This window comes from Furipterus horrens, unplaced genomic scaffold (assembly GCF_987537825.1).
Source record: "Furipterus horrens unplaced genomic scaffold, mFurHor1.1.pri manual_scaffold_3, whole genome shotgun sequence".
NCBI lineage: Eukaryota > Metazoa > Chordata > Mammalia > Chiroptera > Furipteridae > Furipterus > Furipterus horrens.
In genome coordinates this window covers 123,024,528-124,177,960 of record NW_028327173.1, presented here as the reverse complement: position 1 = coordinate 124,177,960, position 1,153,433 = coordinate 123,024,528, and the positions used below count along the sequence as shown (strand labels likewise).

Sequence of the window (1,153,433 nt, the reverse complement as noted above, 5' to 3'; positions counted from 1 at the left end):
CCAAGGCCAGTCCTCGAAGTGACTGGCTTTCTCAGTTTTCTTTGGCTTGGAGACAACCAAAGATTGAGACCTCCTGCCCCTCATCCCAAGATCAGAATGGGCTGGACATTCATATCCATCTTCCTGGCAGGAAGCAGAATAAATGGCAGCTTAGTTTTTGCCAGATCACTCTTGTAGCAGATGGGATTTTATCCAGATAGTATTTTAAGCCTTATTTTAGAAACCTTGAAATGACTAAAAATAAAGGGGGACTGGCAATGAGTTTAGAAAGCTGACTTGCAGCTGTCCCCAGTCTAAGGTTGTAGACAAATTCCAGTGAATTCAACGAGTCCCAAGTGATTCCAGAGTTGGATCAAATGGGAGCTGGCAATGAGTAGTTGGGCCCTTTCAATCCAAGAACCTAAATCTGAGGTAGTCTTTGAAATGTCTGATCAGTAATCTGAATTATCATGTTTTTCATTTAAAAAATATTTTGAACATAAAAACTTCTAAATCTATCTTAGTTTGCATGCAGGTCATTTATATGGAGACTATTATCAGTAACAAAACAGTAAAAGAAAAACACAGGGGAGTAAGTGAGAGGTGATGGGGCAGAAAGAGAAGTTGAACTTATAACAAAGACTTCAGCTGACCCCTTGGGAAGCTCTGAACCTGGAGTGGCCCTTCACAGCTCCCCAGAACTGAAATAAAGGGGTGGGCTTTCTATTCCTGTGCAGATGAATCACAGGATATGGGCTACCATAGGAGGGAGCGTAACCTGTGTGAGACAGCCCCATTAGGCTGAAGGAAATTCCTGGGGAGGGACTCAGCTGTGGATCTTCAGCAGACAACACTTCTGGTAGCTGAGAGAATGAGTATCTTGGTCCTCAGAGGGGATCTGGGCACTGCACAACAGCATCTACTACATAATCAAACACCTAAATGGATACCGAACAAATGCATCCTTGCTCTGAAAGTAACATGTAGTTAGTGCAGAGAATACGGTAGTATGAAGTTTGGTGGAGCGGTGTCCTGGCTGTGTCTGTTAGGAAAGTTCTTGATGCCATACTTGTCTCTGTGTGATTACCTTCTGACTCTGCAATTGCCAATTCAGTAAGCAAAAAGAGGCTGATTAAAAGTCATACCTATTCTAAAACCCTCAGAGGCAGGGTCTCTCAGGGCCAATTCAAAAGAGGAATTCTTGATACAGATTCTTCCACATTTTTTCTATTTCTGTGTATTCTACAAGCAGGTGGCCACTACCTGCAGCTGATAATTACGGGCTTTCTGTATGCTGTTCTATGAAAGGAACTTGTCTGCAGTGCCGGGACTGACAGGAAAGTATGCAGCATATGTTTGGCCCGGTAAAAGCGGAAAATACCCTTTTGTTACAGGCCATAGGGTTTTCAAGGCTGCTATCTATGGCAAATGTTCACTATGCTTAAAGGCTAAGTTCCAAGCATACAACCTTTTAAGAGCTTGTCAGCAGAAAGTCCATTCACCAAAAGCCGTGGCTGCCCCATGCAAGTGGCGGGTAATCAGAGCCATATTGTATTCCCCCCCTTTATAAAAACATGAGTTCTATAGCTTCCACCAATGAAAATATTTACTATTGTACCTTTAATTTTCAATGATAATGATGATGATGGTGATAAAGAAAATGCTTCCAAGGACTTTGTAGATTAAAACAGATATTTTGATCTTTGGTGAAACATTTTCTCTTCTGGGGTGGAGCAAAGCAGCCATTTGAGAATACCTAAGAAAATGACAGGCAGTTCTGGGCAGGAATATTGTGAAAGCTCTATTGAAATGGCAAGAACAACTGAAACAAGGAATTGGCCCCAAACTGGGTACTTGCTCCTTCCCCTCTCATTCTACTTCTAATTCACATTCACTGATACCTGCCAAACACATATTTATTTGATTGTTATGGTTATTAAACAATTCTGCATCATTATATTACTATTATTAGAATTTTTGTTCAATATTAATAGTCATATAATTTATAATAAGATGCACATAGTCTAAATTAGGTCACAAAGTGGCAATAAGAAAGAAAAAGTGGTATGAATGATTTCTATTGTGATAGGAAAAAATTTGCTCTTTCTGATTTATAAAATGATTACTTGAGAATATGCTAGAAACTACATATTTGTTGAATCACCTGAATATTTGGGGATTAGAGACAAAATTGTGAAATTTTAGAATTAGAGGATACCCTTGAGGTAATTAAGTGCAAATTTAACTTTTACAAATGAGGAGAGAGGCCCAGAGAGGTGGAATTGCCTGGGGTCCTAAATGCAGAACAAGGATCCAGGCTTCCTGATTCCCTGGCAGTCTTCTTTCCACTAGAATAGGCATATGCTTTGCTTATTAATATTATCTGTGCATGTTAGTTGCAAATTTTTATCCATTAAAAGAAAAGAAGGCCTAAATGCCTTTTTACTAGACCAGGTTCAGGATTGTTCCTTCTGTCTCAGAGAAAACTGGATTTGAGACTGTGAAACCTAACTTGATTTGAGCCTCAGGCACAGCAGATTACTTAACTTTGACTCAGATGAAACTTGCCAACATATGATTGCACAGGCTGGCAGTTTCAGCATTTCTGGCTCTCACATCCCTGTGCCCAGAATCCTTACAGACATTCGAGGGTGGTTATAACAGCAGCAACCAGTAAAACTTCCAAAACTGTTAATAGATAACCAAGACACTTAGAGATTCCAATGTCCCATTTTGTTCAGATTCCCACGTTAATACGCAGACTCACATACTGATGGCTTGGACACATTATTCTACTAAGAAGAATGAAATCTCTGTGTTCTGCTAAGACTAACCCTACAAATCTTGCCCTACCACTTTAATATCATAGATGAGGAGAGAAGATAACTAGAGAGGTCAAAATGCAAGTCACTGCGTGAGAAATCTTCCACTTTTGTATGTGTACCCTTGCAAGTCGTATAGAGATCTTCAAAATAAAAAGAACGACTTTTCTTACTTTGCTTTCACAAGGCTTTTCCATGACTGCTGATTCCTAGGATGTACATGTATTTCCCAGTTTTCTATAGTTCTGTCTTGAAAATCCCATTTGGGAAATGAAGGTATGCATGAATATCAGACATCTTCTCTAGAATGACATGCAGCCCATCCTAATGAGTCCACCTGCTCTGCAAGGCAGGATGTCGATACATGCCATGCTGATTTGTAAGTGATGTGTTTATTTCTTCAAACAAGGGTGTTTCAGATTTGTGTCTGGGGGCAGAAGGCAGGATTCATCAGCTGATGGCTGACATAATATCAGTTGAGTTCACGTGAAGTCTGAAAATAGATGCCTTGATGTGCATCTATTTTCTGAATGGCTACAATTCCTCGCAAATATCCCTTCTTTTATCTTCCCTTTTTACTATTCTAGGGTCTCCATCATAGGAAAGAGGGGTTCTGAGAGAGCTTTATGACTCGTGAGTGTGAACCACATCCCAGAACCTTTCAGCCATAACTGAGTTGGCCATGGAGTTAGGACCTTGGCATTAAGTTTGGTATTAGTTAACTAAGGCTCTATAACAAAGTACTACACACTGGATGGTTTAAACAATAGAAACTTATTGCTAGCTTAGTTCTTTTTTTAATTTTAAAAATTTATTTATTATTTTAAATGTATTTTTCAATTGCATTCAATTTTATTTTGCATTAGTTTCAGGTGTACATTATAGTGGTTAGACAATTATATACTTTACAAAGTATTCTCCCCAATATTTCTAGTACCTTCCTGCCACCATACATAGTTATTACAATATTATAATATAGTTAGAGATCTTAAACTCGAATTCTGGTGCTGTTAACTTTGAGAGTTTCCTAAGCTTCAAAAAAAAATTTTAATATGCTTTATTGATTATACTGTCACAGTTGTCCCAATTTCTTTTCCGTTTGTTCCCCTCCACCCAGTGACCCTCCTCCCTCCAGTTGTCCCCCACCCTTAGTCCATGCCCATTGGTTGTGCATATAGTTCTTCTCAACATCTTCCTATCTACTCCACTCCCTCCTACTATGCTTCTTAATTCCTGTATCATCTCCCTCCCTTTCCCCTCTCCCCCATCCCCACTGACCTCCCCCCCAAATGTTTCCCATAACTATAATTCTTTTCCCACTGTCATTGCCTACTTAGTCTGCTTTTGTTTCGATTCCCTAGCTTCTGTTGTTGGTTGTTGTGATACAGTTTTCATTTTAACGTTCATAGTTTTGATTCCCTTTCTCCTAAAAAAGTCCCTTTACATCTCATATAATAGTGGTTTGGATCTAATGAACTCCTTCAGTTTTACTTTGTCTTGGAAGCACTTTCTCTGCCCTTCTATTCTGAGTGATAACTTTACTGGATAGAGTACTTGTGGGTTTTAGGTTTTCATTCCTTTGAATATTTCTTGCCAGTACCTTCTTGCCTGCAGAGTTTCTTTTGAGAAATCAGCTGATGGTCTTATTGGGACCCTTTTTTATGTAATTCTCTTCTCCATTGCTGCTTTTAAGATTCTCTCTTTATCCTTAATTTTTGACATTTTGCTTATAATGTGCCTTGGTGTGGTTCTTCCTGGGTCTAGTTTTTTTTGGAACTCTCTGTGCTTCCTATAAGTCTGTTTCCTTCCCCAAGTTAGGGAAGTTCTGCTTCATTATTTTTTCACATAATTTTTCAATTTCTAGATCTTCTTCTTCACCTTCTGGCAACCCTATGATTTGGATGTTGGCCTGCTTATAGCTGTGCCATAGGTTTCTGAGCCTTTCCTCATTTTCATCACTTTTTGTTTCCTCTTTCTGCACTGGTTGACTGTTTGTTCCTTCCCTATGTTCTGATTGGTTGATTTGATCCCTGGTTTTCTTTCCCTTGCCACTAGTTTTGTATGTGTTTTCATTCATTTCAGCAGGACTAGCCTTCATTTCTTCTCCGTCTTGTTTAAGATCTGTTGTTAGGTCTGTAAGCATTCGTATAACCAAAGCTCTGAACTGTACCTCAGAAAGATTTCCTATCACTGATCCATTAGATTAGATATTTGCTGTCTGGTCAGCTTCGTCACCAGGATTTTTATCATGATCCCTGACATCCTGACAGTTTTGTGTTTACCTTTGCTTCCTGGGCGGGGCTGTCACACTTCTTATGCTATAGGGGGCAGAGCCCCATGTACTCATCACTACCGGGTGACCCTTCTCATCACACTATGGCACTTAGTGTGGGGGCAGGGGTTCAAGATGAATTCCTGCAGTTCACTCTGCTGAGAGACCAGGAGCCTCCTCCTCCATTCCCATGTCCTCTGGCCCTCATGGTCCAAGGTAATGGGGTTCTGCCTTCCCTGATGTTGGAATCGCAAGTTGACGGGTTTGGTCTGCAGCCAGGGGTGCTCCCCAGGTGCTTCTCGCCTCCCCTTAAATATGGGTGTCTATGCTTAACGCTGTCCCACCGCTGTCGCCACTGTCACTGCTGCTGCCACCGCCAGCACAATTTGACCTCTCCTCTCGGCTTCGCCCCTCTTACCCGTCTGGATGAGCTCCACTTCTTTATAACTTCATAGGTTGGACTTCCACGTAGTTTTATTTTCTGGAACTTATGGTTATTTCTGGTTTTGTGGTAGTTGTATTTCTTTTTAGTTGTGGAGGGAGAAAGAGCATGTCAGTCTAGGCCTCCATTTTTGACTGAAAGTCCAGTAGCTTAGTTCTTGAGGCTAGAAGTCCAATAGTAAAGTGTCAGAAGAATTAATTCCTCTCTAGGACTATTAAGTCAAAATTGTTTCATTGTTGTTTCCTAGCTTCCAGTGAGTGGGTTGCTGGGAATATTTGACTCTCTTTGGCTTATAAGTCTATCACCCCAATCTTTGCCTTTGTCTTTTCTTTGAGTTCTCCCTGTGTGTCTACCCTTGGGTTCAAATTTCCCGTTTTTATAAGGATGTAGTCTTAGTGAATTAGGGCATACTCTAATGACTTCATCTGAACTTGATCATATGCAAAGACTCTATTTCCAAAGAAGGTCACACTCACAGGTATTGGGGCTAGGACTTGAATATCTTTTGGGATGGATACAGTTCAAGTCCTAACAGGGCTTCTCATATAGGTCTTAGAAAGACAATGAGAAGAATCAGATTGGGCAGATACAGCCCTAATCTCCCCTGTTTCCTACGCCTTTGGGTGCTTCCTCATTCCTCGGCCCTGCCTATTTGTTCCTTGGATGGGATTTCCCAAAGGAAGCCCGTTATTGTCCTAAGATGGGTTGGAGCTTCCTTCTGTCTACTCAATCCTTGGGCCTGTTGCTCAGATTCTAGGCCTAGATTTTGAAGCATCTGATATCCAACATCTGCCTGGGCTTCAGATCTATAGTAGTAGACAAATTGTCGGTGATCCTGGTCCTCTTTACCTAAACTTATAGACAAGGCAATATAAGCGTTAAGAATATGGGCTTTGAAGCCAGACCCTCAGCTCTGAAACTTCCTAGATGTGTCTCCTGAACAATTTGATTCAGTTGTCTGTATCTGTTTCTTCATCTATAAGCCCATCAGGCAGTTATAGCAGTGCCTGGCACATAGTAAACAGTCACTAAAGTTAACTGACATTATTGGCTTATCCCTGGCCCAATGAGAAAGCACTTGTTCTTGGAAAGGCAGGCGATGGGTGAACTATCAGGGTGAGGAGAGGGCCCCAAGGGCAAGCAGTGGAGGAAACAAGCCCCCATAGAGCAAACATCTACACTGGGGTTGAGAGGGAGCCATGACTCAACAGTTAAGGAGTACATAGATGGAAGGGCAACAAGGGGTCAGGAACCATCTGGTCAGCAGAACCTCAGAGGCAGCCAAGCAAAGAATCTGGGGAAACAGTTCAGGGCCTTTTGTCTGTTTCTTTTCTGAAAGTAGAATGATCTCAGAGTGTGGGCAGGCTTTAGCCTCAGCAGGCACACATGGAGGTAAACTAGTAGTATGTGTGTGTGAGTGTGTGTGTGTGTGTGTGTGTGTGTGTGTGTGTGAGAGAGAGAGAGAGAGAGAAAGTCATCAGAAAATTCTTGGTTCTAGTGCCCTATTTACGTAAACTATGGTTCTATATTCCATATTTACAATCTAAGACTTAGGGAACTGTCCTCACCTTCACCCTTCAAACCTGCCCTCTGTTTTCTCAATGTCAAGTCCATGTCTTTCATCTAGAGCAGCTGCCACCCTGGGCTGCTGCCACCATCAGAGGTGCTCTGCTTGCAAAATTCTCTGTTTCATTGTCACTGTTTGGCTATTACCCCACTGCAAAGGAACAGTTCAACAAATGAGTTTAAACTATTCACTTTTCAAATATTAGGTTAAGACTATCTGAAGTTTGATCAAGATACGGTGGATAAGAAATCACTGCCCCTCCTAAAAATTTAGGTTATGATTCAAGTGCTCTTTTAAGAAGCATTTCAGAATGTTGACTGTATGCATTATCCCAGTGCCCAGCAACCGTGGCATAGCTACATTTCGGCAGTCTTTTGTGATGAGAAATGTATGTGGGTGAAGCATTTGGTCATTCAAAAAAGCACCAACCTTCTCCTGACCCTGCTATTCCCTTCAGGTGCCACCCTACCTCTCGCTTTCCTTCTGCTCCTCAAATTGTCAAGAAGCTAGTCCATGCTTGTTTCCACTGCCTCACCACCCACAATCACACTGGATTGTATAATCCTTAACTCTTTGCCTTCTCACCACCCAGCAAAAATTGCTCTTTGGAGGGTGTGATCATCACATCACCAAGTCCCATGCTGCATAACAACCGCTGATCTTTCTGAGGTCTCTGTAGCATTGTACAAATGTAAAAATCCTCTCCTCCTGAGGCTGCATGACCCTGAGCCGCTCTGGGCTGCCAGTCTCTGACTGCTCTTCCTCTGGATCCTTCTTTAGTTCTTCTTTCCTGTAAATTCAGTATGTCCAAAGCGTGTGTCCTCTTGCCCTTTTCTCCCTCCTTGTATCCTCTCCCTGGTTATGTCTAGTTTATTGGATACAGAAGGGCTTCCAGTTAGTGGGTTTTTGGAAATACAGAATATCCAAGGCTGGATATGTTTAGCCCTGGGATTTAGCAGAATCTCCTTACAAGAAATGAGAACAGGCATAAGCCCAAGCACCAAAGAAGAATGAACAAACATAGCAAGGTGACACTGGAGTGCCATGCTTGAGTGCAGCTTAGGATATAGGATGGACACCAAAGTGCTTAACCATAGGATTAAGGAGGAGCCCAAAGCAGTCTGTGGGCCAGTGTGTTTGAAGAAACTTATTTCTGATGGTTGTTTCTAGCAGCTTCAACAGTGTTCCTTAGCTCTCCACAGGGGGTAAGTATTCCCATTATACTTCCCCAACAAGTCTTTATTACACTGGATATGGTGTATTATATATTTACTAGTCTACATCTGCCTGTAGACTCTAAGATCTGGAGAGCAGAGACTTTATATATCTTATTACCATTGTTTTTTCAATACCTAGCCTAGTGCTTGTCCCATGGAAAAGGCTAAATAAATATTTGTTGAAACAGCAAATGAAGGGAGGAGAGGGAGGATGTAGGAGAGGGTAAAGGGGGCATAAATGGTGATGGAAGGAGACTTGACTTGGGGGTGACAGTGAATGCACAATACAATATGCAGGTGATGTATCATAGAATTGTACACCTGAAACTCGTGTAATTTTATTAACCAATGTCACCTCGATAAATTCAATTAAAAATTTTAAATGTAAATAAAAGAGAAATATTGAATGAACCAGGTTATTAAATTTGGAAATCAAATACATAGAAAGTATAGGAAAGAAATCATATGTATCCAAATGAAAATTTATATGAAGTGCATACCATAAAGTCATGTAACAATGTTAGACGTGGGCTGCAGTGTTAGAGGTGAACTTCCTAGCAGTCAAAGCAAAGAAAAAAATCAGTTACAGAATTATAGTGCCTGTAGAATCTAAAAAGAAAAGTTGCTCAGATGCTGCACAGCTATCCCTGTGTTGACTGAAGAGAAATATCTCCATGGATTCTCATAAAGAGTCACTGGCTGGGCTATAGACAAGGTATTGAAGGGTATCCCTATATTAGATATAACAGTGAATGCTATAGGGCTCTTTTTTTTTACAATGTCTTTCAGTAGAGTCTAACCGCATACCTTAAATTTAAAGTAATTCTATGACAAGAAGACCAGAGTAAGGTAGCCAAGTGCCAAGAACTCAGGTGAACTGGCTTGATCCAAGGATAAAATTTAGAATGTGTAGAAAAAGGCAAGACTTTTCTGGTCAAGTACATTTGGGAAATATCATGTACTCAGATGATTTTGGATATACGTTAACATGTATTAAGTGCTCTAAGAAGTCCTACAGTAACGGAACTTTGTCTAACCCATATTTTTACCAAAATAATTTAATCTTTTTATTGTATAATACCTGTTTACATTCCAGAGAAATTTGAAGATGACATTTTGGGAATCAATTGTCTAGGGAAATTATCTTCAGGTGATGTGCTGTGAATATTGTTTTTCAGGACTAAGTTAGATAAGAATCTATCCAGAGTGCTCCAAGTTATTCCTTTTGGCAAGAATTTGGAGTGCAGATATTCTGTGCTGTCAATTACATATGGACCTTTTGCTTTGATAGTCAACTGGTTGGCAGGTCATCTAAGGAAAATAAAAGCTTATAATCAATATTTTTGCCCACATCCTCCTGAGGGAGGACCCCAGGGCAGGCCAAATATTGTCTTAGGAAACAGTAATGACTGCAATCTATTTAAACCCAGTGATACAATCTGAATCAACTTACTGGAATACAATCTGAAAATCTAATTTAGTCTGAACTTCAGCAATAGGATTCTTCCCAAGAACCTCTTATGTGCTTCTAGCAGTGGTGAGGAACACAATGCTACTGCTATTAAAAATAACATATATCAATTATGTTAACTAATGATTCTACTCTCCATAAGTTTATGTGACAGTAATTCAGAATACTTGATTCTTCCACTGAACCTTAAGATTTAAATCACAAGATCATAAAAACATCATACAATGCATTGCTCCTTCTGTCTGGGCAGGTATACCTCATATTAACAATAATGGGTAAATGTAATCTCCATGGCAAGGGGAATAGAAATGAAGTTTGTGTCCTGTTATGTTCCTTACTTCTAACCAAGTAAAGACTCCCCTCTGTCGAATGCCAGAAAATCATCAGCTAAATGCGGAACCAGAGACACTCACAGTTCAAATCACCCAGGCCACAGGGAAGAGAGCACTAAGAAGGAAGAGGAAAACCTAACTTTTGTTTATTTTTCTTACTAATCTCCTGGAAAACTCTAAACTATTTCCTAACTTACTAGGTTTTGTAAGATCAAGAAAGATCAAGCATCATATAAATGTCTCAGGTAAGTGAGCTAAAATCAACTTTACATTCTGTTCTGGCATTCATTATATTTTTGGCAGCAAATTTATCTCCCTAATTATGTTTTACTTCAGCTGAAATTAATTTTAATTGGTATTTCCTCTGAACACACTGAATAGAAAGCAGGAAAATCTGCCTGAGATTAAAAATTGACCTTGAATAATCCAAAATTCACACTCACTATGGATGACCTTATCTATACCCATGACTTCACGTATCCCCGATGATCTGAGGACTCCCAAATCAACGTGTCTCCTCCAACCTCTCTCCTGAGCTGTGCATCACATCTCACTGTCTCTTGAACATCTTCGCCTTTGTGACGTGTGCAATATGAGTTCATCATCTTTTCTATAACTTTTCATCTCTGCCCCTTGCCCCATAATCCCAACCTTAATGACTGGAACTACCTCCCACCCAACTGCCCAATCCAAAATCTGGAATTCACTCTAGATTCCTTATTTTCACCATTGTCTTTCCTAAGAATAAAATACAAATTTCCTTGGCATGACTTTGAAGGGCCTTCACAGTCTAACTCAGCATTTCCCAATAGAGAGTCTGTTGGCAATTGGGGCACAACAATTCTCTTCTCTGTGCAGAATGCCCTTCTTATTCCTAGACTCACCTACTAAATGTCAGTAACAATCCCTAGTCAACATCAGAACCAAAAAATTAAAAACAATCTTTTATATTTTTTAATGCTCCTGTGGGGTAATATTGCCTCTAGCCAAGAATCACAAGTCTAGCCTTGCCTGCCTTTCTAGCCTCATTGCCCACTACGCTCCTCCACAGAATTGGCATTCAACCATACAGAGCGATTTGCTCTTCCAACACGATGCTGTGTTCTCTCAGAGCAGGCCTTCGTGCCTTTGCACATGCTGTTTCCTCTGTAGATAACGTCCTTCTTTTAGCCCTCTCCTTACAAGGTCAAAGTTTATGTTTTAAAATCCAACTCAAGCTCTTTTGTCTTTAGGAAGTCTCCCAGCCAACCCCAACCACAATGATCCCTCATCCTTGTAAACTCAGGTGGTAATCACTCCCCTTTGGACAGTTCTAGACACACCAAGCCTCAAAATAACTGCCATGCCCACATTCCACTTTGAGGCAAGCTGCCCTCCTCATAGCCCTGCCCTGTGCAGATCAGCTCTTTGCCTCACAACTGATAGACTAGGAGAGGCTCCAGGTATAAGAGCGGCCCACCCATAGAGCAGTAGTACTCCACGATGTGTCATAGTTTAAATAGATAAAGATAAGTCAGGTCCATTATAGTCTTTCTCTGTGTCTCATTTATATTAAGAAATACAAATAGATGAGCCATTTGTCAGGAGCTGCTATTGCTCCAATGTCACAGGATAGAGTGCCATGAGAAAAAGATTGAGTCGAAGTTGATGTGACCATGAGGGAAGTGAGGAGGCCAGCAGAGTCACACATGCAGCACATGGCTGGACTCCTTCCCACCGTGCCCCATGGGCCGCCAGCATCGCTGGCCGCAGCATCAAGGGGCCCAGAGAAGAAGCACGGAGAGAAAGCAGGGCACTAGGACTGCTGAGCAAAAGAGAGTTACTCCTATGAGCGGAGGCAGCTCTCATCACTGAGCTGCCTCCAAAGAGCTCCCCAAACCTAAATGTAATAGGTCTTTCTAACTTTTGACAGTGCACACTAACACAAAGAGGGAAGGGCTGACTGAAGGAAAAGCTGTTCCTGCTTTGCTTTCACCCAACAGTCCCTGTGGCTGTAGGCAAGTATTTCTGAAGCACTTTTTCTCATATGTAAAATGGATATTTGAGTATATGCCCTGCCTGAGATCCTCCTCAATGATTAATTAACTGCACAACTGTAAACAAGTCATCTGGCCTCTATGAGCTCAGTTTCCCTAATTTTAAATTAGGATCAATAAAACCCATCTCACAAAGAGGGCAATGATCAAAATAGAAATTGAATGTAGTAAGTGACTTATAAACTTGATATTTACCATATAACTCTATACAGTTATTGTTATTTCCTTTTTCCAAGCCTTACGAGCATCATGGAAAATATTTTTAATGGTGTTTATAACTGTACACATAGCATATTTATTAGCATTATTCTAAAATCTTACTCAATTCTACTGACTTGGTATTACTTAAACCTTAAACCTCCTTTTACACTATTTTGTACTAAAGATGATTATTTAGGCTCAGCAATCTCAGTTACATAAGGGATTGTTATACTTATAAGAAGCATTTATCATTTGCTTTTTTATCACAACACTTTGAAATCCTTGTGCAGGCTATAAATCAATGCCTTTTCTGCTTACTACCCACTGTTTCAGTTTAATAATAATTACTTTAGGACCCTGATATAGCTGTGGAACACTTTTTCCAAGACTGTTTATTATATGATTCCCATTAGTAACCATTGATATTTTTTCAAATTCTTTTGGGCACCCAGAACTCTGAGAGTCCCTGAAACCTGGGCATCATTCTTGACCCTTTTCTTTTCTACCCCTCAATCAATTAATAAGACTTGTTTTGCCTATCTCATAAATACCACCAGAATTAGTCCAGTGCTCCTATCCTCGTCCAGACCACCCATGTCCTTCAGCAGGAAGCCTGCAGTGGCTCCCGGGCTGGCCTCCCCCTGCTCTGTCCCCCCGGGGCAGTTGCTGTGGATAACACAGGGAGTGACACAGGCAAGGTATCATGTTCCAATGCCATGGAGTTTATATACTATGGGATAAAGAAAGAAAGATCTTAAGTGCTGGAAACAGCCTAAGTGCCCATCTGTAGATGAGTGAATCAAAAAACTGTGGTACATTTACACAATGGAATACTATGCAGCAGAAAGAAGGAACTCCTGCCATTTTCGACAACATGGATGGAATGAGAGAGAATTATGCTTATCAAAATAAGCCAGTCAGTGAAAGACAAATACCATGTGGTATCACCTGATATAGGAGACCAATGAACAGTATAAACAAATGAGCAAAATTGAACCAGAGGCATGTAAACAAGGAACAGACTAACAGTAACAAGGGGTGAGGTGGGAGGGAGAGAAGGGGGGTAAGAAGGGGAAGGGTCTAGTCAAGGAACTAGTATAAATAACCCATGGACATGAACAACTGGGTGAGGATTGACTGTGGGAGAAGGGGTAGGCTGGGTGGCGGGAGCAATGGGGGGAAAAGTGGGACAACTGTAATAGAAAAACAATGAAAAAAAACTGAAAAAATCAATTAAAAACTTAAAAGAAAAAAAAGTCTTCAAGAAACCCCCAATGTGCAAATTGTGATAAATGCTGTACAGAGAAATAAGCAAAGAGCTGAAATAGAGAATATAAGGGAAGGGGTATTGTAATGATAAAAGGCAGTGAGGGAGAACCTGAGGATGTAACTTTCAAACTGAGACTGCAAGAATAAAAATGTGCCAAGAGCCTGCTGGGCAGATGCAAAGCGTCCAGGAGGAAGGCATACTTGAGATTCTAGGAGAAGGTCAGTTGTAGTTGTCATTCTTCATGTCTGAAGGCAGAGCCAGTACCCCTCTACCCTCATGCACATACAGCAAATTGTGTGAAAATAAAATAAGGCACCTTATCTCCCATCTAGGTGGATAATTGCCCTTTCTTCAATGTAAATGTGATTACGTTACTTAAACATCATCTTGACTTCCCATTGTCCCTAAATGTCAAACATCTTTGTGTGTGTGTGTGTGTGTCAAAGATTTTTATTGTATTTTTTCCATTACCATTTATCCCCCTATACCCTCTTTCATTCACCTCCACCACCCCTCCTCCCTGCAATCACCACACTGTGTCTATTTATCTCTTTCCCCAGTCTCACGTGTTCCTGCTCTCTTTCTCATTCTGCACTGACCTTCTTGTGGTTCCCAGAATGCACCATGCTGTTCTGTGTCCAGAACTTACCTCCTCTGCCCTGCTGACTAGACCCTTCTTCTCCTTCCCTTCACTTTATCACTCCTTCATCACCCTTGAAGTCTTAACTTAAACATTACTTCCTCTGACAAAGCCTCTCAAAACCTGTGTCTGGGAACTTCTGTATCATCCACGCTGACCCTTAGCTACTGTGTATCTGATTCCAGTCACTGCATTCACTTCAGATCTCTGGGAAGGCAGTTCATGGTGGGTTTTAGGACTACTTCAGTGTGGTTGACATTGTACCCATTAACTGTTCTTTGGCTGAGGATCTCAAACTGTTCTTCAATAAACTCATTATCTTTTAAAATTCTTTCTGAATGGAGTGCTCTGTATCTTGCCATTACAATATTCAGAATGGCAGATCTGTCTGTGCTCTTATCCAAAGTGGTTGCAGATGCACCAGAAGACTATCTCCTTAAGTAGATCCCAAGGCAGAGTAATAGTATGGCTAGAAAATCTTAACATTAGCAAAGTCTATTTGGAGGCTATAAGCTATAGAAGGAGGAGAGGTGAAACCAGGTTCCTAGTATCACATTCCCAAGCTAGTACAGAAAAAAAATGCTGACATTCACCTTTGAGAGCAACCTTTACAGACAGAATCCAAAAGCAAACACATGGATTTAAGATGCTCGAAGTCCTGTTACAGTGAAATACTGCTTTGTATCAATTTCCTTTCACTGACACTTGCATGGAACTAACCTCCTTCTAAAGCATCTGATTTTCAGAAACATGACAGCATTTTTCGTATCCACATTTTAAAAAATCCACATGGATGTATATTGCTTGAGACCAAACCTTAAAATAATAATGAATATTTATGCTTCTGAGTAGAAATGTTATGAAGTAACACAAATGTAAATTAATGATTTATTAGTTAACAAATATCTTATGCTTGACATATTCAGAAAAGACCAAGGAAGAGTATGACACAGTAGCTGCCTTAGGTTACTGCATGATCCGAGAAGCCTGCTTCCCTTCAGTCTATCAGGCGATAGACTCAATGTTGCGTTCCAGAGGTGGCTTGTAAGAGATATTGCGACTGAAATGCCAAGCTTCTCACTTATAAAGTCACCCACAGTATGAACCCTGTTTATTTTACATACATATTCCTTGTTCAAAAAAGAGTTTGGGGTGATACATGTATGCAACAAGATCAAAAGTAAAATCATAAGAAAGTAGAGGCAAAGGGATAACAAAGTGTAGAAAAGTAAGATGAGTGATTTTTAATGAGTGTGCACCACAAGAATTTTTAAAACATACAATGCCTGACTATTTAGTCAGGGGCACCAACCTCTTTTCCCTTAGATTGTCAAATTTTAAAAAATGACAACAGCCAACTCAACAATAGTCATCCGGTGTTAATGAATCAAAATTCTACCTATATTATACCTATTTTTGTCAGATTGACAAGATGTGTATTTTTTGGTGTGCTGCAGAATTTTAGTAGTTTATGTGTGCCATGATATGAACAAGGTTGAACATTGCTGAGTAAGATAAAGCTAGCAGTATGCAATTATACTGTTTCCAGAATTTTCAGTTTCACATAATGGAATTTTTATATGTGTGTTAGACAGATTCATTCTTATTCCCCACTATGCATACCATTGTTTTTAAATTAAAAACAACTTTTTCTGTAATTTATCCATATTTTTTCCTAATCTTATTTGTAAGCTCATAAAAGCAGACCAAAGCTGATTCTAATGTCAGCTTTGGGGTCATTAAGAGTAAATATTCTTTTGAATTCATCTATATTTAATAAATAGGGGCAATGAACTGAACATTGATAATATTCTCAGCCACCTGAATGACATTCCCTGGTGAAGGGAAAAGAAACGTGACACTGTAAGTCAAATCGTTTGATTCTCCCAACAACCCCCCCCAGCTCACAATTCCAGACAAGTGGGCACCTGCCCTCACAGAACAAACTCCTCTGAGCAGCCTGCAGTGTGGCTTCAAGGGCTACACTTTTTTCAACCAGCCCAGGCTCAACCCGTAGCCAAGTTTGCAGGCACCATAACTGCAATATCCTAGGAAACCACTAGGTGGAAGGGATTTGTTTCTTATCTCACAAGACCTTCCTCCTGGCAACCCAAGTCATCCTCTCCAGTGTACCAGAGCTTTAGGTTAAGTATTGGTTCTGATTTTTTGTCACTGCATCTTCTAGGTAAGTTTGTTGTGGTGGTGGTTTTTTCTTACAAAGAGACTCATTTTGAAGGGCATGTCAACACATTCTCACCATTTACCCTGAAAGACAAAACATTCTATTTGAAATGAGAAGGGTTAATTATTCAGACCTCCTTCTCAGGAGCGGGAGCTGTCCTTAAGGATGGTTGGTTGGGTTCGAGATGAGCAAGCGAGTTGTGTGTGACGCGCCAAGGTGGAGTCCTCATGGCCACAGGAAGTTAATGCCAACGGTGCAGGCAGGCTAGTCCACACACGCAAACACGAATGAAGTTAATCATGGGAAGGTTTTCTAGAAGGTACGAGTTTTGAGTCATGCTTTGGAGGAGGACTCAGGTGGGGCAGGGGACTTCTCGAAGCCAAAACGCCAGGGTCCAAAACAGGAAAGGTTGGGGGCGGACGTTCATTCTGCCAACACAGAGCAGCTTCTGGGAAGGAGTCACAATGGACTGTGGAAATATAGCCACAACCACCCAAGTTCAAGGAAGAAGTGAGAAGGTTATCAAGTTCTTTACAGGGTTGGTATTGTTCAGCATTTAGCATGAATAAGAGTTCTGTAGCTCTTGTCTTGGTGATGGTTGACACCAGGAAACCTCTGGAAATTCTTGAGAGAGACGTGATGTTATGCAAAAGGGTTTAGTGAAGCCTCTTCCAATGACTGTGTCTGATGAATTGAAGAGGAGAAACTACGTGTGCATGGATTGGGGCAAGGGAGGGGCAGCAGTTTGTAGCTGTATCTGTAGCCCAGGAAAACTGCTGTCTGGCCTCAAAGCGAGTTTGCTGATTTGGTATGAAACCACGAGATTAAGTTTCCTGGTCCATTAAAGTAGGCATCAAATTTTCAAGTTAAGAAACCGTGAAAAGCCCTGGCTGGTGTGGCTCAGTGGGTTGAGCGCTGGCCTGGGAACCAAAGGGTCACTGGCTTGATTCGCAGTCAGGGCACATGCTGGGGTTGTGGGTTCAGCCCCTGGTTGGGGCCCGTATAGGAGGCAGCCAATCGATCAATCGAAGTTTCTCTCTCATATTGATATTTATCTCCTTTTCTCCTTCTCTTCCCCTCTCTCTAAAAATATAAATAAAATCTTAAACTAAAAAAAAAAATAAATAAATAAAAAGGAATAGTTCACAGGGGGAAAAAAGCAACAAGCCCAAAATTGTGGCCTCTTGGTGTGCTCCATTGTGTCAAATGAAATATTTTTATGGGGCCTCAAGTTTGCTAAAGATGACTGCTGGTACTCGGCTAAAGCAGGACTGTTAGCCAGAGGGAATAAATGTCCTCACAAAGAGATCAGCTGCATTAATTAAGATAGCGTTCTGGCTTTGCTGGAGTTAGCAGTGTTATTGTCAAAAGTGGCATTATTTTAGATTGTCCCATACCCCTCAGCCAGCAGACGGACAAGGCGCGGTGGCAGGACACCACCAGATAACAATCTGAAGTGTGAGCAGCATCACAAAGTTGCATCTCTGCTCGATGCTCTTGAAAAAGAATGGACGGAATGTGCACATGGAATTGGTGGTATCTGTGCAGAGAAAGAGTGCAAGATAGAATCTGATGGTTCTAGAAAATAATGAATCATCTAAGTGCCATCAGGAGGCAGTGGGGTAAGCTAATAAAGGAGGGGAAGTACCTCCACCCCACCACTTGGGCAAGAAGCGTCCTAGGCCCTGAGCAGAGCAGCTGCAGATGGCTGGAGGCTGATTTTCATGTTCTTTCTTCTTTACTAGAAAGTTTATGTACTGACAGCCTCTTTTTGAAAGTGTCTAAAAATAAAGAATTGCTCTATACTAAAAAATAAATAAATAAATAAAGTAGAAACAACCCCCAAGCAGTGAATTTAACAGACCCAAGAAAGAAATGACTGTAGTCTGTATATGCAATCAACCTGTCCTACACCTGGTTGCTGCAGTGTGGCATGCAGCTGACTGATGCTCAGCAGAGCATGAAACCATCAGTGGAGCCAAAGCTATTATGATGAAGGCCTCCAGTGCCTGTTTTTGCTTAGACTTGAGTCTCTCAGACTGGTTGGTCATCCTCATCTCCTGGGGAGCTTGTCAAAGACAGGGTATTCAGGGCTCTCACCTGGATCTGAATCTTGAAGGATGGAGGCTAAATTTATCTCTGTGTACATCACCGTTTTTTTGTTTTGTTTTTTTTTAAGGTTCCCCATATACTCTGGCACACAGCTGGAGTTGTGAGTCACCAGCTTAAATGGGGAGGCTGAAATGGTCTCACACAAAGCACGTGCATACACACAAACATTTCTGCAATAGCCATTCAAGCTTGCCCGTCTTTTCTTACAGACAGATGTGTTCGCAGGTATTCTGGGATTGTCAAGCTCTCAGAATCTCCAAATTCTTCAATTCATTATAAGACCAGTCTCCAGGGTTTTCTTAAAGCTGAGCGCTGTTGCAATACAGTCTTTCGCAAAAACTTAAAAAGCAGTTTTTCTAAGTGATAAGCCCTCACTCACTGCCCAGTGGGATCACTGGAAACTTTTTCTTACAGTTCTCACTTATAGTCTGTCCTCCACCCAGCAGGGTTCACTGAGATCCACATTCCTTGTTCATCTCTCCTCCAAAAATTAAAAAAGGGGGAAGAGAATAGTTTCTGGAGCCTGAGGAAAGAATTAGCCTCCCAAGAACAAAGTCACAGAGGAGCCGCTGAATTCTGAAATAATTTCTATTGAATCAAAGCACTAAAAGAGAGGCTAATTCAATTAGCAAGTGATGCTTTCTTTTAGACCCAACTTCTTGCACTGGTAATGACAGGGGACTACCAAGGACTGGTGCCCAGACTGCAAAGAGAGAAATATTGGCAATGCTGGGAGTCTGTCACCCAAAGGGCATTGGCTGTTTCCTTTAGTATTATTTATGGAAAAATTAGCAAAGTGTCAGGCTCATTAGGACACAGAGCCCTGTTCAAAAAATAAAGTACACTGATAAAAACATGGATAAAGGAAGGGGATAAAAATATTCTTAAGGGAAGTGGGGATCTAAAGTAAAAAGGTTAAGAGCTTTAGAGGAACATTTTACGTTCTGGCTTTTAAGTGAGTTAAAAACACTATTCCTGAAAGAAATACATCTTGAGAGTGCACTCGGTGCAGAGCAGGGAGTTCTTCAAAAACAGTTTTAGGGGAAAGGGGAGGTTCCTTATTTAGCATCCAGCATGGTGTCTTGTATGTAATAGAACCAGAGAAATGTTTATTTAATGGAACATTATTTCAGTATAGATCAGGGTCGTATTTTCACTCTCCATAATTTGAAAAAGATACTCAGAAGATTAGAGCTGATTCTTTGATCTTAATATTGTCAGACATCTTATCTAGAGTCCCAGTGTTTACTCTGTTTCCATCAGATGCTCATGGAAGGTCCAGTTTCTGCTTGCTAGGCCTTCCTTCCTCAGTAGTGGCCCCCAAGCTACCTGGAAGAAACCCAAGGGCTCGAGGAGCATGGTGCGGAAGCCTCCAGTCTAGCACCTCTGTTTTTACAAGGAGGAATAAAAGTAAGAGTTGCAGCCAAGTGCTCTTTGCACCATTACTTCAGTGAAGTCTTACTAGAACTATTCCTATTTATTTTCTCCCATGTCTGTGGATGTTTTGTCTTGGACTCGTGAGGTACAATGAAAAGGGCATGCGTTTGGGAAGCAGACAGACCTGGGTCTGAATTCTAATTCTGTACTTATTTGCCCTGTATTCTTAGCAAATAACTTAATCTCACTGAGCCTCCACTTCACTCACCCAGTGCAGCTAAAATGCACATTTTAGATCTTAGCAAAGTATAGGAAGTGCCTGCTGTATGATTCCATGTATGTTAGTGCCCTCTTCCATGTAGGCAACTGAATGTCTGAACATAGAGATAAGAGAGGCACAGGGTACTATCACAATAATAGTAATGATAATAGCTGTACATAGCACTTTTCTGCCATGTTATGTACTTGGTACATCAGTATGCTAACTCATTTAATCTTCAGAACAACCACATGCAGTAAGTACCAGATTGGTAAATCAACTTGTTCAATGTCACAGACCTAAGAAGGAGGGGAGTTAGGATATAAATTACAATGACATGATTCAGAATCATGCTTTAAAAAGAAAAATGTTGAGCCTATTACAGATGTCTCCCCATCCCCTTCCACTTTGCCTGCCCCCACCCATCCCTTGCCCCACCCTCAGCCTCTACTGCATTGTTGTCTGTGTTCATGGACTGTGCATATACAGTAGTCCCTCTCTGTGTCGTGTTTCACTTACCCTGACCTCACTGTATCATGGGATTTTTAAAAATATTATATTTAATTATTTATCGCAGATTTTTCGCTATATCGCGGGATTTTGCAGTACTGTATATGTATGTTGTTAAAGTTACATAGGTTTAAGAGTGTAGAATAAATGTAAGGTTTCTAGTTTGCGGGTGTGTGTAGAACGTAATACCCATGATAAGTGAGGGAATACTGTATTCATATATGTTCTTTGGCTAATCTTGTCCAGTCCTCTCCTCCCCCTTCCCTCTGAGAGCAGTCAGTCTGTCCCATGTATCCGTGCCCCTGGTTTTATCTTGTCAGTTTATTTTGTTAATTAGATTTCACGTATGAGTGAGATCATTTGATGTTTGTTTATCTTTGACTGGCTTATTTCATTTAGCATAATATTCTCCATCCATGCTATCACAAAGGTTAAGAGTTTCTTCTTTTTTACAGCCGAGTAGTCCGTTGTGTAAATGTACCACAGCTGTTTTATCCACTCATCTCCTGATGGACACTTGGGCTGTGTCCAGACCTTGGCTATTGTAAATAATGTTGCCTCATGCTTTTAATTGACATACCATTTCTGCAAAGGTGTGGGTTAGGAGGCAGTGGTGGAACAATGTGGGCAGGAGCATGGGGGGACTTGTTTGGCTGAAAGGGACATGTAGATCTGGCATTAAATGGTGTGTTTACATGGACCAAGACATCTGGAAAGCAGAAAGCTCAGGATTCTGGAGCAAAGAAACCTGAGCACTCTCTAGAGGTAGACAGATAGATATTTTAATATGCCAAACTATCACATATTGAGCACTTGCTCTATGTTGGTACTTTTGTGTATTATCTCATTTAACAGAATCCTATGAGATAGGGCTGTTACCGAGCACCTTAAAGGTAAAAGAACATGCTCATAGTCACGTGCTTACTAAACAGTGCTAGTATGTGAAACAGCTGGTGGGCCTTAACTGCTGCATAGATCCCCTACTGTTTTTTTAATACTAGTTGTAAAGCTATATACTTTTCATAACTACCTTTAAATCACTTTACCCATCAGCACTAAAGTCATCTATAGCTGTTGATCATTATATAATTCTTCACTTTGCCTCTTTTCTAAGTTTACAAATGACATATTTTCCTTTGCTAGGGAGCACCTCTCCTGGTGGGCCACAGTTACAACACTCTTTAAACCTACGAACTTTGTCGTCACACTTTCGTAGAGCCCCACAGAGGTCCATAAACAACTGTGCTTGTGAAGCAGAAATGACTATTAAGAGGAGTGGTGCAGACCCCCCGCTGGGAGCTCTAATAGTCCTGACCAGGGACCAGGGAACATACTATCCCGTCCCTATGTGTCCTCTTATGGGTCGGCATCATGGAAACAGGCACAATAATAGCTTCAGACAAAAGCCAGGGATGATATTGAATTCACTTTCTCAGGAGAAATCTTTCTCAGAAGGTCACCACATTTTTGATTAGGGGCAGCAAACCCAAGGGGAGAAATGGATTTGAGATTTTTTCTTTTATTTCCAAACTAGTGAAATTAATTTATATATGCTCTCCCAGGGCCCTTTTTTTCTTTAAACTGGGCCTTTAGTTTGGAGATTCAAAGTGAGGGGAGCATCATTATATGGGAGGCCTGCTCCTTTTGCTAAAGCCTGTTATTCTTTTTCTTTTTCTTTTTTTTATTGCGAAGAGTATAACAGAAAGTGTTATTGCCATCTATTCTCTAAACAAGGCAGAGAAACTAAAGGCCTCCTACACAAGCCACGTCACTCACCTTCATTCTCATAATATATTTACAATCCCATGGGTTTTACTTGATTGATGAGATACCAGGTTTCCTTTTTTTTCTTTTTCTTTTTTTTCCAATAAAGCAAGTTTTTTTTGTGTGTGTTTTTTTGCACCTGGTTAAAAAAGACCATTTGTTTTAAGCTTAGGATGTTAATGGTGGTGGAAAGTAGAAACCTGGGTGAGATGTCCATGTCTATGGACACATGAAGCAATTCTGCAAGGGCATTCTCTATGTGAATCCAGTTTTCTTTTCTGTTGTAATGAATGTAATTTTAGTTGTTGTGTGTCAAAGTTTATAGTCCTGCTTTAAAGCATCTCTTCAACTTTAACAGCATAAGTGAAATCACCCAAGTGTGTGCCCTCCCTGGTAATATGGCTTTTAAAATATAAGCCCTTCTCCATTATTCCCCTTGTCATTAACTGGTAAATTACTAATTTATTTCCTATTAGAATTTATATAGTTTGCAGCAATTAAGAAAAAAGGCATAATTGCTGACAAACCCAGGGCACTATTTAAATCACTTCCTTGTTGACAACATATTTCTCTTTCCTCAAACTGAATGTCACTGAAATCTGATTTGTGCAGAACCCTTGTGGACAAGCATGCTGCACCTGTCACCTGGGCGCTAGCATTCTGCTAAGGATCAATTTACATAACCTCATTTAATGGTTCATAAATCATACCCATTAAGCCCGTCTAACAGGAACCAAGGGTTCTAATTTATGCTGCCTTTCATAGCAGAAAATTGGGAGGCTGGAGCCTGTGGATAAAGAACCCAGGTCTTGCCTTTGATTGTTGATTGTGATGGTAAATGTATGGATGATGAGAACAGATTTTCACTTTATTGATTTCCTGCCAAAGCACAGCATGCTTTATTGTGAAAGGGCGCCTTTTGGCAGCAATGCTAAAAGTGGCAGTTGTTTAGGAGCCCTTTGCCAAGATGAGGTCTAAGACAATGAAGAGTGGTAAATACTAAAATAATATCAAGCTGAAATGTCATTCTGTAAAAGAAAAAAAAAAAAGAATCTCTAACCTTTTGGAAATCCGTGACCTTTTCTCCTCAGCGGTACCTCCCTCCCAACCCCCCAAGGCACTCAAAACCGAGAACTGGGACCAGATGCTTTTTAAGACTTGAAAGAACAATGCTTTGCATCCTCTACCCTGAGCCACTTGCTAATGGAGGCTCATGCAAAATAATGCAGATGTCTAGAATCCTTCAGATAATGACATTTAAACCAGCATGTTCCACTGAGCCAAGTTTGCAGTCTCTGCTCTCTTTCTTCTGCCATGTACTGCTTTTTGGTTGAAAACCCAGAAACACCATTTTTCTATTTCATTTTCCCCCTTTAGGTCAAGATATTGTATCCGACTATATATAGTTCTCTGCAAAATGCAATATATAAAAGGTCATCTTCTCACAAGTGCTTGGGCTGGATTTCACAATAGCAAAAGTGGCCCTAAGATCATTTCCCAGATGAAAAAGATCTCCTAAGTACTACTGAGGCATATTGATTCCTTTCTCTTATCTCAGGTCTGCCTTAAAATGGACATTGTGTATTCTCAGTTTTGCTTGCTTTCAACACTTTTACTAAACATGGTGATTTTTTCTGATAAAATGCAGCATCTGTTACCCCCATCTCTCTTCTCAAGGCAGAGTTTTCTGAAACATTTCACTTTTTTTCCAGGTTGTGATGTTGCTGTGGAGGTGTATTTGATGTGGACTCCTCCCCATCCCCATCTTTAAATTCCAAACCTGCCGTGTAGAAAACTGGCTGGGGCCAAGCAAGAGAATGGAAGCAACTTTGGCATTGACTTCTGTCTGCTTTTCCATTCAATGTGAAAGGTCTCCTGCTTTGTTATGGGTCCTGTTTTCATAAGGGGAAATCAATGGTATGTATGTCTATTCTGTTCAATGGGAGGGTTTATCTACAGTTAGTTACTTAGTGCTACAACAAAATGTTAAGGGAACACGCAGAGTTTAAGCATATCTGGAACAACTTACCTCCACTCTCCTGGTAACAGAACCCTCCTTTCCCGGGGTAGCTCATTTGTAAGAGAAAGATGGGGTTGACCCTGATCCCCACCTCCATCCAAAGGGACAGACTCATGACCCAGGCCTGGCCAATCAGAGGACAGTTATACCGCTGATCCAGGGGTGAGTTCAAGAATGGGCACCAGATATGACCCCAGCTGTATGGAGTGGCTGTCAGGGGAGACTACCTCTTTTCTCTGGAGTTATTAACCTGGTAGTATTTAGAATCTGTCCAAGAAATGGAGAGAGGGTGACAGAGCTTCAGAAATGTCATTTAAAGCCCTGGATCCAGCCATGTCTGAAGCAAGTTGTACCTCTGGGCTTGCCATTTTCATGATTTAGAAATCCTCCTCAGACTCCCCTTTTTTACTAAGTTGAATTTCTGTAACTTGCATTAGTGGTTAATATGCAAAGGAATTTAATACACAAAAATGTGGTGAAAAATAGAGCATTTTTTATACTAGAAGTGAGAAGATCCGTGTTCCTGGATCTTGCAATTGTCACCTAATCTCAGTAAGTTTCATTTTTCTCATTTTAAAAAAGGAAGTGCTGTATTGAAGGTGTGTAAGGCCCTTTCCAAATCTACATATTACTCATTTATTTATCCAATTATTCATTAATTTAACAAATATTTATTGAGAACATATTGAGTGGCACATACTAGGCACTGGAGACACAGAAGTGAACAAAATAGAAAAAATCCCTGCCTTCACAGTGTTCACATTCTAGTTAGTAGAGGCAGATATGCAATTAAAGAAGCATCAGGGAAGTGTTGAAATTTTATGTGATTCTTCACTTGTTTATGACTATACAACAAACCTTATACTTAGTGGCTTAAAACAACAAGCATTTATTATTTTTCACAATTCTTTGGGTCAACCCCTGGGTCTAAGCTCAGCTGAGGGTCTCTTCTGATCATCTTGCCTAGGGTCATTCATGTGACAGCAGTCACCTGGCCACTTGACTGGGGCTGGAGAGCTTAAGATGGCATCACTCACAAGTCTGGGGCCTGGATGCAGTGTGAGCACTCCAAAAGAATGAAGGCAGATGCCGAAAAGTTTCTTGAGGTCTAGGCTATGAAACTCACCTACATCAGCTCCATTGCTTTCTATTTATGCAGACTAGTCACAAGGCCAGCTCAGATTCAAGAAGTGGCAAAGAATTCACCTCTCGATGACAGGAGTTGCAAAGTATTGTGGCCATATTTTTCAATCTACCAAAGGTAGGATGGCCAGAGAAGGCCTCACTGAAAAGATATTTATGGAAAGATCTGAGGGGCTCTGGGAACAAGCCATACATGTATCTAGGGGAAGAAAATTCCATACAAAGGAAATAAGTATTACCCTGAGGTAGAAGAAGGAGAAAAGTTAGGAGCAGGAAGAAGGATGCCAGTGTGGCTAAAATGAAATGAGCATGGTGCAGAGTAGGAGCAGATCGTGGGGACCTGGTGCTTGTAGAGGGTTTTATGATCTCTGCCTTTTACTCAGAGTCAAAGGAAGGACAACTGCAAAGTTTTGAGCAGAAGAGTCATAATTTGACTTACATACTGGATAAGGATCACTCTAAGTGCTGTGTTTTGAATTGTTTGAAGGGACCAAGAGAAGAAGGGAAAAGAATAAGAACTAAGCTCAGAAAGTAGTTTGGAGCCAATTTATGGAAGGCTTGGAATGCCGAAAAGTGTTAGTGCAGTACTGGGTTCTTCCAAATTGGGACCCAGAATTTCTGATCATCTGCAGAGGAAGTAAAGAAAGACAGGAATTGGGGAGTAGTTTCATTCTATGAGCTTTATTCACTATTTCAGAAAGTTTAACTAAGACATGGCACTTCTTTCTTTTGGTTAGAGTTACATGTCACCTTTTCCTTAGGAAAATCTTGGTTAGGTCATAGTGACAAGAAACTTGGCTTGACTGTCACGGGTGTCGTAGGCACTTTGTGCATGTGATTGAGACACTTGACTTTGCTATTAAACCTACAGATGAAGCAGTCACTGCAGAGGGAGTGTTTCACAAGGACCTGTGATAGTATGGCAACCATTATTATGGGGCACTTAATAACAAACAGTATTTAACGATAGTTTCTTAACTTTATTGTGTTTTTTGCATCATAGATTATTGATTTTATAATATTACTGTGCAATCCTGATAGCAATTGCTTATTGATGAAAACTTGACTCAATACTGAAGTGGAAGTTTTGCCAACACTTACTATGTTTTGTACATAGAAGCTTTCAAAACATGGAATTTATAGGCAGGAGATACGTTGATTGCTTTTACTTTAGAAGTAACAGTGGAACGGTGATGTGGGGCTTAGCATTAGGCGCTGCATTTTTCAGCCGGTTGTCTTATTTTTAACAATTCTGTTAGAAAAATTTATAAAAATAACTTTTCATGGACATATATCTATATATCTAATTTTGTGGGCCACCCATCAAGATAATCTTGCCCTTTCATTCCCTTTGAGCTGTTTGACAATCCTTTAAGTTGTATAAAACTGGTAGTAATGCAAATGAGCCTTTCCATATTACAAATTTGTTGTGTTTGTTAGAGAGCAATTGATGTTGCCAGTGGATAGATAAGTTTTTGCACCTATATGTAGGTAAACTCATTTAAACGTTCTTTTACCTCATATGAACATGTTTCTATTTTTTTATTTTTAATATATTTTATTGATTATGCTATTACAATTGTCCCAAATTTTCCTCCTTTGCCCCCTCCACTTGGTACCCCCCATTCGCTTCTGCAGTTCCTCCACCTTAGTTCATGTCCAGGATCATGCTTTCTTTGGCTACTCCATTTCGTATATTGTTCTTAACATCACCCTGTCTATTCTGTAACTACCAATTTCCACTTCTTAATTCCTGCACCTTTTTCTCCATTCTCCTGTTTCTCCATCCCAACTGATAACTCTCCAAATGATCTCCATAGCTATGATTCTATTTCTGTCCTGCTTGTTTCCTTAGTTTTGTTTTTGTATTCAATTGTTGATAGTTGTGAATTTTTTGCCATTTTAATGCTCATAGTTTTGATCTTCTTTTTCTTAAATAATTCCCTTTAACATTTAATATAATAATGGCTTGGTGATGATGAACTCCTTTAGGTTTACCTTGTCTGGGAAGCACTTTATATGCCCTTCCATTCTAAATAATAGCTTTGCTGGATAGAGTAATCTTGGTTGTAGATCCTTGCTTTTCATCACTTTGAATACTTCTTGACAGTCCCTTCTAGCCTGCAAAGTTTCTTTTGAGAAATCAGCTGACAATCTTATGGGAACTTCTTTGTAGGTAACTCTCTTCTTTTCTCTTGCTGCTTTTAAGATCCTCTCTTTACTTTTAACCTTTGGCCTTTTAATTATGATGTGTCTTGGTATGGTCCTCTTTGTGTTCATCTTGTCTGGGACTCCTTATGCTTTGTGGACTTGCCTATTTCCATCACCAAATTAAGGAAGTTTTCTTTCATCATTTTTTCAAATAAGTTTTCAATTTCTTGCTCTTCTCTTCTTCTTGTGGCACCCCTATGATGCAAATGTTGGAATGCTTGAAGTCTTCCCAGAGGCTTCTTAGCCTATCTTTGTGTTTTTGAATTCTTTTTTGTTCTTGCTGTTCTGATTGCTTGTGTTTTGCTTCCTTATGTTACAAATAATTGATATGATTCTTGGCTTCATCCACTGAACTGTTGATTCCCCATAAATTTTTCTTTATTTCACTTAATGTAAACTTCATTTCTACCTGGGTCTTTTTTATGCTGTTGTAGTACCCAGTGAGTTCCTTGAGCATCCTAATGACCAGTGTTATGAACTCTGCATTCAATAGATTGCTTAGCTCCATTTTGCTCAGTTATTTTTCTGCAGTTTTGTTCTGTTCTTTCATTTGGACTAGATTTCTTTGTCTTCTCACTTTGGAAGTCTCCCTGTGTTTGTAATTAGATAGAGCTGCTTTGACTCCCTGTCTTAGTAGCGCGGCCTATTGTAGAAAATTGCACCAGTAAGTTGGATGGAACAGAGCATTAAGTAATCGCCAGGGCGGGATAACCCATGTGAACCAGGTGTCACCACTCTGTGGTTCTGTGGGGGGTTGAGGGAGTGCTTAGAAAGGGGACAATGCTGCTGCCTGGTCTTGGGAGTTTTGTCCAGGAGAAAGCTGTTCCCCAGCACTTACCCTGATGCCAGACACTTGAGTTTCTCCCCATATGCCACTGATGCCCTTCCAGCTGCTGCCCCTGTGCTGGAGCCCAGAGGCAGCGAGTCTGTGTAAATCCTAAGTCCATTGTGGGTCCTTTAAGAGGAGATGCCTGAGAATCTCATAGCTTCTTCTGCCTTCCAATTCCCACAGATTTTTACAGCCATAAATTATGGGGACTTATCTACTTGGCACTGGAACCTTGGGTTCCCTCACTCCTGAGGTATCTCTTCCAATTTTTATCCACCACAGGTGGGTGTGGGACTGCCTGCACTGAATACCTGCAGCTCTAATTTTCCTGCCCATCTGGATGAATGTGACTTCTTTAATTTCTTGGTTTCCAGACTTCCATAGAACTTAATTTTGCGACAATTCTGGGTGATAGTTCTTTTGTAGTAGAGCTGTAAATTTTGCTGTGGTTGTGCAAGGAGGCAAGCTGTGTTTACCTATGTCTTCATCTTGACTGGAACAACATGTGTTTCTTAAAACTCCTTTGACCAATTGTGACAACTTACTGGCTCCCTCATTAATTGAAGTTAAATAAAAATCTTTGATTGTATTTCAAATAATAAGAGCAACAATGCAAGATACAGGTCTTTTATTATATCATAATTCTTTTTGGACCTGGGTGGGGCATATTATAAATAATAATGTCTCATATTTCTGGTTTTCTAGTAGTTATAGTTTTGACATTATAGGGCAGGAAAGAAGGAGAAAACAGTTTTCCTGCTTTTAGTTTTCATGCTGTTAGTTTTGAATTTTTCCATAGTCTATTTATTTATTTATTTTTTAATTAATTTATTTAGAGGAAGGGGAAAGGAGGGAGAAATGGAGGTTAAGAAACACCAATGTGTAAGGGAAACATTAATCAGTTTCGCCCCCTGACAACCGTTTACTTTGCAGAAAGACACTCTACCAACTGAGCTACACCAGTCAGGGGTCTGTATCCTATTTCTTAGAGTCATTAACCTGATGGAACGTTTTTCTAAGCTACTGAAACTTTTGAAGATCATTAAATATCCAACAACCAGTGATTAATTTATACATTATGGAACATCTATAAATGAAATTCTACATAGCCATTAAAGATAATACAGTATTGTAAAATGTTTATTGAGTGAACAAATTTAAATTGTAAAAGCACAGGTATGATGCTAACATTTTTTAAATGTATGTGCATGAGAGTGAATACACATATGTACTTAAGAAAGCAAAAAGAACGTAGAGAAAAGTTTAAAGTAATTATTTCCAGGTGGTGAAATATAGGGAATTTATTTTTAAAATGTATTTGTATTTTATATTTGTATATAATTAGCACATGTTGTCTGTATAATTTTTACAGCTTGCACAAAAATTAAAGAAGACATAAATATTGCAAAGTTACTTTTTATACCAGCCATCCTAACTTGAGCTCATCAGGCAAAATGGGTTTTGGAAAAAGGCAGCCCGAGACCTTTCCAAGTGGTTCCTTCAACTTCTTTGTCTGTTGGGGATGTGAGGGATGCCTTTTGGCCATCCCAGGTCTGAGACTGAACATTAAAAAATATATCCTTAAATTTTTCAATTACAGTTGACACTCAATTAGTTTCATGTACAGATTGAACTTTATTTTCATGGAACACCAATTAATATCATCAAGGAATGGGGTTCCAAGGAATCCAATTTGTAAAACCTGATCTAGGCATTTTCAAAATTACAAATCACAGCCATCATTAAGAGCTTTCTAAAAAGTGCTTTTTACAGTGACTGATTAGATACATTGGAGTGGGCAGGAAAGGACTGACAGAGGTGAAGAAGGTGAAGAATTGTTAATGGAAATTATAACTGAGAACTTGGGGACTAGAAATCTTTTTTTTTCTTAATACTTTGTAAACCAGTGTAACATTATGTCAATAAAAGAGATTTGGTTGCATATTCTAGATTGCATACTTTAAAACTTTTATTAAGGAGAATTTATAATAAGAAGAATTCACTTCCCTCTTTCTTTTGCAATAGAAGCACATTCTTAGATTTGGATTTACTGATGGCCCTTTTCATTCATGACCTTGTTCTATTGTTATCCACCAAACCTGGGGAGTATAGTTACGAGTTCCTCTGAGTCAAGAGGCTACAGGAGCACCTGCAGGTCCCAGGAGTTGAGTCACATTTCAGGAACAATGCAGAAGTAAGTTTCAAAAGCTCCATCCTTTCTCTCATGGTTTTCACTTAGAGCATTAGCACTATTCAATATTATCTAATAAATAACATTCTATATTGGTACATATATTATTTCATTAATGTTGATTTTCTTTGATCATGGAAAATGAATTCTTTCTCTTTAGGGAAGGATTTTTAGTCAGCTGATCTTATGAGAATGTAGAGGCTTGCGAACATTTAGTTGTCTGTGTTTCTTCTTTTAAATCAAAGCAACACTGATAACATTTAGCAATTGGATGATATTAAAAATCCCAACACAACATAGCTCTTCTATTGAAATTGGATTGATTTCTTTAGAGACCATCTGATCTCAGCAGCAGCCTGCAAAAAAAACCTCTGGACCTTGAAAGAAACTAAAATTAATGGATTTTTTTTTAAAAATCTAAGCTCTCAGTTTTTTGAACATGAAAATATCCCTTCTCCCAGTAATTTGCATCTAAAAACAAAAGTGAAAGTGTGCATGTCTGTACATATTAAAAAACCTTAATACTACACTCTTGTGCTGAATTTTTTTATTTCTCTCTTTACTAAAGAGAATTACCATATTTCAAACTAAAATTTTCTTTGAAGTATCCCATCAACCCATAAACCCAAAGTTCTCCAAATTGCATGTACTTTTAAAAAATGTGCATAGTTTTTTAAAAAGGAATTATAATGTACCTCCATGCTTATGGTGTGCAGAAACTCATGAAGTGTCCCTCCAATCCTATGTTAAGGTTCTAAGCTGGAACACATATATTCTTCTCTTGAAGCAACTTGAAGCCAAATCATGAAATTCTGAGACATTATGGTGATGATTCAAATTACAATATTATAGGGTCTTTTTAATTAATGACCTCTAACAGTTTTAAAGCAATTTAATTTGAAAACATTCAGTACTTTTTAGAAATACATATGTTGTTCGGAGGGAGATTTCCTAAATCCGAGCCTTTTGTAAACCACACTTTTTTTGCCCTTTCTGCACATCATTTGTTTATTATTTACTTTATAGCTTTCTTTAAAAGGACTTTCAACCAAGTCCCTTTTGTTATTATTTTTTTATCTTAAGACTTATCCAAAGAAATAATACTCATAATATTGTGGGTTTGATGTGTTGATAATTCATTTTTCTGATACAAAATAAAGTTATAAGCATTAAAATAAATATCTTTGTTTACACCACCAAAAAACAGTGGAAAATATATCCCAGTTTGAAAATTCTGGCATCAAGAAGGTATTACTGTTTCTCTGTGATGGTTAATTTTGTGTGTAAACTTGACTGGGCAAAGGGATACCCAATAACTGGTAAAATGTTATTTTGGGGTGTATCTGTGAGGGTGTTCTTAGAAGAGATTAGCATCTGAATCAGTGGGCTGAGAAAAGAAGATCTGCCTGCATTGGTGAGGCATTATCTAATCCTTTGGGGACCCTAATAGAACAAAAAGGTGAAGGAAAAGCAAATTCTCTCTCTCTCTTCCTAAACTGGGCCAACTCTCTTCTCATGTTCTCAGACATTGGACATTGGACGGGTTCTTGGGCTTTAAGATCCTGGGACTTACAACAGCAGCACCCTGGCTCTCAGGTCTTTGACCTCAGACTAAATTATACCACCAGCTTTGCTGCTTCTCAGCTTGCGGAAAGCAAATTGTAGGATTTCTCAATACCCTCTGTATCTGTGGGAGCCAACTCCTGTAGTACATAAATAGATAGATGATTAGATATAGATAGATAGATAGATAGATAGATACATAGATAGATAGATAGATAGCCTATTGGTCTGTTTCTCTGGAGAACACTGACTAATACAATCTCATTGCCTTTTTCCTAAGTGTCATAAGAGTCTTCGTGTTTGCAGGTGGCAATTAGGAATAAGGCTTGTTCTCCACCTTCCACTATTATAAGAAGGTCTGAGGTTTAGTCCACAGTCTTCTAGGCTGAAGGCTTTCAGCATTCTTGGTATAAAGAAAAGGCCTTGTTTCCCAGCATGCCCAAAATAAGCTCCGCGTACCACCGGAAACCACACCCCCACATACCCCCCACAGCTTCTCACCATGCAGGATAAGGATTCCCACTCACTTGGATGAGTGTCTCACTTTCCTACGGTGACTTCGGGCACCTAAGGTCTAAGATCAAAAACCCCAGTGGCCCACTTTTCTAGGTCTCTGTAACTACCTTGCATGTCTTTTAAAATCAATCTGAACTAACCTAATGCTATGTGTCTAAAGTCTTTAAAAATGCATCTATCTTTTGACCTAGCAATTCTACTTCTAAGACTCTATGCTAGAAAATAATCAGAGATTTGGACAAAGATTAATTTACAAGGATGTTGATTATAGTGTTGTTTATAATAATGAACATAAGGAATATGAGAGGCAATCTAAAATATAAAAGATTGATTAAAGTGTTATACATACATGTGATGGAATATTATGAAATATTTAAGAAATCAAGTTACAGGACTTACAAAAGTGTTCATGACATAGTTAAGTAAAAAAAGTAAAGGCTATGGGGATATATAAGAACACTGTATTTTTCAGTTATTTTGTTATAAATCTAAAGCCACAAAAAATAGAATATATTATTTTTAAAACTATGTTAACTAAAAATAAATAAACAAATAAAAGTTACAAAACTGTGTGTTTTGTATGATACATCTTTATAAAACCAAAAAATTATATACTAAAATAATAGTGTTTTTTTCTTCCACTATTGAGTGGTGCTAATTTTCTTCTGTCCTCCAAATTTCCAAATGACAAACATATAAATAATTTTAAAAGAAAATTGAACAAGCGGTATGTATTGTTTTAAAAAGTAATTAGAGTGTGGTAGGGTTAAAAAAAAGTCAAGCCCCGTGTAGTTCAGAACTAGTCCAGGCTACAGGAACCAGATAAAGAAAACTCAGGACTACATGAATCCTGCCCCTGAACTTAGTGAAATTTTTTAGAACAAGAACTTCAAAACAACAGGTTATTATTCCTAGAGTAATTCCACAGAATGTCAGACTAATTTAAAGACCTGGACTCCATTTCAGCTCACCTCATGCCTGTTGCAGTACTTTAACCTCCACTATCCTCCTCTGTCATGACATTTTAGAATGTCCCATGGTTTCTTAAAAGAGGCAGTCTTGGGCAGCAAGGGCAGACAGAGGGCTAGGAGCCCACAAACAGGAGAGGGCTTCTTCTGGGCTCGTTCTTGGGTTGAGGGAGAGATTCCAGTTTTCCTCTGCTCTACTCCAACCAGCTTCCCTGAGAAGGAAAGAAAGCCAGGATTCCTGGAAGAAGCCCTGTAAAAAAATAAAGCTTTCTCTCTAGTGCTGAAGTCTATACTGGTTTTGAAATATCTCTGGCGTCTGTTGTTAATGAATAAAAGCAAGGGTCAGAACAGCATACTGTATGCTACCTTTTGGTTAAGAAAGAGAAAGAATACTATAAATAAATAAATAAATAAATAAATATACTTGTTTACATTTCCCCAAAGAGTGATAGAAAGGATATACAATAAACTAATGAAACAATTTCCCAAAAGGGAGATGGGAAATAGTGTGGATAGAGACAGACCTATGAGCAATTCTCAATCAATATATTTTTATGTCATTTCTTTTTTTAAATATGTGGCTATATTATCTACTGAAAGTAAGTAAAATGCAACCAGAAATTAAGGAAAAAATAAGAAGTTTGTTTCTCTGAGGGGCACAGAGGCTAGGAGGCGGGAAGTCTGGCAGGAAGCACAGTGTCAGTCACTTTCAACACAGGTGGGAGAATGGCCAGACAGCTCTTTTGATGGACAGTATGTGGTCACTTAGGGTCTGGAGGTCAATCTTAAAGTTTGATGAGAACTTATTTGTTATCTTACCAGGTTCTGACCCTGGTTCCCAGTCAGGTATTGGGGCCCAGAGCTACTCCTTCATTAGTGGGCTAGTAACCTGCAGTTCTGGGGTACATCCTGTCTAAGGCAGAACACACCTATAGCTGGGCCAGTTCTACATAGGTGGCCATGACCTGTAGCTTCCCCTGCTCATTCAACAGTCCCTGGGGTACCTACTACTGCTAGCGTGCCTTATATGTTGATGTGTTAAAAAGCTTGAGAGGATTGGAAAACATGACTCATATATCTGTATGGGTTATATTTATAGGAACACACTCAATTCTTGGTTATCCACAAGTAAAATTATCCACCTGGAGAAAACAGGGTCAGTCAGAAGAGGGTTGGAGCTGGATACAGAACATCTCATATAAAGAATAAAAAAGTGAATGTGGAGAGGAAGAGGATAGAAGGAGGGTGATTGACTACACGCCAAAAACAATAGAAAGGGTTCTTCCTCTCCTTTCACTAACCTGGATATGTAGAAGTTAGATCAGAGGCCATGAAATTGTATGGATTAGAAGGACATTAGAAATAAATTAGTGGAACTGCTTCAATTTACCAACATGGAAAACATCTATGTGGTAGGTAGAGGAAGGTGCATTTATGCACAGAGATATAACATGTATGTGTTATCTCCTTACTCAGAGGTACACCATGGAATGTTTTTCCACTTCTTGGGCAAATTAATTTACATCCACTTTCCTTTAAAATATTATTATTAGTTCATTCTCACTGCTAAAATGAGTCATGAACACCATCAGACTTCTATCTTTGTTTATTATTTTGAAGCAACCCTCAAACACTGTGGATATGGTTTCATTTACCTCAAGAATTTGCCAAAAAAGAATTAACGATGACTGTAACCAGTAATGACTATTTTCTATTTTCTTTTCCCTAAGTAATTGACCATTAATTATAATATCAATAGGCAGTGGGTAAGAAAAGCAGACCCACGTTAGGGCTACATTTCATTTGTAACTGTTTTGTACATATCATAAATCTCTAATATTGGGCTATTGTCACCCATGATGAATTATTGTAAGCATGTCAGCACATGGTGGAAGTCAAGTACATTCAAATACTACTCAGTCAGAATTGAATTTGGCATGATAGTCTCATAAAAGGGGGCTCAATTGAGAGTTTCCACTTGCCTGCTCTAAACTTGTCACTTGTAGGTGCTAAAGAGCTTGTTGTGTTGGTTTAATTAGTCAACAAATCGGTCCTTACTTGATTGTGTGGTCGTATCACATATGTTAACACTTCAGTGTTTGATGGAGATATTAACAAGTGACAAGAGTCTCTTGGTCTGTGGACTTTAAAGAAGAGAAGCTCTTCTATATTATTTCATTTGGCCCTGCCAATATTTATTAGATCATGCAGCCCGCAGGCTGCCAGTGAAAGAAAGACAGCGCAAACATTTTTCAGGGTTATGCTCATCTGTATCCCAAAGAAGGGTCACCAAACAATTGATGGGAGAAGAGCATAAGTAAGATAAGTGTTTTCTTCTACAGCTTACAAATTCATTATTTGATACAGTTTGCTGCAGACCTCCTTTGAGCTTTTTTCACTTAAAGATAATTTATGATGAGAACAGAGAGGTTCTTGAAAATGCTATAGCAACTGAAGCTGAATGATACCACACTGGTGCAAGACGCGAGTCACCAGAGGCTGGTGAAGAGGAAGTTTGCATTTGCATGGAGAACTGTATTAGTTAACATTCACCCATGGTGGGTAAAATTCTGATATTAATAGTCAATAAGAGATTCAGAGAAAAAGTTCAATAGCCAAAGAATGGTTATTCCCAGGAGCAGGGATAGTAGATAAAATGTTGGTGCCCTGAAATTTTGCAAAAGACTCGTCTATTCACATTTTCTATAGCAGAACAAACAAAAGGGCCATGCTTACTTTGAATGACAGGCTTCACATGTTCTGTCACCCATTCCATATGGCTTTTATCTGTGCATTAGCAAGAACTGGGTCTCCAGGCCACGTGCAACAATGACGCAAAGCACATGAGCCAGAGCCGCCAGGTACTTCATTTTGGTCAGACATTGCTTTGTAAAACAAACAAACAAACAAAAACCCATTTAAATGACTGTTAACAATTAAAAAATTGCCAGCGATGACTTAACCAGTGACTGTGGCAGGATATAAAATTCTGAGTGAAGGATTTCTGTCAAAACTCTCTAGTGGGAAGTTTTAAAATCCTATTTATTTTTCTTAGGAAATTACTTGAAAACTCCAAAGAGCCTATCTCTTTGCCTCACAAGGATAAAATTTGCCATTCCTCTCCTTGGAAGCACTCACATTGATTTATTCAGTGTTTAATTCCGTGGTGTCACCATGTTGTCGGTCAGAGACCAACACTTATCTCTTCCTCAACTGCTGCCCTGTGAATGGGCCAGCCTGTGTTCACCCCTGGTCGCCTGACGGTGGGGTTGTGATTATGGCAAAGCACTGGGAGGAGGTGTGTGTGCATAGTTGAGACAACAGTGTCTTTCCACAAACATTCTCTGCACACACAAAACAGCCAGGGGTTAAAGAAGATTTTATCTAAATAGTAAAAAACAAAAACAAAAAATCCCCTGCTCTTCAGAGAGTTATAGCATCTTCCTTCCCCAAGACCACTTCATATGTAACGAAGCCCTGGGGTAGGAGCAGCTGCAGTGTCTGAGATAAAGCCTTTCCTACTCTAAGGTTAGCATAGAATTGAAAAGGAGGAATGCACTTGCTCTTGCTTACTTTCACCTCAGCTTTTGCTTAGCCTACGTGCCAAAGAAATCACCTTTAGGAGGTGATCAGACCTCAAAACTTCTTCACCCCATCCCCTGCCATCATAAATACTTTTACATTAGAGTTACAGATGAACTCTCAGAATCAGTCAATGAGGTTTTACTGGGAAGCAGGCCTTCAATGAATGCTCGTTGATTAATTGATTGATTGACTAAATTATGATTGTTCGTCTAGCCAATAGAAACAAAAAGAATTTGACTGAGTGACTGTTAATAGTGAAAGGTGAAAGGTGGCAAGATGGGGTGCACTGTACGAATTCATGTTAAGAATGTAAAAACTTTGGTGGAGTACAAGATGGAAAATGGGTTGGGTGGTTTGCAAAAGCCATGGGCACCCTCAGTGCAAGAATTTTCCTGCACTGAGCTCTAAAGAAAAAAGAAGAAAGGCAAAGGATGCAGAGAATGAAAAGGCATTTGATGTGAGATGAAGAGGGAGGATTAGGGGGAGAGGTGGGGGAGTAAAAGCTGCTATAAGGGAAGAAAAGGAAGGAAGAAGGAAGTAAGAACATGTGTGACTTAATTTAAGTCTCAAACTCCCAGAACTTCCAGTAATTTGCTATTACCATAATGCTCTAAAGCACATCCTTAGACATACAGCTTTGTGTAGTTTTGAAAAGTATTGGGAGGAATGACCTGTAAGGACTTTCCTACCTACTTTTTGTAATTTTGTAATGTTGGAATTTCATGTAATCAAAGTGGATTGATTTTATAGTCAGAAAAAAAAAATGATTCAGAAACAGTAAATTAAAAAGAAAACTCCTGGAGCTGCGATTATTCTCAAAGAGAAGAAAATAGAAATATCAGCCTACCAGGTTTAACAATATAATAACAAGTTGTGACCATTAACTTTTGTTCAGTTCATTTAGGAATATTTACTTCAGCACTCGAAAGGTTTTAGTCTATTTAAGCATATCTGCTTTCAAAAAAGTTTGTAATCTTCTTCAGTTCAAAGAGATTGTTGCTCACTTCCTCAAACAAGGACAAAAACATTTTTCCTGAACTGGTAGAAAAACCTTATGTAAATTATTTTTTCCAGCCACATACTTCCACATCATGGGAAACTATTCTTACAAGTGAAATGGCCTTAGAGAAAGTAGATCGTGTTCCCCGAGGTCATGAATGGGGGAAGGAGACCAACTGCATAGGGGTGCATGGGAGCAATTGGGGTAATGTTCTGTATTGGGGTGGTGCTTATATGACTGTCTACATTTGTCAAAACTCATACCTCAACAAAGCTAGTTTTAAGTAACTTTTAAAATAGAATAAACTAGTACTTTCCTGGGTGATCATTGACAAGAATATGCCAAATTTCTTTAAGGATCAGGATGACTTTTCAAAAGTCCTTAAACTAGTGCCAAGAGATGTTTTATATTCAAAACCTAAAAGGATCCTATATACTTAAATGTCATTTTTATCTATTTGAAGTAGCATAAGAGAAGAAAAGAAATACACATTTTAAATTACAGATTTTTATTTCATAATTCTCATAGTGCTTTTCTCTTTTAATTTCCCTTTCAGGGGGCAGGCGGTATCCTCATTCTGGTATTGATTTTTGGATTAAGACCAATATCCACCCATTCATTAAAAGTTTCTCTCATATAAAGGAATTCAATTTTTTTTTGATTGGTGCTAGACTCAGACAGACAGAAATAAACTGCCATTCTTCTGTTTGATAGCCAGACGCTGCCAGTTGTAGCCAGGGCCGTCATGCTGTTAAATTAGGTCTAATGAAGGAGTAATTGCTTTAGATATAGTGAAGCATTTCAAAGAAAACAAGGATTCTAATTGATTTGCAATTTGTTTGGCACATTGCATTGTCTGCGGCTATTGATTAGTCTTCTGGATTTCACACTGCATGTGTTTCCCTTTAGTAAGGGAATAGCAGGTTACTGATTACTTTCTTTCTGGGTTTAATGCAGCGGTTAATGTCTACTTTGTTCTTGTGTCATGTCACAGGCGAGGAAGGAATAATAGGCAAGTGGGTGGCCCTTTGCTAAGCAACTTCCCTGCTGCTCTGAGCTGTGCACTCAGAGACAGGCTGAAAAGCAGATCAAGAGAAAGGGTTAGAATAGCAGGACTCACAAGTTATGGCCTGAGTCAGGCTAGACCTGCTCGAAACTTGGCTTTCCCCTCCCAGTCAAAGCATGCAGGGGCCGAAGCAGCTGGTGGTAGATTTGCTCTTGTATCATTCGATTATTTGTAGACAGGATATGAATCTATGCCCATTGTTTTGTTTAATAGGTATGCATACTAAATGGGCACAGAAAAAGAATATTTGAGGTTGAGGCCTTTTGGTTCATTTAACCCCTTTGGAAAGTGACATTTTGTTGGCACCTGGGAAGCACTTGTTGCTGAGGTGTCCATATGATCATTAAAATGGCTCTTGTGTTTATACCGACTGCAGGGGAGGGAGAGAAAGTTCTCAGGGCTGCAGTCATTTCATTGCCCTCAAAGCACAGCAGGAATTATTAGCTTACCCTGGCGCACCCCTTTGTTTTCCTAGGGCTTTGCTCCTTCGGCAGATATTCATTTAAGGCGAATCCACTGCTTTCTGAAATGTGTTTTGCAATGGTGCACAGAACAGGCACTCACTTAGCGGATCTAATCCTTTCACGGCCCAGCTTGTTAATGTAGCAAACTGATGAAAATGGGAAATGGATTCTTTAATGAGACCCGTCCCTTCTTGGCTTTATTCTCCCAGTCCAACCCCCAGGCATTCATTCAAGTGCCTCCCCGCTTCCCGCTCCAAGCCAGGATCAGGCACCCCCACTTCCCACCCAGCAAGCAACCCATTTTCCAGCACGCAGTCCCCCACCTCTAGGCCCCTTGCCTCCCCACGACCTTCCCAGAGCTCTTGGAAGCTCATAAACAACAAAGGGGTGTGGGCAGTGAAAAGTCCCTTTTTTTCTTCATCAGTCACTTCCTTCCTAAACCGGAGCCCATCTTTTCGTGTGTCCTGAACGTCACCAACAACATTGTAGAGAGGAGTCACATTCAAACTAGCAAGTGCCCAAGGATTGCATCTAAACTTATCAATCAAGCACAATTTTGCTATACTACCGAACATTTTATATATTTAATATTGGTTTATTTAATGTAGTTTTGTGCATATTGGATTTATAGTGATCCTAATTGAGAGGAGTTTGAAAATAGAACCAAGCAGGGAAGGTAAACTTGGGCTCTGGTTTTAATTCTTTTTCCTTTACCATTTTTTACTCCCAGGGATCTTCCTAAAGCCTCTATATTTCTCCAGAAATCACACTCCCCTGAAAAAAAGGCTAAGCAGGTAAAATTCAGGTTAAGTGGAATATTAAAGGCAATGTGGAAGTCATGACAGGGCAGTCTGTAGTTTGAAGAATGTACTTAGAAGAGAAATTGAGGGCAGTCCTGCCCATTTTGCCCTGGAGACGGTTGACTTGGGAAAGTAAATTATACATAAACAAACTCAGGTCTTCCTTCAGTTCTGTTCTTAACTGTTCTGTGTGTCACGGAGTCCTTTGGCAATCTGATGACTACTTGTGGATCGCTTCTCAGAATATAAAATAATGTTATCAAAATATTTAAAAAATAAATTTATATGTAACAATTTATTACCTATTAATAAATTTATTGTTTTAAATAATAAGACCTATGAATATGTCTAGCAACTCCTATAATTTTGAAGTAATAATGAGCAATCAAAATTCTAATAACTGTAATACCTTCAATGTGTTATTAAAAAATCTGAAATTTCTTTTGGTGACACAATCACAGGCTTTGATAGTTATTGTATTTGTTGCCTGCACTTATTATTGAAAGGGGCTATAAAAATAAAGACATTTTTTTCCATCCAAATTCATGGACCCCCCACATTCTATCACAGGACCCCTGCCTGCTGCAATCATGCCTCTTTCAATGCTCCATCAGGTAGGTGCCCCCAGCCTGTCACTGCAGTTCCAAAACAGAGGAGAAATGAGCATTTGGAGATGTTCAACTGGTGATGCACTACATCTGAACCACCACATATATGACTCTATTAAATTTCATGGAGCATGGATGTCCTCCCTGCCTTCGGAGTCTTTTGCTCCCCCCAGGACCCCCTCCCCCCATCTATAAAACTCATGTCTATATAGGTCAAGGCCATACACCATAGACATGTGGAGAGAAGAGACCTGGAAAAATAAAAATAGAACAAGCCCATAAATTGTGCTTCTTTGCATTGTATGAATCTGATTACAATATATATAATTCAATAAATAAAATATTTAGGAGTTGGTAAGATGTAAAAGTAACAAAGCAATGCTATTATCAAGGAAAACTTTGCTCACATTTAATTAACTAAGGTTGCCAGATTTAGTGCATAAAAGTACAGATATTTCTTGAACATAATTACACTAAAAAACTTTTTCTTGTTTTTTTGAAATTCAGGTTTAACTGGTGGTTCTCTATTTTATCTGGAAATCATACATTAACGTATCATATAAGGAAGACAAGTAAATCTAAGTGTAGATTATAATTAAGCGATGTTAGAGAACTTCTGTTTTACTGGTCAAGCAATTTGAACTAAACAAGTTTTTAATGATTTGTATTAAAATCAAAGAGGATTTTGGGGATATAAAGAGATGAGGAGTTAAAAGACAAGGAGGAGAAATGAGATGAGCCAGACACAGGAGGGAGGATAGCTGGAGACAAACACAGAACTTTATCCTGGGCTAGAATCCAGGGCAAGTTGACTTGTGATGGCATCTTACTACCAGCACTCTGATTGGATTCTTTTTTTTTTAAATTGATTTTAGAGAAAGAGGGGAAAGGAGAGGGGGAGAGAGAGAGAGAGAGAGAGAGAGAGAGAGAGAGAGAGAGAGAGAGAGAGAGAGAAGCATTGATTTGTTGTTCCACTTATTGATGTGTTCATTGGTTGATTCTTGTTTATGCCCTGACCGGATATTGAACCTGCAGCCTTGGTGTATAAGAAGGACGCTCTAACCAACTGAGCTACCCAGCCAGGGCTCTGCTCAGACTCTTGAAATGGATGAAGACAATGTTGCTTGGGTTTCCCCTTAAACCTCACAAGACATAAAGGAGCCAACGCCCAGGAAGGTTAAGAAATTTGCGGGAAGCTTCAGAGCTGGGATTTACATCCAGGGCTGACACACCAAAGACTTCACACTTGCCACCAAACCTCACTGTCTCGCTAGCAATTAACACTCCAGGATTTTGTTTTTCCTGCTTCTTCTATTGCGACCTCTCCTGTTTACTAGAAAGGATTAAATTATAGGGCCCATAACTTTGTGTTGTATGTCAAACTATGAAGGCTCACTCTCCAGGGGCCTTCCTTTTGTCCAAGGGACAACAATCACATTAACCCACTGGAAAATTTACTTCCTGGGAAGAAAGAGACAAGCTCAATCAAATTCTTTACTAACTACAGTGGCAATGGTGACAGCAACAATGCAAAGCCCGATCATGACAGCATATCCTGGCCTTTCCTTTACTCCCAAGTCATGGGAGTTTAGACTTGGAATTTTAAAATTGAGGAGGGCAGGTTCAGATCCTAATAGCACCGGTGGACCTCAGTGCTCTGAAACGGCTCATTTCCCCCATACTGGCACTTGCTGCCAGAAATGTCTGTGGTACCGTGCTCTAGAGGTCCCAAGATGAAGAGCCCTCACAGCAAGGGAAGAGTGTTACTCTATTCATTCTTTTTATGCCCCAGAGCATAAGAAAAGGCAACCACAAGTGAACTTCAGACACTCTTTCGAAGCCCAGACTTGCTATAAATCACCGGAGATGGCGATGTTGTGTCAGGCTGGACGGGGCCCTGCCATCCTCTGCAGAGAGTGCACCTGTGTTTACAGCTACTCCTAGAAAACCCTTCCCTGGGCCCTGTCTCAACCATCAGACCTCCTCTAACCCCAGGATCCCATCATCTCATGTTGATGTTCAGATATTTCTCCCCTTTGTAGAGGTATTTTCTCTTGCTTTATCACAAGTGGTGGCAATAGGTTATTTATATTTTGAACTCTATTGAAAAGAGGATTATAGCAGGATGTTTAATTTTAGTTTAAAAATATAGAAATTACTCTCATGTATGAAAAGCACTGCTTTAAAATGAAACAAAATAGTTCACTTCTTGCTGTCACAGCAGTAGAACTGGTAAGTACTTCTAAGTACTTCTAAATTGCTCCACTTTGCTATTGTCTGAGGTCCTTGATAAGCATTCTGCATTTTAAGCTTTATCTATTTCTCATCATTAAAAAGCTCATTAGTTAGTCAGTGTATTGGTACTTTCTTTACAGTTCATAAATTCAGATTATAACCTTGTATCCTATAAATGGTGCCACTCATGAAATCATACAGAACACTAGTGTGGAGACATTTAATGGTAAGAGTTAAAATTAGACTCCTACATTTAGGAGCCTTAATAAAATACCCTGGCTGTCTAAAGATGTTAAAGGGAGACATAAAATCAATAGCATTTCATTGTGTAACAGGACTCAGCTTCTCATGGAGCTATGCAAAGCTTAGGTTAGACAGCCCATGATCAACCCTGACCATATAGCACCTGATGAAGAGGTAAAGAGTTCACGTATCCAAGCTAAAATTTTTTATACCAAGTTCTTCTTTTCCTGATCTACTGCAAGTAGTAGTTCCTGTTTCCCCACAGTGGTCAAGTTTTGCAATGATGTCCCTTCTAATATGGCTTTATTTTGAAGCTAATGTGTCTTCATTTGAACCCAGGATTCTGAAACACTATTTGGACAGTCTACAAACTAGAAGAAGCCCAAAAGTCACAGACTAATAATCTATGGTTCAGATAGGAACCCAATGGCATCCCTGATCTTGAGTTCATACGCAGTAACCTCAAGATATGTAGAACCTTCCTAAGGCTATGGTGCAGTGCTGGCTGTCTCGTTCTGACAATAGTGATTGGGAGAAAAGAAGAAGGTGGCAAAGAATGTGTTGGAAAAGTGGAATCCACAGACAAGACATTGTTCTGTCACCTAACTTAAACAAGGATCAAATGCAACCTTACCAATCTATGTTCTAAAGGGAAGCAGAAGAAAATAAGCTCCCATAAAGACTTGGACTGACCCTGAGTAAAAAAGAATGAAAAGAACATGCATTTATTTATCTGTGTGTGTCCCTAGAAAAGACACACACACACACACAAACACACACACACACACACACACACTCACATCCTCCTCTGTGTTTTATTCTTTCTACTTGAAATTTTGCCCTGGACTGGGTATCATTGATCTGAATGGACCTATAATACATTTATACTGCCATCTTTCTGTAAAGTGACCTACCCAACTTCCAGCGCAACTCTGTGTCCTGATAGGAGAGTGTCTCCTGGTGTAGACGTGTGAGGTAATGAGGCTAAGGGATGATTGCAGAGAAGCTTGAAAGAGGGGGCAAATGTAGGAGTGGTTCTGATTGTATACCTGTGGGGTGTGGCATTCCCCAACAAAATGCTCTAGGCTGGATGTGACGTTTCTTATGCCAAAGGACTTCAGGAATTATGCTTTCTGTTCTGTGAAGCACTTGATAGGTAGGCAAGTTAAGTAATTTTAGCATGAATGAACTTGTCTCTTTATTGCCCCACTTACAAAAACTATCTAGAATGAGGATAATAGTCCCTTTCCTGGCTACATAGTCCCTGTCCTTTCATTTTCTTTCTTCTGCCATCCCTGACTACAAGGTAGCATTTGGTTTAATCATTTTTATTTGCTGAAGTCTTTGAAAATCTTCTGTGATGCCCATGACCCAGGGTAGCATGGCCTCTTGGCCTGTAAGAAGCATCTATGCTCACTGTTTCCTAAACACCAGCCTCTCCCTCTCCCCTGCTACTGCCCCACTGCCCACTCCACCAACTTCCATGTCACACCCCCTAACAACTTCCTCATGTCACACCATCCCCATATTGTGAACATCTGGCCCAAAGAGACCGACAACAGAAAACAATTTAGGAATTCCACTTTCTATTCCCAACTCTACCAGGCCTGCCTCTGGGAACCCATACTATTGTCCAACACAATGTGTTTTGGCATCTGTAACCAAAAAACAATGCTCACCTGGATACTGAATACTGATGAGAAGCCAGCAGTGAAGAAATGGTGCCAGGTCATGATATGGAAGGCTGCATGCATGCCCTCCCTCAGCATAGTTACTCTGTGGAACCACATTTGTTCCCATGTGAGGTAAGGAAAATCCTCTGCTGAGATGTCTTCTTCCTGGAACACATCTTTTAATCGTATTGCTCAACTTTATTGCTATCATTCTGATTACATTGCCTCATCACTAGAGAAGTTTAGCCTTTCCCAAACTTTATCCTCACATCTTGGCCAGACTCTTGAGTTGAGGCAAACACCTTGAGGTTTGAACAAAGCATTTTGAAGCTTTGGCTTCATGCTTCCCAAAATTTCTCTCAGTCAACTGTTTTTTAAGAGTGTTGGGTTGTATAGATGGCTCACTTTACACAATAGATATGCTCTTGGGAGTGGACAGTACACTTTTTTTGTGAAGGAACTCCATTTTAAATAGTACAAAAGAGGAGTGACTATAGCAACAACTCATTCGATGAATTATTTTGTAAAGCAAAGAATGTAAAACATTGCTATTTAAAGAGTAGATTTTCTTAAGACAAGGCGCACCTCAATACCCCATGTCTTCTGCTATTTGGTGAGGCACATCGGAGACTCTATGAGGTCTCACCTTAGTTAAACTCAGTAGTGATTTGTTCTCTGGATGACTCCTACCTGCCTAACTCTTCTGGGAAGACTCTGCTCATTCCATTTCCCTCCTACTTAAACAAACAGAGTAGGTTGCTATGTTTTACCACTACAAGTCTGGCCCCAACCTCTGCCATCACTCATTTCCCTGATGATCGGTCTTTTGCTAAGCCAGGTCCTGCTCAGCCGCTGCAGACTGCAGCCAGTCCTAAGGTGATTCCCTGGACTTATCCTAATGTCTGCTGAAGCCCTTCTGAGCCCTGACATTTGGCTCACACTGATACATGGACAAGGTCTCAGCCCTTCTCAGGAACCCAGCCCTTGGCCTCTCCTGTCCCTGCATTTTAGAAGTGAGGACTACAATAAGCTGTGTTTCTTCATGTAGTTCAGAGTTTCTGTGGACAGCAATCCATGTCACTCATTTGTACAGTAAGCCAGCATGCTACAGCCCAACACTGTAATAAAGCACAGTACACATGGTGATAGCTCTCATCCAGGCCAAGTCTGTACTCTAAAAGGCAGCACTCTTATCAAGAGGGTGAAAAGGCCTGCAAACCCAGAAGCCCAGGAGCAACAGGACAAAGCATGGCCTACACTGGCTCCATACGTGAGTTAAGAAACCTGACATGAGAGGGCCATAAGGAGTTATTGTCTATGGAAATCTATGGCCCCTTGTTCCAGCCCCCACCACTCCTACATAACCTAATTCCCTGACATTAAATGGGCAATCATTCACTCACAACTATAGAGAAGCATAGACTTACTGTATGTATAATTTTCATTGGTTTGTGTGACAGGCAAAATAATGGCCCTCCGAAAATGCCCAGTTTTAGTCCCTGAAACCTGTAAATATGTCACCTTATATTGCAAAGGAGATGTTGCAGTTGTGATTAAATTAAGGACCTTGAGATGGGGAGATTACCCTGGATGGTCCAGGTGGGCCCAATGTATCACATAGGTTCTTAAAATTGGAAAATCTTTCCCAACTGTGATTAGAGATAGCCCTGACTACAGAAGAACAGTGAGGGAGATGCGATTTCCTGTCTTCGAAGGGGCCATGAGCCAAGGAGTGTGCGTAGCCTCTAGAAGCTGGAAAAGGCAAGGAAACAGAGCCTCCTGAAAGAAATGGAGCCCTTGAGACACCTAGACTTTAGCCCAGTGAGATCCATTTTAGATTTCTGACCTCTAGAACTGTATGATAATAAACTTTGCATTGTTTACACCACTATGTTTTTGGTAACTTGTTGGCCACCATAGGAAACTAATACAGTTTGGAATGGCAGTTTGCTTAATTTGTTGCCACAGGTTAACTTACTTGAATGCTTTAAGATCTTTCATTGCATTTCTCTCCCAGAGGGTTTCTGGAAACAAATTACTCCCTGGCCTCTTAATCGTTTTTTTTTCCTTCACATATAGGCTGACACTGATTCAGTCTTATTCCACTGCAAGGCTCTAACAAAAAATTATCTCAGCATATATTCAGACAAGAACAATCCACACAGGGTGCTACATTTTCCTCAGTAAGGGGAATGCAGGGCGTTGTGCAGGGGCAGCGAATGCATTAACCAAAGACACACTCCAGGGAAGAAGAAAGAAAAGACGTTTCGACCAGCTTGACTGTGGCACTTCATCCCTGGAGTTGTTCCTCGAGTTTCAAGTGCTGCTGACTGGGCAGTTTTCCTTCTAAGAGGGGCTGGCTGCGCTGCCCTGGGGGAAGGCTCAGGGGAGAAGACAGCCGCCATGAGAGAATCGTGGCTCTCACCCCACCACTTCCCTGCCAGCAATGAAAAGTTAAGAAAACAACCAAATGTGTCCCTCAGAAAAATGCCTAGTCAAGCAGTTGTTTCACCCCTGCCTGTTGAACATTGGGGTAGCCCGATGCAAATGTTAAAGCTGTGTTCAAACCAAAAAATAAAAAAATAAAAATAATAAGCTGTCAGAATAATTACTAAGAACATGCAAGGATTATACAAAGTAAACTGCAGCCTGCAAAAAAGAGAATTGCATGTTAGCTAATTGTTAATTTTAGCAATCGCAGTGGCTAATTACCACGGCACACATTGACTATTAGCTAGATGCCCCAGCACCTGCTTTCTCCAATGAACAGATCTCTTCATCGCTAGAACAGGAGTAAGATGTGTAATTATTGGCCATCATTGGGGCGATTTTTCAGTGATTCTTTTGTGCAATGTGAATAAAGCATAATGACATATTTTATTAGAGGGCAAATAGCTGTTTGTTAATGGAAATGATGTGAAATCCAAAAAACTAGAAGCTAGGAGCATGTTTTCATTATCAGCATGAATTCAAATGTATTTTCTTTTAACTCTTTATAAAAGGAGCATAGAAATCAAATCTAAACTGAGTATAATATATTTAATGATATGTACAAACACAGCATTGATTAATTACCTCAAATGCTTTCAGTGGTACACCACTTATTTTGTTTCAGTCATGTGTTAAATTTCAGTATTTCATATTTAAATTCTTATTTTTTGGTCTGAGAGTCTTGGTGGAGCTGGCCTGCATTGCACCTCATTTCCTGAAGAATTCTTCTTACTGAGATTTGTGGAACTTGCCGCTGTGGCTTTGTTACCTTGAGAGCTGTGCACACCGGCATCTCCCTGAAGGAACAAGCATGAATCAGGTTATCAACACTGAACCGTCAGCACAGGTGGATTGTATATTGCAAATAAGGTGCCCTGAGGACAAGACTGGAACTCTTTCAGGCTTGGAAATGAAATTCTTTTCCCTTTCATGACAAAACTAATAGATCTACCTGTACTACAGGAAACTATCAAAGGATAAAAGCAATGTGTATCTTTATCTAAGGTATATGAATGGTCCTATAAGAGTCTACATATGTGTGTGCATGTGAGTGTGCATTTGTGTGTCTTTATCTGTTGGAAAACAGTACTTCCACTGGCAATGATGCAACATAAGAAGTAGGGTCTTTTCTTGCAGTTTTGTCTCTGACAAGCCTCTCAAACCTCTCTCTGCTTCCATGCCTGCATCCACCCACACCCACCAATCTTTGTATTTTTATAATGGGTTAATAGTTATAAATATGGTGCTATGGAACTGGAGTCTAAAATCCTCTGGAACTCTCAAATGGAAAAAAAAAAAACATTTGAGGATAGATTAATGAAGAATTAATACTAACATGATCAACATATCCCTGTTGTTTGATCAAGCCCAGGGGGAAAAAAAAGATGGTTTACAGAGAGTGTTTAATTCCACCACATATTTATACCTTATTTGTATTTCTAACTCTGAACACTCTGTGCTGAATTCTTCCTAAACCACGACACAAGAAAAAGCGCCTCTTGTTCTCAACAGGAAAGATTAAAGGGCTGTGCTTGAGATGTGTGTTTGCTGAGCTTTCGTCACTCCGTTCCACTCTCAGGGTCGGTTATGAAAGTTGTGTATTTTCAAAGGTCACTGGAAGGCAACCCACCTCTGTTTTCTGAGTGTGGGGAACTTGCTCCTAATAGGCAGGCTTATTGTTTTATTACACTGTTTACAAACAGGGAGAATCCCCCTTGAATGGGCACTTCCCTTTCTTACCACAGGCTCCCACTATTTTAAGCTGTAGATAAGTTCAGTATTCAGGTTCACTGTTTGACCCATTAAACTGGTATTGAGGTATAATTTGTGTGTTTTCCCAGTACCGTTGCACATAGAATGGGGTTCATTTCCACACGTTTGAATAAATTTATCCAGTTCAGTGAACCTGTTGTGAAGCTCAGCAAAACTCAGTAGGTGGCTTTAAAGTCCTGTAATTAGCCCATTACAGAAAATCTGTACTTTGGATTTTTGCACATTGGTTAATAAGCATAACATGCTTCATATATAAATAACATTACATTAAATGATGCAATATAAAGGAATTAAAGGCCAGTGGAGTTAAACAAAATACTTGAAAAAGATCTCAAATTAGCATGTTTAATTCCAACTCAGCGCACAGGAAAAGCCTCCCACTCCAGAGCCTGCGACAGTGGGGGCTGCCCCAGGGGCCCGTTCCCCGGCAGTGCAACCTACCTGTCTACTCAGCTCTGGGAAGCTCCGCATGGCCTTGCCTTTACCTCATTTCCTTTCATTCTGATCACAGGCAAGGAGATAAGCTGAAGGGGTAGAAAAGAAGAAAACCAAGCAACACAAAAGTCAGTCCAGCTGTGACTTTCTGGGATGATATCTGTGTGAACACATCCTCCATGACTCATGGGGATGGAGTGGGCCTGGCTCTTCCTTGCTTTCTGCTTGCTTTGATCCCTCATATCTGTTTGACAATCATTTCAGAATGAAGTGCTGTGCGAACACCACATATATAAGAAATGTCACCTTAGAAATTATACTTTCAAACAGCCCTGTGTAATATTGCCTTACTCTGACCTAATTGAAAAGTTTTTTCACCTCTTTGTGGACTGAAGCTCTATTTCTATTTAAATGACCCAGATATAATGTATCAGTAGTGTCTACCTGTTTCTGAAAATCCAAGTGCAAATTCAACATGTAGACGAAGTCGCCCTATAGTTACATAACTGGCAACAGAGAACAGTTGAACTACAACTCACCCTAGAATGCAAGCTCTGTGAAGCCAGGAGCCCTGACAGTCTTGTTTCCCTTTGTGTCCCCTCACCCAGCACAGTTTATTTGTTCATTTATGGAGCAACTGTTTATTGAGTAACTACATCATGCCATGCACTACAACAGGTGGAGACACAATGGTAAATAAAAGAAACCCCAAAGAAACTAGCCGAAATTAATCCACTAATTGATCAATGTACTGAATCACTAATTTGTCAAATTTACCAAATGTAACTATTTACCAAAAACATATCTCTTTTAACTGTTTATATAATTTGCAACAATTTGTATAGGATGGTTTTAGCTGATCAATTTTCATTTGCTTTTTATAGCAGCATTTTGAGGAATTTTAATTTGTCAAAGCTAAAGGTAGTTTCAGACTTCTTATGGATGTATATTATATTCAGACAACATTTCACATTTTATACAAAGTTTTAGTTGTGTTCCTTCAAAATATTCAGTTTTATGTAGATTTTTAAGTCATTTAGAGTTTTATTAACTATTTAGTATTTACAAGACTGTTTTTGCCAATTTTCTATGATAAATATTAGCCATAGAATATGATATTGTTGCTTCACTATTTCTAGTTAATTTCTTATTTTAGCTATCTTTTAGCATTTTTAACCAAGTTTTAAAACTGTTTTGCAAACTTTAGTTTTATGGTAACATATGAATCAAATTTGAAGTTTTATGATTCATTTAATTATGCCAATCCCTTCTGAGCCTCCTAATTTCCTTTATGCATGTTTAAGCACATTTTTCCTTTTATTTCAAATCATTTGGTACACACAACTATATAAAAATATCTCAGCTGATCTTTGCTAGAAAGTAAAAATAAAAAATTGAGTATTTCAGCCCTGGCCAGGTGGTTCAGTTGATTGGAGCATCCCTCCATAGACTGAAATGTCACAGTTTCAATTCCCAGTCAGAGCACATATTCAGGTTGTGGGTTTAAATCCCACTTGGGATACATACAAGAAGGCAACCAATCAATGTTTCTCTCCCTCTCTCACTCTTTCCCTTTCTCTTTTTCTCTCTCTCTTCCTTCCCCTCTCTCTAAGAGCAATGAAAAAATGTCCTTGGGTGAGGATAAAAAATATGTTTACATACACATATATATGAGTATACTAAGAACTGAGCATTTCATGTTTGATTACTTCTAATTTCTGTAACTTTCTATTTTTTCAAATTACAAACATAATTAATACTCATTTTATAATTTCTTGTTGGCATGGTGGACTGAATTTTTGTTTCTAGGAATTAAATTTTTAAATTTTAGCATTACACATGGAATGAGATTGTTTCAACTGAATTAGAGTTTTCCCCATCTTTCTGAATGTCATTTAGAATTTTTTCCACTCTTCCACTGATACTTCAAATGGCACATCAGCCTTGATTTTATATGACTAGCAATTAGAATCTAAAAAATCTCTGCAGTTCATGTTGATTTAGTCGCTCTAAATCCATCTTTAGCAATTTCTTACTTAAGGGAATGAATGTTAGAATTAGAGTACTAATCTTGAGTAAAGTTTTGGTTACTGATTATTAAATACCCTTTCCTGAATCTTAAATATATACGCTAAAAGGCTAAATCATTCTATGACCCATAGCTGTTAACAATAGAACATTCCTTAAAATGCTATTATAAAGACAAAATTGAAACCAATCAATTAAACCTTCATAAAAGTCATCAAAACTGTTAACACATTCTACCCTATATAATTTGCTGTATAATTTATAAAGAGAAAAATAATCCATTCTGTTAGACTGGCACATTGCTAAATGTGACAGTCATTCAAAAACCTGGATTTCAGAAAATTATTTTTATAAGGGACTCAGAGCTAAAACCAGCAAAACAAAACACAGTCCCTGCTCTCATGGAGCTCATAAGTGAGGGAGACAGGCAGGAATCCAGGAACCTCACTTCACAGGTTAATGAGGCCATGAAAGCATATCTGGAGGAACTGAACTCCTTGGGAGACCAGGTACGAAAGGGTCAAGTTAACCAGGCAAAGGTGGGAGGTGGGGAGACAGCGGTTCTTCCGGAAGAGGGAACAGCTGTGCAAGGCCCAGGGCCTAAGCAGATACATGAGGCCTCCAGAGCTATCAAATGAATGACTGACTGATCCGTTGTAAGAAGGCTGGCAGGTCCTCTGAGCCCTCTCTCCGAAGATGGCTCTCCCGGAGGCGCAGGGGTCCTGGTGCCTGCCTGCTGCAGGCTGTGCCTGGGAGGCCCTCGGGGAGCACAGTGGTGCGCCCTCTCAGGCGCACGCAGAAAAGCTTCTCTGCCTGTCACCTCACCCTCCGTCCTGTCCCAAAGTTCTCCCAGAACTAGGTGTCTACGGAGTACAGGAAGCTCTGGCCAGTAGCTTCTGACGTTGGCCAGCCATCTCCAGCTCTCCAAAGATGAGAATTCCTGGAGCATATTATTAGTAAACTTCACCCGAAACCCTGACAACATTGGCTGTTTCAGCACTTGCTAACTCAGGCTGGTTTTCTCAGAACTTAGTTCTCTAATGGGGAATGTGAGACTCTCCCACAGAATGAGAACTTTAAGAGAGAGGATCTCTGTCTAGTCATTTTCACGACCACCTCCTCAGATTATATTTTACACCCAAATATTTGAGAACCGCCAGTATAAATGCTGAAACAAATAAAACTTGAAGAGAATTTCATGGCATGGCGGGGTTTATCCAATGGCTTTTTACCTGTTTTTATTTTTGAGTAAATTGTTTAGTTTTACTCTCTCCCTCATATTGAAAAACTTATGTCAAGGTGGGAGACGTTGCTGTCCTGTCTCTCCTAATACCAAGCAGTAGGCTTCTGCATGGGCTCGGTCCTGAGCTCCTGGTGTCAGCGTGGATTCACCTTGCATGCTCTGGGATTTGGGTTATCCTGGACCTCAGGTCCACAGCCACAGCTCCCAGGTGGGCTAGGGCTTCCCTTCTTTCACCCCTGCCCCCACCTCCCTGCTCTAAGGCCATTTCTTCGTTGGGCTGTGTGAGTGCGCTCCCTCGGAAGTGAGAGAAGTGCTTATGCCCTCACTCAGCTTCCTTTCCTTCCCTAATGGCCTCCTCTGACCCCTGCACACACATACACAGCTCACACTACATAGTATTAGGAGGAATGGGATCTTTGGTCAATTATTTTTGGTTGGAAGTGGTGTTTTTTCTAGATAGCCCATGCATCATTGCCCTTGGCCCCTGGAGTTTGGTTTGCTGTAGGTAAGCAGTTCCCCTCAGTTACACTCCTGCATGTGCAGTTCACAGCAGAGAGGGATGGAGCTGGAAAGAAGGGAGAATATAGATGAAGAGCTCAGATTATGGAGCTAAACATACCTGGGTCCTGATTCTGCTCTTTCCTGGAATCATCATATAGCTTGAGAAAACCGTCCAATTGCTCAGTAACATGGGGATAATAATAATTTCTTCTTTGTGTGATGTTGTGAGGATCACAATGTTTGCTGTAGCTCCTGGCACACAACACTTAAAAATATTTGTTAGCTTTTACCAGTGTTTTGGGTTTTTTGTTTGTCTGTTTGCTTGCTTTTAAATAAACTGACTTTTTCTGCCAGGCAAGCAAAATGGCAAATAAACATTTATAGAAGAAGCTATGGTTAGTTAATCTATCTTTAACAGACATTGGGACAAGATAAAAAGTCCCAAGATGCCACCCCATATTGCACACCAACTTTTTTTGCCATAGGAGGAAGAACACTGTTAGAACCCGGCCATTTCTCAAACAACAAGACAAACAGAAGCACAATGGATTTTCTGTGTACTCTGACATTTTTGGACTTTAAACAATGTGAAAAATCAGACTCAAGATAGCATAAGCATCAGGAAAGAATTTTTAAATGTTCATATTTGCATTGTGGATATTGAATATAAAGCAATTGTTTTTTAAATGCTTGAAGTGGTGAGGGAAGGAAAAATTAAGTATAGGAAATTATTTTTTTCAGATACCACATCTCACCCTGTCACCTCTTGGATGTGTTGAAAAGAAACTAGTAGCTGAAGTGTGGTGGAAATACACACTTAACTATTCATTCATTTAGTGAGCTTTTATCGAGCACTTACTATGAGCCAGGCTTGATATTGGCCCTTGTCCTCATGTCATATACAGTGTAGTAAACTTCTTTTTCAGATAATTTTGATACAGTGAGATGTGTATTTTTTTTTTTATAGTAATCCGGTTTCTCAGAATTTTCTCAGGTTATAAGAAAAGTGCCAAAACTTTCTCAAACAGTTAAAAATAAGAAGGACCCATCATCATCATTATAATTATTATCACCAAGATACTGGTCATCATGCACAGTTGTATAGTGCAAAGGGGTACCACATTCTAAGGGTGTGCCAGTCATTTCATAGACATCATCAATTTATACATTTATCAGAATAATTTTCTGATCGATGAGAAAGGGGTACGCTTTTCTGATAAAGACAAAGGATACCACATGACTCTTCTTAACTTTATTTTTATTGTTGACACTGTAACAGATGTGCCCATCCCCGCCCCCCAACTTTGCCCACATCCACCCAGGCCCTGCCCTTACTTCCCTTTGGCCATCACCACACTGTTGTCTGTGTCTATGTATCATATAATTCTTGATAGCCCTGTGACAATGGTACCATTTTTTCAATCCATTAGACACTTAATTATTTGATCTTTAAAATAACTATGTGAGGTAGGAATTATTTCCCCCCAACTTACAGATGGGGAAAACTAATACTTAGAAAGATTATATGGCTTGTTCAAGGTTACAAAGATCCATGCATATGATGTTCATGATTGAGGGCTAATTGAGAAGAACTACTAATTCATATTCTGAATTGTTTTGCACAGCAGTTGTGAGGGTAGCAAAAGATCCCAACTGAGCTGAGAACTAGCTTATCTTTGATTTAGACAAATCCAAGCACCAGAAGTTGCCTGCTATCTGGAAACTTATGAGAATATCAGGAAAGGTCAATGCTGTGTTCTAGAGTATAGACTAAGTCATTCCTGGAATGTTTACATTCCCTTGGTTGTTCTGAACTCTTAGCCATATATAATAATGGATAACCAATCAGAACCTTGCTGGAAAAACTTAGTCACTCACAAAGTGTTTATTGTATGCTCACAGTGTGTAAGGCACTGGAATTAGTTTGGACATGAATCCCGCTGCCAGAAAACCTACAGTCAAACAGGGTGATGAAATGGACATAAATAACCAAGAGGTAGAGAGGTAAATCACTCTCATGGTTCTGATGAGGAAGGGATGCCTTCTAAGTAGAACAGCAGAAAAATCTTCATGGAGGAGAGAACATTTGACGTAGAACTTGAGAGAGGAGGAGTTGAATAACCAGAGCGGGGAGTGAGGAGAAGATGCCCAAAGTGGCCCGTTCCAAGTCAGGGCAGGATGTAGGAGAGGAAGAACAGATTTGGAAAATGGAGAGTCTTCAGGTTTGAGTGAACTGCATGAAACCGCTCTCTTTATTGAAGTTTCCAAGGAAACTCTGGCTGTTTTCTTGGGGAACAGAAAAGAAAGGTTATGTCTTGATGTAAACATTCAAAATATCTCCTACATAGGTACTACTTGGTTTTTGAAAGGGAAATCTTATACCTTGGCAAATGTTCCACATGAAAATATTGTCATTAGATTTTATGGCAATGATATCATAAGAGTTCCAATGATTCTGAGACTAATAGTTCAGTATACAACAGATTTTCAGTATTTGTGCCACTCTTCTTTTATTAACTATAAAGACCCCCTGTTTCCCTCTCAAGATGTGGTAAAGGTTTGTTATATGATCAGAATAACATGAAATAATTTATAAAAAGAATTATTCAGGTGATACCATGACCAGGCATTATTCTTTAATAACAGCAATATGAAAGCACAGTTGCCATTTCTCTCTGCTTTAACATACCAACATTCGTACTTTACAGTTATTTACATGGTACTTGCTTGTACTCCACAAAAATGTGGGTGAAATTTTACCTAGTCCGCCACATTCTTCTCCTTTGGAAAGTTTTAGGGGAAACATTTCAGAAAGGAATAACTAGGAAAATGTTGTAACTCACACTCTTTCATTTCTTCTATTTATGGTCCCCAACTTATGATAGTTGGACTTAACAGTTTTTTGACTTTATTATGGCGTGAAAGCAATACACATTTAGTAGAAACTGAACTTTGAAATTTGAATATTGATCTTTTCCTGGGTTAGTGATATGTGGTACAATTCTTCTCGTGGTGAGGGGCAGAGGAAGCAAACCAACGCTCCCAGCCAGCCATGCAGTTACCAGGGTAAATGATCGATCAATACTCTGCAGTGTACTGTGTTGCCAGTGTTTTTTTGGATATTGTGTTCTAAGGTAGTCTAAGCTAAGCTATGATGTTTAGTAAGTTAGATGTATTAGATGCATTTTCATCTTATGCTATTTTCAAGTTACCATAAGTTTATCAGAATGTAGTCCTATTGTAAATTGAGGAGGATATATACAATTTAGAAAATTAAATTTATTTTTGCAGTCGGCTACCTGGGTTTACTATAAATAATTTTAATAGTTAAACTGTGATTGTGACTTGTTATTTGCCCCATTGAAAAAAAATCACAAGGAATTAAAATAAAGCAGAAATCACGTACAGTCCTTCTTGGCCAGTGGCCTTGCAGCTTGATCTTGAACATGACCGTTGGGCAAAGACAGTAATACAATGTGCCAGCACCCTCCCTGGGGCTCGTTGTAAAGAATAGCTGACAAGTCTTGTTTGTAGAGTGAAGAAGGATGGTATCCATTTGCTGTGGGAGAATATTGTTTTACCCAGATTAAATTAACAAAAACTAATTGGGGTTATTTCCAATTTTGCAGTATCACAAGTTGGGTTTAAAAGGTGAACTAGGTCATGTGATAATGGGCTGCCTTCATTATAGCATTCGACAGAGGACTTTTTGTCATCACTCAATGATAGAATGAAAATTAGTTTGGCTAAGAAGTTGTCTGTGCTTAGGTCTTAGGTAAAATAAAAATTAGGGAAGACTGTCTTTTTATATAGCTAAAAAATAATACAAAACATAATTTTAAATATAGAAGTTCTTGAGCTAGAAATGTTGCCTAGGAAAAAATTATTGAAATGTAAGATATTGTGTAGAATAAGTATAATTAGAATGTGCAAATAAAATGTGTGAAGGACTAAAATAAGAAGAAAGGACTTAAAAATGTGGCAAGTGAACATGTAAGAAACTGGCTAAAATGATTATATATCGTAGGAGAATTTAGGATGGTGGTCAGTGAGTGAAAGAAAATTTTCTTACTGTTTGAATAGTTAAACCTTTAAATGAGTACATAATATCTTTAATTTTTCCATTAAAAACAACATTCAACACATTAGTCAAGTGTTCTTCATATGTGTAGTATTAGCTTTTTAAAATTATTATTCACTATGTGCTTGCCTCAAATCAATTTTTGGAAGTTGTTGGATTACAGATGATAAATGAATAAATAAATATAAAATACACTGTAGAGCAGTTGGATGGGGTCCGCTGAGGAGGGCTCAAAGTATTTCATTGCTCTGACTTTTCCTCATCCCTTTTTTATATTCCACATTCTAACCTGCATAGAATCTCTCTGCAGATTTCATAATTTCAGTTTTACCCAACTCATCCAACATATAATTATGAATATATGGACATAATTAACTGAATCACTTTGAGAGAGAAAAAAAATACCCTACTTAAGGCTAATTAGATGAATCACAAATGCCTGGAAGAATGCATTTCAATAAGGTGAAAACTTTGGATAAAAATTTAATGAAGTTTCTAATTGTAGTTGACCACAGAGAATATTGATAAATGTTCATTCCATGAAGATTATCAAGTTGTATTGATTTAGGATTCCAGAGTTTAAACACCATCAATTGCCTCCAGAGGAGACCTGATTGCACTTACATGTCACATTCATAAAAAACATAGTGCACTAATTGGGAGTCTCCCGCCATCTGCATACTTGCTTCCAGGCGCACACGAAATGATCAATGGAAAGGCAGGGTCAATCCAGGCAGACTGTGAGTGAAATTAAAATAATAAAATGTCTAAACATTTAACTGCAAATAGGAAATCTTTATACCCACCCACACCCTATTCTTTAGCATAAAGCTAAGGCACAATTATTCATATACCTCAAGTAATTTGCAGGCTCCATACAAAATCTCATTTAAAATAAGAAATTGCTATTTCTGCACATTTATTCTACCAAATGCCAGCTAATTGCTGCAATGGCCATTATAAAGAATAATTTTCGCTTAGTGAAAAAAAAAAAAAGGAATGAAGAGAACATTTTCTGGTTTTGTTCCACTGCGAAGGCTCTATTCAGTGAATACTGAATGCACAGCGTTTCACTGCTACATTTATTATGCTGAGAGGTCAAGTATTACACAGCATCTTGTATTACGCTTTGCATGCTAAGTATTTCACTTCACAAATTGACCCTCCGGTGTACTTACTACATAATGCTTTAAAACCCCAGCTAAAACGCAGGACAATTAGCAATACTTTCACTTCCAGTTAACAATGGGAACACCAATGTAGGTGATTGCATTTACAGTGTAGCTTTCTTCACAAAACATTTTTGACACATTAAGGTACTTTGGAATTGTGCAGTACCAGTCCTCTCTTGTGAATGGCTTTCCAGCATTTGCAGAGAGAAACAGTTACTGTATGTTAGAGCTTAATTGAAAAGAATTCAGCCACGGCCTATGAAGCACCAATTAGGGTGATATTATATCATAAAAGCTGTAATATCCATTTTCAGACTTGTGCATCAGCCAATACAAAGTAGGACACAATTAAAAAGGTATATAGTTTAAACTCTTGTAACTGTTAAATTTAATTAGGAGTTCAGTATGAGGGGAAGAAAAGTGAGGGGAGGTGGTAGCAGAAAGAAGGAAGTTATCTGCAGAGCAGAAGACCCACAGGTACTAGCTGCCCAAGAAGACCCCATAAGTGGGTCCTTTTCATTTAAGCCACCTCTAGTTAATGCAAGTGTGGTGTTTTTTCGTTTTTTTTTTTTTTTTTTTTTTTTTTTTTTTTGCCCCACAACTAGTTTTGAGGTTAGATGAATAGTCATGCTGGTTGGGAAGTGCTGCTCTCCAGGAATTCTGGTGTCTGATGAGGTCTGGGAGGGAAAGAAGGCAGAACCTGCTCCGGATCAGGAAAGTGGGAGAGTGGTATAGATGTTCTCTTGCCCACACAGATCAAACACAATTAAAAGGGAGTTAAGTTCATTGCTTTTCATGAAGAAAGACACAGATAATTGTGAAATAAAATGGACATGGCCAGATTGGTATAAGTGTCTCTGCAGGCTTGGCTCTGAATATAATATTTAAATACTGGAACCTGCATGAAATCCCACTTTGACGTGACAGCCAGCAGGTAATTATCAGTAAAACAGCATTATCAAAGTTCTCGTGCATAGCATGTTTGACTGCCTGGAGTGCTTCTCCTCACAAATCCTGCTAATATCCATTTCAATCTGCTTTAATATGTTCACAAGTTGGGGCTTATTTTGAATTCCACTGGGTAAATGAGGACAACACACTTTGAATTTACATACTATATACATTCTTTTCATTTATAGAAGGTTTCCAGAGTATTATTTTTGAAGGAAACTGCTAACATCCAGAATAAAAAAATTTTTTCTTCACTATAACTAGAATGAAAATAGAAAGCATCTCATTTACCTTTTGTATTTATTCTAGTTGAAGCTATGTAACAATTCTATGAAAATGATCTTTGTTATGTTTAAAGAAGAAAAAATTATCTTAACAATGTATCAGTGAGGATGTAATTTTCTAAGGCATTCAAGGTATTGAAATTAAAAGTTAATTTAATTTTTTTTAAGTCTGTATTTTAAAAATGCAGGTGAAAAGTCCTCATCTCTGATTTGAAAAGGTCTCTCTTTAATCCACAAGGTTACTTCCGGCCTTTTAAAAATTTCCATCTCTTTCCTGTCCAACAACTAAGCAGAACTGAAGTGGCATTTATTGATGAGATGCATTTGAGTTTTAGATTATCTAAAATCAGATATCCCACGTTCGCCTCTTCTTCAACCAACTCTTCATGGCCTTAAAAAGAAAATTCCAGCAAACAGAAAGTGGTATCTCATTTAAGATCCAAGAATGCCCTGCTGTCAAACCCACTGTCGGTTTCAGAGAATTCAGAAGACATAGTCATTACTTTGGAGCAATATCTGTTACCCACCATGGTTACTAACAACTTGAATTAAATTAGGCTATTAACAAATGGCAGTGAGTACCATGAAAAGTCTGTGGTAAGGCTACATTAAATTGTACAAGCTGATTTGGTTATATTGGTTGTACATGTAACAAGAGGCATGTCTTTACTGGGAAAGTCTACCTCTGAAAACTGGGCCAGTTAGACTCTAAAGTGGTAGTGGTATGAAGATGCCTTTTCTTTTAATGAAAATGGAGCCAAAATGCACGTGATTAACATAAGAGCGACTTTAGGAGACATGAATGGGAAGGGATTTAGATAACGCTCAAGCAGCTGCATAGGAATTATACACTGAACAATGTAGATTCTAGACCTTTCTATCCAATCCCTTTTCTGTGTTAGATCTCTCTTACTAAATGAAAAGACGGGGGGAGGTTTAGTTTGCAGGTTTTAACGACAATCTAGTAGCTTGTATTAAAATTCTTCCAAAGTGACAGGAGATTTTGCAAATGTTTGTTTTCTGACTAATGGTATTTCTGTAATTCTCATCCTATGTGGGGGCTGAGAGAATTAATTATCTCAGGTGGCCTAGAAGTAATTTGATGAGGAAAATTGCTGCTGAGGTATCAAAGACCTATTTTTATTCTTTTCTGCAGGAAAAGAAATGTCCCTTCCTTCACTCACAGTTTCCATCAAAAAGATACCAAATGGTTTAGGCAACAGCACCTCACTGTTCCTTCTTCATACCTAGAGCTCACTCTACCTGCTACTCAAGAAATAATCAAATTCTCTCTCTCTCTAAATACCCACGGGTCACAGTTCATACACAACACTGGACCAGCAGGAAATATAAATGTATAAAATGGATGGAATGTAAGAAAATAAGGGGTGGCTGGGGGACACTGGGGAATTGGACAGTGCAGTTACTTACTCAGCACCAAAGGTTTGGGTCATGTAGAAATATCTCACATTGCAAGGTCTCCCAGTTTTTTGAAGAGACCTCGGAAGTAGAGTGTGTGTGTGTGTGTGGTGTGTGTGTGTGTGTGTGTGTGTGTGTGTGATTTTAATACACTGTGATCAAAGTAAAACACATCTATGGCTGGGTTTGGTATGTGAAGCCACCAGTTTGCAATCCCCGACATAAACCATTGCCTTTAAATGTGTTCTAAGTTTCCTTCCTTACATTAATACACTATCATCTTAACTATGTAAAATGGTTTGCATTTTTATAGGCATTAGACTTTTAATTACATTTTTAAGAAGGCAGTCCAGACACTTCTTCTGGAACTTGTATCTTCTTAATCACCTGAACTTTTCATACAGCCAGAAAGCTCTGTCTCCAAAACTAAGAATAGATTCACTATAGTTGCCATTTGCTAGTAATTTTAATTGTATTGGCTAATATTTACTGATCTGTTAGTTTTGGGAATATGTGTTTTTATATGTATTACCTGATGTAAGCCTCACAATTCCATCAGTCAGAATAAGCTAGGTCCTACTGTGGTAGTAAATAGACTCATAGTCTCTGTGATTTAACATAACCAAAGTTTATTTCTCACTCATTCTACATGTCCAATATGGATCATGACGGCAGCTCTGCTCATGATGGTCACTTAGAAACCCATGCTACAAGAACTTTCATCTCAACAAGAGCTTCTGCCATCATCAAGGCAGGAAAAGAGAATGAGGCAAATCATATGTTAGCTCCTCATGCTTCTGTCCAAGAGAGACACATATAACTTCTGCTTATGTTCATTGACCTTAAAGTTCACTTAAAGGGACAAATCCCTGAATATATAACCCAATAGCAAAAGTAGGTTTACAATTGTGAGTACACAAAAGACAGAGTTTATTCTTGTATTGTTATTTATTATTGTATTATTTTCCATATAAACATATATATGAGAATTAAACACTTAATGAAGGTAATAGTCCAATTCAGTGGAAAGAGTGGACTAATTTTAAATAATAATATAAAAGTTAAATTGAGCTATTAATATACAAATATAACTTCAAATGGGTTAAAAACTTAAGTATAAAAGTAAAAGACATCTCCCATGTGGGTCAAACAGGGTTAGCCAGATTTATGGTGTCTCAGATGACACCAGCTTCCTGGCTCTGTTGGGAGTGTGTTTAGAAAAGAGATAATGGCCTCTGCTGGCTGTGATGCCAGACAACTCAGTTCCTCCCTGTATACCACTGGTGCTTTTCAAGCTGCTGCCCTGGTGCTGGAGCTCAGAGGGAGTGTGTCTGAGAAGCCTGCAGAGAGATTGTCCCCACGCAGTAACATTGTCTTCGCGCGGTGGGATCACTCGGTGGTGGCGGTGGTGGTGGCGGTGGCGGAGGCCCAGAGACCTGAATGCTGAGATCTCGGCCTGCGGCCTACATGGAGCCGTCTCTCCACTGGAGGATCAGAAAACCGCAGTCTTCATTACAGAGATATATTCCTTGTGATTACCCACGACCTGTGCGGACGTCTCTCCTTCAGGTATTCCCCCCAGCCACGTTGGTGCCCCCACCCTACCCTCAGGCGTCCTCTCTTGCAGGCACCCCCCCTATATCCCCTCCACGTCGCAGATCTCCGCTTACACCGCTCGCGCCCTAGTTCCTTCCCTCCCTGCTCCCCCGCGTGCCCCATTCCCTGTGCCCCCTCCCTCGAGCCTCCTGCCCCAGTTTCTCGCCCTTTCCACCCCTCCCCCCTCCTTCCCATCCACCCCCCCCTTCTGCCTCTTCCCTCCCTGCCCGTCTTCCACCCCACTTCTGTTCTTAGTTCCCCATCCTTCGCCACCCTCCCAGCCCCTACCCTCTCCCAGCCTCATCCTGGAACTAAGTCTTTGCAAAAGTACAGGATAAATGTCACGGCGGAAAGTGCCTGGCTTGATCTTTTGCGATTTTCCCTAATTGCATAATTGCTACACATGGTGTCTCCCAGAAGGGGAGAGGGCCTGGAGGTTGAATCAGTCATCAATGGCCAATGATTTAATCAATCCTGCCTTTGTAATAAAGCCTCCATCAAACCCAAATGGACTGGATTCCAAGAGCTCTCAGGTTTATTTACTGACTACTCTACTCCTGGGACCTGTGTTCCACAGCCAGCCCTGTTCTAGACCTACAGCCTCTCTAGACTCTAGACCAGCGATTTTCCATCAGTGTGCTACTCTACTCCTGTAAAGGAGGAAAGAGGAAGGACATCTCTAAAATCAGAGAAGGAAAACTCTGACTCCAAAAAACCTCCGCTGCCTTGCGGCATACCTCTTCAGGGGAAAGGCTAAGGGAGTAAACCCCGACAGAAAATCCGGAGCCGGAGTCCCTAAGGCGGTTTGACGTTGTAGTCAACACCGGCAACTCCTGCGGCGCACCTGAACCCAAGCTGTATTGACTTTGTCTTTCCCTTGGACCCTTCAGCTGCGAAGAGAGGGGGGGTCTGCTGCATGGGCAACAGCAGACCCTCCATATTACCCTGCCCAGGCTCTGTAGCTTCAGCTTCACTGGAGAGGACACTCCAGCGTCATCGCAAGATGTTGACTCAACACGGGAGGAGACAGATACCGGTTATAAGCTCATCCGATTGGCGAAGGAAATGAGCGCCAGGGGTCTCCTCTGATGGTGGGAGAGGTCATCGCACCTCACTGGACAGCTACCATCTCGCCATGGCTCGCCTGCCCCACTGGGTGCGTGGGGATCAGAGAGGCGCCTCTCGAAAAGTGGGCCACAAAACACCCGCACCAGTTAATTCCAAGCAAACAACAAGAAAGAAGCCTCCGGCTCTTCGCCTCGCTAGCTGGAACATCAGGACCATGTGCCCCGGACTTACTGCAGACCTTCCGTGGATCAATGGTGCCAGGAAAACCGCTGTCATCGATAGGGAACTGGCACGACTAAACATCGACATTGCGGCTCTACAGGAGACCCGGTTGGCCGACAACGGAACTATCAGAGAAACCAACTACACCTTCTACTGGCAAGGGAAGTCTCCGGACCAACCAAGACAGCATGGTGTTGGGTTCGCTGTGAAGAACACGCTTGTTAACTCCATAGAGCCACCCAACAGGAGGCACAGAGAGATTACTTACCCTCCGATTGTCAACAACTTTCGGCCCAGTCAGCATTCTTAGTGGGTACGCCCCAACCCTCTGCGCCACCACTGAAGAGAAAGAACAGTTCTACCATGCACTGGACGAAGCGTTATCCAAGATCCCCAGAAGTAACGCTCTTTATCTCCTTGGAGACTTCAACGCAAGAGTAGGAGCCGACCACATGGCCTGGCCCACCTGCCTCGGAAACTTTGGGAGAGGAAAGATCAATGAGAATGGTCAGCGACTGCTTGAGCTTTCGTGTCACCACGGCCTGTGCGTGACAAACACATTCTTCAAGTGCAAAGAGATCCACCAGGTGTCATGGAGGCATCCCCGCTCCCGCCACTGGCACCAGCTTGACCTCGTCATCACCAGAAGAACGGATATTGGCAGCACCCTCCTCACCCGCAGCTACCACAGTGCAGACTGCGACACGGACCATGCCCTCGTGGTAAGCAAGGTGCGCATAATGCCGAAGAGGTTGCACCACTCCAAGATGAAGGGTTGCCCACGCATCAACACCAGTTGTGCCAGCAACCCAGTTAAGACCCAGCAATTCATCAACAAGATGGAAGATGCACTCAGTGAGGGAATGGCGGCAGACGACATTATCGAATCCAATTGGTCACGTCTCCGCAACGCCATATACAACTCCGCCATTATTGCTTATGGGAAGAAAGAGCGGAAGAACGCTGACTGGTATGAGGCTCACTGGGAAGAAATGGAACCCGTGATCGAGGCTAAGAGGAAGGCCCTACTGGCTTACAAGGTCACGCCCACTCCCAGTACACTTCAAGCTCTATGGGCTGCCAGGAACAAAGTCCAGAAGACCGCCCGCCACTGTGCCAATACCTATTGGCTAAACCTGTGCAGAAGCATTCAGGAAGCCGCCGATATAGGCAACGCACGAGGAATGTATGAGGGTATCAAGAAGGCAACAGGCCCAATCCCCTCCAAGATCGCCCCCCTTAAGTCCAAGACAGGTGAGGTCATCACTGACCAGGAACAGCAAATGCGGCGGTGGACCGAGCACTACCTCGAGCTGTACGCAACGAAGAACACCGTAACAGACACTGCTCTTAACGTCATCCCAGACCTGCCAGTCATGGAGGAGCTAGACACCCCACCTACTGCGGCAGAGCTCGGCAAAGCCATCGACCGCCTCGCTTGCGGGAAAGCACCAGGAAGCGACGGAATCCCTCCAGAAATCCTAAAGAGCGGGAAACCAGTCCTGCTACAGCCGCTCCACCATCTACTCTGTCTCTGCTGGAAGGAGGGTTACATCCCCCAGAATATGAGAGACGCCAACATTATCACCATGTACAAGAACAAAGGAGACCGCAGCGACTGCAACAACTACTGGGGCATCTCTCTCCTCAGCGTCGTCGGCAAAGTATTCGCCCGGGTCGCTCTTGCCCGCCTGCAGACCCTTGCTTCCCGCGTCTACCCAGAGTCCCAGTGTGGCTTCAGAGCTGGCCGATCAACAGTGGACATGATCTTCTCCCTACGCCAGCTGCAGGAGAAGTGTCACGAGCAGCATAAACCACTCTACCTCGCCTTTATCGACCTCACGAAGGCGTTTGATCTGGTCAGTCGAAGCGGACTCTTCAGCTTGCTACAGAAGATTGGCTGTCCACCACATCTGCTTGCTGTGGTCATGTCCTTTCATGACAACATGCACAGCACGGTGTCCTACAATGGCGCAACCTCTGAGGCCTTCCCAGTCAGCAGCGGAGTAAAGCAGGGCTGCATCCTCGCGCCTACGCTGTTCGGAATCTTCTTCTCCATGCTCCTCCAATACGCCTTTAAGGACTGCAGCGAGGGTGTCTTCATTCACACCAGATCCGATGGCAAGCTCTACAACCTGGCCCGTCTACGAGCCAAGACCAAAGTCCAAGAGGTGCTCATCCGTGAGATGCTCTTCGCCGACGACGCAGCTTTGACATCACACTCCGAAGAGGGACTCCAGCAGCTAGTCACTTGCCTTTCCCACGCATGCAAGGAGTTCGGACTAGCCATCAGCCTGACGAAGACGAACGTTATGGCTCAAGGCACGGGGACTCCCCCATGCATCACCATCGACGGATACACCCTGGAGGTTGTCAACGACTTCACTTACTTCGGGTCCACCATCTCGAGCTCTCTGTCAGTCGACTTGGAGGTCAACCGGAGAATCGCCAGGGCAGCCACAGTTATGGCCAGACTGAACCGGCGAGCGTGGAACAATTCCAGCCTCACTGAGAAAACCAGACTGCGCATCTACCAAGCCTGCGTACTCAGCACTCTCCTCTATGGCAGCGAGACGTGGACCACCTACGCAAGGCACGAAAGGAAACTCAACAGCTTCCACATGAGGTGCCTGCGACGCGTCCTGCATGTCACCTGGCAGGATAAGGTCCCCAACACCGAGGTGCTGAAGCGAGCCAATATGAGCAGTTTGCATGCAGTTCTTAGTGAGAGATGCCTCAGGTGGCTCGGCCATGTCAAAAGAATGGATGCAGGCCGTATCCCCAAAGACCTCCTCTACGGCGAGCTAGCAGAAGGCAAGAGGATGACAGGGCGCCCAAAACTGCGGTTCAAAGACATCTGCAAAAAGGACATGACGCAATGCTCCATCAATCTCAACACATGGGAAGTTCAAGCAGATGTCCGCCTAGCCTGGAGGCTCGCGGTCAGGCAAGGTACGTCACGCGCGGAGGCTGCGCGCAACGAGGAGGCGGCCCAGAAAAGATCGAGGCGGAAGCAGCGTCAACAGCAGCAACAACAGCCATCTGCCTTCACCTGTAACAAGTGCGGCAGGGATTGTCACTCCCGAGTTGGATTGCACAGCCATTCTCGGCGGTGCAGATAGACTCTCGGGAAGCTACGCCATCGTCTCTCGAGACGGATGGCTGCCACCGCCGCCGCCGCCGCCGACGACGAAAAGTAAAAGAATCAAAAATGTTCAAGAATGTACATTCGTAGGGAAATTTCCATAGCTGAGACAACAAACCTAGAAGCTATAAAGGGAAAAATGTAAATTTTTAACTGTATCATAAATACATACTTCAAATAACAAAAATAGACAAATGAGAAATTTAGAAAAAAATTTAACATAGATGAAAACACAAGATTATACAACTAGCTCTTCCAACATACAATACAAAATACATTGTCAACCTCCAGAGGAGCAAAACTAAATGGCCTACACATTTATGAAAAGACATTAAACTCACAGTAGTTAGGGAAATGAAAAATAAAGTAACAGTGAGGTTTAAACCCATCAATCTGGAAAAAATTTAAAAGGGCACTCACGTCTATTTTGGCGTGGATGCAGGGAGAAATGGTATCCTCATTATTGCTTGTGGAAATGAGAATTGTCACCATGTATTTTGGGAAACAATCTGGTAACATTTTAAAACTAAATAAGGACACCCTTTGACTCAGAATTCTCACTTCTAGAAAGCTACCCTGTAAAACCAAAAGCCCAGGAACACATGCACAGGGACTCAATCACAGCATTGTTCAGTATAGCAGAAAACGGAAAACAAATAAATCACGGTGCAGCCATACCACAGAAGTAGTAGAAAATGAAGTAGATTATACCAACCAGTTGACTTGGAGATATTCTCTTGAGTTATTTCTTAGTGTGAGAGACAAATGTAGGAAAAAGGTATATAATATGATCTCAAAAAATGGCCCCCCAAAATCCATGCATGGGAATGTATATATACTTCTGTGTACATATAATGCATACATAGAATTATATGAGTATGGATTAAAAATATATAGCCCTGGCTGGTGTGGCTCAATGACCTGAGCACCAGCCTGCAAACTGAAAGGCTGCAGGTTCGATTCCTAGTCAGAGCACATGCCTGGATTGCAGGCTAGGTCCCCAGCTGGGGGCATGCAAGAGGCAACTGATTGTTTCTCTCACACATAGATTGATGTTTCTCTTCCTCTCTTTCTCCCTCTCTCCCCCTCTTTCTAAAAATAAATAAATAAAAATATTTGTAAAAATATGCAAAGATTCAAGGTGGTTTGATGGCAGGGAAAGTGGGGGAGGGGCAGCAGGAAAGGAGATGTGGAGGTAGGAGGTTTGCAAAAGGAAAAAAACAGTCTGCACTAAAAACCTCAACATGTACACTATAAGCCCATTTATTCATTAATGCAAATATTTATATATATGCAAATAATTTCTAAATATAATAAAAATGAAAATGTGGTTATATGAAAAGAAATGAAATATTCCAAACTAATGGCACTTGACTAAGATTTAGACTTCAGATTGAGGCAAGTGAACCATATCCCAGCAAACACTAAGAAAAACTGTTATCACCTAATTGCAGATGCTTCCCAAGGGTAGGTGGCATCCAGGTAGACAGGCCAACCTTCTTGATGCATGCTTTTTGGATCTCCAAAGTAAATGAATCTGCCATCAACCATACCCGCTCAAATCCTACTCTTCAGGTTCTTACCAGAGAAAATAACCTCAAACTCCTTGCCATCCCTATGAGCTGAAAGCTATCCCAATAGGCTCAATCTTCAAACAGAAAAATGGGTTCATTATAGTTGCTATTAGTTGATAATTTTAATAATGATGGTTTAACTTGGGTTTTCTTCTAATTGATACTTCTGGCAAACATATCCAGGCAAAGGTTTGTAATGGAAATTGATGTACATTTTGGCCTGGACTGTCTATAAAAAGAAAATTACTTGTCTCACAACAAAGTAGACTCAAAGAAGTTGTTGAACCTGGTTGCAGCCTGAAGGTACTAAACAAATGATTTTTTTTTTCAGATTTAATGTGTTTTATTGATTAAAATATTACATTTGTGCCAATTTCCCTTCCCTCTGCTCCCCTCCACCCAGTGGCCCCCCTCCCTCCAGTTGTCCCCCCCTTTTAGATTATGTCCATTAGTTGTGCATACAGTTCCTCCCAACCTCTCTCCGTCTATTCCATTCCCTCCTACCATGATCCCCAATTCCTATATCATCTCCCTCCCTCTCCCCACTCCCCCTCCCTGTTGACCTCCCCCCAATATGCTTCCCGTACCCACAGTTCCTTTTCCACTCTCGTTGCCTGTTTAGTTTGCCTTTGTTTCATCTCCCTAGCTTCTGTTTTTTAAACCAGTCCCTTTAACATCTCATATAACAGTGGTTTGGATCTAATGAACTCTTTCAGTTTTATTTTGTCCTGGAAACACTTTCTCTGTCCTTCTATTCTGAATGACAATTTCGCTGGATAGAGTATTCGTGGTTGTAGGTTTTGGATTTTCATTACTTTGAATATTTCTTGCCAGTCCCTTCTTGTCTGTAGGGTCTCCCTTGAGAAGTCAGCTGATAGTCTAATTGGGACCCCTTTGTACATAATTCTTTTCTTCTCTCTTGCTGCTTTTAAGATTCTCTCTTTATCTTTAATTTTTGACATTTTGATTATAATGTGTCTTGGAGTGGTTCTCCCTGGGTCCAGTCTCTTGGGAACTCTCCTTGCTTCCTGGACCTGCAAGTCTATTCCCTTCCCCAAGTCTGGGAAGTTCTCCTTTATTATATTTTCACTCAATTTTTCAAGTTCTAGTTCATCTTCCTCACTCTCTGGCAAACCAATGATTCTTATGTTGGGCCTTTTATAGCTGTCTCAGAGGTTTCTGATCCTCTCATTGTTGCTTCCCATTTCCTCTCGCTGCATTGGTTGACTGCTTGTTCCTTCTCCATATTCCAGTTTGTTGAAATGAACTCTGGATTTTTTTTCCTCACCATCTGTCTCGTATGCGGTTTTGTTCCTTTCGTTATGAATGTTTTTCGCTTCTTTCTTATCTTTTTCCTGCTCTTTTGTGAATTCTGTAAGCCACCTGATAACAATGGCCCAGAACTGAGCCTCTGACAGGTTTCTTATCTGTTCATCTGTCAGGTTCTCTATCTGCTGCCTGGTGAGCTGTGTCACCGGGATTTCTATAGTTGTCTGCCTCATTTTGACAGATGCGTTTTGTTTTCTTGGGCTGGCTGTGGGGGCAGTGCCTGTGTACGCGTCACAAGTCAGCGACCGGTGCCTGCCTGTCCGCGACCTATTTCGCAGCCCCGTGGTGCTTTCTTTGGGGGTGGGGGTCCAAGATGGATTCACACAGTTATTCAGCTAGGAGACCGGGATCCGTCCTCCCGCCCCCCTGGGCCTCACTGTTCAAGGCGATGCGGCGGCCGCTCTCCCCAGCGCTGGGGTCGCGCACTGCCAGGGGCCCGACCGCAGCCGGGATTTCTTGCCGCCCTGCCGCGGTCTCAGGTGCGATCGCAAACAGCGCTGCCCTCTTTAACTCTTACCTGCCCAAATGGCACCACTGGTTTATAACTTCATATGTTGGGCTTCCGTGTAGTTTTATTTTCTGGAATTTCTAGTTATCCTTTGTTTTGAAGTAGTTGTATCCCTCTCTAGTTGTAGAGGGAGACCTAGGGTGTCCGTCTAAGCCTCCATCTTGGCCGGAAGTCCTAAACAAATGATTTTATTCAGCTGTGGACTTTGTTACCTCTGCAAACCATTTTCAGTTTTTAGATAACCACACTGCAAGCAGAGAGAACTTAACCAAAAAAAAGAAAAGAATTTTCCAAATTTGAAGCTTCTATTGTTAGTGCAGATATTTAGGTGTCTCTCAAGGCTTCCCAACATTTTCAAAGTAGTGGGGAAGCCAGGAAAGGAGCTCATAGATTTATTTCCATCACTCAAGCGGTACTATTGGCCTAAACTTCCATAGCCAAGCTGGTGAGACAGAACGCAGGACTGAGTCTAATGCCAGCTGCGCAGTGCATGGCTCAGCGACCTGAGGCAAGCCATTTGCACTTGTACAGCCTAGTGTTCTTATGTGTGCTCTAACATATGATGTCAGAGAACCCTGAACATTGACTTAATAGCACTTATTAAAATTTGTAATTATATTCTTATGTGTATGTTTATTTAATTGCTGTCTCCTCCACTAAAACATAATCTCTATATGTAAAGGGACAATAACCCCAACACCTATCATAGTGGCTGACACACACTTAAATTCAATAAAAATGTATTGATTTAATGGATGACTAAATATGTAAAATGAGGGATATGAGCTCATAGTATCCCACTGACTCTTACAGTATGTAATTCTCTAAATGCAAGAAGCTTTTTTTTTTTTTTTTTAAATTAGGCCATAATTATGTCTGTCTTTCCAAACATCATCTAGTAGATGAAGTGCCTGAGTGAGCATGGCTCTGTTCTTACACTTACTCTTAGAAAAAGAAACCTATTATAGGTTCTCTGTAGGGGTCTGCAAGATGCCACTTTAATCATGGCTTTGCCTCTTAGCAGAACTATAATTCATGAAGTTAGGTATTTGGTGTTTATTCTAAAAGATTTTAGATTTCCCCTGTTATTTTGTTCCTGGAGCTTATAATCCTAATGGTAATGAAAGAATACTAGAAGGAAGGAATTCATTGAAGGAAGAGGACTTAAAATGGTCTAGTCCAGTAATTTTCAAACTATATTTTAGCAGTAGGACCCTGTTTTTAAAAAAGAAATCTTATACAGAAACTCAATACTTTTATATGTTAATTTATATCTATATAAATAGACATAGACTTTTATTTTTTTTAATGTTTTTTATTGATTATATTGTTACAACAGTTCCAATTTTCTCCCCCTTGTTCCCCTCCACCCAGCACCCCCCTCCCCCTGCAATCCCCCCCCTTTTAAATGGAGGGAGGAAAGAAGAAAAAAGGAAGGGAGATAGAGAGAGAATGGAGGGAGGGAAGGAAGGAGGGAGGGAGAAAACAAGGAAGGAAGGAGAGATAAAAAGAAAAGAAGAAAGGAAGGAAGAGAGAAAGAGAGAAAAAGAAAGAAAGAAAGAGAGGAAGGAAGGAAGGAATGGAGGAAGGGAGGGAGGGAGGAAGGAAGGAAGGAAAAGAGAGAGAAAGAAAGGAAGGGAGGAAGGGAGGGAAGGTAGGAGGGAGGAAAGCAGGAAAGAAGGAAGAAAGAGAGAGGGGAAGAAAGAGAAAGAAAGAAAGGAAGGGAGGGAGGAAAGTAGGAAGGAAGGAAGGAAAGAAAGAAGGAAGAAAGGAAGAAAAGCTATGCCCTGGTTGAAGTGAGAAGGGCCCTTCTCCTCAAGCTTTGCCTTGAACTTCACATTGGGCTTCTGATCCACCACCCTCCCCACCTTCATCTGCGCTGCCTCATGCATTATGCCCTCTGCTATCACTGAGGTCAGTTGTCTTCAAATAGGTGAAAGTTACCAGCTTGAATGAAAATCTCCTTTTAACAAATAAGGAAACTAAGATTTGATGACTGAGTCACATTGTTCTTTAGTTTTCCAAATCTTTCCTTCCAAAAGTAAACCCACTCTTTTTTGTTTCTTGTTAGTAGATGACTCTGTACAGTCTTCTCAAAATAATTTTATAGGAATCCAGATCACCAATGCTCTGCATTGTCTTCTTATAGTTAACCACCATAATATTACTCATATACTTTTCTTTTAACAAAACAAGTTTTGGAAATATAAAAATTTCACAAGCTCTGCTTTCTTGTTACAAAAAATATAATATTTATTTTAAAAACAATATTGACCTTATAATCACAAGTCTAAATTTTGCTCATGTTTATTATGAAGAAACAGGTGAACTAAAAGAAGATATCATTTAACCTTGTCAAATGAAACAAAGACCTCCTTATCCAAAATGGAAAAGGTGAGGTATGGTTACTCAGTATAAAGCAAAAGCTATGTCTACCAAAAAGCAGACGTGCAGTTATTGACCAGGAATTGGCATGGTGACAGACTGCTCTACAAAGCTTCGTCTTCCTAATTAAGGTATCTCTCTTGAATTGATTGAAAGCCATTTGATAAGTATACTTTTTTCAAGATGGTATGCTCAGTTGGGGGTCTTTCTATTAAACTGAAATTCCATCATTAGCTTTGACTAGCACCAGCTGCTGTATACATTCTGTGTTAGTGTAGACCTCCACTGGCATTCCAAATAGTGCAGGTGAATCCCTGACTCCAAAATTCTCCAACATGCAGTATGAATAATTAACATCTGATAAATGTTGAAGAGAAAGAACTCCCATTAGAAGACACAGTAGTGGTATCACAATCCCACATCAGCTCCTCAGAACACTGAACCGAACAGGACTTTAGTTGTCAAAATTAAAAGCATTTTAAATCTCTCCACTTTCTAATTTTCCCTTATGTCTGATCAGAAAAGGGAAAGCTGGAACACAAGATAAAATGTTTTAGCCTTGCAGCAAAGTTAAAAAGAGAATCTGAGACCCAGCACATTCTAACTTATGTTTACTTGAGTATTCTAATTCCAGCTCAATTTCTTGGAATTTGGGACTTATACTAGTCATAACTGTTCTCCCTTCTAAATAGTTCATTGTCCATCATTACTTTAACATGAAAGAGAAACTATACTTATAAATCTAATATTATTTCTTTGATATATAGGGTAAAACACAGCACAAAAGATTTAAAGAAAGTTCCTTACAATGTTGAATTTCTAAAAGCATCAACTTGTGTACTACATATGTCTAGTAGAACTTCTTCTAAATAAAGTCAGTATGCTCAAGAGATAAGTTTTAAACCATAACAAACTTGAATCCATGCAATAAGTAAATAAATACATTTAAATAAACCATGCCATAATAGTATAGTGATTGAGAGAAGAATGTTCTGGAGTTAATTCCTGAGGCTCAGTTTCTTCATCTGTAAAATGGGAATAATATTAATATAAGTCCCATAGAGTTACTTCAAGCACTGAGAGAATGCATAAATGGCATTTAGCATAACACAGTGTATTTATTTTCTATTGCTGCATAATGAATTGCCACATACTTAGTGGCTGAAAACAATGCTCATTTATTATTTCACAGTTTCTACAGGGCAGGGCAGGGCATGGCTTAGATGTTTCCTCTACTTAGAGCCTCACAAGACTGAAGTAAAGGTATCAGCTGGACTGTGTTCTCATCTGGAGGCTCAACTGGGGAAGAAACCCCTTCCAAGCTCACTCACATTCTTGGCAGATTTCATTTCCTTGAAGCCTTAAGACCAAGGATTCCAGTTTCTTCCTGGCTGTCGGCTGGAGGCTGCTCACAGTTCCTCACCCAGTGGGCTTCCCCAGCATGGCCACCTACTTCATCAAGCCAGGACAGTCTTTAGGATGAGTGTTCTAGTAAGACAGAGTCCTCTACTATGTAACACAATCATAGGCAGAACACAGTACTTTTATTACATTCTATGGATTAGAAGTAAGTCATATGTCCTACCCACACTCAAAGGTAAACACCAGAAAGCAGGCTTGTAGGGCACTCCCACAGATTATGTGTGCAATATAAAACAAATAAATAAATGTGTGAATGAATGAATAAATGAGTGAGTGAGTGAATGAGTGAATCTGAGTACTAGTTTAGGTATGAATGGAGTAAGCCATGAACCTCTTAGTCATCATAAAACATGGTAAATAGTTCTAAATTTAGGACAAACAGATGGGCAATGGAATCTGCAGGTAACTGCTCAGTTGAAGTCATAATACAAGTATTCAACGTTTGTGAAAATAATGCATTAAAAAGTTATGGAGCCTGGGCTCTGAGGTCCAGAGAATATCAGTATAAGATCTCAAGAGTGGTGGGGAATGGAACCCTGAGGGAAAAATGGGGTTTTTAATACAACTTTAAAGAGATAATGTTCTTATAATTGAAGCAAAAGGTGAAATAAGAAATGAAATAAAATGGTGAAATATAGTTATACTTTTTTAAACTTGTAAGCAATAAAAATAACTAACAATAAAAACAAAAGAGAATATTCACCACAAATGAAAAATAGTTATCTCCAATCATATGAAAATTTATTTAAACATATTTATAAGTGCTACCAATAGCCCAATGGATAAATGGGCAATGGATATGATTATGTGCTTCATGCACAAAAAGTATAATTAGTAAAGTAGTTTGAGAAAAGATTTAAATTTAATATGGATGGAACAGAATTCTTATAAACAAAAAAATTTTAAGTACCAATCTTTAATTTTTGTTTTACTAGCTGATTACTTCAAGATGAGAAAGTAAACAGTAAAATAAATTGCATTAGCATTGTTCACCAAACACCTGCCATAACTTGTAACTCATTCTGGGTGGATGGATATTTGATGGTAATTGACTCTCAGTCAGTGGTAAGAGAGCAAAGATGGATGACTTCATAACTGCATAATAAAAAAAAAAAAAAAAAAACAGGTTCACATTAGCATGAATCCAATATAGAAAAAAAGGTATAAAAAGTTCTTTCTAATTCACTTCTACTATCATCATAGGTGAAACACAGTAAAACAGATGCAGATCAAACTTAGAACAAAAAAACCAGGGAAAGGGATTAGATACTCACAGGGAAAAAGAAAAGTCCTGTGAGAATCTAATGAAGTCAGTGCCTTTATTTTAGTGAATATTCTTATTGACAACAGCTTGACTTCTGATGACCTCCATCTTTGTGGCTGGTTCTCTGGATGAAGCAGGTCAAGCACCAGTCCCAGACTTGGCACAGGGCAGACACAAGTGGGTTTTCTGCTTTTCCCTCTGCCTTAAGCCTGTTCTGGGTAAACAGGGGTTATGAGTTTTGATGCCAATGATAATGTGCTAATATGTTTGCCCACATGTGTCATCATATCTCTTCAGGAGTCATTACAGAATGTCTCTTGTCATGGCCAGAAATGGAAGGGCCAACAACTAAATGAATATTAGTAAGCGCTCACTAAATATTTGTTGCTGCTATTAATGCTATTTTTAGCGTTGGTGAGAATGACACAGACAAGGATGGATTTGTTCCTGGAATCTAGATGGGCTCTCTTTTGGTGTCTGGGAGGGGTGCACTCGTGGGGCAGCTGCAGCAGAGGGTGGCAGGAGGAGGCCCAGCCCAACAAGCACAGTACCTGAGGATCATGATGACAGACGAGAAGCAGATGGTGTTCAGGAGGCCTGACTGCCATGGTCAAGGTCTCTGGTTTCCAAAGCCAGCTCCAGGCTGACCAGCTACAGGAGATCTGGTAAGCTCTTCAAACCAGGGCCACCTACCACCCTGGTGATTAAGGACAGGGTTAGTCTTGGACGTGAATAATATGGGAAAGCTGGGTCAAGAAGGGATAAGGGGGGAGGGGAGTTCAAGAACCAAGCATGTGGTTGTTACAGTATGTTTCTGACAGCAGCCATGTATTACTATGCACTGGAAGAGAGGAGGAAGTAGGTTATAAGAGAGGTCTTCAGAGGGAATGAGCAGACCACACTTTGGTTCTTTACATTTGATCCAGCTTCAGGCTGGGTGTCCCAGCTGGTCTCCCCTGGTCTCTTCCCTCCTCAGTCTATGTAATATTGAATAAATGTACCTGAGTCCTGCTCCTTTAACTGTGATTGCCCAAGACTGCCTGCATCAGAATGTCTTTCTCAGTTTGTAAGCTTTTACAATGCAGAGATCAAATCTATGTGGTTCTCTTTGCAGTGTGTAACACTATAAAGAGTTAGATGAAGATGATGCTACTTACAAAATATAAAAGATGAATGCAATTCATATAGCCATTCTTTTTTGTAATAGTATCAATGGGATTTGTGCTGGTGAGAAAACAGCTGTATCACTTCCAGTCCTTGATGTGAAATTGGCTTTCTTATTTCTCTTAAAATATTTAGAATTATAACCCCACTTCTCAAAGCCTAATGAAAATAATCAGTAATATGAACAGAGATTTATTTGTAAACAGACAGACACCTAGATGCCTTGCTAGGAAAAATGACCAAGCGAAGCTAGGTAAGATGGCATATCTAGCAGTCATCAAAACTCATAGTTAATAACATTAACAGGAAAATTCTCATGTTAAAAAAAGCAAGTAAAAAAAGTACAAACAGTATGTTTTTCAAAGCATAGAAACATTGGGAAGAAATATACCAAAGTGCTAAAAAGAGTGTGGCCGGGGGAGTGATGACAAAGAAATGGCTTAGAGGCGAGCAAAGAGGGAATAGGAACTAAGTAACAGGAAATTAACATTTATGAATATCTACTGTGTGCAAGCATTGGGCTAAATATTTAACCCTATTAATAATTATTTTGATAAATAAAGGTATTGGAACAAGGCCACAGGGAGAAGACAGCCTCTTTCCATAATGAAAAGAATCTGTCCATCTCAGCTCAGTGAAAAACACAGGAGCGCTAAGATGCTCTGAGACAAGTCCCAGTGAGTCCATGAGATGACTCAGATGTGGTTAAGAGCCCATTGCTGTTGCAGAGCAGCTGAACATGACAGTGAAGATGAAAGTAGGAATTAGCCAAATGGTAACAAATAACAAGTGTTGGAGAAGATGTGGAGAAAAGGAAATCCTTGTGCACTGTTGGCAAGATTGCAAATTAGCACAACCACAGTATAGAGATTTCTCAAAAAAAAAAAAAAAAAGAAAAGAAAAGAAAGAAAACGAAAAATAAAACTACCTTATGACCAGGGATTCCACTTCTCAGTTTTTATCTGAAGAAACCAAAACACTAATTCAAAAAAAATATGAGGTATGTCCAGAAGGCATCTAGCCATGTAATATGAAAAGTAGAGACATTTATTGAAGAAGATACAAGAAACATTGTACACAGGACAATGATGCCTCAGTCCCCTTCAAAGTAGGCACCTTGGGACCTCACACAGTTCTCCCAGTTGCCATCAGTACCCCATCATATTTTCCTGAATTTCATCGATGGTCTGAAATCTCTTCCCTTTTAAAGGTGATTTTAGTTTTGGGAAAAGCCAGGGTCACAGGGTGCCAAATCTGGGCAATAGCTGGGCTGAGTCACCTGGGCAATTTGATGCTTCACCAAAAAACTGCATAAGATGTGATGCATGAGTGGGCGCATTTTCATGATGAAGCTGCCAGTCACCAGTTGCCATCCAAATAGTTTCTGCAGAGGAATGTTCAAGCTTAATGCAAAATTTGATGCAGATTCATTGCTCTACTTGCTCAGTCATTTTGAATGCATTGGCCACACAGTACACATGCTCACTCAATGGCATCTACCAACCCCACTGACTAGTACAGTGAAGTTGCCATTGCTCACACATGCACATTCCAGTCCACTCTCCTTGGCTGCCAGTTACATCGATGCCGAGCAAACCATTCTCATGATATTAACAATGGCTGGGCTTTTTCCAGACAGACCTCCTATGCACCCTTATGTTCAATGCATCATTATTTAAAATAGCCAAGATTTGGAAGCAGCCCAAGTATCCATCAATAGACAAGTAGATAAAGAAGATGTGGTACATATATATTCAATGGAACATGACTCAGCCATAAAAAAGAATAAAATCTTATCATCTGTGACAACATGAATGGACCTAGAGATCATTATGCTAAATGAAATAAGTCAGACAGAGAAAGACAAATGCCATATGATTTGACTTATATGTGGAATCTAAAGATGTCCACCCCCAGGTGTGACAGCCCCTTCCAGGAAGCAAAGGAAAACACAAAACTGTCAGGATGGCTCAGGTCATGATAGAGATCCCAGTGATGCAGTTGACCAGACAGCAAATATCTAATCTAACAAAGCAGCAGATAGGAAATCTTTCCGAGGCACAGTTCAGAGTTTTGGTTATAAGAATGCTTACAGACCTAACAGTAGACCTTAAACAAGACAGGAAAGGAATGAAGGCTAGTCCTGCTGAAATGAACAAAAACACATACAAAACTAGTGGTGAGGGAAAGAAAACCAGGGGTCAAATCAACAAATTGGAACATAGGGAAGGAACAGTCAACCAGTGCAGAAAGAGGAAACAAAAAGTGAGGAAAATGAGGAGAGGCTCAGAAACCTATGGCACAGCTATAAGCGGGCCAACATCTGAATCATAGGGTTGCCAGAAGATGAAGAAGAAGAACTAGAAATTGAAAAATTATGTGAAACAATAATGAAGCAGAACTTCCCTAACCTGAGGAAGGAAATAGACTTACAGGTCCAAGAAGCACAGAGAATTCCAAGAAAACTGGACCCAGAGAGGAAGAACCACACCAAGACACATTATAATCAAAGTGTCAAAAATTAAGGATAAAGAGAGAATCTTCAAAGCAGCAGGAGAGAAGAAGAGAATTACATACAAAGGGGTCCCAATAAGACTATCAGCTGATTTCTCAACAGGAACTCTGCAGGCAAGAAGGTACTGGCAAGAAATATTCAAAGTAATGAAAAGCAAAAACGTACAACCCATTATTACTCTATCCAGCGAAGCTGTCATTTAGAATAGAAGGGCAGAGAAAGTGCTTCCAGGACAAAGCAGAACTGAAGGAGTTCATCAGATCCAAACCACTGTTATATGAAATGTTGAAGGGACTTGCTTAGGAGAAAGAGGATCAAAACTATGAACATTAAAATGAAAACTGTATCACAACAACCAACAACAGAAGCTAGGGAACTGAAACAAAGGCAAACTAAGTAGGCAATGAGAGTGGGAAAAGAATTATAGGTATGGGGAAGATTATGAGGGGAGGTCAGCAGGGAGAGTGAAGGGGTGAAAGGGAAGGAAGTGGTACAGGAATTAAGAAGCATAGTAGGAGGGAGTGGAGTAGACAGGAAGATGCTGAGAAGAACTATATGCATAACCAATGGGCATGGACTAAGGTGGGGAGACAACTGGAGGGAAGGGGGTCTTTGGGTGGAGGAGAACAAAGGGAAAAGAAATTGGGAAAACTGTAACAGTATAATCAATAAAGCATATTAAAAATAAATAAATTAATAAATTAATTAACTTAAAAAATTTTTTTAAATAAAAAAGAACAATTATAACTCAGAACTATCAGAATTTTAGTTCAATGGAAGCTTGACAACAATGGAATTAAGGAAATCACATCCAGGACTGGTAGGAGGGGCAAAGACATGGAACAGGCTGGTTCCACATCTACGTGTAGTGAATAAAAATTCAGGACAGTTATCTTGGGAGTGAGGAGTTCAGCTCCAGACCAGGGCCCCCAGCACAGGGTTCCAGTACCAGAAAGATACGTTCCCATAACTTCTAGCTCCAGAAACCAGCAGAGACTGAGTCTGTAAAAAATATGTTGGAGCCCCAAGCAGTTCCTCTTAAAGAACACGTACATGAACTTACTCAAACTCATTCCCTCTGAACTTCAACACTGCAGTAGCAGCTGGAAAGGTACTAGTGGCATACGGGGAGGAACTGAAGTGTCTGGCATCAAGGCAAGAGCTGGGGGACAACCTTCTCCCAAACAGAAAGGTGGGCAGAGTCCATTGTTCCTTTTCTGAACCCTCCCCACACAGAGCCACAGAGCTGGCAGGAGGGTGCCATATCTGAGACTCCATCAACCTGGCTAATACTGTTTGCCCCACTCTGGAGATCCCCTGAGACTGTCCCACCCAACTTCCTGGACCGCATAAGCTATTAACAGAGACTTTTCCATATGAATGGCTGCTCTTCGTTCATTATTCAGAACTTCCTTAATCCTCTGAAACTAGCAACAGCCAGCCTCAGTGAGCCCCCAGGACCCATACCTTTAGCTAAGTGTCCTCAACCCTGGTACTAGCACTAGCAGCAGCTAGCCTAGATTCACAGCTTGGCTTTGCTTGAGAATCCCCAAGCCCAGCACAAGTAGCAGCCATCTCAGATCGCTTTCAGCCCAGGAGGGGTGGCCCAAGCAGAACACAGGTGAGGGGTGATCTTGGCCAGCACCACCCGGGAAACCCAAAAGCCTGTGCACCCAATGGACAGCTACAGATCACATCAGAGAACCACCATCCTGCCCCTGAATAGCTGATCCTTTTTGAAGGGTGAAGACTGGTGGTCAGTGCTCACAGCCAGTCCTTGCAGCTGACTGGCCTGGGTAAATCCCTCCTATTGACCTGACAATAGCAATCAAGTACACCCTCCTCAACTATAAGAGGAGGGTGTACTAAATCCACAAGAAGGGTGTACCTTGAGTACCCAGCTTGGGTGAAAGGGGAGACTGTGCCACTGGACCCTACAGGACACCTGCTTCATTAGGCCACACTACTAAGACACAGAGTCAAAGTAGCTCTACCTATTACATAGAAACAAACACAGGGAGGCTGCCAAAACAAAGAGGCAAAGAAACACGGCCCAAATGAAAGAACAGATCAAAACTTCAGAAAAAAGAGCTAAACAAAATGGAGAAAGCAATCTACCAGAGGCAGAGTTCAAAACACAGGTTATAAGGATACTCAAGGAACTTATGAGTACTTCAACAGCATAAAAAAGATCCAGTCAGAAACAAAGTATTCACTAATTGAAACAAAGGACAATTCACAGGCAAACAACAGCGGTGTGGATGAAGGCGAGAATCAAATCAATTATTTGGAACATAAGGAAGCAAAAAATGTCAAATCAGAACAACAAGAAAAAAGAATGCAAAAAATGAAGGATAGTGTAAGAATTTTCTGGGACAACTTTAAGTATTCCAACATTCACATCAGAGGGGTTCCAGAAGGAGAAGAGAAAGGGCAAGAAATTGGAAATCTATTCAAAATAATAATAAAAGAAAACTTGCTTAATTTGGTGAAGAAAATTGACATGCAAGTCCAGGAAGCACAGAGAGTCCCAAACAAGATGCATGCAAAGAGACCCACTTTAAGACACATCATAATTAAAAATACACCACATATAAGAATAAATTCAAAATGGATCAAAGACTTAAAGATTAGACCTGAAACCATAAAAATCATAGAAGAAAACATAGGCAGCAAAATCTTGGACATTGCTCGTAGCAATATTTTATCACATATATCTCCCCAGGCAAGGGAAACAAACAAAATAAATAAATAAATGGGACTATAGCAAACAAAAAATATTGTGCACTGCAAAGAAAATCAACAAAATAAAAAGACAACACACAGAATGGAAGAACATGTTCCCTTATAGATCTGATAAGGGGTTAATATCCAAAATTGATGAAGAACTTACAAAACTCAACACCAAGAAACAAACAACCCAGTTGAAAAATGGACAAAGGATTTGTATAGACACTTCTCCAAAGAAGACATACAGATGACCAATAAACATATGAAAATGTCACTAACCATCAGAGAAATGCAAATTAAAACCACAATCAGAATGGCTCTCATCAATAAATCAACACACAAGTGCTAGTGAGGATGCAGAGAAAGGGGAACCTTTGTGCATTGTTGGTGGGAATGCAGATTGGTATAGACACCGTGGAAAGCAGTATGGAGATACCTTAAAAAGTTAAATATGGATATGTCTTTTGACCAATCAGTTCCACTTCTGGGAATATATTGGAAGGAATCGAAAACACTAATTCAAAAGAACATAAGCACCCCATGTTCATTGCAGCATTGTTTACAATTTCCAAGATACGAAAGCAGCCCAAGAGTCCATTAGTAGGTGAGTGGATAAAACAACTATGGGACATTTGCACAATGGAATACTACTTGGCCATAAAAAAAGAAGAAAATTTTACCCTTTGTGACAGCATGGATGGACCTGGAGAACATTATACTAAGTGAAATAAGCCATTCAGAGAAAGACAAATACCATATGATTTCACTCATGTGAAATTTAATGAACAAACTGAACTAATAAGGAAAATGGAGACAGACTCATAGATGGAGAGTAGGATGACAGCTAGTTGTGGGAGAGGTTAGGGGTTAGAGGGATTGAACAAAAGAAATAAGGACTCATGAACATGGACAACAGGGTGTAATTGCTGGGAGAAGGAGGGTATAAGAGGACTAAATGGTAATGAGAAAAACATGCAATAAAAACTAAATCAAAATAAAACAAAATAAAGTCAAAAAAGAAAAAGAAAAGAAAATGCCAAAGATTATATATAAAGAGAACATTTTAAATGCAACAAAAGAAAAGCAGTTAGTTACCTACAGGGGAGTTCCATTAAGACTGTCAGCTGATTTCTCAAAAGAAACTTTGCAGGCTAGAAGGGATTGGCAAGGAGAAATATTCAATCATGAAAAGCAGGGACCTACAGCCAAGATTGCTCTCACGAGCAAAGCTATCATTTAGAATTGAAGGACTACTTCAGGTACGAAGACAGGTTCCAGTCTCAAATCTGCTGGCTCTACATTTTTTATTCTTTATTGTACCACACTGCTGTTCCATTTCCTTAGTTGCTGGATTTTAGTACTGGTGATATTTGGCTTACTTAGAAAATTTTAAATAAAAATTTGAGTGTCTACTTTTATCACAACCCCAAGAGACGAACCCAGAGGTATAAAGTGAACCTGATGGAGCCCTCCTATCTCATTCCACATCTGTCTGCCCTTTTAAATATAGCACCAAATCTAAGGACATGCATGTGAAGTATTAGCAGAGTGAGAAGAAGGTTTTAGAATTTTCTCTGTATGTATTACAATTGGTGGCAAAGCAGCTAATGTCTCCCTTCAGTCACTAATATTTTTTAAATTTTATTTATTTATTTTTAGAGAAGGAGAAATAAAGGGAGAGAAACATCATTCAGTTGCCTCTCGTATGCACCCAGACCAGGCACTGAACACACAACCCAGGCATGTGCCCTGACCAGGAAGAGATTCGCTTTGCAAGACAATGCCCAACCAACTGAGACATATGGTTGGGGCTCAATCACTGATGTTTAACAGATTCTTTGAAAATATGGAGTCTGAACAAAGTGCTCTATTAGAACGAGCAGGCCTAAGCAATGAGAAGGTGAGGCAGCATCCAATCCAATGGGGCCAGATTAAAATGTTTGATTTGCAGGTTTCAAACCTGTGAGGCATCATGCCTCAGAGAACAAGCACAGAAGACTAGGGCATATGTCTGCCAAAGTATGTCACATGAAATGTCTGGGACATGTTTACAGTAAAAATTATTCATTGTTTATTTGGAATTAAATTTAATGGGACATCTTGTATTTAATCTGGCAATCCTACCCTGAGGCTAATCCATATGGCAGCCATGGGCCAGGTATAGAGAATGCTTGTTTGGGGACATTCCTAATGAGCCAAGAGCTATAACTGAGCTGATATGAGCAAGTCTGAATGAAGTCCTTGGTGGTACACACACATCTTTTTCATGTGTTTCATCATCCACTTGGGCCTTTTGTCTTTGATTGAAAGTCTCTATAAACTGTGCCTGAATACCGCAGCGTTAATCACAAGCCTTCTGAAGTATTTTCATATTGTGTGTAATAATAAATGCCCATATACTTAGGATTTAAAGTAAGAACTACTCAGCACAATATTTAGTTAAAATTACAAAGGGAGTACAAATTAAGCTATCATTTTGTTAAGGTGTATACTATAAGTCTTATTTAATTTCCCCGTGTTCTCATATATGTGTTTGTATAATTGTTGTGTCAAAACTTTCACTGATAAAGTATTTCAATTAGCTGCTAAAAGAAATACATTTAAGGAGTAATAACTGATGTACATTTGGGCTAAATACCTATAATCAGAGTTGTTTCTCACCTGAGTCCCTCTTACTGATGTTAGGTAACAAGTGGCCCTGATTGCTGGCAAGAGCTTGCTTAACATGCTCACATTTGTGTAGTAATCGCATAAAAATAGTGACTTGCACTTCAGAAGAGAGACTAATACTAAGTTTAGGGTAGATAAGTTACATGGTTACTTTACCGTATCTGGAAGTCTAGTTCCTAAATCAACAGGATTTTCAGATGCTTTACACAGAACTGATTTGAGAGCAGCTAAGAGACTAGATCATATGGGTGAGCGGGGAGCAATTAAGGTGGTGCTGAGTCACCTGCCTTCATGCTCACCCACCTCAGTGTTTACACCTGCTTGCTAATAGCTTCCTGGGGAAGCAGGGCTTGTCACTTGGGCATAATCTTATGGGTAAAAATGGCTAAAACAAGCTGTAAGGGCAGGGGCAGTAGTAATAACAATAGCAGTAATGAGGAGGTGCAGTGCAGAAATGTACAGGGAAGTAAAATCTCCCCTCATCCACCAGTGGCCTTTTCTGTCCCCGTGTGGTTTGTGTGGTGATCGTATCACTCTTCGACACCCTTCTGGCACTGTCTTTTATAATCATCATCATCAACAGGTTTTCTCCCAAGTTATTTATTCTCTACTTCTTTCTTTCATAACCTCAAAATCACAGTTCATGGAAGAAACCAGAGAATCCTCAAGCTCTAATTCTATCCTACTATCTCTGCCCAAACCACCTTAGTATGGTATTCTGGGAAGTTCATGGAGCTGCACTGTTGTCAAAGAAAAGTAGCATTTCTGTGGCAAGGCAGCTAATTTTTTTTCATTTATTTTTTTCAATTAAGCTCAGCACAAGACGGGAGTAAAGGTAAATGCACACCTGGATTAGAATATGAGCAGAGAGGAAGGTTGTGTGAGTGTGTGTGTGTGTGTGAGAGAGAGAGAGAGAGAGAGAGAGAGAGAGAGAGAGAGAGAGAGAGAGAGAGAGAAACATGGTTCCAATGTACCTTTCTCTCCATTCCCATGACTATGTGAATGGCTCTTGATTCTGCTCTGCAACCCACTCTTATCCGGAAGGGTGCTGGCAAGGAGCCTTGGTGAAAACTCAGGATGGCTCCTCCTAAACTGATGGCAGCCGAGCTTCCCAGCTTCCCCTCAGGGCAGCCTCCTCCCAGGCCATGCTGCTGACCTAGCATGTGAGCCATATACTATTCTCTCCACTCCATCATGCCAGCTGCCGCTGAACTATATTCAGTCAAGTTTGAAGTGGTGGAATAGCAGATAGATATGTCACACACAACTGACTTCAAAAACTATCATTGAAAAACTATCAAAAACATCTTTCTTTGTATCAATAATGTGGCAATATCATTCAAAAAATGTAAATGTGTTTTTATATATTGATTTTACTTCCAGCAATTAATTCTACAAATACACTTACAAAAGTACACAAAAATATACATATATTTGCCAAAGTATTGTTTCAAAAAGCAAAATGACTAAAAACATAGCCTAAATATCCATCAATATGGGAATGGTTATGTTCATAATAGCATATTATTTGATAATTTATGTACAGCTTCTAGAAGAATGAGGTAGCCCATGTGTAAGGCAGGAAATAATAGACAAAATACACTGCTAAGTGAATAAAAGCAAGTTCAGAGTAGTAAATATATTGTATGATTTCACTTGTGATTTAAAAGAGCATGTGCTTGCATATGAATTTTTTAAATGTCTGTTAAAATATATGAGAAAGTATTATTAACACTTAAGACTGGGGAATGAGATCAAAGAAGCTAGGGGGAAAGAAAGAAACTTTTTCTGAACTTTATATCCTGTTTGTATTGTTTTTATAATTAAAACATTCACTTGCAGCCAGTCTATTATTTCTTAGGTTCCTATGGTGCATGGATTATATAGGGATTAATTATCATTTTTGACTCAGAATAACCATCACTTTTAAAGTCCCCAAAGGTTTTCTTTATGGCTGAGTCAAGAGTTATGGTTGACCTTAATTGAGATTCACAGAACAAAGTTCAGCTTTGTGGACATAAACTCAAAATCCAACTCATAGAGAAAATGGAGTAAAAATTCCTGTGATTACAAAAATCATTGTGTTGAGCCTTCAGACTGTTAATGAGGTTGTCAATAATTTTAATGTCATTCTTGACCACCCACAAACTTCCCCTTGACACTCAACTGTGCATATATTTTCAGAAATGCATTTTAGTTTGCATCATGTGTTTCCAGAAAGATTTCCCATGCACTAGACTCAAAAATCATGAAAAACTTTGTATTATATTTTACAAACCCAAGAAGTGAAGAAGAAAAGATGCTCCCATATTATTCAAGTGTCCTATTGCTACAGAGGAGACTGCTCAGGGAAAACTTACACAAAGTGGTAGATTCTGATATTAAGTTTTCAAGTCCTGATAACTGGAGCCATTCGATCAGTCTCTGTGCCTGACCCTGAAGAGAGAACCTGAGACAAGGAACAAGAAGATGAGAAAACACCAAGGCGAGGAAAAAGCAGTTGATAGATACAATTGGCAATAAATGCAAACATAGGTTCTCTTGCAGCAAGGCTTTAATCATGAACCTTGAACATAGCAAACTTCATTTGGGATATCAATTTCCAAGTCACTTACCTTTATCAAGACTTTCGGTTGCTGAGATGATGATGTCTTTGGTTACTAAACTACCAAAGTTGTCCAGTATCAAAAAGTTTTTAGCAATTTCCCTTTCTGTCTGCAATGCAGGAAAAAAGTTGAGGGTGTACAACATTAATTTCAATATTTTGCATGTTTTTTAGTCTTTTTGTAATAGCATTTTGTGTTTGCAAATATAGAGAAACCTACATTTCCTTGGTAGTAAGATGGTAAGTTTATACTAGGAGCTATAGACAGACATACCAAGCAAATAGATAATTAACCTTACTGATTATAACGAGGTATAATCTATGGAAGTAATCCAAGCCTGAAATTCATAAACAATCTTAAGAGATTTTCAAAACCAAAGCATACTTCTTAGGTTAGCCCTCAAATGCTTAAGAACTTCTACTTGCAACTAAATGCACAATAACCATTGAAATAAGGAAAAGAGGGGTTAAAAGATTAGCAAATGAGGAAAAACTAACAAAAATTAAGAGGAAAATAAAGCAGTAATATAGTAATAATTATACCTTTGCTCACCTAATTCTCTTATTACCAAGCAATTCATCTTTAATTATAAAAATAAATGTAGCTTTCTAAGAAAAGTTTGCTTCCACAAAGTGAAGAGGTTCTAATCATGTTTGGTAATTTAATTTCAAATATATGTGTTAGCATAACTTGGGATTTAAAGACCTTCAATATTTAGAATCAGGTGTCCAGAAATAAATTATTTTGACAATTATCTTAAAGTCCAAATGCACATAGACCCCCATTATTGGAGGGATATGGATGGACATATATTTTTGAACTCAATTCTGTAGACATCTTGCACATAAATACCCAACCAAAGTCCACAGCATTTGGATACCTCTTCAAATTCATAGAATAGTTTCTCCTTTGAACTACTAATCAATTTTATTATGTGCAGTTTCTAAAATATATCTATTTGCCCCAATGTCTTAGCGTTGTAGTCCCCTGTCAACAGAATATTGGTTGGATTCCCCAATGTGAATCACTTATCCTGTTGCTTGCCTGATTATTCACATGTTTTTGAGATTTGTGAAATGTGGCAGATAAACAGGTTTACGCTGTGTGCTGCTTGGAGGGCAGCCAATGTCTGTCTGCCTGTACAATATATTTACTCTCCTTTCTCAAATCTCTTTCCAATACAAAGAGGCTGTGTTTCAAGACTAAAATCCATGTAGAATGCCATCCAGTTAATGTCACTGCAGGTGCTCATCCACTCATTTGCGGTGATTCTTAGAGTGAAGGAAATGAATCAATGATTCACCTGATGGACAAAGAAACATCACAGCGAATATTTGGGAAAGTCAAATGCAGGGAAGAAACAGTCTCAGCTGAAGGTGTGCTCTGATTTTAGAAAGTAAAACCTCCCACAAGAAAATCAGGAATTTTGTTGAAGTGCTCTGGTCATACCTGCAGTAAGCCATGGCATGCACCCTCTCTCCCTGCTTCTTCTGTTTTATTGCTTTTGTGTTGTACTTCTAAAATAAATATCAATAAATCATTGCAGTTAGATACTCTAATACAGACAGAAATGTACTTGACTCCCTACAGTCATTACAATTGGAGGGGACTCTGATTAGGATGCTTTACTTAATTAAGTGATACCGTCTAAAGAGAGTTCTTCCCTTCATTTTCTGTTTAACAGTCTTATAAAACACCAACAGAGGAAATTCATTCTGTTGTTTGCTTTCCTTATTGTAAACGGTTTCTTCTCATTCATAGTTTAGAGAAGACGTTGTGTTAATGAAATGGCTAATAAGCCAAAGACTGCATTTTAGCTCCACACAGAGCCTTGTCGAATCAGCCCAAGCTATACCAGACTTAAGAACATTTTCCTCCCTCAGTCTCAGAAATGTATTTTAAAATTTTTTTATAACATCTGTAACATAAAATTAAGATGATTCAAACAATTTTTCTCTGAGAAATCATTCTTCATCTGGTTTATGTATGGTTCAGCAGGGACCTTAAAAACCTGTGTCTTTGAAAAAATAGAAAATATAGGCAAAGAATAATCAATCCTTATGCATAAGATGTTATTTGTGAGGCACTTTAATTTTACTGAAAGAAGTCATTAAATTTGTATTGCCAATACAAATATGATTATATATGTTTTCTAAATAAAATGCTATTATGTTGCAACTGAACTCATCCATTTATTATTTGTTTACCTAATGCTCAAACACATGTTTTATTCATAGATGTCTGGGAGAAAAAATTTTGCCTGATAATCACACCAAGCATATTTAACAAAAGCAATTCTCCTTTATTAGTGAACAAGTTAAAGCAGAATGATTTCATTTTTTCCATTTAGTTAATTCAGACTTGCAGAATCCTCAGTATACAGCTTTTGTTTCTCCCCTGCGCCTTTTATGCCTTTAATGTATGCATGCCTATCCACTGATGGGAAAATATCATTTCCTGCGACTCTTCCTTTTTCCTTCTTGACGACTCTCCCAATTGATTTCTGGTTTGGGTTAGTTTTCACTAGTTAGTTCTGTCAAATCATTACAAGACAGACAAATTAAAGCCGAGTAAATACTTCACTATCCTGTTGATGATATTAAACTCTTTTATCAGGGTGATTTTGAATTATAAATATATGTACTCATTCTTTTAAAAATAAATAATTTAGTTATATTTTTAAAGAAATTAAAAATTAAGGGAAAGTAGTCAAGAAAGTGAAGCTTTATTAATATCTATGAAATTGTTTTCTTACCAAATAAAACATTTTAAGAAAACGTTTGCCACTTTAGCAAAATAGTAATGACTTGTATTAAATTTAGCACCTTTATTTCTATTAAAAAGCAACATAAATGTAAATACTTTTTAAATGAACTCAGTTTACAGTAGATTTTTTTAACTTTAACACAACGTGCATCTAATAGCATTTAATGATCTGAAATTTTTTAGTCCATATGACTCAAAATATAAAAATGAATATTAATGATAACATGTATGGGGATTTTAACTGATTGTTAAACTATTAAAAGAACTCTATAACATTGATAAAGACCTGACTTGTTTTAATTCCTGACCTGTATAGCTTGGTCATTTTCAAGAAAAATAATAACAGAAATAATAATAATCCATAATTGCTAAATGAGTTTATTAGTGATATATGAGTGTAAAGTTTTTGATGTTGTTTTGTTTCTAACTGCACAACACTAAATCTTTCATAAAACCAATACCTGGAAACATTCTAAAGTTGCATAAGTTTTCTCAACTCCCAAGTTAAATCAGCTCTATCACAGAAAACTAGAAAACAGTAAAACAATGTGCCCCCTAGACATATTACCAAAAGTGAATTCCAGAAGTTTCTCATAATTGCTCTTATTTTTTAAAAGATGCTCTTTATTAAAGACTAGCCTTATATTAGTTCTAAACTTCATTAAATATTGGTCGTTTTCTAATTTTGTAATCTAGGTAGTTTTTAGAACCAAAAGCTTAGTTTGCCTACTTTCTATTAAATAAACTTCTTTATAGATTTTCTTTAAGCTCTTCATTTAAAGAGGTGCCTTTTGTCCCGAAACTAAACATATGGCATTCCTATCGTTTAAGAAAAAATTTAAAGAATTGAATAAAAGTAAATTCTGTTAGAGATTTTATTTCATTCTCCTATGTCTTTTTACTTCTTTAGAAATTGTGTAATTTAAAAAAATAAAGAACATTTTTTTTTTTCATAAGACTTCGAGGTGAATGAGAATGGTGTCTAATGAAGTACCACTGAAGTCAGAGTGGCTGCTGAATCATTATCTGGCAGAAGAATGTGTGTCCCATTTCGTCCGAAGCAATTATTTTTATCAAATGAGTTTTCTATCTAAATTGTTAGCTTTATGAAATAACGATATTAGAGATAAGCAGAGTTATTTTAATATGCATCTTAACACCATTGCTGTTTCAATTCCTAGAAATCAAACTAAATGCAACAGAGCCAGTTTGGGGCTGTTTTTACTGAAATTGCTTTGTACTGGAGCAGTGGACACTTGTAGCTAGTACTTCAAACCTGACATGAAAATATATCTGATTTAAAATTTTTCAACACAAAATATTACCATGTATTTAACAGGCTCTTTAGTCAAAAAGGAAATTTACATCCTAACATAGCTTTTTTCTGTATTTGTAAGACCAACATTCTAAAGTATTTGTCCTCAAAGCTATTTGTCTCTGTAAAGCAATAAGAAGAGTAAATTTCCTAAGCTTAGCCAAGAGTCACCCTCCTGCAATAAAGTAGATCGAAGCTGTGCAGAGAAGAATACAAAGAAAAAAGTTTAGTGCTAGAGAGAAGATAGTTCTTTAAAACTATGATATTTTTCTTTTTACAGAAATATATAAGGAGCACTCAAGACAGGAAATATTTAGCAAAAAGCTTTTTTGAGAGCTGGGAGAGAAAAATATCTTGTGTGAAGTGAAAGTAGAAAACATACAGACCAAAACAAACAAACAAAAAACAAAAACAGTCAAAAGTGAACTCTGCGGTATTTGTTTTTTTCTAAAGCCTGTTTCCTTTTCGGCAGGAGATGGCTTCGGTCTGGAGGTGTACTTTATAAATACAGGAGAAACGGATCAACGACTCATTTAGAAGACAATTCTCTTATTAACAGCACCAGTTTCACAGCTATTTTTGCCTCTAAAAGGGGCACCTGCTAGACATTTACAAATTAGTTTTTATGAGGGAGAGAAACCACCATCAAGATGTGTATGTTTCTAATTCAAGTTAAACATTTTTAACAAACCATCTTACAAATCTGTTTCGAAGCACCTCAGTGGCCCAGAGGGAGCTTTACCTTTCATTTGAGAAGACAACATAACAAAGAATCTGTTACACACACACACACACACACACACACACTCACGCACAGTTATGGGAGGGAGGAAAAACAAATGCTATTTACAAGGAACAGACTATGAACTTCATGAAAATAGGAGAAAAGCAACATTTTTACCCTGGTAGAACAATTCCTGATATAGAATAAATGAAATGAAATGAAAACTTTTGAGTAAAACTGTAATAGTGTTAGGTATTGCATATTCTTTTAAGACGTGATACAGATGTTCATGTTAGTTCAGTATTCTGTTAATATGAAAATAGCTAAAAAGCAGTACTTCATTATTTGTAAAATGCTAATTTATCATTTACAATATACAGCTCAACAGTCCAGGAAAAGCCCAGTTATCTTTCACACATAAGTCACATAGCAACTCAAATACATGCACTAAATTTTATTTTCAAAAAATTGTTTTTTTCATGTTTAAACACATGTAAAATTAAAACAAACAATATAATGAAGATTGTCCCCCTAAAACACAAATAGAACAACATTTGGGGATTTTCATGATCTTATTTTCATAACAATGACCTAAACATAATTATTGGAAAGAACAATTGAAATATATCATACATTTTAATGACTCATATATTTATTTCTACTCCTTTTCGCATCAACTGTGGGAAATTTGTATTATGAAGATCAGATGGTGTGCTGATGTGAGAAATGTTGCAAAGCATCCTGTTGATTGGTTCTAATTAACTGCGATGCTCTTGTGTTCTCAGTTTTAGCCGGCACACACTACACAATGCCTTTTATTTTGCTTTGAATGGATCGTTACTTAAAAACAGCTGATCTCAATATCCACAGCATTTTGGCTTTTTATCTTTTAAAATTTTCCTGCAATATTTTCTTTTCAATTTTAAAAGATAAATTTGACAATATTTCTAAAGCATAATCAGTTAAATTAACAGCACTCGTATGGTCTTTCACATGTATTTTGCATGTTCTATAGTACGTGATTACATTCTCAAACCACAGCTAAATTCCTCTTTAAAAGTTATACATCTGAGCTGTAGCTTAAGCAGAAAATTCTGAAAAGCAATTTAGAGCATGCAGCTATTTCTTTTTCATTTTTGTAAGCAGACTACTCACCAGAACAGAGCTAAAACAAGAGACCGTGAGCAAGGGACGGGAAGGATTTTAGAATTAAAAGTGTTAAATAAAATTCTCTGCACTCACCTTTCTCTGATGATTTAAGCTCAAGCAGCCCTGACAGAAAAAAATCATGAATTTTCATCAACTTCACACAGGTCGTACATTTAAAAACATTTTGATTTGCCGTGGGACCCCTCCATGTCTCTGAAGCACATTTACAGTGCTGTGCTGCTTTGTAGGTACAAACCTTATGAACTCCCAGAGCTCTAGGAGATATATTACTAACATAAACAGGCCCTTAAGTGAAAAAAAAAAAAAAAAGACAAGGAGCATTAAATAACAGGAAGTTTTCAAGGAAATGCGAAATTTAAGATAAGGAGTATTATTAGAAGTCATACATTTCCTATAATTTTAAGGGTCACAGTTTTATCCATATAGTAGCTTTCTGAGAACATACAAATATCTGCCCTGGGAAGCAATCATTTTGGAAAGGAAAATCCATAACCTAAAAATTAGCACAAAATTCTTAATTTAGGTAGTAGACATTGGAAGTGATTAAATAGTTCTCTTTTTGTTCATATGAGGATAAAATTTGACTCATGTCTGCAGTTTCAAGACAGCTACCAGCATCCTACTATTTCCAGGAGGAAGGCTAAGTTTATTTAGTACAATGCAATAGAAACAGAATTTTTGCTCTAAAGAACATATCCTGGAAATATCTTGCAAATATTTCTGTTCCTCTTAAAGTTGTGGCAGATCATGAAGATTAGGGAAGAAAGAAATAAACATTAATAAAGATTAATAACTGCAAAGTCCCAAATCATAACATGATATAAAGGGGCATTACAAATCATTTACATTGTGCTCCTCACTATATAACTGAGAAAACTGAGGCCTAAAGAGGTAAAGTGACTTCCCCAAGGTCTTACAAAGCCTAAGATGTACAGCTGAACTAGAGGCAAGTCTCTTGACTCCTGCTAGCACTCTTTCTACAACAGTACAGTCTTTCAATGCAGAAACAGAAATGTCAGCTCAGGTGGATGTGAATCATACAATTAAGTAAAACAATGAGCAATGTACACTTGACCCAAAAAGATATGTACGGGGCACACGAAATTAAACAGCGATCTTTACCCAGTGTGAACAATCATTTTCCTTAATAAGATGGCTCTGTGGAAAATACCCTTATGCCCTCACTCTTGCCAGGGTTTGAAGATTTGTTTGTATTTAGTGAAATAGTACTTTTCCTCCAAGCAGGGAGGTAAAAAAACCCCACCATATAATACCACTGACACTAATTTTTTTGTCCTCACTTCCAGTCCATTCTCCAGTCTGGTAACTGCATGTCTTTCCAAAGTGCACGTCTGGTTACATTTATATTTCTTCAATGGCTTTTCATCTACTACATGATAAATCTATACTTCTCAGTCTGGCATTTAGGGTCTTCGAAACGTTTCTCCCATACCACCCCTTCGGTTTTACTCCCAATACTTCCTCTTCACACTTCCTGCTCCAGCATAGGCCTTTGTAAATGCTGTTTGCTCCACCTGGAATACCTGATAACACTGTGCTTCTCCAAGAGTGAGTTCAAGCATTCCCTTTCTTCTCCTGCCAAACAGAGATGCTCCTTTACCTGGGAATCCCACAGTATTTTACATAGACTTCACATTACTTTACTCGTTGCATTGAACTATATTGTCTAATTATAGACCTGTCTCCTCAAATGCATTGTCTTTGAGGTTGGAGACATATCTTTTCTCCATGTATATTAGTTTCCACTAGTGTAAGCACTCAGTGAGTGTTTACTGACCGAAGAAATAAATAGAAATAAATCATTAAATAGTCTATTGTATTTTTTCTTATCACAGAATCTTTATATCTTAGGGTGATATCCCCTAGTTCCTCTGCATAATTCTAAACTGGATGTTCATTGACAACAGGATATTTATATCAACCTCCGTTTTTGGTTTCTATCAACTATTTTCTCTAATTATAATTTTATAATCACTCTCATTACAGTAGTTTGATTTTGGCATGAAGTTGGTGATGAAATGTCAACTCCTCTCTACATGTGAATAAGAGAAGAATTTTTGGGTAAATAGTGAGTCACTATTTGTTCAGACATTGGTGAAGAACATTCTCTTTTAGAGCTCTCTTGTATTGAAAACACAAATTGAAGGATAACCCACTGAGAGTGTAAGATGCATATGTGGATATAAACAGAAGATGATATCAGTGCCAACTGAGTGCTTTAATCAAGGATTTTTAGCTATAAGTAAGTAGAATTTAGATTTCAGATTTAGCTTACTAGGGCTCTATTGTTGTTTGACTCCCCATCTTCCCCATCTTGCTAAGCAAATGCTGCCGGGATGCACATGTCTTCTATGGAGACTGCTTGGCTGAAACCAGGGATATTCTTGCTACATAAATATACATTGGCCACTTGAAATAATACCCTCATATTGATAAAAAGCTTCACATCAAAATAGAAAAGAATTTGCTAGTATAGTCTTTCCTTAACATGTACACATCAATCCAAATCATGAAGAAAGTCCCCCATAGCTGTTTGGGCAGGGCATATGGAAAAATAGGTTTACATTTGTAATACTAATAAATAACATGATAATTAATAAGTAATACAAGAATAAACTGTTTCATGTACTCACAACTGTAAACTTACTTTTGTCCACCCCTGTATAAGGCACAGGGCGTCCCAACTCTGAAGCTACTTGCAATCTTTTGATTATGCCCTGACTCCACTCCATTGGTTCCATTGTGCCTCAGCCCTGCAGCCCCTACTCAAGAGCGAAGGGTGCTCACTAAGGGACAGAAGTTGAGAACACTGTAATAGTAGCCATTGCTTCTATGTAATGAACGAATTCCACTTGACCATCGGACCACCTTTCACAGAGAAGTCCTATGTGGTATACCATTAACAATCAACACTAGTTTTTAAATTCTTTCTAGTAAATGATACCACACTGACCAGCTCCCATCCCCACCCACGAAAGATTGATAGGAGTTGAGACCTGTTCCCCTCTCCACTTCAGAAGAATTTTAGAATTTGAAAGGTCTTGAATAGTGGGTGTGACACGGAAAGTTTAAATCTGGAGTGAAAAAAAGAAATTAATTCTAAGGATTTTCCAAGCATTACTTTCAGTGTACATTTTGTGTTATATCTCAGCTTTATGGTGGGTGCTTTAAATATTACAGCATTTCCTCAGTTTTCATTTGAATAGGAAGAAGAATGTGAGAGATTCCTTTTTTGCTAACTACACAGAATGGGGCCTCTTTTCTGTCATGTTGAGTCAACCCACCTAGAATTTTAACAACTTTTTGTTCACATTAAAAGCAAGAAAAATGTTAATCATACTCCTTTATCTTTATATTTTTGCATATCAAAAAAGATTACAACAGGGGAAGTAGTGAAAGTGTTTTATAAATTCATTCATTCAGCAAACTTATTGAACTATTATGTGCCAGATCTCATACAGGTACTGACTAACAGCAGATGCACAAAGGGGAACAAAAGAATATAGGTGTTTACAGCTTTAATTTAAGAATGTCAAAAATCACATAGGCTTAGAAATTTCTTCTGCCTATTTATCTGTTCTCTTGGAAAAACAAAAAACAAAACTTCTCTAGCAGAGAATGTTAGTCAAGATGGAATATGTTCATCAGTATAAATTTTAATTTTATAACTTAAAAAGCAAAAAAAAAAATCTACGTCTCCAACTTGGGTGGGGAATTTGAAAGTTCTTCATGAATTTATAAAAAGACATAAGCTTCAGCTCTCTTGATCAAGCGAATTGAATCCATTATACTAAAATGGTTCTTAGTGGCAAGAACAAGTAATGATTTGTATTATAATTTAATAAAATAGGCATATCTGTACAAAAAGCTTTTTTTATTCACTCATATTTCTCTCATTTTTTATTCTCCCCCATTCCTGCTTAAATGAACTTGGAAGATTGTTCATCATTCAGTATTGTTTAAGTTATAAGACACAAATCTTTCACTTGGTTTTAAAATATTTTCCCCTATATTAATGTAGGTGTCTCCATTCTTTAAGAATATGTTAATGTAATGATAGCATAATTTTGAAAAATATTAGTTTTTTATATCTCACATCTAGAAACCTTCTGACATAATAGATAATATAATATTCTTCTAAAAATACACTTTACTATCTTTCCTGAACACTTATACTTCAGTGAGTTGAACTTTTCTGTCCAAAAGGTGCTAGAAGGCCTCTCACACAAGCAAATCACAAGTCAGTCTACATTTCATGGTACCTACTAGTAAAACTTATGGCTTTATCGTCAATCATGATAGGTTGTTCTAGATCCCAAAGCCACTTGCAATATAAGAGTATGAGAAAAGGGCCAATCTTGCCAACAAGGGAACCCAAGATGTCTTGTTTCACCCTTATGATTCTTTTGTGTTATACTCCTAGATTCTACATCCTCAAGAAAAGGTCACAAATATTTTTTTAAATGTATTTTGCTTTTACAATGTTCCTGTTTGCCAAACACCTGCTTGTTTCAATTTGAGGCAGGAAATAAATTATTTTTATATAATTTCAATTTCACATTTCTCTGACAGTTGAGTGTCTACATCTTAGCAAGTTAGCATAATTTCTCTACTAAAGCAAATGTGAAAAAGCAGAAGTTTGTTTCAGTGACAAGGAGTAGTAATACTCTAGATTTCATTAAAAGCTCTTGTTTTTTTCCCCTACTATCTGATAAAGGAAAGTTCCTGATTTTTGCTCCCTATTAGTAATGGGAATCCTATTTCTATCTGTGGCAGTTTTCAAGTAATGCACTTACAACTTACTTTCCAAGGAAACCCTTGAAAACTCCTATACTGAAGTCACTTCTACTATTCCCCTCCCTGCTCTTCCCATGAGTGACTTCCCCAGAATGATGTTTTATACATATAATTTATGTACTTATATATACATATTTATACATTTATATTTATAAACATTATATATGATATATATTTATGTATATAGATATAAATTTAGAAACAGGGTTGACTGGTGGACTCGCCTGCTGCCACTAAATTTTTCTGGTACTTTCTAGATGCTACTGCAGGATAACATGACTAATTTGCTCCTCTCCTTGTCTCCTGGCAGCTAAATGGGAATATTGGAGAGCTGCCAGGAGGGTAGGTAGCCAACCTGCTTGCCCCTGATTGTGCCTGCCAGGTTTTTAATAACAGAAGTAGGGTCAAGTAAGTGAAATCACAAACTGAGGAGAGCATTCTGAGAATGCAAAGGTAGTTAATGTCCTTCCAAGCCTCAGATGGCTGGGAACCCTTGGCAGAGTAATCTATGATTTGTGGCACCTGACCCTTCCACTGTGACTGTTATCTGTGTATTCACTAGAAACATATTTACACAATCTCTCCATTAGCAAAGATGCCTTGTGTGTGATTACCCAATTGTCATGGTCGCACTAGGGTTTTGATACAGTTTCTATTCACAAATGAAAAACTGCACTAAACTGCACACAGGATTGATTTAAAGCAGGGATCCTCAATCAAACAGGTCAAGACTTCTCTTGGTAGATCTCAGAGATTATCACACTTGCCTAACCCCAAGACCACCTGCCCCCATGCATGGCAAGACAGAATCACCTTTATTCCCTCATAGTCTAAAGAATTCTTAATAAAGTTAAGCATAATTAGCTATAAGAATTATCCAGAGATGAGTCTTTTAAAAATAGACTCCACCTCTTAGGGTGTCAGGATGGCTGAGTGGTCTAAAATAGACTCCACCTCAGAAAATATGAGGAGAGCACCACTTACTTAAACTCTTTAGCATTGCTCCCATTTTTACAGTACTTTGTGTCAGCAAAGTACTTTCTTCTCATTTAAAATGTTTTAGTTGCAAAGGCAGAGGTAAATTATAAGCTAGCTTTTCGTGGTTCTTATGGAATAAAATACAAAGAACTTTTTTTTTTAATCTTCTCTGACGAGTGATAGAGAGAGCACTTGCCATCCAAAAGTTAACTGGGAAGTTTTAAAGGGGGCGTTTCCCTCTTCCCCCATCAAATAAATGGCTTCCAGGTCGTCCGAGGCAGAAAATTCCTCTTGTTTACATCCTATGTTGACTCCCACGTTAGTATTAATAAAGAAAAACGAAGCAGTAATTTAGGGAACCGAATTAAATTCAATAGGAGCAAAGAAGCGGTCATAAATCAAAATGAAAAAAGAAGAAAGACCCAAAGTCGCCAGGTGTTTCCCAAATGAGATGTCTGAGGACATAAAAGTGACAACTCAGCACCAGATAAGAAGGCGGTAACATCAACTAGATCAAGAAATAGAACTGAGGCGACTTGACTTGAAAATTAGTAACTGCAGGCGACCCTGGAACCACGCCGGGGTTAAATGCCCTGACGGTTGCTAGATCCTGGCCACAGGCGCGACTGGCCCTCCCAAGCCTGACAAGCGGCGGCGCTCCAGGCCGGCGCTCTGGGCGCCTGGGGCCCGGCCAGGAGAGGCTAGAGGCCGCGGGGCTTGGAGGATCTCGGGGCCAGATGGCCCGAGGTCGGCCGCCGGCCCAGAAGGTGCCGACGCAGAGGAGGACCTGGAGGGGGTGAGCCCGCGCTCTCCGCCTGCCTGTGCCGCAGGTGCGCCCCGCAGGCCGCAAGGCCGGAGCTCAGCCACCTCGAGGCTGCGCTGAGCCCCTCGGCGGTCGGGCTGACAACGCCGCCTCCGGGGTCGCCGCGCCGCGCCTCAGCACCACCTGCTACGCCGGGGGGATCGAGACTCCAGACCTGCACACCCCGCCCCGAGCTCACGCGGGGACCATCCCGCTGCAAAGGTGGGAGAGCTCCGCTCGCGAGCGGGACCTGAGTGCCCTGTCCGGGACTTGGGGACGCCTGGAGCTTGGGCGCCCCTCGCAGCTGGGAGTCATCTCAACGTAGTTCTTCCTCGGCGACCTGAATTCCACCCCTGCGAAGATACTCTGAGAATTAGCGTGCAACAGGGAAGAAAGAATTCTGAGTTATGTAAATGGGGGAGGGACGGGCGGGAGGACTCAGAGGAAACGTACTGAAAAAGAAATCTCATCACCCCCAAACCCATTTCTAAGAAGTCCCGAGGTTTTACGCATGGAGATTTTACTTTAAAAGCTAAAAAAAATTACTCCCCTGCTTTTAATTGAAGTAAACAAAGTGCAACAAATCCTAACTCAAATATGATTGCAGTGAGATTAGGGTCTAATTGCTTAGGGTTCAGGTGGAATCTACGGGCTAAATCCTACAGGGCCAATCTGAATTTCACAATCGTTCTGTCAAAAGGAGAGCGATGAGAGCCCACACGCTTCCTAACAAGTCATTTTTAACAGTTACAAGCTTCGCACAAAGACCACACAGGGAGTCTAAGAGATGCAAATCTAATCCCTGGTCATTCTAGAGGCCTTTAACAAAGATGTGCTAAACCCTAATAGAAAAGAAATCAGTTCTCTGTCACCAGCCCCCGGTAAAATCTATTAGAGAATGGACAGAGCCGAATCTACAGCAGTGGCTGCAAAGGTTAAGGACAAGTACAAATAAGAGAGACCCAGTTTTGTTTTCCGTGTGAAATATCGGGAGAAGCTAACCCCAAGTGAGTGACGGGGTTCGATCCGTGATTTCGCATTAATTTGAATGCTAGGGGGAAAAAAAATAAACACATACATATTAAGGCTTTTAAAGACTCCCTTTCTGAATTAAATAGAGATGAAACAAATCCCCCCAAATTTGAAAATCTATGCCTCCGAAATTATCGAAGAATATTTAAGAGGGAGGGAGGGCAAGAGCGCGAAACGAAGAGGAAAGAAAACCCGGGCGTCGGGAACCGTCCAGTCCGACTGACCCCGCGCCGGGGTTCCTCGTCCTTCCCGGGAGGAGCCGCGGCCTGTCAGGGTCTCGGGATGCGGACAGGGTAGCCCCGAGCTGCTGGGGCCGAGCTGCGGGTGCCAAAGGCGGGGATTCTGGGCAGCCGCCCTCCAGCCCCGACGAGCCGGCGCCCAGCCGGGGTCGGTCTGCAGACCTCACCCGACGCTCCGGGGCCTTTGGGAGGATGCTTGTGCCTCACAGGCCGGAAGGCGTCTCCAAAGTGCGCTTGTGTGGCTACAAACCAAGAGAGGCCCTCAGCGACACAGTGTCATGCAGGGTATCAAAGGGGTTAATATGTTGCAGCTAAAATATATCACAGCCAGTGTGCAAGGCCCTTAAAAAAGAAAGGGCCCCGGGATCCAGGCCCCTCGGAGAAGCCCCCAAGCGGGCTGGGGAGGGGGATAAACTGGGGAGGGGAATGAAGTGGGAGGGGGGATGGTGGGTTGCGAAGGGTTGGAGGAAGAGGCGGAATTCCCTTCTCCACCCGGAGGAGCGGAGCCGCTGGGGGCCGGACAGGTCGGGCCTCTTCTCGCGCCACAGTAGCGGGGCTCAGAGGCTGCGAACGCGCCGGGAGCTAGGACGGCCAGAGGAGGGGTCTGGGGAGCGCGCCCGGCTCGGAAAAGGACCGCAAGGGGAGAGGCGGCCCGCCAGCTACAGAACGGTCGCCCTATCATCCTGCCTTCCATCCTTGGAAGGGGCTCACAACCCGAAGGTGAGGGCAGCGGGGTGGGCTCAGCTCCGAGTCCCAGCGGAATCGCCCTGCCATTTTCCCAAGCAGCTGGGCTCCCTCCACGTGGCACCTCGTTTGAGGCCGCGCTGGTGGGAACGAAAGGGGGCGCTGTCCACCCACCAGGGTCGGGAGAGACCCAGAGGCTCTCCTTTTCCTAAAGTCTCCTCTTCAATTATATAAAGGAGTGGTGGGGCACTTGTACCAAAGAAAGGATTTTTGCGTTTCCACAGTTTCCAGAAATCACTGTTTCTACCCTGGGGGCTTCACTTTCTGCCCTCCAGGTTCCCCCAAATTTGTTCCTCCCCAGAGTGCAGAGCCTGGAGCTGGCCAAGCTGCAGGAGCAGGCTGGAGTCTGGTGGGTTAACCCCAGTCCCTCGCTCCTCAGCTCCCACCGTGGCCCTTTAATTTGCTCTAGCAGAAAGTCCTTATACTTAAATTCTGGCAGGAGGAAGGAAGGGGTTGCTAGATTTATTTCTCAGCTCAGACACAAACCACTATTCATAAATCTGTTTCCTCCTCATCCTATTATTTGACAAACCAGGTCAGGCATATGCCTCAGGTCCGCGTTGTATTCATTCCTTCCTACATACTGACATTAATTGAATTTATCTGAGCCGCAGCTTCTCTTTGCTTATGTAATGTTTCTCGCCAGTCGTCTGATAGGGTGACCTTGGCAGTTCTCTGGTCTTCATACCACCAGCCCCCAACTAGCCTCCCATATAGGCCTTATTGGCTTTCGTTCTTTATGACTTAGTGCATCCACTTTATCGGCTTTTCCTAGTACTGACATTAGGAAAATGATACCAAATTGCCCGTGAAGTAAGACTACGCAATGAGGCTGGAATTGGACAAGAAAGCAAGTAAAACATAAGCATTGAAGTGTTAGGGGTAGAACATGAGGAGAATGAGGAAACTAATAAAAAGTAGGTAATGGTCACATCAGGCTATAAGTACAAGAATATGATGTTCCTGCAGATGATCTTTGGGTCTTAGTGAACATCTTCTTGAGAGACATTGACGGGGTTCCCGAGGAAGACAGGCTGGATTTCTTCTCCATGACAGAGATTGTTCCTGATGAGGCAACAATCCTGAGCCTGTGTATCCTTGGTCCCCAGGGACAACCAGGAGGGCAGGAAGAAATCAGCACAAGTCAACCACTAATCCTAGAAGTGGTCATGTAGTCACCGTGTCTGTATGGGATGGTCAGGTGGCTGAAACTTACTGCCTTGAAAGCCTGCTCTGGCTCTCTGCTGCTCTGGGGCACATTCCTGTGCACCCCCTCTGTCTACCCAGCCAAGCCTAGGCTGGGGCCCTGTCCTAAGGTGGGTGAGCTAGCTCCCCTTCACCCTAGCTGATTGGGTGCTATTGGTCCCACCCTCATTCTCACTCCTTTCGGTTCTAGTAATTCTGTCCTCCCAGAATGCAGGAGGCCTGCCCTTTCCCACTTGGCTCAGGGTGAGTTAGTGCCTCAGTACCACTCTTGTTTATCCAGAGGATGGGCTCTAGAGAAGAGCAACATTTAGAGTTTACAGCTGGTGTGTGTGTGTGTGTGTGTGTGTGTGTGATGTGTTTAGATCTTTGTGGTTGCTATAATTTAACATCTCTTTAAAGAGACCATCAGGGCTTTTAGGACAAGTTTTGCAGAAAATTGAGTAATCCTGCAGACTTGTGCAGAATCCCTCCACCCCTATTCTCTCACACACATGCTCCCCCATTTCATTTTTGGGTTCTCCTGAATCTTCCCAGAGGCCAAAAATGCTTTGCAAGGATGTGTAAAAACACAATGCCTGTCCAGGAAGCACCAATTTAAGGTTAATAAAATTTTCCCTTTCAAAATTAAAGTGGAATGGGCATTGAGCACACACTGTTTATTAGGTTGAATCTCAAACAACTAGAAAGTTCGTTAGATGTTGGTATTGGGGGAGAGACAAAATTTCCCCTTTTCTTAGGAAAACTCGTCAGGGAAGCAGCAGCGGTACGTTTATTTGATTTGATTTTTTCAAATATTGTGTTTTAAGATTGTTTTAAAAATTCCTTCAAGTTAGGGTTTGGATCACTGTCAAAACCCAGTGAATGGGTATCTATATATTCTGGCATCGAAATTCACAGGAAATTTCTACTCATCTGCACACCAGACTTCCTGGTATGGTCTCCATACCAGGGATTGAGGGCACGGTGGGCAGGCGTTGGGAGCCCAGGTAGTTGCTGGAGTGAAACCAGATGAAAAATGACCCACCGGTCTAAGTTAGAGGTGGGGGAGGCTAGGTGGGAGCAGATAGTGAGCCCGCGCGCTGGATGTGGGGGGAAGGCCGAGAAAGTGGGGGAGCGGCCTTGGATCCAGGTTGGAGGGGAGCCGGAGGGCGGTGTGGAGTGCAGAAATCCTAGACAGAAAGGGAGAGGTCCCAGACAGCTGCTTCTCCAGGTCCTGAAAACCAAAGCTTTCTATGACGCAAGACCAGAAAATAGCTGGAAATTTTCAGTGCCCACACTTATAGCTGAGCCTCATGACAACCAATTTGAAACTGTGGGTCCGCAAGGGATCCCCAAGTCTTCGGCGGCGCCACTGGGAGGCCGTGGTGCCGGCCAATGGGCTTTGGTCGAAGCCTTGAGCCCCAGCCAGAGAACGCCCTGCTGGCCCCCGCCACACCTAGACAGGGCTTCGTGGCTTCAACCCGCGAATTTTAGTCCCGGACAAACTCTTCAGGCGGTTCTTCTTTTAGAAAGAAGTTTGACTTTTCCATCAAATTCTGTACCTATGCACTCTTCTCTAAATGACTCTTAACTAGTGTCCAGGAGAAGCACAAACGTGGTTTCTCTCTCACCTTTCTTGCCGGTTTTTTTCCACCTTCAACCTTGGAGTCTAAATTTTCTAAGCAATTAAGTTATATATTCAACAGGAATATTCGATTCATAATACAACAGGACTAAAGATTGATGCATAGCTCTGAGGCTTGAAGAAAATATTTAGTGCTTGCCTGCAGATTCTGTCGCCCCTCATCTGCTCGCAAAGCGCCCGGTATCTATCTTTCAGTGTGTCCAGCTCTTATGATTGCAAATGGCCCTGTTTTCAAATGGAAATAAGACTTGCAAACTGATTATGTGTATTGAATCGGAATCACTCCCTAGATCCTCTTGTTTAAAATGTATTGAAAAAAGGATGATGGCTGCAGACCTCAGTAACCAGCTCCTTCTCTTCTTAGGGAGGTCGATCTATTTTGCAACTTTTTGCTGTTCGAGCATGTTTCAGCTAGATAATTAAGTTCCCATTGTATTACTGGCCCAAGGCAAATAAATGCTACGCACACTGCTTCCCAGCAGGCTCCCCGGCTATCCCCACTAGCATCACTCCCGAAACACCACACACACCATACATTCTCCCACTCTGCCCCACACTTCAACCCAAAGACAAGGTATAACTAGCACGACTCAGCTGTGCCAAAAACACCAGCAGAATCCCACACACTTTCACTAGGCACTGTCCTCCCTCCCTTCCCTCCCTCCCTCTCTCCCTCCCTCCTTCCTTTCCAATCCTCTCTCCTTTCCTCTCTTGTCTTACCAATGAGCAAAACCACATACACACAAACTCCCAGCTTTCATAGACACCCAACCAACAAAACCTAAGTATTTAGCCATGTCGAGAGTTTTTAACAACTAATTTGGATTGGTGTGGCATTGCAGTTGTTGGAAAACAGTTCATACAGGAAGGTTAATGTCAACTGTTAGAGATGCAGTGAACGTGCTTATATGTTACCACAGATATCAAAGATTTTCTCTTTGTTCCTATGTAGTGCTAGATTATGGCTGTGGATAGGTGACATTTTTATTCAATATTTCCCAAGGTTCTCCTGTTTGATTTCAGTATGAAGCCTATGTGATGTGCAGACTGGTATCTGAGCTTTGCCTGCCGTGTGAGTTGTGGGTATGATAGACTGCAGCACTACCAAAGTTTACCACACTCAGGCTTCAGCCTCAGCAGTCCTACCAGGGAGCAACAGTCAACATTTCAGGTAATATGGCAGGTTGGTGAGTAGTAATGAACAAGCTACAACATCTAGCCTTGGCTGGAGATGGGGATGTATGCTCTGTGCATGCCTGTGGTGAAGGGCTGCAATTCTTTCTGAAACACACTCAGAAGGGAAGGGTGAAGCCATCATGCCCTGCTTACCACCCCCACCCTCCCGCCTTAGTCCCCACCCTTGCAGACCTCAAGGCACCGTGGAGTGGCTAGGCAAGGAGAGGGGTTTAATCCTCTGAAGCTTCAGCGTCTGCTCTGAAAGAGCCTGCCGCTCCAAGTCTGTTTAGAATACTAGTGCTTTGGGTGGAAGTGGAGGTGCCACAGGACCTTAACTTGCAGGGCTTACTCTATACACAAATATAGCCAGATATGTTAAACCATTGAGCTGGTCTCCTAGGTTAGAACAGAGTGAGCAGCTAGCTTAGAGGCACCAGTTCTCAGTCCTCTTTTTGTCATTATTGTAATTTCCAGGTTTGCGTCCATGCGCATACACTCAGCCCTGTGTGTTCTGGGGAGATCAGGTGAGTCAGTGGCACACAGACTAAATAAACCCTTGTTTTCCTAAAGCTGAGGACACCTTCAAGCAGCAGCATTGAGAGGGAGAGTGCTAGGCAATGTAGAGCCCCTGCTGTTCTTTGTGATTTCCCCCAGATAGGCTACGAAGAGACTTCGTGACTGGGGAATGGTATCAAAGGCACTTTTCATGTGGCCTGACATCTTTGATTTTGTAGAAATGACACTATAGCAATAATCATCATAATCCCTAGAAATGCAGTGCATGACACTGCACCAACAGCCTGGCAATCAAAGACAAGATTCCTGGAAATATATGAAATAGGATAAGGGAGAAGGAAAAGTTTGTCTTTTTCTTGTTGAACTGCACTCATAGACCTTCCCTCTTATTTCTACTGCTCTGTGAAAGCCAGAATGGGGGGCAGGGAGTTCTACAAACAATGGTCAGAAACATTAGTATTTGTTTTTGTTAACTGGCAATAATAACAAAAGATTTATATTAACATTTTTATTAGTGGGTAATGTAGGTGCAGCAAATGATAACAATTTTTGTTATAGATTGCTTCAAGAAGTCTTATCTAAAACTGTGTGTCTCAGGGAACAATTTTATTTCCTTTAAGAATAAATTTTAATATTTCCTTACAATGTAATTAATTCGCCAGTTTCATGTGAAGATAACTTAATGTTCCAATTTAAAGTTGGCAAAACTAAGGAAAGTTTTTGTTTTCTTGGTTTTTAAGGGAAATTGGGTTTCATGTGACATCTTAATTGATGTAATGAAGGTGTTCAACTTTCTTGCATCTAACAGGTTCTCTAAGATTCTGTTTTAAGACACTCCTATAATAAATTTTTAAGTCTATTATAAAAGACATATTAGATACATGTATGCATGTACTTGCCTGATACATATACAGACAGGTATCTGTATGCAAACACTTGTACTTACATACAGAGTAAACAGAATTAGATGCCATTGTTATGTTAAATAAAAAAGTAATCTTTTAGAAAGTCTTTCGCCTGCAATTTTTTAAATGTTTCTTTCCATTCCAAGCAGAGCACTAATAGTGACTGATTGTATTGCCATGTCCTGCAAGTGACTCAAAAAGAAATAAAACAGAAACATGAATTTAAACCTCACACTTTCCAAAACTGTTGCAATTTGTAATAACAGAGACAATACATGTTTAGGAAGCAGAGAGCAAATGGGGAATATTATCAAATGAGGAGTCTGAGGCCATTTCTAGATGCCTTCCAAGTAGGGCATTAGGTTACTGTCAGAGGGAAATGTAGCCAGCCACTTCAGCTATGGCTTCAAATGAGGCAAAGGCTGTGCTGTCAAGTCGCTGAGCCTGCTCCTCCTCTATTCCTTTGAGAATAATCAGGAAAAGTTTAGAAACACAACTTCATGGGGGGAGGCATGCAGACCCTCCTCCCCACTTCAATAAAACATAGTATTTCCTGTAGTCCCACTCCTACACAATTCCTCCAGCCACTTGGGTGGACAAGCTCATCACGGATGTTGACTCGGGATAGGGCACTCCTTCCAGAACCTTACTGGCCAAAGAGGCACCAGAAAACTCTTCACTGCAAGTTGAGTAAGGAGCCCAACTTGGACTCCACAGAGGGTGGCCTGAAGCTGCAAGAATACCATTGCAGAACCACAAGCACACCAGCCAAGGCGGAGTGGGAGGCCCAGAGGAAGGTGGTGTCCCGTCTCTCTTATAGGGACCTGGCTGTGCAAGGAAAGCATTCAGCCTCATCTCTCTCAATACCCATGTCTCTCACTTTCTTTCCGTTCCCAAAGAAAGCCGCATTTGAAACAAACAAGCCAGCAAACCATGCCTAAGAGCAGTATCATCTCAGATTCACATTTCCCAGCAAGCTTTCTAGTTCTCCACAAATAATATTCCTGCTCACTCTGCTCCCCTGCTAATAATTTGGGGGAGGGGTGATGTTTAGAATGGGGACATTTGATCAGAATTCACGGCAGCTTCTCACAACTCACTTGTTTATGGAAAATGAATGGTCTGTCTGGCTTGCTTTTAGTTCAGAAAAGGAGTCAGTCTTTATCAGCACAGTTCACAGGATCCTGGAATCCCCCCCCCCCCTTATCTTAAATTGACCCGCTTTTAAGATAAAGACATAATAGAGAAAGCATTGACCTTACCTGGTCCCTAATGAGTTGGAAGTCAGAAAACCCCGCTCTCATTTCCTCTTATCTCCGATCGCCTGAGAAGAGACTCGCGCTACCTTTTGTGCTCTCGCGCCTGGAGATAGCCCCTCACCGACGCCCATCAGCCTGTGAGCGGGCGCTGGAGAGTGTTGTAGCCTCTGAAGTCTGAGAATTCTTCTCTGGGGTTTCAAAATCGCAGACTTCGCTGCCAGACCTAGACTTCACCCTGCCTCAGGAAGATTTAAAATCGCTGGAGGGCTCCCGAGCAAGTATTCCTCTTTCAAAGGCCAATTCCTAGCAGTGGCAAGAAGAGCTGCCTCCTGCGAGGCCCTTTGCACTGGTGCGCGCGGGCCTCCCCGACTCCAGAAATAAGCGCTCGGAGCGTTTCCCGCGGAGTTGGCTGTGGCCTGACTCTTGACTTCACTCGGGAGGCCCCAAGCTAACTATTTCCCACCAAGCCAGCCCTTCTCCTAGAGCCACTACCCCGCTGTTGAAGTATTCCCTGCCCCCAACCGCCTCCTGGCCTTGAGAACTCCAGCTGTACCCGCTCTTGCCCCTGTTGCGGGCGGAGGCAGTCCAGGCTCCCTTTGCGCAGCTCCGAGCATCTATGACCCGCTCTTCTCCCTTCCCCTGAACCCGGCCCAGTCCCTGGCCAGCCAGCTGAGAGGGCTGCTTTCCTGCCTCTCCGACTAACTGATCAGGGTTCCCAGGCTGGGGCGGGGGTGGGGAGCCGCTCTGGGATGCTAAACATCAAACAAGCCAAGCCTGGGGTTTCAGGCCCCGAAGCCACTAGAGCCTCTCTCCAGGGCTCTCAAGAAAGTCCTCGTGTTTACATGGCTGGGGGGGTGGGGTGGAGAGAGGGGGGATGCTGTCTGCAAAATCTCCCCTGCTCCCCTGAAAGCCACTGGGGCCTAGTGATGGGCAGGGTGCTTAGGCAGGAGTGCTCAGCTTTGCCCCGATCTCAGGGCGAACTGCGTTGCCCCCACTTGTGGGGAAGCTTCTGGCTCTTCCAGGTACTTCTGCTTCAGGAGCATCCCCAAAAGGCTGATTTCTTCCTCAGGGGAGTCCAGAACTGACCCAAACCAGAGATGCTGGAGACCTAGGGGAGGTTCACTCCAGAAGAAGACACCATGGGATTCGCAGAGGTTGACCAAGATGTGGGAGACCAGGCTGCGGTCTTTCACTGCGATGAGCGTGCACCTATTTCCCTACCAAGATACTTCAAATTGGTTCCAGAGCTGCTTCCTGCAGCTACAATCTCCTGGCCAGGAGCCGGAGCTGGTGGAACCCAAAGCCCTATTTTGTCTCAGTCCCATTCTCAGACGGACTGAATTTACCTTTCCCCAGGACAAGTAAACAAACTTCAAATTAAGCTGTCTCTTTCTAGATGGCAAGGAGAGGAATGCATTTGTTAGAAGCTCAATCAAATGCAAGGGTTATAAGGCTAAGAGTAGCATGGCCCATTAAAACTGTGACTGTCAGGAACCTGTTCTGGGCTAGGATAGATTGGGAATAGCAGCCACCCTGGTCATTTGTCTGGCACTGTCCATTCTGTCCCCACCCAGGCTTTTGCTGTGCACAGGGCATGTTGATTAGAAGCTCCCACCCTCATGGAACTGGGACCTTAGAGCCAAACCTCTCCCCAGCTTTAGGTGGGCAATTTGACCACTTACACACCCTGTCCTGGGACCACTGTGGCTCATTCCAGCACAAGTGTTTGGAATTCCCATATTTTTCTTGTTTTCCAAAAGGAGATATTCCCCAATTAGCACAATCCATAGACCCAACCAACCTTCCTTTCTGAGACTCAGAGGAACCTCTTCTGGGTATTGGTAACATATCTCAGCAGCCAGAATTCTTGGGGAGGAAGGTTGTACTGCTCCCCAGTTCTAAAGCACCACCAGAGAGAAGTCCCCAGGAGGTCAACAAAGAGGACTTGGGTTACAGAACAAGGCCTGAGGCCTGGCAAATTCTCTTAAAAGTTACTGGAGGGTGAGGGTGGAGGTCAGGAGAGAAATGAGAGATTCAATGAAATGAAAAGAAGAGAGGAAGTAATGATGAAGAGAAGCAAGAAAGGAAAAAGTTGAAATTCTAGACAAGAAGTGAGTACAAGGTAAATATGAATCAGTCCTCCACACTCAAATACTTTCAGGTCTATGGAAAAAGTGCTGGGAGGGGCATCTGTCCGAAGCCCACTCGACCACTTTTCCTTGCAGGTTTATCCAGGTGTGACATGGAAAGGACAACAGCCAATCTATGGAATACAATTTCTCTCTGTCCACAACCACTACTTTCTCCTCCCCTCCCCAGGACAACCCTAAGAGTTCCCCAACAGCCACAGCTGGGCATCAAACAGACCAGGAAATAAGAGGTAGGAAGAAACATAAAAGATTTTTATTTTTTTACAGGGAGCAGGTGGTCAGGAAAGGTGGATAGTTGGGAACAAGTGAAAGATTCATTACCACAAAAATTTAGAAGCCCAGAGATGGAAATGGGTAGAACAAAGGGCAAAAGCCCAGGTCCCAAAGTCCTGGGGGGCGGGGGGCGGCAGGAGGATCTCCCTAGGCCAGAAGCCCAGTCGGTCACCTCCTGAAGCTTGAGAGGCCCTGAGAAGTGGGGATCCGTGGCCAACCTTGGGAGGGGATAGCCATTTCAGAGTAGAAAGGAAACCCGGTAACAACTTTTCCACTTTGGAAAACAACCTCCCACTGAATTCTAATTCCCAGGAGAGTAGGCCCAGGATTAAAAATAAAAGATTGATGTTGAAATCTACAGGGTCAATCAGCTCAGTAAATATAATTGCTCATTCAGGGTTATTGCCTTAGCTGTGTAAGACCGCAGTAGATACTTCTGAGGTTTCAAAAAACAGAAGCCTGACTCTGAAAACTAGTCCTCTAGTTCTCTTCCTTTCTTCCTTTCCTTCCTGGTGAAAGTAGTTTAGCTTTTCTCCTCTTTATTGCCAAGTCTCAGGACAGCTCAAGGTTTGATTCTACTCAATTTGGAGGCAGAAGGCCAGGACTCCTTAGCTAGTTCAGGATTCTTTGAGCCCCTGAACAATTCAAATCTCAATCCCATCTGGCCATTGATGAGTGCTCCCCCCCAACCAAAATGTCATTTAAAGCCAGATCAAAACCAAACAAAAGGTGGGTTTTTAATCAGAAAAGGAATCTTTTTAATTTGTATAATTTATTAGAAGCTTCTTAGGAACTATATTTAAACCAGATATCTACATAAGTTACAACAGAAAAAGACTGACGCTTCAAATACCAAACTGCCAAATAATATACACAGATTTGTCAGTGCCCATAAAAAATATGATGGGCAGGGGATGGGAACTGTTTTTTGTTTTTTCTTTTACAACAAAAACGTACAGATTACTAAAAACTAGGCATTTAGTCCAACTTTTGACAGCATTTAACAGCTACAAGTTCACATCAAACATAAAACAGTTTTAGCCAGGGCCTGCACGCTGAGCCTGGGCAGCCGGAGGTTGCTGGGAGGGGGCATTTCCTTTGTGTCACTGACAAGTGGGTTCTGTAGAAGTGTCTTTCCTCTCTCCAGCCCCTGTCTCCCCTTCAAAGAAATTCTGGTATTTACAAGTGAGTCCACTTTGCTGGCACAGTGTACCCAGAACGAACTTTGCAATCTTTAGAGTCCAGAGCCATGCCAGCATAGATCCCTCTCCAAACTGTGCCCCGCCCGAGCGTGGGAAACCTATTTGAATCACCTAAAAGATACCCCGAAAGTTGTTCTGATGTCCTTCTCTGTTTAAAGGCTCTTTAAAGAATTGGATTCACTTGGTTGTTTTTATTTTCTTTTTTAAAAAATCCCTCAAATTTTAGAAAAAAGAAAAAGGAAAGACGTCCAGCAGTTTGGCCTTCGGGTTTTTTTTCCCTTGATCTAAACCGGACAGGTTCTTAAGAAAAGCTGAAGCCTTGGAGAGCCGGGTGGTTGCTGTGTGTGGCGGGCAAGAGGGGAAGCGATGAGGCAGGTGCTGGGCAAGGTGCAGCCCAGCGTCCTCTCACCAGGTCCGACCATATAGCAAGGTGGAGCAGGACATGGTGCTGTAGTCCGAGCCCGAGGAGTTCAGGTGGGACAGGCTGGAGACCTGGCCCTGCAGCGCCACGGGGCTGGCGGCATGGTGCGCCAGGTCCGGAGACTGGCCCGCGCTGCCCGGCTGATGGCCTGGGTGTGCACCCAGGCCGGGACCGCCGCTGCCCACTGAGATCGCCGCCGCCGCCGCCTGAGCGGCCTGCGCCTGCTGTTGAGCCTGCTGTTGCGCGTGGCCTTGCAGGCTGGCTGTGCCAGTCGCCGGAGCGCCCGCCTGGCAGGGTTTGCCGTCTTTCACTAGGACTGGCACCGCCACGCGGCGCGGCGACTGCTGCTGCGCTTGTTGCTGCTGTGGGCACCCAGAGCCCCCTCCGCCGCCACCGCTGTCCTGCTGTAGTTGCTGCTGCGCCGCCTTGTCCTTGGCTTGGCGCTTCATTTTGTAACGGTGGTTCTGGAACCAGATCTTGACCTGCGTGGGTGTCAGGTGGATCATGCTGGCCAGGTGCTCGCGCTCGGGAGCCGACAGGTATTTCTGTTGTTTGAAGCGTCGCTCCAGCTCGTACACTTGCGCCTGGGAGAAGAGCACCCGGCGCTTCCGGCGCGGTGCACTTGGCAGCGGTGCCATGTTCTTGCTCACGTCCCCCAGTGAGCCCAGGCCGCCCATGCCGCTCATGTTCATGCCGCTCGCCGGGCCCATGAATCGGGAGACTGTAAGCGACAAACGCACAGCGTCGGCCGGGGCCAGGCCGGGCCAGGCCACCTCTCCCTTCTGCGCCCTAGGCTGGCCAGGCCTGGCCCCGACGGCGCCCTCCTCACGTAGGCCGTCTCACCCTAAGAGGCCCAGCCGCGGGGATCGCCAGCGCCTGTCCTGGCCGTGTCGTCAGGGGATTGCCTGGAGAGCTCCCACCTCAAACCCTGCTACCTCCCTCGGTCTTAGTGCTCCACCCCAAAAGCACAGCTGTTCCTTTCATACCCAACCCTGGCTAGAGTCGCGGGGTTCACGGGCCACGGGCGGTGCACTGGGCCCAGGCCAGGAGGTGGGTTTCCACGATAAGACTCTAACTTCGGGAGCTTAGGCAATAGAGGTGTTCAGATGCTAGAGCCCCCAGACGCTTTGCCTCTTGCCTGCTCTCTCCTGTCAGCCCCAGTGCCGGCACTTTCTCGGCCCATTTAGATCCCGCTCTGGAGCTGCGCGTCCTCCCGCTTGTTTCGACTGGAGAGAGGCGGACCCCGCGCCTCAGCGAGTCCCTGGACCGAAAGCTCCCGCCCGGCCAGGCCTCGTCTCTCTGCGCCCTGCTTTCCCGACTCCCTGAGTTAGGGAGGCGCCTTCTTCGGCACTCTGAGGTCTCCAGCACCAAGCAAAGCTGCCAGTTGGCCGCATCTGGGAGACACCGAATACCAGCACCTGCCCCCAGGTCCCGATACTATGTGCCTTCTCTTGGGCTCCTAAGCCCAGCAGGAAGAAGAATCAATCCCCACTTCCCGCGCCCGACTCCCTGGCGCCGTTGGCGGGCGCCGACCCCGATGCCCTGCGCACAGCCCGCAGGCGCTGTGCCCATCAGGCAGCTCTCCCCGCTCCTCCCGCGCTTAGCACGCAGCTCCGCCGTGGGGCGGCCTCACTTACTGGCCGGGAAGCGCGGGTCTGGGTTCGCGCCGTACCATCCGGGGCCCGAGGCGGTGTTCCGAATGGTGTCCTGGTAGGGCGGCAGCTCGCTCATGTTGCCCAGGTTGCCGTTGCAGTAGCCCCCCATGGCGGAATGCGAGAGCTGGGGCACCCCTGTTGCCGTCATGTGGTAGGCGGCGGTGACCGCACCGTGGTGCCCCACGGCGTGCTGCTGCATGGCCGCGGCTGGCGGTGCCGCCTGGCCCTGCCTGTAAGCCGCCAGCGGAGCCCCAAGGCCGCCGCCCTCCATGCCCACTTTCTTGTAGCTTTCCTCCAGGGGACTCAAGATGTCAGACACTGAGAACGGAGTCGTGTGCTTTGGACTCATCGACATGATTCGGCGGCGGCTGGAGGAGGAAGGAAGAGGAGGGAAAAAAAAAAGGGAGAGGGGGAAGGCGAAGACTCGCTGCTTTTTTTTTCTCCCTCTGCCAAATATTCTGGTGTTACCTTAACGCCGATCTTGTTGGATGTACACGTAACCGAGTGGACCGAGTCCGCCTTAATTGGCTTGAGTGGAGGCTCGGGGGCTGCCTCGCGTTTGTTTTAGCCCGGCGCCAGGTTTTAGGCAGCTACCAGAGGCGGGGCGTAAGCGCTAAAGCAACAAGACAATAGAAGCCTACATCTGGCCCGAGATAATTAGCTTACATGCTGATGACAAGGTAAACACCTTTAAGTTTCACTTGTCAGGATTTTTAGGTCTCAAAGAGGGAGAGAGAGAGAGGCAGAGACGAGACCCAAAGCATTTCTTTCCACCTCCCCCCGAACACCCCCACCCCCATATTTTGTGGGGTGCCGGCGGCGCGCGGGGGAGGGTGAGGCGGGGGAGGAAAGGAGGAGGGCACCGAGAGTGGGAGGGCAAGAGGTGGGGTAGGGAGTAGCCGAGGAGGAGGGATGGTGGTGAGGAAGGAAGGTGAATGCTGCTTTGCAACTAACTTTCAGAGTTACAAAGTGAACCAGTTTCCAGTTCGGTGGGGTTACCCGAGGCGAAGACAGGTGTTTAAAGGGAGGGGGCCAAGGGCTGGGTTGGGGGTTTCACCTGAGCCTGCTGGGGCTGTTCTTCCCTCCCGCCGCGGCCTCCCAGCCCCGAGCCTTCCCACTGCCTCCGGACCACATTGGGCTTCGCGGCGCTGAGCCCCAGTCGCCACCAAATGAGCTTGCAAGTCTGGGGAGGAACCCTGGGGCCGCAGTGTGGGCTGCGTGTCTGTCAGTCTGTCTGCTTCTTCTTCTGCCACCGTCAGAAGGACACCTCTGATCCCCGCCCCCTTTCCCTCTACCCAGGAGAGATTCCCAGCTGGCGTTGAGCAAGGGGATCGGCTGCCGGTGAGGCGAGAGGCAGTCCCAGATCCCCGCGCCGTTCTTCCCTCCAGCTCAAGGTCTTCTTGGCGGAACAGGGTCCCCTCCCCCGCATCATGTCTCCCCCTCCCTGCATGAGGTTCCGTTTCCCCACCCCCACCCCCTGGCCCAGGCAAACACATCACTGGCAGATGGAGCTAGGAGGCTGGAGGGGGATTTACGCGAGGGGCCATCAATTAAATTGCCCCACCTCGAACAAACCTGGTGTCCCCGACCCTCGCCCAGCGCCTGGAGGCGCGGGGTTCTGGAGCTGACTTTCCAAGGACATCACAGCCCCAGCACCCGAGCCCAGGGCCACGCTGATTTCCCCTCTGATGCTTCAGGGAGGGTGAGGTCAGGGAGCGTCCTGGGTGAACTGAGCCTGAACCCCGGCCTGCTGGCCGGGAGGGGGCGAATCCCCAGGCGCAAGCAGCACAGCGGGCGGGAGGCTGGGCTGAGGCTCTCCTCCGCCCAAAGCTCAGCCATGCAAAAGTGCACTTGCTTCCCCGGGAATAACCAAATATCTTTGTTTAAAGTGGCGGCGTAAATGGCCAGTCGCTTTGTGGCCACGCTGGATATTAGTAGATGAGGATCATTCTGCTTCAATTGGAAGCCTCTCATCCTGCGAGCAAGAAACTGCTTAGGAGGAAGTGGGTTTCCTGTCTGCGCGTTCCCTGGAGTTAAGTGTGAGCCCCGTGCCTTGAGGGTCCTTGGGCACCTGAAGAGGAGGAGCTGCGCTTCCCAGCCCGGCCGAGGCATCTGCTTCGCTTCTCTGGCCAGGCCCGGGTTTCAGGCGGAGCAGACTACTGAACGTAGCCCTGTGCACCGCAAATCCTGAGACCAACTCCGAGTTTTGCCCTTGGATTTTAAACGTTTTGTTGCTTTGTTTTATGTTCTCTTTGGCTGTTTTAGCCTCTTCTCCGCCCTAGGGGCGGGGAGGGGGAGCGCTCCCTGCCCGAGCTGGGGCTTCCAAGACACTGCGGGGGCCGGTTAAGGCTTCTAGAATTTGGCTTTTGTTTTCATATTTTCTTCCCCCTGCGTGTAGAAAAGGAACTCCCAATGATGAACAGGCACTTTGAAAGATATAATTCGCAGGTTAGGCGCCTTTTCCATTAATAGCAACTATAGTAGGAAAGTTTTTTTTTTTTTTTACTGGCTTTTTATTTCAGTGCTCTCCTTGAAGAGTGCTCTGCACACCCTCAATACAAAGCCAACTTCTATACTGATAGTCGCTGTCCTCACTACCTGTGTCCATTACTAGGGGAAAGAAAGTTCAGAGCACCTCCATCCCCAACCAGCGTGGGCCCACGTATCTGTGCCACCCACTTGGAGGCTTTGGAGCAAGCAACCCTGTCTCCACACCAGAGGCACTTGTCGGTTTTGCTGCAAAGACAGGCGCCAAGCCCGCTCCTTGCCTTTCCTTCCAATGGGGCTTCTCTGGGGGGGCGCTCTTAGGAAGGAATTAGACCCCATCAACTGTGTTTTGGTCAATGTCATGGTCTAAGCCTAGGGAACAAGGGGGGAAGACCACGCTGGACTCAGGACCCCAGCCTCAGGCCTGGGTCTCCAGCGAGGTCTTAATGCCAAAGTGGGTGGGTTTCCCAGTTACCCATCTTTTTTTTTTTTTTCCTCTCCCTCTCCTTTATGTCGTATATGGGTAAGTGTAAGAAACACCAAGTGCAGAACGTAGAACGTTTCTCTCAATTTCAACGCAATTTAGAAATAGAGGTAATTCTTCGCAAGGTTTTTGTGAGATTTAAATAAGATTGGGCACATAAAAGTGCTTTGGAAGCTTTAAAAATTTTAAGTTCAGTGTCAGCGCAGGAGATTTCTATATTATTATCATTAGTACCCTTCTGCCCTTAAGACCTGAATCTGAGTGAAAGGAAGCATTGGGTGTATCTTCCGAAGTCCTTGAGCCCTGACTCCTCTGCCCTGGTCCTTCGGCTGATTTCCAGCTCTGCATCAGGCACCGGCGAGCACAAGTGGCTGGCAGCTCCCCTCCTACAACTCCCACCCTAAGCTTGCAGTGAGGACAAGTATCTGGAGCCACACAGCGGCAGACATTGGGTCTGGGCTCTGAGCACCAACTGGAGCTCGAAGGAGGGGGGCGGGCGAGCTTTCGCTCCTGCTTCACCCTCTCTCTCAGCCAGGATTCAGGATTACGCGGCAACCTTACCACCACCCCGGACTCTCACCCCCCGCACGCAGCAGCACCAGCCCTGGTCCAGACTGTGGCTGGGTCTCCTACCCCTACCCTCTCTCTCTCTCTCTCTCTCTCTCTCTCTCTCTCTTCTCTCTCTCTCTCTCTCTCTCTCTCTCTCTCTCTCTCTCTCTCACACACACACACACACACACACACACACACACACACACACACGCACACATGCCACTCTACACTCTTTCCCACATGCGCTGCACTCTCCAGAATAAGCCTGAAAACTAAGGTGTCTCATGGAGAAAAGGCGGATATCTATATCTCCGAGCTTGTCCAAGCAAAGTCCAAAGTTCTTGAGAGTCCGTCTCCCAACACCGCTGCCTGGACAAAGAGTGTTCTTTCAGCCGCCTCTTGGACTCATCTTTAACAGGGCGGACCCCGATTAAAACAGTAATTTCTTCATGGCTGCAGGAGGTAGCTGGGAACCTCAAGTTCACCACCTAGGGCCCGCACGTCTTCCTTTACCCCTCAACTAACTCGTTCTGGGGCGGGGTGGATGCGGTGGGGCAGTGGCCAGGCAGGGCGAAGATGATCTCTCAAGGAGCTTTCCCAGGCGCCGCTGCACACGCCCGTCTTAGTCTGAGCCACACTGCTTTGCTGCCTCCGATCTGCCCGGCATATAGGACACTCGGAGGCGCAGGCCCAGGCCCGGTCAAGGATGCTTGGAATTGCCATCCCCCTTTGCTCATCACCCGCGTGGCCGAAAGAAACCACCCTTTTCTCCTTCCCAGGTCACTTCCTTGAGAATTTAGAACGGCGGGCTCATACAGAAGACGAAGCTCAGACCTGGTGGATGATGAGAAGGAAATGTCTGTTCTCTGCCCTGTCTCTTCCACCCCCACATTTTTCTAATTCCCTTCTTAGTCCTTCACACCTCTTCTTAGACGGCGAGTGACCGTATTTCCTCGTGCTGTTATTTTGCTCCGAGATTTATCGCAATTGGTGAATCATTCAACAAATAATTGAGTGCTGGTGGCTCTGTGCCAGGCTCTGTGCTAGACCTGAAAATTCATCCTTCAACAAACTAGACGTGGCCCCTACCCACATGGAGCTTACAAATTAACAACAAATCATCCAAATAATATGTAGTTATTTGGTGACAAGTTTTACTCCAGGATTCAATGGAGATAAGAGCTGTAAAGTTTGTAAGTGGGTTTCTGCACCATTTTCCATTCTTCAAGCGCTCAGGGGTGGTGGGCAGAGCACTTGAGTAGAAATCAGAAGTTCTGGGATTGAAGCCCAGCTTTGCCACTTTTCAGCTATGTGGTATAGCTCTTGTGGACTCCCACCACACTCTGGAGCCACTCCAGTCAGAGCCAGAATAAACTAGAATGTTGTTTTCTCCCCTTTTCCTCGAGGGCAAGACCTTATTTTATTTATCCTCAAAGCCTCCAGTGCCTCAAGAAATGCTGAATTAAGGAAATAAAGCCTCTTAGCACCTATTTCCTGAGCTGTAGAAATGGTTATAACCTGCCCTGTGTTGTGCTAAGGATCCAGGTATTTAAGGATGATGTCGTGTGTGTAAATCTATAAATCAAAAAACCGCTAGCAAAGGAAAGGTGTTATTACTTCTGGTTCTGTAACTGTGGTTTGTAGAAACTGTGAATTCAGGCCTCTAACTCTTTGCATGAAGCTCTTGGGTCCCTCGTCTGCTCCTGGGCCTCAGAGGGTGAGTTTTCCTTAGCCAAGTGCAGGCTCCAGAGCCAGGTGGATCTGGGGTCCCTGGTGCCCTCTTGGCGAGCCAGCCCAGGAGCAGAAAGCAGGAACGCAGCCCGGTGCTAGGGATTGTTGTTCTCTAATCCGAGATCCAAGAACAGAAACGGGATCCTCTGGGAGATGTCTTCCTCCCCCTTAAGGATCTCACAGAACCCCGTTGGCCCTTTTCACACACACCAGAATCAAGAAGCTCTGAAGGAGCTGAGTGCAGCCCGGGAATGTGCAGTAGGGCGGCTTTCTCGAGCAAGTCAGTAAGAGATATTCCGAGGCCCACGCTAACGTGCGCTCCCTTTAGTGTTCCCTGTCTCAGCTTGACCATCTTGGACCTTTGAGGGCGACCTTTATTTTTGGGATGCTCTCCTCAAGTCGTAGCCTCTGGGTAAGTGCTGTGAGCAGAAGTGGAGTGGGGAGACCAGAGGACGTCAGAGTGCTTTTCCTGTGCAGTTCTCTCCTTGCACTGGCGTGCTCAGGGGTTAAATAGGAGGAGAAGTAGTGAAGTGAAGGCCGGATTCCTCTTGAAGGAGAATCTCACCTTGAGGCTTTCAGGATGGAAGAACCCTGTCCTTTGTCAGGCAAGCCCTCCAAGAGGTCGACACCTGTGGTCTTGAAACCTGCCTATTTTCATATCACACAAGTCAAATCTAGATTCAACTTGTCCCGAGGTGTAGTCAGAATCCCTACCCTCTCCACTAACTGCAGGGGTGCCCCCTGGCGGGAAGGGGTCTGGGGTAGGAGAGAATTTGGGGACTGGGTTATAACGCAGAGACCAGGGAACTAACTCAGCACTAGCAGCGCTCTTTGAGATTCGGAGAAACCAAGACAGGGGTGGGAAGTGGGGGACATGTGACTCCATCTCCTCGGAGACCCAGCGAGGCCGGTGCAGGGCACTAAAGGAGACAGATGCACAGACTCCCACAGTGAATTGGCTTGTTTCCTATCAGTTCTTCCTTTCTGTTTAAATTAAGAACCTCTAAGCAGAAGAGAGAGTGGATAGTGGTGATTCTACCATATTCTGGACAAATGGGAAGTGCCCCCATCCTAAGGAGCAGGGACACCCTCGGAGGCGACCTGGGGTGCGTGCAGCTCCAAGGAAAGTTTTGCAACCGCTGCTGAGAGAGAAAGGACAGGTGCTGGAAGGATCGTCAGGACAGCAAGGCTGTTTCGCCACAGGGCCTGTGCAATCCCATTCAACTTTAGATGGCAGAAACCTGCGGTATTTTTCTACCTTCCGTCTCCCATCAAACCGCAGACCAGCAGTATGCTCCCATGGGCTTGAGTGTTTGCATTTCCCGTGGAGTTGCTAGTAGCGCTGCGGTTTCTTCTTCTATCTCTTCTCCAACCTGCCATCCTTCCCCTAGCCCCAATTATCTGGCAGGGGGAAAAGTTTCGGGTAGCCGAAGTAGCAGCCCCAGGCGCTCTCTGGGAGATCTCAGTGGCTCTGGATTTTCTGAGAAGTGACTGAGGCTCGCTTCCCTCTAGCGGTGCAGGACTCTGGGTCTGTCTCTTGACAGTTGCAGACCGAGGACATCCGCAGCGCCCTCTTCCAGCCATTTGGAGAACTTCATCCTCAGGGAGGTCCTGGGGAAGCTTTGTTACTAGATCCTCCGGACAAGACTGATCCTGTTGAGAGTGTAATGGTTCATCCTTCACGAATTTGTCCGCCTAACTATTCACCCTATTATTCACCCGACCGTATTTCCGGCTGCCAATCGGTCCACCCAAAGCCACTGAAATATAGGTTATGATTGACTCTTGCCCTTGCTATTTGAAAGATCCGGGATATAGATCAGGGCACTCCTCTAAGGATGCTTTGCCTTAGAATCTCGTTATGAGAATCTCCTCTCCGTATCTGATGGCTATTGAACACATATTTGATGGCCAGTTAAGTAGCTTGCACTTTCTTCATGCCCAAAGTCTGCAGAATGCAATGGCTCTACTTGTTTGACTCAAGGGGGCTCTGTTTGCTGTTGCAACAGTAGGTGCATAGTGTCTAAAAATGTTGGAGCAAGAATACTTCTGAGACTAGCTACACCAGAGTGGATGCCCTCCAGCCCTCTAATCCCTGGCATCAACTCACCCAGCTAGGATTTCTCCTCAGTTGTTCCTCCTCCTTGTACTCTTGTTAAGACCGAAGTCTCTCCACTTCCCTCCCTGTATGCCTACATTACTCTGCTTTTGTTCTTTTCCACTTAGCCAGAATGTCATTATTCCTATTCCCATAACTAAGTCATACACTTCTTTTCTAAAAGCCCAATTGACTCTTCTAACAATTAAATGACACACAGTAGGAACTCAATATGCAGAATAAATGAACGTAATATCCTTGACTTTAAGGACCATGTCAAACATTTAGACATGTCTTCAGAAATGTGCTCAGTGTGCTGCAGCATTTGGTATTGTTAATCCCCTCTTTTCAAAATTCTCTCATTGGCCTCAGAGTCACTGCTCAGTCATGGTTCTCCTCCTCTGTTTCCAGCATTTCTTCTCAACTGTTGGAGGACTTCCCTCCTCCACTGTATACCCATGTCCAGCTTCAACTGCCATCTATTGCTGATGGTTCCCAAATCTCTATCTCCAGCTAACCCTCTCCAGAGCTTCAGATCTATATTTCCAGTTGTTTATCTCCTCCTGTGAATGTCCACCGAGTGCAACATGCCCGAAATTGAGCTCATTACCATACTTCAACTTACCTCTTACACCGTGTTCTTGATCTAGGTGAATGGCACGAACATCTCTCCCTCCCTACTACCCCACCACCATTTAGATTTTGTATTAGTCTGTTCAGGCTGCCATAACAAAATACCATAGACTGGTAGCTTAAGAAGTAGAACTTTGTTTTCTCACAGTTCTGGAAGCTGGAAAATTCAAGAGCAAAGTCTCACAGTCTCAGTTTTAGGTGAAGATTCTTCCTGGCTTGCATAAGGCACTTTCTCATGGTGTCCTCACATGATGGAAAAAGATACCTCCTCTTCTTCTGATATAGCCACAGTCCTATCGGCTTAGGATCCCACTCTTATGATCTCATTTAACACATTTAATATTAATTACCAACTAAATGCCTTATTTTCAGTTATAGTCACTTTAAGGGTTAAGGCTTCAACATATGAATTTGGTGGGACAAAATCAGTCTGAAGCAACTCCCCAGCCAGATACCTAAATATCAACCTTTTTCTTTACCTCATCTAACTGGTCATAAAGTCATATAAATTCTGGCCTTTGTGTTACTGTTGTCATACCTTTACTTCTAAACATATCATACAGTCTACATTGCACAGTTATCTTTTAATGACATATAAATATGAAGGAAAAGAGTCTTTTATATTTCACACAGAGTTGTTATTGCTGGTGCTCTTTAATAGATCCATATTTACATCTATTATTATTTTCCTTCTATCTGGAAAATTTCTTCTAAACATTTCTTGGAGTACAGGTATGATGGTGATGAATTCTTTCAGCTTTTGCATATTAAACAATGTGTTTATTTTATCTTCATTTTTTGAAGATATTTCTGTTAGGTAGAGAATTATAGTGGACAGTGCTTTTTTTTTCCTTGCAATATTTTAAAGATGCTGCTGTGCTACCTTCTGGCTTACATTGTTTCCAGGAACAGCACAAATGTGAGGAGCATTGGGTGGACTTAGCTCTCCTCTAACAATCCCTTTAAACCCCCTCTAGCCTCTGAAATGAAAAGTTTATTTTTACTCCCTTCGTAAATACAGTTCCAGGGCCCTGCTTCACATCTGACCCAAAGGCACACAGAATTGTCACCTTCACCATAGCCTATGTGAACTGCCACTGATTGCTTCCAGAATAGCAGTCATTATATTGCTATGTAGAAATATCAGAGGTAGACATTCTGTAACCATCATTTTAAGCCTTCTCAGGATGTAATTGCCATTATCATGGCTATTCTTCTCTTGTTCAAGTCTCTTATAAGTTATCCATCAAGATGCATTCTTTTGGGAAAGTGAAGAGTAAACAATAATATAAGTTTTCAAAAGGTTACCTTGTGTTAAAAGTTGAAGTCATTCATTGAAACCTTGCTCCCTTTAAAAACAAAATATTAAGAGAACATAGATTGAATTCCAAACCAATTGTAACAAGTGCATTTGGCCAGGATTTCTGAAAACAAAGCTTGCAGAACATACTTAGATAAAGGTAAAGTCCTGGACTATTCCTTCTGACATGTCCCAGGAAATGTTCCAAGCATTTTGGCATCCATATTACAGGAGAGGGGTAGTATTCTCTTAATTTTTATAGACAAGGAAACCAAGGCTCAGAAAAATTAAGTGAATTGTTGAAGATAACAAAGCTAGTAAGTAATAGAGCTAAGTTTCAAAGCAGTATGCCATTTTCCAAAATACAAGAGATGTCCTAGCCTAGACAATTGGGAATTTTTAAGAATTCTCTACCCATCCTCCATTCCACACTTTTGGCTTTTGTACATTTCTTGGACAGAAACATAGTTTGAATGTCTACTCACCTGCTTAGAGAATAATTCTTTTGTCTAGCTCAGTAGTTCTTAACGTTAATGTGAATAAAAAAATACTGTATCAAATTACATACAAAAATTTTTGTCACAATTTTATAAGATTTTCTAGGGTAATTTGATCTTATTAGATTTTTGACTTAGGTATTACCACATTTAAAACCTAAGAACTGAGTATTGTGGGACCACACTGTATACTTTCCACTCTATACAATGTTTCTCTAATTTCCAACAGATTCTAGTTCCTTTGGGAAAATGTAGTAATAAGGAGCACACTGTGGGGAAGAGTATAGTTATTATGTTTGTAGGACTTTACTTTCACCATTAAAGCAGCATACTCAATGTGCTTAAAAGTCTAAATTCTTCTTTGCAGTGAAGATGACTTCTTATAAAGATAAAGCTAAACACAGAAGTTTATCTAAGACAGCAGCTCTCAAACTTTAGAACGCATAAGAATGACCTAAAAAGCTTTTCTTTGAGTGTATGTTCTTGAATGGGAGTTCTGATTCTGGTAATGGAAAGCAGCTTATCTTAGATTGGAGCCCTTCTCAGGTTGTAATAAGAAATTCTGTGACACACGCAGAATTACTTGAAGGCACTGGAAAATGATCACAAGCAGGCAGAAACTGAAGGGGGTTCTAGTCTTTAATGGAACCACTCACAGACTGAGACTTGAGTTCACAAGGCTATTCCACAGAGGGCATGACTCAGCCTGCCTAGCACAGGGAAGACTGAAGACAACTGTGAAAGTCCAGGTGTTTCAACTTGATGATAGAGTTGGAGGCTGCAAGAATATCTGCAAAATTAAGGTAGGTAAATCCCGGAAGAAAGGAACCCGTTGCAGGGGTGGGGGGTCATTCATGGTGGGGGAAACCTAAAATTTGGATTTCAAGGTCAGTCAAATCACAGGCTAACTCCTGAAATACATATGCACAGGAGAGATTTCCAGGAGCTCAGTGCATGAAAGAATGTAAAGGCCAAGCAGGAGATTTTGAAGTTTGATTCTCACCAAGTTAAGTGGATTCAGTAAACACCTCTGACTTTCCATCAGAACAAAGCTTGCCAAGGAAGGCAAGGCAATGTCCCAAGACTAAAATATTGGCCTCCAATGTGAGGGGATAATAAATATACCTAGCAACCTGTGAAACCAATGTTCCACAATTTCAAGAGGGAATCAGCTAGTAACTTGACTGCTTGGTAGAACAGAATCAATACTTCCAAGGAGAATAATAGAATCCAAAGACTAAGATGTCTGATTTACAGTGGCCAGATTATAATAAAAAATTACTAGGCATGTGAAGACATAGGAGATAGTCCCCAACTTCTAAAGAGATAGAAGTTAGTAGGAACAGATTTCTAGATGACCAAGATGTTGGGATTAATAAAAAGAGTAAATTTAGAGGACTTTCAGTTAAGATGGCAGCATAGGCAGACATGGCTTGCCCCTTTGCACAACCACATCAAAATTACAACTGAAATAATGACAACCATCACTCAGAACCATCAGAAACCGAGTTGAATGGAGGTCTGTAAACTATGGAATTAAAGAAACACATCCATCCAGACGGGTAGGAGGGATGCAGAAGCAGAATGGGCTGGTCCCTCACCCACATGTGGTGGATAAAAATTCAGGACAGATATCTTGGGAATGAGGAGTCGCAGCCCCACACCAGGCCCCCCAACCCAGAGCTCCAGTGCTGGGAAGATAAGCCACACAACTTCTGGCTGAAAAAACCAGTGGGGATTCAGTCAGTTGGAGAAACTACTGAAGTCTCTAACAGTTCCTCTTAAAGAGCCCACATATGGACTCATCTACTCAGACTCACTCCCTCTGAGCTCCAACACCAGGGTAGAAGCTCAAAAGGTACCAGTGGTATACAGGGAGAAACTAAAGTGTCTGGCATCAAGGCTAGCAGAGGCCATGTCTATTTTATAAACCCTCCCCCCCACAGAGCCAGCAAGCTGGTGTCATATGCAAGACCTCATCAAACTGGCTAACACTGTTTGACCCACCTTGGAGATCCCTAGAAATTCTGCTCCACTCAACCTATGAGCCCACTCGAGCTGATTTTCCATATGAATGGCTGGTCTTGGCTCATGCTTCACAATTTCCTAAATCCTATCAAACAAGCAACTGCTGACCTCAGTGAGCCCCAGGTCCAGCAGTAGCAGCAGCCAGCTTAGATTCACTATTTCAACATTATTACTTCAAGTCCATGGCTTGTTTAATCAGAATCCAAACCAGATCCACATGTTGTCTTATTTTTTTCAGTTTTATTGAGAAACAATTAACATAGATCACTGTAACAAATTGTTTTTAAATGATATGTCTATGAAGGAAAAACTGACATTAAAGGAAACTGAATTAGTAATACAGAGAAAATGCTTGAGAAAGTTGCAAAAATTTCAAAGGAAAAGATAGAAATGATGATGACAAGAAGCTAGTGATAGTAAAAGAGCACAGAGAGCCTACATATGGAAAGTTTGTGCTTATAAAGATAAATCATGAGCATTTGAAACAGAAGCAATAATTAAAAATATAACAATGAGCCCTGGCTGGTGTGGCTCAGTGGACTGAGCACTGGCCTGAGAACCAAAGGGTCACGGTTCGGTTCCCAGTCAGGGCGCATGCCTGGGTTGCAGCCCAGTCCCCAAGTGGGAGTGTGTGAGAGGCAACCACACATTGATGTTGCTCTCCCTCTTTCTCTCTCCCTTCCCTTCTCTCTAAAAATAAATGAAATCTTAAAAAAAAAAGATATGACAATGAAAAACAATTTAATAAGCTAAACAAAGAACTCTGCAGATGGAAAGGTTAACTGAAATTAATCATTAATCATACACCAGTGCTTGAGCCAGGGATTCTTTATACTGAGGTTCCCCATGGATGATTTTCCAGGTATTAATGAAAATTTTTAATTAGAGCAAGAAATGAGTGGTCATAGTTAATTTATCACATCTTGACATTTAACTTTTTATACAGGTATGCATGCAAATATCAAGATCAGAGGTTCTTAATCTTTTTTCTAGGTCTTATTTGGCTATAAAGTTATTGATATTCTCCACAGAAAAATACACATATAGTACTATTGTATATACTGCAGGTGACAAAGGGGCCCTGTGATAAATCTAACCAAAGTTACCTTGCAGGGTAATCTGATCATAAATTTCTCCCTGGGCAGCTCATGATGGGTAGCCATACACCAGGCATCTAGGCTAACACACCTTTGAAATGCCTCTTTTTCAGAAGCCTTGGAAGGATAATCACCTTCAAAACAGCATACCATCTTGTTAACTATCCTGTAATCCAGCAATTTTCAACCAATGTACCTCAAAAAATTTTAAAACATGCTATCCATGTTTAGTCAGGGGCACTAACCTCTTTTCCCTTAGATTGTCAAATTAAAAAATATTACAACAGCCAAAACAATAGCCATCTGGTGTGAATGAATCAAAGCTATACCTTTTTTATTTTTTATCAGCTTGGCAAAATATATATTTTTTGGTGTACTGCAGAATTTTAGTAATTAGTTTATGTGTGGCAAGAGATGAAAAAGGTTGAAAATCACTGCTGTGGTCCAATTTTTTTCTCCCACTTTCAAGTAATCTTCCTTATATTCCCTCCTTAATTCCAAATGTATAAAAGAAACCACAAAACCATCATTCTCTGGAGCATTTTAGATCTTGCTTCCCCAAATTGTCATCAGTTTGGACTCAAACCCTCATAAAAATTCTCTGCAGGTTTGGAAATTCTTATATCAACATTACTAAATACAACATGGGTTTGTTACAACAGCAACTCAATTCCAGGTACTGGCTTTTCTTTTACAGTTATGCATCGCATCGCATCACATTTTAGTCAAAAATGAGTTACTAGTCCAAAGTCTGCATGACTAACACTTCAAAAAGCCGGAAATCAGAACATCAAAGTCTAGAGTAAGGAAAGGTTTATTGATGGAGAAGGTGCCAACCAAGAAGATGGGAGACTTGTGATGTCTCAAATCCATCTTAAGAAAGTATAAAGTTCAGGCATCTTTTATAACAAAGGAAGGAGAAATGGGAGGGGCAAGAGGTGATTGATGACCATAGACATCTGGGCACCAGCAGGGTTCCAAGGAAGATTGTGAAACTTCTTTGCTCTTAGTCTGTTGACCTTAGTTGATGTGAGTTTGGTCACAAGCATCCTGCAAATCTTTGATAAACAATCATTATTTTTGTACACACTCCCCTTATCTCCTTGGGACAGGCACCTTTTGGTAAGGGGCTGTTTTTGTATAACTCTAGTTGAAAGCAGAATTCCTCTCATGAATAGCATGGCTATTTTTCATGCTGTTTATGAAATAATTGTGTATACATTTTAGTTCCTAATATCTTTGTTATAATCAATTTTTAGAAATAGTGTATATACTTGAATAAGAAAGACACTGGGTACTGTTATTGTGACTCTATTGACTTGACAGCTAGTTATAATATTTGCTGTGTAAGAAGCTGTTAACCTGAAGGCCATGAGAACAAAGCAGGCTTGAACAACATGAAGCCAGATAGGCTGAACATTTCACTTTGCTACAAATGGACCACATATGCAACCTGCATATATGATGGTGGATTCATAAAATTATAACTGAGCTGAAAAGTTCTTACTGACTAGTGATGTGGCAGCCATCTTAATGTTATAGATAAAAATTGTGTTACAATTGTCCACAGCTGTACAGGTTTGTAGCCTAGGAGATATAGAGGAACATATTTTGTCACCCCAAAATATGTCTCTTTGGTATAAGAATTATTTTAGCCTCATTAATTTTAAGAAATAACTGACATGGAAGAAGCTCTGAAAAAGTTATAGAGTAAACTTTGTTAAAGACATTTACATTTGTAAGGCTATTTCCTTCCCTGTACCAGGAAGGGGTAAGGGATGACTTTATCTCTAGAAAATCAGTGAGGAAGACAGAGGACTGAAATCTGCATAAAATATTATCTTTGTTTACTGTGCTTCTCCTGGTAACCTCTCATAACTGATTCCCCCAACATCTTCTTTTTTTGTCTTCAGCTGAAGATGATATTTAAGGTGGTATGTTCAATCATTTTAGAGTTACTCAGTTTTCCTGTGTCTCTCCCATGTATATAGGAGGTATTCATGTTATTAAACTTTCATTTGTTTTTATCCTGTTAATCTGTCTTTCTTACAGGGATGTTTCAGCCAAGAACCCAGAAGGATAATGGGAAAAATATTTTGGTTGGTATTCCACCCAACTGGAGAAACAAAAACCTTTATAACTACAGTTACATCAACACACTATGACTAGAATACTAATTCATCTACATCACTCATGCTTGCTGACCATGTTCTGGGCCTTGAAGTTCTTTCTATGACAACACTGGGGAAAATCCCTTTATCTACCCCCATTTCACTGTCCATCACATCCATTGGACAAATCTAATCTTGGGCTATCCCATTCACTCTGTCCTGCTCTGCTTTCCCCAACTGACCATGAGCAGCTTAAAGTGACCACGAATCAAATGTCTTTCTATATCCTCTCAGGATACATGTACCTATTTAATGTATATAAGATTGCCTTTTTAAAAAAGTTGTTTTTTTTTTTTTTAGAGAGAAGGGAAGGGAGGTAGGAAGAGAGGGAGACAAACATTGATGTGCAAGAGAAACATTGATTGGTTGCCTTTTGCATACACCTAACTGGGGACCTGGCCTGCAACCCAGGCATATGTTCTGGCTGGGAATGGAACCAGTGACTTTTCGGTTCATAGGCCAGCACTCACCAAGCCACAGCAGCCAGGGCTGACATTACTTTTTAAGAATATATATTTTTATTGATTATTCTATTACAGTTGTCCCAATTTCCCCCCTCTGCCCAGTACCCTCATTCCCTCCAGCAATTCCCCCTTGCCTTAGTTCATGTCCATGGGTCATGCATATAACTTACTTGGCTTCTCTATTTTCTATATTTTTTCTAAATCCTCCTGTCTATTTTGTACCTACCAATTATGCTTCTTAATCCCTGCACCTTTTCCCCATTTCTCCACCTTTTCTCTCCTGGTTGATAACCCTCCAAATGATCTCCATATCTATGATTCTGTTCTGTCCTGCTTGTTTTCTTAGTTTGTTTCTTGGATTCAGTTGTTGATAGTTGTGAATTTGTTGCCATTTTAATGTTCATAGTTTTTATCTTCTTTTTCTTAAATAAGTCCCTTTAACAATTCATGTAATAATGGCTTGGTGATGATGAACCCCTTTAGCTCTACCTTGTCCGGGAAGCACTTTATCTGTCCTTCCATTCTAAAGGACAGATTTACTGGATAGAGTAATCTAGGTTGTAGGTCCTTGCTTTTTATCACGTTGAAAAGTTCTTGCCGGCCCTTCTAGCCTGCAAAGTTTCTTTTGAGAAATCAGCTGCTGGTCTTATGGGAACTTCTCTGTAGGTGACTCTTTGCTCTCCTGTTGCTGTTTTTAAGATTCTTTCTTTATATTTTACCTTCAGCATTTTAATTATTATGTGTTTTGGTGTGTTCCTCTTTGGATCCCAATTGTTTGGAACTTCTTATGCTTCTTGGACTTGTATGTCTATTTCCTTTGCCAAATTAGGGAAGTTTTCTTTCATTATTTTTTCAAATAAGCTTTCAATTTCTTGCTCTTCCTCTTCCACTTCTGGCATTCTTATGATTCAGATGTTGGTATGTTTGCAGATGTCCCATAGGCTCCTTATACTATCTTTATTTCTTTGAATTCTTTTCTATTCTTGCTGTTGTAGTTGAATGTGGATTTCTTCCTTATTTTCCAAAACATTTATTTGAATCCCAGCTTCATCCCTCCACTGTTGGTGCCCTGTAGATTTTTCTTTATTTCATTTAATGCAACCTTCATTTCTGCTTGGGTCTTTTTTATGTTGTTTTGTACTCAGTGAGTTCTTTGAGTATCCTAGTCACCATTGTTTTGAACTCAACATCTGATAGGTTGGTTATCTCCATTTTTAGTTCTTTTTCTGTGGTTTTGTTCTATTCTTTCCTTTGGACCATATTTCTTTGCCTCCTCAATTTGGCAGCCTTCCTGTGTTTGTTTCTGTGTATTAGGTAGAACTGCATGGACTCTCTGTCTTAGTAGCATGGCCTATTGTAGGAAAGGCACCTGTAAATTGTGTGGGACTGAGCCTTAGGTAATTGCTAGGGTTGGGCAACCCACTTTACTGCTTCGTGGCTCCATGTGGGGAGAGCACTTGGAGAGGGGAAAATGCCACTGCCTGGCTTTTGGAGGTTTGCTCAGCACTCACTCTGTTTCCAGTCACTTCACTTACTCCCTGTTTGTGACTGACACCCTTCCAGCTGTTGTCCAGGTGCTGAATCCCAGTATGTGGGGGGGCATGACTGTGTACATTCTAAGTTTGTGTGGGCCCTTTAAGCAGAGTCTCCTGAAAATCTGGCAGTTTCTTCCACTGTGCCAACCCCCATTGGTTTTTATAGCCATAAGTTATGGGGATTTATCTTTCTGGCACTGGAACCCTGGGCTGTGCTGTCTGGTCTGGGGCTGGGAATGCTTGCTCCCAAGGTATTCTTCCCAGTTTTTACCCACCACACGTGAATATAGGATGAAAGTGGCTTCTTTAAATCCTTGCTTTTCATACTTTTATACAGCTCAATTTTGTGACAGTTCTGAAAATTATTTATTTTGAGGTTTAGTTGTAATTCTTTCTATGGTTACATGAAGAGGTGAAGCTTGTTTACCTACATATCCATCTTGACCAGAAGTTGTGACATTGCTTTTCAACCCCCAAATGTCTGGCAAGCATGAAGTGTTGTTGTTGCTGTTATATATAGTTATTTCCATTTACCCTAGTTCTGATAATGATTTGGATAAATCTCTTCTTTGTACCTCAGCTTCTTCTGAATGACTGGGAAAACTCTCACTATAATTTAATATATATTATGTGTAATTCTTAAGGAACCTTAAATCATCTGGGAAATAAATTGAAACAAGTCTCTTAACATTATTTATTTTGAACTTACAGTTTAGAATTTTCTGTACATGAGGGTTTATTGTACTTGTTTCCTGTATAATCCAGTCCAATGGCACAGATTCTAATGGCCTCATCACATGCTAGATTCAACAAAGTTAAGTGTTACCGATTTTATTTTTATAGCCACAAACCCTGCTAGTTTGAATGAATGACAGTCTTTGCTCAAATCATATCCCTAAGTTCAAAAGCTCATTTCATTCACTGATCTTTTTATTTTTGTAACATTATTTAAATTTAACAAATTGCTGCATGTGATTTATTTTGAATTTAATTACAGAGCCAAAATGCCACATATAATTATGGATGTAAGTAGCACTGATGGCTTGAGAAAGCCTGTAAAATGTGGCAGAGTCTTTATACTCAACGTCCTGTGAGCCTTCTCTCCATGCCATTGAATTAGTGCTGACAAATAAACTATCAGAATAGCAACTAATAAGAGGTCATGCTTTTGGGCTGAATCCACTCCTTGCTCTTCATTCATGTTGATGTTAATGGGATGCCATTTAACACAGCCCAGGAGAATTCATAAAATCAGACTGCTTGGGAAGAACATTTGATCAAAGATGGGCAAATCACAGCACTCCAGGGGCTAAGTAATATGATATACTTCCCTTTGTTATGAGTTACAGAGAAGAGATTCAGCAATGTTGAACAGAACAGGCAAATATGAAGAAAACAACTACCTCATAGATGATAACACTAGTTTTAATTCTATACCATAAAACTAGCAAGTTCCAAAATGGAACTGCAGCCCTGACTAATATGGTTTAGTTGATTAGGTGTCGTCCAACAAAGTGAAAGGTTTGATTCCTGCTAAGGGCCCATAATGTAGGTTGTGGGTTTGATACCCAGTCAGGGCATGTACACAAAGCAACCAATGTTTCTCTCCCATGTCCTTGTTTCTATCCCTCTCTTCTTTCTCCCTCTCCTCCACCTTCTCTCTCTCCAAAAAAAAAAAAAAAGAACTGCAGGTCCCACCTATTCTCTGGGATTTAGGATAGACAAGTACATTTCAGGGGTTCTTCACTGAATGAGAAGTCTGATATCTTCTTAACATTAGATACATGGAGATTAGTTTACTAGCTGAGAAACCTTGGGCAGGTTATTTAACTTCCTTGAGTCTCAGTTTCTCTGTTTATATTTTAGATATAAGAATACCCCAGAGAATTACTGCTTGGATTAACTGAATATGCACAGCACCTGGAGTATAGTGGTGAACAATAATGTCAGTTGTTATTAATTTACATATAGCTTTCTTCTGCTTTTTTTTCACCTCAGTTTCTGCAGTCAGATAGGTAATAAATGTTTAAGGGCTGCTTAATGTAAGCAAAGCTTTCATATTGGCAGCAACTTTTTTCCAGTAGTTGTGAACCCTGGGGGATTCTAGCTCTGCTGACCCTAGTACTCCCACTCATCAGCTGTCTTTGTTTGGGCTGCTATAACAAATATATCACAAACTGGGTGGTGTAAACAGCAAACATTTATTTCTCACCTTTCTAGATGCTGAAAATTCCTAGATGAAGGTGCTAACAGATCCAGTTTCTGGTGAGGCCTGCTTCCTGGTTTGCAGATGGTCATCTTGGTGAAGAAGACAGAGAAGGAAAGCAAGCCTAATGTGGCACTTATAAGGGCACTAATCCTTTTCATGAAGGCCCTGCCCACATGAACTAATTACCTCACAAAGGTCCCACATCTGAATATCATGGCATTAGGGATTAGGCTTCAACACATGGTTTTGGGGAGGAAACAAATATGCAATTCATAGCAGCAGCCCTAGTTTGGGCCAGCACCCTTCTCTACCCCTGCTAAGATGTGTTTCATAAAACAAAAGAAATGTTATAAGAGCTTAAATAAACCTTTCAAACATATGGGCTTGTTTAAAATTTATTAGGCGGATTTGCCATTTTAAAGGAACTAGGGAAGCCCTGGCCGGTGGCTCAGTGATTGGAGTGTTATCCAATGTACCAAAATGTTGTGGGTTTGATTTCTGGTGAGGACTATAGGTTCTATTCCCGGTCAGGGTACAAACAGGAGGCAACTGACTGATGTTTCTTTCTCACATCAATGTTTCTCATTCTCTCTCTCTCTCTCTCTCTCACCTCCTCTCACCCTAAAATCAATAAACATATTTTTGGGTAAGGATAAAATTTTTAAAAAATTAAGGAAACTAGGGAAGATTTCATAAAACAAATAATTTTATATTTAGTAATTGTGTCTGTTCATATTTTTCAAGTATTTAATACATTTAAAATTTTTTTGGATATTCTTAGTTCTAAATTGATAGGATAAGTTTTAGAAAGCTACTCTAGAAGGTAAAAATAGAAAGTTACAAAAAGGAAGAGAAAGGGAGAGACAAGAAGAGAAAGAGCTATAATTAGATGTATATGTACAACAGAGGCTCCTATCCAATGATTTTGTTTTCTTATTTTGTTAAATAAATTTATTGGGGTGACATTGGTTAATAAAATCATATAGGTTTCAGGTGTACAGTTCTATGTCATTTGTATATTGTATTGTGTGTTCATCATGCCAAGTCAAGTCATCACCGTTTATCACCCCTTTACCATTTTCTACTTCCCCGCGCCCCCCTTTCCCTCTGGTAATCACCATACTCTTGTCTGTGTCTATGATGGTTTGATTTTTGTTTTTGTTTCTTGGCTTAACCCCTTCACTTTTTCACCCAGCCCTGCAACCCCCATCCCATCTGACAGCTGTCAGTCTTATATCTATCTATAAGTCTGTTTTCTATTTTGTTTGCTAGTTTATTTTGTTCATTAGATTTTACATATGAGTAAAATCATATGGTACTTGTTTTTTCATTGATTTTATTTTCTAAACCACTTTGAGAGAAAATGTCCACAACATAAAACTTTCCCACTGTAAATGTGTAATTCAATGGTTTTAGTATATTTACCTAGTTGTGTAGCCATCACAACAATCCAATTTTAGAACATTTTCATCAGCTTAAAAAGAAACTTTATAACCATTAAATCACTCTCCATTCCTTACCTCCAGCCCTAATAAATCACAAACCTACCTTCTGACTCTATATATTTGCCTATTCTGCACATATAATATATAGTCTTGCATGTCTGTCTGTCTTCTTTCATTTACCATAATGTTTTTTAGATTTGACCATATTGGGTCATGTATCAGTTCTTCATCCCTTCCACTGATATTTTTAAAACTTTATTTATTTTTAGAGAGAGGGAAAGGGAGGGAGAGAGAGAGGGAGAGAAACATGGACTGGTTACCTTTCACACCCTCCCCCCAACCAGGGACCTGGCCCACAACCCAGTCATGTGGCCTGACTTCGAATCAAACCAGTGAGAGACCCTTGAGTTCACAGGATGACACTCAATCCACTGAGACACGCCAGCCATGGCTTTTCCATTGATATTTTAAAGAACATTTTATAATTTTATTTTAAGTTTCAAGTGGAAGTGTCTGATTTTAAGTCCTTGCTGATGAATGGAAGACACGAGATATAGTTATTTATAAAAGAATAACATAAAATCTGCACACACTAGTGTATTTCAATTAAGTCACAGTGACTTGAATAAAAAGATGGCATAGTTTCTAACAGACAGTAGAATAGACCAGTAAAGGTTAAATAGGGTTGCTTGGTATTAACATTAGTTGAGAAAAAAATGCCCTGGATAGGGGAATTAGAAAAGAGAGAGGACAATGAACACAGTGCTTGAGATAACAAAGACCTCCTGTGGGTGATAGTGAAATCTTAGCACTAAAGTTTCCATGGCCTCTTGGAAAAAATGTGATGAATCAATAATTAGTATAAGATGTAGTTACAATCTATCCAAGGAGTAACAGTGGGCAAAATTTGCCAAGGGGACAATCACATCTTCCATGTTTTAAACATTTTACTTTCTAGAGCAGTTTTAGGTTCACAGTAAAACTGAGGGGAAAGTACAGAGATTTCCCAAAACCCCCCTGCCCCTACACAGGCATAGCCTTCCCCATTATCAACATCCCCCACAAGAGTTGTTCATTTGTTACAAATGATGAACCTACATTGACGTAGTATCACCAAGAGTCCATAGTTTATATTAGGGCTCACTCTTGCACATTTTATGGGTTTGGACAAATTAATAACAACATGCATTTAGCATTGTAGTATCATAGAGAGAAGTTTCACTGCCCAAAATTCTTTGTGCTCTGCTTATTCAACCTTCCCACCCCACTAACCTCAGGCAACAATTGATCTTATTATCTTCACAGTTTTGCTTTTTCCCAGAACGTTATGTAGTTGAAATCATACAGCATGTAGCCTTTTCATGCATATAGAGTACTATGTATATAAGTTTTCTTTGTCTCTCTTTATGGCTTGACAGCTCATTTATTTTTATTGTTGAATAATATTTCAGTGTATGGAGACACCATGGTTTATTTATCTGCTCACCTACTGAAGGACATTTCAATTACCTCCAAGTTTTGGCAATTATGATGTACAGATTTTTGTGTGGTGTATGTTTGTATCTCCTTTGGGTAAAATACCAAAGAGCTCAATTTCTGGGTCATATGGCAAGACTTTGGTTTTGTAATGTTTTATATTTAGTATCTTTGGTGGCATTGTGTTCCTGCTTTTTGAACAAAGTGTCAAGCATTTTCATTTTGCACTGGGCTCTCCCAATTATGTAGCCAGCCCTGCCTGGGTCCCATTTAAGGAGCAAGAAACTGGGCTGAAATCAGAACTCTTGTCTTGGTTCAGAGGGAACAAAATAGCCAAGTAGGGGCTAAACTTGTAGCTCATGGGTGCCTAAATGAGGGATGTGAGAAGCAAACTTGTGGAGCATCAGCTGATGTGTTGATATGAACCTATGGGAGGGTAACTGTTGCCAGGAAACCCAGCATCATATGGGTAGGCGACCTTTCTTTACTTTGAAGGTACATTTCATTTCATTTCACATTTTTGCAATTAAAAGATAAAGAAAAAAGTTAACAAAGGCTTTTTGAAGTGTTGCAAGAGATTCAGAATGTTTTCCTAACCCCACCGAGATTTTTCCTATACATTTCTTCTCTTTATTCAGCAAAATCATGAAATAGCACAGAAAGTGGATTTAATATTATTTGGTAATAAAATCAACTTTTTGTGGTACCAGTAATAGAATCAAATGGTAATTGCAAGTTTGAATGACCATTAATTCAGTACACAAAAACTACAAAAGTAGGAAGTTCTCGCCATATAGATAGTATATATAATTTATTTTATATAATATTTAAAGTATTTATTATTAAAGGCATGTTAATTCAAAATAAAGCCTTAAAAATCCATCCAAAGTCTAACTTGTTGCATTCCAATATTGAGTTTCAGTATTTAGAGTGCTTGCAAAAATCATTTTCCTTCCTTCTGTGATAGCATACTGGCAAACTCTAGTTCACCTCGGTTCACCTCTCCATTTTCTTAACAGTTCAAGGCACCTCTTGGTGTATTCTCCTGATACAGAGGGATTTATACTTTAACTCTCAGAATATTGTGATGAAAATATCTTTGACATTTTGGCTATGAAGAGATCATTGTTTAATTTGTGTTGAGCTTTTGAGTTCCAATTCTTATCTTAGTTACCATGACATAAATAATATGAAAGTAGCCATGAGAGAAAATACATTTTTCTCCTCGACATTGGTCTTGACAATGATTTTTTTCTGGATTTGACATCAAAAGCAAAGGCAGCAAAAGCAAATAAACAAATGGGACTATATCAAACTTAAAAGCTTACTGAATGAGGGAAAATATTTACAAATCATATGTCTGATAAGAGGTTAATACCCAATATATACAGAGTACCCATACAATGCAAAAGCAAAAAACCCTAAACAATTGAAAAATGGGCAGAGGATCTGAAGAGACATTTTTCCAAAGAAGACATACAGATTGGACACTGTGTACATGAAAAAGTGTTCTTAATATCACTAATATCAGAGAAATGTAAATAACAATGAGATATTACCTCCCACCTGTTAGAATGACAATTATCAAAAAAAGACAAGAAATAAGTGTGAGGATGTGGAGAAAAGGGAACCCTTGAGCAATGTTAGTGGGAATGTAAATTGTTGCAGCCAATATGAAAAACAGTAGACAGTTCCCTAAAAAATTAAAAAGTAGACTACCATATGACTCAGCAATTCCACTTCTGGGTGTTTACCCAAAGAAAATGAAAACACTAACTCAAAAAGATAGATGTACCCCCGTGTTCATTGCAGCAACATAAGTGTCCATCCATGGAAGAATGGATAAAGCAAATATATATATATATTAGGAAATCTTACAGTTTGTGACAACATAGATGGACCTTGAGGGTGTTATGCTAAGTAAAATAAGTCAGACAGAGAAAGATAAATACTATGTGATCTCACTTACACGTGGAATCTAAAAATAAAAAAATACAAGCTCAGAAATACAAGGAACAGATTGGTAGTTGCCAGGGAGTGGAGTGTGGGTGAAATGGGTGAAGGGAGTCAAAAGGTACAAACCTTCAGTTATACAATAAATAAGTCATGGGGATGCAATGGACAGCATAGTGATTATAGCTAATAATACTGTATTATATATTTGAAATTGGCAAAAGAGTAGATCTTAAAAGTTCTCCTAATAAGGAAACATTTTGTAAGTATGTTTGGTGATGGATATTAACTATACTTATTGTGGTGATCATTCATAACATATACAAATATTGAATCATTATGTTGTTCACTTGAAACTAATATAATGTTATATGCCTATTATTTCTCAATTAAAAAATAAAATCCTAAAAAAATGTATTTTTTTTCTCTCTTGTATGGCCATTATTTTTTGTCTGAAAAAATATGATATATTAACTTAAGTCATTAAACCTTCAGAAGAATTGAGAAATACATAGATACCATGTCACATTTCAATATTTCTAAATATTTAAGGCTGTATTTTATATAAAATAAAATGGTGTCCTGTGACTATGATTTACATTTTTTTCCTGGTCTTTCTTGCTTTAACAACCATCTTTGGTGATCTTACTCCCTTATTCTGACTCAATAGTCCTGGGGGTGGGGCACAAATGGCCCACCAATGAGTCTCTAAGTATGAGGCTGAAAACCATGGCCCATAGGTCAGCCTCTGCTATCTGTTTTTGTAAGCAAACTTTGCCTAAACACAGTTACACCCATTAGTCTATTTGTTGTCTATATCTGCTTTTGAATTGGTGGTGGTGGTGGGGGTACAGATACACCATATGGCTTGCAAAGCTGAAAATACTTACTACCTGGCTTTTTATGGGAAAAATTTGCTGAACCGTGCCCTGTCTTATTTGCTCTGTTTAAAAAGAAGGTCCAACACACACCAGTTTTTGAAGGAAAATAATGTGAAATAAGCACTATCTAACAGTTTTGCCTACTTACTGTTGTCATTCATTCATGGAGATAAGTATACTCTTCTCATCATTCTATTCTCCAGACAAGAGAAAAGAGTAAAACATTATACAAGATGCTTCAACCCCAAATATTACTTCTTAAGCTGAAGAGTCAGGAACAAAACCACTATTATAAATCAGAATTTTCTTTATATTTCTTTAAAATTGTAAACCAGAGGTTTGGGACTTCAAACTTCAATGCACTATGAGGAATATTATCTCACTTGAGCTTAAAAATTAGATACAAAATGAGCTACAAAATCCTTGGATTTTGGACAAATTATTCCCATTCTACAGACGAGAAAATTGAAAGTTAAATTGCTAAGTGTATATTTCAAGGTCAGGTTGCTAAGTGAAAAGTTTGATTTTTTTTACATGATGTAATTTAAAAATTTTTTTTCAAATACAGCTTACATTCAATATTAATTTGTATTACTTTGAAGTGTACAGCATAGTGGTTAATCATATACTTTACAAAATGATCCCCCTGGTATTTCAAGTACCCTCCTGGCACTGTACATGGTTATTGCAATATCATTGACTACATTCTCCATGCTGCACTCTATATCCCCGTGACTATTTTGTGACTACCAATTTGTACTTTTTAATCCCTTCACCTGTTTCACTCAGCTCCCTACCCCCCTTCCCCTCTGGCAACCATCAGTCTGATCTCTGTACCTATGAGTCTGTTTCTTTTGACAAGTTTGGTCTTAAACTTGTCTGATTCATCTTAGCATCATCTGTTTTTACTGTTAATCATGGCATGTGTCATTATTAGTTCCTGAGGATCTTCGACTCAGCAGGCAGTTTATATACAATGTCATTAGATTCTCACACAATTGTTAGAGATGGTTGGTATTATACACATTTTATAGAGGAAGAAACTAAAATAAGAAAGGCTATGGAACTTGCTCCAAATCACACAACCATTAATATAGTCTGACTCCACACAGTGTGAACTCTTTCTACTTTACCACAGCTGGGCTTCAATACAGAGCTAGCTTAAAAATTGATGACTCAAAGGAAGAAGGAATCTGTTTAAAGTCTATAATAATATATATGCAATTTTTAGATTTTTAAGAATAATTCTTTCTCATAATTTTTACTTAATTGAATACTAACCAAATGTAGATAATAAAAAATTAAGTAGATAAAAACAATTTTAAAAATGGAATATTTTTTTGAGATTCAAGTTTGAAGATTTGTCAGAGATTGATCTTATTCATCTAACTAGTTATGTAGCTAGCTTTTTTTTTTTTTTTTTTTTTTTTTTAGATGTGGAAAGAAGGCAGAATGAGAGGGAGAGAAACATTGATTGGCTGCCTTTTGCCCATAACTGCAACCCAGGCATGTGCCCTGATCAGGAATCAAAGTGGCAACATTTCTCTTTGCAGGGCAACACCCAACTAATTGAGCCACAACAGTTAAGGCAGCTAGCTAGCTTTTAGCAATCTGGCAACTAATAGGCTCACACACATACACACACAGAACAAATTGACTAAACTTAATTATTTACAAATATTTATCATTTAATTTGTTTGATATCTTCACTTGTTACATGTTCCTATCAGGAGGCTTTACTAATTTTCTCTACAGGGTCCCATACTCAATATTTTACATAGTGCTGCCTATAATTAAAAGTATTATAAATTTCTCAAGCTGAGAATCATTCTTCATATTAGAAGTCTCATCAAAGTTATGGCTCAATAATTTCACCCTTTCTTTTCTATTCCTGTTATAGTTTGTCTGACCTTATAAGAGAAAAGAGCTTCTGTAGGATGACCACCTGTCCAGTTGCTGAGGCCTGGGTCCTCCCTGGCTTGCAGGACTTTCACTATGAAGACCAGAACAGGAGGAAAATTTAAAACAGTAAGTTACCTCATAACTGTGTACTGAAAATTTTAAAATCTGGGCTCTAATTTCATTTTTGTTTCTAGTTATCCATACTCTTTAGAATAAGATAATTTAACACTTGATCTAAAAAGTGAGAATATTAGTGTCCACCTTTCATCTTTTTTATAAGATATAAAACTACACCTTATCTTCTTTAAGTGAAAAAGAGGTTTCAACTAGTAACCTTATACAGAAGAGTCTCCTAGTCTGGCCTTTCTTTAATTGACACACTATACATTACAAAGTGAAACTTTGAAATTGAGGATTTCCAGTAACTTATTGAAATTTTTGCCAGGAACATTTATTAAACTATTCTTCTCTTACTGAATTTAAATAATGCATTTACCACATGAACTTGGATCTATGGCTGAACTTTCTAATGAATTCTTTGTTTATTCTAGTTATGTGTCATTATTATATTGTTCTGACCACAATAACTTGATAGATTTTTATATCTAGGACACATTTTACCTTTTTCAAAAATCTGTGGCAATTCTGTAGGTTCTTTCTTGATTTTTTTCTGTAGGTTCTTTCTTGCTCAATTTATGCCTGAGTATGTTTTAGCTCACTGTCTAACTCACTTTTATTATCTGAATCCAACTCTTTCATAACATTTACTAAATCGATGCTAATACAATAGCCACCAGTCACATATAACAAGTAAAATTTAAAGATTAAGTAAAATGTAAAATTCTGTTTTAGTTTTAGTTATTACTATATTTTCTTTAATAATTTATATCTGGCCACTTTACAAATTTAATTATTCTTTAAAAAAATTTTACTTATTGATTTGAGAGAGAGAGAGGGGAAGAGAGAGAAAGAGAAACATCAATTTATGTTTCATTTATTTATCCGTTCCTTGGTTGATTCTTGTATGTGCCCTGACCGAGGACTGAACCCACAACCTTGGGGTAATGGGGTGACACTTTAACCAACTGGGTTAACTGGCCAGGGCCCAATTTAATTGTTCTTATCAATTCTTATTTTTAATAGCATTTCAGTGATTATCTACAGATGGAGTCAAATCATCCATAGGTTTTTAGGGAGATATCTGGATAACTTTGAGGTGGGGAGGGAACTGCTTACATAAGCTAGAAAACTCAAAGCCACATAAAGGATGGGCTTGGCTGCATAAGATTTAAAAATATGCACATAATTGTAACTAGCATACACTGAGTATTATTTTAAGAAGCTTACATTTAGAAAGTGCTTGGGATATTCTAGCTAAAAATTGGTTGTATTACTTTTGAAAACTATTAGAGTCGGCTAGCCTTCTTTGTCATAGGTACCTTGGGAGTTTTCCATCAAGAAATCAGATATCATAGGATTGAAACCCAGTAGAGATGGAATTCATGAACAGGTAAGAACAACTAGAAAAAGGAGAGGGAGCCCTGATTCCCTGGAGAATGAACATATGAGGACTGTGATTAGGGCTTTTGACAGCTGAAGAAGAAAACAGTAGAGATAGCAATGAGATCAGAAAGGAACCAAATATATCAGCGAACTCCATTTTAGGGAATACAATTTAAGAGAGGCTAAAAAGTCCCAAATCTCTCATTTTGAAGCTAACATAAGAACAACGGGTTACTTACACTACACGGAGGCAGCCGTGTGTGATGTGTGTCAGCGAGGGGCTGGAAAGACATTGGCATTTCTTTACGAGTCAAGTGATCAAACAGCCGTTGTCTTGAATTTAGTGCAGACTCTGGCCAAGCTGATCATCTCTTCATTGATGTCTGACAGCTTGAGACCGTCATCTGTCCTACAGAATGCAGCCTGGGGACCGAGGACATTCCATTACTCATGCCAGACAACCAAAACGCAGTGTTTCAAGGTGGTTTGCACTGTCCGCCCAATGTGCTGTGAATAAGCTAATAATAACAGAAACTTGATACCACCACAGTGAACATCGATCAGTATAAACATTAGACCCTGGAATCTTTATTATTCAATCCTGTAACACCTAGAGAATTTGCATTTTACACTAAGTGGTGGTGTTAGCATCAAAGTATGTGAACAATCCTGAAATATCACCCACCTTACTCATAAGTTGTGCTCGGCAGATAACAGTGCCGTCCACCAGGGGTCTCTAGCTCACTGACATTATCAGACTCAACTCCTCCGTGCTATATGCTAAATTTGCTGTCCAATACAATAGCCACCAGCCACACATGGCTATCTAAATTTAACTTAGTTAAAATTACATAAAATTTAAAATTCAGTTTTTCAGTTGCACTAACCACATTCTAAGTGCTCAGTAGCCACATGTGGCTAGTGATTTCCATACCAGACAGTACCAATCTCTAACGCTGCAGGAAGTGCTGTACTAAACCCAGTAAGCTGAATTCATCAATGTAGAATACTAGTTTAACTCATCAATATAGAATACTGGGATCATATCATTCAAAGGACAAAGAGGCAGCTCCTGTCCTGCCCCAGCTGTCTCAGTACTGTGTTTAAATATTCCCTGTACCCAGCTGGTGCCCTGAGTGGATGAGGAAAATGATCTGAGTACATTCAATGGCTCTTTAATAATTTATAAATATCACTTCATTTTTTTTCTTGGAGACATGTGGTTTTTAAAAACTAATCAGAAGGCCTTAATGTTTTTCCCTAAACTGACCCTTAACAAGCTGAGAGACCTAGAGAGAGAGTTGCTGAATTTCTCTGGGTCTACATTTGCTTCTGAGTTGGGTGACCAGGTGTTTTCTATGACCTAAGACACTGGAATCTATACCTAAAGTGCAGTGGGACTGGAATGTGTATTCCTTATAAGTAAAACTAACCTCTGCCCCATACAAGAGGTTCCAAAATGCTTAGAACATGTGAGCAGCTTCTGCCTCACGTCACAGTTGAACTCTAAAGTCACAAAGTGATGTGGCTTCAGAACTGTTTTGGTAAATAGCTAATTGTTGAAACCATATTAGAAGATAATTGCCAATTTTAGTATAAATATCATTTTTCCTTTTATTTAAGATGAGATTGTGATCTTTAGGGATAATGTTAATTCCATTTTTATTGCTAATATATCACAACTAGTGTATCACTTCAGTGAGAATATTTTAAAATAATGATGTGAGTGCTCTGGCTGGTGTGGCTCAGTTGCTTGGAATGTTGTCCTGTAACCTAAGGGTTGAGAGTTCCAATCCCCATCAGAGCACATACCTAGGTTGTAGGTTTGATCCCTGGTTGGGCACTGATTCCTGGTCCCTCATATCAATGTTTCTCTCTCTCTCTTGCTCTCTCTCTAAAAGCAATGAAAAAAAATGTCTTCGTGTGAGAATAAAAAAATAATAAAAATAATGATGTGGCTTTATTCTAAGGATCTCAGTTATAGGCTTAATATAATATCTTGGTCATTAAAAAAAAACTTCCCTAGGAGTCTCCATAATTACTTCTCTCTGTAAGGTGTCATTCCCTAAAATGAATGTTACTCTTTCAATGGAAACCTAACTATGAACTCTATTCTCAGTTCTGTCACTGACATTTTGAACAAGTAGTTTTAAAATTATTTTATTTTAAAGAAAAACTATTAGCTTCTTTTCAAGCTTAATGTTCCCATTCTTCTCAAACTCTAGCTGAAAAAAGAATTTTTAAAAAATCCTCACTTGAGGATAGTGTTTATTGATTTTAGAAAGAGAGGAAGTGGGGGGGGAGAGAGAAACATCCCTCGGTTACCTCACCCTGGCCGGGGTTTGAACCCACAGCCTCGATATGTGTCCTGACCAGAATTGAACCCACAATCTTTTGGTGTACAGATTATATTCCAACCAACCAAGCCACCCAGTCAGGGCAAGGTGAAAATATTTTTGTATCTTGAGTTTCTCTGGCAGGTAGTATTCATCCTTAAGTGGGTGGGTCAATCCTTGCACATTTGCATGTAGTTCATTGCTTATAATATCTATAATTCATATTGGGCTGAATATAGGGAAAATCAATGATAGAATGGGGTTTAAGAAGAGAAAATTACAGAAGGGAGGAAGCATGATTAAAATGGAAATGGTAGTCAGGAGCCTCAGTTGTTTTCCCCATGTGCTTTGTTGGAAGAAATTCAAAAATTAAAAAACTTTTTTCTGTAAACTCCATCTGAATTTTTTCAACTACAATGATGCAAAGAAAATACATGCTAATTATGAGTAGGAACATTATCTATTAATATGTTAATGAAGCAGGTTTGCTAATGGTGAGAGACCTGAATTTTAATAAAATTTTAAGAGCTTCTTGATTACGTGTTTGTTAGTCGATATGATCATTTAAAATTATGTCTAGGTGGCTTTACGTGGAATAAAACCCACATTAAAACTGTATTCTAAACAGGCCTTAATGAAGCAGGTGAGGATACCATCTGTGATATAAACACTGTCAGCCAGAAATTCACTTCAAAAGAAATGTAAACTAGTTAGCAGGAAACATGTTATCATATCTGCCAGTAACAGTTTTCAATGTGGGTAATTTATTTATGCATTTACTTGCTAATTTTTTCAAACATATTTGCTTATGAAAATAATGTTCAATTGAATTAATAGATACTGCCTTTCAATATTGGAAGGGTTATTTTTTATTAAAAAAAAAAACCCAACAACTCTAGTGTCCTGTTTTGACAACATCCCATACATAGATGAAAACTGTTTTATCCACCCAAACCCAGACATCTTTTAAAAAGACACATCACCAAAAATCCAAAAGTCAAACCAGAATTAGTATAGAAGCCTCACTGATGTGTCTCTATTAATAGGAGAAACTGTGTTACCTTGTTTTTCAAGATGATTTCAGCATCAGAGCAACTGGTAATCCCCATCTGCCTCTCTAAGACATGGGTGAAGGCACTTGACACCCTCCTTCATTTTGCGTATTAGAAGCAGGAGACCCTGCTTAGTGGTGGAGGCTGTATTACAACCCAGAGCTTCTGAAGAGAGAGCAGATGCTGAGGGGCTTAGTGAGCCCAGTGAGATGAAGCCAAGGAGCCCCCCTGGCGAAGCTGGCTCAGAGTCTCTGAAGGGTGTGGGCAATGGCTTTGTTGTCTTTGGGGAGTTGTGGCCTGGGTGTGTGTGGGGCTTATGTGTATGAGGCAGTAAGAAGGTGTTAGTGAGGGAAAGCAAAAGTTAACCCTAGTACCAAGGAAGGCAGCTGAGAACCCAGTCTTAACTGCTTGAATCAATCACCCATGCGCTTAATAGGCCAGGAATGAAGGAAAGGAAGGTGAAGGAGGCAGGTGGGTGGGATGAGGAAGAGCAGGGATCTTTAACTCTCACCTTGTCACCCTGAAGTTTGAAGAAAGGTAGCAGAGGAGAGGTTATGACAAGAAGTCACTTTTGAAGAAGCAAACCTTATCTGAGAAACCAGACGTGCTTCTTTCACTCACCAGGCTTCTTAATTTCCCCGGTATTGTAATGCTATTTATTTCATGGAGTCAATAAAACATATTTCTGTGGTAATTAGAAATTGATAATACTCTCATAAGTTTTTGATAGTGTTTCTACTGAGATTTCTGAGGGTCTTTTTGTAAGGTCCAAAGAAACAGTTGGAGAAAGTTAATTGACCATTTAAAGGGCTTCTAATGGGACCCCGGGTGGGTTTCTTTGAGGACATACTGCCCTCTAGGGGTAGAAGCACGCGGCGCAGAAGAGGATACCGCAGGTGTAAGAGCCTTGTTTGTTTGAGGGGACGAAATACTTCCCTAGAGGAGTTTGATTTTTTTTGTAGAAATGATTCGTTCTTTTTATCGAATTGTATTTCCACTCTAGAAAAATTTTATTTTTATAGAAATTATTATCTATTCCAAAGTCTATTCTAAATAAAGCAATATCAGATTCAATATAGTCCTTTTTAGTCGTTTTTCAAGATTTAGTATTTGCCACGGGGTAGGGTGGGTGAGGACAGAGAGAAAGTGTACAGGCATTTTTAAACCCATGACACTCCAATTGCTGTTTATTCAGTGCAGAAGTCTCTTCCCCTTTGGTGGCTACTTTCAGAAGCTCCTTCCTCACGCAGCTACATTGGACTCTCGCCTCAATTTTACTGAGTTGTTAAGGGCCTGGAGTCAAGATACAACAGAACCTGCACTTGAACCTAAGTCTTCTTATTCCAAATTAGTGCACTTCCCACCTGCCACCAGAAAAAATACAACTGGCTGTCACTTAGCTGTGATAAAACTTGTTATTCGACACTTTTAGTGCTTTTCTGATTTTGTACAATAATCATGGCTTTAGCTTTTTAATAATTGAAAGAATTCACAGGTACATAAATAAATGAAAACCATACATTTTACCATTTGGCAACACATTTGTCCGAAACCTCAATTTTGCTAACGGTAGCCCTGAGAGAAACCCGATCGTGAATCTCAGTATTGTGGCCAAGAGCTGAAGAGAAGTTCAGGTCCTAAGGATTCAGGGAGTGAGCCAGAAAAACTTAAAATAACAATAGAAAACCAAAGTGGAGGCACAGGGTAAACTAAGAAAAATGGCATATGAAATTCTGAGCCAGTAGAATTCTGACTTCTTGTAGCTAAGGCGCTTCATGTGTGACAGGAGGATGGAGAGAAGGATCACCGCCCTTTCTGTGTGGGGTGGGATGTGCGCTCCCACCCAGATGGTTGCTCCCAGCTGGGACACTTCTGGCCCTTTCCCCTGCCTTCCACCCTAGCCCACACTAAATAACATGGGAAACAAAAAGGTCAGGGCAGGCTCTAAAGCTGTTCTTGCTGTTACAGAGGCTGGGTTAGTGGAGAGGGAGTTTGTGGGGTGGAAAGCCACAGCACAGAGAAAGGGACTTCTCAGAGTAATAAACAGCTGCAGCTGGTACTCTACACAGAGTGTGCCCTACACACATGCGCATGCACACACACACACACACACACACACACACACACACGCACGCGCACGCGCACATGTACCTGAATAAATAATAGCATCACAGACTCTAAGAATTGAAAAGAACTTTATCGATTGGTCTTCTAACCGAGCTACCTAAAATACACACATTCTTGTCTGAGCTTCCCTAGTTATCTAAATTTTAGCAAAGCCTTACCAAATTACATTTACGTAAATCTGCCTTTATCTTGAAATCCACTAGACCTAGCTCTGGCTGATGCTAGCGGATTTGATAGCAAATATTTACACTCCAATATGGCCTACCTAAATTCTGGCCCCTTAGACATAATAACAAGGAAGAACTGCACCCAGACCCCTTGCTCTGTGCTCTTCATGACCACCCTTCCCCTCTTCTCACCAGATCCTAATATATTATATAGAGGGCACACCAGCATGATTGATTTTTTTTTTTTTTTTTTTTTTTTTTTTACGCCTGAGGAGATGTTTATTGATGTTAGAGAGGAAGGGGGGGAGAGAGAGAAATATTGACTGGTTGCCTCCTGGGAATCAAACTCGCAACCCAGATATATGCCCTGACTGGGGATAGAATCCACAACCTTTTGGTGCATGGAACAACACTAACCAACTGAGCCACCAGGCCAGGACCAGAATGGTTGCTTTTCTGATGATGGTGTTAATGTCATCAGCGATTTTCAGTCTTTTCCATAACTTCTAAAAACAGCTCCTTGAAGTAGGAAAAAGCAATGCTGACAAAACTCTAAACAAGAGAAATCAAATCATGTAGGGTCCTCTCCTTTTGCAAAAAGAACTTACGAGGAAGATAAAAAAGTATGCTACTTAATGTCTGAAGCTGCTTTTTAGAAAGTGATCTGAAACCTCATTTTTTAAAAAATAGAACCACTTTAAACAAGCTAGTTATAAATCTCTGTGTGTGTGTGTGTGTGTGTGTGTGTTGGGTGGGTGGGGGGACAGAGAGAGAGAGGGAGAGAGACTGACTCACTTTTCCTGCTGTTTAACCTAACTCGTTGTGCTAAATTTCAGGCCAGTCCCACAGTGTAGACCTCAATCAAATGGACCCCAGCTACACAACACCTCCACGCCCTCCTCCCCATCTCTTTTTCTCTTGTGGGTGTTTGAGTAACTTCTTTTTCTATAGAAAGGTTTCTTTAGCCTTTGGGGATTTTTTTCTCAAGCCCTTCATAATTTTATTTTTCTCTGTAAAATATGGCTTAGATCATAGCTTCAGAAAAATGAGGATGTAATGTTTATCAACTTTATCTACCTAATGCTGAAATTAAAGAAAATCTCAAAGTTTCTAAAGTGCTAATGTTTTATTGTATCTAAACAGCACTGGATTTCTTAAGGCTCATCATCTTCATGTAGTCATCCCTATTTTTACTTTATACCAGTTTAAGATCAGAGCACTCACTATTCTAGATGGGTATATTAACTTGCTCGGACATAAAGAACTCAATGACCCAGAGTGAACCTACTAAGAAGGATTTTTGCAAGAAAATACTGTATTTCCCCTTCTTTCTTTCCCTGGAGAGTAGTTTCATTCTAATTCAGGGCCAGAAGTGAAGGTTTATGACATCCCCAATCATGGCCCGACCTTAGTCATCCCAGGGACGAAAGTACTAGAAGTCTGAGGCACTTTTCAGGCCAATGTCTCAGCTCAGACCTCTGGGAATGCCTCAGTCTCATCCCTGCACCACCCAGGCCTGGTTCTAGAGCACTGCTGCTTCACCTGTTCACACAGATTTTACATGTACATCCTGAAAGGCTGTCATGTGCCAAGCACGATACTAGGTGCAGGTCACACAGAGGTGAACACAATTTATGTGGTCCCTGCCATCATGGCAAGCAATGGAGGTGAATAGGCAATTAAAGAAGTGTGGGTAGAGCTGTGATGGGAAAGCAGAGTGCTGTGTGGAGAGTGGGTGGGTCCCCTGAAGCTGACCAGGGTTGGGGGACAGTCAGAAAAAACTTCTTTGAGGAGGATATCTTTGAATCAAGGTCTGAAGGTTCCTTTGAAGATAGAACAAGAGGGAATAAGTGTGAAGAACTAGAAAGAAGAGTTCGATGTCTTTGATGAACTAGGGAAAATTCAATATAACTGCTTGTGTTGTGGGGAGGGGCAGATTTGGTGAGTGTAGGGCATTGGGAGGAGAACGTGGCTCACAGCAAGAAATGAAAATACATAACAGCTACACCCCATGTTGAGAAGTTTGGGTTTGGTCCTACAAGAAGTGGGTAGCCACTGCAGGGTGTTAAGCAGTTGAACAACATGATAATACATGTATGATATAAACATCACTATGAATAGAATGTGGAGAAGGAAAATAAAGCTAGAAGCAAGGAGGAGACTGCAGTAACCCAGCTGAGAGAAGATGGTGGTCCATGCAATACAATGCTCTGATTCCAGGCTTCTAGACCCAAGACTGGATCAGAGCCTCCAAGAATCATTGTAGTTCCCCTTTACCATTCCCTCATGAAGGTAAGTCTATGCAAGGTAGGTCAGTTTGTATTGTGTATTAACATGCTTTTTATCATGTGTATTTTATGGTGCTTTGACATCTTGGAATCTTGTGGACAGAGGAAGGACTGCTCCTCCCAGTGTTAGCTAATTCCTAGAGATTGCAAACAATGTGCCTGCAAGCATGCCTTCCATATGCAAACCAACCAATCCAGTGCCCGTGCTCCAAACCACCTTCTCTATCTGACTTTCATACTCCAGGAAGCAGCACTCCTCTGCCCCAATCAACCCAGGACCAGGTCCTGGACAACTAGGAACTGCCCCTATAGCCCAGAGCCCACTGAAATTATTCAAACTTTCCCACCCTATGCCCAATCAGCTACTTACCATGCCCAGCCCATTCCATCCCACAGAAGCCATAATAAAGTCTTTCGTACATTCTCTCCCCTCACTCCTTCTGCCTCCTGACTGACCCTGGTGATGTGATATGCCTCAGTCCTCTTGGAAACAGTGACTAACAGATTGTCTTTTAATGGCAACTGTCTTTTGATCTGTTGTTCTCACCATACCTGAATAAAAGCAAAATCCCTGGTACATTTTAAAATAAGCTGCACTTCACCTAGGTGAGCCCCATGCTAATAAAGTCTTGAGAACCCATAACTACTTTTATTTAGATATAAAATGCTATATAATTTTATTTAGTGCTCACATCATCTATAGTAGTTTTATGAGTTCTGTAGGAGAGTTCAAGTCTTTTGTGAATCTTAAATACACATAGTATTAGATTTAGCAATCTGCAAATCATTGGTGGGCTTGATACAAAGAATTTCTGCAGAACTGTGGAGCAAAATCTTGTTAGAGTAAGCTTATAGGAGACTGAGATTTCTCCTTTGACCATGAAGAATTAGCAGCAACAGGAATTACCCTTCAGCTATAGATAATAATGAACTTGATAAAATAGATGAAACAATGGTTTTCAGACATTGGGCAATAGGCAACATAAAACTGTAATCACTGAGAAAAGGAAAGGAAATAAGATGAGCTTTAGGATTTCCTACCCTTCTGTTTAGAGCCAGTTTCAAGACATACTATGGAAGGTGAACTTAAAGAACATAACACTCCTACTGAGTTAAAGAGAACCCAATCAAAGTCTGAGGATATCAAGATGGCTAGAATCTATAAGGTAAAATACTGAAAAGAAGGGTTCTTCATAGAGAAAAAGCTCTGAAGATCAGGAGAGGCATTCTCCTGAGTCTTTTGCTGAGCACTTACCTGCACATAAATGAGAGAAAAATCCCTAAGGCTGGAGAAAGAGTAGCCAGAACAATTCCTGAAGATCACACGGTGGTGGAAGGAGTTCATATTCCCACCAACCAAAATGGAGAGATCCCATAATATATTGGTTAGAGTCCTCAGAAGGGTTATGTTCCCCCAAAACAGGCTGTTCTAGACTCAACCTAACAAAGATTACAATCAAGCCTCAAAAAAACCCAAAATGATTCACAAGTATCTTAACTGGATGCCAGAAAAAAACAAATCCTCAAAGGAATACAAAACCCAGTACTAAATAAAGCAAAATTAAAAAATTACAATTAAAACTTACCAGGCCTTCAAAGGAGCGGAGAAATGTGACCTATAACCAGAATAAAAAGTAATAAAAAAAACAGCCAGAAATGACAAAAATCATAGAATTCATAAATAAGGACTTTAAAAAATGACTATAAGTCTTATAAATATGTTCAAGGGCATGAAGAGAAATATAAACTTGAAGATTAAAGATATGGAAAATATACAGGCATACCTCATTTTATTGCACTTCTCTTTATTGAATTCCACAGATGCTGCACTTCTTACAAATTGAAAGCAAGACCTACCACCAGCAAAAAGATTATGACTCACACTATTGCTTTATTGTGACACTCACTTCTTTGTGGTGGTCTAGAATCAAACCCACAATAGCTTTAAGATATGCCTGTATGTTAAAAAAGAGACCCAAATAAAACTTATAGAAATAAAAATACAATACCAGAAAAGATCATTGAACTTGAAGACACTGCAAAATAAACAAACCAACATGAAGCACAGAGAGCACGCACAAAAAACCCCACAACACTAATGATTGTTTAATATACCTGCAACTGGAGCCCCAGAGGAGAGGAGACTTAGAGAAGAGAAGGGAACACAAAATATAGTTGAATAAATAAGGATAAAAAATGAAAATTTATTAAAAATTATAAACCCATGGATCCAAAAGATAAAAAAACACCAAGCAGAATAAGGATAAGTTAAACCATTTTAAGGCACATCATAATCAAATTGTTGAAATGCAGTTATAATGAGAAAAATCTTTAAAACAGCCAAGGTTTAAAGATACATTATTTAAAGAGAAATAAAAGTAAAGAATGACAGCAGATTTAATATCAGAAATTGCATAGGCTAGAAGACAACAGAACAACATCTTTAAAGTACTAAAAGAAAAAAAAAACTATCAACCCAGAATCCTATACTCAGTGAAAATATCTTTCAAACAGAAACATGATCAATAAGTTCAAAGGAACACCAACCAAAATCTTAGCAGATGTTTAAAAAATACAAATTGATAAGCTAGTCTAAAATTCATTGGAAACTGCAGATTATCTAGAATAACCAAAACAATTTTGAGAAAAAACACAAAAATCTTAGAATTCACACTACCTGATTTACTATAAAACTATGGTTATCAAAAGAATGTAATATTGGTACAAGTATAGACATAAATCAATTGATGTTTAACAAAATATTACAAGGTAATTCAAAAAGAAAGAATAGTCTTTAATAACACTGCTGGAACTGTTCATGTGTGGCAACAGCTGGGAATATAAAGGTATAAGGAAACACTTATACCAATAAAGCAAGCGGACATCTAGATGGAAAAAAACCTTGTTCCTTACCTCCCAACAAAGATTAACTTCTAATGAATTATAGATTTGAACTTAAGAGCTAACAGTATATAATTTCTAGCCCTGGTCAGGTTGCTCAGTTGGTTGGAGTGTCGTCCCATACACCAAAAAGTGGTGAGTTCAATCCTCGGTCAGGGCACAAGCAATGGGAGGCAACCGATTGATGTATTTCTCTCACATCAATGTTTCTCTCTCTCTTTCTCTTTCTCTTCCTCTCTCTCTAAAATCAGTAATTAAAAAAAAATTCTCGTGTAAGGATTTTAAAGAATGGCATGTAGTTTCTAAAATAAAAACTTCTTTAAAAATGACCTTGGATTAATAAAGATTTTTTGGAGCAGATAAGTTAGAATTTAAAAAAATCAATAAATTGGACTTCATCAGAATTTTCAACTTTTGCTTTTTGAAAAACAACCTTAAAAAAAAGTGTAAGTCACTGACTGAGATAAAATATTTGCAAAACCCACATCTGCTAGAATAGAGGCTTTTGTCCAGAATACATAAAGAACTCTTATAATGTAGTAACAAGAAGACAAAAAATCCGGTTTATTTTTTTAAACGGGCAAAGGATTTGAAGAGGCACTTCACCAAAGAAGATAAATGATAGCAAATAAACACATCAAAAGATACTCAAAATCATGAGTCATTAAGTGAATGCAAATTAAAAGTATCATGAAATACCTCTGCAGCTCACTAGAATGGATAAAATGTAAAAAGACTGAGAAACCCAGGGCACTGAAGATGTGAAGCAACTTGAACTCTCATTGTCATTGTTACTGAGAATGCAAGTTGCTACAGCCAATTTGGGAGACAGTTTGGCAGTTTCTTTTACAGTTAAATGTGTACTTTTATATGAACAAATGATTACATTTGTTAAGTATTTACCCAAAGGCAATGAAGACATATGTACACACAGAGGCTTATTCATGAATGTTCATAGCAGTTTTGTTCATAATAGCCAAAAATTGATAATTTAAAGAAACAAAAGCAACTTAAAAACAAAAACAAAAAATGACATAAATAAATCACAAATTATCATGCTACATGAAAGAAGTCTTACAAAAGGCTACACACTTTATGGTTCCACTTATATAAAATTATACAAAAGGCAAAACTATAGTTACAGAAATCAGGTTACTAGTTCCTAGAAGTTGGGGGGTGAGAAGAAAATGACTACAAAGAGGCATGTGGGAACATTTTTGGGGTGATAGATATGTTCTCTATCTTAATTCCATGGTTTTACATGACTGTTCATATTTGTCAAAACTCACTAAGTCGGTAAATGTTATTGTATGTAAATTATACCTCAAAAAAGATTATAACGAGAGAGAACATAAGAGAATTGGGAGGCTGTGAATATAGACAAACATTTGAAGAGTTTTGCTAAAAAGGGGTGAGAGTTGGCAAGGGAAGGAAGGTTGAGAGAAAATACTTTCTGTAAGATGATCTAGCAGCCTGTTTGCATGCTGATGGGAATGATGCAGTAGAAAGGGAAAAATGATAATGCATAAGCAAGACAGAAAAACTTCTATAGTGGTATCTTTGGAGTAGATAGGAGCAGGGACCACTCATCTATGCTAACAGTCAAGAGTATGAAGAAGCAAAGAGTGTTAAGGTAATGATGTGAGGGCACAAGTCTGTGGATGATGTCTGTTCTGGTTACTTCAGTGTTCACAGTGAAGTTGGAACCTGAGTGTAAGGACTGGGGAGGATGTGGGAAGTTGAGGAGAAACAAAATGGCATGGAAGGGTCAAGGAGCATAATGGGGGAATGAATGGTCTAGAGACATCTAGCATGATGGCCTGGCAACATTAAGGACTCATTTGAAGTTGGCAGCTACAAATGTAAAGTAAGACCGATCGGTGTGGTTGTGTGTTCTTCTCCAGCCACATGCTGCTGCCTGGGTTTGCAGGGTAGGTGGAGAGTTGGATTTGACAGGAGTTACGGTTTTGCCTGTATACAATAAAATGAGAGGGGTTCAGGTGATTGAGAATATGTTCCAGGGAGTAATTATGATGATTGGTCTTGGAATTTAAGTTTGGTAAGGAAGGAAGTGAGGTCATCAAGGGACTGGGGAGTAATTAAGGATCACAGGACCGATGGATTGAAATAAAAAACCTTAAAGATGTACAGTCTACTTCAGCCAACAATACCCATTCAGGAATTTATCTTTGAGAAACATTGTTGCAAAGGTACGAAAGCTACAAAAGTGTTCATTTCAGTATTTTATATAAGAGTAAAATTATATGTAATACAATTATATAAATATTTATCAATGAAGATTGATTAAATAAATTATGGTTTTAAATTAAAAACAAGTTTTGTGTTGTTATATACTTATCCATCAGGTAATATACGAGGCTGTGCTGTGGATTTATATGGAAGCTGGACTGGAACTTATTTTCTGGCATTTCAAAGTAATATTGTTTGTCCTTCCATTTTTCTGATATCATATTATGATATATGTGGATTTCCTAGAATAATTAGTAATAAAGTGAGAATGCAATTATCCTTGCAGTGATTTTTTTATCACCTATAGATGAATCATGGCAGAAGAACCTCCACAGGAATAGCCCTCACACTAAGCAGCTAAACACGGCACCCTAACGATAGTCAGCGCTCATGGTGTTTCTGATGCCCTCCTACCTGCTGTGAGGTTGAGTCTTAACCACTCTTCCAAATGTCACCAAAAGCCTGTGGCATAGATGCTGTTCAACATCATGGAAATAGACATGTTCCCTACTGCTCTGGAGGCTATAGTATAATTTATATAATATATACAGTATGTACTTTACAGGATGAAATATCACATTGTGATATTTGTTCTGGAAGTTAAAAGGCATAACTAAGATTGTAAGCATATATAATTGGCCATAAATTAAACATTTAAGAATAACACAAATGTATTAGATTGTATTATTTTTCAAAATATCCACTGCCCCTCCTGCCCAGTTGATATTAAGCTTGATCATATGACTTTAGCCAATTAAGTGTGAGAAGTGATATATGCCCTTTTCAATCAGAAGCTTCAACAGCTACTATTGTTCCTTCTGCCTATGTCTCAGGATGAAAATGGAGTAGTACAGGCCTGCAAGGGCATGCAACATAAAAAAATAAAAGTAAAAAACCTCTGTAGTTAAGCCATTGAGATGTTGAGGTTGTGTGTTTTATAAAACTTAGTCCAAACTGACTGCTATAATAAACTAAACAAATTGAACATTACATTGGATGTATGCAAAAGACTGAAGTACATACTGTAGAATAGAGTAGGGCCTACCTTTACTCAGTGCCAGCTATCAAACATTATTCATACATCTAATACTCATATTAATCACATGTAGCTGGTAGTATTATCTCTAGATAAAGGTCTAAGTGACTGAAGCTAAAAGTAATTTCACACAATTAATGTAACAATCAATATTCAAGTTATTTTTCCCAAATCAAGTATTGATTAATTCCTCAGTCCATGTTTTTTCTACTCTACCCTTCTAAATTAGAGCTCTGAGTTTTTAAATATATTTTATTGATTATGCTATTACAGTTGTACAATTTTTCCCCTTTTGCCTCCTCTGCCCAGTACCCCCCTTCCCTCCACCCATCTTCCACCTTAGTTCATGTCCATGGGTCATGCACATAAGTTCTTTGGCTTCACCCTTTCTTATACTATTCTTAACTTCCCTCTATCTATTTTGTACCAACCAATTATGCTTCTTAATTCCTGCACTATTTCCCCATTTCTCCCTCTCCCCCCTCCCCGCTGATAACCCTCCACATGATCTCCATACCTATGATTCTATTCTTGTTCTAGTTGTTTGCTTAGTTTGTCTTTTTAGATTCAGTTGTTGATATGATAGTTGTGAATTTGTTGCAATTTTAATGTTCATAGTTTTTTATCTTTTTTTTCTCAAATAAGTCCCATTAATATTTCATGTAATAATGGCTTGGTGATGATGAACTCCTTTAGCTTTACTTTGTCTGGGAAGCACTTTATCTGCCCTTCCATTCTAAATGTTAGTTGGATAAAGTAATCTAGCATTCAACCAGAACAACAAGAAGAAAAAAGAATTCAAGCAAACAAGGAGAGTATAAGGACCCTCAGGGACATCTCCAAAGGTACCAACATCTGAATCATAGGGATGCAAGAAGAAGAAGAGCAAGAAATTGAAAACTTATCTGAAAAAATAATGAAAGAAAACTTCCCTAATTTGGCAAAGGAAATAGACATACAAGTCCAGGAAGCACAGAGAGTCCCAAACAAGTTAGACCCAAAGAGGACCACACCAAGACACCTCATAATTAAAATGTCAAAGATTAAAGATAAGGAGAGAATCTTAAAAGCAGCAAGAGAAAAGCAGACACTTACCTACAAAGCAGTTCTCATAAAACTATCAGCTGATTTCTCAAAAGAAACTTTGCAGGCAAGAAGGGACTGGTAAGAAGTATTCAGTGATGAAAAGCAAGGACCTACAACCTAGATTATTCTATCCAAATGATAATGAACACACAACAACCCAAAACCTATGGGATACAGCGAAAGCAGTCCTAAGAGGAAAGTTCATAGCAATACAGGCCTACCTAAAAAAGCTAGAGGAATATCTAATAAAAAATTTAACCCTACAGCTACAAGATCTAGAGGAAGAACAACAAGCAAAGCCCAGATCAAGTAGAAGGAAGGAAATCATCAAGATCAGAGCAGAATTAAATGACATAGAGTCTAAACTAACAATTCAAAAGATCAACAAAAGTAGGAGCTGGTTCTTTGAAAAAATAAACAAAATTGACAAGCCTTTAAGCAGGCTCATCAAGAAAAAAAGAGAGAGGACCCAAATAAATAAAATCAGAAATGAAAGAGGAGAAATCACAACTGATACCACAGAAATACAAAGGATTATAAGAAATTATTATGAACAACTGTATGGCAAGAAATTTGACAACCTAGAGGAAATGGACAGATTCCTGGAAACCTATAGTCTTCCCAAACTGAATCAAGAAGAAGCAGAAAGTCTGAATAGACCAATAACAGCTAGTGAAATTGAAGCAGTAATCAAAAAACTCCCAGCACACAAAAGCCCTGGACCGGATGGCTTCACAAGTGAATTCTACAAAACATTTAGGAAAGAACTAGCTCCTATCCTTCTCAGACTATTCCAAAAGATACAAGAAGAGGGAAGACTGCCAAACTCATTCTATGAAGCCAGTATAACCCTAATTCCAAAACCAGGTCAAGACACAACAAAGAAAGAAAACTACAGGCCAATATCGCTGATGAACATAGATGCTAAAATCCTCAACAAAATATTGGCAAACCGGATCCAGCAACACATTAGAAAGATCATACACCACGATCAAGTAGGATTCATCCCAGGGATGCAAGGATGGTTTAACATTCGTAAATCAATAAACGTAATACACCACATAAACAAAATGAAAGACAAAAACCACATGATAATATCAATAGATGCAGAAAAAGCATTTGATAAAGTACAACACCCATTTATGATAAAAACTCTCAGCAAAATGGGAATAGAGGGAGCATACCTCAACATAATAAAGGCCATATATGAGAAACCTGAAGCCAACATCATACTCAATGGGCAAAAACTGAGAGCATTCCCCCTGAGATCAGGAACAAGACAAGGATGTCCGCTCTCCCCACTCCTATTCAACATAGTCTTGGAAGTTCTAGCCACCGCAATCAGACAAGAAAGAGAAATAAAAGGCATCCAAATTGGAAAAGAGGAAGTAAAACTGTCATTATTTGCAGATGACATGATAGTGTACATAGAAAACCTTATAGACTCCACAAAAAAACTACTCGACCTAATAAGTGAATTCGGCAAAATAGCAGGATACAAAGTCAATATTAAGAAATCAAAGGCATTTTTATACACCAACAATAAAAACTCAGAGATAGAAACTGAAAGAAAAATTCAATTTACCATAGCAACAAGAAAAATAAAATACCTAGGAATAAACTTAACCAAGGAGGTAAAAGACCTGTACTCAGAAAACTACATAACATTGAAGAAAGAAATTAAAGAAGATACAAATAAATGGAAGCATATACCATGCTCATGGATGGGAAGAATCAACATCATTAAAATGTCCATACTACCCAAAGCAATTTATAGATTCAATGCAATCCCTATTAAAATACCAGCAACATATTTCACAGACCTAGAACAAATACTTCAAAAATTTATATGGAACCAAAAAAGAGCCCGAATAGCCACAGCAATTTTGAGGAAGAAGAACACAGTAGGAGGAATCACAATACCTGATATCAAACTATACTACAAGGCCACGGTAATCAAAACAGTCTGGTACTGGCATAAAAACAGACATATAGATCAATGGAACAGAATAGAGAGCCCAGAAATAAACCCAGGTTCATATGGTCAACTAATATTTGACAAAGGGGGAAAGAACATCAAATGGAGTGAAAAGAGCCTCTTCAACAAATGGTGTTGGGAGAACTGGACAGGGACATGCAAAAAAATGAAACTAGACCACCAACTTACACCATACACCAGAATAAACTCAAAATGGATCAAAGACTTAAATGTAAGCCGTGATACCATAAAAGTCCTAGAGGAAAAAATAGGCAGGAAAATTTCAGATATCCCACGTAGCAACATTTTCACTGATATATCTCCTAAGGCAAGGGAAATAAAGAAAAGAATAAACAAATGGGACTACATCAAACTAAAAAGTTTCTGCTCAGCTAAAGAAAACATCAGCAAGATGAAAAGGAAACCAACCATATGGGAAAATATATTCACCAATGACATCTCAGACAAGGGATTGATCTCCAAAATATATAAAGAACTCATACGACTCAACACCAAGAAGACAGACAACCCAATTAAAAAATGGGCAAAGGACCTGAACAAACACTTCTCCAAAGAAGACATACAGAGGGCCCATAGACATATGAAAATATGCTCAACATCACTAGCCATCAGAGAGATGCAAATAAAAACCACAATGAGATACCACCTCACACCAGTCAGAATGGCCATAATCAACAAATCAACAAACAACTTGTGCTGGAGAGGATGCGGAGAAACGGGAACCCTGGTGCATTGCTGGTGGGAATGCAGACTGGTGCAGCCACTATGGAAAACAGTTTGGAATTTCCTCAAAAAACTAAAAATGGAACTGCCTTTTGAACCAGCAATTCCATTACTGGGATTATATCCGAAAAATCCTGAAACACCAATTCAAAAGAACCTATGCACTCCAATGTTCATAGCAGCACTATTTACAATAGCCAAGTGCTGGAAACAACCTAAATGCCCATCTGTAGATGAGTGGATCAAAAAACTGTGGTACATTTACACAATGGAGTTCTATGTAGCAGAAAGAAAGAAGGAACTTCTACCATTTGCAACAACATGGATGGAACTAGAGAGAATTATGCTTAGCGAAATAAGCCAGGCAACGAAAGAAAAATACGTTATGCTGTCACCTATTACAGGAAACTAATGAACAACACAAACAAATGAGCAAAATTGAACCAGAGGTATGTAAACAAGGAGTAGACTAACAGTAACAAGGGGGGAGGGGGGAGGGAGAAAAGGGGGTAAGAAGGGGAAGTGTAAAATCAAAGAACATGTATAAATGACCCACAGACATGGGCAACTGAGAAAAAAAAAAAAAAAAAAAGAAGGGACTGGTAAGAAGTATTCAGTGATGAAAAGCAAGGACCTACAACCTAGATTATTCTATCCAAAGCAATGTTAGATAGGATGGACCTAGGTGAATTCTTGGTTTGCATTCCAATCAGTTAGGGAAAGGAAGAAGTTCTGAAACTGAAATTATGTGCAGAAAGAAAAAAATGAGGTAGTGACCTGTAGAGTAGGACATTTCCTAGTGAAACACATAGTCTAAAAAAAGTTCCAAGGCAATATGATGGTTGAATGATAAAAGCACAGTAGACTTCCCTGAGATGATGTAAAAGCTCAAAGCTTTGGTGCATAAAGAGGTGAAAAGCAAGATCTTGGTGAAGATCTAGAAACAGGATGAGAGAGAGTCGTGAACAAAAGCCGTGAGGTCATTGGGAAGTAGAGCCTTGTTAAAGCAACCATAGTTATGTTTATAGGATTAAAGGTCAGTTTGAAGAGAGTTAATTTGGATTTCTTTTGGCCGATACTTGGCTTTTATCTTTCTTATACGCAATGATGAGCTATTACATATATGCAGAAGTGGGCTTCTGTGGCCCCACTACAGTCATTAGCTGGTAAGAAGTTGGAGTTACCAACTTCCTTAGAGCCAGAATTCCCAACCTAGATGCCTAAGCTTAATATAAGTTTCTCAGGCTGCCTGTGTTATCTGCAGATTAGCTGACTGAGGATCATATAATGACAATGATGGCAGAATGTCAAGGTTAAACATACTGTGAAGGTGCCTTTTAAGAGGGATTGAAGGCAACTAGACATTCTAAAATTAGTTTAGAATTAATCATTGACCCACTTTCAAAGGCTTCGCAGACATGGGTTTTGGGTAGTAGAGTGCTCTGAAGTCCATGATTTACCAGAAGCTGATAGATTTCTTCTTCCCTGGAAACCTTAGTGCCTGTTTGAATCCATGCTAAGGAAACTAACAACCAGCTCCTCAGTCTATGTCTTTTTGTCCTGCTTCATAGTTTGTTTTATTCCTTGTTAAAGGCAGAAATGGATGTGGTTCCCAATCCTTGACTCTTGGTAAAGGGAACAATCTGAGACTGCAGGAAACAGGAAACTGAAGGATAGAGAATTGTCCTTTCCAAATCAGTATTATCTGTCATTTCTCTTTGTAATTATAATTTACAATGATACAAATAAAATTTTTCTCCTGTGCTTTTAATAGTTTAGCTGAGTCTCTCATTCATTATAACACTATTCTATTAGTGAGAAACCAAATGTATGAAAATAACTATATTTAAGCACGTGGCTTATTTATACATTTTTGTATTTTCCTTATTATCTTATAAAAAATGTTATTTTTAGAATAAAAAAATGCACCCTACATGGTCTCAAAAGTGAGATTATAAATTAGTTTTCATTCTCATTAAGAAAAGGAACTAAACATTTTCAAAATCTGCTACATACCCTCTTGTATGTATATTATATGCATGTATAGAATATTTACATACTAAAGATAGTTGTGGAATTAGGTTGCTCAGTTGTTACACATTTACTTTCCTCTCAATCAGTGACAAGTTAGGTGAAAAAAGAGAATGTTCTTGCAATGTTTCCTGGACAGCAAAATTCTGGGAACTCTATTTTATTGTGTTAGTCCCTTCTGTTCCAGCACATCCCAAAACTGATAGAATAATTAGCCTTATTTAATATTACTTCCACAAATATGGAAAATCAGAATACCTTACCCTATCTCTATAGCTGACTTGAGTTAAATATGAAATGTTCCCCCCAGTGAATCAGGAGCACCATTAAACACTTGGTCAGACAGATGACAGAATCCCTCACTGTGATTAGACAGTAAAAAGTCCCCCAGAAAAGCAGTTACTTATCTGCTCACCATACCAGGTTTCTTTTGCCTCTCCCTGGTGTTCTGTGTCTTTTGCTCTGAATTTCAATTTTGTTGTTAAAAAAAGCTTTCTTGTCATTTCGCTGAGCTTATCTGTGTCAGACCCTGACCTCTTAACGATGATTTGCAGTTGCCTCTAGTTGAGAATTTACCTCCTAAGAAGTAATTTAAACCTAAACTGATAACTTCTTTAGGAAGAAGAATTGCTTAAAGCACTATCATCCTTCAGCAAAGCTGGTGGAGGGAAGTAAAACAGATTCCTCAGGAAAGAGATTTAAGGGCCCTTTTAATGGATGTTTGGCACTTTCATCTCCAGTTTAATTTGCAAGCAGCCTCCACTCCCTTGCCATTGATTTCTGCCAAGTATCCTATCCAGCCTCTAGGGAAGGGGAGGGGAGCAGTTGGTATTGGGAGAGGAAAGGGACAGTCCTTCAGAGCTTTTAGCTGGGGAAATACATTTAAAAGGCTGTTGACTCATAAAGGACCACCCGGTGAGAATGCCGAGAAAATTAAGCATGACCAAGGTCCCCTCAGATTTTTTTTCCGTAACACCCTACTCATAGAAGCTACGTGAAACTGCAATAGCTTTGGAAATTACATGACCTCAATAAAGACCTAGAGATTTTTACTGGACCATAAGGCAGGACATTGACGATAAACTGATCTTCTACCTCTAAAATAAGATGTTACTTTTCTGCATCAATGACAAAAGCTCTCCACTGGACATGTTTAGAAAAACTTAAGAAACCCTGTGCTTGAAAATTTTGGGGTATATGTGTGACTGTTTTATAGCCTACCTGATCTTTCTTGGTTCCACCACCACTCTATGGGTCAGCATGGGAGGGAATGCTGTTCACTTCTTTGGTGAGCTCATAGACTGAGCAACCTGAATGGTGCATACACAGGAGAAAGGCATAGGTCACAGACCTTTAGTTATTAGTCTGGACTCAGGGTTGGAGGGGAGTTAACAGGTGCAGAATTGGAATTGTGGAAACAATTCAGGTACCATTTAGTAAATGCCCTCCCACGTCATGGCCTGGAAAGATAATGAATGACCTGGAGGGATACAATTTCTTATTGCAGATTTTTTAATACTAAGTGATGCAATCATATGCATAGAAATGATCATGCCTTGGCATAGGTACAGTACTTTTTCAACATTCCAAAAGCTCCTTTCACTGTCTATTGTTCATATTTAGAGATAACCTGCCTAGGCTGGTTCACCAAAACACCTAGAACAGATAAACATGGTTAAAAATTTAACCATGCTAAGCCTCAAATTAATCCTGCCTGGGCATTTTATTTCTAAGTCTAAAATGTTTTAAAGGAAAATAAAATAAAATAAAATGTTTTAAAGGTAGTGCAGCCCTGGCTGGTGTGGTTTAGTGGATTGAGTGCTGGCCTGTGAACCAAAGGGTCGCTGGTTCGATTCCAAGTCAGGGCACATCCCTGGGTTGCAGGTAAAGCCCCCAATTGTGGTGAGGGCAACCACACATTGCTGTTTCTCTCCCTCTTACTCCCTACCTTCCCTTCTTTCTAAGAACAAATATTTAAAATCTAAAAAAAGGTCTATTAAAAGTAGTGAAGCTTGTGCATGTGCACATGTGCATGTTGAAGAGGAAAATTAATTGTGCAAACAAGGCAAGAGAACAATAAACATTTAAGCACCACTTCTAAAAAGAAAGGTATAGGTTAATGTGGGCTCAAACAACTTCCTTCTAGCCCATCAGAAGCACACTATCTAAGATTCTAAAGTGCTAAATTGGTCAGATAAGAGATGTGCTAAGATGTAAGATCCTCTGGACAATGAGGAAAGAAAATTGAAGTGAAAATTGCAACCTCTACCCACAAGAGACTTAAGTGAGATGAAGTGAAAATATTTACAGTGGAAGAAGAGAGAGAAAATGTGAAGATGATGATATTTAATCATAAAGATAACACTGGAGACTTAGGAAAGAAAAAGATGACTGGAGAAAGGGCTAGGGAAGACAAACTCATCAAGCCCCCCAGGGATCTGAGCCTGGGGAGTGCCAAAGCCTAGAGGAGCTTATCAGACAGAGTCAGCAGCAAACCAAACCCCGAGTGGACAATTGGTGTCAAGACAGCAGCAGCAGATGTTTTCCTGGAAGAATGGTGGAATGAGAGTCACAGAAAAATACTGTGACCTGCGGACAAGAGCTGTGTTTCAAGAATGCACACAAACAGACATCAGGGAAACACAGTGGCTGTGTTCAAAAGCCAAGGTTTGGGAGCTGGGGTTGGAGGGAGGGGTGGTAGAGGAAGACAGAAGGGGAGGGAGACACAGACACAAAAGAATGCTAAAATTGTGTCTTTTACAGAAGCATCTGTAAGGTAAGCAGGTCTGTCAATGGGAGAGATCATACCTAAACAAAGAATTGGCAATAATTCCCCTGACATGGTTAAAGGTATGAGCTCTGGATAACTCCTGGATAGACTGCTTGTGTTCAGATACGCTGTTACTTTCTAGCTGTGTGACCATGGACAAGTTACTTATAACCTCGTTGGCCTTCAATGTCTTCATCTGTAAAGTGGGAATTGTAGTACCATCTCATGGAGTCATTGTGAAGATTGAATTAGTTAATATGGGTAAAACAACTTAGAATATTGCCTGGTCCACAGGAAACACTTAAATGTTAGCAACTTCTGTGATACCACATAGTCAGCTTCTGTGAGCGACTCTGAGCTGTGCAGTGCTTTTGGCACTCTCTCTCATCCCTCCAGACTATCCATAAGACAGGCTTATGAGGGTCAGGTAGTGTATATATTGTCACCAAAAGACTACAATTGTTCTTCTGAGAGAAGTTTGTAGGGTGGCTTAAATGTGTGTTCAGCTGAGGACAAGGGAAACATTCTATGAGATTTACAAATGCTTTGGACAAGTCACTCCCACACATTGAGCCTCATTTGTGTGTGTGTGTGTGTGTGTGTGTGTGTGTTAATCTGTAAAATGGAGGTATTACTGCAAAAGTGACTAGAACAATGCCTGGAATGCTGTAAGTTTCAATACAATTAAACATCGGTTCTCATCTTGAACAATTTGGTTCTCTACCAACTTGTTCATGGAAAAAATGTCTCGGTTGTTGAACACAGCTTTGGTTCTTTACCTGACGACCCTTTCATGCTGATATCTGTATGATCAGTCATGTATCTCTCAAGTGACAAACAAAAGAGATTCAGTTTTTGAACAAATTGTTTCTAGAATAGCCTCCCAGAACAAATTAAGTTTGAAAACTGGGGTTCCCATGTGGTGACAGGTTTGAAATACTCTCATCTAGGGAGGGAGACCCTAACTGTCCAAGCCTGAAAAAACTGATCTTTTGGGTCAGCAGGAAAACTGACAGTTATCTTTTCCACTCATCACAGGCGCAAACAGAAGAAAATGACAGCCTGAGTCTTTAAAATGGGTCAGTGATGATGGGAGTGCATTTTTAAAAAAGATATTATTTCCTTACTTTTAGAGAGAGGGCAAGGGAGGGGGAGAAACATCCATGCGTGGATGTGGGAGAGATGAAACAGATTGATTGATTGACTGCCTCACTCACACTCTCAACTGGGAACCTGGCCCCACAACCCAGGCCTGTGCCCTAACTGAGAATTGAACCCACACTCTCTAGAGTGCAGGCCAGTGCTTCTTGCTCAATCCACTGAACCAAGGCTGGGAGTACATTTTTAAGTCCCATTTTTAACTCTCATTTATGGCTTTATTTTCCCCCCAAAAGAAAAGGTCTAAAAGAAAAAGAGAAAAAGGAATCAGGTTACAGTTTATACCTGATGGCTCCTGATGCCAATGTTATAGGAAACTTCTGTCCTCCTCCTGCCCAGGACATACTGGCTTACTGCTGGGCATTCTGCTGTGGCTCTTACTGCCTTGCTTGGAAGCAGATAAATGGTTTTTCTTATTGGTTAGACCTCTGGATGAGGACAAACTTTCCCAAACAGCCTCCTGGGAAGAGCTGCTCTCCGTAGTCCTATGGGTCTCATTATTTAATAGGCTCTCTCCACTTTGCACACCCTGCACAGAAAGACCAACTTTCTTTGGAGGTCCAGGAAAAGAAAAGACAAGAAACTGAACAGGTGGTGAATTTTCACTTTCTTCCCAAAACATTTAGGACTTTGTCACCACCAGCAGCAGAAAACAACCTACAAATCTTTACCTCCATTCTTAAAGTAACACCCCCTCAGGAGGAATCAAGAAACCAGTCAGCTGACCACAGGGACAAGTCCCAACTCATGCCTTCTCAGAAATCCTTTTCTCCTTTTCTTTCCTATCTTTTCTTCCAGGGCTAATGAGGAAGTCCCAGGGTAATTTCCAATATATGTCTTACAATGTCCATGATCCCTCCCCAGTAATCATTTATTGGAAAGATGTTTTATGATACAAATTTGATAATCTTCCATGCACACTGGCACCATTCTAATTGGAGTTGTAAACCCATAAAATTCAAGCCCTTTGTCTTTCTGAAGGCCACAAGGTTTAAAAAGATACTATTGTCCTCCCTAACACCCGCTACATTGTCACCAGGGGCTGATTAAACAGTCCTGAATCCTAATAGTGCGGATTTTGTCTAGGTCCTTTTCAGGCCTGACAATGCCCTTTTCAGTTCCCAAAACAAAAGAAGATTTAAGGATCGAGATTCTTCTAAGATAACCACATCCATATGGAAGGCAAGGTGGCCAGCAGCTGAGACCCAAACACCCACTCCCCTCCCCCTCTGCCCTCCTTTCTCTCCCCTTCCCCCCAAACCCCAGGTGATAACACCATCTAAACTATCCTTCCTCCTCTTCCTCCTCCTGGAACAAGAAAGAGGCCCTAAACAGGCACAATGGTTACTCCTCACTGAGCCCGTGCTCCCTTCTCTGGATCCGATGCCAAAATTGCTTGCCTCATGCTCAGCTCCCTGCACTGGGTGCCAGGCAAAGGTCCTCACTTCCTATCCAAAGAGTGACCACTGCACAGGAGGCCCTGCTGTTCCATTTACCAAGGCACAGAGCAGTTAGGGAGGAGTGGTGCACTAGTGTGCATTGGGGCGGAGGATGAAGTGAGTCCCAGCATATCCTACACCTGTGTCGTGCCACAAGGGCTCTCCAAACTGGTCCTCCCTCAACTAGCAGTCCTAAGGTGCATCATTCCCCACCACTCTTTGGTTTCTTCACCACATTGCCAGGCCAGATGTAGTACTAAGAAAAGGCAGGGAATCACAGCTGCCAGGGAATCACAGGTGAGGCACTGGAAGGCTTAACTGGGGATATAAGGTCTCCTGGTGCTCTTCGAGTCCCTGAACCCTGGCTGCCGCATTCCAGAAACCAAAGGCTTGCAGCCAAGCCCGGGCTGCTTCTGCTCTGGCGCAGAACGCTGGGACCCACCCCGAAAGATAGCACATCTCCCGAATATCAATACGGAGAAGCACATGCCCAGTCTTGGCAATGGCCAACTGGATTAACTTCTGGTGTTTGAGTGGCCAGCAGCTCGGGGAACCCAAAGGGGCCTCCAGGTCCCTTAGGGCCAGAACCACCTCTAATTAACAAGGACCTCAGAGTTGCTTCCGCCTCCTCCCTCCCCTCCACCTTATCTTCTTAAAGCCTTGTAGAGATTTTGACCCAATTCGTGGTGGGCCTTATTCACCTGGTTATAGAAAAACACAGCACCCATCTACTTTCCGGCAGAAGTGCACGTGGACCCAACCCTACACATTTTGTTCTAGCACCACTTAGGGGAAAAATATTCTATTTCTTTTAAAATAAGTTGCTTCCTATACAAATAGTTATTTAAAAATATAGAAATAAAGTTCGAGCAGTAAAATCTAACTCTGGGACTGGACATTGAGGGGACGAAGAGATGGAATGGAGGAATCTTAGCGGAAGTTCCCTGCGCACTGGCTGTTGAGAACTGGGCAGGGGACCTGGGCGCCAAAAGACGTTGGGCCTGCTGGGTGGTGAAGTCCGGGTAGTGCTTCAGGTTTCGGGCTCCACCCCTGCTCCACAGCTGTGCGTACTACAAAGACTGGGGTAGGCCCAGAGCCCCAGCCCCGAAGCTGCCTCACCAGTTCCAAGAGACCAGAGAGGGGGTCGCTAAGTGCTGGTAGGTAGGGAAGAGGCCGAGCCCCGAGCCGGGCCCAAAGGCGGCGTAGCCGGACAGAGGGCAAGCGGCGACTGGAAGTGCGCCGTTTTTGTCCTGGGCAGCGGCCGTACCCACTTCGCTGCTTCCGCCGCACGGCTGTCCGTCTTGCACCAGCACCGGTACCACCACGCGGCGCAGCAAGCCGGGCGCGGCGCGCAGATGAGCAGAGACTGCCAAGTCCGGCGACTCCGTGGTCCCGGGCACACGCGTGCGCTTCAGCTTGTAGCGGTGGTTCTGGAACCAGATTTTGACCTGGGTGGGAGTGAGGCGCAGCAGGCGCGCCAGCTGCTCGCGCTCGGGCGCTGACAAGTATCGCTGCTGCCTGAAGCGCCGCTCCAACTCCAACGTCTGAGCCTTGGAGAACAGCACCCGCCGCTTCTTCCTCTTCTCGGCGTCTGAGCTCGGAGATGCCGGCGGAGCCGGCGGCCCCTGTGACGAGTCGGGCAGGCTGGTCTCCGGGCTGCTCTCATCCGAGGCTAAGGACAGCAAAGGAGACATGGCCTGGTGAGGCGCCGGCTCCTCTGTGCGCCGGCTGCTTCCCGCCTGCGTTGAGGAGCCGAGCCACTTGCCAGAGCGTGCACCGCTCTCCCGCAGCTTTTGGGGTGAGGCCGTTTCCTTTCTTGGGCCCACACCTGGACACTAACCTCTCCGAATTCAGTGACCTTTTATACCACAACCTGAGACCAAGCTCCCAAAAGAAACCCATCCGGGGCTTTCTTAAAACAAGTCCACGCTGGTCGCCGGGCTGGCAGATTAATTTACCGCAAGCCTCCTCACCAACCCCGGCCACCTGAGGGTCGAGTGCACTACAGTTTGCAGAGGTTTGCAAAGCCCTGAATCCAGGAGAGCCAATGCGCCCATCCCACACAGAGGACTGGAGAACGTGGCCGTGCTTTCAGCATTTAAGGGCCCGGTCCTAAATATTTAAACATTCTGACCCCTAGAAACAGAAGCCCAAATAACTGGCGTCAGTGCTAGGCGCAGGGATCTGCTCTCAGGTTGTACCGACTTGGTGACGCAAGTCGTAAGGGTTTGAGGACAGAGTCTACAGTTTAAACACTGGGGAAAGCCAGCCCTGCGTGGGCCAGGCGCTGAATTACGCTTGCCCCCTCCACCCCCGACGTCGTCCTCCGCTCACTCACACGCGCAGGTGCCGCGATCGGATTCCAGCCAGGTGGTACAGGATCCGGGACACGGGGCTCGTAGCTCCGGCTCCCGCCTCCGCAGGTGATGCGCGTCCTGCTCGGGTAAATCCAGGAGCCTGCGTACGGTGAAGCTGAGGCGTCCAGAGGTGGTCATAGCCGGGGAGATGAGGGAAGCGAGGGGCAGGTTCGGCTGGGAACCAAGCAGTTGCCTGGGACGTCGCTCCTACTGGTGGACGTGAGAGACACACGCCATGCGCTGGCTGCCGAGATATTAGCGCGCTTACAGCGGAATCCCTTTCTATATAAACAGCTCTTCCCACCCAGGACGCTTTGAAAGGCAAGGTCCGGGTCTCCAGGGTGTTAAGTACCTGAATGAGTGCTGGACCAAAGGCACGGCAAGCCCGGAAGGTGCCACCTCCGCCCCCTGCCCCGCCCCGCCCCCCTCCCCTCAGCGCCCCGTTACCTCCCAGAGGCAGCAGGAAGCAACCCTCGGCATTAGCAATTCTGTCTGATTAGCCCAAAGTGGGGACAGATAATGGGGATTGTAACCGATGAATAACATCTTGGGTGGCGAGCAGTGGCCACCACTCGCCTGCCCATCCCCAGCTTCCTCCTTCTCCAGGCTGACACCGGGCCTGGCCCCTCGGGAGCGCTGAGGTGGGTGGCAGCGTCATGGGTAGGTTTATGAGCACCTAGGAATTTGCTCCCTGTCTGCTAATTCCTCGAGCTTGTTTGCTAGAGTGTTCGTTTCCCGCAATTATCCGGAAAGTGATTTACAAGACGGTGTTAAACTGGTGCGCTCTCGTTCTCTTTCTGATTGGGCGCCTCTAAGGACTAAGGCGAGAATTTACTGTGGGCACAGAGGAGTCGCCTGGACCCATGGGAACTTGGGCCGAAAGTGTTGAAGGCCGCTTGGAGCCTCCCCACACCCCAAACGTCCCCCACAACTTCAGGGGTGCTGGGCAAGGGCTGGAAGCATCCGGGGAGCCCTGGCTCAGCGCCCCTTTCCCCATACCATCCGAGCAATTTACATATTCCGAAGTGGTAGGCTCGTAGGCTGCGGGTCGCGCCCTCCGCAGAGCTGAGCCGAGGCCCGATTTAGAGTTCACGGGCGTTTCGCAGGGCGGACCAGGAGGGCTTTGCGTCCTCTTCGACGTTGCTAGACCCTCTGGCGCCACTTCTGCGCCCTGGCTCGGTGGCCTCAACATCAGACCCATTGCCAGGAATGAGGCCTCTGCCCAAGAGCAGGCCTCCAGCCGGGGCTTCCTGCTTGGTCGTGGCTGCTGGACTTGATCAGGTAATGGACCGATCGGGAGAATTAGACGGCCTGCCCGGGGTTTCCCCGAGATCTTCTAGTCCCCACAGCCCAACCCAAGGAAATGATGATTATAGAAGGCGCAGGGAGCCGCCACAATTGCATACATTTGATGGCCCGTGGTTTCAACAGGGCCGCGCTTCAGTGTATGGCTCAGCGGGTGCACTTTCAGAGGCCTCTCCTTCGGCAGCCAGTGGTTTACGTTTCTGGTTGTTAAATTTAGTGAAGGGCGCGGCTCTTGGGCGGCCCGGTCCACCTGAGCTGAACTAGGACGTGGCTCCTGTGCAGTTGCCCCGGCGCCGCTGAGCCTGGAGCACCTTCCCAAGCAGCCTCCCTGTCTAGCGTGCCCATAGTGCCCGGGGCTGTGCAGCGCGCTGGGTGGTCGGGCGAAGGCAACCCTAGTACAGGCCAAACTGTGAGGCCTCGGACAAAGGGGAAATGGAGCTCGACGCCCCGGACCTGTTGGAAGCATTTGTTCCAGTCAAGATTTTGCATTTGTTCAGTCTGAAATAATGCGTGATTGACGCCTGCTCACAATGCACTTTAGCGCTCCCGGATAAATCAGAGCTTGTCCGGTGTTGTCATGGTTTTCAATGGGGTTCAATGGGATTGGGAGCACGATCGACTCTGCTGGCTGTCTCTCCGCGTTCCCGGCAATAGATTTATTAGTTATGTCTTTTTAAATAAGATTAAATTGAAATGACTTAGCTGTCCTCTCTGAGATAGGGGGCAGAAATGAACAGTGGATAGACCGGGGCGGTGCAGAGGGGGAGGGCAAAGGCAGAAGATGGAAACCAGGCGCCCACCGTGCCCTAGAACCTAAGCTCCAGCGTCCTAGAGGCTGGTCAGGTCGCAGACCTGCCCGGGGCCTGTGGACTTTTCTTTGGCTAGAGCTCCATGCTTGGCAAGCTCTGCCAGCCCATCTCCTGAGAGAGGTGGAAGAAGGGCACTGGCAAAGGCTGTCCTAGGGAAGCATTAGGACAGACCCCAAATTAGGGTCCGAAGTTCCAGGCTTTGTCAGGCAGAAGACGCTCTGGCTTTGGAATGCACTGTCATCCCAGCTCTGTCCCTAATTAGCTCTAATCAGCTCCTCAGTCTGAGCCTCTTATTTTCTCATCTGAAATAGAGGAGAACAGATTTGGTAACTTGGAAGAACCCTATAGCTTTATGATTCCACATCTCTGGAGTTTTTCTAAAATCATCACTGTATTAGCCTCTTCTGGAACTCTCATCCCCAGGACTCTGACTCCACATTCTCCAGCATCAGGACTCTGACTCCACATTCTCCAGCATGTCCTTTAAAGTTTTGTGCCATCTTTTGAGTTCCCAAAAGACCTTCCACAAGAATAGGGTGGGTATATAACAATTTTGTAAAGGGAACCAAGTCAGGAGAAGCAAAAGAGGAATCTTTCTTGGAGTGACTGACCTCTTTTAGCCTTTTAATCTATTTAACATCCTAAGCCCACACTGATGTGTAGAAATAAGCAAATGGCACTCTTCAGTTCTTAAGAGCTCTTTAGCACCAAATATTTGTTTTTACTCTTAGTATTTGGCTCCCTAAGAGGAGATACATCCCCCATCTCACAGTTGTGCTGTGGAAGGGACCTAGCTCTGAGATTAGCTCCAAATATTACTTCTAGCCTCACCTCTCCGACCTTGGAGCAGTGCTCCCAGGCCCGTCTGTGTTTTGAATACGCACAGGAAACACTAACTCCTCCTTTTAGAAAATGCTGCAACGTCCCTGTTTCTGGGTTTCTCCTTCCTTCACAGGTGCCTTTGTGCTATTGCAGGCCTCCCGACTTTGCTTTGGGGCTTTACGTAAATTGTCTCCAATAGTTGGAACAGCCAGGGCCTGGGGGGTCCAGGAGGTTGTTTCATTTAACCTGTTTCTTCTGAAGCAGTTCAGGAAAGGGGATGAAGGGCCAGAAATAGAGAAAGGTACTTCCTTTATGGCCTTCTCACATCAGGTAAACTAAAAGACATGGAAGGAGAAAATTATTTTGGGTCAATAGAAAAAAGTAGTCGAGATATTGAGTTTTATACATATTGGAAATAATCTATGAATTGCCTCCAAGTCACAAGTAAGTATCTAACTGAATAGTCTTCCCAGATATTGAAATATTTTTTAGTGTTCTGGACACATGTTCTGCATAAATTGTGAGTATTATTATTTAATTAGATAAATAGCTTTTACTCTGTAATTGAAGGTAGTTCATTGCAATCCCAGTAAGAATTTTTAATCTTTAGGCATCTGTGCTATCATGAAGGTATTTAAGCATCTGCACTAATCATCCTGAGAAGTATTATCTCAGATGATCATCACTGCTATGTGCTTAAGAATTTAAAACTATAAATTTCTGAAATAAAACTAAAGTATCTTGATTTTTAAAAAATGATTGCAGATAGATCTTGCATTCTGTTTTTAAATCCTTCCATTTTGGTTAAGTGTCTCACAAAATCCTGCAAATCTATACAGCAAATTCCCCTTGATAGATGGAGGGCCCTCAACTGCCAGGATATTTTTCTTTGCCTCATAGCAACTGATTTTCCCTTTTTATCAGTATTCTGGTGAAAATAGCAAAAGGAAAATAAAAATGGGCTTTTGACACTTCCAAGAAAAAGTGAATGATCTTGATGGAAAGAAAAGGCAGCATTTAAAATCAGACCTCTTTGCCTTTCGTTCTGAAAACTAGTTGCCATGAATAAGTAAACATTTCCCTTTTAATGGCTAACAGTCAATTGCTTGGCGGTGGTCCAGGTCTGGCTGCGATTTTTTCTTAGTTGTATTGATGATATGTATATGTTCACATGAGACAAGAAACAGCAATTACTTTCAGACTGGGACTTTAGTACATCTTTAAAATGGGCTTTAGATTTCATTGTTTAATGTCAAATGACAGGTTTTGAAAGATCCCACCTTAAGTTCCTTAAAATATTGACTTTACGTGAACTTTTGGTTGTTGTTCTTGATCTCTAGGAGAAAAGTTTTTCTCTCTTAATATGTTTATCTGGTTGTTTAGGTATATACATAAAAAAATAGGGGGTAAAATGATTCAATGAATTAAAAAGTAAATGTATCTAGTTAAATATCTGTAGTCTCCATTTCCCAAAGAACCTGCCAATAACTTTTTAATGTTTAAATTAGTTTATTAGTTTATTTAAGTATTTGTGATCTTTCCCTTGCCTTATAATGGTATAATGAGGGTAGCTGTGATAGCATAGAATGTAAATTGTCAGAGTAAACAAACAAACCCATTTTGGGGAGGGTGCCAAACCTTATTTGTCCCCAACTGAACTTCTCATTTTTGTCTAACCTTTTATTTTTAAGGTACCAATTAATATTCCTTTTCTTATAATTTATATGACACAGGATCCTTATTGATGTCTACACAATAAGGGATCAGGTCCTAAGTCACATTTAATGTCACATATAGACACTGACAGAGTAGACTGGCCCCAGGGACATATGTGATGATGCCTGCCCCAGTACCTCACATGGGCCTGCCTACAACACATACTTAAAATCAGCAGCACTTCAAATCAAGCCAATCATTATTTTTTCTTAAATTACCCAAAATGAGGCACCTTTTTCTTTATATCTTTAATTTGATTGACATTAACTTTGCAATTTTAAAAGGGTTACATTATTAAGGTAAGATATTGTTTGTGTCCCATTTGACAGCAGTTTAAACACCAAACCAGCTATTATTTTGGAGAAGTATTTATTAATATTTGGTGAAAACAAGGACCACAGTATCTCAGAGGGCTAAAGAATCAGATATTCCTTTTTCTTATTAGTGATAATAGCAGCAGCAATAAAACATCACTTTATGTTTTATACATTTGAGAAGGCTTGCATTGTGCCCTCACCCTTGCTTTTGCATCCTGAGTCAGGATAGATTACCTAGAAGAAGCAAAGATGGAGAGACTTGAAAGCAGATAGACTGTGAAATTAGGAGGAAGGAGGAAGGGGACCTAAGGTGGAGTAAGAAAGTCTATTGTAATACAAGGAATGAGAAGAGAATGATTAAAAGGTGAGAGAGAAACAGAGCCTGTGCTGTTTTAGAGCTACAGGTGCAATTTACTTCAACTCAAAAAAAAAAAGAAAAAGAAAAACATGAACAGGAAGGTTCCAGTCAATAGTGCTTCTGTATTATTTCCCAAAGTCTTTATATTTCTAAAAACTAATGACAATAGCTTCCAGTCATAAGATGAGTAAGCTCTGGAGGTGTAATGTACAGCCTGGTGACCATTGTTAACAATATTTTATATCTGAAAGTTGCTAAGAGAGTAGATCTTAGAAGTTCCCAGCACACACACACACACACACACACACACACACACAAATTGTAACTGAGGTGAGGAATGTCAACTAAACTAATTCTAGTAATCATTTTGTAATTTATACACATATCAAATCATTACATTGTACACTAAAAGTGATGCAATATTATATGTCAATTATATCTCAACATTTAAAAATATATATGATAATAGGTAAGTTTCAGCTTTCAAAGCGCTTCAAGTTTTTCTAGATTCTATTTAGTTTGCTCTTAAATAACCCTTTGGAAAATTTTTCCTCTCCTCCAAGGAGGCAAAAATACACAAGAACAAGAAATGACAACCTGCAAGAATTTTCCCACATACACACAAAAAAGTAAAAGAGCTGTATACATTTACTGCCATCCCTGGAAATCCCTTAGCCAGCAAAGGTGGCTGTCTTTGTATTCTTGATTAAATGGGTATTTGCACTGAAGTCACATACCACACAAAGGAAACAAAACAAAATAAAAATGTCCTTCGTGTTCTGTTTTTCAATCATTTGTGAGAAGGAGATTCTTGGCCTTTATCACTGTCGGTGAAAAGTTCTTCATGGGAAGAGACATTCCACTCACCCTGCTTCTCGTGCACAGGGAGCTTTTACCATGGAAACTACCTCTGGCGACACTGGACAGATACATAAATGACAAAGCTCAACACTGGGCATTTCAGGTCTAGCTTTATCTCAACAGGGTATGAAGCACAACGTTTAGCATGTCTTGAGAAATTTATTGTTCTATTTGTCTTGCTCTGAATCTTAAAACCCATAAACTGGGCTTATTCAAGTTAAGAAAAAATTAAGTAATGACTTTAAGGAAATTTGGATACTGAAAAATGTATGTTAGGTATTTAACACAAATACATATAATAAAGCTGTACTTTTTTAGATGATGTTTTTAATGATAGCTTGAATATCTCCTAGATAATAAAGTCATCTTTAATGTATGTTTCTATTTTTAATTGGTTATGACCTTTAATTAAGTGAAGGAAAGAGTATTCTGCTACTGAACAAGTTACTTAAAATAAATAAAATCTATATCTGTTTAATAAAATCTATACTAAACTGTGGTTGGCTTATCCTCAAAATAACATTTTGCTTTGTAATATGAACCTGAGGAAATTAAGAGCAAGTGCTTCACTTATATTGAAAACTAATATTGAAAAATTATATTATACACAAAAATTCTATTGCTTTTTGATTCCACCTGCCTATCAAGTTTTTGTTTAAATTGTAAATTTACGATCAATCCCAGGTCACTCCCCTACTATTTTCACAAAGTCTGTTTCCAGCTTTGCTCTGTCCGTGGTCCACATGAGCCTATACAGTGTATGTCTGTTGCTTCTAAACACTAGGTTGATATATTCCCGGACGGCTATGGCGTCAGGATGTGCACATTTTTTGAATACATATTTGAGACTCAGCTCTTGTCTTTGGCACTTTTAGTGGTTTGTGGTGTGAGAAAGAAACAGGTGGTCACACACTGGGTTTTAGTTGCTTTTTTTGCCACTTAAAAAAAGAAAAACCTTTTTTTCTTAAGCAAAAGGATTGGGATGTAAAACAAATTTTGAGGAGGAAAAAATCAAAGAAATAATATACAGTGTTCCCCCACTCATCGTGGGTATTACGTTCTAGATGCCATCACCACCACCACCACGCAAGATAGGTGAAAATCCGCGAAGTAGGAACCTTACATTTATTTCCATATTGATATATATTTTAAGGCTTTATAAACCCTTCCCACACACTTATAAACCGTTCCCACTTCCTTATTAACCTTTTCCACACTTTTGTAAACACTACTTATGTTCTTAAACATATTCTACACTCTTAAACCTACGTAACTTTAACAACACACATATACAGTACTGCAAAATCCCGCGATATAGCAAAAAATCCGCGATAAATAATTAAATAAAATATTTTTAAAAATCCTGTGGTACAGTGAGGCCGTGATAAGTGAACCGCGATACAGAGAGGAACTACTGTATGTACCTAAAGTTAGACATTCCCTTTCTTACATGTTATTAAAATGATTATTAAAAAGGACAACGTCTGTTGTCAAAGCTTAGATAGCAAATGCGGGGAGTTATACAATATAATTAATAGGTCATCCCTGGCAAATTTAATTTCTGGTTTCTCCTAAAATATAATTAAAATAAAGATCACCCAGGTTTCATGAATTATCACCTTAATCATTTCTTTCATAGAACCACTGGGAAAAGTACCTGAATATCTCTTTTCATGGTGCACACTTATTTTTTTCCTTATTGAGATTTTTCTATTACCCAAATCCTAGTAGGGTCCTGACTCTCAGATAAGCTGATTGTCACAAGAGCATCCCCAAGGGGCAGGCAGCATAGAGGGAAAAACCTGCTAGTGTCACTAAATGAACAGAGGTGTTTGCACTGACCAGGTGTAAAGGCGACTGGGTGAAGGGAGGGACGAAGGGAGGAGAAATTGAGAGAGTGAGTGCCTGTTTCAGCTTGGTGGCCTCTGTCTCTGCCCAGCCATGGTTTTTACCAGTTGGTAAAAGGAAGCCAGTGGCAGGGAGTTGATTTGATCACCCTCTCTGAGGGTGCAATGCCAGGAAGCGTAGAAAAGAGAGGGTGGTTTTGTTCAGATACCAATTAAGAAACTTGAAGGCCTGCAGCATTTTAAAAGTCCTTGTAGGGAACCAGAGGCTAATTTTTAGAAATTCTGTTGTGATTTGCTTTTTAGTAGCATCCCAGTGACTAACAGAGTGTGATTTCATCTGGTCTAAGTAGTATTTGTTTCCAAACAGTTTAACAATGCTAATTGGGTGGCACAGAAACCCTTTGTAAGTTGCATTTTTTAAAGAAGATAACTCACCCCAGCAAAGAACATAGATTGAAAACCAGTTAAACACCAGGGAGAACAAATGTGTCTTAAATAGAGGATGAAACAAAGGGAAGGTGGGGGCACATCCCCTAATGTCAATAGGCAGAAAGCTGCACGTGCATAATGGCCATGGGAGCGACCACCCAAGGTGGTCCAAGTCAATTCTAGGGACAGAGACCTGAGTCTGGGGCGGGGAGTGTGTGTGTGGGGGGGGGGGGGGAGCGGGAGGCAGGCCAGCCAGCCACCCAGAATCCTGCTCAGGAGGGAGCCAAGGTGGTGGAGAGCTTTCTTACTTCTGTCCCATGTCATGCTTGTAACCACAGCCACTTTTCTTCCACCAAATATAACCCAAGTGGCAGGAGGCTTCGCTCTGGCTGCTTTGGCCAACAGTCACTCCTAGCAGATCCAAAAGGCTTTAATGAGAGGGACTAGGCACTCAGCAGTCAATTGAATTACTCAAATATATAACCCTCTTCCACTCTCCACCACAAGGCTGCCCACCCACCAGCCTTAGTATCAGTAGCATATAAATCCCTCAAGAAGCAGAATTTTTTAGAAAATTGTAATCCACAAATATATGAGTAACTCATGAATACAAGGCACAGAGCTAGTACTGAGGCTGATCTAGGAAAACATAAAGCATAGTCCAGGAAAAGCAATCTGATTTTTTTTTCCAATATGCACCAGATTTGAGGGTCAGACAGAAAGAACCAGATTTGGATGTGAAGTCTGGCTTGTCCAAAAAAATCTGAGTGACCTGGGCCAACTTTGTAACTTTCTGAAGCCACAGTCCCTCATTTATAAAGTGGAAACAATAATTCATATGGGTGTCATGAAGATTAATAAGGTATTTTATGTAACATGCCTGTCAGGGTGCTTGCCCACCATTAGCAGGTACTCAACTAATTGTGGCAGCTGTTGTTATGATAGCGTATCTTGGGGGTGGGATGCATGTGGAAAGGAGGAGTTTCATCCTCATATAGCCACTGGGAGCTGTTCATTCCTCACAGAACTGAAACGACCTTTATCTAGTTTACAGAAAAAGAAACTGAGGCAGTGAGTGACTTGCCCAGCAACTCACAGAATCTGACTTGGATCCCATATTTTCCTAATTTAGGGTTCTCTCTACTGCAGCACACCCCACATTACAAGTTCCTGAAGTAGCTTCTTCCAATAGAGCGAGGAAGAAACTGCCTACAAAAGAGATTTCCTTAAATTTATCATCATTAACCAGACCTTCTAGTTTCCATTTTTTGGCCTCAGGCCTATTTGCTGCTGCTTATAGCTCTCAAATTTTGGTTAGCATTGCAAAGACTCTCATTGCACTTAATGGGAGGAGAGAGGCTTGCCCTCCCAAGCCCTCATGTTTTCCTTTCTGGGTGCCACTGTAGCTGCTTTAGGTGTTTTTCCCCAGTCCCTATGCTCCAGCCTTCCCAGTGTGTGAGTCTGTGATGTAGCATTTGAGACCTCTCAATTCATCCAGAGCATCTCGGAGTCAAGTTCTTTCTTCAGCACATGAAACACCACCCAAGCACAGAATCAGATGAACTGGAAACAAATGCATTTGCTTGGAGAGGACCAGAAGAAACAAGACAAATGTTGACTACTTTAAGAAAGCAAAGGCAAATGCAATAAGATTTTTTTTCTTTAAGGGTAGAATTCTTTGCCTCCTGCAAAAAAACAGACAATGGTGCTCCACGGCAAGGCTGTCTGTCACTCACGTTGGGTCCTTGGATTTCCCTGGGCGGCTGTGTGTGAAAGTGGTAGGAAGAAGGCTGTTGTATGCTTGGTTCTGCAGGTGTGTTCCTCATCTCGGGCTGCTATACAGCATCCAGACAGTCCTCACTCTACAGGAAGAAGTGAGCCGGTTCCCAGGGTCCTCAAAACCCAGTCCACCTCACCCAAGGCCATATATTCTACCCGCCTCCTGTGGTTTTCTAAGCTCCTTTAGCTCAATACTCTTTGCTTTTCTTTTAATTGCTCTCAGAGCATTTCAAATGTGTTAGTTCCATCTTCCTAATTTGGTCATAAGCTTCTCAAGGACAGGCACTGTGCTTTATGTTTCTCCTGTAGTCTCAAGAGAAATACCTGTTGATTTTTTTTGATTGACATAAGACTATTGTTAAATAGATAAGTATTGGATTTTTAGGTAAAAAAACATTTCATTAGCGGGAACATGTTTTTTTTTTATTTTCTTTTTCTTTTTTAAAAATAATTTATTTGTTTGTTTGCTTGTTTATTTGTAGAGAGGGGAAAGGAGAAAGAGAGGAAGAGAAACATCACTGTGTGGTTGCCTCTCACTCGCACCCCCAACTCGGGACCTGACGTGCAACCTAGTCATGTTCCCTGACTGGGAATCGAACCAGCGACACTTGGCTCGCAGAACAATGCTCAATCCACTGAGCCACAGCAGCCAGGGGGAACATGTTTCTTCTTTGGCACAGGTATATTTAGTCAGATAAGAATATGAGTCAGGATTCATTTCCCAGCTGACCAAACTGATATAAAATCATTTCATGCTGGAGGTATTGTGAAATGCCACGGGCAAGGGTTGTGTTGAGAGACACGACCACTGGTTTGAGAGACCTGGCATCCTGATCTCAGAGCAAGGTAAAATGGATTTTGTTGTTTGTACAAAAAGTTCTCTTCCTTTGGTCTGTTATTAGACACAATGGATGATAACAGCTGATTCAGAACAGTTACAGTCTAGTGTATAAATATGTAAACACGGGTAAGTATCTATTTAGACAATTTAAAAGTGTGTCTCATTTACCCAATTATAAACAGCTGTCTGAGAGCAATTACGATTTATCATGTAAATGCTTATTTGCATAATTTGAAATATGAATATTATTTGCTTGATAAAGACTGTGAATAAAAGGCAACTTGAACTTTCTCTTGCTTGGAGTTTTATGCTAAGTTTTTAACCTCACAGGGGAAAAAAGCATTTTGTTCAAAATGGGACTTCATTTTATTGATTCTAGCAGGTCCAGATAATAGCTAGTTTAATAAGAAAAGAGCAAAAGTTTTAAAGTAAAGGTAGCTGGCCGAGAAATAATGAAAGGTTTCATACTCCTTGGCTACTTTTACTCCTGATAATTTACCATGCGGTGATGGTGAGTTGCCTTATGACTGCTCTTACTGAACATGAGTGTCTAATGGTGACTATTTTCAGGGTATTTAGCATATTATTTTATGTACTACAATCTCATATACACATAACTTTTAAATAATATAGCATTACTTATAAAATAAGTATACTTCCAAGTATCCTAAGGAACATTTCTCTTTAAAAATAAGATTTCAACTTTTATGAACAAGTACTAAAACAGGGACATCAAAATTTTCACTCAGTAATTACCTTATATATTTGTTTTTTAGGGTTACCATAACCAATTACCACAAATACTGTGGATTAAAAGAACAGAAATGTATTCTCTCAAACACCTAGAGACTGGAGGTCTGAAATCAGGGTGTTGGCAGCGCGATGCCCCATCTGAGAGCTCCAGAGAAGAATCGTGCCTCACCTCTTCCTGGCTTCTGGTGGTTGCCAGCAGTCCTTGGTGTCCCTTGCTTGCAGCCACATCATTCCAGTCTCTGCCTCTGTTGTCACATAGACTTCTTTCCTGTGTGTCTGTATTTCTGTGTCTCTCTTTTTATTAGAAGGACACTAGTCATTAAATGTAGGGCCCATCCTACTCCAGTGTGACCTTATCTTAAGTACATCTGTAAATTTTACTATTTCCCAGTAAGGTCACATTCACAAGTACCTAAGGTTGGAACATATATTTGGGGAGGACATGATTCAATTCACTACATTCAAAGAGAACTAATATGCAAAGTAATATCTCTGAGCACTAAATGAGACTGAAATATTATCCAAATTATCCTTCCCTAAAAAATAATTTGTATTTTGCATGATTTTGACATTACAGACATATTATATTATTTGAAAAACTGAGAATTCATGTGATATATATTACACAGTATATATTATAGTATAATTATTATGTACTGTATTCAAGAAACATTCAGTTTTCACTATTTGAAAAACAATGTGATGAGAACTAGCTCTTAACTAGACTACCCAGTAGCCAGAACACCTCATTCTTCCATTGTTTTGGACAAGAGAAAGTTCATGATCTTGCCTTGATAGTAATGCTTCTCTTCAAGGACCTCATTGTTATTATTGTGCCACTAATTGTGGCTGAGTCTCCCCAGGTAGATTACATCTCTCTCTGGAGCTCTGCATTGAGTTGAGGGGTCCATGACTGACTCCTTTATGCAGTTCTTTTCACACTTCTAGAAAGGAAGCTATAGTATGTCAAGCACAGTAATAAACATTTTATGAAAAGTAGTTCATTCAGACCTCATATCCTGGGAGTTATGTTTTATGATATCCCCGTTTTACAGATGTAAATACTGATATTCTGATGGGGTCCAAAATAAAACAGCCAAAAAGTGGCAGAACCAGTATAGAAATCTGAAGGCTTCTGTCTTCAAAGCTTGCAGCTTTGTCATATCTCTTAGAAACTATCACAGTGTTCCTGGCTAGGTGCTGTCACTTCCTTGGCTGTCTCACACTCCCAGACATGTTCAGGAAAGCTTTCTGTGTCACTTCAGCTCCATCTCTACTAAGTGACTTCTGGTTCTTAGGAGGATGCACTGGCCAAGTGACTGGGTTAAGAACTTGAAAACCTGCATTGGCCAGGAGGGGGAAGAATAGGTCATCTCAATGGGCAACCTGAGAAAATCAAAACAGGAGAAATCAGGGCATTCCAGTGATTTAGGGTTGAGAAAACAAGTCATGGAGTCTGAGCAGAAGCACATGAGTTACCCACTTCCATGAGCAAGACCCTAAATTTGAGATCATCAGAACTGAGATGAAGTAGCAGGTTAAGAGCCTATCCCACTTCAGTGGGTGTCCAGTGATACTGATCAAGCAGGAAAGAACTGCATCTTCTCTCAGCTTGTGTGAAGCTTTGCTTTTCTAACTTTAAAAGATTTTTACTTTTTTAATCCTTACCCTAGGATTTGTTTTATTGATTTTAGAGAGAGAGGACAGTGGGGGCAGAGAGAGAGAGAGAGAGAGAGAGAGAGAGACAGAGGCAGAGACAGAGAGAGGGAGAGGGAGAGGGAGAGGGAGAGGGATTGATCGGTTGCTAGCTGTACATGCCCCAAACAGGCAACCAGGGATGGAACCCACAATCTAGGTATGTGCTCTGACCAGGGATCCAACCTAAAACCTTTTGGTGTACAGGATGACACTCCAACCAACTGATCCACCCAGTCAGGGCTTCTCTATCTTTATCACATCTGGTTTCCAGAGCAGGGCAATTGTTGTCACTGCCTGTCTTCTTATGTATGTGTCCTGTCAGCCCAACTAGGCAGCAGGCTGACTGAAAAAAGGGTCTTCCTCTCTTGCTATCCTTGTGTTACCAACAGCGCCCTTGGGCTCTAAGACCTCATCCAATCTCTGCCCCTGACATTTAGAGAGGACCACATGTGATAAGCATAAATAAATGGGAAAGTCAGGCATCGAAAGCTGGGTTTTAATTTTCTAAGTCAAAAATTTTACTTTTAAAAGAAAAGGCAAAAAAAAAAAAAAAAAGAAAAAAGAAAAGGCATGCTTTGCTCATATCCAATTTCACTTGATAAAAGATCCCTTGGCCTATATAATTTGTGTGGGGCTTACATGCCTCAAAATGCCAAATGACCAATTGGTTCAGGGACAATTCCAGTATTAGCAGAAATATGCAGATATTTCAATTAAATATCAATATTTAGTGCTTTTTAGTTGAGATTTTTCCTTTTTTTCATCAAGATCTCTTTCTTTTTGTTCTAACTAGTAAAAATTAAATCTAATATGGAAATCAGACTTCTGTGATTCCAAAGTCATACATTCTAAAACCCAGATTGAAAAAAAAAAAGAACTTCAATGCTTTCTTTTCTAATTGTACTTCCCTTTTCAAATAAGAAAAAAAGATCAATTAGCATTTTATGGTGCCTATTAGTGAGGACCCTGTCTGGTCATAAAGTGCACCAGGCAGAGGAATTTCCACACAGGCATAAAAATGAACTTTCCTTGGGTCCTAAACTGCTCCTAAGTTAAAACAAAATTCAAGAAATTCAGTTTGAATCACCATTCTGTCTCAGTACTCTCTAAAGATTATGACCTTTACCAGACAGCCAGGTAGGCTAGGTCCTGTCCCTCTCATGTCCCCTGTCCGTCCTGACTCCTTGTGCCACCTTCAGCCATGCTTCATTTACCACATGCCCCAATATTTTTAAATTTATTTCCTTTCCAGTCTTCAGAGCAAGCTTGTGGGAGAGGTTCATTTTTCTCTCTCAGGGTAGGACTGTAAGTCCATTTTGATTGCTAAGTATGACATTAGAATTTTGGGGAAATCGATCATTTCCCCATCAAGGATTGTTAATTTATTATTGTTATTATTCCCTATTCATTCAGTCACGAGCACATATGAAATGCCTACCATGCGACAATTGCAGTAAGTTCTGGAAAATGACATTTATATAATATTATATAGAACAGAAACTTAGTATTGCCTTTGCTTTGTTTGCAGTTCTAGAAGGCAAGTATTATTATCTCTGCTTTACAGATGTAAAAACTGAGATTCAGACCCCTGGGCCTTAATGCGGACAGAACTGTCATCCAACGTTAAACTATGGAAAGTACAAGGATCAGATTTTTTTTTTATGACACTGTGCTGGAGATTTAATAATAAAAAATATGAACCCAGCCCCTGGCCTTGAGGAGCTGAATGTTTAATTACTCATATTTGTGACCATAGAATTTGTGTGCAACTTATAATCCAAATAGACACTTTGAGAGGGAAAAGGGGCACTACAATAATTATGCCAGGACAACCAGTGCAAACTGGGTGGGATGGTTGTTTCCTTTCTCCTAGCCTGTCGGCCTGTTTGGACAAGGGGAAACATTTGCCTTCACAGAAGCTGAGCATAGCCATGGAGCATGAAGAGGGCCAGAGTGGGGGCAGAAGGCTGAGGTAGGGAGGAGTAAGGCGGGCAGGAAACAGTACCTGGGTTGAATTCATGTATTGACTCAATAGTCAGAGGTGAACCCACCATGGGAGGCGGGTGCTGTGACTGGGGTGGGCAGCTGCTTTATTTTAAGCTGCAAGAGAAAAGGGAAAGTAAGAAGAGTCTATTCTCCATGCAAAATCAGTCCATCTTGTTTTACATTCTATTTCAGTAAAGCCAAGCTCCACCATGGGTGAAAATTCCCAAGATCTCTTTCTTTTGGCTGGGTGGTTTTTTTTATATACTCCTCCCACCCAGAAATTTATTCTTTAACTATATAGTTTGATATTATTAAAATAATTATTGCCATTGGGTGGGTGTTAACCATTAAAAATTCCAGAGGGCAGGGAAGCTACCTTCCTTTGGTTATTGACAGGATGCTAATAAGTGGAAGGAGATGTGTTACATACACTTTATGCCCAAGACTGGGACTGAATTTATTTGCTCTCAGGTGGCAATTATGTCTCAGCACTGGAAGGAATATGAGGAGATTATTGGTTCCTTATTCTTCCTGCCTCTAGACAGTGATCTCCCAGACTCCAAACACCTGGAAGAGAATTGTGGGTGTCAGGGTGAAGAATATCCTCAGGATGTCATGGAGGGCCCTCGTTGACTCTTTTTCTGTCAATCCCACAGCTCCCACTTCTTCCCCATGTGCACTCTGTGCTTCAGCTGTGATGACAATGCTGTGTGACAGCTTTGGAGCTCTTACGTGCCCCCAGGCAGTTTTCTAAGCACATCACCCATGCGATCTCAGTTATCCTTCCTGGCCCTGTGAAGTAATTTATATTGTGGTACATTATTTTTTTAGATGAGATACAGAGAAGTTAAGTAGTAGTCCCAAGGTCACAAGTAGTTGTCCCAAGGTCACAAGTGGAGATTTGTGCTAGAGCCCAAGGCTGACCCCTACTGTGTTCAAGCCTCTGTCTGGTGTGCTCCTTGCCCAAGGGTTGTATCTCCTGAGGAACTGCCTGTGCCTCAAAAGCTGCTTCCACGTCCTGGTTTGGGGGTGCCATCACCCCCTGCAGACACCCACCCTGGCAGCATCACTCAGTCCATCCTCCCTGCTGGTTTTCATGACTATCTCCTCCTCTACACTGAGAAACATGCTGTCTTTTACTTCTGGTTTCTAGAACATGGCACATTGTCTGCAACCTAGTAGGCTTTCAGATACACTCAATACAGCAAAATGTACACAGTCAGACAGCGAATTTTTAAAAGTGCTGACTTGCCTTTGCAGTGCCCAGGTGTGGACATGGCTAACCCCTATGGAACAAACCACCAAAAGGAACACAGTTACAGTGAGTCTTGTTTGCAATTTTAATTCAGAAATAGTGTTCGGCAGCAACTATTTTAGACCATGGGCCACTTAAGACTGAACTGATGATAAAAACGAGATACTATTTTTAGAAAAATACCCTAAAAAGTACTCTGAAGACTGTTGCTAGATGTGTCAGCTGCCATCACCTACCTGGAAAGTATTGGATAAAATGTATTATAACATTAAAAAATAGTAACAGTGGGGAATTGTAACCTACTCACCAGTCTTTTGACATTGTTTCTGTAATTGCTGACCCTCACTAGTATGTAGCTCATAGATAAACAGCATGTATGTATAAGAATCCTTGGAAATAACTCCTCAAAAGACACAGGCTTCAACCTTCAGGCATCTTAATTCCTGGATATTTGCTGACCTTTGACCATAGAGCCAGGATAACAGGAAGTCAGGAGGACGAGAATCCAGGATGACTAATCTAGGATGAGCATACTCGAGCATCACTTGCCTTATCAGAATGGACTAATGTTTGTCTGCATGTAGAGAGCTTTTCAAACCCCTTTCTTGATCTGTTTGTTCTGTTCCTCTCTCCCTCCTTATAGAAACTTCTGCCTCCAATAAGATGTGGCAATGGGCTTTGAGATGCGAGTCTCCCATCTTCTCAAAAGACGGACTCTGTGACGTGAGTTCCTCATCTTCCAGATGGCTGACATCTAAATAAACCACATTCCTTTACATTAGCACTTGTCTCTCAATTATTGGCTTTCATAGCAACAGGCACTTGGACCTTTATTCAGTTACAGTATCAAGTCCCTTAAAAAGTGTAAATAGTTTTGAGGGAGATAAGAAAATTGTGGCCAAGTAGATGTAAGCTGAGGGCACTTGCTTTTGCCCCCAACTCAGATACTTGGCTGATATTCCAAAAATAAACTGAACATTCAATGGAATCTTAGCTGATATGAAATTTGGAAGCCAAGGAGTACAGAAGATGCTTCACAATGGGCACATACAAGATGTGGCAGAGGTTGTGACTCCCAGTCAGCCAGCTGGAGGGGAGAGCTCACCAATGAATGTGCCAGCAAATAATCAAAGCCCAAGTACAACAATAGAGCCTACATAAACTGAATAAAGGGAGATCAAAGAGACTGCACCACTGAAACTCACGGAACTCCTACCACAGAAGGCCAGCCCACAAAGCCAGGAAGGCAAAACAGAATACCCTGAGACACAGAAAAAAAAAAAGAGTCACCTAAAATGAGGAGACAAAAAATAAACTCCAACTTAAAGGAAAGGAAGAATCCTCAGAAAAAGAACTAAATAAAATTGAGCCAAGTAACCTATCAGACATAGAATTCAAAATAATGATTATAAGGATGCTCAAAGAACTAAGTGACTACTACAAGGAACTTTATGGGAGCTATAAGGAACTTAGGGGAATTACATCAGCATGAAAAAGGACATAGAAACTATGAATAAAAACCAGGAGGAAGTGAAGAATACCATATCTGCAATGAAGAATACATGAGAAGAAATTTAAAGTGGTTTAAATGAAGCAGAGGACCAAACCAGGAAGCTGGAAGACAAGTAGAAAGAAATAGTCAGTTAGAGAAACAAAACAAGAAAATACTCAAAAAGAATGAGCATAGTTTAAGGGAACTTCAGGACAATATGAAATGTAACAACATTCACATCATATGAATACCAGAAGGAGAAGAGAGCAGCAAGAGATAGAAAACCTGTTTGAAAAAAATATGACAGAAAACTTCCCAACAAAACCTAAGCAAACAACTAGGTAAGGAACAGAACCATAGATATGGAGATCATGTGGAGGGTTATTAGTTGGGAGAGGAAAGATGAGAATGAGGGGGGAAGTTGCAGGGATTAAGCATAATTGGTAGGTACAAATGGACAGAGAAATGTAAATGACTGGTGTGGCTCAGTCAGTTGAGCACTAGCCTGTGAACCAAAGTCACCAGTTCAATTCCTGGTCAGGGCAAATGCCTGAGTTGTGGGCCAGGTCCCCAGTTCGGGGCATGCTAGAGGCAACCAATTGATATTTCTCTTGCACATCATGTTTCTTTCCCTCTCTTTCTCCCTTCCTTCCCCTCTCTAAAAATAAATAAATAAAATCTTTTAAAAAATAGTAAAGGAAATGGAGAAGCTAAAGAACATATATGCATGACCCATGGACATGAACTAAGTGGAAGGATTGCTGGAGGGAAGTGGGGTTCTGGGTGGAGGGGAGCAAAGGGAAAAAATTGGGACAGCTATAATAGCATAATCAATAAAATATAGTTAAAAATTAAAAATAATAACCTTAAACATAAATGGATTAAGTGCTTCAATCAAAAGACATAGTGTAGCTGAATGGACCAGAAGACATGACCCACATATATGCTGTCTACAAGAGACCCACCTAAGAACAAAAGATCTACACAGACTAAAAGTGCAGGGATGGAAAAAAATATTCCAAGTAAATGGACATGGGGAACAAAAACTAAGGTAGCAATACTTTTGTCAGACAAGATAGACTTCAAAGCAAAAGCCATAGGAAGGGACAGAGAAGGTCACTGCATAATACTTAAAAGAAGAGTCAAACAGGAGGATATAACTCTTGTAATCATATATTTACCTAACATAGGAGCAATTAAATATATAAAGATAATCTTGAAGGACTACAAGAAAGATATCGACAACAACACAGTCATCGTAGGGGATTAAACATCGCACTGTCAACAATGGATAGATCTTCCAAACAAAGAATCAACAAGAATATTGTGGCATTGAACGGCTCTCTAGATCAAATGGACTTAATTTATACATACAGAACCTTTCACCCTAAAGAAGCAAAATATACATTATTTTTAAATGCACATGGAATATTTTCAAAGATAAGCCATATGGTAGAACACAAAACAAGCCTTAACAAATGGAAGAAAATTGAAATCATATCAAGCATGTGCTTAGATCACAATGGATTGAAACCAGAAACCAGACTCAAGGGAAAAACTGAAAAACATTCAAATACATGGATACTGAATGAAATGTTATTAAATAATGAATGGGTCAACAAGAGATAAAGGAAGAAATAAGAAAGTATCTGGAAACAAATGAAAATGAACACAAAACAACCCAAAACCTGTTGGACATAGCAAAGGCAGTCCTGAGAAGGAACACAGGCTTACCTAAAGAAGATAGTAAAATCTCAAATAAACAACCTAACCCTACATATACAGAAACTAAAGGGACAACAAAAAATAAAGCCCAGATTGGGTAGGAAGGAAATCATCATATTGAGGCAGAATTAAATGACATAAAGACTAAAAGAAAAATTCAAAGGATCAATAAATCTGGGAGCTGTTTTTTTGAAAAGATAAACAAAGCTGACAAACCTTTAACCAGACTCATCAAGAAAAAAAGATAGAGGGCCCAAATAAATAAAATCAGAAAGGAAGAGAAGAAGGTACAAACAATGCCACAGAAGTATAAAAGATTGTAAGAAGTTACCATGAACATCTATATGCCAAGAAATTGGACAACCTGGGAAAAATGGACAAATTTCTTGAAACATACAATCTTCCAAAACTGAATCAAGAAGAAGCAGAAAGCCTGAAGAGACTGTTAACAACTAGTGAAATTGAAGCAGCAATCAAAAAACCCCTGACACACAAAAGTCCTGGACTGGATGGCTTCAAAGGTGAATTTTACCAAACATTTAAGGAAGAATTAACTTCTATCCTCCTCAAACTAATTCAAAAAATCAAGAAGAGGGAAGATTCCCAAACTCTTTTTACAAGGCCAGTATCATCCTAATTCCAAAGCTAGGTAAAGACACAACAAAGAAAGGAAACTACAGGCCAATATCCCTGATGAACATAGATGCTAAATTCCTCAACAAAACACTGGTGATCTGTATTCAGAAGTACATTAAAAAGATCATACACCATGATCAAGTGGAACTCATCAGGGATGCAAGGATGGTATAATATTAACAAATCAATAAATATAATACACCACATAAACAAATTGAAGGACAAAAATCACATGATCATACCAATAGATGCTGAAAAAGAATTTGATAAAATCCAACACCCATTTAATATAAAATTGCTTTGCAAAATGGAACAGAGGGAGCATACCTCGACATAATAAAAGACATATATGAGAAACTTACTGCAAACATTATACTCAATGGGCAAAAACTAAAAGCTTTCCCACTCTTGTTCTACACAGTACTAAAAATTCTAGTTATGGCAATCAGACAAGAAAAAGAAATAAAAGGTGTCAAAATTGGGAAGAAGAAAGTAAAACTGTCATTATTTTCAGATGACATGATAGTGTACATAGGAAACCTTATAGACTCCACCAAAAAACTTCTTAGCCCAATACATGAATTTAGCAAACAGCAGGATATAGAGTCAACAGTCAGGAATCAAAGGCATTTTTGTACACCAACAATGAACTATCAGAAAGAAAAACTAAGAAAACAATCCCACTTACTATAGAAACAAGAAAAATAAAGTACCTAAGAATAAACTTAACCAAGGAGGTAAAAGACCTGTACTTGTAAAATTATAGGACCCTGAAGAAAGAAAGAAAAGAAGATACAAAGAAATGGAAGCACATCCCATGTTCATGGATTGGAAAGATTAACATCATTAAAATGTCCATACTACCCAAAGCAATCTATAGATTCAATACAATCTCTATTAAATAAATACCAATGGCATATTTCACAGATCTAGAAAAAATATTTCAAAGATGTACATGGAACCAAAAACCACTCTGAATAGCCTTAGCAATATTGAGAAAGAACAACAAAGTAGGAAGGACCACAATACCTGATATCACACTATACCACAAGGCCACTGTAATCAACAATCTGGTACTGACATAAGAACGAACACATAGATTAATGGAACAGAATAGAGAGCCCAGAAATAAACTCAGGTCTCTGTGGTCAACTGATATTTGACAAAGGGTATATGAGCATACAATGGAGTAAAGATAGCCTCTTCAATAAATGGTATTGAGAGAACTGGACTGGTACATGCAAGAAAGAAAGAAAGAAAGAAACCAGACCACCAAATTACATGATACACCAAAATAAACTCAAAATGAATAAAAGACTTAAATATAAAAGTCCCAGAGGAAAATATAGGCAGTAAAATTTCAGATATCCACACAGCAATATTTTCATCAGTGTATCTCCTAGTGCAAGGGAAATAAAGGAAAAAAGAAACAAATGAGACTACATCAAACTAAAAAGCTTCTGAATGGTGAAAGAAACCATCATCAAAATGAGAAATAAAACTGTACGGGAGACCATATTTGCCAATGATACCTTGGACAAGGGTTTGATCTCCAAAATATATAAAGAACTCATACAACTCAGCATCAGGAAGACAATCCAATTAAAAAATGGTCAAAGGACCTAAATAGACACTTCTCCAAGGAGGACATACAGAGGGATCATAGGCATATGAAAGGATGCTCAGCATCACTAGGATCAGAGAGATGCAAACTAAAATCACAATTAGATACCACCTCACACTGGGGAGAATGGCTATCACTAATAATTCAACCAACAACAGATGCTGGCGAGGATGTGGAGAAAAGGGAACCTTAGTGCACTGTTGGTGCGAATGCAGACTGGTGCAGCCACTATGGAAAACAGTATGGAGGGTACTCAAAAAACTAAGAATGAAACTCCTTTTAGACCCAGCAATTTCACTGCTGGGAATATACCCTAAGAATCCAGAATCACCAATTCAAAGGAACCTATGCACCTCTATGTTCATTTACATTAGCCAAGTGCTGGAAGTAGCCTAAGTGCCCATCAGTAAATGAGTGGATCAGAAAAACTGGTACATTTACACAATGGAATACTATGCAGCAGAAAGAAAGAAGGAACTCCCACCTTTTGTGACAGCATGGATGGAACTGGAGAGTATCATGCTAAGTGAAATAAGTCAGTCAGTGAAAGACAAATGTCATATGATCTCATCTATAAGAGGAATCAAATGAACAAAAAAAACTAATGAACAAAATAGAACCATAGGCATGGAGACATGGAAAAGACTGAAAGTGACCCCAGGGAAGGGGAGAGGGGGATAATGATGGAAAGAAAGGGAAGGGACTAAACAAATTATATGCATGAATGACCCACACACGTGGACTACAGTGTGGGGATTAACTGCTGGAGTAGGGGTGGGATGGGTGGAGCGGGCAAAGGGGGAAAAATTGGGACAACTGTAACAGGACAACAATAAAATTTATTTTAAAATGTAAATAGCTTTTGACCCATCTGGTTTTTATTTTTTCCAAGGTAAAATTAGGAATATATAAATATCTATGCATAGGTATTATTGCAGCATTGCCTTAAAAAATGGATAGCTGGAAGTAACCTTGAGGCCCAGAGTTAGGGACATGGTTAAGGTCACCATGTTATCATTATATGACAAAGTATATGCAGTTATTCATTGCATATGTCCAGGGAATTTATGACAATACAGTGAAGTCTTACAATAGCATATTAAACAAATAAACAAACACAAACCCTAGAATATAAAACTGTAAATAGTATGATTTCAACAATGTAAGAAGTGTATGAAAACTAGAAGAAAATATACTAAAACGTTAGAAATGATTATCTGTGATTGGCAGAATTAGATAATTATTACTTTTTATTGGTTCCCTTACTTCCTAAGTTTTACACATTGAACATGTATTACTTTAACATTTAAGAAAAAAATTAGGTTGCTAAAACACTGTGTGAGACATATAATGTTATTACAAATGAATAACGTTGAAAGATAATATATAATTTTCTAATTAAATAAAAATATATTGTTATCTCTAAAATTAAAAACGAATGAAATTAGACAAATTTCACTTAAGAGTTATAATAAGTAGAAGCTGCATGGTTTCACTTTGGATGTCAGATGATCTGGTTATAGTATTCACGTCAATTATTGTATAACTTAGAATTATTTAACCTCTTTTAAAGTGTCTTCATTTGTAAAAATGAATTGGTTGTATCAGATGATCTCAAGATTTCTCCTGGCTCTAAAAAGCCTATGACCATTATCTATTGATTCATCTACTATTTATCTCATATGCACACACACACAAAAATCCCCACTTATGGGTCGATTTAACTGCAATAAATGAGGTTCTGAGTGCGAATGAATAAAAACCTTCCTGAGTTAGCAGAAAGTGAGTGTCTAATCCCTGAGATGAGAGTCAGTGCAGCTGTGAGGGCCAGAGAGAAAACTAGGATAGAGAAAGAACAGTGAAAAAGGCGTGGAGGTGATGCAAGAGGCCAGACAGGCTGAAAAGGAAGATTCCTGTTCCAATACAATCAGCAAGAGCTGCATGGTAGGCAGGCTGTGGTCGGGCTTGATTGATCAGTGGTTGAGAGGCTGCCTGACAACTCACCAAAGGAAGAACAGAGGCTGGAGAAGGGGGTGACCTTTCACCCTCAGGCTCCCAGCCCCAATTCCCTGGAGACCCAGTGTCTTATCATCCTGTGGACTTAGGAGTGAATGACTGAGAACAAAGTTCCACCCAGAAGATGGCCAAAGGGTAGGTTTTTGACCTGTGGTTAAAAACTAGTGAAAGAAATGCTTTTCACTAGAAAGAAAGAAAGCATTTGGTCCAAAATGTAAAAAAGGGGTAGAGAGAAAGGAGGAGTACTGTGGAATTTTTTAAAAACCCGTGTCTTAATCCTGACTTTGCTTCAGTCTTGCTGGGTGGCCAGCAAGCCATTCACCCTTTCTTGCCTCACTCACTCTCAGTAAAAGGGAGACGGCATTCATGTTCAGAACATCATTGAAGGTGTTAGGAAAATCACAGATGTCACAAGTGATGGTACTCTGTAAATCCAGAGTGTTCAAAGTCTTAGTTTTCTTTTTTCCTTGGATCAGGTGAATCTGGCCAGGGATGCCAGGAGAATAGAGGAAGAGAAGGAGAGAGAGAGAGAGACAGAAACAGAGGTCGGTTTCCTTTGAGCTAAGAGACCATCCCTCTAATCACACTCCCCAACATAGCAGATGTCAATAAAACAAAAAAGTCTACAACCTAAATTGAACCCCAGATTATATAAATTCTTCTAAGTGAGATTATTGAAATCTATGAACAACACTGAACACTCAGAATGCCCACATTACTTTTACGTGTGGCAAATAGTGACTGTTCATTTCTGTCTCAATGTTATTTTAATCTGCAACTGCCGTTAACCACTGTTGCACTTTATTTTGCCTGTGAAGTCTTCTAGTTTTATGCTTTATCTGTTGTTCTAGTAATATTTTATTAACATAACCTCAAGGGTAAAGACAATTTTTTCTGTTTCCCTTGTATTTTTAGAGGGAGAAAACAGATAACTCAAGTTCATGTTTCACTTAAAACCTAGCACATCCCTTCCTGTGACTGTGACTCCCAGCATTGGCATCTGGCTATGCCCTAGCAAGTGTAGCAAGCCTGTTTGTAACTCCTGCATGATACAAGAGTTGGTCAGGTGAAGGTGTTGGGTATCATTTTAGGGATAGTAATGGCAGCTCATTTCTGTTCATGGATTTAATTGATCCTAATTGAGAAATCTCTGAAATCACAACTAACCTGTGCCACGTACCACCCACGAAGGATGATGGTTTGAAGGCTTCTGTTAATTCCCCAGCAGAGGAGATGAGTGCCCAAGTATTTCTGATTTTAAGGAGCCCCTTTAATCCAATCAATTTCAGAGAGTCTTACTTTCTTCCTCTGAGCCAGATGGATTCATTCTAGAAGAGCATCTTTCCATTAAGGAAACTGATTGCAAACTTCCCTTCTAATTGTGAAAATACCTCCTTAAAGTAAAGAGTTCTGAAAAAATACTTTCATTTTGCTTCAGTTATTTGGCGGAGGAGAGGGGAGTTTCAACAGAAGTTTAAGAAGTTAAAATTCAACATCCATCTGCATTCATAGAGCAATTTGTGCATAAAGTGATGGCAGAAACTACAAAATGATCTTGACCTTATCAGTCACTTTCCATGCATCTTAATTATTAGGTTATGATTATATACACACACACACACACACACATTCCCTAGTTAAGGGAGCCATAGGGATGGTGAGTGTAAGAGGCATTAAGTTGATTGTTGAAAGGAACAATTATCAAAAAATGGAGAACAACATGAACCCTTTGAGTGCCATGCATAATTTGAAATTTGGACGAACATGAGAAAAAATTATATCAATATATAACCTGAGGTACAAAAAAAGAGAACAAAACGTAAAATACAAATTAGTCCATTGTTATTTACATTTATAGCCTTTGAAAAAAGAGTCGCTGGAAGCTATGCTGGCACTTTTGGGAAAATTTGTCATCGTCACTCACAGTGACTTTGGCACTCAAAGGATGAATATCCAACAATTGGAGAATTAGTAAGTCAGTTATTAAATTAATTTTAGAAAAACTGACACCAAAGAAATACAAAAGGTTATAAGAAAGTATTACAAATAACTATATGCCAACAAATTAAACAACTGGATGAAATGGGTATATTCTTAGAAACATACAAACCTACAAAAATAAATAAATAAATCAGGAAGAATTAGAGAATCTGAATAGACATTTTACACCTACTGAAATTGAAGCAGTAATCAAAAAACCCCTGACACACAAAAGTCCTGGACTGGATGGCTCCACAGATGAATTTTACCAAACATTTAAGGAAGAATTAACTTCTATCCTTCTCAAACTAATCCTAAAAATAAAGAAGAGGGAAGATTCCCAAACTCCTTTTACAAGGCCAGTATCATCCTAATTCCAAAACTAAGTAAAGACACAACAAAGAAAGGAAACTACAGGCCAATATCCCTGATGAACATAGATGCTAAAGTTGTCAACAAAATATTAGCAAACTGAATACAGCAGTACATCAAAAATATAACACATTTATGATTTAAAAAACCTCAGCAAAGTGGGAATAGAGGGAGCATACCTCAACATGATGAAGACCATATATGGGAAACCTATAGCCAATATCATATTCAACAGGCAAAAACTAAAAGCTTTCCCCTTAAGAACAGGAACAAGACAGGATGTCCACTTTCACCACTTTTATTCAACCTGGTATTAGAAGTTCTAGTCACAGTGATCAGATAAGAAAAATAAATAAAAGGCATCAAAATTGGAAAGGAGCAAGTAAAATTGTCATTATTTGCAGATGACATGATTGATAGTGTATATAGGAAACCCTATAGGCTCCATCAAAAAACAAACAAAAAAACCTACTCAACCTAATAAGTGAATTTGGCAAAATAGTGAGATACAAAGCCAACATTCAGAAATCGAAGACATTTTTGTACACCTACAATGAACTATCAGAAAGAAAATCTAAGAAAACAATCACATTTACTACAGCAACAAGAAAAATAAAGTACCTAGGAATAAACTTAACAAAGGAGGTAAAAGACCTATACTCATAAAACTACAGAACACTGAAGAAAGAAATTAAGGAATATACAAATAAATGGAAGCATATCCCTTGTTCATGGGTTGGAAGCATTAACATCATTACAATGTCCATACTACCCAAAGCAATCTATAGATTCAATCCAATCCCTATTAAAATACCAATGGCATATTTCAAAGATCTAGAACAAATATTTCAAAAATTTATATGGAAGAGGGGGGAAAAGGTGAGACAACTGTAATGGAAAAACAAACAAACAGAAAAATTTTTAGTGGGGGGAAAAATAAAAATATAAAGAATAGAAATGCAAGTTCAGTGAATATTAGAAGGACAAGGTTTTTCCTTCACACTGTATATATTTTCTCCCTATCTGATCCCTCCAGAATTTGGCATTCTAAAGAAGTAAGTAATGACCTAAGTTTCTTTGCATAAAACTAATAAGACCAGTTGTTAATAACGATTTTTTTGACTAAGACTTTGACTGGAATGTCATGCCTAAAGGAGACATGCTTGGGCTTTGGTTGTTACCAAAAAGCCCTGAGCAACTGGGACTGACTTTCAAAGGTAATAAAAGTCCACGAGATAAAAGACCTGGTACCTTGGATGGATGAGTGGTCCATAGCAATCTTTCCAGGGAAGGAGCGAAGGTTGTTTTCCTGAAAGATGGCTAGAAGGGACCTTAAGGCACAATGGAAAACCAGGAGGACCTGGAAAAGACAGGTGTTTACAGGCAAGGCTGAATGCCAGGTATGTGGATCTGCTTCTGTGCCCTGAGGGGCAGACTGAAGGTCACCCTAAATGTTCCTTGCGTAAGTTCCAGCAAAGCAGAACTAAAGATCATAAGTGATCATTTGCTGCTCTTTTTGTGTTTATGCAAATGAACAGGATAAATTAAAAATGAACTTAATGCAGTCCCTTTAATGACAAGGAGGGTAATCTTAGGGAGAAAAATCAAGATTCAAGGAAGATCAAAATGCCCAGTGGTAAACTATAAAGTAGTGCAGCTAACCGTCTTTAAAGTTTCTTTTCATTTAAAATTTGTTTTCATTTGAAAGTTAAACTATGTCTGTGGCATTATCAAAGATGTTTAATTTACAGGCAAGAAGAATGTCAAATGCCTTGCAACTGGATGTCTTTCCTATAAGACAGTCCTACAGATCTATGAACTTGTGTGTGGGTTATGTTACATAAATTAACATGTGTTTTCTGTTTTCAAAGGGCATAAGCCTACGATCTCATTACCTGAGTGATTGTCTGTACATATAGACCTCACTTAATCCTGTCTGCATTGCTGCCTCCTGAGACTCAATGGTTTGGCTGAACTAAGTGGCTGGGTTGGTGAAGAACGGGGTGGTCTGTGGGCTTCACTTTAAAACTGGTTTCTCTTTTCTATCCTAATGGCTTGGACAGAAAGAGCCCAGAGGCCTGAGAGGGGGGAAACCTAAAATATTTCCCTCAGTCCAAACTAAGTATAATGGGCAAAAGGGTTTTGGACAGGTGAGATGTACCTGGCATACCTTCCTCCAAAGAAGCCCTTCTTTTCCCTAATGTGGGACATTGAAAAATTAATACCTGTCTTTTGTCATCTAGTGGTTATGGATTGAATGATGTCCTTTAACCCTGTTGCCCCCAGAATACAACAAGGATGCCAGCCTGTTAAACCAAGCATGCCGTTGTCCAGAGACAGCCAACCAACCTGGAGTCTGCACGATCCTTCCCCTTGTAGGAAGGCCACCCTCCCCTCCACATCCCCACTCTTATTAGGGATTTATTGACCCAAGGGTAGGTAGGACGAAGACCATGTCCAGCTTGAAGCAGCTAGAGGAGCTCGAGACCTTCGTCCATTGTCCTTTATAAGATTGTAAAGGGTCTTAAGTCTGAGAGGGAGGGATTGTTATTTTTTATTGTTAAAATATTTAACTAATTAATTAATTATTAAAAAAAAAAAGAAGAAGAATATATGAAAGGGTGAGCCATGGGCATGGACTTAGGGAGGGGATTGTCGGGGAAGGGGGGTGCTGGGCGGAGGGGAGCAAAGGGGAAAAAATTGGAACTATAGTAACAATATAATCAATAAAATATACTTAAAAAAAATTGGCGAAGGATCAGAATAGACACTCCTCCAAGGAGGACATACAGAGGGCCCACAGACATATGAAAAGATGCTCAACATCACTAGCCATTAGAGAGATGCAAATTAAAACCACAATGCGATTCATCTCACACCTGTCAGAATGGCCATCATCAACAAATCAACAAACAACAGGTGCTGGCAAGGATGTGGAGAAAAGGGAACCCTAGTACACTGTTGGTGGGAATGCAGACTAGTGCAGCCACTATGGAAAGCAGTATGGAGATACCTCAAAAAATTAAAAATAAAACTGCCTTATGACCCAGCGATTCCACTTCTGGGAATTTATCCACAAAACTCGAAACACTAATTCAAAAGGATATAAACACCCTTATATTCATTGAGGTATTATTTATAGTAGCCAAGATTTGAAAGCCGCCCATGTCCATCAGTAAATGAGTGGATAAGACAATGGTATATTTACACAATGGAATACTACACAGCCATAAAAAAGAAGAAAATTTTACCTTTTGAGATAGTATGGATGGAATTGGCAAACATTATGGTAAGTGAAATAAGCCAGTCAGTGAAAGACAAATACCATGTAATTTCACTCATATGTGGAATCTAATGAACAAACTGAACTAACAAGCAAAATAGAGACAGACTCATAGAGAGCAGGAAGACAGCTCTGTGTGTGTGTCAGGGGGAAGTTAAAGGGTAGAGGGGTCAAGCAAAAAGAAAAAGGATTTGTGAACAAGGACAATTTAAAAAGATAAAAAATACAGTTAAAATATAAAATATTAATTGATGTTAGTGTATTTATATGATTAAATACTGTGAAATCATTAAAATCATGTTGCCTAATAAATATATAGAGATGAGAAAATATTCCCCACACATGTGAAATGAAAAGAGAATTATGCAAAGTAGTATGTACAATTTTTTAAGGATCTGTAGTCCTCGAGAAAAGATTGTGCTCTTGAGCAATTCAAAAGAATGAAACAGATATAAATGTACTAACATTTAGGAAGAATTCGTAAAATTTGACAGCACATCATGGAAGCATGTTTCAAAGCAACATATAGCACAATCTTATTTGGTATGGACTTTGGATTGGGGAAGTTAAAGGGGACTTCAATATCATCTATATCATTTGAATTTCTGAAATGGGAATATATTTGTATATTGTAAATTTTAAAATAATATTTAAAAAATTAAAATGGTGGGTGTAAAGTACAGCATGGGGAATACAGTCGATAATATCATTATAACTACGTATGGGACTAGGTAGGTACTTGAAATATCAGGGGACCACTCTGTAAAATACACGATTGCCTAAACAACTATGCCATGCATCTGAAACTAATACAGAAAACTAACTGAAAAATTAAAAAATTAAAAAAAAAGTAAAGTTGGGGGGAGGGAGGAAAAGGTCAGAAGAAAATATATCCTAAATATTAATAAGAAAATATTTCTCAAATGTTAATCTCTGACTGGTGTGATTGTGGTTAATTGATGAAACTGAAGCCCTTGCAGCGTAAATCACTTAACGACGGTTTCAAGGTTTAACCCTGTTTCTCTATGACTCCGAAGTTCACGTGCTTTCCATCCCATATGATCTTCACAGTCCTGTGTCCTCGGGTGCTCTGTGGTCAGGTTACTCTCGGGAGACAGGGGGGAAGAACCGGCCCTGGGAGGTGGGTGGCTATCTCGATTCTTCATGAATTGTAAGACTCCAAGTTCAGCAGTGGGAATCCGGGTACCAACCCAGTTAACCAAAGTAGGGAGGGAGATACAAATAGCGCGGTTGGCTGATGAAAGAAAAAAAGAAGAAAGAAAAGAAAAAAACAAACAAACAAAAAAACCCCCTGCAACTTCTTTGCAGCTCTGGTTCAAGTACAGATAGATAGATACCAGGACGCACCCCAGAGATTGTGACCCCGCACGTCCAAGTGTGGCCCAGGAATTCTACATTTCCACAACCGTTCCACGTATTTCTTAGAACATTTCTTGGGAAACCCTGCCCTAAAGTTCTTATGAATCCAGAAAACAAGTGCATGAAGTACCACGCTCTCCCTTACCAACTTACCATACTACCCCCTGAGTTCCTTTTTCTTCAGAATGGTCTTTATGCCCACATAAAGCTGATTCCACTGGATTAAAATGTTTGGTGGAGGTACAGGGGTGACAGGAGGGAGCAGGTAGAACGGTACAGTGTGACCAGGGTGGGGAGAGTGTCTAGGACCAGAGGTGACTCGGGGAACAGGAGAGACAGCAGCCATGTGAACGCAATAAAGTTTAAAAATAAATAAAAATATCCTCTCTAGATAATGACACTGAAAAATGTATGACAAAACAGAGTATGACCCGCTAAATAAGTCATTGTCAGAGGATTATAGAGAAAATAATTACAGTATCTAAGAGGTGAGCTTTTAGGACCTCATTACTAACTTAGCTAAGAGAAAATGCTATTGGTTCCCAAGGGTCAGGAAGAACGGAAATAATCAGGTTTCTTCCTGAAAGCGTCCAGATTGTGGATGTGCCTGGAAAGGAAAACGGAGGTCCTGTATCGCCACCTAGAGTCCAAAGTTCAGAAGTATTGGCTGAGGAAATTTAGACCTGTCTCTTCGGAGAACCAATTTCCTCTGTCCACGTTTAATTACAGCACTTAAAAACTACCAGCTTTAGACGTAAAAATATCAATCAGTCCTTTTTTTCCCATAGGACATAAATATGTGTTTGAACACAAGCTTCCATAATGACCAAATAATTTCAGGATGGAAAAAAGATTTCTAGAACCTTGATTAAATATGAGATTGAGCACGTGCATGTATGTGTGTGACTGTGAAGAGGGTAGGGGGCAGTCTTAACTGCCACAATCTAGATAAGGTTAGGAAAATCACTTAACCTCTCAGTCTAGTTCCTCTTACATAAAATGAGAGAACTGAACTAACTTGATACTACATGCCTTCTAAGCCCCAAAATTCTGTGTTTCTAACTATCTGAAATCTATTTTAACCCAGACATCAGTTTTAAAAAAATGGGCATCATATGCAAAAAATGATGGTAGCTGGCGGTTTTTTGTTTTTTATATTACCTTCATCAAGGAACCACGCATGTCTTTGCTGCCCTCTAGAGCTCTCCCTGAAATCTGCATGAATTTAATACAAAAATCCCCCAAATGAGAGACTGGCTAGCTTGAGATTTAGAGCCTGGCAAACCCCAGCAGTTCCAGGTACATTTGTTTGTTTGTTTTTAATTATACTTTATTGATTATGCTATTACAGTTGTCCCTGTTTTCCCTCTTTCCCCCTCCACCAAGTACCCCCCACTCCCTCAAGGAGTTCCCACACCATTGTTCATGTCCACAGGTCATGCATATAACTGCATTGGCTGCTCCATTTCCTATACTGTACTTTACATTTCCACAGCTATTCTGTAACTACCTATATGTACTTCTCTTTTTAAAGTATAGTTTATTAATTATGCTGTTACAGTTGCCCCAATTTGCTTCCCATTGCCCCCTCTGCTTGGTACACCCCTTCCCACCAGCAATTTCCCTTTTAGTTCATGTCCATGGGTCATGTGTGTAAGTTTTTTGGCTTCTCCCTTTCCTATACAATTTTTTAAAGTATATTTTATTGATTATTTTGTTACACTAGTTTCAATTTTTTCCCCTTTGCTCCCCTCTACCCAGTACCCCCTATTCCCTCCAGCAATCCCACCCCACTTAGTTCATGTCCATGGGTCATGCATAGAACTTCTTGACTTTACCCTTACCTATATTATTCTTAACTTCCCCCTGTCTATTTTGTACCAATCAATTATGCTTCTTAATCCCTGCACCATATCCCCATTTCTCCCCCTCCCCCCTCCCAGCTGATAACCCTCCAAATGACCCCCATACCTATGATTCTGTTCCTATTCTGGTTTGCTTAGGTGGACTTTGTTCTTATTTTTTAGATTCAGTTGTTAACAGTTGTGAGTTTGTTGTCATTCTAATGTTCATAATTTTGATCTTCTTTTTCTTAAGTAATAGCATGGCGTTGATGGGCTCCTTTAACTTTATCTTTCTGGGAAGCACTCATCTGCCCTTCCATTCTAAATGAGAGCTTTGCTGGATAGAGTAGTCTCGGTTGTAAGGACTTACAACTTTGCTTTTCATCACTTTGAATACTTCTTGCCAGTCCCCTCTCAGCTTTTCTCTTGCTACTTTTAAGATTCTCTCTTTATCTTTAACCTTTGGCATTTTAGTTATGATGTGTCTTGGTGTGGTCCTCCTTGAGCCTAGATTATTTGGGATTCCCTGTGCTTCCTGGACTTGTATGTCTATTTCCTTTGCCAAATTTGGGGAGTTTTCCTTCATTATATTCTCACATAAGTTTTCAATTTCTTGCTCTTCCTCTTCTCCTTCTGGCACCCCTTTGGTTTTGATGTTGGCATATTTAAAGTTGTCCCAGAGGTTCCTAAGCCTCTCCTCATTGTTTTCAATTCTTGTTTCCTCATTCTGTACTGGTCGATTGTTGTTTTCCTCCTTATGTTCCAAATCATTGATTTGAACTCCAGTTTCCTTCCCTTCACCATTGGCTTTGTGTGGATTTTCCTTCATTTCATTTAGCATAGCCTTCACTTCTCCCTTTCTGTGTTTGCCATACTTAAGCATATCTGTCAAGCCTGTGAGCATCTTTATCACCAGTGTTTTAAACTCTGCATCTGTTAGGTTGGCTATCTCCTCGTTTGTTAGGTTGGCTCTCTCCTCATCACTTAGTTCTCCCACTGGAATCTTGATCTGTTCCCCCTTTTGGGCCATACTTCTCTGTCTCCTCATCTTGACGGGCTCCTGTGTTTGTTTGCTTCTGTGTCTTAGGCAGAGCTGTTGCTCTTGTTACATTGTAAGGAGCAGAGCCTTAGGTATTCATCAGTACAGGGTGACTCGTTTCATCACATTGTGGCACTGTATATGGGGGAGGGGTCTGAGAGGGAACAGTCTCACTTGTTCAGCATTTGCCCCTTTTCCAGGCACTTCTCTCACTTTGAATGGGCCTGGCACCTCTCTAGTTGTTGCCCTGGCTGTCGTTCCCAGAGTGGGTATGTCTGAGGATGTTCTAGGGCTGTGGGGGCCCTTTAAACAAGCAGACTCTGCTGAGAGACTGGTTGTTTCTTCCTCCACCCCAACTGCCCACTGGTTTGCACAGTCAGAAGCAATGAGACTTTATTTTCTCTGCTGCTGGGAATGTGAGCTGCATGGTCTGACCTGGTGCTGGGAGTGCTCCCCAGCTGTCCCTCCCGACTTTTCAAAATGTGTTACTGTGCTTTCCAGCAGCCTGCCGCTGCCACCACCACACCATGTCCTCTCTGCCCTGGCTCTGCCCCCCCTACCTGTCTGGATGAGTATTTCTTCTTTATATCTTTGTTTGCTGGACTTCCATGCACTTCGGTTTTCTGGAACTTCTGGTTGTGTCTAGTTTTGAGATAGTTGTATTCCTTCTTAGTTGTAGAGGGAGATGCAGCATGTCTATCCTGTTTGTTTTAAACAGGAAGATTTATTTGACAAGTTTCACTTAGCACAACATACCTAAAAGGAAATCATGATGTAATGTAAGATTTAAATCAAGGCTTTGAAATTTCATACAAACACCAAAACCAAAGTCCTCAAGTATTTGTATTGAGTCTCAAATTTTCCTCATTAACTTAAAAAAACAAAACAAAACTTCAACTTATGTGCTTTAGAAGTTATTAAATGAAACTAGAATTAACAAACATGCCAACTTCACTTTTAATTGTAGACACAGCTCCTATATTGAGTTTTACAATAAAAAGCATGTCTTTCAACATGCATCCAGTGTTCAGTGTAATGTGGTATAAGATCAACATTTAACATACTTCAACTACTTTAACCTAAATATACTTACTGCTTAAGTACATCCTATAATAGAACTAACTTGAGAAAAGCCAAAAATTATTTAACAATTATAGTTTACTCAACTTTAGTTGTTACGTCCTAGATGAATATTTGTGTTAAAAAATACCGAACCTTAAGTCTTTAAAACAGTCCCGATTTCCACTTAGAATAAGCATAAATCACAAGCTGGTATTGCCAGACTGTTAAACTTAAACTTTGTTTTTTTTTTTTTCTTTAAAATAGTGTTGACCAAGAGTCATTGACAAGGATCAGTTTCATTCCCCATCCACCACTCATACCGGACATGCTCGACATCCCTCCCATTCTGTTTCCTCCCACGGATGCGTGGCTCCCGCTGCTGTGGTAGCTGCTGTGCGCTGTTCCATGGCTGCCCGTGTAACGTATGATTGAAAAACCATTAGAGTCTTTCTGTAAAACTTGGTCTCATCTGCTCATGCTGCCCTGGCCACCATAGCCACCTCTATTACCACCACTCAGCTTCTGGCTGGCTGGGCCACCAAAACAGGATGGGATTGACAAGTCCATGCCTCCCATCATTTGGCTACCACAATAAGCACCACCGCTTGCCCTCGCTGTAGAATTCAAGAAGAGTTCTACATGTATGTGTTGCATATTTGCTTGGTCTTTTGACATACCGGCCACAGCATCTTTACGAGTTGCAAACTGGACATCTGCTTCACCAGTTACTCTGTCATCAGGACCAATTTCAGTTTGTACTTTCACTGCGTTGAGTGGTGAAAAAATTATAAATGTCACTCTCAGTAGCACTGTAAGGTCATCCCCACACATGTACAGTGTCCTCATTGTATGCTACCACCTCCATATCTGTGATCAGATATTCCTGAAAAACAATGATTGAGGTCTCCTCCAAATCTATCTGATCCCAAACCATAGCCATCATTACAGCCATTCTGATCATTGCAGCCTCCATAACCTCCATCATGAGCACCACGTCTCATCCTTTCAAAGCCAGCTCCCCTGCCCGTGCTCTTACGCCCTCTGCCAGCTTTGGGTCTGTTAGAGGGGCCTGGCTGCTGCATGGGTGGGTCATACTGAGTTCTAACTTCAGGTCAACTGCTCTTAAAGATTTTAATATAACTGCACCCTATTCTTTCCTTATGTTTATTTAGAGCATTTTCAGCTGTTTCCTGTGAAGCAAACTGCACAAAGGTCTTCCCCTAGGCCTCCGCTGGAAGTGCACCAGCACTGTTATCCCATTTGGCATGACTTCCAACCTGAAGAAACCTTGAATGATTTATTCTTTGCTACATCCAGAGGGGAGACCTTTAAGCCATACAAAGCCACCATTGGCTGTGTCAGATCATTTGGACCAGTATGCCTCAACACCCAATCCATTTCAACTTGCTTGTCTTGAATACTCAAAATATCTGTGTCCCATCATTTCTCTGTCTTTTTGGGGGGCCACTTTGACTTCATCTTCTGATTCAGGTTCAACAAAAGCCTGGCCAGTCAGTCTGCCTTCTCTACAGTAGATGAAGTGAATACCATGAGCCCCATTTTGAATTTTGCAGTCAGAAACAAACCAACAAACAAACAGCAAACAAACAAAAATGCTGCACTGTGTCCACGGAGCAAGACAATTGCAAGCCCCAGACATTCCTCACAAGTCCCTCTCTGTCTTTGGTCAAAACAGGCTGATCACACAACTTCAGTGTGGCTGAGTGCAATTCCAGACACATTTTTTCCTGCAACATATAATTCATTTTTTTCCCATTCTTGTTTCATACACTTCTTCTGGTACAGTTCAGTCCAATTCAACCATTTATTCCAGAGTTCTCTCTCAATTTTTCCTGCTTGTGGCTTCTGGCTATGGGAAGTTAAGTACACACCATTTATCTGAAAAAAGGGGCCAATTTTCAAAAGGATTCTCCGCTCCATAAATGTGCCTCCTCTGGGTAAGATATACAACATCACCAGAGAGGACTACCTGTTCTAGTTTCTGGAGCCACCGCTTATAAAAAATAATACCAGGCTCTTTCCTGTACCACTTCCAAAAAATGTGCACCCAAGCCTCCACTGCTCTGACAGCATGAGACCTCTGCTACTAAACTGCCAGAGAAACGCAGAGCCACTGAGTGCAAGTTCACCAGCTCAGTCAGCAGAGGAGTCACATTTTGTCTTTTTCTGGAATAATAACACAGATCTAAGTTTTCTCAGAAATATAGCCAATCTTTGATCCATTTGATCTGCTAGTTCCTGGTCAGCTTAGGAAAAAGTGGAAACAATGTCTTTTGCTAGTTGCATCTTCCTTAACATTGACAAAGTCTCCATTTAAGGCAAGAACATTCCAGTTCAGTTGAGATTTTTACCAGCTGTAAACAGCAGAGACTCCTGCTGTTGACAAAACAACAGTGACAAATTTCAAAAAGTATGCCCGAAGTTAAAGTGTTCATAGTCACCTATTATAAACTCAAATACTCCATGAGACCAGTTGTAGGATGCCTAGATGTTATGCAATGGCCCTTTCAGGGTTACTGCTGAAGAGGAGACCCAAAACCCCTCATTTCTTGATCTACAGCCTCTTCAAAGTCTAATTAACTCTAGGGTCCAGGCCCCTGCAGGGTGTGAACTCAGGCACAGAGGGGACTGAAAAGCCTTTTAGGCACTACTATATCAGGAAGTGGATGAGGCATTGGAGAGAGATTTGCAGAGCTGCAAATGTTCCTCACTGTTTATAGCCATAAAAGGATCTTCCTGTGGTTAATCTTAAGGGATTATTAGTGTTTACTATAACTCTAAAGAGACTGCCCATAAATTTGGCTTTTCAAGTTACCCCTAAAGCAGCTACTGGGACAACCTAGCAACACCCATTTCCATTGTTTAGTCAAGGTGCAGCACCCTTAAATCCCCAGGGAACAGAATAGTAAATAACCTATGCTGTTCAAAAGAATCTGCTCTTGGCTGTTGACTAAATGCTCCACTTTTAAGCTCCCAGAATCCCTCTCCCCCAAAGCCCTGGCCCCTTTGCCTTGGGATGGGCCAGAGCACATCCTTCATTCTACCCATCTAGACCACAATGACTGGGGAGGACTGAGTGGAGGAGTAATCAAACCACAGAGGCTCCAGAATAGATTCTGTCTACTTATAAGTGAAGGGTCAAATGAAAACCTTCTTTTTACTACATATCTTCATTGTACATGGCCTAAAGATTTGTTTCAAGCATCAGGCTTGTAGCAGAATTGAGAAAGAAGGTAGAAGGACCTTATGGTCAGCATTGCTGCTGCTTTCTGACATTTCCAAGCCCCTCTTCTTCCACGTGTTAAGAGGATTGCCCCTTCCACTCCCTCAAAGCAAGGGACTCTTTGGCTTGTTCTGGCAAATAAAATATGAGAGAAAGTGAAGACTATCAGTTCTGTGTGGAAATATTTAAGAGTTGTGTGAGCTTCTTCATGCCCCTTGTCCCCTACATGGAAGCACATTTAATGTTACGAGGCCACAAGACCAAAGTAAACAGGAATGTTGAGCCCACACACAAAGGGAGAGCCACCTGGAGAGCCAATTGGATCTGTAAAGAACTTTATGTGAGTGAGAATTAAACCTTTGTGGTTTAAGCCACTGATTTTTTTTGCAGTTGTATGTTCCCACAGCATATCCAGGCTCTCCTACTGGTACATGTCTTCATGCTGCTATAAATTCAGTCTTTTTTTCATTCTCTCTGACAAGGGAGACAAAATCAATCAGAGGTTTTTATTTCTCTCTGATCTCCATAAACTTTACAACAACAGCCTAAATATTTGGCCTACCTTTCTTTGATCTTTCCTGCTCTAAAAATACTTTCCTTACTCTGAAAGTTAATTTCTCTTTTAGCTGTCTTGAGTATCTTTTGTCAGACTTGTTTTACTTGAGACACTAGCTTTTCCAGCCTTGACATTACTTATCTGGGCCACCCGCTTAAGTTGGTACCTAATCCCATGTTTCCTTCCCACACATACACCCTTTCCATCAATGGCACATGTCATTTTTAAGTCTGGACTCATTAGGGTTTCTTTGTGAACCTCCTACTATCCTTTTACGCCAGAATTATGTAAACTTGCATTTTTTGAGCATTCTCAGCATTCTTGAAACGCTTTCCCTTCTAGAGCTTCCTGTGATGGAACCATGTCTCTTTTGCCTTGTGCTTTAAAATCAGTTCCCTGCAAGTCCAGGATCATAGTTTCCCAGCTGTGTGCTGGAGTACATTGGACACAGCTGCAAATGCCCAGGCTCACTGCAGAATATTTTAAACTTCTGAGGAAAACACAGGGATACCCAATATCTATCAGACATTGTATGAACTATAATACTACTGAAGATTGCTTTATGTTTTGTGGCCATCGTGTCTTGGCAAATTGGATTGTAAGTGATTACTGTAATAAAAAGTAAGTACCATATGAAAATCAACATAGAACAGAAAGTGAGGGTGGTAGTGTCGTCTCTGAATCCAGAGTTTGGAAAGTTATGCAGTGCCAAACTGGTACACACATTTAATAACTGTCAGTTGCTTAAGAATAAAATAAAAATATCATATTTTCTTTAAATTAATATTTTAATTAATATTTTTAAAAATAGCTATAAGTTGTTAGACCATAAATACTTCCTAAGTTGTTTGGCCTTAACTACTTATAATACATGAAATTGATAGGTATTTCTTTTGGCCTAAGAGCACCATGGAAAGTTACAGAGACATTGAGGTCATTGTGAATGGAGAAAATGTGATAACTTCTGGTCTAGGAATACATCCAACCATATTCAAAATCTTGTCTTAGTATATCCTCAAAAAGACATGGTTCACTCTCCTCAACAAATGGTGCTGGGAAAACTAGGTATCCACATAAAAATGAATGATATTCAACTCTTACCTCACACCATATACAAAAATTAGCTCAAAGTAGGTCAAAGATCTAGGTATAATAGCTAACTAAGACACTAAAACTCTTAGAAGAAACTGTAAGGGTAAATCTTCATGACCTAGAATTTGACAATGGTTTGTTAGATACGACATCAAAAGCATGGACCAAAATATAGTAATAGATAAATTAAACTTTGTCAAAATGTTGTGCATCCATCAAGACAGTGAAAAGATATCCCACAGAATGAGAGAAAATAATTGCAAATGTATATATGATAAGAATCTAGTATCAAAATACATAAATAATTTATATAACTCAAGTAAAAAAAAAAGACAACTTAATTTTAAAATGGGGGGGGGAGGATTTAAATAGATATTTCTCAAAAATATACAAATAGCAACTTCTGGCCAAGATGGAGGCCTAGACAGACACGCTGGGTCTCCCTCCACAACTTAGAAGGAATACAACTACCTCAAAACTAGAGACAACCAGAAGTTCCATAAAATCAAGCTGCATGAAAGCCCAAAAAACAAAGATATAAAGAAGAAATACTCAGGTAGGAGGGGCAGAGCCAGGGCAGAGAGGACACGGTGTGGTGGTGGCAGCAGTGGCAACAGCAGCAGACTGGCAGAAAGTGCAGTCACACATTTTAAAAAGTTGGGTGGTACACCTGGGGACCGTTCCCAGCTCCTTACCGAACCCTGCAGATCACGGTCCCAATGCCAGGGAAAAAAGTCAAATCTCATTGTTTCTGACTGTGCAAACTAGTAGGGGTTGGGGCAGAGGAAGAAACTGCCAGTCTCTCAGCAGAGTCCACTTGTTTAAAGCCCCCTCACCCCCCCCCCAGTCCTAGAACATCCTCAGACCCACCCACTCTGGGAACAAAAGGCAGGGCAACAGCTAGAGAGGCACCAGTCCCATACAAAAGTGGGAGAAATGCCTGGAAAGGGGGCAAGTGCTGAGCAAGTGGCATTGTTCCCTCTCTGACCCCTCCCCCATGTACAGTGCCACAACATGGTGAAACGGGTTACCGTGTACTGATGAATACATAAGGCTCTGCCCCTTATAACATAAGAGGTGTGACAGTCCTTGCCCAAATCACAGAGGCAAACATAGAAAGTTGAGGAAACAGAGAAGTACGACCCAGAAGTGGGGGCAGATCAAGGTCCCAGTGGCACAACTAAGCAATGAGCAGATAGCATGCCTAATGGATGAGAGATAGATGACTTAACAGAAGCACAGCTTAGAGCATTGGTGATTAGGGTGCTCACAACCCTGACAACAAAGATTAAACAGGATGGGGAAAGAATGAAGGCTATCCTGGCTGAAATAAAGGAAAATCCATATGAAACAAGTGATGAAGGAAAGGAAACCAGGGTTCAAATCAACAAATTGGAACATACTGAAGAAATAGTCAACCAGTACAGAAGGAGAAAATGAGAATTTTAAAAAATGAGGAGAGGCTCAGAAACCTCTGGGACAGCTATAAACATGCCAACATCCAAATCAGAGTTGCCAGAGGGTGAAGAGGGAGAGGAAGAAATTGAAAAATTATGTGAAAAAATAATGAAGGAAAACTTCCCAAATTTGGTGAAGGAAATGGACATATGGGTCCAGGAAGCACAGAAAGTCCCAAACAAACTAGACCCAGGAAGGAACACACCAAGACACATCATAATCAAAATGCCAAAGGTTAAGGCTAAAGAGAGAATCTTAAAAGCAGCAAGAGAGAATAGGAGAATTACTTACAAAGGAGTACCTATAAGACTGTCAGCTGATTTCTCAAAAAAAACTTTGCAGGAAAGAAGGAACTGGTGGGAAATATTCAAAGTGATGAAAAACAAGGCCCTACAACCAAAATTACTCTATCCAGCAAAGATATCATTCAGAATGGAAGGGCAGATGAAGTGCTTCCCGAAGTAAAGCTGAAGGAGTTCATCATCGCCAAGCCATTATTGTATGAAATGTTAAAGGGACTTACTTAAGAAAAAGGATGTCAAAAACTATGAACATTAAAATGAAAACAGTATCACGACTATCAACAATGAAACTAGAGAATGGAACAAAGGTAAACTAAACAGACAACTAGAATGGAAACAGAATCATAGGTATGGGAAACATGTTGGGGGAGGGCAGCTAGGAGAGGGAAGGAAATGATGCAGGAACTAAGAAGCAAGGTAGGAGGGTGGGGAATGGACAGGGGGATGTTGAGAAGAGCTTTATGCACACCCATGGACATGGATTGGGGGTGGGGGCTGCTGGAGGGAGGGGGGTTGCTGCATGGAGGGGAGCAAAGAGAAAAGAAATTGGAACAACTGTAACAGCATAGTCAATAAAACATAACAATATATATATACACAAATAGCTAGGTAACAAGCAATGAAAAGATGCTTATATCATTAGTCGTTAGGAAAATTCAGGTCAAAACCCACTTCACAATCACAAGTTGGCCATAATAAAAAATAGAAAATAACAAATGTTGGAGAAGATATGGAGAAATTAGAACACTTGTTCATTGCTGATAGAAAAAAAAAAAAAAGTAAAATGGTGCAGCCACTGTGGAAAACAGTTTAGCAGTTCCTCAACGAATTAAATGTAGAATTACCAAGTCATAGAGCAATCCCACTCTTAGATATATACGCAAAAGAACTCAAAACAGGTATTAAAACAAATGCTTGTACACAAACATTTATAGCAGTACTGTTCACAGTAGTCAAAAGGTGGAAGCAACCCAAAAGTCCATCAGCTGATGAATGGCTAAACAAATGTGGTGTATCTATGCAATGGAATATCATTCAGATATTAAAGGGAATGAAGTACTGATACATGAATAGATGTAGATGAATCTTGAAAACTTCATGCTATATTGTATGCTTCCTTTTATAGAAAATATCCAGAACAGGTATATCCATAAGAACAGAAAGCAGAATAGTGGTTGCCAGGGGCTGAAGAAGAAAGGATAGGGAGCAACTGCTTAATGGATACAGGGTTTCTTTTGGGGGTGATAAAAAAACTTTTTGTAACTAGTTTGAGGTGATGGTTGCACAATATCATGAATGAAGTAACTCCTTACTGTATTATACACTTTAAATGGCTTATGGTTCATTTTATGTTATGTGAATTTTATTTCACCTAAATATATATATATATATATATACATGTATATATATATATATATATTTACTTTGATTCTACTATCTAAATGTTACCAGGAAGAAAGACCAGCATCTTTAAACCAAATTAATTATCCTCAGCAGATGTGCTATATGTATCACTTGGCTTATAGCCAACTGTTCCTTACCACTAGTCCAATCATTTCACTACCTGTGAATTTCACTGATTTGCAACTAATTCATCTTGAAGTATTTGACCAGAAACTACCCTGCTTAAAATTAGAAATTCTATGTGTATTTTATTGAGATTTTTTTCAGTGCCCATAGTGAGTGATTGCTAACATCTGCTTTGAAAAATTTCCAGGTTAAAATCATTATGGCCTTATGTGATAGCTTAGAACTTCGGAGCTCAGTTGCCAGTTCCTCAGAGCAGGCCCAGGTCTGCTCCTTATGAGTACATATTTCTGAGCCTGCCTATGGTTTTTCTCTTATCTCACTGCCATGTAGAGGCAGGTTTTGGTTAGACTCTTTTATTTTCAATAGATCTTAACTCTATTCTTAGCTAGTTACTGTCTTTTTCTTTAACAATTTAAAGCATTCACCCTTCAGGTTATTGGCAGAAATTACAATTTTGAACTTTCTGTTCTCCAACACTTATCAAAAGTTGCAATAAGTATTTATAGGGGCTGACTTGAAAAGACAGGCAGACATTTCTCTAGATGTTTTTAAATTTTACCTTAGGGTTCTACCAGACCATGTGAGCCTCATGCTTTTTGTAGCAATGTGGATCTGTGTTTTCGCCTACTCTGATGGGTTTTAAAAGATAGTCACTTTTGAATTTAGTGGGGGCTGTGGTTGAGAAACCATCAGTTCATGAGAGTTTCCACTGTATGAGGTCTCTTGGGTGTAAGGTAGATATGTACTTCTCCTCATGACCTAGCTTGTTGGTAGCTAGTGAAAAATATGAATCTTGAAGCTCAGCATATCTTCCTTTTTACACTGAATTATCAAAAATGTCAAAGCCAAATTTGTGACCACCCCAGCAACTACCAAGGCTTCCAGCTATGCACTTTCCTCACAACCTCACTTCTTTGTAGCTGATGGGAAGTATTAAGCTTGAAGCTCTTTACATTGAGTTATCAAAAAATGTCAGCCAAATGTGTGACTCACCCATAGCAACTATCAAGATCTTTGGGTATACATTTCTTGTTATTGATATTAGAATTTTTCTGCCCATTTTTTGCTATACACTCCTTTAATTATTTATTTTGATCATTTTATTTTATTTATACAGAGTTTATAACTTGCATTAAATCTTTCCTAGAACAAACCTTGGTTATAAATAAAATAAAACAACTATCTTAACTCCAATTCCACCTCTTCCTTGCCTAACCACATATTTCATTTGACTTCTTACAGCATTTTTTTAATTAATCTTAATTAAAGAATTAATAGTGATGGTGGTGATGATGATGATGACAACAACAGTTACCGACTGAGAAATTCTATGCTCTAGACTCTTGACATAATACATGTCTCATTTAATTTTTATGGCTGCCTCTCAAGGCAAGTATTACTTCCCTATTTTACAAAAAGGAAACCAAGGCACAGGAGAGTTAAAGTATTTAATCAAAGGTAACATGAGCAAATGACAGACCTAGGACTGAACACTCCAAAGCCCTCATTCTTTTCTCTCTTCTAGTCCATCCACTCTGTGGAATGATGTTCTTTTACTTTTTTACAAGAACCATCATTCTTTGGGTTTGAGCTGATACAGATACATGTACAGTAAAAACCCAATGGTTTATTTCTTTAATAGGGATGGGAACATGGTGTGGGTGGGATCTCTTAGTCTTTTAATAGGTTGTTGTCCTCCATAGCTAAGTGATTGAGCAGAGCTCCACTGTCATTCTCTCTCCCCTTTAAGGAAGTGGAAACTGGAGGTTAGATCACAGGTGGAGATGGAAGTAGAAGAAGGAAGCAGATATATCTAAAAAAGAGAACGTTTTACTGGATTCCCAACACAGGACTAAAGAGCAAAAAACTGGTGGTTGTATCTTCATTAGCTTGTACGACTAGCTTATTTGGCTAAATTTTAGCTGAGCAATAAACAGAAAACTGTATTTTATTCTTTTTTAAGTTAGGTTTTTTGAGGAATAATTTATGTACAATAAAATTTACCTTTTTAGAGTGTAGCATTGGATGAATTTTGATAAATGTATTCAGTCATATATCCACCATCATGATCCAGATGCAGAATATTTCCATCATTTCAAAAATTTTTCCTTCTCCTTTACAGTCAATCTCTTCCTCTTGATCCCCTAATCCCTGGCAACTACACAGTATTGTCTGTTCTAGAATATCTTATAAAATGGAACTGTACAGTATGTGGTCTTTTGTGTCTTTCTGCCTTTTCTTAGCAAAATGCTTTTGGAATTCATGTATGTTGTTGCATGTATCAATAGCTCATTCCTTTTTAATTCGGAGTAGAATTCTATTGTGGATAGAATTCACATACATGGAAGTACCAAAACTCTTTTACCCCTCACTACTTGATGAATATTTAGTTTGTGGCTTTTATGAATCAAGCTGTTATAAGTAGTTGCCTGCAGATTTATGTGGGAAAATATCCAGGAATGTGATTGTTGGATTACATGATAAGTGGATGTTTTACTCTATGAAACTGTTTTTTCAAAGTGGCTATACCATTTTTCACACCAGCAATGGATAAGAGTCATAGCTGCACCATGTTTTTGTCTGCACTTGCTATTTTCAATCTTTAAAATTTTAACCATTCTAGTGGGTTTGTAGAGCTATCTTACTGTGATTTCAACTTGCATTTCTGTAAACACAAATGGTATTAAGTACCCTTTTTATCTATTTTTTTCCATTTATATCTCCTCTTTTGGTGAACTATGTGTTAAAATCTTTTTGTACTTTTTATTGGCTAATTTATCTTTTCATCATTGGCTTGTACGTGCTCTCTATATTTGGGATACAAGTCCTTCATCAAATATATGTTTTGAAAATATTTTCTACTAATTTGTGGTGTCCTTTTCTTTTTCTTAATATTGTCTTTTAAATGGGAGTTTTAAATTTTGATTAAATCCTTTATAGTTTTTGCTTTTAAATTTAGGGCTATGGTCTATGTCAAGATAATTTTGTATCTGGTACAAGGTAAAAGTTGAAATTTTTTTTTTTTACATGTGGACATCAAATTATTTTAATTATTCAGCAGCATTTTTTAAAAAGTCTGTCCTTTCTCTCATTCAATGACTTTAACACCTTTGTCAAAAGTCAATTGACCGTATATGCATGGATCTATCTATCTATCTACCTACCTATCTATCTTCTTATATTAACACCATACTATCTTTATTTATATTAGACATCAATATCATGTCTTTAATATTATAGTAAGTATTAAAATCAGGAATTATGAATCCCACATCTTTCTCATTTTCAAAACTGTTTTGGATGTTGTAGGCCTTTTTTATTTCCATATGAATTTTAGAATCTGTTTTTTAATTTCCAAAAAAGAAAACAACAGCATTCTGAATTTTCATTGGTATTTTTTGCATCTATTGATCAATTTGAGGAAGAATTGATATCTTAATAATATTGGGAATTCCAATTCATAAACTCAGTGTATAACTCTGTTTAGATCTTATCTGATTTCTTTTTTAGCATAAGGTCTTATATATAGTTTGTTAAATTTATCTCTCAGTATTTCATTTTGATGCTATAATAAATTATATTTTTACTTCAATTTCTAATTGTTAATTAGTAGTGCATAGAAATATAATTCATATTTATAATGACTCTGTATCATTTCACTTGCTAAACTGTCATAGCAGTTCAGTAATTGTTATAATGACTTTGGGATTTTCTCTGTAGATGATCATGTCATCTACTAATATAGTTTTTCTTCTTTCTGTCTAAAATATGTGACTTATTTACTTTTCTTTCCTTATTGCATTGACAATGGCTACTAATATAGCCTTGACTAGAAGTAGTGAGAGACGACAGCCCTGCTCTCTTCCCAGCCTTAGGGATAAAGCATTCAGTCTTCAACCATTAAACATGATGTTAACTGTAGGCTCTTATTGATGCCCTTTTTCAGGGTGGACATATCCTTATATCAAAAGTTTAGTTCAAGTTTTATTATGAGTGGACTTTGTAAAATGTTATTTTCTCCTGCATCTTTTCAAATGATAATATGATTTTTCTTTTTAAGTTTGTTGATAATGGTGAATTACATTAATTGATTCTCAAATGTGGAACCAATCTTGTATTTGCATGATAAATCTCACTTTATTTCCAGTTTTGATGTATTATCATTTGTATATTTTACTGGATTCTATTTACTAATATTTTGTGGATGATTTTAATATGTTAATGAGGATTATTGTTTATTATTTTTCTTATAATGTTCTTGGCTGATTTAGGCATCAGAATAATATTGGTCTCATATAATTAGTTGTAGAATATTGTTTCCTCTTTCATTTTCTGAAAGAGTTTGTGAAAACTACATTTTTAAATTCATCTATTCCTATTAATTTTGACCCTGACCTTCCATCCTCACCTCAGGTCCTTTGTACACGATTCTTTGAAGTATTTTAAAATTGTTTTTGTTGAACTAAAAAGACAAGGATTTTCTGCACACAGAAGTGGTTCCAATGCCATGAAAAGGCCATGTGTGTGTCTATGTGTGTCTGTGTTGGTGTGCTTCTTTCCAAGAATTATTGTATGACACGAGAGAGCCTCTTTCATATCCAACATTTCTTTTCATAGTAGAGAGGGAACTCAGGGAGGAAGGCTGCATACATGTGACATTTTCTTTGGAGATTTACTGGGGAGCACATGGGAGCCCAGCTGTAGTAGGAAAATGTACTACACAAAGTTATTTTCACCCTTGCTTAACGAAGCCAGAGAGCAATGATGAGAGTCAGTAAGAACATTTACCTTCAAGGCTCTTTACTGGGATATGTCTAAATCTTTTTTTTTTAATAATTTTATTTATGTATTTGTTTGTTTATTTATTTATTTTATTTTTAGAGAGAGGGGAAAAGAATAAGAGAGGGAGAGAAACATCACTGTGTGGTTGCCTCTCACTCATGCCCCCAACTGGGGACCTGACGTGCAACCTATTCATGTGCCCTGACTGGGAATCGAACCACGAAACTTGGTTTGCAGGCCAACGCTCAATCCACTGAGCCACAGCAGCCAGTGCTAAATCTTTATACACAAGGACCAGCACAGACCTTGCAGTTCAGGCCATGGAAGGAGCATTTATCGACAAATCCGAAAAATTGGTATCTAGTCCCCCAGTGGCTCTCATCTGAGTGTGAAAAAGAAAGTCTTGCCAGAGAAAGGGAATCTGGGCCCATTCAACTTTACCAATAAACAGTGGGGTCTATCCCTACCCTCTAACATAGGGTGGGGGTATTGCTCTTCCATGCACACAACAGGGTAAGCTCTGATCCTGGCTGGTTCCCTCCCTACTCTTGAGGAAAGACAGTCTTGTTCTTGAAGATCTGTTTAGGGAAGGATGACTGTAGCTTCCAGGGAACAGATGGCACATCCAATAACTTGAGATATCAACAAGCAAAGTATTTGCAAAAGATTGAACAAGACAGATGAACACCACTCTATGACTCATAATAGTGAGGCTTCGTTACTGCCCCAAGTCTGAAAAGAAGAGGAGAGGACATGGTTTCCAGAATCTACATGGAGCAAATTATGAAGAGGGTCTCCTGGTAAGAGCTGCAACCCCACAGGACAGGGACCAAGGAATGATACCCCTATTAGTGTTCTACACTGGCCAAACCAAAAGGAAAACCAGAGATTCAGGGATCCAGTTGCTGTGGTCCACGCAGGTAAGCCTCCTGGGGTAGGAAGTGCATCTGGGTGGACAAAGGGAAGACATTCAATGAGTAGCTGTAGGCACATTTACCTCTTCACAGGGTAAATGTGCCTCTCTGTGCCCTTCTTGGCATCTGTTCCTGGGAGGAAAACCTCTGAGGTTCACCATCTCTGGAGTGGCACCAAAGGGTCCATCACTGGGATCTAGCTCTTGACACAGCAGCTGGGCCACCAGGTGTGGCAGACTGGAAGGAGCCAGAAGCCACCCACTTTCCCCCAAAGAGAGAGAGAGAGAGAAAACAGCAGGCCCCTGGAAAAGGCTAAATGGCTGTAAGCAAACTTCAGCTCTGCTCATTCCTGTTAATATCCTCTGGCAGGCAGGGGCACTGAAAGCAGGCAGGAGTCAGTCAGGAAATTTCCAAGAAGCTTTCACTAAAAATAAAGTAAATAGCCATTTCTTACAAGATGACCAGCCACTAATTTGGCTGCAGTACTTCTGTATGAGGAGAGGCCCTTTGGCCACAGAATATGAATTTAAAAACTAAGCTCCATCCAAAGTGGCAATTAAGGGCTTTGCTCAATCATAATAAACCTTGGTCTTTCTTTCCTGAGTGAGCTCCGCATCTTGGTGCCAGAGCAAACCTGTCAGCTCGTTCCTGGTTTCCTTCTTAAAACAGAGCAAAACCATTTCACTCTGCAGAAAAAATGCTCCCAGACTGCTCTTTCCAGGCTTCCTCTGTCACCAGAGCAACTCTCAGAGTCCCTTAATGGTGTTGACGTGGACCAAGCAGATCCCAAGTGTCCATCACGTTCTGGCCTTGCCCAGGCTTCCAGGACACTTTCCACTAAGGCTGTGCAGACTCGTGGGTAAGGACACAGGCTTTATAATTGTGGTAATGGTGTTTGTGGGAATAGAGCAAAAATCTATACTTTTTCTTCATGGCGTTTATCAAAGTTTGTGATTTTACATATAATAATGACAAACATCTTCATCCTCTCTCCCTCCCTCCTCCACTCTACCTCCTAAAGAAGATACTGACACTGTCTACTTGGGACCCTCCTGTCTCTTCCATCTTGGGATCAGGGTTGGGAGATGGTGTGAAGCTAGAATAGGAGTCATAAAGTGAAACGCTTTCAGGGACAAGGCAGAGCTGCCGCAGGTAGCAGGAGCAGTGTGGAAGCAGCAAAGCGGGGACCTGAAGAGCAGAAGAGACGAAGCTCTGAAGTCAGCTCAGCCAGCTGTTGCCAGGCCAGAATGTAGCTCTCCTTGGAGCCAGATCTGACCATGTTTCAAGTCAAGTCCAAAATTTGGATTTTTATACAAAATTTCTTGATTGTTGTAGAAGCCAGACAAAACAACCTACAGGTCCATGTGGCCCTTGCTGGCCAGCATGTAACTCCTGGGAACAATGATGTTCATCAGAAAGAAACAGGAATGAGGTGGTGGGACAGCAGGGTGACAAGCTAGGCTTGAAAGAATCCTAGCCTGGGAACTGAGAGGGAATTAGGAGGAGCAGCTGCCAATAATGAGCAGGATTTTAAGAGTGGCTGAAATTGAGAGAAGTGATTTTAAAGATGTGCTATGCATTAAGAATGGACATATGGTATCACCTAATACAGAAAACTAATGAACAACACAAACAAATGAGCAAAATAAAACCAGAGGCATGTAAATAAGGAACAAACTAACAGTGACCAGGGGGCAGGATGAGGGAGAGAAGAGGGGTAAGTAAGGGAAGGGTCTAGTCAAGGAACTGATATGAATGACTCACAGACATGGACAACAGCATGGGGACTGACTGTGGGAGAAGGGGTGGGGCTGGGTGGTGGGGGGAGCAATGGGGGAAAAAGTGGGACAACTGTAATAGAAAAACAATTAAAAAAAATACCAAAACTCTCCATTTGGATGTTACATCAAGAGATTAAATAAAGCTTTTAATTCTTTCCATCATTGTTGACTGGCAGACTGTGTGGTTCTGAGTTGACTCCTTGTCATACCGAGCCGTGTGGCTGCTTGCTGTCGCTAAGGATGACTCACACTCAAGTATTATGGGCTGTGCCTGGTGCACTGGGAGCCACCTGCAGGCAGGATGAGGGCTGTTTTGCTTCTCACTGTTCATTGAGTGAATGCCTCTGCCTTGGTCCTGATTCTTTATTCAAGACGTAAAAATGTAGTTTAATTCTGTTTCATTTTCCCCAGCCAATCAATGTAAGCAATCATGATATAATAAATAAAGTGGGAGAAAGCTGAAAAATCCACCCATTAGCAAAGATAGAGGCTGCAACCCAACGCCAGCAAGGCTGATGTTCCTGGGACAGGAAATACGGGAAGAAAGCATACTTGCCACCCTTGCTTGAATCAATGGTATTCACAGAAGGGAAGCTTTACTCTCCTTCCTTCACCCTTAGGTATTAGTTGTCTGTGCTGTGTAAACAACGACAGTGGTCCCTGTTAGTTGCAGGGCGTATGGTCCAAGGCCTCCAGTGGATGTCTGAAACCAAGGATAGTACCAAACTCTATGTACACTATGTTTTGTCCTGTGCGTACATACCCACGATAAAGTTTAATTTATAAATTAGACACAATAAGAGGTTACAACAATACCTAATAAAATACAGCAATTATAACAATATGCTGTAATAAAAATTATGTGAATGTGGTCTCTCTCTCAAGATATCTCATTGTACTGTACTTACCTTTTCACTTAAAGGAGGCACTTGACAGCTTATCTTCGGCACATCCGAATTCCCAGCATCCCTGCTTTTGGACTTTGGGGCCACTATTCAGTAAACTAAGGATTAATTGACCACAAGCACCGCCATACTGTGACAGTGGGTCTCATAGCTCAGATGGCTGCTGAGTGACTACCAGGCAGGGAGCACATACAGTGAAGATGCGCTGAACAAAGGGATGATTCACAGCCTGGGCAGGACGGAGCAGGATGGTGTGAGACTGCATTATGCTACTCAGAATAGCGTGCAATTGAAAACTTATGAGTTGTTTACTTTTGGAATTATCCATTTAATACTTTCAGACCACAGCTGACCATGGGTAACTGAAGCCGTGGAAAGCAAATCTGCAGACAAGGAAGGACTACCGTACTCCAAAACTCAGTGATCTAAAACAACAGTTATTGTCTTGGTTTCTGATTGTTAGGAATCCAGGAGCACTTTAGCTGGGCGTCCTCGCCTTAAGGTCTTTCACGAGGCTGCAGTCAGCACATTGGAGAGGACTGCAGTGATCTCAGTGCTCAGCTGGGGGAGGAGCCACTGCAAGCTGACCTTCCTGGCTGTTGGCAGGCCTCAGGTCCTCACTGGCTGTTGGTTGGAAGGTCAAGTGGGTCTCTCCATAAGGCAGCTCACAGCATGGCAGCAGGCCATGAGGGAAGTGGTGGAAGAGTGAGTCTTTTTGTAATCTAACATCAATATGACATTCCATCCATTTTGCTCTATTTTATTTATTAGAAGCAAGTCACTAGATTCACCACTTACTGAAGGGGAAGGGAATCCACAGGGCTAGAATGCCACGAGGTAGGGATCCTTGAAAGTTTTAATCCAGCCTTGTTTTTAGGGGTTGAGGAAGAGCACGAGTAGTCATGTAATGGCCATATCCCTCTGGACATAACTTTGGCTCATCTCTTTAAATGATTGGGGGAATACGCATAATTACCTGTATCAACCATCTTCCTACAAAAGTCAAGCACTGATGTGTTATACACATGCACCATGGGCATGCAACATATACATATCTTGGGAAAAGTTGCGTTACATTGCAGTTTGTTAAGGAGACTGAGCCTAAAACATAAATCCAGCAAATTTTCTCCACATTCTCCTGTGACCCCTGGGTTTGAGTTCTGTTCTACTTTTTACTAGTTTTGTGACTCTGGGCAAGAAACCTCCCTAATGCTCCATTTGCTCACCCATAAACTGAGGCTAATAATAGAATTCATGTCACTGGGTTTTGTGTGGGACTAAATAAAAATAATTACAAATATGAAGATAGTGCCTGGCACATTATAGGTATTAAAGAAATCTTGGCACCTAACATTATTATTATTATTTCATTTCTAGTTTGTAATCTAATGTTTTTATTTCAAACTATCTGCTCTTAAAGCCTGGTTTGCCTCCCCTTATAATTAATAAAACCTGGTCAATGCTAAAAACTCATGGACAGTTCTTTATGGCACCAATGTGTCTACATTATAATGATAGTTTTTGGAGTTCTGATGCTGGTATTTGGCGTCCAACAAAATGAAGCATTTCAAAGTTAGAACAGACTATTGCATAAGTTTGCAGAGAACAAAATGTTATAGATTGGACGAAGCAAAGTTGATCTTTCACATTTCACCTCTTTAATCTTTGTTTATGATTAAATGGGTGTTTTCTGGGGAAATCCAGACAGAGAAAGGGAATATGCTCTCAGGTCTTCTTGCTTGAAGATATGAGGCCCCCACTGTTTCAGAAAGATGACCCACAGACATTTTGCTCACGAAATTTATACTCTGGAGTTGAGCAGAGTAGAGTGACTTTTACTACTCGCCTGAGGCTGTGTTAGTTGTGTTCCAAAAGTTTAGAAATACATGGGCAGACATAGGAGCTATGAAATAATTGTTGACTTTTCCGTGTGCTTTGAGAGGGACTAAGGAAGACAAAGGCATATTTTTTCCTTTCTCTCTTCACCTATTTTTTTTTTTTTCCTGAGAAGCCGCAGAATTGTGACCTACTTCACATCTGCCTCCTGCCTCTGGTTTTGAAATCTGCAGCCTGATGGCTTGTTTGCTTGTTATCATGAAAAGCTTGCTCTGGGTCTGTGCTTGCTTGTTAGTAAAGAACCAACAAGCATTGCAGTCCAAAGGTAATCACAGAATGAAATCACTTCCAGATGCCAAACCCCACTCCTGATGGTGAAAGCAGACTTTACAATTGCAGTGGACCAGGTATTCAATGGTTCTCACCCAATCCTATTAGGGATTTGAACACGCACATGTGTTACCGTCCTCCTTTTCTTTCTCTCCCCTCTCTCCCTTTTATTTTCTTCTCTCTCATTCCTTGCTTTCCTCAATCTGGACCAATTTTAATCTGAAGAGCAGAATCAGAGGTGGATATAACCCAGGCTCAATTCTGCCATGAGTACCTGATCTGCTGTTATCCTGGGGTCTATTAGATGATGATAGCTACCTGTCAGAGCAGCAGCCACCAGAAAGAGGAGTAGATCTCTTCCAGCTCCATCCTCACAGGCTCTTAGAAAGCCTGTCCCAGTCAAAGTGCAAATGCAAAGATTGTTCTCTGGCAGTTGGTAAAGTTGTGACCAGCGGGATTATCCTGCCTGCAGAAAAAGGAAAGGATCACTAGCCGTACACAGCCCAGAACTGGCCCAGAAATGAGAGTGGCCACCACAGCTGGAACTCACACTGGTCAAATACATGGGGCTCAGCAATGACATGGGGGATTGGGTTTTGGATCCCCACACACTGAGATGTATCAGAGTTTCCCCCAGAGAGTTTGAGAAAAGAAAGAAGGAAAGAAGATGAAGGAGAGAAGGAGAAAGTGAGGCCAAAGGAAGAAAAGAACTGAGTACTACACAAACATTTTTAGAGCCCTTTTATCATAGTACGAAGGTCTGAGAAATTATAGAATCAAAAAGGCTTTCAAAAGATGAAAATAGACTTGTCAATTTTCTCCCCTCAAAAATTGAGTACCATGAAATCCAGTTTCATGTTTCATCTCAGCTCAACCCCTGAAGAAACTTAAGTGGCAGAATTTTTCCTTCATTTGCTTTTTAGTGTCTGTCCCCAGTGCCCCAGTGGAAGATGTGGCTATTTGTGAAGACAGGAATATGTAGGATTTGATCATATGGACGTAGATAGAACATGAATGAAACATTTCTATATAGTCAGTAGAAGGACTTTTTAAAGAAATCTCTTATATTTTGCTTATGTGTAGTTAGTATACTTATTAAGTTATTACTTCCCTTGTGAGTAATTCATTAAATTTTAAATGCAACACAAATGTATTTCTTCCCAGGCAGAATAGCATATAGCTCGCAGTCAACCATTTATTCCCAGATGTTTATATCCACAGGGTCCAAGAACTCCATAAAACCAGGATAATAGCACATTGAAAATATCTGGCCACAACCCATAAAAGAACGTGCATAATAAAACTGCTTCTACCCCCAATCCTCCCTCCAATGAAAACCTTCCAAATGTTTCAAAGTAATTTTCCAAAGGGGTAGTGGTGGTGGATATACCCAAAACTCTATATTCTCACATTACTGAGACCTGAGTTCAAGATCAAATTGAAAAAGTAGAAGTATCCAACCCCTTTAAAAAAATCTCTTAAAAATAAACCCAGAGAAAAATTTTAAATGGCTGGTGAGCAGTTAGTTTTATTATAAGGAAAAATAAAAGGAGTGTGTATGTGTGTACTTTCCAAAGGGCCAGATTTTCATTGTCCTGTTAACATCTAAGCCCCTGTTGCTTCCCCAACCATTTGTTAATGCTGTTTTTATTTCCCTATTCGGTTTTGGAAATATAAATTATTTTATATCAGCCTCTTAAATAGCTACTTTCCTTAGATGCATAATAATTTATGCCAAATAGCAAAATTCATTCATTTTGAATTCCTGTTATAAATAAGAGGGACCCGGAACACTAACAGGTTAGATGCCCCATCATCTATATCATCTATTGGGCCTCATCTATTTAAGAGGACAGACTTAGGTATATGAAGAAGAAAACTGCTTCTGCTTCAAGGGAGGTAATAAGGCAATGATAAGAAACTGGTGGGCATGCTATATATGGGAGGAAGATATAAAATATGAACATGTCCATTACATGCTACATCTACCCAGAGTGGTATGAATAGTAATGTACTCAGGGAGGTGGGAAAGGTGAGAGACTTGAGTCTGACAGTGGAATAAGGCAGGGGACAAACAGGAGAGGAGGGTCTAATCAGTTTTATAGTAGAAAACAAATTGTATTTGAAGAAAAAAAAATCTGAGGTCAAGTTAGGTTTTTCCTCTTACTAATGACCTTGGTCATAGTTTCCTCACCCATAAAGTTAAGATAATCACTCCTACCTTGGATGGTTGCTGAAGAGACCAATGGAGCTAAGAGGCTTTGCGAGTTGTGAAGTATCATGCACATCTGCCTTACCAGAGTGGATAAAATTGTGTAAAGAGATAGACAGCTGAAAAATGAAAACATCCTGGAACTTAGCCTCACTTTTATTTATGCCTAACACATGCCCGAGTAATGCTTTCCATCTTATTTCTTTATCTGTTACATGGGGATTGCAATAGTTGTCTCATGTGGTTGTCGCATGATCAAATGAGAGACTATACACATGAGATTTGTGAAGGGTGAGGCACTATACAAACTTAAGGCATAATCACACTTTGGTGAAACACAACATATGCCCATTGTTTCATTTATTTATTCAACAAACTTTCCTTGGGCATTAAACCATGCCAGACTCTGTCACACCCTAGGAATTCTATGGTATAGAAGACAGACCTGACCTCGTCCTCATGGAACTTAGTCGAGTTTATTAAATTACTTCATTAAATTACTTGCAAAGTGAAACAGGTAAGCCTACTTTTTAACACTACATATTTCACTATATTCCACCACACTTACACTTAAACAAAAACTGCAGCATGAACTAAATTTAGTAGAAACATAATCCTATAAGAAATTGGAAGATGAAGATTCAGTTTCATATATTCTTGGGTACATCACTCAAAGTCTTTGTGGCCCAGTATTTCTGTCTTAAGATAGGGCTAGTACAGGTTCTATGTGCTTCAAAGGATTTCTCTTAAGATAAGTAGGTAGGTACCCTTATTGTAAATCCGATAGATTTTTTAAAGTATATTTTATTGAGTACTTTGTTACAGTAGTTCCAATATTTTCCCTCTTTGCTTCCCTCTGCCCAGTACACCCTTCCCTCCAGCAATCCCACCCACCTTAGTTCATATCCATGGGTCATGCATATAACTTTTTGACTTCACCCTTTCCTATATTATCCTTAACTTCCCCCTGTCTATTTTGTACTAATCGATTATGCTTCTTAATCCCTGCACCATATTCCCATTTCTTCCTCCCCTCTCCCAACTGATAACCCTCCAAATGATCCCTATACCTATGATTCTGTTCCTAGTCTGGTTTGCTTAGTTGGATTTTGTTTTGTTTTCTTTTTTAGATTCAGTTGTTGATAGTTGTGAGTTTGTTGTCATTTTAGTGTTCATAGTTTTGATCTTCTTTTTCTTAAGTCCCTTTGACATTTCATATAATAATGGCTTGGTGATGATGAACTCCTTTAGCTTTACCTTGTCTGGAAAGAACTTCATATGCCCTTCCATTCCAAATGATAGCTTTGCTGGATAGAGTAATTCTGGTTGCAGGTTGCCTTTCATCACATTGAATACTGCTTGCCAGTCCCTTACTGCCTGCAAAGTGTCCTCTGAGAAATCAGCTGATAGTCCTATAGGCAACCCCCTGTAGGCAACTCTCCTCCTCTCCGCCTCTCTGCCCCAAGGACTCTCTCTTTATCTTTTACCTTTGGCGTCTCAATCATGATGCATCCTAGCGTGGTCCCCTCTGGGTCCAACTCGACCGGGACCCTCCTTGCTTCCCAGACCTGTATGTCCATTTCCTTCACAAAATTTGGGAAGTTTTCTTCATTTTTTTCAGTTCTTGATTCCTCATTCTGCACTGGTTGACTGTTTTTTTTTTTTTTCTTCCTTATGTTCCAAATCATTGATTTGAACCCCAGTTTTCTTCCCTTCACCATTGGTTTTGTGTGGATTTTCCTTTGTTTCACTTAGCATAGCCTTCACTTCTTCCCTTATGCGCTTGCCATACTCAAGCATATCTGTCAAGCCTGTGAGCATCTTTATTACCAGTGTTTTGAATTCTGTTTCTGTTAAGTTGTCGATCTCCTCATCTGTTAGGTTGGCTATCTCCTCGTTGCTTCCTTCTGCCACTGGAACCTTGATCCATTCCCCCTTTGGGGCCATACTTCTCTGTCCCCTCATTCTGACAGGCTCCTGTATTTGTTTGCCTCTGCATCCACGGTAGAGCTGTCATTCCTGTTACGTTGTAAGGGGCGGAGCCTTAGGGATTCATCAGTACAGGGTGACCTGTTTCACGACGTTGTGGCACTATATGTGAGGGAGGGGTCCAAGAGGGAACAATGCTGCCTGCCTAGCACTCACCCTTTTTCCAGGCACCTCTCCCACTTCCCCACTGGACTGGTGCCCCTCCAGCTGCTGCCCTGGCTGTCGTTCCCAGAGCACGTGGGTCTGTGGATGTTTTAGCACTGTGGGGGCCCTTTGAACAAGCGGACTCTGCTGAGAGACCAGCAGTTTCTGCCTCCACCTCAACCCCTACTGGTCTACATAGAAGCAACGAGGCTTAATTTTCCCCGGTGCTGGGACCATGAGCTGCTAGGTCCAGTGAGGAGCTGGGAATGCTCCCCAGGTGTCCCTCCTGACTTTAAAATGTGTGACTGCGCTTTTGCTGGCCTGCCACTGCTGCCACAATCACACTGCATCCTCTTTGCCCCAGCTCTGCCCCTCCTACCTGTCTGGATGAGTATTTCTTCTTTATATCTTTATTTGCTGGACTTCCATGCAGCTTGATTTTCTGAAACTTCTGGTTGCCTCTAGTTTTGATGTAGTTGTATTCCTTCTTAGTTGTGGAGGGAAACGCAGCATGTCTGTCTATGCCTCCATCTTGGCTGGAAGTTAAAATCTGATAGATTTTTAAACAACAAGTACAGGATAAACTACTGGACAATTGATCTGATCTCTACAATAGCCAATGGCATGAAGAGGAAAGAGTACTAAAAGATGTTCAAGAGATATAACAACCAAATAATATGTTGACTTTGGATTAAACAATCATCTGTAGCAGACATTTTTTTACATAATCAGGGAAATTTGAATGTTACCTGAGTTTTGGATGATAGCAAGGAAATACCAATACTTTTTGCTAGGTATGATAATAGCAATATGAGTTTATAAGAAATGTCCCATATTATTTAGGATATATAATAAAAATAATGACTTATCATCCAGACTGCTATAATGTAAAATATTGAATAAAGAAAAATATGAGTATGTAACAAAAGAAAATAAATAGAAGTTTTCATCAAACATGTGCATATACAGACATACCTTCCAGGCATATCTTAAAGCCAGCATCGCTCACCCATTTTTTCTCTCCTCTGACACACAAAATAGGTTACAAAACTCTCTAATGTGGAAACATCTTCCCTGATTACTTGAGTTCATTTCGTGGTGGAAAAAAACACAGGAAAAGAAGTTTCCAAACTTATTTCTATATGATATGATTTCATTAAATGTATGGATTCTAGACTCAAACTAAATGATCGAGAAAAGTTGGGTATGCACTGTGCCTGAATTTTGTGTGGTTGCAGAGAGGGAGGCTAAATGGGTAAAGAGGGGTAAAGGTAACCAAATCCTTCCATAAATGACTTGATTCCTTCAGACTCAATAAATCTAAATCAATTAGGCATTTTTTTGAGTTAACACATTTAAGCTAGGCATAAGTCTCTGCTGACCTCAGCTGCTGAACTACAGTAGCATACAGTTTGCATGTCTTAAATCCTTCACTAATCAAAGTGTCGTCCTCAGACCAACAAAACTGGCATCATCTGGAAGCTTGTTAGAAATGCAGTAGGTCAGGCCCCACTCCAGGATTACTAAATCTACATTTTAACAAGATTCCCAGTTGACTTACATGGTCATTAAAGTTTGAGAATCTAAGGCTTAGACAATCATCAAAAAGAAGTCTTTCAAAGAACCATAACATTAGTATTTGTATGACTGTCAGGAAAAACGAAGTAACTTGCACCAGGAGAATTTCCAAACATCACTTGGTCTTGAAATAGTCACATAGTGAAAGAGCTTACCTTACATGTGCAATTTCCCCAGATCATCCTCCACTCATTGCAGACATAGCTCCCGTTTACGGTCTCCCAGCACGATGACTATCTAACCACCTCAGTGTTCGTTATTTCCACTCAGGTTTCTTACTTTGAATGTTGAAAATCACTGACTCCTCTGAGAATTTGAAAGTATAAAATAGCAACATCAATAGTCTTTCAATTCTTTATGTCTTTGAAATTTGGAATTTCCCCAGAAATACTCTTAAATATTCTGATCTTGACTTATTTAACCTTTGTTAATTACTCATACTCCCCAGTGGTCAACATTGTGTTTCTTCTGAATTTTCTTGCATTATCACAGCCTAAGAGCCTGAAAATAAGGATACCAGGCTGCAGCAATGATCCCCCCACCTCAATATGAGCTCTGCTTCACCCACCACCTCTTGGGGTTTCCCCTCAGCAATACAGCACTTCCTGACCTCTAGCCAACAACTGTGACTGTTGTAATCTCTCAGTCTTCACGTGTTAAAGGGATGGCCCTCTCTGTGCCAAACCAGGTTATCAGATTAACTTTTTCTGCTAAAATCCACTGTGCAAGCTCAACATGTTATTATTTGTCTGATGACATTTATTAAATATTGCCACCAGCAGCCTAGTCCATTTACAAGTGCTTGAAGGATTTTTCCAGTTCTGTTCCTCTGTAATAAAAGCATACTGTAAGTGGAATTAATGCCAAGAGTTCAAAACTGAATGATAGCAATGTAAAGCCTATCATTTATGTTATAGAAAAAAAGCACACTCCTTTTAAAAATGCCTCAAGTCTTCTGTTTTCTGTGGTCCTGAAAACCTGGAAGTTCGAATGGTGAGTATAACAGGAACATCTCAGGTGCCATAACAGCCCCATAAATATCTCCTCAGCGGGTCTGTGCATCTCTCCCTGGACTTGAAGTGCTTTCTTTGAAGTCACAGGGAAGAGGTGTACATGTGGGAGAGGTATGCAACTTATTATCATTATCCACCATTGCTTTAGAAGCTTTTAAGTAATACTAGATTTATCACATTTTTCTTAACAGCAAATTTTAGTTTCATCTAGTGTTTCTTCTGAAGCCTGAACCAATAAACTGGTTTGTCTTTGTAGTTGATCTGCCACAGTAGTTCCCATATTTTTCTGCCAAGAAGCCCTTTGGAATCCAATTAAGTGGATAACATGACATTTACAGTCTCAGAGATTAGAACACCTGGAAGGAAGCCCAGAATTTGGTCTCTTGGGGGACCCTCTGGTACAAAGCAGACTGGACCTTGTTGGATGGATCTAACTTGGAGCCAGCCTTTGCCAGTGTCCCCGCCTCAGGTCTACCCTCACCTGGAGCAGCCCCCTTAGGTTGCACTGCCTAGGATTGTCCATAGGAAGTGCTCTGTACTTGAGTTGATTTTGATGAGGGGCTCATGCAAAGTTAGTGTGCATGTAAATGGTTTGCATTGCATTTCATGGTAGGAAAGGAGGAAGACAGTTACAGACAACTGAAAACCTCCCTTGCTGAGTAAGTTTACGCCTTAGCTCTCTATTTGTACATGACAAAGCCATCATTTCCCCCTACACACACACACACACACACACACACACACACACTTTTATCATTACAAAAGTAAACCATGAAAAAAAAAAAAAACTAGTAACCATAAATAAGCATTCTACTACCCAGGATAACCAGTGTTAAGTTTTTGCAACTCTAGAATCCCAACATTTCTGTCTATGTGTGTGCATATGTACATATTCTTTTTGGATTTTTCAGTAAACAATGTGTCTTACCATTCTCCCAGCCACACTGTATCCAAGGTCCCATTGAGATGATTAAGAAACATTAGTTTTTAAATTCAGACCATTAGAGCAGTGCAAAACACGGTAAGAGTCTTTAATTAGTCAGAATAAGAGCAGGGACCTCCCCCCAAACCAGAATTATCTTCTGGAGGGAGGGCCCCTTGTAGTATAGGCTTCCCTTGATAAGTGAGTGTTCTAGGTACCCATCTATATTAGTGTATCAGTTGGCATTGTTGTGAGAGGCTGCGTTCAACTTCAGTGATTTTCTTTTTGAAGACTCTTTCAACTCATTTGCCCATTTCATGATGGGTTATTTACGACCGCACCTGCCCACACTGCACTGAGTGTTCAGCAATTTTTGACAAAATTGGCATGACCCCCATTCCCCACCTTTCCTATTCAACTGATCTCACCCCGAGCAACTCTATTTTGTTTCCCCAGATGAAAAAAAGTCCTCAAAGGGAAAAGTTTTGCCCATGTCGAAGAGGTGAAACAAAAATTGGTGTAAGCACTAAAAGGCATAACAATCAACAAGTGAAAAACTGCTTTAAGCAGTGGAAAAAGTGTCTCAAAAGGTGTATTCCATCAAATGGAAAGTACTCTGAAGGTGAATGGAGTTTAAATATGTAAGAATAAATGCAGACTTTTTAATGAATAAGCTCTATTTGGGGGTCCCTCCTTGTATTTGAAGAATTCTGATCAATAGCAAAGAAAGGCCATTTGATAAATGGAGAAGTTACAGTAGAGGAAAAAAAAAAAAAAGCTCAAGCTCCAGAGATAAAGGTCTTTATCAGGGTCTATTTGCAGGGGAGTCACTCAGGTGATGCTCACTTCAAACTTAGGAATCAGTCTGAGATATTAAAGAAGCGCCTTTGGGACACCTGGGATGACTGGGGCTTGGTCTCTCTCCCTCTGTAAATATAATGACCAGTGAGGCAGCTTTTGTTTTCCAAAGGACTAGAAAATATGCCTGGGATGTCTACTAGTGGCTGAGTCAGGGGCTAAGAAAAGTACTACAGAGCTTGAGATGAATCCGGACACCCGCAGCAGCTCAGGAAAAGAGGCAGACACACCAGGGGTTGATAACTCCGAACAATTCCGCTGGAGAAAAGCCTTCTGCCTTAGACAGTTGTCAAGAAGCCCCGGTTCAACAGCCGACTCACACTGACAACCTGGAGCTCCAGACAGCAGTGGAGTGGCGTCCCCAGAGTTCTGAGAGGAAGCTACTCTGAACCCAGTCAGATTTCAAATGTGAGGGCTAAGGAAAGGCACCTGCAAACACATAGAATTCAGTAAGTTTAGCAAACCACACACCCAATAAGAAAAAATTACTTCTGAAATAACCCCACATAATCTCAAAATAATCCAAGAAAGAAGAAAACATGAGATATAAGAAGCTGCAGCTATCTGATATGACCTAGAAAGATTTAGAAGTGAAAGAGATAATTAAAGCCAACCCCTTACACAGAGGTGTGTGGAAGATTCTTGTTTGAGTGACTGTTCAAAATTGAAGATTACATTTTCTTCTCTAAAGAGATTTTTATTCATGTAGTAATAATTTTCTAAATGTTTTACATTGTTTTTTAGTTATTAGAGTCAACTTATTGACAAAGTATATAAGACTAAGCTACAATTTAAGAAGCTTGTAGTAACTATAAATACTAATGCAGTTTTATTTTAGTTATTTATTTATTTTTAGAGAGAGAGACATCAATTTGTTGTTCCACTTATTTATGCATTCATTGGTTGATTCTTGTATGTGTCCTGAGGAATTGAACCTACAACCTTGGCATATTGGGAAGACTCTGTAACCAACTAAGCTACCTGACTAGGGCTCAGACTAATGCAATAGAAAAGATGAGTTAAAAACAGAGAGAAAGATGAAATCCATTCCAGTTCGAAGTCCTCACATTTTGTAACTAGAGGCAAATGTATAAGACTTGAATTCAATAAAATAAGAAATAAAAGCATACTTATGTTTTTCTAAGTTACAATGATAACTATTAAAACAAAGACAGAACCAGAAACTATTAGCAGGAACATGAGGACAGTGGGCATCAGAGAAAGGGAGAATTTACTTTTTATTTTACATAACTATGTGCTTGCTTTACCTCTGTAGTTATACATCTTGAACATTTTCCAGGTGTAACCCAAATGTTACCAGCCTGTGGATATAATTGAGATCACATTTATATTTATGCTCAAATCGTAATGGTTCTGAGCTTCCATTTGCCCAGTTGGGAACTTAGCTCTCACTTAGTATCTTTCTATTATTTCTGGACACTCCCAAAAGAATCCCTCTCACATGACCATAGTAAACTCTTCCAGCTCCAGCCACCATGATGTTTTTACTGTGTCTTTTCTCCCTTGCTTCTTGGCATTTGATGCATTCTTCGTGAATCATTATTATTTCTTGATCTTCACAAAATCTTCAGGTACTTATTGTCTCCCACTGCAAACCTTCAAGTCAGAAGTCAAACTTGGAATTTAGAGAAAAGAGAAGAGGTAGAGGAACAGGCTAAACAACATCAGAAAGAAACAGCCTAACACAGCCAGAGAGGGCGACTGCCTGCAGGACAGCTGGCTTCACTTCTTCAGTCTGTCTGTACTGCAGCTGTGTCACATTCAGATGAAGTGCATCTAGTTATTTTATGAAATAAAAACTGAATACATCCTAATATGGAGAGATAGACCATTGAGTAAAAAAGCGGGTACAGTGTGATCTCATTTAGCAAATACAAACAGAAAAAGATATAAAAGAATATACATTGTCTCTTGTTAGTAGGAATATTTTTTAATTCATGTTTGTTTTTATTTTCTAATTTGTTACATATATACTGCTTTTGTAATAATAAAAGGCTATAAAATTTCCCTTGAGATTTTTTTTTTTTTTTTTTTTTAACGAACTCTGGTCTCTGTTTCCTTTGCCTGGATCTTTGATCCCTTTCTTCTCTATCAACATCTAACTCATAAACAAGAGAATGGGTCCTTCTCTCCACCCATATTTTCTCTCTTCTCAATCAATATTTTACTCTTGGAATAGAGGAGCTTTATAGATAAGTAACCTGGGTAATTAAGGCTGGTGAGTCATACAAGTGGGAGTATTCTGGAATTCACACCCCGGTCTACATAGATGCAGACTTCATGTACACATCTTGTGTTTTAAACTTCTTAGCCTCACCATGGGTTATGCATGAATATCTGAGGGTCAAGACATAGGGCATTCATTCCTTGAATCATATTAATGCGCCCAAGTTAAGATGGACTTTAACATCTCTTATGTTATTGCTGACAAATAGCTGATTGAAACCTTAAGGCTTCCCCTGTAGGGAAAAAATAACAGTAGTTCTGAATGGCATGTGAGACTTAAGCAAGAGGCCCCTCTTGCCTCACAGTGTGAGCTGTACATGTGCACCCACACTTGCCTCTGACCCCTAAGCATTTCTCCAACAACAGGGATGTCAAAGACATGCTTCTTTGAAACAGCTCTTTCCCAGATATTCACAAAAGATACACAGAACAGAGGTGTATTTATAACTCTTTGAAACCAATGAGAGTTCCACGTGGGAGAAAAAGACCAGGGGAAAAATCACAAAATGAATCAGTAACTTTACATGTTATCCATACAACTGTTCGGTCTTCTGAGAATTTGTGTAAAGTCACATAGCTGGAAGCAGCAACACATAACAAGTTCTAGGAGATACGTGCTGGGGGCGGCAGACAAAGCTGGAAGGGATGCAAAGGGTAATAATGAATAAAGAATTTTAAGAAAACCCAGATCTAAGTAAAGTAGACATTTCATATGAAAAAGAGTGATAATGTAAAGCATGTAATAGACAGGTTTTCCAAATCCTCACATGTAGAGAACTCCAACACCATAGCTCTCTTCTGCCAATGTCGTGTATAGTATCAAAGAATTAAGACCTAGTTAAAGTAGTTAATCTTGGGATGGTTTTATAGCATCATTTGTCCTACCATGACTCAGGTGCATCTTGGGCCAGGCTACTGCAATTAGCTCCTAGAAAGATTTTGATGGAACAATGTCGTCAACAGCATGGATAATAATCCTGATGTCCAAAAACTCCATCTTTTCCTCCATTCTCAACATGAGTAGTAAGTCTAGGGACCTTGTAAGATAAAAATGTCTCTCAATGCAAATCTTCACCCCCTCCCCATTTTTATCCCAAGGTAATCTCAGGGTATCAGAGTTCAAATAGTCTTTATGGATCATTTATTTAAGCCTCAAATTTTACAGTTGATCCAGAGAAGGAAAACAGCTTCCCAAAGTAACTGGTGACAAAAACCAGACCTGAATCCAGCTCTTCCAAATCCCAAGTCCAGGGGTATTTACAATGAACCTCACACACTTCATGATCACTTACAGATAAGATCTTACATTGTGCTTAATTTAGTCCTCTTCTCAGTAAAGAAATGCAAAGCAAAACAAAAAACTAACGAAAGCCCCAAGAACTGCCTCCCACATATACATATAAATCCACCCTTCCCTTAAGAACATACATAACACTCTGCCACGATAACATCCCTAGATTTATGTATACAGGCCTTTTATTTTGTCCTGTCAGAATTAATCATGTCTTCCTAGCCCCTCTCACATAAGCATTTAGCATATTTTTAGCTCTTCGAAGTAATAATTGTATTCTCATTATCCTAATGAATACATTTAAACACGAGAAGTTAAATGTTGCTGTCCTTGTGTTATTTGTAATTAGTTGTTCATATGGCTGTTTCTTCTCATGTGTTGTGAGACATTGAGTAGCAGGAAGCTGCCAAGTTCATCTCTCTGCCCTAAACATGGGAGAAAGAATGAATGAATTAGATCAGCTAGTAAATGCACACAGTCACATCTTCAAGAAAATAATTTATTGTAGTCACCAGGGAACTATATTATGCACAACTCCAGTTTAAATCCTTAAGGTTTTTGCCGCTAAATGTTCCTTAAACAAGTAAGATATAGTAAGTTTAGAAACTAAACTTTAGTAAGGATTTGCAACTACTGGCATTAATATATATGTGTATATATGATGTAGTTACTCTTCACCTGAAAGTCTTTTCTGTCTTGTGGGTTGTAAAATGTTTTTAAAACTACCTGGATTTGACTTTTACTCTGCCTGGCATCTAGCAAAGAGTAAAAGCTCAAAGTACTGAGGCAACGCATTCACTTTTTTATAGCAGTCTGTCTCCAGAAACCACACTGCTTAATCACACTTCAAAAATATTTTTTCACCCCATCTGTCCTTAGGTTATTCAGGTCCCAGGCTCACAGAACTGAACCTGGAGGTCTGTGCAGTGCTATACTATTTAACAGCTGGCTCTCTGGGGGGAAAAAAACAAACCTTGTTTGGAGCAACTGCTGATTTCTATGTTGTCACTACACCACCGTGGCAAATTTTAAACTACCAACGTGATGTCACAGAGCACAGAATTGAAAAGGGATGCATAATAGCACACCATTGTTTGTATTAAATAAGTTATTGTATGATATTTCTACCACAGACACACAGGGGACATAAATAACCTCAGGAGCACAGATGATAGGAAAATGTAGCAATATAACTAGGAAGTAATATGTTTTAAATATTTATTACCTTGCTTAAAAAACTAATTGTAAATGTGTACTATCTGGTTGTTAATAATGGTCGAGTTTCTCAACTGGCTCACTAAATTCTTAAAAATTTAATGACTGACTCTCCCAAGCCTACAGCACACAACTGGGTCTACCCCGAAGTGCAACATGACTTTAATGTGAATGTAGACACACTATTTGCTCTTCCTTGCCTCTGTTTCCTCATGTAAAAAATGGGACTAATAATGATACCTACTTCATAGGGGTTTTGTGAGTACTTAGAACTATGCCTGGCATAAGTAAGCACTGCATAAGTGCTACTTATTATCGCTATTATTTTTCTTTTTAAAAAGCCTAAAGTGTTGTTTCTAGGATTCAGAAGATGAATGGCAGTTTGGCTGTTAGAAGAACTTTCAAACTATAACCATGGCTCAGACAAACCAGAGGAAGCAGATACATAGAATGTTATTAACCTGGGCTGCGGACCAAGTTCCCAAGTGGGGGTGTGCGAGAGGCAATCAACAGATGTTTATCTCCCTCTCTTTTTCTCTCCCTTTCCCTCTCTACAAAAATAAATAAAAATTTAAAAAATTAATAAATAAAACGATGACTAAAAACCAAGTTGTGTGACACAATGGAATACTACACAGCAGAAAGAAAGAAGGAACTCTTACCTTTTGCAAGAGCATGGATGGAACTGGAGAATATTAAGTGAAATAAATCAGTCAAGGAACGACAAATACCATATTCTCTCACTTATAAGAGGAACCTAATGGACAAAATAAATAAACAAGCAAAATAGAACCAGAGACATGGAAACATGGAACAGACTAACAGCAGCTGTAGGAGGGGAGGCAGGAGGGGGATAATGGTGGAAGAAAGGGGAAGGGACTAGACTAGACAAAGAACATGTATGAATGACCCATGAACATGGACAATGGTGTGGGCATTGACTGTGGGAGTGGGGTGGAGGGCTGGGCGGAGGAGGGCAAAGGGGGAAAATTGGGACAACTGTAATAAAATAACAATAAAAAATAAAATAAAAACTAAATTCCACTCCTTTAATTGCCATCTCTCCTTGATGCTAGATAACATCAGAGAAGAGTAAGAGGAGCTTTACCTAACAATGAAAATGCTCTGTACTATTAGTCCACCAGCAACAACTATGTGATATCAAGCTACTTACTTAATCTCCTGCCTCTGAGGTTCCTCATCTATGGAATGAAGATTATAACAGGCCCCCTCTCACAGCATTGTTATGAAGATTAAATTAGAGATGTTATATGCTTGGCACAATGCCTGGCACAAAGGATACACTAATAAATATTAGCTTTTATTATTATTATTATTTGTATGCTTTCTCATTTAGATAGTTATATGCAGCATTTAAGGGAGTGTTCTGATAACTAATTCTGTTCATGAGGAGAAATGGAAGGGAGACAACAATGAATTTCCTTCTCAGCAAAGTAGGGTCAAGGACATTTTTGTTTCTTTTCCTTTATTCTGTTAATCCACAAGGATTTTGAAGTGCTCCATAGAAAGAAAATGTTACTGCTTTAGGGCACAGGTACTGGAGGAACTGATGTCTCACACCTTTCTTCACCTTGATATGATGGAGAAATTAAGTGAGCATTTTGAAGGTCAGGGTTTAGCATCCCTTGGCAACACTCACCTCTCATCTGTCTTCATGAGCTGTAAGAATTAGTCAGCCTCCAAGATCTGCTGACCAACTGCAACATGTCTAATTTGAGGAAAATGTTACTTGCTAAAATTCTAAATAACTATCAATAGGGAGAATAATCAATAAATCCACAAATGACAAGTGTTGGCAAGGATGTTGAGCAAAGAGAACCCTCTTGCTCTGTTGGTGGGAATGCAGTTTGATGTAGCCACTGTGGAAAATAAATAGATCTGTCTTATGACCCAGGGATCCCACTTCTAGGGACTTATCTGAAGAAACCCAACACACTGATTCAAAACATATATGCACCCCTTTTTTCATTGCAGCATTATTTACAATAGCCAAGCTATGGAAACAACCCAAGTGGATAAAAAAGATGTGGTACATTTACACAATGGAATTCTATGCAGCTGTAAGAAAGAAGAAACTCTTACCTTTGCAACAGTGTGGATGGGCCTGGAGAACATTATGCTCAGCAAAATAAGCCAGTCAGTGAAAGACAGTTACATATGATCTCACTTATATGTGGAATCTAATGAACAAAATAAACTGATGAACAAATCCAGAGGCATGGATACATGGACCATACTGACAGATTTCAGAGGGAAGGAGATTGAGGGGGACTGGAAGAGATTAACCAAAGAACATATGTGCCTATGTGCATAGCCCATGGACACAAACAACTATGTGGTGAAGGCCAGGGGTTGGGCTCAGGAGCTTGGTATAAAGGGTAAAAATGGGAGAAATTGAGGACATTTGTAATAGTGTCAACAATACAATTTTTAAAAATATTTAAAACAACAACTCATGGACATGGACAAGTATGGTGATTGCCTGGGGAAGGGGGGTGGGTGGAGGGAAGTGATGGAGGGTATAGGGGGACAAATGGTGATGGAAGGGGACTTGGCTTGGGGTGGTGAACACACAACACAGTGTACAGATGATGTGTTGTGGAGTTGTGCACCTGAAACCTATATAATTTTGTTCACCAGTGTCACCCCAATAAATTTAATAAAAAGGAAAAAAGAAGCTGTGGTATGTATGGGGGTTGGCAGAAGTAGGTTTACAGTTGTGAGTACACAAAACAGTTTATTCTTGTATTATTGTTTAGTAATTATGTTATTATTTATGTGTATTACAACTGTAAACCTACTTTTATATATAAATATAAATGTATATATGTATATAAAATAGAATATTACTCAGCTATAAAAAAGAATGAAATCTTACTATTTGTAACAGCATGGATGGACCTAGTGAGTATTGTGATCACTGAAATAAGTCAGTTGGAGAAAGACAAATACCATATGATTTCACTTATATGTGAAAACTAAGGAAAAATATTAATGAACTGGTGATTGCCAGAGGGGAGGGGAGGTTGGGGCACTAGGTAAAAGAGATGAAGGGACTTAGAAGCACAAATTGGTAGTTACAAAATAGTCACAAAGAAGTGAGTAAGGCATAGAAAATATAGTTAATAATATTGTGATAACTATGTATGGTGCCAGGTGGGCACTGGAAATACAGAGGGGAACACTATGTAAAGTATATGATTGTCTAATCACTAGGGTGTACACCCAAAACCAATACATAAAATTACAAAAAAGACTAGTCGAGAGAAAGCAGCAGAGTTTTATTGATGAGTAAAAAAAATCAACCATTTAATAAGAGTTAAGTCCTTCTATCCTAATTGAATTTCACAGGGCAGTTTTATCAGGCCATGTGGCCATTACATCTTGGGAAAAACAGGCCAATGGTTTAGATTGAACCCTCTGAACCCCAGGGCTACTCAGCCTTTCTACAGTTCCACAACCAGGGGCTACTGTTATCTATTTTTTATCCTCACCTGAGGACATGCTTTTTGATTTTAGAGAGAGGGAAATGAAGGGAGTGAGAGAGGGAGAGAAACATCGTTATGAAAGAGAAACATCAATCTGTTGCCTCTCATATGCATCCTGACCGGGAACTGAACTGGCAACCTAGGTATGTGCCCTCACCAGGAACTGAACCCGCAACCTTTCAGTTTATGAGATTATGTTCCAATTGAGCCACATCAGCCAGGGCTCACAATCATTTTTAATTAAATTTATTGGGGTGACACTGGTTAATAAAATTATCCAGGTTTCAAGTATACACTTTTATGATACATAATCTGTATGCTGCCTTTGTGTCCACCACCCAAAGTCAAATCTTCTGTCACCATGTGTTTGACCCCCTTTACCCTTTTCTATCACCACTCCCACTCCACTTTCCTCTGGTAACCACCATGCCATACTGTTGTTTGTGTCTATGAGATTTTGTTTGTTTTTCTTATTTGTTTATTTTTCATATTTTTTCATTTGTTGCTTTCAGTTTTATATCACATATATGAGTAAAATATGGTTCTTGACTTTTTCTGTCTGACTTATCTGTTTAGCATTTTCTCAAGATCCATTCATGTTGTCAGAAAAGGTTATTTCATCTTTTCTCGCTGCTGAGTAATGTTCCATTTATATAAGTACCTTGTCTTCTTTATCCAATCATCTACTGAAGGACACTTTAGTTGTTTCCATGTATTGGCCACCATGAATAATGCTGCAATGAACACAGGGGCGCATATACCCTTGTGAATAAATGTTACAAATTTTTTCAAGTAGATAACCAGAAGAGGGGTTGCTGGGTCATATGGTAAACTTATTCTTAATTTTTTTGAGGAGCCTCCATACTGTTTCCCATAGTGGCTGTACCATTTACTTTCCCACCAACAGTGAATGAGGGTTCCTTTTTATTGACAAACTCTCCAACAGTTGTTGTTACTTGTCTTTTGATAATAGCCATTTTACAAGGTATGAGGTAGTAACTCACGTAGTTTTGATTTGCATTCCCCTAATAGCTAGTACAGTTGAGCACCTTCTCATAAATCTGTTATTTGTATGTCTTCTTGGAAGAACTTTCTGTTCACCTTCTCTGCCCATTTTTAAATTGAATTGTCTGTTTGTTTGGTGTTGAGTTGTTGAGTTCTTTACATATTTTGGATATTAACCCCTTGTCAGAGCTGTTGTTTGCAAATATCATCTCTCATTCTGTTGGCTGTCTTTTTCTTTTGTTGGTGTTTCTTTTGCTCAGCAGAAGCTTTTTAGTTTGATATAGTTCTAATCATTTATTTTTGCCTCCCTTGCCATTGTGGTCAAATTAGTAAAATCCTCTCTAAGACCAAAGTTTGTAAGTTTAGTACTTATATTTTCTTTTGTGCAATTTATGGTTTCAGGTCTTATGTTTATATATTTGATAGATTTTGAATTAATTTTTATATGTGGGAACAAATAGTGTAGTTTTATTATTTTACATGTGGCTTTTGAATTTTCCCAGCAACATTTACTAAAGAGGCTTTCTTTTCTGTATTATGTGTTTTTAGCTCCTCTGTCAAAACTTATTTTCCCTTATACACGTGGGTTTATTTCTGGGCTCTCAAGTCTGTTTCATTGGTCCTTGTGGTTTTTTTTCCCCCTACCAATACCATGCTGTTTTGATTATTGTTGCTTTGTAGTATAACTTGAAGTCAGGGAATGTAATAGTGCTGGCTTTGTTCTTTTTCCCCCTCAGGATTGCTTTGGCTATTTGGAGCCTTTTGCTGTTACATACAAATCTGATAGTTTTTTGGTTCTATTTCTATAAAAATTGCCGTTAAGGTTTTGATGGGGATTGCATTAAATCTGTATATTGCTTTGGGTAATATAATTATAACACACAATAAAAGTGGGTATAGGAGGCTGATCGAAGATGGTGAAGGAGTAAGTGGAAGCTACACTAACCTACTCCCAGGACCAGTCTGGAATTACAACTAAATTGTAGAGAAATCATACTGAATAACCAACTAACCACTAGTTGGAGAGAAGCCTCATAACCAAGGCCAGAGAGAGAAATCACATCATCACAACTAGACTGGTAGGGAGTGCAGAGGGGGCATAATAGGGCTGGATGGGCTCCCATGGGCAGCAGGTGAAGTTCCAGAGGGATATTTCAGTGGGTAAGAGGGTTACCCATGAGAAGTGTGTGGGTCTAAACCCCAATCTGGACTCCCCAGCCTACAGCACCAGAGCCAGAAAGGCATCCACATAACACCCAGCTGTGAAAATCAGCAGGGTTCTGTCTGCCAAAGAGAGAGAGCTGGAGATGCAGAGAGTCTCTTAAAGGGCCAACACACAAAATTTTGTTTGCAGCCTCTTACCCTGGGCTCTGGCAGAGGGAGGAGAGAGTGGACTTGAGGAGAGTCTGGAGTTAGTGACTCTGGAGAGAGAACTGAAGAAACAGCTGCCAGGATTGCTGTGCCGAGTCATTTCCCATACTGCAGAAGCCATCTTTCTCAGGCAGATCAGAGAGCAGTCCCCTCCAAGTAGCATCAGCCTGAGCAGAAGCAATAGCCCTGCCCATAGGAATCACTCTGTCCCACCCTTTAGTGCTTAAGCCACACTGCTGATTACAGCTTGAGGCTATATCATTGATTAGTTTAACAACAAGGGTGGACAATACAAAGAAGCAGCCAACATGGGAAGACAAAGAAACAGATCCCTAAATGAAAGAACAAGAGAATTCTTCAGAAGAGGAACTAGATAAAATGTAGGCAAGAAAGTTATCAGGTAGAGAGTTTAGAGTAATGATTATAAGAATAATCAATAGCATGAAAAAGATATAGAAACCATAAAAAAAGTCAGAAATAAAGAATGCAATATCTGAAATAAATAATACACTGGAAGGAATGAACAGTAAGTTAGGTGAAGTGGAGGACCAAATCAGTGATGTGAAAGACAAGGTAGAAAAAAACAATCAGGCAGAGCAGCAAAAAGAAAAATGAATTTCAAAAATGAGGAGAGCTTAAGAAACATTTTGGATAACATAAAGTGTAACAACATCTACATCATGAGAATACCAGGAAGAGAGAGAGAGCAAGTGATTGAGAACCTATTTGAGAAAATAATGACTGAAAACTTCCTTAATCTGGTGAAGGAAAAAGACATACAAGTCCAGGAAGCTCAGAGTCCCAAACAACTTGGACCCAAAAAAAGTCTACACTAAGACAATGTCATAATTAAAACGACAAGTCTTAAAAAGAAGGAGAGAATCCTAAAAGCTGCGAGAGAAAAGCAGTTAGTTACATACATACATACACCAATTAGACTGTCACCTGATTTCTCATTAGAAATATTTCAGGCCAGAGGGAGTGGCATACAATATTCAAGGTGATGGAAAGCAAGGACCTACAACCAAGGCTACTTCACCCAGCAAGGCTATCATTTAAAATCAAAAGAAAAATAAGGAGCTTCCTAGACAAGGAAAAACTAAGAGTTTGTTAACAGCAAATCGGTACTGCAACAATTGTTAAAGGGTGTGGCAGAAGAAGAAAAAGAAGAAGGAGGAGGAGGAGGAAGAGAAGTAGAAACAGAAAAAAAAATGGAGGAAAATGGTCTAAGAATAAAATGGCGCTAAATAAGTATCTATCAGTAATCACCTTAAATATAAATGGCTTAAATGCTCCAACCAAGAGATGTAGGGTATTGAATGATACACGCAGACTAAAAGTAAAAGGATGGAAAAGATATTTCATGCAAATGTAAAAAAACAAAACAAACAAACAAACAAACAAAAAAAACACCCTGGAGTACCTGTATTTATATATGATAAAATAGACTTTAAAACCAAGGATATTGAAGGCACAAAGATACTACATAATGATAAAGGGAACAATCCAACAAGAGACTATAACCCTAGTAAACATTTATGCACTCAAGATAGGAGCACCTAAATAGGTGAAGCAAAACTTGATGGACATAAAGGGAGAAATCAACAGAAATACAGTCATATTTGGGGATTTTAACACCCTACTGACTTCAATGGATAGATCTTCCAGGCAGAAAATCAACAAGGAGACAGCAGCCTTAAATGACACACTTGATCAAATGGATTTAATTGATATCATCAGAGTATTTCATCCCAAAACAGCAGAATATAGATACTTTTCAAGAGCACATAGAACATTTTTCTAGGATAGACCACATGTTAGGACACAAAACAAGTAAAAACAAATTTAAGAAGATCTTCTCTGACCACAATGCTATGAAACTAGAAATCAATCACAAGATGAACACTGAAAAATATGTAAAGATGTGGAAGCTAAATAACATGTTATTAAACAATGAACGGGTCAACAACAAGATCAAGGAAGAAATCAAAAGATAACTTGAAACAAATGAAAATGAGGACACTGCCATACAAAGTCTGTGGGATACTGGGAAAGTAATCCTAAGAGGGAAATTCGTAGCATTACAAGCCTATCTCAAAAAAATAAAAACAAAAGAAAGCTCAAATAAATTATCTAATTTCACACTTAAAGGAACTTGAAAATGAGCAACAAACAAAGCCCAAAGTGGGTATAAGGAAGAAAATAATAAAGAACAGAGCAGAAATAAATGAAATAGAGTCTACAAAAAACGATACAAAAGATCAATGAATGCAAGAGCTGGTTCTTTGAAAAAATAAACAAGATTGACAAACCTTTAACCAGACTTATCAAGAGAAAAAGAGAAAGGTCTCAAATAAGCAAAATAAAAAATCAAAGAGGGGAAATAAAAACTGAGACCAAAGAAATACAAAGGATTGTAAGAAAATATTATGAAAAACTATATGCCCATAAACTGGACAACCTGGATGAAATGTATAAATTCCTAGAAACATACAACCTTCCAAAACTAAATCAGAGAGTATCAGAAAATCTGAATAGACATATTACACCTGATGAAATTGAAGCAGTAATAAAAACCTCCCAACAAACAAAAGCCCTGGACCAAATGGCTTCACAGGTGAATTTTATCAAAAATTCTGAGAAGAACTAACACCTCTTCTTCTCAAACTTTTCATAAAATTCAAGAGTAGGTAAGGATACAAAACTCATTTTACAAGGCCAACATTATCCTAATTCTAAAACTAGGTAAAGACACTACAAAGGAAGAGAATTATAGGCTAATTTCTCTGGTGAACATAGACTCTAAAACTGCCAACAAAATGTTAGCAAACAGAATACAACAATGCATCAAAAAGGCCATACACCATGAACAAGTGGGATTTGTTTCAGGAATCCAACATTGGTACAACATTCACAAATAAATAAATGTGATTCACCAAATAAACTCAATGAAGGATAAAAAAAAATCAATAAACAAATGCAGAAAAAGCATTTGATAAAATCCAGCACCCATTTATGATAAATACCCTTAGCAAAGTGGGATTAAAAGAAATATACCTAAACATGATGAAGGCCATATATGAAAAACCCACTGCCAAAACTATACTCAAGGGGCCAAAATTATAAACATTCCCCTTAATATTGGGAATAAGACAGGGATGTCCAGTTTTCCCTCTCTTATTCAACATAGTACTGGAAGTCCTAGCCACAGCAATCAGACAAGAAGAAGAAATAAAAGGCATCCAAATTGGAAAGGAAGAAGTAAAACTGTCCTCATTTTCAGATGACATGATACTGTACGTACAGAACAGAACCCCGAAGAGTCCACCAAGAAACTACTAGAACTGATACATTAATTCAGCAGAGTAGCAGGAAACAAAATTAGTATCCAGAAATCAGTTGCATTTTTAAATGCCAATAATGAACTAACAGAAAGGAAAATTAAGAAAACAATCCCATTCACAATTGCTACAAAAAGAATAAAATACATAGGAATAAATCTAACCAAGGATGTAAAAGACCTGTACTCAGAAAATTATAAGACACCGAAGAAACAAATAGAAGAAGATACAAATAATTGGAAGCACATATCATGTTGATGGGTAGAAAAAATTAACATCATTAAAATGTCCATAATACCCAAAGCAATCCTTAAATTTAACATTTTCCAATTAAGATTCCAATGACATATTTCACAGAACTAGAACAAATATTTCAAAAATTTATGTGGAACCACAAAGAGCCCTTCATAACAACAGTGATTACGAGAAAGAAGAACAAAGCTGACAGAATCACATTGCATAATATCAAACTATACTATAAGGCCATAATAATCAAAACAGCATGATACTGGCATAAAAATAGACACATAGATCAATGGGGTAGAATAGAGGCCCAGAAATAAACCTTCACTTTATAGTCAACAAATATTTGACAGAGGAAGAAAGTACATATAATGGGCTAATGACAGTTTATTCAATAAATGGTGTTGGGAAAATTGGACAGATAAGTACAGAAAAATAAAACTAGACCATCTTCTTACACTACACAGAAGAATAAATTCAAAATGGATTAAAGAGTTAAATGTTAGACCCAAAACCATAAAAATCCTAGAAAAAAACATAGGCAGAAAAATTTCAGTTGTAGTTCATAGCAATATTTTATTGGATATATCTCCCCAGGCAAGGAAAACAAAAGAAAAAATAAACAAATGAGACTACATCAAACCAAAAAGGTTTTGCACAGCAAAGGAAACCAACAAAATAAAAACACAACCCATAGAATGGGAGAACATATTCACTGATACATCTGATAAGCAGTTAATATCCAAAATTTATACAGAACTTACAAAACTCAACACCAAAAAACCCAACAATCCAGTTAAAGAATGGGCAAAGGACCTGAATGGACACTTATGCTCAAGGTCACTAAACATCAGGGAAATGCAAATTAAACCATAATGGATACCACTCACACCTGTCAGAATGGCTACCATCAATAAATCAACAAACAACAAGTGCTGATGAGGATATGCAGAAAGGGGAACTTTTTTACATTGTTTGTGGGAATGCAGATTGGTGCAGCAACTGTGGAAAGCAGCATGGAGATACCTTAAAAATTTAAAAATGGATCTGCCTTTCAATCCAGTGATCCCACTTCTGGGAATATATCTGAAGGAACCCAAAAAACTAATTCAAAAGAACATAAGCACCACTATGTTCATCACAGAATTATTTTAAATCACCAATATATGGAGTCAACCCAAGTGTCCATCAGTAGATGAGTGGATAAAACAATTATGGGACATTTACACCATGCACTATTGCTTGTTGTAGAAAAGAAGAAAATTTTACCCTTTGCGACAGTATGGATGGGCCTGGAGAACATTATGCTAAGTGAAACAAGCCAGTCGGATCAAGACAAATACCATATTATATCATTAATATGTGGAATCTAATGAAAAAACTGAACCACCACAAAAAAAAAAAAAAAAGGCGGCAGATGCATAGATGGAAGCCAGATAACAGCTGGTGGGTGGGGGAGGTAAGGGGATGGAGAGATTGAGCAAAAAGAAAAAGGACTCATGGACAATGTCAACAGTGTGGTGATTGCTGGGGTGAGGAGGGGTAAAGGGGGACTGGAAAAATTACAATAAAGATTAATAAAAAATGAGTATAGAAGAAAAGTACTTCAATATTAGAAAGGCAATATATTACAAACCCTTAGCTAACATCTTAATGGTGAAAAACTGAAAGCTTTTCCTCTACAATCAGGAACAAGACAAGGATGTCCACTCTCACATCTCTTATTCAGCATAGTACTGAAGTGCTAGCCATAGGAATCAGAGAAGAGAAAGAAATAAAAGGCATCCAAATTGGGAAAGAAGTAAAACTATCCTTTTTTGCAGAAGACATGACTTTTTATATAGAATCTTTGTATAGAGTCTTTATAAAGGTTCCACCAGAAATCTATTAGAAACAATAAACAAATACAGTAAAGTTGCAGGATACAAAATAATGTACAAAAATCCATTGTGTTAACTGAATACTTACAATAATATTTCAGAAAAAGAAATAAAAGACAAACAATTCCTTTTGCAATTATGACAACAACAACAAAAATACCTAGGAACTAGCTTAACAAAGGATGCGAGGGAGTTATATACTGAAAACTACGGAGGATTACTAAAAAAGATTTTAAAAGATGCAAAGAAATGCAAAGATGTTCCATGTTCATGGATGGGAAGAATCAACATAGTTAAAATATCTCTATCATTTTTTACACAACATGCAAGTTGTCCCTTTGAAAAATTTGGAAACCCACTGAGCTAGCAAAGAACACAGCCAAACCTTTACAGCTTTTCCCCTAAGTGATTTAGATACTCTTAGGACTACCTCTTACAGGTGTAACTTGCAACTAAGATCAAGCAAGATCATATTTAGGCCCTCCCTCCCTATGTTCCCCCTATTGTCAAGGGGAATCTATATATTGGTGAGTCCTCCAGTTATCATGGAGCTAGAAGGCCAACCCAGGTCCAGTAAGACCCATTTACCTACTCTTTAAATAATATTTCTTAGAGAGGAACAAAAACTACAGATAATAAAAGTTATTTGTCAAGCAGGTGAGAAATGACTGAAATAAAAACTCTGAATTACACATCTTTACTTACATCAATGATCCTAATTAATAGCCAAATTAATTAGCTTCATTTGTCATCCAGCTTTATACTTTTGCCCTTGAACCTCAGTTCTGTCCTTTGGAGCCACATGGAATAATTCATTTATTTTTTCCTGCAACAGAACTTCATTGACTGCCTTCTATGAGCAAGGCATTGGGGTTACTGAGCAAACAAGACAACTGTGGCCCCTACATTCATAGAGCATCTATAAGGAAGGACAGTCAAGCTTATAGAGGATGGCTTGCCCCATCAATCTCTGGATTACAAACTGAGAAAACTTTGTGTTCCTTTGACAGAATAAGTACTACATTTTTTCTATGCCTTTCAAGTATTTGAGGACAGCTATACCATCTTTCCTGAGTCTTCTGGTTTCTATTAACAATCCCAGTTCCACCAGCCATTACTAGACTTGGTTTAAGGCCTTTCGCCATTCTGGTAGCGTCACTTTGCACATACTCTCCCATTGCCAACCTCATTATAAAATATGTGAAGACCCAAATGTGTAAGACATGTTCCAGTTCCAGTGGAGCAGAATAACAACCCTTATGTTGAATACTCGACTTGAGCACAAGCTAAGAACATTAATATACTAGGCTGATGTTGAGCTTGCAATCAACTGGAGGCCTTGAGTTCATCTATGCTGCCATTTCTGACAGTCCCTTCATACGTCTGAGCAATTATTTTGTAATCTGAATGTAGAATTTTACACTTACTATATATTGATTGGTGTTACTTACGATCAATTATCCTACCTACTTATTTTTGTATACTGATGATGTCCTCTTCCATATATATTATCTTTTCTGTCATGTTTTCCACAGCTACAAGAGCATGTCAACAGATTCTTATCAGCCTGAAGTCCATCCTGCAGGTCCCTCTTGCATTCCTATAACATTTTTGTGTCTAGCTCCATGATAACATTATACTATTTTTTATTGCTAATATACTTTTATATGTCTCACTAAGGACAATGGCTTATACACCTTTGTATCTCCAGTAATGAACCCAGTTTCTAATGCATAGTGAATGCTTAAAAAAAAACAAACAAACAACAACAAAAAAAACCCTTCGTTTTGAAGAATGCATATGTGAATGAGCCATTCAACCAATGATATCATTTAGGCCACATTTCTTAGTCTTAGTTCCGAGGTTGACACAAAGCATTTTGTCAAATGCCTTATTGAAGTACAAATCTATAGCTGTACTAACTGTGCTATGTTCCATTTTTCCTCCATTTTGAATAAAAGTCACTTTATTTCTCTATGCCTCAGAGTACCCATATGCAGACTGTCAAAGTTTCTCAAGATTAATCAGTGAAATCATTTGTGTAAAACTGCTTTACAAAATGTGCAAATGTAAGAAGTAAGTATATTCAATCATTTGAGCAGCCTTATCAAAAAAGGAAATTACGTTTATTGACCTTGCAAGAGCTTGTGGTTTGTGGTTTTCAATTAAGGGCAGGAAATTAGGTCTCTGAAAAGAGTGGCAAGGAAAGGTTCAAGGGTGAAACCTGGAACTAAATCCACCACAACCCCTCTGACTCCCTGTGGAGCGGGGCTCTGAGGGAGGGCTGATGCCTCTCATCCAGAGCCTTCCCTCTTACCTGATTTTTTTGGGCTTCCCAATTTCTATGTTGAAGGGCCCAGAGAGGGTCTCCTTAAGATCTTTGTTTGGATGAGCCTCAGGAACATCTTTAGTAGGCTATCAAAGTTTACATTATGTGAATGGAGGGATTGTACTTTGTCCGAAGAAAGAAAGAAGGGAAGAAAGGTGAGAGATAAGCAGGGAAGTGCCCCTGCCCTGCCAGCATGTGGGTGCCAGCATGTGCAGCATTTGCTCTGTTACAACAGGATATCCTTGAGAGGAACCAGCTGCCTGCCACGTTTATGAGATTCTCTTTTTCTGTCTGGGCATTTCACTGCCTTTGATATTATTGTCTTACTGAAGCTGTAAAGAAAGACCATAGCATGGTGGGTGAATCATCCAAAACAAGAGGTAGGCCTCAGACACCTGGATTCGGGAATTTCGAAGCTCCTTGACTTACAAAGAGAATAATTGTACTGGAGGACACTTGAGGATGGAAACAAAAATTTGCATTTTGCCAGAAGGAAATGGGTGGCCCCATAGAGAATCCCAAGCTAAGACCAGTACTTTTTCATCCAAATAGTACAGCTAGGCCATGTCTTTCTTCTCTTTGTATTTGCAGCACCTAGCACGGTGCCTGACACACAGCAGGTGCTCAACAAATAGAAATATATGAGTGTGCCAGTCTAGACTAATGAGGATAGCTACCCATAGCCCTTTGGTCAGAACTTTAAAAGCACAGCAACACCTCCCCAGGACTGTTCAGAGAACAGGATAATTACAGCAAGAACATACTCCAGAGCAATTCACCAGAGATAACTTGGAAGGGAGGATTCCACCTTGAGATTCTCCCTTCACAGCTATCCTTGACTGATTTTCGTAAGTTATGCTTAAAGTCGCTATTAATATGTGAAGGGAAATGACCTACTAATCTATTCTTGTTCCACTCCAGTGAACAGTGTTCACGAACAGAAAAGCCCACGTTTTCAAAACAAGGCAGGAATAAAGCCAGAGAAAGGAACTCAGGAATGCTGTGTCCCTGAAAGGGGGGTGGGGAGAGTCTGCTGTAATTAACATCAGAAACCTAAATCTGAAAACTGTTCTTTCTATATTCCTGAATTTGTTGTTTCCACCCTGACTTAATTTCTTTTTAAAAACGTCACTCTCAAAATTTTCTAAGCTTATTGGTAGAAACAGAAAGCAATAGCTTTCTGTTCCGTGGTGGTGCAGACAGCGGTTGGGTGCCTCCACTGCCCAAATCCGGTGAGCAGAGCGGGATCGCTCCTTAGAAGACTTGACCCCACTGCTCTCTGAAGCCAGCCTGGGGAGCCACAAACACCCTTCAGCTCCAGTCGCCTCCTCCTACTTCTTGCTGGAGTCTAGGGGGCCAAGATGCCTCGGTAGCTGATTAAGGCCGTCGCATCCTTCTGCGCTTTCTCCAGGCGAGGGCACAAGAACTCCGGTGCGTGCTTGTACGTAAATCATCCCGGGAGCTAGCACCTTCCTTTCATCACTTGAAGATACCGACATCTGGCTTAGTAGCTGTCAACATACGTATTTCCGGGCGTTACTAGGAGAAATAGCGCGGCACTAGTGCTACCCCAAGTAGCCCCCGCGCAGGCCACTCGGGGAGCCGCACTTCCTTCGAGGTTTCCTCGGGAGATGGCGCCACAGCCCGTCGCTGCGCCGCGGCTGCCTGCCTTGCCTTTCTCCCGAGGAACTCTGGTAGTGCAAACACCAGGTGGAGCGAACCTCTGTCCCCCGCCTGAGACGCGGCCGGGACATCATCAGCAGTGCTTCCAGAAAGCTCGGATGTGTAGCGCGTGGCGATCGGGGTGTCTGTCGCCGGCCTCGGAAGCCCACCTGAGCTCACTCGCGCAGTGATGACCCAGGCGCCGCTTGTTGGGCCATGGCTGCTCTCGCTTCCTCAATGGGAGCGCCCATGACAGGGCCTCGCCGAGTCTCCGGTAGGAGATGAGGGGTGAGTTGGGAGCCATTTCCCCCACGACATCCCCTTCGCTGTGGGGACCCCAAGCCAGCTCAAGGTGCCACCAAACATCATAAAGAGACCGTCAGGTCCGAGCTCTTTAGGGATTCTGTGTAGGCAGTTCTCAATTCCTATTAAGGTCTGCATGGTTTCTGGCCTGCCGCGGACTCCACAGCCCTGGCTCGCACCGTGGCGCAGGGTCCAAAGAGCGCAGCCCAGGGAGGTCGGTCCTGCGGGTGCCGCGGCTCTCTCCTGCCTCCAAGCGTCGTAGCAGTCAAGGGCTTCGGCCCTTTGCTCTCAACAGATCTGGCTCAGGGCCCGAACCGAGGATATGGGGCTCTGGAGGCTTTGGCCCAGGGGAAAAGGATGCGCTGAGAGCACCGTCGCATTGAGCTGGAGGTCCCCTACCGCCGAATGCGGGACGCCGAGCATGAGAAGGGGCGGGAGATCCGGGGGAGAGCGATATTCCCCGATAACTTTCCCCAGAGCAACAGTGTAAATTGGGAACGGTTAGGGGTGGGGATCTGCACAGGTCAGTACAAAAAAGTAAGCAGCCAAGGGCCTTCCCACCAGGGAGAAGAAGAGAGAGAGAGAGAGAGAGAGAGAGAGAGAGAGAGAGAGAGAGAGAGAGAGAGAGAGAGAGAGAGAGAGAGAGAGAGAGAGAGAGAGAGAGAGAGAGAGAATTTGTTGTTCTACCTATTTCTGCATTCATTGGTTGATTCTTGTATGTGCCCTGACCAGGTATTAATCCCCAACCTTGACATAAGGAGACCAAGCTCTAACCAACTGAGCTACCCGGCCTGAGCTGCCCCCAGCAAGTTCTTGAACTCAAGTCCTGCAGCTAATTTCCCAGGTTTCCTCTTGCCACTCCGACGGCACTCCTGCCACTTCCCGGGTAACAAGGCTCACCCCAAGGGGAGGAGCTGTCTGAAGAACGCATATAGCAGAGGCTTCGTTTTTTGTATCATTTTTCGTTACAGCTCTCTTCATCCAAATCGCAGGTCATTATTCTCGGCTTCATTTACACACAGAGTTTGACAGCAGGCAGGGAAGGGCTGGAGTACGCGGACTTGAACCTGAACATGAGAGCTGACGCTGCGAATTAAACACCTGGAGTTCTTAGTTTGACCCTGGGGAGCGTTTCTGGGAATGTGTTTGGGGACGGTAGGGCAAACAAGAGCTCTGACCCAATCCTCCTTCCCTTCTTTGGGACAATTTTGGGTAGGACGAAATTCGAAGTCTCCTAAATTAAGATTCTCTGGTCAGCTAGAGGAGTCTTAAGTAATTTGCTTTGTCTCTGAGAAGACAATTATCTACCTCTAAGCGCCTAATTATTTAATGACTGCCCTCTGGGCTTATACAGATATACATAGCCTAGCACTCACTGTTTCTGGAATAAACTATCCCCAGACTTCTAGTTTTTGAAGTCTTAATACATATTCTTGAAATTTAGTCATATACACCATTTAATTGTTAATAAATAATTTTCACGAAGTCTCCAAATTGCCAACCTGATGAAGGAGAACAGACTTGAGGACTTTTCAACCTTCAATAAAGAGAGGAGGACTTTATGACTGGGGTGAAAGGGGGCTGGGGAGCTAAGCCAATGGGGCAGCAGGCCTTTACTATGTGCAAAAGCATTCAGACACATGGCGACCCTTTCGCAATAAAACTTTATTGATGATCGTTTGAAAGTTATGGCAACTCCAAGGTTATAAAACTTGTCATAAAATACCAAGCAGTCATTAGTTTACCTGACCTCATTTCAATATAAACTTCCACAAAACATTTTATTTTGTTCCTTCCTATAAGTGGGGAAAAGAAGTTGAGGTTAGACACAGTGGCCCATTATTGAAGACCCAAGATCTGCAATTTGACACTCTGACCTTTATTCCTGCAAATAAAACAGTGAAATTCACATTGTTCTTTTCTGTGAATATTATTATGGAAGAGCTCATAATAACAACAATATTTTTGGTCCAACCATATATTTTAAGCATATACATATCCTGGGTTCAGATTTGGATGGAGACTTGTTCCTCTTTGGAAGGTCTTGTGAGGTATCTTTAACAGTTGTTAAAGAGTATTTGCTCCCTAAGCTATGCATAAGAAGCCTAAGAAGCAAATAGCCAAACTTTATTTGGCAACTGACCTGAGGAGTGAATTGTCTAAAATATTCAGTTGGTATTTAAAGCTATTGAGAGGTCAGATGAATAACGATCCCCTCCCCACTTCCAATAAAAACCTTAAAGGAATGAAGCAGCCCCAAATGAGATCAGCACTTAGAATTTTAATACAGAAAAGAACCCAAACTGATGTTCCTAGAAAACTCCAGGAGATAACTAGCCTGAGCTCTCTTGAAATCATTGTTTCTGGCACAACTGTAAATGTGGATTTAAAACATTGATCACAGAAAGAACTAGCCACAAAACACTGATAATTTTGATTGACTAAAGCTCATATTCCCCTAATGCTGTATAACTAAGGTCACTCTACCTGATTTTAAGGCAAAGGGCTTTGTGAGCAAGTACAGATGGCAAAGGTTGACCTTGTGTTAGCTTCATTCTAATTTCTACTAAACATGTAAAGGTCTGGATATACTTTTCATGGCTTGTTTAAAATATAAGTTTCAAGACAGATCCAGGCATATATGCACTTATGGTGGTTTAAGTATCTAATGTGAAGAATGCTAACTGCTTTATGACCTCACTGGAACTCATCTTAGTAATGTTATGCTTAGTTTCCTGGTGTACTTTAAGATATTTCAGGGATTTCATGGAATTTTAACTAGAAAAGAACATTTTAAAAATAAAAATTACATAAAACACTACTTTCCTCTAGAGAGTGTATAAGATAAAGCTGTGTTGTATATATTTCAGAGAGAGAGAAATTAGTGTATCAGAGAAAGAGATAGAGATAGAGCTAAAGGAAGAGAGATGTGAAAGATACAGTACTAATTAAAGGGCAGCCTCCCCTGGTGTTGATAGCTTCTTCTAGTTAGTGGGTACAAGTTGCGGTCATTTCATATCCTCATATTCGTAGGGATAGTGGTGTCATGCATCAGAAGAAAGATTCTGTGTTTCTTCAATTTAGCCCTGACTTCCAGGAAGAATAAGTGGGAAAAGGGCTTCTGAACCTACAAAGCAGCCCATAGGCTGAACACAGTATTTTTCTTGGATTTAGAAGTGAATAAGGGATCTAAATTCAGCCCTTTCAGTTTAGGGCATTTCTGAAAGGCTACCACAGTTGTAAGAGATAACTTATTCAAAGATAAGTTAGCAAATTGTTCTTAGAATTGAATTTGTTAAGTTTATTTATGGAGATACACAGACATACATACACACAAATGCACTGGCAATATATGTTGTAGCAACAACAGCAGTGAATTTAATTTACAATGTTTGTATCCCTCTGATATTAATCCCATCACTCATTTTGCTTTTCCTAGATGCCTTAAAGGGGTGACCTAAAGGAGAAAAGTTTCTTCATTTTAATGAGTGACAAAAATATTTCATTCTTTTTCTACCTTTCTTTTTAAAATAACTATTCTTCACCCCCGCTCCCTAAGGTCATTTAGACCCTATCCTGATGTCACTATCTTTACATTCACATTTGGCTCTATTTAAGTATGCTTACCAGTAAGACTTGATGACTAAGGAAGCATTTATTTGGATTCATCCTTCTGAGCTCTCTCTTATAACAGTATTCTGGGAAAGGCATGGAAATTAACTAAGCAAATTTTAAAAATACTTTCAATGTCAAAAAATTGTACACACACTTCTTTTCCTTACATTCTCCTCTGTTCAGAGACATGCAAGTCATTAGGAAATGTACCCAATACACTATGTGCTCCTCCAAATTTTCTCCACACTTGCTTTCTGGGTGATCTGGTTCATTAAGGCTTAACTATATGATGAGAAGTATGTGCGGCTTACAACTATATTTGTTTGAAGTGTTTTTGGACAGCTGGCTGATAGAATTGTGAAATCCCAAATTATGCTTTTAGTTCTGTACAGATGACATGTACAGACTGCATAGCTTTGCCCTCATCATTTCTATTGACACAAGAAACTTTCCCTTATGAGGGAAAATGCAGCTTTTATGTAATATCATCCAAGTGTATGTAATTCATTCCTTTTGTATAACTTGGTATATATTTTACCCCAAAGGCATATTTTCCCCAATGAGACTAATTTGCTCTGATAGGAATAATAATGCCTCCACTGCACTAATACCTTTATCCCCCCAAACCCTCATGTGACTTAGCAGCTCAATGATGAAACACACAGGTCATGTGCATGTGTTGCCAGAAGCTGTGGTTCATCTTACACATAACTCTACAAGGCTAACCCTCTAGTTTCTCTGCTTTCTTTTTTTTTTTGTTGTTGTTGTTGTTTGTTTGTTTTGTTTCGTTTTGTTTGTCAGAGGGAACTCTTGAGAAAGAGGAAGTCTTAAGGTGATTTTGCTTCACAGTTAAAATATAGACAAGTCGGATTACAAAGGAAAACTTATGCACACTTTTTAACTACCTTTCCACTGAAAGAGGATTTGGAGGAGACCCTGAAAGTCATAATTTATGTGTAACTTAGTGATGTCTGAAATTCTAAGCATGGAACTTAACATATATTTCTATTATATATTCTCCTCTTGGAAAAACTATGGACAGATACATAAATTTAGTTCTTAAATTAAAACTGAGGAAAATACACCTACTCACTAATGCCAATTGCGATTTTATGTCAGTCAAAGAAATGTATAGAGCTGGTTTTGAATGACAAAACCCTCTGGTTTTAGTGTCTGGAAGATCTGGGAGATATGTAAACATTTACATCATGCCACTGTCTGTTTTGAGTTGACTTTTTGATACTACAAGTTAATTTGCTTTCTTTAATATTTAAGCCCATTTACCAATACCTGCAGTACAGTTCTTTCCCCTACAAGTAACCACTGAAATCTATTGGCATGAAACATTCAAACTGCAAATGGAAAATCTACCCAGTCAAGTGGCACTATGGTACTCTTCTTTTAAACAGAGCAGTGCCTGGTTGCTGGAATGACTTCTCTGGGGAAGCTTGTAAATACACCATGTGTTATACAGCCTAGGTAGTAAGGGTGATTTAACCCAAGTAAAAGAGTTTTAACTTTTCTATTTCCTGACTTTCAGGGGTTAAAAATTTTAGCGTAAACTGGCATTATGGAAAGTTGTTTTACATTGAGTAATGGGATCATTATTTCTTCCCCTACTGAAAGGGGTGTCTCAAGAACAGAACCATGTGGCTAGGCAGAATGCAATCCCAAAGGGAATAGTATAGGAATCACTTAGGCAATAAAAACTGCTCTGGGAATTTGTGTTGTCAGCACGCCAGGACATCAGATTCACACCTCTGGTACTGCAAGAAGGCTCTAGGGGGGAGAGGGTTTTAAAGGTCCCCTGTGGTCATGACCTTGGCTTTATGTTCTTCTAAGAAGTGGCTTCCAGGCCAGCCACTGTCCCGGGTTAGCACCTTGATCCTGCTTGAAGTGGAACCAGCATACTTCTCCCAATCCTCTATTCTGTAGGAATCGAAGAATGACAGCCACAGTGTTGTAGCCTTCACATCATACATAAGAACTTGGCCCAGCCTTTCTGGTGCTAATCTCTGGTTGTTGCAATCCTCTCTCTCCCCGGCTGCAGCCGTTAAACCTAGGGGCTGGATATAATTCAGCAACAGAACCAAAACTAATGTAAGAGCTGAAATAGCACAGAACTGTAGGAATTGAGATCAAATATAAAATGTTGGTGTTGTCTAAAAAATCCTTCTTTACTTTTCTAAGTCTTCCCTGAAGAAGTTTTTTCTTTGCTTTTACTATGCTCCTTGTTACTAATTATAATGATTTTTGTTCAATGCTCAACTAAAAGTGATTTTTATTAAATTCATTATCAAAGTAGACCTATACAATTAAGATATGCCTTTAAATATCTATGTACACACTTTAAAATATGTAAGTAGCTTTTAGATGTGAAATTATTTTTTCAGCTTAAGCAAACCTTAACTTTTTTTTTCACACTTGCACAAAAGACATACAGGTACTGACCAAAACCAATAGTATTTACTCGAGTTTTCCTGAAAAGTAATTTGGACTAATTCACATTAATTTTAAAATGTTTCATTTGAAGGAAAAAGAAAGTGAATCTTGAAGGCAGTAATTTTCCCTCTCTCTCTCCACAGGGAGGGAGCAGGGAGTTGAAATTAGTTTACTCTGCAAAGATATACCATGTTTTATCTCTCTTGTCTCAGAAAAGAGACACTTTTAAGAGGTTATATTTATTTACCTATCTATTTATTTATTTCCACTTCTCTTCACCAGTCACCAAGCACCCTCTGCAAACCACATTCCTGGGTAACTCAGCAATTTCCCTAGGACTATCCTTCAGCTGTGTCCAGGGAGAGGTGGTTACACTTTGTGTTTCCACTGGCTCTTACACACAGCTTGTCTCAAATGCCACTGACATTGCGGAGGAGGCAGGAGGCCAGCTTTTTCATTGCTAGTGTTCGGGTAGATTTTTTTGACTGACAGGAGCTCGACTGGCAGAGGGAGGCAGCGAAAGTGCGCCCTGGACGCTGCAAGTGGGCCTCTTGGGGCCGTGGAGCAGAGGGGCCTACCTGAGCCTAGCCAGTCTCAGGAGAACCAAGCCCAGACAGGAAGAAGACTTGCAGGACCCCCGCACCCCAGCTCTAGCTTGCTGGAATACCGACCCTCCTGGTCTGCGAAGCTCTGGTGACTCCAGTCAAGACCTGGGTGGCCAGATCCTGGTATAGAGCGCAGTTTCCGTTCTCAACCTGAAAGCACCAGCCTGGGATTTTGCAGTCCAGTTCCTGGGTCCAAACTGAAAGAAACCCCGCTCCCCTAGTGCCCACTCAACAATGAAGCAAATCCACTCAAACCACAGCTAGAGAACATTTTCCCTGGCCAGTAAAATTCTAGCCCCCTAAAAACTTGGTGGCTTTTTCTTTTTCTGGTTACCACCTTTCTCAGGATGTGCTAAAATCCTTTTATCATTACGGTTTTCTAAAGGAAATGGTTAATTTCTCCGCTGTATGTAGGATAACGAAATGAGGCGATCCGGACTTCCAGATGCGCCCCAGAGCAAGGAAAACCCGGGGGGAGGGAGTGTGACTAGTTATCACGTGTACTTCAGAGCCACTTGGGTCCAGCTAGCTGTGTTAATTAAGGGTTCTAATTTTATTGCACCTAGGCTTCTTCTGTTTTGTCCCCACTGCAGTGGTCTTAAAAAGAAACACCCACAGGCACACACCAGAATGAATTCCTAAGAAAGACGAACTTGGATTTCTCTGCCTGCGGGTTGATAGGAGAGTGCACCGGACGCGGGGTGGAGGAGAGGGGACAGGTCGGGTCAGTTCCGGAACAAATCTCAGCGAAGCACAGCTCATCCCTGATTCCTCGAGTTCTTCCTTCTGCTTCTCTTGCGGCCATCCAGCTGAGGCGCTCCGAGGGGAGGCTATGGGTCCCCACAATCGCCGTAGTCCGCGCCTCCATGCTCCGGATAGCCTGGACTAGGAGGGGGACAGTGCCCACAGCTGGAGCCTGATCCGGGTCTCCCTTCCTCGCCCTTGCAGTCCGACCTCCTGGGCTGTCTGGAGTCTGCCCAGGTGAGGACGGTAGCTTGCGGTCCCTCTTTGCCTTTGCCTCAGGCTCCCCAGGCTCTCAGCACTGCCTTAGGCAGGTTTCTCTAAGTGGTGCTGAGGAGTGAGAATGTCCACTTTCCGTGCAGACACCTGCGGTAAGAAGGCTTCTCTTGGGGCTTCAGAGTGAGCTGGCCTAGTAGAACAGGGAAATGGGGAGAACAAGCACACTCGGGTATGGTGGGGTTCACACCCTCATCTGCTTAACCAGGTGATCTCATTTAATCCTAGTGCCTTGTGTGTTCTTATTTAATCTAAGTCTCTTGTTTTATCTGTTGTGAAATGGGAAAGATAATAATACCTCCTTTGTAAGATTATTGCGAGTGCTTGGGTGTTGTGAGTCCTCAGCAAATGGTAGGATGAGCTGGGGAAGGGTGGGCCCATTACTCCCTTTCCCCGCGAGGAACCTCTACAGTTTCCGGCTTTCCAGCCGCAGCGCAGGAACAGCTCACAGCCCATGGTCCTTAGTAGCCTCTGGGGACAGCGAGAGGATCCAGCCTGGCAGACGGTGGAAGATGGGCTCTCGGTGAATCATGAAAAGACTGATGCTGGGGTTTGCGTTGGAACATGGTGGAGAAAGGTACGGGGATTTGGAACCCAGTGGAGAGTTGAGGGTGGAGGAGGAATTGGAATGGGGAACTGAAATTTTCGGGCTGTCGAAGTTCTGTGGCTTTTTCAAAGGCCTTTTCCAACCTTGGTAAAAATTACTTTGGGAGCGCAATCAAACCTGCCACCTGTAGATGGCGCTATGACGAGGTGACTCGGCCAGGAGAAAGGTAGGTAGCCAAGGACTTGAAGACGGCGGGAAATGTTCCAGAACTGGGACCCTGATTCTCTGCTCCCAGCCCCCGCTTCCTGTTTCCGGAGGGAAAGCGAGGTCAGTGCAGCAGGAGCCTTCGCTCTTCGGGTCAGCGTCGGGCTGGTTGGTGGCGGAATTAACTCGGAGGCGACAGGTTGGAAATCCTGCGCCTCGAGAGAGCACCGCGCCGGACAGCCCCACCGCTCTGTCCATTGCCTGGGCTCGAGGAATCGCCGGGCGTCGCAGGACCCCAGGCGATTCGTGGTCGCTCTGTGCCACCCGCAATTCGAAGAGACCCCGAAGTGAGCAAGCTCCGGTTCTTTGTATCACTGAAAATAGGAGGAATGCCCGTGCTTAGCACCAAGACTCCGGCCCGCAGGTTGGTTCCGGCTCTTGAAGGCTGCGGGCAACCCCAACCTCGTTATAAAGCTGCAGTCAAGGGAACCTGGACCGCGCTGGGGGTGGGAGGGTCCGAGGGGCTTTGCACTTGCTGGAGAGCCGAAGTGTGGCCTGGTTCGCGTTTATCTTTTCCAGACAGTCTTTAGGCCAATGTGGTCTTCGAAAGGAGGCAGCTCCGCGGCTCTCTCCGGGACCCTGTGGGCAGGATCTTAAAAACCCCTCAACTCTGCTTTTCCCCCACACAGCTCAGGGCTGTAGAGTGACTGCAGACGGGGTCTTCCCTTGTCACCGAGCTGTGTGGCTTCTACAGATGCTTCGACCCAGGCAGAGTGAAGTCCCTCCTCCCTCTGGCAAGAGGCTCAGCTCGGCCTCCTCGCAGAGATCCTCCTAGACTCTTTCCCTAGTCAGGATCCGACCCCAGACTGCACTTGCCGGCCCGTAGCCACGAGTTTTGCCCTTTGCACAAAAATGTGTTCTTTTTCATTTGCGGACTTAATAAACAAATGTAACCATATCACATGGGGCCCCTCGCCGTCCTTCTGAAAGCAATTCCGCTGTTGAAAACTGAAAAATGGGTGTAATTTGCCTTCGGAAAGTGATGCTAGGGTCACGGCAATTTCCCGGGCCGTTATTTATTTTTACTTAAAGTCTTTAGGGAAGATTTGCTTATATACTCGGAAACCTTCCAAAGCGAGGGTACCAGCAATCCTGCTCGCCTTCAACGCAGGGGGGTGGGATGGGGTGGAGAACAATTACTGAGTGACGCTAATATGGGGAAACTGAAAAGAAATGTCGATTGTTTTTATTGTAACAGAAGGAGTGAGCAAACAGAAAAACCAACCCCGAGTGATCGGAAACAGGCAGGCGGAGAATTAAAAGCGGGTTTGAGGCTGCAACTGGCCCCTCCCCTGCCCTCGGTAGGAGAAAGCGGGTGAAGAGCGCTCGCACGGCCGGCAGCAGGAGTTCTGCGCTCTGGACCGACTTGGCGGGCTACTGTCTTTTGGGGAAAGGGTCTTATATCCTGAGCATCGGCGGCAGGAAGGCAGAGAGGCCACGGGGAGGTCTTTGCCACTCTGTGAGAATCTTCAGGGCTTCTCTTGGGGGCTCCTGAGGCCTCTTCTTGGGCTGGTGCGTCCCGTCGCGTCAGCAGCCGGGCGTAGCCCAAGCTAGCAGGTCAGTGTGCCGGCACTCCCCAACCCCCCGCACCCCACTCCAGCCTGGCTGGGACTGAGGGTCCCAGAGGGCTATCTCTCCCTCACTGCTTGGCCCTTCCCTCTAGCTGCGGCCCCTGCCACCTCCCACCTTCCAAGCGCGGATCCTCCGGCTTCAGCTCAGGGTGGACCTTCCCTAGCCTTCGGCACGGCACCGCGTGCACTGCCGGCTGCCACTTGTGGCAGCAGTAGCTGGGAGATCGAAAGTGCTGAGGGGCAGCCGCTGACCTAGCGAGGCTCGGACCCAGCCGTTGGCCGATCGGTGTTGAAACCCAAGGCCCCGACTTGGCAGTACAATTTGGCGAGGACTGGAGAAACCCGGCCTCTTTTTTTACATCGCGCCCAATCCTTTACTTACCCTCCAAGAGGCGCTCCGATGGGGGAACCGGAGGCGAGATCTTGTCTCTACCACATTCCTCCATCAGTCGGCTAAAAGATCTGTGTTTTTCAAGGCGCTTTGAAAACCCATCCGGGAGCTCAGATTCTTACTGTGCCAAAGCCAGGGGATTGCCCCGGCCTCACTCGTGGTCCTGTTTGTTCCTGGGCGCGGGGCGGGGGGGCAAGTTGGAGGACTCGGCTCTTTAATATTCTCCTCTGCCAACTCTATTCTTCATAAGTGCAATTGGGAACAACAGGACCCCTCTCCAGCACAAACACACGCCGCTCTCTAGCTATACCCGCACCCTTCCCCCCACAGTCGTCGCAGACATGTAGACCTCGGGATTTCAGGCACCGGGTAGAACAGCCCAGGGCGTCAGTTAAGGTTGGAGACGTAAGGATAGGCTCCCTGGTCCCAGCAAAACCTGTCGCGCCCAGGTCCGATTTCGGCATCCCCGGGGCTCCTCCTGCCTGGCCGTGCTAGGGCGGCCTCGGAAGGAGCTAGATTCTAATCCGTTTTCCACTCACCTCCTCAGACACTACTAGGGCCAGGAGGGGGTCGCCGCAGGTGACCGTCCGCCCACTGGGATCACTGACAGATTTATGAAGACTTTAAAGCACAGCAAGTGCAGGGAAAGAGTCCGTCCAAAAAGGCGCTCTGCGAACTAAAGTTGTCCCAGCCGCGTGCCCAGGCCGAGCTGCCTCTGGAGTTCTGGGTCCTGGCTCCCTTTTGGCTGATGTACACATTTGTCCCTGTCACTGCTGAGCATAGGGATTCTCTCCACCCCCTGTAAACCCCTTGCTTCACACTCTCCTGCCCGGCCAGTTTCCAGTCTCCCGCTGAGTAAATATTTACCCAGAGAGTGGGTCTCTTCTCAGAGGAGGCCTCGACAGCGCCCTGGAAAGGGCTTTTGGCTTCTCCCCAGCCTGCATCAGCTGCAGGCCGTACTGGTTGTATTTTGGTTTTTGTCTTAAATTTCTTTTAGTCGAAATTCTTCCGATCTCTGTGTGATCTCCCAGGTCCAGAGCTCCCAGGTCCAGAGCTGGCAATAACCAGGGGGGGCACTGACCCCAGCTGACCCTAGTTCTTTTTTGAAGTCCTGCATCCCTATGCCCACCGCTTAGGGTTATTGTTCCTTAGTCTCTCCTTGCCTTTCACCCTTTATTTTTCCCTCCCTCCCTCCTTCTCTCCCTTCCTCTCTCTCTTCCTCTTTCAGGTCATTTGTCTTCTGTTCATTGGGTTGTGGGTTACCTGACCACAGCACTCAGTGTGAGTCCCCAGGAGGGTTCAGCATCAACCACTTCCTCTAGGATCCCCTGAAGCTTCCAGTCCTCTTGCCCTAGGAGTCCGGGCCTGTGCTTACTGTGAATACTTTAGTGTTCCCAAAACACCAAAGATTCTATGTGCACTGTTGGGAATGCGCTGAGTTGAGAGCGCTGTACGTCTTCATTGTCCCCCCATCCCCTCACTCCAGGCGTGATGAGGCTTTGTCCAGCTACCACAAAGCTAAGACCACGTGTGCGGCCAAGACCAAGTCCAGCAGTAGGAAATGGGCATATATTGGAGGACTTGTTCAAGAGCTCAGGAGATGAGCAGCTGAAGGAGAAGAGGGAATGGGAAGGAGCTGTGTATTAAGTTTACCTAGCCAGAACTCTAAATGATTAGAGTCTCTGGCTCATTCTGGGCTACTGCTCTAGATCCCACTAAAGGCCTCACAGAGCTCATAGCTTACAGGAGGCACTAGATCTTGCCAGTCCCAAGGCAGAACAGCCTTTTATTGACCCTGCAGCCCCCCAGAGTCCGGGAATCATTCACTGGATGCACTGGAGCTGAGCAGAGTCTGCCCACAGTAGATCTCTACTCACTCTGTGTTTCTTCAGGAGAAGGGGCCAGGGGGATTCCTGGTCCAGATGCCCTGTGTGTTTATTCCTACCAACAAGCCTAAGGCAAAATCATAAGCTCTCCTCAGATACCACAGTCTCAAATAATTTGTACCCCAGCCCCCAGAAGGAGCTGCTGCTGCTCCTAAAAGCTTGGATTCCCGAAGGACCTTTGTGTTGCAATACACCTGTCCATGAGACTCAACAGGTATTGGGAGTCAGAACCAGTGAAATCTCTATGAAGTACAACTTCTAGATTTTAAACAATTGGGGCAGGAGAAAGCAGACAAATTCAAGTACTGTATTCCTAGTTGTGGGAGCCCACCCAATTGAAAAGAATTAAGTGTATGTGAATTCATCTTTCCTTTATCTTTTAAATCCTTCATATCTGTACATTTGAACATAGAATGAGAACCATAGTAGATTAAGGATCTGGAGACTGCTGTTCGTTTCAAAAAGCGCAGTTGATCGTTAGTTTCTCCTGGATTCTTGTCTCTCACTTACCCAGGATCTGGGCCCAGCCAGCGTCTCTGTTTGTAGACCAGAGTAACACATATCCCTTGGGATTGTGAGAGGATCAGCCCGAATCCTGTGGGCACAGAAGGAGCGTTATGACTGTCAGGTAGTAAACAGTATGCGTATCATAGACCCGAAGCAGTACAACTGCAAAGTTCATTTTAAAACAATGTTCCCCGTATTGTTTTAAATTTTTGATTAGCATTCTCCATAACCCAAACTCAAAAATGTGAATAATTCTGGCAACCCAAAAGAGTACTGTTTACATTAGATTAAATTTTGGGTGAATGAAGTGGAAACTCAGAGGTAGGCTGAACCGCTGGGCCTCTGGTAGGTAAACGGAAGATGCGGGAATTACGTACACATGCAGGCCGGGTGTTCCTCTTCCTGGGACCAAGTCTCTTTTATATTTAACAAAACGCCCTTTGCAGTGGTTTAATGGTGGGGGGAAACCGGAAAATTTTGCACCGAGCACCAACGGACCAGCTCCTTGGCTGAGCGCAGCGGCCCTCTGGTCTCCGCTGACTGTGGCCCACGCACGGGCAATCAGTCGACGGGTGGCTGTGCGCTCGCTTTAGCCGCATGTGGTTACATTCTGTGCACCCGGCGCGGCCTCTCTCCGGAACCCGCGTGTTCAAAGTTTGGCCCCGCGCTCCTGGATGACCCCTTCTCTAAAGACTGTTGTGTGGAGCTAGTCGCGGGGGGGCCAAGGAGGGCTTTCCATCTAGTGGTAAGTATGGCCTCCTCCTCTGACTTGGTCTCCCCTAAACCTCCTTATCTCTGCGACCGGCCTACCTTCCCACACCTTCGCTTTCGCCTCCTGGCGTGAGGTAATGTAACAATTATAAGACGTTCCTAAGCCCCGCAAAGAAGTCTCCTTAGCCCTTTCTCTCTTTGAGACCCTCACATCGGGAGCAAACGCTTTAATTTGCTTATTTAGCATTTTTATCAGCCTGATTTTGCTGTCTATTTATGTTGCTCCTCGGAAGGTGTCAAACACCAATTTTCATTGTATTTAGTCACCCAGGTGCCGAGCAAGCTTGAAGAGACAGCGGAAGGACTTTCCCGGACCGCGCTGTCACTCACCGACCCGCACCAATCTCCATGCAGCTTGCTCTCGGGCCCTCCTCTTTGGGGGCGTGCCCATACTGAGTGATAGACAGAGCCGCCCGCCCCGCTCAGCCCAGCCCACGTTGCTGCTTAGATTGAAATGCAGAACTCAAGCCACTTTCTACCGGGCACAGACTTCCTTTTACTCCTTCCTTTTGCACTCTCGCCGCCTCCTCCCGGGAAGAAGCGGAGGCACCCACAGCCTGGGGCAGCGACAGGCTGGGCCACTGAGGCCGTGCGAGAAGTTTCTTCCTGGGAGCTCGGAACTGGGGTCCGGTTGGTGTGCTGCTCAGAGCAATGGGTGAGTGGCTGCGGGGGACGCTGTCAGCGGGAGAGGGAGGGAGGGAGTGAGCGAGAGAGGGAGGGAGAGAGAACGCGAGGGCGCGCACCTCTGAGCGCTCACACTCTCCTTATTGACTTTGCTCTACAACTTGTAGGAACACGCTAAGGGTCAGAGGCGCACAGCAGTTTAGTCTAAACGATGGCTACTGGGTTGCTGTTGATCCCATTTTCTGATTTTAAGAGGAGGGAGCCGTGGCATCAACAAGCCCCGCAGCCCCAGTGGCAAACCTAGTTGTGTTACACATACATGCACACACGCAAACAAAACAGAAAAAAAAAAAAATCCAACCAAAAAACCCTGAACTTCCCCTAGACCTTGTCTAATCGCGTAGGTCCCCAAGGCGGGGCGCTGAGGATGAAGGGGGAGCAGCCCAAGGACTTGAGCGCCCAGTAGCCAAGTAGGAGCCGGTTGCAGGAGTCAAGACCGATTTCCCCGCCTGCTTCCGAGACTTTTGAATACTCTGAGCGGCCCTGCGTCTCACCACTTTATTTGTTTCTAGCGGCCGCAGGCACCGCCGGAATGAGGGAGGGGGACTGACTCGACCGCGGCGGTTTGGGGCCGTTCCGCAAAGCTCGGGGACCATAGGGTTTGGGGAAAGCCTAGTTCCTTAGTCCGGGCCGGTGCATCCGCCTTACCCCCTGACACGCTCGGAGGCCGAGCGGCAGGCGGCTGTCCCAAACTGCGGGTGCGCGTCCCTGCGCGCTGTGTGTTTGTTTTTCAGAGCCAGCCTTTGGGGAGGTGAACCAGCTGGGAGGAGTATTCGTGAACGGGAGGCCGCTGCCCAACGCCATCCGGCTTCGCATCGTGGAACTGGCCCAACTGGGCATCAGACCGTGTGACATCAGCCGCCAGCTACGGGTCTCTCATGGCTGCGTCAGCAAGATCCTGGCGCGCTACAACGAGACAGGCTCAATCTTGCCTGGAGCCATCGGGGGCAGCAAGCCTCGGGTCACTACTCCCACTGTAGTGAAGCATATCCGGACCTACAAGCAGAGGGACCCCGGCATCTTCGCCTGGGAGATCCGGGACCGCCTATTGGCAGACGGCGTGTGTGACAAGTACAACGTGCCCTCGGTGAGCTCCATCAGCCGCATCCTGCGTAACAAGATCGGCAACTTGGCCCAACAGGGCCATTACGACTCCTACAAGCAGCACCAGTCTGCACCGCAGCCAGCGCTGCCCTATAACCACATCTACTCCTACCCCAGCCCCATCACAGCGGCTGCCGCTAAGGTGCCCACGCCTCCCGGGGTGCCCGCCATCCCCGGCTCGGTGGCCATGCCACGCACCTGGCCCTCCTCCCACTCCGTCACCGACATCCTGGGCATTCGCTCCATCACCGACCAAGGTAAGGGCTTAAGGGCCACTGTGAGGACGTGCAGACCCTCTCCCCGCACCCTCACTAGGGTTTCAGTATTTGTGGCCTCCACCCGTGTCTGTCCCACCACCTGGGGCTTTTTCCTTTGGAAATGTAAGGAGTCTTCCCAGGGGGTGTCCTGATCTCATTAACTTGAAATTCATGCCCTTGGTTTCCTTGCCACACACAGTCTCCTGCCTCATCTCAAACTACCAGACCCATAACTTCCCCCCATCCCCAACACATGGTTCGAATTTTCCACCCTCCCCCGCCTCTCCCTCCACCGCAGCCTCAGACCTGCTAGCTCACTTGGGGAGCGCGGCCGGGGCCGGACTTGGGGCACAGCCCGGGAGACTAGAGCCGGAGCTGGGCTGCCGGCTGCCGTCACCGCTGCGGGCAGCCTGTGTGGGGATCAGATGCGGCTGTGAGGAGTGGGGCACCCTGTGGAAATTGCAGTATTCTTCTTGAGGATTCTAGCAATCAGGCCAAATTTGCTCAAGCAGGAAGTTCAAATGTCACCTAATTGGTTTCATTCTTATGCTTCACTTCATTTTCCTCGGAAACGGAGGTCTGAAAAGTTACTACTAGCAACTTGCATGTTAGAGCATTGCTCATTCTGGCACTCAATTTCTGCTTTCTTTCTTTCTCTCTCCCTCTCTCTTAGCTTAACAGACTTCACTATATAGATATATATCCTAGAAAGTGGCACCCACCGCCGCTGTGATGGAGACAAAAGGCACGGCGATTCCTTGCTGTCCTCTCTTCTGTCCTGTTTTCTCCACTCCTGCCGCTTCCTTTTAGTGTCCCTCAGTCCCCGGAAATGCAAGTGGTCATCTAGTCCCTGCACGTTTTCAATGGTGCCACCCCACAGTTCCTTTCTTTTCTCACCCTTGACCTTGCTGTGCTATTAAGTGTCTTTTCTGCTTCATAAGAACGATTCCCGGAGCTCTCCTGTTCCCTCGGGCTTCCTCAAGAGCTCCGAGTTTGTTTTCTTTTACTGCGTTGTTAAAACAAAACAAAACAAACGGCATAAATATCTTTCTCAGTCGGGAGAAAATAAAGTCAAAAAACCTTAGACACAGACTTTAAATATCGCGGAGATAAAGAGGCTACTTTCTTAATTTTTTAGCCCAAAGTAGAAAATGTGCAGAGGAAAAATTAAGGGGTGGTGGTGGAAACAGTTCCTTAATTATTTCCTGCCTTTCTTATTTACCACCACATTGGCACAATGATCTTTTAAACAATTAAAGCAGAGCCACAATTTCTTATCTTCTTGTTCTCTGTGAAGTTGCAAGATCCTTCTAGGACTTCAGTTTTGTCTTATCCGGAGCTGGTTTGGAGCTTTAGCTGGAGAGAGTTTGCCCTTGATTTATAGGATAAACTGACCTCACTGACATTTAAAGGAAGCCCCTGTTCATGGGAAAGTGTGAGATCAGCAGAAATGGGGGCTCATAGGGGAATCTCGATTTCTTAAGATAACTTCAGGCTTGCGCCCACCGATTGCCTTTTGTCAGGGAAGGCCAAGACAGACTGGCAGTTCTGGGCCAAAATATAGTTTTCTGGTGCAAATTGGAACACAGTCTAATTCTTTGGAGAGGGGGAGGAACAGTGAAAGAAGACTGACAGAGTTGAAAAGAAAACTTTTCTTCCCTAGGGATCCTACAATCAGACCAAATGTCAGTTGGAGAAGTATTGGATTGTTCATAGTAGTAACTTTTCATTCTAGATTTTGTTGATTCTGGATGTCAGCTATAAACAACCCGTTTTCTGACAAATCTGTGAATATAAAAAGATTGTTTCTATAAATGACTATTTCTACAAAATTTCCAAGCACTGTCAGATGGAAATATTTAAAATCAAGTTATAGTGGTTTGGTCAAACTTTGGTCCTCTACCCATAGGTCCCAAAGACAAAACATACTGCTCATAGTCTTCAAACATCTTCTGTTTAAAATTGCACTTGGCCACTTAAAAATGCCAGTGATTCAATATACACGCACTTAGGTATTGTGGTAATCAGTTTACACCACATAATTTACTTTGCATCTATTAAGAATATAAAGGATAACTGATGGCTTTATACCTTTAAAAAATGTTTAATTCTACTTTCATTTCCTTAACCTTTTATATCATAAAAAATCACCATAAAATGACATGCATGGCATTTACAGTGGTAATTGCAGTGTTTATTTTTTTGAGTCATATGCACATACTCTAACATATTTCATGTATAGAGATAGAGCATTAAGGTTGGTCACACACAAGGCATAAACCTATGCACATATATTTTACATGTGTATTGTAGACAGCGTTTCACTATGTTTGCAAAGAACTTTGCAGGCCTTTTGTTCCATCTATTGACAGAACCAACAGGTCCCTACTACAGCCTAGGGAGCACTTACCTGGCTGTCTCTCCGCCCAGCACAGACACGCTGAGGCCAGGATGCTCTTCTCTCGCTTTTCAGTTCCCTCCATTCCTAGATTTTTGTCAACCCCCAGTCCACGCTGGGTTAGAATTGGGGAGAACGGTACGTCCAGCTTCACAGGTTCTTTTCCCGATATGGGAACATTTTGGCAAAACCGTCAGGTTCCTTCCACTGGCTTCTCTAGGGGAGCCAGGAGGAAATCAAAGACCGGTTGGAAAACATCTTGCCGAAGGCGTGGGTGAGAGACCCGGGAGAGGCCTATGCTGAGGCAGTCAACTTCACCGGCCCGGGGCTGCAAGCCCCAGAGGCCATTCCTGGGCCCGCACCCCGGGGAGGCCGAGGGCAGGGGACAGATGGAGGTCGGGGCCCTAGTGTTCCCTGGTTTCGGGTCGCAGGTCCAGGTTGCGTTTCACGAGGGTGCAAGTGGTTTGGGCCACAAGCCTGAGGTCTTCTTTTCCCCAGGAGTGAGCGACAGCTCCCCCTACCACAGCCCCAAGGTGGAGGAGTGGAGCAGTCTGGGCCGCAACAACTTCCCGGCCGCAGCCCCGCACGCGGTAAACGGGCTGGAGAAGGGAGCCTTGGAGCAAGAAGCCAAGTACGGTCAGGTGAGGAGGCAAGGGGCGGCGGGCTTTGGGCGACCGAGGGCCTGCATTCCTGCCTGACCCCTGGCACGGGAAGCGCAGGCCATGTGCAGGTCGCTGCACGAGCCGGTCTCGGCCCTGGGTAGACGAGCGGAATCGAGTCCCCTGACCTTTTGAGGGTACATTTGAGTCCTGGACCCTACCAGGGTCCCGGGGGCCAGGAAGCGCCTCCAGGCCTGTTTGGGAGTCCTTTCTGCCGGTGACCTCGGGGCCAGGGTTACCCAAGGAGAGCATGGAGGGCACGTTGGAGAGGTGGCCGGGCGAGTGTCCCCCACGCCCGGGGAGTGCACGCGGGAGATCTCAGTCCCGAAACTGAGGGGGCCTCACGCTCCTGCGCTGCACGCACCGTGGCTCCCCGAGGACAAACCAGCGTGGCTTGTCCTGTGGTAATGAGAAGAGGGCAACCAGATAAACTTTAATAAAGTTACCATTTCCCGATTAAAGGTCATGTCGGAACCTCCCAAAGGAGCTTAGTGAGAAAACCTCAAATTATACGGACTGGCTGTGGACCGTTTAATTTTTTTCCCCTCTGTCCCTCCCCCGACTCTACTAAAGAAAAATTAAGCCACCCGTGTTTCTTTTTTCTTTTTTTCTGAGAAAGACTAAGTGACCACAACAATAAAAGCCCCAGAGTTTTGAGTTTAAATTCATCACAACGCTAGAATCAGGAGTTCAAAGCACCCCCCCAAAAAAAGGCCCCCCCCCCCACGAAACCTTAAAGCAACATAAGGTTCCTTTGAGCAGATGAGGAGAACTGGCAGGTTTGCAATTTCTTAATATCAAACACCAATTCCAAAGCCTCAAAATACTTAGTTTTCATTTTATTCTTAATGTTTTCTTATCTGTTAAAAAAAAAAAAAAAAAGACAAAACAGCTTTTTAGGTAAAATGGAACTTGTTACTTTTATTTACTGGAGAAAAAAATCCTAGTTATTTTCTCTAACAAACCCATTTTCACTTCCTCTTCTCTCCCTTATTTTGTTAAAACAGAGTCAGATACATATTAATAGCTCTCCCACGATAAATATCACAGAAAATAGCAGCAAAGGAGGAGAGTCCCATTCCCGAGTCTATTCCTACTGTAAAGAATGCCAGTGAGAAATAAGAAAGTTTGTCATTTTCTTTTACAAAAGCACCCTTACTTTGTAAAGAGGCAGTATAATGCTTAAAAACCATTATAATGGTTAGGAACTCTGATCTTCTGGTGGTACCACCACCACTTATGCAAGTTACTTAACCTTTTAGAGTCTTAATTTCTTCATTAAAATGGGGAGATAATGTTACAAACTCAAGAGGTGTTGTGAAGATTCAATGAGATAATGCAAACATATGGCACATAGAAAGCATATATTAAATATTACCTGTGCTTATAAGTGGTGGTTAGAGATTGACTTATAAAAACAAGCAAAAAAAAAAATCAGAATATACTTTGTTCAGAGAACTCATAGTCAAAAAGTGGCAAGGCATTCTTGTTACAAACAACAGAAGTACATATAAAGCACCTAGCATAGTAGAAAGCATTTAACAGGTGCTCAGTAATTTTTATTAGGTCATCATTTCTTAGGATAACATCGTGAAGAATAGAATTTAAAAAAGTCTCTGATTCCCACATACATATGATGAACCCAGTTTATATATAAAAGTGTCATAATCCAAAAACCTTTATGATTATTGCTAATGTTTTGAGTTATAGACCTAGCATTTAAACTTGTTTAGAAATGGTTAATTTATAAGTATACCTCAAAGTAAACTTAGTTTTTAAAAAGAAAAATAGAACACTTTCAAATGATCTGCTCTGTATATTCTGAACATTGAAAATTGATTACATTTAATACACTGAATATTAAATCACTAAGTTATTGAGTTATAAAAGCAAGTAACTGAGAGAAATGTGGTCAAACAAATATTGTTCTAAATATTTGAGAGAACAAGTTAATTTTTTTTCCAGAAGAAAAAGATATTTATATCAAACTTGCATCCATAAAGTTCTTAACTGAAATATACTAATCGTCTGCATTGCCATGTAGTAAGATAATTCAAATGATGTAAAATTTCAAAACTTGAAAAGTCTCTATGGACAGTTAAATCAGTGGTTACTTTATTATAATTATCAAAATAGTGCTTAATGCTGAAGGTGTGCTAAGTAGCCACATAAATTTAGACTGCATTTTCTGAGCAATTTTGAAATTTATTATTTTGTTTTAATACTAATTTATTATACATTTTGAAAAATAACACAGTTTAAAGCAAAAGTTAAAGAAGTACACCTACCTACAACTGAGTAAATCACTGGAATTCAAATATCCTCAATACAGGCATGTCTAGTAGTTTTGGAATTTAGACATTGATTTCCTTTAGGGTAAAATTATATATTAGTATTTGCTCATAAACATGCAAAAAGGTAAAGGGGTTTTATATACATATTTGTAATGTAATATATATATTACAAATACATATATGTATACATTTGCATTTGAACTAAATTTGAAAGTCCAGTAAAAATATTCTCAAAATTTTTGCAATAATATTTTCAGGGCATTTATGGTTGTTATTAAATAGTGCAATATTATATTATCCCACTTTCATTTTCATTTATAAAGGAGGAAATTGAGAATTCAGAATTATAGGATTTAGAACATTATTATCTATTCCCAAAAGACACCTGTAAAATTACCAAAGAGGCTGAATTGACACCTGATTGTAGGTAAAATTGATTACTATAATCCAGCTTCCATTTTCAGTTTAAACTGCAAAGAAAGATGCCCAATTGCTAGCAATTAGAACCTTATGCACATTTGTTACACACACACCTATCTTTTGCTTTTAGAATATTAGTTTAGAATATTCAAATTTGTCTTACACTTTGATACTACACTGCGATTTATATTGTCTGAGGACAGGAGAAAATATTTATCTTTTTTTTTCACCCACAGTATACTTTGGGCTAGAGCTCTTTAATATGATGTTATTCTGAGTGATAACAATGTTCTCTAGTTTTTAATGACTGGTTTTCTTCTGTTGAAATTATAAATCCTCTATTGAATGCAACTCAATGGCAAAAAAAGAAAACATATAGAGAATAATGGGTTGAAATATGGCTATTCTTTTATATGATACTTAGTGAATCAATGCCTCATTTTATTTAAAGTTTATAAACAGTTTTATAACTTCTGAAAAAATGTTCTACAATTGGGCATACTTTCTCAGAAAAATATATTACATATCTGGTACTTTAATTAAAGTGTCTGAATGGTAGACTTATAAGATTTGAATATCTTCATTTTGGGGTAGCATATATTTAACTTAGATAGCAAGTTCAATATAATATTAGCTACAAAATGAGATGTCAGAAATGAAGAAGAGTCTATAAATACCGGAACTTAAGAAAAAGTTCAGAGATATGAAAATAGTTAAAATTCAGAGACATAAATTAATCTGAAATAATGGTAGTAGTTCAGAATATTGAATACAAATTTTTTGTGCATTATTTAAAAAAACTTGTCATCCTTGCAGAAAATATAAGATAATTTGCATTGGATTTTTCTTACTATCAAATAAAGTTAATTTTGTGTTAAATAATTTATTATTTTGTAGAGAAAATGCAATTTTAGGCAAATGCCAATAGAAGGTCTTTGAAATTCATAATGTTATCTGTTATATAAAATATTCCTTGACCTGGTTAGCTTTTAACTATTAGTGTTTTAAAACAAAATTAATGATTATGTATCAGTAAAATGTGTAATATAAAATACAAAAAAATTAAAAAATTAAAGCTACATTAATTTTAATAACATTTGGAAACATAAAATTTAGAGAAAAAAACCTTAAATAGCAGCTTTGTATTACCTAGAGACAGACCTGCAATGAGATAACTAAGCATAATTAAGATGCTTATGAATGAATGTTGAAACTATATTTACAATTCTCATTTCATTTTATCAGGTTTGTTTTGCTAAGTCATTGCATAATGAATTAAGAAGTTTAGAATGACAGTTAGAAAAATGATTTTACTATAAAATGAGAGAAAACCTTGTTTATGTTCAGATCTGAACCACTTTCTTGCTTATTATATATACTGAGGTTGAAATTATAGGTGAAGCACATCTCTATTTGTGGCTGGCTGAATCTACTTCATTATAAAGCCAAGATAATCTCATTTTATTATAAGGGGAGGACCAGGTAGAACCTATGAGTGGATGAAGGATTGTGGGTAGAGAATCTGACATTGCTATTTGTATTTTCTTCAAGAGAGAAAATATTGGGTAGACAATTCCCAGAATTTGAAGAACATTCTATAACTTCTGCCGACAGTTGTCATACCAGGTTTTGTTTTTTGTTTTTTTTTGGTGGTCATTAGTGTTTGAGTACTAATGCATTTCCATTTTCTCAGGGGTGGGAATAAATGGACCAACCATCAATCAAATAATGAAATGGCTAGGTTAGAACTATTATTTACTTTTTTCAACAGCTTTATTCATTTTGTTTACTTAAAGTGTAATACTTGTTCTGTGATAAAGGGTGCCTCCTTTTTTGTTTTTTTAAAAGCAAGAATATCACATGTTTTGCTTTCAAAGGGCTGCCCTAACTTAAGTATACAAATGATTATGAAACATCTATAATGTGTCCTGTTCTGTGAGGATATGAGATGATTAAGGCAAGTCCCTGTCCTCAAACTGTTTATAATCTAGCTCTCTGCCAATAGAGCTTCTCAACATATTCATTTAGAAACATATTCTCAAGAACTGGCAAATCTATACTTCTAACCTTTTAGAACAAATAAAATGAAAACTCATACTTTTCATTCGTTCTGTGACAACCTTAACTAAATTATATTGCAGCTTATATATTTTTCTGGATAGTTTCCTTTAATGTCAGTGAGATAAAATCTGTCATTTTCTAAAAATAATCAATGAAGTAAGTGACTTAATTTTTCCAGGACATATAGTTTGGTCTATTTTACTTTGTATTCGTAAATCTCATTCTCAAAATTAGACAGTAGTTTGCTTCAGGGAGGACCCTTATACAATTCTTTGGAGAAAAGGATTCTCTCATTTCTTTCAAGGAAGATCTGCACATAAAAAGGGGTTGATGGATTGAAGTCTTATTTATGGAATCTTTAGGTAAAGTCATTTTCAAATAGGAGATTTCCATTACATGCCCATTGCTGGGGTTTCATTTCAAAAATTTGTTTACTCTTCCCTGGGGATTCCATATGTTGGTTGATTTATAAATCATATTTACAATCCAATTAAATAGAGTAATTTAGCATGTTTGCTCCTACTATATTTATGGTGTACATTTGGTAGTCTCTACTCAGCCTAACTAGCTTTTGAGATTAATTACATGCCCTTCACTGAACACATTAAACAGATTCGGGGAATTTAAGTCATGTACTCTTTTACTTGAAAGAATAAACAAACATCAATGCTACCTGTAGTTGTTTTCCTTTGCAGTGGAAAATTTTACTCTCTCAGTGATTGCTTCATAAATAACAATTACTTTACCCAGTAGAGATTTATATCTTTTACTAATATCATGTTTCAAAATTAATAGTGAGAAAATAAACTTGAGTCACTAGAATGAATAGTGAAGGTGGCAGGTAGATTTTAAAGCATGTTTATTCTCTCATCTTGCTTTAATGCTATTTCCCCCCTAAATTTCTAAATCTTAACTTTAAAAGTAAAAAGAAAAATTAAGACAAAAACTTTTCATTCCAAATCTAGGCCATAATTTAACGTGAGGGAAAGTTCAGAGCTATTTTTGTACTGTTTAAGTTTAAATATTTTTTAAAACACATTTTATCCTCCCCTTGCCTTTTTGTGGAGATCAAACTTCTCCCAGCTTCCATTCCTACCCTTCATTTCTGCAATACAGAGGAGACTAAATCACTAAAATTACTGTACTTTGCAGATTTTAGAGAACTTTGAAATATTTATATTAATAGGAATTATAAAATAACATAAAAACAAGTTGGGTCCCTTAAGTGTGAGAAACTGGACAGATACAGAAAAATTAGTAGTGTTTTTACCTTGACAAACAAATGTAGTCATAGAATAAGTAAAGCAACTGAAGGTAACACAGGCCTGAATCCAATGTTCTGCCTCTCTCTAAATCCCAGGAATGCTATCTAAAATGAGACTGTAATCCAGCCTCGTTTCTCAGGGGGAATGATTCTGGGCAAAAAAACATGGGTGCATATAAGGGGATTGTAGACATTGCATCAAAACAGTTGAGGGGCCCCAAATAAAGAGGGGCACATCAAGGAGCAATGGTTCCAAGATAAGGGTGTAAGGGGAAGAAAGGGAAGATAACAAAGCAAGTATTTCAGAGAGAACTGTTATTCTGGATGATAGAAAATTACAAAGATTAAAAGAATGCATAGAAAAAAGTAGCTCTGGTGACAAAGAGAACTCACCAACAGATTTTTTTTCCTGCTGACTAGAATGTTGTTTGTCATGTATAATATTAAATAGTCTAACCTTATGTATTTATAAAATGTTGAGCAAAGGTTTTTATTATTTCAAATGTAATTTTAACTTTACCATTTTACTCTTAACATTCTTATTTTATTATTCTTGATGCACTTTAGCATCAATAATAGAAAATATTAATTGGTGCTAGAATGGAAGAGGCCAAATGCAGATGCAAACCACCTTTCCGTAACTGAACTGAAATAAATCTTTTCCAAACTAATTTCTCTTAAGTTATTGGGAAAGACCTAAATAAACATGATCAGAACTATAATCTCGATGCAATGCTAGTTTTCTTTAGCAATTTGATAGCTCTCTATCTTCACACTCATCTGCCGAGAGCCTCCTTTGAGCCATTCTTTACCAAGCCATTCTCAGAAAGAATGAAAAAAAAATATTTTTAAAAGAACTTCAGAAATAAAATGAGGATATAGCAGTGAGAATCTAGAAGAAGAAAGAATCTTTTACCAGATGTTATCTCAAAAGGTGCTCCAATTTGAGGTTAAATTGTGTCTATCTTTTAATTGTCCAGCAAAAGCAGGAAAATATTTGCTACAGAAGATCCTGCATCAGACAAGGGTGATAACTTCTTTTAACACATGGCCGGTGACTTGCCAATTGCACTAGGGTAAATGGCTAAATTCTTTAATCTATATTATTGCGTATAAAAAGAGTATAACATTTCATTTATGTTAAATAATTTTGCAGAATGATTTGTTTCTTTAAAAATAAGGTATCACCCTTTGAGACCCTTGTAATATATTCTAATTTTAATTCAGAATCGTGTTGTACTCCTTAAATATTATCTTATAATTATTATAAATTCAATAGTACAATACAGTCCTCATTATTTGAGGAAATATGGTGAATATTTCTTGGTGTCAGGACATGCTCACTTTCCCCTTCCCCATTTTTCAAAGAACAGGCACTTTGGCAAACAGAACATGAGATACACGCCCTTACAGACCAAGGGCACAAGGTGTAACCCCTCTACTTTTACTCTTATTTTGTCAGAAATTCATGAGCAGTGTTAAATCATACCCATGCATAAATTCTACTACAAGTATTACTCTAAATTGAGAAAATCAGTGCATTCTCAGAGACGTGGAAGTGAAAATATTAAACAAATGAATAAAATTAGAAAACAATTACTATGTTGCAATTGAATTGGAAAAAACATCTAATTAACATAGGCCTGCTTTACTTACCTCTAAGGACTAAATCAGTTTTACTAATAAATCTATTATTTGCATTTTTATTTCCACTAGTAAGTATGTTGCTATGTTAATTCACTCACATCACTACTAGGAGAAAGGATTTACTCTTTATTTTTAAATAATGTAGAAATTGAGGGGAAAAAAATAAGTTACTTTAAGAAGGATGCTGAGTGTTCATGCCAGAATCAGATTGGAAATAAGGGTGTTTTTAGTGTTGTTAATAGTAACGATACCAACAATAATTGGATGCCAAGAGAGTACTGGTTTCTAGGCGGATATGCCTGCCAGAGCTGCTTCATTTTGTTTGCAAACTGAGATTTTACATTTAAATTCATTTCAAGAGATTTATCCATGTGGCTTTTAAAAATTCACCTCACAGGCCCCCAAAACTTTGCAAGCAAGTTTTCCAATTTCAAAACCACACATAAGCATTTTTTTTTTAAAAAATATAGTTGAATAGCCAGTTTCCTTTTTGATAGAATAGCTCTGGAAAAAAATACCCCCAATCTTCACTTAAAAACCCTTGAAAGACAAATGCCCTGATTTTGCATGTGCTTTGTCCAACACAAGCATTTACAACATGTTTTAAAAATACTAACCATGTTTTATTTAACAAAGATTGCACTCATTCTTGAGTTTCTAAACTGACAGCCCACGCTCTGTGCCCTTTTTTACTGGAAATGAAAGCTACACCAACCAGGCTCTACACAAATACCTCCACAAAAAAGCCAAACAACGCTGAAGTATGGGGAAGGTTGACAAGGCATATGGATAGCAGAACAGATTCTAAGACTATTTAATCACCACTAATTCTTTCCTCACCCTGCATTGCCTTCCTGTAGTTCTGAACAGCAAAGCAAATACTGTGAATTTTTTGGTCATAGCCTCCTCACAACCTTTGTGGAAAGAACAGTATCTTGTCTTTTGGCATTGTGTTTGTTTAAGTAACAAGACTGTGAATGCATTTAGAATATACTTAAGGTCAAATATAAAAAAATCAGAAAGTAGAGTCAGAATATAGTTAGCTTCTACCACTCAGAACTCACAGTCTGCTTCTAGGAACCTGTGAAACGTCAACTGCTGTAATGTGATTATTTTCGCCTCTTCTCTTTTCCTACTTCTCTCAGGCACCAAATGGTCTCCCAGCTGTGAGCAGTTTTGTGTCCGCATCCACCATGGCTCCTTATCCTACCCCGGCCCAAGTGTCACCTTACATGACCTACAGCGCTGCTCCTTCTGGTTATGTCGCTGGACATGGTTGGCAACATGCCAGTGGCACCCCACTTTCCCCCCACAACTGTGACATTCCCGCATCGCTGGCGTTCAAGGGAATGCAGGCAGCCAGAGAAGGTAGTCACTCTGTCACAGCTTCTGCACTCTGATGGGAAATTCCGCCTGCAACAGCCTCACCCGCCTCCGCCTCCCCCCCCCTCCGGCACCCCCTCTCCTACCCTCCAACCCTTTTGCCTGGAGAGCTGGCTTTATGGACTCACATTCTTTGTGCTGATGACAATTATTTCTTGCCATAACTTCTCTCTCACAGAAAACCTGACAGGACGTTAGGATTTAAAAACAAAAGGAATATTAAGGACTGAATGAGACATTTGTGCTGCCCACACACTGTTTTAATGTAGTGAAGAAACCTGCACCCCTCAAAGGGCTTAAGGAACTTTTTAAACTGGTCTTTGGTAAAACCACATGTGCATATTTATTCTAAATCAACCTAAACTTTTGAAACGTGCAATTGTTGAGATTTTGCAAAATCAATAAAGGAAAATACATAAAGAAAAAAGCGATGCTACACCCTCTAATCAAATAAAGTGACCAAATAAGCCTTAATTCATCATTAAGAAACCAACCAATAATTGATTTGAGTGACCCTTTGTTTATTTTTAAGAGGTGACCTATTTTGTTGGAAAATATATGTGTAACACAAAGCAATATCTGAATTTAACTTCTCCTGGTGTTTTGACTTGGTTCTAAATATGATACTGTTTATATTTTCTATTCATTTGTAAATATGAACTCTGGATGGTGCATTTGTGTTTGCATTCCATGGGGATATCCCCATCCCTAGCCCTCTCTATTTTTTCTTTCTTTTTGCAAAGGTGACTTTCTGGCAATGTCTTTGTCTCTGTTTGCTGGTGGGCTGCTCAGGCTCCTGAACCTGAAGTTGCCATAAGTTCTGTGTGTGCAGTGAGGGCTTTCGCATCTCATGAAGGATATTTTCTTTCTACAGCAGAGGATTCAAAAAACAGCTAAAACAAGCCAGTCTCCCATTTTGTATCCTAAGCAAACAACACACATGCCAAACATACAAAGACAAGAGGGTGGAAAATATCTGAACAAGAAGGCTCGAAAGGAAGTCACTTAGAAACTTACGTTTAATGTGAAACGCTTTGCAAAGATACTTAAAATGAACTTTATGTTAAAAAAACCACTGTGAAACTAAATTGTACTGTTATTGTTGGCTTACCTGTGTGTTCAGCAATCTCAGCCCAAAATTATGTTGTAATTTAAAGAAAATGGAAAATTCTGCTCTAATGAATGTAAAAATGGCTTGCTGTGAAGTTTACATTGTTGTACAGAAGCATGTTTCACATGTAGGTAAACTGGTGGTGGTATTAGAAATACAAATGCTATTTAATTTTTAAAACTTCCCTTTATTCATTTCTGGAGTTACAGGACACAGTTTAACTGATAAATCTTTCTAGACCAATTTTAATGTTAATAACAGAGCTGTGGGGTATATGTGTGTGTGAGTGTGTGATTATGTGTTGTATTTTAAAACAACTGATTTTCTTGGGCAAAATTCTACAGTTTTTATCTCTTCTGTTTTAGAACGGTCATCCTGTTTGGCAATATAGGCTTAAAAATACATTTTTTAAAACATTGGTACAATTCATCTATTGGAAAATTAATATATTGCAAGTTTTTGGTATTAATTCTGTGCAATAACTAAAAGGGCACATCACTAGATATGGGTGTTAAAGATGCATTCATTAGGTGATTTTGACTTCCTTCTATCTGTGCTGTGCACAGCCCACGTGGCAATCCAGTTCCGTCACATTGGCTTAGTGGCTTCATTTAAAACTCAGATGGCTAGATTAGGTAGGTTTTCAAATCACTAGTCTGTAAACGGTAAGCAGATTTCTGATACACAAGTTATGTCTGAGGAACTGCTTTCTTCAAGCAGCAGATATCGTATAGAGAGCTTTGAACTGCATTTATTTCTAAAGCAACTGAAATTCAGTGCTACAAGCAGAGGATCATAACTTCAGGAGAAGAATAAGCAGAAGGAGCAGATGAACTCTCAGGGCCATAGTCTTCCTTTGATCGTGTAAAACTCCTATTGACATCTGGAGTTTCTAGTCTGGTGAGAAAATAAGACTATAAACCGAATGAAACAAAGATACCAATCCAATATCTTGGTGGAGACTTTAAAACCATACCATACCAGGACTCTTCTGCCATCCGGAAAAACTGACATAAGGTACAGGACTATCCTTATCAGATGTTTTTAGGTGGCTATTAGGAGTCTTTAAAAAACTATCAATTGTTTTTATGAAAACATAACTAAATGTTATTTTCTTTATCTAAATTAAGAAATCTCTTGTTATGCTATTTATAATTTTTCTGGTTCTTGTGTGTTTAAAAAATCTAATATTAATGATATCAAAGTTTTTTGTTTTCTTTTTTCCCCTCTTCGTCTTTTCTTAGCAACAGAGAATTCATATGAAATAATTTAAAAAAACAACAGAAACCCCAGCTACAATTTGCCATTCAATGCAATTATGGTTTAAAGCTACTTTTAAAAATAAGAAAAGGAAAATGGGATGAGATATGGGGTTGAGATTGTTTGATTTTTAAATATTATCATTACTACTTAGTGTTGACATATTTCCTCTGTTTCTTAGAGGGTAAAAGTGGTTTTTAACTGGTAAATGCATTCTTCAGAGATCCTTTTGCATCCCATCCACACGGAGAGGTTAAAGATTCCATTTTATGGCCTCTATGCAGGCAGGATTCTCTCTCACGAGAGAGAGAATTACCTGTAAGGACAGAATGCAGTTGCACAACAGACACATTCTTATTTCTCTTGTTTTTTCCTACTTTTAAGGACCCTCTTTTGAATATTGGGCTGAACTATAAAATGAAAACAAAACAAAACAAAAAAAAAAGAAACCGCTGGAAAGGATGTACAACCGAAGGCTGTGTATGTATATGCAGTATGTCAAAAAGCCTTTATTTTTATACTTCAAATGCTCTAAATTAATAAAAAGTAATAATTACTATGTTATCTTTTATTTTTTATTTCCAAAATGCTTTAGTGACATAGCCTCATGGTAGAAACATCCCATAGTAGTAGTTAAGAACAGGTGTCACCTAGAACATACAGATATTTTGGGTGATTGTTAGCTACTGAAGTGGCATCATTTAAGAAAGCAACTATAAAATTCCATGGTTATATCAAGGCCAAGAAGATATATTTTGGAGTGTGTTTTAGTACAGGAATCTTTGGAAATGCTAAGAATGTTCTTTTATTTTGAAACATTACTTTTCCTGAATAATACATATCTTAACACTGCAAATAGACTTCACGAACCTTAAGCTGTCACTTACAACTAATAACCTGGAAATGTATTTTTATTTTACACATCCTTTTAAAGAATGGCACAGGTAAGAGCTCTTAACAAAGGTATTTGGGTGCAAATGCAGACAGCACAAATGGGGCCAAAGAGTGGTTCCAATTTGTGACTTAACATGAACATATTTCAGTAACAAAACTTGTTTTCAAAGGGAACTATGTGAAGGAAAGTAGTTTAATATAACCTCATGTTTTCTGTTTGTCATAAAAGACTTAAAATATCTGGATTTTAAAGTGAGACCTGCTTTAAAAAACATTACAAAATATAAAGTAGATTTTTAAAATGTATCTGAGATGTGTATTATTACTAAATTTTTTTTTTTACATTTTAACATAAAAATCAATATTTCTAAAAGGCCATTTTAGTGCAGTTTATAAACATTTTCATTGTGACTTTTAAATATTTATGGAAGAGTTTAATTCTTATCAAAGCTGTTTAAACTTTGGCTTTAAAAAATTTTTTTATTTTAAGCACTTGTTGGCCTCTTGGGAAAAAGTAATTATCAGTACAATGGATTTTCATTGTGAAGCAATGTAAGTTAAACAGGCCACAAAATTTATATTGCTTTTATGAAATATATCTGATTTCTATGCTATTTTCCTATATTCAGTTTACATACCTTATTGCTTCACATTATTTTTCTTACAATTTTAGGGACATAGCCATAACTACAGTCTCAAATTGTTTAGAGATAATTTTTGAAGTATCAAAATAGGTTTTGCTCTTAAATTGTTTCCCCCTTTATAATTGTGTATAACTGTAATTTACAATTGTATCTGCTTAGCTGATGGATAGTCTCAAGGTGCTGTAGAGCAAATATGAATTATCTCAAGGGGTAACAAAGCACTTCATAGCCAATCACCAGTTCTCCTGAAACCATGAATAGGTATATTCATAAACCAGCAGCATCACCGCACCACCTAGAAAGAAAAAGAGCTGGCTTTTATCACAAATCCTGTACAATAGTGTTATCTTTTCCACTGAGTTTCCGAATCCATGAAGTCCCACGCAGCCTATTACTGGGCCAGGGCTGTTTAGAATCATCGGTTCTTGAGCTCCAATACATAGATATAAAACTACTGTGGAAAATTCTCAGAGCAAAATTAAGACCATCTTGAGTCTCCAAATACAGTCTCCCCCATGAGTTTCTGTAACTTTCATCATTTCTCATCAGATTCTTTTTCAGGCACTTTTAATTTTTAAAAGTAAATAAATATAGACATTTAGTCATGTAAGGGCATGCGATTTTCCTGTGAACAGAAGCTTTCAGATTCTTCATATGTAGGCAAAAGATTTATCTTTTTCTGTCCATAATTAGCATTGTCGTAGTTGCATTCAAGAAGAAAATCTCTAAGATGGTGCTTGACGGATGAGTCTGGTTTTCTCGTAAAGCTTTCTAATTGGATTGCAATGTGAAAAATAGCTTCTGAATATTAAAAAAAATATGTATTGCAAAACTAAGCCAGCTTTCAACCTCCTTTTGTTTTTATTCCTTTTATCTTCCTAGGACATATATGGGTGTCACTTGAAAATTTGGTAGTAGGAGCTGGGTGTCATAGAGTACCATTTGTCTTGGTTGAGAAGAGGTATGTAACTGGCTGCAAAGAGGCTTACTATGTAATACGTCAAGAGGAATATGATACAGGAAAACAGACCCCATGCCTGCTGAATACCTAGACATCAGGAGAGCATTTGTATGTGGGTGATTTTGTGTTCTATCTGATGCAGTAAATTGCACACGCTCTGTGTCCTTTAAGACAATCTCTATCCTTTCATGTCTGTGTTGAAAATATTACAAAATCAAAATGTGGATAAATATCCTCAGCACAACTTAGAGAAGACTTGGCTGCCTGAACAGAAGACTGACTTTTGATGGAAAGAAATAGAACTTGATTTTGGTTTTAGTTATTTTGTACACAGTCCATATGCTTTTTTAAAAATCTACAGGCTGCATATGTTTGTGTAACCTTATATCAAAGATAATGATCTGCCTGTAATTTTCATTTTTAACCCATGAAGATGCCCTATTAGACCCGTCTCACTGCTGCAGTCCTCTTGGTGCTCTGGCAGACAAGGAGGGATGCACTGCAAAGGGTTGTTAATATGTATATAACTGCTGTGTTTACTCTCAGTAACTACTCATAATGTAAGACAAGAACACACAGAATTGGGCTTTTTTTCAGCCTATTGATACTTGGAGTTTAAACCACAGACTCTGACATTCTCCTTTCATGGGAGATACCTATCAGTAGCCACGAAGAACTACTAAGGCTGTTAAAAGGACAAGATGAGATGTTTCTCCAGAACAAAGGATGGGAAGTCCAAGTTCATCTCTCTCTCTCTCTCTGTTTTTTATTTTTTCATTTTTATCCTCTCTCACTCTTTTAAATCTTATCCTTAACTCAAAACTCTTATCTTCCTCTCTACCTTTCTTTCCTTTGAAGTTGGTCGGACTTGCATGTTTGGAAGGAGAGTGGAGGCCAGGTGTTTGAGATTTCCAGTTATTCAGTGTTGTTTAGCTTGGATTCACAACAACCCTTTTCATTGGATTTAACACCACAGCAACTCAGGACACCTCATGCAAAAACATTTAAAAAAGCCAACCTAACATTTGCAAGCCTCTAACAAAATGTAGGGTCAGATTATTTAAAGAGTTTTGGATTAAGTTTCCCGTCAATGACCATTAGAGTTAAGCTCCCCAGGGTCATCACCCTTTTCAAGCCCATCTGCTCCTGAGAAAGCTGGGTGAGGGCCAGTCCTCTCATTCTCTCGAATGCTAGCAGGTTTTTACTGTGTGAAGGAAAAACACCACATACTTGCACAGACAGTTGCACAAAATCACCAATATTCTTACTATTGGATTCTCTTATATGCATGGGCCAATGACTAACAGAAGGCAGGTCTGAATCTCAAATGTGAAGCAAAATTCATGCTTAAACACCTAGAAAAGTTGGGATAGATGGACTGGGAATTGAGGAAGTGTTTTGTAAATGAAAGAAAGTGTGACTTGTTTACCAGCTTCAACGTACAGACTGTTGTTCTATATCTCAGGTTGGTAGAAATGGAGGTTCATTGGGCTGACATCTAAGGGTACATATGCATGCACGTGAGGGTGGTGGGGGAGGGGGACATGGGTGCTAACGAGGAGTGGGAAGGGGAGAGAGGAGAGGGGTAGGGAAAGGCTCTAAGGAACATTCCCAGGATGTCTAAGTAGGCGAGTGTGGCCTGGTTAAAAAAAAAAAAAAAATACGTGTGGTCTAGTGTAGACTTCCATACTTATTCACAAGGTTGCTTATAATCCAAGATTATTTGCCCAGGCAGTTGAGTCTGTAGCAGTTATTTTCTTATCTATTTACACAGAGGCAGCTGACTCTCCCTTAGGGAATGGCAGCCAGTTGTTCTGCAGGCTGGCATCCCAAGGTAAAGCCCTGAGCCAGGAGCCTCCACCAGTGAGCTGACAGAGGCTGGGTAGGTGAGCGCCAGGCTGTGGCTCCACCACTCCCCGGAGGTGACTGTGAAGACAAGTGTCTCTTGCTGTTCCTGGAGGCAAAGTTGCCTTCCTTTTCTCTTTTTGAAATGGAGTTGAAGCAGGAGCAAAAGTGAACTAGGAGCACCAGGAAAAGTATTACTGGGCTGGTCCCCTTCACACACTGAAAATCCTCCCGTCCAGCCAGAAGCCACTGTGTATATACCTGGGTGCTCACTCCAAATCCAACAGGCTGTGGATCCTTTCCTATTGACTTAAGCTGGCCTTTGGCTTCTATCAGCCTCCAGCAGAGCCATAAATAATACCTTATAAACACAGGTAGAACATTTCTAATGGACACACCTTTGGTATCTTGAATACTCACAGGCAACTTGATATCCTCAAGGTTTCTATCTTTCACAGTGGGAGAAACTTTTATTGTGTTGCTGATAGATGCCAATAAGAAAAAGAGACACTAGAACAGTAAAGAAGCAAGACTATAAGTAATAAAAACACCATTACCTGGTCCAAGCCTCATAATCTTGGGAAGCAGGCCTTTGTACAAAGCTAGAATCCTGTAAATGAAAGGAAAAGAGCAACATTCTTATTCTGAAAACAAAATAGAGTTGCACCACAGCTTTATTGAGGTGCTGACCCAGCACTTATAAAAAAATTGTTTGAAATTATACACATCCCAAACCAGACAGTATCCTGCTAAACAGTCTCTGCAACAAATTGGACAAGGGGAAAGAGTTCATTAACTCTCCATTACCCAAGCTATGCCGGTCTTGTTCAATCAGAAATATGATTTCCATCAGCATGATGGTTTTTGCTTTTGAGACATGTCTTACAAGACATGCTATGTATATGGACAAAGTGACTTTTGTAATTGAATTTAAAAGGCCACAAACTCAGTCTTCACATAAGGAAATATTCAGTTTAGATCAAAATGATAAAGAAGTTACTTGTTTACTTGAGAACATGACTTATGTGAGGAGGGATGAAGAGACCAAAGTTAAGGCTTAAAAATAAAGATCAACAGAAAAAGGCACATACTTTACATCTGTAAAAGAAAGCTACTTTCACAGAACCTTCATGTTTAATTTTCCCAGGAGAATATAATTAGGTGACATTTTGATTAGCTTTACCCTCAGAAGACAATGATTCTCCTGCCCATGTGTTAACAGGGCATATGGTATACAATAGCAAATTATGCAAACCAGCAAGCAAAAAGTTCTTCTGGGCATTTTAAGATGAACATGCAGTATATTGTATGGTGGTGGCTCACGGTTCTTGATGGTGTAAGAATGTTTTGCCAACATGCCATTTTTATGTTATGTTGTGCAGTTTGTCACCTATTCCCAAGAGCTTCTCAGACACACACCCAATTTAAGAGGGCTTACTGGCTGTCATCAAAACGGAAGTACAATAAGGTTTGAACAATCCTTGAGTCTTGCTTATTTATTAAAAGAAGAATGTGTTACCCTTCTTCCTGGTAGACTGTTGCCATTGTTTTAAAACAGGTTCTGTACTTGATCTCTCCAGGAACTGGCTGAGGCCCTTGAATCCTACTTTTGGCAACATCAAAAGGGATGTTAATAACTGAGGCTATTGTGCCTGAGAGAAGACCAATCCCAAATTTTCTGAAAAACTCCAAGGTTGGATCCTAAAAGAAAAGAAGAATAAAATAACAGAAAGGGAAGCGGAAGCCCCTAAACCGGTTAAACACTATAAAGCAATATGTATTTAAGCAGAGCATTGCACTCCCCGGCACCCTCCTGTTATTCCAGTGGAACACATTAGGGCTTCCTAGGCTGGAACTTGTTTTCTTGACAATCCCATTGGCTCTGTTTTTACACATGGTCTAAATTGCTGAAGTACACATTTCCTCACACAGGATTTATAAACACAGTTCATAAAGAAAGACTGGTATGGCATATGGGGATGATTTGTATAATTGGGCTTCACAATGTACTTAGTATTACTGTATCAAAACAGGAGAAATCCAAGCACACTATTAGCTAATTGGCCAGAATATTTTACAAATGACAGCAACTTCCACCATGAAGCCTACTAAAATGCTCATTTGTGTGTGGACCCCCAAACGTTAAATTAAATCAAGGCTACTCTCGGTCTGCTTCTATTCCCCTCCAGGTTTTTTGCATTTATTTTCACGTGTAGCTGATCCACTGTACTGAGAAGTGCTAGCTTCCTGTTATTAACAAACCAACTTGGGGAGGCTGCAAAACAGCCTGTGACATTCTGTGCATTATAAACAGTAGTAAGTCACTGGGCTAATTGACTGAAGAATTTACAACCCATTGTTCCTGAATCTTACTCTTCTTCATGGCAAAGACAGAAAAGGAGAGAGACACACACACAGAGGAAGAGGGAGAGAGAGAGAGAGAGAGATTTCTTCTTTCCATTTAAGTTTAGGTCCTTTACTTTGGCCTGATTTGATTTTCCACCCCTCCCTGCTCTGCTCTCTGACATCAAAGTATTTAATTAGGTCTTATGTAGGAGCCACTTTCCTTCAGTCTATTTTTTGTGCCCAGTGAGCTCACATTATGTTTTGTTACAATGAATTTGCTGGGAAGTTCTCATGTTTTCAGCCTCAGTCTTGCCCCAAAGAGAGGTCATCTCACATACCATAATGTACTAGGAGAGAGCCCCTTTCCCCATCTGTCCCCTGCCCTCTCTTCTGGTCACTATTTTAGAAGTATCTTTACAGGAGAACAATTCAGGTTATGCCACGCTACTATTTCATCTAGCAGGAGAAGAAAAAGGGGGAAACACCTCTGCTTAATTTTTAAAAATCTGATCTGAGCATTGCATGTTTCTAGTTCTACAGAAGAAGAAAACTTCTGGAAGCTTTGAAATTTTCAGCTGAACCAAGAGTCAGATACCATCACAGAAATTCCTATGTGCTAGATATAAAAATCGAGAGGTTCGGTAATAATTCTTGGATCCAGGCCATACAGGTGTCGGGTAGGTTTAAAGGGATTTAAAAATCAACAGGGTGTTTCAACAGGAAAAACAATGCAGTGATTGCAGTGTGAGTGAAGTGTGTTGAAATAATCCCCCCTCCCAATTTTTTCTCTTTTACAAGGAGAGAAAAATGCCCCGATGTTGCCCTTCATTATGGCGCAGAGCAGAGCTGGGCTCCGGAGCACAGCGGACTCAGGACCCGCTCCGCTTGTCTGACCTTGCACGAGTCACGGAATCACGGTGTGTAGAAGGGATGTTTTTAACAGCCACCTTACTTTCGAACTGTATGATTTTTCTGAGAAATAAAAACAGTAATAGCAATAAAAGTTCTATGGGTGTTGTACAGGCTTGGCAGAAAATGGGTAGTATTTTTATGAAGCCTGTTTTCTTGTTTTTTTTTTTTTTTTTTTTAAAGATTTTACTTATTTAGAGAGAGAGGAAGAGAGGAGAAAGAGAGGGAGAGAAACATTGATACCCGCAGCCCAGGCATGTCCTGACCGGGAGCGAAACCTGCGATGCTCCCTGCTCTCAGAGCAGCACTCAATCTGCTGAGCCACACCAGCCATGGCTGAAGCCTGTTCTCTAAAGGCCGAAAACACTCTGTAATAAGACTCTCTCTTGGTGTCTCTGACGCAATCTCTCTTTATTTCAATTTTGGACAAGTGTGAAAAGGATGGTTTGTATGCACAACATCTTTCTGGAAAGTTCAGGGGAACTTGTAAAGCACGCAGCCTCTTCTATCTCCTGATGTGTTTGCTGAGTATTAGAATTGAAGATGAAGGGCAAGTTAAGGCACTCAGTGAAGGCCATGCTGCTGGAGACACTGTTGGAGACTAAAACATAAGGTCTTCAAGCCATCATAGAGTTCGCTGGCACTATGTGTTGACTCTGTGTTTTCTGTACATTTCCCAGAACAACAGTAAGGCCCCACAGTAGTTCCCAGATCTAGCTGTGCATCAGAATCACCTGGGAGCTTTCTAGAACATGGATGCCTGAGCCCTACCTCAGGCCCACCTTGGGCTCCCAGATCAGATTTACTGGAAAAGTGCCTGAACGTTGTTTTAAAAGACCTTCAGGACTTCTGAAGCTGCTGGGCTGAGGACCCATATCTAGAATCAGTGATTTTGATAGTTCATGCAGGCAAAGCAGATGGTCACTTGCTCCCCCTCTGGGCATTCTAGGAAGCAGGGCAGTCTTCTCGGGATGGCTGAGAGGTATCCCTCACCACTTGGCCTTGGGGCTTCTAGCTGCTCTCTTCCTCTGAGAACATGGCGTGCTTAGTGCAGCGACCTGGCCTGGGGGGTCCTCTCAGCTCCCCTCAGCTTTCTTTGCTACATGTTGTCAACCATCCTCAAATGAATGCAGCCTCTCAAATGCCTCTCCTCTTTGTTGGCTCCATGCTACTCCCTGTCTCTGGCTTTAGTTCAGATTCCCAGCACCTTCTCCAGGTCTTGCTTTCTTCTTGCCCTCTACTGTTTATTCCTTGCAGTGGCACCAGGAATCTCTTTTTATAAAGACAAATGTGCTTTGGGTATGTCTACTCAAAGACCTTCAATCCTTCACCACTGCATGGAGAAGAAAGCCAAAGCTCCTTTGGCTTCTTTCCTACAATATGCTTCTAACTTATATTTCTAGCAAGTTCTACACCTTTACCCCCAAAGCCATACTATGGTCACACTGGTTAGATTATAAAACCACAAATTTATACCAAGCTTTTTCTTAACTCCATGCTTTTCCTCAAACTATTCCCACAGCCTAGGATGTCCTTCTCCGTCATATTTACCTACAGCAGGGTCCAGCTTAAATCTCACGTTGTCCAAGAGACTCATGGATCCTGGTCAAAATAATCTCTCCCTCTCCTGTACACCTGAAACACTGAACAATCCCCGTTCTTGCTACGGCACCATTTGTGTCTGGTTTTACTTTTGCTCTGTCTGTCTTCCCTGTTGGCCTGTGAGTCGGCACAGCCATCGAAGCGTGTGCTATTCTTCTTTGTGTCGTCTCTTGCACAGTGTGCAGAGTAGGTGCTAAATAAATGTTTGCTGATTGGACTATAAATGAACTTATATTGTTTATTTTTACTAAGATTTTTAACTGGTGTTCTGTTATAGTTGTCCCAATTGTCCCCGTTGCTCTCCTTTCTCTCTCCCCCTCCAGTTTTCTATGTCCACGGGTCCTTTTTATTTGTTCCTTGACTAGATTCTTCCCCTTCTTTCCTCCATTATCTCCCTCACCCCTCCCCTCTGGTCACTGTCAGTCTGTCTGTATTTCCATGCCTTTGTTTCTATCTTGCTTTTTTATTTGTTTTGTTTATTAGGTTCACTTTATAGGTGAGATGATATGGTAGTTGTCTTTCACTGCCTGGCATATTTCACTTAGCATAATAGTCCCAGTTCCATCCACACTGTCATGAAGGGTAGGAGTTCCCTCTTTCTTTCTGCTGTGCAGTATTCCATTGTGTAAATGTCCCACAGTCTTGTGATGCACTCTTTTACCGATGGGCATGTAGGCTGCTTCCAGCACTTGGCTATTGTAAATAAGGCTGCAATAAATATAGGGGTGCATAGGTTCTTTTGAATTGGTGTTTCAGGATTCTTTGGCTATAATCCCAGCAGTGAAATCACTGGATCAAAAGGCAGTCCCATTTTTAGTTTTCTGAGGAAATTTCATAATGTTTTCCACAGAGGCTACACCAGTCTGCCTTCCCACGAGCAGTGCACCAGGGTTTCCTTTTCTCCACATCCTCACCAGCACTTGTTGTTTGTTGATTTGTTGATGATGGTCATTCTGACTGGTGTGAGGTGGTATCTCATTGTGGGTTTTATTTGCATCTCTCTGATGGCTAGTGATGTTGAGCATCCTTTCATGTGCCTATGGACCCTCTGTATGTCCTCTTTGGAGAAATGTCTGTTCAGGTCCCTTGTCCATTTTTTAATTGAATTGTCAGTCTTCCTGGTGTTGAGTCACATGAGTTCTTTATATATTTGGAGATCAAACCCTTGTCTGATGTATCATTGGCAAATATGTTCTACCATAGAGTCAGTTCCCTTTCCATTTTGATGATGATTTCTTAAGCATGCAGAAACTGTTTAATTTGCTGTAGTCTCATTTGTTTATTCTTTCCTTTATTTCCCTTGCCCTAGAATATGTATCAGTGAAAATATTCCTGGATGGAATATCTGAAATTTTACTGCCTATGTTTTCCTCTAGGACTTATATGGTGTCACGGCTTATGTTTAAGTCTCTTATGCATCTTGAGTTTATTCTGGTGTATGGTGTAAGTTGGTGGTCTAGTTTCATTTTTTTGCATGCACCTGTCCAGTTCCTCCAACACCATTTTTTGAAGAGACTATTTTTACTCCATTTTATGCTCCTGCCCACTTTGCCAACTGTTAATTGACCATAGAGACATGGGTTTATTTCTGGGCTCTCTATTCTGTTCCATTGATCTATGTGTCTGTTCTTAAATGCCAGTACCAGACTGTTCTGATTACAGTGGCCTTGTAGTGTAGTTTGATATCATGTATTGTGATCCATCCTACTTTGTTTTTCTTCCTCAAGATTGTTGAGGCTATTCAGGGTCATTTTAGTTTCATATAAATTTAAAAAATATTTGTTTTAAATCTTTGAAATATGTCATTGGTATTTTAATAGGGGTTGCACTGAATCTGTAGATTGCTTTGGGTAGTATGGGCATTTTAATGATGTTAATTCTTCCAACTCTGAACACAGGAGATGCTTCCATTTACTTGTATCTTCCTTAATTTCTTTCTTCAATGTTCTGGGTACAGGCCTTTTACCTCATTGGTTAAGTTTATTCCTAGGTACTTTGTTTTTCTTGTTGCTATTGTAAATGGGATTTTTTCCTAGTTTCTATTTCTGATCTTTCATTGTTGGCATACAAAAATGCCTTTGATTTCTGAAAATTGACTTTGTATCCTGCTTTTTTGCCAAATTCACTTATTAGGTGGAATAGTTATCTGATGGAGCCTATAGGGTTTTCTATATACACTATCATGTCATCTGCAAATAGTAACAGTTTTACTTCATCCTTTCCAATTTGGATGCCTTTTATTTCTTTTTCTCATCTGATTGCTGTGGTTAGAACTTCCAATACTATGCTGAATAAAAGTGGTGAAAGTGGGCACCTTTGTCTTGTTCTTGATCTTAGGAAGAAAGCTTTCAGTTTTTGCCCATTGAGTACAATGTTGGCTGTAGGTTTCTTGTATATGGCCTTTATTATGTTGAGGTATGCTTCCTCTATCCCCATTTTACTGACCCTTTTTATCATAAATAGGTGCTATACTTTATCAAATGCCTTTTCAGCATCTATTGATATGATCATGTGATTTTTATCTTTCATTTTGTTTATGTGGTGTATAACGTTTATTGACTTGCAAATATTATACCATCCTTACATTCCTGGGATGAATCCCACTTGATGGTGATATATGATCTTTTTAATATATTGCTGGATCTGGTTTCCTAATATTTTGTGGAGATTTTTAGCATCTATGTTCATCAGTGATATTGGCCTGTAGTTTTCTTTCTTTTTTGTGTCTTGACCTGGTTTTGGAATTAGGATAATACTGGTCTCATAGAAAGAGTTTGGGAGTCTTCCCTCTTCTTGGAGCTTTTGGAATAGTTTGAGAAGGATAGGAGGTAGTTCTTCCCCAACTGTTTTGTAAAAATTGCCTGTGAAGCCATCCAGTCCAGGTCTTTTGTGTGCTGGGAGTTTTTTTGATTACTGCTTCAATTTCACTAGTTGTTATTGGTCTATTCAGGCTTTCTGCTTCCACTTAATTCAGTTAAGGAAGATTATATGTTTCTATAAATTTGTCCATTTTGCTCATGTTGTCAAATTTCTTGGCACATAGTTGTTCATAGTAATTTCTTACAATCCTTTGTATTTCTGAAGTATTAGTTGTAATTTCTCCTCTTTCATTTCTGATTTTATTTATTTGAGTCGTTTCTCTTTTTTTCTTGATGAGTCTAGTTAAAGATTTGTTGATCTTTTCAAAGAAACAGCTCTTAGATTTATTGATCCTTTAAATTGTTCTTTTAGTTTCTATGTCATTTAATTCTGCTCTGATATTGATTATTTCCTTTCTTTACTTTCTCTGGGCTTTGTTTGTTGTTGTTCCTCTAGTTCTTGTAGATGTAGGGTTAGGTTCTTTATTTGAGATTTTTCTATGTTTTTAAGGTAGGACTGTATTAAACTTCCCTCTCAGGACTGCCTTTGCTGTGTCCCATAGGTTTTGGGTTGCTGTTGTTCATTTTCATTTCTTTCCAGAACTTTTTGATTTCTTCCTTCATCTCATTGTTAACCCACTCATTGTTTAATAGCGTGTTATTCAGTCTCCATGAATTTGAATGTTCTTGAGTTTCTTCCTTGAGTTTGGTTTTTAGTTTCAAGCCATTGTGATCCAAGTAGATGCTTGATATGATTTCAGTTTTCTTGAATTTGCTGAAGCTTGTTTTGTGTCTTACTATGTGGTCTGCCTTTGAAAATGTTGCATGTGCATTTGAAAATAATGTATATTTTGTTTCTTTGTGGTAAAAGGTTCTATATATATCAATTAAGTCCATTTGATCTAGAGTGACATTCAATGCCATAATATCCTTGTTGATTTTTTGTTTGGAAGATCTATCCGTTTTTGACGATGGGGTGTTAAAATCCCCTACTATGAGTGTTTTGCTGTTAATATCTTTCTTGAAGTCTCCAAGATTTTCCTTATATATTTGGGTGCTCCTATGTTGGGTGCATATGTGTTTACACAGGTTATATCTTTTGATGGCTTATTCCCTTAAGTATTTTGCTGTGTCCTTCTTTGCCTCTTTTTATGGCCTTTGTTTTCAAATCTATTTTGCCTGATATAAGTATTGCTACCCCAGCTTTTTTTTCATGCCCATTTGCTTGGGATATTTTTTTCCATCCCTTCACTTTCAGTCTGTGTAGATCTTTTGTTCTGAGGTGGGTCTCTTGTAGACAGCATATACGCGGGTCATGTTTTCTTATCCATTTACCTACTCTATATCTTTAGATTGGAGCATTTAGTCCATTTACATTTAAGGTTAATATTGATAGGTACTTATTCATTGCTATTATTTCCCTCTGTACCTGTGTTCCTCTCTCTCTGTGTCCCTTTCTCTCTCTTTTCATCTTTTTAAAGCAGTCACTTTAGCATCTCTTGCAATGCTGGTTTGGTGAAGATGTACTCTTTTAGCCATTCTTTTTTGTCTAGGGAACTCCTTATTTCACCTTGCGTTTTAAATGAGAGCCTTGCTCAGTAGAATAGACTTGGTTGCAGGCCTTTGCTGCCCATTATTTGGAATATTACTTGTCATTCCCTTCTGGTTTGTAGTGTTTCTGTTGAGTAATCAGCTGATAGCCTTATTGAAGCTCCCTTGTATGTTACTAGCTGTTCCTCTCTTGCTGCCTTACGGGTCTCTCTTTGTCTTTATAATTTGCCATTTTAATTAGATGTGTCTTGGAGTGCGCCTCTTTGGGTTCATCTTGATTAGGATCCTCTGTGCTTCCTGGATTTGCATGACTTTTTCTCTCATCAGGTTAGTGAAGTTTTCTACCCCTTGTTCCTTTTCTTCTCCTCCTGGTATCCCTATGTACATATCCATGTATTACATCAGTTAATTTTTATAATCTTTGAGGTAAGAACTATTATTATTATTATTCCTGTTTTACAGATGAGTGTACTTAACTGAAATGTTAAGTACAAGGAGGAACTTCTGTTACAGTCAACTGAACTCAAGACTCTGCCTTAGGGCACAGTTTTTCTACTGATACTTCTAGAAGTCAGTGGGTGGGCTGGTGCAGGAGATATCCAAGAACCTCCTGAAATTATAAGCAATGTGTATATGGGCTTTTCTAGAGAGAGTGTCCATAGATTTTATCTGTCTCATAAAATTTATAAGCAACTTAATGAAACCATTTCCCCTACCAATAAATTTAAAAAGTAAGTAAGTGGCAGGGTTGAAAATATGGGGTCTGAAAGTACGATACCTTCAGTTTCACAGGGGTTATCAGACAATTAACTTTAGTAGAAAGATTTCTGCACATGTTCTGCTCTGGAGTCAGACTGCTTATACTTCAACTATATCTATTATCTCAGTGGTTCTCACAGTGTGGTCTCCAAAACACCACTGTCAGTATCATGTGTGAACTCATTAGAAATGAAAATTGGGGTTCTACCCCAGGCCTACTGAATCAAAAACTCTGGAAGTAAAGGCCAGCAATCTGTGTAAACTGTCTTCCAAATTATTCTGATGGGTACTAAAGTCTGAGAACCTCTGCTTAACTGATATTATAGTCCATCTCTTTGGATCTTTGGGCTCAATAAGTGATGCCCTAAGTGGCTTTGGATGTGCTGTGAAACATTTCAAAGATTTCTTTGATGGAAGCAGGGCTTTGTTTCTTTAAGGCTAGAAAACTAAAGGTAATGCTATTAACTGTTTAAACTCTCCTATCCCCACCTCAGTGCAAAGCAAGAAAATCACATGTGAGGTTGTTGGTCCTCAGTGATACTTATCATATGGTCCAAATGGGTCATTCTATAACTGGCTATCAGTAAGTCACTCCAGCATTACTGTCAATAACTACAACAACAAATAAAAAAATAATAGCAAAATAATAGAAGCAATAAAATAACTACATGTAATGATATTTGTATTATTTTCATACTTTGCATTATGAGAAATAATGGTACTATTAATAATAATTACTTATTACAAGATATATTACATGCAAAAATATACAAAACATATATATTAAGAACCTTATGAATCAGGTATGTAACACCATTGTACAGACAAAGAAATGAAACTTAAAGAGGTAAGTCAGTTGTCCGAGATCATACTAGTTATAGAAGTAGAGTCTGAATATGACCTCAGGTTTTTCTGACTCCTAATCATATGTACTTAATCATTACATCATCTGCTTCTCATCTGTAATTCATTTGTTGTGTATTCATCCAATAGATATTAATTGGATCCTACACTGGGTGCTAGAGTTGAGTGTGAAGGTAAGTAGTCCAGAGAGGGGGTGGAACTGGGTGTATAATCAAATATCACACTATGGTATATTGAATACTAAAGTGGAATAATGAACAAAGTGCAGGGGGAATCATGAGGTAGAGAAAAAAGTTACTCCTAGGCTTTCACTGTCAATGTCCTATGAGAAAGCACCTAGTTTCTGCTCTTTAAAAACTTAGTGACTTGTTGGGTGCTTAGGAAGTCAACAGTACACATTTCATTATTGCAAATCACCATGCCTTGGCTGGCCCTTTGGCTTGAGAATCACATTACCTAGAATGTCATTTTCCTTTTCCATTAGTTTATTTTAAAAACTGGAAAAAGATGATGATGTTGATAATGTTGACACCCTCATTATGTGCCAGGTGCTGTGGTAAGTACTTTCTGTATGTTGAAGACTCACAACATCCCTAAGCAGATGAGCTTATATCCCCTACCTTCAAGGGGATATAATTTTGAATTAGTCAAGAGAGAGCCAAGATTCTATTATTTAGAAGTGAAGAAGCCAAACTATTGAGGATCCCTGAGACTGTCAGGTATCAACCAGTAGAATTAGAGAAATATATTTTCCCCTTAGGACTGTAGTCTAATTCAGCATCCAAGGAGATCACCTCTCAGTCCAAGTGGTAGAAAATAAAATCCTAGAGTCACAAGGTTAGAAGTGAACTCAGAATGTCACCTAATCTACAGAGTGCCATCAGCAAGATGGCAGAGTAAGAAGCCTTGGACCCTCTTTCCTCCCACAAATACACTGATTCAGTAACAATTCATGAATAAATTTTCTGTGTGAGAAATCTAAAAATTAGTTGAAAGTTTCCTGCATCATGGGTGAACACAAAACTAGACTTGTGGAAGCCAGTAGGGAGATTGCAGAGTTCCTACCCCTAGTGTAGTGCCATACAATTGGGAAGACTTCCCAGCTCCCAGCCTCTTCCAGGGGATGGAAGAATTGGTTTGCTTCCATATTGTCAGGCTTGGAGCTCTGATGGGTTCAGCACAGTCTAGCCACCTGAGGGAGAATAGAGATGGTGACATGGGCTGGTAGATTCCATACAGCCTTCTTACTGCTCAACACAGAGTAAGCAGATGAAAAAGCCCAGTTCTCACCTTCCCCTTTGGGAGCCAATGAATTGATCTGTGCACCCAACACCCCAACTTCTCTGGGGTTTCCAAAAAGACTGGCATTTATATTTACATTTTTGGAGTCCTGATGAGTCCATTGCAGTCTAGCCATCTGGGGGAAGAACTGAGATGCATGTTTGGACTGGCAGATATCATAGCTCTCTCCACTTACTCAGCACAGAGTGAGCAGACAAAAACAACACCCTCCTGCTTCTCTCTGGGGAGGGAAAGAATTGGTACAGGCCTCCAGAATCCTGTAGTCTGACTGAATAGTGTGGGTCTTTTCTTGTATGAGGCCAGTCCATGAGGATGGAGAAAGGTGCCTGCCTTTTGTAATGCACATATTTGAAGACAGAAAGTCACATAAGACCAAGAATAGCCAAATCAATCCTGAGAAAGAATATCTCCAGTATGGAGATATTACACTTCCTGATTTCAAAATATTTTATAAAGCCACAGTAATCAAAACAGTATGGTACTGGCATAAAGACAGATATATAGATCAATGCAACAGAATAGTAAGCCCAAAAATAAATTCAAGCACATATGGTCAACTAATCTTCAACAAGGGTACCAAGAATACAAAATGGGGAAAGAAGAATCTTCCACAAATGGTGCTGGAAAAACTGAATATCCACATGCAAAAGAATGACATTGAACCCTCATCTTACACCATACATAAAAATCAATTAAAAATGGTCCAATACTTACATGTGAGACCTGAAATTATAAAACTTATGGAAGAAAATGTATGGGAAAATTTTCATGAGATTGGTCTTGGCAATGATTTCATGAATATGACAGCAAAACACAGGCAACAAAAACAAAAATAGACAAGCTTCTGAATAGCAAAACAAACAAAAGAGTAAAAAGGTAACCTGTGGAATGGGAAAAAAATACTTGCACACCATATATCTGATAGGGTATTAATATATAAAATATATAAGGAACTCATACAACTCAATACCAAGAAAACAAATAACATGATTTAAAAATGGGCAAGGGCTGGAATATTTATTTCTCCAAAGAAGACATATAAATGGCCAACATGTATTTGAAAAAATGCTCAACATTACTAATCACATGGGAAATGTAAATCAAACCACAATGAAATATCACTTATCTCTCTCAGAATGGCTATTATTAAAAAACAAAAGACAACAAGTCTTGGCAAGGATATGGAGAAATTGGAACCCTGTATACTGTTGGTTGGAATGGAAAATGATGTAGCCTCTATGGAAAACAGTATGAGGGTTTCTCAAAAATTAAAAACAGAACTATTATATGATCTGGCAATCCCACTTCTGGGTATTTATCCAAAAGAATTGAAATCAGGATCTCAAAAAGATATCAGCAACTCCTATGTTCATTGCAGCACTATTCGCAATATCCAAGATATGGAAATAACCTAAATGATAAAGCAAATGTGGTATATGCATACAATGGAATACTATTCACTTTTAAAATGAAGAAAATTCTGCAACATGTGACAACATGGATGAACCTTGAGGATACTACATTAGGTTAAACAAGCAAGTCACAAAAAGACAAATCCTGCATAATTCCACTTATATGAGGTACCTACAATAGTCAAATTCAGAGAGTCAAAGAGTGGAATAGGGTGCCAGGGCTTGGGAAGGGGGAAATAGGGAGTTAGTTGTAATCAGTTGGCATGTAGATTCATCTAAGCAAGATGAGTAAGCTCTAGTGACCCTGTCCCAATAGTCAACAATAATGTACACTTAATAATTTGTTGAAAGCAGATCTCATGTTACGTGTGTTACTATAATAAAATAGAAGAATTTTAAAAATTGATGGAAAAAGAATGTCATGTAGCCCAAGTAAAATATTTAGGACGGATCATATCTTAATTATGTAAATGGATATTATTGTTGATGAAAAAACTATATTTATTAAATTTTCCAACTTACTACCATAATTTACTCCAACTGTCATCAATCAAAAAACTTTCTTTGTTCTTAACCCACATTCCTCATGCATAAGGATAAACTATTTTACTCTAATTTTTTTGCTCAATTGCAAAGGCAATCAAGTGCACCATTCTTGATGTAATCAATTATGACTTAAAAACCATTATTAAAATAACCTTTAATTCCTCATGCTTAAAAATCATAGCTGCTTTTAAATATTTATTATAAGAAGTATGTGTTATTTCCTCATCTACAGATGTTTTGTTATTTTCTTTCTTTTTTCTTGAAAGATTTTATTTACTTTTTAGAGAGAAGGAAAGGGAGGGAGAAAAAGACAGAGAGAAACATAGATCTGTAAGAGAAAGATGGATCAGTTGCCTTTTGCATGCCCCCAACTGGGGACCTGGCCTGCAACCCAGGCACGTGCCCTGACCAGGAATCTAATGGTGACCTTTTGGTTTGCAGGTCAGCACTCAATTCACTGAGCCACACCAGCCAAGGCTTTTATTTTCTTCTAAATATTATCCATTTTTTTTTCTCATAAAATATAACTAAACTAGAACTGAGTAGCCTGAGATGTTAATGAATATTACATGCATTACTAGCAATACAAAATCCATTATTCACAGTTCAAAAATATTGATTACTTCCCTGCAAACATTTTAAGGCTGAGTTTACAACTTCATTTTACAAATGAGAAAACTGAGACAGAGAGAAGACATAACTTGCCAAAAAGATTTGGCTAACTGATAAATACCAGAATTGGGAATTAATAGAATTCTCTGGCTGTTTCCCACATTGTGATCTTTTTATGAATGCAGAGCTAAAGAGATGTATTTACCAGCCCCTCTTCAGGATGCTCAATGGGATTCTCTGACAGGACATATTATTCAAGACTCCCCAAATCTTAACAAGAGACACCAGTAAGCGATCCTAAAACATTGGTAGCCATGATGTTCCACAACTTCTAAAATTCAATGCAGTACATATTTGTAACTAATTTAACCATCTAATCCAACTATATATATGCCAAATAGCTAAAGACAGCATCAGTAATTTAAGACAGTGGCACTTAAGGAGTTAATATACAGAGAGTAAATTGTCTTGATCCAAAAAAGCATATGCCTTCCTTTTTACCTTCCCTGGCATGGGCTTTGATTTCTTGCTTAGTGACTGGCCAGCTGGCTGCTAGCTAGATAAACAGAGAACATTTGCCCATCTTACAGGCCTTTGTGATTAGGGTCTGGCATCTTTAAGAAGACATTCCATACAGAGAAATGCCAGAAGGAGGGGGTTAAGGAAGATGGGAGAAGTAGGAATTGTTAGCTAGTGATGACCAGGGATGTGAAGGAGATGGGCCAGGAAGCCTGATGTTCCCTGTAAGGCCAGATTGAGCAGAGTTCACTTAAAGGAGCTCAGCATGAATATGTACATTAACATAAAGTATTTGAATCTTTCTACCTCATGTCAGCCCAAATCACATTTCCCCTGCTCTCTGCAATTCACTCACCCTTTAATTCTTCCTGGTATCACACCAAACCTGAGATCCTCTCTGTTAGCTTTAAGTCATTTTTACGGAGTTCTGAAAGACTGTACTTGAAGTCAATAAACACTGGTAACACAGACAACCTTATTATGAGAATACAGAGAGAAATGCTCTCTGTTTGGGATTGGTCTTGGATGATCCTAGAGTAGATTTAATGTTGCTTGTCAAAAGTTGCTAAAATAGATGTGCCATTTGAAGAACTAAAATTATCATTCAGAAGTGATGGAGAGTCATTGCCATAAAATGCTTTGGATAAGAAAATTAAAGACAATATGTTGGTCTTACAAGGAGTCACACGATTTTCAGGGTATCACAAAACATGTCTTGGTAGAACTCTTTTATTCTTCTTCTTTGTCCATGAGTGCATGAGTAAATTATTTGATGATTAGAATATCATGACCATAACAGGGTGGTTCAAAAATAGTTGAACATTTTAATAAATCTATTACTCAGTAATTAGATTATATACAAACATGTGACCAAAATTAATTTTAACAGACTTTATCACAATTATTTCCACAATATTACAAATGGTCAGTTTGTGCCAACAGAACACATCAATTCTACACTTAAATTCATTCCATCCCCTTCATAGTACATCACAATCAATAGTTAGGGATGGTTATGATGCAGCCCTTCATTTCCTCCAGGCTGTAAGCAAGAGATGCTATAAACACGAAGTTTGTGGTATATGAAGAACCTGCAAAAAACCCATTCTAGTAATACACTTTTGAAAGTTTGATTTCCTTTTTGAATCACCTTTGATTTCATAAAATCACCTGAAAAATTCCCTCATATTATTCTGATTAATAAGACATTGAATTAATGAAGCATTGAATGGCGGTTGGAGGGGAGTATATAGCTGGAGAACCTCATCTGGCTAAACAAAAGAGTGCTGTGACAGATGCATCCATATGGCAGCCTGGATGAAGATGTGGAAGGCCTGCTCCTTGGCTCTGCTGATGACACCAGCTGGGAGGGGAAGCTAGAATGATAGATGAGGGACTCAGCACCAACTAAAAATTCTCATCACAGGCTCCAGCACTGGACTGGTGCCACAGGATTAAATTTAATCATAATGAATACAAACTGCACAAGTTCAAGATGAGAGAATCTTGACTTGACTGCTGTTCATGTGATCTGGGATTTTAATTGACCATAAAGATTTATACGTGCCAACATCTTGATATAAAAGCAACACTCATTTTACCCCTCCTCCAAGACCCTGACAAATCCCCCAAGAATTCACCTCTGTCCAGTCTTTGGCTGCATTAAGAAAAAGGGTATGGAAGGGCCGATCCAAGTGTACTCTCAATTGATCAACTTACCACATAGTATTAGGTTTAGTTTTAACACTGACATTGACAAATCTGATGCATTTATACTGGGAGAGATGGACCGCACAAAGAACTAGAAATCATATCACTTTTGAAGAGGAGCTGAGAAACTGTGAATATATTCTGAAGAAGGAAAGACTCAGAGGCTCACATATCCATACAGTTAAATAATTATAATACAATGATTAAGAGCATGGACTCTGGCATCAAATTGCCTGGGTTCAAACTCTGACAGGATCTGTTGGAGAGGGGCACCAAACTCTTGATGCTCTTTGTGAGAGCTCCTTCAAAGCCTCTTAAAGGGCTAGGCCATGCCACATTCATATTTACACACACACACACACACACACACACACACACACGCGGCTGTTACAATCACAGGTGTTTAATAAATTCTTTAGCTCTCTCTTATAAAGACATGCTACACAAAGAATCAAGGTCTCAGAAGCAATTACAAAAGACGTAAATACACACACTGGTTAAGTACTTGGTAACAACCACAAAGCAAATATTACCCACTGATCACTGTCTGCCTCACAGCCATCATGAAAATGATGTGGTATGTTGAAATCATAGTTGTCTGTTGGTAACTGAACAAGGAGGCAGCATGAGTGAAAGTGAACTGCTTTCTTTTTAAAAGAAGAAATCTGCATTTTAGATATAAGTTTTAGTGGGTCCAAGTCAAGTAGGAGTTGAGTCAACACTTAGTATACAGCTTTCTTTTTCTCTAATCTTGGTTCTCTTTTGGTTTTTGTTCATAAACTTTGACAAAAGCATTTTCTCCCTGATGTCATGATATCATGCTGTTTGTCTCCCAAGAAAATACTTGCTTTTGAAGCTTAAGGAAAAAATGCATTTGTTTCCATTTCACGGCTATCAGAAGAATCTATTAGTGTTTGTTTTTTCTACATGTGAGATAATTTGGGGAAATGCTAGCTCCTCACTCCACAGAAGGTCACCAACTAAAATGCGATGGTTTAATTGATAAGCATTTTTTAAGGAATGTGGAGTATTCCCAAGATCCTATCCTTGCGGGGCTCTCGGCTTTGGAATGAAATCAAAGTCTTGTTAAAAGCTCAGCATCTAAATGCAGCCATTCAAAAAATAGCCATGAAATTCCACCACCCCCCAAAAACGATCTGTTCTTTAAAGTGTTGTGAAATGTAAAATAATTTTAAAGGTCTTACCCTCTTAGTTCAAATTATAAAATACATACAATGTCAAAATGGATTGGGTTGAAGCATAACAATTATCACTTGATTATTTATTTTATCACACACACATACTCACTCACAACTCTTCTGTGCCTCCTATCAATGTTATATATTGTATGTATATTTATTTATTTACAGGGGTAGATAACACCTTCTGAGAGTCAACTATATCACTGAGTACTGTCATATAAAATGCAAGAAAGTATTACTATACTTCCTTGGGAACCCAGAGCGTTTTTCTGCTTTTGTGCTTTATCTATTCCCTGCCTCAATAAAGGCACTGACCTTCAGGAAAACTAACAAACTGGGTTCCCAAAACAAAATCCTAAAAGTTGAGAAGTCAGGGCAAAGACACACTGAGATGCTCTGATATGGAGGTAGACAGATGATCAAGAAGTCTTTGAACCAAGTTACTTCATGAGATTCTACTTCTAGACTTCTATAAATGAAACTTTCCCATGCCCACTTATGTAATATGTTTGTTCAACATGACCCTTCAATTATATTCATTAAAGGGGAGTCAACTCCATTACTATTACTTGCCTAAAACATTCTGGCCCAGTCACCCTTTGCAGCCTCCACTGCCTCTTTTTCCCCATGGTTCATCATACACCAGCTACTTTCATCCTTATCTTCTCCCAGCTTCCCCAAGCCTCTTTCTGCTCCAGGAGTATCACATCTGTTCATCCTCTTCATCTAGGTCTGTCTAATCCTCATCCTTGAGCCCCAGCTTAAACAGTGCCCAGCCCCGCATGGGTTTAGATTGGATCCTTGGTTATAAATTCCCACAGCTTGATTGCTGTCCTTCATGGCACTTGACATGATGGTCATGAGTTAGTTCCCTGTGTAATGACCTGTTTATCATCTCTCTCCTCTACTAGAATGTGAACGCCATTAGGGCAGGAGCAGTGCTGACACTTAGTGAGTTGGTGCCTGATACGTGGTAGATGTGCCATGAAGCGATGAATACTTTTGGAATGAATGAATAGACGGAACCCCCTGAGAATCTAAAGCTACTTGCACCTCATTTCCATCCACGTGGGTGGTGCCTGACTGGAGAATTTTGGCCTGAAATTTATTTAAGAAAGTGTCTGAACTCCTGCCTCCCTTCTCTCTGCCCTCCCCGTATCCTTCCTTCCAAGCACACACACCCCAGGGAGTCTGTAGAAACTGCCAATGAAGGACACTGCTTTTTACTGCAGAATCTTGACACATATCCTGAAATTTCATAGATAACATATATTTGTAGTTTTAGCCCACTGGTCACCAGAAAGGAGAGCTGTTCTTAACGAAAAGTTTAATGTTCTCGCCCTTCCCATTACCAGATGATTGGTAAGACAGATGATTCAGTAAGAGAGAATCAGAAAAATAAATGGTCATAAATTAAAAGCTACTATGCTCTAATTCTACTGCGGTTCTTCTTTTCAAAATACAAGTGGCTCTGTCTACAATCTCCACTTGAACCCAACAGTGTATTTTTTGTACAGCTTAGTGCTCACCTTAGGGAAGGATATAGCTCTAAATTATGAAACTAACACATTTCCACATTTCTTCTTATAAACTGAAGTGGGTCTGGCACCACCCTCAGGCTTTCTACAGAATTTACAGAACAACAACAACAAAAACCATTAAAAAGAAAAAGAAAAAGAAAAACATTTGTATTTCTAAAAGGCAATCTTTAATAGATATTACCTCAGGAGAAAATAAAATATGTTTGACTTAATGCTCTCCAGTAAAATGACCACAGGACAGGTCTAAATGCTTTATTAAGTAAGAAATATTGAACATGTGAAAAAATGTCCTCTCTTAGACTATTTCTAGTCCACACATGCAATTTACATCATGGCAAACTGTAACACGAAAACATCTATTGCTTCAGCAAAATAACCTATAAGCATGCTTCATTAGGATGCAGACTAAAAGCACAGTTCATACTGTTAACAGTCATGAGCTTTAGATAGTGATTTCTACTACTACTATTATTTTACTTATGGAAACATGAAAAGCAGTAAATATGGAACTAGAGGACAAACTTGTTATAGACATGCAACATTTTAACCTTATGATTCTCATTTGTGTGTCAACATCACAAATATTATGCTCTAAATATCCCCAACTTGGAAGGAAAATGAAGGAAATTGTTTTTTGGGATAAAATCTTACTCCCATGAATATTTGAAAAATATGTCAGCATTTAAGTCAATCGATATCTGTTTCTACTGGGCTTTACTTTGAGAAGCGATGGCCTCTTTCTGGGGAAGAGGGATAATTTTTTATACTGACATTCCATTCCATTTATTGCAAGATGTAAATGATACCTCCATTCAATGAACTCCATGGCCAGTTAATATCCAAAGCAGTCTTTCTCATTGTAGCCACTTACTTATCATTCAGTAGGAACAGCTAGACCCTGAAAATGAACCTGAGAGAATATAACACAGGACACCATTTCAAGCTGTTACTTTCCAGGTTTTCCAGGACTGTGTCTTACCATTCTGTGCTTTTATGGATTATACAGTAAGGACTGAATGAGGCATAAGTGAAATTTGGTTATATTATCTGAATATTTTAATTAGTTCACTTATTTAAATGTTAGTAACCATTTTAAGAGAGAACTATGTGTGACAAAACACAAGGTAAAATGTAGCGTCCAAGCATTCCATGGTTCAGTGGGAAGAGTTTTGGCTTCCGGTTCTGTCCCACCCCTGGCTGTGTGACCTCAGATAAATGACTTTAGGAACTTTCAGTTCTGGGCTTTAACTTTCCATTTGGTTGCCTTATCTGAAAATGACAGTTATTGTAATGAGGATCAGGCAAAATAAGAGAGTCTACAAAAATTATTTTAATAGTATGAAGTGGCAGAGAAGGTCAAGATATTTCTGTGATAACTTGAAAAATGTATCTATGAGAGATCACTCACCTGAAGAGTTCAAGTTAAAAAACTTCAGGGGTGCATATCTGATCTGAGTTATCTAGGTTTACCGTTTTAAGTTCTTATTTTATCTCTGTAGACATAGCCCTAGAATTCAGTAAAATGTGAAAAAGTTAACAAGGTCCTCTATTTTATAAGATTCTATTTAAGATTTTCACTCATTTATTACATGCTTATTACAGAGGCTTCCAAAAGCTCAGAATGGTATAAAGAAAAATTATTCACCCTCTACTGCTGCTTGCTTTCTCCTTCCCCCATGTCCCCTCACATGCATGCACACATGCATACACATGCACACAGGTGCACACTCATGCACACAGGTGCACACATGCACACAGGTATGCGCACACAGGCACGCACACGCACTGACTCCCAAATTCCATTCCCAAGAGGTAATCTTTACAGACAGTTTCCTATAAAATCAAATACTTCAGAAATGGGACACGCTGCAAGACAATTTGTAGATTTAAAAAATATGTTAAATTAAAGAAAAATCTAGAATTATCCACTGCCATTCGGGGTCAGTGAAATCTCACATTCCCTTGGAACAACAAAATGACCAATTGCTGGGTGAGGGACCTGGAACAATAACCCCGTAAACAAACTATCCAAGCTTATGGCTAGAGCCGGCCTTCAGCAAAGATGGAATAAAGACTTCAATGAACACCACCTCCTTCTCATGGTTAACAACTTGATGACGTTCCTCAACATGTTTTAATGATTATCATACCTTCCTCTTAACAAAGGATTGATTTATTATGGTTTAAATTTAAAGAATACTGGTTTCCCAGTTTTGAATCAGGCTTAGATTACAGAACACATAAAATCAATGACTTTGTTCTAGGCAAGAAAAAACACAGTGTTCATTTAAGTGCAAAAGAAACAGTCCTGGGGAAAAATTCCTCATGCAGTTCTCTATGCTAACTATTTCCACCACCAGTTTTCAACCTCTGCTCCTCTGTCATTAGCACCGCCACAACGAACACTTCTATGGCACCTTAAAGTTCACAAACAACTTTACATACTGTTTATTTTAATCCTCAAAACAATGTTGTCAGGTATAAAGAACAATCTTAGCTTCTTAATTTGCAGATAAAGAGAAACGGAAGCTCAGAGCAGGGAAGTGATTGGCCCAAGAGCATTCATCCTGTAAAGGTATCCTCGCCCAGGCATACTGATGACTTCTAAGCGTCTGTATCTCCTACTCAGATCCCTCCTCTCCAGCTCCAGGAGCCACCATCCATACTCCACATCTGCACTTTGGAGTTCGTTCCAAATGTGGTTAAACTCAGTTTCCAGGCTAAGCTCATAACATTCTCCCATAAACTTTGTTCTCATTCAAAGGTTTTCTTTCTCAGTGACTGACAGCATTATGCTTTCAGTTGTTCAAGCCAAAAACCTAGGCATCCTCCCTAACCACCACCCCTGTTCTCAATATCATATCGATTTCATCACCACATCCTACAGATTTCACCTTCTGAAGATTTCCCAAATCTGTCCATTTCTTATTGTCTCCATCATGAACACTATGGTCCAATACCCAGCATCTCACATTGAAATCATTTCCGCGTTACACCCTGCTTTTCCCTCACCACCCTGACTCCATCCATTTTCCATCCAGCAGCGAGACTGATCAGCTAATTCCTCGGCTTAAAATCTTTTATTGGCATCCCAGTGCTCTTCAGACAAAGAACCCTTAGCATGACCTACAAGGGCCAGTAGGATCTCTTCTCTGTGAACTGGCAAGATCAACGAGCTCTTTCCAGAGTTTTAATATATAATGATGTCATTTAAAAATGAACATTTAAGCTTCTGTTTTTAAAAAATAATGCACAACATTTAATAAGCTAAGTTCATTGATTAATTGTAGTATGAAGTTTGCACTTGTGACTATTTTTGAGTAACAATGACCATATGTAAGTCTTATTGATCTTTTTGAATTTCTTTCTCAAATATAACCAAATTCATTATAACATATGCATTAATATACATGCACAAATTTATGTAATGAAATGTATAGGGTTGGGCAAAAGTGGGTTTATAGCTGTGAATATGAGAAACAGTTTATTCTTGTATGATTATTTATTAATTATTATATTATTTTCCATATGAACAACTGTACTTTTGCCCCGCCCAGTATAATACTTATGTAATATACATAAATAATTTATATAATTTATTTCATTGTATGTAAATTGTACTTGGCTCAAGGCTTTGGATAACTGGAGAAGGGGGGCCCAGACATTTCATCCATGGTGTATGGATTACCCATCTCAGGGTCTGAAAAACGATCAGCTTCCTGGGCATGTGACCTGTGACTGGGGCCTGCACTTAGAAGATCCCCACGCTTGGTGTGTTGCTCTACCTTTGCTGTCTTGAAATTCCTAGGTTTTGAACAAGGGGCCTTGCATTTTTGTTTTGCCCTCGGCCTTACATTGCTTAGCCCATTCCAGTCAAAAAGGATCTTCATGTGTTAAGAGTTGAAGTCTCTCATGTCATCCAGGACCCACGTGTTTACTGTACTCTATTTCTGTATTTGGAACTCAACAAGAGAAGAGCTCTGAAGATCACCAGAGTCAGAATTAGCAGCCAGTGGGAGGGTCCATATATACTGTGGTCAATTATAGATTTCAGACCAACAAAACATAAGCTTCTACTTAATAAATGAGATTTCTAAATACAGTGAAACCTGCTTAACAACTTGGGCTCGAGAGTGAGGTAATGCCAACAGGCAGTTAATGCAGAACATGCCTTGGATTCAGCTGCTTTCATACTTGAGATAAGTCCTGGTCTAGAATATGGGGAATAGCTGGGTTGAGGTAGGTATAAATAACTTGACTGAAGAGTCTGGCGACAGCCACATTAGAAATTTATTTATGACTTATAAAAAGTCCTTCAAAACTTTTGATTTAAGCAAAATGAAGAACTGAACCCCTGCAGGAAACTGCCTGCACGTGGAAATGCTTCCCTCACTGCTGCTTCCAGGACTGCAAGTCATCGCAGGCGAGCAACAGGATGGCGGGAAGAGTCTGTGCGAAAGGTCACAGATGCTCACTGTAAAGCACGTCCTGTGCTACTTTCATCTTCTAGAAATTGAAAGGCTGCTGTCGTCTGTAAGTTACCATTTAAACAATAATGATTATTAGTATTTTGCTTCAAAAGCAAATGATCCTAGGAGAGTTCGTTTTCTACTTGCCCTCATTGACTTAGGCCAATTAAAAAAATACTTCAGTAGGATTTAAATTTTAGGATGACAATTTTCCCCATGAGCTCAGAATTTATTTAGGATATAAAAATTTAAACTTTTTGAGAAAGTTATGTTTCTGAGATAAAAGTTAAGTAATTACATAGTTTCTAGAAATTCTCATTAGTGATAAATGGGAAGCACTCAGCTGTAATGGTATATTCAGGTATAATGTAATTGGGATCAGACTTGGGTTCAAGTCTCTGCTTTGCTATTTACTGTGTGACCCTGGGAAAATCACTCGACCTTTCCAAGCCTCACTTTCCAAATTCAAAACAGGGATAATAACACTGAATGAATAAAGTGGATGTAAGGATGAAATTACATAACTGATATGAGTGGTCAGCACAGTGACCAGGACATGATAAACACTACAAATGTAGTTATCATCATTGATAGAATTTTTCCTGTAGGATTTTAATCTATTACATAGTTACCTTATTGATAGGGATAATGTTCTTGACATTGTAGTAGAAGCCAAAATAAACCATGTTGAAAACTCCATGACGTCCCAAAGTTGCTGTAAATCCTTTGTTGAGGCCCTGGAATCCCAAGCCTTCCTTCTTAATGATGTGTCTTGCATAACTCATAGTGGATGGTTGCTGCAAGGGGAGAGGGACAAAGCCAGAAGGATCATTTGATCATCTTTGGGAAAGTGAAACAGAGTAAATTACTACTGAGCTACCCTTCAAGTCAGAATCATTAGGGACTTCTTTTTCTGAACAAGAACAATCAGGCCTAAATCCATGCTTTTAAAATTAGGAAACCCAAAAAGTAAATAAAATTGCATGTATAACAACGGCCTTAAAGGGAGGGTTGTTGGCAAAGAAAACCATCTTTGGTGGAATTAGTGAAACTAATGTCATGTAATAACTATCATCCCTTTCAACATGTTAATAGTTCTATCCAATTCTGGATCACCCACACTAATGGAGGGGATTAGCCATATGGATACACTAGTAATCTATAACTGTGTATATAATCTAAAAGGAATTTCTATCTGGTTGCTGAACTCAGCATATCTACCTTTCTAATTATGTTTTCTAAAGCAAATGTTACATTGCCTCAACAGTTTAAATTGGTGCTAGATTAGAAATCAGCCATGTCTCTCTAAAAATAAAAAAATAAATTCTTAAAAAAAATCTGGACTTGAATAAATAGCAGTTGATTGTAGAATTCTTTGAAAGGGTGGGCAATCAGTGTGTGTATTACTTGCTGTGATAAATGATAAGTCGATGGTGTTTGGGAGTACTGGGTTACTTTTAATTTCCTCCATTCCAGTCCTCTGATTGATTACCCAAGGCTGAAATACCTTGACGGCTGGAATCTAGTCTATTGCTACTTCTGGAACATACTAAAAAGCTCACTGTAGCTTGCCCTGAGGTTTCTAGTTCATTACTATACAATTACAACAAATTACATGGGTTTTTAGAAAAAGTTGTTTCCCTTTTTGGAGGTACAGGACAAAGGATATCTCTTCATGTTAACTTTTCAATAGTAAAGGGAGAGAAATATTCAGTATTTATTTATTTATTTTTCCCATAAGGCAAGTGGCTGGCATGACATTTGTTTGCTGTTTCGCAGGAGCAGGTTCCTGAAGCTGTCCTGGCAGTCTGATGTGCTTTCTGACTAATGTGTTTTCTTATCATGTGGAATTAAAGCTGCATCAGCAGAACAGAATAGAACAATTTCAATCAAGGCTTTTCATCTAACTTGTATTTATAGCTATGTCATTAACACGATACATTAAATGAGATTGTTTATATACTAAGTCCTATAGTGTTGCTCATGACTTTTTAAAACTAGCTACAATTCTACATTCAACTTCATCTTTTCATTTTAGAGGATTAATTATAATAAATTATATTAAGCTAAAGAAAACCCCTTTTTGTTACATGAAAAAAAAAAAACATGAGAACATATCTTAAAACAATAAAAGGCATTTCATACAGGAAAACCAAAAATTCTCAGAAGGTTACAGTACACTCTGTTTTACAAAATGGACCATTTTTGTTTGTGTTATAGCACATTGACTATTAACCCAACTTGTTTATTTTCATTTTCAAAATAGATGTGAGGATAAGTTGAACAGGAGTTCATTTCTGCTGGAGGAACTCTGGAACTGCTGAGCAAATTGCTAGGCACTGCTCTCTTGCTCTGAGGAAGGAGGCCCTGAGGGAGAGGAAAGGAGCTGGGGCAGCTTCCCTGGCTGTAGAAGGAACAGGGCAGGAGGGAGGCTGCCTGGGTCTAGACTCACTGACAGTGCTGCTCCCTTCATCTAGCCAAGCTTTCTCTCCATCCTCACTCAGTCTGAGCCTCGAGGTTCAGGAAGATAAGAACTCAGAGGCCATCTAGATTCTGGAGTAACAGAGGAACCAACAGCTTTGAATGAAAGTGTGGATAAACAGAGCTTTCTTTAGCTAAAAAAGAGCTGAAGATGTTTCTATTGTTTAAAAGTCTTAGTGTGCTAAATGACCAGAATAAAGAGAATTGGTGTTTTGGGTTCCTTTTGATATATTCAGAAGTAAGATTGCTGGGTCAAAAGGCAGATCCATTTTTTATTTTTTGAGGTATCTCCATACTGCTTTCCACAGTGGCTGCACCAGTCTGCATTCTCACCAACAGAGCAAAAGGGCTCCCCTTTCTCCACATCCTTACCAGCACTTGTTTGTTGATTTATTGATGATAGCCATTCTGACAGGTGTGAGGTGGTATCTCATTGTTCAAAAGAACATAAGCATCCCTATGTTCATTACAGCGTTATTTACAATCACCAAGATATGGAAGCAGTGCAAGTATCTATCAGTAGATGAATGGATAAAACAACAATGGGGCATTCACACAATGGAGTACTACTCGGTTGTGAAAAAGGAAATTTCACCCTTTGCAACAGTATGGATGGACCTAGAGAACATTATGCTAAGTGAAATAGGCCAGTCAGAGAAAGACAAATACCATATGATTTCACTCATATGTGGAATCCAATTGACAAACTAAACTAACAAACAAGATAGAGACTCATAGATAGAGAGCAGGCTGACAGCTAGTGGAGGAAAGGTGAGGGGGTGGAGGAATGGAGCAAAAAGGGAAAATGACTCATGGACAACAGTGTGGTGATTGTGGGGGGGAGGGGGTTATAAGGGGACTAAATGGTAATGGAAAAATACAATAAAGATTAAATAAAAAAAATTAGATAAAAAATACCCTCTGCCCCCCAAAAAGAATTAAAAGAGAAGACTACTACTAGATCTTGGTGAAGATGAACAAATATTAAAATAACATTTATAGATGGTCTCTTGTTTGTTTTTCACTGGCTTGGGTGTTAGGTAGGTACAAAGAAGTATAGCACATGGATTTTGAATTTAAGTGCCTTGCTGAGTTTAAACTCTAGTTATAAATCATTAAATAAATCAAAAAGTAGTATAGTAGCTAGAAATAAGGGGTTGGAGCTAGACAGACCTAGGTTTCAGTCTTACCAATAACACTTGCTAGCCTGGGCAATTATTTTATCCTCTAATTTATCCTCACTTTACTCATCTGTGAAATAGGATAATAATACAATTTTCTTAATCAGATTTTTGTGATAACTAAGTCAATGAACTTTGTCCTATGTAAGAATTCACTGAATACTAGCTGTTAATAACAACAGCGATTATGCTGATAAAAAGTAATTCTAATAATAAAATAACAGGTAATTATTTTTTAGTTGAAAGCAATGACAATCAAAAGGTGGAGACTGATTCAAGGTAGAGGAAGGACATAAATAACTAGCCTCTTCCTTTGCATTCCTTCTGACTATTCTTTCCCTGTCCCAGAGCCCTGGACCCTTGTGACACAGTCCAAAATAAATGCACCCAGAATGCAGATTATAGGTCTGCTTCCTCTGAGGCTCAACCAAATCCAACCCCTGGGCTAGAGATCTCCTTCCACAGAGGCTTGCCTCTTTGGAGCAGTAGGTCCTGTAAATTGGCTTCTTCCCCCTCTCTCAGTAAGAAGCATAGGTAGGAACTCTTGCTTGATAAGTTTATGAACTGTAGAAGCATGGCCACCCAGGAGCCAAGGTGGGAACGGAACAACATGCTAACTGGCCTCCACCTCGCACAGTTTACATCTTAGAGAGCACATTCATGTATGTTACCAGGTACCTGGAACACAGTACGTGCTCATCAAAATTATCCATTATGATAGATTCTTAGTACTTTATATATATCATCTTATTTAATCCTCTTAATGAGTGCATGAGACAGATATTATTATTATCCCCACATGACAGATGAGGAAACTAAGGTTCAGTAACTGGGCAAAGATGACAGAGTGAGTGGTAGTGTCAAGTGCAAACTGAGCACCCTCCCCAACTCCAAGTTTACACTTTTATACCCTGCATGGTTCTGCCATCCTAACATATATGATTGCTTCTCTCAAAACCCCTGTAAGGTGGGTGGCAGGTATATTGTCCTCATTTTGCAGGTGAAGAAACCAAGAATTGTTAAGTAATATTCCTAAAGTGAAAACACTGGTAAACTGGCTTAACCAGAATCCTGCTTCTAATCCAGTGCTGTTCACACATTCTGTGGATTCATTCTTGTTATACATATGCAGTAAGATTTTCAGAGTTTGATCATCGAACTCACACAGGAAACAGATACATAATGACACAAATATTTTTTTTCTGGCAATTTGGGGCCTTGAGATTAAGGAAAACCTGAACTCTAATTCCCATACAAATTAGAACTGTGCTTCTTGCTTCATTCAGCAACATTGTATCATACACATGTAAGCAAATATTTAATTAGAAAGGCAAAACATGACTTCCACTAGGATGCTTAAATATGAAAATATAGAATCTTTTTGACTAGACCTCTGTAAACACAAGGAATTTTACTAAACTTATTTGATTACTGGGCTTCCATTTCAAAACCAAATAGTGACTGATAAGCATCATCAGCAAAATGATTCCAATACTATCCAACCCAGCAGGTGACCCACAGTTCAGTTTCTTGCCAATGTTTAGATTCATTCCAATTTTCATACTTAGTTACCAACTGTGGGCCAAATGACATTCTAACTTTCCTAGATGTACCCTTTTTTGACTGCACCAGAGTTGCAAGCATGGAAGAATAGTGGATTGAAATGTGCCTTCCATGTTGGTTTATAGAAATCGCAAAGTTAAATATTCTTAACTTTGATTTCTGCTGTTGCCAACTGCTGATTCTGGGAACTCCCTGTTCTTTCGTGCCTCTTTTATTCAACATAAATTAGTGGCACCTAGGTGTCATGTGCTGTGCTAGATGTCTAGTACAATACTTTGCTCATATTCTAGAAACCTAAATTTTTTTTTGCTTTGATTTTTACTTGGAGAGATGTGCTGATAAATTTTATATCTGTCCATGAGAATATTCTATAATTACAAAACATGGAATCAAATTTCTGTTTTAAAAGTCTTTAAGAAACTTAATGAAAAGAGAGGATCCTTTGCCTATTCAGTGCTCCCAGGCACCGCTCTAGGGCACTGATTCCTTATTCTCCAGGAGCCCAGTATTACCAACAAATCACTGAGATGACTTATAGCAGCCTGAGCTATTTTTTCTGGAGTTCTTCCATCCAGCAACTGACCATAGCTGGCCCTGATTAGCATGTAAGATCACAAACAGAGGTACTAGGTGGCAGGCACTGTTCCCTGGGTAAACAGTTATCAGAGAATGGCCAGTAGGTACAGGTGAGGGGTGTCTGTGGTAGGATTTCTCAGTCCCTAAAGCCAGGGAAGTGCTCTTTCTTGGCACACCATGTCAAAACACAGCACGTTCCACATTTGTTCTGTTACTTGCTTCCTATGGCAAGGTGAGTTTTGCTGCATTTTAGAACAAATTGAATAAGGGTTTTGCACTGGATTTCATCAAGTGGCTGAAAAGCAAACTGGATGAGTGAGACCTTTATACAATGGAGTGAGTGTCCAAACTTGGGCCCTCAGAAAAACTCTGCTTTGTTAAACGAGAGAAGACCTGATTGCTACGCTTAGGTAGGAAAATACCCTTGCTCTTCAGGAGACAGACGATCACTTATGCTTTTCATTACTCAAATTCAGTCTCGAATCATTTTCATAAATTTAAAAAAAGAAAGGGAAAACCTCTCATTTATTTGAGAATAAAATGTAAGTGAAAGGAGAGGAATCAGGCTAAAGAAACCCCACACTTGCAATTTCTTTTAGCTTAGATATGTCACTAATTCATCATTGCAGTTTATTTGAATAGGGCATGATTATAGACGAAAAGACACCCAAAATATAATTTTATTGTATCTAGAGTTTTACATTTGATAAACAGGTCTATTTTAAAACAATCTGTGAGTGGAGAATGATTTGCTGTAAACAAACTCTCCCACATGCTGAGCCATAAAGCTCCATTAACACCAAGTTGATGCCAAATAATGGTCCAGAGGAGCAGGGGGCCTTCTAAGTGACCAGATGCGAACCCTGTTTCTTGCCCCTGTACAGTTTCAAGAGCAGGGAGAAGGTGGCCACAGCACAGCAAAAACTGTGAAGAGGAAACCAGAAACATGGTTACTTTTTCATGGGTCCAAAAATACTTTTGATTTTCTCTTAAGCTTCTTAACTAACCACATTTCTTTATCCCAATGAATGCAGCGTGGCTGACTAGAAAAAGACCTCTATGTTAATGCTGTTTCTTAGAGCCATTAACTTCATTGGGCTTTATTTATTTTTCCGATCTGTAAAATAGACACAAAGCCACCTTCTGGAGACAATGGGAGGATTTGAAATATCAAGGGTGTGTGAGTAGTTACCAGAGCAATGGGATTAGAGGGAGAGGCTGGCAGAAATCAATTATTTTTTCATTGCTCATTTGTGAAAAAAAAAAAGTATTACTTTTGTAATACAGAATAACATGAATTTAAAAAAGAATGAAATATATGTAAAAACATGTAAGGCATGCTGTACCGTATTTGGCATGCAATAGATGTTCTGTAAATGGTAGTAATTATCATTACTTCAAAGTCTCAATTCTGAAAGCAAAAATCTAGGGTTCCTGGCAGAGCTGAATGGAAGACTGAAGTCTATTTTCTGTAAATGATAATAGAGAGGCAACTTGGCTGATGCTTTAGCTATTGTTAAAAGATAACTATAGGAATGGATTCATATACATAATTTGCTTTTCTGCCCTCAGGAATCATAGACTGGAAAGAAATAATTTGTATATTGAACAGTTTCCAGGCAGTGTTTCACAGAGTAATGCAGGAAAAATTTGAACTTAGCTCAATACATCATTCATGAATGTTGACATGCCCTTGAAGCTGGCTTCTCAAACTATCTGTAAACAGAGCCACACACTCACTCTCTATATAACTCAACTTCATCTTCTTGAAAGAGATGATCACAAAATACATCCCTTTTATTTATCTTATATTGACTATACATAATACATCTAAGTGTAAACATTTGTTAATTGCCAGTGGATAAAATAATCACTAAGCTTTGTGAGATCATGTAAGATCTAATTGTTTTCTATTAATTATTAAGCTCCTAGGATCAAGTGTTTAGAACTATATTTAGTGGTATTATCCAAAACTAGATTTAAAAAATCCCTATCTTTAAAGATTCTACTATCAATGATGCATTTGCAGTCTACTCATTGATCCTTAAAATTATAATCATAGAACATATGTAGAAGACTAATTATTCCTTTCTTGGGGTGAATATCTATAAAAACTAAATAGAGGTGAGAGAGGCTTTTGCAATTGCCTAAAGGTTTAGTTTAGTTTTATGTTTGGGGGTGAGAATGATTATGTTCATATGTAAAGCAGATAAAAATGACAGACTCTAGAGGGAAAACCTGTGCCCCATCCACACATCGGAGGCCAATCCTATAGACCTCAAGGGAAGGGAAACATAACCCGTTAGCCAAATAATAACTTTGAAGTAGATTTCAAAGTGGAGAGAAAAACTGGGAAACAATTCATACAAGATTTTGCTCCTGGGGAGAAATTCACATTTTCCAGGCTAGCAGAGAATGTGCCAGCCAAACACTGCTTGACTTTGCACAGCTGATTCAAGACTTCCGGTTCTTATAAAATGTACAGATAAACAATGATCATCCATTTAAGAGGGGACAAAGTTCCCATAAGGACAACAAACTTCAAAGTCACACTTTTGGCAAAACTGGAAATCCCTCTGCAAGCTTAGTCCTTAACCAAAAAGACTGCAACAAACTAGAACAACACTTCGCTTGGGTTTAGTTTGAAGGACAGGAGGAAATTTGGGTCTATCCCGATTTTATCTGAACATGTTTTTACACCCACTGAACCAAACCAGAGCATGACAAAGTTGTGATTACTCTACTTGCCACATAAGGTCAAGCATATTTAAATTAGAGAGCAGTGTTCTTCTTTTCTCTTTCTTTTCTTTTCTTTCTTTCTTTATTTTTTTTTGAGACCAGTTTTCTGTATTTGCTGTGAATTTTAAAATGCTGGCCAAGATTCTGGTTTTGGAATTGGAGGAAGTGTGGCAGGGCTTAGTCTTTGGTTGATATGGTGGCAATTTAAAAAGTGGAGAAGAGACAAGCACACCTGTTAAAATACTTTATACAGAAGCTGGAAGAATAGGAGAGAATAAGAAACCAAATTAACCATAATTTCCTTTAAATTTTCAGAATAGTTTATAGCTAACCTGGGTGGGAAGGTATATTTTATGGGCAACATACTTCTGACTGGCTAGAGAATCAGCCCTAGAGCACGAGTGGAGAAGACAGGCAGCTGGAGCCCGCAGAGACCTGCCATTCCTGGCAAGTCCTGATGGGAACTGCACTTGGGGCTCCAAGAACATAACAGATGCAGCCTCTGCTCTCAGTCAGTAATGCCCTTGAAGCCCAGCTAGAGGGGCCCCTGTCCTGGATCTCATGCTTCAGAGGGCCCCATTCTGGCCCTCTGCCAGTCATACTGTCCCCATGGGGACAAGGGAGCATCTGTCTACATGCCACAACCTCCTTCTAGACCTCACTGGACTGTGGCAATCCTTTTGCTCCTACTTCATCACTCTGCCATTGCCTCTAAGACGTAAGTGTAATGTTAAGTGTAATTGACCGCTGTTGCCTTAGCCTTTCTTCCACTGAACAGTCCCTCCCAACTATAGCAAGTTCTTGGATAATTTCACATTTGAAGGACCAATTTGTGACTCACCTCCTCAGCTGACAAAATAGGAGAATCCACAATTACTGTGTAGCATCCAGGGAGTTCATACCTAGGAGGGGGAACATGCTACCTAGGAAACTCACAGTATTGGCAGAACAAGAGTTATCTGCCTGCAAAATAAACATCTGGTAAACTTCTATGCTTTTCTTAAAGGTGTTGTCAAGCCATCATTCTGCCTCCGCCCATTCCGTTAGTGTTCTACCACAGCTGAGAGCTGTAATTGACTGAAAAGGCTGAAAATGAGCTTAGTTCACACCTCCACGTGAAGCAACTAAGAAGCTTGATCAAGAAGATATATCAATTTTATACAACTATCCCAGAGGAAAAATATCTTCATGGTGTTAGAATTCATTCCAAAGTGGCTCCAAATATGGTTAGTTTCATCTCTAACTTCTGCTTCTATATATGATAGTGGACCTACATCTGAGTTTAAAGACCTTGTCAATAGGCACTATAACTAGACTGCCAGCCCTTAGGCCTTGATAAAGAATTCAGGCAAAAAGGATCTTACTGGCAGCTGAGAATGGCTTGGCCTAAAGAACAGACTGGCCGTTGCTCAGTAAGCAGTTTTCACACCAGCACTGGAGTCAGCTGTGACTGCTCAGTGTTAATTAGTCAGGGAAGTATCTCCAGATAAATTTGTCTCTACTTAAACTTAAGGATTTATAAGGTCAACTTGCATCTAGAAATAGTCACCTTTGGTTAAGTGTCTACCATGTATCAGGTGCTGTGTTAAGACTATTGCATATATCATCACATTTATGTTTTTTTTTAATGTGTTTTATTGATTATAATATTACATTTGTGCCAATGTCCCTTCCCTCTGCTCCCCTCCACCCGATGGCCCCCCTCCCTCCAGTTGTCCCCCCCTTTTAGATCATGTCCATTAGTTGTGCATACAGTTCTTCTCAACCTCTTTCTGTCTATTCCATTCCCTCCTACCATGATCCTTAATTCCTATATCATCTCCCTCCCTCTCCCCATTCCCCCTCCCTGTTGACCTCCCCCCAACATGTTCCCCATACCCATAGCTCTCTTTCCAGTCTCGTTGCCTGTTTAGTTTGCCTTTGTTTCAATTCCCTAGCTTCTGTTGTTTCTTGTGATGCAGTTTTCATTTTAGATTTCATTGTCTTGATCCTCCTTTTTCTAAACCAGTCCCTTTAACATCTCATATAACAGTGGTTTGGATCTAATGAACTCCTTCAGTTTTATTTTGTCCTGGAAACACTTTCTCTGCCCTTCTATTCTGAATGACAATTTCGCTGGATAGAGTATTCGTGGTTGTAGGTTTTGGATTTTCATTACTTTGAATATTTCTTGCCAGTCCCTTCTTGCCTGCAGGGTCTCCCTTGAGAAGTCAGCTGATAGTCTAATTGGGACCCCTTTGTACATAATTCTTTTCTTCTCTCTTGCTGCTTTTAAGATTCTCTCCTTATCTTTAATCCTCGACATTTTGATTATAATGTGTCTTGGAGTGGCTCTCCCTGGGTCCAGCTTCTTTGGAACTCTCTGTGCCCCCTGGACCTGCAAGTCCATTTCCCTCCCCAAGTCTGGGAAGTTCTCCTTTATTATATTTTCACTCAATTTTTCAAGTTCTAGTTCATCTTCCTCGCTCTCTGGCAAACCAATGATTCTTATGTTGGGCCTTTTATAGCTGTCCCAGAGGTTTCTGATCCTCTCATCGTTGCTTCCCATTTCCTCTCCCTGCATTGGTTGACTGCTTGTTCCTTCTCCATATTCCAGTTTGTTGAAATGAACTCTGGATTTTATTTCCTCACCATCTGTCTCGTATGTGGTTTTGTTCCTTTCGTTATGAGTGTTTTTCGCTTCTTTCTCATCTTTTTCCAAATCTTTTGTGAATTCTGTAAGCCACCTGATAACAATGGCCCTGAACTGAGCCTCTGACAGGTTTCTTATTTGTTCATCTGTCAGATTCTTCATCTGTTGCCTGGTGAGCTGCCCCACTGGGATTTCTATAGTTGTCTGCCTCATTTTGACAGATGCGTTTTGTTTTCTTGGGCCGGCTGTCGGGGGCAGTGCCTGTGTACGCGTCACAAATCAGCGACCGGCGCCTGCCTGTCCGCGACCTATTTCGCAGCCCTGTGGTGCTTTCTTTGGGGGCGGGGGTCCAAGATGGATTCACACAGTTATTCAGCTAGGAGACCGGGATCCGTCCTCCCGCCCCCCTGGGCCTCACTGTTCAAGGCGATGTGGTGGCTACTTTCCCCAGCGTTGGGGTCGCGAGCTGCCGGGGGTTCGACTGCAGCCGGGGTTGTTCTCCCCGCCGCTGTCCCAGGTGCGACCGCAAACAGCACTGCCCTCTTTAACTCTTACCTGCCCAAAGAGCGCCGCTGGTTTATAACTTCATATGTTGGGCTTCCGTGTAGTTTTATTTTCTGGAATTTCTAGTTATCCTTTGTTCTGAAGTAGTTGTATTCCTCTCTAGTTGTAGAGGGAGACCTAGCGCGTCCGTCTAAGCCTCCATCTTAGCCGGAAGTTATATATCATCACATTTAAATTCACGTAAAAAGCATGTTGTAATAATAACCACTAACACTTATTAAACTATTACTACATGCCAGAATGTATCGACAGCTTTACATATGTCTCTTTTAATCCTCATTACAGCATTTGCTGTGGCTATTACTACTATTCTTCCCTAACAAAAGAACCTGGTTAAATCCTAAGATGGGCCAGCAAGTCATTCCCACCCTGATCAGCTGGGAACGTTCTTGAGGGCAGGCTTGACCCTGGCAGAGCCATTAGAACATTTCTTTTGGATTACTTACTTCTCTTTGTACTATTCTGTATTGTCTAAATCTTCTATGATGAGCAACTCTTACTTTTTAGAGTAAATGTTCACAATACTGAATATGTTCTCATGTTAAGCATTCAACTACACAAAGACATTCCCTTAAATTCTTGCCTTTCTCTCTCCCACTTCAATCTCCTTTCCAGAGGTATTCAGTGAGAAGTTTGTATAATTTCCTCTAGACCTGCATTTTCTTATAAGGATGGCACTACTCACTATTCAGAACTTGAAATGTTGTAGTTCAAATTCAAGTGTGCTTGTAAGTATAGCATATACATGAGATTTAAGAGTAAGTATGAAAATAGAGTGTAAGTTGTCTCATATAATTTTTACAGTGATTACATGTTGGGTTAAATAAAATATAGTACTAAGTTAATTTCATCTGTTTCTTTTATCTTTTTTAATATAGCTACTACAAAATGTGGCTCACATTACATTTCTATTGGGCAGCATTGCTCTAGATCACTTTAGTATATTTATACACTTACGTGTATACACAGAAATACATAGCTGTTTTGGTGTTTTCTAACATAAATATGCATTACCTTTATACTTGGATTCAAACATTTTTCTTTAAAAAAGGTATAATTTTCAAATGCATTGGGCATTAAATTTCTTTCTCCCTCTCTTTCTTTTTCTCTTCCTCTTCTTCTTTCCCACCTCTACCCCCCATACTTCTTGACAACTTACAAAACCCCAGAGTGAAGAAAGGAATAATTATTCTTGCCCCTACAAATGCTGAAATGAGCACACCTAGTATTTGGATGAATTCAACACAGGTTCAGATTAACAAAAGGGTATCTACTTGGTGGATAAAAGCAAGTGCTAGTCAGTGGAGAAGGGTTTTGGAGTTAATGGGTCCTAGACAAAAGACACAGGAAGTAGCTTCATTGCCGAAAGTGAAGGGTAGTTATTTTTAAATGATTAGATCCAAATTTGCTATTCTCACTCCATCATCTCTTTCAGATAACTTTTTGCAATAGGTATAGTCCTATTACTTTATGTTGGGTGACTGTGTACTAGTACCTACTCTCAATTTGATCAATATTGCCTATAAAGTGCCACCCCAGTTCCGTTACTGAATCCAGATAGCTGCTGACATGTGTGACCAACGTGATCCCTGCTTTGCTAAATTCTGACTAGTTGAAGTAATATTGCATATATTTTATAATGTACCTAGTAGATTTTATTTTGTGTAAGTAAATATCTGACAGTGACTCCAGTTCAGTGGATTATGCAAAAGAAATGATCCCAAACAAGTGCCCCTCCCTTTTCCAGGTTAAAAATGGCTGCATATACATCAACAATTTACACAGACGGCCCTCGTGTAAATGAGCTGGGAGCACATGCACATGTAGCATTCCTGGGTTGGGCTGGGAAGGTGTTTGCCATGTTCTAGCAAGGCCTTAACACATGCAAAACATTAACAGCTCTTACTTTGCCTCAGTGTAGAACCTCACTGAGGGTACAGGAGAAAAAAAGAACATTAGGCCTGAGCAGAGCTGCCACGATAACTCATTATTTTCATTCCTGAGAGTTCTCCCTGGTGCTTGACCCACCGTGTCCCTCTGGGTACAGGCTGCCTTGATAAAGGATGCAGTTGAAGTCCTGTTTATTCCTTTGCTTACTCATTGCTGCGCTAAGACCAGCTTCCCAACAGGTAAAATGAAGAGTTGGATGGGGAGCTCCAAAATTTTCTTCTAGCCAGTAATTCTCCCTGTCAAACAAGTCAGACTTTCCATAAGCTGGTTCCACGGGGGCTGTCTTAAGCGCTCCACATTGATAGGGCCTTTGAAAGGTGTTTCTTTCATGTCCTCCTGTTCCTCACTGTCTTTTTCCATCAGTCAAGGAAGAATAGAAAGGAAGCAAACAGAAACAAAGAGTAGGGTAACACAGGGGTTTTCACTCTTTCCTGAAATGCTATATATCACTGCAATTAAGACAATCTTTGGAAACTTAAAAGGAAAAAAACTCTCCCTTAATTAGGATTGACTTCAGCTGAGTAGATACCATCTGCTGTAGTGGGCTAAACCCTGTCCTCCTCAGGCCTTGGCAGTCACAGGTGAGTAGCCCTCCCCCCTTCTTTCCCACACCTCTGCTCAAGAAGCTGCCAGGGAGTTCTTGGGCAGGAAGTGGGGTGGGAGTGAGGGGGCTCTCCACCCACTAGCAGCTGCTTAAGTAGTAGGCAGGGGAACTTTTCTACAGAGAAATTCAGCTCAGCAGATACTCCAAACCAATTTTTACCACATGCTACCTAGTTGTGAAATTAAATGAAAATGCTAAGAAAGGACCTGGAATACAAATCCCCTTATTTTTTTCTCTACCTTGTGCTTGGCACCCAAAAGAATAAAGTAAGAACAGTTGGACTTGGTTTAACAGGAATGATTAGGCAACTGGAAGGAAGCGAAGTCAGCACACACCAAGGGAAGCTGTCTTCACGAAACATCATGTACCAGTGATTAAATGTCAAGACCTATCATTGTCCAAGGGGTGATATCTATATAGGTTTAGTAACATGCTCATTCAGATTTAACCCAAAGACAAGCTTGACAGATTATCAGAATCTTTGGGGGAGGGTCATGGGTGGAGTAGGGAAAGGATTGAGGTAATTGTTTTTAAATGACTTCATAATTTTTTAAGAGACACAATAATATTATCACCTCAGTGGTTTTTGCTGTAGTCTATACTGGCATAATGTGAAACAGAAGTATTGCCAAATGCAGGGAAAATATTTCCAAATAAGTCATTATAGAGTACATTAAAATGGTAAAATGAAAAATGTGTAAACATGTGTTTGTCCCTCAGACTTTAGTGTGTTTTTGGTAACATTTTCCTTGTGGGGGAAATTTGACTTTTCCTTATGCTACTTCCTTACCAATAATTTTCTATGACTTTAGTAAGTGAATAAGAGCCGGGTTCATACTTTTTTATATATACTTAAAAATATTTGTTTTTACATTCCCTCAACAATAGGAAAACATTAAATGATTACCTCTGTAAATTTGTTCCGATTGGCTTGCAAGCCAACTTTTACTACCTCAAAAGGGTTAACCACGATGGCTTCCGTTAGTCCAGATCCCAGTCCAGCAATGGCAAATGTCTAGAAAAATTAAATCAATCAATACTTTAAAGCAAGTTATCATATGTACTGGGCAAAGCATCCTACTCATAACACTGCGTAACTGAATGTTATGATGAGAATGGAGAAACTTACATAAATGCACCATATACCATTACTAAACAGCCTTAGTTCTTGATTAGATGCTGACAATTCACAAAGAAGAAATTACAGAAGCCGCAAACCACATCCTAACAATTCAAAATAAAATGTCAAAGCCTCATCAACAATGACTTTTTCCTTTAATGAAAAGAAAGGTTGTTTTACTGATTTAAGGTGAATACTAAAACATCTGCACATGTAACAATTAAAAGAGAGTTTGACTTGTAAAAGGAGAGCTTCATTTTTAAGCATCTACTTAAATACATTTATTGAGCAGATTAAAAAATTCAAGGAGCAGAACCACAAATAAAGTGTTTATAAAAAGCAAAATTTCAGGTAACCAAACAGTATAGCTGAACACATTTAAATTTATAACTGTATTCTTAGAATAACTCTGTTAGACTATTATCAAATGAAAAATTATTTTTTATTCGTCCTTTCCCTAGTTTAAAAAAACTGACAATTGCACTATTTCTCTAGACCTGGAAACCAAGGAATGAGATCAGAAATGACTAGATTGTTTGAAGGCCTCAACTAAAAACTGAAACATTATTATCTGTTAAGAATTTCTGCAGTAGGAAAGAACAACTTTCTAGAATTTTTCTCTAAGTAAAACACTTAAAGTTGTTCAGAAAATCTATATCAAAATAACCACAATGATAAAACACAACAGACAAAGAAGAAAACTATTATTAGGAGTCTCTAATTTATTCAAAGTAGGAGACTAGTAAGAGAAAGGGGAGAAAGGAATGTTCTATGACCTTGGCAGAGGAGGAAACATCCAGAGCCAGGAGGTCTGGGTTTAGGTCTAGGTTCTGCCACTTCCTGGCTGGTTTAGACCAGAGCTGCCATGTACATTAGTTTGTGCACAATGGTGTGTGTGGAGCCAGAAGTCCAGCCTGCACCCTGCTTGCTGGGCCAGAGCCCTGGAGAGGTGTCAGTCAGAAGAAAGGGGTGCCTTTTCATAGTTCACATAAAGACAACATGTACTAGCTGCAGCTCTGTATCTATGTCACCGAATCTTTTATAAGCTACAATTTTCTCATCTGTAAAATGGAAACAATAATATCTAACCTCCCTACCTAATAAAGTTATATGAAGGTCAAAATCAGCTGTAAAGTGCTACAGAAAAACCAAACTGTTGCAGATACAGATGGACGGGAAGAATGGCATTGTATACAGATTCCAGGAGAGATGAGGGCAACTAATGACGTCTTCTTTTTATGCACCTTCATTACAATTTTAAAGACATTTGTATAGGGTAACAGACCAAATATTTTATTCATGTATCTCGGACTTCCATCATGGAAGTCAAAAGCAGGAAAAAAAAATAGTCCCTTACTTTTCTGAGTGAAAAAGCTAAAATCCAGATGTTCGGGTTTTTATTACTACACGCAATCTTCCAAGTAATTCACCTTTTTGTTCTATAAACTCAGCTACATTTGCTGTCAGAAAAAGCATTCAGCAGTCCCTTGTCAAAAGGATTGATCAGCTATCAGCAGATCATATTACTTAGATTGTTCCAGAGACCAGCAGTAACTGTCGGGTTCCCAGCCTCCTAGGCTTTTCATGTGAGAGCACCAGGGGACATTTAATGGCTGTTTAAGTGTCTAGCTGTATAAAACGAAACAAAACAAAACAAAAAAACTGGAATAAATGAGTTCAAGAGAAGGGGAAAACTGTATACAGTTTGCATGCATTCGGTTATGGTAGCTGGAGTGGTCAAGTGCTTTTCTGTTTCAATTCCCAAGAGAGTTGAAAGAACTGCATTTTTTCACATGGTACCAAATGCTCCACACAGGAGCATCCAGTGGGCCCTCTGGAGACCATATTTTACTCTCTTGTGCTAGAAAGGTTTTTAATTCCCTTTTACAAGATGTTTTCAAAGTTAAGAGTGACAGTAAGGGAAAACACTGAGAAATTAAAAAAATAACTTAGGGCTCCTGCTACCACTTCTTTTATGTGAGGCCACACCTCAGAGCCACCCTTTTAGACAGGAGGCTGGACAAGAGGTTTCTTTGCCGGAACACTAAGCTGTGCTATTAGTTTTCTTAATAAGATCCTTCCTAGAAAAGGGACACGCATGACTTTTAAAATAACAGATACTTCTTGGACAGTCTTCTTGGCAGAGGAAATGTTCTGAAATGTAGTTTTACAAATAATGTAATTAAAGAATTGAAGCTCAGAACATTGTCTTTCTGGTTGAGTTTTGAGGTACATTTCACCAGGAAAACAGGGGGATTTTTCAATTGGAGGGCCGGTGCGGAAATTTACTTTGTTTTGTTTTGAAGATTTGAAGGGAGAAATCAATGCATTTGCTCTCTTTGGAGATCCCATTGCAAGCACGTATTTGTAGAAACTGCTTGAGCAATATAATTTCATTCATTTTGTGAAAAGTGGCAAAGTCACTCAGAAGGAAAGCAGTGGCACTGGGAAATGTTCAAATCAACAAGTGATTTTTATGTAATAGTTGACACGATCACTATTCTCCCCGACTATAAAGGCTCTTCAGTCCGTCTCTGACCACAGAGTGACCTGAAGTCTATATTTACTACATCTTAAGTGAAAGCTGGAAAAGTAACCTGCTAGGAAATAATTTTAGGCATGTTGATGTTTGCATAGATATATGCAGTATGTAAACATGCATGTTTTGGCTTTAAAAAAGTCTTTGACAAATGTACTCTTTATTTGACATTCTTGACCATATCTCATCTGAGCCTTTCTACACACATCATTATTATCATAAATTCATCACTGGGTGCTATTAAATAGTCAAATTATGAGTTATTAGGAAGATGGCTTTCAACAAGTAGCTGAACATTGAATAACCTGAATTCATATTTTACCAGTTGGGCTTGGGGACTCAAAGGCTTTTTGTCTCCAGGTTTTGCTCTATGAAATAACACACACACTTAAGTATAATAAATATTCTCACTTACCAATGCTGGTGACAGTGACACATATCCTAGCAATTTCTTATACTGCTCAAAGGTGAAAAACTGTGAAACAAAACCAAACCCAGAGATTTATAACAATTTCCGTCAACAAACCCTTTAACTGACTCAGATTTCTTTAGTAAATCATTATATTAACAAGCATTTAAGAAAAAATTATGAACCATTGAACACAGTTTTTAATCTGGTCTTGGGTAGTTGCTATTGGTTCTTACTTTAACATTCACATTTTCAAATGAAGCTATAATGACCTACAGAAGAGCTGATGGAATCCTTTATAGCAGTAAATGAACCATACAGCTTCCATTTACCATGACCATTTCCAGTTTCCCCAGACATCAATAGACTTCTATTTTTTTTATGGCAGTGATTCAACATTATAGGCATAGAGACCTGAAATCTTTGGTCTCCTCTGTTTTTTCTATGAATCGCTTTCCCAGTGAATGCCCAATTATCTAACTGACTTGTAAAAGACATCCATTTCTCAGCTTTAACTTTCATTTTTATTGCTGTGTCTCTACTGTTTCATGACATTTTCAAATGCTCAGCAATGATGAAGATGTCATCATAAACTAGGAAAGAACCCAACGAGGCCATCTAGCCCATCCCTGCTTAAAGCTGCATTGTCCTCTGCTTGAGCAGACAAGAGACGTTTGAAATATGGTGAGGTTAAAGATTTTGTTGGTTGCTTCAGTAGATGTTTAATATAATTTTCCTGAAAATGAATTTCTAGGGAGGCAAATCTCATTAATCACTTTGAATAACATACCTAAAATCCATTTTTTTTCCCTCCCACACTTTGGGCAACAATGCTGCTTGAACATGGTGTTTTGCTCCTGGGTACTCTGTTAGGTAGTCACATGCAGCTCTGATAACACACTCTCTTAAATCCTGCTAGCTAGTCTGTTTCTCAAGACCCCAGGAATGACATGGGTATTTTGTGACCACACATGTCTTCTATTCCATTACTTTTTAACCCAGTAAAATGAAGCAAGACAAAAAAAATGTAGATTTTGGGGCCAAATAATACTCTGCTGTTAGGAAGAGGCAGTTCTGTGTTGTAGACATAGCGCAAATGAGTCTTTGGGCATCCCAAGAGTCATTACATCACCAAATAGATTTTCATTCTTCTAAAGACCCATGAACTACTTTTGTGCCATGCTTCTTTTCTTTAGATTAACTATGGTGGTAGACTTTTCTAAAAATGGGATTCATTCATTCACTCATTCAACAAATATTTGATTGGATGCCCCCTATGTTCTAAGAGGACGAGGGATTCAGCAGTAAACAAAGTGAACCCCTGCCCTCTTGGTCTAACATTTCAGTGGGTGGTGATAACTCTCAAAATGAATTCTGGGGTGACAACAATACCACTGGGGACCACCACTGTTTGATCAGAGATGCACAGAAACCATTGACTATGGAAGGAAATGCACTGTAGCTTTAGACTTTAAACATAATCTATCTTTTCTTCCCTTTTATGCCCATCATCATCACTGTTAATGACAATTACCTTGCTGGTATTTTGATGGGAGCAGTCCTGGGTCTGAGTCTTGGCTCTACTACCTAGTTGTGAAAGCGTGGGTGAGTTGCTTGACCGTTCTATCCCTCAAGAAGTCCTTAAATAAGAGCACTTGAGTAAGATTTCCTGACATGCCTGGCACATAGGAGACATTCAGAATATTTTAGTTTCCATTCTCTGTCTTCACTTTGGCTACTAAAAGGACCATAAATGCCTTAGTTATTTGTATCACTCAGGAGAGCCTGCTGTGGGCCAAGAAACATGCTAAGGTCTTAGCATGTGCTCCTGCATTTAATCCATAAAACATCAGCAGGTCACAGTTTAATACAGCTATGACTGATTCTCATTTTATAGATATATGTCCTGTAGTTAGTGAATGGAAGGACTGAGATTCCCCTTAAGTCTAACTCCAAGGTCTGTGGGTGCCCTTAACTTTGTTATTAGACTTAATCACTGCCGAGCCATGATTGTTAGTGGTTTGGGTAGAGATTGCCTGCCTTGGAGTTTTCTTGCTGCTGAGGTCTTCTTGTCTTCCCTGACCCTGGAAGCCCAGAGTCCCACAGGGCAGATTTCAAACCTTTTGACCATGACCCACTACATCTAGTGACTCACTAAATTGATTTCATGACCCCCGGTTTGGAAACATTGCTGTAGGGGTCCTCACTGGGTTTGGGACATTCTGGGAGATGACAGACCTTACAAAAAGGGCTCACTACCTATTCCCTTCCAGTGCAAAAAAAATTTTTTTTTCCTTTTTGACTTTCTGTCATTACATTACTATGGAAACAAACGCCTTTGGAGTTCTCCTCTCAGTGCGCTGTGCATTTTGAAAACTTCCAGCTTGGCTGGTTGAAACAGGTACTATTCTCAACCTCGTGTAGCTAGAGCACTGTGTGCTCTAATTCCTTGGCCCTTTCTCAGGCCTTGCTGGTTTCCTTACATTCATGTGCTGGTCAGTTCTCAGCTGACTACTTAAGGGATCTCTCTGCAGATCTTAGGAGTTCTTGCTCTGTGCAACTCTCTCTTCTCTGGGACTTGGTTCAGTGAACTGTAACTGCCTTGCCCTCCCCAGCATCTCAGCTCCTTCTCAACCCAAGGAATCCACTGGTCTCTGCCTATGTTTCCCCTGCCTGCCCCAGGCCTGGAAACCCTTCCAAGGCAAAAAGGTGGGGCAGTCCATACAGCTTATCTCCTTTGTTTCCTGTCTCTCTGTCCTTTCTTGTCTGATGTCCTGTGTCTTGAAAATTATAGTTTCGTATTTTGTTCATTTTTTATTGTTGCTGTTTCAGGCAAGAGAGTTAATCTGGTCCTTGTTACTCCATTGTGGCTGGAAATGGAAGTCTTGGCCTTCCAGAAATTCTAATAGTAGATGTGGGAATTTCAGAGGGAATAGGATAGGAATGTCTCCTGTTAGAAACCAATACATTTTCTTTCTGTTTTTCTCTCTCTCTCTATTTTCCATTACTCCTGTAATAGCAACAGAACATCTACTATGTGTAGACATTATGACAGGCATAGGGACAGTGGTGAACAAATAATCTTCACAATTTATAATTTCTCATGCGTTTGCTTAGCAGTAGGCAGTCCTTGGGAATCTGATCATGAAAAAATGGCGTTTCTGGAACAATGATGCTCAAGACTGGACTCTGGAACCTGGAACGTGATGTGTCCCATTTCTGAGGCACCAGTTGGTCTTTTTCTGAGGTCTTCATTTCCTTCTGCTAACTACAACACTAATTGTCTTAATTTGTAAAAGAGAAGTTTCATTTATTCAGCATTGATGAGTCGTGATTTTCATGAGTCTCATTTCAAAGAATTGAGTACAGGAAAAACTTGAAATTGTCTGTTTCTGATTATAGTAGTGATTGTAACTGAAGTGTCAGTTCCAAGGACGATCTATATCTATGTCTATATCTATATATGTATAAAGAATTCATAGACCATATATATGTGGGTGTATGCATGTGTATACACCCATGTATATGGTTTCTGAGTATTTTTTCTGAGGTAAACTTTGATGACATACATTGAAGCAGTTTATACCGTATGAAATTGTTACTACAGGGTGACTGCTTTCCTCACAAATCCTAAGATAAATATCTATAAAATGAATGTTTTCATAAATTGTGTTGAAAAAGTAGTGCTATCCATCTGGCAAAGATACATTTTTAACTCCAAGTTATACTTAAAAAGCCAACATACTTACCATATGTCTCAATAATTTTAAGGTAAAAACTACTTGAAACAAGATGTCTGGGACACATATACCATGTACAGTTGCCCAAAAGTTCATCTGTTAACCATTGTTCTGACAGGGAGCATTGCTTTTTTTTTTTTTTTTTTTAGTAGAGACTAATTTAGTTTTGTAAAGCTCTATGTTTTTCTTTTTTTTTCCCTTCTGTAAAAGACTGCTCAACATTGATAAACCTTAATCCTCTTAAAGTTTAAATTGTCTCCAATGTATAGTATTAAGGAAAAATATTCCAGGAAAAACTTTAATTATAATTTACTTTATTTATACATGTAAAACACTGAACAAATGAATATTATTCCACAGAGACAAAATGACTTTCCGTTTGAGCAGGAACTCTGCTCTGTTTGTTTACTTGGGCAATCTTTTATCAAGTGAAGCCATTTCATAATTCAATTCAGCCCTCGTGTATACTTTGGTGAACTTTTTCCAGATTCTCTACTGAGATTCAGATCCTTATAATGAAATTTGTACTGAAGTAATAATGTATAATCACCCAAACTATGGCAACAAAGAGGATGAATTGATAGAGGAAGTGTGTTTTAAAGCTTTGCTTTCTGAATTCTAGACGTGAATTAAGTCCTATTAAATTACTATTTTAACATCATGTAAAAGCTCGGTGTCTGTGTATACATGTGGTTATTTTATCATAAAGTTTTATCACTGAGTAAAAGTACTCTTCTTACCTTTCAGGAATATCAGGAATATGAAGTGAGCAATGTATGTGAAAAAAAGCTTTGTGTCATTAGTCAGAAAGGAAGTCTTTCAGCCTAAGTTTATGTTATCCTTATCACAGAAAGACAAAGCCATATTTAGAGCCAGCAGTGGTGTGGGTGTGGGGGTCAATGCCAGCTAATCACTGTGATCAGGACTTTTGTCTGAGAGGACACGTAAAAAAGTGTCAGATTTAGTTCTTTCTTCCTTGGAAGTCCTGCCAGGTCTTGTGTTCCTGTCCAGACACTGAACCAGTGAGTAGTATATAAACTCCCTAGTTATGTGGTTAAGAAGATGGAAATCAGCATAATTGAAGTAATCATTTTGTAAAAACCAGAATAGATGGGGAGCTGGGGGGGGGAATTAAGTTAGCAGGCCAAATATATATGTTATATGAGTATGAGAATCATATCAAGGAAATATAGTGTATTAGTCTGCTCTGTTCATAAAATAGGAATAATTTAGGGAGGAAGGCTTTTCTACCTCTTACCTCTCCTCCCTTTTCCTTCTCTCTTTTTAAAATAATTATTGCTCAAAAAAAAAAAAAAAAAACTTATGAGATGCTTTGAGAAAAAGTTCAAGCTATTTTGTGGCTACTGTGTTCTGATTACATGAATTTCATTCACCATTGTGCTTTTTATATAACTTCCCCATTAGAAGGGGGTACCTTTACCTGAGAAAATAATCCACAAACTAATATTTGAGATTGGCCAAATCTAATTAGGATAAAAGTTATGCTATAATTTCTGCAATAAAAATATTATTATCTTATATTTAACTCACATTAATGTCCCACAGGTTAGTGTGGGATGTTTTAACGCTGAAGCCGTCACTGTAGTGTATTTTCATCTGGTTGGAAAGCATATGAGGTCTGTCCAGAAAAAGTCCAGCCATTGTTAATATAATGAGAATAGTTTGCATGACATCAATATAACCTGGCAGCCAAGGAAAGTGGACTGAATTGTGCATATGTGAACAATGATGACTTCACTGTACTAGTCAATGGGGACAGTAGACACTGTTGAGTGAGCCTATGTACTGTGTGGCCGTCACATTCAAAATAACTGAGTGAGTAGAGCAATGAATCTGCATCAAATTTTGCATTAAGCTTGAACATTCCTCCGTGGAAACTATTCAGATGATTCAGAAGGCTGCAGCCATGGGCAACTGGTGACAGGCAGCTTCATCACAACAACATGCCCACTCATGCATCACGTCTCCTGCAGCTTTTTGGCAAAATATCAAATCACTCATGTGACTCAGCCCCTCTACAGCCCACATTTGGTGCTCTGTCACTTCTGGCTTTTCCCAAAACTAAAATCACCTTTGAAAGGGAAGAGATTTCAGACCATTGATGAGATTCAGGAAAATACAACAGGGCAGCTAATGATGATTGTTAGAACTGTGTGAGGTCCCAAAGTGCCTAATTTGAAGGGGACTGAGGAGTCATTGTCCTACAGACAATGTGTCTTGTATGTTGTATCTTCTTCAAAAAATGTTTCTATTTTCCATAGTAAATGGCTAGGTACCTTCTGGGCAGGCCTCATTCATTGCTTACCTTCACTGCTCTTTTTGGAGTTTCGGCCAATATGGGTGGTAGAATTCCCTTGTAAAAACCCAACAGCCTGTTGGAGAAATAAAAAATTTTATATAAGAAAGGGAAGTAGAAAATAGGTAATTCTGCCTTTGTTTATAAATAAAGCAACTAATCTTAAAGTATTCCCAATTATTCAATGTAGCACACCAATTTTGAAGTCCTTCTTTGTTTTAATTCTAAAGTAGAGAGATTATGAATACTATGTTTATTAGTATTGTTCAGAAGAAGAATAAATAATACTGAGACTGGAATCCCTTAGGTAAGTTGCTAAATACAATCATGAGTGTGCCTTAAAGACAAAGTTGATTCTCCCCAGTCTAAGGAATCTTGAATTTATTTTCTCGGTTGTGTGGTAGGTAGCTTCTAGCTGTCTACAGTCTTGCATCTTTTTCCCTTCTGATAACTAAATGAGATTAGGGTTACACTTGAGTCCCCTAGGCTCAAACTTTCTGAGGCTAACAGGGTGATGAAATCTCAGTTTTAGCTCTACTAACACAAGGGAACTAATAAGTTCTATGACTATGGAACTTGGGCTCCTGGGCCTGTCCTGATTTTTCATAATTTTTAAAATTTCCTTCACAGAGATGGAAGTAGGTCAGGGGCATACATTGCTGACAGAAAAATGCCAAACCCTTGCTGATATGCAGTTTCACAAGGCCTGGGACAGCTATTGTTGCCACTATTGAGACATCTGTCACATATTCAGATGTTTTTAGAAAAAGTGAGTAGATATGCTCATGATAAGATTATAATAAGTCATCACTTATTTCATATTAGATTTTAAGATTCAAAACCTTAAATTTGACCTAGAAAAAAAAATATGCCATACCCTCATTTTAAACCTGGAAATATATAAATAGAAAAGAATATCCTGCATTATTTTCCTGAGATAAGCTGTTTCCCTGATGACCTCATAAGTGACTACAGATAAAGGCAGGACTCAGTGTGTCCCTATGGTAGGATATCCATTTTACATGGGGCTGGAGATTCTTTGATTGACCCTTAAAGCTTCGCTACTGCTTCTTCAAATTAGGTTCTGCTTCTAGCTGTACTTCTGGGACAAGAAAGTTAAGACTTTATTCAGACTAATGTACTGTCTCATCCAATACAACATGGTGACCTCTTGCTCTTCCCTAATTAACTGACTTACACAGCACCCTTCAGTGAGGGGCACAAAGGCTTGTCTTCTTCTTTTTTTAAAATTATCATTATTGTTTTTCAATTACAGTTGTCCTATTTTTCCCCCATTGCTCCCCCTCACCCAGCCCACCCCTTCTCCCACAATCATACCCCACCCTGTTGTCTATGTCCATGTGAAGGCTTGTTTTACAGCTTCTAAATGGTTAACTCCTTGAGGGCTGGGTGTGCATGAGAGTGCTTACCCCAGGCTCTGTGTGTGTGTGTGTATAACCAGGACACAAATGTTTGTTAAGTATATGAATTTCATGTAGAGGAAGAAAGGAATCAAATGATCCCCTGATATAGGTTCATTCTGCCTACTATTTTTCACTTAATGGATAGTACTAGCATTATGAACAAGAAGTAAAGCAAACATGTCTTTTGAAGAACTATGGGAATTCACAAATTCCCCTACCTCCTTTCATGCTAATTTCAACTACTGATGGCTAAAATTCACTTCTAAAATGTAAATACTACTACTCTTCATCATTTAAATTTCATTATAAATTAATTATTATATAATTTTCCGCATGAAAGTGACTAAACATAGGTTTGATCTTCCTAAAAGACAAATGTGATTTTCCTGAAGTTCTACATTTATAATAAAAGGCATTATTAGTTCTGTTCTTTCTGTGCTGATTTTTCCATATTTGGACTATTATGCCTGGTTATGGAAGGAGGTGACATTAGAAACATTTGAGTAAGTAAAGCTTCTAGAACAGAGTGTCCTGCTTAATAGAGGTACTTGAAATTTCATATGACAGAGAACAGTTAGAGGAAGAGCAGTTTCTCAGCCTGAAGAAGAAATATCAGAGAGAAAAACATCATAATGTGATGAGTCTCTTGGAAAGTGAACATGTAGGAAAGAGATTAGGCTTGTTTGCTTGTTTCCAGGTGGTAGAACTAGGACCAACAAGTGCAAGCAACAAGAAAAGATACATTTTTTATCCCAGTAGGAGCTTAATACAAGGAAGTACTCCTAAGAGCCAGAATTATCTGGAGGTAGACTGGGCTCTCCTGAAAAGCGGTGAGTATCCCTCTGCAGTCTGTGGTCAAGCAGTCGGGACGGCCACTTGGCATGGATGTCAGGCAAGGGATATATATACAGTAATGGATGGACTTGCTGGTGCTCCAGGTTGGTCTCCTCCACCCCTCAGATTTTGTTATTCTAAGAAAAAGAACAAGAGGACATGGGAAAGCACTTTTCTGAAAAGACAAACTCTGCCTTACTTCAAACTTTTGCCTAAAGTATAGCACTGCTTCTGCAGAGGACAGAAGTCTTATGAGTGACACAGAAAGTCTTCATTCTAAAAATGGGAGAAAATATTAGAAAGAGGCATAAGGCCGGAGGGAAGAGAGGCACCTGGGAGAGCCATAAGTGTTTAATCTGAAAAGGTCTGGGCGGTCGAGAGACCTCTGCTCCATGTTGGCAATGCTTCCTGATGCACCCTCCTTCTCTTCTCCCTGCTCTGTTCCTTTCATGTGCAATCACCTGCCCCCCACCTCCTGCCATTCCACCATCCTGAACTTTCTAACAGTGAACTGATAGTGCTAACAGGAAATTCTCCAGGATCATAGGCAGTGTTTGCTGGCAAATGGGAAACTAGAACTATCTACTTCCTTGCAATGTATTCTCAGATATTCACATAATAGGGGACATCTCTGGAACAGTCAGACCAACACCTCTTTTGGTGAGAACTGCTCCACCCATTTTTTTAACCGAGGAACTGATGTATGCTTGTAGGCAGCAGTTGACTGGAAACTCACCAAGTGGATCCAAAGGGTATTCTGTCTCTTTGCCCCAGTTAATCTGATCCAAGCTGGACCCTGCTCCAACCCCCACCCCTGCCCCAGGATTTTGGAATTAGAACAGAAAATGTCAGTCTCTATCTGTGTGGCTGAAGCTCTGACATATAAAACTAGAAAATCAATGGCAGGCTTGTGTCATTTGGGGGAAGTCAATGTGCACTGATGAAGAAGAAGGGAGCTACCTTCAGGGAAACACAAAAGCAAGACGGAGAGGAGAAGCCCTGGTACTGTGAGGGTGACTCTGCTGCCAGGATTTCCTGAAGCTGACTTACATCTCAACCCTACTTGGATACTGGCATTTTCTTTTGCTTTGGGCTCTTTGCTGCCCGTGGCTGGTTTGGCTCAGTGGATTGAGCGTCGGCCTGTGAGCCAAGTGTCGCTGGTTCGATCTTCCAGTCAGGGTACATCAGAGAAGGAAAACTCTGACTCCAAAAAACCTCCGCTGCCTTGCGGCATACCTCTTCAGGGGAAAGGCTAAGGGAGTAAACCCCGACAGAAAATCCGGAGCCGGAGTCCCTAAGGCGGTTTGACGTTGTAGTCAACACCGGCAACTCCTGCGGCGCACCTGAAGCCAAGCTGTATCGACTCCGTCTTTCCCTTGGACCCTTCAGCTGCGAAGAGAGGGGGGGTCTGCTGCATGGGCAACAGCAGACCCTCCATATCACCCTGCCCAGGCTCTGTAGCTTCAGCTTCACTGGAGAGGACACTCCAGCGTCATCGCAAGATGTCGATTCAACACGGGAGGAGACAGATACCGTGTCACTCCCGAGTCGGACTGCACAGCCATTCTCGGCGGTGCAGATAGACTTTTAAGAAGCTACACCATCGTCTCTCGAGACGGACGCCTGCCGCCGCCGCCGGGCTCTTTGAGATACCCACTTACATTTATAATACATTTAATTTTTTACTGTAAGTCTGAGTTGGGTTTATTTCTTATGACCCAAAGTTGTAAGTAAGTCCCTCCTGCCAAAGTGGCTGCTGTAGCACCTCAATTCCCTGCCCTCTCACATGAAGAGACTTTGTCAGCATGAGCCCTTGGGCCAATCAGAAGAGGCACTCCCAAAATTTGAGCAAGAGGATGTAGGCAGAAGCTCAAGTTTTTGAGCTATTTTTTTGACTTGAAAAGAAAATTCTGAAAGTCTTCCTAATGTAAAGTGTGATAAATAGATTCTAAGAAAAATGCATTGCAATGTTTTATGAAGGACATACTTTCTTTTTCTGCTAAGGATTTGACATTTATATCCATATGTACTGTTCATTCTGCCAAATTTTTCTGCCTTCATGTAGTTTTGGCTTGAAATATAGAACATGTAGCTTACCAGGACAATAACTAGGGAAGCTGAGAGATCTGTGACACTGTATCAACATGTTCATAACTGCTTTACTTCTCAAGAAGCAGACTGACGCTCCTTGGATCAATGGGAAGTGGGATTCTAATGTTTATGCAGCATTGATGGCAGTTCTTCTCTCTGAAAAGACAGTAAAGCCACCACTCTGGTTTGGAGTTTGGACCCATGTCAAGTCCATTGGAGAACCCTTTGGAAGAGGCACAAGAATCAATGCCAGACCTCCCAGAACATTGCAGTGTAAACTGCATGGCAGCCTTCATATTGTTTCTCAAAGTTGTTACTTCTGAAAATTGTGTGTTTGATTTTAACTATCATGTATAGGAAAATGTTAACTTGCATGTTTATAAACTTTTGTCAGTATTGTTACCAGGAAGTACAGTCAAAATTTGTTGAATGCTTACTATGTACTATCCACTCTGTTAAGAATAAATACATGAAAGCATATGGACATATTTTAATCTCATTCAATTCCCACAAGAGACTTTAGAGTAGATATGATCATCATATTCCTCATTTTTCAGGTGAGGCCTACCATCACATCACCACGAAGTAGGACACAGTGACACAAATCAAGTCCTAGTTCTTGGCCATTGGGCTATACTGTATTGCAGTTTTTCTTGAAATACAACTATTTTTCTATACAGTTTTGGAGATTATTCTTGTTGCAAAAATGTCTTGTCATTTCTTGTTTTAGAAGGAAGCAGAAATGGCAATTAAAAATCAGGTTTCTATTCTGTTTCCATTCAATTCTGTTCTAAAGTAACGTGAAACACTACCTGCATAACTGCTAGATTGGGGCTGAAATGAACAGGTTATTTTTTTTGTGTGTGTGGAAGTTTTTGGGTTGTTGATTAAATATTTTCTAGTTGATCAGAATGAAAAAAAAAAGTAGTCCCTAGAATAAACAGTCTTCCCTTCTAGGAAGACTTTTGCCCTTAAGAGGCATACCAGAATAATTCTGTCAGTGTGGGAGAAAGACCATACTTCAGTAATATGATAACACACTGAAATACTAATACTGTATTAAAATAAAAACTGTTATCCAAAAAGTCGGTGAGGGGCACTCTTGGTTGCTCACTTGATAGATAGTCCTCAAATTCCTCCTTGTTCTTTGAGGTGCAGATATTCACCACCCCCTATGCTCAGGGAAGAAAGCCCTTCTCCAGTCCAGGGGATAAAGCAGAACTCTTCAAGACAATCATGGCGGTCCCCTTCCCTTGTTAGTGAGATCCTGACACATGTGTGGACATAGGACCCAAACCTAGCCCACGAGACCATGAAAGGGGAGGAATATATGCTGCAAGTCATGGATTTCCAGCCTAAGGGAAAGAGGCATGTGGGAAGAAAATCCCCTTTTCTTCACTAGATGTTGTCCTCGCTGAATGAGTTGCCTGTGTACTGCGATCAAGTGAAATATTATTACCCACAAGCTGAAGATGGCTAGTGGAAAGATGGAAAGACCAGGAGCTTGATGAATGAATTAATCAATCCTGGCATCCTACCTCTAAATTAAAAATAAATTTTTACTATTCAAGTTTTCAAATCTGTCTTCTATAAACCTACAGATAAAAATATTCTGATGCAAATAACCTTTAACACCATTTCTGAAAAAGTCTTAAGTGGTAATTCTTAAGTCATAGCTAAGATAGTTGTTAAATGTTAAGCGAAGCTTTTAGAAGGGGACTGTGAAAAGGTTTTAGATGATTTCTTTGAGGAGCTCATCAAACACTAAAATAAAACTCTATCCTATCAGGATGATTACCCATGAGAGGACCCTGTATCACAGACGGAACGTGGAGAAGCTCATAGGCAAGTATGAGAACGGAGTTTCAGGTCTCGAAAGCATTCAGATCATGATGGTTTATATACTAATGAGTGTTGTTGTCAGAAACATAAGTAGACACAGAGTACTACAATATTGGATCACATTTGTTTTTAATTGTATAATCAAAACAGACCTTGTATTACTTATGCACATCTATAAAATGAAGATCAAAACTGTACTGCACGTGTTCTCAGAGATGCGGCTCACACATAACTTATTTGAAATATAGATTTGTGCCAAACTCCACAAAATAATTTTACCCCTCATTTCCCCTACCCCCATTTCACAGTGTGAAGCTATTTAACATATTGGGTGGCTCCAAGATTATACACAGACCAACCAATGAAAAGATGTTGATTGTATGAAACAAGAAAATGTGGAATTTCCTCTGAGTTCAAATTTGGGTCCCATCTTGGTGGCTCATTTACAGCCACTCAAACCCTTGAAGAAGCCTTCCTGCTGTCTCTCATTAGTAGGCTCCAATTTTAGGCTTACGGTCCAAACTTGAGGCACCCAAAGGGACCAGACAGATCCTTAATTAAACATCTTATATCTGACAACATCTTTAGTCCATTTGGATGGCTGGGAAAAGTTACTTGCTTTAAGTCAGCTAATGAAATCCAAAGACTTTGTGGTGAATAGTGAATAGACACAAGAGTCAAAACTTGACTCAGGTAAAGAAACCAAAATGGAGTGGAAAAATCACGTGTGCCATCTGTGCCTCCTTTTCTCCCTCTGAGCTGGTTTCGCTGTTGGTTTCCTAATTTAGTAGGTAGAAAACATGTCTGAAAGTCATTTGTACTGCAGAGCTGGACTGCTCCTCCAGGCAGGCTGGGACATTTCCAAGGTCGCTAGGCTAGCAAGCAGGGGTTTGGTGTGAGGGGCAACAACAAAGACTCTTCTTCATGGCAGCCAAAAGGAGGGGAACTGCAGCTGCTTCACAATGACCCTTAGAGGAAGTCATGCCCTGCTGTTCATCAGAAAGGTGATCAAACTCAACTGATAGATTACTGAGAAATGGGTTTAAGGAAACCATGAATAAATGATCTTCCCATCTCAGACAGGAAAAGACCAATGTACAGATCTTTTGCGTGTGGAAACCGAGGCTTCCCCTGGTTGTCGGAGACTAGGGGCTTTGGGGCCCAGACTGCTGAGATTCCGGACCTGGGTCCAGCGGCCCTCACACCGAATGCCAGGATGGAGATGCACATCACCCAGGCCTGAACAAGGCAATTAGAGAAATGATTTCCAAGTTGCAAAACCATTTCCTAGCCACCTGAAGCACACTCACATGCAGCATGAGAAGGATGCTTTCACCTGGATCCCACGTTTTTGCCAAAAACCTGGCATTCAGCAAGCGTCCAGGGCAGCAATAATGCTCACCGGTGAAGCATGAAATAGGAACGACAGGGAAAGTGACACCAGATCTCCAGTTGGGGAAATTGGAAAGCATTAACACATCTGTGTGCCTAACAGAGCACAATTACTACATTTTATTTTGTTTCAACAGTCGGGACCTAAATGAACATCACCATTCAGTTTTGTTCTGGGCAATGATCCAAGCTCATCTTGGTACGGTTGATTTTGAAGCCTTACAGTCAATCATATCTTCACAATTTGTTCTTCTTTCAGGCTTCAGGCATCCTCCTGATTTCCATTTCTTGTTTGGAAGCCTTGAGTCATCTGTTCTGGCAACATGACCAACTCAAATCAGTCATTTTCTCCAAATTATATTGAAACAGGGATCTTGCTAGTTTGTTTTCTTCCTACTTCTTTCTTTCACATAATTTTCCCTTTAAGGATCTCCTAATACAAAGCTGATTTAAGGCATACAATATCCTCTTTCTTTTGCTGTTTTCAAATCCAAGTTTCTTACCCACACGCTGTAGCTCTGTAATTAGAACAGCGAGGGCGGCACTGGGTTATGAGTGCTCAGCTTCCACTGCTGGATGGCGGTGCACCCCATGGCGAACTCCAGCCCTGACACCAAACCTTTAGGGCTTTATTCTGACATCACTTACACTGATTCACAAAATCCAAATGATAGAGTGAGTTTTCATGGCTCTGTTATTTGAATTATGTGGAATCTTCAATCCGAAGCTCTCAAAATTACATGCATCTTGGGGCCTTTTTCATTTAGGCAAAGAAGAGAGGGAAAACTATGTATCCTTCAAAGGAGAGAAAGAACAGCTTAAAGAGTGACAAAGATTTTTCTTTTAAAAGAATCAACTGAACTTCAAGAAAGTGCAACATAATTAAAGTTTTAGCTAATGTTCTTACAAAAAATAACAAAAGTTTTCCCTGCTTTAACTCGCATCAGGTCTTCAGAGTTATTATTTTCCATTACAGAGAATTAATTGAATTACATTTCTGCATATGGTCCTTGAATGTATTTGTTACCCCAAACCATACCACTTTCATTATATGCTGTATGAAGGAATTCTTTAAAGTTTTTCTGAACACACATTTTTAACTGAACCTTCAGTATGATTTTACCATGACAATTAAACTTTGTTGATGTGTCTAAAATAAACTACAACTTTGATTTTCTAAGACACGAAAAATTAGTTTAGCTGTCAGTATCACTTAGGAGGTAGGGCCACGGCTCCACTCCCTGGAAAGTTGGCAGGGTGCTCGCTGCACTGAGCATACTGCACAGTTCAGCCCAGGAAGGCATTAGTGTGATATAAGATCCAGAATCCTGATGGAAAATGCTAAGGAAAGAAAGAGCAAAAAATATATTTGAGAAACAACGGAAGTAGTACATGATGTGGGTAGACTGTGGTGTTAATTGTTCCATTAATCTATAAATGAAAAGACTTAGAACTAACTTTGCAAAAAGTGTATTAATTTTCAGAGACAGCAGATTGTCTTATAAAGATGGACTCATTTCCACTAGAAAATAAGAATCATAAGAGAAGTCGTTCACTTATATGGATGGCAACTATGAAAAATAGGACTTGGAAGAAAGAAAAAAAGATTGAGACTGAAGGAAAGCCAGAGAAGAGGAAAGAGGAACTGATCGTGGAGTCAAAAAGTCCTTCTCTGATAAATAAGTCCCGCTGAAGAAAGTCTTTGCTCCATTCTAGTCACCCTCATCCTCTCACCAATCCCCTTTTTCTTATTTCCATTTTAATTCTTTGTATTCATTGATTTTAGAAAGAGAAAGGAGAAGGAGAGAGATAAAGAGAGAAACATCTACTTATTGTTCTACTTACTGATGCATACATTGGTTGATTCTTGTATGTGCCCTGACTAGGTTTTGAACCCACAATTTTGGTATATAAATACAATGCTCTAACCTTCTGAGCTTCCTGGCCAGGGTTTTACCTCCACTTTTAATTTCTGTTTTTCTAATTCATGAAGTAATTATTATTCGTTTATTCACTCACTCGTTCAATACATTTTATTCCAAGCACTAAGCTAAACACATTTTTCTAGGGCCAAATGTTGATTCAGGAGTCTCATTATTCCCATATCAACTAAGGCAATTTTCTCCAAGAATCCTTCTCTGAGATGACAGACAAAATCATGATATTACACCTGCCTGCAATACTTGAAAGATGTTGCCTTTCATATTACATTATGTGTTTAGCACATAGTAACACTCAATTAACATTATATTGAATATACTTATATTAAAATAAGAAATGTGTATACTTTTGTCCTGGCTGGTTTGGCTCAGTGGATTGAGCGTTGGCCTGCGAGCTAAGTGTCACTGGTTCGATCTTCCAGTCAGGGCACATCAGAGAAGGAAAACTCTGACTCCAAAAAACCTCCGCTGCCTTGCGGCATACCTCTTCAGGGGAAAGGCTAAGGGAGTAAACCCCGACAGAAAATCCGGAGCCGGAGTCCCTAAGGCGGTTTGACGTTGTAGTCAACACCGGCAACTCCTGCGGCGCACCTGAAGCCAAGCTGTATTGACTCCGCCTTTCCCTTGGATCCTTCAGCTGCGAAGAGAGGGGGGGTCTGCTGCATGGGCAACAGCAGACCCTCCATATCACCCTGCCCAGGCTCTGTAGCTTCAGCGTCATCGCAAGATGTCGATTCAACACGGGAGGAGACAGATACCGTGTCACTCCCGAGTTGGACTGCACAGCCATTCTCGGCGGTGCAGATAGACTCTTAAGAAGCTACACCATTGTCTCTCGAGACGGACGGCTGCCGAGAGAGGGGTATACTTATGCATATACGTACAGGGGTGGGTAAAAGTAGGTTGTGCATAAGAAACTGTCTGTATAAAACAAAGTCATACAGGTTATAATTATCACAATAGCTTTCTTAACTTGCAACTGTAAATCTACATTTGCCCACCCCTGTCTATACATACACATATACATATATGTATATAGATCCATCCACACACAGACATAACTCAGTATCCATATTAATAGTATGAATGACTTGTATATTTTTAATTGAATAGAGTATATATTATTCACATGATTAGTATATTTAATCCAGGATATAAGTTACTTGACAATGGCCACTCCTGTTCTTTATGACCACTCTTGGGCATTTAGCATTAACTTGATGCTCCCTGTCAGTAAAGGCAACATGATGTAGTGGGCAGGAATGTGGGCTCTGGAGCCATACTCTCGGATCTGAACTCTGGCTTCACCATGAGTTAGCTGTTTATTCACCATGAAAAACCATGGGCAGAAAGGTGAGCAAATTAATTATAAAGCATTCCTGACAGAAGAGATTTTTTTTTTAAATGCCAGATCTCTTACAAGTGCTTATGGAAATGAGTTAGTACATTGTTGTAAGTAACATGATTTAATAGCTTGACCTAGCTGCAGAGCTGTATATGACCGCAGCTGGGACAGAAAGCCTCAGAATTCAGTCCTTCACAAATGGGACCTAACCTAAGTGTGTGACCCAGTGCATCAGGAATTCACACCCTGTTGTGGAATCCTGCTGCAACCAATTCATACATGTTTAGGTCAAAGATGTTGTGCACTAAGTGCACTGAGCAGACTACTCCCAAAGTATAAGTCACATTTGGAAATGCATTAACTCTTTTTATGGCTGCCAGTTACTACAGTAGTCTCCAAATTAATTTCTTGAGGTGCCCCCTGGTGGACTTCTAACAAAACTGAGTCTATTGAGAGGAGCTTGAGAAATAAAAATAGCAATCGTTGTGCTAAATGCTTTACAACTATTATCGCATTCAAAGATTGCACTCTTTTCATTTTATAGACAAGCACATGAAGACTCAGAGAAGCAACCTTCCTACTAGTCAGACAACAGGTAAGCAGTGTAGTTGGGATAAGAACCCAGGTCTACTTGACTCCAAAACCTCCACCCTTGAATGCTGTACTTGACGTCTGTGATCTGAGAGAGACAGACAGGCAGACAGACTCAAGTCCACTGGGTAACATCATTCTACCTCCTGGCTCTAGCACTCAGGCCCCACGCTTTGCTTGGTTTCTGGGAGGGGCTCAAATGCTGGTTTTTGAATGGAGAAACAGCTCTCTAAGCCAGGGTTTGTAGTCTCCTTTGTCATCTACAGTCCACTGCACCAGAGTTTTTTAAGAGCCCGAGTTCTTATTGAACTGAGTGACACACAAGTTAAATGTAGCCACCAAGCTTTCTGGATCAAATAATTCAAAGTCTTATATGTCGTTTATGGACTTCAGGATATGCCCAGTTTTCCAGATCACTTTGAAAATTTTTTCCTTTATAACACATCATTACCAATGAATATTTAAGGCCTATTTTTCTACCTGACTCTTACAGTCAATGTTCTAGAAAACCACAAGCTGGATAATTTATGTCAAATTCAAGATGTTCGAAAAACAATGCAGAAGACAGCCATAGGACTTAGATGCTGGACTGCAGCTACTTCTCCCTGGTGATTTCATCCAGTCCTGTTCCTTTAATTATCACCCCTCTGCTGATAACTGTCATATGCCTCCAGTTCATCCACTTTTCTCCTCAACAGCTCCAGCTGGGTGTCATAGTTAGTATGTTCGAGATGAACTCCTGATACTCCCTCCCCAAACTTGCTCCACCCACAATATTCTCCAGACCAGTTAATAGCAGCTCCATCTTAACAGTCTCTCAGACCAGAAACTTTTAAAGTACGTACTTGAGTTCTCTCTCTTATTCATCTTTGTTACCCTGGTCCAAGCCTTGATCATATCTCACTCAAGCCATTGTGATGGCCTCCTAACTCATTTCTCTACATTCTATTCGCAATGCAGAGACAAACTAGTCCTATGAAAATAAACGGTAGACCGTGTGACTCCTTTTGCCCAACCTTCCAATGTTCTCCTATTTCCCTCAGAGTGAAACCAAAGTCCCTTCAGAGGCCCTAGGCAACGTTCTTGCACAATGCTGCTCTGTGCCTTCCACCTCATTTCCTACGGGTCTTGCCTTGATTCCCTTACCTCCAGCCCCGCTCACCTTCCCACACTCCCACCCAAGGGCTTTTGTACTTGTTGAGTCTTGCCTGGGATTCTTTCTTCCACATACCCCTGTGAATCACTACTCACCTCTTTAAACTCTGTACCAATGTTACCTTCTCAGTGAGCTCGATCTCACCTCTCTTTTATTTAAAATTGCAACACTATCTTCTTCATACTACCTATCATTTATGCCTGCTTTATTTTTCTTTATAGAACTTCTACCTGCTTGTTTTACTTATTCTCAATTGCTCCCACTATGATGTCAGCTTCATGAAGACAGGACAGGGTTTTTTGTGTGTTTTACTTACTGGTGTATCCCAGAAGCTAAATACAGGACATGGCATATAATTGGTGCTCAGTAAACATTTGTTGAATAAAAGAACAAATGCATTATATTCTCACTGATCCAGTCTGACAGTGCTGTGAAGAGAAAATTGTATCTGGCATTTTGAACTAATGCAAGATCAATCTCTTATTTTCCTACTAAATGTCAATTCTTCCCGTTTTGTTTGCAATCACCTTGACTTCACCAAAATGGCTATAAACAAGGAAAGTGTTGGGTATTTGATCAAGAGAACATGAATAGACTTCAGGAAATGACAACTGAGGAAGTCTACATTTCATGTGAGTTATTATCCCTTATCAGCTACCAACCGGTGGTAACAAAGGGCACTTTCACCCACCCAGTCAGCCCCATCTCTTCTCTGTGCTGGCAGAACCAAACCTACTGCTTTGAGCCATGTGCTCAGGGAAAAGGAACTCCTCCTGGCATTACTGATTTAATCACCTGCTCTTATTCTCCTGGCTCCAATTGTATGAGACATGAGTCCAAGACTTAATTTTAGCCCGTAAAACTTGAGGGGGATTTGAGAGAGCTTTTTTTAAACCTTTCTAAGAAATAGGCTGTTGGTGTTTTACCTCCGGAGATGTGAATTTGTTAAGTCTGATCAGAGGTTCAGGAATTTACATTTTAACAGCACCCTAATTCTGATGTAGAAGGGCCAGGAACAACACATTGAAAAATAGAAAAACATATTTCTCTGTTAGGTTAATGACTTAGAGACACAGAAGTCTGTCTGTTGGGAAGCAGGCTAGGGTACTCAGTGCCATTATCAGGCAATTTCCCTAGGAACTTCATGAAATCATCCCCACTTTCCTCTACTCTCTAGCCCAGAATGAAAACTGCTAATTGCAGGTATTCTCCATGTCTCTGATATGGCCATCTCTGGCCTCAGAAACCAGGAAGCTACAGATATTCTTATGATCTGTCACTGTTGACTAGGGTACCAGGTAGCATCCCCACAACCCCCAAAGAGGGACTTTGTTTCTGCATCTTTGTTTTCTCTTTGGTTTATTTAGGAACAACACTGAGACATATCAGAAACAGATTATTATCTTGCCTACATCTCTTTAAAGGAGATTAATATTTCATTCGATCTCTGTCTATTAAGACTAGCAGATATCTCGGTTGGCATAAAGTATGTTCTGACGGTTTAAACATAAGAACAAATTTTAAGTGAGGGTACTTTTCTCAAAACAGGTATGACAGGAAGTAACCTCCATTGTGAAGCAAGCAGGACCACACCTACAACTGCTGGAGCTGAAGAATGCAGGAAAATGCCTTCCTTATGCTTTAAAAATGAACCAACAAAGAAGCCAGGCTTCTCTGGGTTTCTGCAGGTGATTGATTTTTAGAGAAAGAACACTGCAGGGGGAATGTGCCTACAGATTTAGCTTCTAAATTGATTACTTGTGTGAAGAAAGAGACCTGTGAATTACTGACTAATCTTGGTGGTTTCACTTTCTACACTAACTGTCTGGGGCTCTTCTTTCCCAAGGAGTTCCATGTCCTTCAGATGCAGTCTGTATTTTTAGTTAGTTTAATTACCATTTTGAGGACCCTTCACTTCTTTATGAGCAAGTATTTATTGAGCTAATATATAGCTGGTATTAATTACCAACAGTACATCCAATTTGGTCATTGAAATAGCAACATGCCATAATTTTGTCAGTTATCATGTCCATAACCTGGAGAGATCTAACTACAATAGTTCATTAATCTGTGTAATTTGCCCACAAGGCAGGAAAAGAACAAGAATATTTTCTCCCATTTTTCCAGGAGTACTGAAATCATGGAAAGGTTGTATTTTACTTATTATCTTAGGCAAGAAATTGAATGCCTAAAGATTAATTTGAGTTCTGTATTTGAAATCTGAATTTTTTTCTGGTAAATTCATCCATACATTCATGGAACAGCTGAGTGTTCCAGTCATGGCTCTCCGTGTTAGGGGTAAAGCAGTGAGTAGGTCAGATACATTTCCCATACTCACGGAGCCTAGGTCCTGATGGAGCCAGACAATGAAAAGACAACAAACAAGTTAATAAAACGAGGCCCGATCAACATCATTACTTATTAAGGAAATGTAATGAGATATCACTTCACACCCATTAGCAAGGCTATTTAAAAAAAAAACCCTGACAATAACAAGTGATAGGGAGGATGTAGACTGATTGGAACCCTTGTGCATTGCTGGTGGGAATGTAAAATGGCACAGGGGCTGTGGAAACAGTACAATGTTCTTCAAAAAATTAAACACAGATTGACCATATGATCCAGCAATTCTAATTCTGGACATATGCCCCAAAAGAACTGAAAGCAGCGGCTCAAATAGATATTTGTATATCAATGATCATAGCAGCAGTATTCAGAATGGCCCAAAGGTGACAACAATCCAAATACTAATCAACAACCTACAGACAAATGGACAAACAAAATGAAGCATATACATACAGTGGAATATTATTCAACCTTAAAAAGTAAGGAAACTCTGATACCTGTGACAGCATGGATGAATCGTGAATACATTATTACGCTAAGTGAAGTCAGACACAAAAGGACAAATGTTATGATTTCATTTATATGAAGTACCTAGAGTAGTTAAATTCATAGAAACGAAGTAGAAGGGTAGTTGCAGGGGCTGAGGGGAGGGGGCATGGGGAGTTTGTATTTGATGGGTGGATAGTGTCGGTTTTGCAAGATGAAAAGAAGTCTGCAGACGGATGGTGGTGGCGACTGCATGACAACAAGAAGGCACTTAAGGCACTGAACTGCGCACCTACGTTTAGTTTAAATGGTTAATTTCATATTATGAATATTTTACCGCAATAAAAAATGATGCCAGAGAGTGAAAAGTTAAAAGGAAAATAAAAAAGGAGGGTGACCATTTGCTCTGTGGGATGGATGGAGGCGACTAATTCTGACTGGGTCTCCAGGGAAGGCTTTGTTGAGAAGATACCTGCTGAGCCAAGAGGACTTATGTTTACAAGAGGTACAGTCTATCAGAAAATGAGAGAAAATTTAGAAATGGGGAGCTTTAGGGAAAATCACTACAGTTTGGCAGAATCTAAGGCAGCAGTTGATAAGCTTGTACTTTGTTCTTCAAATAAGGAGAATGGAAAAACCATGATTTCCAAGTTCTAAACATAGTTCATGCTCTTCAGATTCATTCTTCTCCCTATACGGAACTTCACACACAGTAGTTGCACACTGTGATAATACCAAAGGTTTAAAACAAAATCATTTGATAAGACCCACTGGAAGCAAAGACAGTATTAAAGACAGAATTCTAGAACCACAGCATCTCTGGAATAGGATGGGCACTTCAAGGCCTTAATCCGCGCTTCTGAGCTAGATTTCTCTCTGCAATGTCCCTGTCAAGCAAGCCCACATCTGATCAGCACATGCTGAGACCTGACATCATTTCAGATTGTTCATCTGATCCTCAGATGACTTTGCCATTGGAGTGAGAGAGAGACCCTCCTGCTCTGAGCTCAGTTCCATTTTCAGGTGCCTTTCATCTGATTCTAATCATTAGGTGTGATGGTTAATTTTATGTATCAACTTGACTGGGCCACAAATTTGGTCAAACCTTAGCCTGCTGTTTCTCTGAGGGTGTTTTTTGGATAAGGTCAAGATTTATATCCTCCATAATGTGGGTGGACCTCATCCAATTATTGAAGGCCTGAAGAGAACAAAAGGTGACTCTCCCCCGTGTCTGAGAGAATTCTGCTTGATAGCCTTCAAACCGAGATATCAGCTCTTGCTGGTTCCAGTCTTTGGACTTGAAGTGGGACATCATCTCTGCAGATTTTGAATTTGCTAGCCTCCCTAATTTCATGAGCTAATTTCTTATCAATCTCTCTATTCATCCATCCATCCATCCATCCATCCATCCATCCATCCATCCATCCATCCATCCATCCATCTGTCCATCCATCCATCCGTCTGTCTGTCTGCCTATTTTTCCATCCATCCATCCATCCATCCATCCATCCATCCATCTGTCCATCCATCCATCCGTCTGTCTGTCTGCCTATTTTTCCATCCATCCATCCATCCATCCATCCATCCATCTTACTGGTTCTTTTTCTCTGGAGAACTTTCACTAATGTATCAGGCCATATAAAAAAGTATAATTATAGTCCTATTGAGAAACTGAAAAATATTTGAAGATGATTTTTGTGGTGCTATGATGCTTCTCTTTCTATAAAAGAAGCCCAGACTCCTTATTAGTCTACCTTGGAGTTCCCTACGCAGAAACTCACATTTAGTGTAGGCTGATATGGGCACAGTTGAGCAAGACTATTACCTTCTTGTTCTAAATGTTAAATTTCTATTTATGTGGCCAAAGACAAATTTAGCTTTTTTTCATCCATGCCATTTTGTTGTGTGACATGCACAGGTATAGATAGCCAATTGTTGTAAACCTACTACTCTTCTACTCCCTTAAGGCCATAATAGAAGGAAAGAGAGATAGGTAAGGATAAATATGTTCCAAGTACATGAAAGGGGAAGGAAATAAGATTTAATGAGGGTTGTTTAGTATACACAACCTTATTTCATCTTTATTTACAGATGCAGAAGCAAAGTAACTTATCCACACTGACATGGTTAGGAAGTACTGGAGGTGGGACTGAAGCCCAGCCCTCTCTGGTCCTGAGGCCCATGGTGTGTCCAGTGTCACACACCACACAGCATAAACACTGTCAGCACTTAAATGTAAGGTGGTGGATGGCATGAAGATAGAAGAGAAAGTGCACAAGAGAGGAAAAAAGAGAAAATTACAATGTAAGGGGAAATTAAATAGCAAAGGTATTATTAACTCTAGTTTTTTGTTTTTTGTTTTTTGTTTTTTTTTGCATCCCTTCCTACAGAATTCAAGAATTTTCACAGAAAAAAAATCTTATTGCCAAAAGTAGAATGTGTGGCAAAGGAGAAATAATTTTTCAGGTGAATTGAGGGGTGAGGAAACAAACCAAAAAAACCCAATGCGCACTCAATAATCATAACTGTTACACTTGGCTGGTGTGGCTCAGTGGATTGAGCATCGGCCTGTGAACCAAGTGTCGCTGGTTCAATTCCCAGTCAGGGCACATAACCAGGTTGCACGTTAGGTCCCCAGTTGGGGGCACGAGTGAGAGGCAACCACACAGTGATGTTTCTCTCCCTCTCACCTTTCCTCTCTCTCTAAAAATAAACAAACAAATAAATTATTTTAGAAAATCATAACTGTTAACTTTAAAATTGGTATTTACGATGAAAACTATAAGTGTTGGGGAAATAGTGTGGAAAAGTAAATAATTTTAATTGATATAAACTGCTATCTTCAACTCTAAACTAAAGAGAAAAAAAGGAAATTAAACAGAGAATTTCATTTAGTTTTGACCCTTGAAAAACTGCGGCCCAAACTATTCCCCCATTTATATGAAATAATAATGAATGAAGAAAAATCTGCTATCAGATTTAGAAAAATCTCACACGGAAGAGTTTTCATCCATCCATAGGCTTGAAGGTTTCCTGAGAAAAATTCAGTTACCACCCACCCTGAAAAACTAACACTGTATTCAGAAAGTGGGCATTTTGCATGTAGAACAATCCATGAGCCACAGACATGCACACATGTAGGCATACTCACATACATGGTGATTTTACCCTCCGTCTCTGACAGTGCCCTGTGGTAACAGTAACTGATCCCTTGGGACCCACACTTCCATGGGGCTTGGAAACGTCCTACAGAGCCACCAGCCGACATTCCTGGTGATGGCCTCAGAGCCTCCTCCCCTGGCGGGGGATTACGTGTAGAGGCCTGGCATCCCTACCAGGACAACAAATGAGTGAGCCTGGGACTCAGGGCTGAAAGTGGATTTCCTGCACAGCTGAGCCAACCGCTTCCAACTATCCAGCCAGATGTTTCTCTATATGGTCCTGGCAGCCATGGCTTGAGAATGAGCCAGAATTTGGCCTGATTTCTATACTGAAAAGCTTGATGGAATGCTGGGATCGTGCCATCCCGTAATAAAAGAGGTGGCCCTTCACATTGGCACACTTTTCCCATTTGCGTTGGGAGTCCCTCCAAAGGGAACAGGGGCTTGAGTAAAAGTGGGTGTGACCATCCAATCCATGCCAGGTCCTGGTGGAGGAGCAGAGGGGTGGGAGCTGAGGGAAGGTGGATGGAGAAGAAAGGTTCTGAGTGATTGGAAGCTGTTGCCAGATGGGCTGGAAGAGGTGCTCTGCTGCCTCCCTCACACACCAGGGGATTGCCTGGCTAGGCACGCTGCTTCACATCTGTCAGCTAAATCAAAGATGTATAATTGAAGATGCAAAGCAAGAAACATTACGTGGTTCACAAGGCTCCCTGAGGATTTCTGGATCTATAATCCAGTGAGGAGATTTTAACGAGAAGTGAACCTAGTGCTCTCATCTGTGAGAGAAGATCTCACCCCAGCTGTGTTTAAGGATGTGGAAAACTTCTTTTGCAAAATGGGCAGTCTTTCTTGATTGGTCACTGCCTGCCCATTTCTCTTGGAACCTTTGGCCTTCCTCCTCCCAAAATGTTTCTTTTTGAAGCTTGGGCAATTTCTGAGCATGAGGAAGGCTCAAGAGATGCTGTGATTGAGGCTTCAGGACAAATGCGTCAAGGAATGCTGTCTAGATAAAACCATTAAGCTGGTATAATTTCTTCAAGCCAAATTTAAATGTTTCCAAATGTCTAATCATAAAAGTAATACATATTCAAGGTAAAGTTCAAACAATACATAGAGATGGAAAGGAAGAGCTAAAAGTGCAAATAGGATCATTTGCTCATGTTCCTAGAACAGTGCTTCTCAAATGTTCTGTGGTAAAGGAATAATTTTTTTCTTATTTCCAATTTTCATGGATCAATACTTTTGTAAAATACAATAAAAATGAATTCCAGCACAACTGCAAAAAAGCACCCAAAAGCATACAAGATAAAAAGTCATTAAAAATATTTCAAGTTCAACACATCACACACGTGGATGTAGTGGCAATATCAAACTGCTATAACACTTCTAAATAGTCTCAATTTCTATCCTTACAGTGGACCACATTTTGATCATCCATTTTCTTCGGGAGATCTTCAAATATTTTTATATATATCAAACATATGAACATATCGATAATGTTTTTAAACACAAGAGGAATTATACTATACACATTGGTCTATAACTTGCTTTTGTACTTAATATATTTTGGCATCTTTCATACTAACCTATTAAAGATCTACTTCATTCTTTTTTATATGTATTACACTTTTTAGAGCTAATCTCAATACCTATGGGTATGGAAATGCCTTTCAGATTTTGCTTAAAGTCACAATTCGATGGCATGACCTGCAGAAATGGACAGGTGTTAATTCTATATACCTTTGATGCTGAAGTCACCACCAGCATTTGTTACAATTTCTGCTCTGTGAGCAAAAGCAAAATGTTCTGCAGTCCAAAAGTTCTTCCCCTTCAAACCAGCCTGTTAACCTCTCTTGAGTGTCACAATGGTGGTAAAATGACGGACTAAGCATTTGTCACCATGCACAGCATAAGGCACACCCTCCTCCCAAGAAGAGGGCTGGGTACTCACTGCAAGATGGCGGGGATAGATACTTGAACGAACAGGCTTTTCCTTTTCCAATAAGTAACAGAAAAGTGCATGTGCAGCCATGAGTGTCTTGGGGGTCCCACACACCACCCTCACCCTGTGAATAGTGAGCTCTTGGTGGCTCCAACCAGCCTGCACGAAGGGATGGTCACACTGGTGACTAATCCCAGCTTAATGCCCAATTCCTCTCTTTCAGCATTTTTGCCGAAGAAGTGAATTCGGGGCCCACGTGATTCCCTGCGTGGTTTTTTCAACATTGCTTCTAGGGCTTTAAGTGGCCCATTGCGGGAGCAGTTAGCTGTGTGTGTATGAACCTCACTCCTAGGCAGGCAGGTCTAGTCAAGATGAACCTGAACACTTGGCCCTGGCAGTCTTGCTCCAGGCATAGGGCATAGCCTGGGAGACGGGTGTAGTGTTTCTGATACTTGTATTTTAGATGTCTCCAGTGCAGCCAATTATGTCAGCTCTCCGGGCATGTCTGGAAATTCTGGAAAGGCTTTGTGTTAAAGAGAACACCACTCAAGCAGAAAGATGAGTTTTCCTTTCTCCTGGGTTAGCCAGGTCAAAGGGCAAAGGAGTTTCTAGGTTTCTCCCATGAAGTTCATCGACCTGGATTTGGTTAGCTCAGATGGGCGAAAACCAGCAAAAACTCCCATCTGCATTTTCAGTTGAGAAGAGAAATAATCTCAGTTACTCCAAAAGCTCATAAAGGCCAGACATTCTCTTCTTGCATGAGAACTAGATGCGTGCTGAAAAGCAGTGTGCGAACCTCATTCTCTGGTATTGCTAAAAGTCCCAATGGTCCTGAAGACAGCAGCCCTGAGTAGAAGCATCTAAGCTAACAACTGAAAGCGAGCTACACGGAAAACAAATGAGTTTCATCAAGGACTGATTTAGATTTGCTTCTGGAGCAAGTGTGCATTATCCACGTCACAGGAGGCTCAAGGGAGGTCTGGGCAAACCACCCAGCTTGTGTGAGCATTTTCATTATCATCTTGTGCTCAGTCAGGGCTCTGAGTTGGCGCCTGGGCATAGGACTCAAGGTGTAGCATGTCATCAGTGACCTTCCAGCCCCTGGTGAGCAACTCCTGCAGGTTTTTTTTCTAACCCTGCAAAGAGCCCTTTGAGTGGAAACCTGCCCTGGCACGCCCACCTTACACATCCCTTCAGAAATGTTTTCTTTTCCTTTGAATATGCTCTTTTGAGTGGGCACCCTTCCTACTCTCAACCTATTTTGTGTGAAAGTATAGTTGCCATGTAAATCCAGGGGATTGATTTTAACTGTGTATCTAGTTTCCTTCTCAGAAGACCAGGAGACCCTCTCCCCGTAAACATTGTCTCCATTTCAAAGTTCCCAGATGGACATATTTTTATGCTGACATGGTAATGCTTTTTCCTGCCTTTGAACTCGCTGATTTTACAAACTCTCCGCAGAAAGGCTCTAAATGTTCTGTGTGGCTGACAGAATTCCTCACAGCCCTCATTCTTTCATTGCTGTTCAGCCTCAGATGACCTCATGTATGTCTTGCAGTGGAGAAAGGGCAGGACCAATGGAATAACTCCGTTTACATGGGCAGAAAAAGACTACGCGTGTTCCCCTCACAGCACAGCACTCTCACCTCCAGGTGACAATGACTGAAGCAGTTACAAAAGTAAAATTCTAAGTTCCTGGACAATTTCTTCCTTATGTCACCTTATTAAATGCTTTGGTGCACACCTTCCCATGCATGTTTTCTCTTTGGGAAAGTGAGGAGAGAACCTGGCTATCTGCTGGCAGCTTTCTGAGGACTTGAGCCCAGGAGATACGAACACTCTAGTTCCAGGGGTAGAAGGGCTGCCTCCTCTGTGGCAGAGCCTCTGCACTGCTGTGTTCTGCATTGTCATGGGCCACAGCAAAGCCAACCCAGGTCATGTTTACCAGTCATGACTAAATAATTACTTGACATTATTACCATGTTGGTTTATGAAGCCCTCATAGATAATAATATCTGGAGAAGAGATGTGGTTTTTTTTTTTTTTTTTTGTGCATGCCTTACGGAGGCAAGGAGAAGCTTGGTCCCTACCAACCAAAGCCTTTAAAATGTAGTGGGCTTTGGCTGATATGGCTCAGTTGATTGAGCACCAGCCTGCAAAGCAAAAGGTCACTGGTTCAATTCCCAGTCAGGGCACATGTCTGGGTTTTGGGTCAGGTCCTCAGTTGGGGGTGTGTGAGAGGCAACAACATATCGATGTTTCTCTCCCTCTCTTTTTGCCTTCCTTCCCCTCTCTCTAAAATAAACAAATAAAATCTTAAAGAAAACGTAGTGGGAATGAAAAATTAAAATTAAACACAAAACTAAGCACCATTCCTGGCCTGTCACAGGGAAGAAACCACCAGCTTCATACTGGCATATCCAGCCAGACTTTGTCTAAACACCTGAGGTTTTTCTGTGCTAAAGTGAATGGCTTAGTCAGAGATGTCCGAAAGCAAAAACCTAGTTCACACATAGTTTTGAAAAATGTGTTCACCTCCCATCAAACTCCCACACTCATTTCCATAGCTAATGATGGGCAGTGAATGCTAGAGTGTGTGTCTAGAGTATTCTTCAGAAGACTGCCTGGCTCCACCCCAAAGAGAGAGGGCAAGAGGAAGGGAGAAAAGAAGATCACAGAAGAGAAAGGAAGGAAAAAAGAAAGGAAGGGAAAGAGGAGAAAGGACGGAAAATACAAAGATAAAGGATATCAAATGGTTTCTGCCTCATTGTTATTTTTCATTCTTGCCAAAGATGCTTGGCAGATTCTTAGAGACCGCAGAGCCTGTTCCTTGAAAACCAACTGGATGTCTAGACTAGGCTTAAAGGCATCTAATTATAGCCGCAGAGATGTTCCTCTTCCCTTTCACCTTGAGCCTTTGTGGGTCCCAGTTCGGGCCCTCGCCATTGTCTTCTGAAAAGTTACACGTGCCACATCGCCATTCACTTTGTGCATCCAAACAGAAACCTTGAAGCATTTTTCTCTTGCTGAGGTTGGCACTGCTGGCCCATGGGGTGTGATTTTGCTAGTCTCCCTTGTCCTTTCCTTTTCTCCCCTTGAGCACTTACCACTTGTCCTCCTCTTTGCCAGACATGTGTTCATGATGGCATTCACTTCAGACAGCTTCCTGGAAGGGGCAGCAACTATGCTCCTCTTGCTCAAAAGATGCAAACCAAGAAAATACTGGCTACTCTCTGTAGACTTGGCTCATTTTAAAGCTGACCTAATCAAGTTGTGGAGCCTGCTAATGAGCATTTTTCAATAATTTGCAACAGTTACTGAAAATCATCTAATTGACACAAATTTTCATGGTGGAGCATAGGATGCATTTTGCAGGTAAAATAAACCAATAATTGTAACTGACTTCTCACAGACCACACAGCAAGCTGGGAAAGAGCCAGCTTAAGAGCTCAGTTTGTGAATCACTATTCTGGTCTCCTGACACCATATTTGCTTAGAAGCAATTTAAGAATTAAAATTGGATTGGTCTGTGAGAATAAAAAAATAATACACAAAAATGTGAACTATTATGGTCTTTAGTAAACCCTGATCAAATTATCAAACAACTACAGAGATAAGCAAATGGATGCATAACAGACTGGGTGACTTCAAGGACATGGTGAACTCTGGTTATTAGGTGCTAATTATATTATTCATCTTGTATAGATAAAGACTGGAATCTGTTTTAGTTTTTGTTCTTTTTTCCTTCCTCCATCCAGGTGTCTGTTTATATTATTGCTTAAAAGTGGGGTATAGATGAGTGAGGAGGAAATGTATAGCTCAAAAGGTAAAATGTAGTGATAAACTTAGTTAAGGCAATACCACCAATGTTAGTTAGTCCTCTTGCAGAACTGAGCTGCTCTCTCTTCTGGTGATCATGCAGAATGGATGTGTCATGTAGTCAGAAATCGCAGCAGTAACAATAATCCTATCAATCAATACCAATTCAAATTGGGGTACTTACGATATACTAGGTACTGAGTTAATTATTTTATACACATTATGTCACATTCTGATATACATTATGATAATCCTGAAATAGATTTTCTTATTTCATTTTTTCTGTATGAGAAAACTTAGTTCAGTAGCCATGGCAGCAAGAGGGGAGAGGCAGCTCTGTGTCCAGTGCTGTCTTTCGTTGAGATTTACTCTGCTGGCTGAGCCTCAATGGAAACTGTGTTTCCTCCTGGGAGAGGCAGCTAGGAGACTTGTCCAAAGGCATGTAGAAAGAAAGAATTGGAAATCAGTGTGTAACAACAGAATCACGGGCATTTTGAAACTCAGACTTGCCTGAATATTGCAAATTAACCTGAGCTTGAAAATATAAATAGTAATCAATTCCAATATAAAGAGGCCATCAAGCATTTAAATCTGGAATTGAATCCTAATATAAGTCATAACCTGACTACTTAGTTGTTGTGTAACCTTGGACATGGATCCCGCTAGGCTTTAGTTTCTTCATCTATAAAACGGGGCATGATGCTAGTCTCTTTGAGTTGGTACGTGTATTGAGATAATGTTTGTAAAGAGCTTACACCTGTGCTTGGTGCCGAGTAAGCCCTCAATAAATGTTAGTATTATGGTATCTCTGTAGCATAAAGTAGAGTTTACGAACATGCTATTGAATTAATCCAACATAGTTATTCAGATCACTAGCAAGAATAAACTCATTACCTAAATTACATAGACCCTGGTAGTTATGGGAATGTGTGAGCTTACAGCTACGGTAAGAAGATGAACATCATGTCATAATTATATTCCTCAAGCTTAAAAAAGCCTGTTAAACCATGGGAAGCAAAGACACCAAGTCTTGGCATTTCAAAAAATCAACATTGCAGTTTTATAAAACACGTGCAACATATGAATTAAGTCATGTTCAATGTAGACTTCCAAACGCCAAATAAAATATAGACATACTAATTAGGGGGTGGGATTTGAATTAGTACCATGGAGGCTCAGACCTGGATTTTTCTCTGGAAGGCTTTAGAGAGCACATGCATTAGTTTATTTGTGCATTCACTTAATCATTCATTCTGTCTTTTGTTCACGTAACAAATAAGAGCGTTGCTAAGCTGTGCTCGGGTGGTGCCAGAAACCCTGGGGTGAATCACAGGAGCTTTTTCCCTGTCCCTGTGGAGTTTACAGTCCATTGGGGAGGAAGAGGATATTACACTATTAACAAACAACTGATTAATTACAAAGGTGAAGAATGCTTTCAATGAGAACTATGTGTCACTGAGTCACTCAGCTACCGGAGGTTACACCAGGAAGAACCTTGAGCTGCTTGAGCAGGTGTTTGAGCGGGGGTGGTAAGCTTGAAACAGATATTCAGTCCTGGGGTGTGGTACGGGGTACCTGCTTGTTTCAAAGTGGTGCTCACATAGGAGCCAGACACAGTGGAGCACATTGAGAAGACCAGAAAAAGAAGCCTCATCAAGTCCATTACCGTAGACACTGTGTATTCACCCAGATCAAAATGCATTGCAAGGGCGGAGCCACCTAGGAATGTTCACTTGGTCCAATAACAATGCCTCAGCCCCGGGTCATGGAGATCGCTTCTGTGGCCCAGCTGCTAGTAGCAACTGGGTTCAAGTGCTGGGGACTCCTATTAAAAAGAGTAACCAAGGAGAATAAAAGTGAATCCAGGAATTGTGGTTTTCATATATAGTCTTTATGAGACAGTACAGCATAAAGTGCATTGCTTGGACACCAAGGCAATAGTAGCAAAAGGGACTCGCAACTCACACTCTGCACACACACACACACACACAGAGGAAAGGACATGGGACCACAAAATAACTGGCTGTTTGGCTTTTGAGCACATTGAGACCCTCTGTGCAGACTTCTGGAACTAGAAGGGTCACAGAGTCCCTCTCTTTAAATTGGTGTGGGCTCTGTGACTATTTTTTTTTTTTATCCTCACTTGAGGGCATGCTTATTGATTTTAGAGAGAAGGGGAAGAAGGGAGAAAGAGAGGGAGAGAAACATCAATGTGAGAGAGAAACATCGATTGGTTGCCTCTCCTATGCACCCTGACACAGGGACTGAATCCACAACCTAGCCACGTGCCCTGACCAGGAACTGAACCCATGACCTTTCAGTTTACAGGATGACACCCAACTGAGCCACATCAGCCAGAGCTCTGTGACTGTTTAAACCACAGAATATGGTAGAAGTGATGCTGGGCCAGTTTTGGGGCCCAGGTCTTATGCAAGTAGAACTTCCATTTCTTTATTTTGAACTGCTTGCTCTTGGTGCTCTGACTGCCATATAAGCTGTGTGACTAACTTAAAGTCACCATGCTCTGAAAAGCCCAGGCCCTGGAGGATGAGCATCCACATGGAGAGAGTTAAATGCCAAGGAGCCTTGAAGCCCAGCCATGTGGGTGAAGAAGACATCTTGGAAAGTATCGTCTAGCTCCAACTGCCCTAAACAACCACGTGAACCAGAGAGGAAGCACCCTGGAAGTCCTTCCCACATTCCTGACCTGCAAACAGGTGAACAGAAAAATGTGGTTGTTTCAAGCCCCAATGTTTTGGGGTTGTTTCTTCCAGCAGAAGAAGGTGACTGGCACTGGAGGTCTGAAGGAAAAGACAAACACTGATGATTTAGCTGAAGGGTGTGAGTAGACGTCAACACTCTTCATCATTGTTTACTGTTTTGTTTCCAGTCTGCTGTAGCCTGGAACACTCAGATTACACTAGAAAAGGTGAAAAATTAAAACAGCAAGAAATTACATACTATACTGTTTGACTTTTCATCCTATGCTTTTGCTTTTCTGGCTCCTTTGTGCATCCTTTTCCTCTGGTGCCCCCTAAACATATGTATTCAAAAGGAGCTGTCCCTGGACCTTCCCTTCTCTCACTTGGACATTATTGACTCTCAACTTCAACTGCTGCTCTATACAGATGGCAATATGTACACACTACTCAATAGACAATGCTCAGCCCCACAATCTACCCTGGCCCACAGCTTCTCACTCTCCACTGCCTACCTGATGCCTCTTGGAACCTAAGACTGTCTTCTTGGGACCTGAGACTCAGCATGTCCCAGATCAAACTCTCTCCCCACACACAGCCAAACCAATTTTCCTTATCTCTAAAAGGGGACTTTGCAGGGTTGACATGAGGATTACATGAAAAAACACACACAATGCATTCAGCCCACTGTGTGAGGCACCCAGTAGGTATCTAGGAATGGGATCCCATGTCTCCAATATGCCAGTATTGTGTAATGATACTTATGTTCACCATGACAAAGCTATCACTTACATGGTTATAAGTATACACAATTAGGACATAATATCAGGCATGCTGGAGACACTCAAATAGTTCTTCCGTCTTACTCCAGGCTTTCATTCTAATTTTATTCTATTTCATATTCAATGATTCTTGTGCTTGTTAATCATTTAGTGAACTTAATACTCCTAGATTAGGATTTAAAAAATCTATCTGGTACCTCTCAAAGTGTTTCATAAAGTGGCTTCTATATGAGAAGTGCTAACAAAATGGAATGGAATTGGAAGCAGAAACGCTATCACACTGCTGTATTCTAGCCAGAGAAAAGTTCTGCATCTGACAACTCCAATTTTGTTCTGAACTCACAGGCTGGTGGCAGGCAAATATATAACCACTGAGAATCTCTTCTTAGAGTGAAAGAGATTGTGGTGTTACGATTTCCCTGGAGTGAGGCCATGAAGATCATAAATTCTGTGCGGTACTTTGGGAAAGTGAGCATAAAAGTAAAAAGTGAGAATCTGAAACTAGTTATTTTAGGGAAAAAAAGGAACCATCAAATCTTGAAAAGTTGGAGTGAGTCAAATACACCAAGGATCAAATGTGCAAATCCCAGAACTGCACTTACTCACTTCTCATCGTGAATGCTCTTTTCCTCCTAATCCATTATGCTAATACATATGCCACATTTTATGAGGCCAAGGTGAAAACTAATCAGGCTCTATTGTAACTAAGCCTGTTTAGCTGACACATGACACCCAAACGGATTTCTAGCCCAGCAAATCAAGCCCGCTGGTATCTGCTGGGAGGTGATGAATAATGAGGTAATCACAAAGGATTGTCTCACCAGGGTACTTTGTGAGGAGGTGGTAAAACAGGCTTTGGATCTGAAGCTTTAACCCCTTCTTATGGACATCTGGTGCTGCAGATAATACTGTGATGGGTCTGTTGTAATCCCGGCACACATGTGGGCCCACTCCTGTGGCACTGTTTCAGTGAATTCTGCTGTGTGGAAAATATGTAGCTGCCTGCAGAGATCTACTCTAAGAATCTTTGGGATTTCAATTGGCTCTTCACATATGGGTGGCCCTGAAATCACCCACTGACAATAGCCTTTGTTTAAGGGCTTTGGTGCTTTTGGGATGGGCTTTGTATTTGAAACATCAGGGAAGGAGGGGCCCAGTAAGTGGCTCACCTAGGGAAGGTAGTGGGAAAGAGCCAGCTCCAGTCTGAGAACAAGCAAGCAAGAGAGATGCATTTAGTATCAGAGTTAGCATCAGAATGAACAAGGAGAGAAGCAACTGTGTCATTTTCTGTTAGTGCTGACAGCCTTGAAACACAGAGAGAAAACCCAAATCAGCTGACTGACAATGATTTGGGCTTAACTACCTATTAATTTATTTTTAATTATTTTAATGGCCCATTTTTTAAAATAGTAGCAGTTCGTGTCTCTGTCTGATTCTAGCGTAACCCCTTTTGACTTACCAATGGCTTTCTAATTGTGGCTGCAGCATCCCTACCACATCTGGAATCCCTCTGGTGGGGGCAATAAGACACAGATTGCTTCTAGCTGACCGAAAGCTGCTTTCAGACAGGCCTGAGTGCAAATCTCTCCAGATTCCACAACAATGGTTACTTAACTGCTCTAAATCTTAGCTTCCATGGCTATAAAATGATATTGTAACAGAAGTCATACTTTAGGGTTGTTTAGAAGATAAAACGAATAACGTAGGTATAAGGCTAACATGATGCCTGGCTAAGTACTCACTAAATGATAGCTACAATGATAATTAGTTGAGATGATGATTGTCTTTATTCCATACTGTCTTCACAAAGCAATATGATGGCACTTAGATGCAATGTCACCTGGTATTGTTGCAGCTGAAGATGAGGGAAACATTTATGATAGGCTATTTGTTACCAGAATGTCTGTGGGTAACACAGATTTATTTCGAAGTATAATAGTGAGGCTCTTCTCCCCATTATGCAACTTAAGTTTCTTGGTCTTTGCTTTATATCTTGGTTCTTTTTAACATTTCTATCACGTTTCTTACGATAAATTTTTTCTTCTGCTGGGAATTGTCAGGGCAGGCATAGTTCGCCTTCTCCCTTCAATATGCTCATGAATGGAAGAGCTTGTTTTTGAAGGAGTTTTTTTTTTTCTTTTCTTTATAAACCACTCCATTGAGGTATGACTGACAACCAGAAAGCTGAACATATCCGATGGATACAACTTGATAAGTTTGGGGAGGATGTTCATACATTTGTGAAACCATCACCACAATCTATGCCATAAACGGACCCGTCACCTCCAAAAGTTTCTTACTGCCCTCTTTGTTTTTAATTAATTTATTTAATTTTTTAAAAAGATTTTATTTATATTTAGAGAGAGGGTAAGGGAGGGTGAAAAAGAGGGTGAGAAACATCAATGCGTGGTTGCCTCTCACACACCCCAACTGGGGACCTGGCCTACAACCCAGGCATGTGCCCTGATTGAGAATCAAACTGGTGACCCTTTGATTCTCAGGTTGGCACTCAGTCCACTGAGCCACACAAGCCTGGGCTATTTTTAAAAAAATTTTTAAATGAGGTTTCAATAGCACTTCAGGTATTACTGCTTTTAAAACTGTATATATTTTGAAAGTCATTCATAATTTAGAAATTTTTAATTTATCAACACTGAAAAAGGGTTTTAAGATAAAATACTAGTGATTATAAAACAGAGCTAAATTTCTAAAAATCCCAAGGACAATCTGCTCTTATCACATTATTTCCATATTATCCAAATATTTAACAAGGATTGTAATTTATTTGTGGATGGCCCATATTTACATATTTCTTTTCCCAAGGGTATATCAGGATTTTAAAACTTTCCTTAGTTGCTTAAAATTCATTTTTAAAATAAGTTGAACCATGTTTTTCCTACAAAAATAGAATCCACGACAAGGAAATTGAAGAAATCTCTCAGACTATGAAACCTCAAGGAGAAATAAAATACTTCAATTGTTGCGTCATACCCATTTTTACATTTCTTTAATTAAGGCTTCTTACTCTTACACTTCTTCTGGAGCAAATGTTGTTTTCTACCTGATTTAGTGTTGCATCCTCACAGGACCTGGCATGGTGCCTTGTTGGAAGAATGAAAAACCTATATTTCCTGTCGGGTCAGAGACTTTGGTGTCTGAACATAGCAGCCACGTCTTCAGAGAGCCGTCTAGAATCCATCCCCATCCAAGTGAAGGTGCTGCAGTCTAGACAGAGCTTGTCTCTAAGAGTGGGACCTGAAGGATTGCCTTGTTTTGGTTTATATCTATTTCAGACAGCATTACACTATGTACACACAGCATTTGTTGTTGATTATTTATGATTTCTAGAAAATGTTAGGCAGCATACCTCTTGGTGAGGCATATAATCCCCTATTATAGCTGTTACTATGAGGAAATCAGATTTGACTTACGTCTTTCTTACTTACATTCCCTTAATGGGACATAGGTAGATTCAGAGGCTGTACTTCATTTTGCCATACGTAATTATGTTATATGTATAACCAGTCTTAAAATTTCGTTGGCTCTATTCCATTACTCTTGTAACCCTATTGACTTTTGGCATATTGTTTTCTTTAGATGTTGAACTTAGACTCTGATGTCCACCTTACACTTTCATGTAATACTAGTCCACTTCTCTTCCTTATCAAGGAACTCTAAATTGAAAGGCTTTTCCTGGGGGTCATGTCTAACGTGCTGCCTTCTGACTCCACAGTGCAGTAACTGATAGGTCAACATTCCATTGTGATAAACAGCAGGTGAAGATGCAGGTTTTCAAGAAAAATATCTTGTTAGCTCAAGTTTTGTTATCTGACAGCCCATCTGCTCTTCAACCTGACTACTGTTATATTTAAATCTTTAATATGCTTTTAAAAATTATTGCCTAATAGTTCCCTTAATTTGTAAATCTTAGCATTCCACAAGTACTGTATGTGTCTTACAAAAACAGAACTACTACAACTAAAAAAAGGAAAAGATACAAAATAAATCACAGATTTAATCTTATTTTTGTAATTGTCATTTTTGGATGATAGCCAAGAATGAATTTTTTTTGATGTGGCTTATGAACGCAGTGTACAACTCCCTCCATTGTTATCAGAACAAAGATCACTTACTTTGAATGGCTCAAGCTATGTAAACACAGCTGGTCCAATAGCTTGAGTGGCAATGAAACACGCTGCCACAGAAGAGCTGGGTTCAGGTGTGACCTGAGGACTCAGATGATCTTGTGCAAAAAGCCCAGAGGCCATACTATGTCTTTTCCTAATTGAAGCAACAGCTTGTGCTCTCTAGAGAATTTTCTCTCTTGCTGAACCTTAGAACTAGATAAGCAAAAATTTCAAAAAAATTTTTTTGGGGAGGTCTTAAATAAAGTCATAAATTTCCTAAATTTTAATCTTGTCAAGTAAGAAATATTAAAACAAAACCCCTACCAGCTACTATTTCTATCATTTTATTAAAAAAGCACATTTTAACATGAAAATATTAACAAATTGCACATATATCCCGTTAAATGAAATACATTTAAACTATGCAACAATTCTCTTCTTATTTTGCACTGTTTCAGAGAACACTTGTTACACACACTGTGGTGTCTGGGTCCATTGGCCTCACCCCTGTCTGGTGAGTGCTGACCGCTGATGCACAGAAGTCTAAGCTCACAAACAGTATCAGGTGGGACACCATTTTCCTCAGGACAAAGGATGGGGGAGTTTGTTATAACCAGATTCCACATTGCTAAAATGCACCACTTTAAGGTAACAGAGCACTGCTCACGTCTGCATGAGCTCCTTTAGGAGCAAGTTACACCACCAAAAGCCTTCCTGGGAGGTGAGACAGAACTCTGGTAGTCTGGCACTCTGCAGGTATATTTCAACTGTTTCGGAACTAAAGCGGGTAAAATCTCATCCAGACTCTCCAAACTACGTGTTTGGAAATCCTTAATATTTGCAGGAGATAAATCCTAAGACATAAAAAAAAAAAAACCCTCCAAATCTTTGAATAAGGAGATATTTGCACAGGCTCTGCACTTTTTAAATAATTTATTTTGATTTTAAGACATGTATTTCCAAAACATATCATCTTGTGCAACCATCACCATAATCTATGCCATAAACATACGCATCACCTCCAAAAGTTTCTTCCCACCTTATTTATTTATGTACTTATTTATTTATTTATAATTAAAAAAAAGATTTTATTTATTTTTAGGGAGAGGGGTAGGGAGGGTGAAAGAGAGGGAGAGAAACATCAATGTGTGGTTGCCTCTCAAACACCAAGGAAATATTTCCGGAAGTTTTACTTATTTTATCTTTCATATGATGACAATTTTTCCTTTTTCACAGAAACCAAGTTTTTAATCACCAAATTACTGCCTAGGTAGGGGCAGAGAACAGAAAAATCTGACTGGAGAGGGATGCTGAGTGGCTGACTAGGCTAACTCACTAGCTCCTCAATCATTCCCTAACGCTGGCTTCAAAGTACATGTGATTCAAATTTGAACCTCAGCAAAACTGCCAATTAACACATCACAAACCTTCATGGTCGATTGCAAATATTCAAAACCTAGAGTGTTAAATCTGTGAATACCAAGGGTCTCCTGCATAGTTCTCTGGCAGTTCAGTGTTACATAATTTAGGGTGAGAAACCCACACTGCTGCTGGGAATGGTAACAATCACTAACTACATCTTCATTTGCTGCAATTCAAAGCACGATAAAATGAAAGCAAAAATATTTTTAAGAACAAACACAGAAATTGTGTATATAAATATCTTGTTTTCACGATGTGAAAACACTATGTGTGGTGAGTGGGTGTTATGAATTAAGAAATTGGGAGCTCACTGGACATTGTTCAGAAGAAAAAACTGGTTGAAGCTCTCATTATTGTTGAAATACTATGCTAAAGAAAAAAATATCTCACATTTACTAACATTCTTGAGGATTTCATGTTCTTTCAAAATAAACTTAGAATACTTTGCCTGGTTGCAGGCATGATGACAGATTTGGAGAAGAAAAAAAAAACCTCTGGGTGGCTAAACAACATGTGGAATGTTTGCGTCTTCTCCACTGTGAGTGATGACTTAGTGCCCCAGACACTGCTGTGATACCAGCCTCACCATCTAAGGCACCTATATCACCAAATTAACCTTCATTTGGAAAGATTCCTAATGGAAATGAAAGTGGTTAAGTCAGAAATGGAGTATGTGATAGAAAAAGCCTCTGTGCTCGGCTTATCCTCAGGTTTTACCAGGTGCAGAGAGAATATGTTAGAAAGTTTAAAAGTCAAAGCAACATATATCTATTGCATATTTGAAATCTAGAACTATGTTTTGAATAAGTTTTTTCTTAAATAAATGGTCCCTGTACTGAAGGAGCTCAAAATCTCACTATATTGACAAGAAGCAGCTCACTGATAGCAAATATAAAGGTAACATTTATTGAATGCTTACCAGATGCCCATTGATGTGCAGTTTCACTTAATCCTCATGATAATTCTATGTGGGAAGTTCCAAGGTTGTCAACAGAATATAGGTGAGAACACTGAGGCTTAGCAAGGTTAAATAACTTGCCAACCAGGTATCTCTGACTTCAAAGAACATGCTCTTAACCATTACATTATACACACACACACACACACACACATACATACATGGGCACATACACACATACATGATAGTAGATAAAAATAGAACTGTAACAAGGTAAGGGTTCAATAGTATTCATTGATGTTTTATGTAGTGAATAAACATGAGTTATATTAAATGTCTATTTGACAGACATTTGTAGATGTCTTGGATTAATATGTCTCCCTCGACTTAGCAACTGAGGTGAATGCCCAGACATCATCTCAAATTCCTTCTTTCCCCTGGGGATGGAACTTCTAGGCATGCTTTCTTTGTATTCCTGAAACAGTACATGTCACCTTTTGCCATTTATTGTAGTGATTTATGTAGGAATTATAATTATCTACTAGACTGCAGACTCTTGAACAAAAAGGATTTCATTCTTTTCTTAATATTCAGCAAGTGTTTTTTATATAACAGGAACTTGACATTTGTAAATTCTAACTGTCTAATCAATTACTCAGCAGGTATAGAGAGTAGTCACCCTATGAACGCTTTTGATTTCTTTGATTATATCGTTAGTCTCTACAAATTGCTTTGGCTTGCATTTTAGCAGATATTATTCAATGTTACACTGGAGAAAGTATTTAAAAGAAATAAAATTTTTTTTTCTTAGTGCTTTTTCTGAGATTATTTCAGGTAAAGTCAGAAAAAGGAAAAGAATTGATAGTTTGCTAGATAGATTTTGATAATATATTCCCAACTCCAAATTCTAAAATGAACAAAAGGTTCTCTATATCCATTTTACTAACACAAGTTGAGTTATTTTAGTGACTCACTTTAAATCACAAACGAAAGATACAATAAGAACTCAGATTATCTGTTGGCTTTCGAGGACATTGACTAATTCTAGAACCCTTTCTTTTCTTAGTAATGTAAGTTGTGTCAACTCTCGTCACTTTAGTTAAACAAATCATTACAAATTAAAGGAAAATGCTGATGTTTCTATTTTAGAAATAGCCCATATTTAAGATGTTTTAGTGCACACTTAAAATAATTTGAAATTGATCCCATTGGTATTCATGTATAATCTTATTTTAATCATTTGTGCAGTATAACAATATTAATAAATATAACAACAGTAATCATGTACTTGAGTCTTACCATTCATGAGATTTTACTCCCTTTACTCTAGAGTTGCAAATGAGGCATTTTGTAATTGCTCATTTCCAAAGAACTGTTTGAACAGAAATTAATTCCCATAGGACTTGTAAAAAGAAGTATTTGGTGAATACTTAGTGGAAAGCAAATGATTTCCACTCAGGAAACCAACAGTGGAAAAGGGGAAGAGTAGAAACTCAGTCCTGTGTTTAAGTTTGGTTCCCAGAATACTTAGATTTATCCTTAGGAGCCACACATAAGAACTATTTAAAGTAACCAAGCATGTGAAGTCTGTATAGCCTTCTAAGAAAGATCTTTCCCATCTAATTTATACAATTTTACGAATTGACAAATACTTAAAGGCTTTGCAAGTCAAAAACAGTTGTGGAAAAAGAGACACTGGTCTCAGCACTGGGCTGCATGGGGCTCTCCACTGCGTAAGTCATTGATATACACATGGAAAAGACGGTTTGGAAGACTGTATGTGTATGAAACCCATTCAAAGGGAAAGACTCTCCTATATTCCATAACCAAGCAACCATTTGGTTGGACAGTTCTTGACTGTCTCCAGGCAGAGGGGTACTCATTCTGCTTTCCCTCATTGCTCAGGGCTGTGAGTGACTTTTGTGCCAGTTGCCCACATTTAGCAAGGGTTTAAATTCTTTTAGCTTGCACTCATCAATACTAGCCATCATATTTAACAGTCCCCCCAAACCAAACCCCACCCAAATAGCAAACCTCAATATTTCCTTGACTTCTAAATTTCAAAGTTCTTTACCACCACTACCTCAAGTTAGCAACTGGTTTCCAAGGCATTGCATCACCTGAAATTGAGACACTTAGAAACATCAAGTGTCACCAGCTATTTTTCTGTCCTTGCCCTGCTCCTCTCACTGCCTTTTAACCTTACCTGGACCTGCTCATCTTTCCCATCCACGTCCATTTATTAGAACTCCCCATGGATTACCATCTTTCCTTATTTTATTTTTATTTTTTTGTAATCATACTCAACCCATCAACTCTTAAAATTTTTCATCAACTGCTTTTTTTTCTTCTATCCTCAGGTTCTAGCATCACCGGGGAATATCACTTGACCTGAAGGTTGGTGCCATCCCAAATGTATGGTGCTCAGTTATCAGTTGGAAGCTCAAAATGATTCCTGACAATCCTGCTATGAATTCCTGGTAATTTTTCTGTCCTCACAGGTGCTATTTCGAACCTTCACACCACTTTTCTCAAGTTCCCTCTCCATTCTCGGCAGATAATCTTGCCTTCTATTTCACAGAGTAAATAGTGGTTATCAGGGAGGCTATCTGTCAACATCTAGCTCCCCACCTTCAGATCTATTTACCTTCACACATCCTGTCTCAGAGAATTAGAGATACCGCCTCCTGTTAGAGTGCATTTCTCTACTGATATCATCAGCTTGTGCCTCCTCAGAGGTTTGATCTGTCAGTTATTGCCTTTCTCACATAAAACCTAGCTTAAGTCCCTCTCATCTTAAAACAAAACAATAACAACAACAAAACCTGACCTTTGTAGTGGGTTGAATAGTGGTCTCAAAGAGATATGTTCAAATCCTAACTCCTGGTACCTGTCAATGTGACCTTATGTGAAAATAGGTTCTTTGCAGATATAATTCAAGGATCTCAAGATGAGATTATCCGGGATTAGAGTGGGCCCTAAATCCAGTGATGGATGTTTTTATAAAAGACAGAAAAGAAGAAGACACACAGTGAAGGTCGTGTGAAGATGGAAGCAGAGCCTGGAGTTCTGCTGCCAGAAGCTCAGGAACACCAAGGAATGCCGGCAGCAATCCAGGAGGCAGGAGAGAGACTTGGAATGGATTCTCCCTCAGAGCTTTTGGAAGGCACAACTCTAGAGACACCTTGATTTCGAACTTCTGGTTTTCAGATGGTAAGAAAATAAATTTCTGCTTTTTAAGTCATGGGTTTGTGCTAATTTGTTACAGCAGCTCTAGGAAACTAATGCACTCTCCACAAGTCTCTCTACTTATCAATGATTTCATCTTTTTTATTCCTTTTTAAGAGAGTCTATACTCATATTCTATCTCTTACCCTGGCTATGATGCTGAAATTATGTGCCCAAAGTCACCATTTTCCAATAGCCACATAGAATGGGAGCTCCCATTCCTCCAGTGAGCTCTCTGCTGTATTCACACTGAGGATGCTTCCTGCTCTTTACAACTCTCTTCTCCTTTGGCTTCCATGATAGCTCCCTCCCTGGGATACTTCCTACTTCTCTGCTCCTTCAAGGTCCCTTCAGTGGCCTCACCTCTCTTTTTGTCTTAAATATTAGCATACTTATTCCTTGGCCCTCTTCTCATTCTCCAAGGCATTTTGACTCCATCTCCCACACATATCTCACATCTACTCTTCCCTCCTCACTTCTAGAGAAGAGGATGGTGTGTAGAAAGATGAATGGAATACTTACAAATCTCTTTGAGCTTCAGTTTCCTCCTTGATATTATAATGAGACCACCAACTTATAAGGCTGCACAGAAGTCATGAAAAATACACTGTACAATGACCACTCAACATTTGTTAGTTCCTTCCTCTGTTCCATCTCCTTAGTTCAAATGTTCATTTGTTCATTCACTCCAGAAATATTTATTGAACACTACCATAGTAGGCCTATTCTAGGTGCACTAGATGGATAAAGTTGCTCATATCCTAGTGAAAGAAAAAGAAAATGAACACTTAAAAACAAAAGAGCATTCCAGACAATGATGACATCTATAAAGGCAAAGCAAATAGACTGATGTCACAGAAAATGATCCAGAGGGGGGTTTACCTTAACTAGAATGGTCAGGGAATATCTCTGTGAAAAAAGCTACATGTGAACTGAATACTGAATGATGACAAGCTAGCCCTGCAAAGAACCAGGAGAAAGAGTATTCTGGGTAGAAGAAATTACAAGTGCAGAGAAGTAAGTTAGGGGTGAGCTTGGTGAGGCTGCTAATAGAAAGGAGGCCACTGTATCTGGGACATAGTGAACAAGGAAAGGCCATAGTCTTTCATCTGGATGATTGTAACTGCTTTCTGAAGAAGCTGTCCTTGTGGGTCTCTTTCTACTATGAAACCTTCCCATTGTTGCCAGAGTGATTTTATTAAAATAATAATAACAGACATTTATGGAGCATACTAAATGTATCAGATACTGAGGGCTTTACACATGTTGGGCAATTTAATCACATCACAACAACTCTCTGAAGTAGGTATTATTACCTGTTATCTCCACTTAACAGATGGGAAAAACAAGATATCAAGAGATTAATTTACATGAGTCACCAAGATGGTATGTGATGGAGCAGTAATCTGAAGCCCAAAAGTGGAATTTGAACATAAATCTAGATGTGTCACTCAGCTGCCTTAAATTCCTCAGTGGCTTCCCTGGACTTTTAGGATTAGAACGTGAGCTATTTCATCATCTGCTTCTTCACAGCTTTAACTTCCCCCACATACACCCTGTCTTCTGGACACACCAGATCATTTATTATCCTGGGACCTGCCATGTGGTTTTCCCTCTGCCTAAAACACTCTTTCTACTTTCTCACCTGGATGTTTCTAACATTTGGTCAAAATTCAGCTTAGGTGCCATTTACTGTTTTTTTTTTTTTTAATGCGACAAGGAAAGAGGTTATTTCAAGAGGGAGCCAAATGAGGATACAGGGAGAAAACCCAAACCTGCCTCTGGAGGTGGAAAAGATGATGCCTTTTAAGAAGTTTGAAAGGCAGCTTTATGTGCAAAGGGAGAGAAATGAAACAATTCTCAGGTGTGGTAAAGGGAGTTAATGATCTGGTGTGGAAGGCAATTTTTTCCAGGCCGGCACCAATTTGTCTTCATTGTCATGGTATTTGAGGAGTCACCTCCTGTTAGTGTAGACTCCTTGGAGTCTGAGGGGTTTTCCTGCATGTAGTGTTCAGATTCAGCCAGTCTCCTGATTCCTGATGTTTCCACTAAGCCATGTTCCAGCATCCCAGAGCCTCAATGGCACCTGCTCACATTTCTTTCCCTCTTGAATCATTTCTTCTGCAGAAGCCAATGCCAGGAAACGAGGCCCCTGAGGCACGCCCTGGAGGGGTCCATGTGTCAAGGTCTCTGGCTAATAGTAGTGAGAATGGAGGCCTCACCATACACCTGGAGGGGGTGTAATGCTGAAGCAGCCAGTGAGTAGATGTTGCCACCTGCTTTCCTCACTTCACGAAATGTCGTAAGTCTTGTCTGCTTCAGTGTCATTCTTACGGTGACATGGAAGGCCATATAGGCCTTTTGGTCCTTAGATGCCAGGGGCAGGTCAAAGCAGGCATCATTTACTCTTGAACCCTATACTTGCCTTTCTACCTTGTGGAGACACAACTACCACTACCGTCATCATCAATTAAAGTATCTTCCCCTCAACTAGACTGCAAATGGCTTAAGGTGAACACAGTCAGAGTCACATGTCTCAGCACTTAATATATTGGATTGGCCAAAAAATCTGTTATGTTTTTTTCTGTAAAATAAAAGACACATTTTCACCAATAACTTTATTGGTTTGGATATTTTGAGTATGTCGGCTATCTCCTGCTATTGGCTTCTAGTGGGTAGAGGCCAGGAGTGCTGCTCAACATATTCCAATGTAGAAGACAGCCAGCCCCACAGCACAGGATTATTTGGTCAATATGTCAACAGTACCAAGAAATTTTGCAGAACACTTTTGACACATTTAATCAGTCACTGCACCTTCTCCATATACTCCACAAAATTTTATTTTGTGTTTCAGTTGTGTTTTTATCTTTTTGAAAAAATAAATCATAATGCACCAAAAATGTTACATATTTTCTTCCATCTTCAATATTAAAATGGCTGCACAAAAATTCACCAATTTTTATACGTTCTTTTAAATGCATGTTGACATGACAGCTGTCACAATACAATCAAACAAAACTGCTTCTAATGAAGTTAAAGACAACTAAGTACTACTAGAGCCATCATACAGAAAAACATAACAGACTTTTTGGCCAACCCAATGGTATCAAACACACAGTAGATTCTATTCAATGGATAAAGATGTGATACATGTATACAATGAGCTATTACTCAGCCATAAAAAAATTAAAAAAAAAAAAGAATGAAATCTTGCTATTTGTGACAATACAGATGGACCTAGAGGGTATTATGCTAAGTAGAACAAATCAAACAAAGACATATACCATATGATTTAACTTATATGTGGAATCCAAAAAACAAAATAAACACAACAAAAGCAAACTCGTAGATACAGAGAGCAAATTGATGGGTGCCAGATGAGAGGGGTTTGGGGGAATGGGTAAAAAAGGTGAAGGGATTAAGAAGTGAAAATTGCCAGTTATTGAAAACAATCATGGGGATATAAAGTACGGCATAGAGAATATAGTCAATAATATTGTAACAACTATGTATGGTGGCAGATGGGCACTAAACTTATCAGGATAATCACTTTATAAGTTATATAAATGTCTAATCACTATGTTGTACACCTGAAACTAATATAACGTGTATGTCAATTGCAACTGAAACATTAAAAAAACACTGTTGAATGACTGTATGAATGAAGGACAGGGAGGGACCTGTCATATTTTGAGCACCTTATCCCAGAAACTGAGCTAAGCTTTTTGAGCTGAATATTTGTGTTCCCCCAAATTCATACATTGAAGTCCTATCCCTCAATGTAATAATATTTAAAGATAGGCCTTTAGAGAGGTGGTTAAAGTTAAATGAGATCATAAGGGTGGGACCCTAACCAAAGAGATTGTTGTCCTTATAAGAGAGGGAGACACCAGGGAGCTCAATCTCTGCATGTGCACAGAGGAAAGGCCATGTGAGGACATACTGAGAAAGTGACCATCGACAAGCCTGGAGGAGAGCTCTCACCAGAAACTGATGCTGCTGGCACCTTGATCTCAGACTTCCAGCCTCCAGAACTGTGAGGAAATAAAATTCTCTTGTTTAAGCCATGTAATCTGTGATATTTTGTTATGGGAGCTTGAGCATATAAATATACATATACCTTCCATTTTATTTTTTAAATTTTTTAAAAGATTTTATTCCTTTTTAGAGAGGGAGAAGGGAGGGAGAAAGAAAAGGAGAGAAACATCGATTAGTTGGTTGACTCTCACATGTCCCCAACCAGGAACCTGGACTGCAACCCAGGCATGTGCCCTGACTGGGAATTGAAGCAGCGACCCTTTGGTTTGCAGGCTGGAGCTCAATCCACTGAGCCATATCAGCCAGGGCCACATATACTTTACAATTTGATGTTCATCATTGCCTGTTAAGACAGGTACCTCCTATTTTCAGTGAGAGATGAAGAGAATACATGCATTGGATTTCACAAGGTGGTCAAGCCATGCTTTAAACCTGGATTACCTGAACCCAATACTTGAGAACAAGAAAGGTAGAAGTGCCTGTCCTCCAAGACCTTAAAAATTAGCTTTAGGGGCATGACTAAAACACCTAAACAAGACTGAATAGGCAATGCCCAAATCTCTCTTAATTTTTTGTTCTGAGCTGATGATCCAGGAAATATGTCCACTTTGATGTCTCCTTTCCCCCTCCAACTCAGTCCAATACCCCGTGTCTTCCAAAAGCTTTCTTTGCTCTCAAATGCCAACCTGGCTCGCTTCATCACCCCAGTAGAAGTGCTTCGGATCACACAGCTGATTCATTTTTTTTATCACTTCATGCCTGTTACCCACCCCGCTGCCTGAGTCCCATAATTTCTTCCTTCTCATCCAGCCCCTCCCCTCCATGCCCCCAGCACCTGCATCCACCCCAGCCCACATGACCTCTTTCCTGGATTACTGCAAAAGTCTTCAAACCTGTAGCTCTGCCTTTAGCTCCACCTAGTCAAGCTCTTGACTAAAACTTGATTCAGTTGCTCCATGTGCAGTTAGGTTTGGTTCTCATTAAGATCCCAATAATACTGAGGGTGGCCGCAGCACCCTAACATTTCCTTTATACTTCCTAAAGGCAATTGTGGTTTTAAACTTATTTTTTTCCCTCCTGTCTTCCTTCATTGATTTTGAGAATCAATGAAGATTCTCAAAAAAAAAAAAATGGATTCTCCCCAGAAAAACACATGTGCACACAAAAACTGGCTGATGTTGTCATACCTTCAGAGGTCTCTGAACTTTAGATCAAGAGGCCTATCACTGAACATCAATGACCAGACTAGATGGTCAATATGTGTGCACCCCGACTTCTGCTCTCAATTCCATGAATTTAACTGGAAACCTACTTAGTGTATGATGCTTAGTGAAGGCAGATGTCATTTGACAAGGCTCAATTAAGGTATGGCTAGGAGTGAACAATAGAGGAGGTTAAAGTGTATCCAAGGAAGGAGGAAAACCATGAGTAAAGGCATCATGCGAAGGACATCAAAGTGACCCTCTTGAAAATATGGAATAGGATGCTTCAGGGGAGTGAAAAGTATGTAGCAGTGTAAAGCAGAATCAGATATGACTTGGAACAGAGGGCAGAGAGGAAGGAGCCTATATAAATTTGTGAGCGGGAAGGGAAATGATGATAGTGATGTTGAGACAAGTGGACACAGAGAGAGGGGGGAAGAAGACAGAAAGTCTCGTTAAAGTGTCTACAGTGGTTGCAGTGAGAATGGAGATGCAGAAAGAACCAAAGAAATGTTCCAGAAGAAGAACCAGGAATGGGCAAAGGATGGATTGAGGGACCTAGAATTGGAAGGAGTCTGGGAGGTGGCAGGACTAATGGAGCAGGGGGCAACTGCATCGGTGGTTTCCCCTCACAGGCTGATGAACCGTGCACCACACTAAAACCAGCACAGTGGGTCCCTTTACCAACTTATAGTCTAAACCAGACACCAGTGTATATATCCAACATAATTTTCAGAAAACCTGTAGTCAGTTCCAATTAATTCTGTTAAGTAAATTAAATACATAAGTAAGGTTTCCAGGATGTACCTCAAAATGCCCACATCTTGACTTTTGGTCAAGAAGGAGGCCTAGGTAAACACGGCTTGACTCTTTGTACAACCACATCAAAATTACAACTAAAATATAGAACAACCATCACTCAGAACTGTCAGAAATCGAGTTGAATGAAAGTCTGCAAACTATGGAATTAAAGAAATCACACCCATCCAGACTGATAGGAAGGGCACAGACGTGGAACAGGCTGGTCCCTCAGCCACATGTGGTGGATATAAATTTGGGAGGGATATCTCAGAAGCAAGGAGTCCCAGCCCCACACTAGGTCCCCCTGCCCAAGGTTCCAGTGCCAGGAAGATAAGTCCCCCAAACTTCTGGCTACAAAAACTAGTGGGGATTGAGTCGGTGAAAGAAACTGCTGAAGCCCCAAGCAGTTCCTCTTAAAGAACCCACACACGGACTCCCCTACTCAGACTCCCTCCCTCTGAGCTCCAGCACTGGGGTAGCAGCTTGAAAGACACCAGTGGCATACAGGGAGGAACTGAAGTGTCTGGCATCAGGGCAGCAGAGACCATTGTTTGTTTTCTAAACCCTCTTCTCACAGAGCCAGCAAGCTGGTGCCTTGTCTGAGACTCCATCAACCTGTCTAACACTGTTTGACCCACCTTGGAGATCCCCAGAGACTCTGCCTCACCCAACTTATGGGCCCACCCAAGGTGCTTTTCCATATGAATGGCTGGTCTTGGCTCCTGCTTCACAACATCCCAAATTCTCTCAAATGAACAACAGCTGGCCTCAATGAGCCCCAGGCCCAGCACTAGCAGCGGCCAGCCTAGGTTCACAGCTTGGATTTACCTGGGAATCTCTAAGCCCAGACAAGTAGCAGCCATGTCCGATTGCTTTATAGCTCAGGCAGAGAGGCCTGGGGCAAAACACAAATGGGGGCTGACATTGGCCTACACCACCTGGGAAACCCCACGGCCAGTGCACCCAGTGGACAGCTACAGACCATGTCAGAGCACCACCACATTACCCCTGCATTGCTAATCCTCCATGGAGGACAGGGGTTGGTGGTCAGTGGTCACAGCTAGTCCTTGCAGCTGACTGGCCTGGGTAAATCCCTCCTATTGATCTGCCAACAGCAACCAAGGCTCAACTACAGGAGGAAGGTGTACTCAGTCCACACGAAGGGCGCACCTCAAGTAACCAGCTTGGGTGACAGGGGAGGCTGTGCCACTGGACCCTACAGGACACCTACTATATTAGACCATGCTACCAAGACACAGAGTCCAAGCAGCTCTACCTAATACATAGGAAACAAACACAGGGATGCTGCCAAAATGAGGAGACAAAGAAATATAGCCCAAATGAAAGAACAGAACAAAACTCCAGAAAAAGAGCTAAATGAAATGGAGATAATCAATTATCAGATTCAGAGTTCAAAACACTTGTTATAAGGATGCTCAAGAAACTTAGTGAGGACCTCAACAGCATAAAAAAGATCCAGTCAGAAATGAAGAATTCACTAATTGAAATAAAGAACAACTTACAGGGAAACAAGAGTGTAGAGGATGAAGCTGAAACATAAGGAAGCAAAGAAAAAAAAATCAGAACAACAAGAAGAAAAACGAATCCAAAAACATGAAGATAGTATCAGCAGTCTCTGGGACAACTTCAAGAGGTCCACATTAGCAACATAATGGTTCCAGAAGGAGAAGAGAAAGAGCAAGAAAATGAAAATCTATTTGAAAATATAATGAAAGAAAACTTTCCTAATTTGGTGAAGGAAATAGAAATGCAAGTCCAGGTAGCACAGAGAGTCCCAAACAAGATGGATGTAAAGAGGCCCACTCCAAGACACATCGTAATTAAAATGCCATAGGTTAAAGATAAAGAGAGAATCTTAAAAGCAGCAAGAGAAAAGCAGTTAGTTACCTATAGGGAAGTTCCCATAAGACTGTCAGCTGATTGCTCAAAAGAAATTTTGTTGGCTAGATGAAATTGGCAAGAAATATTCAAAATCATGAAAAGCAGGGACCTATAGCCAAGATTGCTCTACCTAGCAAAGCTATAATTTAGAATTGAAGGGCAGATAAAGAGCTTCCCAGACCAGAAAAAACTAAAGGAGTTCATCCTCACCAAACCATTATTATTTGAAATGTTAAAGGGACTTATTTAAGAAAAAGAAGAGGGTCAAAACTATGAACAATAAAGAGGCAAAAACACATATATATCAATGATTGAATCTAAAAACTAAACTAAGCAAACAAGAAGAACAGAATCATGGATACAGAGAGTGTTTTAATGGTTGCCAGATAGGAGGAGGGGGATGGGGGAGAATGGATGAAGAGGTGATGGGATTAAAAAGTACAAATAGTTCGTTACAGAATAGTCATGGGGATATAAAGTACAGTATAGAAAATGGAGTAGCCAAAGAACTTATACACATGGCCCATGGACATGAACAGTGGTGGGGGGATTCCCTGAGGGAGTTGGGGTGCTGAGAGAATGGGGGGCAAAGGGAGAGAAATCAGAAAACTGTAATAGTATAATCAATAAAATATAATTAAAGAAAATAAAACATCTCAGAGAACAGTGCCCTGTACAGAATTTGCTTTTAATTCATCAGCATGGAATCATTAGTCATGTTTGCATTATGCTGCCTAAAGCATTCTCAACAATAGTGGCATTAATAATGCCCACTAGCATTTATATTGGCTTCGCATAGCTTCACTTATTTTCTTAAGAAGGCATGTCCAGGGTTTTCAATGCAAGCAGCATATAAAGGTGCACAGTTGGCATCTAAGGAGACTCACAGGTGACTGTCACTTGTCACAAGCCTTTGCATAGGCACAGGAATGTGTTTAAACAACAGCAGAAGTAGCATCACTGTTCCCCCAGGGTCCCCACACATATCAAAATTGCCTTCCAGGGCCAAGCTGTGTGTCTGTGTGCTTGGTAACAGCTGCAAGTAGAAACTAAATGACTGGGTAACTTTATTGGCTTTGGGATGTTGCAAACTATGAAAAATGCCTAAAACATTCTCCACTTTACTCAGCCATTTTAAGTCAAAATAGGTATGAATTTAAATTTGGGGCAGGGGTGGGTGGGAAGATCAGTTCGCCCTCACTTTGTTGCTTAAAGTAATGAGTTCTAATTGTTTAGAGGAAGGATAGATTTGATGAAGACAGTCAAACAACCACTGGACGGGGTGCAGTGTTACCATTAGTATGGAGGCCCAAGGGTGTCTGAACTAGCCCCAAGCTAGAAAAGGAGTCAGTGTGGATTAATGCAAATCAGGAACCACATCCTGGGTTCTGTTCCCCGCTCCCCCCCAGAGCCTTCACCAGTCAGTGAGGCACACTGCCCAAAATTATATTGTGTGTCTGGGATTAGAAAATTTTTAAAAATTAGAAAAAATAAAAATGTGAAAGAAAATCTAAGGGCTTGAACACTCTTCTTACCTTTTTTGTTGAAAGCCTCTCCACACCACCAAAAATGATTACTCAGGTTGTCAGATATTTTGCTGATGAAAGCTATTAATTTTTCGCAGAGAAGCCAGGCACCATAGGTGAGCTCTTAGTGACAGATGTGGGGAATATTTAAATCAAGCTGTGGTTTCAGGCATTCTCCAGCCCAGAATTCAGTAGACACACTTGATCAGCTTGACTACTAGCACAAGAGCTAGTGTTTTAAATCAGGCTTGTTATGCAAAAAGTTCAATAGTTCCCAATAGAAACTCCCACATTCACGCCGCCTGCATGACCCACATGCTATCAGAAGGGCCTGACTGCTCGTCTTTTCTGGGCTGGAGACATCTTGGGAGTCAGTTCATTGATGGCAACCTTAATCTCTTTCAGAGTTTGAGAGAGCTAGGCTCTACTGGGGGCAGTAACCTCAGGTGTCCCCAGATGGGAGCACACAGCCCTTCCTTTTAGGAACAGATCTGTAAGTGAAGGCCAACCAGACAACTTCTAGACACAAAAGCAGGAGTAGCAGAAGGAAGGGGCCAAATTCGATGGGTTCAGCTTTGTCTCTCTCTTCCCTCCACAGAAGCAGAGGAGTTGTAGGAATGAAAACACCTGGTGAGCACCTACCATGTGCTACTTGCTACTTAATGCCGTGAGATAGCTATCCTGAATCCCATTTTAAAGATATGGAAATAGAGTTCTTGGGCTCTGTAAGCTTACTATACTATATATTTTTTTGGCAGTTTGCTTTTCAAAATGTTTTCTGTAAGAAGCAAAGAGCTACAACACTGGAACTGAGAGCTAAAATGCATTAGTTGGATGCTCTGTAAATGTCATCTGTCCTCACTGTTCCTTGGCCTGAGGGGTTCTCAGGAAGGGTGGTAGCCAGAGAAAGGTGGTCCTACACAGTGTCTCCATCAGTTCTATACTCTCGTGGGGTACAAAATAGGCCCAAGAATATGTGGTCAGCCCTCTTACAGGAATGGATCAGGGAAATCCATTTAAGATCTTGCCATTCCTCTTGGGCATGAAGGTGGGGCACTCCCGAACAGAGCAGAGTGAGCCCATGCTTCTGGTAGCTTCCTTCTTTCCAATGGAATTCTAATTGTTTGAGTCTTGGGTTTGACAACAAAACCCACCTAACCAAACCAACTAGCAAACAAACAAACAACAAAAATATGTTTGCTGGATTCATCAACATGCATTTAGTAGTCTGACACATCACTGCGCCAGTCATCTAGAAAGGAACTTGGTTGTGCCAGACCTGAATGTGAAAAGTGGGGATGTGTATTTTTTTCCTTCATCTACCCCAGAGGGATGGTGAGAGGATTACCGAGACAATTGTCATAAATCTAGTTGAGCTTCGAACTGAAAGGTGCTACTGGAATACAAATTATTATTAGCCATACCATTGTTATGTGTTTAAAAGTACAATATGAAAAGCAGAGTATATAGATCAGTGTGTCAGCATCCTACACAATTTAAGTTCAATTTGAAGTTGGTTGTTTTCGCACGCTCAGGTCCTATATTAAAGCATTCTTTTGATGAAAGCACATACAAGGGGCCAGATGTAGTCACCCTGCAAGAAGAATAATGAAGGTGCAAGAACAGACATGCACAGGTAACACCTGTGGAAATGGATGTTTGAGCTTTCATTTCTGTAATGCGTGTTTATATTACAAAGTCCCACTGTGGTAAAGTGGGGGAACTCTTGCAAGTCTTTATTAAGTGCTTAATGTACAGATCATGTGACCTGAGATCAGCTAGAGATAGACACTGCCATTTTGCTTAAATAAGTGAAGCCTTTTGATAGAAACTAAAAATGAGGTATCCGTGAACATTCTGAAGGACAAGTGGGATATTTCTAGTTATTTAAGACTCTACCCGTAAGTTTGTTCCTCAGGAGGCACCCTGGTGTACACGCAAAGGCACGGGCTCTGGAGTCAGACACGCCTGGGTTTATTTATTAGCTGTGGGACCTCGGGCACCTTGGTTTCCACCTATAAAATGGGGATAATAAAATCTACCTCAAAGGTTGTTGTGAAGATCACATAATGTAATGTGTATAAAGAACCCAGCACCAGAGTAGGCACTCATTAAAGATTATTTTGGTTCCCTGCTGTTTGGCACGTTTCAAGCATCTATATTGTTCTTCAAATGCAATCACTATGCTGGCATCAAAACAAACAAACAAACAAACAAAAAAACCCACCAATTTTTGAATAGTTGAATCTAAATGCTGGGCAACCCAGGGGTGATTTTCTTTTCTATAAATAACTCACTAAAAAAAGATATTCTGGAATATTTCTCCAATTAGGACAGGCCCATTCAGAGCAGGCTGATTAGAAGAGCTCCATTGGAAAATTAATCATGAGAATAGCCATTAAATGAATTCCAGAATATTCTTAATTTGTGTTTAAATTCCCACGGACATCATTTCATGGGCAGAGCAGAAATTCTTAGACAGTTTAATCGCTCCAACAACGTCTCTACAAAGTGCTTCCTCTGAGTCCTGAGAGCATGCTAATTCTCTTCTTTTAGAACACAGAGTTTCTGTGCAAATTACCACTCTCTTCATCCTCCTGGATGTCCTTGCACTTTAAAAACGCCTTTTAAGGGCCATCTGAACAAGAAGAAAGAAATGGCATAAAAATGGGGGTGGGGTGAGGTGAGGAAACTTTGAAAGAGTTTGGCATATCGCCCTGTGCCCCGGGGCCCCAGCCTCTGCACAGGAAATGTTTTGAGCCATGCTCTGGCTTCGGTGCGGGCCCACAGGCTTTCATAGCAATTAGAACTGATGGAGGTGAGGCCCCTCACCTCTCTGGCAATTATAAACCTGTGGTAATAAAATAAACACACGCAGCCACTGTCCTCCACAAGTTGTCTTGCTTGGGGGTTGCAGAATCTACACTGAGAGAGTGATAATGAAAGCTAGAGTGTTGGGACAGGGACTGGGGTGGTGTTCTGTAACACTTACTCAGGGGCCCTGGATGAGCTGGATTCATGCATAATATTCAGACACCTGCTCTGGTGACTGGAAGGAGTTTTTCATTATTTGGCAAGAGCAGAGGAGAGGAGGGAAGGAGGGGAGAGGGGATCAAGAGTGCTTCTTCAAATGTACTCAGAATATCCTGAGAAGCCATGGAAGGTGTGGTGGGGTGGGGTAGGGAGCAGCCATTCTAATCCTGGATGGGGTCTTTTTTTATCATATACCTCAGGACTACTACCATTAATTTTCTTTCTTGTTTTTTTTTTTACAAAGGGGCCAATGGAATTATTTTTTTTAAATTACAAGAACAATAGATGAAATGCAAATGGTTTTAAAATATACTTAGCCTGACAGTTCTGGATGTTTTATAAAAGGACAAACTTTCTTGAAGAATTCAAAAATTAATGCTGGAATTGGCATTAATATAGAAAAGATGAAATGAATAAATATTAAGCTCATTTTATACTAAATGTAATTAATATTATTCCAAATTACTATAAATATGTTAGTAAAACAGATGCAAATGTTGCATACAAAATAATATTTAGTAGAATATAATTTTCTAGAAACTATCTTGTACTAAAATATATTAAGAAGTCTTTAAAATGATTACTTCTTCCTGTGATGCAGAAACATGTCTGGTTACCACAGGAATAACTAAGATGGAGAATTGCTTTGGCTTCATGCTATTTTTAACACCTACACTCCACGTTTGGGTTTTTTTTTTCATGTAGGAACAAATGGTTTCTTTGAATAGTTCTTTGCAAGCATGCCTGTTTTAATCAGAATGTTGTGCAGTGCGTAAACCTAGCTGCATCAAACGAAGGCAAAGCACGGTGTAGACACTCTTATTTGTTTGATGTGGATCCTAAGCAACTACGAACACTAACGTAAAGCACATTGCTCTCCATACTTCGAAAGAAAAAGACTAGCATTTATGGGGAACTGTGTATTTATTTCTCAAGAAATGGAAGAAATAAAGTGACCACTTTTATAAGTTTAGACATATTTACAGCACTGCTTTATTTTCTTAGAGCATAGCGGCATCCATTCATCACCTGAGAGTAACAAAGCAGTAACCTGATATATGACAAATACTATGAGCTTAATGGCTGATGTCCATTACCGATGGGTCCCGTTCGCTCTTTGGAGGAGATTGGCACTGAAGGATTACTGAGCAAACAGAGCACCTGAAAAAACTTGCACTCCCCAGTCTGTCATCAGGCTCTGATCGAGGGCATTACCTGAGAGCAGCGGCTCTTATCTGAAGCTGCAAACTGCTGCCACTGCCAAAAATTCTCAACAAAGAGCAGCGGTCATGGAAGGATGAGCCACCGAGGCAGGCGCCGGGACGCTGCCGGTCCATAGACCACCCCTTTATGGATCACCTGAGCCCAGGCACCACACCGCCCTTAACCGTGGATGACAACAGCACTGAGGACAGCCATCCTACCTCAGTATGTGGGGGAAAAAAAGGCTCCAAACATTCTCTTGTGATACTATAAAACATTTAGCGTTCATATTGCCTTTTTAATTTCACAACCAACTAAGGAATGTGTCTGTGCGTATGTTTAAAATTCTGATGGAAACTTCTGGAGTCTACCAATATTGAAAATATGTGCTTTCCTGTCATCTGTCTTTCTTCTCTTTTCTTAAGAAGACCTTATATTCCTGAGAAGCTAAACTTGTCTTACTGGTTTGGCCCTCATGAAAAGTAAGTCACCGCTTTCTCTCTGTAGTTATTTTACTTAGAAAAGATCAGTTTTCCAACCATAAGAGGTTATGGCTTAATGGACTTGTCAAATTTACAAATCCCAGGGGAAAACAAAATTTTTGTAGATTTGGTTTTACTCATTTTACTGTGTCTGCAACCAAATAAAATATCTACAGATTCCCCAGAAAAAGATATTTACCTAATGTTTCCTTGTTGTTTTGTATGTGTGTTTTATTTTGATTATGTATTAACATTTGACTTAGTTTCTAATATTCACTTAATTTCATTTATGGGCTGATAAGTATAATACATACAACTATTAACTTTATGGCAGAAATAAAAAACCTTACAGGAAGTTTCATTATTCGGAGTTAATACTGATATTGCATTACTATAATCTCTTATAAACAGTTAAATTCAGTGAAATCAATAGTAGAAGTCATCTGATGTTTGAAGTTCTGCGACTGGTAATTTGTCTTTCTTAAAGTGTTTCATAGGTTTTTTGGAGGGTGTGTGTTGGAGGTGGGGGAAGTAAGTATCTTCAAGGAAGAAAGGACAAGCATTATGCAGGAGGAAGAACATGCAATTTCTTTTTAAAGAAAACTATTGGGAGTTTGATATACATATGTATTTAAATTCATTATGCTTTCATTTTGCTAGCACCTTTCCCTGCTGAAAAAATTTAGTTCTATCAATCCTCATCCAAGAAACCAAGCAGCATTTACTATATAACCCTATGCCTGTCATAAGGCATATAGTCATTTACAGGCAGGGTCAGATAAATATAAAATGTTTAAGAAAATATATAGAAAACTAAAAGATGGCCTTGAAAAAATGTTCATCTTTCTGATATAAAATTCATCTTCCTATTACAGTTAGATTTTCTTTTTCCTAGTGAAGAAGAGTACTTCCAGCCAAATCAATAGTTGATTAAAAAAAAAGAGAGAGAGAGAAAGATTGGTACAAAGTACTGTTTGGAGCTTTAAAGATAAGATCTTTTAGCTTCATGGAGAGGCATTTAATATCCATTGGCCCCAGTATGTAAAAGTGTTTTTGTTAAGGTTAAATTTTCTTTCTGAAGTGTGGTGGCATCTTAGGATATAAGTATATTTATAGTAATAATTCAAAAGCAATAAGCAGAGTAATAATTATTAACTAGCTCAAAGAAAATGTCCTAACCAAAATAAATCATCATCATCAAAGAATTTGGATGTATTCAAAAAACTCAATTATTTGCAAACTTAATTTTTGAGTGTTGGTGCATTATTCTATTTAAATCTGTAAGTTGTCTATGTCTCTCCTTCTGTCTTTGAAGTTCTGCCACATCTGCTCTTGCCAGGTAAATGCTATATTTAATTCTGCTTTAGCTCATAAACAAAACAAAACAAAAAAACAGTGGAGTAAGCATTCTTAATTCACAAAATTATTCTGTACATGAACCATTCTTATATATTCAAAATGGATGCTGTTCTGCTCACATTTAAATGGATAGTTCACTCAATTATGAATTGTTGAGAATTTTTGTTCTCCAAAAAGCCTGCAACACTTTAGAGGGTGTAAAAATAAGTCCTCTTCTAGAAAAACCACAAAATAATGGGATTTGGGAAATCCGCTTTAAGATGAAAGGTTAGCTAAGCACACAAAATTGCACGGTGATGATTGCCCCACATTTTGAAAAATAAACTTTTCAAAGCAGGAATTTTGGAAGGTTGGACTATTATAAAACGACATCTATCATAGCATCATGGTGCTGGAAGCAAGGGGTTATATATAGCGAAATCTATATTACATCTTCCAAAAATAGTACTTCAGTATTAAAAGGAACATGTTATATTCAATTTTCATTTAGCAATAGAGTTTAAAATTAAATGCAGCAAGATATACCAGCAAAAGACCGACCTTTCTTTTATTAAAAATTTCAAAATAAATAGCAAGAAATAGTGAACATAAGCAAATGACTACAGTCTTTAACACTACTATTTATACTTATATTAGAATGGTTACTCTGATTGAAGTGTAGTATATTTTTAAAAGGATCCTCCCAGAATCATTTAAATCTAAACATTTTTAAATAAAAATATGCTATAAGTTGCTAATTAATAAGTGTCTTTTTCAAACTAAATTATTCTTATTAGGCAACATTTTACAAATGCATACTTTGAATTTAACTTAAAACTACTCCACTAAATACCTTTCACAGGGAAACATTTGCTCTTTCCAATAATATTCTTGTTCATTACTTATTTACTTCCTCCATCTAAATAAAAACATGTTACCTGACTTTTAAAGTCTAGAAATTTATTTTACAAATCATAGAAACCTCCAGGTTTTAGTATCTAATGTCTATGAAGAAAAACCTGGCTTAATTACAGTTCTTAGCTCCACCAGCAGCCATTTTAAACAGAAAACTGGTTTAGTTGTGTTGACAATCACATTTTAAACTGATTCTTTCCAGATGAAAAGATACTTTTTCAAACAATGTAATAAAAATGTAAACTCAGCTGTTTCACAGACATAAAAGTGATTTATATCACATGTACTGTGCTCATGGAGTTTTTCTCCTTACACAATGGAAGTTTTATTTTAAGGAAAAGTTAATAATTAACAGCTAGAAAAATCCCACAATTTAAAGAAGTCAGCCATAGGTGATTAACCACCCCCCTTTGTTCTCCCACAAAAATCAGCTAATAAACCTGGTGAGAAAACGGTGTGATATTTGAAAATTAAAAAGAGTCAACATTGGGATGGTCCTTACTTTTGGCAGGGGTGGGGTGTGAACGTGAATCGGGGAGGCACCAGAGGGCTTCTGGGATCTGGGAATATGCTGGTTTTTGACCTACATGCTGTATACAGGGGTGTCTAACTTATGAAAATTCACTGAAATTGTACAGTTATGTGTAATTTCTGTATTATATTTTAATGAAACAGTTCTTTTGAAAAAAGAGATTGCATACTGTCTTTTTCATGATAGTATGGAAAAAATTTTAGTGTAACTAGATAAGTACCCTCTTTTTCATAACTACTCTGAGGTATAGTTGGAGTGCCAACTATTCCCTCACAGAACTATATTGCTAGAGAAGTAAAAACTATGCCAGTAGCTTTTGTGATGAGTCCCATACTAATCCCAAGGAAGCAGAGATCTTACATTTTAGAAGAGAGAACAGCGTGTGTGCGAGAGTCTTTCTGTAGTCTCATATCTGAAATCTTCACACAAACATGATCTTTTTGAAGAAACGTTTAGAAGTGTGTAAAATTCATATTTCTAGCTGAATTTTTGATGGCTGTGAATCTGTTTTCTGTACATCCAGTTCCCAATTATTCCTGTTAATGGGAGGCAGACCACAGGGGTAATTGAAACCCCATAGCCACAAGCTGGAACATACCGCCCCCATCAAAATGGGGGCCCAAGAATTAAATAAATAGAAAAATTGGGCTGTGTTTTAGCTGCTAATAAACTGTGAAATGTCCAAAGTGTAGGCAACTGCAAGGCAAGCCAAGAACACTGTCCAGCTAATGATCCCCCGAAAAATGGAGAATCAAACATACTAAGTGGATGCCTTCATATATCAAAAGCTTAATTTCTACATTTGTGCTCCAGATTTTGGTGTTTAAAAGTCTAAAGTTTAATCCCCCAGCACAAACACAATTACCACTACCATTTCCCCAAAACATAGGGTGGGCAAAAGTAGGTTTACAGTTGTGAGACCATGAAACACAGAGTTTATTCTTGTATTGTTACTTATTAATTATTGTATTATTTCCCATATGAACAACTGTAAACCTACTTTTGCCTCACCCTATAGTATTTCTTATCTCATTAAAAAATAAAAAATATGTGTAGGATTAATTTTTAGTATCATGCGTTTCTGAAAGAGTAATCAGTTGCCCAACACCAGCAGGATTTCCATCAAGGAAAATATTTTTACCAATATCACAGATCCTACCATATCTTACACTCCACATCTTAAAGGTAGTTCTCTCCACTTCTCTTTTCATAAAACTCATCTTTCATGTTATTTGTTAATCCTGGCCTTCCTGTATTGCCCTTACCCCTGAAATGGGACGTATATTGGCTTTATTTTTCTGCGTTTTTTTCCCCCCAAATCTGAGTAAAATAAAAATATTATTTTTAAGCATACCCATATGTACACATGTTTAGCTAAAATAAAACTAACAGGTCAGGATATAAACAGGCAACAGATAGATAAAGATACTCTGATTCTATCACCTCTCCATACTGTGTAGGGAATGCAAATGGAGAATTTCCTCCTAATTTGAAATCACTCAGTCAGCTATTTACTGAGAGAAAACAGAGGTAGGGTGTGGGGAAAATGGGGACAGAAGAGATATAGAGGCAAATTGCTTTTGGTCCTTGGCAAAGTCACTAACAGAAAAATCTGAATAAATAGACTAAGTGGAAGAACCTCCAAGCAGCGAGGAAGCGAACATGATATTCTGTACCTCACAATCATCCTAAAGAAGAAGGCTCTTCCCACTCTTCTCTACCCTCTGGCCCCACCACTGCCCCACAAGACACACAAGAAATCCCCCAGCACGAACTCCGTCATGGTCACATACATGTCATGTTATTTTCATTTAGGAGTTAAGGAGAAGGACAAGCATAAATATGTGATGAACCCAAAGTTAATGGACCAACTGTTTTCTGAGTTACTTGTGTACATCCCCAGGGTCAAATTCAATCCTCAGAAATCCACGTGCAGTCTCCATAGAAATAACTATAAACACTAAGCAGGGAAAAATAGCTGCAGTCAGTCTTTTCTCTGTATTGACATATGGCCTTTATTCCCTCCTGGCTTTATCTTTTGAATGGCAAGTTTTGGCTTGGTTTTATTTATACAATGGAACTTCATCAGCTCACACACACCTTCAAGAGACCCGGAGTAAAATACTCATTGTGGGGCTCAGTAAAGAAGTAGAAAAAACTTGGCAAGAAGAAACAAATCAAAGAAGTTCATGAAACACATTTATTTTATTGGGCTATGAAAAAAATACAGACTTGGAAAGTGAACATGATGTTACCTCAAAGGAAAATAAATAGTTAATAGAGATGAAGGCGTCAATCAGCAAGAATCAAGGCAAACACATAAAAAGAAAGGTCTGTGGCTGAGGCTGGTGTGGATAAAATACCATGCAGGCAATGAACACAGACAGTCAGGGCCGATGCACGGAGTGTTAACAGGGGTGTAAGAAGTTGTTTCCTAGTTAGTGATGGTCACTTTTTCACTTCTCTCTAAAAGTGTTTTCATTTCTTTGAAAAATGAAAGGAGAAATAAAATATTTTTAAAAACCCTCACCTTCAGTGGACTTTTAATAAAATGAAATGCACCGAGTCTTTTAACAGACATACAACACCAATATGTAATGTGCTTGTTACTGAAACAGGATTAAAAGATATGAGTATGTAATAAATCAAAAATTTAATTGTATAGCTGCTTATCGATAATGTATTTAAACATCCCAGTAAAATAAGACTCTTGTCCAAGTAATAAAAACTAAGGTTTGTTTATGTCAATGGCTCATGCATAAAATTGACCAGGAAGAGTCAACAATATGAAAATATCATAAATTTTAAATAATTCAGCTTTTGCTCACAGCATAAATTTATGCATTTGCTGCCTCTGCTTTTACCATACATCACACTTATATTATTGGAGGTGACTAGACCATTCTGGTGAAAGCTTTGTTTATTATGACTTTGTGAATCAAGGGGAAATGAGGGAATTCTCAGGCTACCTATATGATTATAGCTTATTATAATTACCTTAAAGATAGAATACAAATCCATCTATTTAAGTTGTTCTTTTTGTTATGGAGATTTGTGGGGAAACTACTTTTAAGAAAACAAAATTTGAACCTGATTTTTAAATGTTGTTGAGTGGTATACAGCTTAGAAAATAATTTAGTTCATTTTTAAGTCCTAAGGATTATAAATAAAGTGGTCAGTTTGGTGAATTTAAGTTACAGGTAAATCAATCCATTGTGATAAAAATTTTGCTTGGGGCAGTTGGATTCCCTAGGTCCACTTCAGAAGTCCAGCTTCTTGAGATGAGACGGGCACCACAAATCTGCTTGCCTACCAGATTCTACCAAAGGTCCAGACATCTCACAGAAAGTGTAAAATAAAACGTGAATCACTTAGACTTAGTGTGTCACTAGAAGTTTTTGGTTTGGGTTTTAAAGAAAGGATGAATTTATAAAAGGTTACTTGCAACCTCTAGATTTCCAATCACAGAAGTCCAAGATGAAGGAAGAGTTTATTTCTAAAGCGGGGGCCAATGCGGACCCGAGACTGACAGTGTAGATCTGTGAATCATCTGTACAGTGTGACTCACTTGCCCTAATTAAGCCCATTGCTTCTTCTTGGGACAGTAGGCAGTCGCAACTGTTTGCCATACAGAGATCCTGTCACCAACCCAGAGGAGAAACCCAAGGTGCAGAATGAAATCAGAGAACCATGCAGTGGCAAGAGCTGTGCCTGGAAACTAATATGCAGTCCATGCAGACTAGCGTGCAGGGCGTGGGGAAGAGCGGCCGAGCTCGGCACGTGCAGCACAGTATGCACACAGCCAGCCCCTCAGAACAAGTACAACCTAACACCACGCAGTGGTTCCAGCACACCAAAGGCATGCGAAACATGATAAAGGACAACTGTGGTGTCTGATCAGAGAAAGAGATGACCTTCCTCGTTTATTAAAGAGAGAAACAACTGTAATAGCATAATCGATAAAATATAATTTAAAAAATAAATGAAAAGAAAGAAAGGGAAGTGTTGCACTATATAAATCAGAAGAGCCCACAAGCCTGTAAGTAGCTCAGGAAAGCTAACAAGTTGATGCTCTAGGAACAGAATAAAATCTCTGTAAACACTATAACTATCAACTTACTAGCAATCTTTGCATGACAAAACAATATAACACTTTAAAATATAGGCAACCATCATCACCATGGACATGATGCAGAAACGAATTAAGAATAAATGAAATATATTGATGAATAAATTGTGTTCCACTTAGTAAAGAAACAAAAAAATAGTATTCTTCTGTTTTAAAAAAGGATCAAATCTATTTAAACAGAGTTAAAATTTTCAGTATAGTTTAGTTGAGTTCAACAAACATTTGTTGAACTCTATCTATGATTTGGGTGTTACATCAGGTCCCAGGGACACCAAGCTGGGTGCAATAGGATTTTGACCCTTGAGTAGCTCACTACTGCCTGGTGGCGACAGGTTAGTTTTGGATGCATACTTGGTATCTGATTCCTTGAAAAGGCTACCTGTCAGCTGCTGCAAGCTTGATATTCCCAGAATCTCTGGTTTGTTCACATCACATGCATGACACACAGCAAACTCACACAAAAACTTATCCAAATCTAGGGGGTCATTTAGTTACAGTGATGACATTGAAGACTGAGCTAGTTGAATGTTCACATATCAGCTTTTGTTAGCATATACACAGCTTTTTCAAGAGAAAGAGCCAGTGAACTTCACTTAACTGCCTCGGGGCACTGGACTCAGCTAGTAAACCTGGTTTCTATTTCTAGCTCTGTAGCCGCTCTCAGCAGCCTTTAACAAGCTGCTTAGATTTTTCCTCGCATTTATTTTGCTCAATGCAAAATAGATAAGGTGGTGTGTGTATGTGTGTGTGTGTGTGTGTGTGTGTGTGTGTGTGTTGATAGAGAGGAATAGTAATAGCTGACCTAGGATGAGTTAGATGAATATAAAATTCTTGCTTATTTTTGGAGGAAAAGAATATTAGTGATAATTTAAATTACTATCAAGTTAAGAAAATTAAAGTTAAGCATAACTTAGTTTAATGAACTACTTTAATAGATGGTTTCCAAATGGGTTATATTTTCACTTATAGAGAGAATAGCTTAGTTTTTAAACCTTTCAAATGTCAGTTTAAAAGAAAGACAACAATCCAATTACTGTTGATACTCAGATAAAGGCAAAATAGAAAACACACAACTCCTTAACAGTTTAGAGTCAGTTTCAAAATACTTTAAAGCAAATTCTGTTCCTCTTACCCACCAACAATAATTAAAACTAATATAAAAAAACAAAAATGTTAAGAGCTCTTATGATATGTAAGTTATAGGAAATAGGAGAAAGAGCAGTTTATAGTAAAAGCAATGTATTTGGGCTTTTGTTTTACTGTTATCTACAAAGTTTGCATGGCCCATGTAAATTCTACAGCAACGAATTTCTGCACAGTAGCATCTTCCTTTTCAAGGTTTTACTTACTTCAAAACTCCTGTTGTGAAACATAATTTGGGCTAGTGAAGGGGAGGGGAGTGGGGAGTGGTGCGAATGAAGGGGGGAGTATTAAAGAAATCAACACAAAAGGTTTTAATGTGAATCCCAAACCTTATTTGAGAACTCTGAATGGGATGAAAAGATTTTCTCTATTCAGTAGTTTCACTTAATCCTCAGTCCAAACATTTGCCCCAATAAACATTAGATTATTTTTATGTTAGCTATAAAGCTGTCAGTCCTCAATAAACAGATACACTCCTGGTGGTTTTACCCTTGCTGTCAAAGAATTGTCAATATGCACACTGGCTCTTAAATTAAAACAAACACACAGGAAAAGAAATGTAAGGTAGAATCACACAGCAGAGTTTAATGGAAGGCTGTTGAAATCCTAAATAAATGATGGTCAGAATAGTCAATGGTGATTAGAAGTTCGATATACTGTGATATAAAGTAGTCAATGCGTTGTTAGCGCCTTGCTGTCTCCTTATTGGAATGCTGCAACCTCTCCTATTCAGGTACCCCAGACCCTTACTTTAGTGTCTCTCAATTAAATTTTATGCCTGATGTGTCCATTTGTTGTAGGAAAAGCATCAAGTTCAATGAAAGGGACACTTTGAAGATTTTTATTTCCTATGGGGACAGTTTACTTCTGTCTGGAAAGCCCCTTCCTAGTTTTTGTGGGTCTTTCTCTTGTGATTGAGAAAGGCTATATAAGAGATATGAAGAGATATGGAGGTATTAAAAATGCAAATCTATTTTCCACCTGGTCAGATTGCTGCCATCTTTGCAATTGCTTTCAGAAGGATTTTTTCACAAAGGCTAATAGAATCATGTGACTGAAACAATAATTTTTGCCCATTCAGTCCTTCCTTTCTTTGAAGAATTAAGCTTTTAGAAAGCCAAAGCTGTCTTTTTTTTTTTTTTTTTTTTTTTTTTACATATTCTGTGTGCTGCCTAACAGAGGACTGTGTACACATAAACAGCTACTAAGTACTATTTGTTTGCTGAGTTACGTGTTCTTCTAAGACTGATAAAAAACAACATAAATATAGAAAAGATGTAGATATATGTTCTTGGCTGGAATAATGCTGTTGTTTGTCCTTCACCTCCTATAGTGAAAAGCTTTGTAAACTTTAAGGAATTGGGTCTCATGCCAGAAGAAATTAAGAAATACTTAATAACATGACTGTCCAATACCATAACAAATATTCTTTTAATATTGTTTATTTTAATCCTGTCTGAAATGATTAGCTCTTTTTACTTTTGGGGAGAAAAGGGGAGAGAAAGAGGAAGAGGAAGGAAGGAAGGAAGGAAGGAAAAAAGGAAGGAAGGAAAGAAGCAAGGAAAAAGAAAGAGGAAGAAAAAAATTTTTTATATTGGAGTGTTCAAAATAAGAGAATAAAATAGGATGTGGGACACTTAGAAAGGTAACCTGGGTGAATAAAAACTTTGAGGAAGAGAGAGGTGAAGGCAAATACTGGGAATCTCAAAGTGCTGATGAATACTGCCTTTGTTTTATGTAACAAACGCATGATCTTCCTTGCCAAGGCTGAAAGAAATGGATTTCCCCAAGGAATAATGTCCCATCACTGGAGAAGAAACTGGCCATCAAAAGCCATCATGCTCTGAGGAGGTGTAGCAAAAAAGATTAAATATAAGACAGGTGATGGGGCAGAGGAAGAAGTGAAAACAGGGATGTAGAAAAGGTAAAATGTCAGCATCCTGAAAATGAGATTCACAAACATGAAAGGAGGAAATTGAAAGTGTCAACTTTAAACCCCTGGTGGTATTTTGTGGCCCTAAGCAATTTGGAGTTCATTGTGGTGGTGTTGCTTATGCATCAAACACGCATAAAAGAGCCATGCCAAAATATATTAAGTGGTGCCTCATTGTCCAGAAGGAACATCTGAAAAAATGTAAAGATCACACTGCAAGAAGAGTTTAGTGTCTTAGTGGATGTGATCAAGCAATTTGGTTTATTAATTTTCCATTTCCATTCTAAAATTTGCAACTAGCCAGTCAGCCAAAGCAGAACAATTCTGTTTCTTTAATTTCTTTTAAAATAATGCAGAGGTAAAGATCTGAAGCCAGATTACCTGGGTTCAAATTCCTATAATCTATGAAATATTAGACAATATTTGGCCTTGGCTGACTTATTGATAAAATGGTAAGGATGATGGTTTCTCCCAAATGGGTTGTTGTGAAAACTGAGTTAATGCATGTAACGTATTTAGCAAAGTTCCAGGAATCTGGTAAATTATTTTAGTTGCTTAAAATGAGATTAAATTTTATTTTTATTTCTCTCATCAAAAATATATATGCATTATGATTCCTGTCCTTATTCAATCAAATAATTGCAATATTGAGTACCTGCTATTGCACTATGGTCCCTAAAATTTAAGAACTTAAAAAATGTTTAACATGTTATATGCTGACAATAAAATACACGAGTTGAAAACTCACCTATTGAATTCTTATTTTCTGTTATATTATTTTTCAAGATTTCCATTTGAATACTTTTTAAAACAGATTTCATATATCTGATGAAATTTCTCATCTTTTCTTTTACTTTCTTAAACATATTTGTTATATCTTTTAAAAGATATCCCCGTCTGTTATATATACCATAATCATATGATCCAGCAATTTCACTTCTGTGTATATACCCAAAAAAAATGAAAGCACGGATTCAAAGAAACATTTGTACACGTATGTTCATGGCAGCATTGTTCACAATACCCAAAATGTGAAAACCACCTAAATGGCCATTGACAGGTAAATGGATAAACAAAATGTGGTATATACAGAAATGGGGTATTAATCTTAAAAAGGAAAGAAATTATGACAATACTACAACATGAATAAACCTTAAAGAAATTACACTAAGTAAAATAAGCCAGTTACATAAAAAAACAATCTGTATGATTCTCCTTATATGAAGTACTTAGAGAAATGAAATGCATAGAGACAGAAAGTAGAATGGTGGTTGCCAGGGGCCAGGGGGACGGAGAAACAAGGAGTTATTATTTAATGGGTACAGAGTTCAATATGGGAAAATGAAAACATTTTGGAGGTGAATGTGGTGAGGATTTCACAACAAAGTGAATGCAGTTGATGCTATTGACCTGTACACTTAAACATGGCTAAAACGGTAAATTTTATGTTATATGTATTTTACCACGATGGAAATTAAATTAAAAGTCCCTATGATAATTCAAAACATTGAATCACTTATTGTTTCTATTTCTCTTGATATTTGATCATTTGGTCTTTCCCCCCCCTCAAGTCCTGTAATTTAAAAAAAAAAAAAATTGAATGAGGACATTGCGCATAAAGAAATGGATGATAGTATCTTTCTCCAGAGAGGAATAAACTTTCTCCTAGCCAACAGATGGAGTACAGCAGGTCACCTTCATCTTGCTGAGGGTTGGATTTAGGCTTCGTTAGGCCAAAACAATGTGTTATGCTTTTCCTAGATTTCTAGACCAGAGCCCTTACACTTGGGAGTGAAGGATCAGGGTTTCAACTAAAAACCTGGAGTGTTTACCAGAATTCTTCTGTGTGGCTGGGATTGAATGGCAATAAAACATTGTCTCCCAGCATTATGGCACTGACGAAATTTCTGCTCATCTCTATAGTTTCCCAACTACTGTTTTTGTTTTTCTGCTGACATGCAGCTTAGAAGTTGCCAAATACCTCAAAGGGAAATCATATGTACATCTTTGGGTTGCCTTCTCTGCAGGTTCCCTCTTCTCTGGGATTTGTGATCCTCAAGTCCCAGCCATTTGGCAGCTTGAATACCAAATCTTTTTTTTTTTAAAGTATATTTTATTGATACTGTTGCTACAGTTGTCCCATTTTCTTTTCCCTTTGCTCCCCTCTGCTCAGTATACCCCTTCCCTCCAAAACTCCCACCCCCCTTAGTTCATATCCATGGGTTGTACATATAAGTTCTTTGGCTTTATCCTTTCCCATATTATTCATAACTTCGTCATCCATTTTGTACCAACCAATTATGCTTCTTAATCCTTGTACCATTTCCCCATTTCTCCCCCTTCCCCTTCCCAGCTGATAACTCTCCAAATAATCCCCATACCTATGATTCTGTTCCTATTCTGGTTTGCTTAGTTGGATTTTGTTTTTGTTTTTTTAGATTCAGTTGTTGATAGTTATGAATTTGTTGTCATTTTAATGTTCATAATTTTGATCCTCTTTTTCTTAAATAAGTCCCTTTGACATTTCATATAATAAGGGCTTGTTGATGATGAACTTCTTTAGCTTTACCTTGTCTGGGAAGCACTTCATCTGCCCTTCCATTCTAAATGAGAACTTTGCTGAATAGAGTAATCTTGGTTGTAGGTCCTTGCTTTTTATCACATTGAGTACTTCTTGTCAGTCCCTTCTTGCCTGCAAAGTTTCTTTTGAGAAATCAGCTGAGAGTCTTATAGGCACCCCTTTGTAGGTAACTCTCTGCTTTTCTCTTGCTGCTTTTAAGATTCTCTCTCTTTTTTTTTTTTTCTTTTATTTTTTGGCTTTTCAATTATAGTTGTCCCATTTTCCCCCCATTGCTCCCCCCCACCCAGCCCACCCCTTCTCCCCCAATCATATCCTTCCCCGTTGTCCATGTCCATGAGTCATTTATACACGTTCTTTGACTAGACCCTTCCCTTACTTATCCCCCTTCTCTCCCTCTCCCCTCCCCCCTACTGACTATTATTCTGCTCCTTGTCCTATTTAGTTCGTTTGTTTGTGTTGTTCTATAAGATTCTCTCTTTATCTTGAACTTTTGGCATTTTAATTATGATATGTCTTGGTGTGGTCCTCTTTGGGTCTAGCTTCTTTGGGGCTCTCTTTGCTTCCTGGACTTGTATGCCTATTCCCTTCAGCAAATTTTAAAAGTTTTCCTTCATTATTTTTTCACATAAGCTTTCAATTTCTTGCTGTTCCTCTTCTCCGTCTGGCACCCCTATGATTTGGATGTTGGCATGTTTAATGTTGTCCCAGAGGTTCCTAAGCCTCTCCTCATTTTTTCAATTCTTGTTTCCTCATTCAGTACTGGTCGACTGTTTTTTTCTTCCTTATATTCAAAATCATTGATTAGAACTCCAGTTTCCTTCCCTTCACCATTGGTTTTGTGTGGATTTTCCTTCATTTCATTTAGCATAGCCTTCACTTCTCCCTTTCTGTGTTTGCCATACTTAAGCATATCTGTCAAGTCTGTGAGCATTTTTATCACCAGTGTTTTGAACTCTAAATGTGAGGTTAGTTATCTCCTCATCTGTTAGGTTGACTATTTCCGCGTCTGTTAGTTGGCTCTCTCCTCATTGCTTAGTTCTCCCACTGGAACCTTGATCTGTTCCCTCTTTTGGGCCATATTTCTCTGTCTCCTCATCTTGACAGGCTCTTCTTTATATCTTTGTTTGTTGTACTTCCATGCAACTCGGTTTTCTGGAACTTCTGGTTGTCTCTAGTTTTGAGATAGTTGTATTCCTTCGTAGTTCCAGAGGGAGACACAGTGTGTCTGTCTAGGCCTCCATCTTGGCTGGAAGTCTCTTGAGTGCCAACTCTTAACACCTCCCCTCAACCAGGCTTGGTCTCAACTCCATCACCAGCCTTTCTCAAAAGACTTACCAGAGCCTTTAGGAAAAAAGTCTGGGTGAAATTAGAGCTTGCTGAGGTGTGCTTCCTGCTCTCAGGTATTATAGCCCCTCATGAGTTCTGTCTGCTTTGCTGGCTCTCTACTGTCTTCAAACAGTACTTTTGTGTTATTTGTACAATATTTATAGTTGTTTTCAGCAGGAGAGTTGTTCTAATACAAGCTACTTTATGGTTTGTGTGTTAATAATGGCTTTTAAAATTCTAACTCCTGATTTGTCTCTGATTCTTTTTTAAAGATTCGTTTGATTTAACTCTATTACATTTTTTTTATTGACCATAATATTGGTTGTTATTTATACTTTTTTGAGTCCCTGTGGTTATTAAACTCTAGACAGACAATGTCTTAAGTTCAGTAATAAAGAGAGAACACATTCTAAGCAATGGGGGTAGACTGTTTGCCCTTCACTTGGGTCTTCATATCCCTTCCAGTTTCCCCAACTAAAGACCTAAAAACCACCCAGCAACACTTGTCAATGGTGAATCCCTTCAATCTAAAACCTATTTGCAAAATCCAACTCCCTGCCTTTAGATATCTGCATGGCCATTAACAATATTCTACTATCTTCCTGAAGCTGTTACAAAAATGTTATATTTTGGAGACAGAGACAAATTATTATCTTTAGAATCTTGGTCTTAATGATATCACGAGGGTAGTAATTTTCTTTCATATTTGTTTTGACTTGACAATACTTATTTTCTGCATTAATGTAGCTGGAATAGCTGAGTATATGAGGTATGTCCAAAAAAATTCCAGTCATCATTAATATAACGAGAATGGTTTGCGTGACATTGATGTAATCTGGCAGTCAAAGAGGGTGGATTGGAATCCACATGTGTGAACAATGATGACTTCAATGTACTAGTCAGAGGGGGTGGTAGACACCCTTGAGTGCACATGTGTACTCTGTGGCCATCGCATTCAAAATGACTGAGCCACTAGAGCAACAAATATGCATCAAATTTTGCATTTAGCTTGAACATTCCTCCATGGAAACTATTTGGATGATTCAGAAGGCTGCAGCTATGGGCAGCTTGTGATTGGCAGCTTCATAATTACAATGTGCCCACTCATGCATTATGTCTTGTGCAGAGTTTTTTGGTGAAACGTCAAATCACCCAGGTGACTCAGCCCTGCTACAGCCCAGATTTGGTGACCTGTGTCTTCTGGCTTTTCCCAAAACTAAAATCACCTTTGAAAGGGAAGAGATTTCAGACCATTGATGAGATTCAGGAAAATACAACAGGGCAGCTAATGGTGATTGTTAGAACTGTGTGAGGTCCCAAAGTGCCTACTTTAAAGGGGACTGAGGTGTCATTGTCCTATGTACAATGTTTTTTGTATCTTCTTCAATAAATGTCTCTTTTTTATATTACATGGCTGGATAACTTTTGGACAGATCTTGTATGAAACCAACAATCATTCAATTAAATTCAGAAAACCTAAATGACGTGACGATTATATACAAAGAACTATGTGATACACTCTAGAAGCTCCAAAGATGATTTCATCAGATTTCCACTTGTAGTTACACATAATTAACTATGAAATTTATTTGCTAATTTACATATCATGTATTATACTGAATGTTAGCAACATAGTCAGTAGGTATTACTATCTCTATATTATAAATGAGAAAACTGAAGCATAATGAGATTAAATAATTTGCCCAAGGTTCCAAAACTTATATGTGGGATTCTAATCCAGGTATACATGGTTGCAAAGAGAAATGTCATGGAGGATCAAAGTACCTACCATAAGATAACAGATGGAGAACATCATTTCCATTTTGGATGATGAGAGAAGGCATCAAAGAGAAGATAGCATACAAGCTGGGCATTTATGAATGACAGGAATTTTCTTAGCTGAACAAAATGGGAAATGCCATTTTTGCACAGAAAAATTGTTAAAGGGATTATAATTGGTCCAGAAGAGCTTGCAAATAAAATGCATGGAATGACTCTAGTTAAGATAAAGTTTAAAAGTTTCGAATCAGATATGGTGGGCCCTAAATCAATATGTCTATGGCTTCAGATTTGCTCTTGTAGTACCTAATTACTATGTAAATAAATTTCTTCAACACTTAGTGGCAGATTTTTATTACCACACAATTTATGTGGATCAAGAAACTAGAGTGGTATAGCATGTACCCCTGCCTCAAGGTCTATGTAAATAAATTTCTTCAACACTTAGTGGCAGATTTTTATTACCACACAATTTATGTGGATCAAGAAACTAGAGTGGTATAGCATGTACCCCTGCCTCAAGGTCTCTCTTGAGAATGTAGTCAACTAGAAGTTGGATCTGAGGTCTTATCTGAAGGCTTGACTGGTAGAGGATTCACTTTCAAGCTCCCTCATGCAATTGTTGGCAGAATTCAGTTCCTTCAAAGTTGTTGTTGGACTGAGGGTCTCAGTCCTCATTGGCAATTGATTAGAGCTATCTTCAATTCCCTGTCACATGGGTTTCTCCACAGGGGACCTTACCTCAAAGAAATGGAAAGGCCAGAAAGCAAAGACCAAGAAGAGTAAGACAGGGCCACCAAGATGAAAGCCAGTCTTTGACACAGTTATTTTAAAAGTGATATCTTATCACTTCTGCCATATTCTTTTTTTTAAACTGTATTTTATTTATTCTTTTTAATGTTAAGTATTTGTTTTTATTGTTGTTCTATTATAGTTGTCCCATTTTCCCCCATTGATCTCTCCTGCCTTGCCCCTCCCCAGTCAATCCCTACCCTGTTGTCTATGTCCATGGGTCATTTATGGTGAAAGAGAGTCAATAAGCCAAGCCTAGTCCATTCTCAAAGTAAGGGATGATACAAGAACATAAACACAAGAAGGTGGGGACCACTGGGGTGATCTATGTGGTGGCCTAGCATAGGGATCAATGGGAAATCATCAAAGATCTCTGATCATGCAAATGGCATAGTTTGTCCATCACCATGCATGCTGAAAACTAGAAAGTCATTTGAAATTTCTCCTTCTCACTCAAACCTATATCCATTGTTAAAATAATTTGAAGGAGTTTAATTCTCATCATTTTTTTCTAATGGTACATAAAATAATAGCACATCTTATAGTCGTCAGTGTCTCAGATTCTAAGCAAAAGGATAGGAAGCCTGTGGTGGCTTCTGAGAGAGCAGTTTGCAAATATGGATGGAGAAAAAAGCCAGATCATGGGGATTAAGGAGTGCAAATGGTTAAGAAACATTTTCATAATCTAACACACATTTTATTTTACACAGGAAGCCAGATCTCTAGTTATTGATACAGTAGTGCTTTCCATGTCTTCAGTTACCCATGGTAAACTGTGGTCTGAAATATTAAATGGAAAATTTCAGAAATAAAAATTCATAACTTTAAAACTGTGCACCATTCTTATTAGTGTGATGAAGTCATGCAACACCTTACTCCATCCCACCTGGGACATGAATTATCCCTTTTCCCAGTGTATCCACACTACATATGCTACCTGCCCATCAGTCACTTAATAGCCCTCTTGGTTATTAGATCAACTGCCATGGTGTGGCAGTACCTGTGTTCAGATAACCTTTGTTTTACTTAATAATGGCTCCAAAGTTCAAAAGTAGTGATGCTGACAATTCAGATATGACAATGAGAAGCTGCAAAGTGCTTCCTTTATGTGAAAAGGTACAAGTCTTTGACTTAATAAGGAAAGAAAAACATCATATGTTGAGGTTGCTAAGATCTATGATAAGAACCAATCTTACATCTGTGAAGTTGCCTAATTTATAAATTAAACTTTATCATAGTTATGTATGTATAGGAGAAAATAGTATTGACAGGGCTCAATGCTCTCCATGGTTTCTGGCATAGACTGTTACTACTGTATGTCCTATCACTTAATGGATTACATTACAATATTCTTTTAATTTTGGTTCCTTTATAAATAGTGCCAACTTCTGGGAATTTTGTTATTTGAATTATAAAATGCACATTGATCTGTTCACTGAAAATTTAAAGGATACAGAATTGTAATGACTCAAGAACATGTTTTTTCATTTTTCTAATTTAAGAAAGGCTTTATATAAAGAAATCAAAGAACTCATTCATCCAACACAAACTTAAATAGTCTATTTAAGAATTTCCAAAACCCATCTCACATATTATCTCATTTTTTTGTTACCAGTGAGACTGTGTCTATATTAGAATTTCCTGCACTGGGGCTTTGTTTTCCTATGAGTTCTCTGTGGCCAGACAGAAGAATTATGTACACAGTGTTTAATCAATAGGAGAACAAAGCCATTGCATGTGGCAGACATCTGCTCTAGGTTTTAGTGACCACGTATTTCAACATATATTGTAATTAAAAGATAGTTTTCACATCTTCCGAGAATTCACCCAAGGAATTTTGGTTAAATGCCTTATCTTGTGTTTCATGAGGTTTTCCTGGTTATTGCCCAATACTCAAGTTGAGTTAAGCAATGACACCAACAGGTCGGATAAGTGAGTTTAAGTTCATGCACTGAGCCATAAGCTTAAACTGAAGCCTGTAACTTCCCATTGGAGTCATTGCTGTCCTGATGATCATGAGCATCTCTATCTTGGTCTCATGGGATGATGGTGCCACACTTCAAAATACATTTTAGTCCAATTTCATTTGCCCAAGATATCATTAAAAAATTATACCTTTGTATTCTGTGAGTGCTGATCTCAGGAACTCATCTGTTATGCCTGGAATCTCATGAAATCCTCTCTGCTGAAGTTATCTGGTTTGCAGAATGTAACCAACCACACCATCTATTCTCTATGTCCCCCAAATGCTATTCAGCCAAGTGAGATATGCCACAATGCTCTGAATCCATAACAATGGCAACAGTGTAAATCTCAGGTGCTGCTTCTACTATTACTAATATCACTATTAAGTTAGTGACAGAGTAGTAAGCATGATATAGGATGCAGAAAATCTCAGATGAATACCCTCTTGGCAAGTCTCTTAACATTTTATCAATTTCTTAACTAGAAAACTAGAGTTCATACTCCTCACCTTGCTACCTGCCAGTGTTCTTGTAAGTATCAAGTGAGGTAACACAGTCCATAAACTGTAAAGGGCTAAAATGGTAACATGGTTCTGAATGTAATCACTATTAAACAATAGGGTCTGAATTTTCTCCTTTCCTCCAGTTTCAAACCACCTGAAAGACCTAGAGGAAAGACAAAGCTAAAGTCATGAGACTAGACAAAAAATTTGTGGACCAATGATAAGAGCAGTGTAATTGGATGATTGAACAGATTCCTAAGCAGGAACTGAGTAAAAGCTTATCGTAATTAATACTTATGGATTCTCCAATCACATCTGATTCATGGAATTTGCAGAGAAAATGTAGCAATCTAAACTATAAGCAATTCAATTAGAATTTAAACACATGTATGTGTGTACATAACGTGTTATGTGACTGTTTATTTCTGAGGAAATTTAAATTAGATTAAATTTGCATATGAATAGGAACAAAAGATCCTACCAAAAAGATAGTATATTGAAGGATGTGAGTCTACAAAATCAGAGACAATAGATAAAATCAATGATGAAGATAAAACATTAACTTTGTTAACCTTATCTATTTCAAACTATGCCTAAATTTCTTTCTACAATAAGAGAATTAGAAAAAGGCAGAAGAGTTTTTAAAAGATTTTCTTTCTCATTCTCATCTGAAAATGTTCAGTTTAACCACCACTAGAAAAAAGATTTTATTTTTGGTAAAGATGTATTTTTCCCAAGGTGACTATGATTGCAGCCCATGAGAAATTCAGAATAACTCAAAAAAAAAAAAAGGTCTAAATATATTTCCAGTGGGACATCTCCCATTGACTATGGAATCTCCTCACCTCCCATTAACACTCTATAAAACATAGGGAGTATCTGCTCCAGCTCTGAATTGAGACACACACCTTCCTGCAAGACAACTCCTTCCACCCAAACAACTGGCCCTCCTTTCCCTCTTGTCAGCACTGAAAGCTGAGAGAGGCTATGTTTGGTCTCTTAATCAGGCCTTGCTGACGGGCTGACATCACTGCAAACGTTTTCACTTACTTTTTGGCAACAGTTAAATCCTTGCCAAAGGCCAGTCAGTAATTCAGAAAGCATTGTCAGTGAGAGGCTGGGGGAGCCGGGGTGTGACTGTCAGCTAGCAATCCATGGTGATGACAGGAAGGGAATCTAGGAGCCGAAAGCATTTTAAAGGTCACTCTGTGGGCAGAACAAAAGACCTCTGATTTCAAAAAGGAAACAGAATGCTGGGACATGGAGGCACTGAGGATGCCGTTTTCTGGGCACTCTGAAAATTCATTATCCACTCTCTGATTGTAAAAACTATTTTATAACCCAATACAGCTGAAATCCACAGCTATTTGCCTTAGCAGTGGTGTAAAATAGTGTGGTAAAATAGAAATGCCAAATAATGTAGTAATTCATTGCCTGGCTTAAAAAAATATACATTGAAATAAGCTACTGTCTATGCTTCTTCGGTATTCTTTCTCCTTACCCTTCATCTTTTCATTGTCATCCTTGGATTGCTAAATAGCCAGAGTTTAAAGTTCTTAGCAACATAGCATATGCTTTCTGTGACAAGCAATTATATATATTTTATGACTAAAAAATTATGAGGATTATATACGAGGCCCCCCTCCCCAATTGAATTATATTCTGGAGGGAGGATCACCTGTAGTACAGGCCTCCCCCGCCAGGTGAGTGTTCTAAGAACCCATCTGTGTCAGTGTACCAGCTGGTGTTGTTGTGAGAGGCTGCATTTGGCTTCAGTGAACTTTTTTTATTTTTAAGATTCTTTCAACATGTTTGCCCATTTCATGATGGGTGATTTATGAGCACGACTACCCACACCGTGCGGGGTGTTCAGAAGATTTTTGGCCAAAAACATCATGACCCCCGTGCCCACCCTCCCTATTCACCTGATCATGCCCTGAGTTAATCTTTTTTGTCTCTCCAGATGAAAATAGTCCTCAAAGGGAAACATTTTGCTATGTGGAAGAGGTGAAACCAAAAATGGCAGAAGCACTAAAAGGCATCAGACTCAATAAGTTCAAACACTGTTTTGAGCAGTGGAAAAAAATGTCTTGATAGGTGTATTGCATCAAATGGAGAGTACTTTGAATGTGACTGAAGTTCAAACATGTAAGAATAAATACACAATTTTTATAAATAAATTCCATTTTTTGGTCCCCCTTCGTACTAAAGCATTGATAAGCCATTTTTAAAAGGAACACAAATTATTCAAGAAAAATACTAGTAGGCCCATGTCTGAATTGAGATCATCTATTTTTCTCTTTCCAAAACAGAAGAAAACTGGGAAGAAGAAATGCCTTTAGTCTACTTATAAGACCGGCCACACAGACTTGCTATAGTAATTCTCCAAACTCTCATATGCTGCGCTTTTTTTTTTTTTTTTTTTTTTTTCTGGTTTCCGTTTTCTCTCTCTAGCGAAAGAGGACACTTGTGCCATCATTCAGAAGCTCAGGCAGGCCAGGGCTGAACTCCATAGCGCAGGAGAGAGAGCAGCTGGGACTTCCTGCTTTCCTCCTTCTCCTCACATAAAAACAAAGGAGCAAAGATCTCATGTACTGCTTGGTGACTATAGTTACCAATACTTTATTGTATACTTGAAAATTTCTAAGAGAGTAGAACTTAAATATTCTCACCACACACACACACACAAACACACACACACAAATGGTAATTATGTGAGGTGATGGAGGTGTTAACTAACCCTATTGTGGTAATCATTTCTCAATATATGCATGTATATCAAATCATTACATTGTATACCTTGCCCTGGCTGGTTTGGCTCAGTGGATTGAGCGTCGGCCTGCAAGCTAAGTGTCGCTGGTTCGATCTTCCAGTCAGGGTACATCAGAGAAGGAAAACTCTGACTCCAAAAAACCTCCTTGTGGCATACCTCTTTAGGGGAAGGCTAGGGGAGTAAACCCCGACAGAAAATCCGGAGCCGGAGTCCCTAAGGCGGTTTGACGTTGTAGTCAACACCGGCAACTCCTGCGGCGCACCTGAAGCCAAGCTGTATTGACTCCGTCTTTCCCTTGGACCTTTCAGCCGCGAAGAGAGGGGGGGTCTGCTGCATGGGCAACAGCAGACCCTCCATATCACCCTGCCCAGGCTCTGTAGCTTCAGCTTCACTGGAGAGGACACTCCAGCGTCATCGCAAGACGTCGATTCAACACGGGAGGAGACAGATACCGTGTCACTCCCGAGTCGGACTGCACAGCCATTCTCGGCGGTGCAGATAGACTCATAAGAAGCTACACCATCGTCTCTCGAGACGGACGGCTGCCGACGACGACGACATTGTATACCTTAAGCTTACACAGGGTTATATGTCAATTATATCTCAGTAAAGCTGGAAACAAAACAAAACAAGAGAGCACTCAAGGGAGGCACAGTGGGTGCCAGGAAGGGTCCCTTTGGTAAAGCAAAAAGGGAGAGAAGACACTGGGGCACCAGGAAACTCACGGCAGACACAGTGCACAGCTGGCACCCACCAAAGAATGAATTCACTTGGGCAAACCCAGTAAGCACTCCGTGATCTACACACACTCGATCTGCACTGCAGATGATCTGTTTTGGGGCTTGGGTACATTCTACAATCAGTCATCTGCTTGAAAAATACATTGGTTAAGGGGCGGTGAGTCCACAGTCACCCATGACTCAGCTGTGTGTGAACTCCACTGCACCTACAGGCAGGTCAGAGGGACCAGCTCCACGATCCAGGGAACAGTAATGGTGAGAACCACGCATCCAATCCAGTTTGGCACTGCTGGGTGGATGAGCTGCTTCCTGTTGGATGCTGAAAGGGGTAGAAAGAAGAAGGAAATAGCAGCAGCAACTGTGGGGCCTTGTGAGGTTGGAACTTGGTTTAGGTGGTGAAGCTGCTGATTGCTCAAATGACCAATCAATGTTCCTGGCTGTGGGGTAGGGTTAGCTTCCCCACCGTCTCTTCAAACCCATGCTCCTCATGTCCATGTGAGATTGAGAAGTTTCCAGAGACTGCTTTACTCAGGGGTAGGTCTTTCTATTTTCAGAGGTCTTCTCTATTTTTGAGTGGTTTTCAAAATCACCTAGCCATGCTAGATGACATAAGGCACTTTTAAAAAAGTAGACCCACTAAGACACCAAATTAAGCCAAAGGTTTTGGAGTAAGTTCACCTGCAAAAAGAAAATGTCCAAATCTTACCAGGTTGTTGTTGATTTTGAGTTGTAGACGCCCCACTTCCTTTGTCTGTGTCAAAAGCCACTCATTCCCCTTCTTAATGAAAACAAGAGGGAGTGATTATACCTCCTGGGGCTCTGCCATTTATGCTGTCTGAAAGGCACTTAAACGAGTGGCACATTATCTCACACATCTGGAGTTTACCAAATTAGCCAATTATGCTGGAGCTCATAAAACAAGGCCTTAAATGTCATTTAACTAGAAAATATTATAATCACCAAGTGGTCTGATTGTAAGATGATACTTGAGGCAGCATCAGTGGTTACAGAAAACAAATCGTGAAACAAAACACAGTTCAAATGTGCCCCCAAATGCAACCACATAGTTTCCACATTCTCAAGAAGACCGTATTTCTGAAGGCACCAGCAATCAACATGTTTCTCATTTGAAACTAAGTTTAATCTGACCTAGTTGTTTCCTAGTTATTTGCCTTGGGCAAACCAGTGCCCAAGAATTTTTCTCATAAGAAAACTAAGAGGCACACAGGATGAGAGTAGACTGATGTAAAACCATAAACTTTTCAGAGATATGGAGCTCTCTGCAAGGGACGGGGCAACAACTGGATTGTCTTCAGTTGTTAGAGGTTTGTGGTGCTGCCTCAGAATCAACAAGATTTGGTTGACTGAACATATTAACAATGGCCAGAAAAAGTCCAGCCATTGTTAATATAATGAGAATGGTTTGTGCGACATCAACGTAACCTAGCAGCCAAGAAGAGTGGACTGGAATGCACACGTGTGAACAATGACGACTTCACTGTATTAGTTAGTGAGCTGGTAGATGCCCTTGAGTGAACATGTACTGTGTGACCATCACATTAAAAATGACTGAGCCACTAGAGCAACAAATTTACATCAAATTTTGCATTAAGCTTGAACATTCCTCTATGGAAACTATTTGGGTGATTCAGAAGGCTGCAGCTATGGGCAGCTCATGATTGGCAGATTCATCATGAAAATGTGCCTGCTCATGCATCATGTTTTGTGCAAAGTTTTTTGGTGAAACATCAAATCACCCAGGTGACTCAGCCCTGCTACAGCCCAGATTTGGTGACCGGTGACTTCTGGCTTTTCCCAAAACTAAAATCACCTTTGAAAGGGAAGAGATTTCAGACCATTGATGAGATTCAGGAAAATACAACAGGGCAGCTAATGGTGATTGTTAGAACTGTGTGAGGTCCCAAAGTGCCTACTTTAAAGGGGACTGAGGTGTCATTGTCCTGTGTACAATGTTTCTTGTATCTTCTTCAATAAATGTCTCTATTTTTTATATTACATGGCTGGATGCTTTCTGGACAGACCTCATATACTTGTGTCTCAGAGCTTTCAGACTTCACTTGAAGAAGGAGATAAAGTTACTATAAATTGCTATGGGATTAGGGGTTTACAGCCACTACTTCCACATGTCTTCTTTACATTCAATAAATAACAACAAAACCTGGTGCTTAATGACAAGTGATATATTAGAATAGAAAGACCATGGTATGCCACTGATACCTCGGTGACTTTGAGCAAGTGATTTAATTTCTCAGATCTTCAGTAACCTCATACGAAAGATAGTCATAATGATGCTGTGTTGTGTTGAGAACAGTGCTGTGTTGAGAATAATGAATGAGAAAGTCCCTAGAATAATGCCTGTACACTGAAGAAAATAAATATTAGTTTTTTTTCTTTACTTATGTCACCAAAATATCTTAAGTTCTTTCTAACACTTTTTTTTTTAGGCACTTTCACAGGAAGAAGAGCAAGGGGGCCAACAGTCTGGTTTTTATTAGTACATTTATAATCCCCTCACCCATTTGAAAATATCTCAGTCACTCACTTTAAAGTGAGGACAAGTATGAAAGAGACTACAGAAACACTCACGAGGTTATGAAATCAGGCATGATGCATGAATACATGGTAAACAGAGTTACCAGCCACTTTTTGTTGGGAGAGTGCAAAATTAATCTTACTGGTTGTAAAGGCATCTAATTAACTAAGCTAAATCTCTGTGTCTTCCTGGGGTCACAATTAGGTAGATGGACCTGTTAGGTTATTTTTGTCAAACCAGAGAAAGAGGAAGAATCATGGTGTCACCTTGGCCTGTGTGGCTCAGTTGGTGGGAGCATCGTCCTATAAACCAGAAGGTTGGGGGTTTGATTTCTGGTCAGGACACATACCTAGGTTGTGGGTTTGATCCCCAGTTGGGATATGTATGTGAGGCAACCAATATATGTTTCTTTCTCTTTATCCTTTCCCCTCTCTCTAAAATCAATAAAAAATTTTTTTTAAAGAATCATGGTGATGATATAGGTGCTCTCAACAGTGACAAATTCCTTTTCTCTGAGTTCTCGCTTCTTTTTTAGAGAAAACAGTGATGGCCTCTTCAATAAAAGTTAACTAAACATGATGACTTCATATTATAGATATGCTTACTCAGAATTGGGAAGGCATTTATTTTTTACTTAAATTAATTTCACCTCTGTAAAGCTGGGTTGAAAAAAAATTTTTAGAAAGAGTAAAAGGTTTTGGATTCAGGTGATCCAACTGTTGTCTCTTGGAAACATGTGAATTCTGGGCAGAGAGGTGGGGAATTGCTCAGAACCTTTACTTTGTTACTGGGGGAAATGGGATATCTGTGCAGACTAAATGTCTTATCAGAGTTTCATGTCTTCAAACAACAGAAAAGGACGAGCTTTCAAAACCTTTACTTGGGGAAGATAGGAAAAACCAGAAAATATGAATTCTCCTAAATATGCTAATAGTCAAATTGACTAGTGCTCTCCTCCTTGCAGACCACTGACCAAACTGGCCTCTACGTACCTGAGTGAGAAGAACATCTTTGAAAGCAGAGTGTACTCTAAAAGCTAAACAAGAAAATCAAAAGAAACTGCTTCTACCAGGAAAGAAAAGTGAACACAGTATGTGTTAAAAGTTTTTTTTTTTTTTTTCTTTTTTAACCTAAGGCAATGAAATGCTCTTACTCCATATCAGCTTTTTTCTATTACAAATATTTCCATCTCTAAGAGTGGAGCATTCTGGCTTTTGGCTAACAGCATGTCCAGATCTAAAGGAACACAGAAAGAATGTCAATTCGCACTAAAAGCAATTACACATACAGTCTGGGAAAAGGCCGATTTTACTATGCAAGGACCACACATACTGTATGTTTGTTAAATTACTTGGTATCAAAGCAGAAACATCAAATTCTTCCTAAAAACACATGAAATGAAGAGCTTGGCTAAGGAACTCCCATATCCAATTCAGAGATATCTATTACAGCTTACAGGACTTGGCAATGCTCAAACTACTGGTTTACTGCAAAGGGACATGCTTAGAGATACATAATACACTATGACTGCTTTATATATATTTTGGGTGAAATAAACATGACTTTGATCCTAATTGTTATAAAACAGGTACACTATCAATGTATAGTACTTAGGTATCACATCACCAGTGTAATAGCAAGAACTTGCTAATCCTAGGTCGGGTCACCTCAAAATATTTAATCAAGTGTCATGATTATTATCATAACGTCAGAGCGGTGGTCTATAGCAAGAAATATAATCTCTGTTTCATTTTTCATCATTATGATGTTGGTGTGATGACATTCATTTGTTCAGTGCGCTCTTACTATCTCTAGTCAGTGCCAACTACAGGCATCAGGCGTACAGAGCTAAATGAGACATGGACCTTAGGGAAATACATTCTTGGGGTTGGGAAGGAGAGACAGAACATGAGCACAATGAATCAAGGTGAGGATACTCTATTTTATATGGTGTATGGATATATAGAAAGATAGACTCACAAAGAAAGCACATGGTAGAGAAAAAATGGCCAGAAAGGGTGAAACTTGAGGGCACCTTGGAATGAACAGTGGTAGTTTCTTGTGTGGATTAGAAGGTTGGTCCTCCAGAAACAGGGAATAGCATGCAATTCCATGGAAGTGTAAGAGACCAGGGCACTGAAACATTTGCTATTCCTAGAGCAGATCTGTGTATGAGAAATGAGCCTGGAGAAGAAGGGACAGCCATATTAGAAGGGGTCTGCACACCATGATATATTTGCATATTCTCAAAATACTCTAAAGATGAATTAATAAAAACAGTATGACACTGGCATAGAGATAGATAAATTAATGTGACAGAACAGGAAATGGAAAAACAGAGTAGAAAAATTAGATGACATAAACGAAAGTTTAATATGTGAAAAAGCTAGCATTTTCATTTAGTGTGTAAAGGATGAATTTTTCAACAAGTGGTGTTTGGACAATTGACTAACCATTTGAAAATAAAATTTAATTACTATTTACCATATTACACATAAAAATGTTTTTATATGGATTAAAGATTTAAATGTAAAAAGTACCAGAAGAAAATGTTTATAATCTTGGGATTAGAGGGTGTTCTCCTTATTTAATGTGATATCAAGATCAAATATCACAAAGGAAAAGACACATAATCACAAAATCACAACCTTCAAAAAATACAAACTTCTGAAAGGTATAAGACATTATAGTTATAAGACAAATGACAAGTTAGGAAAAATATTTGCATTCTATGTAATAGTCAAAAGATTAGCACCTATAACAATATACCAAATTCCTACAAATCAATTAAAAAAATCTAACCTAAGAGAAATAGGCAATTGACACAAATAAGCAATTCACAACAAAATGATACTTTATGATATAACGTATGCTCAACTCCAATTACATCAAAGGAATGTAACAGTGGAAAATTGTAACATTGGGAAATTGTAACTCAGTCCACCATGCTTTTGACATTGTTTCTCTAAGTGCTGACTCTGACTAGTAGCTTGTAGATAAACAGCACGTTTATATAAGATTCCTAGAAACTAACTTTAAAAGGTTCAGAGTTCAACCTTCAGGCATCCGAACTCTGGGAGTTTTGCTGACCTTCAACTGTGGATCCTGGATGACGTGGAGTCAGGCTGACGTGAAGCCAGGACGGCTAAACCAGGATGATGCACAGCGGATCATCACTTGACTTATCAGAATGGACTGTGTTGGTCTGCACTTTTCAACCCTCTCTTGATCTCTTTGTTCTGTTCCCCTCTCCCTCATTATAAAAACCTCAGCCTCCACTGAGATGTGGAAGATGGGCTTTGAGACAAAGAAAAACCCACCAGGTTTTTGGCACCTGACCAAACCACTTTCTCTTACATCAGCACCTGCTTCTCAAGCATTGGCTTTTGTAGCTGCAGGCAACAGGACCTGTGTTTGGTTACAGGGCTATTAAGAAAGTTTTATTTTTCACCTATTAGATTATAAACAAGAGATGCATGTGAGTGACATATACGAAATAATGGTTGATAATATCTAGTGTTTGAGAGGTTGTGAAAAATGAGAACACTCAAATGCTAAGGTATAAAATTGTTACGTACTTTTTGGAATGTATTAAATCATTATGTACTTTTTGGGAGATAATTCAGTAACATATAATCTGTAAATCCATAACTTTGTTTTACAGAAATATATACATATGTATATGAATATGCAAAACTAGTATGAGCATTTATTACACTGCTGTTTATAATAGTGAAAATCTGAAAATAACCTAATAGTCCATAAAGAGGGATAATTTAATAAATTGCAGCAGATAGATAAATAAATTACTATGTTGTTGTAATATAAAGATGTTCACAATATATATTTAACTGAACTAAACAATAAGCAGAACAGTATCCACAGTCCAATCTGCCAAGAGACCCAGTGAATGACAGCAGTTAGGGGCATGGGCTTCGGGGCCAAGCAGACCTAGATCTGGGTCCCAGCTCCACTACTTACACCAGATATATGAAAAGTACTAGCTTCTCCGAGCCTTGCTTTCTTCACCTGTTCACCTAGAATGGATCCTAATAGAACTTACCTCACAGAATTATAAGAAGAATTTCTAGTACATAGTGAGGCTGAATAGTTATTATTATTACTGCTATCATTTTTGTATAATTATTTTCAACCAATTTTCTTATGAAAACAACAACCAAAAAGCAAATCTAATATCCATAGGAAGATTATGCTGGATAAAGTCTTTAACTGAATCTATACATCAGAGACAATTTTAGCTTATATAACCAAGGTATTCTACTTATTTGTTCACCTAATAGGATGACGAATCCGACACATCCATTTCTGACACAGATCAATTTTGGTTGAATATTCATAAACCGCAATGCAAACAAGGAACACATTTGGCAAAAGTGTTAAGAATCAAAGTAAAGAACTGTTGCGTTTACATAGTCCCAGTTACTGAGAATTCTGAAAAGCCTTCATGGCACAAATCAGAAACTGTCCTCTAGTCATCAAACTGATTATTAATATTCTTTTTGTGGTAGTTTCTATTGCATACATATTAATTTTCAATCATATTATCAAGGACAATGTAAAAAAGTAGGAAGGCACCTCTTTACACAATTTTCCCTAGTAAGACTAGGAAAATAGCCCATTCAAAATGAGGAAGTGTATTATGCAATAATATATTTAAATGCCTATATCAACATAGAATCTATATATGAAGAATCATACATACCCTTCTCTTCGGAAAATTGTTTGAAAGCTGTCTCCTAAGCTTTTATAACTGTTTGGATCAGTTGAACATCTCTGAATTTGGAACCTAAAAACAAAATAAAACAAAAACAAATCCAAGTTAAGGATTTTGCCAAATGATTTTTCTCATTTTTCAAAGTCTTACAGATTAATCCAAAAATATTATTTTTTTGCTATAGATTTTATTGATTTATTTTTATATAGCTTTACCTTATTTTTGTAACTTTTAAAATTATTATATTTCTCTGTACTTTAATAGAAACTGTAGAGAGTTTTTTCCACCTGTTTCTCACCAGACAGATGCACCCTGAGGCATCTATGCTTCTTGCTTTTGTGAAAAGCATACACAGATGGCATAGATTGTGTTAATGTATAATTTAGAAATCTGAAGATACATATGAAACAAAGCTCTATTTCTTATTTTAATTAGTGCCCCTTGATGGTAATTTAATACACAGGTTAAAAATACAGAGCAGCTAATATGGCCTAACTGACCCTGATTGTGAATTTCACATTCATTCCGGCAGACAGGAGCCTGTGCTTAGAGCAAGAGCTGGCACTGTGATGCGATATAGTTTACTCTCAGTACCTCATGATGGAGCAGAGTTGGTCATTGGGTGCAGTTCAGGCTACCTGGGTCTCTATAGAACTACAATGCTCTGCATGTTGTTCGTGTTCAATACAAGTGTGAACATTTTAGAATGCTAAATTCTTTTTCCTTCTTCTTTTTGGATATGGTCATGGATTTTAGAACTCTAACCTTTGAAATGTGGAAGTTTTCAGTATGAGGGCCTTAACTTCTTCCTTTTGTGTTCTTCTTTGGAGTTTGTTTCTAAAGAGATTTATGACAGGTGTTTTCATTTCCTGACACCCCAGCTGTTCTCTGTTTTCGGGTTTCTTTAGTCTGCCTACTCCTTGTGCTTAACTCCCTGGTCCCAATTCTGAATTAAGGCCCCATTCCCTTCTGTACTTTCTTCCACAATTTTACCAAGAACTTTAAAAAAGAATTTTCAAAAACAACTCTAATATTGTCTACTTTGAGATGTTTTTCTCAGATTGTTGGATTTATGATAGGAACACAGCCTCTAAGAGTGATTTATTTTGTAGTTCTATACCCCGGGGAATTATGCTGAAAATTGACACATTTATCACAGAAAAGAGTGAATAATTTACTCTGATTGAAGCAGTTGGGCATATGAGTGAAATAAGTAGATAATATGATTGGAAACGCAGGCTGGCTTACATTTGATTTTGTAAAGTGAAGAGTCGTTGAATGTGATTCTTTAGGAGACTAGACATTCTGAAATGAGGGAGGTACGTCTTCCAGCAGAGTACTTGGCACATATAAATCCCCTAAAAATATTTATGGCCTGATTGGATGGATTAGAATGAGAGTAAGGAGGGAAGAATGTGAAAGCAATACAATAGTCCAGATAAAGATAATGTCAGAATATGAATGGTGGCAACAAAAATGTAATGAGAGGGATGCACTTGTTCAGTAATCCTTCTTTTTAAATAAATGAGTTAAAAAATGATACATTCAATATGAGCCTGTCTTGATCCTCTTCAACCCAGCAAGTAATATTCCATAGCCCTAGACCTACTACTGTTGTCAAAGTTTAAAATGTCACAGACATTCATCTTCATAATGGTTTTGCTTATCAAACTTAGAGCTCTATTAGTATCATCTATTTTAGAAGGTCAGTTTCTAGGCAAGAACTAAATTTCATGGAACTTAACAGAAGAGAGTGGACTAGAACAGCTAACTCATTTAAACTGGTCTGGATTCAGAGGTGCATCTGTTGCGTGTATCATCACTGGCTCAGGAGACTCAGTTAGCAGTTCTGTCTAGAATCCAGAATGTGATTTGATGGTCATGTATGTTTCATATTTTTGGATTACTGCATGTAGAAGAGATAACAGAATCTTCATTTCTGCATTTGTATATTTGTAATCTGTGTTTATTGTTGAGTATGAAACATTTTCTCATGTCTAGTTGGGAAGTCCAAGATTCTTTTCTAACTGTTCTTTCAAGAAAATAACTTAAAATAATTTTATGTATTATAAAAGCATTATATGCTCATAGATTTTTCTCATAATATCTATAATAACTTTAAGTTCATTTATCTCTGTTAAATTCCTTCCTAGATGCTTTTCTTCCAGATTATCATGTATTTAAAAGTATTTTCCATATGAAATAAGATGCTATAAGTTTTATAAAAACTTGGGACATTCGTCGTCGTCGGCAGCCGTCCGTCTCTAGAGACGATGGTGTAGCTTCTTAAGAGTCTATCTGCACCGCCGAGAATGGCTGTGCAGTCCGACTCGGGAGTGACACGGTATCTGTCTCCTCCCGTGTTGAATCGACATCTTGCGATGACGCTGAAGCTACAGAGCCTGGGCAGGGTGATATGGAGGGTCTGCTGTTGCCCATGCAGCAGACCCCCCCTCTCTTCGCAGCTGAAGGGTCCAAGGGAAAGACGGAGTCAATACAGCTTGGCTTCAGGTGCGCCGCAGGAGTTGCCGGTGTTGACTACAACGTCAAACCGCCTTAGGGACTCCGGCTCCGAATTTTCTGTCGGGGTTTACTCCGTTAGCCTTTCCCCTGAAGAGGTATGCCGCAAGGCAGCGGAGGTTTTTTGGAGTCAGAGTTTTCCTTCTCTGACCTGGGACATTATTTCTCAAGAAACTCAATAAGTAAATAAATGAGAAAAATAATAACAATATAAGGAAAAATATACAAAAGTGTCAAGTGGCATCAGTCCCAAGTTGGCCAGGTATTCTTCAGAGGGAGCAATTACTGCTTCCTGAGGGGGACAAGGGAGGATTTCAGGGAGGAGAAGGAATTTGAGCTGGTCCTGTAGGATTCAGAGATGCAAAAGAGTAAGCCAGGAGGAGGCATTTCAGGTGGGGAAATTTGAGGAACAAAGGCCAGTGAGGAAAAGCAGTCCTTTCAAGAGAACTGAAGGACAGGCTCCCCACCAGGGCAACCTCCTGAGTCTCCTTCAGGACATGTTACAACACTCCACTGGTGCCATTCAGTTGCTCAGGGTGGGTGGAGACCTGAGAGGGTTAGAGGAGGGTATTTGTGAGATAAAAGCCAAAGCCCGATATAGGTCATTTGACTTTCTCCTGTTCCTCTGCATGGCCATTTCACAGTTATGTGACTCCAGTCCTGGCAGGGACTGTGAAAGAGTCAGCAGAGGGTCCAAAGCAAGTGTGCCTCAATGCCTGGAAAATGTCCGACCGGTATTAGAGATATCAGTCAGCTTTGTCTATGATGTCCGCATGCTCAGGTAAGGTGGGTCGTCTGCCAGCTTAAGCTTTATCTAACCTGGCCATCGGAAGTCTAGGCACCTCAGTCATTAGCTGCAATTTCTTTTCCTAGAATCTGACAGATAATATTTCCAATCCACTATTTATTATGTTGATAAGAGTTCTTGAACATTTACTGTGTGTTAGGCACCCTACTACCTGAGGCATTACACAGAAGTAAGACATAACCCTGTCCTTTAGAAGCTTCTAGTTAGGTGAAGGAGTTAGGTGCAAACAGATGGTTACTATATGCAAGGAATAGTGTTTAGGAATAGTGTTTCGGGATCTCAGATGTTATCGACACTGAGTGAACACCAGAGTCACTCCTACTGGAGACGACCTGTCTCTGTGTGGCTGTGGCTGACAGAAACCAGTGTGACGTGGAGACACTGGCGGCAGGAGGGAAACAGGAGGAAGGTCTCTGGGCTGCATAACTGTGATTAAACTTCACCCACCGGGCTAGAACAGGCAACAACAGCAGCCGGTGGGATCCTTGAGGCGTGCTCCATTCAGAAGCTGATTATCGGAGGAGCGATGCTATGTTAATTACAAACAGGAGTGGCAACATCAAAATGGCATTACATGAGGAGAGTCCGCAACTTCCTCGCGAAGCAATGCGAGAGGATGGGCCCGCACGATAAATAGTAATTCCTCAGTAAGGCCTCCCCACCATTCTTTCCTGCTAAAGCAGCTGGAGGTCCCATTCAACAGGCTAAGGCAAGACCAGCTGTCTCTTCTATTGCACATCACACATACTGCGTGTCTACACTTCGCAGAGCAAGTACATGGAGTGTTTAGTTCCACTACACATGACTTATTCTGATCACAGTTATCAGTTCTTCTAAGGAATCTGTTTCAAGTTGATATAATTACAGTGCATGTTGGTCAATCATGTAAAAGAGCAATTTCCTTCTTCCTCTCCACTCCATTTCAGCAACTTAAAAGGTTTCTCTCTTGGACTGAAGTTTTATATCAGCATTTTTCAAGCTGCATTCTGTGCTAACAAATTCTCTCTATGCTTGAGGAGACAATTTTCCAGTTACGTAATACAACTCTTTGTAAAATTATTGAAATACAAAGGCAAAGCCATATGACTCTTGATTGTATTTAGAAGAAAAGATTGGGCCTTTCTACTGTCCCAATAAAAGCAGCTTAGACATATCTGGAATGTCCATCTGAGTAACTTCTTCCATTAGAAGGAAAAATTGCTGCCAAGTAGGACAACAAAGTATAACATTTGAGAAATATTCAGAGCCTAACATCTGGTCAGAATAAAACAGAAGGCAAAGGAGTGTGGCTCAAAACCTCCACTCCATTGCCTGGGACCAGCAGTCCCACCTGCTGTGGCACCAGGGGACACAGCACTGCATGTCTTACAAATGGAAGGGAATTGTCCTATTGGGGCAAGGAAGGACTGCTTAACTTTCACAGAAGTGTATTTTTAAAAGCCAAAGAATGATGTCACTCACAAAAATAATTTTCTCTAAACTGGTCAAGAACCATGACTGCAGCATTTCCCACTGACTTCACTGTGTGCTTAGTCAGTGATACTCAAGTTTAACCTAGTCTGTGGCACAGTTAGAAACGCCACTTTAAGTGTTCAGGCTTTCAGAGCATTTCTTAAGATATGGCCATAAGAAAGACATGTCTGTACAGAAGAAAATGGCATTGCTGCCTTAAAAGCCAGAGGATGAGGTCGTCTGAAAATCCCAAAATTGCAGAGTAATTTTGTAATCTATTTTCTTTAAAAATATTGATGTCTAATGGAGTTTATTCTTGGGAGTAAGGGCTTTAGGACCTACACACACACACACACACACACACACACACACACACACACACACACACACAGAATTTATATATTTGTATGAGGGGCAGCTATTGAGTTGAAAAAATCAGTTTAGGTGATGAGATTTGCCCTGGAGCTATATGTGCATAGTATGCACTCTGCTTTTTACTTAGATCATATGATTTTTTCTGGTGCTTTGGGGTAGGGAGCTGGTGGATATTTTGGGGGTGGGAGTGGGGAGCAAAAGCCAGTCCAAGCCATCCCTTTGACCCTGTTACAAATCCTGAGCAAAGCAGTGAGATAAGTGAAGCTTATTTCTAGCATCATTTCTGGATCATTGTCCAGTGAATAGTACTCTTGTAACGTCCTACCTCCCTCTGTTCAACCCTGCATTCAGGAAAGCACTCTCATCAATCATTTATCCTTCTTGTGGTTTTTAATTTGATATACTGTCTCTCAGAATGTGTCCCTTTTAAAGGAATTTTGGCTATCAAAGATGAGGTAGTAAGATTTGGTTTCATTTAGGGTGGGGAGGCAGGGAACCTTTACCACCAAGGCAGTCCTAAATGGCACTGTTTTTCCTGAGTGGAATTTTGTGTTACCATAATGCACTGGACTTCATAAAAATAACACCTTTGTGTCAAAGGCGGCGAGGAGGCACTTCGGGGAACTGAAAAACAGACTAGGAGCCACCAGCTATAATTCCAATGTCGTCACCAATAAACAGTAAACACCGGGGAGATTTGTAATGTAATCCCTCGTTGCCTTTCTCCTAGCTGTCAAATGGAACAGCAGACATTAGAGGACACTTTGATTTTGAAAAGACAGTGACATACAGACTTAATATTTGAGTTTGTTAACCATAAGAGGGAAGAGATATGTCATTGTGTTTTGTAAAGCCGAAGCTCTGTATTTTACAGGGATGGAGGCTGCTAATAAAAATCGTACACTGACAATAAGTGGTGATGAACCTAATGAAACTCCCAGCAGGAGTTTGTGATATGAACAAAGATTATTAGTAATTACCAGAATGTTACTCGTGCTCCCTAATAAACACTTACAAAACCCACTAATGAATCAGAGATTAGCAGACCAAAGGTTTGCAATTACAGAACACATTAAAAGTATAACTGTAGGAAGATTAAATAAAGATTTTAATTCACTGTAATTAGCCTATCTTACCAAATAAGATGCTACTCCTAAGAAACATGTTTGTTTTCTTACAGGTTGACTGAGCCCGGCCAAAGCCAGACGGAACGTGCAGAGGCGCGTCTAAGGTTCTGAAGTTTAGGTGAACGCACCTACCCAACACACTCTGGGAAAGCTCAGCTTTAGGAAAATTCTTACCATGTGTATTTGTTTCCTGAACTCTGAAAAGTCACCAGTGAGGCTTCCCCCATAGAAAAGCCCCCTGTTCCCGTGAAAGGCTGCCGCTGCCCCTGCCATCCCTGCAGAAATCCAACATCAGATGGTGTGGAGACCAGGCCTCTGATTTGGGAGATGATTCTGTCAGGTTTTTTTTTATTTTTATTTTTTCCATGTAAGTACTGGAAGGAAAGCTTTCCTGCTAACATTTCTCTATTTCCTTAGTTTTATTTTTCCAATTTTAAGTACCTGGTGATTGTGAATGGTAATTAGAAAAAAAAGTTAGTTATGGGTATTTTGTGTTACTTAAGATTATAATAACAATCCACATAACACTGCCTTAGCAACAATGAGCACCAGAGTCCTTAACCACATTGGGAGGGTGCGGCTTACAGTTCTAGACACAGATTTCTGTCTCAACATTTCCTGAGATGCTCATCTGCAGAGGGGGAAGGTGAAGAGTTTTGGGGACCCAAAGATGAATACACTGTGGATCTTACCCTCTAGAAGGGAACAAATAGGTAGGGGGCAGGGTTGCATTAGTAAATAATTAGATGATACGGCAGAATACAAATGTTAAGTAAAGATTCTAGGACCTTGATTCACCTGCGATTTAAGCATTGCCTTTGTTGGCTGGGTTCACGACCTGAGCCTGGCATCAATTAACAGCATAAATTATGCTAACAAATCCACAAGCATCTAGAGTTTGGCTTTGCCCCAGCGGTGATCACTGATGTTCAAAAGCTGTGCTCGTACATATTCGGCTGTTTATCAAATTATTCTAAAAATTCAGGGAAAAGAAAGATACTATTCCTGGTTGGTGCTCAGTCATCTACTGTGAGAGTCCCTTTATAAAAGAAGTAGAAACCTGTACCTGGTTTTTAAAAACTGTCCTTCAGCTGTTTAAAGTGTGAATGTCTTCACGAGGGGCAGGCAGGCAGGCTGGGTGGGCTGGCGATGCTTTGGCTTAGCATTTATGATATTGTAAAGAAGACCAATAACTTTCTCTATGTGATTATAAAACAGTTTATAATTTGAAGAAATATGTAACCTGGAGTTCTCAGTCAGCCTAGATAATTACTCCAGATAAAGTAACGACATCTTGGCAAGGGCACAAAAGCAAGGGGAATCCGTGCCGTGTAATTTTGAACACGTTTTTGAACAAAGCCTCAAAAATATTATCTCTCTGAAATATCAGATCAGCCCGGATAGTCTGATTATCCTGTAAATTATTTCCTGTGATCCTAGACACCTTTAATTGCAGTCTCATTTCACAAGCCTAGGAGATTTAAAGTCTGATATTCTATGACTGTACATTTTACAATTTACACTTTAACAGTACAGTTAAATATCCTATAAATGGTTCATCATTTTGCCAACCACGAATGTTGTTACAATAAACATTTACCTGCGTGTCTCTAATTAAGGTGATGAAATAGATCTAGTTTTGTGCATTTTATACAATTATAAGACATATGGTATTTTTAGTATTTAGAATCTGCTTGTCATTGTAAAATGAATCACGATAAAAGAGTTTATCCTACCATCTAGCTGAATATATTACTTATGGGATAATAACTAGGTGTACTGACAATATAATTCTAAAATTTATTTTAATGACAATATGCTAGTTAACAACTCAGAGGCAAATGATCATTAGAGATTACAACCTAAATCTAATAATGCTAAACCGCAAGTAATAACATAGGCTAATTGACACAGCTCTATAATTAATATGCTCCAAGCATAAACTGGTCTCAATTAAATAAAGCATGATTAGTGTGACTTTCAGACATTTTGCTTTGTAAAATACATGTCACATTATAAAATTATGCTTAATATTAGATGATAGTGTTGCCACTCTCTGAATATACATGTGCGATTTATACACATATTTAATTAAATTTATGTTTAATGTCAAGAAATGATCTCACACTCAGATGCACGCACCTACATTTCCCCAAGTGCACTGAGAAATAAACTGGCCATTACATGGTTAATTAGCATAAAACCAACTTGTATGTGGGAATGAGAGAAAAATGGCTCACAGATTGGAAATAATACTCATTATCTAGATAATGGGAATAGAGAGTTACATCAACTTTGTCATGACAAGTATCAAAGTTTCCCCATATTCCCCGAATAATTACAGTTTAAAAAAACATGACACGCCCCCCCCAAAGAGAAATATTAGCTATATCCTTTGTCTCTTTGCTCCTCCCAACCTATCTGCTGATTGCTAGCATTTGCCAATAGCACCTACTCTCTGGTGACAGAGAAGACAGCATCATTCTTACCTGTTCAATGTTAGCTCATTGCTCGGGATGCCACTGCAGTTTCTGGCCTCCATAAAAGATGTTCAGAACAGGGAATTAGAAAGCAGTCAAATCCAGTAGAACCCTTTCATTGGCTCTGGGAGCTGAGCCACTTCATAGAAATTAATTATGCGCTGGAGACCATAACCCAGGGTTCCAGTGATGGCACTGTCAGAGGACATAGAAACTCTGGAGACCTAATGTACCATTGCATTTTATTTTAATTAATCAAATGTGTCTATTTTATGTTTTATTTAGCATGACAAGGAAGGATACTTTCCAATAATGTCAAAGAAAGAAAGATTAAAAGAGTGAGTTGTTTGTCTGCATTTGTAAGCATAAATGCTTATGCTAGAAAGAAATTTGGAGAATGGAGATAAATAAACTTGGCTAATAAGGAAGAAAGCATGCTGCTTATTATAGTTGAGGAAAATTTCAAGGAATGTATTTTCCTTTATTCCAAGATTGACCTCATATGTTACCAAGATTTGGATGACTTGTTATCAGTTTCAAATGTGAAAACGGTTTTCAAAAGCATTTCATAGGTGAACAGAATCCTCAAATGACAAAGAAATAGTAATCATCCTGCTTAGTTGTAAAGCGCTTGGAACTCTGAGAGTGTATTTACACATACGATCTCATCTCTTCTTGCCCCTTAGTCTCACAGTTCCTTATATTTGTACGGTTAAAATCACCGCAAAAAGAAAAACAGGAAAAGCATCAAATTGGAGCTAGAAAAAACTCATCAGACTAGAGGGAACAGGTTTACTGAAATCTCTCAGCTGTACTATAAATTTGTGTCTCTAGTTCAGGGAATAACCAGTAAAGTTGGTTCGATGAACCCAAGCCTTTTCAGTTGTCAAAGGAGAATAATGTTACTTGCACATCAGCTAGCTAGCTACCTTGGAGGTTTTCCCCTGGAACTCTATAGAAACCAGCCCTGAATGAACTGTGCTGGGGAGAGTCAGGTTTCAGACATGCACCACTCATGTTCATTTAAGTTGATTCTTCACTGTCAGGAGTATAGACTGTGGTGGAGAGAGATCTCTTTATGGGAAGGTGCAATGGACATCTTTGTAGAAGAATTTCAATGCCATCTTAGTTGAAGAGCCAAAGACATCATGTAATTTCTTTCAGCCCTCTCATTGTCTACAATGGTTTGATATATTCTGGACCACCAAAATATCTTTCTATATTTATCTAGCTCCTATTCTATGGGGTTTATTTAATTCCCAATGTTTAAGTACCTACTGTGTGACTCAGGGACATCCTCAAGGCCAATATCAACTAATGAGCTTTATAACTTTCTCGGCCTCTCTCCTTCTCCCTCGCTCTCTTTTCCTCCTTCCCTTTCACTTTTCTCTCAACTAAACATTTTGGTAATGTGTCGGCAGTCGTCCGTCTCGAGAGACGATGGTGTAGCTTCTTAAGAGTCTATCTGCACCGCCGAGAATGGCTGTGCAGTCCAAGTCAGGAGTGACACGGTATCTGTCTCCTCCCGTGTTGAATCGACATCTTACGATGACGCTGGAGTGTCCTCTCCAGTGAAGCTGAAGTTACAGAGCCTGGGCAGGGTGATATGGAGGGTCTGCTGTTGCCCATGCAGCAGACCCCCCCTCTCTTCGCAGCTGAAGGGTCCAAGGGAAAGACGGAGTCAATACAGCTTGGCTTCAGGTGCGCCGCAGGAGTTGCCGGTGTTGACTACAACGTCAAACCGCCTTAGGGACTCCGGCTCCGGATTTTCTGTCGGGGTTTACTCCCTTAGCCTTTCCCCTGAAGAGGTATGCCACAAGGCAGCGGAGGTTTTTTGGAATCAGAGTTTTCCTTCTCTGATTTTGGTAATGAATATTCCATTATGTCATGAATCCACAAGAGCCCCAGTGGAAGGGTGTGTTTTCCTTATTATCATCAAATAACATGCTAAACATAATTAGAAATCACTGAGAACACTGGCAACTGAAGAGATGCATGAATTTTTCCCACCCAGGAGAAGGCTTAACTTGTCTACAAAACTTATATAAAAAACTATGCCTCACTAATTAACCAAATGTTTAATTTAAAGCAACTAATATTTTTGGCAGAATCACAGATGAGTACTTTGGCAGGTAACAAAGCAACTACAAGACAGTTTAAGTCATTTAAGTTTATAAAATGCTGACTTTAATCCAACTAGCAGCTTTTATGTAAATGTAACCTTGCATTTTTAAGCATAATTACCTTAAAAAAAAAAAAAAAAAACCCTCTCTCTGTTCTGCAAATTAAGACGCAGATATTTAGATGTCTTGATTAATCTAGAGGCCCTAAAATCTTAAAAACTAAACATAAGGCATTCATTTAAAATGAGACCCAGGTAAGGAACTGATAGTGAATACATGAGCTTGAAACCTCCACCTTCAAGCTTTTCCCAGAGTGAGCCTGGTTGTGTCCATGAAATTCTGAGTGCTCTCATTCAATTAACCATCAAATATGAGCGGAGGTTAGATTTTAACCTTTGGAGATTTAGATCCTCCCTTCACAAGTGAAACCTTGTCATTAAGTATAAAAGAGCAAAAAGTGTTCCGTAAGAGTGAAATTTATAGAGAATTCCAGCCAGCTGACATTTATTGAGTGCCTACTCTGTATGGGCACTTAGGTTTTACTCTCTGCTTCTCTAAGACATCAACCCTCTTACAGGGTCAAACAGGTAACATTAGAGCGTTAATAACAAGTCTTCCCAGATATGTCATTTTCTTGCTTACCTCCTTAAACGGTACACAGGGAACCCAACATAGCATCTTTGTATTGCCTGAGGCTGGTGGGGACCTTCTGAAAGGAGTTATTATCCCATGTTACTGTTACACAGTGATCTCCTTAGGCCTCACAAGGCTTGGACAGGTCAGTCGATACTTTAAATAGCCTCACAATGCTTTGCTAGGTTTTGTTTTCCCTGTAGGGCTTTGTCCTGCATGCCCCAAGCCACTCTTCCAGCTCCCTTTACTTCCCCTTACCCTTTCCCCCATTCCTCCTATGACTTGTAATTTGTTTCTTAAAACTAAGGATCAGATAAGCTAGTGTGATCAAAGCCCTTGGTGAGGGCCTCAGGGGCCAAACTATGAGTCGGTCAGGAGAACATCAGTGCTTGGCCTTTGTAACATCTATCTTGGCTGTTCAGAGACCATGTATGCATGTCTTTTGGGGCCAGAGTGTTGAGGTTCTGCCATAAGAGGCCTCTGGCTGAGTTTGAACTTCCGCTGAGAAAGAACTGTTCTGAGAGAAGGGAAGAAGCAGACAGCCTCTGTTTTGCTCTCATGTCTGTCCCCACTCGGCGGTCACAGTCAGGTAGAGCTTCCTAGGCACGGGCAGTCTCATTCCAAGGATGTAATAAAGAGTCCTGCTGCTCCTGGAGCCCGACTGGAACTAATTTATAATTTAGGATGAGTGTGGGATGATGACGCAAAGCACAGCTGACGCCAGCCATGACGAGCCCTGCTTCATTTTGTCCCTGTTTGTTTTGTGCACTCCATTTCTCTTCGTTTCCCGTGTTTTTGTGTTTGTTTCCTGCCTTTTCCCTATGGATTGTGTGGCATCTGTTCTTTAGATTCTCATAGATGCATGTTGAGTTTGAAAATTTGAAAAAAATATGAAAATGACTTTCAAGAAACCTACATATTTTCAGAATTCTGACCAAATCACTGTGGTTTTCTGTTGGTTCTGGTAGGATTGCACTATCCATTTTGGGGGAGGAAAGAGAGAGAGAGAGAGAGAGAGAGAGAGAGAGAGAGAGAGAGAGAGAGAGAGAGAGAGAGAGAGAGAAAGACAGCGCTGCAAAGGATTCCACTTCCCAGTAAAAAGGCTTTTGGAACTGCTTAGCCCACTCTTACTCATGTGTGTTAGGTCAAATTTTGGCAGAAATCACGGAACAGCTGCAATTCCATACCTTGAATTGTCACTTTAAAAATCTTCATATAATTTATAGAATTGTTGGCACATATTCCCAAAATTTTTGATTCCCTTGAATGTAGACAACTTGGAAAAAAGGGATTGGGAGAAATGAGTATTTTCAATGGTTTAGTCATTATGTTCACAAGTTTAAATATGCAATGCCAAGAGCACTTTCTGCAATTAAGGTTGGTTCAAATAGATATTTTTAAAATAATGTTACTGTGTCAGATTGAGTTTCAACTCTCAAGATCATTAAAAGGCTACACAATTTTTGAAAAATTTTATGACTTAAGAAAAAAATATTTACCACAGGCAAACAGGTATAGAATTAAAGGTACCAGACTTCCAGATAAAATAAGATAAAGAAAATTTTCTTTAAAATTCCAAGCTCGAATATTCTAGAACTATAAGGCATAAACAGGTAACTGTTTCACTACTTTGCAATATCTATTCTAAATGATCATGGCCTCACCAAGGGTTTTGGTTGCTAGAACTGATATGTCTCAAGGCAACACACATTGGAGGGAGGAAGGGGGAGATTACAGAGATCCTGTGTGACAAGAATGTATAATGAGGTCTCCTGGGACCTGGGACAGCGATAGGGGAAATCCATCAGGGACTGTGGTGGAAGCCATAAACTGACCATTTAAAGCCTCCTTTTCTATTGAGTGACATTGATGCTGGGAGGTACCTATGCAGCCAGGTAGTGAGTAGATCCCCAGGCCCCTGTACATACAGGTGTAGATAATATTAGTTCTTTTCAGTGGAATCTAAGCGAAGTGATATGTGTCACTTCTGGACTGAGGCTTTTAAGAAGGAAGTGAGGCTTCTTCATTCTCTCTCCTGTTCCGTGTGCAAAATGTAATCTGAAAGATGCATTTTAAATCAAGATTACCTATAGCTTACATCAAATCTGTATCACCTGCAAGAAGGAAGCTTTAGTGGGTGCAGAACCACAAGATGAAAGGAGCCTAAATCACACAAGGAGGAAAACTTCCTACAGTTCCGGTAATACTCACATTGGACTATCACATGATATATTTTACTGGGGTAAATCATTGAAGTTTAGGGGTTTATTTGTTACTGCAGCTAGATTTGCCTTAACTGATCCAAGAATCATCATTGTTTTGTCTCCGTCTCTCTCTCTCTCTCTATTCTCTCTCCAGACCAGCTGCTTCTGGTTCCTCATGCTTCCTGCTCCCCCAAAGCACCACACAGCCTTGGTGTAATGACATAAACCTAATACCCACCATTTACTCCTTTCTGCTACATCTACCAAATATCTTTCATTTGCTTTTCCAGATTCACTCTCTACCCTTTTCCACTCTGTTAACTGTCCTGGGAAGTGATCTGAATGGATTACATCAAGAGACTACTATGCTCTCTGTCTTCCGGTTAGATCTGGTCAGTAAAAATCCCTGGCAGGTGACAAAAGGAAGGGAGGAAAATGAGTTTGTGGTATTTATTTGTGTGGTTCCTTCCTGTGAAGTTTCCTCAGGCTTGTCCCTGTCAACAGAAGTTCACTCTCCTCTTAAGGCGCCTTGTCTTCATGACTTTCATCTTTCAAGTTTTGGTAACCTTTCCCTTCACACATGCACTGAGCTTAGAGGTACTGACAGCTTCGCCTCCTGTTTGGCAGCCCTGGGATCCTGAGTTCTTCCTTCTGATTTCCTTATACCCTGCCCATAATTACCTTTGTAATAAATCCATTTATATACCCTATTCAAATTATCCTAATTTGAGAGTGTCATCTGTTTTTGTAGATTTTCTCACTACAAAATCATATCACAGTTAAAATTCTTCAGGGATCAGCTGTCTCCCACTGGCTTGCTTGGCCACAGTCAGGGGATGGAGTTACTGTGGAAACATGGCCATCAATCCCAACCCTTCAGGTTAGACTGTGAGTGATGGCAACTTACACAGAAGGAGGAAGTTTGAAGGCACCTCAAACCATGAGTACCAAAAAGTACACCTTCATTTCTTCTGGGAAAAGTTCCCCTTCTTTTCACTTCTCCTCATCTATATGGCTGCTATCATCCGTGGTTGCGTTTTTTCCCCTAGTGCTTTGCTTCACTGCTGACAGAGAACATTATTGCTTTCTACAGGATTGTCCATTGTACACAGCACATAATCCTAGTATATCATTTAGAACCCAAGTCTTTACATTTAGAAATAGAAATGTTTGTAAAAACAAAAAATAGAGAAAAGATATAAATAAACACAGAATCATATTTTTGCAATGTTATGTCTTAGGGGGAAAAACACCTTTGTGCCAACCTGGATATGCCCAGGTTATATCATTCAGCATTTACATGCGAAAGGCTAACCACAATTTTATCTTTCACATTTATTTGGTATTATTCACATTCTTTCTACTGCCATTAGTTCCCAACAAGAAGATGTTATATGAATAAAAAATAAATAAGAAAACTATTACTATACTAATATCTTACCACTTCCACTCAGAGTGAAAAGTGTCTCATACATAAGGGCATGGCAGTTTTGGTAAAGTGTCTAACTTAAGGCATTGTAAAGATTGTCTGTGTGAATATCCAGGTACAGAAGTCAAACATTTTATTTTTAAGGGTTTTTTTCCTCTAAATATTTTTATCTAGTATACTAGTAAGTCTTTGGTGATAACAGTTGATCCTTCTTTCTTATTTCAGAAAAAGGGGAACTAGAAAACACTCACATTCCTTCCCTAGGAGGAGACGTAATAAGAGAAAAAAATATATTTTCACTGTATTTAGTTTTAAAGTTGTAAGTTTTATATAAGTTGTAATGAGCTTAAAATTGACATGCAGTTAGTTTTCCAAATTAATATATTCTTTTTTTTAACTTTAATATTAACATATCACTTTATTTTTTACTAAATTCATTGGGGGTGACATAGTTTAATAGGATTATATAGGTTTCGAGTATACATTTCTATGATACATGATCTGTATAGTGTACACAATGCAACATACAAATTAATATATTCTTAAGGAATATCACTATTGCCCTTCACCATTCATAGGAAACCACACTAACCCCTCCTTAATATTCCATATCATCAATTTCATGACTCGGAATTCACGCAAAAGCTTCATCAAATAGCCAGTTTCCTCCCCTCCACCACACTTCCCCTGCCAAGCCCCCCAGCACACACATGTGTGTGGCTAAAACCAGGGAAACAAATGCACTTAGAAATCAATCCAGCACAAAAGCAATTTATGCTGATTTCTAGAGGATCTGTAGAAAATGATTTATCTTTATTTGATCATGTTTATTCTAAACAATAACTACATACAAAAGACTATTAATACAGCACTAGAGTTTGCGTAAAATTGCACCATCCGATATGGTAGTCACTAGTCACATGTGGCTCCTGAGCAGTTGAAATGTGCCTAGGGCAACTGAGGAAGTAATTTCATTTTAATTGATTTAGATTTAATTTAAAAGCTAAATAAGTGTAAAACCTTTCCCATTAAACCCAACTTCATCATTCTGCTAGGACTAAATTTTACTTTAACCATTGCATTTCATAAGAGGTATTGTAGTAAGCATGGACTTTTTACTTTTTGCAATGTGGTTAATATCATATTTTAAATTATATGTATGGCTCACATTATACTTCTGTTGGGAAACTCTGGCTTAAAACCCTGATTTAAGACTAAAGTGCAAGGCTTTTTGTTTGTTTGTTTGTTTTGCATACAACTGCACCCTAATGTATGTAGCATTATAGAATTCGTGGGGAAACATCTCTAGTACACAGTAGGTTCAAGAGTTAGGAAAACATTCTGAATTTCAAATTCAGTTCTTTTATAAGCAGAGTGTTACTTATTGTATAGTTCCTTATCACTTGAGTTTTTAATGTGTTTAAAATAGAATAACTTTCTACCACAAGGTAATTTTATTATGCCAGATTTCAACTAATTAAAGATGAAAACCCATCCTTGGTGTTTCTTGAACAATAATTTAGGAGGTGTATCAACCCTTAGAATGAAGCTACAGTGCCTCTAAGGCTGTCAAAAATGTGTTCCAAGAAATTTATAATGGAGTCTACTGAATCAAATTCCAAACCAATTTAGGAACAATAAGAAGGCACTTAAAATACACAAGGTTCTTTTCCTTCAAGCTATCTGAGTTGCAGCTGAAGATACCAGTGTAGTCTTTTCTAAATATAAAATTTGAGAAAGATCGATACATAGTTGTGCTCCAGTCATTTCCATGCCTGTGTCTTTGCTAGTTTGATAAGAATTAAAGAAAATCTTCCAACATAAGGGATTGTCGATCTAGTCTTAAAGAAAACCAAATCCCTCACTGGAAAACAGAAATAGCCAGTTTTTCAGGACAGTACTGGAGAGAAGTTGGAGTTGTTTACACAGAGATAGTTACCTGAAAATCACCAGAGTGTGATGAAAATGAAAAAGTGCTTTTTCTTCCAAATCAACCTAATGACTTTTATAAAATATGTACATATCTTCATTACAATGAGTCATAACAATGATTTGAGATCTTCTCTTTTAAATGTATGCCTCTTTGTTATTCCATAGACAGCACAAGAGACAAAAACTGGAAAGTTTGGGTCATATGGATCATGGCAGCACTGCTATGTCTGGAATTTTCTTATAAATATCCTATTGCTTTGAGGCGCACAGGCCTGGCTAAAACAGCAGGGACAATCTCATTTGCACTTTTATAGTTGTAGAGGGATTTTCAAGAGTTAAAACAATTTTCCATAATATTCTGTATTAACTTAATGGATCTGAAGTGTGATTATTACACCTTTTCATGCTTTTCTGCATGCTGACAATTTGGAAGTAAGTTTAGAAAAAGAAACAAAATTATAAACAAATGCCAACAGGAAGGCATTCTTGGTACTCAAAAGAATCTATAATACTTCGCAACAAATTTTTATTGCCTGTTTGCAGCTTTATGCCTTTTTAAGATTATTTTTTAAACACTATAAATGACTGTTGCTACCCTTGTGAAAATCATCACTTCAAAGGAACATTCTGTGGCACTCTACAATGACTAAACAAATATCAGAAAACAAAGTGGATGCCACCCTTTCTTGTGTGATTAAACAACAAATAACATTTGATCAGAATCTGCTTTTACTTTACTAAAATAAATGCTCATGTTTACTAGTTTGAATAATTTACTTTGCTTAAAATTAGGAAAAACATCTATTTCGCTAAAAGCAAAACAACCCTTCCATATAAGTCTATTAAAGTTAATTTTTCAATCCTTCTATAAAGTACATAGTAAACTATATCAGGCATAAGGATCTTAAAAAAGATGAGGTACAAGGAAGTTTAAAAATCAGAGTCAATGAGAAGGGAATTCAAAGCAAATATAGAGTACTATTAAAATAAATTTTATATACACACACAGAAAATAAATAAATGCTTAAAGGAGATAGGATATACAAATCGGTTTGATGGAGTGGAGAACAGATGGAGTTAAATAGAGAAAACTTATGTGAACCAGTTAACTCGTGATGCCAAGAAGGACAGTTCTGGGGCAGTAGCAGAATGCTTTCATGGGTGGATGGGATGTTAAACCAGCACAGAAAAGAGCCTTGTTAGAGTTTTAAAAGAAGTTATGTGTACATCTGTAAGGGCTAATAACCTTTTCCTAAGAACTAAACTTATGATTTTTGAAAGTTTAGGTGGAATATTCTAGAAGTTTAGAGAAAAAGGTATATATAGAGTCAAAAAGAAGTGAGTACCTAAACAACAGGCAGAAATGAGTGTAAATGATCAAATAGCTGATTTGTATCTACTTAGGAAAGGGCATTCATTAGCTGCCACTGAACTTGGCTCTGTGAAGGGAAATTGTGCCAGACCAATGTAATTTCCTTCTGTAGAAGAGTGACGGGCAATACCAACCAGCAGGAAGCAATAGTAAATAAGGATGTTAAAATAGCCCAGAACAAGAGAACCAAAATCTGGAATGCGAACTTGATAAGGGGTTTGGCAAAGTAAGGATACACACAGGTACAGCTGTAATTCTTTCAAAGTCTGACTTCTCTATGCAAACATCATTTAAAATTGTGTAAGGTAGATCACAAAGCTGCAGTAGACTTCTAATAAGTGTGCATTTGCTGAATTAAAATAGAAAATCAGATATATTTTCTAAATTCAGAAGATGCGCAATTTCCTTAAAATATTTAGGAATAAAGAACAGTATAAATTCTAGGGTACACGTATCCCCCACTCTTGGGCCTTTTGTGCATTTATCTCACAACTCATCATGCTATGAGTGAAGGTATAGATTTTGTAACAATGCAGTATATAGATCTGCAAGCAACCTAAGAATACGATAAAAATACAAGTCATCATGTTGAATAAAAAGAAAATACAAGTTAGCACAAAGGAACATTAATATTCTAAACTGCAACTAGATAAACTGCAGGATCTCTTGCATTTTTGGGGGGGCTGTTCAATCAGGCAAGATTTCATTGGTTTTTCAAATCTTTTAACTTTTCCTAGGATCTGGAGTCATATAGACCTGGGTTCAAATCCTGTCTATGCCACTTACCCAATGCACAAACTTGGACAGGAAACTTAAACCTTTTTTGTTTCTTTATCTGAAAAAGTGATACCTCCTTTGCTGTTTGCAGTGAGGATTAAATAAGACAATTTCTGTAAAATGCTTGGTATGCATTTTCTCAGTAAATATTGGCTCTCTTCCACCCCATCTCAATCCTAACCTGTCCCCCCTTCTCTCACCCTCACTGCCCAGGCACCTTGGACAGAAGGAGACAGAAAAAGGCTAAGAATAAAGCCCTGTTTCGTGAAACAGGAAAGGGACACAGCCTTACTTCCTTTTACTCTTAAACCCTTGACTCTACAAGGAACCACTCACACTTATTTGGCACTCTCATGGTGTTTCCCAGTTTTTCCACGTCAAATGTCCAATAAGCTAAGCGAAAGAGCCTCCTTGTCCAGTAATATTTCATACAAAAATTCTTTATTCTTTTGTGTATTAGGTAAAATGTAATGCAAGCATGAATATTATCACCAACAAATGGTTACCCTATAGTGCTTAAAAACATAGCCATCCCACCATGTCAGGTTCTCAACTGCAAACTTGAAATAAGAAATCAGTCTCTTTGTTCTTATAGATTTGTCCAGTTTTCCCAAGTAAACAAAAATCCCTTTCCTAGCATGCACTATAACATCTTGATAACAATTTAACAACTATGCAAAAAGAGTTAGGGATTATAGTCACTTAGAATATATTATTTCTAGACTGAGCAGACATAAATCTTGGAGGATTAATTTCATGCTGAGGGTTAAATTTCACTTTCACGATAGGCTAACCATTGAGGCTAACCATTGCCTGGGGCAGCACAGATAATGAACCTGCCAAGGGATTAGCAAGGAAACACTTGTGTTATTATAAAGTGGGTACACTTCCCTTTCTAACCAAGTTCATCCTACATGACATTAACAAATTACTCCCTCTTTCTGCCCACATTTCAATATAATGTGAGCCAGCAAGTGACCCCAAACCAATAGGGATACGAGATAAGATCTTCTCAGTGCCTGAATGGCTATTAAACTCGTCTGAGAGAGCTAGATCTCCCCTGGGAAACACAGGACATTTTATCTCCAGAGGGAGAGGCCCCTGCCTTCATTGCTGCAACCTTTTTTTGGTCATAAAGCCTCTAAATGGACATGATGCTGAGAGGTAGAAATGTCTTAATACAAACCTTTAGTCCACAAAAAGGCACTTTCCAGAAAACACAAATGATACAGTTCATTTTTGACAAACTCACAAAGACCTGATATTTTCTAAATAAGAATTTAATGGCTTAGCATTTGTTAAACTATGCATTTAGATACGAGTATCCTTTTCCCAATAGCCTTTCTTGATAACAGATACATTCATAAAGGTCAAATCTGTTAGCTTTTTCTCAGTCTTCACTCTCAGAGGATCACCTCCCGCTGGGGGTTAGAGTGGAGTTCCCCTCCCAGGTGGTTCTTCTCCCCTCTGAATGGCACTCACCATTGTCTCTGTCAATTGTGGTCTTCGGTACTTGTCTGGTTTTTACTTCTTGACTGTAAGCTCCCTGAGGGCAGGGAGTTAATCTCAATTTACCTTTGTATCCCCTCTAGAGTCCAACCAAATATGCTCCCAGAGCAAGAGGGCCTAGAGAGGCTGCTGTGCAGAGTGGCATGGGCACTCAAGAAATTAATGAGAAGTATTGCCAAGCTACTGTAGGGCCAGGGAACATGGAGCTGGGATTACATGTGACTGAAGCAGCTGGCTTCGGGCATCCAGACTGAGAGCCAGGGGAGAGTCAGAGGGAGTGGAGGAGCAGAAGGAGCTGAAGGGCAGCAGGCCTGAATGGGCATAGCACACACAGGGAGGGGAACAGAGGAAGAGCAAGAAGAGGGGGATTTCAGATGTGACATCAGGGAGGTGAGTTTCTGGTCACCAGCCAGCATGGAGAAGAAGTGCAGGGCCTGTAAGCACAGGAGGGCAAATGCTTGGTTGGAAGGCTGACGATGTCACCAGGAAATGGGCTCTGGTGTGCTGGGGAGCTGTGCGGCCATGTCCAGCCCTTGGTAAATGGCCAAGAGGTGAAAGAGAAAGATGTTGAGCGTGTTGAGTGGGGGTCAAGAACAATGGCAAAGGCAGGTGAGCAGCGTGCCAGCCCTTGTGTATACAGCTTCCTCTAGAGGGTTGGGAGGTGTTTCAGAAAGAGTCAGGCAAAGGGGCAGAAGAAGAGGGTGAGAAGAAGTCTGATGAGAAGTGGATGGGCCAGTAAGCAGTAGCTAGAGGTGGAGCAAAATTAAGGAGACCTAGGGCTGATCGATCCTGGGACCAGAGAGCAGGAGGCAGCAGTGGACACCGCGGCTGTGCATTTCCTTGGTTTCCTCGGCTCCTGTGACCTGCCTCCACACCATACTTCCATGATTCACCCACATGGCGAAGCCTGACTGTGTCACACTGGGAAACTTCCCAAGACCGTGATCTCAAATTTTGACTTGTTGCTATCCTGTCCTCTGAATTTTTCTGGTGAATGGGCTTCCCAGTCCTGTGACTCAGTGTCCATTACATCTCTACCACTCACTCCCAGGGAAGCAGGGTCTGCAGGGGGGCTCTGGGTCTATGGGTATATTAGTGAAGAGCTCTGGGAACCAAGTCGTCACCCCAGAGTCAACAGAAGAGATTATAGATACAGGTGTGCCATAGTTTTCCACATGGAAGGCTGATGGAAGTAAATGGGTTTATGACTGTGGTCCCAAACCAACGAGTATGACAAATACCAACAGGGAGTTACGTCAGAGTCAAGAAGTACATTAGGAGGAAACAGATGGGCAGAGGCGGGCCACGTGCTCAGAACTGCCAGGGCCCTCCCTCTGCTTTCTCCTCTGGGTGAGAATGCGGGCTTGCTGATGTGGAGTTCCACTGGAAAACATGATCCCAGATACCTGCAAAGATTTCCTGCCTTCTTCCTAAAGAGTGAAATACGTGCACGTTTGAAAGGAGCTGTGGTGCAGCATAACAGCACCTTCTCAAGCACAGGCCCTGGCAGCCGCATGGCCCTGTGGGGGTACCTGGGAAGCTCTGTGGGGACACGCAGCACCTGCACCTCCTCTGGGTGGTCACATAGCGTCTACTAAGATTGTGCCACTTTGGCTAAATAGATCAGAACTGTAATATAGACTTCACAGAGCATGACTGCATGGTCTTTCCAGCCAGGCTGTAGCCACCTCAAGGTAATGCAGCTGGGGTGTAAAGAACAGGGTGCAATATCATAAGCCTGGCACCCCAGGAAGATGGTCTGGTGTGGAGAAAGTCAGCTTTAGAGACTGGCAGAGTAAATTTCAGGGAGGCTGGAAGATTACTGTTAGAAGCAGTTTGTATTACTTTGACTGCTACTCCAGGCTACAGTATCAGGGAGATTTTATGTCACACATTAGTCAGCATTTCTGTTCATGGCAGCATGAAACATTGATGCTTATCTCCAGAGTTGAGTGAAGAGTCATTCATTTGTTAGTAACCACTAGCTGCCAGAAGAAACACACCTTTCCCTTTTATTAAGCATTTTAGTTGGTTAAGTACATTCTACCAGTACATCTACTAGTCTCTAAATGGAAATTTCAAGTTGTTACAAGGTTAGTGCTTTTTTCAACATCTCATTTGCTATAGAGTGTGCACTCTGTAATCTGCCAAATGTATTCAGCTGAATGAAGTTCTTTAATCCACATAATTGCTGTATAAAAGATATTTACAATATACTTATTTGATGTTTTCTTTAAAGGAGTCACTGAAGTTTATCCAAGATCACTTACAGTAATTCTCCATTTTCATATGAAGGTTATTAAACATTAATTAAAGTGCATTTACAGTCAACTGCAAGAGGTTCTCATTCAAATTATATTGACAAATTATATTATAAATCCTCATGGTATTAACGTATTAACTCATCTCTCAAACCACAGTTTAAAACAGAGAGCATTTGCACTTGTATGTATAATAAATATTCAATTGAGTGTCTACTATGAGGTGGGTATTTTCCCCAGAAAACACGTAACTGAAGACACAAAGAACTAGTTTGTTTAAATAATGACTATGTTAGGCTGATAGATCATGTTCATAGCTTAAATGGAACTGGCCAAAGGGAACAAAATTAACTTTCCAATAGCTCAATTAAGAAAAAGGCCACACTGTACATAACACTAAATGACATCCTTTGGCTCTGATGAGTTAATTTGACATTTCAGAAACTAAGTCCCCTGTCTGACCTTGCATCCAGTAAAACAATGACAAATACAACCGGGACAAAACATTCTGATATAAAAGAAATGTCCTCTGAGACTCAGAGGGTCTAGTTCACTCCTGGGAGATGGTCAAAAGTTGGTGAAGAATGAACTGTGACTTGATGGGAAGATATAACTTGAGCCCTGACTCTTCCCCAGCAGCACCACAGAGGTGACCTCCCAGAGGGACACAGGCTCACAGAGCTAACTCCATGAGAACATACTTTGACAGGTTTCATTGTCACATGTCAGAGTAGAACTGAAGTAACAATCAAGAATAAAAACAGTCAAGAATAAAAGAAAAATTATTTTTCAAGAAATCACTGGGGAAAACCCATGGGAGTCAATCCCTTTGGAAGTAAAGACAAGAACCTTTTATAAAACATAACAAAAGGGAGAGTTTATTTCAACCACAGATGTATTTGTTTGCCTTTTTCTTTTGAAATTCCAAGGTAAAATAACTGTTCTGTTACCCTTATTTGCAATTACCTTTTATCTACCAAACATTTCAGTGTTTTCAACTAGCCACATTAGTGAGAGTGGAAAAATCAAGTTTATTTTGGACAACCTTTAGTCACATAAAATTTCTGGAAATGCACTGTCCTTCAAATAGCTTGATAACATCAAGTTCCTTAGATTAGGCTCTGAAAAATCAAATATCTATCCAAAAATTTCCTCACTTAAGACTGTAAAATAGAATCACAGGACACACAAGGTTTTCAAAGTCTTTCCAAATTTTAATAAGCTGTGAGTTCCAAAAATTGTAGATGAATAATTTTTCATCAGATCTGACATCTGATGTGTCAGAAAGGAGAGAGAAAGGACTAAGATGACAAGCAGGACAACACAGAACAGTGGCAGCTTTGACAGTAGTGCTTTGGGTTTGGATGCTAGTTCCACCACTGAGCTGTATAACCAAGGGCAGCACTTACTTGCTCTGATTCTAACATTAAGATTATCAAGGGATGAAATGAAATCATGTACGGCGATGTATTTGACATAAAGCAAATAACAAATAAATGCTAATTCTCTTTTTAGGAACTTTGAGTAAATGTAATTCTCTTTTCCCTTTTTATGAAGAATTAACACAGTAAGCCTTGAATTTCTTGAAATATAAAGTATCAATGTGTCCTTAGTTTGTCTATTATATGCAGTACATAATGATTTTAAAAACATGAGTTGTTTCTTTCATGAAGACATTATTCTAAAAAAAAACTAGTGGGCACCTTCTCATCAAAAAATACACAAGGCTAAACACACAAAAGCATCACTGAGGTCTCAATGAATTCAGTAGTAACAACTCTGGGACTTTCACTTCAATGACAATTATTCATGACTTTTTTAATATCTCATCCATCCACTCTTCACAGTTCTTCCTCAAATGTACAAAGTTCTCCAGAACTCATAATTATCTATTTTGCCCCAAAGCTCCACTGTTCTCCCAGACCAGAAACCTCAGCATTATCCTGTATTTTTTTCTTTCCTTGCATTCTCTGATCATCAAATTTTATTTCAAACACCTTCCAGATTTGTCCTTTCCTCTCCATTTCCATTGATTTCTTAATACAGGGTTTATATTAATTCACACCTATGCTCATTTATTCATTCCATCCTCTTTACTTACTCCGATTTGTAACTAACTCTCTTCCTAGAATACCATTTTTACCTAATATCCTGCTCAAGAACCTACAACGGCTCCCTGTTGCCTAGTTCATCAGGATCAAACACTGCATCTTGGGGTCCATATCCTTTGTAACCCAACGCTATTCCACTTGTCATTTTAGTTTCTGTTCTTCTTCCCACCATCCCTTCTGCCCAGGTAAGTGAGGCCAAGGCACTGACCCAGACTACTCATTTCTGCCCTGCTTTACTTGTGCTGTTTCTTCCCCTGGGAAAATTCTCCTGCCATATCTATTATATAAATCTTAGGCATAGTCAGAAACCCTGCCTGAAGACTTTGGTTTTCTCTGTCTTCTGTAACTTTCACTTAAATCACAGCACCAAATTTTCTTCTAATTTTTCCACACATTTTGCCTCCTTAAATTGTAAATTGCTAGGGGAGATGTGTCCTAATTTTTATGCATTGCCCCACACCCACCCAGTCCACAATCTATACTCAAGTAGCTGATTCCATGGTACACTAACAGATGCTGGAGCACCAGATTGCTGGTTGTCTAGCCAGTCGATGTTCTTTCTCTTCTTCTTCCTAATAAATTGACTGATTTTATTTGGGGCAGCAATATGCCCAAGGGAAAGACTACAATTCTCAACCTTCCATGCAACTTGGTGAGGTGCTGGCAGGAATTAGTAGGTGAGGCTCCCAGGAGATTACTTTGAAGGTGGCTGACTCAGCTGGGAAGCAGATCCTTTCTGCCTGGCAGCTGGACCTGCAGGTGGAGCCCTGGCAGCCATTTTGCACCATGAAGTGACTTGGCAAAAGGATGGAAGCCACAGTGAAGAAAAGAGAAACTGTAAGCCTGAAGGAGCCTGGGTCCTGACATTGTAGGATCACACTCCTGATTTATTTGGAAAGGAGGACTTCCTATTATTTATAGTCAAACACAACACCTAATTTATATGGGTGCCAATAAAGGAAGAAGAGGCTTGGGTGCAAGGTGATATGAAATGGGGAGGAAATCACAATCTTTGGTATAAGCAGAAAAAGAATAAAGTAGGAAAGGTTTAAAATCATGGAGTACCGAGGGCTATACCATATGGCACTCCCAAGCACATTGCTACAGAAGCAGAAACCCGAGCAGGGGGAGGCAGGCAGATGTGGAGCTAGGGGACAGGTATGCCTCGATCTAGTATTCTCAGGGGGCTGACCCTGAAAATGAAGAGGAAAGAAACTGCTAGGGGACATGTTTGGCACCATATGGACTGGAGCCTGGCCAATTCTATACAGATACCCCTGGTTAAAACAATTCATATGTCAAATAAGAATATTCACAATAGCTGTTAATTCAATCTGAGAATCCTAATCAGGTGGGGTGTTATATGGTCAACTCCATGGAGACCTAAGGAAGGTGAAGCTCTCAGGACGTTACTGTTAACACCATGAGCAGTAGCAGCATACTGAGCTGAGCAGCATGATATTCACTTTGCCTCTGTAATTTTAATTTAATTATTAAAACAGTTCCATGAGGTAAATATTATAAATCTCATTGGTAAAACTCATCCAGAGTCATCGGTTTTTATTATTTTGCCACACATTTTTTCTCCCTGTCTTTCACTTCATATATGTGTGTGCATATGTGTATAGGTAAAACATAAATATTTTGCCTAGTCACTTGATATTAAGTTGAAGACATCATGACACTTCACCCCTAAATACTTCAGCATATATCTCCTGAGAGTAAGGACATTCTCCAACATAACCAAATGCCATCATTTTAGTCACAAAATCAGCAATTTAGCACCGGTACAATAATGCTAATATTCAATCCACATTCAAATTGCTCCAACTGTCCCCAAAACATCCTTTGTAGTTTGTTTGTTTATGGTACTCAGTACCACAGATCACACTTAGTATCCCTCAATGTAAGAGAGTTCCCTGACCTTTTATTTGGTCTTTCAAGACATTCATTGACCTTTTTGAAGAATACAGACCAGCTGTTTGTAGAATGTCCCACAATTTGCATTTGACTGATTGGTTCCTTACAATTTTTCAGGTTAAACATAAACATTTTGATAAAAATACTTAAATAGGCGACCTGTCCTTCCCATTATCACATGAGGAGGCACAGTATGTCACTCTGTCCCATTGTAGGTGAGCAAAGCTACATAGGTTAATGCTCTATAGTACTCAAGAAGTCAGCTCTTTCAAAAGCATGTAAGATATTAGCATGTGAATCAAGCACTAATCGGGTTAGTAACAATTTATTCAGCACTCATTTTCTTGTCTACTTTAAGAACATAGCCGTCTTAATTTGCAGTTGCCCTTCAGTTACAGAAATAGAGTGTTTTCTTATAACAAGTTTTATGTCAAGGAGAATTGCTCCTGCTCCAGATAATAGGCGGGCTCAGCATCACTCACCGCTTCCTCCTGTGTCCATGCTAGAAGCTGGGTGCTGGTGGCACCAGCACTGGCCGTAGCGCACACGCACACACACATGCACATGCATATGGGGAGAACCCAGCAAAGCAGATCACATAATACTGTGTTACCCAGAGAAGGCAGCAGGAAGAGACGAAGCCAAATCTGAAATATGACGCCCGATGAGTCAATCATTTCCATTTTATTTTACCTAATGAGGCAGGAGTTAAAATGCTGACCTGATCAGAGTCAGATGGAAGCCTTAGAGAAGCAGGACTCCCGCTGCCCTCCTGTCCCGACACCCTTTGTTACCTCCAAGTGAGCTGAGACCAGGCCGTGAACCATGTAAATAGAAGGCTTCCAGGTTAATGAAAAGCTTCAGCACCGTTCAAAAATCTGGACAGAGGGTCATGCCGTCTCCTAATCCAGAGAAACTTCATGCAGCTCAGTAATAAAGTTTAATGAATGCTGGTCATTTTGAATCATGAGGCTGAGAGCCTAGCCAAGGGCTAATAGTTTCCTTACAGAATCTCCCCTCTGGCGGGGACACAGCAAGTATTCGAAAGCTGCACGGGGAGTCAGAGTCGTACATGAAATGTAATATTCCATATGCCCAAATCCAAGGGGAAGTTTTTGAAAAGGGCAGTAAACATTTCTCACAAGCTGATGTTTTTATTAGGTGGTGGCATGCTTTGTGCGGCATTTCATTAATTAGCTGCAAAAGGAATTTTCTTTCAACACCATGTCAGATTTGACCTATTGTAATCATGTAAACACAGTACAAAGCCAGGCTGCAAAGTAGCTTCTCCATCTCTCTAGGAGCAAGCTAACAATTTAACTAAAACAGATCCTGGAAAAAGTCACTTCTTCCAGAGAATCAAGCATGGATTTGTTTTATATTAATTTTAAAATCTGACCATCCTAGTTGCCTAGAATAGCAACACAGAAATGGATGGATTTCTGAAAAAGTAGACATTATTTTCAGAGTGCATGGAAAAACCATATAGAAAAATATGAAGATCAAATACAACTTTCACATGGATGGATGCAAACTTTACATCCTTGTGATTCATTTTAAAATACAGTAGAAATTATACTCCAGTTAACTAGTACATAAACTTAGATTTGCCATAAGTCAAATCATATTCTAAAAACGTTCTTGCTTACACACAGGAGAAATCTAAAACGTGCCAAGCCATATATGAGACACTGGGATTTTCAGGAATGCAGAGAACTTTTCCACATTTAAAAGTGCCTCAAGTTGAACTATTTCAAATAAAACTTCTGTAGAAGAATATAATCCAATTGATGGCCAAATTATCAGATTTGCCTCAAAATCCTCTTTGAACAAATAGGACTTGCTATTGGCTTCTACCTATTCTTGTAAAACAATTAGCTAAGATTTTAGACATTCTCTTGACAGGCTAGTCTGGGAATTCAATGTAAATATGGATTTGAAGATTTATGGGGTGAAATATTGTGATCGCACACCGGCGCTTCTCCAGTTTTCCAGAGATCATAATTCCTGCCTCTGTTTATTATTCAGTTTATGGTTGGAGCATAACAGATGATTCATTTTTAATGTGATAAATGTTTGGAGGTTTGTTTGAGGGAAATAAAAGTTTATAGTTCAGCACTGGACATGGATAGTAAACTGGAGTGTAAGGCAATATATTTCTAAAACATGGTGATTAGGATATTTATTTGCTCCTTTATACCCAGAGCTCCAGTGAAGAGTGACTGATAGTGTTTACTTTTAAACCCCAAACCACATTACTCTGCTTTGGAACTTAGTGAACTTTCTAGAAAGAATTTCAATTTTCTCAAAAAATTTCAACTACTACTTCCTAGTTGTAAAGGAATTTGTAGTTCCTTACATGAAGACAACACTTACTAAACTATACAAAGCACAAAAAGAGAGCAAGATGTGATCAAAACAAAGTACCCCAGTCCCGTAAGAACTTACAGTCCATGAAAAAAAAAAATGCTTAGAAACACATAGTAGTCTCCATTATTTGGATCATCTCTACATTAAGCCAGACTTTTGTTTAATTCATGTGTCCATCTCACATCCATACATTCAACAGAAATTTATTGAGCACCTAATAAATGTCAGACATAGTTCTAGTACTAGTGATACAGGAGCGAACAAGACAAAGTCTATGGTCCCAACAAGTTTACACTTTAGGGAGGGATACGAACCATAAACAAATAGGCAAATACATATATAAGTTCTAATCCCTTTCCACAGTTCCCAAATCCAAACTCTCCAAACATCCATAAACTATGATTTTCCCCTAAGTTTGGGGCAACTTATTTGGTGACAAAACCTGAACTGAAAAAGAAGTGAGGCTATCTGTATTTTGTATTCCATTCAGTGTGAATGTGTATATGTTTAGGGTCAGAATTACTATGTTTGGATTATGGAGTGGTACCCCAGACCCTACTGGGGTGTTTGCAATACACATGATAGGTAAGTGTACTATATTACTTTCGTAAAATATCAGAAACATATCTGTCCCCAAGAGTTTTTAAAAACAGTTTAATTGAGGTATAATTGATAGACAAAGAACTGTACATATTTAATGTGTACAATTTGATGAGTTTGGATGTAGACAAACATTCATGATGCTATCAACACAATCAAGTTAATAGACACATCCAACTCCAACACCTTCTAGAGTTCCTGTGTGTACCTTTATTTTTATTTTTTGTGATAAGAAAACTTAACATGAGATCTGCCCTCTTAACAAATTCTGAAATGCACAAGACTGTATTGTTAATTATAGGCACCCATGTTGTACAGCAGATCTCTAGATCTTATTCATACAGCATAACAATTTTAAACCCATTAAACAACAACTCCCACTTTATCCCCTTCCCAGCCCCTGGCATCCACCAGTCTGCTCTCTGCTTCTATGAGTTGGACTGTTTTAGATTCCTCGTATAAAGGGAATCATACAGTATTTGTCCTTCTGTGACCGGCCTATTTCACTTAGCATATGTCCTTCACGTTCATCCATGTTGTTGCAAAAGGCAGGATTTCCTTCTTTTTTGATGCTGAATAAGACTCCATTGTATACTTAATTTTCTTTATCTGTTTATCTGATGGCAGAAACTTCAGTTGTTTCCATGTCTTGGCTTTTGTGAACAATGACACAATAAAAAATACAATGACAATGAGAGTGCTGTTATCTTTTAGAGATCCTGATTTCATTTCTTTTGAGTATATAACCAGAAATGGGGTTGCTGGGTCATATGGTAGCTCTATTTTTAAATTTTTGAGTAGCTTCCATACTGTTTTCCATAGCAGCTGCACTATTTTACATTCCCACCAACAGTGTACAAGAGTTTTGGTGAAGGAATTTAGATCTGTATACTATGATGTCTGAAAGTGAAAGAATAGATGCATGGGTGAATGAATTAATAAATGGATGTTTAGAAATATTTTTTCAGGTGAATCTGATAATTTTATTAAAATACAAAGCCATCAGTAGATTTATACATTTTGCAACATCTAGAATCTAAAGCCAGGTTATTTGATAATAATTGACCCTAACATCCATTAGTTCATTAGTTAGTACTTGTCTACTAGGGAGACTAAAATGAGTATAGCATAGTCTCCATCTTTGTACGCATACAGTCTAGTAGGGGGAATCGATATGGAAACAGAAGAAAGTCACACAATGTGATAAATGCTGCAATTACCTTATTCTACTTGGTAGAACTGGGCAGAGGAAGTGACATTTGAGAAGCGATGAAAGATGAGTAGGTGTTTTCCAGAGAGAGGAGGTAAGGGAGGACCCTCCAGGAGGTGGATTTTTATGTTTAAAGGCTCACAGAATTTGAAACAGGCAGAGTGTGATTGAGGGAAAGGTGAAAAGGTCTCTGGGACAGTAGCAGAGTGTGCACAGGGTTAGCTGGCTATGAGGTGGCAAAGATGAGTCATGAGAAGGTCTGTCTGTGGCTTTGCAAAGGAGCTTAGAGGTTTTTTATAGGATGTTTTCAGGTAGCGGGGTTAGTGAAACACTCAGCTTTTTGTTTTATTTATTTATTTATTTATTTATTTATTTATTTATTGTTTTAGGAAGATAACTCCGGAAGCAGTACAAATGTTAGGTTTGAATAGGGACCAAGAATGGAAGGCAGGCCTTGGGGAAGAGGTGATAAAGGATAAACTTGGGGAAGGGCAGTGTGAGCAGGAGGGCAGACTTAAAAGATATTCCCAGTGCATGTGTACAGTGAGGGAGAGAGAAAAGTCAGGGTGCCTAAGTTGGAAGACTAGGTGGAGAAAACCAGCTAGAAAAAAAACACTCTCAACTGAGATAATCATAAGGTATTGCTAAGTATGATTTATCAACCCCCAGATGTTCTCCTTTTTAAATTATCCCCCACCTCAAAAGGTCAGTAATATTCTGTTTTATACAACTATGGACCTTATTCATAAGGCACAAAAAGATTAGACATTTTTTTCTTGTACTTAGGGACTTTCCAGTGGGACCTGCCAAAGAACTAGACATTAAGTATATCCTCCATACTGTCAAGGCCCAGATTCGTTTCCAGTGTCAATAAATCATCGTAATTAACAACCTTTCAACCGAATGGATCCCAAAGCACTCTCCAAATTATGCAACTCTGGAGGTGAATTGCCTCAGCTGTCCAACAGCTGTCAGCAGCATTCTGCCACAGGGACAGAGCAAGAGGGGGGCTGTGGAATCTCCACGGAGCTCCTCGCAGCACTTCGGTCTGTGGAATGCAGTTCCCCAAAACCAAACTTGGCCCAGAGCAGGGTCTCATCTACTCTTGGTAGAAATGCAGTAAAGCCATTCTTATCCTCAAATGGTCAACACATTTCTCCTGCTCACAAAAGATTCCTGTGAACGGAATCAATACCAGTCCTTGGCCTAAGAAAATCAGTTATATATTTATTTCAAATTACATTTCTTATTTTGGTAATGGCTTCCTTAATCATTGATCAGGCCATGGTGGGGTTAAGTGGAACCTTATTTCTTTTTCACATATTAAGAGATCACTAAATAATTGTGAAATTGAATTCAATCACGATGTTTGGAATCCCATGTGCTCAAATCCAAGTGTGTGTTGTTTTTATCTAAGTTTGGAATTTTTGAAGGACCATTTTTGTAACCTGATCAAATTCTAACTTTTCATTTCTCTCCTTATTAGTTCAGGCTCAGCTAATCACACTAACCCCCCCAAAATATTCTTATTTCTCTGCTTGTCCAACTAAGAAAAGCAGGGGATTTACAAAGTCATAAAATCAAGATTGTGAATATTTTTGGAACTCCTAATATATTGTAATACTTTGGATAAATACAAAAGTGGATATACTATGAAGCGTAAAGTAACATTAAAATAAATCTTAAAGATAAAATAAGAGAATTTGAGTTTGTGTGGACCACTCAGGTACATCTCTATATAGTTCTCCTCTTATTCCTCCCTGTCCCCATTTGGCCGTCTGCATTTGTACCCCTTTCATTTCATATGGAGAGTACTTTAGGGAATACTGTTATGAAATACTGCCATTATAAGTGCTTTTATTTGTAAAGCATGGCTCTTTTGGACAGCAGGGGGATGAATTACACGTTTTTGAAATGACAAATCTGATGTTAAGGAAATAACAGTGATGAAAGACACTTATATATGTTTTATATTAAGTAAAAGCTATCACTGCTAGTCTGAGAATACGTCAAAACAATCTCATGCTAGTTGAAGTAAATTATTTTACCAATGCTATTCTAAAGGGAGAAGTAAGAACTTAATTGTTTTATATCAATTTAATAAAATGAAAGTTTTTAGATTGTCTATCACATAGAAAACACTCAGCTAATAATTCTAAGAAACAGAGTAAAATAAGAAATAAATATGATCTCCAAAGCTTTGTGCTACACTACTATTGGGGACGGTTTATCTATATCTCTGGCAAATCTTGGAAATCAGTTACCCAGAGCTTATTTCCTGATAAAACTTATGCCAGAGCTATAATGGACTCATTGGATCTGTTATCTTACTGAGTTAATTTCTCAGAATCAAGGGCTTATTAAAAATTACCCTTAATTTTACTTACTTTCAATTAGTTGTTAATTCACTGCTCAATCAATTAGTTAATTTATCCATTAGTTCACATCTTTATTGTTCTCCAGCTATATGCCAGTCTCTGGATCAAGCGAATGACATGTGTCACCTGGAGCCACAGAACATTCAGCCTTATGTGGATATAGGTAAATGAACATATAATTGGCAACACTTTATATGTGAAGTGCTATAATAGGGAAAGTTAGGGGGCACACAGCACCAGGTGGATATGTGACCCTAACATATGAGGGCAAGAAGACCTTCTGGAGGAAGCGACGTGTAAGCAAAGACCTAAAGGATGAGGGATTAGCCAGGAAAATGTGGAAAGAAATGAGGTGGGGGGTGGGGGTGGGGAGACTATTCCACACAGAATGGAACCGGTATGGACAAAGGAAGGCAGAGCAAAACAAGGAAGTGGTGTTTGGAACAAAGAGTGCGGGAAGAAAAAACAGCGGGAGAAGAGGAGGAAGGAGCGTGCAGAGGCCAGATGTGATGACTGCCCTGTAAGCATGGCTGAGGAGTGGGGACTTTATCCTGAGGGTAAAGAGGATCTGAGCCCCAAGAGGGGAGAGGCGCCTATACTTCACTTAATCAGAAGTTATTCTGACTCCCTGGCTCAGAAAGCAAACAAGATATTCATGCATGCTTCCTATCATGTCAATCCATATTTGCAGAGAAGTAATGATTGCTACCAATGACTGACTCTTTGCCAGAAATTGCATGGAATTTTACATACATCACAGCATCTAATATAACAGTTGCATTAGGTGGATACCATGACCTCTATTTTACAGATTAGGAAACCTGGGTTCAGTTAAGTAATTGGTTAATTCATGCTATTTGTAAATCATGGAGTTAGGACTTAAACACAGGCCTGTCTTCCTCTAAAACTAAAATTCTTTCCATATTTTAGCTTACCAGCTACATGAAGCAGTAGAAGAAGATGAAAGAAAGTTTTCGTCAACAGTTTCTCTTAAGGCTTGCGATCCCAGAAAGCTACTTAATCAGAGCTTATATTTGTCTACATTTTCTTTCAATCTCTCAAAAATAATGTTCACCAGGGTACCTTGTAACCACACTGGAAAACTAAATGATAGTTTATTGCTTTGTTATAACACGTGACTTTCTCCATGTTACCTGTACTCCCCAGGCATATAATAGAGCCATAGCACAGGGCACAAAAGCCTCCTAAAACCACTGAATAGATTTCAGCACCATTCTGCCAAAAAGGAGAGTAGGGATTCAGCATCTATTTAGGAAGCAATATTTTGGCCTTGATTATGCTCTGTGGGACTTTTGCATTCACTACTAGGAATTCAGACTTAATGCATAATACAGGGATTACACAGAGGGACCTAGGCAGGTGACAGAGAATCCCATTTTCTCCACTGAGTCTTTCCCAGTGGAAATGGTGAAGATTGTGACATTCTACCATCCTCTTTAAATAAGAGATACAATTTAAGATTTTAAAGTACAGTGTTGAAAATTGCTTGGTGTCTTTATTAAAAAAGAAGATATTCTAATTATGAACAAGTTAACAGATGCTAGAGTCATTTATCATTTATTAAACTTACTCTTTATTATGCACAAAATAAAGCATGTACAATAACCTGGGAACCATATGTGTCACATGGTTTGTTAGGGCCCAATCACACCTAATTTCAGTGGCTGAAGAAAGAGAGGCAAGCAATTAAGGGAGAGTTTGGTCAGCTTCTGTTCAACCGAGGACGGAAACCTGCACAGCTGGACACAATTCTGAGCAAATTGATCAGAATTCCTTTACCTAAGTAGGGCCTGGCTAACAAGTTGATACCCATGAGTTTCTATAATCAAGCAGCAAGAATTTAAAAACTGAGAAAGGCAAGTCACCTTGGACTATTCTGTAGCTCTAAACCATGGCATATTAAGAAACGGGGACACCTGTTAGTTTGGGTTAAGGCAGACTACTTTTTAAACTAATAATATGATTTGCTTGGTAACAAAATCTGGTGTCAAGAGAATCAGCTGAATGTAGCTGATTATAAAAATAAACTGATGAACTAGACAAAAAATGGGGACTAGAAACATGAAAATTATTACTCTTAATGGCATAATATTTGGGTATTCAAACTGTTGTTTCCTATTTAAAAAAAAGACACTTACATTTTAATGTGTGTCTCCCAAATGAGCAGCTAAGAGTTTTGTCTGAGTTGCTAGTCCCCAGAACCTCATGAAGGGTTGCTTTATATACACCAGTGCTTGCTTGCTCACTGGCTTGCCAGCATGATGACCAAATCCAAAAACAAAGTCTTTTCCTGGGACAGATCAGCTACTTTAAGGAGGTTTCCCTAATTCCTAAATAATGAACATGCTACTCTGGAAGGATACCAAACATATTAAATATTTGGAAGAGTTAGTGAAAACACTGTTACATATTTTCAAGTAATAAAATAGATCTCCCTCCCCCCAAATTTAGGATTATTTTTGCAGTTGCAGACTTTAACTCCAAGCCAAAAAGTACTGGAAACACACTCACTGCTATCCAAATGAGCATGCTATGTAGCCTTTCTTCTATTGCATGGAGCAGGAAAGACCTACCAAGCAAAACCACCTACACAAAGAAAAACAAAACAAAACAAAAATGATAAGGTCCAATCTGTTTCTACCAGCCAGCTAAAGTGAACCTGGTTACTTTGCTTTAGCATGGAAACACTCAATCTCGATTCTACATCTTTTCTTAACTATACCATTGCTATTTAGGGGGAAAAAACCCAAAACTAACAATTAGACACACCTGCTTAAAGTGCCCTGTGCTCTGTTCACACTTCGTGGTGTATCTTAAAGCGACAGCATATTAAAATGTCAATGCAATTCCTGTGCATTATGTGGCTACAACAGCTGAAAGTACAGTTAGAGTTCCCAGCATTATTTAACTGAACTTGCCTCATTTGAGTGTCCAAAATTCATATAATACATGAAATAGGTAATTTTCACAAGATATAAAAACAGAAAGATGGAAGTGTACTTTCGCATAAACTTGTAAATTCTTATTCACTCTTTCATTTGTATGTTAAGAACACAGTCATAGAATTCTTTGGGAGTCTACCATCATGAGTTAGGCATAATACATAAAATTTTGGATAAAGAAAATTGCCATTCTAACATTTCCAAGACAAACACACAGCTAACCATATTCAGTATTAAATATATGTATTTAAAAACCATACAGGAAACACTCCTAAAATTTTACATGGAAACCAAATATATTGAATTTAAATATAATGAATATCATAAACATGAAATGGGATCAAATTGCTTCCATGCACTGAAAAAGGAAAATTGTAAATCTGTTACAACATATATCCCTGTTAATGAATTGTGACACTCTTATTGTGAAAATCGGGAGTGCTATAAAATACTTACACTGTAAGATTGTCTCAGTTGCTAAAATAAAATAGAGCATTACAAATAAATTTGGCACTAAGACCAAAACAATTCTCTTAGTGGAAATAGTATGATTAAATCATTCATTTGAAAATGGTAACGGTAAGATATTCCAGACAAATGTTTTGTCAGAGCTCTGCTTCCATTAAAATCTCCCAAGGACAATCCTAAAATTGCAAAACTTAAGAAGCTGTCTGAATGAATTCTGTACTTAAATAAAGCATTTCACAACAGATTGTCTGAACGCTTCTCAACAGAACACCACTACATTTTAATTTATCAACCTCTTATAAACAACCACTTAGCCTTCTCTGAAGTATGGTGTGGCTAGGACACACTTAAAAAAACAAAAATTGAGCATTCATTTCTAACTTCTAGAAGTCATTTCCTAATTTGCTAAGCAGCCCCAGGACCAGCCGGATTCCCTCAACTCCCCACATTCCTGCTCAAAGCCCAGGCTGTCACACCCAGGCCCTATGCAGGGCCTGGCTACTGTCTCATTCCCAAGAAGCCCCGCTCTGCCCATTGGGACAAGCAAACGTGCGCTTACTTGACGAAATAATTGGTCATACAGGGAAATGTGTTTTGACGGCTGCATTTGCTCCAGCTTGGCTTCTCCTGGTTCTGCTGGACTAGTGACAAATGCCACAGCTTTTTAATGGTCTGATCCCTGGGACTTTTATCAGCCAACACCCTATTTTTCAGAGGCCTTAGGTGTCCTCTGAGACCCTCCAACAAACACTGCTGCATTATGCATCTTGTGCTTTTGTTCCACTTGGATTAGAGAACACAATCTATATACTGTCTGTTTCCCCCACTTTTATACCAAAGCAGGTAGAGTGAAAATCTTTTAAACTCTAGAAACCAAAAATATAAGTGTTCATTTCAACTCAGGTTTGACAACTGGTAGATTGCTGTTACCTGTGTTCATTTAAAGCAATACTTAAAGTTGAGGTATATCATTCCTTCAATTTACTCATTCCTTTGGTTAGCATTTATATAGTATCTATTTGGTACCAGACATCGGGCTAGATGCTAGAAACACATATACTTGTGATACGACCTCATATTTTCACAGAGGGGACTACAAAAATCTAACAATACTATGGTACAAAAGATACATATATACATTATAGACACACACAAAGTTTTATCCAGTGTCAGAGGGATGAATGGAGATGTAGAAGAGGATTCCCAGAAGTAGTCATATCTGAGTTGTGTCTAGAACAATGAGAGAATTTCCCTAAGAAGAAGCTGGAGGAGGGCAATCATTGTATATGCAAATAGTATATATGGTGCTGAACACAGAAAATTAAAGATGGGAGGAAGAATGCTTAAAACAATACAGCTGCCTCACCTGTACCTACCTCAACATTGGCAATTGAGAGCCAGCCCAGAAAGGTCTAATGTATAGATTCAGATTGCCTAAGTATGACTCCTGGCTGTCTCCTTCACATTACTTCTTGAGTCTTAAGTTCCAGGTTTCCTATCTGTAAAATGGGGACAATAATAGTGTTTCCATCATGGGCTTGTTGGAAGGATTGAAAGAAGCAACACAGCAAATGACTATACATAGCACATAGCAAATGCTTGATAAGGTCATTGTTAATGAGTTTTATTACTATTATCATCATTATGTGTAGTTATAGTTTGTGTTTAGAAAATAACAAATGACAGTCTAATGTAGGCAGAATGAATGCATGTGCACCAGAGTTAGTGGATTCTGAAAAGCCTAGGTTTGTGCCCTCCTCGAAAGGCCTCATTATGTCCTACCAAGGAGTCTGGACTTGATCTCATAAACCAAGGGGTACCATGGATGATCGTAGTGTTCAGTGAAGCACCTGTTGAGAAACCTACTATATACATTAAACCTACAGTATATGGGGGAGATTGTATCTTTTGTAATTTTATAGGGCATGAGGCAGGGGAGGCATTTGTCCATCCTTGGAAACCACCAACAGAGAGTGTGATAGCAGTTTGCCTGAGGTGCAGGCAATAGGGGGGTGGGGGGATGTTGTTTGTATAGAATTTTTTAAAAAATAATAAACTTCATCTTGCTTTTTATTATCACCATGTCCTGGTAATTATTTTAAAATGTTTAATTATGATAAAATGTTTTTCCCTACTGGGCCAGCCACCCCCTCAGTATTTCATGGCTAAGTAGTTTGCTTTGTGAAATCTGAGGAGGCTTAACAAGCACCCAGAAGCTAGGTGCCCATGGGTACTTTCTGATGCTCAGGCAAGAGTTAATTCAAGAGCAGGAAACAAACCTAAGGGTTAAGCAGCCAAATAGAAAGTTTCAGTGGAGCCACATAGTTGGGGAAGTTAGGGGCAGGTCAAAGGGGGAGACACCATCAAGGGGATTGTGGGAAAAAGGCTAAATGGCACTGGTTGGTGGGCAGTGAAGAGGAGGATATAGACATTGAAGGCTTCAAATGATACAGCTTCCTCCTGATCATTGCTAGGTCAGTGCCAATGTAGAAAGTGCCAGCCCCGTCATTTTTAGGAACAAGAGCATTCACATCACTTGTCAGAAGTGAAGATAATCGGCCCCCACCCAGAATGGCTAAATCAGTAACTCAGGGGTGAGGCCCAAACATCCATGCTTTAACTAGCCTTCCAGGTGCTGGGGACACATTCTGAAGTCTGAGAATCACAGCTCTCCCCATCTGCAGAGCAACTGCCTAAATACAGTGCCATGTCTTCTAGGTCATAATATCATATTCTGATATCTCACTGGTATTTGTGGCATTTGTCATATATCAGTATTTAAGCCTATAATACATGAGACCAATGGATTCATTTCTTTATTTAACCCAGTGGTTCTCCATGGGGGTGGAGGGTGGTTTTGTCCCCCCAGGGGGCATTTGGCAATGCCTGGAGACATCTGGCTGTCACACTGGGAGGAAGGTACTACTGGCATCTAGTGAGTCAAAGCCATGGGTGCTGCTAAAACATTCTACAAAGCTCTGGACAGACCACAGTAAAGAATTAACCAGCCCAAAGTGTCGACAGAGCCGAAGCTGAGAAGCCATGGTTAACCTTACAAAGAAAGAGGTTTCTTTAGGATCCCTATTAAGTTGGGGGAAGGGAAAAGCCAAGGTGGGGAAGGCGACATCCAATCTGTTGTCTTTGAACACAAATCTGCACTTGTGTGGGGAGGAATGTTTACTGATTTGACCGACTGTTTATTGTTGGTCTGTAAAGGAAGTAGGAGCTTTATGACCCTAACCGGGAACTGCCGGCTTTGTTTGCTCTCCTTCTTTCGAGCTTGTCCTTCTGTATATTGTTTCTACCCTGACTTCATTATTTGATTCCAGAGCAGTCAGGCCAGTCATGATCTGATCTCAGCTAAGTCTTCAGTCCTGGCTGCTCAGACATGGCTTGTAAGAAGAGGGGGATTTTGGAGCCTGCTCATTCTGGTAGTGGGCCCTGGGGGCGGGGGTGGGGAGGGGCTGTTAACCTTACTGAGATGCTCCCTCCTTAAATCCGGAGAAGCCAGAGGAAAGGTGCCACTGGCACCAGTTTGCAGAGCTCTGTAGCTAATGAGGTCTGTGCCAGACACGAGGTGGGGGAGTGACCAATAATATGTGGAAGCCCTGAGATACCCACACTCCAGCATGTTGCTGGTACAGTAGAGGTGGGCAACGGGGCATGTACTGAGTGAGTGTAGCTAGAATCTGACCGAGGCAGGAACTGCACTCAGTTGTGGGACAGGAAGGAGGCAGATTTATGGAGATTGGAAGCTGGGCGCTGCAAACATGTCCCACACAGAAAGTGTGGGATTAGATGTAAAGAACAAGTGAGAGTCGCAGCTATTTGGCTTGTGTTCTTTTTATGTAACTTGGGAGAGGCTTGTCTGCTGCGCCGTCCAAGGAAGCTTGCTGCTGGTGCAAAAGCCATTTCGTTCCTGGGAACAACTTTTAGAATTTTTTTTTTTTTTTTGACAATGATTTTTACAGGCCTCACGTTTACCACTGTTTGATGACTATAATGCACTGCACTCCAGTAGCCAAATGAAATATAGCTCTATTTTAATTTTAAATGAAATTCTTTGTATTCAAAGTTTAAAGTGTGCTTTATCTTCTGCCTCGGGGTCTGGACTCCAGATTTCTTATCATCAACTGCAAGGGAGGCGCGCAACCGAAGGGAGCTCTGGAGGACAGGGCCTACATGGGAAGCTCACTTCCTGAAAGACCCGGAGAGCAAGGGAGAGAGAGGCCCTCCAGTGGAAACACCTTTCAGGCATCTCCGCGGGAGTCTCTATTTAAACAGGTGACCTTGCGGAAAGAGGCTCCAGATCCCATTAGGGACTGCCCAGTTCGGGGCAGATTTGTTTTTATGAGCTCTCAAGGCACGCACCAGGGCCAGAAAGAAATACAAAGAAAATTTGCGGAGACCTTGCTTTTTACACGTAGTGTAAAGAAAATAAAATTTTGCAGAGGCTTTTTGAGAATGACTACCTGTTAGGAAGTGGCCAGCGACCAAAGTGGTCCTCATTCATTGAAAGTTTTAAATGATCTAGGGGGACTCAAAAAGAGGACCAGGTATTTCTGCCCTCCTGCTTCTTTCGGGGAAATGGGGAAAAGAGGAAAAGAGTTGCTTGTATAGGAAGCAGTTAAGGGTCAAATACTGCTCTTCCCAGCGGTGCTGACATCACTTAACTCTCCCCAGGGGAGGGGCACTGGCGTCACTGGCTGGGCTGGGGCCATAGGCCTGAAGATGGGCCGGCTGCAGCTCCCGTTTTGTTTCTCCTTGAGCACCTACAGGTCAACAACTGCAAGTGAACATTGCAATGGAGACTAAAACTTTGTTTTTATTGGCCTTTTCAGGGAAACAACCCCCCCCCCCCCCAGTTTATGAAAACAATGTAGCCAGTAAGTAAGTTAGAATGTGAATGTGAATTTCGAACTTTGCATAGTCATTAGATTAATCATTAGTCATTCGTGGTTGACAAGGAAGGTTATAATTTGACACCTGGCAAAAATCAGGCAGATTTCAGGGAGTTGAGAGTTGGGAAACGAGATGGAAAAAAAAACCCTCTTTTTCACTAGGAGGTCCCATGAAGTAATGTTTGCAAACCACTTTTCTCTCCCTAGAAGTCAACGGCCTGTGATTCAGGGCTCTGATGTCTCTCCATCTCTGACTGCTGGACCTCTCCCACCCGCTCCCAGAGCCTCATAAGCACTGGCCAAAGAATTGGTTCAGAAGGTTCCCAGAAGTGAACCTCTGGGAGTTAACAGAGATAAATAACTTTTCAATCTGATGCTTAAGCAACAAGAGGCCACCAGAAAGTTTCAGCGTCAATTCTGGAAATGTTTTCTGAAACATTATAGAGTCATGGGAGAAAAATGTTTTAGAATGGCAGACTTCTTAGTTACCAATTTCTTCATACTGTACTATCTATGACTGTGTTCTTTTGTATAATGTGATCAAAATATTGAACCCTGAGTTTGTATTTTCTGACCCCTGATCTCTCACAGGTGTTCTGGCTCATTTCCTGAGAGTTATGTTTGATTTGGGAATGCTTCTCTCTTTTCTCCCATTCCCTTGTTACAGTTTGAAACCTGGAACACCCTCATACAAGACCGAGACTATGCTAGACCCTCCCTGTGGTTACCCAAAAACACTCTGAAATGTTCTCACAGAACTTGGCAAGCAGCTGGACAGGGACAGGATTCTCACACTCTGGGAAATCAAAATGCAAAACAATAGTTCTTTTCCAATTCTTCAACCTGAGGATAAATTTCAGGGTCATTTCTTTTTTCTTTTTAACCCTAACACTTTTCCCATTTTAGTACTAAAAGAATCAAATAAATAACATACTAAAGCGTTCAGTATGTAACAAGGAAATAGAAATGCTAATTTGGAGTTCTTTAGGACCAAACATCAGCATAAATCCAAAAATTATTCCAAGATTATTGCAGTGATTAATATTTTTTTCATACAGCTCTCCTATTCCCTCCCCTCCCCCCAGGTTCTAGGAGAAGAGCCTAGAAAATACTACTTTTGGAAGTCATGCATTACTTTTTTTTTAAATAAAGTTGGAGCCCTGCTTGACACTACGTATTCTAGCTGTCTGTGAAAGAGAAAAAGTTTAAGATACCTAACAAATCATAATTAAAAAACAATATTTCTATACCTTTTAATTCCACGAGTTAGGCCAATTACTAAGATAGCAAAAAGAACAACCTTGAGGAATACAACAGACTGCCTACTCCAGTTGTCATTATTCATTAGGAAACAACAACTAGGCTCATGAGTTGTGTAGGTAAAAATAAGATATCATGTGCACTGAAAACATTTCCCTAAGGAACATCCAGGATGGCCTTATGAAGCCCATCTGTCACTAGCATCTTGTCCACGAATCCTCCCATCACCCAGGAGAATGAGACCGTCTCTTCCTAGGCTAGTGGGCAGGATGGTCATCCATGCACTGGACTGAAAAAAGAGAGTTGAACCTTGGCAGGACTGAGATAGACTCAATGATCCCAGGTCCAGATGACAATTTCTTCAGGTGCCAACACTCTTCTAGACACTGCATACACATAGCAGTAAACAAAAAGAAGTGTAGGTGGACAGTTAATAAGTACACAAACAAATCAACTTGACAAGATCAGAAGACTGGAGCAAAGATAAATAGGGTAATGAGAAAGAGAAGCACAGGAGGCTACCTTAGATGAGATGGCCAGGGGAGACGCACAGGAGATGACAAGCAAACTGAGGTATGAAGGCTGCGAAGGAGCCAGTTAGTTATTCTGGGAAACAGGGATGCCAGAGAGCTTGGCATGTTCAAGGCAGAGAGAAATCCCCCTGCTAGATAAGTACTACAATGATACTATTTTTAAGCAATGAAAACATGGCTTTAGAAACAGAATATCAAACTGGAAGAAGCCCCTGAGATCCTTTGGAGGAAGCCTCTGAGATCCTGAGTTTCCAGGTGAGAAATCAAGTCCCAGAGCAGTTCTGTTGAGTCACATAGCTGGGGCCGGCAGCAGTCAGTTAGACCACTGGTCTCTGCTCTTCATCCTCCTGCAAGACCCATTGCCTCCCTGAGCTGATGTGTGTTAATCACATTCTCTCTTGACACTGAAAGCCTGGACACAAAGGGATCATCTCTGCTAACCCATCCTGTAGAAATGAAAATGGCCAGAATTTTAACAGCTCCCAATTTAGAACATCTAAAAAAATCAGCACTTGTTTCCTTGTGTGTACTTACCACTTTTAAGAATTTAAAAGGACACTAATACAGAGATAATGTAAATTCTAAAGCCTTGAGGATTTAGTGGTAGGAATTACATCTGATAGTGAGACAGCTACCATGATATGTTGTTTTTTCACTAAAAAGAGAAATGCATATCTTGGATAAATTTTCATTAACAAAAGCTGAGAATATTCAGTTCAATTTTGGATTGTCTTTCCTATAAAAGGAAAGTATGTAACCTATTAGGTACTCAGGAAAGTTTCACTGGAGAAAATATTATTTAATAATCCCCAAATGGGAAAATTTTTTTCTGTAGGAACTTGGCCCAGAGTATGTAGAATTGCATCTAGAGAATATACAGCTCTATTTATCATCTTGCAAACTCCTTCATTATGTCAAAACTAAATCTCAGCTGCGCCCTGACTGCAAACTAAAAACAATAAGGCTATTTTAGCCATCTCAACAAGAATATTTTGAGAATTAATCGATTTCCCAGGAATGTTAAACAGTTTTATCAGTTTTTGGTCAAGGTTCACAGTTAATGACATTACATTATCAGCCTTCAATTTGTTTGTCTAAAGAAAGTTATGATTTTTATTTTTGCTTCACAAAGAGGGAAAACGATCTTCTAGACTATCAGTGATAACCGAAGTTTAAGCTGTGCTACAGTCCCAACAATTTAGATTTCGTTATGCTTGGTTCCCACTGTACGCTCAACCCAGAGGCAGCATTCCCGTGGGTTCAGCCTGAGCTTCTAGGTTCGGCTCTCAGTCAGAGCTTTTTCATCTCAAGCAGCTTCTTTCTCAACACTTACAAGTTTTCTCACGCTATATGAAGAGTCCAGCTAAGTATCTTAAAGTGTTTCCTCCATGACACATGACTTTTTAAGGCATATTCCAGCCCTTTAGAGACAAGCAACTGTTTGTTTTTGTTTTTTTCATAGACACAACTGAGGAGCAAGCACCCCTGTATAGCACAATTTTATTTTCACTGGTAGCAGATTACTTAGAGCTTAACTAGAGATCATTTACAACAACATAAGTACTATAGCTGCTCCCCATAAGCAAACATTTAAACTTTCACTTTACTTTTTGAATTTAGAGCTAGAGTTTATCTCAGCATTGGCATAGCCACTGAAAATAGAGAGGTAGTAGTTCCAAATCCACCCCCCAAATCTGTACTTAAAATAGGTTATCTGAGAAGTTTATTATTACATAAAAAACACTTGAGAAAGATATCCCATTCATTTTTAATAAAATGATCCTAAATCAGTTAATTTTATTAATGTATTTTATAGTCATATGAAGTTCTAATAACACAAAATTAGAATCTAAGCCATAGCTAAGGCAAAAATATCTCATTGTAGGGGAGCTTGTGTTGGGCATTGGATAAATAAGTAGAAGAATGAAGTTGTTGAAAATTTAAAAGCAGTTGGGATAAAATCCTAAATGGGCCTGTGGGAGGTGGGGACAAGGAGAAACAGGAGATAGTCTTCATGCTGAGGTTCATTTTATTTTATTTTTAAAGTATATTTTATTGATTATGTTGTTACAGTTGTCCCAATTTCCCCCCCTTTTCCCCCTCTGCCTGGTATCACCCTTCCCTCCAGCAATCTTCCCACTTAGTTCAAGTCCATGAGTCCTGAATGTAGCTTCTTTGGCTTCTCCATTTCCTGTACTATTAATTCTTAACAACCCCCTGTCTATTTTATATCTACCAATTATGCTTTTTAATTCCTGCACTTTCCCCCCAATTATCCCCATTCTCTTCTCAGCTGATAATCCTCCAAATGGTCTTCATACCTATGACTCTGTTCCTGTTCTGGTTGTTTGCTTAGTTTTTTTTTTTTTTTTTTTAAGATTTAGTTGTTGATAGTCGTGAATTTGTTGCCTTTTTAATGTTCATAGTTTTGATCTTCTTTTTCTTAAATAAGTCCCTTTAACATTTCAAATAATAATAGCTTGGTGATGATGAACTCCTTCAGTTTTACCTTGTCTGGGAAGCACTTTATCTGCCTTTCCATTCTAAATGATAGCTTTGCGGGATAAAAAAATCTAGAGTGTAGGTCTTTGCTTTTCATCACTTTGAATACTTCTTGCCAGCCCCTTCTAGCCTGCAAAGTTTCATCGAGAACTCAGCTGATAGTGTTATGGGTACTCCTTTTAGGTAACTCTCTGCTTTTCTCTTGCTGCTTTTAAGATTCTCTCTTTATCTTTAAACTTTGGCATTTTAATTATGATGTGTCTTGGTGTGGTCCTCTTTGGATCTAGCTTGTTTGGGACTCTCTGTGCTTCCTGGACTTGTATGTCTATTTCCTTCACCAAATTTGGGGAGTTTTCCTTCATTATTTTCTCACATAAGTTTTCAATTTCTTGCTCTTCCCCTTCCTCTTCTGGCACCCTTATGGTTCAGATGTTGGCACCTTTAAAGTTGTCCCAGAGGTTTCTAAGCCTCTCCTCATTTTTTTTAATTCCTTTTTCTTTCTGTCCCAGTTGAATGTTTATTTCTTCTTTCTGTCCCAAATCGTTGATTTGATTCTCGACTTCCTTCCCTTACTGTTGGTTCCCTGTAAATTTTCTTTATTTCACTTAGGGTAACCTTCATTTTTTCCTTTATGTTGTTGCTGTACTCAATATTTGAGCATCCTGATAACCAGTGTTTTGAACTCTGCAACTGATAGGTTGGCTATCTCTGTTTCATTTAGTTCTTCTTCTGGGGTTTTGTTATGTTCTTTCATTTGGGCCACGTTTCTTTGTCTTCTCAATTTGGTGGCCTCCCTGAGTTTCTTTCTGTGTATTAGGTAGAGTTGCTTCAATACCCTGTAAAGGCACCTGTAAATTGTGTGGGGTAGAGCCTTAGGTAATCGCCAGGGTGGGGCCACCTGCTTTACCACTTTGTGTCTCTGTGTGGGAGGAGGGCTCGGAGAGAAGACTGTGCTGCTGCCTGGCTTCTGGGGGTTTTCCTGTCACTCGCCCAATTTCCAGTCACTTCACCCACTCCCCGTATGTGACTAGTGTCATTCCAGTCATTGCCTTGGTGTTGAATCCCAGAGTGTGTGGATTTTCATATGTTTTAAGACCATGCTGGCCTTTTAAGTGGAGTTTCCTGAAAATCTGGCAGTTTCATCCACTGCCCCAACCCCACTGGTTTTTACAGTCAGAAGTTATGGGGATTTATTTTCCTGACACTGGAACCCTGAGCTGTGCAGTCTGGCCTGGGACTGGGATGGCTGGCTCCCAAAATATCCCTTTTGATTTTTATCTACCATACGTGAATATCAGATTACCCGTTCCCATTCTGCTGCTTCCACTGTCACCTCTCCATCCTTTTTCCATGTCTCTGCCCCTCCTACCCATCTGAATGATTGTGGCTTCTTTAAGAACTTGGTTGTTGGAATTCCATACAGTTGAATTTTCTGGAAGTTCTGGTATTGTTTTGAGATTGAGTTATAATTTTTTTTGTGGTTGTGTGAGGAGGTGAAGTTTGTCTACCTATGCCTCCATCTTGACCAGAAGGGAGACTCATTTTAGAACTTACTTTCCCTTGACAAAGATAAGAAATCCATTTGAGGATCACTTACCTCTCAGCTTAAAAAAGTACAAGATGTTTGGAGAAGCCCACTGATAGGCATGAAGAATGTATAGGCTAACATAATGCTGTATATTAACTATATTAAAAAATAAAAAGAACACATGGGCACTTTTCCTTCCTATGCTTCAAGTTGGGACCATCTGTGAAGTTAAGCAGAAGGAAGAGAGCAATATCGAAACAGAACATACCTTATGTTGTTAGCTAAGGTAGAATCTCCTCAGCTTATTTAAATAATTGAGAAATAATAGCTACTGTATTTCAAACAAATACCAAATCTTGACTTTAGAAATTTAAACAAAAGCACAACTTAAGGAGATATTAAACACTTTACAAAGTTCCACAATGTGAGTCATAAAAATAGCATGCTCCTCCAGGGAGTGATTTTTGAAAGAATTTCATATACAAAAAGAAAGAAAGAAAGAAAAATTTAGAAACAATAGTTCAAGATTATAAAATGAGTTACAGCTGATTTAACATAATAGACCTTTGTTGTTTTATGTGGGAGGAACTGACTGGATTTTTTTTAAAGAAAGGATTATCTCCTTATTAATATAGCTGAAAAATAATTTTCACCTATGGTAGCAAGGTTATTCTGCTTATGATCTTTCGAACTGATTGTCCCCCACTACCTCAGATCAACAGTTCCTGAGGGGTTCTTTCATCCTGTCTCCTCCTCATCATTATTGGGTCACTGGAAAAATGATTAAAACTGTTTAGTAGCAAAGGCCAACATGCATGGAGCACTCCCTATGGATAAGGAAACAATTGCAACCTGACCTTATGTTTAGTGAGAAGGACCACCAAATATGAGGGGCAATAGGACTTCCACGTGTGGATCCTTCTGAGTTTTCTACGGTTCTAATACAACCCTTGTAATCCAAAAGAAAGCCAGAACATTGTCCAAGTAAAAATCCCAGAAGAAACATTAATGAAATCTCTTCATGGGTCATGGCCATCATACCCAAACTCTCTGCCTTTCTCCAGAGAGTGACACCTACCCAGAATGTAGACATGCAGCATTCTGAATGGTGCACAAAATGGGATCATTTTCTCTGGTTTTAGGGTCATGCTGAGGTTATATTAGTCTTTTGAATTAAATCACTATACGAATGTGGGGCCTTTTAAAGTCTGCCATGAACTCATTAGCCATGATGAATTTAATTTGTAATAAAGCACTTAGGTGGGGGCAAATGTCATTTTAAAGCACACATTTATTCACTTAACACATATTCACTGCAGCCTTAAAATGTGCCAAGCAGAACATAGTTAATTGTCACCTGTATCCCTTCCAAATTTATTACCCATTTTGTGCACCATTTTTATTTGATCATGTTAATAAATAAAATCTTTAATGATGACTGCATGGAAAAGCATGACATAAGCAATGCAGAGCTGCAGTGTGCCCAGCACCCAGTATTCCTTGCTTTGACTCAGTAACTGTAAAAAGACATTTCAATTATGAAATAAACCCCAAAGAAACCCTAAAAGAGTCACACAACTTCAAAAGCAAAATTGAAGTTACACTCACATGTATTTGGGGATACTTTAACCATTTCTTACTATTACATGTTGCCATTGATTGAATTAACTGCATGACAGAGTCCCAGTGAAAATATAGTTTATAGGAATGTGGTTCTACTCCTTGCTTGTTTTATTTCACACACATTCTCGCCATGGTTAGAAACAAGCTACGACAGTGGTCTAGCTCTGAATTCCTATGCACCGTGAGAAATCAGGCATAACCATGGTCTAACACTGAATGTGATCTTAATGTTTTATAACACAAACAAATCATTAACATACAGAAATAACCCTCTCAGTTGTTCCATTAGTATTTTTTTTTAATTCTGTAGACTATTGCCTTTGCTCTAGACTCTATCCTTGTTTTTCCCACTGTTCTCTCCCCATCTTAAAAGATTCCTTTAAAAAGAGGTTCTATTGGGAAAAGGCGTTCTTCATTCCTTTGTTTCCATCCTGCTGTTCTGTTGGCCCCAATGGTTGTTCAACACCCTCGTCCAACCTCTAAATTAAGTGTTCATTTTCAAGTTCACGGCTTTTCCCCCTCCTCTCCCCCCACCACCCCCGCCGTGAAGGGAGGGTGTAGATGTTCCCCAGTCCTTGGCTCTTTGCTCTCTGCTGGGCTGCCCACAAAGCAGCCTTTCACCATAGCCCATCCTCAGATTTCTCTTTTTATTAAAGTCTGTGGTGGGCTTATGCCTCTAAGTCATTTTTACCCATCAGAGCCATTTACCTTCTATCCATAGCAACCAATACTAACTCTTCTCCAATCTTCTGGCACTGATTTTTGCCCCTGTAAATCCACTCAGTAGGACAAAATGTGTTTTTTCTGGCTGTAGGTAATATATTACCATATCATTCTCACAAACCACAGAATGAACTCTGCAAGGAAACTTCTGCTCTTCTACCCCTATTCATTGCTAACAAAGCAATATACATAAATGAAATCAATGAGAATCATAGGTTAATGAGATGTTTAACACACACACACACACACACACACACAAATTTTTTACATGAAGCCTTTATATTGAACTGCAAATAGGGTTTTCAGCACTGGTTTCCAAAGGCTGACCCAGTGAAGAGTCTGAGCTGGCTGCTTAAGCTTCACCTGGGAGGATGTGAAACATAAATATTGGTAGGCCCCACCCCTGGAGTTTTAGATTCAGCAGGGTTTGGGGACCACAGATAGAGAGTGTAAATCAATCTCAACAGCTTGAGTAAAAGCCCCAGAAGCACACATATATAACTACACGTGGATGCCAAGTTTTTTAACCCATGTGAGTCTTTAGGATTCACACAGTGATTAATACGTTTTGAGAGATGTAAGATAAGACTTTTCAGTGCAAGTTAAGTCCTGATGGGAGGAAGGATGAAAGCCAAGGTATGTACTGGCCTGTCCACTCACCAATGGCCTATGACTCTATGTCTACGAGGAGATGTGAAATGCCTCTCCCCTTCCCACCTTCCCAGCACCCACCAAATACATGCCTTGCAGCTCTTTAACAGTACACGCTTTTAAAGGATCAGTCCTCACAGGATCAGTAATTAATTTAGTTTGCACCTGATTTATGCCCCTTTCAAAAATGAAATAAAACAAAATGATGAAAGTGAGTGGGCTGGGGGGAAACAGAATGAATACCTCAGTAATTCTCTCTTCCGGAAGCACTATGAACCATTTCCCTTCCTGGAAATAGAAGTGTGAAAAGGATGTAAGCTAAACTCCCCTTGGACTGTGACTTCAATAAATCTTTGGGGCTTTGAATGCCAAATTCTTCTCATAGGTACAACCCTTCGAGTGCATATGTAGTAAAATTCCGTCTCACCTAGGACCCTGCTTATTTACAATTGTCAGCCCCATTCCAAGCCAGAGTAGTCTTCTTACAAGGAAAACACTGAACCACATCTCCTTGCCCTTAAAGAATTCCTTTCCTGTCGTACACCAGGCCTGTGGCTATTGAATTTGAAATGTGACTGTCCAGTCAGCACTGAGATGTGCTTGAGTATGCACCAGATTTCAAGGATTGGTATAAAAAAGAATATAAAATATCTCATTAATAATTTTTATAATAGTTAACATGTTGCTATGACAATGTTTTGGGTATATGAAGTTAAGATATACTGTTAAAATTAATTTTACCTGTTTCTTTTTATTTTTTGAAATGTGGCTCTTAGAAAACTTAAAATGACACCTGTGTCATGCATTTTATTTCAACTAGCCAGTGTGGTCCTAGATGAAGTCCATCTTAAAGCTTGTCACAATGCTCCCTCGGCACCTTCAGTCCCTTGTGCCAGCTCAGTCCACCCACCTCTCATCTTGGCATGCCCAGCGGGAACCTCTCACCTCACTGTTTCCCAATCCAGTCACTGAAGCTCCACCACAGCTTGAGATGCTTTGGCCCACCATCCTATCAATTAATTTCTCCCTTTCTGTTTCAACGGATTCTTATTTCTCACCTCTTTTGTGAACTCTTACATTTTAAAAAATGAAGACAACAGAAATGCCCATTGCTCACTAGTTTGGCCAAAGAACTCATAGGGCTATTATTTCTGATTGTCACCAAATACTCATTTATTTAACAGCATTCACTGGGCAGCTCCAGGAGGCCAGGTACTGTGCTAGCCATGGGGGTTAACAATAATGTCAGCACACAGTCCTGAAACGAAGTGTGGAAAGATGCCAAGAGGAACATAGAGTAAACCAACGCTCTCCTGCTCTCAGACCCAGAAGGACGCTCTACTTGCAAACACCCCTCTCAGGAAGGATTTAAATGCAGTGCTCACATAACATGAGTCTTCCGGCTTAGAAACTTGAGACCGCCTGACTCCATAGTAAGCATTTCCCCTCTCCCACACTTTGTATTCTCCCTGGTGTTTCCCTCCATTTGTCTTTGCAGTCCCCTTTCTCTTCCTTTGCTGAAACAGCATTAAACATAATATATTTAGTTCTCACAATAATGTAGATACCATGACTGTTCTCTTTTTAAAGATGAGGAAACTTAGGCACAGAGAAGTAACTTATCTGAGGTTATGCAAGTAATGAGTAAAGAAGTGAGATTTTAATTCAGGCAGCCTAATTCTAGAGTTTTCTGGTGGTGTGGGCTCCTTCTAGAGTTCTGAACCATTAGGTTATCCTCAGAGAGAATAAAGAAATGTCAAGGACCATGTATGCTCGCGGCTGTTGGGGCCACCTGGTGCCCAGTGAGAGAAGCCATCCTAAAATGACGCCTGTAGAGAAAAAGGAAAGCTAAAGGGAAGGGGGAGAAAGGAAGAGCACGAGAGTGAGAGCGACTGAGGGAATGAGAGACAATATGAGAGATATGAGACGTTACTGATTATTTTATTTAAATTCCTGGAGAACACAAAGCTAGAAACTACCTTTGGTCTTCTTAGTTATACAAGTAAACAGGGTCTTCTGTCACTTACAGCTCTAGGTTCTTAACCAGAGGGTTGTAGACCCTGAGAAAGAAGATACCTACTACAAAGGGCTCCTGGTGGCTAACTGGGCTCAAATTAGGAAGATCTTAGCAGTCATATCTATACAGGGGCCTCTCATACAAACTACACTTCAGGGAGAAGCCTGCACTGAACTGCCTGCCCACACTGTGTTTCTGCCAACTGAGCCAGCCTCTATAAAGGAGTTCCTGGAGTCTTATTTTAACCAAGGGACTGAAACTTTCCCCATCCATTTGGAACTGTGCAGCTGTATCCCCATCAACATTTTCATTGACCAATCAGAGCAGCTCCATTCTGACCAATCAAACTGCAAAGATTTGGAGTCTTCATTTGCACAAGAACAGGCCAATCAGGGGACCAGAGATGGGGACTTCTCTTAATATAATTCAGCTCCCCTCTGTCTCTGAAAGCACACTTTTCCTTTCCAGTCACAATTGAGTTTCCTTGGTTGATATGAAACACTGAAGATGTCTAGAAGAGCAGAGTGAACTGGCACAGAAAGGAGAGACCAGAGAGGTACAGAGCAGACCAGCACAGAGCAGAGCAGTGAGGTGCAGAGCAGTGAGGTGCAGAGCAGATCTGTCTAGCCAGAGGGGGCCTGGCCCCATTGCCACGTCATAGCCATCCTGTTTTTACAGCGGTGCTGTATCACCAGTTGAGCTGTTTTACACTGACTACCGTTTCTTTCTTCACTGCATCCCAAATTGGGGATTCCTGTTGGCATTGAATGGGCACCAATGACTATCAGTTGACAAGGCTCACCAACAATTATACACAAAGTTCTCTGTTTATGAACAGAACTATAAAACAGTGTATACACATCTCTGGAGAGACTCTCAAGGAAGACTATGATTCTACCTAACTGCCATGTGTACAGCATTGTAGCCAAACCTCCTGTGCTAAAATCTGGTGATTAGGTCTATTCCTGGAACTATACTTACATGGAGTAGAAAAAAGTATTTCTTACATAAACCCAAATGCCACGGTGCCTCAAATCTCTCCATAAAAGATTTATTGATTATAACTTCTAATTATCTTTTAAAATACAGAGTGAGTTTCTGTTAAGCATGATGAATTGAAAATGCACATTTATAATCTAAATGTGCACTGATGAATGAAGAAGAAAATGTGGTATGCATATATACAAGCATGTATAATGGAATATCATTCAGCTATGAAAAAAGAACAAAATCTTGCCACTTGTGACAATATGGATGATGAATGGATTTTGAGGGCATTATGCTAAGTGAACTAAGTCAGACATTGACAAATATCACGTGTTCTCATTTATAAGTAGACTCCAAAAAAGAAAGGGAAAAACAAAACAAAACCCAAGCTTATAGATACAGAGAACAGACTGGTGGTTACCAGAACCCGTGGGTGGGGGGTGGGTAAATGGATAAAGGTGGTAAAAAGGAGCAAACTTTCAGTTATAAAATAAGTAAGTCCTGCGAATGTAATATACAGCATGGTAACCATAGTTAATAATAATGTATTTATATTTGAAAGATGCTAAGAGAGTAGATCTTAACATTTTTTATCATAAGAAAAAAATTATAATTATGTGTGGTGATGGATGTTAACTAGACTTACTGTGTTATCATTTTGCAATGCATACAAATACGGAATCATTGTATTGTGCACTTGAAACTAATATAACATTACATGTCAATTATGTCTCAATAAAAATATGGATGCTTAGGTCAGCTTTTTCTCCAAACCCCACTAAAATGACAGTAGATCTGTTCTCATTCTGTTTGTCTTCAGACCCACTTCTCACTCTTCCTTTGTTTTTTTTCTGCTCTATTATGCAGAGGGTCTGCCCTCTGCTAGGCTGGGCATCCCAGGCTTTGATGCATTCAGATACAGAGGCACTGATGGTAGGCTGAGGAGTGTGGAAAAGAAGAGGCCAGAGTATTTCTCTTCCTCCTTGTCTGCCTCAGGTAGTGAATTTTAGGCAGTGGTGGGTGCTCCTCTGGGCCTCCAGCTATCACTAGACAGATTTGCTATATGGTTGTAGCTTCTACTAGGTAACTCTGGCCCCCTGGCTTCTGGTAACAACATCACTGTTTTCCTTTATTCATCCAGCCTCGGGTAACAGAAACAATCATTTATGGAGTGAAAAAAAATAATGAAAAAAAAAAAAAATCCCCGTTAAGGAAGAATTTGGAAACATATTTAGAATCTTATCAGTCATTCAACAAAGAAAAGGATTATGCACAAATAGATCCCCCAAAGAAAAGACTAGTCTTTAAGAAGTAAACACATTTATTTTTGCCATACTCCAGCGTGAGATATGGTGGAAAATTAGTCATTTCTATATTCAGGTTAATTAAGTGAATCACTCTTCAAGTAATAATGTCTAAGAAGAGGTAAAAACAGCTCACAAAAAACCCTGTAAAGCAAGTAGGGTTTGGCCTGGTGTGTACCATGTCCCACTTGGACAATGTCTGCAATAACTTAGAATCCAGTGTCTTTGGGTGTGATTTAGAAAAGTGACCTGCTCAAATAACTAATGCTATGTAGTTTCATATATTATCTCTTACAGGTTAGTTTATATAACTTAGAAATGTAGTTATGTCTTCAACCATATAATAGTGAAAAGAGGTTAGCATTATTTAGCCTGTTCTGTCTAATCACTATTACCTGTGGGTTAGTGCCCAGTAATAAGTGCTACCCATCTTGCATATTCTACATCTGTTGCAAAGTTAGTTGCACATGCTCTGGGCCTTTAGTTTACTCTATGATTGTGGGGTTTTATTCAATATGCTTTTTTATTATTATGCAGGTCAAATATCATCCAGTATCCAGTTTCCTTCTCCTTCAATAGTTTTTGAAATTCATTGTGACGAGATTCTTATTAGCTTGTTAGATTGTGATGTTTTTGATGGCAAAGCTAGCCTGAAACCCACACAGACTAGATACACAATACATGTTTGTTGAGTGGATGAATGAAAGATTGAGTGACCGAATAACCATAATTTCAATAAGATATCTTGTTTAAACCATTCTTGTTTCTCCTCTGTGCTCATTTCATAAGTTTAGGCAATTGCCTTTAAGTTATACTTTCATTTCTCAGCAAGATAGCAAAAATATTCTGGCTTTTCAAAGAAGGTTAATATGAAATCTAAGAAGGAAATGCCAGTGAATTTTGCTTTTTGTTTCTGAACCCTATACAAAGATAGTCCAGGGAGTGCACACATTTTATATTTAAATCTAAGTTCTGGTTTTGTTCTTTCTCATTTGGAGTTTGGTGACTTGGGGCTGTTATGGATGAAATGTTTGCAAGCCCCCAAATTCACATTTTGAAGTCTTAACCCACAATGTATGTTATTTGCAGGTGGGACTTTGGAAATGTAATCAGGTTTAGATAAGATCATGAGGGTAGAGCCCCTAAGATGGGATTAGTGCCCTTATAAGGAAAAGAAGATACATCAGAGCACCCTCTCTTTGCCATGTGAGGATACAGCAAGGTGACTGTCTACACGGAAAAGAGCCCACACCAAGAACCAAACTGACTGGTACCTTGATCTTGGATTTCCCAGCCTCTAGAACTGTAAGAAATAAATGTCTGTTGATTAAGCCACCCAGTCTGTGGTACTTCTTTATAGAGCCTGAGCTCTATAAAAGACAGAGGTCATATTCTCATCTTTTCTACCTCTATTAGAAATGTAATATAAATGAATTCAGCAAAGTAGCAAGATACAAAATTAATATCTGGAAATCACTTGCATTTTTATATGCCAATAATGAACTAACAGGAAGGGAAATTAAGAAAACAATCCCATTCACAATTACTACAAAAATAATAAATACCTAGAAGTGAACCTAACCAAAGATGTAAAAGACCTGTGCTCCAAAAATTATAAGACACTAAAGAAAGAAATGAAATAAAATACAAATAAGTGGAAGCACATACTATGTTCATGGATAGGAAGAATTAACATCATTAAAATGTCCATACTACTCAAGCAATCTATAGATTCAATGCAATTCCTACCAAGATTCCAAGGACATATTTCATACAACTAGAACAAATATTTCAAATATTTATATGGAATCACAAAAGGCCCTCCATAGCAACAGCAATCCTGAGAAAGAAGAACAAAGTTGGAGGAATCATGCTACTTAATATCAAACTATATGATAAGCCACAGTAATCAAAACAGCATGGTACTGGTGTAAAAACAGACACATAGATCAATGGAACAGAATAGAGAGCCCAGAAATAAATCCACACTTTTATAGTTGATATTTGACACAGGAAGTGAGCATATACAATGGGCTAAAGATAGTTTATTCAATAAATGATGCTGGGAAAATTGGACAGATATGTGCAGAAAATGAGACCAGACCACTTTCTTATACCACACACAAAAATAAACTTAAAATGGGTTAAAGACTGAAATGTAAGACCTGAAACCATAAAAATCCTAGACGAAAATTTAGGCAGCAAAATCTTGGACATAGATCATAGCAATATTTTATCAGATATATCTCCCCAGGCAAGGGAAACAAAAGAAAAAAATGGGACTACATCAAACGAAAACATTTTTGCACAGCAAAGGAAAACATCAACAAAATAAAAAGACAACCCACAGAATGGGAGAACATGTTCATCAAGACATCTGATAAGTGGTTAATAACCAAAATTTATAAAGTACTTACAAAACTCAACACCAAAAAACCAAAGATCCCAATTATAAAATGGGCAAATAACCTAATGGACACTTCTTCAAAGAGGACATACAGATGGCCAATAGACATATTAAAAGATGCTCAATGTCAATAATCATCAGAGAAAATAGATATAATTTCATACCTATCAGAATGACTATCATCAATAAGTCAACAAACAAGTGCTGGTGAGGATGTGGAGAAAGGGGAACCCTTTTTCACTGTTGGTGGGAATGCAGACTAGTGCAGTCACTATAGGAAGCAATACAAGATAGCTCAAAAAAATTAAAATAAATCTGCCTTTTGACTCAGTGATCCTACTTCTGGAAATACATTCAAAGGAACCCAAAACACTAATTCAAAAGAACATAAGCACCCCTATGTTCATTGCAGCATTATTTACAATGCCAAGATATGGAAGCAGCCCAAGTGTCCATTAGTAGATGAGGGGATAAAACAACTATGGGACATTTGCACAATGGAATACTACTCAGCCATAAAAAAGAAGAAATGTATACCTTTTGCAACAGTATGGATGGACCTGGAGAAAATTATGCTAAGGGAAATAAGCCAGTCAGAGCAAGACAAATACCATACGATTTCACTCACATGTGGAATCTAATGAACAAGCTGAATAACATGCAAAATAGAGACAGACTCACAGATAGAGAGCAGAATGACAACTGGGCCAGGAGGTGAAGGTTAGGGGCTGGAGGGATTGAGCAAAAGGGAAAAAGGACTTGTGGACATAGAGAACAAACAGTGTGGTGATTGTGGGGGGTATAAATAGACTGAATGGTAATGGAAAAATACAATAAAAAATAAAAAATAAAAAAAATGAAATGTAATATGATATGCACGCCATAGTCACCTTCCCTTGCTTTCAGCAACCAGTCTAAGATTCTGTTGCTCTTTAGGTAAATTAGCAGCATGTCCATTCAATGACCAGTCTAGCTCATCAAGTACAGTAGTCCCACCTTATCTGTGGGGGATACATTCCAAGACTTTCAGTGAATGCCTAAAACCATGGACAGTACCAAACACTATAGATACTATGTTTATTTCTTACATACCTACCTATGATAAAGTTTAACTTATAAATTAGGCATAATAATAGATTAACAACAATAGCTGAGAATAAAATAGAACCATTATAACAGTATACTATAATAAAAGTTATGTGAATTTGGTTTCTCTCTCAAAATACCTTACTGTACTCCACATACAGTGTAGACATGCTGGACAAAGAAAGAATTCATGTCCTGGGCAGAACAAAGTGGGACAGTGTGAGATTTCACCATGTTATTCAGAAAGGCACACAATTTAAAGTTTATAAATTGTTTACTTTTGGAATTTCCTATTTAATATTTTCAGACTGCAGTTGACCATCAGTAACTGAAACCTCAGAGGAACTGTGGCTAAAGGGGATTACTGTACAGTATTCCCTCAGTTATCACGGGTATTACATTCTAGATGCCCCCGCAAAGTAGGAACCTTTCATTTATCCTACACTCTTAAACCTATGTAACTTTAACAACATACGTATACAGTGCTGCAAAATCCCGCGATATAGCGAAAATTCCGCGATAAATAATTAAATATATTTTTAAAAATCCCACGATACAGTGAGGCCGTGAAAAGTGGACCGTGATAGAGAGAGAGACTAGTATTTCCTAATTGCGGCAGTAGGGTTTGTTTGACCCCTTAATTGTATGGCATTTTTGCTATTACGCTACAGCCTAGGTAGAGTGTGCCTGGGTTTTACACAGTACAATAAATGGAAACTTTCACTACATTCTCAGAGCTTCTAATTTGAAAAAACAGAGTTCAACAATTCAGCCATAGGTTTAACTTGTTAAAATGCTCCAGGTCACATTAAAATTCATAAGATTTTTTCTCTTGATAGATAGATTTAACACATTGCCCTTATTTGTATCTACCTCCAACAGCAAATGCATTTTCCTGGAAATATGGTGTTTTACATTGGCAAACACTTATGGGAATAAATTTGTTAAGCACTAGTTTAGAAGTTTAAATGAAAATTTGGAGTCTCACACCAAAATGCTGACTATTAAATAGCAATCTGTTATATGCAATGCCAAATGAAAATCTGCTGTAATAATTCAATGGGTAAAGTTTAGTTTTTACATCATCTTGATAAATTTACCTCACCTAACCAGTTTAGCTACAAATCATACCTCATGGCTGCATGTGAAGGCAGTATAATATTATATACCTTCAGATGACCTCAATCCAGAAATGCTTTTCACTGTTCACATTTTATCTGTCAAATACTATTTTCTTTAAGAAGTAAATATAAATGCCATTATTGGGAGAAGCTACCAGCTTGGGACAAGTTCTAGCACTTAGTGTTCTGAAAGATCTTAATTTGGATATCAGCCAAAGTCAATAAAACGTGTTCATGCAGAACCTTACCTGGTTTTCACCACATCGAGGGGGTGCATCAGGCAGATTTCTACAAGACCTGAAAGATGATAAAGAGAAGTCTAATAAACACTTATGTAAACACTGGTTCTTCTTTCCTTACCTTATTTATTTCTCAAGTATGAAGATTCAAATAAAAAATCTTTGGACTTTGGACATGAAAGCTAATAGTTATAGGCTAGTGGCAAAAGAAAAAAGTATAATGACTTCATTGCAGTAGAAACAAGACATGTGAGTACTTATTGGTGTCCTGGCACAAGCAGGGAGGTGGTGCTGTAGGGAAAAGAAAATGAAAATGAACCAGATACCCTGAACCCCAACCAACTAGGCAGGAATTATTATAGATCAATCCAGTTCCATAAATAGACATATGAAGGAAAAAAAGAAGGAAAGAAAACAAGGAAGAAAAGAAGGGTGAGAAGATCTTTGAGCACCCCCTACACTACCTACTAACATGGCAAATCGTGAACCTCAGTTTCAGTATTCATGAAATAAAGATGACAATTGGTAACTTAATAGAGAACAGGTATTAGATGTTTATTGTATGCTAGGCATTGTTCTAAGCAGTACTTAATTTATCTCATTTAATCCCCACTGCTCATTGTGATAGATAATAATATCATCCCCATTTTACAGCTGAGATAACTGAGGTGCACAAAGTTCAATAAAATTATCTAAAATCTCATAGCTAGAAAGTAGTCTTAATCTCACATAGCCTGTGATCTTAACCATTGTTCAGTGAGGAAGAATTCACACAGATTCTTGCAAATCCATTGTAAAACCCCTTCTTACTGTATAAGTAGATAAGAATAGTAATAATAATCATAACAGTTACTTACCCACAATCCCTACACAGTGGTGGTCATTTATCATACATTATCCCTCATATGTTAAACTACTGGCCAAGGTCAGTACTATATCATCTACTTGGAGATAAGCAAACTAAAGTTAATAGTGTTAACTGATTTGTCTTAAAGCCATCCAACAGTATTTGTGGGTAGTTTCTTTTTTTCTTTTTTTAAATTATATTTTATTGGTTATGCTATTACAGTTGTCTCATGTTTCTGCCTTTGACTCCCTCCACCCAGAACACCCTACTTCCTCAGGTAATCCCCACACCATTGTTTATTTCCATAGTTCGTGTGTATAAGTTCTTTGGCTACTCCACTTCCTATACTGTACTTTACATCCCCATGGCTATTCTGTGACTAGCTATTTGTACTTCTTAATCCTCTCACATCTCCACCCATTCCCCCACAACCCCCTCCCATATGGTCACCATCAAAAACACTCTCTGTATCCATGATTCTGTCTGTGTTCTTCTTGCTTGCTTAGTGTGATTTTTAGATTCAATTGTTGATAGATACGTGTTTATTGCTGTTTTATTGTTCATAGTTTTGATCTTTTTCCTAAATAAATCCCTTTAACATTTCATACAATAATGGTTTGGTGATGATAAACTCCTTTAGTTTTCTCTTGTCTAGGAAGTTCTTTATCTGCCCTTCGATTCTAAATGATATCTGCTGGGTAGAGCAATCTTGGTTGTAGGTCCCTGGTTTTCATGATTTTGAATATTTCAAGCCAATCCCTTCTAGCCTGCAAAGTTTCTTTTGAGAAATCAGCTGAGAGTCTTATGGAAATTTCCCAGTAGGTAAATAATTGCTTTTCTCTTGCTGCTTTTAAGATTCTCTCTTTATCTTTAACCTTTTTCATTTTAATTATGATGTGTCTTGGAGTGGGCCTCTTTGTATCCATCTTATTTGGGACTCTCTGTTCTTCCTGGACTTGCATGTCTAGTTACTTCACCAAATTAGGGAAGTTTTCTTTCATTATATTTTCAAATAGATTTCCAATTTCTTGCTCTTTCTTCTGACGCTGTTATGATGCGAATGTTGGACCTCTTGAAACTGTCCCACTGGCTACTTATACTATCCTCATTTTGCTGGTTTTTTCTTCTTCTTACTGCTCTGATTGGTTGTTTTTTGTTTACTTATGTTCCAAATCATTGATTTGATTCTTGGCTTCATCCACTCTATTGTTGTTTCCTGTAAATTGTTTATTTTAATTAGTGTATCCTTTTTTTTCTGACTGGATCTTTTTCATGCTGTTGAAGTTCTCACTAAGTTCTTTAAGCATCCTTACAATCAGCGTTTTGAACTCTTCACCTGATAGATTGCTTATCTCCCTTTTGTTAGTTCTTTTTTTCTGGAGTTTTGATCTGTTCTTTCATTTGGGCACATTTCTTTGTCTCTTTATTTTGTCAGCCTCCCTGTGTTTGTTTCTATGTATTAGGTGGAGCTGCTCTGATACCCTGTCTTGGTAGTGTGATCTAATGTAGCCTAGTAGGTGTTCTGTAGGGTCCAGTAGCATAGCCTTCTCTATCACCCAAGCTGGTACTCAAGGTACACCCTTCATGTGGGCTGAGTACATTTTCCTCTTGTAGTTGAGCCTTGATTGCTGTTGGCAGGTCAATAGGAGTGGCTTACTCAAGCCAGTCAGCTGCAAGGGCTGACTGTGACCACTGACCACCATATTCCATCCTTCATGGAGGACCAGGGAGCACTTAAAAAGTTGTGCAAGGAGCACTTAGAAAGAGGTACGGGGGCTGGGGGCTCACTCTGGCCAGCTGTTTGTTTGTTTGTTTTGAAAGGATTTAGGAAGTTGTGATGCATAAGCCAAACCCAGACATTCATATGGGAAAGATGCTGTTAATGGCATGGGTGGGCCCATAAATTGGGTGGGACTGAGCCTGAACCTTGGGATAATCCCTGAATGCTCCTTTCTTTGAATTGGCTCAAGTACATGCCTTCACCTGAGCCAACATTTCAGGGAAAGGATTAACACCTCTCTGTCACAAATTTTCCCCCAGTCTCTGTCTCTTCTCAGAAGGTCTCCTGGCCTGTTTAAGCACAAACCTGCACTAAACATCAACTCCCTCCCCTTCCTCTGAATCACATCTCTTTTCCTAAGAACAGTACAAACATGATGATACAATGATCAGTTGTGATTGGTGAAGAAAAGTTTCTTCTCAGTGTTCAATTCCCTGTGCTTTTCCTTTTCTCTGGAATGTTGTCCTTCTATGAGGACACACACATACACTTCTGAGAATCATACTTATCATGAGTTCTCAATTTGGGCAATGATTTTCTTAGAAATACTGGGGCAGAGGCTGTTAGCTTATCCCTAGTACTCATCCTCGTTTCTTTCTGTCTGCCCATAATAAATATTGCATTTACGAGACTCCTTAATTGCTAGGCATTACTATGTGGTCAAGTCTGGCCAATGGAATGTAAGTGAAAGTGGTTTCAGCAACTTCTGGGAAGTCTTGTAAAGGTGGGGAGCCTGGTCCCCCTCCCGTTTCCATCTTCCTGCTGGTGGAATGTGGTCCTAGAGTTACAGTAGGCATTCTAGACAATGAGGTGACCTTGGGCATGGAGGGCACAGACAGCACAACAACAAGGTAGAAGTAATCCCTGACATAGTGGTATTCTGGTCTGTCTACCTCCAGATGGTCATGATGAAGAAAAATATCTATTTCCTTTAAACTACTATGTGGGTTTCTGCCATTTGTACCAGAACTTAATTCTAACTGTTAATAGAAACCCTTTGATGTGCTCCTATAGTACCCTGAACTTGGGTTATTAGATGTCACTGTAACAGTTTTCTTGTCTGAAAGCTCCATGAGGTTAGAGACTCCACCTGCCTCAATTCCCCTTTGTAGCCCCATCACTTTACACAATGGCTGGCATTCAGTAAGCACAATAAAGATTTGTTGTATACATAAATCGATGCTGATTTGGGTTATTGCGCATACCATTATGTCAGCTGATTCTCAAGATAAACTGAACTGGCAGCTATTTATTCTGCATTTACTTAATTAGTTTGAACATTATACTAATAAGCAACTAAGGACAGAGGAAACTTGGTAAAAATTATATGAAATATAGCACAGAAAGTGATTGAACTGAAAATACAGACTTGAAATATAATTAGTATCTGAAAAAGCAACTAATCAGTCAGCACCTAATGGATTGCCAAACGATTCTGCGAGCGGCGTTCGAGCAAGAGTACAGTGTTAGGTGCTGGGGACACACCCTGATGCAGTATTAAGGGCACCTGCACGGCTGAACAATTGCAAATATGAACACAGATGTGTCACATTGGGAATGGCCTTCTATGTAAAGGGAAGATGTTGAGCACAAAATAGAAACATGCATAAAACTATGTTTCAGGCCCAGTGATTCAGTGTTGCTATTTACAGTATGAAGTGTTGCTATTTATACTCTATATCCATTCTAGTCTTACATTACTATTGACTTTTATACTAAATTGTCAACTGTCTTCAAGGAACTGTGTGATTATTCTGATAAAATTCGTAACAGAATATATGGACAAATATTTTTAAATGTTTAAGTAATATTTTAATTCATCTGTTGCCTGGGTTTTCCTTATAATTGAGATTGCTTGTACCAAGTCACAGTGTTGATTTATATGAGGTAAAGACCATTTGAAAATATATGTCATATGTAAATATGAATATGAACCTCACCAGGAAGCAGTTTCTATAGTATTCACCTACTTTGTCAATAACCACTGGTACACATCTCATAACTCAACAATATCCTTTTTCTTTAGACCTGGGAGTAGAAAACCACATTAAAGGCATCCTTTCCCAGAAAAGATAGGATCGCTCTTATTTTGGAGAGTTAAAATGTTTACAACATAAATAAGGAGACTCATCTTTTTATCCATCCCTTTACCACCTGGGCCATAGAAAAGAGACAGTGGAGAGTGCACTACCACACTGGTGGGCTGACTGACTACGGGACACACCCCATACCTGCTCACTCCTCCTGGAATCCTAAAGTACAGAAACCAAGAACGGGTTCATTCCTGTGCCTTCCTTTCTGCTCTGCCCCTGCCCTTCACCCAGGAACAGTGTTGCAATGGGCTTCAGAAACCTTTTTAGCCATAGAATGGGAGAATGTGGAAGACAAGCTCGGTGTCGGAAAGTTGACTTGAACATAGATTATTAAAGAATAGTGTCAAGTGATTCTCAACTAAAATTTAATCTTAATTTTAACTATTTAAATGTTATTATACATTAATGTGATCTAAGATATATTATTTGAGAACAGAGTATTCTAAATTTACTCTGCCCTCTTATCACTATGTCAATTCACTGTTCCTTTCTCTACAATTTCATTATGTAACAATTACTATTTTGTATTTTATATAACCAATTATATTATATCAAGAACAGCATATATATATATATCTCCAGACATTGTAGCCTGTGTGAATGACATCTTTTAGATTTGTGAAAACATGAGGTCAAATACAAACCACTAGCTCTTTAAGAAAAGGGAATATTTAACTTCATAGGCTCACTGAGTAAATAATGTCAAATACATGAAATGCACTCAAGAAGTTTTCTATCCACACTTGCTTTTTTGGTCATCCCAATCCATGGTTTTAATTACCACCTATATGCTAACAACATGCCAATTTACATTTCCAATCCAGACTTTTCTTTTAAAGTCTATAGTTAAACACCCTATTGCTTATTTGACATCTCTGCTTGGATATTTAATATCTATCTCAAAATACATATTTCTAAGATTGGAGCCTGACCCTCCTCCCTCCACCCCAAATAAAAAATATATACATACATACATACATACATATATACATATAAAAACCTACCCGTTCAACCTTATAATCATCGTGGATTCTTCTTTCTCTCAAAACCCTCTTCCAATTTATCTGAAAATCCCATTACTTTAAAATATGTCCAGACTTCTGCCATTTCTCACTTCCTCCACTGCTGCTCGCCCCCCTCCATCCAAGGAACATCATTTCTCTGCTGAATCAGTGCAGCACCCCATTAACAGGTCTCCCTTCTTTCACCTTTGACACTTTCCATCTGTTCTTGCCCTGTAGCCGGAGCAATCCTTTACAAGTGTAAGTCATTTCATGTCCTTCCTCTGGTCAGCAATGCTGCCCCATTTCACTCAGAGAAAAGACACACTGCATCACTCCTCTCACCAACTCTCTCCCTACTCTCCCATTCACTCATTCTATTCCGGCCACACTGGCCTCTTCACTGTTTCCCAAACTTGCCAGCTTTCAGCCTTTGTACTAGCCATTTCCTCTGCCTGGAATGCTCTTCCCCTCGACTCTGCTTGACCAACTTCCTTCACCTGGTCAGTGAGTAACTCTGACCATGCTAGCTTAGCATGGAAGCCTGTCCCTCCTTACCCCAGCACTGATAAAACTCTTCATGCTTCTCTGTTATTTCCTTTTCTACAGTATTTATCAACTTGTAACACACTCCATTATTTACTTATTAATTATGTTTATTGATTCCTATTTCCTTCAGTAGGACATAAGCTTCACCAGGGCAGAGATCTTTGTACTTTTCCCCAATAAGCACTATGTACTCAAAACATGACTGATACATAGCAGTGGCTCAATAAGTATTTGTTAAAAAAAGAAACTGAATTATATAAAAGAATAAACCTACAACAACGATGAGATTCCTTTTCAGTGGTATATAGAAGCTGAAGTCTGATGAACTTAGTTTATAGAAAGGGGACCTAGCCATTCAAGGAATCCATGACAGTGTTTAAATAGGAAGTCAGTCTACTGATAGGTTCTTAGTCCATATCTATTCTCTAAAAAGAACAGATATAATCCTAAGATAGTTTTGAGCTACCTTGTCAGGGCCTTTTTACATTTTACAAAGCAGAAGACATCTTAATATTTCCATGAACTGCAAAAGAATATGGTGCAGACAGAGAAGCAAAACATTTAAGCATCCACAAGATGTGTTACAGGCAAAACTTATGCCACACTTCTGTCAAGCCAAAAAATCTCTGCAGTGTACTACAGCCCCTTCCTGGGCATTTTCAAATGAAATCTAAGACTCCTCTATTGTTCTTGAAATTCACACTGTTCTAGCCATTACCTTAAATGATTTTGTTAGACATGTTTAATTCTTTAAAATATAAAAGAATCTTTTTTATTGTTTAAAAGAGAACCACAGAGGAATAAACGGTTTCAAACTCTGTAAATTTGAAATTCAAAAATAGAACAGCTACAGACAGAACTGATATTTTTTCATCTACTCTGCTAGTCAAGCAAATCATTACAACATCCTATTTGATAGCCTGCCCAGAAAATGTGGTAGCCCTATTGAATTATAAGCAATGTGAGACTCATAAAGGGAAATCAAATATATTATGCTTTCCCCCAATAACAATTAAGGCGCACTACCTTGTGGCACAGTAAATTAATATTATGCACATGGAATTGGCTAAATAGGCAATGTGATTTGGCAGGTTTGAAAGATGTTGTTAGAAGTTATGCTCTTGGGCAAGTCACAGCCTTCAAATACTTTCATAGCCATTTATTATTAGTATGTATTTTTCTAACAGAACTAACACTAAGCAACAGCTGTTAGTACATATCTAAAGGGAGTGCGGTGAGCTCCTCAGTGCGTCCTTCCTCTCACAGAGTTTATTATCTAATTGCCTTAGAATTTAGGAAAATATATTTCAGAGGCATAAACATATGCATACATTATGGTCTAGAAATAATGGTAGGTAGAACATGTACAAGGGAGGGAGAAAAGTGGATGCAGAGTAAAAATAAGTGAGTTCCTAAATTATAGTTTTTAAAGATTTTATTTATTTTTAGAGAGAGGGGAAGGGAGGAAGAAAGACAGGGGAGAGAAATATCAATGTGTGGTTGCCTCTCACGTGCCCCCAACTGGGTACCTAGCCCACAACCCAGGCATGTGCCCTGACTGGGAATCAAACCGGCAACCTCTTGGTTTGCAGGCCGGTGCTCAATCCCCTGAGCCACACCAGCCAGGGCAAGTTTCTAAAATATTAAAACTCTAAATGCAAAGACAAAAAGGTTGAAAATTATTAAACTAATGAAAATCTCACTTGTTATATAAAATTTTTACATTCGTTTTTTACTCAACTTCAGCTCAATGTAATATCTTTAAGAATTATTGTTTGGCATTTTAATTTAATGGGAGTTATTCTTTCATTTTTATTTTTTATTAAACTCCATATAAGGCCCCAAGCAAGCTCCAAGTGCACTTAGGTAAACGGCCCCATTTTGAGATGTGTTGACCTTTTATGGGAAGTTAACCAGTATATATGGGCTTTAACACAATCAGTAATGCAAAGAGAAACATCAGGGGAAAAATAAGCTATGAATCAGACTGGTAAATAATAAAACACCTTTAGAAGTATATAAAATGTCTTCAGAGTAAAGGAAATTAGAATAAAAAAGAAAAATAGATATCACTTGTTTTATAGATTACATGTGTACATAATAAATATAAAAACAGGAAAAGGTTGTGTTGTCTTTTGCTTATCTAAAGCAAAAAGAATGTTCAAGCTGACCAACATTTGAAATGGGAAGATTATGCAAATGTAGGACAGAGGAAAAAGAGGTCTGAACTCTGTGGGACAAGGGGAGGGAAGCCTGACAAATACCCAGACACTCTTTCTACTCTACTGGAGATGTACCCATTCTGGACATTCTGCTTTCTTTTTGTTCGCTATAAACAAGGAAGATAAAAACATTTTGATCTGTCTCAAGAGTTCTTTTTTCTTTATTTTTATTATTGATACTATTACAGATGTCCCCATTCTTTCACCCCCCCTGCCCCTAGCCCTTTGCCTTCCTCCACCCAGCCCTACCCGCCTACCCCCACCCCCTGCCCTTGCTTCCCTCTGGCCTTCACCACACTGCTGTTGTGTCTATGGGTTACGCACAGGTGTTCTTTGGCTGATCCCTTCCCTTTCTCTCATTTAGTCCCCACCTCCCCTTCTCCTCTCTGACAGCTGTCAGTCTGTTCCCTATGTCCATGCCTCTGTGTCTATTTGGTTTGCCAGTTTATTTTGTTCATTAGGTTCTACATATAGTGAAACCATGTAATACTTGTCTTTCTCTGACTGGCTTGTTTCAGTTAGCATAATAATCTCCAGGTCCATTCATGCTGTCACAAGAGGTAAAAGTTCCTTCTTTTTTATGGACCAGTAGTATTCCATTGTGTAAAGGTACCACAGCTTTTTCATCTACTCATCTACTGATTGGCACTTGGGCTGTTTCCAGACCCTGGCAATTGTAAATAACACAATGAACATAGGGGTGCTTATGTTCTTTCTAATTAGTGTCTCAGGTTCCTTTGGATAAATTCCAAAAAGTGGGATCGCTGGGTCAAAAGGCAGCTCCATTTTTAATTTTTTAAGAAAACTCCATACTGCTTTGACATATAACATTATGAAAAGTTAAGGTACACAACATATTAATTTGATGCACTTACATATTGTAATATAGAGCATGGAGCAAAGTCAGGTTTATAATTGTCAGTACATAAAACAGTTTAATCTTATATTATTATTTATTAATTATTGTATTATTTTCCCTACAAAGAACTGAAAACCTACTTTTGCCCCACTCTGTAGCTGCAATTGTAAAAATAATTAGCACCTCTATCATTTTACATACTAATCCTTTTTTTAAGTGGTTGAAATAATTAAGTTCTAGTCTCTTGGCAAGTCTGATAACTTCTACAATATATTTGGCCTTCCTTTCTTCTTTTATTGAATTGCTTAGGAAAAAGGAGCCTTTGATTTTTCATGCGAGTCAGGAACAGAACTCCATCCCTCCCTGTCACCCCTCCAATTATGTACAGGAACTGTCTCTTATAGGTGAGATGGTATGCCTCTCTTCCCAACTTTGTATTTGGGGCATCATGTGAGTAGCTTGAAACTGCCCATGGTGGGAGTATTTACACTACGGAAAATGGCAGAGGCTATATATCAGAGTTTTTGTTTGTCTTCCAGAGAGCCACTTGCTGAACATTGACTAGCACAACACTGCCCAAATCTAACCACAAAGTCTATTGCCTAGCTCAGTAGGTTCAAATGTTTTAAAAGTACAGTAGTATAAGGAGAGTTTTTAATTTCCAGATTCTTCCCCCTGCCCTTTTTTTAAGGGTGTGAGACCCTTAAGAGAAGAGATGAAATGTGGCCACAAAGCCAGCTTTATACTTAGTCATTGGACAGAAGTCCAGAGACAAGAAGAAGGCCTTAGGCAAATACATAGCATCTTGCTAGGGGAGGAATCCAGATTTTTAGGTCACATGTACCTAGTTCTTTCTTTTCTATAAGTCACTAACACCAATTACCAATAAAGAAAAATTGGGATAAAATTATAATGTGGTTTACCATCTTCTAGTTATATTATTTCTTGCAATAATATTATTCATCTTGATAAAGTAAAAGACTTATGACTTTCAAAATATTTGTCACCATTGCCTTAATTAATATATAGCCAAGGTTCCTGTTGAATTAATCACAATGCTTTAATAATTGCCTTTAGGTATGAGCTTTTAATTTTATATTTGCTGAATAACCTAGGACCATAGCCATATAAATTCTTATTTTTGAACTGTTCATTCCACACCAGGCTCTGTGCCATGCTCCTGTGAACTCCAGCTCACTCAGACAAGTGTTTCAGGTGAATGCCACGTGCTACACTCTTTATCCAGGTCTGGCTAAGGAGGAAAAAAAGAAAGTCGACTCAGTTTCAGGGACTCCTCTTCCAGTTATGTAGGCATCCATACAGTTTAATCACACAGGATTTCTACTAAGTATTTCCACACGAAAAACTTGCAAAAGTGAAATGGATTGAACTTCATGTAAAATAAGTGTTGGCTAAAAAACAATACTTGGATACTAAAGTGACCAGAAAACAATATTTGGACATTATATAAACCCAAAGGCAGATGAATTTCATAAAACATTTAGTTATAATTGCATTGCATATATTACTACTTATAGAAACATATCCAAATAATGTTTGAGTTCAGTTAATATTCTTAAATTACTAACTCATTAGAAACAATATTTGCCTCTGTGGCTTCCCTCCCAATGACCACCATGGGATGTTTCTTGCTACTGTACAACATTAAGTGTGCTTCATCTCAGATACACATCTAAGAGGGTTTTCATTCACTAAATAGCTTTTTGAGGGCCTACTCTGTGCATAGTTTTTTCTAGCATAGTTCTAGAATCTGGTTTTCTTCTGCTTGCTTCCATTTTCTCAGGAGAATAGGAAGCAAGGTAATCAATTGAAAGTCAGAATAAGGCAGGGGGAGTTAGACCAGAGAGAAGATATGAAATAGTCATCTCTGGGAGTGAGGGAAGGGATGACCATGGAAATCTAATATAATTACTGGGTAGCATTAAGGGTCCACTTGAGGCTAACAGTCATGAAATTAAAAGTGTCATTTTCTGCAGCCACATTTGGCTGTTTGGGTGCAGGCAGAGTAAGATTAAAACAAAATGAGGTTTGCCAAACGAATATGAGAAAGCGAGAGAGGGAAAATGAAAGAATGTGTGCCAAAATAATGGTTGCGTGTGGAACTGGAGCTACGAAGGAGGGACGTGAGAATACGACAGGGACGAGGAGGTGCTGGTAAGATCTTGTTGGCTCTGTTGGAGTCAGGATACTAGAGGAGAGAGCTGGAATGATAAGGGATGGAGCTGACATTGTCATAACCACTAAGTCCCACTTTTATTTATGCATTGTACCTAAAGTTTGAACTTTTTTCTCTGTATCCCCAGTGTCTTCATTTTGATTTGATCTTCATGATTTCTTTGAGTTTATGGTTTTCCAAATATTTAATTAAGATCTGATAATGGCCAGAATGTGCACATCTGAAGAAGTTAATATATTTAATCACCAACATACATCACATAGAAATGATGAAAGTGTGAAACACTGAATGAAACAATTATTTGAATAAATACAAGCCTCTAAAGATGGATTATTTAAGATCCTAAACAAAAATATTTTGAAAGGTTTTGAAACTACAGTATTAAGTACTCAAAAAAAAAAATGAACACATTCATATTCATCTTCTGAGGTAAGGTTAGATGAAATTACATATTTTACAAGACTTAATCATTCTCTCTAGGAAAGCCAGGGCTAACGTTTTGTCAAGAAACTTAACATATACCCTCACTAGAAAAACCTCTTCATGATTGAAGATTAAAACTATGACAATGTACCCTGGAATTCTTCAGGGTGCCTACAAAGTCTCAAAACATAGAGAAATAAACATAATGTTATGAGGGCACTGTCAATCTGGAAAAAGGTAAGTTAACATTATCTATTTTCCAGACTTTATAAATACTCTGTGGATAACTTCATCAGAGAGGAATGACTTCTCTATGCACTCAAGAACCAGAGTTAGCTACGAAATAATTTCTGAATAAGTAAAAGGTGGAGAGCAATATTTCTGTTACAACTACAATTTCTTCATGTTTTACTTTGATGTTACAGAATCAATTTATTCATTTTTCTCTGAAATGCTAAAGTAATAGAGGAGACGTGAAACAATGGCAGCAACTAAAAGGGTACCTGTCATCTGGGGAACAATACTGGCACTCCACCAAAATCCATTTTCTCTTTCTTCCATATCCCAGCCCCTCTTCCATGTGGCAATGTGACGAAGTTCTCATCCATGGAACGAATGTGAGAGGCAGAGACCTTAAGACTGGGAGTATGCCTCTTTCATACTTAATTTCCTCTCCTCGCTAACTGGCAGTCGTGACTCAAGTTATCAAGTTACATCTCACAGATGACAAGACAATGCCCTAGGGGATGGTGGGACAGCCACTGGGAGGGACTTGTGTCCCACAGTGATTATGAGGAGCAGAGATTCTGTGCTGACCTGAACTGTTACTAGCAAGACCGTTACATGAAAAGAAAATAAACTTTGTATTTAAGCCACTGTATGTTGGGTCTCTTTGGAGCAGTTAAGCTTTAACCTGACACTGCAAATACCAAGTCAAATAGAACCATCACACCGCTGCTAACGGTATTATGGATTCACAATGGCAACTTTTCTGAACTAAGTTCAACTTACCACTGAGGAGGAGAGAGGAGTCTTCTCTCTTTCCACCCCAAAAGAAGGGTGACATTATAAAGTATGTGGTGACCAAGGCTGTGAGGTTACACTGGGTTCACTTAAGCTTCGCCCAAAGCTTCTCTTGCCTTGGATGAGTTTTGGAGCGCTAGTAACTGAGAGCTGAATTTAAAAACAAGAGATTTAAAGTTGATGTGGATGATGTGGCTCAAGTTAAACCATAATAAAATTATTAAAATGAACAAACACTAAAATGCCACTGTCTAGAAAAATGAAACAGTGCCGTTTCTTCCACTGCGGAGTCTAATTTGTGTTTTGTTTTGCAATGGCATTTTCCAGGATGAATACACATTCCACGTTTTCTGTTCTACCTTACCAGTGAACAGCTGGAGGAATTTGTGTGAGAGAAACAATGCTTTCTTATTCATACAGGAGTCAATTCCAACAAAAATAATTTGTCAGGGTTCTTTTGGTTGTTTGAGACAAAATTCAACACAAATCAGCTTAAACACAAAAGAGGAATTTGTTGGCTCATATTTGAAATGACAGAAATGGCAGGGATGCTTGGCTCCAAGACTTTGTCTCTCCTTCCCTCATCTTCTTGTCTCTGCTTGTCTTTATTCACTCCTGCCACAGAGCTTTGCTAGCACAGAGAGGAGTATACTGCCACAGAGACCCCCCAGTTCCCACCCTGTCATCTCTAAGATGCAAGAGGCAAGTAGGACTCTTCTTCACTGGCACAACGAAAAAATTGCTGGAAGGGCTTTGATTGGTCTCACTTTGACCACATGCGAGTCCCAGGCCAATCACTATGGGAGGAGGTTGTGGCTACCCAAGGGGTGGGGCTTTGCTCACATGTCTACCCGTAGATGGAGGACTATAGAAAAGAGAATTTTAGGGTGTTAAATCTCTTTGTAGCATCTTTCTCTTTGTAATCTGGAAAACAAGACTGGGTTAGAATATTTGAAAAATACTCCTGCTGCTTCCTTCTCTAAATAATTTAGTTTTAATCTTAATTAACTGACTGCTTTCCCACATTGCTAACCATTTAATGACAATGATACTGGGACTAATTAATTGCACTTCATCTCAGAAAACTTTCCTATAAAGAGTTCTAGTTTATAGTTTGGTTATTCTATATTCCTCTGAGATTAGCAAGCTTGGAAAGGAAATGAAAGGCCTTAGTTTTAAATATGAATATACAGTGTAAGATGTTATATCAACTTGTGGATAAAGCCCCTCTTCACCTAAACTTGTCATTTATAACGTATTTACTATATCGGGAAAGGTGTGCAGAAATAGGGAAGATATAATCCCTGCTTGAAAGGTTTACATAATAACTCTGGAAGCCATTGCAATTGAGCATTATAATTACCAAAACCGTAAACTGCTTCCTGGAGTGGCAAACAGAGGCACCTTTGGCTGCATGTTACAGTCCACAGTTCAGTTTGGCATAGCATCTTGCACAAAAGTGTATCCCAAACCACTTTACAGAAGTTAAATTTCCATTCTCAAGCCAATATATGCTATACATTACAGAACAGCTGTGTGCAAACATTGCCTCATGGAAAAAAGAAAAAGAAAAAAACCTGAGGCATTAGGTCATGAGATGGGAATCCAAAGGAGAAGTTAGGAGGCATGGACCACTAGGGCAGGAAGGAGGGAGAAGAGGAAAACTAGATGAGGAAGGACACACACTAATTTGCAGTACTTAAAAATAGATCTGTGATAAGTAAAGACACATAACATGTTTTCCCTGAAGAAAAAGTTGAGAGAGAGACAAACTTTTACATGAGTCAAAGGGCAGTAGCAGAAGTTAAATGAACAGAAAAAGTATGAAATGGAAGTTAATAAACTTTCAAAGTGGTGGTGTAATTACACAGAATTAGTTATCTCAACTAATATGGGGTAAAGTCAATAAAATGACGTATTTTGATTTAACCTGAATTATTGAAAACTACTATTTAGAAAAGTTAGGGTAAGAGATGTACTGTAAAAGCTAATTTCATAAGCGTAAATACTATACATGAATTGTGCACTTAAAAATGAGTGGAATTTTATAAAATATATTTAATACTAAGAAAATCAGTTAGACCACATACTTTTAGAATCTTGCCTGGCTTTTTATAAAAACAAAAAATATCAATTTTATTTTAATTTTGAGTCCTAGAAGTATCAGATGGAGAAGTGCATTTAACTAATGACAACAGAGCTTGTTGTACTTAAACTGGATTCATAATATAAAATTCTGCTTTTTAAAACTGAATAAAATTTAAGTAAAAATTACTCCCAAGAATATAGAGGGGAAAAATTGACTTTTTATTTGGGTTTCATATAATTTAAATAACAGGGAATTTTAAAAATTGATTTTAGAGGGAAAAAGGGAGAGAGAGAAAGACAGAGAACATTGATTTGCTGTTCTGTTCAACCATGCACTCACGGATTGATTCCCATACGTGCATCTACCTGGGACTGAAACCCCAACCTTGGCGTATCAGGAGGATGGTCTAACCAAATGAGCTACTTGACCAGGGCAATAGTAAAATATTTTTTAAAATTTACATTTTCGATTTTGGATCTTCACTTGAAACTTAAGTTTCTATTTCAAGTATCATCCACTTAGCAAATTAATCTTCTATGTACAGTTTGCATAACAAACATTATTCATGTTCCATGAACCCCAAGATTATTCATTTAACCAGGGGTTTACATAACTCATTAAGAGTTATGAACTTCTTAATTGGTAGTTACAAAGTAGTTATGGGTATGTAAAGTACAGCATAAGGAATCAGTTAATAGTATTGTAATAACTATGTATGGGGCAAGGTGGGTACTGGAAATATTGGGGGGGAGACTTTGTAAAGTATATAATTATCTAACCACTATACTGAACACCTGAAACTAATACAAAATAATATTGAATGTAAACTGTAATTGAAAAATACAATGGAAAAAAAAAAAGAGTTATGCACGTCTTTTAAGGTGGTATACTCTTGAGTACTAAAGTTTTCCACATAAAAATATGATTAAATTTTTATCTTCTGTATGTTTCATGTATAGCATCTGCTCACTTTAACTTGGCAGTTATCTCATTTTGCACGACACTTCAGTATGCCTGGAAAGTAAAGAAATTAACTCCATAATGTATTATTTCCCCCAACTTTTTGAAGTACTAGATACTCATTGGGTTGCAGATGAATTTGTTATGACTGGCCTTTGAGGGATATTGAAAATTACACAGATAATCACTGATTTTGGCAGTTTAACAAGGGTTTAGCAATGACTGATTTTATACATATGAAAATTCCCCCTAGACTGGGTACAATTAAGGTTTTTTCTTTACCTTCTTAAATACACAGTATTTTCTTTTTAATTCATGCTACTTGGGGAAAAAAAAATCATTGTGTCTTAGAAGAAAAAACAGTGGACTTCTCAGGAATTTTTATACTATCTGCATTTTACGAAAGAAGATAGAACAAAGGATCTCCTCCTGCACCTCCCACTCTCTCATACGCTCATTCTAAAATGAAAAACAGAATCACAAAGTGGTTAATGGTGTTGGATCCAGAGTTTGGATGATCATCTTGGTTTAGCCGTTTCCTTATCTTTGTGATGGAAGCAAAAACTGTATTGACTTCAGAACTCAGCACAGTGCCTGGCATACAAGCGGCAGGGTAGGGGGTGGGGATAAACAGTGGCTACTCTTATAGTTGCTATTGCTATTTATAACTCTGAGACCTCTCAGGCAGCCCTGAGATTTCCAGATGCTGTGGTGATGAGGGCTGGACCTCTGAGGCCATCCTCCCCAGCCCTAACCTCACCTCAGAGACCAGCCATCCCAGAGACACTGGCACATGTGGATTGTAGGTAACTTCTCAGCCTGGGCATGCTCTTCTGGTGCCTGCTACCTGCGCTCTTCTCTAAGGAAGGAGTCATTATGTAGTAGAAAAAGACACACACACACGTACACATACGGTTCTGAAAACTTCAGCTCAGGTTCTGTATAAAACCTTCCGGGGTTCCCGTGGTTGGACTTTGGAAAGAGGAAAGTGTCCATCAACATCTAGTATTATATGCTAAATATTTTTTAGGGTTCATTTTTATGCAGAAGTCATCCATGACTTTCAACAATTTCTCCAAAGATTCTGTGTCTTGAAAATGATCATGAACCACTCATTGAGCATCAATGTTCTCCTCTCTAAAATGAGAGTTAAAAAAAAAAAAGTCCTGTTGGCCAACGGGGTTGTTCTGAAGACCCGTTGAAAGAGTGTGAAAGAACACTGTAAGTCATTCTATGCAAGCATTTGCTATCACTAACCCTGCTACTATTTTTTTTCATCAGTTCTTATGAACATTTCTGATTACACAGTGCCATCCACAAGGAACGCAAAGCCTTCCACCTACTTTTTGAAAGCCACGTCATAGCTTGCCCAATCAGTAGACATCGAAGAGAAGATTGAGGCACTACCTTCAGAAAATAGTCTACATGTGTTTTCAGTTCACATAGTGTTCTTTTAAAAATGAATTGTTGTCAACATTGAGAAATAAGGAGTTTTCATATAAAGAAAATCAGATGTTCAAGTGAGTTGAAAAACTGAAATATCTGGCACCCCTGAGTCACCTCCCTGCAAGGCAACAACTGGCTGAATTGAGTAGGAACATATGCGCCTCCTCCCCCTTTGGGTGAATCTTATGCTCTTGTTTCCTTCCTATGACTGGCTGTAGAAGTGCCCCTGGCCTATAGATGTTCATTCTAAATTTTACCTGAGTGTAATTGCTGTGCTTTGAAAAGATAAAAAGTATCACCTTGACCTCTTTTTGTTCTTAGAAAGTTCTTTCAAACTTCAAGTATAGAAGAGTTCAAATAAACAGCCCAGTAAGTGAGGACATGTCTCTATTTTCCACATACACTGCTTTTCCTACTAGCCCTTTGAAAGAACATCTTCTAACGGGAGTATTGAAGGGCAAGACCCACAACATGATTACAAGATCCAAGAAAGGGGCAAATGATGTGACTGCAGAAAAGCCACAGGTTTTGCCAATGGCAAGTCCTGACCCTGGCTCTTAATTTGACCATGCACAAATCAATAGGTATGGAGAAATAAACAGATTGATAACATATCATTTGGGAAAACTTGAAATGAATCAGCAACTCAAAGAGATTCCTAGTTTTGCCCTGAATAAAAATGTGACTTTTAAGGATAAAAAAATTGTGAAATATAGGATGCTGTTTGGTTTCCTTAAATTTCATAGGTTATAAGAGATTTCCCAAGGTTGATATTTTCCTGAAATTTAGGAGGAAGAGCCACTATGAAAATTGAAAATGCATGGTGAAATATTAGAAATTGGGAACTTCTTGGTCTTCTTTTTAAATCAATGTTTTCTCATGTTATTAAGAGCCCCCAAATAAAATGTAGGCTGCTATAGATTACAATAAAGAAGAAAAAACATATGACAGAGGGAAACCCATTTATATACGAATAGAATGGATTTCCTTCCAAAACAGTTCTTCAAGTCTAGTACAAGATTGTTTGCTCTAAAGAACACTTGATTTCTTTTTTAACTGATGATGTTGGTATTGGAATTTTGATTCAAAAGAAGACTATATCGATTGCCTAGACCTGTGAAAGATTCCAAGATTTATAAAGTCATTACCTAACTAAAATTTATGCTGGATCGCGTACTATATAGTAAATGCTTTAGCAAGAGTGACATGGTGTCGCAGAGACCATCGATTCAAGCAGAATAACCTGTAGGAAGTTTTTCTAAACCTAATTGCAGGGGCCACTTGGGTTAGAGCAAGGTAGTACTGTAAATCTGCCATTCTTAGAGGGCCAAATTTCTCAGTGCATATTGAACCAATATTACTGCTATGAAACTGTGTAAGCTAGATTGTGTGCCAATGTAGTAAAATGCTCCTCAATAAACTTGTTTTCACAAGAAGTTTGCCCACTCATGCGTCCCAAAGCTGTTGTAATCTTCATTGTTGAGTCTGATCTAACAGCAGGGACATTATTCTATTTCTTGACATGTTTAAGTTCTCTAATGAATAAAGCTAACAGCTCATGGCTGTTTGGACTGTCACTTGATTACCCCAGAGGGATTTTCTTTTCTTTTTCTTTTTTCTTTTTTGTCTTTAAAATTGGCTTCCTAGTTTGTTTTTAACTACCTTGTGCTCAGAGGTCTGAAGGGGAAAGCAGATCAAAGATCAGCTCGAAACATAAAAAGCAGCTGTAGTTAATTAAAGGCAAATGAAGGACATCTGACTAGATTCTTTATGAGCCTCCTTGTCACACATTCAACAGTCTATAATCTCTGTGACCTTGTCCCTTGGTCCTGAACTGTCCCAGACCCGAGAAATGGATAACCTTGTCCTTTGGTCCTGAGCTGTCGCCAGACCTGAGAAATGGATACATCTCAAAATTATATACTAATAGAAAGAAGGAGGAATGTTCAGGGTGTGGCTTAAGAAAGAGGAAGTGATGTGGAAGAAGAACACATGAAAGCGGAGTTACCTGGGATGATGAGAAGTCACCTGAAGTTTCCATTGTAAAGTGTGAGTCTTTTCTCACATTGAAAATAAAGTGGGTTGTAGAGAGGCAGAGGTAGATAATCAGATTATAAAAGGCAACATTTGAGAGGTGAAATGTAATACTTATCCTGCTCTCATTTAAAAGAAAATTAACAATATTCTTAACAGTTTCCAGTATTGAAAAAAGAATTAAAATTTACCATTGTTCCTATTTTTAAAAATGTTATTAAAATCTAAATCATTCAAGTAAAAACAATTAATAATTTTTCCCTAATTTTAAAAGCAATACATGTTCACTCTTTATAAATACTTGAAAAATGCCAGAGACACATAAGAAAGAAAATAAAATTCCCCTAAAACCCAGCCTCTGAGAGAATCCTGGTGTGATTTATATTTAAATCAAGAAAATTTTTTGGGTACATACTACCAAAAACCAACCAACCAAACAAATAAACCAACCCAGGGAAGTCGCATGGTGCCCATGTGTGTAGATGGCCAAGATGGCTACAAAGCACACGTGGTGTAGTTAAAGGTCTGGGTTCTAACAAGTCCCTGACCTCTGTCAACACCTGGAACTTGGCTATTAGGATCTGCACTTGGCCTTTAAAAATGCATGCCCAGCACGGATAAAAGAAAAGCCACTGATTGGATAGTTTCTATGTCTGCCTGTTAGCTTACTTGTTATAGACTTAGAATGGCATGCTGCATGCCTCAACTTCCATTTTCTCTTGACTGGAGATGGGGGATCATTGGGAAATATCCCTACTTCACAGAAAGTCTGAGGTCATATCTCTAGGAATGCTTTGGAAATCGCAAAGTATTAATTATTTACTAACTATTATTAGTAGTAATTGAGGCACTGTGGAAGGCACTAAAAATGAATCAAGACCTACCTTCGAGAAGCTTCTACTCTGTACTTGGAGGTACAATATGTAAACAAATAAAATACCCATTAAAATTTGAAAATAAGTTCAACTTTACAATGCAAGCAGTATGCCAGGTAATCATTAAATCAACTATGAAAATCCAAGAAAGGATGATACAGTATAGGTTTTTGGTCTATGTGATTTGTTTCTAAGCACACATATCAGAACTAACCAACAGAAGTGAGAGTTATTCTCTTCTAAGTTGTCACCTCCGCCATCTACAAACACATCAAACAGATATTGCCACTGTTTAAAACATTTTTTGACATTAAGGGATTCCCTTGAGCCTGGGGTATGTAATTTTCAAAAACGTAGAGTGTTAATTTTGAAGTTAGATTTAGTTTCTAGAAAGAACAAAGTGTCAGATGAAACCAGGAATGGTGACTGTAGATGCTAGTAAGACTGGCCCAAATCACATTAGATATCAAAAGAAATGTGGCCACAGAATAACAAGTTGATCACTGTACACAGAAAAATTATTTCCCAATAGTATTCCAAGAGTGGGTGTCCAAAAACTATTTTAAGGCAGTGCCTTGAAAAAAGCTACTCGTGAAAAGAGCAATATTCAATTGAGTGAATACATTCTTATTTCTTCTTCATTTAAAGAAGTATTGGTTACTTTGTATTCACACTCTATAATTGCACAGAACTTCAGAGGGGAACATATGGGAAAGCTCCACAGTCTAATTTGTATTTGATTTGCTATTGAAGGATAGACAAGATGTGGTTGGGAGAGCAAACTATAAGTGATTTTCAGGGAGGTAGAATCACGTATAAAAATAATGGTATCACAGGATTTTTAGGGCAGTGACACTGTTCCTTATTATACTATAATAATAGATAGATACATGTTATTATTCATTTGTAAAAACCTGTAGGATGAACATCAATGAGAGTGAACCCTAATATAAACTCTGAGGGTGATGATGTGTGAGTACAGGCTCTTTGATTGTAAAAATGTACCACTCTGGTGGGGAGGTTGATAGTGGGATATGTTGTCTGTATGTGTAGAGACAGAAAGTAGATGGGAACCCTCTTGCTTTCTCATTTATAATAAAAAATAGAGTCTACTTAAAAAAAAGTTGGTGGGAGAGCACAAGGCATGGATGGGGAGTAATGGAAAGAAGAACTAGAAAGCATTCCAGGCAAAGGATTAAAGACCAGAAAGACTATGAATGAGAGAAGGCAGACTTCCGGGAAGTACACGCCGTGCTGTCCAACAGAACTTTCTGCAGTAATGGACATATTTTATGATACGTGCTGTCAAATACGGCAGCCACTGGCCTCATGTGGCTGTGATGACTGAGGAAATAAATGTTTGTTTTCACTTACTTTAATTTAAATCTAAATAGCCATGTGTGGGTAGCAGATACCATATTGGATAGTGCAGGATAGAGCATGGAGTGCTTGGGGGTCCTGTGAATTAGGGATGGAGGGTTACATAGGAGAGACCTAGGTGCTAGAGAATTTTCCTGACATATTAAGTAGCAATAAATGTATTTCAAGGAACATAAAAAGCCAGTGAAAAGACTTAAGAGGGGGAGTAACTAATATGATCAATTTCTTTGCTTTTTGGCCTCAGGCTGCAATGAAAGGATATATTAGGGTTGGGATGATGATTTACCTACAAGCAGGGGTGGCAGAGAAAAGACTATTGGATAATTTAGGTAGGCCATGTCATGACCTGAAGAGGTAGAAGAGGAAATACTTGAGGGACATTTGGGAGGTGGAGGAAAGGATCGATTGGGTATCAGGTACAAGGGAGGCGGAGGGATGGATATATGGGGCTTGAGAATGAGAGATGGTGGTGCCATGTGCTGAAGAACAGATCTGAGATGACGAGTCTCCTCATCATCTTATGAACACACTGAGTGTAAGGGGCCTGCTAGGCACCCACATGGGACGATATGCATTTGGGAGCCACGCACAGATGGATGGCTACTGTCGCCACAGGAGGGGATGACACCACCAGGTCCAAAAGGGAGAAGAGGGAGTAGAACACACCTCCAAAAAACGCCAATACCCTGACATGAAGTTTTTGTTTTTTAGTCAGTGTCATATTTATTCTTGCATATTGTGGCAAGCCATCTTAGTTTGCATTTGTGATTCTTTAAAAAAAGAAACCCAAGTTCACAGTCTTGGTACCCCACAGCTCTCTCAGCAGGCAAGTATTTGGGATTCTCTCCCCAACCACACCCATTTTCAGGACACGATGACATATGAAAAGTATTATTCTATATTCATTTTTTAAAAAAATTCAGGACACAATATCATATAAAACAGTGTGAACTCTAATACAAAAAGAATGGTAATAGAGACTTCATTAGTTAAGCACTTCTAAAAGAATTTAATAAAAATATAGCCATCAAAAGAATCCACATGTTTCGCTCCCTCGTAAATTTATTATCAAACAGATGTACAGTACCCTTCATACATTTGGCGACTCACCAAATAAACTACCAACAACTAATTATCATACCTCATGTAACAGGATAATATACTGATTTTTAAAAGTGGAAGCATATACAAAATCTCCTAGCAAAGTACAAACAAATAATGATATCATTCCAGGGCTGTAGTTTACTTTGCCTTATCAACAATTTTTACTATTCAAATCAGAGTCTTAATGGAGGGTGTCATTGCTCTTACATAAAACTTGTGATCACACATAGTAAAGGTATGTAAGTGCTACTCTCAATTATTTTGGTCTTATCTATCTGTCAAATGCTCTTATTTGGGGCAAGCATAGCTAATAAATTAATTGAGGTATTACTTATTGCACCTTAAATATTTTTTTTTAAAAACCTAGCAGACAATGCAAGTATAAGTCCAGGGACTGTTATAGACCATTCTTATTTCAAGTACGTAAGAGACACTTCTTCGTAAATAGATTATGATAGATCCTGAGTTGGGTCATTCTTTTATTCAACAGTCTCTTATGAAGTATTTAGTAACTATCGAAGTCTAGAGAGTTTTGAACATCGTGTTGAGCAGTTTGGGTTTTCCAGGTGTGAAAAGAGAAGGCGTCAAAGTGCTGGGAGGTGAGGTATGGTATGGTGGTAACAGGATCTCATCTGTGTTTTCAGAAGCGAACACTGGAGGGAGAATTAGAGTGCAGAGAGGCTAGATTTGTGAGTTCAGGCAAGAGGCTTTTACATTAACTTGGATGAGAAAATACTAGTGCCTGAAACTGGGAAATGTTGGTGGAGATAGAGAAAAAGGGATTAAGCAAGAAAATATTTAGAAGTTGAAATGGGAACTGAGAAATAATCCTGAGAGTATTACCTGAGGGGATTGAGTAGATGTTTTTGATCCCAGTAATATCTAAAGATATTACTAATTATTTCTTAGCCTTTATTTGTGGTCCTTCCCTAGAAGTATTATGGAAGTGCTAAGCACTTGTTAGTGGCTTATTTTGGAATTATAGTCATTTCTTCAATGAACAGCACTGTCAAGTAGTTAATGATCTGCAAAACTCTTAATGAACCAGCAAGAGCTCTTTAAATTAAGTCTGTAAATCAAAGCTCCATTTATCATATTTTGTAAATTCTTATTTGCTTCTCTAAATGAATTGTGCCTTTCAGTGTGTGTTTTCTATTTCCTCAGCTATGAGAAAAAATTTTAGTAGTTTTTAATACGATAAAAGGGAAAGTAAACTCAACCTGTTAGTGTTCTATGACTTAAAATATCATAGATTTTAAAAGCTCTAGTAAAACCAAATCAGTGGTTATCACAAAGCTCTGTTCTATTTTGAAGACGTTACTTCTATTACTCCCGTCCTGGGAGACACATCCAAGACCCCTGGTGGATGCCTGAAACAACGAACAGCACTGAATCCTATATATACATATATATCTATGTTGAAGTGTAAATAATAAATTTTGCACAGTAAAAAATTAATAACTTATAACATAGAAAATTATAGCAATATACTGTAATAAAAATCATGTGAATTGCGGTCTTTCTCAAAATATCTTATTGCACACTCACCTTTTCACTTAGAGGAAGCACTTTAGAGCTTCTCTTCGGCACATCTGAATTGCTTTGGCGCCTTGTGCTTCGGGGCCACTACTAAGTAAGGGTTATTTGAACATAAATACTGAGATACTGCAACAGTTGATCTAATAACCAAGAGGGCTATTAAGTGACTGATGGGCAGGGAGTTTATACTGCATAGATACACCAGACAAAGGGATGATTCATGTCCCAGAGAGGACATCACAAGATTTTATTTATGCTACTCAGATCAGCCTGCAATTTAAAACTTATAAATTATTTATTTCTGGAATTTTGTAGTTTATATTTTCCAGCCACGGTTGATGGTGGTTAAGTGAAACTATAGATAAGGATGGTACTACTGTACTGTTACTACTAATAACTCTACTATTACTTTCACTATAACTACTGCTATCATCATCACTATTACTGCTGGCTAACAGGGAGGAGAAACAGTTTGCCTAAGGTCACACAGCTATTAAAAGGCGAAGTAGGGATCCAGTCCTTTTGTAGAAACTGTTGCTTTGGTGGTCACCAATAAACCAAACTCCTCAGTATTCCTGCCCTGGGTGAGTGTCCTCTTCAGGTGACTTGATTTGAACAGTAAGATATTAAACACGTGTTATACAAGCAAAGGCTTGATAAGCCACATTGGTGTTTGCTCACCAGCCTGGACGATTCTTTTGGGCACCTAGCTGCCATAGGCTGAAGAGCCCAAGCCACATGGGGAGGCCACTTAAAGAGACCAGAAGCCCTCCAGACCCAGCCAACAGCCTGTGCCAACTTCCAGCCATGTGAGGGAGTCAGTCAGCCATTGCAGACCCAGCCGCTCCCCCGCTGTAACTGCATGAAAGATTCCAAACAGAACCAGCAGAATTGCCCATGTGAGTTCCACCAACCCACAGAACTGTGAGAAGTGATTAAAGGGGTAGCTGTTTTAAGCAACTAAACTTTGGGGTGATTTGTTATAAAAAAAAATTAAAAAACAAAAAGACAAAACAAAACCTAATTAGTTTGGCTCCAAAGTCTATACTTTTAAACCACTTTGCTATCCTGAACTGAAGTTACCTTCTAAATAACCATTATATATACACACACATATACAGGGTGGAGCAAAAGTCAGTTTACAGTTGTGAGTATGCAAATCAGTTTATTCTTGTATTATTTATTAATTATGGTATTATTTTTCCATACGAACAACTATAAACCTACTTTTGCCTCACCCTATATATATATGTACCTACATACATATATATAAAACTTATGAGTATTTATTTACTGTGTACTTATTTTAACTACTTATTGATTTGAATTTGTATATTTATAAAATTTGTCTTTTCTTATTATATGTTATAAACTTCTACCTTAAATACAAAATGTATTCTAGGAGTTAAAAACAAACTACTTATCCATCGCCAAGAAAGTTCAGTTTTATCAAAGAACTAAGTTGTAAAAAAGATTAGCTCTACTTCACTAACTCTTAAGAATTTATAACTCTTAAAAATTTATAACAACGTTCAGTTACTAATTCTATCACTCAACAAATAGTTACCATTTTCCCACAAACACTCTGTGTGGGTGACTATGCTGAGTCGTCTACATACATTTATTCCTCACAGCCACAAGGCTGCACAAGGAATGTGTCAGCATCTGTGCCCCGGGGTCGCAGCTGGTGAGTGACAGAGCCTGAGTCCAGGCTCAAGTTCATCTAACGAAAGTTCAAGCTCCTCCCACACACTCTGTGGAGCTGGGTGCTGCCATACAAACATCAGGCACTAATCAAATATTACTGGATTATGACCGAGAGCATTATTGAAGAGTTAATCACATTAAAAAAGCATTCAAAAGTGCCTATTCCTAGTTTCAATCTGAATTGATATAGTCTACACTTTTAGACAAATGTATTACCTTTAAACTAATATACTCACAAATGCAAATTAATGTTTAATGCATAAAATCCTTTTCTTTTTTTTTTTTTGCATTAAATTTGCCCGCATGTTAGTTTGCAGGGATTTTAAGCCTCTACCTGGCTAAAGTCAATGCTTAAATTATCAGCTCAATCCTCTCCTCAGGCAACTGACCAACCTGAACTATCCCAGTGAAGTTAAGTGGACAGGTACCTTATCTCTCATATAACACATCATAGTAAATTCTAGTGTTCTTTTCACCAATCTACCTCCCAGTTCTCTCCACCTGCACTGGACTGTGAGGACTTTGAGAACAAGAATGACATTAAAAAAAAAAAACAAAAAAAACAAAAAAACCTATGTTGTCATAGCATCTTTGATAAAAGCATAAATCCCTGCATAGGAGGCAGCTTCCCTCCAATATTTCTTCTTTTTTTCCCCATCAGCCACCCACTTGGGTTGCCCTTCTACCTGCCACTGGCTGAGAAAATATGTTTGCAATATTGAGATATAACAGTAATAACATAACTTCAAGTAGTAATGCAATTTCAAGTAATTCTGGAACTTTAAGTTTTCATTATTAAGGTCACTACTTATCTTTTTCATCTCAAAAGAACTTTGATTTATAGAGTATGGGTTTAAGGATCCAAAAATGACATTTAAAAAAAGGAAAATTCCTGACACAAAGGCTATGTTATTCAGATAGCTAAAATCCAAAACATATCTTGGGAAGGAAAAATACCTTAAAGTAGAGACAGAAGTAGTCTGATGTCTGAGCTGAGTTTTGAAGGATAAGAATGAGTTGTTTGTGTAGATGTTTACAATCCTTTCCACCATTAATGGTAGAAAAACAGGGGTTAAGAAGTCTGAGTGAAGAGATTTCTTAGTCTATGGTGAATCATCTGTTGTCAAAGGAACCTTTTATGGATCATTAAATTCTCATGAGAGTAAAATAATCACAGCAAACATTAAGTATGGATTATCTTAAATATAAAATTAAATATTCCAACATGAATGGAAAGCACCACATAGTTATGTCTTTGATAGACAGGGAAATTCAGAATTAGAGGAGTCAGAATATTTTACATTATCACAATAAAGTAAGGCTTGAGGAGTAGTCTAACAAGAATCAAAAGATGCCGAGAAATATTAGGCATTCACAATGCAAGATTATGCAGAATATTGCTAAGTCATGTAATGAGAAGTCATAATAATATGGTACAACTGTAATTATATAAGGATTTCCCTTAACAAGTAACTTTTCCAAGGCAGATATTTTACCTAAAAGCTAAATGCTAAATACATTTACATTAGCAGAAGGTGAACAGGAACAAATGAACATAAACTTTTTAAAAATCAGAAAGACTTTAAGAAAATCTTTCAGCTTAGAATAAATACATGTTTAATGTGCTTCCAGGTTCCCTTATACCTGACTGGCTTTAATCACCATAACAAAAATTAATAAATGATTTGCCAGTGCTAGAGTCTCCATCTAGTATATTTGAGGCTTGTGAAAACATTTTCCAGTACTGCCCAGTGACAGAAACCATTGGTAAGGTAAGCTCTTACAGCTGAAATGCAGGACTTGATTGCCAATGGAAGCTACAGGAAAGGATGATTAATATAAACAGGCTTTTGCCTGTGTTTCAGAGCAACATTACATAAAGCAGTGCTGTTCCAGGAGACTTTTATATTTTCATTTCCAAGAGTCCATAGGGTAATGGATTTGTTCCTTCATCTTGTTTGATCTTTGATATTTAAGAGCAACTTCTGTGTTTTGTTTATTTTTTCTTTGCATTGGAAAAAGAACATAAAGTGAGTGACAACACATAATCAGGGCTAATTGGTTTTTTTTTTTTTTTCAGAGAGGAAAAAAAAAGAAAACACCTTTTATGATGAGCCAAAGGCAAACATTTTACAAATAGGCTATCTTGCAACGAATAATCATGTCAGTAAGAAGAGTGGTTATGTTGCATGCATGCAAGTATTTGTTAGTTTCAGATTTAATCACAGCAAGTGGTTTTAATTTATATTTTCCTGAAATTTGGCTATTACACAAAGCAAGTACTTTAAAAGACTAAATGATTGTCTTTTCCCCCAAGGAAAGAAACTGAAAGTTGATTTCAAACTGCAAGGAAGGATAGAGATGAAGTACTTTAAATAAAAATAAATAAAGGGGGTAGGTAAACCATCCGGTGGCCAGCTTGTTTAATACAAGATGATTTAGTTTCCTTTTAAAAAAAAAATACTATTTTTTCATCGTAAAAGTGATCAGAATGATGCAAGCTAACTCTTCTCCTTAAAAGACTATCAAATATGTAGGGGTCTTCTTGTTGCACTTTTGGTAAGGTCTATGTTTTCGAAACAGGTGATGACAGCAGTACTATTTTGTGTTATTTTAGCCGTCACTAGCCTTCCTAGTATTTTTCACCACTCCCACTTGCTGGCAGTATATCATGGCACAGTTTCAACAGAATTCTACTATGAGCTGTGAGCTAACTGGGAAATGTCAACATGTAAAGCCATGTCTAGAATTAACCTGTCTTTAACAAGGGCAAACTCCCACACTCTTTCTTCTCTCTCAAAACTTAATTATACCAGAAGTACAGCAAAAAATGGGTGAAGAGGGGTGGATGAGAAGATGCTAGAGACAATTTTATAACCAAAAGACAAGATAATCACACAAAATCTACCATCAACATTTTACTGTGAAACTAGAAAATAATACTCTTCATCTTGTCAGGGAACAAACTCTTCCAATTAAGAACCACATGGCCATCTGAGTGAGACTCTATCCCTGCAAAGTGAAAAGATCATGCCCGCCAGCTTATTGCCATGCATGCCATGTCCCTTCCTCTGTGGAACATCTGACTTTAATTGAACAGCTATTGAGGTTCCTGCTGTGACATCCTAGAGGTATCGCTACACTTTCAGGCATCAGCCTTGGCTGTGTAATCTGCCCTGTGTACCCCTTAATGACAAGAGGTCAAGGTTCTGTCTAGAGCCAAGTTACACACTATATGTGATAGTTTCTCTTAGCACTGCCCCATGCCTGTTGACCTTTAAAAATGACTGGTAGCCACAGGACAAATCGTCAAAAGTCCGTGAAGGTCATGGCCCCCATGAACTTAATCAGCATCTTTCATTTGTCAGAGTCAAGTTGAGCATCATCCACTGGAGGGACACTGTTGCCTGCATAGCTAAAATCTTTTTTTAGATAAGAAATGGATCCACAGATTTCTGTGGAAAGCCTATGGAAATAAAAAACAAATGTCCAAAATTTTTGGTAAGATTTGAGAAAACAAAGAAATAAAAGGTGGTTTTCAGATTTAAAAAAATAATCGATTAAAGCACTTCCTGGAATCTCAGTAGTATGAGAAAATTTCACCAAGAAAAGAACAGAGTTCTAAAGATCTGGACTGTCATCAATACAAGTGGCTTCTAATGATGCTAGTAGCATCCTAGGGACCATAAAATGGCATAAAAAAGAGCTCAGATGTTGTCTCTTGAATATCATTTGGCCTGTTTATTCTTTGTCCTCTCAAAAATTAATTTTTTTATACTCCACTGTCAAGGCATGAGTATACGCACACACACACACACACATATTTCCTTTTAAGTGTAAGATGTATATAATATTTCTCATTCTTTCTTGTGCATTCATAGTTCAAAGCTACTCATACTGTTCTAGCACAAAACAAACAAAATACATTGTTTTTCCAACATAATTTTGACTGAAGCTTCATTTAAATTAACTATTAACAATTGTGGATAATGTGAAGATGCTGGTGGAGTCTATTGAAACACATAAAAATGTGCCCTCTGATTGTGTGTCATAATGGCCTAAATTGTTGATTTTGTTTAAATAACATAAATTTGAAGCTCAATTAATTTTGAAACAATGGGTACAGACTTTGACAAAGCTATAGCAACCATTAAGGTAATTAGCTTATAACTACTGCCTTTGAACTGTTGCCTTTCAGATCTGTATGCCTAGGTCTGATCTCTCTAAGGTCCAGACCCAGCTTTTAAATTGCCCTCTGGACATCTCCACATGGATGTCTCTCGGGCACCTCAACCTTGATCTGACCAGACCAGAAGAATCTCTCATCTCTCTTACCAGAGCCCCACCCATTGCATCAATCTGTTTCCCCTTTGGTTCCCGCCCCCCCATGCATTCTGCATGCAATAGTTCAAGTCAGAAACCTGGACTTGATACTAGATGCCTGTCCAAGCTTGTCTCTAAATCCTGAGATTTCTAACTCTGATTTCTCTCAAATCTCTTCCCTTCTCTCCATTTCTACTGTCCTCATCAGGCCTTCATTATTTCTTGACTGCATTTTTTTAACAATAGCCTCTACTATGGCTCCTGCCTTAAATTTCTCTTCAGTGTTTATGTAGCTTCAATATTACTGTTCCATTAGCAGAGGTTGCCCACTGCCATAGGAAAATGACTCTTGCAAACCCCATCTCTTTGTTTAGGACTCCAATCTCAACTCCCTCTTCTGTGGGCCTCCTGCTTTCTGGCCCTACAAAAATAACTGCACGTTTTGCTTTGTGCTGGCCCTCTAGACACCAGGTTTGGGAAGGCCCTGTGTAACTTGTCTGCCTGGGGAATCCCATCTGGGCACCTCCAAACAACATGAAGCCCTCTTTTCCACAGTTCCTTGTTTATACCTTGTTTCTCATAATAATCTTGTACATATCTATCCCCTTTCCCACCAAACTGTTAGCTTCAAAAAAGACAGAATCCATGTACTGTGGGAGAGGTTCAGCATCTATCACAATGCATGGTGCATAGGAGGCAACTGAATAATGCTGAATGGGTAAATAAACAAATGAATCAATAAAACACTGAGAGATGCTTCAATTCTTGAATTCAAAGCTACATAAATAAGACAGAAAATATAGAGACAAACTGGTGACATCTATGCTTTGAATAGTTCTTAATAAAACATTAGAGAAATATTATTTATAAAGAAAAAATCAAGTGTCTGAGATACACATTGCCATTTATATAAAAAGCCAGTGATATTTAACATTCGTATTGTACCCTTAGTAGAAAAGATAAAAAATATTTACAGATAAAGTTGAAAACTTAGGAAATGCAGATTTTATTTTTAATCAATTACAACCTGACTAAAGGCAAATTAAATGTTCTCATCTAGAAAATGGAAACTGGCATCATAATCCTATCATTTTCTGCTGTTTCTTGATTATAAGTGTTTTCGGGGTCTGAGGTGTGTTGTTTAGCATTGCTTTTTCTGTACAAAAACGTACAGTGTTCAAGGCACTAGACCTTGAAGAAGAGACAAAAACTCCTTACGTGACTGTCATGCAGAAGTGCACTCTCTAAAAGGGAATGTAACATGGAAAGCCCATAAGTTCCTTAGCTCAGTCCAGCTTTCTTAATGCATAAGATTTACTATAAAGATTGAGCTGCAAAAGTTGCAAAAAATCTTAACATCAGTATAGCAGATGTTAGACATCCTTTGAGCTCCAGATGTCCAAAACAGCCTGGCTACACTGATTCAGACCCATGGGTCACCCACCCAAAATCACATGTCTTTATGGAGATCAAGGGACGGTTGTGGGATGCCATGGTTTTCCTCCAAAATGCCAAAACTCAGCATGCTAAGCAAGTACTTCTCAAACATTCCCAGTTTCCTAAATAACTTATTGAAAAGCTATCATCCTCAAGTTGATTTAAATTCTTCCTGAAAAACAAAATTTATTACAGACTCCCGATCTGGACCTAGGGAATTGGCTGGACTTGAATCAGAATTGTTTTCAGAACTGTGAGATGAGAAAGCCCAACACAGAGGGCTTTAAAGGGATTTCTCCAAAAGCAGGGAAACACTGTCCACAATAATTGTATAAATCTAGAGACATTTTTAGAAATCACCTTCGATTTAATGTAAATAAATTTTGTACTTTCTCACTGTAGATGATCAGAAACCAACACAACTGTAAAAGCAGGAAAAAAGTGGAGAAGCTGTAACTTTGTCATACATGTTTATTACCTTTAAAAATAACTAATGAAAAACATTCACACACACACACACACACACACACACACACACACATCCTAAATCCAAATTTGGGGGGGGGTGTTGTAAAAGGAGAAGCCCAAAAGATCCTTTTAAGTGTAAGACACATAAATTTTTCTTTTTCTCTCCTTTTTAACAACCTTCCTCTGTGAAAAAAAGGTTTTATGTGATCAGTCAGGACTTCTAGATAGTACCCAAAACAGGGGGAAACAGTAAAAAGAGGAAGAGTTCAGTGCAGAGTTCATGTTCTTCCCATTACTCTTAGACATATTTATCTCAAAAAGATACATAAAATAAATTTATCATTCTTCTAAGCTCAGATGCTAAAGTCCTCTCTAAATCCTTTTAAACCAATATTCTTTACCAAATCACTTTGGCATTAGATATCATACTTTATTTAAAACTGTTTCACAGTAAGATTTAAATAGCTATTCCCATGCTAGAAGTTAGGGAATTGCTTATTAGGTTATATCTTCATTAGGTTTCTTTTCAACATGTTTGAACATGATTTTTTTATGGAGTCATCTTTTTAGGTAAAAACTCTTAATCCATCTTCAGAAGCACTGAATTAATTCTAAGTGCGTTTTAACCTTTGATGAACACCTGCTAAGGGGTATAGCAAACTAACATTGTAATAAGTTACTCCAAGACCAGAACATCATAATGGTACTTCCTATGGTCCAAAGCCATTTCTTTGTCTCCTGAAATTTTAAAATTTCTCCTTGTTGTTTATTCCATTGGATGGGAGAACTATATACATACATATATATATATATATATATGTGTGTGTGTGTGTGTGTGTGTATACACACATATATATAAATATATATATTTGAAGGTCAACTTTTTAGTAATTATTCAGGAGGACAAATACAAATAGGAAGAATTATGATTGAATGAGACATACCTTCACTTGATTTGCAATCAAAATGTTTCCTTACTAAAGATCACAGACCACATTATTATATCACATACTTAAAGACAAATAATTGTGATAAATGAAAGTAAAGATCTTGCCAATGAACTTCATTCTCTGTAAGTGAAATTGCACTACCATAAAAGCCCTCATTCTGTAGAGATGTCCTGAAGATATTTTGTTTTGTCAGGTCTCCAGAGTTTTCTTTTCTGATTGCTCATTTCAACTCTGGAAATCAATCAAATAAACACAAACACTCAAAATATAGCTGAAGAAGCAAGTTTTGAAGTTCTGCTGTACTGGCAAAGTAAACCAGTTAACATTTCTTTCAGATCCTATATTAATTGTATAAACTCTTCTTTCTAGTTACATCTATTGCAGGAATATATATATATATAATCTCCTATTACAGAGACATATGCATAAAAAACTATTGATTCAGGTAAAATAACTCTTGGTATCAAATGTACTTCTATCTCCATAGAAAATTTAGAATTATAAAATAGGCTTCCTTTAAAATTTTATTTTCATACACAGGTGGCAAGAATGTGATATAATTTTTAAAAATATGGGTTCAAGTCATTTTAACTATGTTTATATTTACATCATTTAAAAACCATGGTAAGTTAAATATTCTTTATAATCAGGACAGCTAGTCTAACACACTCTCTAAACAACCTCATGTAAATATAATTTGAGAGACTCTGCATGTTGAAAAGGTACTATGTGTCTTCAAAAAAACTGAGTTATTCCCAAGCAAAGACTTTCCATCACATATTCTTTAATGCCTCAGGAAGAAGTGCCATGAGATAGGGAAGACAAATGTGTTTTATACAGTAATGCTACACTGAATAAAATTTTAATTATTTTTACCACTATTCTTGCAATTAGGGCTTTACAGATAATTGCAGTAGATAAAAGCTACAAAAATAGAGAAGGAGAAGCAACAGTAATTCCATTGATATTATGGAAAATGTGATATGACCCTTATTTCAAAAGAAATTCTAAAATTAACTAAAGTTAATTCACTCATTATTTATTTTGTTCAATAAATATTGTTCACATACTATTTATGTAGTCGGAAAACAGATTATATTGATAATTAGTGATTCATGATTTATAATCAGTCACACATGGGAAAGTGAATCTACTTGCTTTTAACTGTTCCATAAAACAACTTAAAGATTTTTAGGCCTGATAGAGTCTTAAAAATTGAGGCTGAAAAGAAAAATTGAGTCCTCCTTTAATGCTGCTTAAAACATACAAGCTAAAAATTGTGGTCCAATAAACTTTGTCCTCAAATGAGAAAATAGTAGTGGTAATTACTTCTCCTTTAAGAGAATATTATTTTATTTGTTTATTCAGAGAACATACATTGAGCACTTTTTACATGTAAGGCACATATGAGGTCTTAGAGATGCTAAAATGAAATTACAATAGAAAAAATTACATATATTTATGAAAATCTGACAAGCTAATTCTTGTCATGGGAATGCAAACATACATGTAAATGCAGAAGCCAAGAAGAGCCAAGGCGACCATGATAAGGAACAAAGTTAGAGGACTTACTCCCCTACATATCAAGATGTATTATAAAGCTATAGTAATTAAGACAATGTGATATTGGTATTAGGATAAACAAATAGACCAATGAAATAGAATTGTAAAATCCACAAATAAATCTATGCATATAGGATCATATGACTTATAACTAATGTACCACTGAAGGACAGTGAGGAAAGGAAGGTCTTTTCAATAAATGGTACTGGGACAATTGAATACCCATATAGAATAAAAATCAATCTTGAATCTTATACCACACTATATAGAAAAGTCAAGTCCTGATGGATTGTACATCTAAACATCAAAAGTAAAGCAGTAAAACTTTAAAGAAAAACCATATAAGATAATCTTCAGAAATTTGAGGTAGACAAAGATTTACTAAACAGGTCCAGAAAGTGCTACATAAAAAATGACAAATTAGATTATATTAAAATTTTTAGAATTTCACCAAAAATAAATTATAAGAGAGTAAAGAACAGCCATAGGGTGGGAGAAGATATTTGTAGTATGTATACCAACAAATTACTCCTATCTTGAACATATAAATGATTCTTACAAACCAATAACAAAAAGTCAGAAAAAAAGGGAGTAGAAGATTTGAGTCATCTCACATAAGCAAACATATGAAAAGGTTCTTCAATTCATTAACCACCACGGAAATAAAAATTAAATCCACAATGCAATACCACAATACAGCCATCAGAATGGTTAAAATGGCTAACCCCCACACACATTACCAAACGTTATTGAGGATGTGGAACAAGTGAAACTCTCATGTATTGCTTAAATATAAATTGGTAAAACTACTTTGGAAAACTGTTTGGCAGAATCCGCTATAGCTGAATACACTATACGCATAACTTATGACACAACAGTTCCATTTTAGGAAATATACCCAACAGAACAAATAATATATCATCAAAAGATATGTGCAAGTAATAGTGTAGTAAATATAATTTTCTCAAACTAAAGCACTAGAAGTAGAATGAATTAATTTACATTGTAATATTCTACTGCAATGACAAATGAATGAAGTAGAGCAGCAATTTTTCAACTAGTGTGCCGCAAAAATTTCTACAACACACAATACCTGATTATTTAGTCAGGGGCACTGATCTTTATTCCCTAAGACTGTCAAATGAAAAAGTGACAACAGCCAACACAACAATAGCCATCCAGTGTTAATGAATCAAAATTATACCTATTTTTTTTTTGGTCAGATTGGCAAAAATAATGATATATATTTTCTGGTGTGCTGCAGAATTTTAGTAATTAATTTATGTGTGCCATGAGATGAAAAATAGAGTAACTAAACAAGAGAGCTACATAAAACAAAATTGGTGAATCTTATAGTATATAATATTGAATTAAAGAAGAGAGACTCCAAAAAAGTGCACGATTCAATTTTCTCCAAAAGAAGGCAAAACTAACATAAGATAGTAAATATTAGAATAATGGTTACCGCCCTGGGAAGTACATTATAACATGAAGGGGACAAAGGAGGACTTCTTGGGTCTGATTATGTTCTGGGATGCTGGTTTAGTTAGATGTGTTTGCTTTGTAAACATGTTTTTAGGCTGAACATTTATGATGTTTGCACTTTTCTGCATGTATGCCATACTTTGATTTAAAAGTCACGTTTAAAATTACAGTATGGAAACTTCCAGTTCTGTCTATGATTTTGTCTCACAACTGAACGTGCACTCCCATCAAAATCAACTAGAAAACCAGACAAAATATGGAGTGGCTGTTTTCAAATAATTGATAACCAGCTGTGCAGGGCTCTTTTCCCTAAAAGAAGGGAAACAAATAAAGCAATCCCTATGGTCACCCCTGCATTTCTCCTGGAAACAATTTATAAACTGCAGTGCAAGAAGGGGCAACTCCACCAAAGTACTCTGGTCTTGTTGAACGGAGGAGACAGAGATCAGAACTCAGGAAGACAAAGGCAGCTCTAATTTGGAAGACAGAATACTAAATAGGAATCATCTAAGCAGAGAAGGCGCTCCAGAAAGCTTAATGGGAATCTTCTTGGGTTTCTTTTCTAAATTACATATATATATATATAATACACACACACACACACACACACACACACACCCTGTCCAGAAAAAGTCCAGCCATTGTTAATATAATAAGAATAGTTTGCACGACACTGATGTAACCAGGCAACCAAGGAAAGTGGACTGGAATGCACATGCATGAACAATAATGACTTCATTGTACTAGTCAGTGTAGGGAGTAGATGCCATTGAGTGAGCATGTGTACTGTGTGGCCATCGCATTCAAAATGACTGAGTGAGTAGAGCAACAAATCTGCATCAAATTTTGCCTTAAGCTTCAACACTCCTCTGTGGAAGCTACTCAGATGATTCAGAAGGCCGAAGCTATGGGCAACTGGTGATTGGCAGCTTCATCAGGACAACATGCCTGCTCATGCATCATGTCTCATGCAGAGTATTTTGGCAAAACATAAAATCACCTAGGTTACTCAGTCCCCCTACAGCCCTGATTTGGTGCCCTGAGACTCCTGGCTTTTCCCAAAACTAAAATCACCTTTAAAACGGAAGAGATTTCAGACCATCAATGAGACTCAGGAAAATACAACAGGGCAGCTGATAGCAATTGGGTGAATTGTTTGAGGTCCCAAAATGCATACTTTGAAGGGGACTGAGGCATCACTGTCCTATGTACAATGTTTCTTGTATCTTCTGCAATTAATATTTTTCATATTTATGGCTGGATACCTTCTGGACAGACCTTGTATATGGCAAAATCCTATAAGATGAGACAAAGAACTATGAGGAAACTGGAGCTAAAATATTCACAGAATATTGGATGTGTTTATGTATTTTAAATAGCCAGAGTAGAGATGTCATTGAAAACATGGGGCACTCAGTAGAAACTCCACAAGGGTCACACCTTCAGCAGGGCTAAACTAGCTCCAGATCAAGAAATACACTAAATTCATCTTTAGAAACTTGAAAACAAGCTTTGAAAGAACCAAGATGATCTATAAGTAACTTAACTATCTGAAAAACAAACTAAAATCACTTAAAAGAAAAGAAAAACAGAGAAGGCCCTGGCTGCTGTGGCTCAGTGGATTTGGTGTTGGCCTGCGAGCCACATGTCACTGGTTCGATTCCCAGTCAGGGCACATGACTATATAAGGTTGCACATCAGGTCCCCAGTTGGGGGCGCGAGTGAGAGGCAACCACACAGTGCTGTTTCTCTCCCTCTCTTTCTCCTTTCCCCTCTCTCTAAAAATAAAATAAATAAACAAACAAACAAATAAATAAATTGTTTTTAAAAAAGAAAAAAGAGAGATTCAGACACTCAACAATGTAACATTTACCATGTTCAGTGTTCATTCAAAAATAAAGATGTTGGAAAACAAGATGCATGGAGAAAACTCAGTCCACCGAAACAGACTCAGAAATGAGAGATAATGAAATTAGCAGATAAGAACTTCAGAGCACCTTTGGTAAATATGATCAAGCTTTTAAAGGAAACTGTAAACCATATATTTAAGAAGTACAAAAAACATCCCAAGTAGAATAAAGAGAAAGAAAACCATTCAAAGGCAAATTATATTCAAATTGATATAAAGCAATGATGAAGAGACAATCTTAAATGCAGACACCAGAAAAAGACATTATGTACAGAAGAACAAAGAAAAAAATGACAGTAGAATTCTTATCAGAAATTTATAAGCTAAAGCAAAAAAAAAAAAAAAAAAAAAAAAAGAAAACAAACAAACATCTTTAAAGTAGTGATAGAAAAAAACAGGACAACCTAGACTTCTATATCCAGAGGAAAGTAACCTTAGAAAACAAAAGTGAAATAATGATTTTTTCCACACAAAAATTGAGAGCATTAAAATTTTGCCAGCACACTCTGTACTATGAGAACTATTAAAGGAACTCCTATAGGCAAAATACAAATCATAACAGATGGAAATCTGGATCTACACAAGGAATTAAAGAACATCAGAAATGATAAATGTATGAGTAAATGTAACTCATAGACACAGACAACAGTGAGGTGATGGCCAGAGGGAAGAGGAGCTGGGGGCTGGGTGAAAGTAGGTAAAGGGGTGGGAGGAATGGGAAAATCTGTAATTATGTTAACAAAAAATATTTAGAAAAAAGAATTATTTCTTATTTTTAAATTTATGTAAACAATAATAGACTGTTTAAAGCAAAAAATAGTAACAATGTATTGTGGGGTTTACAAAGTAGAGTAAGGTGTATGACAGCAATAGCACAAAGGACTTGGATGCGAAAATGAAAACATTCTGTCATGAGGTTCTTATTAATATGAATGTAGTACAATATTAGTTTCAGGTAGACTACATTGAAGTAAAAATATATATATTGACATTTTGCAAACCCTTAAGCAAGCACTTAAAAAAATAAAGCAAATTTATGAACACAGGATGTCTTTCCATTTGTTTCTTTTTTAGTTTCTTTCGGCAACGCATTTTAGTTTTCAGTGTGCCAGTCCTTTATCACCATGGTTTATTCCAAAGTATTTTATTCTTTTAGATGCTATTGTAAACTAGATAGTTTTCTTAATTTCATTTTCAGGTCATTCATTATTAATGAATAGAAATGCGACAGATTTTCAATGTTAATTTGTATCCTACAACTTTACTGAATTAGTTGATTAGTTTTTTGGTGGAGCCTTTAGGGTTTGCTATGTACATGATTGTGTCAACTGAAAACAGATCATTTTACTTCTGCCTTTCAGACTTAGATGCATTTTTTTTTTCTTGCCTAATTGCTCTGGCTAAAACTTCCAGTACTGTGTGGAATAGAAGTAGCAAGAGTGGGCATCCTTGTTTCGTTCCTGATTTAGAGGAAATGTTTTCAGTTGTTCACCATTGAGCATGATGTTAGCTGTGGTCTTGTAATATATGACTTCTGTCCTGTTGGGGAGTAGTCCCCCTCTACCTAATTTCTGGAGAAATTGGATTCCTTGTACAGTGTTAGTGGGAATATAAAATGGTGCAGTATCTATGGAAAACTGTATAGAGGCTCCTCAAAAAATTATAAGTAGAAATACCATATGATCCAGCAATCTCACTTCTGAGTATATATCCAAAAGAGTTGAAATCACGAATTTGAAGATATTTCTTCACTTCCATATTCACTGCATCATTATTCATAAGAGTAAAAATATGTAAGTAACCCAAATGTCCATCAACAGAAAAGTGAATAGAGAAAATGCAGTACATATGATACATACAATGGAATATACTCTAGCTTTTAAAAAGAAGAACATTTTAGCATTTGTGAGAACATGCATGGGCCTGAGAGACATAATGGTAAGTGAAGTAAGTCAGTCACAGAAGGACAAATGGTGCATTATCCACTTATATGAAGTATCTAAAATAGTCACTTATAAAAGCAGAGATAGATTAACGTTTGCCAGGGACTTGGGGGAAATGAGAAGTGGAGAGTTGATGTTCAACTGGCACAGAGTTTCAGTATGAATAAGTACTAGAGATCTTTTATATAACATAGTGTTCATAGTTAACAATGTGGTATTGTGCACTTAGAAATTTGTTAAGAATATAAAACTCATGTTAAGTATTCTTAACACACACACACACACAGCAAAAGGACACAAGGAAACTTTTGGAGGCAATGGATATATTTATTACCTTGATTTTGGTAATGGAATTGGGCGTGTATATATGTATACAAACTCATAAAACTGCATACATTAAATATTTGCAGTTTTGTATATCAATTAAAACTGAATAAAGCTATAAAATTTAAAAATGTATAGCTAATGAGGTGATAAAGATTATAAAATACAATAGTAAAATACACTCAATCCAGAAAAAAAAAAAAGCAAGAATAGAGAGATAAAGGAACAAATAAAATGGAGAAACAGAAAACAATCAGCAGAATAGTAATCTCTAACTCTACTATATTAATAATTACATTTATTGTAAAAAGGTTTAAACCATTATATGACAGAGACTGTCCAATTAGACTAGGTAAAAAAGCAAGCCCCAATTATATGCTGTCTAGTAGAAGTCCACTTTAAATATAAAAATATCGATAGGTTAAAAGCACAAGAAAGATATATTGTGCAAACACTACTTTAAAAAAATGGCTGTGTTAATATTAGACAATGTAGACTTCAGTATAAAGAATATTATCAGAAATATAGACATTTTATAATGACAAAAGGTCAGTTCATTAAAGAACACAATAATCATAAAGGTGCATTCATCTAATAACAAAGCTTCAAAATACTTGAAATAATAACAGACAGAACTGAAAATGGATACATTTATAAATACTGCTGTTAAAGACAGAAAATCAGTAAGTATGTAGAAGCATTGAACATCATCAACTAACTTGACCATACTGACATTTCTAATACTCTCTACTAAATGCGTGCATAATGCATATTCTTTAGAGTATACATGAAACATTCACCACATAGACCATATGCTGGGCTAGGTTAATAAATATGATGTACCTGAAATCAGGTGTATGTTATCTGACCATAACTGAATTTTAAAATATCAATAATACATAAGAAATTAAAGAATGTGGTTTAAAATAATTCAGGTCACAAAAAGAAATCATAACAGACATTAGAAAATATTTTTAGTTAAATGATAATAAAAACACAACATATCACAATTTGACCTCGGAGTAGGCAAAAATTTCTTAGGATACAGAAAGCATTAACTGTTTTAAAAAAAGTGATTTTTTAAAAACACAGACATTTGAGAGAGAGCAGAGGATGGAGACCCTTGGAAGAGGAAGAAGAAAGATCAATCAGATCAATCATTAGAGGTAGGTGTGACATTATCAGGGAATTTGTCAGAACTATATAAGGATACAGGTGGAGAGATATTTATCTTAAGATGCCAAATAAAAAACAAAGGGGTCAGGTAAAAGAGACATCAGAGAGGGCAGGCAAAATAGGTGATGAAACTCAGTAAAATTAGTGTGTGAAAGAGCACCTGGGTGAGGACCAACTCAATAGATTTCGGAAAGATCAGTACTTAAAATACTGGCTCCAACAGTAGTTCAGGTATTTAAATAAATTGGCACTTATAGATTAAATATTTTAGAATACAACCTTAATCTTTCTATGCTGCCCCCCAAAGAATAAATTGTAAAACCTATCTGTTCTGTTTCCATCTAACTCTAAAAAGAGCATTTACTTAGTAATTCTATATCACTGAAATGTTATAATAACCAAGCCCTTGCAGAATATGCCTCAATTGTTCATTTTGACACAGAGAGAGGTATTTCCTACATTGTACTGGGGCCACTGGTGGAAAAAAAAAATTAGTTCAAATTACTGATTTCATAAAATGATATTTCAGACATCTAAGATAATCTGGACATGTTCTATTTCCGGTCAAGATGGAGGAGTAGGTAGACATGCTTCGCCTCCTCCCACAACTACAAAAAGAATTACAACTAAATCTCAAAACAAATAATACCCAGAACTGTCAGAAAATCAAACTGTATGGAAGTCCAAACCAAGGATTTAAAGAAGCCATGCTCATCTAGATAGGTAGGAGGGGTGGAGACACAGAGATGGAGTGGAGAGGCGAGGAGATGCGGTATGGCACAGAGAGGTGGCAGTGGGGGTGGAATAAACACTAGCAGTGCCACATTCACACGCAATGGATAAAAATTGGAAGGGATACCTTGGGAATGAGTGATCCCAGCCCCAGGCTAGGACTATACAGCTTAGGGTTCCAGCAGTGGGAAGATAAACCTCTATACTTCTGGCTGTAAAAACCAGTGGGTGTTGGGGTGGTAGAAGAAACTGTCAGATTTTTAGGAAACTTTACTTAAAGGGCCCACACAGTCTTCAAACATATGCAAACACACCCACTCTGTGATCCTACACCAGGGCAACAGCTGAAAGGGTGCCAGTCGCATATGGGGAGTGGGTGAAGTGACTGGAAAAGGGGTGAATGCTGGGGAAATCCCCAGAAGCCAGGCAGTGACACAGTCCTCTTTATGAGTTCTCCCCTCATATACAGCCACAAAGTGGTAAGGCAGGTGACCCCCACCCTGGTGATTACCTAAGGCTCTGCCCTGAACAATTTATAGGTGCCTTTTATAAGGTGTCAAAGCAGCTCTACATAATACACAGAAACAAACACAGGGGGCTGCCAAGATGAGGAGGAAGAAATATGGCCCAAATGAAACAACAGAACAAAACTCCAGAAAAAAGAACTAAACAAAACAGAGATAGCCAACCTATTAGATGCAGAGTTCAAAACACTGGTCATCAGGATGCTCAAATAACTCATTGAGTATGGCAACAACAAAAAGGAAGAAATGAAGATTATACTAAGTGAAATAAAGAAAAATCTCCAGGGAACCAATAGTGAAGGGGAGGAAGCCGGGATTCAAATCTATGATTTGGAACATTAGGAAGAAATAAACATTCAACCAAAACAGAAAGAAGAAAAAAGATTTAAAAAAAATGAGGATAGTATAAGCAGACTCTGGGACATCTCCAGATGGGCCAATATCCAAATCATGTGAATTCCAGAAAGAGAAGAAAAAGAGCAAGAAATCAAAAATTTATTTGAAAATATAATGAAAGAAAACTTCCCTAGTAGGTGAAGGAAATAGACATACAAGTCCAGGAAGCACAGAGAGTCCCAAACAAGTTGGACCCAAAGAGGACTATACCAAGATGCACCATAATTAAAATGCTAAGGGTTAAAGATAAAGAGATAAAAGCATAGGTTAAAGATAAAGATAAAAGCAGCAAAACAAAAGCAGAAAGTTACCTACAAAGGAGTTCCCATAAGACTATCAGCTGATTTCGCAAAAGAAACTTTGCAGGCTAGAAGGGAATGGTAAGAAGTATTCAAAGTGATGAAAAGCAAGGACATGCAACCAAGATCACTTTATCCAGCAAAGCTACCATTTAGGATGGAAGGGCAGATAAAGTGCTTCCCAGACAAGGTAAAACTAAAGGAGTTCATCATCACCAAGACATCATTACATGAATTCTTAAAGGAACTTATTTAAGAAAAAGAAGATCAGAACTATGAACATTAAAAGAGCAACAAATTCACATCTATCAACAACTGAATCTAAAACAACAAACTCTTCAAATAACCAAAATCATAGATATGGAGATTATTTGGAGGATTATCAGCTGGGAGGGGGAAGGGGAAGAATGGGGGAAAAGGTGCAGGGATCAAGAAGAATAATTGTTAGGTACAAAATAGGGAGAAGTTAAGAATAGTATAGGAAATGGAGAAGCCAAAGAACTTATATGCATGACCCATGGACATGAACTAAGCGGGGCAGGATTGTTGGTGGGAAGGGGACATTAGGTGGAGGGGGACAAAAGGGAAAAATTGAGACAACTGTAATAACATAATCAATAAAATATATTTAAAAATTTTTTAAATCTGAACATTTTCAACATATATATGGGGCTTTCAATCCACAGATAGCCTGAACCCTTTCTTTATCACTTATTCTCTCTTCCGAGGGTCACCTCTATGCTATGAGTTCTAAAAGGTTAAAACATGAAGAGACACAGGGGCTTCTCTTCTATTTTGTTTTCCTGACAAACATGAAGGATACAGACAGCTCTGCGGCAGAGCTAGGCATCTGCTGAGGCAGTCTGTAGCAATTGCTTGCATATGTAATTTTTTACTGTGTCCCGATTTTACTCAGTATAGGTTCCGATGCTACCTCTGTTTAGATGATCAGGAAACAGGCAGGATATATGGAGTCTAGTATATAGTTTGTGTGGGAAAAACTTTATCTTTGAAAGCAAATCCATTGTATCCACAATGTTCTTGCTTAATCCAAGTATGGAAATAGCAACCAAAAGTGACTTGAATTCAGCTTTATATTTTTCCCCAGAAATATGAATAATGAAATATCTCTCTGCAGTGTCTGAGATCACATAGGACAGTTAATATTCTCAGCAGTAGAAAATAAACAACTACTTGGGAAAAAAATCCTCCTAGTCTCCTTACATTGTAGAAATGAGCCTTCATTAGGAATTCTTGGTACCTGGTACACAAGTTAAGGCAATGGAAGATAGGGCTCTAAAATGATGATTCCTTAATAACATCTTAGAGGTCCAGAGAATTAATGCTGACTTCCTGAAGCATCTAATCTTTCCCAGGGAGAGGTAGGTTCTCCCTCCCAATACATAGTCTGGCTCATTAAGACAACATCAAGTAAATACCCTCATCTTTAAAACAACTCAGAATAATTCACAAATCCCAGCAATATTCACAGTGTAAGAACTTATAATAGTCACATGTGAAAAATAAACAGGTACTCCAAAGAGGACTAATTCACTTAAGGTATAATGCCAGAAACATTAAACGTGATAGTTTTACCTTTAAATAAAATGTGGTTAATTTGATTACTATTTACTTTATTTTTTGCCAGATTTCAATCAATTTTTATGGGAGGATTAAGCTTCTAAGTAGAGTGGGTTTTTTTAAATAATGAAAGCACTTTTTCAAACTTTACCATGGTTAACTAATGGGAGGTTAAATGTTGTACACTATGGATCTATGTTTATCCTCAGACATACTTATCCACAACGTATGCACATTTGGGTCTGGGTTACAATGAGTAGGTATGTGCATTGCAGACTCTCATTAATTCATAACAGCTTAAATTGTGATTTTTATTTGGCATCCTACTGTGGAACCCAGTAGAGAATGCTGAACTGCTCAGCTAAACATTTTCAAATCCGTGACTCTCCATCTGGTTATTCAATCAGAACAAAATCCCTGCAAAGAAAATCCTCTTTCTAAAATGTACCCCATTTTCTTGGCTACGAATCATTCTGGAGAAATGTTAACAGTTTGCCTAGTTGTTCAAGGAGTTTATTTGAGGAAAAACTAACACTATAAATATCAACAGCACTTAGAGGGAAGTAAAGAAAGAATTCCCTCATTCTGTATAATGGCAGGCTTGTTAGAAATAACTACACATAGAAAATGGAAATGTTGCATTTATTATTTTGAAGCATTTTGAAAACTTCAAATCACCATACAACAATTCTATATGACTCTATTGATATATAAGGAACAGCTACATTAACATCATTATGTTTATAGAAGGACCAAATAATGGTAATTTAGTACCTAACACCATGTAAGGTCTTCATAAAAACTAAATTGAAAAAAAAAAAATCAGTTCTAAACAAGTAAGCATATTTTGAGGTTCCTGGAAAAGAGTGAACTACTCTCTACCTAGCAGGATACCTGAGATATAATGGTCTGTAATAAATATTTGTCAAATGAATACTGGAAGATCCCACTCACAGTTCATGGGACTATTGTTCCTAACAGAAAGGTAGAGAATTAGACTCCCACCTTAAGTAGTTTTTAACATGGCCTTTTATAGAGATACTCCATTTAGATTAATAATATTTTAAATGTGTTTTTCATTGCTTTAGCTCATTGGCCATCCCTGACTTGGAGAAGAATGGAAAAAGTAAACACTGTAATTATTTGTTTTCTTCTTAAAAGGTAAGTCTGTTTCCAATTAGCCAATTTTAAATAAAAGAAGTTTTTTATGTGTGATAATGGAGAAGTGATAGAAATTGTATGGTTAGAAATAGCAGGCTTGGCTATAATGTTAAATAGAATAAACATTATGTAAATATTGAATGTTGGAAAACATCCTATGTTTTTAAGTAAAAGGTGGTTCTTGAAGTCTTTTACTTTTAGGATAGGATACAGAAAAAAAATATTTAAGGGGAAAAGGTGAATCACCTTGATTCACTTAAGAAAGAACTGTGACGAGAGGTTATAATTTATCTTTTCTCCAAGATGGCTGCCATCAATTCTTTCCTTCCATGTATATGCTACCATTCCTTCTTTATGAACTGGAGACTATTCTTTCATACTCTTGAATCTGGGCTGGTCTAAAACTACTTTGATCATAGACTATGACACCAGATGACTTCCGAGATTTGTTTATAAGAAGACTTATAGCTTCCGCGTGATCTCTTGGAACACTCACTTCCGGGGAAGCCGATCACCATGTAGGAGGTCCAACTCCCCAGAGAATGCCAAACTGTGAGGAAAGCCAAGACAGCCACATGAGAGGCCTCTTGAGAGAGAAATGGTTAACCATTCATTTTAGCCTGGCACTGGACATACGCATTAAGAAGACTTCAGGTGGTTCTAGCCTCAAATGCATCTAGCTGAACCTCACATGAGAACTGATTTGCTGAGCCTACCAATTCTGAGAAACAGGAGACATATTGATAAGTTGTTGTTTTAAGCCACCAAGTTTTGGCAAGCTGAAAAACACTATAAAAATCAGTACTAGTCATGTTCTCAGGATAACAATGAACAGTATTCTACTGCTGAATGTTTAAAAAAAACAGGGAGATTTTAGAATAATATAAGGTAGAAACCTAACATTCACTATTCCAGTTTTCCAAAATCAGAAAACTAGGAGTCACGTTAAACTCTCCCCTTTTATTCAGTCCCCTCATCCAAATCAATCACCAAATTCTCCAGTTTACCTTCTTACTATCACTTGATTCTACCTACTCTACTCACATTGCCACTGCCTTCTATAAAATTTGAACTTCTTGTTTAATTACACAACTAGTATTCCTTCATTCAGACCATCTAAATCTCCCATCAAGCCATCTGTCTATCGTCTATAAACTAACCTCGTATACTCTTTGTGCCACTACTCTAAGAATCTTTTTACAGAGAAGTCAAGCCTCTCATCTTCCTACCTTAAATCCTTCAATAGCTCTCAATAACTTACAATGAAGTTTCAACTCTCAATCTAAGACAAGGGCCTTGGTGATCTGGCATTCTCCTGCCTCTCAGGTGTCGCCCCCCATCTCTTCCCCATATGTCTATCTAGCCACATTATAGTGCTGGTAGCTATGTGAGGAAGTCAGATTTAGATACCTGCCTGTATACTGCTTACATCACCCATCCTTTGCTGATTTTTAATAATTCCCATTTGTTCTTCAAAATTCAGCTCAAAAATCACCTCTTCTAGAAAGGCTTCCCTGAACTGGTCTATCTAACTTTGACACCTCTCCTCTGGACTCCCATGAATTAGTTTGCTTTTCTACTTGTGAGTTCAATGCACCTTGAGTTAATTACGTTTGATGCATACTAGGCCCTTAATAAATATTCCTTGAAGGAATAAAGGGATTATTGAAAGCCATGCTATTTTCATTTATGAAGTGAAAAAGTACAAATATCACTTTCAACTATGAGTAGGACATTGTTTCTCTGAGGAGGAGCATGCATTTTAAATTATATGTGGAACCTAATGAACAAAATGAACTAATGGGCAAAATAGAGACAGACTCATAGAGAGAAGGCTGACAGCTATTTGGAGGGGTTGGGGGCTGGGTGAGGGGTGTAGAGTGATTGAGCAAAAAGAAAAAAAGAAGAGAAAAAAAGTCTCATGGACAAGGACAACAGCGTGGTGATTGCCAGGGGGAAGGAGGGTGTGGGGAGGTGGAGGAGGGTATAGGGTGGATGAATGGTGATGGAAGGGGACTTGACTTGGGGTGGTCATCACACAATAGTGTACAGATGATGTGTTGTGGAGTTGTGCACTTGAAGCCTGTGTACTTTTGTTAAACAGTGTCACCCCAATAAAGTGAATAAAAAGGAAAAGATTATAGGTGCATAAGCAGCTTCTCGGAGGAGGTCACGTGAGCCATGATGAGGCTCGCTGGCCAGACAGAGTGGAGAGAAGGCACGTCCTGGGAATGTCAGGCTGGCACGATGGGCAGAAGTCAGAAGATGGAAGGTTCTGAGAAGGACACTGTACTTTATTATGGAGGCACTGGGGAGCTTTTAAAGGATGCTAAGATGAAGAGAAACATTGAAGTTATATGTTAGAAAGCTCATGATTGGAAACTTGATTAAAGGAGGGATAGAAAGCAGGGAGAAACAGTTCGGAGTATAAGACAATTCGGGTAAATTCAAAAGACATGGAATTAGAATTGACAGGGTTTATTAAGTGACTGGATATAAGGGAGCAGCAACTAGAATGCCTCTCAGAATTTCTGCTCGGCATCATTTTGTGGGTGATGTGCCAAAGTAAAGTATTCAATTAAAAATGGTGTGGAAATAGGAAATGCTGCTATGCTGTTGGTTAGGAGCATACAGAGTACACCTACTTTGTAGGATATTTTAGTAATTCCTTTCGAACTTTAAAATGTACATTACATTTTAAAAGTCTTTTCTATAGAAATGATAACAAATGTGTACAAACACGTTTCAAAAATGTGCACTGTAACAGTTGTAATACTGAAAATTATGTATATTATTAAAGGAATAACTAAATTTAAAATTTGCCAGTTCTAAAAATATTCACAGGGATGTAAAGCAGAGTATAGAGAATATAGTTAATACTACTGTACTAACTATAGATGGTGTCAGAGGGGTACTGGACTTATTGGAGTGTACACTTTGTAAAGTATATAAATGTCAAATCAATATGTTGCACACCTGAAACTAATGTAATATTGCATGTCATCTGTAATTATAAAGTAAATTAATTAAAAACATTAAAATTTATAGTTAATTAATTTTCAAGGACTTTTGAGAACTTAACCATGTATTTTGAGCTATTTGGAGATGTTGTATAATATAAAAGGCATGGTGTTTTGAAAGAGGCAATTCTGACACTGGTGTGCATTTGCTATGAACAGTCATGAAATATGATTATTTTGAATTATGTTATGGATTCTCTGGGTGATCCCAAAGAGATTTAAACTTTCTGCATGCACCTCAGTCATATATATATATGCCTCCTAGATAGTTCAAGGAAGCATTTCAAAAGTAAGTTTATCAGTATGGTAAAGCTGTTTCCTGAAGGCAAAATAAAATATAATCTCAATTTCTAGCTTTAATACAGATTTTTTTAAAGGCGAAGGCTTCCATGATTTCAAATGTCCCTTTCAGCTCTAAAGATCAATAGCTCCATTAAGTCAGAACACTTGGTTGGAGCTACCTTCTACCCAGCTCCGTGGCTGATCCTCAACAAGAACCAAGGGATTTCTGTGGAGGTAAGTTGTCCTATTTAAGCACTTCCTGCTGAGTGAAGTAGTACTTCCTTTTATTTGTTGTCTTAATAATCTTCTGTTCTTTATCATGCTACTTTTTAATAAGATGTTTTCATTTGTTTAACTAATATTTATTGAGTGCCTACTATGTGCCAGGCACCACACTGAGTGCTGGAGAAACAAAAATAAATAAGACATGCTCCCTTTTGTTGCATTTTTAAAACTGTAAACCATATTCAGGCCAAAATACATCCTCTTATAAAGTAATATTTATCATGTACATGATCCTGCTCTAGGAACCATGCCAGGCTACCCCATTAAACTTGATGGGCCTGAGAATAGTAAAACTATACACTGTATAATGTATTTATAGTATATAGCAAGGCAACAAGGTCCCCTGAGGAGGGAAGGCAGGAAAACTGAAAAATCACCATGAGTGCACTTGGAATTCAGAACATTTGCAAACTCCCCAACTGCTTTATGACTCCATTTCTTTATCTACTTAATGAAGATAATAAGGCCTACTTCTAATATTCCTAACAGGATGTTATAAGGATTAAATAAGTAAAAACACATTAAATACTTTGAGCACTAAATAAATACTAGGTATTGTTGTTTGGTAGCATTACATAAAATCCCATTAAAGTTAAAAGCCTACTGTAGTTATTCTAATGGAAGTTTAAATCCCAGGATGAAAGGAGAGTGAGCTGAATAACTAAAATCAGGACACACCCCTAATCAGATCTAGTTAGACACTAAAATTAAAACTAGTGAAATTAGCTCCATGACTGAAAGATGGTTCCTCACACAGGACAGAACTTACAAGATTTGTAATTTGTGTCTATAAATTTGGGAAGGCGAGCATGAGCTCCAGTTGGGTTGACGACTTTTGGATTTTAAAAACAAATATTGATCAGTTGCAGCTTTCAGAGAGAAATCCCTAATTGGTGAAGATCATTGAAGGTCTCAAGTGCCAAACAAGGACATTTCCATACCAGGGTATTTAATGCTTCAGCAGCACAATCATTTGTTAATCTTGAGAGGTCAACTGTAATAAAGTTCATTTGTCTCTGCTCAGAAACTTTACTTAGTCTTTGTTCAAATGACTCGTTATCAAATATTCAGGCCCCTGAAGATAATTTTTCATGAAATTTTTTTGCTAAGACACTCAAAGCTAAAGCAGACACTAACACCAAATACAGATGAATAGAGAGGCTAAACTTATTAAACTTCCAGCTCCCTTCATGTTAGAACTATGTCTGAGCTCAGCAAGAGGAATCAAGAAACTGTTTGGCCCCCTCCTTGAGTTCCAGGATGGAAGGCTTCCTGACTAGGGAAATAACAGTTAGCAATATGGAGGTGTTTCTTTTCCTTTCTGCCTCTGCTCTCTAGATATGAGGATAAAAAGCAGCGGAGCAGGGTTTTCTTTTTCTTTTCACCTCACTCACAGCTACACTTTTAGTTTCAGAAAGAGGAAATCAATAATAGAGATGGTGGAGGACATTTTTGGATCCCAACAATGGAGCACCATAAGGTTCTCTGGCTGAAAGTTGAAAGCAGATCTTAGGAACAGCTTTCAACTCTGAGCTAGCATTCAGGGAGAGTAAAGGAAAACAATTAGCTAGAAAAATATCTAACCTCAACTAGATTTTTTAAGTTCAAAAATAGTGTTTCTTAAAATCTGTATTTGGTTAGACCCAAATTGTTTTACAAAGAGGCTTATTTGGATAACAAGTGGAAATTACATTATTATTAATCTTTTAGGACCCGAGTAGAGAACAGCTGTTTGAATCTCAGACAAAGCACAGGCCTTTTACTACTGATCTGAATCCAGGGCATCTCACATACTTTTTGGAAAAGTGAATAGATCTCTTTAGAAAGATGAATCTCTAGAATTAAAGTAAGCAAGAACAAGCCCACCGTTCTAGTACCTTACACAGTTTTTTAAAAAATAATTTATTTATTTATTTATTTGTTTGTTTGTTTACTTATTTACTTTTAGAGAGAGGGGAAAGGAGAAAGAAAGGGAGAGAAACATCACTGTGTGGCTGCCTCTCACTCACGCCCCCAACTGGGGACCTGATGTGCAACCTAGTCATGTGCCCTGACTGGGAATTGAACCAGCGACACTTGGCTCGCAGGCTGACACTCAATCCACTGAGCCACAGCAGCCAGGAGCTTACACAGTTTTTTGAGCTACACATTCCAGGGTCGTAAAATTCATAGATTTAAATTCTCCTTCATACCAAATCTGTATCTCTTTTATCTTGGGAGATAAAAAAAATTAAAAGAATGTCATCCCTTGAGAATTAACTCTTCATTTATATTAAAGCTATAAATCATTATCCACCAACCACTGACTGAAATTAATGATCCTAGTTCCTATGCCATTTCCTCTTAACTTCCAATTCTCTAGGACTTATGGTGTGAAAAGAAGGTGGTAGAACTCTCTGCTTTTAGTTTATAAAAATGTAGCTATTAAAATTCTCACTCTTGTTCTCTAACTACATTTTACACACACACGTAGAGGAACTGAGATTTTGAAACGTTTATATGCTTAGTATCTTTTATTCCCAAAACTTCATTCAAGAGACATTTATTAAGCACCGACTATGTTTTCTAAGTACTACTACCATGTTAGTAGTCTTGATTTTTCACTTTTGGAGTTTCATTTCACAAGATACTTCAAACAACCTTTCCACAACTTCCCCTGTCAAAAGATACATACATACACACACACACACACATACACATACATGCATGCATACAGACATACACACAAACATATCCAGTAGGTAAAATGTCCTGGTTTCTCATTTTTTTCCTGAGGGCTGTCACCAGGACTCTCAGTAAACCTATCAGCATATTTAAATGGGGATGATTAATTCAAGAGATCCCAGAAGGCTTTCAGTCCAGTCTAAATTCCATACTTTGCCTCTGCCACCTCCAAACATCTGTTCAGATTCCTAAAGCTTTGGAATGGTCTAGATTTTCTAACTGTGCACACAATATCTGGAATGCTGTTCTGGCTAAGTCCCTTAATCTTCTAAAGGAATCTCCTAACAGAATAGTTTTGAATCATAATTAAATTCCTTCATTCCTTGCATCATTCCATTTCAATTTAACCTGGCATGGAGCAAGCTGCCCAGGCAAGGGCTGACCCAGAGCTTAGCTTGAGAGGTCCCCGTCTGCTGACACCAACCCCAATATGGCAACTGCTTTAAAGGATTCTCACACTACGTGAAAGATGGTGTCACTACACACACTATGATTCTCTTTCTAGGATAGTCCTGTTAACTAAATTATTTTTAGGAACAAACAGGTTCAAATGGGAGCCACCTAATATTTACATTCACCATGAATTTTTAGGGGAATAGTGCCACATTATTTCATTATTGTCACTGTTTCACATCTGATCAGATGATTTGACTCTAAGTTTTCCTCACTGCCATCTCTTTGAATATATGATATTTTAAACAGAATAAAACACTGTTTGCAAATCTAGCAAAGAAACCTGGAAGTGAGGGAGCACTCTTCAAGTATTATTAAGATCCATGTTCATATCTAACGCTAAAAAAAAGTTATGTACAGTCACAGATTTTTCATCTTCTCCATTTTAAATTTCAGTCTCTGTAAAATAACATACTTCTTAGGCTTAAAAAAATATATATATATATATATTTGGATCCTCTAGAGACAAAAAAAGGGAAGGCATCTTACGAAGTCCTAAAAGTTTAAAGACTACTGTCTGCATGCTTTGGATGTCAAGGAAGAAACAATTTGTTTCTAAATGGCGGAATAGTTACTCCAAGGTAAATTATTTCACATTTCCTTCAGCTACTGGTACTGTTTTTATCTACCTGTACTATCAGTTTTAGAAACCTCAGGCTAACAATCACAGAGGTTGAGAGAGAACCCCATCAGAGGAAATCTATCCTAGTCAGGCTAAAGAAACTCACATCTGCATTTCTTCCAAGCTGAATCACAAACAGTCCACACCCCTCATGAGCCCTCTTCAAATAATTTCTTCATTTACCTGCGTGTGGCACTTCCTGAAAGTAAGGAATGGGCTTGACTGGATAAGCTATTATCTCCTCAGGATTTGTGAAGGGCCCAAACAGACTGGAATGTTTTTTGTGGTCTCTCCCCCGCTCCCTCCCCATTCCCCTACCCTGGGCACCGTCTGTAGTGTTTGCCTTTTCTCAGTTTCTGTGTTGCTCAAGGCAGATAGATAAGCCCTTTAAATGATTGCTACCACCCTGCATTAGCTTTCAAAGCCACTGACAATTTTTCCACCTTTGATAACTGATTTGTGATAGAAGTGTTGACAATGTAAAGTGATCACTAAATCACAGACCAGAACTTCCCAGAATAAATGGAAAATCACCCAAAATCTCTCTGGGAACCTTTTCCTAAGGATTTCACCCCCAGAGCTATTCAAAGCATGTGTGAATTGTAAGGCAAGATCTAATTCCATTGTTTTTTAATCAGCAGAAAGACCAAGAACAGTAATACAGGTATACATACTGGGGTTTTCTTGGAGAGGGGGTGTTAGGATTCAATATGATAGTTTTAAAATGTATTTTATTTTTCCACTTTATCCTTTTAGATTATCCAGAAGAAAATACTATAATTTCTCGATGTGATATTCTAGAAGAATTACTAACTTTGATTTTCATTTAGGTAAATAGTAAGTGCTTATACAGGAGGAGATCAGCTTTCCCTTCACCCTGTCGCATGTATACTCATGCTGCTTGAGGTTCATCGGGAATAGTGTAAGTGGAGGTGCAACGACAGACAGCTATTACATTTCAGCTTGAAAGATTAGGCAGCAGAGTTTGCTAAATATTTGCTCCCTTTCAGAGCACTGCTAAGTTTTCTTTTGCTGATTGATTAAATGCCTGTTATTGAACAAAACCCTGCAGTCGCGTTGCAGAAATTGCGGTCTAACTAGACTGGAGTGATGCTGACGATGCCTTGTCCCCACTGTCCCCCATTGTTTTGGGCGCCTAGAAAGAATACTGCCAATAAAGAGCCCTCAGCAGTGTTCTCACTTGGGTTAATCTGGAGTGGACAGGTGTCCCCTGCCTTCCAAAGGACACCAGACTAAGTTAAGAGGCTTGCACAGATAATGCCAAGGAAAATGCTTTTATATCACCATATTCACAGACCAGTGAGTGAGGCAGCAGAGTAGAGAGTGACGTTGGTTTCCTTTGGACGTAGGCTGCCTACTGGTGACATGGATGTGATGTGTAAATGCAGAAGGGCAGCATCACTCCTCTGGCTCTCTTTCAACACTTGCTACGTGCCTGCACCATTCAAGATGAAGGAAATACAGTGGCAGAGAGTAAGAAACAAGAAGAGAAACCATGTCAACAAATTCTGGATCATAAAATAAACAAACAAAAATAATAGGATGGAGTAACAGGGTAGAGAGAGGCAGGCTAATTTAGATCAGATACTCTATCCATTGGAGAAAGAACTAGCAATGCACAGAGGACAAAGAGCAAGCCAGGCAGCGCACAGCAAATGCAAAGGCCATGAGGTAACAAAGAATGGAACATGCTCAGAAACTCATGGCACAGAGGGAAAGGATATTTGCTGTTGTTTTGAGGACTGAGTTTCTAATAGGTAGTTAAGAAACAAAGAAAAGCATGTAATAAACAAGCATAGGTTAATTAAGTATGTTTATTTTTTTAATCAATCTGTTATTTCATATCTTTTCTGGAGAGAGCACTGCATTATTCTTTTTTTTTTTCCCCCAGGGACTAAATACAATATTTGACTTTTTTCCTTTGAGTGCTCAGGAAAGGTTGTGACGAGGCCTGAGAGGCCTTGATTAATTTTCTCAAACATAACCCCTGGAAGCATGTTGTTAAGCTTTATACCAGTCCCACTGTTGAACCTCTTCTTACTTTAACTTTCTTAGAGAAGCCTTCTCCTGGCAACACCTAGACATTGATTTAAACTGACTCATGGATGGCAACAAACCAAGTCCCCATGTCACAGGGTGGATTGTGCCCGGGGCTTTGACCAGGACTCCACAGGAGTCTACTGATCTAGACTCTAATTATGCAGGTTTACTTGATGCCTGGTGACATAACTCTTCACAAAGGAAAGACCACCTCGTTTGTGTGATCAGGCAAGGGACTGTTGGAGACCATCACGTCCTGGACAGTGTTGGGGGAACAGCAGGGTGGGATTCTTGACATCTCTGTATCGCCCATTCCTAAGTCTGCATCCCGCTAGGCTTCTGTCTCTATGTGGATCAGTTTAGACTTTTTTTATGCTTGATTGACTTTGATTTTTTAATACATAGTAACAAACAATTGCCAAACAATCAATTGGATCACTGAACAGTCAATCCAATTTGATCACCAAGATCACATCTGGTTATTTTACTCATTTTAATGACCAAACAGAATTAACCATGAAAAAATGTGGGCTCCTTAGCAATCAGTTAATCTCATAAACTTCTAAACAAAAACTTGATGAAAAACAGTCAAGTTAGGATTGTATATATAGGTATGGCTTATATGATGAGCAAAACACAAATTTATAAAAAACACACCAGAAACTTATTTTTCTCATTGCCTCATTTAAATATATCAACCTATAATATATTCAAATTTAACTTTCTCATGCTTGGATAGTAGTTGTTTGTAACTTTCAGCTTGTGTTTCTGGGAAGTTTTGCTTAAACCAAATTTTTGTAAATCTAATCATATTTAAATATATTAACAGAATTTATGACTTAAATTATGAATCTGTTTATAATCAATAAAGTCCCCTCAAACATGTGTCTGGTGTGTATATTAATTTAATATAACATTTTGCTTAGTAGTGAGGTTTTGTTGCAAAATTCTGTTTCCCATATAATTTGAAATAATTTTTAGTAAACTTGTATTTGTGGTCAGACATTTATGAAAAGAAAGAAAGAGAGGGAGAAAGAAAGAAAGGAAGAATGCCTTGTTTCTCTATTTAAAAGAAGTGAAGAGAGACAACTTGTTTTTTCCCAATCCAATAAGCTGGAACCAGAGGGGAAAATGTAAATATGAGTTTTCTATCATGCATATTTCCTTTTGCAAGGGTTTTGACTGCAACATGATTAAAAAGAATATATTCACGTGCACTGCTTGTTAAGACAGCATTTTTGCTAAATGGCTCTGTCAGGTAAACATGACTGTCCCTCTTTCTCATCCCCACAATCTTGTTGTCCACCTAAATCTTTCCGACATACTACCTCCAGGTTACCTGGAACTTTCCCAGATCTCCCAGAAACCAGTCCCTCTCCTTTCTTGCACTTTCACAACCATCTGCCCCTTGTTGTCTTACGTGAAGAAGCCTTCAAAAAAAAATTTGTATCAGGTTAATGAGTTCTTTGAAGGGAAAGTACTCAATATTTATATACATAGGTAAGTAAGTCATATATGTACAATCCTACTTATGTTTTATTAATCTCACCAAAGGGAACAAGATGGATTCAGAAGACACAGGGGACTTAAATCAACAACACTTAAAGAGCAAAAATCTTAAATGAATAAACAGAAAACATGAATAGTTTTAGTCACTAAGAATATGAACTGTAAGAAATAATGAAATCAAGTTTTTGACTATTTTGCATTTCTGTTTACCCTCAGGGACCTTTTTCACTTCAGATTTCCTTAGAGATCTGCATCACATTAGTACTCCGCGATGCACTGAAGTAGACTTTAAACATCACCTTCGCTGTGGACACGCCTCCTTTCCCACATAGTTTTATAGAAAGGGAATATAACAAATAATTTTAAAATGTAGACTCTAAAATGCTTATTGTAAAAGTTTTATAATTATACTTAACTTCAGGCAACTTTTAAACCTATCGGCAGTCTCTTTGAATTAATACATTATAACATTGTCTTACCACACAACTAACCAAGCCAGTTTGGAGTTGGAAAAAGACAAAAATATATTTGAAACCACTGACATTTTTGTTTTCATTTGGTTCCTTTCAAATTTAAAGGAATAAAACTACGTTGATTTCAAGATTTTAGTAAAGTTTTCTGTCCAATTAAAAAACATTTACTATTCTGAATGTAGGTTAGGATTTTTTTTTAATGATTGAGCTATAAACTAAACCCCCTAAAAATAGGAGTGGATGGTGGGAATGACAGCATTTTAACTATAAAGGCATGAGTGGTGTCCTTTTACAGAGGCTAAATCAAACACAGAAAAAAGTGATGTATTGCCAGGACATTCAGTGCACTTTTCTTTAATTGCCATATATAGTTAATAGCCTGACTATTTTTTTTTTTAAGAAAATAAATTGCAAAGATGCAAGCAACTCAATTACATAATATCTTCCCATGCAACATATCAAAAACAATGAATTTAATTATTCTGTGGTCTGGGTTGAATTCAACACTAAAATCTTTTTATTGAACTTCACAGCAACAAAGAATTTCAAACTTACAGATGACCATCTTTGAAGTTAGATAGAACTCTGACCATGCTATGATTGCTTGATACTGGAAACGGACAAAGTACAGAATACAGTGTTCCAACCAGGATTTGGGCCAATCTGAGAAACTCGAGAAAAGTAGTGGGAAGGAATTACAGATATAGAATGACTGGATAGGTCATTTGATCTTGCTTCTGAGACTGAACTTAAAAAACCTCTGTTTCAGATTAAACAGCATTTCATTGCCTTCCATTTTCTTTTCTTTTTTTTTTTGAACCCAAAATACTTCTACAGATTAAAAGAAACAATCAAAATGGAAGTAATAGAATTATGCAGTACTATTATATCTACATAGGTCCAGAAGGTTGCTGAAATTTAAATAATCCAAGTTTTACTCAAAATAATAAAAGTAAGGAGTATCAAACCAAACTCTGAGAGCACACAGTGGCCCATTCTACAACGTGTGTGATCAGTAACATCAGTGATCTTACCCCAGAATATACCATAAAACAGAGGAAAGAAGTCATCTCACATTTTTAGAAATCGAGCTATGCCATTAGCATACATACAGTTTAGGAAGTCAACATTTTACGGCTCTCATCATTTTCAAACATGATACTGTACATAATTGTACAGAAAATGTTTTGACTATATAGTTAACATTTAAAAAATATGAATGACGACAATAACAATACCGCTTATAGCTTTAACTTACAAGATATCAAAAAATTAAATTTATAGAATTTTGATATAAATCTTGAATCATATGATCCCTACCATTTAAATAAACATGTTTATCACATTAATTTGTAATTTGATGGTTTTTTTTAGGTAGAAGATCTATGCTATGTATTTAGTTATGGAATGCAACATCTATAGAATTTTCTTATATAGTTTAGGATATACAGAGTTAAGTAAAAATATGCTTTTGTTCACAGAATAATTTTACATGCTATTCTTTATTAGCAGTCAAATTGTTAACTGCTAATTATTAAAAAGTTCAAGATTTTATTTGAGGGGGTGGCTAGAGATAGAAGAGGGTATGGGGATAAATGGTAATGGATAAAAATACAAGAGACAGAAAAAATAAAAAATAAAATCTAAAAAACATTTTTAAATAATGAAACCTTTGAGAGTAGGTAAACAATAAGTACCTAATTTTAGAGGTTGTTACATACATAGACTATGGCATGACTGAATGTAAATATAGTAGTAGTATTATATTCATTTTGAAATATATAAGAATTTTATCAAATAAATTTGAACATGTGATTAGATGAAGCAAAACAAATGATACATCAAATTACATCTACAACTCTAAAGAAGAGATAACTTATCAAATTAAAAAACTAATTCCTGAGTAACAAACTGGTAAGTATCTATAATTTTGTTCTTATTTAGAGATATGTCAAGCGTCTTTATTTTTATTACAGTTGTTTAATTTTCAATGACTTGACTATTACTCATTCTTTCACGATTAATACTGACTTCAGACTAAAAATAAAAGATTTTGCTACTTGTAATGAATTAAATTCATCATACCTTGAACAGCGTTTGAAACTGTAATTCTTAGTGATTAGAAAGTCAGTCTAATGAGAACCTTTTTGTTCAAATTTAGTAAAAACTAACAAACAAAACAAATAAACCATACATTCAAAGTCCATATTACTAAAAGAGGACGGAGGATTAGCTGAAATATCATCTGCAGAAAAGAAAAGCAGGGAGCAGAGCGGTGCTGGCATCTAGTGGAGAAGGCGGCACAAGAGTCACTTACTTTGCGGTCTCAGAGGCACGTTGGGGAAAGAACACAGTATTTCAGTCTATGCTTTGTATCACGCACATCTGAAAACAAGGTAAGTGAAAGTACCTGGGATGATTCATCCTATGTATGCAACCAAATTTTAGGATTTTAATTTTCTGCAAAGACAAAAAGAAAATTTGGAGCGATGGGGGTGATGAGAAGTAACAAGACCAGCTGTGGTGGAAAATATTACATAGTAAAAACAAGGACTGTGCGATTTTCTTTTCCCGTGGTATGCTCTGCCAAACCGGGGCACAAACCGGTTTTATAAAATCAAGTGACAGTCTGTTTGTAAAGTTCTGTCTATATTTGGGACATAAGTCACCAAATACTATTTACACACATCTCTTAACAGTAAATTTGGAATTTTCAGATGTCAAGATTATGTGCAGAAGTATAGTTATTTTTCCTTCACAGCATTTTTAGTAGAGGAGCAAATTTAAATTTGAGCCCTGCCTCCTGTTTCTTCTGGGACTTGGAAGGGGTATGGTTTTACCAGGGAGCTTCAGTCTTTGAAGGCAGTCAGTCCCAGTTCGATGTGAGCAAAGGCAGAATTACTGTTACTCGCCAGGGGAGTCATAGATCAGTTGTTTCCCTGGTGACTTTTTGGTCTCTTCCAATTGTGAGGTTCTGTGGTTTCCTAAAGAAAAGGTTTTATTATATTCTTCTACATTAGGAAATGGATTTTAGTTCAGTGTCCCTATAAACGTTTCAAGGACTACATCTACCCTCTAATTTCCTGTTATTCACGGAATGGTTGGTAATTATTTTATGATGAAGACACAGAAGGGTCAAATCACACTAAGGTTATAACAAGACTTATCTTGTGGTAAGTGTCAAGTTTTCCACAATTGCATACTGATTTAGATTACTAAAATGCAAGCACCCCACTGTTAACTCTAGATATGCTTGACTTTATCAAGCAGCTGCATTGTTTTAGATAGCCAGTCTAGTTTTTAGCCAATACATAATGAGAAAGGTTCACACACACATTCTTTCCTATTCATAACATTTTCCTCACCTTTAATCATGGAGCGCAACCTGTTTTCATCTTATGTATTAACCTGATATTTCACACATAACCATGTGCCAATGGCTTATCCTACATACTACACTGATGCTCAACTTTAAAAACCAGTATTTTAGCTAATATAATTGAGTTTATTTCATATCATATTTTAGACATCTAGAAGTTTATCTCAGAGCATGTGAATGAACTATTCCCAGTTTCATGCTGGTGGAGGGCTGTCTCTTCCCCTTGAGGTCCCAGCTCTGCTGAAATATGAGAGATCAAGATCAATTGCCCCTGGTGACTTTGGTTCTCATAAAATTACAGGAACTGCCAGCTAGCCCATGTTCATACCAGCATAACTCCCTGGGCTCCATAAAACTTAGAGATAGAACAGGACTCATGTCCTAGACCACCTGACTGTGCCTTCCAGTTAGCAAATATTCTTTGGCTGGCTAGGAAACATCCTAGTGAGAAGTTTGACGAATTGATTGAGAGAGTACGTAGTAATAGATTTTCTATATTGCTTGAAGTTATTATTAGTAAGTTTATAAGAGAGGGAATAAAAGGAGAAAAAAAAAACAAACTGATAGCTCCTAGCTCACTGGCAAGAGAGGCTTCCTTCACATGATATCCCAATTCCCTCTGAAATCCCAAATTCACATAAATACAACCTCTGCCCTACTCTCACTCTGATTAGATCACAGAGCAAAATCTTGTGCCCATTGTGCTATGGGACAAGAGTAGGATCAGCCAGAGCCAGGACCTGCTATTAGTGGAAGGGGAAAGACATGTGACAAGTAGCAGAAAAAAAGTAATAGCCACAGTGGGGAGGGGAAGAAGGGGTACAGGGATTGGTGAAGAGGTGAGGGAATTAAGAAGTACAAATAGGTAGTTACAGAATAGCCATGGGGATGTAAAAGTACAGTATAGGAACTAGAGTAGCCAAAGAACTTACACATGTGACCTGTGGGAGTTGGGGGTGCTGGGTGGAGGGGTAAAAGAGGGAAAAATCAGGACAAATGTAAAAGCATAATTAATAAAATATCATTTAAAAAGAAAAGAAAATGCAGAGCAAGGAACTGCCTTCATCTCAGGGTCGGGATTTGGAGACAATGGTGTCGAGGAAGACTTCCTGAAGGAGGTAGAGATGGTTAGGACTTGGGAAACTATGATGAGAGAAGAGCAAACTGCATACAAGAAAACATTGCAGAGGGTGCCAGGATATTTTCCCCTCTTGGCCACGCAGTCTGAGAAGAAAGACATCTCTTCTCCAGCATCAGAAGGGTGGGGCTCCAAGTGGCTAACTTGGGCACTTGGAGGCATGAATACGTGACTATAACTGAAAACCACTGCACATTTGTAAACAATTCTAAACCCACAGAGATTACCCGTGGCCTCATTAGCAATTATAAATTTCATGTTTCTTCTCTCTTTCTCCCAATCCATTTACTCTTTTGCCATTTTTCAAGTACAATAAGCTTTAACTTTAGAAACCAAACCAACAAAACAGAGAATCAAAGCTGACTGTGCGAAAATTAGGTCCACGAAAACCTTCTTTCCTCTGACCAAGATTAGTATTCTAGTTCTTCAGGACTACCTTTAAATGTAAAAGCAGAGGTCATTATTCATTCTAAAATGCTTCTGTACTTGTTTCAAAACTATGGGGTAGTGAGGAAAATTATCTTTATTTAATGAAGGAAGTGATAATTTTATTAAAGAAAGTAAAGCATATTGCTCCAAAAAGGGGTAGAAATGTTAATTGATACCATGTACCCAAGTGTTATATTTCATTTTTAGCCTATTTAAAACAAATTTCAACCATATGCTCCAACAAGTCCTCTTCTGGTCATATACCCCAAAGAACTAAAAGCAGGGACTAGAAGACATATCTGTACACACATTTTCATAGCAGCACTATTTACAACAGCCAAAGGTAGAAGCAACCCAAGTGTTTGACAGATGAATGGATAATCAAAATGTGGTATATGCATACAATGGACTATTATTCAGCCTTAAAAATGAGGGAAATTCTGACACATGCTGCAACACAGATGAACCCTGGAGCCATTGTGCTAAATGAAACAGCAAGTCACAAAAAAGGACAAATGGCATATGATTCCAGTTATGTGAGGTACCAAGGGTAGGCAAGTTCATAGAGACAGAAAGCAGAAGGGTGGTTGCCAGGGGCTTGGAGGAGGGAAAATCGAGAGTCATTGTAGAATGGGTGCGGAGTTTCATGAGATAAAAGAGTAATGACAGCAATGTGAATGTACTTAATGCCAGTCAACTGTACACTCAAACATGGTTAAGATGGTAAATTTTCTGTTATGTGTATTTATTGCAATGAAAACTCACCTAATATTATCCAATAAAGAAAAAAACTTGAATAAAATAAATTTCACTGTTCAAAATCTAAGAGTTTGAATATATGAATGTAAGCCAGCTAGCAACATACTCTCTGGCCCTATAATGTAGCTATTATGTGACTGATGTTCATGCTACTGTTAGTACAAGATAAAGTCACCAGATAAATTAGTCAATACCTACTCAAAGATGTTGTGAATATAAAAATAATATTAGATTCAGAGTAATATATAAAATAAGCTTACAAATGCAAATTTACTTCTTTGTTTTAATACTGTATTAATATAGTAAAAAGTTTATTAAAATTAAAAGCTTGAAACAGTGTCTAAAATCTTGTACATTATAGGTGCATCAAGGATTAACTCCTCTTGCTTCTAACTAATTTTTGTCTTTACTAGCCATCAGTGTAGAATGAAGAATGTATATGTGGTTATTTTAAATGTAATTCATTAAGTTTAATTAAGTGTACCATAAATAAACTCATGTTTTATCAGTTGTTAATGCCAATAAATATATAACCCCATAGGTAAATAACAGCAATAGTTAATTCCAACGAAAGCTTAGTATTTGCATTTTTAAATCTTTCAATGACATTAACACGTGTTCCCTTAAATTTCTATTTTATACGTGTATCTGCCTGCCTGATATAATCAGCACTAAGAGAAAGATCTGCTAAATACTGAGTAGGTAAAATTTTTCTTCCATAAATCATTACTTCAAATGTGTTGTCACAATTCTCAAATGTCCAATTAATTAAAATCCAAGTAACAGTTGGTTTTACTCAACAACTGTCCAGCCTAGCAGTCCAATGAAAGATGGCCACCCCTGTAATCTTAATAATACCTCTAGGCTGTCAGCGTGTCATGGCCTGAGCATGAAATCAAACTTGACAGATAATGGAAATGAGCTATTAACACAAACCAACCTGAGCTCAGACCATGTTTTAATATTTTATGTGTTTATTTGGCATAATATTACAACTTTTTTTTCAGTCCGTCATGTAGCAACTCCATTCTGGAAACTATTCCTCCTTTATAATATGTTTTTTTTCCAATGCTGAGAACTTAATTTCATATCCTCCAATCCTCCCCTCCCCACCCCATGTGCTCAGCAAAAGATTCTAAAAATTATTTAGTACTTTGCTCTTGGGCTGTTTCAACTCTCGCCCTTTGAAACAGCCCATAAGTGATAATGAATGCCTAAAGGAATGAGAAAGAGAATCCAATTACATCTACCTGCATAGCTCAGCTGCACACCAAGTAACAATAAACAGGCATTCTTAAATCACGGCATTTCACTGGAAATGGGGCAGAACCTGTGTATTTTAACAACTTTTTACAACTAGTAACCACTACAGCATTTATTTTACTTTCTCAAAGAAAACCAGAGAAGGTTCATAATTTAAACTAAAGGGTCTTTCAGCCTTGAAGACAAAAAGCACTTCTGCTTCGCACCTGAGTAATAATGTGGGATGTGTGCAGGTGAATTAAGAAGACTGGATTCAAAGATAGTTTGTCTTCGGCCAGTCTGAAACATATGACTCCTTTCCAGCCTTGCGATCATTTATTATCCAGCAAAGAAAGGCTGGGATTTTGCTCCACAAACACAGCGGTGGTCCTCGGCTTATGATGATTTATCATGTCTGCTCTGAAATGCATGACACAGGCTGTTCCAAAACGGTCTCTCTCACATACAGACGCCCACATCTGATGGTATTTTAGGTCTGTTTTACTTTTGTGCCACTAAAACCAGAGAGTTTTGGTCACCTGCACACATTTTCCCTCTCAAATGTGACACCCAAAACACATTTTAGGGAGTACTTTATTTTAAACGATATATATCTGAACATATATAGCAAAAGCTTCTCAAGTTTTATTGGGTTAGTAACCTGATACTCATTTTTCCTCTTAGAAGGGACTGTTTTTAAGACTTAGAAGTATTGCACCCAAAACACATCTTAGGCATTACTCTATTTTAAATGATATGTATGTGGAAATAGTGAGAGCTTTTGAGGGAATGTTGGATTAGTAACTAGATACTTATTTTTCCTCTAAGAAGAAACCATCATTGCTCCAAAGTATGAATATTTTATAAGAGCACAGAAAATATATAGTATTAATAAGAAGGAGCTTTAGCTCTGATAAAAATTTGGATACATCAGTTTAGAAATTCCAGTTTCTAAGTATGCAAATATGCCTTCAAATCTAAATCATGAATACATTTAACTATAGACACAGCTATTCAATATAAGTATTATCTTATGTATGATATACTAATGTGCTCAGAATATGTATATAAAGTCAAAGGTTCCACTTTTTAACATGTGTTACCCTAGTCAGCTGGGTAATGCAAATCAGAAAACAATAGATTTTTACAGTTAGCTGGTGTAGCGATTTATGTTTTCCTTAGATATACATGGTAAAATGAGTTTCCATGTTAAATTAGAATATGAATGGATTTAGTTAAGCCTGCCCTTCTCAGCAAGGATAAGTTACAAATCCGTCAGAGATAGTTTGGTATAACTGACATGTTTGTACTCAGAGAAGACTGTTCTGTAGTGCTAAGTAGAAAAGAGGTAGGAAAAACTAATAAGAAATCATTAAATGAAAATCTGCTTGAAGATAATGGAAGTAACTAGACACCGAGTAGAATAGAATAAAATCACCACCATTGAAAAGTGAGTAAAGTTACTCCAGGGTATCAAATAGTGACGAGAAGTTGGCTTTTTCATGCTCCACAACTGAGCCTGTCCAGTCAAATATGACAGCTACTAGCCATCAGTGTCAATGAAGCACTTGAAATATGACTAATGTAATTTTTTTTATTGTGACTACTTGAAAATTTGAATTTACATATGTGGTTTGCATTATAGATCTGTTTTACAACTGATTTAATGGATGAAAGTCACAGAATGTGAAAACTTGTTGAAAACTTAGAAATCACCTTGCCCAAACTCCACATTTTACAAACAAGGAAATTGAGGCTTAGCTAGATAAAGTAATGGCTTCTGATTAAGCCAAAAATAAGCTGTAACTTCTTTAGAAGGCCAGTGCCTACCAAACCAGCTCTCTTTCCCTGAGAGTATCATGAAGGAAAAACAATGATTTGTCTCAATTACTACTATCAAAAGTGTCCTACTTTCAGGCAGCTTCAAAAACCTTGTGTCATCTTTTGAGACGTCGTGTACGAACCTTTCACTTTGACTTACGGTCACCTATGCAATTGTCTTCATTCTCCTCTTGATTCTGGTGGAGGACATTTACCACAAGCCATGCCTTTTAGGTACTGTTACCAATATTTATATGCATTGCAATGAAGATTTTTAATTCAACTCAGGTACTAAAATAATTTAGTTAAAAAGTGAAGAAGTTTGTAAACCAAACCAATTTAAAATTAGCTTTAAACTTCTTTAAAGCACAAAAAAGGTTAAATCGTCTTTCACATGAGCTCCTTTTATTTCTCAGGAATTCTCTACCTTCTCTCCTCCCCCTCTACCACTCCTTAACCCCAGACAAAGGGCTTCTCCTTTCTACAACCATTTCCACAATTATGAGATAAATTTTTACCTTAGTTAAATAACTTTCATCTTATCACTATGGCCATGAAACCAATTTTAATTTTATATAGTAATGTCCATTTCCAGATTCCCATTCATTGCCTGAGGGTCTAACACTGAGATGCAAATGAAAAACAGGATAAACTAGAAATCTCCCCCTAACCCTGAGCATATTGCCCCTCAGCCCATGGGTTGAAGCACCTCTGTATCCAATATGTGAATGCAACGTGGAGTTCCAGGTTAGATACAGTAAAACCGCTTTCTTTTATGAAGTACATCTCAGAAACTTTAATATGCTAATGTATAATATGACTCTCCAAGAGAGGGATGTAGTGTGCATAGTTCTCCAAACCTATTTAAGCTCTGTAAATTCTGTTCCCACAGAGCATCTTGAGAGTGTCCCAAAGAACACATTTTGGGAAACCCTGGACCACGGAATTTGCTGTAAGATACCTTTATGAAATCACATATCATGGATTGCTGCAGAACAACACCATTTACTTTATCCAGTAATTTATCTATAAGCTCTTATTACCTTGTTATAAATTGTACTATTTCCCCTCCTCAAATTTATATATTGAAGCCCTGAGCCCACCAGTCTGACTGTATTTTGGAGATAGGTCCTTTCAAGAGGTAGTTAAGGTTAAATGAGGTGATAGGGTGAGCCCCCAATCTGATAGGACTGATGTCCTTATAAGAAGAAAAAGAGACACCAGTGATCACTTTTTCCAAAGGCCATGTGAGGATACAATGAGAAGGCAGCTGTCTGCAAGAAGAGAGATGCCACCAGAAACCAACTCTGCTGGCACCTTGATCTTGAACTTCTAGCCTCTAGAACTGTAGAAAATAAACTTCTTTTGTATGTGGTACCACAGACTGAACACAATTACTGCTATTCAGTCTGTGGTACTTTGCTATTGCTGCCCTAGCAGACGAATACATAGCTTCTATCATGTTTTAGGGGGTCCAAATGGTGAAGAGACAAACACAGTCCCTGGTCACTAGGAGTTTTCATTCTAGTTCAAGGGCAGCATAGGAAAGACTGAGTAACTTTCTGGCATTACGCTAATCGATTACTTGCCTCAGGGCCAGCAACAACTTGCCCCACAGTTGAATTTCCAACTTATACTCTCATTTCAGGGGATAATCAAATTATTTCCTTTGTAACTTCTTACTTGAAGAAATGGACCAGTTGTATATCTTAACTCTTTCTCATTTTCTAGAAAAACCTGGAATCCCAGGAATCAAAGCCTGAGTCCTTCCACTCTTGTCATAGAGCATGGAATGATATTCCAACCAGGCAGTGAGGAATACACATTCCACGCTCCCCCGCAACAACTTGCCAGGAGTTCAAATGCAAAGCCTCATATCCTAACTGCTAGATTTCCTCAGCTATGGTTGCTGCATCTGCACTGTGTGCACTCTCTGCCCTTGAATCTTCAGAAGAAAAAAGAAAGCAATCTGAGGTCAACCCCATCTACCACACCCTAGAGAGGCAGCCTCTCTATCTGTCTCAGAGACGTTTCGGTGACTAAGCTACACACCATGAACTATTCTTCCTTTAAATTCCTTTAAAATTACACAAAAAATAGCAGTAATTTGACTTTTTTCATTACAAATAAAAAGAAAGTAGACAATTATTATCAGAATAAATAACCTATTTTTAAGCAATTAATAATTGTGTTCAGAAGTAAGGCTTAAGCAATATAATAACTTAAAATACAGTGAGGACGTTCAAAAATAATATAACAGGAAATTTGGGATCTACTTGTTAGTTACGTTATTTCTACTACTTTTTCCAGAGCATTGTCTCTAAATATTGCAACACTCTGCATCTCAAAATTTCAAACTGCCTACTAGACCCCGTCAGTTACCCTGGCCATGTTACTGGAGCAAATAAAAGAAATAGGGCTTTCCTTATCCCAAGATGTGTTCATTAAACAGAGTCATTTATTTTGTGTAAATATTTGTGCAAGAAACAGATTTTTTTGCAAAGAATTATTTTGCAAGAGCATCAAAAACAAATAAAATGCAATAATATTAAAACAATTCAATTGCTGCCGGCCGGCCGGTGTGACTCAGTTGGTTGAGCATTGTCCCAAAATCAAAGGGTTGTGGATTCTACTCCTGGTCAGGGCACATACCTAGGCTGAGGGTTTGATCCCTGGTTCGGGTGCGTCTGAGCCCCAGTCAGGGCACAGAAAGCAACAAATCAATGTTTCTCCTTTGCATCAGTTTCTCTCTCTCTCTCTCTCTCTCTTTCTCTCTCTCTCTCTCTTCCTCTTTCCCTTCCTCTCCCTGTAAAAGCAATAAAAAAATGTCCCTGGGTGAGGATAAAAAAGTAAAAAAAAAAAACAAAAAAAAAAAAACGAAAAACAATTCAATTGCTATTGAGATGATACAGTCTAGATCTGGTTATGCCTTCCTGATTTACCTTCTCTGAGCCTCAGTTTCCTCAAAGCAAAATGAAAGAAAAAGTTTATTTCATCTCTAAAATATCCCAAAGTGCTGTGATTGAATAAAAATTTCTTTCTTGACACTTACTGTAAAGCTATTTTTAAAACTCTGCTCCCTCTTAAACTTTGCAATTCTAAATTTTAGGCACATCATGATACAATGAGAAAATAGGTTAGTTCTAGTTAAATGTTAGCCATTGCAAAATTGTCCAGTTGAGCTGTGGTTTTTGTTTGAATAGCGAGGAAAAGCAAAATGATGCCAACTGCTTGCTACATTTTCTTTGTAGAAACAGAGACAAGGTCAGTCTCTTGGAAGAAAGGAGTCTGTGATTTGTACAAATAACTGTGTGTGTGCTTATATAAGAACAGTTAAATATTTTATTTTAATAGTTAAATATCACTGTACATGCTCACATTGTTTTCAAATGCTCTGCCTTGTGGTTGGGTAAGAATTGGCATTATCCCATTCAGGACGTATTTATTGTTCTTAATCCCGTTGTGTACTGGACGTGCCCAGGACCTGGAGGACATGGGGCTGTGGTGCCCAGCCCCTTTGTTTTGCACTCACTACCTGCATTCACCAGGGCCCTGAACATGAGACTTGTAACCATCTCGGTTACATCTCCAGGGTTCTGCCATGGATGTGGATCCCAATGAGGAAAAGTTGGCTTTTCACATGAATGGCAGATGTTAATAAGCCTCATCAACTTCAATGGTTCTTTATCAATGAGGCAGAGGAATTTGGAGTTTTTTATGATTACAATGAAAGCACAAACAAATCCACTTCTCTGGAAATATATCTCACTAAAGTAGGCATTAGTCAATGCTACAATTTTTTCTGTCTCTGATGTTGCACTAGGGTGAATTTTGTGGTAAAGCATGGTTGACCACCATGAGTTCAAAAAGAGGACATGAATAGGAATGTTGGCCAAAAGCTTATTCGACGATGACTCTGCCTCTTAAGAACTGTCTGTGAAGATACTTTACCCTCTTTAAAGCTAATTATATTTTCACATAGTTTTACCTTTTGGAAAAAAAAAAAACAGCCTGTATTTACTAGCTTGTAACTGTTATCAGAGTTTGGAAAATAGGGAAACCTAAGAAAAAGCCATCTCAAATATTGGTGGACCCAAAACTACAACATTTTACATACCAATATATTTATTTTTAATCTTGAGGATTAACAAAAAGTTGCCAACTTTTTATTTTGCCAAGCAAGGGAAGATTTTAGATTACCCTTATGTACTCTCACCATTGCATGTAAGGAAAATTTTAATAGTATGTACGTAGAAAGGACACAAGCTTTAAAATGGCAGTCTTTGGACTTGATTAAAATTAATTTTATGAAGCTGTATTCTTTTCTTTTCTTATTTCATACCACCTAGTAAAGGGTTCATTATGACTAGGCATGGTTTAGGAAATAACATTTGGGAGTCACTAATTTACATGGTATAGCTTTTTATTAATCCTACCCCATCAGGGTATTTTCTTTCTCCACTCCCCTTAACATTTTGCTCATATTAGTTCTATTTTATTTGTATGTGTCCTACTAGACAAGGATAAGGGTTATTATTATTTTTTTTACTTCTGACTTCAGTGCCTAAGATAATAAATTCTGTTATTTTTATTTTTTTAATAAATACATGAATGAGTAAATGAGACAATAAGTCAGTGGAGGAATAAACGAATGAATGAATGAAACCCAGGCACACCAAACACACTTATTCAAGTCCATGTGTTAGCCTGTTTTTCCCTACTGTGGAAGTAGATGGCTGTAAGAGCCTGGTATCTACTACAAAAAGAGCACATACCTGAGAGATGAATGAGTATATTGTGGATATAGAGCACAGTTCTATACACAAATACAGAATCAATTCAGAGCTTCAGATTACAGGGTTTTGGGGTATCCAGAGATTTCATCAGCTACGACTTTGCATGCTGAAATCCCAGAGAATGATTTACTGGTTATGCACAGCTGAGGCAGGGACATCTTGAAATAGCTTCATTTTTGCCTGTGCTTCAGGTAGTCTTGCTTCAGGTACAATGAATGCAAAGTAAACATGAACCAAAAAATAAAGGATTACAGTGGAATGAAAGATTGTCTTCATCCTTTCAGTTCTTGACAGTATAGATAATGAAACAGGAAATAGAGCACCTATTTGGGGGAGAAAGTGGGGTTGTCTTTTATTTGATGTTCTTAAAGATTCCTATATTTACGTGTTTCTTGGGGAAAAAGACTACACCTTCTATAGTTTGAGCTCAGTCTCCAAATAGTCATGTTTCAGGTATGAAGAACAGGATATTCAAGAAGACTTTGCTCAAATGACTGGGTATTTACAGAACATTTAGATCTGGTTACTCATCTATCATCAAGCTGTGGCTACCCAGTGTTCTCTGGATCCTTCAGCAGTGTTATGGAATTTGATTTTTATCATTTTGCTGTTCTATCTCTACCTCTACCTATTTAGTTTTGAAGTGTCAATTGCCTGTATGTGGTCCATGTCTAAACACTGCTTTTGTTTATCAGGGATTGAATGTCAGGAAATGTTTGGTTAATGATAACAAGACTTACTATAAGCTATTACTAATCAACAATGTGCCTGAACTTTAAGATGTTTCTTAATCATCAACTTTTGAATTTCATATAAATACAGCAGAACACTTCTGGGCTACTTTGTGTAAATGGCAGGCTAGGCAAAATAACAAAGATTGTATTAATATTTCTGTTTTGTAACCTATATGATTCACAGTGAATATGAATATGGTATAAACATGAATATGGCATAAACAACTGATAAAACCAAGTAAAAATCCTACAGCATGCATAAAGATAGAAATATGGAATACCAAGAAAAAGTCAAAACAGAACAAAACAGTATATAAAAACTGTAACTTGTTAGCTTTAAACTGAAAAATGTGAATCTGTGCTTACTCAAACCAGGAGTAAAAATTCTTATGTATTTCATATTTTAAATAAATGGCTGAAAGTTAATGTTCTTTACTGGAAGAACCTAATTTTGGCACAGTTTTTCAGCATAAGACTATAGATATCCAATATTGTGTTCAGTATTAACCAGAAAGAAAGGGTATAAATCCACCAATTTGGAAATTGTAACAATAATAGAGAAATTTATTCAAAATTAGTTATTTACCAGTTATGCATTTTAACTACTGTTATGGTTAAGAAATAAAACTTATTAGTAATTAATACATGCTTAAATGTACACTATATGAAGAGAGAAAATAAATTATGAGTTGCTTGCTCTTTTCCAACTGCTGACTGGACATCCTCACATGGGGCAATTTGCTTGTTAAAGAACATTCCGCATCCAGACTTTACTAGAAATCGAAGACTCAAGAACATTTACAGCATGATTCTGTTGGACCAGATTATACTGGTGTCCAGAATTGAACTCATCATTCCATCTCTTCTGAACCTGCTTGCATTTTACTGCCTCTTCCAGTCACTCAGCTGAAACCTTGAAAGCTGATCTTGATGCATCATCCCCAGTAAAAAATGCCTCTGATCCTCTCATGTGGCCTCCCATGTTTCTCCTCCTCCACTGCCCCTCCTTTTCTTTTACAGGAATGATCTCTCTCTTCTGAAGGCACCCTGACAACCCTCCCCATCTATGGTCTCTTTATCCTCACCCCATCCTAGAGCTCTCCCTTAGCACAGTTATGATCAAGTGGTTTCTGCTACAGACTTTCAATTCCTCCCTACTGACTACAAAAGAAGGCCTGAAATCTTTGGCTTGGGTCCTCAAGGTTCTTGCTGATCTGGTCCCAACTTATGTTTCTATTTGTTTCTATTATTTTCAGATTTCTTCATTTCTCCCTTCCTTACCTTCCTCTGTGGCTTCCTTCATTTTCCTTCTGCCTATGATCACCTTTCTCTTCTTTATCCTGTTCTCTGGAGGTTTAAACTTCAGGTATCCTTTAAGGCCCACCTCAAATAGTGCCACTTCTAGAAAATCTTTTCAGGGCCCTGCAGTAAGAACTAACAATCATTTCTGCATCTTTACCTCCTAACTCTACCTGTAAGCTTCTGAACAGTTGGATCATGTGCTACCTTACACTGGGGACATTTTTGCACCTATTTCATCTACTCTATTACTTTTAAAGCCATTTGGAAGTTTTTTGCCTGATGTGACTTTGTATCGTCCTCAAAACTTGGTGCAGTGTAGGCATTCAAAAATATTTATTGCACAAATAAATGAAAATATGAACAACTGAGCAAACAAACTAAAAATGACCAAAGATGGAAACAATAAAATTAAATGAAAATGTATAACCATCAAGAAAGTAGAATGTGCAGCTTTGTTCAAGAGGTTATAATAACCTGGTATAATGGCTGACAGTTTAAAGAAATAATTTATGCTAAGTACTTGGAAATTTTTCCCAAAGGGATTACTTTTGTATAGTGATAATTTCCTACTAAGTGATGAAAGAAAATTATCACTTGGGCTGATACTAAAAGTTTTTTCTATTTTTCATTATAACTATTTCTAGCCACGTGGGAAAGGGCACGGTGGGGACAAGTCTACGCTGTCATTCAGATGCTCTGGTTGACTTGTTGGTCTTTTATATTTCTGGGTTTTGTGATTTTTATCTCTAGGCACTCAGTAGCAACTCACCATTAATCATGAGAATTTTAACTGTAGACACATTAGAGATGACAAATCAAGATTAAAGATCTATGATAAATGTGGTAAAAACCATCTCTGCTTAATTTTTCATATTTACCCATCAACAATTGCACCTCTGGTAATGAATACTTAGGCCTAAGATTTTTTTTTTTAAAGAGAGCAATCCATCTTGTGGAATGATGTCTGTGAAACAACTTAAGAACTGGTGCCTGTAAGGGAGTGGGACATAGAAAACAGTTTCCACAAAAAGAAAAGAGTACAGACTGTTCAAATCCCAGCTTGGCCCTACCCTTTGGTGCTGGTCAATAAACTCGGTACCAGATATAAACAAAACATTCCATTCAACATTATGTCAACCTTCAGCAAAAAGGTCATCATCCATCACTGTACATTGAGGTTCTGAGCACCTGTAAAATCTGATGTGCATTCTTTCAGACTATTTTTTTCAACTTTGTGTCTGTCAGAGATACCCCCCACCATATTCATATTATTTATGTTGGGAGTAGCTTTCTAAATGTCACCCAAATGAATTAGTATCACGCTGAGCCTCGGAGTTAAGAGAGTCGCCATGTGCATTTATGTGTTTTCTCTCCCCGAATACTGACACATTTATATCCTTTCCCCGTCTGCTCTGGCTTTGGCAGGGATGCAGAGTACAAGCAGTTTATTTTACTATGACATGGTGACAAAATAGAACTTTATTTATGTGAAGCTGGTTAAAAATGCCCTGGCCAAAAAATATGACACCAGTTAAGGAAATCTAATAAAACCTCTTGTAGAAATGGTGCAAAGAGTTTTATTTGGAACTTAATGAGGTTAGCAATACATACTGTACCTTATTGTGTCTGTCATATAACATCAAGTTAATGTTGCTAATTTTTTTTAAGTAGCTCAATCTCAGTTAATTTAGTCAGCCAGTTTTATCTTCCTAGCATTCTCTCATTCATTCACTCATTTATTCTTTCAACAAATAGAATGTTTATCACATATCTATTTTATGTAGCTCAAGAGGAATTATGTTAGTTTTTAGGCATATGGAATCTCAAACCATTTTTATCAATATTTATGAGTTCCCTAAGGGTCTCAGCAGAAGTAACTCACTAATCACAGAGATATCCATCAAAGCTGAATGGGAAAAAAAACCCTGAAATTTGGTTTTATGAAATTCTTATGCTAAATGACTTATCACCTAAGAATTACTTTTCAGAATGATGAAAACAGATGCCTTCATTTACATATCATGTCATGTGGCTTGCCCATGGTGACATAAGCAGCTGGTACAAATGAAAGGCCAAAATTCTTAGGCACCCCTGAGTTGATGTCTCTGTATGCACACAAACAGAAATGAAATCAGGGTTTTCCATTCAAATTCGCATTGACTTTGGAAGACACTACACTGAAGGGCTGAATGCACATTCAAATGACTGTCTGCTGCTCAGAGCATTTTGGCCATCAGAGAAACTTTGTAAGTCACAAAAGAAAGTCCATCTCATTTTAGAGACACAGGACACTCTTCCACAGAAATCACCCTCTCCCCTCCTTTCTCCTTTTAGTTCCTGTTTCCCCCTCATCTCTGGGCCAAAGATTTGCTTAAAGAAGAGGCACTGCAACCTGCAGAGGCCTCAGGGAGCAGGGGAGCCTTCATTCGTGTTCATCAAGATCCCTGTGGGAAGTGCTCCCAGCTGATGCTGCGGCTGGAGCCCTGAGTTCCCATCCTAGTTCATGCACTAGCTTGCTGTGTGACCTTGGATAAGGTAATCCACCTCTCCAGAATTTTATTTCTTCATTCGTAACGTAAGCTGCTTGGGGGTGAGGATCTACAGATCCTGCTCCACAATCAGTTCTGTGACCTGACAGCCCCCACCCCTAACAGGCACCAATGGACAGAAACTATCTTGCCTCAACCACAACTAAAATGACATAAAACCCCCACATTTGAGAAACCAATCACATTGCTTGGACAAAATTTAACTTTGATTAGGATTTCAAATGAAGCTGTTGTATAAATATCACATAGAAACAGCCGTATTTCTGATGAGAAAAATGTGCTGACAAACTGGTCTTTTCAATGTAATTCATTATATCCACCATAACAAATAGCATTAGGATAGGCTTCTGGCTATGTTATAAAAGTCATTTTATTGTACAGATCTTGTTCTTATATGATATTCATTTATATAGAATTTTATGTTCAAACATACATATCTATCTTCTTTCTTTCTTTTTTTTCTTTCTTTCTTTCTTTCTTTCTTTCTTTCTTTCTTTCTTTCTTTCTTTCTTTCTTTTTTCTTTTCTTTCTTTCTTTCTTTCTTTCTTCTTTCCTCAATGACTCTAGGCAAAGGTCTAATATTTCCATTGGAAGTGATAAAATACAGTGTTGATTATCTTGAATACATATAACATAGGACATGACTGGGTTATGTGTAACCAGAGAAAAAATAAAGAAGGTCTTCAGAAATTACTTTAAGCCTTTTTTTCCCCTCAGCCATTAGGCCTTTACATACACATAAACAGCTACTGAGGATAATTCAGCGAGGTCATTTCCAGGTGTGTTTCCCAGGGAGCCAAACTGCCAAAACACCCACAACACCCTCCATCGTCCCTGGTGCCTAACTACCTGGGAGCACACAGCACAAGCAAGTAGCCACACCCAGCTCCCTGCGCCCTCCTCAGACAGACTACTCACTCAGAAATACAACTACAGCTCTAGCAATATCCAGTTTTCCATTTCGCCTTATGTAATCAGCACACACTTATTTCGCATACTGAAGAGTGAAGTGAGTCTGAAAAAAGTTCCATAATTAAGAAACTGTTTAACAGATTGTCTCTTTAGGAATCTCAAAGATTAAACTCTTTTGAAGTCTTCCTGCAGGTATGTGTTTCATTATGGTCCTTTACGCAATGAATACCAAGCACTAGTTCAGAGGCAAGCTTCCTGACATTGGAGATATTAAGAGTTATTAACTATGCCTTGTGGAAACTAGTCTTGTCACCAGGTGTTGAGGCCTTACCCAGATATGGGAGACTGACAATCTCCTCCCACATAATACTGTCAGGCTCACACATGCACATGTGTAGATAGATGTGCGGATGTGCGTGCATGCATGCACACACACACACACACACACACACACACACACACACCTTTGCAAAGAAGCCAAAGTTAGGAGGACACTGAATGCAACCACTTGGTTTTCAAGAGCTTAGATAGGCCGTGATACAGATAAATTCGAACAGAATGGAAAGAGCCAAACCACCTGCAAGAAGCTTCCAGAAACTAGACCACACTCCAAAACTGTCTTCTGCAATCAGCTCATTGTAGATTAACACACTTCTTCAGGCCTGTTTTTGCAAACTTTCTTGCTCGATTGTGTACATTGACTCCACAAACTTTCAGCCTTTAGTTCCTTAGTAAATAAGTGATTGTGTCATTCAAAACACGGAGTAAGAAAATCACTGTTATGTACTTGTGATTGCTTTCACTATCACTTGAAAATGTCTTTTGAGGGAGTCCAGAGTGTGTGGCATGAATTCAAGCCTCGGTTTTGCTTTCAGTGGGTGTTGCTTGTGCCCAACTCCCCCATGACACACTGACTGAGGGGCGGCTGACTCACCGCTTCCTCCACCAAATGCCAATCACTCTCCTCCCTCCCTTCCCTCCACTAGGAATCCTGTGATAAGAGTGAAGACATGGAGAGTTGAATGGTTGGACTGCTAGATCCAAGCCCTTTCTCTCTGATTCTTCTCACCCATATCAGGATAGCCTCCTCTCCCCTTTTTCTAAAAACCCCAAGAATGTCTTTAAATATTCTTATACTCTATAATCCCCCACTGACTGCAGGTGGAGGAGGTGATGCTTCACCTGCTTTTATAACTTTGGGAATGGGGGGAATAAGGTCTCTGAGCCTGAGCATGTCCAGTGCTTGCCCATGTTTCCCAGGGCCTAATGACCCACAGAAAGGATATGCTCTCTGCAAAGCCAAAGAGATGGTGGATAAAGGGCACATGCCACCAACTGACCTGAGACACCTATAGAAAAATGAAAAAAAGGAAGGACAACCCAATTTTTTGCTCATTGTCACCTTCACATCTTTAAATTTCCTGAATCTAGTTTCCACAAATTAGACCACAGTTCATCTCTTTGGTCGCAATAAGCAGACTAACACATACATAATGGATGTTCCAGTAAATATTTAGTAATAATATAATCAGTGGCTAAAAATCAGTTTGAATGTCTATCTTCTCCTGAATTGTAAGGCAAGAGAAAAGATGGCACACTGGAGAATAGTCATTGAACTTAGAGCCAGGAGAAATGGGTTGGAATGCTCCTTCTGACACTTGCTGATCATAAAATGTCCAGGAGGTCACTTAAGCTTTTCTGGCTTTTAGTTTCCCCGTCTGTCTAATTAGAACAAGGACTCACTACCTACTTCTCTACAGGTATGAATGCCTAAGGTAGGTGCATAGCTGTGCCTTTTTTGTATCCTTTTTTTTTTTTTTTTAATTTAGAAGGGAAAATGGAAATCTAAATATTTAATCCAAAATATGGTCAGGTGTTTACATAGCCATAATCCATTTTCACCAGCCAATTTGTCATCCCTATTTTTAGTCTTGTGAATTCTATTCCTATCTAATTATACTTTTGTCATTTCAGTAGTTCAACCGCTTAACCACACATAGACATGTGTTTGTGACTGAGAAAGTCATCTGGAATTTCTAGAATAACAATGAAGAACAAGTCAGGATTTTTAAAACTTGTTTTCACAAAACAGAACTGTATCTGTTTGGGGCTGCTGAGGAGAAATGTAGAGAGAAGAAAATACGTAGAGGTAATACCAGAAAAATGTCTCTGTGTTTCAAGTCATAATGATGTAATAATCATTTCTACTTCTCAAGAGTACCTTTTTCACATATATTCCTGATGTTCTAATGTGAACACTGTGCTGATGTCATGCTTTTGCCGTCTCTTTGTGTTGTATTTTATCCTCCTTGCCCCAGCCTGCCTCCTTGGTCCTTTCCTACCCTCCTTGTCTGAGCCACTCTCCCTGAAGACGGCCTCAGCATTATTCTCTCACTTCTTTTCTGGCCAGTACCTTTATGGCAAATCCCTCTAGAGCAAGAAATGTAAAGCAGTAGGGTAGTTATATGCACAGTCTTGCTCAACAGCATCAAACACAGTTACAGCCAAAGTAAGCAAGAAAGTCCATGGGAACACCTATGTAAACAGCACCGAGGATTCCACTGGCCAAGCCACCCTGAGCATGGAGCTGCACTCATGATGTGTGACTTTTGCTTTGTGCCAATCATCAGAACAAGGGAGGTGCACACAGGAGCCTAACTGCTCACGTGGAATTCTGACAGCAATAATGCTGTCGTCACTATACTTGTTTTTAAACTAACTATTGTACAATTTGTGAAAGTGAAGAGATTTAAGACAATGGTTCTCAAACTTTCATGTGCAGAATTATCCAAATGAGCATGTAAAAGCCCACCTCCAGGGAGTCTGATTCTAAAGGTCTGGGGTAAGACCTGGGCATCAATACCTTTAGCAAGCCTTTCCCAGGTGCTTCAGATAAAAGACACCTGAAGGCCACCCTTTGAAAAACACTGCTCTAAGGCTTTGTTGAGAATGTGGCCACTACTAGAGAGGCCTGTAAGATCTTTTAAGAAGGCATGCTTCCAAAAAGGTCACTTTGGCTCCAGGCATGGTGTCAACCCCCTTACTCACATCAGCCTTAGTGTCCCACAAGCTCTGGGACCATTCCCCTTCCTGCCATTCATGATCCATGGCTGGTAAGGAGCAGATGGCATCTGGGCTCTCTGGTTGACACCCAAAGCTATTGTCTATGTTGGACAAGAGCAAGGGAAATAAAGGCCCTACCAGAGTGATGAAAGAGTGTTTCAAAAATGCTCTTTGCACATATTATACCAGAAGTCGGGAAGATAAGAAGTATTCCCTAACCCTCTACTCCAAACTCCTTGACTCCACCAAATGCTGAGGCAGTTGTGAGAGCTATCTCTAAGACAGACATGTTCCCTCCTTCCTCTATGTATTAAGACATAATTTCACATAGAAACAACATTTCCCATAGGATGATAGAGGGGGAATTAGAGTCCCAGGCCAGCCTATGAACAATGCCAACTTTTGGAAGTATTTCAACTCCATCTCCACAGTCTTGGTTTGAGATCTCATTATTTGTCTGGACAATTGCAACAGCTTTCAAAGTGGCTTGCTGCCTCTACTCCCTCCTATCACTCCTCCTTTCTCGAGCCTGCTAACAAAGTTATTTTTCTTACATATAATTTTTTTATTGTTATTCTATTACAGTTGTCATCCCAATTTTCCCCCCTTTGTCCTCCTCCACCCAGCCCATCCCCACTCCCATAGTCAAGTCCCATACTGTTCTCCATGTTCATGGGTCATTCATACATGTTCTTTGTATGATCCCTTTCCCTTCTTTCCACCATTATCCCCCCCACCCCGGTCAGTGTCAGTCTGTTCCATGTTTCCATGCCTGTGGTTCTATTTTGTTTATTAGTTTATTTTGTTCATTTAATATCCTTGTTTCTGTCAACTAGGCTCCATCCTATTCCTTTGCACAATGTTTTTAAAACATAACCAGGTAGTATAAAATATAAACCAGCAGCTTAAATATCTGGAAAATAACTGAAAAAGATGTTTCATTGATAAAGAAATCTAGAAAGTATTCCCCAGTTTGATTAAAGACAACAGAATGCCATGTAACCATTCAGCCTTTCTTGTCCCTAAAGATTAAGTCTCCTTTAAGGGTTAGACATACCAAATACAATGAAATGCACTTTTAATAATTTATAATTTTATTTCCCTCTCTTAATTCTAGAATTTGAGGTGGAGGTAATAGATATATTGTTATGACTAAGCCAGAAATTTTTTTTGGTGGTGCCGTAGAACTATTAATATAAATAGCAGTAACTTTAGTTTTTGGCACAAAAATTATTGTGACACCTGAGTTGGCAGCCTTCAAGTTTTTACTTTATCATTCCATATTTTTTTTAGTCTTTCAAGAGGCTGAAAGGAAGTCAAAATGCTCCAGAAATATTTTTCACTTTCTTATGGTTACAAATAGGCCTCCCTTTCCACCAAAGGTTAGTATATATCCTCTCATAGTATATTAAAGTGGTTAAAGAAACAATAAGTGAAAAAGCCATTAAGCCTATTCTATTTTAAATATTCCCCCCTTTCCTGTTTTATTCCCCACAGTCATGCAGAAATCTGCTTAGATCATGTGAACAGAGGATATAATTTGGCCGTTCTGTGATTATGGTGATTCTGAACAACAGCATATTAGCAAAGAAGGTATTTATGGCTGACAGAGTAATGGGGAAATTTATATTTTAAAGTAATAGTTTATGCATGCAGGGACCATAATAGCTCCATCTGCCTTCAACACAAAGAAGTACAAAATCACGCATAGGGTTGTGATGAAAGTAGTTGAATCAACATGCTTGGCCATGCCAGCTATTGTACCTGATATTCTGTTCTCTCTTGGAAGAAGGCATGTGTTTGACTCTTTGCTGGTGGGAAATGGGGTCACTGTAATCTTTAACCCTTCCTGAAAAATGAGCTTCCAAAGGTTGATGGGGAGACATGCATCCATCCTTATTCTGAGCCAGGCCTGGCTCGCTTGACTTTGCAGGCCTGCTCAATGCCAGGAGCAGCCAGTGGGTGGCCCCTCGGTACCTGGCACAACCCAAACGGATCCTAGATAGAACGTCATTGCTTCTTGTTTGTGAAGAAAGTTGCCAACTGTAGTGGAGAGACACTCCAAATACTTAGTGGAACATGGCTTTTTTTTTCTACTAGGTTTCCTACATTCTCAATTCCACAGGACTCTTCTCCAACTCTCTCTTGAAAACTTTTTTTGAAATTGCACCTTTACTACATATACAAAAAATATTTAGCACTTTTAGTTTCTAAGACTGCTTATGCACATATGCAATTTCCTAGTCTAAATCTATGAAAAACTAAAATGAGTATATTTTTAGTGAATATAGTTTTATAACTTTCTCATAAACACTAATCATCATGGACTCAAACCAAATACCAATAAAATGTTTCTAATTACATGCATCTTAATTTGTGAATCAATAACTTGCTTATAATCAGTGTATTGAGTGTAAGCCAATGCACATGAAATGTTTGGCAAACTTTCTACGCAGCAAGTTAACTATTTATTTATTTATTTATTTATTTATAACACTTCATTTGCTCAGCAAACCCTCACGTATGTTCACAAATTCTTAATTTAATGGGGTCCACATGGCCATTCTCTGGGTAAGAGCCATTGCAGAATGCCTCCTTCAAGTGTTAATCTCAAGGGTGGAGCAGGCAAGCCCTGGAATCCAGAGCGGCTTTGTAGCCACATTAGAGACTTGGTTTGAGCCTTTGAACAAGCTACTTATATCCATGGGAAGCAGTTTCCTCAGTTATAAAATAGGAAGAATAATCCTGGGAAGAATACACAAATGTGAGTAAAGCTCTTAAAGATCCTCTCATGATAGGTGCAGTAAAAGGACAAAGTAATATTGTTGGTATCTTGTCAACACTCGACAATATGCTTAGTTATTAAGCATTAGAGAATAGAAATATAAGTAGAATTGTGCCTACAGTATAATCACATAATCCCACTCGGCATGTTCACCCAGAACTATGATTTAGTTACGCATTTCAAGAATATAAACTATTTAACATTGAGATAATTTCTTCATCTTCATTTTACCAGAATTATAACCTTGCCTGTGATGGGGAGGGTAATAATTTTCTTGTATCTATTCCATCAATTTAGTTCTGCTTTGTTTTATTAGTTTAGTTTGTTTGTTTGTTTTCTACCTATATGGATATTTCTATAAATTGAAAAAATGCTTTTCTAAGTTACTTAAAGGAATGGCTCTGGTTGGGCTCTGCCTCTGCCTTCCAATTCTCTACTCCACATTCAGTTTTAAATGTTTGTAGTTACTTTCAAAAGATATGGATCAATTAGCTTCAGATGTTGTGATTTGATTATTTTTGCATATATTTGTTAGCTTTGTTTCCCTTCTGGAATCCTCAGAATTTATCAGACTGAAAGTGAACTGAAAATGCTTCCTTTGATCCTGACCTATGGACCAGAGTTATGCTTTAATCAAAGGACACCATATTTCAGATCACAATCACTATGACTTTCCACATACACATAAATTCACAGTTCCACAGTTATGGTCCATCTTTTTTACTCCACTAAATTTATAATCTTAGGCTAGCTTATTTTTAAAATAATTCTCTTCTCAACAAGATCAGTGAATCTTGATTATAATTGTTGATAGTTTAAGATGGATATTTTTATTATTTTTAAGAATGGTTCAAAATACATTTAAATTTCTTATTGTTTTCATAATCTCTTTGCATTTCAAAGTTTGAATAATTTCATTTTGGTTTTTGTATATAGACACACAAATTACATATAGAAATACTTTCTACATAAAAACTACAGCATTCCTAATTATTCTGTCAGATATAAAAGTGAACTATTCTGGAGAAAGTCCAATATTTCTTAAGAGTACACTAGATCAGAAATAGTTTCCTTCTGGGTTGATTGTCTGCTCTCTCAGTCTGATAAATTCTTGTTAACTAATTTTCATATTATTATGAAAATATTACATTTCCATTTAATATAATATTCAACAATAAAATGACTCACAGCCTATAAGAGAGCCCTAACCATCTGATAACAATTTGTAAACACACCTTTGATTTGGGATGAGAACTACACAGAATGTAATGTTCATAGCAGCATTATTTACAATAGCCAAGTACTGGAAACAACCTAGGGGCCCATCTGTAGATGAGTGGATCAAAAAACTGTGGTACATTTACACAATGGAATACTATGCAGCAGAAAGAAAAAAAGAAGGAATTCCTACCTTTCATGACAGCATGGATGGAACTGGAGAGTATTATGCTAAGTGAAATAAGCCAGGCATTAAAAGACAAATACCATATGATCTCACCTATAAGTGGAAACTAATGAACAAAACAAACAAATGAGCAGAACAGAACCGGGGACATGGAAATAAGATACAAACTGACAGTGCCTGAGGGGAGGGGGGTGATAACAAGGTGGGTAATGGGGGAAAGGAGGGGAAGAGTCTTGTCAAAGAACAAGTATAAAGGACCCATGGACATAAACAACAGGGTGGGGATTGACTGTGGGAGTGGGGGGGGCAGGGGAGAGCAATGGGGGAAAAATGAGACAACTGTAATTGAAAAACAATAAAATTAAAAAAGAAAGAAAGTAAGTTTGGTGGTATCACAGGTATGAGGAACAGCTAAATCTTCATTTTCAAGGTGGCTTCTCTCCTCTGCTCTTTCTGCCCCACTTACTACCCCAAAGAAGCATTTCAAGGAAGTGTCAAAAAAAGTGGGGGGAGTTGCCCATCAGCACTCTGTTCTAAGACTTCACAGACATTCCAGCCCTCCCACTATTTTCACCATAAGACAATGGACCTCCAAACATGAAGGCAAATAAGAGGACATTTCTGAGTTGATCAAAGGAATTGTTTGAGTCTTTTTCTTTCTATTCAACTCAGTTACCTCAAGGAAGAGCCTTGTGTGTTCTGAAGTACATTTGGCACAGTCTGTCCTAATGTCCCAGCTGATCAGTGGATCAATGTCAAAATCTTATCAATTCTTGCCTTTCTTATAGGAAATGTTACTGCTTTTCTCCTTGTCTACACACTATACTCACACCTTCCATCTCATTAATGTTTCACTTCTCTGACATTCAAATTGACTAATTACTATCATCTGCCCAGCACAAGAATTCTTGAACTTTGCATTTTAAGTAAAAGTTAGGATGTCATGGCAGCAGAACTGTTTCTTCTAGTTAGATTCTAAATGATATTCTAAAACTCTAAAACAAGATGGAGCCATTCTTGTTGGAGGACTAGCAGGGACAAGACCTTTGTCCTTTGAGTTTCTCCTTTCCTGACATCACCTTCAGAAGTCCCTGAAGTAATTTCACAGGGAATGAAAAGCCTCTTAATTAGATAGAAAAGGGAAACCTTCATGTGAATTTTTTGTTTTCCTGAATACTTAATTCCTTAGCTTTGTCTAAACATAACGGTCAAAAAAGTGCACTTGTTACCATACCAATATATCCTCCTTTTGAATACTGGGTTAACTTTATAATGAAATCACAAGATTTATGGGTTGTAGATGTATATAAGTCACCACTAACTGAGGGTCAGTTACATTTTTACATTCGTGATTCCACAGGGACCCTCAAGAAGGGGAGAAAATTAGACCTTCCTCTTCATATGGTGATTCTCCCACATTCTCACAAGTGAACACTATTTTCTCTGGTCTTTATCTGATGTTCACTATCTATATGACAAGCCTCAGGAGGGCAGGGGCCTTGTCTATGTTAGTCATCTCTACACAAAAGCAAAGGACTGTCTGTATTAAACACACACCAGCACCTGGTAGCCATTGTTTGAAAGGGTCAATGAGATAGAACTTTATTTGAAATATGCATATTCATTTGATATGCAAACACTGAGGTATTTTAGTCTGTTAATTATCAACAACCTTTCCTCACACACAAAAGCAAGGGATGGTATAATTGTTATTAAGCAAGCCACTTGACCTTGCCCTTAAAATGTACCTCATATCATGAATGTTGTATATCTATTTATGTCATTGTAAAGGATACAATAAAAAATTTATGCTTTTTTAAAATCCTCACCTGAGCATGTGTTTATTGATTTGAGACAGAGAGGAAACGAGAGAGGGAGAAAGGGAGGGGGGAAGAGAGAGAGAGAGAGAACATCGATGTAAGAGAGAAATGAAGATAGGTTGCCTCCTGTACATGCCCAGACCGGGATGGAACCCACAACTTAGGTAGGTGACCTGACCAGAAATCAAACCCATAACCTTTTGATATATAGGACAATGCTCCAATCAAATAAGTCACCCAGCCAGGGCTCTGGTTTCTTAATGATATAGAAGTTAAATGTCAACTGTATTTAGCAACAACAAATGGTCATTGAGTAGAGGGCACTGAAGGTACAATGATGAGAACTGAGAGCCATTGTCCCTGTCCTTGAGAAACTTGAAGTTGGAGCAGGGAGGATAGTCATTGCTATCAAGGAAGGAGCATTGTCTCATGAGCACCTTGAGTAGGAGCTCTGACCTAAGCAAGAAGGCTGGGGGGGCTCTCCATAAACTGAGAATGGAAAGATGAGTAGCAGTAAAGGAGGCCAATCAAGGAGGGAAGAACATGAATCACCGAGGGAACAGCATGTATAAAACTCTAGTAGAAGCTAGCTTGGCAAGTACTAGGACCTGAGAGAAGGCCAGGAGGAATAATTTCCTAACGTGAGGTAAAGTGAAAATGTTTCTGAAGGCAAAAAAGGTCAAGCCAATTCCAAAGCAACTTCTTCTGTTATTCGTCTTTATGCAACCTGATTCTTTTCCCTCAGTGCCCTTCTCCCCTGCACAGCTCAGCCCCTCGTCTGAGAGTGGGAGGTCCTGCTGATTGACAAGCAGTCACTAGTGAGCCACAGTCAGTCATTCCTGACAAACCCAGGTTATTATTAAATGTAGTGGAGCAGTGAATTCAACAGTTAGAAACGGAACAGAGAGAGCCTGAGAAACGCGGCGAGGCAGCCGGAGGAAAGCCACCTCCATGGAACAGGAAGTCTTTTCTCTTTTCAGAGCATCATCCATCATGCTGGGGGAAACGGCAGGAACGTAACCTACTACTTCTTAATAGGCTTCTGCACAGAGAGTGGCTTTGAAGCAGCAGCTGCCCACAGTAAATTTCACTGACCCTTAGAGCCTTTCCCCAAGTTTTCCAACTGTTTTGTCTCCTGAGCTGCAGCTCAGTGTTGGGTCCAAGTTACAGCACCTGACAAAACTAAGGAGCCTCCGCTGAATGAGAATGGAAAGTGTTCAGTGATGTTGTCTTTTCTGTGCTACCCCAACAGTGAGACACGATGCCATTCCATCTGGCCATAAAGTATATTCTTTCCCAGGGAGAAGCTCAGTAAGGGATTTTATTTTAGGGTCTGGATTTTCCTGAACACATATCAAAAAAAATACAGTGAAATATAGACCACTCCCAAGATAATGCAGCCAAGCAAGTCAAGTCTTCTCAATACAGTAGAATTAATAAATTTTATATGAACAAAGGTCTTTAGAGTTCATTCAGGTTTGATTTCTTCTAAATTATGAAGTTGCAGAGACATAAAAACCAAACGATGATGCCAGAAAAAAAGTAGTGTGGAAATTAAGGAAATTCAGCATTTTCCTCTTCTGGATAATTTTCATAACGATGCCAATTAAACATGATACTTAAGTACAGAGTACTTATTAATTAAATAAGTAAATATGTGGTCTTTGATGACCAAGGTTGATGTTCCAGGGTCCTGATCCAGAGCTTATGAGCTGAGCTGCTTTTCCCTTAGTTGGGAATAAGTTTGTTTAGCTATTGCTATCCTGTCTTACATTCTGGATCCTCCTGTGGGCCATGGGAAGACTTTCATGAAATGAGGGGCTGGACCACAGTGAATCTACTTGACACTTAGGGGCCTGAAACCACACTGCAGTTCTCATTACTGCCAACTGAGCTAAGTATTAGGACCCTCAAAATGCTCCAGACACTTACTTTTATACTTCAATTCTTCTATCCCAATCAGGTGATAAAGGCAGACACCAACAGGAGGATTTGGGGGGTACAGGTATTGAACCATGCTCTTACAGGTGAAATGTTTCTCAGATGTTTAGAGCCTTAGGACAGGAGAAGATCAGATCAGGGGGCGAGGCTCTGAATTCCATTGTTTCTGATTACCTTGAACAAAGGTCTAAATACCTTCCTATGAAGTAGATACAATTGAGCATTTCCTTAGTGAAGCCACCTCCTTTGGATTCTTCTCACTCTCCTTGGTCATGAAAATGTCAGAAGAAAAAATTGATGTATCAATGATTTTTTTAATTATAAAGATAAATTTATTATATTTAATTTTTTCTATCATTATTTATCCATTCTATACCCTCTTCCACCTCCTCTTTATCCCCCTCCCCCAAGGAAATCACCACACTGTTGTCTATGTTCATGAGTTACCTATTTCTTCTTTTGTGTTCAATCCCCCCAACCTCCCAGCTCCCCAACCCAAGTTTTCAGCTTACTCTCTATGAGTCTGTCTCTATTTTGTTTGTTAGTTCAGTAAATTTTTAAAATATAGCTAACACTCAATTGGGATTGTGACCATCATTATAATAATGATCATCATGATGACTGTCAGTTGAGCAAAGATTACAGGCCCGGCACTGTTTTATATATTGTCTCCTCGAGGTCAAGAATGCTATGCTGTTTGAGATGGCATGTCTTGAGTAGGTACTCCAAAGACATTTGCTGATGAAATCATAAATAAATGGATGAACCAAAGAGTATAATTCACCAGCAAGGATGAAAGTTACTGAGTCAGGGTCATGACATAGCATGTATATATCTTTTAGTCCAACTTCAAAGTAAAGGAGATACTCAATTAATTTTACATTTTAATTACTAGTATAATAAGCCCAAATAATTATGAACTAATATGAACCAATAACTAGCAGAGTAATTACCAGTAATGACAAATGAATAGCATTACTAATTAACACTCTATCTCCATAGGCTGAGTCAAAAGTAAAATAACAAACCAGTTTAGAGTGAAGAAAAAACCAGCTCCACACAGATCCTCAGCATCAGCATTAAGTTCTAGAGTTTCAAGACTGATCCCACTGCATGCCTGAGTTGGTTAACCATGTGAAATTCCAGTTTTGTTAAAATGCTCAAACATCAGCAGTTTTATATAGTTCAACCTCCTATTTTCATGTAAGTATCCTTATAATGAACTAACAATAAAGGTAACAAATTATCACAGGTTAGTTATATTACTAATCTTTTACTCTTTGAAGAGATCTTAAAAGAAATTATGTTAAAATTTCCAGCTTCTTTACATTTATACAACCTATATTTATTTATTCACTTGTATATTCAACATTTACATATTCAATATATTCAATCAATCTCTGCCCATAGGGACTCAGACCTTTTAACAATGGAGATAAATACATAAACAAATAAAGCTCTTCAAGATTTTTAAAGTTCAGACAAATACATAAGCTTGTTCAACAAGGCAAACTAAAATGAACTTTCCAGGTTCCTTCAGCATTTCCCCATTAATCCAGAAGTGACAATAATAGGTTTTTCAGGGATTCATTCCCAACTTCTTCCTCAAAGTACAAGTCATGGTTGGGAAAGGGAGGTCCTGAATCTTGGAGTATTACAAAAGTATGAAACACTGGTTGTATATATTGTGTTAAAAAAAAATAAATGAGAGGAGATATTGGCAATTAATACTTAGTACATATGTTGATATATTAAATATGTATGTTAATATACATATATTACATATATTATATATATAATTAAAATATACATGTGTATCAAGTACCAAGCACATATAAGGCATCCTCTGGGAACCATGGAGAATACAAAAATAATTAAGACAATAGCCGCTTCCACCATAGATCTTAAATTCTAGCCAAAAGGAAAGAAATAAACATAATTAGTTATAAAGGGAGGTATCGATTGACAGAGTAGGGAAAAGAAACATGTAAAGTGAAGACTGAGCAGTAGGCTTGGAGGAAAATAGCAGAATCAAGGATGACTTTAATGAGAACTAGTGTTTAAGAGGCCTTGAAGTATGTAATGACCAGTATCCTGGCATCTGATGATTGAGGAGGGTGGTAGTAAGCAGTAGAGAAGTACGAAAGATTCGAGGCAGAAATAAACAACTATTAGAGCCACATTTTAGAATGATAACTCTGGCAGCTGTAAGATGGACTGGAAGTGGAAGGGGACAGGGAAGCTGAGGGCGGTACATGTGGCAGGGATGGTGGTAGTGGCAGGAAGAGGAGCTATAAGTCGGGAACAACAGAGGAGAGAAAAGTAGTGAGGGGTTGAATGAGTGCAGAGCCATGATCACGAAACTGAGCAAATCATCATGAGAAACGGAGCTGACTTAATAGGAAGTGTGACCAGCTGAATGTGGAACAGAGGAGGAGGCATAAGGTGAAGAAAATGGCAAATTTGCTGGCTAGAATGACAGAGTGGTTTCATTACCAAACATGGTGGTGTGATGAATTTATTCTGTTGGAGGGAGACCAATGTACAGATGCTCAGCAGGGAACGAGGAAGACAGATTGGGGTTCAGGAGAGAGGTCAAGACCAATTTTGGAGTTGATCTCCTAGAGTTGAAAACCGACCAATTTACTGCTTCAGAAAATATTACATAACTAATAAGAGAAAAGCTCTTCCCTAGAAGAATTAAACTTGAAGTACAACAAATTATAACATGGTTAAATAAATCTAATTGGATCATAAAATAAGTTTTAAAGATCAGAGGAAACAAAGTAAATGTAGAAATGAACCAAAAGCACACAGGAGAAAGAGGAAAGGAAGTAGTACAAGGAAATTTATTTAAAGGATGAAAATTGGAGTCTGACTGGGGCAGAAGGAGAAGGAGGTGCAGAAAATCAAATTTTGAAATCAAAATTTGCAAGGACAAAATCAAATGTGTTGCTAACATTAGCTAAGAGTAGGTAAGCCTCTGGGACAGCCCTATTCACATTAGCATCTAAGGCTGCATAAGAGGAGGAAAAAGAGCAACATATTAATAACAGGATTTGACAAACTCCAAAAGAGTTGAGTGGAAGTGAAATAAAAGAACACTGGGCTGGGCTCACCAGAAATATTTGTTTGAAAGATAGAAGGAGATTTGTTTTTCCAGTGTTACGTAAACTAATCACCAGTATTTAAACTTTACTGACTCTTAGTAATCCCAACTTCTAGAATGACTTAGACGTTAACAGACGTGCTCCTGCATTGTTTCCACACAGTCGGTGACTGCCTTTTCTTGTTAAAAACATGAGTCACTCTTTCTCTTAAATATCCTCTCTACTCCTCCCTTTTTATTTGCTAATATAACTCTGGAACCATGGCGTGTATAGACCTCCATTTTGACAACTCTTCTGCATTTGAGAACTTGTCTTTAAAAACCATAGGCACATGTATCATTTCCTTTTTTCTAATAACTTTGAGAGGCTATGGAATCTTCTGAAAGCTTATATTCCCTGAGCCTCCAAATACCTTGCTATGAAAAATTACATGCCCTAAAAAATTGGGCCATTTTGAAGTCTAATTTTGCAAGAATGTAAACAGACATAGCTGTATTACACTTAAATTGAATAGAGCTGGCATAGCTTGGCCACCCGACACACAAGACTCAATCCAGTGTGCATGTATATACGTGTATGCCTACAACTTCATATCATCACAGTCTGTGCAGATCAGAGGTGGAACTCAGGTGAGGGAGTAAGCAAATGGGGACTGTAGAGAAAGGCACAGGGTTCTCTGTAGTGTGCTTCAATGTACATTAGTTTCTCTGTGACAGTTTAGTAACATGACTATTTATTTTCTTTTGCCAACAACCAAAGGCAAAGATGAGAATAAATTTTTAAATGTGATAATTACTATATCATGTTTAAGTGTCAAGTTGGACGTGGGAACTTTTTAGCCTACAGCTATAATATTTATATCAAATGAAATTTTAAAAACTTCCAATAACTGTATCTGACTATAGTTCTCTAAGGATATTTTAAAAAATAATGCAGAGCTTGAATACATAAAATAAGAAACCAAGTGGGTAATAAAAGTAAATTAAACTTAGACCTGTGATGAAAAAGAAATAAGACTAGTGCCCAAAATTTCAGCAAGGAAACAATCAAGATGGGCCCTCTGACTTCTTGACCTACTAATGATGCAATGATGATGACGATGATGAAGATGATGATGACTGCCATTTTAAAAGCACTTTCTAGACACATATTATCTCATTTAATCCTCACAACAATCCTAAAAGGAAAATATTTTAATTATCTCCATTTTGAAAATCAGGAAATTGAAACTTCCCACAACTCTTGACAGGATATACAAGACCAGGCAGAAGAAATAAGACATACCATGAAGAACTTGACTGATGACATCAAAGAAGAAACTCATACCAAAGAAAGTGCCAGAGAATGAGGAAGTACAACAGATGACTAAATGTTACATTACAATGAAATACATACATTGAAAATCTAATATAAAACAAGAAAAAAATATAAGGAAGATATTTTTCTTCCAACACGTTAACATTCCATCTAGAAAACAAAGTTGAAAAAGGAAATTTTTTGTATATTTGTGCTGTTTGAAAAGATAACTGTGATTCCATGAGTATAAACTTAAAAAAACACATACATTAAAGTTTTACAAACCCAACTGTTAAAAATATACTTTTAAGATGGTCTTGTTTGGCTGAGGAAGCACCTAGAAAACACTTGGTAATTGAGCTATTTTCTAAATAATCTTATTTAGTCCATGCACGTACATATCCAGTGTCCAAGTCCTGAGATACCCAGACAGACAGTGTTACTGTCTTCTCTTTGGCAACACTACTGGACACCAACAGGTGACAAATGGGAGGAAACCTGGGGACCATGGTTGATAACAGTGGGGTGATCAAGTAACAGTCACAGGAGGAAGAATCAAAGTTCAAGACACCCTGCAGAAGTAGAGTCACAGGAAGAAACAAACTAAAAATGAGAGTTGTAGAGAAAACATCTGTAGGCAGTGCTACTGTTGGGGGAGGCAGGCAAACCCTCAGGCAGTCCCTTACCAGGCAGCGTCAATGTAAACCAACACCTCAGCCATGGGAATTTTTGCTCCAGATCAAAAGGACAGCAGCAATGCCATCTGCTGTTTGCTTAGAAAAATGGTAAGAGCAGATGTTTCCATGTGCTGACCTGCCATCCCTTGACTAAGAGGCCACTTGAAAAATAATCATGAAATAGCACAGGAGAACATCTGCACAGTGTACAGCAGACCACCAATCATGCAGCGCAGGAGAGAAGGAACGAGCAATGAGCCCGTGAAATAATTGTAGGCAAGTCCCCAGAACGGGGCGGGCCCCCTCCTGTTCATGTCATATGAGAACATATAAAGGTGAGATCAGCACTGGGCACCGGGTGGCCAGAATATCCCCCATGGACCTGAGTAATTTCAGTGGACAAACCCTAACCTATTTCAAATATCTTCACAAGCCTCATAGCTACACATTCACTTCTCAGACTTTTTTGTGGGGTTGCCTATAATATTATTTGATTTGTTTAGCCCACATTTTAAGCATCACTGAAATTAAATGATTAGCGGTACCTTATGGACAAGCCATGGCCCGCTGATGAAAAAAACTCAAATGCGAGGTGCCTGTGCAACGTGGGGTCAGGATATGGTGAGAGGATTTGCATCTCACCTCTCTGGCTGCCCCAAGCTTCAAGAGGACCTCACCCCCAGGGTGAGGCCGATTCAACTGGGGCTCTTAGAAACTGCTGAGTCACTCACCAGGCACCAGGTGGGACAGCAGCGGCTCAGTCTCAGAAGGAACCAAGTTTCGTCTAGGATTTGCACCGCAGGCGTGCTCCCCTTGGTTTGCTGCCACACCTGCCGCTCAGTACGAGTTCATCCTCTCGCTTTGAGAGCCTTGTGTGAAAAGTACTTCCTGCCTCCCTGCTGAATGCAAGTCCTTGGGCCCCATTTCCCACCAGCTAATCACCACTGCAGCCTCTCAAGTAATTTCTCAGCCAGAACACGTGTACTCAGGAGTAAACGTTACTGAGAATTTTTCAAAATCGTTAGTTTTCCCTTTGTGCACATGCAGGACAAAAGGTTTACATGACCTCTATTTCCTCTTAAACCTATTACACTTTCATATTTAGGAATTTGCGTTAAAGGCACTAATTTTTTTCCTAACATGATTTAATTACTTGTTTTATGCTCTGTTAATTTATTTTCTGATCTAGTGATCCATTGCCTGATATATCTTCAACAGTTTTGGTTTTGAAATTTGGTGGGAAAGGGTGTAGTGGGGGTGTTGGCTTATTTTTAAACAAACACTTCCTTTCTTTAGCTGATACAAATGAGGCATTTAAAAAAAACTGATCACAGAAGAAAGACTGAATTTTATTTTCTTTGCTTTGCAGACCCACTGGCACATAGTAAATGCTCAAGAGTTTTAAATAAGTAATTTGAAAAAAGATTTTCACAAGAGGTCTTACTGCTGTATCATAAAACCATCAGAAATAATACAGATTTTTCCTAAAAATGAAACACAAGCACTGGTGGGGATATGGAGCTCTGGACTAACTGCCAGTGGCTTGTCCCAAACTCTCGTGGAAACAGAATGGTTGCTCTTCTCACAGCAAGACGGCCTTTGGAGGAAAATGTTACAACATAGTGAATTTCTATATATTCTAATGCAAGTAGACTCTTCTAATAAAGTTTGTTTTCTTAGATTTTATGATGATATAGCACAGTATATGGCACTATTGTTTACATCACATATCATTCTCAAAGAGAGACAGACGATATTACTTCAAAGATGAAGATATTATTTAATTTTCAAAACTGAAACACATTTTGTCTCCTTCAAAGTTGTGGTCTTGTTAAGACAAATACAAAACATTAGCATTCTCTCTTCACATGGCACTTTAAGGAATTCTTTTGAATATGCCCTCAGAGATTTTCCTTCCCTTCCCTTCTTTTTCTTTCCTTTCCTTTCCTTCCTTCCCCTACCTCCCTCCCTTCCTTCCTTCCTTCCTTCCTTCCTTCCTTCCTTCCTTCCTTCCTTCTTTCCTTCCTTCCTTCCTTCCTTCCTTCCTTCCTTCCTTCCTTCCTTCCTTCCTTCCTTCCTTCCTATACTCCATTCAATGGTCACAAAGCTTTTTTGATAATATATTTAAATTTTGTAAAAAATCCAAATGGCACTTGGAAGCAACCATGGGAAATAACATGATCAAGATGGATATCTTGGTTAAAATCAAGATATGATTATAAAGTACCTCATTTATATGAGCAATTAGTTGTTTGCTTCTGTGACTCAAACTGGATCTAAGGGTGTGACAAAAAAATTTTGAACACTTCTAAGATGGCAATTTTGATGAGTAATATTTATCTGTATATATAAATTCTATCATGATGCTACTCATGCCTCATGTAGAGTGTAAAATCTAATCCAACATATGACCATAAAATATAATACCCACAGCCTTTTAGTATGCTCTAGAATATTACAATTACTTGATCTGGAAGATTCAGTTTTGAATATTGTACATTATTTCCTAATTAGACTTGGTTATTCCCAACTAGATAGAAAATTAATGTCCTTTCCCCAAAGAGATGATGTCCGTGTTTAAGCCATTTATTGACCATAAATCAGGCACATTACTAGCATCATTGCATGGTTAGCTAACTTTGATCATCACTATCAAGGAGCTATTCTCAGTCTTTCAATGACAGTTTAGCATAAGAGAGACAAAAATATGCTGTAATAGGTTAGACATCATAATGCTGGTGACTTGCCAGACCCAAGATTTGCCAAGTACCTGGTTCTCCAAGGTACTCAAATGAAGTAGAATATGAGGTCTTTTCTCTCAGAGCATATATTACTATATTGGAAAACAAGCCAACCAACATTTTCAGTAAAAATTATTATAGAAGACTATGAAGTAATCTAAACAACCAGCTAAGGTAGTTCTTTTAAAAATTTGGTTACACTTGCCTAAAGATAATCTTCTAATTGGTTAAATAATTGAACACAGAGACTCAGTCCCTGAAAACCTGATTTTAAAATGTTTGAAAGGCATATGAAAGATGCACAACATCACCAATCATCAGAGAGCTGCAAATTAAAACCACAGTGAGATACTACCTCACACAGGTCAGAATGGCCATCATTAACAAATCAGCAAACAAGTGCTGATGGGGACGTGGAGAAAAGGGAACACTAGTGCACTGTTGGTGGGAGTGCAGACTGGTGTAGCCACTATGGAAAACTATGGAATTTCTTCAAAAAACTAAAAATGGGACTGCCTTTTGATCCAGTGATTCCACTGCTGGGATTACACCCAAAGAATCCTGAAACACCAATTCAAATGAACCTATCCACCCCTATGTTCATAGCAGTGCTATTTACAATAGCCAAGTGTTGAAAACAGCTTAAGTGCCCATCTGTAGATGAGTGGATCAAAAAACTGTGGTACATTTACACAATGGAATACTATGCAGCGGAAAGAAAGAAGGAACTCCTACCTTTCATGACAGCATGGATGGAACTGGAGAGTATTATGTAAAGTGAAATAAGCCAGGTGGCAAAAGGCAAATACCATATGATCTCACCTAATACAGGAATCTAATGAACAAGACAAGCAAATGAGCAAAATAGAACCAGAGGCATGTAAACAAGAAACGGACTGACAGTGACCAGAAGGGAGGAGGGAGGGAGAAAAGGGGGGAAAGAAAGGGAAGGGTTTACTCAAGGAACTAGTATAAATGACCCATGGACATGGACAACAGGATGGGGACTGACTGTAGCAGAGGGAGAAGGTGGGCAGGACAAGGGAGAGCAGTGGGGGAAAAAAATGGGACAACTATAATCAAAAAAGAATTAAAAATAAAAATAAAATGTTCATGTATAAATTAAATATGGTGTTACTATCTCCACTTTTAACTTGTACAGAAAGAGAAGAATCCCGTGCAGGGTAAAAATCTGCGGACATATAACGCAGCAAGCTCCAAGGCCAAAAAGACTCATTAAAGGAAACATAAATTCCTAACTGCTGCCTGGAAGATAATTCTTTCGCAATTAAACAATGACATTTCCTTAAAAATAATTAGCCCCTATAAAACCCTGGAGGGCACGGACAGTGTATGCTCTGAATGTATCCCCGAACCCAGTCCAGTGTTTTCACTGAATAGTAGTTCTCTGTAGGGCAGCCTGAGGGTCACTGACATGATTTTCCAGCTTGCAGGATGAGACCATCACAGAAGAAGAGGTTGTTCTTTACTTTGTCTTTATTTCATAAAGCATATGCTGGGTATACAAAATGACAAACAACAATTAGAAAAATACTGAACTGTTTGCTCTACTTGATACCCAAAAAGATGATTTATTAATTTACTCTTTGCCATTTTACTGAACTGAATGATTGTTTTGGTGTTGTGAAAACAATAGTAGGTTTTCTCCTGGCCATCCCTACTATTCTGTGCCCTTTGGAGTATGACTACAGTATAGTGATCCTAGATAGTCACATAGTTTGAAAACTGTGAAATATGGATGTCTCTTGTTGTCAACATTATGTGGTCTTATTTATGTATAAGCAACAGTAAAAGTTCAGCACTGAACTGAACTTTAGAATTGATTTTAGAATTGATTTTAGAATCTTTTAAACTCATTTGTGAAGAATGCATGCCATGAAGAAATTGTTATAAGAAATACCATCACAGAGTGTGACTCATTTAAGAATTAGAGCTACTAATTGTGCATTATTCATAGTATCATTCTTAGCATGAACACTCGTTAATGAGTAAACTCTTGGTGTATAAAAATAAAAAATTACTCAAAAATTACAACATAGTAACCTTATTTTCATCCTGTTTAGCTTGCATACATGAAACAAAGAACAAAATTCTTCTCAAACATTCCTGATAAGATCACTTTTCTTTCTTGAAGTATAAAGTGTGTTTTTCAAAGTTCCTTTGGTAAATGGAAAGATCTACTTGTTTTAATTTGCTATAGTTGCATAACAAAGGCTCCAAACTGGGTGGCTTGAGCAACAGAAATTTATTTTTGCACAGTTCTGGAGGTTAAAAGTACAAGATCAAGGTACTAGCAGAGTTGATTTCTCCTGAAGCCTTTCATTTTGTCTTGCAGATGGCCATGTTCTAGCTTTGTCCTCACATGGTTATCCCTCTGGGCAGAGAGGCACCCCTGGTTTCCATCTTATAAGGACATTGGACAGTTTGGATGAGGGCCCACCCTCAATTACCTTTTTAAGGGTCCTATTTCCAAGTACATTCATATTCTGAGGTACTGGAGTTAGGATTTCAATATACGATTTTGGGAGTGAACAAGTCAGTACATAATACTACTACAGATAAACCATTTTCATGTGAATATATCTGTACTTAATTTTCATTATTAAAATATAATTTTGTTGGTTACAAAATTTTAAGTTGACAGCATAGTAAAAATGTTATCCCACTGTTTCCTGGCTTCCCTGTTGCTATTTAAAAGTACATCCATTTCCAACTTTCATTTCCTTTCAGACAATTTGTCTTCTCTCTTTAACTTTTTTAAAGGTCTTCTCTTTGTCTTTGGTGTTCTGTAGTTTTATTATGATATATCTATGCATATACTTTAAAAAATTTCTGCTTGGTATATAGTGATGTTACCTTTATTTGTGGAGTTATATTTTCCATCTGTTTTAAACATCAGTGATTTCTTTTTAATACTGCTGCTTCACTATTCTCCCTATTATATCATCTGGACATGCTATTAAATGTATAGTGGACCTTTACATTTTATCCTCCATGTCTCTTAACTTCTCAATTCTATTTTTAATCCTTTTTATCCCTTTGAGTCACATTTTGATAATTTCTTTAGCTTCTTCTTCCAGTTCACTAATATTATTTCCAACTCTTTGATTTTTCTGTTTGGCTTTTATATTGACATTTTAACATCAACTTTTTAATTTTAATTTTTACAAATTTAATTCTCTTTCTAACCTGCCTAATACTTTTGAAAAGTTTCTTGATCTTTGTGCACATTTTATTTTTCAACTTTTATTTAAATATTTTATAGCAGTATTAAAAGAATTTACCTTATAATTGAATTATATAAAACCTTTGTATGTATGTTTCTAATGACTATCATTCCTTATTTGGTGATAATTTTAAATTATTTAATGATTTTTAAAAAATGTTTTATTTTTAAATAAATTCAAACTGAGAACTGCAAGAAAAATACATAGAATTTTCCTACACCTCTCAACCAGAATCCCAAAATTTTCTCCAACTATCTCAGTTATGTACTTTATAGCAAGAATACAATCAAGGATCACACAGTGCACTTAGTTCTTATGTCTCTTCAGTCTCAAACAGTTCTTCAATTCTTCCTTAATCTTCATAATATTATAATTTTTAAGATTAAAGGTCAATAATTTTGTAGAATGCTTCTCAATTTGTGTTTTTATGATGCTCCTTCATCTTAAGATTCAAATTCTAAAACTACTATGCTGTTATCTCAGGGGAACATGGGAGGTAAATGATATCAAAGTTTAACATATATTGCTATTTTTTTTTAGATTAATTTGAGAGAGAGAGAAAATATGTGTGTGTGACATTGATTTATTGTTCCACTTATTTATGCATTCACTGATTATTGTATGTGCCCTGACTGGGGATCAAACCCGCAACCTTGATATATCAGGACAATGCTCTAACCAAGTGAGCTACCTGGCCAGGGCCATATTACTATTTCTTGACTGAATTATTATTATAACGGTTGCTATACTTTTCTAAATATATTACCTTTTGTACATTTAATAATAATCATTCTACTGTAGAACTTTCTCTTATTTCTATGTGCTTGTTTATTTATATCAGTGAGAATTCATGGGTTGTTATTCAATGTGATAGAATCCATTGATACTATTATTTAATGCTCAAATTGTCCCAGATTTGGCCAATTAGAGCCCCTTCAAACTATTTTATATATCCTAACCCTAGATCCTCATCATTCGTTGAGTATATCCTTACTTTCTGTTATTAGACATTCCAAGCTTATCTTATACTTATCCCTGCCTCAATCCTTGAAATCAAGTCATTTCTCCAAAGAGCCCTAGGTATTTCTTAGTGAAGAATGGTAATGAAAAATAAAGATCTAGGTGTTAGGTATGCTCTTTACTACTGAGATCTCTCAGGAACTCTACAGTGGACATAGCAACAAAATATACATATGCAGATGCATGCATGCATGTCTATAGACACACAGTTTTACATCTGTATTTATTTCTATGTCTATCTACATATATTGAAAGTCATAAATTCATTCCGTACCTGCAATTTAATCCAATGCCACAAGGTACATTCTATATTTTTCTCTTTTCATTTTAGTAACATCCATCTCCAAAAATGAGAACTATTATTCCCATTATCCTTAATCCATTCACTTATTTTCTCAATCCACCTGTATGTAACCAATGTCCTGACCCTGCTGGGCCTCCAACCTACTTGGCGGATCCTAATGAACTCATATTTAATTGGACTCAATCTGTGGGAATACTGAAGGTCTACAGTGAGGTCACTTTCCTGTAGAGGATTTGGGTTTCCTTCTACCAGGAGCCTAAGGCATAACTAGTATGAGATAATGTAAACTCCCTTACAGAGCATCCTGGTTAATTCAGAAGTCTTAGGTTAGCAATCTCATATTACAGCAAGCCTCAGTCCATGTCTCCTGATCCCATCATTTACTGCTCTCCTTTCTGATTTCAGTTCTCTGGTGATTGAGGGAGGAATTTTTCAGAGAGTGGGAGTTTGGTTTCTTTGATTTTGTTATTTTTGTTTTGTTTTGCTTTTGTGTTATTGGTTTTTGTTTGTTTTGTTTTGTTCTGCTCTTTGTCTTTTTTACCCCCCCCCTCCTTTTTTTAACATTGAAGGCTTTCATTGGCTTCTAATTTATCCAGATTCAGTTGTACTAAATAGTGGATACGTTCAGAGTATCTCATCAGCCATACCTTACCTTTATGTGTCCATATGCTTATGAGTTGATATTTCCTTAAGTCACAAAACTATTAATGCCCTTGAAACACCATGGGAACCTCTGTGATAGCCTGGTTAGTGTTTCAGGGCAGCAAAAATGTCAGACTAGAGAAATTATTGGGTAAGGCTTCAATTTTGTTCTTATCAAAAAATAGGAATTCTTTATAACAAGGCTGTGATAAGAATAAGTCTTTTTTTAAACCTTAAAGATAAAAAGGTCTTTAACATTTCTTTGATTTATTTTCCAAATTTAAGCAGGGGGAAAATGCAGCCCAGAAAGAAAGAATTTCTACTAAAGTAAATGGCATTTTGATGGGCTTGCCTAGATTTATTTAGAACTCAGATCTCTGGTCTGCTATCTCTAAGTTATTTCTGTCCACTCTTCTTTTTCTAACCAAACCACGATTCTTTATTCCTGAGCATGTTTTAATGTTTAAAATAATACATGATCATTTTAGAAAAATATTTAAATGCATAAAAAGTATAAACAGAATAAACTTTATTTATAATCCTAATACCTGGAGATACTACTGTTAACATTTTGGAGTTTTTAATGCTTACATCCTTTATTTTCATAGCTGAGATCATACCATATAGTTTTGTGTCTTTTTTTCCCACATAATATCATTAATATTTCCTCACTTCATTAAAATCTCCTCATAAGCATTATTTTTGATGCTACATAATATTTTATCATATGGATGTACTTAAGTATAGTGAACTATTCACCTTCACTAAATATTTAGATCGTTCCCTTTTTTCCGACTATACATATATTCTAAAGAATATTATTTTTTGTGAAATGTTAGTCCACACTAAGGATTATTCTCTAAAAACAGATTCCTAGAAGTAGAAGTACTATGTCAAAGAATGTGAGGGTAATTAAGATTCCTGATTTATACTGCCAAATTACTTTCTGGAAAGACAGTAACAATTTATGCTACTTCCAGGTGGGATAAGAAATCTGGTCTTTCATGTCATTACCATGGTTCTTCCGTTTGGGTTTGATCATTCTCAAGTGTTCTCTTTCATTATTTTCTAAAGTTTCAACTTAAAGGGCTTTTGAATTATGGAATGAAGACTGGGGATACCATGGACAGCCCTCCAGCTAGATGGATCTGTGTAAGAATGACCATAGGAACACTTGAAAAGCCCTGCTTATGCAGAATGGCCCTTCTTCCCTTTCCTGAGGCAACGTAACCTTGTGGGGGAGATCAGAGGCTCAGGAGTTAGACATAATAATAATGACCCATTCCTGTTATCTGTATAATCTTGGGTAATAGAGGTAAGCCTCATTGAGACTTATTTTCCTTATCTATAAAATGGAGTTTTGATGCCTATCTGATTGCAATGATTAAATGTAAAATTGCCTGATATTTTTTTATTCCCTAATCAGTCCTTCCTATCAAGCTTGAATATCTACTCTTAAGACAACTTTATGAGCTAGATAAAACAGGATATGCTTTTCCACAGGTCATAGTTAGTATACGTACCCTCCTACCATTTATCTGACTGGTGAGTTGACATATTGAATGCTTGCAAGTTTGTAATGTGGTGACATAAAAGCATGAGGCTTTCTAAAGACTGTCCTAGGGAGGTGGGCATCCAGGACACAAAAGCCCAAATGGGAAGTTTACATAAGCTGTTTCATCACATTTCAACTGGTTAGAACAGGTTGTTCTATCTAGGAACACTGAAGTGCCTGCAAGGGTTTAACTGTATCGTGATCCCACCCCTGGTTGTACATCTACTTTTTAAAAGCCTTTAAAAGCTTCACCCAGATCTACTGAATTGGAACCTCTGTGGGATGGGGCCCAGGTATCTGTAATTTTTAAAGCTCTCTAGTTGATTCTGATTCACTGCCAAGGTTGAGGTTTAATGGATAATGTGATTCACAGATTCTGGAGTGTAAAAGCTGGAAATGATCATGTAAACCTTTAATTAAACACCCTTGATTTATAGATTAGGAACTAAGGCCTACAGAGGTTCAATTACTTGCTAACCATCACACGGTTTGGTAAAACTGGGACAAAAAAACCTAGAATTCTAGCACATTGCCAGAATGTCTCCATAAAGCAAACGAGATAGAAGACAAATGTCTCAAAGAATGCAAAAATCAGTTTTTTAAAAGCAATTACTGCCATTTGGCACAGGGTTTTTATTGTTCTCATTTTCAAATGATCATATTTCACATTGTATGTACATGCAGGATGAAGAAATTAGATCTCCATTCTCACCTGGATGAAGGGCCAAAAAATGCTTGCTTTGCCATTTGCTCTCACTCCCTGGGAAGTGAGCAGCTGCTGCCACAATGCAGAACCTTCCTTGCCCTCAGTACAGTAAGTCCTCTTCACTCCTTTGGTTGTCAAAACTGCCTGTGCAGTAATCGAGGTTTAGATGTTGTCACAAAGGTTCTCCATGGGCTGCCACCTCCAAAATACTTTTTAATTTCTAAAATGTAATTGTTATTATTATTACCAGAAACTTTGTGAAGACCCCTTTCCTTAACATATACTGTTTCTTCTCTAGATATTAAGGGTAGGAGCAGCACGTGCAGACGGTTGCTTAAGTACACAATAGTGGAGGTGTGATGATGTCAAGACCTCGGGTAGGGAAAGGACTTAACCAAACCAATTTTTTACAGTTTAATTTTGACTATGGGCGGTCTGCTAATGAACTTTGAATCCCATTGTTTATGAAGTCTTAAATGATACTTTATTTTAACTTTTTTAAAGTTTCCAGAAAAAAAAAAAACCTAACCATACAAAAATGCCTGGCTAATTTTTATTCATTTGGGGCCAAGCTGGGAAGTACTGGGTCTTAAAATATTGCTTAAAGGCTCCGAGTTCACAGCTGACACGTTTATAACATTTAGAGTGATCTTAGAGCCCCTCAGTATCTAGTGCTACAGTTCCTTCTCTCAGTGTTTTTCTTGGATTGGATTTACAGCCAACTGGTTGTAATTGACCCTCTACAGGGACAAGTTAGGATATGAGCGTATGATTTTCCTTTTTTTTTTTTTTAAAAAGGGAGAGCAAGAAAGAGTGACCAAGAAAAAAAAAAAAATCACCATTGATATTTATCTTAAACTTCCTTCATTTCCAGCTTCTCTGGCAGCAAGTCAAGCTGCTGTCAGAAAGCCGAACTCGCAGTAGAAGAGGCTGCTGGTGAAAGCAGGCCGCCCTGCGCGCAGAGCGACATATGAAAGGGTACCACAGAAAGGACAAGCATTTGTTGCCCTTTAGGGCACTCACAGCACTGGAGCTTTTCCACAAAGGTGGGATGTTTCACATGAGATTCAGGCTGGGGTTTCCACACAGGGAAATTAATCATAAAGAGCCTAAGGACAAATGGAGTCAGGGGGACAAATCTCTCTTGGCTCTTCATGAAAAACAAAGGCCAGTCAATACACACAAGCCCTCCCAGCCCCCACCAGCACTCTCCCCTTCCCTCCCCACGAACTGGTCCCAGTTCTCTTTGTGGAACCCGTCTGTGGATCCTCCTCAACTTCCTCATTTAGTCGGCTGCCACCCTAAAGAAAGGAAAACTAAGGTTTCGCCTACTAAATGAAAGTCTGAAATTCCTTTTCATTTACTCTACCATGGTTAATTTTGAAGAGAGAAAAAAAAGATACAGAAATAATTCTGTATGGGGTGCATGAAATGCTTATAAATTTATACCCCAAAGAAACTTTCACTACCATGCCTACTATACAAATTACAAAGTACTGGTTTGTAAGAATCTTATTTTAAGAATCTAAAATCAGCCATGTCCCAAGCTCCTTAACCTTACAGTCATGGGCCTGGAGTTCCTACTCACAATGTGCTAGGCAACACAGTGCAAACCTTTCTGTTCAACAGCTTCCAGTTTTCCCTTCAAATGGATGCTAAAAAGTTAACTACAACTGAAGCCTGTTTTATGTTAAAGTCCTAATAGTGTAAACAGTCAAATGGAGCATTTTAAATCATTAGCACTGAAAGAACATCACACACGCACGCAGCTGCTTCACCTGGGTATGAGCGAGGAGCGCTGCTTTCTCTACAAAGCTGTGACCACAATGGGAGACAGCCCATCTGTCTGATCGCTGAATACCACTGAACAGAAGTGGGTGGACCAGTAACAGTGGCCACTTGATGCAGGGTTTCGACTCATCTTGACTTTGGCTCCTCGAGCTTCACACCAGCCTTACATTTTGCCAGACTAAAGCAGATGAGAGGTGGCCCTGGCCTGTGACAATCAATACTTATAAACTTGACTGCTAAGTAGAGAAGGACCTGTGGCAGCAATCCCTGGGCACCACTGACTTCAAAAAGCATTTCTTAAGCACTGTGCACTGTTATGCTCCTTCCCTCTGGTAATAATAGGAGCTGAGAATTTTGAGTACTTCACTGTGCATGATCTTACCAGCATGATGTCACTAATTCCTCACAACCAAGAGGGAGGGAATATCATTATTCCCATTTTCTACACAAATAAACTGAGGTTTGAAAAAGTTAAGTAACTTGCCAGAGATCACACAGCTAGTAGCAGAGCCCGAATTAAAAAACCAGTCCTACCTGACCCCAAACCCCATGCTCTTAACCACTAACAGTACAAAGAAGTGAATGCTGCTGTCTCCTAGCCTGGGCTGTTCACGCTGCTTCCCCTGTTCTGCAGATATACAGAAGGGGAGGATGGCAACCCCCAGAGAAACAGAGCAATGAACTGCTTTGGGACTGTTTCAGTAACATCAGTGCCTTAAACTCAGTTTACCTTAAATGAGACCTGTGTTTTGTCTTGACAAGGTCCTGATGAGATTTGGGTGACATCACATTTTTACAGAGGTGACAGAGCAGTTTGATGTTTTTTCAGTAGCTTCTCATTTTCTTATTTAGCAAGAGCTCAAGCTATTTTCTTTTTCATATAAAGCAATAGTAAAATAATATTAATGATTTATTAAATGTCTGTGTGTGTGAGGCCTTGGGCTGGGCACTTTGTAGCTCGCTAGAGGCCATGATATGGCATCAGTAACTACATCATCTGCAAGAATTTAACCACCTATGGTGGGACCCATGTGCCCTCCCAATAGGTAAAACCTGTATGTTGACAGGTTAGAGAGGTCATATCACTACCTGAACCCTTAGAATATTAAGAATAGCACTGTCCTTGGACCTTTGTTTTGAGAAAGGCGCCTTTTTACATCTGGCTCAAGCCCTGAGTCAGCAACTGGATACATCTACTCAAGGTATACTGAGGAGAAATTATTAACCATGCAAACTAGCCCCAAATGGCTTTTCTGATTATTTGCTAGCATGCAGGTGGCTTGGCGAAGAGGACTGCAATTCTAGAATGTTAGTTTTTGTAGTATGAGAAAATCATAACTTCTTTTTTCCAGGAACTTGTTTTGCCACAGATTTAAGGCAGTAATTTGTTACAGGCAAGACATTTATAGGGGCTGCGTTATCGAAGCTAGAATCATCAAGAAATTCTATCAGAAGACACAATGTTTAAGTACAGGTCTAATTACTGCAATCATTTCTTTTTTGTTTCCTTTGCAGAGATCCACTTAATCCCATCTCTTAGTGTGGGCACGAGCTGACAGTTGCATGACAAGGAATGTTTCCCTTTGTAAAAAACCCACTTCCTTTCTGTGTAGTTTTAGCCTAATTGAAATGTTTCCTATTAAGCTCAATCAAGGCAGCAATTATCTAATTACTCACTTATGCTTTTCCAGCCAAAAATTTGCCTAAGCTGGTATATTGGAATGAGAGAGTGCATATTTATTATTGCTTTAACATTTTCCTGTTTGGCTTTAGACAATAATCATAAACATTTGCTTTGAGCTCACCAGAATATATCTGATTAATTCTGCTATTTTCTATAAAATTGTATCACTCTAAGCTATAGCCCAGTGTGCCAAACACAGCCCTGCCAGCGAAACGTGCTTTAAAAAGCTTGTGGTTATGCTACATGAATGGTGTCATTGGAGAAGGGTAATAAGAAAACAGGCTAGTGAAAAGAAATCACAAACATATATTCAATCATCTCAAAGCCATGAGTTTTATGGCTTTACAAAATAAAAAGTAAGTAACTTAGCTTTAATTGAGAAAATAATTTTTATAAGATTTCTTTAAAGAAACATGTATACTGCATGTCTGGATTTTCTCTTGATACAAATCCCTTAGGTCTTGAGATGATCACAACCAGTCAACAACACAGGTGGTCCACACTTTTTAGGTATAAATTAGAGACATATATCATTAAAACCAGAATTAATTTTGGAGTTAGTGACCCTGTGAGGTCATTCCTGATTGACTCAATTTTGATTGAGGTTTTACCAAGCACAGCAGACAAATTGGGTATGAGAGATTGATATTTTCATCTCCAGACAATAAATTTTATTGTTGTTTTCATCATAAATGTTAACTAATGTGAGACTAATACAGCTCTCTTCATGGAAAGAGATCCCCAGAAAATTTGTATACTTCACGGTGAATTTATAAGGAGGGAATGGAACACTTCATCAATCCCTCAAATGTGGCCACTTCACAGTCTTTCACCTAAGTTTGCCATAAACCCAGAAGATGACTACACTCAGTGAGAACCGCAACAACAAGCCTACAAGGAAAATATTCCATTTCCTGGAAGGAGATGAGAGTTTTGCATTGCATTGGTAAAGAGAAGAGCTTTCTTCTACTTACTCTTAATGATGCAGCAGTCATACACAGTAATCTCAGAAATGAAAGTTTTCTACAAGAAGACACTTCACTTTCTAATAACTGATTTACCTCAAGGATACCCTGTGTGGCCATACAGGGAGTTTGAGATGCCGTTCCCAAAAACATGTTATATTATCTGCTTCACAGTTTGAAAAGATGTCTAGAAAAAAAGGCATTATATCCTAAAGATGGTCCCAAAGATTCTGCATTCTGCTCTGCTTGCGTAGTCTCTTTGGTAGAGGAAGTCAAGAAAAGTAGAAAGAAAGAGAGATGAATCACATTTTTTGTGAGAATGGGGAAAACAATTAGACAGTTCTCTTTCCCTGGTCCTTAAGAACGTGGAAGTTTGTGAAGTGCATTCAATAAAATGGCTGGAAAATCAATTTTATTTCTGCATGTGACAATTCACTGATGAGGACAAATGAGTCTCAACATTCTGTCTGCGGTTTGATGCATCACCATTGTTATCTGCCAAACAGTTTTATATGTTCTGGAGGGGAACTTGATCCATTTTACAATACCTGAGTGGAAGCCTGGGGTAGTAGGTAAACTTACCATTAACTAAGAACAAACACTGAGACCAGCACTCTTCTGTCTGGATCTGCCTTCAACTGACCCTGAGCAGCACTAGCAATAGAGCAATGGAGGCACATTGAACCTACCAACACCTCTTCCATACACAGGCCCAAAACCTCTTACTTAGTACCAAGCAATAAACAAAAGAAAATAAATCAGTATAGTCCTTGTTTCAACATTAAACTCTTGAAATTATTTTAAAATCTATTTTTATTTATTTATTTATTTATTTGAGAGAGAGAGACATATGTGCCCCAATCAGGAATTGAACTCACAACCAATGCTCTAGCCAATTGAGTCGTCAGGCCAGGGCTACAAACTCTTGAAATTTTCAACTTGAGTTACTACTGCCTTTATTTCCCCTCTTACTTTGCACCAGTTCTCATATTTCTATATTTCCTCCACTGTAATAATTCAATAGAACTAATTATGTCTTTTAAAATAGTTAAATAAGCAAATGACTAAAGTTCTCTTTCCGTTTTCCCCGATGCTGGGTCAAATGGCTCCTCAAGTTTGTCTGAAGTGATACCTTGCATCTGGCTGGAGTCTTCTCTTGGGATTATTTTTATAACATCCCCAAATACTTCTCAAAGTGTGTTGAAGTGGGGCTGTTTCATCCAATTTAAAGTAATACCCGCTGGCAGCAAATCTTAGGATCATAGAAATTTAACATCAGAAAAAGTAAGTGTCCCGTAGTTTCTTAATTACAATTGTGAATTCTAAGTACATGTTATGTTTATTCTAAATTTTCCACTTGTGAATTATTTTTCTATTACCTGCCATTTTAATATCTATTTGGTCTGTTACTTATTTTGCTTCTAAGTACAATAATGTTAATGCATTTCAGGTTTTAAAAAGTAGTAAAGGCTTGATAGAACATGAACAAAATAATAACTTATCCTCTATTATTCTAAAAATGCAAATAAACTATTGGTGTCTTTAAGTCTTTGACTATAGGTCATGGGTTGCCTTTGATAAATGAAACTATTTACTGTTCATCAGTCTATTAAGATCTTACAAATCAAAGTTAATCAATACAAAGAATACTTACTAAGAAAAAGTCTGATGTTAAAAGCTTTTCACTTGTCATTGCCCAAGTTAAAATATATGTCACACAGTTTAAAGCATATAAAACATTACAGCCCTGGCTATATATTAGAATCACCCTGAAGCTTTTTAAGCCATGGATTGGTTTCAGCCCCAGAGATTCTGATTTAATTGGTTCTTTGTGTGCCTATGTATCAGGACTTTAAAACACTCCCAAGGTGACATAAGCACAAGGCTGAGAATGAAAGTGTATTTAGAATGAAATTATACAGCACACAGATGCACAATTAATGGATTTATAATTTTTCCACATGTCCTACCATTAGCTTGAGGTAAAACAGAGCGCTTCATTCATTCATTCATCAATTCATTCATTCGACATCATTTATATCCACTGCATAGGCCACAAACTGCCACCTCCTTCATTACCTAACTAGTCACAAAAACAAGCAAAATATCCCCTTGTAATAATGGAAAAAAATGAGAGAAATTTTGGAAGAAAACTGATTTGAAGGGGAAATAGTGTGGTATACAAAATAACAGCCTCCAAAAGTGTCCCATCTTAATCTCTGGAGCCTGGGAATATATTTTGTTACATGGCAAAAGAAATTTCACAGATGTGAATTATCCAGGTGGGCCCATTCTAATTGTATCGGTTCTCAAAATAAGAGACCATTCCCCAGCTGTGGTCAAAGGAGGTCCTGATTACAGAATAAAGACATACAGAGATACAACAGTGCTTCCTTTGAAGGTGCAGAAAAGAGACCATGATCCAAGGAATGCAGGCCTCCAGAAGCTGGAAAAAGATACAGTCTTCCCTAGAGCTACCTGAAAAAAAAAAAAACATAGCCCTTATGCTCTCGTAATTTGGTCAAATGAGACCTGTGTTGGACTTCTGACCTACAAAAATATGAGATAAATATTTGTGTTGTTTTGAGACCCAAGATGACAGAGACCTAAATGGAAGCTACACTAACCTCCTCCTAGAACCAAACTGGAATTACAACTAAATTTTAGAAAAAGCACCCTGAATAACCAACTGAACACTAGCCAGAGAAAAGCCTTATAACCAAGGACAGACAGAAGAAGCCACATCACCACAACATGACTGGTAGGGAGAGCAGAGGAAGCACGAGAAGGCTGGCTGGTCTCCCGTGGGTGGCAGCTGAAGATCTGGAGGGACATTTCAGTGGCTTGGAGTTCTCCTAAGCAGTGTGGGGTATAAACCCCAAGCTCGGCTCCCCAGCCTACAGCACCAGAACCAAATTACAGACAGCTATGAAAAGCAGCATGGTTTCTGTCCACCAGGGAGATAGGGCTGGAGATGTAGAGAGTCTCTTTAAGAGCCAACACAGAAAATTTTGTTTGTAGCAACTTACCCAGGGTGCTGGCAAAGGGAAGGCAGAGTGGGTTAGAGACACATGAGAAGAGTCTGGGGCTGGTGGCTCTGGGAAGAGAACTAAAGGAATAGCCACCAGGATCCTTGTGCTGAGTCATTTCCCATACTGCAGGAGCCATCTTTCTCAGGCAGAGCACTCCCCTCCAAGTAGCATCAATTTAAGGCAAAGCAATAGCCTCACCTGCAGGAATTACTCTGCCCCACCCTGTGGTTCTTAAACCCTGCTGCTGAGAAGTACAGCTGGAAGATTTTTACCCTTTAAGCCTAAAAGAAAGCCTGCAGACAGAGACAGATCTCTGGGAGCTCTGAGACTTTAGCTGACCCTACCCTGCACCTGGTGCTGGTAAAAGCTAGCCTTGATGTGGAGCATGGTTCTTTCTGCACACAAATAGTTCCAGCAGAGGGAGCCATAAGCTGTGGATCCATGATGGCTCCAAACAGGTTGCCCAGGACCAATCACAGGCAGGGTTTGACATAGGCCTACACTGGAATCTTTGTGAATCTATCTAATACACAGAAACAAACACAAAGAGGCAGCCTAAGTGGGAAGACAAAGAAACAGGATCCAAATGAAAGAAAAAGATAATTCTCCAGAAGAACTAGATGAAACGGAGGCAAATGATCTATCAGATTGAGAGTTTAGAGTAATAATTATACAGATACTCAATGGTATGAAAAAGATATAGAAACCATATGAAAGGACCAGTCAGAAATAAAGAATGCTATACCTGAAATAAATAATACACTGGAAGGAATAAGCAGTAGGTTATATGAAGCAGAGGATTGAATCAGCGATTTAAAAGACAAGGTAGAAAAGAATACTCAACAGAGTGGCAAAAGGAAAAAACAATGAAAAGAAATTAAGAGAGCTAAATAAACCTCTGGGACAACATAAAGCATAACAACATCCAAATCATGAGAATACCAGAAGAAGAACACAGTGACCACGGTATCAAGAACCTATTTGATAAAATAATGACTGAAAACTTCCCTAATCTTGTGAAGAAAGAAGACACACAAGTCCAGGAAGCTCAGAGAGTTCCAAACAAGTTGGTCCCAGAGAGGCTTAAAGACAAGGATGGAATCCTGCAAGCTTCAAGAGAAAAGCAGGTAGTTATAAAAAAGGGAGGACCAATTAAACTGGCATCTGATTTCAGACCACAAAGAAGAGGGTGAAATATTCATGGTGATGAAAAGCAAGAATCTAAATAACCAAGGCAACTATACCCATCAAGGTTATCATTTAAAATTGAAGGTAAAATAAGGGGTTTCCCAGGCAAGAAAAAGCTAAGGGAGTTTGTTGACACCAAACCAGTACTGTAACAAATCTTAAAAAAGGCTTGTTTTAAAAAGAAGGAGAAAGGAAGAAAAAAAAAAAAAAAAAAGAAGAAGAAAAGAGTCTAACAATAAGATGGCACTGACTACATATCTAGCAATAATCACCTTAAATGTAAATGGCTTAAATGCCAACCAAAAGACACAGGGTAGATAAATGGAAAAGAAAACAAGACCCATATACATGCAACCTCCAGGAAACGCACCTCATATCGAAAGATACACAAAGACTAAAAGTAAAGGGATGGAAAAAGATATTTTATGTAAATGGAGAGGGAAAAAAATGCTGGGGTAGCAATACTTATATTCTAAAAAATAAACTTTAAAACCAAGGTTATAGTAAGAGACAAAGAAGGACTCTACATAATGATAAAGAGAACACTCCAACAAGAGGATATTACCCTAATAAACATTTATGCACCCAACATAGGAGCGCCTAAATATGTGAAGCATTTTTTGATGGACATAAAGGAGGAGATCAACAGAAATACAGTCATTGTCAGGGATTCGAATACCCCTTTGACTTCAATGGATAGATAATCCAGGCAGAAAATCAAGAAGGAGACAGTGGCCTTAAATGACACACTAGATCAAGTACACATGGAACCTTTTCTAGGACAGTCCATATGTTAGGATACAAAGCAAGTCTCAATAAGTTTAAGAAGACTGAAATCGTATAAAGCATCTTCTCTGACCACAATGCTATTAGACTAGAAATCAATCACAAGAAAAACACTCGAAAACACACAAAGACATGAAAGCTAAATAATGTGCTATTAAAAAATGAACATGTCAACAATGAGGTCAAGGAAGAAATCTAAAGATAGCTTGAAACAAATGAAAAGGAGAACACAACAAAATCCAAAATCTGTAGCACACAGGGAAAACAATCCTAAGAAGGAAATTGGTAGCATTACAGGCCTATCTCAGAAAACAAGAAAAAGCTCAAACAATCTAAATTTACACTTAAAGGAACTTGAAAAAGAGCAACAAAGTCCAAAGTAAGTATAAGAAAGTAAATAATAAAGATCAGAATAGAAAAAAATTAAATAGAATCTAAAAATAAAATGATACAAAAGATCAATGAACCCAAGAGTTGGTTCTTTGAAAAGATAAACAAGATTGACCTAAGTAAATAAAGTCAGAAATGGGAGAAGGGAAATAACAACTGATACCAAAGAAATAAAAAGGATTCTAAGAAAATATTATGAACAACTATATGCTAATAAACTGTACAACCTGGACAAAATGGATAAATTTTTAGAAACATACAAACATTCATGGATAGGAAGAATTAACATTATTAAAATGTCCATACTACCCAAAGCAATCTATAGATTCAATGCAATTCCTATCAAGATTCCAGTGACATATTTCACAGATACAGAACAAATATTTCAAAAATTTATATGGAATCAGAAAAGGCCCTGCATGGCAACAGTGATCCTGAGAAAGAAGAACAAAGTTGGAGGAATCACACTGCCTAATATCAAACTATACTATAAGGCCATATTAATCAAAACAGGATGGTACTGGCATAAAAACACATATAAATAAATGGAACAGAATAGAGTCCAGATATAAACCTATACCTTTTAATCAATTAATATTTGATAGAGGAAGCAAACACATACAGTGGTTAAGTGGTGTTGGGAAAATTGGACAGATACATGCAGATAAATGAAACTAGATCACTTTCGCACACCACACACAAGTATAAATTCAAAATAGATTAATGACTTAGATGTTAAACCCAAAACCACAAAAATCCTAGAAGAAAACATAAGCAGCAAAATCTCGGATATTGCTCATAGAAATTTTTCCCAGGAAAGGGAAATAAAAGAAAATATAAACAAATGGGACTACATCAAAGTAAAAAGTTTTTGCACAGCAAAGGAAAACATCAACAAAATTAAAAGACAACCCACAGAATGGGAGAACATACATCTGATAAGGGGTTAATATCCAAAATTTATAAAGTACTTACAAAACCCAACAGCAAAAAAATTAAAAAACAACCCAATTAAAAAATGAGCAAAAGACCTAAATAGATACTTCTCCAAAGAGGACACACAAGTGGCCAACATACACATGAAAAAATGCTCAATGTCACTAATTATCAGAGAAACACAAATTAAAATAACAATGAGATATCATCTCACACCTGTCAAAATGGCCATCACCAACAAATCAACAAATAAGTGCTGGTGAGGATGTGGAGAAAGAGGAACCCTAGTGCACTGCTGGTGGGAATGCAGATTGGTGCAGCCACTGTGGAAAGCAGTATGGAGATAGCTCAAAAAGTTGAAAATAGATCTGCCTTTTGACACAGCAATCCCACTTCTGGGAATATATTTAAAGAAACCCAAAACATTAACTCAAAATAAAATAAGCACTCCTATGTTCATTACAGCCTTATTTACAATCACCAAAATATGGAAGCAGCCCAAGTGTCCATCAGTATATGAATAGATAAAACAACTATGGGACATTTATACAATGGAATAATACTCAGCTATGAAAAAGAAGAAAAGATTTCCCTTTGTGACAATATGAATAGACCTAGAGAACATTAAGTAAGTGAAATAAGCCAATCAGAGGAAGACAAGTATCATATGTTTCACTCATATGTGAATCTAATGAACAAACTGAACAAACAAACAAGAGACAGACCCATAGATAGAGAGCAGGATGACAGCTAAGAGCTGGGGAGGGGAGGGGTAGAGGGACTGAGCAAAAAGTGAAAAAGACTCTTGAACATGGACAACAGTGTGGTGATTGTGGTGGGAGGGGGGTTAATGAACTAAATGGTAATGGAAAAAAATACAATTAAATTTTTTAAAAAAAATTGTGTTGTTTTAAACCACCCAGTTTGTGGCAGTTTGTTATAGCAGCAAGAGGAAACTCACACGGATATTGATGTTAATTTGGAATTTCCAGAGTCATCAGGCGAACCTAAGAGAATGTTATGTTGTCATGACATTGCATCTCACAGACCTCCAGTAGGGAGCATAAATGACCCCTGCTGCTGCTCTGAACTTCACCTTGGTGTCTGTGCAGAGACCATGCTTCCCAAAGCTGCTGCCAGCCAATGACTAAGCCAGCAGCAGTGCTGAGGTAGGAAGGTTCCTGGAGACACTGAGTTCCAAGCTCCTCTGACTGCCATTTTGGCTTGATTCTATTCTGTGATGGGCTTGACAAACATTCTTCAGCTTGCACTGCATTCTAGGAGCTTCCACCCTGTGCCCCTTCCCCTCCTCTCACCTTCACTGAGGGTCAGAGTTGCACAGGGGTCAGCCAGAACTACTCTACCCCTCCTGGCTCTCTCCCCATTTTCTTTCACAGGCATTTCCCCGAGTACAAAATAAAAATATGGGACCCTTTGTTCAAAAATTATTAAGAATTCCAACAGTTTGTGCATGTGGTTTGCCACATCTTCATGCACTGGATTGTAACCCTTTCTTTTTCCATTTCGGTATGGAGAAAAAAAGAATTTCAAGACAGGGATAGCAGAGCATTAAAGCAAATATTCTAAATGCAGTGCATGAGTAGCTCACTCATGAAGTTGGCCCCAGTATCTTCCAGTAAAATCCCTGCAGGTCTACTTTTAGTTTGGTGTCTGCTTGGAGGGCCCTGAGTAAGAGTATGTTCCAGGTCTCTTCCCATAAAGTTAGCTCCTTTGGGCACCAAACCTGGCTGTGATCAAGTGAATGAAGGTAACACTGAGCTTCAATTTGTCCTTCTAAGCCTCCAATATGGTTTCAAAATTCATTTTATTGATTCAAGCTAGTTCTCTCTTAATTTTTGAGGTTTCCCTTTTCTACGATATATAGTATATAATGTTTAGGAAGCAGTGTGGGTTTTTGAGCCACACTCACTGTAAAAAGATACGTAGTGAGAAGTATAGCTGTGATTGCAACATTTCATTTGAAAAAAACACCAAGGCAAAATTCAGGCAGCAAAACTCATAAACAAGTTCCTTCATTTCATGTTTAAAGGAAAGAAGTTGGAAACAACTAAAGACCTTCTTAGGGGAAAAACTAAATTCCCTCCTCCTCTTCCATTTGCAATTCCAGGTGCTATTATTGTTTTGATAAGATGTTTTCCAAACATTTGTCAATTTTAAACATCAGGGTGAATATCTGTGGCCTTTAGCAACCTCTCTAGGCTTCAATGGGTTAAGCAAATTAGACCCTGCCTATTCTCTGAGATCCCTTTCAGCAGTAAAATGCTTTGAATTCATGAAAAACGTCTGCTTTGGTCAAATCCGAGATTTCATAACATAATCATATATTCTTCCTTGGTCTATATTCTACCTCCAAGTGTATGTCTTTTCAGGGTTTGCCAAAGAAACCATTTCGCTTAGTACTCCTATCATTGGGATCTACTGAAGTATTTATAAACGAGACAAAGAAACTCAAATAAAAAATGCAGGTGATACAAGGTTCACATGATTAGCCCAAATCCCCAGTGTTGATTAGAGACAGGCTCTGGACCGGAATGCTTGACTGGTCATCATATCCTCTTGTCTGTGCAATGCTGCCTCTATATTTTGTCAGTATAAAGGACCAAGTTGTTAGATTTAGTATTTTTGCAGTATCAAGTTAATAGATTCACATTTGTCGGTTTAATATGTTCCCTTACATAGCGCACAGCTCTGAGCAAAACATTGGATTCCCCAGGGACCCAAGCAGACTAATAATTAGGCCCCTTCAAAGTGATGCTTTCTAAATAATTACCTAACACTGATGTTGTGAGAAACGCTCACAATAAAAACAGGGACACAGGACTTAAGCAGTAAAGCGAGGCCTTTATTCACGAGTCTGCAGAGCCGGGTGCACCCTCACAGCCAGGATAATGTGCGCCCCAAATAGACAAAGGAACCTGGTTTTATAGTCTTGGCTTCCCCACCCTGAAGTTGCCACCCTAAAGTGAGAGCGATCAGCTTCCCCACCCTAACGCAACTAGTTTCCCCTCCCCTCTCCTTCTTCCCCATTTCTCCATGACCGGATACTCCGGAGGTACAATCTAAGGCGTTCATCTAAATGTCCCTATTGTGATTTGTGAATATGCTAATGCTGTCCACTCCCTTCTCAGAGATCCTTTAATTACATTTGCCCTTAAGACCCTTTAATTACATTTGCCCTTTGTTACCAATGACTTTTTACTGGTTTGGGAGTCACTATGTCCTTGTTTCCAACAATGTGAACCAAGCACTTGGCGACAAAGAGGTACTGGGGATCAGAGGACTTCCAGATCTCCATTTGTGCACCCAAAGGCCTACAGGTAAAAGGACCCACTGTCCTTGGAAGTCAGGCCAACAGCGGTCAACTGTTGCTCCTTCGGTATATCTTTTGTGGGCCCACCTCAAGCAACTCATTCACAGAGGTGACCTTCTGTGTAATGTATTGATGCCCAGGGTTACTATCTAATTGCTCCTCCTCTTAATTCAGCTTTGATATTAAACAACTTTTTCTTTAAGTTCACTTCCTTTTTATATTGTATTTCGAGGCAACAAGCAGGGATGAAATAATGGCTCCTACACCCTCAAAAGGAATTTTGAAAACCACTGTTTCAGGTGTTTTTCTTTACCCAGGTAACTTTATTTTTAATCACAGATTTCCAGATATATAAAGAATTTCTACATCTCTTTGAGTGAAAAATTACCTTCCAGATCAAAAGCAAACTAGAACCATCTATACAGTATTATTAAAAGGCTATCTTTATTGAGTTGATGCATACAGAAAAGGTTATCTTATAAAAAGACTTATTTAATATCAGATGTTGAGACTATTTGGCATTGCCTGGAGCAGCAAATATAAGTACTTAATTAATCACAGTGGCCATGATAGGTCCTACTTGCTCTCCTTTTGATGTTCAAGTGCTCCTTTCCTCTCCTATGTTCTCCTAGGTTATTGTCTGTGTGAGGAAATGGCCTTATAGAGAACTAATAAGCAAAGAAACCGAAACAATTAGGTGAAGAAATAAAGGAAAAAGCATTGGGATAAAAGAGCAAATGGTCTCAGAAATTAGTCAGCCAGGCTGCCAGCATTTTCTTAAGACTCACAGATGAAACAACAAGGCCGTGGGCTCTGTCTCCTCCAAGTGTCTTACACGGGAACGTGGTGACAAGTACACAGAGAGTATATGAAATCTAAAAATTAAATAAAAACTAGTAATGGGGTTCAAATGAGGAGCAATTATTTAAAAAGAAGGGAGAAAGAAGAAAGCCTTGGAGTTGTTCCTACTTCTACTGATTAGTGTTTGACTTCACTAAGGGGAAAGGAAGGAATGAGAGGGAAGAGAGAGCCCAAATCTCAGCAGGGAAGCAGGCGGTGCCCTGAACCACAGGACTATTTGTTCTCAGAACTAGAACCAAAGCAAAGTCAGTGAAGGATTATGTTGTGGGAACCCTGATGATAAACACACTCAAGATGAAGGAGAGAGAGCTCCCTTCCCCCAATTTTGTGGATACCAAAATTGCAAACAGAATGATGTAATTCTTAGAAATGGAACAATTTAGATTTGGTACAATATTAATTGAGCCCTTGCAGAGCTGCATACCAGAAGAGAGAAGGATTTTCTCAATGACGGACCAAAAGAGTAATGAGGGGAGAGAGGGGAGGAGGCTGGACAGAGGATGACTTCCTGTAGGAGGAGATAGTTTACACTTAGCTGTGGACAACAAGTACAAATTAGATTGCTGGTGAGAGAAACTTGGCAATAAAATTACTATGTAAGCTAAACATAATTATTACTTCAGAATATCCATGAGATGGAAATTAAATGCTTGACTGAAGAGACACAGAAAGTAAGATTTAAACTGTATTACTTAAACGTGATACTAGGGGAAGCCTAAAGCAACCTGCTATTACCACCATTTTACAAATGAGAAATCCAGGGAACAGAGAGGTCAACTGACTTGCTTAAGGTTAGACAAACAAAGCCAGCTTCAATATTGGAACCCATTTCTCTGGATTTCTTGCCTACAATGCTGTCAGCCCACTCAGCCTTTCCCCAAGTGTGAACTCTGGAACATTAGTTCTGCAGAATGTTAGCGAGCTCCTATTTTATGATAAAGTAAGCCTTAGGCATGCTGAGCAAATAGAGTTTTAAACACGTTTCTTACTGTGAGACTTCTCAGAGCCTTAAAAAATGATCATGTACAATGTGACTCTCCAAGAGAGGTGTACAGAATGTGGCTTTCTTACACTTATTTGGTCATCGAGCACTTTTTTCATGGTCTGTCTCTTAGACTTAGAGTAATAAGAAATACACAGAGGAATACTCTACTAATGAGTGCTGAGATGAGCAAGAAGCTACACAGGTTTGGACTATGGGCAGAGATATATAAATTTGAGGTAGAAAAATTGACAGGATGATTCTGGAATAAATTATCCACTTGGAACAATTTACCATTAGGCAGGGAGGAGCTGGTACCCTTAAGCTAGACCTCCATGCCTCCATAAATATCTAGGCAACACTACGTCTGCGTAAGTATGCACATGTATAGTTCATTATAGAGAATTCAGATACAAATAATGTCTAGCGTTAGCATTTGATGTGAGTTGTGTGCTCAAGAAGAGTCCACTTATTGCATCTGAAGAGGGCTGAAAAAAAAGAGCAGATTCAAATTGGGAAGAATCATCAGAGACAATGGAAGATGTTGTGGCCCAAAGGCTTTAGAAGCAAATTGAGAACTCACAAGGGAATTGAGGTAGTAACAGCAAATTCACTTACATGTTATTTATTGTCTTTCCCCATTTGAATGAAAACTCCCACAGGGAAGAGATTTCTGTCATTTTTTCCTTCACTGATCTACCCCAAGAGTCTAGAACAGTGCAGTAGATTAATAAATAGTGAATGAATAAATAAATAAAAGTATACTCAAATAAGAACCTTTGATCTCTCCTCCACCAACATCCACCACCCAGAAAAAGAATCTTCCCCATCTTTTCCATCTTAGTTAATGATAACTCCAGTTGACCTAGTTCCTTGGGTCCAAAATCTTAGAGGTCGCTCGCTTTCACTCCTTTTTCTCTCTCACCCTAATCTATTCAAATGGCAAGTGAAATCAAGTCTACATTTATATGTATCCCAATTTTGATCTCTTCTTCCCATCCCTTTGCTACTATCCTGGTCTAAGTCACCATCAGTTCTTGTCTGTCCTATTGCAATTGCCTTCTAATTGTTCTCCATTTCCTCTCACACCCTGCTACCATCTCTTCTCCACATAGCAGTCAGAATTATCCTTCACAGTGACAAAGCAGGTTCCATTGCTCCCCTGCCTAAAACCTTTTAATGGCTTCCCATCAAACTCAGAAGTCCTTACAAGGCCATAATCTAGCTCCTGCCCTGGGTAAGCTTCAGCTTCCTTTGCTCCCTCACACTCGTTCTGTTCCAGGCTCACTGGACACCTGGCTGTCTGTAGTTACACCCAGCACACCCCGCACTGCTGGGTGGAAAGGGCCTCCTTTCCATTCACTGCTTCCCCACCAGTCTGTCTTCCCTCAGACCTCTGCACTCCACCCTCTCCTTCCTTCGGCTCTCAGAGGCCACCTCCCCAGGAGAGCTTCTCTGACAGCACTATGTAAAAGCAGCCTCACCACCATGATGCCTTCCATCCTTTCACCTTCAGCTTTTTCCATGGCCCTTGCTGCTCTGATTTCCCACGGCTATTTGTTTTCTGCCTCTATACCCCACTAAAATGCAAGTTCCACATAACCAGGCACTTTGTTTTGCTAAATTCTGTTGCTTCAGCACACAGAATAGTTCCTAATATGTTGTAGCCCCTGATAAGATATGCTAAATGAATGAGTTACTAATGTTTGTCAAGTAATTGTTATATGCCAGGACCTTTGCATGCAATATTTCCTATGATCTTTAAGAGGTGATTGGTATTACTAACCAACTTTATAGATAAACATTGATGCAAAGCGAAGTTAAGTAACTTGCTTAAGGGACACACCCAGCAAGTAAAGAAGTCACAATTTAACTGCTGTATATCAGTCATTGTAACATTCTTGTTTTAATGATAGTTTCCAGACAAGTATTTTGTCTCTGACTTCCCTTCTCTTTTTCTCCTTTTTCTTCCTTCCTTTTGTTCATTCATTCATGTGTTTGCATTTTTAGCACTATGATTGGCTCTGGGCATACAAATTTATAATAAATAAGACACAGGGCCCACTCACAAAAAGCTTCCTTGTCTGGTGGGGGAAGACAAGACATATAAACAAATATTTTCAAGATCGTATTTATTTTCTCTCAGAAAATAAAAGTCATTTTACTTAACATATATTCCACTTCTCATTAAACTACAAGAGTTTTTAGTCAAAGTCATTTCCCACATGTTGTAATCTGCTTATCTCAACTGCCCTAAAACATATAAATACCATATTTTGTATTTTTACTTGCAAGTTATTTCTGGTTCTTTGGAAAGCAGATGAGGTACAAATAGGAATAGTGGAGTACTTAATCTTTTATGTTATTTACTTACACAGATACTTACTGATATTTATCATCAAGGCATAGCACCAGGCACAATGAAGAATAATAATGACTATGACATTACACCTGCTCCTCTGTGAGTGCACAGTCAGGTAGAAGAAACAACAGCAGTACAAGACACCAGCAAAAAGCCTCATAAGGGAAGTACAGGTCTGATGCATTTTCTGCAGAAAACTAGATTCTTTGGGTGGGGTGATAGAGATTTAACCCAGGTCCAGGACCCTTATTCTTAACCACGCCTCTCTACTCTGCCCACTGAGGTGGCTGTGAATTTAGCAATGGTAAATATTATAAGGCAGAAAGTTTTCAGCTCAGATATTTTAATGTACACTGTCCAAATGCTTTGTCTTCTGTCGAATTAAGAGTTCTACCGGTCCTATAGGTTTTCTCTGCACACAAGTCTGGTCTTCAGGATTATACCCTGGTCAGGCTTTTAAAGATCTAATATGACTTCCATGTAAAAAAGGAAAACACATTCTCCTCTAATTCCTACCTATATAACTTTGAGTAAGTTACTTAACTTCTCTGTACCTCATCTGTAAAATGGAGTTAATAAGAGTATCTACAGCATAGTGATAGGTGCTGAGGGTAGAAAGATGATTAAAAGTCAAGGAGAAAAAGAAAAGTCAAGGAGAAAACCAAGTATAGTTAATTAGATAAAATGCAGTAACAGTCAGGAAAACTATTACAAAGTATACATAACAGTCTAGTGAGTATAGCTATATAAATCCATTGTCCTTATTAGAGATAAGGACTAGTCCACGACATTCTGGTGCAGTCTTTCCATTAAGTCTATGGTTCAGAAACCATGATGTAGCAACAGAGCTTCAGTGATTATTTGCATTTTAAAAAATAATAGATATGATTAAATAAAAACTATCTACTGAAGCTGAACACTTCAGTTCTTCGTAATTCTCCCTCATCATTATATACCCAGCAGAAATGTTCATATATTCACCAAATGACATTTACAATAATATTCATAATGGCACTATTCATAATTGGTAAAAACTGGAAACTATCCAAATACTCATCAGTACAAAGTGTAGTATAGTCACTCAACACTAGACAGCATTATAATGAGAAAATCACAACTGTATGCAATAACATGGATGAATTTTATAGACACAATGCTCAGCAAAGAAGACAGGAACAAAATGTACGTACTCTGTGACTGCATCTTAATAAAATTCAAAGCAGCAAAACTAATCTGTGATGTTAGAAATTAGGTTAGTGGTTTCTTAGAGGATATAGTAATTAGAGGCAGTTACAAAAGGGATTACTGTGATTTTGGTAATGTCTCTTTCTTGCCCTGAGCACTAGTCAGGTGGGTATGTGCAGATGGTAAAAACTGGCCAAACAATGCATTTAAGATACATATTTTTAAAATGCATGTTGTTCTTCAATAAAACACTACCTGCAAAATGTTACAGTCCTTTTACTGTCCCAACACCCATGTCACATGTTTCTTAGCTTTGTGTGACACTCCATGCAAGACCAAGCACTCTGAGAATCCACCTAGGTTAAGTGTTAATAATCTCTCCTTCTGTAAGCATAATGCCAATAGAAAGTATGGCTGCAAGCCACTCTTAGAATCAATGTTTTCTTTGATTATGATTAGCTCATTGGTGCCATATGTTCTATGAGGCATTACGGCAACATTTTTAAAATGGCAAAATAATGAAAGGCATTTGGTGGTGAAGCAAATAAATAGCTTGTCTCTATTTTCCAAAAAACAACCTGCAGCCCTCCACCAAATTCTGTTTTGAAATGTAATCAACGCTTGGGGAGAAAAAACTGTCCACTGACAACTATTATTTATAAAAGACCCTGTAAAAGGTATTAAAGATGTCAAGAATGTTTTATCTACTAACCTGAAACCTGTCTCAGACAGAAATAAAAACGGCTGCAGAGTCAACACATGGATTTCATGTTAGTGCTGCAGTTGAGGGCACCTGGGCCGAGGTTATGTGTTAAGTCAGTGAAAATGTGTAATTCATGAGGTAACTGAAAAAACCACTAGGCAGGAAGATGGATAGATTGAACATTTTCTGTGCCACCATTTCTGTGCTAATGATCAGGTAAACACCTGTGAGAAAAACAAAATCCGGAATTGTTTCAGCCGTGCTCTAACCGCCTCCTGCCTCTGGCATGAGTAGCCATTAGCCTGCTGAGGGCTTCTCCAGAAGAGGGACCAGCTGCAGAGCCCCTGGGAGGCCACATCCTCCCTCCCGCCCCTCAGAGCCTAGTAACTAGCTCGTTAGTCAGAGGCACCTGCTACAGAGAAACTAGTGTGGGGCATGGCCAGGATTCAAAGTAAGTTTGCTGATTCTAAGGCCTGATCTTATGACTATTACACAGTACTGTTTTCTAATCTAAAACACCCTTTTTTGCTCTCTTTCTAGAAAGGGCAATAAGAATGGGGCAAGGCCAAGGAATTCATTATGATCTATACCCATCCCTTTAAATCCCTGCTCTGGGTCTCAGCCAGCCATTTCATGGGAAGTAGGGGGCCAGGGACACAGACTTATGTGGAATCCCCAAATCTTCTTAGGATACTGCTTGCCATAATGCTACCTTCCAACTATTCCATTCAGATAGCTGTCCTTCACACCTCTGTGCACACACATACACACACACACACAACAACAAAAAGAATTCTGCAGATAGCAAAGGTCAGAGATGCAAGTCTTCAGGTTCAATATCATTTTGACTGACTTCCACAGGAAGCTCAGGCAGCTCTTCAAAATTAACCTCTTGTTTTTGGTTCTTAGCTCCCATCTGTAGCCAATATGATATCTTGTTTGGTTTCTCTATTTATCCCTTAAGAACTATGTCAATATTCATCCATTATACTTTATTAAATAGCCATGATTAGATAGTGTAATGATAACCAAAAGTTGAAAAAAAATGTTTGTTACATACTATGAAACATAATATGGCATCTCTTAAGAATTGAGCTCACTTACCTAGTTATACATTTTGTTTTTAAATACTGCACTTACAGATTAGATTTGTTTTATATATGTTTTGCAATTTATGTTCTCTTATGAATAAATATATTGTATGCCTTTCGTGCATATATACATATAAGATACACATATGTGATGTGATTCAAAGTTAATATTTTCAAAGACAGATACAAAATCAGTGCATGTGGAATTAAAGCACATTGCACACAAAATGAAAAGCACTATGGCAGAAAACACAGACAGAATGTATCTTGCCTATATAAAATAAAATATATGGCCGTTGTATCTCTAGAGCATGTTTTCCTTTTTTCTTTCTAAAAAATAAAACCCATTTTCTAATTGTTGAGTAAATAATGCTGAAGTTTCTTAGAAAAGAATTTGCTAGGTAATGATAAATTTATTATGTTCTTGGCTTCAGCCCACCAACTATTCCAAAGAGATAAAAAATATATATATATACTGGCATAGTGGCAATATTGTAGCCAATGAGGTTCATCTGAGGCTTGATGATTGCTAATTGAAAAAACAAAAACAAAACAAAAAAAAAACATGAGGGTCTTTTCCTTCCAGCCGCGCTGCGGCTGGAGGCTCAGCTGGCCTCTGCTTGCTGTCCACCATCACCTTGGCCTGCTCCTGCCACTCTGGAGCCGCGAAGTCCGTGACGCCGCTCCCTCTTCCCCGTCTTGGGATGGGGCCGGTACTAAAAATTCATTCTACAACACCCGATTCAGCCACTAGGTAACAACAAATGCAATAAAAAACCATGCCACAGGTGAAGAAGTATATCTGCCCCAGTGAGGTTACCAGAGAATTAGCAGTGGCTCAAATCAACATCTTGTGTGTAGTTGTCTTCTTGTTCCAATTTTTCCCCTTTGCCCTCCTCTGCCCAGCATACCCAGTGTTGTCATAGTCAATTCTCTCATCGTTGTCATATCCATGGAAAAAGGAATGAAGAGGTATAATGACTTCCGGCCAAGATGGAGGCCTAGACTGACATGCTCTGTCTCCGTCCACAACTAAGAAGGACTACAACTACCACAAAACCAAAAATAACCAGAAGTTCCAGAAAATAAAGCTACATGGAAGTCCAACGTATGAAGTTATAAACAAGTGGTGCTCATCCGGACAGGTTTAGAAGGAACTAATCCTTCCATTGACATCTCAAAGTGTGATATGGATAAAGGAATGGGTATCTTAGTCAAGGACATGATTGTTGAACATGGAGGGGTTGCAATGTGCAAATGCCTGTAGAGTCGAGATGGGGTAAGTCAACGTAAGAAACATTCAAACCTGTAGAGAATTTTTGTGAGTTTATTTGAGCCAAACTTGACCACAATTGCCGAGAAGCGAAACCTCAAAAAATTGAGAAAATGCTCCAGAGAGTGGCAGTTTTGCACCTTATTTTATACATCACAATCAAAAGAGGATGCATAAAGGGGTTACATGAAATCTGTTGGTGACAGATTAAGGAGGCAGGAGAAAGCAAAGTGGGGAAACTTCTGGGATTGGATAAAAGCTAAAATAATAGTCACATACTTCTTAGAAGGTGGGCACAGGATAGTTAACAGTCAACAATTAACATGATAACAATAACAATGAGGGTATTTGTGGTCTCCCCATGGCACCATGCCTGTACTTGGAGGGGTCTGGAAAAAGGAAATTTCACATTCCAAAAGTATGTTATCATAGATGCAAAAAGACAACAGACAGGTTCAGTTAAGGTAAAGATTGACCTTTGTTAGAAAAAAATACCAGCCTAGCACATGACTATCCATCATGAACTGCTTTTAGTTAGAAAGTTTTAATTTCAGACCATCCTACATGATTTCTTTAGGTCTGAGTTTGTAAGGCCACCACACAGGTCTCTCCTGAGTGGTTTCTTCCACAGGTAGATTTGTAAGATGGTTCTGATATTTATTTTCCTCCTTTTTCTTGAAACCTGTTTTGGGTTTCTTTTTTATTCTTGTTTTTGTTTTGTTTAGTGTTGGGCTTTTCTTTTGTTTATCTACTTTTGATAGAGACATTGGAAAAGAGATTACTCTTAAAATAAAAATAAGAGTGCCAATGTAATGGTAAAGAGAAGCTCATGCTTTTACGAGAATATATAGTAGGGAGTGTTTGGAATTGTGGTCCACTGGGACATGTACCTTTCAGCCAAAGGAGAAGGCTTTTTACTCCTTGGCTCCTACTGATAGTTGCCCAGTGGAAATACAGACCAATATTGACAGGATTTCCAGGTTTCTACAAGGAACCTGATTGTGAGCTGTTAGCTTAATTTTTTTTTAATGCCACAGGCCCACACAGTGTGTTTATAAATGCTTTTATAAATTCATAGTTTTTGCTTTGTAATTTTGGCATATTTGTAGTGTTACCTTCTTCCAATGTGATGTGAAACATGGGTGTTTCATACTCTGCCTGAATAGTATTTAAAACTAGGTCACAGTTTTGAATGGAGTTGTGTAGATTAGAATAGAATTTACTAGGAAAAAACAGATTAATATAGAACCGTAAATAAGAAAACATTAGCCTCTACCTAGCAAAGGGTACTTTGTGAAATTTTTGTTTCAGCTATGTGTTTGTATGTATGTGTATCTTTGGACCAAATTTTGGACCAATCTAATTGTATTTCTTACCGTGGATTAAACAATTTTACAAGAAAAAAAAAAGAAATACAATGGAAATTGTTTAAATAAACATATTTATGTTTAAATATCTGAATAATAAATATCGTCCCACATTTGAAAGGTGTGGTCTTTTCTCATTGTTGTCTCATTAATGATAAAGCGCAGTCATTGGCCTCCTTTTCTAAACTTTCATAGTATTTTCAAATGTTGAATAAAAATTTCATGTTTTAGTTTTAGCATTTTATTTTGAAGGGTAATAGCCCTATATTTCAGTCTATACTTCAAATTACCCCAATCTTAAAATATGTGTATAACAGCACATATATTTATATGCTTATTAAACAACTTGCTAAATAAGGTCCCTGTAAAAAAATTTACCATAATTGTGCAAGACCAAGATTTATGTCAAGGAAACCTCTAGCACAGCTATTTAATAATTTAATACAGGCTGGGGGAAAAAAGAGGATCTGCAAAATTCCACATTGTCCAAGTTGATCAATATTTAATTTCCTAAAACACTGTTTCAGAATCTCAGACAAACCTCAGACAAAATTATTTCCTTAATAACTATTTTCTTTCACACTTGAATATTTCTAAAATTGGGATTATTTTACAAAGACTATATATGTTTTATGGTAGTTCCCTTTAAAAAAGAGCTATATTAAATTGATGTCAGATCTGACAAGAGATAGAAATTCAGAATCACAGAAATATAGTAAATATAGTATTATTCATCAAGAGGACATTTAATTTAAATACTTTTTAATATGCCATTTTCCCAATAATACTTACTAAGGTTATTACTATTCACCCTACCCACAATCTCCTAAAACAGAAAAACAGCATAACCTTGAAACCAATCAATTTTTTTAACATTTTTTTCTGCAAAAGCAACTAATGTCAAGTCATTTTATCACTTACCTTTGTGACAAAACCAGGGAGTAATTTAGAGAGTAGGTAGATAACAGAGACAAAGAAAAACTTGCTGAAAAATAAAGAGGTTAGTTGCCAAGTTGACAGTATTAGCGATCTGTTGTAGAGAAATCTTAATAGGCAACACATTGTTATTCCAAGAACTTGGACATCACATAGTTTGGCCATATTATTACATACAGCACTTTCTGTAACTATCCATGCAAAACCCTAGGCTAAAGTGACCTCTGATGACCTTGAACTTATTTTGGCTTTAAGAACTTCCAGGCCATTCAGTATAACTTGCTCAAGAAATCTTTTTTTTTTTTTTTTTTTTTTTTAGTAAGAAAAATAGGGTTGTTCATCTATTTTGATTTTACTGGCACACTTCAAAGGAAGAAATTATCAATAGTTAACTCATGAATATATAAATATTCATTCATCTTTTCTACAAAAGCAGGATAGGCACATTTTAAAATATACCAAATTCTATTTAAACTCTCTACCAGATCAGGGATTCTGCATTTACTGCTGATTATTTTGAAGAACTCATCTAAATGATTGTTATACAATCTCCCAACATCATTTCTCACTCACCACCCTTAAGTAAACGATCAGGCTAAAAGAGTTGTACAGATTTTTAGATTGCCTAAATCTAATTATTGGAAAATACTATCAAACTAATTCATCAGGCTTCTCATTGCTCCAAATATCACTGCATGTTTTCTTTGTTCTGAAAGAAGAGCTTATTTTGCCAAATTACTGAACAGAATTCTAGATTATTTGCCTCAACTATCTTTATCCAGATTTGTGTGAAATATGTACAGGTTAGATATATAGTCTTGGCGCTGCTTTGACTCTACAGAACCTGGCAAAGGAGGTGTGTAGGTGTGTATGTGGGGGTGCAGGGGTAGGTCCAGCCATTGCAACAGAGGATGTGAAGTCCCACAGTCTCACATAAGTCTCCTGCAGTCAACCAGAACCACATCAATATAAAGGCACTTACTTCCTCTACCATTGATGCTTAAACTATATCTTATGACAAATTGCCACAACCACCTGATTCACCTGCTAGAGTGGCACCCCATAATTTTAAACCACCTGGTGTAATGCAGAGGGGGCTTTACAAAGAGATACAGCTCAGTTCATCATCAGTTAAGAGAGAATGCGGGAGAAGAAGAAAATATTTTGATCAAATGCTAATGTTTTTGTTCCTTCTTTAAAATTCTTCCCTCAGTTTTATATCTGAATTGTTTTGTGGTAAAGTTAGATAAAGGATTGTTTACAACCAAAAATAATTTTGTATCAAAAGCTGCAGATATATGTTAATACCTCTGCCACAACATCTATTCTTGTCTGACCAAAGAAATCCAGCACACAACAAATTGAAATGGAAGACAAACTGAGTCCAGGAGAGTAATTCTTTATGGAAGGAAGTGCATGGAGATAAAGCATGCAGGAGGAGCCGGGCCCTGGTGAAGGCCAGAGCACAGCCTGACAGACAGAAGCCTTCTCTAGTCCTTCCCACCCCTCCCACACCTGCTCGTTTCTCCCTTTTCTTTTCCTCAGTCTCACTCCATTAGCTGCTCAGAGCCATTACTATGTTCGTTTTCCTCAATGCCAGGCTTAATACTTTTCCTTGGAACTAAGGGAGCTTGGTTTTGTTTGAAAAATCTCAAATCACAAAGATCTGGTGAAAAGAAAAAAGAAAAGGAGGCTTCCATTTGTTCATAGATGTTAATTTACCATCATTGGTGACATCTCTGAATTAGTGGGGTGTCTTAAATGTGATTAAAATCCTCTGACTCACCTGTTGCCCTCGAAGCAACTTTCTCCCCCCAGTAAAAGCAACAGCCTACTCATGGAATGCTCAGTGAATATTCCCAGTAGATTGATGTATTGACATTATCTTCTCAGTGGTCCAACTAGTTCAGGCATCAAGTGTTTACAAGACAGGATAGGACAGGCAAAATCAACAATAAATCTACATTATAGACAGTGGGGAGACAGGGTTCAGGAAACATAGCTCTGTAGGCTTTAACAACTTAAAAAATTTGGATATAGTCTGAAAAGTATCTCTAGAGCTCAGATAATAATTGTCTAGGGTAGGTGGGATAAGAATTAAAAACTTGGTTTGAATAGAATGGTGGTCGGGAAAACTCGGAGTCAGAACACCTGCCATTTATTGCCTGTGACTTCGGACACACTGCCTCCTTTAGCCTTAATTTCCTTATCTGAAAATTGGTAAAATACAAATATATATACGATAGGACTGTCAAGAGGATTCAGTAAGAAGAAACATGTGAAATGTAATAGCACAGTACCTGAAATGCAGTAGATAGATACTCAATAAATATTTTACAAAAACAACTCTCCTTCACTGCAGTTATGTGCTATCAACTCAACAAAATCTTTTTGGGGGGAGGTTTTGGAGAAAAACTTATATTCTTTTGATATGTCCATTTCCTGACACCTGCATTGCTTTAAATATTAGGTCTCTCTTAATCTCATATTGTCATATGTGAAGTGATTTGAGGTTCATTTGCATATTTAGTGTGGACCTGCTTTCTTCCTCAACAGGCTTACAGTCTAGCTAAGAGAAATGCAAATTATTACAATTCAGGATGTCACAGCCACACAATGCAGGATGCCGGTGTAGTGACAGGAGAGGGGCCGTGGTGCGTGGGTGGCAGTGGGCATACATGAGCCCCGGGAAGCCTGAAGTCTGCAGCCAGAAGCAGGACTTAGATTCAGCCTTCAGGGTCAGAGAAAGCATCTGCTAGGCATGCGTGAGAAAGAAGAGGTGTTCCAGATGAAATGTAAAGAAAGATATCCAAGCTCTAAAATATTTTCAAATGTTTAAAATGATCTCTTTGAATGTGCCTAAATTCTAAATTCATAGTGTTACATGTTAAATCATTCATCATTGCATACATTTTTCTCCAGTGACTCTGAGATCATTTAAAAAGTAATAGCAATATTTGTCTTTTGAGATTCATGAGACCCTCTATAGGAATAAGTAGCGATGAGAATAAATTGATAAAACCACATCAAACATTTTACATTCATATACTAGTAATTAACTGGGGACAATACAGCAGACCCTTGATACCTGGTGTGTGGAAATGCCAGTAGAAGTCAGTTTTCTCTCAAATCACAGCTCCATCCAGAATCATATCATTGTCATCATCAGAACTAATAATACTTGTATAGTGTTTATATACTAAATACTGTTGAAAGTGCTTAACAGAGAGAAACCTATTTACTTCCCCAAATGATGAATATATTCTCATACCCAAAGTCAATGGCCTTTTCCATTTTGCTAAAAATCCCTTACTTAATGAGCCATCTTTACTTTGGCTAGAGCACTTCCAGCACAGATTTACAAACCACTTCTTTTTTCTTTGTAGAGCATGTAAGAAGGTCACTTCAGATAACTATCACTTTTCATAGGTTTTGCATTCTCACTTCATATCATACCACTTAGCTCTTAGCCTTTTTCCTATGGACAAATTTTCACAAATCTAAATTTTTAATTTTCACAGAAGTTACAATATAGTGATGACCAGATTGGAACAACAAAGTGATAAATTCTCGCAAAGCAGACAGCTGAGCTCACTCCCTGACTAAAGTGATTTGCTTCCACCCAATACAAGTAATTCCAATCCATGCTTCAGAAGAATGACGAGTTAGTACCTGTCAGGACTTGGGGACCCTGCATGAAGAGCGAAATCAAGTATATTAAATTGAAAGGTCTATTATTGTATATGATCACTGATGTTAGAAGACGGTATGATGTAGTCTATATAGTCTATATAATTAAAACATAGCTGCAATATTTAAGAATAAAATTTAAAAGTCACTGCTATCAAATTTCATTTTTATGTTCTCTTGATGCATCAGATGTATATTTTGTACATCCATTTCACATATTTCATCATACTTGTGATTAACCTACTGTAAGAAAAATTTAACACTGTAACTTCTGCCTCTATTACCCTTAAAATGAGATGATTAGGAAATTAGAAGCTAAATTATATGCCTGAATAATAACATGCTCACAAGTCATATAAACTGTATATGCAGAAAGTAGTAAATAATGATTATCACAGATGTTAACCTCAGTTTCAAGGCAGCAACAGAAAGTTTAATACTTTATGGAGTTTTGATAAATTTTAGTCAAATCCTGACTCTTATTTCATGATATTATCACTTAATACACATATTTTATTTTTTAAATTTAAATTATATTTCACTGTTTATGTGATTACAGTTATCCCACTTTTCCTCCCTTTGCCCCCCTCCACTCAGCACCCTGACTCCCTCAGACAATCCCCACACCATTGTCCATGTCCATAGGTCATGCATATATGTTCTTTGGCTACTCTGTTCCCTCTGCTGTACTTTATATCCCCATGACTATCTGTAACTACTTATCTGTACTTCTTAATCCCTTCAACTTTTTCACCCATCCCCCTGACCCACCTCCCATCTGTCAACCATCAGAATGTTCTCTGTATATACAATTCTGTTTCTGTTCTGCTTGTTTGCTTATTTTGTTATTTAGATTCAGTTGTTGATATATATATATATATATATATATATATATATATATATGTTTTTATTGCCATTTTCTTTTCTCCTTCTCTTTCCTTTTCCTCTTCCCCTTCTTCTTCTAAAAGACCATTTAATATTTCATATAATACTGGTTTGGTGGTGATGAACTCCTTTAGCTTTTTCTTGTCTGAGCCCTTTATCTGCCCTTTGATTCTAAATGATAGCTTTGCTGGGTAGAGTTATCTTGATTGTAAGTTCTTGCTTTTCAACACTTTGAATATTTCTTGCCATTCCCAAATAGCCTGCAAAGTTTATTTTGAGAAATCAGCTGACAGTCTTATGGGAGCTCCCTTGTAGATAACTAACTGCATTTCTCTTGCTGTTTTTAAGACTTTCTCTTTGTATTTAACATTGGGAATTTCAATTATGATGTATCTTGGTGTGGGCCTCTTTGGGTTTGTCTTATTTGAAACTCTCTGTGCTTCCTGAACTTGCAGGACTACCTCCTTCCCCAAGTTAGGAAAGTTTTATATCATTAATTTTTCAGATAGCTTTTTAATTTCTTGCTCTCTCTCTTCTCCTTCCATCAATCCCAGATGCAAATGTTGGTGCACTTGAATTTGTCCTAGAGACTCCTCACACTATTCTTTTTTGAATTCTTTTTTCTTCTTGTTGTTCTGATTGAATGTTTTTTTGCTTCCTTATATTCCAAATTACTGATTTGGTTCTTTCCTTTATCCACTCTACTGTTGATTCCCCTGTAAATTGTTCTTTATTTCAGTTAATGTATACTTCATTTCTGACTGGTTATTTTTTATGGTTTCCATGTCATTTTTTTATACTGTTGACGTTATCACTGAGATTATCTGCTCTTCCCTTAATTTCTTAAGCATTCTTATAACCAGTGTTTTGTACTCCTAATCTAGTAGGTTGCTTGTCTTTATTTTGTTTAGTACTTTTTTTGGAGTTTTGTTCTGTTCCTTCATTTGAGTCATGTTTTCTTGTCTCCTATTTTGGCAGCCTCCCTGTGTTTGTTTCTACATGTCAGATAGAATTACTAAAGCTCCTTGGCTGGATAGAGTGGCTTAATGTAATAAGGGTCCTGTAGAGTCCAGTGGCATAGCCTCCCCTACCACCCAAGCTGGGTGCTCAAGGTGCTCCTGCTGTGTGGCCTATTATAGTTGACTTGATTACTGTTGGTAGCTCAATAAGAGGGATTTACCCAGGGCAATCAACTGCAAGGACTAGACAGCTACCAACTTCTGACCACTGTGGAGGATCAACTGTGCAGGGCCCCACTCCATAGAGCAGAACTTACTTCAGCAGGGCTCTGGTGTCTGCTGAGTTGACCCCTGAGTATGTCACTTGTGAAGGTGGTTAGGTTTCGGTGCTCTGATGTGATCTGTAGCTGTCCACTGGATGCACAGGCTCTGGGCTTCCAGGAAGATGTAAACCAAGGTCAGTGACTGCTTGTGTTCCATCTGGGGCCACCTGGCATAAGCTATAAGTGATATGCAGATGGCTTCTACTTGTATAGGTGGTGGAGATGCCCATGTGAGGCCAAGCTGTGAACCAAGGCCAGCTGCTCCTAGTGTCAGGCCTGGGGCCACTTATCAAGAGGTACAGGGCTTGCTAAGGCAAGATGTGCTTGTTTGAGAGAACTTAGGAAAATATGAAGCATGAGCCAAAAAAGCCATTTGAATGGAAAAGTCACTGGAAACAGCTTGGATGGGCCTGAAAGTTGGGTAGGATGGAGTCTCAGGGAATCACCAGGGTGGGGCAAACAATGTGAACCAGGTTGATGGAGTATCAGGAATGACACCTACCTGTCAGGTCTGTATGGGGAGGTCTCAGAAAGAAACAATGGCCTCTATCAGCACTTCTGTCTGGGAGGAAGCTGTCCCCCAACTCTCACTTTGATACCAGACACTTCAGTTCTTATCTGTATGCCTCCGGTGCCTTTCAAGTCTCTGTCCTGGTGCTGAAGCACAAAGGGAATGAGTTTGAGTAAGTTCTTGTACAGTTCCTTTAAAAGGAACTGCCTGGGAATCCAGTAGTTTCTGTCTTTCACAGCCTTAATCCCCACTAGCTTTTACAGCCAGAAGTTATGGGACTTACCTTTCCGGCACTGGAACCCTGGACTGGGGGTTCTGGTGTGGGGCTTGGATCCCTCACTCCTGAGATATCCCTCCCAATTTTTATTCACCACACGTGGGTGTGGGACTAGCCTGTTCTGTGTATCCACCCTTCCTGCCAGCCTTGAGTTTCTTCTTTAATTTCATATGTGTAGGATTTCCATTCATCTTGAGTTTTGGTGGTTCTGAATAATGGTTGTTCTGTAGTTTAGTTGTAATTTTGATGAGGTGGCATGAGGAGGCAAGCTGTGTTTACCTCGGCCACCATCTTAGCTTTTGTCTCCACATAACATTTTTAGAACTGTGTCTGCATGTGTGTGGTATCTAAACTTCCCAGATTTAATAATAGTTATTTGGCTTAATAGACTCAGCTTTCACAATAGACATGCCACTTAGGACATTCACTGTAAAACAACTGCTCTTGAAGTTAGAAGGGAAGGTTCACCACAAAGAATCCACAGTGTTGGGGCTCTGTTTAACTTTTCATTCCTAGTGTTGAAATGACAAAACTTATTTGATCAAAAATAGTCTCCAAAGAAGGCCAGTGTGCTTTGGGGACATGCCAACTCAGTCCAACCACCATGAGCTTGTAATGCTGAGAGCACACTATCAGACTTCTTGGGGGGAGAGTGGTGGAATGTGGAGCTCAGAGTCTAAACAGAAGTTAAATTGCTTTTTTAATTAAAAATATGTATTCCAAGAACCCTAATAATTGGAGTAGTATTTGAAAATAATAGCTTCAACAAGACTTCTTACCATTCAGAGCTGCTGTTCTATGAGTGTGAAATGAAACACCAGACTTTATCCCACTGAAATCTGAGAGGCAAGGAACTCATTTTAACCATACATATGTCTGTGTTGGCTTTACAGATAAAGATCAACTCAATGGCATTTTAGAAAATTAGTTGTGTCTAATCCCCAGTGCCCTAGTCGACATTTCCTTTATTAATAGAACAGGATACACATGGTTGTGGGAGACCACTTACTGGGTTTGCTCTAAGTGTTGTAGTGGCTTGCAAAGTGGAGCGACTCTATGAAGTACACTGGGCTGCTCCAAGGGAAAAAATTTTTTTCAGGCTCCTTGTTAACTTTCTCTTTAACCATTAAAGTTTCTTGAGCATTTATAGATTTCTTTTTAAATGTTTCTTAAGATATGGGTAAAAAAAAAGAGAGAAGATATTAAAACATTGAGTTCTAAAATGCATTTTAAAAATGATCTCCACTTTTGTTAATGTACAACTTTTACAAGCAAAAGCATAAATGCTAATTCCTATAAAATATTTAACCCTCCCCCTACCAACCACTCTCCAAAATTCTCGTGTCATCCAGTGACAAACAAATAGTAATCGGGCCTCTATTTCTTTCCCTTATTCTCCCCTATTACCTTTCTTTCTTCTTTTCTTCCTTAATTTTTAAATTTCTCATTTTCATTCCTTAAATATCTCAATATTATCTTGCTTTTTCATTTCTGGAATCATTTGATACATTTTTAACATAGAACCCAAAAAATGGAATGGCTAATAAACATACGAAAAAATGGTCGACATCATAGACCAGGAGATTGTAAAGTAAAATAACACTGAGATAACACTTTCTCCTTTCAGACTATAAAACACAATATAAATTGATAAAAACCAATGTTAGGGAAAATGACATTCTTAATACATGGATAATGGCACAGTTCTTTTCAAGGGTGGCAATTTTTATCTGAATTCAAAATGTGCATACTTTATTTATTTTTCTGTCATGTGGATGTTGTTTAATTTTTTAACATTTTTATTGTATTTTTTCCCATTACCATTTAGTCCCCCTCTTTTAAAAAAATGTTTTTCTATTACAGTTGTCCCATTTTTCCCCCATTGCTCCCTCCTACCCCACCCACCCCTTCCCACATATGATTCCTACCATGTTGTCCATGTCCATGTGTCATTCATACTAGTTCCTTGACTAGACCCTTCCCCTTCTTCTCCCCTTTCCCATTTCCCCCACCCCCATGGTCACCTGTCAGTCTGTTCCTTGTTTACATGCCTTTGTTTCTCTTCTGTTCATTTGTTTTGTTGTTCATTAGTTTGCTGTACACCAATTCAAAAGAACTTATGCACCCCTATGTTCATAGCAGCACTGTTTATAATAGCTAAGTGCTGGAAACAGCCTAAGTGCCCATCTGTAGATGAGTGGATTAAAAAACTGTGGTACACTTACACAATGGAATGCTATGCAGCAGAAAGAAGGAGGGAACAAAATGTGCATACCTTTTGATCCAGCAACTCCACTTTTCAAAATCTATCCTACAGAAATACTTGTAAAACTATGTACTATTGCCCATTATAATGACCATAGATGGAAACTGCTGATTAAATTATGGCATAGTTATACTAATGTGTAACTTTAAAAAATAATGAAATAAATCTATATTACAGACATAAAAATTCCCATAAATTGTTTTAATGAAAAAGATCAAGCAGAAAAATAATATTCATAGTATGATCTTCCTTTAATTCACAAAGACATATATGCATGTGTATTTTCAGATTCATATATTTAGTTGTCTACTTAAAAAAATATTTAGGCAGATATCTCAAATTTAATGCCTCCAAAAATGAAGTACTGACTTTTCCCTCCACACTATCCTCTATTTTACTAAAGAAAACCTTTATCCACCCACTTGCTTACTCAAGATAAGGACTATCTTTCTGTTTCATATTTCACATCTCAAATCCAATCCTAAATATGTTTCAAATCTGTCTTCTTTCTATGTCCATTGCCATTATCCTGTTTAAGTCTCCATCATATATCACCTGAATTTTACAATAGTCTCCTATCTTATTTGTTTTCTTCTACCATCGAAATTTTCCAAGCCATTTTTATGCCCCTTTTAAAAACACAAATTTGAATCATGTCCCTTTGTACCTAAATCCCTCTTTGGCATCACTTTGCACATAGAGAAAAATCTACTCTTCCTGTCTTAAACTACACCACCTGCATTTATCTCAGTATTGACTGCTTCTCCAGCCAAAGGCACTATTATTGTAGCAGCAATAATAATATGTCAGATATTTCCTCATCTGGGTTTCAAAACAGAAACAACTATTAGCAACTACTCTGAAGACAGCAATGGGTTTATCCAACTATTTTAAAGTTGTCTCTTGCCTGGACCTATGTAATATACTCCTTACTGGTTTCCCTGAGATTCTTGCTCCCCTCCAATCTATTCTCTACACACATCAAGAGATGTATTATATTCACCACCTTTCTTTATTTAAAAGCCTTCAATGGTATAGACTGACATGTGTGGCCCCATCTAGCTCTCCTACCTTACCTCACACAATTGCTCCCTTACTATACTTGAGTCAAGTGGGCTTTTCTCAGTTACTCAATACACAATCTCTTCTTCATCTTAGAGTTTCATATGTGCCCCTCTGTCTAAAACATTTTCCTTCCACACTTTATGTGGTCTTAAATGTAACTTTTTCAGAGAGTCATTCCTTGACCAATAAGTAATCTATTTCTACCTTTCTTTTTCATTGCCCATACTCATTCCATTTATATCACTTGACACAAGTTAACATTGTTTATTTTTTTGTTATCTATCTTCCCAGTACTCAGGAAATGTTATGCCACACAGCCATAATAGAGGTATTGGTAGTAGGACCTGTGAGTCATGCCTGCAGAGTCAGGAAGACCTCTTGTAATATAACCTCAAGTCCTGAATTTAAGGCAATATGCTAGGAAAGGACATGAGGAAGGTCAAGGGGACAATTGGTGAAGATAGACAAAAGCATGTAAGAATATCAAATTCCAGAAGACTGTATATTTGGGGCCTAAGGAGGGAAGAAAGGAAGGGCTCATTGAGACTGGAGGGAGTACTGAAGCTGGAAAGATAGGTGCCACCAGATGATGAAGGACTAAGGAGTCTTTTCTTATCCTAGAAACACTGGGAGCCACAGAAAACTTAAGAAAAGAAGAGTGAAATACTAAATTTATGGTTTAGGTGGATTAAGAGGAGAAAAGACTAGAGGTTAGCTTCTAAAAATCAGATTTGTAGCCCCAACTCTCCTCATTAATAAAATAAGATATGGAATAACAGTCTAAAACATGAGATGAAATAAGTATAGTTTTAAATAAAATTAAATATTATATATAAGAAAAGACACATGTAAATATTTAGTATAAATTCAAATATATTTTAAGAATTAACTTTAAAAAAGATCATTCATTTTGGGGAATGTAGGCTAATTTTCCAAAGGAACCAGTGCCAAAACTGTGTTACATAAAAGTCAGTCAATGCAGTTATAGGAACAAGGGCAGACTTATTTGCTCTAAATAATTTAAAAATTTTTTGAGGACTATAATGCATGTATCATTTTGGTCAACGTTACATAGTAAGATTGCTGGAATTAAAGAAAAATGAAAACATCTCAAGATACTCGTATGTAAACGAAAGTTAAAAATTGGAAACAATTTAAAAGATTTGGAAAATACATGAAATTTAGTATTTCCAATTAGAGATTAATCCAGTAATCTGGAAAAAAACCTAGTCAATATGAAGAAAACCACATTTTTTTCAAATCACAGAGTTTAGATATGACCTGAAATGACCCTAAATTCCACTGGACATTCTGTTACAAAGTAATTAGAAATACACAATGTACTTGTTCAATTTGTTTGTACTATGTAAAATTGATTTTTTTCTTTAATACTAAAATTTGGTCCATCTGTTGGGAAAACAGAAAATGTTCTAAATATATACAAAGAGTGGAAATGCTTCATTCCTCTGGCTGTATCCTGCAGTATATGCATTTTCATCAGTATGTTTGTCTTGCAGACAAAATGAATATCAGATGGTGGTTTTGAAAAAGGGCAGACCTAACATGAGGTGATTAGTTTCAAAAACAGATTTTTATTCTTGATAAATTATTACCAAATACAATCATCTGTTGATTGAGGATATAAAACAGATTGGTCATACTACAACCCACAGGTTAAATGAAAAACGGAAATAATAAGTTTATTTAACATGGTCTTGCATTAGGTTCCCAGCAGTGCAAATCTAAGGCAAATAATTAGATTTCCAATTTAAAGATATACATTTGTTAAGCCAGACATTTCCTGAGGTCATCTATTTCTCTGTTGGCTAGTTTCATTGCACTGACAATGTATGTAGGACATTTTGACTTAGAACTTCATATTACTACACCTTGTATATTGCCCTGATCAAGCCAATATTGTAGTTTGATTCAGGAATAATGCAGAGAGGGCAAAGGGCCGATTGTGATGACTCTTGGCTGCAAATCAGATTCAAACACACTGTCACATAGACTTAGAGAAAAATAATGCCTTAATGATAAATCCAGGTGGGGGTGGAGGGTGGAAGGGGTGAGAGAATTTACTAAAAGACTACTGGTAAACCAAACAAATTAAACAATGCATACGAAATAAATGGACAACAAATACAGCACACTCAATTTCTTATATATTCACTCTTCTTTTCTCAGAACAACCACTTAATTTTATGGTAAAAAAATAAAAATTTAAAAACAATTGCTTTGATCAATAGTATATCATATTTTTATTCAGCATACTCCCCTCCCTTCTCTTCTTCCTCCTCTGTTTCTTCAGTAATTTACAGCTTTGCTAGATAATATCTCTCCAGGGAGCAAAGAATCCCATTACAAATGATTCCTCTGTGCAGACTTCAGCTCTGTAAGTCAACAGACTGAGCTCTGTAGCAGATTTTAAATCCCTCCTTGAGGTGAGCAGGAAGACAACTTGCAAATCCGTGAGGCTGGAAGTGGGAAGGGGAAGGAGAGTTTGGTACCAGAGTAAGTTTCAGGAAAAGAGCTTATAACACAACCTGTGCTTTTCCTAACTTTATCCAATAACTATTGTGCTTTGATATAGAACAAGGGAGGTCCAGAAACAACAGGGATTGAAAAAGCACATCCAAAGGAGATTCTGTCCCCAGAAGAACATTCCCAAGGTATTCTAACAAGTCTGGTAGAGTGGCAGGGTGTATCAAAAGCATAAAGTAAGCCTCCTTGAAGATAAGATTTCTAAATGAAATACAGCATCTTAAAAAAATAGTGATGGATAACAAAGGTGGGGGGATTATTTCCAAAACACACCTCTGAGGATAGGATGGGTCATAGGGAATTTATTTTCCTACAGGGTTCATGTGCCTTTATTACTCAAAAAATGAAAAATACTCTAGAAATCCATTGATGAGATAGAAGAAATTTGAGATATTTCTATTCTTCTTTTTTATAGTACAAATCTCATTAAAATAATGGTTATTAATAATAACTAATATGTAAAACATAGCTAATTACATAAAACTTATTTTGTAATGAGAATATTTTACATATATTATACCAACACCAATCAAATTCAGAAATAGACTTTTGTGTATTTCCATTATTAAAAATCCAACATGATGTAGTTTTAAATGTTTCTTATGAAAAAATTGACACTATGTTCAATTTGAAGCGAATTTATTGATATAGAACAACACGGAGAAAAACAGAGACAGTTCAATATTCCAGACCAAACTGTTTTTGAAAGTCAATTCCACATTAGACTACATCACTTGAGACTTGCATTTAACAGACTACTCTTCGATTATTATTACCCTTACATAAGATAAAGCTCTACTTCTCTACCTTTCTGCCCCATCTCTGCCTGCCTGGTCCTAAATTAACACATCATCTTTCTCCCCTTTTATTCTCAAATTATTTTCACTTTTTAACTTTTTCATCTGGAGATTTCTGTGACCAGCACTCCAGCTCCACTCTATACCATATTCAATTTACATTCAATAGTTACTTAATCTTGCCCCTCCTTCCTTCCTTTCTTCTTTTCTTCCTTCCTTTCTTCCTTCCTTCCTTCCTTCCTTCCTTCCTTCCTTCCTTCCTTCCTTCCTTCTTTCCTTCCTTCTTTCCTTCCTTCTCTCTCTCTCTCTCTCCTCCTACCGTATCATCTTAGCACCAGGCCTCATCACCTCTATCCTAGATTACTACTATTTCATTCTGTCTAAACTTTTTTACTTTGAGTTCTTCCTATTATCTTTCAGTCTGTGCACACATTTCCAATTAATCCTCCTAAAACATTATGCTAGTCATGGAGTCTCGAATCTGACATGATTGCCTTTACTTAGTTTTGTGGTCTCAGAGAACAGGCTTTGACTTTGCCAAATATTCTGAAAACTAATGTCATCTATAAAAGAATAAGAAAATGAATGGACTGGTACAGATCACTTCTAGACAAACTACTCTAAGCAAACGCCTTTGTTAGTCAACATTATTAAACTTGAAGAGGTTTTAGATGATAACCTAATGGAGCTCCTGGTGCAGGCATGAGTATCAGTTTCCATCATCACCTCCCCAGGGCACCAGCCCAACTCTTAAATAGGCCTCTGATCCCTGCAGTTACGACCGGCCGACCACACCTCCGGAAGAGGGACACTTCTCTGGTAAAAACCTGAACGACATTCTACAACAAACACTGCAGTCCGTTTTCTGCAGGGGATCTCACTGTCAATCTTTATTTCAAAAGTCAATCTTTTCCTTACCATGGCTTATTATGTAGGGACTTTCCTGTGCTGCCAGAACACTTCAGACTGAATTTTTAAATGGAAGAAAAGGCCTTAGGGCACAATTGGGCACCTTTGTGCTGCTTTAGGAATGTATGTTTGTTTTAAATTGGTGCTCCATCTCTAAAGTTCAAGAGGAACCTTTAAAAAAGTCATTGTTTAAAAAGATCCAATTTCCTTGCACCTTTGGTCAAGAGTTCATAGTGACTTTCTCTGTTAGAAGGAGCACTAATGTATCTTCGCAATAGTAAAAAAATGAAAACAAAACAAAACAAAACAATACATTCTCTTTTCTCTATCAATGATTCATCAGTATCTTTTTTTCTAAAACTATCTTTGCCTTTGTGTATAAGAGCTTTAATTATCTACTGTTTGACATGTACAATCATGAAAGTAAATGAATGCTGAACTCCAGAACACCCTTCCAAATACTCTTTATTCTTGCTTACACTCACTTCAAACAGCACTTCCTTGACTTCTGATGAAGTTCTCCTACGTGTGCTCTCACAGAGCACCCCCCGCCCAGACCACTAACAGAGCACTCACCACACTGTACTACAGTGGTGTTATGAGCATGCTTCCTCCCTGCTGGCACAGTCTGTGAGCTCCTGAGAGACAGGGACCATGTTTTATTCACCTCTCAATTTCAAAACACAGCACAGTAGTTAACATGCACTAGGTGCTCCATAAATACATTTGCTAAATTGAATTGGACTGACAAATTGCTATTCAGGCCATGTTAATTACTGGCTAAGGCCAGGCCTCCTCAAACAGAAGATGGCAGCAAAATGAAGTAATTATCCAGATCACTGAGGAAAAAAAAAAAAAGTGCTAATTTGGGCAAAGTGAGTAAGCAAGATTTTGCCTAACTGAACTAATCCATCGTTTCATTTCAGTGCTTAGCTTTGCTCATGGAAATCTGACCTCTGTGAGGCAGCCCTATTCTCTCCTATGCTTTGTGTTATAACTGAGTCATCTGTTTTATATTGATGATGAACATACCCTACACCACTTGTGCACAGGACAAAAATCACCTCTTAATCCCTGTCAACTGTCTCATGGGACCGCCATATAAGTTTGAAAAACTTACATTAGTTTCAATAGAGAATGCCAAACAAATACATATACCCTACAGCTCTGCCCCCCAAAAGACCAAAAGCTATGTTTCTTCAAATTAAAGAGTCCTCTACTGATCTGGCTTCTTTTTCTCTCTTAGAGGACAAACTTCTTAGCAAATGTCAATCATATTTTATAAACTTACTGTAAAAAGGTAAACTTCAGACTTAGGTCTCAGCCTGATTTGCCTATTAAGCAACTCCTGCTAAAGCTTTCTAAAAGAGGAAAGAAAAAAGAAAGAAAGAAAGAAAGAAAGAAAGAAAGAAAGAAAGAAAGAAAGAAAGAAAGAAAGAAAGAAAGAAAGAAAGAAAGAAAGAAAGGAAGGAAGGAAGGAAGGAAGGAAGGAAGGAAGGAAGGAAGGAAGAGGGACAGAGGGAGGGAAGGAAAGAGGAAGGGAGGGAAGGAGGGAGGGAGAGAGGAGGGGAGGAGGGAGGGAAGGCGGAAGGAAGGAGGAAAGAAAAAAGGGAGGGAGGAAGGAAGGAAGGGAAGAGAGAGAGAGAGAAGAGAAAAAAGGGAGAAATAAAGAAAAAAAGAGGTGAGATAAAAAAGACGAGTGAATAAATTTTAAACTGGTGTGGGAAAACACCAGGTGGTCAATACCAGAACCTGCAGCAAAGGAAAGAAGCCTTAGTCCCAGCAGGCATACGGTCATTCACATTTCATCACTGGGTCAGGAGCTAACCTAGACATAACACACTATGTCTTAGGTAACAGGAAAGCACCCAGAGGATACCAGCCTCTTCCTAAAGATTAGAGATCCAGAATAAAGAAGCAATCTTCAACTAGTTTTCTCTCTTTTGTGGCTTGCTAACCTCCAAAACGCAATCCATGACTCTTGGTGAAGATCTGTTGCACTACAGAAAATAATCTTTGTTTTTCTACATATCATTAGTTCTCAATTATTTTCAATTAGACTCCTCTCCAGCACTAACTGTTATGAGTTTAGAGAAAGGTTGAGGCATCACTGTAGTCCTCTGGGTTTTGCCAAAATGATATTGCCCTTTAATAAAGGTATTATGAAGAAAAAGTCTTGGTAATCTCCTATTGACTTTTCTAGCAGCAGCAGCAGCAGCAGCAAAAACCTCTGAAGTAAGAAGCAGGAACCAAAACGAGCTCCTTTCCCCCGTCAACTTTAAATTCCACCTGTTTCTGCATATGAAGAAATAACTAAATTAGATAAAGTCAATATAACATGTGCCCCCAACCTAAATTAGTGTCCAAAACTATTTTGTGGGATATTATGGTGTCATGTGGGGAAAAAGAAGTGTTTCATACTCAAATAAGTTTGAGAAGCTAAGATAACCAGGTTTAAAGATTTTTATTTCTGGTAGATTTCTTATAACTACAATATGCTATCATGTACTATGATTATTCTAAAAAAGCATTTAGAAAATTTATTTAACCCTGGAATTCTTTTTCTGAAAAAAATGTGGTTAAGCAATACAGGTTCATTGTATGGCAGAAATAGGTCAAAGAGTTCATCATGACCATTTAATAGTTGTCTTTGTGTGGTTAATTCTTCTTAGGCCAATCCATGTAGCCACAGAGAACCTATTGTCTTGCCAGGTTCTGTTTATTTAAGGAGCTGATACAGATTGCTTTGAGGGAAGAGAAAACCAGATTTAATCAGCACCAACAATTCCAAGGATTTCTTTTCCCCTCAGTGACAGCAGTCTTAAATGAGTAAAGCTACCTCTTCCATTAAGTCACATGGTGCCAATACTGTTTCACCTTAATTTCACTGGAGAGAGTGGGGAGTCCACATCTATGAAACTACAAAAGTCATGACACAAACCACAAAATACTTGTGCATTCTCATTCCTAGAAATTCTAGGAAAACTGGTTTCACAATTTAAAAGTGGATATACTATAGCATGTAAGCAATCAACTTTAGGGATAATGACTTAATACCTAATGCCAGGAACTCATATTTGAATTCAAGTTTCCTTTGTCTGCATCTCTGACATACCTTTCCCTAGTTCCCAAGATGGTCCAGCTAGGATACAGCTGGTGACAACTGTCAGAGGACAGTTTCTGCTACAGTAGAAATTCAAAGCAGCTATTCATTCCAGAAGACTTTTCTATAATCAGAATAATGATGACCATTTTTGTTCTGTTTTGTTTTTTTAACGGGTGGTGGGAAGGACCTAGTCTTTATCTGATTTCACGAAGCTCCCTTTCCCGAGCTGGAGTGGAGCCTCCCACAACACTACAGTAGCTCCGGAGCGCGTTCAGCGTCTGTGGCAGCTCAACCATGCAATTTTACAGCAGGCAGCAAACAAGGCAGAGGATTCAGGGTTAAAAACTCAAGTGAAGTTTTGTCTTCTACAGTAATGAAAGCTGACTAAAAGAGTAAATCAAATGGATCTCCTAACAAAATGAAAACAGCTGTTTGGCCTGGCTTGGTCTCTGATTTAGGTTAAGTAATTATTGCTCTAGTGTGGTTCAAGGTTGTTCTGTATTAGTGAAATAGGATATCACATGAAAATCATCCAACTTTTTAATTTACTATAGCATCAGAAATTCCACTGTATAAAAAATTCCAGAAATGTAATCTTCTAAAAACTTTAACTATAAATCTTTTCAAATGCCAATTGATTAAATCTCTCAAGACATAATTACTCAATACATAATTACATTTAGAATAAACTTCAGTGTCTATGCTGAGAAAATGTTTTAATATTTTAACTTCAAAACATGAAGTTTTTCAAGTTTTACCAAAATGATATATCTCAATTACCAAATATTTGTAGAAATCATTTTTTGTGTATTTTCCTAGGAAGAGTAACCAGTGAGTAAGCGGCTTCTTGAGACTCCAAACAAGTCTATTTAATAGTGTAAATCTTTTTACTTTTTAATTTAACCTTGGCATACTAATAGTGCTTGGGAAGAAAAACCATTATAATGAAGAATCAGAGCAAAGGAATATTCTTGAGGAAGAAGTTTCTATTTAACACTTCTCAGTGTAAAATAAACTCCTTAAGTGACTTCAGGTTCCACTTCTTGTTTGTGGACTTTTGAATTTTCCATCATTAGTGTCCTTCCACCCTTATTTAAGCACTTTTATTTCTACTTCTGCTTGCCTATGATAACAAAGGACAAATCAGTGACAGGTTTTTGGTGTTTTTTAAAAATGAGGCTCCAGTAATTATGTATTTTTGAATGGCTAAATTAAAAAAATATATTATCTGATATAAGATGGTATGTTCTTTAAGAAAACAATGACTGAAAGTCTTGGCCACTGCAAGTCAACCTCTATTATACCACTGGATAAAATGCTGAAATGTCTGAACAAACAATAGCATTAAAATATTTTCTAACATTAACAACTATTTACTATAGAATAACGTTTCTTCAATAACATAACATCTTTTGAGCATTTTAGTTTACTAAGGTACATTCAACTTAGTTCCAAACAAAAAGAGAAGGAGAAGAGAGAGGATTGCATCAGAAAGTTAATACTTTAAAGAAAATTACTTAGGTGGTGTAAAGCCCAGGGGAAGGCCTCAGATGTTCGTGTTATAATTATTATTGCTGGAGCCAAAGCATGACATATTTACCTTTCCAGTGGGATAGTTTTGTAGCTTCACCAAGTCTAAATAGTATTTCTTCTCATCCTTGCCAATTATCCTAACTAGTGCTTGCCAGCACATGAGAATAACAGAGACAGCAGAGTTACACATTTCTTATTTTTCCAAAATGTTTCCCCAATATTACCCTTCTTGGGGAAGGGGGATCAATATTTCTTAAATGGAGAATATATCATGTTCAGGGTTTCCATTCAGAAATTGTGTTATGGAACTAGATCAACAGTGTATGATTAACCTAAGGATTAGAAGGAACTCAGTGAAAAGCAATATTTTTTTTAAAGGTTGAATTTTCCCCCTTCATACAATTAATGTATATTCTCTTAAGTGACATTGTCCAAGATGACAGGGCCCAAGAAGTAAGTCTATATTCTTGGCTGTCTACAGTCTAGGAGGGTTCAATAGAGGAGTGGCCCCACCACTTTGCAGTCAGTGCTTTCCTTTCAAGAAGCACAAAGCCTGCTGTTGTTAGTGCATAGTAAAGCTTAGTAAATAGGCAAATGTCATTAACTCAAATTTATCAAGAAAATTGGCATAGCTGGAGCCACTTACACAGTGCACCTTACTGAGTCCAAGTATAAGGTCAAACTCAATTCAGTTCTCTGGAGACATTTCCATAAGCAGTGTTAAAGCAATATTTTCAGATAGAATCCCTATGCTTGCAAGGAGTATCTCCCTCCTTGAAAATCATTAACCTTCCTCTCAAATACTTCTTGAGAGACCCTGATCTCTCTTTAGCTCTCCCAGTTACTCCTCATATTTCTCCACCTTTGAATAATCCTTTAGTTGCCACATGTTTTCTGAATCTACACTAAAAAAGTCTTGCCCAATATTTATATTTTTTCCTAATTTTTTCTGGATTAGTCTACAAAGATCTTACTATTCCCTTTCTAATCTCGAAAGAATTACAAGGATAAATCTAGTAGAAATAAGAAATTAGCATCAATGACAAATTTGTTGGTTTAGAAAACTGTTTCTAACCTAGTCCTAAGCTCTAGAGAGGACACACAGCAGGAAGGGAGAAAATAGACACCCATAGTGACTAATGTGATGGACTGAGGGCTTCATACCTTTCATACATACTTATTGATAAGTGTTCCTATAACACTTGGTTGGTCAAGTTGTATATAGATGAAGGTCCTGAATTTTCTGGGTTTGGTCAAAGGTCTCTAAATCCCAGTGGTTAAATTGGCACCAGGTGGCTCAAGGTAGTTGAAATCAACCACCCAACATTTCAGCATGGGTACCTAGAGGTTGGGAATATGATCTAACTTTGTTTTGAAAAATTTACCCAATAAAGGAGTCCTTTGTTAAGAAGCAAAGTCCAGGCCAAGTGGTACTTTTCTACTTCCTTTTTCCCTGAACATGTATGTTTGCCCTGGAGATGAGCAGGGTAAAGGGAAATGGAATTTCCAAAGATTGACATTCTTTTAAGCTCTTCCTCCACCTTCTTCCCCATTTATTTCTGGGCTAATGCAGAGTCACTTTCCAACACCCCAGAGCCTTCCAAGCAGCAAGTCTTTCTGTACATGCTTATTAAAAAAGACATGACACTTTGTAGGAAGACAAGATGAGACAGGTGAAGCACACAGACTACTACCCTGAAGAACATTTGCCCTTTAAAGATGTGAACAGTGTTCCTTTCAAACACACAGTTTACACCCTTGCAGCCAACCATTTCAAAGCATACTTCCCACAATTTTTCCTTTCCTCTTAAATTCTCTGATGAAGAAATTCCTGTTCTAAAAAAAGTCCTTGATTCAAAGTAACAAAGTAACTCATTAGTTCACATTATTTCACCACATATCATCTTCATTTTGGGTTTAAAATTTTTAGAAAATAAAATGGGCATAGAATATAAAATACCATTTTATCATATCAACTTCTAAAAATCTTTAATTTTAAAAATCTTACAAAGATGTTTTGGCAACTATTCTACACTAATGTACAGGTTACTTTGCATCATAGATACCTCTTCACTTGATGATGGCTGAAATATGAGATGATGTCTCAACTTTCATAACCTATTAATAGTGGCAACCATGTCAAAAACTAGGGCCTTTACAATACAGAAAATTCAGCCATGAATTTAATCAATTAAAATCTTTTGTAGTAAAATATTTATTCCTACTCTCAAATCACAGAATTCTTGAATTAAAAAGGCCCTTAGTAACTATCCTTTCCAAAGCCATCATTTTATATCTGAGGATATTAAGACCCTGAAAGATGAAGTAACTCATCCAAGGTCATCCAGCTGGTCAGTAGATGAGCTCAGATGAGCTCTTTCTTCTTCCCCCAGCAGCAGCGTTAACACAGCCACATTTTAAAGAAGATTTTACTTCACATCGTACCCAGAAGAGACAACTATGTTCTCTTTATTGATCTCCCAATTCCAAAATTAAACATTTTAGTCCTCTATTCTTTAGCACTTCCTAAGCAGTAACACATTCAGTCATAAGGGTTTAATCATTCCCATTGAACATCCCTAGTCCTTGAATCCGACCCAGACTTTCCCCATAGTTTTTCCTATAAAGCTATCTGAATTTTGTACTTAGAGAAATTAAGGTCCTAGAAAAAACATTACATTTAAATTACAAATACTACTTTTAAATGACAAGATCTTTACACAATGCATTGAGTTTCTGAAATAAGTGCCAAGTCTATAATTAAAAACTAATCCATTTATGCTTTTAAAACAGTCCAGAAAAAAAGATAGATGAGACAAGATTAGCAAAATATAATTATAATTTAATTATAATTGTTATAAAATTATAGTTGGTAATGGATACATGTGGTTTATTATTCTGTTTTATTCAGTAAATATTTGAAATTTTTCATAATAAAATGTTTATTTTAAATATCAACCCATATACTTACTGCCTTTGAGGAGAACTTAAACAGTTACTAAGTCTCATTGTACACCAGTGGACTGTTCTAATCAATAGTAAAAAGATAAAGGAAATAAAATCGATAACTTCATCTTTTCTTTTGATTGGGTAAAAAAAATCATAAAACAGGACTTTAGCCATCTTAACCATTTTTAAGTGGCAAGTTCAATAGTGTTAAGCATAATCACATCAATTGTGCAATAGACATCCAGAAATTTTTTATCTTGCCAAACTGTAATTCTGCATTAACTAACAACTCATTAAATAACACTGGAACAACCCATTAAATAACACTGGAACAACCCATTAAATAACAACTTCCATTTTCCCTTCCCTCAGCCCCTGGCAACCAGTACTTCTGTTTCTAAGGATCGGAATACTTTATATATCTCATGTAAGTAGAATCCTACAGTATTTGTCTTTTTGTGACTTGTTCATTTCACTTAGCATAGTATCCTTAGGGTTCATTCACGTTGTAACATGTGACAGGATTTTCTTCCTTTTTAAGTCTGAATAACATCCCATTGTATGTACATGCTATACTTTTTTCTTTGTCCACTTAAGTACCAGTGGACATTTGGGTTATTTCCACCTCAAAAATCATCTAAATATATTTTCTGAGGAAACTGAAAAGATGCTATGAGGCAATTCAACTAAGCAACAAGGAAAAAAATAGATGCACAATAACTGGAACAAAGTGTATCAACTTGATATTCATCACTCCAGAACCTACAAGAAATCGGGCATACCTAATAGAAAGTAGTCAGTGGGTTTATAAGAAACTAAATTTATTTTTATCTACTTTTGTTTTCTGCTCCCCTCTTGTTTTGATATCCTTTGTGGATGGAACTATTCAGAGAATATTGTAGATATAAATACACTTTTATTCCCTTAGTCTAGGAATATAGCTGTAAGCGGTGTGGCTTGACTGAGAAGAAGGTACTGTGGATGGACAAATGGATGAAGACTGGGAGAGTGTCAAATTCTTAAGACTAAAAAATTTTTGATTAAAAAAAATTACATTTAAATCCCAAATTTGTCAAAGAAACAGTATTACAAGTATTCCATGGTTTATCTTGATGATGAATTTAATAAACTAGTTGCTTTCTAAAAGGCTGAGTACTGTGTTCCATTTAGCAACTTAGAATAATAGTTTCCTAAATGGCACTGCGATACCATGGGGGGTTAAGTATTTATTATTTACTCGAGAGAATGAACCTACCATAGAAGATGTAGCTCTTTAGATGATTGGACTCCATCTGATTCCATATGGGATAAAGTCCATCTAAAATCACTTGAGTTTCTTGGGAACTGAGAAGCCACTGCCATGTTATCTGGAGTCACTTTTGTATTTTGTATTTTGCTTCTAGTTCACTTTCTCAGCTCCCACTCCAAGGGGTCACTGATCCCTTGGGCTCATTAAATTTCTGGCTTGAATTATGTGGAGTGATTAATGGTGGTGAACCTGGTACATGTTGAGGTCATCGTGCTGAGCATCCTGTATGTCTGCAACAAGTACAGCAGTGTACATCCACCAACTCACTCTTCCCCTTTGCAACTGTAATTTATTCATCCCAGAGTACACTCAACCATCTGCTAGTTATTTTGTTTTCTTTAAGCATTATTTCCTCCTATTGGCTAAGCAAGGGCACAGGTGAAAAGTGGTAAGAAGCCAAGGGAAGTTGCTGTTGTTGGACACAGGAGGGGTAGTTGAGCTCCCCAGGAGGAAGAGCATTCAGCTCCACAAAAAGGGCCTAACTGTATTGTTGCACACTTAAATCCCTGTCTAATAGGAGCATTTGGGCCAGGCCCAATCATAACTAGCTAAGGCTAGACCCCTGGGGTGAGCAGTGTAAAGCTGGGGAATTTTAAGCATCCTTAATAGTATCCCTGTAATAAACTGATGCTCTGAATCTTTGCTAGAGTCTGTACAAGACTAGGCTATAAATTTTACATTTAGCTAAGTGACTCATAAAGAAACACCCACCTGATTTCAGACATGCATTTTTGGCAGTCAGGGCACTGGCTAGATTAGCTATGGTTCTATTTTTAACTGCTTTCTTTCTGTGCCTAAAATACAATGATTCTATCTGAACAGTTTTACAACTATACCCTCTACTATTGCTTATTAGACTAGCTCTCAGGCTGTGAGATTACTTCTTTTTTAAATGCCCAAAACATTGAAATAAATTTTATTTTTTACTTTATTTATAAGCTCTGACCCAGTGAGCTGTTTTTCATGAAAGAAAAAACTATAATAAATAATTTATTAAAATACATTTCAGCTTATTTGTACTTTAGCAATTTCTGTTATTACAAAGTGATAAAAATATAAAAACACTTTTTCTTCAGGAAGACTTGAAGTATCTCTTGTCTGGGGAGGTCCAGTGTTGACCTGAGGAACTTTGGTCAAGCTGGTATTTGACCTTTGGCAGGAGGCTGCCTGGGTCTTATATTCTCAACAAACTGGGCCCAAGACAATAGCATGCTTTATAGCCCAGAGCCTGATCAGTGTGTTTCTCCAAGGAAGACCTCAAGCTGAAAAGCCAACATGCCTGACAAGCACAGTCAAGGTACCAAGGGCATAAGCACTAGACATTGGAAAACAAATGGAAAAGCACACACAGCTACATCTGGAATCCTAATGGGCCGCCAATGGTTCCCAGCTAAAGGAAGAATTACCCGTGTTATTTTATCATCCCTTGCGCTAACTTCGCTGTTTATGTACAGCAATAAATGATTTTTTAAAAACATATTTGGGTCATTATGTCATATGCCACCAGCAAGTAAGATTGTTTTATTGTGCTTGGAGTCAAAATACACTGCTGTACCCAGATGGACGGGGAGTTTAAAATCTCCTGTCCTTCTGTATTCATTCCTCTTGGATAAATGAGTTAAATTTTTAAAAGGGAAATTGAGAATTTTTATGGCTGCAACTCCCACCTCACCAGTAAAATTTGCACCCGTATTTTTCTATCCAACAAAGGTGCTTGGCCAATGATAACACAGAACAGTAATGCAGAAAGCCAAGCCGCTTCCAACCAACAGGAAATGCCAGAGACTTTTTTTTTTTTTTTTTAACGCTTTTAGAAAGTTGGATTCTCCTGCCAAGGCTGTGCTATAATCAAAAAGTAACTACCCATCAGGAATTTGGAGTGAAATCCAGAGGTTCAAACTGACTCTTCCCATGTAATGATACGGAGATTTCTTCCTTCCTTTCTGGTTACTGCAGGCAGTTTTAAAGTACACCTGCTGTTAATTCCTTTATCACCCATACCCAGCTTTTACCAACAAGATGGACTATTTTTTTTACTTTATAAAAATTCCAAAATGCTTATATCTTTATAATGTATTCTTTTGCATGCTCTTCAATTAATGATTTGGTTAGTTTCTTTTTCTATCCTTTCCAAAATTTTAAAGTTGAAGTCATTCAGATCTGCTTCCATTTCATTATATTAATAAAGAAAAATATTTCTTCACGTGAATAAAGGAAGTTAAAGACTTTATGCATCAAGGGAAGGAAAAGGAGAGGAAAGGCCAACAAAAGCAGATGTTCAGACATGACCAACCCACCTACCCAGAGAATTGGTTCTTGTGTGAGTGTTTGGTTTCTGACACAGAGGATGCTGGCTTTCCTGTTTACTTAGCTAGCCTGTCACTAGTTTACAGGTGGCCTGGAAAGAAGATTTACGAAATGTTTTCTCTCTCCATAAATGAACATCAAATTATTTTACAATGTGCCTTGGTACATACATCATGACAGGTCGGAGGCTAAAGACAATCTCGAAGCAGAGATGAGGGTGGTGGGGGTGGGGGGATACAGGGAAGGGAGCTGAGTATTGAGGGAAGTTGTAAGGAACTTTGCTTTAGACTTCTTGGTGAAACAAAGTTGTTCTCTCTTTCTCTTCCTTTTTTTTTTTTTTTTTTTTTTCTATTATTAGTTATAGAGAGAGGAGGGCAGGGGGAGAGAGAGAGAAACCTCAATTTGTTGTTCACTCATTGGTTCATTCTTGTATGTGCCCTGACCCAGATCAAACCCACAACCTCGGCGTATCAGCACAACCCTCTAACCAAATGAGGTACCCAGCCAGGGCCACAAAATTGTTTTAAATGTTTCAAATGTTTACTGCGATGTAAGTCATTTGCTCTTTAGTGTGGTACACATCCCCTTCCTAAGCAGAATTTCTAAGTTCTGGTTATTCTTGCAATGTAACAGACTTTAATTGTTCAAAAGATCCCCTTTTGTAGACAGTATTGAGTTCCCTGGAACCATCACCACAAACTTACTTTTCCTACTAATGATCAACCAGTCTTCTTAAAAAATCAGTTAACTTGATTCTGAGTTTTACCCAAATCTTCTACACAAGGAAAGCCTAAAATCACCAGCATTGCGTTCATATCAAGAAGCCGTTACTTGATAATTTATAAACTAAGGCTAGTGTTCCATCTCTTCTTTTCCTCCTTTTTCCATGCTAATTATACTTATCTTTTACTTTTGTCCTATTAACCTTTTTTTAATGTCAATGGTGATTTCTTGCCTTTTTTCTTGCTCACATTCTGACCCTGTCCTCCTGATGCATTTCTAGCTTCCATTTCAGCAGTGTCTGATTCTCTTCATATTTCACATTTCCAGAGAATGTCAGAGTCACTTGCTCCTACCTCTCTGTTCACCAAGTCCCCAAATCTTCACAGATCATCTGTGTCAGCTCATGTCCCTGCTCCTTCCAAATGCTGCCAGAAATCATCTCCCAAACCAACCCCATAGGGCCCTATTCAACCGAATGACTTCACCAATACTGTTTGCACATTGACAGAAGAAATCACTTAGGAAGACATTTCTATTATATATTCTGCAGATGTTTTCTATTTTTTCTATGATTCTTCTGCTCCTGTTCTGTTGTCTTTCTATTTGCAAATATCTTCTTGTCCTCATTGAAACTTAAAGCTTCTTGTGGATATGGAAAGATTGTATAATCAAATACTTTTTGTGTGTTTCTAGAATTCTCCATCCTGTTCACTATATAACAGGAAGAAAAACCAAGAAATATGGCTACCTGACTGAACCAAAGTCTGAAATTGTTTTCTAGCTGTCACACCCTTTAGTCTGGTATAGCTAAGCATATCTTAAATGATCACTCACTGGCCTTTGTTATCACCTAGGCATATTAGTCATGTTCACTGGAACTCAAATTTCTGCAGTGATACAGGACATACCCACCTTCTGTGTGTCAGTATAAAATGAAAAATAATAAAGTGGAAAATTTATAATATCTGAAAAAAAAATTTCCTCTAGTATCCCTTTCAGCGTTTGTGAGAGTCCTCACTCCTTTCCCAAGCTCAGGTATTATGTACTTCTTAATTAATAACTTCTCTAATAAAAACAGCATTTGCTGTTTTCTATTATTTAAACTTTAACTAAAATTAATTATCACAAAAGTATTCACTCTTAAGAGTTTTCCATTTTAAACCACATTTCCTATTATGGAATAAAGTAACTCCAGAGAGAGGAGCTTAGAGAATATTCAGAAAATGAGAAAAATATTGGGGTGAGAGGGGTATTTTGTCTTATTGACTATAGAGTAAACTTGCTTTAGTTTTGGGGGGCACTTTTCTCAATAAGGGACTAGTAGAGCATGTGACTTGCCATTGCCCTTAATACAGAGATTCTTATGCCCTAAGAGTCACAGATACAAGAGGTCCTATTCCCTCCACCTGGTCTGGGTCTCCTGGTATCAATGCCATTCAGACACCTCCCTTCCCTCTGCCCCCAACCACATGGACAGGGGTATGCCTTTCCCTGGTCCACTCTTTGCTTCTAGAAAATAATCCATAATCCCATGATTCAAAGTTTCAGTTATTTCCAATACCCCAAACAATTGAATCGGACACCAGGGAAGCAGGGAACAGCTGCTAAGTAGTTATCGGGGAGGTATAGTGAAAGTAAGGTAGGAGCAGGGACCATCAGTGCAAGTACACACGTAGTTCCACTGTCAAAGAACCATGGAAATGAGCAGGTACAATCCTGCCTCTTTGCCCAAGTCCCTGATAGCCTGTCCCAATAAAGTTTAAAGGCATTCATTGAAATGTTCATCCCTCTGTCTTACCTGCATTATGTTTAGCTGAGGTATAATTGCCATAAACAGCATACACAGGGGTGGGCAAAAGTAGGTTTGCAGTTGTAATACAAATGAATAATACAATAATTAACAAATAGTAATACAAGAATCACCTCTGTGTTTTATGCCCTCACAACTGTAAACCCACATTTGCCCACCCTTGTGTTTAAAATGTACAACTTGGTGATTTTGATATTTGCATACACCTGTGAAACCCTTACAATTCAGCATAATGAACCTTTTCATCACCCCCAAAAGTGTCCACATTGTCTTTGTTATCCCTCCCTCCCATTCCTGCCTCTCCCCAGGCAACCACTGACTTGTTTTCTGTCACTACAGATCAATCTGTATCTTCCAGAATTTTACATAAATAGAATCCTGTTTTTGTCTGACTTCTCTGGATCAGCACGGTTATTCAGATTCATCCATGACATTTTATGTATCAGTAGTGTGTTTACTTCTGTTGCTGAGTAGTCTTCCATTGCGTGGATGTGCCTATCTGAGAGGCATTTATTGAGCCTCTTGTAGTGGCAGGTGCTGTTGTAGACACTGGAATATATAGTCACTAAAGACTAGGTTCCAGCCCTCAAGGATATATTAGATGTCTAATATAGAGACAGAAAAGAAATGGGATGATCACAGCAAAGTTTGATCTGTGCTTTAAGGGAGGTAAACACAGGGCTTTTGGAACCTCAGCAAAGACCTGTAAATCAGACATGGGAGGGGGCAGGGGTTTCAGCAAAGCCTCCTTGTGGAACTACTGCAGGAGGTGGGTTTTGGCAGATAGGCAGAAATTGGTTTCAGGGTGAGGTCAAAGAGCTCTTAGACCTCATCCCGAAACTACTTGCTCATAAAGAACAAGTAGTTCTATATGCTGGGCAATTGGGAGATAAATGGAGCAAGTGAGAAAGACTTTTTATGCTAGGTAAGAAATTAATTATATGTTGAAACTTATTAAAGGTTTTTAAATAGCAATTGAAGAACATCATTACATTTACTTTTCACTGTGGAAGAAGACAAGGCCAGATATAGGAAGACCAATGAAGGGGCTATCAAAGCAGATGACATGAGAGGGAATGGAGGCTGAGGTCCAGATGGTGGGTGTAGAGACTGGGAGAAGTAGACCAGAAAAAGCGATAGAGAAGAAAGAGAATTCTAAGCACACCTTCACTGATTAAATGTGTGGGGAAGAGTTCAGTAGATTCCCATAGTTAAGATTTGAGCAATTATGTACATAGACAATGAATTAAGAAGTGAAAGTAGGGTTGGGGAAGTTGGCAAATTCTTTCTAATCTTTTGAATTCAAGCTTGTGTGGGACAGTCAAATGGTGAAGTCCAGAATTTAGATGGATGTAAATATGAGTTCAGACAGTGCGGAAGTTTGGATATGGAAAAATACTTTTCCTCATATTTGCAGGCTTGAAGGAGAAAGAGGACAGAGTAGAAAAGAACAAAAGGCTTAAAATGAAGCTCTTGGAAACACTGACTCTGTGGGGAAAAATTCGCTCATGTATCTTATGTATTTATTTTTGCTACTTAATTAGTTTGAAAGTTCCAGAAGGAAGAGGCTTTGTCTTAAACTTTTCAGTAACTCAGTGCCTCTGACACAGAAGGGTTCAAAACTAATACATTATTTAAAATTAGGAATATGGTCAGTCTGGGTCTATAGCCAGCTGTCTCAGAGACTTCTCCCTGAGGTGTACTGAAATGCTAAAGCAATTGGTTTGTGAGCGGTGGGGCGTGAGTTTTCACCACCACACAGATGTGATCAATTTCAGTTGGTTAGGAGGAGCAGCATGCCCAGTTACAGAATTTTCTGATATTTAACGAGATATGTAAAAGAGAAAAGTGCTTCCAGTTTCAAACCCAGTAAGGTGACTTTAGCACAATCCATGATGGTCAAGTGCAGCAGTAGCCTTAAATGTATAGCTAAGTAAAAACCCAGACGGCAGGTTGAACACAAATTTTGCCTTTTTTTTCCCACATCCTGCAGAATTGAGCACGTGACAGTTTAGATACATTTTTTCTTAAATAATTAAGAATCCCAATTCTCTCAACAGCACCACCACCAAAACTAGGAAAGCCTTCTAATCCAAGTTAAATCTAAAGATTGTAAACATTCTATCTTTAAACTAGATTAACTTGAGGTAAATGAGTACGAGGGGGTCAGGAAAACTTTAGTGACTCAGTCCTCATCTTTCTCACCACATCAAGTGGAGAAGCTGGGATTGAAGCGATTTCTACCAGCGAAAGTGCTTCCCGTGTAATGTTCTTCCTCCATGGTCTCTCCCCCATAATACATTATGGGGTAACCTTTACTTGCCATAGAAAAACAGACATGTGAATTCAATACTCTCAGTTTGTTGATATGTTTTTAAAGCTGGTGAACAAATGGAGGGCAGAATTTTTTTGCTTCAACTGCCACATGGCGAGCTAGAAGCTAAGTTTAGGACAAAGCAAACTGTCTATTCTGATTTCCAAGAACAGCAAAAATATTAAGTTATGTTGAGGGTGAAAAGTTCTTCTTGATATCATCAAACTGTTGTTTCCAAAATGGCCTCCAATTTCTTCTAGGTAAAGAACTTTACAAATGAAATAAAAACAAATGTAATTTTACCATCTCCAAAACATGACTAACAATTTTCAAAAGAATTTCTTAGACATTTATTTGATCTTTTTTTTTTTTTTAATAGAAAACAACAATGTAGTTTGAGTTCCAGGTACACTTCCTAACTCTTTACAGAAATATCATTTAGATATAACATGATTTTTAAAAGGTTAATATGCAAAATCTTTCTGAAGACAAATTAGAAGAATATTAGTTGTGTTTTAAAAACATTCTTCAAATTACTAGATTCTTTAATTTACTAATCTCTTCAGCAAAATTTTAAAAAATGAACCTATAAAACTTTTGTTCATACTACCTTTGGGGAAACACATTTATTGTGTAATCCAAGGCATGTGTGAATATTTTTTTTAAACAATGAGTCCATGATGCTCAAGCTGTCATTCCATTCTACTTCCCTTTACACATTCAGTTTTCTCCTAACCTACTTCAGGTCTACCAACTCTAATTTTCCCTACTCTCCAGACCTACGTATTTCACTCCTTATGACACATCATCATTTTTTTAACCCTTGGAAATCCAAATTCGATGCATGCAGAACTGATAGCATCACTCCATTTTCCAAACCCTGCTCCCCTTCTAAGTCCTCCTCAACCAGCCACCAGCAGTCCAAGCCAGGAACCTGGGATCACCTTCAATTCATTCCACTTTTAACCACAGATGCAATGCAAGTCTTATTATTTTCTACTTCCTTAATATTAGTTAAATGCATCCGCTTCTCTCCCTCTCCACTTTTCATCTTAGTTCAGGCCGACTCCATTCTCCCTATACAAATACATAGTCAACTATACAGTTACACTCTTTTTTAACCACTTCCCATATTACAGCCAATGATCTTTTAAAGTAAATCACTTCTGCTTAAATTCTTTAATTTTAATTTTATTTTTTATTTATTTATTTTTGCTTTTTGATTAAATATATTAAAATATAATATAATATTGACATAAATATTATTAGTTTCAGGTGTATAACATAGTGGTTAGATATTTATATACCTCACAAAGTGATCACCCCAAATAAGTCTAGTACCCATCCGACACCATACACAGTATTACAATATTATTGACTATATTCCCTATGTTGTACTGTACATCCCTGTGACTGCTTTGATAGCTGGCAATTTGTTCTTCTTAATCTTTTACTTTTTTCACTCATGCCCTCAACCCTACTCCTATCTGGTGACCACCAATGTGCTCTGTGTATCTATGAGTTTGGTTCTGTTTTGTTTGTTTATTTTGTTTTTCAGATTCCACATATACATGAAATCATATGGATTTGTCTTTTTCTGCCTGACTTATTTCAGAAAAAATACTCTCTAGGTCCATCCATGTTGTCACAAATGGTAAGATTTCATTTTTTTGAATGGCTGAGTAATATTCCATTGTATATATGTACCACATTTTCATTATCTATTCATCTATTGATGGACACTTAGGTTGGTTCGATGTATTGACTATTATTGGCAAGGATGTGGAAAAAGGGAACCCTCGGGCACTGTTGGCGGGGATGCAGATTGGTGCATGCAGCCACTGTGGAACATTGTACGGTGGTCCTTCAAAAAATTTAAAATAGAACAACCACATGATTCAGCAATTCCATTTCTGGGTAGTTAGCAAAAATAATTTTAAAAACTGATTTGAAAAGATATATATGTCCTTATGTTTTTTTTGCAGCATTATTTACAATAGCCTCTCTGCCCTACATTCCTGTCTGAGCTTCAACCATACTCAGCTACCTGCAGCCCCCCTTGAATCCCCTCACTGTCACTTCACTTGTTCTGCCGAAGCTGAATTTTTGACTCTCTTAAACTCTTTCCTAATTGCTTCTGCTTACTTGCCCTTGATGTCTCATTTCAGGATATTACCTCTCCAGGAAGCTTCCCTGGCCTAGTCTCCACCCCTTACATATAGGAGACAGTGCCTTGCCTACATGTTCTGGAAGTTCCTTGTATTATAGCACTTATCATCCTTTATTGTAATTGCTTGTTCACTTGCTGACTTCTTCTTTTAAACTACAAGCTTCTTAGGGGTTGGGACTGTACCTTTCTTTCCATTACATCCCCAGTGCCAAAAACAAAGTCTAGCACATAGTGGACACGCAACAGAAAAATAAATAAATATGAAAGAAAAGGATTAAAGGTAATTTTCCCATTTTGTTATTAATTATATTTTAATTCGGTATACTTAACTTTCTTTTTTATATATAATGTCATGATCTCAATGTTTAAATATTTAAAACAAAAATACAAAATGTCTACTTTGTCTTATTTATTTAAATACAAACTTAAGCATGTTTCTTCTCCTAAAAACTAATAATAGACTATTACTCTAAACTAAGGGAATACTTATATATATTCATAGAAATGTCAATGCAGGTATTTTGATACATAACATAAGGAGATCCTCAAGATTATAGGTAAGCAGATTTTAGACATACTATCAATTTTTTGAAGTATATTTTATTGATTATGTTGTTACAGGAGTTCCAATTATTCCCCCCTTTGCTCCCCTCTTCCCAGTACCTCCCTTCCCTCCAGCAATGCCACCCCCCTTTGTTCATGTCCATGGGTCATGCATACAAGTTCTTTGGCTTCACCCTTTCCTATATTATTCTTAACTTCCTCCTGTCTATTTTGTACCAACTGATTATACTTCTTAATCCCTTCACCATATCCCCATTTCTCCCCCTCCCCCCTCCCAGCTGATAACCCTCCAAATGATCTCCATACCTATGATTCTGTTCCTATTCTGGTTTGCTTAGTTGGATTTTGTTTTTATTTTTTAGATTCACTTGTTGATAGTTGTGAGTTTGTTGTCATTTTAGTGTCCATAGTTTTGATCTTCTTTTTCTTAAGTAAGTCACTTTGACATTTTATATAATAATGGCTTGGTGATGATGAACTCCTTTAGCTTTACCTTGTCTGGGAGGCACTTCATCTGCCCTTCTGTTCCAAATGATAGCCTTGCTGGATAGAGTAATCCTGGTTGCAGGTTGCCTTTCATCACATTGTATACTGCTTGCCATTCCCTTTCTGCCTGCAAAGTGTCCTCTGAGAAATCAGCTGATAGTCCTATAGGCACCCCCCTATAGGCAACTCTCCACCTCTCACTTGCTGCCACCAGGACTCTCTCTTTATCTTTCACCTTTGGCATCTCAATCATGATGTGTCCTGGTGTGGTCCCCTCTGGGTCCAGCACTCCCAGGACCCTCTGTGCTTCCCGGACCTGCATGTCCATCTCCTTTGAAAAATTTGGGAAGTTTTCCTCATTTTTTTCAATTCTTGCTTCCTCACTCTGCACTAGTTGACTGTTTTTTTCTTCCATATGTTCCAAATCATTGATTTGAACCCTGGTTTCCTTCCCTTCACCATTGGTTTTGTGTGGATTTTCCTTTGTTTCACTTAGCATAGCCTTCACTTCTTCTCGTATGTGTTTGCTGTACTCAAGCATATCTGTCAAGCCTGTGAGCATCTTTATCACCAGTGTTTTGAATTCTGCATCTGCTAGGTTGTCTATGTCCTCATCTGTTAGGTTGGCTATCTCTTCGTTACTTAGCTCTCCCACTGGAACCCTCATCCGTTCCCCCTTTTGGGTCATACTTCTCTGTCTCCTCATTCTGACAGGCTCCTGTGTTTGTTTTCCTCTGCGTCCCAGGTAGAGCTGTCACTCCTGTTACATTGTACAGGATGGAGCCTTAGGGATTCGTCAGTACAGGGTGACCTGTTTCACCATGTTGTGGCGCTGTGTGTGGGGGAGGGGTCTGAGAGGGAACAATGCTGCCTGCCCAGCACTCACCCCTTTTCCAGGCACTTCTCCCACTTTCGTATGGGACTGGTGCCTCTCTAGCTGTTGCCCTGGCTGTCGCTCCCAGAGTGGGTGGATCTGTGGAAATAGTATCAATTTTTAATGTACCATTGTAACTTCACCTCAGTATTTACAGGAACACTGGCTTTATGTAAAACTTAATTCTTTTTAGTTTTAGTAACTTGAATTTTTATATATAGTATTGGGCTTTCTTCAGGTAAGGTACAGCCATGAAGTACTAAAAACCAAGAAAGACTTCAGGTGTGTGAAGAAGAAAAAAGAAATTTTGAAACTAACATCACCAATCCTGTCTTGACTTAAATTAAGTAGTAGTCTCTAGCTTTTTTGGTTTTCAAATCTGTGGCAAAATCCCAAAGCCTGAAGATTAAGGTATTTATTTCCCATTTTTTTTCTTCTGGGCAACATGAGAAAATTGGTCCAGATCAATGTTCCAACAGAAAAACCTTTAAAAAAAAAACCAAAAAACAAATACTATGACGATGAGCAAAATAAGCAAAAGAAAGACACTTGTTCCCTACTGCCTTTACCAGAGCACGCTGTTCTGAAGGGTCAGGAACTCCAAGGAGCATGGCTTTAAAACCACTTGTTTGTGAGAGCTCCAAAGACCCCTTTCAAAGCTGAAGTTACATAATTCTAAAATTTACAAACATTTCTGTGTCTGCAGTTCTCTAGAGAAGAGAGGCCAAATAATCAAATCTCTATACTGGGACTTCCGAGGAAATATAAAAGTGTGTGGTGTAATACAGGTGTGTTTTAAATTACTAGTTATGAAGGAGAGATCTCTGGGAATCATTATCATAGAATTAATGGATTCTATAATGTTTTTGTAATTATTTTTTTAATCTATTACTTTCCATCATTTAAGAGAGTCTGTGAGAGCATGCATAGTTGAAAGAAAAGACCAACTCCCGGAAAAAACTTCACTAATATTTCAAAATTGGAAAGTGAAAAGAGTACATTTCATAAAGAACCACAAAATAATGACAGGAACTGAGTTTGAAGAAACCCCAAGGCATTCAGAGACTCAGAGTAATGAGTTTAATTCCCCAAAGTCTCAAGCAGTTTCCACCCCAGGGTAACAAAAACAAGAACTCATGTTTGCTTGTTTTGGAATCTCCATTTGGACCTGGAAGGTCAGACTCTGAACAGCAAAGCCATTGTTCAACGTCATTTACACTGATTGCAGTGCAGCACCTGACGAGGAATTAGGAAACCTGGGTTCTCTATCTGATTCTGTGATTGACTCACTCTGGGGTTTTTGAAGAGTCCCACTTTCTCCACTCTAGAGTATCTGTGACATGATCTTTCCCCTCTGCATGATGGAGGAATCACAGGGATTAATTATGCTGTGTTCTTGTACTTGAACGTACACTAAGATGGTTATGCCGATACTTTATTTCCAATGTTTTCATTTCAATACCTAAACATAACAACAGTCATCACTTTACTGAATGATTATTCTGTGCCAGGACCTGTTTTAACTGCTTTACATAGATTGATTTGCTTAATCTTCACAACAACCCCATTAATTGGGTATATTATAATCCTCATTTTGTAAATGAGGCAGCAAAATTATAAAGAAGTTGAGTAACTTGCCTAAAGTCACACAGGTAGTCAGTGGCAGAGCCATAGAAATGTCAAGTTTTCCCAGACCTATCACCATGAATAGGAAGGCTAGAGCATACATGATGTCTTAAGTGCCTGTCTAATCCAGTGATTTTCAACCGGTGTGTGCCACAAGGATTTTTACAACATGCAATACCTGACTACGTAGTCAGGGGCACTGATCTCTTTTCATTTAGATTGTCAGATAAAATATAACAGCCAACACAACGATAGCTGTCTGGTGTAAATGAATCAAAATTATACCTAGGTATTTTTTGCCACATTGGCAAAAAAATACTATATTTTTTTGTTATGCCACAGAATTTTAGTAATTAATTTATGTATGCCATGAGATTTAAAAAAAAAAAAAAAGTTTAAAATCGCTGGTCTAATCAGATTAACTGGTTTGCTCTCACTCTACTATAGACAGTGACATATATTGGCCTTATAATTTTTCTTCCCCTAAAGAAAAGTGTTAATGCTTTGCACCATGCAGATAGTTGGGATAGGAGTGTTAAATAGCTTCAAAATGGCCTTTTTAACTAAACTGAACTATCTCAATACACATGTTTTAAGAATAGAAATGATTTGAAAATGTTAAATATTGTTACCTACAGTAATTTTAATAATAATGGCAAATCCTGAAGTTTCTGTTACAGATACTTTGCAATTAATATCAAAGTGTCAAAAAGATAACATTTTGTAGAGTGAAACCTGTTGCAGAGCATTCTCTGATCAAGTTTCCATGAAAGAGGTGTTGGATTGATTTCTTAAAATACGTATGCATTCATTATTGTGCTCTGCCTTTACTTTTTTCACCTCCCCCACTAATTGAAATTTCTAACTTCGGATTTTACAGTATAGGGGATACTTAGGTCCTAGCAGAAATAAGAAAACAATTGAAAGTGTATTGTGCTGTTAAAGGTAGCTGAAAGGATGAACTACTGTATTTCTGCCCCACACAATGTCCCTGGTCCCACGCGCCAGTGGATCCTTGGGTCTGTCCTAAATAGGACGATGGTATCTGAAACATTTGGCCCTATTGTAGTTTGTTTTAAGACTTTGCAGTTCAAAAGCCTCTAAGCAACTACTGAGTTGCATTAATCATAAAGAAATCTCGCATACAAGAACTATGAAAAAATTTAGAGTCTTCCTTCCAAAAGTTCAATAATTTCTAAAAGTCACAAGGAGTGAAAGAATTTGGAAAGGCATCGAGGCTAAAGAAACACACACTGGAGAGGTTGCATTAATCCCAAACCAATCTGGAAATCAATTCACATGAGTTTGAGAAGAGCACACTGCAGACTGGAGGAAATAAAGCCTGAGTGTCACGTCCTGATCCTCGGAACATGCAAATAAGACTCTTTGTCCAGGCAACTGAGATGTGTTTTGAAGTGTACATTTTGTGCAGGAACACAAGGATAAATGATGCTAATCAACTGCTATGAAATCAGAACAAAGTCAGAAGTACGGAAGCAATAAGAAAAGCATGGCCTAAAGTGGCAATGTAGCAAAGAGCAGACCATAGACCATTGCAGAACTTTGCTCAAAGGCAAAAGTAGGAGGCTCTGGGTCTCACCAGCCCCAGATGGTAGTGCAAAAATAAATGAATGAATGCTGAGTAATTACTTATCAAACAGCACAATCATTCCAGAAACAGAGAAAATATGTAACATAACCAGAACTATTAAATCAGTCCCGGCAGAGTTTTGAAATGGGGCAGTAGAGAAGTCAAATTGATTAAAATACAAAACACAATCTAGTGCTTTTGATTTGCTTTGCTCTTAGATAACAAAAGTGTTTTTTCAATATCCATATGTAGGGACAGAAAGCAAAACCTTTCCCGAATTTCATGTGAAGTACATGCAGTTTTCATCGTGTTGCCCCCTCTACACCAGGCTTCCAATCACCTTTATCAGGCTTATCAGGGAAAACAAGATGAATATATTAATAGCATAAAATTGTAGGTGTTGAATTTTATACCATCCATAAAAGGAATGTGTGTGTGTGTGTGTGTGTGTGTGTGTGTGTGAGTGTATGTATGCGCCATATTTTAGGCGGGAAAACAAATTTTAAAATTAATGTGGAAGTCACCACAATTACCCAAAGAATGAAGACTCTTCATATTTTAGACAGAAAAATATTCTTTAAAAACTTCTTTCCAGGTCCTCCTACACAGTTCTTTCATTATTTACAATGTCTGTGTACTATTTGGGTTCTTTTAAAAACAATGACCACTACTTCTATTCCTCCCTCAAAATATCTGAAAGGAAGCCAAGGAAAACCTTCAGGAAAAATTCTATCTCCTGAGAACTCATGAGAACAGTAACACATTTAGATTTTGCAAGGTTAAGGTAGAGCATGCAAATACATATTTCTCCCAGTGGCCATGTCATTTTTCATATGCCAACCACCACATTATAATAATACCATAAGTAGGAAACTACTGTCATTGTAAACTGGGTCATGTGTCTCAATCAACTACAATCTAGGGAGAACTAGGGGACCGGGGGAGGGAAAGATGCAGTAAAAATTTTCCACATCTTCCCTGTTTTCAATAAAAAGTGTAGTTCTGAACTCCAATGAGAAGGTGGCATCACCTAAAGAGATCTACATCACTCAACAGACTTTAAGATACATAGCTTGTCTATAACCATAGATATGTCACTGGCTACTTGTCTGTGATATTTGAGAGCTAAAATCTCCAAAGAAAGGTCCAAAATGTCACTCTGGTATTAGTTGAATGAGAAAGTACTCACCTAAATCCTCTGAGTCTCAGCTTCCTCATCTGTGAAACGAAGGCAGGTCAGTCTGCCTTAGAGTCCTTGAGAGGATCAAGGGAGCTAACGTCTGGGGAATTGTGTATCTTTCATGCATACTCATATGTGTACTAAGTAACTCCATGGAACTACTGGGGATGTAGCACTAAAGTTGACTGGTTTTTGCACTGCACATACATTCAGAATAGAGAGGGCAAGGCGGAGCTGAAATCCAGCTCTCCTTCTGCTTATCAAGTGGGAGAGGTGCCTTGGATTCATCTCCTAATTCTTTATCTTAGAGGGCCATCTTTCATTTAAAATAGCAAAACAGGACCACATATTCTTGCCATTGTCTTAAGTCTTGGAAGCACAAGCAGCTTTCATAGAATTCATTCATTTTAGGAGAAGTAGATGACAAATCTGGCCCGTTCTCCATATCTTCCAAGCTGAAACCATTCAGTCAGGATAGGTAAGAAACAGAGGCAAGCAAAAATAGGGTAATTTGAGAAGGGTTTAAGAAAGAGACTTTACTTACAAATCTGTAGGCAGCATTTAAGGAAATGAACAATGGATACTGCAGTACCCTGAGATAAGCAACGCCATTGCCACCCCTGAACCTAAAAGGGAGGACCAGGCCCTGAGAGGAAGCTGCATGGGAAGGGCTATGGGCCTCCCAGGGACACAGCCCAATTGCTGTGTCCAGGCAGGGCGGGAGACAGTAGATAAACACTTTAAGCTTGCTCTGCTTCCACCTGCCTGCTCCCCCATGAGGGCCTCCTATTGGATAAACTCCCCTGGAAGTCAGAGGACAAGGGAGCCTGCTGTGCTTATAGCAGCAGACCCAGAGTTACAGAGCAGCTGGAGGTGAGTGGAGAGTGAATGAGACAGGAACCCAGCACTCCCTGTGAAATGCAACATGAAAGGAGGTTTTACATTGCTTCATCTTTCACTCTCAGGCTAAAACTAGTATTTGAATTATTTATACATAGAATTTTTGCCACTAAATCCAAAAAGGCAAGTTATATACTTTATATAATTTCCTTACTATGATAAAAACTGAATTCACAGCACTGTAGTTCTGTTAAAGCATTTAAATGAAGGACTAAAGAAATGTGTTTTCCACCATATAACTTGATACAGTGATGAGGTTATAGAACATTGAAGAGCTGATAGTGGGAACTTTAGGTCAGGGGCTCCAAACACGGCAATGCATCAAAACCACCTGGAGAGCAATTTATATATTTATTTTTAAAATATGGAATTCATTTTATTTTTTATTATTTTTAAATTAATTTTACTAGCCATTATAGGGGAACATTTCTAGCTAATGTCTAGGTCAGTGGCATAGGTGATAAATTTTAAAACTAGCAATTCTAGGATCCACACACTCTACCCCCTGACTCGGACTCTTCAGGGGAAGGGCACAGGGTTTATTATACTCAGATTTTGGAGCTAATGTTTTATAATTTCCCTTACAAATGTTAACTATCTTGGTTATTTAAAAAATGTTTTGATTTTTCCATGGTTGTTTTTGTGCTGTTTTAAATTAAGTATTCATCAGAGATAATTTGTTATTCAAATTTCTAAAACAAATCTATAAAATCATTAATAACAATAAACACTTAATAAAAGCCTTCTGGAAGTTCCACTCACCTCCTCTCATGGCATAAAATATAAGATTATTTTTAGAACTACTACCAAATAAGGATTAAAAGGGAATGTTAAAGTATATGTAAAGACCATGTACTCTGACAATACAGATACAACTACTTCTTTAATGTGCAAAAACAATTTTCTTAGCTATTTTCACACTCCTTTCAGTGGAAGCATCCAATTTGTGGTAGTAAAATACTATTTCCCACTAAAAGATACCAAGACTTCTTAAATAAATGACTGACTCTAGGTTTAAGCAAGAAATATGCAAGATAAAGCCTGAAACATTTCGCCATACCACATAACAAGAAAGCTATCAAATGCTATTAGTCAGGTCAAAAGGATTCAGATGTCAGCTCAAGGAGGCTCGTATTAACCAAAATTAACAAAATTTGAGCATCAATTAAAAATAGTAGCTGCAATGCTTGAAGCACATCAAATATATTTATTAAATCCAGGAATTGGTAATGATCCCTTTTTTAAAAAGGTCACCTTAAAATATTTAGTGCAGAAGATTAAAGACGAACACAAATTCTTTGTTATTCTTCTCATTGAAACATGTAATCTAATTCTCTTCCCTTAATATGGGCTGGCTTTAGGGACTTGCCTGAGCAATAGAATGCAATGGAAGTAACATTCTGGCACTTAAATGTCCGAGCTATAATGAACTCTATGCCCTCCTTCTGGTTCTCTTAGACCATTCTCCTTGAAAGTCCTGAGCTGTCATTATAAGACAGTCCCAGCTGAGCCTTCCCTTCCAGCCTTCCTTGCCAAGTCATCAAACATGTGAGTAGCAACATCTTGGATCTCTCAAACCAGCTCATTGACAACTGAACACCACCAATGACATTAGCTGATGCCACACGGAGTAAAAGAAGACAAGCCTTGTCCAAATTACTGACCTATAAAATCACATGATATACTGTAATAAAATTATTTTTGTTTTAAGCCACTACATTTTAGAATAGCTTGTTATGCATCAATAGATAACTACAACATATGTCCATGTCTAAAAGTAGAATTCTGTAGTAACAAAAAATTAAATTATGTGACATTTTTGGGGGACTATATGGTGGGTAGAAGTGGGAAGAGCTTCAGGAAAACTAGTAGTGAGAGCCAAAGGGTCTGGGGAGAGTGTTGGTAAAGACTCGAAAGACAGTAAGAAAAAAGCTATCAAAGTTTTAAAAAAGGGGGACCCTTAATACAGCCCAAAGCTTGACAAGTCTGTGGCCTTCAGTAATTCATAAAATAGAAGAGAAATGAACTAAAAAAAAAAAAAAAAAGTTGTTTTGTGTGTTTTAGCAGAATTTAGAAAGGGAAAAAAGATCTAGGACTTTCTTTTTTAAATAAAACTGTTTCTCATCTCTAATGTCTCCCAGCAAAATATTCTCAAGTTAGAAATGCTTCAGGGCAAAGATCCAATCTAGAGCCCTACAGATAAAGCATGACCTCAGGACAAAGATGCTGAACATGGCTTTAAAATCCTTCAGTGAGATCACCGAAACATTTAAGTGTGTGTATATCAGAGTCTCTAAACATCATACAGGTATGCCTCTTAGACCCCTTTGCTACAGAATCACACCTCCAAGAATCTTAAGTTGTGCCTCATAGACTTTTTCAACTAGATAATAGGCTTCTATGAATTTTAAAGTTATGGTCCTGGAATCCCCAGACATTTAGCTTAAGGTTGAGAAGGGAAAGATTTTGGAAGAAAACGCAGATGTGGCTTTTGTCTAATTAAGCAGATTATAATTTGATACACAGGAAGTCCACAAATATTTTTAAAGAAATTGTATCAGCTTTGACTAACAGGCACAAAAATATCCAACAGGAAAAGGGGAATTGGATCCCCAAATTTCTACTGGGGCGCAAAGATCAAATCTAGAGCCCTACAGATATAGCATGGCCTCAGAACGAAGATGCTGAGTGTGACTCTAAAAGCCTTTGGTGAGATCACTGAAACATTTAAGTGTGTGCAAACAGAAAGAAAAAGGAAGAATAACTCAAGAGTGTGAAAACAAAAGCAGGGAGAATAATGCCAAGAGCCACAGAGAATCATTTCCAGGGAGAAGAACTGGACCCTAATCAAGGAACTGGTGACACCTGCCCAGGTAGAATTCAGAGTTGCTATAGACCTTCATGGTTATGTACCCTTGTCACCATCATATGTTAGGTGTATGGAGTGGAAGTAAAGGAGACACATAAACTTGTCTCTAACTCACAGACTTTTAGATCAAAAGGAACTATGCCAGAGAATGCTACCCCTGAGAAATCACACCCAGCTTTAGTGGTTTGTTTGGCCAAAGAATGCAGCAGAAGCGACATCTTGGGAGTTCTTATGACTTAGAAGCCTTCCTCCTAACCCTTTCGAAACACTCCTTCTGAGAGACCTGACCCACCATACCTAGCAATCCAACTTCTCTGAGACTGTTGTGCTGAAGAGGCAGGGAGCAGGCTCTCCAGGTGACAGTCCTTGATGAGCCTAGTCTTTTAACCACCCCCATTAAGGACCCAGACCTGAATGACCATCCAGAGTTGTACACTGGAGACAAAGATGCCTATCTCATTATTTTCTTTCAAAGATTCAGTAGAGGCCTAAGTGAAGACACTCTGAGACTTCACAAGTATTAAAATTCTATAAAATAACGTACCCAATCTGTACACATAAAATGACACACACACGTCTCCATAATTTACACATTCTCCCAGTCCATGAAATGACTCACATCCTTCCCCATAGCTGCCGCACTGCTATGCACTGACCTCCAACTACAGACTTGGAGTTTGTAGCCAAGTCAACACCTATCCATCACACCTTCCTAAGTCATCGGGCTTTTCTTTCTCCCATACAAATTTTCAAAAATCTTGATCAAACCACACTTTCTTTTAAACCCTGGATCCCAAAAGACTACATACACTTCAAAATCTTCTCATTTCCCTTTTTGGAAGCATTTAAATAAATTTCTACACACTGGGAGTTGGTTTTTTTGTTCAACCCCATCTCAAAAGAAAATCAAAGGCCATTATAGATATATTTCACAAATTTCTTTTATTTTTTATTGGCGATTTAATGTAAATCCTCTTCTGAATTTTTATCATTATATCTAAAGTAATGCAGTACTATTTTGTTCCCTTCAGATTTAGAACTTTCAAATATGTGTACATGGCTACAATAACCTCTCTTTAGTCATGGGCTCTCTAACTATTTTTAGCTTTTGCAGTCTCCACATTCCTTACCCCAGCTATTTTTCTGAAACAATTTTGTTTTGCTTTCATCTGTGATACAATGACAGCTGGAACCTAGAGCAATATTCCAGGTGGATCCTGAGTTCCTTGTCCTTTATACAGTATTTTTTCTCTCTCTGACCACTCAATTTTATGATAAATTTAAGTTAGAAAAATTTCAGCAAGTTCAGCTACAAAAAGAACAAACTGTTAAAAATGGAGAACTTTCACAGTAAACTGTGCAATTTCCTTTGATTTTTCTAGCTCCCTTTTCATATCCTTGGCCAAAAAGTTACTGGATCTGAGAATCTTGTGAAATTCTCCCAACTAAATCAACAGATATTTAGCAACTATAAGATAAAACATAACAGTCCTTTGAAAATATAAGGCTTACAGCATTGACTGATGCTAGTGAATATTTATGTATAAGTGGAAGTAAACCCAATTTTATTCTCCTTTTTTCTCTCTAATGATGAAGTACATTTCTGTCACTTTTTATTTTGTTGTGCTAGCTTGAGTTTTCATACAAGTAGAAACTTCTCTTTGGTAAAATATTTTATTCCTGGATTTTTAGCTCTGTCTCATCAGTGGTTGCTTCCTTCGGTGTTTTGAGTGCATTTTCCATTTTAACAACATGTATATATTAAGATCCAGACACTAATAATATCTTAACAAATTAATGTCAAGAACCCATGCCCACACAGATTGCTCAGATGAGCCTTCAGCCCAAACCTCAAAGGGCTTGGAATGGTTTGCATTTTTATGTTTGGCATATAAACAGCTCTCTACCCATGCAGCAATGATCATATCCATGTAATTTTGAATTTGGAATGTGTTCATGAGACTCTAGAGCCAGACTTTTCCAGACACAAGTCATCCAAAACTTTCAAAATTTTATTAAATAATTGGAAAAAATGAACGAAGCATATCAATGGCAAATTAGTCTCTACATTTACTAGAACATTTATATAATTTAATCAAATCTGTTGCAATCAATTTAGCAAATATTTATTAAATGCCAGAAATTTATTAAGGAAAAACACAATCCACACTGCCTAACAAAGCCCTTATAGCTATTACCATTAGGTAACCCTCACTCTTTCAGTAAACTTAAATTTGGTAAAGATACAACTCATTTGAACAACTGTGTATGCAACTGTTAAAGAAGACTTTCAAGGGCTATTTTTGTTTTATATCATTTCTATGAAATAATAAAGGCACCTCTTTAGGATCCAGGCCTGTCGGATATGATAATTAATAATTTTATAAACGTTACTTTTCTCTATGAGTGTTCTCAGATATAAGATGAACAGATTGGCCCAGATGATAACTAAGGCCTTTTCCGGTTTTAGGGTACATGGATTCTGTCCTGACACAGGTAAAAGGAACATTATCAAGTCTAGACAGATGCAGCCCTGATATGCACTATAAAAACATGTTAAATAGAGATTGGACCTGGGGATATTTTTGTCTGAAGGCCATAGCAAGACCTTTTGATGTCCTATCACAGGCAGTCAGGTTTTGCAGAAGCTGACAGCTGGTCTGGGAGACTGGCCCTCTTCCACTCAAAGAAATGTACAAACTGGCACCACTTGTCCATCTGTTTCCGAGAGCCTTGCTTGGTGCTGCACTCCTGGATCAGATGAATGTGAATGGTGTCTGCACTGGTGGGAACCCCTTTCTCTCCCTCAAATTCTTTCCTAAAGAATCCTTCTCTTAAGAAACTTTAAACATCTCCATGAAGCCGTCTATAACCTTTCTAGATATGGATCTCTTTCTCTCTGGACACTATTATAATTTGAATGCATTGTGGTTATGCTCATACTTTATTATCATTATCTTGTATCTTCTGATACATTAAACTATGTGATTCTTCAGGGTAAGGATCATGTCTTATTTATCTTTGTATCTAATATAATAGCCTATCACATAGGAGACATTCAAGTAACAGTAACAGCCAACATTTATAGAGCATTTACTAAGTTGCAGGCACTTCATAAATAGCTTTTAACCTTTACACCATCCTATGAAGTATATACTGTTGTTGTCATCACCATTTTACAGATGAAGAAACTGAGTCAAAGGTTAAGTAAAGTAACTTGTTCCAGCTAGACGGTAGCAGAACATGAATCCGAAGAGTCTGGCTCCAGAGTCTGCACTATTAAATATTATGTAATGACTAATTATTATGTGATAGGACCTTTCAATATGTTAGTGTGATATACTGTCACTCAAATTATTCTTCCTCTCCTTCTGAAACAAGGCATATTATTTCTAGGCTGTGCTTCTCAATGATGTATGGTGTTATATGAATTAGAACTGTGCTTTTAAAATACTTAAAATTCCATTTGGGAGAGGTTAACTGAAACAAACAAACAGGCAAAGGATAAAAAGAAAATAACACGAGAAATATGTTTTTTGTTTGGTGTTTACCACTGGGAGAAAATGATCACAAAATCATACCTGCAAGCATCATCTTCTATACGGAGTCTTCATAGAAATGACAAGTATCAACAGGACCAGTGTGGACGGAATCTGGGACCTGAAATGCCATCTTGCAATAGTGCCATCCCAAGGCAAGGCCATTAGCTAGTCTGGGACAGCCATGTGATGGCACTGGCAGAGTGGGTACAGTCAAAACTAGAGAAGAACCATGCAATAGTTCTGGACTCAAACCTAGGGCTAACACCTAGCTAGTAGGGGTCACAAATTCATGTGCTTTTAAAGGGATCAGGCATCTAAAAAGACTGATAAATACCTTCTTAGGAAAACATTTACAAAGACTGGAATAAAATAAATATTTCATTTCTCTCAACTCTATTATATTAAAAAATAATGAGAAAAACAGGGCATGGCAGGAACTTCATATAAAGACTAAAGGAAGACACTAATATGCCAATCTTGCTTGCCAAGTCTTCCAAGTTTTCATGGGACATCAGAAATCCAGATTTGAATGTGAAATCTTCTAATTGTTAAAATATTAGCAACTGATTCCATTAACACACACACACACACACACACACACCATGCAGATAAACCGTATATGTGGCAAACAAAACATAACTGCCAGGTTCGGACCTTGGCCCACCAAGTTCTCAACCTTGGAATAGAGTCTCCAAGTTCCCCAACATTTAGAAAACAGGAAACAACTTACATGAGCAATCATGGTTACTTGTGGTCAGAAATAAAAACAGAGAGTAGAATTCATTCAGCAAGTTAAATAAGGTGAGGAGAAGCCCAGGAATCCTGGAGGTGAAAGTAAGAAAGCCTAGAAACCAGGAATTTCAGTGGGTAAAGACAATGATAGCAGAAATGCAAACCACAGAGAGCAGCCTGAGCCAGGGGATGTTTTGCCCAGAAAAGCCATTCTTTGTAGCTGTAAACTGAAGGGGTAGTGGGTGGTAGCCAGCCCTGGAACCACAGTATGCATTCACCAGGAAGTGGATGCAGTGGTTGGGAGAGAAAGCCCTCTCCCTGCAGGTGTGCTGTGATCCCTGCTGGAGCAGGGACAGTCCAGCTGGGATTCCAGGGAGATTCTTACAGTAAGGATCTCTGCACCTCCCATTCTAAATAGGAAGCACACCTCAGAGACAAAGAGGTTAAGCCCTCCTATATTTAAGAGCTTCCCTTGCCTGCCAGGGCTCCTTGAGTACTCTACAAATAAAGGGCATTTTTCTATGACACCAATGGGCAGCACTGGTCCCGTGCAACAACGTTCAGGCTGATTCTTCAAATGTCAGTTTGCACAATCTGCCCTCTTTCTTGTAGACCACCCAGTCTTTTTATAATGATTCTACACTGTCTCATTTATTTTCTTCATGGCAGCAGAGATACCAATTGCCTTAGTTGAATTTCATTCCCCTCCCTTATGCAACTGCTGATTTATTGGTAATTCCCTGGCTCTTTATTAGTCATCTCATAATGATTGTTTTTTTTTCACTCTAATCAGATGAAAAATACAGTAAAATTGATAAACTCTTACTTTTCTATTCTACTTGGAAAAATGTGAGGAACAAAAATAGGGAAAGAAAAAAGAAGTACAAACAGGTTACAAGAGAAAGGAAACAAGAGGGCAGATGCCACACATAGGTAGTCCCTAGTGCATAGTGTCTTTTTCACTGAGTGTTGTGAAAGAAATGGACACGAAAACAGCCTTAATGCATTTACCCTATCATTTAGTGAAGCCCATGTTATTGCATTATTGTAATGAAAAACACATCAGAATATGTCTAGACACATGACATACTCCTGGTAGAGAGCTCCCTGCACTTCAAAAAATTGTGGTTCAATTTCCTTCTGGGAAACGCTCCAATGGCAACATTTCAGGTTCTTGAAAGGCTCTTCAGAATGACCGCCTAAGGGGAGGCCACCTCCAAAAGTAGACTGAAAGCACCAGGGCGCTGTAGGGGCTGGCAGAGCTTTCCATGGGAAAACGGTCAGAACAGCATGGCCCCCCTGTAGAAACCCCATGTACAATAATCCACTGATAGGCTTTGCTATATACAGAGTAGCTGTGACAGTCTAAATAAAACACTGAAAAGAACCTGTAAACAGAAGAGAAGTAATGAAATACTTTGTTTTGGTGATTCTTTAGTTTTAACTACATATGGATTAAACAAATCCAATTGGTATAACTTTCACCAATGTGTTGATTTAAACCAAATTCTATAGGCATTGGAAGTCAGGAAAGGAAAGCAACACCACATCCCCTTGGTATATTACCTCTTATAGGGTAAATGATGCTATGCCTGTGTTCTCACAGAAAAGTCACGGAAAGAATAAGTCCTAAACTGCAGCCATTATCCTTAGATTGCATTTCTGACTGTGCCACTATCAGAGTCTTAAGCCTGTGAACACCCAAAGCTGGGAAAACCACATGATCACCTATTATACATTTGTAAAATAGAGATCATAAAATGAAACAAAGGGGACCCTCTATTCAATTCAGCTCCTACAATGCTCTGTGGTTTTAGCACATATGGGACAGGATAATTAGAGAGGTGTGGGAACTGTTCTCTATCTGTACTGAACAGGTTCATAAGTATTTCCTGAGTGCCTAACAGATACCATAACTAGATCAATGGCCCACCAGGGTGAATACAACAGTCTCGAAGGGCCCAACAGTCAAGATTGGGAAAGAGGAGTAAATTTAAAATTGGGAAATAGTTAAGAAGAGGGACAAAATTGAATATAATTAAACGTAGAATGTTGAGGGTTTAGATAAGCTACAGGACTTTGTTCAATGGGCTGGAGAAATAGAGAGGGTATCTTAGCAGATGTGGAATTTTAGTAGGGCCTTAAACCCTGAGTAGACACAGAGAAAGGCATACTAGAATAGAAAAACATAACAGAAAAGGCACAAATTGGGGAACACATTGCATAGAGAGGGCCAAGAGCAGCAACTGCTGTGCATTTGTAGACACTTCAGCTTGACTGACACTAACTGAAAAGGGGCAGTCAAGTGAGTCAGGCTAGAAGTAGTTGAACTATAAAGTCTTAAAATCAGGCCTGGTAGAAGTCAAACTTCTCTCCAGCTAACAGCCCACCATGCAGTGGCTAACCTAAAAGAAGCTTGCCTTGCCCTAAGGAGCAGCCCATGTATTGTTCAAAACCCACAACAGTCCACATAACCAAATCCGAAGGCCAGGTGCAAGCAAGACAAAGACCTTTTCTGAAACTGCCTCCATTATGCCATTGAGTGATACTACCTACATTTCCTAGTTCTGAAGTTGGTTCAACTATGCCTTCTATCTGGATCCTCCTCCCTAGTCTGAATCTCTGAACAAATGTGAATTATAAATACAGTAACAATACAAAGTTGCTTCTCTTTGGCTAGACAAACCAGAATGTATCCTTTCAGGACTCACAGTTTTTCTACCGCAATTGCAACCACCATCACCAACATCCCATTCTATGAATTAACCTGCTTATGTCCCCTGGCCTGTATAGTGCACTAGTCATTCTGTCCCTTGCCCTATCTCAATTCTAGATTGAAAAAAGTTCTGTCAACAAATAGTTATTAGATACCTACTATGTGACATACACTGCATTAAACACTAAGGTCACAAAGACAAATAAGACACCAGTTCTCAAAGAGTGCAGTCCAGTGGGAAGTTGGATTTGCCTTCATTCATTCATCTGACATGTATTAAGGGCCTTTTATATGCCAACCATAATACTAGGCCTTGGAAATATAAAAATGTATAAATATGGTAGCTGTCTCAAGAAGAGACAGAGAGGAAGGCAAAGCAAACCTCATAATAAAGCAACATATATACTAGGGAAAACTGGAGTAAGAAAATAATCTATTGTACCTTGGGGGACACATTTGTACAGGAAAGTATTTATGGAGGAGGTGACACATGAACTGAGATTTGAAAACTAAGGAGGTGTTTGGGAGATAAAGCAGCTGGAGAAAAATACTCAATGTAGAGATGATAGCATGGGGGTGGGGGTATATGGCAGCCTCTGTTATTCAAACCACTCTCCCCAACAAAAACAACAATACTGAGTAGAACAATATTGCTCTAGGACATTTGTCAGTTAGGTAACTGAGTTTTCATTCACAGACATCTTGGGTAAGGGAAAATAGAAATCAAAGCTAAGGTCCTGCAAAGTAAGGAGACTAACTGAAGAGATTTCTACATTAAAACCTTTCCCCAAAGGGCTACATGCTCAGGGAAAGGGTGAACTTAAACTAAATTCACCTGATACCCCAGGGGACTAAATATATTTTTGGATTTTCCTGAGCAGCATAGGGGAAAAAGTTCTTGAGCAGTGATCATGAAATGTCATTTGAGTACATCTGAAGACCAAATCCACATCACTTAAAAATAAAGATATCTTAGCAAGAACTGGCCAAACCAGGAAAACGCAGAAACAGATCTTCAAAGACTTCAAGTATTGAATCATTGGACATAAATTATTCAAAAAATTTATTCTTACTATATTTAAAAAGTAAAGAAAAAGTGGGAGGAAATTGGAAGGAAAAAAGATCAAAAGGTGCCCTAGCAAATTTTGAAAGAATTGAATAAGATCATTTAGAATTCAAAAATAAAAACAAATTAAAGCTTATGACAGTAGAAGATAATAAAATAAAAAAATAATATAGCTGTGCATGCAAAACCAAACAAAAAACACAAATCCCAATATCCTGCTCCTTACAAAAATCTCGCCCTAGATATAGCATTTACCAATGACTCACCAGATCTAATACTTACTACAATTTTTGCAAAAACGATTCATTTTAAGTTAATTTTATTTTTGAATTCTAAATGATCTACTCATGAGACATACCCTCTTAACAAATTTTTAAGTGTATAGTACAGTATCGCTAACTATAGGTGCAATGTTGTACTGCAGATCTTTAGAATTTATTCTTATATAACTGAGACTTTATACCATTTAAACAAGAAATCCCCATTTCCCCTTCCCAGGAGCAGGTTAGTTGTATAATTTTAAAATACTGTAACTCAAACTACTTAGGAGTTGCAAGGGAGCAGTAATTAAAATGTGGATAAATTAGATAAATTGACCGATTTATCAAAGTTAATATCACCACTTCCAGATTTGATACCTAGAGAAAGACAGTATCACTCACTGATGCCGTACTTTTAGCAAGAATGCATAACCTGAATCTAATCACAAGGATATATGAGGCACTCTCTAATTAGAAATATCCTAACTTTAAAAGTTGAGCATCATGGCTATAGTCTTCAAGAATGCAAATGTCATAAAAGAAAAAGAAAGGTTAAATAAATGTTCCAAATTAAAAGAAGCTTAAGAAAAATGACAACTGAATGCAATATCTGACTCCAAACTGGATACTGTACTGGAAGGGAAAAAACGCTAAAAAGTACATTATTAAATCAATTGAAAAACAAAGAAATATGGCAGTAGATTAGATAAAAGCATTGTGCCAATAGTTTCTAATTGCCATATTTAAATTTACCATGTAAAAATGTATTGAAATTGATAACTTTAGTTACATGAAAATATCTTTATTCTTCAGAAATAAACTGAAGTACTTAGGGGTAAAGGGCCATGATGTATGTAATTTACCCACAAATGTTTCAGAAAAAAGTTATTTGCATATATATACAGAACAAGGTTATTTACATATATATACATATATTTAAATATTTAATATCTATGTATAAATTATATGCAGTAATTATACATAGAGAGAAAAGACAGAGTCAGAGAGACAGAGCACAAATGATAAAGAAAATAGAGCACACCCTTGTTAATAGGTATATCTGTCTGGGCAAAGGGTTTACAGGTGTGTTTTGTACTGTAACTATTTTTGTGACCTATCTTTGTTTTAAATATTTAAAGTTATTTCCAAATAAAAAGGTTAAAAAGGAACGTCAATGAATAAATTCAACAACAGTCTAGACATACATGGGAGAGAAATTAGCAGACTAGAAATAAGGACAGAAGAAATTATTCAGAATGCAGCATAGAGGAAAAAGGTGGAAATATTGAAAGAGAGGTTACAATGCATGGGATAAGAAATGAGGGTTAACATATATTTAACTGAATTTCCAAAAGGAGAGGAGAAAAAAATAATGAGGCAGGAGCAGGGACACAATTTGAAGAAGTAAAATTTTGCCATTCTAACAATTTTTTTAGAACTGATAAAAGACACCAATCCAAATTCATTAATGAATATGTTGAGCAGGCAGATAAAATGAAATGCACCTGAAGAAGCATCAAAGTGAAACCAAATTATACCAAAACAGTAGTATGACAGCTGGCTTTACAAAAACAATGAAAGCCAAAAGACAGTGGAGTTACATCTTCAATCTGCTGAGACAAAAATATCAACCTAGAATTCTATACCCAGTAAAGTTATCTTTATTATAAAAATGTTTTAAGGCAAATAAAGACATTTTTCCTTCAGAAGACCCTAACTAAAGGAAAATTTTACACTTCAAAAAGAAGGAAAAATATTCCAGATGGAAAATCTGAGACACAAGAAGGAGTAACAGCAAAAAGCATGCTAAATACATGAGAAGACAGCATGAATAAAGGCATAGAGGTAGGAAATAGTCTAATGTGTCCTGAGAATTACCAGGAGCTTGGCTGTGGATTGATGGAGTAGAGATTTAGTTTCTCAACTTTATCAAATACAAATTCTATCAGTAAAAAATGAAATTAAGCATGTGTTCTAAATATACAGAGTTTTAAATGAATATATTAGTTAGGTTATGAAATACATACAAAAAATTAAAATTCAGGAGGATGTTTTCTTCCCATATTCTAAGGGATTGACTTGTATACAACCAAGGTTAGCAAACTGGCCTGCAGGCCAAATCTGGCCTACCACCATTTTTATAAATAAAGTTTATTGGAGCACAGTCATTTCATTTATTTGCATATTGTCTATGACTGCTTTCATGCAACAACAACAATTGCATAGTTCTGGCAGATGTATAGACCATGAAGCCTAAAATATTTGCTATCTGGTGCCTTGTAGAAAATGTTTTCCAACCCCTGGACTTGAACATGGGTAGGTTAGGGTGAGTAGAGTGCTCATAGGTTACCACTTTGTGCACATGAATATAATAGGCAATGGAAAGTCTTCGAAGGACTTTAAGCAGAAGAAATGCCACCCTGGCAACCATGTGGTAAGTGGCATAGAGAGGAGAAGCCTGAAGAAAGGGAGGCTAGTTAGTAGGTTTTTCGTTATGTTGATTAAAGTGCTTTCTCTGAGACCAATTTCCTTGTTTATAAAGTGGGAGTGATGATTCACACACAGTTCTTTGGTGGGTCAAATAAAATAATGTGTATTGAAGTGCTTCTTACACTGTCAAAGCACTATAACAAATTAAGGCATCATGACTTTACTTGCAGTAGATTTTCATTAAATGAATGTTTTAGAAAGAGTTATACATATTTTTGCCATCTCTCTTTTGGTTTCATTCTTCGATATTAATACATCACATGTAATTGTATCTCATATACAGAAATCACTTAGCGTCAAATTTTAGAGGTGATTTAATTGTGTTAATTGCCTTAAGCCCATTTTAGTCTCTTGCCTGGAAAAATACATCTAGATGCTAAAATTTCATCTCATTTATTTCTGTTCAGTTGAAGAATGTATTGTTTAGGGTTTCACGCCTTATTAATACCTAATATGTGTATCACATGTGAAAGACATAAGACCATAAAGAAATAATATGACAGAAAGATCTCTAACCACAATTTTACATTCTCTTATAATTCTTGAGACTCCCCAAACATTAAGAGTTAAATAAAGCAATTCAAGTCTTCTTTAAAAAATCCTAAGGTATAATATTTCCCTAATTACTATTTATGATACTTAGATACTTAAAAGTACAATAAATATATATGTACAATAGTTGATCCTTTTAAAGATTTTGAGATACGGTGTTCAAGAGCACCCATCTGTACCCACTGTCTCATAAGACAAAGTGCGGAGAGCCTAACCTGGTTGTGACATATTATAGAATATCTGTTGCAATAATAGATTATGCCCTCATAATTTTTATATGTCTCTCTCCCTTATGTGTGTACACATATAAGCTTAAAATCACATGTGGAGATGCTAAAAACATGCTAGCAAATTGGTGAAAGAAAAAATATGTTATCATCAGTGAAGACAGAAGGTGAGAAACAGTACCACATGCATTCTAATAGAAATTCAGGCTGTTTTAATTTAAATTAGTTTCAGCCTTCTTTGTTGAAAACAGAAGTAAATCATGTAAGGAACTAATTCATACTGGGAGAGACAACAAAGAATGCCAATAAAATTTTTTTGTAAAAAAGAAATTACTACAAAAATATTTCTACCACATTTCCAGGGTTGTTTTAAATAAAAGAATAGAGGCCTTCTTCCAGGAACACTTTAAAAAATATAGCTTAAAGGAAACTTTTATTTCTTTTTTTATATGGTATATGGCTGGGCCTGATTTATTATGCATTAATTGCAGACAAAATCTTGGTTCCCTACACAGAAAAAGCTTGACACATGCAACATGGTGGTCTATGAAGCAGATGGTTACACGACCCCTAATTCTGGCTGTGTCCAACTTATGCATGTTATTGTTTGCTCCTCTGATAATGAAGATTACTGCTCCTAGAGGAAAAGGTACACTCTCATAACTTTCCACTGCCAGTGCCCTAGAATTCACACAGCTATTTTATTTACATGTCTTTGGAACCCGGATAATTCAATGAGCCCACCCCCGGTACATTTTGGCAGTTGTCTTACTTGCCTAATTAAACTCTAATATAAATCCTACCTATGGCACATTTACCATAATAGTCCTTCTTTAATGGGCACATCAAGACACATGTGGTAAAAAGAGTATGCCTGATCTCCTTCAAGAGTTGTAGACATATCCCTAAGCATCATGGTTTCCCCAATCTCTTATTCATGAGCTTATCTAAGATGTTAATAAATCTATGTATACTTTCAATTTGCACTGCATCCTGGGATAATGCATTCCAGAAGTTTCTATTCATCTTAGATCTCTTTTAAGCTTCCAAGTATACCAGGATTCAATAAATAGAAAAACATACTTTTCATAATTACTATAAATTTTAATCCTATTCCCTTTCTTAGCCTTCTTCCTTTGTAGATAGTGTCCTTCTCTTTTTATGCTACACTCAGAACACATTTAATGAGTGAATCCACCAATTTCAGCTAATTAATCCATATAGAAGCTTATTCTTTTGCTCATGTTTAGTGAATTTTCTCTGGACCCTTTCACTTTAATCATGTCTTTATTGAGGGTTGCTGACCGGAACTGCACACCATATTCCTAGTACATAGTGAGGTACAAAGAGAGATTGTTTATTCTGAAACAAGTTATAAGCAAACCTGGAAATGATTAAGATACTTGTGGAATCACCACATACACCGGAATAAAGAAAGGCTCTGGGTGAAATGGTGCTTGTCAGCAAAGACAGGGTGTAGAGGTGAGAAGGAAGGTGTCCTTGTCAGGTTCACCTCCTTTTATTCCTGGGCTGCCTTCCTCACTGGCCATGTTGCCAAATCAGTTTTTCCTGGGTAAGGCCTCTTCACACAAGAGTTTGAAATATCAAGTTGTTTTTTTTTAAAGCAGAATTATCAAATAATGTTCTAAGGCAAGCTAAGGTACAGTGACCACGCAAAAGGAGAAAGAGAAGGATATTAGGATATTTGTCCATTTATGATCATATTAAGCCACATTCCAAAGTGATTACCCACATATAAAACATCCAATAGAAGTTCAAGGGCATAAATCCCCTGGAAAGCTAATTTAGAAGGTTTCTTGGCAAGTAGAGAAACAAAGCAAAGAAGTTTACATGGTATTGATGAAAATGAAAAACATGCTCAATTAATCCAACCTCAGAATACAAAAACACATCAGTGTCATTACCAGATAACTTGGGTCTGTCAGATACTTTTTCAGAGACTGGGCAGTGCTAAACAGTTATAAGTTATCATTTTCTAATTCCCTTTCTTATAGAAGCTCCATGTAGACAATTTCTTTTCAATTACTTTATAAGAAAGACTATGAATGCCTGAGTCACAGGCAGATACTTTTCTATTTCCTACCCATTAAAAACCTACCTTATAAATGGCACAAGCCCTGAGCCAGAATGCAGCTTCAGAATGTCTCTTAATACAGTATTTTTGATAATCATTACAAAATTATTACTAGGTTAACCAGTAATTAACTAGGTTTTGGCTTTCTTGGTTTATATTCTAGTTCTAAAGATATATTCTGATCACTCAAAATAGAGAAATACTCAAATTATGTTTACAAATGTCATTTCTTTCTTAAAAAAATCTCCTTATTTTTTATTTTATTTTTATTGAATTTATTGGGGTGACACTGGCTCATGAAACCATACAGGTTTCAAGTGTACAACTCAACAAAACATCATCAGCACAGTGCATTGTGTGCCCATTGCCCCAAGCAAAATCTCTTTCTGTCCCCATCTTCCTCCCCTTTGCCCACCTCCACCTCCCCACTACCCCCTTTCCCTCTGGCTATCACCACACTGTTGTCTGTGTCTATGTGTTATATATATGCATGTGTTTTATTTTGTTTAATCTCTTCAACTTCTTTTATCCAGCCCCCAGCCCCCCTCCCCTCTGACAGCTGTTAGTCTGTTCCATTTGACTATGCCTCGGTTTCTATTTTGTTCATTAGTTTACTTTGTTCATTAGATTCCATATATAAGTGAGATCATATGGTATTTGTCTTTCTCTGACTGGCTTATTTCACTTAGCATAATAGTCTCCAGGCCCATCCATGCTGCCACAAAAGGTAAGAGTTCCTTCTTTTTTACAGCCTCATAGTACTCCATTGTGTAAATGTTGCACCACTTTTTATCCACTCATCTAGTGATGGGCACTTGGGCTGTCTCCAGATCTTGGCTATTATAAATAATGTTGCAATGAACATAGGGACATATATATGTATCCTTTCTAATTACCGTTTTGGGTTTCTTTGGATATATTTCCAGAAGTGGGACTACTGGGTCAAAAGGCAGTTTCATTTTTAATGTTTTGAGGAAACTCTATACTGCTTTCCATAGTGGCTGCACCAGTCTGCATTCCCACCAACAGTGCACTAGGGTTCCCGTTCCTCCACATCCTCGCCAGCACTTGTTGTCTGTTGATTTGTTCATCATGGCCGTGCTGACAGGGGTGAGCTGATGTCTCATTATGGTTTTAATTTGCATTTATCTGATGATTAGTGACGTTGAGCATTTTTTCATATGTCTATTGGCCATTTGTATGTCCTGTTTGGAGAAGAGTCTATTCAGGTGCTTTGCCCATTTTATAATTGGGTTGTTTGTCTTCTTAGTGTTGAGCAGTATAAGTTCCTTATGTATTTTGAAAATTATACCCTTATCAGATATATCATTGTTGATGGTTTCTTTTGTTGTGCAAAAGCTTTTTAATTTGATGTAGTCCCATATGTTTATTTTTTCTTGTTTCCCTTGACGGAGGAGATGTATTGGCAAAAATATTGCTATAAAAAATGTCTGAAATTTTACTGCCAGTTTTCTTCAAGGATTTTTATGGTTTTGTGACTCACATTTAAATCTTTAACCCATTTTGAGTTTATTCTTGTGTATGGTATAAGTTGATGGTCTATAATATTTTGCATATATCTGTCCAATTTTTCTAATACTATTTATTGAAGAAACTGTCTTTACACCATTGTATGTTCTTGCTTCTTTTGTCAAATATTAATTGACCATAAAGGCGTGGGTTTATTTCTGTGCTCTCTATTCTGTTCCATTGATCTATATACCTCTTCTTGTGCAAATACAATCTTCCCTTCAAGGTTCAGTTTTTAACTGCTCAAAGATGCTATCAATCATCGTATGTACTATTGTTTGCATGTGCTCTAAGGGAGAAAAAGGCTAATTATTTGTAAGGCTACAGCAATTATAAAATGCACCCTGATTTCAAGGAAATGTATCTTGAAATCTGTGAAATACAGTGTTTCCATTCTCATTATATTTTTCCCAGATCAGTCTCAAACTTTTACAGCACTCATCATCTAGACACCTACTGTCTGATTTCCATATATTCTCAGGCTGTCCTACAGGTATCTTTTAATTAGTGAATTTGGAGAAAGTGCATCACTGTCAGGAGCCTCCCACACTCAACCAAAAAGTATGTGACAAGCATGGATTTATTTGAGGTAAGGCTTCTGGTTGACTACAAAAGAGGAAGAGTCATGCCCTGGCTGGATGGCTCAGTTGGTTGGAGCACTGTTCCATACACCAAAAGGTCACAGGTTCTATCCCCAGTCAGGGCACATACCTAAATTTCTCTCTCTCTCTCTTTTTCCCCTTCCTCTCTCTCTAAAATCAATAAACATATCCTTGGGTAAAAAATATATATATATACACATAAGAGGAAGAGTCATAAGAAGAAGTTTCTATAAATATTATCTAAAACTAGAAATCAGGAAACTATCTAGCAGGCTTACAAGAACCACTGCTTAAAAAGTAGCCACTCCTCTCTGACTGGTGTAGCACAGTTGGTTGCATGTCATCCTGCAAACCAAATGGTTGCTGGTTTGATTCCTGGTCGGGGCACATACCTGGGTTATGTGCCCCATCCTCAGTCTCAGGTTGGGGCTCATGTTTCTCTCCCTCTCTTTCTCCCTGCCATTCCCTCTCTCTAAGAATAAATTTAAAAATATTTTTAAAAAGTAGTCCTTTCAACCATGCAGATGTGTATAAATAACACAGTCACCATCAGATATGTTGTTAAGTACTAAAAACAAACAAACAAAAAAACCCAACGACAATAATAAAAAGCATATATACTTATGTGACATGTTAGTCCTTGGAAAGGTATCACCCTTGAGCATGTTCCCAGAGTCATACTGTTCAGCCTGTCCCTGCTACCCAGGCTGTCTCCTAGCATTATTTCTGAAGCCAAAAAGTTCTTCTAGACTCTGGAGACATAGTGTCCTAGTTAAATGCTCTGGCATCAGTTCAAGAAAAAATGCTGACTTGTCTTATTTGGGCATAACCCAGGGTGGCCTCCTGTGATCCCACTGCTCCATGATTGACCATGGAAGTTAATAATTTCTCCAGACTTCTGTACTCTTGTATTATGCCTGTATTGTCTAAGTAACCTCTTGCCTTTCTTCCACATCCACAAAATAAATAAATAAATAAATAAATAAATAAAATCTTTGTACCTCTGAGATACAAAATCCCTAGAAAGCTCTAGAAAGAGGCCCAGAAATCCAGTTATTTAATCCTCTCTGGAATCAGTCTTCTTATCTCCCCAGGAATGATGTTCATCTCTGTCCCAATCTGTCAAGTAGCATCTTACTTCAGAAAATAAGGAAAGAAGAAACAACTATGACTCCATACAAATGGATAAATCTTTAACCCTTTCTGCAGCATTGCTAACAATAAAACACCCCAGAAATAGTAACAAGAAAAACTGCTTTTTTACAACAAAGAAAATTGTGTCTAATGAGTTGTTACTCTTTTTCTAGGGTCAAAAATGATGCTTTCTATATTTCATAACATACAACTCATATCCATTACTGAATGAAAATGGGACAGCTGTCCATTGATGGAATTAGAAACCAGGATCCTCAGTCATGCCAGATATTCTTCATTTGCCCCTCCAGGATCCACTCTTCTGAGCCTTTCAACCTGGCTTTCTTCCAAGGACTTTGTCAAATGCATTCCCTTTTGTCTTTTGATTTCCAGTTGGGTAGACCAATCGGAGATATCTGTAAGAATTCAAGGTCAGGAGGAGGGAGAAGGTTGAGTATTTCCCCAGTAGCGTCCTCTCCAGGCATGGCTTCAGTTGTTTCCCTCTAGTTAAGGTCCAGCTCCTATAAGGCAGCCTTCTCCCCCTGCTTTAGCCATGACTGGGAGTGGTAACAGTTTCCCATTGTTGCCAGTCCTTGGTGCTGCACTGCCCCTTGTTGGCTCCTTAAATCTGCTCAACCTTGTCAATAGTTCTCCCATTAAACCCTCTTCAGTGGGATGTTTCCTGCTGGGACTTAATTGACATAGATTTTACAATAATTACCTTCATCTGATACTTGGCATGGATCTTTTCTTCAGCCTAAAGCTAAGGATACCTCTTCCACAGATCCTTGCTAGTAACCTCAATTTCCAATAATTGAAAGGACCTTAACCATTATGTCAAATCCTGCTTGAAATATCTGGCAGTCAAGGTCCACTCTCTCTTCAAGAATCCAAGTGTTGTTATTCCTGCTTTGGCCAGATCGCAAAAAAAAAGTTATAAACCTCTAACTCTGACCACACTCTGCAGAGCTGCTTTCTTGTAAAGGACCGTGACTCTCCCATTCCCCTGGTCTGCAGTAGCTACTCTTCTTGTGGGCTCTCACAGCACTCCGAACTTGTCTGTTTTCTCTCCCTAGTATAGCTGTTCTTTTTTTTTTTTTTTTTTTTATTTATCTCTTTGTCCTACAAGATTATAAGCTCTATAAGGGCACAAACTGTGTTACACATTAGTATTTATAGTACCTAAAACTGTGCTACTAAATAATATTTGTTAATTTCCTCTTTCTCTCCTTTACACTTTCTGAATAGTTCTTGGTCATGTTTTCCTTTACCCTGACTTTTATTGTAAGCTCTTTCAAGTTCTACTTGAAAGAATTTGAAGCATAAATTTTAAAAAAAGGATTGCTTTATTTTTCCCCACTTATATTTTATATACCTTTGAATTTTTTGATATATCCAGCTAACTTTTCATTTACTAAAAGGCCGTAGTTGTGTTACTACAGTATTAAAATTGAAAATTCCATTAATCGTTAAGAAGTAATTGCTACACACCAAATTGTTAGCAATGTATCAATATTTATGTCAAATGATAGGAATTAAAAAGGCCACTACTGTGACTTCAGCTTTCCATATTATATAATTTTTAAAATTTTACTAGCATTTTACTTATTTATGCAAAAAAAAGATACACTTAAAAGAAAACAAAATAAAGATGGCCTAGATTATCTTTGTTTTCCCATGTTCACATGTGGTCAAATGAACATGCAGCTTTAAGATATATAGGGTGATAACTTGATTATTGAGTCATATGTGACCCAGCTGAATGAATGTAATAACAGACAGATGATGGTTTATGTCATTGATATGAACTGATTTCCCTCGTTACATATTTCAGCAGCCAGTCATTTAAAAAACTGGCTTAGACCCTAAAAATGTCCTCATCAGGGATGCCGTTCTGAGCTTGGGACATTCTTTAACAGCTGGAAGACATTCAGTGACTCCAAATGATGAGGGCCAGTGGGAGCACGTGAGGATGGGCACCTGTCTTGGAGCTTCTCTGAGCTAGCAAACACCTTGGTCTGGCAATGAACTCTCCCATGAGTTCTTTTAGATATTAAGTTTTAGACACAAATATAAAGAATGACAATTCATTTGAAATAGCCTTCATATCTAGAGTTTAAGAGTTTTAAAAGTTTAATATGAGTCTTCTTTAGAAAATGAAGGGTGGGGCCAAGAGTGTGCAGAGACTGCCTTATTTTGAAATTCCTAGACCACTCTTTTCAGAAAAATTATAAAATTAATAAAGCAGGTTCTCTATTGCAGAATAAAAGAAAGTATCCACAAATTTAAAATTAAATGTGAAGTGTGTGAATAATAAAACATTTAGGTTCCAAGTTTGTATTCTTATAGCATATAATATTTGAGCTATTTAACATTAAACCCCAGAGATCTAATGAAATAGATACCTAAGTGACTCCAACTTTCTAATTTCAGTATTGTAGCATTGTATTTACCAGCATATATAGTCAGTTATTTTCCAACTGAAATATCAATAAGTCTACTATTGAAACAGTATTGATAAAGTTTTTTACAAAAGATGCTATCAACAAAACAGAGGACTTTGTATTACTTCAAAGTAATTATTTATAATGTGTTTAGAAAAATTAAATGGAAACAGGAAAATAATGTCTTGATTTTCTAAACTTTACAACATCTGCTTTTACTTACTTTTCTACATTGGAAAGGTCTCTGGATTTCAAGTGAATTGCTTTGTTTTCCCTTTGTCTATTTCTTTACTTGACTATCTCCATGCTAAGTTATAAAATGAGGCATAATCTATGAACCCATGAAAACCTCTATGGCGTGAATAAAAAAGGAATCTTAGAACATGTAACACAGTATATGTAAATATGCCTCAAAAAAGTCCAGGTGAATAGGACAGACCCCTCCATAAAAATACTCAAATGCATCATTCTTTCTCATGCTATCCAACATTGGTTATTTACATGTCATTTGCAATCTTTTTGAGATAGTATGAAAAATATTTCCTGAAGGAAATAGAAGAACTTCTACTCTTATATGTGTGTGTATATGTAAGGATGTTTGTATATTTTACCCAAATACAAATGAGAGCATTAATACAATGTTCAATAAATTCCTAGGTTTTGACCAAAAAAAAAAAAAAAAAAAAGAAGAAGAAGAAGAAGAAGAAGTAGAAGAAGAAAAGGCAATGAAATATGCTGAGAACATCATCCTCAATGTTAATCCACTCCATTGGATTTTTGCTTTCCTTCTTCCTAAATCAAAAGAATTTAAATCCGAAGATATTTTGAATATGTTTTCTAACTTTTTTAACTAAATATATTTTGTTATTTTCAGTGAGAGCTAACTATAAAACACACAAAAGTCCAATTACTTTGGAGGGCATACCAGTCTCTCATGCCTTGATATTTCTCTATCTGAGCATTCATTTATTCCATTTAAAATAAGTTACCTTAGGGAAAGGCAACCACTTCTTCTGCTACATTTCTTGATTTGAGATTTCAGTAAATTTTGCATCAATAGGAGACAGCGGGTAAAAAGTGAAAGCTAATATATTGGTCCTGACACAAAAACAATTTTATTCAGGACTTCCTTGGAAACATTTGTTGATGGCTTCTTATGAAGCTGATTTAAAGGCTGTGGGACTTCTGGCCAAGATGAAGGCATAGGTAGACATGCTTTGCATTCTTGCGCAACCATAGAAAGAATTACAATCAGATCTCAAAAACAAATTACAAGCAGAACCATCAGAAAATAGAGCTAAATGAAAATCTGACAACCAAATATTTAAAAGCCACCTTCATCCAGACAAGTAGGAGGGGCAGAGATTAACAGATGGGGTGGAGAGGCAGTGTGACTCAGACAAGTGGCTGCAGCAGCATTGGCGGAATTGACCGTCCCACATTCACGTGTGGTAGACAAAAATTGGGAGAGATATCCTGGGTATGAGTGAACCCAGCCCCAGGCCAGACTGTACAGCCCATAGTTCCAACACTGGGAAATTAAACCCCGGTTAAACCAGTGAGGGTTGGGGTGGCAGAAGAAACAGCCAAATCTTCACCACTTAAAGGTCCTGCATGAGCTTAGAACGTATGGAAACCTCAGAGCAGCAACTGGAAGGGTGCCAATCATGTACGACAACTGAGTGAAGTGACTGGAAATGGGGCGAGTGCCAAGTAAATTGCCAGAAGCCAGGCAGTGGCATTGTCCCCTCTCTGAGCCCCCCACTACAAACAGAGCTCAAAGTGGTGAAGCAGGTGGCCCCAGCCCAGCAATTACCTAAGGCTCTGCCCTACACAATTTACAGGTGTCTTTGCTACACAGGCCATGCTACTAAGACAGGGAGTAAAAGTATCCCTACCTAATACACAGAAACAAACACAGGGAGGCTGTCAAGTTGAGGAGGCAAAGAAAAAAGGCCCAAATGAAAGAACAGAACAAAATCCCAGAAAAAGAACTAAATGAAATGGAGATAAGCAACCTATCAAATGCAGAGTTCAAACACTAATGATAAGGATGCTCAGAGAACTCACAGGGTATGGAAAAAAAATAAAGGAAGAAATGAAGGTTACACAGTGAAATAAAGAAAAATATACAGGGAAATTACAATGAAGTGAAGGAAGCTGGAATTCAAATCAACAATTTGGAATATAAGGAAGAAATAAACATTCAACCAGAACAGAAAGAAGAAACAAGAATGCAAACAAATGAGGAGGGTCTTAGGACCCTCTGAGACAACTTTAAATGTACAATCATCCAAATCATAGTGGTGACAGAGGGAGAAGAGGAATGGCAAGATATTGAAAACTTATTTGAAAAAAATAATGAAATAAAACTTCCCTAATTTGGCAAAGGAAGTAGACATACAAGTCCAGGAAGCACAGAGAGTCCCAAACAAGTCAGACCCAAAGAAGAACACACCAAGACACTTCATAACTAAAATGTCAAAGGTTAAAGATAAAGAGAGAATCTTAAAAGCAGCAAAAGAAAAGCAGAGAGTTACCTACAAAGGAGTTCCCACAAGACTATCAGCTGATTTCTCAAGAGACTTTGCAGGCAAGAAGGGGCTGGCAAGAAGTATTCAATGTGATGAAAAGCAAGGACCTACAATCTAGATTACTCTATGCAGCAAAGCTAACATTTAGAACGAAAGGGCAGAAAAAATGTTTCCCAGACAAGGTAAAGCTAAAGGAGTTCATCGTCGCCAATCATTATTACATGAAATGTTAAAGGAACTTATTTAAGAGAAAGAAGATCAAAACTGTGAACATTAAAATGATAACAAATGCATAACTATCAACAACTGAACCTCAAAAACAAACTAAGCAAACAACCAGAACAGGAACAGAAACATAGGCATGGGGATCATTTGGAGGGTTATCAGCTGGGAGGGGGAAGGGGAAGAAATGGGAAAATGGTGCATGGATTAAGAAGCATAATTGGTTGGTACAAAATAGATAGGGGGAGGTTAAGAGTAGTATAAGAAATGGAGAAGCCAAAGAACTTACACACACAACCCACGGATATGAACTAAGGGGGTTATTGCTGGAGGGAAGGGGGGTACCAGGTGGAGGAGGGCAAAGGGGTAATAATTGAGATGACTGTAACAGCATAATCAATAAAATATACTTAAAAAATAAAGGCTGTGGGTTATTCGTGGTTAATATACAAAAGAAAAAAATAAAAATGGAGAAAATTGCCTTTATGGAGCGCACTCCCAAGGTTTCACCCCTAGGTTGCTGACATTCTTTCCTTCACTTCCCTGGCTGGGCTGACCTCAACATTCTTGGTGTCCAAGACTTCTAAAAGAATGTAAACCACAATATCTTCCCCAGAGGGGAAAACAGAAACAAAGTTGGATGCCATGTCAGAAAAAGGAATAAGTGCACTGCACGTTTAAGAAAGAGGATGAGTTTGACTGTAATCACACCAAAGATCAAGTTTTGTGGACATGGGTTCATTCACATAAATAAGAAGAGTGGTTTTGTTATTTAGTCAAAGGTCCCTCAAAAGCCTTAAAGAGCAAGTTGAGAGCCATTATTCTTGGTTTCTGCCACACACCTGTGAGATCATGACAGGAGAAAGACTGTCTCGAAGGGATTTTAACAATGAAAAGATACTGGAGGTCAGGAGTAAAAAGGGGAAATGGAAACAAGGTCCTTCCTTGGCCGTCACTGAATGGTGGCAGCACTGTTTTGTATAATTGCTTTGGTTGTGTACTAAATTCAAAAAGTTTTAGGAAAAGATAATTTGATGCTTTGGTTTTTCTTTATTTTCCATTTTTTTCATTGCATGTTTTAAAATGGTTTGTGTTCAAAATCAATTTAACCACAATAGAGAAGAGACTCTGACTTAGAATCTGTATGACTTCACTTGAGGTAGAAAAAAAGGAAGTCAATTCTGAAAAAGAAAGGAAACTCTTGTGCTCACAAGCCATCCTCTTTTTCTTAAAAACACTTTTTTAAATGTTTTTCCCTAAGATTGATTACCTTTAAATCGTGTCTTTGAAAAAGTTTCTATAAATGTCAATGCTTCTCTGAGAGTTTCATTATAGGCCTTCTGTTTTCCTCATTCTATGCTCTTTGGGTAACTGCATTGACTTGTAGGGCTTCGATTAGCATCCATGTACTGGTCACCCTCATATTTTGATCTTTGAACCTACTCACCTAACTTACTAATAAACAACAGCTTACTTGATATCTCATAAGCCCTCCAATGTGTCAGGTTCAGAAGTGAAATAATGTCCTTCTTCCCTGTCTCTCTTCCTATCCTAGTTTTCCCCCTGTGTTCCTTGCCTTCAGTGTCTACTTAAGTGGCCAAATCATTAATCCAAGGATCTCTTTGACTCTTTCATCTCATCCAATTAATGACCAAGTCCTGCCTTCTCAAATGCCACTTTGATATTCATTTACCTCCATCTCCATTGTCACCCCAAGTCATTGTTATATCTGACAGATTTTGCTGAAACAGCACCCTAGACATCCTCCTGGCCACCAATCTTACTCAGACCCAATCCATTTACCCTCAGCATAGCCATTAGAGTAATCCTTCTTGAAGTTATCCTCATGGAACAAAAATATGATCATGACACTCCATTAAAACCCATCAGTAATTTCTCATTGTTCTATAGTCAAGTCTGAACACATGAACTTAAGACTCTGACTATTTAGCCTGTGCCTACTTCCCAACTGCGTAAGTTTTAGTTTCCCTTCAAGTCACACCAAGCATCTTCTAGTCCCTAGAACCTGCCATACTTTCAGCTGAAGCTTGCTATTCTCACTGCCTATCCCCATGTCAAATGTCACTTTTTAAGGGATATCCTTCTTTACCCCAAACTAGACCAAGGTCCCAGCTATGCTTGTAAATCACTCTAATTTCTATTACATACTTTCGTAATTATGTGCAGTGTCTTCCTCACTTTACTCTAAGCTTCATGACAGTGGGGACCACATCTATCATATTAATAACTACTAAGCAGCTGGCACTTGGTAGTTATTTAATAAATATTGATTGAACAAACAGATGAATTCACCAGTACAATAGGCATATGATCTGCTGTATACTTATTGGTGACTGGCTCATTCAATAGAGGAAGTATGAGCCATCTCAAATGGCAATTAAGATTCGATATTGTGATCAAGACATCTCATAGAATATATATGCATCCTTTGCTCCAAATTGTGCCTAGGTAACAGGATAGTAACAGGGTCAACTAAATCTGGCAAAGTCCAGAGACATACTTGCCTTCAGTTGATCAAAAAGTCATGGGTAAAATAAATAAATAAATAAAGTTGTTTAATGGTTATTTACTACTTTTAACTATTCTCCTTGATTCTGTCACCTAGTTTGGAGAAAAGTAGGAGGTTATTCAAGATGCTATTAAGCTGGAGGAATATTTTACCCGTCCCCTGAATCTAATCCTAAGGATAGTTACTACCAAAGATACTCTTAGACTCTGACCATGTTACCAATAATGTGCCTTTGTGAGTCTTCTCAAATTTATTTAAGAACATAAGAAAAATCATGAGGTTATACAGGCTTTACAATGATATCCAAGTTAGTTAGAAGAGTTTTTTTTTTTAAGGCATATTTTAACTCTCTAACCCTTGGGTATGTTTCCTCCTGATGTTACATGTAATATCAGATGTAACCTCTTGAGATAGTTGGAACTGAGAGAAGATGCAATGTTAGTGATTCTTTGTGGAAATTGTGGGAAAATGGCTCAACTGTGTCAAAGTGGGGTCAAATCAAGACATGATTTAAGCAATAGGCACACCACCTGCAATGGTCTCACCTCATGACCAGCAAGAACATTCTGTTCCTGCTGCTGTTCATCAGAGTAGGACCATCTCCAAATGGTCACTGTCTCCCAGGAGTATTACATCAAACAGGAATTTCTCATTGCCTTCTTTATGCATATGGACTACTAATACAAGGCTACATTATTAAACCAAAATAATTATTAGCTTAACAGTTTGTTGCTCTATATTGCTTAGGGTGATAAATATGGTAACAATTAGGAATTAAAACATTTTCAGTGTTCTCTTTAATTACGCACTTCAACTACTGATGCTTCAATTTCCAGCACCAAAACTTATCAAGTAAAGTACTACATAAAATAGAAAATTATGGGATGAACTGGATCATCCCTAGATAAACATAAAGGCTAAACAAGAAAATAAATCATATTCCATTTACCACATCAGAATGTCTTCAGTACCTACGTGGAGGTCTTTTTCTACATGGGTTGGCAGAATCAGCAGCACCTGGGGGCTTGTTAGAATTACAGAACCAACTGAATCATAATTTCAGGGAGCATGGCCCAACCAATGTGTTTTGACAAACCCTCTATCTGTTCTTATGCATGCTTAAATTTGATAAGCACAGCTCTATAAACAACTTCACTATACATACCGTTCAGCTTCCCTAATTCACAAATTATGAATGATGTTGGTTACATTATTGCTTACCTGCATTTAATAATTTTTAGCTCTACCTGCGTTTAAGAATTCTTAGCTCTCATCATAGTTGTCCTTTGGGATTAGATGCTAAAGGTAGTGAAAATACAACTTTGTGCTATATCCTTTAGGTAGGGTGAGCATTCATCCTAATACTCCTGGGACAGACCCATTAAACCTGTTGTCTTGACGTAATTAACAGTGGCCATACACTCTCAGAAGTTCCATAGCTTGGACTATAAATCATATCATGGCCCTATAAGCTATTACTTGCCCTGGCTGCCACTCTCTCCAACTTCATGTCCTTTCATTCATCTGTCACTTCTCTGCACTAGCTACAATAAGAGTTTTCTTTCAGTTCCTTAAATTTTCAAACTCATTTGTGATGAAAGGGCTTAACATTTCTGTTCCCTCTTCCTGTGAGGCTCCTCCTCTGGGTCTCAGAATTATTTGTGCCTCCTCAGTGGCATCCAGGGTGGAATGACAGAAGCAGTCCTCCTTGTGTACAGGCAATTTAGAGAATTTTATAACAATAGTAAAACCACCTAAACACAGACATCATCAGCAGTTTTAACATTAGTGAAAAAATACTGCTCCCCCTCAGAAAATTTTTGTTTTCCTTGTCTTTTAATAAACATTGCATTTGACATGGAAGTTGATTTGGAGAACTCCCAGATACACATGTGGCCCTCAGCAAACACAGACATTGATACTTGTATTCATCCCAAACGTAAATTAGTAATAGATTTAGAATAGTTATAGGTTATTTGGGGTGATTTGTGTCTCCAAACCTCTTATTACCATGCTGCTCAAGTTAAACAATTGATTTGGAGTAAATGGTGGCAGTACGGTGAGTGAAAAGATGAAGAAACAGAGCTTGAGTTACTTCGGTCCTGTCGTATTATTTGACTTCTTGAGATTTTTAATTGTATTCAAAATTTAAAACATAGGGGAATCCAAGGGAGACAGAACAGCCAAAATAGTCTTCAAAAAGAAGAACAAAGTTCAAAAATTCACACTTTTCAATTTCAAAAATTACTGCAAAGCTACAGTAATCAAGACAATGTGGTACTGGTATAAGGATTGTCATATACGTCATTGAAATAGAGTTGAGAGTCCAGAAACAAATGCTTACATTTACATTCAATAATTTTTGACAAAAGTGCCAAAACAATTCAATGGGGGAAGAAGTCTTTTCAACACATGGTGTTGGAACAACTGGATATCCATATGCTAAAGAATAAAGTGGGACCCTCATCTCAAGTCAACTGAAAGTGGACCAGACACCTAAATGCAAGCGCTAAAACTATACTTTTCAAAAAGAACTTAAGTGTACATTTAAGTTGTTTCCATACTTTGGATATTGTAAATAATGCTGCAGTAAACAGGGAGGCATATATCTTTGCAAATGTAAAAGGAAAATATACAAATTAAAATGAAAAATATATAAATAAATAATAAAAGAACATAGGCATAAATCCTTATGATCTTGGATTATACCATAGTTTCTTAGGTATGACACCAACAGCACAAACATCAAGTGAAAATTAAAAATTGGATTTCATCAAAATTAAAAAATTTTGCCTTGAAAAGACAACATCAAAAAAAGGGAAAAGACAACCAATAGAATGTGACAAAATATTTGCAAACCATATATCTGAAAAGAGACTTATATCTAAAATATATAAAGAATGCTTACAACTAAATATAAAATGACAAATAATACAATTAAAAATAGGCAAAGAAGATATATAAATGTCCAGTATAAAATGAAAAGATGCTCAACATCATTAGCCATCAGGGAAATGCAAATCAAAATCATAACAAACTACCACTTCACACCCAATGAGATGGATAGAATCAAAATGTCAGATAATTACAAGTGTTGACAAGGATATGAAAAAGTTAGAACTCTCATGCATTGCTGATGTGAACATAAAATGGTGTAGCATCCACTTTAGAAAACGTTCTACCAGTTCCTCAAAAGATTTAACATAAAGTTGCCATATGACCTGGCAATTCCACTCTAGGTATATACCATCCAAAATTCAAATATGTGTTCACATAAACACTTGTACATTAATGTTTATAATACCACTAAGTATTTATAATAGTAAAACAGTGGAAACAACCCAATTGTCCGCCAGTGATGAATGTATAAATAAAATATTTTATATCCATACAATGGGATATTATTCAGCAATGAAAAGGATGAAGTACTGATACATGACACAATATAGATGAACATTAAACATGTGATGCTAAGTGAAAGATGCTGGTCACAAATGAGAGCATATTTGTAATTCTATATGAAATACACAAAAGAAGCAATCTATAGGTCTAGAAAGTGGTTTCCTAGTTGCTGGGAGAAAGGGGTGGTGGCATGGGCAAACAAGGGGTGATTGAAAGAGTATGGGGTTTCTCTTTTGTGGTGAAATTTGTTCTAAAATTGTGATAATAATTGCATAACTTTATATGGATGCTAAAAGCCATTGCATTGTACAATTTAAATAGGTGAATTATATAGTATGTGTATCTCAATAAAGCTGTTCCAAAGAAAAAGAGATTTAAATCAGTGAAACTAGGTTCAAACTGCATACAGTGTCAGGTATGTTATTTTTCCCTTTTTGATTAAAAAAAAAAGATGTAATTAAAAAGTATAGTCCATTACCTTTTGTAATGTTTACTTTATTTAATTTTGTCACTAGCATGATAATATATGAAGTTTAATACTTTTTTCATTGTCTGTGTTTTTTTTCTAGTCATTATTATCATTCTTTTCCTTGCATAATTATTACTGAAAATTTTGTCCAAAGAGGTTTGGAGTGTTAAAAAATTATTTATCCTAGATGATAAATATTCTATAAATGCCACTGTTGCTTTGTATTATTATTTAGATTTTGCTCAAATACCAGCATCTCAGAGAAGCATTCCCTAACCATTCCATTTAGAATAGATACCACTCCATGTTCCTAAATGACACCACTTTCTATCCTCTCACTTGTTTTCCTTTCTTCATAACTTTATGATTTTCTAATATTATATTATTTATTTGTTTATTCTTGTCTCCTTCACTTGAATGTTAGCTCATGAAAGGGTTGTCTGCCTTGCTCACCCTGGCATCCTCAATGCATAGTACACGTTTAATCAATTTTTGGCAAATAAATAAACACTAAAGTTATATCTACTGCTTACATTTCTTCACAAGAAATATTAAAAAGAAGTTTTTGTGCACAATTTCTGGTTGTTGGTTTTTTTTTTTTTTTTTACATCGAGATGAAAACATTGATTCTCACCCATCTTATCAGGGGTGTGTGGACATCACATTCTGCTACATACTTCAAAGATACCTGGATAATCAAAATCCCTTTGTCCAGCAGTTTCAAATAAAAAAACAATATGTATGGAATTTTATAACTTTGCATTCATTATCTTCAATGATGTTTATGAGCTGTAATCCCCCCAACTCTGCAATGTCTCTTTCTTAAAGTTAAAAAAATAAAACATAATTTTTAAAGGTTAATCAGCTTAGATTATCCCAGAATTCATTACTTCAGTCTAGTGATAAAAACCAGCCTCCTTTATTGAACTTAAATATTTCTGGACTTTGTTAAACAGGCTTCAAAACACTTACTTTTGAAAACTTGACAAATTTTTATAGAAACTACTTGTTGGAGTCTAGATTTTCTTTCTTACTGTTGTTGCTTTATCTCCTTTTCAAAATAATAGTAGGATTTTTAAAACAAAGCAGAACTCTGTAATAATATGGTTCAATATTACAATTGTTTGGGTAGGCCATAGGTCAAATCCTGTCCCTCCCAAAATGTGACAACCACTCACAGTATAAACTTGATCACACTGTTAGCCTATAACCCTTTAGTGAGTCATGAGCTGGAATATGAAAGTTATGAAAAAAGGATATTACTATGTGTATAGTTATGCTAACATAATATTTCTTCTAGAAAAGATATATTTCTCCTGTTCTTTGGAATCCTGTCCCAAAATGTCTTTTGAATAATAAATTTGGTGGATTTAGATGTTTGTGTAGCGATCCTCAGCTACTTAACCAAATTAAAGGCTGCATTACAGAATGAATCTGAAGTCAGACAGCCAGAATGCCTATGTTAAGATCCCCCATCTACAATTTATTGACTGTGTCATGTTGGTCAACTTATTTATCCTTTCCGTACCTTAGTTTTGTGATCTTAAAGTGAAGATAATAGTACCCATCTTAAGGGGTTGTGATGATTAAATAAATTAATTCATGTGGGGTACTTAAGATAGTACTTGTTACATGGGACGCTATCAATAAGGGCTAGCCATTTTTTTTAGGTTGACAGGAAAAAGCCAGTTAAATTAAAGTCTTAGTTACCACTAATACATCAATTAAAAACAGAAAGATACAATTTCATATACTTTAATATGAAATTAGTAGGAATACCGGACTTTAGCTTCAGGCTTTCCATGTGTAATTATATTTTATTTGTGCAGCTAAACTAAAGACTTTCTGAAGTGAAAATTTATGCAGAAGCCTAAAAGATGCAAGATTATTTTCTTATACTGTTGCAAGCTAGTAGAAAAAAAGGACCCATGGCCCTCCTGCTAAGTTTAGACTAGACGCTTTTCTTAAACAGTCACATATTTCTTCATTAAACTGTTTTTTAATGGCCCTTTTTGATGACTGCCAGTTTCCTCAACAATAAAAGAAGTTTTGACCTGTGAATTCATTTTTTAATCTAGTAATAACTTTGAATACATTAACTGAGCATCATCGACCAAATGAGGAACCAATCAGTTATGTTTTCCATCATCTGAATAAGATAAAAATGAATCAACTTCATCACTAAATTCAAAAGGTTGTCTTCATCGGCAGAGAAATCTAAACATTGTTCTGCTAATTTAAGTTCCTTTTAGAAAGTAAGGAAAGTTGAATATCTGTGACCTGAAAACAACCAAGTTTCATTTTCCCTTTCCCTCTGTGAAGGCTAGTCAAGTGACTTAATACCATTCTACAGAAGCACTCCCCATGAAATTGCTTTAAGAACCCATTACTTAGAGCATTACCTATCAGTTATGACCCAGCACCGTATTCGTTTTCACCCATAGAGGTTGTAGATTTTTCCTTCCTTATTCATTCTCTATTTTTCTTTCTCACTCACCTAGATATTGGGATGACATGATAAATGCCATCTACTCATCAAGCTACCATCATTGTTAAATAGACCTCACAGATTATCAAGTCACCAACTAGTTAAAACAAGTCAGAAATGAGAACCATGGGTGAGTCTGTAATCTTAGTGCAAACACTCTCCAACCATGTTTGCTTTTTGTAAAAGCACATCCTTTCTCCTCAAGCCCCTAGTTTTTGTAGACAACAGCTAAAGATATTTTTAAAACACACACATCAAATACAACATCACCACTTTATGCATCTCTAAGCAGTTTGTGAGAGTTATATCAAGCACAACAGAAGTACAGTTTGTGTCACCAACACATATTGGGAAAGACCCTCATTTTCAGGTTCACTTTCTCTGGGGTTTCAAAAGAGAAAGTGATACATCAGTTTTAACATTAATTGTGTCACCAGAGATTTGGGGATTTTTATATTATAAAATTAAAAACACAGTTGGGGTTCATTGATAATTTACAATTGAATACTTGAGTATACATAAACATTTTTCTCTTGAAAGTATCATTAGATTCAGATGGCCTTTCATAGTCCTAATTTCCTAATTATTTGCTTATATTGTTGCTAAAATATCATAATACCTTCATATTCTAATTTGAAAATATTTCTGCAGTTGTTTTGTAGAAAAAGTTGAGGAATAATGCAGCTAATAATATAAAATAATTAATAAATCATTTTATGTTTAAAATCAATTAACTAACTGGGCAGCTAACTAAAGAGAGTACAAAAAATCTTACTTTTAATATGCAGGGGTTCTTATTGTGAATATACATTTTGTTGCATACCTTTCTGTCAGGCAAAGTCTTTGAGTTGAGAACTGCCAAGTCTCTGAAAATCGATTGTTCAAAAATCGTAATTATAAGAAAGTAAACAAAGAATGAGTTGAAGTAGTGCAGAGTTCTAATGAGTTAATATAACAAAACTCAAGCAAAGTCAACTCTCTTCAAAGCCAGCAGGCTCGGCTCTGACAGTCATCCATCAAACTGAAGGTCTCCTTAATACATGCCAATTACAGGGCATATATGCACAAACGTGGCTAGCATAAGCCACAGGATCATTTCCTTCTGAGAAAACTAGTGACCAAGTAAACACCCAGCCAGTGCAAGTGACCAGCCCACCCAACAGAAAGGCTTGCTTCTGATCGGAATACTAACCATTATTATTTCTCTCCCTCTTTTTTCAACTTTGGAAAAGTTCAGAACCACACAGAATTTTGTTTGGGGTTATATAAATTCCTTCACAATTTGTATAGAAGTCTAACATAACTTTTTAAAAGCCATGACATGCCCATAATGTATACAGAGTCTCTGACTTCCGCCGTAAGCGAGGCTTTTTCCTAACTTAATCATACTCAAATTTCACCCCTTTTAAAGATCCTGATTCAAAAATGTTCACTCATTCTCCACAGTCCACAAATTTATACCATCTCTTCCTGTGGTATTTTATGTGCATAAATTAAAAAAGAATGGCCTCCAATGAGGACTAAAAGGTTGAAAAATATGGTAGACTTTCTAAATTTAGTTTCATTTTTCTTATTTTAATTCTCAAAATATGTGTTACCAAAACATATATAACTTATATATTTTCCTTCACTCTTAGAAAATAATCCATTCATGTTAATCTTATTACCTAAAGGAAATGCTGGCTCAACTCAGATAGGAAGGTGCATCTAGACTTCTCATCATTATCACTATATGATCCAGCATATTTGAGAAGTAAATATATGACAATGCTTGATAAATAACTAAAATATGCCCTCTTAGCACATTAACTCTTATGGAATTCAATAAGAACTCACACCATTATATGATTTCCAATTTATAAAAATGTCCCTCTGGCACCTTTGTTATTATCTACCTGGCCAGGTGCTGAGACCGTCCTCAAACAGGTTTCCTAGTAGTATCTGATGACATTGGGGGAGGGGAGGGAATGTTCTTAGAAAACATGGCCACAGATCTTGTCCAGAAGCCAAGGGCCAAAATTTTATACCACAGTGTTATTTCTTTAATGCAGATAGACGGGTTTTCAGAAACAAGGGCTATATTCTCCTATAATGACAGAGATAATTAATCGAGTAAACGAAAACATTCATGTTTGATATTTTTATGCAAATGGATCAGAATAGTCTGCATTAGCCCCAAGTTGATGTCTTATCTAATTGCTCTATAAAGTGACATCTTCCATCACACATGTGGACCTGTGCTAAATTCATTTATTTCCATCTTGCCTGATATTATGATGAATGGTCTGAGCTCCATTCAATTATTTAAAATGTGCAAAGAAACAGAAACAATGAAACTGGCAAAGCCCTCTACATTCTTAGGAACAATTTAGGCTAATTAGCATCAACTTCTCCCCCATTCATCATACCCCTTTAGAAATATAAACAAACTGTCAGCTCTAACCTAACAAACAGATCACTGAGCTACTTAACACAAATTATTCTTACATGAAAAGCTCCTTCTCAGGCAATATTCTCCTTTAGGGCATCTGGGAAGCTGAGCTATTAAAATTGAAGACATATGTTCCAGTCAAACTCAACTCCCGGATTGTAATGATCGCTGTTGTGACAGTTTTCAGTCAGCATACTTGCTGCTGGCAACACAGTCCCCAGCCTGAGCGAAACAAAAGTCAAATGGAATGATGCAAGCAGAGCCCCAGATACAGAAGACACCTCCTCACACCACCCATCACGATTTACTTAGTGGGCCTCACTCTTACAATCTCCTGCTGCGGCTCAAAGTTTTACTGTGTTTCATTTAGGGTATTAGGGAAAGGAAGGCATCAACTGTGGTCGGTGACAAAACTGTGAATTTCATCGTGTTATTTTTAATGACATCTTATGAGGCTGATGCTACTTAGCTTTCAATGTCCAACTAAAGCTTCTAATTCCTGGCTTATAATTTCAGAGAAGCTAGAAAGGATACAGTTAGAAGGGTCCAGAAGGATATGAAAGGTAGCTTGTGGATAGATTGGGTATGACCCTCAGATGGACTACTCAGAAATTCTGAACTCCTTCCTTTGAACTAACATGAATAAAAATGAATTGTTGATACCTTTACATATTGGAACTCTAGTGAAACTCCTTCATGGATATTGGACCCAGATAATATTTTCTTCATTTGTTTAAGTGCGGCCACATGTGCACCAATTCTCCTTTGCCTGAGTTATGCTCTATAAAGTCACCGTGAACACCGAATTAGTGAATTCTGAAACCATGGCTCCTGGGGGAAACACAGGTTAAGTTTCTGCAAGCCTCTGGTCACAACCTTTTCATCAACTGATCAGTATACAACCTTATTTTATGTGTGTTTCTGTTTAAAGACACCTTATTTGATATATATTGTTGATTTATTAACATTGACCTCACAACCAACAGCACTATAACTCATGCCTGAAAAAAGCTGATTGAACACACGAATTTCCTCATGACACATCACAGTCTTCTTGTGTTCAGGAACACTAGACAGCACTTCAGCACATGCCAGGTGACCATGTGAAACAGTAAAATCACCAACCCAAAAAGCAAAAAAATGTGAAAGACATGGCACTAAATAGGCCATGAGAGGGACCTTGTTTACAGTATGAGAGCTAAACAGGAAGGCAGGGTATCATCTCACTCAACCTCAGCTGGAAACATGCACTTCAGGTTATTGAAATTTTTCACCATTCTGCACATGTCTGCAAATGACTGTGAAAGCACCACAAGTATTGATTTTGAGGTTACAAATACAATTTGGCAAGTAGGCAAATTCGCAAACACTAAATCTTAAAATAATGAGGATCAACTGCATATACATGCATACATATATACTCTCCTCAGATTACCCTCTGAGTTATTTCTTTCAGTCAGCTAGGGTCACAGTCTGAAAATCAAGCAAAACCTTCATAAGCTAACTGACATGTAGGTGACCACAGACTTTGTAGTAACATGGGAAGCCACAAAACCCATTCTAATATGTTTCTATTCTTTAGCGTCCTAGGAATATGAATATTGATGGAACCGGTAACTACTGCTGAAACAAGTGCCAATCCATACACAATCACCCATACACAGTACTGTGCCTGTACCTCACTGCAGCATCTGCATTACTATTATTTGTTGCAATAGGTAGTTGTTGCTGCTACCACGCTTCTCCCCACCCCCCCCGCCCCCCTACCCAGGTCTCGGATTTCCCATCCACACTGTTGAAGCAAGGTTGTTTCTAGAAGCCGGCTATCGGCCTTTAAGCCAATTAGTGCATGCTATCTCCTTAGCTACAGTGATTTCTTTAGGAATGAGCACATGACTCAGTCTGAGCTAATGATACAAAAGGAGGTTTTGCTGAGCACTGCTTGGTTCTTCTCTGTGAGTCACGGTGCAAACCAGCCTCAGGAGGAAGCAGGCACTACAAAGAGCAGAGCAGAAAAATTTAAATAAACTGGGTCCTTGGTGATAGTATTAAACTTTTGGAAAATGTCTCACATTTGTCACACTCTACTTTCAAATTATTCAGTTCAATAACTAATACCTTTCATTGTTTAAGGCAAGTAGGGTGAGGTTCTGTCCTTCTTGTACCCAAGAGAATTCCTATCTATTTATATACTAGTTTTTAACCTGCCTGTTCCTAAAACACACACACAGAAACATTAATTACCTGAATTACCTTTTGCTCATCTTTTTATATACTCTTTATTTCCTGGAATCATGACTGAGAACTGTCCATGAATGTAATCATAAACAGGATACTGCATTGACCGTAGAATGGTTAACCAAGATGGCTGCTGTTCACATCGCTGCTCCCCCAAGAACAAACTTCTTGATACAATTACCTTAAATCTAAAACGGCTCATTTTATATTATAAATATTGTACTACAGGAAACTAAAATCTTAATATAACTAATCAAGACTCATTTTTAGTTTATCAAGTAAAATGACAAAGGCCAAGTGTCTCCTGCTCACCCTTCAAAGTAGGATAACTTTAAAATATGTTTACTTCAGTATACTTAACTCCAGTTTCTTTGGGTGGAATAAAATGAATAAGGTTGAATGTTACCCAAACTTCATTTATAAATGTAAAGCAATATCACAAATTTTAAAAATTTCTTCTCAGCCTTTTCTTGTTCTATAGGTGGTTTAAACAGCCATAGTTATCTGTGGATGCAAAACTGTGTGTATAATAAATTGCGACTGCAACTGACTAACCTCAGAAGGACTGACAGGTGACTCATTACTCCCACAGGTGGCCACTGCTTTGGCAATAAGCCCATTGTAGGCAAAATTCAGTGTGTAAGAAAAAGGTTTCCTTTTCAAAATATCCCCCTTTTTGGAGAATAAATGGATGGGAGAGGACTTACAGGAAAAAAAAGGGAGAGGATGAAGGGAAAGGGGGTAAATGAAAAAATTAATGGTTTCTTCAACAAACAAACCATTTAATATGATGTTTCTCCCAAGGTGGCAGAATTCCACACAACTACCCCCCAGCCCTGCACCAAATAAACCTCAGAGAGATCAGGCAATCTAGCTAAAATTTTAACTAATTCTAAGGTCATCTGCCATAAATAATATTTTTTAATTTTATGTATGTTTCAGAAATATCTGAGTGATACTCTAGCAATTTGGGAGACTATTTTAACATATTCTTCATATCATATAGAAAATAGCATAAAAGTGTTGTGTCTAAATGTACATTGTTTTAGTTATTTATCTCTAATTATACTATTTCACTACATTCCTACTAAAGTGTCTCTAAGCTCTAAATAACATTTCTATATCACAGCAATGTAGTCAAGTGTAGAATTTAAATTTTAAGAACAGCCTTCAGATTAGGTGTTAAAATGTTTGTACTATCCAGAATGACCTACAGATTCAAGGCAATTTCAAACAAAATTTCTATGGCCTTTTTTTTTTTACAGAAATAGAAAATCAATTCTAAAATTCATATGGGATCACAAAAGACCCTCAGTAGCCAAAGCAACTTTGAGCAAGAAGAACAAAGCTGGGGGCATCACACTGCCTGATTTCAAAATATACTACAAGGCCATAGTAATCATAACATAAAAACAAATATATAACAGCAATGGAACAAAGTGAAGAACTTAGAAATAAATCCTCACATTTATATTCATATGATCTTTGACATAGGTGCAAAGAACACTCAGATGGGAAAAAAAAGTCTTTTCAATAAATGGTGTTGAGAAAAATGAAATTGAACCATTATCCCACACCATACACAAAAATCTATTTAAAATGGATTGAAGACTTAAATGTAAAACCTGAAACTAAACTACTAAAAGAAAACAGGAAAAAGCTTGATGGCATTGGTCTGGGCGATAATTTTGGGCAACAAAAGCAAAAACAGACACACAGGAGCACATCAAACTAAAAAGCTTCTGCACAGCAACAGAAACAATCAATAGAGTGAAGTGACAATCTGTAGAATGGGAGAAGATATTTGCAAACTTCTGATAAGGAGTTAATATCCAAAATATATAAGGAACTCAGCATCATCGATGGTGGCAAGGTTTGGGGAGGTAGAGAAATAATAAAAATAAGTAAAATAAAATAAAATAAAAACATACAAAGGGTCTGAATAGACACTTCTCAAAAGAAGATACCAAGTATATGAAAAGGTACTCAGCATCACTAATCGTCAGGAAAATGCAAACCAAAACCATAATGAAATATCACTTCACACCTTATGTGAAACCACTTAAGTGTCCGTCACCAGATAAATGGATAAAGAAAATGTGGTGTATACTGTATATAAATACAATAGAATAGTATTCAGCCTTAAAAAATGAAGTCTTGTCATTTGCAGCAACACAGATGAACGTGAAGAACATTATGGTAGGTGAAACAAAGCCAGATACAGCAAGACAAATACTGTGTGTTCTCATTCATCTGTGGAATCTAAAAACAAAGTTGAACTCTTAAAAGTGGAGAGTTAGGATGCTGATGACCAGGGGCAGCAGGGCGGGAGAAATGAGGAACTGTTGGCCACAGGGTACAAGGCTTCAGATACATAGGATGGACAAGTTCTGGAGACTTAATGTGATGAGGTAACTATAGTCGACAATATCGCACTGTACACTTGAAATGTGCTAAGAGATTAGATCTTAATTATTCTTACACACACAAAAATGGTAACTATGTGAGGCGCTGGATATGTTAATTAGCTTACTATGTTAACCATTTCATGATGTATACACATATCAAAATATTACATCATACATCTTAAACACATATAATTTCTATTTGTCAATTACATCTTATTATGGCTAGAAGAAAAAACAAATTAGGTGATTTTTCTGAAGTAGCCACGTTGTGATCAGTCTCTGTTCACCAAAGGCAGGTGTCTAGGAAGATAAGACTCATAGCACTGCAACAAACAGGCACTTTACAAACCAGATGAGGGAAAAGATGAAAACATTTGATAGTGTCAAATTTGGTGAGAATGGGGATATGTAACTCCTATACTAAGACTAAAATACACCATACTGTCAACAAAAATTAGAGGAATATAGCAGCATCTCTCAAAATGTAAAAAACAGATCTGTTTGAACCATAAATTTCTCTTCTAAGGAATTATGCTACAGATAAATAAGTTTGTACATGCACACATATAAAACATTCACACATAAACATCCACTCATATATACAGATATCACACATGCAGCTAGAGGAATATATCACATTGCAGGGTGTTTATTGTAATATGGCTGGTAATAGCAAAAAAAAAAAAAAAGCTAAATATCATCAGTGGAGACTGGTTAAATAAACCATGGTACATGAATGCAACAAAGTAATATAAGAGTATCCAGTTTTTTGAAAAATAAAATTGGTTTACATATTAAAATAAAAAAATATATGTCCAAGAAAAAATATAAGCTCCACCAGAGCTGAAATTTTGTCTGTTTTGATCACTGCTATGTCATTTGGGTCTAGAATGTATGGCACATAGGTCCTCAATAAATATTGCTGAATTGAAATAACTATGATATTCACTAAAAATTTATTGCAGAAAGGATGTGAATAAAAAAAGTAGCAATGAACACCCTGACCTGGTGTTCAAAATTAGCATCACAAATGAGGCACACATGTGTGCCTCTAGTTGTGATATCCTAGAAGAACATATCACTTATGTAGGAGTCCACCCAGGAATGCATAAAGACACATCAGACAAACCCAAAATGAGAAACAGTCTATTAAATTCTCCAAAAAACGTCAATGTTGCAAATAATAAAGCACTGCTTAAAAACGGTTCCATATTAAAATGGACTACTGAAATATAACAACTAAGTACAATACATGATCATAAACTAGACCTAGTACTGAAGGGGGAAAACTACCATAAAGTACATCGTTGGACCAACCTTATTAAACTTTTGTATCAATGGCAAAGCTATTAAACTTAGATTGAAGTTAATAATTGTATAGTGCTTACAAATATCCTTATTCATAGGAATAACTGAAATATTTAAGGATTGCTATAGATTAAATGATTATGTCTCCACCAAACTCATATGTTAAATCCTAATGCCCACTGTCAAGGTATTTGGAGGCGGGTCTATGGGAGATGATTAGTTACCAAGGTGGAGCTCTCATGAATGGCTTTAGTACCCTTGTATGAAAAGATCCCAGAGAGCATCCTCACCCCTTCCACCACTTGAGGACACAGTGAGAAGAAAGAAGACCATTAATGAATGGGCCAGGAAGAGATCCTCAGCAGACAGTGAATCTGCTTGTACTTTGACCTTGGATTTCCCAGCCTCCAGAACTGTGCAAATTAAATTTCTGTTGTTTCTAAGCCCCCCAGTCTATGGTATTTTGCTATAGCAGCCTGAGGAGACTAAGACAGAAATTAAAACCACTGCTTAAAAACTGTTTGCAGTTCACTTTCAGTCAGTTCAGGAAAAAATAGTATGGATGGATGGATGGATAGATGGAAGGATAGATGGATAGAGGGACATAACTATAAAGAACAAATGATAAAGCAAATGGGGCAAAATGTCAACAGTGGGGAAACTGGGTAACAGGTTTTTTCCATAATTCTTGCAACTTTTTTGTAAGTTTGAGCTTTTTTCCAAATAAAAACTTTTCAAAAGTTACACTCACACACAATTTCTGAAAGTAAATTTAAAAAAAATAATAATGTTCACAGTATTTACCTCCAGGGAATGGGAATACAAGGCTTTTTGGGGTGGAGGTGGGGTGGTGTATAGGATTGTTAAAAGGGAGGACTCTTAGCTTTCATTTAATATCATTTTATACTATCATAATTTAACATGGACTACCTTTATAATGAGATAACACCTAATTAATTTTAAAGCAGCAGTGTGGAGACATAGAAAGTATGTGGCCTTTGGAGTCAGAAAGACATTGACTGAAATCCTGTCAGTATTCACTTTGCTCAGGGTACGGCCTTGACCAAGACAAGTAATTTCCTTGAGGGTAAAATTCCTTAGATGACCTCAGTTTCTATTCCCAGCTGTGTCACAAACTCCATGGGGAATGTTAGGTAGGTCATTTCATCTCCCCGGGCCTCAACTCTATAGTCTTAAAATGAGAGAATACAACCATGGTTTAGTTTCAAGTCTATTTTTGCTGCAAAACAAGTTTGGTTTTTCAGGCTATTATATTCTTTACCAGAGAGAGTTCTTTTGAATTTTATCACTCACATAAAGAAAAGATAATCTACCATTTTCTGGGCCAATGTCTATTACCTAATTTAATATAATTTTAAATGGTTTTTATTCCTTGCATTTTTTATTGTTTTTATATTAGAAGATGGATGCTATCCAAACCTATTGTAGTACTCACTTCATAATATATGTAAATGAAAACATCATGCTGTGTGCCGCTTTGTGCAAACTTATACCGTGATGTGTGTCAATTACTTCTCAATAAGATTGGAGGAAGAAAAGAACCTAATTTTTTAAATTAAATGTTTCTTAAACTTTTGGAGCTGAGCCCACATTGATTTGTAAAAGTGTGGACTTCCCTGAAGCTGGGCTAAGGGAATGGTATTCTTTCCCTGCTTCTTCTCCTGGCTCCCGTCCCCAGGGATCATTTCTCAGCCATTTCTCTGTGAGTCTGTCTACAACTCTCCTGGGGCAAACATCAGAGAGTTCCTGACCCAGTAGGGCCCTGTTCTCATGTCTCTTTCCCCTTATCATTTAAGCCTGTACATTGCTGAAAGGAAATTTAATCCATATGGTTCTAAGTAATTTACACTTAACACATCAAAATATTCAGTTGTAACAGTCATTTGTTGTCACAAGAATCCTCCTGAGTCTTTTTAAGCCCTTTTACTCTGAGGAGTCTCAGTTTAGCAGTCATAAATGGAATTTGAACTCCAGAAGGATAGTTCTTTATCTTTATTATTCCTCACTTAGCTGGTAGACCTTGCCCAGCTCCTTCCACCCTGAGGTTAGAAAGTCTTTGTTCTAAGACACTTTTTGTGTTCTTTTTCTTATATAATCAGTGTTAATAATTACTATTTGCTGAGCATCAACAATGACAGGCTCTGTACTAAGAACTCATAAGTATCTTCTTTAATCTTCAATGGAGACATCATTTTCTACCTACTTTTCCAAATTCAGAACCCAAAACTCTGAAAGCTAAAGTAATTCCTCTAAAATCACCCAGCGGACAAGAACCGAGGTGAAAACAATTCCATATACAGCACTGCACACTTCCTAAATTAAATTTAAAAAAAAAATCACTATTACCATCCATTTATCGGGGACTTCCGGCCAAGATGGAGGCCTAGACAGACTTGCTGCATCTCCCTCCACAACTAAGAAGGAATACAACTACCTCAAAACTAGAGACAACTAGAAGTTCCAGAAAATCAAGCTGCATGGAAGTCCAGCAAACAAAGATATAAAGAAGAAATACTCATCCAGACAGGTAGGAGGGTCAGAGCCAGGGTGGAGAGGATGCAGTGTGTGGCGGCAGCAGTGGTGGCAGCGGCAGTCTGAGCACCAGACCAGACCACGCAGCTCACGGTCCCTGTGCCAGGGAAAACAAAGCCTCATTGCTTCTGAATGTGCAAACCAGTGGGGGGTGGGGTGGAGGAAGAAACAGCCAGTCTCTCAGCAGAGTCCACTTGTTTAAAGGGCCCCCCACAGTCCTAGAACATCCGCAGACCCACCCACTCTGGGAACAACAGCCAGGGCAACAGTTAGAGAGGTTCCAGTCCCATATAGAAGTGGGAGACTTGCCTGGAAAAGGGGTGAGTGCTGAGTAAGCAACATTGTTCCCTCTAAGACCCTTCCCCCACATACAGTGCCACAATGTGGTGAAACAGGTCACCCTCTACTGACAAGACCTAAGGCTCCACCCCTTACAATGTAACAGGAGCGACAGCTCTACCTAAGACACAGAGTCAAACAGACAGAGGAGCCTGTCAAAATGAGGAGACAGAGAAGTATGGCCCAAAACGGGGAATAGACCAAGTTTCCAGTGGGAGAACTAAGCGACAAGAAGATAGCCAACCTAACAAATGGGGAGACAGCCAACGTAAGAGATGCAGAGTTCAAAACACTGGTGATAAAGATGCTCACAGACTTGAGAGATATGCTTAAGTATGGCAAACACATAAGGGAAGGAGTGAAGGCTATGCTAAATGAAATGAAGGAAAATCCACATAAAACCAATGGTGAAGGGAAGAAAACTGGGGTTCGAATCAATGCTTTGGAACACAAGGAGGATAAAAAACAGTCAAGCAGTACAGAATGAGGAAACAAGAATTGAAAAAAAAAATGAGGAGAGGCTTAGGAACCTTTGGGACAACTTTAAACATGCCAACATCCAAACCAAAGGGGTTCCAAAAGGAGAAGAGGAAGAGCAAGAAATTGAAAACTTATGTGAGAAAATAATGAAGGAAAACTCCCCATATTTGGCAAAGGAAATAGACATACAAGTCCAGGAAGCACAGAGAGACTCAAACAAGCTAGGCCCAAAAAGGACCACACCAAGACACATCATAATTAAAATGCCAAAGTTTCAAGATAAAGAGAGAATCTTAAAAGTAGCAAGAGAAAAGTAGAGAGTTACCTACAAAGGGGTGCCTATAAGACCATCAGCTGATTTCTCAAAGGAAACTCTTCAGGCAAGAAGGGACTGGCAAGAAGTATTCAAGGTGATGAAAAGCAAGGACTTAAAACCAAGATTACTCTATCCAGCAAAGCTATCATTTAGGATGGAAAGGCAGAAAAAGTGCTTCCCAGACAAGGAGTTCATCATCACCAAGCTATTATTATATGAAATGTCAAAGGGACTTACTTAAGAAAAAGAAGATCAAAATTATAAACATTAAAATGACAACAAACTCACAACTATCAACAACTGAATCTAAAAATTAAGAACAAACCAGAATAGGGGCAGAATCATAGGTATGGGATCATTCCGAGGGTTATCAGCTGGGGAAATGGTGCAGGGATTAAGAAGCATAATTAGTAAATACAAAATAGACAGGGGAAATTAAGAATAATACAGGAAAGAGTGAAGTCAAAGAACGTATATGTATGACCCATGGACATAAACTAAGGAGGGGTGGGATTGCTGGAGGGAAGGGGATACTGGGCAGAGGGGTGCAAAGGGGAAAAAATTTGAAACTACTGTAACAACATAATCAATAAAATATACTTAAAACCAAAACAAAATAGGTGACGCTTCAACTTCCATATCTAAAAGCATTGTTAGCAGGCCCTCTCACCCTTGTCTATCTGTCAAATTTTACCCATCCCAATTCATATGTCACCTCCTCTCTGAAGCTTCCCTCTTCTTGGCTGTCTTACACACCCTTCGCTGTCACACTGCAATGTAATATAATCATATTTTTCATCTCCATTTTCATTTTAAACTATGAGCTACTTGAGTTCAGGGTTGTGTCTTATTCATCTTTGTCTTCCCAGAGCCCAACCAGAGTAGACACTTAATAGATGTCTGTCAAACTGGATATCTCCTAGATATTGGAGATATGGCAAGTTAAAACAAGCAGATCACCACTCAGGTTGGGAACGTACCTCTCCACTGCCTATTAACTGTATCTGTATATTCCCTTTGGAGCACAGATCTGTAGAGCATAGCCATACATTGGGGACAATATAAAACAGTAGTGAGTGATTGGATTACGAAGTCAGCACACCTGATGGACAATTTACTTGACTTCAATTGCCATATGAATGAAATAAGGAAAATAACTATATGACAATATGTTGCAGGACACAATTTATATTGTAAACATTATAAGCAGAATTAAAATAGTGCCTGGAACACAGAGTTCTATAAATGTTAGCTATTATTATCATTCTTTGTTTCACCCAGCCTATTCATTCCTCTTTCACTGTTAACCAACTTAATTAGCCATTATAAACTAAGAAATTTAGTGGAATGATCTAATATGATTGTTTCACATACTGTGAAAAGCTTTTACCATGTATTGTGAAGTAATGCATTAATGCTATCTAAAATGCCTAGACCAAACAGGGCTAGGATGTCGAGAAATTTTATACAAAGCACGATTATTAATTGACCAGACACTGTCTCATTTTCTCCCAACACAGATATATCTCTTATTTCCTACCTCTAAAATGCTTACTACTTAAACTCTACATTTTAATTTTTTTCCCTTTCTTATTTCTTCTAAGTCTGTTTGTCTGACCCTATGTGAACACACAAATGTGGATGAGGCCAAAGCCACAAACTCACTCCCTTTGCAAGTAGATTGTTCACTGTTTCATGGCTGCAGAATATACCCCAAAGCTTGGCCAACACTACTAATGAAAATCACTTATCACAGGAGATGCCAGTGGGTGAGGATACCATGCTATGCTTTAAAAACCTCCACTATCTATTAAAATGTAATAACTAGGTAAATGGAAACTATTCACATGCAAAGCCATTCGTCACATTATTTTTAATTATTAAAAATTTTTAAAGTAAATGTTCAATAATAGGAGAAAGGTTTAATGAACTTTATAGTTTGCAATGGAATTTATATAATGATTGGCAATTATTTTTAAGTGACATTAAAATATAGTAATTTTTAAAAGCAGAATACAGAAATGCTTTTAATTATGTTAAATTATGCATTTAAATATGTTTATACAAACCTCCATATATGTATAAAAAAAGAAAAATTTAAAAATGCACTAAAATGTTAACAGTGGTGATATTTGGGTAATAAAATGAATTATGGGTGATTTTTAGTTTCTTCTTAATTATTAACAGCACCAGTTTTTAATTTTATTGACTGTGTTAAATGACATGTGAATTCTCTCATATTTCAGTTTCCTCATCTGTAAAATGAGGACAATGAGAGTATCTGGTTTACAAGTCTTATAATGTATCAAATGAGATAACAGACATAAAAATAATTGATAAATCTTTAAAGTAATGTTTAAGTATTAAATTATTAGAAAATAATATAACTATTATATATATGAATTACAGCAGTTAGGACTGGAAATTTTACTTTGTTTGTTGAAAATGTGTTAAAGAAAGTGTATTACACATGTGGTTCTTTCTTCTGGGACTTTGCTAAGTTCCCTGGGATGTCCTGCTCTTTCCCTTTCCTAGCTGTGTGGCACTGTTATCCCTGGGAAGGCTGGGGAAGTATTAAGAAGGGTGGTAGGGTACAGCAGCAGACAGAAAAGAGGTCAGATTAAAAATTCAGAATTGGATGCCATTTTAGCCACATAATGGAGAGTAAAGCCGAACTCTGGAGCACAGGAAAATGCTAGATTTAAACTCATTCATGTGCCAAATAAAATAGATAATGAACATCTGAGTGTACTGGACATCAAATTACCAATGGCTTTAGGCAGAGGTGGCCTGACTAAAAAGGTTCAAACCAAAAGGGCTAAAAGGGAACGAGGTGTCCAATCCCAAATACAAAACAAACCCTGGTGTCCCAGCAGGACCAGAGGTGCGGGTCATTTTTCACAGGGCTAAATCGCCACGATGCAAACTGCAAGACAAATGCCTTTCTCAATGTTCCCCATCTTAGATTGTACCTTTTTACTTTATTTTTAATTTTCAGAAAGAAAGAGGAGAGTCAGTGTGGGGATAAGCCAAGGCTATTCGTTCCAAAAGGAAAAACCAGATATTCTGAGTTATTAAAATGAAGAAACTGAGTAATCACAGGTGTAACAGAGTATATATCATAAAGACGTACATGTCTATTATTAAAACAAAATAGAATAGAATCTTATCAGTAGAATTCATACAATTGTAGATTATCATGAAGCTTCATTTAATCACAAATTCAGAATGCTCCAAGATGAGAATTAGCTTGCTTCGGCTAGCTTACACATGAATGTTAATAGTGCTACATCCTAAAAACTAATCAGGCCGTGTCGCCCGACAGCATTAGTACAGACATTAGTAACTTTAGGTAGGGAGACTTAACATACAAAGTAAACAATATTTCAAAAATTGATTCAGAAATGTACTCTGGAAATAAAATGAATGTTTTTAGTTAAATAGCTTCTAAGTTTTTTCTATTTAAAAAAGTAGTTACCAAGGTGAAAATTCATGTTTTTATTTATCAAACACATATAGTGCCTACTGAGTGCTAGACACTACTCTTTCAAGAATTTTACTCATTTAATTCTTACAACATCCCTATACTGTAAGTATTATTATTATCATCCCCATTTCACTGAGAAAGAAACTAAAGCAGAAAGAGGTTAAGGTGTTCAATGTGTGCCCAAGAACTCAAAGCCTATAAGTGACATTCCCAGGATTGAAACCTAGCTATTCTCTGTCCTATAACCATTATATGTATTTGCATATACTTTCATATACAACACGGGTGAAGTCTGAGAACCATAGAGAAATGAAAATATGTGAGAATCAGCTGTGGCTCCTAGTAAAGTGAAAACAGGTCTCAGTTTCCCTGGGACACTCCAACTTCATCCCTATTGTCCCAGTATAATTAGTAGCCCTTGTCACTCTCAATAGTGTCCTATAGGGTTCGGGCAATAAATTACAAAGTTGACCTGTTAGAAAGGCTCTATTCTATTACCGTGGGAGAGCCCCTTAAGCTTTGTTATTCGTAATTCTCTGAATGTAAACTGAGAATGCTAATGTTTGCTCTCTTGCTGCTTCCCCAGATGATATTATTGTGATATTATGCAGAAGAATATAAATGTAAGATACTCTGAAGTGCTACAAATGTCAGATCTCCTTATAAGAACTTCTATAACTGCTGCGCTCCCATCATGTCCACTGTATGAAGGCAGATGCTTTAAATGTGTTAACAGACCCATTGCCCATGAGTACATAATGCCCTTTTTTATTTTTACAAAACAAACATTTGTGATAGAAACCTTGGTGTCAGCACAGAGTCCAAACAAATAAATCATTAAGTCACTCTTAACCATTATTACTGAACCAGAAACTATGTCAAGAAACTTGAAAAGGAAGCTTTGCTAATTTCATTATATAACATCCACTTTATGGTTGACTCATTATTTCCACATAAGAAAGAAAATTACCAAAGTGAAAAAATAAACTTTTGTTATTTAAAATCCCATCTCACCAAATATACTCCTTGACTGAAAAAAAGAGAAGAAATCTAAATATATTCACTGTGTTTATTATTTTCTTTCATTTGTCCTACGCTGCCAAAGCAGTGTTTGGGTCCTCAGCTATAAATTAAGGACTTTCAATCAGTTAATCCCCATGAAACTCACAGCTTTGTAGATCACAATATATCATGTGGATGGGGGCACCTTAATAAATGCTTTAGACTGAGACAAGGATAAAGATATGATGGTGTGGATTATTCTATTTTGCTTTGCAGGGGCAGGAATACTATAACTAACTCTGCTTCAGTTAAGCAATAAATCTCTGATCAAAAAGAAAAAGACAGAACCAAAGAAAGAAAAAAGTAAAGGAGGGGTAAAGGGAGAAATAGAGGAAGCAAAAGAGGGAGGGAAGGAGGGAAGAAGAAAACCTTTTGGTATCTGAAAACGTGTCAGATTTGAGACGTTCCCTTATTTCTTGCTTTAGTGAAATTTGATATGTTATTCAAAAGTAGAATACAAAGCTAAGATATATGAAGACAATTTTGACTTTTTGAAAAATCTTTTTATCTTTACCTGTCATAAAGAGTGGTTGTGAGAGTAAATGATGTCATACAGCCAGGAGATCCATGTGCTAGCCTTAGCTCTGCTTCTAATTACCTGCCCAAGAGCAAGCCAGTCACTTGGTCTTTAAGGCCTGGGTTTTGTCATGGTTCCTGAGGCACATCTCAGAATGGGAAATAGTGGCGGCAGTGATGACATCTTCATTCCTTCACCACTTCTCACATTGCAAAACTGACTCTGTTTTATTGATAATCTGGGGTCCTTATGAAAAAGAACAGAAATTTAAGCAACAGTAGTTGACCAGTTAGATTTCTCACAGAGATGTGAAAATTATTAACATTGCATTTCTAAAACCAAAATAGCTTAAATTCATATAATGAAAGTAAATGATTACAATAGTATCAAAAATACTTTAGGAGTATTTTTTACAACTTCATAGTATTCCAAGAACCAAAGCTTCTGACTTTTAAATTGGCCTGTGCTTTCCAAGTAACATGTAGAACGTTTCAATACTTATGAAAAAACTATGTAATTGCTCTAAAACAATAGTTTGTGAACCCTACTTCAGACTTTTTAACCATGCTGTAGGGAATTCAAGAGCTCATTTCCTGTGAATTTCTATTACTTATGTTTTATGTTAAGAGGTTATATTGGTTTTCAAAGACAGTAGTTAGCCAGAAAAGGAGTCCCTAGATAACTCACTTCATTATTAAATACAAAATAAGATACTAAATAGCAAGATGAAGGCAACTTTCACATTTACCAAAGTTACTTAATAGGCAAACAGAGAACAGCTGATTATCATCAGATTCTGGATTATTAAGCACATCCTCTTGAAACAGGGCATATATAGGTTCTTCTAAGCATGAAGGAATCTTCAACTTTTATTTCTTAGAACCCAAAACATAATGTGTACAGACATAAGTTATGACAGAAATATGAGGAAGACACCACCTGCTTGGGCTGAAAAGTGCAGAAGACAGGGTGATGGGTCTCTCCTAACTCATTTCTCTCTCTCCAGGCCAGCCCCTGTGCTTACTTAGCCAGGGTCTTCTCCACCCACACAGCCTCCCCAGCTCTGTGATTCAGTTGTATAAAGGACCCCACCATACTGTGCACAATCATTGTCAGTTAAATCCATGGCAAAATAAATATTTCATTCCCAAATAATAACTATTTATTGGTAATTGATAATATCCACATTGGAGCAATAGCCTGTCTGGAACACTTACCATGCATGTTATTTGGTTTTTAACAGACTATTGAAAGAGTTTGGTTTCTTATTTATGCCAAGCCTCACTATGCAATTCAAAAAAAGTAAACTCACTTTTTTAACAGTAGCACATCACTGAGATAAGGATGCTTTGGAGCCAGTGCGTGCACAGCATCACAGGAAGATGCCCAGCCCAGGAGTAAGGAGATACAAATTCTGGACCTGGCTCTGCCTTTGAAATCTTTGAAAAAATTATTCATTTCTAAGTCTCAGTGTTTTATTCTCTAAAGTAAGGAAGTTGAGCTCAATGGAAGGTTTCGTAACTTTGGTTAAAATAAGAACTCTTTTTTCCCAATAAATTTGCTAATGAACCCAATCTGTTAAAATGAGTGACCTGCGCAGGTTGAAAAGAGCAGAGGAAACCACAGGTTCAACAATCGCCTGCCCGTCTACCCCCCAGTTCAGTCCGAAAACCGCTAAGTTTTAGAATCTCTAAGGTTCCTCCTGTGACTCCATGTGGATGAAAAAGAAAATAAATAAAGCAGATGTTAGTTTTTTAAAGCTGACAGAGAGCTGTCTGAGGCTCTGGAAAAGAGTTTAAGATAAAGAGAGAGGGAAGGAATTGATGGACATCCCTCAGGGGTTCGACATTCTGACTATTGGGGCCTTGTTTCAGAGAACCCCTTTTCTCTTGCTATCACTCACTTCTGTTTTGAAGATCCAAAGCAGTCAAATAATAGAGTCAGTTAGAAAGAATAATTTTATTGTAATGCATGCCATATTCTTACTTGTACAAGTCACTCTCCTCAGAAAACCAAATTATGTTTAAGGTATAGGTTGCCTACTATACATTTGTTCTTGTATAATATATAATAAATCTATTTCCAACACCCCTTGGAGAAACAACTAATTATAATGTTATTCAAAGGCAAAACCCAAACGGAAACAAATTAAGTCTGTTATTAAGAGAGAGTTTGAGACAATACTAAGCTGAATTTTCAGATAGCAAATCCCCATTATGTCATTCAGGAAAGTATTTTCTAATGGAAAACTGGCATGTTTAATGAGCTGGAAGTTTAAAACAAATAGTGAGAAGAAAAAATAAATTTGTTTTAGTCATTCATTCATTTAACAAATATTACTCGAGCAACAACAATGAGCTAGATGCTGGAAATATATCTGTAAACAAAACAGGTAAAAATCCCTGCCTTCGTCAAACTCATAGATATTCTCATTTTATTTCCTTCCTTTTCTCTTTTTTTCTTTTTCTTTCTTCTTTTTTTTCTTTCTTTCCCTTCTGTCTTTTTTCTATCTCCTTTCTCTCCTCTCTGTCTCTCTCTCCCTCTCTCCCTCTCTCCTTCCCTCCATCCCTCCCCTATACTCCATTTCTTTTACTTCACCTTTTCCAGAAAGAATCAAAGGTGATGAGGGCAACACATTCTATGAAATAAAAAAGTTAATCTATGGTTTTCAGGCCCAGAGAAACACTACAGGCTCTGCTGTAGGCAACAGGGCACTGGTGAACACTAGCTTTTTGTGTTAAATACTAGCATCGTCATTACTGCACTATAAAATAAGGGAGTGAAAGAAATAAGCAAAGACGAGTAAGAATGAAAAGGAAAAAAGAAAAAGGGAGAGGAAATTAAAAAATTGGAAATTGGAAATAGAGACGATACCAATTGTCAGAAACAGCTTTGGCAGAGACCAATAGTTGTCCTATAATACTCATTCTCCTCTTCCTTCCTTTTGGTAATAGAACAAACCCATCATCACTACTTACCTTTAGCTGGTCACATAAGTGCCTAACCCCAGCTATACATCCCAGAGTCCTTTGCAGCTGGTCATGGCCATAAGATTAAGTTCCAGCCGATGGGATGTGACAGGAAGTGATGTAAGCAATTTCAAGTCATACCTTTATTATGGAAATTGATTTCCCTCCCTCCCTATGACTCCACCACCACCAATTCAGGCTGACACAAGGACATAGTGGTGGCAACCCAGTTTTTACTATGCATACAAGGATCATACTCTAACAAAATCAGTAAAAATTAAAGTAACCTATATTCCTTGACCTCAAGGAATAAAAACTCCTGGATGCCTTCTTTCTTGTTTGAGTCACTGTCTTTGAGATTCTCTTTGTTATGGCAGCATAGATTATACTCTAACGTAAGTTCCTCCTACCTTATTAATTATATAAAAATGGAAACAAAAATATAAGGTAGATGAAAAGAGACAATACCCAATAACTGCCTCCCTGCCTTGACGCTATAAGGGATAAAATCCCCAGGGACCCCTAACTCTGGTTCAGTTCTCAGAGTGTCAGGTCACACTAAGAAAGTTTGCTAAAGTGATTCTGAGGGCTTCCATACACACCTCAGCTAGGTCAGATTTCAACAGGCCAAAAGAAATTTCAGCAGGAGGCTGAAATCATTCACCATACTCCTATGTTAGCTATGGCTGTCTACTAGTTTCTGTTACATGGAGCTTAAAAATACACCGATTTTTCCTTCCACATAAACACCTCTACCTTGCCATTTTGTTTAGAGGGATGGATTTGGTGTGGAATTGATAATGATAATGATTTCTGGTCTTTTTACTCTTTAATTCCATTCTTCATGACAATAAAATAGTAATGGAGTAGATTACAAAGATTGTGTACACAAACTGGGCAAATACAGACACAGAATACAGCATACTTGTAGATATAGCACAAACCAAGTATATTTTACCACTGAGATTATCGTCTTTCCTCAGTGACTTTTCTTTAGTTATTTTGAGAATACCATATATAATTATTAAGTCTTATGCTTTGAACCAATAATGCTAAACTTTGCTCTTCCATTCATTATATTTTATACCTATTTGTGTATTTGCTGCCAAGACATTAAAAGCTATTTACGAATTCGACATGAAAAAATATATATTTTTTAATAATCCAGGTAATTAAGCATCAAAGTGGTAGAGAAAAGAAAGGTTAAACATGATGATGTAATAAAAATGTTTAGCATGTCTCGACATTCCATTTTTCTTCAGACTTTTAATTGTTTGCTTTTCCTCCTACGTACCATAATGAAACATAGAGTTACAATCAATGTGTGATGACAAATGGTCTCAGGGTTGGGTTTGCATTCTTCTAAATATATTGGCATTTGTAAGCTGGAAAAGATAGATGTAATCAACCACCCTCAGACAAAAGTAGGATGACTATTCTGGCAAAATGTTCAAACCACATTAAGCCCTAATTTGAAATGATGTTTGAAAGAAAGCAATGCAACCAGGGCCAATTTTTTGTACAGCAACTAAAAACTGAACTTACTAGACATATTTAAGAGATGGAAACAATTAACTGCATTTGTTTTCTAAATAGACCAAGTATATTAAAAACTTCGAAGGTAAAAAAAATCCAATTTCACTAAACACTATTATTTGTTGCTGTGCAATACTGAAATTATTTTTTTCTAATAGCTCTCTGAGGTTGTTCTCATAAAACATGCTATTTTTAAGAAAGTAAACAATCTATTTAATTTCACATTATCAATATATCATAGAATTTAAATCTAATTAGCATATGCAAAGAAGTAGCTGCGATGAAGTGTGGGATAACTTACACAGAATGTCATTTTACTGGAGGGGTTATTGTTTGTTTTCATTTTTGTTTTTCAGAAAAGATAAATTTTGATGCCTTCTCCTTTGTATTGAAATCAAGTTTCTATGGTATTCTGGTAAAATTATGTGAGTTCTTTTGGGCACATATATAGACATCATAAGCACTTCAGCTAAAGATAACAATTGTTCTGGCTCTAAAAGAATTAAAATAATGATATTTTATCCAGAATAACATACTGCCCCAAATGTGGGATGGCCAGACACCAGCATATCATCAAGTCTTTAGCTAATATGTGTACCCTGACCACTCAATCAAGGAGAGTTTCTTTAAGACCAAATGTCCGAGACTCTTTGGCGTCTTCTCCCTAGGACTATATTCTGACAAGCCTGGCTAAGAGAGGTGGCTCTTTACACATCATAATGAAGCACAGGTCTGGGAGGGCAGCACTGCCAATGAAGCTGACCAAGAATTGATGTTACAAAGCATTGAAAACAGGACAGGGCCCTTCTTGGTTCTCCTCCTCTGCAACCCTAGTTTGTAGAAGACTCTGATGAACATATGAATGAATAAACATCAAGAGAAATTTTTTTCTATAAGGATCACATATCACTAGCAAAAGTATCTAAGGCATTCCTTTAGGTGGAAGACACATGAAGGGCTTGTAGGAAAGTGAGAAAAGTCACTGATTTTTTAATCTCATTATTGTGTAACTCCAAAGTACTCAAAGACTCTTCTCAGGGCTTCTTTATTTTATTTAGAGACACTAATAATTCAAGTACACAGCATTTTCCTAAGACTACCTGCTCCTCCTAGAAATCCACCTAGGGTTAAGAGACTATATTTGACTTTGATATCATGCTTATTCAAGCTCTCAATAATTGTATTCAGGCTCAAGATATCTAACAAGTTAAAATACTGGTAAGACAACTAAAGCATGACTGAAACATCAAATCTAATGAAGTGCTTCATTCTATACCAGTATAAAATTTCATATCTAGCAAGTCTAAAGCACATTTTAGTTGGGCTAAATACCAACGAATGCTTCAGATACTATAATTATAATTATTCAGCATATATTTTTTTTGTTAAATATATTTTATTGACTATGCTATTATAGTTGTCCCAATTTTCCCCCTTTGCCCCCCTCTGCCTGATACACCCCTGCCCTCAAGCAATCCCCTCCTTAGTTCATGCCCATGGGTCATGGATATAAGTTCTTTGGCTTCTCCATTTCCTATGCTATTCTTGACATCCCCCTGTCTATTTTGTACCTACCAATTATGCCTCTTTATCTCTGCACCACTTCCCCCACTCTCCTTCTTCCCTCTCCCAGCTGATAACTCTCCAAATGACCTCCGTATCTATGGTTCTGTTCCTGTTCTGCTTGTTTGTTTAGTTCGTTTTTTTAGATTCAGTTGTTGATAGTTGTGAATTTGTTGCCCTTTTAAGGCTTATAGTTTTGATCTTCATTTTCTTAAATAAGTCTCTTTAACATTCCATATAATAATAGTTGGGTGATGATGAACTTCTTTAGCTTTACCTTGTCTGCATAGCACTTTATCTGTCCTTCCATACTAAATGATAGTTTTGCTGGGCAGAGTAATCTAGGTTGTAGGTCCTTGCTTTTAGTCACTTGGAATACTTCTTGTCAGCTCCTTCTTGCCTGAAAAGTTTCTTGAGAAATCAGCTGACAGTCTTATGGGAACTCCTTATAGATAACTCTCTGCTTTTCTCTTGCTGCTTTTAAGATTCTCTCTTTATCTTTAATCTTTGGAATTTTAATTATGACATGTCTTGATGTGGTCCTCTTTGGGTCCAACTTGTTTGGGACTCTGTGCTTCCTGGACTTGTATGTCTATTTCCTTCACCAAATTAGGGAAGTTTTCTTTCATTTTTTCAAATAAGTTTTCAAGCTCTTGCTCTTCCTCTTCTGCTTCTGGCACCCTATGATTCAGATGTTGATATGTTTAAAGTTGCCCTAGAGGCTCCTAAGCCTATCCTCATTGTTTTTTGTTTGTGTGTTTGTTTGTTTTTTGCTCTTTAATTCTTTTTTCTTACTGCTGTTCTGATTGAATGTTTTTTCCTTCCTTGGTTACAAATCATTGATTTGATTCTTGGCTTCATTCTTTTCACAATTGGTTTCCTGTAGATTTTTCTTTATTTTACTTAGTATAATCTTCATTTCTTCCATTATGTGTTTGCCATACTCAGTGAGTTCTTTAAACATCCTGATCACTAGTGTCTTGAACTCTGCATCTGATAAATTGGTTATCTGCATTTAGTTTAGTTCTTTTTCTGGGGTTTTGTTCTGTTATTTGATTTGGGTCATATTTCTCTGTCTCTTCAATTCAGCAACCTCCCTGTGTTTGTTTCTGTGTATTAGGTAGAGCAGCCTTGACTCCCTGTCTTAGAAAAGACACCCGTAAATTGTGTGGGGTAGAGCCTTAGGTAATCACCAGGACAGGGCAACCCATTTCACTGCTTTGTGGCTCTGTGTGTGGGGAAGGGATCAGAGAGGGGACAATGTCACTGCCTGGCTTCTGAAGGTTTTCCCAGCACTTATCTTGTTTCCAGTCACTTCACCCACTTCCCACATGCAACTGACTGTTGCCCTGGTGCTGAGTCCCAGAGTGAGTAGGTTTTGCATATGTTCTATGTCCATGCAGCCCTATAAACAGACTCTCCTGAAAATTGGGCAGTTTTTTATGCCACTCCAACCCCCACTGGTTTGTATAGTCTGAAGTTATGGGGCTTTATCTTCCCATGCTGCAACATTGGGCTGTACGGTCTGGCCTGGGGCTGGGGTCACATGCTCCCAAGATATCTTTCCTGATTTTTATTCACCACACGTGAGTATGGGACCATCAGTTCTGTCATCTCTGCTGCCTCCTCTCTGTGCCACACCACGTCTCTGCACCTCTGTGCCCATCTCTGTGACTGCCCCTCTTACCCATCTGGATAAATATGGCTTCTTTAAGTCCTTAGGTGTTGGACCACCATACAGCTTGATTTTCTGATAGTTTTCATCGCTATTTGTTTTGAGAAAAAGTTGTAATTCTCTCTGTGGATGCACAAGGAGGCAAATTGTGTTACCTTTACCTCCATCTTCACCAGCGGTCATAATTATTTAGCATTTCAACTAAAATATTTATAGATTTCAAATGTTTCCTCTACTCAAAAAGTACATTAAGAATTAAAATATTAAAAGCACCCTGGCTTGGGGCTCAGTTGGTAAGTGCCATCCCCTACACCAGTAGTTGTAGGTTTGACTCCTGGTCAGGGCACATACCTAGGTTGTGGTTCAATCCCTGTTGGGGTGTGTTCAGGAGGCAATCTATCAATGTTTCTCTCTCACATCTGTTTCTCTCTCACTCTCTCTCCCTTCTTCTCTCTCTAAAATCAATACACATATCCATGGGTGAGGATTTTTAAAGAAGAATTAAAATATAAAAATACATGTAATAAAATGGAGTGGGGTGGTGGGCAGGGCAGAGGAGAACAATGGGGGAAAATTGGGACAACTGTAACTGAACAACAATAAAATTTTAAAAATGAAACAATATATTTAGACTATTTATGTAAAATAGAACTTGTCCAAAGGAACAATTCTATAACAGAAAGGATAAGAAAGTTGAAAAATATTTTTAAAAGATAACGTCTTTAAAAACAATTTAAATTATTGAGCAAGGATAGTCATAAAACTTTTATCAACTAGCAAATATTAAATGAGCATATGTTATATTTAAGACACTGTTTTCAAGTATCACAGCACACAACATACAACATCTAACTTCTACTCACTTCACAGAATGAGCTTTGTACTGAATGTATAGATCTGTGTCCTAGCCAGAATAGCTAAGCTTTAAGTAGCCTATTCTTAATGATAGTTTTGAGAGTAGTAAGAACAGCCTTACCACACCTATAGATTTATTGTGTGTGTATCATACAACACACAAGACACACTGGTACTAAAGGCATCTGTTACATTCTCTAACTTCAGCGTTACATTTTTTAAGTCCTTAGACACGCTATTGGAAGTCCTTACTAGGCAGACCTTTCCAAACTAACCAGAACATATCCTTTTAATAAAAAATAATAGCTATGTTCTCATTTTCAAAGTTTGCGATTAAAACCTACAGTGAAAGAATCCAGCTGAGAAGAAATTTCCTTTTGGTTCAAAAAAATAATAATGTCATTAAATTTATCGGAACAATATGAAATGAAGATGTTGTTGTTGGGTCCTTCACTTGTAATGGAAACCAAATAGGCTTGCTGGCTTAGTTAAATCCATAAATTATTCGTCACATAACATTTCAACAATAATTTTAAACATATAAAAATTAAGGTACAAAAGAAAATCTCACGCTCAATGATAATCGAACTAAACAATTACACATCTTTCGTATGTGATTTAATTGCCCAGATTTCGAAGTAAACCACATAATCTCACATATTTCTTTCACATATTTTAAGTAAGGACAGTGTTTCAAAATGTCACTTGTAGTATGGGGTGCCATTCCCACTGCTGCTTCAGATCTTTTGACAGAGCAGCTTAGTTTGCTAATCTTGGCTTATACTTTTAAAAACAACTTACTACAGCTGTATGTGATAGCATTCTATCTTTCTCATAGTTTGTGACCCTAAAAAATGCACTGTTAAATTGCTTTTGATATTGACAAAGGGCACTGTTACTTATTTTATTTTTCAACATGGAGCTAAAAGGTTCATGAATCACCCTTTTGAAACTTGGAATGCAGGCAAAACAGTGGATGTGAATGGAGACTAAGTAAATAATTCCTCTCATCATCTAAACTTTTTTTCAGGGCATCAGCCCTGGAAAAAGTCATTCTCTTAGCAGTAGCCTATTGCCCTAAAAAAAGAAATGGTGTAAAAGCTACTCCCAGAGAGCAGTTTATTTACTATAAGATGTGGCTCAGTGAAGTGTTTTGTGTTTTGGAAATGTAAAGTTAATTCTTCCTGTCAAAGCCTTAGGAAAATGGGCACATTGTAAACATACTTTTGTATTTTAGACCTGGGCCTCATTTTATTTTAGAAGGGGGTTGTTTCTATGTGTCCCATAAATTGGCTTCTTAGATGTATGTACAGAAATGAGAATAAGTAATTTAATCGTATCTTTGTATGATAGATCTAATGTAATATATATTAGAGTATTCTTTCATTCTCCATATGGAATTACAAAGGGGAATGAGGGTAGAAAATAAAATCCCAAGGGATGAAATTGAATTTAGTTAAAGAGATACTTCTTTATGAAGAATTTTAAGCTCCTTCAAAGTGTCAAATCAGAGCCAAGGCTCAATACTGCCATCTCCTTCTTAAATGCTGAAATACAAGGAAAAATCTCAGGATAAAAACACATAATAATAAAGCAAAAAAGAAGTAGCTACTGGATACATAAAGTTCACATAATTTTTATATTTCTCAATTTGGAAGGAAGGTCTAATCACTAAAATAGTATAAATGCTCTGTAAAATTTAAAAATACTTTAACTACCAAATGACTAATATTTTTTGTGTATTCCCACCTCCTGAAAAAAGGCAAAATATACAGCTAGCTTATTAGTTTTATTACTGATAACAATCCAACTTCGTCGGCAGCCATCCATCTCGAGAGACGATGGTGTAGCTTCTTAAGAGTCTATCTGCACCGCCGAGAATGGTTGTGCAGTCCGACTCGGGAGTGACACGGTATCTGTCTCCTCCCGTGTTGAATCGACATCTTGCGATGACGCTGGAGTGTCCTCTCCAGTGAAGCTGAAGCTACAGAGCCTGGGCAGGGTGATATGGAGGGTCTGCTGTTGCCCATGCAGCAGACCCCCCCCTCTCTTTGCAGCTGAAGGGTCCAAGGGAAAGACGGAGTCAATACAGCTTGGCTTCAGGTGCGCCGCAGGAGTTGCCGGTGTTGACTACAACGTCAAACCGCCTTAGGGACTCCGGCTCCGGATTTTCTGTCGGGGTTTACTCCCTTAGCCTTTCCCCTGAAGAGGTATGCCGCAAGGCAGCGGAGGTTTTTTGGAATCAGAGTTTTCCTTCTCTGATGTACCCTGACTGGAAGATCGAACCAGCGACACTTAGCTTGCAGGCCGACGCTCAATCCACTGAGCCAAACCAGCCAGGGCTACAATCCAACTTATTTTTCTTATTTTGAAGATACTTAAGGATTGAGACAACTACTAAGATAGTCAGTAAAGTCAGCCTTAAATTTAGGCAGAGTAATTCACTGAACTATATGTTAGGGCTCTTCATTCTCTGATTCTGATGGTTTCCTTACCTCATATTTGATACCTGAAAATCCAATGTTATAATGCTTTCTTTTTTAACATAAACCTTTAAGCTCTATTAAAATGCAAATAGAGTGGATTTTTAATGTATTATCAACTACATACAAGGTCTGTCTGGAAAAAGTCGAACCATTCTTAATATAACAAGAACGGTTTGCGTGACATTGATGTAACCTGGCAGCCAAGGAGAGTGGACTGGAATTCGCATGTGTGAGCAATGAGGACTTCACTGTACTCATCAGTGGGGGTGGTAGATGCCGTTGCATGAGCATGTGTACTGTGTGGCCATCACATTTAAAATGACTGAGTGAGTAGAGCAACAAATCTGCATCAGATTCTGCCTTAAGCTTGAACATTCCTCCATGGAAACTATTTGGATGATCCAGAAGGCTGCAGCCATGGACAACTGGTGATCAGCAGCTTCATCTCCACTATGTTCCCACACATGCATCACATCTCCTGCAGAGCTTTTTGGTGAAACATCAAATCACCCAGGTGACTCAGCCCCCTACAGCCCAGATTTGTTGCCCTGGGGCTTCTGGCTTTTCACAAAACTAAAATCACCTTTGAAAAGGAAGAGATTTCAGACCATTGATGACATTCAGGAAAATATGATGATGGGGCAAGTAACGGCGATTGGGAGAAGTGTATGAGGTCCCAAGGTGCCTACTTTGAAGGAGACTGAAGTGACATTGCTATGTACAATAATTCTTATATCTTGTATCTTTTTGAATAAATACCTCTATTTTTCATATTACATGGCTAGATACCTTTTGGAGAGAACTCGTAGATCTCACATAACATTATTCTGCTTTAGGGTGACAGTAAATCCAGGACATGCTGAGGCTTCTTCTCCCAGAATAATTATTTAAAAACTCCACTTTATCAATCTTGATAAATCACATGATTATCCTAGTGTTAGGTCCTCCTTGAGGTTATGATTTAGCAGAAGAGACCATTGTAGCAGACAGAGGGCCACTACCAAACTGAGAGGGTGGAGTGAAGTAGAATGGGAATGTTAAAGACAACAGTACTTCTGGGAGAATTATTTCAGTATTTCATTTATAGGACTTAAGGGGCAAAACCATCGTAGTATGAAATGCAACACAACAATCTCAATTAATTATAGTAAAAAATATATTTATCTAAAATAAATTTTAAGGCACTGGATTTGTTAAAGCATGAATATTTTGAATAATTTATCTTTTTCAAAAGAACAAAAATGCGAATTTGGAATCCCTCGTTCCCACACTTCATAGATTACTACTGTAGCCATTTCTCAGATCCAAAGCAAAGAGGAATGAATACATTCTGAATCAGCCTGAGGGAATCAGAGGCTGGGGCAGGCCCTGTTCCACCATTTGCACTCCCACTCTGTTTAGCAAAACACCTTTTCTCCCTCTGGTATATTGAGACCTATGAGAGAAGCCTGGAAGGAACTAGGAAAATTACCTTCTTGTTAGCTGTTGGATGGGTTACTCATTGACAGAGCAGCTCTGTTGATGTGACCAATACATATTTTAAAAGGTGGGGTTCAAACTCAAAAAGGGCCACTGACCCAAGGGGGATAAAGAGGATGTGCTCACTCTTACAAAGTAGTCATAAAGGACCAGTGTTCCAACAACATGACAATATGAGTCATAGAAGGAGAAGCAGTGCTCAGACAAAATATATCATTTCTGTGAATTTATCAAATGAAGAACATACCTTATATAAGCCACAAAAGTTATATTAAAATTTAACCACAAGAATATTATAATATGATGTTTTTATACCTCTAAATCCAGTAATTTAAAACTTTAGAAAGTTCTTCCTTAAGTAAACTGACTATAAAATAAATCAGACTTAAGAGAAGTTTCCCCTTCCTCTAATAATTAGAAATTTTTATATAAAAGTTGCTGAAGCAAATTATCTCTTTACATAACACTTCTGAGTTTAATTTGTGTTTTAAACATTTGGGTTTATACGTTTTGATGAGAAGCAATATTTCACATGCATTTCATGTCATTTGAACAAATTATTCTTGGAAACTTATTATAAAATATATTACAAAAAGTAAAAATGACAAATGCTTTTAAATGACCAAAAGGGACTAACTTCATTCATATTTATCAATCCTGCCTGCAGTTCTCTGAGAACGCAAGGCCTATTTTAAGTCCTCTTGGGTTTCATCTGGAGTTAGAAATGAAAAACACAGAGCATGGTGGTCACACTCTGCAATGCAGAGGACACAGATGAGGCTACTGATGCAGCACCAGGAACACCGGGTCTGAGGAAATCACCTTGTCCCTCAAATAAGAAGACTGCAGACGACAATGACTACCATTCCTCAAGTTCCATTCCCATGCATGTTGGTTTAGTGTAGGGAAAAAGTAGTCAAGGGAAAATATTTAGAGCTTTTATCTAATACCCTGTTCTTAATGCTGGTAAGTGGCAGTGTTCCCATTGGCAGGCCCAGCAGTAGTAATCAGAGAGCACAATACAGAAGTTTCTCCATATATACACCAGTATAAAAAAATATATGCTGCACTTTGAAGAGTGAAAATGTGCTCACTGGTATAAGCGCTGCCAGACTTATCCTTCTATTATTTCCTCTTATAAGGGGAAAACAGAAAGAGCTATGGGGATGTTACAGAACTGAGGTCACTTGCTAAGTGAGGACAGGACAGTCTGAAACTAATAGAAGGGCCAAACCTTTCTTAGCATACTGTATCATGGCCAAGGTCTTTCAATCTTAGCAACTTTAGGAAATGCCCAAAGGGCATACCCAGGATGACGATGCACCCTTTACAACTGACTTCCAGATAACAACCACACTTGCTCCTAGATACAGCTCATGACTGAAAAGAATAGCCCTGATTTTCATGATACCTTATTGGAGTAATTATGTCTTTGGTTAATCAGTCTTTTCTTTTGGTTGATTATGTGATGGGACATGATTTTCACCCTGCAGTAAGTTGTATGTACGTGAGCTCAATTAATGTAAATATCCTAATCTTGCTGACCAATTGGGTGGAAATAAAGTTGCCCATAAATGCAAATGAGTAGAGGAAAATGTAAACAGAGCAAGAAAGGCACGTAATTTATAAATATGGATGCCAGCATGTAATCCATTTTAAATTAAAATGTGCTGACTTCATTACATACCAGAAGTGGGAATCCAGGTTGTAGAAACTGACTCCCTTTCTTAAACGCCATCTTATCTCATGCTCTAATCTTTCTCTCTTTCAAGAACCAGCTCAAAAGTCATGTTCCTCATTGAGTGTCCGCTAATGCCCAGAGACAGAAGTAAACCTCTTTGGATTTCTACTGACAATAGTTTCTCTTTCTATGCCTTTCAGCGTTCTCTATCTTACAGTTCTCTTTCTTTTACCCCCAAGTTTTATTGAGATATAGTTGATATGCAACACTGTTTTGTTTATGGGGTACAACATAATGATTTGGTATCTGCATATATATTGTGAAATGATAGCCACAATTAGTTAACATCCATCATCCCACGTACAGTATTTTTTTGTTTTGAAGAGTACTTTTGGTTTTTTATTATGAGAATATTTTTTTTCTTCTTGAGGAATTTAACCATTTTGTTTATCTCCAGAATAGCCAGGATGAAGCCTTGACCTCTAGGTCTTCAAACTCCTTCCTGACATTTCTGAGAATGTCTTTTCTGATAAGGAATAATTCTTGTTTTTTTCCTTGTTGAATTCGTCTAATTGTTTATAAGCTCTTCCTTTTGTTAAACCACTTTGTAACTCTTACCCATAGATCCGAATTATGCATTGTGAAGTTATACAGAAGTCTAATCTAACTTTCATGGTATAATCCTTCATTATGTTTTATTTTCCAGACTAAACCCCTCTCAAAAAGAAATGGCTCCTAAGATCCTTTATCATCATTGTCATCCATTTAAATGTATCTTTCATTGCATCAGTATCTCTCAATTCTTCCCATCAGAAATGAGAAAGAAAGATTTATAAGACAGAATTAATATGAGGAGAATAACAAATACATGAAATAACAAAGTACTACAGAAGCACAGTGGAAGGAAAACTTATCTGGCTTGAGAAGTCATTCATTAATAATCAGTGAAATAACTAAATAAGGCTAAAACAACATCATAGAATCCTATAGCACCCCCTCTAACACCTACTTGTGGGTCACTGGTTTCCAAGTTGTATAGCAAATAGTAAGCAAAGCTAATAGCTGCTAATATGAATTGAGCATAAGGTATGTACCAGGTATTATGCATGCACTTTTTATGTATTATGTCACTTAATTCTCACAGTAATTCGTTAAGGTAGATATTATCATTATATCAATTTATAGGTAAGGAAACTAAAACTTAAATAAACTATTTGCTAAAATTTACACAACAAATAAATGGCAGAGCCAGAACTCCACGTAGACAGATCTGGGTTCCACACCCTGAGCTTTTAAATCTCACAATATATTGCTTATTCTTTAAAATAAATAGATAGGCATGAATTAAAAAGTAGATGTGGTCACATAAATTTGGAAAACTCTTAAGTTATATAAAAATCAGGTAATTACTGAATTTCTCATAATTATTAAAAATGTTAATTTACATTCCTAATCCCCAACAGAGGGATGTAGTTTGCCATGTTTCCCAAACTTATTTAACCAGAAACACTTTTATCTAAGACCATCTTGCAGGACTAGTGTTCCAAAGAACACATTTTAGAAAATAACTGCATTCATTTTTTTTCCCAAAAACAACTCTTTAAAAAAATTTTTTTAAATAATTTATTTTTATTGCATTTTCCATTACCATTTATCCCCATATATCCTCTTCCACCTCCACCCATCCCTTCCCCGCCCCAATCACCACATTGTTGTCTGTGTCCATGCATTTTTTTCCATTTTGTTCAACCCCTTCACCCCTAGAACAACTTCTTACAATTTTTTCCATTACATTTGTTTAATCAGTTATGACTCTCTCCATAGGTGATTGTACAAGAAAATTTTCGTGACTAAACTCTTAACTTGGAGAAGCCAACTACCTAAATATAGTCTGTGGAGTAGACAGCAATATGGCTTGACAGTAGCTAATTCTTTTCTTTATTCATTCAAAAGAAAGTAGATAATGAACACCCACCATGAGCCAGGCTCTGGGCTAAGTAAAAGGCATACAAAAATGTCCAAAAACCAGCTGCCTCTGTCAAGTGCTAATTGTTTTCTGAAGGAAGTGGAGACACACAGTGCACATCTTCAGAGGTGTGATTCACATGAGCACTGAGTACACAGAGGAGCTCACACGGAAGTCTTAAATGGAGACATGTAAAGAAATAATGTGGTACAGTATAACAAGTACAATATTTGAATCATAAATAAAGTTTAGATTCACACAAAAGAAAATGAAATTCTATTTGAATGTCTCAGGGAAGATGTCACCAAAGAGGGATGGCATCCCCTTTCTCCTTGCCCTGATCACTAACAGGCGTCTGAATGTTTAACTGACTTTCTTCTCCCAGGTGACCAAGAACTTATTTCCCAAAATAACATAATGAAAGTACCACTAACCTCAAAATATCTCAAAAATTACTCTTTTTATAAAACAATTTGAATACTTATGCATCTAGATCCATATACCCGATAACAAATTGCTATTATGTCTTTAGTATTTAAAATCCAATATCAAATAGACACCTGCTTATTGAGAGAAAAATATTGGGGTAGATCATATGCCCTAGAAACCCTTCAGGCCTATATTCCCAGATAATGGGAAATTACTTATATAATATCATGAGTGAGAAGAATGTTAAAAATATATAAATTGGTTGTTTTCTAAAACATTTTGACATCTGAAAATCTTCAGCATTTGGAAAAAGAAAAAACTTCAAAGTTATTGCAAAATGCCCTAAGTGACATCTTGGACATCTAGGGGCCTTAGGAGAAGGAGGGTATATGGGGTCAGGCTGGAATGGAGCCTGGCATGCTAAGTCTGCTTTAGACTGACTATTCTTTCAACTCCTCCATTTCAATCATCAACAACTAAATGAAAACAAGCATTGTATAACTGACAAGATTAGAAGGTTCAGGTTTACATAAAGTAAACAATGTGATTTTCCTTGTTATAGAACAATTTTTCAAACTAGAAGTTCCCCCCAAACTAAAAGATCTCCCCTAAAAAATGTTGCAAAACAACATGCCACCTGATGCTCTCTACCCTGCTAGACACTCACTCCAACTAGACTCTCAAAATTTCTCATTTAATATAATGATGTGTTGTTATAAATAGTGAAAACTGGAAATAAAAACATATCCAACAACAGATTGATTAAATATATTGTGTAATACCTTCATTAAAAAGTGGTATTCACACTCATAACATAAAGTGGTAGAAATATCCTCACTTAAAAATATGAAATTTCATAGACTGTATTATGAGAACCTAGATACAGTTATAAACACACAAACTAAAGACTAGAAAAATATATATCAAAATAACCATGATTATCACTGGTGATGGAGTTATTAATGACTATTTCTCCTCATTATGCTTTTTTATATATTCTAAATTCTGCAAATTAAGTTGTATTGATTTTAAAATAAAGAAAAAATAATATCCTCTTTAAGGTACAACATTTTCATTTTATTTTTCCTTCATGGGGCACTGGTTTAGGACCTTGAATAATAACAGAATATTCTATTTCATATAATCTTTGTCAAAGGACATATATCAATATTCCTATAAACAGAGGATTGAGGTTTTTTATTTTTAATCCTCATGTCTGAGGATATGTTTTATTGATTTTTTTTTAAGAGAGAGGAAGGGAGAGAGAGAGAGAGAGAGAAACATCAATAGGTTGTTTCCCATATGCACCCGACCAGTGATTGAACCTGCAACCTTTTGGTATACGGCACAATGCTCCAGCCATCTGAGTCATCTGCCCAGGGCAAGGGGATTCAGTTTAAAAACTAAAGACCTGAGATTAATACTTAGAGTTGTATCACAAGGCATAAACGCTAAGCATATTTTCCCAGTATATTATAATTACCTGTGGCAAAGATAAAAATCTATTCCTGCCCTGACTAGTGTGGGTTGAGCATTGTCCCACAAACCCAAAGGTTGCTAGTTGGATTCACAGTCAGGGCATTTGCCTGGGTTGTGGGCCAGGTCCCCAGCTGGGGATATGAGAGAGGCAACCGATCCACATTTGCCTCCTTCTTTCTCCCCCTTCCCTTCTCTCTAAAAATAAATAATAAATAAAATCTTTTTAAAAAATCTATTACTGAGTATATGGCTGTGCTATAATGATTTCTTCCTTAAGCTGGAAGATTTGATTTCCGGAGTAGAAAATATCAGCAAGATCTCTTTTCTGTCTTTTTGCATACATGTTACTTTTATGCAAATATGGGGTAAACTATGAGTGGGTTCAGGACACACAACCATCCAACAGAAAAGAGCTCTGTAGTCAGCCCTCCAAGGCTCTAGTCCTGGCTATACTACTAAAAAGCTGTGTGACCTAGGACAAGGGAAAACTTCTTAGAGTGTCAGTTTCCACATGTGTAAAATTAGGGAATTAGACAATTCATTTGTCCATGGAAGGACTCGACTTTAAGAGTGTTGCAAATGCATACATGTCAGAGAGTCACATACAGAACAGGGTGATACTTAGGTCAACGTGAACAATTATTGAAAGATTCTCCAAGTGTCCAGAATCTATAAGTCCCTGGTCTGCCACTAGCTAGCTGTATGACTTTCTGAAAACACAGGGGAACTATTTTTAACATAATTCCTGTTGAGTTTGATTTTTCAGCTGTTTTAGACTTAAATAGGCACGCTGATTTCAAAACTGCAGTTAGTTTTCTTCTATTATGCCAAATTTTTTCTCTACAGCTTATCTTAATGTGACCACTCTAGGATGGATCAAGCCTGGAACGAGGGAAGCACTAGTGCTCTCCTGTTGGCTGAGAGCAAACCTCCCTCGAGTGGGGAGGGGTGGGGGACGACCTTGGAGATCAGCAACAGGTTCATACTTGTCTAGGCTATTCAGTTACACATGAGACAGTGAGGTGAGAGGTTGTGTGCCACTCTATAAAGTGAATTGTATTCTGAAGTGTAGTCCGAGTTCTTGTCTGTATACAAGGAGTTAGCAGATTTTATTTTTATTTTTATTTACATACATACTTATTTCCTTTCCTTCAGATCATGTCTGCCTCTGCTATTTCTCATCCTAAGTCCCTGATTCCTTTTGTTCTATCTGTGGCAGTTTCACCATTCCCAGTCAAAGGACAAACATCAGCACATTTGTCAGGCAAGCCTATTTTGTGTATTTTAAAGTAAAACTTGTTGATCAAGATAAGTCTTGGGCCCCTCACAAGGTGTGCAAGCAGTGTGTCGAGAGTTTACGGATGTGGACAAAGGGAACACATGATACATTGCCATTTGGTATACCTATGGTTTGGCAAGAGCCCAGGGATCATTCAAGTGACTGTTACTTTTGTATAGTGAAAACGTCAGGATATAACAAGAAAAATAAATGGAAAATAGAGTATCCTAGTCTACCATCAGCTATATGCCCAGTGCCTCATTCAGCTAAAATCCCAGTGCCAGTTTCATTGAACTACCCTCTTTCAAAAAACAGGAGCATGGTGAAGAACTAAGTGACAGCAACAATAAAGATTTTAAAATTGAAGATGACTCAATTCATAAGGGATTTGATCAGCATGAGTTGAATGATTGGGCACAAGAATTGGGACTATCCAAAAAGGCTTCAGAACTTCTAGCATCAAGACTGCATAAGAAAAACTTGCTTGAAAAGCAGCAAAGGTATCCTATTTTCGACCAAGAGAAAGTGCATTTCTGCAGTACTTTCGAAGTGACAGTGGCTTTGTGTATTGCTGTAACATACATGGTTTAATGGAGGAATCGGGAATTCCAATCTATAACGCAAATGAATGGCGACTGTTCATTGATAGCTCAAAGCGGAGCTTGAAGTGTGTCCTCCTCCACAATGGCAATTTATTTGGTGCAGTCCCAATTGGCCATGCAGTTTGTTTTTGTGAAGAATATTAAGACATAAAGAGAGTCATTGATCTTTTGCAATATCACAAGCACAACTGGATCATCTGTGTTGACATTAAGATGGTCTGCTTCCTTCTTGGTCAACAATGTGAATACACCAAGTATCCCTGTTTTCTGTGTATGTGGGGCAGCAGAGCTCATGAGAAGCGTTGGGTGGAGTTGAATTGGCCTCCAAGATCTGACCTCAAACCTGGTGATCCAAACATTCTACATGAGCCACTTGTTGACAGAAAAAAATATTAAATTCCCACCTCTGCACATAAAATTGGGTCTCATGAAGCAATTTGTTAAAGCTTTGCCAACCGAAGGAGACTGTTTTAAGTACCTCATTTTGGCATTTCCTAGCCTGTCATTCGAAAAGATAAAATACCTTACTATGCATGTTTGGTAGCAGAACTTTACTGCTTGTACATAATTTGACTTACAGTAACAATATATAGCCTTTATATGAATAAAATGACTCTAAATAAATAGTATATTCGGGTAATTTTTTTCTTTATTTTCCTTTGTATGTATATTTTGTATGATTTTTGGGACAAAAGGAGGGTATTCTGTACCTTAAAAATGTTAACATGATAGAGAAAAACTGGGGTCATTTTGGATTCAGTTGCCAAAAGTTAGTCATAAACAAGTGTCAGATCTAACTCAATGAAAATTGTGTTCCCCAGTGAAATCATTTGATTTCCTTAGGCCACTATAAAACCAGATCGGTAGATGAGATGATTTCTAAGTTCCATTTTACCTCTAAATTCTATTATTTGGAATTCAGATATGAGTCTAGGGAGGACAAAAGGAAACAAGGTTTAAAAGGATTAAAATAAACATGAAATTCTATGACTTCTTTGTTTTTACATTGGGTTAGATTTTCTTTAATTGCGTTATTTGCTGGAGGAATAGGGAGGGTAACTCCTGAATTCCAGTTGATGGTAGAATAGCAATTATAAAAAAAAAAAAAAAAAACAATTAGGATAAGAGGCAGAAAATCATTTATCCAAATGCTAACTATTACTTTACATATAATAATTACCTCAAGAAGTACTTTTTTGGCAACTAGCAAGCATTTCATAAATATTTACTTTATAAGTGATGATTACTGTTGTTCTATTTGAATGAGGATGATTGGGAGTACACAGTCTTTAGTGGAGAATTCTAGTGTTTAGAATTACCTGTCCTTTGGTGTTTCGAAAGGCTCTAACTCAATGGACCAATTAAGCATCCACTATGTTCTTATGGTCTAGCACTTCAAGGAGTCTACTGAGATACACAGTATCTTAGTTCCTTTGAAGGGTGTCCAAATCTGTGGCAAGATTTCAGTGTATTGAATAAGTGTCAAAATGAATTCAAGGAACCTATCAATTTAAAAGAAATATTCTTTGTCCTATATATTAGGAGCAGATATGTTTCTCAACCTATAGTCTCATAAATGATAACACCATTTTCAAAAAAATGGGTAATATATAAAGAATTGGTCCCAAGGTCTTTTATCACATGTATTTTATTCTATGCACAACTCAGATTAAGTATACTATCTACATTTTTATTTTTCTCCACTGTGACCTGGCTGATGGCTTTCTTCCCTGCTATGTATATCCTACAATCAGGAGTTCAATAGCTTTGTCATTAATAAAGGCTGGAGTGAGCATTAGTTGTACTGACTGTCACAGAAGTGGCAGGTCACTAACATTGGATTAACAACATCATTACAAAACCATCCATCAAGGCTTGATAGCACTATACTTTACCAAAGCCACTGAAATGGAATTTGAGTGATATCTTGCTCTTATCATTATATACCGAAATTAAGGGAGGAAAGTTATATGTGGAATTTAATTCTACATACGGTATTTTTCTCTCACTCTCTGTGATATCACATTACCATTCTAACTGTGTATTTCACATCATAAGTTACTGAGACATTGAAAAGAATTTGCAGCATGGAAGAATGTACATGTATATGATTTTATATTTTTGGCAAAATTATACAATATATACAACTCAACATGAAGATAAGAGGCTATTTGTCACCATATTGACTTCCATGTACAGTTCAACTACAGCAAAAAACTTATAGGAACACGTCAGTCTGATGCAATTTAACAAGCTCTTACAAAGTGACTGCTAAACACAGGGCACAAAGGGACATTCAGGATGTGTTAATCACTTCCCTACCCTCAAGCAGCTTACAAGGACATTTTAGTTTCCCTTATTAAAAAAATCCTAAAAATCAATGGTTCTTTTATTTTTTTTCTTTAATGGAGTTCCCAGAAAGGGGTTCTGTTGGAAGTTAATAAATTATATTTTTGCTACAGGCCTGTTTTTGGGAAGAGGATCATGGAACTGGATCTGATTTGAAAAAAAAATAGCCAAGGTCTAATGGAAACTACTGAAACACATGTTTCTACAACATTAATATTAAAGGAACGCTGCTTGTCCAGCCTGGTTCTGAGAACACTGGGTTACACTAACGTAAAGCAAAAAAGATGAGCAAGACAGTAACAGGGGTAGTGCTTGTTATAATAATCCAGCCCTAGGTTAGGCAGGACTAATAAATAACTATCCTTTTTGAATATGAACCAAGCCCAAAGTACATTACAAATATTATTCTATTCACCCTGAAAAGTGGGCATTTTTACCCTCATTTTACAAATGAAGAAACTGAGGCTTAAAGGGCTTAGGAAATTTGTCTGTGGATACACAGCTATGAGCAGCAGAACTAGGATTCTAACCAGGAATGTCTCTCTCAGTCCAAACACAATTAATTTCTGCTCTAGAGAAATGCCACTATGGATACCTACCATTTAACCGAGACAAATTCCTTTGACTTGAACTTCAATTTAATGCTACATACAACATTTCAGCACCCTCTCATTCTTACTCCTCTGTAACTGAATGCTTGTCTTTGACTTCTAGTGATTTTCTTGCCTTTTTCCCCCTCAAAGGCAAAGGCTTGAAAGAGTGTGTGACAATTACTAGAAGTTGGCACAGAGTCAGAACAGGTCTTGAATTGTTTTATTTTGCTTGTATAAAGCTAAAATCCAATATTTTCATTGATCAAAGGCAAAGTAAAGTTTTAAGAGCACAAAGACAAGTTATCTAGCTGACTACTACATTCAATTGTCTTGTCTCAAGTAATACACATTGGCACATAGAAAACTCAAAACCAAAAATATGGTCAGGAAGTCTGAAGTGGACTAAAACCAATACAATTTCTTATTCCAATTTTGAATAGCTGTGGAATTATTTTGGTAAAGATGCGCTAGACTGGTACTCCATAAGGGCCATATCAAGTTGTCATAAGGAAAAGAAGCTATTACATTTTTTAAGAACTCAGAAAAACCAAATATTTTGCTGTCAGCCAAAAAGCAATGAGAATGCAATTCTTAGATGAGAGACTTAAGACTATAACAAGCAAGATTACCAAGAGAAAAATTATATAACAATCTATATTTAATTGTTGGAAGATGATTTTCTTGTCCAGTGTGTCCTAAATACAACTATTCCTATAAAAACAAATGCCTGTTCTGTATCTCTTTACTTTCAGGTCAATAGGCATTCATTCCTCTTTAAGAAATAACCACATAACAATGGTTTAAAAATATGTTGTTTAAGCCAAAAGATGCCTAGCGTTACCAGCAACCACAAGAAGCTAGGGGAGACATGGAACAGATTCTCCCTTGGTGCCTCCAGAAGAAACCAGCTCTGTTGAGCATTGGTTTTAGACTTCTAGGCCTCCAGAACTGAGACAATAAATATCCATTGTTTTAAGTTCTCTGAAATTATGTTGTTGAGCAAGAATTTAATCTCTTAACGTGAAGCATCAGTTAGATTGTTACATTATTTTGATGTGTTCATACAAAGGAATCCCCCCAGTACAAAGTAAATCTACAAGTCAATGTGGTCCATTATTCTACATTTTAAACATTATTTCTTGGTTTTCACAAATGTATAATCTAAATGGTGCTCTCCAGTACAGTAGCTACTAGCCACATGTGGCTATTTAGATTTAGTATACTGAAGTAAAATTAAAAATTGATTTCCTCAATCTTAATGGCCACATTTTAAATGTTCAGTAGCCACATGTGGCTAGTAACTACCATATCAGACAGCACAGATACAGAGCATTTCCATCGATGCAGAAAGATCTGCTGGGCAGTGCTTGTCTAGAAGGGTGAAACAGATTAGAGAACCACTGCTAAAACCACAGATTCTGTGTAAAGGAATTCCTGGCTGCTCCTCCAACACTGACTTCATAGCACTCACATAAGACAGCTATACTCCACAGTCCCATAAATACCATTTTCTTGGATTGACAACCTACAGAAACCTAACAAATGGTGCTTCATTATGCACAGTGTCAGGTGCATAGTTTGGAAATACTATCATCCTGAGCTTTCTGTTGGCAAGAGTTATCTTATGCAGTTCCATCTGTCTGGATTAGAACACAGTTGGGGGTGAGAAAATGGAAAACATGATGCTCCCCCTTCAGCAGTGACACAGATTTGCCCACTGTTCCTGTCGGGATTGTTCCTAAGTGATTAAGAAGCACAATTTACACTAGCAACAACACTGAACTTTTCAGAAACAATAATAAGCCCTCAAGATAATATAAAGATCAATCCTGAATAGAGGAAAGCTATACATTTCCTCAGTTCCCATATTCTGTCATTGAGATCAAAACATTGTATTAAATACATTTTAAGTGAATGCTCAAAACAGTCCACCCAGACAACCAATATTCCTTAGTGTGCCTATAGCTCTCAAAAAAGGTTTATAGTCTTTTCTAATTATATCATAGGGTCTCAAAGCTCTCATAAATATAATTAAGCAATATATATTTATTTCTTGCCTGAATTAAAGTCTCCAAGTACATTAGAAAATTATTTTAATAATATTTCTCAAGACCAATATTTTTGGCATTTATCAAAATTTTATTTTTTAATAGTTAATTTTTATTGTATTTTTTTCCATTACACTTTATCCCTCTTATACCCTCTCCCACCTCCACCCTCAACCCTGCAATCACCGCACTGTTGTGCATAAGTCCTTTTTCTTTTTTTTCTCAATCACTCTACTCCCAACACCCCAAATTCTCAGCGTGCTCTCTATCTATGAGTCTCTATTTTGCTTGTTAGTTCAGTTTGTTCATTAGATTCCACATATGAGTGAAATCATATGGTATTTGTCTTTCTTTGACTGGCTTATCTCACTTAGAATAATGTTCTCCAGGTCCATCAATGCTGCCACAAAGGGAAAATTTTTTCAGCCAAGTAACATTCCATTTTGTAAATGTAGCACAGTTGTTTTATCCGTTCACCTACTGATGGACACTTAGGCTGCTTACAAATCTTATTGATTATAAATAACACTGTAATGAACACAGGGGTGTTTATATTTTTTAGAATTAGCATTTTGGATTTCTTTGTATAAATTCCCAGAAATGGAATTGCGCAGTCACAAGGCAGTCTCATTTTTTTTTTTTTTTTTTTTTTGAGGCATCTCCATACTGCTTTCCACAGTGGCTGCACCAGCCTGCATTCCCACCAATAGTGCGAAAGGGTTCCCCTTTCTCCACATCCTCACCAGCACTTGTTTGTTGACTTACTGATGATAGCTATTCTGACAGGTGTGAGGTGAGACCTCATTGTGATTTTAATTTGCATTCTTCTGATGATTAGTGACCTAGAGCATCTTTTCATATGTCTATTGGAATCCTGTATGTCCTCTTTGAAAAAGTGTCTATTCAGGTCCCCTGCTCATTTTTTAATTAGATTTTCTTTTTGGTGTTGAGTTTTATAAGTTCTTTATAAATGTTGAATATTAACCCCTTTTCAGATGTATCACTGGCAAATAGGTTCTTGCATTCAGTGGGCTGTCTTTTTATTTCATTGATGTTTTCCTTTGCTGTGGAAACCTTTTTAGTTTGATGTAGTTCCATTTGTTTCTTTTTGTTTCCCTTACCCAAAGAGATATATCAGAAAAAATATTGCTATGAGCAATGTCCGAGATTTCCCTGCCTATGTTTTCTTTAGGATTTTTATGGTTTCAAGTCTAACATTTAAGTCTTTAATTTATTCCTGTTGTGTGACATAAGGGGGTCTAGTTTCATTTTTCCGCATATATCTGTCTCATTTTCCCAACATCACTTATTCAATAAACTATATTTAGCACATGTGTGTGCTTGTTTCCTCTGTCAAATATTAATTCTAGACCCATTTTGTAACAGATTGTTCCCACTAAAAGAAAGCAATGTCCTGTTTGAGTCCTGAGATGTCATGCCATAGATCCTGAGACAGCAGCAAAATATGTTTGCTCTGTATTAACATGATAACTGGAGTTATTCTTTGATAATGTTTAACTTTTCTACTTATAATGAGCTTATGCAACATGTTATGATGCTTAAAGCATAAATATAAGGAAAAAATCATAAAGTATATTACTACAACGACAAATATGATAGGAACTCTAACCTAGCAAAAATCAAAGGAAATTATTTCTTAAAACTTACAGAAGCTTGTGCGTATGGCATGGCTCTTTTGAGAAACACAGGCCCCGAGAGACACTTATAGCCAAAGAAGATTTGATGGTTTCTCACTAAGCTTCTGGCAGTGACTATTTCAGAAAATTAAGTAGTTTATGGAGCACAGGCTCTTGAGACATTCCCTTGCTTGATTAGATGAGGCAACATACAACGTGGATGTGAATTCTAAACAGATGGGGAAAATAACCATAGAAAAGGAGCTGCTGGCTTTGGCCAGATTGTAAAAGTGTTTCCCTAATGGGCAAGCAAAATACACCTCATCAAAAAAGAAGTTTGAGGGGATCTGGTCACTAAAAAGAAAACCAAAGTTAAATGCTCTACTGTTGGGGGAGAGAAAGAAGGAGGGAGATACAAGGCAGAGCTTCTGGGTTGCTGGTAATATTCTACTTCTTGACTGGGGTAACAGCTACACAAATTTGTAAACTTGAAACAATTCATCAAACTCTTTACTTAAAATTTGTATATTTTTATGTATATATGTCACAATTAATTTTTTTTAAATATAAAGAAGTTAAACATCCCCCTTCTCAACAGAGAGTCATACAGACTAACCTCAGAATCTTTGTGGGTTTCTATGAAAGAAGCAACAAAAAGGAATTTGTTTAGTGCAACACTAGGCCATGTTATTGAGTCAGACACACGTTGTTATGGTGACATTTCATCTTATGAAGTCCCTTTGGTGCTGTTAGTGCAGCTCATTGCTGCACACCAAACAAGATGTTTTATGTTCAACTGCTTGGTACTAACCAGTGCAGCTGTCAGTAGACGTATGTAGAAGATCTCATTTTGCATTGACGTGTGTGGTGAGAGAAGCATTCTGCTTGTGATGATAAAAATGGCTTATGTCTTTTTCTATGAGGAATATATTAGCAAGTGTAAAATAATACAATTCATGCAAATCAAGTTTAATATTCTATGTCTCTTCCACAAGTCCTTCCCTTTGTGCCACAGCAAATGTGCTCAACATCATTTTTATTGGATCTCCTCCATCCCACCTGCCAGTCTTCTCTAAGTTTGACTCCTATAGCACCCTCTTCGTTGATCCAAACAGTATACTTAACGTTTTCTGCACATAATTTATTAATTTAGTTTAATCGGAAAAATTATAGTTTTGTGATTTTGAGGGAGGCCTTATACAGCCAAACTATCTGGGGTTAGATTCCAGTCCTGTCACTTATGACATGAGCAAGTTACTTCATTCCTCCCTTCCTCAGTTTCCCTATTTATAAAATGAAGTTGCTGACAGGTCCCACAAAACCTGGTTCTGCTGTAATCTTTTTCAGAGTACCTGGCACACAGTAAGTGCTTAATACACGTAAGGCATTATGAAAATTACTATCATTTATATAGTTGTGATAGTTCAGTGACTAAATCCATCTTGAATATCTGTATTAATTGTATCTGTCTTAGCTTAAAAATTCCTTGGTTGTTCAGGGTGGAGGGTAGAAGGATGTACATCTAATCAGAGGTTTTGAATGATACTTAGCACAGAACTCAATTACTCAATTCTAACTAATGCAGAAACAGACCTTCAGTAATCTTGGAAAACATTCTAATCTCCTGACTATACTCTTAATGGTCATCTCATTATGTGCTATGTTTGCCACTATCTTTAAGATGACCCATCCTCAACTATTAATTGTAATGGTCTTATCAAATTTTTAGTTTATCTTACCTTGAAACACTATATCATAAAAAATAAACATACAGTGGAAAGAATAAATTTGAATAGCTTTTCATTCCTATGCATTCTATAAGAAACAGAAAGTATTTATTTATCTAAAATTCAACTGTATGAATCCAGAAAACAATTTTTTGCCTCTCCTATACACCAGTGACATTGTTACAATTAAGTCACTTAAAAATATTTCAACACTCCAGGAAGCACACTTCTACATATTTATCCAAATGAATTGCAAACATATACCCAGACAAAAGTCTGCATACAAATTTTATAGCAGCTTTATTTGAATTGTCGAAACTTGAAAGTGACCAAGATATCCTTCAACAGGTAATTGAATAAACAAATTGTGGTATATTCCATACAATACAATGTTATTGAGACATGAAAAGACATGGAGAACCTTAAACCCATATTTCTTGGTGAAAGAAACCAGTCTGAAAGGCTACATATTTTATGATTCTGGAAAAGGAAGAACTATATAGATAGTAAAAAGGTCATAGCTATCAAAGGTTGTGTGGGGGAGGATTAAGTACATATAACAAAAGGAATTTTAATACGGTAAAACTATTCTGTATAATTCTGTAATGATGGATACATGGCATTACACACTTGGCAAAATTGATATGGCCATGAATTTTTTAAAATAGTAGTATTAAAATATTACATTTATGTTTAAGTATTATAATTTATGCATTTGTATCAAGTATATTTTTTCCAAAATTTAATTTTGCCTGTATGCAAAAAAATCCCAATTTTAGTTCCCTGTTAGAAGCATACACAAGCTGATTTTCTTTAAAACTTTCTTATTGTTCATGTCAAGTGTATGACTATATTAGGCTGAAATAAAAAAAAACACTCTTAGTGGCTCTTAAGTGGCATTCCCATTTGTGCCAGCTGCTTAATTTTTATATACTGCTGCATTATAGGATCAAAATAATTGAATGGTGTGATACAAGCCATATGATTATACATTCTGCCTTATCAAGGAAGTGGCAATTATCTCTAGTATTCTCAAAAATAAAGGATACAGTATTAAAGGAGCCATGGGGCATCAACCCTTCTTTAAAATTTATAGTCTACTACCATTTAGCACATCTGTATGTCCATGAATTAATTTTATAAGTATTCAATCGCTACTGACACTCAGTAGACTACGTAGAAAACAATTCAAGTATGCTAACAGTCAATCATGCATTAACACATTCATCAATATAAAGAAATAGAATTTCAATTTTAAGTGCTTTTACTTATGTTGCTTGCATTCCTAGATTCCTTTTATCTTCATTCTGCCCCAAAACTTGTTTCTTAAAATATCTGCATGTATTCCACTTGCTTTTCTCTTAAGTGATTATCAACCACCTAAGGAGTCAACAATCACTTAGTTATAATGACAACAGATTCAAATATAATATCCCACCTCTCAGAAGATATTTATTCCCCAGGTGATTTTTTTAAAGCTACTATAGAAACTAATCACATTTTCAGAAAACTGAGACACAGAGAACAGTAGAAGAGATAAAGAAAAATAAAATAAACAAACAAACAATAATTCTCCTAGGAGTTTTAAGTCATGAATTACCTCAATTAGATTATATACTTTGGCATTCAATAAAATCATATTCAAATTTATAAGGCCTTAAAGTCTTATCCATTTTTACATAACTAATTTTCAAAATAAATAATTCTTAGAAACTTTAAAATTTCAGAGAAAATATCAAGGTTTTCATTGCAAATCATAATTTCCATAGTAATGTGATTTTCAGTATAACATTCTAGCTGCTGCTGAAAATGACAATATGCTAATAACTATTAGCTCTGTCTTACACACATTTGTCACATATATTAACTTATTGTCTTTAAACAATATCTCTCCTCTTTTATTTATTCCACTCTACTCATTGCCTATACACTTCAAATAGATTCATCTGCTAATTTCTCTTCATCGAAATGTTACATATTGTTTATGAGCTTCTTAAAAGCCTTCCCTATATACTAACTATATTTAATATATTGATTTTCATAAGGAAAAATTAATTTTTGAAAAAAAACTTTTTAAATGATTATATCATATCCTATGAAACAGTCTTGAACTGAATTTTTTTGGTAAACCATGTTGCAGTCTTTTACCAATGTTCTTTGGTTTGGTATAAATGATATGGTACATTTGCATTCAAATTCATGGAACTTTTCAAATCTGTTTCCCATTTAGCTGGCCAGCCAAAAACAATATTTTCATTTGTAAACAGCTGTTTCATAATCAGCTCTTTTGTACTATGTGGAATTCCACAAAAGATAGAAAATTTTATTTAAAATACGGGAATTGCATTAATCCACTGCAAATCATTGATTAGTTTTTGTATACTACCACACAGTTTAACTTATAAGGAAAGATTTTAAGGAAAATTTAATCTTGTGTCCAAATATAACATTACTTTAAACATGAGGTCATCTAAACATCTGTCTCCAATATATCACTAGGGATTTAAATCAAAAGTCTGCTAAACATGTACAATCATTTTGAAAATAAATAACAGGACAAATTTTGTCTTGATTATGATTATCATGCATTTTAAAAGGAAACATTTATTCTAATAAGAAAAGTCTGAACTAATTTAAACTTTATTGACATTAAGCTAAAATAGTTTCATACAAGAATAAGATATTTCATTTATTTGCTGCTTACAATACTTATATTTTAACTTTTCAACATTATACCCTGTTCCTTTATCTCTTAATATATTTTTAATTGCAAAATATTTAAGAAAAATTTTGAAGACCTGAAATGTTTCCACTCAGTAACTGAAAAACTAATAATATTCTTTCTGAACTTTCCTTCCTTTAGGGCAAATACGAATCCTCAACAAGAACTAAATTAGTTCTATGCATTTAACTGACTCTTGCTTTATGCTTTAAAATAAAATAAATATGGCTAATTACAAAAGAAAGTTAAGGCAATAACTTCATTCCCAGTCCTTACAATCAGCAAAAAAAAAAAAAAAAAAAAAAAAAAATGTATTTTAAAGAGAATTTAATTCAACTTAAACTCTACATCTTACTGTAGAGTTTCATTTGTGTCTAGTAAGTGAGAGCATTTCAATTCAGCAACAGAATTACTTTAAAAGAACAGTTAATATGAGATAAATTAGCATTGAAAATAATCTAAATGCTTAATCTTCAAAAGAGTTTCCAAAAGTAAACAAACATTAGCAGTTGAAAAGCTGGAGAAAAACAAATTAAAACATCACTGAATAATACAGTCTAAAAAAACATCATAGCTTTCCCTAATATGACAGAAATCATCAAAAACTCCAGCTGAAAAGGATATTAGTGTCCAGGATGATCTTGAGTTTAGGAGGTTGTCACAAAATATACTGGAGAAGGTGGTAAGTATGGGCATCTGAACTACCTCAATTCTTCTTCCTGCCTATGTTTTGGAAGAGTTGATGGCAAGAGCCATAGCAATCTCGGGTCCTGTTTTCTGCTTTGGTAATAGATGCAGGCTAAGAAGTTTATGGCAGTGTGTATGGAACTACTTAAAGGCAAGAAGTGTGTCTTACTCATCCCGGATGACCATTGCCTAGAACTGCATCTGGCACATATCTGCAGCTTGGTAATGCTTGGTAAATGCATAAATGAGTTAATAAAAGGAACATCTGACTAAAAACCGAGAATTTTTGCCCTGGTTCAGTTGAAACTGCCTAGTAATAAACTGCCTTAGTTTTCCCATGTATAAAATGAGGCTAATTTTTTTATCTCCACCCTCACTAAGGTTTTGTGAGAAATAAACAGCAATATATACACAAACATACATGGAAAACTCATAGTAGTAAACAAGTGCAATTATTATGATGATTAGTGTCAATATTGGGTGGGGCAAAAGTAGGTTTATAGTTGTGAGTATGCAAAACAGAGTTTATTCTTGTTGTACTTAATAATTATTGTATTATTTTCTGTACAAACAACTGTAAACCTCCTTTTGCCCCATTCTGCATATCTAGGTTAAAATTGTATATGCAGAGAAACAAATAGTGAAAGTGAGATGAAGTATTTATTTTAAAAATTCTTTTGAAGAAGCTTAAACTGAATTAACTTGCTTATCAAAATAATGTGGTATGTTGTAATATAGATAAATTCACTTTGGAAATAAAAAACTGGGGACTAATACATTTTCAGAAATGTTTAGTTTTGTGATATCATTGTTTTAAAGTTTATAAGAGCTCAACATTTTAATAATTAGTGTTTTTGGGTTACCAGGAAAAAATTTAAGTTTTTTACATAGTTAATACAACTGAGTTTATCCCAGATCTCAGTCTTCCCATTCCAAAAGGCTTAATACTATACTGGTTGGCTAAAGATGCCTACTCAGCATAAGCAAAATAAAAAGCATGCAATCTTGTGTTGCCAGTGGTTTCCCCAAAATTTAAACAAGCACAGATATGATCTAAGTGGGAAGTGTTGGAAGTTATACTGATATTTGTGTTAAAATAGAACAGATTTATCTTTATTATTATTTCTGTCAATTAATTAATTCAATTTAAAAAAACACTAAAATATACAAATAATTTGGCTTTAGCATAGTTTCCATTTGTATATCTTTCTCACATTCAAAGTTCGGGTTCCCACATCTTTGATAACTTCCCATTTTTTTCTTAGGGGTTTGCTCTACAAGATGTTGATAGTAAGTGGCCCTTAAAAATCACCTAATTTAGCTCTCCCCTATGCAGTTACTCAAAATACCTGTAACAAGATATACATGCAAGGTAATACGGGTCACTTTTTCTTTTTTTCTAGATCATACCGACTTTTATTTTTCAAAATATCTGCGTCAGCAAGATTTGCACACATTTTCATCAGAGTGCTTTAGTATAATACACACCCACCTTCAGGGACAGTGTTTCTCAACCTGATGCCAATGGGCTTCATATTGGAATCAGCTGGAGCAATTTTTAAAATGTGAAATCCTGACCCCTCCCCAAAGATGCTGATTTCAGTGATATGGGGTGTGGGCCTGGCATCAAGAGCTTTTAAAGTTACCCAGGTGATTCCAAGGTGCCACAAGGCTGAAAACCACTGCTTCGGAAGTTTACAGCCTTGGAGGGAATACTACTAACAATAGCCGCAAACCACCCATTTATGGAGTACATGCCTGTGCCCAGCATCAGGCTAAGGTCTTTATGTGCAGTATCTCATTTAACTCACAACAACCTTACGGGAAAAGATTGTTACTTTATTCCTACTTTATGAATAAGCACATGACAATGAGAAAGATTAAGGAATTCTCCCAAGGTGCTACCGCTGTTCGTGGCCTGAGAGAATCCAGAGCAATTCTGTCCCGCCCGAGTGGGAACACTTCATCACTGACTACATCACAGCAGGAGCTACACCATAAACCAGATTCTTTTTGCAGGGCAAGTCAGAGTGCTAGTGAATACAAGTGACAGGCAGATTATCTTCAGAGATATAAAAACACTAAAATTTGCAAGGTATTAGAAATGCTCATTTTTCTCCTTAGTTGGATTGTTAGAATGGATTGCAAACTTTCTCAAAATAGTAGCATTTGAGGCAAAGAACACTCCCAGGCAGTGTTCTGGTCCAGCTGCATGCCTCTCAGTTGTCATGGACACAGCAAAGAACAATGAAATCATTATTTGACTATTATTTCTTAGTTGCTAGTCAGCATATGATTCTGTCTATAAACTGCATCTCTGCGTTCCCTTCAGATCTGGGGAGCTGTCCCTCCTGGTAGTGACAGAATAACCACAAACAAAACAATCTTTCTCAGGGGAAAGCCATCTTTATCTGTCAATATTAGTCAGTTGGGAAACAGAGATGCGGGCAGCTGAAAAAACAGTTTGACTGTTTTAAGTTTACAGGTGGCCTTATAATGGAAAGTTTTACACACTGAAATTCCTTTTTCAAGTAAAAAAAGTTTGTATAAAAAGGGACAACATTTGGCAGTATTTTAATGCAATGTTTCTAACCAGCTTACAAAAGCAAAAATATCACATTTTAGTGAAACTTGGTGACTTGAGCACCAGCTTTCTGGAAAACAGACTCAGTTAACTGTTACCAGCCTTTCTATGCTACACATTCCTCGTGGTTAAAATCAGATCAGCCACACATACCTGTTATCACAAGACACTTAAGAAATGTTTTCTGAATGAATTCCTGGACATTGGGGAGAACTAATTCAAAAAATATTTCTGAAAATCAAATTGTATAAACAGTAACATAATAATGTCAGCATGCAAATACTAGGTCAGCAGCTTCAATCCCAGCTAGAAAGTATTTTGATGTACTTGTTTATTTGCTTGTGTATGTGACTCTGTGTGTGTATGTATGTGTGCGTGCACGCATGCACACGTCATTCGTTAGGGAGAAACCAGAACGAAAAGGCAAGAAGGCATTTGACTGATAACTCAGCAAGCACTAGCAGCAAGGATCAGATGCTTGGGGTTCCATCAAAGATACCATTGTGCTTTCTCTGTCATTCATGGAAATGAAGCAAACAGGACCAGTATATTTTGTAGGTGACTCAAAACCTTTTTCTTGATTGGCCTATCATAACTTAAACTTTTCATGGGAAAAGGCACTGATCAGAGACTATCTCATAGAATAAAGTACAATTAATTAAATTTATAGATTTAGCTACTACAATAAAAATTCCTAGAAAAAAATCAGGGTTTTAAAAATTCAGATTAGTTAGCTATTGACAAGTCAGAAAAGTATGGGGTGTCGTGGTGGACAGCCCTGGATAGTCCCTGAGTGGGAACACTGAACCATGGGGTTGAGGGATTAGGAAAAATAAAGAAACTAATGAGAAAAGGAGAGACAGTTAATTACAGACTTGGGTAATAATTTTGCCTTTAAATCCTTGGAAAATGGCTGACAGACCCTAGTTAAACTATAAATCAGAAGTTGTCAATTAGGTGGTTTCTTTATAGCTGGGGTGGGAGACTGAAATTACTAAATTAAGGACAAGATCTTTATTCCTTGTCTTGGTTAATAATGCTTGATAAAATTTGCTCCAAATAATACTCCACAATTTTAAGATCCCAAAAGTTACTATGAATGACAAATATAATCAAATATCTACAAAAATAGAAATGTCTTTCCCTTTTAAAGAAAGTAGGTCTTGGGGGAAGGGAGTGACCCAACTTATTTGATAGGGTGATCCATGGGATATGAACTGAGAATCACTCCTAGAAACCCTCTACAGAATATTGAAAAGGAAATTTCCAGAAGCAACCTAATGCCTCTATATTGGAAATGAAAAGACCACTACATCTGGTGAAAACTAAGATTATATTAATTATATCCAGGTTTGAGAACAAAACAAAACTCTACCACCCCAAATTAGAATTAAGCAAAAGTAAGATTAGGTTTCTAGAAGGCAAACCAAATATACAGTTTACATTATAAATTGTAGAACAGAATTATAGTTAGCATATGTTCCTATAACGTGTCACTCATCTATGAAGATATTTTTAAATGTTTGGAATATGCCTAAATACTTCAATGTTCTTCCCTCTCCCTTAAAAACAACTAACACTTACTGAGTGCTGGGCACAATTATAAGCACTTTACATGTATCAATCCAACTGATCCTTCCATCAACCTTATCTAGTAGATTGCAATGTATGGATGAAGCACAGAAATAATAAACTGCCTGCCCAAGGTAACACACTTAGTGAGTGTCAGGACACCCCCTCTCTGTATTACCTCTCCTCTCTTTGTAAGGTAAAGTTCACTATTAAAGCATGGGTGCCTCTTGAGGGTGTCATATTTTCTTCTTTGTCTCATTTGTACCTATTCCATTGCTTAGCTCCCATAAATGTACTTCAAAAGTTTGCCATCTATGTAACTATCTTTGGAAAGCTTTGTAATTCCAAAACAAAGATCTGAGACCAAAAATGAGGTAGATCAATGTTTCCATATATACAGGGGTGGGCAAACATAGGTTTACAATTATTCATAGAGAAAAGACATGCAGGTTATAATTATTACAATAGCTTTATTAACTCAAAAGAATGTCACAATGGCACAGTGCACTTAGGTACACTTGTGAAGTGCTCAAATTGTAGGCCTTCATTATTTACTCATTCTTGTAGTCTACTTGCTATACTCAAGCATACTTTGGCACAAGATTTCTTTATTGTCATCAATAAACATTTTCTATAAACACACACACACACAAATGAGTTAAATAACTCCTTGGGACACCACTGTAGGAAATTAATAGACCAGAAGATAAAATTAAGATTAGGTTGCTGTGACCCCACTGAAGAAGTACCCTGTCATGTGACTACATGCTTCTCTCTGTGTCTGCAACACATGTGGAAGTGACTCAACTATTCCCGAGGGGGTATGGGGCAAGTTAAAGAATTGACTTAAATAAATACAACTAACACAGTTACCTTTGAACTTGAGAAAAGAAACCTACCTCCAAACAGTAAGCAATTTAACAAAGAGACAGTCTAGACTTCTTATTATCATTCCTAGGATGCCTGGTAGTGAGAAGAAACAGGTTTACATCCATGCATAGTCAAAATCCAGGAAGACATGTATCCAAGCTCGCAGAATCAATGGGAATTTAAGTACCGAGAATTCAAGTCCCTCCAAGATGGACTCCTACTTAAAGCAATCACAGCAAGAACACTAAGACCCTTTGGGTTTCCTTTTTCTCCCTCTGCAGCTAGTAGGAATAAAAGGAATAGTGCATCTGAGATCGTGTGTGGTTTCTGGGGTAATGTCTGAATTTGGCTGTGGGTGAGCAGCAATGATTCCGCTCACCAGCAATGACATGCATTAGGCATGGGAGGAACTGCACCAACTCCTTCAGATCACTTAGGAAGCAATATGTGCTCTAGTACCTTGATGAAAGGTTTAAAGTTTTTAAAATTAATATTCAAAATTGAGAACCAAAATAAATAAGAGATTCATTCAGTCATCTATCTATTCATTCAACAAATGTTTATTGAGCACCTACCCTGTGCCAGGTTCTGTATTAGGCACTGGGGATATAGCAGGGCACCAACCAGACCATGATTCATATTCTCAGGAAGCTTATTTTTTACTGACAGAAATAAGAAGAGGATGTTTTAATATCTGTCATTATTCTACATCAAGTTTACTTAACAATTAATGTTATGCCTTTTTACATTTAAGTAAACATGTCAGCATTACAGCTTAATATAAAAACAATGCTAATAAATATATGTATTAAAAGTGTGACTTTCCTCATGTTTATTCAAGTGCAAGAATACATAAATTAATATAAACTTCACAAATCAAAACCAAAAAGCAGACATTTCCCAATATAGTTATTTTGCTAACAAGCAATACATACTCATGACTGCTGCAACGCCCATTTTCTCCAGCCTTGAAGCCTCCTTTATTACAGTGCTTTGGTCATCTCCATGAAAACATGAGACTATATTGCTCTGTGAAAGGAAGATGCTGATAGGTCTTATAATTGTGTCATCACCACATTCCTACTTTCAACTTCATGTAAAAGAAATGCTTTCTCAGTGCAACTAAAATGTGTAAATGAAGAAAATCACCGAAGAGTCTTAATATTTCTTACATTGAGTACTTTCAGTCATCTTTATAATTTTCCTAAAATGTCGTAGCTGTAGCGATTTCTCATTAATAAAGAATAATTTGTTTAATTTAGTGATCTTTTTTTTTTTTTAACTGTTTTAAAAGATATGGGAAAGTTATACACACTGCCATCTTGTGCTTAAAAGTTCATTGACAGGAGCAAGGACTTTGGTGTTTTCCATTAACTCCATAATACAGTATGTAGTATATTACCCCCCCCCAAAATAATAATAATAATCCTGCTTGGACCTTTTATTTAATAAATATATATTCTTCACATCTCACTCATCTTCTTATGTTAAAGCCCACTAGATTAAAATAAAAAAGTAGCATTATGAGTGTCTGTCTCAGACAAATAAATAGGAAGAACTATACATTTGGTATTCTGTATCCTACTTACAGAAGCTTATAATTCACTATTAGTGTAACATACACTCTAACATTGAAAATTTAGAGAAACAAAATTATGTAATCTAGGAGTTTTGTTTTCACAAGGTAAGCTCCAAGACCCACAAGCAATTAATATGACATTTATGCTAAGCTTAACGAAATTTTTTGTTTGATCCAGGACTCTACTTTAATTACAAAAGCAAGACCACCATAGAGAAAATAAATATTATAGCAACATAAATGGTTTCTTCCATTTCTCTTAGATACATAAACGTATTCTCCATCTCTAAATAAGAATCATGATTATGAAAAAAATCAATTCCAAAAATACAGTCCTCTATAGTTTTCAAATATATGGTCTTCTATGATCTATTCGAGGCACCTGTTCCAAATGTTTTACAATGATGGAATCTAATTAGAAGGTTAACACAACTTCTACATATGTCTGCAGATTTTTTCTTCTTTAATCAAATCACCAAATTATAGGGAGACAGCGCCATCTATAGGTATGCACAAGTACTGAATGGAATTCTTAGATTTTGATGTGACTGCCCCGTGTTTTACACTAGCCAGGTAAATGTACTACTCTAGAAAGAAGCTACAAAATAACCCTGCTCATTTTTTAATCTCTGGAGAAGTATCTATAATTTATTTCAAAGAGTTTTAGGACCAGGCCATGTATATCAGTTAGTAGAACATCACCTCAATACTCCAAGGTTACAGTTCGATCCCTGGTCAGGGCACACAAAAGAATCAACAAATGAATGTGTAAATAAGTAGAACAACAAATCTATGCTTCTCTCTCTCTCTCTCTCTCTCTCTCTCCCTCTTTCTTTCTTTCTCTCTCCTTCATTTCACGCTCTAAAATCAATAAATAAAATTTTTGAAAAATCAAAGTGTTTTTATCTATATAATCATTCTCCAAAATAATAATAGCAATAATAACAACAGCCACAGCAACAACAATAAAAACTAATATTTCCCATAATTGTATCACTCTGATTTTTGGTACACTTGATGACCCATAATTATTGATAACTTTTCAAAAACTTAGCATAGTGACATGTCTCTTCTCTCTTTCTCTCAATCTCTCTCTGTAAAACGTTTGACCACAATTCTATTTTAGGTGTCATTCAATTCTATTGAAGTATATACTTTATTATTCTTTCTCCAAAGTTATATCTTCCTCCTACAATAGTCCATTCTAGTTTTTATGGACATTCAACTAAACTCATCTTTTTATCTAACCTAAAACTACAAGATTCATGTAAACAAAAAGGCTCAAGACACCTATTTAATGCAACTTAAATTCCCTTGTTTTTCGCAGACAGGTTTGTTCATTCTGCTTTGGGGTTATTCTCACTCCAATGAGTCATTCTGGTGTCTTGTCTAGTTACATAAGGGTTCAATTACCAACTACCTGAGGATTGAGACTCAGTTCATTCCTAATCAATTGCCTGTAGGAGTTGGCAAAAAAGGGGTAGTCCATTGATGCTGACAGACCCCCTGCTGGGTAAAATGGAGAATTTCATGCTTGTGCAATGTCTGGCATTTAAAGATCTGGCTAAAATAAGAAATATCTTGTTTCACCAAGGGCAAACCCTGTTTGTTCATCAATACTCAAGTTCCAGAGCAGCCACAATATTTAACCCAAGCAGAAGAACAAGAGGCCTTCTGAAGGTGATACTCTGTATGTGACTGTCAACCTGATTTCTCATTCTGCAAACTATGAGGCAGGTAGTGTAGTGGGAAGGAGTATAAGCTTTGAAAGCAAAGAGAAGAGTTTGAGTCCATGCTCTGTCACCAGTCTTGAGCAAGTTATTTAATTTCTCTGAGCTTCAGTTTCCTCGTCCTCAAGAAATTACAAATTAATATCGATGATTTAAGAAAGTAAGGTGCTTTGAACATAGTAATTATTCAATGAATGTCAGTACTTAAGATTTGTCTTACGGTTTCCCATTTATCTTATCAAAATTATTGACAAGATAGTTAGGTAGGGTCCACCTAACCCAAACAAACACCTGGGGGAATTCATTTGTAACTTCTTAAGATAGTAAAAAGAATGAGTGAGAAAGACTGAACTCAAAATAAGAATGAGTACAACTACACAAAAAGAGAAAATGGCATTTGAGGGTCTAATATCAGTTTCAAAATTTAGCTCTGAAACATTTTTGAAAATCATTAGAGTCTATGTGACTCTTGATTGCATATTATTTTTACTGTCTGTGTTAGAAATGTGTCTGCAGGGCACAGAAAAGTTGAATATATAGATCCAACAGTTACCTGCAAATGGATAATGCTGAAGCCAGAGAGCAGGTGGGCTTGTTCAAGGAGATAACAGAAGGTGTAGGGCAGAAAAATTTAGAACCCTGTAGAATATAATTTTTTAAATTTATTTTTCAGTTATAGTTTACCTACAATAATATATTAGCTTCAGGTGTACAAGTCACTGATTAGACATTTATATAACTTAGGAAGTCTTCACTTCAATAAAACTAATAGCCACCTGACACCATTTATACTTATTACAATGTTATACTATATTTCCCTCTGCTGTACATCCCCATGACTGTTCAGTAACTATCAACTTGGACTTCTTAAACCCTTTACCTTTTCCACCCATCCTCCCAAACCTTCTATTTGGAAACCATGAAAATGTTCTCTCTATATATATATGAGTCTGTTTCTATTTTGTTTGTTGATTTATTTTGTTTTTAGATTCCACATATAAGTGAGATCATATGGCACTATTCATCCTCTGACTTATTTCACTCAGCACAAACCATATCGTTCTAGATGACAAGATTTCATTCTTCTCAGGCTGAATCATGTTCCACTGTATATATGCACCACTTTTTCTTTATGCATTCATCTATTGATGGACACTTATGGATACTTAAGATATGGACGCTTCCGTATCTTAGCTACTGTAAATAATACTGCAATGAACGTATGGATGTACATGTCTTTTCAATTTAGTATTTTGGATTTCTTCAGATAAATACCCAGAAGTAGAATTTCTGGGTCCTTCTTTGCTTCTTGTTATAGCCTTTGTCTGACATAAGTATTCCTACTGTTTTTGTCTGTTTGTTTGTCTCTATTTTCATGAAACATATTTTTCCATATTTTTATTTTTATTCCATGTGCATCTTTCAGCCTGAAGTGGGTCTCTTATAGACAGCAAGGTGGATGGGACTGGGTCTCAGAGAATCACCAGGGTAGGGCTAACAGTGTTAAGTTGATGGGGACTCAGATGTGGCCCAGCCTACACCCACAGAAGGACAACTTAGAAAACAAACAATGGTCTCTGCCAGCACTTCTGTCTGGGAGAAAGATGTCCCTCTAGCCCTCACCCAAAAGCCAGACAATTCAGTTCCTACCCATATGTATCTGGTTCCTTTCAAGTGCTAGAGCTCAGAAGGAGTGAGTCCAACTAAGTCCATGTCTGTGCCCTTTAGGAGGAATACCTGGGACTCCAGAAGCCTCAGTCTCACCACAATCTCTTCTGGTTTTCACAGCTAGAAGTTGTAGGGACTTCTCTTCCTGACATTGGAATCCTGGGCTGGTAGGGCCTGGTGGGGCTGGGACCCTTGTTCCTCAGGGGTGACCTCTACAGCCAAGATATCCCTCTCAAGTTTTAAAAAATATTTATTTATTTTTAGAGAGAGGATAAGGGAGGGAGAAAGAGAGGGATAGAAACATCAATGTGCAAGAGATACATGATTAGTTGTCTCTCGCATGTCACCAACTGAAGACCTGGCCTGCAACCCAGGCATATGCCCTGACTGGGAATCAAACCTCGACCTTAGAGTTCACAGGCCAGCACTCAATCCACTGACCACACCAGCCAGGGCTCCTTCTCAAATTTTAACCACCACGTGTGGGTGTGGGACCAGCCAGGTCCTGATCTTCATGCCTACTATGAGTCTGGATGTGGCTTCTTTAATTCTCTAGTTGAATGATTTCTATTTCTCCAGAATTCAGGCAGTTCTTATGATGGCTATCCCGTGGTTTAATTGTAATTTGGATGTGGTTATGAGAGGCTCTGAGTACTACAATTACTTACACTGACATCTTGACTGGAAGCAGAGCATCACTTTTTAAGGAAAGGGAAAGAAGAGGAACAATTAAAAAATAATGAGAGTCCTGACTGGGTGGCTCAGTTGGATGGAGCATTGTCCAAAGGTTGAAGGTTCTATTCTCGGTCAGGGCACATATCTAGGTTGTGGGTTTGATCTGCAATTGGGATGCTAAGGGAGGCAGCCTGATGTTTCTCCCTCTCCCTCTCCCTATTCCTCTCTCTTTCTCTCTCTCTCTCTCTTCCTCTCTAAAATCAGTAAGCCTATCCTTGCTGAAGATTGTTTTTTAAGTAATGAGATATGAAAAAAGGGGTAAAAACTAATAGCACAGACAACTTTAAAGAGAAAAATTGATCAGAGATGTGAAATTCCACAAATATTTGGTAAAATTAGGAATGAAAACCAGTAGTTTTAAGTTTCAGCAGAAAGGCAAAGTCAGATATGACAATCACAGTAGGTTGAAAACTAGGTGAGAAACTTCATAAACTTTCACATTGAACTAGAAAGAAACATAAGACCATAGCTTGAGATATGTGACGTGAATTTGAGAAACACAATATGAAGAGAAAGTTACAGTTGAATGCCTGCTGTGGGTTAAATTGTGTTCCCCCGAAATATATGTTCAAATTCTAAACTCTGGTACCTCAGAATGTGTGACCTTATTTGGAAGTACGATCTTTACAGAAGTAATCAGGTTAAGAAGAGGTAATACTGGATTAGAGTGCGCCCTAATCCAATGAGTGGTGTCCTCCTGAGACAAGGAAAGTTTGGACACAGAGACAGAGACAAATTGGGAGAGAAAGCCATGTGACAACAGCCAAAGAACACAAGGGTTGTTGGCAACTGCCAGGGGCTAGAAGAGAGGCATGGAACAGATTCTCCCTCAGAGCCTCCAGAAGGAACAGCCCTGCCCCACACCTTGATTTCAGACCTGTAGTCTCCAGAACTGTGGGACAGTAAAGTCCTGTCTTAATAAGCCACCCAGTTTGTGGAACATTGTTCTAACAGCCCTAGCAAACTAATACAAGAACTAATACAATCAAAAGATAGAGAGCTGCCTGGCCAGGTGGCTCTGTTGCTTGGAGTGCCATCCCACACACAAAAGGTTGTGAGTTCTATCTCTAATCAGGATGCATATAGGAGGCAACTAATCAATGTCTCTCTCTCTCTCTCTCTTGTCCTTCCCTCCCTTCCTCTCTCTACAATCAATTCACATATCCTCAGGTAAGGAATGAATGAATAAGTAATACAAATAATAAAGACTTAACACAATACTTACAATGAGAAGAAACCATGATCACATCAAAGTATGGAAATAATTTACATAAACACAATAATTTAAAAGCAAGTTGGTAAGAAAAATCAGTTCAAATCCAGAATAATCAAGAATGTTGCAGAAGTCCCTTAAGCTGGTTTCATCCATTGCCATTTTAAGGTACCGCCTACTTTAATCAGAACAATGAAAATCATTTGTGCATCTCTTTTTGGTTTGGGGTCCTGGAATTTTGAAAAGTGACATATAAATTTTAAAAAACTATCATAGGCCTCTCAGAAAATGGCAGACGTGTTTAGACCTGTAGGTAACTTTTTTCAATTATATTACAGTGAAAGAAAATAGTTTATTTTTGCAAGTATTGGTTGTTTGATGACTAGAACTCTAAGAATAATATTCTGTGACCTGAGCTTCTTATATTTATTCATTAACATAGTCAACAAACATTTCTGAGTACCTGCTGTGGTGTACCTAAAACACCAGGTTCTTATTGCTCTGAGATGTCACAGTCAAGAATGGGGGATAGGGGTCACAGGGGGAGGAAAGTGAGAAAGGGCTGTTTTAAGAATGTTTTCCTCAAATGTTGTGTAGAAGTTGCTTTATGTCAACCGAATCATGTATGCATATATCATACTTATACTTTTAAAGTGTCTTTCAGTTAAGGACAATAAAATAAGAAATTTTTTGAAGTATGCTTATGAAATTCATATTTTAACTGTCCTTAAATTCATGCTTTTGAGATCCAGATTTTCTTTGAGAGACAAGACTATATTTTAATTAAAACATATCCCTTAAAGGTATTTTATAATTAATTTGAGTAGTAGAGTTGCTTCCTCCTATATGGTAGAAATAAGGGGAATTTTTCCCCCCTAATTACCCAGATAATGGGTTCCAGCCTCCCTTTGATGTATCATAAAGGCTCACCTGTTTCTACAGCCTGCTATTTATTATCAAACAATTGCAGTTTTCCAAATCCTGAATTTCCAAAGGTGCTACTTATCCAAATCACATGTGTGTCCCCTTTGCACCCATTCTGAAAAAGAGTTTTCCTTGATCAAAATTTTATCCTTGATTACCCCCTGGTGCATCACCCCTTTGATTACCTAGTCCAAATTAAAATCCAGAGGACTACTAGTATACATACTGCCTGTTAAGGCATTTCTTTTAACTCCATTTTAACTATTATGGGTTATGATAAGAAAAGGTATAAATCTTGTGAAAATGAAGATATATAAGATCAGAAGTTTAAAAAATAATATTTAAAATTATCCCATACCTTTTTAGTAGCCATTTTAGGTTAAAGGCCTCAGACTCTGTCCCAACAATTCAATGGACAGTTCACATATACTCTCAATAATTCATCTTCCTGAAGCCTATCCATGAATCCCAGGTTTCCACCCCCCCCCCCAAAGTCTTTCATTTTACTTTCTCATTTGACTCCTTGAAAGTGATTAGAGATAAATTGCACAAAGTACTTGAAACTGCATCAAATGCAAAACTGGAACATTTGTTTCCATGATACTTCGAACAATTTGACTAAAAATTGGGCTCTGGTTGTTACCAAAAAGCCCTGAGGAACTGGGATTGACTTTCAAAGGTAATAAAAGCCCAAGAGAAAAAAAAGGCCTGGTACCTTGGATGGATGCGCGGTCCACGGCAATCTTTCAGGGAAGGAATGAAGGTTGTTTTCATGAAACATGGCTAGAAGGGACCTTAAGGCACAATGGAAAACCAGAAGGACTTGGAAAAGACAGGTGTTTACAGGCAAGGCTGAACGTGGCAGGTATGTGGCTCAGCTTCTGTGCCCTGAAGAGCTGACTGAAGGTCACCCTAAATGTTCCTTGCGTAAGTTCCAGCAAAGCAGAACTAAAGATCATAAGTGATCATTTGCTGCTCTTGTTGTGTTTATGCAAATGAACAGGATAAATTAAAAATGGACTTAATACAGTCCCTTTAACGACAAGGTGGGTAATCTTAAGGAGAAAAATCATGATTCAAGGAAAATCACAATGCTCAGTGGTAGACTGTAAAGTAGTGCAGCTAACTGTCTTTAAAGTTTCTTTTCATTTAAAATTTGTTTTCATTTGAAAGTTAAACTATGTCTGTGGTATCATCAAAGATGTTTAATTTATAGGCAAGAAGAATGTCAAATGCCTTGCAACTGGATGTCTTTCCAATAAGACAGCCTTACAGGTAAAAAAAAAAAAAAAAATTCTCCAAGCACTGATTAAAGATGCCCTGGGGTGTGTGCCTACAAGATATGGGGGACTAGTGTAGGGCTGGAGAAATAAATCAGCATCCTGCCAGCATGATGATCATGTAAATAATATATGGAGGAGGAATGTCCTAGGAACATTCTGAGTGGAACATACAGACTTTGAGGAATAGGAGTATAAGATTCTGAGAGTAGGATGATCCTAGAAATGCCACCATAGAAGGGAATTCAGTGTGGACAGGGCCTAGGCATACCCTCAGAAAGGAGCCTGATAGACAATGGTAGGAGCAGGGTCTCTCAGGGGCCCACAGCATCTTCATCAGAGAACATAGGAGATTCTGAAGTTGGGTTGCAAAGCCCTATGAGAACTTGGAGGAAAAGAACATCTTAGTGGGCCTAAAAAATTGTTACATGACATTAGATAAGAAACCCATGAGCTTCAGAAACATATGGGAGAGCCGAAACTGGTCATTAAGGAATGTAAGAGGGTCTCAGGTGGAGCCATGTTCCTGGCTCCAAGGAAAAGATGTCCATAAAAGGGAAGCCTTCTGGAGCCCTGATGATGGGCAGACAGTGTAATGATGTGGTATCTGGAGGATGTTGAGGCCCAGGGACCTTGGGAGCTCTAGCAGGTTTGGGGAAATCCAGTCAGTGTTGCTGTCAGGTTTGCTGCCAATCCATTTGGTGTTTTGGTGAGAAACAGAAAAATGTGTCCATTCTCCCCTAAGTGGACACATCTTGGCGCTGGAGTACATAGATGATGAATCACAGCACCAGCTAGATTTCAGTCCCCACTGGCCCCAGTGACCAGGGTCCTTTTGCAGGCAACCATCTGCCCAGCTGCATGTAGAGACCCCAGATGGACTGAGAATTTTCTTCTGGCTAAAGTCTAATTGGTGCCCACACACATGAAACTATTTGAAAAGAGCAAGATAATATTTAGCAGAAAGACTTATAAGGATTGTATTTGTAGATAAAAGTTTTTCTAAGGGATGTAAACTAATAAGAGATACAGAGATAATAAGGAAAAGCATATTTGACTTGATCTCTCCAACCTATATAAATGTCTGTCAATAGGAATAATATTCTCCTAGTCCCTCCCCTATCCTAATTTTCTTTAGAAATGATTACAAGCTGTGCAACCATAGGCAAGTTAATTAGGCCTTCTGTACATCCCTTTCTTCATCCTGGAGTTGTGGTAAGGATGGAAATTGTTAATACATAGAAAGCTTAGTACTGGGTATGGCATTTAATATTGACTCAATAAAGGTTAGCCATTTTTATTATATGTGCCATTCACATGTTAATGAGAATGCTAAAGCTGGATAGGGTTGTAGAGACCATCTGTGAAACATTTATGCAGAAAGTAGTTTTTCAAGCTAAGCCTTGGAAAATGGATAGGATTTCAACAGGTAAAGAAAACAAGGGGAAGACATCCCAGGCACTGGGAGTAAAGGTGGAAAGGTATAGGCAACATTCAAGTATGTTTAGCAGATCTATTTAGCATAAACAAAATGGAACATGAAAGAGATGGGTAGAAGATAAATCTGAAAGCTAAACTGAGGGCACATAATAGGGCATACAGAATTCGTTCTTCTCTCTCTGGTCAGCAATAAAAACCAAGAAATTTAACTTGCAGTCCTTTATAATCTGGCTGCCACTCCATGGGCTCTTTTCTCAAAGGTCTAGGGCAGTAGTTCCAAAACTTGGAAGTATAAACCTGTAACTTGGGGACCTTCCTAAAATGCAGATTCTGATGTGGTAGGTCTGGAGGAAAGCCTGAGATCCTACATTTTTAACAAACTTCTAAGAGCTACCGTGCCCCTGCTGCTTACCTCTGGACCATGCTGAGTACCACGGGTTTAATCCAATGGCCTCTTCTCATTTTCATCCTTTACCCCTCTACAGTGTTAGGCCTTGGTGATCTTCCTAAAATTCTCATCATTGGCTTCTATTCTCTCACCTGAATCTTATGCTACTACTTGAAGCTGAGAATGTGGACAAGAAGCCTGTAAAACTCCAGTACATACTGACATGTCTTGAGCATGGATTTAACATATAAAACAAAGTTGCCATTGGTTGCAATATCTACATATAATAGTTAGCTACAAACTCAAGGCCAGTCTTTAGCTGTGTCTTGTCCAAGCAATTTGCCAGTGCATCAATCTCCTTGGTTTTTTAAGTACAAATATTACAAACCACCTTTTAATAAGAGATAGGCTTATGTCATTATAAAAGACACCTATTGCCCATCTCATGATGTGTGTAGGTTCTCTGGAGAAAATCTCCCCTGAGATCCCCATCCCACTCCTGCCCCAATTATCCACATGGGCATTGGCTATAACTGATTGGTGGAGAGGTGGGTCCCTGACCAATACTGGGTTATTTTGAGTCTTTCCTCAGATTTCACACTAGAACTGAAAAAAGCAAGTCAGTCACTTGCTCTCTCTACAGAACAGAAATCAAGAGCATGTAAGTGCAGGAGCTATTGAGGAACACGTTCTGCCATGTGGACTCCAGAGCATACAACAGCAGAAAGAAGACTGATGAAGACACCAGGGGAGCACAGGAAATAGCTCCACAGTGTGGCACCTGACAACCCTGCATATCTCTACATAGGCCACATGGGCAAGGCTTCACCACAGTCTGACCTGAGTCTTGGTAGTTGTCCTGTGATATCTTCTAGCCTAAGGGAAGAATAGCAGCCTGCTGAGGAGCTGCTGAGAGGCTGTTTCTCCCATTATCTTGTGGAAAACTGCCACAAAGCCATTTCTCAACCATCTTCCTAGTTTCAGTTGAGCACAAGACTTTCTACCTCACTCCTACTTAGGGTAAAGCTGCAAACTTCAGTGAAGTCTATAAAACTGTTTGGCTGTGGTTCTGAGGGACCAACAGCAAAGGGACCTACCATTCATACCATTTACCATCTGGCCTATTCAATTTGATGTTACCTGTGGAACAAAGGACATGGGGAACTGAAACCATAATTACTTGTCTTTGTTGTCTGTGTAAGTAATTAACTGTCTGAATCCATTTGGTCATAATTACTCCTTACCAGGCAAATTTATGGAAGTGATCCTAACAGCTATAGTAATATTACTTGTGACCTTATTGTTAGCCACCACCTTGCTGCTTTGGGAATGTTTAACCATTTGACAAAGAGAGAAAGGAAGACATGGCAAGAATTCACTTCCTGAGTTCTCCTCAATACCCCAGCTCCTGATTCCGATCTGTTCCAGGAAAGCACCCCAGACCCTGATTCCATGAGACACCCTGGTATTCTCTAATAAACCGCCCTAGTAACCTTTTCTTTCCCCTTAAGAAATCTAGAATGTGTTTTTTTGTCTTTACCATCAAAAGATTATGTAATACACACACAGAGAAGTGTTGCATTTGATGACAGTATCAGTCAGAACTCCAGTGCTAGAGCTTCACATGAATTTTTTGTATTCATTAAAACTCTAATCTTGTATATTAATTTCTTTTTGGCCTTTGACCTAGTATATGCAATATGATTAGCCTAAACTTAGTAAAGTTTAATAAATATAAAATGTTATGAAAATATTATTATCAAGTGACAGGAAACATGACTCTCTTTCACTGTGATGAAAGTGTAAATTATGCTCATCATTTATCAATAATTCCATAATACTAAATGTATAAATCAACTATGCTATGTTTAATTTCTCTTATAAATATACCACTTTTCATTCATATTAGTTACAATTTTAAAAACCTGATGGAATCACACATTATATTTGTGCCAAATAGTTATCATCCAACAAAACAATGTAAGTAGGATTAATTTGATCTACTATTAATATCCCTTGAGTTTAGCTGTGTCTAATACATAGTATGATCATCTAAGCCAATATACAGATGACTGTGAATAGTTTAAGATGTTCACCAATTATCTTCACTTTCCTATTGGGCCAGCTGAATTTTCTTTGATCAGAATAATGGACTCTGAATCAAGTTAATCAGGGACAGGTGTAAGAGTCCTAAACATTGTGGAATTTGACCAAAATGGTGAATAATTTGGTGTAAATTCATCATCACTATAGGGAAAGAACTAAAAATGTAGACAGTGGAGCCACTGACATCATAACAATGGGTAGACATAGCACAGTTACATATAATACATTCATGCCTTGATTGTCAGACTAATAAAATATCATCTTCATAAAATTGTACAGATTGTAAGTGATACATTTGGCTGCTTGTGGTACTGCTGAGATGCAAGTAGTTCATGACATAATAAAATCTGGCCATAATTGGTATTATTCCTTTTTATAAAAAGTTCAAATTTGTTTGAAAATAAAGTGAATTTCCCTAGTGGAAGTTAAACATTAGACATCTAGTCATTATCTTAACATGATTTATTAGAGTTACCATATTATAATTGATTGAGATTATCTACATTTATATAAATGTTTTATGGTAATGAGTGAACTATATAATTATTTTATATTTATAATAAAAACACATCACAGTATGTAAGATTAAGTTTTCAATCAACTCATAATTCATGTTTTAAAATATCTTTAAAATATGTTTACATAACATAATCTCATGGGTAACTTTCTCTGGCCACACTTAGTAATTATTTCCATGATTAGTATCACAGATTTTTCTCTAATGTTTTTCCCCACAGCATAACTCTCCCTAATTAACGTCAGCCCATTCTATCAAAGGTGTTTATAGGTGCTAACATATGCATTTAATTTTAATATGCCTATTTAAGGCACGAATAGCCCCAAGCAGGCACAGTATGTAGTAAGAACTGTAGAATCCTGAGATACACATCCTAATGAGGGAGGTAGGAGTTATGCAAGATCTGAATTAACTCAGAAGAAAGAGGCTACAAGTCTGACAGAAGCAGGATCGTTTCAAGTAAAATAGCCAGCTAAGCAATAGGCCTCCTCAAAGTTGCAGGCCTTGGGCTGCCTCCCTTGCTTCTCAGGCTAGGAACCGAGAAGGAGGGGAACCCGAGAGCAGCCGACGCGAGCACCTCGGTGACGTGACCCGGAGCACCCACCGCCGCCGCTCCCGGCCTCCTTTGCTCTGGGTCCGCCCGCTCAGGTTCTGCGCCCGCCGCGAGGGCTTTAGAGGAAGACGGTGGAACTTCTATTGGGAAACTTGTCTGAGAAATGCTTGAGGACGCACAGAGATGGAAAACGACTGGCCCCGGACGGGGTGGACTCACCAGCGGAACCACCGGCCAGGATCTGCCGAGAAGCCTCCTTCACGAAGCCGACATCGGCCTTGGCTGTCATGTCCGCAAAGCCCGAGGGCGACTGGGCCGAGCAGCGTGGACGAGCGCTCGGGCCTGCAGAGCCTCTCCTGATCCGGAGGGCCGGCTGGGCTGGTCCCCGGGCCGAGTGGCTCACTGGCAGGCGGCGATCCCGCGACTGGTCGGAGGCGGCGGTTCTGGGCACCGACTTAGGTGTGATCTCCCGCGGGTCCGGACCTGCCCGCCGTGCGTCTTGAAGGGGCTCCTTCTCGTCCCGCTTGGCTCCCGCGGCTCCACGCGGGTACCCCGGAGGAGAAAAGACTCGCGGGTGGGGCTGAGTTGGCCGATCGCAGCAGGTGGGGTTTGGTCTTGTAGATTGGCGCCCACACGCTTCCCTATCAGGAGCCTCCTGCAGAGTTTGTCAGGCTGGACGTGCTGCCTCTGATAATGCAAGTACAGGAGTGACCCTGGCCTAGACTTGCAGCCGCGGAGCTGGGCGACCCTTGCTCCTCCTGGCAGGCCAGAACGCAGTGCAGTTCCACAGATGGGACAGGTGGATAAGTGTCTAGTTAGCTATTCTGAAGTTGTGGGCTGTAGCAACTAACTCAAAACAAATCCACTTTACAATTATCTTACTATAGAGGTAATAATGTAGTGCTCTACCAAAAATTGGTTTTGGCTTAAGGGAATTTATCTTATTCCTCATCAACCTAAGTTTTACTTTACTGAAAAAAAAAACTGTTAAAGAGGCCTTAATACAAAAAAGTCTCTTATGTACTACAGAGATAAGTGGTTCTCCAAATATGATCTTAGGACCCAGCAGCAACAGCGTGATGTGGGAGTTTGTAAGGAAGGCAAATTCATGACCCCACCCGGACCTACTGAACCAGAATCTGTATACAGGCTCAGAAACCTTGTTTTAGTAAGTTCTCCAGTGACTGTCATGAACCACTGACCTAAATAATCAAGGAACTACCAGTGTGTTCTCTCTGTAAAAAGCTTAATTACTCATACTAGCCCTTTAGGATAGTTGGCAAAAGAGAAAAACTAACTTATACTATTTTAAAATCATTTGCATATTCTGTACAGGAGAAAAACAGATTCTAAAATTTTAATGGGCCTAGAGGGTATTATGCTCAGTGAAATAAGACAGAGAAAGGCAAATATCATACAATTTCACTTATATGTGGGATCTAAAGAATGGAATAAACAAGCAAACAAAATTGAAACAGACTCAGACACAGAAAAAGAACTGTTGGTTGCCAGAGGGGAAGGAGATTGGGGAACTGGTTGAAAGAGGTGAAGGGACTGAGAAGCACAGTTTGGTAGTTACAAAATAGTCATGGGGTAATAAGTACAGAGAATATAGTCAATAATATTGTGATAACCGTATGGTGCCAGTTGGGGTTCTAGAAATATGGAAAGGAACACTATGTCATGTATATGATTATCTAACCACTAAGCTGTACAACTGAAACCAGTACAAAATAAATTGAGAGAAAAAAAATTTTTAGAAACACCATACCTGTTATAGGCAGGAGATGCTATAAGAAAAGAATGAGAAACTGGTATCCTTATTGTTATATTCTTAAATGTGAAATATAATACTAAATATATTTAGTTTTGAACCGTATAAAACTTCCATTTTTGAAGGCCAAAACTATTAAGTATCAGCAATATAATATGGTTCAATTTATATAATTTCCAATTAAAAACACAAAATACAAACTGGTTCATACATTGTTTTTATTTCTTAGGCTGAGCTATTAAAAGCTGTTAGTCATGATTTCTGGCAGATTTAAAGTGATAAATTGGGGAAACAAGCTTATGTGATTACATATGCAAAAATAAAGTTTCTCATATGTGATTATATTTTTTATTAGAATTCCTAAGTTTGAAATATTTACCAAGAAATCATTTTCAGAAATTTGTCCTGTTTAGGTAGTGGAAAGCTTTTGAGCAATGTGTTAGTCTTTTATTAATTAAATATGTCTTGAGTGCAATATAGAATCAACAAATATTGAGAACCTTTTATGTACTAATCACTAACGTCAAAATTTGAGAGCTCATAGAAAACATTTTCCTCATTTTCCAATGAAGAAACTGAATTTCCCAAGATTACACAATGAATTAATAGTATAGCTGGAATTCAATTCCAGAATTCCCTCTTCTAATAGCAAAGAGATTATATATTTAAATATTAACCACAGGCCACACTACATTCTGTTACACAGAAACCTAAAATAATTAAATGCCTCCCCAAATTAACTTTATTTATTCATATGTAAGTAGGGAACTTTTTAAGGTTAAAAAGAATTGTCACATCTATTAAACCCCAAGGCACATACTGAACCAAATTCTGCATTCAGCCATTGAAACTTATTAAGTTCAGCACTTTCCTACATGCGGGCAATGTAATGGTTAAAATCCCTCTTGGAGCATATAATTTAATTGAGGAAATCCCCACTGTCTTGCAATGTAAATAAAATTTTGCCTTTCCTAAATTATTTCAGGAAATACAATAATACTCCCAGGTCATGATTTAAAATCAGCCTTTTGATTTTATTATTTCCAAGAATAACTCAGTCTCTGAATCTTATCCTGAGGAGGTGGATGCATGTTTATGATCTCACTAAGCCCTCAATCTCTGAAGGCTCCTATCTATTCATTCAGAAGACCCTTCTAGACCTCCTTCTGAATACCCTTAAGAAAATTGCTACCTCTTTTTAACATCTCTGGACTAGAACAGATTTTTTTTTTGCATAAAAAACAAGGCCTGATATCACAAGTAATCTAGTCCTACATCACTAGAATAGTTGAGGAGATACAGCCTAGGTATAAAAACATTCTGGAGCTTGGGAATCAGCCAGTGTCAATCCAGAGAAAACAAATAACCCAATGCAATAGGAACTCTGAATATGAGATATCTCTTATCTGTAGCCAAATCTGACCATGGCCAATATTGGAATGCTGGGAGGTTTAGCACTGGGGGAAAGAGTGATAAAATATATTTGACCTACTAATTCAGTTCCTCTAGACTCAATCTATCACATTACTCCATTATTATTTTATATAATATGTAATATCCTGATATTAGAGAAAAATGCTCAAGTATGAAGCTTATATTTTTAAATTATTAATTTATTTTGCTGATCTTGGTTGATTACTACATAATTAAATTATTGATTTATCAATTATTGCAAAGTGGCTGGAAACTAAACCTTCAGGAACCTCAAAATTCTCACTGAATTTAAATATATGACAATTTCTTCAGCGTCTCTTTGGAATGAAGTTTTTGTGTTGGGCCATTGGGTCAGCTATTGTTCAAGACCAAAATAATAGTGGCTTACACAAAATAGAAATTTATTTCTCCCCTCACATAACCCAATTATAAGCCATAGATAAGGTTCCATCCAGCAGACTGAGAGAAAGGTGAAAAGGATAAAGAAGGCCCTGAAAATTACACAAATCTTGGTCAGAACTCGGCCATGAGAACTATACCTAGGTTGGGGTAGGTAATATTTTGCTGGGTGGCAATGTATATTAAAACAAAAACAAAAAACACTACAGTAGAAGGGGAAAACATACTGAGAAACAACCTGCAGCATCTGCCACACTTGGGGAAAAGTTTAACAATGAAGGGCTATACTTTAAAAGGACTGTATTTGCTCATGTTGAAAGATTTTGTTTTCAAGTCTAAAGTTTGTCTTCATCTGTGTCTAACTAGAAAATGCCATATAATCCCATGGTACTCAACATACTATGAATGGAAACACATTTTGAAATGCCATTCACTGAAACATACATAGCTCAGTGGGCCCAGAGATTTTCTTTAGGTGTCCAATCATACTGTCTGCACACACTGACACACAAATGTAGAATTTGGCGTACTTGGAGCCCATCCATGGAATAGGTTTACAATTGTAAACCTACTTTTGCCCCATCCTGTAGCAGAGATTATAATGAGCTCTTCAAAAGATCTATTATTGTATATTATTCTTATGTAAAAGTATTGGAAGTATTTTTAAAAGTTCTGTTTGCAAGTGAAAAGGTCTTCTGTGCTTTAAAGTCTCCAGCTCTGAGTATTAGTGCCGTAAGATCTCAGTGGCTTATAACTTACAAATACCAAAGCAGCATGTTGTTATTTAGGCCAGATCTTAGTTTCTGGTTCATTCAATTATCCCATCACCTGACAGAGCATTTCTGTATTCCAGGGGACTTTACTAGGCAGTGTGAACAAAATAATTAGTTGGGAAATTTTTTTCAATATTTTATTATGATACAATAGAAACAACACATAGAGGTCATTTATGCAGGGGTGACCAAAAATAGGTTTGCAGTCATTTGTATGGAAAATAATACAATTAATTAAATAAAAATACAAGAATAAACTGTTTTGCCTACTCACAACTGTAAACCTACTTTTTCCCACCCCTGTATGATAGAGTTCTGTTATCTGGAACAAGCTGGGAATCTAGGAGTTACGGCTTCTGAGTAGTCAACATGCAGAAATCCATGCATGTTCATCCTAGGAGCTTCCTAGGCCTTTACTTAGAACTAGTTTTATACAGAATTCTTAAAAGATTGGTAGAGTGGGTATCTAATATATTGCTTCACAGCAGATTAGAAAGAACGGAATAAAAGAGAGTAGGGGCCCCTACCAGGTGACTCAGTTCATTGGAGTGTTGTCCCGTGCACTGAAAGGTTGTGGGTTTGATTCCCAGTCAGGGAATATAGCTGGGTTGCAGGTTTGATCCTTGGTTGGGGTACATATGGGGAGTGACTAATCAATATTTCTATCTCACATTGATGTTTCTCTCTCTCTGAGATCAATAAACATGTCCTTGGGTGAGGATTAAAAAACAAGAGAATAGAGGATGGAAACAAAATACAGTGTACAGACCACATGTTGTAGAATCATGGACCTGAAACCTCTATATAATTTTATTAACCACTGTCAACCCAACAAATTCAATAAAAAGAAAAAAAGAGAATAGGGGAGTGAAACTCAGAAGGATTCTAGAAAAGTGAAGAGGAACCTGCAACCTCCAGGCCACATTCAGCCTACATAGCAAATTGTAATAATTACAATAGTCATTTAATGCTTACCTTAAGGCACACACTTGCTAAGCATTTGGTAACCTATTATCTCATTCACAATTTTCCTGTGCCTTAGGCATTCTTATCTTCATCTTACAAATGAAGAAACTCTGGCACAGAGTTTAAGTTAGTTTGTCTGAAGTCAGACTGAGTATTTGAGGAATTATTTGAACCTAAGTATGTGTAATTTAAGAGGCCACTTTCTGAGTCACTAAATATTGTTATTGTGGTCTAAATTTAATTTCAGCTTTTTTACCCATACAGAAAAGAAGCTATGAAAATTTTCAGAGTAAAAAGCTTGTGTTATCCTCGACTTTGATAAACAATGAATTAATTGATAAACTGGATCAGGAACTTTATATATCTGAAGTTAGAAAATACTAACTTTAGTGCCATAAATTATATAAGTATAAATGGTGTGAATTTTCTGTTTGTTAAGTCAGGATTTCTCAGCAATAGTGACACTGATACTTTGGGACAGATAATTTGTCATTGCAGACTGTCCTGTGCAATGCAGGGTATTTAGCAACATCCATAGCCTCTACCCACTAGCTGCCAGTAGTAACAATCAAAAAAGTCTCCAGATATTACTAAATGTCCCCTGTGGGGAAAAATTGTTGTTGATTAAGTAAAAGAGCTAATATAATAGTGAAGTTTATTTAAACTTTCTAGAATCGTAGAATGACAGACCTGGAGGAGACTTTTATCAGTTCCTTATATGACAGACAAGGAGACTGAGATATGATCAGATCGGGGCCCTCACCTAAATTACCAAACTACTTAGAAGAGTTGGATGGGAGAGCCAGACATTATCTGATTTTAGAACATATATCCATAACTCATAGACACAGAGAGCAGTGTGGTGATGGCCAGAGGGAAGAAGGGGCGGGGCTGGGTGGAGGCAGGCAAAGGTGGGTGGGGAAATGGGGACTTCTATAACAGTGTCAACAATAAGAATACAGTATTCCCTCACTTATCATGGGTATTACGTTCTGGACCCCACCGTGAAGTAGGAACCTTACATTTATTCTACAAACTTAAACCTACGTAACTTTAACAACATACATATACAGTACCACAAAATCCTGCGATACAGCGAAAAATCCACGATAAATAATTAAATATATTTTAAAAAATCCTACAATACAGTGAGGTCGCGATAAGTGAACCGTGATATAGAGAGGAACTACTGTAAAGAAAAAAAAAAATTCTAATAGCCAGAAAAAGAACATAATCTAGGCACCGATGTCTGGGACATTTTCTATAAACTGAATTTAATACTGTGGTTACAGTACCCAGAATGATTCTTTTAAAATGTATCAGATATTTCTCACTTGTTCTAAGCCATCTAGTGGATTACTCTCATCCTTAGAATGAATCCAAAGTCCTAGCCATAGCCCACAAGAGCTTATATAAATTGGCTTCTGGCCACCTCACAGACTTATTTCCTAACACTCCTTTCATCCTGCTCTTGTCACACTGATTTTCTTGGCTTTCCTCTGAACACTCCTAAACATGTTCCCATCTTTGTGTTCCAGAATTGTTCTTTTCCTAGACATTCCCATGACTTGTTCCTTCACTTCCTTCAGGCATCTGAACAAATATTACTTTAACAGGCAGGTTCTACCTGTCTAAAATTGCACTTCTCCTCAACATTTTCATTCTTCACCTAGCCTGATTTCTCTTTATCACAATTTTCATCACTTAGATATAGTCTGTATTATTTATTCTTAGTCTTTTCCTCCTTTTGAATGCAAAGTTCATGCTGAAGTGACTGAAATACTGCCTGGAACAAAGTAGGCATATAATAAACCTTGATTCAGTGAATGGATCACAGTTACCTGATACCCTTTAAGTAGTCACTCTTTATTTACCCTTCTCCCATCCTCTGGCAACCACTAATATGATTTGTCTCAACTCATTTCCCTATTCTGAATATTTCATATGTTCATCTACAGCTACACATGTTCCTTTTAGTACTGCTTTTACTGCAGCCTATAACTTTTGGTATGTTGTATTTTTATTTTCATGTTTCTCAAGGTATTGTTATGGGTTGAATTGTGTGTTACCCCCAAAAGATGTGTTAAAATCCTAACCCCCAGAAACCTCAGAGTATGACTTTATTTGGAAATAGGGTCTTTACCAAGTAATCTAATTAAAATGAGGTCGTTAGAGTGACCCTAATCCAATATGATTATATCCTTATAAAAGGGGAACTCTAGACACAGAGGCAGACATCCACAGAAGGAAGACTACATGAAGAGACATGCAAAATACCACTTGATTACTCTTGTCTGTAGTATGTTTTGAAATCAGGAAGTGTGAGACCTTTGTTCTTCTTTCTCAAGACTGCTTTGGCTCTTTGGGGTCTTTTGTGTTTCCAAGTGCATGTTAGGATTTTCTTTTTTCTATTCTGCAAAAATGGCATTGGGGTTTTGATATGGAATTGCATTGAATCTATAGATTGCTTTGGGTAGTATGACAATTTTAACAATATTGTCTTCCAATTAGCAAGCACAGATGTCTTTCCATTTATTTGCATCTTTTTAATTTCATTTAGCAATGCTTTATAGTTTTCAGTGTACAAGTATTTTACCTCCTCAGTTAAGTTTATTTCTAAGTATTTTATTCTTTTTGATGCTATAGTAAATGGGATTATTTTCTTAATTTCCCTTTCAGATTGGTCATTATTAATGTTTCGAAACATAACTAATTTGTGTTGATTTTATATCCTTCAACTTTACTGAAATTGTTTATTAGTTGTAAGTGTTTTATTGTGGAAGTTTTAGGACTTTCTGCATCTAAGATAATGTCACCTGAAAACAGGAATAATTTTGATTCTGTTTCCAACTTGGATGGCTTTTATTAGTTTTTCTTGTCTGGTTAGTCTGGCTATAATTTCCAGTACAATGTTGAATAATAATGGCAAGAATTTGCATCCTTGCCTTGTTTCTTAGAGGAAAAGCTTTTAGTCTTTCATTAATGAGAATGATGTTTGCCATGAGCTTTTCATATATGCTTCTTATTATGTTAAGATGGTTTTCTTATTTCTTAGTTCATTGAGTGCATTTTTTTTATCATGAAAGAATACTAAGTTTTGTCAAATGCTTTCTCTGTATGAATTGAGATAGTCATGTGTTTTTTTGTACTTAATTTTGTTACTGTGGTGTGTGATACTGAATGATTTTTGTATACCGATGCTTGCATTCCAGGTAAAAATCCTACTTGGTCAGGGTAAATCCTTTTAATGTGCTGTTGAATTCAGTTTGCTAGTATTCCGTTGAGGTTTTTTCATCAATATTCATCAAGGATATCAGTCTATAGTTATCTTTTTGTGTCTTTGACTGGTTTTGTTATCAGTGTTACAGAAACAGGGGAGTCCAAAAACAAACCCCAGAGTTTGCTGCTGGGAGATAGGGAAAAGGAAGCAGCTTTCAGGATGCCTTTGCATGCCTGGGGCTAGTGGCTGGAAACTTTGTTCCACAAAGATCTGCTTTGAAACTTCCAAGACTCAGGAAGATGCGAGGGGTCTTAAACTGTGGGATGGTATGGAAGGAGCCTACAGAGCCTGGGAGGGTTCTGTGAATGGTCAGAACTGCTTGCAACACCCACTGCGTCAGAGGACGCAGTCAGGGATATATAAGCAGCTGCGGACATTTTAGGGTGTGCTCCCTCCATGTGGCTCGGAGGAGGGGGTCTCCAGGCTGCTTTAAGGGAGGCCTCCCAGCAGCTTTAAGAAGAGGCTCTTGCCATTCGGTTTGCAGGAAGAAGGTAGTTTACAAGGAAGCTGAGAATCCAGGCAGTTCTGCATTGAGAGCTGGAGGGCACCACAGCACAGAAAGGACCTCCCCAATCAGAATTGAGTGATTGGCAGCTACTGGTAAAGCTGAACTGTGCCTAGGAAGTAGGGAAATGGTGTTTCTGATTTTCCTAAGACTGGCCAGGTCTGGGAGGGGGAGGCAGAACTATGTGCAAATAATTCTTTTTCTTTTTACCAAACTCTGGTATTGAGAGTTATAATTCTGGCGTCTGGCAATTGGGCCCCTAACTAAACAGCCTGTGGGTTCTGTTTCAATCGGAGCAGCCCAGGGGTTCTGTTACATCAGGGTATGCTGGCCTCATCCAATGAGTTTTGAAGTATTCTTCAATATTCTGACAGAGTTTTAGAAAAATTAGTGTTAATTCTTTTTCTTTAAATGTTTAGTAGAATTAATGAGTGAAGTCATCTGGTGCTAGACATTTCTTTCTTGGGAGGTTTCTGATTATTGCATCAATCTCTTTACTAGTTATAGGTCTATTTAGATTTCTTTTATTTCTTCTTGGTTCAATCATGGTAGGTTACATGTTTCTAGGAATTTATCAATTTCTAATTGGTTATCCAATTTGTTAGTGTATAACTGTTCTAAGTAGTCTTCTTTAATTCTGTGACGTCAGTGGCAATGTCTCCTCTTTCATTTCTAATTTTAATTATTAGAAGCTTCTCTCTTTTTCTCTTAGTCTAGCTAAGGGTATGTCAACTTTTTTGATCTTGTTAAAAAATCATTTTTTTGTTTCATCCATTTTTCAATTCTCTATTTCATTTATCTCTACTCTAATTTTTATTATTTTCTTTCTCCTATAACTTTGGGTTACTTTTCTTCTCCTAGTTCCTTGAGGTTCAAAGTTAGGTTGTTGACTTGAGATCCTTATTATCTTTAATATATCTATTTACCACTATAAACTTCCCTCTTAGTACTCCTTTGGTGCATGAATCCCATAGTTTTAATATGTTGTTTTTTATTTCAATTTATCTCCAGATATTTTCTAAATTCTCCTGTGATTTCTTCTTTGACTTACTGGTTGTTTAAGAGTGAGTTGTTTACTGTCCATATGTTTGTGGATTTTCCTGTTTTCCTTCTGCTATTGATTTCTAGCATTCTTTCACTGTGATCAGAGAAGATACTTTGAATTATTTCAATCTTCTTAAATCTGTTAAGACTACTTTTGTGGACTAACATATTTAGAGAATGTTCCATGTGTACTTGAGTATTTTACTATTGTTCAGTATAATGTTTTTTATGTATGTTAGGTCTAAGTGGTCTATAGTGTTACTTAAGTCCTCTGCTTCTTTATCGATCTTCTGTCTTGTTATAGCTAAATTGGAAGTTAAATATTAAAATCTCCTTGCAATCTATTCCTCCCTTCAATTCTGTCAATGTTTGCTTCATATAATGGGTGGGCAAAAGTAGGTTCACAGTTTTTCATATTAAAAAAAGACATGCAGGTTGTGATTATAATACCTGTATTAACCTTATTGTACTCACAATTGTAAACCTATTTTTGTCCACCCCTGAATTTGAGAATTCTGATGTAGTGCATGTATATTTCTAATTTTTTTATATATTGCTGGTAAATTGACTCTTTTATCATATATAATGCCCTTCTTTATCCCTTGAGACACTTTCTGACATAAGTATGACCACCCCTGATCTTTTTAGATTCTTGTTTACTTGGAATATCTTTTTCCGTCCTTTCATTTTAGCCTGCATTTTCTTAGATCTAAAGTGAGTCTCTTGTAGACAACATATAGTTGGATCTTGTTTACTCGTCCATTCAATTAATGTATTTTAAATGTGGCATTTAATATTTATATTTAAAGTTATTACTGATAGGGGATGATTTACTATTGCCACTTTATTAATTGATTTCTGTATATCTTTTAGCATTTTTCCCCTAATCTTTCCTTTGTTGTCATAATTTTTTGTGTTTTATTGATATTTTTTTTTGTAGTGACAGGTTTTGATTTCCTTCTCATTTCCCATTGTCTGTATTCTATATGTTATTTTTCCTTGTGGTTACCAATTACAATTACATAAATCATCTTAGAATTATGATGAGCTATTTTAACCTGACAACATAAATTCAGTCACATATAAAAACTCTACTCCATTACATCTCTGACCCACCATTTACATTATTGATGATTGAAATTACTTCCTTTTTATGTTGTGTATCATTAACATAGATTTGTAATTACTTTTTATGCTTTTGTTTAAAAAAATTCATACCACATTTAAAAGTGATCTATGAACCTACAGTATAATACTAAGGATTCTATATTTGTCTATACTTTTCCTTTTACCAAGGAGGTTTATATTTCACATGGTTTTGTGATGCTGTTTATCATCTTGCTTCAACTAGAAATGCTGTTCCTACCAGCATTTCCTATAGTGTTGTTAAACTACTTCAGCTTTTTTCTCTGGGAAAGTCTTAATTTCTTCTTCATGATTGAAAGACAGTTTTGCAGCATATTAATATTTTTGATTAACAGGGTTTTTTCCTTTCAGCATTTTGAATATATCTTTCTACTTCCTTGTAGCCAGCAAGGTTTCTGCTGCGAATTCTGCTGATTACCTCATAGAAACTCCTTTGTACATGACAAGTTTCCCTTTCTCCTGCTGCCTTCAAGATTATCTTCTTTGTGACTTTTGATAGTTTGTTTATTATGTGTCTCAGTGTAGGTCTCTACATTTATTCTAGGTGGAGTTTTTGAGTGTCCTGCATTTTTCCATTTCTCTCATGAAATTTTGAGGTCATTATTTCTTCAGATAGGTTCTCTGTTTCTCTTTCTTTTTCTTCCCCTTCTGAGATCCCCAAAATGCTCATGTTGTTCCACATGAGGTATCCCATAAGTCTTTTAGCCTCTCATAATATTTCTTCATTCTTTTTTCTTTTCCCTACTCTGTCTTGGAAATTTTAAAAATCCTTTTTTAGAGATTGCTGATTCTTTCATCTTTGTGGTCAAGTCTGATGTTGAATTCCTCTAGTGAATTTTTCAGTTCAGTTATTGTATTCTTGAGTTTCAGAATTCCTATCTGGGTCTTCTTTAGAGTTTCTTTATTTTTGTTAATGTTCTTATTTGTTTTTGTTAGTTGTACATTGGTGCTCACTTTTAATTTATTGAGAATCCATATAATAGTTATTTTGAATTCTTTTATAATCCATATATCTGTTTCTTTGGGTAGGTATCAAGAGACTTAATTTGTTCTTTTCAATGAGTCATGTTTCCTTGTTTCTTTGAATGTCTTCTGTTAGGACTCCAACATTTGAAAAATCAGCCACCTCTCCCAGGTTTTGTGGTATGCTTTTGCAGAAGGAGATCTTTCTCCAATCATTCTGGCTAGAGGTTCTGGAAACCTCTTAAGCCTTATTTAGGGATATGATCTCTTTGGGCTTGTGCGTGTAATCTAATAATTAAAGAGTTTTCCCAGTTTGTACTCAGGGTCTTCCCCTGGCATCTGTCCTTGTACCGTGGCTTCTGCAACGCTATAGTAAACTGTGGTAATGGACCACCAACTGCAGTCTGTGGTACTGTGGACTCTGGTGCACATTGATTGCCTTTGTTCTCAACAGTTCCCAAACTGGCCACACATTCCTGTCAGAGCTTAGATTCAGGAAAAATAGAAACCAGTCCCTCAGGCAACCCCCTGAAAAATCAGAACATTGGACATACATTCTTCCCCTTCTCTCCTGAGGGAGAAGTTGAGAGTTAATAATTTCTTCCCAAATCATGTCATGCTGAGGGGTGAGCCACTTGCACGTGAGTGCTATGAATTTTCTTACAGGGCTTTGATGCAGTTGGTTTCACACTTGCCTTGAGTGCAGAAACACAAATGTAAATGGTTCATGTATTGTTAAATTTGTGTCTTTGTGGGAGAAAGAGGGTCTATAACTTCCTATTCTGCCATCTTGCTGATGTTACTCCTGATTTGAATGCTTTTTAATGAATTTGTATTTGTATCATGGTCTTTTGGTAAATATTCCATGCAGACCTAAATGTGTATTCTGCTGTTGATAGGTGGTGTTCTATAAATGTCAATTAGGTAAATAGATTAATAGTGTTCAAACTTTATACATCTTTATGGATTATATCTGTCTGTTTGTTCTATCAATTATCGAGAGATGAGTTTGAAGTCTCTGACTGTAATTTTATATTAATTGTGTATTTCTCTCTGCAGTTCTAACATATTTTGCTTTGTGTATTTTGAAGATCTGTTATTAGGTCTATCAGAAATGGAATGGTGGAGGACAGAGAAATGCATGCTGAGATCCAAAGAGAATTAAGCTTTTTTTTTTTTTTAATGACATATGTGATGACTGAAAATGAATCATGAATGTATACAGATTGAGAAGGAAGAAATAAAACTGTCTTTGTTTGCAGATGACATGATTGTCTAGTTAAAATTATTTTTTAAAACATCAACAGAGAAAAACTCCTTGAACTAGTAAGTGATTATATCAAAGTTGTAGGAGACAAGGTTGATACACAAAAGTCAATTGTTTTCCTATATACCAGCAACAAACAATTGGAATATGAAATTAATAGCACAATACCATTAACATCAGACCAAAAATACCAAACTTAGGTATAAATCTTAACTAAATATGAACAAGATCTATATGAGGACAACTATAAGACTATGATGAAAAATATCAAAGAAGATGTAAATAAACAGAGACATTACATGTAGAGTTGGCCCTTGAACAATAGGAGAGTTGGAGCGCCAACCACTAAGGCAGTTGAAAATCTGCCTATAACTTAAGTTGGCTCTCTGTATATGCAGTTGGTTGAACACACAAATGCAAAACCTGAGAATATGGAGAGGCACTGTATATTTATTTTTAAAATCTGCATGTAAGTTGACCCATGCTGTTCAAACCCATGTTTTTCAAGGATCAAACATATGTAAAAGAAGGCTAAATAGTGTCCATGATATTAGTTCTTTCCATCTTTATCTGTATAGCCAATGCAATCCCAATCAAAACCCAAGCAAGTTTTTTTATGACTACTGATAACTGATCCTAAAACTTATATAGGCAAAAGACCCAAAATAGCAAACACAATGTTGGAGGAGAAAACGAAAGTCAGGAGATTGACACTACCCACCTTTAAGACTACTATAAATCAATAATAATCAGGATAGTATGGTATTGTTGTAAAAACAGATAAACAGGTCAACTGAATGGAACAGAAAGCTCAGAATAGATCCACATAGAGTCAAGTGATCTTTGACAAAGGAGCAAAAGTAATTCAGTGGACAAAGGATAGTCTTCATCAGAGGGTGCTGGAACAACTGGACATCCACATGCAAAAAACAAATCTAGATACAGAATGTATTATACACCTTTCATAAAAATTAACTCAAAATGGATCATAGATCTAAATGTAAAATCCAAAGTGATTAATCTCCTAGAATATAACAAGGTGAAAGTTTAAGTGATGCTGAGTTTGGTGATCACTTTTTAAATACATCAAAAGTAAAATCTATGGAAGAAAAAACTAGGAAGTTAGACTTCATTGAAATTAGAATTGTCTTCTCTGTTAAATATACTATTAAGAAAATACTACTAGCTACATACTGGGAGACAATATGAGCAAAAATAAAGGATATGTATCCAAAATATTCAAAGAAATCTTAAAACTTAGTAAGAACACAACACAATTATGGGCAAAACAATAAAAAATGGGCAAAAGATCTGAACATACACCTCATCAATGAAAATACACAGATGTCAAACAAGAAAAATGCTCAATACCACATGTCATCAGGGAATTGCAAATTAAAATGATATCTCTTACAATAAAAATTTCTGTGTATTTATGTATGTCTAGGTATATGTGTTGTTTCTGTTTCTCTACAGAACCTCGACTATTATACAAGGCATTCTCAGCTACTTGTGTGCATTTTTATTTATTATTTCATTTCTAGAATTGACTGAAGCATTAGGCACATTTTTTTGAGGCTAATGATATTTATGGATTTTAGAGTATTCATCATCTGACCTTCTTTTTTGTTCCCTGTAATGAAAGAGAGGTTCGTTTTCTTTTCCCTCTCATCCTTATCCATATTTCTGCAAAAGCCCTATTTGTAGGAGGATTGAGGGCACAGACATCTTTGACAATTAGCTTGAGAAGAGAAGGAAAGCTCTAATTGGTCTCTTTTACTTCTTGTAGACTGGCAACTGTTAGCAGGATGGAGAAAAAGAGTTGCATATGTGATTGAGGGTGGTGGTGAAAGGGGGTTGGGAAAAAATTTGCTATTGTCTGAAAAGTTCAGGAAAAGAGCATTAAAGAGTTACTTCAGGTAGCTGAAAGAAGGGGTAGGGAGAAAAGGCTGAATAAAAAAGGCAGAAGGAAAAAACAGGTTACCAAAAGGAAAGAAAACATAGCTTTTCTCTTTACCCTGGAGACCATTATCAGCAGATAATGAGTTTTTAAAACTAAGGTTAATAATGTACATTTACCCAAAGAAAAATAGTATAACCACTTTCTCTAAATTTAATCTATACATTCATTATTTGGTTTGAATTTTCTTAATGTTGTGGTCACTGTTCCTTCTTATTTCTTGTTATTCCTTAGCTCGGAAAAGCAACTTTCCCTTTCATTTACAGATAATTCTAGTAGGTCCTATTTCATCATTGTTCCTGATTGAAGTGCTCTTCTCACCTACTCTGGTAAACTATACCACTCCTCCTTTTGTTTCGTACATTTTTATGGTACTCTGTGTCTATATCCTTTTCAAACTTTGGCTGAATTAAAGAAAAATGCATTTCAAAGCTTATTCTGTTAACAAACCTCTTCAGAACAATGTCCATTCAGCACAATATAATAACAAAGAGTTTGTGAATTTTATAACCTATTTTGTTAACCCCCCCCCCTTTTTTTGACACTAAAGTGTAAGTTACTTTCATTAACTTGAACTATTAACTTGGGAAACTGCCAACACTTCATATTTTGCCTATTGCCTGTAGAAATTATTGTTGCTTTTTATCCAACACCCAGAACAGAACCTGGCATATTGTATGTGCTCAATAAATATTTGGTGTCTGAAGGAGTTAACATGACATTTATAAAAATAATACTAATCTGTGGAACAAAAGAGCCACACTTGAATTAGTAATAGCTAATTAATTATGTCAGTCATTCCTCATTTCAACAGGGAGACACACAAATTAAAGACTCATTTTTGTTGTTTAATTCTGGAATGTTCAACATTTCATCTTAAAGAATCCACATATGTAAGATAAGCATCCATGTCTCTTTCTAGTACTTAAGTCGAAAAGGTTACAACTCCAACTTTGGGTTGAAACTTTCTTTGGCCAGGAGGCAGGTACTACTTTTGCTCATCCAACTGGAGTCCAACTTTGGCCCTTTTCACTCAAACATCAATTCTCAAGATGCCCTTCTCTCCCCTGTCCCTGGTGTCCCTTCCTCACTCTCCCTCTCACCTCAAACCACACACAAACAAAACAGGAAACCACAACTCCGCCAGCTCCTATGGAGACTAGGCAACACTGAAGAGGCTACCAGACACATTTTTAACCATCCGGTTTTCCTCCTTTAACCATATGAGATGCTGTCTAGACAATATTTTGCTCTCTCAAATCGCGCCAGTTGTCTCCATCCCAATAATCGTAGCATTCCGCTAGAGCAGCCACGGAAAAGTACTAAGACCGCCTTCTTTCTTCCCCAAACTCCTGATAACTTTCCAAGCTCAGTCCCTGCCCAGTGACTCCGCCTCGTGGCCCCAGCGCCGGCATGCGCATGCTCAGTGTGCACCGCCTGCCCCCAGCTCGGAGCCCGTTCCGCCTCAGTTCCCCGTGGGCCCTCGGGCGCAGCGGGCCGCCTGCTCCCTCCGCCTCTGCGCTCCGCAGGGGCGTTTACAAGCGCACACCTCCTCGCGCGGGTGAGCCCCGGACCCGGAGACTCCCAGTGAGCGGCGATTGGCTGACGCGGGGGCTGTGTGTCGGGCCTGAGAAACTCTGGGAGAGTGCAGAGTTGGCTCCGGGGTGGCTCCGGGCGTGTCTCAGGTAAACGGGTTTGTTTGGGCGCGTTGGGCGACCGGAGAGTCAGAATGAGTTTAGAGCAGCGCTGGAAATTCCGGCTGCAGCCTCCTTGGGGAAGGTGGCTGCGCAGCGCGGAATCTGCAAGGGTGAAAGTTGGCCTCCTGTGGTCCGGAGTGAAGGGGCTCTCTGGCAGGTCAGGGTACGCAGGTCCTCTTTCTGGGTATGATTTAGGCATCTTCACCTATTTCCCATTATGAGTTCAGCAGCTGAGCATTTTATTCAGTGATGTAGGTTTTTGTTTGTTTCCCCCTAAATGGATTGACTCCGTGCCCTCGAGAGTCACTGAGTCGTTTGTATTTCAGTTCTCACACTTGTAGATTTCGGCAAAGAATGCGGTGCCTCTTTAGGTACACTGAGCCATGCTGCAGAAAGGTAATGTTTAAATATCTTTGGTTGACAAGATCTTCTGGCCCAAATTTCTCTAACTGGAAGGTGACACCACCCAAGAGTATTTGTGAAGTACTTAAAGCTCCATGGATGGAAGGAACTGGATAAACACAAGATAGCAGCATTATTATGATGGTAGAAAGAAAAACTTTCCACAAGAACAAGCTTTTTGAAAAGCTTCTTTTAACATTTTATGCAGATTAAATCATCGCATTAGTAGACAAAGGTAAACCAAAACAAAGGGCCAAACAAAACTACATTTCAAGGACGTTTTCTTTTCTCCCCCAGCTAAATTTAACATCCTGTCACAAAGTGTTGGCTCTTCAAAGTTCCTCCTTGGGAACTAATGTGGAACTACTGAATATTCATTTGGGTATCCTATGCGATAGTATACCAAGAAAATTAATTAAAACAAAGCTGACTTCTATATTAGGTAACAGGAATTAAAGATATAGGTGAGTGATAATGAGGCAAAATTGGAAAAGTGTACTGGATATGTACACAATTTTCCTTCAAAAACAGTTTATAGAAGTTTTTTTAGTATGTTAATTTTTAAAGGGTAGTAGACCTCCGGAAAAGTGTGTGAATCATAAGTTTACAGCTCACTGAATTTTCACAAAGTATATCCAGCACCTAGATCAAGAAAGCATTACTTGCCTCCCAGAAGCCCCACTTTGTGTTCCCTTCCCAAAGATAAACATTAACTTGATTTTTAACAACATCTATGAATTTGTCTATTAAGTTTATATAAATGGAATCATACAGTATATAGCCCTTTGTGTTTCACTTTTGCCCATCTTGCATATGTGAAATTTATACAAGTTATGTAGCAGTACAGTTAGCCCCCGTATAACAATGTTGTTAGCTTCCTAACAAATGCTGTGTTATGTGAATCTATGTTATATGAAACAAAGGACTAGTACAAAAAGGGGGGTTAGGGTCCAAAAAAAAAAAACTATTATATTTTTATAATTAAGAGAAATATCTTTATTAAAGCAATTTTCATCAAAAGTATTCATATTAATATGAATTAAATAGTTTTCTTCATCATCACTACTAAGTCCCATTAACTGAATGTGTTTTCTTTTTGACAAGATATCCTCATCCTCTTCAGCATTACCTTGATTTCTATGCTCTACTTTTTGCAAAACATCTATTATTTTAGATTGCTTGCTTTTAGCTGAGAGATCTTTATAAATTCCATGATATGATGCTAAGCACTTTTGAAGTTCTCTCTTAAACTTCGTGCTCCTTTTGGTGCAAGGATCTTCATTTAAGAAATATGACTGTTAGGAAAGTCTAGGGCTTTCTTTATGCTTTTAGAGTAAACTGTTTAACTTCTTCATTTTCATTAGTGCTGTTGTCCCCTAAGTTATCCTGGCACATTCCAGGTGTCATTTCCACCAAAATTGCTTCATCGGTTTCTTCTTCTACCAGCAGTTCTTTGATATCTTCTACAGTCATATCGTGTTAGAGCGAAACCGTGTCATAGAAGTGCCGTGTTACACGGGGGTTGCCTGTAGTTTGTTTCTTCTTATGCTGTATGGTATGCCATGCAACTTTTGGCTGTTACCAATAGGGCTTCTGTGCACATTTTTGTAAGTATTTTAGTGAACATATGTATACATTTCTGTTGGATATATACCTACTAGTGAAATGGCTACATTATAGGATATACAGGTATGCATTTCTGGCATAACTACCAAAAACTTTTTAAATTAGTTGTGCCAATTAGCACTCCTTTTAGCAGTGTTTGAGAATTCTGGCTCCTCCAAATGCTCACAGCACTTAGTATTATCTTACTTATTTTAGCCATTATGGGGAGTATCATAGTGATATCACCTTGGGGTTTTTCCCTGATTTCCCTAAAGACTAATAATATTTAATACCTCTTTATATGTTTATTGGCCACTTGGATATCCTTTATTGCAGGGGTCATCAAATTTTATGTAAAGAACCAGATAGTAGATACAGGCAGTACTTGCTTTGTAGAGTTGCAGTTAAAGCAGTGCTGTGTGAAGCTAGGACTGCCTATATTTTAGGTTGATAGGCCATATACAGTCTCTGTATTTTCTTCTTTTCTTCCTTTCCTCCCTCCTTTTCTCTCTCCCTTTCTGTCTTTCTCTCCCTCCCTCCCTCCTTTCCTTCCTTTTCTTCTTTTCCCGTTTTTTTCCTCTTTTCCTTCCCCCCCCTTTCTTCCTTTCTCCGCTCCCTGCCCTTTCCTCCCTCCCTCCCTTCCTGCCTGCCTTCCTTTAGGCCTGCTTTCCTTTCTTCTTCCCTTCCTGTTTTGCCTGCCTTCTTGCCTCCCTCCCTCCTCACTTTCTTGTTTCATAGTTTTCTAACCCCTGCTATGTGGAAAAATGACTGTTCAAAATGACTTTTTCGTATTTTCATTGGTGGTAGTGAAATCATTCTCTGAGATGGGTTATATTGGAAAAGCATAAATATATAATAGTATTAAGTGATGAGTGCTATAGTATTTTGAGGTTAAATTTTAAATTCTTAAACATATTTTCTTTTCTTTTTACCAGTTTTACCTCAAGACTAATTAGAGACCTGTTTGAGATTTCCCTTAACTGTTCAAAAGAGATGTAAGAAGTGAGAAAAGAAAGGAGATGCAAGCATTTTGTGATATTGCATAAAACTCTGGGGAAAGGGTAAATATCCAGATAGTTCTGCATAAAAATATAAAACAAAAAAAATCATAAAATACTTTTTTCACTGCTTTGAGATGGATGTTGTCTTTTGAGCTGTGTTCTCTTGGGATGGCTTTATTGAAATTTATATCTACTGATTGAGTCTATTCTTAATATGGGAAGTAATAGCCAATAGCTTGGGCTGTGATGCTCAACTGTGGCATGCCTGCCCCAGATGGAGGTTCTCTCTACCAAACGCCCCATTGTGCTGTCCAGGTCGTCTGCTCTTATGTGGGGCTCCCTGCCTTTCACCTAGTACCAAAAGTATCAAAGAACTTTTGAAAGTATCAAAAACTTTCTTTGAATACTATTTCAGCCTATGTTAACATTTTAAGGTAACACTTTTATATAGAAGTGACTTTAGGTGTATATTTAGATATGTATATGCTAAAGCTAATGAGAAGCTTGCAAGTAGTCTCTATCAATGTGATTTTTCTTTGATATGGATAATTGACTTTTTTTTCAATCTTACTTGATTGTTATGCACACTCAGATTTAAGATAAACCGCTAGGGCTCAGATTCTACCACCAAAAACTCACTACTGTCCTTGAGCCGTTCTTATATAGAAATTCTGGACAGAGTCGGGCATTTATACACATATATATGCACACACATACACAAGTAATTTGACTAGTATAAATACCTTTCTGCTTTATTATTGCCACACAAAGCAACTGTACTTAACGTGCAATGTTTTCGCTGCACTTCTTGAACCAGAGTTGGAGTTCCTACAAATTATTATGGCTTGTAAAGAGTATGTTCTGTGGAGGTGATTTTCTAACAAGTGAGCCCCATCACCTGCCCCTGGGCTCCTGACTCATAGAGGAGCAAATAGGGTATTTATGGAGTAGAAATGTTTAATGTTAGTACACCCTGAGTGATGCTTCTGTATGAATAAGGATACCTACTCCCCCAATATTGCCTGCATCACATTGCCATTGTTGACCTCTGGGATACTATTTTCCAGGATTCGAGTGGGGACCAAACTTGCCTTTTTTGGTTGCACTTTCTATTTTTAGATATTTCATTTACGTTTACTTTAAGGTGACTCTCTGCCATGACCTATTGTCTGTTGCTTTTATACTTTACTTTCAGCAAAGAATGTTAATACTAAAGTGTCCAGATACCTGGGACTGAGATGGGCAGAGGACAACTGATTTTCTTCTCATATGCCACCTACAGAGATAGCTTTAGGGCTAATGAGAGAAAGAGAAATAGTGTGCAGCATTAGTCATTTGTTGCTGCTCTGTTAGTGCCGTATTATTCTCTCTACCTTTTGAATTTAATGGATTTTGAGACTTAAAGAGAGGATAGGGTTTTCTTAGGGCATTAATTGCAAAAGCATGCACTACAGTGAAAGAGCACTGGGCATCAGAGCAGTATGGCTTGTTACCTCTCAGTGTTAACCTCTCCTGGAACGTGGCTCTCTTTTGTAAAATGAGGCATTTGGGCCAAGTATCTAGTAATGGTACTTTCCTGAAGATACAATAGGGATGCACAGAATTTAGAACTTAGAATTTAAATGGCTGTGGATGTCATTTTGGCTACCCTGAGTTTTTTTCAGTGAAAACACTGAGGCCTTCAGAGATTGTATTTAGTCACGTAGTTTCTAAAATCCAGTTGGCCTAATTTGTATTCCAGTTGCCTCTTCCATTATGTTACTTGTGATAGGCTGCCTTCTAAGATAACCCTGGTATTCAGACTCTTGTGTGCTCCTTTCTCCTAAGAAAGACTGGATCTAGAAACTCACTTCTAAAAGAATATAAGGGCAGGGGCAGGGGAGATTAAGGGTGGAAGGACTGAGCAAAAAGGAAAAAGGACTCATGGACAGGGACAACAGTGTGGTAATTGCTGTGGGGGTGGTGGTGGTGTGTATAAGGGGTATAATGGAAAAGATACAATAAGGATTAAATAAAAAAAGAATATGGCAAAAATGGTCAATGTCACTAATGAGATTAAGTTAGAAAAGACTATAACTTCCTTTTTGCTGGCACTCTTGCTCACTTTGATGAAGCCAACTACCATGTTATGAGTTGACCTACTTAGAGACCCACCTGTCAAAAACTCGATGGGGCCTTTGTGAAAATCTTTCCTTATAGGTTTATGTATGTGTAATTGATTGACAGTTATTGACACTTAACTATGTTAACTATCGGTATAATTGTGGATTCTGTTCTTCCTTGTAGTTCTGTTTTTGATTGATTTATTAGGAAGTCATGTTATTTGAAGCATACATCTTATAATTGGTCTTTCTTCCTATGAATTGAACCTTCTTTTCATTAATAAGTATCCCTTTTTACCTCTAGTAATGCTTTTTGTTTTAAAATTTAGTCTGAATTTTTAAATAAACTTTTTATTTTGAAATAATATTAGACTTACCAAAAAATAGCAAAAATAGTACAGAAAGTTTTTGTAAACCCTTCACCCTACTTCTAATGCTGGTGCAATGCATAATCATAGTACAATTATCAAAACTAAATTATATACTTTATCCAGATATCACTAGTTTTTCTATTAGTGTTCTTTTTTCTGTTCTAGGACCCAATTCGGATCCCATGCTGTATTTAGTTGCCGTGTGTCCTGAGTCTTCTCCAAGCTATGACCTCTCTCTGATTTTGATATAGCTATCTCAGCCTTCTCTTGGTTAATGTGTGCATAGAATTGGATTTTTAAAAATCCAGTGGGACGTCTTTGTTTTACAGTTGGAGCATTTAGTATTTGGATCATTTTATTCATTCATATTTTGCATTATTCCATTTTTATCTTTTGTTACTTTGGAAATTATACATGCTTTACCATTCTTTCAGTGGTTATCGTAGAGACTATTGCATCCAGAAATGTATCTTTTCAGACCCTTCTTTATGCATTTCCTTCCATGTGTATATGTATCTGAACACAAGTTTTGGGTTTTTTCTTTTTGCTTTTTTATTTCCTTAATTTAATAATGGTTATGTTTTATTATTTTATAACTTCCCCTTGTCATTTAATAATATTTTATACACATGTCTATGTCAATATGTTTGCATAGTGTTTATAGTATTTATGTAGCATAGTTTGTTTAACCAGACCTTAATTTGTAGCTATTTCTGCTGTTTCTAATTTTTTAAAACATAAACAGCACTGCAGTTTTATCTTTTTGTATGTCTGTGTTTGTACCCTTGCTAGAATGTAGATTTCTGGAAGCAGAATTATAGAATCAAAGTTTGCACATTTAAAGCTTTAATTAACACTATAGGCAATCTTTTTATTTTTTAATGGCATGGTTTTTAATAAAAATAATATGTGCTCATTATAAACTCTTTTAAGCAATATAAATAAATAAAAAGATGATAGCAAAACATTACTCCAAATTCTATAACCCCTACCAAAATGACCATTTTTTAAACTAGATGCATGGCATTCTATGTTTCTGTCCTTGCACTGCTCAATATTTAAAAAAAAAAAAAAAAGTACCCATAGACACGTGTTTGTAAAATATCACAACACCAAGAATGGAAAGAAAAAAAAAAAGAAAAAAGAAAAAGGTCCTGACGGTTTAGAAAGAAAACAAAAACAGGCCACCTAAAAAGAAAAAAGAATTGAACGAATATACAAACATCAGTCTTCTTGATCAGCATTATCATTTTCTAGAACATAGTTTTGGAGTGCTTTCAGTGTTTTGAAGAGTACCGTTTTCAACCTCCAAATTCTTGGCTAGTCAACAATCTTTGGAGTATGGGAGTAGAACAAAGATTTTCAGACCTGGAAAGCCTCAGAAGTTATGCTCTAGCAAAATAAAGCTGTGAGAGAAAGTCCAGCTTAGGAGAACAGTGAAATGATGTCCCAGGAAGGACAGGTATATAGCAGGCCTAGAGTTCAGGTGGTCCAGATTCAGAGAAGCCTCTAAGGAAGGAGGTTTCTGTAACCTCTGGGTCTGGAGTTTTTTCTGTTGGAAGGTTTCTTAAAACTCTGAATTCAATTCCTTTACTAGGTTTTTGGTTATCTCTTCTTATTGAGTTCACTTTGGTAGATTGAGTCTTCTAAGGAATTTGTCAAATATGTGGGTGTAAAGCTGTTTGTGATATTCCTTTCTAATATTTTAAATTTTTGTGGGATCTTTTTAATGTCCTTGTCTTCTTCCTGATAATTGGTGGTGTATGTCTCTATCTTGATTGATCTGGCAAGAGACTTATCAGTTTCATTTCAAAGAACCGGCTTTTGGTTTCATTGATATTTTCTATGTTGACTTTATATTTTCAATTTCATTGATTTTTGCTCTCATTTCACTTATTTTGTTTGATTTGTGTTTAATTTTCTCTTAATTGTGTATATTTTTAAAAGTGGAAGATTAAGTATTGAGAGGCCTTCCTCCTTTTTACATATATCTGTTTAGTTCCATAAATTTCCCTTCAAGCACTGATCAAGCTACATCCCATAAAATTTGGTAATCTTTTCCCATTTTTATATAGTTCAAAGTACTTGACAATTTCCCTTTCTTATTCCTTTTTGAATCATGGTTATTTAGAAGTGTTTGGGAATTTTCAAGACACCTTTCTGTTATTGATATCTAGTTTATTTCTCTTGTAGTAAGAGAACATAATTTATAAAATTTCAATTTTTATAAATGTGTTGACGTTTGTTTATGAACCAGAATGGGTTCTCTTCTGGTAAATGTTCCATGCACACTTGAAAAGATTGTATATTTGGCCATGTTGGGTGGAGTTTTTTATAAATGTCAGTTAGGTCAAGTTGATGATACACTGAGCCCTCTAGTGAAGATTAAAAAATATTTTTTAAAAAATTTCTGAAACTTCTAGTTAATGTGGTGGCACAAGTGAACATGGCTCACCTCCTTGCACAACCATATTAAAATTAAACTATAATATAGAACAGCCGTCACTCAGAATGATCAGAAATTGAGCTGAATGGAAGTCTGACAACTACAGAATTAAAGAAACCACATCCATCCAGACTCATAGGAGGGGTATAGATGTGGAATGGGCTGGTCCACATCCATGTTTGGTGGATACAAGTTTGGGAGGGATATCTCAGTAGTGAGGAGCCCCAACCTCACACCAGGCCTCACCATCTCAGGGCTCCTATGCCCAGAAGATAAGTCCCTGTCACTCTGGCTGTGAAAACCAGTGGGGATTGAGCTGGTAGAAGAAACTGCTGGATTCTCAAGCAGTTCCTCTTAAAGGACCCACACATGGACTTTCAGACATACTTCCTCTGAGCTCCCACTCTAGGGTAGTAGCTTGAAAGGCACTAGAGGCATATGGGGAGGAACTGAAGTGTCTGGCATTGAGGCAGAGCTGGGGGACAGCTTTCTCCCAGATAGGAAGGCAGGCAGAGACCATTGTTCCTTTTCTGAACCCTCCCCCAATAGAGCCAGTGGGCAGGAGCCATATCTGAGACTCTATCAACCTAACTAACACCATTGTCCTGCCTTGGAGATCCCCTGAGGCTCCGTCCCACCCAAGCTCTTAACAGTGGCTTCTCCACATGAATAGCTGGTCTTGGCTCATCCTTCACAACTTCCTAAATCCTATCAAACAAGCAACAGCCAGCCACAGTAATCCCTTAGCCTCCTTACCTCCTGCTGAGTGACCCCAGGCCCAGCACTGGCTGCAGTTAGTCTAGATTTACAGCTTGGCTTCACCTGGGGTTCTCCAAGCCCAGCACAAATAGCAGTCATCTCAGATTGCTTTATAGCTCATGCAGGGTGGCCCCAGTTAGAACACAGGTGGGGGCTGACCTTGGCCTGCACCACCCAGGAAACTCAGAGCCTGCACACCCAGTGGACAGCTACAGACCATGTCAAAGTACCACTACCCTACACCTAAACAGCTGATCCTTCATGGAAGGCAGATGGTGGTGGTGAGTGATCACAACCAGTCCTTATGGTTGATTGACCTGGGTAAATCCTTCCCATTGACCTGCCAACAGCAGTCAAGGCTTGGCTGCAGGAGGAGGGTGTACTCAACTTACATGGGAGGTGCACCTTGAATGTCCAGCTTGGGTGATAGGGGAGGCTGTGCCACTGGACCCCACAGGACACTTACTACATTAGGCCATGCTACCAAGACAGGGAGTCTTAGCAGCACTACCTAATACATAGAAACAAACACAGGGAGGCTGCCAAAATGAGGAGATAAAGGAACATGGCCCAAATGAAATTACAGATTAAAACTGCAGAGAAAGAACTAAACAAAATAGAGATAAGCAATCTATCAGATGCAGAGTTCAAAACACTGGTTATAAGGATGCTCAAAGAACTTAGTGAACCTCAACAGCATAAAACATATCCTTTTAGAGATGAAGGATTGAAATAAGGAACAATTTACAGGGAGACAACAGTAGAATGGATGAAGATGAGAATCAAATCAGTGGTTTGTAACATCATAAGGAAGCAAAAAACAACCAATCAGAACAAGAAGAAAAAATAATCCAGGAATACAAGGATGGTGTAAGCAGCCTCTGGGAGAGCTTCCAGAGTTCCAGAAGGAGAGGTAAAAGATCAAGAAATTGGAAACCTATTTGAAAAAATAATGAAGGAAGACTTCTCTAATTTGGTGAAGGAAATAGACATGCAAGTCCAGGAAGCACAGAGAGTCATAGACAGGTTGGATGCAAAGAAGCCCACTCCAGGACACATCATAATTAAAATGCCAGAGGTTTAAGATAAAGATTGAATCTTAAAAGAGAAAGACAGTAAGTTACCTACAGGGGAGTTCCCATAAGACTGGTAGCTGGCTTCTCAAAAGAAACTTTACAGGTAGAAGGGATTGGCAAGGAATATTCAAAGTCATGAAGATCAGGGAACTACAGCCAAGATTACTCTACTCAGCAAAGCTATCATTTAGAATCAAAGGACAGATAAAGAGCTTCCCAGACAAGAAAAAACTAAAGGAGTTCAGAATCACCAAACCATTATTATATGAAATGTTATGGGGACTTAATTAAGGGGAAAAAAAAAAGGATCAAGACTATGGACTATAAAATAGCAATAAATACATATCTATCAACAATTAAACCCGGAGAACAAACTAAGCAAACAAGAATGGAGGCAGAATCATGGATACGGAGAACATTTTGATGGTTGCCAGATTGGGGGGCGGGGGTATCTGGGAATGGGTGAAGAGGTGAGGGGTTTAAGAAGTACAAATTGGAAGTTGCAGAATAGCCATGGGGATGTAAGGTACAGTGTAGGAAATGGAGTAGCTGAAGAACTTATATGCATGACCCATGGACATGAACAGAGGTACAGGGATTGCCTGGGGGAGATGTGATTTTTGGAAGGGGGCAATAGGTGAAGAATTGGGATGACTGTAATAGCATGGTCAATAAAATCTAATTAATGAACTTCTAAAAATTAAAAAATATATATTTTAAGCTGAAACTTTTTGAGAAGTGGCAGGTTCAAGGACTCTCTGACCTCTTCTTCTCTCCTGAAGCAGGTCTCGTGTGACCCTCTTGTGAGAGGTGCCCTCTTTATACCCAGAAGGAAAGAGCATCCTTATCTCCTAAGACAGAAGGATAAGGATAATTAGAGGAATCCAAAGGAGCAGGCCTTGCTACGTTTCTCCTAGTTTACTACCATTGGCTACTATATCCTTTGTTCTATCATGTTTTCCACTTTTCATCAGCCCCAGTATAAGAAGGCTTAGGCTTAACCATTTCTGGGGTCTATTTCCTTGTGAAGGCTCCTTCGTCACATAAAACTTACATTAAAAAAATTTGTGTGCTTTTGTCCTGTTAATCTGTGTTGTCAGTTTAATATTCAGTTCCAGCCAGGGATTTTAAGAGGATTGAGAAAAAGTATTTCCTTCCCTATGATATGTATTTTGTTTTTTATATATTTATTTATTTTAAGAATGTTTTGATCTTAGGCAGTGTTTTATTAAGTATGACCTAAGGTCATGGAAATTTATGTTAGGGTACAATGATAAAAGTGTTTATCACATAATGAGAAAACTTTTGCATTATTACTCTACTTGGTTGGTATTTGAATGGTAATTTCACACAGATATTGTTTGTATTGGAGTGTTGAAATACTGTTTTGCACTAAGTCTTCAACCATATACATGTAACCTAAATTTTTTTTAATGTTTAAATTACTTCTTTTTAATGAAATTTTCTGAATATGACAGACTTTTTAAGGAGCATGTCTTAAAACTAATTAGTACTTTAATACTTTTATTATCTTTGAAATTTAATGTAAATTGAGCCATTTCCTTAATTTATGTCAAATAGCTTATTACCAGCATGGGAGCTGCAGGTATTGTGTGATATAGTTTATGATATCCCAAAGTAGAACATTTTATTCAGTGGCATGAGCTGGCACAGTGGGCAAGATTATTCTAATTCATTTGGGTGAGCTGCAGCTTAGGAAGTTCATATACAAAAACTCACTGTCTGAGTTCTTTGTCATCCTTCATTTGTAAGAAACTCAATTTAGGATTTCAGTGGCTTAATTTCTATTGTCTTTAATTTATGCAGATGATTAATTTTATCTCCATTTAAATTAAAATCAAAGTTTACATCTTGAAGTGCCTATGTTTTTGTTTGTTAACCATGTTAGAATTAGAATTTCATTTAAATATTTTGTCACATGATTACTAACTGGTTGGCCTGCAAGCTCATATTTGGTCTGCATGTAAATGTACCTTAAATATTAGAGAAATTATTTTATTCACTAAAGTTTTTTTAATCATTTGTCTCCTAAAATATGTTCTTCAATGCTTTATGAAAAACAAGATCATATTATTTGCCTATTGATAAAAATTTAGACTACTTTTTAACATTGCCACATCTAGTGTTAATGGTATTTTTAAAAGCTGCCATAAAGATATGCTAACCATAACAGAATATTATGATATTGCCATCAATGGAATATTAAACAACAATTAAAATGATTTGAAGAAAAATGTTTATTGTATAATACTGCATAAAAAAATCAAGTATCTGTAGACATTGAGTACACATATATAAATATGTAAAACAAAAACGACTAAGTGACCATACTAAGAATTTAAGAATATTTTATATTTTGGTAGTGAGTGTAAGGGGTGATCTTTTTTTTTTTTTCTTCCTTTCTACTTTTGTTCCAGTGTATTCTGGACTATTTTTTATAGGATATGGTCATTTGGGTGGTACCTAGAATTTATAGTTCCAGTTTTTTTCTGTCATTAGCAATCTCTACAAAATCAAGAATTCAGTATCACTTTTTTTTTTAAGTATATTTTATTGATTATATTGTTACAATAGTTCCAATTTTTTCCCCTTTGCTCCCCTCCGCCCAGCACCCCCCTTCCCCGACAATCCCCTCCCTAAGTCCATGCCCATGGCTCACCCTTTCATATATTCTTTTTTTTAAAATAATTAATTAATTAGTTAAATATTTTAACAATTAAAAAAACAATCCCTCCCTCTCAGACTTGAGACCCTTTACAATCTTATAAAGGACAATGGACGAAGGTCTCGAGCTCCTCTAGCTGCTTCAAGCTGAACATGGTCGTCGTCCTACCTACCCTTGGGTCAAGAAATCCCTAATAAGAGTGGGGGTGTGGAGGGGAGGGTGGCCTTCCCACAAGGGGAAGGATCGTGCAGACTCCAGGTTGGTTGGCTGTCTCTGGACAACGGCATGCTTGGTTTAACAGGCTGGCATCCTTGTTGTATTCTGGGGGCAACAGGGTTAAAGGACATCATTCAATCCGTAACCACTAGATGACAAAAGACAGGTATTAATATTTCAATGTCCCACATTAGGGAAAAGAAGGGTTTCTTTGGAGGAAGGTATGCCAGGTACATCTCACCTGTCCAAAACCCTTTTGCCCATTATACTTAGTTTGGACTGAGGGAAATATTTTAGGTTTCCCCCCTCTCAGGCCTCTGGGCTCTTTCTGTCCAAGCCATTAGAATAGAAAAGAGAAACCAGTTTTAAAGTGAAGCCCACAGACCACCCCATTCTTCACCAACCCAGCCACTTAGTTCAGCCAAACCATTGAGTCTCAGGAGGCAGCAATGCAGACAGGATTAAGTGAGGCCTATACGTACAGACAATCCCTCAGGTAATGAGATCGTAGGCTTATTATGCCCTTTGAAAACAGAAAACACATGTTAATTTATGTAACATAACCCCCACACAAGTTTATAGATCTGTAGGATTGTCTTATCGGAAAGACATCCAGTTGCAAGGCATTTGACATTCTTCTTGCCTGTAAATTAAACATCTTTGATAATGCCACAGACATAGTTTAACTTTCAAATGAAAACAAATTTTAAATGAAAAGAAACTTTAAAGACGGTTAGCTGCACTACTTTATAGTCTACCACTGGGCATTGTGATCTTCCTTGAATCTTGATTTTTCTCCCTAAGATTACCCTCCTTGTCATTAAAGGGACTGCATTAAGTTCATTTTTAATTTATCCTGTTCATTTGCATAAACACAACAAGAGCAGCAAATGATCACTTATGATCTTTAGTTCTGCTTTGCTGGAACTTACGCAAGGAACATTTAGGGTGACCTTCAGTCTGCCCTTCAGGGCACAGAAGCTGAGCCACATACCTGGCATTCAGCCTTGCCTGTAAACACCTGTCTTTTCCAGGTCCTTCTGGTTTTCCATTGTGCCTTAAAGGTCCCTTCTAGCCATCTTTCAGGAAAACAACCTTCGTTCCTTCCCTGGAAAGATTGCTATGGACCGCTCTTCCATCCAAGGTACCAGGCCTTTTATCTCATGGACTTTTATTACCTTTGAAGGTCAGTCCCAGTTGCTCAGGGCTTTTTGGTAACAACCAAAGCCCAAGCATGTCTCCTTTAGGCATGACATTCCAGTCAAAGTCTTAGTAAAAAAAATCGTTATTAACAACTGGTCTTATTAGTTTTATGCAAAGAAACTTAGGTCATTACTTACTTCTTTAGAATGCCAAATTCTGGAGGGATCCCATAGGGAGAAAATATATACAGTATGAAGGAAAATCCTTGTCCTTCTAATATTCACTGAACTTGCATTTCTATTCTTTATATTTTTATTTTTTCCCCCCACTAAAATTTTTTCTGTTTGTTTGTTTTTCCATTACAGTTGTCTCACTTTTTTCCCCCTCTTGCTTCTCTGCACCCTGTCCCTCCCTTCTCCCACATTCAGTCCCCACCCAGTTGTCCATGTCGATGGGTCATTTATACATGTTCTTTGACTAGACCTTTCCCCTTCTTACCACTTCTCTCTCTCCCATCTCCCCCTTTGTTACTGTTAGTTTATTCCTCATTTACATACCTCTGGTTCTATTTTGCTCACTTATTTGTGTTGTTCATTAGTTTCCGTTAACAGGTGATATCATAAGGTAATTTTCTTTTGTTGCCTGGCTTATTTCGCTAAGCATAATTCTCTCTAGTTCCAATCATGTTGTTGCAAATGGTAGAAGTTCCTTCTTTCTTTCAGTACTTATTCATTGTCATTTTCCCCCTTTGTACTCATGTTCCTCTCTGTCTCTCTCTGTTTCTTCATCTTCTTAAAGCAGACCTTTTAGCATCTCTTGCAATACTGGTTTGGTGGAGATGTATTCTTTTAACCTTCTTTTGTCTTGGAAACTCCTTATTTCACCTTCCATTTTGAATGAGAGTCTTGCTGGGTAGAGTATTCTTGGTTGTAGGCCTTTGTTTTTCATTACTTGGAATATATTTTGCCATTCCCTTCTGGCTTGTAGTGTTTCTGCTGAGAAATCTGATGATAGCCTTATTGGAGCTCCCTTGTATGTTGTTAGTTGTTTCTCTCTTGCTGCTTTTAGGATTCTCTCTTTGTCTTTGAATGTTGGCATTTTAATTATGATGTGTCTTGAAGTGGGCCTGTTGGGGTTCATCTTCATTGGGACCCTCTGTGCTTCCTGGACTTGCATGATTCTTTCTCTCTTCATGTTAGGGAAGTTTTCTGTCATTAGTTTTTCAAAGAGGTTTTCTATTCCTTGCTCTTCTTCTTCTCCTTCTGGAATTCCTATGATACGGATATTATTACGTTTCATGTTGTCCTGCAGCTGTCTTAGAGCCTCTTCAGTCTTGTTCAGCCTTTTTTCATTTTGTTGCACTGTCTGTGAGTTTTGGTCTACATTGTCCTCCAGCTCGCCGATCCGATCTTCTGCTTCCTCTAGCCTGCTTTTAATTCCTTCTACTGTGTTCTTCAATTCAGAGATCGTATTCTTCATTTCCTCCTGGCTCTTATTGATAGCTTCCATGTCCTTTTTGATGCTGGTATAATTCTCAGTAAGTTCCTTATAGTTCTTCTGGAGTTCACTGTAGTTTTTCTGGAGTTCTTTGTAGTTTCCGCTGAGCTCATTGAGCTTCTCCATAATACATGCTTTCAATTCCATATCTGATAGTTGGCTCCCCTCTATTTCATTTAGCATTCTTTCTGGGGACTCTACCTTTCCTTTCGATGGGGGGTTGTTTCTCTGTCTCCCCATTTTTGTGACTCCTATTGTTTGTTGGTACTTCTTAGAATGATCTGCACTTCCTGGATCTGCCCCTGGTGGTGTCAGATCCTGTACCAATCTGGGCCTAGGCAGTCTGTTGGAGACTTCCAGGGATCTACTGCCTTTGTCTGTCTTCTTTAGTTGATAATCTATTCAATCTGTGATTAGCTGTCAGGCTTAAGGACCGTGGGTGTGGCAGCTTAATTCCTGTAGGCAGGGCCTTTGCTTCCCCTCAGGCTGACGCCACTTGGCCGGGAATGGTCTGTCTGCAGTGTGGGGATGAGTCAGCACTGGGACCCGGCCGGCCGTTTCCCCAGCTGTCCCCTCAAAGCCACCACACCAAACTCTCCCCAAGCATCTCCAGTCCTCTCTGCCTTCCCTCTGCTTGAGCCCAGGGTAAGTGGGGCCAAAATATTTTTGTATGTGATCTGCTTAAGAGCTCTTTTTCTCCAGCTGTTTCTCTCCGGCTAGCAAGAAACCCTGTGGCTTTTCGTTTTTCTCAGCTGGATACTATTTTACTTTCCACTGTGTTGCTGTAGGCTGGGGAGCCCAGCTGGGGGTTTAGACCCTGCCCTTCTCAGGGGGAACCCCCGGCTGCTGAGCTGTTTCTCAGTCCCTTCAGCTGCCACCCGTGTGAGCCCAGCCAGCCTTTCCACGTCTCCACACTCCCTACCGGTCACGTTGTGATGTAGCGGCCTTTTCTGTCTCTCCGTGGTTATAAGACTTCTCTCCAGCTGGTGTTCGGTTGGTTATTCCAGATGATTTCTCCAAAATTACGTTGTAAATCCAGACTAGTTCTGGGAGGAAGTTAGTGTAGCTTCCACTTACTCCTCCATCATCTTGTTTCTCAAGAATTCAGTATCACTTGACGTTAATATTGGATCAGCTCTGAATACTAGGGATTATAGTTGGAGTATAAGCAGTGTATTTGTTTTAAATGAATTAATGATTTTTAAGCCCTTTGAACTTTTCTAAATGAGTTGTCAAAAGATTGAAAAGTAATTATATAGAAAAATATTTCCTGTTATTTTTGAGAAGATCTTAACAATAACTACTTTCTAAGATCTGGCAGTGAAGTGTGAGTGAATGAATGGGAGGAAGAGAGGGGGAGAGGAGAAAAAAGAGAATAGATGTCTATATTTAGAAGAGGAAAGGGGGAGGATGGGATGAGCTTGGCCTCAGACAGTTTCAGGCATCGCAGGAAAGGAGCGCCTGTGGTTAGAATCGGAGGGCGAAGGTGGCAATCTCCTGAGTTGTGTACTAGGATCAGAAAGGCTGGTGACTGGTGACGATAATAACCCCCAAGTTGTGACTTAAAACACGCAAGTTTCTCACCCATCCAGAATTTGGCTTACATACCAGAGTTCCTTCCGTCTTGTGATGCCACTATCTCAGGTGTGATTTTTGAGATTGTTGCAGGAGGGAATGAGAGGACTAAAGCATCTGATAGAATGCCTTGAAGGTGCATCTTGAAATTGGCTTGTTTCACTTCTGCCCACACTACTTTTGCTATTGACTGCCACTCAGTCACATGACCCAACTTAGTCACATGACCCAAATATGAAACAGGCTAGGAAATGCAGTTTTCTTGTACATTTGGGAGCATGAACTGCTATGGTTGTAAGTCAACTAATCTAGGGTTTGGAACAGGAAAAGATAGAAGAATAAATGATGATTAGATCTTCTTATGAATTAAATGTTTGTGCACCCACCCCCCATTCATATGTTGAAACCCTAACCCCCAGTTACGTTGTGGAGCCTTTGAGACATAATTAGGATTCCATAAGTTCATGAGGGCACAGCACATATGAATTAAATTAGTGCTCTTGTAAGAGTCACAAGAGAACTTGCTTCTCCTCTCTGCTCTAGCATGTGAGAATACAGCCAGAAGTGGGCAGTCTCCAGCCCAGAAGGGGACTCTTACCTGAACTCAACCATGCCGACACCCTGAGTCAGACTCACAGGCTCTAGAGCTATGAGAAATAAATGTCTTGTTTATAAGCCATCAAGTCTATGCTATTTTTGTTATAGCAGCCCAAATGTTCTAAGACAGATCCCATTTTTTTCAGTACCTCAGTAAGATTTTTGTCCTACCTTGATATTACCCCATTGCACTTGCAGCTTGGGTTTTTGGGTTATTGGGTTATTGATGGAGCAGACACAGATTGTTGTAAGGCAGCATACAGGAGATGCGAGCCACACAAATGTTTCTCTAACCTAATCTTCCAGCATCACCAGTGTCTGCTCTTCACCCAAGGCTGTAGTCCTCCTCTCCCACAAGCTTCCTTCTACACAGCTGACACTTACATGGATTAATTGACATTTTTGATTGGTTCCGTGGGTCCATGATGCCCTCTCTTTTCTAGTTTTTCTAGGTTGCCTTTTGGGGAGAGAGCCAGCAATCTTTGAGTTCACTCATTGTCTTAAGGTTTCCTAATTTCTGAATAATTGGAGGCCTTTCTAATTTTTAAACAAAACTCCCATAGGAAAAAAATTCTAGCCTTGCCTTAACTGAAAAGGTAACAGTTTTATTTCTTATTCCTATAAACAGAATAAACTTTTTATTCCTAGGGTCTAGGTAAGATGGTAATTTTGATAAACCAGAAACTTTGAATATCTGTCAGTTAACAAGGATAGCAGAAAACTTATTTTGGGTTACCAGTGGGATATGATTCTTGCTTCAGCAAACTCATTCCCTTTCTTCCAAACATTGGTACTGTCGTTACTCCCTCCGGTCAAAAGTCTGCAATAATTTTAAAAACTAGTTTATTAAAGCAAGTACATTGCTTCAAATTTTTAGCCTCTCATGGGATCCAAAAGGAATAAAAATAAAAAGACAATTTGATTTGATAAAATAAGCATCCTAAACAAAGGAAAGTTATAAAATTGAAAATGTTAAAATTTCTAAAATAAGCCAACATCTTCATCAAAAATTTTACATTGGATTATTCATTTAAAACATACACTTTTTTTCCCCTAAGTACTATGATTAACAGGCACTAGAGATATGAATTAGAGCTGTATTAAATCCTTAGATATTATTAAAATATTAATGTATGATAGCCTTATTATTCATGTGAATGGATGTTACAGAGTAGTGAACTAATCAGCATTGGTTTTAATTAAATCAGCAACATAAAGAGAAATACACTTATATAATGAACTTATGTAGAGATATGAAAATAAGAAAAATATTAAGAGAAAAAATTTGTATGTTCCCATTGATTGTTACTCTTTATTCTGGTGCCTTATTTTAGTGGGATTTTATTAAGTTAAATTTACGTATTTTGTATCCAGAAATAAGGGTTTGATTTGAAGTTTAGTTCCATCAATGATTAGACTGTTTTAACATTGTTTTAAGAGTATAGGTATTTAAAAATACTTATTAAAGATGGAACTTTTAATACTCTTTAAGGCTTTACATTAAAATTTTTCAAAAAAAAATTTTAATACAAAAATTTTTCAAAAAAATTTTTAATACAAAAATTTTTCATTATGTTTTTGTATTATTGGGATCAACAAAATGTTTAGAAATCCTGCTTATGTTTTTGTCTGTATCTCTCTAGCTGTTTGTTATTATGACCATAGGAACTTTGAAGACAGTTTCACATTAGCATTTGCTTGCAGAATATTGCTCCATAGTTGTATCCCTGTGAAGTGAGTTTTGTGTATATTATTATCTTTAAAGGAACAACATGAATACATTTTTACTTTGCAGAATAAATAGCCACTAATCTTTTTCCTGTGAAAAAAATGTGTTAGATGTTGAAGAAATCCTGAGTATTTAAAAATGACTGATAAAATGGAAAATGTTTGTTAGCAAATTGATTAGGAAAAATTTTATAATTACCTGTTAAGAGTGAAAAACTGGCCTTTTTAAAAGTCAATTTTATTTAGTTTACTATGGAATTAAAGACTGAAACATGAGCTCTGGAAATGTTTGTATATTTTCCCACTAGATGGAGCTATTGTATATACGTACTAATATTATTGCTCTTTAGCAAACAAGGTCAGTACAGTTATCTGATGAGATACAGGCATACCTCGTTTTATTGCTCTTCTCTTTATTCCACTTTGAAGATATTTTGTGTTTTAACAAATTGAAGATAAGACCCTCTCCACCAAAAAGATTATGACTTGCTGAGGTTTAGATGGTGGTTAGCATTTTTAGCAACAAAGTACTTCTTAGTTAAGGTATGTACATTTTGTAAGACATAATGCTATTGTACACTTAATAGACTACAGTATAGTGTAAATATAACTGCTATGCACTGAGAAGTCAAAAACTTCATGTGACTTACCTTTTTGCAGTAGTCTAGAACCAAACCTGCTATATCTCCAAGGTATATGTGTATTATGTGAAACTTAAGGAACCTATATATATAATAACATAAAATAATTTGTCTATTTGTTGTATAACTAAGTAAAATATAGTTTTATCCTTTGTTTTATTTACTAGTCGTCTGTGGGGAATATGTACAGTGGATTTTTTTTTCTTGGTAGAGTTGCTAAGTTTCTCATGGTCTATCCTTATACTTATCAGTACCCTAATAGTCAAAAATATTTTTCAGTATTAAATCTACAGTTTAAAATACCTTAAGTGGCTTCTACTTAATGATTTACTATAATAGCTGAAATTCTGTATCCCCTTTGTATAAACATAGTGATGGATGCCTTAGTGCTCAAGCTAGTGCATTTCTCTTGTAGATGCTTCTGCTCTTACTTGTTTGTCCCAAAACCTGTTTATGTCAGTTAGATCTGTGATTATTAATTAACTAATTTAATTAAATATAAATAAGCTAATGGAAATATTATAAAAAGTGTTCTTGCTATGAAAATTCAGGTGAATGTTTTGCAACACTCAGTAACAGGTGAATTGCTAAAAAAAATTACTACCACACATTAGGTGTGCGTGAGAAAGCTGTGAGAAAAATTAGATTTTATACTTGTTGATGGGGCAGAAAATGCTTGGAATTCTGTAAGTTCTGTATAAAAAGTGCTTTTATTTACAAGTGTGGTTACAAATGTTTAGGTTTTACATTTCGATGGATATAACTGAGAACTAATGATCTAGGAATTTTTTTACATGAAAATGCCAAGTGTCCTAAATTAAAGCTATTTTAAAGTTAAAGAATTTACTTAAGTACTTAGTAATTTTAAAATATGTTTCTCCCAATATTGCTACCTGGCTATAGCTTTATCTACAAAGGTAGAAGGTGTTTTTGTTTTTGTTTTTTCTATGTTTATGGAAGAAACACTGCAATAGAAATCAGAAAGTCTGTGTTTTAGTCCTAGAATCTAGGATCTAGAACAGTAAATATTTCCTGAATAAATAAATTGAGTAGCTTTGCCACTTCTTAGGTGTCAGATTATAACCTGGTCAATTAACATTTCTTAGAACCTTATCTATAAACCGAGATTTTATTAATACAGCATACATTTTTAAGTATTATGACTCAGAAACAACAGTGAGAAATATAAGCCTTCTTCAATCAGATTGCTTAATTGGGAGAGACAGATAAGGAAATAATTTATATACATTGTGACAAGTACTCTCATGAATATATGTATAGATAGCATAAGTGGGGAGCTCCTTTCTATCTGTAAATATTGGTCAAACATTTATTTAGTGAAGGAGGGAGAAATAGATTTTATGATTGCAAAGTTATTATACAGACATTAAAATACTAAAATTATTATACAGACAGATTAAAATACTATTTTTCTTTCACTAGTTGAAGGAAACATCTGAAACAGATTTTACAAAACATTTTTCAGTTTTCTATACTTCTTGTTTTCACTTCTGAACCAACAGTTTCTTGGTAAGCATGTTTATGAGTTTCAAAATTAGGTAATATGTCCCCCCAAAAGTACCATGTATTGTTTTCTGAATTTTAATTAAATGCAACTACATGTATAGTAGATGTTATTGAGGAATGTTTTTAAATTTCCGGTTAGGTAAAGAGCAACATATGGGAACTTTAGTTAACTGGCATCATACCTCTCATTTTGTCCAGTGGTGTTCAGTGGCCCTCACAGATTGCTTTACCCATGCATTCTGCCCCTGAATCCTCACTGGGTTGGCTGCCAGTGTCAGTGAATAGAACTGACACTTTGAAATTTTGAGTTTACTAGTCCATAATCCTGAAAATATCTCCATTTACTTAGGTTTTCTTATCTCTTAAGTTGTATTTTCCCTGAGTGGGTTTTCATTGTTGTAATGGCAAGGACCTTAAATATAAATGTTGAAAGAAGTCTGAAAAGTGAAGGGAATGATTTTTACCATTTTTGAGCATTCTTCTTTGTTGTTGTTTGTTTTAAGACACCTGCTACCAAATTATTGTATTTTTAAAGAATACACATAGTTTTTTAAAGAAACGTAGAATTTTATCAGATGCTTCATCTCTATCTATGGATTTTTGCCTAGCTTTGATTTTCTTCTGTATTGTTAATGTAATGAGTGCATTAATTTCTTTTCAAATATTGAATAAATCTGTAATGGGATAAACACAACCTAGTCACAATACATTATTGCTTTTCCTGTATTTCTGGTTCCTGCTTGTTAATATTTTGTTTATGACTTTTACACATGTTTATTAATAAAATTAATTCTTTTATTTCTTATACTATTCTTATATGATTTTGGTTTCAAGATTTTTGCTACCCTCATACAGATTTTGCTGTTATTTCTACTCTGGAAATTTTAAAGTAAGATTGGAATAATTCCAAATAAAATAAGAATAAAAATACTTTTAGAATATGCTGCTTTCCAGGAATATTTTCCACTTCTGATTTTTTTTTTAATATTAAGATTATTTAAGTTTTTTCTAGCTACTAAGTCAGTTTTGGTGGACTATTTTTCCTGGGAATTTGTCTGTCACATCTAAATTTTCAAATATATTGCCACAGGGATGTTAATAATATTCTCTTTATTATTCTTGATACTGTCTAGTTGTATACTGTCTCCTTTCTTCTATATCAGTTTTCTCAGAGTTTTCAGTTTAGCCATTTCTTCAGAGAACTGGCTTTAGATTTTGTTAATCCTCTCAGTGCTATGTTTATTTCCTATTTAATTGATTTCTGCTCTTAATTTCCCCCTTCTAATCTCTTTGGGTTTATTTTGCTTTAGTTCTAATTTATTATGATCGATGCTTAGTTCATTAAGTTTCAGTCTCCTTTCCTAATAAAGTCAAACCTTAGTTCTCAGACATCTTGGTTCTTGAACAGTTCAGTTCTTGACCAAGTTGTTCATAGAAAAAAATTGTCTTGGTTGTTCAACAAAATTTTATTTTTTATTCTCAACCTGGCAACGCTTTCATGCTGATACCTGAATGATCAGTCACATGTCTCTCAGGCGACAAACAAAGGATATTCAGTTTTCAAACCAATCACTTTTGGGAAAGTCTTCTGATTCTAGAAGGCTGTAGGAGAAACAATTTGTTCAAAAATCATATCATACAGGTATCAGCATGAAAGCATTATTGGATCGAGAGCTAAAGTTTTGTTCGACAACTGAGACATTTTTCTATGAACAACGTGGTTGAGAACCAATTTGTTAAAGATTGGAGACGTGTGATAACCAAGGTTTGACTACATGTGTATTTAAGGAAATGAATTTGCCTCCAAGTAGTACTTTAGCTACATCTCAAAGTTTTGCTTTGTGGAATTTATTATTGCAAAATTGAAAATATTGTCTAAATGTCATGGCTTTTTCATTGATAATTTCTTAATTTCTAAACATATGATAACGTTGTTAATTTCTAAATGTGTGGGAATTTTAATTTCTGAGCATGTGAGGATTTAATTTTTGTTACAGATTTCTAACATCACATCGTGGTTAGAGAGGGTGCTCTATCAAGTTTTAAATTTTTTAAATTTTAAATCACTTTTTAATTTTTCATTTAGTTGACACACAGTATTATATTAGTTTCAGGTGTATACCTCAGTGATTAGATATTACATAACTTACTAAGTGATCATCCTGATAAATCTCACACCCATAAGGCACTGTACATAGTTATTAGAATATCATTGACTACATTCCCTATGCTGTACTTTACATCCCCATGGCTATTCTATAAAAAAAAATCTGTACTTCCTAATCCCTTCACCTTTTCACCCATTCCCCCAACCCCCCTCCCACCTGGCAACGATCAAATGTTATCTGTATCAATGAGTCTGTTTCTGTTCTGCTTGTTTATTTTATTTTTAAATTCAATTGCTGATATATATATATATATATACACACATATGTATGTATGTATATATATAGCCATTTTATTGTTCATATTTTTTAATAATTTTTTTCTTTCTCTTCTTTTTAAAAACAACCCTTTAACACTTCATATAATACTGGTTTGGTGGTGATGAACTCCTTTATCTTTTTCTTATCTGGGAAGCTCTGGAGATTCTCTCTTTGTCTTTAACCTTTTGGATTTTAATTATGATATGTCTTGGTGTGGGTTTCTTAGGGTTCATCTTGTTTGAGACTCTCTTCGTAGGCTTGTTTGTCTATGTCCTTCAGCAAATTAGGGGAGTTTTCTTTTATTATTTTTTCAAATAGGTTTTCAGTTTCTTGCTCTGTCTTCTCTTTCTGGCACCCTGATGATGTGACTATTGGTGTGCTTGAAGTTATCCCAGGCACCCCTTAACCTATCCTCATTTTTTTGGATTTTCTTTTTCTTTTAGCTGTTCTGATTGGGTTTTCCTTTTTGTTTGTTTGTTTTTGCTTTCTTATATTCCAAATCACTGATTTGATTCTCAGCTTCATCCACTCTGCTGTTGATTCCCTGTATTGTACTCTTCATTTCAGTTAATGTATTCATTTCTGTTTCTTTTTTATGTTTTTCTATTTCCATTTTTATGTTTTCTGTCTCTTTATTGAAGTTCTCACTAAGTTTATCTACTCTTCCTCTAAGTTCACTGAGCATTCTTACAGCTGGTGTTTTGAACTTTGCATCTAGTAGATTGCTTGTCTCCATTTTGTTTAGTTCTTTTTCTGGAGTTTTGTTTTGTTCTTTCATTTGGGACTTGACTCTTTGTCTCCTCATTTTAGCTGCCTCTCTGTGTCTGTTTCTGTGTATTAGGTAGAGCTGGTACGTCTCTCAGGCTTGGTAGAGTGCCTTATATAGTTGGTGTTCTCTAGGGTCTGGTAGCCCAGCCTCCCTGATCACCCAATCTGGGCACTCCAGGTGCATCTCTCGATTGGGCTGTCTACATTCTCCTGTTGTAGTTGAGCCTTGATCGCTGTTGGCATGTCAGTGGGAGGGACTTACCCCCAAGAAGATCAGTTGCAAGGACCGGCTCTGACCACCAACCACCATGGCGGATCCGCTGTGCAGGGCCCCACCTCGCAGAGCAGGACTTACTTCAGCTGGGGTGTGGTGTCAGCCTAGTCTTCCCCTTAAGTGTGTTACTTTGGAGGTGGTTCGGTGGCTTTGATTGAACATGGTCTGAAGCTGTCTATCAGGTAGGTGCTCTGGCTCGGGGGCCTCCTGCCAGGTGCAGGCCAAGGTCTGCCACTGCCACCTGCCACTTGTGTTCTGCCTGGGACCACCGGGCCTGAGAACAAATTGGACTGCTAATGGCTGCTACTTGTACTGGGCTCGGAGGTGCCCAGGAGAGGCCAAGCTGTGAACAAAGGCCGGCTGCTGCTAGTTCTGGGCCTGGGGCCCTTAGCAAGAGGTACAGGGCTTACTGAGGCAGATGCTGCTTTTTTGAGAGATTTTAGGAAAACCTGAAGCATGAGTCAAGACAGGCCAATCATATGGAAAAGCCACTGGAAACAACTTGGATGGGCCAGAAATTTGGGTGGGGCAGAAATCACCTGGGCAGAGCAAGCAGTGTGAGCCAGGTTGATGGATTCTCAGATATGGCACCTGCCTGCGAGGGCTCAGCAAAGGAACATTGGCCTCTGCCAGCACTTCTGTCCACCAGCACGCCCAGCTCCTTGAGTGAGTCTGAGTAAGTCTGTGGCCAGGCACTTTAAGGGGAACTGTCTGGGACTCCAGAAGTCCTCTGTCTCACTCAGCCTCATTCTTTGTTGGTTTTTACAGCCAGAAGTTATGGGGACTTCTTCTCTTGGCACTGAAACCCTGGGCCGGGGGGCCTGGTATAAGGCTGGGACCCCCTCACTTCTTAGGAAGGATCTCTGCAGCTGAAATATTCCTCCCAGCTTTTATCCACCATACCTGGGTATGAGACCAACCTGTTCCACATTTCCACCCCTCCTACCGGTCTCCATGTGGCTTCTTCCTTGATTTCCTAGTTGTAGGACTCCCTTTCTGCCACAATTCAGGTGCTTTGAATGATGGTTTTTCTGTAGTTTAGTTGTAATTTTGATGTGGTTCTGGGAGGAGACAAGTACCACATTTACCTATGCCACCATCTTGACCTATGTAGTTTTAATTTGAAATTTAATTTTACGTGATTTGTGTCCTAGAATATTGCCAGTATTGTATTAATAATTTTGCATGTGCTTAACAAGAATGTGTATTCTGGATGTTGAATAGAGCATTAATTTATGTTCAGATTTGTTTGGTCAAGTTTGTTAATGATATTCTATAAATCTTCTATATTCTGAGTTTTTTTGTCTTGTTCCATATTGTGGATTTATCTACTTTCACTTCAGTTTTATGAGTTTTGCTTTATATGGATGGAGACATTTTCTTTTTAATATTACATTTTAATTATCATGTAAAGTGACTTCCTTTTTCACTTGTTGTATATTCCTATGAGGTTTTTATTGTGATAAAATGTATGTAACATAAAATTTTACCATTTTAACCATTTTAAGTGTACGATTTTGTGGCATTAATTATATTGCCCTTATTGGGCATCATTACCACTATCTATCTCTAATGTTTTCATCATTTCAAACAGAAACTTTGTACCCATTAAACAATAACTCCTTATTTTTTCTTCCATAGTCTCTGATAACCGTTTTTAATTTCTTTATGAAGTTGACTATTCTAGGTATCTTATATAAGTTGAATAATACAATTTTTGGTCTGGCTTATTTCACATAGTTTAATATTTTCAAGGTTCTTCTGTGTTGTACCATGTATCAGAATTTTGTTCCTTTTTAAGACTGAATAATATTCTTTTGCATCAATATACCTTATTTTCTTTATCCATTCATCTTTTGATGGACAATAGGATTGTCTCCACCTTTTGCCTATTATGAATAATACTGCTTTGAACTTCCATGTACAGTCCTATGAATTTTTACTCATGTAAAGATTCATGTAACTACCACTACAATCAGAATATAGACCAATTTTATCACCTCAGAAAATACCCTGGTGCTATCCTTTATAGCCACATTGTCCCTTCTACCCACTCTCCTTCGCAAGCCATTAGTCTGTTGTCTGTGACTATAGTCACATAATTCCAAGAGGTTATATAAATGGAATAAGTGTGAAATTTTTTGAAGCTGGCTTGTTATGCTCGATTTAATGTCTTTGAGATTTACCCAAGTCGTTGCATGGATCAGGTTTGTTCTTTTTTTATTGCTGTTCAGTATGATGTTCATTAGATGTATGTACAACGGTTTGTTTATCCATTCACATGCTGAAGGACAAAGGAGTTGTTTTGAGTTCTTTGCTATGAATTTTTTTTGTGAGAGAATGAGTTATTATTTTTAGGGTAAATACCCAGCCATGAACTTGCTAGGTCAGATACTAAATTTGTTTAACGTGGTAAGAAATTGCCAAATTATTTCTTGCATTGCCTGCACCATTTTGCATTTGCACCAGTAGTGGTTCTTCATCCACACTTGATATTGTCAGTATTTTTTATTTCAGTCTTTTACATGTGTATAGTAGTATCTTATCATGGTTTTAATTAGTATATCTCTTAATTACTGATTATGTTGAGTATAATATACTTGCATATGCCATCTTTAAAACCTCTTTGCCAAGTGTTTATTCAAGTCCTTTGATTATATTTTTTATAGAGTTTTGACAGTTCTTTATATATTCTGGAAATAAGTCCTTTGTCAGATACATAATTTGTACATATTTTTTTTCAGCCTGTAAGTTGTCTTTTAATAATATTGGCACTTCTTTGGCAGATCAAAAATTTTAGATTTTGTTAAGATGAAATTTATCATTTTTTTCCTTTATGGGTGGTTCTTTTGTTGTTGTTTCTAAGAACTCTACCTAATCAGTTCCTTCCAACTTGATCTATAGACTCATTGCAATCCAATAAAAATCCAAGCATTTTTGTGTGTGTGTGTGTCTGCTGATAAACCCCTTTTAAAGTTTATATGGAAAGACAAAAGACCCAGAAAAGACAACTTTTATTCTACCTTAACTAAAGAATATGAGCCCTGGCTGCTGTGGCTCAGTGGATTGAGTGTCGGCCTGCGAGCCAAGTGTCGCTGGTTCGATTCCCAGCTAGGACACATTACTAGGTTGCACGTCAGGTCCCCAGCTGGGGACGCGAGTGAGAGGCAACCACACAGAGAAAAAAAAAAAACAAAAAAAAAAAAACTAAAGAATATGTATTTTAGGACCATATTATTAAATTGTTTTCATTAATGAAATCATATATGAAGCTTGTGCCCTGACCATGTGTCTCAGTTGGTTGGGCATTGTCCCTCAGAGCAAAGGGTCATTGGTTCAATTCCTGGTCAGGGCATGTTCCTGGGTTGTGTGTTTGGTCCTGGTCTCACATGTTCGAGAGGTCGATGTTTCTCTCCCTCTCTTCCTCCCTTACCCTCTCTTGAATAAATAAATAAATAAATAAATAAATAAATAAATAAATACAACTTTTTTAAAGAGAAATTGCAAGCTTTTGTAGTTCCTCAGATAACTGATACTGATGACTGTGACTTTTCTTTATGTTGAATAAGAAATTAGAGCTGTAAGTCTAACATTTATTTTACTATCTTTAAAGATTTTGTTTCTAGTAATTATATTTTGTAACCAAGAAGTTGTCTTATCATTATATTTTAAAAAGTAAAATGCATAGGAATGGTTAGATACTATAATTTTAGAAAATTGTGTTAACATTGTATTAATTATATAATGTATGAATTGCCATCAGGTGTTCAAAATGAAAAGTATGACAGTTTTTATTAGAGTATATTTATTCTCAGACATGTGCTTGTTGATAAAATCTGTTAGTATGCAGTATTATGTATGATGAATTAAGACCATATATGATTATTTTTACTTTATTTTAGAGAGACGTTTTCTGATAGCTGTTGCCTGATTTTATTTTAAATGGTTGTTCATACCAGTTGTCATTAGGTATGCATTTAACTTGCTCTAATACTTCTTTACTTTTGATTTGCCAAGAACTTTATTTGGTTGTATGGAAATGCAAGCCTTTGTGTGAAGGAGTGTGTCGTTGCATCAGAACTTGGCACCCACATGAATCATAAGAAAACAGGCTGTTTGTTCCCTAGAGAAACTCTTCTATAAGCTGACTTTGTTTTTATATTTTGTTCTGTGCTAGATTAAGTGATTTAGTTTAGTTTGGCCTAGGGCAAAATGTTTTAGGATATTTTAGAAAATCCTATATCTAGTAACTCTGAAAATAATACTAGTTTTGAAGTTTTACTTAAAAAAAAATCTCAGTAGACTATGCAATGCCATATTCATTCTCAAAGTGACATTTGTAACTGGCCCTGAAAATTGTTGCGTATTCCAAGTGGTAAATTTTATATTGTTTGTAAAAGCCATGCATTTTAAACACCAAATACTATATCCTCTGACCTGCAGTGATGGGGGAGGAGTACATTTTTTATGGTAATTTCTTGATTATTAAAGCAGAGAGGAATTATCTGCAGCAAACATGCAGTAGTGTCATAATACAGAACAACTTGTTGTATCACACACCTTTAAACATTTGAATCCTGAACACTAAGACTATTGTAACTAATCCCTAATTGACCAAACAAAGTGTGACTGCTATAAAAATTATTTGCTTAATTCTCAGGAAATTCATTCATTTTTAACTTTTCTATTTCAAAAAATTCCTGCCATATATTAGTTTAATTTGAACTTTTCATTGTACTTAAACCAAGCAAGCAAGGTAACCACCAGAGTAGTACAAATGTAAAAGGTTAATTAGATTATAAGGATCTTTCAGAGTTTCAAGAGAGTCACAGATTACTTCCTTTTGTTTCTTTTGGATCTCTCAGATGTAATGCGGCTTCCTTCAAAGTTACCTGTTCAATTCCAAAGTTATTAATAAGTATTGAATTATTAAGTTAAAAATAATAGATGCACATGGTTAAAAAAAATCAAGTTATGCAGATATAGATAAAATGAAATAGAAATAGTTCTTTTCTTCATTCTCTCACTCTCTCCACCTCATCTCCTAGGCTGTTTCTTCATAGTAACAACTGGTAATAGTTTCCTATGTATCGTTCTTGATAAAAATACTGTTCAATCATGTATGCGCATGTAAATATAATTTTACTTTTTTCCTATTTTCAGTTTATCCATGTTATTTGCCTATATTGTTTTGGTGAAAGACATGTTTTGGATAGGAAATTCATTTGTCTTATTCACCATTTTATATCTAGCTCCTATGATAATATCTGACATAATATATTGGTGCTTAACAAATACTTACTGAAAGAATCTTTCACACATACTGTATATTTCTTGCATTTCTTACATTTTATTTGACTAGTTTTCTATTGATGAACATTTATGTTAGGTCTGTTTTTTCTGCTAGTCATCTGTTTATCTGTCCATCTTAACTGTCTGTCCAGTACATACATACTGAGTACTTACTGTATGCCAAGGATACAGTATCTAAGGATACAAATGAATGAGAAAATCAAGGGCCCTGCCTTCATGTAATGTTGCCTGTAAGTAGTTGGCTGCAATATATCAAAAACAATGGAATAAACTCCTCCAAACAAATTAGTTTCCTGAAGACAGTAGCATAGCTAACATAATGAAAAAGGAATTTTTACTTTAATAGGAGGGCCAGGCAGAACCTATTTGAAGAGATCATTTTTGAGCAAGGCCTAAAATGATGAAAAAAATGGTTTAAAGATCTACAAAAGATGATTCTTGGCAGAAGGAATACTTATTATAAAAGTTCTGAGGCAAGAAAAAGCTTAGTGAGTTCCATGAACAGAAAAAAAGTTCAGTACGACTAGAGTATGATAAATACTGCTTAATGGATATCTTTGTGTGTTCACTGTGTTGTGCATGTTTTTCTGAATATTTTTAGAAGTGGGACTGAGGGATCACATAGTATATGTAGTGTAAAATGTTGAGAGCTGAGAAGCAGGGCCACCCTTCTCCCTTCTCTCTAAGCCTCTTCTTGCTTTCCCTACCTCTGAGTGGGGCTGTCTGGGACTCTGTACAGAGGGAGGGGGCTGTGATGTGAGGCATGGTGGGTGGGATTCTTTTGGGGAGAGGATGTGCCAGGGACTGTGAGTGTTTCAGAGACTCTTATCTATTAAGGTGAAAATCCAGCAGTAGAACATATGTACATACTGTTTATGTTGAGTTATGTGGTAAAATATTTGCCTCCCCTTTGGCCTTCTAATGAAGTCATTTCAGTGCAGAAATCAACGTTTCCCAACCTAGGAAATATGAAATTTGGAGCTTTTAAGCGTTATAGTTGGATATGAGGCAGTATTATAAATGATTCCTAATTTGACACTATTGGATTCAATTTACACGAAATTGTGATTTAAAAAAAGGCATCAGGAAAAGAAAATGCCATGGACCAGAGTCAGCCAAAAACTTTTGCCTTCATAATGTGGCTTTGTGGAAGGACGTAGGAATGGTATCTCATGTTTAAAATAAATTTTAAAAAATCCTGAGTGTTGTTACATTGGGGAATGACATTCCATTTTTGAATGCCTCACTATCAAAAAAGGCACTTAATTTGAGAAGATAAATGGCAGGAATCACCTATAAAGTTTTAGGCAAATTTGAAGTTTTAGACTTGGTCAAAGAACAAATTTTGTTTTGTGTGGTGTTTTACTGCTAGGTAAACTAGGAGAGTCAAGTAATGTTTGAGAGCACCGAGAGGATTGTTTAAAATTTTTCAATCAACATTTTTTGATAAGGTGAAGTTACAAAATTTTGGCAGATATATTCATATTCCCATGTACTTATAGAGAGAAGGGAGTATGCAGTTCTCTTAATAATTATTTTTTCTATATAACAAGACTCACTTCCTTTGAGAATTAAAAACAATTTGGAATGAAGTCAGGGATCTGTGATGGAGATTTTAATTTAATACATGCTAATATGACATGTCTGTTATGTTAAAGATTTTCTATTTCTTTTTTAACATGGGTAATTTTTTTCCACAACAGCTTATAAACAAACTTGGAAATCACTTTTACTTTGTTATTTGAAACCTAATATACATTAATATGGTAAAGCAATTATATTTTGTCTGTTTTGTAATAAGTTAACATTTTGATTAAGAAGCCTAGTTTATCTTATGTCTACAATAAAGCTATCCCACTAGTTTAAACATGAATATGTAATTTTTTATTAAAACAAGTTATTGATATTAAATCTTTAAGGTGAGTGTAAGAAAATGAGTATTTTATGAGTCTTAATCCTTTGTCCTAAAATGAATAGAAGTGTAAAATATGTTACATGTTTACAGAAATCTTTTATTCCTATTACAGTATGTAGATACATAAGTTGTAATTACTTGATTCATTAGAACATCTAGTTTTTCCTTGACAATATGCAAATGTGCTATTAAATCTATTTTTAAGATTTTTCCAGTTTAATGTCAGAATCCAAATTCATAAAGAGTTGGAAAAATGAGATGTCTGAGCTATAGGATTCAAAGGGATTTCATATGAAGCCTATTTAATCAGGATAACACTGTTATTAATATTCATAATGTCAGCTGGAACACAGATTACAGACTATGGAGCCTAAAATTTTTACTTGGTGAATTTATTAAAAGTAGCTTAAAAAATTAATGGAATTTAAGTAAAGTTAGTGAATATGAAAATCTTGTGTTAGCACAAAAAAATCTCTATTAGAACTTTCTTTAAGATCATTTTGCATTGATGCCTTTTGACAGATTTCATTGGTACTTAAGAAAGATGCACGAATGGTCATTTAATAGGACTTAAACACATTGGCACATTAATTTTTACATGAATAATAAGCACTTTCCAAAAGCAATTAACTTACAGTGTACAAGATATGAATTGAAGAATAAGATTGTGACATTAAGGGCAAAGCAAATGTGCTGTACATTTTAAACTTAATGGCAGGACTTTTTTAATGTTTTAATTTATTTGTATAGTTTGCATAGGATATGACTTAGAGTGTGGTTATTTTAATGTATTAGAAAGCATATTTGAAGGGCAGTAATGCTCCCTCCAACCCCTAAAATATTAGTAAAGTTAAACATTATCCTCTGCAAGTACTACTTGCATTTATTGGAGAATTAAACATTTGTTGTGTTATTAGTAATATCTGAGAATATGTTCAATTTTGCAGAAAGTCCAAGGGATGATTCTGATTGGGTTTAATGCTACAAATATACGTGTTAGCCCAAAATTATTGATTATAGCGTCACTTACATGTATAATAAATAAGCTTCTTAAAGTTTAATGTGCAAAGTTTAGTTAGAACCATCTGAGTAGGATACTAGTAAATTTGTTCTGTATTTTAGCCAATAAGTAAAAAGTTGGGAAAGGCTTTTCCTTATGTTTTAAAATATGCTTATAATGACATTATACTATTGTTGTAGTTTATTTTTATTATTGAAGTTCATTAAAAACAATTAATTTTAGACCAGTATGTATGGTCACAATAATGAGTATTTTACACATTTCAGAGATTATTTTTCTTGAGAATTTTAGTACTTATGAAAGCAAAGTCTAGTTATTATCTGTAACAATCCAAATAGGGTTCACCAATGAGAAGATATAGGCATCGGCCTGGCAGTCCAGATGGGTACTATAAATTTCACTTGCTATCTGTCGTGTTACATATGAATGATTAGGTTCCTTAGATGTAGGAATAGCCTGGTAGATTTTGGGACTCATATTCAGTTTGATTGGAAAAAACTTTAATTACCAGGGCGTGTAGGAACTATCACTATATAATGCATACATTAAGTTTTTATATAAGGAGTTAAATCAAAATGATATATTGGCTGTTATTTCTTCTAGTGCCTTTTAAAAAATTAGGTTTTGGCTTAGGGGATGGTTTTGTTTCAGCGCTAAGATATTCACTCATGTGGCCAGCAGAGGGCAGCATTTTTCTATGTCAGTCTCATGAAAGAATTAGCCCTGCGTAGACTGTCAATGTTTCCTGTAATTACTCCCAGTATATTTGTTGCTTGCTTATGAATTAACTTGCATTTATGGAACTAAATCATTCCAATCATTTAATTACACCTGAGGAGCTGAACTATAATTGCTTGCTTCCAACTAGGATCTGATATGGCTTGAGCAGTATTAATTTGGTGTTTACTTTTCTGAGTGCTAAAAGCATTAAAATGATTGTGCAATGGGATTACATTTTACTAATTGCTGGCATTCATTAGCTTGGTAAGTGATGAGGAAGAGTGACTATATTACAGAGGGATAAAATTATGGTTTTAAATAGTATATTACTCAGCACATTAAGGCCTGTAAGACATGTTTTAAAATACTCCAGAGGTTATTAAAGACTGTATTTTCTACATGTCTTGCTATATGAATCTCTTATTAAAAGACTGCAATTATTATTAACCTTTTTGGGCAATATGTAGGGAAATGGCTTCATTGACTAGAACATACTTCTTTGATATTAATAACTTCCTATATTTTCAGCTAATCCAAAAGTAAATGAGGAAGTTAGAAAAAGATTGCCAACTCCAGATCAACATATTTAGAGAAAATTGGAAAAGGAGAAGCTTACTACAGCTTTATTTGAGTCCTTTTTACAGAATTCAGAGTTCTAGCTGTGAGATAAATCTAATTTCATTCTCCCTCAAAGCATGCTCAAAAAAATACTTGCATAGCTTTTGTCATGTTTATCATGAAATCAAATGCAGAAGAGAAGTGTTAATAACTCCAGAAGTTAATTATAGTATTTATGTTTTTTAAAAAATTGGAAAAGCATTTTTAAATTACTTTCACAGTATAACATTTTATAGGAAAATATACATTCTAAATTTAAATTAATAAATTTGAAAATTTTGGTGTAAAGTGTGTGACAAATAGACTAGAAATTTTATTTTTGTTAAATTATTGAAGTTATAATTGGAGAAGACTTAAGTTAAATAAATTAAATGGTTCTCTAACCAAAGGAGCAAGAATGTCTAGAAGCTTAACCTGAACTGTATTTACTAAAATATAAGTGTGAAGGAAAGAACCTCTTTTTGCGAAAAAAAAAACTATTTAATTTTACCTGTTGAAACGCACAGTTAATTGTCCCATTATAAATGTTTTAGAAAACCATTTATCCTGTAAATTCTCTGTTAAATAAAGGTAAGGCTTAGGTGTGTTCTGATATATTGTTTTAAGTTTATTTATCTAGAGTTGGCTTTATTTTAGCTTCAAATCTTGGAGCAAAACCCAGAGACATTGCCAGAGCAAACAAGAACAGAAGTACAAATGGAGGACTGGTCAAAAGGTAAGGACTTTAAAGGCATTAATACCAAACCCCAGGTGTTGTGCTAGTTCAAGGCACTGAATGAAGTGTGTTTGTTCTAACCAGTATATTAGACAGGGCAGACAAGCACACACACACATGCACCCCCACACACAGAGACAGAGGCACACACAAAGGGACTCACATACTGTGAAAGAGACAAAAAATGACACACAGAGAAAGAGACACACATGGAGGAAGAGAGATTGAGAGAAAAAGAGGGAGACAGACACAGGGAAAGGGAGACACACACAGACACACAAAGTAGAAGACAGAATGGGTGGGAGATGCACAAAGCGAGGTGCACTCAGAAAAACACAAACACAGAGATGCAGACACAGCAAGAGAGGCACCACACTCAGGCAGGGAGACACAGAGACGCACATGCATAGATACAGACAGAGACACACACACACACATACACACAGACTTAGAGAAATCAAAGTAAGAAACTCTGAGAGACAGAGATAGACAATGAGAGAGGAGGAATGAGAGAAGACGCTGAGAGAGGCATAGGTATCCACAAAGGCACACTCAAGAAAAGACACACACAGAGGCAAGGGACATAGAAGATATATTCAGAGAGAGAGAGAGAGGCATACAAACAGAGAAACAGACCAAGACACAAACAGTTGCAGAGACACAAGTAGAGACACATGCACACCCAGAAAGAAATAGCCACAGAGAGAGGGTGTCAGAAGGGCCAGAGAGAATCAGAGCAGCAGAGGCCTGCAGAGATGTGCAGGTGGAGACAGAGGAAGACACTCCAAAACAGAGACAGAGACAAGAGGGAGACAGAAAAGGGTACCCACGTATGCAAAAGTGGAGAGAGAGAGCAGTCAGGCACAGAAACACCATTTGAAAGCCAGCTGAGAGAGGGCCTGAGAGAGGGAGGTAAAAAGGGCCATTTGTCTATCTATAGAGCAAAATGAGCCATAAAGAAAGAGGTTTTTAAAATGTTAGGTTTTTAATTGAGGTCTCTTACAGTAAAATGTTGCAAATCTGGAATGCCTGCGAAACAGATGCTGAATATAGTATCACATATAGTTGAAGGCTTAAACCTTATGTACGTTGTTTTTATTTCATCTGATTTTTAATTTAAAAAATAGGATTATTATCAACACATTACACATCGATCTCTTTTTTTGGATTCCTCTTTCCCAGCAGGGCTCCTTTTTTCACCATAGATAACTTACCTTTTTCAGAAGGCTCAAGGCCATTTGGGAGGGTTGTTCTGTCATCATTGTACTAAATACCTTAACAGCTACACATTCTTTACAGGAATAGAATGATGCTGTGCTGAGTATCCCTTTCTCGGATTTCTTCATTTGTTTTTGATTAACATATTGTTATAAATTTTCTTGTAGTTTATGCCTACCATTAGCAACTTTTCTTATTTGTGACTTTAGGCTACTGGTTATGAGGTTAGAATGCAGATACCTGTGTTGTGTATAAAGTAATACCAAGTAGTTAAAGGTTTTTAATACAAAATTAAGTGTTTTAGTGAATGGACTTTATGACACTTAATTTTGGCCTACTCTCTTTATATTCAAGTTTGTGGTATAAGGGTACATAAGGATGAAGCTGGGAACCAACTTGTTCTAGCTGTTTTTATTCGTTTATGCAAATAAACAAGCAGTCTTCTTTTGAAGAGCTCAAAGCAGTTTACTCAATTTATGCACAAAATAAGAAAAGAAGATGTAAATAATGATGTCCCTGTTACTTATTTTCCCTATTCATAGGTCACATTGCTGAGAAAAGTCATGTTGTACAAATTATAGACAAACAGATCTTTAAGCCATGGAATTATTTTTAATATATCTAGAGAATGAGAGGCTATGGAGGAGATTCTTCTCATAAATGTAGAATAATCAGGAAAGACGCAAAGGAAGGAATATGCTGGAGCTCTAGGACCCTTATGAAAAGGGATATTTTAGGGCTAAAGACATGGCCACATAGTTTGCACCAGACAGACCACAGCAGATGCAACTAAATCATCATTAATAAAATTTTCATTTTTTATAGCATGCTTTTGACTTTGGCAATAGGAATAAGACAATTATATATTTTACTAAGGGCCTGTAATGAAACATTATTAATAAATAAAATTAAATAGGTAAATGTAATATCTTTTGAGTATAGTGACAACTGATATGTTTAAACCGGTAAAGTCTACATGGTCATTTCCTTGATGTCAAGGGTATGGGATTCAAGATAAAGCACAATTGCTTCAAAATGCTCTTACACAAATGTTCAAAGTCTGCTCTCATAGTTATTTTATTTACTGTTACTTTACTTATTTTTTAAGAGTTGAGCTATATTAAAAACTTGTATTACACAGATTTGCTTTTGTGTCATCTTACAAATTTCATTTTAAGGAGTGCTAAAGTGGTTATTCTTTTCCTAGCTTTGTTGTAAAACCATTGCTGAAATATTTGAAGTCAAAGAATTAATGACATATATGTTAACAGATATGATGATTTACATTTTTCTTTGGTTTTGTCATTAAAGATAGTTTGGAAAATGTAAAACTCAGATGGGTAGGTAGGATGGGTGAAGACACCTACAAAACCTGTCCAGCTTTCTTTAAGTAGTTAGAAAAACAAACCTGAACAAATGAAATTTTCCACTGATTGGAGCAACATGTGAGTGAATAAATGTGTGTTGCCAGTTGAGCATTAGTAACATCTTCTTGCTTAAGAAGTAAATGATGTTTTGCCTTTTCCTGAAAATTTTGTCTTTCGAGATTATTTTTTCCTGCTTTTTAAGGAAAAAATGAAAGGTCACCATCAAAGTATATATGTAAAGTTGACATTCAGAAAGAATGATTTGTTATGTGATTGGTTATTTACCCCTTTTTAGCATTTACTTACTTAACTGTATAAGAAAAAAGACTTGGGGGTCAAAAATCTCTTATGAGTAATTAATTAAAATAGTATAACAATGTTGTATGTATTTCTGGTATTAAATTTTTGGGGTTTTTATTTAATTAGTAGAAACATAGTTTACTTGTTTTATAGTACACAACAGTCCACTGGAAATAGCTTGCATATTACTTATGAATAAACGTGTATGCCATAAGTATACACACCTACAGTAATATAGGTAAATGTGATATCTGGATGCCAGTTAAATATAGAATACTGTAAAACATGTTTAAGTTTAGAACCTTTAGGGGTCAGTGTTCCCTAAGAAAGGTTAAAAAAGGTTACTATGCTTACTACCCAAATTAAATATTAAGTCTGCTCTATTTTAAATATTTCTTGCCAATTGAAGGTAAGGATCATACAGCTTGAACAAGTTTAGACAAAAACCTTTCAATGTTATGTTTTCTTCAATGTTATTTCCAGGTTTTTTTTTATTTTAGGAAATTATATTTAATATGTATTTTATGTACAGAGTAGTTTTCACTTAGGTGTTACCTCAAATATAATCATTTTATCTATTTTTGTTAAATTTAAAAAGTAAGCATGATTCTAAATCATAGTCACTTGAAATTTGAGATGAAAAACTACTTGTAGAACTGCTTACGTTGAGTCCTTACATGTTGTATTTTGTTGGAGGCTAGCAAATATTAAAAAAATCTTATCTTGCTCAATTTAGGTAAAAAGCAAATGTCCTCTTTATTTTAGAATTGACCTAGCAATTACCTTTTGTAGCCATGATTCTTATGATTTTTCTACCAAAGTAAATAACTAAAACTAAAACCTAGCAAAAGGTAACTTGTAAGTGACTTAATAACTTCTTATTGAGTCAGAATACTGTTTATTTCTGCTCGGCATTTGGAACCTGTGTGCCGCCATCCATCTCTTCTACTATTGGTTCATTTATCTTTCTGTCTTTTCACAAAGTATCAATTCTTTTTACCTTCTGTTCAGTAACTGAATTATACCTAAAACTATTTCATGATTTGCAAGCATTTTAGAAAAGAAGACATCTGTAGGAAAACATCTGGGGTGCTTCTAAATACCGGCCAGGGCCGATAATGGTTTTTACAGATGGGAAAAAAAAAGATAGTTGGCCTAAATAAATGGTTGTGATTGTTGTCATTGTTATTTCATTCAGTTGTAAAAGTAGGCATATAAAAAAAGTTTTAAAGGTATTAGGAAACATAAATAACAGTACTTGAAGTAGTTATTATTAGTTTTATAAGAAGTCTATTCTCCTCAAATATGATGTTCACACACAATTATCAGAAACTTGATTTTTTTCAAAGTAGGATAGCTCATATTTAGTATATTTATATTTGATACAATAGACTGTAAAATCAATAATATTTATTATTAGGACAAAATCTTATTTTTATTTTTATTGAAATCCCAACTGCAAAAAAAATCTTCAGACCTTTTTCTTTAGGCAAATGTGAATTTAAGGTTGCATTTTTAAAATTTTCTGTATGCCGTAAAAAAAGAAAATTTCAGAGGTCTGATAAAATTTATTATTCATCTCCATAGTACCTAACTTAATCAAGTGCTTGGTAGCCTCATATATGAGTGTGTGGACTATTTGAGAGAGTTGTTTTAGGGCTACTAGCAGCTGGCCAGCAAGGATTGATGCATTTGGAGAAGAAATGCCAAGGCAACTCTTAAAAGAATGATTGAGATTATACTGTTTTATTTATAAATATTATCTTTAAATAACTTTATTAAAGTAAATGGGAATCTGAGTGTCTTTATTTTTAAGCTTGATATGAGTGATTCTGTTACTACTTCTGGCCTCAGTAGGAAAGGGAACTGAAAAAACAGAGTGTTTACAAGGGCAACTTAGTTTTCTAACTGGTTATAAAGTTTGCTATGAACTGTGTTTTGAGTTTTATCATTTTTAATACAAATAATTCACATTTGTGAATATGTCAAAAATCATGTTTGGCAGTTTTGAAAATAGACTTTATTTGTAGAGCAGTTTTAGGTTCACAGCCAAAATTAAGTGAGAAGTAGAGTGCCCGTTATACACCCTACTCCTTAACCTGCACACGCACAGCCTCCCCCGCTATCAGCGTCTCCGCTATCGTGAGAGGTTCGCTGCATTCAGTGAAGCTCCCCATAAATCCTCAGTAAGGGAAAAGTTTGTGAGATGATAGGAATCTATTTATTTTTACTAAATTTAGAGCGTTTTAAATTAGATCAGTCTACTGTTCATGTAGAATTCTTAATCTACTTTTGTTGCTTCATTTTATAAAAATAATAATTGCTAAGAATAATAAGCATGAAAAATTGTGAATTTATTTTTTAATAGAACCACTTCTCCCCTGTTTCTGTACTATCAATATAATCTTCTCTTTTTACAACCTGTGACTATTTCTTTGATTTATGGAAATCCAACTTTACTTTCAATATGCAAGCTATTTCAAATTTATTTGTGGCCATTAAAATATGCGTTTTTTAAATTAAAAATACATGGATTTGTCAAAAGTTTTTTGCTATGTTTTAAATTCGTTATCCTTATGATTCTGAGCTATTTGATTAAAGTACTTACTCAGTTCTGGTTATGGCTCTTTGATGTCAGAGCACTTCCTGTAACATGTATTTACAATACAAATGTTAATATAATATTGAATCTTCAATTTTCTAGAACTTAGCATTTCATTTTATTTGAGGTGATTGCTGTGCTCTCCATAGTAACTATATATGTCACTTTTAGTATCATTACTATAAAGTCCTGAGTGTACACTGGCATTTTGTTGACTTTTGCAGATCTGAATTGATATACATATAGAGAGTGAATTTATGGCCATTTACACAGATGGTCCATGTTGACTGGCTGTAGAGTAGGACTGATGTGAGTACATTTATTTAGTACTTTTACTCACTACTTTTGATTATAAATAAATTTGATAGTTGAGTAAAATACTTTGGGGGAGTTACCACATACTCCGGGTGTGTGTGTGTGTGTGTCTTTGTGTGTGTACATGTGTGTTTTAATGAAAACTTGCCATGTAGGACATTATTTTAATCTTTATGGGAAAAGTATGAGGTACAGTTTTTCTTTGTTTTGTCTTTTGTGTTTTTATTTTTCTTGGGCTATATAAAAAGCAAACAAAACAATTCAGACTACAGAATTTTGTAATTAGTCTCATAGATTTTCATAGTCTAAATGATTGAATTAAAAATATTCTAATCTGTAGCATTTGAGTAATATTGATAATCCTTTGGCAAATGGTAAAACTGTGCTGACAATGTATGGCAAAAGGTAATAATTTTAGAAAATTTATTTTGACTATCATTTTTATTTTTTGAGTGAGTCTAGCCTTTACACATTGAAACTTTTTGGTACTTTTAACTCAGGATGCTAGTGGGTGAAAAGTTAAAAGTAATCAGTTCATATTGATAAAATTATACTTGTAGAGATAGTAAATGTTAGTTTTTGCAAATTTAATATTTTTAATTAAAAATTAAATTCTTCTTAATAGTTTTATTGGCTGTACCTGAGGTAATTGCTGTATTCTAAGGTATAGTAATGTTTATTGATTTTGAACATTTTTAGTACAGAAATATAATCAAAGTCAAGCATGAGATATCCTTATTTCCTTCTTTATTAATGTCCTATATTTTAATATTTCCCACCACCACCACCACCAGTTTCAAGGTTTTCAGGTTAATATTGATTCCTAACAAATTGTGATAGGTATGATTTATTCAGCATTAGTTTGCTTGAAAACCAACACATGTATTGGAGGAAATATGATAGGAAAGACAGAACAAATATGTAGTCCTTAAGGATTCAGGCTTTTGTATAAATTCTAACATTTGAGTATGGAGTATAGAATATTTGTATTCTTTTGACACATTAATGTAAAGAATTTGCTATTCAAATGTATTTTTATTTTAAGTAGATTAATGGTTTTTGAATCTTTATCAAAAAAGCCAAATGTTGCAAAATTTGGAGTCGCTGAAGCCTTTTACTCAATTGCTTTTAAGAGTTGAGAGTGAAAAAACTTCATTGCCTATGTTATAAACAACCAATATAGAGTTTAAGCAGGGACAAGGCTGCATTAGTCCAGGTAAGAAGAGCAAAGACAAAACAAAAATTTTCATTAAAAAAAAGCAGTCCTTGATCTCCTGAGGATGCAGTAGAGACTAGTATCAGAGACTTCCTCTGCATTTTTAATAGGCCATTTGCTCTCTAAGATGCTCTATATTGGTCTTTTATTACCTTTATCTTTGTTTAAAGTCTCTGCCCCTCTGCCGAGCCATTTGAAATAAATACATTATTTTAAAGAAAACAGGCCTTTTTTTTCCCTAAGGAATTTAATCCTTTTTTTACTAAGTTAAAAATACTGACTATGAGGAGCTGATGATGCTACAATGTAACTGACAAATATGATGCTGATAGAGTAGGGGCCCATTGATTAATGAAACGGGTGTCTCTACCTTTTCTTTTATGCTTTTCTTTTTCCTGAAGAAATGGTGAATTCAAATAAAGCATACATCATTTGCATAGAAAGTTATGTAATAATGCCATATAAAGTATAATGATTTCCTAAAACCTTCTATTTAAAGTAACCTGAATTACAATGAGAGATAAACAGAATATTTACCCATCCCTTATGAGCTGCTGCTGATATGTAAATTTATTCTTCTACTTTGCACAAATATACTTTCGAGCTACTGCTTAAACACTTTGAGGTTCTTAGTCAAACAGTTTTAATGATGCCTCCAATATTGTAAAAGTGTGACATTTGATGAATGTCTCATATAGTTTTGATATCTGGGTGCATGTCAACAAAAAAAATTGAACATTGGTTTGTCATGCAACACCTAGATAATTTATAATTTTACTGTTTATATCCATCTTGACATTTTTTATCTGCCAAAGGCAGGTTTCATTTGGAATCTTAATCTGAGATTTATTTGGTGGATCTGGAAATCATAGCTAGGGTTCCCACAGGAAATGGTCCATCTACCAACAGATTAAATGGCAGTCCTGCAGTTGTTAGGGGAGCTCTGCATTTAACACACATGCATACTCATTCAGGCAGCACTGGGGAGAAAAATTAAAGTAGTAACCCAGGTTTAAGAACAATGTAGCTAAAAAGTCCCATATTTGCTGAATGACAAAGGGTTATATAGCAGCATTTCATTTTATTATTCGTGCTTGAATTTCTTGTTTGCTCTGTTGAGTCTGCTGACGAATACTAATAAATGCCTGCAACAATCCAGACGAGAGATGCCTGGCAACAAAGCTATGCGGTGGACCTCCCTGATCTTCTCCAGTTCACAACCTGACCTTTTGAAAAATTGGCTGGGCTAAGCTGCAGAATTTGGGTGTAATGGTTATTGTTAACTCCAGCTTTAGGATTTATTAATTTGTGTGATCAAGACTTACCTATACTTCAAAGTTTCAAAAGACCAAACACAATCATTCATCCATTAGAACTAACACAGTGTTTCAGTGATTTCCACTTAGTATCTCACTGGTGATTCTTCTGTTTTGTTTTACAAATCTTAGAATGCTCGTAAGTAAAATGAAAGGCAGATATAAAGAAAATCTGTTTGTTTTCTTCTTATACTTGTTATTGGAAAATTTGCCTTCTGTAAATGATTTATGAAATCGTTGAATACATGTACAATTGGTATGTGTTCACACTTAAACAAAACATGTAGTTATGAAACTTATTTACTTGAATTTGTAGAAATTTAAGATTTACCTAGTTCATTTATATTTTAATTACTTTATACAAATTATTTTTATAGTAAGAAAAATTGAGAAAGGGTGAAAGGTTAGGAGTATATAGTAAGTAGCCAAATAGTTCATATCTCTAGAGGACAGAAAGAATAAAGATTACAATGTTAGTTAATCAGATTTTAGGATAGTTTTCACAATCATTTCAGCCTAAATAATATTTGTAATGGTTTCAATAGGGTGATAAAAGTTTTACAAACTTTCTTTTATGTGATCTGTTAATAAGTTAATTAGGTAACCTAAGCTTTAGGAGATTACATTATTATACTGTGTTCATGGCCTTCTATAAGGAAGGATGTTAAAATTTAAAAGCTGAAACATTACGATAGAACTTAGTTTTTACACAAAAATTAACTTTTTTGCTGTAGAATGAATGCATATTGATATGTTCTTAACTATTTGAGATTCATTGAAACAAACAAAAACTAAAAAAAATTTTGTGCAATGACACCACTTTCAATAGCTTTTTTATAATAAAACAAGTAACAAAATTTCAGTAATTTCCATGACTAACCAGTGGAGAATTTGTAACATGATATACTAAGTCATTGAATTGTAAAGATGAAATGACTTTATTGTCATTTCATTTTTACATGTTTAGGTACACAACCATGTATAAGAATATAAAAGATATAGTTTGAGTATCTACGCCTCATGTCCAAGTGATTTTGTGATATTGACAGGTTTCATGGTTTTCCAGCTTTATAAACCTTTATAAAACCTTATTTCAGTATCTTACAGCTGCATTCAACTGTGCTTTCCAACATGGCATCCAATGGCTACATGTAGCTTTGAGCACTTGAAATGTGGGCAATGAGTATGTAGACCAATGGAAAAGAAAGTTATAGCTCTCTTTTTCCTCCTACTTATTGCTATTCATGCCAAAAAAAATAATTTAAAAAAACCCTGAGAGAATGTACAGAATATACAGTCTCTAGATAATAAGTGTGCATTTTTTAAGTCAAGAACCCAAAAGTTACCTAATTTCCTGTGACTCCTAAATTAGAATCTGTGAATGATAAGCAACTGTGATCTACCAGTATGATCCTTTTTATATCTAATATCATGTGCCAGAATAGTGAGTGGTCAAATTATGTCACAGAAACGTGCTATTTACATTTCTTATTTTCCTGTTATGGGACTGAATTTACAGAAGTATATTATTAATTTTGTATCAATGGGATTGAATTTTCTTTCAGGATCTTCTGCTAATGTGATGATTTCTAAATTGTGAAGTTCTATTATTTCTGTAATTTATTAGTTTTATAATTTGATACAAACTTATTAAACATTATTTATTACAAGTTTTAACCTCATTAAGTATATTCTATTTATTATGTTTCTCTCAATGAATGAGGCAGCATTTTATTTTCTATATCCGTGTCTTCTGATATTTTAATAAGAAATTGTTACTATTATATCTTATTATTTATTCTTACTATATTTTAATAAGTATTTTGCTTTTAGCAAAACAGATTTTCACAGATAATAATAACTAACATTTATGGAGTATGAATTCTGGGCTGACACTTTTCTAAGAAATTATATGATTTAAATAATCTAATCCTCATAACCTTTTGAAGTGGCTGCTATTATTATATACATTTTATTGATAGAGAAGTTGATGAGAGGTTAAATAGTTTGCTAAACATCATACAGCTATGTGGTAGAGCCAGAATTAAAACCCTGAAGTCTGTCTTCAGAGTTCATGCACTGTGGTTCTGTTTGGAAGATCTAAATACACTAGTGTTCTAGTTGGAAGGTCTGAGATTTTCTCTTGTATACACTATATTAGGTCGGATCACTGTGACATGGCAGAAGTTTCTGATGTCTTTTTCTTTTATGTTTGAGGAGAAAACCCCATATATGCATATATGTAAAGCAAAACCTCCCTCCCACAAAAAAGGAAACAAATAGAAATATTTAGTAGAGGAAATAAGTAGTATCTGTATGTACACACGTACATATTGATAGATAACCTATATTTAACTTACTTAAGGAATTGGTAGAAGTTATTAGCCACTAACTGATAGTATTGTTGAAACTAATATTCATTTAAGAAAACTTTTAACCATTGAGGAAAAGACGATATATTTTATTTAAAATGTGGGCCTACTACAGAAATCCCCTTTTCACATCATATTTACACCTATTTAATAGTAAAAATGTTCTATACAATTTTGATGTTCTTACATAATGTGGTGATAGACAATATACAAAAGAAAGAAGCAATAAACATGAGGGTTTTTATTTTTATATTTATGAAATCAGATGCTATATCTAAGTAATAACCTTTCAAAAAAATAGTTTAAGGAAGTGGTGACCAATTGCATGAGCAAGTCTCAGCGAGCACATTAACAAATAGCCTCCTTTATGTTTCATTTTAGATACAAATTTCCCTGAGTAGCACCTCTATCTGAGGGAGCAAGAGATCTATTTGTTTGAATGTAGTTGCCTATAATACTTCCATTCCCCTCTCTCTTTCTTCACCAGTGACCTCTCAGGTAGCTAGGACTTTGCTATTCTAAGTAATCCCAGTAGATCCTTAGAGACAGTTCTAACTCAACCACTCTGAAGAAACAGTTCTGTAAACAGCATTGACACACCCCCCCAAACCCGGGGGACCACCAAATCCGTTTACATAGATACCAGTTGTCACAAATTATTTACAGAGCCAGGGACAGAATTTCCCAGCCTCTAAGAATCCCTATTTGATTCTAACCACCTCCTCACTTCTGTGTAGTAGTTGTGAAATAACAGTTACTTTTGGTCATGAGTCATGATTTTTTGGGTAACATCAATTCAACAGAGTATATCATACATTGACTAATGTATACTTAATTGTCTGGAGAATTGAATTCAAAGGGGATCCTAAAGCTTTTGTTCCTAAAATATGAAATGGTAAAATACTGGTAATTTTCTAGACTAAGAAACTGAGACTTTAATAATAAGGCTATAAGATAGTTGGCAATACTGATACCTACAGAAGTAAAGAGAGAATTTGTTAAATCATGAAAATCATTCATTAGAAACAGCATGAAAGTCACAAGAGAGATACATGGTCTTCAAAGTATATGTTGCAGCCCACCTAGGCACATGTGTTAAGTATTGATTCCAAAATATATCTTCACTAAACCCGCCCATTTTGCCCAAGTGAATAAACTGTCTCTAGCAGTAACTGTAGGTGCCATTTAAGAAATACCTAGTAGTAGTCTTCTATAACATCATTTTCAAATGGTCCCAGGATAAGTTTGCATGGCAGTGGTAGCATTAGATAGTAATAGCAAAAATTGGGGAATATATTTGTTTCGAAGTGGTCAGATTCTTATATCCAAGTAATACAGTGTGTCCATAGAAAAGCAAATAAATAAAGGGACTGATAGTCGTTATAAAAAATTTCCTGTTATTTAATTCCGAGGAAAGAAAGTTAGGTCTCACAGACTTATGAATTATGAAGAAGAGATTGCTAATTTATTCTATAAATCTATATGGAGAAATGAATTTAAATAGGAATAGTCCTAATGATGAAAAATTAACAATGACTGATTAACCACTGAAGCAAATTATGAAAGAAGGTTATAGAGTTTCCATTTTAAAACATACAAGAGAGAGGAATCAACAGAATAGTTTTAGTTTTAAGATTTCATCTGCCTAGAGATAAAAGTTTTAATCAAAAAGGAACATGTTCTTTTAAACATTTATCTATATGACTAGTGTGCAGAACAGACCCATAACTTCACTTTTTGTGGCATTTTTTTACTTATATGTTTACATTTCTGTATGTAATTATTTTTCAAGTGATGGGTGATGCAAACAGCTCAACTAAAGTTTTTGATAGCTTCATCCCAATATCACATCATAAATATCTTCTGGGTCAGATATTTCAGGAAAAATAATTGAAGACTGAATTAAAGTCACTAATTCAGAGTCTATTTTCTTCTCTTGGTTGGAGAAAGTACTAACGCAGAAACTGAATTTAAGTTGGAGTAAGGTAAAGAAAATTTGTCAAGATGCAATAGAATAGAGTAGTATATTAAAATCTGACTTGAAAAGTCAAAGTACATCATGCCTGCTACTTACTTTCAAATGTTTCAGAAAAATTATATATGTGTAGGTAGACAGATAAATAGGTAGATAATGAGAGAATGAGTAATGAAGCAAGTGTAGTAAAATGTTAACATTTGGAGAATCGGGGTGAAGGGTATATAGGAATTCTTTGTACTATTTTTGCAACTTTTTGTAAGGATGAAATAATTTCAAAATAATTTCTTATCTCTTGTCTGTAGCATGTTTTTGCAGTCCATGAAGCTTTTTGTATTTGGCTCTCATTTTCCCTGTTTCTTGCCATTTTTCTGATGACTTTAGTGTCTTCAAAGTTGACGCTTTCATTCCCCTGAGTCCTTGATTTCCTCCTCTACATGCACCTTCACCACCAGTGTATTTTATCAGTCCATTCCGAGATGAACTACGTCTTGGACTTAGTTTTTATATGTTGCTCATTTTAGCAATTTTTACTTCCTGACTATAATATGTTGTTCTTTTAATATAAGAAATTACTTTGTGTTTTTCATAAAGGTATTCTTTTGCCTGTTCTTCCTGTTCTTATTCTTACAGTCTGTCAACTTTTTCTTTACTTCTCCTAACTCAAATTCTTTGACAGTTCATTACTTTGCATATTCCTACTTTTCCTTTTTTTTTTTTTTTAAATAATTTGTTTGTTTACTTATCTATTTTTTTTTTTTTTTTTTAGAGAGAGGGGACAGGAGAAAGAGAGGGAGAGAAACATCACTATGTGGTTGCCTCTCACTCGCGCCCCCAACTGGGGACCTGACGTGCAACCTAGTCATGTGCCCTGACTGGGAATCGAACCAGCGACACTTGGCTCGCAGGCCGGTGCTCAATCCACTGAGCCACAGCAGCCAGGGCTTTTTTTTTTTTTTTTTTTGAGATAACAAATACCTTTGTGAAATCTTCCCAGAATTTACAGATGAGTATCAGTATATGTAGCCTATTTTGTATTTGGTCTCTTTAGCCCTAGTGGAAGCCTTCCTTATCACCTTGTATTGAAATCATTAGATTACTTTACCTTCTTCAATGTGTACAGAGTCCTTGGGAGAAGGGTTTGTTTCTTACTTGTCTTTGTTTTTCTAGTACTTATCACAGGACATATCACACTGTAGGTTTTCCATGAATTATTAAATTAATGAATAAATTAAGTAGAAGGGTCAAACTTTCTGTACAAACGATTGAATTATGATATAGGATAATGCAGTATGGCAGAGTAGAAGAGTATTGAGACCACTCAGAGAACTTAAGTAATATTTGCTAAAACAGTTGGTCAAAAAAAGGCAGGCAGAAAGGAAAATTTTATAAATCAGCTTTGTTTACTCTAAAGTAAAATTAAGTCTCGGTAGAAGAGTATGGACAGTCTGATTTACAGAACAGGTTCCAAATGTCTGGTGAACAGTTATAGTTAGGAATTAAATACAGGCCAAGATTGGAAACACTCAGAATTAAACAGAACCAAATCATACAGTACAGGGTTCTTCAAAAATACTAACCACTTAGAATTGAAATCCAGAAGTGTGTTAGGACTTGTTGGGTTCATTTTAGTAATACTTTAAAGGGTTAGGGTTACTATAGTGCAGGAGGGATCAGCAAGGGGTCCTCTTATTGGGAAGCTCTCCCCCTCTGCTCTGAGTTTGGAGGTAAAAAGGCAGGGATTTAATAAGAAATCAAATCACAAAATTTGATGTTAGGTAAGCTGAAGTAAAAGAAAGTTATAAGTGTAGCTGGCAAATAGCAAATATAAATATCAGCAGTTATGTAAATTAAACACTGGAAGGCTAAGAATAAAAAACTGAAAGGAGAAAGATGCTAAACTAGACCTAGAAATACAGTAAAAAATATGGGACCATTTGTAGATAATGACAATTTTAGTCTCAAAAACAGGTCAAAGAGTCAAGCCAAGATTCTAAAGCAGTTAGTCTTGTGTTGGCCTAAGCAACTGGGGGCTATTTATAGCTGACACATCCTTTTACTCTTTGCTGAATCTTTGTACCTCACTTTTTGATATGTACCTGGAAACAGTTTTTGTTATCTGATGTTGCTTTCAGTAATTGGGTTACCTTTAAGTTCTATGGAGTGTCGGAAAGCTTGTTAATGATACAGTAGTATTCTTCGGACCATTTGTAAAATCCTCTCATTCAGATTTGGGGGTTCAATGTGACCAGTACCAGCCTATTCTAGAAAAGTAACATGATGAACATCTAAAGCCAACCATTCTGAAATGTCAAGAAGCAACAAATAATCTCCAGAAACCTAAAATTGTTAAATTTTAAATCAAAATAGAATATTGATATTTTATAGATATCTTACAATATGTAATTATGATACCACATTCTCCCAGTTCATTCACTCAAATAAAGTGAAATCAAGAGTAATTTACTAAAAGTGGTTTCTGATCTGGCTTCAGCCAACAATAAGATATTGTCCAGGACTTGAAGTTTATAACTGGCTATACCTAATTTCAGCATACTTACAAGCAAAAAATTTCTTCTTAAAAAAAGAATATTTTTTTCCGGCCAAGATGGAGGCCTAGACAGACATGCTGGGTCTCCCTCCACAACTAAGAAGGAATGCAACTACCTCAAAACTAGAGACAGCCAGAAGTTCCATAAAACTGAGCTGCATGGAAGTCCAACAAACAAAGACATAAAGAAGAAATACTCATCCAGACAGGTAGGAGGGGCGGAGCCAGGGCAGAGAGGACGCTGTGTTGTGGTGGCAGTAGCGGCGGCAGCGGCAGGTGGGCAGAAAGCACAGTTACATGTTTTAAAAAGTTGGGAGGGACACCTGGGGATCGTTCCCAACTCCTGACCAGATCGCGCAGCTCCCTGTCCTGGCGTCGGGGAAAATCAAGCCTCATTGCTTCTGACTGTGCAAACCAGTGGGGGTTGGGGTGGAGGAAGAAACTTCCGGTCTTTCAGCAGAGTCCACTTGTTTAAAGGGCCCCCACAGTCCTAGAATGTCCGCAGATCCACCCACTCTGGGAACGACAGCTAGGGCAACAACTAGAGGGTCGCAAGTCCCATACGGAAGTGGGAGAAGTTCCTGGAAAAAGGGAAAGTGCTGAGCAAGCGGCATTTTTCCCTCTCTGACCCCTCCCCTACATACAGTGCCACAACATGGTGAAACGGGTCACCCATACTGATGAATACCTCAGTCTCCGCTCCTTACAATGTAACAGGAGCAACAGCTCTACCTAGGACACAGAGGCAAACAAACACAGAAGCCTTTCTAGATGAGGGGACAGAGAAATATGGTCCAAAAGAGGGAACGGATCAAGATTCCAGTGGGAGAACTAAGTGACAAGGAGATAACCACCCTAACAGAAACAGAATTCAAAACACTGGTGATAAAGATGCTCACAGACTTGACAGACATGCCTGAGTACAGCAAACGCATAAGGGAAGAAGTGAAGGCTATGCCAAGTTAAATGAAGGAAAATCCACACAAAACCAATGGTGAAGGGAAGGAAACCGGGGTTCAAATCAATGATTTGGAACATAAGGAAGAAAACAACAGTCAACCAGTGCAGAATGAGGAAACAAGAATTGAAAAAAATGAGGAGAAGCTTAGGAACCTCTGGGACAACTTTAAAGGTGCCTATATCCAAACCATAGGGGTGCCAAAAGGAGAAGAGGAAGAGCAAGAAATTGAAAACTTATGTGAAAAAATAAGGAAAACTCCCCAAATATGGTGACGGAAATAGATATACAAGTCCAGGAAGCACAAAGAGTCCCAAACAAGTTGAACCCAAAGAGGACCAACCAAGATGCATCATAATTAAAATACCTAAGGTGAAAGATAAAGAGAGGATCTTAAAAGCAGCAAGAGAAAAGCAGAGTTACCTACAAAGGGGTGCCTATAAAACTATCAGCTGATTTCTCAAAATAAACTTTGCAGGCAAGAAGTATTCAATGTGATGAAAAGCAAGTACCTACAACCAAGATTACTCTATCCAGCAAAGCTATCATTTAGAATGGAAGAGCAGGTAAAGAGCTTCCCAGACAAGGTAAAGTTAAAAGAGTTCATCATCACCAAGCCATTATTATATGAAATGCTAAAGGGACTTATTTAAGAAAAAGAAGATGATAACTATGAACACTAAAATGACACCAAACTCACAACTATCAACAACTGAATCTAAAAAATGCAAACAAAATCCAACTAAGCAAACCAGAATAGGAACAGAATCATAGATATGGGGATAATTTAGAGGGTTATCAGCTGGAAGAGGGAAGGGAGAGAAAAGGGGAAATGGTGCAGGGATTAGAAACATAATTGGTTGGTACAAAACAGGAGGAAGTTAATAATACAGAAAAGGGTGAAGCCAAAGAACTTATATGCATGACCCATGGACGTGAACTAAGGGGGGTGGGACTACTGGAGGGAAGGGAGGTATTGGGCAGAGGGGAGCAAAGGGGAAAAATTGGGACAACTGTAACAACATATTCAATAAAGTATACTTAAGAAAAAAAAAACGATGCAAGTAAAGCAAAAAAATAATTGTGAGAGGTACCTTATTTATACATGCCCCATTTTGTTTTTATTTTAAAAACTACTATCTGCCTCAAAAGAATTTTTTGTTTGGTAGGTTGGAGATGGCATCATCAATAAGCAGATGAGATTCACTTGCTTTTTACAGTTCTACTTCTTAAAGTTTCTGCTGGTTATAGTTACAATGAGTGTTTCTGTCTGTTAACCTAATTCACTGGTGAAAAAGTTTGTTTTGTGCACGTGTGTGTGTGTGTGTGTGTGTGTCTGTCATTTTCTTCCAAAAAATGGATACACAGTATTCTTTTGAAATACCTGTTATCTACTAGTTACAACTTAAAATAATTTTTTATGAGATAGCCACACATTGCAAAACACGTTCTCTAATGTGTAATACATATCTGGTAAAATGGGAGTTAAAAATAATTCTTATATTTATTTTATAATATTATGATGATTATAAAAATAACAGCTAACATTTATTATTGATGTGCCAGACACAAGGCCACGTATCAGTATTTTGCATGTATTAACTCAGTTAATCCTCACAACAATTGAGGTAAGTGTTGTGTTATGTTCCCATTTTAAAAACAAGAACCGAGGTGTAGACAGGTTAAGTTACTTGCTCAAAGTTATGCACTTGGCAAAGCTGGAATTCTAGTCCAGGCAGTCTGGCATCAGAGTTCCATGCACAGTATCACTTTACTATAATCATTAACTTATTGCAGCCCAGATTTCAAAATGTAGGGGGAAAAAGTAATCTGAAAATAATACTTCTCAATCAATGTTTTTCAAGTTTGATTGCATGCTGGAGTCATCTGACCACTCCCAGAGATTTTGATTTAATTAATATAAGATGTCATTTGGGCTGTAGGATTTCTAGAAACTCCTTAAGTTATTCCATCCTGCAGCCAAGGTTTAAACCACAGTCCTAAATACTCACTCACTGTGGAAATGGGAATAATTAATGGCAGAACCACACTGTACATGCTTATGTAATTACAATAGGAGTAAGACTAATAAGTACATGTTTAAAGCTATGAGAGCACTCATTTCCACCAAAAATATTCATTTGAATGATTCAATATGTAGCTATGGTGTTTCATTTATCATGTGTTTTTGTTTTGTTTTGTTTTAAATAGCCCCTAGTTATATTGAACAAGAGACTGCAGGGAGAAATAAGAATACACAGCCAGATGAGCAACTGACGGAGAGTTCTAAGGGCAGCATGCATCAGAAGTCCAATGAATTAGTTGATGAAGCTGCATATGAGGACACAGAACTGCCAGAGCAGAAATCAAGGAATTTTCCTAATCAAAGTGATAAGGCATCCTACTCCACTACCGAAAAATCCAAGTGAGCGCCAGCAGCCTTAGACTTAGAGTGTAAGAACTGGGAGGGCTCCTTTAGCTCTTCCCCCTTTCTTTCTCCTTTCCTTCTTTTTGATGTCAGCTAAGTTTGACATATCTTCAACATAGTAAAACTTTCTACCAGAGTTTATTACTGTTTTCCATGACATTGATATGATGTGTCTAGATCAGCGATTTTCAACCTTTTCATTTCATGGCACACATAAACTAATTACTAAAATTCTGTGACACACTAAAAAATATATTTTTTCCCGGCCCGAGAAAAAAGAAAAGAAAGGTATAATTTTGATTCATTCACACCAGACTGCTGTTGTTGTTTTGGCTGTTGTCATGTTTTTATTTGACAGTCTAAGAGAAAAGATGTCAGTGCGCCTGACTAAATAGGTGTTGCATCTTTTAAAAATTCTGATAGCACACCAGTTGAAAATTGCTGGTCTAGATGGCTAAGTGAAAAAGCACAAAATGACTTTGAATAAAGGCCACGAGGTATTATTCTTTCTAGTTAAATATTATTTTCTGTGACCTTTCATTATGGATCTGGAAGTAACTATTGGATTTATATTAATGGGATTTTTTTCCTTTGGGATATATATATAGTTTTTTATTATCAGATCCCAAACCTGATAGCTCCAGAACAAAATAAACCCAAAGATGTAGTTTTAGTTAGCATTATTTTTCATTTAAATGAATCTGAATGCTTTTAGTGGGGCCTTGTACACTTTTCATTTGCCTTCTTTATTATTTTACATTTGTGACATATGTGACTTTTACCGATGACGAGGTACTTTGATCCTTATTCATGTATTATGAAAATATTACTGAATTAGAAAAATTTCAGTGACTAATAGAATTATATTTTCAGTCCGGAAAAAACATAATTTTATAGATTACATTTAAACAATTTTATGTAGGTACAGCTATTTCTAATTACTTAAAAATTATTCAGTAGGTATATTAATATGTTCTTACTGATTAACAGTGAGGTATATTCTTACTGAAGTAGGGACTGGAATACACTTTTGGGGAGCAGGGGTAGGGATGAATGAAAAGGTGGTAAACATGTTATAACCACATGGAAAAAATAAATAGTGGAGATGGGGCCAAGGCCAGAGTATGTGCAACCTAGCGCAACTGCAACAGGAGATGCACATGGTGAGTAGATCTGGGCTGACTGTCCCCGGCCTCGCTGCTTCATTTCCTCTTAGAAGCTCTAAGACACAGATAGCTATGCTTCATAAGATAGTATGCCTTCAAAACTAGCCCATGTCTTTTCCCTTCTTTTGCCTTATACTACTTGCTAATTAGTTGATACTCTTCTCAAATAGCATGCAAAATGCCAAAAAAAGTTTTTGCTTACCCTTCAATGTTATAGGAAAAGGTTTTTATTTTTAATATTTTAAATTTATTAATGAAAATATACTGTCAACCAAATTGAAGCGAGAAATGTGTCTAGTCCTGACCAAAAGTACAAATTGAATGAATATTCACAGCCCCTAACACCTGAATTCTTTTAAGTACGCTGAACCATGAGTCTCTATAGATGTTACTAAATGCTTCCCACAGATTTACCTTTCTCAGTTGATAGAATAGAATCTCTATGAAACTGACATATTTATTCTTTTTATTCATAGGATTTTCTTAGTGCACAAGGGAAATTTACAATTAAGTAACTTTATTTATTTATTGTTAAAATTAACTTTGTCTACCCACCATTTGAAGGGCAAAATTTATAGGTCCTGTATAGTAGAAATAATATGTTTATCTTGCTTAATTGTTTTCTTTTTTACAGCATTATGGAGGATACAAATAATGATTTGCATTATGAATATATGATTCCTTGTCAAGTTACTTCAGACTTAGATAAAGAGAAGACTATAGCATTTCTTCAAACAGAGTTGGACATTCTCAGAGCAAGTAATAAAAAGGTACCTTATAGAAAATCTGATAGGTGTACAGTCTGCTTTTAGCTGCTGACCTTCTAAATTTGCCTTGTTGTCCATCATAATTCAGTTTTGTGTACGTTAATCCTTTAACAGCAGCTTTATATTGTTGCCATATCATGCCATCAGGATCTGATTGAGCTGAGAGATGGGATATAAAAGGCAGTTTCTTTGGTTACCTGCCTTGGCAAGCCTGTTATCTCACTTCCTTTTTCCTAAATCTATGGTACCTAAAGTAGGTACATTTAAAAAAAAAAGATTTATTCACGTTTTACTGTGGTAAAGCTTTATTTCAACATTTTGGAGAAAGAGAAATTTAATGCACCAGTTTCATATTACTTTTTATTTATCTTTTTTTATCCATATCTTTCCCTATATTGTACCTCAATAATACAAGTAATTAAACCCTAAAGTAGCAAGAGTTGGCAATATTTTCACTTACCTTATCTTATACTGATGCATTTTGTCCAATCCAATTTGTTATGTCATGTTTTACCTTTTCTGCTTCTATTTCTAGTTACATTACTTTGAGCTTTAAATAATGTTATTAAATAATATTCATTTTTTTATGCCTTCTTTTTTTAACCTCTCCATACTAGTCTGATTTTAATATTTGAATTGTTCACCTAATCAAAGCAAAGTGTGATATAGGAAATGTTGATCGTATATGATGGAAAACAACACAAATGACAAAAGCTGAGGGAGGAATTAAAGAAAAACAGCAAAAAACATTTGGAAGGATTCTTTCTGAGAGCTGGAAACATTTTCTGTACCTTAGCAGTTATTTATTATGTGCCAATTATAAGTCAGGCACCAGTACCAATTTAAATGGAATATGATGGGATAACATTCTCAGAGGGTGACTTGTTTTAGATACTGAGATTAGTATCTTAATTAATTTTGTTTCAAAATATTAGAAATACTAAGAGAAGCTGTAGAGCTGCGTTGTCCATTATTTTCTTAGGATATTCCCTCCTAAGTCATTGACTTTAAGATAATGGAATGGATCAGATTGCTTTTGTCATAGTTATTTTTAATAATTATGTTGTTCCCTCTTTAATTTCATTTGCCTATATACACACAGATATAAAATGTATATTAAAATGTTTTTATAATTTTTGTGTCACTACAAGTAATTATTACTTTATAAAATGTCTTAAAACCTTAAATATTGTGGGTTTTTTAATCCCTGGAATTATGTACTTAGGCAGTTAAATGGAATATTATTTATATTAGAAAAAAAGCAAAATTGTACTTTGGGATAAATTATGCTTGTGCAAGAAATTTGTCAGATAAGAATCTGTGTCTTTTTTTTTTTTCAATGTGTTTAAGCTTCAAGAAAAACTGTCTAAAGAAGATAAAGAGCACAGAAAACTAAAGCTTAAAGTAGAACTCCAAGAGAAAGCAACAGAAGCTCAAATTGCTGAGAAGACAGCAGGTATGGTAGATGAGTTTTAACATACGGCCTTAAGAAATGTGCACACAGTTATTATATTATGTGGCTTGATAAATATTTAGCATACTAGTTATTTGCCAAAGGAGGACAGGCTCTGTCTTCTTCTTTTTTTTTTTTTTTCTTTTTTGGCTGCTTAGAAAATAGGTGGCTTTAACATCCTGGCTCTGGTATTAGTGAGAGCTTTACCTGTATTCATACTGATTTGGGCATTAAATGCATTGTTAACACCATGTCAATCCAATCACAAAAAGGTTGTTTGTTTTGTTGGAAGGGCCTGAACAAACAAGGGGAAATAATGATTACCAGTGTGCCTCTACCTTTTAACCAGCAGTTCAAATACCACTTATTGTTTTAGCTCATGGAGAGGAAATACTTCTTTGTATGACGATAGTCAGATATTCATTGCCCGTGGAAACCTACATTTGATTTAAAAATCTGTTTTGTGCAATTAAAATAAATTTTTATCTGATAATGTGGATGATGATGGAGACCATCTTTTCTCTGAGAAGATTAAAATGAAAGTTTGCCAAATTTAAAATTATAAATGCTTTAAATATGTTCTGGATTCTATCTTTACTTACAGATCTTTGCAAGGAGAAAAACTTTAAATACGTCTATGATATATTATAGATATGATCACATGATGCTCAATAGTTATGATCTCATATATTTGCACATATATGTTACTGTGACTCTCTTCCTCACTCTATTCTAATGTGTTAAGGAAAAATGAATTTGATAGAATAATTGCAATTAACATCCAGAGGCATTCTAGAGATTACTTACTTATTTTCACATTTTCATATCAATTAGAATGATTTTAAGGAATAATTATATTTTGTGATTGGTTTGAAGTTACACTCATACTTTATGAACTGCTTAACCTTGGTTGCATGTATTAAAGAATTATGTTATTTTATCTCAGAGACATTAGCAGATATAGCTTGTCTTCAAAATATTACTGTATAAGGTAGGACTAACATCACTATGAAAATATAGCCAAAATGACCATAAATAAATATTCCAGCTAAATACCAGATGGTTGCTTTTCTGTTAATGTTAAACTGCCATGATTTTTTAAATGGGTAAATATGAGAGTAATATATTTTAAGGAAAATTAATAGTATGTTAAAAACAAATCATACATAAATTTAGAACAATTTGAAAGTTTCTTGGCTTTTTATAATCTAATATATATATACCGTATCTTAGGAAGGTATTGCAAGAAGTACATTTGCTTTAAGGCGTTTGCATCATAATTTAACTTTGCACATGTCTTACAGAAGTAATTTATTAAGATTTAGGCCATTGTTACTTATTGAGAGTCATGAATTAATATGTCTGCATAGTTCATTAATCTCTTGGAGGGGAAAACTCATTAAGTAATATTACTTACTCTTTACACTTTTGTATAATGTAGCTAATCATATACTTCAAATATTTATATATTTAAGGGTTTCTTTTGACTAAGTTATGATTCACACATGCATGAAATGGAAAGAATTTGATTGCTTTATGATTCTTATCATTCAAACATACATCATTAATGATAACTTTTTTAGTACATGTTAAATGTTAGAAACATGTTTAGTATGTTTTCATAACCTCCTAAGTTGATGAAATTAATAGTGTTATATAGTTCTCTGAACAAAGCAATCTAGTTAAAACAGAAGGCCAACCACTTAGTTTTTAAAGTATAAATTTTCAGAATGTATCTTTACTTTTTAATATTTTGGTTCTATTTTATTGAAAAAAATTTTAATATTTTACTGTGACATTAGAGAGAATTAGTATTATAATAAGTGAATATAAAATATCTGGCTTAAGAAATGCATTTATTTGAAACTACAAGAAAGTTATTAACTGACTCTTGGTAGACTCATAAACTTTTTCACCTTTTTTCATTATACATATAGTTTTAAATAGCTTATCTTCTACCTGATTAAGTAATAAGTGAGGTCAAAAAGCAAAACACCATAGCAAAAACAACTATGTGAGTACCTAAATAGGAAGAGAAACACTATAGGACTATGATTACATGTTTTATTTAATATCATGTGAAAGAACAATAATCCACATAAGCATTGATGTTTGTTTCCATTACTGCTCATTGTTATATTCCAAATAAAAGTGTATTTGGTAAAGTATATTACAAATACACAGACATATTTAAATATATAATGTACTTAAGCAGAATATAAATATTTAAAAAGTCAAAGTACTTTACAGTACAAAAATACATGCAAAAACATCCTGAACTACATATCGGAAATTACAAATAGGGGACTTCTGGTCAAGATGGAGGTGTAGGTAAACATACCCTACCTCCTTGCACAACATAAAGCAAAAATTATAACTTGACTACAAAACAAGTATCACCCAGAACCATCATAGAATTGAGCTATATGGAAGTCCAACAACTAAGAGGCCATGTGCATCCAGACAGGTAGGAGGGGCAGAGACACAGAGAGACAAGGAGAGGTGGAGCGGTGCAGAGAAGCATGGAGACACGGAACTGGTGGTCCCGCATCCATGTGTGATGGATAAAAATTGGGAGAGATTCGTCAGGAGCAAGGGATCCCAGCCCCAGACCACACCACGAAGCCCAGTGTTCAAGCACCAGGAACATAATTCCCCATAACTTCTGGCTGTAAAAACCAATGGGGGTAGGGTGATGGAAGAAACTGAAGGATCCTCAAGAGACTCTTCTTAAAGTGCCTGCAGTGGACTTAGAAGTTAAAAAGACTCAATCCCTCTGGGATTCAGCACCAGGACAACAGCTAGAAGGGCACCAGTGGCATATGGGGAGAAATTGAGGTGACTGGCACTAGGCTGAGTGCCAGGAGACAGCTTCCTCTGGGGCAAAACTCCAGAGGGCAGGGTAATAGCATTCTACCCTCTCCAAGTCTCCCTCTACACAGAGCCACAGCAGTGACATGGTTTGCTTAAACCTGGTGATTGCATAAGGCTCTGCCCCACACAACTTATGGCTGTGCTTTTCTACATAGGCCATGCTACCAAGACAGGGAGTAAAAGCAGCTCTACCTAATACACAGAAACAAACACAGGGAGGCTGCCAAAATGAGGAGACAAAAAAAATATGGCTTAAATGAAAAAACAGAACAAAGCACCAAAAAAAGAACTAAACAAAATAGACATAAGCAACCTATCAGATGTGGAGTTCAAAACACTGGTCATCAGGATGCTCAAGGAACTCATTGGGTACTTCAACAGCATAAAAAATACCCAGGCAGAGAGACTTCCGGCCAAGATGGAGGCTTAGACTGATACGCTCGATCTCCCTCTACAACTAGAAAGGAATACAATTACCTCAAAACAAGATAACTAGAAATTCCAGAAAATAAAACTACATGGAAGCCCAACGTACGAAGTTATAAACCAGCGGCACTCATCGGGCAGGTAAGAGCAAAAGTGGGCGGTGCTGTTTGCAGTAGCACGAGGGACAGCGGCAGGGAGAGCAATCCTGGCTGCAGTCGAGCCACAGCAGCTCCCGACCCCAACGCTGGGAAAAGCAGCCACCGCATTGCCTCGGAGGGTGAGGCCCAGAGGGCGGGAGGACGGATCCGGGTCTCCTATTGGAGAATAACAGCAGGAATCCATCTTGGACCCCCGCCCCCACACAAAGCACCACAGCACTGCAAAATAGGTTGCAGATCACCACCAGTCACTGGGTAGTGACGACAAAGGGCCACAATGTGGCGAAAAAGGTTGCAGATCGCCGCCAGTCACTGGGTTGTGATGAGTACACAGGCACTGTCCCCTATAGCCGGCCCAAGAAAGCAAAACTCAAAGCTGTCAAAATGAGGCAGACAACTATAGAAATCTTGGTGGCGCAGCTCACCAGGCAACAGATGAAGAATCTGACAGATGAACAAATAAGAAACCTGTCAGAGGCTCAGTTTAGAGCCATTGTTATAAGGTGGCTTACAGAATTAACAAAAGATTTGGAAAAAGATGAGAAAGGATTGAAAACCACTTATACTGAAAAGAACAAGAACACATATGAGACAAATGGTGAGGAAATAAAATTCAGAGTTCAAATCAACAAACCGGAACATAGAGAAGGAACAAACAGTCAACCAGTGCGGAGAGAGGAAACAGGAAGCAAGGAAAGTGAGAAGAGGATCAGAAACCTCTGGGACAGCTATAAGAGATCAAACATAAGAATTATAGGATTGCCAGAGGGTGAAGAAGAAGAACTAGAAATTGAAAAATTAAGTGAAAATATAATAAAGCAGAACTTCCCAAACTTGGGGAGGGAAATAGACTTACAGGTCCAGGAAGCACAGAGAGTTCCAGAAAAACTGGACCCAGGGAGAACCACTCCAAGACACATTATAATCAAAATGTCAAAAGTTAAAGATAAAGAGAGAATCTTAAAAGCAGCAAGAGAGAAGAAAAGAATCATGTACAAAGGGGTCCCAATTAGACTATCAGCTGACTTCTCAAGGGAGACCCTGCAAGCAAGAAGGGACTGGCAAGAAATATTCAAAGTAATGAAAAGCAAAAACCTACAACCACGATTACTCTATCCAGCGAAATTGTCATTCAGAATAGAAGGGCAGAGAAAGTGTTTCCAGGACAAAACAAAACTGAAAGAGTTCATTAGATCCAAACCACTGTTATATGAGATGTTAAAGGGACTGGTTTAGAAAAAGGAGGGTCAAAACTATGAACACTAAAATGAAAACTGCATCACAAGAAACAACAACAGAAGCTAGGGAATTGAAACAAAGGCAAACTAAGTAGGCAACGAGAGTGGAAAAAGAACTATAGGTATGGGGAACAATTGGGGGGAGATCAGCAGGGAGGGGGAAGGGGGAAAGGGAAGGAGATGGTACAGGAATTAAGAAGCATAGTAGGAGGGAATGGAGTAGACAGGAAGAGGTTGAGAAGAACAATATGCAAAACCAATGGACATGGACTAAAAGGGGGGGACAACTGGAGGGAGGGGGGCCACCGGGTGGAGGGAAGCAGGGAGAAGGGAAATTGGGACAACTGTAACAGTATAATCAATAAAACATATTTTTTTAAAAAGTTACACTGTGAAAAAAAATATACCCAGGCAGAAATCAAGGTTACATTAAGTGAAATAAAGAAAAATCTACAGGGAACCAACAGTGGAGGGGATGAAGCAGAGAATCAAATCAACTATTTGGAATATAAGGAAACATAAAACATTCAATCAGAACAGCAAAAAGAAAAAAGAATTAAAAAAAAAATAACTAGGGTAGGCTAAGGAGCCTCTGGCACATATTCAAACATACCAATATCTGTATCATAGGGGTGCCAGAAGGAGAAGAGGAATAGCAAGAAATTGAAAACTTAATTTGAAAAAATAATGAAAGGAAACTTCCCTAATTCAGTGAAGGAAATAAACATACAAGTCCGGGAAACACAGAGCATCTCAAAGATAGACACAAAGAGGACCACACCAAGACACACTGTAATTAAAATGCCAAAAGTAAAAGATAAAGAGGAAGTAGTAAAAACAACAGGAGAAAAGCAGATAGTTACCTACAAAGAATTCCATAAGACTGTCAACTGATTTCTCAAAATAAACTTTGCAGACTTGAAGGGACTGGCAAGAAGTATTCAATATGATGAAAAGCAGGTACCTACAACCTAGATTACTCTATCCAGCAAAGCTATCATTTAGAATGGAAAGGCAGATAAAGTGCTTCCCAGACAAACTAAAGCTAAAGGAGTTCATCATCGTCGTCGGCAGCCGTCCGTCTCAAGAGACGATGGTGTAGCTTCTTAAGAGTCTATCTGCACCGCCGAGAATGGTTGTGCAGTCCAACTCGGGAGTGACACGGTATCTGTCTCCTCCCGTGTTGAATCGACATCTTGCGATGACGCTGAAGCTACAGAGCCTGGGCAGGGTGATATGGAGGGTCTGCTGTTGCCCATGCAGCAGACCCCCCCTCTCTTCGCAGATGAAGGATCCAAGGGAAAGACGGAGTCAATACAGCTTGGCTTCAGGTGCGCCGCAGGAGTTGCCGGTGTTGACTACAACGTCAAACCGCCTTAGGGACTCCGGCTCCGGATTTTCTGTCGGGGTTTACTCCCTTAGCCTTTCCCCCGAAGAGGTATGCCGCAAGGCAGCGGAGGTTTTTTGGAGTCAGAGTTTTCCTTCTCTGACATAATAAAGTACCTGCTGAAAAATTCTCAAGTACCTTTCTATATATGTACTTCAGAGCCAAATTAAAAATTTAAAGTATGTACTTAAAAACGTGACATGTTTAACATAGAAAAATGCCCACAATAGGAATACAGACAGAAAAAAGTACACCAGCCTCAGAGATTAAGAGTTAATGGCTGATGAATTACGGTTTTAATTTTAGTTATGCTTTTAAAAGTTCATCATCACCAAGCCCTTATTATATGAAATGCAAAAGATTATTATATAATAAAAAGAAGACTAAAACTATGAACATTAAAATGTCAATAAATCCACAACCATCAATAATTGAATCTAAAAACAAACTAAGCAGACAAGCAGAACAGAAACAGAATCATAGATTTGGAGATCATTTAGAGGGTTATCAGCTGGGAAGGGGAAGGAGGAGAATGGGGGGAAAAGGTGCATGAATTAAGAAGTACAAATTGGTAGGTACAAATAGGCAGGGCGGTGTTAAAAACAGTATAGGAAAGGGTGAAGCCAAAGAACGTATATGCATGACCCATGGACATGAACTAAGGAGGGTGATTGCTAGAGGGATTGGAGAGTGTTGGGTGGGGGGGCAAATGGGAAAAATTAGGACAACTGTAATAGCATAATCAATAAAATATATTTAAAAAATAAGAAGAAATTGCCAGTAGGGTATAAATATATGTTTATAGATTTTCCCCAATAAATTGTTAATAAATTTAGGTAATCAATGAAAGAGCCATTTCATTTCAATATATAAAATATAAAGATTTATACAAGGATATTCACATATGAATCTTAGTTATGACAGCAAGAGAATTAAAATCAATCAAATAATAAGGAAATGGTTAAATTAAAGGACATTTATGGTTTGAGATATGTAATAATTAAAATAATTTCTGTAGAATGATGATATGAGAAAATCTTTATGATAGTATTAAGTGAAAGAAGCAGGGGAAAATGTACTTATGATATATATTTTTAAGATTTTATGTATTTATTTTAGAGAGGAAGGGAGGGAGAAAGACTGGGAGAGAAACATGGATGAGAGAGAGAAACATCATTCTATTGCCCTGTCCAAACCTCTACAACCCAAGCATGTGTCCTGAAGGGGAGTTCAACTGGCAGCCTTTTCCTTTGCCAGTCGACACCCAACCAATCGAGCCACACCAATAAGGGCCTTATGATTAATTTTTGAAGTATATATATGTATATATACACACACATACATACCCTTGTATATTTTATAAAACAAGAGGCACATTTTGGTAGTAATGGATCTATTAATGTTTCAATTAAGTTTTTTGCCTTTTCATGTTTTCTTCAGTGAGCATAGACTAGATTTTGTTTTAAAAAAATTGTTACTTTTAAAAGATGTGATTTTTAAAATAATGTTACTTGCTTTCTAATCGTAAAATAATTTCTGTGATAAGTTTAACACATAACCAAGTAAAGCAAAACTTTATGAAATTCATTTGATGACTGTGATCAAATCTCGCCATTTTACCCATATCATTTTTTAGTTTCTGATTTGCCCCTTATTTATGTGTCTTTATGTGTACTATGTAACAGGTATACATTAATCATCTTGTCTTCTTAGCTGATTGTATAAGAATAAGAATCTAGTATACGAGTATTCAAAACCACATAAAATAAAAGATGCTCTGTTCTGTGTGAAGCAGAATGAAGTAACCGATAGACCAAAAGCCTTGGGATCAGATAGACCCAAGTCCAAATCACAGCTTTGACTTAATACGGATTGACTTTGGGCAACTTACTTATTAGCCTCTCCAGATTTACTTTCTCTCATGTAAAATGTGGATATTAATTAATTTACTAGATTACTTTAAAGATTAGAGAAAATAGATAAAAGTACTTAGTATATAGCTGGTATGGTACTCAGTAAGTTGTAGCTAATACTAATATTAGATTTTTTTCTTTAAGAAAGTCTTAAGCCTATGATAATGTCAGAAGTCTGAAAAAGATTTTTGTTTTGTTTAGCTTTTAATTAAAATTCATGGTTCACTATTTATTAACAAAAAACTAGAAGAAAAAGTTGAAAACAAATGATTAGATAATGAGGAACTTACTGTTGAGATATATGTATTTATTAGCACTAGTGCATTTCACTTACATGTGAATCTGAAATAAATGAGATACAAAGGGTTTGAGCTTTAATCTAATGTGTACCTATGATAAAACTTCATGTGGACTCTTATAATGGCATGAATCTCATTTCCTTTGTTTCTCCATGGTTTTTATATGATGTGAATTCTGTCATTCTAATGTGATCTCATGAGAGTTTGAAACTGAGTTGTATCCCTTATCGTGCTAAATTCTCAAATGTTTGACCGTTTTACTTCTCCTTTATTTACATCACCATCATTATCGATACTGTTTTTATTAGGCAAGTATAGGTGCTGAGCTAACTTTTAAAAAATTCAAACTAGAAATATTTGTTGAGGGGCCATTATGTACTAGGACTGTGTTAGGCATTGAATGTACATCAACGGATGAACAGATTTGTAATTTCTAACTTTGTGTGTGTGTGTGAGCAATCACTTCTAACTCATATACCACTGCAATAGGTGGTGATTAAATGCTCACACTCCAGATTCAGACCTTTGTTCTATTATTTTTACCACTTACCTTGTGTAAGTGACAGCCTCAATAAACTTTGGCTAAGCCCTACTTTGTAGGTTGCTGTGCCGTTTAAGTGAGATAATGTTTATGAAGTGCTTCACTCCTTGAAGGCACTCGGTGAATGGGAATCATGATGATAAGATGATGTTCTTACCATCTTGTTTTTCCAGACTTCTTGATCTAAGAAGGGCATGTTCAGAGTGTACCTTCTATAAATAACTGTCCCACAGAATGAATGCATATGCATTTTTTTAAAAAAATAGTTTTAAAGTATGTTCTATTTTATTTTTTCTCCACAGTTTTTAGTTTTCCTTAATTATCAGATTTAATTATGTTTAGAAAGTTTGAAAATGTGAAAATTGTTTTCAGTCTCTATACAAAATAAGAAAAGAGAAAAATATACAGTAAATAGGTCTCCCTAACAAAACTAAATGAACATTTCCTTCCTTGTTTGTTAGCATTGGAAAAAATGTACCTCATAGTGGCTGTTAAGGACTTTTACTGTATTTTAATTTATTAAATTTTATATGTGGGTAATATTATTTGATAATTGTCAGCATATATGACCTTCAAATACTAGGGGATATTTTGGAGAAACATAGCAGAAACATTGACTCTTTGTTCTAAGTATCTCTTCTCATCTAAATAAAATGATTAAACCCAAACACTTCAGAATGTATTTTACCTAAATTGAGTTTGATAGTGAGAGAGTATTGTGTGGCCTGATTTGCATTAATTTACTCTTAGGTCAGTGATGTGGTTATAACTTTTAAAAATTAGTTAATTTTTATTCCTGTATTACATTGACAGGATGCAGATGGTGTTTAAATTTTACACAGAAGGTTATTTATTTAAATAGTTTTTATAAGTTATTTTTGAGATATTTAAAATATTTGTTTCTTTGAAAGCATTATATTTTTAATGCTCACATTAGAATCTCTGCTTTATATGTTAGTTATTTTTCTTTCTTGCATGTCATCCATTAAAGATTAGCTGTGGAAGGTTGGAGCATGGAGAGATTATGAATGACAGAACAACTCCTGTAGAATAATAATCAGTTTTTAGTATTTAATGCTGTTTGACTTTTGCAGACACATTTCTTATTAACCTTTGGTACAAAGATAAATCCAGGTTCCTGATATCTCATGGAGAAGATGAATTTGAGATCCTCTTCCAATTAAACTGAAATAAGGCCAATATTGGGTTTTAGCCAAAAGAACTCCTTAGTTTCTAAGTCTTATGTTTATAAATCTGTCTGTCTGTCTACCTATCTATTTATCTATCTATCCATCCATCTATCTTAGTTACATTTTACATATAATTTAGTGAGTACATAATTTGCTTAGCTTTTGTATTGTTTCTGCAACAATTGAATCTGTTTTTCCTTTAAACATAAATTCTTTTCTATATGCCTAAATTTAGAGGGATATTTTATAAATTTAAAAAAAAAAACTATTGTCAAGCCCTTTTTTTTTACAGAGAATGTTAATTTGTTTAAAGCATCAGAACATAGAATTCCTGAAACATAGAGCTTAAGTTTTTCCATTCAGCTTAACATGTAAATGTTAAAAGTATAGATATGTAATCTACCATTATAGCAAATACATTAAGACACCCTAACTAATTAACATGGAAATAATAAAAATTGTTGTATAATAGAAAATGTTCACATTGTTTTCTAAAAAAATTATTTATTACCTGCACCATATCTCAGATGATGTTGATGGCCTAGAAGAATGGAATGAGTCAGTGGTATATATCAGGAGACTAGAAAATAACATAATATGTACTTCTAAGAAATAACACACATTGGAATCTCATTTTTCTGTGTATATAATGGGAATAAATAAAAGTGATAACCTTTAATCTTGCACTTAAATGCCTTAACAGTATTAAATTATAATGGAGCATTACATATACATCTATATATCTGTAGCTACATGTCTTATTTTGGAAGGGAAAAGGATTTCAAGAATAGGACCAGTCATTCCAGATAAAAACAAAAAGGCCCATCTCTGTGAAATACAGTAGCTAGAAATATTGATAGGTAGAGGTTGATTATACTATTATCTTTGGCTGCAGAATCCCAGGCATGAATTGGGATTAATTACAATGAGTGCCAGGTCAAATAAAACTTAAGGGTAGTTTATGGCCAATGTTATAACCTCTTTCCCTAGAAAAGTGTGTTTTTCTGGAGAAAATAAAATAAGCATTGAGGAAGCAGTGAAACCAGTATGCATAACAATAAGCACCAATTGACAATATTTTATTAGATATGGCATTCTATGGAATTTAGCATGATATTAACCATTTTGGAGCATATCATAATTAGGGCATATAAACCAAAAATAACAGAAAACTTTTCAGAAAATGATTCTTAAGTCTTTTCCCAGATGTGTAATTAATTCTAAAAAGTTTAGATATCAGTTATATTTCACAGAATTTTTATATTGCTATCTATTAAAATTTATAGTGTACTATGCAAAAAATAATTTAAATACTTCTCAAAATTATATTTCAAACGTGCATAAAATAATGGATACTAATTATAATACTTCAGGGAAAAGCCTCTTTCTTTCACATTAAAAATTGTAGCTCTAATATGAGATATATTAAATGTTTGAATATAAATAGCGTATTTTAAGAAAGTGTTCTCATATAGCCTTTGAGTTATATGTACTAAATACTTGTGTGTAGTAATTGGGGGTTTTGCAGATGTTCTTGTTTTACAGTTTCTCTATTTAAACATATTTTGCATAATTTTCTAATTAAGCTTTGCGAATTCCTGTACCATTGGTAAGTACAGTGGGTCCTAAATAACATTTTGTTATAACATTGATGAGTTGCCATACTAACTTAACTCATGTTTATATCTGTTAGTCTATGGTAAAAATGGTGTCCTTAATCACTGTTCTGCTTAAAGTCACAGAACCTATCAACTATATTAGGGGAGGACTTATTTATAGCAACTTTACTGGAGAAAATTTTAAAGCATATACTAGGAGCTTCAAATGTCGACTTTTAAAGTAGTAGTCATAGTTCTAGGAATTTTCCTAAGTAATTAGCTAAGTACATGCATAAAGATTTGTATACAAAGATGTTCATTACAGCGTTGTTTATATAGTGGGTAATTGGAAACAGTGTAAAATCTTATATTAGGAGCATCTTAGTTCAATCAAATATGACATGTTCAAATGATAAAATTCCATGTAAAAATAAAAAAATTTACATTTTTGAAGAGTAATGAAGCATATAGGAACATATTCTGTTTATTTTAAATATATACAGAATGTTACAAAGTATTAAAATATTTTTGTCTCTGCATTTATATTACACTGAGCCTGTATTATTCTTTAATCAGAAAATGTATTTACGAACTAATCATATAAAATATTGAACATTCAAACGCAATTTTAGAAAAACATAATCATCTCGTTTTTTAAAGAAAGCTTTGAAGTAAAATTTGAATCCAGAAGTGTAATGCAAAAAAAATAGAAGCTTCAAACTCATGGAGTAGGTTGGTTAATTTGCTACTTGTGTGGGGCATTTACTATCTGTGTTTAAATTCCTGTTAACCAATTTATACAAGAGAGAGAAGATACAATTTGTAAGGAAATTAAAAAATCTAAGGTAATGTTTGTGGTTCTGATACATATATTTGGTGGTTTCACAGAACACTATCATATTTTCAAGGAATGCATTTAATATTATGTAAAGTAGTAATAATAGCTATTCAATGTGACATTCTGTTATATATATAAACTTCTGTCTTTTAAAAAGCTATTATCTATGTTATATTTTTTCTTAGAATTTTGGAACATGAATTGTAATCAGTGATTATTTTATGTGTTTCAAGTTCAAATCCTAATGATTTCTTCTTTCCTGTCTTTATTTTCAGCCTTTCCTATTTACATAACTACCTTGAGGATGTTAACAAACAGATTCTTTTTCCCAGGAAATGTCTGTCCTCCAAATTATGTTATTTAGATAATCATGATCCAATGTTTAAACTAGAATGTTGTCCAATATACTGTCTTCTGCTGTATTTTAAAAGTGGTTTGAGAAGTGTACAATACAGGTTTGTCAATAGACTTGGGTTCTACTAAGAAAATATGTACTCTGTCTTGACTCAATAAACTCATACTTAGTATGGTTCAGCTTCTTCATATTTACTCTTGCCCATATTAGAAAACAATTAGCTTACTAAACAAATTTGAGTATTTGGTAGTGGTGGTAGGGGGTGATCCTCTCTGAATCTTTTTTGAATTTGACTAAGAATTATAGGATATTTGATAACCATGTTTAAAAATGGAGATATCCAAATATTATTGTAAACACCCAATGATTTGTTTTACCTACAATATAAGTATTTTACTTGGTTGGCTTACATAGTAGCTAATAATATTTGTTAATGTAATTTAACTGCTGTGAACCTTTACTGAACAAATATTGAAATTTATTCAAGTCAAAGAAAGAGAATCTCTAATGACTTTTGTTAAAGCTTCTATTTAATAGTTAAGGACAAAAGTTTGTATGACATACGAGATGCAATTAACAGTAGATTTTACATTTAATAAAAAGAAAGAAGCATGCGTATTTGCTTTATTCATTCCATCATAATTTGCAGTAGAGCTGTGGGTGTTTAATGAGCAAATTCCAACTAAAATGCTATATTGATTTTCTAGTGAACTTTGTAATAGTCATCCACCTTGGAAAGGCTCAGTGTTTACAATTAAGTTTTCTTTACTAAAAATGTTTGAGAGTTGCATATTGATCCTTTAAAAGTACTGAATTCTAGAAAGAATCATGTTTTTCATAATCAAATATTACATAAAATATAGGAGTTAAAAATTATCATTCAATAATGGCTTAATTTTGAAAATTTCTTACCATTTATAAAATATATAATCTGATATATGTGTATGTTTTATGGCATTTTAAAATTTAATCTTAGAATACTCAGAGGATTACCATCTTTATTAAATACATGCATTATTTATATCTTTGGAGTTGATGTAGCATTAAAGAGGAAAAAATAATGGAGGTTTTTTTTTTTTTTTTTATCATACAGGAATAAACCCTTGGTGCAAAGTATTTACCTTTAAGCATACAGATAACTAAACTAATATTGCTAGCCTTACTTATTCCATCAAATGTTATTGTATATAAAGTGGAGCATAGCTTGCATTAAATGTCACTTTATAAAGATTTCATCAAATTTTACAGAAGTGGTGGGAAGCCTATCAGCATTTGAGATTTGGTAATTAGTATTTTAACCTTTCCATGTGCCAGAATATTTCAGGGTAATGTGATATACAAGGTCTGTCCAGAAAAAATCCAACCATTGTTTATATAAAGAAAACAGTTTGTGCTATATCAGTGTAACCTGGCAGCCAAGGAGAGTGGACTGGAATGTGCATGTGTGAACAATGATGACTTCACTGTACTAGTCAGTGGGGGCAGTAGACCTGTTTAGTGAGCGTGTGTACTGTGTGGCTATCACATTAGAAATGAGTGTGTAGAGCAATGAATCTGCATCAAATTTTGTGTTAAACTTGAACATTCCTCCACAGAAACTATTCAGATGATTCAGAAGTTCACAGCTATGGGCAGGTGATTGGCAGCTAAATCATGACAATGCACCCACTCATGCATCACATCTCATGCAGTTTTTTTTGCAAAACATCAAATAACCCAGGTGACTCAGCCCTGCTACAGCCCAAATTTGGCGGTCTGTGACTTCTGGCTTTTCCTAAAACTAATGTCACCTTTGAAAGGGAAGATATTTCAGACTGCCCATGAGATTCAGCTAAATACGATGATGGGGCAGCTAATGGTGATTGGGAGAACTGTGTGAGGTCCCAAGGTGCCTAGTTTGAAGGGGACTGAGGTGTCATTGTCCTACATACAATGTTTCTTGTATCTTTTTCAATAAATGTCCCTATTTTTTATATTACATGACTGGATACCCTCTGGACCGACCTCGTGCATGTTAATCTGTACTTTGATCACTATTTAGCATCATTTTGTCTATCTTATCTGATTTACATCTAGAAGTGTTTTAAATGTAAAAATTTTAAAGTATCTTAGAATATCATATTTTTTACAAAAATTGCTGTATGCAATGTATATTGGGTTCTGAATGCATTTTCTTTCAGTCCTTGTTTATAATTTTTGCATGCTAGGGAAAAAGGCTAAAAAGTGAAGAATTTTGAATAGTATTTTTATATACATAAATGGTCCAAATTAATCAAAAACACATTTTTAGTAAGTCTAAAAGTGAAGCCAAATTGTGAGTCTGTGGATTGAGAGTGACAACAGTAGTGATGGCATGGAACTAATATTGGTTATTATTTGAACAAGAGCTTTCTTATATTATCTCATTTAATTTTTCCCCACAACCATAAATGGTGGTGTTATCTATTTTATACACCTGAATTGCAACTAAAATAATTTACTAAATACACTGTATACAAAAAATAAGTTCCCTAAGTTTAGTATGATAAACATTGAAATATGAATCACCTAACACACCATGTTGCTTTTTCTAAGATGTTATGAGTATCCTACCTGGAAGGAGATTGTATGCAATTAGAATGGGAAAATAAAACACATTAAGGTGTACTACATTATGGGCAGAAGTTTCCTTGAATTGTGTGGTGAATTAATACATGACAGCAATAGTTTAGCCACAGAAAGCTACAGAGCAGTAAATGTTACTACGTTAAAAAAAAACAATTATGAAAATTGTGCTGAAAAGTAACTGGGTTCATAAGATGTGTTCATGACAACTATCTCATTTTAACCTTATCTAAATTGTCAATTAAAACTGCCTTTTGATCCAGTGATCCCACTGCTGGGATTATACCCTAAGAGTCCTGAAACACCAATTCAAAAGAACCTATGCACCCCTATGTTCCTAGCAGCGTTATTTACAGTAGCTAAGTGCTGGAAACAGCCTAAGTGCCCATCAGTAGATGAGTGGAACAAAAAACTGGTACATTTACACAGTAGAATACTATGCAGCAGAAGGAAAGAACTCCTGCCTGTGTAACAGCATGGTTGGAAATGGAGACTATTATGCTAAGTGAAATAAGCAAGGTGGTGAAAGACAAATAAGACATGATCTCACCTATAAGTGGAACGTAATGAACAAAATAAACAAGCAAAATAGAACCAGAGACATGGAAATAAGGAACAAACTGACAGTGACCAGAGGGGTGGGGGACATCGGGGAAAGAGGGGGAAGTGTCTAGTCAAGGAATAAGTGTAAAGGACCCATGGACATGGACAACAGGGTGGGGATTGACTGTGAGAGTGTGCGGGGGGAATGCAGGAGAGAGCAAAAGGGAAAAATTGGGACAAGTGTAATTGAACAACAATAACATAAAACTAAAATATTTTATTTTATGCAAGTAGATTCCAATTGATTGAACATAATTTGTCATGTAGTTTGTTTATCCATTCATCTGTTGATATAAATTTGGGTGGCTTCTAGGTTTTGGCTATTATAAAAATGCTTTGAATATTTGTTTAAATCTTTGTATGGACACATGCTTTGATTTCTCTTGGATAAATACCTGAATGGAGAATACCTGAATGTTATGGTCATAGGTGTATGTTTATTTTTTTTAAGAAACTGACAACTGCTTAGTCTATTCCCCATCTGTGCAAACACTCTCTTACATACCCTTATTTTCCTTCAAAGCCTTTATTACTATCTGTTATTTGTATCTATCTAGCTACCTACCTTCTTATCTACCTAAGTGCCTACTAATTTTTGGCCTCTTTTCTCTCTACTCTCTCTCTGTAATAGTTCTCTCCAGTATTAGAAGGACTTTTTAGACCATGGTATTCTTATTACTTAAAACTCAACAGGTGATTGTCACAGGAGCTTAATAAATATAGGATGGATGAGTGAATAAAAGAATATTTCTCTTCCCCTAGGCTCCACATGCTAGAAGTGGTTTTGGCTTTTGCTTTGCCATTTCATGTTCCATTTTATACTCTACTATGCAGAAGATAATACAGTTGGCCCTCCATAGCCACAGGTTTTGCATTTGCATTCTACTGACCACAGATCAAAAATATTTAAATAAAAAAATCCCCAGAAATGTCCCCAAAGCAAAACTTGTACTAGCCATATATCGAGTACTATACTGAATCCATGTGAATGAAGTAATGTACCCTGCTGTGGCCTATATGCAGATATAGATTATATGTAAGCACTATGCCATTTTGTATGAGGGACTTGGGCATCTGAGGATTTGGGTTTCTGTAGGAGTCCTGGTACCAGTCCCTAGCGGATACTGTGGGATGACCACAGTTGACTTATTCTTGGTGTTTCTTTTCTATTATGTTTAATTTAATACAAAATAAATGTCTTGATCAACTGTATGTTAATATATAACAGATCCTAGCAGAAACCCAATATTTTATTAACTCAAAGAGCATTTAAATATCTTTTCTTAGTTTATTTTGTGGTTTGACAGTATAAATAAAATTTGATTCACTAATCCAGGTATTTGCAGTGATGTTTTAAAAATTATGTAAGATTGCAAATAGAAATTTTGCTTGAGATGTAACAATTTCAGATAACATCAAAGATCCCTGTATAGCACTGCACAAATCCAGATGATGCCATTTGTGCTATAATCTATATAAATGGTGCGCCTGACGATGAGCATTGCTAAAGCAGCATAGCTCCACCCTGCTTCCTCTTCCCTGATCCCATTTCCTTTTCCTAACCTGGGTGTTTATCATTTCCATGCTTTTAAAAACATCTTTGCTAATTGTACCTGTCCATAAATAATAGTTATTTTACTTTGCAACTTTCTATTTTTGCCAAAATTTCATTTTTGAGATTTGTCCACAGTTAATTTATTTTAAATTCTGGAGAGCATTCCATTTTGAATATAAAGGGCTTTATTTACTTCTCAAGTTATTGCACATTTGGCCATTTCTAAGTTTTTTGCTATTATGTAATGCTTCAGTAAGCATTTTTATACATTTTTTTTTGTGTGCATGTGCAAGAATTTCTGTAGACTACATGCCAAAGAGAAAATTTGCCAGGTTATAGGCTATGCACATCTTTAACTGTAATGAACATTGTCAAATTCTTGATAGTTGCAGAAATATATATGCCTATCTGTAGTATATGTAAAAACATCCTTTATTTCACAAGCTTACAGTATTTGTTATTATTTGGCCTTTTATGGGTATGAAATGGTTTCTCAATTTTACAGTAGCTTTTAAAATAATCTTTTCTTGGACCCTGGACCAGCCAAGATAGAGGTGTAGGTAGACACACTTTACCTTTTCACATAACCATAAGGATTACAACTACCTCGAAACAAAACAAAACAAAAACAAAAAGCCAGAACTGCCAGAAAATCGAACTATATGGAGTCCAATGATTTAAAGAAGTAATACTCATCCCGACAGATAGGAGGGGTGGAGATGGGGAGCCTGGGTGGAGAGGACATGGTGTGGCAGTGGCAGCAGCCATGGCAAGGCAATAGCCAGCAGGTGAAACAAGTGGTCACACATTATAAAAGCTGAGAGGGGCACCTGGGAAGTGATCCCAGCCTTAGGCCAAAGCACACATCTCAGAGTTGCAATGCTGGGAACATAAAGCCTCTTTGCCCCTGGCTTTGAAAATCAAAGGGGGTTAGGGTGGCAGAAGAAACTGCCCATCTCTCAGAACAGTTCATTTAGAGGGCCCCATGTTCTTAGATTGTTTCCAGAGCCACCCACTCTGGGAACCATCAACAGGGAAAAAGCTAGAGGGACTCCAGTCACATATGGGAAGTGAGTGAAGTGACTGGAGAAGAGGCAAGTGCTGAGTAAGCATTGTTTTCTCTCTGACCCCTCCCCCACATACAGTGCCGCAAAGTGGTGAAACGGGTTGTCCTGCACTGATGAATATCTAAGGTTCTGCCCCTTACCACATAACAGGTGCAGGAGCTCTACCTAAGACACAGAGGCAAACACTGGAGGATGTCAAGTTGAAGAAACAGTGAAGTATGGCCCAAAAAAGGGAGCAGATCAAGGCTCCAGAGGGAGAAATAAGTGACAAGGAGATAGCCAGACTAAGAGATGCAGAGTTCAAAACACTGGTGATAACAGTGCTCCGAGAAATGATCGAGTATGGCAAACGCATAAGGGAAGAAATGAAGGCTACACTAAGTGAAATGAAGAAAAATCCACACAAAACCAATGGTGAAGGGGAGGGAGCTGGGGTTCAAATCAATATATTGGAACATAAGGAAGAAAGAAACAGTCAACCGGAACAAAATGAAGATGCAAGAATTTTAAAAAATGAAGACAGGCTTAGGAACTTCTGGGGCAACTTTAAATGTGCCAACAACCAAATCATAGGGGTGCCAAAAGGATGAGAGGAAGAGCAACAAATTGAAAACTTATTTGCAAAAATAATGAGGGAAAACTTCCCTAATTTGGGGAAGGAAATAGACATACAGGTCCAGGAAGCACAGGGTCTCAAACAAGTTGGGCCCAAAGAGGACCACACCGAGATACATCATAATTAAAATGCTAAAGGTTAAAGATAAAGAGAGAATCTTAAAAGCATCAAGAGAAAAGCAGAGAGTTGCCTACAAAGGAGTTCCCATAAGATTATCAGCTGATTTCTCAAAAAAACAAAAAAACAAAAAATTGCTTTGCAGGCAAGAAGGGACTGACAAGAAGTATTCAAAGTGTGAAAAGCAAGGACCTACAACCAAGAATACTCTATTCAGCAAAGCTGTAGTTTAGAATGGCAGGGCAGATAAAGTGCTTGGCAGACAAGGTAAAGCTAAAGGAGTTCATCATCAGCAAGCCCTTATTATATGAAATGTTAAAGGGACATATTTTTTAAAAAGCAGAAGACCAAAACTATGAACAATAAAATTACAAACTCACAGCTATCAACAAATGAATCTAAAAAACAAAAACAAACTAAGCAAACAACTAGAACAGGAACAGAATCATAGATATGGAGATCATACCGAGGGTTATCAGTGGAGAGCGGGAATAAGGAGATAGGGAGAAATGATGCAGGGATTAAGAAGCGTAATTGCTAGGTACAAAATAGACAGGGAGACATTAAGAATAGTATAGGAAATGGAGAAGCCAAAAATCTTATATGCGTGACCCATGGACACGAACTAAGGGGGAGAGGGATTGCCGTAGGGAATGGAGGTACCAGGCAGAAGGGGGCAAAGGGGAAAGAAAAAATAAATTGGGACAACTGTAATAGCACAATCAATAAAATATACTTTAAAAATAAAATTAATGGAAAAGATAAAATGAAAATTTTGGGTAAAGAAAATAAACACCCCGGACCATGGGGAAAAAAAAGTTTTCTCAAGTGATTAATTGATACCAATTTAGGTGAATAAAGTAACATTTTTTGCTTTTTATTTTTGCTATAAGGATGCATTTCTCCGTTATTTCTCTAATTAAGTACGAATTATATATTTTGGTAGCTCTGGTTGAAGAGGTGTATTTTGCACAGAGGAAACGTGATGAAGCTATTATGTCTCGACTAAAATTAGCCAATGAGGAGAGAGATGAAGCAATTGCCCGAGCCAAGGATATGGAAATGTCTCTAAAAGTGTATGTACACGTTTAAAACTATATATGAGATTAGAAGCATTAATAAAGTGCATGCATTATGTGGTGGTTATATATTGAGAAATGTTACTGATTTTTGTATGTTAAAATGGTAAGTTCCATATTCCTAGTCTTTTCTACATCTTTCGGCATTTTGTAGTAGTTTTCATATCAGGAATCACAGTTACCGCTGCCCTCCTACCCTCCGAAAAAGGAAAACAAATGTCAACACTCCAAGTACAGTTGCTTTCTTTTTTGTAGTTCTGTTGTTGCTGTCCCTACTCTATATTCCTTTGTAACGTCTCTTTTCTTCCCTCTCCCTTATTATTGCTTTCTTGATTTATTTCAGCTGTCTTGGTTCTTTCACTGCTCTCAGCTTACTATGTTCATTCCTATTCTTCACTACGTTTTACTTTTTAGCTGTGGCTCTTCAACTTTAGTAACACTTGAAATGGAACAGAGCCTGAGAATCTACATACTTAACACACAACGCAAGCGATTCTAATATAGGTAAATAATGGATCACAATTAGAGAAACAATGCCCTGGAAATAAATTCATCATCAATTTTAATGTGCATTGCAGTCACTTGGGGAATCTTGTTAAAATTCAGATTCTTATTCAATAGGTCTGGAGTGGAGCCTGATATTTTGCTTTTTTTCATGTTCCCAGATGATGTAAATGATGTTACTCTAAAGGGTCTACTTTGGGTAAAAAGGCCCTACAACATCTAGAAATATGTTACTGGTAAGATCGATAAAATGTAGAGATACAGTATTTTATGCTCCACTGGTATACTAATTGTGTATTTTCTCTGTTCAACATTGTGCTCTCACCCCACACCATCCATTTACTTCCATATGTACAAATCAAAGTAGATTGACAACAGAGGGTAAAAGGATAGGCTCAATTTACATGTATCAATTAGAGAGAGAGAATGACCAATTTAATTGGAGTTTTGAGAAAGAAGTTTTGAATGTGTAGGAAGATGGTTGTGCCACAGACCTAAATGTAAAACATAACATTGATAACTTCTAGAAGAAGAAAACATTGGAGGAAAATCTGTGTGACCTTACATATGGCAATCAATGAGTTTTAGATTCAATACCAAAAGTACAATCTATGATAGAAAAAAAACCCAATATGTTAGATTTTGTCAAAATGTAAATCTTACGTTCTGCTAAGCACACTGTTAAAAGAGTTAAATTGTAAGAAAATATTTATCATATCTGATAAAGGACTTACATCTAGAATACAGGGTGGGGCAAAAGTAGTTTACAGATGTTCATATGGAAAATAATACAATAATGAATAAATAACAGTACAAGAATAAACTATGTTTCCTGCACTCACAACTATACACCTACTTTTGCCCCACCCTATATATGCTGTGTGTCAGGTTCAGCTCTATTTGCCCAGAGCACAGCATTATAGGCCCAGTTTAGAAAGCAGACAGACATTAAGTAAATAATTACATAAATACTTAAAATAATATTAACTAATATAAAGTTTATTGGCTCTTAGGAACAGTTTATAGTAATCTCTTAATGAATTACAATGTAAGGTTACATGTGATGGGATCAGGAAGAACTATCAATAAGAAAAACAACAACAAAGATAATATTTAGCATAGTATTAAATGGCACTGTACAGGTTTATTTCTACTTAACTGAAGTCTATAGGTTCTGAACTTTCAATAGTTCATTTTGACTAAATCCTCATTACTATAGAACCAGTTTGTAACTAAGCATTGCTGCATTGCTGATGGAAATCACATTTGTAAGCATTGAGTATAGGTTGAAGTTATATATAAATTATTTCACTTCTCTGTTTTAATACACTATTCTTGATTACTATAATCTTCAAATTCTTTGTCTTCTTTTTTCTTTTTATCATTTCTGACCTACTTTGCATTTTTATATTTAATATCTGTTTTGTTTTATTATACTTCTGCCACTTCTCTGTCTTCCCTTATCCCTTTTTTTTCTTTTTTACTTTAATCTAAAAGTAGGAAAAAATCCAAAAGGATTGAAATTAAATTGACTTACATATACACACTAATATAGATATGTTTGCATATGTATATTCCAAATTTTGAGATCATGGTATTTTTTTCAGTTTCTTTATTGTTGGTGTATTCTTTAACATATTAAGACTAGTGTGTGTAAAAATGGGACTCAGAGAATGAAAACAAAACAATTCAGAATTTTCTAATTAGCTGATCACTAGTTCTTTTTATCATGTGAGGTCAAAGTTTAGTTTTTTTCCCATTGAACAAGGTGAATGACTATAGGTTCAGAAAGCAAAGACATGAAAGACATGATATTGAGTGATTTAGGGATAAATCAAGAAATGTGACATTTCATGCATAGTCTTTTCACTTTAGAGTGCAAGGTTGTCAGTCAGAATTTGCATGGTATAGGAAATCAATTGAAACTTGAGCCCATGGATATTTACCTCAGCAAAATTCTTACTAATTATCATGACTACGTCTAGTTAGACTGTTGTAGGCATAATTTAGAGTTTACAAAAGGTTGAGATTCTTGTGTATAATTGTAAATCTCATATTATGTATAATTTAAAGTTTCTCAGCTATGTTTCCTATAACACTATTATTTTGTCTTTATTAAGCCAGTAAAGCTTTTTATGTACATGCTGCTAGTAAATGTTAAATGTAAAAAATCATTTTATTTTAAAAAATTGAATGCCTTGTATAGATGTTTTATATTGTCTTCTTTGTTCTAAAGGTCTATTTTTTATCTAATTTTTATGCTTCTTTTAATTGATAAACTAAGTGATATACTTACTGTAGGACTGAATGTGACTTTCTGCAAACCACTTTTTTTGATGATTAATTTTTAACTAGGAATTGAATGATCCAGTTCAGAGAACTATGTCAAATATGCTAAGTTGGTACTTACAGTGTATTAACATAAAAAATCTGGTCTCATTTTTCAGTACTCTATATCAGGAATCAGCAAAGTAAGGACCTGCAGTGCAAATTCAGCCTTCCCCCGTTTTTATAAATAGTGTTATTGCAAAACAACCACACCTATTCATGTACCTATTACCTATGGATGTTTTTGTGCTACAAAGGCCAAGTTTAGTAGCTGTGACAGAGAACATATGGCAAAGCCTAAAATGCTATCCGACCCTTTACAGAAAATGTTTGCTGACTCTTGCTCTATATAATCTAGATGAAACTAAGTTATGATGTAGTTTACTTTTGATATCTGTGACAAGTGTTTTCTGAGACTTTTAAATGAATATACATAGAGAAATGCAAGTATTGGCTTTTTCTCTTTCCAAATTTGTTTGTATTGAAAGTTACTTTGTTTCTATGTAAATTTTAAATCCCAAAGTAAACATTTGCTCTTTTTTATTAAAGTTTTATTTTTTCCAAATGATCATTATTACTGACTTCAATTTTAAAATATAACTGAGCATAGCAAAATTGAGATCCATTAAATGCTAAGTGGTTGACTTGGGTCACTTATGCCCTGCATGTTGCACCTGGCAAGTTATGAAACATTCAAATTCGTTCATCAGCAAAAGGATAAATCACTGTATATTATGTACTTTTAAGGGCAGTCACACAAATTATTTATAGTCTGAATGCTACATTTATGTGCCAAGGATTTAGTAAAACTTTTGGTAAGAAATTTTTATTTTAATTTTTAAAAATTTTGGTTAGTAAGTAATTTTGATATTATACTACATACAATTAGCTTAACCATATTCTGTTGAAAGGTGTTAATTTAAAACATTGAAATGCCTCTGTTAAAGTAATAATTTCTCACATTGAAATACTTGAAAAAAACTTGTAAGTATTACATAGGAATTCCATAAACTTTTTGTTGTGTTGATTATTTGGAATATTCATATTACGTAACATACCTATACTGTTTCTTTCTTTCTGGTCATATGCAATTCTTTGAAACAGGAAAGGGAGATTTATAGCCTTAAGAACTAAATTTTTTTTCAAAAGTTGCCAGTAATTTATCAATCTAAATGTTCAGTTTTAATGTATCCTTTTACATTTTAAATTATCAAGTTTAATAATTTAATTGTGAAGTTTAGAAATTTAAGTTGAGTCTTCTTTGGCAATTTCTATAATTAACTTAGTCAGATTTCATCAAAAAAGAACACCATTAAGGTAAATATTCCTAACCACATACGGTTTCCTTTAAAATCATATTTAGCCAACCAGTAATCGATGGTTAAATGCCACTGTTGTTCTTCAGATACTTTTACATAATCATTCATAACTGTAAGAACTCTGTTATGTTATACTTTTCCACTAAGTTTTTTAACTGAGTGAAAAATAAGTGATTATCTTGACATTTCTTGTAGAACAAGCTTTTATGAAGCAGGATATTTGGAAACTGTTGATTAATTTGGGAGAAAAAAGAGAAAAGATGAGGGTGTTTGCCCTTGTTGAAGTGTGAATCCAAATAAATGTTAGTAGTTTAAGACAGAATAAGAAAAATAAAATAAAATTCAAAAATAGTGAACTTTCCTGTTAACTTATACTGCCTAAATGTGTGTAGAAATAGTTTTTTGATATGTTTCTTTTCTGTTAAGATGCAGTGTTCTAAAATTTATACTTTCCATCAATATAGCTCTTATTGAACTGTAGGGTGTGGAACAATTTTGTACCAAAATTTTTAAGTAAATGTCTTCTGTTATCTTTTCCTAGTATCCTTTTTCTTCTTCTGATAAATGTTAAATCATAGGAGAACAGAAACTGGGGGGTGGGGGGCCTTGCACAATTAGGAACTTTAATATCTAAATTTTTTAGTATAGTTGTAAAATAATTGAGGAGTTTTAAAAACCTATGTCATTTTACTAATACCCATTACAGATTTTCATTTAATTCACCTGATTTAGTGGTTGCCTAAATTATAAACATTCTGAGATATGTTGTTTAAACTCTTTTTTTTCTTTTTACTACATTTCTTCAGTTCACCAACATCAATGGTCATTTCTGTAAGCACTGTGACTCATACACAAAGTTAGTTTTATGAAGGGATCTAGTATGCTTTATTTGTCCTTAATTGAATAATTCTATATATGTAATGACAAAGAGAAGCTAATATTAGTCTTCTAAAAATGTGGTTCCGTTTCTGTCAGCCTTTCTATATAGTGTATTTGTTTTAAATAGATAGCAGCAGGAGATTTTCAGGTAAAAATTTTGTAGTGATTATTTATCATTGCTTTTGAGGTAACATAGTTAAAATTTGTAATAAAAATACTTGACTTGTGTTGTTAGTGATGATGTCCAAAAAACAGAGGAAATGCAGTTTCTGGTAAGAATGGAAAGTCCAGGAATAAATATAATGATGAGAATGAGTGCTTCTATCAACTGGGGAACTTTCTTCATCTAAGCACATATGAACAATTGATCCTTGTAGTCATATATAGCAGTAAACATTAATAACTTAACAATCTAAAGTCAGTGCAGAAGATATGGAGCATTATTGAAAGATGGAGTCGAGCAGGTGGCACTTTAATATGTTCGGTGTCATGGCTGACTCTAAAGACTAGTCGAATGAAATTACTTGAGGTTCTAAAGATTTAAAAAGCGAACTCATTTTGCTGCACTAAGGAAATGCTACTGATCAGGCTTTCTGTGTCCCTTTTTTCTAGGCTAGAAAATATTAACCCTGAAGAAAATGACATGGTAAGCCATTCTCTGAGGAGATTTCTGATGTCAGTCTTATATCTTAGAGGCTTAAGTTCAATTGAGTGGGTTTCAAGAACTAAGATGTGGGAAAAAGAAGAATTGACACACTAATAATGTACATCTTTGCTGCAATATGAAAATTCAATAACTTCACTCAGTCAATTTACAATTCACATGTGCCTATTAATTAAAACCCTATATTAAATAAAATATATTAAAACTTCATGTCTTACTAACATATAATGGTGTTGGTAGACATTACAGGAATTACTGAACAGAATAAACAATGCAGACACAGGCATAGCTATTGAGAAGAATGGAGCTATAATTGTGGATAGAATCTACAGGACCAAGGCATGTCAGAAGAGAATAACCGCCGAAGAAATGAATGCAGTGATAGAAGAGCGGGACGCTGCTTTGTCTCAGGTAACTGCATTTATCTGTAAAAGCAGATACTTACCATTTCCCCTCCTTTACCATGAAAAATGACTTCCTCCCACATATTCTTAGTTCAAATCAGTTATTACCATATAATTAATATCACAATGATAGGTATATTAAAACAATCACATCTTTTGTTATTCTTCAAATACACGCATCCTCATTTCTTAATAAACTGTTAGCTTGTTATAAAATACATATTCTTTAATCACTTGTATGTGAGACTTCTTACTTGAGTCACAGTTTTCTGAGGCCTGAGATTATATCTTTATTACTCTTCTATTCCCAGTTCCTAAATCAGTGCCTTTTAGTAAATATTGATAAATGAATCGAATTATTGGTGTATTCTGCTCTGCACATTGCCTACACCTTCCTGCTCTTCTAACTGACACCTGATTACCTCCCAGAGGATACTGCTTCCACTGCAGTCCTCTCAAGTCCTGATTGTCTTCCCTCCCACAGCGTTACACCGGTGGACACAGGCTTGGTCCTCATTCGTGTTTTTTGATCATTGTTTCATTTTCCTCTGTAAACACCTCCAGCTTTGAAGCGCAGACATCGGAGTGCACCACCCATTACTACTCCTGTTGCCGTCATGTACACACTCCTATGTCCCTTCCCTCCTTCCTTAAAGATTCCAGGATCCCTTTCACTGTCTCTTTCTTCAACCTACTCCTGTCATAATTCCTGAGGATTTTAATATCTATGTAGATGATTTTTTCCATATCCAGTCTCAATTTCAAGCATCCCTCTTACTGACCACCACTTACTAGTTTCCAGCTCACTTACTCTAGAACTCTGACTCAAGCAAATTTTTAACTTCACTGGCACCTATTTCCATTGATCTTGCCCACCTATCCTATCCCCCAAACCTCTTATGTCCTCACTTTCCTCTTTGTCTAGCTTAGATGGCATAGGTTACTATAATTATCAGCAACTTGAATATAATATGACCTTAGTTCTCTTGATCCTCTCTTATTTTGTCTTACTCATCCAGCAAAACCCAAGCCTTATAAATGTAACTTCCTGCCTGTTCTGCACTTTGACGGATTTATATAGCAAGACAATAGCGCATAAATCTGCCAACTAAACTTACCTTATATTTATGACCACTGTCTTCAAGTAGGCCCTTGGTGTTACCTGACAGTCTTCTTGCTTTTTGTTAGTCCATTTACTCTTCCCTCTAGAGGATTATTTTATTTCTTTTCCTTTCTTCTCAGATATCTACGCTCCCCTTCCAAATGAAAAAAAAGAACTTCTGCTTGTCCCCACCATTTCATCCTCCAGCCTTCCTGCATTTACACTAATATGCTCTGATTTTTCTACTTTATTTCCTCTTTAATCTTTCACTATATGCAAAATACAACTGTTTGAGAGGTTTCTCTTTCTACACTAGTTCACATCTTTTCTTGCCTGCCTGAGGATAACTTAAGTTATCCCTTTCTCTCCTGCTTCATAAAATGCTTCCTACTATTTCATTTCTATCATCTCTAAAATGCTTTAGTATCTTCCATGGATGCTAGCATGGCATCTTGGTAAGTCTTGGTTTTCTTGAGGTTCACCCAGCACTTTTTTCCTTCCCAAACTGAGAGTGCATACTCACTACTCTGGGCAAATCCCGTATTTCAGTGTCTGTCTCCTCAGCTCTGTGAATCTGTGGAAGGCTCTATTATTCTCAGAGGTTTTAGGTAAATAAAGCCCCGTGCAGGTTTGGGATTTAGCAAATGATTTGAGGCAGAAACAATTCTCAAATCTCCAGTTTTGTCACTTTAGAATAACTGACAAAGGCTTAGGTAATTCCTCTGTCTTCCACCAGGAGCCCTCTCTGTAGTCAAAGCCTGATTGCTCTGTTCTTGCCTTGCCTTCAGTTTTTAAAACTCAGGGGTGGGGGAATGACTGCAGGTCTTCACATCAGCTCTCTGTAGTTCACTCCTCTTCAGAGACTAGTCACGTAGAGCATTGTTGCAGCAGACTTCAGATTATGTTTTAATTTATCTGGCTTTTCTTTTCCTTGGCTGGAGTATTGTTCTGCCACAAATGATTTCATCCTATCTAGATGTGGAGGTCTGACATTTAACTTCATATTAGAATTGGAAACAGTCCTTAAACTTTTAAGACAGGCAACTCTTTTTAACATTATGTTTTTCTACCAAGTGTATTCAGTCTTGGATCATTCAATATGTTGTTGAAGAGATAGCCAAAATTATTTTTATGTACTTGGAAATGATTATAGTATAAAAAACATTTGATCATTTATCACTTATTTTTTAAGTTAACTAAAAATAAACACATAGAGCCTAATTAAATATTGCTTGTCATTCATTCCTACTTCCTCTTTTCTTTGCCTACTGCCTTTCATAGTATAAAATGTAAAGAAATCGATACCTGGTAATTTTACCAGCATGTCTTTATTCATAGTTATTATTTACCACTGCATATATATTTATTATGAGTAAAGGAGAAGCAGTTCTTGTTTATGTTAATTACTTAAATTTACATTTTTGTCAAGCTCTCTGGCCCAAGTGGTATTCATTATAATTTTTGTCATGATCATTCTAAAAATAAACTCTTTAATTACTGTCTTATAGTTCTTAATGGAAACTTTTTTACATAACATTTTAAAAATAAGCTTTTTATTTTGGAATAGTTTCAGATTTACAGAAATGTTTCAAAGATAGTGCAATGCACAGTGGCCATATATCTTTCACCCAGGTTTGGTATCCCCTGATTTTTCCATCTCATATTTGTTGGGTTTGTTGTGGTTTCGGACGCTGAAATAAATCCGGCAGGCAGGATGATTGGCCAGTAACGAACGGAGGGCTGTGGCTCGCTCAGACCATCAGCGGAGAGCGGGAAGCCTCATCCTCTTTTTATTAGGGTTTCAAAAGTTACTAAAAATAGAACAGGGTGTGACATTCCAGCCAACAACAGGAGAATTTTACAAGTGAAAGAATTCTTACAGTAGCATTAATATGTAAAATACGGCCAGGGTAACACCTGTTTTATCTAGCACCTATCAAGGAAGCAAGGCAGATCCACTAATCCTCAAGGCCAGCTCCATATCAAGACTTCATTAACAAGGAAGCAGATGGAGTATACAACAGAACCTGTTTTACCCAGGATTCCATGACTCAGTGGCCTCGACAGCCTAAAGCCGAAGGCGGAGACGAGAGTTGCTCATCGTCTCCTGAGTCACGGGATGCCACCTGGGTGGTGGGGCATGAGAATGCCCCTACCCAGAGATCTGTCTTCCTGCAACATCTCCCCCTTTTTGTTTTACAGATGTCTTATGGAGCATGACTGAGAAGATAGCAGACTTAACTTTCTGTCTTTTCTTATAGCGCAAAAACACAATAACAATTACTAAAATGAAAATAAGGAATAAAGAAATTGTTCCAACATGAGTTCCAATGAACCCATTAATATAGGGAACAGGATTCATTTTATCAATTCCACTCATAACATCTTCAAAAATACTTTGACCAGATAATTGTTCTAAATGTTTCTCAAAAGTAGTATGAATTTTAGTTTGTAAGGTAATAATATGCTGGGTTAGATTATCATGATTTAACAAATGCTTACGAACCCGTTCCCAAGGGAATTCAGTTTCATTATAAGGAACAGGAGTAATACAATAAGAAGATTGGTTCCAATCACATTTTAACAATAACTGTCTTTTAACACTTTGTAGTTGATCACCTACTAAAACAACTGCTTGGTTTAAATCAGCTAACTCAGACTGCATTTCAGCATCAATTTGGCGTTGAGCAGTCCATAATTGTTCAGAATTCTGATGCCAAGTCCTTACAAAATCCGCAGTCTGCACAGACTGATGAAGAGCAACACCAGCAGTCGCAGCAGTAGCGGTGACAGCAATTAGTCCCATGATGACTGCAATAAGGAGGCCGATAAAGCGCTTGCTCCGGCGAAGCAGTCGTTCAGCCACCTTATGAAGGAGTCCAGAGGCAGGGCTGTCTTGCCATGCACGGCCAAGCTGAACAGGCATCCAGACTCCAGTTCGGGCTCTCAGGAGGTAGAGACTTTCCTTGGGAGACAAACTCATAGCATGATTAACACAGGTATGCAAAGTACAATTAAAACAAGAGATTTCGCCGGTCTCAGGAACCCAGGTAACTTTCCCTTTGAGTAGTAAATAGGGAAGTTTAACACAAGCCTGAAAATATCTGGTAACATTTTGCACAAAAGTAAGGTTATGAAAACCATTGGCCTGATATAGCCGTCCCGTCCAGACATTAAGAGGTTCAAAAGCTGCACTTAATTTCCACAAATGAGGTTGAGAATAAAAGCCTTTCATATAGGGTAATGGTGGTGAAAAACCACTTTCTTGCCAAACAATGGAATCTCTGGCAATACCAGTCATCCAAGTAATGTTATTGGTCCATTGTATATTTTGCTTAGGATGTGCCGTACGAGCGGAGCCATACGGACTCCAAGTAATGACGCTTCCATAGGAAGTATTAACAATAACTCGTACTTGTTCTCCCCTGCACTGAGTCCAATGGACCCAATCAGTTACTGAGAGAAACGTTGGCATTTTACAGAGTGGCTCATTCGATGGAGAACAAAATTCACAATGATTTGGAATATAACCAGTAGGAGTATAAGCAGAGAGCATTATTAACAGCTTATTATATAACTCGGTGGTATTTCCTTCTACCGTGAGCCACTTTTGGAGACCAATATTAAAGCAGTGATAACCGGCACCAAAACAAATAGGTGGACCAGAAACTCCTGTAACATAATATGGAACCATTGTTCCTTCCTCGTCAGGCTTTAAAGGACCACGTATATCAAAAGGACCGGGAAGCCAACCCGTTTCATTATGATATATAGGAACAGTAGGGTCCCACCATGAGACCCCTCTCATTAAAGGTGGATTAGCAATATAAGCCCAGTAAGTATAATTTTCAGCATTAGCTCCAGGGGCCTGAATAGATAAAATGGCGAGCATTGCCAAAAACAAGGCCTCAGCTGTAAGTGGGCTATGATTAGCTCTTACTAATACTTTTCCTTGATTTACTAAATGTTTAATTTGATTTTAAGTTGGCAGGTTTGTTCCTTGATTTCGTCTTTGGGCTGTGCGGAGGTGTCTCCTTCTCCGTTTTAGAGTCATTTTCTGCATCCCGTCTGGCAGGTTCCTCCAGTCCTCCTCGCCGCTGTCCTCTCGTCCCCTCTTCTGGAAGGACATGACGCAGCTTAAGGCGTTTGTCAGGAATCCAAATATTCTGAGTGCCTGTGGAAATATAAGCATAACCTCGGCCCCATCGAATAACAGTTGCTGGGAGCCAATTGGAGGTTAAAACATCATAATAATGAACAGGTTGATTTATTGGTGAAACAGTTTTCATTGCCCAATGCCTTTGAGCTGGAACGAGAGAATCATCACCAATTTGCAAAAAATTTAGAGTAAATACTGCATTCATTAATCTTTTCTTTGGGGAGTCCATACTATATCCCCCTTTTTGTTTTTCAAGAAGCTCTTTTAATGTTCGATTATGACGTTCAATGAGAGCTTGTCCAGTGCTGTTATATGGAATACCAGTAACATGTTTAACATCATGTTGAGAAAAAAATTCCTGACATTTTTTAGAGAGATAAGCTGGAGCATTATCTGTTTTAATAGTTTCTGGCTTTCCAAGAACAGCAAAAGCTTCGAGGAGGTGTGTAATAACACATCCTGCACGTTCAGAAGACATTGCTGTAGCCCATGAAAATTTAGAGCAAGTATCAATAGAATGATGAACAAATTTAAGCTTTCCAAAACTAGGTACAATAGTAACATCCATTTGCCAGATTTGATTAGGTAGCAAACCTTTAGGATTAACACCTATTGGTAAGGAAGGTTGGTTAATAAGTTGACATGTAGAACAGTCCCTAATAATTTGACGTGCTTGACGCCAGGTAATGTTATGCCGGTGTCTAAGCGACCGAGCATTATCATGATGGAGCTGATGTTCAGCTTGAGCTTTGATAACAGAACCAACTAGAGTGTCTATATAATTGTTGCCTTTAGTTAAGGGTCCTGGCAAACCTGTATGGGATCGAATATGGGTTATGTAGATTAAGTGATGGCGAGTTCGAAGGAGGAACTGCAACTGTAAGAAAAGAGTATTAAGTTCAGAACCATTCTGAGGTATGGTTACAGTCTCCAGGGCTTGAACAGTATGGGCAGCATACTGTGAATCTGTAATGATGTTTAAAGGAACTGAAAGTACATCAGTTAGAAGCATAACAATAGTAAATAACTCTGCCTTTTGTACAGAAGTATAAGGGCTTTGAATAGTTTTGTTATTTTTCAGGTTACTATAACCAGCAACACCAAATTTATTAGCATCAGTAAAATATGTCTCTGCCTCAGATAAAGGTTGTGAGATAACACATTTAGGAAGTATCCACTGAGTCCGCTTTAAAAACTGAAACCTTTTGGAGGAAGGATATGAATTATGAATTTTACCTAGAAAGTCAGAAAAGGCATTTTGCCATTCTTCACACAATATCCAATGATTAGCAATTTCTTTATTGGTAAAAGGAACAATGATTTCATCAGGATCTTGACCACAAAGTTGTCTAAAACGTAATCTGCCACGAATTATAATTTGAATAATTTTACTGAGATAAGTCTCTAGTCTTTTGATTGATTTGTGCGGTAAGAATAGCCATTCAATAATGTTTTCTTCTTGACATAACACCCCAGTAGGAGAATGAGCACTGTGGATAATGATTAACTTAAGATTACTTAGTTGCTGAATACGATTTAACTGGCAATTTTGGAAATATTGTTCAATTAATTCAAGCTCCTTTTCAGCCTCTTTAGTTAGTGATCGGGGGCTGTTTAAATTGGAATCACCTTCCAGAGTGCGAAAAAGATTTTCAAGAGCATAGGTAGGAATTCCCATAGAAGGTCGGAGCCAATTAATATCTCCTAATAATTTTTGAAAATCATTTAAGGTTTGAAGAGAATCCTTACGAATTTTAACCTTCTGAGGTATTATATGACTTCTAGTGACTTGGTATCCTAAATAATTCCACGGCTCCTTCTTTTGTATTTTTTCTGGAGCAATTTGAAGACCATACTTAGCACACAAATCAGAAGTTAATTTAAACATTTGTAATAGTTGTGCCTCAGAGGGATGTGCTAGTAGAATATCATCCATGTAATGTAGGCACATTCCCTCTGGAAATTGACCTCGGAGTTCTTCCAGAGGTTGATTAACAAAATGCTGGCACATTGTAGGACTGTTCAACATTCCTTGAGGAAGTACTTTCCACTGATATCTTTGACTAGGTTTTTGATTATTAAGAGCAGGTACAGTAAAAGCAAATTTTTCACAGTCCTGTGGCTGTAAGGGAATAGTAAAGAAACAATCTTTTAAATCAATTATAATAATATGCCAATGCTTTGGAATTAATGCAGGGTTAGGTAGCCCTAACTGTAAAGGTCCCATAGGCTGAATTACCTCATTAATTTTCCTTAAATCAGTTAACATTCTCCACTTTCCAGATTTTTTCTTTAATATGAAAATAGGAGAATTCCATGGGGATGTACTTGGTTCAATGTGATCCTGATTTATTCCTGTATTAATTGATGAAGCACTTCTAATTTAATATTTATTAGAGGCCACTGTTCCACCCACACCGGTTTATTTGTTAACCATTTCAGAGGAAGGGCGAAGCGCTCAACAGTGGCCTTTAAAATAAATTTGCATCAGAGGAAGGATGCCCCAGGCCTCGACGATCCTGTCCTGTCCTGGTATCAAATTCTGGCAGCTTAGGTTGTGAAAAAGCAGGATTATAACCCATATTAAACATAATATTCTTTGATACGGGGGAAATTGTGGGTATTGATAACGTAGCACCCCATTGCTGTAATAAATCTCTTCCCCATAAAGTAACAGATATTGGGGCCATATAAGGCTGCAAAACTGCAGTTTGTCCCTCAGGCCCATAGCAAGAATAAGGCTTAGTACTTTGATGTATTTTGTCAAGGGTGCCCAAGCCTACAAAGCTAGCTTTAATAATATTAGTGTCCCAATGCTTGGGCCAATGTTCCAAAGATATAATGGATACATCAGCTCCGGTATCTGCTAATCCAGTAATAGAAGTTCCATCCTCAAATTGTACAGTTAATTCGGGCCTCTGATCATTAATCAGAGTGTGCCAAAAAACTTGTTTATCAGTACTTCCAAATCCCCCAGTGCGTGTAGCAGGCACAGATTTTCCGAGGATGTATGGGAGAATTAATAATTGGGCAATGCGCTGCCCTTGCTCAAAAGAGCAAGGCTTTTCTGCTGTCATCATGACCTCAATTTCTCCCGTAAAATCAGCATCAATTACTCCTAAATGTACTATAATTCCTTTACTAGTCAGGCTGCTTCTTCCTATTAGCAAGCCAACACTGCCAGCAGTGGGCCATAAACACCTGTAGGAATTCTCTGGATTCCTTTGTCGGGAGACAAAGAAAATGCGGCAGGAGCTGGTATATCTAAGGCCGCGCTCGACTTGGTCGAGTGGTATAATTCTGAGATAAATAATTTAGATTTAGGTTTTAATTCATCAGCTGATGGGTTTGCCCCGAGCTGACAGGAAACTGAGTAGTTAGGCTCGTACTGTTTGATGGGCCCCGAGCTGGGCCCTGCTGCCAGTTTCCCGACCCTGCTGAAGGGAGGGGCGGCAAAGGATTGCCCTGTTTATCTTTTTTGGAATGGCATTCATTGGTCCAGTGCCTTCCTTTGTAACACCTTCGGCACAGTCCCGGAGGCTGGGAGGATTTTTCTACCCCCTTTTCTCCTTTTCCTTTCCTGCAATCTTTTCTAGTATGCCCAATTTTACCACAATTAAAACACCTAATTTTAGAATTCTGAGAGTTTTCTTTCATAACCGAGGCTAACAAATTAATACCATAAGTCTGAGATCCAATTTCTCTACATGCTCTGATATAATCTTCAACCATTCCACCCTTTTGCTTCACAGGAGCCAACACCCTTTTACAATCCGCATTAGCATTTTCATAGGCAAGGATTAAGAATAACATATCTTGTGCTTCAATGCCAGTAGTGGCCTTTTTGATAGCACTTTGGAGTCTGGCAAGAAATTCAGTATAGGGCTCATTGGCCTCTTGGAGGATTCTCACAAAAGATTTTGCCACCTCCCCAGGATTTTGTAATTGTTGCCAAGCAAAGAGGCAAATATCCTTCACTTGCACAAGAGTCTGATTAGATAATTGAATTTGACTGTTAACCGCAGAAAAGGTCCCGGTACCCGTAAGTTGCTCAAATGTCGCCCCAGGCGGCTGAAGGGCGGCGTTCTCATGGCTGACCCGCCTGGCCTCCTCGCTATACCAAGATTTAAATTGTAAAAATTGCGCGGGCTCCAGGGAGGACCGAGAAAGAACATCCCAATCCGCTGGGATTAAAAGATTATCATTAGCAAATGAGGAAATGAGACCGTACACGTAAGGAGAATTCGGTCCATAACTAGAAACAGAGGATTTAAGAATTTTTAAAAACTGAAACTCAACATTGCGATGGGCAACAACAACCTGGCCCTGCGGATGTTCGTTATTTGGAGGTTGTTGAATTCTTAATACTGGGAATATTGAAGAGGTATTAGTCCACATTTTCGAGGGAGGTGTTTCCTCCTCTACCTTAAGCATAACCCTTGTTAAATTTGGAGGCTTAGCGAAACAAAAGGTTGAATCGGTATAATCAGAAGGATTTTTTGGAACAAAAGATGTTGTAGTGGCAGCCGGAGGCAACGTCGGAACAAAGGGCGGAGCCTCCTGAGCCAGAAATGCAGCAGGAGGAGCAGTAGGCTCCTTAGAATCCAAATGATTAACAAGTTTTTCAAACTTAGTATCTAGATTAACAGCAAACTTCTCAAACAATTTAGACATGTTGTTAAAGGCAGCCAACAGCTGGGCATTCTCACCAGGAAATGTTGGAAGTGGCAACAAAGGAGGATACCGGGGTGGAGCCTCATCTGATTCAAAATCTGAAAGCGGGACTGGAGCCGCCGCCAGCGGGGGGCTGGGCGCAGCGGCTGCAGTCAGCGCGGGAGCAGGGCTATTGTTCCCGGTATCCTCTGCCAGAACAGACGGGGCCGCAACGGCACCCTGCATATCTCCCGGAGTTTCATTGTTAATTATCTCCGACTGGTCATAAATTGGAGGCGAGGGCTGACTACTACAAGCTTTTACTGAATCTGCCTCAGAGTCTGATTGAAATGGCTGCAAGGCCACAGCCACCTGGTTAGAGGCCGCCCATGTTTCTCCTGCTATAGGAGGACCAGTCTGGTGCGCTCTTCTAAGAGCTTTACCAACTTGTTTCCACACCCTTAAATTTAACTGATTTCTTCTCTCTGGAGTAAACCAATAACAGTGTTTCTTGACCTGCAAGAATAAATCTGTTAAGGCACTCTCTTTTATCTGTACACCTGAACTTCTAAGTAAAGACTTTAAAAGCCTAATATATTCTTCCTTAACTGAAGGACTGTTCCCCATTACTCCGAATCGTTTTTCCGAAAAGTTTGCTTAGACCCGTGCAATTTCCTTTTCGGTCCTACCCGTCCCGGTTTTTACCTTCTGGTCCCTGTTCGGGCGCCAGATGTTGGGTTTGTTGTGGTTTCGGACGCTGAAATAAATCCGGCAGGCAGGATGATTGGCCAGTAACGAACGGAGGGCTGTGGCTCGCTCAGACCATCAGCGGAGAGCGGGAAGCCTCATCCTCTTTTTATTAGGGTTTCAAAAGTTACTAAAAATAGAACAGGGTGTGACATTCCAGCCAACAACAGGAGAATTTTACAAGTGAAAGAATTCTTACAGTAGCATTAATATGTAAAATACGGCCAGGGTAACACCTGTTTTATCTAGCACCTATCAAGGAAGCAAGGCAGATCCACTAATCCTCAAGGCCAGCTCCATATCAAGACTTCATTAACAAGGAAGCAGATGGAGTACACAACAGAACCTGTTTTACCCAGGATTCCATGACTCAGTGGCCTCGACAGCCTAAAGCCGAAGGCGGAGACGAGAGTTGCTCATCGTCTCCTGAGTCACGGGATGCCACCTGGGTGGTGGGGCATGAGAATGCCCCTACCCAGAGATCTGTCTTCCTGCAACACATATTAGAGTGGTACATTTGTCAAAATTAAGATACCTACATTGGTACAGTACTATTAACTCTAGACGTAATTCAGCTTTCACCACTTTTCCATTAAACTCTTTCTGCTCCAAGATTCACTTCAGAAAACTATATTGCGTTTAGTTGTCATGTTTCCAGCCTCCTCTTTTGTTTTTCAATGACCTTGAAAGTTCAAGGATATTTATCAAATATTTTGTGGATTTTTTTCTGATGTTTTTCTTATAATTAGACTGAGATTTTGAGTTTTTGAAAAGAATATCACAGAAATTTCACCTTAATTTTAAAACTGTTATTAGCATCACATTATATTTTTATTTATTTATTTACTCCTCCTTGAGAATGTTTTTACTGTTTTTAGAGAAGAAAGAAACATCTATTGGTTGCATCCTGTATGTGCCAGACCAGAGATCAAACCTGTAACCTAAGTATGTGTCCCGACGGAGCATGGAACCTGCAGCCTTTTGGTGCCTGGGTGTCACTCCACCCAGCTGAGCCACCTCGTGTCTTCTTTGTGTGTTTAGCTTTTGGAAATCATCAAATTTTGAGTAATTTCTTGATTTTGATACATTTATTAATTTTATTTTTTAAATCAAGTTAAAACCATTTATTTACTTGAACTGGCTCTGTTAAAATCTAAGCTTTTCAGATGAACTCTTATACTCTTATTTATTCAAATTCTTCTGTATCTTTTTCTGTTTCAGATAGAGAATTTAAAGTCTTTCATAGGATGAATTTGTTTGATTAAGGAATTGTTTTACCATCTCATATTTTTCTTTCTTTTTTGTCATGTTTTGGCCCATTAATGCTTGTATATTCTATTCAAATTTTCAAAATACCTATATTTAGAGGATAAATTTAGAAACTTTCTTTTTTTTAAACTAACTTTTCTGGCATCTTAAGTTTTATAAGATCCTAGAAGCTCTCTAGTTAAGCTACTGAGGACTTTTATCTGTAACTAATTTTCAGTTTAGCCAAATGTTCATTTCTTCTTAATGTCTAGACATTATTCCTGTTATTGGTCTCACAGCATTTGACTGATAAATTATATTGCTTAAAATATATTCAAGCATCTCTGTAACCAATAACATTCTAAGTCATATAGGCTAGTCTTAGGGACATAATTGGATCCAAATCAGAAATCAGTGCACAACAGAAGTATCATAGAACTAACCAGGACTGGCAGTTTATTAGCTTTGAGGGCTGACCTTATTGTGAGCTACAGTAATTCAGATAACCATTTGTATTAGTCTGGGTGATCCAGAAAAACAGAACAAATGGGGCATAAAGATTTTCTTTAAGGAGTTGGTTCGTGTGGTTATGGAAACTGAGAAGTCCAGCATCTGCAGTGGGCAAGCTGAATACCCAAGAGAACCAATGCTGTATTTCCACTCTGAGCCTGAAGGCCTGAGAACCAGGACAGCTGATAATGTGCGTTCTAGTCCAAGTCCAGAGGGAAGAGAAGACCCGATATCCCAGCTTAAACAGAGAGAAAAAAAATCTTTCTTACTCGGTCTTTTATTCTATTCAGGCCTCCAATGGATTGGATGAGACCCACCCACACTGGGGAGGGAAATCTGTTTTACTCAGTCTACTATTACGAATGTTAATCTCGTCCAGAAACAGCATTACAGACACACCCAGAAATAATGTCTAATCAAATATCTGAGCATCCTGTGGCCTAGTCAAGTTTTCACATAGAATTAACCCTCACACCATTTCTAAAGAGTTCCAGCTAAATTAGGTTAGTTTTGATGTGCAAGGATATGCATAGATAGGCAGGGCCTAGCAGCAGGAAGATTTGGACTTTATTGATCCTTGTAGTAGATAGGATAACATTATAGATATTATCATTAATTAGACCCCACCTGGTATCTGGTGCCGTGGTAAGGGGCCCAGCCCTTGAGAGCTGAATAAATTAGGCATGGGAGTAAGGTTGGGATATGAACTTCAGTCAAATGGGCCAGGGGGATTAGTAAAATATGTTTGAAACATGAAAGCAAGATTTGCAATACAGTAGGAATGAAGGAAGAAAGTGGTAAATTCTTCGTGAACATAGGTGTTTAGAATCTTCTCCAGACATAATGGGTAATAAGCCTATGGTTCTTGAACTAATTTCACTCCCAATAACTGATAAAGATGGGACTTAGTATTGCCAGGCTTGATCATGATTAGTTAATGAACTACATTAAAAAAAAAAAAAACTTATAAGGTAAAAAACTTTTAGGATCAGAGCACAAGCAGGCAAGAGCAGAAACCAGCACTATTTTCTCTTTCCCAGGTTAAACACCTCATCATCCTTCAACCTTTTCCTGGGTTTCCTTTTTCTTTGTTGTCTTCTAGATCAGGGGTCCCCAACCCCTGGGCTGCAAGCAGAGCTCACCTGAGCTCTGCCTCCTGTCCATCCCCCCACAACTCCCCATCACAAACCCTCTGTGGTGCCAGAAAATGTCCAGGGCCACTGTTCTAGATGCTAGTTTTCATTTGTTGGCCTATCAAAGCCGAGTTAGTGATTGTAAATTTCTAGTACCTGAACACCATGCAGAGAATCTTCACTTACTACTATTTTTGGAAATGAGTTGTTGCTAATACCAAAACTTTATATCACCTCTTTTAATTTGTGCACTTTTATTTACTGTAATTGTTGAAATATTTCTACAATATATAAGTGCCTTCTATAAACAAAATATAATTAGTATACCTTTTTCTATAATTCAGTTACTTTTTTTTTGTCAATTGCTATATTGAAAACTCTAGATCCTGAGGTCCTTCAGGGCTAGCATTGACAAATACAAAAAACATAAAGTACGAAGGGGTAATCATCAGGAAAATTAAAGAAATTCAGCTATTTCACTACTCGGGTTCCTTCTTTATAACCTGCAAGCAATACCAAACATTAAGCTCCAGCTCCAGCAATATGATAAATAAACCAAAAAGAGGAAAACATGACTGCAATCCTGTAATATAATGAAGAAAATTCTAGGAAGACAGCTGAGCAAGGTACAGAAACTATAATTGGTCTGTTGCTTTATGACGCTTTCTACCTTCAAGTATGTTTTCTGTCTCACCTCTTGCTCATATGTCTGCCTAATATTTTGAGTCTAATCTCTTCCATAAAGTTCTCTCACAGAAAACAATATTGATAAATACCTTCTTGGTACCCACATTTTACCTTGCACCCTGTTATAATACTTGTCGCACTGCATTACAGCTAATTGACTTTATGCCTGTTGTCCCTACCACCATGAAGATAGGAACTGTTTTTCATTATTTGTCTATCACAATCCTAGGGACAGTGTAGGCACTTAATATATTGTTGTTGAGTTGATGAACTCAAGAGGTTAGCTATTTTAGATTTACTTTAAGATGCACTGAACTAAAATAAGTTAGTGAAGTATTCATTCGTGTGATACCTATTATGTGCCTTGCATTGGAAATTTGGCAATGATCCAAATATAAAAGTTTCTTACTCTATGGAACTTACATTTTAATATGGAAATACAGTGGTACCTCAGAGCGCATCGTTAATTTATTCCTGAACTCTCGATGAGTGTCAAAACTGACAAGTATCAAATGATGAAGGATTTTCTCTTGTGGGGCAGCATCGTGGCTTATACAAGTTCTAGCAAGTGTGACGAGTCCCAAGCAAGCACCGAGTGCTGAAACATTTTATTCTCGTCAAATGTGACGAGTACAGGGTGTGACGAGTTCTGAAGCCAATGAGTACCCAGGTATGATTATATAGTGAATAAATAAAGGTAGTGATATAATGAGAATTAAAAGGTGATAGAGAGTAGCTAATTGGTAATGTGGTTTTCACTTAAAGTAGGGTGATCAAGGCAGACCTCTTTCTCAATGTAAATGATTGAATTGGACTTGAAAGCAGAGGATTCAGCCTCATAAAGAACTGTGGAAAAGATCGGCAATGCCCTGAGAGAGGGAACATGCTTACTGTGTTTAAGGCAATGATATAAGTGTACCAAGCTTACATGTGATCGAAGTGTAGTGGGCATAGAAGACAGTAGCAAGGGATGAAGGAGAGGATACAGGGCATGGTAGGAAGTGTTGTACAAATTGTAACTAAATTCAGAAGATATTAAAGGAGAAAGGCTACTGCAAAAGTGAAACTGATAGTGGTGCAGAGGAGCATGTAGAGATTTAGAGAAGCAGACAGATTTGGGCAACATTTAGATAGTACAGTGAGTAGGTTGTGAAGACAGATTGGATTTGGGCATAAAGGAGTAGGAAGAATTAAGGCTGATTCCTATATTTTGGGCTTGTACACCATGTAGATACTTGCTCAATTTATTGTAATGGGCAAGTTCTCGGAGGGAGATCAATGTATTTTGGAAGGGAAATTACATTATCTCTTGGATATGGTGTATTTCAGATGATTCTCAAAATTTCAAATGGAAATATTGCGTAGGCACTTGGTTATTGCAGCCATTAGCATATAGATAATTAAAGCTCTGGGACTAGATGAAACTAAGAAAAGATAATTGAGAAAGAAAAGGTCTTAGTACCAAGTTCTGTGATGTGCCGACATTTGCAGTTGGGCAAAGTAGAAGGGGTCACTGGGCAGACTGGTAAGGATGGCAAATGAAGTGGAAGGAAACTGAAGACAGTGTGGTTGAAGGCAGGGGAAGAAGGTCTTCGCAAGAGATGAAAGTGGTCAGTTCCCATGAATGGTGTTGAGAGGTCAAGCCAGGTGAGGACGAAATACAGTCGGCCATCTGTATCTGCTGGTTCCTCACCAGTGGATTCAACTAACTACAGATTGAAAAATATTTTGGGGAAAAATGTTCAATTATTGCTGATGTGTATTATGTAGTTAGGCCTATGACAACTGTACTAAAGAGGTAGACTTTTAAAAAATTATCTAAACAATATAGTATAAAAACTATTTATATAGCATTTACATTGTATTAAGTAGTACAGTAATCTAGAGATCATTTAAAGTATACAGGAGGGTGGTGTGTAGATTTATGCAGATATTGCACCATTTTATATGAGACTTGAGATTCTGAGGATTTTGGTATCCACGGGAGTCTTGAAACCAATCTCTGCAGGTACTGAGGGAAGACTGTAGTTATTTTTAGATTTGATCTTTGGAAGACAGTGAGGGCCTTGACAGGAGTTTTGTCCAAAACAGAGGCCTCGTGGGAAAAGTTTGAGGAGAGAATAGAAATTGAAAAAGGGAAGACAGTGAATTTAGGCAGCTGTCCCCTGTGAAATGGAAATGGAGGTTTTGGCATTGGGTGGAGGGGGGCTTATGGTGTCATGAAAGGATTTTTCTTTCTTTTATTAATGGGTGATTCTAGAACAGGTATTTGCTACATTGATGGCAATGAACCAAGATAGAAGGGAAGGTGATTTTTAAGGGAAAGAAAAGATACTTACAGTGGGAATATCCTGGAGTAGATAAGTAGGTTGAAAGAGGATAGGATCTAGATCATAAGTGCAAGAGTTGTCTTTTGCTAGAAACAGGGAAATTACTTTCATTGTAACAAGAATACAAATAACTTGGATAGATGCATGCTGGCAAGTTGATAAATATAAGAGGTGTGGTGTCCTCTTTCTCAATGAAAATATTAGGTTGATTTAGATTCTCAGTGTGATGGGTCAGTGAATGGTTCTGCAGGTTTATATAAAGAGGAGATAGCTTGAAATTGTTGTCTTGGATTATCCATAAATGAACATAACTAGAGAAACATAGGATTTCCAGGTAGAGCAGAATGCATATTTGAGAATAGGGTAATGAATTTAAAGTAAAACCTGTCAGGAAAGTTACATGATTTCTTGCAGCAGCATGCAGATCTGGAGTGTAGTGTGGTGTTGGAGATATTTGATTTTAACTAGGGTTGGGGTTTTAATAGGTGAAGGACTAGGGAATTATTACAGTGATGGGTCATGGGCTTTGTCTTGCACAAAGAGGATGAGGAGTTATGAGTGATGCAGAAGGAACTGAGAGTATAGTGTCACAGAAGGCAGGGTCCAGGACAGTGAAACACTAGTAAGTGTGTGTATTAGTTCTTCGCTTGTCTTGGAGTGCTCTTATAGACTTGTAGTCAAGAGAAAAGGATACTTGAAAGAAAGATTTTGAAGGTATTGCAATTAGTAGGATCAATGTATTCCAGATATTTTGTTGTACTTTTTATATGGGTTTATGGGAGGAAAAAAATAAATGGTAGAAATTTTACCACATATCAGCAAGAGAGATCATGAAGTGTCAAGAAAGAGAGCACATCTGAAGAAAAGTTATAACTAATTTAGAAATTAGAAAACATTTTCCTCTTTATTATACCAAGCACAGAAATTAAGGTCTGAAAAGATAAATATAATGGCATATTTTGAGATCTAGAAGTTTGTTTTGGAACATTCCTGACCTGGTTATGAATTTCTCACTTGATATTCTGTATGACCAAAAGTCACTGTGAAAAAGCAGATTGATATTAATGAGTGTAACATATACTATCAAGTCCACTTGAGGAGCAAACTCAAAATCTTGGCCAATGATGTAACCATCTAGGCTTAACCTCCACATTAGCAAAGGGAAAGAAAATCTAGTTTCTTAACCTTTCTGTTGTTAGTATAGCCTTCACTTTGTATCCCTTAAATTTGCATATTGCCTACCATATAATAGATGCAAGAAGTTTGACAAAAAGCTTGTACTTGAAAAGAAAATAAGTCATAACATTTAGAGTTCATTTTTTAGGAAAAGTAGGAAGCACATTTAACATTATTATAGTGACTGTAAAATTTTTATTAACTTTTTTCCCTTGCCAGTTTGTTAATTTGCTTTCCTATCATGCAGTTATTTGCCTGTACATGCTTTTTTTTTCACCAGTCCATCTTGCCAAAATATATTGTTGATATTTGATCTGTTCTAATAACTTTTCATTTTCTTATTAAAGTTTTTACAACTTTTTAAAACTACAGATAACTTTGGAAAGTACAGATAAACAAGAAAAAGGGAAAATATTCTCATAAACTCATTTCCTATAAATTATAATATAAAGATTCCTTGTCTTTTTTTCAATGCTTGTTATATACACATACTACTTGGTAACCTGATCTTTACTTTGATTTTCTGTTTTGTCAGATATTCTTATAATTTTATATAATGGGTATATTAAGATTTGTTGAACTCATCTGTCATTTGAGAGGGTGTTTATTTTTATTTATATTTTTTAATAGTATGAACATTTTATAGCTAAATTTGTATGTACATCCCTGGTTATTTCCTTAGGGAAAAGCCCTAGAACATAAAAACTGGATCAAAGAACATAAACATTATAGAATAAGTAAATATTTTTAAGTTGCCTAATTAGAAAACTTGTGCTGTGAAAGCATCTTATTCTAAACATATGACATTTCATAGGGAACTGAAATTTTGTCGTAGCCTTCTTAGAACAATACTTGATTGTATCAACTGTTATTTGGGCATAAAAACTCAAATTACTATGTTTTTTTTTAGTACACCTCTGATTTCATAGGAAAAATTTTCAGCTAAGATTTTATTGGATTACATTTGTGCTACATTTTATTTTCAAAAGCAAAAGTGCATGCAACCAAATAGCAAATAAAATTATGTGCCATGATTACACAAATATTGCAGGAGGAATGTAAAGACAGTCTGTATCATTCTCAGAAAATCACTTGTCTTTAGTCCAAAGTATCAGGGCATTAAAATAAAACTTGCATTCTCAACATGGTATACCAAGGCCTACACTCTTTTTTTGAAAATGACTCTGACTGTTCTTATACATTTGCATACAGGTTTGTTTGATTAATTGCTACTTGACTTATCTATCATAATACTAAACTCTGGGACCACAAAAGATCAGATCCCCAAACTGCTTCCTAAAATTAATTTAAATATTAATGTTGATACCTTGAAAAGATTCAGGGTAAGGTAGTTTTTATTGTTGCTAGTAGCTTGTTTTAATATTATAATCCCATGAAAAAATTCTAAAGTTATGTATTAGCTCATCATTAATGTTACCCTGATATACTTTTTTTAAAGTATATTTTATTGATTATGTTGTTACAGTAGTTCTAATTTTTTCCTCGTACCCACTGGCTGGTTTGGCTCAGTGGATTGAGCGTCGGCCTGCGAGCTAAGTGTCGCTGGTTCGATCTTCCAGTCAGGGCACATCAGAGAAGGAAAACTCTGACTCCAAAAAACCTCCGCTGCCTTGCGGCATACCTCTTCAGGGGAAAGGCTAAGGGAGTAAACCCCGACAGAAAATCCGGAGCCGGAGTCCCTAAGGCGGTTTGACGTTGTAGTCAACACCGGCAACTCCTGCGGCGCACCTGAAGCCAAGCTGTATTGACTCCGTCTTTCCCTTGGACCCTTCAGCTGCGAAGAGAGGGGGGGTCTGCTGCATGGGCAACAGCAGACCCTCCATATCACCCTGCCCAGGCTCTGTAGCTTCAGCTTCACTGGAGAGGACACTCCAGCGTCATCGCAAGATGTCGATTCGACACGGGAGGAGACAGATACCGTGTCACTCCCGAGTCGGACTGCACAGCCATTCTCGGTGGTGCAGATAGACTCTTAAGAAGCTACACCATCGTCTCTCGAGACGGACAGCTGCCGACGACGAATTTTTTCCCCGTTGCTCCCCTTTGCCCAGTACCCTGCTTCCCTCCAGCAATTTCACCCACCTTAGTTCATGTCCATGTGTGTGCATATAAGTTCTTTGGCTTCACCCTTTCCTATATCATTCTTAACTTCCCCCTGTCTATTTTATACCAACCGATTATGCTTCTTAGTCCCTGCACCATATCCCCATTTCTCCCCCTTCCCCCTCCCAGCTAATAACCCTCCAAATAATCCCCACACCTGTGAATCTGTTCCTATTCTGGTTTGCTTAGTTGCATTTTGTTTTTATTTTTTAGATTCAGTTGTTGATAGTTGTGAGTTTGGTGTCATTTTAGTGTTCATAGTTTTGATCTTTATCTTAAATAAGTCTCTTTAACATTTCATATAATAATGGCTTGATGATGATGAACTCTTTTAGCTTTACCTTGTCTGGGAAGCACTTCATCTGCCCTTTTTATACTCTTGATGATAGACATTTGGAGCTGTCCAGTTTTGTCTGTTATGATTAAGACTACTATAAGAATTCTGTTTTTTTTTTTGTTGTTGTTGTTGTTACAATGCATTTTCATCCTCTTCGTTAAATACCTAAGAGTCAAATTGCTGGATCATAGGTTGGTAGGTATTTATTTTTAAAAGAAATTAGCAAATTGTTGGTTGAAGTTGCTGTATCATTTTTACATTCTCATCAGAAATTTATGGGAGTTCTGATTGCTTCATATACTCACCAACAGTTGGTGGCATTAGTATTTTTAATTGTAGTGATTTTAGCAAGTGTGTAGTCATATATTGTTTTAACTTGCATCTCTCAGTGACTAATGATGTTGAATGAATTTTTATGTACTTCTTAGCCATTCATACATTTTATTTTTGAACATCTGTTCAGGTCCTTTGCCTCTCTTTAATTGGGTAATTTAACTTTTTATTATTGATTTGTAAGAGTTATCTTCTAAAGTCTATTGTCAGATAGATGTATTTAAGAATACTTTCTCCTTATTTTATTCTTATTTTTTTCTTATTTCTGTATGTTGATGTACAAAAGTTTTCAATTTTGATGAGGTCTAATAAATCAATTTTTAATCTAGTTTGTCTAAGAAATCTTTTCTCACCCCAACATTGCAGAAATATGTCCTATTTTTTTCTATAAGTTTTATTGTTTTAGTTTTTACTTTTAATCTGTGATTTACTTTGAGTTAACTGTTGTGTGTGGTGTAAGATCAAGATTGGTGTTCATTTTCTTAACTGGTTGATATTCAGTTCCAACACTATTTGTTGAAAATGTGTGTTTTTTTCCTTTGAATGGCTTTGGTGCCATTATTTTACACCATATAACTATGTGTTTGTTTATGTTCATGCTATTTTATTATAGTGATCTTTGTCCATATGCCAATGCTATACTTCACTGATCACTGTGAATTTTGATGTCAGGCATTGACAATCCTCCAACTTTGTTCTTTTTTAAGGTTTTAGTTATTGTAGGATCTTTGCATTTTTCTATAAATATTAAAATCTGATTTTTAATTTCCATAAAAAACCTGTTGGAATATTATTGGATCTCTAGATCATTAGAGTGGAGGGAAAGTGATATCTTAATAATTTTTTTTCAATCTGTGGTATTTCTCACAATCTTCTTAATAATGAGTATATCACATGGTTTAAATTGTAAGAATCTTAAAATAGTCAAATTTCATTTGCCTTCATTCTTTAGACATATTGATATATATTTTCATATTTGTTTTGATTCAAACAATAAATTGTACTTCAAAGAAATTATGAGAAGTAAAGATATACTCATATGTTTACCTATACATTTATTATTTTAGGTGCTTTTTATTCATGTTGGAAGGAATTTTTATTTTATGTTACTTTTCTTAAAATGAATAACGTCTTTTAGCATTTTCTTTCTTCCTTTTTTGCTTTCTTGCTCTCTTCTTTCTTTTTAATACTTCTTCCTTCTCTTTTTCTCTTTTCTAATTCACATCTGCTGTTGTTGAGTTCAGTTTTCATCTATATGACTATATTTCACCCTCATTTTTAAAAGACATATTCACTAACATACATGAATATACAATATAAGCTAGATATAAGAGATACACTATGGTATCTTTAGTATTCCAGGTGTATTTCTTACCCCATAAGATGGTAGCAGCCTAGTTTCCTTGGTAGTCAGGATCAGTTTCCCAGCGAGTTCAGTAACTCCATTCTTACATACTGAGGCAGAGGCATGAGGAGCCTAAGCAGCCAGGCGACCTTTCAACTTCCAGTTTAATGGAATTTTTGTGTCTCTGTGTAAGTTTTTCTTGTTTTGGAACTCATGCTACTGGATTAGCAGGATCTGTTTGTAGAAATGGAAAGCAAAAGTTTTGTTAGTGGATCACTATGGATAATAGTGAATGAAGCCCCTCATATTTCTATCCCTTGATTCCTGGATCTATGAATTCTGTCTGAATTAAAAGCACCACATAGTATGCTCTGATTTAGAGCATATGCATTGTCATATGGAATGTTACCCTGGCCTCTCAATATATTGCCACTTAACTGGCACTAAGACCAAGTGTTGAGAAATCCATTCCACTGCCTTATCAAGCCAACTGCATCAAGATAATGAGGAATATGATATCAGTGAATTCTATGAGCATGAGCCCATTGTCTCACTGCATTTGCTATGAAGTGAGTTCCTTAATGAGAATAACGCTGTGTGGAATCCCATGATAGCAGAGGTATTCTGTAAGTCTATGAATGGTTGTTTTGCATAAGCATTGCATTCAGGGAAGGCAAATTCATATCCAGAGGAAGTGTGTGTTTCAGTAAGAACAATAAAGAGTAGTTTTAGTAACAAGATAGAAGGTGATCCAAGAGTAGAGTTTCAGAGTTAAGGATTAAGGAGAACTAAGAACAGGATACTTGTGGATTTTATTAGAATAAATAATTCAACAAGTTGTGAAAAAGTCTTGCTTTCGTCTAGAATATTGTTAAGAAACTTCCTTTTAAAAGGCAGGAAAGTAACATTGGTTGTGAGATTACAGGGACACAAATAAGAAGCAATTCATCCAAATAAGTGCTTTTCAGACTATCTGGGTGAATCACCAGTTCTTTAAAAATATTTTCCAATCTGTTAGGAACCACAGCTTTTATAACATACAAAAATTAATTACAAAAAATGAAATGAAATGTATATAAACATGCAATATTCAAGCATACATTTTGTTGTCGTTATTGGGTTCAATAGCCATAAAATTGCTCTATGAAATTCCTCTAAAATGGTTAATTGCTTCCTCTTCATTTTAGTATCAGCTTCATGGCACTGTCACTTTTGGACCTGTGCTGGCCCCTGGACCACACCCTAAATGCATAAAAGAAACTTGAAAAATGAAAGTGTAACAGAACCCTGGGCTGCTCCAATTGAAACAGAACCCACAGGCTGTTTTGTTAGGGGCCCGATTGCCCGCCGCCAGAATTATAATTCTCAATACCAGAGTTTAGTGAAAAGAAATAGAATTGTTTATTTAATAGTTATATAGATTTAGATTATTTGTGGATTTCTGCCATTAAATATTATGTTCCTTAAAACACCCACAAACACATCATTCTGCCTCCCCTTACCAAACCAGGCTAGTTTTAGAAAAGTTAGAGATACTGTTTCCCTACTTCGTAGACACAGTTCAGCTTTACTGGTAGCTTCCAATCATTCAATTCTGATTGGGGAGGCTTTTCTGTGTTGTGGTGCCTGCCAGCTTTTAATCCAGGACTGCGTGGATTCCCAGCCTTTCCTTTCCAAAACCACAAAGGTATTACCCCTTCTCCAAGTCGCAAGGTGTTCTCAAAGCTGCATGGTGTTCCTTCCTTTTCAAAGCCGCATAGTGTACCCTTGTTTTCAAAGCCGCATGATGTGTGTAGTTAAAATGTCTGCCGCTCATTTTTAAATCCCTGACTGCGTCCTGTGATGCAATGGGCATGGTACCCAGTTCTGACCATTCACAGAACCTCACGCAGGCTCTATGTGCTTTTTCCATACCATCCTACGGTCCAAGATCCCCCCCACCCCATCTTCTTGGGCCTTGGAAGTATCAAATCCATTTGCATAACAAAGACACTACCCACTAGCCCCAGGCATGCAAAGGCATCCTGAAAGCTGCTTCCTTTTCCCCATCCCCCAGCCTGCAGGCTCTGGGGACCCCCGTCACTCCATTCTGTAACAAAAAGGTTGTTTAATGAAGGATTGGTGGCCTGAAAATGACAGTTGGGAACAAGGAAAATGCAAGTCCTTATTCCTACCTCAAAAGAAACAGCATGTGAAGAAGGAGTTATGTATGATCGATCTACTAGAGAGGGTTCAGAGAGAAGTGTCACTGGAAGTGAGGTGGTTTTGTCACTGAGCTGATAAATAAAGGGTATTAAGCTTAGGAATATATGAAAGTATCTAAGCAATGAAAAAGTGCTTCCAAAGACCACATATGACAACAGTACAAGGAAGGTAGGTGAGAGAAACAGCTAAGCCAGAAGAAAATTAGGTTTAGTTGACTTTATTTTTTTTATTTATTTTTTTAAAAATAATTTTATTTATTTGTTTGTTTATTTATTTTATTTTTAGAGAGAAAGGAAAGGAGAAAGAGAGGGAGAGAAGCATCACTGTGTGGTTGCCTCTCACTCGAGCCCCCAACTGGGGACCTGACGTGCAACCTAGTCATGTGCCCTGACTGGGAATCAAACCAGCAACACTTGTCTTGCAGGCTGATGCTCAATCCACTGAGCCACAGCAGCCCAGGCTTTAGTTGACTTTAGGGGACTTGAATATAATGCAAACTGTTTTTCACTGAGATTGCTCTAAAATTAGTTGCTGCTAAGTGGTTTGGATGATGTTTCTGGCCCTGCATAAAAACAATTTCAGGAACTTTTTTTTTTTTTAACGTAGAAAGTATAATTGGTTGCCTTTATTGAAAAAGTAGGAGGTGTCCTGAGAACTGTACCAGGTTTCTAAAGCTTTTATTACTGTGGTCAACAGATCTGTCCACAAGTATTTACTCATTTTCTATGAAGAACACTAGTTATCATATTGACAATATTCAAAGATAGAGTCTTATCACTGATAGAGCATGACTTTTATATAATATTCAACTTGTTGATACTTTAATTAATCATAAAGTTTTTTTAGTTTTTCTCCTGTTGTAATCTTAGAAGTTAGAGTGGCTTCTGTTAGGATTTAACGTTGTTTGGGCAATACTCATTATACAACAAGAAAATTAAGAATGAGCACTTAAGTAATTGACAGCTCTATTGAGATTACAACATTTATAATAGCAAACAAACACAGTTTGCAAACGAAAAGGAGGCGTCTTTGATTCCAGGAATACGATAGCTGAAAAACAGCTTAATAAACTATTAAACTGTGGCTAGCATCCAGTGAGTGCAGTTACCATTTCCTGAACTCTACTTTGTGGGGTTTTTTTTGTTTTTTTTTTCAATAATACAAGAAGCATCTCTATCCTTTTGTGCAATAACTGCCAACTTAACATTTGGGTTATAATGTTGTTTGTTTATGGATTTTGAAAAAATCTATTGAAGTTTACTTAAGAACCAATTCATTACAATGGTATTATTTACTGAATTTTGTTTTGCTGACCACTAGCTAACTACAGGGTTCAGCATTACAAGGTTATAACTGTACAGAAAGGATCAAAATACCACACCCTAGTAGTGACATTAGTCAGAGAAGTAAGGTCATCATCTTAGAAGTAAATGCCTTGCAGCACTGAAGAGATTATACAAAATAAATGTTATGTCAGACCTCTTTTGTGTGGCAATTTTATAATTATTTTAATTATTTCAATTAAAAATATAGTTATACATGTTAATTACTTTTTGGTTGTTCATATTAAACTACAGAGATGCAATGCTTTTGTGATACAATTCATATAAAAACAAAAATTCATAACAATTCTAGAATTTTTATTATTGAAATTGAAGAGTAAGTTTCGTTAATGGATTGCAATTTTTAATTAAACTACTAGAATTGTAATCTCAAATTTATTTAAGATTTTAGATGATCATCTTAAACATCTGGAAACTACCAACCAAGTATTGTTAAGTTCTATACAAACATATTTCTAATTTAACTTTAATGTATTAAGTGTAATTATAAATCCACGTAGTTAATAATTATTAATATAATTCATATATTAGATGTGAAATATAAAGCCTTGGTGTTTAGTTTGCCATTTTTTTCTTGTTAGACCTGAAGGCTACCCCAGCCTGCGGAACTGTGGGTACCTCTCCTCAGTACAGCAAATGCTACTGAAATTGAGGAACTGTATGGCTTTACTTTCGGCCCTCATTTTTTTTTTTTTTTTGACAATATATTTAGATTACTTTCTTGAATTTATCATCCTTCCCTTCTTTTACCCCCAAACAAGGTACTATAATACACTACTAATTAGAATACATAGGCAGAGAATTAGGTTGCTAGGGAGAAGATATGAGAGAGGTTAGGTTGAATGGACTACTAGTAAGTTAGTTTTTACTGGCTGAAACTTCAGGCAAGTGTTAGTTGCTTTTAAAGGGCTAAAATGGAGTGGTTATCTGGGATATATTGAATTTTTAAATCTCGTTTAGTTCCTTGTTATTACCAACTCAAATGTTAGAAATTATTTCTAAGTATTCTAATTGAAATCCAGAAAAGTTAGTTTTATAACTCTCCACTTTGTTATTTAGTCACCACGTTTGATAATTTAGCAATCTCTAGTTATGAGATGCTTAGTAAATAGACTATTACTGATTTACTCATAATTTAGTAATTGTTATCATTTACATATTACAAACCTTGGGGAGCTATTTCAATGCTAAGGAAGTGTTTGGAAATTTGTGTACTTAATTTTATTTCCTGTTAACTGTTCTCAAAAATTATCAACTTTACACATACTAGGAAAAGATATATTGAAAGTTACAGGAAATTGGAAGGGAAAACGTTTTCATTGGGTGTTCAGTAAGAAACAAATGACAATATCACTCAGTCAGTTTCTGTACTGCAGGAACCTTTTCCTGGATAGGAAAAATTGCTTTTGGTCTCTTGAAAAACAATAGAGGCTTCTTGGCATGGCAGAGTAATTATTACCAATCTCTCCACCCATCAAAAACCAATTATAAAAATGAAAAAAAAAAAAAAAAAGCATCAACAACAGGCTACACAGGAACGCACAGAGGTGAACTGGTTAATTCCCCTTGCATTGTTCCTGGAGGCACTCTTGTTGACTCTGGAAAGCAGAGATCAGTCCCAACACTGGTTTTGCTGCACTAAAGAGGAAGAAGTTTAAGTTTAGGTATTTAAAGCAGCTGGAGTTTGCAGGAGATGATATTAGATGAAAGGAAACTGTTTGCATATGTTTGGAGGGGAGCACTGGTTATCTCTGTGCTAGCTCACCCTCAGTCCTTGCCAAGAGGTACTCTGTTTATGCTAATGGTTTACATGCATGTGGTTGAGAAGTGCTGCCACAGGGCTAAGAGTTGAATGAGAAGTAGGAGTTCTGCTTTCACCAGAGTGGAGAGACCTTGCTGAGCAACTTGGGCATTCATTGATTCTTCCTTAGGGTAAGGCCTAAGCCCAGATGCAGTGCTGTTTAATAGAATATTCTGCAATAATGGGTTTTTTTCAGTGTTGTTCAGTTTAGTATCCATACACTGTGGCATCTGAAATTAAAACAACTGTCAACAATAAATATTGATGGGGATGTGCACCACTCAAAACAATAATCTGTTGCTAATGGATGTGTAAAACTGCTTGACAGTTTCTTACACAGTGGAAGAATTTCTGCCCTGACCTAACAATTCCATTTATAGGTATTTATCCAAGGAAAACCAAAACATGTATGCTGTAAGACTTTTAGAGAAATGTTTATAGGAAACTACTTATAATATCAAGTGCTGAAAACAACTCAAGTGTCACTACATTAACAGGAAAACAGAACTTCAAGTCAAGATGGAGGCGTAGGTAGACATGCTTCACCTCCTCACACAACCATAGAAAGAATTACAACCAGATCTCAAAACTAATAACACCCAGTATCTTCAGAAAATTGACAAATAAGGGTTAAAAGAAGACACGTTCATGCAGACAGGTAGGAGGGGGCAGAGTTGTGGAGCTGGGCAGGGAGGCGTGGGCAGCAAGGTGGTGGCTGTGGCGGCAGCAGTAGAACGGAGGGAAAGGATACCTTGGGATCAAGCAATCCCAGCGCCAGGCCAGATTGCAGAGCCCAGACTTCCAGCACCAGGAAGATAAACCCCTATTACCTCTGGCTGTAAAAATCAGTGGGGATTGGGGTGGTGGAAGAAACTGCTGGATTTTCATCGCTTAACAGGCCAGCACAGTCTTAGAAGGTACACAAACCCACCAACACTGGGATTCACAGCAGGTCAGCAGCTGAAGGGGTGCCAGTCACACACAGGAAGGGGGCGAAGTGACTGGAAATGGGGCAAGTGCCTGGTGAACCGCCAGAAGCCAGGCAGTGGCATGGTTCCCTCTCTGAGCCCTCGCCAAAAGTGGTGAAGTGGGATGGCCCACCTGGCTATTACCTATGGCTCTGCTCCACGCAATTTACAGGTTTCTTTTCTACATAGGCCACTCTTTACATAATACACAGAAACAAACACAGAGAGGCTGCTAAATTGAGAACAAGGAATATGGCCCAAATGAAAGAACAGAATGAAACCCCAGAAAAAGAACTAAGCAAAATTCAGATAGTCAAACTTTCAGGTGCAGGGTTCAAATCACTGGTTGTCAAGATGCTCAAAGAACTCCTTGAGTATAGCAAAAAATATAAAGGAAGAAATGAAGGTTACACTAAGTGAAATAAAGAAAAATCCACAGGAAACCAACAAAGAGAAGAAAGCTGGGATTCAAACCAACAATTTGGAGCATGAGGAAGAAATAAACATTCAACCAGAACAAAAAGAAGAAGCAAGAATTAAAAACAAACAACAACAACAAAAAAACAAAAAACAAGGAGAGGCTTAGGGATCTCTGCTACATCTCCAAACATCCAAATCATAGGGATGCCAGAAGGGGAAGAGGAAGAACAAGAAAGGGAAGACTTACTTGAAAAAGTAATGAAATAAAAGTTCCCTGATTTGGTGAAGAAAATAGACTTACAAATCCAGGAAGCACAGAGAGTACCAAATAAGTTAGAAAAAAAAGTACCACAGCAAGACACATAATTAAAATGCCAAACATTAAAGATAAGAGAGGATCTTAAAAGCAGCAAGAGAAAATAGAGAGTTACCTATAAGGGGTTCCCATAAGAGTATCAGCTGATTTCTCAAAAGAAACTTTGCAAGCAAGAAGGAACTGGCAAGAAGTATTCAGAGTGATGAAAAGCAAGGACCTACAACCTAGATTACCATATCCAGCAAAGCTATCATTTAGAATGGAAGGGCAGATAAAGTGCTTCCCAGACAAGGTAAAGCTAAAGGAGTTTGTCACCACCAAGCCATCATTACAGGAAATATTAAAGGAACTTATTTAACAAAAAGAAAATCAAAACAAACATTATGTTATATTCATACAATGTAATGTTTTTCATGAAAAGAACAAACTGATGCACACAGACGCATAGATGGATCTTTAATAGATATAGTGATTAAGAAAAGTCAGACAAAAGATTACAGACTTAAAGGCTTTATACAAAGTCAAGGAATAGACTAAATAATTTGTAGTATTACAAAGCAGAACATTGGTAGCTGATGATATAGGTGTAGATAAGCTGGAGGAGGGAGCATCAAGACCTTCCTGATGTCATAGAAATATTCTATATCATGATCAGGGTGATCACCCAAATAGATAAATTTGTCAAAAATCAATCAGTTGTATAACCAGAATCTGCATTTCACTCTATATAAATTTCACCTAAAATAAAACCCCTACAAAAAAATGGTTAGGCTTATGAGGTATGTTTTATAAGTAAGTTTCCCATTTATTATGATAAATTTTTTTCTCTACTTCCAAATCTTTCCTATGGTTTGGGCCCTGTTTTTCCTCTGGAATCTTGGAGTCTTGCTACTTTCCTTGTTATGGTCCCACTTGTATTACCTCATTGCAGCTGTTTCCCAAGCTTTAGGTGTTTATGTGAAGACCTGATGATTTAAATTTTATACAAAGAGTGTCTTTTTTGTATGTGATTTATGTTAATATACTATTATGAGTATATAAATGTGTATATGTATATGTATACATACAAATGTAGCTTCTGTAAGACCATCATGTAAAAGAAAGCACTTCCAGTGTGATAAAAGAATAGCTACTTTTTTGTTTTATATTCCTAAAAAAAGCATTAAGATTTTACTTGTTTCCATTTTTTAATCCTTATTGATTTGAAAGAGAGAGAGAGAGAGAGAGAGAAAAACATCAACATGAGAAACATCAATCGTTTGCCTCTCTCACGCACCCTGACCGGGGACCAAACCCGCAACCTAGGTACATACACTGCCTGGGAACCAAACCTGCAGCCTTTTGGTTTATGGGACAGCACTCCAGTCAACTGAGCCACACCAGCCAAGGCAAGAGCATTATGATTTTAGATGCTACGTGAGCCTTAGAATGTGCAATTAAAAGGAAAGAAATTATTACCTAGGTGTGTTTCATTAGTTTAGCATAGACCGTTGGGTATAAATGAACTGAGGTAAAAGGTAATAATTCTATATACTAGCTAGTCAGTATTTTGTTTTGATCTATGTTGACTATTTCCTAATATCAGATCAACGTACTACTTACAAATTATTTGTATGTCTAATTGCCCAAAGTTCAAATTTAAAGAGTTCATTATTATTAACCTTTTCTATAGTTCTGTTTCCATTCCTTTTGCTATTGTGCATATGTGTGTATACTATATATTTCGTTGATAAATAAATTATACTGCTTGAATTTGAATCCTATTTCTTATTAATTGCATGACTTTGAAGGAGTCATACTCTGTTCATCTGCTTCCTTCTCTATAAAACGGATACTTTCTAATTCATGGCATCCACATGAAGATTGACTGACCTAATGCGTGTAAAGTGCTTAGAGCAAGGCCTGGAACATACTAATTAATAGTTGATTGACTGTCATTAATGATATGTGTGTTAACCTTTATGAAATAGAGATTCAAATCACAATTTTTCAAACGAATAGCTTTTCATGAATACAGCTAACATAATAATCTTAACAGCATTACAGAAATGATACTTTAATAGCATAGTATACTAAATAAATACTTATAGATATGTTGATACCTTTTAAAATAATTGTCATGTTTACTAATCCTTTTGCTTTGTGATCTAAAATGTTTCTTTAAATTAACCTTTTTGAATAATTTAAGATGAGTATAAAATGCTATATTTGTTATTAAACCCCTAGTTATTTACTCTCGTGTTTTTGCAATTTTATATGTAATTAAGATATATGTATAAATATGTAGAAACATGTTATTCCCTGGTGTGTTGCCTGGTGGGTTCTGGTGTATTGCCTAGTAGATGGAAGCTCAATGAATATATACTGAATAATTTATGTTTCCCACTCATGATCCTATGTGGTTTCAGAGACTCATTCATGTAATTATTGTTTTTCTTTTTTAATCCTTGGTATTTTTAAACCTTTGAGTATTGAATAAATATTCAGTTAAAGTAGGTTGTTCATATTTTTTCCAGGGCTTTGAAGAAACAAGTTACCTTTCTGAACTTGAAAACTCTTTATTCTAAGTTATTGTAATCTGAGAAGAGCATTCTAGTTATTATTTTTATACCTAAAATGAACCGATTTAAAAAATTTTTCTAAATGAAGAGAAATAAAAACTTATTTATATAATCCTAAGTACTTCCAAACATCTGCAGTTCAAAGTACATAATTCACATTGACACCAAAGTTTGTTTCTGTTTTGACTGGAAGAGTCTGGTATTATTTTTTGTCTGCAAAGGAAAGAGTTGTATAACATCCAAGTGGGAAGATGTTTGATTGTAGTACAATCAAAATGATTTGTGACAGAAAGCAGATTGTAGGGGAGGAGAAACAGCAGCTGTTAAAAACTTAGAGAATAGTAAAGAACTTTTTATTAAAACCTTAAAGCATATTATCTTTCAGAAAGTAAGCATGAGGTAAAACATTATAGTGTATTGCCTGCTTGATATAATTCTTCCAAGTTTACGAGTAAAAAGAAATTATTGGTGAAAATAGATTTAGTAGTATATATGGGCCAAATGCATTTCATAAAATTTGCCACTGATTTTTGTGTTTTATATGTTTCATTTAGTCATGTTGTAGAATTATTTTGTTTGTTTACAGAGGCAAGTTTATTTCTTTTCTTTTCATCAGTGAGTTTAGAGATCATAGTCATAAACCCAGGTTACTTTTACCCTGCAACAACTATTCATCTTTTTAAAATCTATATTACCCCACTCATTTGCTCCTCATATTATTTTGTAGGAAACCCCGGACCAAATATTCTTTTTATATCTAACTCCTGTTGTGTATTTTTAAAAGGTAGGGACTATTGTTTAAGACATAACCACAATACCATAAATCCCCCAAAGTATGTATAATAATTCTTTAATATTGTGAAACATTTAATTGGTTTTCAAGTTGAAACAGCCTCTTAAATGTCACAACTCTTTCTCTTTGTTTTGAATCTGTATCTAAATAAGAATTATACATTGCAAATTATTGAACTGACTACTAACACGTTATAGTTTCCCCTTCGGTCTCTTTTTTGCTTTTAAATTTTATTTTTTAAACAAACTGAGTCAATGTTATTATTTTTATTTTTTATTTAACCTTTTTTGTATTTTTTTACTTTAGCATTTTGTCCCCTTATACCCCCAGCAATCACCACACTGTTGCCTGTGAGTCGGTTTTCTTACAGAGTTTCCCAGTTTATTTGTTGCAGCTCTGTAGTGTCAACATGTCCCTATCTCTTCTCCTGTAAGTGTGGCAGTTTAATCTAGAAGCTCGATCAGTTTTTAGAGTAGCTTTCATTAGCAGGACTACCTTACAGGTAACTTTGTGTTGTTCCATCTAGAAACACATGTTAAGTTGTGAAAGAGCTATGTATTAGTAGATCTCACTGTCTAGGTCTCTTAATATATTGATTTCAAAATTGTGATATTCTAACACTCCCTTTCTCTTTATTACCTTGAATATTTTTATAGTTATCATCTTATCTGTTGTTTGGTTACCTAGTGGTAAGTTTATATAAGAAAGAGTGAATATGGGGGAAAAATTGGAACCAGTGTAATAGAACAATAAAAAAATAAATTTAACAAAAAATAAAATAAATAACTAAAACTAACAAAATTTAAAAAAAGAAAGGGTGGATAAATTCTTGGCCCACTATGTTTAGCTCACTCACATTGACAATTCACCCAACAATGACAGTTATTTTTTTTAAACTTTTTGCCATTATAAACTCAATAATTTAAACATTTTGTATTGTGTCATTATATATAGCAGTTACTATATTTATTGATGCTCAAATTGTCTCACCTTTAGCTAGTAGGGAGCTTTTCAAGTTGACTCCTGAGCCCTTTAGAATGTTCCTGGGTCATATTGTACAATTCTTGTCGCCGACCTAGAGTCAGCCACATAACCATGGAGTTCTTTCTTTTTAGTCAGAAATGGTACTTGGAACCCACAGTTGGTACTAGGGGTGTTCATTGCCACTGGGTTTGCTATTGTTCTTAACCTTTTCTTAATGGATAAAACTAGGAAATACACACATACACCCCACACACATTTCTAGAAGATAAAACGCTTTGTATCTTCATACTGATAGTTCCACTTCAAATTCTGAATTAAAGGAATTTCACTTAACTTTTAAATCTTTCATCTGTATCTTTTGCATCTTGTGTTGAGAATCCTAGTTCTCAAGGACACTGTGACAATATACAGATAGCTTTTACTTAAGTTCAATCTGAACAATAAATTATTTTTAAATATAAAATATATAAGATAACTCTTAGGTCAAATTCATGCATTAGAACTCTTTAGAACATTAATATTTGGCAGCATATGAACAGGGAAGAAATTGTGTCAGTTGAAAAGAAACTATCTAAAACCATTATATATTACTTGATTTGAACACATACATCTTCTCTAACATTTGTCTTGTTCTTTTCGTTCATTAAAGTAGGGGTGATCACTAAACACCTGAAAATGCAGCCTTTTGGGACCCTTGCCACTTTGGTCCCTGGGCCTTATCTTCTACCCCTCTTATAGTGCATGACCATGGAAATAAATGCTCACAGTGCAAAAATAGCTTTATTCTTCATAAGCTTTACTTTATCTCTTTGTTTATGGTATTTTTAAAAATTGGCCTAGGAGTGCTCCACCTATCTGTTCAGAAAGAATGAAGGAACATCAAACAAAGAAATAATATAGAGTTAAATAAATCTAAAAAATTCTTAAATATAGTTAAATCCAAAAGTGTATTTGACAAGAGCATTATGTATATTTTTATTCAGTTCAAAATTGTTGTTGGTTCACCACAATTTGATTCCTAGGTCAATGTTAAATTTAAATCTCATGAAGAAATTAAAATAAACATTTCTCAAGCTAAGGTGAGTGAATTCTTTTTTGTGTATCTATCCTTGGGTCATTTCTAATTTACTTAGGAATACAGCAATAGGTGGTCAGTTTGTGACCATTCTCTCTCACTTTTACCAGATGTTTCCCGGGTGTTTCTACCTCTGTTCCTTTTCTCATCTATCCTTTCTCTTCTAGCTTATAAAATCATGTACCCAAATAAGCTCTGTTCGGATGTAATCTGTTCCGTGAAACATTCTTTTACCCCCATAGCCAAAATTATCTACCTCACCTTTGTAACCTCATAGTTCATATTTAGTTATTTCATTTTAATATTTGGTGTATAATAATTTTGTACTAAAATTCATTGAAAATGTAGAGGATAATTCTAGTGGAGAATATTTCTATTAGATTGTGATGCTTACTGCTGTGTCTTATTCATTTTCATGCCTCATGAAGTGTGTCTTCACAAAACATATTTGTACTTCAATTGCGTTGAGGCCAAATATTTTGTTATGAACTAAAAAGGGACAGAGTTTAATTGTTAAATCATGTGCCCCCTCCAAATAAAAGCCAAATGATATTAAGTCACAAAATTTTAAAAATATGATAGGTGAGTTAAGTTGTCACACAACACAGGTGGAATAGACATGACCATAGAAAGCACCTGGCACTTTATATTATATTTGCAGAACTTAGTGTCAGCAAAAACTCTTATCTAATTAATTAATACTAATTTTAAATGTTTTGATTTTGTGATTATTATTTTATTTAATTTATAAATGTTTTGGTTTCTAATTGTATTAATATGCTGAGGCATGTATACCCCATTTGTATTTGTACATAAACATCATTATGATATCCTCTTTTTGAAAAGGATTGTATTTTACTCAAAGTTAAGAAATGATGATACAGACTGCAGAATATTATAGAGATCAGAGGCAGAAGGAGTCAATGTTAGAGTGGTAAGAAATGCCAGTTTGGATTATGACAGTATCTTTATTATAGCATAATAATGATTTTTAATTCATTATGACAACTAGTCAAAATAACCTAGAAGTAGCTTTGCCTAGACCTTGAATCAATATCTGTAATTACTTATTGGTTTTAATTAAATATCCTAATTTAAAACTAGATAAATTAAAGAGTGATTTTTAACTTTTTCCTGAAAAATGGAATTCAGTACTTGTTTATCCAGTTTCTCCATGTGTGTTCATATGGTCCTGATTTGTAGTATATCAGTTTATATCTTGCACAATTATTGTGTAAAATGTTCGATAAAATCATATTAAGATCTTGTATGCAAATGGCATATTTCAATGATTTTTTGAAGAGACTTATATTAGCGCCTTTATGCTTTTATTTATAATTTATTTTCACTCATATTCTCATATATTCCCAGTATGTTAGAATGTCATTTCACATGTTTGTTCTCACTTGATTTACTTAAAAATAAGGTGTAGTCAAATAGAAATTTAAAACACTTGTTTGCTTAGTAATTTCCAAGTCTTAAAACACTCTGTGGTTGTCATTTTTCACCCTGCACAATTGTTTCTCCAGATATTTCTAAAAACTCTGAAAAATCTCTTAATAAATATTTTATGATATTTTAATCTTTAGAAGTTAATAAACATTCAGAACAGAATGTCATAATATAGTTTATTTAGAATCCAATATGAGTTTTAGAAGCATCCTTATATTCAGCCAACAGATATATAATGAAAACCATTTGGTTAGTGAAAAATAATTTAAATGTAGTTTGATCTTAATTTTATAAAAATAATTAGTATTTTCTCATTGATATGGTAATATTTAGATTAGTAAAAAACAAACTGAAAATTGCAATTGAATAACCAGAGTACTATAAACATTATTTTATTCATATTCAACATTACTTTTAAGATACCTTGTCTTTTAGAGAATACAATGGTACTATTTACATTCATTCTTGTGGCCTGGTGAAAAAAATGCTACAACTCCTTTAGTTAATGGGATTCTTCCCCTGTGGCAGTGCAAACGGCTGGAGCAGGAGCTTCATCATTTGAAAGAGCAGAACCAGACTTCAGCAAACAACATGAGACATCTGACTGCTGAAAACAATCAAGAACGTGCTCTGAAGGTAAATCTCTGTTCCTCCTTGCAGGCAAATTAAGGTTGTAAGCCCTTGGTGCCAGCTTTCTGTGCTGCATATATCAGTTGTGTACATTTCAGCAGAAGTGAGCTGTGGTGTTTGCCAACAACCCCTTCTTTAAACACAGATACAGCACCCTTCTGCTATGGTATTATTTTATCTCATGTATGTGTACATGAAAACAACAAATTTTCTGAATTTTGAGTGGTGGTCTATTACTAACTTTTGGTACATATTTATTCTGATTTTTATAATATATTTTTACCTTTTGCAGTTAATTAAAAATGGCCGCCTAAAAGAAAAAATTAAATCATGAATCTTCCCATCAATATTTATTACACTATTTTTTTAGTGACTTTTAATATTAGTAACCTACAGAACCGACACTCCTTAAAGGGTATGTGAATATATTTGGGAACTGAAATAGTACTTAAAATGTTACTTACTACCAAAAAAGAGAAAAAAACGAAAGAATATATTCTACTAGAATTTGAAACAGGTGAAGTGTACATTTCATGACAAGAAATTCTGTTTCATTGTAATATAGATTCAATAATGATGAAAAAGGCCATTATTTTGATTCTACATATTATATTTTCTTCCTAAGATGCTTATGCCTTTCTTCTCTCCTTTTTTATCTCTGCTCCAGACCTACCAGAGTGCCTGTGATATAGTAGTGGTCCCTGCCTTCAAGATGCTAACATTCTCATGAATGGGTTAAAAATAAAAACAAAAACATATTCATGGGAAACATAAAGAAATCCATTATTACTGATATTGTGCAGTTAAAAAAAAAAAGTATGCTGTCTGGAGGATTGTATGTATAGTGCTTTAATGTCTTGAATTTGCTTTTTGCTGCAGATTACAGAAGAATATTATGGCTTTAGCAGTGTATAACTCATTAAGCCTGAATCATCTACCAAAGTTGAGAAAATGTTGGCATTTGGATGTGGGAAATATTTTCAGTCTGTCCAAAAAGTATGAGATTTGGTGAAATCAGATTTTTCTACCAAATGCATTTGCTTCATTTTGAAATTCACAGTTAGCCGTTACGGGCTTTGTTATAACTGTTTAACACACTTTCTCTTGAATTTATAGATAGAGCAGAACAATAAATGGAAAAGAAGAGACTTGTAGGTTGCTTTGACTATTAATTAATTACCCCAAGTAATTTATTCTTGTATAAGTAAAATTCAGTATAATAATTTTAAACGTATGCTTGCAGATTGAAAGTAACATTGTTTTAAGGCAATGTCCATTGGGTGTTAATTTATTATCATCTTTCGAGGACAGATTTCATAGTTCTATGTGATTAATTGTTTCCATTTAAAACAGATCCTAAAATAAAAACTAAAATAAAAATTTTAGTCTGTCAACCTAAATTTTTTGTAGAGATGGGAGGAAGAATTAATTTTAAAAAACTCATCAACTTAATCTCTCTAAAGCCCCTCTGCACATTTTAACTCTTTTAAAAGGGTCTCTTTTGTATAACACATTTTTTTAGGTCATATTTCCTCATGTGAAACCTTAAATTTATTATGAAAATTAGGTCATTTATAATAGAGCGGGTTATCCTAAATCAGCTTTAAAATTTTTTTCTTATTTTGTTCCTTAGTATTTTATTAGCTTTATTATTGCATTTTGTATCTTCAAGTCACCATATAAGTTAGGAATAATACGTTTATTACCACCCTATCTGATGAATTAATTGTTCATCTCCTTTCTGAGCCGTAACAGTTATCTTTCACAATCCATTTATAAGTATCATTTGTTTTGTTTACTACCTGATTTAATATTTAGTTAGTGTTTCTTTAGTTAGTATTTAGTAATATTTAGTAAATGAGCTTTAGGAAGACTTTTTAAGGAAGAGTTACTTTCTCTAGGAGCTTTCAGTCTGCCAAAAATATTTCTAGTATTTTATCATAAATAGTCTTATTATTAATCTCGCTAATAAAAATAAACTTGAATGAAGTAAGAGCTAAAAATTCATGTTTTATTTCATTGTATTATACTGAAATTCCTAAAGGAAACAGTTCTAGAGATGTTTAAGAAAAGTCTAAGTTAATGGTCATACACTACAGTACTCAGAAATTTCCAATTTATAATTATGGCAATTGCAAAATTATCATACAAGGAGATGTGCTTTAATAATCTTATGCTATTTGAATAACGATGTGTTTATTCTCATAACCAGAAATTCTTTCTAATTTTTTGTGATAGAAAATGAAATTGGATTTTTATTGATCACTCACATACTATTTTGAAGCAGTTTGGAATGATACTATTATACTAGCTAACTTGATGGCAGGACACTGTTTCCCAAATAACAAGTAAAACATGGTAGAGCATATAAGATGAGAGGTTGAGAATTATGTGGGAAAAAAAAGCTTACTTATTCCTTTAAAATAAAATTTACCCACTTAAGAAGACAGTTTTGGACATTTAATGTTTTTAAAATAAATTTAGATTAAACAACTATGCAGACATCACACTGAGAAATTTTATATATATGCCATTCTTTCCTCCTTTACTATTTCATTTATTTACCTTTCTTATCACACACCTTTGCCTTCCTACATTTGGATTTCTCCACTGTAATTCCATTGGAACCCATTATTTTTGACCTCTGATGATTCAACTTGTAAAACTTAATCATACCTTGTCCCGCTCAATATCTCAGTCAATTTAACTAGAACACATTTCCATCTCTTTTGACTTCACTCTCTGAAATACTCTCCTATAGTTCTCTGTTGCTATATCCTCATTATTTTTCTTTTCTTTGATCACTATTCTTTAGCTGGTTTTTCTTTTCCTATGTATTCCTAAAGTAGAAATGATCCCCTGGATAATGTGATTAGTTTCTTATTTTTCCATATTAAAAAAAAAAAAAAGTTCATTATTTAGAGGAGTTACAGGTTCACAGCAGAATTGAGCACAAAGTGCAGAGCTCCCGCATATCTCTTTGCCCCCTGCATGCACATGCCCCCAGCATCCAGCAAGAAAACAGTCTGTTTGTTACCATCCATGATCCTATATCAGTGTACACCCAAGTTCACTCTTAGTATTGTATATTCTGTGGTTTTTGACAAATGTAAATGACATGAGTCTGCCATTGTAAGATCATGCAGAAGAGTCACTTCAAAAATCCTCTTTGATCTACCTATTTATTCCTTCCACCCCCAAGACCTGCCAGCCATTAATCTTTTTATCATCTCCATAGTTTTGCTTTTTCCACAATATCATGAAGTTGGAATTAATACAGTGTGTAGCCTTTTCAGATTGGCTTCTTTCACTTAGAAATATGCACTTAAAGTTTTTGATGGCTTCATGTGTCATTTCCTTTTAGTGTTGGATAATATTCCATTTTCAGGATATACTGCAGTTTATTTATCCACTTACCTCCTAAAAGACATCTTGGTTGTTTCCAGATTTTGACAATTATGAACAAAGCTGCTGTAAATACCCTTGTGCAGGTTTTTGTGTGGACATACGTTTTTCAGTTCACTTGGATCAGTGCCAAGGACTGCAGTTGCTCAATTTATGTAATATATTTAGTTTTGTAAGAAATTGCCAAACTGTCTTCCAAAGTGGCTGTACAATTGTTTTACTCCCACCAGAGGTGGATTAAGGTCGGGTGAGGTTCTGGGCACAGAAGAAAATATTGGGCCCCTTTAAAAAAAGAGAGAGACAGGGAAAATAAAAATACATGTTAACCATATTTTTAAATAAATAAAAAATATTATGTACTATTAATGTTTTATTTCCAATAAAATTTGAATATATGTATAACTAATGATAGCATAATAATTACAAAGTTTTGAACTAATAGTTGAACATATGTAAAAGTATAATTATAATTAATGATAGTATATGTATAATAGGAGTAACAATCAAAAATTTGAACAAAAATATAAAATTTTACTTGAAATTAAAATTACAATGTGAAAATATTTAAGTAAATTTTTTCTTGCTGATATAACAACAGGAATTAATTTTATCTTAATATAATTTCAACAATAGGAATTAATTTTATTTTAATATAATTTCAACTTACCTGAATATTTATTTATACGCACAGAAAACTATTTTTAAAACCATAAATGAAACAAGTACATATCCACGAACTAATTTACATCCCTGCGTATTTCCGTATATCGTAAGTCTGCACGGCCAGAGAACCTTTGTAAGTACAAAGTAGCAAATACGATTCTATTGCTCTGATGAGCAGTAGCGCAGCCGCGTGGGGCCTATGCAGTGTAGTATGTGTATAGTATGCAGCGTAGTAATGAAGTAATGAAAATAAGCGAATATAAACATAATATCAGGTTTTACCGCTGATTGTAAACTTGTACGTAATTAAAATTGCACATCTGACACCAAACTTGGTGTCATTAGAAAAAAGTGTAAAGTTGGGGTTTTGTGGGGCCCTTCAGAAGTCAGGGCCCAGGGTGCACGCCTGAGGCCCCTGCCATTAAATCTGCCTCTGACTCCCACCAGTAATGAATGCATTTCCCTTGCTCCAATTCTTACCAGCATTTGGTGTTTTGTTTTGTTTTTAATTGTAGGCTTGTCTCTTCTGATTTCCTTCATTACTGTGTCACCTCTCATTTATGTCCTAATGAGTGCCTTTAATGCTTTCCACTTGGACATCGTAATGTCCTTCTTTTTACCTGGAACACAGCTGGCTGCCCAGAACTGCAGCAGTTGGTTTATAGCGGCGACGAGAGCTGGCCTTTGACATTTCTGAGCCCCTTAGCCAGTGAGCCACTTTGAGAACATTAAGCATCTCTACCCTGATTTCTTTTTCCAGTGACAGAGGTAGGACCCTATATTTTAAATCACTCATAATAGTTTTTTATTATGTACTTTCAGACTGATCAATTAACAGCTATTAATTAATGGTACCCATACTTCTAGACATAAGCTAATACAGTTAACATAATCTTCATATCTTTTCAAGCTCTCACCCATCCCAAAGCAATTTAATATCCAGTTTTGTCAATTCTGCAACAGTGATTTCTTCCCTGCTTTTTCTCTTAATTATTCTACCTCTACCCTATGTTGAGTTCACTATCTAGATAATAATGGTACCCTCCTAACTTAATTTTTTGTCTCCAGTTTCTCACCTTTTTAATCATTTGTCACACTTCCATTAACTATCATTATAAAACACAGGCAACACTTCTACTGGAAAACCTTTAGTAAGTCTTGTATTTTCGTCAGTGTAAGAAAATAGAGATACCCTGAATGACCCTTCCGATAAAAACAATGAATGAGGATGGTTAAAATTTACATTTTAAGAACATTTTAGAACAATATTACTGAGAAGGTGGGGAAATTAATAAATACGAAAAGGCCTGAGAGAAAGTGGGAATGGGAAAAAAAAAAAAAACAACATGGAAAATAAGTGATTGTCTGAAGCAGTCTTTTGCCCTTAGTGTATTCTTGTCAAACCTGGGTAAATTTGAGCTTCCATTTTAATGGCTTCAAGGAGAGACACATACAGACAAGGGATAGAGCCCATAACTTAGGAAGCCAGAGAGAGCAATGAGATGTGCTCTCCTGAAGCTGGTCACAACATTCGTGTTTATATGAACAAGAGTCCAGTCCTTTATACAAAATAAGACAATGAGGTAAATTGACTTTCTTGACTGTGGAGGAGGAGATTAGCACTGAGAATTTATTATCCACAGCTCCCTTTAAGGCAGGTTTAGAACCACACAGGTTGCCTAAATTCTTGTTGTCTTGTGGTTCTAAAGCTGAGGATTTAATTTGAGGTAGTCCTACCCCAGAAGGGCCTGTAGACAACAGACCAAAGCAACTGACTTTCACTTTAGGCCTTTAATATTTCTTATAAGTTCCAAAGACCTTGACCTATCAAAAAAAACCATGTAGGATAAAAAGGAACTTCTAATGTATGTCAGTAAACACATAAGGCAGCAGAATCATGTATTTCAACAAGTAGTTCAAAGGGGACGGCAAAGGGGATACGCTGGAGTGACAGTTCCAGTCTTTTGGGGAGTAACAAGACTTCAGGGTCTCCCAACTCTGAGGAGAAACCGCCCTGGTTGATGAACAAAGTCAGCATTGGGCAGGTATAACGCATTTTCTACCCACTCGGTCGTTGTGAAAATATTGGACACCTACTGTGGGCACGGTTTGGCTCAGTGGATTGAGCGTCGGCCTGCGAGCTAAGTGTTGCTGGTTCGATCTTCCAGTCAGGGCACATCAGAGAAGGAAAACTCTGACTCCAAAAAACCTCCGCTGCCTTGCGGCATACCTCTTCAGGGGAAAGGCTAAGGGAGTAAACCCCGACAGAAAATCCGGAGCCGGAGTCCCTAAGGCGGTTTGACGTTGTAGTCAACACCGGCAACTCCTGCGGCGCACCTGAAGCCAAGCTGTATTGACTCCGTCTTTCCCTTGGACCCTTCAGCTGCGAAGAGAGGGGGGGTCTGCTGCATGGGCAACAGCAGACCCTCCATATCACCCTGCCCAGGCTCTGTAGCTTCAGCTTCACTGGAGAGGACACTCCAGCGTCATCGCAAGATGTCGATTCAACACGGGAGGAGACAGATACCGTGTCACCCCCGAGTCGGACTGCACAGCCATTCTCGGCAGTGCAGATAGACTCTTAAGAAGCTACACCATCGTCTCTCGAGACGGACGGCTGCCGACGACGAGTTCAAATATTTTATCAGTCACAGAAGATAACATAAGCATTTAAGTAAGATCTTTAAAAATAAATTCTTAAGCAAGGAAAATGACTAAAAATGATCAAGTAAATTTGAAAAAAAACTAGATTGAACTTATAAAAATTAAACAGCAAATAGGTTGAACAGCATATTTGACAGTTTAAGAAAGTGTTAGTGAACTAGAAGATAGAGCTGAACAGTGGAACAATGGAAATGGAAGGCAGAGAGACAAAGAAGTAAAAAATATGAGATGATAAAAAACAAAAGATAGTGAAAAGATCTAAAATAAATCTGTTCAGAGTTCTAGAGCAGTTAATATAGGGAGCAGTGAAAAGGCATGATACAAAGAATAAGGACTGAGATATATCCAGAATTGTCAAATGACAAAAACCTCAGATATAAGAGTACCAAATGAGTTCTAAGTATGACAAACTTAAAAGAAATTGCAGGACATTGGATTTAAAGTCAAACTCTTAAAAACAGCCATTAGAAAGGACATATTTACAAAGGAATGGCAGTTAAACTCACTGACTTCTCAACATAATTAAGGAAATAAATATCTTAAATATACTGAGAGCAACAAGTGGAATAATTTTTTAAATGTACAAAGACAAAGTATTCTCAAGAGCAAGAGTGAAATATTGTATAGTGGATAAATAGTAATTTTATGTTGCTTTCTGTCATTTAAGGAATGTAATCTAAACCTCCTAAGGATGAAATTTAGGAGTCTACACTAGTTTTAGCCTGGATTTTGTTTTCTTTCTTCCTTTAAAAAAATTTTTTTGGAAACATTTCTCTCCTTGTAGTATTGATAAATGCCAACCACCCCCCACTACTTAGTTTACTAAATATGTCATGTTCTTTAATTTTCTCTTGTCCTTACTTCTGTTATGGCTTTTATTTAATTTTTTTCTCTAATATTAGTTGATCGCTTACATGTCATCTTCCCTAAATCAAAAATTTGAGCTTAATGAATAAATAGCTTTTCCATGTTGCTATTCTCTTGCAAGTTAGCACACTGTTTAACTCATATGACATGATCAGTAAGTTTTTAAAATCAAAAATATATTTAAACTCTCCTAGTTGAAGCCACATATTTATTGAATATCTACTAAGTTCAAGACATGGAGGATATGGAATTATTCTGGTATAATATTGTCTTTGTAGTCACTAAATGCCAAACTACAATTCTCTGGAAGGATTTTTATTTTGTGCTAAATTTTCTAGGCTCATGAATTGAACAGTATCAGGAATTCTAGCTTTTTACTATTGGCTTAAAAATATTGATAGAATATATTTTTATTTGTTTATTTTGTCTTTTGCTATTGAGAGGTCACTCCAAGATAAAGTCTTTCAGGAGAGTGAGTAAATAGCAAGCACCTTTGTACTTGATAGTAAATGATAATATAATTTCTTATGATGAACTAATATATTGGGAGAAGTTGTTAGTCATTTTCCTGTGTTAGCCATGCTAAGGAATGCCTTTGATTTGCCCATATGAAGCTACCCTCTGCTGTCTATGGGGTATGGCTTTGGATTGTTTTCTGGTGCATAACTCTAATAACGGATTTTGAATTTAAAATTCTGAATTTCCTACTTATTAGTTGTAGAGTACTGGGAAAGTCAATTAACTCTCTGAATATTGGTTCCCATATTTGTAAGATGAGGGCAGAGATATGGTTACATTCAGTAAAATGTGTGAATAATCTGTTTACAAAGTATGACACATTATGCCTATGTTCTAGTGGCTGTGATGGCAGAAAGAACATTGGTGTAGGTGTCAGACACCTTTTTTCTTGTCCTTGCTCTGCCATTAACAAACTACATCATCTTTGTCAAATTATTTTATATCTTCAAAATAAGAAGATTGAAACTAAAGCAAAATGTAAGGATATGCATACTCTAATGACATGTTTGTATTCAGGCACTTTAAATTGTATTCTATTTAGTTTTTTAAAAACTAATGATGGTCATGGCTCTCTAAGTTAGCCATATTGGGTAACAATTCTCCCATGGGTTTTTAGTATTTCTATATGGCCTGTACTCTATGGGGTGGAGGAAAAGTAGGTTTACAGTTGTTCGTATGAAAGAAACTACAATAATTAATAATAATACAAGAGTAAACTCTGTGTTTTTGTGTACTCAGACTGTAAACCTACTTGTGCCCCACACTGTGTATTTAGCATTTCTAACGTTCTTTGTTCTGAACTATGTTTTAAGGAATATTTGTTTAGCAGACAGCTTTGGAAGACAGAAATAGTGTCTTCCTCCAAAGCACAGTATTGTTTACTGTCCAATATAATAAAAACACTATCTCCCTCTTGAGCAAAAGTCAGGAGGTTACCTTGCAGCATATTATATCAGACTGGACTTCCCTGAGCTTAGTGTTCTTCAGCTGTGACACAGTCCCACTGTGTGTGCGATGTCCACCTGGTCTCCTCCTTGCTGCCACCATGGGAGTTGGGGGACAAAGACAACCTATACAAACATGAAGCCTGTGCTGTTTGTGCAGTGCCTAAATAAATAAAAGTTATTTGTCTGTGACCCAGAATGTTTGTATCTTCTGCCAGCATGCATAAAACTGGCAGGCTAATTGTTAGCTTGCAAGTAGCATACAAACCTCCTGTCACAGTTCTTGTCACAGCTCTTAAAAAAAAAATTTTTTTTTCAATATTTTGTCTTCCTCAGAGTTTAGTCTGGATTTTTATTTCATATACTGTGTACTATCACTAGTATATCTGTATACTTTCTATTAGGCATATAAATCTCCTGTTAATGAATTCAAGTATATCAGGTGACCTAAAAATATTGTCCCCCCCACCTTTTTTGAGGATCTGAATTGATTGCTCTACAGGACAATACCAGTGTCATTCAGTGCATTCTTTTAGTTTCCCCCGTGTCGGGTCACCTGTTTCCTGGATCTGCTGTTTCTCCTACTTGATTATTCTTTCATTTTGATAGAGTATATTCTCTAATAGTTTCCTGAGAAAGGATACATGAGAGCTAAATTTTTAAAGACTATATGGTATTTTTTCAAGTTAGATTTCCAGAAACAGAGCATTTGAATAAATACTATGAAAATTTAAATTCAGACTCAATTTCAGTATTACTGAAGCAGAATATTTGACAAAAAAAAAAAAAAAAAAAAAAAAAAACCAGAAATCTGGAATTTTAATTTTATTATTTTAAAACTTTTAAAAATTAAATTTCTTTTCTGAAATTTACATGTTCATTAAAACAACAGTGGGCCACAGCATCACACTATTGAAATGGCTAAATAATACCAATACCAAATGTTGATGGGATGTGGAGAAACTGAATCTCTCATACACTGCTAGTGGAAATCGCTGCAAAAACAGCCAGTTTTTTATACACATATACTGTGATGCAACTCAGCTATTGCATTCCTGGGTCTTATCCCAAAGAAATGAAAATGTATGTCCACAGAAGTAACGTACAGAAATATTCATAGCAGCTTTTATTTGTAGAAGCCCCCATAGAAAGCAGCCAGATATCATTCAGTGGGTTGATGGAGTAAGGTCCACACAATAAACAATTATTATTTAGCAATAAAAAGGGAACAATTGATTGGTGCATGCAACAGCCTGGGTGCTCCCCAGCGCACTATGCTGGATGAGAAAAGCCAGTTTCAGAGGGTTCTGTCTGTATGATTCAATTTATATAAAAGTCCCAAAGTAGCAAAATACTTATGATGGAAAAAAAAATCTTTGGTTTTTTGGAGTTAGGGTAAGGAACAGTGTATAACTATTAAAGGGTAACAGGTTTCTTCAGAGTGTAGTAATACTTCTGTATTCTGATTTTGTAATTTTAAAATGTCATAGAATTATATACCAGAAAGGGAGGGAGGAAGAGAGAGTGTAAAAACAGATGAAATCAAAATAAGATCTATATCTGACATTGCAACAATGTCAGTTTCCTGATTATGATAATAAACTATGGTACATATATGCATCATCACTGGGAGAAGCTAAATGAAGGCAAATTTTAGTGGGCCTTGAATTATTTCAAAATAAGAAGTTATTCAAAAATTATACATGCTCACCATAACCAGTGAAAATAATGCTAATATATATAAAGAAAATTAATAATAGCCCTCTTTCTCCTCCCACAGTTCCTAGACATGCCTAATTAATCTTGACTAGGAATTATAATTGTGGATATCTTTATCTTTTACATAATTTTAGTGGGAATGGATTCTAAGTTGCACCAATTAGTTTGACATTTACCATGAGACTTTCTATTGTATTTTTATTCATAATTTAAAGTGTGAGTTTGATACAGTATTCCCTCACTTATTGTGCGTATTACATTCTAGACTGCCCCCCGCCCCCGTGATAGGTGAAAATCCATGAAGTAGGAACCTTATATTTATTTTAGTATTTATATATATTTTAAGGCTTTATAAACCTTTCCCACACACTTATAAACAATGCCCAGTCCCTTATTAACCTTTTTTACACTTTTATAAACAATACTTATATTCTTAAACATATTCTACACTCTTAAACCTACATAATTTTAACAACATATGTATACAGTACCACAAAATCCCACAATATAGTGAAAAATCCACGATAACTAATTAAGTATAATATTTTTAAAAATCCCAAATGCAGTGAGGCCGCGATAAGTGAAGCGCGATATAGAGAGGGATTATTGTAGTTCCAATATATGGATCATCTCTGAATCTGGTTTTGTGATTCCTTTGTCATTTAACAGCTTTGTTTTGCTTTTGCTTTTCATGTGTCTCATAATTTTTTATTGAATGCTGGACATTGTGAGTAAAACAGTGGCTCTTCTTTTAGACCAGTTGTGTGTGCGCATTGAGTTCCACACAGGAGTTGAGAGGGATTAAGGCTTTTTGTTGCTGTGGTTATTGCCTGTGCATCATAGGTTTCAATTGTTCTAATAATAGGTTGCTGTTGCCTTATGCTCAGGATGGAAGCCAGGTGCTGTAGGATTTTTCTCAGTGTTTATGCTTCACTGTTGGTTTTCATTTACCTCTATGTGATTGAACTTCAGAGGATGCTCATGCTACACTCTTTTCCTCCTCTAGCAGGAAAATTTTGTTTTATGGTTTGGTGTTGGAGGACTAAGAGTGCTCTGCTTTAATCTTAGGACAGTCTCTTTGTGCTTGGGCTTCAGGGGTGGGGCTTCTCAGAGTTCTTTCCATGACTGTCAAACTGTCATTTGGGTCTGCGACAGGTATTGTGTAGGACAGTTTCCTGACCCTCTCCCAGTTACAGAAGCTATCTAATAGTATTGGCATAGGATCATGGACTGAGGTCTGTGTCCTGCTTCTCACCTTGGGAAAGAGGTAGTTCTTTATTCTGCAGTTCCCAAACAGTGTGGTTTCCCTGTGCCCTGAGGGTTTTGCTGCCCCCTTTTTGGCTATGCATGGCTTTTGCCGTATTCACAGAAGAGTCTGCTTTGGGGGAGGGAGAGGATTTTACTCCTTCCTTATCAGTAGCCAGTCCCTTCCCCCGTATATACCCTGCATGTGTACATCACCAAGGAAAGCTTTCTGGTCTCCTACCCTGCCCTTGATATTTCCCATGAGCACCTAGAGCAGCTGTGTGGGAAAGAGCCTACCAGAAAATGCAAATCTCTATTTCTCCTTGGAGTCTTGTCCATCCTTGAAATTAGGACTGTTTGAGCCCTGGCTGATGTGGCTCAGTGGATTAAGCACCTGCCTGTGAAGCAGGGGATCACCAATTCAATTCCCAGTCAGGGCACATGCCCCAGGTCCCTAGCTGGGAGTGCACAAGAGGCAACCACACAGATGTTTCTCTCCCTCTCTTTTCCTCTGTTTTCCTCTCTCTAAAAATACATAAATAAAATTTTTATTAAAAAAAAAAAAAAAGAACACTGGTTTTCCTGTGAGCTTCACTCTCTCATGATCTTGAGAAAGTTAAGACTGTGTGCTTTATTTAACTTCTCTCATTGGTAACATACAGTGACAATTGTTCCAACTGCTTGCCTCTTAGGCGTGGGCATTGCATCACTGTTGGACATATTTTGTCATATTTAAGTAGTTTCCTTCTAAAATTATTTTTAAGTATTTATTAATGGCTATATCAAATTTTATTGAATTCCTGATGTTGAACAATTCCTTGACTAAACTGTTGGATTTGATTTGTCACTGTTTTCCTGTCACTAAATTTTTTAATGAATTTATGACAGTCTACCTTCAGATAGCATGTACTGAGCCTCAGGTGCTGTTCTAATGCTTTACATATGTTACATTATTTAAATCTCAGAGTGACCTTATTGGTAGGTGGCACACTATCCCTAACTGTACTGGTGGAGAAACTGAGGAACATGGGTTAACTAACATAACTAATCTTATGGACAAAAATAATTGCTGGATGTCAGATCTGAACCGAGGCAGTCTGTCTCCAAAGGTCACATTCTTCAATATAAATGAAATTGACCTAAAGGGTTTTTTGTACTGTATCAGGACTTTTTGTTTGTTTTTTGTACTTCTCTAAATGTGAGTTTGAATTTTTTTTCATATGTTCAGGATATGTGAGTGTGTGTCTTATGTGTGTGAATATAAATAAACATATATATTTGTTTTTTTCTATGTGTTTTTGTTTGCTATTTTTTGCCCTTTGTCCGTCAGTAATTTTTGCATTTTATAGATTTATTGATATATATTTCATATACCATAAAAATCCACCTATTTAAAGTGTATCATTTTAGTATGTTTAGTGTTTTCAGCCATCACCACAATCTAATTTTAGAACATTTTTAACACCCACCTGAAATACCTCATACACATTAGCTATATTTTCCCCAAATATCTTCTCTTCATCTCAACCACTAATCTAGTTTCTATCTCTATAGATTTACCTATTCTGGATAGTTCACATAAATGAAGTTATGTAACAGATGGTCCTTCCTGATTAGCTCCTTTCACTTAGCATAGAAATTTTCAAGGTTTGTTCTTGTTATAGCATGTACAGTGCTTAATTCCTTTTTATTGATACATAATATGCATTCTATACATGTCCTGTATTCTGTTTGTCAGTTCATTAGCTGATGAACATTATGTTGTTTCCACTTTTGGACTGTTATGAATAATGCTGCTGTGGATATTTAGGTACAATTTTTTGGTTTGAATATATATTTTTACTTCTTTTAGTTTTATATACCTATGAGTAGAATTGCTGGGTCATAATGTAACTCTGGGTTTGACGTTTTAAAGAATTGCCATACTGTTTTCGAAAATGGCTGCACCATTTTACATTCCCATCCCCTACGTATAAAGGTCAAAATTTTAAACATCTTTACCGGTACTGTCCTCTTTAATATAGCCAACCTAGTGGGTGTGAGGTGGTGTCTTACTAAGGTTTTGATTTGCATTTCCTTAATGACTAATCTTGACCATCTTTTCATGCATTTATGGCCATTTGTATATTTTCTTTGGAGAAATGTCTTTTCGGATCTTTTGCCCATTTAAGAATTGAATTAGTTGTCTTTTCATTGTTAACTTGGAAGATTCCTTTATGTATTCTGGATACAAGTCCCTTTTAGCCGTAAGATTAGCAAATAATGTTCCCATTCTGTGGATTATCTTCACTTTTTTTAATGGTGTCCTTTTAATGGTATGCTTTTGATTCTGATCTAAGAAGGCTTTGCCTAACTCAGTTACAGAGATTTACATGGACATATATTTTTTCTAAGAGTTTTATAGTTTTAGCTCTAACATTTACATCTGTGACCAATTTTGCATTAATTTGAGGATATTGTATAAGGCAGGGGAATGCTTTATTTTACATTTAGATAGCTAAATATAATTCTCTCTGCACCACTTGCTGAAAATATTATTCTTTCCTCATTGATATGTCTTGATTCCATTCTTAAGAACCAACTGACTAAATATGAGAGTATATTTCTGGACTCTCAGTTCTATTCCATTGATCTAGTATGTGTATACTTAAGCTGTTACCACACTATATTGAATATTGTAGCATTATAGTAGGTGTGACAGAGGCTGGTTTGGCTCAGTGGATTGAGCGTCGGCCTGCGAGCTAAGTGTCGCTGGTTCGATCTTCCAGTCAGGGCACATCAGAGAAGGAAAACTCTGACTCCAAAAAACCTCCGCTGCCTTGCGGCATACCTCTTCAGGGGAAAGGCTAAGGGAGTAAACCCCGACAGAAAATCCGGAGCCGGAGTCCCTAAGGCGGTTTGATGTTGTAGTCAACACCGGCAACTCCTGCGGCGCACCTGAAGCCAAGCTGTATTGACTCCGTCTTTCCCTTGGACCCTTCAGCTGCGAAGAGAGGGGAGGTCTGCTGCATGGGCAACAGCAGACCCTCCATATCACCCTGCCCAGGCTCTGTAGCTTCAGCTTCACTGGAGAGGACACTCCAGCGTCATCGCAAGATGTCGATTCAACACGGGAGGAGACAGATACCGTGTCACTCCCGAGTCGGACTGCACAACCATTCTCGGCGGTGCAGATAGACTCTTAAGAAGCTACACCATCGTCTCTCGAGACGGACGGCTGCCGAAAACGAAAAAGGAAATAGTAGGTGTGACATCATTTTTTTCAATATTGTTTTGGCTATGTCAGTTTTGATGCCAATGTTATTAGCTTAATGAATGACAGAATTTTCTACCTTTAACTGTGGTCTTGAAGAGTTGAAATTGAATTGGAATGATCTTTAAGTTTTAAATAAAATCCAATTTTAACATCATATATTCTTGGTGCCTTTTCATATTATAACTTTTTAAATATTTTTAATTGTTTTAAATATGTGTTCCTAGTTTTTCCATTTCTTAAGTTAATTTTGGTGGTCAAAGGCAAAAAATAAAAAATAAAGAAACTAGACCGCCAACTTACATCATACACCAGAATAAACTCAAGATGGATAAAAGATTTAAATATAAGTCATGACACCATAAAAGTCCTAGAGGAGAATATAGGCAAGAAAATTTCAGATATCCCACATAGCAATATTTTTGCGAATATACCTCATAGGGCAAGGGAAATAAGGAAAGAATAAACAAATGGACTACATCAAACTAGAGTTTCTGCTCAGCAAAAGAAAACATCAGCAAGATGAAAAGGGAACCAACCATATGGGAAAACATATTTTTCAGTGATACCTCAGACAAGGGTTTGATCTCCAAAGTATATAAATAACTTTTATGACTCAACACCCAGAAGACAGACAAACGATTAAAAAATGGACAAAGGACCTGAACAGACACTTCTCCAAGGGGGACCTACAGGGGGCCCATAGGTATGTGAAAGGATGCTCAACATCACTAGCCGTCAGAGAGATGAAAATTAAAACCACAATGGGGCAAGTGAGAGAACTGGGGGTGAGGGGGAATGGGACAACTGTAATAGAAAAACAATAAAGAAATGGGGAAAAAAATGCAATGCGATACCACCTCACACCTGTCAGAATGGCCATCATCAACAAATCAACAAACAACAAGTGCTGGCGAGGATGTGGAGAAACGGGAACCCTACTGCACTGTTGGTGGGAATGCAGACTGGTGCAGCCACTATGGAAAGCAGTATGGAATTTCCTCAAAAAACTAAAAATGGAACTTTTGATCCAGTGATTCCACAGCTGGGATTATACCCCAAGAACCCTGAAACACCAATTCAAAAGAACCTATGCACCCATATGTTCATGGCAGCACTGTTTACAATAGCTAAGTGCTAGAAACAGCCTAATTGCCCATCGGTGGATGAGTGGATCAAAACACTGTGGCACACTTACACAATGGAATACTATGCAGCAGAAAGAAAAAAGGAATGCCTACCTTTTGCTACAACATGGATGGAACTGGAGAGTATTATGCTCACTGAAATAAGCCAGGTGGCGAAAGACAAATACCATATGATATCACCTAATACAGGAACCTAATGAACAAAACAAACAAATGAGCAAATTAGAACCAGAGGCATGGAAACAAGGAACAGACTGACAGTGACCAGAATGGAGGGGTTAGGGGGAGGGGAGAAGGAGAAGAGTCAAGGAAAAGGTATAAGTGACCCATGGACATGGACAACAGGGTGGGGATTCACTGTGGGGGTGGGTGGGGCAGGGGAGAGCAACAGGGGAAAAATGGGACAACTGCGATAGAACAACAATAAAAACATGAATTAAAAAAAAATTTTGGTGATCCGTATATTTTGTTAGAAAAGCACCCTGTTTCCCCTGATACCAGATTTTCTATGATACCAGAGTTGGCATCACAGAATTATAGATTATTTTTTTTACTATTTATTGGGTGATTTCGGTTAATAAAATTATAGTTTTCAAGTGTGCAATTCTATGATACATCATCTGTGTATTGCATTGTGAGCCCCCACCTAAAGTGAAATCTTTCTCTGTCAACCATTGATTTTTTATAAGAAAGCTGATACATGGCTGTCTAACCCATAGACAACCTCTATGGCCTGGTTCAAAGAGATTGGTAAGTCATATAAAAAAGTAATAGTTTGGAATTGGGAAACTAAGAAGGTATGGGCCAGTAAGTTTTGAATGCTGAGGAAAACTATCCTCAGTTAGGCTTAGGGTCAGGTAGTCTGCTGTAGGCCATGTGTGATTTGAAATCATGAAGGAGCTGTTTGCAAAAGTTGGAGCTGATGTATTAAAAAACACAAAAGTCTGAGCATAGGAAATGGAGATTCTGCCCTGGTTCCCAGCAGCATTCTGTTACCATGGCAGACTTCATTTTCCATACAATAAACTTCTTCTTGAGAGAGTCTTTCTTTATAAGCAAGACTCTTGGCTAGACCAGGTTTACAGTTTTTGCTTACCAAATGGGGAATTGTTATGACAGCATTTATTATAGGCTCTCTGAAATGAACAATTACACTGAAGGGTGGCTCTGTAGATTAAGCACCAGGTATAACCAAATCTTCAAAGCTTGTTTAAGTTCAAGTCCATCAAGACACAATAAAAACTGACGAGGTTCAGATGAAACAACTGAACTATAACTTCTTAAACGGAAGGAATACTGAATTACTGTGGGAAACTTTTGCGCAGATTATTCGTTGCAAACCACAAATGTAATACTTCTAAATACTTACATGTAATTTACCTTAACATTATTTACTAATATTTTTCTAATTTTTAGTTTCCTAGTATTATTTTAGGAATTTCAGATTTTTAGTTTGATATGTTAGAAATATAAAATCACATTTCATTCTTTCCTGTCTCAAACATTTTGTAATATGCAAAATAATCAAAATGATTACCTTGATGAAGGCATAAATTTTCAGTACGAGACAGACTTTTAAGCACACCAGATTTATCTTTATGTAAGCTGGGTTTAGATACATCCTGGAACCTTTTTCCAGTTTTTGTATCACCTTGTTTTTGGACCTGGTATCTCCTCTAACTAAATTGCCATACATAACCTATTTCCTTTGCCCATACAGGAGTGAGCAAAAGTGGGTTTACAGTTGTGAGTACACAAAACACAGAGTTTATTCCTGTATTTTTATTTATTCTTGTATTATATATTTTTCCATACAAATAACTGTAAACCTACTTTTGACCACCCCTGTGTGATACCTATGTATCCTGTCTCCAGTTTGGCCTCAGTTCTCTTGTCTGTGACCAAACTGGAAAGGGATTTGGGTGGAAGAATGAAATTGTTTTAATAACAAAATTAGCACTGATATGGAAAGAAATGAATATTTGAGAAACTCTTGGTGGTCCCAGGACCTCCCAGGTCTTTCCTGTTTCTGTCACATCAGCAGTACTTTTCCCATTTGCCTTCAGCTCTTACCTCAGTATCTCCTCCCCTTTTTCCTGACCTGTTGATTTTTAGTATTACAATGGCCAAGAAGGTATACAAGAGCAGATATTCATGATACATTGTTGCAAGTGATACTCTAAATACCTTTAAAAGGCATAAAAGCCCACTTGATTTATTGTTAGGTAATGAGTATAGGTTATTTGGTTCTTAAAAGAGGCATGTATTAGAATCATCAAAAGATGTTTTCAAAATGATAAATCTCAGCCTGACCCAAAACCAGCAGAATTGGCCTCTACTACACTAAATTTGAAAACTTGCTGACATAGACTTGTTCTCTGGAAGTAAAATTGGAACAAAATATTTCCCTAACCTTTAATGCCTACTGATTTTTGGCTTTGAAAATAATTTTTTTTTATTAATTGTGCTTTTTAATTTTAGTTCTGGTTAATTTTCTACTGATTTCAGTGTTGGGATGATGTCAGTATTTTGGTGGATTATCAGTTTTATGTCTTTTAAAAGTGATTTCTTGGTACTTTGTGGGTAAGCTGGATGAGGCTACCTAGAGAATGCTGGGCAAATCGAAGTTTTCTTTCATTTTTAGCATTTACAGTAACCAAATTTTATACAAGGAGTGACATATTAAATTCTCTTCTGAATTGCAGTGTAATAATACTGTGAAAAGTACAGTGCAAAATCCAGATAATTATTTAAAATACTGTGAAATTTAATTTGGTGGATTTTTAAAATTTACATGTTATTTCTAAACTAATATATATTTTATACAACACACTTTAGATTATTGAATTCAATTAATTTACTTTCTCTACTAAGTAATAATGTTTCTGATTAGAGAGATGATCATGGAAAAGTTAAGTCCTTCATTAGAGATTACGTAAAATTCTCAGTAAAAGTAACTGCATTTAACAATGTAGTTTTCTGTGCCAAGCAATATTCTAGTAACATTTTTGACATGAGTATTTTTTTAGACACAGTTTTTAGTATTGCATCTACAGAACTTCAGCATGTACATTTAATATTTTTTAAAAACTTTCACAAATTGAAATAGTCATGTTATACCCTCTACACCAAAATGACTTTATTGTGTTGTTCAGTATTGGTTAGTTTTTCTGTTATGTTGATGCATTAAAACAGATATTAAATTTTATCATTAATTCAGCGCCTGGTCTCTCATCAAATCCCCTTAATTACAAATTGACTCCAAGGATTAGACAGCATGGATTTTAATTTTAACTGAAACAAAAATAGGCATCTTGAAAAGTCACTCTTGCCTAGTAACTCAAGACACATTTTAAAACATCCTGTAATTTACTGCTTAATATTTGAAGTTCAATATATAAAGTATCACCATTTTTTTATTTTTATATATTTATATGTAATATATATTTTAGAGTATATTTCAAAGTCTTGAAAAAGTCTTGAGCCTTTTCAGAGATACATCAGGAGTTTTAATAACTTGTAATGCTTTCTTTAGAAAATATTAACTTAGAATCTTACACAACCATAATTGTATCTGAATGATATTTATATTATCTTGTATTTCTATTTAATTTTACAAGATCATACTGTATAGTCTTATATATCCCATGGAAACACTTCCAATATAATTCAGTATCTTGTTTCCAGTATTATTTGTAGTTTAGGACCATTTAGTTAAATCTTTACACCCTTTTGATACTTGCTATTTTAAGTCCAGAATCATTTTTGTACATTTTACTCTGAAAATATATGAGCATTTCTGTCCTTCTTTCTAAAACTGCCAATTTTTAAAATTGAGTATTACTATATAAATTATTCTCTTTAAATGTTAGAATGACTGTTTTTACTAAATAGGAGTATATTGATCACAGTGATCAAAATATACATTTGTCCTCTACATTTTTGCTCCATTATGTTATGATCAGCTTTTAATTGTAGGATACCTCTTCAAAAATTTACTTATTGATCTAAATTGTTTTCTTTTCAATCAGACTTTTTCTAGTTACTTATATTGATTTTTATCTAGATTCATAAGTTTTCGGGTAATCACTTTACTTATAGAAAAACCCAGAAAGAATTACTAACAAGCCCTAAAAATTCTAAGGTAAATCATTTATTTTTTAATAAATTCTGTTGTGTTAATTAGCTTCACTTTTTGAGAAGTTGTAAAATAAATGTAACAGTATTCTTTCCATTTAAGCAAATGCTAATATTGTATAATCTTATATTTTTTGTAAATTTAAGTTTTTAATAGCAGTTCTTTAATGGGCTTTTGTTGCTGTGGCTGTTAAGCTGGATTTCTATGTGCTGAAAGATAGTTAGCGTCCAAATGAACTCTGCTCATCATGTTAGAGGGAAAAAATGAATTGCCTAGAAACAGATTGTTTACGTAATATTAGATTGTAATATAAACCAACAAAAGCAAGGAAATGAACTTCTAAGGCTGACACACTGCCCTTTCCTTGCTCCTTTGTGCCTGTAGGTATCATGTGTGTGCTGTAATGCCAAAGTACAGTGGACTCAGTTAAGAACTGTCAAACTCAATTCTAAATTCCTTCACTTTGTTGGTTTATGTCACAACTTAACATTATTATTTTGCCTCTAAATGCTATATAATGTCCTCATGTGAGATGAAGCAACGCGTGGGTGGATCTGAACAAGATGGGAAAATGTATTTGTTTTTCTCTCATTTATAGTTGATTGCTTCTTATTAGCCAAAATAGCGTGCAGCTCTGATATTAGTTCTTTACATTTTGAAAATTATGAAATATATGAGAAAATTTTTGAGAAAGTGTAGATATTAATATAAAATGTTATTTTACTCTTAATTTTAATTTCTGATGATTAATTTTTGTTGTCATTTTCTTATTCTTTTGGAAGGCAAATATCTCTATTAAAAAATAGCACAATGAGAAACTACTATTTTATTATAAATAATTAAATTATATGATTTCACAGAGCAGTTCTTATATGAATTTTACAAAGGAATTATATGTGGAATTGTGAGGGTAGGACTAAACCTACCAAAATATCCTCCAAAATTAATTTGGGAACTGATAGATACTTGGCCATTCTCTAAACAGCACCTGTTTCTTGATGATTATGGTAAAATATAAAAAATTCATTTACTTTGGTTTTTATATTTACTAGTTAGGTATAGCTCATCAGTTGTTAATGAATATTATCATTGCTTGGAGAGGAGGCTATTATATACAATAGGAACTAAATGATATTTCAGTATTAGAAAGTTGATTCCATTTATGAATATGAGTTCCATGTCTAGAGCAGTTTGGAAGTTATTTTGCTGTTTTCCTCTGTAAACAATTTCTACTCCTATTTAAGTATCCATTAGGACACAGTTTTATAAAAGAAAATTATATATTTTCAAGTTTTCAATTTTTCCAAGTCTAAATCTTTCTTTGTATGGTAAAGGTACTTGACTACTTTTTCTACTATTCTGGTTTATTTCTGATTTGTGTGTTAAAACATACAGGGACAGATCAGATACTTTCTGTAAAAAGTCTATGACAGAATATCTAAATGTATTTAAACAAAAGGTTTTACTCTTAAAGAAAATGCTAAACATGGTGGAATGGTGATGTAAGTTTGGGGGTGCTGGTAATTGTTCAAAAATTCTACTTTTTATTTTATGCAATTAATATTTAATTAGCCTCATTTAAAAGTAGTGAAAAAATTATCTGTTTGCTAGAGATTAGCGAAACAATACTTTAAGCTCTTACTTATTTTGAGGTGTTGAAAGGTGAAACATTTGACATTTTCTTTTCGGGCATTGCTTTAAAAAACAGGGCAGGAAAGAGGCGTTGCCACTCAGAGTTGAGGGTGTTTGTGGTTGTCCGTGACAGCAGTTCCAGTTTTAAAACACCTGTGTTTACTTTCCAGCTTTTCAGAATCTGCCTGAAAGTGGCCTAAGAATGGCACAAGCCTTCATGATGGCTGGGTTTTTGATAGTACAGAGAAAGAACTAAACTTTATACTTCAGTTTTCTGTTGCAAGCATTTACTTCTCTTGTATTATACCTTTGATCTCCTCATATACTAACATGTGTGCATAAGATTATGCATGATTTTTGTAATCTGTGGACTATAATATAACAAAGCCATTTATATATACATATATATGTTTTGCTTTTAGTTCACTGACTAGAGAAAAACTGGAGAAAAATGTTTTATTGTCCAAATATATTTTAATTCATAATTTAAAGAAGGTGGTGAAAAAAATCAAAGGGAAAATTTAAATACCTTTTTGGAGAGAAATTAACCAGGCCTGACATTTATTATATTATTTTGTTAATTTATTATCCTTTGGTAGGAATTTCTCAGTCCTTTTGGTATATATATTTGCCTTATAGGGATTTTAAGGCATTTTTATGAATCTACAAATGTAATTTTCCCTTTAGGCTAATTTATGTCTTCTTTACCTATTATCCCTTAGTGGTCACTGTTTCCAATTTATAGACATGTGCTTTTTAAAGAATTAGTTTTCTACATTTATTATTATTTAATGAGTCAGATGAAACCTACATATTAATTAAATTTTATTATTTTAAAAATTGAAATATTCCTAGCTTTGACATTTTAGGTTAATAAAATTTAGGTTTTTTAAAAATTTGCTTTAATTTTATTTTTGTTTTTAGACTTCTTAATTCTTTATTATGAGACAGAAGCCAGATATCTTATTTTCTGTAATGCATTTCTTTTAAATTGAAATTCTTGATTATAGTAGCAAGTTATTTCCATGAGATTATAGTTAATTTAAAGCCTAGTTGATGTGTAAAAGGAATAATTCTGTTTTTTTAATGAGATTGGTATTTTTTATTTCTCCATATAACTGGTTTTTAACATTTGGTGTTTTGAAACCTTTTGAGAAACCAATGCAAATTTTGAAGTTTCTCCCTAGAACAACACACATGTGCCGAAGGTTGCATATAGTTTCAAGGAGTTTATTCCCCTCCCAAGCCCATCTATGTGCCTCAGATTAAGAATCCCTGTTCTAGGTCTTATTTTCTTTAGTTGTTAATTCTTTAGATAATTCTTCAGATAGTTGGTATTCTAGCATATCACAGCACCACTGACTCAAATAAGTAATTAAGTGCTTAGTACAAATTACCACGTTAGGTATTGAACAAAAAGCAATAATTAATTTTACCAATGTTAAATATAAATACTATGTTAAAAATATACTTCATAGTCTATATTGGCCACACATACATCGCTATCTTAAACCCAGCACCTCAGTAGATTTGAAATACAAACTATAATCTCATTTTTCTAGACAGAAGCAATTTACAATATACCTACTCTATTATTTTTTAAATTTATTCAACTAATATTATTACATAAATGCTGCAAAAAAATGATATTCCACTTCAAAACCTAAATCATTTTGGTGTCGGCATACATCTGGTGGCTAACACTCAGCTATAGACAGTCCCCTACAGGAATTATATATATAAGGAAGATAATATGTAAGGAAGATAATGAACTTGGGAAGAGTAACTATAATAATTGCATTTTTAATATATGAAAGCATTCAGAAAAGAATAATTTTTCAACATAGGACAACCAGTAGAATTATTTTAAGAAGCATAAGTTATAAGACAAATAGTTTAACAGTGATTTATAGTATTACTATATTGTGCTTAACATAAATCAGAAGAACTATTTTGATCAAATGAAACCACTGAGAGAAAGAATAATTTTATTTACAATGTCCCATTTTCGTTCTTTTCTGTGACTACTGATGCGGAAGTAAAAGGGAGAAAACACTCTCTTAGTCCTGTTAGCACATTTGTTCCAGAAACTCAAATTGCTTAACTTAAATCATGAAATATGATACAGGATTTCTATTGGGTGTGTCAGTTTTGTCCTGGCGGCAATTGATTAGAGAGTAGTGTGTATCTGTAACCTAAGTTTCAGTATTATTCATGTATAGCCACTTTATTGTGTTATATAAGATTCACAATTCTTTAACCAAAAGTTAATGTATATGTCTGAAGCACACTTTCAATTTCCCTAGTTATAAGATCATAGTTCTATATACATTTATGGCAGATTTTTTGAATCTTGAACTATTAGGTGTTTAAAATTTATATTTCTCTAAAACTAATATTTAGAGAAACATGAATTGAACCAAGAAGAGAGAAAGCCAATGATGTGGCTTATAACTATGCAAATGTATGATAATATTATTTAGAAAATATACAGGGTGGGGCAAAAGTAGGTTTACAGTTGTGAGTACATGAAACATAGTTTACTCTTGTAGTATTATTTATTAATTATTATTTTATTGTCCATGTAAACAACAGTAAACCTACTTTTGCCCCACCTGTATATTATTTCATGTCCAATCAGAAGTAAGCATGAACGGAAAAAATACTAAATCATTGATCAAGAAAATCACTAACAACAATTACTAAAAAAATGTACTAGCTTAAGAAACATTCTCAGACTGCCTTAAAAAAAAGATTAAAAATAAAATTTAAATTAATAAGCATTATTGAAGCATTTTTTGTTTAAAAGAAAGCTGAGTCACTATCTGTAAGCCTTTTTTATTCAACCATTATTGACTGTCTTTCAAAAATGTATTAATGCATTTAATCACCATAGTAAGTTTTGTGAACCTGATGTAATTGTTTCAGATAGGCTTTGCTTGTTTCAAGCATCAGAAAACCACATCCAAATTTGCCAAAGAGAAAAGAAAATTATTTACATAACTAAAATATCAAGGATTACTTTTTGTTCATTTTGTAACTTCTATTTCAGTCAACTTCACTGAGGTATAATTTAGATACAATACATTGTACCCATCATACATGTACAGTTTAGTTCATTTTGACAAATATGTGTCCACCATAATAAAGATGCAGAGTATTTCAATCTCCCCACCAAAAGCTTGTTTGTTCTGCTTTCCAACTATTCATCCCTCCACCAGGTAAGCCCTGATCTGCTTTTTCTCACTATAAATATATAGCGAATGTTATATTAATGGAATAATATAATGCATATTCTTTTATGACTGGCTTTTTTCAGCATGATGAATTTGAGATTTATCCACGTTGTGTGTATCACTAGTTAATTTCTTTTTAACTTCAACAGGGTCTTGCTTAGGACTCCAGAAGTTTTGTTCTATCTCTGAATTTTGTTTGTTTCCTCTCTATAATTGATAAGGTTAATATCCAAAATTTATAAAGAACTTACACAACTCAACACCCCCCCCAAAAAAAAATTCAATTTAAAAATGGGTAAAGGACCTGAATAGGAACTTCTCCAGAGAGGACATACAGATGGCTAATAGACATATGAAAAGATGCTCAATGTCACTAATTATCAGAGAAATGCAAATTAAAACCACAATGATATATCACCTCACACCTATCAGAATGGCCATCATCAACAAATCAACAAACAAATGCTGGCGAGGATGTGGAGAAAAGGGAACCCTAGTGCACTGTTGGTGGGAATGTAGACTGGTACAGCCACTGTAGAAAACAGTATAGATGTTCCTTTAAAAATTAAAAACTGCCTTATCACTCAGCTTTTCCACCTCTGGGATTATATCTGAAGAGACCCAAAAAACTAATTGGAAGGAATATATGCATCCCTATGTTTATTGCAACATTATTTACAATAGGCAAGATTTGGAAGGAGCCCAACCGCTCATCAGTAAATGAGTGAACAAAAAAGCTGTGGTACACTTACACAATGGAATACTACTCAGCTATAAAAGAGAAGGAAATCTTACCATTGGTAACAGCATGAATAAACCTGGAGAACATCATGCTAAGTGAAATAAGCCAGTCAGAGAAAGGCAAATACTATGTGATTTCTCTTGAATCTAATCGAACAAAATAAACTAACAAACAAAATAGAAAGAAATTCATAAATACAGAGAACAGACAGACAGTTGTCAGAGGGTTTGGGGGGCTCGGTGCAAAAGGTGAAGGAACTAAGCAAAAAAAGGAAAACTCACAGACACAAACAACAGCCTGGTGATTACCAGAGGGGGCAGGGGAGGTGGGGCACTTAAAAGAGGATAAAGTGGGGATAAATGGTGATGGAAGGAGACTTGGGTGGCAAATAAACGACACAACATACAGGTGACATATTATAGAACTGTACACTTGAGACATAAAATTGTATTAACCGATGTCACTCCAATAAATAATACAAATTAAATAAAAAGAAATATAATGACTGCCTTGGGACAATCTAGGTCTGTCCGTAAAGTTAGAGTGTTAGTGGGTAGGGATGGCGTTATGGTTAATTTTATGTGTCGATTTGGCTAAGTATCAGGGCACCCAGATATTTGGCTAACCTATTTCTGGATGTGTCTGTGAGAGTGTTTTCAGATGAGATTAATGTATAAACCAGTGAACTCAGTAAAGCAGCTTGTCCTCCCCGATGTGGGTGAGCGCCGTCTCATCCGTTGAGGGCCGGAAGAGAACAAAAGGCAAAGGAAGAATTTCTCCCTTCTCTGTCTGACTGTTTGAGCTAGGATACTGGTCTTCTCCTGCAGTTAAACTGGGATTTACACTATCAACTCCCTTACTTCTCAGGCTTTCAGACTCAGTCTCAACTACAGCTTCAGCTTTCCTGGGTGTCCAACTTGCAGATAGCAGATCATAGGACTTCTTAGTCAGAACCCTGTTGGTGTGTTTCTCTGAAGAACTCTGAGTAATGCAGATAATTTTCCAAAAGAAATTTGAAATGTTATTTTACCAGAAGAACTAAGAAAGAATGAAGGCTGGGTAAAACAAACCAAAAACCTATTTCCACTATAATAACATACAACTAAAAATATTTATACTAGCATATAGTAAAACTGAATTAGATTCTATTTTTCACCTTTTCAACTCTTAAAGATCATCACAAGTTTAACATGGATGTTCATGGGCATACATTGATATATTTATGTGTGTGTGTATATATATATATATATATATATATATATATATAGTCTAAATCATATGGTCTGCATGGGTTATATCTGTGATTTAGACTGTTTCATAACCTAGGTATTTCTGTATTTTTCCCACATATTTTTATGGTATATATTCTTCATCCTGTTTTCTGAGCCTTGATTTTTTTTTTTATTCTTGAGAATCCTTTATTTACACAAAAAAATCTTAAATAAAAAATAAAAGGGTTCAGCTTCTGGTTCTAAATGGCATAGAGTTGTTTGCAATACTCTAGCACTACTCTCGACAACAAAAGAAAAATCATTTGTCTGACAGCATCCAAGAGCTATTGGAGAAATGAGACTAGAGTGGCTAAGAGAATTGAAGCAAAAAAACCTGAAAGAAGAGCTGATTTCTGCAGCCACTTTTACCTGTAGGCATTTGTTAATCAACTGCAGGTGGAAATCTGAAAATTCCAGCTTTATACGCATATAATGTCACTGCTGGGATACAGAAAAAACAGCAGGTTTGGAGTGGTGATGTTGAAGGGAGAAGGCATCAGACACACATAGAGTAGTGCCTTCAAGATATATGAAACTACACAGATTAGAAGATTAAATCAAACAGAAAGTCTCTGCAAAGCAGGATGGACTTTACAGACTTTTATATGAACCATAGGCTACAAACTGGTGTCAACACTGCACATTTCTTCTTTAAATTAAATGATCAGCCCTCTTTTCCTTCTGCCAGGCATAGTTAGGGCTGCACTCTTTAGAATAAGTAATATCTTTAATCTTTATCATTATTTTACACACAGTGGCTGGCAAACAGTTGAAAAGTACAAGGCACACAAAAAGGTAAGACCACATAACCAAAACCAAGAGAAACACATATTATATAAACCAACTCAAAGTTGATCCAAATGTTGGCGTTAGATAGACAATAACTTTATAATAACTATGATTAAAATATTCAAAATAGAGAAAATAGATAATCAAAGTAAGCGTTTCACCAGAAAATTGAAATATCTACAAAAGAATTAATTAGAAATTCTAGAACCAAAGAACAAGGTATCTGAAATTAAAAACTTATTAAATCGTCTAAGCAACAGAAGACAGGATTAGTGAACTAGGTAACAGGTTGACAGTAAATTTTGAAATTGAATCAAAGACATCAAAAGGAATTCAGGGGGAATAAAACATAGCTAAAGAGACAGGTGGAATTAAAACAGCCCAATGTGTGTATTATTGGAATCACAAAGGAAGTGAATTCAGTGGGACAGAAGCAAAAATTGAAGAGAAAATAAGCCAAGATTCTTCCCAAACTGATGGGAAACCTTTCAAATCACAAATTCGTGAAGTTCTAATAACTCCAAGAAGGACGAATAAATGAAAACCACACATACAATATATTAAAGTGATGAACTTCAGAGATAAGGAGAGAAAGCATAAAAGCAAGCAAAGGAAAATGGTTGTCAAAGAGTAACAAGATTTGGCTGCTGCGTTCTCAATAGATATCATGGAAATCAGAAGAGAATAGAATGCCATCATTAAAGCTTTGGAAAAAATTGCCAATGTAGAATTCCATATCCAGGTTAATAAACTTCAAGGTGTAAAGTGAAATATAAACATATCCCAGAAAAACAAAAGTTGAAAGAATAAGTCTATTGGAGATATGGATTGGAAGAAATAGTAAACAGAGTTCTTCTGGCAAATAGAAAATAATACATCAACACAGAAATGTAGGAAGAAATGAAGAGCAACCAGAATGCATAAATGTATTGGCAAATATTAACATATTAACTTATCACAACCTTTTCATAGCAGTAACAGTGACAAAAAGACCCCTAATGCCTGGACATGGGTAATGGACTCAGTATGTTGTTAGCATTTTGAGTAGTTCCATACAACAGTTAAAATCCGCAGCAGTGTGCCCTAGGGTTGCTGTTGTCTGCAGCTTCCAAAAGGAAACAGGGAAATCTCTTTTCTATGCTTTTCACATGCTCAGACACAACTCCAGTAATTTCCACATTCATATACAGAACTTTTGTTTAAGTTACTATATATATTGATTATCTGGGTAAAACCTGTACTTTAATGAAGAGAAAATGTTTGTAAAGAAAAGAGCATCGTACTGTCATTAGATTTTTCACTTGCAGTGTAAGGATCCTATATCACTTATACAAGAGGGCTTAACGAAGACTTTTTTTTTAAAACAGGTAAGGCCAAGTAAGAAAGTACCCATTTATTATTTCTGGGGAATTACTTGAAGTATGATAGCCCCCCAAAAAGTATGACCAATTTCTAAAGGAAGGACAATTTACAATATAATAATTAGTGAAAGCCAGTGTGTCTTAAAGCAGTGATAATTTTTAATTGCAATAAGTTGAAAAGGATTCTCAAATTGTGTTACTCAGAACAAGAAAAATCCAAAATATGGCATAGAACTACAGTTTTAAACTATTTCAAGTAAGCTATAGGAGTGATAGGTGAGGATTAAGGATGTATATAAAAATTTTTATTTTTGCCCTTAACGTTTTTTCTTTATTAAGTATATCAGTTATGAGGGAGATGTAAGACTGGAGTTAGTGTCTTGAGTATGAGATTCAGTAAAGCCAGGTTGAATTTTTTAGCTAATATACTTTTCTGTTCATGGGGATATGTATGATGGGTCAACCTAGACTAAATAAATAATACCTTTATAACAGTTTACTTTTCAAGGCAAAGATACATTGTTATTTTTAAATATTTATATTTATTCATTGAAAAAGTATCATGAGTGCTTATGAGGGGGAACCCAAAGAAACTGAAATTTATTTATAAAAAATTGTGTATTTATTCTAACACATTTAAACTTTAGTTACCTTCAAAGTATTCTCTATTTGATGTAATAGACCTATCAAGGCTTTTTTCCACTGCTCAAAACAGTTCTTTTAAATCATATTTTATTGATTATTCTATTACAGTTGTCCCAGTTTTCCATTTTTGTCCCCCTCCACCCAGCACTCCTCACACACGCAGGTAATACCACCACCTTTGTTCATGTCCATACATCACCCATATAAGTTCTTTGGCTACTCCATTTCCTATACTATATTTTACATCCCCATGGCTATTTTGTAAGTATTTATACTTCTTATTCCCTCACATCTTCACCCCTTCCCCACACCTCCCTCCCACCTGGCAACTATCAAAATGCTCTCCATATCCATGATTCTGTCTCTGTTCTTGTTTGCTTAGTTTGGTTTTTAGATTCAATTGTTGATAGATGTGGTATATCTTGCCAATCCCTTCTAGCCTGCAAAGTTTCTTTTGAGAAATCATCTCACAGTCTTTTGGGAACTCCCTTGTAGGTAACTAACTGCTTTCCTCTCGCTACTTTAAGATTCTCTCTTTGTCTTTAAACTTTAACATTTTAATTATGCTGTGTCTTGGAGCAGGCCTCTTAGCATCCATCTTGTTTGGAACTCTCTGTGCTTCCTGGACTTGTGTGTCCCTTCCCTTCACCAAGGTATAGAAGTTTTCCGTCATTTTTTTCAAATAAGTTTTCAATTTCTTGTTCTTTCTCTTCTCCTTCTGGCACCCCTATGATGTGAATGTTGAAATTCTTGAAGTAGTCCTAAATGCTCCTTACACTATCCTCATTTTTTGGATTCTTCTTTCTTCTTGTTCTGAATTGGTTGTTTTTTGTTTCTTTATGTTCCAAATCATTTATTTGATTCTCAGCTTCATCCACTCTACTCTTGATTCCCTGTAAATTGTTCCTTATTTCAATTAATGTATCCTTCATTTCTGACTGAATCATTTTTATGCTGTTGAAGTACTCATAAGTTCCTTGAGCATCCTTATAAACAGTGTTTTGAACTCTGCCTCTGATAGATTGCTTAGCTCCATTTTCTTTAGTTCTTTTTCTGGAATTTTTATCTGTTCTTTCATTTGGTCCATGTTACTTCGTCTGCTCACTTTGACAGCCCCCCTGTATTTGTTTCTATGTATTAGGTAGAACTGCTTTGTCTCCCTGTCTTGGTAGCCTGACCTAATGAAGCAGGTGTCCTGTAGGATCCAGTGGCACAACCTCCCCTTTCACCCAAGCTGGGTACTCGAGGTGAGCCCATTCTGTGGGCTGAGTACACCCTCCTCTGTGTTTCAGCCTTGATTGCAGGTCAATGGGAGGAATTTACCCAGGGCAAGTACAAGGACTAAATGTGACCACTGACCACCAACCTCTGCCCTCTATAGAGGATCAGCTATGTGGGGGAAGGGTGGTGGTGCTCCAGCATGGTCTGTAGCTGTCCACTGGGTTCACAGGTGGTGTTGACCAAGATAAGCCACCATCTTTGTTCTTCCTGGGGTCACCCAGCATGAGCTACAAAGCCATCTGCAGATGACTGATACTTGCTGGGCTTGGAGGTTCGCAGGTGAAGCCAAGCTGTGAACCTAAGGCTGGCTGCTGCTAGTGCCAGGCAGGGAGCCACTTAACAAGTGGTAGGGGGGCTGGTGGCTCACTGAGGCCAGCTGTTGCTTGTTTGAGAGGATTTAGGAAATTGTGAAACAGGAGCTAAGTCAAGCCATTTATATTGAAAAGTCACTTTTAACAGCTTGGGTAGGCCTGTAAGTTGGGCGGAACCTCAAGGAATCCCCAGGGCTCAGCAAATTGTGTGATCCAGGTTCATGGAGTCTCAGTATGGCACCTACCTGCTGGCTCTGTGGCTCTGTTGGGGGAAGGTTCAAAAAAGGGACAATGGCCTCTGCCTGGGAGAAGTTGTCCTCCAGCTCTTGCCCTGTTGCCAGACACTTCAGTTTCTTCCCATATGCCTCTGGTGCCTTTTAAGGGAGTGAGTCTGAGTAGGTGAGTCCATGTGTGGGTCCTTTAAGAGGAACCACTTGAGAATACAGCAGTTTCTTCCACCAGCTCAATCCTCACTGGTTGTATAGCCATAAGTTATGGGGACCTATCTCCCTGGCACTGGAACCTTGGGCTGGGGGGCCTGGTATGGAGTTGGGACCCCTTGCTCCAGAGATATTCCACCTGAATTTTTATCTAGCACATGTGAGTGTGGGACCAGCCTGTTCCATGTCCTCACCCCTCCTACCGTTGTGGATGAGTATGTTTTCTTTAATTCTGCAGTTGCTGGAGTTTCATTCAATTCAATTTCTGATGATTCTGAATGATGGTTATTCTATACTTTCGTTGTAATTTTGATGTGGTTGTGAGAGTAGGTGAACCATGTGTACCTACACCTCTGTCTTGTCTGGAAGTCCTCAAAACAGTTTCTGAACTCATTGATTTTGATGCCTTTTAGCACTTCTGCTGGTTTTTTTTGTTTCACATTTCCACATCAGCAAACATTTTCCTTTGAGGACTTTATTCATCGAAAAAAAGAAAGAAAGTCACTCCCAGTGAGATCAGGTAAATAAGGAGAGTGGGGCATGGGAGTCATGCCTTTTTTGGTCAAAGACTGCTGAACACTCAGTGTAGTGGGGCAGGTGCACTCATAAATCACCCATCATGAAATGGGCAAACATATTTAAAAAGTTTCAAAAAATTCACTGAAGCCAAATGCAGCCTCTCACAACAATGCCAGCTGGTGCACTGATACAAATGGGTTCCTAGAACATTCACCTAGCAGGGGAAGCCTGTATTACAAGGCACCTACTCTCCAGAACATAATCTTGGCATTCTTGGATTCCCTCTCATATGTACTACATGTGGGGAAAACAAAAAAGAAAAGAAATTTACCTTGTATTGGGGAGGTAGGTGTACAAAAAATGCAGATTATAATTAGATGAATGTTATAATGGATATACTACACAAGATGAAGTAAAACATAAAAAAAGAACAATCTTAATGGAGAGGAGGTTTACGAGTCAGCAATGAGAAAGGTGGGAAAGGTTTGCTGAACTGTGAGAACAGGTTATGGTTGAGAAAATGCAGGTGCTTCTCCCAGGTAATTCAATCATACAGTAAATTTCTTAAATTGAAATTGTTGTGAAAATTAGATATCTCAAGTATCCTCTGTTGAAAGCAGCTTTGAATACTTCAGTACTATTCAGGGTTATGTCTAGGTGTCTTTAAATTTCCAAAAGTCAGTATTTAGAGGAATTTTATACAGCAATCAGATGGTAAGTACAAATTACCATTATTTATTTATTTGTTTGTTTGTTTATTTTGCAGAGGAGAGAGGATATAAATTCCTTGGCTTATTTTTAAGATGCAATGAGTTTAGGAATTACAGCTTCAAAGTAGGTTGCACCTGTGTTTGGGTGACCTAGGCTATAATGAAAGGACAGCACTCTGGCTTCAGGAGGAGCCAGGGCTGTCCTGCATGGTGAATAAAACATGGTGGGCTTGTTAGATGATAACTACAGCCTGTTCATTTCCACAAGCAAGAGAGAAACGTGATCAGCTGCTATGTCCCTTGTGTACTTTTCCGGTATTCTTCCATAGTGCAGAAGAATGGAGCACTGCCCCAAGGTCAGGGCAGAAGATATTTGCTCTTATTGCTACTGTGCTGAGAAATTTGGTCTTTTCTTGGAATTGAGAAATCAGAGTAAATTCTATGGCCTAATGAAGATTTTGAAACCTAAAAGCTAACAGTTTGTTCTTCTACTTAAGTCATTTTGCTAGCGTCTATATCTCAGGAGATTCCATATCAATTATATAATTTTAAATATTAAAATCTCATGGAAGTTGGTTTTATTGAAAAGAAGAATCTTTTTTGTTTGTTCATATGCTTTTCCCTTGTTTGTAATTGTAGAAATACTGAGGTTCCTATTTTACAATCCATTAATTACATGGAGGATAATAAGAGTTGTGGAGCATATAGTTTTCTTTTTGGAAAGCCATCATGCCCAAGTGGCAACCCAAGCAATATTGCTTTAGAAAGTCTTCATTCATTTTTTTTTATTACAAACTTTTTTTTTGGTGAAATGACTTATTTACCTGTTATTTGAAGTTTCTGTCCCTGTTAATTGTCCTCATCTTAACTGAGGCGTCAGAACTGGTAATCGGTAGGCTTTTCTATTTAATGCTGGAAGAACAAGCTGCTCATGATGACCCAAAAGAGACATGAGGAAGGTTTGTGAAAAGCGTGTATTCATCCAGCTCTAATCCTTGTTTTCAAAGAGGCAGTGTCTTTAAGTGTTCTCTAATTAGTGAAGAGATATGGTTGTAAATTCTTGTAGACACCTCTTTTGTAAGACAGAGATAGATGCCTGGCTTGTTTAAATCTTTGTTTTACATTTCCTTATGTGAAATTTTAATATACACATTTAGCAATAGGAAATATAAAAAGCGATTTTTTTCTTTATTTTTATTATTGACATTATTACAGATGTCCCTATTTTAGGAAACGTGATTTTTAAATATGTAACGATTGCTATTTTATCAGTATGCTTTATCGTTATATATCTTTTTTAGCATCATCATAATTAGAAACTCGAATAGTATATATAAGATGGTGCCTACAAAATAAAATACAGTTTTATTTTTTGTTCCTGCTTGCTGCTTTTTTCTGCTGATCACTTTGTATACATAAAATAATGTTTACTGATATGAAATTAATTCTTTTTGGGTTTGGTAAAATTGCTTCTTCCATTCACCAAGGAAATGTAAGCTAGGGAACAAGACACTTATATTTAGGCATACCTGAAGGAAATATATTGCTTCAGTGAACTGAATATAAAACATGATCAGTGAAAACACCTGGAAATCAAAAAGAACAGATTTTAGTTATGCTTCTCTTTTTCAAAGAACTTAAGTGCTTAGCTATTATTGTTGGTACTAGAGAAGTAAGTTGGCAGTGACATTTGAAATATGATAAATAAAAGCCTGCAGAATGTCTGCCTCTACTTTTAGCACTTGTCTGACTCCTCCAGAAATTGCATAATGGAAACTACCATAGAGTTAATGCAACTCTAATATACAGCCTTCCTTGTTGTAATAAATGTATTCTCTATTACTGTGTAATGATAAAGCCATAGTTATTGAAACCGCCTAAGTTATTGAAACAGAGGGATAGGAGATTTTTGCCTTTATCACCTGTATTATTAATTGGAGATAATTACTGCAGAGCAGCTGGCTGTTGGTTTTAGGGAGCATCAATTGTTCTTCTCACCCAGCTGTTGACTAATAAGGATAGTCAACACATCTGTTTCAACAGCTGGTAATTAACAAAAGCCTAATTGCTGCAACTCTTTTAACATCCAATCTGTGAAAAAGAAGGGATGTAGAAGAATATTATTTACATTGTGCTTTGCGCTTTCTGAGACCCGTTTCTCTTTTTTTCTTTCTCCCTCCCCTTTTTTTTTTCCTTACTTTGAACACCACTGCCTTTGTATGGAGCATTGAATGGCAGGAGAACACAATATGGTAATCCAGAGCTTAACTGTTTCAGATCTTTGTTGGTGCTTCTTATTGCAACATTTCTTTGCTAACTTGCAAGATAAAATGGATCAAAAGCATTTTGAGTAGTTCCATACAACAGTCAAAATCCGCAGCAGTGTGCCCTAGGCTGGGTTGCTGTTGTCTGCAGCATCCAAAAGGAAACAGGGAAATCTCTTTTCTATGCTTTTCACATGCTCAGACACAACTCCAGTAATTTCCACATTCATATACAGAACTTCTGTTTAAGTTACTATATATATTGATTAACAGAAACGAAGTCAGGTTTAGAAATTCCTCTTCCTTTAGTTGAAAACTAAACTGTCATCTCTTAAAACTTTGCTTTTTTAATGTCTATGTGTCAACTTAGGGTATTCAAGAAAACTTTTAGCTTATATATTAAATTTTGCTTGGCCTGTTTTTCTTTAAAATATATTTTTGTCTTTTAAAAAATTGCCTTTAATTCAGATAACTTCAATGACTTGTGGATTTTTTGCAAAAAGTGAATAGGAAATTCACTGACTTAGTCTTAGAAACCAGAGTAAAACAGTTTCACAAATGATAGACTTATAAATTAACATTTCTTTTATTTCAATTCCTTCAGCATCCTATTTAATTATTACCTGTTTTACTAAAATATCTTTCATATAGCCATGGTTATAAAGCTTTATATTTATGTCTTAATAACTATAAACTTTGCTAGTTATATACTAATGCTTACATGTTTAAATTTCTACTTATTTGTCTCCGTTAAAATTTGCATGTGAAATATATCTTATTAAGAAGTTTTCTTTCTTTAAGAATACAGTTTTCTAGTTACATGGTTGATTTGTCAATAGTGCTTTCCATATTCTTTTACATTGTCTTTATAGTCTGTATGTATAAAAACTTCTTAATGAATGAAAAATCTATTTTAATTTATTAAAAATCACATAATCACAAAATTTTACATTAATGTTAAGGTCAATTTGATAGAAAACAATTATTGTCCTTATTTTAGCATAAGTATCTGAAAAGCCCTCAGCTAGACTGTTAGTCAAGTTCACTTGATTAAACTCGCTTCACTAACTTTTCAGTTGGCAATATATCTCTGCAGGCAGTTCTTTAATTGTTGTTAGGTATGTTGAAAAGTATAGAAGAAATTCTACCCAAGTGCTTGCCATGGACTGAATTGCAGATTGCATAATTTTATTTTATTTTATTTTATTTTTTTGCTGGCAAGACAAGTTTAGTTCAGCAGGTGTTCAGGTGTTGAAGTGTATTATAGATATAGCGAAAAAACATATATGATCCTGAACAAATAAACAAAATACTGCTGATTGAAATTCTAACTAAACAAAAGGGCACTGGCATGTAGAGAAATGTTTACGACTTGAGTGTAAAGGAGGGGAATATTGTCATTTTGGGAAATGTTTGCTCCTTGAGTTTAAATAAGAATTTAATTTTCTCTGTGTGCTCATGTTCTTAGGTAGTACCAGAGAAAGCAAGCTTAGTGAAAGGAATGTATTGTGCCTTGAGAAAGGAGAATGGACTTTTGGGGGGGAAACTTACTTTTCAGCTGAATCTTTAAGTGCTTTCTTGCATATAAATTTTTTTCCTTAGGAAATGACCTCATGAATAAGTGGTGTGGTAGACAGAAACTCAATCATTTCATAGGTGTTTTCTGAGGACTATAAATACTACTCGATTAACCTGTTTTCTAGATGTTAAAAGAGGCAAATACCATTAAATGATGAGTAGGTTGTTAGTGAAACCAGTGAGGTGATCAGTATGAAACACTTTCAGGCATATAGTCTAAGAAGTTTCAAAGGCCAAACATCTATTTCAAATGCAGCAAACTTAAGGCTATGATAGTATTTCCTGGGAATATCGTTAATTTAATGAAAAGATAAAGATTCCAAAGTCTGAATTAATGCACAAGCAAGGTTCAAAATAAGTATGATGAATTACTTATGACTTAAAATGTAAATAATATACAAATACTTTATGACATCATAAAAATTAAAAATACAAAGAGAAGATTTGAAAGTAAATGGCATTGAATGGAAAAAAAGAGCTAGAAACTAGAGTAAAGTGAATATAGCCCCTGGAATCATAACAGTAGGATATAATGGTATATTTAAATTTGAAGAAGCAGTTGACAGAGTAGTAAATGGACAGACTTGGGATTATTTACTGAACTGGTATTCAAGTGTTCTGAGTTCAGGTTCTGGTTCTGAAACTTTTATTTATAACCTGAAAAACTGGGAGGGTTTAAGAAAATCATTTCCTAACAAGTGGCTCATCCACCCTGTGCATTATTTTCCCCTCATGACTTCACATTGTTAAAAGCAGTTATGGGAAATGCTTTAATTTCTACTTTTTAGCATTTATCAATTAAACAATTGCATATATATTATAATCTCCCTTTTTCAAAAAAGCAAATGTATGAAAACGTGTGTATTAAATTGGAGTATGTGACAATTATTGAAAATCATACACACAACAAGCTTATGACAGTTTACTGCGCAGCTATGCTTGCTGTTTTAGGGATTAAGACCATTAAACTGTTTAAAGTAGTTTTAATTCTTAATTTAGATAGTGTTTAGTGTAGAACAAGAGAGACTGTTGCTTAAAGACAGGAAGTAAAAGAAATGCTAACGTTGTCACACAAGTTAATACAGACCTTAAAAGTGATGATTCTGGAAATTTATCTCATGATGCTCTTACCATCTGATCAAAAGTATTATGTAGCCAATCTTTATATCTCAATACTTCCATAAAACAATGTTAAAAGAGAAAAGTATTGCTGGGGTGATAAATACCAAATTTTTACTTGTTTTTCATATATTTGGGTTTTAGATTCAATAGCCACAGTGTGTTGTTTCAAAGAAGGGCTTGCAAATGGCAGTCTGGAACTTTTTCTTATATCTATTTTAAATGATTCAGTGAAACTATTAAAATAAGTAATAAACCCAGCTAATGTACCAAATGTAAAAATTCTAAAAAGTTACAAAGACAGTTTGGCTTATTTTTTTAATGGTATAATGTGTGTTAAATTTCAGTATAGACTTCTCCTTCCTACAGTGTGGTGAGAAGACTCTGTATGGCCCCTTCTGCTGATAATTTGCCAGGTCCTGTACCAAATGTAAATTTCATGCATCACTAGACTCAGAATAAAATAGAAAAAAATCTTTCAAAGATTTTACTTCAGAAAAATGGATACCTCCTCTCCAATAGTAAGTGAACAGATGGTCCACATCTGCACCAAGGAAAAACATCTATAGAAGTACTTTAATCTTCATATAGGACCCCAAGCCTTGGACTAGCAGCAAGAGAAGGAAGCTGAGCCAGAAACAGCATTAATCCAGGCTTCTTGAAATTTATTTAGGAGTCATCTCCCCTGGTTCCCTGATGAAACAAAAGAAAACATTTTTAGTAGAAAGCTTCCTCAATTTAGTACAACAGGATTCCTGTAGATATTATAGATGATAATTAGGAAAATATTAATTCAAAGCCAAAGATCAATCAAGCACATAAGGAAGAAAACCATCATGAATGAAAGTCAGCAGACACAATAAATTCAGCACATGTGACTGCACAAACCAAACAATAAAGTTATCTAAATAAAATAGAATAGATATTATCAAATGCTTCAAAAAATATCTAAATAAATAAAATATGAATCACAACCATTAGTAAACCATGATGTTTTCTAGGAAACACCAGAAGATATCTAAAAAAGAATCACATGAGGTTTGTAAAAAAATGTTTTTGAAGTTAGCCACTCTAGGAGAAGTTAAATATCAGATTATATAGAACTGAAGAAAGAATTAGTGAACTGTAAGACATATGGATTTGAATATATCTGAAAAATTACCCATAATATTACACCAATAGTTGAAACAAAGTTAGGAGATTTAGAGTAAGATAGTGAAACAAACAGTTAATTGGGCTCCCAAAAGGCGAGAATATAGATAATCTAAGAAAAAGCATTATTAGAACAGGAAATGACAGGCTTTTCTGAAACTAATGAAAGATATTCATCCACAGGACAAAAAAGAGATACATACCTAATCACATCATAATGAAACAGAAAAATTCTAATATCAAAGAGAAAATCACCAAGTAGCCAGCTAAAGGAAAAAGATTACTTTTGAATGAATAACATTTAGGCTTGGATTCATTTAGGCAATGGAAGTCAGGACACATTGTAATAATACTTCCAATATGCTGAAATGAAATAACTAGCAACTTAAAATTAAATACCCAGCATGGATATCCTCCAAGAATGAATATGAAATAAACACATTTCAGACGATTAAAAATTGAGTTAGTCACCTTTAAGTTTGTATTAGAGAAACTTTTAAGAGCTGTTGTTTAAAATTAGGAAAACAGCCCTGGCCAGGTGGCTCGGTTTGTTGTATCATCGGCCTGTACACCAAAAACTGTAGGCTCAGTCAGGGCACATACCTAGGTTGCAGGTTGAATTCCCGGTTGAGGCGTGTACAGGAGGTAACTGATAGATGTTTCTCTCTCACACTAATGTTTCTTTTTCTTTCTCTCCCTGCTACCTCTCTCTAAAAATCAATAATAAAAATAAATCAATAATAAAAATTAAATAAAATTAGAAACATGATTTTGTAAGGAACCTTCACACTGGAAGTAATGATGCATTAACAAAATATGACAAATATACAGGCACATTCTTTAATATATTTTATTGATTATGCTGTACAGTTGTCCCAATTTTCCCCCTTTTTACCCCCCTCTACCTGGAAGCCCCCATTCCCACCAGCAATCCACCCCACTTAGTTCATTTCCATGGGTCATGTATGTAAGTCCTTTGGCTACTCCATTACCTATACTGTATTTTACATCCCCCTGTTTGTTCTGTACCTACCAATTTGTACTTCTTAATCCCTGTACCTCTTCCCCCGTTAACCCCCTTTCCCCTCCAAGCTGATAACACTCCAAATGATCTCCATATCTGTGACTCTGTTTCTGTTCTGCTTGTTTGCTTAGTTTTTTAAATTCAATTTTTGATAGTTGTGATTTATTGCCATTTTACTGTTCATAGTTTTGATCTTCTTTTTCTTAAATAAGTCCCTATAACATTTTGTATAATAATGGCTTGGTGATAAACTTCTTTAGCTTTACCTTGTCTGGGAAGCACTTTATCTGCCCTTCCATTCCAAATGATAGCTTTGCTGGATAGAGTAATCTTGGTTGTAGACCCTTGCTTTTTATCACTTTGAATACTTCTTGCCAGTCCCTTCTTGCCTGCAGTGTTTCTTTTGAGAAGTCAGTGACAGTCTTATGGGAACTCCTTTGTAGGTATCTCTCTTCTTTTCTCTTGCTGCTTTTAAGGTTCTCTCTTTAATTATAATGTGTCTTGGTGTGGTCCTCTATGTGTCCATCTTGTGTGGGACTCTGTGCTTCCTGGACTTTCATGTCTATTTCCTTTACCAAATTAGGGAAGTTTTCTTTCATTATTTTTTCAATTAAGTTTTCAATTTCTTGTTCATTCTCTTCTCCTTTAAGACCCCTATGATCCAAATGTTGGTACATTTGAAGTTGTTTTAGAGGCTCCTTGGCCCGTACTTGTTTTGGGGAGGGGGGATTCTTTTTTCTTCTGGCTGTTCTGATTGATTTTTTTTTCCTTATGTTCCAAGTCATTTATTTGATTCTTGGCTTCATCCACTCCACGGTTGATTCCCTGTAAATTTTTCTTTATTTCACTTAGTGTAACCTTTATTTATTTCTGCCTTGGTATTTTTTTAATGCTGTTGAAGTACCCAATGAGTTCCTTGAGCATCCTAATAACCAGCGTTTTGAACTCTCCATCTAATAGATTGCTTATCCCCATTTTGTTAGTTCTTTTTCTAGAGTTCTGTTCTTTCATTTGGGCCATATTTCTTTGTCTTTTTATTTTGGCAAACTCCCTGTGTTTGTTTCTATGTATTAGGTAGAACTGCTTTGACTTCCTGTCTTAGTAGTGCGGCCTATTGTAGACAAGCACAGCCATAAGTTGGATGGGGCAGAGCCTTAGGTAATCACCAGGGCAGGGCAACACCTGTAAACCAGGTTGAGAGTCTCAGATATGGTGTCTTCGCTCTGTGGTTCTGTGTTGGGGAGGGCTCAGAAGTGGGACAGTAGACACTGCCTTGCCTCTGGTGTTTTGTCCAGGAGGAAGCTGTCCCCTGGTACTCATCCTGATGCCAGACACTCCCATTTCTTCCTGTATACCATTGGTGCCCTTTCACCTGTTGCCTGGGGCTAAAGCCTAGTGGGAGTGAGTCTGCATATATGTCCTAAGTGCGTTTTGGGCCCTTTATGAGGAGAAGCCTGAGAATCCCATAGTTTCTTCTGCTGCCCTAACCCCCACTGGTTTTTACAGCCAGAATTTATGGAGACTTGTCTTCCTGGTACTGGAACCCTTGGCTGGGTGGTCTGGTTTGGGGCTGGGATCCTCCACTCCCAAGGTATCCCTCCCCCAGTTTTTTCCACCACACGTGGGTGTGGGACCACCCATTTCCCATCTCCACATCTCTGCCCCTCCTACCTGTCTGGATGAATGTGACTTCTTTAATTCCTTGGTCATCATACTTTGATTTTCTGATGATTCTGGGTGATAGTTGTTTTGTAGTTTAATTGTAATTTTTGATGTGGTTGTGTGAGGTGGCAAGCCATGTTTACCTACACCTTCATTTTGACTGGAGGTCCCTCCATACACATTGTCTTAATAAAATTATATTAGTAATGTTCTTTGAGGCTTAAACCTAAATGAAATGAATAAGAATACATGTTTTAAGTATCAAATAAATAAGAAGGGAAGTAAATACAGTAGAAGGCTTTTAAGATCCTGTCATTGTCCAGGAGTATTAATATTAGGTTTGTATGTCAGTCTTATATCTTACAATTTCTGAGATAACCATTAAAAATATATAATGTATAACATTAAAATTGAAGAGGGGGCAATGGGATGACTACAATATAACCCAAAAGATAGCAATAAAATGTGATTTAAAAAGACAAAAGTAATGTAATTAGTAGGATAAATAGAAAATACATAAGATTATTTATTTAATCCCAAATATATTGGTGATTACATTAAACATAAGAGAATCAAATGCTCCAGTTAAAAGACAAAGAATGTTAGAATGGAATCAGAGCAAGACAAAATGTCATATGATTTCACTTATATGTGGACTCTAATGATAAACAGACTAACAAATTTGACTCATAGATACAGAGAACAGACTGACAGCTGTCAGAGGGGAATTGGGAGACTGGGTGAAAAAGTTTAAGGAATTAGGCCAAAAAATAAAAATAAAAAATAAAACAGATACAGATAACAGTAGGGTAATTGCCAGAGGGAAAGGAGAGTAGGGGGAGATGACAGGGAGCAAAAGGGGATAAATGGTGATGGAAGGAGACTTGACTTTCGTTGATGAGCCCATGATTCAATATACAGATGATATTTTACTAAGTTGTACACTTGAAATGTGTGTTGTTTTATTAACCAATATCACCTCAATCAATTCATTTTTTTTAAAAAATGTTAGACCGGAAAAAAATACTATACACTATTTTAAATAATCATATCTAAACCTAGACATATAAAAGGTTGAAATCAAAATATGTAAAAGATGTGCCATGCTAATAAAAGGAATGTTGTTTAAATTATATTAACATCAGAATAACTGAAACTAAATTAACAATTTAAAGCTACAGTTTTTAAATTTGTTTTGCTTTGTATATAATGGGTGCAATCATGTCTCCCTGAGAAATGGTTTCCTGTCACAGTGCAGTGCTACCAGGCCAGCATGTGATCATCCCGCCACAATTAACTCTTTCCTTTCTGTCATTATCTGTCCTGAGGAAACTTCTAGAACAGTGTGAATTTCAGGTATTTTGTTTTATTAACTTCAGAAACATGTTCATTTTAGAGAGACTTAAGTATATAAAAAATGTGGTTAGCATTTCCATCTTTTACTTTTTCAGGTACCTGATAACTAAAATGTATAAAGACAAAGGAGATATTCTGGGCTTTATGCATACCTGTAGTCTATGATATTCTAGATCCATAGTCTGTAAACTATGGCCTCTGGACCAGCTACCTGTTTTTGTAAGTAATGTTTTATTGGCACACAACTATGCCTGTTCATTTACATATTATCTATGGCTGCTTTCATCTACAATAGTTGATAGTTGCCATGGAGATTATAGACTACAAATCTAAAATATTTACTATCTAGACCTTAATGACCCTGCTCTAGACTACCACAGGGCTTGAGTTTACACTGTAAGCCTGATCCCTTCTACCTCACTCACCAATTACTTGAAACAATATTATTCCTTACTGACATCAGTTTCCACAATAACATAACATGAAAGGTTCAATTGTGTTTATTATACAGCTTACATATTAGTTCACTTTGATGTGCCCATAAATTATCTCATTTTATCCTTGCATAATAATCCTGTGAGATAGGTATTATCACCCCTATATTACCAATGAGAAAATGGAGGCTTAGAGTCCAAACCAAGGTTTGCTTTTAATCATTGTTCTATACTCTTTCTGCAATACTTCTCTCAACTCTCCCATTCTCTGTTTCATAGATTCTGCTTACTGCCCATGGATGTTTTCTGACTATGACTGTTAGTATTTGTTTCTATTCTAAATTGTTTCCTTCCCTTTATCATGTCACTAAATCACTAGGCCGTGCATCTATGACTGCTTTTGAGACAGGAATCTGATCATCCTGTCTAGGAGTCATGGGATGAGGACAAAACAACCTTTAAGGGATAACCTTTAAAGACCAATATAATACACTTTGGTAATATACTGTGGTAAACAATCCAAATCTCTCCATGAAGGGGAGGAGTAATTGAAATGTGGTTATTTTTATTCCTCTAATATTAGCTTTTAATATTTTCAGGTAGCCTTTGTAAGATATTTAGTTACGTTTCCCTACTAGGTTCTTAACCTACTTCTGAGGCTAAAAAGACAAATACTAGGATAGCAATAGTTACATTGTTTGAATAGCTAATTAGTCCAATTGTTTGAAAATGTCTAATTAGATATCTTATAGATGTGTTTAATAAGATAATCTGTAAAACAGTTATGTTAAAACAACCAAAATACATATTAAATAATACCATATGGAATGCAGTCTCATATGGTAGAATAAGCAATGTTTTTTGGATACTTGTATTCTAGTTCCCACTTTCCATTTTAACCAGCTGTGAAACCTTGGGTAATTTCCAAATGTTTCCCTAAATACGTTGTATTAGCAACAATTTTCTCATCTATTAAAGTAGGGGACTGTATTACCTCTAAGATCCTATTCAGGGCTAAAATTATTTGGTTCTGTGACTTAATTTGTACTGTATGCTTCCTTATTTAGCAGATATCGCACATAAGATCAAATGCCTCTGTTCCCAGATAAAAACAGAGTTCCATTAATGGTCTTGGAGTTACCAAAGGAAGGTCTAAGTATATAAAACTATTACCATTAAAAACACATTCAAACCAAACATAACATGATTTTAAAGTAAGATAAAACTGGTTTCTCCACAAAATCCAAAACAACGGTCAGTGATATGAGTACTGTAGTCTTTTCTTTGCCTATCATTCTAAACTACTAGGAAAAACTCTAAAGAAACAACATAGTTTATTTCTTTTTTTATAAGTATATTTTATTGATTATGTTGTTACAGGAGTCCCAATTTTTTCCCTTTACTCCCCTCTGCCCAGTACCCTCCTTTCCTCCAGCAATCCCACCCCCCTTAGTTCTTGTCCATGGGTAGTGCATACAAGTTCTTTGGCTTCACCTTCTCCTATATTATTCTTAACTTCCCCCTCTCTATTTTGTACCAGCCAATTATGCTTCTTAGCCCCTGCACCATTTCACCATTTCTCCCCTTTCCCCCTCCCAGCTAATAACCCTCCAAATGATTCCCATATCTATGACTCTATTCCTATTCTGGTTTGCTTAGTTGGAGTTTGTTTTTATTTTTTAGATTCAGTTGTAGATAGTTGTAAGTTTATTGTCACTTTAATGTTCATAATTTTGATCTTTTTCTTAAGTCCCTTTGACATTTCATATAATAATAGCTTGGTGATGATGAGCTCCTTTAGCTTTACCTTGTCTGGGAAGTAATTTATCTGCCCTTCCATTCTAAATGATAGCTTTGCTGAGTAGAGTAGTATTGGTTGTAGGCCCTTGCTTTTCATCACATTGAATACTTCTTATTAGTCTCTTCTTGCCTGCAAAGTTTCTTTTGAGAAATCAGCTGATAGTCTTATAGGCACCCCTTTGTAGGTAACTCCCTTCTTTTGCTGCTTTTAAGATTCTCTCCTTATCTTTCACCTTTGTCATTTAAATTATGATGTGTCTTGGTGTGGTCCTTTTTGGGTCTAGCTTGTTTGGGATTCTCTGTGCTTCCTGGACTTGTATATTTATTTCCTCCACCAAATTTGGGGAGTTTTCCTTCATTATTTTCTCAAATAAGTTTTCAATTTCTTGTTCTTTCTCTCCTCCTTCTGGCATCCCTATGGTTCAGATGTTAGTATGTTTAAAGTTGGCCCAGAGGTTCCTAAGCTTCTCATTTTCTTTCAATTCTTGTTTCTTCATTCTGTACTGGTTGATTGTTTTTTTTCTTCCTTATGTTCCAAATCATTGATTTGAACACCAGTTTCCTTCGCTCACCATTGGTTTTGTGTGGATTTTCCTTCGTTTCATTTAGCATAGCCTTCACTTCTTCCCTTATGTGTTTGCCATACTTAAGCATGTCTGTCAAGCCTGTGAGCATCTTTATCACCAGTGTTTTGAACTCTTCATCTATTTGGTTGGCTATCTCCTCATTTGTTAGGTTGGCTATTTCGTCATCGCTTAGTTCTCCCACTGGAACCTTGATCTGTTCCCCCTTTTGAGCCATACTTCTCTGTCTCCTCATCTTGACAAGCCCCTGTGTTCGTTTGCCTCTGTGTCTTAGGTAGAGCTGTCGCTCCTGTTATCTTGCAAGGGGCAGAGTCTTAAATATTCATCAGCAGAGGGCGACCCATTTCACCACATTGTGGCACTGTATGTGGGAGGGGTCTGAGAGGGAACAATGATGCTTGCTCAGCACTCGCTTTTTTCTAGGCACTTCTCCCACTTCCGTGTGGGACTGGCGCCTCTCTAGTTATTGCTTTGGCCATCGTTCCCAGAGTTTGTGGGTTTTCAGATATTTTAGGACTGTGGGGGCCCTTTAAACAAGTGGACTCTGCTGAGAGACTGTCAGTTTGTTCCTCCATCCCAACCCCTACTGGTTCGCCCAGTCAGAAGCAATAAGGCTTTATTTTCCCAGCTCTGGGACTGTGAGCTGCATGGTCTGGTCTGGTGCTAGGAGTGCTCCCCAGGTGTTCCTCCTGACTTTTTAAAACATGTGACTGTGCTTTCTGGCTTCCACCACTGCTGCCACCACCACACCACATCCTCTCCATCCCAGCTCTGCCCCTCCTACTTGTCTGGATGAGTATTTCTTCTTTATATCTTCATTTGTTGGACTTCCATGCAGCTCAATGTTCTGGAACTTCTGGGTGTATCTAGTTTTGAAGTAGTTATATTCCTTCTTAGTTGTGGAGGGAGACGCAACGTGTCTGTCTAGGCCTCCACCTTAGCCGGAAGTCTCATAACAGTTTATTTCTAATGCAGTGGCAGTACTTATGGTTGTCTTATTTAGATTGTACTGTTTAACATATCTGTTTAAGGTATATCGTTTAAAAATAAGGAGACAATTAATTATATGACTAACATAGTTAACCAACCTTTTTTTCAGTCACTTATGTAAATAAGTTCTGGGGATGTGATATACAATGTGGTATCTAAAATTAACGGTACACTATCATGTATTTGAAAGTTGCCAAGAAAATAAGTCTTAACATCACAAGAAAAAAATTCCAGCTATGTGAGGTCATGAATATTAACTAAACTTATTGTGGGAATCATTTTGCAATATTTATATACATTAAATCATTATTTTGTACTACTAATACAGGGTTATACATTGATTATATCTCAATGAAAGCAGAAACAAAAAAGATGTTACCATAACATTTTAAGATATACTGAGAGGATAATGAAGATATAAAATATAGACCAATTGTATCATAAAATTATAGTATTATCAATAACTGTTACCAGATAATGATTTGATTTCATTACTTCACCTGGAATTAGTTTAGCTGTTCCTTCAAGGAGTTTTAAGCAATACCTTTTATTTTTATTTTTTAATAGTTCATTTTTATTGTATTTTTCTATTACTATTTTACCTCTTTATACCCCTCACCTCCCCCCATAGTCACCACACTGTTGTTTATGTCCATGAGTTCTTTTTTTTTTTTCTGCTCCATCCCTCCACCTCTCATGCCCCCAAACCCCGGAGCTGTCAGCCTGCTATCTATGAGTCAGTTTCTATTTTGCTTGTTAGTTCAGTTTGTTCATTGGTTTCCACATATGATTGAAATCCTGATTCTTGTATTTTTCTGACTGGTATTTCACTTAACACAATTGAACAATACCTTTTACATGTTGGGAAGCAACTATGAAAGGTGTTGGGAAGCAACTATGAAAGTATTGGGAAGACATAAAATTGTGGAGTATACCACTGAAGATTGCAATAAATTCAGTATTTTCTCTGTATAAAAAAACAAAAGGAAGGATTAAAAATGTGGGATAAGGTGAGGATTTTGTGTGAGTGGGGTAAGGAGATGAGAAAAATTTTAGAACACATGCTACAGGTAGGAAAAATATTTTGGTATTGCTCACAAGAGAGTTTTATTATTTTGGAGGAGGGAACTATATTGGGTTAATAACATTTCACATTGTATCATTGCTGTATGCTTGTTACAATAGATGATTTCTTAGAAGAATAATTGGCCCAAGTTTTTCTGCATAAAATTACACTTTGTTTTAAATCTGTAACATCTTAGATTCAATAAAATTTGGTGATGTTTATAAATTTTTTTTAGAGAGTGTTAAAAGTATAATTGTGATTATATAACTTAGGAATATTTTCTTAATTTATTTTTTTCTATTACAGTTGTCCCACTTTCCCTCCATTTCTCCACCCCCCTCAACTCCTTCTCCCACAGTCAATCTTCACCCCGTTGTCCATGTCATTGGGTCATTTATACTAGTTCCTTAACTAGAACCTTCCACTTCTTTCCCATCTTCTTGCCTCCCCCTTCCCCTTGGTCACTATCAGTCTGCTCCTTGTTTACATGCCTCTGGTTCTATTTTTCTCATTTGTTTGTGTTGTTCATTAGTTTCCTGTATTAGGTGAGATAATATGGTATTCGTCGTTTGCTGCCTGGCTTATTTTGCTAAGCAAAATACTCTGCAGTTCCATCCATGTTGTCACAAGTGGTAGAAGTTCCTTCTTTCTTTCTGCTGCATAGTATTCCACTGTTTAAGTATATCACAGTTTTTTGATCCACTCATCTACTGATGGGCACTTAGGTTGTTTCCAGCACTTGGCTATTGTAAATAGCACTGCTATGAACACAGGGTGCATAGGTTCTTTTGAATTTGGGTTTCAGGATTCTTTGGGTATAATTCCAGCAATGGAATTGCTGGATCAAAAGGCAGTTCCCTTTTCAGTTTTTTGAGGAAATTCCATACTGCTTTCTATAATGGCTGCACCAGTCTGCATTCCCACCAACAGTGCACCAGGGTTCCCTTTTCTCCGCATCCTCACCAGCACTTGTTGTTTGTTGATTTGTTGATGATGGCCATTCTGAATGGTGTGAGGTGGTATCTCATTGTGGTTTTTATTTGCATCTTCCTGAAGGCTAGTGATGTTGAGCATTCTTTCATATGCCTATGGACCCTCTGTATGTCCTCTTCGGATAAGCGTTTGTTCAGGTCCTTTGCCCATTTTTTAATTGGACTGTCTGTCTTCTTGGTGTTGAATTGTATAAGTTCTTTTTATATTTTGGAGATGAAACCCTTGTCTGAGGTATCATTGGCAAATATACTTCCCCATATGGTTGGTTCCCTTTTCATCTTGCTGATGTCTTCTTCTGCTGAGCAGAAGCTCTTTAGTTTGATGTAGCCCCATTTGCTTATTCTTTCATTTATTTCCCTTGCCTTAGAAGATGTATCGCTAAAAATATTGCTAAGTGGGATATCTGAAAATTTCCTGCCTATGTTTTCCTCCAGGACTTTTATGGTATCACGGCTTACATTAAAGTCTTTTATTCATTTTGAATTTATTCTGCTGTAGGGTGTAAGTTGGTGATCTAGTTTCATTTTTTTTTTTTGCATGTCCCTGTCCAGTTCTCCCAGCACCATTTTTTGAAAAGGCTATTTTCACTCCATTTTATGTTCCGGCTCCCTTTGTCAAATATTAGTTGACCATATAGACCTGGGTTTATTTCTGGGCTCTCTATTCTGTTCTTATGCTAGTACCAGACTGTTTTGATTACAGTGGCTTATAGCATAGTTTGATATCAGGTATTGTGATTCCTCCTATTGTGTTCTTCTTCCTCAAGATTACTGTGACTATTTGGGGTCTTTTTTGGTTCCATATAAATTTTTGAAGTATTTGTTATAGGTCTGTGAAATATGTCATTGGTATTTTAATAAGGATTGCATTGAATCTATAAATTGCTTTTGGTACTATGAATATTTTAATGATGTTGATTCTTCCCATCCATGAACATGGTATGTGCTTCCATTTATTTGTATCTTCCTTAATTTCTTTCTTCAGTGTTATGTAGTTTTCTGAGTACAGGTGTTACCTCCTTGGTTAAGTTTATTCCTAGGTTCTTTATTTTTCTTGTTGCTATTGTAAATGGGGTTTTTTTAGTTTCTATCTCTGATATTTTATTATTGGTGTACAGAAATGCCTTTGATTTCTGAATGCTGACTTTATATGCTGCTATTTTTCCAAATTCACTTATTAGGTTGAGTAGTTTTTTAGTTTAGTCTATAGGGTTTTCTATGTACACTATCATGTCATCTGTAAATAATGACAGTTTTACTTCCTCCTTTCCAATTACAATGCCTTTTATTTCTTTTTCTTGTCTGATTGCTGTGGCTAGAACTTCCAAGACTATGTTGAATAGGAGTGGAGAGAGTGGACATCCTTGTCTTGTACCTGACCTCAGGAGGAATGCTTTCAGTTTTTGCCCATTGAGTATAATGTTGGCTTCAGTTGTCTCGTATATGGCCTTTATTATGTTGAGGTATACTCCCTCTACTGCCATTTTTTGAGTGTTTTCATCATAAATGGGTGTTGTACTTTATCAAATGCTTTTTCTGCATCTGTTGATATGATCATATGGTTTTTGTCTTTCATTTTGTTTATGTGGTGTATTACTTTTATTGATTTCCAAATATTAAACCATCCTTTCATCCCTGGGATGAATCCCACTTGATCATGGTATATGATCTTTTTAATGTGTTGCTGGATCTGGTTCGTGAATATTTTGTTGAAGATTTTAGCACCTATGTTCATCAGTGATATTGCCCTGTAGTTTTATTTTTTTGGTATGTCTTGACTTGGTTTTGAAATTAGGGTGATACTGGCTTCACAGGGTGGGTTTGGGAGTCTTCCCTCATCTTGGATTTTTTTGAACAGTCTGAGAAGGATAGGAGTAAGTTCTTTCCTAAATATTTTGTAAAATCCACCTGTGAAGCCATTGTGATCTGAGAAGATGCTTGATATAATTTCAATTTTCTTGAATTTGTTGAGGCTTATTTTGTGTCCTACCATATAGTTTGTCTTAGAAATTTTTCTATGTGTACTTGAAAATGATGTATATTTTGCTTCTTTGGGGTGAAAGGATCTATATATATCAATTAAGTCCATTTGACATAGAGTATTGTTCAATGCCTCAATATCTTTGGTGTTTCTTTGCTTTAAAGATCTTTCTATTGTTAACAGTTGGATGTTAAAGTCCCTTAGGATGAGTGTGTTGCTGTTGATATCCTTCTTGTAGTCTTCCAATATTTTCCTTATATATTTGGGTGCTCCTATGTTAGATGCATATGTATTTACCAGGGTTATATCTTCTTGATGGGTTTTTCTCTTACATATTCTGAAATGCCCTTCTTTGTCTCTTTTTATGGCCTTTGTTGTGAAGTCTATTTTGTCTGATAAAGGATTGCTACCCCTGATTTTTTTCATGTCTATTTGAATTTTTTTTCCCATTCCTTTGCTTTAATTCTATGTAGATCTTTTGTTCCGAGTAGGTGTCTTATATACAGTATGTATGTGGGTCATGTTTTTTTATCCATTCAGTTACCCTATGCCTTTTTATTGGACCATTTAATCCATTTACATTTAAGATTTTTACTGATAGGTACTTACTCATTGTGATATTTTCCCTTTGTACCTGTGTTCTCTCTCTCTCTCTTTTTCTTCATCTTCTTATAGCAGTCCCTTTCCCATCTCTTCAAATGCTGGTTTGGTGGGAATGTCTTCTTTTCACCTTTTGTCTGGAAAACTCCTTATATCACCTTCCATTTTGAATGAGATCCTTGCTGAGTACAGTAGTCTTGGATGTAGGCCTTTGTTTTCCATTGCTTGAAATACTTTTTGTCATTCCCTACTGGCTTGTAGTGTTTCTGTTGAGAAATCCACTGATCTGATTGTCTTGTCAGAGCTCCCTTGTGTATTATTTGCTGTTTCTCTCTTGCTGCCTTTAGGATTCTCTCTTTGTCTTTGAATGTTGCCATTTTAATTATGATGTGTCTTGGAGTGGGCCTGTTTGGGTTTATCTTCATTGGAACCCTCTGTGCTTCTTGGCCTTGTGTGACTTTTTCTCTCCTCAAGTCAGGGAAGTTTTCTGTCATTACCTTTTCAAACACATTTTCTACCCCTTGCTCCCCTTCTTCTCCTTTTGGTATCCCTATGATATGGATATCATTACATTTCATGTTGTCCTGCAGCTCTCTTAAACCCTCTTCATTCTTTTTTAGTCTTTTTTCATTTTGTTGCACTGTCTGGGAATTTTTTTCTACGTTGTCCTCCAGCTCTCTGATCCAATTCTCTGCTTCCTCTATCCTGTTTTTTATCATTTCTACTGTGTTCTTCAGTTCAGAAATCATATTCTTCACTTCCTGGTTCTTACTGGTAGTTTCTATGTCCTTTTTAATTCTGGTAGTTTGAAGTAAGTTCCTTGTACCTTCCCTGGAGTTTATTGTAGTTTCCCTGGAGTTCTCTGTAATTCCTTTGGTGTTGGTTGTAGTTTCCTCTGAGTTTGTTGAGTTCATTGAGTTCATTGAGCTTCCTTATTACCATTCTTTTGAATTCCATGTCCCATAGTTTGATGGCCTCTGTTTCATCTAGAAGGCTTTTTGAGGATTCCTCTTTTCCTTTTTGGCAGGAGATTGTTTCTTTGTCACCCCTTTTTAGGTGACTCTTCTTGTTTGTTTTTGTTTCTTAGATTTATCTGCTTTGATATCCCACCTTTGTGGCACAACCTTCTGTAATAGGAGACCTGGGAGATTCAGTGGTGCAATCTCTTTGATCTCCTAAGCTTGATGCTCTTAGGATGCCCTTTATGCCATTTGTTTAGGCAGTCTGCTTGTATCTCGGTTTTGGTTGTTGTTATGGTGCTCTTTGGTGAGAACTTCACTCTGGCTAGCTAACTGAGAATCACTCTGCCCACCATGTCTTGAATATCCCCCACTCACAATCACACAAGCAGCAGCAAATGAACCAGTATTAATATAGATGTAAAGAAATTAAGACTATTATACTAAAGGAAAAACAGTTAAGAGTTGAGAGGGAAGGTGGAAAAGTAATAGTAGTGAGTAGGGACAAGGCAATGTGAGACAGTAAGTAAAATTTACATTGTATGTTGAGAAAGGGAGGGAAGAAGGCAGAATGAAGTGAGAGAGGGGAAGCATATTATACTGGTTTATACAGAAGTAATAAGATATATATTTAGTATGAGAGGGAACATAAAAAAAAAAAGAAAGAAGAGGAAGAGGAAGAGAAGGTAGGAAGCAGATTAAAGAAAGAGCTTTTTGCCAGTACTCTGGAAAACCTTTGGTTATGATTGATATAGGTGGGCTGGGAAAAAAGAAAGAAAGAAATGTTAAAGAGATGTCCAAAGGAAAGGGAAGTGAGTTTGAGATGATAGAGGGGGTAGGTATACTAAGAACGAGAAGTAAAAACCATGCTAACTGAGAGAGGGGAAATTTTTCAAATTTAAGCTGAAAGAATGGATACTAGTCATTGTAGGAGAGAAGATAGAATTTAAGACCAAAGTAAGAAGAGGATATCAGATGTTAAAGTGGGGTAATAAAAGGGAGGAGTAGCATATGATATTTGGAATAACTAATATAACAACTAGTGACTTAAAATACATGAACTGGAAGGACAAGAGAATAACTTGTGAAAAATACCGCAGTGGAATTTGTCCCAGAAATATCTGGTTTTACCACTTTTTTCGCTTTCTGGATCTGCCCCTGGTCAGAGTTGTATGGGTTTTATATTTTCCTTTCTGGCTGGCTGTTGTGAGATCTAGCTGGATTCTGGGGCTGCTGTTCTCTCATTCGTGGGTCTCCCGCAGATCTCCGCTGTGAGCCACACTGAGTTGAGTCCCCCCCAGTCCCTTGGTCCTGTGGTACCCTCTAGCACTCTTCGTTTTTGTTTAGCAATGCTACTTTGCCAATGAGCTGGTGTGCATGCCCATAGTCCTTGCCCAGTCTTGGGTCTCGTTTCAGCTTTTCTTCCAAAAAAAGTCTCTGCATGGCTTTCAAACTGCAGCACTGGTCTGAGTTTTTGTTTGGCAGAGCCCTTGTGCACACACCCATGCAGAGTTACCTGCCCAAGGGTCTCTACCAAGTCTTAGGTTCCGCCTCAGCTTTCCCCTGTGTGGGCCCCTCTTGTGGCTCCATTCTGTGTTTTTGTTTGGCAGAGCCTTTGTGTGCACGCGGGCACAGGGTTGCCAGCCTGAGGGTCCCTACCCAGTTTCAGTCCCACCTCAGTTTTCCTTCTAAAAGAGTCTGTTTGGCCTTTCACGCTTCAGCACCAGTTCCTGTGGGCCACGCTCTCCCCACTCCAAAATTCATACAACTGCTCGCAGCCAGGGATGGCCTTTCTCTTCCAGCACCTCCGACTGTTTTACCAAACCTTCTCGCTGACTCCCTCCCAGATGTCACTGGTCAGGGCGCCTAGGGTGGGAGCGCAGTTTCCAAACAGATTCCGGTTAATGAGCCGGGCGGCAGCTCACCGTGTGGTTCAGCGGAGACTCTAGGCTAGGAAGCCTGGGGACTCTGCTTGGAGAGTGCAGGCTGTAGTTTCAGCCTTCTCCCACCCTGCTCCTATGCTCCTGTCCCCGTTCGCCCTATCTGAAAGCAGCACTCATTCATTCTCCACTCTGTGTTTGTAGTCCAAGTCCTTCTGCGACGGGAGCAAGCAGACAACACTGCTACTTACACGCCACCATCTTTTCCTCCTCAGGAATATGTTTTTGTTACAAAAGAGTTTCTGCTCAGTAAAAGAAAACATCAGCAAGATGGAAAGGGAACCAACCATATGGGAGAACATATTTGCCAATGATACCCCAGACAAGGGTTTCATCTCCAAAATATAAAAAGAACTTATACAACTTAACACCAAGAAGACAGACAATCCAATTAAAAAATGGGCAAAGGACCTGAACAAACACGTCTCCATAGAGGACATACAGAGGGTCCATAGGCATATGAGAGAATGCTCAACATCACTAGCCATCAGAGAGATGCAAATAAAAACCGCAATGAGATACTGCTTCACATCAGTCAGAATGGCCATTATCAACAAATCAACAAACAACAAGTGCTGGCGAGGATGCGGAGAAAAGGGAACCTACTGCACTGCTGGTGGGAATGCAGATTGTGCAGCCACTATGGAAAGCAGTATGGAATTTCCTCAAAAAACCAAAAATGGAACTGCCTTTTGATCCAGCAATTCCATTGCTGGAATTATACCTGAAGAATCCTGAAACCCAAATTCAAAAGAACCTATGCACCCTGTGTTCATAGCAGCCCTGTTTACAATAGCTAAGTACTGGAAACAGCCTAAGTGCCCATCTGTAGATGAGTGGATCAAAAACTGTGGTACATTTACACAATGAGATAATACACAACAGAAATAAAGAAGGTACTCCTACCATTTGAAACAACATGGATGGAACTAGGGACTATTATGCTTAGCGAAATAAGCCAGGCAGCAAAAAACAAATAATATCACCTAATACAGGACACTAATGAACAAAACAAACAAACAAAATAGAATCAGAAACATGTAAACAAGGAAAAGACTGACAGTGACCAGAGGGGAGGGAGGAGGGGAGAAGGGAGGAAGAAGGGGAAAGGTTTTGAAAAAGAAAGTTTCTCAGACAAGCAAAAGCTAAAGGAGTTCATCACCACTAAACTGACCTTACAAGAAATGTTAAGAGGACTTTATCAAGATTTTTTTAAAAAGGTCATAACTAGAAATAAAATATAAAATATTTGAAGGAAATTGTACCACATAAAGGCAAATATATAGAAAAGGTAGCAGATTAACCGCATATAACTCTAGTATGAAGGTTAAAAGAGAAAAGTAGTAAAGTGAACTGTAACTACAATAATTAGTTAAGGGATACACAAAATAATAAGATGTAAATTTTGACATCTAAAACATGAAAGGGGGTAAAAATGTAGTGCTGATAATAGATATGCAAGTAGTAACTAACATATGACCCAGCAGTTTCACTTCTAGATATATATCCAAAGAAAATGGAAGCACAAATTTGAAACAATATATGCACCCGTATGTACATTGCAGCATTGCTTACAATAGCCAAGCTATGGAAGCAGCCCAAGTGTGCATCAGTAGATGAATGGGAAAAAAGATGTGGTATATATAAACAGTGAAATATTACTCAGCCATAAAAAATAATGAAATCTTGCCGTTTGCAACAAAATGGATGCACCTTGAGAGCATTATGCTAAGTGCAATAAGAAAGAGGAAGACAAATACCATATGATTTCAGTTACATGTGGAATCTACCAGAAAAACAAAGAACAAACAAAACCAGTCTTAACAAATACCATATGATTTCACTTACGTGTGGAATCTACCAGAAAAACAAAGAACAAACAAAACCAGTCTTAAAGACACAGAGAACAGATGGTTGCCAGGAGGATCAGGGGTAGACAGAATGGGTGAAGGAGATTACAAGGTACAAACTTTCAGTTATAAGACAAGTAAGTTAAAGAATGGAATATATATCAGGGAATATAGACAGTCATATTTTACCAACTTTGTATGGTGACAAATTGTAACAAGACTTATTGTGGTAATCATTTCATAATGTATATGTCAAACCGCTATGTTGTACATCTGAAATTATCATAATATTGTATGTCATTTATATCTCAGTATAAATAAATAGATGGCCTGCTCAAGAATAGTATCTGGTACATCTTCCTGACCTTTTCCCTGCAAGTGTGGCTGTGACATTTATAAATTAACCAAAGTGCTTGTTAACCCACACATTTGTATTATTTTTCAAATTACTGAATATTTTTTGTCTGTCGTGTTCCTAAGAATATAGATTGATTTAACATACATATGCTTATGTTTATATATATGTATATATATTTATGTGTATGTATGTGTTTATATTGGTATAAGAGGCAAATACAAGGTGTGTCCAAAGTAGGTTTATAGTTGTGGTTACACAAAACAGTTTATTCTTGTATTATTATTATTAGTTATTATATTACTTTTCCACATGAACAACTGTATGCCTACTTTTGCCCCACCCTGTATGTATTTTGTTTTTGCTTTTTAAATGTGTTTTATTGATTATAATGTTACATTTGTCCCAATTTCCCTTCCCTCTTCTCTCCTCCACCCGGTGGCCCCCCTCCCTCCAGTTATCCCCCCCTTTTAGACCATGTCCATTAGTTATGCATATAGTTCTTCTCAACCTCTCTCTGTCTATTCCATTCCCTCCTACCATGATCCTTAATGCCTATATCATCTCCCTCCCTCTCCCCATTCCCCCTCCCTGTTGACCTCCCCCCAATATGTTCCCCGTACCTATAGATCTTTTTCCACTCTCGTTGCCTGTTTAGTTTGCCTTTGTTTCAATTCTCTAGCTTCTGTTGTTGTTTCTTGTGATGCAGTTTTCATTTTAGATTTCATAGTTTTGACCCTCCTTTTTCTAAACCAGTGCCTTTAACATCTCATATAACAGTGGTTTGGATCTAATGAACTCTTTCAGTTTTGTTTTGTCCTGGAAACACTTTCTCTGCCCTTCTATTCTGAATGACAATTTCGCTGGATAGAGTATTCGTGGTTGTAGGTTTTTGCTTTTCATTACTTTGAATATTTCTTGCAAGTCCCTTCTTGCTTGCAGGGTCTCCCTTGAGAAGTCAGCTGATAGTCTAATTGGGACCCCTTTGTACATGATTCTTTTCTTCTCTCTTGTTGCTTTTAAGATTCTCTCTTTATCTTTAACTTTTGACATTTTGATTATAATGTGTCTTGGAGTGGTTCTCCCTGGGTCCAGTTTTTTTGGAACTTTCTGTGCTTCCTGGACCTGTAAGTCTATTTCCTTCCCCAAGTTTGGGAAGTTCTGCTTTATTATATTTTCACTCAATTTTTCAATTTCTAGTTCATCTTCTTCGCCCTCTGGCAAACCAATGATTCTTATGTTGGGCCTTTTATAGCTGTCCCAGAGGTTTCTGATCCTCTCATCATTTTCCTTGCTTCCCATTTTTTCTCTCTTCACTGGTTGACTGTTTGTTCCTTCTTTGTGTTCTGGTTTGTTGATTTGAACTCTGGGTTTTATTTCCTCACCATCTGTCTCGTATGTGGTTTTGTTCCTTTCGTTATGAGTGTTTTTCGATTCTTTCTCATCTTTTTCCAGATCTTTTGTTAATTCTGTAAGCCACCTGATAACAATGGCCCTGAACTGAGCCTCTGACAGGTTTCTTATTTGTTCATCTGTCAGATTCTCCATCTGTTGCCTGGTGAGCTGCGCCACCGGGATTTCTATAGTTGTCTGCCTCATTTTGACAGATGCGTTTTGTTTTCTTGGGCCGGCTATAGGGGGCAGTGCCTGTGTACTCGTCACGACCCGGCGACCGGCGGCGATCCGCAACCTTTTTCGCCACGCTGTGGCCCTTTGTCGTCACAACCCAGCGTCCGGCGGTGGTCCAGCAACCTATTTCGCAGCGCTGTGGCGCTTTGTGTGGGGGCGGGGGTCCAAGATGGATTCACACAATTATTCCGCTAGGAGACCGGGATCCGTCCTCCCACCCTCTGGGCCTCACTGTTCAAGGCGATGTGGTGGGTGCTTTCCCCAGCGTTGGGGTTGCAAGCTGCCGGGGTTCGACTGCAGCTGGGATTGTTCTCCCTGCCGCTGTCCCAGGTGCGACCACAAATAGCACCACCCACTTTCGCTCTTCCTACCTGCCCAAAGGGCGCCGCTGGTTTATAACTTCATACGTTGGGCTTCCGTGTAGTTTTATTTTCTGGAATTTCTAGTTATCTTTTGTTTTGAAGTAGTTGTATTCCTCTCTAGTTGTAGAGGGAGACCGAGCGTGTCCATCTAAGCCTCCATCTTGGCCGAAGTCCCCTGTATGTATTTTGGACCAAACAAGCCTGAGTTTGTATTTGAATTGTATTAGTCACTAGCTGTATTATATTTACACGTGACTTAACATCCATGAATCTCACTTTATCACATGTGAAATAGGGATAATAGGAATTATCTCATAGTGTGGCTGTGCGGATAGACTATAGCGGTATATTTTAAGAACTTGGTACAGTGCCCATCTTACTATAGTAGGTATTTGATAAGTGGCATTGCTAGTGACCAAGCACAGGTGCTTTAAGGTTATGTAAATTTAGGCAATAATTCTGTCAGCTTCTTTATAATGTACACAACTCTATAAAAATATATATATAATATATATATTATATATGCAGTATATAAATACACACATACCATAGGAGTCAGCTCCTTAAAGAAATACCACTCCTTAGTGTGGTGACAAATGGTAGCTAGACTCCTTGGTATTTATTTAAGAGAAATGAAGGTATATTTCCACAAAATTACCTATATGTAGATTGTACAGCAGCTTTTTAAAAAATTACTAAAAACTGGAAACAACCCAAATGTCCATCAACTGATGAATGGATATGCAGAGGTGGTATATCCATACAATGGAACACTACTCAGTGATATAAAGGAATGAACATGTAATAATATGAATGAATCTCAGAAAGCATTAAGAAGCCAAATTCAAAAGACTACCTACTATATGAATCCATTTATATGACATTAAATAAAAAAGGCAAAAGTTAGGGATAAAAGTCACATAAGTAGCTAGCCAGGGGTTGGGTATAACATAAGGGCATCAACTATAGTGGTGCACAAGGTTACATTTTGTATAAAGATAAGTATTATCAGAATGGATAATTTTGTCAGTAAGAATAATACTGACCAAAAAAAGCAATTGTCCATGAAATATGTAGAGTATCATTATATAATGTTTTAAAACCTGTAAACAATAAAAAATATTATCTATAAATACATAACTATATAGTGAAAGTATAGAATATTCTTGAAAATTCTGAACCTAAATTCATGCAAGTTTCACTTTGGGAGTAGGAGGGCAGGGAGGGGATGTGACTTCACTGTGCTACATGGCTTAGGGTGGAGGATGTTTTTCAATTTAAGGTTTATAATTGTAAAGAATGCCATCACTATTGTAAATAGGCAGATTTAGTTGCAGGTATACATATATATGCACACTATCTCTGGAAGGATTTATGACAAGTAATTGGTAATATCGGGAGGGTATTTGTAGTACTGAGGGTTGGAGGTACAGAAATATTTACTTTACATTGTCTTCTTTTTATACTTTTAGAGTTTTGTTATTTTTTAAATGCATGTATTGTTTTATTTACACAGTGGAATACTATGCAGTCATTAAAAAGAAAATCTTATCCTTTGTGACAGCATGGGTGGACCTGAAGAGCATTATGCTAAGTGAAATAAGCCAGTCAAAGAAAGCCAAGTGCCATATGTTCTCACTTATATGTGCAATCTAATGAACAAAATAAACTGATGAACAAAATAGAAAGAGAGGCATCAACACATGGAACAGACTGACAGCTGTCAGAGGGGAGAGTGGGACTGGATGAAAGAAGGTGAAGGGATTAGACAAAAAATATATATGCATGATCCCAAGACACAGACAACGATGTGGTGACGGCCAGAGGGAAGGGGCTGGGCAGGAGCCAGTTGGGGGGGAATGTAGGCAAAGGAGAAATGGGGTCATCTGTAAGGTGTCAATAATACAAATAAAGTAAAAAAAACAGCTAAAATATATTATGTTTATTATCACATGGTTTAGAAAAAAGCAAATACAATTGTATTTTCATGTTAGTATAAACATAAACGAATGCATGCAGGTTTTATAAAAACAATTGCCAAAAATATAGGAAATACGGCAGAAAAACAGGAAAAATATATTGTTTGTTAATTTCTTAGTGATTGTGATATAAAATTTATTTTTGACCTATAATGTGTTGCAGTTATATGCTATTAATAATGAGACTAGAAGATACAATAGCAACAGCATATTTAAATTAGTTATGGTTGTTTTGTAGTTATGTATTCTTACATATAACATAAATCTAACTCAAACTAGCATAAACAAAGAAGAATTTACTATACCCAGATGTCCAAGAAATGGATGTGGATTTGTCTGGCACTAGGGGATCCAGGGGTACAAATGATGTTATCAGGATTGTTTTCTTCTTGGGGCTAGTGGTATAGAACATTCTGTATCATATTTACCTGAGTTCATCCTACCCCCAGGACTGAACAGGATCACTGTAGCATAGGGTAAGGATATTTCCCAAAACACAGATGTGCTGGCCAGATGAGAACTTATCTAATAGAGGAAGGAGGTTATAAAGCTACAGAGTTTGTCATAGCTTTGAAAGTAGTCTCCAGCACCTAGACAGATTAGATGTTTGGAACTGATAATTAAGTTTATTGCTGTGAAGCAACACTAAATCCTTATAACCTACTAAATGTGGGAAGTGAATTGTTCAATACTTGATAATTTAAATAAAGTTTGCATGCTCCCATTTTTATTACAGAAATTTCTTAAGCAGAGTCTTCATTATGGCAGTTTCCTGCTAGACCATTGTTGGGTTTATACTTCTGGGTTTTTTTTTTTTTTTTCCTGAAAGTACCAGGTTAAAAAACATCAGAATAATCAATTAAGGTAACATTTAGCAAATACTCTGTTACCTGTCCAATATTTGATATTCCTTAAATACATGCAACAGAATGCCTGACATTTTGTAAGATGTGCTTTTATCTGTGATTATTTTTTATTTGCCACTGTTACAGTGGGTATCTGTGTCTTCCAGGTTACTATTTCAATCACATTTTAGTATTCTGAAAACTGGCAAAGTTGTTAATTATTGGCATCAAAAACCAGCTACCTATTTTTATTTTAAATGCTTTTTAATTTATGAAAATGTTTCATCTGTAATTCCAGAATTTAACATGTTAAAGCAAGCACTCAAACATCTTTAAATTAAAGGTGACTCTTTGTTAGAATTTGCTAGCCCAGATAGAGAACAAATTAATTAATTTAGTGCCTAAATTTGTTCACAAAGATCCAAACTGCTCCATGTTTTTATAATTCTCCATTATTAAAATAGAAAAGTGGCATTGTCTAATGTTCTCTTGTATTATAGCACTATGATCAGGATTTCACAATTTGTCTTATGACTTCATCCTTATGCAAGAAAATAATTCCAGTGAAATCATAAGAGCTCAACAAAATTAGTGAATTTTTGCCTCTGTTGCCATTAGTCCAGTCTGTGAGGTGAGTGATCACAATTTGCTCTGTGTTATCTCTCCAATACCATTTAAAGTGAAAGATAACTCTTTCATACAAATTAAACTCTGAATGAACAAAACTGAAACCTGATTTACCAGTACCATATTTTTTTATTTATTTAATCTTTATTGTACTTTTTTCCATTACCATTTGGTACCCCCTCCTCCCAGCAGTCACCACACTGTTGTCCATGCCCATGAGTCCAGTATCACATTTGAAAGTTACATTGAGAACATTTTGGCTATGCCTGAAATCCAGTGGGAATGTTGGTTAGAAGGTAGCAATTCTTTTAAAATTATCAGTTTGACCCCTATAAAAAAACTGATTGCAGACCCTTTAGAATTTGAATATTATAGGAAGAGAGGAACAATAGCATTTCTTGAATAAAGTATCTTTAACATTCAACCTTGCTCCCAATCTCCCATTACAGAAGTTTTTCCTGCAGAAAAGGAACTGAAAAAGTTAAATCATATCTGTAAGAATCAGTCTTGCGTATTTTTTTCATGTTAAATATCAAAGATGGCTTAACAACATATTTAGAATTTTCTGAGTTTTACTGTTAATAAAGTTAAAAGAAAATCTAGTGTGATCAGGCAGTGGAGCCACATTAAATTTGTATCTGAAACACCCAGTGTGCTTATCTCTATTCTAGATATTGCTCTCAACCCATGTTCCACATTCTGAATTCTGTGTGTAAAGTTAAACATTGCAGAGGGGCCTATATCTGATGAATATAGAGAGAAATAAGGTTGAAGCTAGTAATGAGCAAAGTTGGTAAATTTAATATATTCAAGTCTGTAGTATATCTGTTATTGATATAATTGGATTATTTTGTGGGAAATTATGAAACACTCATTAAAATACTAATAGTCTTAAAACTACCAGAAACTTAAGACTCCTATTCACACTCTAGTACTGTATTTTAACATATCAAGTTAATGTTAAATTTCTTAAAATATTGATTGTTTGCAGGCAAAGTTGTTAGCCATGCAAGAAGCCAGAGAAACTGCAGTTCAGCAGTACAAAAAACTGGAAGAAGAAATCCAGACGCTTCGAGTTTACTACAGGTAAAAATTCTTTTTGGCCGGGGCATGAGTAAATGTCAGTTTGGGAAATACTTGTACCCAGTTTTACAATGGTGAGTGAGGAAATACCTCAATGAAATTAAACATTATACACTTAGGACATTTTTTAAATTTTAAAATGATTCTGGCATAAAATGTTTATTATTTTGCCTCTTTTTCTTCCTGCACTTGGTAAGCTTTAAGTTTAGACTCCCATCAGGTTTATAAAATAAATGGTGCCTGGTCAGCAGATGAACTATTGACTCATCTAAATGCCGCCTCTAAAGTGATGACATATATTTTCAAAATAGTACATGAATATCAGTAATAACAGCATTTTACCTATGATAATATAATAGACGTTTCTAAAGGATTTTTGAGATTTATTAAAATAAAGAGTAGTTGTAAAATTAATTCAGTAGGTCACACTGGCATTTTTTAATGGAAAGAAATAAAGTAGAAAATGGCAGAGTGCGTCTCCTGTAGTAAGGGTAAATGCTATTATGTGATACTTCTGTTTCAGTTTTGTGTTGCGTGAGAGAGAGAGCTAAGATTGTATATTGGGCTAAGTGTACAATATATATCTTCACAGTGAATCACGGTTGAAAAAAAGACTTGAAAAATTAGGTACAAAGTCCTGTGTATTCTTTGATACTTACCAAGATTAAAAAAAACAACAAAAAAAAACTCTCAAGTCTGAAATATGAGAATTCAGGAACTGAGGATATAAATTACAGAAATAGTTTTTAAAATTTGGCCTTCCTTTCAGAATGTTAAGTGCATAAATGCAATAAATTAAAATCTGTTTTACTAAAATACAATTATGAAACTATAATTTTATGCTATATTAGTATATATGTACACCATTATTAATACATTAAATAATTAGATCTAACAGTCTATGAACAACTGTAACTTCAAAGTAATGATGACTGTAAATGGATTTGGGGGATAACCACAAACTCTGAAATGTGACATGAAAATACGAGTAGTTTCTATGGGTACAAACTCTTCACAACCTCCAATATCACCATTAGAGTTTGTTAACTATGTTCATAACTATAGGAAATGCTATATTTATATGAGTTAGTGAAAAATGGAGATGAAATTGTTTTCCCATCCCCAAATTAAGAACCCCTGCTTTAGAACAGCGTTACTGACATACACAGTAGTTATTGCTTTGAGTTGAATTGTGTCCCTCAAAAAAAGACATGTTGAAGTCCTAACCTACCTAAGAATTGACCTTATTTGGAAATAGGGTCTTTACAGAGGTAATCATATGAAGTCATTAGCATGGGCTTCAACCCAGTATGAAAGTGGAAATTTGGAAATTGAGAAACATGCATAGAAAGAAGACAATCATGAAGACACAGGGCGGCGATAACCTTGTTCCTAGAGTGATGCAGCTACAGACCAAGGAGCACCCGTGATTGGCAGAAAACACCAAAAGCTAGAAGCGGTGTGGGAGGATTCTTCCTTATAGTCCATCAGACATCTGGATTTTTAGCTTCCAGACCACAAGACAGTACATTTCAATTATTTTAAGCGCCCCGCCCCGTCCCCAGCTTGTGGTGCTATGTTACAGCAGCCCTAGGAAACCGATACAGTTATCAGACACCAAGTATGTTTGGTTGATGACAGTCTGTGGGGAATCGTTTGCTTGCAGTTGGAATAAGTGTCTATATGTGGCCAAGTAAGTAAGCAGAACCCTGATAGTGCATGAAGATATCTCACGCACTCACCCTTTTTTAAAAACTATAGAGTGAATATGATAGTTTTCTATATTTTATACCAATGGGTTCTTAACTACAACTGGGCATTAGAATCACCTGAGGACCTTCTGAAAATCCTGATCCCTATCCCATCTCAAATCAATTACAGCAGAGTCTCTTGAGGTAAGACTCGGCTACCAGTGTGTTTTAAAGCTCCGTAGAAATTCCTACCTGGGGCCAAGTATGAGGCCCACACATTTCAGTTAGCAGCATTAAATTAGGGTCTCCTCTTGGTAGAACAACAGAGGCATACATTAAACCCTTTATCGAGACATGAATACTGTGTGATTTGTGACCACACCTTAACTATTGCAGCTTCACCTCATAGAAATGAGAAGTCTTACAGAACCTTCTCCTGCCATCCTTGTTTGATGGGATAGCAGATGGGTGTTGTACTGATAAAGGGACAGTGCCCAAGAATTCCAAAAGGCTTACGATAATCTTGCATGAACTTCTTTAAAAAAAAAGAAATCTTGATTCCAAATCTTGTCACTCCTTCTCTTTGATAAATTGCAGAAGACTATGGAAATATTTTTAAAATTATAAAATTTTTAATAGTTGTTTTCAAAGAATTTTTTAATCTACATGAATTTAACAGTTAAATGACCTCTTCTAAATAAAGAGGTCAAGTTATTGGCTCAAAGATAATGCTTTACAAGTACCTCTATCACTGTTACTTTTTTTTTAAATTACTGGTAGTGTAGCAAATCTACTGTGATTTGCTGTTCGATGTCCTTGCCCTATGGGACCTTACATAAATGAACCTCTCCAAGACCATCACTTTTTTGTTAAGTGAGAATCATAGTACCTACCTACTAGAGTTGTTTTAAGTAAATACAGATCTTAGCACATATTTGTCTTATTGTTAGTGCTCAACCAATGTTAAGGTAAATTTATTTTAACAAGAAGTAAGTGAGGTAGGAGTAGAATCAAAAACTGTAATATCACTGAAGCCAAGGAAGATTTCCAAAAAAAAAGGTCAAATATTGCTAAACAGTTAGATAAGAACAAAAAGCATTCATTTTGTTTGTTTGAAAGTAGGTGCTCATTAATGACCTCAACAATAGTAGTTTTAATAAAGTATTAGATATAGAAGCCAATTTTCTGTGAATTGAAGAGTGATTAGAGGTAAAGAAGCGTAACAATTTGGACATGGTCTGGTCCTTGAAGAAACATGATACAAACAGTGTTCATGTTAGTTGAGATGAAAGGAAGGTAGGCTAAGGATTTTGGTATTTGTTTTTGAAAAATGTCAGATACTTGAGCACATTTATGACTAATTGGAAGGAACCAGTAAAGAGAGTTTTTATGAAACAGGATTTCTAAAGAAGTAGGATGAGATAGAATTTAGAATCTGCAAAAGAGTTTGCCTTGACATGAAGATGATCACCTTGTGCTTATAGACAGGAGCAAAGGAGATGAGAATAGTTGTGAATATAAATAAATTTTTGTTCACAATTAATAGTTCCTTTTTTTGGTGAAGTAAGGGTCAATGTGGGCTTCTGAAGTAAGAAGGCATGAGGCTTTGAAAGGAAAAACTAAGATTAGCTACTGAAGGTAATGGGAGGCAAGAACTGAATAAAGACAAGAAATACAAGGTCAGGCAGTCTCGAAGACTAATCTGGGAGTGGATGCCATAAATTTGTAAGAGATCTAGTTTGTACAGTTGTGTAATTTAACACATTCAACTGAATTTGTATAACAGTACAGAAGTCAAAGGGTGGAAATAATTCAGGATTATGAATTTGTGAGATTAAAATTATGGAGAAAAGAGAGGTTGAGGGCACACTAGCAGAAAAGCTGTTGAGATGATGACTGATAGTCTTAAGCTAAATAGGGCAGGAAATAAAATTGAAGAGACATGTATACTGAGAAGAAAAAAAGTGAATCAAGAATCATGAATCTTGATGTATAATAAATGTAGAGGGGATAAGAAAATTTAAGAGCTGAAAAGATTGGAAGTTATAGTCTAAAAGTGGAGAATTGCTATTTAAGATCTCAGAGGTGAAGCACTCAATCTGAGCAGTGACTCTCTCTCTCTCTCTCTCTCTCTCTCTATCTATCTATCTATCTATATATAATCCATCTATCTATATATCCATCCATCATCTATCTATCTATGATCTACCTATCTGTAGATATATATGTGGCACCAGCAGCCTGGAGCAAGCCGGTATATAGCTGTCATGTATATCATGAAACAGCAAAGGAATAAGCCTCAAAATTAAGTCTGGCTCTCAACTTTGCAACAGCCAAAGAAGAGGAGGATATTTTAAGGGCAAATTAAAATATGCCAATTAGTGATATTGACCTTTTTTTTCCAAAAATTATTTTCTTTTGTTGAGTTATACTAAGAACTATTATTACTTAAGCATTGTGTTTACTTGTATGGAATTAAGGAATATGGAAATATATTTTTATGGGTTTCTCTGTTCTGTTAGTTTGAGTTATAGAAGACTTTGGGCACTACGAAAAGGAAATGTTGGCCTTTGTTTCCTTTGGTGAAGTTAGGGACAGTGGCCAGAGAGGTGGATGGGTAGAGATACTAACCTTACCATAACTGATAGCTCTTTCACATTTAAGTAGAGGGATAGCAGGAGAGGAATAACAATATAAGATTTAAAATAAATTTTATTTATTATAAAAGTACTAATGAAATACTTCTTTAATTAGCAACGCTCAATGCTGTGAATTCATTTATAACAGTTTCATTGCTCTAAATCTTAGCAGTTTTAACAAAGAAGAGTCTTAAACTGGTAAGGGTTAGATTTGTATTTGGTAAAGACTTTTTCCTGTTGTTGTAAACCTGTAGTGCTGCATTCCTAAGTTCAGGAGGCATAATTATAACAAACTCTTTTCTAATTGAGAGAATGCCTAAGTTGCAATGTTGGCTGATTTAATAGTGCTTCCTTATATTTTCTTTTGCTTAAAAGAGTGTAAATTAAAATGTGTGTATAAGAATTAGATCCTATTGTTCAGTGCCAGTAGATGAGGATTTAATATACTTACTTCTAAAAACAGTGGTTTATGTTCTAATTTTTTATTATACGTAATTGCATGTGGCAAGTTATAATGCCTTTCAGAACATGGTAAATTTTATTTTTGACCAGAAGTATTGAATAGAATCCTCAATATTTTAAGATAGTACGTTTCTGTGAATGTACTAGTACTTTTAAAATAAGTAAATAGAATACTTAGGTGTTTGACATAGTGAAAACTAGACTATATATGAACCCTACTTACTAGGTTTATAATATAAATTTCAAAGTCATAGAAGCCATAGAGGACATGTAAAATATACTCAGAAAGAGAATGAAATTCTTAATTTTTCTCTACTTTCTTTTTATAAGTTGTATTTAGTATGGGTCTTTGACATTTTATATGCACTCTTTGCCTGTATGTATGCAATTCTTAGCAATCAGAAATGTCACTGTCACCAGGATCTGCTTGGGGTTTTTATGGTGGTGATAGTTTCTTATCGAAGCATATGTTCTCTCAATCAGAACCACACACTGATAAGATAGCACGCAAACTCCAGCCACGGAGCAACTCTTTTCCCTGTGCAAGTCCCTCATCAGGAGCAGTTGAACACTGGCTCCTGACCTCATTATTGCTATGTTCTAATCATTTGTGCTAATTGGGCTACCCTGTGACATAAACATGTACCACATGTTGCTGTGTTCTGGTTCCATACTGCTAAACCAGTATTGAAAATAATTTTTTTAATGTAGGCAAGTTTCAAACTTTTCAGTTTTTTCAGTTTCTTTGACACATGGGACTTTTTAAAATTCTATTGTGAAATTTTGTCAACCCTTCGTATGAGACAGATTAAATTTTTGTTTAGTGGTGTTCAGCATCAAGAACTGTCTTCTTATACCATTTAGATGTACCTATTTTCAAGGCCTCTTCCAAGGCTCGCTTCACCTCTACTGTCCAAATCACCATATGTTTTTATTGGTGAGTCTGAAATGCAAAACAAAAAGAAAATTAAAATGAAGTTTAACACACAAAATGTTCAAATTATTTTTATCAGTCCAGTGGTTTGAAATATAATTATTAGAGATTCCTTCCTTCCTCTTCTCAACTTTATAGAATGTAACATTTAATAAGTTTTAACTTCTGAATGTTTATTTCTCTACTTCTAAAGGAGATCATATCTGACTTGTTTATTATGAAAATCAATGAGATGATATACTTGTATGTTTTTGAAAACTGTAAAGCACTGTAAAAAAAGGTATATTAATAATATTTTTTATAAAATTACTTTTAAAGTTTTAATTTATTGAGGTATAAGATAACAATTAAATTAGTAGAAAGGCTATTTCTACTGAAATATTTTATATTTTCTATAACTTTGTACCAAAGGACGTTTTTTAATTATTGTTTTTCTATTGCAGTTGTCCTACTTTTACCCCCATTGCCCTGCCCACCCCACTCATCCCACAGTCAATCCCCACCCCGTTGTCCATGCTGGTTCAATTTTGCTCATTTGTTTGTGGTATCCATCCACAGTTTTTTGTTCCACTCATCTACAGATGGGCACTTAGGCCGTTTCCAGCACTTAGCTACTGTAAATAACATGGCTATGAACATAGGGGTGCATAGGTTCTTTTGAATTGGTGTTTCAGGGTTCTTCAGCAGAGGGCAGTTTTGACATTATTGGACTTCACTATTTTCTGTATCTTATTCTAACAGTAAGTTACAAGAATAAGACTAAAATTCATCATTAGCTCTCAACTGTTCTTCATTATTGTATGAAATGACCCAACCGTCTCTTTTAAGATCATTTTATAAAATATTTTGCCATTTAATAATTGTGGTCTGCAAAAGGCCCTGAATTAGAATGGCCTTGCCAAACATAAGTCCTGGGGTTTGACATCTATTAACATTATTTCTATCAGCTTGAGAAAATTTAATTTTGTTTTCTGTTACATAAAAACATAAAGTGTTTCCTTTAGTCTCGTCACTTAGAATCATCATTATTATAGTTCCACAGGTGCCGGTTGCTTGCTACATAGGTAATCTTTGACTCGTTTTTTTCACAAATTTAATCAGTAACCAAATTTTGCTGGATTTTTTTTCTTGCAATGTCTGTTATTTTTGCCATCTTATTTTTCAAAGTTTCTACCTTAAACCATACTTGTATAATTTCATACCCAGGCTTTTCTTGCTATTTTATCTACTTGTCTCTCTTCTTTACTCCTGTTAAGATTTCTGAACCATGATATTTACATCCTCTCACTCAGCCATCAACAGTATTTAATAATACCACCTCCCCTATGTAATAAATGTCAAGCTGTTTAACCTAACATTCATGAACCCTTGATTTTGCTGCCATCTCTCTTTTTGACTAAAATGTTTCACCAATTATCTTTTTACCTTCTGATTTCATTCATATTTGTGTCACCGGTGCCGTACACAGCCTCACACATAATAGGTACTCAACAAATATTTATTATAGGGCATTGACTATTATTTGCACTCCCAAAATGAATCATTCACTGTTTCCAAGACACACCCTGAAATTTCTCACTTCACTGTTTTTTCTTATGTTACCTATTCCTCCTGGAATACCTGATTTCTGCCTGTCAGATTCTTATTGAGCCTTCAGAACACAACTTAAATACCAACTATTTTATTAATCTTTTCCTGGTCTTCTCAACCAGAAATGATTTCATTCTTCCTTAAACTATCATAGTTACTCACAGTGGCTCTCTCACAATACATAAGTCCTGCTTACCCATGTAATAGTTGCACTGCAGTAAATACTTGCCCAACAATATTGACACAAAACAATCAAATTTAACACTAAATTTCTTCAGATTAAAAGTTTCTTCTGCAGCATGGTAGTCTGTGCATTGCATATAGTAAGAGCTCAATGCTGAATGAAATGATTGTACCTAGTGCACTATATTAGTTAGTTGTTTGCAGACGTGTGGGGCAAAATGAGATCTCCGTATACTGTAATGAAGTAGTGTATCATCTGTCAGAAAAGTTTATTTTTCCAGGCCAACAGTGTTCACATTTGAAGGTCATTTATTATCAAAAACATTTGCTTGGATTTTACCTTTCTTGAAATTTAGAATTAAGGAAAAAAACAAAAACTTAGGAAACAGTATCATTATCCCATGTTCATTATAGTATTGTTTCTTATAGTGAAAAATAAATAAATTAGAATCTTTCCTATGGGTGTTCTTTAGTCAGCACATGGCTTAAAGATATTGTTAATTGTCAAGATAAAAACTGGAGTATCTGCCAACATGAGGCCCTCAGGATTATGACATGGCACGTGCATTAGTCAAGGTTCTTCAGAGAAACAGAAGCAATAGACTGTTTGTATTCAGGGAAGGGATTTATTTTGAGAAATTGGCTCATGCAGTTGTGGAGGCTGGCAAGTTCAAAATGTGCAGGGCAAGCCAGCTGGCTGGAGACCCAGAGAAGAGTTGATGTTGCAGTCGGGAGTCCCAAGATGCAGAATTCCTTGTACCTTGGGGGACTCTCAGCCTTTCTCTTAAAGCCTTCAACAGATTGACTGAGGCCCACCCATATTGTGGAGAGTAATCTGCTTTCCTCAAAGTCTACTGAAATAAATATTAATCATATCTAAAGAATACCTTTACAGCATCATCTAGACTGCTGTTTGAACAAATATTTGAGTACCAGAGCCTAGATGAGTTGACACATAAAATTAACCATCACAGCTATGCCTTTCAACAATTTTTTGAAGCTAAAAATAATAGGGGTAATTAGAAACTACTTTCTGTAAAAGGGACATGCCTCTCCATGTCACCACATTTCCCATCCTGCCTACTTCATGCATTTAAAACTCATGTGCTGCCCTGGCTGGTGTGGCTCAGGGAATTGAGTGCTGGCCTGTGAACCAAAGGGTCACTGGTTCTATTCCCAGTCAGAACACAGGCCTCAGTTGCAGGCCAGGTTCCCAGTTGGGGGGCGCGTGAGAGGCAACCACACATTGATGTTTCTCTCCCTCTTTTTCTCTCTCCCTTCCTCTCTCTCTAAAATTTAATAAATAAAATCTTTTTAAAATAATTAAATAAAATCATGTGCTTTTGTCATATAGGCATTTAAATTTGTGACCCCAGATGTAAGTTGTGATCTTATTTATTTATAAAAGAAGTATTTGTAGAAATAGGCATATGCCCTTCTAACCTCATTTCTCTACTCTTGCTTCAATCCAACCTCATTAGCTCTTGTATTATCTCAAATGTTCTAAGAATGCTCCCATCTCAAGGCCTTGACTTCTTTTTTCTCTGCCTAGAGTGATCTTCCCCTGCAAAGGGCACAAGTCTGCTCCTTCACTTTGTTCAACCTTCTGCTTCAATGTCCGAGACCACACTATCTAAAATAGTCATTCACTGCATCACTCTTTCTGTTGTCCTCCTTTATTTTTCTCTATAGTAGAGATACCTATATAACATTGTACTATATTTGTGGATTGTCCTCCAGAAATTAAATTCTGCAAGGACAAGGATTTTGTTTGTTTACCAATGTATCTGATACCTGAACTAGTGCTCAGCACATCTTTTATGGTCAATGGAATTTTTCTGAATGTATGAATATATGCTTAAACGTTGTGTGTGATACATCAAAAATTTAACAGCAGGTTACCTGGGAAGTGGGACTGACTTTAGCAGTTAGATTTATTATATGTGTTGTGAGTGAGAGGAGAGGAAATTTTAACTTGCATTTTATACCTTAATAAAGTGTGTGTTACTTCCATATAAAAATAAGTTTGTAATTTTTAAAGATACCTTTATTCATAATAATCTTCACAATTTGTGTAATGCCTCAAAATAAATAAGCAACTCTGCAAACTATGTATGTGCATATGTATGTATGACAGTGAAGTTTATTTCCTGTAACAGATTAGTGTTGTGCTCTACAAAAACGATGAGACGCAGACGGGAATGGCACTCCAAAGTAGGTTCTGCATCATGAGTTAGATATCCACGAGTGATAACCTCACTGGGCTCTAAGTTTTCCACATATATTACATTATATTTAAAGCACATTTCATAAATTGAAGTACTTTTAAAAATAAAATGTTAAGAAAAATTTACCAACTTTAAAAGAAGTGTTAACCTTAACATTCTTCTAGGTCTTGGTAGGAGCAGAGGCCCATAACAGTTTAAAGAGGAAAAGGAGTGCCTTTTTAAAAACTTTAATACTGTGAACATTATGACCAGAAATGACAGTGAAAGAAAAGAATTCCTTTATATTTCAAGCGACTTCACTCAGTAGATTTATTTAGCATGTTTCAATTATAACTGTTTTCTCTTTGCTTTCTGTATAAGACATGTACGTTATTAAATGCATTAAAGTTTTACTGAATCTAAACTACTTTAAGTAATTGCAAAAACAATACATAACAATGTTAATATACAGAAGAAGATATAATAAACGGGGGTATTTGAACTACTCTTGATTTCTATAAACTTTCTAATGCCACTGTTGTCATAAAGAGCTTAGCAAATATTGACTGAGGATGATGATGATCCAGCAATATTTTTAAGACTTGGTGGCACTGGCAGTACAGTCAGATATCCGGGACTTAACATTGTCATTTTGCCACGGGCCTCTCCCAAAAGGGCAAATGTTTACCTGCAGTGAGGCATTTAAATGTGTAAATATTCCAGGCTCAATTATATGTGAAATAGCTAGAGTCACTGTTTAAATCATGAAGTAGTTATTCTCTGAAGTTTAAATTGATGTTCCAAAAGTTTGCAAAGGTAAAAATGGGTTTAATTCAATGTTTTTTCCATTCCAACCTAAATTTCCCATTCCAAACAAAAGTTTGTTTCATGAATTCAGGTCAATATAAAAAATATTTTTGTTACTCTTGCTGTTTCAAACCCAAGATATTTATGAAATCTCTGAATTTACTAGGGTTTAATTTACTATTCTGTTTAATTGTTAAGTTTTAAATGTTGTTTTTCAGAATATCTTGTTCTCTTTAGGCTTATAAGGGCTTTATGACTGGTTCTAATTAGATCAGAAATAAACAATATTCAGTTGCTATACAAAGCAATCAAGAAATTTAAATGCTTGGGGATTTTTGTTAGCTTTAGTTTTATTAGACATTATTGATCTGATAACCATTTTAATTCACTTTAATCCATGAAAAGTTTAGTTGACCTATCAAGCTTGATTAGCTGTTCTGAACTGTAAAATAAAAAAATTATCTAAAACATCAATTTCTTCTAGGAAGTTGGATACATTGTTAACTCATAATTAAGCTGTACATTTTCTGATTCTGTTCGGTTTGGTTTCACTTGTTTTTTGTATATTTGTTTTGTATATAATTCAAAATTAAAATAACTACTTATCTACTTATTCTACTCTTACCTGAAATCTAAGATGGAACTGAAAACTCAAATATTAGTCTTTTGTGTCCTGACTTGATTTTTAATAGGTTTTTTTTTTTTTTGGTTTGTAATTAGTAACATAATTAAAAAGTGACAAAAATAGAAATAAATTATAATTTGCATAAAGAAAACTATTTCTCAGGCTCATTTAATTGGGTCTTCGTTTATCTTCTTGTTTGTAAAATTTTTATATTGTATTCATCCTTTTGGTACAATATAGTGTTTTAATACAGAACTAACACTACAGGAAGACAGATGGTGTAGATTCTAATAATTAAACTCTCTAAGCCTCAATTTCCTGACCTGTAAAATTGAAACTGAAATAATATCTGCCTCATACTCTTTTTGAGGAAAAAAATGAAATAATGTGTGTCAAAAACAAATTATGGGTACAGACTTAGGTATTTAATAAATGTGAACTATTGTTATTTTAATTTCTATGCTGAGTCTATACTGAGTTGTCATTCATTTTTCTTTGAGATTCTGTTAATACATTTCAAAAATTTTTTTTAGCATTTTGGCTCAAAATATAATATTGTGATTACAATGTGGAATTACTTGATTTTTCATTGGTAACAAGTTTTCACTGGAATTGGAGGGTTTATATTTTTGTTGTAGGATGCTTTGAAAAAATATTTAGTCAAAATTATGTGCCTGAACTTAGAGTTTGCCCTTTTTGGACAAACAGTTATTTTCAATTGTTCAACCACATGGGAGCATTTTAATGTTTAGGAATCTTAAAATTAGGAAATTAATATTTTCACTTTTCTTATACCCTTTTAGAAACATAGAGTATAAATTCAAAATATACAATTTCTCACAATGTTTTCTTGTATAAAATCTATCTACCCAAGAAAATAATAAGGATGTAATTTTAAAGCGGTATTTCTAATTCTATCTTGTGTCTTGGGTTTCCATAAATCCCTTATCTTCTTTAATCCGTTCAGCATCTTTGGGGAGGTATTATCTTTTTTAACAGATGAGGAAACTGAAACACAGAGCTGTGAACTAACTTGCCCTGGGTCACATCAGGGCCAGTCACAGAAGTATAAATATTACCTAACCCGACTGCTACCTGGGCCTTTTACTCTATCTACTAGACAGCTTCCCTTAACCCTGACTCTCTCAGAATTACTTCTGAGGCAAAACTGGTACTTCAACATTATTTCCTGATTTGGATATGCTTGATATGTTTATCACATACAACACACCTCTGAGACCAAGTTAAAGACATGTTAAAAAGATAATAGAATCTGACCTGCTTTGGGGTTTAACAGTCTTTGTCTGTGTGCAACTAAACTATACAGATTACAACCAGAGTCAATGTCTGGATTTATAAATAGACTGCTTCTGGATTTCTTTTAAAACCTTTAAGCTTTAGCATTAGATCATATGTCAGACTAGAAAAGGTAAATGCTGTGCCTGAAAGTAATTTTATCCACACAATCATTATTTTTACTTCTGTGTTGCAGTACTGATACCATTGTTTTATTAGTGCTCTAGCACAATCACTACTGTAACATTAACCATACTTAGAAGTAATCATTAACCAAATAACCATTTTCAGTCCTATATGAATTTAATATGAGTGTACGTTTTACTACAGACTATGCAGTCTCCTGTGGAAAATTGAGGTAACAAAAAATAAGATGCAATTGTTACACTCAAATAAATTACAATTAAGTAGAAAGAAAAAATATATTCAACATGAGCAAATTAATATTACATGCTGTTAAAAAAATAATTTGGTATTACCATGGAAAGTCATAAAAGGGAGGAATTATTGTAGACTGAAATAGAGTTTTATAGAATGCTTGGAAATTGAGGTATGAATAAATAGGATTCTGATAGGAGGCAGGAGATGGGCATTCCAGTCCAGAAGAACAGAATAAGTAAGCAAAAGTGAAGAACTTGTACTGAGCGTATCGTGTTACACCATGGAGTTGAGAGAAAGTTACAGGAATATGAATGCTAACGTGCATTTAATTTTGAATCAGTGTTTCCTAGAGACATAGAGCCTTGGGAATCTGAAAATTTATCTTTAAAACGTTAAAAATAAAATCTATACTAAGTAATACTCTAATTTACATAAAATTTAAAGCATTTTAAAAACTTAAATTTTAAAATTTCGAATATTTACAAAAGCAGACAGAACAAACTCCCCATGTCCCCATCACTTGTTCCTGAAACCATCAGCTCCTTGTTCCATCCACACCCTCATGCACATAGGCATGTGCTCTGGTATTTTAAAGTAAATCCCATATGCCGTGCTATTTCATCTATCAATATTTCAATAGGCATCTCTAAAAAATGAGAACTCTTTATTTTAGCGTAACTATAATACTATTAGCACTGTTAAAAACAATTTAACAGTAATTTCTTAATATCAAATATCTAGAGTTCAGACTTTCAGTTGTCTCATTAATGTCATAATATCTTATTAATTTGTTTGTTTGAATCAAATTTAAAGAAAAACCACACACTACCGTTGGTTGATATATATTTTTTAGTCTATATGTTCCCACTGTACCTTTATTTTTTGTTATAATTTGTTTGTTGAAAAACTGTTTTTATTTTTTGTAGAGTTTCCACAGTAAGAATTTTTCTGATTACAGCCTCGTGAGATGGTTAACATTGGATAAACTTTTCAAGTTCCCTTTTTTTTTTAAATTCTAATGTTTATATACAGACATATAGATGCTATTATTTTTTAGAGCATAAATCATTCACTTTAGTCTTTATACACTCCTTTTTATTGATTATTATGATAGTCATCATTAATATTGTAAAATTATAAATCAACATATACCCTGGCTGCTGTGGCTCAGTGGATTGAGCATCGGCCTGCGAACCAAGTGTCGCTGGTTTGATTCCCAGTCAGGGCACATGACTAGGTTGCACGTCAGGTCCCCAGTCGGGGGCGCGACTGAGAGGCAGCCACGCAGTGATGTTTCTCTCCCTCTCTTTCTCCTTTCCCCCTGTCTAAAAATAAATACATAAATAAACAAACAAATAAAAAATAAAAAATAATAATAAATCAACATATAAAAGAAAAAAGCAGTAAGTATATTATAGGTATCTATTTTGTGCAAATAAAATATTTTATACCATTTTTAGCATACAAGCAAAATGTATTTATAATGTAAAATGCAAAAATACAAATATAAATGTGAGTTTTAGTTCTACAAGGGTTTTCATGATATTTTGGAATATATAATTTAAACTTTTTTTCCTGTGTCTACCTATATAGTACTTTTACTTTCAAAAGTATTTAGTTAATAAATGCATGCTAGTTTCTTATACTATACATTGTACTATCTTTTCTCTCATACTTTTTTGATCCACGTATTAACACTAATTCTTAGCTCCTTTTGTATTCCTGATAGATGGTAAAGGATAAAAATACATATACCTACCTAACATTTGACCCACTAAGATCTGAAACTAGATTTTGAAATTCCATAAATTTGTACCCCATTAACAAGACTGCTCTACAGATTTTGTTGTAATATTGTCTCATGGAACTGCTTTATAATATAGTCCATGAGATCCACCTTAAAGAGAGCTGTAGTAAATTCACTTGAACCAGAATTTAAGGTATGGAAGTGTACTGATGGGAAGGAGGACCCCCATCTGTGCACAATTACAAAGCTATGTCTCCTACTAAACTAACTTAAAATAAAGCAAAACTCTTTCATTAAAGTTAACATTTATAGACATCAGGATTGATATAAAAAATGGAAAATAACAAATTTAGGGGAGATGCAGAAAAGCCAGAACTCCGGTATATTGCCGGTGGTTGCTTAACAAATTAACTATAGCATAAGCATATTAGCCAGTAACTACATTTCTGGTATGTACCCAAAAGAATTGAAAACAAGTATTCAAAAACTTGTACACCAGTGTTCATAACAGAATTGTTCACAGTAGTCAAAAGATGGGAACAACCAAAATATCCATCAACTAATGAACAAACAGAATGTGGTACTTCCATGCAATGGAATGTTATTCAGACATAAAAATAAATGACATTCTGTTATATGCTACTCCATGGATGAACATGGTAAGTGAAAGGAACCAGATATAAAGCACATGATTAAATTGCATGATTTTATAATATGAAATTCCAGAATCAGCAAACTTGTAGAGACAGGAAGCCGATTTGTGGTTTTCAGGGGCTGTAGGTAAGGAGGAATGGGGTGTGATTGCTTAATTGGTGCAAGGGTTTCTTTTAGGGATGATGAAAATGTTCTAGAACCAAATAGTGATGATGGTTATATGTCATTGTGAATATACTAAATGTCACTAATGATATATATTATGTTATGTTTTTTCTAAATAAAAACAAACACTAACAAACTGAACCCAGCAACATATAAAAATAATTATTTCCCATGACCACGCACGTTTTACCCCAGGAATACAAAGTTGGTTTACTACCTGAAAATCAATAAATGGAATACACTTTATTAGTTTGCTAGTGCTGCCATCACAAAATACCCTGGACTAGGCAACTTAAACGACAGAAAATGTTTTTCATGGTTTTGTTGGAGCCTGGAAGTTGAATGTGAAGGTGTCAGCAGGTCTGGTTTCTCCTGATGTCTCCTTCACTTGCAGATGGCCACCTCCTTGCTGGGTCCTCACGTGGACTTTCCTTTCTGTGCACAGATCCCTGATGTCTCTCTCCATGTGTCCAAATCTCCTCTTATAAAGTCACCAGTCAGCCTGGGGTATGGCGCACCCCTAAAGTCCTCATTTTAACTTAATTACCTTGTTAAAAGCCCTATCTTGGAAAACAGTCACATTCTGAGGTACTGGGGAATTAGGGCTTCATTATATGAATGTGGGGGGTGGGTGCACAATTCAGTCCATAACACTCACAAATTAATGTTCTTTTCATATGCAAAATACATTCACCCTCAACTCCAAAAGTCTTAACCATTACAATATCAACTCTAAGTCCCAGATCTTATCTAAATCAAGTGTGGGTGAAAGTTGAGCACAATTCTCCAACTGAGAAACTGTGAAACCTGACAATTTATCTGCCTCCGAAGTACAATGGGGGGACAGGAATACGATAGACACTCTTATTCCAATATGTTCTCACCTAATACAGGAACCTAATGAACAAAACAACCAAATGAGCAAAATAGAACCAGAGGCATGGAAGCAAGAAGCAGATTGACAGTGATCAGAGACAGGGGAGATGGGGGTGGGGGAGGGGGAAGAAGAGGAAGGGCCTAGTCAAGGAACTAGTATAAATGAGCCATGCACATGGACAATGGGGTGGGGATTGACTGTGGGAGATGGGGGAGATGGGAGGGTCAGGGGAGAGCAATGGGGGGGGGGATGGGACAACTAATTGAACAACGATTTTAAAAAAGAAAGAAATCAAAAAGAGGAAAGGGTTCATAGGTCCCAATCAAGTACAAAACCAGTCAGGGTATAATACAGTAGATTTTAGGCTCTAGAACAATCCTCCTTGGCTGATGTTCTGTCCTGAAGTTCTACTGAGGTGTCAGCCACAACTTCCAGGTCCACTGTGTTGGCAGTGTCACCCATTGACCCTGGGCAGCAGCCCTGCCCCCAAGGCTGGTGTGGCAGCCTGGCCCCATGAAACTGAGGAGGAGACAGCCTTGCCTGCCTGGGCCTGAGTGGCAGCCCTGCTGATCTCTGAACTACGTTCAGGATTATTCTCCTCTTTCTTGAAGGATGACACATGTTTGCAGCAGGACAGATATGTCTATTGTCACATTCTCTAGAATCCTAGAAATACAAAACCCTTCCTTCATTTCGTTCTGTCTCTGTCCCTTCTAGTCCAAGCTGGCACTTTTCTGCTGGTGTAACCCCCTGTCTGTGCCTGGCTTGTGCTGAGATGGCTGATTAGATCCATGGAGCATGTCTATAATCTCTTTATGCAGTGGCTGTTCTATCTCAGTGTTCTCCCCAGAACACACCTTCTCAGTTTTGGAAATATTTTTAAAATATTTTATTTATTTTATTTTTAGAGAAGGGAAGAGAGGGGAAAAAAGAGGAAGAGAACATTGATAAGTTGCCTCTCTCACACCCCCGACCAGAAACCTGACCTGCAACCCAGGCATGTGCCCTGACCAGGAACTGAACCAGCAACCCTTTGGTCTGCAGGATGATACCCAAACCACTGAGCCACACCAGTCAGGGCAGTTTTTGTAATATTAATGCACTGGGAATTTTCCAAGTCTTCAAGTCTGGTTCCTTTATGCTTAACAATTCTTTCCATTTATTTTTTTCCTCTTACATCACTACAAGCAGCAGAATACAAAGTTAATATCCAGAAATCAGTTGCACTTTTATATGCCAATAACAAACTGAAAGAAAGGGATATTTAAAAAATAATCCCATTTACAATTGCTTCAAAAAGAATAAAATGCCTAGAAATAAATCAAACCAAGTAAAAGACCTATACTTGGAAAATTATAAGACACTGAGGAAAGAAATTGAAGAAGATACAAATAAATGGAAGCACATACTGTGTTCATGGATAGGAAGAATTAACATCATTAAAATGTCCATACTACCCAAAGCAATCTATAGAGTCAATGCAATTCCTATTAAGATTCCAATGACATTTTTCACAGAACTAGAACAAATATTTCAAAAATTTATATGGAACCACAAAAGGCCCTGCATAGCAACAGCGATCTGAGAAAGAATGAAGTTGGAGGAATCATGCTACCTAATGTAGCATGATTACCTACCTTATACTATAAGGCATGGTAATCAAAACAGCATGATACTGGCATAAAAACAGACACATGGATCAATGGAACAGAATAGACAGCCCAGAAATAAACCTGCACCTTGATAGTAATTTAATATTCAACAGAGGAAGTAAGCACTTACAATGGGCTAAAGATATTTATTCAATAAATAGTATTGGGAAAATTGAACAGATACATGCAAAAAAATGAAACTAGACCACCTTCTTACACCACACATAAGAATAAATTTAAAATGGATTAAAGACTTAAATGTTAAACCTAAAACCATAAAAAAATCATAGAAGAAAACATAGGTAGAAAAATCTTGGACTTGTCAGATATATCTCCTCAGGCAAGGGAAACAAAAGAAAAAATAATCAAATGAGTCTACATCAAACTAAAAAGTTTTTGCACAGCAAAGGAAAGCATCAACAAAATAAAAAGGTAATACACAGAATGGGAGAATGTATTTGCCGATACATCTGATAAGGCATTAATATCCAAAATTCATAAAGAACTTAAAAACTCAACACCAAAAAAACAAACAACCCAATTAAAAAATGGGTAAAAGACCTGAACAGGAACTCCTCCAAAGAGGACATACAGATTGCCAATAGACATATGAAGAGATGGTCAACATCACTAATCATCAGAGACGTGCAGAGCAGCTATCATCAATAAATCAACAAACAACAAGTGCTGGCGAGGATGTGGAGAAAGGGGAACCCTAGTGCACTGTTGGTGGGAATGCAGACTGGTGCAGCCACTGTGGAAAGCTGTATGGAGATACTTCAGAGAAATTAAAATGGATCTGTCTTGACCCAGCGATCCCACTTCTGGACATATATCTGAAGGAACCCAAAACACTAATTCGAAAGAACCTGAGCACCCCTATGTTCATTGCAGCATTATTTACAATCACCAAGGTATGAAAGCAGCCCAAGTGCCCAGCAGTAGATGAGCGGATAAAACAACTGTGGGACGTTTACACAGTGGAATACTACTTGGCTTTTAAAAAGAAATGAAGTTTTACCCTTTGCAACAGTATGGATGGACCTAGAGAACATTATGCTAAGTGAAATAAGCCAGTCAGAGAAAGACAAGCACCATATGATTTCACTCATGTGTGGAATTTAACGAACAAACTGAACTAACAAGAAAAATAGAGACAGACTCATTGATAGCAGGATGACAGCTAAGGGCAGGGAAGTGTAAGAGGTGGGGGGATTGAGCAAAAAGGAAAAAGGGCTCCTGGACATGGACACAGTGTGGTGATTGCAGGTGGGAGGTGGGGGAAAGGGGATAAATGGTAATTGTAAGGAACAGAGACAGTAATGGTCTATTTTCAGGGCAGTATAGTTCATGGAAAACAGTGTAGCAGAAACGCCCAACCACAGGGGGTTGGTTAGAGGGTCTCTAAGGAAACCGGAGGACAAAGAGGGAACAGGATCCATGAAAGGGCGTGGCAGGGGCTGGAGACTTCGTGACTTGCCATGAATGCCTTCAAGAACAAAGGGGGGAGGGAATAGCCAATCATTTTTTAGACACGGTCGGAAACATTGTACCTCCCATAGTACTCAGCCAATGAGGAAATGGGGGAAGGGACCCCCGACCCCCGTGTTAGGGAATAAAAACCTCTGCCATACCCCGAATAGGTGTGCTGGCCCACTAGACAGACACCAGATCTTGCAAGACCGCCATTAAAACCTTGCTTTCACTGTGCTCTTTGTCTCCAAGTCCATTTCTTGAGTTTTGGACGTATGAGTGTGTTCCTCACAGTAATAAAAAATACAATAAAGAAAAAATTTTTTTAAAGAATTTTGGACGTCTTCAACTTCTACTCTTCTACATATTGACAATCTTGTAGTGATTTTTCTGCCATTAACTATTTTAGAAGTTAATGTAGATTTGAACTTGCCCATCCTACTTCCCCCAAATGACTTAGAAGAAAGTGAAGTGAGGCTTCCCAGACCTAGTGAACAGAAGGAAGTAAATCCTATATCAAAAGAAGAAAATTTGCCTCCAGAAGATAGAAACCCCCTGAAGGCAGAGAAAAATGAGCCTCTGCTCTGCCCTCTGCTTACAAGGGAGCCCTTCTGATTTTCCAGAAAGGCCTAAAATGGGTCTTCATAGAATGTGAATGGGTCTCTTCTATCAAAAAATTCCCCAGAGGCATCCTCTGGGTTATAGAACATGAACCCAAACAAAGGAACTAACAAAATGATTTCCACCTTCACCTTCACCATTTAATTCTTCTTTACATATTTGTCATAGATGCCCTGTTTTCTAGTTAACAATTTATATGCCTCAAAAAAAAAAAAAATGTTATTCTCATCCAAAAACTACCCTCACAGAAACATCTAAAATGTTTCACCAAATATCTTAGCACAGTGGCCCAGCCAGGTTGACATATAAAATGCATATTATATCACATATAAATGCATATTACATCCACATTAATATAAAACTAAGCAAAATAATATATAAGAAAAATAAAATTCACATGATCATCTCAATTGTTACAGAAAGCACTTGACAATATTCAACAGCCTTTTATGATTTAGAAGAAAATAAACCTCAACAGACTAAGAAAAGGAGGGAATATTCTTAATCTGAAAAAGGGCATTTATGAAAAACTCATAAGTAACATAATTAACAATGAAAGGTTGGAGGTTTTGTTCTTCAATCACAAGACGAGGAGTCAATTTTCACCATATCTATTTAACTTTGTACTGAAGTTATTGCAAGGGAAATTAGGCATGAACACTAAATAAAATCTTCCAAAAACTGGAAAAGAAGTAAAACTATAACACATGACATGATCATGTATAAAGAAAATCCCCTGAATTCACTAAAACCCTGTTAGAACTAATAAATTTGGTAAGGTTGCAGAATACAATATCAATATGCAAAAATCAATTACAATGAGGAATCCAAAAATAAACTCAAGGAAACAACATTTACAATAACACCAAAAAGAATAAAATACTTAGGAATATTTTTTAAATAAGTGCAAAATTTACACCTTAAAAACTATAAGACATTGTTTAAAGAAATTAAATATTTAAATAATTGGAAAAACATCCCATATTCATGAGCCAGAATACTACATTGTTAAGATGGCAATATTCTTAATATTGATTTTTAAATTCAGTGTAGTTGTATCTTTGTAAAAAATGCACATGGAATTGCAAGGGACCCTGAACAGCAAAAATAATCTTGAAAAAGAACAAAGTAGACTCACACTTCCTAATTTCAGAACTTAATACACAGAGACAATAATACGGTGATTTCCAGAGGGAAGGGGGTGTGGGGAGAGGTAGAAGAGGGTAAAGAGAGGATAAATGGCAATGGAAGGAGAGTTAACTTGGAGCGATGAGCACACAATACATTATATGTATTATAGAACTGTAAAACTGAAACATATAATTTTATTAACCAATGTCATCCCAATAAATTTAATAAAAACAATTTTTATTAGATTTCTGGAGGGAAGGGGGTTACTGGGAAGAAGGGAGCAAAGGGAAAAAAATGGACTACTGTAACATAATAAAATATACTTTAAAAAATTACTGCAAAGCTATATTAATCAAAAGAGTGTGGTACTAGTGTAAGGACAGACCTCTAGATAAATGAAATGGAATTGAGAGTCTAGAAACAAACTCATACCTTACATAAGGAAAAATGGAAACTGAACAGCCAATGCCTATTACAGAAATGGAATTCCTAATTGAAAACACTCCACAATAAAACTTTAGGCCCAGGTGTCTTCCTGGTGAATTTTGTCAACCATTTAGGAAAGATAATAACAATCCTACACTAACTCCTTCAGAAACTAAAGGAGACAGGAATACATCTGAACTCAGTTGATGACATCAATATTACATTAGTATGAAAATCGGCCCTGGCGGGTGTGGCTTGTTTGGTTGGAGCACTGCCCCATAACTGAGGGGTTGCAAGTTCCATTCCCGGTCAATGCACTTACCTGGGTTGCATGTTGGATCCCGGCCCGGGCACATACTATCCTTCATTCTGGGACTGTTTGGGAGGGAACTAGTCAATGCTTTCCCCTCACATTGATGTTTTTCTCTCTCCCTTCCTCTCTCTCTAAAAAGCAATCTAAAAATGTCCTCATTGAGGAATAAATAAACAAACCAGATGAAGGCATTACAAGAAAAAACTACAGGTCAGTGTTCCTCATGATCATAGACTCAAAAATCCTCAACAAAAACTGGGAAATCAAATCCAACAATGTATAAAAAGTATAATGCATTGTGTCAATACAATTTTTGTTTAACATTTAAAAATCAATGTAATTCACCATGTTAACAACATAAAGGAAAAAATTATCTCAGTGGATACAGAAAAGAAACATGATAAAATTCAATTCAGTGCTTAATCTGTGTGAACATCTAGGGGAAAATTTAGAGCTAACGTATTTAATGATGAAGATCCAGTGATTTCTATGTAAGATCAAGAAAAAGATGTCCACTGACCACTTCAACTTCCTGTAGGAAGTCATAATTATTGAAAGTTGAAAAGAAATAAAGGTGCCTTTATTCACAGAGAATATGAAAATATAAAAATCCTGCACAATCTCCCATAAAGCTACTAGAATAAGTGAATTCAGGTTAGCATACAAAAATCAATTATATTTTGATCTATGAGCAATGGGCAATGGAAAATGAAATTTAAAACTTTAGTTTCTTTTATGATCACATCCAAAGTTATGAAAAATGTAATGATGAATTTAACACTATACTGAAAACTACAAAAGGTTATTGAAAGTAACTATGGAAGACCTAAGTAAATGGAGAAATACAGTGTTCATAAATGGTAAGAATTTTCTAAGCCTTAAACACTGCTAAGATATTCATTCTCTCCAAATTAATCTGTATATTTAACACTATCCTAATTAAAATTACATCACTATTTTTATAGATAATGACAAACTAATTCTAAAATTTATATGGAAATGCAATTGATTTAGAATTACCAAAGCAATTTTATGAAAGAAACAACTGAAGGAATTATGTTATCTGATTTTGAGGTCTATATATTAATTACAAAATGAAATTTATTTTTACATCCTTCAGCTTGTGAAGTTTATGAGCAATCTGAACTTTTTTTTATTGGATCTTCGAGTGCTCAAGATATTAATCAGGGTGAACAACCAAAGCAAATACACATTTTGTCCTTTACACAATCTGGAACTTTTTATTTTGCTTTAAATGTTAGTATAGACTATTCAGAACTAAATCTTATCATCTGCCCTACCAAAGTTGACATGTGACACTATTTAATAACAACAACAAAAATTCTATGAAACCACCAATAATATGGTTTATTCAATGATTCACTCTTAGCCCACTTTGGGAGTGTGCATCTTTGAAGGCATGCATATGTTCCAGTTTTGAGTTATCTACCTGTATAGTTGTTACATGTGAAAGATTCTAGTTTCTTCTCTTTCCTCAAATGCAAACCAGTTCCCATTCTCCCTCACAATAGCTAAGGTCCAAAAAGACTCAGGGGGCAGTGAGAGAAGTGGTGGGAATGGGAAAGGAGTAGGTAGAGCAAAGACACAGCAGTCAGGCTTGAAAAATGCCAGAGGAAGTGAGGATGTTCACCATCAGGCCGAGAAACTAAACGTAACCATGTTGCGAGAGCAGAACAGATCTGTATTAGTTTGCTAGGGCTGCTGTAACAGAACTACAGACTAGGTATCTTAAAGCAGAAATTTATTTTCTCCCAGTTCTGGAGGCTAAAAGTCCAAGATCAAGATGTCAGTAGGGTACGTTCTTTCTAAAGCCTGTGAGGAAAGGGTCTGTTGTAGGCCTCTCTCCTTGGCTTGTACAGGGCTGTCTTCACCCTGTATCTTCACATCATCTTTCATAGTATGTGTCTGAGTCTAAATTTCCTCTTCTTATAAGGATACCCATCATATTGGATTACAGCCCCTCCTAATACCTCATTTGAACTTGATTATCTCTGTAAAGACCCTATCTCCAAGTAAAGTCACATACTGACATAATAGCATTAGGACTTCAAGAAATGAATGTGTTGGTGGGGGTGGGGGCACAATTCAGCTTCTAACAACATCCCAGAAAAGGAAATAAAGCCAGAGTTGGGAAATGTGTAGAAAAGGAAAGAAATGTGCTCAATTCAGGAATGAAGTCAGGCAGGTTCTGGGTGGCTGGCACAGATGGAGGTGAAATGTCCAACACTGGGTTTACTGATCATTTTTCTTTTTTTTTTTCCTTTTTCTTTTTACATTTCATTTCATTTCAGTCTCAAATTCTTTTTTTTTTTTTTGTATATTTTATTGATTATGTTGTTACAATAGTTCCAATTTTTCCACCCTTTGCTCCCCTCCGCCTGGTACTCCCCTTCCCCCAGCAATCCCACCCCCCCTAGTTCATGTCCATGGGCCATACGTACAAGTTCTTTGACTTCGCCCTTTCCTATATTCTTCTTTTTTATTAAAATTAATTAATTTTTATAACAATATAAAATAACAATTTCCCCCTCTCATACTTAAGACCATTTATAATCTTATAAAGGACAATGGTTGAAGGTCTCGTGCTCCTCTAGCTGCTTCAAGCTGGGCATGGTTGTCATCCTACCTACCCTTGGGTCCAGAAATCCCTAATAAGAGTGGGAGTGTAGATGGGAGGGTGGCCTTCCCACATGGGGAAGAATCTTGCAGACTCCAGGTCAGTTGGCTGTCCCCAGACCACAGCATGCTTGGTATAGCAGGCTGGCATCCTTGTATTTCAACCACTTAGTTCAGGCACACCATTGAGTCTCAGGAGGCATCGATGCAGACAGGATTAACTGAGGCCTATACGTAAGGTCAATCACTTAGGTAATGAGATCATAGGCTTATGCCCTCTGGTTCGGTTTTGCTCATTTGTTTGTATTGCTCATTAGTCTGCTGTAATAGGTGATAGAACAAGGTATGTTTCTTTCGTTGCCTGGCTTATTTCACTAAGCATAATTCTCTCTAGTTCCATCCATGTTGTTGCAAATGATGCAAGTTCCTTCTTTCTTTCTGCTACATAGTATTCTGTTATGTAAATGTACCACAGTTTTTTGATCCATTCATCTACAGATGGGCACTTAGGTTGTTTCCAGCACTTGGCTATTGTAAATAGTGCTGCTATGAACATAGGGGTGCATATGTTCTTTTGAATTGGTGTTACAGGATTCTTTGGATATAATCCTAGTAATGTAATTGCTGGTTCAAAAGGCAATTCCATTTTTAGTTTTTTGAGGAAGTTTCAAACTGTTTTCCATAGTGGCTGCACCAGTCTGCATTCCCACCAACAGTGCACCAGGGTTCCCATTTCTCCGCATCCTCTCCAGCACATGTTGTTTGTTGATTTGTTGATGATGGCCATTCTGACTGGTATGAGGTGGTATCACATTGTGGTTTTTATTTGCATCTCTCTGATGGCTAGTGATGTTGAACAATTTTTCATATGCCTTTGGACCCTCTGTATGTCCTCTTTGGAGAACTGTTTGTTCAGGTCCTTTGCCCATTTTTAATTGGGTTGTCTGTCTTCTTCGTGTTGAGCCATATAAATTCTTTATATATTTTGGAGATCAATCACTTCCCTGAGGTATCATTGGCAAATATATTTCCCTATATGGTTGGTTCCCTTTCCATCTTGCTGATGTTTTCTTTTGCTGAGCAGGAACTCTTTAGTTTGATGCAGTCCGTTTCTTTATTCTTTCCTTTATTTCCCTTGCCTTAGGAGATATATCAGTGAAAATGTTGCTGCATGGGATATCTGAAATTTTCCTGCCTATGTTTTCCTCTAGGACATTTATGGTGCTATGGCTTACATTTAAGTCTTTGCTCCATCTTTAGTTTATTCTGGTGTATGGTGTAAGTTGGTGGTCTAGCTTCATCTTTTTGCATGCCCCTGTCCAGTTGTCCCAACACCATTTGTGGAAGAGGCTCTTTTCACTCCATTTTATGTTTCTTCCCCCTTTGTCAACTATTAGTTGACTATATAGACCTGGGTTTATTTCTGGGCTCTCTATTCTGTTCCATTGATCTATATGTCTGTTCTTATGCCAGTACCAGACTGTTTTGATTACCATGACCTTGTAGTATAGTTTGGTATCAGGTATTGTGATTCCTCCTACCGTGTTCTTCTTCCTCAAGATTGTGTGGCTATTTGGGGTCTTTTTGGGTTCCATATAAATTTTTGAATTATTTGTTCTAGCTCTGTGAAGTATGTCATTGGTATTTCAATAGGGATTACCTTGAATCTATAAATTGCTTTCGGTACTATGAATATTTTAATGATGTTGATTCTTCCCATCCATGAACATGGTATATCCTTCCATTTATTTGTATCTTCCTTAATTTTTTTCCTCAGTGTTATGTAGTTTTCTGAGTACAGGTCTTTTACATCCATGATTAACTTCATTCCTAGGTACTTTATTTTTCTTGTTGCTATGGTAAATAGGATTTTTTTTTCTAGCTTCTATTTCTGATATTTTATTGTTAGTGTACAGAAATGCCTTCGATGTCTGAATATTGACTTTGTACCCTGCTATTTTGCCAAATTCACTTATTAGGTCAAGTTATTTTTCATGGAGTTCATAGTGTTTTCTAGGAACACTATCATGTTGTCTGCAAATAATGACAGTTTTACTTCCTCTTTTCCAATTTATTTCTTTTTCTTGTCTAATTGCTGTGGCTAGAACTTTCAAGACTAAGTTGAATAGGAGTGGAGAGAGGGGACATCTTTGTCTTGATCCTGACCTCAGGGGGAATGCTTTCAGTTTTTGCCCATTGAGTATAATGTTGGCTTCAGGTTTCTCGTATATGGCCTTTATTATGTTGAGGTATGCTCCCTCTACTGCCATTTTTTCTGAGTGTTTTCATCATAAATGGGTGTTGTACTTTATCAAATGCTTTTTCTTCATCTATTGATATGATCATATGGTTTTTGTCTTTCATTTTGTTTATGTGGTGTATTACTTTTATTGATTTGCACAATTTAAACCATCCTTGCATCCCTGGAATGAATCCCACTTGATCGTGGTGTATGGTTTTTCTAATGTGTTGATGGATCCAGTTTGTGAATATTTTGTTGAGGATTTTAGCATCTATGTTCATCAGCAATATTGGCCTGTAGTTTTCTTTCTTTGTTGTGTCTTAACCTGGTATTGGAATTAGGGTAATACTGGCTTCATATAACAAGTTTGGGAGTCTTCCCTCATTTTGGATCTTTTGGAATAGTCTGAGAAGGATAGGAGTTGGTTCTTTCCTAAATGTTTTGTAAAATTCACCTGTGAAGCCATCTGGTACAGGGCTTTTGTGTGACGGGAGTTTTTTGATTACTGCTTCAATTTAACTCTTTGTTATTGGTCTGTTCAGGCTTTCTGCAGCTTCTTGATTCAGTTTTGGAAAATTATATGTTTCCAGAAATTTTTCCATTTCATCTAGGTTGTCAAGTTTCTTGTGATACAGTTGTTCATAATAATTTCTTACAATCCTTTGCATTTCTGTGATATTGGTTGTGATTTCTCCTCTTTCATTTCTGATTTTGTTTATTTGTATTCTCTCTCTTTTTTCCTTGATGGTCTGGTTAAAGGCTTGTCGATTTTGTTTATCTTTTCAAAGAACCAGCTCCTACTTTTGTTGATCTTTTGAATTGTTTGTTTAGTTTCTGTCATTTAATTCTGCTCTGATCTTGATGATTTCCTTTCTTCTACTCATCTGGGCTTTGTTTGTTGTTGTTCCTCTAGTTCTCATAGCTGTAGGGTTAGATTTTTTATTAGAGATTCTTCTATCCTTTTTAGGTAGGCCTGTATTGCTATGAACTTTCCTCTAAGGACTGCTTTAGCTGTATCCCATACGTTTTGGGTTGTTGTGTGCTCATTATCATTTTTTTCCAGAAACTTTTTGATTTCTTCTTTGAAGTCATCATTAACCCATTCATTATTTAATAGCATGTTATTCATTCTCCATGAGTTTGAATGTTTTTTAGTTTTTTCCTTGAGGTTGGTTTCCAGTTTTAAGTTATTGTGAACTGAGAAGATGCTTGATATAATTTCAATTTTCTTGAATTTGTTGAGGCTTGTCTTGTATCCTACCATGCCGTCTATCTTTGAAAATGTTCAATGTGCACTTGAAAAGAATGTATATTTTGCTTCTTTGGGGTTAAAAGTTCTATATATATCAACTAAGTCCATTTGATCTAGAGTGTTGTTAAATGCTTCAATAGCCTATGTGTTTCTTTGCTTTGAAGATCTGCCCATTGTCAACAATGGGGTGTTAAAGTCCTCTACTATGAGTGTGTTGCTGTCTGTATCCTTCCTGTAGTGTTTCAAAAATTTTCTTACATATTTTGGTGCTCCTATGTTGGGTGCATATATATTTACAAGGGTTATATCTTCTTGATGGATTTTTCCCTTAAGTATTATGAAATGTCCTTCTTTGTCTCTTTTTATGGCCTTTGCTGTGAAATCTGTTTTTTTCTAATATAAGTATTGCTACCCCAGCTTTTTTTTCCAAGTCTATTTGCTTGAAATACTTTTTTCGATCCTTTCACTTTCAGTCTGTGTAGCTCATTTGTTCTAAGGTGGGTCTCTTGTAGACAGCATATATGTGGGTCATGCTTGTTAATCCATTCAGCTATCCTATGTCTTTTGATTGGTGCATTTAATCCATTTACATTTAAGGTTATTATCAATATGTACTTACTCATTGTTATTTTCCCCCTTTGTACTTGTGTTTCTCTCTGTCTCTCTCTGTTTTTTCATCTTCTTAAAACAGACCCTTTAGCATCTCTTGCAATGCTAGTTTGGTGGAGATCTATTCCTTTAGACTTCTTTTGTTTGGGGAACTCCTTATGTCACCATCTAATTTGAATGAAAGCCTTGCTGGGTACAGTATTCTTGGTTGTAGGCCTTTGTTTTCATTGCTTGGAATATTTTTTGCCATTCACTTCTGGGTTGTAGTGTTTCTGCTGAGAAATCTGATGATAGCCTTATTGGAGCTCCCTTGTATGTTATTAGCTGTTTCTCTCTTGCTGCCTTTAGGATTCTCTCTTTGTCTTTGAATGTTGCCATTTTAATTATGATATGTCTTGAAGTGGGCCTGTTGGGGTTCATCTTCGTTGGGACCCTCTGTGCTTCCTAGACTTGTGTGACTCTTTCTGTCATCAAGTTAGGGAAGTTTTCTGTCATTAGTTTTTCAAAGAGGTTTTCTATCCCTTGCTCCTCTTCTTCTCCTTCTGGAATTCCTATGATATGGATATTTTTACATTTCATGTTGTCCTTCAGCTCTCTTAAAACTTCTTCATTCTTTTTCAGTCTTTTTTCATTTTATTGCACTGTCTGGGAATGTTTTTCTACGTTGTCCTCCAGCTTGCTAATCCAATCTTCTGCTTCCTCTAGCCTGCTTTTAATTCCTTCTACTGTTTTCTTCATTTCAGAAATTGTACTCTTCATTTCCTCCTGGCTCTTGTTGATAGGTTCTATGTCCTTTTTTATGCTGGTGTAATTCTCAGTAAGTTCCTTGTACTTTCCCTGGAGTTCTTTGTAGTTTTCTTTGAGCTCGCTGATCTCATTGAGCTTCCCTATAACCCATCTTTTGAATACCATGTCTGATAGTTTGCTTCCCTCTATTTCATTTAGCTCTCCTTCTGGGGAATCTTCCTTTCCTTTTGATGCATGGTTGTTTCTCTGTCTCCCCATTTTTGTTACTCTTCTTGTTTGTTGCTGCTTCTTAGATTGATCTGCACTTCCTGGATCTGCCCCTGGTGTCATCAGATTGTGTACCATCCTGGGCCTAGGCAGCCTGTTGGAGACTACTAGAGATCTACTGCCTTTGTCTGTCTCCTTTAGTTGTTAATCTATTCAATTGGTGATTAGCCATCAGGCTTAAGGAGGGGCAGCTTAATTCCTGCAGGTGGGGCTTTTGCTTCCCCTCAGGCTGATGCCACTTGGAGGGGAGTGGTCTGCCTGCAGTGTGGGGATGAGTCAGCACTGAGACCCATTCAGCTGCTCCCTTAGTTCTCCCCTCAAGGCTACCACCCCAATTTCTCCCCAAGCGTCTTTAGTCCTCTCTGCCCTCCCTCTGCTTGAACCCAGGGTAAGTGGGTGCCAAAATATTTTTATATGTTATCTGCTTAAGAGTTCTTTTTCCCCAGCTGTTTCTCTCAGACTAGCAAGAAACCTGTGGCTTTTTGCTTTTCACAGCTGGATACTCTTGAGGTGTATACTATAAAGCCCCAGATATCAAGGTGCTGGTTATGGTGAAAGGATAGAAGTACCATGTTTATCATTGGAATAAAATAGAGTCCCACACATGGATGGTCTGTTTCTTTTCAACAATGAAGAAAAGGTCCATTCGCAGGGAAAAAGAAAGTCCATTCAACAAATAGTGATAGAACAACTGGATAACTATATATAAAAAAATTACATTGCCCTGACTGGTGTGGCTCAGTTGGTTGGGCATTGTCCCACAAACTGAAAGGTTGCTGGTTAAATTCCTGGTCAGGGCACATGGCTGGGTTGTGGGTTCAGTCCCAGGTTGGGGTGCATACAAGAAACAACCGATTAGTGTTTCTGTCTCACATTAATGTTTCTCTCTCTTACTCTCTCCCTTCCCCTACACCTACCCCTAAAAATAAATAAAAATTTTTAAGTGTCATTCTTTAAAAAAAGTTAACCCTAATCTCACATCATTCACAAAAAATACCTTAAGAGACACTGTCTCATTTGAATTTTTATTTTAGCATATAATATACTGTCCAGATGATAGGAGATGCTAAATAATTATTTGTGTGATGAATAAATGATTCGGCTATAGTTTTCCTGACTTCTGAGTATAATCTCACTGAGAGATGTTCATCACAGTTTTAGAAGGCTATACAAACTTTATGTTTTACCTTCAATGAAATAGAACCGAATTAGAAAGATTCTAGTTCCCTCATTTCACTGTGGCAGTCTGGGTAGCTTTTCAGTAATAGCTTCTAGATACACTCAGCTAGCACTGAAATACTTAATAGTTTTACATATTTTTTGTGTGTGTCATTGTATTTGCATGTATTAGAAACTGCAAAATTAAAAACGTGTTAAGTAGGGTAATACGAAACACAACAATGTTGTATGCCTATGGATAATTCTGTATGATTTGTTGGTGCTGCTGATTTGTATTTTACTCCCACTGGTAGCTAGAGTCAACAGGACATTTATTTATCTGAATATGTAATTCTAGTAAGTTCTTTTTTTAATAATGTAAGCATAATGCAACTATTTTGCTCAAAGATATTAAAGGATATTGGTATCTATCTTTTTAAATACATGGGTAGATAGTAATTAATCTTGGTAGAAGAACTAAAGATGTAAGATGAAGAGGCTTCCGCTCAAGATGGAGGCATAGGTAGACACACTTCACGTCCTATGGGGTGAACACCAAGCGAGCCACATTGTTCCCTCTCTGACCCCTCCCCCACATACAGCAACACAAGTCAGTGAAACAGGTTGCCCCTCACTGATGAATACCTAAGGCTGTGCCCCTTACAGTGTAATAGGTGCGGCACCTCTACCTAGGACACAGAAGCAAACACAGAGAGGATGTCAAATTGAGGAGACAAAGAAGTATGGTCCAGATCAAAACTCCAGAAAAATAACTAAGCAAAAAGGAGATAGCCAGTTTACCAGGTGCAGAGTTCAAAACACTGGTGATAAAGATACTCAGAGAAATAATTGAATAAAGAAAGAAGTGAAGGTTATACAAAATAAAATAAAGAAAAATGTACAGGGAACCAACAGTGATGGGAAGAAAACTTGGATTTAAATCAATGATCTGGAACAAAAGAAAGAAAGAAATATTCACCCAGAACAGAAAGAAGAAAGAAGAATTGGGGGGGGGGTGGAATTAAGGAGAAAATTAGGAACCTCTGGGACAACTTCAAATGTACCAACCTCTGATTCAGAAAAAGAACAGAAAGAGCAAGGAACTGAAAACTTATTTGAAAAACTAATGAAAGAGAACTTCCCTAATTTGGTGAAGGAAATAGACATTCAAGTCCAGGAAGCACAGAGAGTCCTAAACAAGTTGGACCCAAAAAGGACCACCCAAAGACATGTCATAATTAAAATGCCAAAGGTTAAAGAGAGAAAATCTAAAAGCAGCAAGAGAAAAGCAGAGAGTTACCTACAAAGAAGTTCCCAAAAAGCTATCAGCTGATTTCTCAAAAGAAACTTTGCAGGCAAGAAGGGACTAGCAGGAAGTATTCAGAGTGATGAAAAGCAAGGATCTACAACCAAGATTACTCTATACAGCAAAGCTGTCATTTAGAATGGAAGGGCAGATGAAGTGCTTCCCAGACAAGTAAAGCTAAAGAAGTTCATTATCAACAAACCATTATTACATGAAATGTTAAAGGAACTTATTTAAGAAAAAAAATAAAAATGATGAACATAAAATGACAACAAACTCACACCTATCAACAACTGAATCCAGAAAGCAAACTAGGAAAACAGCTAGAACAGGAACAGAATCATAGGTATGGGGATCATTTGGAGGGTTATGAGCTGCGAGGGGCAAGGGGGAGAATGGGAGAAATGGTACAGAGATTAAGAAGCATAATTGGTAGATACAAAATTGATATGGGGATATTAAAAATAGTAAAGGAAATGGAGAAGCCAAGGAACTTATATGCATGACCCATGGACATGAACTAAGGAAGAGATTGTTGGAGGAAAGTGGAGCAGGGCAAAGAGGAAGAAATTGGGACAACTGTAATAGCATACTCAATAAAATATACTTATAAATAAATAAATAAAGTTTAAAAAAGAGGTAAGGTCACTCTACCATTGACACAGAAGAGCAAGATTGGAGGCAGAATTCCGGACTCCTGATGGCTGATTTTATAAAACAATTTTTTAAAAAGTAGGCTATATCATACAATACCTCCGTCACATGGCTATAAACTGGGTATGATCTTAAATTAAAAACAAAGTAAAAATGTTTGACTATCAGAAGACAAAGTGCTTCTCTTTAAAGTTGTGTTTCATGTTATTACTTCAATTGCTGCAACAGAAAGAAAATCCCAGTTAGGCCCAATAGTTCTTTATAACTCTTAAATACTTGCTCACCTTCCTTTGAAGGAGGAGAGTCTCTGGTATAGTGGTAGCAGCAATAGCCAGTGTGGGCTAGTGCAGGACTGGAGATGTATTGCAGAAGGCAACATATGTGAGTCGGGGTGTCATGTATATGCTGCTTAATTTGAAACTGGTCTAAGTTCTGTATTGTGGTAGCTTATTATAAAGTACCTACTGTGTCACTGGCAGGAAATTATGTTCGTTTTAATTGATGTTATTATAAGTAAGTTCTAATATGTAGGAAAATTCTATTTATTTGACTAAACTATTGACTTCTTTCTTAAATGATTATTTGATTTGCTAATACATAAATGTTAATAACAACTGGCAAAATCATTAGCAGCTTTCAAAGTCTCGGTAGTTTCACTGTATTCCTTACATATTCAATAGTATTAAAATCTTTACAAGGAAGTTAACATTATTTACCACGCTGTTGCCTTTTAAAATCAGTAGGGTAGGGTTAAGCAAGGGGACAAAACTTCCTAAAGGGATCTTAGAGAACTAAAAGTCTTCCTTTACACTATTAATTATACTAGAAAAACAACAGGATCTCAAATTTCAAAATCCGCACTCTTTCATGTGTATGAAGATCACTCAGCCTGCACATTAATCAGTACTTGTTAATGAATATATACAGTGTTCACATTCCATGACAGACATGTTCCTTTATGTCGTCAAGTTTAAGTTCTTTAGGTATTTATTTTTACATAGCTCTTCAAAATTCTCTAACTCATATGTGACATTTTCAAAGACCACCTTAAAATAATTTCTGTTGGTTTATGCCAACAAAGAAGGGAATGACAGCAAGATCACATTCTTTCTTCTGTCACCTGAGGGGTATTTTTCACATTCCATATATCAGTACTTGATCAGACAGGTTGCTAAAATTTTTGCCATGTCAAAGTCATTTCTAAGAATCAATAGTTGTACTTCATTTTGTTTTAATGTCCCTGTTAATGGGTTCTGCAATTGGTATTATCGATTTTAAAAACGGGGAAATAATCTTTGGCAAAGATAACCCACAAAGACTTGTCAAAATACTCAAATGAGGCATACATACACTTAGATGTATATTAAATAATTATGTGTATCATATAAGCATAAAAAATGTAGACTTCTGGAAAACATTGAAATGGGAAACACATAGGTATTTAAAGAACTCATTGTAAAAAATACTCAACAAGTTGAACAAAGGTGGAAAATTTGGATTTTATTTTCCTTTTTCTACCTGTCCTTCAGTGGAATTAGTAATGAAATTCTTCTGCTTTATATACAAGTTGATATTAAGGTTAAAATTTTTTCTATTTGAAAAATAGGAGCAACATTATTGACTATTATGACCACATGGTATTCAAGAATTATAGTTCCTTTCTTTTGGATTTGATTTGTCAGCTCCTGTGCCAAAAGACAATGTTCTTTGGATTGAGACAAAAGGATTTTTTTTTTCTCCATCAAATGCCATATTTTGTGTTTCTTATTTGAGCCATGACTTTCTTGTACAGTTGTTTTATCCTGTCTGAAATTTCTAATTATCTTTCTTTTTCTTGGATCTTGTGCTTTATTATTTCAGCTTTTCCATCTTGTCATTCTTATTTTCTGTTTCATGTAATTTCCCTTCTCACCAGAGCCTCTATCTTCCTGCTGTAATAGGGACCTATAGTTGCTGTCTAGGCTGCTGCGCAATATTTCTCTTCGCTCCTCTACTGGGTTGGGGTCACTGTTTCTAGGCTGCTTTCTTGCTTTTTTCCTTGTTCAAGTAACCTCCTCAAAAAGGGTAGATGGTAGAGTTTTCTGAATATAGAATTCAAATTTTTAAATTACATCTCTTCAAAACTTTTTAAAATTACATTTTATTCTTTAAGTTATTACAGTTGTCTCAATTTTCCCCCTTTTGCCCCCGCCTCATCCAGCTCCCCCCGCCTCAGGCAATTCCCACACCATTGTTCATGACCATGGATCATGCAGTATGTTCTTTGGCTACTCCATTTCCTATGCTGTACTTTACATCCCCACGGCTATTCTGTGACTGCCTGTCTGTACTTCTTAATGCCCTCACCTTTTTCACCTCCCCCCCACCCCCCATCAAAACATTCTCTGTATCTATGATCTTGTTTCTGTTCTGCTTGTTTATTTTGTTTTCTTTAGGTTCAGTTGTTGAGAGATATGTATTTATTGCCATCTTGTTGTTCATATTTTTTATCTTCTTCTCCTCCTTAAAGAAGACCCTTTAACATTTCGTATAATAGTGGCTTCGTGGTGATGAACTTTTTTAGGCCTTTCTTGTATTACTCTTTTCTTTTTCTGTTTCCATTAACTGATTCCAGAATGAGTCAAATCAATCTTTCTTTGTGTACTTTTCTCATACACGATACTAAATTTTTTCAGCTTGGTGTTCTTAAATCTAATAAGGACATGTCAGAGAGTGGATCTTCTTTCATTTATTGCGTTCTGTACTTATAGGTGCTTTCAATTTGAAGATTCTTATCTTTCATCTCTGAAAAAGACTCCTTAAGATTATTTGATAGTTTCTTCCCCTCCTGTTTTCTTTCTTTCTTTCTGATGCCTCTTTCTGGTTTCCTCATTGCCATATGTTGGACCTCCTGGATTGATTCTTTCATAGTTTTAAAATGTTTTCTAAATCTTTAACTTGCTGATAAATTATTTAAATAATCTGCTCAACTTTATTTGAAGTTTTGGGATTCTTTTTGGTCAGTAGATTTCAAACATGTATTTGTATAAATGTAAAAATGTATATTGATACTTCGTCATTGTTGCTTTTAGGTAGCTTTCTGTTTCTAAGAATAAAAATAATTTCTCTGTAGATACAAAATTTCCACCACAGCTTTTGACTAAGAGAAGCCTTTCTGGGAAATATTTTTCTGTTAGCAAGTTACATAAAAGTTTGCACATTTATTTATTTGAATTATGATAAAATGTATATAACAAAACTTACCATTTTAACCATTTTTAAATGTGAAGTTCAGTGGCATTAAGTACATTCACATTGCAGTGCACAGGATTGTTTAAGGAGAGAAAAGATATATGCATATAGTAGAAAAAGAACTGACATTCAACTAATTTTAAAAATCAAAGCATGACTTAAAGCAAAGGACTGTTTTTAAGGAGAAAATTATATAAATGTTCTGCTTAGTTGTATTTGTCAAAGAATATCAAACAAATCATTATGAGCCTTAAAGTCCTTTTGTCTATTCTCTTTGCCTAGCACTTGACCACTAAGGACTTGAGATGAAAAGAAAGAGATATGGCTACTCAACAGTCTCTCTTTTCAATGCAGTTGGAATAACAAAATATGAAATCTGGAACACAGCCAAGTGTTAGTTATTAATATCTTAAAATGATTTTAATGTAGATTTGCATTTATTAAAATTTAATATGGTAGAGAAGCATGAATTTTAGAAATAATTGTATGAATATGAACAGCAAATGAAAACTTGATTAAAGGTGGCCATATCAGCATGTCTCACTTGATGTATCTTGCCAGTTTCTGAGTAATGCTTTGATTTGGTTTGAAGCTTTGTATGTAAGTTTTTAGAGCAAGTTACTACAGTTCTTTCTGGATAATACAGGTCATGAGAAGTTCATTTGTAGGTGGGGCAGCTGTACTACTTTAGGGGACTGTCTTAATAGATCCATTTCATTAATTGTCATGAATTTTTTATTAACAAAACCAGTACATCAGGTTTAGCCAGCTAAAAACTGTTCTCGTAGTTATCTTTATTGTCAGAAATAATACTGTAAAAATAGGGAATTACTGCACATGCTTTAACTCTTGATTAAACAGAGGAATGGCCTATCCATGAACAATAACTTAAGGGCATATTATCCAGTTGACATACAGTATTTTGGTTGTGCAACTCCCATTAACTTTAAAGCTGTGTGTGTTAATTTCAGTGTCTTCCAGTTAGGAGTAATGCCATAGCTGTCTGTTAGGTACTCTGAGTTAAGGTGATTAATGTCAAGTAGCAGGATGTTCATTCTTTCTTCCTTAAGCTTTATTCCTTAGGTATTTTTTATTAAATGGCCTTCTAAGGAATTGCCTTTAAAAAACCAGGCAGTGGTGGTATTAAAAAACAGCAGCAATGAATTGAAAAATGAATTATGTTAACATGTGCATTTTATTTACCTATGGAAGGTGATTTTTTAATTTTAAGAAATTTCAGAAGCTTTCTTAGACATATGGTAGGTAATTATTATTATTCCTAATCTTTGTATTTTTCATATCAAGTTCATAAGCACTTTTTATTTTCCACCTCTTGTGAGAATGAATAGAATGAGTTATCATCTTTGTAAAAATGGTTTAAAAAGTGAAAGGGGGGGTAGTGATTTTCTTAGGATCCCATAGCTACATAATAGCATTTAGAACATATGCTCATTGTATTTGATTAAACATTGAACTTATAAAATTTTAAGGCTGAAAGATGTCTGAGAAAATTATATTTTAATAAACAAATGTGACATAATTTTGGAAGAAAGCATATCATGATTGGAATCTTGGCTCACCCATTTATTTTCTTGGGTAAATTAGCCTCTGTAGTCTCCATTTTCTCATTTTATATGAAAATGGTAACTACCTTTCAGGGTTATTGTACATAATGTGTATAATGCATATATGGTGCCCAAATGAGTGCATAAAACATTGAAAGCATTCAATAAAACAATAGGCATCATTTTTATTATTACCTGCAGATTTGGAATCAGATCTAGAGTAGTAAACAGGACTAGTCAAACAGGACAAGGCAAAATGGCTTGTTAGTGTCAAGGATAGAACTGAAACCAAAGTGTCCTAACCAAATTCACTGTTCTTTGCATATGCAGTGTTATCTCTTAACTATTCAAATTGTCTAGGCTATTTGGTCAGAATTATTCATTGATGAAAACTCACATTACTCAATAATACCATCATTTTTTTTATCTGTCCCCCAAATTTAAGATTTGAATGTCTGTCATTTAGGCTAGAATTCCATTTCTTTTTTCATGATGTGTGACTTAAAGGACATTGTGTTTTTTCTTCTTTTTAAGAGATAGTATTAAACTGTTGTAATCAAGAAAGTTTTTTCAATAGCCATTTATCAGAATCTGCACATTGGATCTGGTTAGCTATGAGCTAGAATAAATAACATGACATTTCCACACTAGCTCATACAATTGCCCTAGTATAAATAAATACCTGCTGATCCATGGAACCTCGTGTTCTGTCTACTGGCTCTGTTCATGACTCTGCATGCTCTCCGACCTGAACTGTGCTCATAGCTCCAGATCCTTTACTTCTACTGGATTACAAGCTTTTGCATCTACCCATGCTCGGCCTTCTCTAGGGTTAATTCTTTGCCAGCTTTTATATGGATCTTCCAACCCCCCCCCCATGCTGTCTAGGTATCCCCCACAGGAGGTGTAGTGATGGTGTTAGCTATTCCTTACATAGAGCTTTACTTTTGTCAGAGTTCTTTCATAATCATAATCTAAGTTGATCCTCTAACAGTTGTGTGAAGTAAGCGGTATTATCTGTCTTACAATTAAGGAATCTAAAATTCAGTTAAGCAATTTGTCCAAAGTCAGAAAGTAAATGGAAGAGCCAGGTCCTTTGACCACAAACCACATGCATTTTTCATGTCTCAACCACTGTTCATGATCCTGTTGTTGACAAATGATAAAAAACAGTGTCCTAAGATGTTTTTTAAAGGATGAAAATATATAAAGTTCTATGTTTTGTTGTGAGAGCTAGGTAGAAAAAGCACCTATATATACATGCATGTGAGAAATAAAATGTATTGCCAAAGTGTCAACTAGGAAATAAGTCTTATATTTCTCTTATTTTTCTCAATACTGGGTACATGAGAGGTAGATGATAAACATGTTTGATTATTATATTTAGAATATAAGAAAAAAAACAATTTATCTTCTGGAGGGGAAGCATCTTACTAAGGCTCTATTATAACTGTATCTTAGCAATTTTTTATTGTTTGTAATAACATTTATTTGTCTTTTCCCTGGGCTGCGTCCACTTATTCCTCTGATTTTTAACCCTCGCCTTTATGCTAATGACTCCTAAATGCAGATATGCAGCCTAGAACTTTCTCTTTAGTTTCAATTTTTATATGAAAATCATCTTCTGAACATTTTCAGATATTTCTTGGGCATCCCAGTGATATCTAAAACCCAAGGCAGCGATTTCCTTTAAAAAGCTGCTCTTCCTTCTGAATGCCTGAGTCAATGAAGTCCATCTATTTCATTTCTTAAATATTTTTTGAATTTGTTTTTGCATTTCTGTACTGACTACCAGGACCCTATCAGAACTTTGTTATGTCTCACCTGAACTACTGAAGTAGCCTCCTAAGTGATTTCTCTACAGTTTTATTCTCTTCAGATTCATTCCCCACTCCTGACTGCCATTTCCCTTCTCAAAGCCTTCAGTAATATTCCTCCATTTCCACTAGCTATGTCATCGTTTTTCAGACTCAATGATCTACCCTGTGACTGCCTCTTCAGCTTTATCTTTTGACTTTTCCCTGCCAGTTACTTGAGGCTCCATCCACACTGGACTGCTTACAGTTGCCCATTGCTGTTATTTTTCTTGCCACCGTGCTTTTATTTATGCTGCCCCATGCTTTATGTCAGGAATTGTTGTCTTCTAAATAAACTACCATGTCCTTCACATCCCGTTCACCAGCCAAATTAGATGTACGCCCCCCACCCCCGTTTGTATGATAAGTGTTCTCAGCTACACTCTGAATTTCTTAAGGGGAAGGCTGCTTGTATTTATTTTGTAACACTAGGGGTAATAGTGTGTTTGCTACATGATAGATATGCACATATCTTTGAAATGTATGTACTTTTAGAAATTGTCTTATTCATGATAACTACATTGTTAACTTTTAAAATTTATTGTGATATCAATGATCTCCTTAAAAGCTTAAATTTAGAAAATTCATGTTTACTAAATTGGATTTATTTCATTCATATGTCATTTTCTCATTAAAATAAATAATCATTTGCTATTGCGTACTGTTTTGCAATGTACTTCAATAAATTACAAAAAGAATAGTATATGCAGATGATGTCATGCAGAAACCCTGTCTCATTAATATCATGTAGATGAAAATACAGGTTTAGTCTACATTATATTAATATAGCAGGTTTTTATTCATGAATTCATCATACCCATAGCAGGAACAAACAGAATAAAATAAATTGAAGACCCGCTTTCAGTTCTTTACCCATACAAATCTGAGTTGTTTTATATTTTTTTATAGTCGAATCTATCTTTCAATTAGCAGATATTTTCTTAAGTAGTGAGCAAGATCAGATGCATATTCCCCAACCTAAATAAATATAGCTAAATGATATCTGTATATTTTCCAAGAAAAGAACAAATTATAGTTGAGAACATATTTATACTTGTATTATGCATCAGTTCAATACATACCTATCATAGGAACTTCCTAAATAAAAAACATACATGTTGTAGCTATGAATTTTCCAACTAGAGGAAATACAGTCTTGCTTATTAGAAGCAGCCTAATATTCTTTGTTACAGAAAGTTCAGCAGCAGTGTTAACTTCCCTCAATCTACTATTTCAATCCAAAACTAATGAAATACTGGTTTTTAAGGACAAAAAGTAGAAAACTTTCTTGCTATATCATATAGCTGTTAGTTTCTTAGATTGGTTGGTTTGTTTTGATAATTTACTTGCTTCAAAGAGATCTAGTAGTTGTATTTGTCATCCCCAAAAGTAAACCTCTTATAGTTGGTAATTAGCAGAATATAGATAGAGATATTGAAGTATTATAAAATCTAGTATTTATGATTTCAGACCATTTTGTAGTATCAAAATACTTCAGTCCATTCTAATTTTTTCCTCATAGGAATGACACATATTTTGGAAAATAAGCATAGATATATGACAACTCACTTTACAGGCTTCTTTCAAGGAATGTTTTTTGCAATTGTATAGTTCTCAGATATTTTAACTAATATTATTTTTGGTATTTGCATGATATACTGATATATCTTTACTATTAAAAGGAACATAATATAGCAATATACTTCATTCACAACAAATTTATTTCAGAGATATAAATATAAAAAGAGAGCTCATCATAAAAATATAAAATCTGAAATAAACATCAGTTATAAAAACCAACCAATTCGAATCTGGAAGTCTTGATGTAGAGGGTAGAGTGGAAAGTAGGTGAGAGATTAGAGCCTCTTGGACTACGGCTGTAGGTGAGGTCTTCAGAAAGTGCCTTACTTGCCATGTGGGTCTATACTAAAGCTAGATACACTTCATTCTCAGAATTCCACTAGAGTAGAGACCTTGGTCTGTTTTATTTATTGTTCTATCCCTAGTGCCTAGCACAAAGTAGGTGTTCCATGTACATTTGTTGGATGAATGAATGAGCATGTCCTCAACCAGACCCAAGAGTTCCCACACGTTGGCCTCCGAGCAGCCAGAGCTCCAGTCATTCTCTCTCTTGGTTTCAGAAATTACAGGAAAGTAGTGGAAAGTAGGAGAATACTCTTTCCCTCTTAATTGCTCCATCCCCCAGTTTACCCGTATCTGAAGTTTTCTGTTAGGACTAGACATATTTGTAAGTGCGTAAAGAGTTATATATTTTCTGCATATTTTTTCTCATACCACCATGCTGATACACACAACCTTCTTTAGCTGAAATACCCTTTATTTATCCTTGTTTGAGGGAACAACTCCTGCTTCTTTTTGGAGACAGCTTAGACATCATTTGTTCCAGGAAACACCTTCCCCCATGGTTCCCTATTGTGGACTCTCATTGCTTCTGCTTGTCTTTAGAAATTTTTCAGCCCAGACAGTTTCTGAAGAAGTGTAGTAAATGGTTTAGAACTAAATCACCTGTGGCATCACACCATATATTATTTTGTCTCAGAAATTAGCTGGCTGATAAAGTGTAGAGGATGTGATTTGTCATTGTACTTTGTAATATGCAAGTGTATATCAGAGGCAGGAAAACGTTATTTTCAATTTCCAGTTTAGGTACTCATCTATTTCAGCAGCAGTACATCCAATGTGCATTTTTCCCATTTACATGACTAATTGGTTACTGATGCAACATGAGTTAAGTAGCACCCTATATTAATTTATTCTGGTGAGGTTTTTGTGACCATTTTAAATTGAGGTCCCAGACATGTACCTGTTGGCCTGGCCCAACTTCTGATCTGACCTGGGTCCCTCACCAAAATTAGTGAAATATCATTATATTGCATAACACTTTAGAGATCAAAATCAATGTAGACATGTCTTTAAGAGATGAAACCAGAAAAAAGTAATTTAAAGACATATTCTATGCCACCTTTCTAAACTTTGACATACTGAGGTCAGCAACATACAAAATGAAACTCCATTTAAAATCAGAGCACAGTACCTTGCTCTCTCAAAGTGTAGAACACCATATTATTATTACGAGTTTAGGAAAATTCAGAAACCTTGACTTCAGAGCAATTTGACCATCAGTAGTAATATCATAAAGATTATATTCGTATGCCTCTGATAGCAGGAGACTTTCTCTGCCACACACCAGCCATGTCAGGCAAAAAAAAAAAAAAAAAAAAAAAAAAAAAAAAAAAAAAAAAAACCACACACACACACACACACAAAAAAAAACCATAAACATTCCTTTCAGGTCACCACAAAGTAAAATAAACAGATCATCCCAATATTGCAAAATCCAGCATTTTCACCTTGAATTGGGGACATTTGTAATTATTTCCCATTCTGAAAACTTAACTGTAACCTTTTTACTCTCACACTTTTTAAAAATTGTAACTCTTTGGATGTAGGGTGCATTTTGAAGAATCATTAAGCAGTAGAATGCTTTGAGTCACCACCTCTTACTTGATACTTAGGAAATAATTTATGACTTTCTATAGTAAGACTATTAGAATTCATTCTTTGTAAGTCAGTTTTAGTATTAAACTTGGTGTTAAATTTTTAGACAAAGATATATGCCAGAATTTATAAAAAGGGGTTAACTTTCTTTAAAATCTTTAAGCATGAAGTATAAATTTAAAGATATCAGCCTTCTTTTCGAAAGATCCGAAACAACGATCAAGCATTCTCATAAAACTTAAGTCTGAAGATACTTCTTCCTTATCTAAAAACAAAGATGTCGTTTTTTTCTTGCCTAGTTAGAAGTTAGATTAAATAACACAAGGACGCCTAAAACTCAACAGATAATTTAAAAGGTAAAGATGTAAAACCCAACCTTTACTATGTTGAATAAAAAGCAAAAGTCCAAACGTCTTCTGAATTTTACAGAGCATGTGGCAACTCTATAGCAACAGCAATTCGCAGCATTTCCTTATGACCCCAGCTGCGCAGCGGGTGTTCACCATGCCTGCCGTGGGGGTTAGTCAGGTGAAAGGGCCGGGGTGGTTTTATGCTTTGAGTTGGCACCTCACCAAGGAGAGAAGTTTGGGGGCAGTTTGTTCTTCCTCTTAGTTTTAAGTGACATAGTACTGATTAAAATGTGCATTTTAAAAATATTTATTCTTTTTTAGTCTTTCTCGGAAAAAGATACTCAACAAAATGCGATCCGCGTGTTTTTATACCTATAAACGATATCACTGAGCAGAATACTTATGGAAGGGGAAGGCAAGATAAAGTTGCTTTTAAGAGTCCTTTATATATCAGTTTGATAACTAGCAAAACACCTTTACTGCCATTAAATATTTACCAATACTTGGCTTTGGACAGGGGGGCCATTTAGTGCAACAAATTTGACTCTGTGCAATGCCATTGATTAACTATCAGAAGGACGTAGTTAATAAGTAACTTGAGGTATTACAGAGAACTCTACATTCTTGTCAAATCTTTTCTCTGAAGATGACCTAGAAAAAGCCAGTTACGCCCCAGCCATGATTACACAAGCACAACCGTGAAAAAAATAAAGGCCAGGCACATCAGTTGAGCAGTACTTGAGCAATCTTTCCTAGTGATTGTTGTCATTGCTGCTGGACTTTAGACTTTTAAATGTTTACATTTAATTAGAAAGGACACACAATTTTCAGCACAGTAGCTATCGATATCGGATCAGAATTGATTTCCGCTTTCTCCCCAGTGATTGCTTCCTTCAAGCTAATTAAAAAAGGCATATAACCAAAATGACTCACATAAATTTTAAAGCAAAGTAAACAATATTCCCTGGAAACCAAAACAAAAGTAAAGGACATTCATCCTGATTATGAGCTACATTTTTTGAAAGCATTCTGATGTCTGTAAATGTGATGTAAGGCATGTTTTAGTGTTATCAGACTGCTGATAAACCAAACATTCCCTTTTGAAGAAACCTGAATGAATGCTTCACTGAGTAGTTAGCTCTCAAAGAAACAATAGTGTTACTTTTATCTTTATAATCCCTAAAGCATAGATAAAGCAGTCTGAGAGAATCTTGGACTGGTTTTATTCAAGTCTTCATTTTTTACATATGGTACAGATAAACTGCTAAAAACAAACAAAATAAATAACAACTTGATTTCCTTTTAAATAAGGTGTATAGAGCATGTGTGAAATTTGCTAGAATTAAGGAATTATCCTAGTGTGTGTGGATAACATTTCTCTGTAATTACCATAGCCAGAATCATCAAATGATGATGAAAGATAATTTCTTATAACCCTATTCACTAGAAAGAGACCTGCTTTAAATTTTACAAGTTAATATTTACTGATGACTACACTAAATTATGGTTTAAAATATGATTTTAAAATCAGAGAAATAAGGAAAATAGGAGAGATGTAGAAGTTACCTCCAGGAGAATCCTATCACAGCCCTTCTCCTTCCTTCCCTGTGGACCTGCCATGTGCTACCACATCTAGAATGAAAAGCCATCAAGAGGTAAGGAAGTACAGAATGATTCACATTAGAAGCTGGCCTTAAGACACATTGATTAGTTAATTCACAAGTGTTTAGTAAGCAATTCTTTCAAGCGCTTATGATAAAATGGTGAGCAAAACCCCTATAAGGTCAGACATTCTTATTTGCACTTGTTACTAGTGTATCCCCACACATTTACTATGTACTTGGCTGTATACATATATATGTGTGTGTGTGTGTGTGTGTGTGTGTGTATATATATATATATATATATATATACATATATATATATATATATATATTTGCTCAATAAATATTTATTGAATGAATGACCCTTTTCAAGGATTATTTCACTACAAGCAGATGTTCACTCAGCCACCAGAGGGGCCCCCAGTAGCGCTTGTGTCTAGTATTCCAGGAAAACTACTGAAACACGCAACGATGCCATGGTAATGGGTTGATTTAAAACCCCCTCCAAAGTAGAATAACTCATGGAAGCTCTTTATGCTTACTTTTGTTTCTTTCATTTCCTTTTGAAATCTTAGGCTTTTTATTACTCTTAGTGTTCACAAAGCAATCAACCTGTAAGCCTTATTTTAACTACAAACCAGTGCTAGACATCCATGGTTTATATTCTCTGCAGGGCTCACACCAATCACAAAGATTCTGGTCAGCCAGTAAGACATAAAAAATTTAAGAACCACATGAAGCAGGCCTAAGGAACAGGAATGAATTAATCAATTCCACAAATATTTATTAAATACTTTTCTAAGTACTAACTAGCAAATGGTGGGTGTGGGGGGAACAATTGTTTGACATCTATCCAGTTGAGAGGTTAGGATACTTTAGGAACACATGAGAAGATCCCCTAATCCAGACAATGGGTCAGATTTCTTAGAGAAGCTCAAATCCAAGCTGAGGTCTGAAGGATGAGCAGGAGTAAGTTAAGTAAAAGTGGATGGGATCAGTGTTCTCGGGGATGTTCATCCTCGCTGTTCGTCTTAGCTGGAGTATAGAGGTAAATCAGTAAATAATGAGAAATGAGCTGGAAAGAGAAGCATAAAGAGCATTGTAAATGATGTCTAAGGAATTTGTACTTTATCCAAGGAACAGTGAGGTGTCATTGAAGAGTTTTATTCCAGGTAGTGATGCATTACTATTTGTGCAAAGAACAAGGGAAAGACTGTTGCTTTAATCCCCTTAAGAAAATAATAGCAGACATCTGAATTAATATAATGGTAATGTGGCTGGAAAGAAGCTAAAGATGCAAGGGAGGTTTAAGTTTCAATCAGAAGGATTCATTAGTCGTGTGGCAAGAAATAGATGTTGAGGGTGATAAACAGGTTTGAGGCTTGAATGCTGATAGCGGTGCCCAGTGAGAGGGGAGGAAAAGTAAAGGGCTGATTTGGAGTGAATAAAATGAGATCATGAATTCAATTTAAGACTTATTGATCTGTAGATAGTTGCAGAATGATCAAGTGGAGACGTCTACTAGGTGGTTATGTGTATCTGGTGCCCATGATAGAAAACTGAGCTGAAGAGGAATCCTTTAGAGTTAGAAGTCATCTGTGTAGAGGATTAAGTGAAGTCATGGGAGTGGGTTGAAATCAAGTGAGAATGAGTAGAGGAGAATGCACCAATAATTAAAGGTTGGATAGAGGAAAAGAAGCCCCAAAAGTGGATTGAGAAGCATTAAGAAATACTTTTGAGTCCTGAATGGTGTGGCTCAGTTGGTGGGCATTGTTCCACAAAGCAAAAGGTTGCCGGTTTGATTCCCAGTCAGGGCACATGCCTGGGTTGCAGGTTCAGTGTTTTTCTCTCACATCCATGTTCCTTCCTTTTCTTTCTCCTTCTCTTTCCCTCTCTCTAAAAAATAAATAATTTTTAAAGGGAAATACTTTTGACAAAACAGAAAGCTGAAAGTATATTTTCATGGAAAGCACAGAAAGCATTTCCAGAAAGAATTGGCTTGAGATAGGTCAAATAAGATAAAGATTAAAATGTCTTTTATATTTAGCAGTGAAGCCATTGGAACAGTTGTGGACAGAGCAGATTTGAGAACCTTAATAGAAGTTGTAAAGGTGAAGATAGCAAGCACAATTTGGTTAGAAAGGAGGTGACTCCAACTAAGCCCAGGAGAAATCCCATCTTTAAGGTGATACTGGAATATCTTTAAAACTTAGTGAAAGAACACCTGGTAGAAAACAAACAAATAAACAAAAAACAACTTTAGAACTAGTATATATGGCACAAGTAACTAAAAGGTGAGTTCTAGAACTTGATTATATTTCCTAAATTTGAGCCTCAGTATAGTTCCATGTTTTCTTGAAATTTCAGAGCTATCGTACTCAGAAAAGGAACCAGGTGACTCTTCCCAGATAGAGGCTGTTTGTCCTATCAGGTAATGGAGATACACAGAACACACCCAAGCAAGAGCAGTTTTTTAAAAGATGAATCTTGCCCTTGCTGTCTCAATTGGTTAGAGCATCATTCCTGCTCAGTTTGTAAAACCAAAAGGATGTAGGTTTGATTCCCAGTCAGGGCACATGCCTAAGTTGTGGGTCCAGTCCCTGGTTGAGGCACTTACAAGAGGCAACCAACAGATGTTTCTCACATCAGTTTGTCTCTTTCCTCTCTCCCTGTCTCTCTCAAGTCAATAAGCATGTCCTCAGGTAAGTATTTTTAAAAATCTAAAATAAAAGATAAATCTCATTACCCTCTCTAAAATTTTTTAGTAGCTTCTTGTTTGCTTTAGGATAAAGACCATAACAATTCTTAAGATTCCAAGAAGTCCCCATGTGACCTAAGTCCCACTACTCACTCTTCAGCTGGTCTCTGAACACCACCGCTAGCACAACTAGGCTTCATTTACCTCCTTGGCCATCCTTTCTATTATTACAAGGCCTTTGCACATGCTCTTCCTTATGTCTTAAATTCTTCTTCTACCCTTCTTCTTATTATACCTACCCTCGTCTTTAAATCTAACTCAAATGTCACATCTCTTCCTTTACAGCAGTTATAATAATTTGAAGTGTGCATTTAGTCACCGGTCTAGCTCCAGCAGAGTGCCCGTCATATGTAGTCATTCATTAAAGGGAGGAAAGGAAGCGGGTCTTGAGGTGTCACAATGTAGCAACCCAGTTCCAAGTAAAACAGAGCATATGCTTCCAATATGTATGTACTGACTGACCCCTATATCCAACAATTCAGATAACCATCTAGCTCTTCAGCAACAGCTATGTATCAGACACTCTGAACTTATAATGGTCTCATAAAATGAATTTGTTAGACCTCAATCTGAGATTAGTTCAGTGTTTATCATAAAATGTACATAATGTGAAATAAAACTATATATTTAATAAGATTTGATTTATCCTTCCTAAGGGAGTTAATTATGATCATTCACTTAAAATATCTTCACTATGTGAGAACAGTTGGTTATTTGCTCTTTTCACATTTTCTAGTGTAATCATTTTTTTTATGTATATGATATAGGGCATGATTTTCAATAGCTGAGCAACCTGCAGCTACTTTGAGTGTGTGCAGACCTCCTCAAAATTCCTTTCGTCTAGAACTGACCGTTCTGCAGGTGAAATTCTTCTTTTGTGACTCTTCCTAGATGGAGTATCCCATCTTATCAGATTTAGGATGACGAATTATGTTATCTGGCCTTTCGCTGAGCCTCAGCATTGTGAGGTCACGTATACTAGAGATAACTGAACCCAATTTTCAATATTGTGTCAGGATTTCTTCTACACTGTTTCTGACAGGTTGTCTATTGGGTACATAAATATAGTGATACCCAATCACGGATATAGCTTATCCCACCTGATCAGCCCTCCTGTGGAGGTACTTTACTTTTTCACTGATAAATTATAGCAGACATATGAATTCAGGTATGATTAGCCCTGATTTGGACCCTGTACCGTTGCTGGCCATGCTTGCCCTTGTTGCTGTGTGTCTCATGTCACCTTTGATCCCGGCTGAAATGACGGTTAGCTAATCTTCACTCCTTCCCTGTGTGTGGATGGGGGGTGGAAGGATGATTAATTGACTTTATTCATTAAAGCATTTTAGATTTATAGTAAAATTGAGCAGACAGTACAGAGCTTTCATATACTTCTTCCCCCCTACACACAGTTTTCCATGTTATTAAAATCTTTTATTGGTGTGACACATTTGTTTCAATTAATAAAACCATGTTGAGACATTGTTATTACCTAAAATCCATAGGTTACATTATGCTTCACTTATTGTTTTGTACAATAAGTGTGAAAGGTCATGTATCCACCATTACAGAATTTCACAGCACTTAAAAAAAAACTATGTATTTTGCCTTTTTATCCTTCTCCCCCTCCCCCTGAACCCTTGGCAGCTACTGATCTTCTTACTGTCTCCAAAGTTTTGCCTTTTCCACAATGTTATATAGTTGGAACCAAACACTACGTAGCCTTTCAGATTGGCTTCTTTCAGACTTGCTTCTTTCACTAAGTAATATGCATTAAAGGTTCCTCCATGTATTTTCATGACTTTTGATAGTTCACTCTTTATCACTAAATAATACTTATATATGGATGTACCAGTTTATTCACCTATTGAAAGACATCTTGGTTGCTTCCAATTTGGGGAAATTATGAATAAAGCTGCTATAAACATTGATGTGCAGGTTTTTGTGTATGCATAAGTTTTCATCACTATTGGGTAATACTTAGGAGTGTATGTAGTAGGATTATTATTGGCTTTGTAGGAAATTGCTAAACTGTCTTTCAAAGTGATTGTGCCCTTCTGCATTCCCACCACCAGTAAATGAGAATTTTTGTTGCTCCACATCCTCACCAGGTTTTGATATTGTTACTTTGGGGGATGAGGGGTGGTTAGCCACTCTAATAGGTGTATAGTGATATCTCATTGTTTTACTTTACAATTCCTTGATGATATACGGTGTTGAGCATCTTCTCATATGTTTATATGCCATCTGTATTTCTTCTTTGGTGAGGTATCTGTTCAGATCTTATGTCCTTTTTTGAGGGTTGGTTTTCATATTGTTGAGTTTAAGTTCTTTGTATCTTTTGCATACTAGTCCTTTATCAGATATGTGCTTTGGAAAGATTTCCTCTTAGTCTGTAAACTGTATTGTCATTTTCTTAACAGTGTCTCTTATAGCAGAAAATAAATGTGTTTTATTTAATTAGTTCTAATAGATCATGCTTTGTGTGTTGCATCTAAAACTCATTATAAACCCAAGGTCCCCTCAGTTTTCTCCTATGTTGTCTTCTAAAAGTTATATAGTGTTCCGTTTTACTCTTTGGACCTATGATCCATTTTTAGTTACTTTTTGTTAAAGATATATGTTCTCTGTCTAGATTTATTTTTCTCTCATGTGAATGTCCGATTATTCCAGCACCATTTGTTGAAAAAAGGCTATCTCTTGTTTATTGAATTGCTTTTGTTCATTTATCAAATATCAGTTGGCCATATTTGTGTGGATCTTTTCCAGGGCTCTTTGTTCTATTCTGTTGATCTGCTTGTCTATTCTTTCACCAGTGTAATGCTGCCTGGATTTCTATAGCTTTATAATAAGTCTTAAAGTTAGTGGTGTCAGTCCTCTGACTTTGTTCTCATTCAGCAGAGTTGCTTCTCCATGTAACTTTAGAATCAGTTTGTCAATATCTAAAAATAATTTGCTGGGATTTTTATTGGAATTGCTTTGACTCCATGGATCAAGTTGAGAAGAATTGACATCTTAACCATATCTATGCACATAGAATATCTCTCCATTTATTTAGACCTTCTTTGATTTCTTTCATCAGAGTTTTCCTCATATAGATTCTGTACATATTTTCTTAGATTTATATCTAAATATTTCATGTTGAGGGTGGTAATAAGTGGTATAATGTTTTAATTTTAAATTATAATTGTTCACTGCTGTTACATGGAAAAGCAATAGATTTTATATTAACCTTATATCCTGCTATCATCGTTTATTAGTCTTAGGAGCTTTTGTTGTTGTTTCATTTTATTTTATTTTTGTTGAGTCTCTGAGATTATCTACATAGACAATCATGACATCTGTGAACAAAGAAAATTTTATTTCTTCCTTCCTAATGTGTATACCTTTTATTTCCTTTTCTTGTCTTATTGCATTAGCTTGGATTTACAGTACAGTGTTGAATTGAGTCATGAGTGGAGATATCCTCATCTTTAGAGAAAAGTATTTATGTCTTCACCATTAGGTATGATGTTAGTTTCAAGTTTTTTGTAAATGTTCTATATCAAGTTGAGATATTTTATCTTTATTTCTAGTTTGCTGAGAGGTTTGTTTGTTTGTTTGTTTGTTTTTCTATCATAAATGTGTTGGATTTTATCAAATGCTTTTTCTACACTTATTGACATGATCAAATAATTTTTTCCCTTTAAGACTGTTTTGTGCTTAAGTACATTAATTGATTTTAAATGTTGAACCAGCCTTGCATACCTAGAATAAATCCCACTTGGTCATAGTGCATAATTCTGTTATCTATGTTGTTGGGTTTTATTTGCTAATATTTTATTGGGGATTTTTGCATCTATATTCACAAGAGATATCAGTCTATTTGTTTTGCTTTCTTGTAATGTCTTTATTTAGTTTTGCTGTTAGGGTAATGCTGACCTCAGATTGAGCTAGGAAATGTTTTCTCTGCTTTTGCTTTCTAGAAGAGCTTGTAGAGAATTACTGTAATTTCTTAAATGTTTGATGAATCCATCTGGGCCTGTGCTTTTTGTTGTTGTTGTTGTTGTTGCTGTTTTGGAATATTATTGATTATTGATCCAGTTTCTTTAATAGATGAAGGTTACTTAGATTATTTCTCCTTATATAAGTGTTGATAGTTTGTATATCGTCCAGGAAATTTCGTCCATTTCTCTAAGTTATTAAATTTATGGACATAGAGTTGTTCATAACGTTCTTTTATTATCCTTTTAATGTCCCTGGAATTCATAGTGATGACCTCTCATTTCTGATAATAGTAATTTGTATCTTCTCTTTTTTTTCTTGGTTAGCCTGGATAGACGTTTATCAATTTTGTTGACTGTGGTAGGCCAAAAATGGTCCCCCACATATATCTACATTAAATCACTGGAACCTTAGTGTGTGGCCTTACTTGGCAAAAGATGTGATTAAGTTAAGGGACTTGAGACGAGTGTTACCAGGGAGACCCAAGTTAGGGGGCTTCCCTGCCTCGGCTCTTGTCTCAGTCATGAGAGGTGAATTCAGTCACTAGAAAAAACAGTGGAAATGAGATAGCAAGATTATTTATGAAATACACTTGAGCACCAAGCTATAAGCAGGCACCCAGCTAGTATGAGTGTCCCTGACTATTGGGATTTTAGGGATTTTATGCTTGTAGCTGGTTTCTAGGTTCCCCCTTCTCCTCCCTTCAACAGACCTTGGAATTAACATACAGTTTCAAAGGCTTTCTTTCTTAGATAGTGGAAATGATGTACACAGGATTTCAAAGACTCCCATCCTCCTGTGCTATCATAGTTTTTATGTGATTTTTTGGGATATCTAGCAATCTCATCTGACTGGACTCAGGACTACTGAATTAATGGGTGAGACATGTCTCCCTTCCCCTCCCTTCCTTGGTTTGCTATCTACAAGGTCTGTCCAGAAAGTATCCAGCCACATAGTATGAAAAATAGAGGCATTTATTGAAGAAGATACAAGAAACATTGTACATAGGACAATGATGCCTCAGTCCCCTTCAAAGTAGGCACCAAGGCCCTCACACAGTTCTCCCAGAGTCTCTTCCACTCATCAGAACACTGCAAAATCCTTTGTTGGAATCACCATCAGCTGCCCCATCTTATTTTCCTGAATCTCATTGATGATCTGAAATCTCTTCCTTTTCAAAGGTGATTTTAATTTTGGGAAAAGCCAGAAGTTTCCGGGCACCAAATCTGGGCTGTTGGGGGACTGAGTCACCTAGGTGATTCGATGTTTTACAAAAAATCTGTGCACAAGATGTGATGCATGAGCAGGCACGTTGTTGTGATGAAGCTGCCAGTCACTAGTTGCCCATAGCTACAGCCTTCTGGTTCACACAAATATTTTCTGCAGAGGAATGTTCAAGTTTAATGCAAAATTTTAAGCAGATTTGTTTCTCCACTTGCTCAGTCATTTTGAATGTGACAGACACACAGTACACATGCTCACTCAACGGCATCTACCACCCCCACTGACTAGTACAGTGAAGTCATCATTGTTCACACATGCTCATTCCAGTCCAATCTCCTTAGCTGCCAGGTTACATCAATCTTGCACAAAGTATTCTCATTATATTGACAATGGCTGGAGTTTTTCCAGACAGACCCTATATTCTGCCTAACATACAGAGCTTATTCTGTATTACCAAGGTAGGTTCTCAATGCAATCACATGTCTGCTTATAAGAAAGAGGCAGAGGGGCTTTTGAGAGACACACACAGAGGAGAAAGCTATGGGAAGAGTTTGGAGTGACAAAGCCACAAGCTAATGAAGAATAATTACTTTTTTAAATGCCCACAGAACATATACAAAGGCAGATCATATTCTGAGTCATTAAAAAACTCAATTAACTTAAAAGAACTGTAATCATACAATAGAATCTAAACAGAAACCAGCAAAAGAAAGGTAACAGGTAACTCTCCAAACACAAAAACTAAACAACATATTTCTAAATAATTCATGAGTCAAAGAAGAATTCTCAAGGGTAGTTTTTTTTAAATACATGAAAATAAGAACACAACATGACAAAATTTATGGGACACAGTGAAAGCAGTGCTGAGAGAAAAATTTATAGCACTAAATGCATACATTAGGAAAATTAGAAATGTATAAAATCAACAATATAAGGTCCTACCTTAAGAATCTAGAAAGGCAACTTCTGGCCAAGATGGAGGCTTAGAAAGACATACTGCATCTCCCTCCACAACTAAGAAGGAATACAACTACCTCAAAACTAGAGATGATCAAAAGTTCCAGAAAATCAAGCTGCATGGAAGTCCAACAAACGAAGATATAAAGAAGAAATACTCATCCAGACAGGTAGGAGGGGTGGAGCCAGGACGGAGAGGACACAGTGTGCTGGTGGCAGCAGCAACAGCAGAAGTGGCAGTAGCCACAGGCTGGCAGAAAACACAGTCACACATTTTAAAAAGTAGGGAGGGACACCTGGGGAGCGCTCCCAGCACCAGACCACACCACATAGCTCATGGTTCCAGTGCTAGGAAAGGTAAAGCCTCATTGCTTCTGACTGTGCAAACCAGTGGCGGATGGGGCAGAGGTAGAAACTGCCAGCCTCTCAGCAGAGTCCACTTGTTTAAAGGGCCCCCACAAACCTAGAAGGTCCACAGACCCACACACTCTGGGAACGACAGCCATGGCAACAGCTAGAGGAATGCCAGTCCCATATGGAAGTGGGAGAAGTGCCTGGAAAAGGGGCGAGTGCTGAACAAGTATCATTGTTCCCTCTCAGACCCCTCCCCCATGTACAGCTCCACAAAGTGGTGAAACAGGTCGCACTATACTGATGAATCCCTAAGGCTCTACCCCTTACAATGTAACAGGAATGACGGCTCTGCTTAAGAACAGAGGTAAACAAATACAAGAGCCTGTCAAGCTGAGGAGACAGAAAAGTATGGCCCAAAAAGGGGAATAGATCAAGGTTCCAGTGGGAGAACTAAGTGACAAGGAGATAGCCAACCTAACAGACAAGAAGATAGCCAACTAAGGGATGTAGAATTCAAAACATTGGTGATAAAGGTGCTCACAGGATTGACAGATATGCTTGAGTACAGCAAACACATAAGGAAAGGAGTGAAAGCTATGCTAAATTAAACGAAGGAAAATCCACACAAAACCAATGGTGAAAGAAAGGAAACTGGTTCAAATTAATGATTTGGAACATAAGAAAAAAGTCACCCCTTACAGAGTGAGGAAACAAGAATTTTAAAAAATAAGGAGAGGCTTATGAACCTCTGAGACAATTTTAAACATACCAATATCCAAATCATAGGGGTGCCAGAAGGAGAAGAGGAAGAGCAAGAAATTGAAAGCTTAAATGAAAAATAATGAAGGAAAACTTCCCAAATTTGGTGAAAGAAATAGACATACAAGTCCGGAAGCAGAGAGAGTCCCAAACAAGCTAGACCCAAAGAGGACTACACCAAGACACATCATAATTAAAATGCCAAAGGTTAAAGAGAGAAAATCTAAAAGCAGCAAGAGAAAAGCAGAGAGTTACCTACAAAGAAGTTCCCAAAAAGCTATCAGCTGATTTCTCAAAAGAAACTTTGCAGGCAAGAAGGAACTGGCAAGAAGTATTCAATGTGATGAAAAGCAAGGACCTACAACCAAGGTTACTCTATCCACCAAAGCTATCATTTAGAATGGAAGGGCAGATAAAATGCTTCCCAGACAAGGTAAAGCTAAAAGAGTTCATCATCACCAAGCCATTATTATATGAAATGTTAAGAAAAAGAAGACCAAAACTATTAACATTAAAATGACCACAAACTCACAACTATCAACAACTGAATCTAAAATAGAAAAGCAAAATCCAACTAAGCAAACCAGAATAAGAATAGAATCATAGATATGGGGAACATTTGGAGGGTTATCAGCTGGGAGGGGGAAGGGGGAGAAATGGGGAAACAATGCAGGGATTAAGCATAATTGGTTGGCAGAAAATAGACAGGGGGAAGTTAAGAATAATATAGGAAAGGGTGAAGCCAAAGAACTTACATTCATGACCCATGGACATGAACTAAGCAGGGTGAGATTGCTGGAGGGAAGAGGGGTACTGGGCAGAGGGAAGCAAAGGAAAAAAATTTGGACTACTGTAACAACATAATAAAATATACTTTAAAAAAAGGATCTAAAAAGAGCAGAAAGATAAAGGAAAAGTAGCAGAGGAAAGAAAATAATAAGAACAGTAAAAAAGCACGTAAGAGGAGAGAGTACACATTACACATATCAGGGTGAAAAAGAGGCTATCACTATAGACTTCGCAGACATGAAAACAATAAGGGATTATTATAAACAACTCTACACACATAGACCTAGCAATTTAGAAATAATGGACCATTTTCTCAAAAAACACTGATAATTGATACATGCAACAACTAGGATGAATTTTCAGAGAATTATGCTGAGTATGAAAAAGATTATCCCAAAAATAGCCTTTCCATTCATATAATACTCTTGTTTAAGAAAACTCTAAGTATATTTTATTGATTATGCTGTTACAGTTGTCCCAATTTTTTCCCTCTGCTCCCCTCCACCCCATATATTCCCTTCCCTCCAACAGTCCCACCCACCTTAGTTCATGTTTATGGGTCGTTCATGTAAGTTCTTTGGCCTCACCCTTTTCTGTACTATTCTTAACATCCCCTGTTTATTTTGTTCCTACCAATTATGCTTCTTAATCTCTGCACCATTTTCCCCTTTCTTGACCTATCCCCTCCCAACTGATAACCCTCCAAATAATCCACATACCAATGATTCTATTACTATTCTGGTTATTTGCTTACTTTGTTTCTGTTTTTATTTTTTGGTTTGGTTGTTGATAGTGTGGTCCTCTTTGGGTCTAGCTTGTCTGGGACTCTCTGTGCTACCTGGACTTGCATGTCTATTACCTTCACCAAGTTAGGGAAATTTCCTTTCATTATTTTTTCAAATATTTCCAATTTCTTTCTCTTTCTCTTCTACTCTGGCACCCCTATGATGCAAATGTTGGAATGCTTGAAGCTATCCCAGAGGCTTCTTACACTACCCTTGTTTTTTTAGATTCTTTTTTCTTCTTCTTCTGATTGGTTGTTTTTTGTTTCCTTATGTTCCAAATATGATTTGATTCTAGACTTCATCCACTCTACTGTTGATTCCCTGTAAATTGTTCTTTATTTCAATTATGTATCTTTCATTTCTGACTGGATCTCTTTTATGCTGTGTGGTCCTCTCTAAGTTCCTTGAGCATCCCTGTAACCAGTGTTTTGAACTCTGCATATGATACATTGCTTATCTCCATTTTGTTTAGTTCTTTCTTTTTTAGTTTTGATCTGTTCTTTCATTTGGGCCATATTTCTTTGTTTTCTCATTTTGGCAGCCACCCAGTGTTTGTTTCTATGTATCAGGTAGAGCTGCTATGACTCCATGTCTTGGTTGTGTGGCCTACTATAGTAGTTGTCCTGTCGGGTCTAGTGGCACAGCCTCCCCTATCACCCAGTGTGAGTATACAAGGTCCTCCCTTTGTGTGAATTGAGTTCACCCCCTTCTTGTAGTTAAACCCTGATTGCTATTGGCAGGTCAATGGGGTAGACTTACCCAGGTCAGTCAGCTTCAAGGACTGGTTGTGACCACTACCCACCTCTGTCCTCTGTGGAGGATCGCTGCGCAGAGGCAGGGTGGTGGTGCTCAAACATCATTTGCAGCTGTCCACTGGGTGTACAAGCTCTGGGGCTTCCCAGATTGTGAAGGCCAAGGTCAGCCCTCACCTGTGTTCTGCAGGGGTCACCCTGCATTAGCTGTAAAGCAATCTGAAATCGCTGCTACTTATGCTGGGCTTGGAGATTCCCAGTGAATCCAAGCTGTGAATCTAGGCTGGCTGCTGCTAGTGCTGGGCCTGGGACTACTTAGAAAAATGTACTCGGTCAGACGGCTTACTGAGGCTGGTTGTTGCTTGTTTGATAGGATTTAGGAAGTTGTGAAGCATGAGCCAAGACCAGCCATTCATTAGGAAAAGTCACAGTTAACAGCTTGGGTGGACCCATAAGTTGAATTGGAGGGAGTTTCAGGGGATCTCCATGGCAGGGCAAACAGTGTTATGCAGGTTGATGGAGTCTTAGATATGTCCCCCACCTGCTGGCTCTATGACTCTGTAAGGGGGGGTGCTCCAAAAGGGCACAAAAGCTTCTCCTTGGCTTCCTCTCTGCTTGAAAGCTGTTCCCCAGCTCCCACCTTGATGCCAGACATTTCAGTTCCTCACTGTTTACTGCTGGTACCTTTACCCCAGTGCTATGTCTCAGATGGAGTAAATCTGATTAAGTTCATGTGTGGGTTCTTTAAGGGGAACTTTTGGGGACTCCAGAAGTTTCTTCCAGACTCACTCACAGCTGGTTTTTGCAGCCAGAAGTTATAGAAGATTTATTTCCCTGATATTGGAACCCCGGGCTGGGGTGCCTCATGTGGGTCTAGGATATCTCCTCACTCCTGAGATAGCTACCAAATTTTTATCCACCATACATGGATGTGGGACCAGCCCATTCCACATCTCCATCCCTCTTACCAATCTGAATGAATGTGATTTCTTTAATTCTGTAATTGTCAGACTTTTATTCAACTTAATTTCTGATTGTTCTGGGTGATGCTTATTCTATATTTTAGTGTAATTTTGATGTGATTGTGCAAGGAGGCAAGCCATGTTTACCTATGCTGCCATCTTGACCAGTAGTCCGCCCGTATTCTGCAATATTTTTTTCTAATATAAGGTTGGTGCAAAAATAATGTCCAATTTCAAGGTCTATTTTTAAAATGAAAAAGCCCATGATTATGAAAATATTTATTCATTAACATAACCTCCTTTGCTTTCTAGAACCTCATTCCATCTGTCAACTAGCTTATAAATGCCTCGCTTATAAAATTCTTTAGGTTTTGAAGCAAAATATGAATCCAACTCATTTTCAACCTCTTCTCTTGATGTCAACCTAAGACCATCAAAATGGTTCTGTAACCTTAACCCTTGAAACAAGTGATAATCAGAAGGAACAAGGTCAGAAGAATATGGAGAATGAAGCAATATTTCCAACCAAGCTCTTTCAAGAAATTTTGGTGAGTTGAGCTGTATGAGGACGAGCATTATTGTGATGGAAGATGACACTTTCTGTTGACAAAGGAGGGTCGCTTTTGTTCAAAGCTGCTTCCAAATGACAAAATTGTTCACAGTAAAGATTAGCAGTAATTGTTTGATTGTTGTCTAACAGTTCATAATGGACAATTCCTTCCATATCCCACCATACACTCAACATGATCTTCTTTGGATGAAGTCCTCCTCTTGGTTGTTTAACGCTCTTCCTCTTCAACTTTTCCGCAATTGTGGCATTTAACGTTATGACAAAGGGTCCACTTCTCAGCACCTGTAACAAGCCTACCTAAAAATGGTGCCTGAAGATGTCACGAAAGCAGTGATTCACAACAAGCAACACGCTGTTGCACATTCTCCGGAGGCAGTTCATGTGCGACCCACTTTCCAACTATTGAAACCTTTCCAATCATTTTCAGTTGGTGTAGCATGGTTGTATGGGCTACGTTAAATTGTTCTGCAAGTTCCCTAGAGGTAATGTGGGGTTTTCTATGACAACAGCTTCCAACACTTTGGAATCAAGTTTTTTTGGACGACCTTCTTTTGGCTTGTTCTTCAAACTGAAATCCCCACTTTGGAAACGGGAAACCCACCTCCTGCAACTTCTTTCAGTCACTGCGTCATCCCCATAAGTGCTCTGAATAGACTTTGCTGCTGTACTTGCACTGGCACCTTTATGAAACTCATAGAATAAAACATTTCTAATGTGGTCTTCAGATGGGATGAACATGGGTGCAAATACTACAGACAATTATGAACGATACTTCAATAATCTGAAAAAATAAGGTATAAATTAGTCGCTGTGACATCAAAAAATTATAAGAAGAGGCACAAATTTAATAAATACTATATAAAACTTTCTTTTAAAAAAGTTGGACATTACTTTTGCACCAACCTGTTATATCTCCTGAAGCAAGGGAAACAAAAGAAGAAATAAACAAGTTAGTGTACAAAAAGTGTAGTTTTAAAATATTCTTCAAAGTTTAATGAAATGGAATGTAGGTGAGAGAAAGCAGTGGGGCATATGGGGCTGCACATTAAGATAAAGAGAAATGGAAGAGAAATAAAATTGATGATTCTTTTATAATACTAGAGTCCACTTGTTCAAAAGTATCAGTAAATACTTTTTATATGCCTCCCATAGAGAATCCATTGGGTTAGGCCCTAGAAGGAAACAAAGAAGAGTAAAGCATGACCCCTTCCTTGAACAGTATTAGACTCTAGTAGAGAAGGTTAAATAAGCATACGATAGTTATAAAGGATAGTATAAAGTGATTAATATATTTTTAAGGTGTAAGAAAAGGGTATGGGAGCTTAGAGGAAGAAATGTATCTTTGGTCAGGATGAGGAGTGTGATTTCATGAGGGCTGTGGCAATTCACCTGGACCTTGTGTAGTGATCCATAGAGGAGCTGGAGGAAGAGTACTCATCAGGACACCACAGTGAGCAATAATCCAAACTGAAAAGTGTGAGGGCATCTTCAAATAGCAGTGTATATTTCCATTTGGCTAGAATAAAATTTTTTCATATGGTACGTAGGAAGAAGTCTGAAAAGGAGACAGAATTTTGGAGCACTTTGAATGTCAGGCTAGCACTTGGGACATCAGACTAGAATTCTATATCCAATGAATTTATCCTTCAGAAGCGAAGGAGAAATAAAGATTTTCTCTAACAAAGACTGAAGGAATTTGACATCAGTACACCTCTCTTGCAAGAAATGTTAAAAGTCCTTCAAAGAGAAGGCAAATCACATAGGTCAGAAACTCAGATCAAACCAACTGATACAGTAAACCAGGAAATAAAAAACGACACTGTCCTCAGGAAATGTGTACTTAGGACAAGGTAGCACATACTCTGCCTTTCATACTTGCTTTGTCTTTATTTATTTTAATTCAGTAAAAACAAGCCCAACCTGCCTCTATATTTTTTTCAGAATGATTTAAGAATGTTATCAGTTAAGTGACAAAGGTTAGAAAAACTAGTTTACCTCTCCCAATTCAAAAAAAAAAAAAAAAAAAAAAAAAAAAACTGTAGAAACAGGCAATTGTTTTTCATCAAAGTATTTATAAAATGTCTGAGTATTGTATAAGATTTTATACAAAGTTAATTATTTCTTTTAAAAACTATACATATATAAATGCCTGCTTTTTGTCAGGTATTGTGCTGGATATTTTCACATAGATAGACCACCTCATTTTGTTCTCATTAACTCTGTGGGATTTTTCTCATTTAGAGTTGAGAAAATTAATACTCAAGGTATTATAGAGTAAATGACTCAACTCAAATTTGAGTCTACTTCTTCAAGGTCCAAACCCAGCATCTTTTCATTGACACCAGGTTAGGCATTTTCAGTGTATTAGATTAGACAATTCTTTGTTGAGGGGGGTCTGTCCTCTGGATTGCTGGATGTTTAATAGCACCTCTGGCCTCTACCCACTGAATGCTAGCAACATCCCCACCTCCATTTGTGACACTGAAAAATGCCCAGATGTTGCAAAATGTCCCGTAAGGGACAAAATTACTCCTGGTTAAGAACTATTGATCTATACCAGCAATATTCAATTGGTGTGCCACAAGAATTTTTAAAACATGCAATACCCGACTAATTAGTCAGGGACACTGACCTCTTTTCCCTTAGATTTTCAAGTTAAAAAGTGACAATAGCCAACATAACAACAGCTATTCAGTGTGAAAGAATCAAAATTATACCTTTTTGTCGGGTCAGCAAAAAATATAAAATATTTCTTGGCATGCCACAGAATTTTAGTAATACATTTATGTGTACCATGAGATGAGACTGGTTGAAAATCGCTGATTTCTACTATGGTACCTTACCTGTATATTTTTAATATAGATATTTATTCAATTTTTAAAAGCAGTATATATGGACACTTTATTGATTGAGCAATTACCATAAGTAAATGAAGCAGAAGCAGTGGAGTAAGTATGTACTGTGGTGTGGTGAGTAAGGTGACCGCATACAAGGACTTAAGTGATACCTGATCATGGAGACAAGAGTGCAAGCCAGGAAAAGTAGCATCAAAACTTGGAATAAATGGGCAAGTACTAGTTGTAAGAATAAGCTGAATTCATGTGTGACATTACAATTGAGAGAGAGTTTAACAAGTCAGTTAGCAGACAAGCTGAGGAGAACATAAATAAATATCTGTAAGAAAAACATGAAAGTGGGCCATAAACCTGAAAATTGCAAGATATTATAAGCTGAGGCAGTATAGAGAGTCAGGGACCAGTGAAATAGTCAGGACCACGGACATGAAGGAATAGACAGAATCCACTTTGGGAAGGAAATCTATCACATGCCACTTGTTGGTATATATATATAATGCCCACTGAAGGGTATTTCCTACCCGGTCCTGCTATTGTACTCAGCATGGGGAGTAGCACAGGAGATGGCCTGCAGTCTCTTTCAATGTGGATTGGAACTGTGGTCATGTGAAAGTCCTAAGTAAGAATGTATTTTTTTCCATTTTATTTTGTTGTTCCATTACAGTTGTCCCATCTAGTAAGAATATTTTTAAAGTCTTACTTTTTATACTAAAGTTGAATTTATTAAGAACAACATAATTTTAAAGCTAGAAGTGTGAATTGAAACTTTATGCTATGACCTCATTACCGTCATGATAATCAGGTAGTTACCGTCTTATGACAATATTTGTGAGCCACACTATTGGTTGGGTGCTTTGGAAATTCTGAGAGTGATTTAATGGCTCTTCTGTGGTTTTATCATGATTCTTATTATAACTTAAAATATTTCCCCATACAAATATCATTTAAGTGCCAATAATTTGAATGCTTCTATCGTGCTAAGAATGCACCTGAAGATCAACGACTTTGAAAGGAAGTTAAATAATATTACTCTGTGAAAAAAGCTGAACAGTGTGGCCCTGTAATCAATTTAGGGAAGAAAACTGAGGGAAAAAGCAACACTAAAACAAAAATGTGTTTCAGTGGTTATAGATTGGTGTATGCTAAGAATATATGTCCTGTGCCTCACCTTATTCCTATAAGAAAATTTCTTTAGAGTTACAAACATTCTGATTTAGTGAGTTCTCAAGGAACAAGTGTTTCCATAAAATAAAATTGCCCTATGTAAATGAATATTAATATGTTGGAATTGGGAAGTAAGTCACAAGCTGAAACTGAAAAAAAATACAAATTATTATAAGTTCTTCTTTAAAAAATATGTTTATTAATTTTAGGAAAAGGGAAGAGGAGAAAGAAAGGGAGGTATGTGCCTTGACTGGGAATGGAACCACCCCCAACCTTGTGGTGCACAGGACGACGTTCCAACCAACCAAGCCACACCAGGCAGGGCAAATTATTATAAGCTCTAGGAAGGAAAAGGTTAGGGTTAATGAGACAGAATAACAGAGAGGGAACACCTGAAGGTTTATCTGAGAATGCAGTATTTGTGCTGAGACCTCATTTGTCAGATAGAGGAGGGAGAGGCTTTCCAAACAAGCAGGAAAAAGCTTAATGCACTTGAGAAATGTAATGTCTGACTAAAAGGTGAGTAGTACAGGTGACACAGGGCTTTATAGCTCATGGCAAGTAGAGATGAGTGTTCCAGCCCAAGGACAAAGACTGTGGGTTAAGATGCTCTCTTTGCTAGGTATGTGAATTTAATTAAATTACTTGATTCTCTATGTTTCATTTTCTGCATGAGTAAAATATATATATATATATATATATATATATATATATATATATTCACAGGACTTCTCATTGGTTGTGAGGTTTAGTAAGTTAAACTATGTAATTTGTTGTATCATTTTTAGAGATTTATTCTGAGTGCAATAAGATGCTATTGCAGGATTTTAAGTGGCATTATCTAATTTATCTTTTAAAAGATTACTCCACTCTTGCTGGTGTGCTCAGTAGATTGAGCACCAGCCTGCGAACCAAAGGGTCACCGGTTTGATTCCCAGTCAGATTACATGTCTGGGTTATAGGCCAGGACCCCACTTAGGGGCACATGAGAGGCAAGCACACATTGATGTTCCTCCCTCTATCTTTTTCTCTCCCTTCCCTCTCTCTTAAAAGAAATAAACTCTTAAAAATAAAAAATTAACATAAATAAAAGATTACTTCAGCTACTGCTATTTGTGAAAGTCTTTTTTTTTTTAATATGCTTTATTGATTATGCTGTTACAGTTGTCCCAATTTCTTTTCCCTTTGTTCCCCTCCCCCCAATGACATCCTTCCCTCCAATTGTCCTCCCCCCCTTAGTCCATGCCCATTGGTTGTGCATATAGTTCTTCTCAACATCTTCCTGTCTACTCCACTCCCTCCTACTATGCTTCTTCATTCCTGCACCAGCTCCCTCCCTTTCCTCCCTTCCCCCTCTCCACTGACCTCCCCCCTGTATGTTCCCCATGCCTGTAATTCTTTTCCCACTCTCGTTGCCTACTTAGTTTGCCTTTGTTTAGATTCCCTAGCTTCTGTTGTTGGTTGTTGTGATAGTTTTCATTTTAATGTTCATAGTTTTGATTCTCTTCTCCTAAACACGTCCCTTTAACATTTCACATAACAGTGGTTTGGATCTGAGGAACTCCTTCAGTTTTACTTTGTCCTGGAAGCACTTTCTCTGCGCTTCTATCCTGAATGACAGCTTTGCTGGATACAGTAACCGTGGTTGTAGGTTTTTGCTTTTCATTACTTTGAATATTTCTTGCCAGTCCCTTCTTGCCTGCAAATCTCCTTTGAGAAATCAGCTGAGAGTCTTATTGGGACCCCTTTGTATGTAATTCTCTTCTTCTCTCTTGCTGCTTTTCAGATTCTCTCTTTATCCTTAATTCTTGTCATTTTGATTATAATATGTCTTGGTGTGGTTCTCCCTGGTTCCAGTTTTTTTTGGAACTCTCTGTGCTTCCTGGACCTGTAACTCTATTTCCTTCCCCAAGTTAGGGAAGTTCTGCTTCATTGTTTTTTCACATAATTTTTCAATTTCTAGTTCTTCTACTTCACCTTCTGGCAACCCTATGATTCAGATGTTTGCCCGCTTATAGCTGTCCAATAAGTTTATGAGCTTCTCCTCATTTTCCTCATTTCTAGTTCCCTGTACTCGTTGACTGTTGTTCCTTCCCTATGTCCCGATTTGTTGATTTGATCCCTGGTTTTCTTGCCCTCACCACTAGTTTTGTATGTGTTTCTGTTCATTTCAGCAGGACTAGCCTTCATTCCTTCCCTGTCTTGCTTAAGATATGCTGTTAGGTCTGTAAGCTCTGAACTGTGCCTCAGAAAGATTTCCTATCTGCTGCTTAGTTAGATTACAAATTTACTGTCTGGTCAGCTGCGTCACTGGGATCTCTATCATGATCTTTGCCATCCTGAACAGTTTTGTGTTCACCTTTGCTTCCTGGGTGGGGCTGTCACATCTCCTACATTATAGGGGGCGGAGCCCTGTGTACTCATCACAACTGGGCGTTTTCTGTGGGGGTAGGGGTCCAAGATGGATTCGTATTGTTCAATCTCCACTGAGAGACCAGGAGCCTCCTCCTTCATCCCCACCACCTCGGGGCCTCACAATCCAAGGCAGTAGGGGTCTGCCTTCTCCGACTTTGGAATCGCAAGTTGATGGGTCTGGTCTGCAGCCAGGGGTGCTCCCCAGGTGCTTCTCACCTCCCCTTAAATATGGGTGTCTGTGATTACTGCTGTCTGGCTGTCGTCACTGCTGCTGCCACTGCCAGCACAACTTGACCTCTCCTCCCCGGCTTCGCCCCTCCTACCTGTCCTGATGAGCACCACTTCTTTATAACTTCATATGTTAGACTTCCATTTATTTTCTGGAACTTCTGGTTATTGCTGGTTTTGCGGTAGTTGTAGTCCTTCTTAGTTGTGGAGGGAGATGGAGTGTGTCGTTCTAGGCCTCCATCTTGGTTGGAAGTCTCATATTTGTAAAAGTCTTGATGGGAATTTAAAGGTTTCCAAGGCAAAGACTGTCAGCTGAGACTTCCAGCCAAGATGGAGGCCTAGACTGACACACTCCATCTCCCTCCACACTAAGAAGAGCTACAACTACTGCGAAACCAGAAATAACCAAAAGTTCCAGAAAATAAAGCTACATGGAAGTCCAATGTATGAAATTATAAATAAGTGGTGCTCGTCCAGATGGGGAGGAGGGATGAAGCCGGGATGGAGAGGTCAAGCTTTGCTGGCAGTGGCAGCTGCGATGGGATGGTGGTAAACACAGACACCGTATTTAAGGGGAGGCGAGAAGCACCTGGGGAGCACCCCTGGCTGTAGACCAAACCCGTCAGCTTGCAGTTCCAACACCAGGGAAGGCAGACCCCCATTGCCTCGGACTGTGAGGGCCGGAGGGCATGAGGATGGAGGAGGAGGCTCCCGGTCTCTCAGCGGGGAGTGAATGGCAGGAATCCATCTTGGACCCCAGCCCCCACACAAAGTGCCACAGTGTGGTGAGAAGGGTTGCCCGGCAGTGACGAGTGCATGAGGCTCCATACCCTATAGTGTAGGAGGTGTCACAGCCTTACCCAGAAAGCAAAAAACTACCAGGATGGCAGGGATAATGATAGAGATCTCAATCACGCAGCTGACCAGACAGCAAATATATGTTCTATCGGACCAGCAGATAATCTTTCTGAGGCTCAGTTCAGAGCTATACTTATAAGACAGCTTACAGAACTAACAGCAGATCTTAAACAAGACAGGGAAGGAATGAAGGCTAGCCCTGCTGAAATGAAGAAAACACATACAAAACTAGTGGTGAGGAAGGAAAACCAGGGATCAAATCAACAAATTGGAACATAGGGAAGGAACAAACAGTCAACCAGTGCAGAAAGAGGAAACAGAAAGTGAGGAAATGAGGAGAGGCTCACAAACCTCTGGGACAGCTATAAATGGGCCAACATCTGAATCACAGGGTTGCCAGAAGGTAAAGAAGAAGAACTAGAAATTGAAAAATTATGTGAAAAAATAATGAAACAGAACTTCCCTAACTTGGGGAAGGAGATGGAATTACAGGTCCAGGAAGCACAGAGTTAAAAAAAGAACTGGACCCAGCGAGGACCACACCAAGACATATTATAATCAAAATGACAAGAATTAAGGATAAAGAGAGAATCTGAAAAGCAGCAAGAGAGAAGAAGAGAATTACATACAAAGGGGTCCCAATAAGACTCTCAGCTGATTTCTCAAAGGAGACTTGCAGGCAAGAAGGGACTGGTAAGAAATATTCAAAGTACATAACAAAAGCAAAAACCTAAAGCCATGATTACTCTATCCAGTGAAGCTGTCATTCAGAATATAAGGGCAGAGAAAGCATTTCCAGGGCAAAGTAAAACTGAAGGAGTTCCTCAGATCCAAACCACTGTTACATGAAATCTTAAAGGGACTTGTTTAGGAGAAGGAGGATCAAAATAATGAACATTAAAATGAAAACTGTATCACAACAACCAACAACAGAAGCTAGGGCATCTAAACAAAGGCAAACTAAGTAGGCAACGAGAGTGGGAAAAGAATTACAGGCATGGGGAACATACAGGGGGGAGGTCAGTGGAGAGGGGGAAGGGAGGAAAGGGAGGGAGCTGGTGCAGGAATGAAGAAGCATAGTAGGAGGGAGTGGAGTAGACAGGAAGATGTTGAGAAGAACTATATGCACACCCTATGGGCATGGACTAAGGGTGGGGGACTACTGGAGGGAAGGGGTCACTGGGTGGAGGGGAACAAAGGGAAAAGAAATTGGGACAACTGTAACAGCATCATCAATAAAACATATTTTAAAGATAAAATAAAAAATATATTTAAAAAATAGAGGTTTCCAAGGCAGCTTTGGCTGGGTGGCTCAGCTGGTCATCCCCTACACCAAAGGTTGCAAGTTCCCTCTCTTGTCAAGACATATGCCTATATTATGAGTTCAGTCCCTGGTTGGGCATGTACAGAAGGCAACTGATCGATATTTCTTTCTTACATCGATGTTTCTCTTTCTTGCCCCCCATTTTCTCTCTCTAAAATTCAATAAAAAATATTCTTGGGTGAGGCTTCAAAAAATATTAAAGATTTCCAGGGCATTTTAAATGATTATCTTTTTTAATCCTAGAGGAAAACATAGGCAAGAAAATATCAGATATCTCACGTAACAATTTCTTCACGGATACATCTCCTAAAGCAAAAGAAATAAAGGAAAAAATAAATAAATGGGATTACATCAAACTAAAGAGTTTCTGCTCAGCAAAAGAAAACATCAGCAAGATGAAAAGGAAACCAACCATATGGGAAGACATATTTGCCAATGACATCACAGACAGGGGACTGATTTCCAAAATATATAAAGAGCTTATACGACTCAACATCAAGAAAACAAACAAACCAATTAAAAAATGGGCAAAGGACCTGAACAAACACTTCTCCGAAGAGGACATACAGAAGGTCCATAGACACATGAAAAAATGTTCAACATCATTAGCCATCAGGGAGATGCAAATAAAAACCACAATGAGATACCACTTTACACCAGTCAGAATGGCCATCATCAACAAATCAACAAGCAACAAGTGCTGGCGAGGATGTGGAGAAACGGGAACCCTACTGCACTGTTGGTGGGAATGCAGACTGGTGCGTCCACTATGGAGAACAGTATGGAATTACCTCAAAAGATTAAAAATGGAACTGCCTTTTGAACCAGCGACTCCACTACTAGGATTATACCCAAAGTATCTTAAAACACCAATTCAGAAGAACTTATGCACCCCTATGTTCATTGCAGCCCTGTTTACAATAGCCAAGTGCTGGAAGCAACCTAAGTGCCCATCTGTAGATGAGTGGATCAAAAAACTGTGGTACATTTACACAATGGAATACTATGTAGCAGAAAGAAAGAAGGAACTCCTGCCATTTGCAACAACATGGATGGAACTAGAAAGAATTTTGCTTAGTGAAATAAGCCAGGCAAAGAAAGAAAAATACCATATGATATCACCTAATACAGGAAACTAAAAAACAACACAAACAAAAGATCTAAATAGAACAAAGAGCAGAATAGCAGTCAATAGGGGGGAGGGGGGGAGGGAGAGAAGGGGGATAAGTAAGGGAAGGGTTTAGTCAAAGAACATATATAAATGACTCATGGATATGGACAATGGGGAGGGATATGATTGCGGGAAAGGGTGTGGGAGAGAAATTGGAAGAAAAGGGGACAACTGTAATTGAAAAACCAAAAAATAAATAAATAAAATAAATAAATAAATAAATAAATGGTTTTCTTTTTAAGAAATATTTTATTTATTTATTTTTAGAGAGAGGGGAGAGAGGGAGAAAGAGAAGGAGAGAAACATCAACATGTGGTTGCCTCTCACACCTGGCCTGCAACCCAGGCATATGCCCTGACTGGGAATCAAACCAGTAACCCCTTGGTTTGCAGGCTGGTACTCGGTCCACTGAGCCACACCAGCCAGAGCTGATTAGCTTTTGAGCATTAAAGTCACAGGTTCATGTGAGAGAAAAATAAAAATCAGGTATAAATTTTCCCCCAAAATAAGATTAAATGGTAGAAGACTAGGACATTATGAACAATTAGGGAATGAAGTCAGATACCATAATCTTAATGATTAGATTTTAAACACTTAATTATTGATTCTTAACATTTAATTGGTTGGTATATACTGAATAGTGTTTTAAATATCGTAGACAAATGCAGAATTCCCAAACTAAGACAGTGAGTTTTAAGTGAAATCATATGAAGTCCTAACTAAGAATATTTTAAAGTCTTATTAAAAATATTAATAATATATAAAGAATATGTTTAAGGTCAGGTCATGTATATAAGATTAAAATATAAAGGAATGGAGTAGGGTAAGATTTTTTAAATAGGACACAAAAAGCACTGCCATTAAAGAAACAATGATAACTTGGACTTCATTAAAATTAAGAAATTACATCCATCGGAAGACAACCTTAAGAGAACAAAATATCACTACTCCCCTATAGAAGGCTGGAGTTAAAAGGACTGGCAGTCCCACACTAAGGGAGCGTGTTTGAACAACTACAACTCCCCTGCATTGCCGACGGGAGTGTAAATCAGTATGACTTCTTTGGGAAACTGTATGCAACATCTACTAAATCTAAATGTACATACATCCTATGGATAAATTCTTTTCTAGAAATGAGTATTTAATATCAATTATGTCTCAATGAAGTGGGGGGGGGAATGAGTACTTAGGTGCGTGAAAACACATACAAGAATATAAAAAGCAAAATAGTGAAATGGTTAAATAAGTTGTGGGATATTTATGTAACAGAATACTTCATTGCAATAAAAAATACCAAACTACATGCAACAAGAGGAAGAATCTCATAAACCTTGTGCTAAGCAAAAAAAAAAAAAAAAAAAAAACGGACAAAAAGTTCAGAAACAGGCAACACTAATCTTCATAGAGGCTGGCCTGGTGGTTACATGGGGAAGGGGAATCAACTGGGAGGGAACACTGGGAGCCTTCTCTTGGGTTCATTCTGTGTTTTATTCTTTACATTTTATTAAGCTAAATACTTTAAATTTGTGCAGTTTATGCAATTTAAAATATAATTAACAATAAAATATGAGCAATAATGTCTTAAAGGTAAAAATCTAAACAGACCTGTCTTTTTAAAGATTTTTTGTTTTGTTTGTTTTTAACTTCTTTCTTGGATCTTTCAAACAGACAAAGAGAGTGGGTTAAAGGAAACTGAAGTTGGAGTGGGAAGGATGCAGAAAGCATGAATGGATATAGAATAGGAAAATGGACAAGAGACAGGTGTCTTCAGATATGTGGGTTGATAGAACTGAGAAGAAATGAAATAAGAGATAAATAAAGTGAACACTATAAAGATAGTTTTTTACACTCTATAGATATGGCACTGCACATCATTTTTATTTTATGTATAGTAATTGATCGGCCACAGTTGAGCAGCAGGCTTTCTTCTTTAGACTTAATTTGAATCCTAACTGTGGAATGCTAACTGTGCCTGTTTCAAGTCCTTCTCACTTCTTAAGTGAGCACACTGGAGAGGCTCATAGGTTACTTAAACAAAAATGAAGAAATTTATAATCACTTTAGTTTCAACAGTTTTAAATAAACTGTCAGACTAGATACTCAGCCAGTGCTGAAGTTCCCTGACTGCCTCTTTGCAGCTCCAAGAACTATATTACTTTCTTTCACATTATCAATCTGTATTATATAGTTAGGTTGTTTTACTTTAAGTCTCCTGTCGATGTTTCTTCTGTATGCATATACTGAAATGATTTTATTTAATAAAAAAAGAACATCTGCTGTGTGGATTTTAAATTTCCCTTATTAAATATTTATATTTTCAAAATGTCTTTATTTAATTGTGTGAGGTGCTTGGTGCCATTTCAAAATAATTTCAGGTGGTAGGTGTAATGACATATCAAAGATTTGACCTTTAGCATTTTAGGATTCTATTTCTCTGCACTTTCTTCTGCATTCAGTCTTAATGCTATTTCTCTGTATAACATAATGGATGTATGTATTTGGTATAAGATTAATTAACAAAAAGAAAATATATCTGAAAACATATTAATTCTGTGCAGTTTGACTAGTGATTTTAACTTTATTTATATCTCAACTATGACAAGTAGAAAATACTTTGTATTAGGCTGATTGATATTTGTACAAACCTCATTCATTCTCACTTAAGTGCTCAGCTGAATAGACCATGATCTCCTAAACTGGGGATACCCATTCTCTTACTTCTCATTTCTCTGCAGTCAGCTTATTATATTTTTATTTACCTAGAGATACTTTTATTCAATTTTCTACTATTCCTTTTAAAGAAAATTGAATGTAATATTTACACTGATATAATTCAGTTAACATTTTACAGCATCTTTTTATATGCCTTGGTAGCACAGATAATCATTCATCTGGGTAGCTTTCAGCCGAGAAGCAGAGAAATGGAATAATTATCATGTATAATATTGTGAGGTAAAAATTATTTTCATTTACTTATCTAAATATGTCTTTATTGATTTTTTTAGAAATGTATATTTCTAACCAGAGATTCTTGTTAAATGACTTATTGGTCAGCCAGCCTACATATTTATGTTTAAATTATTTATTTTTGTATTTTTCTCAGTTTACACAAATCATTATCCCAAGAAGAAAATCTGAAGGATCAGTTTAACCATACCCTTAGTACCTATGAAGAAGCTTTAAAGAGTAGAGAGAACATTGTTTCCATCACTCAGCAACAAAACGAGGAACTGGCCACCCAACTACAGCAGGCTCTGGCAGACCGGGCAAACATGGAATTGGAGCTTCAGCACGCAGTAGAGGCCTCCCAGGCGGCCAATGACAAAGTTCAGAAGTGAGTGAAATGATCTTGCATGATTTCAAAAGTATGAAACAAAGCAAAATCACTTTCTTTTAGCAACAAAGTAATATATTACTTATTACTCATGCTGCTCATAATAGTTTAAGACAAAAATTCATTGTGCCAAATGAACTTTTTTAGACTGCCTATCATATCTATATTTGGAATCCAAAACTATTTAACTTGGGAGTCATGGTTACTGTGTAGGGCAAACCATTTTTATTTGATATCTGATCTTCATCATGGAAGCCATACTCTTAAAATCATTTCATAACTAATAAAGTTTATTAGTGAGGGGAAGAGACAGTCAGGTTAACAAGTTGACTCATTTAGCTTCACAATAACTCTGCTTGAATTCAGACCATCTGTAGTCTTATAATCTGAGACCTCTAGGCACATAGACTAAGGTACAGTGTAATTAATTGTCATGTATTGTTTTTCTGAAGTATTCCATACATCTTTCCACAGTGCATAATTATATTTATTTTCAATGATATTTGCATTTTTATTAAAATTTAAATAAAGCTGCATAATAAGTCAGTCTTTATGATAACCATCAAAATGTTAATAATTTATCAGACAAATAAGTCACTTCTTAATCTATGGTACTTGAACATTGTAGCTGAATTTTCTAAGGCAGATTTAATATAATAGAAGCTGTCATATTAATTGAGCCCTTCTTTATGTATTGTTAATAGCATTACATCGTTCCCATACCTAATTGCCTTTTGTTTTTAAGACAAACCTTTTTCCTAAACAATTTCTTTTTTTAGTTTCATGGTATGAAGAAGTAGTGCTAACTTCAAACTTTCTTATTTCTCACCACTTTTTATTTGAAAAATAAGTCATCTCAATCATTTTCCCAACATCCCTAATATTGAGTAATAGACCAAGGTCAGGTGAATCTGTAGTCAAGACCATTTTAAGACATATTAGGAATTATGCTTATTAATCTGTACTATCAATGTGCCTTGAAATTTGTGATTTATGGTATTGTATATTTTGTAGGTTTAAAGATTAGGTTTATACTCAGTCAGAAATGTATCAGTTATTTACAATGTACATTAATATTCTAAGAACACCAACATATATAGGTAGATGTTATTTTAATATAAAATATAAATCAGTAACTTTTCACAGGATCTGACATAGCTCTGTTTGTTTAAAGTGTAAAAATAATTACAAATTTCAAGTGTAATTATTTTTACACTTTTATGTATTTATATGTAATTTTTAAATTTCTTTACGTAGCTAAAATTGCCTACAAGTGTTTCCCAGAGAGCAATTAGATTTCTAAAAATATCTTTGGAAATGTTATCATATAAACCTTTTATTTTTTAGATCTTATTAACTATCATCATCATTTTGTAAAAGAAATAACTTGTACATCAAGAAGTAGAAATATCATCTCAGATAATGCTTTAAATAGAACAAGTTTAACCTTTTGAAAAACACACCATGTTATTCTTATTCTTTACAGTTAACCACACAGATCAGAACTTTCTAAGGGAATGGCACTAATTCATGGACAGAGTTTAAGTGCAACTGTTAGGTCATTTACAAGAGTTAAATGTTAAATTTTAATATAAGTGTATAATCTTTTATTCTGTTTTCTAGCAATAAACTTGGATGAAATATTATCAGGCTTTCCTTTTCACGTTCAATCCACTATATTCCATTTTTAATTACCCTCAATTGGTCAGTATATCTTCATTGCAGTTCATGTGAACATCAGCCTATTTTATTGAATTTAAGAGGATAACCTAGGAAACAAATTTATATGATTTTGTTAGATGTTATTAGTGTTCTCTAGCCAATCTTAAGTTTCTATTATTAGCAATTATTTTTCAAGGTCCTTGGTAATATGCCAGTATTCCAGGTAATAATTACAATTTAAGCTAAAAAGTCCACGTTTCCATTTCCCCCATCACAACCACATATCTTGAATAACTGATCTATATTCACTATCTTGAATTTTTTAATTCCCATATATTCCTCTGTTACTCAATACACTATGGCTAGCTCCTGTACTGGAATTGTTGTTCTTAAGATTGCCAGTAATTTCCTAACTGTCAAATGTAATGGCCCATTTCTAATTATATTTTTAATATAAAACTAATATATAATCACAGTAAAAAATAAGTAAAGATGGTCATATAGCTTCAGCAATATAACATAGTGGTTTAAAAGCTGAAGCTCCAGATTCAGAATTCATAGGTATGTGAACTTTGACATTTGTTTCAAAACTATTCTGATGTGGATAATAATATTCCTACCTCATAAAGTTATAAGAATTAAATAATACCTGTAATGCTTTTAGAACAATGCTTGTGACACAGTCCCTTCTTCTCTTACCATCTTACTCCACAATGCACTTTCTCCTGCTTCAGAAGGGCTCTGCCTTTTCAAGACTGAATACCTTTATGTATGTTGGTCCCTCTGCTTGGACACTTTCACTCTTTCCCCCAATAAGAAACTTACTCATCCTGTGAGATTCAATGCAGCATAGAGAATCGAGACAGGCTTTGCGGTTCTAGTCAGACAGACCTGTGTTTGAATCCCTACTTTCCTACTTATTTCCTGTGAGATTGGGGGAGAACTACTTAACCTGTAGAAGGAAAGATTCCTCCGTTAAAAAATTCAGACAGTAATACTGGCTTCACAGATAGGATTAATGTGAGGAATAAACTGGATAGCATGTAAAATGCCTACATCAGTACCAGTTACTTTATTACAAGCATTCTATAAATTATATTATTAGTATTATCATATACATCAAACTAGCAAAACTACTTCAATTTCCTCTTCTCTACAAAGTTTTCTCCTATAAAATTGTCACTCTCTTCTGTGTGCTGTCATAGTATTTTTATTGAAAATTACTCCCCAGAAAATAAAGCCCTTCTCATTCTCCTGTATTTCCTGCCTCAGTTAATGGTTTTTAGCAATTTCAGTGCTGTCCTTGTTCCCTCAATCTTACTTACCGTTTGCATTCACCATGCTGTCAATTCCTGTTTCGTGTACTGCTTAAGTATCCCCTGATCCCCCCCACCCCATCCTCACCTGTTGATTGCATTATTTCGGCCTTCACCATCACTCATCTAGACTATTGAAATAATCATAAACTAGTTTACCTGCCTGTAGCCTCAAGTTTATCTTCCTCGCTGCCACCAGAGTTGATTTTTCTAAAACATAAATCAGGTTATATTACTTCCCTATTTAAAATATTTCAGAGGCTCTTCCTCCCTACAAGTTAAAGTATAAACACGTTAGCATGACATATGAGGACTGTCACTAGCCTTCTCCCATTTTCCTAGTATCATTTCCTCCCACTACCCCTACCACAATGTCTCTACACATGCTATTTCTTCTTCTTGGAACATGTTCCTCCCTTTGGTACCTAGCCAAATTTTTACTTGTCAAAGTCCAGTCTAAATGTTACCCCTAATATCTTTCCTTAGTTTTTCATTCTTTGCTGTGGTCACAGTACTCAGTCCATACCTTTATCACCTATGTGTAATCATCATTTAGATTGTTACCTATCTACTCCACTCCCTGCAAAATCCCCCATCACTGAGCTTTCCCAAGACATGGACAATGTTGTATTCACCTTTTTATTCCCACCTCCTGTGAATACTCATACAGATGCCTGCTGTAATTTAAGCACTACATAAATGCTTCTAAATAAATGAACTAGAACAATTTAATAGTGTAATGGAATGATATAACAAAATAAAAGCAGGTTGGGTCAGGAATACACTTGAAAATTTACGATGTGCTATGATCTGCTTTAAGCTCTAGATAAAAATTTGTTATGCCAACCCAGTATTCAGAGCTTAACAATTTCACAGGAAACTCTGACCCTTTATGCTGACCTCCTGTCACTGGCACCTCCTCTCCTTACACCCTCCTCAGAGTTGGGATATATTACTTCCTAGTGATCAGCTTTTAACTCTTGTTCTGACCACCAACTTCCATCAAGTTTAATTACATTGAAAAGGCCTGAAATCTTCAATAATAGCATATACTATTTCTATAAATAGTAGAATTTTAAATTTATATTTAACTTTAGCCCTTGTCAGTGTGGCTCACTTGGCTGGAGCATCATCCCGTACACCAAAAGGCTGTAGGTTCAATCCCTCATTGGGGACTCTACGAGAGGCAACTGATCAGCGTTTCTCTGTTACATTGATGTTTCTCTCTGTCTCTCTCTCCCCCACCCATTTCTCTCACTCTAAAATCAATGAAAAAATGTTCTTGGATGAAGATTAAAAAATACATTCTATTTTAATTCATAGTAAAAAAATTTCTTAACCTATAGAAGTATTACTGGAAAGAAAATTTGTACACAATTACCATCCATAAATCAACCAATACTTATAGGCAGATAGTCACTTATAGAGTAAAATATAATGAATGTCAATATCATTATTCAGAAATAGCTTCTTGGCCCAGATGTTATAAAGCCTAAAGTTACACCAGCATAAATCCATTCCCTTGGGTTATTCTCCTTTTATATGTCCCTTCAAAAATGTATATACCTACGGAAGAAGAGCACATTGTTGTTTAGCTTTTAGATTGCTCTTTTGCTGATCCTGGATGCCATTCCTTGGGAGAATTATGTGGAGGTAGAGGAACTAAAGAGGAGGTTAAGAGCACAGGAACTTTGTAAGAAAAACTTTTAGTAGTTTTTCCAAGGACCATTCTTTTTTTATGCCTCTATGGGTTATTGATTATTTTAAGCAGGTCATTTTTAAGAAATAAAACACAAGAAAAATCTTTGACATCCCCTCTAACTGCCTAAAACAATTTAGATAGTGAATCTACCTTGAAAGTGAGATATTATCATAGATAACTATAGTTTAATATGAACTACTATGTGTTAGGGAGAGACACCTAGTAAGACCCATTTGATCAAAGTCCTCTCTGTTTCCCATTGTTAAGGATGGCCCAGCAAACATTTATTTAACAAACATTTGCTTTTTCATCTCTTTGTGAATTGCCTTCTTGCCTTTTGAAGTCTCAAACTACTAACCCTCCTTTCTTCTTTGCTCAAGGTAGCATATGAACCCTGACCACCCAATTCAGCCTCGGGACCCATATTCGTAAGGAACCACTGTATGCATATATTGGGTTCGCCAAAAAGTCCATTTAGTATTTTTCTGTAAATTAAAAGGCATCTTTTTCATTTTCACCAATAGCTTTAATGATTTGATTATTCTGAGAATGTCAGCTATCTCCTGCAAGGTATAATGTTGATTATTTTCAATGTCATGATTTGATTGCTATCAACTTCAACTGGTCTAACCTGACCATGGCACATAATCCAGTGAGAAATTTCCAACACGAAACCTTGCAAACCACTTTTGACGTGGTCCATCGGTCACAGCACCTTCTGCATACACTGCACTTGTGTTTCAGTTGCGTTTTTACCTTTCTTGAAAGGATAAAGCATAATATGCCAGAAATATTGCTTATTTTCTTCTATATTCAATATTAAAATGGCTACACAAAACCCACCAATTTTGATAAGTTTTTTAAAAGCATGCTGATATGACAGCTGTCACAATACAATCTAACAAAATTGTTTCGAATGAAATTGAAGACAACTACGCGCTACTAGAGCCATCTACCAGAAAAAACAAACCAACTTTTTGGCCTACTCAATACACAATAAGTTTAGTTGTTTTCTCTCTCATGCCAATTCGACTGTTAGACCAGCCAGAAAAACTTATTTTAAAATTTAAAAAATCATATTTTTCTTCCCCAACAACATCAAATAAGAATATACAACATATCAGTTTGTCTCATTGATGATCACTTGTTAGATCACAAGTTAGATCACTTGATAATGATTTCACTGTTTTATTTTATTTTTTTCTATTTTTTATTGTTGTTCTATTAAAGGTGTCCCATCTTTCCCCTATTGCTCTCCCCTGCTCCACACACCTACCCCCTCTCCCACAGTCAAGCCTCACCCTGTTGTCCATGTCTATGGGTCATTTACATTAGTTCCTTGACTAGACCTTCCCCTTCTTTCCCCCTGACAAGGACCATTCTTGATCCTCATTTATTAAGGAGAACACTGACACACCAATTAATTAATTGATGTTTTTATCACCACAGGAGATTTAAAAATCTATGGTTCTTTATACTGTCTTTATTTTCTATCTATTCTTCTATTTACAGATAGGTTTCTGTGGCCTAGAACAAAAGTTTTCCAAAGAAATTTTAAAATATATATTACTATACTTAACATGCTTAAGTGACACCTATTACTTAAAATAAATGTATTTACAGGCTGACTTATAAGGTCAGAATATCTATCAAAGATCTGGGCTTTACAATAAAATATCTTTTATCATATATCATCTTTACTGTGGGCCAGGATTACACTGATACAATTCAAATTCCCTCATAAATTGTAACTATATAGTGAACAGTAGGACAAAAATATGTAGGAAAAAATTGTAAACTTTAAAATAAATTTTCAAGAAAAATGTATCCACTCTAAATTTTTGTTCTTTCAAAACTTTCCTTTAAAAAATTAGCTACTTAAAAGTTGCACGTGTTCTGCTAATTTTTAATTGCTTAATTGAAATATCAAAGATTAATATAAAATATTTTATTTTTAAATATAGTGCAGACTGCGCTGGCTGGTGTGGCTCAGTGGATTGAGTGCCAGCCTGGGACCTAAAGGTTGCTGGGCTGTGGGCGGGGTCCCTGGTTGGAGGCCTGCAAGAGGCAACTAGTCAGTGTTTCTCTCTCACTCTGATGTTTCTCTCCCTCTCTTTCTTCCTCCCTTCACCTCTCTCTAAAAATAAATAAAATCTTTAAAAAATAAATAAGTAAATATGGCGCATACTGCAATTTTTGAGTGTTACTGACAGGAAAAAAGAAAAAAGAAGAATATGTAAAGCTGAAAAAATGTCATTCCTGCCTTTTGGCCAAATACTGATTTCTATGTACAAGTTGAGGTTACAAAGAAGTTGTGAATGATCAGCCTGGTTTCCCTACTGCTGAGTAAGAACTGTCTGTAGTTCTCTTTGAGGTGTCAGGGGAGTCACCATAGTGTCACACACGGGTTCTTAGCATAGAGCAAACATACTTTCCACAAGCTCAGCTGCTTAATCTGTTTGCAGGTTGAATTATAAAACAGGGTAGATAGCTCTGCATACAGGAAAGGGGAACAGAGCATTTCCACAGTTGCTTGATTTAAAAAAGAAAAAAATCCTGCTTTTCTTTTTTTTAAGCCTATGATTTTCATCAAAAGACTTCACCAAACTTTTTAGTTTTCTTGCTGGTTTCAGAACCTGATGTTAACCATAAAAAAAAAAAAAAAAAAAAAAAAAAAAATTGTGCTAAAATATTCTTACATAGTTTAATATGAAAGCTATCAATGAATTTTTTATAATTGCATTATCTTTTCATTAAAATTACTCTGCTTCTTGCCAACCTTACCTGCAATATTCCTACAAAATATTGGTTGGACTGTAAGTTGCAAAGAAATATTAGACATGTCTGAACATTTTGGAAATACTTGTTGATTGAATCAAAGAATAAGTTTCATAAATTCTCAACACAGCATAAGGTTTAAATCAATATTTAATATAATGTTGAAAGTTGACTTTAAGTTTCTAGTATCACTAATAAATGAAACATTTTAAAACTCTTCTTAAATTGTTCTTCAAAAAAATTATTGTTTGAGATTTAAAAGCTCTGTGAAATATAAAACATACTTCAGCAAATAATAAGTCAAATAATAGTTCATTGACTTGTGAAATTTATGTACAACTTAATATCCCAATCAGTTTTAGGAGATATTCTAAATTTAGATCTAATTAGATTTAGCTTTATTGTCATTTATATATGGAAGATAGACTTAGATGACCCTTAAGCAGTCATTGTAAGATGTACATCTTACATTCTTAATTTTTATTCTTGAACAAAGATATCTTTTTAGGAATTTAATATTCTAGATTTAGAAGTCATAATGCATGTCTTTAAATTAAATATATACTTGACTTAGAAAATATAAGTCTTGTACTCCATCAAATAAGTATGTATTTTATTAAAAATTTAATTCCATAACATATTTGTATAGTGGGTCACCTTTCTCATCCATTGAGTATATAAAGAGGGTCTCTTTACAGCTACTTTTATTATATAGAGATACCTACCATGTTTGATAGATATATGAAGTCTGTCTGGGAAAAGTCCAACCATTGTTAATATAACAGAAACAGTTTGTATGACATTGATGTGAACTGGCAGTTGAGGAGAGTGAACTAGAATGTGCATGCATGAACAATGACGACTTCACTGTACTAGTCAGTGGGAGTGGTAGATGCCATTGAGTGAATGTGTATGCTCTGTGGCCATCGCAATCAAAATGATTGAACGAGTAGAGCAGTGAATCTGCATCAAATTTTGTGTTAAGCTTGAACATGCTTCTGCGGAAACTAGTCAATGATTCAGAAGGCCACAGCTGTGGGCAACTGGTGATTGGCAGCTTCATTACTACAACACACCCACTCATGCATCACATCTCCTGCAGAGTTTTTGGTGAAACATCAAATCACCCAGGTGACTCAGCCCCCCTACAGCCCAGACTTGGCACCCTGTGACTTCTGGCTTTTCCCAAAGCTAAAATCACTTTTGAAAGGGAAGAGATGTCAGACCATCGATGAGATTCAGTAAAATATGAGTGGTCAGCTGATGGCGATTGGGAGAACTGTGTCAGGTCCAAAGATGCCTACTTTGAAGGGTACTGAGGCATCATTGTCCTATGTACAATGTTTCTTGTAATCTGCATCTTCTTTAATAAAAGTCTCTATTTTTCATAATACGTGGTGGCTGGATACTTCCTGGACAGACCTCGTGTAATTACACAGTATTCATTTCTTCATAAAAACTAAAGAATTTTGGCTTATACCTTGCTTCAGGAAATGTCTGACTTAGACATGAAAAAGAAACATAGTTTTAATTGTCTAACTCATTTCTTTTTACCAAGGAAGGATTAATGTAGGATTATTAAAACTGGAGCCTAAACCAGCATTTGAGAAATTCCAATGCAGTGGCAAGTGAAGGAACCAGGCTAAAGAAGAAAAGGGATTCTCTAAATCTAAGAATCAGCACTTTCCCTGATAAATTCCCTTTTGTAGTTAACCTTATGGAGTGAATCACAAAGATCATAAAGGTAGGGACTAAAAGTTAAATTACCACATAGCATCTCACATTTGATCTCCTTCATCAGAAACTTTCAATAGATGATCTAGAATTGGGCTAGTATACATGTCTGCCTTCTAATATAGATGAGACATGTTTCACATGAGCATAATGGAGAGGAGGGAGAGACAAAGAACAAAAGACTAATATGAGAGAAATCTGTACTGTTTAGGTTTAAAACTAAATACAGTGCAGGAATTTTTATTGTTTTTCATTAATCCCAGTGTTACAGTATAAAGGTCAAAAATAGAGTTCCTATTATTTTAGGGAAATTATAGGATTCATCTATAGGATGGTTATGTATACTTTTAGGATGTTCATTTTTTAACTACAACTTGACAGGTTAAAAAAATACAAGAGGTCTTATACCTCAGAGGTGTGATTTTCACACATATATATGAAATGTAATTTTCTTAGAGTGGCCATGTGATCTAACAAAGTATCCTTTTCCTTGATTCTGTTCTTAGCTCCATTTAAAATCCTTCTTACTGTTTAACCCTTGACAGGCTACATAGCTCCTTGACACTTCTGTGAATATAAGAGAACTCACCCATCTTACCCGAGAATGGTTTTCAAATTGATAAAAATAAGATGTAGGTGATTTGAACTTCCTAGGACAGGTAACAGTAGTATACTACAGAATACTTCTGTTGTAGTAAGAGAGAAAAAGGGAGCTATTGTAGAAATTAGATTTTTAGAAGTTTTCATCATTTTGCTTGGATGTTTCTCAACTTCATTATATCCAAGAACTCACTCAAAACTTCTTCCTTTGCTTTCTCTATTCTTAAACACATAGAAAATTAGGTATAATGTATCTATGTGTTAATGTAGGAAATGTCTATATTTTTAAGCCCTTGCTATACTCATCTGAAATCTGGTGGACACTTTCTTAGTAGATATAGGTGGTGGTGTTTTCAAAATATAATTGGGAAAAAAAGCTTAATTGTATCCCAGAGCAAATTGAAATACAAATTTCCCTTAGATTTTAAGAGTCCGGGTTTATTTCTCCCCACTTGTTCAGAGATTTGCCCATGCGCACATTTGGCCCTTGATAAATACAGAATGAAAGAATCTTTTGCTTATTTTAGAGTAACTTTATCTGATAGTGAAATGATAAACATTGTCCATATGTAAACTTTATTCTTGATCATTTACATTAAAAGAGAAAAATTATTCTGTAACAATGTAGTATATAGTAACAGATGAAATGCATCTTCTTTATTGTTATATACACAGGTGGGTAAAAATAGGTTTACAGTTGTGAACACACAAAACAGAGTTTCTTGTATTGTTAATTATCATATTATTTATTTGTATTTTATTACAACTGTAAATCTACTTTTTCTTGAACAACTCAGGAGAAAAAGTTTTTTCCTTTGGTTCTTAACCTAAGTATAAATTTTAAAAATACTTATACTACTATAAATTACTTTGTTTGGTGTTTCTGTAGAAAGGCTGATAAAAGTGAAAAATAAGACTCTAAATATTACATAGTAAACAATATTTTAGAACTTACTAAACTTAATAATTTTATTAATTTAGCATCTATACCAATCGAACTAATAGTTCTTGGAATATAATCATCATTTGACTTTTTCCTTTGCCACATTTAATAGTATTTTCAAAGCATATGAAAGCATATGTTATTTCTCTTTATGTTACCACATGCCATTTGACAAGCTACATAATGGTAAAATAACAAACATATTTAAATTTTTGAAACATCTTCTTCCTTAAATTAAACTAGTCTGCCTTCTAAGCTACGTGTATTTTGCATTAGTCTTCCAAGAAGTTCTCTACTAACAACTGGAGGGCCTAATCTTTCCCAGAGTGATAGGAGTAGCACAGTTCAAGAACAAGAATGAATCTCTGTGTAATCACACCACAATGTGATGTGACCCTAAGACAGAGAACTGACCAGATACACATATGGGTTTTAGGAAGACTTTCTGATGCTCTTTTTTAACACAGCTGTGAGAAGAATGTGGCTAAGACCCAATAGTCATTCTTGAGTAGAGCTGGCAAAGGAAACCATGAGGAGAAGAGAATTTAACACATGGGTGTAAGAGAGTACAGCTTCATTGATGGGATCTGAGGGGAATGCTTAATGACTGGAAGAATCAAACTTGGCAATGAAAACACAAAGCTCTTTTCATCAATTCAAAAGCAGACTCTAAAGCTGCAGATGGTCACCTCCAGCCTTGTCTATTCATAGTGAGGTTTTATAAAATGGTACTTTGGTGAATACTAATAGATCAAAACAAAGATTTAATAATGTAAAGATGTGGTGTTCACTTTTAAATGAGTATACAGGTCAATGTCTCAGAAAAGGATAAAAAAGGGTACTTTTTACATGTGGGTCTGAAGTCTTTTTGTTATTTTTCAACTTGAAAAATAAACGACATTTATCTTCAAAAATAAATGACAAAGGTACAAATTGTGTTTTATGGAAAAACAGTTTACATTGTGAAAAAGAGACCAGAATTAGGGTTTATAGTTACTCTCATTGATTTCATTACTTCTATTTGAGAACTCTCAATTTAAAATGTTTGTTGTTATCCTTTAACATTTTCTTGAAACTCACTTGATAGGATAAATATCTGTTTACATTCTCAAGGGTGAGTCAATCTAATTAAAAATTTAGGCCAAAATAGTTTATACTTGGAATACAACTTTTTCTTACCTCTCTAGAGAACGCAAAGAAACATTATTTACTACAAAGGAAGGCTTTGAATTTTAATGCAGTCTTAAAATTACATTTTTGTTACTTTACATTTGATTTGCTAAGATTTTAGAAATTCATAATAATTATTTATACATTAAAAGCTACTTCACTGTATTCAACTTGTTAGTTATGCTTACATAACTGAATCTTTAAATTAAATGTGGTGTATTTTTCCAGAATAAATTTATTATTAGACTTGGTTAGTACATTGTAGTTTGTAAAATTTGTGAGCTAAACCCAAAATATTAAGCTTAATTATCCAAAATAAGTTTAATATATGAACTTAAATAATTTACTAATACTATATTTTGATTTATGAAGCAAATATAATAAGTCTGTATTCCAAATGCTTTCATCTAGTAACACTAATATAATAAATTAAAAGGCTAGAATTAAAGTTAAAAGAGAGGCAACTTAGTATCTAGTAGAAATATCAGTGAACTAACAGGACTGTCATAAACTGGGTGTGTACAAGTCATTAAATGTGTTTCTTCTCAGTTTCCTCATCTGGAAGGTAGAGCTGATGTTCTTGCCCTATCTATTGCAAAGCATGGTTGTGAGGCTCAAATAGATTGCATGTGCATAAAAGTACTCTGCAAAGTGTAATGTGCTCTAGAAATATAAGCCATTGGCTGAAGAGTATTTTCTACTTATACATTTAAATAAAAACTTATTTTCACTTCATTGGAATCACAAATAGTAAATGAGAAAAATAATGTTTTAGCCTCAGAGACCTAATAGCAAACAGAAGCAACCCAAATACATAGGAGAGTAGTTGAATAAAGCATGGCACATTCACATAGTGGAATACCAGGCAACCATTTAAAAAAAGACTAAAGAAGATATATATACACAGACAACAGCATGGTAGTTACCAGAGAGAAATGGGGGTGGGGAGTAGTAAAGGGTAACCGTGGTCAAATGTATGGTGATGGAGAAGATTTGTCTCTGGGTGGTAGGCACATGATGTAATATACAGATAATGTATCATAGAATTGTGCCCTTAGAACCTATATAATTTTATTAACTAATGTCACCCGAATACATTTATATAAAAAGAAAAAAGAAGATGCCTGTAAACTGATATTAAATGATCTTTAGGACATTATGCTAACTGAAAAAATCTAGGACTTATAATATGCTATTTTTTATGTGAGAAATAAGAATAAAAGGACCAAGAAGGATAAACCAGAAACTAATAAAAAACAGCCACCCTTGGAGGTAGATGAAAAATAGATGCAGGCATAGGATAGGAGTGTAACTTTTCTGATTATGCTGTTTTGTATAGTTTGACTTTTGAACCATGTACATGTTTTAAGTATTCAGAAATTAAAGTAGATACCCTGCCAACAGTCTGGGCCAAGAACTGGCATCCAGCAACAGAGTACTTTACTCCTCCTTCAGAATGAATGGAGACCAGAAATTGGATGTTTATGACCTAAAAAAGAAGAATTTCATCCAGCACTTCTCCAAGATTGTCAGGGTCCTGACTGAGGATGACATGGGGCACCCAGAAATAGGAGATGCTATTGCCCAGCTCAAGGAGGTCCTGGAGTACAATGTCATTGGAGGCAAGTACCAGCGGGGTATGACGGTGCTGATAACATTCCAGGATCTGGTGGAACCAAGAAAGCTGGATGCTGATAGTCTCCAGCAGGCCATGACTGTGGCCTGGTGTGTGGAACTGGCGGGCATTGACGGGGAGAAGGAACATGCCAATGCCAAGAAGATTCTGCTGGAGATGGTGGAGCTCTTTCAGATTCAGGATCATTACCTTGACCTCTTTGGGGACTTCAGTGTGACGGGCAAGATTAGCACTGACATCCAGGACAACAAATGCAGCCGGTTGGTGGTTCAGTGTGTACAACGGGCCTCTCCGGAACATCACCAGCTCTTGCAGGAGAATTATGGGCAGAAAGAGGCTGAGAAGGTGGCCCGAGTGAAGGCACTCTATCAGGAGCAGAATCTGCAGGCTGTGTTTATGCAGCATGAGGAAGACAGTTACAGCCACCTTATGGGTCTCATTGAGCAGTACTCATCGCCCTTGCCCCCGGCCATCTTCCTGAGGCTAGCACTCAAGATCTACAAGAGGAAAAAGTGACCTAGAGACTACCAGGGCAGGGAGGGGAGATGCCATAAATTACAGTAAATCCTCACTTAACATCATATGTTCTTGAGTACTGTGACAAAATTTTGCCAAAGGCTAATTTATGTAGCCAAGAGATAAGTTCCTATGGCCTATTTTTGGTCACAAAAACATCACTCAACACTTCTAATATAAAACACTGAAATAAATATGAGCTATACACACTTTTTTTTTAAGTTAAGGAATAAATAAAAACAGGTAAGATTACTTTCCAACCTACTTATTCCAGTTAAGGGCTGTAGGTGACAGGAGCCTATTTGAGCCAACCCTGGACAGGGGCCCTATCACAGGGCCCACTCATAGCCACACCCACTCAGGCAATTTAGACACCAATTCTTACATGCCTATCTTTTGGGATGTGGGAAAAAACTAGAGTCCTTGAGGAAACCTAGAGAAGGGAAGAATATGCAAGGTCCACATAGTGCACCTGGATGGAATAGATTATATTTTCCCAAACAAGGAAATGAAGGTGAATAAAAACAATGTTATTCCAGGGAAAAAAAAGAAAAAAGAAATTAAAGTAAAATAAAATATAAAAAACAAACCCTAATAGTGAATACAAATAAAAATGTATTTAACTATATCAAATTGATAAGGTACTTATAAAGAGAAAGTAATTAATTCAAGTATCTTTTGATCACCAGACTTTGATTATACATATATCATTAGTGGCATATATTCTGAGGACAAAAAGAAATGCAAAGAAATCTTAAAATTTGCTTAGTGTATTTACACTCAGTTGTACTACTGTTTATTAATATTTTGAAACTATTTTATGTACATTGTTGGATTAAGCAATTAAGTAAATAATATTAGGAGCCAATATTTTCATTGTAAAATAAATGGCATTAGAGAAAATAAGTTGTAACATTAAATTTGCATTGAAATTATCAGTATGAACTCATAGTTTTAAAACTGTATATTTTTTCTTAGCTCTATCCATTGAAAAGACCTTAGAAGCAGCGGACACACCTAACACCCAAATTTTCAGTTTTTTTTTTTTTTTTTTTTCAGATTTAATGTGTTTTATTGATTAAATTATTACATTTGTGCCAATTTCCCTTCCCTCTGCTCCCCTCCACCCGGTGGCCCCCCTCCCTCCAGTTGTCCCCCCCTTTTAGATTATGTCCATTAGTTGTGCATACAGTTCCTCCCAAACTCTCTCCGTCTATTCCATTCCCTCCTACCTTGATCCCCAATTCCTATATCATCTCCCTCCCTTTCCCCATTCCCCCTCCCTGTTGACCTCCCCCCAATATGCTTCCCGTACCCACAGTTCCTCTTCCACTCTCGTTGCCTATTTAGTTTGCCTTTGTTTCATCTCCCTAGCTTCTGTTTTTTTTTTAAACCAGTCCCTTTAACATCTCATATAACAGTGGTTTGGATCTAATGAACTCTTTCAGTTTTATTTTGTCCTGGAAACACTTTCTCTGTCCTTCTATTCTGAATGACAATTTCGCTGGATAGAGTATTCGTGGTTGTAGGTTTTGGATTTTCATTACTTTGAATATTTCTTGCCAGTCTCTTCTTGCCTGTAGGGTTTCCCTTGAGAAGTCAGCTGATAGTCTAATTGGGACCCCTTTGTACATAATTCTTTTCTTCTCTCTTGCTGCTTTTAAGATTCTCTCTTTATCTTTAATTTTTGACATTTTGATTATAATGTGTCTTGGAGTGGTTCTCCCTGGGTCCAGTCTCTTGGGAACTCTCCTTGCTTCCTGGACCTGCAGGTCTATTCCCTTCCCCAAGTCTAGGAAGTTCTCCTTTATTATATTTTCACTCAATTTTTCAAGTTCTAGTTCATCTTCCTCATTCTCTGGCAAACCAATGATTCTTATGTTGGGTCTTTTATAGCTGTCCCAGAGGTTTCTGATCCTTTCATTGTTGCTTCCCATTTCCTCTCGCTGCATTGGTTGACTGCTTGTTCCTTCTCCATATTCCAGTTTATTGAAATGAACTCTGGATTTTATTTCCTTTCCTTCTGTCTCGTATGCTGTTTTGTTCCTTTCGTTATGAAAGTTTTTCGCTTCTTTCTTATCTTTTTCCTGCTCTTTTGTGAATTCTGTAAGCCACCTGATAACAATGGCCCAGAACTGAGCCTCTGACAGGTTTCTTATCTGTTCATCTGTCAGGTTCTCTATCTGCTGCCTGGTGAGTTGTGTTACCGGTATTTCTAAAGTTGTCTGCCTCATTTTGACAGATGCGTTTTGTTTTCTTGGGCCGGCTGTCGGGGGCAGTGCCTGTGTACCCGTCACAAATTAGCGACCGGCGCCTGCCTGTCCGCGACCTATTTCGCAGCCCTGTGGTGCTTTCTTTGGGGGCGGGGGTCCAAGATGGATTCACACAGTTATTCCGCTAGGAGACCGGGATCGTCCTCCCGCCCCCCTGGGCCTCACTGTTCAAGGCGATGCGGCGGCTGCTCTCCCCAGCGCCGGAGTCTCGCACCGCCAGGGGCTTGCGCAGCCGGGATTCCTCGCCGCCCGCCGCTCCGGGTGCGACCGCAAACAGCACTGCCCACTTTAACTCTTACCTGCCCAAATGGCACCGCTGGTTTATAACTTCATATGTTGGACTTCCGTGTAGTTTTATTTTCTGGAATTTCTAGTTATCCTTTGTTTTGAAGTAGTTGTATTCCTCTATAGTTGTAGAGGGAGACCTAGCGTGTCCGTCTAAGCCTCCATCTTGGCCGGAAGTCCAAATTTTCAGTTTTAAATACATTTCCCATTAAAGGGCACCAGAGCTGCCAGGAGTGTAGCAAGGGAAGTACAGAGTCTAGAAAATCTTTTTGTGCCAGAAAGCAAGAAATTACTCAAAGACTGATAGGGTTATGTCAAAAAAACTTGGGGGCAACTGTAATAGAAAATCAATCAATCAAAAATTTAAATTAAAAAAAAAAGATTTGGGAACCAGCTTAAAAAGGTTCTCATTGCTCATTAGTTTATTTTATACATTAGACTAATGAGCAAAATAGAACCAGAGGCATGGAATCACAGAATAGACTGACAGTGGTAAGAGGGGAGGGGTCAGAGGGGTGAAGGTGAAGGGACTGGTCAAAGAATACACATGAAGAACCAATGGACATGGACGACAGTGTGGGGATTGATTATGGAAGCTGGGGCATGGGCTGAGTGAAAGGGGGCGAAGCGGGAATAATTGGGACAACTGTAACTGTATACACTACAATAATTTTTTTAAGGTTCCCATTGATCAAATTTGGGACTATATGTGCATGAAAAAAAACTGTATATATTTAATTATGGAATATTTAATTGTTACATCTTAGAGTCTATAAAGATACTAAAAAGAGATGGAGGATGGAAAGGAATAAGACCTTTTGTACAGAAAATGGCAGTTTATAGAGATAGATAGATAGATAGATAAATTGATACAATGATAGAATTAGAAAATCACCTTGTAATAGTGTAGCTAATTCAAGCACTTACCATCCATCAGACATATAATGAGTTAAAAGAAGCAACTTTGGCACTAGAATTAGTCTGTCTAGTTTGGAAAAACTTACTTAGTATATACCAACGAGTATAAAGCTTAAAAATCAGTGAGGGCTTAGAATGGGGATTTAGGATGTCAGGTGCCTTCAAACAATATTTAGGAATTTATTATTAAATTTACTTTAGGAATTTTTCTTATTCAAATATATGCACTTATGTAAATGATAGCAGATAGACCTAAAATATTCAGGCTTTTTTAAAAATTCATTTTTTAAAGAAACCCACTACACTGAGGGAAGAAGAGCTTAGGGGACTAAATGGTAATGGGGAAAAAAAAACAATAAAGATTAAATTTTTAAGACTTCTGGCCAAGATGGAGGCATAGACAGACATGCTGCATCTCCCTCCACAACTAAGAAGGAATACAGCTACCTCAAAACTAGAAACAATCAGAAGTTCCAGAAAATTAAACTGCATTGAAGGCCAGCAAACAAAGATATAAAGAAGAAATACTCATCCAGACAGGTAGGAGGGGCGGAGCCAGGGCGGAGAGGACTCGCTGTGGTGTCCGAAGCAGCGGTGGCAGTGGCAGGCCAGCAGAAAGCGCAGTTACATGTTTTAAAAAGTCTGAAGGGACACCTGGGGAGCGTTCCTCACCGGACTTCTCAGCTCATGGTCCCAGCACCAAGGAAAATCGACCCTCATTGCTTCTGACTGTGCAGACCAGTAGGGGTCAGGGTGGAAGAAGAAACTGCTGGTCTCTCAGCAGAGTCTGCTTGTTTAAAGGGCCCCCATGGTCCTAGAATGTCTGGAGATGCACCCACTCAGGGAACGACGGCCAAGGAAACAGCTAGAGAGGCACCAGGCCCATAGAGAAGTGGGAGAAGTGCCTGGAAAAGGGGCGAGTACTGGGCAGGTGGCATTGTTCCCTCTCAGATCCCTCCCCCACATACAGCGCCACAAACTGGTGAAACAGGTCGCCCTGTACTGATGAATACCTAAGGCTCCACCCCTTACAACATAACCCAGAGGCTAACAAACACAGAAGCCTGTCAGAATGAGGAGAAAGTGAAGTATGGCCCAAAAGGGGGAACGGATCAATGTTTCAGTGGGAGAACTAAGCGACGAGGGGATAGCCAACCTCACAGATGAGGAAACAGACAACCTAACAGACACAGAATTCCAAACACTGGTGATAAAGATGCTCACAGGCTTGACAGATATGCTTGAGTACGACAAACACATAAGAGAAGTGAAGGCTATGCTAAGTGAAACGAAGGAAAATCCACACAAAATCAGTGGTAAAGGGAAGGAAACCGGGGTTCAAATCAATGATTTGGAACATAAGAAAAATAAAAGCAGTCAACCAATGCAGAATGAGGTAGCAAGAAATGAAAAAAAATGAGGAAAACTTCCTAAATTTTGCGAAGGAGATGGACATACAGGTCCGGGAAGCACGGAGGTTCCCAGACGAGCTGGACCCAGAGGGGACCACACCAGGACGCATCATGATTGAGATGCCAAAGGTGATAGATAAAGACAGAGTCCTGGGGGCAGCAAGAGAGAGGCAGAGAGTTGCCTACTGTGGGGTGCCTATAGGACTATCAGCTGATTTCTCAGAGGACACTTTGCAGGCAGGAAGGGACTTGCAAGCAGAATCCAATGTGATGAAATGCAACCTGCAACCAGGATTACTCTATCCAGCAAAGCTATCATTTGGAATGGAAGGACAGATGAAGTGCTTCCCAGACAAGGTAAAGCTAAAGGAGTTCATCATTACCAAGCCATTATTATATGAAATGTCAAAGTGACTTACTTAAGACAAAGAAGATCAAAACTATGAACATTAAAATGACAACAAATTCACAGCTATCAACAACTGAATCTAAAAAATAAAAACAAAATCCAACTAAGCAAACCAGAATAGGAACAGAATCATAGGTATGGGGATCATTTGGAGGGTTATTATCTGGAAGGGGGGAGGAGGAGAAATGGGATTATGGTGCTGGGATTAAGAAGCATAATTGGTTGGTACAAAATAGACAGGGGGAAGTTAAGAATGATATAGGAAAGGGTGAAGGCAAAGAACTTATATTCACAACCCATGAACATGAACTAAGGGAGTGGGATTGCTGGAGGAAAGGAGAGTACTGCGTAGAGAGGAGCAAAGTGGAAAAAATTGGAACTACTATAACAACATAATAAAAAAATGGTATAGAAAAAAATTAATTTTTAAAAATTTTTTTAAAAATGCAAAAAACAAAAAGCTTACTACAATGTAAAGAACTTTTGCCTTAGATTTTATCAATATTAGATTAGGTACTGGTCCTTTATTTCAATTTTAATATTTTTACCACAGTTTTTGTGTTAATTTTGTTTCTTTAAATATTATATGTCTTGGTTAATGAGGGTTTTTTTATATCCCCTTAAATGTTTCATCTAAATTTAGTGCCTAATTCACCTCACCCTGGTTCTAACCCTGAATGCTCTATAAAAGATTAAAAAGACACTAATGGAGGAAAAAAAAAATCCTAGTTTACCCTTATTTAAACAGTAATAAGAATGAAAAGTAACCCTGCTTGTATGATTTCTAGTGAAGGGTGTTTCATGTTCGGACATGATAGTGATATAATAGAGTTGAGTAAATGTGTTTCTTTCCACCCTGTGGAATTGGGCCAGGTTTTTTACTTATATACTTTCCACTGTCTGAATTTCTGTTTCTTACTTCATGGACATTGCCTGCATTTTTGTCAACTGTTGCTTGTCTTTATTTCCATGATCTGCATACATCATCGTATCTATAAACAGAAAGGTTGTAATTGTATTCTAGACCCTAAATGTTTATTTCAATTTGAGAATATACAGTTTTTATGAATCAAAGATAAATCAGGTAGAGAAAATTGCTGTGACAATGCCAGCTTAGTAAGTTGAATATTACTTATATTGTACTTTGCAGGCCCCTGGCTTAGTCTGAAATTTGAAGGTGCATTGATATATTATATCTACTGGTCTCCCAAAGGATGTTGCCTGTCTTTTGAATTAATCTTGAATAAGGTTGATTTGTATTCCCTGTTAATCAAAATTTGAAATATTGACATTAGCAAATTTCATTCAGTGGTAATTATATATAACTTTTATGAAAGTTAGGAAAAAAAGAATCCTACATTTTAAAGTTTAGTATCAGCCTAAAGCCCTATGAAAACAATAGTGAGTAGTTTAGTAAGCCATCTTAATAAGATACCTTAATAAAACTAACCAGGTATTCTAGCTTGCTGCAGTTCACTTGGCAGTATAAAAATCAGTGACTTACTTTCTTTATCCTTAATTGAAATTTTTCTGGGTTTAAAATGATCAAAAATCTCACAATGTTACTGCAAATTTCCCAACATTTCTTTACTCTTGAATCGCTTTAACAGCAAGACACATTTGCTAGAGGTGTATTAAGTTTAGGAACTCAATACTTGAGAAAGTAGGTTAAAGTTTAATAATATGTAATGACATTAAATAACTGCTTGTGAAATTATATTGAAATTCTTAACTACTTTTGAAATGAAATAATAATGGTTTTTCAGCCTCCATTTACTAGAATATTTCCACAAATAGCATATTATGTGTATTTTGGTTTTTACTTCAATATATGTAAAACTAAATCTAACATACATTATTACCATTCCAGTGTTTTCTCTCTTTAACTTTTTTAATTTTTTAATCCTCTCCTAAGGACATTTCTTTTCATTGCTTTTAGAGAAGAGTGTGAGAAGGTTTGGAGAGAGGAAAAGAAAGGGAGAAAAAGAGAGAGAGAAATATCGGTGTGAGAGAGAAACTTCAATTGGTTTCCTTTCATATATGCCCCCACTGGGGACTGAACCTACAACCTACACATGTCCCCTGACCAAGAATCAACCCTCAACCATCTATTCAGTGGTCTGGCAGGGGTGGAAATTAAACGGCTTACAACTGAGAAAGAAAAACTTATGCTCACAAACATGTTGACCATCTATGTTCAGCTGAATAATAAATCAACTCAAAGTCATAAACTTGCTGAACTTTGCTTAACCTCTACTTTGCTCATTCATATGCATTCAGAAGTCCTTAAACCTGGCTATTTTATTTATTTATTATTTTTAAAAATATTTTATTTACTTTGAGAGAATGGGGAAGGGAAGGAGAAAGAGGGAAACATCAGTGTGTGGTTTCCTCTCTTGCAGACTTGGCCCACAATCCAGGCATGTGCCCTGACTGGGAATCAAACTGGTGACCCTTTGGCTCATAGGCCAGTGTTCAATCCACTGAGCCTCACCAGCCATGGCTAAACTTGTCCACTTTAGAAATCTTAATAAAGAAATAAAGTAAAAGAAGAGAAAAAATATTGAATACTAATTTTTATGCTTTGGCTTCAAAAATAGAAGTTAGAACCAACATTACCACCTTGGGCTACATGATCCCCTGTGAATTTTAAATTACAAATGAAAAAATGCTGCTTTGTCACTTTAACACATATAGTTTTTTTAAAAAACATTTACTTCCTCCAAAACATATATTAAAATACTTTTGTTATTTATTAACCAGCCCCCTCAAATATACGTTAAAGTCGTCAATTACCTGAATTAGTTAAATTAGGAAATGTTATTGAAAGAAAAGAATCATTCACTAGAAAAGGTATGTTATAGCATATTAAGTAAATGGTTTCTTTACATATCTTCAAATAAGATAATTATTTCAAAAAAGAAAATTTTATACTTTATTGTAAAATAATTGACTGTATCCTTTAAAATACTAACTACACTTTTTTCATCATATCAAATATTAGTTTCTGCTAGTCCAGTTTATACCACTTATCTTTCTTGTGCCAACTCTCTGATTTTGCTCTGATATATTCTACAACTTGCTGTTATATGATACTAGCTCCAGAACTAGGTTTTCTTGTTTACTGAATATGCTTAGTATATTCTGTAACTAATAAATCAATAAAACCTTTTGTAATGCACAAACTCCTAATAACTGAAGCAGTTCTTAGCAAACTGTAAGTGAACACATGAGTCCAAAAAAGGTATGTTGTGATTATACTAACTCTGAAAACATTTGATTTTCATAGAATACATAATTTGTTGTGTTGTATAAATTGTAGTATAGTTCACAATTTTGTGACTAATAAACCCAGTGAATAGTAAAACAATAAAAATGTTTATATCCTAGGAGTACACTTTAAGTAATTATTCTGATGAGCTCCATGTTAGTGGTATCTTTGAACAGGTTAATACATATGAACCATAATCATCTTTCTTGTTTAGGGAGTGAAACTGGAACCTGTTAATAAAATTTGTATTCTTAGTAATTTAATTTTATATTGATTTCATACATTTTCTTTATATTTTAATAGCAAAAATGCATTATAAACTTTTAAGTAGATTTAAGCAACAATTTAAACAAAATAAACTCTACATTGATTAAATAAATGTATTTATGAGGAAATAAAATGAATGCATCAAAGAAATTACTTAACAATCATTTCATCTTGCTTATTTTTAAATAATCCCTGCATAATATAGTATTTATTACTCATTGGAATTTGACCAAGTCTTATTTTTCAAATTTTTTGCACAGACATATTATGCATATTATTTTTATTTTTTAATTAAATTTATTAGGTAGACATTGGTTAATAAGATTATTTAGGTCTCAAGTGTTCAATTCTGTGATATATAGTCCATATAATGCATTGTGTGCCCAATACCAAAAGCCAAATCTTCTCTCATCACTGTATGTTTCACCCTTCTTACCCTTTACTACTCCCTTCCCTCAAAATTTGACCAAGTCTTAAATAGGTAACTCCTCTGGCTGCCTAATTCTTTAATGAAATTCTACTCCTGTGACATAACATAGCTTTAATACTGTTTTCCTAATATATTTTATCTCTTTCAAAAATAGCCCTTTTGTCTACTGGAATGTGATTGTTTGTATTTATAATAGGTTGATGTAGATGTGTTATTAGTTATTATAAAGTGAAAAACTTACTACAAATAATTACAGGTGAATTGATTTAAGAAATAAATGAGTTATAATGGCCATGTCAGATACCTCAAAAACAAATGTTTTTCATTTTAAATAAAAAATATGAAAGAAAATTTCTAATAGATGATTTAACTGTTTTTCCAGTTATGATTACAGTAAGAAAGATCTTGAACAACTTTGTTTTTATTCAATAAATATTTTTAATATGTACTGTGTGTTAGGCAGTATATCATCATTGGTGAACAAAATCAGACTGTTCCTTGACTTCATAAAACAAGACTTGCAGGAGAGACAAGTATTAAATATTCATACATATAAGTGTATAACTACAAATTGTGTTTAATGTAGCAAGGAAAAATTCCTGTGAGCTAAAAGAGACTATAACAGGGAGACCTAATTTAGATTTGTTTTAGGGAAAGATGTTTTCTTCGAAGCTTGGATCAGAAGTATAAATAGGAGTTAGCAGGGGGGAAAGCCTTCCATCTGGAAGCCAAAACAAAGAATGTGGTACAGTGGAGAAACTGAGGGAAGATCTTTGAGACCAGAGAGTGTAGCATGGAACAAAAAATGGTGCTTTATTTATTTTTTATGGTTTATTTATTTATTTATATAGAGAGAGGGGAAGGGAGGGAAAAAAGAAGGGGAGAAACATCGATGCTGGAGAGATGCTGCCATCAGTAGCCCCTCACATGCCCCCAACTGGGGACCTGGCCCGCAAGCCAGGCATGTGCCCTGACTGAGAATCGAACCTGCAACCTCTTCATTCACAGGCCAGCACTCAATCCATTGAGCCATACCAGCCAGGGCAGGGTGGTTTAGAATTCAGCATCAGATCATGAAGAACCTTATAACCCTTGTTAAGGTTTTTTGTCTATTAGTTTTTGTTTTTTAACCTTGTCTTATAAGCAAGAGAAGTAGTTTATAGATTTTTAAGCATGGGACATGTTCTGATTTGCATTTCTAAAAGATTAACCCTGATTGCTGTGTGGAGGATAAATTGGAATGGAACAAGAAGTAGAAAGACTCATTAGGAAGGAAAAGCACTTGTGAGAAATTGGGGTAACTTGGACGAGGGTAACAGTATTGGAGATGGAGGGAAGTAGTGGGACTTGAGATCTCCACACCATCCAAGCAGTAAACTTCCTAGATGGGATACTGGGTGTTAAGGAGAACTTGCAAATTTTTGTCTTGAACAGCCTGATAGATGGAAATACCATTTATTGAAATTGGGAAGATAGTAGACAAAGACATTTTTATTGAGTAAAATTCAGGCAGTATACAAAAGATTAAATTGATAGATATCTTTGATATCGTAGTTTCTCAAAGACTTAAACTTAAAACAGGTAATCCTTCAGAATTGTTAATAGGTCCATTTAAGGAAACATTTGTGATTTATATAATATTTATTGTAAAAAATTCTAATGAAAGAGGATTACCTACAATTTTCTCACATGATATCCTTACTATTAGGCTGTATGAGGAGGCCAGATAACATTCTGTAATATGTTTGATTCTACAATACTAGGCATAATGTAGCACTATTTAATTAGTGTATTTTTCCTTCTAATAGAATAGATAATTTTTATCTAAAAGTTTTCATTGAACTTTCTTGCCAAGAATAAGTTTAGGGTTTAAAACTCTGTGATTCACACTATAGGTCAATATTTTGTGCCAGATTTGTTCCTTGCTATATGTATTCCCTGCTAATAATGAACTCATACCATATCAAAAGATAAAATGGAATTCATATTAACCAGACAACTATATATAATTTAAAACCATGATTTTATGCTCTATTTTGTTTTAGGACAAAAAAATAGTTTTGCTTTTGAGGTTTATATTGGTTTAGTTATCAATTGTTGTATAACAAATTACCCCAAACATAATGGGTTAAAACAGTTATTATTATTTCAGTTTCTGTGACTCTGGAATCTCAGTGCAGCTTAGCTGGGTCCTCTGGCTCTGGGTCTTTCATAAGGGTGCAGTCACCTACAAGGCCTGTCTGGGAAGGTCTACTTTCTAGATAACTCACATGGTTGTTGTCAGAATTCAGTTCTCACAAGCCATTAGGCTAAAGCCTCAGTTCCTCTCACACTCAAGGCATCAAGGCCACCTTTGGTTTTTTCCTGTGTGGGTTCTCCATATAGCATCTCACAGCTGGCAGATGGCTGCAGTGGAATGAATAAGCAAGAAGGAGGGAGAGAGGGAGAAAGCTAGCAGCATGAGAATCACAACCTCTGTTATCTAATTCTAGAAGTGACATTTGATCACTTTTGCCATGTTCTATTTATTAGAAGAAAGTCACTAGGTTCCAATCCACACTAATGGGGAGGGGATAACACAATGGTGTGAACACCACAAGGCATGGATCATTGAGGGCCATGTTAGAATTAGGAGTTGCCTCCCACAAAGTTTTAATAAAGCTGTTATTTCTATTGGGCCTTATGTAGCTGAAAATAAGTGGTCTGTAAGACATCATTTAATTATATTGCTTCATGAGCAGTGGCAATTGTGGGAAAATGGACAACCACAATCTGACCTTAGGATACCATCACAATCCTCTGAAAATCTACAAGATCCTGTCTAAAGAAACCAAAGGTTATGGCAGGTCAAAACTTCTAAAGAAACCAAAGCCTGAGCCAAAATTAAGTACCAAGAATTATGCATATTCAGAAACTAATGATCATGAAGAGGGCAGTTAGCAGGATCTGTCTGTGTTGCTCTAAGTTCCCTCCAGTTTTCTACATAATTAGAAATTTGAATTGTAAAATTCAAAGTGTCTCTAGCTAGTATAAGAATAAGGAAGGAGGAATTGGATTTTTACCACTTTCAAATCAAGATGAATACAGAGAATCTGAGTCAAGATTTAAACTAGTCCTACTAGTAAAAATGACAAAAGTAAAATAATGAAGGATGATAGGGGGGAGGCAGTGCTCAGTTGAGGTGATGTAGAAAGTCAGTATTATTTGAATATATTCTGAAGTTTAGCAATTTTATTGGTATGTCAGATCTCTTTGTTATTGAAATTGAGGCTATTAATAAGCATAGTGTTTTTTTAATTGAGTAACAATGGAAATTTAGCAAAGAAATTAAGTTTCAAATACAAATATTTAAACATTGAAAATTTTTCATTTTTCTCACTTTATTTTAAAATAATTTTTGCATATTTTATTGATTATGCTATTAAAGTTGTCCCAATATTTTCCACCTTTGCTTCCACCCACCCAACACCCCGCATTTGGCCAGCAATGCCCCCTGTTCCCAGTTCATGTCTATTGGTCGTGCACATAAGTTCCCTGGCTTCTCCATTTCCCCTACTATTCCTAACATCCCCTGTTTATCCTGAACCCACCAACCATGCTTCCCGATCCCTGCAACTTTTCCCCCATTCTTCCCCCACCCTTCCCCACTGACAGTCCTTCATATGATATACACATCCATGATTCTGACCCTGCTCTAGTTTGCTTAGTTTGTTTTTGTTTTTTTAAATTCAGTTGTTGATAGTTGTGAGTCTGTTGTCATTTTACAGTTTATAGTTTTGATCTTATTTTTCTTAAATAAGTCCCTTTAATATGCCATATAATAAAGACTTGGTGGTGACAAACTCCTTTAGTTTTACCTTGTCTGGAAAGCATTTTATCTGCCCTTCCATTCTAAATGATGACTTTGCTCGATAAAGTAATCGAAATTGTAGGTCCTTGCTTTTCATCACTTTGAATATTTCTTGCCAGTCCCTCTTGCCTGCAGTTTCTTTTGAGAAATCAGCTGATATTTTTATGGGAACTCCTTTGTAGGTAACTCTCTGCTTTTCTCATGCTGCTTTTAAGATTCTCTCTTAATCTTTTACTTTTGACATTTTAATTATGATGTTTCTTGGTGTGGTCCTCTTTGGGTTCAACTTGATTGGGACTCACTGTGCTTCCTGGATTTATATGTCTCTTTCCTTTAACAAGTAGGGAAGTTTCCTTTCATTATTTTTTCACATAAGTTTTCAATTTCTTTTTCTTCCTCTTTCCCCTCTGGCACACCTATGATTTGGCAGTTGGCACATTTGGAGATGTCCCAGAGTCTTCTTAATTTCTCCTCATTTTTTTGAATTCTTATTTCTTTATTTTGTTCTGGTTGAATGTTTATTTTGTCCTTATGTTCCAAATCATTGATTTTAATCCAGAGTTCCTTCCCATCACTGTTGGTTCCCTGTATAGTTTTGTTTATTTCACTTTGTGTAACCTTCACTTCCTTTGTTTTGTGACTGTACTCAATCATTTCTCTGAGCATTCTTATTATTTGCATTTCGAACTCTGCATCTGAGAGGTTGGCTGTCTCCTTTTCACCTAGTTATTTTTCTGGATTTTTAAAAAAGATTTTACTTATTTTTAGAGAGAGGGCAAGGGAGGGAGAAAGAAAGGGAGAGAAACATCAATGTGTGGTTGCCTCTTGCATACCCCCAACTGGGGACCTGGCCTGATACTCAGGCATATGCCCTAACTGGGAATCAAACTGACAACCCTTTGGTTTACAGACTGGCATGCAATCCACTGAACCGCACGAGCCAGGGCTCTTTTACTGGAGTTTTGATCTGTTCCTTCATCTGGGTCATACTTCCTTGTCTCTTCAACTTGAAGCCTCTGTGTATTAGGGTAGAGCTGCCACACCTGTTCTATGGTAGGGGGTGGAGCCATATGTATTTGTCAGTTCAGAGCGACCCATCCACTTTGTGGTGCTATATGTGGAGGAGGGATCAGAGAGGGAACAATGCTGCTTGCTCAGCACTCGGACAGTGCTCACCCCATTTCTAGTCACTTTACCAGCTTCCTGTATGTGACTGGTGCACCTCTAGCTGTTGCCCTGGTGCTGGTTCCCAGAGTAGGTGGGTTTTCAGAGATTCTAGGACCATGGGGACCCTCTAATCACTCTCCTGAGAGACAGGCAGTTTCTTCCACCGCCCCAACCCTCACTTGTTTTCACAGCCAGAGGCTATGAGGTTTTATTTTCCCAGCACTGGAACCACAAGCTATGAAGTCTAGCCTGGGGCTGGAATCACTCCCCAAGTGTCCCTCCTAGCTTTACGATGCAGGACCACTCATTCCACCACTGGCTGCAGTCCTGTTGCCACTGCCACCACCTCATCATCTCTGCTCAGCTACTCATCTCTACCCCTCCTACCAGTCTGCATGAACACTTCCCATTTAAATCCCTTGGTCATCAGTCTTCCATACAGTTCAATTTTCTGGCAGTTCTGGTTGTTTTCTTTGTTTTGATGTAATTGTAATCCTTAATGGTTGTGCAAGGAGTCGAAGCATATCCACCTATGCCTCCATCTAGGCCAGAAGCTACCAAAGATTATTTTTAAATGACAAAGAGATTTCTGGTCAAGATGGAGGCATCGGTAGACACACTTTGCCTCCTTGCTCCATCACAAAAAGGAATTACAACTAAACCTCAAAACAAATAACACCCAGAACTGTCAGATAATCAACTGTATGGAAGTCAGACAACCAAGGATTTAAAGGAGCCATATTCATCCAAATAGGTGCCTTTTACAGGGAGTCAAAGCAGCTCTACCTAATACACAGAAACAAACACAGAGAGGCTGCCAAATTGAGGAGACAAAATAATATGTCTCAAATGAAAGAACAGAATATAACCCCAATGAAAGAACTAAATGAAATGGAGATAGCAAACCTATCAGATGCAGAATTCAAAGCACTAGTGACCAGGGTACTCAAAGAACTCATTGAGTATGGCAACAACATAAAGGAAGAAATGAAGGTTACACAAAGTGAAATAAAGGAAAATCTGCTAGGGAACCAACAGTGAAGGGATGGAAGCAGGGATTCAAATCAATGATTTGGAATATGAGGAAGAAAAAGACATTCAACTAAAAAAGAAAACAAGAATTCAGAAAAACAAGGAGAGTATAAGAAGACTCTGGACATCTTCAAAGGTGCCAACATCCAAACCATAGGGACTAGAGAAGGAGAAGAGGAAGAGCAAGAAATTGAAAACTAACTTGAAAAAATAATGAAAGAAAACTTCCATAATTTGGTGACGGTTATAGACATACAGGTTCAGGAAGCACAGTGAGTCCCAAATGACTTGGACCCAAAAAGGACCGCACCAAGAAACATCATAATTAAAATGCCAAAAGTAAAAGATAAGGAGAGAATCTTAAAAGCAATGAGAGAAAAGGAGTTACCTCCACAGAAGTTCCCATAAGTCTATCAGCTGATTTCTCAAAAGAAACTTTGCAGGCAAGAAGGGACTGGAAAGAAGTATTCAAAGTGATGAAAAGTGAGGACCTACAACCTAAATTACTCAATCCAGAAAAACTATCATTTAGAATGGAAGGACAGATAAAATGCTTCCCAGACAACGTAAAACTTACAGAAATGATAAAGGGACTTATTTAAGAAAAAGATCAAAACCTAAACATTAGCCCTGGCTGGTGTGGCTCAGTGGATTGAGTGCTAGCCTGCAAACAGAGAGGTCACCAGTTTGGTTCCCAATTAGAGCACATGCCTGGGTGTGGGCAAGGTCCCTAGTTGAAGGTTTGTAAGAGCTAACTAATTGATGTTTCTCTGACACATTGATGTTTCTCTGTCTCCCTTCATCTGTCTCTAAAAATAAGTAAAATATTTTTTAAAATTAAAAAACTGTGAATACTAAAAAGATAACAAATTCACAAGTGAATGGGAGAAAAGGTGCAAGGATTAAAAGCATAATTGGTAGGTAGGAAATAGAAAGGAGGATGTTAAGACTAGTATAGGAGGGACAGTAAGAAGATGGCAGCGGAGTAGGTAGCAGTGTTGTCTGCTTGCTCCCATTGTGGAAGGACTTGGAGTACAAAAATGGAGTGCAGTGAGTGAATGTGGATTTCAGAGAGGGTGAACAGGGATGGGAGCATGGGAGCAGTGTGAAAGAGGGCAGAAAGCTCGGCCCGTGCTCTCCAAGTGGAGTCGCTGGGCTTCCCAGCCCAGTGCCTCTGCTGCACAGCACCCAAAAGGCGCAGCTGCTGACCAGCTTGTTAGCTGTGATCTGCTTGGAAACTTCCCCCTGCCATAGGTGTCCTGATCAGCAAAGTCCTGGAGATAGTCAGCAAGAAGATTTGGTTGAAACAGCCGGAGGTGTGGGAAGACAGTGAATATTCCAGACTATGAGAAACTATGTGAACTGAGTCTAGATGGGGAATCCCCGGGCAGGCAACCCTGCACCCCAGGTGCTCCCAGGAAGGCTCCACCAAACCAAAATGCAGAACTGAGCTGTGGAGAAGTGCCCATACGGGAAAGCTATGGCAGAACCCCAGACTCAGTAGGGATCCCAGGCAGGCAACGCAGGCGCACAAGGCTCTGCCAGGCAAGAACACAAGCTTGGAGGCAACACAGAGACTTTTCTGGAGAAGGATCTGAGACAGAACCCAAGGCTGGGAAGGGACTATTGGCACACACACTGGCTTGCCAGGAGAACAGCATTGCTAGACAAGCCTGAAGAGGACTAGAGGGTGCCACAGACCAGGGCAGGGGGTTCAACTAAGTGCAGCTCACAGCAGAGAGCTGCAGCAGGCCCAGAAGTGAGAGAATAGCAGCCCCATAATCCAGCTAGATCTCCTCACAGCCAGCCAGCCAGAAAAGAAGATTTGAAACCCATGGAATTTTGACAAGGAAGGGTCCAGAAAAAGAAGACAGCACCCAAAGGTTGTACTGGGGAAAAACTCTTTCTTTACTTTGTTTCCTACCTTCTCTCCCTCCTAGTCTTTTTAAATTATTTTTGCTTGTTTTCTTTATCCTCCCTCTAACACTAAATATATAACATATAACTGCTATATAAACCTAACACTATACACTTCCACTTTCTCACTTCATTCTGCATTCTTCCTTCCCTTTTTCAACATACAATGTAAATATTACTTACTGTCTGGCATAGCCTTGACCCTACTTGCTACTATTATTATTCTACCATCTTCCTTCTCAAAAATTATCTTTCTCTTAGTTAAAACAACTATTATCTGTTTTTTATATACTATAATAGTCTTAACCTCCTTACATCTATATTAATACTGGCTCATTTGCTGCTGATAGTGCAATTGTGGGTGGAGGATATTTTTGAGGGTGTGGGTTTCTTGCCTGGGTTGTGTGTTTATGTTTGAACAACATCTCCACAAAAGAACTCAAGACAAGGTGGGCAGAGTGACCCTCAATCAACTAGCCAGAGGGAAGTTTTCACCAAAGAGTAACTGAAATACAACCAGAGAGTTTAAACAAATGACATAAAGGACATCCCAAGAGAATCAGGCTCAGGAGATCAAAGAGACTGCACCACTGAATCCCACAGGTCTCCTATACAGAATCTCATACCACAAAGGTGGGAAATCAAAGCAGACAAATCTAAGAAACAAAAACAAACAAGAAGCATCTAACATGGGGAGACATGGAAACAACCTCCCAAATAAAGGAAAAAGGGAATCCCCAGAAAGAGTGCTAGATGAAACAGAGATATGCAAACTATCAGACATGGATTCAAAAGAACGGTTATAAGGAAGCTCAATGAACTTGACAAACTCAAAGAAAACTACAACAAACTCCAGGAGAATTACAAAGAACTCCAGGGAAACTACAAAGAACTCCTTGGAAGATACAAGAGACTTACAGAGACCTACACCAGCATAAAAAAGTACATAGAAACTATCAACAAGAAACAGGAAGAAATGAAGAATACAATTTCTGAACTGAAGAACACCGTAGAATCAATGAAAAGCAGGCTAAATGAAGCAGAGAATTGGATCAGTGAGTTAGAGGACAATGTAGAAAAAAAATTCTCAGATTATACAACAAAATAAAAAAAAATACTTAAAAAGAATGAAGAGGGTTTAAGAGAACTAAAGGACAACATGAAACAAAAAATATTCTTATCATAGGGAAACAAGAAGGAGAAGAAGAGGACCGTGGGATAGAAAACCTGATTGAAAAAGTAATGACAGAATATTTTCCTAACTTGATTAGAGAAAAAATCATGCAAGTCCAGGAAGCACAGAGGGTCTCAATGAAGATGAACCCAAAAAGGCCCACTCCAAGGCACATCATAATTAAAATGGCAACATTCAAAGACAAAGAGAGAATCCTAAAAGCAGCAAGAGAAAAACAGCAAATAACAAACAAGGGAGCTCTGATAAGGCTATCAACTGATTTCTCAACAGAAACACTACAAGCCAGAATGGAATGGCAAAGAATGTTTCAAGCAATGAAAAACAAAGACCTACAACCAAGACTACTCTACCCAGCAAGCCTCTCCTTCAAAATGGAAGGTGTAATAAGGAGTTTCCCAGACAAAGGAAGACTAAAAGAATACATCTCTACCAAACCAGTATTGCAAGAGATGCTAAAGGGAATACTTTAAGAAAAAGAAGAAAAAGAGAGAAGGAGAGGAACACAGGTATAAAGGGAAATGAATAAATACCTATCAATAATAGCCTTAAATGTAAATGGATTAAATGTTCCAATCAAAAGATATAGGGTAACAGAATGGATACAAAAACATGACATATATATGCTGTCTCCAAGATACACACCTCAAAACAAAAGATTTACATAGATTGAAAGTGAAGAGAAGGAAATAAGTATTCAAGACAAATGGACATGAAAAAAAGCTGGGGTAGCAATACTTATATCAGAAAAAACAGATTTCACAGCAAAAGCCATAAGAGACAAAGAAAGGCATTTCATAATACTGAAGGGAACAATCCACCATGAAGATATAACTCTGGTAAACATATATGCACCCAACATAGGAGCACCCAAATATATAAAGAAAACATTGGAAGACTACAAGAAGGATATCAACAGCAACGCACTGATAGTAGGGGACTTCTACACCCATTATCAACAATAGACAGATCACCAAAGCAAAGAAACAACAAGGATATTGAGGCATTGAACAACACACTAGATCAAATGGACTTAACTGATATATATATAGAACTTTCCACCCCAAAGAAGAAAATATACATTCTTTTCAAATGCACATGGAACATTTTCAAAGATAGACCACATGGTAGGACATAAAACAAGCCTCAACAAATTGAAGAAAATTGAAATTATATCAAGCATCTTCTGAGTTCACAATGCCTTGAAACTAGAAATCAACCTCAAGGGAAAAAATCAAAGACATCCAAGCTCATGAGAATGAATAACATGATATTAATTAATTAATGGGTTAACAATGACATCAGGGAAGAAATCAAGAAGTTTCTTGAAACAAATGATAATGAACACACAACAGCCCAAAACATACAGGACACAGCAAAAACAGTCCTGAGAGGAAAGTTCTTAGCAATACAGGCCAACCTGAAAAGAATAGAAGAATCTCAAATAAAAAACCTAACCCTACATCTACAAGAACTAAAACAACAACAACGAACAAAGCCCAGGGAGAATAGAAGAAAGGAAATCATCAAGAACAGAGCAGAATTAAATGACATAGAGACTAAACAAACGATTCAACAAAAGTAGAAGCTGGTTCTTTGAAAAGATAAACAAAATTGACAAGCCTTTAGCCAGCCTCAACAAGAAAAAAAGAGAGGACCCAAATAAAGAAAATCAGAAACAAAAGAGGAGAAATCATGACTGATTTTACAGAAACACAAAAGATTGTAATGAATTACAACAAACAACTGTATGGCAAGAAATTTGACAACCTAGATGAAATGGACAAATTTCTAGAAACATGTAATCTTCCAAAACTGAATCAAGAAGTAGAAAGCCTGAACAGACCAATAACAAAGAGTGAAATTGAAACAGTAATCAAAAAACTCCTGGCACACAAAAGCCCTGTACCGGATGACTTCACTGTCGAATTTTACAAAACATTTAGGAAAGAAGTAACACCTACCCTTCTCAAACTATTCCAAAAAATCCAAGAAGAGGAAAGACTCCCAAACTCTTTCTATGAAGCCAGTATAACCCTAATTCCAAAACCACGTCAAGACACAACAAAGAAAGAAAACTACAGGCCAATATCGTTGATGAACATAGATGCTAAAATCCTCAACAAAATGTTGGCAAACTGGCTCCAGCAGCACATTAAAAAGATCAAGCACCACAATCAAGTGGGATTCATCCCAGGGATGCAAGGATGGTTTAATATTTGCAAATCAATAAATGTTATACATCACATAAACAAAATGAAAGACAAAAATCACATGATCATATCCATAGATGCTAAAAAAGCATTTGATGAAGTACAACACCCATTTATGATGAAAACACTCAACAAAATGGAAATAGAGGGAGCATACCTCAACATAATAAAGACTATATACAAGAAACCTGAAGCCAACATTATACACAATGGGCAAAAACTGAAAGCATTCCCCCTGAGATCAGGAACAAGACAAGGATCTCCTCTCTCTCCACTCCTATTCAACATAGTCTTGAAAGTTCTACCCACAGCAATGAGACAAGAAAAGGAAATAATAGGCATCCAAATTGGAAAAGAGAAAGTAAAAACTGTCATTATTTGCAGATGGCATGATAGTGTACATAGAAAACCCTACAGACTCCACTAAAAAAACTACTCAACATAATAAATAAATTTGGAAAAAGAGCAGGGCAAAGTCAGTATTCGGAAATTGAAGGAATTTCTGTACACCAACAATAAAATATCAGAGATAGAAACTAAAAAAAAAAAAATTCCATTTACTATAGTAACAAGAAAAATAAAGTACCTAGGAATAAACTTAAACAAAAAGACAAAAGACCTGTACTCAGAAAACTACGTAATACTGAAGAAAGAAATTAAGAAAGATACAAATAAATGGAAGGAAATACCATGTTCATGAATGGGAAGAATCGACATCATTAAAATGTCCATATTACCAAAAGCAATTTACAGATTCAATGCAATCCCTATTAAAATACCAGTGACATATTTCACAGACTTAGAACAAATACTTCAAAAATTTATATGGAACCAAAAAAGACCCCAAATAGCTTTGGCAATCTTGAGACAGAGGAACACAGTAGGAGGAATCACAATACCTGACATCAAACTATACTACAAAGCCAGTGTGATCAAGACAGTCTGGTACTGGCATAAGAACAGACATATAGATCAATGAAACAGAATAGAGAGCCCAGAAATAAACCCAGGTCTATATGGTCAACTAATATTCAAGAAAGTGGGGAGGAACATAAAATAGAGTGAGAAGAGCATCTTCAACAAATGGTGCTGGGAGAAGTGGATGGGGACATGCAAAAAAGTGAAGCTAGACCACCAACTTACACCACATACCAGAATAAACTGAAGACGGATCAAAGACTTAAATGTAAGCCGTGGCACCATAAAAGTCCTAGAGGAAAACGTAGGCAGGAAAATTTCAGATATCCCGTGTAGCAACATTTTCACTGATATATCTCCTAAAGCAAGGGAAATAAAGGAAAGAAAAAACAAATGGGACTACATCAAACTAAAGAGTTCCTGCTCAGCAAAAGAAAACATCAGCAAGATGAAAAGGGAACCAACTATATGGAAAAATATATTTGCCAATGATACCTCAGACAAGGGATTGATCTCCAAAATATATAAGGAACTTATACATCTCAACACCAAGAAGACAGACAACTCAATTAAAAAATTGGGCAAAGGACCCAAACAAACACTTCTACAAGGAGGATACACAGACGGTCCATAGACATAAGAAAGAATGTTCAACATCACTAGCCATCAGAGAAATGCAAATAAAAACCACAATGAGATACCACTTCACACCAGTCAGAATGGCCTTCATCAACAAATCAACAAACAAGTGCTGGAAAGGATGTGGAGAAACGGGAACACTAGTGCGCTGTTAGTGGGAATGCAGACTGGTGCAGCCACTATGGAAAAGAGTATGGAATTTCCTCAAAAAAAAAAAAAAAATGGAACTGCCTTTTGAACCAGAGATTTTACTGCTAGGAGTATACCCAAAGAATTCTGAAACCACAATTCAAAAGAACTTATGCACCCCTATGTTCATAGCAGCGCTGTTTACAATAGCCAAGTGCTGGAAATAGCCCAAGTGCCCATCTGTAGATGAGTGGATTAAAAACTGTGGTACATCTACACAATGGAATACTATGCAGCAGAAAGAAAGAAGGAACTCCTGCCAGTTGCAACATGGATGGAGCTAGAGAGAATTATGCTTAGTGAAATAAGCCAGGCAATTAAAGAAACATACTTTATGCTATCACCTGATACACGATACTAGAGAACAACACAAAAAAAATGAATAAAATTGAAGAAGGAACAGAATAACAGGTATCGGGATGGGGAGAAGGGGGCAAGTAGGGGAAGGGTTTAGCAAAGGAACTAGTATAAATAATCCATGGACATGAACAACGGGGTGGCGAATGACTGTGGGAGAAGGGATAGGCTGGGTGAGGGGGAGCAATGGGGGAAAAATGGGACAACTGTAATAGAAAAACAATTTTAAAAAATTATAATGAATCTTTCCCAAACCATCTTATTCATTCAATTTACATCACAGAATGTTCCAAAGATGCTGGCACTGATTTATGCCTTGCCTGTTGCTTTTAAATTATGTCATCTAGCTTTCTATGCAAACATATTTATCATAGCTCTCTCTTCTGACAAAACTCATTTAGTGAGACATTTCAGTTATTGTTCTATGTAGGCTAACATGATTTCTAGTAATTTCTCTTCATAAAGCATATTTCCATTCATTCGCTATAATATAGGACAAAAGTAAATAAAGGAAAAAATGCCTGCAAAAAGAAAACATCTAAAATCAACAGTACTCAAATGCCAATTACAGCTTCTGGTAACTTTTTTTTTAAAAAAAGATGGTGTTTAGAGCTAAAGAAACCCATGATTGTTTCTTTAGCATCCTTTGAGAGTGGCAATTGCTAATAATTTAATTAAAATAATAAATTAATAACCATTCACAAAAAAAAGACTAGTATAGCAAATGAAGAAGCAAAAAAACGTATATGCATGATCCATGGGCATGAACCAAGGGGCTGGGGATTGCTGGGAGAAAGGGGGTATCATGCAGGGAGGAGCAAAGGGTGAAAAATTGAGACAACTCTAAGAACATAATCTATAAAATATACTTAAAAATAAAATATGTTAAACTGAAAAAAGGATTAAAAAATTGTAATCATTGACCAGAAAAGTTATCAAAAAATAAGTAAAAATAATAATAAACATGATTATTACCTCAATAGAAATGTCAGTGGTTGGACAGCTGTTAAAATAATGAAAAGGTGGAAGTTGAATGAAATTGAATGAGAGTAGTGCCTGTCCTTTTCTAAGTACTTTGAGTTACTTCAAAGTACTTTAAAATTTTTTGAAACACATATCTCCATCTCTCCAATTCAATTAGTATTTTTAATCAAGTACATATTTTTACCAATTATTGAGTTAGACATTGAGAATCGCTGGTAAATAAAATTAAAGAGGCAGCACTTGCCATGACTGAGTTTATGACCCTGCTAGGGCTATTGACAGGCATTACAAGGGAAGTGTGAGGTACTGTGGGGGCAATTAGGAGGAAGTTTCATAGTCGTGAAGAGCATATATGTTCTGTTAACTTTGTGGGGTTTTGTTGCTAGAAATCTTGAGTAACTGTTAGAGAACGGCATTTAAAATGGTCTAAAATTAATGATTCAGCTCCTCTTTGTTTCTTCATGAGTTTGGTTATAAAGGCTTGTTAATCTTGTTTATCTTTTCAAAAACCCAGCTCTTGGTTTCATTGATCATATATATATATATACACACACACATATATATGACAGAGACTAACATATATATATATATGTTAGTCTCTGTCATATAATTCCACTCTAATCCTTATTATTGCTTTCCTTCTACTTTTGGATTTGTTGTTCTTTTTCTAGTTCTTTTAGGTGTACACAAGGTTAGATTGTTTGAGATTTTTCTTGCTTCTTGAGGTAGCCCTGTATTGCTATGAATGCCTATAGATTCAACTCAATTTCTATCAAAATACCAGTGGCATATTTCACAGACCTAGAACAAATAATCCAAAAATTTATGTGGAACCACCTAAGACCCCAAATAGCCTCAGCAATCTTGAGAAAGAAGTACAAAGTTGGAGATATCATGCTACCTATTATCAAACTATACTACAAGGCATAGTAATCAAAATAGCATGGTACTAGCATAAAAAGTCATATAGACTAATGAAACAAAATAGAGAACCCAGAAATAAACCCACACCTTTATAGTCAATTAATATTTGACAAAGGAGGCAAGAGCATACAGTGAGGTAAAGACAGTCTATTCAATAAATGGTGCTGAGAAAATTAAAAAGATACATGCAAAAACATGAAGCTAGACCACCTCCTTACACCATACATGAGAGTAAACTCAAAGTGAGTTAAAGACTTAAATGTAAGACTAAAAATCATAAAAATTCCAGACATTTCTCATAGTATTTTTTCCTAAATATTTCCCCAGGCAAGGGAAACAAAAAATAAGTAAATAAACAAGTGAAACTACATCAAACCAAAAAGCTTTTGCACAGCAAAGGAAACCATCAACAAAATGAAAAGGGAACCCAGTGAATGAGAGAACATATTCACCAATGATACATTTGATCAGGGGTTAATATCCAAAATGTATAAAGAACTCAAACAACTCAACATCAACAAAAACAGACAATCCAATTAAAAAATGGGCAAAGAACCAGAATAGACACTTCTCCAAAAAATACGTAGAGATGGCCAATAGACATATGAAAAGATGCTCAACATCACTAATCATCAGAGAGATGTAAATTAAAACCACAGTGAGATATTACCTCACACCTATCAGAATGGCTATCATCAATAAGTCAGCAAACAGCCCTGACCTGTGTGACTCAGCTGGTTGGGCATTGACTTGCAAAGTGAAAGATTGCCAGTTCAATTCCCAGTCAGGGCACATGCCTGGGCTGTGGGTTAGGTCCTGGGATCGGGGCACTTGTGAAATGAAACCTGTTGATGTTTCTTTCTCACATCAATGTTCCTCCCTCCCTATCCACTCTCTATAAATACATAAATAAATAATGAAATTAAAAAAAAAATCAACAAATAGCAAGTGTTGGTGAGAAAGTGGAAAAAAGGGAACCCATGTACACTGTTTGTGGGAATGCAGACTGGTGCAGCCACTGTGGCAAGCAGTATGGAGTTTCCTCAAAACATTAAAAATGGAACTGCTTTATGATCCAGCAATTCCACTTCTGGGGATATAGCCAAAGAAAGCCAGAACACTGATTCAAAATAATATATGCATCTCTATGTTTGTTGCAATGCTATTTACAGTAGCCAAGATTTGGAAGCTGCTCAAGTGCCCATTAGTAGATGAATGGATAAAAAAGCCGTAGTACTGTCTTGTGTGGCTCAGTGGATTGAGCACCAGCCTGCAAATCAAAAGGTCACTGGTTTGATTCCTGGTCAGGGCACATGCCTGGGTTATGGGCCATGTACCCTGCTGGGGGTGTATGAGAGGCAACTGATGTTTCTCTTGTACACTGATGTTTCTCTCTCTCTTCTTCTCCCCCCACCTTCCCCTCTCTCTAAAAATAATAAATACAAATGCAATTTTAATAAAGTAAAATAAAAGAAATTACAAAGCTTTAGTACGTTTACACAGTGGAATACTATACAGCTATAAAAAAGATGAAACTCTTACGTTTTGCAACAGAATGGATGGACCTGGACGTTATTATGCTAGGTGAAATAAGCCACACAGAGAAAGACAAATACTATATGATTTCACTTATATGTGGAATTTAATGAACAAAATAAACAAGCAAACAGAACAGACTCATGGATACAGAGAACAGACTGACAGCTGTTGGATTTGGGTCTGGGTGAAATAGGTGAAGGGACTAGGAAAAAAATTCATAGACACACACATCAGTTTGGTCATTACCAGAGGGAAGGGAATACAGATGGGTAGAAGAGAATAAAGGAGGGATAAATGGTGATTGAAGGAGACTAAACCATTAGTGGTAAACACAATTCAATTTACAGATGATATATTTTGCAATTGCACACTTGAAACCTATTTAATTCACCAATGTAACTTCAATAAATTCAATAACAATATATAAAAATAAATAAAATTAAAGATTCAGGATGGCCCCCCAAAAATGTTGAGTATGCTATAGCATATACACAACATTCACTTAACAAGGAAATAACACAGAACCTAATCAGGTCCACATTCTTCATTTAAAGCCCTTGGGGCTATATGTGTTTCAGAATTTAGAAGTTTTAAAAAATTAATAAAGGTAATATGATGTACATTCTCTTTATTCTATAATACCTTCAGTTGTTCTAGAGAAGTACTTTACACCCAAACACATGAATATTTCTACAGTGAAATATATGAATTGTCATCCTTGATCATATTTTTGCTTCTACATGAGTTTGTAGCAAACTTATTAAAGTACTTGTGATTTTTCAGAGTTTTCTGAATTTTGAAATTGTACATTAAAGGATTCTGAAGATAGCCTTCTTCCCATAAAAAGATACAGTACTTGTACCTGAGAAATTAACAAATGGATACCCAATGAAGACTGCACATCATTTTGTGCCTACAGTATCAGTCATTGAAATTTAGGGGAAAGACCTGTCTTATTCCTCTCTAATGGTACATTGACTATTCCTCAGTGGTGGGAGGATCAATGGCATTTTTACCGTAGTACTGTATTTCTAAGAGATTATGGCATATCAAACGTTGTTTAAGTTTTAGAAACAAAAGAATCATGAAAGAGTGGTAAATATTTTTAATAGGATTTTAAATAACTTTATTGAATAATAGTCTTTCCAAACTAATATTTATGTCAAGCCTCTGTTGGATGTATGATGTATGCTGATTTATAATATCAGGTCATATAGTAGTAACTTAATGGACTGGGCTGAATTTATTATGAGGGTTTTGTCATAGTGGGTGCTTTTTTTGTTTTAACAATTTCCAAATCTTTATTCCTTTGTTGTTGTTAAAGTTTTCTTTCTGGAAACACAAGTTACTGAGGTTTTGTGTTTAATGAGATGCATAACCACCTATTAGTTGGGTTAAGTGAAAAGAAAAGGTCAAATGTCCACATATAAAGGATTTTTTCTTTTTTGAAAGAAGAATTTGTGATGTTCTCTGGAAATGATATCCTTTTATTATAGCCTTCAGATAGCTTTCGAGGGATGGGCCATAAAAGGAGAGGACAAGCTATAGAAACAAATTAAAGAATTATAGAGCATCAAGTTCTCATTGTAGCCCAAGTACAAGCTGTTTAGACCTTCTCCTTAAAACCTCTTTCCTCACAATTCTGTGAATCTGATTGTTTTAAGCAAAGTATTTTGCCCTCTCATTACTAAGAATTTAGACTGATGTCCCCAAGAAAGGTAAAGGTGAGTGTATGTATCTTAACAATGCTAAAAAAAATTAACTTTGAAATTTCAGTCTCTAAAATAGTATCAGTTTCCTTACTGACTTTTAAAAATATAAGCACAGATTGTTAATTTCCAGCCAGTACAAAACATTGTAAAATTTAATATCAATCTTAAAAAATTACTCTATACATATATATTTTGTAGACTAGAGTGCAAATTCTGTGAGAAAAGAATTTGGTTTGCTTACCTGGGTTTGTTTGTTTTTTTTAATTTGCTATTGCAAACAGTGCTATTGTACAAGTGAACAGCCTTTTTAAAACATATTTATGCATAGTTCTTTTGGTAGAGCTATAGGATAACTTCCTAGAAATGAAAAATTTAAGGTTCAAAAAATGTCTTTTTTAATTCCAAGTATTGACAAATTGTTCTTTTTAAAAAGTTAAATGAACAAGTGATATCTATGAGACTGCTGATTTCCCTCAGCTTCACTATTTAGTGTTACCAACGTTTTTAACCTTCCAATTGGAAAGATGAAAAATTATATCTCATTTTAATATGCTTATTTACCTTAAGTTATGTATAAAGTTAAGCAATTTTTAATATTTTTATTTCAGTAAACTGCTTGTTCGTGACCTTTTCCCATTTTTGTATTGGACTGTTAATTTTTGTTGATTAATTAATATAAACCCTGGACAGTAAATAAATTAGCTTTTTATTATATGGACTATGAACATTTTTCCCTATTTAAAACTTTGCTTATATTATTTTTTTAGAACAGAATTTTTTTCTTTTATATTGTCAGGTTTATTTGTTAAGTTGCGGTATTTTATGATATTACTAAGGCAGCTTGCCTTCTCTCAGGTTACCTGCTGGAGGTTTTTATTTATTATTAAGTGCCCAGAAACAGTATGAGAACTATTTATAAACTTGGTCTCTGTGTACTTTTTTTTTCTTTTAAACAGAAGGTTGTTTTTATTAATTAGTAGTTCCGTGGATAATAGTTTTTATTCCTTACTACTAATTCAGGGTGGTTTATCTTAGCAAATAAGCTATTTAGTCATAGTTCTTCAGCCATAAATCTCCTCTTCCAAAGCAAATATCCTGCAAGGATAGAACAAACAGGATCAAAACACTGTGAGAGGTTTGAACTCTCGTATGCCAGATTGGCCTCATTTGGGTGTGGGAGATTAAAGGAAAGTACCTGAGATAGCTTTAACTGTATAAGGAAATGCCTCTTTCAGTTCAAATAATTTTTTATTTGTAAATAATTAGCAAAATTGTACAGCCTTGATTCATGATGTTAAAAAACAATGAAATAAATAGTTCTTTTACCTTCATACACCATATGTCCCCTTAATTTATTTTTCTAGGAAAATAATAGCTATTAAGTAAAATTGTAAGACCTGTGTAATATATGTACTGAATATAAATACTTTATAGCCACAGGTAGTTTTTAAGCCTCATGCTTTCTGTCAGTCTCATAGAATCCCTAAACCTGTGGCAAATTCAACAAAAAATAAATGATAAAGAGAGAAAGAAATTGCATTTTTCTTTTCCAAATGCCGTTGTTTACTTCAGTAGTTAAGTACATGTGCTCATCTTTATTGAGATAAACATTAAATAATATTTTAGATAGCCCAAATATTTTTAAATGCTCTCTAACCACAATATACATTTTTGCAAATTACTAAAGCAATATACATTAATTTTAGAAAAAAATTTAAATATTGCTAAGTTGGCATTTTTACAAAACATTTTTACATAGTACATACAGTATAACCTGATTCACTTAATGTTGGGAATGACTTTCCATGTCATTATGCATACTATTTTACTCAATAACTTAAATGAACTTAAATCTTCTGTGCGGTGTACTGTAATTTATTTAACTAATTCATTATTGTTACTATCTGTTGCTTTAAAATAAAGCTGCAAGGAACATAACTACAGCTAATTATATTCCCATATCTTCAATTACTGCAGAAAACACAAATTCCTGAAAGTGGAATTGTTGAGTTAAAAATTATTTAGAATAGTTAGGAAAGGTTTCTATTAATTAGAAAGACAATTAGGCTTTTTACAAAGATTCATTTGAAAACTATAGATTGTCAATCTCTTTAGATATATGGAAAAGAGGGAAATATGGTGCTGGTTTTTTTAATAATATATCAATTAATATTTTATCTTGCCCTCTAATTATAAAACACATGATTATAAATACTCACTATGATAAAAATTACCTAAATTATAAAAGCTGAATATATAAGGATATATAGCAATAGCTAGAATTTAATTTAGATGTGCTTCATATGATACATGGAGTGAGAAATTTTTTTCATAATTTCTATACTTTTTTATATCCTTCAAAGACATGGCACATAATGAGCAGAATGATGTAAAGCTGAAAAAGGCAGAGTGTGCTCCCCATCAAAGAGCTGCCCTATAGTATAGTTCAGATTGAGAGAGAAAGTTTAGACAGGAATTAATAGCTTGCTTTGAGGATAAGTCATCCTCTGTTCTTGCAAGCATGTCAAAATAGTGGACCAGCACTTTGACAGATTAATATGAATGACTTCAATCTGTGGGTGTATGTACATAGCATCAGAAGCACATTGCCTATGGAAACTTTTTGGCAAAAAGGTAGCAGTATGAATAAGTGAACTCTTTTAACTTGTTCCGTTACAGCTTGCAGTATCTTTTCTGCTAGCTATTTTATTGTAAGCATTCATACAAATAGTTTCTTGTTAGTCTGACTACATACTATATGGAATTAAAAATTGGAAAGATAAGGAATTTTAGTGAGAAATATGGACCAATGTGGGGCAAAAAAAGCAATAAATTAGGATTATGTTTTTCATCTCTGTTACTGTTATTATAAGATATAAAGACAGGTCACAAAAAAGTTATGTACTTAGCTTTCTGTTAAATTTGATGGAATCAATAAAAAGTATGCTATATGGCTCTTGCCCACAGTGGTTTAGAGCATTGGTATTTAGTTATTTCCAAATACTATTTCATTGTACATAGCTGTAGCTAAATATTTAGGAAGGCACAGATTCCTGCAAGTAGAGGCGCTGAGTTACAGAGTATTTGACATCCTGCTGATATGTTAGCAATATATTAATGTATTTTGCCTTGTTATTATTTTATAGAATAGAATGGTACTGAATAACCTGTTAATTGTGCAATGCAGGTAATACAGAGGAAAGGAAGCCTCAAAGAGAGTGAACTTTGGCCCTGCAAGATGGGTGGGAAACAAATAAGCAGAGAGGAAAGAAGAGAGGGTAGAGATGGAAGAAAGAGCACCATGGAAGCAGAGGTACTGAGAGTAGACAGTACAAAGGTCACCCTGGGAGGAGCCCAGCTTCCTGTGATGACATCAGATGGTCTAAGCTAGGCTTAATTACTGAATGCCTTCAAAAGTATGCAGAGGCATTTAGATTTCATGTGACAAGGAATAAGAAGCCTCTGTAGAGTTTTGTTAGCAGCAAAGGTTACTTGAGGGAAATAGCATTTTAGGAGCATCAGTTTCACTTAGCATTGTGGAAGATTAATTGAAGCATGTTTGTGTTAGAAGATAGAGTACTAGCTAAGAGGCCATCATAACAATATAGTATATCAGCAGAGACAGCTGGTGTGCTGGAGCTGGCTGGCTGGTAGCAGTGAGGATGGAAGGAATGGATTCATATCAGAAACACTATAGAGGAAAACAGTAGGATCTGGTGGCTAAAGGGATGTGAGGAGTAAAGTAGTCGATATTTTCAGATTTTTCTGCCTAAGAGATAGGAACAACACAGTGCCATTAATAGAATGTCTTTAGTTCAGTGCTAAGAAGTAATTTCATTTTCTTTTTGTGTAACCCTAACTTATAAACTTATGAGAAAAATATTAAGTTGAGTTTGAGAACAGTGCTGTGTGATGGCAGATATAAAACTCATCAAAATTGGCTTCCAGAAACTGAAGAGCAAAAGAAGGAAAGGGTTTCTAAGGCTTCTTCTTTGGGAATAATAGAAAAACCCTTGAGAATGTCTTTGGACTGACAGCAATTTAAATTATATAACCCTATTTCCACATAATTAAACTCGTTCTGTAGAGTTTAGTGCTGAAAGTCAGAATGTCCAACGTTATTCTGAATGATAAAGATTATTCTTCGGAGCTATTATCTCAAGCCATTCAAAGACGGGCCAGATGTCAAGGCTGCAGTTTGAATTGTCATTCTTCCAAAAACAGTAAGCATCTCCTCTCCTGGCAAACAGCGGATCAGCTCCTGAGATGATATCATCGGGAGGAATTATCTAAAGCAAACTAGTGGGTAGAAGTCTAAAAGTCCAGATAGATGCAGCTGAAAGTAGCATGGAGAAAGAATTCTTATAATTATTCGCTACTAGCAAAGATTGCAGCAATTATTCATTAATATATAATATCTAGGTTATTTACTCAAAAGAAGTATTTCTACAAAATTTTGATAACAAAACATATACCATTAGATATAAACACTACTATGTTGCCCAAACCTAAACTAATCTAAGGAAAAATCACAATAAGTTATAACTCATGTATCATGCTTTAGAGAATATTTGAAAAACCTTTAGGATTCTGTCAATTTTATCAGGAGGCAGGTGTGAGGCTCTTCATACTCAGGTGAGAATGCTCTACCAATTAAGATAAAAGAATAGTTTTTATTGCTCTTACAAAATGCCATCTATGATATGATACCATAATCATTATAATACCATATCATAATCATTATAAGCATGTATGGCCTTATTATCTTTGTTGCCAAATTAAAGGCACTTTATAGAATATAAAAATCTATCTCTATATATATGTTAACAGTGCAAACACTGTAAGTCTGAAGGAAATCATATGAAAAATCCATCTCAGTGAATAAACTACTCACTGTAAACAAATCTAAGCATAAGTATAATTCACATTTAAGGTCACTGTAACTCAGTCCCCTAAGGCAATTTACTAAATAGTGTCCTGACAGCTCAAAAGAGTTAATGTGTTCCTATGTCACTAACTTACTACCAATGACTCTAGATACTGAGAATAAAGCCCATTAATCCTTAATACTAACACTTTAACACATAAAAGAAAGATGTATGTGATTTAATTTCAAGTTTTCTATGGTACTTGAAAAGTATTAACTGTGAAGTGAATGGATATTAAAGAATGGAAATTGCATTTACAAGAGGCATACAAAAATCAGAAATCAGAAAGAAATGACAGTCAAAAGTGCTTGCTTTTCTATGCATCCAGAGTTCCTTATCTATGAAGTACAAAACATGTACATGCTTGGAATATATACTATTTTTGAAATGTATGAAATATAAATTTGTTTCTTTCTTTTCCATAGAGCTCTATAACCCTTTACCTTTTATGTGTTGTTGTGATGGCAATTCTAATTACATAATATATGTTCTATGACTAGTATGTATCATGAACTTTTCAGAGAAATCTGTCTTTTCATGATTATATTACTTAGCTAAACTGTAATGTTTTAGGAGAATTAATTTTATTCATACAAAAAAGTTTAGGTCTTTGTGGAAAATATTTAAGTCCGATAACATTTTGTTTTAAACTTCCAGAAAGAAGCAGTGACTACAGAACAGTCTGAAAATACCACGAATGAGATTAAGCTCCAGACTTCTATTTACTATATTCTTATCTTGAAAACAAAGATCAGTTCTCCAAAGAGAAGAGAAAAAAAAACTTTTAAGACAACATAATTCAGCAGTTTTCAAAACAATATTTAAGAAGAGATTAAGCAAAGGAAAAAACTTAGACACAGACGAGATATGGTGACTGTCAGAGGAGAGGGGCGGGGGTGGAGGAGGTAGAAGAGAGTAAATGGTGATGGAAGGAGACTTGGTTTGGGGTGGTGAACACACAATACAATACACAGGTGATGTGTTATAGAAGTGTACACCTAAAACCTTTATAATTTTATTAACCGATGTCACCCCAATAAATTCAATAAAAAGTAAAAAAGAAGGAAATTGCATCACTCTTAATTTTTAACAAAAGACACTCTAAAAACGGTGAAAGTGATATTTTAAATAGGGCAATGCTATATCCAAAAAACAATCCATTTAGACTAAAAGAAATAAAGATCTTCTATGTGACTTCAGATGTAATTTATGCAGAGATACATATGGACTGTCCTTAAAACTGTGGAGCAAGGCAAAACACAAAAACCAGAATTAAAAAAAAACAAAAAGAGGAACCATCCCACTGATCTGCATTCTTTTAAAAAGGCCACTAGCATACCCTGTTTCAGCCCTTAGAAATAAAAAGAATTTCGAATGGAATAGTTAAAATGGTTGTCCGTGTTTTCAAAGGTATTCCTGTATTCTGTCCTGTGGCTGCTTGGCTTTGACTCTGATGCTTTTCCCATAGAAGATGCATAAGTAATTCATATCTGTGGCAGTTTCATTCCTTTGCATGCTTCATTTTCCTTCCTGATAAATTAGGAAATCAAAAAGAAGAGCCAAAGATGCTGATTTTAAGAGTCAGTAATTTATTATCACATTAACTGAATTCCTCCTGATACAAGAGGGGTAACCTTAACTTAGTTCTCATTTGAGGTGAAATTTCATTTAACATCTTTTCCAACAAGCCCCTAAACTCCCTCCATCTGAAATGGGAGGAATCAGTTCTTTTCAGGTAATTTCTTTATCGTTTGATGTCCTTCTGCAAAGGCCCTTGACCAAATGAAATACTTACTACAAATCTGTACATGAAGTCATTGTTTTTCTTTAATCTTGAAACTTACTTTTAGGATTCATCATCAAAATTTCATTCCATTACTTTAGAATTGAAACTGTAAATGAAATTACTTCTAATTCCCAGTATATGTGTATATGATATTTATTCACAAATAAACAATATCCTATGGATTTGCTAGAGCCTGTTCTGCTAGTAACCAAAAATATAGTGATGAACAAAATGCACATATCCCTGACCTCATGGAGCCTCATGAGCTTGTTATTGGTATTGAGTTTTCTTTGGAATATTACATGATTTAAATGTCCCCTGATAAAGTGAAAGAAACCAATACATTGACACAATGTTAATTCATCTTACTATCTCAATCACCTTCTGACATTAAGTTAGGGACACAAGCAAAATAACTCCATTATCTTCTGTTAACACTTTCCTATTAGTATTATTCATTGCGCTAGTGCTGCCATAGACTCATTGGAATCCAGCAGACTGTCTAGACATCTGATTTACTAACAAAGACTTAATTAAGCCCTTTGGATAAATTATACTAAAGTAATTTAAAAATCTAAAACTTAGAGATATATAAAGAAAGAAATATAGTTTTAATCCTTCTCCTTGTTCTAATTTTTAAATGGCACGAAACAAAAGTAAAAAAATACCAAGTTTTACATATTTTGATCACCATGTCTACCTCTTATGTTTATTAGTCATGTAAATTGATATTATGACTGATTGGTGAGCCTAATTTTTCAAGGTTACATAGAAGGGAGCAATGTTAGCCTGTTTAAGATATAGGTAACTTTTCAGTACCTTGTCCAACTTAGATATTAGTGACATTAAATAAGGAAAGTCATATTTCTTTTAGCAGGGCTAAAACAACACAAATTTATTACCTTAACGATTCTGGAGGTCAGAAGTCCAGAATCAGTTTCACTGGGATAACATCAAGGAATTGGCAGACTGCATCCATTCTGGAGGCTCCAGGAGAATATGTTTCTAGAGCCCACCTGCATTCTTGTCTTGTGGGCCTTTTTTCTCTGTCTTCACAGCCAGCGAATAGCATCCTTCCACTCTCTCTCTTACTCCGCTTCTGTAGTCACATCTTCTCTCTTGGGAATGTCAGATTTCTAATCTAAGCACAGTTGAGTATACATCTATTAACTTTTTCCTATGTTCTATTTAATCTCAGAAATAAATCCAAGGTTTTTGCTTAATTTCAAGGAGGAAAGCAATTTCTTGGTGTTAAAAGTAAAGCTAAACCAAGCATGATAAATAAAATGACCCAGGAATTGTGATACTTGAGTACAGTGTACTCTCACTCTCTCATTATCTTCCTGTGTAACACACCCTCTGGTTCACAATATTTACAGTCTTAGAACTATTTTTAAAAGGTATAACCTAGAGTCTGGTACATGATCTGACACTACGAGAGGCAGATCCAGGAAGAGCAGATCATTCTAAGAAGCACCAACAAACAATAGGAATCACAAAAATGGGGAGACAGAGAAACAATCCCCCATCAAAAGTAAAGGTAGAATCCCCAGAAAGAGTGCTAAATGAAATAGAGGGGAGCAAAATATCAGATACAGAATTCAAAACATGGATTATGGAGAAGCTGAATGAGCTCAGCGGAAACTACAAAGAACTCCAAGGAAACTACAAGGAACTCCAGAAAAACTACAAGGAATTCACAGAGAATTACACGAGCATGAAAAAGGACATAGAAGCTATCAATAAGAGCCAGGAGGAAATGAAGAATATGATCTCTGAAATGAAGAACACAGTAGAAGGAATTAAAAGCAGGCTAGAGGAAGCAGAAGATCGGATCAGCGAGCTGGAGGACAACGTACACAAAAACTCCCAGACAATGCAACAAAATGAAAAAAGACTGAACAAGACTGAAGAGGTTCTAAGACAGCTGCAGGACAACATGAAACATAATAATATCTGTATCATAGGAATTCCAGAAGGAGAAGAAGAGGAGCAAGGGATAGAAAACCTCTTTGAAAAACTAATGACAGAAAACTTCCCTCACATGAGGAGAGAAAGAGTCACGCAAATCCAGGAAGCACAGAGGGTCCAATGAAGATGAACCCCAACAGGCCCACCTCAAGACACATCATAATTAAAATGACAACATTCAAAGACAAAGAGAGAATCCTAAAAGCAGCAAGAGAGAAACAACTGATAACATACAAGGGAGCTCCAATAAGGCTATCCTCAGATTTCTCACCAGAAACACTACAAGCCAGAAGGGAATGGCAAAAAATATTCCAAGCAATGAAAAACAAAGGCCTACAACCTAGAATACTATACCCAGCAAAGCTCTCATTCAAAATGGAAGGTGAAATAAGGAGCTTCCAAGACAAAAGAAGGCTAAAAGAATACATCTCCACCAAACCAGCAATGCAAGAGTTGCTAAAGGGTCTGCTTTAAGAAGAGAAAGAAACAGAGAGAGACAAAGAAGAACATGAGTACAAAGGGGAAAAATGACAATGAATAAGTACTTATCAGTAATAACCTTAAATGTAAATGGATTAAACGCTCCAATTAAAAGACATAGGGTAGCTGAATGGATTAGAAAGAATGACCCACATATATGCTGTCTACAAGAGACCCACCTTAGAATGAAAGATCTACACAGACTGAAAGTAAAGGGATAGAAAAAAGTATTTCAAGCAAATGGACATGAAAAAAAAAGCCGGGGTAGCAATACTTATATCAGACAAAACAGATTTCACAGCAAAGTCCATAAAAAGAGACAAAGAAGGGCATTTCATAATACCTAAGGGAAAAATCCATCAAGAAGATATAACCCTTATAAATATATATGCACCCGACTTAGGAGCACCCAAATATATAAGAAAAATTTTGAAAGACTCCAAGAAAGATATAGACAACAACACACTCATAGTAGACGACTTTAACGCCCCATTGTCAACAATGGACAGATCTTCGAAGCAAAGAAACACCAAAGATATTGAGGCACTGAACAACACTCTAGATCAAATGGACTTAGTCTATATATATAGAAGTTTTCACCCCAAAGAAGCAAAATATACATACTTCTCAAGTGCACGTGGAACATTTTCAAAGATAGACCACATGGTAGGACACAAAATAAGCCTCAATAAATTCAAGAAAATTGAAATTATATCAAGCATCTTCTCAGATCACAATGGCTTAAAACTGGAAATCAACCTCAAGGAAAAAACTCAAAAACATTCAAACTCATGGAGAATAAATAACATGCTATTAAATAATGAATGGGTTAACAATGACATCAAGGAAGAAATCAAAAAGTTTCTGGAAACTAATGATAATGAACATACAACAACCCAAAACCTATGGGATACAGCGAAAGCAGTCCTAAGAGGAAAGTTCATAGCAATACAGGCCTACCTAAAAAAGCTAGAAGAATCTCTAATAAAAAACTTAACCCTACAGCTACAAGAACTAGAGGAAGAACAACAAGCAAAGCCCAGATCAAGTAGAAGGAAGGAAATCATCAAGATCAGAGCAGAATTAAATGACATAGAGTCTAAACTAACAATTCAAAAGATCAACAAAAGTAGGAGCTGGTTCTTTGAAAAGATAAACAAAATTGACAAGCCTTTACCCAGGCTCATCAAGGAAAAAAGAGAGAGGACCCAAATAAATAAAATCAGAAACAAAAGAGAAGAAATCACAACTGATACAACAGAAATACAAAGGATTATAAGAAGTTATTACGAACAACTGTATGGCAGGAAATTTGACAACCTAGAGGAAATGGACAAATTCCTGGAAACCTATAGTCTTCCCAAACTGAATCAAGAAGAAGTAGAAAGTCTGAATAGACCAATAACAGCTAGTGAAATTGAAACAGTAATCAAAAAACTCCCAGCACACAAAAGCCCTGGACCAGATGGCTTCACAAGTGAATTCTACAAAACATTTAGGAAAGAACTAACTCCTATACTCCTCAGACTATTCCAAAAGATCCAAGAAGAGGGAAGACTCCCAAACCCATTCTGTGAAGCCAGTATAACCCTAATTCCAAAACCAGGTCAAGACACAACAAAGAAAGAAAACTACAGGCCAATATCGCTGATGAACACAGATGCTAAAATCCTCAACAAAATATTGGCAAACCGAATCCAGCAACACATTAGAAAGATCATACACCACGATCAAGTAGGATTCATCCCAGGGATGCAAGGATGGTTTAATATTTGCAAATCAATAAACGTAATACACCACATAAACAAAATGAAAGACAAAAACCACATGATCATATCAATAGATGAAGAAAAAGCATTTGATAAAGTACAACACTCATTTATGATAAAAACTCTCAGGAAAATGGGAATAGAGGGAGCATACCTCAACATAATAAAGGCCATGTACGAGAAACCTGAAGCCAACATCATACTCAATGGGCAAAAACTGAGAGCATCCCCCCTGAGATCAGGAACAAGACAAGGATGTCCACTCTCTCCACTCCTGTTCAACATAGTCTTGGAAGTTCTAGCCACAGCAATCAGACAAGAAAGAGAAATAAAAGGCATCCAAATTGGAAAAGAGGAAGTAAAACTGTCATTATTTGCAGACGACACGATAGTGTACATAGAAAACCCTATAGACTCCACAAAAAAACTACTCAACCTAATAAGTGAATTCGGCAAAATAGCAGGATACAAAGTCAATATTAAGAAATTGAAGGCATTTTTATACACCAACAATAAAAACTCAGAGATAGAAACTGAAAGAAAAATTCAATTTACCATAGCAATAAGAAAAATAAAATACCTAGGAATAAACTTAACCAAGGAGATAAAAGACCTGTACTCAGAAAACTACATAACACTGAAGAAAGAAATTAAAGAAGATGCAAATAAATGGAAGCATATACCATGCTCATGGATGGGAAGAATCAACATCATTAAAATGTCCATACTACCCAAAGCAATTTATAGATTCAATGCAATCCCTATTAAAATACCAGCAACATATTTCACAGACCTAGAACAAATACTTCAAAAATTTATATGGAACCAAAAAAGAGCCTGAATAGCCACAGCAATTTTGAGGAAGAACACAGTAGGAGGAATCACAATACCTGATATCAAAGTATACAACAAGGCCACAGTAATCAAAACAGTCTGGTACTGGCATAAAAACAGACGTATAGATTAATGGAACAGAATAGAGAGCCCAGAAATAAACCCAGGTTCATATGGTCAACTAATATTTGACAAAGGGGGAAAGAACATCAAATGGAGTGAAAAGAGCCTCTTCAACAAATGGTGTTGGGAGAACTGGACAGGCACATGCAAAAAAATGAAACTAGAGCACCAACTTACACCATACACCACAGTAAACTCAAAATGGATCAAAGACTTAAATGTAAGCCGTGATACCATAAAAGTCCTAGAGGAAAAAATAGGCAGGAAAATTTCAGATATCCCGTGTAGCAACATTTTCACTGATATATCTCCTAAGGCAAGGGAAATAAAGGAAAGAATAAACAAATGGGACTACATCAAACTAAAAAGTTTCTGCTCAGCTAAAGAAAACATCAGCAAGATGAAAAGGAAACCAACCATATGGGAAAATATATTCGCCAATGACATCTCAGACAGGGGAATGATCTCCAAAATATATAAAGAACTCATACGACTCAACACCAAGAAGACAGACAACCCAATTAAAAAATGGGCAAAGGACCTGAACAAACACTTCTCCAAAGAAGACATACAGAGGGCCCATAGACATATGAAGGTATGCTCAACATCACTAGCCATCAGAGAGATGCAAATTAAAACCACAATGAGATACCACCTCACACCAGTCAGAATGGCCATCATCAACAAATCAACAAACAACTTGTGCTGGAGAGGATGCAGAGAAATGGGAACCCTGGTGCATTGCTGGTGGGAATGCAGACTGGTTCAGCCACTGTGGAAAACAGTTTGGAATTTCCTCAAAAAACTAAAAATGGAACTGCCTTTTGAACCAGCAATTCCATTGCTAGGATTATATCCGAAAAATCCTGAAACACCAATTCAAAAGAACCTATGCACTCCAATGTTCATAGCAGCACTATCTACAATAGCCAAGTGCTGGAAACAACCTAAATGCCCATCTGTAGATGAGGGGATCAAAACACTGTGGTACATTTACACAATGGAGTTCTATGTAGCAGAAAGAAAGAAGGAACTTCTACCATTTGCAACAACATGGAAGGAACTAGAGAGAATTATGCTTAGCGAAATAAGCCAGGAAACGAAAGAAAAATACCTTATGCTGTCACCTATTACAGGAAACTAATGAACAACACAAACAAATGAGCAAAGTTGAGCCAGAGCTATGTAAAAAATAAATAAATAAATAAATAAAAGGTATAACCTAGAGCTCACTATATTATAACTTGCTATAGCTGAGAATATTTTTTACGGTTCATCTTTACACAGGATTTTGTATTTGTAAAAAGACATTGTGTGACATACATCTACAGTAGGCACACCTAAAAACTTTGTAGAACACAGCTGTTCAGAAGGTGGCATTTACAGAGTAAGTACTCAAGAGAGATTTCCGAATGAATGAAAGATCATGCTTAATTTAGCTCCTATCTGAGGAGCTAATTAATCTATCCATATCACTTATTTGCATCATTTATTCTGACTCAAAATATCTCTTTTATAAAGCAAAAAAATCTGGGAGAAAGGACTGAATTAGGTTTATTAATGTGAAAGTTATGGTAGAAATTAATAAATCAATTAGTAAATGATTAGTAATGATGGTTTAAAATTAAATGTTGACTGCTTGTACCCATTTTTTTCTTCTTTTTAAAAAAATAAATGTAGATCGAGTTGGCAACAAATAAGAAAAATCTAATATGTAGACATAGCTGATAATCACATCCCTGGTATCACTTAAGAGAATGCAATTCCAAAAATATATCTATTTTGATACCTACTAATTGATACCTTAAATTCTTCTGTGAGATTTATATACTTGGGTTAAAGCTTTATGTAATAATAAAATGCAGATATACTTGGTAGCCTTTTTTTCAATCATATAACTTTAAAAAAAAAAACATGTTTTTAAAGGATATTATTTAGAGCCAATGGGAGGAGAAAATGAGGGGATGAGATTTCTGATGGGAAGTTGAAGTGTCATTGAGTAAATTTCTGCTGGGCACAGGTTTTGTTTTCTGGTTTTTGTTTTTGTGTCTTTCTCTCTCCCTTTAGGTTTCTTTGTTGCTATTGGAATTCTATTTTAATAATTATCATTACCAATTTATTTTAGGCATAGTTTATGAGAAATGAAGACAAACTTTTCTTCTTTCACAGTTCTGGCCTATGACTGGTCCAAACAAAACAAACATTATGGAAACCGTTTCATATGAAATATAGGAAAGATGTGGCCCAAAATCATTTCAAGAACCATAATGATCTTGTGAGCTTCATTTTCTGAGTATTGTCTTGTGTTTGAAATGGTAGAGGTTGTGTAAACTATGTAAACTTAATTCACAGTATGGATTTGAAAGTTATAGCTAGGCATATACTCTACTTCAGTTTACATAGTCTACAAATTTACCAACATTTCAGTGTTGATGGAAATTCTCAAATCTCACAACAGCCATAAAATATTGGAGAAATCTGAATGCAGTGGGTCAAACAAATAGTAAAAAGTCCTGGCTGGATAGTTCAGTTGGTTAGAGCATCGTCCCAATACACCAAGGTTTTGGATTTGTTCCCAGTCAGGACACATACAAAAGTCAACCAATGAATGTATAAGTAAGTGGAACAACAAATCGATGTTTCTCTCTCTCCTTTCCTCTCTTTTTAAAAAATCAATAAACTTAAAAAATTTTTAAAGTAGTAAAAGAGCCTTTTTATAATAAATACAATCTTTAATTTCTTTTTAATCTCTAAGATCTTGCTATAAGGATTAGCAGGAAGATAAATGTTTGATTCTGATTGTTAAAGCATATCCATGTAAATTTATCAATGACATTTTAACTAGGCTAAGATTTTTAACACAATGTTTTGTCAAAAACAAATGTTTTCCTACAGAGAACAGACTGACAGCTGTCAGAGGGGAGGGAGGCTGGGAGGCTGGATGAAGTAGGTGAATGGATTTAAAGAGAGAGAGAGAGAAAAAACACCTAGACACAGATAACAGTAGGGTGATTACCAGAGAGAAAGGGAGGTGGGGGCAGGTAGAAATGGTGACAGAAGAAGACTAGACTTCGGATGATGAACACACAGTACAATATGCACGTGATATATTATAAAAATTGTACACTTGAAACATATAATTTTATTAATCAATGTAACCCTAATAAATTCAGTTTTAAAAATCTATATTTAAGATAACTCTCAATGCCCTGGCCAAGTGGCTCAGTTGCTTGGGGCATCATCCATACACAAAATGTTGTGGGTTTGATCCTCAGTCTGGGCACATACCTACGTTGTGGGTTTCTTCCCTGGTCCAGGCATGTATCAGAGGTGACTAATCAATGTTTCTCTCTCTCATCGATGTTTCTTTCTCTCTCTTTCTCTTTCTCTCTCTCTTTCCATGCCCCCCCCCACTTCCTCTTGGCCTAAAAAAATCAATAAACATATTCTCAGGTGAGAATTAAAAAATAATAACTTCCCCAAAATACAAATAATTAATTAATTTTGCTAGCCATTTGCATTGTTAATATGTTTTATCATAAAAATCCTAAAAGTGAGCCCTGGCTGCTGTGGCTCAGTGGATTGAGCGTCGGCCTGCAAGCCAAGTGTCGCTGGTTCGATTCCCAGTCAGGGCACATTACTAGGTTGCACATCAGGTCCCCAGTTGGGAGCGTGAGTGAGAGGCAACCACACAGTGATGTTTCTCTCCCTCTCTCCTTTCCCCTCTCTCTAAAAATAAAATAAATAAACAAGCAAACAAACAAATAAATAAATTATTTAAAAAGTAACAAATAAAATAAAATATATATTTTTTAAATCCTAAAAGTGATATTCCTCTACAGTTTCTATTTTGTACTTATAATGAAATTTCTGTGGCATCCTTTTCAAAATATTTTATATGAATGTATATAGTAAATAATTGTCCTTTATCCTCTTTTTTCCGTCAGTAAATTGATCTTGTGGTAATTACTTTGGCTTCCTATATCTCTGATATTATCAATGTTTTCCTCATTTTCTCTAGTTTTAATTATAGTTGAAATCTTATTTTAACTATCATTATTATAATGTTCAATTCTAGATAAATAAATTATGCTCATGTCCAAATCAGCCACAATTTGTTATCAACACTGACTTGCTGACAAGAATACAAAAATAATGATTTAGGCATAAACTTTTATAAAAATGAGATATTTTTAATCCCTATCTATTTAATAGTGACCTTGTTCAATTAAAAAAAAACACTTTGGGGGGGTAAGGCAAAATGCACAATATCATCATAGTATTGTTAGATTGGTAATATTTTGGAATATATTATTTGGTTTTGATAAAGAGTGACTCATGAGCTACTTAGTGAATATATCTTAACTGTTGAAACACAGAACAATCATTAAATTTTAATTTAAAAACAGAGCAAGTGATACGGGCTGTGAACCATATTGGGCATGACATAAACTTCAGCAAGCAGTGCTCTGCAAACACACCATATTTGCCAGGTATCAGCACAGTCCCGAAACTTGTTTCTGTGCCACAGATGATCAGATTAGAAGACCCAGCTTTATCACTCACTCTCTGTTTCTCCACTTCAGTGGTCTCTACTGATCAGTGCTATTCCTTTCTTGTGAGTTTCAGGCACCTGATTCAGCATCTCTCCTCTCCGCCAACTTCTGCATTCAGCTAACAAGCATCAGTATCAGTGTCAAACATGTGTCCTATTCTTTTGCCTCCTGAGTGCTAATGATTTTCCACTTCAGTTACAGTAGGTGTTGTCATCACTCAGAACTTTTCTGTATCTGAAATCCTAAGATCCAAGTTGCTTCTTTGACAGTAACAACAGCCTTATTCCAACTACTCTTGCTGTTCAGCTTTAGCACAAAATCAATACAACATCTGGTCCCTTGCTCTCTCCATTTTTTCCTTAACTAACAGCCCCTTACAGACTTGCTTTCTTCTTCATCTAATCTGGATTCTCCAGGACACAGTCTTCTTATACCTTAGTCTTTCTCGGCCCACATGCCTGATAAGTCATACTTATATGTAACTTCTTATATAATTTTCTCTCCCCATATATACTCCCAAAGTATAGAGCTAATGAGGAAAAAAAGTCATACTACTATGATGGTCAATGTCTCCTACAAATTTTGTAGTCTCTAGCTATATCTGAATCATGAGTACCACCTAACATTCCTTTCACATGCTCAAGGTCACCTCCCTTTCTTGTCCCTTTAAACTGTCACCACTCTGTGCCTTTTTTTCTTACCCTATGCTTTCAGCAGAGAACTTTGTCTCCTCCATGGGGAAAACTGAATCTAATAGGCACAAGTTCTGTCAATTAACTTCCTATACACCCACAAAATTATCCACAGTTGTATTATTCCCACTTCTTTCCCTTTAGTCTCCCAGGAAAAGTTGTCCAGTCCTATTGTCAATAATTATACTGCAAGTCATGCTCATAACCCCATCCTCTGAGACCCTTTTTAAAAATGTATCATCTTTATCCCTTATACTTTAGTATCTTCCTATAGTTTTCTCTCCCATAGTCCATAAAAATATTCCTGTGCCACCCATTTCTTGTTTTGTTTTCTTTAAGTATATTCTATTCATTATGTTATTACGGTTGTCCCAATTGTTCACCCTTTTACCCACTGTGCCCAGTATCCCCCTTCCCTCCAGCAATCTCCCCCCTTAGTTAATGTCCATGGGTCATGCATATAAGTTCTTTGGCTTCTCCATCTATTATATTATTCTTAACTTCCCCCTGTCTATTTTGTATATACCAGTTATGCTTCTTAATCCCTGCACCATTTCCCCATTTCTCCCCTTTCCCCCTCCCTGCTGTTAACCCTCTAAATGATGTCCATACCTATGATTCTGTTCCTGTTCTAGTTGTTTGCTTAGTTATTTTTCTGGTTTTTTTTTTTAATTCAGTTGTTGATAGTTGTGATTTGTTGCCTTTTTAATTTTCATAGTTTTGATTTTTTTCTTAAATAAGTCCCTTAACATTTCATGCAATAATGGCTTGGTGATGATGAACTCCTTTCGCTTTACCCTGCCTGGGAAGCACTTTATCTGCCCTTCCATTCTAAATGATAGCTTTACTGGATAAAGTAATCTAGGTTGTAGATCCTTGCTTTTCATCACACTGAATACTTTTTGTCAGTCCCTTCTTGCCTGCAAAGTTTCTTTTGAGAAATCCGCGATAGTCTTATGGGAACTCCTTTGTAGGTAACTCTCTGCTTTCCTCTTGCTGCTTTTAAGATTCTCTCTTTATCTTTAAACTTTGGCATGTTAATTATGATGTTTTTTGGTGTGGTCCTCTTTGGATCCAACTTGTTTGGGACTCTTTATGCTTCCTGGACTTATATGTCTATTTCCTTCACCAAATTATGGAAGTTTTCTTTCATTATTTCAAATAAGTTTTCTTTTTCTTGTTCTTCCTCTTCTCCTTCTGGCATCCCTATGATTCAGATGTTAGCACGTTTGGGGATGTCCCAGAGTCTTCTTATACTCTCTTGTTTTTTTGAATTCCTTTTTCTTCTTTCTGTTCTGGTTGAATGGTTATTTCTTCCTTGTATTCCAAATCATGGATTTGAATCCCAGCTTCCTTCTCTTCACTGTTGGGTCCCTGTAGATTTTCCTGTATTTCACTTAGTGTAACCTTCATTTCTAGCTTTATGTTTTTGCCATACTCAGTGAATTCTTTGAGTGTCCTGCTAACCAGTGTTTTGAACTCTGCATCTGATAGGTTGGCTATCTTCGTTTTATTTAGTTCTTTTGTTGGGGTTTTGTTCCTTTCTTTCATTTGGGCCATATTTCTTTGTCTCCTCAATTTAGCAGCCTCCCTGTGTTTGTTCCTGTGTATTAGATAAAGCTGCTTTGACTCCCTGTAAAAAAGAGCCTGTAATTTGTGTGGGGTGGAGTTTTAGGTAACCAGCATGATGTAGCAACCCATTTCACTTCTTTGCGGCTCTGTGTGAAGGGAGGGCTCAGAGAGGGCTTTGTTGATGCCTGGCTTCTCAGACTTTGCTCAGTACTCACCCCGTTTCCAGTCACTTCACCCACTCCTGGTATGTGACTGGTGCTCTTATAGCTATTGCCCTGGAGTGGAATCCCAGAGTGGGTTGTTTTGCATAGTTTTGAAGACCATGCAGGCCCTTTTAGTGAAGTTTCCTGAAAATCCAGATGTTTCTTCTGCCATCCCTACCCCTACTGATTTTTATAGCCAGACATTATGGTGATTTATCTTCTCAGTGCTAGAACCTTGGGCTGTGTGGTCTGGCCTGGGGCTGGGATTGCTCATTCTTTTTACTTCCCTGTTTTCTGTAATTATTTTTGTGATTGCATAAGGTGATAAAGCATGTCTACCTATGTCTTCATCTTGACTGGAAGCTATCTATTTCTTTAAAAACTTCTGTAGCCTAATATCCCCCTAAAACTGCAGTCTTCTTTACTTTCTAACCAAACTATTATAAAATAGCTGATAGTTAGCTGGTCTCCACTTCTTCACATTCCATTCAGGCTTCCTCCTAGTTCCCTCATGCCATTGAAACTACATGAAAGGTGGTCATCTTCTAATCATTTGGGCCCTTTTCACTTTGATCTGGTTTAAGTATTGAACCCTGTTGATCAGTTTCTTCTTGAAATTCTCTTTTCTGGATTCTGTTACAACACCTACTCCCAACTCATTTTTTACTTCCCTGTTTTCTGAAATTCTTTTGTCAACCTCTTTCCTTTCAGTATTTGTTTTAATTTTGGTTCTTTCCTCTTCCCATCTCAATTTTCCTTTTATATTTCTCTCTTTAAACATTCCCTTCCACTTCCATGGCTTCAGCGGCAACTTAGAGCAAGACCTATCATGGCCCCCCAGCCTCAATCCTGCCATTCTTCAACTCCTACTTCATATATCATAAACCTTGAGTTCTTTCTTTAACACATACTCTTATATACAGTGCCTACTTAAGATCCTCGCTTATTGTGCCACCAATATCTCAAATTTATATATACCAAAGTGAATTCATCCTCCGCACACACATACTTCCCAACAAAATTCTGCTGCTTCCTCTCCACTGTCTTGGTTAGTATATCGCTATCTGTCTAGTCACCAAAACCAGACACCTAGGAGTCATTTTCCTTGACCACCCCATCTCACCCCATTCTACCCTCAAGAGTCACTAAGGCCTTTTTATTTCATGTTCTAGATATCTTTCAAATTCATCCCCTCATTTCCATCTGCACTTCTGCAGCTCTGGTTCAAGTCTCACTAGGATTATTTTTTTATTGCGGTAGGTCTTCAAAACATAAAATCTACCATTTAAACTTTTATGTGCACAGTTTTGTCACCTTAAGTACATTCGCATTGTTGTCTTACTAGGATTATTTTAATAAGAAACTATCTGGACTTGCTACCTATAGGCTGCCCTGTCTCTATCCCATTCCTATATTCTTCCCAGTGTGGTCTTTCTGAAATGAAAGTAATGTTACTAGATGAGTTAAAACCCTTTCATTGCTTTCCACTGCCTACATTAGTGGTTTTATCACAAACTTTTCACAGGTATAAGCTGAAGTGCGGGGAAAAAATAATGAACTGTATCAAGTTTTTTAAAATTTTTTCAACCTAATGGTTGAGTGAATTAATACCAATATTAAGAGAAGAAATACTGAAACATATGAAGGAGGTAAGATAAGTTTTGTTTTAGCTATGCTGAGAATCATATGCCTTGGAAGAAATAAGAGGAAATGTCTTGAAGGCAATTGGATATGTGAGTCAAACTGAGGAGAGTTTTGAGATGGAGGTCTGTATTTGGAAGTCTAAAGCATTTCAGTAGAATTGAGGGAACAAATAACATCTCTTGAGGAAATCATGAAAAGTGCAAAGTTTTCTTGATTTCTATCTCGTAAAGTAAATCAACATTTAAAAGATTAGCAAAAGAAAAATATATTTAAAGTCTCACCCTGCTGCTATGGTTAAAAGAGGGCAGGTCTTTGACACTAATGGCAGACTCTACAGGCAGCACTTTTCATGGCTTTTCTGTCTCCTCTGATGAAGGATGATTGTTATCCATCTCTCGTGAATTTCCGTGGTTATTTCTCCTTGAAAAAAAAATGTATAGCCAACTATGTTTGATGGGGTAACTTCATTCCCTAAAGAGGAGGAACAGTTTTTCTGGGGAAAATTTTCTGGCCTATAAGAATGCTACTCTCACATTAACAAATGCAAAATTACTCTAAAAAATGAAACGTATAATGAGATTTTTACTTCGGTACAGTTCCATTGATGAAGAGGAATTAATTCTGTTTTTACTCCTTCTGTCACTTTCCAACAAAATTATCAAGTCAATAAAAGTAATTCAAGCCCACAACAATTTAGAAATAGCCTTAAAAGTTGCAGTACTTTTGGAAGTGATATAGCACATCAGAGAGGGATATGGTAGTTAACCTAGCATTGCATCAGAACTCACTAGCCATGTAGCTCTGATAAAATTTCTTTTGGTTTTGTCATGGAGTTGTAGTGAAAATTACATATGTTCACAATCACTCCTCATAGTTCCTGGAACATAGTATATATCCATTAAGTATTACTGCCTTTTAAAATATATCACAATATTTTAAAGAGTGAAAATTAGGAAGTAAGCCAGTTAGGAAACTTGTGAATAACCATGGTTCATCTGCTTGATGGAAGGCTATGTATTTCCATATACCCAGACAACAGTGCAATGATAACCAGAGAGAAGGAGGGGTGGGGGTAGATGGAGGTGGGCAAAGAGTGGAAAAATGGGGGCAGAAAGAGGCTTCACTTTGGGCAATGGGCACATGATGCAGTATGCAGATGATGTTTTGCTGAGTTAAACACTGAAAACCTGTATGGTTTTGTAAATCATTCTCACTGCAATAAGTGCCATTAAACAAACAAACAAACAAATAAAATCAAAAATAAAACTATGAGCTCTCTCCAGAAAAAGTCCAGCCATTGTTAATATAACAAGAATAGTCTGAGCACCATTGATGTAACCTGACAGCCAAGGAGAGTGGACTGGAATGCACACAGGTGAACAATGACGACTTCATTGAACTAGTCAGTGGGGGCGGTAGGCGCTGTTGAGTGAGCACGTGTACTGTGTGGCTGTCACATTCAAAATCTGCATCAAATTTTGCATTAAGCTTGAACATTTCTCCATGGAAACTAGTCAGATGATTCCAAAGGCCTCAGCTATGGGCAACTGGTGATTGGCAGCTTCATCATCACAACACACCCACTCATGCATCACATCTTGTGCTGAGATATTTGGCAAAATCTCAAATCACCAATTGACTCAGCCCCCTCCCCCCATAGCCCAAATTTGGCATCCTGAGTCTTCTGGCTTTTCCCAAAACTAGAATCACCTTTGAAAGGGAAGAGATTTCAGTACTCAGTGAGATTCAGGAAAATACGACGGGGCAGCTGATGGTGATTCCAGCAAAGGATTTTGCAGGATGTTTTGAACAGTGGAAGAGACACTGGGAGAACTGTGTGAAGTCCTAAGGTGCTTACTTTGAGGAAGACCAAAGCATTATTGTCTTATGATAATGTTTCTTGCATCTTATATCTTCATCAATAAATGTCTCTATTTTTCATAGTATGCAGCTGGATACTTTCTGGACAGACCGTGTATATATTTCATTGTATTACATACCTGTTATATCGATATATAGCAAATATATAAATAATGTCAATTGAAAAATTAGGTTTCTATCTAAAATATAGCTGTAACTATATTTTTCAAGTTTATATATAAATTATAACAAAAACAGATAGAAACTACTAACTCCTAATTATGTGCAATGTCATCAGTTTACTCTTCTATAATGTGTTACTAAAGTAGCAGATGAAATACACCAACAAATATGTTCCCAATTTGACTTAAGTAAGAACATGAGGAAAAATTTAATGAACCTATTCAGACAAATAATCCTTTAACCAATAATCTGAAATCTTTAGTTCTCCAGTAACCCAGACTCTAGTAGAAGTAGCTTTGAACTAAGAACAAGAAAACCAGGCCCAGATTTGGCACTTTTACCACAGAACCTTGTATAAGGGTTTGCATGTCTATGTTCAGTTTCTTCATATTTAAAATGGAGCAATTCAAATCCTACCTCTAACCTTTTTTTTATTTCATAAAGCCCTTGGGAAGCTATTGTTGAGTAAAATGTAGAATAGTTGGAGCCTATTTCAGTAAGCAACGTAAATTTTTAAAGGATATTATAGATTTGGACAGTAAAGAATAGCCTATGGGCAAATCCTGCAAGGTGTTTCAACAGACATACACATCTACCTTCCTGTTGGCACAGTCCATGTTTGGCAGGTGTATTTCATTCCTTACAGGAAGGAATAGGTGCTTCATTGTGTTTCAGAAGTCGGTATGCTTTTACAAAACTAAGTAATTGACATTTTTCTCATTTCTGAGATCAAATTTTCATAAATCATTCAACCTGGATAAACTGAGAATGTGGTTGATCTAGTAATTGTTGAAATATAGTAAAGACATTGCAAAACATGATATTTAAGTATTTCCTCCTAACCTCTTCCCTTAACAAGATGTACTAGTTCTAAATGGAAGAAAGTCCTAATGTATAAAAAAAAGAAAAAGAAAAGTAAGAAGAGCCTACGTAAAGGAGAAGCCAAAAGAAGCACACAGATTATCTCAATAATGTGGGATTCCATTGACTCAGAATTTGTAATGATAATAATACTTATGCAGAACAGAGCTTACTTTCATAATGCATTATGAGAACATTTTTTAATAGGGCGGATGGTTTTAAGAAGAAGGTATATATTTAACCAACTTGAAAATAATTATTCCCTGACTTTTTACAATATATGTAGAGATATGCTATTAATGTCTTCTCAGGATTTCTACTGGCAGCTATTTGTGAACAATTAATTCACGTTATTGTCTTTTAACAATACATTTAAAATTTTATACCAACTTTTTCCTCCCCCTCCTCCACAACTCAAGGTAGTGAAACTTTGTCTAAATTAAAGGAATTATGTAATCCTATGACTCGTAATATTCAGAGTGTATAAGATAGCTCTAGTTTATATCACTAGTCCAACTTACACAAACTAATCTGCGAACAGAGTGAATTGTCCAGTGAATCTTCTAGTTCAAGTATTTGCACCACTAGGCTGAAGGTGTTTTGGTGAATTTCTAATACTTATGTATAGCTTCCATTTGAGAAATTTGTAGTAACAAACATAGCCTAGATTTGCCTTTCACTCTAAGATCATTACTACATTTCTCAAAGCAAAGATTTTCAATGCACCAAATTCTTTCACTTCGTATTCCTGTTTTCTAACAGGACTTGATATATGCAGAATCATCCAAATAACCTGGAGCTCATTTTCAGTGTTGGATGCAGCTGCTGAGTCATCTGAACCCATGTGAATGACACTAAGAATACCCTCATTCCTTTAGTGTCTAGCTCTGTCCTAAGTTTATTTGAAAAGGACCTTCATGCATGGATCCATATAAATGAGGCAAGCTGGGGCAGACTAGACTGTGTCGCTCAGCAGTCTCTAAGGATGGAAGATTGTGTACATGAGAACTGCTGGGCATGCTTTTCACTTATAATAAAGATTTCTCTGTGTATAACACCAAGCACAGTTTTAGTTACCATTTTATACTTTAGTAAAGAAAATAAAAGAAAAAAAATGAATGGTCTGATTCCATCATCTTTTGTCAAGAAAAACTCTCACTGATCCACATGAATGTAACCTCCCTCCCATAGAGTAGCCTAAAGACATGACAGAATGGACTTCTGAACTTCCCACTCTATTTTCAGCATAACTAGTGAGTTTTTAATGAACTAAAAATCACTTATCTTTGACTAAAAAGCCTATTTATACTACTCAGGAATACAAAATTTTTAAATGTAGTACAGAAAGTCTGGTTTTATTACCATTGAATCATGTGTATATATTATATGATTTTCATGCCACTGAAACATGAAGTTTTTCCCACTTAGCCACCTAATAATTCCTGACTTTATTTTCATCAGGTGACTCTACAAAAAAGAAATATAATGCATAAGAATTATGCAGTATGCCCATGTGTTGCTTTTTTAGCTACGTAACAAGCATAAGATTGCTAGTATTTCTTTTTTTTTTTAAGTAAATGTTAGGCATTTTATTATTTTTAGGTGTAAAGGATACTTTGGTGCTCATCTGAAGATGAGAGACATAGACACATAGTCAGAGAATAGTCAAGTTGGGAGGGACCACAGAAATGTTCTGATCAAGCATCTTTATTTTGCAGAAGAGGAAACTGAAGATCAACGGGAGAAAATAATATCCAGAGTGAAATAGCCAGTTAGTGGAAAAGACAGGCAGCATGTTTTTACCTCTTGCCTTGCAGACCAATGTTCGTGTCTGTGCAGGGCAGCTATGGGAAACATGCCTCTGGCGTTCTGGGTGATAACCATTTGTACAGAGCCTTTTGTTCACTAGAAGTTGGTTAGAACCCTGGTCTAATTTGCAGTTTTTCAGTGGGTAATATTTCTGTATTGAAATAAGTACTTCTCAGGTAAAAAACAGTTTGAAACTGCTCTTCGTTTAATACACCATCCTGTCATTGCATGGTAAATGGTATATTCACAACCTTAATGCAAGTCGGTAAATGTACTGAAATGAGTATCTTAATTTTTCATGTGGCATCTAATGCTGATATAATCTCTAAAGATCTTGGTTAAAGTTTGTGTTGTTGCTGTTTTTTAACCTCAAATCCTTGGCAGTCTGCACCAGTGTGCTGTGCTTACATTAATGCTTTGTTTCTTAACCTGACTACCAGGACTGCTTGGTCACAGGCAAATACTGTCCTTTTTCAGCCACAACATTCCTGACAATAATCACACTTTCTGTATTCATGTTTTCTCTTTCCACCCTCCCCACCCCCACCCCTAACTTAGGTTGGAAAGGCTGGTGGACGTCCTGAGGAAAAAGGTTGGAACAGGGACCGTGAGGACAGTGATCTGACTGAGAAACGACAGTCTGGGAAGCAATCACATCTGGTGACCAGGCTGCTTCATTCAACACTGTGTAAACACTAAAGCCTTAACTTAGCAAACAGTTGTTAGAAGTGGGACACTCCAACCACATTCCAAGCTGAGATAAAATCAAATCTCAAATGTTTAACCACTTTGTTGCTGACTTGAGTTATTCATCCAAATGTATTAACAACAGACTCTTACCTATGGGTAGCTATAAAGTTGTGGTGTATTTTGTAACTATTTTCTGTCTCACTATATTTAATATAACTCTTTTTACTGAGAGACTATTACAGAAACATTGTGAAGCTGGTCAGGATTGTGTCTTCCCATATGGCTCTTTCTGAGGGCAGCAAAGTAAATATTGTCTAAACTTTAATCCACTGTGTTAGGTCAAAACTTCAAATACATGCATTTTTTCAATATAAAGTTTGTTTCTTACCTACATAAGAGTATATAGTCTTCCTTCAAAGCATGTATGTAATCTTTGTTAGTATTAAAGAATATCAAGTATAGCTACTAAGGATTAATGTTTAATTTCTTTTAATAAGAGTTTGGTACATTAAAATTACATTAATCAAGATGGTTTTTTTTCAATAAAAATGTTGCTACTGTTTTCAATAAAAAGAAGATATTGTTAATGTGTACTTGTAAATTCATGTTGATATTTTTAACGTTTGGTCTGAGTAACTATCTAAACTTTACTTAAGCTGTAGAAATTGCCAACTCTATCTAATAGACCGGGACACTTTTGGCTTGAAAATCTGTCTGTGCCAGCATGCGAGAGGCGATCAAGTGTGTTAAGTATTCTTCTTTTTTAATTATTACTTTAATTTGAATTTTTTGTGGAGAAGGGGAATCCAATATGTAATATACAATGAAATTGTAATTTAAAAACATACGGTCTTGGAAAAAAGCAAACCTACAATTTGGTTCAGGTTACCTACTTTTTTTACTTAAAATGTACCTTAAAATAGTTACAACATAAATCACTTATAACCATATGAAATTATTAATAAAACTAAGATTTAACTATATGGCTCTAGGAAAAAGATATTCTTTCTTTTAGATTGAACAGATGAAAGACCAATAGAAAATGAGTATATCTGGAACTGAATGAAAAAGACAAGTAGAGATGGAATTCATGAAAAGTTTTGTAAGCATGTGAAAATTTTTCTAAGTCCGTACAACTTTTTAATTCATTTTTAAGATTGAACTAAATTATCTATCATTGCCCATTTTCAAGATGCACCATTCCTTCATACACCATTGGAGATTATGTTTGAGCTTTTTTTTGCTCTGTGGGGAAATAAAGGTGCTTTGTCACAGAGTGATAAAAGAACCATAATGCTAACATCAGTTTTTCTCTTACTAAATTCATCAAATTAACTGAGAGTTAGAATCATCCCATTGAATTTAAATTTAGAACTTACATTGCCTGCTTCTAATTATTTTTTAAAACTATGTGAACTAGAAAATAAAGAGCAACAGGAGTTAAAAATAAGCTACCTGGACCAACTCCATAGTCCTAAAGAGAATTATAGCTTCTCAGAGGCGAGTGACTAGATAAATAGAGAAATTTTAAATAATTTGCTCATACATGGAGTTGTCTTTGGGCTTTAATTGAAACATGTAACAGTTCCACATGTGAAGGAGCAACACTTTTCACTTTGTGAAGGTAAATAAAGAGAAACAATTCTTGTCACAAAATTGTCCATTCCCAAGTCCTCTTCAAATCAATCCAAGGAAATTTGAATCTTCAATTTAGTCCTGAAGAATAGACAAATCTTTCTTGAGTTATTTGTCTTGGAGTTTTATAAAGCACAAAGTGTAACATAAAGATATTGTACAATTTCCAAACATTTTATTCTATAAATGATCAGATTAGGGCAACCAGTTGCTATAATCAATATCCAGAACTTTTCCAAAATTTGATATTTTAAAGTTAAATTTACAAAACAATGCTAATATCTACTACTGTTCAATGTAGGTAATCACACCAAAATATCACACATCCCCTTGAAAATGAATTGTGTACAAAATTAAAAATGCTAAGTATTATAACCAATAATGTTCTAAATTGCCTTTTTTGTATTAAGGAACAACCTTGCTCACGGAAGGTCATTTCTCTACATATTCAACAATAAAGTTGAATATTTGAAGATACCCAGATATGTTTCTTTGAGTTTGCTGTAAACATCAAGTCTAATTCCTCCAGTAACATATGAATTCATTTCCTGTAAAAATAAGTAGTTCAGAAGAAAGGGAGAAAAGATAATACAAACATATGTAGCACTTGATGATTTGCAAAGTGTTTCACATCTTTATTTTTTGATTTTATCAACAACAATGTAATAATAATAGTAATAAATTATATATATATATCAGTCACATAATGATGATGATAATAATTTTAGTATTATTGTTATTATTATTACATACATTTTACAGATGAGGAAACAGACCCAGAGAGGCTAAGAATTTGCCAAAGACTGGCTAGAACTTAAAACTGAGATCTTATAACTAAAACTCCATGCAAACCACAGGTCTCCAAATCCCTCTATTAAAAAAATGTTTTTAATGTTTTTTTTTAATAATTTACTGAATTTAGAAAGAGAGAGGAAGAGGGGAGAGGGAGAAATACTGATTTGTTGTTCCACTTATTTTTGCCTTCATTTGTTGATTCCTGTTATGTGCCCTGACTGGAGATCAAACCCCAAACCTTGGCATATCAGGAGGACACTCTAATCAACTCAGCTACCCAGTCAGAGCCTAAAAAGAAAAATAAATTAATAAAGATTTTAGCTCTTACAATTTCTGTTAATATTTTACCATTTTGTGCACATATTTATGAATTCTCTGAAAATTAAGATTGTGCTCATTTCTTTCAATAAAATGCAATAATGTGAACTACATATGTACATAAGTAGCATCACCTTATTGCTACCTCTCTGTAGGGTTAGTGTAACAGCATGCTTTGTCTTAGCCTCCACTAATTAGGGATATTGTAACAACTCTTTGTTAATTAAAAAATAACCTTGAGTTGCTTTTTACTATTTTAATTTAGCTTTATGCTAAAACCTGACAATGTAGCTTTATCAAATGGAAGTCTAAACTTCAAGGCATACTCTGCCTCCCAGAACAAATGTTAGAAATAAATCCAGTTATAGGCAAGTTATAAGCAAGGATATTGGTTATGAGCAAGGTATAAGCAGTTATAGTTAATTATTTTTATATGAGAAAATTTCATTCTACTTTTATAAATAAGCCATGTTAAAATTATTTAAAATATTTTACCTAATAAAATATTTTCCCCAATAAAATATTTTCCCCTTTTCAGTGAGAAGCTAGATTCTTTCCATATTTCCTTATTCAAATAATCTGAAGAACCTTATTTGATTTTTTTACTGACAGAATTAGGTTGTTTTAATTTTTGCAAAAAAGGGTTAAAATATTAAAATTTTGTAGTTTTTATATTGGATATAGTTGCACAGAAAAGCAGTTTTATGTGTAGTATTTTTAAAGATTATAATTGTAAAGTTTCTATTTTCAAATGTTCATGATTGAGTCATATTATAATGATAAAAAGCCATGACTTACACATTTTGTCTTCTCACATAGGGTTTGTATGGAACACAAATTTTTCAAAAGACAGTATTATGTTGTTGATAACTATTATTTACAATTAATCTGTCTTCATATCTATATACATGTATAATATATACTGATATACATAGGTGTATTCTACATGTATATATCTATACACAGGTATATACACTCACAGAAAAATACATTTGCCTTTTTAAAAATTGATTTATAAGTCAGCTGTTAGGCTTAATGATTTCAGTATTTTGTTCATGTTTTATTAGAAATACATGTGGCTTCTGAGGTTTTTAAACAAATACATGGAATGGTTGAAAGATGTATATTACTCGTGCTTAGCTAAATATGTCATCTCTAGAAAAGATGTGGTTTATTTTGGCACTGTTTTAAAAACTCAAATATTTTAAACATTTGTGAAGTTGGAGCTTGCACATTTGAACTAGTAGCATGCATTCAAGAAAGCATCTCAAGTTACCAAATTTGTAATCCTTTTAGTAGAGTAGCCTGAAAACATTTTCTTTTCTTTTTTATTATGCACTTTAAGTTAAATTTATAAAGATTGAAGTTATAATTTTAATGTATTATTCCATAAGTAGAATTTGAAAATGATCAGTGTTGTTGAAAAGTATTAAAATATTGCATACTATTGATATCTCTATGCAGAAATCTAATATATTGTGTTCTTTTGCTGTTGTTTTCTAAACATAATTTTAGAGTATGCTAGTATTTTGGAACCCACCAGTTTCTTGACAGTGTACTTATTATTGAAGGTGCATTTTAATGCACAAACTCAAATATCTAAACTCTATATATGTATATAAGTACACATATATATATTTTATTTTTATTCACATAAATCCCCTATTGCAAATTCTACATACTTTGGCGCAATTCTTATACACTTATCTTAATCAAATTTATAAGTATACAATCCTAGAGACACTGTATTGGATATGCACTATAAAACATATTACAGTAAGAAAACAGATTAAGTTCACTGTGAAACTGTGTGACTTCCTTAACCAGTTTAATAAAGATAAAAGTCAATATGAACAAATTTATTAGGTACCTTGGGAAACTTTCTAAACTAGATATAAATAAAACTATACCAGCAAAATATTAAAGAGAAACATTGTTCAAAAACACAAGCATTCCCCTTAAGATTGGGAACAAGACAGAGATGTCCATTTTCACCTCTCTTATTCAACATGGTACTAGAAGTCCTAGCCACAGCAATCAGACAAGAATAAGAAATAAAAGGCATCCAAATTGGAAAAGAAGAAGTAAAATTATCTTTATTTGGAGATGACATGATACTGTATGTACAGAACCCCAAACATTCCACCAAGAAACTACTAGAACTGATACATGAATTCAGCAAAGTAGCAGGATACAAAATTAGTACCCAAAAAACAGTTGCATTTTTATATACCAACAATGAACTGTCAGAAAGGAAAATAAAGAAAACAATCCCATTCAGAATTTCTTCAAGAGGAATAAAATACCTAGAATAAATCCAACCAAGGGTGTAAAAGACCTGTACTTGGAAAATTATAAAATACTGAAAAAAGAAATTGAAGATACAAATAAGTGGAAGCATATACCATGTTTATGGATAGGAAGAATTAACATCATTAATGTCCACATTATCCAAAGCAAGCTGTAGAGTCAATGCAATTCCTATCAAGACATATTTTACAGAACTAGAACAAATATTTCAAAAATGTACAGGAAACCACAAATGACCCCACATAGCAACAACGCTCCTGAGAAAGAAAAACAGAGTTGGAGGAATCATGTTACTTAATATCAAACTATACTATAAGGCCATAGTAATCAAAACGGCATGGCACAGGCATTAAAACAGACACACAGATCAATGGAACAGAATGGAGAGCCCAGAAATAAACCCACACCTTTACAGTCAATTAATATTTGACAGAGGAGGCAAGCACATACAATGCATACAATGGGCTAAAGATAGTTTGTTCAATTAACAGTGTTGGGAAAATTGGGTAGATATGTGCAGGAAAATGAAACTAGACCACCTTCTTATACCACAAGAATAAATTCAAAATTGATCAAAGACTTAAATGTTAGACCCAAAACCATAAAAATCCTAAAAGATAACAGTAAACTCCTGGACATTGCTCATAGCATTATTTTATCAGCTATATCTCCTCAGGCAAGGGAAACAAAAGAAAAAAAAAGTAAATTGGACTACGTCAAACTGAAAAGTTTTGCACAGCAATGAAAACCATTAACAAAATAAAAAGACAACCCATGGAATGGGAGAACATATTCACCAATACATCTGATAAGGGGTTAATATCCAAAATTCATAAAGAACTTACAAAACTCAACACCAAAAAAACAATCCAATTAAAAAATGAGCAATGGAACTGAATAGACTCCTCTCCAAAGAGGACATACAGATGGCCAACAGACATATGAAATGATGCTCATCATCACTAATCATCAGAGAAATGCAATTTAAAACCACAGTGAGATATCTCACACCTGTCAGAATGGCTATCATCAATAAATCAACAAAAAAGTGCTGGCAAGGATGTGGAGAAAGGAGAATCCTTTTACACTGTTGGTGGGAATGCAGACTGGTGCAGCCTCTGTAGAAGGCAATATGGAGAAGTCTACTACAAAGCATCTCTACTACCTGTGGGATGTGTAAGTGGAACCAACAGCTGAAATCTAATAACACTGCTTCTGGCTTTGGCTGTGTGGCTCACTTGGATGGGGAGTCATCCCATACACTAGAAGGCTGTGAGTTCAATCCCTGGTCAGGGCACATACCTATGTTTTGGCTTTGGTCCCCAGTATAGACCATAAGGGAGGCGACCAATCAATATTTCTCTCATCAATGTCTCTCTCTCTCTTTCTCTCTAAAATCCTCAGGTGAGGATTCAAAAAATTTTTAAACAAAATAAAATTGCTGCTTCTGTTATGTTTTATTTTTTGACCATGATAAGGGAAATAGACTATGTGAACACTCTGCATCATCTGTAGTAAATTTAGAACTTAAAGTTTACGGTAAATGACTAAAAGAGGACCAGGGTGGCGGCTGGCAATAGCAGTCTTTAGGGCAGAGTCTATAAACTTAATATCTATATTGTCGTTACTGTGTATTAAAAAATGTCTCACCATGTATGGCCTTTGTGACCTCATTTTCATACACTTCTACATGTGTGCATAATAATAACATTGTAATTTTACTTTATGCAGTCAACTATTTTTAAGGAGATTTAAAAATAAGCACATTATTTTATCTTTATCATATATTTACCATTTCCAGTGCTCTTCTTTTTGTAGAACCTAATTTTCACCTGATATCATTTATCTTATTCTTCAAGTATTTATTAATTATACAAATACAGAGCTGGGTGATGAATTCTTTCATCTTTTGTATGTCTGAAAATGCCTTTCTCTCTTTGCCTTTGTTTTGTGAAAAACATTTTTTGTAGAATATAGAAATTTAGGATGACTTTTTCTTCTAGTATTTTCGCAATGTTGCTTTATTGTTTCTGACTTGCTTTATTTCTGCTGTCGTTTTGTTGTTGTTGTTGTTGTTCTCTGTACATAATATGGCCTCTGGCTGCTTTAAAGATTCTTCCATTTGTCCTCCTATAACTCTTCTAAAATGTCATCCTCTCGATGTCTAGCTTCCCAATCCTGATGTTCTCCTGAAGTAAAGGCTCTGTTTTCTCTGATTGCTTTTTTCCATTTTTTTGTTTGTTTGTTTGTTTTTTGGCACTGCTATGTGCATAGATGCGGTCTTCATTATATATTTCTTGCTTGAGTTTATAAACCAATTATATCTGACTTGATATATTTTGTCAGTTTTAGAAATCTTTGATCAATATCTTTGTATCCTCCGTCTGAGACTCCAATTATATATTTTTTCACCCTGCTCCCAAATATCTTTTCCACTTTCTTATGTGTTGTCCTTTTTTACTCTATGTACATTAGTCTTGAATTTTCAAAATTAGCTTTCTTTCATTTCACCAATCCTGTCTTCTGCTGTTAAATCCACCTATTAAATTTTTAATTTCAGATTTGGGATTTTTTTAAGATTTTATTTATTTATTTTTAGAGAGGGGAGAGAAAGGGAGAAAGACCAGGAGAGAAATATCAATGTGAGAGGTAAACATTGTTTGGTCACCTCGTCTGTGCCCTGACCAGGGACCAAACCTGCAATACAGGCACATACCCTAAATGGTAACAGAACCAGTGACCTTTTGATTTGTAGGATAACACTCTATCAAATGAGCCACCCCAGTCAGGGCTCAGACTTGGTGTTTTTAAATTGTATCATTTCCTCTTGATATGTTTTCATACATTCCAATTCTCTGGTGAAATACTCATTTTTCTAAATATATTGTCTGCCTCTTTGCCTCTATTTTCTTGGACATACTAGTCATAGTTACTTACAAGTTTATGTCTACTAACTCCACTATTTGAAGCACATGTGGGTCTTTCTTTACTGTCTGTTTCATTTCTTGATTTCCTGATGCATGGACTTTTCTCTTGGAATGCGTATTATCTGTTGATTGAATGTAAGACATCCTGAGCCTTCAGATGATTTTGCCTTCCTCCAGAGAGTGCTTAGCCTTTTCTCTGTTGGGAAGATTGAGTGAAAGCCAATCACCTTAATCCAGTCATTGTGCTGAGTTGATGCTAGGTTGCATTTGGAATAGGGCTCAGTTTTCTCTGGTTTTCCTCTCTTCCCATTGCATAGCTCACTAGGGCTTTCAAAGGTGAAAAAGATATCTTCACTGGGACCCTTTTTGATATTCTCATCTGAGCTTTTTTTAACCTCCCACTTAGTACAGAATTTGCCAAGTGGTTTGAAAGGGAAACTAGATGTGTGTTTCAGACACTTTGGTTCTCCAGGTCTGTCACTCCAGCCCTGCAGGGTTGCCAAAATGCTGTTGGTGTCTCTGTTCCTACAACAGTATTCTGCCAGGACAGAGCCCAGATTATCATTCTGCCACCTTCCCCCAGAACCAGCAAATGCCTCCAGGGAAGAGCAGCTGCATATCATCAATTTACTTCTCTGTTCCCTGGAATCTTAGTCCCTCCAGTTGTCTTTGTTTCAGCCCCTCTATAGTACTTTTAAACAAATACATTTTGTATTTTACCCAGCTTTTCTAGTTGTTCTTGGCAGGAGAATTGGTCTGCCACAAACTACTCTGTTGTGTCTCGAAACAAAATTCCACTGAGTTTTAGATTTCTGTTACATTTTTAATTTCTGGAGTTTGTATCCTATTCATTTCCAAATCTATTTGGTAATTTTTATGGTTTCTTGTTCCCATCTCATTTTTAACTGCTTTTTAAATTTTCCTATAAATTTTAAACATGCTTATTCTGTACTTAATTTTTGATTATTTTAATCTCTCAAGTATTTACTGCTCCAAGTTTGCTATCTATTATTTCTTCTAGCTACATGTATGTTGCCTGATTTCCTTGGATATTTGGTGATTCATGAGTTTGAGCTTATATTTCTTAGACTTGTCCTTAGTGGGACTTTTCAAGACCTGGATATAAAGTAGGTTCCTCCATAGAGACTTTGCATTTGCTTCTGCCAGTCACATGGGAACATGCACAGGCTCTAGAGTACTTTAAAATTTTAATTTTAATTTCATTGGGCCACTTAAATAATGACAATGGGCTGAAAACCCACATGAGAGCTAATTTATGGTTAAAATGTATATACTACAAAACACTATCTATAGATTTGATGCAATCCCTATCAAGATCACAATGGCATTTTTTACAGTAGAAAAATACAATCCTAAAATTTATGTGACACCACAGAAGACCCCCAAATAGCCAAAGCAATTCTGAAAAACAAAAAAGCGAGAGGCATCACACTTCCTGATTTTAAGCTATTCTATAAAGCTATAGTAACCAAAGCAGCATGGTACTGACATGAAAACAGACAAATAGCTCAATACAATAGAATTGAAAACTCAGCAATAAACCTAAACATGTATAGTCAACTAATATTTGACAAGAATACTCAATGGAGAAAAGGAAGTCTATTCAATACATGGAGCTGGGAAAATTATATATTAACATGTAGAAGAATGAAACTAAACCCCTGTCTTACTTACATCACTCAAAAAAATTAACACAAAATAGATTAAAGACTAAAATGTAAAACATGAAATCATGAGACTCCTAGAAGTAAACATAAGGAAAAATTTCCCCTACGGTGTTGGCATTGATGTTTACATATGATACTGAAAGAACAAGCAACAAAATCAAACGTAAACAAGTGGGTGACAACAAACTAAAAAGCTTCAGCACAGCCAAAGACAACCTACAGAATGGGGAAAATATTTGCAGACCATGTATATCTAATAAGGGGCTAATATCAAAAATATATAAAGAACTCATACAATTCAAAAGCAAAAACAGAAAAGTAATATAATTTTAGACTTTTTTTTCCAAAAAAGATATATCGAAGAGCTACAGGTACTTGAAAAGATGCTCAATAGCACTCGCCATTAGGAAAATGCACATCGAAACCACAATGAGATATATAACCTCACACCTGTTAAGATGGACATCATCTAAAAAATGAGTTAAAACAAATGCCCGTGAGGGTGTGGAAGAAAGGAAATACTTGTACGCTGTTCATGTGATTGTAAACCAGTACAGTTACTATGGAAAACAGTATGGAGAATCCTCAAAAATTTAAAAATAGATCTATCTTATTACCCAGCAAGTCCACTTCTCAGTATATATTCAAAGGAAACAAAAACACTAACTCAAAAAGATATCTGTACCCCCATGTTCATTGCAGCCTTAGTTACAACAGCCAAGACATGGAAACAACCTAAGTGTCCATCAACAGATGAATGCATAAAGAAGTGACAACTAATATAATTCAGCCATAAAAAATAATAAGGTCCATCCTGAGTTTATTCTGGTGTATGGTGTAAGTTTGTGGTCAAGTTTCATTTTTTTGCATGTCCCTGTCCAGTTCTCCCAACACCATTTGTTGAAGAGGCTCTTCTCACTCCGTTTTATGTTCCTTCCCCCTTTGTTGATTATTAGTTGACCATATAGACCTGGGTTTATTTCTGGACTCTATCCTGTTCCATTGATCTATATGTCTGTTCTTATGCCACTACCAGACTGTTTTGATTACCATGGCTTTGTAGTATAGTTTGACATCAGGTATTGTGATTCCTCCTACCATATTCTTCTTCCTCAAGATTGCTGTGGCCATTTGGGGTCTTTTTTGGTTCCATATAAATGTTTGAAGTATTTGTTCTAGGTCTGTGAAATATGTCACTGATATTTTAATAGGGAGTGCATTGAATCTATGAATTGCTTTGGGTAGTATGGACATTTTAATGATGTTGAGTCTTCCCATCTGTGAACATGGTATATGCTTCCATTTATTTGTATCTTCCTTAATTTCTTTCTTCATTGTTATATAGTTTTCCGAGTACAGATCTGTTACCTCCTTGGTTAAGTTTATTCCTAGGTACTTTATTTTTCTTGTCACCTAATACAGGAAACTAATGAACAACATAAACAAATAAGCAAAATTGAACCAGAAGCATGTAAACAAGGAGCAGACTAACAGTGATAAGGGGAGGGGGAGGGTAAGTAGGGGAAGGATCTAGTCAAATAACTAGTATAAATGACCCATGGACATGGACAATGGGGTGGGAATTGACTGTAAGAGAAGGGGTGGGCTGGGTGGGGGGGATCGGGGGGGTAAAGTGGGACAACTGTAATAGAAAAACAATAAATAAAAAACAAAATAAAACAAAACAAAAACCAGCCTAGCACAACACTAACAGTCAATGATCTGGTTTGCAAATGCTCATGTTAATTCTTGCTCTTTCAATTGTTGGATGAACAAAGAAAGGCAGCAAAGGCAGAAAATTTGTGTACGCTGATAAAGGACTATACGGGAATTTAAGAATAATAATAATAATTAATGCAACCCTGTCATTTGCAACATATAGATGAAACTTGAGGGCATTATGCTAAGTGAAATAAGACAGAGAAAGGCAAATATCTCATATGTGAAATCTTTAAAAAAAAAATCATAGGGGAATTATTTTTAATCCTTTGTTTATAGCCTGAGGTTCAAGATTTCTCTCCTTGGGTGGACCCTGGACTCTGTCCTTGTCCCCTCCTCCACTAGAAGGTTATGAATATCAAAGCTCAACCTCACCGCTATCAAAGGCACTGCTTTCAAGGTAACAACTGCCTTTTGTGCTTCACTAACCATAGAGGGTTCCCAGCGTTACTTAGGTTTTGGCCTCTTGATTCCAACTTGCCAACATATTGATGCATTTGAGATGTTTCTCATTTTCTACCCAGCATTTTTAGTTGTTTATTGAGACAGGTTCCAGATCCATCACAGCAGAAACAGTAGTCAGGGCTTCCTGTTACTAAATTCATACAGACACATATATAATTGTACTGCTAATAAAATGTTCCTGAATTTAGTTCCAAATTAAGTATCTCTCATATACCTGATGAAAATGGGTAGATAATAAACTTGCCTTCCAAGATCCATAATTGCAGCTTTTTGTCCCCACCAGCACCTACAAGCAGTTTTTCATTAGAGAAAAGAATTATGATTGAATAATCCAAAGTAGGCTGGGCAAGGACACGAACAGCTGCCTAAAATGAAATGTTTGAGTTATGAGCCATGTGCCACTTTGGTTTATCTGCAGCCAAAATGTTCAGGATCTTCATTCAATTGACCATGTTGCTGGGGAGGGCCTGGTTGCCCTGAATAAGAGCTGCCTGGTGATGAGTAAGAGGTTTCCGTGACACACAAGTTCAGGCCTTGCTACTCTGTTTTTGTTGATTGAGCTTTCTTCTCCGTTGTAGCTAGGGATCCATCGTGGAATTTAAACACTTGTGTGGTAACTCCATTCCTTCTGCCATTGTGTTTGTTAAGCTCTAGCTAACGAACTTTTAACACTGACTCCATGTAAGGCAAGACCTAAAAAATGGCAGCAATCAGTATGTCTGGTTTTATAGTTAAAACTGTATGTTTTATATGTCTTCAGACAACTAAGATGCTCTTGCCTGTCTAGTCCAGCTGCTCCCCAAAAAGTAGGCTTCACACTGTGTCTGTATGAAAAACAAAGGAATAAACCAAAGTGCACCTAAGACAGCTCAAATGAAGAAGTGACTCATTTCAAAAGACACACCTACGGTAACAGAAACTTCAAAATGCATGCCTGCTTTAAAACTTAGGAACTTTGCATAAAAATTGAGGAACCAAAATTGCATAATATTTGAAAGGTGAGAGCTGCCAAACACACCAGTAAAAGTGTACTTTGTGTCATGTGGCCCTTCCCTTCCAAGCCAACAGCTTCGGTTGCTTAGGGAGAGCCTCCAGATAATGTCACAAAGAATGTTTCTCAGACCCATATGGATTATGTACACATTGGCTTGCTAAAGGCAAGTTTGGACTTCAAATCTCTAAGCTTCATCTTGCTTTTAAACATATTGTTTTGCAACAAAAACCAGGTGACTAAAAGAGAAGAGAATGAAATTCTTCTCCAAGTCATAAACTAGTTCTGAAGATAATTCTGGAGGAGAAGTTTCAAATATAGTTTTAACAATGACATAATAATTTGATATAAAATGTCTTAGTAGTTACTGCTTTGAAGAATTACTCTTTACTTGATGTGTAAATGATTACCAATGTCTTATATCACAGTCTTATCACTTTACAAAATTAGATTTGCTTTTTGCAACTTATTTTCTTAAACTGCGGTGATATTGTAAATAGCTGTATACTGTTATTTAGGTGACATAGAGGAATGTGACTCTGTAACTTTGCTTGTTAAACACAAGTGAAGAAAAGGTTTTAAAATCAGAAGATTCCCTTCAAGTCCTCAGTCATACCAAAATAATCACATTATTTCTGCTTTTATAAAAATTGAAACAATTTTTCAAAAAAATATAACTATATTGTGGACTAAAAGTTTAAATATTACAGATATTGTCTTTAAGTTGCAGTGAAACAAACAATGGCTTTATCTGCTCTACAATCAAAGCATGAAGTATGTGTACTTTTATTTTTTAGATTTTTAGGAAGATTTTCTGGGCTCATATTGGATTTTTTTTTTTCTTTTAAGAACAAATTGCCAAAATCATACATTGAAGTTTTAACACATTATTTTGTTTTTCACATGGATGGCAAGAATATTAATAAAAGTGACTTTCGTTCTTACTAATGCCTTGGACCCTTTATGCTCCAAGCTTACTCTGCATTTCAGTTCCTACCCTGTACTTTCTTTCTTTAATTCATTTGTTACATGTAATCCCCTACTCTGTCAAATCCACCTTCATGTGTTTAAATCCAATTTATTGTTCAAGAATACTTAAATGTCCCCCCCCCCGCCCCCACGCATGAAGCTTTCCCTAATTCCCCACCCCCACCCCATCAGCAAGCACAGTTAATCTGGCTTCTCTGTGCCTCACGGTCCTTTCTTGATCTCTCTTACAGCAGTGGTTAAGCTTCCTCCCTTCAGCATTCCTATATCTCCCATTAGAATGCAGCCTCTGGAGGTCAGAGATTCAGTCTTGCTCTTATTTCTTCTCTCAGATAAGTACTTGATGAATAATCATTCTTGTCAAAAATGAAACCTAAATTTTCAAAATATCTTTTTGTTTTTAGAAACATTCGTGTAATCTGTCTTTCTAAAAATATGTATCCTATTAGAAGATTAAGATTTGAATAACCTTTCCTAAAATAGTGGTATGAAACCACACAATTATGTTGTCACCTAGCACCTGGCACATTATCCGGTAGAACATTGGACTCAACTGAACACTTCTAACTTCTAACCATAATCAATTAAAAGTAAAAAGTTTGAAGGTTTGGGATTGGTTTTTGTTTGTTTGTTTGTTTGTTTGTTTTGATTTGGTTTGATTTTTTAAGTCAGAATTTCTGGTGTAGCTGTTAAATTTTGGTCCCATACAGTCCAAAATTTCGCTCCATGAAAAAGTGAAGACATTGTCTTGGAAAGTTAATACAAAGTCTCAGACCACAAAGTCGGCCATGTAAATCTTTATTGAACAACAGTAATAACCAAATTACTTTCTGGAACAAAGTGTGTCAAAATGCAGGCAAAGAAAGAAATCAAGCAAGCAGTGTATAAGCCAAGGTGGCATGTTTGCATACCCTCTGATATTGCTTCAATCTACTTTAAAACATAATTTAGTGATTCCTCATTTCCTCAGAGGATCTAAAGTTTTTCTGAATTCTAGTTATTTTAATAAACTTTCATGAGATTTTGCTTTCTGGTTATATATTATTTTTTTCAATACCCAAACCGTATTTTAAGATCTTTGAGAGCAAAAGTAATTTGTGCATGAACATTACCCACCAAGCTACAACTTCAAAAATTAATATTTAGTTACTAATTTTATCTCATTTCTGCTTTAGTCTCCACCAATTTTCACCATGTTACTTGTTGAATGAAAATCCTAAAGCTTAAAAAAAGTGCATACCATTCTTCAAAGGCTTTTTAAAACAAGCCTAGAATTTCACTGCATTTTACCTTTATGACCATCACATCAACACACACACACACACACACACACACACACACACACACACCCTTTAAATTCCTTAAAGACAATTTTCTTCTCGTTTATCTGTCCTGGATGTGTCTAATCAAATTATGTTTTTCGGGATAGTATGTCCATGTCCTTCTCTGAAATTGTTTCTAGCTTGTACTGCTTCACTATTTTGGTTGGAATTGATTGCCAGCTGAGTGATTCACTTTCAATAATGGCACTTGCAATTTTCTAGGAAATAGTTTCTTTACTCATCAAACAACAGTAGACCAAAACTACCGACATTGTTTAAATTCAAATCATCTTAATGAATAGTGTTCAAATGCTAGCATATGGCCAAATGAATCATCCTTGTCTTAAAGTAGCAAAAAGGTTAAGACACTACCTATGTTAAGACTTACTTTTTCTTGAAGTTTATCAGACAAGAAATGAAAATGTTGTAGTCTTAGCTTTGGTCTTGAACACCTGAAGTTCTCTTAGTAATTTTTAACTTAGAATTAAATCTTTAATCCTAGGATCTCTCATGATCCTTTTGAAATCAGATAATTAAAATACAGAGTCACCTTATGGAACTTCCACATTTGGGGAAAATGAGAACAAAGGAATTAAATAACTTCCATAAAAAGTGACGTAAGGGGGTATTTTCAGAGCTAGAAGTACAAATGTCTATCTATTCCTAAGCTCCTGCTTCCTTCTTTCTTTTAAGAGCTGAAATTTGTGCCATCATGGTTAATGTTTTGACAGATTTTATCATAGACCTTGCTGTTGTAAATTTGCCTTGAGCCAAAATTTAACATGTTGTAAGCTCAGAAACAGTTTTTACTGTTAGTGACCAGAAAAGGAAGTAAATCAGTCATGCTCTTTTGAATGACAGGAGTACAGAGTTTAACTGCTTAAAAGTTACACATTAGTTGAAATTTAGAAGAAATGCTCATTTCATATGTTCAAGGCCTCTCAATTGTCAATAAAATACACATAAACACCTTTATGACCATTACAAGGGAGAAAATATCTAAAGAAATGTTACATGGCTTAATGTAACATGCTTTACCTAGTTTTATAACCAAAATATTGTCTTTATTTTTTTAAATGAAAAGCCCCTTTGCCTTTGTATATGGAGTAAAAATATTAAGCCCTTAACATGTGATTGATTCAAAAATCTAGGGGGTAGCCACTTTGTTTCCAAACAATTTATCAGCATACTCTTCAGTTAGACCCTATTTTATGGTGTCTGTCATCTACAATCTTATAACTACTTAGAGTATTTTATTAAACATACTTCTAAGCATTGTTATTCCTAACAGCCTAAGGATCTAGATTTTTTTTCTCTAAAACCTTTTCAATGACCATGACCATTAATATTTACCCATAAATGCATTTGTACACAGGCTCAACCATAGCACATCAGTGAAGGAAAAAAGCGTTGTTACCCAGTTCTTTATTCTAGAATAAATCAAATCAACAAATATTTATTGAATGTCTACTATGTGCAAATAGCCCTGGACTGATCAACTTTTAAAAGCCATCCAACTTTTCACATTGAAAAATCAAAGCATAATCATTGCAAGCATTGCAGAAGCTGCCTCCATGTCATTTTGGTGAGGAAGCCTATGAGGACCCTGCAGTTACTTGGGATAAAGAAAGACAAGAAGAGAAAGCTAATTCACAGACTGAAAAGAGGAGAAAGAATAACCTAAAATATCACTATCTATGGATTGCATCAAGTATGTACTTGTGTTTATATGGATATATGAATGTGTACGAGTGTATAGTTTATATATGTATATATTTATATACACATGCACACACAAAAAAGAATGAGTGAATTTGAGAAAAAAATAGACTGTTAAGGTGACACAGAATGGGCATTTACATTTGAGTCCAGAGACTTGCTTTAAAGGGGGCTTAATAAGTTAGCTAGTGCTCAGTCCTATGATACCATGAAACCAAAATATATCGTGATATAACAGAAAAATTACTCAACTTGGAGCCCAAGATTCTAAAACCTAACTTGCTCTAAAGTGTATTAGGAGGCAATCTCATCAAGCAATAGATTTATAATAGAAGAAGTGACTTCTACATTGTTACTATAGAAAATTGTTATACAGACCAAAATAAGAAGCTAATTTTATCATAAATAAGAGAGGCTACTTAAAAGTTCAAGGCCCGTAATTGTTATTAGAAACAGAAGGATGGGGAGGAGGGGGGGAAATGGTACAACTATAATAGAAATAAAAGAAAAGAAACTAAATGAAAACTACCAATAAGAAATAAATCTTGTATACTTAATTATTCTATATTATATAATACTATTTTATTACACAGTAATATTTTATACTATATATAATACCACACTATATTATATTATATATTGTGCTATAATAGTCTATGCATTTCATTAATCTGTAAAAGAAAATGATATATTATGTACCACATCAAATAATTAAATGTGTTTTTTTAGTGAGGTGTAAAAGAGCTGCTGGGGCTAACTTTCAGTTGTACCAAATAGAATTAATCCTGGCTACTTTGCATAAAAAGTAGGTATATGCTGGCCATTGAAGATATTGTCATTGATAATCTCACAGGAGATGTCTGGTATCAATTTTAAAATATTTGTTTAAGAGAACTAATTTTCAATATCATTTTTGCCTCCTATTGGTATGTTAGGTTTAATTTCTAATTAAAATCAAAGCAGACCCTTTAAATAACCTTTTAAGCAGTAGCTTTTATCTTCCCGAAGTGCCTAAAATTAATTCTCAAGTTTTGTGAGGGGGAAAATTGCTAAAGTCTATTATTCAAAGTTTATGCTCCTGTAGTGAAAGTTTGGTTATTAAGATCACTTTAAAGCAAAAATATGTTCTCACATATCTTTTTGATTATTTGATACCTATGATTTATTTCCAAAGCATATTCTAGTTGCTCTGTAGTAAATTTTGAATTTCTTCTCAGCAACAGTCTTTCTCTTCTTTGCAAGACCCTACTATTGGCCTTTGTACTACCATATAGGAAGCACTTTCAATGTGTGGCTACCTTGGTTTGATTTCTTTCATTTATTTTCTTGCTATATGGTAAATGTCTTTGGGTATATTCTAAATAAAATTTCAATTGGATTATCCAGATCTGATGCTTATGTTCATCAAGAAATATTATCTTTAGACTTGTTCCTAATTTGCCTTTTGCCTTTCCCCTTTATAGACCAGAATTCCCAGTGCTGAGACCCTCTCACCTGGGACCTAGTCTGGGTTCACCTGCCCCCTTGTGGTTTTCCTCTCTGAATAGTTAACTGATTTCTGAATTTTGGATTTGGTATTACATAGCTTGAGAAGAGAAATCTCCTTATTCTTATCTAACTGTATAACATCAGAAAAGTTTCTTCTGTTAGTCACTGACTAACATAAAAAGATGGAAGAAGTTGTGTTTTTTGTTTTTTGTTTTATTTTAATTCAGAGCACGAGAAGGAAATTGGGACCATAAAGAAATGGGTGTCTTGGAATAAATAGTGATGTTTTATCTAGAATCAATATTAGTGACCTACATATTGATAAACTAAAGAGATGTTTCAGAAACTTAAAATCAAGTTCTTAAAATCACGTCAGTGTTTCCCTTTTTAGTGAGTGGAGGAAGATGAGTCAATGTTATTCTATTTTACTTAAATTTTAAATAGATTTTCTATTTTCTTCCTTTCATCAGAATGAATTCATAAATATAAAAAATTAAACTTTATATTCTGTGTAGTCATATATATATGACATGATTGATACAAACAGGTTTTTGTTTCACGCTTTCTTTAAAAAGAACTCCTTCACATGCCACGGAACTAACTTTTACATCTTCAGTTGAAGTCAATAGTGTTTGCACATGGAAAGGGGGTGAATGTATTGAATGAGTAAATTACCTAGCCACCAATTCAGGGACATTTTTGCAGCAATAAGGAATTAAGAATTAGACCTCTAGTTAATAAAGATAAAAGAAATAAAAAGCAGGGGGGAGCACTATTTATTTAAATAATTTTTCTTCCTGAGAAGGAAAAGACAGATTAATAAATTATTGTTAACAGGACTCCAAGTAAAATTTTAAAGACACCTTTTCTGTCTGTAAACTGTAAACTCTAAATATTTCCAATGGAAAAGGTATCTCTTTCTATGCTTTTCCACCTCCCACCTTTGCCCTCCCCAAAGCCAGATTTGATTGAATAATAGTGATCCTCTGTGGCATTTTAAACATCATGTCACCTCACTTAAGATCTAGAAGAAGGAACAGCATGCAGGCTCTAATAAAACTATTAGTCATCCAACTCCCAAATTTCTAGGACCCACCCGCTCCTTAGCAGTTTCTCATACGTTAGCAACAGTTGACCTACTAATAGGTTGCCAGAAACACAGGTTCACATTTTGGCAGGCTTACCTTACCTCTTTGTCCTTCCAAAGTACATAAATGCTAAACTGTGTTCACAGTGAGGACGGGAGAGTCATTCCAATGAGACTTTAAAAACCAAGACCCTTTCTTGTCCCTACCAAGTTACAGCTATACTCCCAAAGGAATAAAGTTTTGTCAGTGTGCCCTTGGCATAATTTCTTCAGCCTGGATTAAACACAGGTGACTGGGAGTCTACCTTATCTCCACAGGGCATTAGTCACTCTATAAAAGTTAAATTTATTATGAAATGCTTTGTTTGTGTTAACATATATCTTCTCTGGGAAGCTGGAAACAAAGGCATGTCCTTTAAGACTCCATATGGGGAAAACACATCCTCCTGTGGAATTTAACCTTAATTTGAACCAAGATCTGTGAAAGAAAAGCACTTCGGTGTATTGTTCCCTTGCTCCGCCCACCTATCCCCTTATCTAAGTGAGGTTACTGTTGCTTTGTGTTTTTTAACTCTTCCCATTCCAAACCTGGCTTTCCTGAGTTAAAATTTACCTTAGAAGAGAAGCATATTAAAATAATCATGGCAAACAATTATGCTCTGCTTTTAAGGATAGGTAGTTTTGTGTAACATATTAACTCCTGATACCTTTAAAAGTAAGTAAATGTACAGCCAATTTATGTTCATATACCTTAGTGTTCATTTTGTTGTTTTAACAAATGCTACATTGTAAACAATATTGTATTTCCTAAAAATTGTATTTCCTGAAAATCTTCTCTAAGATTCTCTTCCTAGTAAACATTGTCATGAATGTACAGTTTATACTTTATTAGAAGTAAAGAATAATTAGAAGTAAGGAAAGTTTACATTAGAAATGATGATGAGGTACATTTGAAAGACCAATTTTGACCTCTGTTTTCCTTCAGTCTATTGCAAAGTCTTTGTAATGCTCGGAATGTATCTAAATCCACAGATGCTCCAATGTTTTAAAAGCAAAACCAAAACTTCTGTTGCTGCTACCCTCATCATAACAGACCAGTTGTTTATAAGGACCAAGAAAACAATTTCCAAAGGCAACTTTTAAGTTGACATTTTAAAAAATACTGCTTATATGAATGCTTAAATATTCTTTAATATTCTTTAACAAGCTTGTAATTATCCAAAGGATTTTTCTTCATTGATTTTTGTTACATGAAGAAAAAAAAATCACAAACTAAATTTTATTATCAGCTTTGGTATTCATTTACTCTGAAAAGAATGTATGAACATGATTTTTAAATAGGTTCAAAATGACTATCTTCAACATTATTATGTTGAAAATTTCTTAACAAAAAATATTATAGCAAAACATTTACATATTCTTTTGGCATATTTTATTACCATACATCATATTTAATTTAAGCTATAATATTGAAATTAGCTTGATAAATATGACTTCTAGAAATATGGAATATATGCATAATACATTTAGGACATTTTTTACAAGTAACATCAAATCAGGGCATCATTGGTCTCTTCTGCAGCTGCACCTGCACTTGGGACTACCTGAACCAAGCTTCATGTGAAAATCATTAAAGCTCTAACACTTGTCAAAGAAAAGAATGAATAGTATGAACTTTGTAGATGATGGCAAGAAACAATTTAGCAAAAACTGAAATAAAGGAGCACAAGGGAGAGAAAGAACCAAAGGTAATCACAAACAATCACATATATGAATTCTGGTAATTCCCAGAGTATTTGCAAAATTGGATAAAAGAGGGTAGGTTTGTGTGTGTGTGTGTGTGTGTGTGTCTGTGTGTGTGTAAAATTTAAAGCAATAGTGTTCTTCACATTTTAAATTCCAGAAATGTAAGGATATGGCAAAACAACTAGGATAATAAAATACTGAGCATCTTTATTGACTATGAGCTGTATTACTAGACAAAACTATGTTAGATAATTTTTTTAAATTATAGCATAAATTTTATATAAAGTATTTATTTATATTTATTGTTATTTATCTTTGAATCTCCGGCACTAACTAGAACATATGAACATAAGAAGCGCTTAAAATGTGTAGCTAAATGAAAATAGTCCTTGCCCAATGCAATCACAATACAATAGAGTTCCAAGGAGTATGACTGATAGACTGTGGCCATGCATGAGGGTTAGAGGACAAGGGAATCAGTTGTAAAACATCTAAACTTTATTAATATGTTAATCATTTAATGACTTACAATATTTACAGTACAAGTGAAGGTGAAAGTAGTGTTCTCAGAGGAAATGTTTCACTTCTGATTTATTTGGGGGTCTTCAGTATTATTCTAAAAGTATATCTAGCTGAGAGAATTGAAAGAGATAATAGAAGGGGTTTTATTCTTTGTATTTGCCAGTGATGCGGGTAATGCCATACCAGGAGCTGGGGACACAAAGCTGAATAAGACACAGTTCCTGACCTCATGAAAATCACAGTCCAGAGGGAATGACATCATTATAAATAATTGTACAGTATGATAGGTATTATAATAGAAGTAGGCTCAGAATGCTTTGGCCAAACAGGTGAAACGGCATCTTGCCCTTTCTTTGAGATTAAAGAAGGCTACCCAGAGAAGATGGTGTTTGAGTTAAGTGCCACTGGGATTGGCAATTAAGGAGTCCATGGTGACATGAATGAAAGCATTTTCTACTATAATGAGAGACTAAATTCAGATTGAAGGAAATTAAGAAGTGAATGGAAAATAGGGTGAATATTGACTATTTTTCCAGGGAAATTTTTTGCTAACTCTTCCTCCTTGCTGCCTCAGAAAAAGAAATGTAATAAGGAACATCACATTTCATAGCATAATTAAGTCTAATGATAGCAATGGATTTTTTTCTGTGTTAGTGAAGAAATTGCATTTCACTTGTACGAGCTCAATAACGTGAATCCTTCCAGAAAGAGTCTTAGCACTTGAAGGAGGATTATATGTACACCTTTGCATTATAAATATCTTTGATCCCAAATTCTTCTATTTTTTCCTTTCTATTCTGGAGCTCCACCATCTCAGTTGCCAAGTATGTGTCCCAATGAAGCTTTCTCTTTCCTTCCTTTCTTTCATTTTTTCATAATTCTCTTTATACCTCTAACCATGTCTCCTCAGGTGATTCAGGTATTTTATCATCCATATCTTATCTTTCTAATGCTAAATATGACCTAGTGAATAAACTCCAAACTTAGAGCAGGCAAGGCCCTCCAGATGTTTGTTCCAGTCTACTTTAGCAGCTTTGTGTTCCTGTAGCCTCCTCTTTCATGCTTCAACTTCCCTTTCCCTCTCTGCACCTGAACTTTCTAGCTTTCATTTCCTGACACTTTTACCTCCACCTGGAGTTGCCCCCTCCCTGCAATCTCATATCTAGATGTATCTGACATTTATGGTCTTGCTTAGTTGTCATATTCTGCATAAAAGCCCTCCTTAATCTTCTGACTACAACTGTTTTCTTAACTCTTGGTATTTATACGTGCTTCTCTGCACCCTTCATTCATTCTTTATTAATTAATTCAACAAACCTTTATTGAGCACCTTCTGTATGCCAGAAACTGAAATCGCCCTTTTCTATTTTTTCCCCACAGTTGAATAACTGTTTTGTCTAATCACTCCTATAAGTTCTTTGTGATCAAGAATTATTTACTGTAGCTGTACATCTATTGTAATGCTTTACACATAGTAATTGTTCAACAAATGTGTTTATTATATTAGTAAATAAATTCATCTCTAGTGAAATTTTAATAAGACAAGATAGCACCCAAATCTTTTACCCTCCCTGCCACAAATTTATCTCCTACCATTATCTGCAAGAATAAGATTTGTCACTTCTTCAGCTTAACTGCCTTAAAATAACACTTAAAAGTAAATAAATGGTATTTGGCTTCATATTATTTATTCTCTTAAACTCTTTCCTGTCTTCAGCTCTATCCATTCCACCAAAAGATTCCACAAGGTACAGGATTAATCAAATCCTTCCACTTCACCTCCATTCCTACCTCACTTAGCTGGTGACCATAATTCAACTTCCTTCTTAAAAGGGTCACTCAATTCCACTCACTTCCTTCTTTTAATCCATCCTACCTGAGTTAGGTTTGAATATGTATAAATTCATATTATGTTCCCAAACAGTGTAAACTTCAATATGAATCCAGTCCACTGATCTGTATTCTAAATTGAAGCTTTTCTCTTCATAAAGGGGTTAATCTGTGTTTTTCTGCCATTTAGGTAAAACAAACATATTATATTAAATAGTAGGGAGGTGTTCAACTATTCCAGAATTACAATACATAGCCAGATGATATTTATTGACTAATCAATGAAAAATACAGAAAAATAAATGCCACCATAATGTGAACTCAAATATATGCCAAATCATAAAATATGGATAAGAGAGTGAATTTGAGAGTTGAGCCTCAGTTTCTACTGTTCTTTTATACACAATATCTGGCATTTAATTTTTTAAAAGGAAGAAAAAAGACCCATGTGAAAAGTTAATATAGTTCATAGAACCAGGCCCAGAAATGACCTAGATGTTAGAATTATCAAAGACTTAAAAGAGAAAAACGAATAAAAAGACATTACTTTCAAAATAGTGACAATAAGACTGTCAGTTAGCTTCTCAGAAAAAGAAAATCAGAAGAAAATGAAATAGTATCTTTAAAGTGCTGGAATTAAAAAATTTTAAAAACCTAAATTTGGTGTCCAGCAGAGAGAGAGAGAGAGAGAGAGAGAGAGAGAGAATATCATAAAAACAGAACTACACTAAAAGAAATCCAAAAGGGAGTTGATTAAGCAAATGGAAGGCGACACAAATAGAATCACGGTAATATAAGAAAGAATGAAAACACCAAAAAAAGGCAAATGTGTAAGAAAAGGTAAATGAATATTGACTAAGTAAAGCATGAACTTGAAGGAAATATTTACCTAAGTGGTTGCCTAGTCTACACTTGTACGGTCAACACTGATAAGCTCACTATTTCCTGAGGTACCCTACGCTACCTATAACTGTGCTACAAATGTCTTTATAATGAGTTGTAATCTGTAATCCTCTCAAATTTCTACATTTTGGCCCTCATTCTGCCACAATAAATAATCTAATTTCTCTAACACCAGCTTGAAGTAACTATATTATCTTCCAGTGTAACAGAAATTGTTCATTCTTTGGCCAAACATCACCAATGTAAACCATTCTTCACAAGGCATTCTCCAGTTCTTACCTAATCCAGAATATTCTAACTGCACCCCACTTTCTTTACATTTCCCAAAGAATAGATCCCACCACGTAAAGCACAATTCTGTGATGAGCAAAGCATTCTTGTTTCTCCCATTCCATCGTGCAGCAATAGTATTTATCTTTTCTAAGGGGAGGGGGGTATAAATCAAGCAATTTATTCATATCGAATTCCTACTTTAACCCTTGGGAAAACTCTGGCCTCAAGAAGCTAGTATTTATTTGTGTTAACTCAAAAGAATATTAGACTAGAAAAGCTGCACAGACAAGCATTGGCCAAAGAGGTTCTGGAGACTCTTTCAACAGATAGTGGACAGTGTAGACTAAAATTGTGACCTTTGGAATGTCAAGGAAATCAAGATTGGGAAATGGCAGCATTGGCAGAGTACATTAATTAATTGCAGATATACTGGCAATAGAGGGGATGAGTTAATGACAAATATGACTTTTCAAGCCCAAGTGATAAAAAAGAGAATAGGAAAAATATGGATATCAGGAGGCATGCCTTGTAACTTAGAGAAATATGTTGATATACTTTAAATGTTTTGAATATTCATGGAAATACCAGTTAGGCAGGTGTAGAAATAAGATGGAAGTTTTTGTTGTAGGATAGGGATGGATTTTTACTTTGGTACGTGATAGCTCAAGCCATGAAACCAAGGGAAAAAGGGCCTTTCAATGTCCTCTAACCAAAGACCTTCTTCGGGGACATACCTATAGTAGAACAAGTTAAGTAATTGCTTGTTGACGATAAGAGAGGCCACATACCATAGGGAGCTATGTGGTATATCAGTAAGAGGGTGTTAGAAAGGATTTACAGGATTGGACTTATGTCCAGTGATTTAGGGGAGGGTTTAAGAAAGTTGGACTTTGAATTGGATGCTGTGAGGGTAATTCTATGATTGGGCATCTTAAGAAATCTTATCTAGGAGGGAAGACTAGACCAAAGCTAAAGCTGTAATTTGTAAAGAAGGAACAGTTGCTAGTATTAGGTAGGCTTCAATTAGCTAATAGGATTAGCTACTATTTTTGTAGCTTGCAGTGATTTTGTTTTTATTTGTGCTTAGGCAAAGTGGTCTCCTTTTTGTTTCATTTCTTGGTGGTTAAAAAGTGGCCTTGTCTATTGTTGGAGTTCAGTGAAATAGTTTACTTTTGACAAGAGAACACCTAGGCCTAACTATGAACACCAGAGGAAGCCCTGAAAATGCTATGGCCTTGCGAGAAGAGTCAAGCCAGTTTCCCAGTACGAGGGACTGGCTTTTCTCTCTCAGGCCATGGACTTAGCCTTGGGGAACTGTAGTGAGGTTTTGAGTAGACAGAGCAGACAGTTATAGAGATAGAGGAGCTGTCAAGGAGAGGTGGAAAATGATGACAGGCAGATGCCAAGGGGTCTCTGGTGGGAGAGTGTTCAACATTGCTAAGAATATTTAAAAATCTTAAAAGTGTTTGAGCTCAGAGGGAAAAAGTGGAGTAAAAACCCCATCGAATCCAGGCATCACTGATGATCTTCAAGAAAAAAGTTTAAGGGGCCACAGGTCAGATTGCAAGGCTGTGGAGAAGTAGAGACCGTAGGTGAAGACCACTCACTCATTTGAAAAGTTTGCAGTGAAAAGGAGAGCAAGGGGGTGTTAACTAGAAGATTTTGTGGAACCAATCTGAGGAAGTTTTTCCTCCTAAAACAGAGATTACCATTATGTGTTTGAAGTTGAGGAGAAGGAGCCATTGGAAATAGAAACAGTAAAGATGCTAGTAAAGCAGTGAAAAGCAGGGGAAAAAGTCTGGGACCAAGAACTCTGGTGGATATGTTTGTCTTGGAGACGGGCAGGACTCCTGGCCCTCCCTGACCCAGCAGAGGCAGAGCTGGCACAGATAGAGAAACATGGAGTCTGAACTCAGGGTAGGTGAAGGAATGGATGACAGGTAAGATCTTTTCACTGCCTCCCACCCCCACCCCCTTTTCAGTGAAATTGGAAATAAAGTCATCTGCCAAGGTTTGGGAGAAAAGGAGATAAAAGAGCCTGGAGAAGGTGTGTGATCTGCTAAGAAGCTGTTTAGTGAATCAACAAAAGATGCTGTTTTCTATAAAGTCATCCATTTCATTTTATAAAGAAAAAAACTGCAAATGTTGCTGTATTTCATGGATTTATTTAAGATTGAGTAGGAAGAACCCTTTTATTCTCTAAAAAAGTTAAATGGGTTGCCATCTTTTTATATGAGTAATACCAACAAACCTTTTTCTTGGGATAATCACGGTAGACTAAATATTATTTGATACAAATAATTTGTAACTTTTTACTTTGGCTTTTGGACTGTGTCTCCCAAAGGAAAAACACCATGCTATTTTTAAAAGCGAACTAGAACATCAACCAGAGAAAATAGACAGCAGAAGGGTGAATTCCATAGTTTCTAGAGCAAAGAAAATTAACATTTACATTTCCACTTACAGTCGTAAAAATGGACACCCCCTCCCACTTGAAGTCTCCGTTCCTGTGTATCTAAATAGCTGTTTGCCTCCTCACTCCTGGTATTAGGTGTGATTGAGAGATAACTTACTCAGAGGCGGTGGCAGCAGCTTCTTTGCACGCAGTAGCCCATGCTCTTGTGAGCATCAAAAGGAGATGAAGCCTGATTAACCATTTTGAAATCTATCGGATGAAGAGAAGTCCTTACAAAACAACTTTTATACGCTTTAATTAAAAACGTGTTCTGGCAGCTCAGAGCTGAATGGGCTTCAGGGGGAGCAGGGTTGAGTGCGTTGCTATGACGACACCAAATCTTTTCACGCCTGGCCCTTCCTCAGCACACTGTCTAGCACTCTGCAGCCATTAATTGCCTCAGGCCCATCTCTCACTCCCTCAATCCTTTGGTCCATAAGTCTATATAAGTCCCAATACTTTCTGTGTTTTCTGCTGTGGTACCTCTCCCTCCCTCCCTTCCACTCACCTTTTCACCCCTTGCATTTTCCCTGCAATCTCTGTTTTCTTGTTTCTTTCAAAAACAAGTTTATTTCCTGAGTTGAAAACACACACACACACACACACACACACACACACACACGTGGTTATCATTTATTACTCCTCAAGATAAAATAATAAATCCATTTTAAGTGCTCTGAGTAAAATCAAGAATGATCTATGTTATACATTTTTTATTTTTTCAGGTTGCACACTGGCTACTACACCACCTTTTCTGTTGCTGAAGATAAGGCTGAAATAAAAAGGGCAGTGTTTTCCTCTCTGAAAGGTAATTTATGCTTATTATTAAAATCTCAGGTTATTCCACAGATAGTATCTTCTGGTAACAATTGTAAGTGAGTATTAAGACTTTAAACGTGTTCAAAAAATTTAGACCTCAGTTTATTTAAGAAGACTCTTTGAACATTTTAAAAGTTCTACTCATGCAGAGGTTTAAATAAAACCCAACACTTTCACTTGCTATACCATATGAAACAATAATTGGGTAGGACTTACCCAGCTCAGAACCCAACCACCAACTGGTTAGAAGCTGATATCTTTGCAGTTTTGTTTTCAGTGCATTTATATAGACTATAATATTCTTACTCAACTTCTTGGTGTTACCCTTTGATTCAGCAGAGGCCTTACAACCTTTCATTTTGATTACAATTTTATTCTTCCTTTTCACCAATTCTATTTCACGAGGTAGGTGAGTGGAATGCAGTGGAAATATGTCTCATTTGTTTTCCCGACTTAACTCACAATCTGTTCCTTCTAGGATTATACTTCCAAGGCGAATTATTTGTCAGATAGTTAAGCATTTCCTCTAATTACCTGACTCAGTCAAGATGGATGTAGTCTGGAGTGTTACTCCTTGGCATACATAACATGGCCCAGTGGTCACTACATAGCAAGTGTGTGGGGGGGGGGGGTGGGGGTGGGGGAGGTGGTCCTTGGGAGCCCAGTCTGGTTTTGAGTCTGAGGCTCCAAATCCTAATGCAGGTTTAGAGCCTCAGCTTCTGCATCTCTGGAATTGAAATTTAAAAGTTTAACTTTTCTTTAGAAGTTTTATAATGAACTTCCTTGCTATATTAAACTCCAACATAACATATTTCTGATAGGCCACAAGTAAATCTGTGAGCCACAAAGTAACAAATACTCTAAACTCTCTCCAGTATGAGGAACAGTATTTTCTTTATAAACAAACCAATCCCCAGGCTGGTTTCTAGATTCCATTCTTATAATAAGTACTTACCATATTTTAAGAAGCTGCAGTCCTTGGACTTCTTACCATAGTCATATTTAAAAGGTGAGGAGGCTGTGTGACCTGGCATTTCAGTGACATTTCATAAATGGGCCAAGCTTCTTGTTTATAAATAAAAGTGTAACTTTATTTTTTCCTTCTTAGTATTAAATATATAAAATTAAATGCTTACAAATGTTAAAAGTATTTTCCCACCAGCAGCACTTTATTCGGATCAATCTTAGATGGGAACTAAGGAAAGTAAATGTGTATAGATTGGCTAAATAAATAGACGGGCATTCAGATACCTGAAACAGGAAACCTAATAAAAATGGATCCGCAAAGTCCGCAAAGAGGCATCCTTATAATGTGAGTGGATTGTACATAAATATCAGAGAAAGTGTTCCATTGCCAAAACATTTTGTCCTGTGAATATAGTGCTTCTCCATTGTATTGATAAACTCAAGAAGTGGGAATCCTTCAATTCTTGACATTTAAATCTATCCTATACCTGGCTTGAAAAAACTCTAAGGGGAGTATTCTTGCAGGTAAGTGGACTAGAAAACATTATAAATATTTTTAATCACCATATGTTATGTATGGTCCCATGACTCAGTTAACCACAAGGCTTACAGGGTAGCACTTTTAATAACATTGAATTCTTATTTCTACTGAAATGTTTTAGATTTCCTTCCCTCCAAATTTTGTTTCTTGGCCAAAGACATCTACATGAAAATTGTGGTATCTTTTATTTAGTAATTCATTCATTCTGCTCATCAGAAGTCATATAATCTTTTATGTGTGGTCTGGCACTAGACAAATTGTTTATGTGATAAACCACAGGACTGTCCGGTGGTTCTGTGGTCTGATTGCTATTTGTCAGAATTAAAGCTTTTTTGGTGGCTGTTTTGAATGTGTTGTTATTCTTAGAATGGTCCTTACACTGATTCCAGAATGTGGTTACTCTGAAGTCTGCATAGTAATCATGAAAATTAATTCCCAAATAGCTATACCTGCATAGAACTTATTATGGTCATACATGCTCTGTTAAACTCTTCAAATTGTTAATCTTTAAAATATAAATCACTGCCATCTTTATTCTGTATAAATACCTTTCTCTCTCCAGTATCTCTAAACACATGACAACAAAAAAACAAAGGAGCCCTGGCTGGTGTGGCTCTGTGGATTGAGCTCTGGCCTGTGAATCAAAGGGTTGCTGGTTCAGTTCCCAGTCAGGGCATGCGCCTGGGTTGTGGGCCAGGTCCCCAGTTGGGGGCGCATGAAAGGCAACCACACATTGATGTTTCTCTCCCTCTCTTTCTCCCTCCCTTCCTCTCTCTATAAAAATAAATAAATAAAATCTTAAAAAAGAAAAAAAAGAAAAAGGAGGTACAGCAACCCACCAGCCCACCAGGCATAGAAATGTGTGTCACACTGAGGACAAAGATTAAAACTCCACTTGATGTTGCAAAAGAGATTTTATAAAAAGTGACTAAAGTAACACTACACTGTAAATATAGTGATCACCAAGATTTAAGCCTATTTCTTAGTAACTTAATAAACAGTGGTGTACGGGTCCAGAGTCACTCATTCTTTGATAACATTTAAGTATTTGGAGTCTAACAACTCATGTAAGAATAGCATTACCTATAGACTTCTTTCTTAGAGACTCAGAATATCTGCAAGGTAAATGTTTTACTTTTTTTTTTGGATATAAATGAAAACCATAAAGACCTCGTAAAAGTAAACATATAATGTTTTAATGCAAGTTATTCAGTATGTGATCTATTCTTGTCTAAGACAAAAAGGAAGGGGAGAAAAATGAAAGGAGGAATAACTGAAATATTCTCTTTAATCTTACCTATCATAATGGAATTTTTTCTCCTCTCTCTTCCCCAAGTGCCTAGGCCTCAAAATTGAAGGGGTTGGTCAGAGTTCCATGGGCTGAATTTGTAAAATTTTTAAATCTGTAAATCTACTGATGCTAACGAGAATTAAATAACTAAATTCCTGTATCTCCTGATGAGAAAATGCCTAGCAGAAAGTCTTAAATCTGAAATACTTTCCCTGGTTTACCCCAGATCAGCAGATCACTTAATTTATTGCTTTCCTGTTTTGGGGACAGTCTCCTAGACTAATTGTAGGCACACACACACACACACACACACACATCTCCTCTACTTATGCTAGCTCTAATTCCCTGAAGAGAAAGCTGAAGAGTAGTAGATCACTTGAAGATTGTCATGATTAATTGGCAGGAACGACTAAATCCTAATACACGGTTACTACCATTGAGCATTCCATAAGTGTTCTTGAGAGAGAACGAAAGAAAAGAAAGGAGGGAAGGAAGGAGAGAATGAAAGAAAAGAAAGGAGGGAAGGAAGGAAAGAACAAAAGAAGGAAGGAAGGAAAGAAAGAAAGAAAAAGAAAGGAAGGAAGGAAGGAAGGAAGGAAGGAAGGAAGGAAAAGAAAAACACTTTAAGTTCTTTTATTACTATTCTTTACTTGACTGAAATAAAGTTGTAATACATCCTTTTTTCAGTAATGGGTGAAGAGAGAAATAGGGTTGTGTAGGAAGTATGCCCAGTAATGAAATGATGAATGATGAAATGACAAACTTGTATTGCAATATTTTAGACACCAAGCCATACAGAAGTCTTCTTTGATCATGATTCATAGGGAATCCCCTCCCTCTCCCGTCTCCCCTCACCCTCTCTGACACACACACACACACACACACACACACACACACACACACACAACGCCGAGGTCAAGGCACGTGATAGTGCTCGTTTTAGCTTCTCTGCACTCAGGAGAGCAGAGAAGCAGTGGGTTGGAGGTAACAGAAAGGGCAAGGTTGGCATTAGAACTCGGAGGAGGCGCTCACGCGGAGGTCGCGGTCCCGTCGGTATGCACCGAGCGGGAAGCTATGGGGGACTGAGCTACACTCCCGGCGCCGGGACCCAGCGCTTGGGTGACAGACGTAGCCCCCTGGCCGTCCCGGCCGAGTCTCCCGGCGCGCCGTTTCACTATCAGAGTCGATGGACGTGAAAGCTAGTGGCGACAGCTTGAGCAGAGTGGGCTCCAGGGCAGAGGCGATTTAAAACCCCGTCTATCAGTGCTGGGTGGCGAGTAAAGCTGGCTTCGCGCCCAGGGCGCAGGGGTTGGGCGGCGCGGCAGGATATTGAGAGCCCTTAGCGCTCGCCTAGGGGCGCTGGGTGGCCTTTGTGGCCGGCACGCCCAGGACTCCTGGGACTGCTCCGCAGCTGGATGCTGGGACCAAGAGTAAAAACTAGCCCCTCGGGGCAGCCCTTGGGGAATGGTTGCAAAGAGAGGCAGGAAAAATAAACCAAACCAGAGAGCCGTCCTAGCCTTCCCTGCACCGCCTCAGCCGGCGGCGTCGCCCGTCCTGCATCCTCCATGGGGCCCCGCGCCCCCCGGACCGAGGGAGCTGCAGCCCAGGCCTGGCCGGCCGAGACCGCGCTGTGAGCAGGTCTTAGGAGCTCGCCTCGCCCGCCTGCCAGCCCCGCCCGGCCGGGCTCCTCGGGCGGAATGGAGAGCCCCGCTTTGCTCTTTTCGTTGGCCAAGCACAATTGTGTTATTGGAGATAATGAATTCAATCCCCATCAAAGGGCATTAGGCTCGCCCGGGCCCTGAGTTGCTGATGCCTTTAAAAAAAAAAAAAGGAGGAATGAAAGGCTGAGGAGGGGAAAAAAATCTCGGAGGGAGCCTTTCCCCTGATCGCCGCTTTTGAAGTGAAGGGGCCCGAGCATTGTTGTTCACCTCGCGGCCCATAAGGCTGAAGAAAGCCTGGGCTTTTGATGCTCTGAGAACCGCCTCCGCAAGGAACACCACGTCGGGCCGCGCGGCCTGCGGGCAGCATATGTCTCGGGCCTCCCGGGCACCGTCTGGCGGGCGGGGCCGCGGGCCTGGCAGGGAGGGGCTCGGCCATACGCTCGGCTTCGGAGGCCCGGACAGGAGAAAAGTTCGCACCTGGCGGCAGGGTTCCCGGAGCCCCGGTTCTCCACCTTGGGGTCTCCGTTCCTTGTGCCCACTTCGTGGCGTAGCGCAGGGGTTGCATCTGTGCTTAATCGGTTAAGACCTCGGACTGGGAGCCCTGACTGTCCTTTGGAGATGAGGGTGGAGAAGGCGGGGGTCTTGTTGAGCACATCCGGCAAGGATGGTTGGAAGTCTATCTTTAACCACTGGCTCCCAGCATCTAAAGTGGTTGGCTTAGCTAGAGCTTGATGGGACTCAGAAGGTGTACCGCAGAGAGGGGCACCTGTGACTCGGGCGAGGGCGGGGGACGCTGGGAGAGGCAAGGCAACCCGCTTGGCCAGCAGGGCTGTTTCCCCAGCGTCAGAGGCGTCAAGCCTCGCAGTTCTGAACCCAGGACAGCACTTTGGCATCAGATCACATTTTCTAAAAACTTGTTGCAGGCATTTAAGTTTGTCTTCAGGGCCTGCAACCTCCATTCTCGTCCCACGCTCCCCACCCCCACTCCCGCCCGCCTCTGAACACTGCTGGCCCAAAGGTCAGCGACAAGAGCTAGCTAGCTGTTGGCTTCCCTTCTTTCCCTTCCCTGTCTCCAACCTCCTCCATCCTTCCTCAAATGATCCAGGTTATCCGCCCCATTAATACATTAGCTAGGCGTAACACAAAGGCAGCGCGTGTCAGCAGAAGGCCATGTGAATGAGAGAAGAGAGGGAACCTGGACGGTACCCTGTGTTGCAACAAGGCTCATCGCAGTCGGAGCTAGTGAGTCTGCCTGCACCTAGGAGAAAACGGTAGAGCGCGCTTCGGGAGCTGGCGCTCGGGACTGAGCAGCTGCTGGACTACGCATTTATAGCTGGGTTATGGGAATAAAGCCCAAGGATCCCATGTGGGACACAGAACCGGGAGAAATTTACAAAAGCGTCCAGTCTCCTGAATCATGCAAAGAATATCAGCTCTGCAGGATTTCACTTGGAGGGAAATTTTTTCCTCCCTGGTGCATAATGGGTCGGTCCTTAAAAGTAAATATGTAAACGAAACAAACCACCACAAAGCCCCTTACATTTTTTATTAAACAGTTCGTGTTTTAAAATAACTCAGAGAGCAAGAGACACAGATAGATGTGACCTGGGGACGTGATTAGACAAGCAAAGGAGTAACTAAAATTTCATGGGAGAGGGGGAAAAAATAAAGTTTCCAGTTGAATGCCTTGTTCCCTAATTCCAAGATGCTTTGGGGGTATTTTCAGGTTGTTTTTCTCTGTTTCAGGATTTTTAAAAAATCTCGTGTTGTATATAATCTTGAAGAGTAGTTGAAGAGAGACCTAGGAAGTCAACCTAAAGCAATCTTACACTTAGAAAGCTAAGTCAGGCCTGCCATGGCACTGGCCAGGTTCTGAACTTGATCTTGATGTGACTTGACCAGCAACCCACCTGGTTTTTTAGGTTCTCAAACACTTATTCTATTTAAGCCCTTTCCTTCCTGGATATTGAGGGAGAATGTTCTGCTTTTATACCTTAAGTTGACTAGAACATAGAGAACCAAAAAATGTTATGAAGTGGCATCTTTTTCAGGGCTGCAGAGGGGAGCTCAGGCTCACCATGAGCTTTGCTTTTACACTGTGTAGTCACAGCTGACATAAATGGAGAAATGAGGAAGTTAGAAAATGAAAGTAGCAAGTGAGGATTTCCCCCTTGACAGATTTAAGATATCTAAGGAGTAGGAAAATGCATGCATTTTCAAGTTAAAATTGAACTGCCTGGGTATCTTCCAACCCCCTGTTGCTTGCTAGAATGATGGCTGGAGGAAATTGAGAAAAGTGAGGGCTGCAGTCTCCACTATCCAAAGTTCAATGAACCAAGCTAGACTGGGGACTAAAAAACTAGTGGAACCATTATGGCCTCAAACTTAACTACCTGGAAGGGAAAAAAACAAAATTTAAAGTAATCTATTATTAAATGTTATTTGGATACATCAAACAGGATCATCAGTAGACAATAAAATATGCATAAATGGCTACTTTAAGAAGACCTTGTATCTCCTCAAATGGATTTTATTTCTAAATAGGAATGTTGTAGATCTTATAAGTTGTTTCAGTTTATTACATTCTTACTCGCATGAATTTCTATTGATGCTAATGATTCTTCCTATTTGGGAAAATCTTATTTCTAAATTTCAGCATAATTTAATTACATACTTAGCTGAAGACAGCCTACAAATAATCACCTTCTGCACATAATTATCTTGAAGTAATTAAACATTATCTTAACTCCATTTAGTTGCAAAACATTTTACAATTCAAATAAACAATTAAAATTTAATTTTGAAAATGAAATTTTTTACAAATGTAGTAAACATCTAGTAACTTAAGCAACTTTATCTTTTTAACAAGTTTTTCATCTTGACATATTGAGGTATCACATTAAAATACATTATAGCTAAATGTTCTACAATATTACTCCTAAATCAACAGAAAACCAATTGATCTTGTGAAAAGGTTAATTAATTTGCGCTATAGGTCTCCTACTTTGGTCTGCATCGAAAGAAATTTGTATTGATTGAATAAGATTTTTTTTTTGTAAAGAAACTTAATAAGTATTTTTGTGGAACTGCGATAATTTTTTTTAAGTGCTAAAACAATGAAGTAAAATTTTGTCACTCCAGGAATACTTTTGTGCTATGGCATATTCGTTTCCGTTAGACTCCAGGAAAAAAGTAATGGTTTTTGTACTTCAGTGAAATTAGTTGGTTATCTAGCCTGCAGAAGATGAAAACAGAAGTCAAGAACTTTAATAGGATTTTGTTTGTTTAATCCCTCCTCCCATAATAATTCTCACCAGTTTATTCTGTTATGAGAGGATTACGGAGAGACAATGTGAATTAAATTCCATTCTTGATTTAAACACTGTATTAACCATCCTGTAAAAATCAGACTGAGCTGCCTTCTACTCGGGAACACTTCTAAGTTGTGTAGTTTCTGCTTAATAGAACTGGTGAGCTTTTCTTCCTTATCTTTGTTTAGTTGTCTTATTTTATAAATTTAAAAAATGTTTCAGGCCTGGAACAAGGTGAAAGTAACATTTGAGGTTTCCTCCCAAGCCCTATACTCACTCCCAAAACATTTTTCTTTTTTTCTGAAAGTGTTTGCTCGGTGGCGTTGTCAGTGGAACTGAGGGCCTCGGGAGCTTTGCACTTGGGTGTGTGGCATGGTTTTTCCTTCCCGCTTCCTCCCATCTCCTCCGGAGACCCCTCCCCCACTTCGGGCGAAATTCCTAAATAAAGCTTTCGGGGGGCACCGCAGCATCCCCTCCCGGCCCTGGTCTGCAGGAACTTCCGAGGTGCAGAAATTTAAAAACATGGTGAGAGAAAGTGGGGACCGGGTCGCGGGAAGGCAGAGCGCTCGCGGAAGGTCTCAGCACTCCCTCGGAACCACAGACCTTTCCCTCGCGGCTCTGGGGCTTCACGCCCAAGGCCGGGGCGTTCTGGCGTTTGTGTGTCCGGGTTTCCGAGGAAAGGATTACGCAGCGGGGGCAGCCGAGGCAGCGCGGGCGTTGGGGCTGCAGGAGCCTTAACGAGGTGCCTGGCCTTCTTTGTTGACTTCTAGGTCTTGGGCTCGACAGAAGATTTATTCTCTTGGAGGGGGAAATGCCCAAACAATGAAGAACTAACTGCACTTGTCACCTCTAGATGCTTGTGGTCCCACACTGCCCCCAACCCCCCTTCCCGCAGCAACCGGCTGCTCGGACCTACCCCGCGAGAGTGCTAACGCTCGGGGACCGCCAGCTCACAACGCTCAGAGGTAGCCGAGTGCGCGGAAGATCCCCAGAGGTGTTTTACTGTCCGGAGGTGGCAGAAAACCAAGGCAGAAGCCCACGATGCGAGATCTGCTCCTTGTGATCCACCATTCTAGCTTCTCAGGCAGATCTCCTAAGTGGTTTCGCACCATAAGCCTGAGGCGTCTCGCCCCCGCAAGCCCAGAAAAAGTTGCTGCCGAATAAGAGAGGGAGAGCAAGAGCTAAGGCCTACTTAAGCCTGGCAAGACACTGATATTTCTAATACGTTAGAGAGAAGGAAGGGAACATCGCGGAGGGGGAACGCGCCAAAGGCAATTTAGACTCAGGTTAAAATGTCCATGTCCAAGCTCATGCCTTTTGTTACACGTGGAATTCGAATTTGCTAACGTTTTTTACCTGCTATTTAAGTATAAACAACTGTTGGAATTGAAAGCATTTTCCTTTTTGGAACGTTACTGTCCTTCCCAGGCCTCCAAATTAGGTTTTGAAATTACTGAAACCAAGGATTTCCCTCTCCTCCTTTCATTAGCTAAAGTGAAAGTGGGGTTTGAGATTTCTCAATTTTTCTCAAGTGCTACATGGCACCCCTTCTCTCATCTGGGGAGGCAATTAGGCGATAATTAAGGGACTCAACAGCTCTTTTTATCTTGTCCTCGGTGTGGAGTGGGGCGATCAAAGTAAAGGTTGTCCAAGTTCAAGCCCTGGTGAGGATGGAGTTCATACACAAGGGCTCAGGCAGGCCAGCCTCTGCTTGGACTGGTGGTGTTATTGTTGATGTCAATCCTAACAAGACTTACAAAGAAATAGGTGGACTGGAAAGTGAGCCTACTATCAAAGGAGATTAATGATTTTGTGATCTCAAGCAACTGTAGAAGTGTAAAGTTGCATTTAAAAGCTTCTTAGAAGGCAAACAAATCATCACCTTTAAGTTTTCTGGAATGATATTTTTAGAAACAATATATTTTAATAATAACTTCACACAACACAAAATAACAGCTAGTAAAATGTTCTGATAGTACAATGCTTCCCCTGCAGGAGTGAATTAACTGGCCTCCCCTGCCCCCTCCAAAGCTACCATGATGGTTAAGTTTTGTTTCTCTTTTAACGTAAAAAGGGTTCAGAATTCTCTGTTGTAGACAACTTAATTTTAACAGCCGCATCTGATATTTTATTCTCACTCAAATATTTCTCAGAGAAAGAAAAATGATATATTGGGAAAGAGGGAAAGGTAGTTATAATTAACAGTATTTGATTTCATTGCGGAAAGGCTCAAAGGAAACATAGAAGGGCTTAAGCCCATGTCAAAAATTTTAGTAAAAATTACTGGGAATAAAGAATCTTAAAAATCTCAATTATTGGGACATTAAATCAATTTATCTATCCACCTTTCTTGAATTTCTTTAAACTTTTTACTATATATAATAAAAATAAACAATTTTGTTTTAGATTATTTTCCTTTTTGTCACTTATATTCAGTGCCAGGCTTTGAAAAATATATTCAGAATAGCTATTTTGGAGTTAATTAAGGAAAATAACAAAAATCCTTTTTTTGTTAATATTTGATTTATTTAAAGTCCTTAACTGCAAATGATCAAGAACATACTCCACACCTTAAAATTTATTATTTTTGTTATTTAAATCAAAACATTTTAATTACAGTCACATTGATAAAAATTAACATTTTAATTTGTACTTTTAACCATCATTTAAAGCAATTTCAACTGTAAAGAAAAAAAATAAACCATGCAATAAATTAACATTGAGAAAGCAAAGACGAATAATAATGGAACCCGTCTGGCTATACTAACACCATGTCCAACTGTGAAAAGTGCATTAACACTGAATGAACAAGCACATGATGACAATAATTAAAATAACCACAATCAGTTGGATTTTGGAACCTTGGACGAAATTCTGAAATACGGCTCCCTATAACATCTTTCTTCCAACATTGTAATCTCCCCCCCACCCCCCGCTTTTTTCTGGAGAAAAAATATTCTTTAAATGGTATAGATATATAGATGCTAATTTTATACATGTTACATGACCTCAGAATGACATGACCATGGCACTCTGCAAAGCAAGGAGCAGAGTTACTGAGAATGGTTAATTCTTGAAGAACTGATTCCCAGGGCTATCTGTGGGTGGAGAGGACAAGGAGGGGGTGTCTTTGTAACTTCTTGGCCAAGCAACTCTTGAAGATTAGCATGTATACCACCGACCTATTACCACTTTGTGTTATGTAAATATATGGAGGATGTCTACATATCTGAGCATGTGCATAAATGTCATTAAAATATACTTATTTCAAGAACCTGCTATCCGAATGTATTAGAGAGTAAGCTGAAAAAACAAATGGTTCTGATGTTTATAATCTGTTTATGTTTTGCTGCATAATAGCAGTACTGTCTCTCAATATCTTTAAGAGCCCCTAGTGTTTACTTGTTTCTTCACCCTTTCAGTTCTTATGGTTAAGAGTATTGCCACAGACCTGTAAACTTGTGTGTGTGTGAGGTGGGGGGAGTCAGGTGAGGAGGGGAAAAAAGTACAAATACTTTACAAGCTTGACCATCTTTCTTTTTTTTAAATAAAATCTGCACACACTAGAATGTGTCTGGAGGGGAAAGAGGGAAGGGAGAGGGATAAGGAAGTGGGAGAATTTTATATATACACTTGTGGATCATTAAACTTTGCAGGGAAAAATTCTGTTGGCTTGGGGTTGGTTTTCTTCCTAATAATATACACAAGGCATTTTAATAACACAGTAACAGTCCTTTGCACTGGGAAAAAGATTGTGCACACACACACACACAAAAATAAAAATATTATCATTGGGATTTTATTATGCTGTTGTTGGCTTGGTGTGTGCCGTTTTATTTGCAGGGTTTTTTTTCCCCCTCTCCTGCTACAGGCATGGTCACGACAAACAAACCCCTAGTCTAGGAGAGCTAGGAAGTGTTTAGGACAGGTCTGGAATACACACCTTGGTAGTAGGCCGGCTCCAAAGCTGAGGGCTCGATGGGGCTCCTGGTGGCCACTGAGGCGCTGCCCAGAGGCAGGCTGGCGGGCAACGCGGCGCTGTAGGGTGAGTACTGAAGCGCCTGCTCGTAAGCCTTGAAGTCCAGCTTGTGCTGCTGATCCGAGGACATGAGGTTGTTGATGGAGAAGGGGTGGTTGAAGGAGTAATGAGGGTCCCCTTTCAGGTGTAGTTGAGACTCGTGGGGTGCCAGACCATGCACTGGGTGCGAGGGGGGCACAGATACCAGCGCCCCAGGCCCCGAGCTGATTGGGGGAGCAGCCGAGGAGGCTGGCGTCTTCAACTCCGAGGCGCCCCCTGTAGCTGTCGCCCCGCTGTGGTCCAGAGTCTGGGGGCTCGCGGCAGGCCCCGAAGCCGGTGCGCCCTCTAGCTGGCCCGCCTTACCGTGCACGCCCCGATGAAGGGGTGAGTCGCCGCTGCCATTGGCAGCGGCAGAGGGGTCCTTTCGGCTCTCAGGGCCGCCCTTGGCACCACCACTGCCCCCGCTCCCGCCCCCGGCTCCTGGCTGCTTCTCGCACTTGAAGCGCTTCTGGCGGCGCAAGTAACAGCCGTTTTCGAACATGTTACCAGAGTCCGGGTGCAGCGTCCAGTAGGAACCCTTGCCCGGCTTGTCCGGGGAGCGCGCCACTTTGACGAAGCAGTCGTTGAAGGAGAGCGAGTGGCGGATGGAGTTTTGCCAGCGCTGCTGGTTCTGCCGGTAATAGGGAAAGAGGTCCATGATCCACTGGTAGATCTCGCTCAGCGTGAGCATCTTGCTGGGGGCCTGCTGGATGGCCATGGTGATGAGGGAGATGTACGAGTAGGGTGGTTTGGCATGCGGGTAGCTGCGCTTGAAAGTCTTGGCGTCGCCACTGCCCCCAGCCCGGCTGCGGCCCAGGTTGGACGGCGCGTAAGCCATGGGGCTCATGCAGGGGTTCATGGCCGCGGCATAGGGGCCCAGGCCGTTCATGGAGGCCGCAGGCTGCCCACCCATGGCGCCCATGCCGCCAGGGCTCAGCGTCGTCCCCATGGCCGTCACTCCTGCCGCTGTCATGCTGTTCATTGCGCCCGCAGAGCCCCCAGGCATGCCAGCCACCGTGCCGGGGCTCAGGCCGGCGCCCAGGCCGGGGTTTGCGTATGACATGTTGAATGAAGCTGGGGTCATGTTGCCACTGGTAGTCATGGTGTTCATGGTCATGTAGGTGTTCATGGAATTCATGGAGCTCAAGCCCGAGTTCATGTTGCTGACTGGGACCGAGGTGTAGGCCTGGAGTGGAGAAAGTGAGTGAAGAGGCCCCAAAGGCAGGGTTAGCAGTGCACGAACCCCAAGACAAGAGGTGAGCAGCTCTGCAAAGCATAGTACATATCCACTACCCAGGGCAAACCGGCAGGCACTCTCCCCAGACCGAGCAAAGAGATGTCTTGCACGACAGGGAAGAATCCCAGTGTGGGAGGCAGTAAAGGCAAGCGCTCACAGAAAATGTCCCCAGGAAGATGTGTAATCATCGTACTGCCAGGCTCAGGGGCCAGCTTCTGGGGTCCCACCATCTCCTCCTCCCAGCCTCCACTCTAGACTGTCTCTGCAAAGTAAGTGCCCCATTTGGTTAAAAGGAGTTCAAACTCCAAAAACAGAATTAATCTGACCATCTGGTAATTCACTCCACCATAATTAAGGGTTCAGTAAGTGTGGCTGGCAACAGGGCACCAACACTGCACCCATCTCACCTAACTTGCCAGGCTAGCTGACCACATGGCAACCTCGGCTTTGCAGGGTGGCGATTCATTAAACTCTCCCTCATATATTAAAGCATCCATGGCCATATGACCATCCACTTCCCAACAACTGGCTTTACTGTCTTACCAGTTTTCACCAAATGATGACTTTTTTGTTATTATATTTAGAAGTAATATTTTCCATCTACCTGTAGCAAATGTAATATTAAGAGGGGAAGAAATGCAGAGGTTAAATAAATTTTGGTAAAAAATTTAAAATAGACCTACAATAGAAGGGGCAGGAAGGGTGGCATGATAATGTCAATGTACTACATCCATTTAGCATGACTTTATGTGTACAACTCTTTAAGCCATTCAAAAACTTCCACTAATTTCATTATGTTTTTCCAGCCCCCCCAATGTTTGAAAATTTTGCGACACAATTTGTTGAAATAATCATCTATTTTTTTTCACATATGGATATGTTGCTGCTGATCATTTCAAACCCTGGCTAATAGTCTCAAATATTTTAAAATTCTAACATCAAAGTCTACTTATTTTATACTTCCCAATTCTAAACTTTAACCTGTAAGGAAGTTCTTTTTCCATAGAGGGCTTAACTGACTAGCGGGTCAAGATAACTGCATCTGAATTAAACCTGAGAAAGAGTTTGAATTCCTTTTAAAACCATCAGTAGGAGAAAAGCCTTATCAATAGTAATGTTGGAACGCACCAGATATGTTAAAAACATAGAGTCCAGAAATATAAAAGCTCTCCTCTAATAATTTAATAAAATAACGATATCTTTGAATTCACTTCATCAGGAAATACAACTATTTTAAAACAAAAGGTGAACAAACAGATTTAACTAGGCACACACTCTGCTATGGTATGCAAATAAACTCGAGGTAAATTTGTGAAGATATAAATTTACAAATCTAAATAAATTAATTACCATGAAAATATTTCCCAATTCCATATTTTCCCGTCCAAGCCTTAAACTATTTTTCACTTTTTTTTCCTTTTGCTCTCCCCAAGACTGTCCAAGGCAGTTTCAATAAGCCTTTTCAATAACGGTAAACTTTTGGTGGGTAATCACCAGCTGTTTCCAGATAAATTTATTGGTGGTGGTCCTGCCTGTACCTGATTTTCCTCTCAGTCCCTTTGTGCACATTGTAAAATAAACGACATGAACGTGCCGCCTTGGGGACAATGAAGAGAAACAGGTTCTCCACCCGCTGTGCTGGAAGAAAAGTCAGCTCGCGCTAGCGCCACCCAGCGGTCCCAGAGAAGAATGAGCACACCTCCCCAAACAGGGCTTTTGAAGAAGTTTTAAAATTTTTCAGAATCGGCTCCTTATTAAGGCGTTCAACTCAGCGGCAGTGCTTTTTCATCAGAAGACATTCGTGAATTTATCCAAGGAAGAGGCGGCCCTTGTAGGCAAACTCTGGCTTTCTCAAGGTGGCCTCCAACTCGTGCCAGCGCCCGCCCGACAACCCGCGGCACCTCGGGCCCAGCTCCGGCTCGGGCTCTCCAAAGAAAGAACCTAGTACTTCCCAGAGCGGGTACTTTCAAAGCTCAGAATATCCTGAAATCCTTTCTCCCGCTCTGAGAACCGAGCGCCGAGCGCCGGGTCCCGGCCTCCCTCGCGGGGTACCGGCTCCGGCTCCGAGGCCAGGCCAAGGCCCCACCGGGTGGGCGGGCAGCGCTGGCACAGAGAAAGAACCCCCAGCCCGCCGGCCGGCCGCGCTGCCTGGTGTCCTCCCCGCCCGGCCTCCCAAAGCGCGGGCCCCCGGAGTGTCCCGCCTGCTGCCCGTCTCTCACCTCCTGTGTGTCCGCGTAGTAGCTGTTCCAGTCGCTGCTCTCATGCCCTTCCATCTTCACAGTTCCTAACATCCTGGAGCCACCCTGCCCGATGCAACCATACAGCCCTGTGCAAAGCGACAGGCGGCCGCGCGGCGCGGCGCGGCGCGGGGCGGGGGGCAGGGAGCCGAGCGGCTACAGTCACCCGAGCGCCCGCGCCGGCCCAACGCCACCCTAGCAAGGAGGAAGCCGGGCGCTGCGGGGCGCGGCGTGCGCGGTGGCGGCGGCGCGGCGGGCGGGGGCAGGAGGCGGCCGCGGAGCGCGGCGCCCGGGAGCGCCTCCGCGGGAAGTGAGCGGGCGGCCTCTGTGAGACGAGTGCAGTTGAGCTGATGTGGATCTTACGTCGCTCGAGTGCCCACCTCCTCGTCCTCTCCCCATTTGTCCGCTGCACAAAGACGCTCGCACCTACAAAGCCCGAGGTGCACCTGCGAGGCGGCCGCCCGCCAGTACAGCCGCCGCGCCTCCCGCCCAGCGGCGGCGCCTCCGCGCGCGCCCCCAGAGCCCCCTCCCACCAAGCCCCCTCCCCCAAACCCGGCCCTCACTTTGTTTGCAAAGCGGCGTAATTGGTTTAAGCCCGGAGGCTGGGGAAGAGGGAAGTGGGGTGGGGGTGGGGTGTAACCCCCTCTGGAAGAGGAAAAGAAGAAAATAGGCGGGGCAGGCGAGCTATCGAGGATTCTCGACGGGACCCGCTCGGCCGGAGAAGGGCTGGGGGCGGTGCCGTTGGAGCCCAGGCTCAAGGGGCAGTGCTGGCTAAATGACCCAGGGTCCCTCCTCAGGGGAACCTACTGCCTTTTGGATGCCAGGGCAGCACCTCTTCCTGCTCCCCTCCTGCTCTTCTACCTGCTTCCAGCCCTCACCCTCCTCATTACTGACCTAAAGTACAACTCCGGGAGACAGGAGATTACAGACATCCAACCCCCCACCCCTCCGGACCTCAGGCTTGAAAAAGGAAAAAGCCCCACTTTTGCCCCTTCACTAGAAACTCGGCCATCTGAGTCAGACGAGCCTAATGACGTTAGGCCGATCCGGGCTCCTGGCTAGCAGAACGGAGACGCTGCCACGAAACCCGTACCTGCGGCTAAGAGCAGGTGAGTCATAGCACCGTTTTATACCTTTATGACATAACTTTTGTTTTCCGCCTTTGTCCGCTCTACTCCCCTTGTCATCTGTAGCAATCATAAAGAGGAAGAAACTGAGAACAGATGTCTATGTGATAGGGCAGGCGGACCTGAGTCGGGCGACGTCCTCCCTCTGCCCAGCTCCTCCTCCCACCCCCCTCTCGCAGCCTCGGGGACTGAGCTGGAGGCGACTGTCCGGTTTCTGATAGGGAAAGGTCAGGGGGAGGGGAAATCTCCCCAAATTAGCGCGTTAGCAGGGAGAGCCTGGGCGCCGGTCCCGGAATGCAACCATTCTTCTAGAGAGGTGCCGAACTGAAACCAGCGGTGGTCTTCGGCAATGTCTGGTCCTCTCTTTGGCTAGGAGGGGCCAGGCTAGGACACTAGGAACTCGTTTAGTTCCTAAGCAGTCCTGGACATCGATGGGACAGCTCTATCTCAAGCAAAGTCTGTTGGCTCCTGTAAGGCCCTGGGTAGTGGACTACCCACAAGTCCCGAGGAGTACCAACTGAAGTGACTGGGTGATAGGCACTGAGATGGTGATAGGCTGCGTGAGTGTGTTTCTGAGCGCGTGTGTGTGTGTGTGTGTGTGTGTGTTTAGTGTGACCATGTGTTATTCTGAGTGTGTCCATACCCTCTGTAGAAGCACTAGGTTTCTTTAAGTACCAATGAAATAAAATCTTTCCAAAATGACTAAGAATCCACAAAATATTGTTTGGCAAAGTTTTAAAAATGTTACTAGTCTCATTTTGAGAACTGTGTTTCAACTTGTGTTCCAAAGAGATACCTTCCCTACCACCCACCTTTGTTCCTTTAAACCTTTCTTCCTTGAAATCTGGCGACAGAATCAGGTTAAATCCTTGAACCAAACAAATCTCTTACATCAGCAGGGGAGCAGGAGAGGGTGAAGATGTGCAGTTAAGAAAATTTTTTAAAAAGATAAAAAGCATTAGATTACAATTCCTTTTTTTAACAAAAAATGGAGGGGCATCACTTTGTAAGGAAAGAAATGAGTGAGATTAAATCCACCTGGAAAGCCTAAGAGCAGGAGCCCTCCCTACATGCAGCTTGCCCCTGTGACTGCAAGGCTGCCCCATCAATTTTTGTAAATTTATCTGCCAACGTGTGGATCTGTACATATTTCCCATCAGCATCTGGACCTTAGTTGAATTTGTAAAAAACAAGGATGCTTAGCTTCCTCTGCCTGATCCCAAGAGTAGGGGGCAGACGTTTTCAGTGCTAATGAGCTTCCTTGTTCATTACGCAGTGACACGCCAATACCCTCTTAGCTCTCCAGCAACCTGGAGCAGGACTAGGGTTTGGTTTTTTTTTCTATAAGTAGTGACAACTTCGTAAAGCTTTTATGATGCACAAGAAGCCGGTGCTTTAAGGGGGAGAAGGAAAAAAAACGCTGTTATCTTAAAGTGTTTCAATGAAAGGAATCAAATATTTTTCTTCATCCCATTTCCCAACCCCACTAGGCCTCATCTTAAAAAAAAAAAAAATATATCAACTTAAAAACATAAAGTCTCCTGTTCATAGTGGGATAGTCAAAGCGAGGTTTCTCCTGATCTTCCTCAAAGCCCAAGACCTGTGGTAAAGACCTAACTCTGCCAGCTTTAGAGCCAGAATCAAGATCGGGGGTTCCGAGGTCTGCGGCCAAGGAATTACAGTGATTACAGCGCCTCCTGTCGTGGGAAGGGAACGCTGAATCCCTCCGCTGGCGACCCTAGCGAACTTCACCAGGGGAGACTGCAAACTCGCATGCCTCCCTCGTCCAGATATTTTGTTTCACACATCTGAATGACTGCCCAAGGCCTAGAAGGAAAGGTGGCAGCTCGGTTAACTTCCAGCCTCTCTCATCTCAGTGGCGGTATTCCAAGCACCTAACAAATTTAGGAGGTGAGAGTTTAGTGTGCCCAGATGCCTGCCAGTCATTTCCCCAAGATTTTAAAGCAAATCGTCTGGGCCATGCTGGGTCTTTGATTTGGGAAATAAAAACAAATAAACAAATAAACGAAGCTGCTGCCTCCTGGTTGCTGACCAGTCGGCAGCCAGGTGGGGCAGCCAGGTGGCATGCCTGACTGCTGCAGCCTGCTGGTTTCCAACTTCTTCTCTCAAATAGGCCCTGTCTGGACGCTTTGCAGAAAACTCCGCCGAGCTTTCTGAATACCTAGACCTGTTTTCAGCCTTGGGGAGCCACGAGGGCAGCCACGTGGTGGCTCCTGGGGAGTCCGGGGCCAAATTCGTATGGGCGAGAACGGGTCCGCGAGAGCCTGGGGTAGCCCAGGCAGAGAAGCCGAGGCTGTCGAGACAGTGGGGTGCGCGGGTACACCGGGTGCCCCAGGGGAAGCGGCTCCGCCCTCCCGGAAGCTGCGCCGTCTACGCCCTTGGGGTCGGCTCCTTGCGTTGTAGCGCAGTGGGAGCGGGCTGCACACGGTCTAGCAGCAAACCTCTGCTACCTCCGCTTCCCTTTCCCAGCATGACCCGGCCGTTTCCACAAATCTTCGCCAGGGCAGGGAGAAGCTGAGTGACGACGGTGAGAGGCCGACGAAAGGCCTGAGGCAAGCGCTTCGGATTCAGGCGGCTCCCTGGGGGCGGCACGGGGTCCTTCCCGTTTAGCTGGACAGCGGGGTAGGCAGAAAGCAGGACCCGGGGCGGTGGGGCTTTGCGATGGCCCCTGGAGCCCTTCGAGGACGTTTTGCTCGGATGTTCACGAGTCTGTCCCTTTTCCCCACTGACGCTCTCCCCGACGGGGTTTGTGGGCAGGTCTTGGCCACAATGGGCCCAGCCACGCTCGGGGCAGGTTGCTCAGATCTCCTCCGCAGGCCCTCACTCCCCACCCAGTTAATAAACTTAAATACTTCGCCTTCGGGGTGAATCACATGCAATGAAACTAAGCCCTGTTGCCCTCATGTGATTTACAGCCTACCGGACTGGGATCCTGGGTCAGTTTAAGACTGAGGAAGGCCTGGGACCCTGGAAGCAACCATTTGCCTTCGCGTGCGCCAGGCCTAAGCGAACCAAGGTTTGTGGCGGGCCTGGGGAAGGGGCCCGGGCTCTGCGAGAGGGCGGACCCCAGCGCCGGTCTTCAGCCTCCCGCCTACACCCGCGGTAGGCGCGGTGCTGCAGGCCTTCGGGCCCCACTGCTGCCCCGACCAGGAAGAGGGGCAGGGGGCAGGAGTGAAGCACAGAGCTCCTGCTCCTTCATTACTTCGCTGCCTCCCCTTCCCTCACCCCTTTCCTTTCCTTCCTCATACTTGCCTTTCTCTGGCTTTCCTTCTACCATTAAATCGTTAATGAAGAAAGTAATTCACAACTCACAAGGCGTCGGACCCTCAACAAGTAGGGGCTCTGGGACCATAACAACCCTGTCTTTGCGGTTCCATGCAGAGAAATTTAAGGTCCCCAGCCTCACCCCTGGCCAGTGTTAGTGTGTGTGGACCAACATATAGACACATGTAAGGCTTCGACACTACTGAAAAAAATTAATGTAACATTTTAATCCATATTCCTTACCACTGGGTTTGCTCCTTCCCCTACTGCTCCTGAAGCTGCCTGGGGCTCCGGGCTAGCATGCCCGCAGCCGGATATCGGAGCCGGAGTTGCTCCCCACCCCTGGCCTCACCCTTAGGCGACAAAACCGTCTCTGGCCGTGAAAGAGCATCACCTTGCCAAAATCAACTTGAATTTTCATGTATTCCAATGAGAAAGATTGGGAAGGGCGACGTACCCTCCTGGGCAGTCATTAGTCTTTGATGCTCCCTCGATGCTCAGGTAGTAGACATGTTGCTCCTGCCCAGGCCTGTGTCCTTGCATCCCTCAAGCATCACCAGCTAGCTGTGCTCCCCGAGTTACCGACTGCTTTATTCACATCGGTCAGTGCCAGCTCGAGCAAGTGCCCCGTCCCAGCTAGTCTCTCCTCACCACCCCTGTGCATCCCTGGAGCCCTATCTCTGCTCATTAGTGCCCCTACGTTCCTCTGGCTACTTGAAAACCGCTGTGTTTGGGGTCCTGGGCAGAGAATGAAAATGTATACTTCAGATGCACAGTTGTAAAATTAGAGGAAATCACGACAAATTTGAGGTCTGAGAGCAGGAAGGGTCTCGAGTAACTGAGGCCTACTGTGTGTCACAGATCCTTTGAGATCCCAATGTTTCGCCCACTTGGCTGGTTGGGGTGGGATGAGGGGTTGGGGAGAGCTAGGAGGCTGGAAGCTTGGGTCAGGGTAGGTCGGAACCTCAGTTTCTCTCCCCATAGAACCTTGTGCTGATGGGAAGCTGTGATGGAAACTGAGGGCACCAGAAAACTCAGAGACTGTCATCTCTTGACTCGAGGTGGCCAGCTTAAACTTTAATCCATCCTGAAGAGTCTACTGGTATTTAGTTTCTTAGGCACTGTGACCACCACCCCCCTCAAATCCATCCCTACTCCCCCAGCACACCCAAGGTGCTTTCCCACAGCCCCTTGAATGACCTGGTGGTTTAACTTCGGCTATTCCAATGTGATTACCCTCAAATTTACATAGTTCTATTTAACAAAGATTCTGTAACAATAAAAAAATCATATCCAACATACAGAAAAAGAGGTGAAAATGCATTCTAGCCAGACTGTTCTTCATTGTACTGGTTTCCTGATTTGCACCTAATTTTAAAATTGTTCTTTGGACTGACTAAAGACTAATTTTATTGGCATGGCTGCAAGGCGGTTACATTCATTATTTAAAATTAAAATTTGATTTGAGGACACTGTTCAGAATGGCTTCTGGGACTTGCAGCAGCTATTCCAGAACTAATATCAGAAGAAAGTATTGTTTTAAAAATTGTGCATTTGTTTGAAGTTGTCTCCTTTTTCTTGTCCACAGAGCAAAACCAATACCTAGCTCACATTGTGGTAAGTTTGCTTCTAAACAGAAACACTAGGAAGAGAAGCCTCTGTGCCAGCATTTCCTTTTGCTGGGTTGCTAGCAAGATTTGCAGGAACTTTGACCACATTCTGCATGCTGCAGTCCTGGTTACCTACTATAAATGGGCCAAAGTAAGAAATGCAGCTGCCAACACTGGCCGTTGTCTGTGGTGGCAAGTCTGGCACAGGCTCCCTGTGTCTGTCAGGAGGACTTTGCAGACCTTTCCAACCAAATGAGCTCTTCTCTTTTTAGGTCCATACCTTGCTCCAGATTCCTGCCAGGCTCTTATCACTCACTCCCCTAAAGCAAACTCCATTTGTGTCTTTCTCATTTTTTGTCCTCCTCGTTGGATTAGAAGCTCTCTAAGGGTGGGGACCATAGTGGTTCCTGCTGCCGGAGCAGAGCTTGGAGCATAGTAAATTTTCAATAAAGATTTGTTGACTCAATCAATGAACTAAATACCCCAATTCAGACACTAGACAGGCTGGTGTCAGGTGGGAAAAGATGCTGAAGTCTAAAAAAAAAGAAAACATATCCACCCACTCCAAAGTCTCCAAGTGAGTGTACAACCAGAGACGTGCCTCAGCCCAGTGGGTTTGTGAAATGAATGGACCCACAGAGGAATGAATGAATGGATTGACAGAGATTCTGATAGAATGGCCAGGGTCTCAGAGCTCTGGAATCCCTGGGCTACCGGGCCCACTGGGCATGGCTCTTCCCCTGGTATCCATGATTGATTTTAAGCAAAATTATCAGCATGACATGATCAAATCAGAAACGCCCTCCCCTCACTGGTACCTGGACTTGGCAAAATCAGGGGCCACTTGCTCATCTAGGGACATCAACATGTGGCCCAAAGCAACTATGTCATTCCCCCAACCTCCCCTCACTATGAAAAGGCAGCAACCTGCATCTTTCAACAGCAGATATTGATTAAAAGTTAAAAGTTAAAGAAACCCCATCAATTTTCCATTAGGCAAAATGTTTTACTCAGTGCTCTAAAGGAATTGTCCGTGTTTAAATAATATGTTTAAATTGGCAAACAAACGAAGCCGAGCCCATGCAGTGAGACGGAAAAGCCTTTCGGTAGAACTCTGTTAGTCCGGGGTTATGCTCTAGGGCTTCCAGGGAACTGACAGACGTGCTGCCCTCCCACTCCGAAGCTGGGGGGCACCTGGGGCGTGGGCTGGGCGGGGTCTTCGTGGTGAGAGTTACTGATACCCTCCTGGGTGCTTCGTTCTCAGCGCTCCCTGGTGTTGGCAGCGCAGTTGAAATCATCAGGCATTTACCTTAGTTGCCTCTCTGTCTTTAGGATCCCATGCATTTTATTCCACATGCCTTACCTGTGTGATGTAATGATTTTCTTAAAGGGCCTGCTTTGTTGTTGCAAGGTATAGAGACTCCTCCTGTCAACCTGTCCTCCTGAAGTTGTATTTGCCGTGAAAGCATGCGTGGGAGTCCTTGAAAGAGGAAGCATGTGTACCTCCTTTTCTGGGCTGCTGTCACTTAGGAAGCCACCTGGCAGCACGGTTTCCCAGCCACATCTGGGGTCCTTGATGTCCCGTTCCCCTATGCACCACCAGCATCGATGGTGTGTGGCTCTGCCACGGTTCAGATGCTGCTCAAGATCTGTGCCTCAAACTCCCAGCTTTCAGATCATACTTACTTCCCACACCAGCCCCATTCACTGTGGCCTGAGGGTCCATGGCCTGGGAGAGGGACTCAGAATTCTGGCTGAGCTCAACCACCTTGTAGACTCAGGGTTCCTGTAGACCCGGTGTGGGTTTGTTGTTGTTGTTTTCAAATGCTTTCAGTAATACAGTCAGCTGGGTGGACCTCACTCTCCTCATGCCACCAGCCTCCTCCTGCCAAATACCTTCCATTGTGAATCGCTGGTTGCCTCTGACCTCCTTGTGACCCGCCCCTCACACCCCTCCAAAAGAAGTGGTTTCAATAAATAAAGTGTGCAGTGCTCTGGTTTAAAGTCAGTTTACACTGGGGCAGAAGCTTCTAAGACACCTGCAGGTGCTGGAAGGAGAATAAACCAAGCATTATCCCAAGAGATGGGAGACAGAGGAAGCCAGGACTAGAGAGGATATGAAGAGATGGGGACAGGGTGTTGGAGAGGGTGGGGAGCTTGGCTGTGGTCCAACCAACCTTGAATTTTCTGGGGCACTCAGGAAGACTCTTTGGGCCTCAGTTTTCTTCTATTCCAAACAAGGAGCTTGGACTTCTAGTTCTGGTCATTGTGAGTTATAGGAACAAAGCCTGGAGTGGCTGATGTGATAGGGGAACCAGGACCTGTGTTAATCTAGGAAGGGTCAGTGATGGGGATGAGGGGGTGACTCAGCACTGGGAATGGAAAAGTGTCTCTCCAGGAGGGGCAGAAGAACAGGCACCAAGAAAGAGTTCCCTCCCTGTTGTTCTAGTTTTGTGGTCTATGGTTCATGGTAAATTTGGGGCAAAGCCTTTCCTTTTTTTAATTCCCAGCATCTCCAAAGACAGTAAGCCACAGGAGAGAGAGCAGAGCCTGCCTTCTAATTTCCAATCCCGGGAAAAATCTCCTCAGCTAATAGGAGGCACAGAGCTGGGCACACTCCCCTAGGCAGGGCTGGCTTCTTCTCTGAGGCTGAGGGTGTCTCTCATTACAAAAGCTCCAACCTGGCTTGTCCGTGCAATTGAGGGGGACAACAGGGTTTACCGTCTTAAGAGCATGGGATTTGGAATCCCATCTGGATTCTAATCCATAGTCTAATCTGAGACTTGCTCTCTCTGAGACTGTTCTTTCAACTTTAAAAGAGGTATAGTAGTGCATACCTCACACTAATTGTGTGCAGAGCAAATGCGCTAAATGGTAACAAAAATAAAGAGCCTTCACAGTGCTCTGGGAGCCTGAGCAATGTAGGATGATGAACACCTAGCAGCAGGTACTGTGGTTCTGCAGCCCCCTCACCCCTCCCCTTGACAAGTCTTCTGTAAGTGGTCACCAGCCCGGCTCCCTGGAAATCCCCGTCCTTCCTGACTACCGATCTCCAGGAAAGGGGAGCTCCCATGTGGGGAGCGCGATCCTGGGGTCTAGTCCCAAGGCTTCTCAGCATCCATTGCAACCCTGCCTAGAATTCCCTCCCAGTCTTGGACCGGACCCACGGAGCTGCTCTTGGGGGAGTCCACGATGCAGAAGGACAGTGACACCTGACCAGGATGCACGGATACTGCATCAGGCACAGGTTAAGGCTCTTCCCGGGGAATAGGCTCAAGGATCCTGAGAGGTCCCCTTCCTCCTGCTCCCTAGGCAACAGGGACCCCTCGCAGAACAGCAAGACAAATTGCTCTTCCCTGGTCACTGGGTAAGAGAAGGGAGATCAACACTCTAGGAGCCCGTGTGTGGCTCCCTAGAGCCCCCAAGATGTTCCTCTGGGCCCAGGTGCACTAGGCAGACCTGCATCATCTCCCTGGCTATGGTGACTTCAGTCAGGCAAGACCTGGAGCCTGGGTGCAGGAAGCATCCCTGTATGAGAGTTGAAAGAAGTGCTTTGGGCTTCTGGGAGACCCTCAGCACCTGAAATTGGGGGAAGCTGATGTAAGAGATCAGGACCCTAAATTTACCCAGATATTCTCTCCCTTCTTCCTCAAATCCCCTTCTCAAGGACAGAGTTAGAAGAAACCACATAGGGCTCATTTGGAGAAGTGTCACTTAAGTCATATTCTAAAACCCCCCCAAACCTAAGATATTACCACAAGGAAGCTTTAGTTGCTGCCTTTTAGATTTATTTAATATAGATTCCCTAAAAAAAGTTTCTTCGCTGGAGTCTAAGTCCATCTGAAATGAAGCAAGCATGCTGGGCTTATGGTGGATCTTTTAAATATGAAAGACCCTAAATATGCAAGAAAGCTTAGAGGGCTGCCAAGACTTCATTGGGGCTAACAATATACTATATGAAACCCACGAAAGGGTTTCTTCAGATATAGATTCATCTGCTGAGGTGAGGAGAAGATTCATAAGTTGATTAACCCCTCCTACTGAGGAGGACTGGAAGAGCTGGACTTTTGGGGTGAATCTCTGGGCTCAGTAAACAAGGACCCACAAATTTCAGACAGGGCTTCGATGGGCTAAGACGGTTCTGTGTACAAGGCTCTGATAGGTTTTTGAATTCTGCTTTACTTAGTAAGCAGAACCAGGTGGATTAAAAAAAACTGTGGCCTTCACTGGAGAACACATCTTCAAAGCTTATTAGTTTTCCAGGGACCAGTATTGGGGGAGGTGCATTTGGGGGAAGTGGACTGGCAAGCAGAAGTCTCAGGCAGCAGGCGATCTCTGGCTAAATGCAGCTTCTGTTTTTACAGCTTACTTAGGGAGAGCTGTTAGTTTTTCTAAGGATAAACCAGGCATTGGTTGTCTAAGCTCAATGTTTAGGCTACAAAGCACATCCAACAGTCTTACATGTCTACCTCTAGAAAAGGAATGGTTCTGACCTCGAACTCAGCAAAATCTCTAGTGCATTACCATATTTGGGGGAACACCTAAGCAAATCCCTTTGAAAGTGTGAAGTGTAACTGGAATGCTAAATACCAGCCCCTGCCTCCAAGAAAAATAAACCCTTACTTCTCAGCCAGGTATACCTGCTTTGGACCTGGCTTGTGTTATTTGTATCTTTTCTTTTCAGATGGATAGTTTTATTCACAGACTTTTCTTTCAGTTCACTGCTTACCCTTTAAAAAAAAAATCTTACCTTAAATATCCTGAGATCACGCCGGGTGGCCAGACTTCTGAGGCACCCTAGGGAAGGGTGAAGGCTCATTTCTCAGTGTCCTTTCCTGAACTCTGTAATCTCAAATGTTAGAATCACATTGGATTTTAAGGGCCAAGGGAAGTCTGGCATATGTTAATCAGGTCACCATGGGGAAAATAGGGTGAGCAGGCTGTGGGGGTGAACAATGCCACGGGAGGACCTTAAGGCAGGAAAGCTGTCTCGGTGCATTAGTTTCTATGGATTAAAGCAGTACAGGCAAATTGGGTAGTGGACTTTGCTGGTTATTCTCTGCTATGCTTCTGAGTTCCTTTCTCTGCCCTGCTGTTGTCTTCCCCAAGGGCCAGTCTCTATGGACTTCCAACTGGGTTTGGCCAATGTGGAGAATAGAGCAGTCGGTGTACTTATCCCTCCTGCTTTCTCCCCACATCACTGTGGCTTTGTCCTTTAATGTCTCTCTGATTCTACAGCTTCTATCAGTTGGCTCCTCTTTCCAGCTGCAGCTCTCACCAGGCTTTGCTAACACCTCCTTCTCACCCTTGCCCCTTCAGATCAAGGGTGGTAATGCCTTCCTGTTGTTGCTGGACCTTGAATGTTAGTTCTCTTTAGCCCAACCTATACCCAGGTAAATAGTTCTCTCAATTCTCTCTGCCCCCACACCACCCCATCAAACCTTTTTGACCATGCCAATCTGTTTCCTGTGGGGACCTAATTGATGAGGAAAGGAATGAAGACTCATGGAAGGAACACATGATATCTTTGATTCTTTCCAGTATCATCCTCATACTGTATCTCACTGAAAGGCTCTACTCCTTCCCTGTCACCATATTGGAGTGCAGCTGTGAAGGCCCCAGGCTTTCTGTGGTGGCTGCTTTCCACAGGCAAGGCTCCTTTCTGGTCTAGCAGGGGAGCAAACTCTGGGCATGTTTGCTTTCTATTTGACACTTTAATTTGCTAATTTGCATTTGATATCACTGTTAAAGTAATTTATGTCTAAACCAAATATTGATAGTATCCAGGTTGTTTTAAAATCTTTGATTAACTGATCTTTACAACAAACCACAGGCTGAGACTTTTGCTGTTGGTGAATTGTATTAACATAACCAGACTCTGAAGTAGGTCCAGTGATCCATGGCCTCATGGGAAATGTTCATGTACATTCCCTAAGTCCTGAACATCTTTGGCTTCACATCTCTGTAATGATAAGCCTGTGTTCTGGCAACCACTCAGTATTGACTAATGCTAAATCAGTGACATTATTTAGGTGAGCATTCTCCATGGGCCAGTGAGCATTCTCCATGGGCCAGGCATTGTGCTAGACACTGCAAATACTAAATTTAAGACAAGATTCTCACCTTCCAATGATCGAAACAATGCCTCAATATCATTTGTTAAATTTGCATATCTCTATGATTAGAAAAAGTTAACAAAAGTGGAATTTCTAGGACAAAAGTCATGCAAGTGTTTAAAGTTTTTGAGACATTTTATTACATGACATCTAGCAAAATGGCAACAAAAATCTGTAAGTGATCCTATTTCCTCACTCTCATGCATGTATTCTATTACTGACCTTGTAATTTGGCAAAAATTGCATACATTGTTTTAATTTGCATTTCTGAGACTACTACTGAAGTTGAGTATTTTTATATTTCTATTGGCCATAAATACTTCTTCTGGGAACTGCCTGTTCATGTCTTCCTTAGTCAATTAAAAATTTTGACTGCTTGCCTATTTCTTATCCAAAGAATATTAATTCCATGCCTGCCATAAATGTAAGTTTTACACCAGGTTTTCATTTGCATTATAATTTTATTTTTAAATGCATAGTTGTTTAAAAAAATACTCATTAATATTTTTATTTATAGTTTCTGCCTTTTATGGTTTAATGCTTACAAGTCTTTCTACATCTGCTACTCTTATGTACAGCAAAATCTTTCATTCAGTTGGAATTTGTTTATTTTTGAAAAGATTTTATTTATTTATTTTTAGAGAGAGTGGAAGAGAGGGAGAAAGGAAGAGAGAAAAACATCAATACCAGAGAAAAACATTGAACCCACAACCTAGGTATGTGTCCTGACTGGGAATGGAACCCACTACCTTTTGGTGTACAGAACAATACTCCAGTCAAGCCACATAGCCAAGGCTAGTTACCATTTTTTATTATAAAAAATATTAATGAACACTATTTATTTACCATTTAACTTGTTTCCTGGCTATATTATAGACATTTTTCAAGGTTACACTAATTTTTACATATTTCTAGTTTAGGCCTGTATTTTATTTTTGTTCAGTATGCAGGATGGTACCAAGAACAATTAGTCACTTCCTAAGCACTTTGGTTATGTGCACATTATATTAATTAGCACAGAAAAGTAATTTACTTACTGTCTGAAGGGGTTACTCCCACACTTAGAGTGAAGCTTAGAGTAGGGGGAAGTGATGTGATTGCCATGAACCTCAGGGATGGCAGGCTTTTCCCTCTAGAATGCTTTTCATTTTGAGGGCATTCAGCAATTATTTTGAACTGTTTATGTTAAAAAGTAAAGCAACAAACCTTCGAGGTAAGAGTATTATCTCTATTTCACAAAACAGGTAACAAAAACACAGAGAGGGAAGCAACTTGCCCAAGTGACAAAGCTAGGTGTGCCTATCTGGTCTGTTGCCTCTAGAGCAGGAGCTTCCCTCAGGGAGGCCAAGAATGTCTGGGTGCATCCAGGTGCACAGCTGGGCTGCTCTGAGGCCCAGCACCAGGGGCAGTATAGATCATTCCTTTATCTTGAACTCCTGGGAAGCCCCCTTCCAGTATCTGAAACCTCATGGAGGAGATTGTTTTCTTTCACTTTCCTGATCTCATTTGCCTGAGTATTTGGAGAGAGAAAGAGAGGTTGGTAGAGAGTAGAGGGATATAAAATAAACATTTGAGGGTTGCTAAGGGCCAGGCACTGAGCAGAGAACTATCATCTACATTATTTCATCTAACTGGTCTTTATTTTTGTCCTTTGGTGAAACATAACACAGGAAAACAAACAAAACAGAAAACAATGGTTTATAATAAAGAAAAAACTCAAGCAGCCATTACCAAGGTTAAAAAATAGAATAGCCTAGCACCCCAAGATTCCTGTACTGTCCACCTACTCATCATTACTTTCTCCTCTCCCAAGATGACTATTTTAACTTATCATTATTACTTTCTTGTGTTTATTTGTAATATATTGACTGAGCACACATCCATAAGCACCATACTTTTTGCTGACTTGGGTTTTAAACTTTATGTGAATGGAATGGTATAGTATGTACTCCTCTGCATCTTTCTTCATAGCTCAACCTTGTATTTGTGAGAGATTCATCTGTGTTGTTACCCACAGAGAAGTTTGGTCATTTCCTTAATGCATACTATTGCATTTTATACCACAGTCATTTTATGCATCTTATTTTGGTGGACATTTAGGTTATTCATTTTAGCTATTGTGAATTAAACTGTTATGAATATTGGCGTACATGTTTCTTGATAAACATAGGAATGCATTTCTATTGGTAATGTAATTGCTGGGTCATAGAGTGCATATTCACCTTTATTAGATAATGCCAATTATTGCTTCGTATAACCTTTCTTCTCTTGGACATCAAGAAACTTTGAATAAGGTCAAACCCTGTGTTTTAATATGAACTCTCCTAAATCTCATGCCCTTGATTTCAAGATTCTTTTTGAGTTGGGCTACAGGTGGATAGCATGGAAAATCCCCCACCCTCAAATGTACCCTTAACTGGCATATAATGCAGACATATACATTTTTTTAAAGAAAATCTTTAAATATCATGGTCCAGCATTATTCTTTTAAATATAGGAGGAACGAGAGTGCCGATCTAGCAGACTTCAGGCCAGGAGGCTCTTTGGGAGCACGGTCTTCACGTCGACGGGAGGAGTGAGGCCACTCAGCCTGGGTTTGGGCGCAAGAGTTCAAGACGCTCTGGAGCTGGTTCTGCCAGGCAGCACTAGGGGACCCCAGGGCCAGGGCAGAGGGCGGGGGCGGAGGAGGGCGCCCGGCTCGTTGCTGGGCAACCGAGCGCGCTCATCTTCCCCCGAGAACCTCACGAGCCCACCCGGCCGCTATACCGGCAATAAGCCGGTTGGATACTCAGCCAGGAGGCAGCAGTGCCAACCTTCCTGCCACCTGAACGCGAGCAGAGGCGTCCCCAGAGGCAGGTGAGAGAAGGATGTGGACTGGGGCGCGGGTGGCCTCGTCTTGGGGGGTTGTGGAAAGGGGAGGTTGTGATATTTGGGCGGAGCTATGGCCTCCTAGGTTGCGCCTCTCTAATCCGCTCTAATCTTCGGGAAAATCCGAGCAGAAAATGAGCTGGGGTTGGAGAAGGGATGGAACTGTAGAGCACGTTTTGAGGCGAAACTGGAAACAGAGAAATCCTGGGTGAAGGGAAAAATAGGACGATTTGATGGCCAGGCTGTGGTGAAAGAAACAGGGGTTTGTAAGGCAAGAGAGGGGTAGGAATCAGAGGGGCTGTGGGGAGGGTGGAAAGTCGCAGTGGAGGGAATTTAATTTCCAACTCCCTGATTTTTTCTGCAATCCCTTGAAAGGAGCTGGTTGTTTTAGGCAAACATTAAACATCATTAGGTGACCTCCCCTTTCAGCACTGAGATCAATGTGTCTAATTTTCGAATAGGGAGCTGTTTCCTGAGTGTGGCCCTAAAACTCTGTGGTGGGCAGTGGGACGCTGTAGGCTCAATGCAAGGATTATTTCACATTGAAGGCCATAGATCCACAATGAAACTATTGCTGATGATCATTGAAGGAGTTTAAAGGAGTTCCACAGCTCCTTTATTTTTAGAGTGCAAATATAAAAGTTTAACAATTTGTTTTTTCCTACTAACAACTTTACAGAGATATAGTTTACATTCGATAACCTGTGCAAAATGTACGATTTGTATGGTACAGGTGTATAATTTGATGTTTTGACAGATGTATACAAGTTTGAAACAGTTACTGTTTCATTCCCCTGTCCCCTTTACTATCCACCATTGCTCTCACCCCTCCTACCAACTACTAACTGATCTGCTGTGTGACACTATAGAAAACGTAGTATGTTCTAGAAGTTTATATAAATGGGAACATACAACATATACTTTTATATGTGTCTGGCTTCCTTTACACAGCATAATTTGCCGGAATCTTTGCCTTGATTACTGTAGACTTTTAGTAAGTTTTGAAATTGAGTAGTGTAAGTTTTTAGCTTTTAAGAATCACAGCTGTTAAAGTCATTTGAATTTGTGTATGCATTTTACAATTATCTTATACTTTGTATAAAAAAGCCTGCTGGAATTTTGACTGGGATTGCATGAGATCTATAGATCTATTTGGAGGAAATTGCTATTTTAATTGAGTCTTCTAATTTATAAACATGGTTTGTGAATTTTTGTAGGTCTTTTAATTTTTCTTAGCAGTGTTTTATAATTTTCAGTGTGTAGATTTTGGACACCTTTTGTTAGATTAATTTCTAACTATTTTATTGGGGGGCATTATTTTCCAATTGTTTGCTGGTAGTATATAAAAATATAGTTGATTTTTTGTGTTAACTTTTTATTGTACAACCTTGATAATTTACTCATAGCACTAGTGATTGTTTTGTAGATTCATTGAAATTTTAACCAAAAAATTATGTCATCTACAAAAGGGATGGTTTTCCTTTCAGCCTTTATTCTTTTTATTTCTCTTCCTCGCTATATTGTAATGGCTTAGTAAAATGGCCTCCAGTAAAATGTTGAATACATGTGGTAAGAGTCAAGGCATTTTTCCTATTTTTCAGTTTAGGGGGAAAGCAAAAATGTGATGTCAGCTGTAAGGGTTTTTTTGTGTGTGTAAATTCTCTTAATCAGATTGAGGATGTACGTTGATCCAGCCGTGTTCCCTATGATTCATAGTTTGCCTAGAATTATTTATTTATTTACATTATAAATGGATATTGGATTTTATTAAATGATTTTCCACTGTCTATTGAAATGATCATTTTTATCCTTTTATATTCTGTTAATATTATGAATTATATTGATTTTCAAATTTTAAATATGTTTTTCAACCCTGGGAAAACTCTATATAATCAGGATATATTATCCTTATTAAAAATATAGTTTTGGTTTTGATATACTAATATTTTATTAAAGATTTTTGCATCTATGTTCATGAGGGTTATTGGTATATATTTTCCTTTTTATTTTAAAATACCTTTGTCAGGTTTGGTATTATGCTTATGTAAGTCTCAGAAAACGAGTTTCTTCTTCCTCTATTTTCTGAAAACATTTGTATAAGATCAGTGTTCTTTCTTTCTTGAGTGTTTTAGAGGAACATCTGGGCCTGGAGGTTTCTTTGTTGTAAAATTTTTGCCAATAAATAAGTTTATTTAACATAAGGCTATTCACAATATCTGCTTTTTATGTTAATTCTGATGTTTCAATTTTCAGAGATTTGCCCATTTTATCTAAATTGTTGAATTTGTTGGCACAAAGTTATTATAGTTTCATTATTCTTTACTATCTTTAGGGGCTGTAATGAAAACCTTTATTACTGACATTGGTGATTCTGTTCTCTCTCTTTTACTCTTAAACAGTCTAGCTAGGGGTTTTAAATATTTTGTTGATACTTTTGAAAGAATCAGCTCTTGGCTCTGTTAATTTTCTCAATTATTTTTTTTTTATTTTGATTGATCTATATCCTCATACTCATATCTTTCTATTTAGTTTGTGTATCCTTTACTCCTCTTTTTCTAGATTCTTAAGGTAGAATCTTAGGCTATTGATTTTAGACCTTTCTTTTAGAGTTAAGCATTTAAGTTATACTTTTCCTTCTAAGCACTGCTTTAGCTGTACCCCCACATTCTATGTTGTATTTTCATTATTATTTAGTTTAAAATATTTTCTAAGATTTAATATTTTTGTATCCCTTTTTATAATCCATTAACTTTTTAGTTACTCCTTTTTGTATTACTTTAAAAAATCATTCCTCTAGGGCCCTGGCCAGACTCCTCATCTGGTTAATGCATCGTGCTGATACACCAAGGTTGTGGATTCAATCTCTGGTCAGGGCACATACAAGAAGCAACCAATGAATGCATGAAAGGGTGGAACAACAAATCAATCTCTCTCTCTCTCTCTCTCTCTCTCTCTCTCTCTCTCTCTCTCTCTCTCTCTCTCTCTCTCTCTCTCCCCCTCTCCCTTACCCCCAACCTCACCTCTCTCTCCTCCTCCTCTTTCTTTCTAAAATCAATCCATAAAATAAAAAATCTTTCTCTAGGAATTATAATATACATCCTTAAAATTTCACAGCCTGGAGTTAATATTGAACTAGTTTACATAAAGTGCAAATACTTAAAACCATTTTTGGTTGTTGTTATGCATAACATTTGTGTATACAAACACTCCACAAGGAAGTGTAATTTTTCATACAATTTTTAAAAACAAGATAAAAATGCCTTCTAAACTTACCCAGATAGTAGCCATTTCTAATCTTCACTCATTTCTGAAGATTTGGTTTTCATCCGGTACAATTTCTTTTCAGCCTGAAGAACTTTATTTAGCCTTTCTTGTAGTTCTAATCTGTTGGTAAGTAATTCTCTTTTCCTGTATCTGAATGTTGTGAGGGATAAAGAAGCCAGTGACTCTCAAACCAGTAGGAGATAATTAACAGATGAATCATGGAAAAGGGGTGAGGAAATGACATTCTGCAGCTCCTCACACATATCTCTGGGATCAAAAGGAGGAAGATTATCATTACCACACACAGAGAAATGGGAAAGTGTAGCTAGATAACTTTGCAAATAAATTGGAAATAGATCTATAACTAGATTAACCTTAGTTAATCACACCCTGAGTTAAGTAGCTAATGGCATTAGATTGTGAACCCAGATTAACCATTAATAGAGAAATGGGGGAGAAGAAGAGGAGAGGGGGAGCTAATTGCATTAGGGAGGGGGAGCTAATCGTGTTACTATGAAACCAGTTTACTTTGTCTACTTTGCACATGCGCATGCCCCTGGCTGGCTGTGCACCAGACTCTGCAGATTCATGAATAAATGCCTTGCTTTGCTGCTGAAGTCCTGTGTCCCTGTGTTTTATTGTGAGCATTTCTCACAATTTGTCTTTATTTTGCCTTTATTTTTAAAGACTATGCTTATTAGATACATAATTCTGGTTGACAGGTTTTTATATTATTATTATTATTATTATTATTGTCTTTTAGCATGTTACAAATCTTGTTTTACTGTCTTTTGGTCTCAGTGGTATTTGATGGGAAGTCCACAGTCATTTTGGTTATATCTTGGACAGTGTGAATGTTTTCCCTTTAAGTAATGTGTTGTTGTTCTCTCTGTTTTCAGTATTTTATCTTTGTCTTTGGTTTCCAGTAGTTTTCATGTTTTTTGTTTTGTTTTGTTTTCACTTTATCCTACTTGGAATGTAATGAACTTCTTGAATCTATAAATGTAAGTATTTCTCCCAGTTTGGGATGTTCTCAGACATCACTTCTTCAAATATTTTTCCACCCAATTTTCCTTTGTCCTTTTGGGATATGGACTATCCATATGTTAAAGATTGTGATACTGTCTTACAGGTCTCTGAGGCTTTTTTTTTTTTTTTTTTAACTTTTTTCTCTCTTTTAAGTATTTGATAATATTTGCTGATTTATCTTCCAGTTCACTGACTCTTTCCTCTCACATCTTCATTTTTTTAGTCAAATTTTTATTGAAAATAATAATATTTTCCAGATGTAATATTTCCATTTCTATTTTTCTGTTAAGATTTTTCCATCTTTTTAGTCACTTTTTAGTATATTTACTTTATTTCATGAAGCATAGTCATAATAGCAGCCTTAAAGTCCTTGTTTATTAATTACAACATCTGGGTCATCTCTGGACTGGCATCTGTTAATTATCTTTGGGTCATATTTTCTTAGATCATTTTATGTAAAGTATTTTTTGGTTATATCCTGGACTTTGTGAATGTTTTGTTGTGTAGATTCTTGGTTCTGTTATATTCCTCTGAAGAATGTTGACTTTTTTTCTTTGTTTAGCAAGCAATTCACCAGGTTCAAGTCATTGTAAACCCTATCTTACTCTCTGCAGTTGGGGGTTATGTTCCCCTAAATCTTATTTCAGTTCTTTAAACCCTTGCTGTTTTGCTTTGAGTTTGTCCCAGATATGCATGGTTCAGAGGTCAGTCTAGACTTGTGTGGTGTTTAGACATAGAATTGGGAAACTACTTTCTCTGGCTCTCCTCTGGGATTTCTCTCTCACTCTTCTGTGGTGGTTGCTGCCTGGGAGCTTTTCTCTGATTCTTCTGGCCAGAATGATAAATGGCTTTTATTGAAATTTCTTTGGGCTTCTGAATAGTTTAGAAAAAAATTATGTTCTGAGCTTGAAGACGTCTTCTCTATATCATTTTAAACTAACATAATATGTGCTATTTTCTATTAGTATTATTGATATTATTAGGATCAAAGGTGGTAAAATCAGTATTATAGAAAGTGTAGAAAAAGTAGAAAAAAATACTGTTACCCAATTTTCTTAGCAAAATTGTTAAAATCTTTGTATATTTCCTTTTAGGCTTTTTCATAAATTGTAATCAGTGCATGAAGAGATCTTGTTCCCCCCAGTGATATTTCAAAAGCAAATGTTTTTTTTTCAGAATATTTTTATTTTTATTGCAGTGCTGC

At 37.8% G+C, this 1,153,433-nt stretch overlaps 6 protein-coding genes, 2 long non-coding RNA genes and 2 pseudogenes across 16 annotated transcripts; 4 read left to right on the top strand and 6 right to left on the bottom strand.

Moving 5' to 3' along the window:
• Positions 1-76,069: 76,069 nt before the first annotated feature.
• LOC150015865 (uncharacterized) lies at positions 76,070-88,245 on the bottom strand. 2 transcript variants are annotated; one of them, XR_016510015.1, is made up of 5 exons: positions 88,153-88,245; positions 87,898-87,986; positions 77,010-77,155; positions 76,469-76,667; positions 76,070-76,289 (listed from the first exon to the last, which is right to left on the bottom strand). It is a non-coding gene; the product is annotated as an uncharacterized LOC150015865 (long non-coding RNA). The 2 variants fall into 2 exon arrangements; XR_016510016.1 differs by lacking the exon at positions 76,469-76,667.
• A 25,027-nt stretch (positions 88,246-113,272) lies between these two features.
• NKX2-1 (NK2 homeobox 1) lies at positions 113,273-116,382 on the bottom strand. Of its 2 annotated transcripts, XM_090271843.1 has the most exons (3): positions 116,176-116,382; positions 115,101-115,486; positions 113,273-114,184 (listed from the first exon to the last, which is right to left on the bottom strand). In XM_090271843.1, exons 1-3 carry the CDS (start codon positions 116,250-116,252, stop codon positions 113,448-113,450), a joined length of 1,200 nt encoding a protein of 399 aa, XP_090127969.1. In that variant the 5' UTR covers positions 116,253-116,382; the 3' UTR covers positions 113,273-113,447. The 2 variants fall into 2 exon arrangements, with proteins under 2 accessions (XP_090127969.1, XP_090127968.1); XM_090271842.1 differs by lacking the exon at positions 116,176-116,382 and having other exon boundaries at positions 115,101-115,978.
• A 53,660-nt stretch (positions 116,383-170,042) lies between these two features.
• Positions 170,043-171,422, bottom strand: NKX2-8 (NK2 homeobox 8). The gene is made up of 2 exons (XM_090271841.1): positions 171,266-171,422; positions 170,043-170,599 (listed from the first exon to the last, which is right to left on the bottom strand). Exons 1-2 carry the CDS (start codon positions 171,420-171,422, stop codon positions 170,043-170,045), a joined length of 714 nt encoding a protein of 237 aa, XP_090127967.1.
• A 35,346-nt stretch (positions 171,423-206,768) lies between these two features.
• LOC150015862 (heterogeneous nuclear ribonucleoprotein H-like) lies at positions 206,769-208,086 on the bottom strand (annotated as a pseudogene).
• A 53,547-nt stretch (positions 208,087-261,633) lies between these two features.
• PAX9 (paired box 9) lies at positions 261,634-285,069 on the top strand. Of its 2 annotated transcripts, XR_016509762.1 has the most exons (6): positions 261,634-262,611; positions 268,235-268,626; positions 269,390-270,016; positions 272,913-273,055; positions 281,905-284,270; positions 284,898-285,069. XR_016509762.1 is itself a non-coding variant. In XM_090270124.1 (5 exons), exons 2-5 carry the CDS (start codon positions 268,623-268,625, stop codon positions 282,157-282,159), a joined length of 1,029 nt encoding a protein of 342 aa, XP_090126250.1. In that variant the 5' UTR covers positions 261,634-262,611; positions 268,235-268,622; the 3' UTR covers positions 282,160-285,069. The 2 variants fall into 2 exon arrangements, 1 of the variants encoding a protein (XP_090126250.1); XM_090270124.1 differs by having other exon boundaries at positions 281,905-285,069.
• SLC25A21 (solute carrier family 25 member 21) lies at positions 272,203-748,886 on the bottom strand. Of its 2 annotated transcripts, none has more exons than XM_090270125.1 (10): positions 538,973-539,075; positions 478,837-478,885; positions 418,912-418,995; positions 337,484-337,550; positions 331,424-331,483; positions 328,257-328,364; positions 313,692-313,856; positions 290,377-290,558; positions 289,415-289,467; positions 272,203-273,472 (listed from the first exon to the last, which is right to left on the bottom strand). In XM_090270125.1, the coding sequence occupies exons 2-10, from the start codon at positions 478,863-478,865 to the stop codon at positions 273,309-273,311; spliced, it is 912 nt and encodes a 303-aa protein (XP_090126251.1). In that variant the 5' UTR covers positions 478,866-478,885; positions 538,973-539,075; the 3' UTR covers positions 272,203-273,308. The 2 variants fall into 2 exon arrangements, with proteins under 2 accessions (XP_090126251.1, XP_090126252.1); XM_090270126.1 differs by lacking the exons at positions 272,203-273,472; positions 538,973-539,075 and adding exons at positions 284,999-286,346; positions 748,744-748,886.
• On the top strand, positions 603,789-603,871 carry LOC150015860 (U4 spliceosomal RNA; annotated as a pseudogene).
• A 16,597-nt stretch (positions 748,887-765,483) lies between the features above and the next one.
• On the top strand, positions 765,484-1,090,223 carry MIPOL1 (mirror-image polydactyly 1). 4 transcript variants are annotated; one of them, XM_090270120.1, is made up of 12 exons: positions 765,484-765,720; positions 800,796-800,874; positions 819,276-819,489; positions 821,293-821,428; positions 822,776-822,881; positions 843,204-843,333; positions 848,979-849,012; positions 849,271-849,441; positions 885,765-885,872; positions 949,508-949,602; positions 1,021,484-1,021,714; positions 1,089,499-1,090,223. In XM_090270120.1, the coding sequence occupies exons 2-12, from the start codon at positions 800,856-800,858 to the stop codon at positions 1,089,563-1,089,565; spliced, it is 1,311 nt and encodes a 436-aa protein (XP_090126246.1). In that variant the 5' UTR covers positions 765,484-765,720; positions 800,796-800,855; the 3' UTR covers positions 1,089,566-1,090,223. The 4 variants fall into 4 exon arrangements, with proteins under 4 accessions (XP_090126246.1, XP_090126247.1, XP_090126249.1 ...); XM_090270121.1 differs by lacking the exon at positions 1,021,484-1,021,714; XM_090270123.1 differs by lacking the exon at positions 800,796-800,874 and having other exon boundaries at positions 765,642-765,720.
• A 38,941-nt stretch (positions 1,090,224-1,129,164) lies between these two features.
• Positions 1,129,165-1,133,133, bottom strand: FOXA1 (forkhead box A1). Its single transcript, XM_090270119.1, has 2 exons — positions 1,132,913-1,133,133; positions 1,129,165-1,130,642 (listed from the first exon to the last, which is right to left on the bottom strand). Exons 1-2 carry the CDS (start codon positions 1,132,982-1,132,984, stop codon positions 1,129,308-1,129,310), a joined length of 1,407 nt encoding a protein of 468 aa, XP_090126245.1. The 5' UTR covers positions 1,132,985-1,133,133; the 3' UTR covers positions 1,129,165-1,129,307.
• A 339-nt stretch (positions 1,133,134-1,133,472) lies between these two features.
• Positions 1,133,473-1,137,378, top strand: LOC150015856 (uncharacterized). Of its 2 annotated transcripts, XR_016509761.1 has the most exons (4): positions 1,133,473-1,134,039; positions 1,135,548-1,135,968; positions 1,136,192-1,136,630; positions 1,136,994-1,137,378. It is a non-coding gene; the product is annotated as an uncharacterized LOC150015856 (long non-coding RNA). The 2 variants fall into 2 exon arrangements; XR_016509760.1 differs by lacking the exons at positions 1,135,548-1,135,968; positions 1,136,192-1,136,630.
• Positions 1,137,379-1,153,433: the final 16,055 nt, after the last annotated feature.

Coding starts and splice junctions, on each gene's coding strand:
- NKX2-1 (XM_090271843.1), bottom strand. CDS start 116,252: ATGTGGTCCGGAGGCAGTGGGAAGGCTCGGGGCTGGGAGGCCGCGGCG. Junction 115,487..116,175: donor AACAGCCCCAGCAGGCTCAG/GTGAAACCCCCA, acceptor TTCCTCCTCCAG/CCGCCGCCGAATCATGTCGA. Junction 114,185..115,100: donor AGACCCGCGCTTCCCGGCCA/GTAAGTGAGGCC, acceptor TGTCGCTTACAG/TCTCCCGATTCATGGGCCCG.
- NKX2-8 (XM_090271841.1), bottom strand. CDS start 171,422: ATGACCACCTCTGGACGCCTCAGCTTCACCGTACGCAGGCTCCTGGAT. Junction 170,600..171,265: donor CGATCGCGGCACCTGCGCGT/GTGAGTGAGCGG, acceptor TGCTGTCCTTAG/CCTCGGATGAGAGCAGCCCG.
- PAX9 (XM_090270124.1), top strand. Junction 270,017..272,912: donor TCGCTCCATCACCGACCAAG/GTAAGGGCTTAA, acceptor TCTTTTCCCCAG/GAGTGAGCGACAGCTCCCCC. Junction 273,056..281,904: donor AAGAAGCCAAGTACGGTCAG/GTGAGGAGGCAA, acceptor TACTTCTCTCAG/GCACCAAATGGTCTCCCAGC.
- SLC25A21 (XM_090270125.1), bottom strand. CDS start 478,865: ATGCACCCCCTCGATGTGGTGAAAACCAG. Junction 331,484..337,483: donor CTCCAAAAAGAGCAGTGAAG/GTAAGCAATGAA, acceptor TTTGTTTCACAG/TTTTTCACCTTTGAGCAGTA. Junction 290,559..313,691: donor ACATTATCCCTATCAATAAG/GTAACTATGTAA, acceptor CTTTTCTTTTAG/GATCCAACCTTGGAGTTTTT.
- MIPOL1 (XM_090270120.1), top strand. Junction 822,882..843,203: donor AATTGCTGAGAAGACAGCAG/GTATGGTAGATG, acceptor ATATTTTGGTAG/CTCTGGTTGAAGAGGTGTAT. Junction 1,021,715..1,089,498: donor GCCAATGACAAAGTTCAGAA/GTGAGTGAAATG, acceptor CCCCTAACTTAG/GTTGGAAAGGCTGGTGGACG.
- FOXA1 (XM_090270119.1), bottom strand. CDS start 1,132,984: ATGTTAGGAACTGTGAAGATGGAAGGGCATGAGAGCAGCGACTGGAAC. Junction 1,130,643..1,132,912: donor ACTACGCGGACACACAGGAG/GTGAGAGACGGG, acceptor TCTCCACTCCAG/GCCTACACCTCGGTCCCAGT.